Raw genomic sequence first — 1,153,433 nt, 5'->3', positions numbered from 1 at the left:
ATCATCATCACCACCTCCGTCCCTGTCTCCAGGGTCTTAGGCTGGGTTTCTACCGCTTCCACGAACCACCGTGACCAAAACGCAAAGTGGGGCTGAAAGAGGCTTGCTTGGCTTACGTTTCCACACTGCTGTTCATAACTGAAGGCAGTCAGCGCAGAAAATTAAGAAGGACAGGATCCTGGGACAGGAGCTGAGGCAGAGATCATGGAGGGTCATAGAGGAGCTGAGGTCATGCAGGGGAACTGCTTACTGGCTTGATCAGGCTGCTTGCTTCTAGAAACCAGGACCACCAGCTCAGGGATGGCCCCACCCACCTTCCAAGTCCTTGTGGGTCACCATTCCTACCCCAGAGCTTTCTGGTCTTTGACTTTTCTCCATTCCTGCCCATTTGTTTCTTGGCACCTACCCACACATCCTTTCCTGAGTTTCTAATCCCCAAACTTGTCGAACTTTCACAGGAAACTCAGTGTCTCCCACTTCATAAGAACCCCCATTCTTTCATGAGATTTCAAACTGCCCACCAGTGTTCACAGTACGTGTGTCTCCCATATCCTCACCTCCACCACCTCTCTCCCCTCCACAAACGCTAACCACGATTGCAGACATTCTCCACTTTCCTCAGAACTCGATGCATACCCTCAAACCTCATTTTCTCTTTCCTTTCTAGAAAAAAAGAAAAATGGGACTTAACTAAGTGAACACACTTTTATGTCCTGAACTCATTCTTTCTTCTTTTAAAATGAAAGGGGGCTCCCTCCTCTGATATGATTTCAATCCCTCCATCTGTGCTCAGAATTCCGTTTCCTCACACATTCTCAGACACTGTTCTCTCTCTCTCTCTCTCTCTCTCTCTCTCTCTCTCTCTCTCTCTCTCTCTCTCTGTGTGTGTGTGTGTGTGTGTGTTTGTCTGAGACTGTCTTGAGTAGCCTAGGCAGGTCTCAAACTCACAGCGTAAGCTGACTTTGAGTTGCTGAGCACCTGGTCCTTCCGCTCTCTGCTCCTGTCCTGGGATTGCAAGTGTGGACCACCTGATTTGCAGCAATTACTTCCTGTTTTAATATTAACTGACTATGTAAAGGAGATATCTGCATGATCGTCTTTTTAATTCAGTGACATTAAATGTGACTGTTTTCTCCCTTATCCTCTCTATAAAAATAATGCACTGCCATATACTATATTACATGAAATACATAGAACTGTACACCATTTAAAGATTAAGTCAATAATTCCATTGATAGTATTCATAGTTGATTAGGGAAATGCTGGGTTTTAGCTGGGTGGAACCCCTTTCCAGAATTGCAAGAATGGAAAATGTTTTGGTTGTTTTAAGCTACAAGTTTGTGGTGATTCATTATAAAACCAAAAGGGAATTGCTTGTTTGTCTGGACTGTGCTGGATCAGCCTAGGGTTTCACGCATGCGCAGAAAGCGCTCCGCCGGTTAACATTAGCCCCGGCCCTGCTACTTATCTCATCTCTCAATGCTGAACAGAGATCACTCAGTTTTGATACTGCCAAACCTCTGATATTTTTCTTTATGGTCTGACTTTTAGGGTTTTGTTTAAGAAAATCTTGCCCTCACTATATTCTCCTTCATTTTCTTCTGCTGTTGAAAATATATGAATTTTCCCTTTGTGTTCACGTCTCTCAGTCATTCGCAGAAGCACCAGGGATACCTCCTAAAGGCCACCCTTTGCCGGAGTGCCTTGCTCGTCTCTTCTACATCTTAATATCATAACTTCGCTGTTTGGTGGCCTTGTTTTGTTTCCTTGGCGTGTACGGTGCTTTGCCTGCATATATGTATGTGGATACGCGTGTGCCTGGTACTCTGGAGTCCAAAAGGATCCCTCAGAGCCCCTAGAGCTAGAGCTACAGAAGGGTGTGAACAGCCACGTAGGTGCTGAAAACTGAAGCAGGAGCCTCTACAAGAGCAGCCAGGGCTCTGAATCACTGAGCCAACCTTCCAGCCCTGGTTGCCTTGGCTTTATAGTTGTTCTTTTACGTCTTGTTGAGGTGATATTCACATGACACAAGAAAGCCATTTCAAAGGGAGCCATTCAGTGGTGTATTGATCCTCGCTCAGAATTATGTAGCAGTCGTCTCTGTCTGGTTCTGTACAGGTCCAGATGAGTGGAACGTCTAGTTAGACCCAATCTGCTTCTAGTTTATTCCTCAGTCACAAAGCAAACACAGAGTAAGTGCTAATATTAAATGTTACTAGCATGGAGTTTGAGAGCATAGCTCCATGATGGAGCACTTGCTGAGCAAGCACAGGGCTGCAGTTCACTTCCTGACCCTACCGAGAAACAGAACTCGACACTGCTTGCTATCACTGTTGTTACTTTGTGGTCAGAAAATACAGAACAAAGGGCATCACTCTCCTGTTCTGATTGATGCCTTTTCCTCTCCCTGCCTCTACCTGAATCCTTCCAATCTCTCCTCTTCCCTACAGTCATACTCATGGAAGATTCCATCCACTTCAGCTCTGTCTACACTCTGATTTAATTCCAGTCCTAATCTGCCCACCTGCCCCAGCATTTTGTCTCCGCCCACTGCTTCAGCCTTGTGTCTCCACCCACTGCCCCAGCCTTGTGTCTCCGCCCACTGCTCCATACTGTGTCTCCGCCCACTGCTTCAGCACCTCCCCTCCCGCCCCACCTAACAGGCAACTTCCGGGCTGATGGCAGGACCTTTGGCTCCCACCTCTAAAGAACACCTCACCCCTGTTACTCATGCTTGTCAACAGCATCACCTCCCAGAGCTGCTGCAGCTAGACCCACAGCATGGCCCTTGATCTATCTCTTTCTCATTGGAGATCAGTTCTCAGTAAATCCTACCTGTACTCCCCGAGAAACACACCCAGAACCTGACTGTGTACGGCCACTACCTTCACTCAAGTCACAGCCCCCTCTGTCGTGGTTTCTCTAAACCTATGTGATTCAAAAACATCAGTAAATGACTTAAGTACACTTTTGGGGTGTCTGTGATGATACTTCATGAGGCAAACTGATCCCGAGGACTCTAACCTAATGGGTGGATTAATCCCTTGCTGGTTTCATAATAGGATGACATTGTTGGAAAGTAGTGCAAGGTTTGGTTGGGGGAAAGTAACTCTTCGTGGGTCTTGTCCTTGGAGGCTCTACTTCACCCTGACTCTTTCCTGGAGGTCATGTCTGTTTTGTTGCTCACTGTGAGGTAAAGAACCATCACCATAATTTGTTCAAGCAACTTTGGACTGAACCCTAAAGACCAAGAAGCAAAGAAAATTTTCCCATTCCTTGAGTTCTCTCAGTGAAGTAACTACAATAGTACAACCTCTCTGGAATAGTACAACCTACTGGGAACCTCTAATAGCTTCCCATGCCATTCTTGTCTTCTCCACAGTCTCTTCTCAATACAGAAACTACCAGGGTAAGCTGGGTCCAGTGGCACATACCTGCCGTCTCAGCACTAAATAGGTTAAGGCAGGAGAATCATGAGTTCAAGGCCAGCCTATGCTATGTATTGAGAACCTACGCAAACAAATCAACAAAACAACCAGCAACAACAAAAGCCCATCTGGCATCGAATTTCACTCATGATGAAATTCAAAATCCTCATGCCATGTTCTGGGGGAGACCCTCTGGTTGGTTAGTCTTCATGACGATGGTATGACCATCTCCTAGTGGTTCTTTTGGGATCGTGTGGAGGACTATTTCTGCAATATACAATAACCACCTCTTTTCCTACATAACTTTTCGATTTCTGGGCAGATATTCATACAGATAAAAGCATTTCCCTTGCTCAACTGTTTAGTGTGCAATAAAATTTCAAGACGGCACTGCTCTGTAAGAAAAATTGTAACAACACTTTGTGTGAATATTATCAAAAATTTCTCACCACGTTGGCAACTTACTTTATTCTTGACACGACCACTCTTGTCATTTGCAACCCCAGGACTACACGACATCCGAATATATTTATATTCTACGGCCATACCACCTTGAACATGCCCAGTCTTGTCTGAACACATTTATAGCTGCCCCTTTCATGCTGACTCTACATATAGCTATAAAAACACAACTATATTTCATCTTGTATTTTATTGTAACCAAGTCTCTATGGTGTGTTAAATGCACAGAATTGCATCTAATCAGTGCCAACTCCACTCTCCTAAACTTGGCTTGCTTGTGGACCCAAGCAAGCTTGATTGATGTGGAGGTCAGGTCTTGGAGAAGACGCCTGTCTTTTTCAAGTCCCTCTCTGACCCGCATGGATGGCTCCAGGCTCATAACTAGAGTCAGATCTCAGCATGCTTCAAGGGGATGAAGGCTAAGTTTAGCCCAGGAGCATATGGTTTATATTGAAAGAGTTTCCATATTTTTCTAGTGTATATATAGAGATTTAAAAAAAAAAACGAGGAGCATGTTGTCAATGAATTTGAAGAGTGCTACTCCCAGGAGGAAATAAGTCAAAATTAGATTAACCCAAATGTACTCATATGGATGCATTTAAGAACAAGCCTAGATTTGATGTGTGCATGCTAGCGTAGCCAAAGAGGCTCTGGTATTTTCCTTGGTTGGTTGATTGAACTTTGGGTTCAGCGTTCCATAAAATTGATGTTAGAGAACATTCTTGGCATAGACATGAAGGAATGTGAAGCTCATTTATGATCCCCATTTTGCATCCTCTCCCACACCCCCACTAGATCTTTAAAGGAGCGAGCCTAAGAAGACATCTGTGCACTAGACATGATGAACTACTCTCAGGGAGATGATGCCAGGGGCCTGGAAAGGCTCTGTAGCAGTGGAAGACTGAGTGTTGCTGCTGGGGAGGTGACCAATTACTTAGGGTGATTCCGTAATGATGCAACCAGATTGCTGCACCCAACCACGAGAATCAAGCTCGGAGAGATGGTTGTAATGGCAGCAGACATTATGTCAAGTAACCAGAATATCTTGAGCAGGCAAATCATTGATCAAGATGCTCATGGGGTTGGAATGGAATGGATGGATAGCATACTAAAGCATCACTTGGCCTGGGAGCTAAAGAGCTGGATCCGGCTGGATCAGCAGGGCATGCAGGCAAACCTTTTAGCAAGCATCTGAAACTGGGCAATTCACGAGTGCAGGGACTCATTTGTCAGGATGACCTCCTGATGGGAGATCAATAGTCATGCCACAGATATACAGTAAATCTTCCTCCAGGTGTTCCCCAACATGGGACATTTTCTAAGATGTCAGGATGCATGGGTTATATTTCTATTAACCTTTCTACATGATATAAAGAGAGATCTGATAGGGCTTACACTGTTCTATGTGTTCTGACTTCTGGCTGCCTGTCATTGCATACTTAACTTCTTCACTTCTCTGATGCATCCATGTTGGCCGTCCTCAGTTGTGCCCAGAGCTTTCCCATCATCAGACATCTGCACCTGTGGGGCTCTCTGCCACAGGTCTCTGCTTCCCTTGATTTATCCACACCTGCTCATTTGTCTGCCTTATCTACTGATTTATTCATTTATTTTTGAAGTATTGTTGGCAGAGGCCACTCATTCATTCCCTGCTGCTCATTGGTTCCTGGATCCTCATTGGTTCCCTGCCACTCATTAGTTCTAGGCCACTCAGACCCCAAATAACCACACAGAAACTGTATTAATTGCAATGCTGTTTGGCCAATGGCTTAAGCATATTGCTAGCTAGCTCTTAAATCCTAAACTAACCCATCTCCATTAATCTGCGTATCATCACGAGGTCGTGGCTTACTGGCAAAGATTCCACAGGCTCTGGTGGAGGCATTTGTCTCGTATGTCAGCTACACGGCTTCTCTCTGACTCTGCCTACTCTCTCTATATCTCTTCCAGCCTGGCCATATTCTGTTAAGTTATTGGACAAAGCAGCTTTATACATTAACCAATAAAAGCAACACATATACAGGACTTCCAACATCATTTCCCCTTTTCTGTTTAAATAAAAGGGAAGGTTTTAACCTTAACATTGTAAAATTACATATAACAAAACAGTTTTTAAGCAAAAATTACAGTTACAATATTTATATCTACTTTACCTTTTATCGGAACTAAGAAAAAGTAAAATTACAACTATCTATTCTTCAACTCCATCAAAGACTCCAGAAGGATATAATATTACCTAAGCAAACAGGAAGTGCATTGTAAGTAACTTTCAAAACTCTAAAATTGACGGAGACATCTTGCTGCCTGTACAGTCACTCAAAGTTCTTCTGTACTGTTGGGGCATCCATCTTCAGCCTACAGACCCATAGTATCCAGCAGACTTTCCCATGAAGCAGGAAATTTCTAAGACTGTTTCCTATATTGGCAGGTTGTCAGTCACTTTCTTCTGTGCCCTACAGAATGTCTAGCAGACTCTTTCATAAAGCAGGAACCCCGAAGGACTGTCTCATCTTCTTTAGGCAGCTTCAGCAGTCATTTTTCTGTGGGTCCTGCAAGTCCAGTCAAGAAGTCCAGGCAAGAGTAATTTCTTGCCCAAATGGCTAACAAACTTCATGAGGAACCACTTCAACAACCATCACCCTCTTGAAGTAGTTAGTGCTGCCAGAAGCAGATGTGTATCATTGTCATGAAAAGTCCTAAGCTTTTAAAACATTTAAATGCCATATTCTGAAGGTCTTTGAAAGATTTGAAAAATAACTATCTAACTGAAATATATCTCTATATATCTAGAAAACATAATATGACTAAAAGTTTGACTATTATAGATGATTATCAATTAACCTGTATTTCTTAATTATACATTACATTTTTAAATGAGCTGCACAAACATAATACCTTAATCAAGAGCAGAAATATATATATTTAAAATATGTATTTAATATATAAATTTAAAATATATATAACAAAATTGATCTTAAATTTGTATCAATAAACAAGATCCATACCCATGCAAAGTATTCATTTCTATAGCATATCCCCCTTTAAATGTAAACAAACATTTATAGACAGTATTTGGGAATTTGGGTGTAGTTCTCTCCAAACTGCCTTCTTATTTTTGTTGGGCAAAATAATTTGGGGAGTGTTTACAAGGACCTTTCAGGGGTCTTGGTCCATCAAACCACATTAGTCTGGAAGGATTCCACAGGTTTTCATCCTCTGTGGAAACAAAAGAACTTCTTTTCCAAAACAACATATCCTTAGACCCAAATTTTGAAGTCAAGATACCTTTAAAATATATATCTTGGTTTTGCTTAGCAGCCCATACAATGAAATGTCTCTTTGTACTTAGCTCCTTCACAGCCAAAAATTCAAAGAAATCACAATAATATACATAATCCAGATTCTGTGTATATCCCATCTTTTCATGGCTTATTTTTCTTACTCTATTAATTTTTCTTCAAGTTTACTCTGTCTCTTTAAAGACTTTGTTTTATTTTTTAAAAACCATTTACTTCTTTTATAACTCTCTATACTCTTTTTCTTCTCTCTCCCAAGCCTATGTACATTTTTTAAACACTCTGTGACCCATTTAGGGGCCTTTTTCATCTGAATTTGTCTTTACTGTGTATCTGTAATCCTTTTCTGACCAGGACCACTTTTTTCTCTTTTAAATGCTAAGCAGGCATGGCTAGGACCAACTCCACAGTCTGGCTTGTTGGTTCTGCCCAGTCCAACATGGCATAGGTCCGTTCACTGCCTCTGAGATCGCAGAGTGGGAGCTACGCTCACCACCTCAACTCTGGTAACCAGTTGGCCCATGTTGCCACCAAGTAACTTGCAGCACACTGCCCACAAACCCTATTCAAGTGCCTGGCCTCCTGAAAGAGCCAGAGTTTGTGCTGGCAGCATGGACCACCGTTTTGAAACCATGCGTTTTGTTATGTTTTATTTTGTTTTTTTTCTGCTACTGCTGAATCAGGAAGACTTCTCTTAAAGAAGTCTGTGGTGCCCCTGCTCACCACCAGCCAACAGAGCTCATCTAGAAAAAAATGTAGTTAAACTTTGGTTTTTTTTTCTTTTTTTTTTGGTCTATAATTCCTTTCCAAGCTCTCTCAGGTTTTATGTGGATTTAACTGGCACACGTTGGTGTTCCAATCTGTTGATAGAATAAAGCAACTGATGAACTTTGACAATACAAGGCATAAGAGATCTTCAAATTTCCTGATTTATGGCAAAGTCTACTGAATACTATGGGCCTGTAGGCTGAAGATGGGTGCTCCAACATTACAGAAGAACTTTGGGCAACTGTCCAGACAACAAGATGTCTCTCTCACTTCTAGAGTTTTGGAAGCTGCATTATAATGCAGCATTAAAATGCATTATAATGCATTTTCTGTTTACTTAGATAATATTATATCCTTCTGGGGTCTTTGATGGAGTTGAAGAATAGATAGTTATAATTATACTTTTTCTTAATTATGATAAAAGATAAAGTAGATATAAATATTGTAAATGTAATTCTTGCTTGTTACCTGTTTTATTATATGTAATTTTGCTATGTTAAAGTTAAAATCTTCCTTTTTATTTAGACAGAAAAGGGGAGGTGATGTGGGAGGTGATATATGCTGTGAATATGTTTTATTGCCATTAGTTAAAAAAGAAGGTGCTTTCAGCCAATGTCTTAACAGAATATAGCCAGGCTGGAAGATATATAGAGAGAGTAGGTAGAGTCAGGGAGAAGCCATGTAGCCACCACAGGAGACAGACACCTCCACCAGAGCCTGTGGAAACTGTACCGGTAGGCCATGAGCTCGTGGTGATGCACAGATTAATAGAAAAGTGTTAACTGAAGATATAAGAGCAAGGTAGAAACACGCTTAAGCTATTGGCCAAGCAATATTGCAAATAATATAGTTTCTGTGTGATTATTTAGGGAGTCTAAGCAGCTGGGAATAAATGAACAGCTTCCCCCACCAAAGTTCTGTGTTAGAGCCCCTGGCCTTTCATAGCCATGTACGTATTCTACTGTTTGCCACTCTGGTCGGAGATGTGAACCTGGGAGAGCAAGGTATACAAATGAGGTGAACTAAAGTTCATGCAATAGCTCACTTCACTCAGCGTATCAGGCAATTCATACTCAGAGGGTCAAGAGAGTCCCCTAAATAGGGTACACAATCACAGGTGGCAAAAGGATGGTTTTGCATAGGGGCACACAAATAACAACAGCTGAACTAAACTCACTCCTACTGGCTACACCTGGGAGGGGCCCCAAAACACACTCCAAGAACAATTCGTGTTTGGAAAAATGACATCATCAAACTCTTGTTTTCTCGGAGTTTTCTCAGACACACTTAGAATTCTCCATTCTTTTTTATTATTTATTTTTATTTTTATTTATTTATTATGTATACAACATTCCTTCCATGTATGCTTACATGTCAGAAGAGGGCGCCAGATCTCATTATAGATGGCCATGAACCACCATGTGGTTGCTGCTGGGAATTGAACTCAGAACCTCTGGAAGAGCAGTCGGTGTTCTTAATCTCTGAACCATCTCTCCAGCCCCAATTCTCCATTCTTGAATTGTGTTCCGACACTCTACCACCAAACCACCCACAGTCCTGGACACCCAAATTTAAAAAATAACTTTCCAAGTTATTGTTCATCCCCCTTGAGTAAGGTGATTTATTCTTTTCATGGCATTTTATTCCAACATGAAATTGTGTACATAATATTCTACATCGGTCTTTCTCAGAAGGCTAGAACCTCCAAGTATGTGTGTATTATATAAGTGATTTGGTTAAAGAATGAATGCTAATAATAAAAAAAAAAGAACTATCATACGATCCAGCTATATCACTCCTGGGTGTGGACCCATGTACCGCTGTTATCAGCAATAGCAGAAAGATGCAGACGTGGCCTGGCTGCTGCTGTGGTTCTGTAATAATTGAGCTATGAGACCAGACAGAGTCCAGCAGCATCTTAATAGGCAAAGAAAATGTGGTACATGGGTGGTTTTATTCAGCTGTAAACAAAAATGAAATTACGGCATTTGTAGGAAAATGAAAAGAACTGGGTATCATTATGTTAAGTAAAACAAACAAGAAAAATAAATATTTTATGGTTTCCCTCCTATTCAGTCTAGAGTTAAATTTATGTTAATGCTATCTGGATGGCCTGATGTATGTTGTGCCTACTCATTATGTAGACACCGTGTGTTCTTGAGATGCAATTGTTTTACTTATATCCTGTCTTTGTCTCCTATGAGAGATGTTACATCTTTGCTCCAATATTGATGACACAATTAATACCCTGACTTTAAAGAAAAAGATTTATTTATTATATATACAGGGTTTTGCCTACAATTGCCTGCAGGTCAGAAGAGGGCACCAGATCTCATTATAGATGGTTGTGAGACACCATATTATTGCTGTGAATCAAACTCAGGACCTTTAGAAGAACAGTCAGTGCTCTTAACCTCTGAGCCATCTCTCCAGCCCCTATCCTGGCTTTTTTTTTTAAATCTGATTTTTTTTTATTTATTTGAGCCTGCCCCTTCCCTTTTAAATCTATCACTTTTAGAAAATATAGTGCTATTTTTGTTATAGAACTATCATAGGACTGAGCTTTAAAAATAAAATCAAACTCCTGAATTCATACCCAAAGGACTCAAAGTGCCACACGGATATGTGTACATCCAGGGTCGCTGCACCACAGGTCACAGATGAGCGGGGAGTGAACGTGTGTTCCGTGTACACACTGAAGTTCCAGCCGGCTCTAAAGAAGAGTGAGACAATGGTATCTGGAGGGGAAAGGATGCAACTGGAAACCGTCGTGCTGTGAAATAAGCCACTCAGAAAGGAACTCGGTTCTTTTTCTCATGTGGAGATTCTCGTGTTTCCTCTGCCTGTGAACTCTCTATGTCTGTATATATGTAGGTCATGGAGCTAGAAAATGGAGCACGAGAGGGGAGATAAGATCTGAGGGGCAGGTGTGGCGGGAGAGGGCTAAGGAGTCCATGTGACTGGGGGTGGAAGAACAGGGAGGGGGAGAATGTGGGAAATGGCGATGGACAAGAACAAAGTGTGTATGGACACGCCATGGTAAAGCCAATTCCTTGGCATGCTAATAAAAAGTAATAAAAACCTCAGAAAAGAAAACCAATTAAAAATGGTGTTATTTTAAAATCCTCCGACTTTTAACTGGTGTTTTAAACCCGCTCACAGCTTTCCTCATGGAAAGGCCTAGTTTACGCTTTCTCCGTCTTCTGCTCTTCTTTCCTGCGTCACACTGGATCGAGAGGGAAATTTCTACTGGATTGTCTGTATTACCTTGGCAAGGTCATTTATCTGGCAGATGCCCAGAATCGAACATTTCATTTCCTAATTTTCCTTCCTAGCCCTTAGATGTGGTTCTGACCAGAGGAAGGTGAGCAGGGGTGCAGGACTGTGAGGTGGCGCTTCCTAAGGAGACAGCAGAAGCGTGCTTCTCTCCCTTCCTCATCCCTGCCCTAAAGTTGGGAACCAGCGCTTTCACACCTTTATGGGACCTGGAAGACCTGAGTGTGACTATGTCCAGTGGCGGTTTAGAACTGTTTGGAACATGCAGTGATCTTGGATAGTTGCTCTAACTCAACCCAAGAAACTTCTTTAAATTGTTGTTGTTGTTGTTGGGCAAAACACTGACTGCTCTTGCGGAGGACCCAGTTCAATTCCCAGAAACCACATGGCAGTTCACAACCATCTGTAACTCCAGTTCCAAGAGACCCATGCCCTCTTCTGGCTCCTTTGGCACCAAGCACACACATGATACACATACTTACATGCAGGAAAAATATCCATATACATTTTTTAAATAATCAAAAAATTAACTAAAAATTTATATTTATGTTTGTGTGTGTGTGTGTGTGCTATGCATACGCAGTGCCGACAGAGGCCAGAAGAGGGCGCTGCTGAACCACCTGATGTGGGTGCCAGGCCCTGAAAAGCCCCAACTGCCCTAACTGCTGAGTACCTCTCTAGACACCCCAAGTTTCTTTTACTTAAGGAAATAAACTGCTTTAAGCCACTTTACGTGGGACTTTGTTGTTCTGTGCAGCTGGATCTAGCAGGAACTGGCCATTTCCTGGAGCTGCTTTGTTATTGTAGGCTAGGGCGGAGAGAAGGTGGCAAATAATGTCTCCCCCAGCCTTTCCTGGCTTGTGGCAGCTGGCCTGCTCACTCAGCTCTTCTGACACAGTGGACTTGCTTAAAAGTAGATCTGGAAGTAAACATGGCTGTAGTGGCTTACTCCAGCTCTCAGGAAAGGAGGATGTGGAGAGCATACGGGAGACACAAGAAAAGCAAAAGAGGGGAACTGGGGTTCCCATGACGATCACTGGGGTCCCCATGACGGTCACTGGGATCCCCATGACAATCACTGGGGTCCCCATGATGGTCACTGGGCACAAGATCCCACTGGGACCTCATGAAAAGCATTTGGATCGCTTCTCAGAATTCCTCCTAGAACTGTCCATGAAGAACAGGACTGATCTGCAATAATTCAGCCTCCAGGTTCTCTCCCCACTGGCTGAGTCCTCCAGTGGGTGTAAACTCCATTGTCCTAGAAACAGCAGGCTTTCCCACAGAGCCTTTTCCATGGGTAAAATGCTTAGGAGTTGCTAAAATTCCTTCTCTTGGAGCGATATAAACCATGCTAGTCCTCCTGCAATCCCAACAACAAAGCAAGGCGCAATTCCATCAGTTTACTCTAGGAAGCCAATTAATGTATTAGGCTTGTTTACAGACTGACAGGTGACCTTATAGCGGTCTCCCTGCATGGTGTGCACTGGCATGGATGACACCCCACCCACCCCCGAGCCCCATGGCTGTGTGAATGGAGCCCTTCCCTTGCCTGCACAGATCCTCTGCCTCTCAGAGACTCTGGGACCATTAACAATGAGGGCAGAACTGCATACCACTGTCTGAGAGGCCTGGTTGAGTTCTCAGAGGAGAGCCCTATGACCTTCCTGCTCCCTCCTCGCACAGGTAGCATCGGGAATCACCAAACCCAGCTGTAAAGGCCATTGACCAGCAGGCCGACCAGCCTAACTCCTGAAGATGGGTGCTGTTTAGCTTGAGGCATAGTCCTGTACAGATGAACCCGGGAATGAGGTTAGACACTGTCACCAAGAGCTGAGTTTGCAGGCTGTCATCAGAAGTTGTAGAAGGAGTTTTCCTTGGACCGCCAACACGGAGCCTTATTAATTATAAAAGGTCGGCAAATAGCTTAGGCTTCTCCTACTAGCTCTTTTAACTCAAATTAACCCATTTATAGTAATCTATTATTTTTTGTCATGGCTTTTTACCTCTCTTCCATCTTGCACCTCCCTTTTCTTCTCCGTGTCCACCGGCATCTGTCCTGCACCTAGATTCATCTCCCCTTCTCTCTCTGACCAGAAGTCCTGCCTAAACTCTCCCTGCCTAGCTATTGGCCATTCAGCTCTTTATTAAACAATCAGAAGGTGCCTTGGCAAAGCCACATCTACACAGTGTGCAAAAAACTTATTCCACAAGAAATACATCGAAGGACTGTGACCCCAACAGCAGGGTGTTTAGGTTTTAGTGCCTATTTTCTGAGATCAACCTGGTTCTCTTTGTATCTGTGATGTGTTAGCCACTTTCTGTGACAAAATTCCTGGCAAGAACATCTCAAAATGGGCAAGATATATCTTTGCCCACAGTTCCAGGGGCTTTGATCTAAGGTCACATGGTGTCATTGCTGGGGGCCTGTGGTGAAGCAGACCATCGCAGGAGAGAGGCTGTAACAGAGCAGGCCATTGGAAACAGAAACGGCGAGAGAGAGAGAACGTCAGAGCAACAGGGTGGAACACTGGGGAGGGAGTAGATAAAGTACTATTTTTCCAAGGCACGGCCCTGGTGACCTACTTTGTCCAACTAGGCTCCACCTCGTAATAATGCCACCACAAAGGGACCCAATCAAGGGATTAACCCTCTGAAGAAGTTAGAGCTCTTGTCACCCAGTCACTGAATGGACAAGCAGGGGACCGTTCCTTAAATATGTGAGCCTTTTGGGGGACAGTTTATAGATCAACTATACACGTTAGAGCTGTCAAATTACCTTCAGCAGACCAAGCCTGTAACCAGTACCAAAGTCAATCCGTTACAGTGTGAACTAGCCGCTCGAAATTTGACACTTCTTCCTGGACTTTCATAAAATATATTTTCCTGTCTCAGACAGCTCGTTTTAAAAATAAATTACCTCCCAGCCCTTTCTTAGAAGTGATCCCAAGTTTTTATTTACTTGTCTTTTTTCTTTGGCTATACCACTTGTTGAGCTATCTTTATTCTTGTATCTTGACTATTGACTTCTAGAGATGATTCTTATATCTTTTTTCCAAGCCCAGATCTCTCTTCTTACTTCTCAAGTCAAATTTATTGCCTCAAACCAGACACCTCTCAGAGAAGCGATTACACAACCGACCAGACCTACATACCGCAAACAGCACCCTTTCCTCTCCCTTCTTATTCCCTTCTGTGCGTGTGTATTTATTGCTCATGTGTGGTGCCAGTGAGCATGTGTGTGTACATGGAGACCAGAGGTCAACCTCAGGAGCTCCTCACTTCGTGTTTACAGGCAGGGTCTCTCATTGGCTCAGAGCTCACGGATTGAACATGGCCTCTTGGCCAGAAGCTCCAGGGTCCTTCTGTCTCCACTTCCTGGTGTTGGGATTGCCAGTGGCTAATCCAGCACGTGACTTATTTCTGTTTGCTGGGGTTTGAACTCAGGTCCCTGAGCTCGTGTGGATGGTGCTTTAGCAACTGGGCTGTCCCCCAAGACTCCACTGTCTATGGTCTCCACATTCGCTGCTTCAATAATGACATTTTCCCTAGCCTCGTCCAAGTCAAAATTTAGCAATAGTTGGCTTCTTGTTCTCATTTATGCTCATATTTTCTGAAACCTGAAAATTGTGGTTGGCCTTACCTTGGTTTTTGAGTTCACCATACTCCTCCTCTCTGACAGGTTACTAACTCCCACGAGTAAGAAACATTAAAATGCCTTTTGTTTCTGCCCTTGCCAAACAAATTTTGCACTGTGCCAGCACACGGTTTCACCTAGAGCTTCTTACAGGGTTTTTTGTGAAAGCCTCGGTCCTTCATCCAAACCGTTTCCTGTTTCACAGAGCCACCTTCTGTCAACACCGTCAGAGGATGTTGTCCTTAGCTACTTCCTTTCTTTGAAGAAAATGCTTACGGCACTTTTGAAAGATGTGTTTACTTTTAGCTGGATGGCTGTCTTTTTAACCTGCATGTCTGTCTTTTTATCATGTGCGGGTCTGGTGACAAAGGAGGCCAAAAGGGCACTTCAAATTTCTGGGGGGAAAGTTACAGATGGTTGTGGGCCACCGTGTGAGTGCTGGGAATCAAACCTGGGTCCTCTGGAAGGGCAGCCATTTCTCCAGCCCTCGTTTTATTAACTTGTGCTGGTGCAAGCAGGCACCAGCAGAGTCCAGGTGGCATCAGATCTTCCAGAGTGGGAGTTATAGGTTTGTTTGTGAGCCGCCCTGTGAGTGCTGAAAGCAGCCTGGGCTCTCTGCAAAAGCAGTATGTATTCTTAAGCTCCAAGCCGTTTCTTCAGCAGCTGTTAATGTGCTGATGTTTCCCCACTGAGGTGATGAGAATTCAGTGTACACACACACACACACACCATCCCACCACCTATGTGTATCCTTTCATTTTCCTGATACAGTAATGTCATTGCCTTATTGCCTTAACTGGACTGGTGTTCACAGTTTATGTTATAATGGTTTTGTAAATGGTATGTGTATTGGTGCCATGTAGATTATGTGTGTTAGCCCCATGTGAACTGACTGTGTGTATTAGCACCATGTAGACTGACCATGTTATTAGCACCACGTGGAGGGACCATGTGTATTAGTGTCTGGTGGACTACTGTATGTATTAGTGTCATGTAGACTGACTGTGTGTACTAGCAGCATGTCTACTATGTATCAACATAGAATATATGGGCTGACTTGAGCATCAGTGCCATGTAGACTGACCACCTGCTCATACATCACTATGTAGTTGAACTTTTATTTGGACCGCCAGTTCACAAATAACAATATGGAGGTTTATTACTAATTATGAAAGCTTGGGCGTTAGCATAGGTTTGTCTCACTAGTTCTAATAACTTAACCTGCTTTTATTAATCTATGTTCTTCTACGTGGCTCAGTCACCTCTACCCTGTACCATATATCTGACCTCTTCAGTGCCTCCTTGATGTCTCTGTACTGCCCATTCTGCTTCCTCCTCATCTGGCTGGTGACTCTACACGTCTTCTTCCCAGAGTCCTTTCTGTCCCCGGAAGTCCCGCCTAACCTCTTCCTGCCTAGCTACTGGCCATCCAGCCCTTTATTAAGTCTATGAGAAGGTGCCTTGGCAGAGACACATCTTCACAGTGTAAACAAACATTCTGCAACACAGCATGTTTGGTGTTAACAGGAATCTTCTTGCTCCTGCTGCTGCCACCCCCCCCACCCCACCCCCCGCTACTTAGCTGTTATGGTTTTAATTTATTACTACGCCAATATCAAACTTTCCTATTCTCTAGAAAACCTGCTCAAATATATACATATTCTACTTACCAACTGCATCCCCACACCCTCCAAACTCTTCTGACCATTCCTGTCTCAACTGCTTGGTCATTCACCAGCTGCTGTCATCCTCAGACTCAACAAAAATTTCCTTCACTTTTCCTCACCTCTTTGTCTCACCCGCTCCTGCCCTTTGTTTATTTACTCCCTGAGTTTGGATGGAACACTCTCAGTTTCCCAAGACAGAGCAAAAGTGGAAACAGTGTTCAGCATCTCCTGCATCTGAAATGTCTTCCTTTATTCTCACACGCAGTACAACCTTGTCTTAGTCCATCTTAAGGCTAGAAGTGATTTTGCCTCAGAAACTTGAAGCATTGCCCAGCGCCTTCTTCCTTCCTGTGCTGCTGCTGGGAGCTATCAGGTCGCCGTGACTCTTGAGGCTTTTAAGAACACGTTTTTCTTTCCTCTCATTGGAAGTCTTCACAATCTATCTTCAAACCTAGTGTTCTGAAATTTTACAAGTGTCTGATGGAGTGAGCTTATTTTCATTCATTGTTCTGATATGGAATGGGTGCTCCCAACCTGGAAACTCATGCTTAGAAATTAGCAAGTTATTAACTGAGCTATCTGTTGACTAGTTCTCATTTTATGTGACCACTAGCAGGCTGTCTAATTAAAAACAGTTCTTTCACCCGGCCTTTTGTTGTTATTGTTTTGTCTTTGCTTTTTTTTATGGTAGTGTTAATTTGACACAGCAGAGGGAAGAGAGAACCTCAGTTAAGGAACCATCCCCCATCAGATTAGCCTGTGGGAAATCTTGTAGTGTGTTTTCCTACCTGGTGATTGATGTGGGAAGGCCCAGCTCACCATGGGTGGTACCATTCTGAGCAGGTGATCCTGGGTTCTATAATAAAGCAGGCTGAGCAAGCCATGGGGAGCAAAGCAGTTAAGTAGCACCCACCATAGCCTCTGCATCAGCTCCTGCCACCAGGGTTTTGCCCTGTTCCAGCTGCTGCCGTGGCTTCCCTCAGTAATGGAATGTGACCTCAAGAATTTTAAGATAAAGCAAAGACATTTCTCTCCAAGTTGGTTTTGGTTCGTGTTTTATCACAGCAATAGAAAGCCTATCCAAGACAGACAGGGTCTTGTGTAACCCAGGCTGGCCTAGAATGCTTTATGTTGCCCGAGCTGGCTTTGAATACCTGACCTGGCTTTTCACTGGTCTTTAGGAAACACTTGGGGAAATGTTTCCATCGTTTTTATATTCATTTTTAACTTCTGTGTTTTCCTCTTGGTTTCTAGGCTGTCCTTTGTGCTCTGCCATTGCTGCGTTAGACACAGCAGACCATTCTTTCTATTCAGGCAGAATTGTCTTTTGTTCCTGGAGAGTGGTGGGAACATTTTTCCATATGTTTTAGTCTCCATCTGTTCAATACAAACTCACCTTCTCTGAGTCTCTCCACGTCTCACGTTCTTCTTCAGTCTCTATTATGGATTTTATACACATTCCTCATACTGCTGATGGTGTCATGGTGTCTGATCCATTTAGGAGAGGTCATAAGACTGACTGAGCTCTCTGGGCACATGGCAGGAGCTCAGGGGAATGGACTGGGCTCCCCGTCAGGATCGTCAGGTCTTTCTCGATTCCCATTCTTTCCATTCAGCAGGAGCAGACTGGCTGGTGATCCCAGGAGACAGGGGAGAGCAGGCTGGCTGATGGTCCCAGGAGACGGGAGAGCAGGCTGGCTGGCCATCCTAGGAGACAGGGGAGAGCAGGCTGGCTGACCATCCTAGGAGACAGGGGAGAGCAGGCTGGCTGATGGTCCCAGGAGACAGGAGAGCAGGCTGGCTGATGGTCCCTGGAGACAGGGGAGAGCAGGCTGGCTGGCCGTCCTAGGAGGCAGGGGTGGGGTAGAAATGTGTCCATTCCATTGCCCGTTTCCACTTCATTCTTTTCTCTCCCGCTATCCCAAGATGGCCTTTCTACCCTCTCCTGACATATCATCTTATGCCAGGTCTGCAGAGGGCAGTGAGGGGGTCTACCGGATTCTCAACAAACTTCATCTGTCCCACCACTTAGGATCCTGATCGTGTCATTTGCTCTTTCCGTTGCTGTGACAAACACCACAACTGAGAGCCACTTAGGAAAGAAAGGATTTACTTTATGGTTCCAGAGAGGACAGTCTATCACGGCAGGGAAAACATGGCAGCCCGAGCTTGAGGCCAGTCTAGAAGTCTGGAAGCTGAGCAATCCAATTTCACTTCACCTCCACACAGGGAGCACGGACAGGGAAGTGGAGCCAACTATAAAATCTCAAAGCCAGGCTCCCAGTGTGCACTTCCCCTAGGAAGCCCCGCCTCCTGAAGGTTCTCTAACTCCCCAAGCAGCAGCAGGAGCTGGGGACCAAGTGCTCAAACTTAACTATCCACGGGGACATTTCACACGAAAGCCACTTTCTGTTACTAATTCCTAAACCATGACAAGTTCTTGGGATTAATGCATTGCTTCTATTCCTGGCTTTTTAACTCCTTTTAAACTGTCTTCCAGTTCTTCTAGATCTGCTACCATCTCTTCTACCGACTTCCTTGTCCTTTTGGGTTTACAGAGGAGAAACTTTTTACTCGGTTTAGCAGGATTTGTGAAGCAGATGTTGCTAATGTTTTTATTTCCCATCCACCCAGTGAATCAGAAGTCGCCAAACACTGAAAATTAGCATCATATCTCTCTCTCTCTCAGTTCCATCTTACTTGGGCCTCAGTTTTCCAGGCCTTCTCTGTTTATTTAAGTGTGTGTGCTTCTTCCAAGTACACAGACATGCACGTGCCCTCAGAAGGCAGAAGAGGGTGTCGGATCCCCCGGAACTGGGCTTACAGGAGGTTGAGCCACCTGGTACAGGTGTGAGGAACTGAACTTGGGAACCCTGGAAGAGCACCAAGCATTCTTAGCAAGCATTCTCCAGCCCCAATTCAGTTTTCAAAAAGGACTAAATTTATGACTTGCCTTCAGCAAACAGAATAAATACATAAGGTCCCATCTGAGGAATTTCAGGCAACCATGGTGTTTTTATGGGTAAGGATGGCTTCTTCCTGAGCTTTCTCAGATCAACTGTTGAGGTGCGTCCAACTGCACCCACGCATTCAGCACGCTGTACATTAGTGTTACTCCAAGCACGCCAGGATGAGAATAGCAACCATAACCACTGGTTCAGTGACCGTTCTGATTAACTCGTGCATCTCAGAAATTAGGTAGCAGGTAGATAAGTCATTGAGTATTGGTATTAACCCAGAGCCAAATATATATTTTATTGTGTTTATAATAAGTATGCAAAGTTAAATATCCGTCGTACACAACCCACAATCTGTTTAAACATACCTCGTCACACAGTTGTGGTTGTTAGGCATTATAAAAATACAAAATGCCATATTAGGCCAGGAAGCTTATTATAGTTAATAAAGTATTATGAATAATAACAATAACAAACATTATGCGCTCTAGATTGGAGCAGGAACAAGGAGCCTGAATTTGCAAAGGAACACATTTCAATATTCAGCAAATATAGAGGATATTGTCAGCATTTTAGTTTACAGAAAATGAGGTCGTGTTTGCCGCCCTTTGAGCACAGCAGAAGTATACACAACCCAAGAAAGGAAACGAAGAAGACTCAAGTCTCCCCTTACCTTATACCTTGGTTTCCCATCCTCTACATGGTTACTAATAGTATGATGACGGAAGCCTGTGAAAATCCGTGTACCCCACGCCCTAGAGTGGCAGAGTCGGACCCCAACAGGCACCCAGCTCCAGGGCCCGGCTTCTTAAACCGGCTATGAGCGGTGCTGACCTTTTCTGCCCTTTCTGTCCTCTGTTCAAGGAATTCTACTATAAATAGGTGTTTTCACCCAAGGTTATGAGAAATCGACTCCTCTAATCCAGAACGTACTGATCGATCCTCTCGGTGAAATGCTAACATCAGCTTAAAGCAAAAGTTCACCAAGATTTTTCAGAAGTTCTATCAACCAAATTAAAATTGTCCAGTCGAAATCAGTGTTTCCTCTAGGATCCAATACGGATGCAGTGTTTTAGGAAGCCTCCAGCTCAGTGCTTATCACACTCCACTCATCGGTCTGAGGCATCTTAAAGATTCCTTTCTTTTCCAGGAACACATTGAAACGTTGCAAGGCACTACCCTGAGTTATTTAACCGAACCCTCGTCCCACGTGTCCACTCGGAACTTCCGGTTTTGATAAGACGATGCTATTCTACAGTCCAGCAGACTCACCCCCACCCCCCACCCCCGCCTCTGCTGCGCTCGAGTTCCTAGCACGCGGGCCCACCGGTCGTTTTGGCGTTAGGGATGCCGGTATTTCCCTAGCGGCCTTCCCGACTTGTCCCCGCCCCCGTACGGTGCACACGTAAGCACCATGTCAACGTGTCATTGCGAAACCCCCACCCTGCGCCGCTCACCGAAAGACGAGCGCGAGCAGCTCCCGGTGCACCGCGCCGGCCCCGCCCTCCCCGCCGCCGCCTCTGCGCGCCCCGCCCCACGTCCAGCGCCGCAGGCAGCTGAGGCCTCGGCTTCCCCGGGCCGCACCGGCGCCCCCTGCAGTACGCGGCGGGCAGCGCTGCCGGAAGAGCCCGAGCCTCCTGCCACCGTGTCCGCTGACGCCGCCGCCGCCGCCGCCACCGCTACCGCCACCGCCACCGCCACCGCCGAGCTCCGTGGGGTCCCGAGTCCCAGCCGCGTGTCTTCGGAGCCGCCCGCCGTGCTCCCCGCGCCCCCCGCGCCGCCGCGCCTCCCGCTCGGCCTCCGTCCTCAGCTCCCCGCCCGCACCCGCCTTCACTCTGGAGCGGCCCGGGCAGCCGCAGCAGGGGCGGCGGCGGCGCATCGAGGAGCTCTCCAGGTCGTCCCGGGAGAAGCTGCTGCAGTCCCGGGACAGGATGTTTTCCAAGCTCACGTCCATCCTGCAGCACGCCGTGGAGGCGGTGAGGCCGCGCGGGGTGTGGGGTGGCGGGGATCGGCCGCCCGGGCTGCGGGGCGCAGGGGAGGCTGCGGGGAGGCCTGCGCGCTCCTCCCCACCGCATCCTCTGCCCTCCCGGCCGGAACCGGGCGGCTCCCGGGGCCTCCGGGCCGTTAACCTCCGGGGCCTCCGGGCCGGCGCCGCGCAAGACAATAGAACGGCGGCGCCGGTGGGCTGGGCTTGCTTTGGCTTTCGTGCGGGTGGGACCGCGGGGCCCGGGTGACGCCGGTGCGGGCGATTGCTTGCTCGGGCTCGGCGGCCCACCTCGGCGGGACCTGGGTGATGGGTCTGCAGGAGTTTGCAGGTCCGCGATCTCCGGGCTCGCACCGTCTGTTTCCCCTTTTCTTAGCTAATATTGCGCTTCCCGGACGCTCTTGGCGCAGCCTGCAACCGCTGTACTTTGAGGCCGGTCTTAAACGCATAGAGGGACCTTACTCAAAAGACCCGAACAACCCAGAAGGAGAATGCCTTGCCAGTGCTCGACACCGCTTCATTTTACTTGCTTATTTTGGATTGAGTGTTACTTTGTATGAAGAAAGTTACTGTGTTCATTTTTAAGATGACATTTTCTTTACATGTTGAGAAGGACAATAACACTTTCAACTTCACTCTACTTTTTAAAAGGGGGAAAAACAAACACCACAGTGAAGTTAAGGGTCAGCTAACAAAATTAGAATTGTAAATTTTAGTTATGGAGACAGAACTTTAATACAGTTTCCAGTTATGTAGTATATGGAATTTAGGTATTTTGTTTTTGTCCCCCTCCCCATCTGGTGACACACCAGACCAAGAAAGAAAGAGGGTGAGGAGCTGTGTTGACACGGGTGGCAAACGACAGGGCTGTGAGACGCTTCCTTTTTCTGCTTTATATAGAGTCAGTCTGCATTCGTAAAATAATTAAGTTTTAAGAACAGTTATATTGATGTTTTGAATTATACTTTAGATTATAAAGAGTCATCAAACGTAATATGATGACAAATTAGAAATAATGAAATAAGTTATGTGGATTAAGCCCTGGGGCTTGTCATGTTCTAGGCAGAAGCTCTCCTACTGTTTTTTGTTTTTTTTGAGATCGAATGTTACCAGGTTTCCCAGACTGGTCTTGAACTTCTTGCTTTAGCCTCTGGAGTGTTAAGTTTTAGGCACATCACCAAGCCTAGCTCGTTTTTGTCCTAAGGCCTGTGTTTTCTAACTTTGTAATCTTTTTATAATTGCATGTATCATTAACATCACCAAATTACCTGAGAGAGACTGGCTAGGTAATAGTCAGTGTCTCTGTCTTGCTCTGTCAGTGAGGGGAATGAGTTCACTAGGTTCGCCTACTCTAGGGAGAAATGTCTGGCCCCTGGAAAAAATGTCAAGTCCACTTGCTCAGTGCTGGTTTCTAAGCTGATCTGCCACCCACACAGTTTACCAAGAAAAAGTCCAGCTCCTGAAATCCAGCTGGTCCTGCTCTGCTTTTTTGTTGGAATAGGGCCTCAGGGGGCCCAGACTGGTCCTGAACTTACATTGAGAATGACCTAATCACTTTCAAATTCACATACCTTTTTAAAGAAAAAAAAAAATCAAATACCACGATGAGTTTTAGGGTCAGCAAACAATTAGAGTTGTAAATTTGTAGATCTTCCTTCCTCCTTTGCCCAAGGGCTGGGATTATAGACTTGGTCTCTCATCCCTTGAAGAATATTTTTATGCCCCCTTCAACATTCTCCTGGGAAAGAACTCTTAGACAATGGTAAATAAGCCGTCCTTTGGTAGCTGAATGTTTTTCATAACCCAAGATTAGTTCCTAGTTACTCATTGACTTTTTCGCTTGTTTTTATCCATAAACAAGTCTTTCTGCTCCATAATTTGTTGACTTTTTCTTTCTCTTTTTATGTTGTGGTGCAGCATTCCAGTGCGTAGACTCATCAGGGCTCTGCAGACTTGGGAGGGAATCCCAGGCCTGAGGGTGACCAGACTCTTTTTCAGTTATCGTTGCCTGTGTCCTCAGAACTGTGCTGCCCTCCCTGGCCTCCTGGTGTTGTCGCTGGCCAAGTGTCCATAGCAGTCAGACAAGCCTTCTATATTTTTTTAAGGTTGACTAGATGTATATTCATCTAGATTAGGAGTTTAAGTTTTTTGTTTTGTTTTGTTTTTGAGTCAAGGTCCCTGACAGGCCTCAAACTTGCTAAGTCACCAAAGATGACTTTAAACTTTTGATCTTTCTTCCCCCCTCCCCCAAGATCTGGGACCCCAGGCTGGTGCTTTGTTTTCTGTTTAGTTTCTGTTGTTGAGGATTTAACCCAGGGCCTTGGTAAATGCTAGGGGAGCTCTGTACCAGGCATCTACCCACCCCTGACCTGTTCTGAACATTTTTATCATGACTTTTTTTTTTGAATGAGTGCATGCATGTGTGTGCGAGCTCGCGTGTGTGAGTGTGTGTGTATGTGTGTGCGCGCACACACGCGTGTGTGTGTGAGACCACAGCACTTGATCAGGGGCAAGTCTGGGGACATCTTTCCCTTTCACCATGAGTCCTGGGGAATCAAACACAGGTAGTCAGACACCAACAAGTGTCTTTGACTGCTGGACCATCTCAGTACCTATCCCTTTTAAACTAAGAAAAAAAAATACTTTTTAGATTTACTTTTTCATGTGTGAGAGTTTTGCATGTATATGAACCGAGTATATGCTAGGTGCCTGTGGGGGTCAGAAAAGGATGCCAAAGTCCCTGGAACCAAACCCGGTCCTCTGCACGAGGTTCGTAACTACTGAACCATCTCTCCAACTTTTACATTTTTATTCTGAAATAGGGTCTCACTTAATTGCCTGGACTGTCCTCAACCTTGCGGTCCTCCTGCCTCAGACTCCCAGATAATTGGGATTACAGGAGCATGCTCTCACACCTGGCATGTATATTTAAATGATTTTCCCTCATTTGCCAATAACTACACAGAGTGGGGGGATGTTTTCAAGGCTTCACGTTCATAAATGTGTTTTAAGCCGATAGGCACAGTATAAGGGTAGGAGAGAAGCCAAGCACAGAATGTGATTCTTACCTCCTTTTCCCCGAAAGGATACTCCTCTCATGTTGCATGTGTCTGTCAGGAAGAGTCGCAGGAATGAACGTGTCATTAGCCAGGTGCTGCATGTCTCAGCTCTGATGAAGCCTGTCCTAAGGTTAGACTAGACTATTTACCAGTTCCCATGTAGAGTTTGCCGAGGGCCAGGTCCTGCGGGGGTACCACATGTCCTGCGAGGGTACCAAAGGTCCTGCGGGGGTACCACATGTTCTGCGGGATACCACAGTGGAAGTTTCCTTTATGACCTTTTACCTGTTTTAACCAATGTAGTGGAAGTCATCCTTCAGAATGTGAATCAGTGTTTTCCAAGTATAGTTAATAGGCAGTTGTTGGGGACAGCATCCACCCCGTCCACCATACTGGAGACTGAACCTGAGCCTTCTGCTTGCCAGGCAAGCCCTCTACCTCTGGGCTTTGATCCTCTGCCCTCCGTCAACATGCCTCGTGGCAAGGCTAGTGGCCACCAATTTTAGAAAATGACTCGGTCTTGGGACTTCTTTTCCCAGCCCAACTCAAGTCCCTTTCTCACAGAGCGAGACTTTTAAGAGCCAAAGTGAAGATGGTATGTCTGTATCTTGGTAGCCAGTGCCCACTGGCTCAACACATGGGATATCATACTGTAGGGAACACGCAAAGGTGTGATCAACCCTAGAGCCAGACAGAGTAGGGGTCTGGGCCAGCCTCTGTCCTGACATAAAAACTGACTGAGTTTGTGTCTTCTTTGAAGCTCCTTCTCCATGCAGTGGGAGTAAGTAGATGCTTGGGATTGCTGCAGGGGTAAAATGAGGTGTGTAGGGGAGCTTTGTGTGGTGCCTGGTGGATAATGCCTCCATGCTTCCACGGTGGGTTTGGCCAGGCTGGGGTCTGTAGGAAGAAGGAAGCTGATCTTAGGTGTAGTTGGGGAAGGTTCTCAGGTTGATACTAGAACTAGGTAGTAGAGACGCAGCAAAGGTAGGGAGGGTGTTAAGGAACTTGGCAGCAGATGTGGTAGCTCACACTTGTCTCTCTGAGACTTTCCTGAGTGAGAGCCTGGCAAGCCTGGGCTGTACCATGAAACCCTGTCTTAAGAAAAACCAAGCAAACCCAGATGTGGGTTGTACATGCTGTAATCTCAACCGTTAGGAGCTGGAGCCAGAGGATCAGGAACTCAAGGCCAGCTACGTGAGTTTGAAGCCAGCTGGGACTACAAGAGACCTTGTCTCAAACAAAAACAAACAACAGAACAAAGACAGTTTGGGGTAGGATCTTTTAGAATGTACATTTTGTAGATATTTAAAGCAGTGGTTGTGGCTACAAAGTTTTGTTTAGTTTGTTGATGAAAGTTCTTTTGCATATTGGACATGTTGGACAAAGCCCAGGTGCCTAGCAGAGCCTTGTTACCTAAGGCAAGTCGGCTAACTGGTGTTTTGGTCTCTGATGGGAGTTTGAGCAAAAGAGGAGCTCTGAATGAGAGTTCAACACCATTTTAGGCTGGGTGCCTGGGGTGGTGCACTCCTGAAATCCCAGCACTCAGACAGCAGAGACAGGAAGACTGCAAGTTCAAGGCCTACCTGGAATATGCAGTGAGACCCTGCTGTAACACCAGAAAGTGAAAAAGAGCTAGGGGTGTGGGCTGATGGTGGAGTGCTTGCTTCTGCCAGGCCCTCGATCTGACCTCAGTAATTAAAGACTCGATAATGTGCTTGGCCAGTGTAGTGCTGGCCCGCATGTCAGTGACTGGGCCACCCGCTTTTCATGGAATGAGTATTTTGGTGCTGATTCAGCTCCATTGCTGAGTTGAAACCAGTAGTCTAAATGCTGAAAGGGATGGGCCCACCCCAACCCTTGATCCCACCCCAACCCTTGTCCAGATCCAGCCTAAGGGAGAGAAGCAGTTAAACAGTGTAAAGGTTGGGGTTGAGGCTAGGAGTGGCAGGTGCTTCAGAGTGGAGAGGGAAAACTTCCTGAAGAGGAGGAGGTTCCACATAGGAGAACAGGAAGTCCCACGTAGGAGAACAGGAAGTCCCAGGTAGGAGAGCAGGAAGTCCCAGGTAGGAGAGCAGGAAGTCCCAGATAAGAGAACAGGAAGTCACAGATAGGTAACCTGGCAATTTGGGGTGGCTATAGATTTGAGAGTCTTGAGAATTTAATCTCTGAATACTAAAACACTAAATTACAGTCTCCTGGTGCTGAGTCACCATCCCTGTCAAAGGATAGATGTTTTTATGCAGTGGTAACAGGTCATTTGCATCTTAGTAACAGAAAAGACAAGTTCACTGTAGTCTCACAAAGTAAGAATTTATTCATGTTTGAATGAGATTGTTATTCATCTGAGTTACTGGCAATTTAGAACAGTTCCTCCGTTTCCCTCCCTCTGACACCGAGGTGGTAGCGCCACCCTGCTTGGGATTTGCTGGTATTCTGTGGCAAGGCTGCCCATACACAGCTGGCAAAGCCTCCAAGCTGCTGGGGAGAAGCTGGAGGAGAGGCACTGTCACCACCTAAAAGGTTGAATTGTTACTGCATCAAACACATCTCATTTCCTCCTGTGTCTGCCCCATTTTAGTAAATTTAACTCCACAAAACCAAGTAAAGTTTAACTGCCTGTTCGCTCCTTCACGGTGGCCCTGGGTAGTTGTACATTGTCGGTCAGGATCTCTGCACACAGCCAGTGCAGGAAGAATCAGCTTAGGAGACCAGCGATGGTGTGAAATCTTCACTCGGTTGCTTTCATAAATGTATTTCACCTGGCAGACTGAGCCGCTTAGCATGTCTGTGACTGTACCCTTAAGTTGCAAAAGAGTTGAGAAATTATGTTGACAGAGTTGTCAGCTACAAAGGTCGCTGACTGGGAAACCGAAGGTCATCATGGAACAAGTGAAAGCGTAGGAGAGATCTGCCTGCAGGTCATTTGGTGGCGGTCCCCAGCCTACAGCCACGGGAGCTGCGGCCCAGCACAGAGCCACAGACTTCTTAGGACATGATGGGTGTGTGTGTGCCTGTTCGTGTTCGTACGTGTGCATGCATGTGTACTCAGTTTGCTGCATTATCAAACGTGAGCTTTGTAAATGACCGCTGGCCGCAGTGTTGGACAGTTGAACACTCTTGGCACTTAGAGGCCGAGCATGAAACGGCAGTTTACCAGTCAGACTTCGGTTCTATCCTGCACAACAGTGGTCAGAGCTGTACTTCTGACAGAAGTCGATGACACCTCTAGGGTGTCCCCCACCTCTCTGTCTCTCCATCCCCACCTCTTTCCAGCAAAAGAGCCCAGAGTCAGAGGAGTGGCCACATCTGCCTTTCTTCCATTTAACACACATTCCCTAATGCTGGTCGGCTTGCGGCAAGGTGGCTAGTGCTATAATTCTGGCCTTGAAACTTATGAAGTGCCTTTCAAAGCTTGCCTTTTAACACATTTTGTAGACTTGAAATTGGTAGTGTCTTGTTCATGTAGTTGTTTTGCTAAAAATATACACCGCTTGACCTAGGCTTACAAAGAAAAAGATTTACATCAGAAAGCCATGGGAAGTAGGAAGCAGTGTAATCTGATTATGACGCTGGCAGAGCTGCGTGCTTGCTGTGCTGATGGTAAGCGACTGCCAGCTGCTCGTCATCCTTCCCTTCCAAAGTCCCAGGTACACAGGCCTCTGGTCATCAGTCGTGCCCTTTCCCGATGGCTTAGTCACCTGAAGCCTGTGATAGCAGCAGCTGGGGGAAAGTTGACTGTGGGAGTAGTTTAGTAATAGTATTGATAAAGTGGTTTTCTTCTCAGTAAACCGTTTTACTTCTTTGGATTCAACTCATTTTGATTGTATTTGATATCTGAGTTCAAGTCAAGTCTGCCCCTTAGTCTAGTGCCTCACTCTAAGTCTGGTCTTTTGTGTTTGTAGCTTGCACCGTCTCTTCCATTACAAGAAGATTTTGTTTATCATTGGAAGGCAATCACCCATTACTACATAGAAACTTCAGGTAAGGAACATGCGTGCCTACGATCTGCTTCAAGATGAGTTCTCAGTTACTTTATTGTTAACTTTGACTCCTCTCTTAGGGACATTCTCAGTGTCCCTTTGGAGCATCTCCTATGTTGTTGTTGTTCTGGGCAGCGGGGACTGAGTAGCTGGCCTCACACACACACAGCAGCCCCAGCAGCTCTGTCCTGAGAGAGCTTGTATGCGGATGGGGGGCGGGGGTGGGGGGGAGGCACACAGTAAATGAAAACATTCGTATCACTTGTCAGCTAAGTGTTAGGGGAGGTGAAGCAGGCCGCAGGGTGACGGGGGTGGGGGGCGGGGGGTGGCATTGTGGGGCGGCAGGTGGCTGCTTGAGTCCTGAGAAGACAACACTGCCTCTTGGTCACATCTGTCTGGAGAGGCCCTCACTGGGTGCTCCCACCTGCTGATGCGTCCGTCCAGCCCCACACGGGGGTCCTGAGATGATCAGTGATGAAGCTTAGGAGAAATGGGTAGAGAATATATGGACAGTTTGTGGTTCGCCCCCATGAAGAGTGCTGTGTAGGGAGATCCAGGATGGGTGGGAGCAGGGCAGGGACAGAGACCACACCTGGCGCCTTTCGTCACTCCACCTTTTCATGTTTTTAAAAATTGATCAGTTAGTTTCTCAGTCTCTGTCCCTGTCCCTGTCCCTCCTCCCTTGTGTGTGTGTGTGTGTGTGTGTGTGTGTGTATGTGTGTGCAACGTATATGTGTGTGTGTAATGTATATGTGTGTAATGTGTAGTGTGTGTGTTTGTGTGTGTATGTGTATGTGTGTGTAGTGTGTGTGCAACGTATATGTGTGTGTGTAATGTATATGTGTGTAATGTGTAGTGTGTGTGTGTGCGCGTGCGCCATGTATATGAATAAGCATGCCTTGGTGTATGTGTAGAGATGAGAGCACAGCTCTGTGGAGTTGGCTCTCTCCCGGGGTTGGCTCGGGTCATCAGGCACAGCAGGACTTTCACCTGTTAATCCATCTTGTTGGCCCTCTCCGCCTTACTTTCTGAGACATTGTCTGTTCCTCAAGCTGATGGATTTGCTAGATTGGCCGACTAGTGAGTTCCTGAGGTCGGCCTGTCTTTTCTCTCCCCACCAGACCTGGTTTTTACGTGGGTGCTGGGCTCTGGACTCAGGTCCTTGTGCTTGAATGGTAAGCACTTTACCCACTGAGCCACCTCCCAAAACCCCGCAAATGTTTTCATTACTTGGAAAGATGTAAGATCCTAGGATGGGGGGAGGGGTAACTCAGAGGTAGAGCACTTGCCTGGCACGAATTTGGTGCAGCATCCATCACCAGCACCAGCACCAGCGTTTAAAAAGAAACAGGTGGAGAGACGGACGGAAGGATGTGAGATGGTTTCAGAGAATCCAGTGGAGGAAAGGGCGAATCCCAGAGTCAGACTGGGTTGTTGCGAGCGTCGTCACTGCGTAGGAAGGAGAGGATCAGCACTGAAGTGGGGACTTGGCCTTGGGGACAGTGGATGGTTCGCCCGTGCAAACAAGGCAGAAAGCGGAGCAGCCAGGAGTAGAGCCCACGTTATCTCCTGGTTGCTCCTGTTGTAATCAGTAAGGAGAAGGGCTTGGGTAGCTTAGCTTGAGGATTAGCAAACTGTACTGTAGCCCCTCTAGGCTGCATAGTCTCCTTTGTGCGTGTGCTCTGTGCTGCTGAGGTGCAGAAGCAGCTCCGCACTCAGTGAAGGCCGGGGTGTGGCCCTCAGATGTAAAGTCAGTTTACACGCACTGAGGCGGTTCCTGTTTAGCCGCTGACCTGCAAAGCTTTCTCTTTTGAGACAAACCACATTTAATATTACTGTCTGCTTTTGTGATTTTACTTTTCCTTCTTTGACATTAAGGCCTTGCTTTAAAGGATTTAAACATTCTTCCTTTAAGGGATTTTTTTTTCTCTATCTCATAGCAGAAGCAAGTGTGCACATTCATTAGTGTGGGACAGATGCTGTCTGAGTCGGGGAGAGTCTTGGGACAGGCGGAGGATGGAGAGAAAGGGAGTTGGAGGGAGCAGGGTCTAACCTGGGCTCTATAGGAGCCGAGGTCCTGAGTAGGTGAGAAGGAGGCACTGCAGGCAGAAGTGTGTGCAGAGGCCACAGGAACATTAATAATTTAGGAACAGTGGACAAGAGGAGACAGAAGCTGGATTCTGCCTCAGGGACCATGTCCAAATGATAACGGAGGAACATTCACTGACAATATGTTTCAGTGTGGATCACAGCTTGACCGTGTCACGTCTAACAAAGACAGACATGCTGTGAGCATGCCTCAGACATGTGGTTCAGAACTCCATTTAGTCAGAGTTGGGATGGAGGCAGGAAGGAGGGTAATGTAGTTGCACACTGGAAGTTTAAGAAATTTTCCGAGTATTTGATGTAATTTTTCTATCATTTAGATGATAAAGCCCCCGTGACGGATACGAACATTCCGTCCCACCTGGAGCAGATGTTGGACATTCTGGTACAAGAGGAAAATGAGCGAGAGTCTGGAGAGACGGGGCCATGTATGGAGTACCTCCTCCATCACAAGATCTTGGAAACGTTGTACACCTTAGGGAAAGCCGACGTAAGCCCCTTACCCACCCTGTGTCATACAGGCAAAGCTCCAGACGGGAATGGCACGTGGCAGTGCTTGGCTTGAGACTGGGGAGAAGGGGGATTCCCGTGTCCTGTGCACCATGACAGCCACAGAGGGCAGAGCTGCCACTGCTTAGGACTGCACTCCTGCTTAGCTGCCTAGAATCCCAGGGTAAACACGAGCCCATGTGCTCACAGTCGCAGGGAGGACACTTGTGCTGGAAGAGGCCGTGGTCCTGAAAGGGAACATTGTTGTTACCCCGACAGTCCCTGAATCATCTCAGTGATGCAGTGCAAATGTTGGGCCTAATGAATTTTTAAAAATCTTTGCAAATCTAATATTATAACATAAGTTTTTATGTTATAATGTGGTGTGGGAGAATTATCTGTATTCTGTCAATCATATTTTAATAAAACGCTGATTGGCCAGGCAGGCAGTATAGGCGGGAAAGCCAGACAGGAAGTAGGGGTGGAGCAAAGAGACTGGGAGTGTTCTGGAAGCAGAGCTCCCTCAACATTCCTGTCCAGACCACCGAAGAGGCAACATGTAAGCTGTCACACTGAGAAAGGTACTGAGCCCATGTGGCTAACGTAGATAAGAATAATGGGGTAACATAAGTTATAAGAGCTAATAAGTAGCCAGAGCTAAGGGCCAATCAGTTTATAACCTTATGGAGTCCTGTGTGTAATTTCTCTTTGGGATTTGCCGGCTGTTGGGGTACCGGGCGGGACGGAAACCCCAACAAGCTGGCCCTCATACTACAATAATGTTAGATATAATATTAGTTATAACGTGGTATTTTTACCACAGAAACTTCAAATTCATGCATCTTTAGCCTCAGAGGCATGTTCTGAGAAATGTGTCAGCTGGTTTTGTCGTGGTGTGAACACCATATTGTTTACAGGCGCCAGAATGCTGCCCACTGCACACCTACTCCCTAGTGTGAGCTGCAGTTCGGGCGGCTGGAAGTGATGGTAGACCCTCCTCCAGCCTAAAAACTCAGTGGTTCTGTGAATTTCTGCAGTGTGAAAGACTAAATGCGATGATGGTATTTTAGTTCCACACAGTGTAAATCACATTAAAGACAATTTCTTTTTAACAAAGTGTGTAATGCCCCAGTTAAGTGTATGTGAGCTAGGCACGCCCTTCTCTAAGAAGCAGACCTGCTCCATGACAGCCTGAGCTGCATTATGTCCCTTGCCCCCATTCTTTAGCGTACGGTTTCACCATTCTAAATTGAATCAGTTGGATATTTTAGCAGGATGCTAGTAATTGTGCTGCTAATAAGCTTATTTCTGATATGTGATTATAAATATTGTTAGCATTTTATCTGAGTAATATAAGGTGGTTGTTCCCCTAAAAATATCATCGTGCTGAGGATTATATTTAGCCTGTTTCCATGTAACATGTCTGTGATGATCCCTGGGCATACACATGCGCATGACTGTTCTGACTGGATGTAGGCAGTGTCAGAGCATATGACTTGGGTGACTCACACTCTTTTAATCCGGAGTGTGTGTCAGGGTTACTGCTTTTCAGCAAAGTAGCTGGCATGCTCTAAGAACGTCCTAGTGATGTTCTTTATAGTACTTATAATCCAAATATCTTGGCACTTTAAAGGAGTCAATGCACAAGATGCCTTTTTATTAATGTCCATGCATTTGTTATAAACTGCTCATTGCTCTAAGTAACAAGATCTGCTCTTGGTCTGGCAGGGAGTCGGCTCTCATGGGCCTGTGTTGTCCCAGCAGTAACCAGACTGATGGTGCCTGAAGCATGCTAGTCTTAACAGTGCGTGCTCACCCTGGTGTGTAACCACCTGAGGCCGCATTCCCGTGTGCCATGTATGGTCTCAGGTGTATAATTGTGTTTCTAGAATGCCAGTCATAGCTATGAATGGAAATTTTTATTATGGCAAAGTCATTAACTAGTCACTGGCATTGTCTTTGAGGGGGGCTGTGCTGACAGACATAGTCTGTCCTGCTGTGAACATTTGTGTGTGTTGTCTGTCTTGTGCCCAGTGTCCTCCGGGGATGAAGCAGCAGGTGTTACTGTTCTATACTAAGCTTCTGGGAAGAATCCGGCAGCCCCTGCTTCCGCACATCAACGTTCACAGGCCAGTGCAGGTACCCACTCCCCTGACTGCAGATTAAAAGCTCACTGGATCCCATATACAAGTCATTTTGTATTGTTTTTCTAGGAGTAAGAATAACGGAGGATATTGTTCTCATAGCATAAAAATTAGCAGACATTGGGGTTTTCTTTTGTCTCGCCATGTTTATACTTCTCTGTAAAGTTCTATCCATTTTCTTGTTGCTTTACCTCCACAATATCACAAAGAGAGTTTTAAACTTTAAAAACTGTTTTGACAGAAATTAATCCGACTGTGTGGCGAGGTGCTTGCCACACCGACGGAAAACGAAGAGATCCAGTTTCTATGCATCGTGTGCGCAAAGCTGAAACAGGATCCCTACTTGGTCAACTTCTTTCTGGAGGTATGCCACTCTCGGACGTGCGGTCAGGACGGAAACTGAGACGCAGTCCCCAGGAGCCTCAGGCCTGCGAGTGCTGCCTGCCAGAAGTAGTTTTCATTTAAGATCAGTGTTTCTTTCAACTTGAAGTCACCGTGGAAGGGGATTTCAGGGAATGCAGTTGAATCAGACACGCGCTGCACCGGGGAGTCGTGGGGGGAGCAGCAGGTGCAGCGGGGCAGGCTGCACAGCATCTCCAGCTACCGACAGCTTTGCTTTCCTCCTGAATGGCTGCTGTATTTTGTACTATTTTTATAGCCATGGTCTGTTTTAATTGATGTTTTAAATTTTATTTACAGCTTTAAAAAGGAAAATAAATTGTGTCTACTTTCTGCTTTTGTTCACTTTTTTCTTTAATCTTTTTTAGATTTTTTAAAAATGTATGTTTCCATATGGTGTGTGTGTGTGTGTGTGTGTGTGTGTGTGTGTGTGTCTGAGAGAGAGAGAGAGAGAGAGAGAGAGAGAGAGAGAAAGACTGATTGTCACTGGACCTGGAGGTCACCAATTGGGATAGAGTAGACTGTCTGGCCAGCAAACCCCAGGGATCTGTCGTCCTGTCTCCACCTGCCTAGTGCAGGGGTTGTCGGCGTGAGCCCCCGTGGTGGGTGCTGGGAATCTTAGCTTGTGCTTGGAGGCAGCCATTGTAATGACTTAACCATGCCCCGTCCCATTCTTTGTCCTAGCAGTGGCATCCTTGAGGGAAAGTGGCTTTGTGGTCAGCCCTCTGTCAGCAGTGTGTGCTGGTGCCCGCTGTCTCAGGGCGTCTGGGAGGGTCTCAGTGTTTGTTGTTCTGATGTGTTGCTTTGTCTTCTGTTGTTGAATAAATAATCTGCAGTGGTCCTGGAGGCTGAAATGTTTAATTTGTGCCTTTATTATCTTCTTTTTCAAGTTTGCATCAAAATAGTTCTGTTAGTCAAGAATTTGGATTTCTAAAGATACGTTACTTAGAACTGCGTTATAGTTCTTTTGTTCTGAATGTTTGATAAGAAATAGATTAGTTTGGCTCACTGTGGGATTTCTTCACCTTGCTTGTGCTTTGAGACAGGAGCTCACTATGTGGCCCAGGCTGGCCCGGAACTTGCTGTGTAGACCAGGCTGGCCTTGCACTTGGGGCACTCTTTCTGCCTGGCTGGTTTTCCTTTCTGTGTAGCCCACCCTGGCTTAGCATTCTTGGTACAGCCCTAGGCTGTCCTTGAACTTGAAGAAATCCTCTCTCAGCCCCTGAAAGCTCCAATTTCAAGTGTGAGCCATGACTCCTGGCTGAGATTTTTCTTTTCAACATTCTTTTTTTTTCTAATATTTTCTTAGACACTTAGTGTACTTTAGATGGATTTCCCCCAAAACATACGTGAAAATCTTTGAAACTTGTCTCATGATTACATGGACCAGAGAAAGTCTGTGGGCTTGTGTGTGTTGGTCGTAGGATGTACTTGACACACCTGTCTTCAGAGAAGCATTTCCATTTAAAACTCAGGTCTGCTTTATTCAGCGTAGCGCGTGGTGCTGAGTAGATAGTAGTCAGTGTGGCACAGCCTCTCCAGCTCCGGAATTACTGACCTGACATGCCTTTTATGTCCTCCTGTTGGTCAGTTCGCTTCTTGAGGACCGTGGCTCTACCTCGTCAGTCTTTGGGTCTGCACAGCTTCTTATAGCTAACAAAGCTTAACTTCTGGCTGATTGATCCCCGCTGATGATGAGCCTTCCAGGCGATGGCGATGTGTTGCCTTGGTGCGGGCAGTAGCGATTGTCACCACCACTACCGCTCTGCCGCTCTCTAGTGCATCTGAAACCTGTCCCTGTAACCAGCCATTGCAGGCATCTGCTGGGCTTACATGCATGTAGAAGAGTTAGGCAGTGACATGAGGCAGAGCAAGCTGAGAGTCAGAAGGACGCAGAATAAACACGAGAGGTGACATCTGCCCATGGCCATCAGAACGACTTCCTGGACGAGGCCATCTTTGAGATGACCCTTGAGAAATGTCCACCTAGAGACGAATGAGCGTAAAGAATGAGTTTGCTCAGGAAGCCGTGTAAGTAGGGTGTGCAAAGAGAGCAGGCAGAGACTGGGCACTGTCAAAGGATCTGATGGCAAGGAGGTGTCTCTCCGCTTGCAGCCATTAACGGATTTTGAGCAGGGATGTTATTACATGGTCAGACCTGTACCTTAGTGACTGAAGTTACAGGCAGCATTTCTGAGCCAGTTCTCTGGGAGGGAGAAATGTGGGGAACTGACTGAGTGGGGAGCAGTGGGTTGAGCGAGTGCTCTGGGGTGCCTTGTGTTCAGGATGTCTGGATCCCAGAGAAGAGATGCTGCGGCAGGAGGAAGCGGGGAGCACTGCCTTTGGAGAGAGTCTGAGTTGAAGAGACACAAGAGTTATCCGCACAAATGTGGCACAAAGATCTGCAGGAAAGGGGACACACTCGTTACGGCCATAGTTTCTTGTCACCTGACTTTCTAAATGAAGGTTTCTTGGCTCTGCCTCCCATGTTCGCACTCCACAGGATCAGGAGTCCACTCCTGTCAGGCCTCACAGGAGACCAGACTCCAGCTAAGGAGTGGCCTCCCTGTCTGCAGTCTTAGAGAGTTCAGGTCTGACGGAATCAGCAATTCAGAGGAAGGAGAATGCTGTGCTTGCTTTTTTTTTAATTAAAATGTTTATTATCTGCACGTGTGGGTGTGCACAGGCCACCATATTTGTGGAGGTCAGAGGGCAAGTTGTAGAAACTGGTTTGCCCCACTTGTGGGTCTTGGGGAATCAAACTTAGATCATAAGACTTGGCTGCAAGCGCCTTCACCCTGAGCCATCTTCCCAGCCCGAGTGATGCTCTCTAGTAAAGTGTGGTATGTTGTGAATTTTGTAGGCAGTTGGCAAGTCGTTGACTACATGGGGCTGTTTGAATTGTGTGCCGTGGGCTCATCTCTCTCAGGCTAGTGCTGCTCACCCAGCAGTGGCCATGGTTTCTGATGATGGTGCCGGGGAAGTAGTCGGTTCAGCCTTTCCTGTTGGCCCTGTGGTGAGGCTGGCACCAGGGGAACTTTGCCTTGTGAATAATTTGATTTCTGTTCTATGTCAAATAGGAAGCAAGACATATTTGCCTTGAAACTTACGATTCACTCCTGCTAAGAATCTCTTTTGTGTTTGGATGTGGGGATCAGGCAAGCAAATGGACTCCTCAGGCACAGTTAAAACCATCCTTGGGGTGGTTCCTTATCTTCTAAGCAGAGGTTGAGATTTTGAAAATCATTAGAAAAAGTTGTTAGCAAATTAAGGAAAATGTGAGACTTTTTTGGAACCCTCAAGTCTAATGCTGGCAACCTTTGGACTTTTGAGGTTTTGCACCCTCCCCAACAGGACTGACCTTGAGGTGATGTATCTCTGATAACTTAGTAACTAAACTGCAGCTGGGAACTCTCAGGAGTCAGGTTGTTATGGTTAACTCTGCTCATGGTGTGGTCAGAGTCAAATGCATGTAGTTAGTGTGGCTAGTCGGTAACTTCATGCGACTGTGAGATCCAAATGTGACATCTAAAATGTGGTTTGAGTCTATACGTCTTCTCTTGACGTAAAGCTTATTACTCCTTTAATTAGGCACCTGGAATGCTTATCCTAGAAAAATCCAAGCTGGGCCTCATGGCACAGGTCGGTTGTAGCAGCTGCTAGAAGGCTACTTAAGGGCTAAGGCAGAAGAAGGCTTGCCGGTTCAGGACCTGCCTGGGTTACGAAGTGGGTTCAGGGTTAGCCTGAGTAACTAAACGAGGCTGTATTTCACTCTAAGTGTTCAGGAACGGATAGACAGTACCACGCAGCGGTGCAGCAGTTGCCGAGTGTGTGGGGCCTCGTGTTACCCATCTGCGCCACCCTAACCCCAAATCTACAACTGGAGATGTAGCTCAGAGGTGGACGGAGAGAGCAGGTCTAGCCAGTGTGAGGCGCCGGCCTTGATCCTCACACCAGAGAGGAAGGGGAGGGGGCATTTCGATGTGATCTGAGTTTCGTTCATTTGAGGAGGGCCTCACTGTGTAGCGTGATGTCTGTCCTGACCATGGCCCTCACAGACACACGTTCCTTTTCAGAACAAGTCCAAGTCACTGGCTTCCAAAGGAACTCTGAGTGTCATCTCAGCTGATGCCCCCGTGTCAGCGGACAGCAGCCAGTGCCACCAGCCGCAGGAGCTGCCCGGTGCTCCTGGGGTGGGGCACACGGAGCCAGAGGAAGAGCCCCCTCACCAGATGGATGAGCTGTCTGCAAGCTTGGATGACCTCAATGTCACCTCACTGCCAGAGGCCTCCGATGGTCGGCCGAAACAGGATTACAACTTAGTGAATTCTCTGTTGACCCTGACAAGGAGCCCTGTGAGTCCCAGCCTTGCACTCCCAACATGGTCACAGTAATACGTGTCTAAAGTAGAAACACATTTATTCTTTAATGGAAAACACTGAATCCTTTCATCTTTAACTCCGCAAATAACGTGTGTTCTTTCTCAGGACGGCCGGATAGCCGTGAAAGCGTGCGAGGGCTTGATGCTCTTGGTGAGTCTGCCAGAGCCTGCGGCTGCCAAGTGCCTCGCTCAGAGCACCTGCCTGTGTGAGCTGCTGACCGGTAGACTCGCCTCCCTGTACCAGGCCCTCCCTCAGTCGGTGGATCCCTTGGATATTGAAACTGTGGAGGCAGTGAACTGGGGGTAAGCACCACTCTGTTTCCTGCCTGTGTGCCTGCATGCCAGAGCCCACCTCCAGTTTACAGTGACGAGAATGTTAGTTTGGAAAATGTAGCTCTACCGTGACCCTTAAATGGGATATTTTCTTGAGATTCAGATTGTTTCTGTCACTTAGGGGGTGACAAAATGGTGTGGGAACAGCCCAGGGTTACAGAGTCCAGCTCCTTTTATTTTGCCCATTATAGGGTTTATGTCAAGATCAATAACTGATTGTTATATTAACAACAGAAGTCTTTAAAAGAGGGACTTTTTGTTTTGTTTTGTTTTTGAGACAGTTTCTCAGTGTGTAGGCCTGGGACTCAGATCCACCCACTTCTGCCTCGGGCCTTACCTGGCCTAGGAGAGACTGCCTTTTAGTAACTAACTCCCCTTGCCCTGACAGTCTGGGGGTCCTGTGGCCGTGCCGTAGACTCCCCTACTTCAATTCTGCTTCTCAAACTCACTCACTTTATTCTCATTAGAAAATAGGACTTTTGGCCAAGAAAGGTGACTCACAGTTCAGAACTCATACTGTCCTTGCAGAAGGCCAGAGTTTGGCTCCCAGCATCCAACAGAGTAGCTCACACCACCTACAATCCTAGCTCCAGGGACCCACTCTTCAAACCCCCATGGGAGCCTGTGTTCACACATTTCCACACAACACAGACTAAAAACAAAACTCTTTAAGAAAATACAAATTTTGTGTAACATTTATGAATTGTTTTAAGGTAAAAGCAACATTACCTACTATTCAGAAGCTTCTACCTACCAACAGCCTAATATTTTCATTGTTTTTAAAAATTAAATATTTACATTATTTGAGAATTTCACACTGTGTTTGATCATATTCAGGCCCTCTCCCAGCCCTGAGATCACCGAGCCTTCCTCCCCACCCAGCTCGTTACCCCCTTTGTTCTAAACCCATCAAGCACAGTTTAAGGCCAGCCTAATGCTTTAATCTACTTAACCTTTTGCCTTGCTCCCTGAAGTTTATCCTTTGCTCTTGTCTTCCCACGCTGTGTTTTGCTTCCGTCCTTCAGGCAGGTACACTTGCTAACATCATGAGCACAGGGCATTTTAGGGCAGAGAGAGCCGCCTGCCTTGGCAGACCTTCCGTTCCCTTGCTCCTGTACTGTCTCGCTGGCCAAATCCCTGGCCATTTGATGGTTTTCCGTGTTAGCCTCTTCCCACTTAAGGAGGGAACTGATCTGTGGCTTTATCTAAAGAGACAGCTCTCATCTGTGTCTCCTAAATCTCTTCTGATTGGGATTCACCATTGCACTGTGTATGAAATGAGCTAGTTCAGGGCCTTCTTTCTGCTTGTAAGCACAAAGGGCCATGTGCACACTCACCTGGCCCCATACTGTCCCAGTGCCATGCAGGTTGGCACGCTCACCTGAGGTTCTCTGTGCTCTGCAGGTTGGCGTACACGCCTGAGGTTCTCTGTGCCCTGCAGATTGGCGTGCATGCTCACCCGAGGTTTGTTCTCTGTCTCATGCAGGTTGGACTCATATAGTCATAAAGAGGACGCGTCAGCGTTCCCTGGGAAGAGAGCCTTAATCTCATTTCTTTCCTGGTTTGATTATTGTGATCAACTCATCAAGGAAGCACAAAAGGTTTGAATTCTTTGTTGTTTGTTGATAGTTTTAAAATGTGCTTATTAGGTAAAATGTGAATCACTATTCCAAAAGTATCTTAAGTGTCACATGCAACACTTCACCGCGCAGGGGAGGCTCCCACGTGCAACGTTTTACAGACGCTCAGTGCACAGGGGTAGCTCCCCTCCAGCTTCCCCTTCGGGGTGATATTAATTACTCTAAAGTTATGGGAATTTTTTTCCCTGATCTTTTTAGTTTTGGGGAATGAGCAGGATAAAAGCAAACAACTGCTTTGCCGAGGACCCACATTTGGGTCCCACCTCCACATGGCTTCTAGTGAGAGTCCTTGCTCTTTAGGCCCAAGTTGATTTGTTGATGTTCATGCTGTGTTCTAGACTGCTGCTGTTGCTCTCGCCAAAGCCATCCATGAAAGGTTCTTTATCGGTGTCATGGAGCCTCAGCTGATGCAGACGTGAGTGTCCTCTCCCGTAGAGCAGTCGAGTAGTCACTGTCTGTCACTCCTCCCACTGACCGCCCATCTACTGCCCCTAGCTCCGAGATGGGGATCCTGACATCGACGGCTCTGCTGCATCGCATTGTTCGACAAGTGACCTCGGACGTCCTGCTTCAGGAGATGGTGACCTTTATCCTTGGAGAGCAGAGGGAGCCAGAAACGCTGTCGGAAATTGGCAGTCATCCCCTAAGACATAGGTTAATCGAACATTGTGATCACATATCTGATGAGGTAAGCCATGTGTAACAGGGCTGGCTTAGTCTCAAAGTGCTGTTTCTAATGCGCTTGTGATTAATTTGGTGATGGTAGAGGTGGAGTGGGGGAGTAGGGGATGGTGGGGGTGGTAGGAGTGGGGGGGGTAGTGGGGAATGGTAGGGGGACTGGGGGTGGTGGCATGCATGTGTCACGGAGTACCTGTAGAGGTCAGAGGGCAGCTCGCAGGAGTCGGTGTTCTCCTCCGCCATGTGCATTCCAGGATGGAGCTTGGGAAATCAGCCCTCTTACCCACTAAGCCACCTCAGTAGCCTCTTGTGACCCTTCAAATGAGATTCTTTATGTGGCTTTAGCACCTGGCACTCTGATTTGTGAAACAGCAAGAAAGGCTGCTGACTTGAAACTGTTTTTCCTCTGGCTTTTGTCACTGTTGGTTTCAGATAAGCATCATGACCCTGAGGATGTTTGAGCATCTTCTGCAGAAGCCCAATGAGCACATTCTTTACAACTTGGTCCTGAGAAACCTGGAAGAGAGGAACTACACGGAGTACAGGCCTTTGTGCCCGGAAGATAAGGATGCCGTGGAGAATGGGCTGGTGGCCGGGGCTGTGTAAGTGTCTGGGGCGGCTCTCCCCAGCAGTCTAGCCGCTTCCTCATGGGTAAATTCCGGGGGATGCTAACTACCCCTTGAGCCCATTAACAAAAGTAGCAGTGGGTACTGGAGATTGTTAGTGTAAAATGGGAATTTGCATATTAAATACATTATTGTTTTTAGTATTAGAAAAATTATGTAATTTTTTTCAAAAACTAGCAAAGAATCTTTTGGTTTAGAAAATATAATAAATGTTGTTTTTTATACATCATTAAATTAAACTTAGAGATCTGGAGGAAGATCCATTATTTACTGACATTTCACCAGATAACATTCTGCCAAACCAAGAGTGGATCAGTTCACCCCATGCCAGCCCAGAACACCCCAAAAATGACGGCAAGACGGAAGTCCATAAAATCGTCAACAGGTGAGTCACTGTGTGATTGATCTGAACCCAGTAGCCCTGCCCTAGGCCGTCACAGGGCACCGCGGCTTCAGTATTTGCAGGCGTAGTGAGCTTTTTAGTCTCGGTTGTGTAGCAGGTGACAGTTGGGGCCACAGTTGGTGCCATGTGATGACCTGGCTCCGTAGGAAAGTGGTTTTCTCTCAGCCCAGTGGAGGGCACCTGGACAGTCTGTCTGCCTCCGAGACCAGCGTAGCACAGCAGCAAAGAAAGGACAACTGAGGAGGAGAAAGGTTAAGTGTGCCGGGATCTAATAGAGACGGCATAGCACACGTTCCCAGCACTGACAGGAGCGTTGACAAGCACCAGTCTAACAAATGGTTCTCACTTTGCATGTGTGCTAAGTGTTGAACTATTTTTTTCATTGTGTATTTATATATATATTTTTTAAAGTATCTTTTTCATGACAGTTTTCTCTAGTGTCTTTGCTTTTAATGCTGTCAGTGATATGCCTGGCCCTTGTAGTGGTGTAGGGGGCAGCTAGGTAGTTCCCGGCTGCTCAGCCCTGAAACAGTCACACAGAAACCATTTTATTTGCAGTACTGTTTGGCCAATATCTTAAGCGTATTTTTGGCTAACTCTTATATCCTAAACTAGCCCATCTCCATTAATCTGTGTATCGCCACTAGGCTGTGGCTTACTGGGTAAAGTTCTGGTATCTTCATGGGTTCTCTCTACTCCTCCTTCTTTCTCCCAGCATTCAGTTTAGTTTTCCCCACCTACCTCTAGTCTGTTCTGCGCAGGTCCAAGACAGCTCCTTTATTAATCAATGATATTCACAGCATACACAGCATACACAGTTCTACATCATGGAAAGTAACATAAAATAATTACATCTGGCTCAAAAGTAAAATTATAGTCTATAGAAATATCTAAAGTTCAGTTACTTAAAGCCAGTTTTTGAGATTAATAGATAAAGCAACCCATTATTGTGACACAGTATTGTCTGTTTTAGACTTGTGTTACATGGAGAGTTATTTTTTAATAAAACCTTTACAAAGCAATGTATACTTGGATTTTTCAAGTTTCCATTTGTATTTATAGCTGGCTAAGCTCGCAGTGTATTTTGGGGTTGAGTGTATGAGATACTGTGGCGGAGACCCTGCTCACTGTGGCCTTTCCCTTTAAGTTTCCTCTGTTTAGTACCAGATGAAGCAAAGTCATCCTACCATGTCGAGGGCACTGGGTATGACACCTACCTCAGAGATGCTCACAGGCAGGTAAGTGACAGAGCTGACTGATCTTGGGGTGGGGTGGGCATAAAATGCACACACATTGCCCCTGCTTTACCTTGCCCACTTGTCAGCAATGATTACTCAGAAGAAAGGAGTCAGCTCACCCGAGAAATGAGATTTCAATCTGCTGACACTAATCTGCCTGTCTGTCTGTCTGTCTGTCTGACTATCTATCTATCACCTATCTATCTATTTATTTTTGATTTGGCGTCTCGGGTTAGTCTGGCTGGCCTTACATTTGCCTATGGCCTTGAGCTCTTGCTGCCCTCTCCCAAGAACCGGGACTGCTGATGAGTGCACCTGTGGCTCTCGAGGACTGGTTTTCATTTCTGCTCTATCTATGCTAACACTTCACTGAACATGATCAAGAATGAATTACTAGAAAAATGAAAACTAAAAAAACACATTTCCTTGTTAGATTTGGCCAATATGAAACTGCCTAGTCAGTTATGTGAGCTGTGCATGCTGACTCCTCCTTTTCCAGTCTCATCACTGATGGTGGTCACAAGAATTTGAGGGTCAGCATTGACCCATGGGCCACCCTTTGGAAAGTACTGTTCTGTCCCTTCATGGTGACATGCCCAGCATGTTCTAAGAGCAGTAAGCTTGCTTGACAACAGGCATTGTCTGTTCATCTCATGTAACAATATGTGTAACATTATTTTATGTAACATAATTACATGTAACACCTTAGACACATGAGGTTTAGGCTCTGAGCCTTGCCGTGTAAATGTTCTCCGAGACTGTCAGGATGACTGAAGGATTCAATCCTTTAAAGGCAGGACATAGCAAGTACTGAAGGAGTGACTGCTCGGAGTCAGATATGCCATTTCCCACCAGCCTGGATGTGCCCCTGCCATTGTAGGGTCTCCTGCACTTCTAGTCAGGGCTGAACGTCCCTCCCTCCTGGCCCTGATGCCCCGTGCAGCCAACAGTCTTTGCTTCTTTATGCGCTCTCTGAGGAAATGATTTGCTTCATCCCAATTGGCTTCTTAGCTGCTCTTTAATGACCCAATGCTTTCTCCCAGTTCCGAGACTACTGCGCTGTCTGTTTGCGATGGGAGTGGCCGGGAGCCCCCAAACCACTGGAGAAGTGTGACTTAGAAGCAGCCTTCTTTGAAGGACATTTTTTGAAAGTTTTATTTGACAGAATGGGAAGAATTCTTGATCAGGTAACTCATCAGAAGATACTGATTCTCATACGAATGTGATAGACCTCCTGAATAATCTTGTCCTATCTTAGTCTTTCTGTTAGATGACTGTCCAGAGGTTGTGAATTCCCACGGCCAATGGACTCACTCTTGAAGAAGGCCCTCTCTGTATATGTATTCTGTTGTAAATATTTACAAGTAGGAAAATACACTTTTAAACTCTCCTTTAAACTTCAGATTTCCTATCCTCTCTTGTTTAAGGCAAGATATTGGAAAGGGTGCCTGGGAGGAAGCTCTCCTCTCACAAAACCCTGAGTTTACATAAGAAAGCCCACGGTGAACTTAAAGCCAGGATTGTTACCTTGTAACAGAACAGGGAGAGCTTACATTTATCAGCATGTCTGCTGTCTTCTGCCTTTGTCCAGCGGTTCTCAGTACCAGAGATTTGGCAGTCTGTTTTCACTGTAATAAGTCAAGGGTGATAAAGCGAACTCTGCTTCTAAACTTGGTCCTGAACAGCTCTGCTGTCCCAGGCTGCCTCCCCTCTCTTCTAGGTAGTTAGTCTTGAGTCCACCAGACTCTTGTCTGCTTCAGTAAAAGAGAGCAGGCGGGGCAAGTGGCTCCGTGAGTTTTAGAGATACCTTTCTCTCTAACACTGGCTTCCTGTGGCCTGTAAACAGCAGTGAACAGTTAATTTCAGGGATTATTGTGATACTACGTATAAGAGATGTCTGAGCCGCTACGTACACATGTTAGTCATGGGGAGTAGCCCTGAACTTACTTCTGTGTTTAATTCAAACACCTTTGTTAGGACTTTGGGTCAGTGTGTCCTCCGTAGTTCATAATTAGTAATACTACATCTGACATACTGGTAGGTTTGTGGCCTGCTGTACGCATTCATGACATCAGCCTACGTAAAACAGCTGTCTCCTGCATCTCAGCTGGTCTCTCTGTAGGTGTCTGTGTTTCTTTTCTGTTTGTAAATTTCAGCACTGTGCAGTAAGTGCTTTGACTTCCTTGGTAAGGGCTAATTCAGCTGCCAGTGTGTCCCTTGCAGAAGAGGCTGGGAGGGGTGTGGTTGTGGGGAAAGTGTTGGGGCCGCACAGGACACGAATGTTTCTGTTCTTGCTTCCCGCAGCCGTATGATGTGAATCTTCAGGTGACCTCAGTGTTGTCCAGGCTGTGCCTCTTCCCCCACCCCCACACCCATGAGTACCTTCTGGACCCCTATGTGAACCTCGCCTCTGGCTGCAGATCGCTCTTCTCTGTGATCGTCAGGGTGAGTTCATTAACGTTCTGCTCTCTGGTATCGATGGGCTGCACTCAGCACCCTCATCTCACTGTTAGTGTAAAGTAGGGCATGTCTCCTGCTTGCAGATCATTGCTCTGTGTTCTGAACCGTTACAGAGGTAAGAGAATCCATTTTAAGTTCTTGATATGTGGGCCAGAAAGCAGGGTGAGAGCACTTGGCTCTGGCAAAGGGACAAGATTCAGTCCTTAGCACCTATACAGTGGCTCACAACCATCTGTAACTCTAGTTCCAGGGGACCCCACACCTCTGGGTTCTACAGGCACCAAGCATGCATGTGGTATACATACATGCATGCAGACAAAACACACATACACATAAAGTAAGTAAACCTCAAGTTTTGTTTTATTTATACAGTGTGCACATGTATGAGTGAGTGTGCGTGTGTGCAGAGGCCCATGCTGCCTGCATACGTGCACATGGAGGTGTGCTTGGCCGTGTGTGCTTCTGTGTAGGCCAGAGGCTGACATCTGGGGTCTTCTGTCACTGCCCACTTCAGTTTTTGAGGTCAGGTCTTCTGCTGAGCCCACAGCTCTCCCTCCCAGCTGGGTGAGCTGCCCAGGGAGCCCCTGGGTTGTCCCGCGTCCACCGCCAGTGCTGGAGTTTTACACACGCCGCCCCGCCCAGCTTGTGTGTGGGGGCTGAGATCCGAACTCAGTACTCACGCTGGCACAGCAAGCCCCTCACCCGTGAGCCATCTCCCAGCCCTGACATTTATGTTTTGAAGATTAGATAGGAGTTGGTTGGTCTCGCCTCTGCTGCAGGTTGTTGGTGACCTGATGGTCCGAATTCAGCGTATTCAAGACTTCACCCCCAAGCTTCTCCTCGTCAGAAAACGGCTGCTTGGCTTGGAGCCCGAAGGCCAGATGTGAGTCAGTGTATTACGTACTTTATCCTCAAATCCCAGCCAGCCCGTGTGTGCTCTTCCCTGATCTTCTGTCTGCCTTTCCCAGAGTCGACCACATCACATTGCTAGAGGGTGTGATTGTCTTAGAGGAGTTCTGCAAGGAGCTGGCAGCCATTGCGTTTGTGAAGTACCACGCTTCCGCCACACCGTGAGTGACGTCACCGTGATCTCTGGGAACCCGCATTACTGTGTGCATTTCATCTGAAAAGACTTCGCTCCACCCAGCCATGCGAGGACGGAAACCTTGTTGGTGACGTGGGGATCTACTGCCTGACTGCTGTCACTTCCCTGGCTTCGTCACGATTCTCTGTATAAATTGCACGTTGTTGAAACCCGGGATGCAATCAGAACTTCTGGAGATAGCGTTTCCAGTGACTGAAAAGCTGCAAAACTCCTGATGTCAGGACTTTGCTGGTATTTCTGTTATTTTAATATCCTCCCAGGCAGCAAAGCATTTTGACATTCTCTGAGACTTAAATGCTTATATTCTTTTGTATTAATAAGCAGCAAAAAAATCACTAATTTTATAACTTTTTGAGGTTAAAATTCTTATCATACAAAATATTTAAGAAAATTGTAAATGAAAAAGAAATGTGGTTGAGGAGCCCTCAGAAGAATCTCTAGGAGATGAAACACAGAACAGCATCAACTTCTTCAGCTTTTGTAAGAAAACAATTTAATATGATAAAAAAAAGTATTAATTAATATATATTTTTAAAGAAATGTTCTTTCACTCTTTTGTGCCACGTTCGTGTTGATTTCCATGTGTGGTTCCGGTTTATCCTCAGGCTCACCCGCCTCGGTGGTAGCATTCGCTAAAGTAGTATTTTTTAAAGCGAATTAACACATACTGGGTTGAGACCTCCCCCATTCCTTCTCTGAGAATGACTTTATGAAATTGTTTTGTAATTGATCTTCTTAGTGGAGTGGGCGTGTCCAGGTGGGAGCTGACCAGCAAGTCTGAAGAGACCGTCGGGAGCCTAGGGCCTCTTAATGTTTACATTAGTCTTCATTTCCTTCAGTCTTTTGTCTTAAGAAATTCTAAAGAGATTTTTAAAGAGTCTTTCTGTGTTGAGTTCACGCCGTAGAGGATCTGAGGAACCTGAGTATGTGAGAGGGTGGCCTGGATGCAGGATGCTAGGTTAGCCGAGTTGCAGGGCACAGCTGCAGGTCACCTGCTCAGCCTGTCTGCAGCCCCTCAGATGTGGGCTGCTGTGCTGAACGGCAGACACTTTCCTCTCCGCTCTCAGGAGAGAGGATCCGCCTCCACCCCCTCTGTGATGTCACCAGATGTGTGTGCAGGCCACAGCACCTGGCATGTGCTCAGAGCGCGTTTGACACTTGCCTCAGTTTATTTTACTAGCGTTTCTGATTCATGTTGTAGTTCAGATTCGCTACTGAGAAACAAAATGCTGACAGTATGAAGAGCCTGCCTCAGGTCTAGGGCATCATCCTTGTCAAAACAACTATGCATTTCCAGCAGGATGCAAATCTTTCTTTGCTTATTCAAGAACTCCGTTAAGTAACAACAGGAGACAGAGATTCCCTGCATGGTTTTCCTTCTGTGGCTGTGAGTGATGAGAAATGGTTTTGTTGTATTTATTGACCAGTTTGTGCAAGAATCACCGCAACACCTCCATTTTTAAATGTTGCTGCAGTCTACTTAGATGAAGGTGTATTTAAAATAAGGCATTGAGAGGTATCAGATATGTCTTAATGCCTTCCTAGTGCTCAGTAGGTGTGGTAGCAATGAGCTTACCTCCCAGACCAAATACTCGTCCTTGACTTCCCGGCAGAACCTTGTCGCTCATCCACGCAGACGAGCTCGGTAAAGCTTTAACTATGATTTTTGTGTTTGCTGCTTCTGAGAATAGTTTTCCTGAGTCACCGTAGTGGCCGTGGTCTGTAACCAGCTAGGGCTAGTCGGCTTCTCCTCTGTGTAATTTCTTCTGCATATTTAATTCAGACCTAGAGTCAGCACAAGTCAAAGAACTGAGTTGATTTGATAAGGAAACCATATGCCACACCCCTAAGGCTTTTCCCACAGTTCCAAAGACCTGGCTGTTTCTATGATTTCCACAGACCGGGTGCATGGAAGTACCACCTTAGCCAAGTGGTTGCCATGGTGAGTTCCAAACTGAACTCTACCTGCTTCGTGGTTGTATAAATAGGAAATTGATGTGCACATTTTTTATTTTCTAACTTTCTAGCAGCAGCCTTTGGGTTTATTTTCAGTAACAAGCCATCTTCACTGACAAAATCAGATTTGTCGTTGCCAATTTTTATACAGGGCTCACATTATAACTATATAATGTTCTCATACTGTATCTGTGCAATACGAAGCTATGGATGGATTCATAGCTTTTTGGCTTACCTGTATATTATTGTGTTTGTACATAAATGTATTTAAATGTGTGTGTATGTATATATATGTTTATGGACCATATTTGGTCCATATGTGTATATGGACCAAAATCCTTAGCTTGCTTACACTATTGCTAGTGTAAAGATTGTTACATTTAATTTTACAGGGCACAAATTACAGAATGACTTTGTACTTTCATGGTAATGTCTCCATAAGTTATTACATTACAGTTACCACGTAGTTACTAAGTTTACTGTGTAACTGAAGTCACAGTGAAATGCTAAACCCAGAAACTATGTGGTAATTGTACATATTTGGATTGTACAATAAAGTAAAATATGCATGTCATGGTGACACTTGCTATGTTAAGACAGATAATCCTACTTCTGGACCCTGTGAAATATCATCACTGAACTCTGTTAGCCTCTGCCCTGTTTACATTAAACAGGAGATTTGATACATTTTTCTGTGAACATCATGTGGGTCACTGATGGTGGCCACTGACGGAGAAGCTCTCAGACGACTGTGTGCCCATCGTCCCTTCCAGGGAGGTGGAGATCAGCTTTGGCTTTTGCGCTAACAGTGCATGCAGGACTAAGAGGGAAATCAAGAAAATAAATCAATGTAATTTAAACAAAATATTGTCTTTATTTTTGTAGAATTCTTAACTGAAAATATTTTATCCACTGCTAAGTCTGAAACTGTGCTTTTTTTTTTTACAATTATTTGTTTTTATTCTTTGACAGTTTCACACATGAATATGATTCACTGCCCCTTTGCCTTCTCCCACCCCCTCCACTGGCTGAACACTTTCTTCCCAACATTACTGTCTTGTTTTTGTGTCTTGTTTTGATCCACTGAAGTTGGACTTGCTGGTGTGGGCATGGTGTATGGCTTTTTGCTGAACAAGGCAACTTATCAAGTGGCTACACCATTAAAGAAAATGACCCCCACCAACCATTCATATAGCTTGTTAGGGAGGAGCAAGGCCTCACGGATGCCTCCTCCACTCGTGGTGGAGTGTTGACAGGCCCATCTTGTGCAGGTAGCCACAGTGGCTATAGTTCCCAAGTGTCGTGCCAGAAGATGTGTGGAGCCGTGGTTTTCTTCGCCCCAGCAGACAAAGGGTTATGGGATGTTGCAGCCATTGAGTCACGGTAGTACATGTTTGTGGGAGAGCTTAGCATCTGGTGAGTCACCTGGGTGAGTTCCACACGTGCCTTTCAGTTCCTTCCTTGACAGGCATGTCCTAAAGGAAGAGATGTTCATGGGAGTCTTAGGGAAATCGCCATCCCAATACTGCTTCTGAGCATGTTCCCAACATTCTAAAACCTTTCATGTTAGCTGACATTTAAAATGGACTTGAGTCTTACCCATTTACTTGAATATTTGCCCAAATACCTTAATTGAAAATGGGGGTTGGGCAACTAGAAGAAAAAGCTGTTTCTCTTGGCTATTTCAGTTGCCTAGATGCTTTAGAATGAAATGGGGATATTAGGTTGGAAGGCCAAGCTGGTTTGCGTAAGTGGCGTGAGACCCATTACTTTCCCCAGTAGATTTCCAAGGAAAACAGCATTTTAAGCAGCACAGCTGTAAACAAAGACTGTTTTTATTTCCAGGCTCCCAGGACCTGGATAATCACACAGAAACTCTATTAATTGCAACACTGCTTGGCCGATAGCATAAGCACTTTCCTAGCTAGCTCTTACATCTTAAATTAACCCATTTCTATTAATCTGTGTATCACCACAGACTGTGGCCTACTGGTAAGTTCCAGCATCTGTCTCCTTCGGCAGCTACATGGCGTCTCTCTGACTCTACCTACTCTCTCTGTCTCTTGCTGCCGGGCTATATTCTGCTCTACCATAGGCCAAACCAGCTTTTTTTCTTAACCAATGGTAAAAAAAATAAGCACAGCATACAGAGGGGAATCCCATATCATCTCCCCTTTTCTGTCTAATTAAAAAGGAAGGTTTTAACTTTAACATAGTAAAATTACATAAAACAAAACATATTAATCAAGAATTATAGTTACAATATTTAGTCCATTTATATTTGGAAAATTAAGGATAATACTCTATCATCCTGTTTTTGTGAGTCTAAAGTTTTATAACTAATTTATCTTTTATCATAACTAAGGAAAACTATAACTATTCTTCAACCCATCAAAGACCTCAAAAGAATATATTATAAGTTAGCAGGAAGTACACTCTAAGCAGCTTCCAAAACTCTAGAATTGACAGAGACATCTTGCTGCCTGGATAGTCACCAAAGTTTTTCTGTACCATTAGAACATCCATCTTTAGCCCACAGGCCCATAGTACCCAGCAGACTTTTCCATGAAGCAGGAAATTTCAAAGACAGTTCCTCCTCTATTGGCAGTTTGTCAGTCACTTTCTGTGATTCTGTGTCTCTGGTAGAATCTTTCATGAAGCAGGAACCCCAAAGGATCATCTCACCTTTAGGCAAGTTCAGCAGTCATTTTTCTGTGGGTCCTGCATGTCCAGTTCAAACAGCATAACATCAGACAGTCCAGGCAAGAGCAGTTTCTTGCCTGAATAGCTAACAAACTCCATGAGGAGCCTCTTTGATGCCTATCTTCCTCTTGAAGTAATTAGTGCTGCCAGAAGCCGATGTGTCTCATTGTCATGAAAAGACCTAAGTTCTTAAAACATTCAAATGCCATATTCTGTTAGTCTTTGAAAGATTTGAAGAATATCTATCTAACTGAAATATATATATATATATATATATATATATATCCTATATATATATTCTAACAAATGTGACTACAAGCTTGAGTGTTATAGATGACTATCAATTAATTTGTATTTCTTAATTATACATTACATTTTAAATGAGCTGCACAAACACAATACATTAATGCAAAAATACACACACACAGTATAACAAAATTGACCTTAAATTTGTATTAATAGACTAAGATCCATACCAATGCAAATCTCTATAGCATATCCCCCTTTAAATATAAACAAACATTTACAAACAGTATTTGGGAATTTGAACGTAGTTCTCTCCAAGCTGCTTCCTGCTTTTTGTTGGGCAAAGTAATTTTTGGGGTGTTCATGGAGACTTTTTGGGGGGGTCTTTGTCCATCAAATCACATTAGTCTGGAAGGAATCCCTTCATGCATTCCAGCAAGTCATAGATGGGGTGGATGCTGATACGATGTATTTTTATCTCATTCTTTCCCCTCCCTCAGCTCCTCCCAGATCCTCCTACTGTGACCATGTGGGTCTTAACACCTTTCTCCAGAGATCTGCTGAAGATGCCAGGGCTTATGCTCGGTGTAGTGACCCCAAAAACAGCCAAGAGCACTTCCCGTGTGTCAAGATGGAGAGCATTACCAGAATCACAGGCTGGAAGAGCTAGCTGTATGGTCAGAAGAGCAAGGAATGCACCTAGCCCAGGAGAGGGAAGGCAGCACAGGCCCTCTAGTCAGAAACCGAGGAGAGAACCATCATAGAATCAACATTACTGCCAGGAAGAAGGATGGGAGGCCACACAAACCACTGGTGCGGGAAGAGCTACATTCAAAGCTGGAAGGATGACGCTCATCTATGTATTCCATATCCCTCGTTCCATTCTCCAGTAGGCCAGCATGGAGGAGCTCAGGCTACTACATATGTCTAGGGACCCCTGATCTGGAGCATTCTAGAAGCAAACAAACCCCTTTACTTTACACTCTACTGCTGAGACCTCCTTTCCATTGATTTTATCAACAGTTGGGCAGGCAGTGCATCTTAAGGCTCTGGGAGCTTTGCTGAGCATCTGTGGCCATTGTTTCTAGCCTGTTTTAGTGTTGTTTGGTAAACAGACCATCCTTCAGCTGCCTCAGTATTGGGTTCCAACAGAAACGGAAAGGAAGCAAGCACTTGCTCTTGGGCTCATGGTCCTTGGGCTTCTTGACAAAAGCACATTTGATGATGTAAAGGCTTTTGCTCCCCACAAAATGATCCGGTGTGGCACAGATCAACTAAATCTTTCTGTGAACACACTGCCAGCAGGAGTACGTGAGACTCATTGCAATCTGGGTTCAGAACCACAGCCCAAAAATGAAAGCCATAAAGGCAAATGCACATAGCAATTTCTGAGTGTTTTTCTTTGAAATTTGATGTTGAAATAAAAATACTTTTTCACAGCCCTGAATGGCTGGCGTCTTTTCATGCATAGCGTATGATATAATTGATATTCATTGAGTTCCAAAGTTTCGGAGGAAAAGCTGGTTCTCCCCTTGCGGAACAGAACTGCTCATTATCATTTTCATTTCAGTGGAAAAGAAGATGAGGGAAGTGTAATTAATTTGACACAGATAATTCTGGGTTGAGCATTTCAATCTCAACACCATTTTAAGGCCTCCGCATTATTGAAAGTTCTTTGTCCTCGTTTGTACTGCTCGCTCTCGCTATCCTTTCTGGTACAAAGCCATCGCCTGTTGGTCCCTTTTCTAGATCTGTGTCATCAGCGGTTCAACTACCATGGACCTCTTGGTTAAAGCAAGATGCTGGATAGACGTGCATGCTGGATTTTTCTGTTGAGTCCTGAGCCTTGCCAGTTCCTCATACCCTCTCATATCTTTACCTGCAAACTCTTCAGAAACACGGTTACCATGGGAGCTGCTCCTAACCCTTACTTAACAAAGGCTTTTGTCCATCCTCCCCTGCTGCCGAGGGTGAGATAGTATTTCCCCATGTAACCCTAGATAGCCTGGAACTCACTATATAGGTCAGGATTACTAGGGATTTGCAATAATCCTACCTCAACCTCTCAAGTGTTGGAATTACAGGCATGAGTCACTCTACTTGACTGCAATCACTTTTTCCTGTAAAAAAGTCCTTTTACAGGAACAGATAAGCTGCCTTCAGGACCTCTATTTAACAAACCACTTACCCCAAGAGACATTCCATCTCTGCAGAGGCAGGGCTCTGCTCTCTGACAGGACTTTCCTAAAGATCCTTTCCAGAGTGGAGAGATATTACTAACTAGACACACAGCCATTGCTGAGTTCTGAAACTGGGACATACTGTATCAACCGTGACATTCAACAAATATCGATTAAGTATTGTTTGGCTTTGGAAAGGGGAGGAGCTTCCAACAGACAGAGGTCCCTGCCTGTTAAATATTTACTTCTTAAAATCCAAGGTAGAAAGTATTGTGTCCTTCAGTTCAAGTCTACACGGTTGTGCCCCGCACTGTGTCTGGGCAAGGAATCTACAGATGGGACTGTCCCTTTCCAAATGTGTTTTCTGCTTGGTTTTGTTGGGGGCTGAGGAGGAGAGACCTTCCTTTGAGTTTGTCAAGGTCACCTAAGCAATAAGTTCAGGAAGGCCCCAAACCCTCCATGTTCTTTAAGTCTCCAAGGTAGCAGAGTGGCAGCTTCCATCAGAGGACCAACTTCTTTCTTCCCAGCGTGCACTCCTGCTCACTAGCATCTCCATCTAGAACCCTGCAGAGCACCTGTAATGGCAGCTGCTTCTTGGGTTATTTCTGATGACCTCAGCAAATCATCTTTCTCACTATCACCAATGAGGTCACAAATCTCAATGCTCCGTCCCCTGCTGGAATCTCTCTTCTGTTGTTTCTCTTTCCCCAAACCTTCTCAATGGCAGCATCTTCCACTGTTGATGCAGGTCTCTGGAGGAGAGCCCTCCAAGGCTTTGCAAGGACTCTGGAGATTTCCTCGCTAACCATTTCTTGAGTGGAGTAAAGAGGTTACCAGCTGGCCCCAGGAGCTATGCTGGGAAATCTGTGCGGCAGATGCTCGCATCCCTGTCTTCCTGCCTCTGCGGATTGTTTTGTTACATTAGTGTGCTTTGGAATTCAGCTCATGGGACATTAGCTACCAGTAAGTGTGTGTGTGTGTGTGTGTGTGTGTGTGTGTATCATTAAATCAACCAAGAAAAGTCTAGTGACACTTCCAACTGTAAAGACTGACACACTAAGTCCAGACCCCAATTCCATGCATCCTATTTAATAATGGGCCACGACTTCATTCCCACAGTAAACTCCAGGCTGCTGCCTGTACACGTCAGTCAGACACTGCATTCTGTTGACTCTAAACTAATTTCTCCTCTGTTAGACTTTATTTTTTCTCACAGGACTTGAGATCTGACCCCAGTTATAGTTCTAAAAGTTGAAAGCACACATTGGCACAGAAAGAATCTGGCTTTAAGAATGTCAACTTCATTTGACTCTTCCCAGATGTGGCCATTCCAAACCCCTTCCAAATAACGTGTCAATGTCATGGGTAGGCTAAGTTTAGTTTGTGTCATAATGCCCGACTGAGTCTTTTGGTTGTATTTTTGTGCAAAATTGGTTCTTACTGCTAATAACAAAAATGAGGTCAGCACTGCCAGAGAATGTCTCTTGTTCTCTGTCATGGACAATAATTGTAGTGTTGAAATCTGCCCATTGGCTGAGGTCTTCCTACGCCATTGTCTCAGAAATTTTCCTGGTGCTGTGACTGAATTCACAGTGAGAAGCAGCTTAGGGGAGGATGGGATTATTTGGGCTCACAGATTGTGGGCATACAGTCCATGGTGAGGGGGTGGGGTAAGAGACACGTGATCGTAGCGCGTCCACCGCCAGGAATCAGAGAAAACAATGAACATTTGTACTCAGCTGGCCCTCTCCTTTGTGTAATGCAGGACCCAGAACGGCGCCACCCACAGTTAGGATGGGTCTCCCCACCTTAACCTAATCTAAAAAATTCCCCTCATAGCTATACCTAGAAGCTTGGCACTTTGGTGGTTCTAGATCCTATCAAGTAGACAGTATTGACTATCACACATTTCCTGGTATTCGTAGTTTATAATATTAGATTCGTGATACAATCTGGCACATGTCTGTAATACCAGTACTTGGGAAACAGAGACAGGAGGATCAGGAGTTTAAGGCCAGACAGGAGACCTTGTCTCAAAACCAAAAAAGAGACAGACAGCCACATATAATTACTGACATATTTAGTACAGTTTGAGTAGTGAAGCAGCGGTAGAAATGATATACCTGTTGTCCCTTCCCATTCTGCTTGTACATGAAAAAAAGAACCATCCCACTAACATTCCCCCTTAGTAGCTATTTTATGCTGCGATGCAGGATGTTTGATCACATTGTGTGAAGATTCTCCATCCTCACCTGCCTAAGGCACCTCCTGTTTGGTTTAATAAAGAGCTGACCGGTCAATAGTTAGGCAGGAGAAGTTGGCGGGACTTCTGGGCAGAGAGAGGAACTTGAGGGAAGAATCTGAGGTGAGGGATTTGCCAGCTAGATGCAGAGGAAGTCAGATGTGTGATACTGAGGAGAGGTAATGAGCCATGTTGCAGAAAATAGTTTAATTAATATAAACAGGTTAATTCAAGTTTTAAGAGCTAGTTGGGAACAAGCTTAAGCTAAGGCCTAGCTTCCGTATTTCATCAGAAGTCTCCATGTTGTTATTCAGGAACTGGTGGTACAAAGAGAGACCCATTACAATCCTGACCCATGAGAATGCTGATGGAACCACCTCTCTGTGCTGTGGAGCACTGATATAGTTTTTCCCGTAGACAAAGAACACACCTAGAACGGTTAACCAAACCAATTTCCAAGCTCACCTCCTAGGGTCTCTTTCAAACAGTATCAGTCTGCTCAGAACAGAAACCACACAAGAGCTTTCTTTGCTGTTTCTCTTCTTCTCCTTTCTTCTGTTGGACTCTAGTGTCCAAACCGAGAAGGAGTCGCCCCCAGAGACCACCTCATATACCACAGCCGATGCAAAAGCATGAGGATTTTATTAATTCTGTCATGACAGGGACCCTCAGCATTCGGGAAGCCGAGAGACCCCGACTAGCTGGTACAGTCTACTTTTAAAGGAGAAGGCCCCATAGAAACAAGAGGGGTTGTTCCTTGACCATCATGATTGGCTTATTCAAAAAGCGCTAATACCAATAATTGACTGGAGAACTATTGTCAGATCAGATGAGGTAAGAGGTCATTTTGACCTCGTTTCCCAGGGGACTGAGTCAAAACATATGTGTATTGGTAATGGTTCAGGAACTGAGTATGTGCATGTGTAGCTGTTAGGTCCTTGGTTCCCAGGGGAGGAGGGGAAGCACTGAGGCACAGAGGCTGAGAGGGTTTGGAATTGTCAGAAATGGCTTCAGAATTGTCTAAAATCTTACACTTCCTCTCTTTCTTTCTTTCTTTCCATACCAATTACTTCACTGTTACTTTTCGTTTTAAAAATACGTTGGAGTAACCAAATCTTCAGTCTTGCCTTGGTCACCGACATCCTCTTCCGGCCCCCATTGACTCCTGCATGCAAGCAGCACGCATGCACACATGCAGGCTCACTGCGGTGGCATTTGGTATGTTTTTAATAAATAAGGCCCGCCTGAAGATCAGAGAGTAAAACAGCCCCACTGGTCAGTCTCACACACCTCTAATCCCAGTAGCCACACTAGTTGTCACAGAAACCGGGCTGTGCAGCCTTTAATCCCAGGGGTGCATGCCTTTAGTCCCAGCTCTAGAGAGGATTATAAAACAGGAGGAGACAGCTCTCAGACACAGTCTCATTCTGAGATTCCTGGAGGCAGGATCGCCATTTCAGACTGAGGTAGAGATAAAAGCTGGTGGCTGGCTGTTTTGCTTTTCTGACCTTCAGGTTGAACTCCAATTTCTCTCTTGGAGTTTTTATTAATTGTGCATCAGTTCACAATACACATAAACAAACAAAGATATTTCTTAAAAGAGAAAATAAGTGCAACAAGAGCAGGGCCAGCCCTGGTCTGCAGATCCAAAGGGGTGTGGCCTCCGGGGCTCTAGAAGAGTGGAGAATGAGGCCCTGCAGACTCAAAGGGGCGTGGCCTTCAGGGACCCTAGAAACTCAGAGAATGAGGCCCTGCAGAGTGGCAGCTCAGACCCCAGGGAAGGCGTTGCATTGAGGCCTCGTGTCCTAAGCAGCTCTTGAATCTTGTCTTTGGCAACCTTGAAAATTTTGCGGTGTATCGGTCAGTCCTTTGTAGAGTTCTCCAGTACCGGAATTCCTCCCATGACTTCCTCAAAGTCGGGCTTCAGGTTTGCAAAACAAATGGCGCAAACATTAGGTTCCCATCTCACCATCACACATAAATACTCAGCGTGTTGTTGCTCTTGCGACCCCCTCTCCCCCAACCTAACCCCCGCTTTCATATTTTCTACTGCGGAGCAAACTACTGCGTGTATGTTCATAGAGTTAAAGAAATGTGTTTCCTTCTTGAAGGCAAAGGACCTACATCAATCTTCTGTCCCCCTCTGATTTTTTTTTTTTAATCAGGATGGACTTATTTATTTTAAGCTGTGGTGGGAATTCAGGACTGACTCACTGATTTTACCCTGCCCTCCAAACTGTTCTAGCTTTGTCCAGTCGGGCTCTTGAAACACGTATGCTGTTTGCATGTTTGTATCTGGCTTTGAGTATTTCTTTGCTTCCTTGGACTATAAGATATTTCAGGCTCATTTTATACGGTTCGTACTTTAGTTCTTTAAGAAGCACAGAGCTCCTTTAGAAACAATTCTGCAGCAATGCTTAGCTCACTGCTGTGGGACCGAATAGCCTGGAGTGGGCTGCTGTACTGAAAGTCTCTCAACCTGAATATTCTTAGGACAGAAGACATTGGTATTCTATCAAAACTACCCAGAGCAGGTGCCAAAGTAGGAAGGGCAGGTGTTGCTCAGAGACAAGGATGTCTGCTAGCAGAAGGAAAACATCCATAATCACCAACGTTACGAACTTGATCCTGGCCACACACAAGACTTCCATTTCAGAAGTTTGGCTCAATTTCCAAAGAAATCCATTACAGATACGGATCGGTCTGAAAGGAGTCATCCACTGGGCTGAAGAGATGGCACAGTTGGGAAGGCGCTTGCCATGGGGTCATGGAGGCTTCAGTATGGCTCCTCAACATCCATATAAAGGCCAAGCACAGTGCCACATGTCTGCAGTCCTAGCTCTGGGGAGGCGGAGGCAGGACGATCCCTGAGGTTTGCTGATCAGCTCCAGAATCAGTGAGAGACCCCGTCTGGAAAAAAATAGCTGGACGTCAATAGAGGAGGATATCTCTACATGCACCACTCCCCCACTCCCACACATGAACACGCATGTGCAAGATCATGCACACGTGAGTGTGCACACACACAGCATTATATCCATGCCCTGTTACTGATGTTCAGGATGAATGATGACAGTTTAGAAATCCTGTAATTACCTTGAAGCTAGTGTTATTTCACTCTCTTCCGTGTGTTAAAATATTAAGTGGCTGATAAGAACCGTTTGCAATGAACTGTACTCTCCTTGACTTAAGCTGGCATCCCTTCATTTGGAAACCACTGAGAGCCTCAAATAGAGCTGGCCCAGGGCTCTCCAGGCCAGAGGCCCCTGTATATAGATTTTTCTTGTCTTCTGACAGAAATGGTTTGCTTACATCTGTACAGATGAGAACACAATTACTGTAAGGCAGGCGAGCCCGTCTGCTCTGTGCACTGGGATCTGCTCTGCAAAGGGCAGCACTTGTGTGTCCTCAGCTGCATCCTGAAGCCTTGCTCCTTTAGAAGCTTGCTTGCATTAAACATGAGATCCGGAAAGTGTGGTGGCCACAGGGAATTGCAGGCAGCTCCTCACAGCCCAGGGTGAGCTTTGCTCTGGGCTGAGAAATCTTCCTGGGCAGGGGAGGGCTAGGGACAAATGAGGCAGTGTGCACTGCGCAAAGACTGGAACGGATTTTGGCTGGTGGATCTGATTCTGATATTTGTGTGGGACAGGGTCTCCTGCAAGCTAGGCTGCCCTTAAACTAGCTGTGTAGTCAAAGATGACCTTGAACTCCATTTTTGTTTGTTTCGAGACACGGTTTCTCTGTGTAGCTCTGACTGTTCTGAAACTTGCTTTGTAGACCAGGCTGTCCTCAGACTCAGAGATCCACCTGCCTCTGCTTCCCGAGTGCTGGGTTTGAAGGCACCACCACCACCACACCCAGCTTTACCTTGAACTCTCACACAGCCTGCTGTTTAGCATCCACCACCACGCCCAGTTTTTGTAGAGCGGGGGAACCAAACTCCTGGCTTCACTCTCAGGCAGCACTTAACCAACTGAGCAACCGCACAGCCCCTGATTTTGGTGTGAATATTTGAGAAGGAGCAAGAATGCTTTAAGGACTAGGACTGTTTCTTCTTAAGACCCCCGAGGAGAACGTGGACAGAGCTGTGAGGGTGTGCCTCGCCTGCCCGAAGGAAGAGAACACACCCTCCACACGCTTCGAGAGCTGGTGGGAAGTGGGAAAGCCGGGAGCTAGAATGCAAGAGAAGCGGGAAGAGTCAGGTGGGAAGGCTGGCAGAGGAGTAAGGCACTTTCGGAGACAATGCTTAAAGTGGACTCGGAGCCCTGGATCTCCATCCAAGTCATGCCCTGCTCTGTGTGGGTTTAGTGCCCACAGCCTGGTCTGCTGCCTGGTGGCCGGACCCTGTCTTCCTGTCTCCTTACCCTGTTTCTGCTCCATAGCCAATCCCACTCTCCTAGGGAGCAATGTGACCTCAGCCCGGAGGCTTCCTCTATCTCCATCTGGCACTCAGTTTGAAAACGACAGGTTTGACTTGTTCCTGGGATTTGCTCCTGTGACCCTACCTCAGTCCTACCCTTCCACCTCAGCCCAGGTTCTGTCAAGGCTCTGCTGTGAGTCCTCAGTCACCTACTGCTGTCTCCTGAGCCGTAACACGCAGACGGTGCCTGCCGTTCAACTCTGAGGGCTGTATCGACTTAGTGCGCGCCTGGCTGCTCTGGCTTCTGCTTCTCCACACGTACCCAGCCTCCCAAGCCTCCGGATGATAATGGCTGGAATGGGCTCTACCAGCAGCTACTGGGCAAGCTTCCCAGATGTTCTTTAGAGAGGTCATCTCTCCCTACGCGCCAGTTACAGGAGGCCCAGTCTACCCCGGTTAGACTTCCCAACTGTCTCTCGCTCCGCAGCACCCCACCGACCTTGGACTTCTACCCTCACAGAAGGGTAAGAACTGTACACTGGCATTCTCCTTCCTTCCCACACCCACACCCCAGTCCTGCATTTTCTTCAAAGTGTGATAAGCTACCCTGTAGCATATTATCTCCAGCTGTTTACTCCCGACAAGAGCAAGTACGCAAACTTTGCCCCACGTTTGTGGTTCCAAGTCCGTTGCTGACATGGCAGGCAGGGGCAAACCGACACCCAGATCGGGGACCCTGATGACCCAGCATCTGTAGATGCTATCTATTTCCTGGAGGCGTAGAAGAGCCTGGATGACTGAAAACAATGGAAACAAGGTCAACCATTACCAAGTGCTGCCGCGAGGGGGCGATGGCGCCAAACGGTCTCTTCCCTTGCCAGGAAGATGCTGGATAATCTCCAAATTCTTTCCGTTCCTGGGACAGATGGCCCAGCCACGAGGCGCCTTCCGAAATCCCGACGTAAAATTTACATTCAAATAGTTATACTAGACCCGCGCTTCTCAGTGCTGGTTCTCTTTAAGAAGCTCTAAACCCACGGAAGCAGGCGCTGGGTCGAGTGTTCTTGTTTTTATACTAGTTTATTTGGAGGGGTGCCCACAGGCCACCGTGTCGGTCAGAGGACCCCTTGCGGGAATCCGTTCTCTCCTTCCACCACATGAGATGCAGGGTCGAACTCAGGTCGTCAAACTCGCCCTCAGATGCCCGGGAACGAGTTGCAGTTGGTTGCAAGCCTGAATGCTGGGAATTGAGAAGAGGTCCTTTGCAAGCCCGGTGGGTGCTCTTAACCAACGAGCCGCCTCTCCAGCTATCCATTTGCGCATTTTAAAGCTCCTTGGTGATTCTAACAAGGACCCTAAGAATCTGGTTACACAGGGAGGGGAGCGGCAAAGGAATCACGGGAGCAAGCTTTCATTTTAGAACATTCTATATCATGTTTCTCCTGTGACTTGAGATGTCACTGCTGATGTCTGGTTTTAGAATACTGTTTTGCCTAGTTCTGGAAGAGCCTGGGGAATATTGAGGAGAGTGGGCTCCATCTACAAAGAAAGCACTTATCCTTGATTGGTAAGGACCTTTCAGTTTTAGCCTGGTGGGGGAGGAGTACCCACCTCTCTCTAAGTAACCCCCTCACCTACCTCATCTATGCTCTGAATGGAAACCCCAATAAACTCATTAGTTCCCCAGAGTGGACTCTGGTGGAATTTTGCCTTTATGTCTCCCCCCAGGAAGGAATTTTAGCAACAGTGGCACAGGTCCCAGCATTGGGAGGTAGAGACCCAGGATCAGAAGTTCAAGGTCACCTTTTACCACTTAACGAGTTCAAGGCCATTCAGGTTACATGAGATCCTATTTCAAAAACAGAACAAAGCACAAAACCCCAAGAATAATAATATAGAAAACTTGTGTCATAAGTTGAGCTCTGAAAGCCTGTTAGTTCAGGTTTTGTTTTGGATACAGGGTCTTTCTATGGACTCCAGACTGGCTTTGAACCATCCTTCCCCCTCCCTCAGCCTTCTGAGTTTGGGGATCACATGACAGGGAGACAGCATTTTACAGTGGTTTCAGAATGCCTGTCTGTGTGTGCCCCACATTTCCATGCGGACTTCTGCCAGGTGTGGTGGTTCATGCCTGTTCAAAGTCTTTTTCGTCTATGTAGTGAGTTGGAGGTCTTCCTAAGACTGTCTTTTTTTTATTGCTTCTTTTTTTTCTTTTTTTTAATTTATTCATTTATTTATAAAAAATTTTCACTTCCTCCCCTCCTCCCAATACCTTCCCATTCCCCCCTCCCTCTCCTCCTCCCTCTCCAGTCCCAAGAGCAGTCAGGGCTTCTCAGACTGTCTTAAACCAAACAAAAACACAAACAAATGAAAATAAAAGCAGGTTTCTGGGTATTGAATCTGGGGTGAGTGACATTCCCTCACCTCTCCAATGATGGCAGAGAGCTGTTCACCTGCCTCATGAGGAACAGGGATGTGTTTAATTATAGGATTAGGGTGTGCAGGATGAGCAGTTAAGTTTGGGGGTAAAGCTCACAACCATACAACTTGCCCAGATAAATGGTTTTAAGTTTCTTCACAGAGCTGAACTTCCATTTACATAATTTTAGAATATTTTCATAAACCCCAAAGGAACAGCCAGGACCTCTTAGCTGTAACCAATCTGTCACCTGGTCTTTGGCAACTACAAAACTACTTCCTATTTCTTCAGGTTTGTCTGTCTCAAGCATTTCCTAGGCATGGAAGCATATTATAAGTTTGCAAACTTGGAGAAGACCTGACAGGCAACAGGCAACACACACACACACACACACACACACACGTACACGCACACGCACACACACACACACACACACACACACATGCACAGACATCTACTCACCCCAGATAGGGAGCCCACAACAGACCAAAGTCCAAATACCTCAAAGTCCCACTTGGTGAACCAATGCTTTTTATTGTGGTCACAGGAATATGGGTGAGAGTTTCTTAATGGAACGGAAATGACTCCATGACAGCAGTATCACTAAAGCCCACCCCAGCATGGGTGACAGGTGTCCAAAGCTGGGAACCTGGAGCACACTGCACAGGCTGCAGGCAGCTCAACAGGCTGCCAATCAGCAGCTTGGTGTGGGAGGTCCTTTTGTCTCTGTGTTGCTTTTATTGGTTAATGAATAAAGAACTGCTTTCAGCCTATGACAGGGAAGAACAGAACTAGGTGGGGAAAACTAGGCTGTATGCTGGGAGAAGGAGGGCAGAGTCAGAGAGATGCCATGGAGCCACTGCTGGAGATAGACGTGCTGAAACTTTAGCTGGTAAACCACAGCCATGTGGTGATACACAGATTAATAGAAATGGGTTAAATTAAGATGTAAGAGTTAACCAATAAGAAGTTAGAGCTAATGGGCCAAGCAGTGATTTAATTAATACAGTTTCTGTGTGATTATTTCAGGTCTAAGCATGCTGGCTGGCAGTAAACCAACAGCAGGGCTCCTCCGACAGTATCTTCTCCTAGTGGCTCTGTCAGAGCAAGCCTCTTCTAGGCAGCTCAGCCTGTCTGGATTCACTGTTTAATCTTGGAAAGGGGGTTGCTAATGAATCTGGTCAGTCTTGGGGACTTCCTGAGGCTAATTTGAGTTATGTACTTTCTTTCTTTTCTTTTTTTTTTAAAAAATATTTATTTATTATGTATACAATATTCTGTCTGCGTGTATGCCTACAGGCCAGAAGATGGCATCAGACCTCATTACAGATGGTTGTGAACCACCATGTGGTTGTCAGGAATTGAACTCAGGACCTTTGGAAGGGCAGGCAATGCTCTTAACTGCTGAGCCATCTCTCCAGCCCTGCACTTTCTTTCTTAAGAAACTTCCCTGAAGGATAGGGTGCTTCAGTCTTGGAGGAAATAGCTACATAGACCAGGAAACACAAAGGCTATCCTGAGGGAAGCCAAAGAGTCAGCTTTTCCAGGCTTTTGTTGGTCTGGGTCTGGATTACACCACTCTCTGAAATTTCTTCAAATCCTGAGCCTCCAACAGTAATCCCCAACCTGGTTCCTCCAGGTGTAGCTGGGGTCTGTATGCACCCCAGAAACTACATTTCAAGTAAGTGGTATGAGTGACCCCAGTGTGTGGAGAGCAGTGGACCAAGCATCCACGAAAGGCACCGGGACTCAAGGTACATATTCCCTTAGCTCACCCAGTCAGCCCATCTGTAGGGAAGTGATTCCAACAGGATTTCTACCTCTTAGCCAGGTCATCCCAGTTATTATATAGACCTCCCATTCTCACAGAGTGCAAAGGAAACCTTCAATACAAACATAGCAGAAACCCCTGAAGGGGAGCTTTAGACAATCACTGGGGCTTGAGCCCCTGAGTAACATAGATGATGTAAACAAACCTCAGTTTCTCTGCTCCCCTGCATGGGCCTAAAAGTGGTCTAACCCCAGGGATCAGAAACGCTTCCTTTAGCTGAATTTCATTGTATGCCTTTGATTTATAGACATTTCTAGACAAGCGAGATGCTAGCTAGGGTCCGCCTGCCGGAAGAGCCATCTGAAAGTCTTCCAGATCCCCAGGGGAGGGCTGGTAAGGGGAGCGGGGAGCAGCATTTAAAACAGCCCCAGCTGGTCACTGCTCTGCCACGGGCCAGGTCAACGACCTCCTCACTATCCTGTAGACAGCACTGCCTGCCCCTGGCTGCTCTTTGCAGATAAAGTCCTTAAGAAATTTGCCAGAGATGATCCATTTGGCCCCTTCGCAGCCTCTTTCCTTAGCTTTCATCCCAGCTTGCCAAGCGCTCACTCGCCACGTTGCTGTCATAAATATTTCAGAGCGACCCGCTGGGCTCAAGGAGTTGGAGAATGCTTTGTGCCATTTAGTCACAGAGGCTGGGTTTATGGAGCCGCTGGTTCACTCTGACAGGGCCTTGCTGCCTGCAGAGCCTCGGTGGGAAAGGAGGAAGATCTCCCCATTTCAAGGTTGACTAGTTCAGCCATCCTCCCCAATTGCCCATTCTAGGACATCACAAGGCTTGCTCTGCCCCCCCCCCACTCCCTTTATCTATTTATCTCTCCTTAGGAAAACCCAAACATGGTCTGCAGTATTTATTTATTTGCAGTCGAAGCTGCTCAAGCCCCATCATGAAATTGCTCTTATGACAGTGTGTGTGTTTTGACTGTTTGGGGTGGCTTTGGCTTACTGAGGAGCTGATTTTGGGTCTTCCTGTTCAAAGGGCCTGTGCATGGAGCTGCAAGCTAGGGCTCACTGACCCAAATCAGCGCTGCCTGCTGAGCTGGGGCTGGCGGGGGTGGGGGTGGGGGTGGGGTGCCTGCGGACCACAGCGAGGCTCCTGGGCTCGGCTGGGCAGCAGCAGACAAGCTCATTCATCCGGAGCTGGGGAAGCAGCCGCCTCAAGCAGATGCTGCCTACTCAAGCATGAACAGGCTTGGCAGCATCCTCAGAGTGGGAGAGCCTAGTGGGCACTTGCTGCTTACCTTGTGACAAATACCTCCCTACCACTCCCTGAGGATGAGGGAACAGCTGAGAGAGAGGGAACCTACACGGTGGGTATACTGTACACTAAGGATGGCACTAATAGGCAGGAGGTGTGGGAGGGCTCAGAAGGAAGACGTGGTCAAGGACCACTGAGAGGTAGTGGGGGGTGAGGTAGGGATGTGGTAGCGTTGTTTGAGGACTCCCCCCGCCCATGCTGGTTCCTGATCCTGTAGACTTTAAAATGGACTTGGGGGTTGGTAGAGAGGTTGCTCAGAGGTTAGGTGTATTTACTGCTTTTCCAGAGGACCCAAGCTTGATTCCTAGCATTCATGTTGGGTGTAGGACTCACAACATCTGTAACCCCAGCTCCAGGGAATCTGACACCCTTCTCAGGCCTCGTAGGGCACCTTCACACATATGGTACACACACACACACACACACACACACACACACACATACATACACATATACACACAGAGAGAGACAGACACAGAGTAACTTTCATACACAAACCACACGCATGCACACACAAACACACACTAACATACATAGTCCACACAGACACACACTCAGACACAGAAAGAAGGTCACAGAGACACCTTCATACACAAAGCACATACATGTATACACACTCAAACACACACACAGACACATACTCACACAGACACAGACAAACTCACCTTCATACATATGGCACATACGTTCACACACACACACTCATACACACATACCCATGCTCATGTATGCATGTACACTGAAAGAGAGAGAAGGAGAGAGACTGAGAGGGAAATAACAATATTTTTAACAGATACAGAGAGAACTTGGGGTCATTTTCCTGGGATTAGTAGAGAGAGAGGGCGCCCCAGATAACAGGGTAGGCAAGGTTGCAGTCTCAGCCTAGAGGGCGCCGTGAAGATGAGGAAACCAAACAGTCAGGCCCCGCAGGCAGTGAAAGCCTCAAACTTCCGCCTGGAGCCATGCGTCACTGTGAAGGGACACTTATTCCTTCCTTTCCTTGTCTTGTCCTCATGTCAGCTGAGTTCTCATCTCTGGCCTAGCCAGTCTTCCTGGGACTATCAGGAGGATTTCCTCTTTGACACTGCAGAAGTCTGCAGAGGGCTTTTCATGCATGCCTTCCTTTCCACCTGGTGTCTGCTGTCATAGGAGTAAACAGGGGAGATTACAATAGACACAAACAACAGAATACCTCGTCTAGACACACAGAGAAAGGGAGGCTCCAGGAGACAGAAAACCTACAGTGACACCCTGAGGAGAGTCGGGGATTTTATTTGTCCCTTTTCTATTACTGTGATAAAACACGGTGTCCGAGACAACTTCTCGGAGATAGAGTTGATCTGGGCTTGTGGTTGCAGAGGGTGAAGACTCTGTCATGGCATGGACGACAGCAGCAAGTCGCAGCACAGAAGCCGAGATGCAAGGACAGAGCAGAGAGAGCAAAGTCGAAATGGCACAGAGCCTGTCTCCGGTGACAAGCCTCCCCCAACAAGGCCATACCATCTAAGCCTCCCCACACACCACCACCAAGGAGAGACACAAGCATTCAAATGTCCAAGACTAAGGGGGCATCTCGTTCAAACCACCATGAGAGTTATGTTTGGGGGTGTGGAGACAGAAGGGATGTTCTGGGAAGAGTCAACTGCAATAGAAAAGAAACCCAGCTTCTCCACCATGCCAGCAACTGAGGAATTGCGTGATGGTTGGCGTTTGCTTTGGAATAACTACAGTGCAAGAGGAGACAAGTGTAGTGATATTTTGTTTGTACTATAACAAATAAAGCTTGCCTGAAGATCAGAGTGCAGAGCTAAGCCACTAGTTAGCCACAAAAGCCAAGCAATAGTGGCACACACCTTTAATCTCAGCACTTGGGAGACAAAAGAGGCAGATGTGAGTTCAAGGCCACCCTGGGTTACACAAGATTGGATCTGTCTGAAAGAAAAACAGAGCTCACAGCAAGGTGATCCCAGAATTTGGAATCACAAACCTTTACTCCCAGCATTAGGGAGGTGAAGACAGGAGGGGTACGGCTGGGCAGAAGGAGGAGTATAAGGTGAGAGGAGACAGGAGTTCAAAGGCAGTTGGAGGATTAGAGACGGGTGAAGTGTGAGGTGTTATGCAGGTGAAGGATTCAGGATTCATAGGATGCTGTCTGAGGTTTCGTAGGGAGATCATTCAGTCTGAGGATTTGTGGAGACAGGATTGGCCTTTCAGTCTGAGGTAGGTAAGAGCTAGTGGCTGACTGTTCTGCCTCTTTGGTCTTCACCATTAGCCCCTACATCTGACTCTGGGTTTATTATTAAGAACAATTAGAATTCGTGCTATAGACATGAGGCATAGAAGACAGTAGATGGACCATGATAATCATTGAAACCGCAGCAGATATTCGGGGGCACAACTGCTCTATCCATGTTACACATAGAATATAATAACTGAGAAAATTTGAAGATTTTCATGATAAATTTTTAAAGCTCTAAAAATCGTATTTTGATCAGATATAAAAATTTCAATACCACAAATATCTATAAGATGTTTTATATATAAAATATTTTAACAATCATATATGGCAATGTAAGCCCATCTACAGAAAAATAATGCAGTTCATGAGCACAAAATTGATAGATCAAAAATATTAATGAAATTGGAAAATGCTTGTTTGCTGTGGGAAGTCCTTCTTATGTCTGTTGCATTTATTAGTTAATGAATAAAGCTATTTTGGCCAGTGGCTTAGCAGAGTAGAGCTAGGCGGGAAAACTAAACTGAATGCTGGAGAAAGAAGGTGGAGTCAAGGAGAAGCCATGGAGCCTCCATCAGAGACAGACATAGCCACCAACCAGAACCTTGCCAGTAAGCCACAGCCATGTGGCAATACACAGATTAATAGAAATGGGTTAACCAAAGATATAAGAGCTACCTAGCAATATGTTTAAGCTATTGGACAAACAGTATTACAAATAATATAATTTTTGAGTGATTATTTCAGGAGTCTGGGCAGTGGGGAAATATTGACCTCCCCCAGCAATTGACGTGCCAATGTGGGGCTGACTACAGCCTCATAAAACCTGAGAAACCTTGGAAAGGAATTCTAGACACAAAAGAACATAGTTAAGCGTGGCTTTTTGGTAGCAGCATTTTCTTGATTGGGTTGTTTGCTAGAAGCAAACAGAGGCACAATTCTTTTAAGGGATGGTTTCCTGACTCAGCGGTAACAGCAAAAACTGCAAGACTCCTTTAAGAAGACTTCCTGGTTCAAGCACAAACTCTGGCTCTTTCATGAGGACAGGTATTTAAATGGGGTTTGTCAGCAGAGTGCTACAACTTGCTTAATGGCAACATATACCCTCTATGTGCCTAAAAATGGAGCAATGCACGTGGTTCTCAGAGGCAGCAAACATGCCTCTGCCATGTTGCCATGTTGGCCCAGCCACACCTGCTTAGCATTAAAAAAAAAAGAGGGGGTGCTTCTGGTCATAAAATAATTACAAATAAACAGCAAAACCAGATTCAGATCTAAAAAAAAATAAACCTCCAAATGGGTCAAAGTGTTGGAAAAGTATACATGGGCTTGGGAGAGAGAAGAAAAAGAGTATAGAGAGTTATAAAAAGAAGTAACTCATTTTTTAAAAAAGTCTTTAAAGAGACAGAGTACAGATGGTCATAGACAAAGAAATAAAGAAAAATAAGCCACGTAAAGATGGAAAATACAAAGAGAGTCTGGATTGTATATATTATTGTGTTTTCTTTGAATTTTTTGACTGTAAATGAGCTAAGTATAGAGAGACATTTCACTGTACAGGCTGCTAAGCTAAGCCAACATATATATTTTAAAGAAATCTTGATTTCAAAATTTGGGTCTAAGGATATGTTACTTTGGAAAAGGGGTTTTGTTTTATTTCCACAGAGGATGATAACCTGTGGAATCCTTCCAGACTAATGTGGTTTGATGGTGATACACAGATGAATGGAGATGGGTTAGTTTAGGATATAAGAGTTAGCCAGAAATGCCCTTAAGCTATTGGCCAAATAGTACTGCAAAAAATATGGATTTTGTGTGGTTATTTCAGGACTGAGTGGCTGAGAACGAATGAACAACCTTTCCCAACACTTGTTCAACTCCCTACCCAGTAAAATATAAGCTACGATTATACTACATTATCAAAGTCTATCTGGGGATACAAAAAATGGGTAGCACAAATACCATAATTTTAAAAAAATTTTCTGGAGATTGGTTTGCCACTTAGTTGTCAAAGCTTGGTCCTGCTATTTGATAAGAAATCCAATGTCAATGAATTCATCCCAAGAAAATATACATAATTAAGAATAGATAAAAGAAATAGTCATGCAATTACTTATAAAAAATTTAAAGACCATATTATAATAATAATAAATATAATAAAATAAGAAGAAAGGCAGGAAAACAGACACATTGACACAGACACAAGAGAGGGAGACCTAATTCCAAGGACAGTGAAAAGTCCAGTAAATACTTACGTTCTATGCGAGCAGAACACACAGGTTATCCGTCCATTCCACAAGACTGTGTGATGTCAGGGAAAGAGACGTGGATGTTAGTTGAGTGAAGAAACCTCTATAGAGACTTAGTGTGTGTTTCCTTATAAGGATTGCAGAAGCACAAACATTGAGCGGGGCTTGTATGCTGTGGAGGGGAGTGGATGATGGATTGCTTTCATTTTCTCCATTTTATTTATATACATTTCCCAAATGTTCTATAAAAAACATTTGGGAATTTTTGCATTGCTTTTTTTGATTTTTTTTTTTTAAAAACCATCTGTTGAATCACCTACTCACATCTAGACTCTTACCTGAGGGAATAATTACAGACATACATGAAGGTTCATTGGGATGCTCAGTAAAACTGCATAAGTAAAACTGGAAAATTTGTAAATAATCTGTTTTTCCCCAAAGGAGAGAATAGTTAAATTATTATATTGAAAGTAAAGAAATTTTCATATTTCTAGAAAAAGACTATTGTTCTGTAACCATAGTAACAAGTATCATTCCAGATGGACTTTTAACTCTTCCTATTTGTAAGTGTAAGTTGTTTGAATGAACATATTTTGTCAAGCCAACAAATCATGGGTCTGCTTGAAAGTCAACCAATCACCAACAGTCTGCATTAAAGACAACCAATCAACAGTCTTCATGAAAGACAACCAATCAACAGTCTGCATGAAAGACAACCAATCAACAGTCTGCATGAAAGACAACCAATCAACAGTCTGCATGAAAGACAACCAATCATCCACAATCTGCATAAAAGAAAACTAATCATCAGTAGTCTTCATGAAAGGGAACAAATCAGAAATAAAATCAATTCAATATCCATGCATCTAAATACTAATTAATTTTTATTGTTTTTATTGAACTATATATTTTTCTCTGCTCCCATTCCTTGCTTCCCTCTTCCTTTCTACCCTCTCCCACGACCTGCACCCTCTCAGTTTACTCAGAAGATCTTGTCTTTTTCTCCTTCCTACGTAGATTCATGTACATCTCTCTTAGGGTCCTCTTTGTTGTCTAGGTTCTCTGGGGTTGTGAATTGTAGGCTGGTTTTCCCCTTGCTTTATGTCTAAAAGCTACTTATGAGTGTGTACATATTATACATTTCTTTTTGAGTCTGGGTTACCTCATTCAATATGATGTTTTCTAGATCCATCCATTTGCCTCCAAATTTCAAGATGCCATTATTTTTTTTCCACTCTATAGTACTCAATTGTGTAAATGTACCACATCTTCTTTATCCACTCTTCAGCTGAGGGGCATTTAGGTTGTTTCCAAGTTCTGGCTATTTTGAATAATGCTGCTATGAACATAGTTGAGCACATGTTCTTATGGTATGATTGAGTGTCCTTTGGATAAATATCCAAAAGTGGTATTGCTGGGTCTTGAAGTAGATTGTTTCCTAATTTTCTGAGAAATCACCTTATTGATTTCCAAAGAGGCTGCACAAGTTTGCACTTCCGCCAGCAATGGAGGCGTTTTCCCCTTACCGCACATCCTTTCCAGCATAAGCTGTCATCAGTGTTGTTGATCATGGCTATTTTGACAGGTCTGAGATCTGTCAGATTTGTTTTGATTTGCATTTCTCTGATGGCTAAGGATGCTGAACATTTTCTTAAGTGTCTTTCAGTCATTTGAGATTTGTCTGTTAAGTGTTTTCTGTTTAGGTCTGTACCCCATTTTTTAAAATTTTCGATCTGCATGAAATCAATCCAATACCAATCTAAATGCCAATTAATATCAGCTCCACTGAAGTAATCACATGTCTTGAGTTGGTGTCAATTTATGCCCCTGGAATTCTGGGTCCAGTCCTGGACCACAGCTCGTATTTAACATCTCAGTCTGTTCTGCTCAGGGAGGTTTGTATTGCTCTCCTTACTGTAGTAAGTAATGCAATGTTTGTGTCATTGGCTATGGTAAGTGACAAATTCAGGCACAAGAGTGTCTACTTGTCTATGTGTGCATACATGGAAGGGTCAACACGTATACATTTATAAACACGCTGCTAGATGACATACATTCATTAAAAATTCTATTTTGGGGTTGTCAAGATGTCTCAGTCCAAGCCTGAAAACCCAAGTTTGATCCCCAAGACCCATAAGGTGGAAAGCAACAACTGACTCCTGCAATTGTCCTCTGACCTCCATATTCATACTGTGGCACACACTTGTATGTACATGTACACAAACACATGCATATGTGCACATGCAAATAAATGTAGTAACACTTAAAAATGAAAATATATTCTTTTGGGGCCTCCTGGGAAAATAGTTCAATTAGTAAAATATTTATAGTTTAGTCAGTAAAGTGCTTACCCTAAAGTATGAGGAAGACCTGAGCTTGATTCCCCAAACATGCACACACACACACACACACACACACACACACACACACACACACAAAATACTGGGTGTGCTGGTAAAGGGGAGACAAGTGCATTATTGGTCCATGGAGTTTCATTCCCTTGTACACACCTAAAATGACCATTTCTCGTTTTGATTTTTTACATTTTAGCACTTTTATTTGTATGCTTGTGTGGTTTCCATGTTTGTGTGCTCGTGTGTGTGTGTGTGTGTGTGTGTGTGGTGCAGGGGTATGTGCATGCAGGCATTGGTGCCCGTGCATGTGCCTGTGGAGGTCAGAGGTTGGCATTGGGCATTTTCATTGCTTCCCACCTTAGTATTTTGAGACAGGGTCTCTCCCTGAACCTCAGGTTCACCAGTGTTCAAGCTAGCCGACCAGCAAGCCACCAGATCTTCATGTGATGGAGGATGGTTATCTGTCTATTGTGTTATTTTCATTGGTCAATAAAGAGACTGCCGTGGCCCTTTGATAGGACAGAAAATTAGGTAGGCGGAGTAAACAGAACAGAATGCTGGGAAGAGGGCTATGATGCAGACACCATGGAGCCAGCCACCAGATCAGACATGCTGAATCTTTCCCGGTAAGCCACCACCTCGTGGTACTACCACGAGATTATTAGAAATGGGTTAATATCAAGATATGAGAGTTAGTCAGTAACTAACTCTCTAGAGATAATGGGCCAGGCAGTGCTTAAATGAATACAATTTGTGTGTTGTTATTTCTGGGACTAAGCTAGCCATGCGGGAGCTGGGTGAGGCGAAAAGCAGGCCTGCCCGCAGCTCCTCACTACAGATGGCGCCCACGTGGATAACTGAATCCACAGAAAGCCTGAGAAAGCTTGGGAAAGAATAGAGTAAAGCATGTTTTCTTGGTAGCAGCAATTTCTCGGGTCTGCTCTGCTTGCTAGAGGCAAGCAAATGCTCTCATCTAAGAGAGGCTTCCTGACTCAGCTTTAGCTGCAAAACTTTGTAGCTCATTAAGAGGTCCTGCCACGAAACACTTAAACGGTGTTGGTGAAAAACTGAATGCATGCTTTTCGGTTTTCAGCCATAGCAGGAAAAAACCTGCGCTGTTTTAAAATGCTGGTTTTCTGGGCTGCCCTGCCAGGGCAATCTCTGACTCTTTCAGGCAGGCAGTCCGACTGAGTGTGGTCTGTGAGCAGAATGCTGCAGCTTGCTTGCTGGCAGGGACCTTGAAATGCCACAGAGTTGTGGCAATAAAAATGGCTTCAGCAGTACCTCTACCATGAGGCTGAAAAGCTAAGAAATGGCCTAGATCCAGCCGTCAAAGCCACGGTTTTAGGCTCATGTGGTCAGAAAAAAGGAGAGATATACAGTAAAGAGAGATTCAAAGACAAAAAAAACCTTCTAAATGGTTTATAGTGTGTTACAAATAAATGCAGGATAAAAGTTAAAGTTCTTAAAGTAAAAAGAGAGTAGTTATGTGTGGTGGTACACACCTTTAATCCCAATGCCCGGAAGGTAGAGGCATATTGACCTCTGTGACTTCAAGGTGTGGTAGACACACCTTTAATCCCAATGCCTGGGAGGCAGAGACAGAAGGATCTCTGAGTTCAAGGTGTGGTAGCACACGCCTTTAATCCCAGCACTGGGGAGCAAAGACAGACAGATCTCTGTGAGTTCAAGGACAGCCTGGTCTACAGAGTTATTCCAGGACAAAGATATACAGAGAACCTGTGTCAAAAAGTAAAAGTAAAAATAAAAGAAATAGAGGTAAAAAATAAAGTTGCATAAAGATGAAAAATACACAGAGAATCTTGATACTGTATGCTATTATGCTCTCTTTGAATTGTTTGAATGCTGAGGAAGAAGCAACAGCTGCTAAAAGATATTTGTTTATAAATGCTGCTGAACTAATCCAAGATAGATATGTTGAAAATACCTTGACTTCTGAATTTGGATCTAAGGATATGATACTTTGGAAAGGAGGTTCTTTTGTTTTCACAGAGAATGAGACCCTGTGGATTGCTTCTATCCCAACATGGTATGATAGACCACGCCCTCCTGAAAGGTTTCTGTGAACACCCTCAAAAAATTTCTTCACTCAACTGCCGACTGTGATGAACCTGGCAGACAGGTTATGCCATGAAAGACCTGATTAACTGCACCCCTATACAGCAGGAAGAAGTTTGGAGAGAAATAACTACGTCCATATTCCCAAATATTGTTTATAAATGTTCTTTTACATTTAAAGGGGGATATGATATAGATATGAATAATTTCATTGGTATGGATTTTAAGGTCAATTTTGTTATATGTATATATATTTCTGATCTTGACTGATGTATTGTGATTTTGTAGTTCATTTTAAAAATGTAATGTATAATTAGAAAATATAGGTTGTTAATGGATAATCATCGATAATAGTAAAGCTTGTAGTAATGTTAGTCTGATTTTCTAGAAGTGCATAGATATATTTCAGATAGACATTCATATCTTTCAAAGACTACAGAGCATGGCATATAATGTTTTAATAACTTAGGACTTTTCATGACAATGAGGCACGTCTGCTCCTGGCAGCACCAATCTACTTCAAGAGGAAGAAGGGCATCGAAGAGGCTCCTTATGGAGTTGGTTAGCCATTTGGGCAAGAAACTGTTCTTGCCTGGACTGTTGTATAAACTGGACACAGAGAACCCACAGAGAGAGGACTGCTGAACTTGCCTAAAGGTGAGATGATCTTTCGGGGTTCCTGATTCATGAAGGAGTCTGCGAGACATTCTGCAGGACACAGCAGATAGTGACTGAACTGTCTTTAAAAGTTCCTGCTTCATGGAAATGTCTGCTGGATATTATGGGCCTGAAGGCCGAAAACGGATGCCCCAACGATACAGAGGAACTTTGGGTCACTGTCCAGGCAGCGAGATGTCTCTGTCATTTCTAGAGTTTTGGAAGTTGCTTACTTCTTGTTTACTTATGTAATATTATATCCTTCTGGAGTCTTTGATGGAGTTAAAGAATGGATAGTCATAGTTATAGTTTTCCATTATTATGATAAAGATATAGTTATAAATATTGTGACTGTAATTCTTGCTTGATAACTGTTTTGTTATATGTAATTTTACTATGTTAAAATGAAAGCCTTTCTTTTTTGTTTAAACAGAAAAAGGGGAAATGATGGAGGAGGGTTATCTGTCTATTGTGTTATTTTCATTGGTCAATAAAGAGACTGCCGTGGCCCTTTGATAGGACAGAAAATTAGGTAGGCGGAGTAAACAGAACAGAATGCTGGGAAGAGGGCTATGATGCAGACGCCATGGAGCCAGCCACCAGGTCAGACATGCTGAATCTTTTCCGGTAAGCCACCACCTCGTGGTGCTACAGATTATTAGAAATGGGTTAATATCAAGATATGAGAGTTAGTCAGTAACTAACTCTGTAGAGATAATGGGCCAGGCAGTATTTAAATGAATACAACTTATGTGTTATTATTTCTGGGGCTAAGCTAGCCGTGCGGGAGCCGGGCAGGATGAAAAGCAGGCCTGCCCGCAACTCCTTTCTACATTCATGTGTCCTCCCAGGGCAGGGAATACAGGCGTGTGCTGCCATGGGTGGGTTTTTACATGGGTGCTGGGGATTTGAACTCAGGTCCTTATGGTTGCCCAGAAAGTGCTTTACTTACCTTTACTTACTGTGTGAAGGAACGAATTCTCCAACGTGAAAGCATCTTAGTTCAGCATTATATCACTAAATCAGTTCAACCTTACTCCCCGGAAAGCTGAGGTCACCTTGTGGGTCCTTCCTGGACAAGTCTCTCAGTGCTCACAGAGCCCGATATGAGTGAACCCAAGGCCTTCACCCGGCAGATACTTTCTGTGCACTTGTGTGCCGGACACCGTACTGTCAGGCAGGTGCAAAGAGATTACTTCCACTTTAATGATATACGGATTTCTCAAAAACTGTGTGGAAAAGGTTATTTTTGTAAATTTTATGTGGCTGATTGCATGAAATTGCACTGTTCCCTTCAAACATGCTCACGGCTAATTTTTAGTGGAGACCATCAAAGTGGAGACAGGCAAAGGCAAGACATGAAGTGTTGGCATTTGTGAGGGGGGTTGGGGGTAATGTGAATGACCTGTGAAATGCACAAAACCAGAGCACAGCCTGGAAGGGCATCGAGAGTGGAAAGGACACTGAGTTTGTCCTGCTGTCTCTTTCTTTAATTCGGAGGGGAGAGGGCTTTAGCATTTTCCTTTCTTAATAAAAATAGTGTCAGTGTCCTAATTGTGTTGAATTATGCCATACTTGTAGAACTGCGGATGCAGACCCAAGTCCTGGAGTCTGCTGTTTTCTTCTTCCTAATTCATGCAAGCAGCTCTGGAACGGGAAGGAAGGCTGATTGAATATTGTGAATGCGCACAATAGTTAGTCTTGTGTGAATGAGCGGTGGGAGGGGACTGTGTTCATCTGGATGTTGTTTGGAAGGTTTTCATGATAAACACTGAAGCTTCCCAGTTTCTTCCTGCCCACAATGCCCTGCTGATGGTTTGACTTAATGAGGTTCTTAGATTTAATAAAATAGAGACACACACAGTTAACCATCTCCCAAAAGGACTTTAAAGAACAATTTGGTAAATAAATAACAAACAGATAGAAAGATAGATAGATAGATAGATTGACAGATAGACAGACAGACAGACAAACAGACAAACAGAGGTAGATAGATAGAAGGATAGCAGAGGTTTGGTGGTTTCTTGTTCATGGACTTCTCGGTGACCACCATCCAGACCGTACCCGGTCACTCTATATTTCCTACTGGACTTAGAATTCACCGTGGCTTGTGGAGGGCCGCAACCACATTCTCCATTACTTTAAGGGACAGAGGTAGTTGACCTCTGTGAGTTCAAGGTGTGGTAGCACACACCTTTAATCCCAATGCCTGGGAGGCAGAGGTACGTTGACCTCTGAGACTTTAAGGGACAGAGGTAGTTGACCTCTGTGACTTCAGGGTGTGGCAGTACACACCTTTAATCCCAATGCCTGGGAAGCAGAGACAGATCTCTGTGAGTTCAAGGTGTTGTAGCACATGCCTTTAATCCCAGCATTGGGGAGGCAGAGACAGTGGGACTATGATGCGCATGTGCTTGGTAACTTTCCACTGCTGCGTCCCTGCCTACTCCCGAGGTGTCATCTGGGTTGATGGGCAGCGGACCAATCCAAGAATGACACGTCCGAAGCGAGGACTGTTTCCTATATAAGGGATGGGTTCCCCTCATTCTGGGTCTCCATTTCATAAGCTTATGCTCTCTCTCTCTCAAGACGCATTAAAGCTTTTCTGCGGAAGGATCCTAAGTGTGCCGCGTCGTTCTTGCTGGCGAGACGGTAGCGCGGGACACTGGCTATGGCCCCTGGCAGCTCTTTCTTTTCCTATTAGAGGGTACTTTTCAGAAACTCGGAGATGCAAGGAATTAATCAGACTTTGGGGTGGGTAAGCAGTCAAAAGAGTTTGTAAAACTCTTAAGAATCACACCTCAGCTCAAAAAGATCTACTAGTATGTATTGTGTTCTTTAGACCTTTAACCAGTGTGTTCTCACTTAATCCTGCCAGCTGTGGACAGATGTCCGTGTTCTACAGCTAAGAAAATTGAGGTTTAGAATCCTTATGGGAGTTACCTAAGGTCTCACAATGAACCAAGCACATTTATTTATTACGTTAAAAGTTTCTCCTTTCAGGTATGGAGGGCTGTGTCTGTAATTCCCAATATTGGGGGAAGCTAAGGCAGGATCATCACCTGGAATTTGAGGCCAGCCTGGGTCACCTTGTGACTAGAAAATGAGAGGCTCTGTCTCAAAATCCAAACATGCACAACCCATCCATATTGCCCTTACGATGTTGTAATAACAATAACGGAAAAAATTGAAGTCATTCATTTAAAGGAAATATTGTGTGTCTCTTAATAACAGTGGTCTAATTCAAGTAAGTTGTAATCTACTTCATTTTGAATGAGGAAGGGTTAAACCTTCAAGTGTACTTACTGTCTTTAGAGTATGTTCTTTTTCTATTTTATGACATATTTAAATGTATATGTATATAAGTTTGCATGTATATATATACGCTTGCGTACACATATACATATATACATATCTTTGTTCAGAAACATCAAATACAGACAGGGACGAGAGGATAGAAATGCCTGCTCAAGAATATAAGACAGGAAATTCAGAATCCAGGTCTAACATTGCTTAGAACAGGCATGAGAGTGGGTAGCAAAGACACTCCGAAGGCGTGTGCCGCGCTCTGGGAGACACAGCTTGAGAGCAGCGTGAGCCCCTGCTGCAGCAGAGTGGGTGCCAAGGGAAGTGACTTCCACTTGACCACATTTTTAAACTGTACAAAGCAAAGTCCTTAGAGTAAATGGTGAAGGGGATTGATTTTTAAATTACTTTTAAGTCATAAAATGTGTCCTGCAATTACAAGAACGTTTTGAAGAGTCATCTGGCTTTCTAGGAGGTCCTTTGGTAGAGGCAAAAATAATTCTGGAGGAGATTAAATGGAAATCTCTAATAAAAGCCAGTGTCTGTTGCAATGAAACAAGCCACCCGCCTTAGGTATTGCGTTTTCATCCTAGAAGAAGGTTGTCATGGCCAAGTGCCCAAAAGGAAAGCCTTCTCCGGGAGCAGAAAACAGTATTTTATATGTTTGCTAAATGGCAGCCCGAGAAGACTGAGTTCTCTGCAACCGTAATTACTGGATAGCGCTCACTGCTTGGGGAATCAACCTCCAGGCAGCATGGGGCTCAGGGGAAATCCACAGTGTCAGCATGTGCTAGACTTTCTCTCTGAGGGGGCTAGGGAAAAGACACTCACACACTCTCATGATGGCTTCCTTCTTTATTCTCTCTTCTTCTTCATTGTTCGTGTTCTTTCTTGTGTTCTATCTACTGTATGCTTTTTTTTTTCTACAGTTTATATACCCCAACAAAGCTTTCCAGGCAACATAGGAGTTACAGTGTGGTTACAGTCTGTTTTTTCAAGTGAATGATTATAATGAATACAAAGCTAGCAGTAAAACCAGTATGTTTTCCATATCCCTTATATCATTAAATATTTTATGTATTACAGGTAGAAAACAAATTATCCCAAGAATCCACGTATTTATACTCAATTAACTTGTTATAGATTAATCGTGTGGGCAAGCAAGGGATTCTTGTCTTTTACTGGCAGGCTGAATTTTGCTGTTACAAAGAAAGGGCCAATCACTTTATTACTTATCTTGAAAGGTAATCTTATAAGAAATCTTAAAAGAATCACAAACCTAAACTTTTATACTTAAAAAAGAATCACTCAGCTCTACTTTAAATCTTTAGGGCACATACCCACTCTCAAAAGTTTTTTTCTGTATCAGGAGATTGAAGAAAAAGGTGTAAGGAATTAACCATCACCTGTGGTCATTCACCAACCCTAGCAAGGAAAGTCCGTCAGCTAGTAACGATTGGGCTGCTTTGTATTCTTGACCTCAGCGATGCATCTTTGTGAACTCCAGGGTTTTCATCCCGAAGCTATTATCAAAACATCTGATCCAACCTGGAGTTATTTTAAGGTTTTGTTTCAGCTAATGGTGCACACCAAAGCCTGTGACTGCATCTCTCAGCATTAAGAGAATTACAGCCAGCCTGGCTACTGGGGACTCATTTTTCTTAATCATTAAGTTGAGCTATGGTCTATGCGGCTCCTTAGGTGAAACTCATAGGCCTTGGCTGTGTAACATTTCCTTGCATTTATTTTTATTCATCAAAACTCTGTATAAACTAACATTATTATTATCAAATAGGCAGTACAACTTGGGGAAGAATCATCTTCTTAAAAATCCACAGATAAAAATACTCAGTAGAACAGGATACAGCGGGAGTTTCCCCACACCCATTCAGACTGTGCCAGATACCAGAGAAAGACTGGAGCAGCAAACCTGTAAAGACACAGCAGAAGCAAAAGACATCCCGGGGTCTGTGGTCTCCGGGCCTTGTCTGTCTGAGACTGACCGACCAGAGAGTGTCCTCCTGCTGGGCTGACACCTTGAGCTTCAGTTGCCACCGGCTTAAGTCTGCACGCAGATTTGTGTCTTTCTCCAAAGCTGGAGGTTTGAATCCAGTACACATTTTCCATCTTGTATCAGTCTGCTTTTCTCAGTAATGGAATTCAGTCATCTCTTGGCAAACGACCTAACAGTAAACTCATCACATGCCAAGCTACTCCTTGAGATGACTTTACCTAGTGACAATTTGTCAAATTATTAATTTGTCATATTCATCAAACTTGCTCCAGTCATCAAAATCTGTCTTAAAGTTATTTGAATAATATTCCTTAATTTTCAAATAAGTCAACATACATGATGATCCAGTGAGAAGTAACTTCCTTGACCATATTAGGTATCAAATCCTTAAACTCCTGATTCTGACATAGAAAGTTATAAAACATAAATGTGGATTTGGTACCAATTTACAGACCAAAAGTAAAGAAGGAAGTTACTGGACTTAGTGACAGTATGTCTCTAAAGGGTCCGCAGCACCCGCAACTCAAACTTACATCAGCCAGAAGCCCGAAAATCCTGTTAAGGAAGAATTTAGAAGGATTTTAAAAAACTACTAAAAAGGCCCATAGCGCTGCATCTGCCTGGACTGCGAGTCTGCGGGGAACACAGAGCTAAGGCCGCAAGGCTGCTGGGCTTGTGCAGGTGTCTGCATCTGTGCGGCCTTGCCTCCGCAACCCAGCACATGGGACAGATTCATACCAGTGTGCAGTGCCAGCCTTGGTATGGACCTGTGCCCTGCATTCTTGGTGATAAGACAACCAAGGAACTGAATGAGTACAGCCAAGTAATAATGGTAGATGGGAACATATGCTCAGGAAAAACAAGCTTGCGAAGGAGATCGCAGAGAGATGAGGCAGGAAACACTTTCCAGAAACAGGCACGTAATACTGGAAAGTGATGGGGGCCCCTTCACACGGAATTTTCTGGTAACTGTAGCTTAGAGGAATTTTATGATGATCCCAAAAGTAACGATGGCAACAGCTACCATGCTGGTCCTGTCTGTATGCCAGCTGCCTCCTACAGGACTCAGATGCCCTGGAACACCTGTTGGGTACAGGACTAGTGTGGGAGGGCTTTCTGTATATGTGTTGCTTCTATTGGTTAATGAGTAAAGAACCTGCATTGGCCTGTAATAGGGCAGAAAAGAGCTAGGTGGGAAAACTAAACTGAATGCTGTGAGAAGGAAGGTGGAGTCAAGAGACGGGTAACCTTGCCTGTAGGCCACAAGCCTCGTGGTAAAAATATAAAATAAAAGAAATGAATTAATTTAATATGTAAGACAGCTCGCTAGGAATATGCTATAATGATTGGCCAAGCAGTGATTTAATTGATAATACAGTTTCTGTGTGGTTATTTTGGGAGTCTGGGCGGCAGGGAAAGGAACAAGCAGCCTCCTACAACAAATCGACACCCAACACATGGCCAGGTGTGGTCTTGGAGCACTCCATCTACAGTGACTTAGTCTTCCTGAGGCAATGTGCAACCAGGGCTTCATCAGAAAGGAGTGTGTGGACCACTACACTGAAATAAAACGGCTCACTCTTCCGGAGTACCTGCCATCCCATGTAGACATCTGTATCGATGCGTCTGTGCCAGAGATTCAGGGACGGATCCAGAAGAACGGAGATCCACATGAAATGGAGGTCACCTCTGCCTGTGTCCGGGACTCCAGGACGTTGAGAATGCATACAAGAACACCTTCCTCCCAGACACGAGTGAGCAGTGTGAGGCTTTGCTGTACAGTTCCTGGGAATTTGAAGACTCTACAAGGTGGTAGAGGAATTGAATACCTTAACTGTATCCAAGGGCCGTGGCTTGAGCAGGATGGCCACACCCTTCACAGCCTGTGGATGCTGGTTACACGACCATTCCTGTCTACCTCCCGGACATCATGATTGGAGCTCACCAGGGTACCCGGATCTACAACAGCTTCAGAGCACTGCCAGGCCGCAGGAATAACCCTGGATACAATGCGGAGGTGGGTGACAGATGAATCTGGCTGAAGAGAATGGCCCCCTCTGCCTAGCTGTATCGCCGCCATGAAGATGTCTGCTCTGCCCAACTCGGTGAACTCCAGATCTTTACAAGACAACAGGAGAAAAAGCAGCAATCGAGAAATTGCCCAAAGAAACAGGCTAACAAAAACGTCTTTCCTGTGCCTTGAAAGATGGATCGAAAGATTGAAAGTTGATCAAAAGACTCAACTTCTGAAAAGGTTCTGGAGCATTCCAGTTTTATTTTTGAATCATCCAGGGAAAAACAAAACAAAACAAAGTGGGTCTGCCCTGAAAGAGCAGCTCCCACCAGAAGCCTCACGTCCACAAACACACACACACACACACACACACACACACACACACACACACACACACCTGGTGGTGATGCTCAGCCCTTCCATGCCTTCCCTGCAGTTTGCATTCACACACAATGCTGAAGCAGTTTTCTGAAGCATTTCTTATTTTAACAGTGCACATTAGAGCAAAAAGGGGAAGAAGAACCCCACAGGCTAGCAGAACAGTGTCTCCTAGAGGAGGCTCACTTGATGAGCATGGAATTTGGATGCAGACACGAGGTCTGACACTGTTCCCAAAAGTCAGGGTGCCAGTCCCAAGTGAAGAAAGCAACTGCGCTTTGCTGTTCACCTGTATTAGAACCTAGGGGAAGGCGTCCTTATGAGTTGGTGTCAACACGTGTTGCTACTCGGGAGTTTCTCTGTAAGTCGTCCCAAGTTGTAAGTTTGTACTGATGCCCCTGCTGTGGCTGCTCCCAGCACATCACATGTGATTTACATTTAACTTAATTAAAACTTGATGAAATTAAAAAAAAAAACCTGCTAAAAAGCAAGTGCCAAGGGACAAGAAGAACCCAAGAAACTAGGGGCGTGACTCCTAAAAATAGCAAGAAACATTGATTTGTGTTTGAAATAATAGGTGAAAATGTCTTGAATACACTAGCACTGGGCTGCAGAGATGGCTCAGTGGCTGAGAGCATTTGCTGCCCTTGTGCGTGCCCCGAATTCAATCCCCAGTGCCCACGTCAGTCAGTCCACGGCTGCCACTAACTCTAGGGGAACCAACACCCTGTTCTGGCCTCCATGGGCACCTTCACACATATGGGGCACACACACACACGCACACACATACACACACACACACGCACACACACACGCACACACACACACACACACACTCTTTTAAATGTTAAAAGAATGGATAAATAGAAAATTACAGATCAGAAAGAAATCTCCACTGACACAAAAATTCCTCGGTGAAATATTAAGGCGTAGGTTTCATTTGAATTTTGATATTAAATGTATTAATCAGAACACAGAACCAGTGAAAGCACTGCCGTTAATTTTACGGTTGTTCCATAATGGGTTGCTATGAAGACAAGCCCCAGAGTCAGTCAGCTGCTCTTGAGAGGCGTCTCCAGATTCAAATTCCTAAGGCAACCGTTGTGTCCACTTTGAACTGTGACAGCAATGGCCCTTTGAGCCCCACCAGTTTGACATAGTCTGGAACCTCCCTGGAGAAGAGGCTGGGAAGGTTGATTCCTGGCTCAGACTGGCCTGTGGCCATGTCTGTGGAGGAATGGTCCTGGATGTTAGCTGGTGTGGGAGGGACCAGTGACTGTGGGGACCATTTTCAAGCAGGCCATCTTAGGTGGTCAGAGCTCTATGTGAACCAAAGCCTGCCTGAGCAGGCCAGCAAGCAGCGTCCCTCAGGAGCCTCTGCCTCTGAGCAAACTCTCCCCCATGGCATCCTTCAGCGATGGGCTGGGACCTGGAAGTATAAGCTAGCTAAATCGCTTGCTCCTCTAAGTTGTTTTTGACCAGTGTTTTTATCACAGTCACAGAAAAGAAACCAGAACGAAACCAAGGTGATGAACCCCAAGGACAAACCCCACTGTGGATCGTTCTAAACTTTATAATTGAAGAAAGGGAAAGGCTGAGGTTGATATTTAAACTCCTCGGACAGCACCATCACCTGACCCGTGTGACTGGTCCCTCGGAGGCTCCTCACAGCCTTCTGGGTAGGTCCCCACCAGATAGAATGCCTGCCCACGTCTCTATTCTCACCTCCCTTGGACAGGCTTGCTGGCTCCTTTATGTTCTACACCTCTCACTTCGACTTTTTTCCTCCATGACTTTGAGATCATCTGCTTTCAGTGGCCTTTCTGGGACAGGGACCTTCCTTTGCTTTTCCTTCATTTCTCACGACTGTGTTCACTACTTTCTAAAACTTTTAGTTCAATTTTACTTTATCAGGGTGGCCTAACATAAAATTTCCTTGACAGCCACGTGTCACCTGAAGTCCCGACTGCTCTAGGAGCAGATGTAGAAGACCAATCCAGTTCAGAAGTTTGAGGCCAGCTTGGGTAACATGCTAAGGTCCCTATGCCAAAACCTAGCCAACCAACCAGTCAAGCAAATAAGCACATGAAACTTTCTCACTGCTGCGAACATCAGACTTGTGTCTCTGCTCATTTTATTCCTCTTTCTCACAGAAAGTCAGCTCCACAAAAGACAAAACCACACCCTACACCGGCTCCCTCTTCCTGGCGCGGAGCAGACACTATGCTGGTGCTTGTGGGCTAAATCAAAGGATAAACTTATGCTTGGGAACAAACTGATTGTTCCGTTAAAGAACCCAAGGAGTGGATATTTCAGTAATGAGAAAATGCTGCAAGAAGTGACTTTGGAATGGGCTCTCTGAGACCCGTCTTCGGCCAGCCGTCCTTCCAGCACTGCCCGAATGAGCAGAAGATTACTTTTCTACTTCAGAAGATAGCCCCACCTGATGAAAAATACTTGGCTCCGAAAGATAGCGCCCGCAGAGACTGAGAGGCTGTGTAGCAGGCCGTCCAGAACAGAACCACTCCCCCTGTAAAATGTGACACTGAAGACAAATCTGCAAGCGGAGATGCCTGGGCCCACGTAAATCGACCCACTGCCTCCGATTGTGTCTGCTTGTACACACCACCATCTTCTTTGGGAGGCCTGGATCTAAGAGTTGCTTTAAAGACGACCGTATTAATCCCCAGAATCACCTCAGAGGATGAGATGAAAGGGACCCCATTATTTTTGTAACCTGTGCCCCAGGCAGCCTGCTAGTCTCGCTTCCTCTGAACTTTCTCCATCGAAGAAAAGCTAATTAGGAGTCAGAAAGAGGTTAAAGTTCCCCCAAAGACATACTTTCAAACAAAGAATTCGGGGGGAAAGTCTCCTAGGCTTGGCAATCAGACGTCATTTTGATAGTCATTAAGGTGACCTCAGGTTCACCTTCAAACAAGATCCTGAGAAAATTGGTGTAAGCCTCAATCTATTTTTTACTCGATGAATTTAAATAGAGTGGGGGAGGGGATCTAGACACTGTGTTTCCTGGCCTGGGTAAATCAATAAGACAGCGACTATTCCTTTTGAGGGCTTGTAGGGACTTAATGATCCTTAAATCTGAGTTATGAATCTATACATATACATATGTAGTTATGCATGATTATTGCAGATTTAAAAATACTGGTGAAAACGCATGTGATGGGCTGACTAGCGCTGACCTGTGGTCATTATCTATTCGAATGTTGTCTCTTAGGGAGATTATATACTCCTGCGGATTGCTATGAAATAGTGAGCCCTTTGCTACTAATCTGTCTCAGAGTGAACCCAGCTTCAGGAAGGGATGTTGGGGAGGTGATTAGCGGGTGAAGCACTGAGTTAGACACCAACATCCACATTGGTACTGGGCTGATGTGAAGCTCCCCTGTAGTCTCAGGGCTCGTAAGGCACAGACAGGGACAGCAAGAGTAAGCTGACTAGCTAGACGCGCTAAATAGGCAAGCAGGTTCAAGTGAGAGGCCCTACCTCACTACAAAAAGTAGACAACAATTGGCATTGTCCTCTGACCTCCAAAGGTGTGTGTGACACAATACATGCATCCTCTGACCGCCATAGGTGTGATGCACACATGCATGCATCCTCTGACCACCATAGGTGTGTGCCACACACATACATGCAAAAGAAGCCGTTGTCACCACGTCGGTTTTTGCTGCTGTTCTTTGTGAAGTCTGGATCAGAACTGGGGAACATGGGTGCTTCCCCATTGGCCGTCAGTCCTGTTTTCTGCTTGTCACTCTGGAATCCCTCACTCACTTAGGCCTTTCTGCTGTCATCTGGAGCTCCTGAGGGGCTGCAGAGCATTGTCACCAGATGACACCCTCTTGTGGCTTCTCCCCCTCCCTTTTCTCTCTTTGGGAGATGGAGACACTTTTAATCCTTTAATGTAACTATGTCACTGGCCTTTGAGCCTCAGGAATGAAGCTGACCTCAGAGTTGAACTCTAAGTGAATTCCTAATGGATCAGAGGGGACATTAGTCAGTACTCAAAGTGTCCAAACGGCTCCTTGGGCGGAGAGAATGGACATGACCAGATGGAAGATACAAATATGAATCTACAGAGAGGGGGCTGGGGATTTCTTGTCAGATGAACCAGCAGAGCCATATAGTGCTGAGCAAGGGCAGAGACCACCCAACTGCCCTCTTGTGGCTCCTCGAGGAGGGAGATCTGCTGGCTGGCCACGCTCTCAGGTGCTACCCATCCCCATAGCTCCAGATTCTTCCATTCTGTCCAATGTTTGTCCACCACATTCTGCTCCCCGGGTTGCTTGCCTCCATGGGGAATATGCACTGCTCATGTGGACACACAGCTCCTGTATGTTTTGTGATTGCTTCTCATATGAAAATGTATAAGCAAATGCCATGGCTGTAGGATGGTATGAGGCAAACTACACAAATCTATCACCTCTGGGAACCCACGAAGCATCTGAGGCTGGTGTAGAGCAGATACCCCAATGGGACTGGTCCACAGTGGTGCAATGTGGGTGACAGGTAGGGATATTGTGATGATAGCTGTCATGTGATCAGTAATTATAAGAAGTAAAAATTTCTCACTACTATGGGTTGAATGGCATCCCCTAAAAGATGTTCTGAAGTCCCGTGCGCCCCCTTGACAGTACTTCGGATTGTAATCTCTCTCTTTTTTTTTAAATAAAGCCATCCAAGAACGATTAGCTAAGGTAAAATTAAGTCATGTTTGGATAGATGGGGTTGCAGTCCTATATAACTGTGTCCCTATGAAAGGAGAGAAATTTGAGCTAGTGGGAGCTCACTGACTCTGGACTGACAGGGGCAGAACCTGCATAGGACCAAACTAGGCCCACTGAATGTGGGGGACATTTGTGAGGCTTGGGCAGTCTATACAGCCACTGGCAGTGGACCCAGGATTTATCCCTATTGCTTGAAGTGGCTTTGAGGAGCATATTCTTTTTGGAGGGATACCAGCAGGGCCTTAATTGTCAACAGGAAACTGTGATTAACAGGATGGGCTCTGGGCTCTCTCTGCCTCTGAATGGCTTGAATTGGGAAAGACTCTTTGTCTTGTTTTGATTTCTAAGACAGGGTCTCACTATGTGGCCATGGCAGTCTTGTAACTCACGATTGAAACCAATCTAGTCTTGAACTCACAGAGATCCGCCTGACTGTCTTCCAAGTGCTGGGACTAAAGGCATCTTCCACCACACCCATTGGGTAATGTTGTAAAATATTATTTTCAGGTATGTAACTTTTGTTTATGCTGCATTTGTTTAACTCTGTGAAGCTGTGATTCTTTGCCTTTCTAAAACACCCGATGGTCTAATAAAGCGCTGAACGGCCAATAGCGAGGCAGGAGCAAGGATAGGCGGGGCTGACAGGCAGAGAGAATAAACAGGAGGAGAAATCTGGGAAAAGAGAAAGTTCAAGAACAAGGACTGAGAGCGCTAGGGGGCAGCCACTCAGCCAGTCATGGAGTAAGAGAGAAAGCAAGATGACAGAAGAAAAGGAAAAAGCACAGAGGCAAAAGGTAGACAGGATAATTTAAGTTAAGAGACAAAAGGTAGACAGGATAATTTAAGTTAAGAAAAGTGGGCAAGAAACAAGTTGAGTTAACGCTGGGCATTCATAAGTAATAACAAGCCTCCGTATGATTGGTTTGGGAGCTGGGTGGTGGGCCACCAAAGAGCAAAAGAGCCAAAAGAGTAAAACAACCAACAACATTTTGGCGTTTCAACATGGGACTGGATTAAAAGAAAATCCAACAACAGAGCAAGGCCTTTTAAAAGTTGTGTGTGTGTGTGTGCGCGCGCGTGCAGTGACATACATGTGGAGGTCAGAGGACTTGTGACAATTGGTTCTCTCCTTCCCTTGTGTGGGTCACTGAGACTGAGCTCAGGTCTCTGGGCTTGGCAGCAAATCCCTTTACCCGCTGGTCCAGAAAGGAATTTAAAACAAGACACGAAAGAGCCCCTTGCAGGCATGGAGTTAAAAGGGTGAGTTTGAGTTCTATCAACGTGGAGAAAATGAGAAACACAACTCTCCTCTCCTCAAGGCAAGGGCTGCACAATTTGAAGCAACATGGGAGAAAGATACCATGATGTCTGCCTTACAGAAGCTATTGAGCATGCACTGTTATCACTAGCTGAGGTCCTCATTGGTATCAGGGACTGGAGGGTCATAGAGGAGGCACAGGCATGAATGAGGAAACTAGCATGTGAAAGATGGTGTTGGGTGCCTGGTCACTGGGCCGAATAAGATGGGAGAATTAAGTAAGAAGTTGGTTTAGAAGCCTTGGGGCTCTTATGAGAATTTAGTGGCTATGCTGAGTCCCACAGTGGGACATGATCTTTCTGAATTAGGAAAGACTCTGGCAGATACAAGTGACAGATGGGTACTTAATTGGTGGGGTTTTAAAGTGCTGATGTAATCAGGAGAAGGTGTGTAAATATTATGTGTGTGCATATAGGCACACATGTGTCATGGCTTGCACGGGGAGGCTAGAGCAGAATTTTGGATGTGTATTCTTTGCCCTTTGCTTTCTGGTGGCCTACCACTCAGCTCCCAAATAAATACACAAAGGCTTTTCTTACTTATGAGTGCCTGGCCTTAGCTTGACTTGTTTCTAGCCAGCTTTTCCTAACTTAAATTATCCCATCTATTTTTGCCTCTGGGCTTTTATCTTTCTCTATTTCTGTATACCTTTCTTTACTTCTTACTCTGTGACTCACTGTGTAGCTGGTGGCTGGCCCCTGACATTCTCTTCTCCTTCTTTCGTGCCTTGATCTCTCTTCCCTATTTATTCTGTTTTCCTGACAGCCCCACCTATCCTTTCTCTTGCCTAGTTATTGGCCGTTCCACTCTTTATTAGACCAATCAGGTGTTTTGGACAGGCAAAGTAAACACAGCTTCACAGAGTTAAATAAATACAACATAAAGAATGAAGCATATCTTTGCATCACTAAACAAATACCACACAGCTTAAACGAATGCAACACATCTTTAACTAATATTCCACAGCAGTGGCCCTTGTTTTCTGTCTTGTTTGAAATAGGGCCTCCTTGCTGCTTACTGTCTCTAGACCAAGCTGGCTGGCTCCAATGGGCTTGCTTTCCTGTCTCTACTTCCTAACTCATCACAGGAGTGTGGGAACCACAGACAAGCTAATGTACCCAGGTTAATGTAGGTTTTGAGGATCCAAACTCAGATCACACTTGGGGAGAAACTACTTCACTCACTGAACCACCACCCAACTCTATAAGCAAATTTTCTTCGTTTGCCAAGTCTTCTCCACATATATAATCTATGTAACTGTTTCATGACATAGGCCTGAAATCTACCATCATCTGTGATTTCCTCTTTCCCTCAGTCCTTCCTCCCACATATCAGACAACTGCAGAGAAAGGCTAGAGCAATAGCTCCATTGGCAAAGTGTTTGGGAAGTATCCTGCTTAGTATTTTTGGTCAACTTGACATGAGGAAGAGTTTTCTTGGAAAAGGATCCTCACTTGAGAAAATGCCTCCATCAGATTTCCTGAACATGTTTGTAGGGCATTTTCTTATTTAATAGTAGATGTAGGGTGGCCCTGGGATTTCACTGGGCAGCACTTGGAGAAACTAATGCCCGCTCTGGGCAGGTGGTCCCAGGTCATGAAAGCAAACAGGGTGGGCAAGCCCTGGAGACCGAGCCAGTTTGCGTGACCGTCCATGGCTTCTGCTTCTGTTCCTGCCTCCTTCATCAGTCACTAATTAAGAAAATGTCCTGCAGATGACTCTTCTCTCCAATGACCGCAGCTGGTGTCAAGTTGGCATAAATAAGTCAGCACAGATGTGCTACACGGGAAGGGCTAGTTTGCTTGGGTGCAGCTACACGGGAAGGGCTAGTTTGCATGGGTACAGCTACACGGGAAGGGCTGGTTTGCTTGGGTGCAGCTAAGAACTGGGTAGGACTCATAACAACACTTCACGTCTAACCCTCTCTGTTGTCTCCCTCCTGTGGACAGAGCTGCTGGGAGGAAAGGGCCTGGATGCTGGAGTCTTTGTTGAGCACACAGAGAGACTCGACTTTCCTTTGTACCGAGGTGTGTCCAACTGGGAAAGGAGCCGTCTAGTTGAGTGATTCTATAATTATTGCCGCCATGGGGCTTAGATTACTCAAGAGCTGCAAAACTAGTGAAATATTTAAGAAATTTTGTGCTCAAAATCCATATGATGAGAATTTAAAAATAATATATATTTTGATGAATTAATGATATTGCCTCAATTCTAAGAGCCATAAGTTAATATTTCATATGGCAACTTGCCTTTCCACCTCAGAAACTGGATGTGAATGCATTTTTTCCTGTCAGAGGTCTCAAGTTGGAATTTTACAATGAAGTTCAACGGTTCAAGTTTTAAAATCCAAGGACCTTCACTCTAAAGAAAATTGGATGTTTTCAGGTACAAAATTGATTAAAGAGGAATTTCTAAGAAGGGCACCTACTGATAGAAGTGATGTAGCCAAAGATTTAACTAGGTGGGTGAAAGACTTGTTAATGTTCTTGGTCTACATGATTAATACTTGGGAGCCAAATTTAGTAGCATTCCACCCAGAAAGAATTATGTTACCCGATTTCTGCTCTGTTGTCTTAAAGCGTAAGTAGCAAGCTGATTAAAAATGAATGAAGTAATTAGACTATCTCCGTGACTGTGCATGAGCCTCTGGTTAATGTTTCATGAGACAGCAGTCAGAAAAACTAACGCTGCAGTGCTTAGGAAAAACCAAGACTGCAGTAATTCCCCATGGGAAAAGAAATGGGCTTCAAAGCCAAAGCTGCTCAATGACCTCCCAGGGAACGCGCCAGAAAGGAAAAGGTGAAGGAGCCCACAGACTCTCAGTGGCGTGTTCAGACTCCATCCATACATTTCTGCGAAGTGGAGTAGGGTCAATTCCCTGCTCATTTTGATGAATCAATGAGACGACTTGAATAGGACTTTGGGGCCTCAAGTAAGTGATTGGACCGTCACAAACAAGTAGAAGTGGCCGGATCTTCCTTCCTTAAGTTCTGTTGATGAGAGCAATATCTCTCAATAACAGTTGACCTTCAATCTGGATAATTCTCTGTTGGAGTCTTCTGGGCGTCATAGGTGCTTAACAGCCACTACCTACTAGACGCCAATCACACTGCCTAGTTGTGGCAATCAACAGTGTATCCATAGACTGCCCAGTGCCTCCTGATCTTTCCAGCCCACACTGTTGAAACCACTGAGCATCGTGAGTGTACAAATGGCCCATTTCCTGTCAGACCAAAGCCCTTTCTACAACATAAAACACAAGGATTAACTTGCAATTATTTGGTCAATTTAGACTTCGCAGACAATTAAACTAGTTAATTCGGATCAAAATTTCTTCTTTGGGATTTGACTTATCAGGACTGGCATCTAAATTAACTCAATTAGTAGACTAACTGCTAGGCGACTTTCTAATTTCTAACTTGATGTTTCAAGCTCGGAAGCACCTCAAGAGCAATAGTCAGGTATGAAAAATCAGAAGAGACAGCTTCATCTTCTTAATGGTGCTTTCTGAGAGCATGCCTGCATGCACTCCTGCACACACACACACATATACACATACCACTCACACACATGCCCACCACCCTCACACACACATACATACACACATGTACAAACACACATACACTACACACATATATGCACACATACATATATACACACAAAATGCATACACACACAACACTCACACACATGCACACATACATACCACACACACACACACACACACACACACACACACACACACAGACTCCAAGGCTTCTTCCTACTGGCTCTGATATGGACATGTCTCCTCCCAGTTTCCCTCAATGTGGGTCTCAGTGTGAGGTGCCCACCACTCATGATGAAAAGCACCATGTTTTAGGGTCAGATAAATCTGTGCTTAAGTTCAGACTCTGCAGTGATCTCCTGGAAATAAGACTTGTCATGAGAGCAATGGGTAAGCAGGAGGCTCTGTTCTTCAACACATGAGCCTTTGCAACTCACTTAAGAGTCAAACCAGGACTATGTTGTAGCTCAGTGTGGAGTGTTTGTGTGCATGAGTCCTTGAATTTAATGCCTAGCGTCACATAAACCAGGCAAGATGCCGCCAGCCTTCATCTCAAGCACTCAGAAGGGGAGGAATTGGGGCCAGGAGTTCAAGATCATCCTCAACTGCAAAATGAGTTCAGGGTCAGCTTAGACTGTATGAGAGCCTGTCCGGAAGGTTGAAACAAATCATAAGTGTACTGAACCTTGATAACATCCATACAAAACCCTGTCTCAAACAAACAGAGGAAAACAAACCATAAAAATACCTGATCCTTGATACATCCTTGAGCCTCTTACTAAGCTTTAGCCATTAGACTTTGTAGATAAATGAGCTGTGTGAACCATTTATGATTGAGTATTCTTCTCTTTGCTACCAAATGCATCTTAATGTTCAAATGAAGTAAGAGACTTTTCAGTGGAAGAAGAGATGGATCGCTGTCTCCACAATATCTACTGTGCTCTCTCTAAAATCCTCAGTTATATCTTTGGCAGCAATTGACCTCATTTTGCAGCTTCCTTTGAAGCTACAGCTCATTTGAAATGCAAATAAAAATTGATGAGTAACTGCGCTGGGGTTCTCACTAAAGACCAGTCACTCAGCTAGGGAGCTCTCTGGTCCTTTCCTCTTCATCCTCCTGCCGGAAATATGAATACCAATAGGTGGAACTCGGGCCATCATACTTGAGTCTAAGTGACCTTAGGAATGGGAACTGGACGGTGTAGAAAGGAGCTGCGGGCAGGCCTGCTTTTCATCCTGCCTGGCTCCCGCACAGCTAGCTTAGTCCCAGAAATAACAACACACAAATTGTATTCATTTAAGCACTGCCTGGCCCATTATCTCTAGAGAGTTAGTTACTGACTAACTCTCATATCTTGATATTAACCCATTTCTAATAATCTGTAGCACCACGAGGTGGTGGCTTACCAGGAAGGATTCAGCATGTCTAACCTGGTGGCTGGCTCCATGGCGTCTGGCTCATAGCCCTCTTCCCAGCATTTTGTTCTGTTTACTCCGCCTACCTAATTTTCTGTCCTATCAAGGGCCCAAGGCAGTCTCTTTATTGACCAATGAAAATAACACAATAGACAGATAACCCTCCTCCATCATTTCCCCTTTTTCTGTTTAAACAAAAAAGGCTTTCATTTTAACATAGTAAAATTACACATAACAAAACAGTTATCAAGCAAGAATTACAGTCACAATATTTATAACTATATCATAATAATGGAAAACTATAACTACTACTATCCATTCTTTAACTCCATCAAAGGCTCCAGAAGGATATATTACCTAAGTAAACAAGAAGTAAGCAACTTCCAAAACTCTAGAAATGACAGAGACATCTCGCTGCCTGGACAGTCACCCAAAGTTCCTCTGTATCGTTGGGGCATCCATCTTCAGCCTTCAGGCCCATAATATCCAGAGACATTTCCATGAAGCAGGAAATTTCAAAGGCAATTCAGTCACTATCTGCTGTGTCCTGCAGAATGTCTCGCAGACTCTTTCATGAATCAGGAACCCCGAAAGATCATCTCACCTTTAGGCAAGTTCAGCAGTCCTCTCTCTGTGGGTTCTTTGTGTCTAGTTTATACAACAGTCCAGGCAAGAACAGTTTCTTGCCCAAATGGCTAACCAACTCCATAAGGAGCCTCTTCGATGCCCTTCTTCCTCTTGAAGTAGATTGGTGCTGCCAGGAGCAGACGTGTCTCATTGTCATGAAAAGTCCTAAGTTATTAAAACATTAAATGCCATGCTCTGTAGTCTTTGAAAGATATGAATGTCTATCTGAAATATATCTGTGCACTTCTAGAAAATCAGACTAACATTACTACAAGCTTGACTATTATCGATATTATCCATTAACAACCTATATTTTCTAATTATACATTACATTTTTAAAATGAACTACACAATCACAATACATCAGTCAAGATCAGAAATATATATACATATAACAAAATTGACCTTAAAATCCATACCAATGAAATTATTCATATCTATATCATATCCCCCTTTAAATGTAAAAGAACATTTATAAACAATATTTGGGAATATGGACGTAGTTATTTGTCTCCAAACTTCTTCCTGCTGTATAGGGGCGCAGTTAATCAGGTCTTTCATGGTATAACCTGTCTGCCAGGTTCATCTCAGTCGGCAGTTGAGTGAAGAAATTTTTTGAGGGTGTTCACAGAAACCTTTCAGGAGGGCGTGGTCTATCATACCATATTGGGATAGAAGCAATCCACAGGGTCTCATCCTCTGTGAAAACAAAAGAAGAACCTCCTTTCCAAAGTATCATATTCTTAGATACAAATTCTGAAGTCAAGGTATTTTCAAAATATCTATCTTGGATTAGTTCAGCAGCATTTATAAACAAAAGTCTTTTATCAGCTGTTGCTCCTTCCTCAGCATTCAAACAATTTAAAGAGAGCATAATAGCATACAGTATCAAGATTTTCTGTGTATTTTCCATCTTTATGCAGCTTTATTTTTAACCTCTATTTTTTTTTATTTTTACTTTTACTTTTTGACATAGGTTCTCTGTATATCTTTGTCCTGGAATAACTCTGTAGACCAGGCTGTCCTTGAACTCACAGAGATCTGTCTGTCTCTGCTCCCCAGTGCTGGGATTAAAGGCATGTGCTACCACACCTTGAACTCAGAGATCCTTCTGTCTCTGCCTCCCAGGCATTGGGATTAAAGGTGTGTACTACCACACCTTGAGGTCACAGAGGTCAATCTACCTCTGCTTCCCAAGTGTTGGGATTAAAGGTGTGTACCACCACATCCAACTACTTTCTTTCTTCCTCTTTTACCCTAAGAACTTTAACCTTTAGCCTGCATATATTTTTAACACATAGTAAACCATTTAGAGGTTTTCTTTGTCTTTGAACCTCTCTTTACTGTATCTCTCTCTCTTTTTTATGACCACATGAGTCTAAAACCGTGGCTTTGACGGTTAGACCCAGTCCATTTTTTAGCTTTCCAGACTCATATTAGAGGTACCATTGGAGCCTTTTACTGCCACAACTCTATGGCGTTTCAAGGTCCCTGCCAGCAAACAAGCTGGAGCATTCTGCTCACGGACCACACTCAGTCGGACTGCCTGCCTGAAAGAGTCAGAGTTTGCCCTGGCAGGATGGTCCAGAAAGCCGGCATTTTAAAACAGCACAGCTTTTTTCCTGCTATGGCTGAAAACCGAAAAGCATGCGTTCAGCTTTTCACCAACACCGTTTAAGTGTTTCGTGGCAGGACCTCTTAATGAGCTACAACGTTTTACAGCTAAAGCTGAGTCAGGAAGCCTCTCTTAGATGAGAGCATTTGCTTGCCTCTAGCAAGCAAAGTAGACCTGAGAAATTGCTGCTACCAAGAAGACATGCTTTACTCTATTGTTTCCCAAGCTTTCTCAAGCTTTCTATGGATTCAGTTATCCACGTCTGGGCGCCATATGTAGAAAGGAGCTGCGGGCAGGCCTGCTTTTCATCCTGCCTGGCTCCCGCACAGCTAGCTTAGTCCCAGAAATAACAACACACAAATTGTATTCATTTAAGCACTGCCTGGCCCATTATCTCTAGAGAGTTAGTTACTGACTAACTCTCATATCTTGATATTAACCCATTTCTAATAATCTGTAGCACCACGAGGTGGTGGCTTACCAGGAAGGATTCAGCATGTCTAACCTGGTGGCTGGCTCCATGGCGTCTGGCTCATAGCCCTCTTCCCAGCATTTTGTTCTGTTTACTCCGCCTACCTAATTTTCTGTCCTATCAAGGGCCCAAGGCAGTCTCTTTATTGACCAATGAAAATAACACAATAGACAGATAACCCTCCTCCATCAGGACGGGAAAGAAAGTAGATAGAACATCTGTGCACACTGGCAGTGCCTGTAATGCCGGTGCTTGTGGGATCAGCATCCAAACCAGCTTTGCTGATGTAGTACATCCAAGGTGCACCTGAACTAGTGAGACCTTATGTTAATAAACAAAGGCAGGAGGGAGGGAAGGGAGGAAGAAAGGAGGGAAGGAAGGAGGGTAAGTGGAGGGAGGGAGGGAGAGAGAGAGAGAAGAAAAGGCAGAGTAAGAGGTGGGAAGGAGGAAGGGAAGGAGGGGAAAAAAGAAAAGAAAGCAGCAAAAAGGAAGGCGGTGGAGTCTCTAAAATGCCTATCTACCTATTTCTGTACCTTTTCTGCTAATCTAATATTCTTCGAAATTACTAATACATGTAACCAAACCCCACTGCAATTGCTGTGGCTCCCAAAAAGCATTTATAGCAGATCTTCCTGAAAGAAATTAAGATGGGAATAGAGATTTTATTTCTTAGGAAACGGCTATTTTTAAATTTACAATTGCCATTCAGTTACTTTTAAGGGTTTATTTATTTTTACTTTATGTGGATGAGTGCTTGCCCACATGTAAGTCTGTGCACCACATGTGTGCCTGGTGCCTGCAGAGGTCAGATTAGGGCATTTGGTCCTCTGAAACTGGAGTTACAGGCAGTTGTGAGTGGTCCCTGTAGTGAGGAGGCCGCTTGTTTGTTTCCTGGCTGCCCAGAAACCAAAATAATCACACAGAAACCATATAAATTAAATCACTGCTTGATTAGCTCTAGCTTCTTATTGGCTAATTCTTACATATTAATTTAACCCATTTCTAGTAATCTGTGTATTGCCATTTGGCTGTGGCTTACTGGGTAAAGTTCCATCTGGCTCAGACGGGGCTACATGGTTTCTCTCTGACTCTGCCTTCTTTCTCCCAGCATTCTGTCTAGTTTTCTCACCTAGCTCTGTTTCCCCTATAGCTCTGTTATAGGCCCAAAGCAGTTCCTTTATTAACTAATGATATTCACAGCATACAGAGGGGAATCCTACGTCAGTTCCCCTGAAAATGGAGTTACAGGCAGTTGTGAGCTGCCAAGTGGGTGCTGGTAGCTGAACCTGCATTCTCTACAAGAGAGGTCAATGTTCCTTACTCCTGAGCCATGTCTCCACATACCCACATTTAGCTATTTTGAAAGATCAAAGAACTATTCAAATTTTATTTAATAAATCAACTTTATTTTTTGTCATAATTATCCTAAAGTTTTTTTGGAGCTGACCGAAAAGTCACCGTGTGCACAGGAGTGTCCAGGAAGGAGTTGGAAACAAGGTCACAGACCATATTCAGTCTCTACAGGTCTACTGAGCACAAACACTGCTAGGTGTGTGTGTGTGTGTGTGTGTGTGTGTGTGTGTATGTGTGTGTGTGAGAGAGAGAGAGACAGAGACAGACTGACAGATGCACAGACAGACAGACAACATACAGGTTCTCCCATATCCTGTAATTGTAGAAAAATGATATTTGTTAGCAGAAAATGATATGAAAAAGATAAATCCAACAAAACAAAAAATACAAATAATCTATGACAATTGGGGAACACTAGCTAAGATGTTGAATTCTTAGCCATGTGGTTTTTATTGTCTTCTTTGTAGTTTTCATACTTCCCATACAGTTTTTAGTCTGGAAAATTATAGTTTTTCTGTCATTAAAAAAATAATTGTTGCAGGCAAGGAGTTGGGAGCGACAGCTGTGGGCACTCATCTTTCTCCATTCTCATGACTCAGCAGCTCTTCGTTGGTCACATGGCCACGTCACATGTTCAGCCTGCAGCACAGATTCTAATGACAGGTCAATAGTCAAGAGGTTCCATGTCAGTCACTGGTTCATTAGCTCAGACTAGGACCAATCTGTGAGTCTTGTTGTTAGAATGCAGGTGTCCGTACTGGCCTGCCCTGGGGGTTCTGATAGGTACTTCCTCAGCTGCAGCCACTAAGAGCCCTTTGCTGTGCACAATCACTATGGTCCCTTTAAAAGGGCCCTGCCCACGTCCCATCTCTCTTTCTCTGTCTCTAACTGTTTCTCTCTCTCTCTCTCTCTCTCTCTCTCTCTCTCTCTCTCTCCTTCTCTCATCTCTCTCTCTCTCTCTCTCTCTCTCTCTCTCTCTCTCTCTCTCTCTCCCTCTCCCTCTCTCTCTCCCTCTCCCTCTCTCTCTTCTCTTCTGCGGCTCCTGTCCCCAGAGGCTGGTCTCCCCCATCCCCTTCCCTCACTTTGTGCTCTCTTTCCCTTAATAACAACCCTTGCACGCAAACTCTGTTGCATGGCCTCTTTCACAAGCTGCTTTTTCCTCACGTGGCTCTGGTGTACACCACGAGCTAGGACCATTGATTTAGGCTGTTATCAGTAACATGGACCTTAGCGTAAATGAGGATTCAGGGTTAGTGAGATGGTTTAAGCAGTGGGTCTCATCCTTCCTAATGCTGCGACCCTTTAATACAGTGTCTCATGCTGTGTGACCCCAACCATAAAATTATTTTTATTTCTACTTCACACCTGTAATTTTGTTATGTTATAAATTGCAATGTAAATATCTGATATGCAGGATGGTCTTGGGCAACCCCTATGAAAAGGTCACCTTTGACCCTCCAAAGGGTCGTGACGTCCAGGTTGAGAACCATTGGCTTAGTGTGTAAGGCACTAGCAAACCTGTCATCCTGAGTTCAGTCTGCTGAGGTCACATAAAAGTAGAAAGGAGAACTGATCTCCACACTTGCATTATTACACGCATACACACACACACACACATACACACACACAATCCTATAATAAGGAAAACATATTTTCTAAAAATTCAAAAACTAGAAACTCTAATAAAGAATTTGGGGGGATGAGAAAAGGACAAACACCCCTAAAATCGAAGGCTGTGAGTGCTAACCTTGGCGAGAAGCTCACAGCCAAACCTCACCATGTGCTAGGGCCTAACCTGTATCAAGTCACCTGCCTCGGAGGCAGACAGACATAGGGGAATATTTAGGACCCCGAGCTCCCATTTGCTTTGGTCTATGCACACCCCTCTTGTGCGCTTGGCAGCCTAGTTCATCCACCTGCACCTGCTATGCACAGACATCCCTCTCCAAACAAGGCCCCTAGCAACCTGAAGCCCCCTCTATTCTGAATCTGCATCAGGTTACAGGTACCATCTCCTACCTAAAGTATGAATATCCCCTCCCTGGTGGCAATCAAATTTAGTTTCTGTTCAAGTGTATTACCGAAGTATTAAGGCATGAGACCAGGAAGGCAGAACTGGCTGTGTAGGCAGTAAGGTTCAAGTGAATCCTCTAGGATCATTTGGATAACTACTTGCCACCTTACACCTATGTGAAATTGGCTGTGCACATGATTAAAATCAGATATATTATGGGAAGGGATATGTCCAGTGGAATAATGATTATGCAACATAATCTATCAGTCAAGACAGAGAGCCACCCAAACTAAGCTTCTTAGTGGCCAGCTCCTCGTCCTTGCACCCATGAGAGACTGCTCCCGGCAGCATTCCGCGCTCTGAAACATCTCACACACATGGCTGCCAATCTTGACAGCGTCTCTCTTTAGTCTGCTCTACCGCTTTGACTATCTTGTTTCTTTGGAAAACCTGTGTGAACCCTTATTTTCAATTCTTTGGGTGAGAGGTCAAGAACCTGGAGACGTACAGCCTGGTTGCCAACTGCCGGAAGCACGTGTGGCGCTGTATCAGTTTGCTAGGGCTGGGAGCCAGCAGCCGAGGCTTCATTGTGTAGGACACAATGCAGAGGGAAAGGATATGGAGTTCATGTATCTGATGAACATCGCGAAACCACGCTGGACACTCTCCTGTTTTGAAGTCTTCCATCAGAACCAAAGGTCAGGAGAGGGTCACCAGGGACACACGCAGAATGACCCACTCAGGGTAGCTCCTTATCATGAAAACATAAAAAATGGCCTTGGTCATAGCGGTTGCTTACTTCAGCAGTTTAAGGAATACATCTGGGGCTCATCGCAATTTCAGCCAAATTCTGTCTCCAGCTTTCATAACTGACTCGATTGAATCGTGAGTCTGTACGACAGGGCAGGCCCTCGTCTCTGTCTTTGTCGCTGACCAAGGAAGATAACTGTAGAGGACATCTTCCCTCTCAAGGCTTGCCAGAACGTGCAAGGGTTCATTGCCCGCCCCAAATAGCTGGTTGTTTACACTGATAATTCCTTGAAAGCTCTTAAAGTGCTGCTTTTCATTGTATCCCAAGACTTTCTTCCTCCGGTCTTAATTAGGGGGATTGCTACTTGAAAAATGAACATGTTTTTATTGCAAGAGGAATTATAATAAATCTTATAAATTTAAACTAGGAATCAAAGCCCCACAGAGTTGGGAGGAAATCAAAGGACTGTAAAATCTCTCTCATTCATTTTCCCCCGGGTAGCCTGACTCTTGTCAGGCTCTGCCTACACTCTTGCCATAATGGGCTGAACTCCGCAGACATGCAAGATGAAACATTACATTGCGCATTGCTAATGATGCGTGCAGAATGCCAATGCTTACAAATACTTAATGTGTTGTAGGAGAGAAGATCTTTATTAGACAGCTTGGAGTTTATCAACTTCCAGGACGAACATCTTAGAAAGTTGTATCCAATTGAAGAAATAATTTTTCAAAACTCCCAATTAAGGCGAGATAAGGAACTTTCAGAATTCAATATGGAGGAGATTAGAATGCCTTATAGAAATGAGGACCAAGTCCTCGTCGCAGTAGGAAGCCTGCATATTTTCTTTTACTCATTCCTAGAAATAAATGAGAATTACTTCAGAGAACAACGGTCATTTTCAATTCTATCCAGAGAAGTAATTACCATACTAAATATTCTTATGGCATAGAGCAGGGCATCGTGGTTTTGCGAATGTTTTATTTCAACCTCAGCAAAAAAAAAAAAAAGATGAAATTGTTCTCTTACTGGAAATACCAAGTTAAGTAGTTCCTTAAAAACCACAGAAAAGCTTTTGTGTAAGTGCATGGAGAAGGGAGGGGCAGCGCCGTGAACTTCTAGGGAATACTGACAATGGCCAAGCCTGTTTCTTTCCTTAGACTCTAAAATATAGTTTGTCCTGTGGCAATTCCTTACTACCAAAGGAGAGTGGAGAGAAGGCTATCGTCTTAAAATGAGCCACTGCACATGAGTGCCTAGCAATAGGTTTTATTTCTGTAGTTGCAGAGCCTGGTTTCACTTCCTGTCATGTCTGTAGCCAGCTAACAGTCTTTGAGAAGAGACCACATTCTAGGAACGCATACCAAAGGACTGACGTCATTGGAGGAAAGAAATGGTTTCTGCCGTCTCCATCAGCAATCCTGAGCACATGAGAAATGGCCCTGCTCGGCTTCCGTGACCACTTCTGTCTACAGCATAACTTTGGCCTTGTAGTCTGACTTGTCGGAGGCCATTGACACTCCCTTTTAGAAAAGATTTATTTGTATTTTTAATGATGTATGCACAGGTGTTGTGTAAGGGTGTGTCCGTGCGTGCAGTTGCCTGTAGAGGCCAGAAGAGGGCGGTGGATCCACTGGAGCTGGAATTTCAGGCAGTTGTAGCTGCCTAAGGTAGATGCTGGGAACTGAACTCAGGTCCTCTATGAGAGCTGTGTGGTTTTCTTTTTCTTTTTTCTTTTTGAATTGTGTTAGTTTATTCTGATACTAAACACTTGCTCATAACACTCAGAACCACGAACGAATGCCAGAGGATTGTCTCAGTAGGTCAAGTTGGTTGCTGCTACTCCTGATGACCTGAGTTCAGTCTCTGGGAGACGCACACCACTCCTACAGTTTTCTCTTAGTTTTACACTCGGACTGTGTGTGGCGTGTGCACAACCAAACAGCAGCACACAGAAAAGCAATTTTAACACCCCCCCCCCCCCAAGCCAGTGAGATCGCCCGCCACAGAACTCGAAAGCCTACATGTGATGGCTGGAACTCACAGAGACAGAGTAGTAATTGGGAGCTGTGGGCTGTCCTGTGAGTATTCCATGGACACCACGGTCAAGAGTATATGCAAAGTTAAAGCAGTTTAAAAAGCTGAAACTAACAAAATGAAGAAAATAACCAAAATATTGAGGGTAATGGAGTGATTTACCAATTGAAACTAATACATAGTAGAATTTAAGAAGAGTTCCTGTTCATCCAAACAATGGCAGTTCCCGCTCAAAATTTACATTATTGTTTCATTCTCTGATTCAAAGATATATCACTTAAACCACATATCCACATGCTTAGTCGTGCATGCTTATAACCACAGAGTCTGGGAGACAGTGCCAAGAGGACCTCTCCAGCTCTGAGGACAGCATGGTTCATGTGGTGAGCTCCAGGACAGCCATGGCTATGTAGAAAATTTCTGTCTCAAAAATCTACCCCCAAAAGCATAAAATAAAGAAGAGAATCATAACTCAAATTATGGCAGTTTACTTATATAGTCTATCTGCACTCATCTCTAATCAACAAGACCTTTTGCTACCTTTACTCATGTCAAGAGAAGTTTGTTAACCACGACAATAAGAAGCAGTGTGGAGTTTCCACTCACAGAGGTCTAGAAACCCGCTGGATCCTTCAGTGACCATGCAGCAGGGCCTTTCACTGCCTTCAAGTGACAGACGACAGAGGAGTAATGGGGCATCTTTACATTCTGCACCATAATGACATTGCATAGCTGGAGAGGCACCTCAGTAGTAATGGTCCTGTTCGCTACCCAAGTTTGGTTCCTAACACCCATGTCATATTGCTTAGAAGTACCTGTAATTCCAGGTCCAGAATATGTGGTGCATGGCTTTGTCCTCCTTTGTTATCATGTATAAAAATGATGTAATGATTGTGTGTGTGTGTGTGTGTGTGTGTGTGTGAGAGAGAGAGAGAGAAAGAGAGAGAGAGAGAGAGAGAGAGAGAGAGAGAGAGAGGAAGAGAGAGAGAGACTCCAAGTTGGAAAGAAAGGTTTATTTCATATATATGTTAGGTATTGAATTAAAGTTAATTTAATTAAGGTGTATAAGTGTTGCAAGTGTGTATACCAATTGAACTCCAGGTACCAGTGAAGGCCAGAAAAGGGTCTCAGATCCCTCATGACTGGAAGGACATTTGTGAGCTGTCGAGCAGCTGCTGGAAATCAAAGCCAAGCCCTAAGGACAAAAGTCTTAACTGCTGAGATATCTACTCAGCCCCATACCATGTCATTAGTAGCAGTAGGATGTAAATGGTTGTTTTTCAGTTCATCTTCACCTCAGCCTTCATAGCCCAGAAGAAATACCAGACTGATAACACCAGAAATTAACTTAGACTTGGTGCTTGAAGAAATTTCTGAGCTCAAATCTCCACAAAATGAGGGAAGAGTACAAAGGATGATCCGGAGATGTATCACAACAGTAGTCTTAAAGTGCCTGACCACATGACCAAAGTCACGAATCTGAGTTTATCTCAACCCTGGTAAGTAGGCAGCAATGGGATCCCACAAAGACACAAGTCAAAGGTACCCCTGCTGGAGTTTGTCTCCTGTAAGGAGAGAGAACGGATCTGCAGCCGTGAAGAGGAGCTGTACATCTCTAAACCAAGGCGCCATCTCTCCAGCCCCAAAATCCTTGATGCTCTTCCTTTCTTCACGAGGACCTGCAAAGTCGGCCTCTTTTAGAAGCCATGGGTGGCTTCTATTTTTGAAGATAATATCAAGCTATGGAATAACTTTTTGCCCCCCCCCCCCACTAAATGGAGGCACCCCCAAGTTATGATGCCTTATGCCTTCCCCACCTGGTATAATGCTGGCTACATTTTTAAATGCCCACTGACTGGCAGTTAGTCCCATAGCTGCACTGTGTTGCCCAAGGCCAAATGAGAGAGAATGACCCCACTTTAATCCCTCACTGGATGCTGGCCAAGGGATGAGCATCTCATCCATTCCAATTTCAGTGACTTACATAATGAAGCACTTTCTGAGACTCATTAAAGAGAAAGAACCTTGTGCACGCTGGAGCACATGCAGAGAAAAGGCTGTCCTATTTTTTCTCCTCCACAGTTTGCCGTAAACGAGCTCCTGATTTAGTAAATTGTTATTTGTTTAATTGTATATTTTTAAAAGTTCAAGTCATCTATTTGTGTATAGTTTTTAATTTTTTTGCACATGGTGGAGGTGTGGATCGGATGTGTGTTTGGTATATGTGTGCACTCTGTGCAGTGTGTGCAGAGGCCGGAGGAAGGCATCCAGGGTGTTCTTTTACTACTCTCTGCCTTATGTCTTTGAGGCGGACTCTCCCCTTGCACCGGGAGTTCGAATTTTATCAGCTAGGCTAGAGGCCAGCAGGCTCCAGTTCAAAACTCTCTGCTCGGGTTACAGGCACATGTGGGAGCACACCCAGCCGGCTGCGTGGGACCTGGGATTTGGATTCCTGTCCTTGAACTTGCACAGCGCACTCTCGAAACCACCGAGCCATAACTTCAGTTCCTCAAGTCTTTTGAGACAGAGTTTCATGTAGTCTAGGCTGGCCTCAGAACTGCTCTATGACTGAGGATGACTTTGAACTTGTGGTCCTCCTGACTCGACCTCCCAAGTGCTGGGATGATAGGTGTGTGCCACCACACCCAGCTAAACTGCATCCTAATGACAGTCGTTCCATTCGTGCATATTTCCTCCATCCCGTCCGTATCTTATACACAATTACATTTAGCCGTTGTAAGGGGATATCACCTGGAACCATTCTGCTTTCTAGATTAGGAAAAAGGCTCAGAGTGGTTAAGCATCTTGCCAAAGGTGGCACAGCTAGTAGACAACAGAACTGGATTCAAACTCAGGTCTGAACCCAAACCTGTGTCATTCAGCTGACAATATTCCAAGTCTGTAAAGGAAAAGTTGAATCTGGGTGGGTACTGTTTACCATGGCACTAACAGAGACTGTTTCTCTCCTGCTGAGCAACCTATAGGTCTCTATAGGTGGGTGGTATCTCAGTCAGACTTCAGTATAATAAGGTTTGTACTTGAAATCGTGAGTGCACAAAACAAAAAGACTATCGTTTGGTTTAGTCAGTGCTGCTCAGAGCCATTCTGTAGGATGGCACAGTAGTCTCCATCTGTGGAGTGATGAAGGTAGAATCTGAGAATAAGCACTGGAAAAACTTTAAAGCAATATGATAAAGAATAATAAATAAAGGCAGTATTGAGTTTGGGCTTTTAAATTTTAATTTTTCTGGTAGTTCATATATATTGTATTTATAAAATTCTCATTTTGGGAGTTCCCAAAATGGCACAGCAGCTAAGAGCATGTGCTGCTCTTTCAGAGGACTGGAGTTCGGTCCCAGCACCCACTTCAGGAGGCTCACATGTGCCTGTCGCTCCAGCTCCAGGGGATCTATGCTTTCTGAAAGTCTCTGGGTGACCTATGCCTATGCACATGTAGCCACATACATATACACAATGTACATGATTAGAAATGTCAGTAGGTATCTTATCATCTCAGGCATTCAGAGTGTCTCTTCAGAGAACCAGATCATACGTCTGCATCCTGCCCTGAGATGAGCCCTTGCATTATTCTCTGGGAAACCCTGCACCAACTGGATACAACTGGAGAAGAATTGGTTTTGGTCCCCTGGGAGTATATATGTAAGATATTTCAGTCATGTTAATGAGTAGTCAATGTGTTTTTCCAGCCCTATTGTTCTGCATTCCAGAACATGTGGCATCTTTCTCCCAGGCCTTTAACCACACCTGTGACCATGGGGCACACAGGAAGAAACCGAGAACCACACATGCACAGCTGCCTGTCTTCAGGAACGTCCAACGGGTGTTGAGAGAACCTATTAGTCAGCAGTGACCATGAAGTTAGGAAAAAATGCTTCCTGAGTTTTAATTTACGTTTCTCTTTCAGGCAACAAAAGAAGTATGGAGTACAAACATGCTGTCGAGCCCGGCAGCAGCTGTGACCACAGGACTCAGTGGAAATGTTGAAGACACTTGCAAGTGATGTAATTTCTCCATTGCACATTGATTGAGTGTCCCGTCCTTCAGCCTCCCATGGTAAAGGATTTCAGAGAACAATGCAAGGTGATGTCTTTTCCAGGGCTCCTCTTAGGAAAGAATGCAGACATATAATCTGGTACTTGGAAGAGACACCCTGGACAATTTATGTGCTCAGGATTCAGAACTGGCTTATTCATGACTTCTCAGGGAAGCCATGCATTTAAAGAATCAATTACTGCAACCGGTGATAAAAGGCTGCTGCCATCAGAAAACGTCGTTTGACAAAAGCTTTGAAAAGAAGTCTTTCCCCACACTCTGGGCGATATGTTTAAGACAGCACATGCACAAGCAATTTTCTTGTTTTCAGAGTTGTGTCCTGGCTACAGAAACGTCTGGGAACAGCAGCACTTTGGTTGGCGTTGACAGAGTTGGTGGCATGAGTCCATTGTGGCAACAGCTGAGAGAAGGCAGTCTTGCAGTCACCCCGTCTGCAGAGACCAGCGTGAGCACACAAGATGGCTCTTTTATGTGCAACTTCAGGAATCAACATGATGGCTCAGAGGCCAGCACGCGCTAGGGGTGTCTTCCTTCAATGTCTGGATGGGAGGAAGATGACCAGCTGGTGAAGACACACTGTAGACGGTAATTCTCCCTGGGCAGGTTATGAAAGTCCACCGGCAAACTCTGCAAATGTGGGAGACTGTGAAGGGCCGCATCCACATGCCCCATTACAAGATGGCGCTGACATCCGGTTTCACCACCAGGTGAACACACATGTGCTAGGTAACTTTCCACTGAGTCCCCGCCTACTCCCAAGGCATCTGGGATAATGGACAGTTGACCAATCCAAGAGCAACACGTCCGAAGCAAGGACTGTTTCCTATATAAGGGCTGGGTTCCCCTCGTCCAGGGTCTCCACCATGTTGGCTGATGCTCTCTCTCCCAAGGGGCATTAAAGCTATTTCTGCAGAAGAATCCTAGTGTCCCGCGTGGTTCTTGCTGGCGAGAGGAAGTGTGGGGCATTTGGTGCTGATACCCGGGAAGAAAAACTCTGCACCGCAGGAGACCAGGAGGGATTCAGAACTGTAGGTCTGCATGCTCAGAGAGGTATGACTCTGAAGTCCAGATAGCATATCAGAAACTGAGCAGCAGTGGGAGGTTGTGCGCGCACCCAGATAAGTTAAAAATGACCCTCTGGTGGTTCTAAAAATGGGGGAGAAGACTGATCTACACGGTCAAAAGCTTTATGTTATGTTGTTCATGTTGTCTTTTGTGTACCGGACAGGAGAAAGATATTTAAATTTAGGAACTGCTAAGGATATGATGTTTTGGAAAAGAGGTTCTGTTTTCGTCTCCACAGAAAATAAGAGCCTAAAGGTGTACTTGGGATTTATGTGGTTTGAATCACTGAGACCTCCTGAAATGTTGTAGTGTATACCCCTAAAATGCAACGTCCCAATTCAGCAGGAAATAGCCAGAGAGACTGACGACGCCCAAATTCCCTGAAAGATTAAATGAGGTCCTTTCAATGGTTGCAGAGCAGCAAGCCTGCTTCTCTGAGTTCCGCTTTGCTCCGTACACCGGTTTGGGCTCGAAATGGGTGCAGCTGCGGCTGGAGGGCGACTGGAGCGGAGCTTTGCTTGATGGCTATGGTGGGGGGCATGTTGCGCCGGCTCAGTCAATGCCTGGCCTGGAGGGTGTCACAGCAGTACCGAGAATGAGAGCGGTGCCACAAGCTGCCAGGCCAGCTTGCAATGTGCCTGAAACTGTGAGGGTCTCTGAGGCTAAAATGACTCTGGTTCCATTTGGCTATGCTAAACTATGCTGACTTCAGGCAGGACTGATTGTAATTATCATAATAAAAGCGCAATTAAGGTTTAGACGCAGTAAACAGGCACTACCGTATTACATCTACATAGTGTGACTTAAGTTTTTAAGAACTGCTTAGCATTTTAAGAACTCAAGTCCTCCTGAAAGATTGCTGTGTATACGCTTGGCTTGTCTGGTGTTTCAGGATCCGCAGGGAGGTGGATGCGAAAAGTCCTTGGATTTTAAGGTGATTGGGTCATTGACTAAATCTGTGAGAATTTACACCCGCTTTTACTGTGGCACAGGTGTTGAGAGTTTGCTAATAAGGAAGCGGCCCTGTTTGCCGCCTCTCCCATCAGCCCCTTGAGCTGCAGCGGCTCTGGCGCGGACCTTGAGATATTACTGGCCTGTGCCGCCTCGGTCCGGGTGTCAGCTGCCGCCACACTCCCCCACCAACACAGCCATGGAAAACTAGGCTAGCCCCACGGGGAAGGCAGGGGCGCCTGGGGGTGGAGCCGCCACTTCCTGGCCTGGGACACGGGGATCCGCACAGCAAGCAGGCCCAGGGCTGCGCACAGCCCTTGGATGGCAGGGCGGGCTCTGGGGCCCGAGGCCACCGTTCCGACAAGGAATACGGGAGCCAATAAATCTTAAACCTAATATCAACAAACAGGGCCTGGGTTTTTCCTAGGCGTCACTGGGGCAGCACGGCCCATACCATGGAAAACAGAGACCCTCAATCAGTTATCTACCACAGTGGCTACAGCCCTGGATCAGCAGGCTACCATAGATACATCTATTAGAGGTGAAATAATGGTTCTTAATCAAATAATTGAACAGGTGGATATCTTATGGCAGCTTGCCCAATTGGGCTGTGAATGGAAAACTCCAGCCTTATGTGTGACCAATGTACCATATGAGAACTTTACAAAAGTGGCTAACTTGTCCCGAGAATTGTCTTTATATCTTGCAGGAAATTGGACCGAAAATTTTGATGATTTGCTGTCCTCCTTGAGACGGTCCATCGTGACAATCAACTCCACGCGAGTGGACATAAGCTTGGCCGTAGGATTCCAGTCCTGGGTCGTGTCCTTCATCCCCTACTTCAAAGAATGGGTGGGGGTGGAAGTGTTTTGGAGCAGCCCTATGCTGTGGAATAGTGTTTTCCCTCTGGATGGTCTGCTGACTCAAATCCCAAAGTCGTAGGGACAAAGTGGTTATTGCACCAGCGCTGGCTGCCCTGGAACAGGGAGCCTCTACTTATGTGTGGTTATTTATGTTGAAGCAGTAAGGTTTATGCCAACCAGCTCCTGCACCCCTAGGACAGTGGTCCATGGTACAGGGTGGAGTGTTTGGCTTAGCTAGCCCTGAAGGTTGTTGAGCTAAAGAGCATTGCACAGAAAATGGCCCTCTCTGAGAAATATGTCGCCCTGCATAAGGGTTTCCTGCCACATATTCCCTTTCCAGAAAAATGGCAGAGGGCAGGCTAGATAAGTTCCAGGTGTCATGAACCTAGGGGCAGATTCTGTGTAAGCCCATTTTAATGTTTCCACTTTGGGAAGTGCGACCTCTATCTTTACCTTCTGAGGGAGTTGCCTTTCTGCAAAGAAGTAAAAATAGGGGGAGATGTGAAGGGCCGCATCCACATGCCCCATTACAAGATGGCGCTGACATCCGGTTTCACCACCAGGTGAACGCACATGTGCTAGGTAACTTTCCACTGAGTCCCCGCCTACTCCCAAGGCATCATCTGGGATAATGGACAGTTGACCAATCCAAGAGCAACACGTCCGAAGCAAGGACTGTTTCCTATATAAGGGCTGGGTTCCCCTCGTCCAGGGTCCCCAGCCATGTTAGCTGATGCTCGCTCTCCCAAGGGGCATTAAAGCTATTTCTGCAGAAGAATCCTAGTGTCCCGCGTGGTTCTTGCTGGCGAGACGGTAGCGTGGGGCAGGAGACTGGATGACCGTGTGCTTGCTTTCAAAGCCGTTAGTCAGGGGGGAAGGTGCCTCGTGATGGAATGACACTGTGTCCAGGGCATGTCAGAGCGGGCATGAAATGTGCCTTCCTGGTAATGAGTAAGCAGTTTGTGCACACGAAATATGTAAACATTAGGTACACATGTTTAATAAGCAAGCTGGCTAGACACTCAAGTGGATCAAGGCGAGAGTTCATGTCTGGCTCGTCTTTCTGTTGATGAATTACACAGATGGGTAATTTTATAAACATCATAGTTCTGCCAGCTTTCTAATAAAGTATGTAGTGCATATATTAGTCAGTCCTCAGTGTGCACACACACAGAGTCATATGATAAATATGCAAGTAATAAAGTATGTAATACATATTATAATACAGACAGTAAGTCCTCAGTGTGCACACACATCACACACACACACAGAGAGAGAGAGAGAGAGAGAGAGAGAGAGAGAGAGAGAGAGCGCAATCCCTCTAGATTAGTTATTTATTATCAGAGATAGATATGTTGCCTGGGATGTAACCTATAGAATAATGGCTAAAATAAATCAGTTCAGTCATTTTCTGAGGAGTCTCAGCCAATCCACAGACCAGATCAGAAGCTTAAGTTTCCGTGTTACAGATTAAGAAACAGATGGAAGCCCGTAGCACAGGTTGGCATATGTTCCTAAAGGAACCAGGAGAGGGCTGCATCTTTTCCCTTTGGAAACTGTGGCAAAGAAGCAATTTAACTTCTGGAAAGAAATCATGACCGAGTGTTCATGGCTGATTAGAGCATGTTCAATGTAGAGAAGGGGGAGGTAACATTTATTGTGGACACAGGTTGTGGGTATAGATCAGATCCTATATTTATGAATCCTATTGTATAGTCCATAAAGTAAGTGATGTACACTGTACTACACACAAGTCAGTGTTAAATTGTAAACTAAATTTAGTATTCATCTGCAAGCTTTGTATTTTTAAATGAAACACGTCCATCCTTAACAGCTAACTACAAGAATCTATAAACTTAGATATACCTTGGCTCCAAACACAAGGACACATTTTTATTTTCCAAACCGGCTAAAACACTCTGATGAAATAGACACCCAATTGCAGGCCAGGAGAAACACCCAGGCTCTCTCCATCCGTCCCCTAAATCAATCTCACATTTAAAAATATGTAGAATATTAAAAAGGCAGATTATGCCTTTTCTAAATTCAATTAAGTAGTAATAGGGAAGGTCGAAGCCTTCAGGAGTTGAGATAATGAATGGCACAGGGCAAAGTCTCTCGCTCAGCCTCAGGCAGTCCCTGCTAAATAAGAGGCTTTCATTCAATGTGGTAATGGGAAGCATCCATCACCCGCGTCTCCGAGGCCAGCCCTAACTCTTCCTCAAGTGGAGACATTATTAAACGCTTAAAGAAAACTGAAGTCACAGAAAGACATTTCCCAGGCTCGTGATAATGCAGATTAATCAATGGAGACGATTTGTACATTATCTTCAGAATGTGAATGCAAAGTGGCCTTAAACATTCCAAGTCCTCGGAGCCTACTTAAAAATAATACTCCTAGCACTGCCTCCGAGCTCTTTATGAAATGGCCCTGTAGGCACACGGGATTGGCCCGTGTGTAGGTTTTTATGTGTCCATCGACAAGCAGGTGTAGTAAATACACGTGAATGAGAAGACAAGGGAATATTCAAATAACAAAAGCTATCAAAGGGGCACCACATGTCGCCTGTCCCGTTAGTCTAATCTGTGGTATTTGTAACCTAATGCATGTATGTGGTTTATATTTTAAAATGTGTAGGGACTGGAGAGGCAGCCCAGTGGTTAAAACACTTGCTGCCCTTCAGAGGACCCAAGCTGTTCCCAGGCCCCGTGCCGGGTGCTCACAACCACCTGGATCTTCGGCTTCAGGCGTTCCAATGCCCTCTCCTGACTTCATAAAGCACTCTTACACACATGGCACACACACAGGCACACACACACACACACACACACACACACATGCATATAAATAAAAATAAAATTTCAAAAACTAACCATGGATACTATGAATGAAGAGTAATGAAAATCCAATGTTTATGGTTGCTGTTAGCTCTCTCAGGCTGTCCAAATACCCAGAAGTGAGTAATACTGGGTTACACAAGGTATCTGGTGGATAGATAAAAGCCAGCATTCAGGGTCTTGTGAAACAGGTTCCCATCTGCCAAAAGGAGTCATTTCTCTTATCTCTGAAGGAAGGAGCATGTGTGGATCCTATCAGCATAGTAAAACCACGCTGGCCTCCAGGCCCCCTCAGCCTTCCAAGTGCCCTTTGTCCGTCTCCAAGTCTCACCTCTGCAGTCAGGCGTCCCTTCACCCTTTATAAAGGCAAGGTTTCCACCCTGCCCTGGATGTTGTCTCTACCCCCACCTCTCTCCCTGCTCTCGCTCCCTCCCACTTACTCTCTCGTATTCTCGCTCCCTCTCGGGTGACTGTATAGCTATGTTCGAGTCTCTGTCTCCAGCCATCCCTGTCTCCACCATTCTTCCTCTCTGCCCCAGCCCTGGCCGCATCTACTCTGCAGACCATGCCCAGTCTTTTCTTTCTGTGCTCTGGACCCTTCCAGATGCCTCTGGCTGTTCCCTCTCTGGTATCTACAGTAAAAACCTTAACCGTATATCTTGGCTGTCCTGAATCTCACTCTGTAGACCAGGTTGGCCACGAACTCACAGAGATCTGCCTGCTTCTGCCTCCTAAGTGCTGGGATTAAAGACGTGTGTTACCACACCCAACTATTGATTTCTTTTTTAAAGGACTTTCTCTATACTTTTTCTTTTCTCTCCCAAGACTACATATATTTTTTAACACACTGTAAACCATTTGCAGATTTCCCCCCATCTGAATCTGTCTTTATTGTGTATCTGTAATTATTTTCTGATCAGGTGAGGTTTTAATCCACTAAACGATATGGTGAGGACTAAAGCTGGACTTCTCCACTCCATTCCCTAGATTTCTGCGAGTCTAGCTTCATGGTGGAGGTACTGGCGGGAGCCACATTTATGGTTACAACTCTGTGGAGTTTCTAGGTCCATGCTACCACCAAGAAGTTTCATGTCGGCTGCTCATAAACATCATTTAAGTGTTTGGTTGTAGAGCTTCTTAAAAGAGCTGCAAGGTTTTTGCAGCTAACGCTGAGATAGGAAGTCTCTCTTAATGAGTTTCTGCCTCTGCTTGCTGCCGGCAAACAGAGCCTACTGGGAAAAGACAGTTATAAAGAAACTATGCTTGACTCTGATCTTGTCTGTCTAGAGTCCTTTTTGTTTGTTTGCTTGTTTGTTTAAGCTTTATGTGGAAATTCTTGCCAAATGCTTGGGCACCAAATGTAGCACGATTAATAAAAGCTCAGTGATAGATGAGAAAAACAAAGCAGCCATCCACTGGCTCTTACCTCCACCTCAGTCTGAAAATGGTGATCCTGCCTCCAAGAAACCTCAGAATGAGACTGAGACTGAGAGCTGTCTCCCCTCTAGTTCTGGGATTTAAGGCGTGCACCACTGGGATTAAAGGCATGCACCATGCGCTTTCTATACCAAACTAGTGTGGCTACTGGCATTAAAGGTATGTGTTGATGTGGAAGTCCCCTCTGTATGCTGTGAATATTATTGGTTAATAAAGGAACTGCTTTGGGCCTATAGCAGGGCTACAGGGGAAAAGAGCTAGGTGGGAAAACCTAAATGGAATACTGGGAGAAAGGAGGCGGAGTCAGAGAGAAGCCGTGTAGCCCTGCTGAAGCAGGTCCGAACTTTACCTGGTAAGCCACTGCCACATGACGATACACAGATTAATAGAAATGGGTTATATTAAGATGTAAGAGCTAGCCAATAAGAAGCTAAAGCTAAAGGACCAAGCAGTGATTTAATTAATACAGTTTCTGTGTGATTACTTGGGGGCTAAGCAGCCGGGAACCAACAAGTGGCCTCCTTGCAAGAGTGCGTTACCACTGCCTGGTCTGTAAGGCTGATCAGTGTGGCTGTTCTACTCTCTGGTCCTCCGGAAAGTTTTATTTATTAAAATACAAACAGAGTAACACCACACCATGCCATGGAGCGGTGTGCTGGCAGTTTCTTTACTGCATAGTTGTTTATATTCACTTGCTATGAGACTTCTCCTTTCCCTCTCTCGCCCTCCAGCAGTGAAGTGAACTCTGCTGGGAGCTTCTCCTGCCCTCTGAATGAATGGTTTGGGAGCCCAGGAATAATTACAGGCCTTTCCTCGAGGGCCCCAAAGCTAAAATTTTAGGTAGTCTTATATGTTATAAGACAGCTTTATGGTCCTGGATGTTTCTGAATTATATGCCCTCTTTTCTACTTTGCCCTTTGGAGTTTTCGTACTCATTTTAAATGAGGGAAGGTCAGTTAGTTACGGTTTGGATAGAGAGTATCCTCCCCAAAGACTCGGGTTTTGGACACTTGTTCCCCAGGTGGCAGCACTATTTTGATATGCTCTGGAACCCTTAGGATAATCAGAGAAAGTAGGCCATTGATCACTGAGGGAGCCCTGTCCTTGCTGTCTGTCCTTCCGGTCTGCCATGAGGTGAACTTGGTGGTATTCTAAACTCTCACCATTATTTCTGCCCATTGAACAGAGTCAGGAAAGGAGAAATCAAGTTGTCTGAAATTGTGAATCCACTCTACAGCTGTTTATGTCTCAGGTTTCCCTCACACCTGTAAGATAGCAATCCGCACGGGGTGGGGCAGGCGGCTCTGCCTGCGGGGAAAGCACTTGCTGCATACATGTGAGGGACTTGAACCATGTAAAGCTAGACACAGCAGCCCACACCTGCACTTGCAGCCGTTGCTCTGTGGGAAGATGGGTAGCAGAGAGAGGAGATCCCAGGGCCTCACACTCCACTGGTCTGCAGCGAGAGACTCCCATCTCACCCAGAGGTTCACACTGCTCTCGTCTGCAGTGAGAGACTCCCGTCTCACCCAGAGGCTCACATGCCACTAGTCTGCAGCGAGAACCCCCTGTCTCACCCAGAGGCGCACACTGCTCTTGTCTGCAGCAAGAGACCCCCGTCTCACCCAGAGGCTCACACTCCACTGGTCTACAGCGAAACCCCTGTCTCACCCAGAGGCGCACTCTGCTCTCGTCTGCAGCGAGAGACCCCCGTCTCAAATGAGGTGGAGCAAGACCAACAACTAAAGTTGTCCTCTGACGTCCACACATCTCTGTGGCACACAGGAGCACACATGTGTGTGCACACATGTGAAGGCTGGTAAATCAGAGGGCATGCTGTTTCTTTTTGTTCGTCACTATGAAAACATGCTTTCTGAAAGATGGGCTGTGTGAGCCAGCTGCACTGCTAAAGAAACTAGTTTTTAGTGCCAATAAATCAGCTGAGGCAGCAACATGAAATCATTTCATGGACATGGACCAGCAAGTATTGTTATAACTTAATGGAACAAATTGTCAAAAAAATGTAGGTCAGGCCTGGTGAGACTTGGCAGGTGACAGGATGTTTCTGTGCTCACAAGGATATGCCTTGCTCTCTAGACCCACACTTCTTGAGTTCTTCAGCCCAAATGCAAAACTTCAGCAAAGAGATACATCAAACTATTTATAGGTTGACATTCAAATGTTTTAACTTGCTTCACTTGACTCTCAGAATCCTTTCCTGGAGATCACGTGGCATTATCAGGCTGAGGTGAAGGGCAGGAAAGCTTTGAGATACAGAAAGGATGTTAGTATCTCCGAGAGGCAGCCATATTTTTATATAACACCTCCTAGATGGACATACTTCTATTATTGCTCCCAAGATTACAGCCAGACACAGTGGCTCCCAAATATAACCTCAGCATTCAGGGGCTGAGGCAGAAGGATTGCTTTGAGTTCAAGATCAGTTAGGGATATGTAGCACAATTTTGTTTTAAAAGTCAAGGAAGAAAGGGAGGGAAGAAGGGAGGGAGGGAAGAAGGGAGGGAGGGAAGAAGGGAGGGAGGGAAGAAGGGAGGGAGGGACGAAGAGAGAAGGGAGAATGAGAGAAGGAAATAAGGGAGGGAGGAGCAAGAAGGAAGGAAATGAGGGAGGAAATGGGATGAGAAAGAAGGTATGGGAAGAAGGAATGGAGAAAGAAAGAAAATAATGGCAATCACTAACCTAATGGCCCTTCTATAGTCATATAAATTGCTCATTCTAGACTGAAATTTGCAAGCAGAGACTGCACTTTTGTTTCCTGGCTGCCCAAACCCAAAATAATCACACAGAAACTCATTAATTACAACACTGTTTGGCCTATTAGTTCAGGCTAATAAGTTAACAATAATTATTAACTAGCTCTTACAACTTAAATTAAACCGTAATTCTTGTCTGTGTTTAGCCACATGGCTTGATACCTTTTACCAGTGAGGCATTCTCATCTTGCTTCCTCTGTGTCTGGGTGGAGACTGTAGACTGAGCCTTTCTTCTTCCCAGAATTCTCCTAGTCTGGTTGCCCCGCATATACTTTCTGCCTGGCTACTGGCCAATCAACATCTTATTAAACCAATACAAGTGACAAATCTTTGCAGTGTACAAGAGCATTATCATACAGCACTTCCTTCTTTTTCTTTTCAAAAAAAGACCTTGAATATTTCTCCTTTGTTTAGCTTTTCCCCTGGCCATTATCCATAACAACTTGTAACCAACACACTAAACAAAGATGAATATCATAATCCATTTTTGGGGAATGTAGGCATAGTTTTCTAGACTGCTTCTTGCTGATTGAGAGCACTAATAAATTTACTGGGGTGCAAAGAAAATTTAGAATTATGGTCAAGTCCTGACTGGACTGTGAAGCTGGATCATCTCAGCCAGCAGTCTTAAGACTGTTCTAGATGTAGAACTCAGAATAAACTGCAACAGAGGTGCTCTGAAATGTTGAACCATCTGGGCCATCCATTCCCATCGGAGATTTTTTAGGGGGTCTTCCTCTATCAAACCTTATTTTTCTTAACTCAGAATGAATCCACAGCCTCTCATTTCCTATAGAAACAAAAGCAAAATCTCTTCTCCAAAGTAGCATACCTTTTGACTTAAATTTTGAAGTCAAGGCATTTTCAAAATATATAAGGTAGATTAATCCTGTAGCATTAATCCAGCATTTATAATCAAATAATTTTAGCAGCTGTCACTCCTTCCTCATCCATCAAACAATTCAGAGTCAACACAATAACATACAGTATCCAGACTCTCTGTGTATTTTCTAGCTTTACATGACTTTTTTTTACTCTTTCTTTTATATTTTTAATTTTTTGGTTTTTTTGAGACAGGGTTTCTCTCTGTATCTTTGATTGTCCTGGATCTCACGGTAGACCAGGCTTGCCTTGAACTCACAGAGATCTGCCTGCCTCTGCCTCCCAAGATTAAAGGTGTGTGCCACCACACCCGACTACTCTATTTCTGTTTTTTTAAAGACTTTCTCTACCCTTTCTTTTCACTCCCACACAAACGTGTGTTCTTACACTGTGAACCATTGGATGTTTGGTTTTCTTTTCTGTCTGAAGCTATCTTTACCACATATATCTTTATCTTTTTCTGAGCACATAGAGCTTAGCTTCATGGCAGAGGTGCTGGTGAGAACTATGTTTATTGCCACAACCCTGTGGCATTTCAAGGTCCCTGCCACCACCAATAACCCTGCTGCCAGCTATTCACAAACACCACTTAAGTGTTTGGTGGCAGAGCCTCTTAAAAGAGCTGTAGTGAGCTGCTTTGTGCCGCACCTTAAAGATGGCGCTGGCCTCTGCACTCCACCCCCCAGGTGGTATGTGCTTTCAGTTGTAAATAACTCCATATATGGCTAAAGCTAAGGATCTGTCTTGTTTCTGTGTACCTGGGCCTATCTGTATTTCCCATGTGGCTTGCTGGAGTTGGCTACCCAGAGTCTATTTTAGGTGTGGGCTGGCTTTCCCCGGGGTCAGAAGATTATTCAAGGTTTCCTGATTAAACTGCATTGAGAAGAGTCCGGTGTTGCGTTTTCTTTCAACAAAGAGCTGCAGGGTTTTTGCTGCTAACACTGGGTCAGTAAGTCTCCCTTAAAGGAGTTGCACCTCTGCTTGCCTCTAACAAACAGAGTCCAACAAAGACAACGTTACTACCAAGAAGACATGCTTGACTCTGTTCTTTTCTACCTAGAATCCTCCTACCCCTTAAAAAAATCTTTTTAGGCTTTATGTGAAATTTTTGCCAAGTGTTAGGGCACCATTATGTAAACGGAGACTGCTTTTTCATTTTCCAGCCAGCAAGACCTGAATAACCATGCAGAAACTTTATTAATGGCAACGCTGTTTGGCCAATAGCCTAGGTGTGTTCCTAGCTAGCTCTTACATCTTAAATTAACCCACTTCTATTAATCTGTGTATTGCCGCTAGGCTGTGGCTTATTGGCTAGCATGGTACTCCTTTTGGCAGCTGCATGGTGTCTCTCTGACTCCAACTTCTTTCCCCCTCTATCTCTGCTTGGATTTCTCACCTTGCTATGTTCTGCCCTGCCATAGGACAAAGTGGCTTCTTTATTGACCAATGGTAATATAACATATTCACAGTATACAGAGGGGAATCCCACATCAGAAATTCCATGATTTTATGGCGTAGATGATTCTTGCCAACGCTTTCTGTGACTTGCCCATGGAAATTATTTTTAACTTTAATATTCTGGGACCTTGTGGCCACCTCTGTACTCCATCTAAACTGAGCCAGTCTGTCCTGTCTGTCTGTCCTGTCTCTATGGGCATTGGAACATTCTAGACTTTGGACACAGCAAACCTAGCTCTATCAACTTTAATTTTTCAGTTTCTGAACCTTTGTAACTGCTTATTGCTTTTAGACAGCAGTTTGCTCATCTTTGCACAGCAGCGCTCTTTCTCAGGCAGTTATTCGTGCCAGTCCCTGCGTGTGCACCTCATGGTTAGTGCACAGAGTTTGTCATCTCTTCTCGTTCCTCACCTTCCTGCTGGGGTCAAGCAAAGTACACATATCTTCTACATTCTTGTCCAAGTCAACAATACTCAAAATTTGGATCATGGCAGCCCCCCCCAACTCTGCCTGTTATACAACACTAGAAATTTCTTTTAGATGATGTTAGTCTGTTATGCACGTAATTTTCCATGAAACTAGAGCATCTATCTTTTCTTACCATGCTCTCACCCACCATTACATTCTTGAGGATGCCACAGCAAGCCTCCAAACAGCTTTCTTAAGCATAAATAAACCATAGCTACTGCTTTCTTCCCCACTCCAACCTCTCAAGGAGGAAGCGTGTTAGTATACTGTGACTTATTCCAAGGGAGATCTGGACTAGCACGTTGCCTGTTATTTACATCTGGCAGTGGAAACTAACTCACTGTGCGCCTGCTGAATTCCAGAGCAGAGTTGGATTCTGTTTACTTACTGTGATCACTGTCTTGCTAACAGAGTCTTCATACAAATGTTTATTGAATTATTAACCACATTCTTGATTATTATAATCACCACTTCTTTTTTATATATAAAATTATTTTACTAGGGACGTCTAGAATCTTGCTAATGTTTATTTATCATTTACTGAGTCTCTCTTCAATTCTTTTGGAAATAAAAATATTATCTAAATTATGTTATGTAGGGGTTTTTTTTGAGACAGAGTCTCACATGATAGTTCAAACTGGCTTTGAATTTGTTATCCTCCTACTTCTGCCTCTGGAGAGTTGGGATTACAGGCATGGACCTCCCACATCTTTGGCAATGATCCACAGGGAGGCTCCAGGTCTAGTGTCAGCCTTTCTCCTGTACACTAAAGGGTTAACCCAGAAAGCTTGGTTTGCTCAAAACCTGACCATTCCAAGAAAAGACTAGCCCCTGGGAGAATCATCTTTTGATACTTGGAATATCCCATCTGACAAGAATATAATGGTGTCTCAGGCCTCAGGCGACAACAGCATCGTTTTGAACTCTGGCGTCCAGAGACTGACTATGTAAGGTCAGTCGTGCAGAAGACTTTTTAGGAGTTCCCACGTCAAAGCTTCCATCTCAGTGTTAGGAGAGTTAAACGCTGTGCTTGCTCTTCCTCTGAAAGAAAAAACTTGAGATAGTTTCAACTACCAGCTTCATCCTTCACACATTTCAGTCTGCATCCTTTAAAACAGCAAACTTCAACTGTGAGTTTTAGAGGTTTTCTGAACCCCAAGTCTTTCTCATGAATCTGTCCTGAATTGTTCTGGGGGACTCCCAAAGTACTACTGACTCTATTGTAGTCATGTGCTGTTTGTCAAATTAACCTCATTTAGGTTCACATTCCTCACTTATAGAATGGCTATAAAATTATCATCATCCTCGTCACCACCACCACCATTATCATCATCATCATCACCATCATCATCATCATCATCATCATCACCATCATCACCACCATCATCATCATCATCACCATCATCATCACCATCATCACCACCATCATCACCATCATCACCACCATCATCATCATCATCACCATCATCACCATCATCATCACCATCATCATCATCATCACCATCATCATCACCATCATCACCACCATCATCATCACCATCACCATCATCATCACCATCATCATCATCATCACCACCATCATCACCACCATCATCACCATCATCAACATCACCACCATCACCATCATCATCACCATCATCACCATCATCATCACCACCATCACCACCATCACTAACATTATTATCATCATCGTCATCACCATCACTGTTTTGTGGTTATATCCAAGTGGAAACACTCCCTACTAGAGGGCAGGGGATGTTCATAGGATTCAGGAAGTAAATAAACTCACAAGATCCAGGAAATGGAGACACAAGACTTCCCCCAAGGTTAACTAAGCAGTTGGTGGGGAAAGGAGACTCCCCGCCCCTTCTCTCCTCCAGCACAGCTGCCTACCAGTTGTGCAGGGAGCACCAAGATGCAGTCTTCATGAGTCTTCACCCACACTGCAACAGGCTCTCTGTTGAGGCAGCTGCCTTAGAGTCACCCACGCTCCTGTAAGTCACGATAATAAATTTGCTGGTTCCACTAGGCTCAACTTAGGTAGGATAGGTTTGGGGGTCTGGTACTGGTGCCCTATCTAAGGGGGACTGGAAGTTGTTCACACCTCCCCAGAAAAAGTCACACAGTATTTGCTTGGCAGTGAAGTTATGGTATCAAGCTATTTTCCTGAGAATTATTACAGAAATGCCTGGGAAAAGCTGAGTGTCAGCATGGAGCATGCACCCACCCAATCCTGTCTCCTTTAGCAGTCTCTGTCATGAGTTCCCACAGGCCTCCATCTCAGGACAGAATTCCCTAGAGCAGAGTGCTCACCTCAGGTAGGGCAGGGAGAGCTCCCGTTCAGTCTTTTCTAGGACACTTTCTCTCTCTTGCCCTTCCCATTTCCACCCCAAAGCATTCATGATGGAGAAGATTCGTCATCCCTCATCTTTAACTTTTGGCCGTATGCAGTACAGCTATCTCTTTCTTGATATTTTTAATGGTTTATTTAACTTTTATTTTATGTGCATTGGTATGAAGGTGTCATATCCCTTGCAACTGGATCTTCAGACAGCTGTGAGCTGCCATGTGGGTGCTGGGAATTGAACCTGGATTCCCCTGGAAGAGCAGTCAGTGCTCTTAACTACTGAACCATCTCTCCAGCCCCTCTTTCTTGATCTTTTGAAAAAGTTCCTTTGGTTTTCTTTGAACATCTCTGGGATTTCTTCCCATTCCTGGATCATTGGATGTCAGCTTGTTTTGGCCTAACTTCTACATATCTGTGATGCTCCTGATAGTAGCCTTGGTTCTTTCTCCTCAAAATAAAAACACTGTTCATTTAATTTTGTTTTATTTATTGCTATTATCTTTCCTAATTACAGGAATGTAAAGCCAGAATCAAAACCGTACACACATTTATACCTCAGTAAGTCCACCTAAACGTCCTTTAATCCCCTCAGCCCACAGCAGAGCCTCCCTTGTGCAGCCAAGCAGATTTCTTTACTTCTCTTGCCCTTTTCTTCCCTATTAGGATAGTTTTCAGTGGCACAGGCAGGGACAAAATTTTAAAGAGTTTTCCAGCCCTTTTTATTTCTTGATGGAAATCATAAACAGATGGGGCAGATATATCTGGCTCTTCTCTGAACTTTATAAACACGGGGCCTTTCCCGAGCCTGGCATGCAGATCTGAGCACCCTCAGCTTTACCTTCTGAGCTGTCAGGAACACCTTTCTGGGTCTCAGTTTGGAGACTCAGACTGTAAAGGCCTCAGAGTGGCCTCTGTGCCCTGCTGCCCGTGACTCCAGAGAAGAGAGTATACTGACACCTCTGGGAAGAAAAAGCGTCCCCAGGCCTGTGTGTCTATGTTGGGGGTCATTGCAGAGGCCCCAGGAACCATGGGGGAACCCAGCACTATACTTGGATCTGGTGGATTTTTTAAAAACAAATCTTACTCATAAACAACCTTTGGTGAACCATGGGTGTTTGACGGCGACAAGACAATTTATCTAGAATGTTAGAGACTTCAGTTTGTTGGAGACTATTTTGAGATCTGGTATATTAGTTAGTTTTCTATTGCTGTGACGAAACACATGACCAAGGCAATTTACAGAAGAAAGAGTTTATTTAGGTTTATGGTTCTAGGTTGATAAGGGTCTGTCAGGACGGGGAAGCAAGGTAGCAAGCAGCAGGCTGAATTAGGGTGCTGGGCCCATATCTTCTTCACAAGATATCTGCTTCACAAGCAGGAAGCAGAGAGAAAACTGGGTGTTAAGTAACACAAGGCTTTTAATCTCAAAGCCTGTCTGCAGTGATGTACATCCTCCAGCAAGGTCACACTTCCTAAACTGTGTCCGCACAGCCTTCAACTGGGGACCAAGTTGTCAAATGCCTGTGAGTGGCATATCTCAGACACACACACACACACACACACACACACACACACACACACACACACACACACACCTCAGACACACACACACACACACACACACACGAACGTAGGGTTTTGGGGGCGATTTAGTTGTAGAAGGGTGCCCATGGGACAGGAAGTGTATCCTTCACCTGAGTTTCACAAGTTGGGTGTTTGTGTTGGGTAGTTTACAACGGCAACTCCAATGTCCCCTACCTCAGGAACTAAGAGCAGTTCAGAAATAAAGATAAAGGAGAGATTCTAGGGAAACCCTGAGCAGCCACCCTGAGCAGCCACAGCAAGCCCTTGGCCAGTACCGAGAGTCTCCGGACTACAATTCCCAGAGGGCTTTGCGGCCCAGCCCGAGAAAGGAGGGCCGAGCAGGCTGCAGCTCGTGGGTCATCGGTGTGCGCCTCCCGGTAGTGGGTGCAGGCTGTGAAAGCATGGCAGCTGCTGAGGCAGAGGTGGCGTCTCCTCCGATTGCCGACGCAGACCCCGATGCTGCAGAAACAGCCGCAGTGGTAACGTCCCGGCCCAGATCGCCAGCCCAGGTCTCCAAGGCCGCCCTGGCTGCTAAGCTGCTGTCGCTCAGCGGCGTGTTCGCCGTGCACAAGCCCAAAGGGCCCACTTCAGCCGAGCTGCTGAATCGGCTGAAGGAGAAGCTGCTGGCAGGTACTGCAGCCCGGGTAGGGACCAGGCTGCGGCGTTTTCCGCTGCTGGGCAAGCGCCCTGGGGTTTTAAATTTTATTTTAGTGTTTGTTTATATTTATTTACCCACTGACTTAATTTGCGCGCTCACGGCTCAAGAGAGAAAAAGAGCGACTGTTGAATTAACTTTCTCAGGACAGAAACCCAGGACGTCTCGGGTTGAACTTATCAAGCGCAGATTCTTACAACAGCGGCCACGTGAGCTTCTCACGAGAAGTATGTGTGTGTAGGTTGGGGCCCACCTTGCACACACAAGTTTCCACCCACGTGCAGCCCAACTCTGTAGTTCGATTCCTCCCAGGGTGTTTGGCTCTTGTGGATGAGTCCCACCAAAGGAAGCGCTGACTTTCAATCCCCAAGTTGCTAACTTAAAATATTTGAAAAGCTCATAGATGGAGTTAGCGAGGACTTAGGATATCATCTTTCACCGTTTAGCAGGCGCGAGAATTCATCTTTTAATTAAATACAGGTTCCTAATCCCCACATTTGCAGAGGTTGTGATTCTGAACTCCGGGGATATTTTGGGGAAATGGCACTCTTAAAGCATTGTTCCAGGTTCTAGTGTGAGTACTTTATGGGACATTAAAATAGAAGCTGGTGGCTTTTCTAAGCACTCTTCCTGATAATTCATGTGTACCGGAAAAAATGTTAGAAAAACATAGTCAGAAAAGCCCAGTAGAGCACTTAAAACTGTGGCAGGAACAACAAATAAAAAACAAACCTTAGTTTTGTTTTCCATGTGTACATATGCGTAGTGTGCATTCGCGTCTCTGTGTGTGTGTGCACGTGCGTGTATGTGGGTTTGAGGTGATGACGACCATCTTCAGAGATGGCTTTCCATCTTCCATGCTGAAGCAGAGTACCTCTCTTGAACCCAGGGCTCGCCAGTTAGGCAAGTCTACCTGCCCAGCTTGCTCCAAGGAACAACCAGTGTGGCTCCCTCGCGTGGGGATCAGGCGTCAGTGCTATGTGGTGTTCATGTGGGTGCTGGAGGTAGGTCCTGACTCCAGTCCTCATGATTCCACGGTGAGCCCTTTACCCTGGGTTTTACTTGATCCTCACATGAAACCGTATCTTTGCTGTCCTGTAGACAAATATAACCAGGTCAAGAGCTCAGTGCAGGTAGACATAGCCCGGTACGAGATGTGCTTCCAAGTTAGGAAGGACAGAGGAAATTGGAAATACTTAGAGGGGTTAACTGAGGACTTTTAAAACTAACAGCATATGCCAGCGCCAAGCTGTTGTCATTTTCTAACTATAGGGATAGTCCTAGAATTCACTGAGTTAGCGTAAATATCCACTCGCTTGAAATTGTCTTCCTTGGGGCCAGAAAGATGGCTCCGCAGGTAAGAACATTGGCTGCTCTTCCAGAGGACTCAGGGTCGGTTCCCAGCAGCCACTGGGGTCTCATTTCCATGGGTAGCGCTAGCTCCTGGGGCTCTGATGCCCTCTTCTGGCCTTTCTGGGTACTGTGTGTACATGACACACAGGTATACATGCAAGCAAAACATTTACACAAAGTAAATGATAGGTAGGTAGGTAGGTAGGTAGGTAGGTAGGTAGGTAGTGCTTTTGGCTAGCCTGGAGCCCACTTTTAGACAGTCCTTGCCTCAAACTCGTTTCTAAAAGCGTGCACCACCACACTGAGCCTGCTGCACCTTCTAAGTGGTCCCAGCCTTACACTTGGACTGTCTTTATTTGGAAAAGATCATGTGGTCTTCCTCATCCTCCTGACTTGTCTTGGTAATTGCTCTTTTCATCCCAACCACTCTTGTAGAAGCTGGAATGCCTTCCCCGGAATGGCACAAGAGGCAAAAGCAGACATTGAAAATTGGACACGGAGGGACACTGGACAGTGCTGCACAAGGAGTCCTGGGTAAGAGCGCGAAGGAAGTTAATAGCACTCTCCATTAGCACCAGGAGTGCTGGGGAATGCTGATCCAATCGTCTGGAGCCCTGGCTCTGCAGTGCACCTGGAGGGTTCTAGTTACGTTGTGTTTACAGTGCTTCTTCTAGGAAGCCCTGGAGTGGTGCATAGCACACAGCACACAGCACACATGGCACACAGTACACACGGCACACAGTACACACAGCACACAGTACCACACAGTACACACGACACACAGCACACACAGCACACAGTACACACGGTACACAGTACACACGACACACAGCACACATGGCACACAGCACACATGCCACACAGTACACACGACACACAGCACACACAGCACACAGTACACACGACACACAGTACATACAGCACACACAGCACACAGTACACATGGCACACAGTACACACGGCACACAGTACACAAGACACACAGTACATACAGCACACATGGCACACAGTACACACGGCACATAGTATACATGACACACAGAACCACACAGCACATAATACACACGACACACAGTACACACAGCACACAGTACACACGGCACACAGTACACATGGCACACAGTACACATAGCACACAGTACACACAGCACACAGTACACACGACACACAGTACATACAGCACACACAGCACACAGTACACACAGCACACACGGCACACAGTACACATAGCACACAGCACACAGCACACAGTACACACAGCACACACAATACACAGCACACAGTACACACAGCACACAGTACACACGACACATAGTACACACAGCACACAGTACACACAGTACACACAAGCACACAGTACACATAGTACACATTACACACAGCACACACAATACACAGCACACAGTACACACAGCACACACGGCACACAGTACACACAGCACACAATACACACGACACACAGCACACACAGCACACAATACACACGACACACAGCACACACAGTACACACAGCACACACAGCACAATACACACGACACACAGCACACACAGCACACAGTGCACACAGCACACAGTGCACACAGCACACACAGCACACAGCACACAGTACACACAGCACACAGCACACACGACACACAGTACACACGGAACACAGCGCACACAGCACGCAGTACACAAGACACACAGTACATACAGCACACACAGCACACAGTACACACGACACACAGTACACACAGCACACACAGTACACAGTACACATAGCACACACAGTACACAGCACACAGTACACACGGCACACAGTACACACGGCACACAATACACACGACACACAGTACACACAGCACACACGACACACAGTACACACGGCACACAGTACACACAGTACACATGGCACACAGTGCACACAGTACATACAGCACACAGTACACGGCACACAGTACATACAGCACACAGTACACACAGCACACACAGCACACCGTACACACAACACATAGTACACACAGCAAACACGGCACACAGTACACACAGTACACACAGCACACAGTACGCACGGCACACAGCACACAGTACACACAGAACCACACAGCACAGAACGCACACAGCACACAGAACAGAGCACACACAGCACAGAGCACACACAGCACAGAGCACACACAGCACAGAGCACACACAGCACAGAGCACCATCACCTCTTCCACGTGTGCTGGGCTTTGAGCAAAGGTTTGAATTCAAGAAGAGTAGTTAATGCACCATGTATGGAACTGTTACGCTTAGGAAGGCGTGGGCATGGCCGCTGTCTGGGGACTTGGATTATAGGAACGATTGCTCCCTTTCCTCTGTCATAAACTGTTTGCTGTTTGACCCTGTGGGCTTCTGCATTCCTTTAGGAATCTGGAATTCTGTGCTACCGCACAGGCAGGGTGCCAGGTGACCATTTCTAAACACCAAATAAAGCGTTGTTTGACTATGTTTCTGATGTTTCCCTGAGAGAAGCTTTGTATATGTGATGTTATATTTCATTATTGTTGAAATAGTGGGTCAAGCGTGTCCCCTAAGCAGAAGGGAGAGAGGTCAAGGAAGCCGGACTGGGGATTTAATCTCACTAAGTCATAAATACACTATAAATAATAAGTCCTAGCTATTTACCAGTCTTTGGGCATGGGAGAGTTGTGGGGCTACTGAGAATTTTAGTACAGCTTTGGGGGAATGGCTGTATTTAATGCAATCTCAGATAGTTCTCTCTAGAACAGAAACCCGACAGCTCTTGAGGGGAAGCTTTTTGTTTCTCACAGAGTTATAGGTTCAGTTGCTTGTGGAAGGAACTTGGGAGTATCAGTTGAGAGGAGAAAAAAATCATTTGTCCTTTTAAATGTCCTGTTTTAAAAGTTCAGTAGAGGTTCTGAAGTCTTACCTTTGTGGACTGTTAAGGTGTATGCCCACAGGTTAGTGTGGATTTTAAGGCTTCCTGAGATTGCACCGAAGGCGCAGGGTTGCCTATATCAGGCCTTCTGTCACCTCCATCTCCGCGTACTAGAAACAAACCTTTATGTTCTGCACGGCACTGTGCTTGACTTAACCCTGAGCGCTGGGACTAACGGCTGGCACCACCACACCCAGCCCCATAAAAGCTCTTCTGAGAAGATAAAATAAAGGCCCTGATGGAAAGGGGAGGAAGCGCCAGGAATTCGAGACGCTTCATTTTGGGCCCAAGTCAGTCTTCCTGGGCTGGGGTTCAGGTGGACTTGCTGGGTTGTTTTTCCTTGGCTGACTCTGTGTGTTTGTTTTTCCTGTGACTAATGTCAGGGTTGTGTTTTCCTTTGGTTTATGTACTGTTTTTTTAGGTCAGGCTTCTGCTTCCCCTACCAGCGAGCGTACGGCTGGAGGGGGTGATGGTTGGCACTCCTCCCCTCCCCCCACAGAGTCCCGCCATTCCCTTCATCCCTCTGTGACGTCCCTGTGTTCTTTCTCCCTTTCTGTCTCACCCTAACCTTCTTCCCTGTCTTGACTCTGTTCTTGCTACTTGTCACACAGGGCACCTTTTAGTCTGCTGTCTTACTGGAAAGTATTTTATGCATTTTAGAAACTGCGTTCTTTCTGTATTCATGGTACAGATTCAAGACCTAAGGTGAAAAGTCAGTCTGCAGACAGGAGCCAAGAGTGTAAGCAGCCTTTAGGAGCTGGAAAAGACCAGCCATTCCCTTGGGGAAGCTGAGCTCTGGCTTCTCTCCCCGAGAACCACAGTCACAGCACAGCCACGCAGTCCCCAGACCGCGTTTCAAACGGATGTGTGGTCACTCTCGCAGCCTGTTGTGACCTGCTTTAGATTTCTGGCCTGAGACCTGGAAGCCAGCGCTGGGTTGCATTCAGCCACGTGTACAGCAGCAAAGAGTTACAGTTGGCTGTGAGCTGTCATGTGGGTGCTGGGAACTGAACCCAGGTCCTCTGGAAGCGCAGCCAGAGCCCCTAACCACAGAGCCATCTCTCCAGTCCCTGCCCAGGCCTGCTCTAAAACTGGTCTTTGCTCTGTGGTTTTCTATCCTTTTTCTTTTTTTGAAGATATTTAGTTAACAGAAATATATCTCTCGATAGTTTAAGAAACTGTGAAAACACTTTGTAAACACTGTCTTTCATGTCTCTGTAACAGCAAAAATATAGTTGTGACCAGTTCTCCAGTGAGGTGACTGAGGTCCTTAGCAGAGCTGTTTTATAGGGCTGGTTTGGTTAGGGCTAGCACCTTGCCTTTGCTTGGTTACTGAGTGACTCCGAGGACTGTAATGGTTCTGCTCGAGGCCGTGTTACGGAATTAGATGAATAGCTGTGAGCTTCCAAGTGTAGAAAGCTTTGGAAATGCAGCATAGCACCCTCACCCGTCCACAGATGGTGCCCTCTCCATAACCAGAGACTAGTGTGCTGGCTTTTGATAATTATTTTTTAGCTTTGAGATAATTATTTTTTTTTCAATAAAACATTTCGGTGAAGAAAGAAAATATGGAAACTAGGGTAGTAATTGTGAGAAAAGCCTGTATTTTGTCCAGCCTGTACTCCACTGCTGTGGAATAATCCTTCAGTGCACTGTGAAGATGTGTTGCTCTCATTGTTAATAAGAAGCTGATTGGCTGATAGCTAGGCAAGATTTTCAGGGCAGAGAGAATGCTGGGAAGAAGGGGGTGGAGTTTGAGGAGTCTGGAGCCAGATGTGGGAGAGGCAACATGGGAAGTTCACAGATGAGGCAAATGAGTCTCGGGAAAGACACAAAGAGAAGCAAGGTGAATGTGCCGTGTTGAAAGAAGGTACAGCTGCATGGCAGAGGGTAGATAAGAAGTGTGGGTAATTTAACATGTAAGAGTTAGCTAGTAACAAGCCTGAGCTATCGGCTGAGCTTTTATAATTAATACTAAGTCTCTGAGTGGTTATTTGGGGGCAGCTGCTGGGACACAGAGAAATGGCACCTACAATCCACGTTTCCCAGGCCCTGCCTCTGCCTTCTGTAACTGCACTTCCTGTCTCCTGTGCTGACTTTTCGGGGTCTGAATGAGGCTTCTGCATGTGAGGGCTGCCCTCTTAACGTTTGACAACGTTTGTCTCCCTGTTAGGCTGCATTAGCAAGTGCTGCCATTTCAAGAACATTGAGCTCTTCAGAGCTACTGAAGGCAGGCGGCTCTGACCTTCGTTCTTGAACTATTATGATTGTACTGAGAGACAAAAGACCAATCCCAGAGAGTGGCGTGTGTGTTCAGTGCGGAGGCCCAAAATTATGATCCTATTTCCATCCTGACAGGTGGTCAGGATATACAAGCGTACTTTTGCTCCTACTTTTGTAATTGGAAGTTACCTGCGGAAGGGCTGCCTTCGGGATACTTGATCTAGGGTAGCTTTACTGCCTAAACAACAGATGCCAATGACTTGATGTCTCACAGTGTTGAAGCAGTTAACTGTTCGAGTTGTCCTTTGTATCATGTTAAAGGAGTCTTTTTTGCCTTTTTCCCCCTTCTGTATTGAGTATAAAAGTGTATGGAAAATCAAAAGTGAATGATTTCAGTATTTACTGGAATGCCCTCCCAGTACTATTTTATGGTTTCTGTTTTATTATTTTTCATGCATCTTTGTATTCTTTAACCATATTTCTAAATTCCCACCTCTACCCTGGCAAGGAGTGTTTTTGTGGAGGCTGGTCCCCAACAGGTCAGGGGACCTGGGGTAGACTTCAGGAGTGAGTTGAGACCTGAGCTCTGTTTTGCAGGTTGAGCTTTGAATACTAAGGAGCTGGGCCGCTTGAAGGTTTGTTGTCAGCTGTGTAGTGTGTACAGTGAGGGTTTCAGAAACGGTTATGAGGTGGTCTGGGTTGGAGAGGACGGCTGGGATGTGGATGTGCAGTGTGTGGGCTGAGGGGGTGGGGGTGGCAGGGCTGAGGGGGTGGGGGGTGGCAGGGCTGAGGGGGTGGGGGTGGCAGGGCTGAGGGGGGTGGGGGTGGCAGGGCTGAGGAGGAGGGGTGGCAGGGCTGAGGGGTGGGGGTGGCAGGGCTGAGGGGGAGGGGTGGCAGGGCTGAGGGGAGGGGGTGGCAGGTGTGAGGGGGAGGGCGTGGCAGGACTGAGGGGGTGGGGTGACAGGGCTGAGGAGGAGGGGTGGCAGGGCTGAGGAGGAGGGGTGGCAGGGCTGAGGGGATGGGGGTGGCAGGGCTGAGGGGGAGGGCGTGGCAGGGCTGAGGGGTGGGGGTGGCAGAGCTGAGGAGGCCACACAGTTTGGTGTGACCTTCAACTCCCCCTGTATATCTTAGTTGTGAGAAGCTGGCCAGCATTCTTAGTCTCTACAGGCCTCAGTTTCTTCACTTTTTAATTTTTCTTAAATTTTCATTTATTTATTTTTTTATTGTTTTTATTTTTCTCCACTCTCCTCCCTTCCTCCCCTCTCCCCTTCTACCCTATCCCATGATCCCCATGCTCCCAATTTACTCAGGAAATCCTGTCTTTTTCTACTTCCCATGTAGATTAGGAGTCTCTTCACTTCTGAGGTAGAGGTAACGATGTAACTTACAGGGATTGAATGAAGTGATGAATGGAAAGTCGGAGTGGAAATTAATGGTAAACTGCTGTAAATACTGAAGATGATCTTTTTCAGCTTACCAGCCATTTCGCTTTGTTTCCTCTGAATTCTGAATTGTACAATTACATTATATTCTTACAGTAAATACTTGGATCCTTACAAAAAATTGCCTGCTTATATAAAACAATTAGTAAATCCTCTCTAATATCCCTGGTGAGCTGTGGTGTGTAAGGATAAGTTATGTACTATTTGTTAGCCAGGCAATGATGTGTTACATTTCTTAATGCTGTGTTTATTAACTATGTAAAGATATGTTACATTTGCATTAATTAAATAAAATTAACCTGGGCTCAGAGAGGTGGGGTTAGCAACTGAATGACAGGGAGTAGCAGGGGGGTGCTTAGTGTAGGGTTTTTGTTGTTGTTTTTTAATTTTTTTTTTATTTTCTATTTAGTAGGGGCAGTGTAGAAGGGAGTGTTTGCAGGACACCAGCAAAGAGAGAAAGTTAGCTCTTCTAACTCTCTGAGCTCACAGGTTTTCACCCTAGATTTTGAATCTTGACTTGTATTAGAAAGATAGAGATTTAGTAGTTAGAGCTACCTTTAATGGCAGCAACGAGCCATTGTCTGGGGGACAGAATACGATCATAGTGGCCGGCTGCTGGTGGTTTAAAGTAAAGCCACTGTAAGGAAGGTCCAACAACAACGAGTCAAGTTTGAGAGCAGAGGACAGCGCCGCGCTGGGCTGGCTGGGCTGGCTGGGCCGGCTGGGCCGGCTGGGCCGGCTGGGCTGGCTGGGCCGGCTGGGCTGGCTAGGCTGGCTGGGCTGGCTGGGCTGGCTGGACTGGCAGGACTGGCTGGGCTGGACGACAGAAATGGTTCTCCTGGCCCTCGTTCCAGCTGTAGCTTCTTTTCTTCTTGTTGGCTGCTTAGCCATGTTTCTCTTTCTTGATTGTGTGCTGCCTGCTACTAATCATCTTTAATGGTTCGTTAGCTACGATGATGGCTTTTGCTTTGTTTAGTAATGAGTCCTGTCAGGATTTCATCAGCCCACTTGAACATGGCTAATTGTACCCTGTCTTTTTTATGGTACCCATATAAAATTCCAGAGCATCCTTTGGGACTGCTCTGAATCTCCATCCTGTAGTTGACTGGCTTAGGCAGCTGCTGTGTTTAATGTTTGGGAATGAGAAGATACTCTTTTCTCTCTTTCCCTAGTTAGAATTTCTTAGTTGCCCGACATCTTCTAGCTGGATTAATAGGGACCTCAAATTCTGTTAAATGCATATTCTTTACAGCCTTGCACTGCATGGGCCCGTAAATATGAACGAGATATGCAGGTGTGTGATGAACTTTGCCTTCAGAAGAGATTGTCATACTATTTCTTTCTTTCCTAGTGGTTGGGATTGGAAGAGGAACAAAGATGTTGACCAGCATGTTGTCGGGGTCCAAGGTAGGTCTGTGAGAACCATCATGACCAAGGCAACTTATGAAAGGGGCTGATTGACTTACAGCTCCGAACGGTTAGCTTCAATACTGGTGGAGTAAAACCTGGCCACAGGCAGTTGGAGCAGCAGCCCAGAGCTCCAGTCTCAAACCACAGTGGGAGGGAAGGAACACACTGGGAATGGCAGGAGTCTTTGGAAACCTCAAAGCCCACCCCCAGTGACGCACCTCCTCCAACAAGACCACCCCTCTGACCTCTACTGCTCCTGTTCTCCCAAGGAGCAAGGACTCAGACACGTGGGGGCCATTCTCACTCAAACCACCACCGTGACCTACGTGCTGAATTTCATTAATAAAAACAAACAAAAAACCCAGAGGACTGAGAGGTGGTTCAGGGGTTTCAAGTATTTGTTGCTTTATAAAGGACCTAGGATCAAATCCCAGTGCCCATATAATGGTCACAGCCAGCTGTAACTCTAGTTCCTGGGGATCTGGCACCCTCTCTTGGCTTTTGAGGACAACAGGTACTCATACATACATGCAGATGAACCATTCATATATTTTAAAAAAATCTAAAGCCCCTCAACCACAGTAAAAAAAAAAACAAATTGTCAGACATAAGACACAGTGGTATAGGATTGCAATTCCAGGACTTGGGATGCTGACATAGGAACATTGTCACAAGTTCAGAGCCAGCCTGGGCTACATAGAGAGCCTTGCCTCAAACATTAAAATAAAGAGAGAAATAAGTAAAGTAGAATTTGTATGGACAAGGGTCTTTCCTATTCACCTCAATGCTTGTAAACACAAGGCTATGACTTGAACAGTTAGCCTAAAAAGTTTTAAGTATTCTATATTTGGATTTCTTAATGATGAGAGGAATTTATAGATTATAAACCCCACTTGAAGATGTGTGCGTGCGTGTGTGTGTGTGTGTGTGTGTGCATGCGTGCCCCTGTGCCTGGCTTGATTTGAACATCGTGTTTGCACAGCGAGGGCTTTACCCGCTGAGCTGCCATCTCCAGGCCTGTTTGTTTGTTTGTTTGATTGGTTTTGTTTTTTTAGCCTTGGTATTTTTATAGAAAATGGAACCATTTTGTTAACTGTGTACTTTTTAATGAAAATATGCTTTATTTGGTAACTATAAAATGGAGACACTGAGGGCTGCTCAGAGAGCGGCTCAGCAGTGCTTACTGTATGGAAGCCTGGTTCAGATCGTCAGCTCCCAACGTGAGGTGCTGGCCTGTGGCACCTGCCTGTAACCCTGTGGTTAGACAAGGGGATCCGGGAGCTCGCTGTTCACCCAGTGTAGGCAGAACAGTAAGTTCCAGGCTCAGGGAGAGACCCTGCTAAAAAATAAAAAAGATACGGTGGAAAGGCACTTAGGGACGATATTCCAGTGTCAATCTCGGCCTACACACACACACACACACACACACACACACACAGGCACGCACACATGCACGTGCGCACACAGAGACACACACCACAGAAGAAGACAGAAGGATCTTTTTAAGTTGTTTGCCTGTGAAGTGGCCTTGACTTCTCTGGGCACTTGGGAGAAGAAAGAGGAGATTGAAAACCCATGAAGCCACTTGGGGTGTTTCCATGAAGAGAAAGTTAGGATGACAGGGTTGTCAGCCCATAGGCTAACATGCTCCACACAGGTACATATAACCCACACATCCGTGAAAAGTGGTCCGTGTAAGCCATTGCTCACTAGTGGATTCACACACTGTCCCTAAGCCCCGTCATGCTGGTCACAATCTGTTTCAGACACAAGTTTTGGCCAGTTGCTTTGTTGTTGTTGTTGTTGTTGTTTTTTTTTTTTTTTTTTTTTTTTTTTTTTTTTTTTTTTTTAGGAAATGATACTGTCTTTTGTTTATTTTTTTCGTATGTTTTCTTAAAAAATTTACCTTTCCTTTTACATACCAACCCCAGTTCCCCCCTCTCCTCCCATTCCTACCTTCCCCCTTCCTATCCCCCATTCACTCCTCAGGGTGGGTAAGACCTTCCTTGGGGAGTCCATTCCCTATGGTGGGATACCTTGCTCAGCTTTGATCTGGGGTATGGGGGATGGCCTCATGTTAGGGTGCCTTAGCTGTGTCTAAACTACAAACTGTAAATAATGGCTGTCTAGAAGGGGGATAAGGATTATATTTATTTTTTGTACTATTTGGTATCCTTTAAAAGTTTTACAATAAAACCTTCATGTAAGTAGCAGAAAGGCACACTTACATTAGTAATTGCTGAGGCTCCCCCAAGCTGAAATTGGCTGAGGTCATGACCTGTTTGCCGCTCATCTCCACAAAGGCTCCAGCACGCGCAGTGCTCTGTGTCAACGGAAGATCTCACTTGTAAACTCCAGTCATTTTCCGGGAAATGAGGACTGAGCGTGCAAACACATCCGGTTCAGGTTTTACTGGGTACACACTGTTTTGTTGTTCAGCTAGAGACGCCGAATGTCACAGAGAGGAACAGGGGATCCTCAGACAACTGTAACGGAAATAGAACACCAGGTGCATCTCGTCACAGAAACCTAATTTTGGGTTTCACGGAATTTTGGATCAGGCATTGGTGTTCGCTTTTCTCGCACTTTTGATTTCATGTTATTTGTTAAAAAGATTAAGTCATCTTATTTTGACTTGTGTGTTGAAGATTGCATTTTTGTTAGAGATAGTAACTATTAATAGACGCTGCTCCGGTGGACTGTGTTCCTTACTTTGGATGCTGCTCTGATAAAATACACAGCAAAAGCAACGAGGGTTTCTTAGGGCTCACAGCTCCTGGGTTCAGTGCGTTATGGCGGGGAAGACACGGTAGTCGGAGCAGTGGCTCCTGCCACAGAGAGCGGAATCTGATGCTCAGCTGGTCTCCCTCTTTTACTCGGGCTAGGACCTCAGCCTGTGGAAAGCTGCATTCGACTCTCCCCACCCTGCTTCACCTAATCTACACAGTTCTTTACTAATGGGTCCAAACACCGTGCTTCTAATTCCCATCAAATTGGCAGTAGAGATTAGCTATCATATAGACCATAGTAAATTTATTTATTGTGAGACTGTATTCAAACATCTATAAAATGTCAGCAAACATTGTCATTAAATAACGCCAATCTGTATATGATGGGCCTTTGTTTGTTTGAAACATGTACACATGTTTGGCCCCATGTGGCCAAGACTGTGACTGGCCTTGAGCTCCCGATCCTCCTACCAGTCCCCCAAAGTGCTGGGATTAGGTGTCGCACCACCATGTGACTGACATGCTCCCCAGTCCCTGCTGTCCTAAAAGATGTCAGTGAGCACAGCCTCCGCTTGGCCCAGACTTAAGGACTGAACGAGTGTTCACTGCTCATCCGCTTCCCAAATGGGCAGGCAGATTGTCGCTTGTGTCACACACTGAGACATTGCACTTGTGTGTAAGGTGGACGTGCTTCATTTCACCCCACAGCACCGTGGTGGGTGCTGTGAACTCACCCCTCACAAGCCTTGCTCTTCTGACATGGCTGGCCATCTTCCTGCAGTCAAGAACCATCCTGAGAAGTCGTTTTTTCTCGGTACTTTCATGTAGTCGCTCCTGATTAACAGGCAGAGTGTTGGATTTTGGTTTTTATTTCATTGCTTTGTTTGCTGGAGGGAGGGTCTTACTATGTAGCCTGGCTGTCCTGGAACTCACTGTATAGACCAGGCTGGCCTGGAACTCACTGTGTGCTGAGATTAAAGGCTTTTTAATTCCACCATTGGGCTTCTAAATAAAATGTACATGCCATCTGCTGTTCCTAATGTCTGTGAAGAGAGAGACTATTCGGACATCCAGATCTTTTCTTGCAATTTCTTATTCAGGTCAGGGTGTTAGAACCAGGAGGCCTAGCCCTGCGCGCTCGGGTCCTCACTGTGGGCTTTACTTTTCCTGTGCTCTTGCTGTTCTTGGGCCGTGTGTGTGTGTGCGCGTGTGTGCGTGTGTGCGCGTGTGTGTGTGCGTGTGTGCACTGTGTGTGCGCGCGTGCGTGTGTGTGTGCGTGCGTGTGTGTGCGTGTGTGTATGTGTGTGTGTTTCCACTGCTCTTTTGAGGCTATGTGTGTGACGTGTGTGAAAAGCACCTGGTCTTCCTGACAGTCTGTCAGCACACACAGTTCTTCGTGAGTAGTGTTATTCCTGTTCCTGGGAGCTTCATGTGTCATCAAGTCCTTTCGCTCTAAATTGCAAGCCTGCTAGATTGCTCTAACTTCGCGTTCCATACACACCTGAAGTCAATTTTATCCAAACAACTTCTTTACTACAGTTACTTTTTTTTCCTTTTTAAATTCCTGTAATTTCTCAAAGTATAAAGAAAACAGCACTCATCAGAAAGAAAAAGCTATTTTTTCTTTAAAAGAAGAGGCCAAATTCTCCAGACAGAAATTTCACACAGTAAAGGATTTGGGGTGTAGATAGGTGTGGTTCTCAATATAGTTTACAAGTCAGACATGATGGCACACACCTAGTTCCAGTATTCTCTTTAGGAGGCAGAAACACTGGATATCAAGGCTTGCCTGGCCTACATAGAAAGTACCAGGCCAGCCAGAGCTACACAGGGACCCTGTCTCAGATAGAAAAAATGTTTGGAGTGCATGTAAGAATGGGTTTTCATAAATATAATTTATACAAAATTATGGGAGACTGGGCTAATGTCAGGTGTATGAAGGAAGGCAATACCTCTCCCCTCCCCAAATTAACTCTTTGAAACAGTTAACTCAGCAAACGCAGGGGAGCCCTGCCCTCTTAAGTCCCAGGCTTTGATGCCTTCCCCGGGTCTCTGTTGCCGAGTAGAGTCGGCTACTGTAAGGTGCCTCAGAGGCCGGGGCACTCAAAGAGCCGCCTGTTCTAGAGACTTGGATCTAATTAGCACTGTCCAGACAGGAGGCCCCCCACGTCTGCACGGAGGCCGACCACACTGGTGTCCGGTGGAGCTCGCAAGTTCACCGCCGAGCGAGGGCCCTTGGCGCCATGGCTTCCCACCCTGGATGTGCTCCGGGCAGACGTTTCTCTAAGACCACCAGCGTCTTAGGTTCGCCAGCCACAATGCACCTGTGAGTCAGCCAGTTCTTTAGATCCGGTATTCTGTCCGTCCTGGGATATTTGTAGACCATGCGAAGATGCATTTGCGGGGGTTGGGGTAATAGAGAGCTGAATGGCCAGTAGTGAGACAGGAAGAGGTTAGGTGGAACTTCCAGAGACAGAGAGGACTCTGGGAAGAAGGTCAGAGATGCCAGGCGACTCGGAGAGGAAACGGGGTGCAAGATGAAGAGGTCAAAGCCACGTGGTAGAATGTAGGTTAATAAAAATATGGGTTAAAAACTAGTGGGACAGGCCTAAGCTCAGGCCAAGCTTTCATAATTAATAAGTTTCCGTGTCATTACTTGGGACCTGGCTGGCGGAGAAAGACTCGTTACAGTCAGTTTTCTTCAGAGGCCAGTTCAATTTGTTCCTTTTCTGTATCTGAATTTTCAAATGTTTCATAAGAACTTTATTGAAAATTGAAGACAGACACTTAGGAGCTGGGAAGAGCTGTTCCTTTAGTAACGAAGATTTCAAAGCCACGTGGTTTGGGTTTCCAAGTTTTAATAAAATACTCTTCATCCTAAGTAACACGTCCCCTGTTCTTTGTGCAAGCCTTAATTGTGAACTTTCAGATCAAGCTGCAGATGAAGCAGAAGGGAGTTGTTTGAGCCCCGAAGAGCAGAAAGTTCGATGGGGTTTTCTACAGGGTTTCTGCTTGTTTGTTGTATACTATTATACTGTAATAAATTCACCAGTCTAACAGAGTTCACAATGGCCAGAAATCCATCCTGGAGAAGAAATAACTACAAACACAGCAAGTGAGAAGGCTTGCCTTAGACCCCACAGGAGGACACACTCAGTTCTCAGTTGCTGTTTTAGCTTCAACACAATGGCTGCTCCTTAATCTAAGGCTGTTTCAGCCAGCAACTGCAATTCTGTTTCCGCAGCACTGGCTCCGTCACTGCTGCTAAAGGCACTTCAAGTCTCTGTCGTTCTGTTTATAAATAAGACTCAAGATTCAAAGGCCAGAGTAAAACCTGCTAGCTTAGGGAGGCTGGGTCGTATTAGATAACCTTCCCTCCTTACCAGCCACGTGGGCTTCCCTTTCACCAAACCAGAAAAGGCTACACCACTCGGAACCCTCCCTGCTACTTCCTGCGCCCCTGTGTACTTCCTCCCTGCTACTTCCTGCGCCCCTGTGTACTTCCTCCCTGCTACTTCCTGTGCCCCTGTGTACTTCCTCCCTGCTACTTCCTGCGCCCCTGTGTACTTCCTCCCTGCTACTTCCTGTGCCTCTGTGTACTTCCTCCCTGCTACTTCCTGTGCCTCTGTGTACTTTCTCCCTTCTTCTTCCTGTATCTCTCTCTCCTGGATGCCCTCGGATGCTCTGTGATAACTTTCTGTCAACTGATGCAGCCTCCTGACCCAAGGTCAATTTTGTTTAATTAACACCAGTGCAAACTTGGGGTTCACAGTGTGATCAAATGTCCCCCAGTACTGTACTCTGTCTTGTTCTTTCCCGTATCTTTTGGTGGGTGAGCTGGAGGTTAGGTTTGTCTGGATGGACTTTTCTGAGTAGCTTATAGAAAGCTCAGTAGAACAGAAGGTTAATTCTCATTAGATGCCAGTTGAAGGTAAAGTGAGAACAGCCGTGGTTGGGGTAATCAGTTTTCAGCGTGTGGCCAAGAGACTCCTAAGACTTTTTCAGTGGCTCTATTGAAATCACAACCATGTTAATAATTTTGCCTTTTTTCACTTTGCAATCTCAGAATAAACAAATAAACAAACCAAAAAAGAAACAAGAACAAAACCCAGAATTTCTACTGGCTGTGCAGTGTGATGGCTGTGCTGGGGGATGGGAGTGTATGTGTTCACTGTACATGTCCACTGTAGATTTCTGATACAGGGAATATTGAAAGATGTACAGTGTAGTTTAGAAATCTTGCCAACAAGACTGGAGAATGGCTCAGTGGCTAAGAACACTTATTCCTTCTGTAGAGGATTCAGGTTCAGCTCCAAGCACCCACACAATGGCTCACTGCCATCTGTAACTCCAGTTCTAGGGACCCAACATCCTCCTCTGTCTCCTGCCAGCCTCAGGCACTCAAGTAGTACACATACGCCTGTCCGAATGACGCACATGCACATAAAATGAAAACAAATTTAATTGTTTAAAAATGATGCCCAGGCGTTTCAGCAAGTCTTAAGTACATGTCAGGATTCTTAAATCAGTAAGTTTGAGAACCGTCGGTGTAGATATCATGTCCTCTAAAAAGAACCAAGCATGGTGCTGGACACAGGAGACCCAAGAGTGCTTTGAGAGTTGCCAACCGGAGCCCAAATGTCTAATGTGATGGAAATGTGAGGAGTCACACGCATAGAAACTCCTCGAGCCCGAGTGTCAGTCTGTCTGCCAACTTTGCATGAGACCGGTATCATGTCCGTCTGGTAGGGAAACAACAGCGGTGCGTTGTCCCGGTGGCCGGTTCTAATGTGGGAAAGTGTAGCTAAGTTTATGAGACATGGGAAGCAGTAGATGTGTGCTGGCGATCACGTAATTAGCAGACAGGGTGGGCGTTCAGGAAGATGAGCCGCTGAGTGGCTTTTGTCAAGTACTGCTGCTAGGCCCTTTTCCCTTGCCGGGGGGGGGGGTGGTGGTCACAGTAACATCCTGGAGGGGTGGTGTCTCTGTGACGTGTTGGCGCCTGGGAATTTCACATGTGATGAGGATAAGCTCTGTCCTTTCATGGTTCTTAGGAGATGTGGTGGAGTCTGGATTTGAGCCAGCCTTCCGTTCTTTCTGCGTACACGGTTTATATGGATTGCTCCCTGTTGTCCCGCTCACAAAGGGGAGGATTTGGAAGCTTCGGGGCAGGGGAGATTAACAGGGTGACTTTAAAAATGATAGGATTTGCTGAGTGCATGCTTTTAATCCCAGCACTCTGGAGGCAGAGGCAGGTGAATCTCTGTGAGTTCAAGGCCATCTTGGTTTACAAAAACTAGTTCGAGGACAGCTAGGGCTGTTACACAGAGAAACCCTGTCTCAAGAAACCAAAATAAGAAGAAAAAAATGAAAGGGTTTGATACTAGTGAAGAGAGGAAGATCAAAGTTGTGGACTTGGCTTGTTCCAAAGTAAAGAACATCTAGAGTCCAGAGACTAAGATGTGAACACAAGACTCCCAGTTCAGACATGTTATATAACAGACCACTGCAGATGCATTCAAAGTCACAGAACATAACATGTCATATGTAACAGTTTTCTATAAGTGTAGACAGCCGTGTTACCCCCCCCCCCCCCCGCCCCACCTCGTGTGCATGCTGCTCCATGTGCGCGTGGACGCCAACCGTCAACCTTGGATGCCTTTTCTCAGGAGCCACCGCCTTGGTCTCTCGTCAGGACCCAGCGCTCGCTGACTAGGTTAACCTGGCTGCCAGCGAGCCCTAGGGGTCCAGTTCTCTCTGCCTTCCAATCACTGGTCTTCTAAACACACGCCACTGTGCCTGGCTTTTTTATGTGTGTTCTGATCCTCCCGGTGTAGCCAGCGTTCGTGCTACCTGTGAGAACACACTGTAGCTGCGTGAGTCACTGACCACTGCAGACGCTGAATCATTCCGTGTTTTTATGGGATAGTGGTTGTTGTCCATTGCTTACCGCGGACAGAAACTGCTGTTTTAAATTCTTTGCCTCTTCTCGTGAGGCACTTATTACTGCCCCCTACTTTAAGATGAACTCATTCAGAGCAATTAAGATGTGCTTAAGCACTTCACCATCTGTGGTGGAGCTGTAATTGCCACCCTGCCAGTTTGCGTTTGAGCCTCTGCTCTTGCCGCTTATCCTTCTGCGCCCTCTCTGTGGGACGCTGACTCAGGGTTGACTCCTGCGAGCTGGGGAGAGAGCTGCCAGTCTTGGGGTGGGGCTGGGGAGAAGCTGTGTCTTAGGGGATGGGGCTGAGGAGAAGCTGTGTCTCAGGTGATGGAACCGAGTGTCGGGTTCTAAGGAACTAATTTTTGCCAGTCCTGATGAACTTTTAAGACAGTGATTCACCCATGTTGAATTCCCTCCTGCCTTGCGCTTGTGCAGGAAAGATGAGCTATGCAGTGTGACGGTGCCTTCATCAAAGGCCGTTTGCCGTCATGTCTGCATATTTGTGGAAGTTACAATTTTTAATATTCTTTTCATTTTTTAGTCCTTTTGCTAGCACAAGCTTATCATTAATAAATTTGCATTTCTACAAAATTCTTTGAGATTTGGCCCCAGATAGGGTCTCACTAATGTAGCCCTGGCTGGCCTCGAACTCATAGACATCTGACTGCCACTGCCTCCCAGGTGCTAAGATTAAAGGGTACAGCACCACAGCTGGCCTGAGTGTCTCTGTAAAAGTCACAGGTGCAGATTATTTTCTCCAGATTATAGTCTTTTTGTCCTTCTCACTACTCCACGTGAAACACTCAACAAAAGCAGAATTAGTCCCAAAGAGTGGCAGGTAGACTGCACAGTGCAGGTGTGTGTCAGCTGGCGGATAGACTGCACGGCACAGGTGTGCATCAGCTGATGGACAGGCTGCACGGTGCACCTGCGTCAACTGGTGGACAGACTGCACGGTGCACCTGAGTCAGCTGGTGGACAGACTGAACGGTGCAGGTGTGCGTCAGCTGGTGGACAGACTGAACAGTTCAGGTGTGCCTCAACTGATGGACAGACTGAACGGTGCACCTGTGTCAGCTGGTGGATAGACTGCATGACGCAGGTGTGCATCAGCTGGTGGACAGACTGCACAACGCAGGTGTGCTTCAGCTGGTGGATAGACTGCATGGTGCACCTGAGTCAACTGGTAGACAGAATGAACGGCGCAGGTGTGCGTCAGCTGTGGACAGACTGCACGGCGCAGGTGTGCCTCAGCTGGTGGACAGACTGCACAATGCACCTGTGTCAGCTGGGGGGCAGCCTGCATGGTGCACCTGCATCAGCTGGTGGACAGATTGCACGGTGTACCTGCATCAGCTGGTGGACAGACTTCATGGCGCAGGTGTGCAGAGAGACGCGGCCCAGACCTCAGCTGGGATGTCTTAGTTCCATGAGAACTAATGTCCCTAATGGATAGTGATCAATTCTAAAAACATTTTCCTTTCAGACAGGTTTGCTGTCAGTAGTCTTTTTTCGAGAAAGCACGCTGCTGGCTAAGAATGCCTCTGCTGTACTTGGTGTTCTGACCCCATGTTGCCCAGGGTTTCCAATATCTAGCTTTGATTTAAATGTGTGATATTGTGACGCGCTTCCTGACCAGCAGGAATGGATGACCACAAAATCAAGAATCCTTCTCAATCACAATTTATTAGAGCTACTTGATTGAAAGGGGGAATGGGGAAAAGGGATGACGAGAGAGAGCGAAAAACCCAAAGACAGCCTCTTTTCTAGGGTGAGAGGCTCGAATGCTGATTGGTTGATGCCATTCTGCTAGGGCCCAAGGCCACAGGACAGGTCAGGGAACCGAGTCTCTGAAATGCAAAACAAGGCTCCAAGCACACTGGCCTGAGCGGCAACATCAAAGGATTTGTATACCTCCAGGCTGTAGGACTGCTGGCACTATCTCGCCAAGGCGACATCATGGTGGCTCCCTACATGATATATTTACTAAGATGGGTGTTAGTATTTCATGGAATAGTACCAGATCATTTGACTTGAAATCATTTCAATTGTGTGTCTGGTAAAATTATTGATTCTTGTAAGCCATGCTATGGTTTATTGTACCATCCTTTGCACTTGCGGGCATATAATGTCCCCACTCTCTGGAGAGTATTGGTTCCAGGACCTCTGTGGTGACCAATCCATGGGTCCTTGGCTCCTGCTAAAACATGGTGTGATGTATGCGGGCACCTCAGTCCTTCTGCTCAGACTTCTGAGTATCTCTAGGCAGCCCCTCCTACAGAAGAAACGCTATGTAAGCAGGTGTCATCCTGGGTTACTCAGGGAATAGTGACAAGTCTGCACATAATCATACAGAACTCTCTTATTTTTTAGAATATTTTTTTTAATCTATAGTTAACTGTGTGAATGTGGAATTCACAATGCATAGAACCGACTATACCTGCAATTTCTTTAAAAGCCAGTGTGCCCAGTATAAAAATAGTTTTGGAAATTTGTGATAATAGTATGCACATGTAAGCCGTGAAGCCATATTGGTGGGTTTTGTTTTTCTCTTGTTGGCTGGTGTGGGGAGTTTGAATGTTTCTGGGCTTGCAAATGCTTCCCACACAACAGAAGCAAACCAACAAGGCAATTTCAGTGTGTTGTTTTTACCTTCACGTTGTTTTGGGTTGGTAGTATTAATAAAGTTCTCTCTGTTAGGAGGCATGCCTGACTGTCCTGAGTTACTCATGGCCGCCCTTCTCATTTCCTTTCCTAGAGATATATTGCCATTGGAGAACTGGGGAAAGCTACAGACACGCTGGATTCTACTGGGAAGGTAACGGACGAGAAGCCATATGGTACGGAACCTCTAATGCCATTTTCCTTGGCAATTAAAAAAGTTTGTGTGATTGCAAAGTGCAGAACTTAAGTAGCATGTGTTAGCGTTCGTTGGTAATCCCAGCCCTGGGAGGCTGAGGCAGGAGGATTGCAGTTCTAGACCAGCCTGGCTACACAGTGAGACCCTGTCCCCAAGAGAAATGTCACAGCAGAATTACAAACAGATATGGTGTGCGATGTTTCCGGCTCTCAGAGTGATCTCTCAAGCTGTGCTCATCACGTCAGACTGTGCTCTGAGTTCCACTGATTTTCTAAGCGATTTCCCCGAGTTTTTGTAGTGTTCAGAATTATTGTATTTGTAGCCAGGATTTAGGATGTTTTTCCCTATGAATGAGTACCAAAACAGGGTTATTATTATGGTGGATTTGACCTGTGTCATGCCTCTCCTGAGTTTTTAAACCAACTTCCCGGCTGTTGAAATACATGTGCCTGAGTGAGTCCTGCAGAAGCCAGCATGTGCCTGTGTTTCGGAGTGCAAAGATCCAGCAGGGGAGAGCTAATTCTCTGAAGGAGAAGGGAACTCCCCAGGGCCCACCTTAATTTGTCTGCTATTCTTTCACTACTTCAAGAAAGGGAAGACAAATGAACTGGTCTCCTAGCAACTCACACAGAGCAGGAGCTGTTTATAGTGCAGCACTCGGCACCGTTAGGGAGTTCACCTGCACTGTGATGTCAGCGACTCTGAGTTATTTGCAGGCATTCTGGTTTTTCCCGTGTTTGACATTAACTCTTCTTGATTTGACTGCAGACAGTGTAATGTCTGCTTCCCTGTGCTTTTGTGTTGATTCCATTTATGCCGGTAGCAAGGCGACCTTCACTTGCCCTGCCAATATCTCTGTTCCATGTAGTAGCTCACTCAGTTAATCAAGCGATATAATGAAAATTAAAACCACTGATTGATTTCCACATCCTAGATGTTGAGGTAGCTGTGAAATTATTGTTGGAATTGGTGAATGCCGGCATTCAACTAAATCGCCTTATTAGGGGAAGCCCAGCTATGATTTTCAGTTAGTGGGGCTTTTAAGGTGTAAGAGGCATAAGACAAGAGGCGGGTGGACTTTCAGAGTACGCAGGGACGCCGGGGAGGACTTTCAGAGTACACAGGGATGCCAGGGCGGACTTTCAGAGTATGCAGGGATGCTGCTGGCAATGACACCCAGACGAGTAAACCTCCTGTGTTCTCATCCCCATTGGCCAAGCATAAACCAGGAAAGGAAGCTTCAGGACCATGGTGGAGGAGGGCCGTGTGAAGGGAGTGCGGCCAGAGGAAGATTTAATTCTGTCTGCCCTTCCTAACCTGTGTTCAGAGCGTGTCTTAAGGTCTTTATTTGTCACCCCCCAATTAACAATGATTCAGCTTCGTATTGCGGCTGAAAGGTGATGGGTGGCACACAGACACGCCACGATCACATGACTCTGAGACAGAGCGGATGGCCGCGTGGACCAGGGCGCCAGTGGCAGAGCCAGGGCAGTTTTAGCTGGAGAGAGAAGTCAGTTAAAGTGCTGCAGCCGGACTACTGATGCCTTGGATGGGGATAGGAAGGAGGCCGCCAGTTGTGATCATGGTTATAAACCTGGTTGGAGAATGCTGCCATTCATTGAGTGGGGATAACTGGTGGGCAGCTGAGATAATGCTTTCTTCCTAGCCTTAAGCATTTTGGAATCTTAAAAATGTCTGCATTACATCTGTTAATCTGTAACTTTGCGTTAAAGAAAGATCAGGGTTAGAGAGATGAGTCCCTGGGTGGCCAGCGGTGAGCACCTGCGTACCCATCCCCAGCACCCATGTAGGTCTGCGCCTGGAGCTCCCTAAACCTAGAAGTCCTAACGGAGCTGGAGGCAGGGACAGGAGACTCCAGATGTCATGGGCCAGCTACTTTGGCAGCAAGCATGGTGACAGGCATGGACTTGAAGATGTCTTCTGACCGCCACATGTGTGCCCCCATCTCATGGGGTGGGGTGGGCACACACATGCACACACATGTTGTGGGAGTAACTTCCGCTGCCTCAACCAATAGTCGCTGAAATACGAGCCCACAGTGCAGCGGGGAGCGACTTCCGCTCCGTCAGCCAATAGCTGCTGAAATACCAGCCCACTGGGGCGTGGTATATTTCTCTTTTAAAAAGAGAAGCAGATCCGGATCAGGCTCTCTTGGTTCCGGCTCTTGGTTCTGGTGCTTGCTCCCGGCTCCTGCTCCAGGCTCCTGCTCCAGCGACTAGGCTCCCTTCCTGACGGTTTATGGTGTATGTAAGTTTTACCCCCCAAAATAAATAACCCCTTAAAACATAACTGGTATGGGATTGATTCGCCGATACACACACACTGTCACAAATTTTTAAGAAGTGAAAGATAGCACAGTGCGTCGATGTGCTGAGTCCTGAAGACGAGGAGGGGGGCTTCCCTCCAGCCCTGGACAGAAGCATCCACCACACGGTGTGCTGAGTCCTGAAGACGAGGAGGGGGGCTTCCCTCCAGCCCTGGACAGAAGCATCCACCACACGGTGTGCTGAGTCCTGAAGACGAGGAGGGGGCTTCCCTCCAGCCCCAAACAGAAGCATCCACCACACAGTGTGCTGAGTCCTGAAGACGAGGAGGGGCTTCCCTCCAGCCCCAGACAGAAGCATCCACCACACGGTGTGCTGAGCAGTACTCAAGACCCTGGAGGATGATGGTTCCAGACATTGTTTGCAGATTGGCAGGATTTTTCCATTTCCTTTAGTAAATTATGAAATATTTGCTATCTGAAGCCACAGTGGGCACCGGACAAGAAGAAAGGGTTTAAATTCTAGCTTCTGCCTTGAGGAACTGACTGCCTAGTGGGGAAATTCGTTTTCAGCCGTCCAAGGCCAGGATTTTATTTCCCTTTAGGATTATTCTGAAATAAAACCCGAAACACAGTGACCTGTCTGCATAAAAATATATTTAAAGTCAACGTAATGCAACACATAGACTATAAGGAAGAAATAAAAGTAATTTACAGTAAGTGCACCAATATGCAAATGCAAACTCTGGGACACCGAGGGCTCCAGGAAGGAGCAGATGTGAACCACTGACCGCACAGGCACAAATCTCAAGTGATGCTCAGGTGTTGTGCCAGTAACTCAGTACGTCTAAAACCGGAGAGAAGTGGTCTGTATTGAAATATAAGGTAGAGTGAAGTTCTAGCCGTCTCCTTATATTGTCATTTATTTGTAGTTAAGCTTTGTTATGAAGTTTTATACAGCGAGCAACAGATAAATTTACAGCCTAGTTCATTATCACAAAGCAAACACCAAGTAGCTATTGCCCTAGTGAAGAAGTGGATTTCTTAAGCCTCTCCCTCCCTGCCCATGTGAGCCGGCTTCCCTTCGTCCTTTTCCCAAGGTGGACTCTAACTTCCCCATTATGGTGATAGCCCATACACAGTATGTATCCTTCTGTGCTGGGATTCTCCTGTATGTAGATTTATCTCTGTGCGTGTGTGTGTGTGTGTGTGTGTGTGTGTGTGTGTGTGTACGTGTACACACGCTTGCTGCCCATGAAGTCCAGAAGAGGGCCTTGGATACCCTGAGACTGGAGTTACAGGCAGCTGTGAGCTACTGTGTGGGTGCTGGGAACCAAACCTGAGTCTGCAACAACAGCAAGTGCTCCCCACTGCTGAGCCCTCTCTCCTGCCTGCACTCGTGTGTCCGTTTCTGCTGGGTTTGGGATCCAGGACTCCATGCTTGGAGGCAGCACAGTTTATCACAGCATTGTGCCTCGGCCTCTTCTATTAATAGATCTGTGACCTAGCTACCTCGGCCATTCTGACATATGCAAGATGGTATCTCAGAGACATTTTGATTTACATTTCCGTGATGGCTAAGGATGTTGAACATCTCCTCAAATGTTTCTCTATCATTTGAGATTCTTCTGTTGAGAATTCTATTTAGATCTGCATCCCATTTTTAAATTGGATTATATGATTTGTTGATATCTAGTTTCAGCCCCCTGTCAGATGTGGGCTTGGTGAAGATCTTTTCTCATTCTGTAGGCTGCCATTTTGTCCTCTTGATGGGTCCTTTGCTTACAGAAACTTTCAGTTTCATGAGGTCCTGTTTATTGTCAGTCTTAGTGCCTGTGCATTGTTGTTCTGTTTGTGAACTTGTCTCCCGTGCCAATGCATTTGAGAGTATTTTCCACTTTCTCTTCTATCAGGTTCAGTGTATCTGTATTTGTGTCGAGGTCTTTGATCTACTTGTACTTGAGTTTTGTGCAGGGTGATGAATATGGATCAGTTTCCATTCTTCTGCATGCTGACGTCCAGTTAGACCAGCACCATTTGTTGAAGATGCTTTCTTTTTTTCGTTGTATAATTTTGGCTTCTTTGTTGAAAATCAGGTGTCCATAGGTGATGCACAATTTTTTAAGCAAGAAATATTTTTCTATATTCTAGAAATTTTTATTGCTTTGCCTCTGATAGTACATATACAATCCATCATTTTTCCCTTTGTGGATGCCCAATTGGCCTTGCACTTTCTCCATTATTCTGCATGTCACAAGTCAACACCTTAGCAGGTGTGGGCTTGTCTGGAATCCACGTTGTCCACTCAGTAAAGTTGGTCCATCCTGGGCTCAGCACCAAAGGGTCTGTGATCTTGGAGGAAAGATAGATCTCCCCACCTTATTTATTATAGACCCCTCCCCAAAATAGCTATTTTATCAAAGGATTTCATCCTTTCTCTATCTCCCCCTCCCCCTTCCTCCTTCCTTCCTTCCCTCCCTCCTTCCGCCTTCCGTCCCCTCCCCTCCCCTCCCCTCCCCTCCCTCCCTCCCTCCCTCCCTCCCCCCTTCCTTCCTCCCCCCCTTCCTTCCTTCCTTTCTTTCCTGAAATTTAGTTTGCTTTTAAATCATGAGAGTAAATTTGGGAGGGTTGTGAGTTGTCCTGGTCTCATGCAGGTAACTACAGCTGCCCCTGGACTCATGACTGGGATAGCCATATCATGTCCAGAGGACAGTATTAACGTAGATTTTCTCTGATTTTTTTTTAATTCTGTTTTCTCCACATTTAAATGTTAAACTAACTTCACATTTCTGGAGCTGATTTAATTTGGTCAGCATATATTATGTATACACGGTAGATTTGATAGGTGGATATTTAGTGTTGTAAAAGGAGCGTTCCCACCGCTCAGCTCCCGGCTAGCTTTACCTGAAATAATTACATGGAAACTGTATTCATTTAAACACTGCCTGGCTCATTATTTCTAGCCTCTTCTTGGCTAACTCTCACACCTTTTTTTTTTGGTTTTTGAGACAGGGTTTCCCTGTAGTTTCTGGTTCCTGTCCTGGAACTAGCTCTTGTAGACCAGGCTGGTCTCAAACTCACGGAGATCTGCCTGCCTCTGCCTCCCGAGTTTTGGGATTAAAGGCGTGTGCCACCACTGCCCAGCTAACTCTCACATCTTAATTAACCCATTTCTAATAATTTGTGTTATCACCACGTTACTGTGGCTTACCGGGATGAGTCTAACCTACATCTGTCTCAGAGAGGAGAGTCATGGCATCTGCCTGACTCTGCTTTTTTTCTCCCAGCATTCTGTTTGGTCTACTCCACCTATCTAAGCTGCTGTTCTATCAAAAGGCCAAGGCAGTTTCTTCATTTGACCAATGAAAGTAACACATAGACAGACCCTCCTATTCCAATTTAGTTAAGGTTTTTGCATCTGTGTTTGTGAGTAGGCTTACCTTGTGTTTGTTTTTCTTTCCCGCCTCCAACTTCACCCTCTCAAGGTTCTGACTGGGCCTAAGAATTAGGTCAATGTTGCCGTGCAGTGGTGGCACACACCTTTAATCCCAGCACTCAGAGGCAGAGGCAGGTGGATCTCTGTGAGTTCGAAGCTGGCCTGGTATGCAAGAGCTAGTTCCAGGACAGGCTCCAAAAATACAGAAAAAAACCTGTCTCAAAAAAAAAAAAAAAAAAAAAAGAATTAGGTCAATGTAAGAACGATGTTACCGTTTTTAAATCCGGTTTTATCTTCATGGTGCTGGGTGCTGGAGAGAACCCCGGGCTTCAGAGTGGCCCTGCCTCTGAGCTGTGCCCTTGGCCCTGCTCTTAATGGTCTTTCCATTTCCTGAGCATTTGTGCCCAGTTGAAATGACTTCTTTTTCTAATATTTGGTAGTACTTACTGGTAACATCTCTGGGATGTTCTTTTATAAAGAAGTTAGAAAATTATGAATTTTTTAAACTCTGGGCAGAAGCACATTTGAGGTATTTATCTTTCTCCTCTCAGACGGTAGTCCTTGCTCCCTGCGGTGTAAGTCCAGACACCGCCGTGAGCGAGGACTGGGGGCTCCGCAGCTGCTGTGGTAGCTCAGCTGTCCAGCGATGGCTCACTGTGGTAGAGCATTGCCCTTAGCTGTCCTCTGCTGTGAGCTCTGTAGTTCAAGTAAGTAGCTGCACTGGGTGCATAGGGGGGATCGACACGTGTGATAGTTCATGTGTGTGATATAGTTCATGTGTATGATACTTTGTGTGTTTTATATAGTTCGTGTGTGTGATAGTGTAATGGCAATAAGACTGCACGACCTGTTCATGTGTGTGATAGTTTGTGTGTGTGATATAGTTCGTGTGTGTGATATAGTTCATGTGTGTGATATGGTTCATGTGTGTGATAGTTCATGTGTGTAATAGTGTAATGGGGATGAGACTGTGCAGCCAGTTCATGCGTGTGATAGTTCATGTGTGTGATAGTTTGTGTGTGTGATAGCTCATGTATGTGATAGTGTAATGGGGATGGGACTATACAACCTGTTCATGTGTGTGATATAGGTCATGTGTGTGATATAGTTGGTGTGTGTGATAGTGTGATGGGGATGAAGTTTTCTGTGTGTGGTGCTGGGGATTGAACTCAGGACCTTTTTCCATGTTAGGCAACTGCTTTACCACTGAGCTACAGCCCCAGCCTAAAGAATGAACGCCTTCACGTGGATGGCCCATTGTGGCCTTCGGCACTTGTCCCGCACCTCCTCACTGCGCATCCTTGGCATGGAGAACTCGCCTCTTCCAGATCTTATGGTAGTAGCGTAGTTAAATCATGGGACAGCTGTTTTGCTGGACTAGGACCAGCCTTAGGTACAGCCAGCGTTTCACTGCTTCCTCTGTGCCGCCAGCCTGGCTTTTGTTATAGAATAACCTGCTCTGTGGGCTTTCTGTCTGGTCGTCCTAACATTGGATAAATGAGTCCCGGTGCCTTTTAAATGCCCTTCAACCTGGAGATTATATTACCCTGAGCCAATTAAATCTCAGCAAGAACAAGAACGTCTTGAGTGCTGTCTTAATAGTGTATGCTATCTCAGAAGAAAAACTGTCTTTGTCCTCAAAGCTCAGGATTTTGTTGGTGAGCTAATAGCTCAGCATGTTGTTGAAGATGGCCGGAATGAACAGCACATGCACCCCGGATGCCTGAGCTGTGTAGTCAAAGGGAGACAGTACACAGAAGTGGAATGAGAAGGACCATGTCTCTGTATTTTGTGTGTGTGTGTGTGTACCCATGTGTGTGAGTGTGGATACATCCATGTGTGCGTGTCTGTGTGTGAGTGTGTTGTACATCTGTGCATGTGAGTGTATATGTACATCTGTGTGTGTTGTAAGTCTGTATGTGTATGTCCATGTGTGTATATATTTCTGTGTATTGTACATCCGTGTGTGTACATTCGTGTGTGTGTGTGCATCTGTGAAAGAAAGCCACTGAAGTAGGGCAGAAGTGAGCATGTTCACAGGAAAGGAATGTCAGGAAAGAGCTGAGCCTAACAGGAGTGGACATCCATCTTGTCTGAACTGCCTGGCTAAGTTAATGCACTGGACCAGGTTTACCAGCCACGGCGTTGCCTTCAGCAAGTCCAGCCTGGTGGTAGCATGGACCACCTAGATTTGGCAAGCTCAGAATAGCACAACTAAGGTGTCAACTGTGATTCTTTCTTAATGTCACAATGGAGTAAACCTTTTCCATGGGAGAGTCCTCAGCCAGACTTCTAGCCACATCTCTGTGCAGTGGCCCGGATGAGGCTGCTTGTCTGCGCTCTGTGGTGTTGGAGGCTGCAGCAGAGGTTGTAGCTCTTTGCTGGCCACGTCTCACAGATTCTAGTTCTGTTTACGGTTAGCTCACAAGGTCGCAGTGAGGCTGAGACTCTCTACACAGTGCTCCCAGTGTCCTTAAAGTGTTGTTGTGGCATTGGAACAACCAGAGCACAATAATTTCTGTCTAATCTTTGTCAAATAAAATCCAATGTACATTTTACCAAATAAGTTTAAATTGTCTACAGAATAATAAAAACACTGACAGTAACCTAAATGAGCTACAGAATATTTCCAAGACGCGGTTTATTCTTGATCATCTGCAGATTGACAACCCAAATGCTGAACCTGAACGGCTGTCACGCTGCGTCCTTCTGTTGGATGCACCAAAAGGAGCCTGGAAACACGACTGGCGTGTGAAAGGCTTTGGATACAAGTCTGTATCTGTACAAATTTTCTAAAATCGGCCTTCAAATGCTAGCGAGCTTACCAAAGTGCTTGCTGCGTGCATCCCTTTTCTGTTCTGGTTCGTTTGAGCTGACTGACAGTGATCGTTTAAAAGTGGAGGGAAGTCCCAGGCGGAGAAGGACTGGGAAGACAGATCAGTAGCTCTGCTCGGAGACCATGAATGTGTGCGTAGGAAATTTATCTCACGGCATAGAACAGTTAAATTCTATGAAGTGAGACTTAAGGTGCAGTGGTGCCCACTGTCCCCTTTGTGTGACAGATGCGCAGACGTTGAGCCCCTTTGATCACCTGGTATTGATTACTGTAGGCCATGTCTGCAGCTGAGTTCATATCTTTCTTGGATTCTCTACAGGCACCATTAGAGTCTCCAGTGCTCACGACACATCATTTTTTAAGTGGGGAACAACTGGGTTAGGGTGGGACTTGAACTAAGGGAAATTAAGTTTCTATAAAGAATAACATAAAATTTGCTTTGCATCTCATGAATATGCATTTTATTATTTTCAACAAGGTGGCATTTGGCCTATAAGACACATACTGTAATTTATGATTTTTTTTAGTTATTTGTATAGGTGTTTCTTATGTCTATCTGTACAACACTGTACCTGGTGCCCTCTGAGGCCAGAAGAGGGCATCAGATCTACCGGGATTTAAATCATAGCCATGCAAACCGCCATTTGGGTGCTAGGAGTTAACTAGCCGCTGAACCACGGAACCATGTCTCCAACACCTGTAATTTGTATTTTATTGAAAAATAATAGTAAAGATTTTTCAGAGCTGTTGTGGATGTTGCCTCCATTGCTATCTTGTCTTCTCTTGATTGATTTTTGGCAGATAAAATAACACAAGAAGATATTGAAGGTGTTCTGCAGAAGTTCACTGGGAATATAATGCAAGTCCCCCCACTGTAAGTTCAGTTACTGGATTTATGTTTAATTTATCATCTATAGGTTAAGATCAATAATTAGAATAAAGTGGGCTTTTCTTTTGCTCTGTTTTAATCTGGACATTGTAAATAATCAGAAAGAGATGAGCAGATTCAGCCTGGATGCAGAGCTTTGGTCCCAAGACAGAAATACATTTGATCTGTGCTGGACGTTAGCACAGCCTGGCCTCCGTGCATCCCATCTCACCGACTCTTCAGGTCCCGTGTGTAGATATCAGGCCTGTGTCAGAGTCCTAATGTGTGTGTGCTCGCTGCCCCCCCCCCCCCCCCGAGTCCTGACAGCATACGCAGCAGATAAAGTCCTAACTTTGTAAAATGTGAGCATCAGCTGCCTTACCGCACATCTTGGTGTCCTAGGGTGTCCACGATAAAGCCCCACAGACTCGGGGCTGCTCCCCATGGTCCTGCTACATCCAGCCTGAGGTGTTGCTGAATTGTTTGCCAGTGAGAGCCTGCCTTCTCCCAGATGATGCCCTGGTGAGGCAGAGAGATGAAGGCATCTGTCTAGAGCAACAACTTCTTCCTGAGTGCTCTGAGTTATGACCTGGTCACCCTTCAAGAGGCCTCTCCTCCTAATGCTGTCATCTTGGTATTGAGAGTTTCAGCAGGTGACCGGGAGGGAAGGCACTCGGGCCCCCACTTAGTCACATCTGTGTGTGCGTTAATAGGCAATGCCAGGATATGTCACTGACAGTTCACTTAGAATTTAGATTTTATCTGTATTAGAAATTTTGATGTTGTTTTTGCCATGAACATTGAACTGTATCTGTGGAGATATGTTTCTTCAAGATTTTTCTCAAACATAAAACTCTGAAACTTTTAGCAAAATCTGCATAAAATGTTTTAATCATTTGTTAGACTAAGTTAAATATATATGTTTATTGTATGTGGACGGCCTTAGCATTTTCTGTGGTTATTCATGAGTCTGTGGTGTCAGAGACTTCACAACACAAAGCTCTGTTTACTATGAGACATTTTTCAGGGAGAAGCTGCTGCTTCAGGGTTGGGGGCTAGTGAAGGGAGCAACCAGGGTGATCTCCAGGAAGGCTGAGGAGGGTGCTGCCCACTGTTTATGCCCGTCGCAGAGACAGGAGTAGACCAGGAGAAAGGACTAGCTGAACTTTGGAAGGGTCTTCAGTTTCAGTGTGAGGAGCTGCTCGCTGTCCTCCCCACCCCCCCCACCCCCCACCCCCGCCCCGTGAGATACCGCTCAGCCCCCAGCACCTGTCTCACTCTGCTCTCTCCTCACAAAGCTATTCTGCGCTGAAGAAGGATGGCCAGAGGCTCTCGACGTTAATGAAGAGAGGAGAAGCGGTGGAGGCCAGACCCGCCAGACTGGTGACTGTCTACAGCATCTCCCTTCTGAGGTTCCAGCCACCGCTTTTCACGTTAGGTAGGACGGAGAGCTTTGGAATCATCTGCTTTGTATGTATCTTTACTTGGTGTTTGTCTAATGTTGAAGAAGAGCTGTTTGTTAGTTCCCAGTCACCTGGCTAGCTTAGACCCAAATTAATGACACAGAAACTTTATTAATTAAAACACTGCTTGGCCAATTAGCTCTAAGTTCGTATTAGCTAACCCTTACATCTTAATTTAACCCATTTCTAGTCATCTGTGCATCACCATGCGGTTGTGACCTACCAGCAAAGTTTCAGCACGTCTGTCTCTGGCAGCTCCATGGCATCTCCCTCTGACTTCACCTTTCTTCCTCCCAGCGTTCAGTTTAGTTTTCCCCACCTACCTAAGTTCTGCCCTATCAACAGGCCAAGGCAGTTTCTTTATTCATTAACCAATAGAAGCAACACATAGACAGAAGGACGTCCCACATCAGGCTAATTTTACAGAGTGGATCCTTTTGATCTTGGATAAGAAAATTTTATGGTCTGATTTCATGAGGTAAATAAAAACTGACTCTAAAGAGTTTCTGAAACTTCTAACCGGGCTAATTTCCAGATGTTTCACGGTCATTTTACTATAAACTTGGGAGTAAAATACTTTAGATCTCTTCAGAGAAGTAGGTAGGGAATGTGTGTTTTCAAGATCTTAAGGTTGGAGGCTGGAGAGATGGCTCCCCAGTTAAGAGCACCGGCTGCTTTTCCAGAGGACCTGGGTTTGGTTCCCAGCACCCACATGGTGACTCTCAACCTTCCGTGACTCCTAGTCTGAGAGGTTCCCACCCCTCTTCTGATCTCCTTGGGTACCACATATACACACGGTACTCAGACATACATACAAATCAATTCCCCACTCCTGTAATGGTAGAAATATAATATAAATATATTATAAATAGATATAAACATAAATATATAAATATAAATTCACTTTTATCTTACATATACTTTTCCTTTCATTTTGATTCATGCTTTCTGCATATCATTTTAGAGTAAATGTTGATCTGCTCCTTTAAAGCACAGCATGTTTGGTTTGGGGATAAAAGGTTGTGTTTATCCCTCTCTGTGACCTGCACGTTGGCGCCAACCATGTGAGAACGGGGAAACGGGAGACACAAGTGCTGTTGGACACCTACTCACAGTTTGAGTTCATGTTGCCAATTTGAACATGTGATCCATATTTGAAGTAAATTTAAAAACAAAAAAAACCCCTGTTTATATAGTTTTAAAAATGTTTACATAGTTTTTAAAATGTGGTTGTTAGTCCCCGGGTTCCTGGAAATCCATCCAGCCCTTAATTTCAGTCATCGTGGCTAGAGTCCCTTCAGACGGCATTTCTCCAGTCCTCCCTTCCCTCACCCTCCCTGCTTCTCCTTGGCGTCCTGATTCCAAGCGTAGTGAGTACCTGCAGAGGTGGCCCAGTGAGAAAACAAGGCTCACCTACGCTCACGCTTCCCCATTCTAACCGGCTTGACAAATAATGAAGACAAAACCTACCAAGTGATCCATTTCGTTCACTCCGTGAAAGCACAGCCTCCTCTTTGACAGAGCAGACAGACGCCATGAACGATCATGGTTTCCTGGCTGTGCCAGTCAGAAGTGCCTCATGGTACTGACTGGAGAGTGGGGAAGGGCAGCTGCCTTCGCTCAGAAATGCTGGCCCTCCAGCTTGGTCCCAGTGCTTTGCCCCCATCTTACCTCAGTACCCCCCAGCTGGGAGCTGTAGGGAAGAATTAAAGTCCGCAGGGGCTGAGTTTCGATTATTCTTCCAGATCTCTGTATTTGATTGATGCAACTAGAAATAATGTTTACCATGGAGTGTGTAGCCACTCCAATCGAGTGTGCAGTGTGTAGCCACTCCACTCTGGGTGTGGTGAGTTGCCTCGCACACACCTTGCTTTCTGCCCAGCGTGTGCAGCCACGCTAAATGGGACGCTGTCAGCTTTATGGCACTGTGTGGTTTTAGGTTATTTTATGGTTTTCAGCACCCCAATGTGGTTCTTTTCATTGCCAAAGGGATTTTTTGGTGGGTGTTTAGTTAAGTTTCTCAAATGTTATAAGATCTGAAAATACTTAAGAACCTACAGTTCATGATAGAAAAGCTGGGATTTCTATTTAAAACCTATTAAATGAACAAGGCTGAGGTACTGACATGGTTTGGCTTGCCAGTTAATTTAAAATGTGTTCATGCCTTTCTGCCTGCGCCACACTGACTTTTCAATCTCAAACACACATATGCTGCTGGATGAATAATTTATGGTTTAGCACATAAATATTTTATGGCTCGATTGTTTGCATAGTGCGTTTCTACATGTGTTGAAGAGCATCATTTTTATGTAAAGTGAATCTCTCAGAGGTCAGCCTTTTACCGTGTCCCTGCTAACATTCCAGATGTTGAGTGCGGAGGAGGCTTTTACATCAGAAGCTTGGTCAATGACATTGGCAAAGGTAAGCAGAAAAATGAATTATGAATTATCATTTATAGAGTAATGCTCCTTTTTGATGGGAGAGGGAATTTTCTGTTTTTCGCTTTTCTGAGTACTGGCTGAGGAAGTGAACTGTTGCTGCTTTTAGCTCAGATGCACTGTGGGTTTATAGCCTGCACTCAGAAGCCTTGCAGCTGCAGCGAGGCGCTGGTAATGGGGGTGGGCGGGAAACACATCGAGGGGCAGAAAATGAACACAGTGATAATGGATGAAAAAGCCAACTTTTTTTTCAAGTGAAAAACATTTTAACTCAAAGTGGGGTTCAGGAACAAAAAGATTTATCCTTCTAAAAGTTATTTACATTGATACAAATCAATTTTTTTCTTTTTAACCTGGAAGCCACAGTCTTAAAAACATGCAGAAAGTTCTGGTTCTGCCTCTTCTGTTCCCTGGTCACATGACAGTGGACAGGTCACACTGTCCTGTGTGCGCGTAATGGGGGATATTTACCTCATGGGTTGCTTCAAGTGCTAGGTAGTTTTGAAAAGCAGGTGTAAGTTTAAATCACCAACAGTCGTCCCTGCTTCAGCCCTGGTTTACCTCAGGCCTTGGTCCGGCGCCCTGGCGTCCAGGTAGAGTTCTGCCATCTGGAAGGTTGCGGGCTCACCTCACGTTTTCACTTTGGGTACTGCAGAGCTCTCTTCCTGTGCCAACGTGCTGGAACTGACCCGCACCAAACAGGGGCCATTTACCCTTGAAGAGCACGCCCTCCCTGAAGACAGATGGACCATCGATGACATCACACAGGCCCTTCAGCACTGCACATCCCTTCTGCCGGAAGAGTCGGCATTTAAAAAACCAAAATCTGAGAACTCCAGTGACCAGGTTTTAAGCTATGAATATATAACTCTAAGCGAGACAAAGAGAGAAGAGGATGCAATTAAGACACTCTGAGACCGGCCTGGGAAGATCAGTTCCTGGTTGGCGTGTGTACCCTGACCCAGGAATGGCCATTTCTTTGCAAGATGTCTTAATGCTACTGAATGATGAATATGATTGGATTCAGACAAATAAGCTTTCTGAATTTGATCTTTTCTTAGTCTTTTTCGTATGAAAAAGTAAACAATTTTCTAATTACGGAAAACAAGTAGTTCTGTTAGTCTCACAGAAGCAAGTGTACTGAATGTCACGTTTGCTTTGTTTAAACTGCCAGGGGTTTCCGCTGCTCTCAGATTCCTTGAGTGTATTTGAAGTGCCCAGGATTGAACTGCTCCTTGTGTTTGCAGCGCTCACGGCTGTGGTGAACGCTGCACTGATTGACTTAGTCCTCGGTGGCTCTGTTTCTCAGATCTTGACAATGAATACATTTTCCTAATAAATATTCACAAATGCACAAACCTCTGTTCTACCTCTAACAGAATGTAATAGTTTAGTATGTGTGTAGTCTCCCATGTAGAGCAGAACTCAGCTCCTGTGCCTCTGTAATGTGGCCGCTATTTCTGTGGTCAACCACATCGTATCAAATTTCTAAAAGTGTGGATTTTTAGAATATAAATCAAAGAGTTTGTCTTTGGTTAAGATTCTCTCCGCCTGCTCGTCAGTGTGTGTCTGTGCCTCTCAGTGGAGCTCTGATCCCCTGCCATGGATTCTGTATTATTTACTCCTTCAGATGATACTGTGTCACGGAGAGAGCGGTCCAGCATCGTCAGCTCCTACAGCTCTCGAATGCTTGTTTCACACAACTTGAGGAAGTTCTCACCCCTTCAGTGTGATCATGAGGATGTGTCACTTTTTAAAATAGCTAGTTTCATGAGTACCTAATTTTTTTGTTATGGGAGTATGTATTATTTACTTGTGTGTTTTGGGTTCTTGGAGACAAGGTCCCCTTGACCCCGATAGTGGAGCTGGAAACGTGGCTCAGTGGTTAAGAGGACACATTGCCTTCTCACCATGCCTCAGCCACATCAGGTGGCTCCTGCTATGCAGACCTGAAGGGACTCAATACCCATGTCTGTCCTTGTGGGCACCCGTGAATACACATGTCTCCATGCATACACAGATAAAACAGTTACTTTAAAGGTATCTAGATTAAGCCAGGATGACTTCACTCTCTGTGTAGCGGGGCTCCTCCTGTTTCCACTCCCAACCACAGCGATTGCAGACATGCACCCCTGTGTCATGTAGGGATGTAATGTATCATACAGATATGTTCAGCTACAGCGATTGCAGGCGTGCACCCCTGTGTCATGTAGGGATGTAATGTATCATACAGATATGTTCAGCTACAGCGATTGCAGGCGTGCAACCCTGTGTCATGTAGGGATGTAATGTATCATACAGATATGTTCAGCTACAGCGATTGCAGGCGTGCACCCCTGTGTCATGTAGGGATGTAATGTATCATACAGATATGTTCAGCTACAGCGATTGCAGGCGTGCACCCCTGTGTCATGTAGGGATGTAATGTATCATACAGATATGTTCAGCTGCAGCGATTACAGGCGTGCACCCCTGTGTTATGTAGGGATGTGTTCAGCTGCAGCAATTGCAGGCATGCACCCCGTGTCATGTAGGGATGTAATGTATGTGCAGCTGTGACAACATTCAGAACTTCATTTCCTAAAGTATATTTTCAAAAGGAAGATTTATTAAGTAAATACAATACATAAATAAAATACAAGTTTGTATGCTTTTCGGATTGCCACTCTTTTTAAAAGTTGTTTTCTGTAACTAAAATAAATAAATAAATAGATTAATGGTCTTAATATGGTTACTGTAATGTAAACCTAATATAAAAAGTCAGATGCTTCAGTAGAGTACTCTCAGCATATTGGCAACGTTTTTAATAAAAATGTTAACATTAATTCTGGGCAGGCAAGACGGCTCATCACGTAAAGAGAGGTCCTTGCCCCCACGCCTGGTTGTTCCCTGGGCAGCCTACGTAGTGGAAGGAGAGGACCAGCACCTCAAGCTGTCTGCATCTACTCCATAGTGTGAGCATGCCTACCCTCCACACATAAAAAAAATATATTTTTTTTAATTTAAAAACTAATTCTTAGTATAATACAGGAAAAAAAAGAGTATTGCTATCATGGTAAATTTGTAAATTAGAAGTTTTGTAATTTTGATCCAACTGTCATGGTCCAACCTTGAATCCTGGCACTCGGGAGACAGAGGCAGGAGGATCTCTGTGAGTCCCAGGCCAGCCAGGGCTATGGAGTGAGACCCGGAATGTCTGTCACGTTTCTCACACCTGTCTGGTGCCCTGTGTTTGGTGTAACAAAGGTGGCAGTAGATCCTGCTGCCCTTTGGAACGGCACAGGCTGTGTGTTTTGTGTCTTCGTGAACAGCTGGAGTCCGAATAGACCACTTGGCCGAGCGATTTCTTTTGTCTTCTGATAGGAAGGAGTAGACTCTGGAAAGGCAAGTAAGTTCCAGAAATGGTAGCCAGTCCTTCCCTTTGACTTGAAAATGCTGAGGAAAATTGCACAAGTCAAAAACCTACCCACAATGCTCCTCATCCTAATGCACCCATTTCAGACTTTATTTTTATATTGTATTCCCCTTTTATTCACGTAATCAAGCACCTATGCTTTGACTGACTTTTCATGTGATCTTTGTCTGAGTGTGTTTAGTCTTGGCGATCATCTCGGCCACAGCACTCTGACTCCGCACTTAAGTGCGTCTCGGTTTCGTGGTTACTGTGGGCGATGCAGTAACAGTGACAGTCTGACCAGTTGTCTGGGATTTCACACGCTGTTGCTGAAGTCTCTCTGCTCTGTGCGGTTTGTCTTTATACCCTGTTCGTTTGTATAAATAAATGTCTCGATGGTTTCTTTCTCTGTTACATGACTTATGTGCAGTAAGTGCTTAGCACAAATATTTTTCATGGCCTGTCTTGGTTTCTTTTCCAGGGCCTGTGATTAAATGTCCTGACAAAGGCGACCGATAGGGGAAGTGCTTATTTTGGCTTTGGTTCAAGGGTACAGCCGGTCAGAGCAGGGGAGTCGAGCTGCTTGGCGGCGCACTCCACAGGCAGGACTAGCAAGCCACAAATGCTAGCACTCATGGGTTCTCTCCATTTCCCACAGCCCGGAACCCCTGCCTCGGGAATGGCCCTGTGCGCTGCTAAGCTAATACAGGTCTCCTGCTTCAATTAACCTGGCCAGATCCTCCTCCCAGGCATGCCAAAGGCCCGTCTCGCAGACTCCGGAGCCCACCAAGCTGGCAGCACCGAGACCACATGTCTTGCCTTTTAAACTTCGGTTCTGCTGCCCATACTTGCTGACTTGTTTCTTCCTCCAAAGCTGTTGAAATATATTAAAGTTTGAAGTGTTTTCGCTTTCATGGCTAGCTGGAACCAAGACAAAGCTCTGAGAAAGTTAAAGATTCATCCTTTTTAAAATTTTCATCAAAACGGAGAAATATATGTGAGTTATGTATCTTAGGCCTGAAGATACTTGGCATGATGAAGTCATTTTACTTACAGGCAAAGGCAAGTTAGGATTTTCTGAAGATACCCCAGGACGGGGCATACCAGATCACCTCATTTTCATTCCTTCTTTCTTTTCTTTCTTTCTTTTTCTCTCGAGACAGGATTTCTCTATGTAACAGGCCTGGCTGTCCTGGAACTCACTTTGTAGACCTCGAACCCACAGAGATCTGCCTGCCTCTGCCTCCCAAGTGCTGGGTTTAAAGGCATGCACCACCACCATCTGCACGCCCTTTTGATTTTGATTCTTTAAGCCTCACGTTTTTGAGAAATATTGTGTTTCACCTGAAAGTTGTTTAAAATAGTCAAAGAATTATTTTCTGACCTTAAAATCCACGAACATCAAAATAATGAGAATTTGTTCTTTACAAACTCAACCTTGCGATTGGTGAACAAGGGATAAACTCTCATTTCCCCATGCTCACCGGATCCTCCTTTCTTCCGTAGTGAATTAATTGTTGATTTCTGACTCATTGGGAGTCACCCATCTGGGTGGTTCAGTTTCTGCCCCTCTGACTAGATTGAAATCCATATCAAACAGTAAACATTTACAGGTTCAGTTAGCTGGTGAGTTGTTCTGTTTCAAAGGAAGAAAGTAATTTTCGTTGCATCATGATCTGGATAATGAAAAACGTGATTCAAAGGCGCTCTACAGTGCCGTGCGTTTATCGAACAGATGAAGAAAATGGTGTGACGTTTGGGCACTGAAATTATTGTATTAACCTTCAATTGTAAATAGACGTCTTAAACTGTTTAGTGCCTAAGGTGTGTGCGAGCGGTTCTAGCTTGCCCTGGCCCTCTGTTAAAGGCAGATGTTAGGAACGCATTACATGGCACTCAGATCGGCGGTACCTTCATTAGCAACACGTAAATTAAGTTTTCAAATAGTATGTTTTCAGATTGATGTTAAAAATGCTGAAACCAGTCATAAAGTTGTTAGGGGGTTGTTTTCTATTTCATTTCTCTTAGAAAACTATGTAATAAGCTTATTTCTGTGTCTAGCATTACTCAGCTCTTTGGTGGTAGGAAAAGGTAGGAAAATCACTTCGTCTCTGAGGGACTCACTAGCTTGCCTTTGGCAAAGGAGACAGCCTGGCCTGTCTCTAAGAACCCTGCCAGAGTCAAGTCCTGGGCTGTGTGTTCTCAGAAACTCATTCCTCAGGAACTTGGGTTTTACTGCATTATTGATTCTGGAGGTTTTTCACCCTTCATTTCTTGTATTGTACACGCCTTCTAGTTATTAGTCTTTTCATCGTGGGCATCCACCCCTCTTTCATGGTCCCCATCTCTTTATCCCTCTGCTCTCAATCCCGAGTTTCCTCAGCTCTCTTTTCCAGATGCTTCCTTCTGCAGTGACTGTTTATTCTGCTTTATTTCTAAAACATCACAGTATATTATATATAATGTATTATTTAAAATCTGCCTCTCCCTCCCCATGGCGCAAAGGATGGAACCCAGGACCTCATTCGTGTTTAGACAGTGTCCTACCACTGAGCTGAACCCCAAAGCTCCGTGTTGTCGTAGTCCTTCATCAGGCTTTCTATGAACGTGGATTTTTTAACTTCTATTAATGACTTAATATGTATGCAGAGAATTGCTCACCAGTGTATAGCTTCACATGGTTCAGAGACAGGACACATATGTAACCTGTGTGTAAATCAAGCAGCAGAACTCTCCTAACCCTGCCTGCCCCTAGGCTCTGTGGCTTTTGGGGTCACTCGCACCCTGCTCCCACCCAGTACCACACTGTGTTTTTATTATCTCGTCTGTTTTGTGCTTTATATAAGTGTGAGCACACGGTCTGTGCACATCCATGTCTGCTGAAGATGTGTGTGTGTGTGTGTGTGTGTGTGTGTGTGTGTGTGTGTGTGTTCTTTATTTTGCTGCTGTCTTAGCCCAGGCTGTTACAGCACACACCACAGATGGGACTGGCTCAGCCAGCAGCTGTTTACTTTGGGGCAGGGTGCCAGCATGGTCTTGTTCCTGATCAAGTCTCTTCTGGCTCACCAAGCCCTCTTGGGACAGAGAAGAAAGTCCTCTGTCCCCTTCTCTTCACACAGGGCACTAATCTCATCACAGACTCTAACACATGGAAATAACAGGAAGGGAACTAATACAACGTCACACTCTGAACTCTCTAGTGTTTGCTTCCTGGTGAAAGTGAATCCGCGTTTGCATCGGCTGTGTCTAAGTGGAGTCTAGTTCGTAAGGTGCACGACCTAAGGGTACGTAAGGTCGTACGGTGTACATGTGTGAAGCTTTGGTAGCTGCCAGGGCAGGCTCTCAAAGCTTTCCAGCAGTGCCTCGGGATTCTGGCGTGCCACATCGGCACCGGCACTAAATATTCTCTTAGCTATTTACAGAGGTATTTGTGTCACCACAGGGCCCCTCTTATAGTCCCCCCCATGTCCCCGTCTCCCCCCCACACCCTCTCTCCTCCCACACCCCTAGTCTCCCCTCCCCCCCATGTCCCCGCTCCCCCCACACACACCCTCTCTCCTCCCACACTCCTAGTCTCCCCTCCCCCACTCCCAGCCTCCCCACACATCCATATTCCCAATCTCCCCCCCCCCACACCCCCAGCCTCCCCAGTTATGTTTGGCCTGACTCTTTAGTCTATTTCCTAGCTAACCTTGTCTGTTTAGTGGTTTAGTCTGTTCTAGTAATTCATTTACCCGAATTTCTTTTTTAAAGATTTATGCTTATTATTTTTAAAACTAAGTATAGGCGTGTGTATCTGTGTCTGTCTGTCTGCATGTGGGTATGTGCACATGAGTACAGGTGCCCACAGAGGCATGGAAGCCCCTGGAGCTGGAGTTACAGGTGGTTCTAAACCATCTGACATGGATGCCGGAAACCAAACTCCTGATCCTCTGGAAGAGAAATGCTGGTGAACCGAGAACCACCCACATTCCAGAACCTGGTGTCCCCAACCTGCCTTCAGGGACTCGGTGCCAGCAGCCCATCACCGGCTGCCAAATGCGACATGCCCACTGTTGCCACAAGTCAGCTACTCTCCCCTCCCCTCTCTTTGACACAGAACCCTAAAGCAGCAAGGGTTCTTAGCCGCTGAGCCATCTCCAGCCCACGCCTCACTCATCTGAAATTCTTACAGAGTTTGTGCTAATATCATTTGTCGAAGCTCCTAATTCTCAACCAAGGCAAACTGTCCTCTCTGTTGCAAAGTGGAGTCCTGGGTTCATTCCATGAGTCTTTATCTATGTGGACCATGACTTCCTCCGGAGCATCCCTGTAGAGGCACCAAAGGCACCGCTGCTCCAGATGTGAAATGTGTATGTGCCTTGTAATAAAACTCCAGGTACACAGCAAAAGGCAGCGCTGAAGAGAAACACGGAAGCCTGTGAGAACTGGCGGCATCTGCCTGCCCCTGTCACCACCACCCCACACACCCCCACAATCCCCCGCCCGTGACTCAGACAAAGTAGGGAAAGCCCAGGAAAATCAAAACCAAGTGTGGTCATGTTATGGAAAATCTGAACACTAGCAATCATGTGACCTAAGTGACTTTTAGACACTCTGCCTACGGTGGAAACAACACTGAGAGGGGTTACATAAGTCGGCACAAGGTCAACCGTTGCAGTCTCATAATGCAACTGTGATACACTTCAAGATTAAAACCATGTATTTTATAGTCACGTATTTGGTGATTTCCAACATGAGACCAATCCGAGAATTCCCCTAGTATTTAGAAATTAAATAACAAACTTCAAAGCTACTTAATGGGTGAAAGAAAGAAAGTTATTTTAAATGGAACCATAACCATTTAAAGACTAAAAAACCAACGTGCAGTTTTTATAACCCGATAACCAACCTTTGAAATCCTATAGCTGGTGACATACCTATTAAAACAAAAAAGTGCTTTCGCTCAAAGACCGGAAACAAGGAAACGAGTCTTGTCTATATTCTATCTGTCTGTCTTCTATGTGTCTGCCCATCGGTCATCTATCTGTCCACCCATCAGCCCTGTCTACCCTAGATCTACTGGAGAATCATGACTACACCCACTTCTGCTGCGTCTGCCCATTCTGTCTTCTTCCCAAAGTGCGTTTGTTCCCCATCTCTTGGAGGAATCTCTCACCCCTTTGTTTTCTCTCAATTTACCTTGCCTCCTTCACTTCCTGTCGTCTGGAAGCATTATCCAGTGTGTTGTTACAATTAGGGTAGAATTTGGTACTCCCTTGAGGTTGTCTGTATACTTAAATTATCCACCCACTCACCCCCGGCATTTATAGTTGAAAGAATTTTGAGATTATTTGGTCTATTTTTGGTAGAAAATGGAACCCACCATATCCTAAGAGTGTTTGAGAAACTGACTTGTGGAACTAATGTTACAGTTATCTTGGTTCCTTAGGAAACAGTCCGTCAAGGGAGAGCACTCAGTCGCTAGGATGCCTGTTGTGATGGTGGGAGGGCTTGAGTTTGGCCCCAGATCCATGGAGAAAAGCCGAGTGGGTCGGCACATGCTGATGATCTCAGCTCTGGGGAGGCAGAGACAAGAGGGCCCTGGTTTTCCTGGGCTGGAGAACCAAGACCAGTCTGCAAATCCCAGGCCAGTGAAAGACCTCAGAAAACAAAGTGGAAGGCATCTGAGGAAAGGGAAACAAGGCTGAGCTGTGGCCTCTACTCATACACACACACACACACACACACACACACACACTCTCTCTCTCTCTCACACACACACACATACACACAGTCTCCACACACACACACACACACACACACACACTCTCTCTCACACACACACACACACACACATACACACAGTCTCCACACACTCAGACACACCCACACATACACAAAATCATAAGCTGCCAAGAAGTAGTCTAAAGAACACAATTTTTCATGTTTTGGGGTGCTTGGAAATATTTCACCTTCTCATCTTTCTGGTATAAGAGAAGACAGCACAGAAAAGTGGTTCTGACTCCAAATTCCTGCATTGGCCAGGGCTGCACTTAGAGGCCAGGTATCAAGTCACTAATGTTCCTGGGCTCAGAGCTGGCAGTGTGGTTGAAAGGTGGTGACTGGGCTCATCTTACTCTGTCATTCAAATACAGCAGTTGTCAAAATATTCACAAGTGACTTTCCTCTGAGGGGTAAGGCATGGTGTGCAAAAGACACAGTTCAGGCCTTTGAGAGCTTTACCTTAACTCGAGAAGGGAGAGAGAGAGAGAGAGAGAGAGAGAGAGAGAGAGAGAGAGAGAGAGAGCGAGAGCGAGCGCAGGGCTATGTGCCACATCATCACGTCATCAGTGAGTGTGTTTGTCAGGAAGGGCTTAATGGAACAATAGTTTGTGCCTGAAAACATCTGTTACATTCCTGCTGAAAGGAGAGGAGAGAGCACAGGATGTCATTGGAAGACAGGCTTGGAGTCACCCTTGAACTAACTGTATATCCATCCAGAGAACCAAGAGGACAGAGAAGTCCTGCAAAGATGGCAGAGGACATGGTCAGACAGTAGGAGTCTAGTCTGAATGGAGAAAAGGGTTTGAGTCATTTGGGATGATGTCATTGAGCCGTGAAGCTTCATAAGGATTCGGCGATGCTTCAGAGAAGAGGCCGGCTCCTGTGGCAGCGTTGCTTAAGGAGGCTGCACTAGCACAGCTACACAGGTGGAAGCAGGAGGCAGCCACCGTTAGAAATGAGTATGGAGCAATAATGACTGATTGAGGTCATAAACTACAAACTGGAGAATCATTAGGTGACAGACATTTGAATGAACAGCAAGAGAGAAGTTGACGGTCTTCAGTGATTTGCTGGATAATTGAGGGTTATGGAATTGAAGGACGAAGTGATTGGCCATCGTTTTTCTTGAAGGAAATGAAGCTGAAATTCTGTTTGAGTAGCATTTCCTTAGGCACCGGGTAGCTGATACCAGTTGCCTGTGATGGGGACACCCACATGCCTGCTCCTCTTTTACTGGCTGCTGAGCGTCTTGGAAAGACTCTGCAGAGTGTATTGTGTGTCGAGTCTGTTGACGCTGGTCTGTCTTTAGGGCTTCCTAACTGTGATTTCAAACAACCAAGTGGTTGATTGCACGGGCTCTGGATGACGCATTCTCCCAGGCTGCTGCTACCATCAGCTGTTAACCTTAGACAAGTTAATTCACTTCCCTAAGCCCCACTTTCCTTGCTTGTAAAGTGGGGGTATTAAGAATCTCCTTCACAAAGTCCTGAACCCCAAATTAGATGATTCAGATAAGGTAGTATGGTTCTTGGAGCCCAGGAGACAGGGAGCAGTGAATAGCTGCATATAGCTCACGCCTGACCACGCAGGGGGAGGGGTGCACAAGAGTCTCCCACCTCACGGGTCCTAATCATAGGCATTTCAGGGATGGCTTCTCTTTTTTGGGTAATAAGATGTGAGCCACAATTTTCTGACAACAGAGATTTCGGTAAGATAAGCTACCAATGCAAGCAGACGTGACTTTAGAGAATGGGGTGTCCACATTTGTACAGCAGGTATGTTAAGTGCCATAACTATTTGCACATATTTAATCCTTTTACCCATCATCGCCGTCATCTGAGAGCTTGTCTTTGAACCATGCCTAGCTGTTTCCTGTAAAACGTGCCGAGCAGTCCCAAGCCAGATGTGTCCACACACTTAGAGACACAGCATTGACCTTAGTACAGCAGCCCCTCTCCGTGGCTTCACATTCCAGTCTCATTATCTGTAGTTAGCCGCTATCTGGGCACATAAAATAGGAATTTCTAGCTGTGGATGGTTCACAAGTTCTACGTGACATTTATTAGGGTGTTTTCGTCACTGGTCTGTTTTATTATCAGTAGTTGGTTGCTATCCTTTACTGCCTCGTTTATATCATAGATATGTCTAGAGAAGATGACAGACGTCAGTTTGGTACTATCTGCAGATTGAACATTCATTGGGGACCTCAGAATGTGCCTGGCAATAAGAAGGGGCTGATTGTCGGTCGGTGGTGGCCTGCACCTTTAATTGCAGCACGCCGGAGGCAGAAGCAGGCAAATCTATGTGAGTCTGAGGCCTACAAAGTGAGTTCCAGGAAAGCCAGTGCTGTTACACAGAGAAACTCTGTCTGGGGTGGGGACTAGGGGGCTAAGTACCTTAAACCCCTTTCACTTACGCGATTCCATTAGTCCCTTCCAACTGATCTTGTGACGTCAGTAGGATCTGTCTTTAGACGAAGACCTTGAAGTGGGACTGAGGGGAGGTGACCTACCAAGAGATGCACCCGTAGTGTGCAGGACACACTCATTCCTGCCTGCATCACATCCGGGGAAAAGTGCTCTGTGACACACGTGTTTAGTGGGAGGGATGGAGCACGTGCTGTACCGCAGAGGAAGGGGGGGGGGGAGGAGAAAGGAAGCCATTTTAGATGAAAAGGACTTGGAATGAAAGCCCAGAACAAGACATTTGTTTCCATTTTCACGTGGCCGACAAGAAACTTCTGGTTTGAGCCCGAGCACACAGTGGAGTGGCCGTGGCTCACCTTGGGTGAGACCCCTGTTGGACTACATCTGGTCTGGGGCTGCTCGGTATGGGCTGTATAAAAAGCAGCTGGGCACAGTTCAAAGACGAGCAGCAACATGATGGAGGAGCTGACGGGTGGATTTATGAGCACAGACCGGCAGATTTAATTATGTGCAGCCCAGCTAAGCAAAGACAGGAGGGGAGGCTAAATTTGTAAAGCGTCCAAACACTAAAAACAGAGATTATTCATTTAATACAATACACGAGGGCATGATGTGCAGTAATAGGGTGAAAACTTAAGCTAAGCATATAAGTTTTTTTTTTCCTGATAATGAATCTATTAAGACTGGCTGTTGTGTACTCTTTCTCTAGAGAAGCAATAGAGATTTCAAGCCTTATGGTTTTTAAAACTTTCTTGGGAACTAGGTATTAGCTGTTAGAGCATTGTTATTCATTGGTCAGGTGTGATAATGGCCTTATGGTTGGATAAGGAAATGTCAGGACTGGGAACACAGCTCAATAGGCCAAGTGCTTGTCTGGCATACACGAAGCCCTAAATTCAGTCCCCAGTCCCTCACATAACAAGACATGGTGGTATACACCTGTAAGCCCCACAGTAAGGAGGTAGAGAAAGGAGGATTAGAAAGTCTAGATCATCCTTGACTATGCAGCAAGTTTGAGACCAGCATGGACAAATGAGACCCAACCCCCAAATCAAAAGTGGAGGGGGCATCAGGATGGCTCAGTGGGTAAGAACACTGCCACTGAGCCTGGTGACCTGAGTTTGTTCCCCAGAAATCAACGTGTTGGGAAGGGAGAACTGGCTCCAGCAGGTTTCCCTGTGACCTTTGCATTTGATGCTGTGACATGCACACGCCTACATGGGTGTGTGTGGGGCCTTATGATAAAAGTAGCTTACATTCTAAGAGATCTGAACTTTTACTGGCCCTTACAGGCAGAGTTAATAGTACACCTTGAGGTCACTTAGATTCCTGTCCTAGTGTGTACTCAGTCTGTTTAACCTACCTTTAATAATGTGACAATCAACCTACCTGTCTCACTTAATCAACTTCTATAACTTAAGCTAATGCTTAGCTGCAATCTGAACTTAGGTTCTTTCATGCCCCTGGCCCAGGGTAATGCAGGTGTGTTTGTGTTTGTGTTAGGATAATGTTTTGCTGCAAATATCAAATGGGATGAAAGTGGCTCTTACAAAATGAACATCCACCACACATTCTGAAAGCAGCCTTCAGATGTTGCTTGATATCTGGGTCCGGTGGAGTCAGTAGAAGTCAGTGACGTTATGCCATGTAAAATCGATTAAGGATTTGCAAAAAGAATCTCTCATTTCTTCCCCATCTGATGCTTTCTTTGTTGTTCAATAAAAGAGAGAGAGCAAAACATCCTGTTAGGACACAGACAGACAGATCAACACACACACACACACACACACACACACAGAGAGAGAGAGAGAGAGAGAGAGAGAGAGAGAGAGAGAGAGAGAGAGAGAGCAGACAGATTCATAGGACAGCCTCAGGCAGGCACAGATAGATTCAGACTCAGACAGACAGAGGACAACAGAAGACACAGAAACAGTAAAATAAGAATTCAAATCTGGGCTGGCACTTGGTTAAGTGACATCAAGTAGACGTGCTTTGATTTCTTTCCTTGATGTGATACTGACACATTATTGGTGACTTTATTAATTAAACCAAACACACACACACACACACAAAGTAAATGAATTTAAAACGTTGAAATCCGTTTGCAGTGTTATATACACTGGATATTGACATACAACAAACTGTTATAAGGAGATTTGCTTAACAATACTGCAGCAAAGAAAGAAGGGAAAGGAAATTTAAAAAGGGGGGGAGAGGAAGAAGATGAGAGGAAAAGATGAATAAAACCTGCGTGGCAAATACTTGATCATCTGACTCTTGGGCAAGCTCTAAGAGTCCATTTTACTCTTTTTTCTGCTTCCTCATATGCTTGCAAACCTTCACCATAAAAAGCGTTGATGTTTTCCTGAACACAATTCACCAATACACTTGACCCTGGGCTCTGGGACTTTAAATGCCTTCTGTCAGGTAAACAGACTTCTGGTCAACCAGGACCTTTTCCATTTCGTTCTTGAGATGAAAGGCTCTCTCTGCAGCTATAGATGGAAGTCAAGAAAATGCTTAGCAGCGCACTTCTCTGTGTCATTCCAAGCGATGGTCTTTTAAGGTGAAAGGCAGGTTATTAAACGACTTCTCATAGGCCACCCTGTTCTTCTGTCATTGAGGGAAGGTCCTGTGTCTTTGGAATGACAGAGCCTTGGTCTCTCAAACAGAGAAACATTCCCCTCTTGTTGACTTTGGGAAGAAAAATGGTCATTCATAAAGGTGTATGTGTGTGTGTGCATGTCTGTGTGTTCATGTCTGTGTGTGTGCATGTTTCTGTGTGTGTGTGTGTGTGTATGTGCGTGTGCTTAGATGAGTGGAGGTGAATTTGATGTGTTTGGGGTCATTTGTAAAGGTATGCTTGCATGTGTGTGCATGTCTCTCTCTCTCTCTCTCTCTCTCTCTCTCTCTCTCTCTGTGTGTGTGTGTGTGTGTGTGTGTGTGTTTAGATGAGAGTGGAGCTGATTTACAATGCTCTTGTGTTACCTTTCAGATCATTGGAATTAGAGTTGTGTGTCTCTGTGTCCAGCAGAAAGGGAAAGATTTGAAAACCCCAGTTAACATTCATAAATCTAGACATTGAAACAAAACCAGAAAACAATATTGCCAGGTAAGTAGAAGCAGCATTTGAGGCCTCTGTATCCACATAATGCCAATGACCAGCCTATAGTTCTAACATGTCAAAAGCAGAGATGGCGAGCTAGCCTGGTCAAAGCTCTGAGTTCTGGGTTCAAGCGAGAGATATGTACGATGCGGAGTGACAGAGAAAGACATCAGATGCCAACTTCCCGTCTCCACATGCACACACTCGGAGATACACAGCTGAGGGCAATGCACTCACACATGCAAAAGCAAATCAAACCAAATCAAAACAATAGAGAACCGAGCTGAAGGCCTAGCTCGTTAACAGAGTGCCTGCCTGGCATGCGTGAGTCTCGCAGCTCTGCGGGGATTTTGGTTTTATTTTTAAGGAAGCATTTATAAAGCAAACTCTTCCCATCATTTTCCCTCTCTGAGAAGACCTCACCTCACCTTCTTGCTTTGGATGTTTGTGGCAGGAAGTCTAGAGAGCGTTTGTAGCGCAGGCCCTGTCTGTTTCTTAGTTTGCTGGAGGAATATATAAATATTTGATCTGGATGCTGCTGATGGCAATCAAGCATGAACAAAGCCTGATATCCCAGGAGCTGTCATGTCTGAAATTTTCTAGAACGTACAACTAGGCCAGCATGTGGCAGTAAGAAAGAGGTGGAGACCGGCTTAGTGTGAGGGTGACTCTGGGCACGCAGGAACTACCTGGAGGGAAAGTGGGATGGGTGGAGTGTGTGTCGCAGGCATTCATCCCCAATAACTGTCTTGGGCCAGGCCAGTACCTCCCGCCAGGGCTCTTCCTGGATCCTCCTCCCACTGCCCTCCTCCGCCTGCTGCCTGCCTCGCTCCCCTTGTTAAGCTCCTCAACCTACCAAATAAAGCTGGGTAAGCCATGCCTAGTCTTCCATGGTGTTTGACACCATCCACACATAAAGATGTGTCAAAGAGGCTGATGTGGTGGTGCACACCTTTAATTCCAGCATTTGAGAGGCAGAGGCAGGTGGATCTCTGAATTGGAGCCAGGCTGGCCTACATGGAGAGTTCCAGGACAATCAGGGCCGCATAGCAAGAACCTGTTTCAAACAATCAACCAAAAGAAGTGTTTGCCAGCAGCTGGGGAGATGGTTCACCTGGTAAGGTGCTTGCCATACAAGCAGGAAGATCTGAGTTTGTTACCCAGATCCATAAAAACAAACAAACAAACAAACGGGCATGAACCCGTAATCTCAGCACTGGACAGATCGAGGATTCCTGGGACTTGCTGGGCAGGCAGTCTAAAGATAAAAGCAAGCCCCGGATTCAGCGAGAGAGCCTTGCCTAAATAGTCAAGCCGTAGAGGGGCGCACAGGAATGTGTACACACAAGCTCTGACAGCATACTCACTACAGTGCCTCTCTCCTCTCTCTGAGGTACTACATTTATATAGTCTAACCTCTACGCAGAAGCAGAAGATGTTTTTCTGCCTTCACTACTCTCTTCTGCCATTGTGGGTTGCTGTAACAAATACTGGCGCTTGGCGGTATATCTAGAGGAGAAATCACAGTTGTGTGTGTCCAGAGCATGGTGCTAGCATCCATCATCTCTGGCTTCATCCCTACAGATCGCATTATGGTGGGAGCATCGCGCTTTGGTGGGAACTGACTGGAAGCCCATTAGGACATCCCGTCTGAATTAGCACTCTGGGTGGCACGACCATCTTCCTCTGGGCCCCTGACTCTTAGAGGCTTCCTTACCTCAGCAGTGCCGCACTAAAGACGGTGCCTCCAGCCCTCGGACCCTTGGGAGCGGGCTCAGGCCTGCTCCTACTAAAGCATCCTTCCAGTGTCTCTTCATGGAACAACTTAAAGCACATGACCATGAAGTCTTTTTTGATGGCCTAGTCAGAATTAATCCATAGTCATTTCAATTACCTCGCCACCTCATACATAAGCTTATTATTATATTAAACACCCTGTCCTGATGGTATGTTTAGATGCCTGTCTTCCCTGCTAGACTGTGGGCTTTGGGCGAACAAACGCTCTTCATCTGCATTTCCCGGTGCCTGGTGTAGTCATGGCACTCAGCATCATCGAATGAATCTCGGAAGCTGTGACGTTCCAAATGGAAGCTCGCGAGTTTAAATGGCTAGATCGAGTGAGCCAGCCTTCATCCGGCACATGCGCAGTGTTGTTTGGGCCTCGGGTTGCCCGTCTGCCTCTAGGACAGCATCCTCCACTGCCCAGGAAATGTAGCTGTTTTTTAATTTAGACTTCCACACAGTGTAGTCCCCGAGTGGGCAACCGTTTCCCCCAGTTCTGTGTCTTGTGAACAGGATGATAAAAAATGCAGAGATCACACAGGAGGTATTAATTCTGCTACCCCGAGCGACTGCTCAACTTTAGAACCCAAGAAGGGAGACTTAAACAGCGGGCAGCAATTTGCGGCGGCTTTGTTTGTTTGTTTCCGCTTAAAGGAGGCGAGAGCGTTGTTTGTTTGGCTTCTTCCTCAATAAGAAGCATTTTGACGTAACTAGTCCGGACATCTGTCCCACTTTCAAAAATTATAAGTTTCGATCACTGCTAAATTGTACAGATTCCAATCTGTCTGCTCTGCATACATTTGCATTCATAAAAGCTGGATCAGGCTAAAAGTCTTTCTAATGTAATCCCATAAATGCATGAGGTGGCTTTCCCCCACTGGTTCATGTGTTGCTAGGGACTTAGAAGGATCATTGATTTGAATTATTTAACGTGTATGGCAAGTTGAGTTTCTTAGAAGAGGAGGAGGAGGAGGAGGAGGGAAGGAAGGAAGGAAGGGGAAGAAGGGGAAGAAGGGGAAGAAGGGGAAGAAGAAGGGGAAGAAGAAGGGGAAGAAGGGGAAGAAGGGGAAGAAGGGGAAGAAGAGGAAGAGGAAGAGGAAGAGGAAGAGGAAGAGGAAGAAGAAGAAGAAGAAGAAGAAGAAGAAGAAGAAGAAGAAGAAGAAGAAGAAGAAGAAGAAGAAGACAACCTTTGGTTATTGTTTTAGTTTTTATTTCTATTACATTTACTTATTTATTTATTTTTGTTTTCTGGTTTTTCGAGACAGGTTTCTCTGTGTGATGTAGCCCCGGCTGTCCTGGAACTCACTCTGTAGACCAGGCTGGCCTTGAACTCAGGGATTCACCTGCCTCTGCCTCCCGAGTGTTTGGGTTAAAGATGTGTGCCACCACCACCACCTGGCTTATTTATTTATTTGTTTATTTATTTATTGGGGGCTTGTTTGTGTGCATGCTCAGAGGTTGACTTTTGCGCTTTTCTCTCTCAGCATGTGAATTCCAGGGTGGCCAGTCTTGATGGCCAGTGTCATCACTCACTCAACCATCTTTCTGGCCCTGCTTTAACTTTTTTTTAATGTAAAATCTCATCATTCTTGGGAAATAAGTTAAGCTGTATTCAGAGGCACTCCAAAATAGGGCCAGATTTTCTTCATGTTTTTCAACCATCCAGGAAATGTTTGATTGTAATAAAACACTAGTGTGAAAATTGGGTTGAAATTACTGAGCTAAAAATATAGCTAGAACTGCACATTATTCTAATGCCATGACTTTTTTCATTGAGGATTGGCACAGACTTAGAGACATGGAACTTTCTAATTTATAATAAAAAAATATCACCCTGGATGTTTGTTGTTGCTTTTGAAATTTTAAGCTGGTTTTCACTCAAATTCATTCAACAATTCTAGCCTTGAAATATCAAGCATTTTGTTGTATGAACTAAGTCTTAATTCTGATTTATTTCTTTTGGTATTTTACTCTCTCATAGAAAACCAGCTGCATGTCTCATCAGCACAATTTGACTGCTAACATCTGGGTGCAGAGGTTTATTTTAGCTTGTGCTCTGTTCAGAAAGCAGGCCAGAAATGGAAGTCTTGTATGTGCTGTTTAGCGTGGCTTTCTATGGCAATCCGAGGCTCCTATTTAATCCTTTTGACAACACAGCACAAATGAAGACGCCAAAGTCCCATCTATATGTGGCTGCCCAGCTTGTGATGGGAGTCTGGGGGAGGATTAAAAAGATAACTCCGTAATTTATCTTCTAAACCAGGCACTTTTGAGAGCTCATGTGGAAGGTAGAACAATTAAGAGGCATTAGTTGCCTACAACAGGTATAATGAGGACCACCCAGGACAAACCATATGCAAGGTCACCCAGCTAGAAAGCACACCACTAACACAGACAGCTTCTTGACCTTGATATATAGCAAACTCCTCTGGGAATTCTAGGGCGCTATTGATGGAGCGCTGGGCCAAGGAACAATAAATATGGATTCTAATATTTGGTCAGCACCACACTTACTTCTCACAGCAGATTAAAGTCACGTGACAACCGAAGACAGAGCAGGTGAAACTGGACAGAGGGTGTAAACGCGTTCTAATAATGAATAGGGAGTCACTGATGGTAAACTTTTGTTATTAGTTAAATAAATACCTTAACAAACCCAAAGAAGCTCGCTGCTGCAGGACGGCTGGCGGCCAGCATCCTGCCGATGTGAGCCTAGATGTGAGCTGCACAAGGCTCTGCTTCTGAGCCTGGATGCTACACACCCTGGATGCAGCTACCAGCCCATTTTCACGGAACACCACTTCTTCCTGACTAATACACCTTAAAACTATGTGCATCGGTGGTGGCTCACGCCTTTAATCCCAGCACGCGGGAGGCAGAGGCAGGTGGATCTCTGTGAGTTCGAGGCCAGCCTGGTCTACAAGAGCGAGTTCCAGGACAGGCTCCAAAGCTGCAGAGAAGCCCTGTCTCAAAAAACCAAAAAAAAAAAAAAAAAGCTGCAGCTTCTGAAGCCTGGGAGACCTGCTTATGTTTCTCGCTGTACGTATCTTTTTCCTTAAAGTCTCTTTGAGGCCTTTAAGTGTCTGGCAGAGGCTTAACGTATGGATGGTAACACAGGCGGACATGTGTGCAGGAGGCTGCTAGGTGAGAGGAGCGCAGGGCTCTGTAACCCAGGAGAATGAATTGTTTTGCTGCACATGGGTCGGTGGCATCCAAAGAGGACATGTGTTAGGCAGAGGGGCAGAGGAAACATTGTTCTCTCTATATATTTTTTGCGTATTTGAACTGTGTTCTAATGTTTTAAAACTAGAAACAGACATAAGGACTTAGAGGACTTGGGAAGCCATCTGGTGGTGGGGAATCTGCCTCATCTGCAGATTCCACTGTTCCTTGGTTTCCCTGAAAGCTGGCTTGGCTTGTGGACTCTTCCTTCCACAGTGTACAGTGGTCGTTGGTAAAATGCTCATCCTGTTGGTCCTCAGCACCTTCCTGGTTGCTTGCTTTTGGCCTTCGCTGTGGGATTTCCTTGCTCAAGTAGCTGACACCAGGTCTTGGCATTTGGCTCCCATTGTGCCTTCTCACCGAACACCTTGTCAAAAGGATCTGGGTTTAGATGCTATCATATTTCCACTCCCACAGCTCCAGCCTCAGTCACAAAGGGCTCCTTTTGCTCCCCACAGGAGTCGTCCACCTGTGCTGTTGGCAGAGGCAACTGAGGTCTGGGCAGAGGCAGGCATGGAAATCCAGAAGCAATGAATGCCGTTGCATGTGCCCAGTTTGAGGAGTGTTTGGTGTCTAAGACTCAGTCGTGAGGCAAGTGTAGTGAGTCTTTCTCTGTCCCACCATCCAGCTCCCAAATAAGACACAGAGACTTGTTACTAATTTTGCAGGCTCAGCCTTAGCTTAGGCTTGTCCCACTAGCTTTTGTAACTTAAATTAGCCCCCCTTTATATAAATGTATGTTTTATCACATGGTCATTACCTCTCTCCCATTCTGTGTGTCCAGTTCATTTCACATCTCCATGGCAATCCCTCTTGAGCCTAGAATCATCTGCTACTTCCTCTCTCTCTGCCAGGAAGTCCTGCCTATACCTTCTGCCTATCTATTGGCTGTGCAGCTCTTTATTAAACTAATCACAACAATATATCTTCACGCAGTGTACAAATAATTCCCAACAGGCAATTCTGAAATTCCTGGGAGAAAAAAGTCATCGGGGCGGGCGCTGACTACCTGGGAGTGGTGTAGGAGGTTCTTCTGTCTATGTGTCACTTTCATTGGGTGAATAAAGAGACTGCCTTGGCCTTTTGATAGGGCAGCCCTTAGATGGGCGGAGTAGACAGAACAGAATGCTGGGAAGAAGGGAAGTGTGGCAGACGCTATGATTCTCCTGCCTGAGAGAGACGCTGGTTAGAATTTTTCCCAGTAAGATACGACCTTGTGGAGATATACAGATTATTAGAAATGGCTTAAACTAATATGGGAGAGTTAGCCAATAAGAGGCTAGAAATAATGGGCCAGGCAGTAATTTAATTAATACAACTTCTGTGTGGTCATTTTAGGGGTTAAGCTAGCCAGGTGATGGGACGCAGCCCACTCCTCCTCCTTACTACATGTGAGTCATCACTGTGTTTAAACTCACAGCACACTGCCCAATGGTCATCCCAAGGAAAATGGAGAGAAGCTAAATGGCCTGTGAAGGAGACCCCCAAACAGTGGGGGCTTCCACATGGACCCCAGATTAGACACAAACCACTACCAAACACCCGTTTGCACAGAGAGATCCTTCTTTGAGTGGGGAAACAAAGTGGCTGCTTTCTGACTCTGGCAGAAGACAGCACAAATTTTTAAGAGGAGGAAAAGGGGAGGACTGTGTTAGAATGGACTAGGATGTGGTGGTAAAGGAGGTGGGGATGAGGGAGAAGGAGAAGGGGACAGGAAAAAGGGGAAGGGGTATTTGTCCCAGAGGGACAAAGACTGCCTCTCAATAAAGGGGAGACAGACATGGAACCTAGGCAAATGGCGGTTTATAAGGGTAAAGGGGGAAACCCTGTGTTAGGATGAGTGTTCAACTTTAATTGGGCATGTTAATTAAGTGAACCAGAGGGGGCTTTTGATTGTTGGACTTTGGTAGTCAGCCTCGGGAGGAGGAAGTGGCCAAATAAGGGAAGAGACCTTGGTGGTTAGCTTTAGGAATGTAATCTAATGGCTTTTTAGCAAGGCAGAAAGAATGAGAGAGGGGGCAAAGCCTGCCAGAGCCACATGTTCAAGTGGGCTAGTGGCCCTTCAGCCGCTGAGTCCTTGGTCATTCAAAATCAGACTTAGGAGACAGGAGGGGACTAGCAGACAGTGGGATCCTGAGGACGGTTTGGGTGGGGAGGACTGGCTGAAGCTGCTGAGCAGGGGTGAGGAAGTCAGACAGAATGCAGTCTCTGACACAGAGGACCTGGGTTTGATTGGAACTGCAATCTGCACAGCCTTGGGAGTCCCTTGAAAGTTTACACAATGTTTGGTGTGTGCCTTATCCCAGGCAAAGTGACCAAAATAATATTAATACTTACTGAGTGGTTCCTGCCGCTACCCTATCACCCATTCAATCCCCACAGCAACTCTGTAGGGTAAGTAGCATTGTCCCTTGGACACGAGGGCCACCAAGGCATATCAACACTGAGTGCTTTGTCTAAAGTTAGTTCAGTTGATCAGTGCACAGTTAGGGTCTGGACTGCCATAGCCCACATGTTTTATTATTAGACCAGTGCTCCTAGAAGACTGTGACAAAGATAAATAGATAATAGAGAGACAGACAGACAGACAGACAGATAGATATAACAGTAGATATAGAAAGATAGATGATAGAATATAAATAAACAGATAGATAGATGCTAGATAGACAGATAGATAGATGATAGATAGGTAGGTAGATAACATAGTAGATATAGAAAGATAGATTATAGATTATAAATAGACAGATATATAGATAGAGGCTAGACAGATGATAGATAGATAGATAGATGATGGATAGATAGATAATAGATAGATAGATAAATAGATAGATAGATGATAGATAGATAGACAATAGATAGATAAATAGTAGATAGATAATAGATAGATAGATGATAGATAGACAATAGATAGATGATAGATAGATAGACAATAGATAGATGATAGATAGATAGATGATAGATAGATAGATAGATAATAGATAGATAGATGATAGATAGATAGACAATAGATAGATGATAGATAGATAGACAATAGATAGATGATAGATAGATAGACAATAGATAGATGATAGATAGATAGACAATAGATAGATGATAGATAGATAGACAATAGATAGATGATAGATAGATAGACAATAGATAGATGATAGATAGATAGATGATAGATAGATAGATAGATAGATAGATAGATAATAGATAGATAGATAATAGATAGATAGATAGAACGAGCGAGCCTTTGGGACAGAGAGCAGGCAGTGAAAAGTGTCTTTGTAACAGTGGTGAGATCTGTGTGGTGTCTGGGTTCCTGTGTGGAAGAGACAAGTCCCATCAGGGCAGAACCCTAAGCACACGTACAAACAAAGCTAGGGTCCCCAGACGTCCTCGCATCCAAATGCACACACATTTGTTGAATATAAAAGTGTGACTCCCTCACTTGACCTCTTGGGTAATATAAATCACTCTGGATATCTTAACTAAAATCCAGGCACTGGAGAAATAAGCTGCTTGTGTTCCAAACTCTGTGCTCAGATCCATGTTCTGATTTGACACAGACTCACAACACACACACACACACACACAGGGTGGGGGCTTGGTAGGGGAGGAGGAAAAGATGAACAAAAGGAGCCACACGAGAGAATGCCAAGTGGAGACAGAGAAAGGATGTGCACAGAGCGTTGTCAGTGCAGATGAGGAGGTGAGCTGTCTCATCCGAGCAGAGTGGAGGGCGCCGTGGGGTGTGGTAGAACAGAAACCCTTTGGGGGTGGATTGTGTACTCTCTTTACCTGAGTTACAATGTCGGTGTCTATGTAGCCATGAAGAAGAGTGCTGTTATAATCAGAAGCCTGGAAGGGGAGCATATTCCTGATTCTATCCGATACCAGAGCAGCCCTCTTAATGCCCCAAAATCTGTTATTGCCTTCCCCAGAGAACAGCCCATTAGACCTGAAGGTGACCTTGCAGAAGGAACGAGAAAGGTCTTGCAGGGGCCTGGCTCATTTCCAGCTGTCTGAGGAAAAGCACGAGACCACATCGGTCAGCCCTGGAAGTCCTCAGTTCGGCCAGTGGCTGTGTTCCAGCTTCGTTCTGTTACCTTGGAAATCCAAATATTTTTCAGTCCCTCCTTTTCTCTGTGTGAGTGTGGACGGAGCTGAGTGACAAGAGCCTGCACCCTCACAGGGCCACAATTACTCAGCCTCCCGCTGCACGTGCAGGCGGGGAGGGAAATCGAGGGCTCCTGAAGCGGGACTGACGGGGGAGACCTGAGTCTGTATTTAAGAGATGTGATAAGAACCATGTTTCATTTATCTTGCCTTAAACCTGTGGGCCAAAGGAGGCAGCTTGACCTTCCACTGAAAAGGAATAAGAATATGATGAACCTCTACTTTTTCTTTGTGTGCATCCTACTTTGCCCTAATTTCATAGATGAAATCACACACTCAGAACTGACTTTATAATTTAGTTCTGAAGTCTAGAAAGGCTACACGGGGGGAGCACGGTGCCTTTTAATATATACACGGGAAGCATGATGCCTTTTAGTATATACACGGGGAGCATGGTGCTTTATAATACACACAGGGGGAGCATGGTGTCTTTTAATATATACATGGGGAGCACAGTGCTTTATAATACACACAGGGGGAGCATGATGCTTTATAATACACACAGGGGGAGCACGATGCCTTTTAATGTATACATGGGGAGCATGGTGTTTTTAAATACACACAGGGGGAGCACGGTGCCTTTTAATATATACATGGGGAGCACAGTGCTTTTTAAGACACACAGGGGAAGCACAGTACCTTTTCATACACACAGGGGGAACCTAGTACCTTTTAATATACACAGGGGGAGTACAGTGCTTTTTAATACTTACGTGGGGAGCACAGAGCCTTTTAATACACACGGGGGAGCATGGTGATTTATAGTATACACAGGGAGCACAGTGCCTTTAATACAAACAGGGGAGCATGGTGCCTTTTAATATACCTACACCCTGGTGTGTTAAGTCTCCTAGAAAGCTAGGGAACAAGCCCCCAACCTGAGCAAGCACAAGGAGGGTACCATGTGAAGGGCATCCCAGCATCCCCAACCTGAGAGCAAGCAGAAGTTCTAGGAAAAAATATAACTATTATTATCTTTTTATTTTCAACCTCGATGCAGGGAGTTTAATTAGCTGCACCCTCAGTTCAGAGCACACTGCCACTGGCACCCCTGCCAGCCCTTGCTCTTGCTTAGTGCATTGCTCCTGGTTCCTGTGTCAAGATGACACTGCACCCAACCCCCACCCATGCTGATGGTCTGCTATATTTACTGTACCCTTGTTTAACTGGGTGTGCTCCTACAGGCCGAGCCAGCTGGTGCTGTCCGTTTGTCTGGTTGTGCTTTTCCACACATCTTCCCATCTTTTGTCTCACCCACTGGAGTCTCAAGGCCCAGCCTTGCTGTGTTCACATCTAATTCATTGACTATGTTGACAGGGAATAATTCAGAGTTCTGACTTCCTTGTTTGGTCTCTATATAGACTGCATTCTGTACCAAGGAAGTTAGGTGCCTTATTTCATTTGATCTGCAAATTAGCTCAGGAGTGGTGTGTTGTTATTTTGATAGTAACTCCAATATTGAGTGAAAACACATGAGATTATAGTGAGGGTTCAGTAACCTTGGAAAGTGGCATGATTTGAATCTGGAATGTCCCCATAGGCTCCTGTTTTGAACACTTGCTTGTATTGGTGTTTTGAAGGCTCTGGAGCCTTTAGAAGATGTGGGCTGAGTGGTGGAGATAAGTTACTATGGGTCAGGCTTTGAAGGGTAGATAGAGCCTGTGATCTGGCATGGCCCCTGCTTCCTGCTCCTTCACCTTGTGAAGAACGTCTATGCAAACTTCAACATGCCACACCTACCATGATGGACTGAGAACTTCTGAGCCCAGGAACCAGACGAAACCCTTGATTCCTTAGGTAGTATCTGTGAGGCGTGCTGGTCACTGTGATGCAGAAATAGCTAAAAGATGGTGACCGACCCGTGACCATGGAGAGGGAGTGTTGCTCAGAATCCGCACTGTGTCTGATCCTCTGGCTGCTTCTGGCTTCTGCTCCTTGCTTGTTTTTAATAAGGTTGGCTCCAGCTCATCTACCTTCCTTCCCTCTGCAGGGCATGGCTTTTGGGTTCAAGTAAAGAATAATTCTTCAGAGTCATTTCATGCCTGAGACAAAGGAACACAACAGCGCACTGACCTTCGTGTCCTCTCTCTCAGCAGAGCAACGTTCTGGAAGCAAAGGGTGGTCTGAGATGCTCACGATGTGTGCTCAGCTAAACCCAAACTTCATCCTTCAAACAGGAAATTGTAGCCTCCGAGCTTTTAAGTGAGGTCTCGAATGCGCTGCCCCCCCACCCAGTTGGATAAAGGAATAATTGCTGGTGATTTCAGTTGTCCTGTAGGTGAGGGATCAATACATCTGTGAGAATTGCTTAACCCAGCTTTGTCCAGGAGGCTGAAGAGTGTTTCTGTACCTCCAAAGAACCTAACAGCGAATAGATTGCAGAATATGAGCCCATGTGTGGATGTGGTTCTATGCCCTTGCGAATCTGGTCAAGTAAATCTGTTTTCTCTTTTTATTATAAGATGTTTGTCACCAACCGCACTTGCATTACCATACAGAGTGACTCCCAAATTGCACTGTATGAAATGTCGCCAACCTTAATACATATGATCCCCAGCCGTGTGTGACGAGGGGACCTTGGTGCGGCACTGAGATTCTACAGAAAGCTATTTCATCTCGTATTCTCAGATCTTGCATGTTTTCAAGTCTTCATTTCTATCATATTCACTTTCAAAGCAGCAGCTATAAGTAATATTTTTCAATAATCAATTATCTTTTGACATTTCTCTGGCTTCTTCCTTACTCTTTCAGAAAATACTCAGGGGCTGGGTTATATTTCATCCAAATTATTTGTTTCTCTAATGCAGGATTTAAAGCATGTGCCTGGTTTCATTGACTAGTCTTATTTCGTGTTATTAAGTGTCTGTTCTCTTTCTACGTCGTAGGCCTGACTGGCTTTTCTAATAAAGTCTCCAACATTCTTTTTATCACTATATACCAGCAAACTATTAACTATTTTGAGTCGTGTGTTTCCCAGAGCACATTGTTTCCATATGTCTGAAAGCACCCAAACACAATATAACAAGATAATGTGTACCTAACGTGAACGCGAGTACCTCACACGTGAGGGGACGAGGCTTGAGCGTTGGACAGTGGGAACACTGGAACCGGGTTCCAGAGGGTCGGAAGGTGAAATAGCCCACAGTCTATGTCTGAAGAAGAGATATGAGGGCATAGACATGAGACATAGTTCATCATGGAATGAAGGGGTCTTCCGGTGCCAACTCCACACCCACGCAGCTGCCGGGGAAGGCTACCTGGAGGCAGCTGGAAAACTTCAGGCTCCTCACATCCGTTCACTGGAACCGAAGTGTGGCTATTTCTGGTCTGTGAGAGCCTCTGCTGAACAGCCGTGTTCACTAGGACCCACGGGCTGCTTGGTCCATCCTGGGGAGGAAGGCGCCAGACTCGGGGCAGCCGTGTTCACTAGGACCCACGGGCTGCTTGGTTCGTCCTGGGGAGGAAGGCGCCAGACTCCGGGCTGTTCTCAGCCTTGATTGGTTCTCTCTCACGCTCTTAGAATCCAAGCTCCGAGAACGTGGATGTGTAAAGTCATAGCGGGGATTACAGAAGACCTGGGAAGACAGAGTGAGAGAAAGAGCAGGCGCTCACAGCCAGAACACTGGGGCTCTCACTGGTCACTCGACAAAGTCACATTAAAAGAAGAGCCTGGTGCTGCAAGAAATTCAAGATCGATTCTTAACCCATTCCTCCCTGTTCTGAATCTTTCCTTGAATTGCAGAGTGAAGCATTCTAATCACAGGAAATGTTATTTCAAATTTTTGTAGAGAAATACAAAATATTAAAATGTATTATGAAGCTAAAGTATTAAATCGGGACTAGACTTGCAAATCAATGAGACAGACATCATGTGGGTTTGCAAATGTATAAAGTGGCATAAAGGGGTGAGCTAACTGGTGGGGAATTGATCATGCAATAATTGATACTGATCATGCAATAATTGACTAGTCCTTGGGGAAGAAATAAAACTACTTACATATCTTATTTCTTATACCAAATAAATTTGAGGTGGATAAAAGTTGTCTCTGTGATAATTGTATATCCTTTTAAAACTTAAACTATGTACTGGAGGGCTGAGCATGGTGGCACATGCCTTTAATCCCAATATTCAGGAGACAGAGGCAGGCCTGATCTATACAGTGAGTTCCAGTACAACCAGGGCTACATAGAGAAATCCCCTGACTCAAGCAAGCAAACAAACAAACAAAAACCTATATACTAAGAACCAATCATGTCGCCCGTCAAATAAAACCACAAAACTATTATTTTTACCTTTAAAATAATTTAAAGCTAGGCATGGGGTTTCTCATGCATAAGAAGTATGTGGCCAAGTTCCCCTGGCCTTTTCCGTGCTAACCTCACAACTGAAACCCCAGGAGGGCTTTGCAGAGGGTCACAGCTACAGTCTAGCTAGCTCTGTCCTCCGGGAACACGAAGCAGCAGAGCGTGCATACAGTGATACCTTGCTACATATTGGAAATGCTTCCTCTCCATTTTATTATACATGCACAAGTGTTTGCCTGCATATATGTCTATATATATATATATATATATATATATATATATATATGTGTGTGTGTGTGTGTGCCCAGTGTCCAGAAAGATCAAAAAGGGAGTGTCAGATCACCCAGGGCTGGAGTTACAAGAGGTTGTGAGTTACCATGTGCATGAGGGGTACCAGACGCAGGTTCACTGCCAAAGCAATCAGCGCTCTTAACTGTTGATCCATCTCTCCAGCCCCCGTATTAGACAATTTTCACATACCCTGAGGCCTGCAAGATGGCTCATCAGGTAAAGGTGCTTTCTGCTACAGATGATAACCTGAGTTCTATTTCAGAACTCACATGGCGATGGGGAGAACTTCCACAGCTGTCCTCTGATCTCCCCAAACTCACAAGGCAAGGGGGAGAACTTCCACAGCTGTCCTCTGATCTCCCCAAACTCACAAGGCAAGGGGGAGAACTTCCACAGCTGTCCTCTGATCTCCCCAAACTCACAAGGCAAGGGGGAGAACTTCCACAGCTGTCCTCTGATCTCCCCAAACTCACATGGTAAGGGGGAGAATTTCCACAACTGTCCTCTGATCTCCACAAGCACACCAACACACACATTCTGGGTCATGGATATAGAAAAAATACACAAATTATGATTAAAGCTATGAATCTAGATTAGTCTGCTTTTATTGCTATGATAAACACCACCACCAGAAGCAACTTAGGTAGGAGAGGGCTTCATTTATCGTAGTGGTGAACACCCATCATGAAAGGAAGTCAGGGCAGGAAGTCAAGGGATGAACCTGGAGGCAGGAGCTGAAGAGGAGGCCATGGAGGAGTGATATGGGATTCCCTTCTATGCTGTGAATATGTTTTACTGCCGCTGATTTAATAAGGAAGCTGCTTTCACCCAGTGGCTTCACAGAGCAAAGCTAGGCAGAAAATCCAAACATATATATATATATATATATATATATATATATATATATATATATATGGAGAGAGAGAGAGAGAGAGAGAGAGGGAGGAGTCAGGGAGACACCATGTAGGTGTCAAAAGTTAAAGATGCCAGCCGCCAGCCAGAACCTTACTGCTAGGCCACAGCCTCATGGTGATTCAGGCCACAGCCTCATGGTGATTCACAGATTAATAGAAATGGGTTAATTTGAGATGTAAGAGTTGGCTAGAAATAAGACTAAGCTATTGACCAAACAGTGTTGTAATTAATACAGTTTCTGTGTGATTATTCAGGTCTGAGTGGCCGGGAAGCCAACAAGCAGTCTCCTGCCTATAGAGGAACATGCCCTGCTGGCTTGCTCTCTAGGCTCATGTCCTGTTCCCTTTTTCATACCTACCACAACCACCTGCCCAGGAGTGGTTCCTTCCACACGATGGGATTGGTTATCTATGTACATCATTTATTAATGAAGACAATACTTCCATCAGAAGGGCCTGTAGATAAACCTGCGTGGCATTCTCTTCATTGAAGTTCCTTTTTCCCAGATGACCCTACTCTGTATCAGGCTGACAAAACTAACCAGTATACCACTCTACACGACTAAGTACACTACCTACATTGGCAGAGGTGGAGCCCAGAATCCAATCCTGGGTTTTTCAGTAGCAAAACAGAGAGTGGGTAGATTCTTCAATAGGAAAATCTTAAGGTAGAGATTGTCACAGTGAACACAGCCCACGTGAGTGTCTGAGTTCACTCCAGGGTGCCTGAACAAATCTGCTTTCCATTATCATAGGAAAACCGGGAATTTATCTGGTGATGGTTGAACTGTTCAGAGGCCCAGGATCAGCTTGGCTCATGCTATGTTTAGAGTGTAAAATGACTACCATATGCTCTCGTGTTTGGTCACGTGGTCTCCAGCTGGTGGTGATATTTGGAAAGGTTGTGGACCATTTAGGAGGTGGCACCTAGCTAGAGGAACTGGGTCACGAAGGGAGTGGACCTTGGTGTGTTATAGCCCAGTCCTGCTTCTTAGCTTCTCTCTGCTACCTGGCTACAGATGTAATGTGACTGTCTGCTCAATCCTGGTAGGTTGCTATGCCTACCCTGCCGCTACCATGCACACCCTGCCTGTTCCTATGTCTCCCCTGCATGTTGCCATCTCCCCTGCTTGTTCCCATGTCTACCTTGCCTGTTACCATGTCTCCCCTGCCTGCTGTCATGCTTTCCTGCCTGCTGTCCTGTCTTCCTGCATGGTGCCATGTCTTCCTCTCATGATGTCTGTATCACTTCACACTGTGAGCCACAACAAGCCCTTCTTCCTTTAAGGTGCTTCTTGTCAAATACTTTGTCATAACAATAAGAAAAGTAATGTGTCAGGCTGTGGTGGTGCACACCTTTAATCCCAGCACTCGGGAAGTAAAGTCAGGCGGATCTCTGTGAGTTTGAGACTAGCCTGGTCTACAGAGCGAGTTCCGGGACAAGGTTTCAAAGCTACACAGAGAAACACTGTCTTTAAAAACCAAAAAGAAGAAGGAGAGAAAGAGGAAGAGGAGGAAGAAGAAGAGGAAGAGGAGAAAGAAGGAGAGGAAGAGAAGGAAGAGGAAGAAGGAGGAGGAAGAAGGAGGAGGAAGAGGAGGAGAAGAAGGTGAAGAAGAAACATAACACAGCCCTCAAAAGGACATCATGGATGAATATCCCAGTGCCAGGAGTCCTTGTGGGGAAAAGAGATTACTTCTTCAAACAGGAACTTGGAAAGCCTGGAGGGGGCAGACACAGGTTTAATAAAAATCCTTATACAAGAACCAGAGTCCTGGAAGCATTGACTAATGTCTCCTTTTTATTGCTGTGGGTTTAGTTAGTGTTTTGTTTGCTTGTGCATTGAGACAGGGTCTTATTCTTCCTCTATGGTTCTGGCTGTTCTAGAACTATGATGCAGTACAGGCTGGTCTCACACTTATGAGACCCTCCTTTCTCTGTCTCTAGAGTTTGAGGATTATAGGCACAGATAAAGCAATACTCTGAGCGAAGCCCAAACTGACCTAAGGACCTTCCAGAACCTTCCACCCCCTCAACGGGACCAACTTTCTAGTAGGTACACACCCATGTTAGCATATGGGTGCAGCGGAGCTCAAAAATCTAAAGCATAACTTGGTCCACAGAGTTACATTGTGAGCACCAATGGGAGTGTTTGATGTCCAGGTGAGGTTTCATGTAGTCGGGATTTCTTTGGACCATCAGCTCCTGAATAATGACATGGAGACTTTTGACTTTTTATTAATTATGAAAGCTCAGCTTTAGCCTAGGCTTGTTCCCAACCAGCTGTTATAACTTAAATTAACCTGTTTCTACTAATCCACATTCATTCTGTCACGTGACTAATTACCTCTCTTCCATACTGTCCGTCTGACTTCCTCTGCATCTCACTGCTGAATTTCTACTTCTCCGATTCTTCAGAGTTCCTGTCTCTGCCTGGAAGTCCCACCTACCCTCTCCTGCCGAGCTATTGGTCTTCAACTCTTTATTAAACCAATCAGATTTGTGCCTTGGCAGAGACACACCTTCGCAGTGTACAAAAAGATGATCCCAAAGCAGTTTCAGTACTGGATTTTTTCAAGCTATTTTTTATTTTTAATAGATTTTATTTTTTGACACTTGGGTTGTAAACCCAGCCTCTAACAACTGAAATATTTCTCCAGCCCAAGATTTTATTTTTTAAAGCCACTTGTATTTATTTATTTATTTGTTTGTTTGTTTATATTAAGACAGGGTCTCTCTATGTAGCCCTGGCTGCTCTGGAATTCACTGTATAGATCAGACTGACCTCAAAGATCTGCTTGCCTCTGCCTCCCAAGTGCTGGGATTGGAGGTGTGTGCCACAATGCCCAGCACAAGGCCACTTTTAGACTTACAGAAAAATTGAGAAGACAATATGTTTTCCTCCACCATCTCTGGTTATTACAATTTTTAGCATCCTGTATAGTTATTGTTCATTTATTACAATTAACCAATATTGTACTAATATCCACCCTTGATTGAGTATCCCTTACTTTCCTCCACCCCAAGACTACATCTGGGATGACACTTAGTTTTGGTTTTAATGTCTCCTCTGGCTCCTCTTGACTTGGACCAAGTTTCAGTCCACTTAGTGCAGAAAGGCCCAAGGACCGAAGCATGGGTTCTTAGAAACCACAACTCCGTGGATTCCAGGTCTTGCACAAACAGCCCGATGTTCTGATAGCTCATTACGGCGTTTCAAGGTGGTGAGCAGCTCCCATCCACGTGACTGGGGGAGCGGCTGCTTCTCCTGCCAGATGACTAATTGAGTACACATGCGCATTTTTCCAGGTGGTGCGTATTTCATGGGATTGCTTCAATTACAGCAGTACACGCAATAATTGTCCAATTACCAGGCTTACGTTCGCATTCCCGGCACTCTATTTCGCCAGCTACGTCGCCGGCTTTGAAAAAATGTGGCTTTAATCACTCTGGAAATGTAACGTGACTGATCTTTCCCCACTGTCGGTTCCCCCTCTGTTGACTGTTTGTCTGTTTCCTAGGTGCTCATGAACCTGCTGGCCATCTTCCACTTTAAGGAACGGAAGGAAAGCTTTCCTGTTGCACTGTGCTTACCCTCTCGAGTTGCTACTGGCTGCTTCTCTTGTCTCTGTGAGGAAATCCCTGAAGACTTGGTTTTGGCGCTCGCTGTCAGAGGGTCTCAATCGATTAGGTGGAGTGGGGTGCAGCTCTGGAAGAAGGTCCTTCCATGTCAACACTTGTTCAAGTGGGATAGACCGGGAAGCAGGCACAGCCAGCCCAGAGCTCGCAAATGCAAAAATGCCTAGGGAACCCTTCTGCCAGCCAGGTCCGACCTCCAAAGGCTCCACCAGCTCTAGCAAGCTGGGGACCACGAAGTCAAAATGTGATCCTGGGAGGGACACTTTGGATTCAAACCTTAACACCATCAGCTTCCTTGTTTCTTTCTTGGAGGCTTCGAGACACACGATCTATTAGTACTATTCCCCTTTCTCGTCCGCCCTTTTCTTCTTCTCTCTAGGACTCAGACCTCTTCCTCCATACGTGAAACTGATCTGGTAAACAGTAAGTCTCAAACGTCACACTCTTCTCTGGCTCCTCTCCTGTGACCTGCCTGCGTGGGTTACTTTCCCCTTTAAAGGTCTCTTGGTTTTTATGACTTAAAGTGATCGTGGTTTTCATCTCTAAGCAATTCCTTTATCTCTTCAGCACCCTCCCCCTCCCTTCCCATAAACGCTCTGCTTTCCCAGAATCTGCCTCACCTCCTGGACTTTTTTTGTGTCATCTTATCCACACAAGAGTCCTGATTGCATTATTTCTTCTCTGTCAATAACTCTGGTCTTTCTCCCGAGTTCCTGCCTCCAATTTTCAAATGTCCCTAGACGTCTTTAATTGAATCGCTCTCCAAAGTTGTGTGTTCTGTTCTTCCCCACCCCTTCAGCTCCCCTCCCCTCAGCTCCCCTCCAGCTTTAAGGCCTGTTTCTGCTCCTGCACTTTTCCCAGGAGGCAGGGCTTACAACTCTTCTTTCTGTAACCCTGTCTTTTGTCTCCTACAATTAACCAGCTGTTAGGAAGTGGACCTTGGCAATACCTGTCTTTCCCTCCGCTATTGCCATTCGTTTATTCAGTGTTTACTATATGCCAAACGATATCTACTGCTTCTTTCTTTCTTCGTCTCCTTTTTGTTGTTGTCTTATTTCAGCTGCATCCCTTGCACATTATCAAAGTGTTTCCTGAGCAGCCTGTCCTCGCCCTGCCTTCCACTCGTGCTTAGGAACATTTAATGGCCACATACAGCCCATTACAAGATGCACTTCTCAGCAGAGGACTCTGGAGTCTGGAGTTCCAGGAGACGCTTTAAAGGCACAGAAGCACATGACTGAGATGGGAAGAAATGATTTCTGTCCGTCTTGTGAGCGAGTACAGCTTTCCAGCCGTGGGTCTTTTTAAGATTTCTTTATTTTATGTGGACGACTGTTTTGCCTGCATGTATGTATGTGTGCCACATGCTTGTCTGGTGTCTGTGGAGATCAGAAGAAGTTATAGATGGGTGTGAGTCACTTTGTGGGTGTTGGGAATTGAAACCAGGTTTTCTGCAAAAACATTCCATGCCCTTAATACTGAATCATCTCTCCAGGTCTCCAAATCATTTTTTTAAAAAGTCGGGGTGTCACTGTGTATCCCTGCATGGCCTCAAGCTCACAACCCAACTCATAATTCTTAAAAGACAAAGCTAAACAGCCAACATTTTGAAGACCTACTATGTTAGTCTTAGCCTGACAGTTAATGTCTGCTTCAACTAAATCCTAACTGAATTTCCTAAATGAGAACTAACAAGCCAAAAGTTAACTATAGACAACCTCTGCTGAACCAAATTAGACTCGTTACCAGTCAAAATCCAGAATCGCCCAGTTAGGGCTTGGCTTGCATCACCTTTCGCTAAGGGATGCAACTAACCTTCCCACATTGAGTTGAACTCTCTCTCAACTCCACGGGGCTCTCAACACCTCCTTCAGGCTTCCAAGAATGCTTTCTTTTCCTGGATTGTCTGTGAACTCCATTTCATGACCCTCTGAGCTCTCTTCGCAGACCTGCCAGGTTTGTTAATCATATTCATGCGTTTGTGTTTATCGACCGCTTACAGCACAGATGGCGTCCTAAACATCTTCCCATCACTCCCAGCCGCTAACACAGGGCTTCCTTTGGAGGAAGCGCTCGCAGACATCTTCTGCATGAGTAACTGTCCTCTTTTCTATGCCCTTGTTCTGAAGGAGTCGGCATGAGCTCCGGTGGAAGAGGAGGAAACATGCCGTGTATGTTTATGTAAAGCAGATAAAGAAAAAGAATGAGAGGAATCATAGAAGGAGACAGTAGGTATGAAAACAAAACAATAACCTGCCTTATTCAGCACTGCCCAAGAAGGTAGAAGAAATGACCCTTCCATTAGTCTTCAGCCCTCTTTACTTCACCTTTATTCATGAACTGACATAGCAGGTATTAACCCATTAAGGTTTCAGGTATCCTTGGAGATAAGGGCTGCTGTGCTGGACAAGGGTCCTAAAGGGAACAGCGTAGTCTTCAACAACATAGTGTTGCGTGGGAGGGGCAGGGATGAGAAATAAGGAACTTGAAAGCAATAGCTGGGACCAGGAGGCCTTGCATAACCTATGGCTTACACCAAGCAAATTTGCTAACAAGCACAGCATCATTTATACCATTTACAGGGCAGAAATGGCTGATGTCAGCAGAGAGCTAAATCAGACAATGTTGGCAAAGAGAACGCAGAACGCTTGGGACACAGCTGCCTTGGAAGGATAACCACAGCCCAGGGAGAAGAGTTGGGTCCCCAGACGCCACAACCTTGACTTCTTGGAGGCACAAGCTCCAGACCTAGTCACACCAAGACAAGGACAGAGAACTAAAATTCCCTTTCACCAACTCCTCTAAGAATGTCTTGAGTTGGTCTGACTTCCCACACTGTGCTCATTGTGAAGGACAGTTGTAGCCGAGATGACGAAGACTGACATGTGGCAAGTAACACATGCTGCCCGTGCTGACGCGAGGGTTCTGATTCCTGGCTTAGTTCTCATCCCTTCTTTTATGACTCTCTCTAGAGTTAGGATCTTTTCTATGTGTAGGGAAAACATCTTGATTTCTATCATTGGGGGCTGTATTAACTCCCTTTAAAGTTCCCTGTTCTATGCAATAACACACCCCGTAGGCATTCTTTGAGCCCTTATGAGTACCTATTGTGCGACATCCATTTTAACAGAAAATCCACAGACTGCTCCAAGAAGCCACTTGAACCCCCTCAGTGTAACGAAGCATGGCTGTACCATTCATAGTGCGCAGGTCATGCAGGTGGCTCCTTCATCAGACTTTTTGCTAGCTTGTCTGTTTTGCTCATGAAAGACCCACTGATGCATCCATGTTATAGCTGTGTAAGGTTGGATACATCCCTTGCTTTTTCCACACAGAATGTGTGGAATAATCAATGACAAACTATAGCCAAGAAAATGGATATTTTTCTGGCGTCGGTTCTGCATGGAAGCAGGTGACCAGGCTCTCATTGCTTTTGTGCGGCTCCTTTGCTCTTGGTTGATTTTGAGTAATAGCTTCACTTCTGCGGAGAGAGGATTTTATTTGAAGCCTATTCAGAGATTTGGTTCAACAAACTGGACTATAGGTTTCATAAAATCTCTTTTGAACCTTCCTATAATAGATTTTCTCATCGGTTATTCCTGGAACGCTTCACGCTCCACAGCCACGCTCGGCAGCTCTGCTGGGCTCTGCCCCTTTGCCCATTAACCTGCCTTGTCAACTTGGGATTTTAACAGAGGAAAATTGTTTTAAATTTTCCTGATTAATTGCTTGACATCCCAATTTCCCTGTTGCCAGGAAGTTCTGATATTTCTTTAGCGCTTCCTTTCCTTTTCCCCATCTTGTTCCCTGAAGTGTTGCTCTTATATCTCAGCAATGCAAAGAGAAAGAACAGGGGTCACTGTCATCCACGTGACATCACTCTGGGGAACTGCCCCCCATTGTGTCTGTGGCCCCTTTTGTTTCAGTTCACTCTGCTGCTGTAGCAAAGTCACATAGAGTGGGCAGTGTATGAAGTGTCTACAGCTCTAGATGCCAGAGGTTTAGAGACAGAGGCACTAGTAGACCTGGCATCTAGTAAGGGCGGAGTTCTTATGGACTGATGGCGGTTAGCATATATCAATGTGGTAGGAACAAGAAGTGTTCTCTGGGTCTTTTTTATTTATCAGACTTGAAATCCCATCTACAGGGGTCAAACAAACCTATGCTCCTTTCCCGTGCTGTACCATCTAGAAAAGTTCCTGGCTTGGGCTTTGTGAAGCTGGCACTTCTCCACGGCCAAGTAAGAACTGGGATAATATTCTAAACATCGCAGTTCTGTTTGTTTTAGAGATTTTTATCTCAGGAATTGTATTTGTTACTTTTGGCTACTGTGGTCAAAGATGATGACCAGAAGCAACTTATAGAAGGAAGAGTTCATTTTCGCGTATGGCTCCAGAGGGAGAATCCATAGTGGTGAGGGAAGCAGCCAGTTGGAGCAGGAATCTAAGAGGTCACATTTCCATCCACATGCAGGGAACAAAGAGACCAAACCAGAGGCAGGACAGGCTATAAAACCCAAGTGGTGTGCTTCCAGCACAGCTGTACTGCCTGAAGGCTCCATGGTCTCCCAAACAGCACCACCTACAGGAGACCAAGTGTTAATTACCTGTGCCTATGGGGGACATTGTTCATTAAAGCCACTGAGGGGTCCTTTCAATTTTTAACAAACTACAGGTTTATTTCAAGTCTGATGGTATAGGAATGGATTTTCTTTATTTCTGGAAGGTTCCTAGGCTGCTATAACAAGCCCCACAAACTCAGTAGCTTAAGACCGTGGATATTCTCTCTACAATTGAGAGCCCAGAAGTCCCAATGCATGGTGTTGCAGGGCCATGCTCCCTGAGAACTCTGTAGGGAAGTCCTCACTGCCTCTGGGTGATTCTCTGGAAAACCTCGATTACCCCTGCCTTGTAGCACCTCGGCCGCGACCCCCACCATCTCATGATATCCTACCACTTTTGACTGTGTTTTCACACCTCGTCCTACCTTTTCTTTCTTATTTAGCGTTGATTCATAACCACCAATGTGACTCTACAAGGCAGCCAGACTTGGAGCAGAATAAGGAAAATATGGAACTCAAAGAGCTGCAGCAAGAACATGAAGATCACAGGTTCTTGTGACCAGGTAAGAGGAAGACACTGAAGGAATGGCCGGTCTGGCAGTGGAAATAGATGCATACGAGTTAAAAGCACCAGAGCTGTCAACAGTTGGCGACGGGGGCCTTATTACTTGTCTTGCTGTTCCTCCCCACAGAGCACCCCACAGCTTCTACCATTAACAACAATCTTTGGGGCCCCAAGACACTCTGCAGGGCTCAGAATTGCACGCTGCAGCAAGCGAAAGGACTTTTTTCTCTGCTAACTGAGGGCGAACGAAAAAACTCTCTCACATGTGATTTACTGGATCAGTTTTTTTATTTTTCTGCTTCTGTTCTAATTCTCCTGTCCTACTTCTAATTTCTTCTAACTTTCTCTCCTGGCTTCTTCTCTCTTAGCCTAAAAATGCTCTTTCTCCCAGGAGCCTTGCAGCAATAAAGAAATTACAAGAGTTACCTCTTATTGGTAAAAAGCACATTGCTAAGGTAAGTGAAAAGGAGTCGAGTTGTTGCCATGGCAACACAAGGGATTCAAGGTTTCAAGAGTAAAACTGTAACCATACAGGGGGTGGGCACATTGTCCAATGACAAACTTGGAGACATGGGTCTATTGTCCACAGACTGGCAAGCAAAGAATTGGCAAGCTTCTCTCGGGGTGCTTTTTGTAGTAACCTTGGCCAGACATCTGCGGCTCTGATCTCGTGCATAGCTGTAAAGTTCCAAACTTATGATCTATTTACAAAAATCCTTTATTCTAGTTTTAACTTGTTTTGAGGTGAAAGTGAGTGTACAGTTAGTCTGAGCTAAAAGGAACAAAGCAGACTTTGTAGTATCTGTAGTCCTCATGGAGTTATGAAGCATGTCCTAGTATATATTCTATATATCAAAATCATATATCTAAATGAGAAGCCATCTTCCTGATCATTCACCGATATATGTGCCCATAAGATTGAGATGCAATCACACATTTCATGAAAACGCATGGTAATGGGAAAATATAGTTGTTATTGCACAGGCGAAATCACAGATGAAAGCAACAGTTTCCAGAGTCAGTGGTCCACCAAACTTGCTCACAGAGTACCCCATCAGGGAACACTTCCTCTGGTGGGTTGACATCTGATTAGCAATTGATATAAGCTGTAATTGCATCATGGCCCCCAATAGGTTGTGATAAAGGCTCCTGACATACCATGCTCAAGCCTCTTCACCTTCTTAAAGACTATAGACTTGCCGTTCTATCACTTGTAGCCATTTGGGTTTAGTGCAGCATTTTCCATGAGCAAAGTACCAGAATGATGTGTTTCTCAGGATGAAGTTCTCATTCTCAGATTGACTTTCTGTGAGCATCATTGTGGTGTGGGACACCACTACCCTTGCATGATTCTGTAAAAAGGGAACTCTTGTGACAAAATGCTTTCTCTCCAGTGATCAGATCATGAAGATTTTCTGCTGTCTTTGAGACTTTGTCTGCAAGTGGTGAGAGCAGTCTTGGCCCAGGGTCTCACCATTAGCTGTGATGTCAAGGAACTTGGTGGAGTTGGCCACAGCTGACAGCAATTGGTTTCAGCCAACAGCAGCTGTAGAGCCTCTCTCCCTGTCTTATGAATAAACCAACCAGCATGACTTAATGGTCCACTCTACTCCAGTTTTACCTCAGCTTAATGCATTTACCTCCAATGGCTCTATTTCCATAGAAGATCACGGTCTGAGGTACTGAGAGCTAGGGCTTCAAATTATCTTCTCAGGGAAAGACAACTTGACACATATGGCCCGGTATCTTTTGTTACTATGTGGATCTCCTCTTTCCAACGTTCTTAAATGGGAATAACCTTTACACTATGAGGGAAAACACCTAACTAGGATTATAGCTTTCTGACTTGCCTGCATTTTCATTACTCACAGAACCAATCAAGACACTCATTATCCAGACAGAGATTTCCCCCATGGAGACCTGTTGTTGCCAGTTTGGATGACTTCCCTGGGAGACAAGACGTAGGTGAACTGTAGCCTTGAACATGTCATACTTGGTTATACATGGCAGGGACTTCGATTTCCTTGCAGATGATCTGTCCTTCACCCTAGTAGAGTCTAAGGACATTGAGAGGTCTGTTGTGTTTAATTAGGGACATTAAAGCCAGAGAAGCAAAGTAACCATTCAGGTGGTGTTGACTGAGGTTTATCTGTCTTTCCCAGTCCCGCAGCCGTTCAGTCCCAAAGAAACACACAGAGGTCTACATTAATTATAAACTGGTTGGCCTATTAGCTCAGGCTTCTTATTAACTCTTATATTAGCCTATAATTCTTGTCTGTGTTAGCCACATGACTTGGTAACTTTATCAGTGAGGCATTCTCATCTTGCTTCCTCTGCATCTGGGGATGGCTGCACACTGAATCTTTCCTCTTCCCAGAATTCTCCTGTTCTCATTGCTCCACCTATACTTCCTGCCTGGCTACTGACCAATCAACATTTTATTAAACAAGTACAAGAAACACATGTTTACAGGGTAAGATCCTTGTCCCACAGCAGGGTGTCTCAAACAGTAAATAGTGGAGTTGTGTTTGTGAATATTCACATCTTTGTAGTTCTGACCACCAAAGGAGCTGAATTCTACCCATCTTCCAGACCCACTGAAGAGCGTCAGTGAAAGTGAGGTCAAAAGGTATCACAAAAGGCTGGAAAGAGAGATAGTGGTTTGTTTTTAAATTTTATCCGATAGGTAAGGAAAGGCTAGTTTGTTAGTTTTGAAATGGGGACTATGCCAGGGTCTGGGGTGGGGATTCAATGTTGGATCTAGACTGCGTGGTGTTTGAGTGAGGTGTTCTAGTAGGCTAGCCCCACTGAAAGTGCATGCGTGCCTTTCATATGAGCTGAGTAAGTCTACGCTTGGCTTTTCTTTATGGTTCAAGTCCTGCAGCCCAGCTCATGATGGCACATGCATCCTTTTGTGTTTTGTGTCCTCTCCTCTATTCAACAAGAAGCAGTTCATAAATGCCAGTAGCCAGCTCCTGCTTTAGAAGCCACAAAAAAGGGATAACAAGTGTAAAACGTACTCACAAAGTTAAGGAGATAATTTCGTGATGTAAGCGCTATGGTATGGGTAGATGAGGCTAGGGGAAAATGGTGCCTAGAGACCCGTTCAGGCAGGTGACCGGAAAGCAGATTATAATGGAGTCATATCTGCATCGAAGTGGGTTAAGGTCTTATTAAGGTGGTAGCAAGAACCGCGGCAGAGAGAGGGGGGCGGTATGGTTACCTGGAAAACTGAATGTCCCAGTGAAGGTATGGCATAGAAAGATGGTGGAAGGGCCAAATTCGGGTCCTGGGGATCATGGTGAGAATGCAGACTTGTTCCAGCCTGAGTGACGATGGAGGAGACCAGGAAGAAGGAGAGGGACAGAAACAGGGCTTCGATCTTAGGGAGCATAAAAATTTTTATGTTTGTAGTAACCACCAAGACAATTCTCCTCTAGCCACCTGAGTTTACAGACGAATAGAGACAGAAATCCTCAATGGCTTGCTCACGGTCGCTCAGATAAGCTAGGGCAGAAGTTCTCAGACTAGTAAGGTTCTTTCTGTTGAATTCTTCTGTCCCTCGACGAGGAGGGACCTGGGCAGGGAGACAGGTTTGTCACCCAGTCATCAGCAGCAGTGGCAGAGCTTTGGATTGCCAGGGTGATGCTCTCCCTCCAGTGTCCAGGGCGTGGGTGTGAAGCCAGGGCCACCCTCTCCCTCCAGCATCCAGGGTGTGCTTTTCCTCCTCCTGAAAAGGCACTTAACCTGGGCTGGAGAGATGGCTCAGAGGTTCAGGGCACTGGCTGTTCTTCCTGAGCTCAATTCCCAGCAACCACATGGTGGCTCCCAGCCATCTGTAACGAGATCTGGTGCCCTTACCTGGTATGCAGGCCGTGCACTGTATACATGGTAAATAAATAAATCTCAAAAAAAAAAAAGGCACTTGACGACGATGAGCTGAAGCTACAGCAATGGCTGGTCTCAAAGTTCTGGATAGGCCACCTGTAAGTTGAGGCTGCTCATTTGTGTCCCGGCTGCCAAGACCCAAAATAATCATACAGAAACTGTATTATTACAACACTGCTTGGCCTATTATCTCATGCTTCTTACTGGCTAGTTTTTATATCTTAAATTATCCCATGTCTAATATTTTATATTTTACCACGAGGCTCATGGTTTACCGGTCCTCTGGTTGCTACATGGTGCCTCTTTGACTCCACTTACTCTCTCCTCCTCTGTCTCCTCAGAATTCCCACTTTGCCCTATTCTGCACTGCAACAGGCCCAAAGCAGCTTCTTTATTAACCCATGGTGTTCACAGCATACACAGGGGAATCCCACATCACCCACCTAAAGATACTTTCTGAAGTCAGGCAGAAGAGCTGGAGTCATGACACACACTGCCCTTGTAAAGGACTCTGCTCCCCGCCCTGGCACCAGGCGGCTCAGTCCAGGGGGTCAGATGCCCTCTTCCGGCCTGTGGGCAACTGCACTCACTGTGAATAGACCCCAACACATAACACATACACACATAATTTAAAATGTAAATTTTAAAAATAAATAAAAAAGGAAAAGACCAAAAAGAGACAGTGTGGATCTGCCTCCCGCCACTGCTGTTAGGCACTTCATTTTTGGGACACATTGTTGAACCCCACTTTTATTTTTAAAGATGCCGTGATGAAACTTGGAATCAAGGTTCCAGTTGAAGTAGAGAAGCCACTCCAGAATCATCTGCCTCTTCTGTTCACAACCACCTGTGTTCACAACCACCCAGTGCTCAAAACCACCCCATGTTCACAACCACCCTGTGTTCACAACCACCCTGTGTTCACAACCACCCCGTGTTCACAACCACCCAGTGCTCACCAGCACCCCATGTTCACAAGCACCCCATGTTCACAGCCATCCCATGTTCACAACCACCCCATGTTCACAACCACCCAGTGCTCACAACCACCCCATGTTCACAACCACCCCATGCTCACACCACCCCATGTTCACAGTCACCCCGTGTTCACAACCACCCAGTGCTCACAACCACCCCATGTTCACAACCACCCCGTGTTCACAACCACCCCGTGTTCACAACCACCCGGTGCTCACAACCACCCCATGTTCACAACCACCCAGTGCTCACAACCACCCAGTGCTCACAACCACCCCATGTTCACAACCACCCCATGCTCACAACCACCCCATGCTCACAACCACCCCATCTCCCTGACTCAGAGTACAAAGGGGTATCATGGTAACCCACCAGCCCCACAGTGTCTGCTCTTTCCCTCATCTGCTGCCTTTGTCTTCCTCCCGGCTCTGCTCCAGCCACACCCCGATCTCCTTGAACACACAGCCACCCTCTCTTCCTCTAGAACACTTTTCTCCAAACACCCGTAGCTCCAATTGTGCATCCGTTGTCTGAGTGGATGTCATTCCCTACATCTCCACGCGTCTCATCTCCTGCTCTAGTGATCGGCTGCTGCTCCAGTCGCGCCACAACACATCAGACACTCGTAGGAACCCACAAACAGTTCTCTTTTAGCCCACCTGAATTCACAGAGACAGAAGTCCTTACTTGCTTGTTCTGGATTTTGGCAGTCGGAGGGTGGGCAGGATTAGAAAGGCAGGCTGGGTCGGAGCCCATCATGTGGCCTCTCCTCGAGGGCCAGTCTGGATTTCCTCATTGAGTGCTGGCCTCGGGGCAGCAGGATCTTTGCACTGGAGCCACAGCTAAAGGTGTTCTCCAGTAGGCAAAGTGGCAGCCTTGTCTTCTCACGTGACCTCACCTTGGACTTTGTATAATGTAACTTGCACATATGCTGTCTGGACATGAAACTCACAGTTCCAGAGGGAGCAAGCACAGAGCCCACTTCTTGATTGAAGAGGTGTAGTGACAGGTTTGTCAACTTGACCCAACATAGAATGACCCAGAAGAGTTTCAGTGAGGAGTTATCTGGGTTAGTTTGGATGTGTATCATTGTCGTGGGAGATTGTTCTAATTAAATTAACTGATGTGGGAATGCCCAGCTAGCTGTGGTCTCCAGGCAGGAGATCCTGGACCAGTGAGGCTGAAGAGGGCTGAGAACAAATAAGCACACATGCATTCCATCCTCTCTCAGCTCCTTACTGTGGATATGACTGACTGCTTCAAGTGCTCTCTCCACCTGTCTGCAATGATGGATTTTAGCCTGGAATTGTAAGCTGAATGCGGCGATCTGATTGAGACTGGCCCCCATAGGCTAATATATTTGAATATTTGGTTCCTAGGAGGTGGAACTGTTTGGGAAGGTTTAGGAGGTGTGGCTTTATTGGAGGAGATGTGTTGCTCAGGTGGACTTTGAGGTTTCAAAAGCCAACGCCATTCCCAGTTAGTACTGACTGAGCTTATGTATCAGATATAAACTCTCAGCTCTTGTTCCAGTGCTTTGTTTGCCTGCCTGATGCCACGTCCCCACCCCTGATGACTATGGACTCTCCCTCTGAAACTATAAGCTCAGTAAATTCCTTCTTTATAAGTTGCATTGGTCTTGGCGTCTTAGCATGGCAATAAAACAGTAACTAAGACACAGTAACGGAAGCAAAACTAGAACAAGCTGGCAACATTGTACAGGACCCTGCAGGCTGGGAGCTGCACTGGCTGTTTCTTCTCTGCTCCTTGCATCAGCACCCAGTTAAGACTCTCCTGTCTGTATCCTATGCATACAAATGTCTCGTTCCTTGGTGCCTCTCCAGCACTGGACATAGTGGCAATGATGCATACTTCTTGAATGAACTTCGACCTTCCACCCTAATCTCACCATGTAAGATCTGAGTATAGTCAGTTTACAGTTGAGGGAAATTAACCTCAAAAATATTTGTAAGTTATACAGGATTCTCAGCTACAAAGTGGAAAATCCAAGGCCAGCAGGCATTTCTAGCTCCTCCTGGTCTGCCAGGCCACATACCAAGAACTCTAGTCCACCAAGCCCCTCCGCCCCTGCTGCTGCCCCCGTCCACTACCAGGTCAAATTCAATTTTCCCCTTTGGTTGCACTCAAGCTCAGAGCAAAACAATTACACCTTAAATCCCAGGATGCCTGGTATCAGGGTCTGTCAGGGTAAGAAAGCTCTCTAGGTGCTTAGATCTTCCTTTGGTTTGCCACAAAATGATGATACCTGAAAGACTAGGTGGCTTTTAAAATGGCAGGCTCAAGTGTTTAGCTTTTTTCCCTTTTCCTTGCTGTCTTTATAGGTATTTCACTAATAGCCATCACTTTTTTGCCTAGGAAGCCCTAGAGCTGTGATATTTGAAGTAATAAGTCTCCTCCACTGGCCCTTTAAAGATCTTGGCTAAAACCGCTGAGATAGAGTTCACAGGCCTCATTTCGGAGGCCCCAGCTCACTTATTTCCACCTCCCTGTCTTTCTCCAAAGAGGATCTCATACATGGCTGTTTGAAGGCTAAGGAGTTCAGAGCAGATTCCCCTACCATTTCTTATCTTGAAAAATATTCAACATTTGTGTAATTAAAGTGAAGTCTTCCTAGAGAAGATGACAACTCAAATAATCCTAAATGTACCTCCAAGAAAGAGGCTGTCAAAATGACTTCATTGTAGAGCCACATTCTCCAAGGCCTTTGCTTTCACTCTGATTCCTTGTAGTCTTGAAGGTTATGTCATGGCTGACTTCAAATCACGTTTTAATTTATCGTTGCCTCTTTCAGAATGGGTTCTGTGAGCGAGGAAATTTTTCTTTTACTCTAGATTTTCTTCTCTTGCGTTGTTACCAAGGACTTGAAACAGCAAAAGTTGAAAGCAAACAAAATCTTCCCTGACCTTGGTTTTCTTGCTAGCTAACATCTTATTTTTTTTTCTTGTGTACTAACAGTTTTTAAATAGCTCTTTAATACCTTCTGTCTCAATGTCTTCTTTGCTAAATTGTGCAGCAGAGGTGACCCATGCCCTCCAACCTAATTGGTAAATCTAAGGGAATTTGTTAAGTTCTCTGCAGTCTTGGCATCATGCTTCTCACCCTCCCTCCCCACCCCACACTTTTCTGTGCCCCAGCATGCAGTACCTAGGTTTTATTCCAAATAGCTGCAGGGTTAATCCCCTAATGTGTGCATCTGTGTGTATAACTGAGGGTTTCCACATCAGATGACAGCACTGACTGCTCCAAGGTGTGTGTGTGTGTGTGTGTGTGAGAGAGAGAGAGAGAGAGAGAGAGAGAGAGAGAGAGAGAGAAAGAGAGAGAGAGAGAGAGAGACTGAACGTGGTCAGCAGACTGGACTTGGCCATGAGAGGAGGGGATGTGAAGAACAAAGACAAAGAGGCAGCCAAGGAAGAGGAGCAAAGGAAACCAAGAGAGGTCAAGAAAAAGGACGAAGAGAGGAAGGCAAAGAGCGAGAGCAGAGCCGAGAGAGCAGAGTGATGAGGAGAAGGGAAGCTCAGGGGAGGGAAGGCCAAGAGCTAGAGACGGTTAGGGCGAAGAGAGCAGGCATCAGCACGGACTCTGAAGTGGGTGCTTGTGATACTGAGGGAGCCTGCAACTCCACTTCCAGGGGTCTGATACCCTCTTCTGGCCCCCATGGGCACACAAATGGTCCACACATATATATATGCAGGCAAAATACTCATACAGACAGAAATAAATGAGCAAACAAGCAAATACATGAACAAATAAATAAATATAAAAGGAAATACTCTGAACTTTGAGTTTTAAAATCTATGGGCTACACAGTCAAAACCAAACTTGTCAAAGACGTGGTCCTGAACACCTGAGATTTGTTGGATCTCTTTCAAATCTACTTACTGAACGACCTTAAGTATTTAGCCTCCCGCAGCCTCTGTCTACTTATACAACAGAGTAATGATTGATTGTGTAGGAACAAACTTAGAAGATGTGTTCAACAAAGCATCAGGTATAAAATGGTTACTCAATACATGCTAGAGGGCATAAAAGGCTCGTTCAAGGGCTCTGGTTTCTATTTTGACTTGTTAGCCAAAAAATCAAAACTTGTACTTAAGTATTCAAAAGCATTTGATATAATCTAAATGTATATTAGCTGTCTTCACCTTAAATGTTTATCTTGTTCTCAGCGTGGTGGCAGATGCCTTTTAATCCCAGCACTTGGGAGGCAGGAGCAAGCGGATCTCTGCGCTGCAGCTAGCCTGGTCTGCACAGCGCGGATCTCTGCGCTGCGGCTAGCCTTGTCTGCACAGCACGCTCTAAGCCAGCCAGGGCAATATAAGACCATGTCTCACAAAAGAAAGTATCCAGTGTAACAGTAAATTAATGCAGCTTTAAATGAAGCCCTTAGGTTTATTTCACCCCCATATGTGATAAATAAGATGTTCACTAAGATAGCACTGTTGCTCCTATTTTGGAACAGCCTCCTTAGGAACAGTTCATAAACTGCACCGTTAACCTCAACTGCAGCTGGCAACAGTTTAGTTATTTTAGTTTTTTAATTTGAGAAGGAGCCCATTTGGGTCATTCAAATCTTTAGAACTGAAGCTGCTTCAGCTGTTCATATTTTTATTTACTTTTTCTTTTCTTTTTTCACCTTGGCATGGAGCGAGGAGAAGCTAGGAATTCAATTAGCACCTTGATATTTTCATTATCCCTCCTTTCAGCTCAGAGGCCTCTTCACAGGCGCTGCTTCCCGGCAGCCGGGTCGCATCAAAAGTGGGGGCAGCAGTTTCTCGGTTTTTAATTTTCTACCAAAAAGGCGAGGCATCCACTTTGTTCCGCTCTAATTAGTGGTCACTCTCGCTCATGTCAGCCAGCACCAGATGCTTGGGAGGGGGGACCTCATAGGTCTTCAAATTCGTGTTTAGGCTCACAGGGCCCCCTTCAGTTCACGCCAGGCGCTCTCTGTAAGGTCAAAGTGGTGAGAAAAATAACATTCTCCAACTCTGCTTTCTTCTATATCCAAGTACAAAGGAGATTATTTTAATAGGAATTAAGAAATTAAAAATAAAACTCCAAACCAGTGATGAGCCCTCTTAAAAGGAGCAGTGGGAAGGGCTTAGTTTATTTAGCATCTCGGAAAATTCGCTCTGCTTTCTCTGTGAGGAAAGTGAGGCCAAACTTGGAAAAAAACCATCTTAACCAGGATGATAGACTTTGTCAGCACTCTGGGCCTTTTATGAAGCACTGAAATCTCAATTCAATATAAATCTTCCTGATCACAGGGGCCTGGCTGATGTATTGGTTCAGAGATCCCCTGATCCAGTAAGGTCTGCAGGGGATTTCTCCACAATCAAGAGGCCAGAGCCTAAAATGTTGTGGGTGACTCTCTGCACCCTACGCATTAGGAGAATGCCCCTGAGCTTTGGCGAGCCTGCTTGGACCGATTCTTCTCTCATCCCAGTGAGCACTTCATCCTTGCTAGAGAAGCATCTACTTGGTATAATGGACCATGACGGTTCACGATGAATAACAAGATTCCACAGATACCGGACACCCTTGTTTTAGGGGGAAATTTAATCTGAGCTCGCTCGCTGGCTCCTTTAGGCTAGAAGTCACAGACTCAGATGACCTGCAGACCACAGGAGTGAGTGGTTCTGGCTCTGAGGAAAACCGTCATGGGTGGGGAAGAGGGTAGGTGGGAGCTGTTCCAGCCGGAGGATGCCTGGGGCCTTTCAAAGGAGCAGCTGTTGCTCACTTGCAGCCAAGTGTGTTCCGAGGAAGAATGCAACTCAGCGTGGCCAACCCTGAAGATTTCCCAGGAAAAGTCAGAAATCTCAACTTGTTTTTAAAATCGCTCACACTTCCTAACCAACGACTCAAGCCAGAGTTCCCGGCCCAGTGTGCCCTGTGCAGAGGTCACAGGGAAGTGAGCCATGCCCTTGTTGAACATTCTTTTTCACCCATTTTATACCTTCCTGCCTCGCCTCCCGCTTCCTGATTATACCCAGGGGTATAACAAGTGGGCAAACAAGGAGGGCCGCTAGTTGGCATGTTAGAGACACCCTGCTCTCTGCAACGGTAAACACATTACTGCGGGTGCTTAATTTCAGCAAGGTAATAGTTACGATTTGATCCCTTGAGGGAGGAACTCTATCAGAGGCGCATTAAGGGACGCCTGCCGAGCTGTGCAGTGAAGAATTCCATTCTGAAGCGAGGGCAAAAAGCATCAAACGACACATGAAAGTCACCACCTGAAGGGTTACACAGTAATAAAGCTGGACCAGGAAAGGGGCAGATAGGCCGAGAGGTGGTGGTGCAGCCTTTAACCCCAGTACTCAGAGGGCAGAGACAGGTGGATCTCTGAGTTTGAAGCCAGCCTGGTCTACAGAGTGAGTTCCAGGACAGCCAGGGTCACACAGAAAAATCCTGCCTTGAAAAACCAGAAGTGGGGGGAGAGAGACAGAGAAAGACAGAGAGAGACAAAGAGAGAGAGAGAGAGAGAGAGAGAGAGAGAGAGAGAGGACAATAGGATTATCTATTAAAAGACCCTCGTATGACTCTTCTCTCATTTTAAAAGATAATATGAATATCTCTATGGTCAGTGTCAAGAGGAGTCCAGTCATTAAAGCATTGCTTTCCCCACAAGCACCAAGTGTTGAAGGCTAGGCATGGACTGTGAGCAGTGCGCTGGGGTTAGAGACTGGAGAGGCTGGGCCTTCCCATAGGAGAGGATTTGAAAAGCAGACTAGTGCACCATCAAAGGGGTTCGAGACGAATATAAACATGTATACACAGTGGTGTTGGCAAACGTCTGACCCCGACTCTTCTGGAGGAGAGGCCCTGGTATGTCCCCTTTGCTTGCTTCTGCACTGTACATGTCTTCACTGTCACCAGTTTCAAGCTATCAACACGAGGCGGCTGAACGCAGAGTGAGCATGAAACAGACACAGGTCGGTGGCAAGGCGAGGTGACGGGACAAGGTCAGCGAGAATTCAGGAGGGGACACTCAGATGTCTAAGGAACGGTCAGCTGGGAGGGCGGAGCCGATCGCCCACAGAGGCCAGCAAGCTACAGAAACGGAAACAGAGATTAGAAACCCCCAACGGCATTTGTGAGGACGACCACAGCAGGGAGAGGAAAGTGTAGAAGACAGAGTCAGTCCGGAAGCCATAAAAGCAAGGGGGACCTTGGCTTAGCTCAGCACACGCTAACAAGTTGCCACATGGCACTGTGGAATGGCTGTTGTTCATCTGTAGCTGTGAAAGGTCCCCTACACCAGTGGTTCTCAACCTGCGGGTTGCAACCCTTTTGTGGTCGATCAGCTCTTTCAAGAGTGCTCCCTAAGACCATCGGAAGACACAGAAATACATTACAGTTCATAACGATGGCAAAATTACAGTAACAAAGTAGTAACGAAAATAATATTATGGTTTGAGCTCACCACAACACGAGGAACTGTATTAAAAGATCACAGCATTAGGAAGGTCGAGCCTCACTGCTCTATGGGCATGAGGCTCTGTGTACTACACATACGTGTAAGCCCAGATTCCTGTCCATCGGGTAGATGAAGCCTGTACACTCTATACACACGACATGGGGTGCCATGTGCCTGGTAGAAACAGGCTATGCTAGAGATGAAGAAAGGAAGCTTTTAACCCTTTTAATGTAGCTACCACTTACCTGAGCTTTACAAGGTGCCTAAACATTGGGTCCGGTGTTTTGTTTGCATTCTATTTAGGTGAAAAAAATCTGGCTAAATATTTAAGTAATTTATCTACCGTTACACAGCATGGTACATGGCCCTTTCTGACCTTAGAAACCCATCCCCACCACGTCGCTGTAACGTCCTCTCCAGAAGATAATAGTCTGGTGGAGGTGAAGGACAGGGCAATCAGAGAGTTATAGTTCCTCTTTAAAAAATTTATTCAGCCTGCATATTCCTAAAGAGTCAATTCATGCTTTTTTTTTCAGTAAAACCTCCCTTGCGCTTGCATGTGACATGTATTTTTAGGCTCTGCTGTTAGCAAGTGTATTTTCGTGTGATTGAGTGGGAGAGTGGGGAAAGTTTTGCAGAGCTGTTTCCACCAGAACGCAGGGGGCTCAGCAGAGACGGTAAAATCTCTGCCATCCAAGGACTTGGAAAAACCGCAGAGAGATGCGCGTGTTCTCACTCTGTTATTCTACGTACATCCCGGATGAATGACTGGTTACAGGTATTGTTAAGGCATCTAAAATGACCCACTTGCAGCAGGGAACAAAATCACTCACCGGGGCCAAACCAACTGGCGCTTCTCAGATTATAAAACCACAAAGTGGGAAAAATGCTAAAACAGCTAAAGCAAAAAAATGATGCCCGAACAGGGCAGGAGCAAAATGGAGCCTTGCTGTCTGCCAAGGCAGATGGCTGACCTCTAGGGGGGCTTCACTGTCACGTCCATGGTAATTGGATGCTGGGGCTTTTCTGGCAAGGACTGTGCAGCTTCATCTACAAGATCCAGGCCCATTCCTGCTCAGTTCTTCTCAGTGCATCTTCTCCGTGGCTGGAGCGGACAGTTCATCCAAAACACAAACGTTACCTTTACTTTATGATGCTTCTCTGGTAACAAGGACATGAAAAGTAATTAAGGACTGAATTTGCTAGCTGACTCTCCTGCATGTACAATTATCTGCAGATATAAAATTGCCCACTTTGATAATTATACCCTCCGAATGAGGGGCAAGTGGCTAATTACGCCCACATGTGGCCGATCGCACTCTCCATTAGCCAATTACATGCACAGTTATTTGTGCGCATCAATAATTGCACTCCTGGAAAACAGCGGCCCTCCTTCCAAATCTTCCTGCTCGGAGAGGCTGATGGAGTAATTGTCACACTGGAAATGGACGTGGTGGCCACTGGAAGAGAATCGGATACCAGGAGCCGTGTAAGTGGCCAGAGCCTGCAAACGGCACCAAGTGCCAAAGAAAGCGGGAAGAACCATAGGACAGCTCAAGGCCAGGGCGAGCTTTAGGAGGCACACTTCTCGGGGTGGCTGGGCCCCTCGTTCACGCCTACCGGTTCTGCACACACAGGAGGATGATAATGCTCCAGCGTTGTTCTGGAACACGTCAGGCTATTCACGCAGTCTCCTTTGGGTCAAAGCATTACATCCAGATAGACACTGTCATGTCTGCCGGCACATCTGATTGTGCAGCAAAGCAGGACCTCCGAACAGGAAGCCTACTGCGCTGCCTCTACTGTTTCTACGGGAGACAGCTCAGAAAACAACATGCTATCATTTCAAATTCATTCATTTATTCAACAAAATCTGTCGAGTCTTGGGCTATGATGAACAACGGTCAGAAAGTCACGAGCGTCTTGACTGGGGCCTCCGTTTCGCGAGCTGTCTTTTACTCTGATCTGCTCTAATGAGCAACTCTGGGGAAAGAAATTTCACCTCACGTCCAGGAAAAAAACCTGGCATAGAATTTCATGGCTTGGTTGCCAACCACACTGGGTGACAGTGAACCTTGTGGGGTCCGGCTATTTTCATCAGCCTCAGGACCAAGAGTGACAACTGAACCCCCAAATACTCGCTAAACACTTTCAGCTTCCTCCCCTGGCTCCCGTTCCAGATCCTTTCTTCCCCACGTGGAAAAGGGGTCTCTATTCAGGGGGCGAAGGAAGGCACCACAGAGTCAGGCATGAGAGGTTAGTCTCCAGGGATGAGGTGTTGGTTAGATGAGCAGGGAGTAGCGGTCAGGCCACGCTACAAGAAGCCGGCATATAAAACAGTTTGGTGAAGGGCTGAAGTCTAGCCTCTAAAGCCAGACTTTCCTGCATCTCAGTCCTTGCTGTATGATGTTGAGCCGGTTAGCGTCTCTGCTTTGCTCAGTGTTCTCTAAAATGGAAACGATGCCCACTTCATGAAGTTATTATAAGAATCAGATCAAGAGGAAACATGAATGGGAGTCTTTGGAATACCCATCGTGTATGCCAATTGTTTCCCCCCTATTTTTATTCGTGGACTGAAAATATACAAAAATCTTCTAAGAAAAGTGATGCAAATGATTCGAAACTTAAACATGCATTTAAAAACCAACACGAATATCAGAACAAGAGAAGCAAAGAGCAGGCTCCATTCTCAGAGGCTCTCATGTGGTAGGGTGTGCCGGAGCCCAGGAATCCTCCGCTTGGGGAAGCCCCTACCTCCCACCTACATGACTGTGGTACAGGTGACCTAAGGACCAGCCTTTGAGGAACCAAACCACATACAGCTGGTTCTGGCTGTACCCAATGTTTGCTTGGAGTATTAAACACTAGAGAAGGAACTTCCAAGGTTTGGGCCAAGGAACTTCCAAGATCTGTGATCTTCTGGGACCACATCACGTCAGCTGTGCAGCAGCAGCGAGGGACCCGAGTTGCTGCAGCAGGCTGGTGTCTGCACTGTCATGCTCAGATGCGGGACCACTGGACACATGCAGTGGCTTCCATCTCTGCCTCTGACTTCTCAGGAAGTAATGTATTTTTAAATAGCATTTTGTTATGAAATGAAGAAAAAAATCATAAACATTTGCACTTAGGGAACAAGGTGTCAGAACTAAACGCCCGGCCTTCTGGATGACTCATGGCAATAGGAAACGGAGCAGGATGTTGGCCGCTGTGCAAACGTATTGATCGGTGTTGGTTGCTCTGCAGTTTGCAAAGAGAGATGGTTCTGCCTGGTGTGTTTCAACGCTTGAGGGAAGGCAGAAGCTTCCAAACCTCGTCTCGTCTCGCCCAGCTCCCCAGCTCTCTTTAACAGCAAATTCTAACACCAGTAAAATTAAAATGGCTCCCAGGCCGCAAAGGGTTCCGCGCACAGAGTAATTGCACCCCTCTGTGGATGAGTAGCCTCGTGCATTTCATAGCAACCGCCACGGTCCAGACCCGTATGATGGCCGAAAGGAGAATGTATGCCTTGGATGCTCTCAGCAGGCTTTTATCAGCCTAAACAGAAATAGTTATCATTTATAATGAAAAATTGCTCTACTTTAATAACACAGAGGAAAATTCGCCTTGCCCACATCTAAATTCTGATATTCATGAAGACAAATTCTCCTGCCACCCCACGAACGTTGTAGTTTAGATGCATGATGTTTCCCATAGTTCTGCGATCCCCAGTGGGTGATGCTGTTGTAGGAAGCTGGGGAGCCTGTGTAAGCCGGAAGAAACAAATTTGTGAGTGTATGGGTCAGGGTCCTCTAGAGGAACGGACCAATAGAAGGAATATGTAGCAAAAGGGGATTTATTAGATTGACTTGCATGAAATGGTAAGGCATCCCAGAGATGGCTGCACACTGGAGAAGCCCTATAATTGTTCAGTCTTTGAGACTGGGCCCCTCAGCAGTTCCAACCTGGCACTAAAGGCCTGGGGGAATCCTGGGAGCCACTGGTCTTCAGCCCTTGGTCGAAAGACAAAGAAACTGAATTCTGGGATAGCAAAACATGGTGGTGGTGGTGGCCAAAGCAAGAGCAAGACAGACCATTCCCCAGCACGGGTGTTAGCAGGAAAGCAAACCTCACTGGATTTCCCTCTTTCCATCCGGGCTCCCACTAGAAGGGACTACTTCCCACTCTGGTCACTCCTTCCTGGAAAAGTCTCTTAGCGGATTCCAGCAATCAGATTGACAAGTGAGGGGTGGGCCTTAAGAGTCGGAGCCTAGCTTGCCCTGCCAACGGCCAAGCCTCTTCTGCTTCCTGGTCCGTTGACATGTAAGACATCCTACTTACCTGCTCCTGTACCCAGGGTAAGTTTGTCTTCCCTGCCTTGATGGACCGCACAGGAAGACAAAGTCAGTCCTCCCTCCCTGGGCTGTTTCTGTGACGTTTGTAACAGTGATAAGATGTCTAATTACATAATCCCTAACACAGTCCTTTTATAATGATCCTAGCCGGTTGCCGGAGCTTGATCCGTGTAGCCAATGACATTTGGAGGTGATCGGCCATAGACATGCTTTTTCCTGATACGCGAGCGTCTGATGCACCATCAGTGACCTGGTCCGGAGCTTTCTCCCCCTTCCACGGTGGAGACGTCATTTCCTCCTGTATCCGTGAATGTGTGCGCTCCCCATTTTATCCCTTAATAAAGCGTCCGTGGATTTCTTGCAATACTAGTCCCATCCCTGGATGGCCTCTCCTTGCTTCTGGAGAGCAGGTTTGCTACCAGTGGGCGCCTGTCAGCATTTGCACCTTTGATGCTCAGATGAGACATGCTCTAAACCCGAATCCAGGCTCACAGCCTCCAGCGTCATGTGTCGCGAGAAGAGGAATGCTATAGTTAAATACCCCTCAAGGGCCTGTGTGGTAGACGTGGCCATGAGCTTGCGGTGTCAGTTGGTAGAATCTTGAGGTTGGGCCTCCTAGGAAGAAGTTACTTCCTGGGTGTGGCTCCTACCAAGCTGTCCTATCTCCCCACAGGCCCCAAAGCAGCAGGGTCCAGTGATCACAGCCACTTCATTGGCTGTTACTCAATGTCTACTAGGTATGTTATATTTCTAGATGACTGTGTAAAATTTTTGGCTCATCTTGAACTTTTAATTGTATTTTAGTGTGAGGAAAATAGGAACATTCACACATACTCTCGCTGATGTATCTGAGTGACTTGAAATAGAGATTTGCAAGGCTCACGTGACTATGAGTACACATTCATCTCCTCTGATCCACTTTCCTAGCTTGGGTGTGTTCAGCCCGCAGGTCATGCTCAGACTTGTAAGGACTCGGAAGGTGTGAGGGATGAAAGGCAGGGTTCACCTGAGGTAGGCGTCCCTTCAGGTCCCCTGGCACCAAAGAAGCAACTCCAGCTGACTTGGTCAGTTGACAGGAGCCGTCAAGGGTGCAATGGGATGCAGGAAGCTACTGCCGTGAACTAGCCAAGCAGCTGTCAGACAGTAGTAATGGCTTTTGATTTAAGGTTGAAGGAAGCAGTCCCTGGGGCCACTTACTGTGCAGCATCATCCTGTTTGGGAAGTGCTCTCAAGTAATGGCTGGAATTCACTGAGGAAAACGGGCACAAAGTCGAACCTCTCCGATGTGCTCGTTAGCTGTGGACTGGCTTGTGGGAGAACACATTTTCTATATCCATCACAGAGAATGTTCATTTATTCAACCCTTCCTTATGCCCACCTGCCTGTTTCTGTCTTTATCTCCTCTGCCTCTTAGTGTCTACATGCATGCGCACGTACACACACACACATACACACACACACACACACACACACACACACACACACACACACACACACACACACCAGTTCATTGTCAGCAAGCTTCTTTACCTCTTAGAAAGAACTGTGGGTTCTGATGGAAACTGTGTTGACCTCTAACCTAGATCAAATGGAGGGTTCCTTCTGGGCTTGGCCACTCTGCAGTCTCTGATCGCCTTCCCTCCCCAGGGAGGAAGTATTTGCTGTCCTGCGAGGGTTAGGTGCTGGCAGGCTCCCCAGGGAGGGAAGGTGGTGGGGTCGTGTCTTCAGGCAGATGCTCGGATTGTGAAACCAAATGTAGCCAGCTCTTGGCTGCTCCGCCCCTTTGCTCACTGCTCCGCAGTGGCAGCCTGGCAGAGGTTCAGAATGACTTGTTGTGGGCTAAGGTTGAGGCATTTATCTCTCCCTAGATAAAGAAGAGCATCCTCTTGCCAAACTGATTCATTCCTGCTGCTGCTAAGGGCCCTGTTGTGGTCCTGTTCCTGAAGCAGCTGCGGGTAACGCAGGAGCATCTCTTGAGAGCTCTCCTTGTGCCAATCAGAGAGCGGTAGGTACCAGGGAAAAAAATCAATAAGCAAATACTGCATCAGTGGCCCTTGTTGAGCCCCTCCAAATCTTACGTGTTGTTATAAAACCTAACTATTCCTGGGGTGCTCATTACAGTACAAAGTCAGAAAGCTAGATTAACGTGGCAGGATGCCTGTCAAAACAGTCATCAAGTCAGTTATGGGAGTCCATGCCTGGCTGGGGCAGGAAAATGATCACAAGTTTGAGGCTATCCTGGCCGAGAGAGAGAGAGAGAGAGAGAGAGAGAGAGAGAGAGAGAGAGAGAGCGAGAGAGAGAGAGAGAGAGGAAAAGATTCAGCGAAACGGCTCAGGGTGAAAGCCCCAGCCCTAATACTGATGACCTGAATTTGATACCACATGTGAGCTGAGAGAACAGACTCCTATGACCTCCATATGCATGCCAAGTGAGCCCCCACACTTGTGTACACAATAGATAAATAAATAAATAAAATGTACTAAAAATTTAAATATATATTTAGAAAACCAAGGAAAACAAATCTAAACAATCAACCAATTCAAGTCTGTGGTCAAACGTGATATTCACTCAAGACTGCCGTTCCCTCCGGCCTCTCCACCCCACTCCATAGCTACACACCCAGGCACGAGAAATATTAAGGGGTTAGGATGGTGGTGCCTGGAGATGTGCAGTCCCTTGTCCTTTGGGAGACTCTGATGGGACTGACATGGAAGGATGAAGCTTTTCAGGGGGGAGCAACCTGAGGGCTGCTGTGTAGGAGCAGAAGAACCTTGACTGCCCGTGGAAGAAGGCGGACGATCTCGAGAGACACTGAGCGAGAAGGGGGACAGTGTTGAGAGACACGGAGCATCACTTGTCTTAGTGTAGGTGATGTCTTGACCACACAGCACACATTAGATGTGACAAGAGCCTAAATCCATCAGGATCAGTAGGTGAGAAGAGGTTTTCACCAAAACCTGAGAATTCAGCCTCTTTTCTCCAAATTCAGACTCGTTTCTCCTAAAGATGTGCCTCCACTCTTGCTGGAGATTCAAAGATAGTCACAGGCTTCTAGTGAGTAGGATCTGGGCTTCCTGGCGATCCGGACTTTGGAATTCCTAAATGCTATTCCAACTTTCTAGTCACAGTAGAGATGACAAGCCACTCATCACTCGGAGAGGGTAGAGCACCGGAAATACAGTGAGCCTTGCTGTCTTCAGTCGTCCGTGAAATGAGCGTTTGAGAGCCAGGGAGCTGATGTCCACACACACACTGCGACTGCTTGGCTTTGAAAGGAAGGCACAGAGAAAGAGTGAAGCTGGACCAAAGAGTGTCCTCCAATCATAGGTTGTGATTGAACATAATTAAATTTTAGTTTTTAATTGGGCAAGCACTCACAGGGCCCTTATTATTTTAAGATGAATTGCCTTCTAATTGTTAGTGTGCAGATATGATACACTGAACCAAAACTATTTCAATAAAACATCATTTTTTTTTCAGGAGCTATAGAAGAATCTCTAGGTCAGACAAGGTAAACCATAGGAAATAAATGCTGACTCATAATTTTCCTTGTAACTAGGAACGAGAAGGAATGAGTAAGCGAAATCCTGTGTGCCCACGTTTACCTAAGCTGTTAGCAGACAGTTGTCCTGACCCTTGGGCACAGAGTGCTTGGATCTGATGAACAGTGATCGTGTCTGTGTGGTTCTATCCTGAGCTAGGATTCCTTGCTGCTGTTAAGATCACCAATTACCTTCACGAGTATGCCTAAGGTCTGTGCAGAACCACAGGCTTGTGATCTCTCAGATGGAGTTGGCAGTTCTACCTCCATCTTGAGCCCACCCTGAGAAAAAAGATCACATGACTGTAGTTATCCGAGAGCCTCATGGCAAGAAGCCTTCTGAATACTATAATTAGCGATATGGTTAAGTATTGCTTGGATTCTCTGCTTCAAAATACATGTGTCAGATGAGCAAGAAGTCAATTTTCTTGAAGCGAGGCTGAAATTTGAAAATCATGTAGTTCATGATTTGTGAATCTAGGTTAACAACTCATTCATATATTTCTTTATCACCACGTGGACAATTGACAACAAAATTTGACTAGAATTTCAGTAATAATGCCAATGAGAAGTATCTAAAAAATTTCATCTAACGTTTTCTTTCATGACAACTAAATTTCTTTATAATGCCAATCCATACTTAGGCTGAGAACCATCATCCAGACTCCTGAGGAATAACACACACGGTTGACCTGTGACCTCTACATCTATACACATATGCACGCGCAAAGTAAGCCAATAAGGTCTCCTTCATAAGATGGCTTTCAAGACTAGACAAGACATTAATGTCTCTGGCCTCCAGGTTGACATTCAACAAATGTAGTTACCATATGTCTCTGCTCTGCTGTGTACCAGCTGTTTAACCGTAGGCAAGCAGTTGAGTGTTTCTTCATATATAAAAGAGGACAGTATCTTTTATACTTAGCTCACGATGTAGCTGTAAAAGTCGGCTGGAATTGCGTGCTGAAGGCTATTGCTGCTCTGCACAGGGGCTACACACACATAAAGGGTTGATGAGACCACATTAACGGTTTGAAGCTTTGAGTGAGCAATGTGATCGACCCTGACCTAAGACCCAGCAGCACCTTGCCCGCTGTCCTACCACTTGCAGTGGGCATGTGAGCACAGGTGTCTGACTCGTGAAGACTGGTCAAGGACACAAATGTAGGTACTACCTCCCCCTTCTAGACTCTCTGCTAAAATCTTACCAACAAACCCGTAGTTTTATAGTTATTAACTTTTCACCATTATGATTCTAGACTGGGCCACCTAGCTTTGTCAGCATGTTGAATAAATAGACCTAGATTCTGGGAAGGATTCGTGTCATCCAAGTCCACAGTCATATATATACATACATATATACATATCATTGGACTAGCTATTAATTTATTGTGAGGAGAGTTGCCCCAGGACATTCCCCCAAGGGAATGCAGAAGGAGCTAGTTAAATATTTTGAATGTCTGGTGACTTTAGGCTAAGGTGACACTAGGTACTCGTTCTCACAGAGGAGATATGCTGTCTCGGGGAAGACACAGTGGATCGCTGGGCAAGGCTGTGCTCACTCTTCACTCTTAAATGGATATTGTCCTTCCAGAGACTCTGCCCTTCTGGTGTGACTAAGGCTGTCAGTGCCCTCGTAACTTCTTAAGTCTTACCCTTTTGTGACTCTGTAATGCCTCCAACTGTGTTAATGTCAAGGCCCAGTAGCCATTCTTTATCTTCAAGAGAGGTTTTGTTTGTTTTGTTTTTTTCCAGTACTGGAGATACATCTTAGAGCCACATTCTACCACAAAACAACATCCTCAAACCCAGGTAGATATGTTCAAATGTTAGCCCACTTGCGGAGGATCATTTGGATACATCTTAAAAGAATGAAAACTTATGCCTTCCCCAGATCTCCTAAGTGAAACTCTCTACTGGTAGGATCTAGAGACCTGAAATTTAATCAGATTGCTAGATACCTCATACAGAGCAGTGTGAGGGCTGGCGTTCCTTTTCACAGTTCTGCTAACTGTGAAACACGTGGACTTGTGCAGTTCCATGTTCCTTTGTTCCTGGTTCATGTGGCGGCTCCTTTGCACCACTTTGCGTTAGTCATGAAAGACACTGTGAACTCGATATCTGTATCCTATCTCCCTATTCTAATATCATAATATTTATTCTCAGAGAGATCGTGTTAGGAGGTGCGGCCGGTCGTGAGGATGGAGAGCTTCTGAATGCGGTTGGTACCTTATAAACAGAACAATGGGTGTACCCTGCTCTTTCTGCAGTGAGAAGCTGGCAGTCTGGAAACACCTGATGTGATGTCCCAGTGTCCAGGACTGAGCACCAGTATCTCCGTCACCACACCACTAAAACAGCCTCAGAAGACAAGGGACACTGCTCTAGCACAAAGGCCACTCCTGCAGATTTACACCTGCTCAGGAAAACTCAATGCTAACGCTAAGTCTGGGTCAAAAACTACTTCTCCACTCTTTATTTTGGGAAGAGAGCGCCTGACATTATTATTTCTGGTGGCGGAAACAGAAATGGAATTTGTTTGATGTGGAGTCTCACTGCACAGATTATGCGGGGGTATTATCATCTACAGGAAGCAAAAGGAATGCATTTTTAGAAACATTTCGGACTATATTTGTTGTTGTTGCTGCTGCTGCTGGTGGTGGTGTGTGTGTGTGTGTGCATGTATGTGTGTGTGCCTGTGTGTGTGCATGTATATGTGCGTGTGTGGTTTAGTACTCACCACACCGTGCAGGTGGAGGTCTGAAGAGTTGGTTTTTGCTGTCCACATGTGATCCCAGAAATTGAGCTCAGGCTATCAGGTTTAACAGCATCTTTACCCACTGAACCCCCTCACTGGCCCAGGAATACACTTTGAGCAGAAATTGGCACGTTGAGAATCACTGTAGCTGGGTGGGGCTTCAGCAAGTGTGTGCTTGACTCCCATCAGCCATGTCACACCTGAGGAACGGAAGGATGAAGTGCTGCCAGCGCCCAGTTGGTAGGACTGGGAATGCCGTTAAACTCTCCTCAAAGCAGAGGACTGTCCCTACAACCAAGCATCATTTGGCTGCAAATGTCAGCAGTGCCAAGCACGGTCCAGCTTCCTTGTGCTGTTCCCACCCTCGTGGTGGCTGCCCTTTCAGGCCCAGGGCTCGTCTGAGCCCAGCAGTCTGCAGAGAAATTTTAAAGGCCTGGACCATATTAACGTCAAAGGAAAAGAATAAATTCACATGAAAGCTTGCCTTTCGCATACCAGGAGCGCCATAAAAAATATTTTAATTAAACAGTGAATGGATTAAAACATTAATTTCACATGTGTTTTAATAAATAACAAGAAGATGGCTTCTCATATATATAACTCGCCTTCGTCCTGAGTGGATTGCCAGATGATTGCGTGCATTTTCCCTTTGAATGGATCCAGTGACGGTATCTTAAACAAAGAAAGGAGAGTGGGTTTCAAATGCTGAATTTGTGAGGCTGAAAAAGCCAGTCCCATCCAACCCCCAGGTTTATTTAAAGAATTTGAAGAGTTTCAGGGGAAAAAAAAATCACATGGCTTCAAGGTTAATGTGTAAGATTTACAGAAACTGGAAAAAATTACAGCCCAAAAAAGAAATGTATGAACTTCCTGTGTGCCTCTAAATTAGAGCGAGAGCTCAAGCAGGTTAATTATAAAAACCCTAATTTAACAGGCTTCTCTATCTGCTTCCCGCTACAACCAGCATTTACATCAGTAACATCTGAGGAGAAATTATAAGTAAGGGGAAGTTCTGAGCCAAATTTGCTTTATTATGCACACCCAGGTCAAATGCTAAATGTCCTATCTGCAAACTGGGCACTTAGATAGTTTAATAGTCACGAAGAGAGTGGAATAGAAGGAGAAGCACAAGACAGGATTCAATTGTAAGAGCATCAATAGCAGGGAAGGATCAGGGAGACTACACAAGAAGTTAAAAGAGCCAGTAGCTAGGGACGAGAGATGACTCAGTAGGCAAAGTGTCTGCTGTGTAAGCTTGCAGACCTGAGTGTGAATCCCCAGCACTATGTGAAGGCCAGTGCAGCAGTGTGTGCCTGTAACCCCAACACTTGGATTGGGGAGCTGGGTGGAATTCATGGAGCTTGTTTGCAGCCAGACTTGTAGAAACAATAAACTGTAAGAAATCCTGTTTCAAAAACTAAGTGGAGAGTGATGGAAGAAGATACCCAATTCCCGGACCAGACAAGGCTATGTACATGCCTACTCACAAGTTTGCATGCCCACCTGAACATGTACATATCACTCACACACACACACACACACACACACACACACACGTGCACACATCAGTAACTAATGGGTCCTCATTGCCCCAGCAAAACAAAGGTTTCACTTTTCTGATATATCTTACTGATCACAGTCAATTCTTCCGCTCCAGCTAAGAAGAACCACAGGTATGTAATGGCCCCAACTGAGTCATTATGTGACTCTCAAACCTCCCCTCTGGGATGTCACGTGCCGAGACTCCATCAACTGTATTTCTCTCACCGCTTATCTTTCAAGCTCCCACGGAACTCTCACCAAGCTATGAACGCTCAATGCCTTTTCTAGCCCAAAGTTTTAAAATCAGTCTATAATGCCCTGGCCTCCATTGGGGTCTATCACCACAATACCCCACTCCTGGCTCCAATCTCTGTCTTAATTAGCATTACTGTTGCTGTGATGAAACACTATGACCAGAAGCAACTTGGAGAAGAAAGGGCTTACTGCATTCACAGTTCCATATCACACTTCATCGTGGAAAGCAGGTAGGGAAGGAACTCAAGCAAGACAGGGGCATAGAGGCAGGAACTGACACAGAGGCCTTGGAGGAGCGCTGCTTACTGGCTTGCTCTTCACAGTTTGCTCCATCTGCTTACTTATAGAACCCAGGACCACCCGCCCAGAGATGGCCCCACCCAACATTGGTTGGGCTATCCTAAATCACTAATTAAGAAAATGTCCTACAGGCTTGCCTACAGACCAATCTTATGGAGGTAATATCTCAATTGAGGATCCCTTCTCTCAGATGAGGATAGCTTGTGTCAAGTTGGCATAAAAATAGCCAGCACCTCAGGGCATGTTAACACAGAAACAGGAAGAAAAACGAGGGCAGAGTTCAAGGCCAGCCTGGGCTGCGTGAGAGCATGACTCAAAACCCCCAAATACAAATATAAAACAGAAATTCCAAGTTCTACTTTCCAGCTCAGGAAACAGGGACATAGGCTCAGTAAACCGCTCCCGGACTCAGGCTGTCCTGGTGCCGAAGCTCCTTAGCACAAACGCAGGACTCTAGTCTCAGTCAGAAAGAGCACTGGCCCTTTCTTCTGAACGCTCCTCCTGACACTTGAGCGCATTTGTCCACAGGCCAGTCTTGTTTACACACCCATGACTCCACTGTGCCCTAAGCTCATCCATCCTTAGTCTCTAATGCCTTCAGCCCAATAAATGTTGGGTGGATGAAACTGGGATTTCCTGATAACAGTCCGCTACACTTTGAGACTGTTGACTTCCACCAGTGCTCCTCAACCTTTGGGGCCAAATGACTCACAGAAGTCGCCTAGGACCACTGGGAAGCACAGACATTTATATTAGGATTCAGTAGCAAAATTATAGTCATGAAGTAGCAACAAAAATAAGTTTATGGTTGGGGGTCATCACACCATGAGGAACTATAATAAAGGGCTGTAGCATTATGGAAGGTTGAGAACCACTGACTTACATGAGCCAGCATAGCATATGATTTGTCTTTAAAATTATTTTTTTGAACATATGTTCTTCCAACATATAAATGTTCCAACAATGTTATTAAAACCCAATGCAGCATTACACTCCGCTTCCTGATTAGGTTTCATCAATGAACCACGGTGAGCTCTACATACCAATTTTTTAAAACAGATAAATGTGTGAATATTTGGAACATGTAAGAAAGAGCCCAAATGTATTTTAGTTAATATTAGTTTTTCTTTTTTGTTGTTCTCTTTTAAAATAACATTTTCTCTTATTCTAATAGTGATTCTCATTAATCACCGATACCCTAGAAACTAGTAACAAAATAAAATGAAAATGGCCCAAAATTGTACCATAAATTCTAATTATTTTCTTTTTGGAGCAGATTCTCATGTAACCCAGGCCTCAAACTGGCAATATAGCTGAAGGTAGCCTGGAAATTCTACTCCTTTCCTATGCCATCTGGGTTAAAGGTGTGTAGTACTGTGTTCTGTTTGCATAATGAGGACTGAACTCAAGGCCTCATTGCAAGCCAGGCTAGAACTCTACCAACTATGGCCCCTGGTTTCTCCCTAACTCTTTAGGAATAAATGCAAGGAACACAGTGTAGTAGCAAAGGGTAAGGTTTCAAGAAGCATGGCTGACTTAAATTATCTCGCTGGACAGTTGCTTGATGAGGTAATTTTGCAGATGGCACAAGTCTGAGGGTAAATTATTTGCCAGTCACGCACAGGGAGAAAGGGGCTTGGCGAGATGTTGGAACCAGACTCCTCATCTCCAGCAACTAGCGAAGGGGGAAGAGCTGAAATCTAGCGCTCTCTGCCTAGAAGGTCGTTTGCTTCATTACTACAAGGAGCCACATGGTAAGTCACAAGGGGGTTTTCGTTCTCCTAATATGTCTCTACTGTATTTAGAATCTGATAAAGCCCTTATTAGCATTCATCTCTTTCAGAAGAAAAGGAGCCGTGGAGCTAAAGAGAGGGTTGGAATAATCCATTAATTATATCCGTTAGGCTTCAGTTACAGCTAACAAGGAATATCACATGACTGCGGTGTGTGCTTGTTCTGAACAATAAAGAACACGAAGAAAGATAAGATTCAGGTCGAGCATGTCCTTCAGCAGCACCCTGTCGGCAGCGGGATGAAAGTCATTAAAAGAAAAATTGATTGAGGTATTTTAGTAAACAAAAGAACTCCCTGCTTCCCTGTCAGGAAGTGTATTGTTAGCGCCTTGCTGCTGCTCAGTCTGCCGGAGAACGCGTGTCTTCGGCTCCTCTCTTCAGCCTTATTCTTTCCCTGTCACTTTTCAAACAAAATTAAAAAAAAAAAAAAAGATTGAAGACGATGGACCTATTTTATTTGCTTCAAAAGAAACAGGCTGTCGCATTGTGCTTGGACAGTTTACTCTGGCCTTGACGCGTGTGGAAGCGAGCCCGTGAAGTGACGAGGCGGTTTCTAAGAAGGAGCCAGGAGGGACTGGCGCTAAGAAGAGGAGCAGGCAGGAAAACAAAGGCCGTGTGGTAAAAAGTGAATAACTTCTGCAGATAATGCAGCCTCCACATCATTCCTTTGGTATTGACTGACCCACTAGCTGCAGCGGCACCAGGGTACTGTGTGGGCATGGCCATTCTGTTATCTTTATTTTACATTATTGAATTTTTATACTTGCCCTTGTATTACCTTAGGGTTATAACTGACTATAATGTTTATTAAGATAAGGAGTATTATACACCTGGAATACATTTGTATTTGGGGCTGAACTACAACACATTTTAAATTAAAATTAAATTTGTTTTTGAGACCAGGTCTCACTGTGTAGCCTTGGCTGACTTGGAACTCACTCTGTGGACCAGAATGACTTCAAACTCATAGAGTTCCACCTGTCTCTGCCTCTCAAGTGGTGGAATTAGAGGTGTGTGCCACCAAGATTAGCTGGAATATTCTCTGAACATAAGTGTTAGGATGGAGTGTTTCATTTAAAACAGTGAAAATTAAAAATTCTCACTCCAAATTGCATGTTAGATTACCATACAGGACTGAAAAGAAGTGTCTGTGTGGGGTTGGAGGGAGTCAAGGGAGATCAGTTGGCAGGGATTTTATCCATGAGTGGGGGAGTGGGAGCTGGAAACCAGATGGAAGATGTTTTTGGAGATGTTTTCCTGTGCTGGTAGATGAATCCCATGCTATCCCAATAGACACGCAGGAAAAGCCTACCGTGTCCCCCAGGAGAGCTGGACATGGACTTCACCAAACCTAATAGTCTAATGTGTGAAAACTGTCGCTTAGCGGTCCAGTTTCTCCTTCCTTGCTCTGAGAACGGTGTCTATGACGGCCTACGTGAAGAACCTTCAGGGGTGTAGACTTTGGTATGGTGTAAGGGGTCCCCGAAGAGGGAGCAGTTTCCTGTTTGTTTTATTGGTTTTGTTTCATGTGTATGAGTGGTTTGTCTGCATGTATGCATGTGCGCATGCGCCATGTGCATAGCTGGTACCTAAGACTGTCAGAAGACAGCGTTAGATCCCGTGGGACCTGGGTCCTCAGTTGAGCTGTCTCTCCAGTCCAGGATGCAGTCAGTTCTATACAGCAGCAGATAAAAGGAGCTAAAGTCAGCGCAGAAGGTGGAGGAAGCAGGCAACGGGAGCCTGGATTCCTAATCAGAGTTAAGATTTGTTCATTGAGTTCAGTTGTCACCGTGGACAGAGACCAGCAAGGAATCAGTCTGCATGGCCAGCGATGGTGTTAGAAACAAACAACCCACCCCGGTGTTCATGAAGGGACCAGGGGCACTGTGAAGACGGCTCACAGAGGCAAGTTCTTTTTTCCAAAAGGGTGTTCCGGAACCCAAAGAGGCCTGGCGGCCCCCTAGGTTAAAATAACTTCTATCCTTTGCTCCTGACACCAGTAGCAACGGTCTCGTCCTGTTGATAGGTGCACGATTCCCAGGCTGATGATACAAACAGGTCATGCAAAGGGGAAGAAAATCCAGGAAACGTTAGCTCTTACTGAGCTGCCCGCCTCGGACAGAAAAACCAAATCAAGAACCTTGTTTTTCACGAGGGTTTGTCTAACAATTACTATGTGCTCCACCACTCCCTCGTTTCCTCCCTCCCTTTCTCTCTCTGTCTCTCTGTTACTCATGTGTGCGCACACTCATGCACACACACACACACACACACACTCACACACGCACACAGTTGTAAGCATACTGCAAGTCAAGAAAACTCAGACATCACACCTCCACCCGTTGCCATACCAGACAGGTGGGCAAGTCCAGTTCCCGTCTTGTCCAGTTCCCACCTTCTCAGCTTCCTCTTGCCCTCTAGCAAGAGGCTGGAGGAAAAGAATGCCTGGGGTGAAGGGGATTCTCTTTCCTGGACTCCAGGATCTTCCCTGCCACAGACCAGAGAAGGCTGAAGCATGAAGAGATGTATTTCTTCAATGTAGCGTTATTTCATTTAAACATACTTAAACTTTTGACTATTTTGGCGAGGTTTTTATTAAACCTAGACCATGTTTTATAGCTTGAAGTGATAAGGGAACTTATTTCCTAAGAGGATTCTGAAAAGTGTGTGTGTGTGTGTGTGTGCGCGCGCATGTGTGTGTGTATGTGGTATGTGTGTGTCTGGTATGTGTGTTGCGTATGTTGTATGTGTGTGGTATATGTGTCTGTGGTATGTGTGGCATGTGTGTGTGTGGTGTATGTGTGTGTGGTGTATGTGTGTTGTGTATGTGGTGTGTATGTGTGTGGAGTATGTGGTGTGTGTGTGGTTTGTGTGTTGCGTATGTTGTATGTGTGTGATATATATGTCTGTGGTTTGTGTGTGTGGTGTATGTGTGTTGTGTATGTGGTGTGTATCTGTTGTGTGTGTATGTGGTGTATGTGTGTATGTGGTGTATGTGTGTGGTTTGTGTGTTGCGCATGTTGTATGTGTGTGGTATATGTGTGTGTGTGGTGTGTGTGTGTGTGGTGTATGTGTGTTGTGTATGTGGTGTGTATGTGTGTGGAGTATGTGTGTTGTGTATGTGGTATGTGTCTGTTGTGTGTGTATGTGGTGTGTGTATGTAGTGTATGTGTGTGGTTTGTGTGTTGCGCATGTTGTATGTGTGTGGTATATGTGTGTGTGGTGTGTGTGTGTGTGGTGTATGTGTGTTGTGTATGTGGTGTGTATGTGTGTGGAGTATGTGTGTTGTGTATGTGGTATGTGTCTGTTGTGTGTGTATGTGGTGTGTGTGTATGTAGTGTGTGGTGTACGTGTGTTGTGTATGTGGTATGCGTGTGGCATGTGTTTGTGATGTGTGTCTGCAGTATGTGTGGTGTGTGTGTGTGGTATGTGTGGTGTGTATGTGGTATGTGTGTGGCATGTGTCTGCAGTATGTGTGGTGTGTGTGTGTGTGATACGTGTGGTGTGTATGTGCGTGAGTGTTTAGTGTGTGTGTTGTGTATGTGGTAGGTGTGTGGTGTGAGTGTGTGTGTAGTGTGTGTATGTGTGTACACACTGGTTTGTTTCAGCAGAGGTGGTTGGTAGGATCTCCCTGCCCTGTAACAGGACCGTAACTCACCAGCCCTGAAGAGAGAAGGGGAGGGGGAAATAAAAAGGAGAAGAAAAGAGAAAAGTAATATAGCTCAATTACTGGTTGCTTGCCTAACATGCCCGAAACTCTGAGGTCAGCCCACACCAGATAAGGTAGGTATGGTGGTCCAACCCGTAATTCTAGCATTTGGGAGGTTGAGGAAAGAGCATCAAGAGCTCATGGTCGTCCTCAACTACAATGAATTCAAGGTTGGCCTATGATGCCACAAACCAAACAAACTAGTCTAAGTTAGTGCTTAGATATGAAGACCTGTGGCTTCTTGCTTGTGTGGAAGGGAGGTTGAAAAAAGGGAAAAAGGATTTTCTTGTATTTTTCCTATTCTCTTTGAGAAAAGAGCACTCAGCTAGCATCGAAGCTGAACTGAAAAAGCCTATGGGAGTCTTTGCATATTCAAGTCTGGGACATATCGTGTGACTACTGAATTATGGTGTTTGTCATTCCTAGTGACAAGCTGGCTTTCCCCCTTCTCGGTTAACAAATTAGCTTTCCTTGGAACCTCTCAGTTTACATTTCAGGGCTAAGCTTTTGTCATAAGCAGCTAACAGCACTGAAGGTCGCAACGTGGTTCTTCTCAAGATGTTCTCGGTCTTGCAGAGGATTCTACGCACAACTGGACTGTTGTCTAGCTTAGTGCCTGTGGCAGGAACTGTGCGGTTGAAGGACGTGTCGGAGAACAGAGTACACTCATTCACGGCAGACTCCTGACGTTAGAGGCTCGCTTGCCTTCCAGCTCAACCTTCCCTCTGGAAGTGTTCAAGAACTCACTACAAAAGGGCTGATGATTTTTCTGTAAAATAACTTTTTCCTTCTCTTGCTCTAGAAAAAGGTGGGGCCGAGAGGAGATGACTGGGGATAAGGCTGAATGTCGCTCTTGCAGAATTAGGTTCTAATGGGCACAGCAAGTGACTCACAGCCTTTAGCTCCAGTTCCAGGGGATCCAGGAGGGCACTCACACTCAAGCCCACCCACAGACATACACGTAATTAAAAATAAAATAAATCTTTAAAGAAAAGAAGGTAAACCTTAAAGTATGATGATCGGTAGCCATGTAACTGTTTTATTTTCTTTCCAAAATGCTCAAAACCCTGTATATAATTATGCATAGATTTTCTGCATGGATCAGGTTTTTTTTTTTTTTGATTTGGTTTTGGGGGATTTTGTTTGGTTTTTGCCTCTCTCCTGGAACATCTGAAGCTAAGACTAATGTCTATTTTAGCTACTTAGAGATTCAGAAGGGTGTTGTGTTCCCAACCACACACACAATCATATAATCCACAGTTAACTTTGTTTTGCAGAGAGTTGATTTTCTTGGTGTAAAGTGAATTGTTATTCACAGTTTCCTTGTCTTCCTATTGTCAAGGGAAACATTGTAGACATTTTAAAGAAGGCTGTAGGCAATGTTTTCATCCTTGAATCTTTGGAGAGTTATAAAAGCAAAAGATTACTGAACCTGGAAGGAACCAATCGTGAAGATATTACTTCTGCACATAAGCAAGATTTTCTCTTGGATCGTTAAGTTATGGAATAGAAGGACGGCATTCTGGGCGTTGGAGAAAGGTGGGTAATGTCTAAGCCAAGTGAGTAACGTTTTTACAGTTCCCGTATACCGACAGCAGTTGAATTTAATGGGCTTTTCTCACATTCTAAATATAAAGCTTTTCTGACTATGCACCAGGCATTTAAGGAGAAAGCACACAGAATGAATCAAAACTTTAAAACTGTGATAGGTCTTTATTTGTTCTCTTTAGTTATGTACGTTTGGGTCGGGTGCCAGGGATTCACTGTGCCACGTGGTTCTACGCTCCCAGAATCATATAAACACACAAATAATCACAAAGGAGGAATTGATCTTTCTTTCTCCCCGGCTCCTTCCTTCAAGCCTTTTCCTGTAACCAAGGTCCCCAAGAAGAGGGGCATTTAGGTAATCGGTCAAGCTCAGACCAAAGGCAGTGACTTCCTCCCCCCCAGCTTATTCTTAACCCTTGACGCTGGGCATCATGTTTGTTCAGGTCCTAGGGTCTGACAAGTGTCTGTCTAATCCTAGATCTTCTCATCGTCTGGCTCTACTTCTTGTGGTAACGGGGCCATCTTCAGAACCAACCCCTGAGCACTCTATGGTTTTATACCAGAAGGAAAGCCCTCTTATTGGGCAAGCTTAGCTGAGACAGAAACACAGCTACTCAGACAGACTTGGATGACTTCTCTTCTATCTTTCCCGATCATCACCTTTTTTTTTTAAATTTCCCAAGCACATAGTGTATATTCAGAATTTTTTAAATATCCTGCCTTTTTATTTAAAATGACAAAGCAATCCTTCTAGTATAGTCTCTGTAATTGTCATATTTATGACCATAAACTATTGTCTAATGGATACGTAAAAATACAAGTGGCCACTTCCTTTTAGGGCAACGTCATCTCCTATGCAAGGGTCGGTATAGATCCGCTGACCACAGCATTTTCTCTTCCATGTTGAGCTACTCAGGGGCAAGAGGGGGACTCACACCAAGCAGTTATTCACAGTCACTTGATTAAAAACGTCTCGAGCACCATATCACAGTACTCAGGTGTTGGTAGAAGGTGGGTATGTTCGTTCGTTTTCTTGTTGCTGTGACTAAATGTATGAGAAGCAGAAACTTAAGGATTGAGCTCATGATGGTGTGGGGTAGGCAAGCAGTGGTAGCAGGAACCCGAGATGGCTCATCACACAGCAAATGCAGTCCGGAAACTGAGAGCAGAGAGGACAAAGGGCAGGGCCAGGCTACGAAGCTTCAAAGCCTGCCTCCAGAGAATGACTCCCTTCAGAGAATCTCACTTCTTGAATCTTCTATGGCCTTCAAAATCATGCCACTTGCTGGGGCCAAACTTGACTAACAAGACTAACAAGGGGCATTTCGCATCCAATCCATGAGCCATTTTAAGACCCGAATAACAGGAAAGACGCTCATATGTCCTCAACACCAGGAAACTTGGAGCTAGACAGAGCGAGCTTAGTTCTGATCCATCTTTGCACAGAGACTGTTTTCCACCATTTTCCTTTACTGAATGTAGTTAGGTTTGTTTGTGTTCTCTGCTGCCAATAAAATCTATAAATGATAGACAAGGTGCAGGCATTATGCTGATCTATATGATTTTGAATACTCCTGTGACAAATATGTGTGAATGTGTGTGGGACTATGGTTTCTTAGATAGTTTACATAATTTCCCACCAGTGGAATTACTTAGTCAAATAGTATTAGCATTTTTCTGATTCTTAATATAAATTTCCCAAATGTTTCCTAAGAGGATTATACTAATTTACATTTTTTATTATATGTTGCTGAAAATATTACCAAAAATTAGATTCTGTTCAAGAGGACCTTAAAAGAGATGATGTATCTCAAGTACCTAGAACACAGCGTATTTTCAGCTCAACATGACTATGATTTCATTGAGTTATTTAGTGACTGAGTTTATGGGCAACCCTCTATTGATGAGTTAATTCTGTACAAGTCTAGGTAAGTAAATAAATTGCTTGTTTGCTCAAGTAACTTCTATGCTTAAAAAAAAAGCTGGCCCTTATCAAGTGTTTAATATGCCCTTTTATTAACAAAGTCATAAAAAATTGCCCTACTGTTATTTTATAGCTAAGGAAAGGAAGATTTATACCTCTGTTCATCTTCCTAGTGAGAGAAAAGTGTCCAGAGGCTTAAACCAAAGCCTGCATGGTTCTTGCGCCTGCCATGTAGAATTGAATCACCACCGTCTGTTCCTGTAGAACATGGAAAGTCAGGTTGGAGCCTTGACTTCACAACTTAGTAACCATATAAAGCTGAGTAATCCACTCAATCTTTCTGAATCTTTTATTTTCTAATCTATAAAACTAGAGTGATAATTCCTACTCTGCCATCCCTAGGACCTTACAAAGACCGTGGGAAAGCGTTATATTTGTGTGAAGCAAGGTTTGTAAGGTGGTAGGCACCATGCACAAGTGTCCCTCACTGTGTTAAAGGACCTAAGACCCTGGGACTGGAATATCACTCTTGGTTGTCCCCTTGAGTTCTGAAGCCATCGGGATTCTGACAGGAGTTCCGTGGAGGAGGATGGGAGATCCAGAAGCCCTGAGGAATATGGCTTCATTGTGTGGTCTTTCCTGCACTTCATGACCAAACGAGAGGACAGAGTCACCACTGTCGCGAGCAGAGCATCTCACACAGGACCTTTTATAGCCTGATGGTGGAGAAGGTCAGATAAAGACAGACTACTCCAAAACAACAAGGCCGTGAGTCACAGTGGGCCAGGTCCTCCCTGCTAACAAACGGCCACGTAATGATTCTGGATAAAGCCATGACTAGCCACAGGAGCAGAGACTGGGGCAGCCTCCTAGGCTTGACTTCTTGGGATTCTTCACAGCCATCCGAGATTTGCGAGAATAAAGCTTCTCTCCTAACAGCAGAGTCATCGTGTCTGTTAGTAACAAGAACTCTCTTAGAAAGAGTGCAGGGAAGTCCTTGTCACTTTATGCCTCCTACTTGGCTGAGCTGTAGACAGCCGTCTGTGGGAGCCGTGGATGACGGTGTCATTTCTGCACCCACTCCCTAGCTCCCCATCCTGTAGCCATGAGACTTTTTAAAATATTATTTAAAAATTTTGAAATATGCTTCTCTTCCGTAAAATCAGCTCCACGTCCAAACTCATCCTGGCTTGTTTCCTGATCACCTTCTGGCGATGTTGGGGATGTTCACTCTCTCTCTGGGGTCTCCCCTTCAGCGAGAGCATACATGGGGCCTCGCTTGAGCAGTGTAGCCCAGCGGAAGGGCATTAGGAGGCAAGAGCTAATTGGAACTTTGCGATTAGCTGTCATGGATGCCGGGCCTGTCAATAGTGCTCAATAAAGCCAGGAGGCCAAGCATTTCCCCCTGCATACTGATTGCTGAATCCGATGTCTCAGCACAGAAAAGCTTTCTAGACGCTCAGTTTCAGAGTGATGCCTCTTGGCCCATAAGCGGTTAAAATCCCTGGGTGCTCTTTGATGATTCTGGAGAATTCTTCATTACGGCGGAGGTGGTCCTGCGACAATAGTTTTGTCCTCCAGTACACGCAGACCTCTCTCTGGTCTCTGGTCCCTGCATCAGTTAGAGCTGACCCTCCATCACAGGCCTCTCTTCCTGGGCTCTTAGGACAGTAAGTGCATACTCTCTCCACTTCAAGGGTGGGGGCACTTCCCGCTTTCTCCTTGCCCCATCTCACTTTCCACTGCCCCCCAATTCTCCATACCTACCATCCCGATGAGCACGAGAGAGGTTGTTTGGGGGCTACCCTGCTTTCTTCCTTCTGAAACTCTGCAGTTCGACTTCTTTTTTTTAAAAGAACATTTTATTTTATTTTATTATGTTGTATGTATGCACGAGTGCAGGTGCAGGAGAGGAGGGCGCTGGGTGCCCTGAAACTGAAATGATAAGATTTTGTGGGGCTGAGAACCAAGTGTGAGTCCTCTGTAAGCATCTGAACCACTGAGCTACCTCTCTAGCTCTCACTGTCTCTATTCAGTTCAGGATGTTGCCCTTTCTTTTTTCCGTAAGTGCTTATTTTGGCTAAAGCTAGCCAAAGTCTCCTTGCAACCAAGGACTAATAAAACACCAGCTTGCGCCGATGAATGTTGCTTTCAAACTTGTGCCGCTTCTCCTGTCTGGTAGAACTACAATCGTTAGCATTGGCTTCCTCTGTTTGGGTGACTTCGGTTTGTGTGCTTGTCTCGTCTCCCCAAATAGAGTGTGCTCGTATTCAGGATGTTGGACCACGTTCTCTCCATCTGTGGACACCATGCAGCACCTGGCATTGCCTTTCACAAAGAAACTTCTTGATGGATTATTCCATTTTTCTCCTTTTTATCCCCAGTTGTGTTGCATCTTTTCAAACATCTCCACAGAGGTACTAGAGAAAGCCCAGACCTACTTTTATGCCTGTCTCCTTGTTGCAATGAAAAGGGAACCCAGAAAGACAAATCTAAATCCTGCTTTGATATCAAGGTTTTAGCCTCTAATGCCCCATGGCTGTGGGGACTGTGGCTCCATCATAGGTTACTACCATAGGCTTCTAATGAGGAAACAAATTCCTATAGTAAAGGGGTCAGATGCAGAGGGGAAAATAGTTTTTTAATTTGATCAGAGCAGAATGAGTACTGATTATGCTAGTGTGTTTATGACAAGCATGTCATTATATGTATGAGAGAAGAGAATGGAAACCAGATTGCTGTGTGTATTATTCAGGACTCTTGGGTTGCGTGTGACAGAAACTCGATTCAAATTAACCTGCCAAAAGGAAAATATATTGGTTTGTGTAACCTTCCAGATAGGTCAGGTGGAGAGGACTTCACTCGGATTAATCCATCATGGCTCACTGTCGGTATCTGAGGGATTCATGGTGCCAGTGGGGTCTTAGAAGGGATATAGGTTGAGTTGGGGGTAGGGCTGAGCAGACAAGGACAAGACTTCTATGAAACATTAGAAAAAATTTCCCTCGAGATTGTCGTATATTCTGTAAGCGTGTCCGCAAAGCAGCTAGCAGGGGGGAAAGGACTTTATTAGCGGTGCTTGTGTCTTGAACTCAGTACCTTTTCTAGCTCACGGGCTGCTGGTTCCCGAGGCTACAAATACCTTCGGAAAAGCTGCCCTAAGGCTACTCCCATCTGGACTCCGTATGTGGTTCTGCCCCTTCCTTTGCTTTGTCCTTCTGACGGTTGCCTTTTTCCCGACCTCTAGGACTAAGGCTCCCAGCCTTGTTTTTGTTTCCATCCTGAAGAACAATATCTTCAGATTACCCTGGACCAAATCAACTGCAGCCACTGAGTCATGCACCCAGAGTTCTCTGCCTTAGCCCATCCAGGTCACACACTCAGAAAGCAAGTGACGTCATTCAGAGTAGGCACGCAAGTGAACTTTTGGGGGGGATATGTTGCTAATTATTCATACTTTGGAACTAAACTTACTAAAACCCACTACCAAACAATCTGCTGACACACTGTGGTGAGGCCTCCTAAAGGTGGGGTATCTGTAGACCTGAACTTTGGACAGTTCACATAGTCTCCTAAAAGTGCATATGACACTTTCATACCTAAGGAGTTCATTTATTGCGTGTGGCTGACTTCTGATGGCCTGTTTCACAGTTAAGGAAAGGTCATAGGATCTCTTAGGAGATGTTTGGCTCATGGGGACCAAGACCTCCTGAATGGATTATGCTCACCAATGGGAGTGCACCCTTGAAGGTGAGCCTATCCGTGGGATTTTTGTGCTCATAGACATTGCCTTGTCTGTTCACTCTTCTGCCACACACTAACGCAGCACGAAGTCCTCAAAGACCCCAGCACTATGCTCATGGATTACTGTGCTGGTTACTGCTGAGTCACCTGGGAGACCACCCTGTGGGCATGCCTGTGAGGAATTAGGTTCATTGACATGGGGCAGTAGGGAGCCCCATTCTCTGAGCTTGGGCCCAGACTGTACACAAAGCAGAAAACTAGGTAAACACTAGGGTTCTTTGCTCTCTGCTTCCTTGACTGTGGGCCCAGGATGACCAGCTGCCCCGAGTTCCCACCGCCATGACTTCCCTGCTTGGATGGACTCAGGGCCAAAGCAACCCTCTCTTCCCAAGTAGTTTTGTCATGACTTTATCTCAGCAGCAAGCAAAGTTAGCCAGCCTTTAAAACTGGGAGCAGAGCAGACTCTTTCCTTCATAAATGACCCAGTTTCTGACACTCAGTTACAGCATTGCCAATGGCCTGAGATGTATATACTTGTGTTATACAGCCGCAGAAGAGGGACCCATCTATTCTCTATGGCTAGCCTTCTGTCCTTCTGAAATCACCCAAGTTTGCTGCTGATGACTTCAGGAATGTCTATATCTGGATTCCCAAACCATCTCTTGCAGTAGCAGGCATTCTGTCAGCTCAGCTACCTTCTGCCCTGGGATCCCCGATGCCTGTGGTAAATTACAAGAGAGAAATAAGAAGGATGAGCTTTTCAGATAAAACTTGTTTCTTCTTCTTCTTCTTCTTCTTCTTCTTCTTCTTCTTCTTCTTCTTCTTCTTCTTCTTCTTCTTCTTCTCCTCCTCCTCCTCCTCCTTCTCCTATTCCTTCTCCTCCTTCTCCTCCTCCTCCTCCTCCTTCTATTTTAACAAGCCCCTACTTTCTACTTTTTCTGCACAATCATTTTGAATCCACTGATAATTTGGGCAATTTTCCTGTAAGTCATTCACATAGGTTCCCTCTTGTGCAGCGTCCAGCTGCACCACAACGCATCTGTCTATTAATGAGAGCATTGAACACTATGATACAGAAACTGGTTCCTAACAACTTCCAAGTATAACGAATTCACTGGGTTAGGTGAAATAGACCAAACTGTCAATTTTCGTGCTCACTTCTAACAAGGAAGTCATTATTAGCCAAGGAACAAAAGAGTACTGTCTATGCAATTAAAAGAACAGGTTGGCTTTGCTCAATATGGAAACAAAAGAAACCACTCAAGAAACACAGCGCCTCTTTAATTCGGTAATTGAGATTCTATTTAAGATACCTTGTGATTATTTTTCTTTATGATGGGAGCTATCTTTGATTCAAGTGGGCAAGGTTGACCTCTGGTTTTTGCACCTATATGGAGAATTGGTTTTATCATGAACACTCAAATGGTGCAGGCACTGAACTGAGTGTCCCTCTTTCTCATATCACTCTAGATGGTGCTTTACCTAGGGACTACCATTCCGATTCATTAAATGTGCCATGGCCCAACCCTGGTAATTGTCCTCTTATTTGAGACATGTTTATCTGCAGGAATTAAAGAGTCAACTTCATGCCTTCCGGGATAAAATCAGTCTGACTCCAAAGCTCTTCCAGAGAAAGTTTGGATTCTTTGAAGAACATCCCCGCCTTTTATCCAGACCCATTCAATTGTTAATTCTATCCATAGCTCCAGGAGACCTGCAAGGCCAGAGGGGCTGCATCCTGACCCATTTCTAGAAGAGGAAAGCAAAGCATTTGTGGCAAGCCTGACTTCACGAAGGCTCATTAATGCCCTATAGCTGTAACTGTGAAGACCTTCAAGAAAAATACACACACGCACGCACAAACACAGACAGAACGCTACCATCACCATGGTGCTTAGCCATTAATATCTAGTCCAAACTGTTTCCCTGGAACGTTTAGAGCATTCCCTCTAAAGCGTGAATGCAGAGGACTTAGATTGTGAAAGTACATTGGCTTTTGATTAACCATTGGATGAGGGCCAGTTAAATTTTTAAATCTGAATGAGTTTGCTGACTCAGGCCCCAGCAGCATAATGGCCAGCCTCGGAGCTTTCATGGAAAGGGTTTCTGGTAACCGATGTCTAGAGAAACGAGTTGACACACCATTCGCTCAGCTATTCGGCTTTCATCTGAAACAGAATATGTAATTTTGGAATCCAACCAGTCTCTTGAAATTTTCAGGTAAAATTAAATTTAGAGAAGCTGACACTTAAGTGCCCCAAAGAAAGGGAAGCTCGGCGGCTCTGTGACTGTCGCCTTCTCCCTTTGAAGCTTGTATTCAATTATGTTTATTGCATTTAAGGGCTGCTGGAGCCACAAATCTGCTGATAACAGAATCTGGAATGGCTTGTGGGAGGTTCTCAGGATGTAGCGGAGACTGGTGCGATCTGAACATTATTTTTAACCATGGGCCCTCTGTGAGCTCCTCCTTCTCATTTTTGTCTTTTTTTTTTTTCCCCCATCACTAATAGGAACAAACTGTGACTTTGCAGAAAACCTGACTTGAGAAAATCTGGGAAAACTCCTTGACCTAGGGGCAGTTCCACAAAGGAGGACCAAGGAATCTAGACTGTAGGCTGTCGCCTGGATGTGCCCACTGTCCTTCGGGAGTGACCCTAGAGCTGATCCTGGGTTCTCTTTGGTATCTTATGAAAGAGAGTAAACAACATCCTTAGCTCTCTTTCCCAGCCCAGTGGGTTTTTTTGTTAAATTTCTAAGATGGCAGCAGTTGCAAAGGAGAAGGGAGCTATAGCTATTTGGAACATAGTTGAGTCCCTTGCTGTCAGCTCCTGAATATTCCTTGGGTAGCCTGTCTTTCCAATTAGGTTGTGACTGCCTTAAAGGCAATTGTTTGTTTTGTTTTATATGTGTGTGTTTTATAGATAGATAGATAGATAGATAGATAGATAGATAGATAGATAGTTAGATAGATAGATAGATAGGGTTTCCTTATGTGGATCAGGCTGGCCTTGAACTTGCAGTTCTCCTGCCTCTTCATTTTGAGCACCGGAGTTACAAATATGTGCCATTCCCACTGCCCAGCAACTAAATCTTTTGTTCTTCCATATTTTTTTGCCACTCCTCTGCCTGGCAATTCAGAAAATCCATTTTTAGGTGATTTTAGTTCTTTTCCCTGAAACACGTAGAGGGCAGCTTTCAGTTTCTTCTTTCTCATCCATGGCTGTGAATCCTCTCCTTGAAGTCTGCACTGGCCACCACGAGCATGCTGCACGTGTGACTGCTCCCTGGAACCTTGATGATCGAGCACCACGTGCTGGGTCGTGATTATACCGATTCCCATTCCCTGCACCTCTCCCTCCTCCCTTCCCTGTCCCCGTTTTTGTCACAGTTTTTAGGCCTTGTGTGAGGATGGGACTGTAACCTACGAACTCAGGAAACTGTAGGGGTTCAGCATCCTACCAATAAGGAGCAAAGCAGAGGAAGCTTGTCCACACAGAGTGAAAATTCACGGTCGAGAAGACAGATGACAGCAAGCCTGGCAACCTTCTGATGGATTCCCATGGGTCCAGCAGCCCAGATGTCTTCCTTTATGGGATCTGCGGTCCTGACCCGTAAACCAACACTATCTTCCTGACAGGCTAGCTGAAGTTTGCTGTTGTTTGTTTGTTTTCCGTTTTTTTTTAATTTAATTTAATTTAATTTAATTTTTTTGCTCTTAAAGCCTAAACAGTTTTAAATGATACAAAGTCTCTGATGTGCAGACAGTAGAATGGCGGCAGCCTGGGGCTCCGGGTAAGAAGGAGCGGGTAACCATTGCTGCTCGGTTATACTGTTAGGGTTTGTGCTTTCTTTCTGTTTTGCGTTGTGTTTTGAGAGGGAAACAGGGTCTTATACAGCACATGCTGACTTTGAACTTTTAGTCGAGGCTGGCTTTGAATTCCTGATGCTCCTGCCTTCACCTCCTGAGTCCTGGGATTGTGGACTTGTGGGCTGCCATGCCTGGCTCGGCCGCACATCAGTGTGGATGTACATACACGGTCAAGACACTAAATCTTGTGGAATGTCGTCAGCTTCCTTTTCTTCTGTACAGCCGGAACTCTGCCTCAGGTCTGTACTGTTGCAGATGTAGGTAACTGTTGTCACCAGACTGGTCTCTAGAAACCGCCCTGCAGGAATGGACACTGATCCTCCTAGAGCGGCACCAAAGCTGTGATGTCCTCTAGCATGCAAGGATTCTGCCAAATCCAGGACTGGTTTGTACTCTTCAGCCTATCACATGGGCCAAGACGCTCTGTCAGCCTCCTGGTAAGCGAAGGGGAGCCCCTTGCTATACTTTGGCCCGTCTCCTCTCCCCTCCCTTCCCCTCCCCTCCCCTCCCCTCCCCTCCCCTCCCCTCCTCTCTCCTCTCTTCTCTTCTCCTCTCCTCCCCTCTCCCCCACCCCCGCGGTGTTTTTTCCAGATAGGGTTTCTCCATGTAGCCTTGGCTGTCCTGGCACTTGCTCCGTAGACCAAGCTGGCCTGAAATTCAGAGCTCTGCCTGCCTTTGCCTCTCCAGTGCTGGGATTAAGGGCTTGTAGCACCACTGCCCCACTTTCTTTCTCCCTTTCCCCCCTCTCTGTCTCTTTTCTCTTTCTTCCTTTAACACCATTTTACTTTGTGTGTATGGGTGCTTTACTGCACGTGTGTCTGTGCACCATGGGAAGGTCCAGTACCTGTATAGGTTAGATGTGTGTCTGTGCACCATGGGAAGGCCCAGTACCTGTATAGGTCAGATGTGTGTCTGTGCACCATGGGAAGGCCCGGTACCTGTATAGGTCAGATGTGTGTCTGTGCACCATGGGAAGGCCCGGTACCTGTATAGGTCAGATGTGTGTCTGTGCACCATGGGAAGGCCCGGTACCTGTATAGGTCAGATGTGTGTCTGTGCACCATGGGAAGGCCCGGTACCTGTATAGGTTAGATGTGTGTCTGTGCACCATGGGAAGGCCCGGTACCTGTATAGATTAGAAGAGGGCCTGGACTCCCCAGAACTGGAATTCCAGGAGGCTGTGAGATGCTGCATGGGTGCCGAGGATCAAACCCAGGTCCTCTGTAGGAGCAGCCACTGCTCCTAACCACATCCCAGCAAATAAATACACACATGGCTTTCTGTGTATCTATTGTGTTCCTTTTCAAGTCTATAAACTGCTTTATGATGGAGACTGGGCCTCATTACCCCTGCATGCTGTGTTCCTGGTAGACTTTTAATAATGCTTCATGGATTAAATCAGAGGTGAAGATTTGCCAGATTTCCCCTTAAGACTTGAAGAAATATTATAGGCTTCAATATTTATTGAACACTTAGCACTTGCCAGATCCTATGCCAAGGTATTTATTTATTTATTTATGCTTATGTTACAGTTTTAACTATGTATTTTGTGAGCCATTGTGTGGTGTCTGCACAGACATGGAAGTCAGTTCTCTTTTTACACCACGTGGGGTGTGGGGGTTGAACTCTGACCATCAAGGTTCATGGCAGGAGCTTTCCCTCTCTGAACCATCTTCCCGACTCAACGACAAGGTGTTTTGTTCTGAACATGGATTACATACTACATTTAAACACCCCAGCTGTCATGTTAAACAGACATGATTATTATCCTCACTCACAGATGAGGAGCGAGGACACACATAGATAACTCACCAAAGATCATGTCTATTGGTAGCAGGCAGAATCAAGGGGACTAAATCTGGTTCCTAAGCCTATGCTATTTCTACTTCATCGCTGCACATCTGCTACTATTATCACTCAGTTTCTTGCCTGGTTTTGTGAATGAGTGTGACTGTGTGCATGTGTGTGTGTGTGTGCATGTGTAAATGTGTGAGTGTGAGCGTGTGTATGTGCATGTGTATGTACATGGGCATGTGTGCGTGTGAGTGTGTGCACACATGTGTGTGAGCATGTGTGTACATGTGTGTGTTTGCGTGAGTGTGAGCGTGTGTGTAATTACGTTAGCATATGTGTGTGTGTAATTACGTTAGCATATGTGTGTGTGTGTGTTTGTGTGTATTATAATCTCCCCAAAGGCAGGAACTAGTATGCTGTGACAGCTCATCGAATGCCTATTGAAATGTGGAAGAGGAGAAGAGTTGAAGGGATGTGATGGGAGGAGGGCAGCACCAGAGGAAAGAGCTGTAGGCAGAGCTTGGCCAACTTATGAGCCTAGCAGGAATCAAGCTTGCAAGAGAATGGACTAGAAAAACACCAGCTCATCATTCTGAAACATATTCCCAACACCATCGATCGCTTTCCTCGAGGGAGTGATTCAACTCCGTGTCCACTGTTGGATGATAGTTGATGATAAATATTCTCCATCTCAGCTCTCTTCTGTGCAGGGCACCTTGGCTTCCAGCCTGACTCACAAGACTTTTCTTTCTGTGTAGCAAACGCTGAACGCTTGCTCTTCTTAGCCATCGAGTCTCCAGATGAAAAGCCGACATGGTGATGGCCAGCCCTGCCCTTCGGTAGCCTGTGCTCAGAGAACTGGTCGCACACACGGCATTTATGTGCAGCGTGGATGGACATAACTCGTGGCTGCGGTCCCTGCAAGTTATACTGTTGGGACACTATTTCCTTAGCTGTAATTTTCTCCCTGAAGTGTCTCCATTTCTTTACCTATAAATTGGAATATTAAGATGGCTATACGAATTAAATAAGTTTGTGTACATAATGTGCTTAACATAGTGTCTACCACTCAAAGGACAGTAGTCATTGTGATTGTTGTTGGTAGTAGTTAACAATTTCCTGAGTCCTCATGTGCCGTCCTGGAAGAAAGAGCACGTTAAACCTGATTCACCATGAGTCCCCTGGAGCCTTTTCATGGTATTTCCCAAATTGATGGTTCACCACAACGAGGAACATATAGAAATAGCGTGGTATAGACTGGGCTCTGGAAGAAGAATCATCATGGACCCAGGAGCCATGTGAGGAGAAGCAGGCCTCTGATCCACATGGGACAAAAGACAAATTTAATGTAGATTGGGCCATAGGGACTTCCTTAGACTGGGTAGGTGCTGAGCAGCAACAAGGCCCAGGGGGCAGAGCCTCTCCTCTCAGTCGAGGTCTCCCAGAGTCTTGTGGATTTTACCCCTTCTTTCTGCAAGTGAACTCTGTGCACCAACGTGATGCTGGCCATTGTGTGCCTCCTGCATCATGAGTTGTAGTGAGGAGCTGTGGGCAGGCCTGCTTTTCATCCCACCCGGCTCCCGCACGGCTAGCTTAGCCCTGGAAATAACAACACACAAATTGTATTCATTTAAACACTGCCTGGCCCATTATCTCTAGAGAGTTAGTTACTGGCTAACTCTCATATATTGATTAACCCATTTCTAATACTCTGTGTAGCACCACAAAGTGGTGACTTACCAGGAAAGATTTAGCATGTCTGACTTGGTGACTGGCTCCATGGCATCTGCCTCATTGCCCTCCTCCCAGCATTCTGTTCTGTTTACTCTGCTTACCTAATTTTCTGTCCTATCAAAATGAGTGAGTGTGTGTGTGTGTGTGTGTGTGTGTACGCACGCGCGTGCGCATGTACACGTGCAAAGCTGCTTTTCCAGCTTCAAACTCCGTAAAAGAGTCTCAGGGGTGATGAACAATTATTGGCTAAGCCTGAGTCGCTGCTCATCCCTGGAGAAATCACGTTGAGGCGGGGACTTCAGGATCAGGATGAACGCCTTCATAGCACACACACACACACACACACACACACACACACACGTGTGCAAAGTAGGAACAAGTCAAGTAGAAAACAACATACCCTGTTGACCTTGCAAGTAAAGTATTTGGGTCTTGCGTTTAGAGCCAAGATGGACTTGAAGACTGTCCCTTGGGCACACGAAACCCACATTCTTACAGCTAGAAAATTTCCATTCTCCTCATGAGGAGTTTCCATGGAGAGGCTAGCGTGAGAGAGAGAGTAGGAAGGGAACAGCTCCTGTCATTTCTCGCCAGAGCCTCTCTGCTGCTCTCCTCATGGCTGCCCACAGCTCACTTGCTGCTCCTCCCCTGACCTCCATGAGCTGCTCACATTCTCTTTCCCAAAACCTTCTTTGTAAAGAGAGGGGTGAGCTGAGCAGACGGACCTGATCATGAACTAATTTAGTTTGCAATCATATACCTGGAAAAGAGATGTCAGACAGCCCACCGCCATTCCAAATAAGAAACACGAAGAACACAGAGCCCCTCTTCAGCCAACCACAGCTCTCTAGTTATCCACAGATAAGCAGAACCCCTGCTGCGTGAGCAAGGGGAGAACACACGGAGGAACAGCGTCTGATGTCAGCTGTGACAGTGGTGGTTTGCTCTGGGAACACCACGGTGGCACCTCTGCACATATGGAGTGGAGTATGAAGACTGGCGTCCAGCCTTTAAAACCAGCCTGTATGTTTAGGGCTGAGATGAAGCATTGCTGGCTGAGTTTCCCTTACCTGGACCGCTTGGCATCAACAGTGCCTGGATTTTTTACCTCCCCCCGCAACTTTGGAATATTTGCAAACCCATGAAATATTTGTGGGATGGGACCCCAGCCTAAGTGCACAAAGATCGTTTGAACTTCACATACATTTTCTACAGATAGAACAGAGGTCATTTTCTGCAGTATTTATATTGCCTCTGGGTTTTAACTGTGACCTGTCCTATGATGGCGCTACAGGTCATGCTAACACTCTAAACACGTCAACCTTAGGCACTTCATGCCAGGGATTTACATGCTTTACCTCACTTACCTTTCCTTTAACTCTAGGAAATTGGTGCTGTTGTCCTTATGCTGCAGACTCAAACCAAGACCATTCCTTTCTTCTCTTTTTTCCTTTGTGAGAATCAAACCCAGGGCCTTACACATCTTAGGGAAGAAGGATGCCACCAAGCCACACCCCAGCCACTCCCCAGTCATTCTCTTCGCTCTTTCACATAATTGCAAAGAAAGAGTAGACATACATAGGAGGTATTCAGGGCACATCCTGACTTTGAATGAATGGTGGCAACTTTTAGTAATTACTCACACAGCGGCATTGTCTGAACTACTACCACTAACAACTACAGGCACTGAGCTGAATAATCCCCGAGGCCCCTCTCAGGTCTACCATGTCACAGTTAGAGCATATCCGGTCATGTTTTACTTAAGGGGATTTCTAGAAAGTGTGTGGCAGGAGCTGAACTCAACTACACAAGTCTTTTTCTTTTTTCTTTTTTCTTTTTTTTCTTTTCCGAGACAGGGTTTCTCTGTAGTTTTTGGAGCCTGTCCTAGAACTAGCTCTTGTAGACCAGGCTGGTCTCGAACTCACACAAATTCACTTGCCTCTGCCTCCTGAGTGCTGGGATTAAAGGTGTACTCCACCACTGCCCGGCTCAAGTCTTTCTTTAATTAGAGATTTACAGACTTTTTAAGTAAGTGAGTCTATAGACAAATACTGGACAAATACATGGAAAAGTCCACAGAACTATCATGCTGTGATAGTATGGTATGGAGTGTGGTAAAGTTTCCTTTGAGCCTGCCCAGTGGGGAAAAGCACCAGCTGCAAAGGTGTGAAGACAAGAGTTAGGAGCACCAAAAGCTGTGGGTCATGGGCGGGGCTATGTAAACACTGGGCGTGGTTACAGATCTACAGCCCCAGCGCCTACGTGAACTAGGCTACATAAACACTGGGCGTGGCATCAGACCTGCTGGGAAGATAAGAGAATCACTGTGGGGCTGGAGAGACGGCTCGGCCCTTAAAGGCTAGGCTCACAACCAAAAATATAAGAATCACTATGGTTGTCTATTCTGTTAGCAAAAACAAAAAACAACAAACAAGAAACAAACCAGCGAGCTCCAGCTTCACTGAGCGATCCTGTCTCAGGTGGAGAGAGACTAGGAAGCTTGCTGTTCTCCTCCATGCTTGGGTGCACAGATCCTCACATTCACACATACACACATACAGACGAGCACACACACCTTGGTACAGTGTGCAGGTTTGGTTTTTGTCAAGTTCACACACGCTAGAGTCATTTAGGAAGGGGGGAACCTCAACTGAGAAAATGTTTCCATCGGATTGGCCAGTAGGTGAGTCTGTAGGGCATTTTCTTGATTGATGATTGATGTGGGAGGATCCCGCCCACTGTGGGCGGTGCCACTCCCAGGCAAGACGTTGTGGGTTATATAAGAAACGCCTGCCCGGTAAGCCGATAAGCTACATTTCTTTCTGCTTCTGCTTCCGGTCTTTCCTCCAGGTTCCTGCCTGGAGTCCCTGCCCAAACTTCTCTTGGTGATGCGATGTGGAAATGTAAGCGGAAACACACCCTTTCCTCTTCACGTTGCTTTTAGTCAATGGTGTTTATCACAGCAATAGAAACCTAACTAGGACACATCCCAGACAAACAAACGAATGCCCAGTAGGAAAAGCATACTACCTGGGTGTAGCAGTGCACACCTTTAATTCCAACACTCGGGAGGCAGAGGCAAGTGGGTTTCTGTGAGTTTGAGGCCAGCCTGGTCTACAGAGCAAGTTCCAGGACAGCCAGGGCTACATAGTCAGACCCTGTCTTTCAAACAAACAAACAAACAAACAAACAAACAGAAAAACTTCCTGTTATATAATTTTATATGATTTATGTGTATATAAATTCCTTAATATCTATCATCCCCTTTATATAAATTGTAATTTATGTAATGTGCTTTGTGCACTGCCAACTTAAAAAGAATTAAAGAATCCTGAAAACAAAAAAAGAAAAATCACAACTAGTAATGAAAGAAATGAAATGAAAATGAAATGAAAGAAAATCAGCGGAAGAAAAGCTCAGGAGCAGAGAGAGCTTCGGAGTGGGTGGACCCGAGTCAGGAGTATACGCTGACTGACGCCTTGGCGTCTCCTAAACCATTACTGATAGCCTGATAGCGTAGGAGCCGATCTGCATCCTGCAGTGTCGCGCAGCTTACGAAGGGGCGTTTTGGGGCCATCTGTCTGATTGTGAAATGCTCTACTTGACTCTCAGGCACTGAACGGAATGTTTGTAGGGACACGGAATTCTCACCTTCGCTACAGAGGCCTCTTGGGGCCAAGCGCTGCCTGCTTTATGCAGGACACAGGACAGGAGCTGAAGCATCTGTAGCTTCAAGGACGTTTTCTTTGCTTTGGAAACAAGAAGGATTAATGGAAGAGGAAATCCTTAGATTGTGTAAACCTTACTTCTAGTAGAGATAAATAATCTATGTTTTATGTAGTGTGCTCTTTGTTGACATCAAATCGTGGTTATTCAACTTCATCTCCACCACTTTCTAGCTCTGGAAGGGGCGCTCACCCTAAGGTTGACCCCCTCCCCTGAACAGCATCCCAGCCCTGCTTCCTAATTATTCTTTAGTTAACAGAACAAGCTTGTATATTCATTTTGGATCCTGAAAACATGGTCACTGTAGAGATGGCAGACGGTCATTGTTTTCAGTTCCTGATTATATCGCGGTTGGACCCATGCAAGGTTAGAACCCTGAGCCCGGGTTCACATCTGTGCTGTGCAGTTCAACGTCAGATTGTCACAAACTAGAGCCATCTGAAAGGAGGGAACCACAGTTGGGAAAATGCCTCCATAAGACCCAGTTGTAAAGGCATTTTCTTAATTAGTGACAGATGTGGGAGGGCCCAGCCCGTTGTGGGTCTTGTTATCCCGGCCTGGTGGTCCTGGGTCCTATAAGATCTCAGGTCTGTGTACAAGCTGAGCAGTCCATGGGGAACAAGGCCGTAAGCAGCACCCCTCCATGGCCTCTTGGTCAGCTCCTGTCTCCAGGAGCCCCATTTGGAATCCTGCTCTGACTCCCTTCAGTGGTGAAGCTGTGGAAGTGTGAGCCAAACAAACCCTTCCCTCCCCGACTTACTTTGGGTCATGGTGTTTCGTTGCGGCGACAGAAACCCTAACTAGGACCAGTGTTTTAACCGCGTGGGTCTCGGAGTCTATATTCTCAAAGCCAGGCTGGCAGTAGTGCCTGTCCACACAGATGTTATGAGCCTCAAACATGAAGTGACTTGGTGTTCGCGGAAGGGTATTGAGAAGCTGGTTTTCTGAGAAAGGGGCGTCTGACACATGAAATGCTAAGTTACTTGTTAAACGTCACAAGAACAAATCGTCGTCTTGTGGCGGGAAGTAACTGAAGTAGAAGATAACGCCGGCCGCTCAAAGCTTACATTCTAAAGACGGAAACAAGTTTAGCGTATCTATCAAATATAAGGGGAACACGGTGTTATAACGTCAGGGTTCTCCAGCGGAACTGATAGAATGGACAGACCTTACCAAGGGGTTTCAGATCGGCGTGCACAACCTGGGATGCGTACTCCAACAACGGCTGGCTGCACCCTGCTCAGCCTGCCCGGACAGATGCCTCGGCAGTTCGCTTCCTCTGCAGGCAGAGGGTCCCTAGAGAGACTCCCGCCTCCATCTCCATCACAAGGCTTAGTCCTGATGTCAATGGCAGCAACAGCAATGGCAGGGTAGACACAATCACCAGCAAGAAGTGAAGGCAGGAGGCAAAGGCAGCAGCTGTCTCCTCGTATTTCTTTCTATCTGACACTCACCAGAGGCGCTGCCCCCTCTAGGTCTTCTTCTGCAGCTAATTCCTCCAGCGAACACCCCACTGGCCCACCCAGAGGCATGTCTCCTAGATGGTCCCACCCCATTGGCCCACCCAGAGGCATGTCTCGTAGTTGGTCCAATTAAGTTGATAAACATACACGGGGCGGGACAGGTACTGCAGTTATAAATAGGATGGTTGAATATGGGGTTCAGTGGAAAGCAACAACCGAGCAAAGACTTTAAGGATACAGAGTGAGGCGTGTGGGTGCATAGGTGTAGCACAGGAAAAGAAGCTTCCTTCTACCCTCTTAGGCAGGCCTAAGGCTTGAGCTAACCAATCCTGATGGGAGAAAAGTGTACACATCCAATGGGTATTTTCACTTGTACATGGGACTCTTTAGGAGCAAAGAGAAGATCCAAAGAAGCCACGGGACTTAGCAGCAACATATATATTATATTTTTCAAAAAGAATATGTTTCTGGGGATGTGATAACACTGGAGGGGGTAAATTAAACAGCCATGACCAGGAAATAAACAGGCAAGACTATGGAAAGTGGGGGATTACATGTAGGCATGTCTTCATAGTCAGTTCTGGTTGGCTCCAATATGATGGCAAGAATCTTCTCTTCCTGGCGCAGTGTAGGCCCCTTTCCTGTGGGAAAATGCCTGAGTTGTTTTTGTAAACAGAGACTGCATTTCATTTCCTGGCCACCCAGACCTGAATATTCACACAAAACTATATTAATTACATTGTTTTGTCTATTAGCTCAGGCTTCTTATTAACTAACTCTTACATCTCATATTAACCCATTTCTATTAATCTGTATATCACCACGAGGCTGTGGCCTACCAGTAAGGTTCTGGTGTCTTTCTTCTTCAGCAGCTACATGGTGTCTCCCTGACTCTGCCTTCTTTCTCCCTGCATTCAGCTTAGTTCTCCCTGTCTAGCTCTATTCTGCCCTGTCGTAAGCCAAAGCCTCTTCTTTATTAGCCAATGGTAATAAAACATATTCATAGCATACAGAGGGGAATCTCACATCATCTCCCCTTTTCTGTCTAAATAAAAATGAAAGTTTTAACTTTAACATAGCAAAATTATATTTAACAAAACAAGTATCAAGCAAGAATTATTTTATCTTTGTGAGTCTAAAGTTTCATATCTAATTTTTATTTTATTATAACTAAGAAAGACTATAACTATGTGTCTTCAATTCCATCAAAGACCCCAGAAAGATATAATATTACCTAAGTAAACAGAAAGTGCATTGTAAGCAGCTACCAAAGTTCTAGAGATGACAGAGACATCTTGCTGCCTGGACAGTCACCCAAAGTTTTTCTGTACTGTTGCAGCATCCATCTTCAGCCTACAGGCCCATAGTATCCAGCAGACTTTTCCATGAAGCAGGAAATTTGAAGATCTGTTCTATCTTATAATGGCAAAGTTCATCAGTTGCTTTCTTCTGTGTCCTGCAGAATATCTGGCAGTTTCTTCTATGAAGCAGGAACTCTGGAGGATCGTTCTGTCTTATGGAAAGTTCAGCAGTCACTTTTCTGTGGGTCCTGCATGTCCAGTTCACACAGCATACCATCAAGCAGTTCAGGCAAGAGCAGTTTCTTGCCCAAATGTCTAACAAACTCCATAAGGAGCCTCTTTGATGCCTATCATCCTCTTGAACTCATTGGTGCTGTCAGAAGCAGACATGTCTCACTGTTGAGAAAAGTCTAAGTTCTTAAAACATTTTAAATGCCATGTTCTGTAGTTCTTTGAAAGATTTGAAGAATACCTATCCATCTAAAATACATCTTTGTATACCTAGAAAACTGACATGACTATCTATAAATCCATATTTTAAATTATACGTTACATTTTTAAATGAACTGTAGACAAAAGCAGAAATATACATATAAGAAAATTGACCTTAAATTTGTATCAATAGACCAAAGTCCATACCAATATAAAGTATTCATTTCTATACCTTCTTTCTCCTTGCATTCAACTTAGTTTTCCCTGCCTAGCCCTATTCTGCCCTGCTGTAAGCCAAAACAACTTCTTTATTAACCAGTGGTAATAAAACATATCCATACCATACAGAGGGGAATCTGTTGTTATTATGTAGAAAGGAGACATGAGAGCCCCTCATGTACATGCTGCCCATCAATTGCCTTCATTCTAACCAGCTGCAAGGCACTACAATCTGGCATGAAGTCTCTTTGTAGAGGGTGGTCATTCCAGACAGAAGGTTCTGAGATGGTGCACCTGGAGCTAAGGTTTAAGTATTCCCCTTGAAGGTCACGTGTTAAAACTTTAGTCCCCAAAGCAGCAGTGCTCTGTTATAGGACCTCCAAAGGGGCTTGAGAAATTGTCTTCATGGTTGGGTTGACACCGTCATTTCATGAGAGCAGGAGAGGGTAGCTACTGTGGGCATGGATTCCTAATGAATGAATGAGTTTGCACCCCCCATCCATTCCTCCATCTCTCTTACCTTTTTCTATGGATCGATGCATGAGGAAGACCCACAACAGGTTTCAGCACCTTGAGACTGCTATTCTCAGCCTCAAGATCTACAAGAAGCACTTTTTTATAAATTAATCAGTGTATGGTATTCCGCTACAACATCAACAAAGACTAAGTCTCTTGGCTTGTTCAGAGGGCAGGCAGGAAGCCAGTGTGAACACAGAGCATGTTGGAGGTTGGGGGCTGTGGGAGGCACAGGCCTTATGGCATTTATTAACCCATACAAGAGCTTCAGATTTATTCTGAGGACATAGAGGATGCAAAGGTGTCTGAACAGAGGGGTGGCATAATTACTATGTTTGGAATAAACCAGAGGGACAGGAGAGAAATGGGAAGAATGTTCAGAAACTACTACAACAACACAGGTAAGTGCTGGCAGTGCTTACAGGTGGCGGAGTCTTAAAGAAGTACACCGGGGCACAATGGGTGTGTCTAGCTGACTCAGTTCCATGTCCCTCTTGCCTAGGCCTTGAGACTGGCACATAATAGGAATGCAAGTGTTTGTTGAATGAGAACGTCTGTGATGCTTCCTTTCTTCGCCTCTGAAATGGGAGCAGGGCTTTACCTCCAAAGCTGACTTAGCCAGCTTTCTATCACGATGAAAAAATACTTAATGTAATTGAACCATGGAGAGCAAACGTCACAGTCTTTGGATTGCCAGCCTTCAGTCAATTGGTGTGATTGCTTCCGAGCCTATGAAGCAGTGCTGTGTGGTAGCAGCATGTAGCTGTAGGAACTTTCTCATCCTGGGATGAGGGAGCAAAGAGATAGAAGAGGACAAGAGAGTGCCTTCATCCCCTTGGAAGCACGTGACAATGACCTGCAGACCTCGGAGGGGTCGCGTCCACCCTCACCACCTTCTGCCACCCTGCAGTAGTGCTAAGCTGGGGATCAGCACCCCGGCCTTCGGGAGACCCTGTAACAGAGGGTTGTCTAAGGAACTGAGTGATAGAATTTGCATAAAGCACTTATCACAGTAGCTAAAATGTCAGGCTAAGATATGGGTATATTAATAAGTATAAGGCGATTTTGGAAGACTTGCCTTTGGAGAGAAGGGAGAGAGGGCAAAACTTTGTTCTTTAGTTTAGACACTAAAAATAAACAAAAAGGCACTGGATTTATAAGTCACTTTTAACTTCCTTTCTGTGCTTTCTACCAGTGTTTGAAATTTTTCAATAATGAATCTGTGGGATGAAGGCAGAAATGAAAGGATAAGGTCACTGGGATCTCTGTTTCCAGGCAGCATCAGCTCCTTTGAATGTCCCATTTCTCTGACTCTTTGAATGTGGGTGTCATCCTTATCTCCTCTCCTCCTTCTCTCTTTTTAGTGAAGTGTAAAGTGAGCTTTTGAAGTGGATATAAAGCAAGAACAACAACTTCCCTCTCTTACTTAGGAGGCTCTTGTTCCTTCAAAAGAACAAGCCGGGCTGTTTAACGGGTGAGTCCCCCGAGCTGTAGCCATTCATCATGATAACTATATTCGATCTCTCTGAAGTCAAAAGATTTCACTGAGGAAATGGGGCTCTTTGTTGGGATTTGCTGAATATCCAAAGAGGGGTTCTAAGGCTCCTTATACGAGGATACCAAAAGGTGCGGTTGGATACAGGGCAAAGGGCAGAGGTCACCAAGGATGTTGCCCATCAAACCTTATCTTAAGACAACTCAAGAGAAGCGCTGGAAGGAGCCCTAAGAGGCAAAGGAAACCGCAGCAGATAAGACTTGATTTGTGGTCCTCATCCAAGATGAATTAAAATAAAATCTCATCTTGGTAAATCCTACATATTGCATCTCCTACATCCCCTTAAATTTTCTGGAAGTTTCTCCTGTGTGGCCAGAATAGAGAGCCACACTGATGATGAACACACAGGAGCAGCCCTGACAGAGAGACTGTGCTTTCCTGGAGACCTGGGAAGGCAGAAACTCCAAGGTGTTTAGTGTCAGTATCAACAGTAATTGTCACCATGCCAGAAGCATTAATATCATTCATGGAACTCTAAATGTATTACACATTTGTTTTAGATATACAGTTTCTATTGCTGTAAAGAGTCACCATGACCACAGCCACTCTTCTGAAGAAAAACATTTAACTGGGGCCTGGCTTACAGTTTAAAGGTTTAGTCCAGTATCATCATTACAGGAAGCGTGGCGGCATGGGTGCTGGAGAGTAGCTGAGAGTTCTACATCTGGATAGGCAGGCAGCAGGTAGAGAGAGACCCTGGGTCTGTCTTGAGCGTTTGAAAACTCAAAGTCCACCCCCACAATGACACACTTCTCCCAACAAAGCCACACCAACAAGGCTACACCTTCTAATAGTCTATATAGTCTAGTAGACTTCTAGGAGTCTATGGGGTCATTTTTATTTGAATGACCACAATAATTTAATTTGTGATAACCCCATGATTGTTACTGACTGAGAAAAGGGAATAAGAAGGAAAGGAAACATGACTGCTTCTGAGTCTAGTGGAGAAGAAGATTTGTTGTAGATGTGTGGGATTGCATAGCCAGAGACAGGGACATCTGGGAGAATTCAGGGTGGATATGAGCATACTGAGATGTGCCTTGTGGGGTTGGGGAGATGGAGGAAAAGGGAGAGGGGAGAGAGGGGAGCCAGGTGCAGCAGCCAGGAGGCCCAAAGGGACAAAGAGGGTGGGTAACCAAAATGGTTAGATTATATAGAAGATCAGCCCAGCCCCCTAGGCTGGAGAGTTCAGGGTAGGGAGTGGGGTATGCCATCCAGCAGGATCCTGTAACAGGTAGGGACTAAGGGAGAACCTGGAACCCAGGTCTACTTTGTTATGTTAAATAGACACCTTAGCATTTTGTCTTGAAACCTAACAGTAGCCATTTCTATGAATATACCCATTTTGTAGATGAGGAATCCAAAGCACAAAAATTGACATTATTTTTCAAACATGCTGATGCTGAAGCTGAGAATCAGTGTTCTTCGCCAGTGCACTTGCTGCTGCCCGCCATGGAGTCATAGTGGGCTGGGTCACTGCTGTGGATGGACAGCATTTCACCTGCCATGGAATCCCAGTGGGCTGGGACAGTGCTGTGGATGGCCAGCACTTTTTCTGCCATGGAGTCACAGTGAGCTGGGACAGTGCTGTGGATGGCCAGTATTTCATCTGTTTCTTATCAGCTGAGATATTCACAATCCAGTAACCTCTCCCTAAAAAGCAGAAGGAAGCTAATCAGAGTGATACACGATGTCTCCTTTCACGTTTATTTATTGATTTAGAACATGTGTGCCATAGCATGCATGTGGCAGGCAGAGGACAGCTTGTGGGAGTTCATTCTCTTCCCACACGTGGGCCCTGGCATCAACATTGAGGTCAGCAGGCTTGGGGGTGAGCACATTGACCCATGAAGTCATCATGCCAGGCCCTCCACCATTGTAAATGATTAGGCAATAAGCTGTGCTTCCTTTGGGAATCAGATTTGTGGAATAAATCCATGGCATGAGTTAGTGTCATAAGTTTCCTATAATTGCTCATTAATCAATTGGTGATGTAAGATAAAGTAATAAGACCCCACCACCACAACCATGGTCTTTCCTTTTGTGACAAATCCTTCTTGGCTATGTAATCCGCCAGTTGGGTGACTGAAACAGATGGGACATGTTTCTTCCAAAATTTCAGAACTGAAATCATTCCTATTCAGTCTGGTGATAAATGTCAATTAAAATAGTTCTCCCTTCATGGGGAAAAATTAGTTCGAAAAAATATCAACCCTGATTGCCAAGAGCAACTTGTTTCTGCAATAAAACAAGCAAAATAAACCAAATACTAGGAACAACCAAATACTAGGAACAGGCTGTGTTTGGAGGGAAAGTCACATCTGGGGTTTTCACAAAGTCTTTGGAAAAGTTCCTGTGACCTATGTGTTTAGCCTAACAAATGGTTCTCGTCAGCTTGGACAATTTAGACACGGCTGTGTTGACAAAGACGAAGTGATCTTTGATATTGAAGTCACCATTCGTCTGAACATAAATGCTGTCTTTAAAATAGGTCTCATGTTCATTACCACAGGAGAGAACCACAGGTAAAAGATTGACTGGACAGGAAAATACAGAATTCTCTGATAACACAGTGTGCTAAGTCCTCTTTGCGAGGTAAACTGACCATGGTTCATGCACCTGAGGCCAGTACTCAGAGCTGAGGCAAGCTGAAGGAGGAGGATTAACAGAACAGTGAACTTAACTTGAATTTAAAGGCTTATTCATATATTAGGCATTAATTTTAAAGCTTTATAAAGTGTGTGTGTGTGTGTGTGTGTGTGTGTGTGTGTGTGTCCAGAGAGAGATTGGAAGAAGATATCATATCCCTTGGAGCTACACTTACAAATAGTTGTGAACCACACAGCTTGGGTGCTAGGATCCAAACCCAGGTCCTCTGGAAGAGCAGCGAGGGCTCCTGACCACCTAGCCATTGCTCCAGCTCCTTTCCTTGGCATCTTTTCACTGGTGTCCTTCCCTGTGGTATCAGAAGCCAGAACTATAAATAGGATGCACTTGAAAAGACCTTGGAATGACTGAATAGATGCCCACGTGCGTAGAAGCCAGGCGACTGGAATACTCCTTCTCATCCCAACCCACTCTTTAGTTCTTATTTGGAGTTATACATAGCAGATTTCTCTGTCTCTGTGAATATGCATATATATGCATGTGTTCGTGTGGGTGCATACGTGTGTGTGCATACATGCAAAGTCCAGAGGTCAACCTCAGGCCTGGTTCCTCAGGTCATATCTACCTTGTATTTTGAAACAGGGTCTCTCCTTGACCTTGAACTCACCAAAGAGGCCGCATTGAGTCTTAGGTGGCTAGACGGGCGTGAGAACAGATGTGTGAGTGCCAGTGCAGATTAGACACGCTAATAATAAATCATATTAAAATGTTTGTGGCTCTTTTAAGGATAAAACAAACAGAGTTACTATTGAACCACATAAAATCAAGTCTCATCTAAAAACGTTCTGGACATTTCCCAAGTGTAGCTATATTCATGATGGTCAGATCTTGATGTGTCCTGATTGGGTCAAAAGAAGACTTCGGGCTTTGGTGAGACAACACCAGTCAGAAGCAAGATTTCCCATCCTGGAGAGTGCATGACAAACACCTTGAGAGTGGCTGGCAGGAGCACCCGGACCCTGCCCGCCTTCTGTCTGCTGGTGCCGGTGCCCAGTACACTGTGGTACTCAGTGGATGAGATCCCAAAGTGGTGCTTCAGAGACTTGCTGCTGCATGTCCTTCATGACACCTGCAGCCCCTTTTCTAGATCTGGTGCTCATGTACGCAAGCAACTAGGAATCCACCAGGGAGCACGTGAGCACATACCCACCGCCCTGCGACTAACTCTCCTGTGCCCCTGTCCCTGTTCTCGCCTCTGTTGACTCTTACGCAGGTCCATTGGGAATACAGCCATGTCACAACAAAGGACAAAGGCCTCATCAGCCTTCTGTTGGTAACAAGCCTTCCCTCTTTATGTCTGTCCCTTTGTCTCTCTAACAGGGATTTATTGACATGTTAAGAAGAAAAAAAAAAACGAATGCTTATTGAGAGCCTCCTGATTGGGGTTAATATAGGCTGATGGCATTAAAGCTGGAGCCCAGGAAGGCCATAGCTGATCTGCAGGAACACTTCCCCTGAAGTAGCCTGGGTGAGAGAGATCTATGAATAGAGACTAATGGAGAATAGGAAATTATCTGAGATTTGTCCTAAACTTCATGGTGGAGCACGCTGGCAAACTGCACCAGCAGCCAGGGCTTATAGACAAAGCCCAGAGGAGTCAGGGGCGTGGGGAATCTTTCCCTCCTAACTAAAAACTCCATCTTGTAGTCACTGCATGGAAAATGAGATTTAAAACAACTACAAGGACACGCTAAGCATACTTAATGGGAGCAGGAGCTATGAGAGCCCTTGCTGTCTCTCTTCTTATGAGAAGTTGCCGCTGCAGGTTTCCTTGATACTGTGATAAAATACTCTGACCAAGAGCAACACAGGGAGAAAGGCTTAGGCTCACGGTTCCAGGCTACAGTCCACCAACCAGGTAGAAGACACACCACATCCACAGGCAAAAGCAAAGAGAAACCAGCCCACCCATGCGGCCTGCTTTCTCTTGCTTAAGCTCAGTTCCCTTTCTTCCCTCTCCTCTATATCACATCCCTGCCTCACACTAGGGTGCTGTGGACAGCCCATCTCACACTAGAGTGCTGTGAACAGCCTCATCTCATACTAGAATGCTGTGGACAGCCCCACCTAACATTAGGGTGCTGTGGACAGCCCCGTCTCACACTAGGGTGCTGTGGACAGCCCGTCTCACACTAGAGTGCTGTGAACAGCCTCATCTCATACTAGGGTGCTGTGAACAGCCCCGTCTCACATTAGAGTGCTGTGGACAGCCCCGTCTCACACTTGGATGCTGTGGACAGCCCCGCCTCACACCAGAGTGCTGTGGACAGCCCGTCTCAATCTAGGCCCTCACTTCTAAGCTGTTGCTTTCATCGAGGACCATCTTATGCTGTCTGCCTCTGTGCACAGAGACATCCCCAAGACCCACAGCGGCCCAGAGGAAAGGGTAGCACTACCCTTTGCTCCTTTAAATAGTTCGACGTGATCATCTTATTTCAGTGTCTTCACACTCTGCATGTTTAAATCTAAATGTCACATGTATGTAACTTGTTTTGGTCATAAGGCCTGTTGCCACTATTAGAGATTATACGGTTCTTTATACCTGATTTTAAGATGTGTAGGTGTCTAAAGACACACAATAAATGTAGAGACATTTTGAGGTGATTTTTTTTTAAAAAATGTATTTTATCTTCTTTTTTTCAGTATATACAAAGTGATCATTATTCAACTATTAAAAAAATCTAGGATGGATGTGGACCTTTTGTGTGCTTCAGGTATGACTGAGTTTGACAAAGCCCCGCCTGGCCTCCCGCCTGGCCTCCTGCCTTCCCAGCGCTGTGCTCTTCCCTCCCCATCACCCCGTTCGCTGTGAGTCCTCCTCCCTGTTGGTTGTTCTCTGTGCTGCTCTTTGGGTTTTACCTGTCTACAGCTCACGTTTGCCTCCTCTCGCCCTGTGCGGAGCCACATGCCGTGCCAAGCAGACAACCCCCTATCTGTGTCTTCTCTGGACAGTCCACATCACAGGACTCCTCCTGTGATGTATACACTGCCATGTGCTGCTTCAGCTAACCCAGAAGCTGCTTCAGGAAGAAAGATTTGACCCTTTTGCTGCAAACCTAAGTGTATTTTTATCTCAAAGTATCCTCAAATCCCCCTTTCCTGGGTCAAGCTGGACCCTCACTCTGTTAGAGAAGAAAAGAAAACAACCAAACAGCCAGAAGTGAAAGCACTGTGCTTTTGAACGAATAAAAGGTAAAGTCGCTCCCTAATATGAAATGCTTCTAGTGGGAAGGTCTAAGAAGTTTATCCATGAGAGGACTCTCTGCCTAAAAGTCCTCAGCTGATAACTGAGCAACACAGTGTTATCGGGGCTCCCTCAGCCGGTTTCTATTCACTTCTGAAGCATTGTTTGAATGATGTTTCTGCTATGTGCCCTCCATTTATCTCTACCTGGCTCGCACTCGTTCAAAACCCAAAGCAGGACTGATCACACTTTGGATCGCACAAAACCTGAAAAGATCTTTGATTGCTTTGTGTTTTCTGTGATGTTTGCTTGAGAACTTGCAAAGCCTCCCAGTCTAACACTATGTATCTAGGCAACACTAATTGACTACGTTATGTTATACATGTACTTTATATTCAACTCTCTTTTAATAAAATGGTAAAATTGTTTGTGCTACTATTGAGAAAGGAAGTATAAAAGGGAACCAGTAGTAGGAAAAAAAGAAAAGAAAACCGGATGCAGTGGGGCATGCTTTTAGTCCCAACACTCAGGAGGCAGAGACAGAGGGATTTCTGTGAGTTCAAGGTCAGCTGCATGGTGAGACCACATACATATGTCAGGGGAAAAAAGAAAGAGAGAGAGAGAGGAGAAGAAGAAGAGGGAGAAGGAGGAGGAGGAGGAAAATCTGTGAGGGTAGAGTTATTTTAGTAAGGACTGATTTGTGGGTGAAGGACAAAGATGGCTGGATGTTTTTCCAGACTGGAAAAGAAAATGGAACATCTAAGCAAAGAGCAAAAATCCTGAGTACGTTATATAAGGCACGTAGAAAATGCTAAGCAACAGTATTTGGTGCAGGGCAATGGTCTGTATTCTGTCAATTATATTTTAAATAAACGCTGATTGGTCAGTAGCCAGGCAGGAACTATAGGCTGGACAACCAGACAGGAAGTAGAGGCGGGTCAAAAGGAACAGGAAAATTCTGGGAAGAAGGAAGTCCTAGTCTGGAGTTGCTACCCAGCCACAGAAGAAGCAAGATGTGACTGCGTCACCAAGAAGGTACCAAGCCACATGGCTAACTTAGACAAGAATAGTGGACTAATATAAGTTGTAAGAGTTACTAAGAAGACTGAGCTACTAGGCCAATTAGTTTATAGCTAATGTAGACATCTGTGTGATTTCTTTGGGACTTAACAATTGCGGGAACTGGGAAGGACAGAGAACCTCAAACAACAAGTATTTAGAACTGTTTGGGTTTTGCCCACACTTTGTCTAGACATTGCACAGTAGCTTAGAGGACCAGGCTAGGGCAACTGACAGTTTAGGAGTTCTTATACATACAAGAACTCCTATGTATGTATAAGTTCTTGGATGTATAAGCAATATGGACAGAGGGGTTAGAAGAGAAAATATTTTGCCTCTTGCCCTCCAAGGTCAACTTGGTGCCAGGGAACCGTGGGATACCTCTCAGAATGTCCTAAAACCCTAGTGAGTTGTCTGTCCTTTTGTTATAGAGGCCAAGGAGATCCCATCAGGTGGATTCTAACCAGTGGCCATTCTATAAAGAGAAAAGTCAACATGAAGGAAAAATTTCCTCCACGCTTCCAAGTGAAGCCATGGTCAAGGGAAGCTTTTGGCTTTTCCTCACATAGATGAGCGGCTGGTAAAAGAGATTCCAGAGGAGGCAAGGAGTGCTGTGGGGTGGAAGGGACCCTGTAGCATGATTGATAAAGACCCAGAGGCAGAAACTGGGACTCAACCTGAAGACTAGAAAAACAAAGCAGCCATCCACTGGCTCTTACCTCTACCTCAGAATGAGACTGGCTGAGAACTGTCTCCTCCGGATTTATATTCCCCTCTAGGGCTGGGATTAAAGGTGTGCACCCCTACTGCCTGTTTTCTAATGGAAACTAGTGTGACTGCTGGGATTAAAGGTGTGTGTCACCACTGCCTGGTCTTGAAGGCTGATCAGTGAGGCTGTTTTCCTCTCTGATCTTAAGGCAAACTTTATTTATTAAAATATAAATGAATATCACTACATGGCCCCCAAGGCCCAGTCCCTCAACTCTCCTCAATGGGAAAGTATAGTCAGAATTAGAATAAACATTGGGCCAGTCTTTAAAGGCCTCTGTGTGGGTGACTGATATACTGTGTGGGGTAATCGCAGCTACTCAATTACAATCAAATTAAGGACTCTCATTCTGTTCCTAACCACGAACATAATACTATTTCAATATTCTTGGTAATTCTGCTTGTTTTCCAGGTCTACAGAATCAGACCAAGACCGTAGAAAGTGTCACCACCAAGATAAACAGCACTGAAATTGAATCTCTGAATTCTCAGAGTGAATGGGTTAAATCTGTTATAACCTCAGTGGTGTTAATATCAATCCCTGGATTCTGTGTGTTCAACTGCTGTCTTAAATTTATCTGTTTTTGTTTACAAGATGGGCCTGGGACAATCTATCTGTCTGGGTATGTCCCATTGATCACCCTCCTGAAAGTCAGCTAGAATACAGACCCTAAGCTCCTTCAGACCTCAATGTCAGCCGGAAGCAGTCAGATTGATTTTATGTTCATTTTCTAAATGATTTAGGGTCTCAGATGATCAGGAAAGAATGTTAGGCAGTTAGCTACATATTGTCAGACTTGGAGGGCATTGAGGAATGCGTCTTTCCTTCGCAGAAGCCTCTCCCTCCAAAACTGATATCAGGTAACTAGATAGACTAGTAGCATCCTGGCTGCATTCGAAGAAGGATCCTCCAAATCACATAAAGTTAGCGACTACTTCCACAAATTCTGATACTATAGATTGTCCAAGAAACCCTCTAATGAGGGTGCCAACCTCGTCCAGCTGGAAAGATGGACACGGGAAACCACTGTGTCCCCTTCTCCATCCATCTACAGAAACAAAAGCCAGGATGTTAACTATGGCCATCCCATTTTGAAAAGTTCTTCCATTTTTTGTTAAATGGTGACAATTTTCCAAGATCACAGTAATCCCAGAACTGAAGCCTAGCTTCCTGCCACACATCACCCCGGTAGACCCCTGACAGTGTCTGGCCTTAACAGATAAAGCCTAAATTTCTGCCGCACTGCATGGTCCCAGTAATGGCTGGCACGAGAGATGCTTATCAGTCGCCTGGCATTCTTTACTTGCCACTCATCAATCTTTGTTTATTTCTAGCGAAGGCCAATCTTGAGCAACAAATCAAAGCTTTCCCTCTGCCCATCTTTTCCCTGTAACCACACTGGACTGTAAGCGGACATCAGGCTCACTGGTACTGAGATTCCCCTTATCGCTCCTCCTGTGCCACCTCAAAACAAGCAAACAATCAAACAAGCATAGCTAGAAAAGAAATACTTCAAAGAAGGTGAGATAGAATAACTAGTCAGTGTAGCAAGAATTCCAGAGGTAGCCTGCTAGGACATTTTTTTTTGAGAGGAAAAATATAGAAAATTGATAAACACAAAGTAATAAATTTTAAAGAGAGGAATAGCTATGTGTTTTATTTATGTTTTTAATAAAAATACAAAGGCAGAAAAATTTTAAAGCAATTAAAATTATGAGTTTTTTAAACTTAGCAATTAATTTTAGAAACATCATGGAATAATTGCTACAGAAAGCTTAGGAAGTTTGAGACTGGGCATTTGTGTGAATGAGTATACCTTTTGTAGAAAAATAATTAGAATAAAAATAATAGGCTCTAGGATGTCTTGAGGCTTTGGGGAAACACTATCATGTAAACCAAAAGAAATATGCCCACCTGATATAATTTTGTCAACACGCAGGGGCTGCTTGGCATCTATAAGCCTTCTGGGAAATATGGGAAGTTGGCCCCGGCTTCCTTGGTGATTTTGTTTGAGTCATTCTGCCCTCGAAGCCCTCATGCCAGCACAGGATTACTGCTCTGCTGTTTATTCATACATATCTCTGATGTCTGGCTAGCTCAGAATGCCCATATTTTTCTCCTTTAATGAGGCTGATTTTTTTTTTATTTTGAGTGATCATTTCCAGTTTTACCCTTTCCAGTCTTTCCCTAATAAATATTTCTTTTTGACTAGTCTGCATGTTTAAAAGAAGATTGGTGGAGCCAAGAATCTGTCGTTCGGATGTTGTTATTTATGCAGAGGAGACATGGGGTAATCTTAGTGACTGACATTTTCTAAAGCTTCCTCCTAGCCATTAAAAATGGGGCTGTTGCCGATGATATCTGCAAGGCCTGGAGTATGGGGAGGATGTTTCCTGATAAGGACTCAACCTTTCATTTTAATTCTCCTCTTAGATCCATTCATTATATAATTAGAAATGCCAGAATTACTGCTGGTCTGATAGCCACTCAGGGGAAGTAAGTAGCTTCCTAGGATAATTGCCTTGAGGTACACATAAAATCCATTCAGTTGCCTCTCTACCTAAAATACAAGCATTTAGTTAACTCCTTATGTTCATTCTGTGTTTTCGTTTCTGTCTTAGTGTTTCTGTTGCTGTGAAGAGACACCATGACCATGGCAACTCGTTCAGAGGTTCCATCCATTCTCATGACATGGAGAAGAGGTGCTGGAGGAGTAGCCGAGGTGCGGGAGGAGTAGCCGAGGTGCAGGAGGAGTAGCTGAGGTGCTGGAGGAGTAGCCGAGAATCCTACCCTATCGCAGGCAACTGAGGAGGCACTGGGCGGTATCCTGAGCATAGGAAACCTCAAAGCCCGCCCCACAGTGACACATTTTCTCCAACAAGGTCATAGCCATTCCAACAAAGCCACTCCTCCTAAAAGTTCCACTCCCTATGAGATGATGGGGGACAGTTACATTCAATCTACTGCACCCTCCTTTCTGCTAAGTTTCCTTCTGTGGATATGGTATAAATACAAAGCCCAGGAAAGATTGTGGGTGGTTTCTAGAGTCATACCTCCTCACTGTGTGTTTGCTGGAAGGGGTGGAGGTTGTGTGTGTGTGTGGGCAGGGGTCATAGAAGTGAAGCATTTCTGTATTTTCTTACATTCCATATCCAGTCTACTCTCAGGAATAGGTAGTTTAGGCTGTGATGTTCATGACTGCTGCAAAGTAAACATTACCCCTTCAAATCATTTGAAACAGAGCAAATGCCCCCAAAGCCTTAAATGATAAAAACCAGTCCTTAGCTGGAGTCCAAAGGTGTAATGGTAGCACAAGGGCAGGGACATTCAATCCAATAATCTGAATTCTTGGGTCTCACTCTAAGGAATGGACAGAGGTCCAACCCACTTAAACAGGGCTTTCCAGTTATTTAGATCGTTCTGATGCATTAGCTCATTTGGAATTTTAAGCCAGCTGACAATGTTCAATGTTGTGTTTGGTAAAGGAAGACACGGAGAAAGAAGGAGACAAGGACTGGTTTGGTCGTGGACTCTGGGGCTGCTGGCTCTTGATCCAGTTTTCCAGTATTATATCCTGCATTTCCATAACAGAAGGGACTGTGTCTAATGAGAAGAACAAAGTCCAGAAGGTACGTCTACCATTGAGTCAGACAAATTACATAAAATGTTCACATAAGCTTTTTAGTTGCAGGTTTAATGTTTACCCTCTTTATTCTGGAACTATTTTTTTTTTTTTTTTTTTAGAAAAACACATTCTCTTCATGCTCCAAAAGGTTTTCAGATTTCATTCCAATTAAAAGCAGAAAACTTGGAAGTCTGGCTTAAAATCAGCAATGTTCACATTGACGCTTTCTTCTTCTCTTTTTATTTAAAAATTTACATAGTTTTGCAGAGCTCTCTGAGCGAGCGACTTACAATAAGAAGAATCATAAGCCTGGCTTTAATTTACTTGTGTACATTTTCAAAATTACTATGCCTGAAGTCTTCCAAGACTGATGTTTTTAATAAGTAGGATGTCATGTTATCAGGATTTGTGGGGCCTGGCTATCATTTGTTCAATATTTTCTTGTGCATGTGGTGTGTGGTGTAGTGTGCATGTATATGTGTGTGTGTGTGTGTGTGGTGTGGTGTGTGTGTATGTGTGTGTGTGTGATGTGTGGTGTGGTGTGGTGTGCATGTGGTGTGCATGTATGTGTGTGTGTGTGTATGTGGTGTGTGGTGTGGTGTGGTGTGTGTGTGTAGTGTGGTGTGGTATGTGTGTGTGGTATGTGGTATGGTGTGGTGTGTGTGTGTGTGTGTGTGTGTGTGTGTGTGTGTGTGTGTTTGTGCGTTTGTGGCCCTTCTTTGTCTCTGAGCGCTGTTCGGGGTCCCTCCCTCCATTGTCGTGGCTGGGTCTCCCCACAATTCTCTTTCATAGTCTTATAGTGTGTCAGGACTCCGAGTCCCTGTTTGAAAGCCAACATGCTATTTTTCTTATGAATTGTTTATTTTGCTTGAGAGATTTTCTTTTTTAAGTTCTTCCTGTTTTGACTGACTTTTTTTTTATATGGAGGACTATGAAACAAACCTCAAGTCGTCCAAGGCACAAGGGCATTTTAACTTGGCTTACCCCTAAGTTTGTAACACTTTAGGAATGTGACCGCAGTCACATTGACCCAATGACCACAACCAGTGGGATTTCCTCACAGCCAAGCAGACTAATTACCTGCTTCCCAAAACTAAAAGCCAGGCTCTGTGCTCATTTGCACTGTTTTGCAGTGTTGGACCCTTCTTAAATTTGATTATTTGGACTTGAGATGATGTAGTTCTTAATAAGAACTATCTTCAGAAATAAGAGTTATCTACTAAAAAAATTGAAAATAAAATGTGTGATCAATTTTGTTTTGGTTATCTGAGTCAAGCAGAACTTTTGCTCATTTTTATTGACAGACCTGTGGTGAAGTTGCTTTGTCTGTGTAGCGACGAAGAACCTAGAACCTTGCCTATGCCGAGCACACACTCTGGCCCTGGGCCATACTCCCCTCTGGCCCCAGGTTATAAACACTGATTTAAATGTTTTTTATGAACACAATTTTTTCTTATTTTTATCTCTTTTAGATTTAATTTCTAATTCTTAATCAATCTGACAGTGCCAAAAAGTTTTGAAAGTTATGTTATGTTTCCTGCCTCTCTTTCTTGGCTCCTGGAGAGGATGTCTTTCACCTATTTTATTCAATGTAATATAATATTACCACATCTAGATTTACCAATTTTCATCAGGCAATCATTCCTCAAATGGATTTACAGATCTCTATGAGTTCAAGGCCATCCTGGTCTTGTGAGTTCCAGGACAGCCAGAGACACACAGAGAAACCCTGTCTTGAAAAACCAAAAAATCAAAAACCAGAACAGAAACAGAAAACCCCAAACCAAGCCAACAAAGAAACAAAAATAAAGCAACAAGACAAAAACATAATTTGGGAGCTAAACCAATGGCCCGTGTTCATGCTATTGTGACCATGCACACATTGGTCATTGCTTGAACTGCTTTGTTCCGGTTTGCGTTCCCCGCCCCCTCCCCCCATTTTGTTAATTTGTTCAGCTTCCCCTGACCTCTCTTTCTTTGTTCTCCCTTGTCTGTTTTAAGACAGCATCTCCTGTAACCCAGGCTGATCTTGAACTATGAGTACAGTTGAGGATGACCTTGAACTCCTGATCCTCCTGCATCCCCACCAAGTGCTCTGACTGCAGGCAGCACCACGTCCAGCTTATTTGCTTGTGTTTCTAGATTTGTTGCATTGTCCTCCAGTACCTCTAAGATCTGCAGCATAGCATGGAGTCAACAGTCTTCCTCATTGTCTTCCTGGGCACTTCCTTCCTGTTCTCGGACGTTGGGTAGAGCTGTTTACATGTCAGTTTGAGCAGAATTGTCTGTCCTGATGGGGTATTTATTTATAATTTTCTTATGTTCAATCTCATCTTCCTTTGTTGTAGTTCCTAGTGGTTTCCTAAAGAAATTGCTTTCCTAATGAAACATTGGGAAATACATTTTTATGAATACTCAAACATGAAAATATTTTTATTCTCCATGGATAAATTGGTTGGACATAGAATTTCCTTATGTCTCTACTTTTTGCTGTTGATAACTTTAACAGTATTCTTATTTCCAGTTGATTGAGCTTGTCTTTCTCCTGCAATTTATGAGACTTTGATACTCAGTGTTTTAGGTCGAGTCTTGCATCTAGAGGCTCAAGAAAATCATGGACAATTTCCTTATGTTAATACTTTGATGAGCTAATAAAATGTTTTTTTCTGCTCTTATGTATGTTGTGGGTGAATGTGCTAATACAGCAATAATGTGCTCACGTTAAAGCTCTTAGTATCTATTATGCATAACCATTATGGTCTCCTTTAATCTTTTTCCCTCTTCATGATAAAGTGGGAACTGGGTGTGGTAACATACATCTGTGATCTTGGCCTTCAGGAGACTGAGGCAGGAGGATTGCTACAAACTGGAAGACAGCCTGGACCACATAGTGAGAGCGGGTTAGTTAGGGCTATAGAGTGGGGTCCTGTTTTTTAGAAAACTCAGAACTGGTCTAGAGGGAGCTCAGTAGTTAAGAGGCCTTGATGCTCTTGCCAAGGGCCTGAGTTCAGTTGGCAATGCCCACATGATGGCTCATAGCAATCTATGGTTCCAGTTCCAGGGGTTCTGACATCCTTTTCTGGCTTCCTTGGGCAACAGGCATACACATGGTGCACACACAAGCAGATAAAACACACATACACATAAAATAAAAATAAATGAATCTTTGGAAAAAAACACTGAAAATTAAAACAAAACAATCAACAACAAAAAGTGAAGGAAAAATAAGTGGAGCCTTGCCCTCCCCCAATCTGTAAATGTCCCACACTGCATTTCTAAGCACGGCATTGCAGTTTGCCTTCTAGTTTCTCTCTTTTTATTTATTTTTGCTTTTGTGTTGTGTTCCCGTTTTCCCCTTTAAAAGTTTTCAGTTCTTGGTTGCAAAATCTTCCATTTCTACTTCATTTCATTCCTCCTAATATCCTTCTTCCTCTCCCTGCCCCCGATCTCTATTTTTTATGCCTTGTGAAACTTTGCTGTCTCTATTAATAAAGAATTATGAACAGTACATCAGGGTAGGGCTTATTGCCTAGCAGACTTCCGTAGGATAAGCCAGAGGCTTGTCATCTGGTTAGGTGACTCCAGATGACAGTATCTTTATGTCTTGGAATTCTTCCAGTTCTGCATAATCATCTTTTAGGTTTTTTGGAGATGTTCTGGGAACTAGTAAGAAAATGTGCAATTCAAATGTAGATTTCCACTAGGTTTTAACATTTTCAGTTGTGTGCCTAATTCATACCTAGTAGTCTGCTGGTGTTCCAAGTCCGGAGTCTGGTTTATTCCCTTAGAGACTGAACTTCCTATTTGGTCTGGGCTTGGGATAATCTGTCCCTACTAAGAGTGAGGAAGGGGCTTAAGACTCCATACTTTGCCCTCGCCAATTCCCCTGTTTTCCTCCTAGAATCTCAACTCTGCCTTCTGTGATAATCCTCCTGTCATATGGAGGCTGCCCTATGCTCTTAGGACTAATTTTTGCAGACTTGTCTATTGTCCCTTTCCCATTTGCTTGCTTTTCTCATTGATAGTTCCTCTGACCTGTAAATGGACTCTCTCCTCATTTTCCTCGTCATTGTGAGCTGCTACCTCTAAAAGCTAAAACAAAGCACATACACTTCCAGTTACAGCGCCAAACCTTTTCTTCTCATCTCAGCGAGGTTTGTAGAGGGAGGAGATATTAGTGCTGTATTTTTTTGAGACATGGTTTCTGTATGTAGGCCAGGCTGCTCTTTAACTGGAGATGTGCTATTTCGTCCTTCTCATGCTGAGATTACAGACATGCGCTGCTGTGCCCAGGTAGATGGATATACTTACTTGATCCTCTTTTCTTAATAGGAGTCATAGTCTATGTTTTTCTTAAAAGTTAAATTTCACAAAAGACCCATTTCACAATGGAGTCTTGGCAATTACTATGTGGGGAGAGTGTAGGGTAGCACGTGTGAATATTTTGGAAGAAAAGTTTAAGAATGCTCATTTTATTTTTCAATTAAAAATTATATTAGCTCAGCATAGTGAATTTAAAATCTTTGGATTTATTTCTCTGGATTTACTTACAACAATATGTTTGAAATGTGTTAAGTAGGAAAATTGGCAGTAGGAGAAGTGGTATGTGTGTTTCCAAGTGTGTCATCAAGAAAAATGGATGGGAGAAGATAACGGGTCCAAGAGGAAGCAGAATGTTAGGTTTGGGTGACGGGGGGCGGGGGCGGTGTTTCGGACTATAGCCATGCAGAAATCTCTAATAGCACTGACAATTTTTAATGAGTATCTAAGCATGACTCTTTATTACCCAATCTCAGAGACCATCTAAGCTCTCTTACAGTCTTCAGGACGCTGCCCGCTGGCTTAGTCTTGTGACTGTGTTTCCAGAGCTGTTTGCAGCTTTCTGCCGTCTCATCGGACTCAGTGTCGAACAATAATCAGAGAAGAGATCACTCTTCAGTTGAGCAATGGAAAACGTTCTGCTTTCATCTGAACAGGATCTTTTGTTTTTTTGAGTAACAACCACAACAAAAATCACTTCAACGTTTTTGAACACTTTGTCAATGAGAAGTCTTTGTCTACCATGTTATAAATTTTTAAATAATACAAACGGAAGTGAAGCACACAGACCCAAGTATCCAAGGGTCGTGATATTAGGTTAACTGTGGAGAGAACAAATACGGCATGTTTTCTCTTGGAGAAATTTTAACCACTTTTTTTTTTTGAGACAAATTTTCTCTGTGTAAACAGCTCTAGCTGTCCTGGCACTTGCTCTATAGACCGTATTGGCCTCAAACTCACAGAGTCCTGCCTGCCTCTTCCTCCTGAGTGCTGGGATTAAAGGTGTGTCGTGCTAGATTCATGTCTGCTATCACCAATACTGTGAATTATTTCAGTGGCGTTTGGCATGCTAAGATGCTGACTCTACATCTTTAGGGGGGAAAAGGAGAAGCTGGAAGTCTTAACATTTCTTGATCATAGAAGGCACTGAGTCATGAGCCAAGATGCTAGGCAGGCACTGTTCCTGTCTTGTGTGACGATTTTAAATCAGTTTTTTATGTTTACATTTGCAAACTATGACCCTCATGTGGACCCTGAGCCTATACGATGTGAGCCTGTTAGAAGAGAAACCTTTACAAAGGCGGGCACCATTCCTATTAATTTTTTTTTCCTGAACCTTAAACTCGTCATAGTTGTTCATAAAATGTTGATGGGAGCAATTTGAAGAAGAAATATGACACAGGGAAAGCGGAGATTCCACATGATCCTTATGAGAATGATTTTATATGAATTTGATATATTCAACTCCATCCTAGAGGTAATGCTGAGAGGAGGCCTGTGGGGCTACATGCTCAAGTCAGGTGACCACAGTGGCTAAGTGGTAAAGATGAGTCTTTTTAATGCGCAAATCCGTTACTCAGATACAGACTACAATCCGTGTGGCTGAGCTGTCATCTCTCAGAGAGGCAGGCTCCAGGGTACCCTCTGAATCACCTTCACTCTCTGGAGGCTTTAAGAGGTTGGCCACTTTCCACAAGCCTACAAGTGACCCTACATTAGATTCGAGAGATATCGGAAGGACTTTAAACTTGGCAGGAGGAGGATGGAAAAGCAGCAGAGACTGTCTACCAGTGGTGGCTCCCAGAAAGAGTTTGGATTTTTTTTCTGTCACTGAAATTAAAAGGTGTGGCCTATGATAATGTTCTTTTTATGCCTTCCAAAGAACACTGTACCATGGAAAAGCTGTGAGAGGAAGTAGCAGGCCGAAATTCAGGCGGGCATGGCTGGATGGGACTATGAGGTGGGAACTGGTTTTGTTTGCTTGTTTTGTACCAGTGACTATCATTGCCTTTCTTTGCTTGTGAAGGAACCTTTCTTCTGGACCGTTGCTTTCCTCCTAAGTCCCTGCCGAGGTATTTGCAAACCAAGCCAGCATTCATGCTTTATTTCACCCGAAGAGGACAAAACATCAGCAAATAGAAACGGGTTGTACACACTGTAAACTCGCAGAAGTCGGAGAACTTCTGCCTCATCCTTACTGGCCACCAGCCTGCACCTCAGCCTTCCTCCCTCTCTGTCCTCTTGTGCAAAATGGGGTTAATAGAGGATTTTCTCTGCGAAGTGGGGATGATGGAGATTAAAAGAGATGACGTGGGAACATTATTCCCAAAATAAACTCGAATTGAATCTTAACAATGTTATTATTGTGCGGTTACAACAAAACTTTTCTCCTGCAGCAGTCAGAAACGTCTGGTGAGTTTCATCCTGGTCATACCGCCTGCTCCTTGGTGGAGCTCCAACCACACTCAGGGTACACGCTGCAGCTCGTGCGCGGTTTCCTCTCAAGGGCTCAGCTTTAGAAAAAGCACAAAAGTACGAGACCCAGAATCTCAGCTTGTGCCATCAAATCTTGGAAAGTCATCTCAAGGAAGAAATAGAATGCCGCTGAAAAAGGAGAAGGGCCCCTTTCTGGGAATCATTTCTGCTTTTCTGAAGCGGGGAAAACAAGCCCCGATGTTGCAATATTTTTCAAGACGGAAGAGTGAGTGTCCTAGATGGAGGAGGGAAGACTGACAAGCAGAAGGGAGATTCTTAGGGTTCCGAGGCAGCGCCGGGAGGGGTGGCGCTCGGGCTCAGAACCTCGCAGTTCTTTGTTAGGGGCGGGGGAGCCCCACTTCCACCCATAAAGGGCTGCCCAACTGAGGTCGCCCCACGGGAACTGCTCGCGTCCCTCTCAGCCCCTCACCCCACCCCGCCCCGCCCCTGCAGACCCCACAACGTGGTCCGACCGCGGTGCCTTTAAGACTTTGCTGACTGCACATGCTCAGCTCTTTGTGTGGAGTTGGGAGTTTTTAAGAAAAAAAGAAGAAACACGGAGGAAGCTGGGAAAGCGCAGCACTTTCGCTGCTGCAGCCCGAGGAGTGCAAGGGCTGCTTTCCCACCGAAGCGAGGAAGCCCGAGTGGACTTCTCCTCCGTGGGGCTGAAAGCGCAGGCCACACCTGGGGGACGAACTCCCGTCTGTGCTGGCCCGGTGGGCGCGTGCGGGGGAGTCCCGGGTCCCCGTCAGGGGCCGGGCGAGACCACAGCGCCGGAACCGAGGGGGGGAAGCGGCCACGAGCGCGCGTGGCTGTGGGGCTTCTCTCCCCATTCCGGGCTGTGGCCGTGGCTTCGGCGATTGTTCTTAGCAAGTGGAGGGAAGACGGCCTCTGCGGGGCCTCGGGACGGCTGGAGGGCGGCGGGAGGCTAACGTCCTCGCTTTCGTCCCCCCTACTCGCCTTGGACGCGCCCGGCTCGGGGCTCCCGCTCGGCCCCGCCCTCCTGGGCGAGCCGCGCTCGGAGCCCAGGCAGTTGGCGCGGGCCGAGGGCGAGGCGGGGCCGCGCGGGTCCCCTCCCCCTCCCCGCCCGGTCCCCTCCCCCTCGGGTCCCCTCCGGAGCGCCGGGCGCCGCCGGTTCTGTGCTCCGCTCCCCGGAGCTGCCGCGGCTGCGGGGTTGGGCTCGCCGAGGACAAGGTCAGCAGAGCGGGCGGCGATGCCCGAGCGTGACCGGAGGCAGCCGATCGGAGGCCGCCGCGGCCGGGAACCGTCGCTCCGGACGGGACAGCGGGACGGGGGTCGTCGCCGCTGAGCAGCTGAGGAGCGGCGGCGGCAGCGAGGTCGTCTGCAGCTGGAATCCCCGCCTCAGCGGCATCCCCGTGCGCGCCCACCCGCCCGCCCGCTCGCGAGCGTAGCCCGGGCACCGGGAAGATGGAGCCGGGGGACCGGGCCCGCTCGGGTGCCCCGCAGCTGGCCGCCCCGGGGCTGTGCAGGGCTCGGCGGGCGAGCGTCGGGGGCGCCTCCTCCTGGCTGCAGCTGGACGGGCACAGCTGGCTGCTGTGCTATGGCTTCCTCTACCTGGCGCTCTATGCTCAGGTGTCCCAGTCGAAGCCCTGCGAGAGGACTGGCTCCTGCTTCTCGGGTCGCTGTGTCAACTCCACCTGCCTGTGCGACCCGGGCTGGGTGGGGGACCAGTGCCAGCACTGCCAGGGCAGGTTCAAGTAAGTGCCTTCGCGGGACCCAGAGCCTCAGTCCTTCCCCGCCACCGTCACTCCCTACCCTGCTGTGACCTCGGGATTCCCGGCTCTTAGGACTAGGAGAGGCCGGGAGAGGTCCCGCGCTGCACCCTTCCAGCCTCAGGCTGCCCGGGGGAGCCCAGCCCTGGCTGACTCGGTGCCTTTCCACATGTCCTCAGTGGCTTGTCATCTTCTGGGCAGAAAGAACAGTCTCACTCACAGTCACGGTGCCAAACTCCACCAATTTAACAGAAACGGTGCAAATAACGCACGAGAACCCAGGAACATTGTGAGAAGTGTAAAGGTTTAAAGTTGTGGCCCAGTTCCTTCCCGTCTAGTCGGGTTTAAGAAGGGCGTACTCTGTTCCATACCTTGTTATGAGCTCTGGTTCGATCCTCTCATTCATTCCCCACAAGTCTCTAACTTACTGGAATCGTATGCTTCCTATGCAGTGTCTACCCAGAGAGAGATCAGGAAGCCTTTAAGTGAACTCGACCAAGGTTGCACAGAAAGTGCCGAGTCGCGATTCCAGGACGTGCGCTTGCAGAGGGTGCTGAATTTGTTGGGGGCGGTCTTGGCGCTGAGTGGCTTGTGGCAGTTGTCAAAGTCAGTTTGGTTTTTCTGAAGCTGAAGCTGCTAAGGAGCATGAATCTCTGGGGTCAAGATCTCTCTCCCTATTGGTTGATGCTTACTAGATTTCTGCACGCCCTAAAAAGAAGGGTGGCTGTCAGCAGAAAAGTTTCTTGAGGCCTTTCATGCTGCCCTCTTGACTCCCTGTAGTTTTTAGACAGCTTTTTAGAAGACTGCTGGCTGATTTGTGGCTGTGAAATTATATTATGTAGGCGACTAGTGTTTGCTGTGAAGACGATAGCAAAATCTAGGTGCAGTGTCTCTGGCTTTGAGGCAAAGGTAAGGATGTGGCTCGCTTTGATAATATATTCCAGGATAGTTTCTTTGTAGTTTTAACGCAGCAAATGTATATATTATTCTCTTTTCCACATTTTTACTGTTGCTGGTTAGGACAGTGCCCCCTAGACGAATTAAAGATGTTTGTTTTAAAATGACACTTTCAAAACTTAAGTAGACTTTACAGTCTTGTTTTCAAGGGGTCTCATAGGTGAAATTTCATAAAATTTGTTTGGAGTCATAGGGCTATGTGTTTCCAGGGTTAAAAGTTTGAGAAACTGATACATAAGTTTTACAAATGCATTTAAAATATTTTGAGCGAGGTACCAATGAAAAGTTTAGACATGGCTTACATTGAGACAAGAGACCTGATTGAATTCTGCCTCATGAAGAGCCCGACTTCCTTTGGCTGCCGTTCACCTCTTAAGAGTACCTGGACTCTATATACAGGGAGCAACCAAAATGAAAGGTTATAGTAATTTTCACATTTTCTACGAACGAGGAAGATTGTTTGATTGGTGTTGGTGAATTTGCTCCGTTTGCGGAAAGAGGATATCCAGTGCTCCAGTTCTGGGATGTTCAGCTCAGTATCTGCATTTTGAGTAGGACACTTGTGAAATCTAAGTCAGCAGTCTGTGACTTCCCTTAGCTGCGGTCCCACTTAGTAAGAGAAATCACACAGATCAAGTTGTACGTAGACAACATAACACTGGAAGATGTTCCTGAACCACATACATTATTGAGTAGGAGAGTAGACCTCAGTGTACACAGACAGTCAGTCCTGAACTTACTGGATATTCATCTGTGGGAGCTGTTATTCCTATGATTCATTGTACTCTTGTAAATGTGACTTGATTTTTCTATGAAATACAAATTTTTAGGGTAAATATGACACTACAAATCTGTGTGTTTTTCATGCAAACTCTTAGGAGCAAAGGAGGTGTATTGAATATTAAAGAGTTCAGTCATTTAGAAGGAAGTAACTACTCTCAGTAAAGTATGTCGTGAGCTGTGAAAGGCTTGTTTGAAGACCTATTTTCTAGCATTTACAAAATACACTGGGAGAGAGCTGAACTTGGTATTCTCACCAGATATCGGCGAAGTCTGCTAAGCTGAGTGATAGCAGCCTTACACATAGTCATGAACAGTGATTGAGTTTGGTAAGCAGGTGTTATAATTAACTGGTATGCTACCTTAGTTTCTTTCTACTGTAAATGTCTCAGCACATATTGTGGGGGCATAGGGTGTTTTCTATTAACAGAAGATGCAGGATTAAAACTCAAAATTTTTTTCCTAAACTTTTTTTTCTTCCTTTTTAAGACATGGCCTCTCTATACACCTCTGGCTGTCCTGGACTCACTCTGTAGACCAAGCTAGCCTCAGAACCAGAGATCCTCTGCCTCTGCCTCCCAAGTGCTGGAATTAAAGGTGTGCTCCACTATGCCAAGCCTAAGCCACTAGAATGCACTCCATGCTGAGTGAGTGCAGAAGGAGCCAGACAGGGAGCTCTTGGGGGTTGGGCCAAAAAACCACCTGGGATAAATCAATTTTCTGATGCTGAGAGTCCTCAAGCAATTGAATATTTATTGTTAATTATAGAGATCCTTTGAGTAACTTCAATGTGGAAAATTGAATGTTCTCTGTATGTCTTTACTTCTAAGTAAAATTATAATAAATAATTTATATTATCAAACTATGTAATCACATAGAAGGATTTAAGACAGCTTAAATAGTTTCAGATTTGTGAAGTTGGTTTTTTTTTTTGTCTCCATTGTTAGACTTCCTAAACACATTTGATTTCCTCCTGCACTTGGAGTTTCATTTGGGACTCAGGATGTTTTACACAGTCCTTTCTTCTCAGAGCTCTTCCTATCCAGTCTTTGCTTGGGAAATTACTGTGGAGCCTTCTGCGCTTGACTATGGGCTTCTAGCAGGGACTTTGCTGACTCCCCTGCCGTCCCTTGATGTTTACTGCTGTAGCACAGCCTTTCCTCCTCCGTGCTTGCAGAGTGAAGTCTTAATTAGTTATTTTTTTCTTTACGATTTCATTTTTGTTTGTTTTGTGGTCCCACACATTAAACCCAGGCATTACACATGCTTTTCAAGTGCTAGGCTCAGTTGTGATTTAAAAATTATTTTTACTTTTTAAATTATGTAGTGTAGGTTTCTATGTGTATCTCTCTCTGTGTGTGTGTGCATGCATGTATAGTGTGTGTATGCATGTGTGTAGTGTATGCCTGTGCATTTGTGTGTGTGCATGCATGCATGCATGCATGGGTCAAGGAGCCCAGAAGAGAGCTCTAGAGCCCCTGGAGCTGGAGTTACAGACAGCCGTGAGCTTGCTAACATGCAGGGTACTGGGAGCCTGGGAGCTGAGCTCGGTCCCTCTGCAGGAGCGCCATGTGTTTGTAACCCCTGATCCATTTCTCCAGGTCTTTAACTATAGTTTGTGATGTACAATCACTCAACGTTTAGACTTTGGGAAGTTTTGTCTTATGTATATACCTCTGATACCATCGCAGTCACAATGGTCATAAAGTAGCAGTCACACCCAAACATTTTTAATATTTCCCTTCCCTCTCATAGCTTCCATTTCTTGAGGAGGAACAACAAATACTGCAGTGGGTAGGCTGTCTGGCTCGTAAGTGATTGGCTGGTTTTAAACTAAAGGCATTTTATTTTGTTATTTATGTGGATGAGTGTTTTGCCTGGAGGCCAGACGAGAGTAGCATGTCCCCGGGAACTGAGTTAAGGACAGTATGAGCTACGCGGTGAGTGCTGGAAATTGAATCTGGATCCTGGAAGAACAGCCAGTGTTCTTAGCTGCATAGCCATCTCTCCAGCCCCACGTGTTTAATTTTTTAAATATAAAGCTATTTTTCAGAATGATTGCAATCATTTACCTTCCCAAGTAGTGTTTGAATGTTCTAATTAATCCATAACCTAGTCAATATTTGTCAATTTAAATGAAGTATGACTGGTCTTTTTAAAGCATTCGTTTAGAGTGTGTGTACATGCTTGTGACGTGCCATAAGGCGTGTAGAGGTCATGTGACAACTGCATGAGTCTGTTCCATCATAGGGATTCTGGGATGGAACTCTGGTTGCCAGCATTGTCAGCGACCAAGCAGCCTTACCCTGCTAAGCCTTCTCACTGGGCTTCAGTTTGCACCCCCTAATTCCCTCATGACTAACGATGTTGAATATCTTGTCGTGTGCTTACTTGCCATCTGTTTATCTTCTTTAGTGAGGAAATTTCAAATCTTGGCCACATTAAATTTTCCCCTAATTTTTTTTATTTTCTTGAATTCTTTCATTTACTGAATAGGACTTTATCATTTGGAAGTCTTTCCTACCAGGTTGGGGCTCTTTCTTTTTTCTTTTTTCTTTTTTCTTTTTTCTTTTTTCTTTTTTCTTTTTTCTTTTTTCTTTTTTCTTTTCCTTCCCTTCCCTTCCCTTCCCTTCCCTTCCCTTCCCTTCCCTTCCCTTCCCTTCCCTTCCCTTCTCTTCTTTTCTTTTCTCCTCCTCTTCTTCCTCTTTCCCTCCCTTCCTCCTCCCTCCTCCCTCCTCTCTCTCTCTCTCTCTCTCTCTCTCTCTCTCTCTCTCTCTCTCTCTCTCTCTCTCTCTCTCTCTCTCTCTCTGGAGACAGGGTTTCTCAGTAGCTTTGGAGCCTGTCCTGGCACTAACTCTTTATTTTCCATGTATGTGGGTATGTAATGCGGACCTCATGAAATGACCCTCATTATTTGCTGGAAGGGTTTTTGTGGAACTTGCATTATTTCTTCATTATGTGTTTGGCAAAATTTACCACCTGTCTTAGTTAGGGTCTCTGCTGCTGTGATAAACCCCATGACCAAAAGCCGATTTGGTCTCCAAAGATGACAGAGGAAAAACTTCTTGATACCGGTCTCTTACATATGACCCCAAGAGCACCTATCTTAAAATTAACACACATCAGAGATGAATAAATTTAAAAAGTTTCTGCACAGCAGAGATTGTAGGGAACAGAGGGAGCCCCAAGTGAGTCAGGTTCTGGGTGAATGTGTAGTGTGGACATGGGTGTGGTCATGCCAAGGACTCCACAGCCCCATGAGGGAGGCAAGGTCTTTTGTGGGTGAAGCTCAGAGGGGTGGTAAAGCTCTCCTTGGGGCTCTAAGAGAACGGTTGGTCATGTGCACCAAATTAGCACCTGGAGCCCCCTCCTCCCTGTGGCTTTCATCCACAGACAGCTGTGGAGACCAGCCAACCGCTTTCACTGGCACTCTGCATGGTGAACCCGGAAGCTCTGGGTTATGGTGGTAGTAGGCACTACTCCGTCATAGTGTGCAAAGCCCGTCTGAGCCCAGCTTTTCTGTACCTGTGGGTATGTGTCCGCCATTTCTTCTGTACCTCTGGCTGTGTGTCCACCATTTCTTCTATACTGTGGCTGTGTGTCCGCTATGTCTTCTGTGCCTGTGGCTGTGTGTCTGTCATGTCTTTTGTACCTGTGGGTATGTGTCCACCGTTTCTTCTGTGCCTGTGGCTCTGTGTCTGCCATGTCTTCTGTGCCTGTGGCTATGTATCACCATTGCTTCGCTACCTGTGGGTATGTGTCTGCCATTTCTTCATCCCTCATCACCTCTAATCAGGTTCAGGCCTTAACTGCTCAGGCTGTGGCAAGAAGTAAAAACGCATAGACTGAAGATCAACTCTACAGTTTGAAAAAATATTTGTAAATCATATATCAGGTAAGGGACTCTTATCCAAATTAAGGAACTCAAATAATTAATAAGGAAGCTACCTATTTTGAAAGAAGGCAAAGAACTGGAATAGAATTCTCTTAAGACATACGAAACGCCAAAAACACATGAAATTTATGTTCAACACCACTGAGCATCAGGGAAATGCAAATTAACCTACAATCCCCTCACACCTTTATAAGAGCTGTCACTGAGAAGATGAAAGATGGCAGGCGTTGACCAGAATGTAAAGAAATGAAATTTTTTTTTTTACTGGAAATGTAAATTACGTCACCCATTTTCGAGATTGTGGGAAGGTTCTTAAAAGCCTGAAACTAGATTTATGTGTGATTCAGCCATTCCACTTCCGGCAGCGTGTCTTCACTCCTACGTTTGGGGAGAATGGACGTGCTCATCAGTAGACGGGAATGTGTGCACTATGGAACACATGGGAACAGTGTCATCTGCCATGTAAGAACACTGCAGTACATGAATAAGCAGAGCAGAAAGAGGTGTCACCCCTGATTGAGCTCGCTGGTGTGGAGGGTGATGGGGGAGGGGGACAAGCAAAGGGCAATGTTTGTTCTTCCTGGCCTCCTGGCTAGCTTACACCCAAAGTAATCACACAGAAACTGTATTAATTAAATTACTGCTTGGCCCATTAGCTCTAGCTTCTTATTGGCTAACTCTTACATCTTAATTTAACCCATCTCCATGAATCTGTGTATCACCACAAGGTGGTGACCTACCAGCAGAGTTCCAGCACATCTATCTCCAGCGGATCCATGGCGTCTCTCTAACTCTGCCTTCTTCCTCCCAGCATTCAGTTCTGTCTTATCCACCTACCTAAGTTCTGCGCTATCAACAGGCCAAGGCAGTTTCTTTATTCATTAACCAATAAAAGCAACACACAGACAGAAGGAACTCCCATACCAGGTATGGTGTAGACAGTTTCAGTTAGTGTGTGGAAGTCCTGGTGAGGGCTTATTCAGCAGGGTGATTTATAGTTAAAATGGATATTTCAAAACCACTAAATTAACTGTTCTTATCATGCAGAAAGATAAACATATGAGGTGAAAGGTATGTTATTTAGTGCTTTGCTCATGTGTGGGCACATGTGTGTGCAGACATATGTGCATGTATGTACATTTGCATGGAAGCCGGAGGATAACCCTGGTATTGTGATATTGTTCCTCAAGGGTTGTCCCCTTTTCCTTCTCTTCCTCCCTCCCTCCCTCCCTCCCTCCCTCCCTCCCTCCCTCCCTCTCTCCGCCCCTTCCAGTGTTCTCATCAAGAAGACTGAGCTGAATGAGCCCCAGGGATCTGCCTGTCTCTTCTTCCCAGTGCTGGATTATAAGATGATGTGGGGTTTGCTCTATAAACTATGAATATGTTTTATTACCATTGGTTAATAAAGAATTTGCTTTGGCCTATGACAGGGCAGAATATAGCCAGACTGGAAGAGATGTAAAGAGATAGTAGGTGGAGTCAGAGAGATACCATGTAGCTGCCGAAGGAGACAGACACTGGAACCTTACCGGTAGGCCATAGCCTTGTGGTGATACACAGTTTAATAGAAATGGGTTAATTTAAGCTGTAAGAGCTAGCTAGGAATATGCCTAAGCTATTGGCCAAAGAGTGTTGTAATTAATATAGTTTCTTTGAGATTATTTGGGTCATTGGGACAGGGCAGCCGGGAAGGAAAGTGCATTCTCAGTCTATGATAACCTTGTCAGATTCCTCAGCTAACCATCTTCCTGTCTCCATAGTGTGTATTTGGGCTGAAATACCATATTGTACCCTAGAAATATAGACAACTAGTATTTGTCAGTACATGCAAAACAGCAAAAGGGAACCAACAAGCTGGTAAATAGTATTTCAACTAGAAAATCTATTTTAAGAAACATCTCCGACTGCATAGATACTTCAGGTTATGGTAAAGGGCTTACCATTGCAAGCGGGAGGATCCGAGTTCAATCAGCAGAACCCACATCCAAGCTGAGCACGGTAGTGTATGCTTGTGGGCCAGAAAGCCCCAGCAGTCCTCTCGTCTTTGCCCACAGAATACCCCACACAGCCATGCCAGCTTTTTAAACATGGGTGCTGGCTCTGAATTTAGGCATCCATATATCCCTGGTTCTTAGTTCGAGAACAGAAGTGTTGTAGTTTAATGATAGTTGGGCGAAGGTATTCACAGTTACAATCGCAGCATTCCATAGTCTTTCGCAGGAGGATTTCACAATTTGCCAAGCCAGCCTAGGCTATACAGCACTGTCTAGGCTAGCCAGAGTTACATAGCAAGAACCTGTCTTAAAAAAATTAATGGTTTAAAACTTAGAAAGCATATTATAAATTATACACTGCTTAATTTCTGGAGATGTCTGCAAGTAAATGAATACGTTGAAAACCTGTTGTTTGTGGCCACCTCTGGTTTTAGAGTTTTAAGACTTGGATTTTAGAACAGGTAACAGATTGTGACTAAGTTGATAGCGTAACGGCAATGCTTTAAGGTGAAGAATAAAGATATCGAGAGACCTGAAAGAAAATTGTTCTTACCATGCAGTGTGAGTGGGTTCTTACTGTGAGTACGAGGTGGTTCTTTCTGTAGGTGGGAGTGGGTTCTTACTGTGGGTATGAGGTGTTTCTTACTGTGGTTGTGAGTGGGTTCTTACTGTGGGTGTGAGTGGGTTCTTACTGTGGGTGACAGTGTGTTCTTACTGTAGGTGTGAGTGGGTTCTTACTGTGGGTGAGAGTGTGTTCTTACTGTGGGTGTGAGTGTGTTGTTACTGTAGGTGTGAGTGGATTCTTACTGTAGGTGTGAGTAGGTTCTTACTGTAGGTGTGAGTGGGTTCTTACTGTGAGTGTGAGTGGATTCTTACTGTAGGTGTGAGTGGGTTCTTACTATAGGTATGAGTGGGTTCTTACTGTAGGTGTGAGTGGGTTCTTACTGTGGGTGTGAGTGTGTTCTAACTGTGGGTGTGAGTGGGTTATTACTGTGGGTGTGAGTGTGTTCTTACTGTGGGTGAGAATGGATTCTTACTGTGGGTGTGAGTGGGTTCTTACTGTGGGTGTGAGTGGATTCTTACTGTAGGTGTGAGTGGGTTCTTACTGTAGGTGTGAGTGGGTTCTTACTGTGGGTGTGAGTGGATTCTTACTGTGGGGTAGGAGTGGGTTCTTACTGTGGGTGTGAGTGGGTTCTTACTGTGGGTGTGAGTGTGTTCTTACTGTGGGTGTGAGTGTGTTCATACTGTAGGTGTGAGTGTGTTCTTACTGTGGGTGTGAGTGGGTTCTTACTGTAGGTGTGAGTGGGTTCTTACTGTAGGTGTGAGTGTGTTCTTACTGTGGGTGGGAGTGGATTCTTACTGTGGGTGTGAGTGTGTTCTTACTGTGGGTGTGAGTGGGTTCTTACTGTGGGTGGGAGTGGATTCTTACTGTAGGATGGGAGTGGGTTCTTACTGTAGGTGTGAGTGGATTCTTACTGTGGGTGGGAGTGGGTTCTTACTGTGGGGTGTGAGTGTGTTCTTACTGTGGGGTGTGAGTGGGTTCTTACTGTGGGTGTGAGTGGGTTCTTACTGTGGGTGTGAGTGTGTTCTTACTGTGGGTGTGAGTGTGTTCTTACTGTGGGTATGAGTGTGTTCTTACTGTGGGGTGGGAGTGTGTTCTTACTGTGGGTGTGAGTGTGTTCTTACTGTGGGGTATGAGTGGGTTCTTACTGTAGGTGTGAGTGGGTTCTTACTGTGGGTGGGAGTGGATTCTTACTGTAGGATGGGAGTGGGTTCTTACTGTGGGGTGTGAGTGTGTTCTTACTGTGGGGTGTGAGTGGGTTCTTACTGTGGGTATGAGTGTGTTCTTACTGTGGGGTGTGAGTGTGTTCTTACTGTGGGGTGGGAGTGGGTTCTTACTGTAGGTGTGAGTGGGTTCCTACTATGGGTGTGAGTGTGTTCTTACTGTGGTGTGAGTGTGTTCTTACTGTGGGTATGAGTGTGTTCTTACTGTGGGGTGTGAGTGTGTTCTTACTGTGGGGTGGGAGTGGGTTCTTACTGTAGGTGTGAGTGGGTTCTTACTGTGGGTGTTAGTGGATTCTTACTGTGGGTGTGAGTGGATTCTTACTGTGGGTGTGAGTGGGTTCCTACTATGGGTGTGAGTGTGTTCTTACTGTGGGTGTGAGTGTGTTCTTACTGTGGGGTATGAGTGGGTTCTTACTGTAGGTGTGAGTGGGTTCTTACTGTAGGTATGAGTGGGTTCTTACTGTAGGTGTGAGTGTGTTCTTACTGTGGGTGTGAGTGTGTTCTAACTGTGGGTGTGAGTGTGTTCTTACTGTGGGTGTGAGTGTGTTCTTACTGTGGGTGTGAGTGTGTTCTTACTGTGGGTGTGAGTGGGTTCTTACTGTGGGTGGGAGTGGATTCTTACTGTAGGATGGGAGTGGGTTCTTACTGTAGGTGTGAGTGGATTCTTACTGTGGGTGGGAGTGGGTTCTTACTGTGGGGTGTGAGTGTGTTCTTACTGTGGGGTGTGAGTGGGTTCTTACTGTGGGTATGAGTGTGTTCTTACTGTGGGGTATGAGTGTGTTCTTACTGTGGGGTGGGAGTGGGTTCTTACTGTAGGTGTGAGTGGGTTCCTACTATGGGTGTGAGTGTGTTCTTACTGTGGTGTGAGTGTGTTCTTACTGTGGGGTATGAGTGGGTTCTTACTGTAGGTGTGAGTGGGTTCTTACTGTGGGTGTGAGTGGGTTCTTACTGTAGGTGTGAGTGGGTTCTTACTGTGGGTGTGAGTGGGTTCTTACTGTGGGTGTGAGTGTGCTCTTACTGTAGGTGTGAGTGGGTTCTTACTTTGGGTGTGAGTGGATTCTTACCCTAGGTGTGAGTGGGTTCTTACTGTAGGTGTGAGTGGATTCTTACTGTAGGTGTGAGTGGATTCTTATTGTAGGTGTGAGTGGATTCTTACTGTGGGGTGGGAGTGGGTTCTTACTGTGGATGTGATTTGCCGTAACAGTCCTTGTAGTCCCACTTATGCTTAACAAAGATGCTCAGCACCTGTACCTTCATGTATTCTGTTCTCCTTGGTGAGGAGCAGACATTTCCCCATGTTCCTCCTCTAGGGAATATGTGGCCTCTGAAGTGTGACTCTTTAGAGGGTAGGGAGATGTTTAGATTAGAGCCCAGGAACTGGAGAATGCTTGTACCACCATGTCCCTACCTCGTGTCAACTGCTACTGTTCTGGTAGTGATTTCCATGGTTCCCAGGAGCCGAGGAACCTTGAGGTCTGAGTCTTTGCCACTTTTGTGGTGCCAGGTTGTTTAAGATCTCCTATGGCCCCGTTCTTCTGAGCCTAAGCATATGCAGGGCTCGCTTCTGTCCCCTGTCCCTTCAGGTCTTTTCTGGGCACGTGGTCTGATGTAGGCATTCACGTAGCTCCTGGATTCCCAGGCGTACTCTGCACAGTTCTTAGAGAAGCCCCTGCTGCCCGTTTTCTCCTCGTTTTCAGGGAGCTTCCAAATCTGCCCACTGATACGTCTCTGCCGGGAATATTGTCCTGTTATTCTTTATGATTAATTAAATTTGATATTTTGTTGAGGGTTTTTTTTAAGTGTTATTTATCTGTAATGTTTATTTCTTGGAACATTCTCATCAGGCTTTGTCATCCTGACATTATTAAATAAGTTGGTGTGAATTCCTTTTTTCTCTAATTTCTGAAAGAAATTACAAAACATTCTTATTATTTCTCATTTAAGTGATGGAAAAAATTTACCAATGAAGCCATCTGTGCTTGCAGGTGTTTTCTGGTGCTGTGTTTGAGTTACAAGCTTCTTTAGGGGCTGTCTGTGTCTTTGGGAACTGTTCTTGGTCTGCTCTGTACTGTCCCTGTCCGTCTCAGGGAACTGCTGAGATCTCTGTTTGTTGACTTTGCCACGCTGAGTTTTAAAGACTTTCTCCCCCATTTTAAACCATCAATTGAGTTGACAGGAAAATTTTAATATCCTGTTTTTTCTATTGAGTTAATAATAATAATGTCTCTCTTTTCGTCTTGATAACTAATATTTTATTTTTTTCTTGACAAGTTCGTTAGAAGTTTAACAACTATTATTCTATGTAAAATGCTTTTTAGTTGTATAGGTTTTTCTTTTTGCCATGATTTTACTGTTTTGAAAAATTTCTGTTTTTTTTTCAATTTCATTCATTGCAATTCTTTTTGGATGTGTTCTTCTAGTTTCTTGAGTTATAATTTAGATTTGGTTTTCAGTTTTCTAAGGCTCATGTTTAAAGCTGTAAATTCTGCTGAGCACCAGTTGAATCCCCATCTCACAGACTTTAGGAGGCTGTGATTTTAGAATGAATCAATTAAAATGTTTTCTAGAGGACTTCGTGGCGTAGAAAACTGTTTCTTAATTCCCAGACATTCAGGGCTTTTTAACTTACATTCTCTATTATTGTACGTGAACAGCATGGATTTCAGAAGCATAGTTATTGTAGAGAACTTTCATTAATTGATTAAACTGATTTAATTCAGTTCTGGTGCTTTGTGTGCTATGGCCAAAGGACAAGTGGCTACTTCCTTTAAGTCAGAAGTCATTTTTTTTTTTTTCCACTCCTGGATTTTGTGATACAATTGCTGCAGGCTTGGAAGGTTCCAAAACTATGTGGCGTCCAGGTTCTAAAGTTCGTATAATTAGAATCCTCTTAGCTCTTGGGCTTCTATTGGCTTTTATTTATTTAGTTAGTTTTGTTTTGAATGTTAGTTTTAGCATTGTACTTGAGGGCTGTGATGAACGACCTTGAGTGGCCATGAGCAGGCATCGTCTTGTTTCTGACATTCGCACTGCGCACAGCATCAACATAGAACTTGCTTCCTACAGCACATGGTTGTGTTTGTACAGCAGGAGACTACTCCACTGCCTTTAAAAGGCTTAGTGTGAGTGTGAGTGTGTGTGTTTGTGTGAGAGAGAGACAGAAAGAGACAGAGAGAGACAGAGACAGACAGGCAGAGAGAGATAGAGAGAGAGACAGAGACAGACAGAGACAGAGGCAGAGAGAAGAAAGAGAGACAGAGACAGAGAGGGCTGTGTAGAGGTCCAAGTATAACTTGTTGGAGTTGATTCTCTCCTTCCACTGTGTGGGTCCTGGAGAGCAAACTCAGGCTGCCTGACTTTTCCCAGGTACCTTTGCCCACTGAGCCTTCTCGCCAAGCTTAATATTGTTGTCTTTACTGTTAGACTAAATCTTTGAAGTACTGGTGTGACTATTCCAAAACTTCCTGCATTAGTGAGTGCAGCCTTTTCTTCTGGTATAATCGGTGTGTCGTGTGCCTTGGGAAGGTTTGGAGACTGACCCAGAGAAGAACGGCAGTCAGTAGAGGGCTCCTAGTCACCCACCACAGGGACTGTGGGAGTCCAGTTCCCCAGGGAGGCGCTAGGGACAGGTGTACTCAGGTATTTTCCTGCCAGGGCAGGAAAGCCAGAGGCATTGTGTTCCTTAGGTTAGACTGTTTGTTCTCTAAAAGCTGTTCCTGGGAGGGGGTAGATTCATAATTTGAACAGGCAAGGTGAGTTTTAGCTGCCAGAGGAGAGCCCTTGCACAAAGATTCAGATACTCACCTTAGAAATCAGACCAAATGTATGAAAAATGAAGAAGGTATGAGAGAAAGTGATCACAGCACTGTCAGCCATTGCACTACAGTGTGAACACAGCACGGCCACTGTCAGCCATTGCACTACAGTGTGAACACAGCACTGTCACCATTGCACTACAGTGTGAACACAGCACGGCCACTGTCAGCCATTGCACTGCAGTGTGAACACAGCACTGTCACCATTGCACTACAGTGTGAACACAGCACGGCCACTGTCAGCCATTGCACTACAGTGTGAACACAGCACGGTCAGCCATTGCACTACAGTGTGAACACAGCACTGTCGGCCATTGCACTACAGTGTGAACACAGCACGGTCACTGTCAGTCACTGCACTACAGTGTGAACACAGCACCGTCAGCCACTGCACTACAGTGTGAACACAGCACTGTTACCATTGCACTACAGTGTGAACACAGCACGGTCACCATTGCACTACAGTGTGAACACAGCACTGTCAGCCACTGCACTACCACATACCTATAACTATTAAGACAACAGCAAATTATTCTATAAAGTTGTGCTGAATTATTTCCATGAGAATTATTCTTCTCTTCCTCTTTGCCAATGTTTGATATTGTTGCATTTTGTCTTTTGTTGGGTGAAAAGTGGTACGTTATTGCCAATTTATTTTTTATGAATTTGGTACTAGTGTACTTGGCTTTAATATCTTTAGGAAAGAGAGTCATAATTTTAACAAAAGTTCATGTAAATAGTATGGCTTGTAAGAGAGGCTAGAGTAATAGGAGAGAAAGAACTTTGAAAGAATAGAAATGGTTAAAAGGAGCAGCCCTTGTGCTGATGGCTGAGCGCACACAGGGTTAAGAATCCTTCCTACCGCTTTAAATTGACATCTTGGTGGGCATGGCTGTGGCCTAATGAGCAGAAAACAGTTCCTTTGGTCTATGTGAATCTACGTCAATACCTGCCCTCTGGAACTTGCCTTGAAGTGTTCTGTAGACACTGAGGAGCTGTTCATGAGAGTGTCTCTCTGTAGGGACTTTGCTGGAAGAACTGGCTGAGATGAGGCACTGGGGGAGCTGTTGGTGGCTGGATGCTGTGGGCCGTGATGTTGTGCGGGAACTTGGTGTTGGCAAAGCCACACAAGCCGCGTGAACAGTGGGCCCAGGAAGCAAACCCTTTTCTCCTGAAGTCTCCAGGACACTTTGTGAGCTCACTGACAAACTCCTTGCCATCTGACAAGAGAAACTATTTGAGGGGCCCAGATCTATTTTCACGCAGTAGGCAAGTGGGTGAATGGGAAGTGGGAAGGCACCAGATGGGTGATTGGCACAGTGCATCCCTTAGAGATTCAGCTTCCAAGGAGTCTCTTGAACACATTCAAACTCCTCAACATCGCAAATTGCAAATTCGTACAACTAAAGAGCTTTTTAAACGTGCCACAAATGAGGAAACATGATCCCCAAGTCACTGTGTTGATCATTGCTTGTATTAATTATTCCTTTATTCCTTTTTTTTTTTTCCTATTTCTTGTTTTTCCAGACAGGGTTTCTCTGTAATCCTTGTTGTCCTAGAACTCACTCTGTAGACCCGGCTGGCCTCGAACTCACAGAGATCCACTGTCTCTGCCCCCGAGTGCTGGGATTAAAGACATGTGCCACCACTGCTCAGCTCAAATTGCTCGTGTTCTCTCTTAGCCACACTGAGTGGTTGGTCTAGCTAGACTACGTTATAAAGTTAGCTTCTGACAACTCTTGTGCAAAATTGAATTGCAGAGAGTGATAATATGTACATACAATCAGACACACACATACCACACAGACACACGCACACCACACAGACACAGACACACACATACACACACACCACATAGACACACATAATACACACAGACACATACACACCACTGGGTATATATGTGCCTGTTTATGTAACTACAAAAGCCTGTGAAATATATTTGTATACATATGAACACTAAATATAAAGATATTTTTAATTATTTGAGATATGGATTTGTTGATTAATTTGTTTAGAAGTAAGTGCACCTAAATTTTTGTCTTAAATATTTTAAGATTCCGAGAACTCATGTTTTTGTATTTTCAATATAAACAAAAGCATTTTGATATATTTGTAAAATTGGTTGAGATGGTGTACAGTGTAAAGCAGTCAAGAGAGCGTGATACAAATAGTCAGCAGAGCTCAGAAGCATGACGATGGCCGCTTTACAGTTCGGGAGCCTAGAAACCTGGTCCAGCTGTGTCTCTCTGGAGAAGGGTTCACATGTGGGTTTTCACTCTGAAGATCTACACCGCTCAGGATTAATTTGATCTTCTTTCTCTTGTCAGAGTCTAGTCTCTGTGAAATAAAATTTAACCTAATCAACGTTTTGTCAGCACAGAACCCTTCAGTAAGACATTCAGTTTTTCACTGACTTTTCCTATTCTGTCAGTTGAAATGACCATGGTTTGTCAAGTTTCAAGAAATTTAAACTAAATTTCTTTTTAGTTGTAGAGAGAATATTAGCTTGGGTTGTATATAGCCTCCAGTTTGTATACCGTTATGCCAGATTATTATTTTTTAAAATTACGTATTGATTTTTATATACATTGATAATTCTACTTGCATGTCTGAGTGAGGGTGTCAGATCCCCTGGAACTGGAGTTATAGAGAGTTGTGAGCTACCATGTGGGTGGTGGGAACTGAGCCCGGGTCCATCTAGAAGACCAGCCAATGTTCTTTACCGCTGAGCCAGCTCTCTAGCCCTTTATATCTGAGTCCTTTGACCTAGTGATTTGAATTTTAACATGCTACTGCCTGCCTTAATGCTACCTTAAGGTAACTGTTGTCATGATTTTTCTTTTCTAGATTAACAGAACCTTCTGGATATTTAACAGATGGCCCCATTAACTATAAATATAAAACTAAGTGTACATGGCTAATTGAAGGCTAGTAAGTATACAGTTTTAGCTAAATAAGTTAATTTTATTCTGAGGTGCTAAAGTAAATGATTAATGTTAAATTAGGTAAAATGACTAGCTATATATTTTACTTCCTTGTTTATTATGGAACATATGCATAGTTTTTATGAAGTTTAAAAATTTAATCATAATACTTTTCATCTGTTTTATATACATACATATATATATATATATATATATATATATATATATATATATATTGTCTTTGAGTTACATTATTGCAGGACTAAACACATTAGGCCTCTTAGCTTTTGAGAAACCTCTTGTTAGGAACTTTACAAATGCTGTAGAGATATAAACATATTCTGTGTCAGTCTCTGCTATTGGTTAATGCTTTTCAGCATTTTAATTCTCGTAGCCCTTTAAAAATTTTAAGTGTGCTAAGGATCTTTTAAAATATTTTCATAACATCTTGAAGAAGAGTTAGTTGTTTACTTCTAGGCACTTTTCACAGTGAGGCGTTCAGCTATTTAAACTTCCTTATGAGAAGGTCGTACGTGAACCAGCAGGATTCTCTGGTGCTGTTCCACAGTTTTCAGAGTGCACTTGGAAACCAGGCTTTCTGAATACTTTAAAAGTCTTGAAAGCCACAACAGCTATTTTCTACTATTTACCCATAGTCTGCCTTTGCTTCTTCTTAGTGTATCACTCTTTTGAGCATGCTGGAAAGAACCTGATGCCTCCACCTGAAGGTTCTGTATCAATGCTTCTGTGTCAGATGCTTCTGGGTGTTGAGTTTTTGTATCCAGCTTTATTCAAGTACGACTCGCTGTGATAGGATGCATCCTGTTAGTATGTAATTTAATAAGGTTTCAGTAAAAAAATACATAAAATATGTAGCTTCTGCCTCAGTCTAATGTATAATGTCTGCCTTTTGTTGTTGACTGAAGTTATAAGAAAAAGATATGTGTAGTTTGAAACCAGTGTCTTGAAAGCATATCAGTTTTTCTTCTGGTGATTTAATGATTTGTAGAAAAAGTATCTGTAATAGATTTTTGATAAAATTACTATGTCATATTCTAAAAATATATTTTATATGAAATTAAAGAGATTCTTTTTCTTTTTTTTCTTTCTTCTTCTTCTTCTTTTTTTTTTTTTTTTTGCTTTCAGTCCAAATGCAGTGTTAAGGTTAAGATTCAATCATTTTGCTACTGAATGCAGCTGGGATCACATGTATGTTTATGATGGAGATTCAATATATGCGCCTTTAGTAGCTGTGCTTAGGTGAGTGATTATGTTTGTCTGATGAATTGTTGACAGCCATAGAAAAGTAAAGAGCTGTATAATTTGCTTATTTGAAGCTTACCCTATTGATCTGTGCACAAATTTATGGTGGTTGGCGGTGGCTGGATTTCACAGATTATTATAATACTCTGTTTACTATGACTGTCAAGTGTATACACAGTAATGTAAATATGCCATAAATATGAATAAATTCTATACTATACTATAGGAACTATACTAGAGTCTTTATAAACACTCTTTATTTTCACTATATTTATTCTATTACTTTAAGTTGTTTTGAATATGTTTTCATAAATGTCTGCTTAGAGGGCTTTGGGTGAGTTCAGGCTGACAGACAGATGAGTGTCTGCACCTTTTATAATTATCTTTTTGTTATACGAACTGAGGGAAATTTAAATTCTGAAACCGAGGTTTAAGTTATACTTGGTGTAAGGTTTTAATAAAGAAGGTGTTTTTACTAGCTCTCAAAAGTTGGGAAATTTAGGTCACTTTATAATATTTTATAAGCAGTCAGATTATCAAGACATTAATTTTGAAATCATAGCAATTTAATATTAATTTAAACTTTGCAGTAATCTGCATTATTGAACAGTTGTGAGTGGGAGGAAAAATATATGGGGTGCAGAGAAAGTATGGACGTATTATACAGATTTTGTATTCAGCTTAACTGGCGTGATTGCTGACAGATTGCTTATTACATTATCCTTTACTTTGGTTACGCATTATCTCTCATGTTCTATCAATGTTGAAAAGTTAAGTGTAGCTAAAAACTTGTATATCCCACAGTTATTTTAATTTAAAGCATTCTTTTCACTATCTTGCAAATATTTTATTTCGTCAGTAACTTGAAATTCTGTTGGACAAGCATTTGAGGGCTGGTATTTCCATTGTATTTTGTGATTCTATAATGTGTGACTGCTTTAGAGTATACCTGTAGTGAGTAGTTTAGGTTTCCTATGGCATTGTCGAAAATACGTTAGAACTGCTTTAGAAAAGACTGTGTATGTGTCTGTGTGTGTGTGTGTGTGTGTGTGTGTGTGTGTGTGTGTGTGTGTGTGTGTACGTGGAGGAAAGAACTGAGTTCTGGTCGTCTACAAGAGCAACAAGCACTCTCAGTCACCAAAAGCCCCTCTAGCCCTTTAGAACTTCCATTCTAGGTTTTTGAACATCATGAAAAGTTGTTAGAAATAGTAGTTTAAAGACACTAGATAAAAATGTTAATAGACCCTTGAACCAATTATGTCAGAAAATTTATTGTGGCAATTAGATACAATAGTTGCACATTTATTTTTGACAATAATACTGCATTTTGTGATCATTTCATTACTGTTGTGTCATTGTTGACTGATTATCATTTAAACTCATCTTTTTTGTTGCTCAGTCGTCTAATGAATTTGCACTCATTAACACCTACTTAGCAGATTTCTACCCATGTCTTCCTGTTACTGAAGGAATCTTTCCTGAGGTAATTATCATGGGTTTAACCTGTGAAGATGGAACTGGAGAGTTCATCATCAAGCACTCCTGTTACCTGTCCTGAGTGAGCTAGACAGCTTTATGGCAGCTTGGCACAATCTGCAGTCACTTGAGGCTAGAGAGCCTCAATTGAGAAATGCCTCCATAAGACCAGGCTGCAGGCAAGCCTGTAGGGCATTTTCTTAATTAGCAATTGACGTGGGAGGGCCCATCCTATTGTGGGTACAGCACTCTGGGCTTGCGGTCTTGGCTTCTATAAAAAAGCAGGATGAGCCATAAGGAGCCACTGGAGCAAACCAGTAAGCAGCTCCCCTCCACAGCCTCTGCACCAGCATCTGCCTCAGGATCCTGTCCAGTCTGAGTTTCTGCCTTGGCCTCCCTCAGTGGACTGTGATTCAGAATGCGTAAAGCCAAATAAACACTTTCCTCCAAGTTGCTTTTGGTCTAAGACACTGAGGGGAAGGAACCTTGTGGTTTGTTGAGTATCCACTCGATGCTGAGTGTTGTGGCTGCCAGTTTAAGTGTTTTCTAGACCCTTTCTAAAATCTTGTGGGAGAAGTACTGTTATCTTCCATTTTAGGACTGAAAAAGTTGAGACTGAGAGAAATCACGTACCTCTAGGAGGTGATAAGCTAGGATTAGGATTTCAGTCTCAATTCAGAAGCATACAGTGTTAAACTCTACTTTGCTAAGAATACGCATTTAATTATTTTAGGATTACAATACTGTAAATATTTATCACTCAGCCAACTACATGGATAATTGTTACATTTAATAACTTCCTCAGTTACCAGAGTCTGTCAGAAGCCTGGAAGATGTAGTAAGGAATAAAGCAAAGGTCGTTCCCCATCAAGGCCTGGTGTACGGTGAAACTTGCTGGAAGGACACACAGACTGTCCTCACTGGAGATACCAGCTGGAAGTTGGAGGATGTCCCCATCTTTTCTTCTGACTGTTTGACTACAAATTGAGGGAACCCATGCTTCCTAATTTTCGATAATTTTCAAGAATTATACACAAAACTCAGCAAAGTGCTGTGTTTGTGGCTGAAGTTTTATTCTCAAGAATAGAAATTGGCAACCAGCCTAAAAGGGAGGCATAGAATGAGACTGGGAATGATGACAAACATCAAACATTGTGTCCTTGGGGTGTTCCCCCTAGCACATCAGTGCACATCATCGCTTGGAGGTGCACCTGAGTGCAGGTGTCTGGAGTTGGGGTTTGGTTGTTTGTTTCATTATGTAGGCTTGGTTGTGGAATCATTGTCCACGAGGAAGCTGAGTACAAGTCTCTACTCTTCCCTCCTCTGTTCCTGAGGCAGGGTGATCGTAGATGACTTCAGCTCTTCGATCACATTGTTGGTTTTGCTCAGGTTACCATTGCTGGGGTGACTGTTGCTGGGGTGACCGTTCCCCCAATCTGAAGTGTAACTTTAGATCACATTGCTGGTTTTGCTGGGGTGACCGATCCCCCAACCTGAAGTGTGACTTTAGATTCCGTTTTGAAGAGAAACATTGACAGAAACTGTCAAGGCCTACTGTGAATAGCAGACAGTTTGTCACAAGAGATTTTAGGGATTTGAAGATCTTATTCCAAGAAGTGGTAGCGAAGTTGTTTGTCTGGTGAGTGATAGAGTCAGCAGGAACCCATGTAACGTAATTCTTGAGTTACTGAAATAGTGATTCCCTGTGCACTATACTTAAGAATTAGATCTTTTTCTGTAGGCAGGATATTATTACAATGTAAAGATTGTTTATAATTGAGAAGTTTTCTTTTCTAACACTCTTATCCCCTCCGGTGCTGGACAGTTTTTGCTGAATATTGAATTTGGAAAAAGTTGTATGCATTAACAAATTAGGCCCAGAAAGAAAGTAACTGGGGACACCAGCAGTTCACCCCAACTCAGATTCAGTAATTGTAGCGTGAGGGCCGGCTTGTTGGGGTTTCTGTCCCGCCCAGTACCCCATAGCCTGCATGCCCCAAAGAGAAAATTACACACAAGACTCCATAAGATTATAAACTGATTGGCCCATAGGTCGGGCTATTTATTAGTTCTTATGACTTATCTTAACCCATTATTCTCATCTATGTTAGCCATATGGCTTGGTACCTTTTTCAGCTGTCAGCTTACATGTTGCCTCTTCAGTGGTCTGCGCAGGAATGGCAGAGGAACCTCCCTGCTTCCCAGAATTCTCCTGTTCTCATTGCATCACCTCTGCTTTCTGTCTGGTTTTCCCGCCTATACTGCCTGCCTGGCCAATCAGCGCTTTATTAAAATATGATTGACAGAATACAGACAATTCTCCCGCATCAAGTAGTTGAAATCACTCAGACCTAATGTTCAGTACAGCTTCTTGGAGGGCCTGGCACACAGCTGTTCACTGTTCCTGCAGTGTATCAGCACATGGTGGTGGCTTACCGGCTAAAGTTTCGGCATGTCTGACTTTGGCGGCTCCATGGCTTCTCTCTGACTCCACCTTATTCCTCCCATGCTATAGACCAAGCTAGTTCTTTATTCATTAACCAATAAAAGCAACACATAGACAGAAGGACCTCCCACACCAGCAAGCAAACATTATTTTTTCTTTCTTTCTCTTTTTTCTCCAGTGTACTCACTTTTATTTGGTTGTATGACTGCGCAACCTCTTCAGGAGATATGAAGAAGCATTCAGTCTAGACGTGGCACCTGTGACACAGCAGGGACCGTTTTGTCCAAGTCTTCCTTAGTGAACGAATGAGTCTGTTGGGGTTGGCTGCAGGAACATGGGTGCAGGGCCACCTAGAGGAGTGTGGGTGACTTACAGGTCACTGAGACCCGTCCCCGAGTGGATAAGGCCCACAGTCTGCATCCTCCGATCTCCCTTCCCAGTCCACACACAGCTGGGCTAGTTCCAGAGTTTCTCAACCTTTAATTCTGATCTCCTGAGCCTTGTGTGTCTCAAGGCCTCTACTGTCTCTCCAGGAGGGAGTTACATTTGTTTGTTTTTTAGGAAATAGCGAAACAAAAAACAGCAACAAAACCCAACCCTTTCTCTGGGTCTTATATCTTCTCTCTCCTCTTCTGTGGTGTTACCTAAGCCTCGGAGAGGTGAATAGGTGAATAGATGTCAGTATGTGTCTCCTCAAGACAAGTTACACAGCAGATGTAGTAACACAACTTTGGGACGTATGTGTGTGTGTAAAACCAAGACTGGTGGTTAGGAAATCAAATTCTGTGTCTTAAAAACCCGAAAAAATGAAACCAACCATCCAATCACCGAACAAACAAAGGAATTATCTGATACTTAGAACTTTTTGTACAACGTTACCCTGCCCTTCACCATAGGTTTTCTTTTGTGTAATTATTGACCTAGAAGGAGAATATTTAGGAATATTTATGTTCTAATCTAATAATAAACATAATTTTCAAGAAACAAAAGCACATTTTAAACGTATCTGATATCTAGATCATTGTATTGGGAACACATAGTTTTGAGCAGATTTCTCTGTCAGCATGTACGCTGCTATAAAGTGTTTCTCCATCACTCTTTGTAGTCAGTGGGGAGGAGAACGCAATTCAGCCACTGTTAGAGCGTCAGGATGGCTTAGAGTGAAGCCTGTTGTCAGTCAAGGAAGGGAGCACTGCGGAGTGCTGTTGCAGGATGGGTAGCAGTTCAGCCCAGGTAGTGCTGGAAGAGGAGGAGCAGGAGAAGCAGGAGGGAGAGAAGGAAGACCAGCGTTAGTGGCGGAAGAGCAGGAGAGGGGGAGGGGTGCTGAGGTGGTGCGTTCTAGTTTATTATTAGCATTGTTATCTACCTAATGGGGTAGAAACTAATGAATTGGTGTTTGTTTTCCTGTAGTCTCCTTTCCAGTCTGCCTGCTTTCTGACATGGATACTGTTTTTGAGTATATTTTCTGTGCAGTCACAGTGGGTACCCACAATTCTCCATTCTGATCTTCCTCAGTGGCTTGATCGTCCCTGAAGTGAGGGGCAACGAGACGGTGCCTGAGGTTGTCACCACGTCTGGCTATGCACTGCTGCACTTTTTCAGCGATGCTGCATATAACCTCACTGGCTTCAACATCTTTTACTCGTAAGTATTTGTCTGCTTTCATCTAGTAAAACAGCCCTAACTTATATGTGAATGTCCTACAGACCAGGAATGGGTTGGTGTGTTAAATTTCCACTTACATAGGACCTTTTTCTAAGTGATGTAAGTTATTAGCATTGTACCACAGGTTGCCGTCTAAGCCCGATTTATGATGGTTATCAAGTTTTGAGGATCTTATAGTAGCAAACTGTGTGGTAGGAAAGTTAATTACAAAATTAAAAATTGATTAAGTAGTTAATTAAGGAAAAACAGTACCAGCATAGTTTTACACATATAGCATCACACACGTGGCCAGGATATGATATTGGATCCCCTAGAACTGGGGTTACAGGTAGTTGTGAACCACCAAGTAGGTGTTGAGTATTGAACCTGGGAACCTGGGAACCTAGGAAGAATAGCCATTGCTCTTAACCATGAACCATCTCTCTCGCCTCTTAACATACTTGTTTTTATGCAAACCCTTTTGTGTCTAGATGTTAAGGGTGCACTAATGAGAACTGCCATCAGGTGCTTTTAGAGGAACGGCCACAGAACAGCTTGCCAATTGTTTTCTTTGTTTCATGAAGGTAGAAATTGCTCATCAGAAAAAAATTCACCAAGAATAAAGTACTTAAAATACTTTTGAATCAGCAATCATTATGGGTTTTCTTTATGCAATAATGTATCCAAATATATACACAAGGGAAAGTAAATATATATTAGAATACAGTCCGTTAAAGGGCATTAAAATGAAATGTGATAAGCATGCCTTTTTTGAATGATACATGGGTAGCATGTTTCTTAAGGTTAGAGCCAAGTCTTCTCTTGATTCTCTTAAGTTTCAGAAGTTCATAAATTTCTCTTTTTCTTAAAATATATATTAAAACTATTTATTTAAGGCTTTATAGACATCTTGAAACTGCACAGATGTTTTAGAAGCTGAACGTGTTGCCCTTGGACACTGGAGTTTGGGGACAAAATACCTGCTTGGATGAACTAAGACTAACTGCAAATGGGAACATCTGGAGTGAAGAGGAGTGAAGGGGGCCTGGGAGTGACAGCTCCTACCTGCCGGTCCCTGGAGGCTGGGGCAAGAGATCCTGTCTCTACAGATGGGCTCAAGAACAGAGCCATGCTGTGAAACTGTGTTAAATTAATAAACACAAATGAAAATAAGTCTATATAAGCCACTCAATTCATTTTTATTTTTCTTGAATTTGAATATATGAATGATGTTTGAGCATGTGAATTATGTTTTACAGAATCAATTCTTGTCCCAACAATTGCTCTGGCCATGGAAAGTGTACAACCAGTGTCTCTGTTGCGAGTCAAGTGTACTGTGAGTGTGATAAGTACTGGAAAGGGGAAGCGTGTGATATCCCGTACTGCAAAGCCAACTGTGGCAGCCCAGACCATGGCTACTGCGACCTGACGGGAGAAAAGCTCTGTGTCTGCAATGACAGCTGGCAAGGTAAGCGCGGGTGTGGATGGCTTCTGAGAATTCTACATCCATTTGTTTTGTTTGTGCCCCTGAGTCTCACATTTGTTGTTATTGTTTTTCCTTTGGTATCCTTAGTTAACAGTTAACTTCTTAGTAATCTGCATTTTCACAGACAGATGCAGTGACTCTTTCTCTGTGCTGCCAGCCAGCTCCCCAATAATCCCTGTACGTTCTACCACGAGGCCTTTACCTCTGTCCCATTCTGTGTCAGACTTGTCCCATGTCTCCATGGCCTTTCTGTCTCTCCTCTTCCCAGATCTCTCTCTGTGCCCAGAGGTCCCGCCCATACCTCCTGCCGAGCATTTGGCCTTTTAACTCTTTATTAAGCCAATCAGAAGGCTTCTTGACAAAGACGTATCTTCACAGCGTACAAAACGGTTATTCCACAGCAGACCGAATCGGTAGACTTGTCTACATGCTGTTTTAGGGATTAAATGACGCTATGCGTTAAACTTAAAATTGTAGGTATAGGATCATTATGATCTTCTGTAATTTTCTTGTTGACTTTCCAGAGATTAGATGACTTCACCGGGTTTAGTATGTGGTGTATTCAAATTTGCTTCATAATGGGTAATGTACTGTATTATGAAATTAAATGGAGTCTCACAGGCAGAGGAACATTTTAAATGTATTTCTTAGGGAAGACTGACCTCTTGTGGATATTTAAAAAAGAGTAGAGACTTTCAGTAAGTGAAAGTTTATTTAGCTGCCTATTGTAAAAGTTAGATTCCAGTAAAGAATTTAAAATTAAAAATTAAACCACACTAAAGAGTTTTGTTGTTTTTTTAAGCACCTGGGTATATAGTTATATATTTCTCATTGTGGAGTTAAGCTAAGAGATGAGTATCGTTATCGGTCGTCATCTGATCAAGTCTACTTTGCTGATTACATTTGCAGAGAAGCTTCCTTTTTCACAGGGAACTTGGCCTCACGAATTACATAATTCAGGGTACACTGAGCGTGTGTTCTTACAATACAGGGTGGCTCTACAGCACTGGTTCTCTCTGATCCAACTACACACGTACACATGATACCAGTGACTTCCAGTGACACGGATTTTTTAGTGATTATCTGTTATTTATGGTTGCGGCAGGTGCACATTTTCAAGTGTTCATTAGTGTTAGGACTGTATGTTTAAGTGGTTTTCAAATTTTGTATCCTTCTCCTCAGAAATTGCTTTGAGACTTTTTTCCACTTAAATTTTGAAGTAAAATATTTTCATATTCTATAGTAATTGTTATATATTTATAGTAGTTTAAGTAAAGCCAAACGAAATAAAAGTATGGCTTACATAGTGCTTTCCAAACTGAGTTTATCTGACATGTCAGTTTAATAGTCTTGAAAGCAAACAAAGACTCTATCTGTGTAACCTTACCTGAAAGCACCCATTCCTCTTTCGTTCTTTACATACTTATTTTCTCTTCGGAATGCTTTCTCTTCTGAGGGCGTTATAGACATCCAAGCATAGTACTTCCTCTAGTTTTATTTTATATGTTTTTTCTTCTTGTTGTTGTTATTACTTTTGTGTTCTGTTCTCATTAGTATGTCTTGAAAGCATGGCATAAACTCCCGGAATTGGATATGCCTTAACACATGGAAAAAGGAGGAGCCAATGCTGCCTGTGTCCACTCTGCTGACACACAGTGGTGCTGTGAGCTGTCTGTGCGCACACACGTTAGCAGTGAGCGTGTCTCCCTAGAGCAGTGGTTCTCAACCTTCCTAATGCTGCAACCTTTAGTACAGTTCCTCACGTTGTGACTCCCAATGATAAAATTATTTTGTTACTACTACAAAATTACAGTAAAGTAACTATAATTTGGCCACAGTTATGAACCGTACTGTAAATAGCTGTGTTTCCCAGTGGTCTTCTGGGGCTGTGACCCCCAGCCCGAGTGCTCTAGATGAGGACATTTTATTAAGAGCACACAAAGGAAGCCTGGTTTCAGCCTGTGTCCGTTCCCAGCGTCTGCTGCCTCAGCCAGGCTCCGCACTTCAGTTTTCTGTGTTCACAGTGGCAGCGTTTTCTCCTCTGGCCTCTCATCTTATTCTCTCGTTTGTCATCACTTTGATCTTTCTGTTGCTAGAGACGTTTTCCAAACCACGGAGGAGTGTGTTTTAAGCGTGGAAGGCTCCATTGAAGTGCTCGTCTCCCTTTCCCTGAAGGAAACCCTTAAGGGAACCATTGGCTGAAATGGGCAAGAGTTTATGCTTAGTGTGACACTTTGGAAAGTAAATAATTTTACTTTATAATTTTGTCATGATAAAAGAACGATGATCACCAGTCATACAATTCATTGTTTGGAATGTTAACTATTACCAGGATAGATCAAGGGTATTTAAATACACTGAAACGGACAATAACACCTTAGAGATTGCTTTTATAGGCCTAGTCCATATGCAGAGTATTTTGGCTACTGTAACAAAAGATTTCCGTGGACTTAGAAGACAGTGCTCTTCAAAGTTGTTTTCTTATTTTGCTTTTCTCTTTTTGGAGAATTTCAGAATTCAGTATACATGTTAAATCATAGGTGGAAGAAAGAAAAATATTGGGTATAGCAAAAATAATTTAGGCATGCTAAGATGATATAAGAAAGGCACTGTAAGAATTAATGTTGCTTTCAACATTTGACCAATTTAATTTGACCAAAACAATATATCCAACATATTAAATATAGGTGTAATCTTGGAGGTATTGTAAGTTTAGTTCTAGACGGTTACAGTGAAATAAATATTGCAATATAATAAATTATGTGTGTTTTTCTGGTTTCCCAGAACACATGATTATTTTTATACAAAACTATAAATATACAGTTATACTTTTAAATGTACAATAAGATTGTTATAAAGTGTACATATCTTAATTAAAATCTTTTTACTGCTACAAAATGATGGCAGCCATTTGAGCTGTTATTGAGTCTGTTTTTGCTGATGGAGGGTCTTGCCTGTTTGATGGCTCCCATCGTTGGTAGAGGCTGCAGTAGCTGTGGTTGTTTCTTAAAGGTGGAAGTCAGTGAAGTTTGCAGGATGAGTTGATTGATATGATACTGGTTGATAACGTGCCCTTCCCCCCGCCCCCATGAACAGAGCCTCTTTCAGAACTGGAGTCTGTCCTCTCGTGACTCTTGACTAACCAAGCAGTATTCTATGTTTGTCATTCTGAAGTGTCTACTGCATCTTTATCAGTGGAGTTCATCCTGGGAATCCATTTTTTGGCAGGGTCATATATATCTCCATGCTGTACTTCTGGTCCTTTTGCGGTGCCCACCAGATTAGCAGTTACTGTTTTTACTAGAGTTGAAGACCTAGAAAGCATTCACAGGACTGATAGTGTCTCCTTTGAGTTCCTCTGAGTGTTGGCATTTTGACCTTCGTCTGTAATCTCAGATACTCTTACTGGCATCAGGGTGATGACGGATCTCTCCAGAGTGTTTCCGGTGTCTAGCTTCCTGCAGTCACACTAGTGCTTGCTGCTCACTTCAGGAGCCGGCGTCTTCCCTTACTCCTTGTAAGCCGGTAACCTCTGCTCACTCACTCCAGACTTTGTGACTTTCCTTCCTTCCTTCTCTCAGCTTTCAGAGAGTTAAGCAGAGCAAACACTTTCCTGTTGTCTGCACTCTGCTTCTGGTCTAGGTTTGGTTTAAAGGGCTGTTGTGAACAGTTTGATCTTACATTCAGACCTCAAACTCACACTGTTAGCATAAGGGCATTGCACCTCTTCTCCTCCGTTTTCTCTGGAGTGGCTCTTTTCCTTTCCTTGGAGAAATTTGGTTCCGCACTCACGACTTGACTATTGAGATAAAGTGGAAGGTACTGTACTTCCCCCTTCATCTTAGTAAGGGGAAATGATGGAGGAGGGTTATCTGTCTATTGTGTTATTTTCATTGGTCAATAAAGAGACTGCCTTGGCCCCTTGATAGGACAGAAAGTTAGGTAGGCGGAGTAAACAGAACAGAATGCTGGGAAGAGGGAATTGAGCCAGACGCCATGGAGCCAGCCACCAGGTTAGACGTGCTGAATCTTTTCCGGTAAGCCACCACCTCGTGGTGCTATAGATTATTAGAAATGGGTTAATATCAAGATATGAGAGTTAGTCAGTAGCTAACTCTCTAGTGATAATGGGCCAGGCAGTGCTTAAATGAATACAATTTGTGTGTTGTTATTTCTGGGACTAAGCTAGCTGTGCGGGAGCTGGGCAGGATGAAAAGCAGGCCTCCCTGCAGCCCCTCACTACACATTGTAGTGATCAGTTCCCTTAAGTTTTATGTCCAGTATTAAGGAGACTTAGGAGAGGGAGAGAATAGGGAATGGCCAGTTTCTGAAGCAGCCCGAACACCCATTGATCTGTTAGGTTTGTTGTTTTATATAGGTGTGGGTGGTGACAGCCTCAAGTGATTCATAGGAACGTGTTTGTAGGTCATCATGACACATAATGCTAACAGTAGATTGGAGCGTGAAAACCAGATAAAGGGGCTCCGAAGACTGCAGGTGCAGCCTGGTCAGCTAGTGTGCCCGTAGGCCTCTGCTTGAGGCACATGCCTCTGCCAAGTGCAGTGACACTGGGGTGCCCGCTTGATAAGTGCACCCAGATGTCAGCTGACACATGAGGAAAGGACAGGAGGGAAGGAGTTCCTCCTGTGACTCAGGTTTCAGAGACACTTACCAGCCTCTCTGCATCTCACGGTGAGGAGCCCCCGACCAGGCAGCCATGCATGAGACACGCTAACTAATAATGGTTTTCATTCAACAAAGCCTTTTATAGTTTTAAAATGGTTTTTATTTTATTGTACTTTATTTTCTTTGTTGATATATGAGCCTACCTACTGAATCCAGTTTAAATCTTAATAATGTGATTCTTATTTTCATATTTGTCTAATAGTTTATAAATGCTTTATATACTGTTTTGTGAAATATTAAAAAATTGCAGTAGCATTTGTGAGTAGATTGTTCTTTCCACTTATATATGAAAGCTTGGTGATGTGCAAGGTAAACAGATTTGTTCAAGGTGACATCATTATTGATAGAACTAGACTAATATTCTGGTAGCATACTAAAGCAAATTTGAAATTTCATATTAAGAATTTTTAATGATATTCATTAGAACATGTTAAGATCTTATCATATTTCTCCTTGCTAAGAATTTATTTGCAAGTTATATTTTAGACTTTCTTCATGAGGGAAGATTTGGGCCGAGGTCTTACTGTGTAGCTCAGGATGAACGTACTCAGTAGCCCTTGAGATCTCAGTCTTCGCCCCTCAGCTTGACTGAGGGCTTAAGAGGTGTGCACCACCAAGTGCCGTCAGACATTTCTAATATGTGGGTGTTTGTAACATGAAAGGGCCGGGCCTGTTTGTTTGTGGGTTTCTGTCCCGCCCGGTTCCCCCAGCCTGTTTAGCCCCAATGAAAAATCACACTGAGACCTCTAAAAGTTATAATGCTGATTGGCCCTTTACCTCAGGCTTCTTATTAGCTAACACTCACATCTTGATTAACCCATTTTTCTGATCTATGTTAGCCATGTGGCTCAGTACCTTTTTCAGTGGGGCAGATCACATCCTGCTGCTTTGGTGATCTGGGCAGGAATGGGAAGAATCAACTTCCTCCTCCCAGAATTCTCCTGCTCTCCTTGCGTTATTTCCACTTCCTGTCTGGTTTTCCCACCTACACCTCCTGCCTGGCCAATCAGCATTTATTTAAAACATGATTGACAGAATACAGACAATTCTCCTGCACCAGGTGTTAGGTTTTTATGTTCTCGTACTCCATGTAATCTATCTGTTTCTTTAATCTACAATCTTTGTTTAACTCAGTGTGCTGTGTGTGTGGTTATCTTTTTTAAAATAGGTCCGGATTGCTCTCTGAATGTCCCTTCTACTGAGTCTTACTGGATTTTACCAAATGTTAAACCCTTCAGCCCTTCTGTGGGTCGGGCTTCACATAAAGCAGTTTTACATGGGAAATTCATGTGGGTGATTGGAGGATACACCTTTAACTACAGTTCTTTTCAGATGGTTCTGAAGTAAGTATTTATTTTTAGATTTTTATAATTAACTAAGTTTTATTGGCCAAATATATAAAAGCTATTTTTCTGATAGTACATACTTGCTATAATTGTACAGATTTGAGAATATATGCAATCATTTTGTCCAGAGTCAACATTTTTCAGTGCACATTGGGGCTTGTTTTGTATAAAATTTTTATTACCTGTCTAGAGTGTTTTGAATTTCATATAAAGGTAGGCTGCACCTGTGTAGGCAAAATGAACCCTGCTACCTTTTAGTTTTTAGAATGAAGTATAATTGTATATATAAAAGTAATTTGCTTTTTTCCTGTAAATTTTAATGTAACCAAATACTTTCTTCGTGTATATTTTCTAGCATTATAACCTTGGTCATTTCGCGGTGGCCAGTGGTCATGCCACAGTGTGGTTGGGCGGGTGATGACAGGGACCACACAGGGAGCAGCTTTACCTGGTTTCTTTTTCTGCTGATGAGTGTATTTTACAAATTAATAGAAGAATAAGACAGTCGAAACAGGAAGAATCATTTGAATGCCAGTGTAGTTTTCAGGGGTGATAGTCATAACTCTTAAATGTGAATGTAATGTGGGTATCCAGTCAGAACTGGTCCCGGACAGTATACCAGTTTTGTCAGTTTTAGCCACTGACAGGACACGTCTGGACACTGAATTGCATCTGAGTTTCAGACAAACAGTTTTTAGTGTAAGAATTCCCTTTATCAGTCAGGGTTGGGCGACTGTCACTTACCGGATTCTAGACAACTGGTGAGTGGCTTTGCTACCTCGGAAAATGATTCTGCTGTCCCCAGGTAGCAAGTCATTGGTGACGTCCCTCAGGAAGAGGTGGGGCCTTCTATGCCCTCCCCATCCACCGTGGAATGTTGGCAGACCCAGTGCATACAGCCTGTCTCCCTTGTTGAAGGTGTGCAGAATCATGCTTGCACTTACATTGCTTGTTCAGATCACTGGGCATTCTCTATTTACCTGATAATTCTATCCCTTCAGTGTGTTAGACTTGTTAATTGCATTGACTTAAAAAATTGTGAGTATAAGAAAGGCTTGCTCTAGAACTATAATTATTTTTTTTCTAGAATTAAAATATAAAATAAAATAAATTCTTGGGGGCCAAAGAAATGGCCCAGTGGTGAAAAGGGCACTTGCTGCTCTCACAGAAGGCTTGGGTTTGACTCCCAGCACCCACATGGTTGCCCACAGGCGTTTGTAACTGCGATGGGTTCTAGGTCGTCCAGCACTGTTTTACTTGAGATTATCAGTCTGTGTGGCTAACGTTTGTCTTTGTGAAGGTAATGAGGGAAGGCAGGCAATGGAAAATAAACACACATATCAACAAAAACCAAACTGTAGACGTGTAGATAGACAGACAGACTGACAGGCTGCTGGGGAATTAGGATTTGACCAAAGTGGAGGGAGTTGCAGTGTTGAAGTCAGGCTGAGTTGCACAAGAAAGTTGTAAACTGAGGAAAGACTTGAAAAAGGAAGTCGGTAATGTCATTGAAGTCGTGCATTGGCACAGAAAGGAGAGGAAGCAGCAGAGCAGCTGTGTGATTTGGTGAGTACCGCGCAAGGAAAGATTGAAGGTCAGGAGGAGCCCCAGGAGGATGAGTGGAGGCTGGAGGAGAGAGCTGAGCATCATATCTCTGACCCTTTGACTGAGAACGTAGGGTGTTTGGGGAGAAGAGTGGAAACAGGGATCCGGTTAGAAGGAGATTATCTGGGGAATGAGTTTTCTGTGGAGGACAGCCGGAACTGATCCTCAGCACACATCTCACTAGTGTTTGGGAGGGGAAGAGAAATCAGCAGTTTGGAAAGGAGTGACCAGGCGTGTAGGGAAGTCACCCCGTACAGTGTCTTCTGAGGGAAGCAAATCGAGAATTGAAGCTACCTGCATCAAATGATGACCCTTAGCCAAGACAGACCCTGGAAAGTGGCCACGAGTTGTTGTGAAGATGTTCACTGTACCAGCCAGTTTGTGGAGTGGTTGGGTGGAGTTTGTTAGGAGAGAGTGGGGATACAGGTGGTGGGGGCCGTGGAGCAGCTCAGGGCAGGGGAGGTGCGGCTACATTTTTATCTTCTTTATAGACGTGTGTGCTGATCCAGTAAGACAAAAGCAAGAAGCAAACACACACAAAACAAAGGGAAGATAGGGAGTTGTCCGGTGTTGCAGGATCTAGAGCACAGACGGCCCTCTGCCGGAACCAGTACTCTTAGCCACTGAGAACGTCTGTCTTGATTCCTGTATGTTGTACGTGTAAATAACTGAATTTTAAGAGAAGGTATTTTTTTGACTGGAGCTTTATTAGCAATTTTTAGCATGGTCCATGAAATTGTTAGTTAAATTTCTTTTTGACTTTAAAGAGAATTTGGATTCAGCAGAAATGCATACAGAAATTAAAAAGCTGGAAAGGAATTTTAGCTTGCTAATACGGTTTATTCTCTTGTTTTAGTTACAATTTGGAAAGCAGTATATGGAATGTCGGAGCTGTATCAAGGGGACCTCTCCAGAGATATGGACATTCTCTTGCTTTATATCAGGTACATCTCCTGCATAAAAAAATCTTGTTATTATCATAAGAATTTGTTTTAGAAAGATGCTAGACCTCAGATTTATTTCAAGCAGTCAATGAGAATAGTGGATTATAAGGCTCACAACGTGGAGAGCTGGTACACTGACATTTTATAACACTGTTTTCTGTTGGTCATATACAACAATAAAGATTGAGGACTTTTGGTGGGGCTTCCAGTCTCCCCTTGCTTGCTGTTTTTGAGACGGGACTTTGCTAAATATCCCAGGGTGACCTTGGACTGGCTGTTGGCCTCACGTTTGTGATCCTACTTTAGTCTTTTGGGTTCTGCCTAGTTGTTGTATCAGTCACAAAAGTTGTGGTAAAGTTGCATCAGTCTGTTGTTTGAGTGATGTTTAAGTGCAGAGCTCAGCGGCACTGTTTATTTATATTATTATAGAATCACCATCACCATTATCGTCATAATTGTTTTCTAATCTTGTAAAATGTAAGCGGTCACTATTCTGTCCTTCCTTCCGCTCTGGGTAGCCGGCAGGTTGCTTCCTGTCTCGGAATCTGACTGGTGTGGGTGTGGACGAGAGTGGAAGAGGGTGGCGTTGGTTCTTTCTGGCTTGTTTTTCTCAGCACAGTGTTTCCAAGTCTCATCCATGTTGTAGCACAAGCTCTATTTCTTTGTATGTGTACGTCAAATAGATTCTATGTGTTAATGGACACTTAGCTTGCTTCCACCTTTTGGCAATGATCAAATGATCATTTGATCATCTTAGGTGCATTCTTGGGATCAGAATTAGAGAAACATGTGGCAATCTCGTGTTAAGTTTTTTGGGAACTACTCTACAGTTTTATATACCGACTGTACCATTCTCCAGCCTGTTAGTGTTTATGCCTTCCGCTACCGTCCACAGCTTTGCTAACTGTTTTCTGTTTTTAGATAATAGGCCCTTGGTGATAATAGAGTGTTATTATTTTATGAATTGTAGTTACCTAAAAATTTGTATTGTTGCATAGATTTTTGTGTTTTCTTTTAGAAACATTGTTACGCTATGCTGCTCTGGCTGGTTTGGACCTTTGCAGACCAGGTTGACCTTGAACTCAGAGAGACTCACCTGCCTCTGCTTTTACAATTAAAGGCATGGGCTACCCTCACTGCTGTGATATAGTTTTATTGGCCACTTGTGTATCTACTTTGAAGTCCTGTTTATTAAAGTTTTCTGCCATTTTTACATTAGTTTGTTTTCACCATTAAATTTTAGGAGCTCTTTCTGTGTTAAATTCACATTTCACTGGATATATGGTTTTTAAATATTTCTCTTTTCCTGTGGTCTGTTCACTCTGTCAATAGTGTTGCTCTCTTGTGTGTGGAGATTGACCCTAAGGCTTCATATGTACCAGACAATTGCTCTACGTTTTACCTACAACCTTGGGTGGTGCAGGGCATTGAACTTAAGTACTCACACATACTAAGCCCATGCTCTAACACTTAGTTACATCCCCTGTCAGTCCAAAAGTTCCAGGTTTTATGTAGTACCAATTTATTTATTATTTTTGCTTTTGATTACATATATAAGACATTGTTGCCAAATCAACAACATGAAGATTTCCCCTTATGTTTATTTTTCTTCCTCTAAGTTTAAGCATTTTTAGATCTGATGTTTGAATCTTTCTTTCAATTTGGGTTTTGTATGTGTGTAAGTTAAGGGTCCAATTTCATTATTCTGCATGTGGTAAATGCTTTCCTGAACCATTTGCTGGAAAGACTGTCCATTCCCACTAAACTGTCTGGCCTTCCCAGTGAGAAATCGTTTGACCACGTGTAGGTTTTCACCTCTGGGCTCTCTGTTCTGTAGTATTGGTCTGCGTTTGACCACGTGTAAGGGTTCATCTCTGGGCTCTCTGTTCTGTAGTATTGTCCTGTATATTTGCCTGTGTGCTGTTACCACACTGGTTTGGGTAGTTTTTAAGTATTAGACTTCAGTTTTTTTGTTTTTCTCAGATTGTTTTGGTTATTAAAGATCACTTAGAAGCTCTATGAATCATAGTGTAGTTTCATGTTTTGCAAAAAGAACATATATGTATTTGAAATTTCGATACTTTAAAATTTTTTTAGTGCGCAGAATGATGGGTTTCATTGATTTTTTTTCTTTCATATATGTGTGCAGGATAAAGGGCCTATAGAATGGGAGAGAATCGCTGTTAACTATGTATCAGAGAGGGTATCGATGGCTAGAATCTATTAAGAACTCTAAAAATTAGACATACATACACAGATCTTCTACTCAGTAAAGAGGCGAGTTAACTGAGCAGACAAGTCTCAAAAGAGGCTCAAGCCGCGCTCTGTGTGCCCGCAACCCTGGTGCTCAGAAGAGTGGCCGGAGGAGCCTGAGGTCCAAGTCGTTCTTAGCTACATAGCAGCTTCGTGCTGGTGGGCTACATGAGACCCAGGCTCTAAAACACCAAAAGTAAAAGGAGAGAAGAAAAAAGCAAAACAGGCTAATAAGTACATGAAAAAAGTGTTCATGGTTCTTATTCATCAGGGAAATGGGAATTAAAACCACCCTGAGATTGTATCATCATCAAGAAAACAAATGAAAGGCTGGAGAGATGACTCCGTGGGTAAGAACACTTGTTGCTCTTGCAAAGGACCCAGATTGACCTCCCAGTATCCATGTGGTGGCTCAAAATGATGTCTAAATCCGTCTTATGGGGTCTGACACTCTCTTTGGACCTCCAGGGGAAACAGGCACACACGCAGTATACATAAATACATGCATGTAGGCAAACACCCACACACATAAAGTCAGCTTAGAAGGAAACAAAGCCAAGGCCAACAAATGCTGTCAGGAAGGCCATAGAGGAGGGACTCATGTCCACTGTGGGTTGGAATGTAAACTGCCACAGCCACCCGGAAATTGACACGGAGGCTCCTGTAGAGCTGAAAGTAGAACCGTGAAATTATCCAGGTATCGTTCTTGTTTCTGTCTCTGAAGGGATCTCAGTTAGCGTGCACCAGAGATAAGTGCGTATCCGTGCTTACTGCAGCCCTAACCATTAAGAGCCCACCTAGATGCCCACCTAGATGCCCACTAACTGGTAAAATGATGGTACAGGTGGGGTATATGCATGGATGTTGTTCAGCCATAAAGATTGGAATTAAATTATTTGTAAGAACATGGTTAGAGTTGCATATCATATTAAGCGAATTACCAAAGGAGACACAAAAACTGCTTGTTTTCTCATAGGTGGAATCTATACTTAAATACTAATATATATTATATATATTGCATTAAATAGAGTGAGCACTGTGGGCACAGAGGAATGATGTAAAGGGAGGAGGGAGCAGGAGAAAGCCGTTATGGGAGAGAGAATATCGCATCTCTCACATGAAAATCTAGATCTGATTATACACATAATTATATGTAGGTGAACATACATGTAAGGAGACGTGACACAGAAGAGAGACTGTCTGGGGGAGGAAGGGGCTGAGCGAGAGAGAGGCAGGAGGGAGGAGAGAGCCTAAAGAGCAAATAAGAACAGGTACAGTAATATATGTTTGTAGTTGGAGGCCACTTGTTAGTTCCCCTGCCGCTCAGACTCAAAATAATCACACAGAAACTATATTATTTGCAATACTGTTTGGCCAATTGCATAAGTGTCTTTCTAGCTAGCTCTGATATCCTAAACTAACCAATCTCCGTAAATCTGTACAACACCACGAGGTCGTGTCCTGCTGGCAAAGTTTTGGTGAACTCTGGAGGAGGCGTCCGTGTCCTGTGGTGACTACATGGCTTCTCCCTGACTTCACCTACTCTCTCTGTATCTCTTCCAGCCTGGCTTTACTCTGTTAAGCCATTGGCCAAAATCAGCTTCTTTATTAACCAATGGCAATAAAACATATTCATAGCATACATCACCTCCCATACCTTTTCTGTCTAAATTAAAAGGAAGGATTTAACTTTAACATAGCAAGATTATGTACAATGAAACAGGTGTCAAACAAGAATTAACAGTTACAATATTTAGTCCATGTACATTTGATAAATTAAGGAAAATTATCATCTATCCTATCTTTGTGAGTTTAAAGTTTTTTTTTTTTTGTTTTGTTTTGTTTCTCGAGACAGGGTTTCTCTGTAGTTTTAGAGCCTGTCCTGGAACTACCTCTTGTAGACCAGGCTGACCTCGAACTCACATAGATCCGCCTGCCTCTGGGACTAAAGGCGTGTGCCACCACCACCCGGCTGAGTCTAAAGTTTTATATCTAATCTATATTTTATCAAAACTAAGAAAAACTATAATTATAACTAACTATTCTTCAACTCCATCAAAGACCCCAGAAGAATATATTACCTAAGTAAGCATTGTAAGCAACTTCTGAAGCTCTAGAATTGACACAGATTGCTGCCTGGACAGTCACCCAGAGTCCTTCAGCCTACAGGCCTGTAGTTTCTGGCAGACTTTTCCATGAAGCAGGAAATTTGAAGATCTCTTATGCCTTGTACTGGCAAAGTTCATCAGTTGCTTTCTTCTGTGTTCTCCAAAATGTCTGGCAGTTCTTTTGTGAACCAGGAACTCCAAAGGACTGTCTCACCTTTAGGCAAGTTCAGCAGTCATTTTTCTGTGGTCCTGCATGTCCAGTTCATATAGTATAACATCAAGCAGTCCAGGCAAAAGCAGTTTCTTGCCCAAATGGCTGACAAACTTCATGAGAGCCTCTTCAATGCCCATCTTCTCCTTGAAGTAATTGCTGCCAGGAGCAGAGTCTCTCATTGTCATCAAAAGTCCTACGTTTTTAAAACATTTTAAATGCCTTATTCCATAGGGTTTTGAAAATGTCATAAAACAAGATGGAAATAGCCATCCAGGAGTCTGTGTCAGTGTTAGCAGCTCAGCTCTATTCCAGAGTAAAGGGGATATATAGGATGGGGAGAGCGGCTGGGACATCACCTAATTCTCGTTTGTCAGTCCTGTCCTCCCGTATAACTGGAGCACAATACATAATTATCACATGAACAGCTGGGGGCATTTCTATGGAACTGTGTCAAAGGTCATGATTAAGATAGGTCAAGCATCCAGGCCTAGAGACAGTATCCAAATAGGTCAGGGAGGGAGTCCTGCTGTATTACGCTGAGCTCAGAGAGCCATCTGGACATGATGAACTGTAGACTTAAATGCAGTGGACTCTAACAAGTGGGTGGAGCATTTGCTGTGCAAGTAAGGACCAGAGCTCGAATCCCATCAATCATATAAGCATCAGGCAGATACGACAGCCTGCTTGGAATCTCAGTGCTCAGGGTGGAGATGAGAGCTCCCTGGAACAAGGTGGCTAGCTAGCCCAGCCATACTGGTGATTCACATGACAGACTTTGTCTTGATACATAGTATGTGCAAGCCTTGAAGAAAACACCTGATGTCAACTGCTGTCCTCCACACGCATCAACACACACGTGTGGGTACACGTACAAACATGCATATGTACACACATGGGGATCTTTTTAGTGAATAATATACTCTTGAGGGCTCAATCTTCATACCACTCAGAGAGGAGAAAAATGGCTCTATCAGCAACAACACCAAATCAAACAAGATCTAGAAATACACTTAGAATTGATTAAATTTACCACTGCTGACGAGAGAACAGAACTTGACAAAAATTATGTGTTATTTAAGAAGAAGGAGTAGAGAAGGGAAACGCAACATTAAATGAAAGACAGGAAGGGGGGCTGGGATCTGGCTTAGCTGGAAGAGTGCATGACCTATCGTATCTGCTCTCCAGTGCTGCCTGACCTGTGTGATCATGCCTGTCATCTAGCGCTTGGAGGGAGGGGCAGGAAGGCTGGAAGCTCAGAGTCACCCTCACCTAAGGGATGAGAACGTGAGACACCCCTCGTCCTTCTCCAACACAGACACGAAGGATAGGAGCTTCCGGCCTGAAACACTCAAACTGACAGTTAACCTCATGTGATGAGCTTAGTTCCTAGCCAGCAAGGAGGGCAGAGGGCAGGGACCCTTCACTGTGGGTACCTGAAGTTTCCCAGTTCTGGCTCCCATCCTCACCTCAGTTGCCTACTGGCTGTCTCTCCCTGGAGCGATGGCAGGTTGAACCCACACTCCTTGATGTATGGGTCTTTCTCGTTTTCAGGTACCTGGGGTGGATCGATTTTTCAGTAATTGGTTCTTTCTCAACTTAGAGCCTGACGGCAGCTTTCCGAGACACGGAGAGCTCCTCCCTGAGTGTGTGTGGGGTTTCCCAGCAACACTCACCATCAAGATGGGAGTCACTGTGTGACTATAGCCCCAAACTGCACTCGAGGCTTTCGCAGACTGTGGGCTAGTCCTGCACGGGTTGAGCTGTAGGTGGTTTTGCCAGGGCTTCCTGACTGGGATGAAGCATTGCAGGGGCTGGAGCCTGTGCCGCCAACTCCTGTCAGCTAACACATTGCCTTTCACTGTCTGTCTGTCCGTCTGACTGGTTTCCAGTGCTCTTCCAATTATTTTCTTTTTGTCACCTGGCTCTTCTCATCTAGCGCATCCCAGAGAAGTGACTTCTCACTTGCCATCCGAGCCATGTGGTCTCCTTGGCAGATTTTAAAGCTCTCCCTCTTACGTTCATTTAGTTGTTGCATCCATTTGTAATAATTCTGTGTATGATTCACAGTCAGGGTTCAGCGTTGGTGTTCGGTGTGTGCCTGTTTTCCTGCATCACCTGTTACAAAGCATCCTTTCCCTTTGCATAGTTTGTCAGTTTTCTCAAAAACCGTTTGACCACAGCATGTCTGTTTGTATCACCGCGTCTCCGGACTCTCCATTCTGCTGTGTTGACTTACGCCTGAACCCACTGTTTTGAGACTTGTTTTGTGTTAAGTTTTTAAGAAGTATCCTTACTTTTACAGACTGTTATGATTCTCTGCAACCCTTAGTAGTATATATGAAATTTCTGCTTCTAAAAGAAGCTACTTTGAATTCTGATAGAGATCGTGCTGAATCTGTCCTTGGGCTGTGACATCTTTGTCATTGCAATGTTACCTCTTCTGATCCCTAAAATGGAGCATCTTCCTTCCCATTCATAACTCTGTGAATTTCAACTGTGCTGTAACTTCAGTTTTGAATTCTTTTGTAAATTTATTCCTGAATATTTTTTACTTTTGGTGTCAGGGTAGCTGCTTTATTGACTTTGCTTTTGGATAGTTCATTGCAAGTATGTGGACATGCATGTCTTTTGTTCACTGACCTCATGCTACATGTAACTGAATTCACTCGCCAATTCTTTATCTCTTAGGATCTTTTACATAGAAGGTGATATCATCTGCTCATGGAAATTGTCTTCCGTTCTGCTTTTCTGGGCCCTTACTAGTTTTTGCCTCTTTGCCCTAGGTGGACCTTCCGGTACTGTTTTCAACAGAAATAACTGAGTAGGCATCTTTATCTTATTCTTGGTCCTAGGGGAGAGCATCTCACACTTCATTATTCAGTATAATTTTATCTTAGTGTTTCCCTTAGATAATCTTGATCAAAACTGAAGAAATCACTTTTTAGTTTGTTGAAATATAGTGGTCTATACCATTTTTGTATCATTTATATGACTCATTTGCGAATGAAATTAGCTGGGTAATTTATGGTGTTGTAAGATTTCCCTGAGGTGAACTGGAGGTGTATGTTTTCCCACAGCCATAAATAATAACATGTAGTTTGAGTGATATACAAATGTTCATGGTTTTGGTGACTAGCGCTGGAAAACACTGAGTAATTGAGAATAGCGAGAAGAATTTACATAGGTGGTAAATTAAAATGTAACTGTCAGGGACTCAGATCATTCAGACTTTGGGAAGACTCCATTGGTGAAGTCAATCAACATGACAGTGCGGCTTTTCCGATGTACGAGAGCCGTCCGTGTAACCACTGCACTCTTGTGCACTACGTTTCTGTGTACAGTAAATATTTAAGCTACAATCATCACTCAGCCTTTGTAAGTGTGGATAAGTTTCCCCTTTCAACCATTGGTGGGCTCCCATTTTAGGGACGCTCTGAGCAGTCACTGAAACACAGTGTTTAGATAGAGTCTTTAAAACATGCACACATGCTGCTAAGAAATAACCGTCTTGTCTTCTGATGTGCGTGTTTTAACTTGCAGGAAAACATCTTTATGTATGGAGGCAGAATTGAAACAAGCGACGGCAATGTCACAGATGAGTTGTGGGTTTTTCACATCGACAGTCAGTCTTGGAGCACAAAAATGCCCACTGTTCTTGGCCACGGTCAGCAGTACGCTGTGGAGGGACATTCGGCACACATCATGGAGCTGGATAGTAGGGACGTTGTCATGATTGTCATATTTGGATATTCTGCAATATACGGCTACACAAGCAACATACAGGAATACCATATCTGTGAGTTTCCTTCAAGATGCATTTCTTTATTGGTTGGGAGCTCTTTTGTTTGTAATTTTCTAATTATTTGGTTAAAATGGTGAGTTATTTTAGATTGGAATTATAATGCTTTTTCAGTATAATCTTTTTGACCCTGCTAGGTTTTTGTCTAATATTTGGGTATATCTTTCAGCCAAATGAGGGGGGATATTACACATTCACTTTCAAATATTTTTAAGTATGAGATGTTCCAATAGATGGTGCTGTTTCCTTGGATTTTACCTATGAATCAAAAACTGAAATTAGTTCTTGTCTTTGGGTTCATGATTTTTAGGATTTCCAGTTTTCTGTGTTATGTTCTTAGTCTTAGTGCTAGGCCTATTTACAGTAGATTCTCCAGGGTGAGCTGCTGGTCTCTAGAGAGATTGTTGTTTGGTGTATGAAGGGAACCTGGCCAATCTGTGCGTGGCTTTCTGCATTACTGTGTGTGTGTGTTTTTTTAGTAAGTAAATTTTTCTAGTGCTCCCCTACCCTGATCCCTTAGGCCATTTTTAAGCAGTGGTAATTTTTTATTTTGTTGTTTTCAGTTTGTCTGCAAGCATGTACCTTTATAGTTGCTATTTAAATTTATGATTATATTCATTTCTGGGTCTTGCTCATTTGCTGTGTCCCAGTTCTTGGCTCTTGTGTGAACAGCACGTGTGGACTTCGAGTCCTTACATAGTCTCAGTGAGACCACGCCTTCATAGGCCACACGAGAGTGAGAGTTCACGTGTGCTTAGCAGGATGGTTCTCAACCTGTGGCTGGAGACCCAACAATTTATAACAGCAGCAAAATTGCAGTTACAAAGTAGCAACAAAATAAATTTTATAGTTCGGGTCACAACATGAGGAACTGTACTACAAGGGTCGTGTCATGAGGAAGGTTGAGAACCACTGACCTAGAAGAAGATGCACATCACAGTCTTCTCTGCAGCCCTTCGGGAGGTGGCAGTGTTGTTTCTGTGTCTTCCGTGTGCTGGTATGGGAGCAGGACGTGCACACGTGTCCTCTGTAAGCTGGTATGACATCAGGACGTGCACATGTGTTCTCTGTAAGCTGGTATGAGAGCAGGACGTGCACATGTGTCCTCTGTAAGCTGGTATGAGAGCAGGACATGCACACATGTCCTCTGTAAGCTGGTATGACATCAGGACGTGCACACATGTCCTCTGTAAGCTGGTATGACATCAGGACGTGCATATGTGTTCTCTGTAGCTGTTATTGGAGCAGGATGTGCACACGTGTCCTCCATAAGCTGGTATGAGCACAGGACATGCATACGTGTGCTTCTGCTGTCACCAGCCTCGTCCCCACCCCTCTGCTCTACTAACCTGGCATGGACCTTGCACAGCGCCCCACACAGTCCTATCACCTTCCACCCCGTTTGCTCTTCCCTCCATTACTGTCTTGTCTCCTGGACCTAGATCCTGGCTTCCTGCCGTGTTGTCTAATAGATTGGCAGTTTTATTTTTGATTTAAATATTCACATAATAATATCTGGCCTTTTAGTTCCTTGTTTGTTTGTTGAGTCCTGTTTTTGCCTGGCTTGCTCTCTCCTGCTGCCCCCTTGGCTTCCCCATTCCAGTGCCTGCAGCGAGTTATGTTAGTTCTGTTACAAATACCTCCCTTCTCCAGTGAGGCCAGCCCTTCCCGCTTACTGCACGCAGAATCCACACCTCTCATAGCGTGTGGATCTTCCCGGAGCCCCCAGTCCTTTGCCGCTGATCTCTGTGGCCGCTGCCTCCCATCCTCATGTCCACCCTCCAGCACTTCCAGTTTTCAGTCCATCGCTTCTCCTTTCCCAGTTTTCCTTGCTGGCTGTTTCATAGACGCCTCTCTCCTCTAACCTGTGCTCTAGGTCACATGACATGTATTAGACACGTCACGTTTTCATAGCCTCCTGCAGGCATGTAGCACGGTGGCATTTTCACTTGCATGGATGGCTGGGAAGCTACAGCAGGTGCACCGTCATGTGCTGTAATGGAATGTCCGTGCACGCTGTTAACACATAAGTAAATAAATGTATTGTCTGATAGACTGCTGTTTTCAGTTAGGAATAACCTGATTGTAGAATGACAACTGGAATTTTGGTGAATTAAAGATAAATCTCTATGTTCAGTTTCTTTTGGCTTTTTCTATAACCAAAATGCTATTTCTAAGTAAATTTATAATAGTATTTTTGCTTGAGTTTTGGTTTGTTGACTGCACAGAAGTGGGAAGAATCATGGGTTTTGAGTGTCACAGGGATAGCAGATGAGTCATGAGCATTTAACATTACATGCATTGTGTAAGTGCAAACGGTAAGATTTCCTACCATATCCAAGTGCGTTGAGTGGAGGCTGTGGGCTCGGGTGTCTGTGCCTTCACCCCGAGGACTGCACAGCCAGGAGCACAGAACAGCAGGTAGATGTGGCTCAGCGACGGCAGGAGGGTTAAGTTACTGCACCACAGAGCATCAGTGTCTCAGTGCCGTATCGGAAAGGAGGTGCTGGCCGGAGAGGGGGTTCAGTGGTTAAGAGTTCCCAGCAGCCCCCTGTTCTCCCGCTGCACATCAGGGAGACTATACCCATTTTCCTTATGAACTCTTTACCTGTGTGCCTGCTGATAGAACCCAACAATATTGTGATTGTCAAGTGAATACTAGAATTTTAGGTTTTAGGACCAAGAAATACTGGAAGAATGCTCAGTTAACTGAGAGCGGTCATGTTACATATCTGACTTATTTCAGGTCTGACACACAGAAGACCTTAATAAACATTTGCTATATGTGGTTTTTATTAAGGACTATTTTTGAATAACTTAAGTACATATAAGTAACATCTCCCCCTTTTTCTTTATAGTCTCAAAAGTTGGATTTCCAGTGTTTCAGAATTTATTATGAAGACCCAGGACACTTAGTCTTTCGTCAGTCCCCACCATAGCGTCTTCAGTGTGTACGGAGTCTCAGGCAGCTCTCTCTGCCCATAAATACGTACCACCAGAGTGAACCTGTTGTTTTGATAACATTTCGATTGTATTTTTAATGAGTTAACTTGGTGGCTTTGTGTCATTTTGGTTGTATTTTTAGCTACTGCTTGAGTTTCATTATTTGCTTTCTTCTTGCTATAGCATCAAACACCTGGCTGGTTCCGGAAACTAAAGGAGCCATTGTACAAGGTGGATATGGCCACACAAGTGTGTATGATGAAGTCACCAAGTCCATTTACGTTCATGGCGGTTATAAAGCATTACCAGGCAATAAGTATGGATTGGTGGATGACCTGTATAGGTATGAAGTTAACACCAAGACTTGGTGAGTAGGCTGAGTAAAAGGAAGTATAAGAAGGAGAAAATTGCTAATAATTGTATGATAATATTTGTATTGGCTTTTTTCATACACTATGTTTTGATACTGTTCTTTACTCTTCCCCTTCTCCTCCCAAACACTCCGCACCCCCCTCCCCATCTTCTTCATGTTCTTTTTCTCTCAGTAAAAAACAGAAACAAATCAAAACAAACAGACAACTACCAAAATACCCAAACCCAAATGAACACACACACACACACACACACACACACACACACACACACACACACAGTGGAACTCATTCAGTGTTGGCCACCTACCCTGGGCAGGGGCTGTGCCTCCAGGTGTGGTTGATACACCCCATGTCACTGCACTGGAGACACGGTTCTTTACAGAGAGCTTCTCGGCTAGGGTGGGACTTGTGCCCACTTTTCCTTTCCCTTGCTGTGGCGTGAACTTGAGCAGGTCTTGAGTGTGCTGTCACAGACCTGTGAGTTCCTGTGAGTGTGAGCCCTGTTGTGATAATAACTTATGGTTGTGTAATAGTGTGTTTATAGGATGATGTCACAGAAAAGCTTTTGAATTGATTAAATCTTTATGGTAACGTGATATACTGTCATATAGCAGTAGTACAAAATAACAAATCCCCTATGTATAAACAATATAATTTAAAATGGTTTCTGGTCCCATAGATATACCTACAAGTACCTCGAAACAGCCATTTGAGGTGAATAAGTTTGCTCAGCACCGTCATCTCCAGCTCTGATGTTATATGTCCAGAATTTGTCCTCGTTTACACTTGCATTTTAATATTAATTAAATTTACAAAAGCATTTTTTCAGTTTTATCATCTAATGTGAATGAAATACAAAGCTTGTGGTATTATGAAATATCTTTCACTTTTTATAGTGTTACACTCTGCATGCTATGCAAGTCTTCTCATGCTCGTTTACAGCGATTCTTCTGAGGTGCATGCATGAACGTGACCCTGATGTGTGACCGACCCGCCTCAGTTCCCCGTAGCTCTGTGTGCTTCCAGCCGCAGGGCGTGCCCTGTCCTCCTTGTCCTCCGCAGAGGCAGGTCATGAGCATCTGACTCCCGCCCGTGTAGTTGGTAGAGACAGCTGCTCAGCGACACTTCAGCTTCCCCAGCTAATATGGTCTAAGTTCTTTTGTGTTCATTTTTCTCTTTTTGATTAATGTATGGCTTATTTATATCCCTAACATTCTTTTTTTCTGGAAATACTGTTTTCCTTTGTCTTTTGTGTTTATAGTTTTAAAATATATTTTTTTATTGTACTTGTTTCTGTTTTAGAATCTTTTTTTATAAATTATCCTGTTTGTTTTGTGACAGTCGACATGTCTTCTAAGCTGTTTGAGCACATTTAAGGAGAACTTGTTTATTAGATAGTGATTTGTTCTCCTTGCCCACCCTTCATCCCGCACTGTCTGAGGAGAGCAGGACTGTGAGGCTTAATTTGGCAAGCGGATAATGCTGTTTTACCATGACAGCCATGACAAAAGCTAGGAGGTCACAGAATGGAGCAGCTTCATGAGCTCCCAGGACAAGGGAAATTCATATAATTATTGTAAAATTTCCTCCAAAATGAAGACAAAAGTGAAAACAGAAAGAGAAAAGGCATTTCTCTGTCTTGGAGACAACTAAGTCTGACAACTGACAGTTTCTTCTTGTCCTGAAATATAAGTGTGTGATGGGTAGCAGATTTGCATGTGTGTATGTCTGTTATCGTGGGGTGCACATAACATTTGTGCAGTTGCATGTGTACCTGTGTGTGCATGCCTGGTGAGGTTGAGAAGTCTTGTCTATCACCGTCCACTTTATTCACTGAGGAGTGGCCCCTCATTTCATCTCAGAGTTCACTGGTTCTTCTCATCTGTCTAGCCTGCTTTCGTCTTTTAGCTCCAGGCCCTGGGGTTCAGGTGGGTTTCCCCACCACCTGCCCTTTACGTGGGTTTTGGGGACTGAGCTTCACTCTCTACCCTTGTTTTGTGTTCAGGAAACAGTCCGTCATTTTAGCAGACAACTTCTTAACTGAAAACATGGAATCCAGGAGACACATTGCTTTCAAATGTCTGAAAGAAAACAACCTAAAATTTTGTATCTAACAGAAATACTCTTTAAAAAAGCCAACAACATAATGACATTTTCAGGAAAGCAATAACTGAATCAGACAGCAACGTACTTCAGCAATAGGAGAGAAAAAAGTGTGTCCTGTCTTATAAGTTACTGAAGAAATAGGAATATGTTTGATATCACTCCTGTGATTTAATATTTTATGCTTCTAGTTTATGACAATTCAACATGTTGAAAGATGCTCAAATTTTATTGTTTAGTTAACAAACAACGTTATTCTCACTGTTGGGAAAGTGTTAAGGCGTCAGAGTCAGGATACACTCAGTCTTTCTGCTGCTTTCCTGCTTCCTAGGTGATTAGATCTAGTGTATTGACATTTAAAGAGCGGGGAAATGTCCTATTCCTGACTGTAAAGCTTCTCCCTTCTCCAAGTTCCTTCTTTTTATCTTGTTAATGTGTTGTGCTGTTTGACACTGCCCTACCCAAGGGCTCCAACTCTGGTTTAAAGGTTTGCTGCCATTATGGTTTTGTTAAATCAGACAGCTCTTGGTGCTTTTATATATCCATCTGTAGACCTTACCGTAGGAGCCTGTCAACATTTTCAGTGTTCTTCACAAGGCTGTGGGTGTACATGCATGTGCATGTGTGTGCATTTGCATGTGTATGTGATAGCAGAATTTGAAAGCCTACTTTTCAGGTGAGAGGAAAAGTAGATGCCAGGAATATCTCTGTGGATATAAATAATATCTACGATAATAACTATGAGCAGTGTTTCTAAATGATTACGGTGTGGTACCGGATCGCTTCTGTACTTAAAGCTTTTGAAGCCATGGACACTTTGAAAACTTTGCAAGGCTGGTACCTGGTTCCATGAGCTGATCTCTTCAGGCTTCAGTTTCTTATTATGGGGTTATTTTACATCATTGCACTCAAAGCTAATTAAATTACTCAGTTATTCTATCTTATGCTTTTGGTTTTCTCTAAGAAATTTGCCTGTCAGAGATTTTGGAGACAGAACAGTTTTATATGCCTGTTATTAGGTAAATCACAGTTCAGCTAATACTGATGATTATACTTCTCTGTCTGCATAGTGAAAGTCTGAAGGCTTTAAATAAATAAATGTCTTATTGAATGCTTATCAACCTGTTATAAGGTTGGCAAGAGAGCCAGAAAAAGTACCAACAATTTTCGGAGGAGTTGAATTGTAAGGAAGATTTATTAACTGTGATAATGTTAAGTGGGCCAAGAGAGTATCACTTTAAGGTTGTGTTTGCAGGCTGACCCAGGAGCAATCAAACAGGTGCTGAAAGTGGAAGAAGGAGAACAGTTTGCTAGAGGAATGTTTGCAAAGCCAGTGGCATGGGATGCAGTACTGAGAGCCAGCAGGCCCCTCCCATCCTTAGGGATGTGAGAGAGGGCAGGCCACATGAAAACAGCCAGACAGCAGGTGTAGATGGCGAGAACGCGTACAAAGTTCAGTTATTTTTACTTTCTCAGTGAAATGAAAGTAGAGTCATTAGCTGAAAACAAGGACATGAAATAGAGGAGGTTTGAGTTTTGGAAAGAGGTGATATATGCAGTGACCGCTTTGGAGAGAGGAGGAGTGGACATGCTCAGGAAGTGAGCATTGTGAGACTCTGATGTGAGAAGCTGTAATGTATGGCAGAGATGGTTTCAGTAATTTCAGTCCTGTGGTTGAGGATTTGGCTTGAATGAGCAGTTATGGTCCAGATGTTCTTATTTAGTCTATTGGTCAATATACCAGTTTTCCTAATCCGATTATTTAAGATTATAAATTCTTGGTCAAAGGGAGTAGTATCATGTTTGCTTTCACCCAAACCATATTTCAATTCAGATGTCTGCTCATTTGCCTTCTGACCATTGAAGAATGAGAATTTCTGACTCGTATGATATTTCCATAGAAACTTTTTTGTTGTTGTTGCAGGAAATTATGCCTGGTTTTTGTTATGCTTCATCTATATTATCTATCTATCTATCTATCTATCTATCTATCTATCTATCTAATCTAACATCTATCATCTGTCTGTCTGCCTGTCTATCTAATCTAACATCTATCTATCTATCTATCTATCTATCTATCTATCTATCTATCTATCTATCTATCTATTTATCTATCTATCATCTATCATCTGTCCATATATCTAATCTGTCTTATCTATCATCTACCTATCTATCAATCTTATCTTTCTATCATCTACCTATCTGTCTGTCTGTCTATATATCTATGTATCTATCTATGCACCTATGCATGTATGTATGTATGTATGTATGTATGTATGTATCTATCTATCTATCTATCTATCTATCTATCTATCTATCTATCTATTTTGGTGTGGATAGTGTTGGTACACTTCAGCATGCATATATGCCTGTGCACATGTATGTGCATATATGTGGAGGCCAGAAATTTGTTTGCCCTTCTACCTTATTCTCTGTCTTATTTTCAAGCCAGGGCCTCTCCCATCACCAGGGGCTTATTGATTTGACTAGTCCGCGTAGCCAGTGAGCTCCAGGATTCACTCTTCTCCACCCTCACCCCTGAGGTTAAGGCACATTCTTCTGTGCTTGGCTTGGGTGCTAGCGGTGCAAACACAGGGCCTCTTGCTTCCTGTGAGACAGATGCTTTCTTTACTGGTGAGCCATCTCTTTGGCCCTGCAACTTTGGTTTTCATTTGCATTTTCTCTTGGACTAATAATGTGAAGCATCTTTTCATATATATTGTCCATGTAGTGCTTTTTTGAAATTTTGTGCAAATATTGTACCCATTTTATTGTATTTGATAGACTGTATATACTATATCTTTGCAATATTAGTTTATTTTGTATTTTGCAAATGTTTTGTCAGATTGTGGATTATCGTTCTATTCATTTGTCATTATTTGATAATTGGAACTTACATATATAGTCAAGGAAATGAATTTTGGTTCTTTTGTAGGTTGTGCTTTGTATTTTGCTTTTATAACACTAGTCTACTGTTGCCAGGAGGCACCACTTGTTTATCCCAGCTGCCCGGCTAGCTCAGCCTCAAAATAACCACACAGAAACTGTATTAATTAAATCACTGCTTGGCCCATTAGCTCTGGCTTCTTATTGGCTAACTCTTACTTATTAATTTAACCCATTTCTATTAATCTGTATATGGCCATGTAGCTGTGGCTTACCAGGTAAAATTTCCAGCATCTGTCTCTGGCGGATCCATGGTGTCTCTCTCACCCCGCCTTCTTCATCCCAGCATTCCGCTTAATTTTCCCCGCCTACCTAAGTTCTGCCCTATCAACAGGCCCAAAGCAGTTTTTTTATTGACCAATGAAAGTAACACAAAGACATAAGGACCTCCTACACCAGTCTACAATATTTCATATTTTTATAAATGATTTTCAGTTTTTTTCTAATGAGTTTCACAGTTAATTTCCACCTAAGTTAAAACTTGTGTGTAGGGTGTGTGCAGTAGGTGCTCCCTCGATGTTGTTCAGTAGCAGTTCATTCCTTTGTGTGTCTACAGTAGGTAAGACATCAATAAGAAAATTGTCTCCAGGTAATTAATACTTTCATGCTTTTCTCAATGAAATCTGTATGTTTTAAAATCAAAACTCATATTTATTTCCTTTTTTTGTGTGTAGGGGCACATTTGAGCACATGTGTGCATATATATAGTCTGCAGTATGTTTATGGGCGTCAGAGGACAACTTGGGTGGGGTTGACTCTCTCCTCCCACCATGGGAGTTCTTGGATTGACTCAGCTTGTCATGTGTGGCAGCAAACATCCTTACCCACTGGCCGTCTCACCTGGTGCTGGTTTTTTAAGGATGCCATTGCGTATCACCATGCGCGTCATGTCTCCTAGAAACAGAAATGCATCTTTTCATGCTGGCACTGAGAAGAACAGAAATGCATCCTGTCACAGCCGGCATTGGGAATGCGCAGGCTCCTAGTCCAGGAGCATGCGCAGTAGATCTCTGGCCCTGGCGAAGGTTCCTGGAAACATCCTCTGCTCTGCTAGTGTTTAGGGCATCCTGGTCGTCCTCAGCAGTAACTATACCCTCCTAATCTAAATTGTTGTCTGCACATGACCTGCTTTATAGAGATGCCAGTCACTGCCTTTAGGGTCTATCTGAATCTAATATTAGCTTGATTTTGTTTATCTAACTTCAACTGTGACTCCCTTTACTCCAGCACACACGTTTGTAGAGTCCATTTCCAAACGAGGTGACATTCTGAATTTGTAGGTGTATGCTAACTTTGTGGGGAGAATACTGTACATTCAGTGACTGTTGTATTTTTTTCTTTCTGTTTTTATCTTGATGGAAGTAAGTCTGATATTTATATTTTGTGTCAGACTTGCTGATTTTAGTAATTCCTGTGTAAGTATTTTTAGATTTTTTTTTTCACAGTAGTCGGTCAGATTCTGTATGGATAATCTGGATAAAACCATTTCTGGGTTTTATTTCAGTCTTGTCACTTCCTGTCCACTGCATCCTCACCCCAGTGTAGAACAGAGGGAGGTGATGGCTGATTAATGTATGTCCTTATTCCTCAGATGTAGAGAAATGCTTTCGGTCTTCCTCCAGTAAGAGTGGTGTCACTGTGGGCTTCGTGGAAACCGTTATTAGGAAGGTTTAGCAAATTACCTTAACAGTTCTACTTTCATTCTTATCTGTCACCTTGTACACAAATCAACTCCAAAGGGATCAAAGACCGCGTTTTAAAACCTGAGACTCTGAAGCTGCTGAGAGAAAACACAGTGTCTCCATTTCTCATGAATATTGTCAGCAGTTGATGAATAGGACCTAGTACACCACAGAGCTGCTCTGTGGCACAGGAAGTAATCAACCAAATGAAGAGGAAGCCTGCAGAGTGGGAGAATCTTTGTCAACTACACATCTCATAGAGGAGTAATGCCAGTGTTGCAAATAGCTAAAAAACAAAAAATCAAGAAAATAACCCAACTAAAAGTTGCTTTGGATTTGAATAGAGTACTCAAAAGAAGACTTTAAAATGGCTAAGTTTAAAAGTGTTCAACATTCTGATTATAGTTCATTTGAGATTTCATCTTACTTTGGACAATATGGCTATGATCAAGAAAGCAACCAACTGCAAATACAGTGGGGATGCAGGGAAATGGGAGCCCCTGTTCGCTGTTGGAGGGGTTGCCTACTCTGTGGAGAACTCCCAGATCGCTAGGATCAGGTCTGCTGTAAGACCCAGCCCTGCTTCTTGGCATATCCCAATGGCCTCGGCGTCTTACTCCGCAGGTTTTTGCTCAACCATGTTGTTTGCTGCCGTAGTCACAGGAGCTGGTAAATGGAGATAGCCTGGGTGTTCCTCAGCTGAGGAATGGAGAGTGAACGTGTCATACCCAATGGAATTCTATTAACTGAAAAGGGAAATTTAATCATGGTATTTGCAGGTAAATAGATGGAATTAGACAGTAAGTATACAGAGTGAAGTAACACAGAGCCACAAAGACAAATGCCACACGTTCTTTCTTATTTGTGGATCCTAGCTCCAAATCTTTTGATGCCAGTATTATTATTATTATTATTATTATTATTATTATTATTTATGACTAGAGTCATAATCAGAAAACTAAAAAGGGATCACGAGGGCGGAGGAGAGCTCTAGAAAAGAGGCCACAGGGTACAAGTGCTTTGAAAGGGGACATGTGTGGGATAAACTGACAGAAACTCCAGGGCCAGCCATGGGGTAGCTTCCTTTGGTGTGTGGGACAGCAAGTCCAAGAGGCCCTCAGAACAGCGTAGGCTGTTGTCACTGTCCCTGCTTTCCTCTCTGGACTAAGGTAAGCCCTTATAGCTAAAATAGGACAACTTCAGACCCAAGACTCCGAGGTCTGGAACTTACTGGGAAGTCTGCTCTCTGAAGACTAGCTCTCATTGTAGCTGAAGTTTCTCTGTAAGTTGCCAAGGGGCAAAAAGCCATCAGTGGTCCTATCCAGTGTCAATCCTACTGACCCCAGCGATGACTAGCTGCCCAGTATAGCCCTGATAATGTGTTAGTGGTGCGTATATCTTGGGGTAACCAATGGATGTCTGATTGGAAAGGGATTGATCCCTGGTGTTGTAATCCTAGCCAACCACCTGTAGCTGCTGAGGTCATGGAGCCCAGAGGATAACCTGCTGCTACCATTTTTCTAAATTTATAGTTTCAAACTTTATTCTGAAAATCCACCTTACACCTACAGACAAGCACCGCTCTCAGTCCTCCTCAGAGAAGCTTCTCTCTGCAGATGGAGACTGTCTTAGTCAGTCCTTCCTGCTGTGATGGGAGTGTTCATCTGGTTCCACAGGCAGCGTGAACAGAGAGTGCTGCTGGGCTTGACATGGGCTTGTAACACACTTTGCCCAACAAGGCCACACCTCCTAATCCTTTCAAATAGTGACGACAGCAAACATCCAAATATATGAGCCTGGTGGCCAAGTATTCAAATAAATGAGCCTATGTGGGCCATTCTTATTCAAACCACCATAGAGGTCATTACAGAAATCTACAACTAATCACAATTAGCAGAGCAACAGTGTAGTGCCCTGGCTGATACATCTACCTCGTACCCTTCCACCTAAAGCTCACCAAAGTGGGGCCAGGACGTCTGCTGTGAGACAGGGACCTCTCTTACCCACGGACTCTACAGCTTCCAGTCTGCTGTGAGACAGGGACCCCTCTTACCCACGGACTCTACAGCTTCCAGTCTGCTGTGAGACAGGGACCCCTCTTACCCACGGACTCTACAGCTTCCAGTCTGCTGTGAGACAGGGACCCCTCTTACCCACGGACTCTACAGCTTCCAGTCTGCTGTGAGACAGGGACACCTCTTACCCACGGACTCTACAGCTTCCAGTCTGATGGCAGCATCAGTGGCGTGCTGTGAGACAGGGACACCTCTTACCCACGGACTCTACAGCTTCCAGTCTGATGGCAGCATCAGAGGCGTGCCAGTGAGGACGGGAAATTAAATGAAGAGTACAGCAGTTAATGCCTACTGAGAGAGGACTTGTCTTCTCCAAAGATGAGCCCCTGATAGCTTATCTAATCCAGTGTCCAGCCATAAAGCACACGTACACAGTGTAACGCTAAATGACCTCAAAGGTTGTGTGTGTGAGAGCACATGTACACACTTGCAATAATAGTTAATGAAAAAGGCCATAACTGTAGAGGACACACGAGAGGATTTGGAGTGGGCTGAGGAACGAGGAAAAGGATGCAAATTTATTCTGTGTGGAGAAATGTTGTAAGGAGGCTGCTTGTTTGTCCCTGACTGCTTAGCTCCAAAATAATCAGACAGAAACTCTATTAATTAAATCACTGCTTGGCCCATTAACCCTAGCTTCTTATTGACTAATTCTTACATATTAATTTAACCCATTTCTATTAATTTGTGTATCACCATATAGCTGTGGCTTACTGGCAAGATTCCAACTGGCATCTGTCTCTGGGGGCTCCATGGCTTCTCTCTGACTCTACCTTCTTCCTCCCAGCATTCAATTTAGTTTTCCCCACCTAGATCTGTTCTCCTCTATCAGGCCAAGCCAGTTTCTTTATTCATTAACTAATAAAAGCAACACATAGACAAAAGGACCTCCCACACCAGAGAAAATCTTTTTTAAAAAGTTGTGTTAAAAACACTTTCCCCCTCGCTCCATTGATTTGCTAACAGCTTGTACCAAAGGTCCTTTGAGAGTTGGTTATCTGATGTTTTCCCCAAAGTTATATGGCTAATTATCATGATTTATTTTAGTAACTCAACTTAAATTAACTGTGGTCTAATATTGCTGTTGGTTTTTGGTTTGCCAATATTTTGATGAGGAACTTTAAAAATCTTTGTTAATATTTGAGATATGATCATGTTTCTCTTGAATTATTCATATTAATAGTTTGATGTTAGTGTATTATTGGACACATAAACTTATTTGGGGAGCATTCATTTTCATGCTATAGGTCACATTTGTAAAATCAGAATTTTTTTCCTGAGTATTTTTAAATTATAGCCCTTAAGACAACTAAAGATTATATTTTTTATGTATAGAATTTTACCAGTGGAATTTATTACATTCATTGGAAGAATATTCAGATCATCTCTGCCTGATTCAAAATTGACATTATTAATTAAATTATTATAACGGTACTATTAGTATAGTAAAATCCCCTTTAAGATCTATTAATTATGTAAGTGATGAGTTTCCTTGTGATTTTCAAAAACACATGTTGTGTATTTGATCCTGTTTACTGTCTGACCCCTCTACACAATTTCCTTTCCCTTCCACGTCACTCGTAACTTTACTGTTGCTTTATTGAATTTTTAGGTTTTACATGAAAGAGCCCGTGACATTTGACTGTTTGAATAGGGCTCATTTTCCTTCATGTTATGTTGATTAAATATGTTGTTTATCTCCGTCTGCTTCCCTGAGAATGGTGTTTCTGTAAGGCCCCGTAGCACCGCGCTGTGTAACCAGGTCGTCTTGTTCGGGTGTCTCTTGTGCTTAGGCAGAGTGGCTTGCAGTGCAGTAGGTGTGCCTGACCCTATGGCAAACCAGTGCAGATTCCTGTGGGTGTGCCCCAGACACGGGATAACTGAGTGTTCATCTGTATTTCCAGTGGGTGTAAAAATCGACTCTATGATAAACAAATTGTATAGTGTGTAGTTAGACTTGTTTTCATGTAGCAATATGTATTTAATGTTCCACCATGTCTTTTCTTTCTGAATTGTATTCCATTGCATGTTAGAAGAGCTTACTTATCCATTTGCATGTTGAAGAATATCCCAAAGGCTTCCAGATTATGTCAGTTGTATATAAAACCGCTAAGAATATCTGCGTGTAGGTCCTTTAGTGAACAAAAGTTTTCAACCCACTAGTAAATACTAAGACACACAATTCCTTGATTGTGCATTAATTAGAATTAGGTTTAATATTGTAATAAGGTGCTAAATTATCTTTCAAAGAGACTACTACTTTTTTATGCTTTGCATCAGTGGATAGGAATTTTTGTTAGGTTTCAGTAATGTCAATATTTTTAATTTTATCCATTTTAATAGGTGCGCAGTGGTATCTCACCACTATTTCAGTGTGCATTCCCTCGATCACACAGAGTGAAACATATTTTTATTCATATATTCATACCCATGTGCTTTCTTCTGAAGGTATATTTGGCACTGAAAACACTGTTTTTTGTTTCATTTTAAGAGTTTTTTGTATAATTTGGAAAACATTCTTTTGTCAGGTATTGTGTTGCAAATGTTTTTTGACAGTTTGTGGCTTGTACTTTTATTCTCTGAGCAATATTTTTTCTACTGCTGAAAAACATTGCATTTAAGTAAGTCTTCCTCAATTAATTTTATGATTTGTGCTTTTTGATACTTCTAAAAATTCATCATCAGACTCGGTTCCTAGATTTTCTTCTTCTGTTATCTTCTCAGAGTTTATCATATTCTTCACGTGTGCTCACTATTTGTGCTAGGTTAGTCTTTTCAGCAGTGTAATGCATGCGTATGGTATGCATATGTGCCAGTGTGTATGTTTGTGTGTGTGTGTTGCACATGCTTGTGTGTGTGCTTGCAATGTGGATATCTGAGGTTGACTTCATGTAGTGTTCTCTGTCACGCACCACATTGTATATTGTCCGGATCCTCTGGAGCCCGCCATTTTGACCGTTTTAATGAGCTAGTTCATCCAGAAATTCTGTCTCTGGAATGACAGGCAGCCCACCACACCTGGGCTTTTACTTGGGTTCTGGAGGTCTGAGCTCCTGTCCTCACACTTATAGGGCAAGCGCTTTACGTGTGTGTGTGTGTGTGTGTGTGTGTGTGTGTGTGTGCTTGTAGCTTTAGAGATGTCTGTTTTATCTGCCTCTCTTTCTGTTGAAGAACCTCTGGACATCCAGAAATTGCAGGTGTGTGGGCTCAGTGATCTGATTCTCCTTGGGGTGGTACCATTGTCTCATATGCAGTCTTGGGGGCACTACACTGGGGTCTCCTGAGCTTGGCTCTCTGGCATAGAACCTCTGCTTTATTGAGTGAGGTAGGCTAAACATTATTTGACTCAACTTTAGTCATATAAACCTGGTTGATAACTCCCATCTCTGCTGAGAGCAAGTGTGTAAATTCACCCAGGCGTCTCAGACTTGTTCCTGGCGCAGACCTTCTGTAAGTACGGGGACATGAGAGTTGTGGTAGCCTAATACCCTCAGTGAGATACCATTGACCCGCTAGGAGCCACTAGGAGCCAAGGAATGAAAGAATGTTGTTCCCCGGCTCTCCCCTTCCAGGTCAGGGGTCTGTCATTCTGATTGGTGTATGTCGAAGATGAGAAGATGATGGGAAGACAGAGAGGGCTGGCCTGATTCCGTGTCATATAGACTGTGCCTTTTGCCCTTTCTTTGGAGGAGCGGAGATTACATTCAGGGCCTGTGCACACAGGGCGGGTACTCTGCAGCCGAGCTGAATATTCCTAGCCACATCCCTACTTCGTTGCTTTGTATTTGAAGTGGGATTCACTACACTGCCAGGCAGGTCTTGAGTGTGATCCTTCTGTCTTAGACTCTAAGTAGCTGGCATCACAGGCTTGTGCCACCTGATCAGATTCACTGTTGAGCTCCTAACCAAAACTTGGTAGATATTCTTGAGTAGGTATTTAATGTTGTTCTTAATAAAGTTGTATGAGATCTTAAAATTTTCTTTAAAACTATTTTTTATTTTAATTAAAGTTCTTTCCCTGGAGAGACTGTGGAACTCTGGGAGCCTGTCTCATATTCTCTAAACATTAGATGACATTAAAAATCCACGGTTTTAGAGACTGTATACAAACCAACTATTTCATAAATGTTTGCTGTGCTTATATTTTTATCAGAATTGTTAGAAGGTGTTGATTTATATTGCTAGTCATCTTTATTCATTGGTTTATTCAGAGCAGCTTATAATTTCAAGCATATATTTACAATACTTTTTTTAACTTTACTGTTTCTGAAAAATACATTTTAGAGGATTCATTTTTAGCTGTGTGTGTCCATGTGTGCACGTGTGCGTGAGCACAGGGCCAGCGTTCTCTGATCCTCCTGGAGCTGCCTGACGTTGAAGTGTGCTTAACTGCTGTGCCTCGTCTCCAGCCTGTGTTTGCAGTTCTCAATTACTCACGCATTATGGGTGTATCCAAAGAACCTGCATACAAATACGTGCAACCCATGCGAAAGTATATTAGAACTGATCATTGACGTAGAAATTAGCAATGTTTCCATCTGGGTTCTGGTTATTTGGTAATGTTTATTGGTTATTTGGTAATGTTTATCTCATGAAAATTCACTGAGTTTTTTAACTTAAGGTATCTTCACTTTTGTGTATAAATTTAATTAAACATAAAGGCTCACTAAGGAGTCCTTACCAATTTTATAATTTTAATCCAATGTATATTGGACAGATTTTACTATATTTAACTTTGTACTTGTTGTAGCCAAAAAAAAAAAAAAGAACAAAAAGCTTTGGTGTCTTGGTCCTGGACTTTGAGGTAGACTGGTTTCCCACCTTTATAAGTAAATAAATCATTCAAAATATAAAGTATTAAAGATTCTATCTATATTGTGTTTCCCTCGAAGCATTCTGAGATTCCAGAAATAGTCTTTTAGAATATCAGAACCTAGAAGTTATTGACAAGTGTTGAAAATACATGTATTTCCCCCCTCATAATTTCCAGAAAGAATTTGTATATACCACGTCAGTACTTTATTTATAAGGTGAGGGAAGTCTCTATCCTTTGTAATGCGTTTTTGAATTTCATTCTGTAGGACTATTTTGAGAGAGAGTGGGTTTGCCAGATGCCTTCACTCGGCTGTCCTAATCAATGGAGCTATGCTTGTGTTTGGAGGAAACACTCATAATGACACTTCCCTGAGTAACGGTGCAAAGTGTTTTTCTGCCGATTTCCTGGCATATGACATAGGTATGTATCTGTTAGGACCATACAAAGGAAAATACCAGAGCATCTTCTCAAGTCCATTGACCCGCAGAATGTGTATGCCGTGCTAGAGATCAGTGTAGTGCTAGGTATGGATTGGGTCGTGTGTTTCAGCACAGTGGGCAGATAGGTCAGGCCATGAGAGCAGGTGTGGGACCGAGGAGGAGAAGCAGAGGTTTGGATGGCTGTTAGAAGCTTGAGTGTTGTGTCCTTATTGGAATATTGGATACGCCTCTTGTGTCTTCCATTAATTAGTTTTGATAAGGATAGATGTGCAATACTATCAAACTGTCAAAATTAAGAGAGTAGGAATCCAAACACTTCAGCTTCAGTAGGAATGAACAAAGCTGAGTTTATTATACCGATATATACAGAATATATTTACAGAGGGTGGGAGGGAAGTTCACTGAAAAGGGACGTTTCAAAGGAGATAGTGACATCACCAGACAACATAGAAGTCCAGGATGTATCTGGGAACGAGAAGACACTAAGTGCGGCCTCTCCAGAGAACCAGAGCTAGCTGTGTCTCTACTTGTTCACTGTGCTAATGTTGGTTGTATATGAAAGTGGATGCATTCATTGAAATACTTCATTTACTGCTCCAGTACAGCATTGTAGTGAAAATATTGCGTCTCTAATTGTCATGTGATTACTAAAACATAAGAGTTCCTTTTATTGATGGTATAACAAATTCAAAACTATTCACTTGATATATAAAATAAAGGAGACTAATTAGACGTAAGATAGATTTAGTCTTTTACATTTTAAGGGGCATATCCTGGTTTGTTAGATTATTTCACGTGGCCACACAGGAAACAATTGGCAATAAGTGCTTTGATCCTGACACTCTCGTAAGTTAGGATCGATAAGCTGTGGTGAGTTGTGATTATTCAGTTTTAGGTGAGGACTATGTTACTTCTGAAACAAGGGTACACAAGGAGCTTGTTTTATGGAGGAAAACGAAATCTTTATCTGTTTATGTTTTGTTCTTCCATATTTCTCCTATGGAACTTTTAAAAGTAAGAGTAAAATAGGATGTCACTGTTACTGTAAAACCCCACAGAACCCAGTGTGGTTTTGAATTTGTATGTTTATTTTTTTTCAGTGAGCTTCTTTCTTCACAGTGCTCATATTTTAATGAACTGTGTCAGTTTGAGCTTTTTCTGGTAAGTGATGTATTGAGAATCTGCATTTATTCTTCCACATTATTGAAGATTATATTTCAGTTTTATGTATCAAAAGCCTATAGAAGCTAAAACTCCCATGTTTTGTTTCAGAGAGAAATGGGGAAAGGGGTTGGATTATCAGTGTTCTAATTCATGCAAGCACCAGTGACTGCTAAAGGCTTTGTGTATAAAGTGTGTGATTTCGGAAGATCATGTAACAGTGTTACTACCTCGCTGTCAGGACATCAAACAGGCAGAAGTAACAGGAGTACAGTGGTCATGATTCTAAGAGTTGTAGTCTATCTGTTTGACTACATCGTTCTGATTGGTTGGATCCATTCTACGTTTTCAATGTCCCATACGTTTTCAGATAACAGATTTAACAATGTTTACTTCTTAATGCTGCAGATCTGTGGAAGCAAAAAGCTATTTTATGTTGAAATAAATTTATTCAGTTCGGAAGAAGAAAAGCATAGTTTAGGCAGTTTTATGTTTTAAAACAGCACATTTTTGACCCTTGTGAACACTGTCAACAAAAACATAAAGCCAACCATCAAACTCAGCATTGGGTATATAGGTTTTTTTTAATCTATTTGATTATTTGTTGTATTTCACAGTAGAGTCGTCCCATGTGTTTTGTATTTTTACTTCTCCTGACAGCATCAAATGTTGCAGGATTTTCACAAAGAAAATATTTTAGTATTATTTTTCACACAAAAGATTTTTTTCAAGTAATTATTGTCCCTTGGAAGCAAAGATAGACATTATACTGAACCAAAGAGAAGATGGATTTTAAGATCATGTTTGCTTTCTCACACAAGGACTGTTTGTTGAAGTGAAATGTGTCTGAGGTGTTCCATGGGTTTTCCCTTTAATTTCTCATTGTTCTGAAACTCACAGTTTCAACCTTGGTGCCATTGTCCGTTTTATACAGCAAAACCATTCATCTGTGGAAATATAACTTGTCTTCACAGTGCTCATTATATTGTGTGTGGTAGAGGTTTAGCCAGTGTATGTTGCTGCTTTTCAAGCTACTGCGGTCTGCAGTCTGGAATTTCTTGGGAAGGTTGTTGGGAAAATCCAAACAAAAGAAAACCAGGCTTTAATAACCCAGTTGTTAGATCTTGGTCACTGGAGATCTATATTAGGGACTGGAGAGGACTCAGTGGCTGAGAGGACAGACACTGCAGAGGACTCAAGTTCAGGTCCCAGCACCTACACCTCCCCACCCCTCCCGTTTTAAAGAAGGAAAATAAATAAGAGACAGATGTTACGTTTCGCTTGTGGGAGTGGACAGCCAGGTTTGCCTGGCGCTTCCTGCAGTGCATGCACAGACTTCAGAGTGTAGACTTACAGTGTCTGTGTCGTGTGTATTACGGTGTGTAGTTATGGAGGAAGATGAGCTGGCGGCTCACTGCCATTAAACCCAGTCACATGAGTTGAGGTGGTGTATTCAAAATCTGAGGGAAAGTCTTAATTAAGAGATTTTTGTTCTATCACTCTACTCCCATATCTCTCCCACCCCCCCATATAACAAGTACAATTTGAATGGCCTTTTAGTTGGGCTGAGGGCATACACGTTTATCCATGTAACAAAGGCATCAACTGTGGTACTGTTGGGATTTGATTGTAATGTTTATGGCATGTTTGTATTTTACTGTGTCTGACCCACAAACTGATCAGGAAATAGTGACCTCAACATGGAAAGTCAAAGTCAAGGAGAGCAGCAACGGTGCATGAGCAGCGAATGCCGGCTTCTTGTCACTTCTCCAAGCCCTTGAGAGATTTTGTCTGTGGGTCTTAGTGTTTGTTTTTCCTCCAATAAAGGTCTCATAGCTCAGGCTGTGAGTGCTGTCTGAGGCTCAGGCTGTTCTAAACTCACAGTGATCTTGTCACGGACTCTGAGTGCTGGTGTCGCGGGTGTGAGCCACTGTGTCTGACCAGAGATTGCTTTAAATAGGAAAACCACAAGTAGTCTAGGAAGGAAACAGGAACCAAGAGAGTGTTTGTAAAGACGGCCGGTGGGTGGGGTGGAGAAACAATCATGAATACAGAGGCAGACAGGTTCACATCGAGCATTAGCAAATAGAACCCAGCACCATTTCAAATAGCGAGTTATAACCAAGTAGGACTTATTCTGGAGATGAAGCTGTGATTAATTGTCAAGGAATGTATAAGTATAACTTCTTTTATGAAGACCATGGGAGCCAACAGGGAATGCTGTTTTATGTTAAATACAGTGAAATCATCTCAAGTTTTGGAGACAGGCAGTGACGTCCACTGTGACTAGCACAGAGAACAGAATCCTGAGAAGCTGTGGAGTTAAGATAACCGAGGCGACACTGTGGTGTGTTCAGAATATTAAGGAAGTTATAACTCCTAAAGGTACAAGCAAACCCTATTCGACCACCAACAATTATAAGGTGGAAAACATTTGGCAGCAGTAAGACATTTATTTTCCCATCACCAAATTCTTGAAGAGGTTAAATATTTTATTTATATCTGCCTTGTTTTAACCTTGTATATACAACCTCTTCGTTCCTTTTCAACCATACTCTTAAAATTGACTCATAAAGCTCAATGCTTAACACAATTGTTACTTCCTCATGTATGTGTATGAGTGTTTTGCTTACATGCTTGTCTGTATGCCACCTATGTGCCTGGTGCCTGCAGAGGCCAGAGAGGGCATTGGCTGCCCTGGAATGGGCGTTACAGACAGCTGTGTGCTGTCAGGCGGCTCCTGGAGTCAAACAGAACCCTTTAGAAGAGCAGCCAGCGCTCTTAACTGTGGAGTCTCTCCAGTCCCAAGAATTGTATAAACGGAATTCTTACAGAATTATAGATGTGTATTTTCATGGAATTTGTAGAAAAGTTACCCAATAAATGCATTCTTACCTGTGTTATTTTCTGCAGTCAGTAAATGAAATTAATATCAGGATTTCAGCTCAAATTCGTCAAACAGTTATATATATCTCTGCATTGATAACTCGTTCTGATGGTGCAGTGTGCTAATATTTGAGTTTCAGACCAGTAGCTTTAACTTCTTGATCTTCCTTGTGTTTAGTGTTTGGTTTGTAAACTAAATTCCTTGCAGCAGTGTGTCTCACAGATGTATTCCAAAGAGTGTATTTTACTCTGGTCTTTATTCTGTTGCTGTGGAGTGTATTTCTTTCCATTTAAAGAAAAGTCTATAATTCTGTGTAGAATTTGTTTTGAATCATCTAAGCGTGAACTGATTATGGAGAGAACATGACTGGGCTGTTCTAAAAGCGTATTTTCTTCTGGCAGCAAGTGTGATTGCCGCTAAAGAGAATAACAATCGGGGCTACAGTGTGAGGCTCAGAGTAGACCACATGCGAGCAAATTATATTGACCTGGTGTTGATGCTGATGTATCCAGTTTGTTCTTAAACGTCAAGTTGGTGTTTCTGCCTTGTTCTTTTTATGTGTTCTCATCATACTGTTACAGGTATAGGATGGGCAGGCACGCCGGTGTGACAGGCTCCATGCTGGTGTGTCAGGCTGCAGCGTGACACAAGGCCGGAGCTACCTGCTTACACAGAGCGCATGGTTCCTGTAATCTTGACCATTCTCATTTATCTACCATCTCCTCTTTTTATTGATGGTGCTGTCCACTCAGGATAGGAGATTCTGATTATATGATCACTTGTAGTCTGTGGCCTGTGCTATCTCCACAGAGTGCAGGACTAAAGGTCTGTCATTTGTCACTGCTGATGGCGTGACTGCAGGCATGTGGATCCAGGACATTGTCTCACGTGAGCTTGTCACAGACTCCATACGCTACTCTTGCAACGGTGATGTTACCAGTGGCTAGAGGCTGCCTGGGTGACGTGACCTAGCCGCGTGCGCTGTCAGTGTTTCTGGACCTTAGCAGATGAGTATTCTCACCCAGGAATAGCTCTGAGTAGTCAGAGCTCACATCTTTGGCTGTCTTCTGCTTCATGGCTGGCAACGTTTTCCTAAATGTTGAATCTGCTGTCTTCAGAGTTCAGAGCAGTCTGGTGTGGTAGCAGTGTGATACCTGTTTTATTTATTTTAAATTTTAATAAGAGGGCATATTGCTCTTGGCCGTTGGACCCTCATATATTTTAGCAATACGGGAAGTCTGTAGTTTTGTATATTTTACCATACACCGTTTAGAGTGCACTTGTCTTAATAAGGTCTCCATTGAATTGATTATTCTCGATATTCTGATCCTATTAGCACATATCAAAACAGTGTTGTGTGTTTTCAATATATTGTAATACTATACTCTGTAGTGCAAATTCTAATTGGTCTTAATAATTAAAACCCAAAGCCAGGTATTAGGGGGTGAAAACTGAGAGATCAGAGAAGCAGAGCAGCCGACCACTAGAGTTCTTAGGTCTCCCAGTGCTCAGACTGAGTAAGCAAGATCCTCTCTCTATGAATCCTCAAGCTGAATCCTGAGCTCCTGTCTCCTCCTGCCTTTATTCCTCTCTCCACCCAGCCACATCCCCTCCTTTCTCTACCTTCCAAATGCTGAAATTAAAGGCATGTGATTCTAAGTATTAGGATTAAAGGTGTGGCCACCACTGCCTGGTCTCTCTGGCTAACTAGTGGGTAAACTCTGTACTCTGATCTTCAGGCAAGCTTTATTTGTTAAAGCACAAACACAGTATCACCACAATTCTCAATAACAATATAAATTATGTTTACTGACTTGGTTGAGTGATTGACATCTAACACCTGAACTCATTAGCTGATTCTGACATTCCCATCAGTTTTCCTCCTCGGAGCTGTACCATGTATAGGTCACTCCTTCCAAGAAAAAGAGTAATGTCTCAAAATCCTTTTAACATGTTATTTAAAATACATATATGCCTAATTGTGGAAAGGCAAAAGTTGTGACAAATCTTATGCATGTTGCTTGACTTGTGTAGATGTAATTCTTCAATTATAGCACGGCAGTCCCTTAGTAGACTCGGTGAGTTCTTGTGAAGACTGTTTTTCAGTTATGTAGACAGGCATCTCTTTGAAAGTCATTTTATACAAATTTCATTTTAGTGAATACACGTTATGCACATTTCTTAAACCACAAAGGTTTGGCAGTCTGTTTTTATGCACAGTCTTTGTTGTAGATTTAAAAATATTTAATCTAAAGGGATGGGATGATGTCTTAGTAGGCAGATGCTTCCTGTGGAAGCCTGAGGACCTGAGTTCGAATCCCCAGAACCCATGCAAAAGCTCACATTGTAGAACATGTACAGTCACAGTGCTGCTAAGGTGAAATAGGAGGTGGAGACCCAAATCCTTGGGCGCTCTAGGCCAGCTGAACAACACAGAACAGACCTGCCAGTATGTCCATGTGCACACATGCATTTGCCACACACAATACACGCCCACATGTCCATGTGCACACACACACACATCATACACACATGTATACCCACATGTCCATGTGCATACGTCATACACACATGCACATCCACATGTCCATGTGCACATGTCATATACACATGCTATTCTATCTCTGACACACACACACACACACACACACACACAACTATAGTCTGAAGGGCACTGACATTTAGGAATGTTAGTAGACCTCATGTGGACACTGTTTCTGTGGATAAAGCAGTGTAAAAATACTTAAATAAAATTGTTAGATTTTTATTCTCTCTCATTTTAGAGTAATAGACAGCTGTTGTGTTCAACTTGAGAGCTTCACAAACTAAAATTGCCCTTTATTGCTATCTGTGTGCCTTGGAGCACACTTTGGCAGATACAAGCCAGGATGTATTTTATTGGTGTTAGTATCCCAGCTTCAGATTATGAACTATGATTTTGGTTTTAATAATTTATTTGATCTTCGTTAGTAAGAATATTGAATTAAAACTCATTTACTATTTGTGTTATGGCCACAATTATATCGGTAAGAAAATATGTAATTTATTACAATTTTAACTTTTGTAATTAACTTTATATATATTTACTGTTCTTTATAGATTTCTAAGGTTATTAAAATTGTATTTTCTAAAGCTTCTTACACTTAAACTAAACATCAACTCCTGCCTTTAGATACAGCATGTTTAAGAAGTTGAGAGGTAATAACTGCCCTGAGACTGTCCCCAGGTTCTGGACACTGAATAAAGTTGCTGTTTATGTGCGCTAATTTTAATTTAAAATTTATTTTTAAGAACAATTTTTCTCATTTTACATAGCAATCTCAGTTCCCTCTCCCTACCCTCCACCCATCCTCTTCACCTCCCTCCCCACTCCCATTCACTCCTCAGAGCGGGTAAGGCTTCTTATTGGGGAGCCAACAAAGTCTGACACATCACTTTTAGGCTGACAAAGCCACCCCCATAACTAGGCTGAGCAAGGTATCCCTCCAAAAAGAATGGACTACAAAACTCCAGTTCAAACAGCAGGAATAAATCTTGATGTCACTGCCAGTTACTCCACAACTGTCTAAGTCTCACAACTGTCACCCACATTTAGAGGGCCTAGTTTGATCCCATGCAGGTTCCCCAGCTGTCAGTCTGGAGTCAGTGAGCTCCCACTAGCTCAGGTCAGCTTTTCTGTGGGTTCCCCATCATGGTTGCGACCCCTTTGCTCGTATTCTCAGTCCTCCCTCTCTACGTCTGGACTCTGGGAGCTCATTGCAGTTCTTTCTGTGGGTCTCTGCCTAAGCTTCCATCCGTTGCTGGATGAAGGTTCTATGGTGACATTTAAGTTACTCATCAACGTGACTACAGGGCAAGGCCTGTTCGGGTACCCTCTCCTCTATTGTTTAGGGTCTTAGCTGAGGTCATCCTTGTGGATTTCTGGGAATTTCCCCAGTGCCAAGTTTCACGCTAGCCCCATAATGGCTCCCTCAATCAAGATACCTCTTTCCTTTCTCCCCTCTCTGTCCTTCCCCATCTTGTTCAGTTCTCTCATTTTCTCTCCCCCCTCCCCTTCTCCCCTCCTTCCCTCCTGTTCTTCCTTCTCCTCCCACCCCCAAGCTCTCAATTTTCTCAGAAGATCTTGTCTGTTTCCTCTTCCCAGGGGGATCCATCCTCTCTTATGGTTCTCCGTGTTCCCCAGCTTCTCTGGGGTCATGATTATATGCATGAAAACTGTATTTGTATCATTCCCTTTTTTCTCCCTCCAACTCCTTCTGTGTCCTGCTGCCTCTTAAATATGCTATAATTTTTCTTTAACTATTTTTCTTTCCATACTTCTTACATAACTCATTTATTATTTAAAAACTTTTTTTTAAAAATCTAGGTTTTTGTGCAATTGAAATATTCCTTCAAACATCAAATAAAAGGTATTTTTCTTTAAACATACCATTAAATTAAATATTCTATTATAATGATTCTATTTTGGACATTCTGTCAGTGGATATTATGTGTCCCGTCTACTTCTCTATGCATTCTGGGAATACTTGGTAGAGTTTCCAGTGTGCTTCACAGTGGCCTTCACAGCTCTACGCTGCAAATTTGGTGTATTTAGTAAAGCCAAGTCAGTGAAATTATCTCCAGACGTGAATGATACTTACAATTTGATCTTTCTTTATTTTAGCCTGTGATGAATGGAAAACGTTACCTAAACCAAATCTTCATAGAGATGTCAACAGATTTGGACACTCTGCTGTCGTCATCAATGGGTAAGGTGAACTGTCCTCTCAGAGGGTTGACGCGTCTGTGGTAAACTATTCTCTCAGAGGGTTGGAACAGTTTCCTTGCATCCTCAAACGTTCTGATGTTCTCCTGACACTTTATGTGAATTGCTAACAACAGACAATTTCCTTTTCCTGAGTACATTAACAGTTTGCCAACCACATCCCTGACTGTTCAGTTTTCTCTTCGCCTTAAGTTCTCTGGGCATGTGGGCATGGCTAAGGGAAGGTGCTACAAGACAAGACTCCTAGTGAGGGCACTGGGTCCTTTTGGTTTTTCTTAATGATTCTTTGAAAAGACCTAAGGAAGAGGTGAAGTCTAGCCTTCTGTTCCACACACAGAGAAAGTGAGAATCAGGCTCTCAGTGTAGCCCGGCCACTAACCACGTTGTGTGAATTTTGATGTCTGTAATATTGACCTCCCTGGACTTTATTATCTGTGCATCTTTTGGAAATTGGAGTATGGGAGCAAATTATGATCTCCTCTTAAGTTTATATAAATATTTTGTTTCATTTGTTTTTGAGATGGGTCTAGCCATATTGGAACTGTGTAATCCGTGCTAACATTGAACTAATGACAATCCTCCTGTCTCAGCCACCAGACATTATAAGCATTGGGATTATAAGCATGAGGCACCATACCCAGAAAATCTGTATGATATTTGTTTCATTAACAAAAATTTGTTAATTGGATCTGAATGATAGTAAATAATCTACAGCTCCTTCAGTAGTTTGAAATGCTTAACTCAGAGTACAGAATAATGTTTTTATAAATTTGTTATTACCTTATCCTAGTTACATACGGTTTCCTGCCATTGCCATACAATGGATTATTATCCACAGTGAAACTTTATAACTGACATGAATTAGCTATAAAAATAATAAGTGAAATTTGTGTGAATCCTAAAATGCCTAGGCTTAATTATGGAAAGTAGGATTTGAATTTGACTTTCTTTGTTTAATATTAAAAAGAACTCTTGAAGCATTTGGACTGTTTTCTTTCTCATGGCCATTGTAGTTCATAGATGACAGTTACATTGTTTGGGGGCTTGCGAGTGTTGTTGTTGTTACTGTAAGCTTTCGAGTGTGGTGGCGCTTGCCCCATTACGGAACGGGAGTGTGGAAGTCTCTTCTACACTCTGCTTGTCTATTTACAAGAAGTCTCACTATCTGACTGAGTTCTGTCTCTGGCCTGGGTGGCAGCTCTGGGCTCGCATAGGAATGCATGCTCGGCCCTGAAACAGGGTCATGGGTTCAAGGCCGGAACACACAAGTTCCAGGAAGGCTCCAGGATACACTGTCAAACACAACACGCCAGAACAAAACCAACAACATCAGCGAACAAAATCCCCAAGTCAATATAGAAAAGAAAATTGTAAATCGAGGTAGCAACTCCAAAGTGTACCTTAACATTTATAAGCGACTATAATACAATTATATATTATTATATCATAAAAGATTGTTTCCTACTTTAGTAAGCTGATAATTTTTTCTGATAAAAAGAATGTTACATTTTTGATCCTTTTCTTACATTGATAATAAACATGTCTGGAAATTGAATGTTTCTATAAAGCTTTAAGCTCTGTACTATATTGAAAAATCATTAAGAAAATGTTATAGAAAGTTAATCTGCTTTTACATCATACTGTACATTGGAAACATGATCTTTGAGGAAATGTTGGATACAAGCGCGGCCATTTAGAATGTCGGGATGTGGATTAGATCTGTTCTTCAGACGAGCTCATCAGGACACCTAGCAGTGTTCTGCTAAGACGCCCTCTCTTCTCTGCTTTCTAGGTCAATGTATATATTTGGAGGCTTCTCTAGCGTGCTCCTTAGTGACATCCTTGTGTACAAGCCTCCAAACTGCAGAGCCTTCCGAGACGAAGAGCGCTGTAGAAACGCTGGCCCAGGGATAAAATGTGTCTGGAATAAGAACCACTGTGAATCTTGGGAGACTGGGAATATGAACAATATTCTCAGAGCAAAGTGCCCCCCTAAGACAGGTGAGGCGTTTCCCTGCCTTTCTGGCTTCAAAGCTTTTCCATGTATTTAAAAGTAGAATTTATTTTGCTTTTGCTTATATGAGGTTTCCCATTTTAGAAATTAAAAATATAATCTTCTAATCATGGAGTCTGACACTTGAATAAGCATTCATTTTCTATGTTAGTTTTAGTTTTTTAATCTGGATGAAAATATTTTATGTGTAACGTGAATTATTTTCTAGTCCATGTTTTTTTTTTTTTTTTTTTTTCCTTCTTCGAGACAGGGTTTCTGTGTAGCTTTGGAGCCTGTCCTGGAACTAGCTCTTGTAGACCAGGCTGGCCTCGAACTCACAGAGATACACCTGCCTCTGCCTCCCGAGTACTGGAATTAAAGGCGTGCGCCACCACTGCCCGGCTCTGTAGTACATGTTAAATTATTCTTAAATATGTAATTTCTCAGAAATAATGTTCACTTTAAAGAAATGAAAAGTGATATGTTTTTGTTTTCCTCTTGAATTTCTGCAAAGCCATATTATGCAATTATTTTTTTTTGATAAAAATTATTTCATTATAATGAATCCATAAATAAAAATATCAGAATAAGATTAACTCTAGTCCCAAACTGTATACATGCCATGAGGTTGTGATGCTGTGGATCTTTTTAGACTTTTAGTTTTGTGTTCTGATTGAACAAATACCTGGAGCTCTGGAGACGAGCAGACGGTGTCTGTACTCATGATTTGTATGACGTATTTCAGCTGATAGGGCTTTAATATATTTCGGTGTGGCAAGTACTAAATATTTTCAGATTTTGCTACTCTGTCTCATTGGGTCTCTAGGTTTCTTTACAGTCATTAAGTCCAAGTGTTTCGTTTGGACTTAATGGTAAGTTCCTTTTCTCTTTGTAAGCAAGTAAAGTTGAAACGTGTCCTGTAAATATAGACTGCAGTTGGCTTAATTCTAGAGACTTTGTTCTGCTACTGTTTTTTTATTATTATTTTTATTTTTTAAGTGATCCTTGAGTGGATACTGTAAATGTGTGAATTAAGAATCCTGACATTTTCTTTTTAGCGTAACATTTATCTCCCCGTTATGTTTCAGCTGCTCCTGATGACAGATGTCACCGATATGCAGACTGTGCCAGCTGTACCGCCAACACAAACGGGTGCCAGTGGTGCGATGATAAGAAATGCATTTCAGCAAGCAGCAACTGCAGCATGGTCAGTGTTTGCGGGCGGGCGAGGCACCGGCTTCTCTTGCTCTGCACAAAGGGGGTGGCTTCATATGTGGTGTAGCTGGATGATCCTCTGGGCCGCCAGCTCACAAATAGTGGCGTGAAGACTTACTAATTATGAATGCTCGGGCTCAGCTTAGGCTTGTCCCACTAGTTCTTATAACTTACATTAATCCATATTTTTATTAATTTATGTTACCTCTCTCCCAGTCTGTGTGTCCAACTTGTTAAGCATCTCCATGGTGTCTCCACTGTAGCTCCTTCTTCCCAGAGTTCTCTGTGTTCACTGAAATCCCGCCTACACCTCCTGCAGCCATTGGTTTTTTAGTTTTTATTAAACCAATCACAGCGATACATTTTCTTACACTGGACAAAGAACCCATGCAGTGGGGATCTGGCTGTGCATGGTGGCATATGCCATTAATTCCAGCACCCAGGCAGAGGCAGGTAGATCTCTCTGAGTTCAGGTACAGCTAGTCTACATAGTGAGTTCCAGGACAGCCAGGGCTACATAGTGAGACTCTGTCTTAACACCCCTCAGTAAACAAAAAAGGAAGTATGTAAGTAATCATTCACATCTTGGCACATAGTAGTCAGCCTTTATATAGCTTTCCAGTCAAAAGTACCAGCCTGTGTTCTCTTTTATAGCTTGTAATTTTTAATGCGTGTATTTCATGAATGAGACTGAAAGTTTTCCAGTACTTAACAGTATATACTTCCTATCTTTAATGCTGTCTTTAAATGTTCTTTACTGTGCTGATGGAATCGCAGTTGTGTAGATAGATGGTAATGACATATATTACCTACGTGGTATTCCTGTCAGATACACATCAGCTGTGTAGTTTTGGTCTGTTGCTTGCACGTGTTATCTTTAAATTATACCACAATATTGATAGCTCTAGTCCTTTTTTTTTTAAAGTAGGATTTCTTGTTCTCAACTGAAGGCAGTTTTGTTTCATAGCTAACCTTTAGCACCAATTTTGATTATCACAACTGTGGGACTGCTGTTCACATTTAAAATGCAGAGGCTCAACACCAGCAGTGCACAGAACAGCCTTCCCACACCAGCAGTGCACAGAACAGCCTTCCCACACCAGCAGTGCACAGAACAACAGCCTTCCCACACCAGCAGTGCACAGAACAACAGCCTTCCCACACCAGCAGTGCACAGAACAACAGCCTTCCCACACCAGCAGTGCACAGAACAACAGCCTTCCCACACCAGCAGTGCACAGAACAACAGCCTTCCCTACAGCAATAATTTTCTGACTTAAAGTATAAATATTATTGGACTCCTATATTAGGTGAAAAAATACTGTTGAAAAATTCTAAAATTAGTACTTACGATTTGAAATGTAGTGAAAATTTATCCTATATCATGTTGTTTTAAACAAACTCTGAGTTGGTCCTGATGGGGTGAAAGCCTGCTGGCTCATCGAGGCAGAGAAAGCACCAGCTGCCCTTCCTCCTCTGCTGACATCCCTGAGACCACCTGCCTTCTTCTCCAACTGAGTGTTCTTCTCTCCCACTTCCTGTGTCTCTCCATCTGTCCTCCTGACTCCCTCTAACTCTCTGTGGCTTTTTCTTAATCCTACCTTCTCTTCACTTCCTGTCAGCTGGTTTCTTGCTGTGCTTCTTGACCCATGGTTGACTTTATTTAATCCTGTTCACAGTATTCAAGCAGAAAGCTCTTGGATTGAAGGTGTGTGCTAGGCCTGAGCCACACCACAGCTAGAAGCAGGGTTTCCAGTAAATAAAGCTATCTTGAGGTTTAGAGTGTGATCAAATATCTTGCAACAATTTCTCTAATAACCAATGATACTTCAGCATAATAAAGTTGTAGGAGTTTATTATAAAATCATAAAACAGGAAAATTTAGTTTTTAGCTCAGTACATTGTACCCTTTTGCTTTTGTACATATTATATTAGTACATAATTTTCAGTCATGCAAATTGATTTAATAGCAAGATGTAATAAAGGTTTGAGTTTTAAAATTTTGCATGACATGTTTATTTTTGAAGTTTAGTTAAATTTTTAGACACTCACATAAGTGGATTATATTAGTGGAAATAAAGATTAAGTAAAATATGACACAGGCTCAAAGGCTTAGTGTTATGGCTAGGATTCTTCAGAGGGACAACTGTAGGGTCACACTCAGGATTGTAGGGAATTGTTTTTGTGATTTTGAAAAGTCCCCGTGTTGTGGGTGTCACCTGTAAACTGAACACACAGGAATGTGGTGAAATTTCAGTAGAAGCATAGAGGCCTGTGAATCGCTAGCACTGCTCATGTAAGACCTGGCCGAGTGTGGGGCAGCTGACATCTCAGTTCCGCCGCAGTTCCTGCTGTCCTCGCAGTTTGTGTTGTTAGAGACATGGGACATCATAGATGGTGTCTGCCCGTGCTGGGATTGTGTGTCAGTTAGCTCATGTGATAGAGACATGGGACATCATAGATGGTGTCTGCCCGTGCAGGGATTGTGTGTCAGTCATCTCATGTGATAGAGACATGGGACATCATAGATGGTGTCTGCCCGTGTTGGGGATGTGTGTCAGTCAGCTCATGTGATAGAGACATGGGACATCATAGATGGTGTCTGCCCGTGTTGGGGATGTGTGTCAGTCAGCTCATGTGATAGAGACATGGGACATCATAGATGGTGTCTGCCCGTGTTGGGGATGTGTGTCAGTCAGCTCATGTGATAGAGACATGGGACATCATAGATGGTGTCTGCCCGTGTTGGGGATTGTGTGTCAGTCAGCTCATGTGATAGAGACATGAGACATCATAGATGGTGTCTGCCCGTGTTGGGGATGTGTATCAGTTAGCTCATGTGATAGAGACATGAGACGACATAGATGGTGTCTGCCCGTGTTAGGGATTGTGTGTCAGTTAGTTCATGTGATAGAGACATGGGACATCATAGATGGTGTCTGCCCGTGTTGGGGATGTGTGCCAGTCAGCTCATGTGATAGAGACATGGGACATCATAGATGGTGTCTGCCCGTGTTGGGGATGTGTGCCAGTCAGCTCATGTGATAGAGACATGGGACATCATAGATGGTGTCTGCCCGTGTTAGGGATTGTGTGTCAGTTAGCTCATGTGATAGAGACATGAGACATCATAGATGGTATCTGCCCGTGTTGGGGATGTGTGTCAGTCAGCTCATGTGATAGAGACAAGAGACATCATAGATGGTGTCTGCCCGTGTTGGGGATGTGTATCAGTTAGCTTATGTGATAAAGACATGAGACGACATAGATGGTGTCTGCCCGTGTTGGGATTGTGTGCCAGTCAGCTCATGCAAGTGTCACTCTCTGTAGCATGGTAATAAAAACCCAGAGGCAGATACTGGGGGTTCAACCTGGGGATCAGAGAAGCAAAGCAGCCAAGCCACTAGAGAGCTCTTACCTGTATGAAATCTTCAGATTGAGAAGAGAGCGAGTTCTTATCTCCTCAGGCCTTGTATTCCTCTCTAGTGCTGGGATTAGCGGCGTGTGACTCCCTAGTACTGGGATAAAAGTTGTGAGCTACCACTGCCTGGCCTCTAGTGGCCTTCAGGCGGGCTGTATTTAGAATACATAATGAAGTATCACTGTAACTCTCACTTGGCCATCCTCACAGCCATGCCAGTCTGTCCGCAACCCCTGCCCGAGTCAGACTGGCACACTATTAGCTGTCACATAATTAAAGTGGAGAAAACTGTTTGTTAAAGATTTCAAGAAAATTTTAACATTTTTGATACCTTTAAATTAGTTTTTGTTTAGAGATTATTTTTATCTGTTCAATTGCAACATCAAAACATTGTAAGCTGCATGATTTATAAGAAATAAGTGTTTATTTCCCCTCCTGTGTGAAGGCTCCATCACTGGGACTCAGCCGCACCCCCGTGTCCTCGCTTCACACTGTCACACCGGGGACTTGGATGTCAGTTGGTGAATTTGGGGGTATAAACACTCAGTCCATACTGTCGTTGACCATTTTCTCCAGCAAGGTCACGCCTCCTAATTGTTGCCACCCTCAGTGGGTCTCTGGGGGCCATTTTCTTTCAAGTCACCACAAAGCCTTTTAAATTTTTGTGTGTGTATGTATATATTTAGATAACTATACTGGGGCTGGAGAGATGGATGGGTGGTTAAGAACACTGTGTGTTCCTCCAGAGGACCCAGGTTTAATTTCCAGCACTCACATGGCAGCTCACAACTGTCTGGAATCCCAGTTCCAGGGGATCCGACATCCTCAAACAGAAAATTATGCACATGAAATAAAAATAAATAAATAAAAATGTAAAAAGAATAATAAAAAGAAATAGATAACTATACTTGCATCTGAGAAATTAAATTATGTAAATTGCTCACGAGCATTTGTCTTATATTGCATCCCTTTGCTTGATTTTATTTTTGACGATGTGTTCTCCAGGAGTGACTTGGATGACATAGTATGAGTGAGCAGATGGTGCTCTCCCATAATTTAGAATTCTGTTGTAATGCATCTTTCAGGCTTTCATCAGAGTGTGTCTGGTGAGTAAGCCAGACTGAATGCTAATGGACACCTAGAGTTCTAGGGTAATTTAGTCAGATTATGAGCAGTGATGTCCTATTTCATTATTTAGCCATATATTGCAAGCTGCATATTTGGGCACTAATGGATCAGAAATCTGTTTGCTTTTCATGGATTTACGTTTTGCATTTATGACTAAATAGATCAAGGATTGTAACAGTAACGGTTCCTCTCCATTGCCTGATCACTGATGTGCCTTTGGGTCATTAGGTGAGCAGTGTGAGTTGTGATGGAGACAGCCCTCAGCTTTATCCTCTCACTGATCCTTGTGCTATATGTGACTAAAACAGAACCTCATCTTCCCTTGTTATTCCCGTCAAAGAATGGTCTGTTAGCGAGGAGCACAGAGTCATCAAGTGTGGGCTCTAACATGTGTGTTAATGAGTAGCATGGAGTCACCAAGTGTGGGCTCTAACGTGTGTTAGCGAGGAGCACGGAGTCACCAAGTGTGTGCTCTAACACGTCTATTAGCGAGGACCTGTGGAGTCAGCAAGTGTGGGCTCTAACGTGTGTTAGTGAGGAGCACGGAGTCACCAAGTGTGTGCTCTAACACGTCTGTTAGCGAGGACCAGTGGAGTCAGCACGTGTGGGCTCTAACATGTGTTAGCGAGAAGCACGGAGTCACCAAGTGTGGGTTCTAACACGTCTGTTAGTGAGGAGCACGGAGTCACCAAGTGTGGGCCCTAATGTGTGTTAGTGAGGAACAGTGCAGTCACCCAAGTGTGGGCTCTAACACGTGTGTTAGTGAGGAGCACTTCAGTCTTGGAGGCGACTGTAGTGTCTTTTAAATATTTATTTTGTGCTGACTGGTTTTGTGTTAACTTAACACAAGTTGGTATCATTTTGGAGCGGGAACCTCAAATGAAGAGATATCCCTACCACATAGCCTCTGAGAAAACCTGCAGTGTGTTTCCACGATTGATGGTTGATGTGGGAAAGTCCTGCTCACTGTGAGTGTTCCCACTCTTGGGATGGTCATTCTGGACGCTATAAGAAAGCAGGCTAAGCAATCTTTGAGGAACAAGCCAGTAAGCACTCTTCCTTGATGGCCTCTGCTTAGTTCCCTGCCTGACTTCCTTTGCTGATGGACCAAGGTGGGCACATGCAAGCCCAAATAATCCCTTTCCTTCCCAGGTTGCTCTTGGCCACGGTGTTTTATCCAAGGAATAAAAACCTTAGCTAAAACACTCACGTGCCTGTGTGTGCATGTGTATATGTGTGTGTCAGTCAGAGGGCAGTGTGCAGAATCTGTTCTTTTCTTCCTCTGTCTGTGTTCTGAGGATTGAACTAAGACCGTGTTTACTGAACCATCTCACATTCCATAGTGCATTTTATAAAGGAAGTACAATATTTTATCAATAAATATTTGGTGTGTGGCATTAAACTACCTAAAATATTTGTAAGATATTAATATGAGCTAGTTGTAGCACTAGTGACTGAAAATTAGCATGACCTGTCGTATAGAAGGAAGTTGATGTAAGAAGTTCTCTTTCTAGACACTAAGAAGATTGGCTGTGTTGCTCAAAATTGTAATTAAGTCCATTCCAGTATTTTCCTGATACATGCATTTAGTCACTGAATGTCTCATGCTCCCACCTTTAAAGTTTGTATTCATGAGTAGTTTTTAATCAGACAGTTGTGTTTTTCTGTTATGAAATAGCCAGTCATAGGTGTTATTTTTCAATATTGATCCCGAGCCTTTAACTTCTCATTGCTAAAATTAGTAGAAATATGGTTTTGTGATGTAGTAAGATTTTTAAAAAAGTAACATTGCAGTTTTCTTTGTAGTCTATGAAGGAAGTATAGCATTCACAGGGAGACATTAAGTGGTTACACCCATTATTAGTTTAAATCATTATAATAATTTCTCTTTTCATATTGTAAAAGATTTGAAACTGTTTTGCTAGTTATACAGCTTCATTTTCATTAGGAATAGAATCATTTCATGCTGTTAGTAGACTGTGAATCCACGCACTTACTTAGAGATTTGTTTTCAGATGCATTAAAAGTTTTCCTTTTCAAATTTCAAATTACTTAATTTCCTCAGTATTCTCCAATTTTCAGAACTTATTAAAATTCTAGGAACAGCAGTTTGCTGTCTTAAATGAAAAAAATACAGGCAAACAAAATTCATGAGAGTTCGTTTAAGCAAAGAACAATTCGTGAATTATATGGCATGCCTCCTGAACCGTCAGAGACTCAGGGAACTCTGACAAAAGACTTAGAGGCAAAACAAATAAGCAGTAAGAACCACAGGAAAATCCAAGTGATCTATGCAGAAACAGCTTAGTTTGTTACAGTGGCATTTGCCTTAGATGGACACGGCCATTGGCATGCTGTAATTGATAAAACTTGCTTGCTGTGGTTACCTCAGACTTAATGTCTGTTAAAGGATGTTCTGATCAGTATATATTGCTCACACACTAAGTTATATTGTGGCTTACCATGTGAAACAGTAGATTTAAGTCAAATTCAATTGAACAATAATGCAATAATTAAGAGAAATTACAATTCAGTAGAATTGGGTTTAGAGATATAAGCATTTTAAAGTTCAACAGGGGCTTAAAATTTTGTGATGTTTAAGAATCCTTGTTTGCTCAGTTGTGAAAAGTAACATGTTTTGTCTTTCAATTCTCTAGTCTGTCAGAAACTACACCAAATGCCATGTACGGAATGAACAAATCTGCAACAAACTCACAAGCTGTAAAAGCTGTTCACTGAACCTGAACTGCCACTGGGATCAGCGGCAGCAGGAATGTCAGGCTTGGCCAGGTAAATAGTTCATGATTTCATGAATGAGGTTTTTACTCTGTAGACGATATTAATATTATCATTTATGGGTATAACAGAAAGTCATCAGGAGTTATTTTAATAACTGTCCATTAAGCAAGATAATAATAGGGGATTCTCCCCTGGCGCCTCTGACTTGTCTGGGTATAGGTTCTCGGACCAGTAATGGTGCCAAGTATGGCTTTTATCTTGCGGAGTGGGACGTAGATCCAACCAGGACGTGGTTGGTCAGCCCTGTGCTCCAACCAGGACGTGATTGGTCAACCCTGTGCTCCAACGAGGATGTGATTGGTCAGCCCTGTGCTCCAACGAGGATGTGATTGGTCAGCCCTGTGCTAGTCATGCTCACTGTTGTACCAGGGTCTCTTGTGCTGGACACTCATTTCTGTAACTAGAAGAGGGCACAGTTTTGTAGTGATATCTCATTTGTATTTTAATAAATAAAGCTTGCCTGGGGATCAGGAAAGTAAAACAACACCGTTGGTCAGCCTTACATTACCAGGCAGTGATGACACACACCTTTAATCCCAGTAGCCGCACTAGTTTGCCATAGAAACCAGGAGTTAGTGGTGCACACCCTTAATCCCAGAACTAGAGAGGATTAAAAAATGGGAGGAGACAGCTCTCAGGCTCAGTCTCATTCTGAGATTCCTGGAGGCAGGATCTCCATTTTGGACTGAGGTAGAGGTAAGAGCCAGTGGCTAACTATTTTGCTTTTCTGACCTTCAGGTTGAATTCCAATTTCTGTCTCTGAGTTTTTATTAATTATGCATCAAATTGGTGCCCAACATGGGTCCTGAACGCATGACTTTGGGATTAAGAGTCCCATGCTCTACCAATAAACAATAATTAAAAATGAATTGATTTAAATTTATATATTCATTTGAGTATGTTTTAAATGCTTTACATTGGATTGGTCTTTTGCATATTGAAATTTGGGATTAATTTTGTTAAAACATATTGCACAAACATTTCTAGTCTTGTTTAAGGTATTGTACCTATACATTTCATTTTAACAATGTAATGCAAATTTCTAGTCCTTGAAAATTATTTTTACTGTTTAGTATAATAGGGAAATATAGGTTAGTAGTTAATCACCTAGTATAACCAAACTTATAGTCACATTAGGTATAATTTCAAGGTCAAACAAAGCACATTTTAGATAGACAGGTCATCTTCAAACACTTCAGAGATCTATAGAACATGGCATTTAAGATGTTTTAATAACCTAGGTTCTTCTTCTTTTTTATGACAATGAGACATGTCTGCTCCTGGCAGCACCAAACTACTTCAGAGAAGATAATGGGCATCGAAGAAACTCCACATGGAGTTTACTTTCTTTGTGGCAAAAGTAAATCACTGGTCAAGAAAGTACCCTTGCCTCAACTGCTGACAGTATGCTGTCCTAATTAGACATGCAGGACACAAAAAAGAGTGATTGCCAAAACATTGTCAAGACAAGGAGGAACAGCCCTTCAGAATATCCTGCTTCACAGAAAAGTCTGTTGGATATGCTAGGCCTGTAGGCCGAAGATGGATGCCCCAATGTTGCAGAAGAACTTTGGGTGACTGTCCAGGCAGCCAGCTGTTTCTGTCATTACATTTTTTGGAAGTTGCTTGCTTGCACTTCCTGCTTACTCAGTTAATATTATTTCCTTCTTGGGTCTCTGAGGGAGTTGAAGACTAGATAGATATAATTTTCATTGTTTACCTGATGCAAAAAGCAAGTTATGACAGGAAGTAAATTAGGTTCAAAACTTTGGTCTCACCAAGATAGTATAAATGTGGAGTATTTTCTCTGAATTTGTCAAATGAAAATGGACTAGACATTGTTGATGTATTTATTGCCTGTATATATTGTATATAGTTATTGTACTTATTGTATATAGTTTTCTTATATTAATTATAGCCTTCTCTTTTATTTTAAACATAAAGAGGAAATATAGTGGTTTTTCATTTGTATTTTAATAAATAAAACTTGCCTGAGGATCAGAAAAGTAAAACAGCCACACTGGCCAACCTTACAGACAGGGCAGCAATGTCACACACCTTTAATCCCAGGAGCCACACTAGCTTGCCATAGAAACCAGGAGGTAGCAGTGCACACCCTTAAATTTCAGAACTAGAGAGGATTATAAAATTGGAGGAGATAGCTTTCAGGCTCAGTCTCATTCTGAGATTCCTGGAGACAGGATCACCATTTTGGACTGAGTCTGGGGTAAGAGCCAGTGGCTTGCTGTTTGCTTTTCTGACCTTTAGGTCGAAACCCAATTTCTGTCTCTGAGTATTTATTAATCATGCATTGTAGTTGGATATGGTTGACGGTTACTTTTTTCCTATGGTAGTGCGTGTAGTACATTCTAGAGCTAGACTAATGAAAGCTAGCCAGTAGAGTTGAGTTAATTTTCTGGGGTTTAAATGACTCAAGAATGTGGAGTCTTCAACAGTAGGGTTTTCCTGTCAAGTTCTGGAGCATAATGAAGAGCAATGACAATCCTATACTGTTTGGGGGTCAGTGGGACCTCCCTGGCCAACAACTCCAAAAGAAGTAATGTTACAAGGAGACTGCTTGTTCATCCTGGCTGCCCGGCTAGTTTAGCCCTGAAATAATCATGTAGAAACTGTATTAATTAAAACACTGCTGGCCCATTAGCTCTAACTTCTTATTGGCTAACTCTTACATATTAATTTAACACATTTCTAGTAATCTGTATTTCACCACATGGCAGTGGCTTACTGGGTAAAATTTCCAGCATCAGTCTCCTGTGGATTCATGGCATCTCTCCTTCTCTGCCTTCTTCCTCCCAGCATTCTGTTTAATTTTTCCCACCTACCTAAGTTCTGCCCTTTCAACAGTCCCAAAGCAGTTTCTTTATTAACCAATGAAAGCAACACAAAGACAGAATGACCTCCTACACCAAAGTAACCATTTCTTACACTGGGCTTTTTATTTGTTAGCTTCTGGTCAGTAGTAAGGACATTGTTACCCTGCCATGGGATAATACTTTTGTACCCCGTAAAGATTTGTCACTTGATTAGTTTAATAAAATGCTGATTGGCCAGTAGCCAGGCAGGAAGTATAGGCGGGGTGACCAGACTAGGAGAATTCTGGGAAGAGAAAAGGCTCTATCTGCAGTCACCAGCCATATGGAGAGGAAGCAAGATGAGAATGCCTCACTGAGTAAGGTGCCAAGCCATGTGGCTAAACATAGGCAAGAATTATGGGTTAATTTAAGATGTAAGAGCTAATTAATAATAAGCCTGAGCTAATAGGCCAAACAGTTTATAATTAATATAAGCCTCTCTGTGTTACTTGTGATTGAATGGCTGCAGGACCAGGTGGGACAGAAACTCTGTGTTATATTACCCCACTTAAGGGTAACTTCGTTTAGCTATGTGTGCATATGTCTCTCTGTGTGTGTGTGTGTGTGCATAGGACTTTTTTAAAAAAGGTTTTTAATGTTATTTATCCACCTCCAAACTCTCTCCTCTAATCTACCCTTCACCTCTTACCTCAATAAAACCCTTCCTCCTCCATTTTCGTCTGTAAGCCTTATATTTCAGTGAGCACTGTCTCCCTTCACTGAAAGCCTCTCCTCAAGACCCCTTAGTAACTACTGACCTCTATGGGACTTCCAAAAGCAACACATATATCTCAAGACTTAAAGATAATATCCACAAATAATATTTGTCTTTCTGGAACTGGTTACCTCGTTGAAAATGACTGTTTCCAGCTCCATCCCTTTACTTGTGACTTTCATTTTTCTTAATGCCCAAATAATATGCTGTAGTGTAAATGTACCACATTTTCATTACACATCCATCAGCTGGTGAACTTCTAGGCTCTTTCTGTTTACCGGACATTGTGAGAAGAGCAGCAATGAGCATGCGAGAGTAGGTATTTCTCGAGCAGGATGTGGGATCTTTGAGTGCTTTCCCGAGACTGGTGTAGCTGGGTCATTTGGTAGTTCCCTTTAGCTTTCTGAAGAGCTGCTGCCCTGAATTCCTCAGTGACTACATCAGTGTCCCTTTCCCTCATATATACTATATACCAACGTTTGTCGTCTTTTCATTGTTTAAAAACTATTTTTCCCTTTTTAACCATAGCTATTCTGACTGTGATAAGAGGATATCTCAAAGTAGTTTGGATTTGTATTTTCTCTGATGTCTAAGGATGTTGAACATTTAAAAAACTGTTTCTCAATTGTTTACTTCTTATCTTTACAGAATTTTGTTTAGTTGAATGCCATGGTTTGTAATTGGGTTGTTTGTTGTCTTGGTGTTTAATTTGTTGTTTATATATTCCAGATACTAATCTTTTGTTAGAAGTATGGCTAGAAGATTAATTTCTCCTTGGTTGTCTGTCTTGTCACTTGAGTGATGGTGTCCTTTGCTGTACAGAACATTTTTAGTTTTATTAAGTTCATTTGTTAATTGTTGGTTTTAATGTCTACACTATTATGTTTCCCTAGTTTTTCAGTCTGCCATTGGCATATAGGAGGGCTGCTGATAATTGTACATTGGTTTTTATACCTTGCTGCTTTGCTTGACCCGTTTCTCGACTTGTAAGGGGTTTTGAAGAATGTTTTTAGGGTCTTACGCATAAAGTTGCATCGTCAGGGATATTACAACTTCTTCCTGAATCTGCACTCTTGGTTTTCTTCACAGTGTTAAACACATATGGAGAACTGTCTTGACCCTGATTTTAAGTGGAAATGCTTTGAGCTTTCTTGTTTGGTTGTTGTTGGCCGTAGGCTTGCTGCATGTAGCCTTTAGTATGTTGTTGGCTGTATGTGTGCTGCATGTAGCCTTTAGTATGTTGTTGGCTGTATATGTGCAGCATGTAGCCTTTAGTATGTTGTTGGCTGTATATGTGCAGCATGTAGCCTTTAGTATGTTGTTGGCTGTATATGTGCAGCATGTAGCCTGTAGTATGTTGTTGACTGTATATGTGCAGCATGTAGCCTTTAGTATGTTGTTGGCTGTATATGTGCAGCATGTAGCCTTTAGTATGTTGCAGAAAGCTCTTCATCTCTAGCTTCTCCATGACTTTTATTATTAAAGCAATGTAGGATTTTTCAAAGGCTTTTTCTGTATCTACTGAGATGAGATGATTGTGTGGTATCTGTCTTTTAGTTCATATATTAGTTGCTTTCCCATTGATGTAGTAAAATTCCATGGTCACAGAAACTTGTAATAACAGGAGTTTATCTGACTCGTGTTATGCATCTCGTGCAGAGAGATGCGGGTGAATTGTGGCAGGGAGTCATATCAGCAAGACCTGCACATGACAGCAGGGACAGGAATCTGAGGCCTCATGAAAAATCAAGTAAAAGCTCATGAAAGTCAACAATAAACTGAGAGGAAAAAGCTGGATTTATCAGGAGTCTTACTCTTAAAGACCACCCTGCGTGATGTGCTCCCCCCATTGAGGCTGCACTACCTAAATCTCCCCAGAGAGCTCCACCAACTGAGAACCAAGTATTCCCGTATCTGAGCCTTTGGGGTCTTCCTCATTCAAACAGCCACATCCCTTGACTCCCATAGGCTCATGGCAGTATCCTGACACAACATGCATTTAGTTCAACTTTCAAAATCTCTGTGGTCTTTTACATTCTCAACCCTGTTTAAAAGTCCTGTGTGTCTTCTGAGATTCAAGGCTGTCTCTTAACTCTAACCCCTGTAAAAATCACAGAGAAAATTACATTCTCCTATTATATAATTGCATAGAATATATGTACAAGAGGAACAGGGCATAGTGAGGAAATTCAGGACCAGAGCAAGTGCTCAGATGCTGGAGACTGGAAGTCATTTCCCATCTAAACCATCCCAGTGTGAAACCACAAGTAATTCACAGAAGTTTTGCTGTGTGAAGAAAAGTGACTTGGTGTTTCGGATCCTGTAAGACCACAAAGACCACTGCATGTGTGACTTCCGCATGACAAGAAAGCCATTCCATGATAACAGTCCCTAAGTGGTAACAGAGCATCCTGAGGGACTTCTAGATCTAAGCGTGTTATTCACAGTCTGCCAGTTAAGCCTCAGAATATTTGCTATTGGTGAGCTGGAATCCATAAGATCTTTTACTTTGCATGTGAGTTCAAAGCAAATGGTGTAAAGATACACTTCATTCTGTTGATTTTGCTGTGTTGATTGTTTGTTGTGAATTTTACTCTTGGTTTTTTGGGGAGTCTACCAGCCAGCTCCCAAATAAATCACACATGGAGGCTTGTTCTTAGTTTTGAATGCCCAGCCTTAGCTTGGCTTGTTTCTTGCCAGCTTTTCTTAACGTAAATTATCCTTACTATTTGCTTCTGGGCTTTTATCTTTATTTCTGTATATACCCTTCCTTCCTTCTTACTTCGTGACTGTCTGGGTGGTTGGCCTCTGGAGTCCTCCTCTCCTTGTTCTCTTGCTCCTCATTCTCCCTCTTCTATTTATACTCTGTTTGCCTGCTAACTCTACCATCCTTGCTCCTGGCTCACTATTGATCAGCTCTTTATTAGGACCATCAGGTGTTTCAGATAGGCAAAGAATCACTGTTTTACAGTTAATCAAATACAGCATAAACAAAAGTAACACGTTAAAATAATAGTCCCCAACATTTCCCCTTTTGTTCGTTCTAAACAAAATGAAAAGTTTTAACCTTAACATTGTAAGACTTATACAATAAGAACAATTATGAAGTAAAGATTACATTGACAATGTACTGAATTGCAATTCATTTGTGTTTAGTAAATTAAAAAAACCACTCCATAATCTAGCCTATCTTAGAAATCCAAAATTTTATACCTAAATAACTTGCTCTCATATCTAAGAAAAACTTCAACTATAGCCATCTATTCTTCAACTCCACAAAAGGCACCAGAAGGATATACTATTGAAATATACAAAACATGCATTGCAAATTACTTCCAAAAACTCTAGAAATGACAGATGATGGAGGAGGGCTAATTGTCTATGTGTTGCTTTCATTGGTTAATAAAGAAACTGCCTTGGCTTTTGATAGGACAGCAGCTTAGATAGGTGGAGTAAACAGAACAGAATGCTGGGAGGAAGAAGGCAGTGAGGCAGTCGCCATGACTCTCCTCTCCGAGACAGATATAGGTTAGAATTCTCCTGGTAAGCCACCACCTTGTGGTGCTACACAGGTTATTAGAAATGGGTTAGATTAATATGTAAGAGTTAGCCAATAAGAGGCTACAGATAATGGGCCAAGCAATGTTTAAAAGAATACAGTTTCTGTGTAATTATTTCGGGTGTAAGCTAACTGGGATCTGGGTGGCGGGAAAGCAGCCCGCCGTTCCTTCTACAGACAGACATATCTGACTGCCTGGATAGTCACCCAAAGTTCTTCTGAAACATTGGGGCACCCATCTTCAGGCTACAGGCTGATAGTATCTGGTAGACTTTTCAGTGAAGCAGAAAATTTGAAAGATTGGCCCACCTATATTGGGAAGTCACTTTCCTCTGTGTCCTGTAGAATGTCTGACAGATTCTTCTGTGAAGCAGGAACCCTAAATAACCATCCCACCTTGTTTTGGCAATGTCTGAGGCAGTCATTCTACTGTGGGTCCTGCATGTCTGGTCTGCACAGCATATAGTCAGCAGTCAAAGGCAAGAGCAGTTTCTTTGCTCCGTGGCTAACCTTGCCACAATGACAGCAAACTCCATAAGGAGTTATTTCAGTGCCCCTATTGTCTTTGAAGTAAATTGGTGCTGCCCGGATCAGATGTGTCTCATTGTTATGAAAAGCCCTAAATTGACAAAACATTTTAAATGCATATTTTGTAGGCCTTTGAAAGGTTTCAAGATCTTCTATCTGTCTATCTAAAATATATCTTTATATGATCTGGAAAACATACCTAGTTTATCTACAAATTTGATTGTTATAAATGACTAACCATTGATCTGTGTTTCTTGATTGTCCCATATAGTTTTTAATAATAGCTTTTAAAACTAGAACTTTATCTTACAATTTTAAATGAACTGCGTAGGTATACTATCTTAAGCAAGAATAGAAACATATATACAACATGTGGTAACAAAAATTACCTTAAATTTGTATCACTATACAAAAGTCTTTCAAACAAGAGTGAAAAATATATACAGTGTTAACACAATTGACTTTGAATTTGTATTCATAATATCAAAATCCATGCCCATGCAAAATATGTGATTAATAGTTGTCTTTTTATCCTGTATTCCTGTATTCCCCTAAATATAACAAGCATCCATGACCCACAATATAACCAAAGACCATCCACACTTTCTCTTGGAAATGTGGATGTTCTGTTCTCTAGATTGCTTTCTGCTGAATATGGCCAAAGTATTTTTAGGGTCCCAGAGAGAAGATTTGAGATAATGGCCAAGTTCTGAGAAGACCAGTTATAACTTTTGTTGATAGATATCACCTGTCAATTTTCAGGGGGGTCTTCCCTGATCAAATCAGATCCAAATCAACCTAAAACAAATTCCCAAACTCTTCTTTCCTGTGGGAATAAAAGCAAAACCACTTCTCCAAAGTGTTTTTGATTTCCATTTGACAAATACATTTCTTGAGGTTTTTTGTTTTTTTTTTTAACTTTAGGCATTCTTAAAGTATATAGACTGGTTTATTTCTACAGTCCTTCTTTCAATTTTAGGTCTCTTAGTGGCTGTCCTTTGCTTTTCAGCAATCAAAAAATTCAAAAATCAACATAGTTCTCTACAGCATCCAGACTCCCTGTGTTTCCCATCTCTACGTGGCTTTTCTCTTTTACATTACTTTTTCTCTTTACAGGTTTTATTATTTTTAATGGATTTATTTTTTTCTGTAATGGGTCTGTACCCATTTTCTTTATCTCTTAAGCATCACACATTGTAAAACACACTGGAACCTATTCAGAGGTTTTCTCATCTGGATCTCTTTCACTCCTGTCTCAACCGTTTTTGACCACAGGAGTAAACTTTAGAGTGCTAATCTACACCTGGATCCTTCAAGTGCTCATTAGGCTGACTCAGCCCACTCTCGAGAGGTGGGGGCTGGTTTGAAAGCCAAGTCTGAAGCTTACAGCCTGGTTGGAGGTTCCTGACTGAGAATTGCATTAAACCCTTCCAGAATGCCAGTGCTTGCGCTGTGGCAGGCATTTTTACTACATTTTTGTCTGCATCGAAAGTACCTGCCACTCAAGGGCTCACCAGTAAGACATGAACTATTAAAGGAGCCTCATTTCTTTTTTTCCAACTTTCTGGGGCTCTAGATGGATTTTCGAGCCCCACTATGGAATGCCAGAATGTTGTGGAATATTTTACTCTTTTTTCTTTCTTAGGGACCCACCAGCCAACTCCCAAATGAATCACACACAGAAGCTTATTCTTACTTATGAATTCCCAGCCATAGCTCGACTTCTTTCTTGCCAGCTTTTCTTCACTTACATAATCCTGATCACCTATTGCTCTGGACTTTATCTTCCTGTATTCCTGTATTTCTTCTTTCTTCACGGCTGACTGGGTGGCTGGGTGACTGGTCCCTGACCTCCTCCTCTCCTTGTTCTCTTTCTCTCCTCCAGATTTCTCCTCCTATTTATCCTCTCTGTCCGCCAGCCCCGCCTATCCTTTCTCCCGCCTCGCTGTTGGCCTCAGCTCTTTATTAGACCAGCAGGTGTTTCCGACAGGCACAGTAACACGGCTTCACAGAGTTAGCAGCATGAGCAAAGTCACACACCTGAGAGTAATATTCCCCAACAACTGTGGGCTCTTCTAAGGCTATGAAGCCCAGCTTCTTAAACTCTAGTTTTATTGGGTCACATTGGTTATAATGGGGTTTAGAAAATTTGACAAGCAAAAGTTTTTTGAGTACCAGGCAACCAAAATTAGGTAGAAAACAAATGCTTAATGAATCTGAAATGTTTTTGGCAACATCTTTATTAAATCCTGTGACTTCATGGCAGCCTGGGTTCTGTGTTTGCTTTGCCTGTACATGCTAGCGTGTGATGCCAGAGATGCTCTGTGAGACACTGTGCTCAGAATCAGGATCATTGTGTGTTATAAACTGTATTGTTTCTATTGTATGTACAAAGTTCTATAACAGAAACATAATGATTTAATTACAGTGTTTTAAATGTTTGTCCATTGTAATTTCTCAGCATGTCAGTTTTAAATTAGTATTTCTTTTCATTGTATTGTGTTTGAATGCTCCATTTAAAAACTACTGTTTGAATGCTGGCTTTTCATAAAAAGTTGGTAATAAACTTTGATATTAGAACAGAATTTGTAACAATTTCTGAATTGTCCTTAAACATCCTTCTGCCATTTTGTTCTACATAATTATGAGAAGTGGTGTTCTCAACAGTGATGATTACAAGATTAAAATAGCTGTTAATGCTGAAAAACATGGAAAATGTTGTATCCCAGTAGATCAGATATTCAGTTAAGATTTAATTCTTGATGTAAAAACAGCCTAATGTCTGTCTCATTAATATGAAAATTTGTTTTTGCCTTTCATTAACGGCTAAATTATATCTCAAAAGTTTTTTTAAAATAAGATTTGATATATTATCAGTAACTGTTTAATTTATAGACCTGTTTTCTTTACCTATACACCTAAGGCTACTCTAGTTTTTTTCTAAGCAAAAAGAACTTGGATTAGTTGTATGCTGCTAAGACAAAATACCACAACCAAAGGCAGTTTGAGGAGAAGGATTTGTTTTGTCTCATGGTTCCAAAGGGTGTTAATCCATAACAGCAGGGAAGGCATGGCCACAGGCATCAGGAGATGGCTCCTGTCTGTAGAAGCAGACAGGAGAGTCCTTGTAAGACGTCTTCTTCAGTTAGCACACAAACTCAGTTGACTGAATGCAGAGGCAGATATGAAAAAACAGTGTCATTATGTCTCATATTAGCAAGATTTGTAGAAAGCTAAAACAAAGCTACAAAACTAGTTTGTTTTAAATTTGATTTGTGAAATAAAAATAAATCCCTTATATTAAGTTTTATCCCCACCCTGATTTGATTATGAAAAATTAAGTATGTATGGCATAGAAAAACTTGACAAAGACACCCATGTCCCACACTGAAGAAGCTTAGTGTGTCTTCCTTATCATCTTTAAAACTGATGGTTGTGTCCCCTGTTTCCCTCCATTCTCCGTGTCCCATTTCCCTCCATTCACCGTGTCCACTATTCCCCTTCATTCTCCGTGTCCACTGTTTCCCTCCATTCTCCGTGTCCACTGTTTCCCTCCATTCTCCGTGTCCACTGTTTCCCTCCATTCTCCGTGTCCACTGTTTCCCTCCATTCTCCATGTCCACTGTTTCCCCCCATTCTCCGTGTCCCATTTCCCTCCATTTCCGTGTCCACTGTTCCCCTTCATACTCTGTGTCCACTGTTTCCCTCCATTCACCGTGTCCACTGTTCCCCTTCATTCTCTGTGTCCACTGTTTCCCTCCATTCTCCGTGTCCACTGTTTCCCTCCATTCTCCGTGTCCCATTTCCCTCCATTCTCCGTGTCCACTGTTTCCCTCCATTCTCCGTGTCCACTGTTTCCCTCCATTCTCCGTGTCCCATTTCCCTCCATTCTCCGTGTCCACTGTTTCCCTCCATTCTCCGTGTCCCATTTCCCTCTATTCTCCGTGTCCACTGTTTCCCTCCATTCTCCATGTCCACTGTTTCCCTCCATTCTCCGTGTCCACTGTTTCCCTCCATTCTCCGTGTCCCATTTCCCTCCATTCTCCGTGTCCACTGTTTCCATCCATTCTCCGTGTCCACTGTTTCCCTCCATTCTCCGTGTCCACTGTTTCCCTCCATTCTCTGTGTCCACTGTTTTCTTCCATTCTCCATGTCCACTGTTTCCCTCCATTCTCCGTGTCCACTGTGAAAAACAATGAGGGTCACCCAGATCTTCCTACACCATTACATAAATTTATTGAAATGTTTAAAAAATAAATATTAATTTAGAATAATAGATTGAAGTCTCACCACAGATAGGGTTTTCTGTGAAGTAGAACATCTTCACTTTGTTTGAGGACACTATTGGTACATCTATGTAAACAATCCACAGGGGATGTGTCTCCATATCCCTGAAATCCCTGATGTTTCAAGTGAGGTCCCCAGGCATCTCTAAGGTAAGATGCGCTGATGAATGGATAAAAACCATACCTTTGTATGAGAAATTAAGATGCAGTTCTTTTCTCTTTACCTAGCTCACCTTTGTGGAGAGGGCTGGAATCATGTTGGGGATGCCTGTCTTCGAATCAACTCCAGTAGAGAAAGTTACGACAATGCAAAGCTTTATTGCTATAATCTCAGTGGAAACCTTGCTTCTCTGACAACTTCTAAGGAGGTGGAGTTTGTGTTGGATGAAATACAGAAGTACACACAGCAGGTAAGCCCTTTACACGACGGACACATGCAGTGATTCATGATCTGTGGAAATGATTTCTTTTTTGTCTTTTAAAGTAAATGTCTACCTGAAGGATGGACAGATACTTTCTAATTAAACACATGAAAACCGGCTGTTGTACTGGATAGTCCACTGCTGTATGAAATCCAGAGATGCAGTAAGGTCCTCTTCTCAGAAGGTGCTGTACAGAAAGACACAAGAGCAGTTGTTCTTGAGTGTGGTGACTGCGGTGGTGGGTGCACTCGGGGTGCTTTGTGAAGATCAGGAGGGACAGCTCATGGAGTCGTCAGGGAGAAAGGCCGTAGGCAGCCCTCGCTGCCTTGGAGACATTTATAAGGAAGTCAGGAAGGCCCTACCGGTTGTGCTCTTGTTTTGAAGAGCTTCCAGCATGGCGGACGGTGTGCACACCGCGTGTGCTAGCGGGCTGGGGAGACGTTTCGATACTTATACCTTAGAAAGCGGTAACAGCCTTTTAAAGTAAAGTCTTATGGTGAATATATGGAACGTTCAGATGAGATCTGTGCTTTTCTTTTTCTTGTGATGTTAGGGGCTTGCAATACATGTACTTGACGGTTTACCACTCCACACACGAAGATTAGAGCTCCTGGAATCCTGTCACCCCATAAGCATCTGATTTGCACACTCAGGTCTTTGAATTTCAGGAGCACTGGAATTTATCCTTAAAGCTCTGCTGATTTTCCTGTGTTTAGCATCAGTTATTCTTGGCGGCTACAGAATCGCCACAAATCTGGTCATTTGATTTCTGTATTTTAAGACTTGTACTCCTGATCTCTGCGGTCTGTTACGGTAATCCATGAGGAGTGGACATTAGACTCAGATTTTCTGGGTTGCTGAGTCACGTCATAAAAATATTTTGTTTTCTCAGAAACAACTTTTCATAGGATTTCGAAGTGGAAACTTCAAGGTGACATTTTATTAGGCACATCTTTATATAAAATGAATTATATCCTGAGTCATTGCCGGTGCACAGGCTTAAGATAACCCTTCCTTGGCCAATAAAAATCGGCAAATTCATTCACTTTAAAGAGATATCTTGGGTCAAATGATCATTTACTTATCGGAAATGGCTAATGAAATGTTACAATGATTTATGGTGTGGTGCAGGAAATTTTCATAATACAGTAATTTATCTCTCACTTTCAGCCGCCTGTCTGGCTCATTTACTGAGTGATAGTTACGTTAAATGTTTTATCACTGGCTTCATTTTTGCGTCTCTTCCTTTTCTTTCAGATTCTTATCATGATGAGTTAGGGAGTAATATTTCATTTTAAATGGCTTTTCTTTGCTGTAGATAGGAAGTCGAGGACGCGTCCTGTGACATGGAGCACATGTTAATGTGAAATCTGTGTTGGATTGATTATCTGACTGGTGCTCTTATAAAGCATGATTTAAAAGTCAGATTTTTGTTATCTAAATATCTCTCAGACAAATGTGTCAAACATATAATTCTAATATGGAGTATCATGCTTAATTTTATAATCAGAAGCACTGTTAAGCCTACCTCTGTCTCAGCATTATTCTAGATAGTATAAAATAATTTGTGTTCTAAGAACTTTATCAAATTTTATTAATTGCTATGTGTGCTATACTCTTTTGGCAATATGACATATTATCCAAAGGAAAATTCATAAGGTATTTTAATTTTATCCGAAAAATATCTATTGAGTATTTGAAATTTGTAATTCATTATATTTATACACTTAAAAATTTAAAGGTTTGCCAGAACTGCTTAACAGAGAAACCTTGTCTTGAAAGAACAAAACAAAGCAAAAAAAAAAAAAAAAAAAAAAAAAGCAAGCAAACAAACAAAAAAGGTCTGTGGCCTGTGGCTAACTTAACCTCTTTAGGAAATTTCTTTTGTACAGCATGAATGCCATGTGTAAATACTTAATTTATGTTGTTAGAAATAAGATGTAGTGGTATTTTTCTCTGTATTATGTTGCATATGTAAAAGAATTAAGAATGATTTTTTGAAGCAATTTTCCATCATAGTGATTATTAAGTAGCTTAGTGATTTAGAAGATATATTATCATGTGTTTAAATAGAGGTTTTTATAATCTAATAGAACAGTGGGACTTGGTTTTAGAATATATGTTTGCTTTTAAATAATGATTAAAGTAAATTATATGAATATAGAATCAATTTTGAGTTCATGCTAAATTTGATGATCAATGAGGCTATTAAGAATAGTTATGTGGCTTTTGTCAATATGTATTTATCGGATTTTTAATGTGGTCATTAGACTTTGTCTATGACATAGATGACGTCAGTTTTCTTAAAACTTTATTAAAGTTTGACCAGTGGGGAAATCCCAGATGGGGCATCTTGTGAGCTCTTTATTCAGAATCCATACAGATATGTTAATTTTGTTTTTTTGTTTATGAACAGTGCGAATTTTGGATTTATCTTAAATCCATAACTGATAAAACCTGATTAAATGTGATAGTATCAGTTATAGCAGCAGTGGTGTGTTAAACATTGACATTTCTCCTCTTTACTTTGGTGTTTTTTTCCTCTCTCTCTTTCTCTATCATCTATCTATCATCTCTGTCTGTCTGTCTGTCTGTCTATCTACCTACCTAACCATTCTATCTCTCTATCATATATCTATGTATCTATCTATCCATCCACCATCTATCTATCATCTGCCTTTCTCTCTTTCAACTATCTATCTATCTATCTATCTATCTATCTATCTATCTATCTATCTATCTTATCTAATCTATCCATCCATCGCATCAATCCTGTCTATCTCTCTATCATCTCTATCATCTATCTATCTATCTAATCTACCTTTCTATCATCTATTTCTCTATTTCTCTATATCTCTATCATCTGTCTGTCTGTCTGTCTGTCTATCTATCTTTCTTACTATCTCTCTATCTCTCTATCTATCACATATCTATATCATCTGTCTGTCTGTCTGTCTGTCTATCTATCCATCTGTTTATTTGAGGTAGGATTTTGCTGAGCACCCCTGGCTGGCCTGGACTTCTCTGTGATGACCAGCCTGTCTTTGCCTCCTAGATGCTGGGGTTGAGGACAGTCTATATCCCCATTTTATAGGAGCGTAAAAATAAACAAGGGCTGAAAACAATCACCCAAGTTATAGCTAAGCTGAAAGTCCCGTGCTTTCAAAGTAGTCCTGTGATCTCCGTCTTCCTCTAGATGACCCTGAAATCTCCATAGGAAGTAAAGGGATTAGGAAGGTGGCTGTAGGGTCCTCACATGTGTGTTTAAGGGTAGTGACCTGCTTGTTGGGCAGTGTCATGTAGTAGTCTTACTTCTGACACTTTCCACGCCTGCGTCCTGTTGTCCACAGAAAGTGTCACCGTGGGTAGGCTTACGCAAGATCAACATTTCCTACTGGGGATGGGAGGACATGTCTCCCTTTACAAACACGACGCTGCAGTGGCTTCCTGGCGAACCAAATGATTCCGGATTCTGTGCTTATCTAGAGAGGGCTGCAGTGGCAGGACTGAAAGCAAACCCTTGTACGTCTATGGCGGATGGCCTCGTCTGTGAAAAGCCTGTTGGTAAGTAGCTGCACCTGCCTTCTGTGTTCTCTTCAGCCTGCTGCCCAGGCTTCCTCTCCAGAGTGCAGGAACTTGTTGAGCCTTTTGGAATATTCATCCCTCATACCAATGTTTATTTATATACCCAAGTTGTTCTTTTACTGAGCTTAGCATTAACTTGTAATGGGGAAAGTTTATTTTTGCATATTTTCTTAAATTTTCTTTATTCTTTTACAAAAAATTTAAGAATTTATTTACTCTGCTTTGTGGATGAGTGTTTTGCTTGCATATATGACTGCGCACCATGTGCATACTCGTGGAGGTCCAATACTTAGAGAGGGTCCAATCCCCTGGAACCAGAGTTTCAGATGGCTGTGAGCTGTTTTAATCAACTGTAAATGTACGTTAATGTGGTATTAAGTATGTCCCATTGTTTTGCAGTCATCACTACCATTTCTGTAAAACTTAGTTTATTTTGCAAAATTAAAACTATTCGGTTTGTTGAGACAGCGTTTGTCAGTGTAACACTGGCGGTCCTGGATCTCACTCATGCTGGGATTAAAGGTGGCACCACCACCACCCGGCATAACTCTTTATTATTTCAAACAAAACATTTCTTACCCTTTGAGACCCCTGGAGAACAGCATCTCTCTGTTTCAGTGAACTTGATACTTTGGGTATTTCATGTTTGGAGACTCACTGCTTCATCCTTCTGTGAGTTCCCTGTTCCCTTAGGAGAATGTCTTCAGAGTTTATTCATGCGTAATGAATGCTGGTCCAAAGTATTTATAGGTCACATTTTATTTTTCTGTTCATCCTCTGGTGGATGCTGTGGTTCCTTTTAGCTGTGTAGAATGAAGTTGCTCTGACTGTGAGCATATAAATATCTTCACTTTTTGGCCATTTCTTTGGGTACATAGTGAATATAGATTTGATTGTCATCTAAAAGTTCTAGGTTTAGTATTTCAAAGATTTGCTTCGCTTTCCCACAGAGATTGCACCATGTTAGTCCCTGCTGGCCGCGTGCTTTCCAGTTTTCCAACAGCGCCAATAGTTGCTATATTATTTGTGAAAATGACCATCATCCTTATGTGTATGATAAATTCTGTATTTTTGTGTTATGATTTTATCATAAGTTGTATATTTTCACTTGTTCATACCAAAGACACAGCCACAGGACATTTGCTTAATTAAGATGTGGAGCGTTTATGGAGAAACTGTGGCTGGGTGGGTAAGTCTGGTTATGCATTGTTGAGACAATAGAAAAAGAAACTCTCACATTAGAGGATTGCTTGCAATTTTAAAAACTGTACACTTTATACTTTATAAAGAATTAAAAATAAAGGGATTATGTGTTTTAAAATTCAGTACTAAATTATTTCACTTATCAACTTTTTAAAAAACTCATTTTTCTTATATAATGCTTCAGTCTGCTCAACTGACTCTTTTAAAAAATAGCAAAGCGGACAAAACCCAAGCACTTGTGTTAGAATAAAATTCCCAGAGGCCTGAAGAGGCGGCTGAGTGGATCAGACACTGGCTGCTCTTCCAGAGGACCGGATTTGATACTCAGAACCCACCCGGCAGCTTGTCCAGGGGACTCTGATGCCCTCCTCCTTTGGCTCCTGCAGGCACCAGGCATACCTGTAGAGACATCTGTGCATGAGGCACAGCACCCATACACATAGTGAAAAGTAGAGATTAACTTTAAAAATAAAGTTACCAAAGGGAATAATTGCAGCTATTGATTTATTCCAGTCAGTCCAAATCAAAATGCAAGGCCATGCAAGAAGCCCTGCTCTCTGCGCACCTCTTGCTCCAACTGCACCAGCAACGGCATGGAGTGCATGTGGTGTAGCAGCACAGAGCGCTGCGTGGACTCCAACGCCTACATCATCTCCTTCCCGTACGGGCAGTGTCTGGAGTGGCAGACGGCCACCTGCTCCCGTGAGTATGGGTGGAAAGAAGTTTGACCTTTGAGGGCACTTAAAATAATGGGGAACACACTATCAAAAGCTAAAATCTATTTGTGCTATCAGCCTCTGATTTTCAGTATGTGTTCATTTTGAATTTCCTGTGATATTACCATTTTGCCACTAGGTGTGACCCGTATCCTGAATCCTGAGCGTAATGTACAACGACCAATGTTTCCCGATGGTTCTTTCCTCCAGGGCTTTGGTGTCTTTAAGGTTTCTTTGGCACACTTTTCATCCCCTCCCCGATTTTCTTATGTGACTGATACTCCTGAAGAATTGACACCAGTTGTTTTTTAGGGTTCTCACTTTGTACTTGTCTAATTACTTTTTCAACATTAGCTTCTAATAGGCATTTTCCAAGGCTGTCAGTCACTGTTGCTCTGTCAGCTGCACTGCTTTGTTAAGGATGCCCATGTAGGGCTGAAGCTGTGTGCTGAGCACTCTTGTGGATGGGAGCTGGTAGGTAACAGCTGGGGTAACAGCTAGACATTGCATAGGTGAGCTTCCCTGGAGGAATGGGATGAAGAGAATACGTAGAAGGGAGTATTTACCTGAGTGACTAAGAACCCATTGCACCTGACTTGTCCAACAGTGGTGGTCCACATATTCACAGCTGCTCAGTGCAGGAGTTGTGAGCCTCAGCAGTACCAGTTTAGTGGGGAAGGCCTAGAAGGTCCCGGAGTCACTGATCTTCAGACTGTACGGTCTCTAGCCAGCTGGAGTCTGGTTACCCAGGCAGCACGATTGTCCCTGGACCTCCTTAAAGAAATTAAAGGGAGCATTTGAGTGGGGATTTGCTCTCAGTGTCGGAGGGTTAGTCCTTGGCCATTGTGTCAGGATGTAAATTCCCACATCTATGGACACTTGTTTTTTGATAAAGAAGCTAGAAATATATCGTGTACAAAAGACAGCATCTTTAACATGGTGCTTATCAAAACTGGGTGTAGAAAAGTGCAGATAGACCCATACTTATCTCCCTACACAAACCCAGCTGTAAATGTAGCAAATACCTCACCATAAAACCAGATGCACTGAGCCTGACAGAAGAAAGAGTGGGGAATAGTCTTGAGTTTAATGGCGCAGGAAAAGAGTTTCTGAACAGAACACCGATAGCACAGGCACTAAGATCAACGATCAATAAATGGGACTTCCTGAAACGGAAATGCTTCTGCATGACAAAGGATGCTCATTCATAAAAAGCAGCAGCCTCCAGAATAGGAAAAGACATTTAGCAACTACACATCTGACAGAGGGCTAATATCTAAAATATGTAATGAATTTAAAAAGCTAGATATCAAGAAAACAATCCAATTAAAAACTGGGATACAGATTTAAATAGAATTCTAAAAAGTAAATCCAAATGGCAGAGAAACACTTCAATGTTCAACATCATTAGCCATCAGGGAAATGCAAGTCAGAATTACCCTGGGATGTCATCTTACACCTGAAATTAAGATCAGAATGGTTCTGGTCAATAGAACAAGTGACAGCTCACGCTGATGAGACCGTGGAGCAAAGGGAACACACACATTCCTGGTGGGAGTGCGGATTTGTGCAGACACTATGGGAATTTGTGTGGCGCTTCCTCAGGAAGATGGGGGTTGTTCCACATCAAGATCTCGCTATAAGACAGAAACTTAACAGAGAACTAAGGGAACTAACAGATGTTCTGACTCAAATGGACGTAACAGAAATCTGTAGAACATTCCATATGAACATAAAAGAGTATACCTTCTTCTCAGCACCTGATGGAACCTTCTCAAAAATTGACCACATACTAGATAACAAAGCGAACCTCAATAGATACCAAGAAATTGGAATAACCCCATGTATCTTATCAGATCACCGTGGCTTAAAATTAGAATTCAAGAGCAACACTAATTTCAGAAAGCTCACAAACACATGGAAATTAAACAATGCTCACCGGAATCACCAATAGGTCAAGGAAGAAATAAAGGAAAAAATGAAAGACTTTCTAAAATTCAATGAAAATGAGCACAGAGCATACCCAAATTTGTGGGACACAATGAAAGCAGTGTTAAGAGGAAAGTTCAGAGCACTAAATGCCTACATAAAGAAGCTGGAAAAATCCCACACTAGTGGGTTAACAGAACTCCTGAAAACTCTAGAACAAAAAGAAGCAAACTCACCCAGGAGGACTAGAGGGCAGGGAACAATCAAATTGAGAGCTAAAGGCAACAAAATAGAAACAGAAAAAACAATACAAAGAATCAATGAGACAGAGTTGGTTCTCCGAGAAAATCAACAAAACGAACAAACTTTTATCCAAACTAACCAAAAGGCAGAGAGAGAATATCCAAACTAACAAAATCAGAAATGAAAAGGGGGACAGAACAACAGACATGGAGGAAATCCAGAGGATCATGGGCTCATACTTCAATAAGCTATTCTCCACAAAATTGGAAAACTTAAAGGAAATGGGCAACTTTCTAGATAATATCACTTACCAAAATTAAATCAAGACCAGATAAGCAAATTAAACAGACCTATAACTACTCAAGAAATAGAAACAGTCATCAAAAGTGTCCTGACCAAAAAAAGTCCAGGACCAGATGGTTTCAGTGTAGAATTTTCAAAGAAGAACTAATAATAATAGTCCTGAAATTGTTCTACACAATAGAAACAAAAGGAGCATTGCCAAACTATTTTTTATGAGATTACAATCACCCTGAAATGCAAATCACACAAAAATATTACTAAGAAAGAGAATTACAGACCAATCTCACTCATGAACATTAATGGAAAAATATTCAATAAAATACTGGCAAACTGAATCCAAAAACACATCAGAAAAATCATCTACCAGGACTAAGTTAACTTCATCCCAGAGATGTAGGGATGGTTCAACATACAAAAATCTGTCAATGTAGTTCACCATATAAACAAACTGAAAAATAAAAACCACATGATCATCTCATTAGATTCTGAAAAAGCCTTTGACAAAATACAGCATTCCTTCATGATAAAGGTCTTGGAGAGAGCAGGGATTCAAGGAACATACCTAAACATAATAAAGGCAATATAAAGCAAGCTAACAACTAACATCAAATTAAATGGAAAGAAACTCAAAGTGATTCCACTGAAATCAGGAACAAGACAAGGTTATCCATTCTTTCCATATCTGTCAGTCTAGGACTTGACATTCTAGCTAGAGCAATAAAACAACAAAAGGAGATCCAGGGGATGCAAATCAAAAAGAGGAAGTCAAACTCTCACTATTTGCTGATGATATGATAGTTTACATAAACGACCCCAAAAATTCTACCAAGGAACTTCTACAACTCATAAACACCTTCAGTAATGTAGCAAGATACAAGATTAACTCAAAAAATCAGTATCCCTCCTTTACACAGATGATAAATAGGCTGAGAAAGAAATCCGAAAAACATCACTCTTTACAATAATCACACATAACAAAATATCTCAGAGTAACTCTAACCAAACAAGTGGAATACTTGTAGTATGATAAGAACTTTAAATCTTTGAAAATGGAAAGCTCTCCCATGCTCTTGGGTAGGTAGAATTAACATAGTAAAAATGGCAATATTACCAAAAGCAACCTACAGATTTAATGCAATGCCCATCAAAATCCCAGCAAAATTCTTCACAGACCTGAAACGAATCTTATTGAACTTCATATGGAAAAGCAAAAAACCAGGAGAGCCCAAACAATCCTGTACAGTAAAGAAACTTCTGGAGGCATCACAATCCCTAACTTCAAACTCTACTACAGAGCTACAGTACTGAAAGCAGCCTGGTATTGGCATCAAACAGACAAGAGGACCAGTGAAATATAATTGAAGACCTGGATATCAATCCACACACCTATGAACACCTAATTTTTTGTCAAAGAAGCAAAAATTATAAAACAGAAAAAAGAAAGCATGCTCAACAAATGGTGCTGGCATAACTGGATATCAACATGTAGAATAAGGAAAATAGACCCTTTTCTATCCCCATGCACAAAACTCAAGTCCAAATGGATCAAAGACCTCAACATAAAGCCAACCACACTGAACCTCATAGAAGAGAAATTGGGAAGTACACTTGAACGCAATGGCACAGGAGACCACTTCCTAAATATAACCCCAGAAGCACAGACACTGAGAGCAACAATAAATGGAACCTCCTGAAACTGAAAAGCTTCTGTAAAGCAAAGGACATGGTCAACAAAGCCAAACTTTTGTATTTCATATAATAAAGCAACACAATGTATGTAAGTTTTCACGTAATATCATCTTCTGTAAGAGAAGGAAGAAAAGGAAACAGATTCTTAGTTCTGAGTCACCATTACACACAGAACGATGGATTCCCAGTAAATTTAACACTCTGTGTTGCTTTGTATTTTTAGGCAGAACCAAAGCTGTGCCACCTTGCTTCAGTGTTTTGTTTTTAAATGAAATCTATGGACTACAGTACTTCTCTGAACATGGCATTTTATCAACCCTTCTTAAAGCTGAAAAATCTACTTGAAAAATAAAAGTAGACTAGGAGTTTGTTCCTCAGTCAGTAAAGAAGTGTGGGATTATTTAATCCAAGAGTTCCCCACTTGTCCAGGAAGTCTTAGCAGGAGTATTGTCCTGAGAGTAGTTTAATTGATCTAAAGTATGTCTTAAGGCCATTTTATTTATATTTTCTTTAAAAGATAATTCTAAGGTAATTTTTTTCCTAGGGACTACATTTAGATTGTAAGCAGTGTGAGCTATCTCGGGTGTGATGCAGTTTTATTTCAGCACAGGTCAGTTTTGATTGGAATATCACAGTACATAATTGCTCCTATGTAAGGTTTGATAGTTTTTTTTTTATTATTTCTCATTGGCGTCATAGTCAACCAGTACAGTTTTCAAAACAACCATCATAACTGTCAATAAATATGTGAACTACCCGTAGTCACAGAAATAAGGAAACTGTTTCAGGTCAAGGGAACCATGGGAAAAGTGGCAGGGCTTGACGTGTCTTCTAAAGGAACTGTCACTGATCACTGTGTATTAGCAGGATGCAGCTTCCCCCTTTATTAGTAGTTTCTTTCTCCACACAGTTATCCTGACACAGTTTCCCCATCCTCTCCTCCTCCCAGTTCCTCCGTCCCTCCCGTCCCCACTGGGTCCACTCCCTTTCTGCTTCTCATTAGAAAAAAACAGATTTCTACGAGATGACAACGAAACATGACAACATAGAATATAAGAGAAAACAAAATCCATTACATCGAGGCTGGATAAGTCAACCCAGCAGAAGGGAAAGAATCTTAAGAGCAGGCACAAGGCACAGAGACCCCTTGTTCACACACTCTGTGGTTCTGTCTACATACTAAGCTGAAAGCTGTGCTGTATGTGCAGAGGACCGACCCATGCAGACCTGTGCAGGCCCTGTGCTGGCTGCTTCAGTTTCTGTGCATTCGTATAGACTTTGTCCTCTGTCCTCTCTGGCTCTGACACTCCTTCCCTCTCCTCTCCTGTGGGGTTCCTCGAGTTCTAAGGAGCGGGATTTGATGGAGACCTCCCATTTAGAGCTGTGTGTTGCAAGGACCCAAGAAGATTTACCTTTGGAAAGGAAAACACTTTATGCCTTTGAATTTCCTGTCTAGAAACTTGAATAAGTGGATGTTGTATTTTATTTTTTAATACGAGTTGAGATGGCTCTTACTATTTTCTAAAACTCAGCCTTCAAGGTTCTTGACTCCAAACAACTCGCAATAAATAAAATCCTCAGTGAATTCTTGGATCTGACATTTTGCTGCTGAGTTTCTGACGTTTACCAGCTCTCTGGGTCAGTTCCCTGTTGTCCCATTACGGGAAGACACTCAGGAATCTTTAAGTGCTGCCTTATTTTCCTTTTTCCTGGGTTATGGTTACCATGTTTTCTTATTTTCCCCTTTAACATCCAATTCAATTTATCTTCTCTTTGCTCATGACATGTATTATGTATACACATGTACATATTTATGTGTGCATATATACATGTGTATGATGAATTGTTCGTGCCTGCTAGATATTTATGCAAAATATTTCTATTAACCACAGATGACATTTTAATGTCTTTCTTCTTATAACATTTTCCTGAAGCATTCAATTCTGCTTGATAATAAAAGTCACTTTCTTTAATACTTTTGTCGTGCAGCTCAAAATTGTTCTGGATTAAGAACCTGTGGACAGTGCTTGGAGCAGCCTGGCTGTGGCTGGTGCAACGACCCCAGCAACACAGGGAGAGGGTACTGCACTGAAGGGTCCTCCCGGGGACCAATGAGAGTTGGCGGAGCACACAACAGTGAGGTGGTTCTCGACACCAGTCTTTGCCCCAAAGAGAAGAACTACGAGTGGTCTTTCATCCAGTGTCCAGGTAACAGCCGTTTCGTTTTCTTCGTGGACGCACTGGTGTGCTGTATTGTTTCGGTTATTGCACTGCCTTAAAACCTCATGCTCCTCCGTGTTTCCAGCAGCCCTGATGGTGAATGTGGATATCATGACCACCCACAGTGGGGTCACGGGTCCATCGTTGGTACTCACTGCTATTTAAATTTGATAGTCACTTAGTTTTTCAGGGGCTCTTTTCATAGTTCTGTATTTCTTATCCTGTGCTTGTATGCAAGGCAGTTGAAAATTTAATTTATTCGGTTTGTGTTTTCTGAGTACCTGCTGTGCTTTTAGTGATTTAGGGGCTAGAGACATAGTTGATAAATTGGTTTTAAAATCGCTACACTCGTGAAGAATGTATGTTTATGAGGTCATGTGGTGGATGAGTGCTGGTAAGTGAACCTGGGTTGAAGCTCGGGTTGAGAAGACAGCTTTGCTGATATGTCAACACGGATAAAAGTCTGCAGGAGAAGAAGTGTGTCGCGGCTGGGATTCCTGTGGGACAAGCTACAGAAGAGGTGACAGGGACATGAGAGAATGAGGAGAACTTAAAAATGGAGCTAGAAAATCAATAATATGTGCTTTATTAGGCTGGCCACCACTCAGAAGTGTGGCACGCAGATCCTCTGGGACTTGGGAAGAGTCATGACGAAAGCCTGTAAGAGCTGCTCCTCTGAGGCGAGACATTTATCTGGTTCCTCACACCTTCCTGATGCTGTGAGACTCCTGAGCTTCCCCCAGCAACCCTGACAGTTTCCTTGGGACCAGTGAGAGCTGAGGCAGAGGGGTGAGAGCTACCCCAAGTACACTTTAGATGAGGGGCTTGCACTCAGCACGAGGCCACAGAGCCAAGTCTGCGGCTCTGCAGCAGTGCAGAGCTGTGCTTTTGTCAAAGTCCATCTTGTGCTCTTGGGATGTGGTTCAGGAGTACATCAGTGCCTAGCAGTCACAGGCTGTTGATTCAGTGCCTAGTACTGTGAAGTAAAAGTAAACAAAATCCATACCTATGTGCCACAAAATGTGCAATTTGCTATATGCAGTTGTAGTATGAGGGCTGGCTTGTTGGGGTTTCTGTCCCTCCCAGTACCCCAACAGCTGGCAAGCAACAAAGAAAATCACACACAAGACTCCATAAGATTATAAACTGATTGGCCCATTAGGTCAGGCTTCTTATTAGTCCTTGTAACTTATATTAATCCATTATCATTATCTATGTTAGCCATAATGGCTCAGTACCTTTTCCAGCTGGGCAGCTTACATGTTTCCTCTCCAGTGGTCTGCGCAGGAGTGGCTGAGAGAGAGCTTCTGCTTCCAGAATACTCCCAGTCTCTTTGCTCCACCCCTACTTCCTGTCTGGCTTTCCTGCCTATACTGCCTGCCTGGCCAATCAGCGTTTTATTAAAATATGATTGACAGAATACAGATAATTCTCCCGCACCATGCAGTAAAGCCATTCTACTTGAGGATTCCAGAATGGAATGCAAATTGTCAAATGAATCGGACTGCTATGACTCTCTCTGTCGCTCTCAGTTTCTGTCTCATTCTCTCTGTGTCACTGTCTCTTTTTCTGCCCCTCTATGTCTCTCTCTCTCTGTCTCCCTCTGTCTCTCTCTGTCTCTGTCCCTCTCTCTCTCTCTCTCTCTCTCTCACACACACACACACGTGCATGCGTGCACATACACAAACTTTGACCATTTCCTTAGTAAAAATGTTTTTACTGTATAGTGCAAGGCCACAGAGAAACCTATGCATAAACCTGTGGTATCCTGATGTGTTAAATTTGTTTCTGACAAGAATTATTGTAATTCTAACAATACTTTTTGTGTTCACTATGTTTGAGCAAAAACAAGAATGGTTGTGTTAATAGGAGCAGAGATCTCACTTTCAGAGACAGAGGTGAAGGCTCCATTGAATATTTGGTACTTGACTCAAGTTTCAGACTATACAGTCATATTTACTTTATACATAAAACAAACATAAACATTTATGTATACTTGGCTTAATTTATAACTATACATATTTATCAATACACATATTTCCTTCCTAACCCTGTCATTTGGGCCCCTGACACTCCAGAGCAATGGACCTCCCTAGTCTGCGGATATCACTTCTGAACATCGTTCTCTGGTGCAAGACTCAAGGCTTTCTACAAATGGCTGCTTTTTAGTTGGGGCAGGGAGGGTACAAGATATGCTTCAGGCATTTTGCAGTGCAGTGCTGAAGGAGAGAGAGAGAGAGGGAAAAGCAGTGGAGGAGGGAAGATGGAGTCATGTTAAAGCCAGTCTGAAAGTTTGCAGTGGCTCAAACCCAGGCAACAATATAAGCATTTGAAATAAATTGACATATATGTGCACACATGCTTGCATGCACGCACACATGTGAAGTAGAAGGGATAATGTGGGAAGAGTGAGGGAGCAATGTGAGGGAAGGGGTAAGAGGGCTATGTGGATGATGTGTTCAAGTTTCCTAATTGTGCTAATGTTGGGGTAAGACACTAACATTTGGTATGGAATTACTTTGTTATATTTTTGTAGATTTATAAATTTATAAATCTAAAATTCTGTAATTATAAATTTCAAAGTACAATTTGAAAAACACACGGCAGTTCTAAAATAATAGTAAAAGGAAGCTTACAGAAAGGAAAATGTAGTTATTGGAACTGAAGGCCTGTGAGTGCAGTAAGACAGGAATAGCAACGTGAAAGAGAAGCACTAAGAAGCAGTGCAGCACTCGGGAGAAGTAAGTAGAGATAAAAATGCAAGATGCAACAGAGGTCAAAGATAGGGTAGAATTTAAAGTTCTGAATACACTTCATAGGATTTTCAAAAAATGGAAAAGGAGAAAGAAAGTCTTTAAAAATAATGTCCTGCAATGAGCTATAGGCACTAGACACAACTAGTGCCTATAAATATAAAATAGTCTTCTTGAAAATGTGTAATCGGGATTGAAGAGACATGTGCTCATGCCTTAGTGCAGTGGTGAGCTGTGTTCAGGCCACACTGATGCTCTGAATGTCCAGACATCACCGACATGTATTTCTTCACGTAGAAAATTATATTAGAGGTGGCCTTCTCAAGTAGTTTGATGTCTGCTCTCATTATACAGAGAGGTGTCTCACAGGACAGTGGACCCCTTCCCTGATTATGTCTGCATGTCGGTCTGGAGACGATGAGCTACAGGAAAGAAGCCTGGGCTTGCATGCGGGTGGCATCATCTTATAGGCCGGAGTCTAGAAGGAATATTGGGGAAATGGAGGAAGAGAGCTACAGTCCACACCTTCTTAGTATGCTTTGCTGAACTCTTCCCTACTTTGATTACCATGAAACCATAAGCCAAAATAGCAATCCCCCTGTGACTTGGTTTCCTTAGGGATTTGACGCATTGGTGGAAAAATTAAAAATCTGGCAGCAGAAAGTAGGTTCCCAATCAGACCACGTGGCTGAGAATCCTATGCATCTACTCTAGAAAAGTCGAGCTCCATGTTAGCGAGGCCTTAAGATGTGTAAGCAGGGCTCAGGGGCTGCTTCTGGTGAGAACTGAGACCAGAAAGCTGTATAGACCATGCTCATGAGGTTTCAGATGAGAACAAAGGCTCTTGGGAGTTGGATTAGTGACTCTTTGCTTTGCTTTTTGGTAAGAATTAGTGAAAACTTGGTCTGTGTTCCAAGACTGGGGAGTCCAAGTTCATGGGTGATTCACAGTTAAACTGGCAGAGATTTTAAGGCATCCAGTGTTCATGTTGTGGTATGGGATTGTTGCTTTAAGTCAGATTTGGAGTAAGATTTTGGAACAAAAATAAAAGCCGAAAAACTTGAAGGTTTGTAGTTTGAACAAAAAGCTTAATTAGTTAGGGTCTATTGCATCTAGTTTCCTGCATTTTATGAACAATATCCCTATGGACCCATTTTATTTTAGTTGCATTAGAATGTGTATAAAATTTGTAGTTTTGTGGTGTGCCTCTCTGTAGGGAGAGCAAGGTTTTGACACTAGAGGTAAGATACTTCTGTATCATCACTTATACATTTAACTTTCTTGAAAAACTCAAAATATCAGTCCAAGATCAAAGTATGAAAAATATTCCACTTTTTAAAATGGATGTGTATAGGCAGAAGCTGCTCATTCATTCCCGGCTGCTCAGACCTGAAATCATCACACAGAAACTGTATTATTTGCATGACTGTTTGGCCAATAGCTTTAGTGTATTTCCAGCTCTTATATCCTAAACTCACCATCTCCATTAATCTATGTATTGTCACATGGCTGTGGCTTACCAGTGAGGTTCCAGTTTAGTTTTCCCGCCTAGTTTAGTCTGTTAAGCCATTTGTCGAAAGCACTTTCTTTATTAATCAGTGGCAATAAAACATATTCATAACACGTAGAGGGGAATCCCACATCAAATGTGAAAGTTGTGTAACATGTAATAAATGTCACATTGGTAGAGGTGCTGGGCTGAGGTGTAGCGGTTAGTGCTGAGTAACATGTAATAAATGGCACATCGGTGGAGGTGCTGGGCTGAGGTGTAGTGGTTAGCACAGAGTAACGTATACTAAATGGTACATTTGTAGAGGTGCTGTAGTGTTTAGCACAGAGTAAGGTGTAATAAGTGTCACATTGGTAGAGGTGCTGGGCTGAGGTATAGAAATGATGGACTCTGCATCAATTATTTTTCAACTTCTTTATGTATGTATTTGTTTATTGACATGTATTCCATATGCCATCAGTTCACCATTTTAACTTGTATAAGTCATGACTTTTTTAGTACAATGTCCTAAATCCACAATCACCACCCTCATGCAGTTCCAGAGCACTTTAATAATCACAAAACCAAACCTGGGACCCCTTAAGAGTTATTTCAAATTCCCTCCTTCTCCAGCACTTAGAAACATAAATTTACTCTCACTGTTTTGTTGGGTTCTTATGACATGTGGTCTTTGTCCTTGGTTTTAATTGCCAGCATCTATATAATGTTTTCAGGATTTGTTTTTGTAGCCTATTAAGTTTACTTTATGTCTATATAGTGACATAGACGCACCACAGCCGTTTTTCCTTGTTATCTAGTGTACTTTTGGTCATTTCTATTATGGTATTGCGATAAATGCCCTTGTAACCATTGTGTGTGAACTTTTACATTGTGATGTTTATCTTTCAGTTCATCTAGAAGTGGATCTGAGCCATATGAGAACCCCATGTTTAATGTTTTAAATAATTGCAGGACTTCTGTAGAGTGTTGAGTTTATTTTGTGTTGGCATGGGGCCTGTTCTTAAGAGCGGTTTGTTTCCTCTATGAGACTCTCTAGAGGGAACTATTTTTTCGTTTGCAAGTGACTGCTGAGTTAGGAATGGGTGTGTGTTCTCATTTCTTCTTTCAGTTTTATGACCGCATCTAGTATAGACCTGTGCAGACTGTGTGCAGGCTGCATGTGCAGGCTGTGTGCAGACTGTGTGTACAGGCTGTGTGTGTAGGCTGTGTGCAGGCTGTGTGTACTGGTTGTGTGCAGACTGTGTGTGCAGACTGTGTGTGCAGGGTGTGCGCAGGCTGTGTGTGCAGGCTGTGTGCAGACTGTGTGTGTGCTGTGTGCAAACTGTGTGTGCAGGCTGTGTGCAGACTGTGCAGGCTGTGTGTGCAGGGTGTGCGCAGGCTGTGTGTGTAGGCTGTGTGTGCAGGCTATGTGCAGACTGTGTGTGCAGGCTATGTGCAGGCTGTGTGTGTAGACTGTATGCAGGCTGTGTGCAGGCTGTGTGTGCAGGCTGTGTGCAGACTGTGTGTGCAGGCTATGTGCAGGCTGTGTGTGTAGACTGTATGCAGGCTGTGTGCAGGCTGTGTGTGCAGGCTGTGTGTGCAGGCTGTGTGTGCATTCTGTGTGTGCAGACTGCGCAGGCTGTGCGTGCAGGCTGTGTGTGCAGGCTGTGTGTGCAGACTGTGTGTCCAGGCTGTGTGTGCAGGCTGTATGACTGTGTGTGCAGGCTGCCTCAGTCTTACATGCATCTGTTGTATCTAGAAGGCCATGATTCCTTGGTACATAATTAACTCCCTCTGGCTCTTACACTCTTTCTACCTTCTGCAGAGTTCCTTAAGCCCTGAGGAGAGGGATTAGATGGAGATATCCCATTTCCAAGGTCTGTCACTGTCTATTATCTGGCCATGGGTCAGACCTGCTAACCTGGCCAGCATGGCTGGCGGTGTCCAGCGAAGGGACTGTTAATTGTGAAGAATCATCTAAATTGTGTACATAGGCTCAAAGAGAGGAGTGAACTAGCCCCAGGCAGGCTCCCTTAGTCTTCTCTTCTTTGAGGACCCACGCAGTGATACCAACAATATATGTTGATCATGTTTCTCTCTCCATCTCTTCCTCTTCAGCAAGTCTCTCTGGACCCTTGGATCACACACCTCTTCCAATTTCATGTCCTCTCTCCATCTCTGCCTCCCTCCCTCCCACTGCCTCTCCCTCTCTCTGACTAAATAGCCCACTAAGAGGACTGAAGAACACTGCTTACTGAAGGTCTGGTTTGGATACCCAGCACCACATGGTAGCTCACAACCACAGTAACTCAAGTTCCAGGGTATCCAGTGCCCTCTTCTGGCTTCCAAGGGAACAGCACACCTATACTGTACAGGCCTACAAGCAGGCAAAATATCCATCACAATTAATAAAATTTTGAAAAAAAAGTATATGGTTTGCAAAGTCTAGCACATTGGCTGTCTAGTCCCTTGCAGTGAAGAAAACATTATTTTGTCTCTGTTCTATGCTATATTTATGTGATTTCAGTTGTAGATATAATTCAAGGGGCCATTCTGAGCTGCCCTTGAAAGGTCTGAGAGACCTGTGGCAGAGGGCGTGTGTTTTACATGTGTGTTTGATTTCAGAGTTCCTTAACCTTGTGACAACATGCATTCCAGTCCCACACATGGAGAGAGTTTGGATTTTTATGTGTCCTTTCCCTTTCATGCATAGATGCTAGTGGCACATGCATAGATGCTAGTTTTTTTCTGTTTCTTTGGTCTTACGTGTGCTTTGGTAATGTGTTCATCTGCACGATGCGGGCGATAACTTCAGTTTATAAACATGACTCTCTCTTCTCTCTCTTCCCGGGAGGCGGCAGCAGTTGCACTTCCTGACCTTGCTGGGTTTGGAATCCATGTCTGCTGATATTTGCTTGTGGAGCCAATGTAGTGTTCACATTTTCTTCTATCTCAGTTTTTAATGTTCTTGTTTGGAAACCATGCACCATTTCAGTCCCTGACAATTTCTTTTTCTTTGAAGGAAGGCGATATACCGAAAAAGGTTTTACTTAAGTTTTGTCTTTCTTCCCCTGAATTTCCGTGAAAACATGTTGGAAATTTAATAATAATGTCATGATGGTATTTGTAAATGCCACACATCTGTTTATAGAAAGCCCATATTTTCAGAGCTATGTGTTTTATTTGCATATCAAATGATAAATTTGTCATTATGTTTTATTTTGATTTTTTTTTCTGTTTGTGTTTCCATAAATAAGGTGCCATCTGGGGTAGAATTAAAATGTAGGCAAAATAAAATAGATGGATTGTCTTTAGTTTTATTTGTGTTCTATAGTTATGTTAATATTAGAGCATTTAAAACGACAATTCATCCAGGGAGAATTATTCAGAGTCAGGTGATGCTACTTCTTGCTGCAATCTGGTGGGGGTGTTGATTAAAGTGTGACCCCTGGCCTACGAGTTTAGCCTTTCCTTCTGTGTGTGACACAGCTGGTACCCGGGGTACAGCGGTTTACAGCACATGTGCCCCTTTCCATTGCCAGTGTGTTAGTTGTAAGCCTTGATAGTTGCTAACACTCTCCCTCCCTGGAATTTCCCCTGCAGTAGGGTCTAATTTCTATCGTGTCTGTGTGGTACAGCCTCCTTATTAGGCCTCCCTGTAACACAGTTATCAGAAGCTTTGTGGAGTTGGATCTGAGAAACACTTCTTGACTGCCCATGTCTTTTCCCATCCAGGCAGGAAAGATTGACTGGCATTGGGCCAGTGTGTTCTTTTTTTTTATTGCCTTGTAAATAATACCATTCAAAATTTCCACTTCCTCCCCTCCTCCCATTTCCCTCACGTTCTCCCATCATCCTCCTTCCCTCCCCCTTCCAGTCCTAAGAGAGGACAGGGTAGCCTGCCCTGTGGGATGTCCCAGGCCCTCCCCCCTCCATCCAGGCCTAGGAAGGTATACATCCAAACAGACTAGGATCCCAAAAAACCAGTACATGCAGTAGAGACAAATCCCAGTGTCATTATCATTGGCTTCTCAGCCCCCATTGTCAGCCACATTCAGAGGGTCCAGTTTGATCACATGCTCATTCAGTCCCAGTCCAGCTGGCTTTGGTGAGCTCCCATTAGATCAGTCACACAGTCTCCATGGGTGGACCAACCCCTCGCAGTCCTGACTTCCTTGCTTATCTTCTCCCTCCTTCTACTCTTCAACTGCACCTTGGAAGCTCAGTCCAGTGCTCCGATGTGGGTCTCTGTCTCTATCTCCATCCATTGCCAGACGAAGGTTCTATGGTGATATGCAAGATATTCATCAGTGTGACTATGGTACAAGGCCAGTTCAGGCACCCTGTCCTCTGCTGCCCAAAGACCTAGCTGGGGACATCTCAGTGGACACCTGGGATCCCATCTAGAGCCAAGTCTTTTGCCAGCCCTAAAATGGCTCCCTTAATTAAGATATCTTCTTCCCTGCTACCATATCCATCCTTCCTCCATCTCAACCATCCCACTCTCCCAAGCTCTCCCCTATCCTTCCCTTCTCCCTTCTCTCTCCCCCTCTCCCCTTCTCCCCACCCCACCTCCACCCCTATGCTCCCAACTTTTGCCTGGTGATCTTGTCTGCTTCCAATTTCCAGGAGGATCTATATTTGTTTTCTTTGGCTTCACCAAAATATATAAAGAACTCAAGAAACAAGACATTAAAATTCTAAATAACCCAATTAAAAAATGGGGTACTGAACTGAACAGAGAATTCTCAACAGAAGAAGTTCAAATGGCCAAAAGATATTTAAGGTCATGTTCATCTTCCTTAGCAATCAGGGTAATGCAAATCAAAACAACTTTGAGATATCATCTTACACCTGTCAGAATGGCTAAAATAAAAAACACCAATGAGAGCCTATGCTGGAGAGGATGTAGAGTAAGGGAACACTCATCCATTTCTGGTGGGAATGCAAACTTGTGCAACCACTTTGGAAATCAGTGTGGCGGTTTTTCAGGAAATTGGGAGTCAACCTACCTCAAGATCCAGCAATACCACTCTTGGGAATATACCCAAGAGATGCCCAATCATACTACAAAAGCATTTGTTCAATTATGTTCATAGCAACATTATTTGTAATAGCCAGAACCTGAAAACAACCTAGATGCCCCTCAATGGAAGAATGGATAAAGAAAGTGTAAAATATATACACATTAGAGTACTACTCAGCGGTAAAACACAATGACATCTTGAATTTTGCATGCAAATGGATGGAAATAGAAAACACTATCCCGAGTGAGATAACCCAGACACAAAAAGATGAATATGGTATGTACTCACTCATTAGTGGATTCTAGCCATAAACAAAGGACATTGAGCCTATAGTTTGCGATCCTAGAGAAACTAAATAATAAGGTGAGTCAGTGTGTTCTTTAGTGTTAGGAGGTGGTAGGGATCCTTCCTGGCCTTGTTTGTGTAGCTGCTACCACACCAATTGTTGCTGTTGTGAGAACTGCTCTTTTATCGAAGTCATAATCTATATAATACATTAGATTTGAGAGTTAAATTCATCCTTCTTTTCAGAAGCAAGTGCTAATAGTTAGATAATTTTGTTTTCATGTGGTTTGAAATTTCACAAAGTATGCTAGTCTATTTCTCATTTTGGTTCTTCAGGCAATTCTTTTTGTGTAGTGGGTACTCATTTTTTTTTGACAGAGCAATTTAATTATGTATCTGCCATAGATCTGCAAAATCCCTTCTTTACCATTTAAACACAACAATAGAAGTTTTAATGTCAATGTTTTTATTATAAAAGAACTCCATGTGCGTTTTTGGTGGCTGATGACGCAGAAGGATTTTGCTGAACTAACTTGACCATCACTAACTTTTTGAAAGACATATTTAAAACATTTAAAAACAAATTATATATTTTAAATATTGTTTCACGTATTTGATTTTCTTTTATCTTGATCTTTTGTGTTAGATTTTCTTATTTTATAGACGGTTTAAAAGCCAAATTCTTACTTTAAGACAATACACCTTGCTGGGTGGCAGTGGCACAAGGCATGCCTTTAATCCCAGCCTTCAGGAGACAGAGGCATGTGGATCTTGTGAGTTCGAGGCCAGTCTGGTCTACAAAGTGAGTTCCGGGACAACCAGGACTGTTAATCAGAGAAACCCTTACCCAAAAAGAAAAAAAGAAAGAAGATACACTTTTATTCAAATTAAGAGTCCTTTTTTAAAATCTGAATAGCAATTCATTTTCTTGTAATAAAGATCTGTTGCCTGATAATTTTTGTATTCATAGTTTGTTATTAAGTATAAATACGTTTATGATTTATTGAGAACTTCAGTTTTTCTTTATCAAAGCTCTATTATCTAATCTTGTCTTATTTAAGGGATAAGACATTCATATGATTCTTTAGTGAGCATATTAAACTATTACCCACCTACCTGTAATGTTTCACGTTGTCTCTAGCCCCTTCGTCTATAAGCAATGAGGTCAGTGACCGTAGAATAAGATGCATTCTCTGACTTATTGATGCTCTCAGCTGACTTTGTGTTGTATTTAAGAATTGGGTACAGCGCTATGGACTTGGCTAGGATCAGATTTAGAAAGTATTGTCTCTCGAGAGCTGTGTTCTTCTGTTGTATTGAGCTGCCTGTGGTCCTCTCTCCCTTTCCTTCAGCTTGCCAGTGCAACGGACACAGCACCTGCATCAACAGCAACGTCTGTGAGCAGTGTAAGAATCTCACCACTGGGAGGCAGTGTCAGGACTGCATGCCGGGCTATTATGGAGACCCCACCAATGGAGGGCAGTGCACAGGTAAATTCTTTGACTTTAGTGTGTGTTTGCTAACCAGAAGAAAGTGAGAATTGAGGGGTCTCTTCTGGAGAATACACCTAAAAATTTTCCTATCCATCTTCAGTGTTTTTGATTGAAGACTCTGAGAACTATAAAAATACTATGATATGCTTATTTTAAAATACTATACTTTTACTCCATATTGAATGCATACTTATTATAAGAAATTTAGTAAAAGTGCATATAACTTATTTATTTAAGTGATCACTGCAGATACTTATGTTCTTGTAGGAGATTGGAGTAATTGACAGTTATAGACGATTCCTGAGCAGGTGAGACTTCTACCACTGTTTACAAATAAAGCCGTTTTGACTGGACTCTTCACGCCAGCACGGTTTCTCTTTTCATCTTATTGTAGTTGTAGCCCCTGCTTTCCTTTGCCAACTTCATACACTCTCTTTAAACCCACGAAGTCCACCCGTGCTACAGCGTGTGTGCGGCTGTGGAACCGTCCAGTGGGTGCACAGTTGAAGTAAACTGATTCTCCCTCCCTTGCTGCCATTAGTTGCAGGTGTCTCCCCAGCAAGGGGCAGGGCTCCAGGGCCCTTTTTCAACTGTCTTGATCTTAGACTGGTCATATGCATGCAGTTGAGCTGCGGTGGGTTTGTGAGTACTGCCTTCCTGCCGCAAGTGGAAAATATTGTTTGACAGCCATCGTCTACCACAGCTGCTTTTATAGTCTTTCCAACACCTCTCCTGTGTAAATCCTGAACCTCGTGGGGCGGGTGACAATGTCTTTGTCCATCCAGCACGGAGCACTGTGTAGATCCAGAACCTTGTGGAGCGGGTGACAATGTCGCTGTCCCAGGGCTGAGCACTGTGTAGATCCAGAACCTTGTGGGGCGGGTGACAATGTCGCTGTCCCAGGGCTGAGCACTGCAGTCTCGCATGCTCTGCACCTTGACCAGCCGCGAGTCTCTGTTAATTGCCATCTGCAGTAGGAAGCTCTTCTGACGACAGCTGAGATCTTACTAGCCATTGGTCTAGTAGACCAGATATGTATATGGAGTGCAGTTTAATACTGTGTCCATTTAGCAGAATGCTGGCAGTAACTTCTTTCCTAGAGTTTATGACTCAGTCAGCTAATGGTTCTTGGCCCAGTAACTAGGTCTGAATTTTGTCTTGTAGAGTAGACCTTCAGTCCAATAGGTTAATTATTGCCAGAACATGTCAGTATTGTCAGTGGACATGCCTTGCTGGCCAGATGAGTACCAGTTTGATCTGTCCGTGTCCCTGTGGCTCACGGATGTGGTGTCCTCGGTAGTGTCTCACCATCTAGTTCTGGAGCGTAATGAGGAAGTTTTTCACAGTTTTTGAGAGAAGAATGTTCCAGACAAAACTACCAGCTCTGATAAATCTCCTTAGAAATAGTGAGAGAAAGGGAAATACTCATCGTGAATTGATGGGGGAGAATAGGTCTGGAGACGCGGGAGCACGAGAGGGAACGCGGTGTCGTGTGGGAGATGTAAGAACTCTGACATCCACTCTGAGTTGAAGACCCACTGACACTTTGGCATGAAGGTGTGACAGAGAAAACCTCCTGAAAAACAGGGTCATTTTAGGTACTGTTTTCTAAGTAAGCAGTCAAGGTTCCACGTCCAGTGAGCAGGTTATTGTGATGGTGAGAGAAGGTGGAGGCTGAGGCCAGGCGGTGTGAGAGGCGGTGTAAAAGCATTAGAGTTGATGTGGGGTGTAGAAGAGAGGCCTTCAACCTGGCCGCAGTTAGAAAAGATGGAAATGGAAAACAATTAGTTTGGCTACATTGTTTCAAATACCGCTAGACTTCAGCGTGGAGATGTTGACGGGGTCCTGAGAGGCGGAGGGGTGGCCTTCTGGGAGAGTCCCGAGGTGGTAGCTTCTAGTATGTACATTGTGTGCAAAGTCACGGTGCTGGTGGTGATCATCAGGAGAGTCAGGAGAAAGAGAAGACCAAAGACTGGGTCTCGAGCCAGAGAGGAGGAGAGCTTGGTACAGGAGGGCACCAAGAAAGGAGTGGGGACGGTGGAGCTGGAGGGAAAGCAGAGGGTGTGAGGTTTTTAAGTTCATGTGTGAGAGATTGATCCAGGCTCAGTCAGTGAATGGGATTCTTGGATTTAGCAAGATTTAAGGGTCCATTTGCAAAATACAGTTTTCCTACAGGAAATGAGTGGAAATATTCTTATTTGGGATTTAAAGAGCAGAGGATGTCATAGATGAACTATCCAAAATTTAAAAAAAGAATCTGTATCATATTAAGGTTTGGGGTGTGTAAGGTTTCAGGGCCTGCATGCAGTAGAGGAGCGCATGAGATGCAGTCAGCTGTACCAGGCTGTGGAATTCAGATCAAGAGGAGGGGGAGGAACTGGCTACTGAACTGTGCTTATCTGTCTGTTGATGGTGATGTTTTCAGTCCAAGCCCTGTGGTGTGTGGCTGGTGCGCTCACCATTACGGACTTTAGTTTGAGTGGTTCTCACCAGTTCTGGATCAAATCCCAGGAGTGAATTGCTGGGTTGTGGTAGTTTGATGTTCATGGGTTTTGGTTTTGGTTTTGATTTTATGTTTTTGGTTTGTCAAGACACAGCGTTTCTCTGTAGCTTTGGAGCCTGTACCAGAACTTGCTGTGTAGACCAGGCTGTCCTTGAACTCACAGAGATCCATGTACCTCTGCCTCCTGAGTGCTGGGATAAAGGTGTCCACCACCACCCGGGCTTGTCTTTAATTTGTGTTTTAATAGCATTGCGTGGGATTTATTTTAACTCTTTAAGTGGATGTGATGGCAGAACCAAGTGCACTTACAGGGTCGCATTTTCTTCCAGATTTTTTCCTCTTGTAAATGAAACCTCTCTGTCTACCACTAGCCACTGCTCTGCACTGCCCCGCACCGCCCACTGCCCCGCACCGCCCACTGCCCCGCACCGCCCACTGCCCCGCACCGCCCACTGCCCCGCACCGCCCACTGCCCCGCACCTCCCACTGCCCCGCACCGCCCACTGCCCCGCACCTCCCACTGCCCCGCACCTCCCACTGCCCCGCACCGCCCACTGCCCCGCACCTCCCACTGCCCCGCACCGCCCACTGACCCGCATCTCCCACTGCCCCGCACCGCCCACTGCCCCGCACCGCCCACTGCTCTGCACCCCTCTTTCCATCTTATTAATTATTTATACAGTATTCTGTCTGAATGTCTTCTGCAGGCCAGAAGAGGGCACCAGATCTCATTACAGATGGTTGTGAGCCACCATGTGGTTACTGGGAATTGAACTCAGGACCTCTGGAGGAGCAGTCAGTGCTCTTAACCTCTGAGGCATCTCTCCAGCCCTCCCTCTTTCCATCTTAAGACCTGTGGCCACCACAGAATGCTGAGTTTGACTAGGTCCCTCCTATGAGTAGAATCACAGTTTTGGTTCTTTGTTTTTTAGGCTAAACAACATTCTGCTATCTGTTTAAGCTACATTTTTATCTCTCCTGTCCATTCTTTGAGAGATACTTGAATACATCTACATTTGAATATTTTGAGTAACATGTACTATGTATGTGGGCGTATAAATACCTGTTTGAGTCTCTGTGCCATTGTTTGTTTGTGCTATTGCTATTGTGTTTCTGGAGATATTATTTTCAGAGCTTTGGTCTATTTTTAATAATGGGCTTGTTTTGTTGTTATTCCTTCCCCCCAAATTATAAGACATTTTTATAATAATCTTATAAGACTGCGATTATCAGATATTTTCTTCTATATTGTAGATTATCTTTTTTTAAAAAAATCATAATATCCTTTAAAATATAAAAGTTTTGAGGTTCAGCATCTACCCCATCTGTGACCTGCTGGAGTGTCAGGTGCCTGGTCCTGTGGAACTTTCGCAGTGGGATCTCCATGACTCGGGAAGTAGCAGGATGTTGGGTGGGATGTTGGTGGGGTCCAGTATTGATGATGTTCCAAAGCCAGAGCCACGGACCTGACCAACAACACATTACACCATGAGCATTTGCAAGTAAAGCCGTATGGATAGGAGGGTAAACTGCATGACACACTTCCATGACACGGCTCCCGGTACCGAGATGGATGGAGAGGTGATGAATCAAAGTTCATTTTTATTTTATTTTCATTTTTTTTTTTTTTTAGCTTTCTTGCCGGGATGCCCTACAAGTCAAGAACTGAGAAACTGTGCCATATTTTTTCCTTTTTTGGTAAAACTAAATAGATAAATATGTTATTTTCAAAGATTTGAGAATAAATTTTCAGGGGTTAAAAAGATGCTCAGTGGTTAGGGACACCCTCTGTTCTTCCAGGGGGTAGGGACACCCTCTGTTCCTCCAGGGGGTAGGGACACCCTCTGTTCCTCCAGGGGGTAGGGACACCCTCTGCTCCTCCCTGTGTTTGGTTCCTAGTACCTGTGTCAGGTGACTCACAGCCTCCTGTAACTCTAGCTCCCAGGTATCTGACATCATCTCTTGGCCTCCAAGTGCACATGCACACACACAGTACAGACAGACACACGTATACATACACAGACACAGATATAGACATGCACACATACACATACAGACAGACACACATATACATACATAGACACAGATATAGACATGCACACATACACATACAGACAGACATACGTATACGTACATAGACACAAATATAGACATGCACACATACACATACAGACAGACATACGTATACATACATAGACACAGATATAGACATACACACATACACATACAGACAGACACACGTATACGTACATAGACACAGATATAGACATGCGCACAGAGTCACAGACACATAAGTCTCTCACATACACACAGATATACACAATCACACACACTAACAGATGCATAAATTAGAATACTGAATATTTAAAAATAAAATACAAAAATATCTGATGTCTTAAATTATGTTTTAATTTTTAAAATATTTTCTCATACAATATATTGATCATATTGATGAAGTCTACTGTATGTAGATTTTCTGTTTTGTAATTAAAAACAAATACTTATTTTTATCTTATTTGCATGAACGTTCTGCCTGAGTGTACAGTGTTACACGTTTGCAGTACCCCGTAGAGACCAGAAGGGGGTGTTATACCCCTTGGGACTGGAGTTACAGATGTTTAAGCTACCATGTGGGTGCTGGGAATCAAACCGGGGTCCTTTGGAAGGGCAGCCAGTGATCTTACCCACTGAGTCATTTCTCCAGCCTTAGTTGGTTGCACTTTTGTCATATATCAGAATGTATATGATTGATTCTACAAACTTTTGCCAATATGGGCAAAAAGAACACTTCACTTTAGAATAGCTATGAAATAATTTAAATAGTTATGAAGATTTTATATTTTTAGCAGGCAGGGGACTTTGAGAAATATGTTTCCCTTTGGGGATAGTATTCTACTAGATTTAAAACTAGTTCAATTATTCCAAATTAATTTCTGTTACTGACATGGCACATCTGGCAAGCTAAGACACAGTAAATAGAAAATTAAATGGAATGAAGGATTGATGCCTATCTTATCATTGTTATAGATTTTTATGAACTTTAAATAATCCTTAACTTTTTTTTAGGTCTTAAAAGGTGGCACAATGATATCTTGTTGTTTGTGATCTATCAAAATAACTGATCTTCTTAATGGTCACATTAGTTACCTAACGAGTAAACACCATGTCACATTGGGAAATTATGTTTTGATGACTAAAATTAAAATTTAAAAAGCCAGAAAGCATGCATTTATTGCCATGTTCTGGGCCCTGAGCGTGGATCCTCTAGCAGAGTGGAATGTGCTCTGAGCCCTGAGCCATCTCTCCAGGTCCTTAAGGCTTCTTTTAGAAGCTTAACCTCTGAAAACCGGTCCGTCCTACATTGTCAATGCTACATAGATAGATTTGGGTAATTTTATGATTGTTTTTAGATTCTAGCATTTATAGTTAATTGCTGTAATTAAAGATTAAACATGCTTTCTTAGAATCTTGTATGTGTATTTGTAGATTTATATTAGATTACGTGTCTATAGCCATTGTTAGCTTTAGTAGAATACAGTGTTGTTAAGAGTTTGAATTTTGAGTTGGGCAGCACTTGGGAGGTAGAGGCAGGTGGATCTCTGTGAGTTCAAGGCCAGCATAGTCTACAGAGCTAGTTCCAGGGCAGCCAAGACCATACAAAGAAACCCTGTATTGAAAACAAACAACAACAACAACAAAAATAGTTTGAATTTTGGTACCGTATTGCTTTCCACTATCACATTGGGTAAATGTAGTTCCCATTTTCCTTATTAGCAAAGTGAAGCTATGTTATATTGATACAACAAATCTTCAGTGTGTGTGTGCACGTGTGCTCACATGTATATATTTGCAGGCTCACATGTGTTTGAGGGTGGTATGGATATTGTATGCACGTCAGAGTGGTTACCTCACTTGTTCCTCAGTCTGCTGTTTTTGAGGCATTATCTCTGACCTGAACTCCCCAGCTGCTGTGTTGGCTTGCCAGGGAGCATCAGGGATCTGCGTTCTCTCCCTGCCCAGCTCTAAGGTTGCAAATGAATGCTAGAATTCCCAGATTTAAAAATATTTATTTGTTATTCTTGTATGTGTGTGCATGCACATGTATGTATGTGTGCACGTTTACAGGTGTAACATGAAGGGGCTGGCTTGTTGGGGTTTCCGTCCCGCCCGGTACCCCACAACCGGCAAATCCCAAAGAGAAATCACACATAGGATTCCATAAGGTTATAAACTGATTGGCCCATTAGGTCAGGCTACTTATTAGTTCTTATGACTTATTTTAACCCATTATTCTAATCTATGATAGCCATATGGCTTCGTACCTTTCTCAGCTGAGCAAGTTACTTGCTGCCTCTTCGGTGGTCTGCGCAGGAGTGGAAGAGGGAGCTTCCTAGCATACTCCCAGTCTCTTTGCTCCACCTCTACTTCCTGTCTGACTTTCCTGCCTATACTGCCTGCCTGGCCAATCAGCGTTTTATTAAAATATGATTGACAGAATACAGATAATTCTCCCGCACCATTTCCCTCTTTTTTTTTTTTAAACAAAGGAAAATACCCATAGTCCATTTGTTGGGAATGTGGGCGTAGTATTTCAGGCTACTTCCTGCTGGTTGGGGGCGCTGATGATCTTATGGGGACCTAAAGAAAATTTAGAGTTATAATCAAGTTCTGACTGGAGTATCCTGTGAGTCTTGATCATCTCAGGCAGCAGTCTTGAACCTGTTCTGGATGAAGAACTCAGACATCTGGGCCATCTGTTCCTGTCAGAGATTTCTCAGGTGGCCTCCCTTGATCAAAGCTGATTTTTCTTAACTCAGAATGAATCCATAGCCTCTCATTTTCTGTGGAAACAAAAGCAAAATCTCTTCTCCAAAATACAAAATAACATACCTTTTGACTTCAGTTTTGAAGCCAAGGTATTTTCAAAATGCCTATCTTGGGTTAGTTCAGCAGCATTTATAAACAAAAGTCTTTTAGCAGCTGTTGCTCCTTCCTCAGCATTCAAACAATTCAAAGAGAGCATAATAGCATACAGAATCAAGATTCTTTGTATATTTTCCATCTTTATTTTAACCTCTATTTCTTTTATTTTTACTTTTACTTTTTGAGACAGGTTCTCTGTATATCTTTGTCCTGGAATAACTCTGTAGACCAGGCTGTACTTGAACTCACAGAAATCATTCTGTCTCTGCTTCCCCAGTGCTGGGATTAAAGGTGTGTGCTACAACACCTTGAACTCACAGAAATCTGTCTGTCTCTGCCTCCCAGGCTTTGGGATTGAAGGTGTGTACCACCACACCCAACTACACTCTTTCTTTTTACTTTTAGAACTTTAACTTTGATCCTGCATATATTTTTAACACACTGTAAACCATTAAGAGGTTTTCTTCCTCTTTGAATCTCTCTTTACTGTATAGCTCTCTTTTTCTGATCACATGAGCCTTTAATTTACTAAGCAATATCGGTAGGACTAAAGCCCTGGCTTTGACAGCTAGATCCAGCCCATTCCTTAGCTTTCCAGCCTCATGGCTGAGATACCAGCAGAAGCCATTTTTCCTGCCACAACTCTATGACGTTTCAAGGTCTTTGCTAGTAAGCAAGTCGCAGCATTCTGCTCACAGACCACACTCAGTCGGACTGCTTGCCTGCAAGAGTCAGAGTTTGTCCTGGCAGGACAACCCAGAAAGTCAGCATTTTAAAACAACAGTGCAACTTTTTTCCTGCTATGGCTGAAAGCCGAAAACCATGCATTCAGCTTTTCACCAACACCGTTTAAGTGTTTTGTGGCAGGACCTCTTAATGAGCTACAAAGTTTTGCAGCTAAAGCTGAGTCAGGAAGCCTCTCTTAGATGAGAGCATTTGCTTGCCTCTAGCAAGCAGAGCAGACCTGAGAAATTGCTGCTACCAAGAAAACATGCTTTACTCTATTCTTTCCCAAACTTTCTCAAGCTTTCTGTGGATTCAGTTATCCACATCTGGGCGCCATATGTAACATGAGGGGGCCGGCTTGTTGGGGTTTCTGTCCCGCCCGGTACCCCACAGCCCGCAAGCCCCCAAAGGAAATTACACACAGGACTCCTTAAGATTATAAACTGATTGGCCCATTAGGTCAGGCTACTTATTAGTTCTTATGACTTATCTTAACCCATTATTCTAATCTATGTTAGCCATATGGCTCCGTACCTTTCTCAGCTGGGCAAGTTACTTGCTGCCTCTTCGGTGGTCTGCGCAGGAGTGGAAGAGGGAGCTTCCTAGCATACTCCCAGTCTCTTTGCTCCACCTCTACTTTCTGTCGGACTTTCCTGCCTATACTGCCTCCCTGGCCAATCAGCATTTTATTAAAATATGATTGACAGAATACAGATAATTCTCCTGCACCATACAGGGGTGGGAACATGCATGTCATGGTACCATGGTACATGTGTGCAAGTTAGTGAACAATTTTTAAACAGTAATACATTTATTGTCTGAGAATTTCATATGTTTGTATATTTTGATTATATAGCCCCCATTCACCCTTTCCATGTTCCCTTGGGTCCCCCATTGCCATGACAGCTTGATGTCTTTTTCACTTTTCTCCTGTCTGTCTCCCACGGTGTGCATGAGTCGCTCATGTGTTCATGGGTGTGGAGTCGCTCACGTGTTCATGGGTGGGGAGTCGCTCACGTGTTCATGGGTGGGGAGTCGCTCACGTGTTCATGGGTGTGGAGTCGCTCACGTGTTCATGGGTGTGGAGTCGCTCACGTGTTCATGGGTGTGGAGTTGCTCATGTGTTCATGGGTGTGGAGTAGCTCATGTGTTCATGGGTGTGGAGTCGCTTCTTTCCTTGCTCTCTAGCCTTGCCGAAGGATGCAGGCCCCCTGGCCTGTGCAGCTCAAGTCATTCACCACAGACTCATCTTTTTCATGCATGACTTTTGGGGCTTGAACTTTGGTTTTTGTGTTGCAAGCACTGGGCCGACTGAGCTTCTTTCCACCCTCTTGAGAGAGATTCTCTTGAATACTAACCCTGAATCTTGCTCCTGTGGCGAAATTGTGCTGGTCACCATTCACAACATTGGTAGGTTTTAGTATGTTAATAAAATTGAGTAACACAGGTGGACATGGTGGCACACATCTGTTATCTCAACACTGGGTGCTGCCAACACAGGAGAACCATGTATTCAAGGCTACATACTATGTTCAAGGCAGCTGTGAGTTAAGTCGTGAGAGACATCACCTCAGGAAACAAACAATTAGAGCAAGGGTGGGGCTTTGGCTGAAAGGCACAGCTTCTGCTCAGCATGGCCAGTGCGGAGCAGACCACCCCAAAATTATTTCACAGGAAAATACTTTTTAAACCAAATTTGGCGATTTATTATTATGAAAACATCTCTTATATTCAAAGAGACTGAAGCTTTCACTAGATTGTATAACCAGAGTTAATAATGTATACACCTTGAGGCCATTTAGGACTACTGTCTTACTGTGTAAAAAAGTTTGTTTGCTTGTCCTCTCCTAAGAGAACTACGTTCAACCAACCTATTTAAATTGGATTCTCATGCAGTTAACCTACCACCAATGTGAACGCACGGCTGTAAGTTTGTTCTGTTTCTCAGGGTTTCACTGTGCTGTCCTGGCTGTCCTGCACCTCTCTGTGTAGCTCAGGCTGTCCTCACACTCACAGATATCCTTTTGTGACCTTCCTGTGAGATTTGGGTTAAAGTCATGGCTACGTAACTATGTCATTAACTACTCTTCCATGCCGCTGCCTTCAAATACTGTGTGCGTGTGTGTAGCTATGAGAGTAAATCGGCAAATGGGTTGAAAGCATCCTTATAAAGTGAATATCTGACAGAAGCATGGAAGACAACACATGGACATTGCTTGATAGCCTTTGTTTGTTATCTGAGGCGATGGGGGCAGCTGGAGTTAGTGACTTTGTCCCTTGAAAACTCTGTTAAAGATGTGTAAAGTGTCCCTCATTCCTTCCCCCATGTGATGCTTTCTACCCTGTTCAATAAACACCATGCAGAAACCTTTGTAGGACTCAGACATAATGGCAGGGACAGATCAGACAAGGCAGCATCCAACAGGCACAGAGTCAGACCCATACAACAGACAGAAAATGACAGAAGACACAGGGAGGCATAGAATTCTAGTCTGGGCTTACTCTTAGTTGAATTCCTCCAAGGGGAAGTGCTTTTAAATTTCATTTCCTTAATGGGACACTGACATATTTTGAGACTCTGAAGTTATAATTAATATATTCAAAGTGATGCGTTTTTGGTATACCTTTAAAAATATTCTCTCGAAACTGACTTATAAATTGCAGTAGAAGAAAATAGTGACTTTTTCTGGAGTTAGCACCAAGTGCACCCACTGCAGTTCTTTACAAGGAAGAATTATCTTGACATTGTCACATCGTGATTGAATGCCTACTGACTGCCACCAAGTATGTTATAACTTAAATTTACAAACATTATGGAACACTGTCATTGTATTATGAGTAAAACAGATGATAGAATAAGGGGGAAAGAGATTTATTCTGATTGAGTGCTCTGGGAAATTCCATTCCAGAGATAATTTAGTGGTCCCTTGATAGCTGAGGACAGTGTGTTAATCTATTCTTCAGTTTCCTATAGTCATTACGGGTAGCATGCTTTTCATTGTAATTCTTTCTTCACATAAAGCAGCTAAGTATGTTATTAGCCATAAAATAGCTGACTAGATTTCATATGCTTATTTATTTATAAAATATAAGTACAAAAAGAAAATACTTTTCCCGTCTTGTATGACTAATAGTTTTGCTTCTTCTATTCTTCATATTCTTTTGGCTAAATTTATTACAAAATACTTAATGGATTTGACTTGTATTACGAATAAGTTCTCTTAGTGGTGCACTCAAGTTTGGTTTTAATAAAGTTTCATCTGCAAAACTTACTTTATTTTTTTTTGGTGTCCTCTTAGTTTCTATAGTAATTAACTTACAGAAACATTTAATATATGATAAACACTCTAGAGTATGACAGTAGCATTTTTAAGCCTGGGGTAGAATGCAGGTCAGTACCACTTTGCTATTAGGATGAGGAGGTCTTTTTGTTCATCAGAAACCAGCACAGACGTATCTGGCGGGAGCGGCAGACGTCACAAAGCCAGCACGGCTGCACGGCAAAGACCCAGCAGGGCCAGGCCACACGATGGCCATGGTGCCGCCTGTGGAGTTCATCTCCACCTTTGCGCACTTGGGAGACTTTTAATATTTGTTCAATTTGTGGATATTGGATTGATGGAAAATTTCTTATGAATTATTTATGCCTTCTCCCAGGAGTGCTATTTCTAAGTAGTATGTCCAGGATAGTCCTGAGCACTCTACCCCTCTCCCCCTGCGCTTTTGGGAGATATCCTCACCTTCTTGAAGGTCTTCCTTATGCTTTTGGGAGATATCCTCACCTACTTGAAGGTCTTCCTTACGCTTTTGGGAGATATCCTCACCTACTTGAAGGTCTTCCTTACGCTTTGGGGGTTGTAACCCACATAAAGAAGCCAGAGGTCTCTTTATGGGCTGTGAGATATTCTTGAAACATCTGTCACTCTACTTGTGCAGGAACAAGATAATCAAAACAAAGTCAATGTAAACAGGTTACTGAGATTCAGTGGGCTGAAGGAGTTGCCCACAGATAAGGACACAAGTCTCTTCCCACTGCACACCCGGCAGAGACGTGGCATAGACAGCAACAAAGTTAGATGAGCTGAGGGTACCTCTGCCCTACAGAGACTTTCGTGGAGGAGCAAAGAACGGAGCGGGAAGAGGATGGAAGAACGAGCTGTCAGGACCTCCCTTTCTGAGAACAGTTAGCACATGCAGAGCCTCCGTGGTGTCCTAGGACCAAGGACAACAGAATGCCAGGATTAGACATCTAGACAGATTCTATAAATATATAAAACACAGACATTATAATAATAGCTGCAGCAGCTTTGTTCTGGGGATTTTTCCTGGGCACTCTGACCATTAAAAATTAATAATACACTGCTTGGGATGTGGCGTTATGCCCGACTTGAAGATTTTGTTTTGGTTCTAGCATTCTTGAAGCAACCAGAGCTACCAGCCTGAGAACAGGCTGTCATATACCTCTAGATTCTTAAAAACTGGGTTATGGGGTTAATGAGTAACAATGATAACTCTTTATCAATGATGTCAAAATGAGAGAAAATGATTGAAAATGATAACTGTTCTGTCATAGTTCATTATGACTAAAACATGAGCAAGAGGAAGTGATATACATGTCCCAACACAAAAATGATATGATCTGTGTTTTGGAACAACATGAATGTATCCTTACTTACTGAATTCTGTATAAATAAAGAAGCTCTCTGACTGCTAGTCAGTCAGGCTGCAAGGTTCTTCTGACCATCATGGCCTGGTTTACTTCCTTCCCTCACCAACTCATTACGTCCCCAGCAGGGACTGCTGTCTCCAAGGGAATGTGTTTCTTCTCTGTCCATCTCTCCTAAAAGGAAACTAAGGAGTGTCCCATGTTTGTTTCCTTCCTAGGGTCTCTCTTCCTAGTGATATTTTCTTACTCAGGGTTGCTTTTCCTACTTTTATTTGCAAAAAGTTCCATTTTCCTTCTTTTTTTTAACTTTAAGTAGACATTCGATTCAACTTGGACAAATCTAGTGATCTTCCCCTTTAGGTATGATTCTCCGAACTGTATTTGTCTCTGTAATGTGGAGCTCAGGTTCACCAGGTTTGATAATGGCGTATGTCACTTTTCGTGCTCTCTTTTCATGGGTAGTTTTTACTGCCTCGACTTTGGAAAACAATGGCTTTGGGGCAGAAAAAGTCAAATACTTGTCTGTTTGGGACTAGATAGAAATAATTTCATCTAGTGGATCAACATTTTTCTTTTATTTCTTTCGATATGATATTTAACCATATTATAATATATTGCTTGAAATTTTATGTTATAAGAATTTGGTACTATCTATATTTTAAAAAATTACTTTCTATATTATATCTTAATAATAAACATGATTTTCGGGGTAGGGAGGAAGCTCAGTAAGTGAAGTGCTTGAAGGCCTAGTTGGCTCCTTGGAACTCGTGTAAAGGCAGACAGTGTTGAGGTATGTTGTCTTTAGTACCAGTGCTGTGGAAGGGAGGTGGGCAGGTCCCTTGGTCTCACTGCCCAGCCACCCTCACCTACCTGGAGAGGTTCAGGCCATTGAAGACTATGAAAATCTCAAAGGTATTTGGTGCCTGAAGAACAACACTTGAGTATCCTGTGCTCTCATCTACACACACACACACATGCACATGCACACATTCACACCTGTCCTCTCATCTACACACACATGCACACAGACACACACATGCACACCTGTGCTCTCATCTACACACACACACACACACGCACATGCACACATGCACACCTGTCCTCTCATCTACACACACACACACACACAGACACACACATGCACACCTGTGCTCTCATCTACACACACACACACACAGACACACACATGCACACCTGTGCTCTCATCTACACACACACACACATGCACACCTGTCCTCTCATCTACACACACACGCACACAGACACACACATGCACACCTGTGCTCTCATCCACACACACACACAGACACACACATGCACACCTGTGCTCTCATCTACACACACGCACATGCACACGTACACATGCACACCTGTCCTCTCATCTACACAGACACACCCCTCTGCCTCCCCCACAATTACATAAGATTTAGTTGTACACCCAGTGAGCAGTCTAGATTATTTTATTAGCTGGCTTGACACTTGTTTCTTTGTTTTCTGGTGAACATATTCACACAAGGTCTAATACTCATTCTTGAATTAGTTGCAAAACTGAATTCAATGACATTATTGTTTAAAAGTACTTTAGGCTGATGTTAACAAATCCATGATTATTTTTCCCTTGTCTTATGTCCCATCTGAACACGATTCTTTACCTACCTCTCAGGATACTTGGTCCCTCCTTTATAATTTATTTCTTTGATTTAGGAAGTTAACCTTCATGGTCCTTCCTCTTCTGTTGCTATTAAATGTTGCAAATCATTTGACATGATGTCAGATTCCCTTAAACCTTTGTTAATTTAATACAGAGCTCCATTCTCCACATATAAATACACATATCTCTCTGGTTGTAACCCCCTTTATACTTGATTTGCAGGAAAAGAGGAACAGCTTTATTCTGAAAGTAGTTCAAGAGATTTTATTTTAATTTCTGAAATTTTTATTGTCCAAAATTGTTACACGGGTGACTATTTCCAGACTCTTTTGTTACACAGGTAACTATTTCCAGATTCTTTAGGAATATGTTCCCGGCCTCTGTGCTGTGATTCCAACCATACTCTTTAACTTTCAAATCCATGTTTTCCATGTGTCAGACACTTTTCATATTCTCTGTAGTTGACATGTTTTTCATAGGTCAAGCCTCCTGCATCATCCTCAAGTTTATTTCATATTGTTGGTCATTTTTTATGACTGAAAGAGGATGTGAATAAGTAAATAATTTCACTCCAATGCATTACAGGGAAAATCAGCAACACAGGGAATCTTGAGCAAGTCAGACAAAATTACCAGTTTGAAGAATTTGGCAACATGACAGAAAAAAAAAATCAGCCAGTAATGTTTGTTTGCTTGAATGGATAGATTGTACTGCCTAGTTCCTGTCTGAACATGCCCAGGTTTCCAATCACAGGGTTATTCAAGTGTCCATAGCCAGTTCTCTGCAGAATTGTGTCTGGAGGAATGGGTGTGCATGTTTTTTAGTGGGTTCATCAGAAGCCAGATGTGCACTCTTACCCACACACCAGCAACCAGATGTGCACCCTTATCCACACACCAGCAGCCAGATGAGCATTCCTACCCACACACCAGCAGCCAGATGTGCATTCTTACCCACAGACTTTCAGCCTGATGTGCACCCTTATTCACACACCAGCAGCCAGATGTGCACTCCTTCACACACTAGCAGCCAGATGTGCACTCTACCCACAGCTGGGCTGAACGAGATAAAGATTCATGACTGTCTGTGGCACTGCACCCGAGACACTATTTACAATGACACAACAGGCAGACCTTCCCTTATTGTGCCCAAACAGATTACTCACTGGAGAGCAGATGAAGCTGAGATTTGGGGTTTTTCTTCGTCTCAAGGCTAGCAAGACTGACAAACTGGAAGAGCCTATTTCAAGTGTGAATGACAGAACTTTGAATTATGTGGTCGTTTATATTTTTATCTAATGTAAAATTTTACCATATTAGATGTGAAATCGGTAAGATACATGACATTTCACTAAGCATAATTAGCACAGAAGAAAGCAAAAGAGATTAAATGGCATGGTCTCCAAACCTCCAGAAGCTGTTGTTTTGTGGAAAATGACTGCTTGGTTTTGTGTTTCTACAGTGTGCTCTTTGTAACTCGGCTGAACAGCCCTTCCACCTCCTTCTTTACCCTCATTGTTTAGTTCTGCTATAAGTTGCTACTGCAGCTTTATATTCATGGGGACAGAAATACATGTGACTATGTCATGTCCCTCTGGTGTGTATATAGGCTATAAAATCATTGCCAAATAAAATTTCCCAAACCAAAGGCCACAGCATGATGGTGTCATAGGTGCTTATTCAGCAGAAAACAGTGGTCTCGAATGCTGACAACACAGAATAGTATGGAAACTGCCGTGAAGTATAAATTTAAACAATTGCATTTAGGTGCGTTTGTGCTGCTTTACTCTGAAGCCTAATACACAGGGGAATTCTTGCAAAATGAGCTCACATAAAAGGTATTTTAATATGTTTTTTCAGAAATTATTAAAGTAACTATTCAAAGATAGTTTTTTTAAAAAAGAAAATCTGCAAGAGTTCTAAGAAAAACTATAATGCTTTTCCAGGAAGGATAAATAAAATCCAAGTTCTAAAATATTAATATACATTAATTTTAGTATTCATTGAAATATGCCTCAATATTTATCTTAAATTGTTCAGATTATGTTAAGAATGTTTATTCTTCTTTCCAACAGTTGCATATTAACCATATATCTTGGTATTTCTTTATCATTAATGATATTCTTTATTCCTTGTTTCACATTTTATCTTTCATTTGCTGATTTCTCAAATACCATATTTACATACTAAATTATACAAAATTAAGGGAAATATGCAAATTTTGTATGACTTTATATGTAAAATGTATTAGTGAATCTCTTTTAGTAAATATCAGATGTTTGGGACTATTCTAATACAAAATTTACTGCATACCTATACCTAACAAGTATGTAATGACTAGTATATTAATAATCTGTTTTCCAAAGTCATAAAACGTTTTATATTTTATAATGTCGTCAAAAGCAAAACTTTTAAGACAGCCTTAGTAAGATATAACAAAGATGCAATGGAAGTTGCTGTCTTCCCAAGCACAACCCGGTGAGTTTTAGTATTGACAGAAATGGGTCCTCGTGATTGCAGTCTGATTTGGCAGAATTTTCATCACCCCCTCTACAGAAACAAAAGAACAAAATCATAACTGGAAAACAAACAAAACACCCTCTCCTATTAGCAGCGTCCCCCTTACTGTCCTGCTCCCCTTCTCCCTGGCAATTAGAAATCCATTATCAGTATAGGTTGAATTATTCTTGAAATTTTCATGTAAGATGTTTTAAAGACTCATTAGGTTTAAGTTTAATCATGTATGAGAAGTGTTAACTTTTATTGTCAAATAATATTACTTTGACATATCATGTCAAAATAGTTATTAGTTAATGGACATTTGAGCTATCTTTCAGTTTCTAAGTTGTGAAGTATGTTATAAGCACTCATTTGCATATTGTTGGAAGAAATATTTTATTCATCATTTTCTACCTTGCTAGCACTAGGTTGGCTCTGTCATCTGCTCATTCTACATTGACTGTGTTGATTCACTCCAGACACGCAGTGGGACACATTTGCGTTTTCAGTAGTCATCCATCACAGTTCTCTACGTCTTTGCCGTTGTTTGCCTTTTAAAATTAAAGACACTGGGTGACGACATTTTTATCTACACGTAAGAAGTTGGGAGACTTCTTATACAAGACAGAGAGACAGGCAGAGATAGAGGTGTATGCGCACGCACAGAACAGCAGTTGCATCAAGGAATGTAATCTCTGAAATCCTGCTCCTGTGTAATTATTTTTCTTGCAAGGCTGTACCTCCTAAACATAACCTTCTACACTGTCTTCTCAGCGGGAGAGAAGTGTTCAAATTCGTGAGCCCACCGGGGACATTTCTTATTTAAATCACAGCAGTGTCAAAATAATTGCCCAAACAATGTCAGAAATACTTACTCTTTTTGTTTCGGGATCTCAAACCATAAATCTAGACCTTACTCCTTTGGGTGCTCTCTGTGGCTGGTGTTCAGGCTCCAGCCGTTCCTGCCCTGTGCCTGTCTGGCTGTCTCAGCTCCTGGGCGTGCTGGGTTGGTCTCATATGGTCTGAGTTTACTGTGCAGCTTCAGTGATGATTTCAGGGCTGATCACTTTGCTTTAGATAAACAACTGGCGGGGGGGACTGTTTTCCTGGGGAAGCCTCTTTCTCCCACTTCCAATATTTCCTAGTTGCCTGTTTGTTTAGGTCCCATGAATGTTTCTTGTTTTATGTTAGTCCATCTCTTGGTGTCTTCATTGTTGCTTAGGTCTTGTTTAGGCAGCTGTGTTAGAAAATAATGAAGAGAAAATTGGGATTTTTGTTCCTACAACTAAACTAATTGTGTCATTGTGCAGTGCAATGTTTAATTTAGTATTCTGAAGTAGTAATCCTGAGAATAATCTCAAGGGGTTGGAGGTGTGCACCGTGTGTTCTCCTTTCACATGAGGGGTTGGAGGTGTGCACCGTGTGTTCACTTCACACTTGGGATTGAAGGTGTGCACCGTGTGTTCTCCTCACATGAGGGGTAGGAGGTGCGCACCGTGTGTTCTCCTCACATGAGGGGTTGGAGGTGTGCACCGTGTGTTCTCCTTTCACATGAGGGGTTGGAGGTGTGCACCGTGTGTTCACTTCACACTTGGGATTGAAGGTGTGCACCGTGTGTTCTCCTCACATGAGGGGTAGGAGGTGCCCACCGTGTGTTCTCCTCACATGAGGGGTTGGAGGTGCGCACCACTACACCTGCTATCTATCTTTTTGAACACTTAGGTCATGAATCTGATGTATCAGATCGCAAACAGAAGCACAAAGGAGAATAAGAAGTACTTAGGTGCAGGATAGATGCAGGACATTCCTGGGGATTGTAAAGAGTTTTGCAAAGTTTTCACATTAAGTGAAAAAAATAGCTTATATGACATGAGGAAATAGCCTCATAAAATATGATAATAATACTTAATAATATGTTGATTTCTGACTTACAGCTTGCACATGCAGTGGCCATGCGAATATCTGTCATCTGCACACAGGGAAATGTTTCTGCACAACTAAAGGAATAAAAGGTGACCAGTGCCAGTTGTGAGTACAAAGAATTATATTTTGGACATCTATGGATTTTGTGCTATCTGACTAATTTTTATTTTTTTAATATTAGCTTTGCATTAATTAAGCTTACGTTATTGTAAGCTGTTTTCATTCACACATTATCAAATCTTTTGAGAAAATAAATGTTTAAATGTGACAGTTTCCTAGAGGCTTAGAGCAGAGGCTGTAGAGTGACTGCAGAGAGAACACGGCACCACGACTGACATGTCTGTGAGTCTGGGGCGCACACTCAGGTCACTGCTGAGTGATTTAACCCACCAGTCTTCCTTTTCTCTAGAGTTCCGTACACAGGAACCAGTATCTTGCTCTCAGTACTTCATGAATGACTTTCTTCTATCGTTTGTCTAGTTATTCTAAATATTTATTACCTCCCAAATGTGATTTTAAAAGACAATACATTTAAATTATTATTTTTTTCTTTAGCTTTGTTCATGTACATTACATTAAAATCAGATTTGTAAGGTTCCATATTAACTAGTTACAAATGCATGCTTATTTTTCATGAATATTTATTTGAGAAAAATCATGTTTACATTACATTAATTATGTAATTGTTAGAAATTTAGTAAAGAGTTCTCTAAACTATATTTAAGATTTATATCTAAAGAATCTCTTAACAATATAACAGATAACAATAACAGATAACAATATTTGCTTGTTTTTATTTGATGTCATGGAGAGAGATGGAAAGAATATTGTCCTACCCCTTGTAATTGACTAAAGAAAGAAAAGCCTTGTTAAAACAGAAATCCTTGACCCTCACCTTGTTTATTGATTGAACAAACAGACTTTATAAAATACAAATCAGATAACTGAAACTCAAGACATAGGTAAAATAATGATCAAAGGAAAAAGAAGAAAGAAAGAAAATGCAAGTACTGCAGGTAGACATGCAGCAGCAATTTTGGTTTCTGTTGCATGATTTTTTACTCTTGTTTTTTTGGGGGGCCCACCACCCACCTCCCAAGTAAATCACACAAAGAGGCTTATTCTTAGTTATGAATGCCTGGCCTTAGCTTGGCTTGTTTCTTGCCAGTTTTTCTTAAATTAACAAAACATAAAGCAATCTGTATAAATGGATGCAAAGTAGTCATATTGTCATGGTAATGACAATTCTCAGTCTAACCTTTTCCCAGGATAATTGGTACTGAAAAATGGTAACTTTAAAACAAAAGCCACTACTGAACCCAATAGACTTTTTTCCCATGCAAGAGACACAGATGGCCAATAAACACTTCACAAAGCATTGATCTCCTTAGCCATCAGGAAAATGTAAGAGTCCAGCTCACTCCAGTCAAGGTAGCTATCATCCGAGAAACTTATGACGGCAGATGCTGGCTGGCAAGAATGTGAAGAAAAAGGAACCCTATTTGCTGATGACAGGGAGTGTAAACTTGTGTAGCCATGAAGGAAATTGGTGAGGAAGTTCCTCATAAAACTACCATTAGAGCCGTCATATAACCCAGCTGTTCTGTTCTTGGGTGGGTACCTGAAGGACTACGTTACCCACGCTTCCACATCGATGTTCACTGTTCACTGTATCTAGGAAATGGGACAGCCCAGATGGATGGATAAATCAAATACGACACACATACACAATGGAGTTTTATACAACCATAAAGAAAAACTGAATCCTGACATTTTAAGGAAAATAGATGCAACTAGAAATCACTATGCTCAGTGAAATAAGCCAGACTCTTTTAAACATAAAGCAAAGAAAACTAGTTTACAATCCCAGAGAGCAGAGACAACAATGAGGAGCCTAAGAGAAGCAGACACAGATCTAATCTACATGGGAAGTGGAAAAAGACAAGATCTCCTGAGTAAATTGGGAGCATGGGGACCATGGGAAAGGGTAGAGGGAGGAAGAAGGGAGAGGAGCAGAGAAAAACGTAGAGCTCAACAAAATCAACAAAAAAATTTTAAAAAGAAAAGAAGTAAGCCAGACTCAAACGGACCAAATCTCCTTGGGCTCTCTTACGTGTGTGCCTAAGTTTTAAATTATATGTGTGTGTGTACTTATAGGCACATATGTTTATTTATCAAGTATAAGGTGGTTTTCTTGATGATAGTAAAGCTAGTCATTTCTTCCTAGTGCATCCAGGTGATGTAAGATTGCTAATGCCCAAATGGGTGGTTAGCCTTCTGCCAGAGCGGTGGATTCTGGGAATCATTACTCTCCTTCCACTGTGGGCTGCAAGGATTGAGTTGAGGTCAGCAGGCTTGCCCAGCAAGTGCTTTTACCCTCAGTGCCATGTTGCAGTCCCCAAAGAGGGGATTTTCTGCTCTTAAGGCTGCCTGCTGTCACCCCTATGAACAACCCTCTGTTGAGAGGATCCCCTCTTCAGTACCTCCTGTTTGGATAAGTGGCTCTGGATAAGTGGGACTGTCATGAGGAGAGTTCAGGATCAGATGTCTGTAAGCTGTCACTGAATGCCAGAGTGCTGGTGGTAGGTGGGTTGGTGACTGTCCTGATGTGCTGGAGTGATCCCTGAACAGCATAGCTGTGGTCCGTATATCTTGGGGAGAAGCAGCCGTGTTTATATGTAATGCTAACATGTTAAAGTACGAAGCCTAGAAATTGTAAGACTTGTAAACATGGTTGGCTTTTGTTGGATGCCATAACACTTAGAAGGAAGCACCTTTCGGGATCTCAGGGCCTGGGTGAACACCAGTAATGAATGTGGGAGGGCCCAGTGCATTGTGGTTGGGGATCCCTCTGATGGAGGTCCCAGTTTCTATGAAGGAGCAGGCTGAGCAAGCCAGGAGAGCAAGCTAATAAGCAGCATCCCTTCATGGTCTCTGCATCAGCTCCTGCCTCCAGGTTTGGGATCTATTTGAGTTCCCGACTTCCTTCCATGATGAATAGGGATTTGGAAGTGTAAGCTTATAAACCCTTTCTTCCCTAAGTTGCTTTTTGGCCATGGTGCTTGGTCACAGTAACACAACACTCAGCCACTTTGACGTGGCCATTGATGTCCTTGTTCAGCTCATTTTGAGCAGTCATTTGGATGACTTTTTGGGTGAAGCATTTGACTTTAGGAGGAGACCCAGACTCACAGCAAACTCCCTGATCCATTCCCTTTCACTGTGTTCCCTGCTTACACTGGCTCTGGTACATTTATTTTATAAAATTTATTTTGGAACGGTATTTCAAGAATTAGAATTATAGAATTAGAAACTGAAGGCCTAGAATTATGCAATTAAACACTGTATGTAGGTCTGGCACCAATAGTCATTTCAATTTTATTCTAAAAATTGGACACAAAACTTTCTCTGCTTCGCTATTAGTTTTGAAGTATTTAAGTTAGAGTTCTTGTGTTTGAGTCTTCATTTTTGATAATCTAGTGACAGCTCAAGAGTTCTAACTCTTGATTTAAATCATATTAGTCTATTCTGTTTAAGTCTATTGGTCTAGAGAAAAACATTTCTCAACACAACTGAGTGTGTGTGTGTGTGTGCATTGACGAGAGAGATATGCATATGTGATATATACATGTGTTTGTTCATGTGTGTGCTCACATGAGAATGGGTGTGTGTGGAATACATATGTTTATGTAGGCCAGAGGCTGATCATAGATGTATTCTGAGGATTACTTTTTAAAAATAAAGGCTCATTGTTGTCTAAGATAGGGAAATGTTTTAATTTCAGATAATACTACAAAGAAGAAACTAGGGTCTTATGAATGCTGTGGCTTTTCCTCTTCTTAAAAATGACTCTCAAGAACTTGCTGTCTGTCCTGTGTGTTAATGTTCTCTCCCCCAGCCCAGGTCATTCCTGCCCTGGTCAGTCTGTCAGAGTCTGTCTGTCCTGTGTGCTGATGCACTTACAAGTCACAGATATTTCTTTTTTTTTAAATTGATTTTATTGAGCTATACATTTTTCTCTGCTCACCTCCCTGCCTCTCCCCTCCTCTTCAATCCTCTCCCATGGTTCCCATGCTCACAATTTACTCAGGAGATCTTGTAATACTTGTTCTAGGAGGCCACTAGTTAGTTCCCAGCCGTTTAGCCCTGAAATAATCACACAGAAACTGTATTAATTAAATCACTGCTTGGCCCATTAGCTCTAGCTTCTTATTGGCTAACTTTTACGTATTAATGTAATCCATCTCCATTAATGTCTGTATCGCCACGAGGCTATGGCTTACCAGGAAAAGTCCCGGAATCTATCTCTGGTGGGGCTACATGGCTTCTCCCTACTCTAACCTTCTTTCTTCCAGCATTCAGTTTAGTTTTCCCAGCCTACCTAAGTTCTGCCTTATCAAGAGGCCAAGGCAGTATCTTTATTAACCAATGATATTTACAGCATACAGAGGAGAATTACTTATCACCTCCCCTTTTAAAAAGGAAGGTTTTAACTTTAACATACAAAAATTAAATATAACAAAACAGGTATCAAGCAAGAATTAGTTATAATATTTATATCTACTTTATCTTTTATCATAACTAAGGAAAACTATAACTATAAATTCTTCAACTACATCAAAAACTCCTGAAGAATATAATATTACCTAAGTAAATAGTAAGTGCATTATAAGCAGCTTCCATAACTCTAGAATTGACAGAGACATTTCGCTACCTGGACAGTCACCCAGAGTTCTTCTGTACCGCTGGGTCATCCGTCTTCAGCCTACAAGCCCATAGTATCTGGCAGACTTTTCCAAGAAGTAGGTGCTACCAGGAGCAGTCTCATTGTCATGAAAAGTCCTAAATTATTAAACATTTTAAATACCGTATTTTGAAGGTCTTTGAAAGATTTGAAAAATCCCTGTCTATCTGAGATACATCTCTGGACATCTAGAAAGTCTAAATAACATGAATACAAACTTGACTCTTATAGATGATTATCTTTTAACCTATGTTTTTTAATTATACATCACATTTTAAGTGATTTGTGCAAACACAATACCATAACCAAGAGCAGAAGTATACCAATGCAAATCTCTATAGCATATCCCCTCTAAATGTAAACAAATATTTATAAATAATACTTGGGAATATGGGCATAATTCTTATCTAAACTGCTTCCTGCTATTTATTGTGCAAAATAATTTTTGAGGGGTGTTCAAGGTGACCTTTCAGGGGGTCTTGGTCCATCATACCACATTAATCTGGAAGGATTCCACAGGTTCACATCCTCTGTAGAAACAAAAGAACCTCTTTTCCAAAGCAACAAATCCTCAGACCCATATTTTGAGTTCAAGATACCTTTAAAATATGTATATTGGCTTAGCATAGCAGTTCCAAGAATCACATGTCTCTCTGCAGTCAAAGAATTCAAAGAAGACACAATAGTATATATAATTCAGACTCTCTGTGTATATTCCATTTTTACATGGCTTATTATTTTTTACCCCTTTAATCTATGACTGTCTGTACTGTCTTTTTAAAGACTTTACCTTTTTTTTTAAACCTTTTACTTTTTTTTAATAACTGTATATATCCTTTTTTCTCTCTCTCCCGAGCCTACATACATTTATCCAACACTGTGACCTATTTAGAGATCTTTTATTCCGAGTCTGTCCTATTCTGTCTCTGTAATTCTTTACTGTCCAGGAGCACTTCCTTCTTATGAGCATAAGCTGTGCCATTGCTGGGGAAGTGTGGAAGCTCCTGCTTGTTCCACACTCCCAACATGGTGGAAGTCCATTCACTGCTTCTGCAAGCCATGCACATTGCCCCAGTTTCAAGTATGCAGCAGGTCTATGTCAAGACATTAAGTAGTTTGTAACATGTTGTGTACAAACCCCATTTAAATGCTTGGTCTCCTGAAAGAGTCAGAGTTTGTGCTGGCAGCATGGCCCAGAAAGCCGGCATTTCAAAGTGGCTTGGCTTTTTCCTGCTACCACAGAGTCAGCAAAACCTGTCCTAAAGCAGCTGTGGCACACAGCCAGCAAAAAGCAAGAAGCTGTGTTAAGTCTGTATTTTTGTGTCTAGAGTTCCTTTTCAATCTCTTAGGTTTTTAAGTGGATTTTAGTTGACCACATGGGCACCATTTTGTTGTAAGGAGGGCGTTTGTTGGTTCCCGGCTGCTCAGCGCTGAAATAATCACACAGAAACTATTTTATTTAAAACACTGGTTGGACCATTAGCTCTAGCTTCTTATTGGCTAACTCTTACATCTTAATTTAACCAATTTATATTAATCTCTGTATTCCCATGTGGCTGTGACTTACTGGGTAAAGTTCTGTCCGGCTCCAGTGGGGCTCCATGGCTTCTCTCTGACTTCACCTTCTTTCTCCCAGCATTCAGCTTAGTTTTCCCCACCTAACTAAGTTCTTCCCTGCTATAGGTCCAAAGCAGTTTCTTTATTCATTAATGATAATCACAGCATACAGAGGGGAATTCCACATCATTTTTCTACTTTCCATGCAGATTAGATCTATGTATGTCTCTCTCAGGGTCCTCATTGTTGTCTAGGTTCTTTGGATATGATTTGTGGGCTAGTTTTTTTTTTGCTTTTTGTTTAAAAACAACTTATGAGTGAGTACATGTGATAATTGTCTTTCTGGGTCTGGGTTACCTCATTCAGTATAATGTCTTCTAGCTCTGTGCATTTGCCTGCAAATTTCAAGATGTCGTTATTTTTTTCTGCTGTGTAATACTCCTTTGTATAAATGTACCACATTTTCCTTATCCATTCTATGGAAGATGGGCATTTAGGTTATTTCCAGGTTCTGGCTATGACAAACAATGCTGGTATGAACATAGTTGAGCACATGCCCTTGTGGCATGGTTGAGCATCCTTTGTATATATACCCAAAAGTGGTATTGCTGGGTCTTGAGGAAGGTTGTTTCCTAATTTTCTGAGAAATCACCACACTGACATCCAAAGGGGCTGTACCAGTTTGCATTCCCACCAGCAATGCAGGAGTGTACTCTTTACCCCACAACCTCTCCAACATAAGTTGTCATCAGTGTTTTTGATCTTAGCCATTCTTACAATTGTAAGATGGAATCTCAGAGTTGTTTTGATTTTCATTTCTCTGATGACTAAGGATGTTGAGCATTTCCTTAGGTGTCTTTCAGCCATTTTAGATTCCTTTGTTGAGAGTTCTCTGTTTAGGTCTGTACTCCATTTTTTTATTGGATTATATGATATTTTGGTGTCCAATTTCTTGAGTTCGTTGTATATCTTGGAGATCAGTCCTCTGTCTGATGTGGGGTTAGTGAAGATCTTTTCCTATTCTGTAGGCTGTCGTTTTGTCTTGTTGACCATGTCCTTTGCTTTAGAGAAGCTTTTCAGTTTCAGGAGGTTCCATTTATTAATTGTTTCTCTCAGTGTCTGTGCTGCTGGGGTTGTATTTAGGAAGTGGTCGTCTGTGCCAATGCATTAAAGTGTACTTCCCACTTTCTCTTCTATAAGGTTCAGTGTGACTGTCTGTATGTTGGTCTTGAGTTTTGTACATGGTGATAGATATGGATCTATTTTCATTCGTCTACATGCTGATATCCAGTTATACCAGCACCATTTGTTGAATATGCTTTTTTTCCCCGTTTGATATATTTTTGCTTCTTTGTCAAAAATTAGGTGTTCGGAGGCGTGTGGATTAATATCTGGGTCTTCGATTTGGTTCCATTAGTTCTTTTTTCTGTTTTTATGCCAATACCATGCTGTTTTCATTACTGTAGTTCTATAGTATAGTTTGAAGTCAAGGATTGTGATTCCTCCAAAAGTTTCTTTATTGTCCAGGATTGTTTTGTCTATCCTGGGTTCTTTGCTTTTCCATATGAAGTTGAGTACCGTTCTTTCGAGGTCTGTGAAGAATTCTGCTGCAATTTTGGTGGGCATTGCATTGAATTTTGGTAGACGTCCTATTTGCTCGTGCTTATTTATTCTTAGGATTGTTGCCTTCTGGTATTTTGGAAGTTGGTTTTTAAAAATTCAACTTAGATACAGTTTAAACATTTTTACTTTATTTAGTTATAAATTAATTTTTCGTGTTTTTACAGATGCGACTCTGAAAATCGCTATGTTGGTAATCCACTCAGAGGAACATGTTATTGTAAGTATTCATATGTTTGCCTTTATAGTAATTGATTTATATTGTTAGCTTGAAATTAATGAATAGCTATGGTTTCATTACTATTTTAGTTACTCTGGTCTACATATTTTATTATGCTGTTAGCTTTAGGTAAATGAATATGCATAGTTTCATTAGAATTTTCTGGTCCATATATTTTATCTTATTTTTTTTACTTTAAGTTTTTTTGAGATAATTATAATAGTCTTATCCTTTGTATTCCTTTAACTTTATAATTCCATAATATGTTGATAAGAAAGGTAATATGTATTTGCAATATTCTCTTGTTTTTGGTATATTTTTCTTACTCTAAATAGTAAAATAAATATAAATAAATTAAAATTGCCTGTGTCCTGAACGTGAACAAAAGGTAGGGCTCAAATAAACTTTTATAATTTTAATATATTTTTAAAATTGAAGAAATAAATCTTATGATAGACTGTTTACAAGAACAGTTTTGATCTTTCTCCACATCTACACTTATTTTCTGTTAGGTGTTGCTTTCATTTGATTGTTTAACTTTACCGAATCAGCTGAATTATTTTCAAAAGAGTTGTACCATCAGGTTCTCACTGTCAATGTATAAGATTTACAATTCCTCCGCGTTTCTCAACATGATCTTATAGTTAGCCTTTTTATTTCTAGCTATTCTAGTAGTTATGTAATAAACATAATTGTCATTTTTTCTATTACTAATATCAACAGTCTTTTAGCATTTAAATGTAGTATTCCTTGTTGAAGTGTTTAACCTTTTTTCTCAATGATTCATTTTTATGATTGTCTTACTTAGCTTTTTGTGGCTGTGTTAAACTCCATGACCAAAGTCAACCTGGGGAGGAAAGGGCTTATTTCAGCTTCTGGCTCCCAGGTTCCACTCAGTCCCTGAGGGGAGGCAGGGCAGGCGCGCAGGACCCTGGAGGCAGGAGCTGATGCTGCTTACTGCTTGCCCTGTACAGCCTTGTTCAGCCTACTTTCTTACACAAGCCAGGATCAGTGCTGCAGGGTGGCACTGCCCGCAGTGGGCGGGGCACTCTCACGTCAATCATCTGCCCCACAGGCTCCCCACAGAGCTAATCTGATGGAGGCATTTTCTCAGTCAAGGTTTCCTCTTCACAGGTGCCTTTAGCTTGTGTCAGGCTTACCAAAACCAAACAAAACAACCAGCAAGCAAATCCACTAGCCAGGACAATGGTGTTCCGTTTTATAGGTCCGTTATTCTATGCAGAAGTCCTGTAGCACATGTTTAGTTGGCAACCTTTCTTCATTAGTTCATTTGTCTAAATCCTTTTTAAAGCACATGCCACCATGTCTGGGATGTGTCTCACTCCTCTAAAATGTAGTTTTCTTGAAAGGTAATTTTTTTGTAAATTAATTTTTTTCGTACAATATTTTATTTTTATTCTTGTTGTTTTTTTGACACTGGGTTTCTCTGTGCAGCAGACTATAGCATGATTAATAAAAACCAGAGACAGAAATTGGGTTCAATCTGAAGGTCAGAGAAACAAAACAGCCAGCCCCTGGCTCTTACCTTTACCTCAGTTTGAAATGATGATCCTACCTCCAGGAATCTCAAAATGAGACTTCATCTGAGACCTGTCTCATTCTGTCTTATATTTCTCTCTCGGATTGGGATTAAAGGTGTGCACCACCACCACTTGCCTATCATAAAGTATATTTTGATTATGTTTTTCCTGTCCCCAACTCCTCCTGTGTCCTCCCCACCTGCCTGCCTACCCAACTTCATTGTAGTTCCCTTTCTATCTCTCAAAAAATAAGTACCAAAATAAACCAAATTTAATACAAAGAACAAAGGCAAGAAGACAAAGAAAAACCATCTAAAAGAAAACAAACAGCCCTAAACAAAACCCAAAAGGAGGCATTTATTTTGTGTCTCCAACTGCTTCAGAGCAGGCCCCAGGAGCGTGGCTGGAATACCCAGACTCCCCTGGAGGAAGCTGGTTTTCCTTTCCTGGCAGGTATCAATCACAAGTAGTTTCTTGGTTAGGGGTGGGACTTGGTGTCCACTTCGTTTTCTCAGTGCTGGAATTTTAAAACAACTTTGAGATTTTATCTCATCACCAATCAGAACGGCCCAGATTAATAAGTCAGTAGCTGCACTTGCTCTTGGTGGGGGGGGCGGGTAGGGGCATTTATTGTAGCTGAGAGGAGCCTGCAAACTGGTCCAGCCACTGTGGAAATCAGTGTGGCAGTTCCTCAGGGAGCAACATCAAGATCCAGCTCTACATACACCCCAAAGACTCTAGCCCTTATTGCAGGGACGTTTGCTACCTGTGTTCATTGCTACACTGTTCATGACAGCCACTGGAAGCAGCCTAAATGTCCATCACCTGATGAGTGGATAGTGAACATGTGGTACATTTATCCGACGGGATGCTATTCAGCTGTTAAGAATAATAAAAGTTTCAGGTAAATGCATAGATCTTGAAACAATCATCCCAAGTGAGGTAATCCAGACCAGAAGAGACAAATTCAGCATGTTCAAGCCAGATGAAAGGCAGTTTTGAATTTAAATGAACTTCTACTTACAAGTTTGGTGTTCTGAGAAATATATATAAGAACAGTTCTTTGGGATTTTGCTGAGTTTATAGGTGGATTGGGGAGAATTTGCATTTTAACTATAGTACATCTTTTTACTTCTGAAAATGCCTTTTTCTTGCTTAAATTTTGTTTCATTTATCTTAGAAATATTTTATGGTTTGAATTGAATATGTCTTTCTTGTCCTTCCTTCCTTCCTTCCTTCCTTCCTTCCTTCCTTCCTTCCTTTCTCCCTCCCTCCCTCCCTCCCTCCCTTCCTTCCTTCCTCCTTCATTTCTTCCCTCCATCCCTTCCTCCCTCCCTTCCTTTCTTTTATTTTCCTCAGATTTATCCCTGTGCTGACTAGTTTTAAGTCAACATGACACAAGCTAGGGCCAGCTGATAGGGAGGAGCCTCAATAGAGAAAATGCCTCCTTTAGATTGGGCTGCAGTCAAGCCTCTAGTGTATTTCCTTAATTAGTGCTTTCTAGGGGAGGATCCAGTCCCTTGTCCCTAAGAAGCAGGCTGAGCAAGCCACTGGAGCAAGGTAGTCAGCAGTGCCCCCCTTGACCTCCAATAGGTCCAGTCTCCAGCTTCCTGCTGTGCTGAAGTCCTGCCCTGACTTCTTCCAGGGTGGGCTGCAGTGTGACAGGGCAGGCAGAATGAACCCTGTCCTCCCCAGGCTGCTTCCGGTCCTGGTGTTTATCACAGCAGTAGAAGCCCCAGTTAAGACAATCCCTATTGTGAATATTTTCTTTTACCTTTGTATATAAATATGATCGATTCTGTGTTTGTTTGTATCCTTTAGTAGTTCCTGTCCCTTTAGCATGTTCTGTCAGAATGTCTTTAAACTGTATTATCTGTTATAAATAATAGGTTGTAGTTTTTCCTTTGGAGTTTGGATTCCTTTTCCTTATTTTTCTTGTTTCCAGTGTGGTAGCTTTGGTTTGTAAAACTGTGCTGGAAAGATGTAGCGAGTGTCAAGAAGTGTATTCTTGTCTTGCTCTAGATTTCAGAAGGAAAGCAGTCTTTTCCCATGACAGGATTAGCTGGCTTGATCATATTCTAATTTAGCTGAATACTTGTTTTAGGAAGACATACTTTTCTTGTCTTTAATGCTCTCCCTTGTATCAGTTTAGATAACTATAAGGATTTCTATTTTGCTTTGGTGATATGGTGAGGTTAGTTTTATGAGTCAATGAGTGATATGCAGTTGGGTCAGTCTGCTACCTTTGTCTCCTCAGAAACTGATGGTCTTAGATTATTCCCAAGTCCTCCCTATTTGGAGGCTGCTGTTGTGAAAACTCATCTCTTCTTTCCCTGGGCAAATGCCTACCTGTGAAGTTTGTGTATTAGACCAGATGTTATGGCGCATGCCTGTAATCTCAGCATTGGGAGGCTGAGGCAGGATAACCAGTTTGAGATCAGCCTGGGCTCTGCCTTGTTTTTTACAAGCAAGCACAGAAGCAAGCAAACCAACCCAAACCAACAGTGAGTCACGAGGCTGATGGATTATATTCACGCAGAAGCATCAGCCTGTTGTCCAGTGCCGTGTCCTGTTCTTTACTGTCCAGCCCCCATCTTCCCACGTCAGTTCCAGCGTGTTTGCCCTCCGTCTTTGCGTGCTCCAGCTTAGTAATGATCATAGACATCATTATTAAGGGCAGTGCTTACATTATTTTAAACTATTCTTTCCATCAAATTATACCATTTTCTATCTTAGGGAGTTATAAAATTTATTTCTGAAATCATTTATTTATTTTCTGTTACTAAATATTGAAGTTCAGTATTGGATTTTTCAATATTAAACTTTTTGTTCTGGAGTAAATTATACTTTCAAGGAATATTACTTCAATATTGCAGACTGTTACCTTTATTGTTTATTTAGGATTACTTAAATATTAGTGATTATAGCCTGTCTTTCTTGTGAATTGTTTTCTACAAAAATAGTATTTGATTATATTTTATTTTTATATGTATATTTTAGTTTTGTGAGATTAGATTTACTAAATAAATTTTAATGATTTTTGTAAAGCAACAATAGTGAAAATACTTGTGAGCTTTTTGTCTTTTAGTGTGAGCCTAGCTTGTAATGGCTGAGCTACGTCCTCAGCACTGTGAGTGTTCAAATAATGGTCGTCAGTCTCTGTCTCCGGCAGTGGTGCTTTTGAACTGGTAGTTTACAAACAGCCAGGTGCTTACCTGTTATGTTTCACAAGACCAGTCTGTAGTTTGACTTTGTTTCCAGCTCGTCAGCTTTCCATTTTCACATATTTTTTACTGGTTACTTGAACTGGTGACCTGTGTCCTGTCACCAACTCTGTCCCAATGCTGATGCTTTGCCACATTTGTTACAAGGTTTTCTTTGTAACATTATTTTTCTATAACTTACTATTTCAGATTTTTTGTTTCGTTTTTATTTTGTTTTGTTTCTTTTTGATTTTCATGACAAGGTTTCTCTGTGTAACAGCGCTATCTGTCCTGGAGCTCACTCTGTAGACCAGGTTGTTCTCCTGCCTCTGTCTCCCAAGGGCTGGTTTAATTTTTTATTTTTGTGTGATTTTCTAAGTTTCTAAATAAGTACGCTTTTATTATTTATTATTTTATAAGTAAGTATTGCTTTTATACAATACAGCAAACATTCCAAGTCTTATTATTGGGTGTGTATTCACTGTGTGCGGTACTTGGCAGTATTTGGGACATTTTGTTTTCCCAGCAGGAGGAGGGCCTGGGTACCCAGGGAGGCAGTGACTGGAGGCAGGCTGGGGTCTATCCTGCAGTGTCTAGGCTCGGATGCCTTGTTCAGAACCAGGAATCATCAGGTGCTGATAGCAACCTGAGATTGAGAATCCCTGGGTTAGAGATTAATTAGGTTCAGACTTGGGAGGACAAAACATTTCCGTGTGTGCCATCATCCACAGAACACGGAACATCATCCAACAGTAGTGCTTGTAACTACTCTTAAGTTCTTAGCAGACATGGATGTTCTGTTTGCTGGTTCTGGTTATCAAGATTACTTAGTTTGCTGTTCCAAACCCTCCATTTCCTGGTTGCAGTACTTAAGTCATAACACATTGGCTGTCACGGCTGACCAGGTTACCCATGGCTACAGTTCACGAGGAAGGGAAGGTAGCGGTGTCCCTTTGCCTCATCCGCATTCTCCCTCCGTTCACTAGCATATGCATTATTTTTGTTTGTTTTAGATTTTATTCTGAATATCTTCCAAGGCGATGGTTTTTAGTGTGTGTTTTGAAATTATAGATTCATATGTGTGTGGCACGTTTCAGTTTTAGTCAGTGGCTTTCCTCAGTCTTTCTGTATTTCTTAGTTTTTATTTTAAATAGACACATTTGTTGCCTATTCTTCTCAAAGAGAAATTATCCTTTTACTATTTTTGTATAGTCTTTATAGATACCAAATAGTGACTAGTTCCAATTATTAACATATCATGTAGCTTATATTCCATTCATTATAAATCTTAAATACATGACTTCTTGAGCCGCTTAATGTTGAAAGCTAATTTAACTTTGAAATCAGTGCTGTCTAATAAATACATGTGAAAGTTAATGAAAATAGGCAAAGTCAGTTTAAATAAAACATTTAACTCCCCATATCTAAGTATTTTCAATATCAAATGTAATCAATATTTAAAGTGCATCAGTGGGATCACTATATTCTTTCTTTTTGTCTCATGTATTTGAAATACAGTTACTAACTTATATTCTAGTTTTCCACTGTGAAATCTAAGCTGGCCCCAAACTCATTACCTTGTCTTCCTGGAGCACTGGGGTTGCAGGCGCCCACTGCTATGCCATGGTTAAAGTGCATCTTAATCCCATTTGCTCGCCGTCTAATTACTCATTATCCACATGACTGTTTATGGGAATGGTCTCAGGTTAGACAGGCTATGGCTCCCTTTTAAAATGTCAGAGGAACCGTGTGTCCACACTAGGTGGCGGTGTTGCCATTGTTAGCACAGTTTAGAGCTAGAAACTTTGGAAAGGAAAAGGGTTGCAAACAGAAACTTTCTGATTTTTGAGCTTAGATCAGAATTTGAGTTGCCAGTTCTCAGTTTAGAGGCATGGAGCGTAGTGAGGCCGCAGCACAGCTGAATGTAATTCTGCCTTGCTGCCCGGTTCGCAGCCTTCGCCAGAGTGTGTGAGAAAGCCCGCAGGCCCTGCCCATGTGAGTGACTGAATTTGTCCTCGGTTATCTAAAAATCATACCTTAAAGATAGGTGCTTTTGGGGTTACATGAATTTCTAAAATCATTAACACTTTAACGAGAAACTTTTAAGCTTGAAAGCAAAGACTGAATCTATGAAAGTTTTAGATAGTAAATTTGAAAGGCTAGCATTAATTAGCTTTCAGTACGTCACTGTGATTGTCTGTGTGTCCACCTGTTCTTTAGGTTACTACCTGATCTGCAGTTACAGTGTTTCTCTCTGTTTTTCAAGTAGTTGACATTTTGGTAGAGTTTAGTTTTTAACAAGTGACTTATTTTTAGTTACTTTTATTGTTATTTAGAATTCAGGTGACTTTCCAGGTACTAACTCGGTATCTATTTTGAAAATTGTAACTTTTTTATTTTGTGCTCCACTGTTACTGAGTAAATTTCGTTTTAGTTTGTATTATTAAAAACAAACTGCCTTCCCATTCAACTCATTGTAGGCTTTTAGTTGGCATTGATTTATCTAATTAATGTATGTGTAGGTCTTAGACTCAGTACATTATTTATGAGCATACATGGAGTCTTGTCCAGTGCTGGCTGACGGGGGTGCAAACGCTGGCAGCATTACTCTGTGTGTGTCAGTCACATCACACTAGGGTGACAGTCTGTATCCGTGTGTGAAAAGCATGCAAATTAGAAACGAGATGCCATTTTTCAAAGTGATTGTGACTATGTTAATTTATGTTAATCATATAAGTATATTGTATGAAAACTTGTTAAAATCAGTGCTTATGAAAATGATAGGATCTGTGTGTTCCTTTAAAAATATCCCTTTTTAAATTTTAATAATAGAAGAAAGCATATTTATTCTAGAAAGAAAGATTAAAGGGCAAAGTAAAATCCCTAATGATTCTACCCAACGGAAATTGCTGTTAATCATTATTATATTGATCTAAACCGCGAATCCAGAGGGAACGTCCTGTTTTATGATCCGAGACTTTCTAGGCTTTCTTCTTCCCTGTGCTGGAAAGACCGCTGGGACCTGACGCAGGGGGGTGCTTGCGGCATCTCGGCTGCTGTTTCTCCATTAGGTCAGATTTTAGTAGGGAGTCTATGTACCGTCCTTGGAAACAACCATGTCTCTTGATGCCTTTTAAGTCTCACGACGCCAGTGTCATCCTGCGAATATTTGCCCGCGGGATGGAATATGTGAATATTCCTCCTTCACATAGTCTGGAATCCTGTAGGCAAGGGGTGACACTTTGTGGGTGGAGTATGAATTGGCGTGCTTTTCCAATCTGATAGATCTGTGATTAATGATGAGTTAAGTGAATCTATGTATGAATTAGTAGTTATTAGTGATAGTATTTGTGAGATTCTGTTCACTATTTTAATTTTATTTCAGTTCATTCATTTTTATGTATTTCTTGTAAGTTTTTAGAGTTTTTGGGGCACAAGGACTTTGGCATGCTATTGGTTTGTTTGGATTATTCTAAAAACGCATGGTTGTAACGGTCTTTAAAATTTTGGAGCATTATTGATAGGCATTTTTTCCTACGAACATGAACATGCCAATTAAAAAAAATCAATAAATTTAAAGTATTTCTCCTATTTATTATCTATACTTTTGAAATATACAGTTTGATAGACATTCCAAATGTATGTCTCCCATTTAAAGTCTTTAGTTTAAAAGTGTTTTCACATTTCATGGCAAACTTTTAGCATTGATACACCATACATTATATTTCAGTACTTCCTATATATCTGAATTACACAGGCATTGATGTAATCCTAATATGGGGCTCAAAAAATTGTTGAAACTACAATATAAATTATTATAGTAGAAATAGAAATTAGCATACATAAATATTTATATTTATTAATAGACTAAACAGATAAAACAAGAAGTCCAAGGTCTCTAGAACATAATTATTAAAAATATAAATTATGGTTACATACATTATAACCATAAAATGCTTTTATTTTATGAATGACACACTGTTGTTAGAAAACATAAACATCTCCAGATGGATTGTATGAAATGATAACAATGGCTATCAGGTTTCTGGATATAGATTAATATTCAAAAATCAAGTACTTTTCTATATACAGATTTAGGTCTGCCTAGCTGTATGTAACACAGTATTTGTGGACTTTATGGATTGGGTCAGACATGATCCCAGTATAATAAACTACTCCTTGAGATGAAAGCTGTGGATGTTTATATCTGTATGGTTTGTTATTAGTTTTCACTGTAGCTGCTCTATTTTACCTTCAGCAGGCAAGTTTCCTATAGGTGTAACAAGATAATCTCTTTTTCTTTTAATAATCCTTATATTATATTTTCTATGTTTAAGTCTATAATTCATTCCCTGCCATGACTTTTATTTATGTGCCATTTCCTTTTAAGATATTTATTTTTATGTTTATACAAGGTTTTGCATTTAAATATGTCTGTGCATCATCTGCATGCAGTGCCTTAAGAGGCCAGTAGAGGGCAAGGGATCTCCTGGAGCTGGAGTCACAGAAAGCTGTGAGCCTCCAGGCGGATGCTGTGGCTCGAACCCAGGTCCTCTGCAGAAGCAGACAGTGCTCTTAGCCTCTGAGCCATCTCTCCAGTCTTCTGTGTCAGTTACATATTTCTGTTTACTTCGGTTGTTGCATAGATGTAAGCAATTTAAATTTAGTTTTATATTTTTAATGTGAAACATGAGTATATTGTGTATTATCATCCCCTTAAATTATTACCATAGTATTTGAATCTGGAAAGCATTACTGAGTATACATTTCCATAAATAATATGGCTTTGCAGCCTGTCTTTTGATCTCTGTTGTCACGGAAAAGTGATTGGTGTCTGTGCTAATGAGTGCTCTGTTGCTGTGAGAGACAAGACCACAAGTGAGGAAAGGTTTTAGCTTACAGTCCTAGAGTCTGTCACTAGGGGAGTGAGAGCAGGAACCTGGAGGCCGGGGCTGAAGCAGAGGCCATGGAAGAGTGCCGCTGATTGGCTGGTGCATTTATGACTGAAGCAGAGGCCTTGGAAGAGTGCCGCTGATTGGCTGGTGCATTTATGACTGAAGCAGAGGCCTTGGAAGAGTGCCGCTGATTGGCTGGTGCATCCATGACTGAAGCAGAGGCCGAGGAAGAGTGCCGCTGATTGGCTGATGCATCCATGACTGAAGCAGAGGCCATGGAAGAGTGCTGCTGTTTGACTGGTACATCCATGACTGAAGCAGAGGCCGTGGAAGAGTGCTGCTGATTGGCTCGGTGCTTCCATGACTGAAGCAGAGGCCGAGGAAGAGTGCCGCTGATTGTCTTGGGGCGTCCATGGCCTCTCCAGCTGCTGTACTGTGCAACTCAGGACCACAGTGAGGGTGATGGCACTGCCTACGATGGGCTGGTTCCTCTCCCACCAGGCGTTAGTCAAGACTGTCCCTCACTGACTTGCCCTACATTCCAGTGTGACGGAGGCGTTTTCAAAATTGAGATTCCCTTTTCCCAGCTGACCCTACCAATGGGTCAAGTTGACAAACCATTATTATTTTTTTTACAAATAATTTGTTTGTGTGAGTGTGGCTGTGCACGCACACGTGCACACACCTGTGGAACAGCCAGGCTGTCTGTCCTTGTTAGTAACTATTTGAGCTGTCCTGGATGTAACAGTCGATGTGTTCAGCCCGGCAGGCTTTCTGTGTATTCAGTCATTTAGCCGCCACCACTTCTGGTTCTGTGTTGTTTCATTCTCTCCAGATGAGGCTTCGGCATCTTAACGGCTGCACCTGATTCCCCTTTATTAAATCTGGATACCATTTTATGAATTTTTCTACAGATATATCCTATGTATAAAATCATGAGATATGTGGTCATTTGTGAAAACCTTGGAGAATTTAGTGTAATATTTTAAAATTTTACTCTTTTTTTCATAGAGTAGATAGCAGTACTTCATTTTTATGCCTGGATAATATACTCCTAAATAAACCATATTTTACCATTCATCAGCTGAGGTACATTAGATTATTTATTTCTTAGTTATTATGTGTATATGAATTTATCTTCCATACATCATTCTTTATATGAATATCTAGGTTTACTTACCAGGATTTTTTTTGTCAATTTGTTATAATTTCTTATTTTACCAAACTAGTCATTCATATGTTGAAATTTCTCTTATTTCTTTACATCTGGTTCTCTTGATGCATAGCAATGGTTCAATAATTCAATATAAAAAGATACTTTCAAATTATATCTATTTGTGTAAATTCATAGCTTATATTAGATTGTAATATTTTTGTTTTGTTGCCCACTCAGTTGAAAAATTTAGAGCATGTTAAGTTGTTGGCATTAAGGTCTGTGTTTCAGATGCCAGCTGCTTTCTCAGATTCTGAGGAGATGAGTGTCTCCTGGTTTACCTGACAAATTGTGCAGCTGACTGCTGTCTGTACCGCTTGGTAGGGAAAACTGCTGTGCAGTCTAATTGTTACTTAATTTATAGGAAATCGAGCCTTCTATAGCATATGTTATTGCTGCTTAATGACAAAGTGTGTATTTTCATATCCTTGAGTGGGCTGCTAGTATTAACGGTGGATTTAATACCTAAGTGCAGTGTATTTTCACCCAGCTCTTGTTGTCTATAAAGAGTGTCTGTCAGGACTCTCCTTTCCCCACAGATAGCCTTCTGATTGACTACCAGTTCACCTTCAGTCTGTTGCAGGAAGATGACCGCCACCACACTGCCATCAACTTCATTGCCAACCCGGAGCAGGTAAGGAGGCGTGGCCTCCCCTGGTGGATGCTGGCCTGCCCTGGCGCCCCTGTTTAAGTCCTCAGAAGTGTTACACAGGAGCGATCCTGTAGAAGTTGCTGAAGCTCCGAGATTTCTTTCCATGAAACTTAGATGTGCATTTGATTCAGAGAGTCGACAAGTTAGTATTTTTGTTTGGTAGTCTCTTGGTTCAAATTTATATCCATAGACTTATTTATTCAGCAAATTCTAATTTACCTGAGTTCTTACATTTTACTAATAAATAACAATTTTCTATATTTTAAGTTTAGTTATCAGCATAAATTCTGTTACAAACGTGTCAGTTCTCTGAACCACAAGGGTGTCTAGGTTTCATGAAAAGAGCATTTAAGAAGCAAGGATTCCAGGCACACTGTGTCAAATACTGTATCAAGCCGTTGTTCATCTGCAGTAAAGCGTATCTGTGGTTGGCGTTGACTTTTGTCCCAGTCTGATGTTTTACTGAGTCACACAAATGCCTGTTTCACAGCCGTGTAATCCTACAAGCTTATGAAATTCAATATTCACTACCTACAGTAAATTTTAAAAAACCCATAAATTTAAGGATGTCTTATCCATTTTTTTTCCCTAACAGCCTAGACATACTTCCTGGTGCTAAGCTTGTATAAGAAGCATCTCCCGGGATGCTTGCAAGATTTTCTTGTATAATCCCTTTTCATTAAGAACAGTTCATCCAGGACGATCTGTAAAGTTAAGACAACTTATCCATGAAAGCTTCTTATATGACCTGTGAAATAAAACAAGTAGATGTCCCACCACTTGTAGACTTCCAGCGTTTTTTCTTTCTAGGACAGATTTCAGTCTTATCCATTGTGAATTGTCTCTAGTTAGCACTCTCATTGGAACCATTGCTAGAGTGGGCTTCTGTGCTGTGCCATCGTCGTGAGCTCCCCCTCCCCAGCAGTCTACAGGGCTGATGTCTTGTTTTCTAGATTAGCTGTGGTATCACAGCTTTCCATGGCGCTCTCCAGGAGCGTCAGCACCGAGCAAGCGTGTTTCTCCAATAACTAAACTTTGAATTGTAGAGGATGAACTAAGAGTAAAGATGTTTTTATATGCTTCTCCAGACCATCTTGTTATGAGCTTTAAATAGGTCCCATTTTCACCCCACACAGAATAAAGCACACGACAGGAAGAGCTGAGCAAAGGTGGAGTGAGGCTTACACTTTCTCTCGCAGTCTTCCCTGCACAGGGATGAAGTTGTAGCTCTCCTGCACAGTCGGACACAGTAACCACCCTTCTTCCGGGCCAGGGAGCCAGACCTCTTTGAGGACCCGCTCTTCTCTAGCTAATGACAAAGATTAAAAAACAGAAACATCTTGAACTAATGGGGATAATATCAAACTACCCTTATAAGTACAATGTCCTTACAATTTCTTCTTAGAAATTATATAAAAGCAAAAGGCCAAATTATTAGAGATGATAATGAGGAACTTTGAGTTTATCATAGTTTAATTTTCATTAAAAAGTCATAAACACTCTGTATTTATTTGGTTGACTATTATACACAATTTTGTAAATTTAATGGACAGAATCAAATTAGTGGGTTGACTAATATGCATTTAACACATTTCCACCTTTTTAATGTTAATTTTTTTCCTTGATAGTCAAACAAAAATTTGGACATTTCGATTAATGCTTCCAACAACTTTAATCTCAACATTACATGGTCCATTGGCTCAACAGGTAAAGAGAATTTGCTGTCATGTCTCTTCTGCATGTGTTTATGCATGGAAATTGTTCTGATTTCATTTACTGTTCTTTTAAGTAAATAAAAATGTAATTGTTTTCCATCATTCTGCCCTTTTACTGATAGTAGCAAGTAGTGACTTGAAAGCTTAATACTGTAACTTCCTTATTCAATTAAAATTAGAAGGCCAACAAATACTGTACACCACTTAAGCATTTAAAATGATGTTATGAAATGCTACGATTTTAATTAAGATAGACTGGTTCTTTAGTGTCTAAAGAGATTGAGATTTCAATTATTCAATTCATTATTGCAGTTATAAATTTAATTATCACCCCAATATTTACATGAAACAAAACTGTTCTTCTGTACTTACTGATAAAAGCAAGAAACTATCATTTTCTGTCTTAGAAGTATATTCTTTCTGGGTGGCATTAGAGCTAAGGGGAAGAAAAAAGTATTATGAGCATGTCTTCCATAAGTTCTAAAGGTCACAAATTGAAATGAATAATTTTTAAGAAATAACTATGAGGAAGATAAATTGTTATGCTGACTTATCAATGTGTTAGGGCATTTTTAACACGTCTGTTAAGTGATAAGCTCAGAGGAGCTGCATGTTAAGAAGACACAAGCTACCTTTGGAATAGATCATGGGAAATGCACTCCGTTACTCAGTATACTAATTCTAATTGTTTTCACTGCTCACTAGGGCGGAGGTCTAGTGAAGGCAGCTGGAAATGCCCTGATCCGTTTGGTTAATCTCAGGAAACATTTACTGAGTGCCCAATATTTTGTTTAGTAATTGAACATTTGTATAGTATTTTAAACTAATGGTCTCTTTCTGGTTTTTTAATAGTAGGATTGGTTCAGTTTGTAGAAAGGCAAATAAATTGATTTTTTTATTTTTTAATTGGATTAATTGGTTGTAACTTAAGTGGTAAGCAGAATGTGTCCCTCTGGAGCCATGTGTCCTGGAGGCATTCAGCTCTGGGGCACTATAGTTGGGGAAAGGCTTCCTTCTTCCTGGGATGTAGGGCTCGGTTTGGAAGCAGAAAGGATTCCACTTCTGTGGTCAAGAGCATTACAGAAGAATGTCAAGTCTTGGGCCAGGATGCACACATCGTGGGAGTGTTTAAGTGTGGTCTTTATACTAAATCTGTCACACTGTATCTCTGGCAGCCTGTGTGCGGAGCTGCTGTGGGGTCTCCAGGGAGGAAAGCTGCCAGTGGGGCACAGCTTTGGTACTGGCGTTCTCGTGATTTCAGTTTGTCAAACTTTGCTGTACTGTATACTTTGACTTAATAAAGATTCTCCATTTCCTAGTATTAATTGTAATTTCTTGATGTTCATATTTTAGGAGGAACAATATCTGGGGAAGAGACTCCTATAGTTTCTAAGACAAATATAAAGGAATACAGAGATAGCTTTTCCTATGAAAAATTCAACTTCAGAAGCAATCCTAACATCACATTTTATGTGTATGTCAGCAACTTCTCCTGGCCTATTAAAATACAGGTAAGCATAAGAACATTAATTTCTAATGATGTCGAACATTTTCATGGTGAAAGAATACTGATTTTCCCAAAGAGATGGGACATGCCATCCACTGCCTGGGACAGTAAGTCATTCATGGATCCTTCATAAAGTATCATGTATGATTATCTGTGATGGATGAATGACCCCTCCAACGACACTCCCACGATCTGCATAATGTCTAGCTGTGGGCCCCTTTGTGTGTTCCCGTCTGCAGCAGAAGGAGGCTTCTCTGACGGTGGCTGGGAAGACACCCATCATATTTCTCTTGCACTTCATTTTCAGTGTGCGCTTTGGTAGGCTTCTGAAGTCTTCAGATTCATTTCTAGGAATCATTTTAAAACGTTTCTGTGCTATTGTTAATTTGTACTTTGATGAAATAATTTTTGACATTTGGGATTTATTTATTCCTTTATTCTTGACTACATTGAATTCACATTAGTTTATTGAACAAGTCATTTATGCTAGCCCCATTCGGTGTGTTATGTTTTAAAACCTTTTAGAGATTTAAACAGGAGTTAAAATTGTCAATTTATGCAGCACAATTAGAAATGTTTGAATGTTTTATTTATGTTAATTCCTGTGTTGATGTTTTATGGACAGTGTGAGTCCTTTTTAAAATCCTGTGTTGAATGATGAAGTTTTCATCTGTAATTTATTTTAACACTTAGGTTGAAGTAAATACTTACTGTTAAAAATATTAGAGATCATTGCTCAGTAAACTTATTAATTTAAACTAATGTAGGAGATTTATATTCTACATTATACAGAGATTTCTACATTCATTCAAAAAATTCCAGAACTATCTCCATGTAATTCATACATTTTGATAGTGACAAAATGTATTTAAGATTGACCAACATCTGTATTGATCAGATTTCACTTGGTTTATTTAAATTTTGATAAAAATAAGGGCTTTTTTGTGTAGTTTACTACATAGTAATTAAAATTGATACTGTTGTATTTTTAATCATTTCCTGCTTTTCAGGTTTTGGTTATATAATTATGGTTTATTTTTAAGCCAATTACATAGTAGCTTTAGAATGTTCATGAATATTTAACTATTTGAAATTAAGTTCCTAAATTAGATTTTCTTTTGAGAATATACTAGTAGTCTATTCTGGTTGTTAAATCAGACTTTGTATAGTGAGTAAAAATACTTCACTCTTTCAAAGGAGTGTAATTTGGAACACAGTTGCGATGGATCATGATATATAGTCTAATTTTCATTCCTTATTAAACCTGTTATATTAGTCCCAAGAAATCTGTTAAAGCATATATATCTGTATATATACACGTATACACACATGCATATACACACACACGTTTATTTGTTTATTTAATGGGCTGTAGTACACTTTCAGTTATTATACATAAAATAATTATATTGAGATTTTTTCAAATGATGCATTTATAAGTCTTCATTTTTTAATTTTTTTGAAGAGTGAGCAAGTTATAGATTTTTACTTTAGTTCTTTATAAAGAATTTCTAAAGTATAAGGAATTGTGTCTTTATTTTTAACATTTCAAATATGGAAGGAGTTGAGCGAGATTTGTAGGGCCTCCGGGGAGGAGAGTGGGGGAGAGAACAAAATTGTAGGCTTTATAATTGTTTTGTGATATTTTGTGAAAATGTGGAATACTTTCTGAGTTTAAAGAAGTAAAGCTAAATTAATCTAAAACAAGCAAACAAAGAATCAATGCCCCAGATCCTCAGACACAGAACAGGCACTCTGTAGACCAGCTGCTGCGGCTCCAGCTTTAGAATTTGGATAACAAGCTTATTCTTCATGTTAAGAGACTAGATATAATTTTATAAGTTTGGTAAATGCTAAAATTAATGCTAGCTAATTTCTCCATATTTAATATGGCATAAATCATTTTAAAGTTCTAAGAGACAGTATTTTCAGCATTGCCACTTGGTGTAAAGTCACTTACGTGCAGGGTAGTTCTGGTGTCCCGTGGAAATGTAAGCAAGGTGTTCTTTCTGTTTCTGATTGTGAGAAATGGGGGTGGTGCTTTAAATTTATTGTACTCACACTTCCATTTCTGTATTCCCAATCATAGTGTAGCCGGATCTGAACTATAACTCATACTATTGCGTGCTCTTGTAGGACTGTTTCACTTTTTGCTATACATATATTTTAATATTTTTGGTAAAGTGCACAATCTTTAACTCTGAGGCTTAATTGAAATTTACTCATCCCTGAATCCCATGACAGCCAAGACAGATGGCTCAAGTCCCTGGAAGACTCATTCCTGGTCACCCTTTTCAGAGCCATCTCTCAGGACTGTCAATACTTCTTAATATCAACTAGGACTTATATCAGCTGTCATATTTAAGGTCGATGTATTGTATGGATCACACACTTACATCAAAACTTGTTCGGTTCATTATGAAGTAAGGGTAATAATTTTGTTTTATACATTATATATATTATAAATTTATTTATATATAAATAAAATATATATAATATATAGTTATTTTATATTATAGCTTTATATTTTTTCCTAACCCTTATAATCTGTATATAATTTTATAACCAGTTGTTGAACATATGTATAGTTTTAATGTTTTTCAACTTTGATGAAGTGGTTATGTAACATCTTACATTTTATATTCCATAATGTTCCCAGTCTGCATCCCATCAGGAGTCTTAAGTCTTTATTGTCTACTTCTTCCTCAACAATTAATTCTTCTTGTTTTAATGCTTGCTAGCAATTTGTGGATCATTAGGAAAATGTTCATTTGTCCCCTTTTAACTTTTGGTTATCTGGCTTGGTGTGCATTTCTATAATCTCAGCCTTGAGAGATAGAGACAGGAGGACAACAGAGTCTGCAGTCAGCCTGTGCTGCTCCGTCAGTCACAGGCAGCCGCAGAAACCAAGCATAGACTTAACTGTGTGTAGGACAGCACCCGCTCCCATGTCAGGCTGGTCTCACACTCTGTAGTTGTCTGTTCAGTCCTTCATTGTCCCCCGGGTGTGGTGAGCTGTCAATGGATATTACCCTGTAAAGATGTAGCAACACTGAACATTCCTTCTTGAACTGGGTTCTCTTGTTCCCACTGAAGCGGAGCCGATGTCTGTTCTTACGGCTTCAGTTGAAGTAGAGGAACAGTTCATAGTGACTCTCTGCGATGAGATCTGTTCTCCCAGGTAACACAGCAACTTCTGGTCTCCTTTGCTTTTCTTTGAACAGTAGCGTATCAGTGCCATCTATCGTAAAGTTATTTGTACCTTTATATTTAAAGTAGGATTCTCTTAGATGGAATATAGTTGAGTTCCCCCTGCCCTAATTTCTTGGGTCATAGTCTCAGGTATGTTCATGTTGACCTTGGATTTCTTTAATATAAGAGGATGACCTTGGCCACCTTATTATCTGTCTCCACCTCCAAGTGCTGGGATTATAGGAGGGTTTGTTTCACTGAGGAGACTGCTCTTTTCTTTTCTTGCTGCCCAGACCTGAATAATCACAGAAACTATATTCAACACAATAGTGTTTCACCTATTAGCTCAGGCTTCTTATTAACTAACTCTTACATTTTAAATTAACCACTTCTATTAATCTATGTATTGCCATGAGGCTGTGGCCTACCAGTAAGGTTCCAGTGTCTGTCTCCTTCGGCAGCTACATGGTGTCTCTCTGACTCCACCCTCTCTTTATATCACTTCCAGCCTGGCTTTCTTCTGCCTTGCCATAGGCCAACACAGCTTCTTTACTAACCAATGGTAATAAAACATATTCACAGCACACGGAGGGGAAGCCCACATCATCTGTATGCCATTCCTTGCTGCTGCCAAATCAGCAGCTGCTGCCACCACAGCCATCCCTTGCTTCCTCCTCCCTTGTCTTCCTCCTCCATCTTCTCCTCCTCCCTCTTCTTCCCTTCTCCTCCTCTTTGCTTTGAAATGATTATTTTTCTTTTGTGGAAGGTAGGAATTGGAGTTAATTTACTTGAGAACTATATTAGTGAGGGTATTCTAGAGGAACAGAACTTATAGAATCCATCATCTATCTATCTATCTATTTATCTATCTATCACCTATCATCTATCTATCTATCTATCTATCTATCTATCTATCTATCTATCTATCTATCTATCTATCTATCATCTACCTATCTATCACCTGTCATTCATCTATCTATCCTCTCTATGTCTCTATCATTTATCTATCTTATCATTTATCTATCTATTGTAGTAGGCTTTCTTTTGGACTGCTAAGCAGCTCCCAAATCATGACATGGAGACTTATTAATTATGAACGCTCAGCCTTATCTTGTGCTTATCCCAGGAGCTCTTCTATCTTAAATTAACCTGTTTCTCTTTCTCTACATTTTGCCTTGGGCATTTTTACCTTTTTTTCATTCTGGATGTCCTACTCTGTGGCTGGTCCCAGGCATCTCTTTTTCCCTTCTTCTCTCTTCTCCCTCCAGCCCAGATTCCTCCTTTTACTTATTCTTTCTGCTCACCTGTCCCCACCTATTCCTCTGCGACCTCGCTGTTTGCTATTAGCTCAGTCAGGTACCTTAGACCGTCAAAGCAACACATCTTTGCATCATTAAACAGATGCAGTGTAAACAAATATAACAGATCTTTAGATAGTTAAAGTAATATTCCACAAAAAATCTATCATCTATCTATCTATCTATCTATCTATCTATCTATCTATCTATCTATCATCTGTCTGTCTATCTATCTATCTATCTATCTATCTATCTATCTATCTATGTTCCTATGTACCTATCTCTTAGGGTGATTTATTAAAATGACTTATAGGATATGGTCCAGCTAGTCTAACAATGACTGCCACCCAGGGAAGGTTCAAGAATCCCATGGTTGTTTAGTCCACGTTTTTCATGTCTTCTATATTTGTTGCTAGCAGAAGCACAGATTAAGTGTGGATCTTCCACCTCAAAACAATAGGATTAAAGATGGGTCTTCCCACTTCAAATGATTAAGTAAGAAAGCAAAACTCACAAGTTACCAAGCCTTAGGTTTTTATTTAATTCCAGATGTAGTCAAATGGACAAACAAGAATCGCCACCCCAAGTCTGCCTCATTTCAACTTGGCACACAATAATGCCTTATCTCTTTACTTTCCAAATGAAAAGAATAACTAGGTAATAATTATATCTAACATGATATAACTATCTCTTGTATAATTGTAAATGCATTGTCTGTATAATTAGGTTATAAACTTTTAAATAGGTAGCAATGTCTCAGAGGCTCATTCTTTTCGTGTGTCAAACTTAAATATGACAGCCACTTAATTCTCTTAAATGATGTTACATTATATGATAAAGAAATTGAGGAAGAAAAACACAAATATCTGTACAAACACATTCTTAACGGAATACGGTGGACACTCCTGTCCTACGTGAAACTTTAGGTTGTGTTTTTTCTTTTGCTATTCTTCTTTGCATGTTATTTTTACTTCTTTTTTTCTTTCTTACCACCGTTGTGTAGCTGCAGGTCTGCTGTAAGCTCATTCCATCAAGGCTAAACTCAAGATGAGCTTCTTTTCAGGCTGCAGTCCAGCTCTGCTTGGGGAAACACCAGGGCTTGCATCTGAGTCTGGTCTGTGTACTGGGTGCTTGGGACGCAGATCAGGGTCCTGTTCAGTTTCAGAATTGATGATGTGTTGACAGCAGATAGAAGAAACTTAAAAAGCCCATTCGAGCTAAGTTGGTCAAAGCAAGTCACATTGCCCAGCATACTATAAATCCTGTGAGCATTCTACTTACTGGGGTACAGGAGGACTCGCTGAAAATTAGTACAGTTTATCACACTTGCTATCACAAAATTTTATTAAAAATTTAACAAAGAATTGCTTTACTATCTTTTAAGCCAGAATTACAAAGTTTCTGGTCTACTTTTATTGCTTTTGTTCTCATTGTAGAAATAAAATTATAAAAGACTTATCAAATTAAAATCACATGAATACTTTTCCCTCTGTATTTTAATAGCCATGTTTGATTATAATAGTAGCTTCTGTCAAAATAGACATGTTCTAGTGTTTTAGACTGCATTGTTTATTATGGAAAATAATTCAAGGAATATTTTCCAAATACAGATTTCCTTTGTCTTTAGAATGTTATATAATAGGGTTCTTTGCTGTGATGTGTCTTTGTTTTATTGGTACATCCACCTCACGTCTTATGCTTGTTGTTTGCATTAAAAGTCACAGGATTTGGGTCCTTGGAGTGTCAAAATGATAGGAAAAAGAATTTTTAGTTGAAAATGTGAAGAAATAATTCATCAAATACATGAGCTCTGTGTGTTCAATATGTATAATGAATCACAAATATTATAAAGCCACTGATTGGCAGTCTCAGATTCATAATTAATTTTTTTTTTGTTTTTAGTTTGTTTTTCAAGACAGGTTTTCTCTGTGTAGTCCTGGTCGTCCTGGAACTCACTCTGAGGACCAGGGTGTCTTCAAACTCTTAGACCTTTGCCTGCCTATGCTTCACCAGTGCTGAGATTAAAGGTGTGCACCACCACCGACTCCCATAATTAAATTGTCAAAAATAAAATAAATAATAAAACCATGAAAGCAATAGAAATAAAAAGAACCAATTCATAAAGAAATACCTATGTGAATTACTGTGCATTTTGTATCGGGAACCTTGGAGACCACAAGGAAATGGCCCATTCGTGGTAGCTAACAGTCACTCCAAATTCTGTGTCAAAACAATCGCGCTTCAGGAAGTGGGAACTGAAATTACCCACAGAGGAGGGCAACAACAGTGCTTCCATAGAGTAAGTTTAGATAAGTGGCCAAATAGTAGGAAGTGGAGAAACACCTTTGCAGTTCATCATTGCATTTGACAAAGAGGACCCTAACAAAATCTAGATCAATTGTAGATACAGGTAACCTAAAGATTTATATGAGAATACAACATTACAATATGACTATTATTCATTTTAACATAAAGAAAATTGGAAACTTTTTAGCAAACTTTTTGTCCTAGAAGACCACACTGAAAACTAATACATTTAAGAAATGAAATGAGATGCGTTCAAGTGTTTTGTGTTGAAATTCTTTCTTCTTAGATGTTTTAGATTTGGAGAAATATTTTTTTTCAAACTTCTGAGTCAACTCTGGCCTCTTTAACACATATGACCCAGCTGTTTTCTTAATCCATCCCTTTCGTGTCGCCAGCTGTGCCAGTTTCACTTCCGTGCCTGTGATAACATACCAGACACAGAGCCGCTTCGGGCTACTCTTCCCCATGATAACATACCCAGACACAGAGCTGCTTCGGGCTACTCTTCCCCGTCATAACATACCCAGACATAGGGCCACTTCAGGCTACTCTTCCGGGTTCAGTCTATATTGGAAACCATCATGTCCACGGTCAAGAGTGGAAGGAAACAGGCGTGTGCATAGCGCTCTGTTCTCGTCTCCTTGTTTGTGCTCGGTGTCCCCTTCTTACCTCTTGGAGAATGGTGCTCCTAGTGGCTGCACCTTCCCAAATCAATCAGTTTTATTCAATCAGTCTGCCTCAGGCAGGCACAGGTCTGCCCAATCTAGACAACCCTTCCTTGAGATGCTGGGACCATGTGATTATGCATTGTGTCAATTAAGCTGATCAGCATGCCAGTCGTTTGCATAACTAGCGCGTCATAGACCTCAGTCTCTGACCCTGTAGCTCTGCATTTGGAGCATTGGAGACAGTGAAGCTGAATGCCACAGATTCACAGGTGCAGGGACAGCGGCTTATACCTAGAAGATTTTATCCTAAGAAAAGGTTGAAGAAATTGAAACTGGTATGTAAAAGTCTAGCTAATTCCTTAAGTCCTCAGAGTGGAATGAATTTAACCAGTAAATGTGTTTGGAGTGCACCACATTTGAAAATAGACCTTCCGCTGGGCCAACCTGCCCTTTGGAATGGCCTCCCTTGTTCAGGGGTTCACCCTGCGCATTCCTTATGGGAACGCCATCCTTGAACTAGTGTTGCCAAGGTTTTGCTCAGTGTTGGAACATTGTTTTTTTGTTGTTGTTGTTGGTGGTGGTGGTGGTGCTCGACTTTTCATTTGCCATTGAAGGTGTTGGATCCACTGTGAAATCACTCTACTTAGATAGCAGTCATTTTTTAGAATTCACTGGTAATGAGAGTCAAAATTCTGCTTTCATGAATGAGTCATTCAGTTGACTTGGTGTGTGGAGAAAATGAAAAGACATATATACAAATATAAGTACAGCAAACAGGGATCAGGTAGGGGCTGCTACCTCTCCTAGTAGGGGCCCACTTACTCAGCAAGCCAGGACCCCAACATCTTTATTATGGAGAGAAATGGGGAGGGATTGGCTATTCTGTTGTGGAATCGCCTTTTTGTATACCGTGAAGATGTGTCCCTGGGATTGCGTTAATAACGGCTGCACGGCCATTAGCTAGGCAGGAATTTTGACAAAGAGGACAATAGAGTAAAGGGCAGAAATGCATGAGGCACAGAGTGATCAGGAAACATACTATGGAGGGAAAGTAATAAAACTATGAGGCAGAAAGTAAATTAATAGAAATGGGTTAATTTAAGTTAGAAACAAGCCTAAGCTATCAGTTGAGCTTTCATAAGTCCCCAAACAGGTTGTGTCTTGGGAACTGGTTGATGGGACAGGGAAAGATGAGACACATTGTACCCTACTTGGGCTTTGAACCCATGACCCTGAGATTAAAAGTCTCATACTCTACCAACAGCCAGTATTGCAGATGAGCCCTGCAATTTCCTGTCTGTTGCAAGGAAAGCTGCTTGTTTGTCCCGGCCACCCAGCTGGCTTAGATCTGAAATAATCACACAGAAACTGTATCAATTAAATGACTGCTAGCCCATTAGCTCTAACTTCTTATCAGCTAACTCTTACATCTTAGTTTAACCCATTTCTAGTAATCTGTATTCCACCACGAGGTCGTGGCCTACCAGCAAAGTTCCAGCATGTCTATCTCCAGTGACAGATCCATGGTGTCCCTCTGACTCCGCCCTTTCTTCGTAATTGTTCTTATTGTGTATAATTTTACTGTATTAGAGTTAAAACCTTTCCTTTTCATTTAGACAACAGGGGGAAATCTTCCGGAGTAATGTTTTAGTACACTGTGAAGATGTGTCTTTTTCCAAGTGCTGTCTGTTTGGTTTCATAAAAATCTGAACGGCCAATAGCTAGGCGGGATTTGGGGAATGTTGACAAGACGTGGCAGATGTTTTGATTGACGGAAGGAGAGGTAACTGCTGCAAGCCACGTGGCAGCACATGGATTGACAGAAATAGAAATGGGCTCATTGAAGTCGTAAGAGCTAGTTAGAAATAAGCCCACGCCATCGGCCCAGCTTTCATAGCTAAGAAGTCTTCATGTCATTATTCGTGAGCTGGTGGTCCACAGAAAAATCCGCCAGCATTAGTCTCTGGAGGAGGATTGGTAGGGAGCAGTCTCAGGTTGTAAACACCCAGGAGAAGAAACAACAGTTTCTGGTCTTTGTATAGTCATCAATTGCTAACCCAGACCCTAACCCTCAGGGAAAACTTTGAAACACTCTTAGTCTGATACATATAGGAAAGAACTTGGCCAGTTCCCCATGAGTGCTTGGAGTCCCTGGCATGGTGATGCCCATTTACAATACACATTCACTCAATGCTTCCTCGGGATCCTTTGCATCATATAACATGTGAGTGCATTTCAGAGGCAGGAGCAGAAGTGCTAGGAATAGCGGTGGGGGATTTCTTCACCTTCTTTGGTTATACAGGAAAGCGCCACTGAAATTATACTAGGTTTTAGTATTGAAATCTCATTAAAATAGTTTCTTTTTCAGTAAAGCAGATTTTACCACAACTGTCTTATGAAACGTTCTTTAATTTCTCATGGGTCTTGTTCTTTTTCTCTGTGATATTTTTACATTTTTGTCTTTTAATAATTCATAATCCATAAAATATACTCATTTTAATGATGCATTTAGCCCCTCTGTTAACTGTGTCATAGAAGCTCAGTGTTAGTAAAGGCTGTGGTAGTTACTATTAAATTAAAAGACCACTTTTGCGTTTTTGCTCTGAGCATTGGTGTTGCTAAAATTTGCAGGCTGTTTTTTGTTTATGAAGATTGAAAAACGATCATTTTATGCTTTAGTCATTTTGTGAGCACTGTACCAGAAATTGTATGACTGACTAGAATATTTTCCTCTGCCCCCCTATTTGTACTTTACATGCTAGGAATCATATTATTCTTACACAAATATAAATTATTGTAGAAATCAGTAAGCTGTTTTATTTTCAATAAGTGTTTAATATCTACAAGTGTAGGCAATTTAAGTACATATCTGTCTACATACTAAATTAAATTTTAATTTAGTCATGGAGATTTACTGCAATTGAATTATATGAGTTTATTTAGCTATTGTTTAATGTAAAGCATTATAATTTTAAATAAAAATGCTTTCTGCTGTCAAAATCATATTGAAATTGCTCCAAAAAAAATTCAAGTGTGAGTATTAGGCACATGGTGGTATTCTGTGATGATTTTACTGATAGTATGGTAACTAAACTTTAGAGATGTTTCCTCCAGGATGCTTGAGGTCATGCTATTGATTTGATTATCATGAGTTCCTTTGATTATCATGAGATGCTTGTTTTAGCACCACTGGTTTTTATGAGTTATAGTATACTGTTTGATCCCGTCTTGATACTAACACATATTTTGCTATAGCTGCAGTTGTAATAACTTAGTTCAGATACAGAAAGAGCACACTGGGCTTCAGCGGTTTGCACTCCCCAGCAACAGTGCTCCTGATCGACATTTACGTACCACAGTTAAATTAAATTAAATCTGATTGGTTCTAAATTGCCTGGTCCTGAGTAAATGAGATTTGCTAATTCACTATGAAGTCAATCTGCGAACTGAGGTCATAATTTAGATTTTATTATTTTTATGGGAATGATGTTAGGAACCTTTCAGCTAAGATTCTAGTTTCCACCCAGCCTAGCGGTGTCCCTTCACTGATCACAGGTAAGATATACACAACAAGGTTGGAAAGACCTGTGGCTCCTAAGCCTGAGGACTGTACTCTTTCATCCCAAGTACACTAGTATTTTGAATGTAGAGCATGAACTGTGTCGGAATGAATGAGTAGGAGGATGCATTTCTGGGTAAGTCGGGCTTGAAGTCACGATTTTCATGATAGGTGTGTGGTTTGAAACATAGAGTTGTGATCAAGTGTGCTAATAAATGCCCATATATATTATTGCAACTTGAAATAAAATACTTCCACACTAGCCCAGAATGAAGTATAATAAAGGTTTCTTTATTTAGGAGTAGACTCACAGATCAGCAGTCGTCTGTGTGAGCGGGAAACTCTAGCAGCCAAGGGGCCACACACGCTTTTACATACATGTGACCACACCCAAAGTGGGCCAGCTTCTTAAAGACTATTGGCTGAAGGAGTTCCTACAGCAATATATTATTTCTGATTTGCTCCAGAAAGAACAGCAATAAATTATTAGTGGCTGTGTTATCAATTATTATGATCTACAGAAGATTTTATTTTTAAAAATGTTTTTTCTATTAAGCTTCAGGTCTTTCATTCTTAAATCTGAGCTGCTATAAACCAAGGAGTAACAGTGACTGTGTTAACTAGAAAATATAAATACAAGAAGTTATGAGAAATAGTTAGCAGAGACAAACTCCTCATGGTGACTGTGTCTGGTTATGCTAGCATCTGGTGCTCCAGAGGGTGAGAGAAGAAAGATAGTTGGAACTTTCGGTTGCAGTGATAGAGCTGAAATGTGAAAGTAAACAAGCAAGCCCAGGTGTGTCACCCCAAAGCTGAAACATTGACTATCTAGCTCTAAGAAAGGACGCCCCGCTCCTTTTCTAAATGCTGTGGTTATCTAGAGCCTTGGTTGCTGCTCTTGTTTACCGTCCTTGGCTGCCTTTGTTAGATAAGACAGCAGAAGCTGAGGCTCTCTTTCCCACCTGGAGTGCCCTGCAAAGAACATTGTCACCTTTACATCTATGGAACAAGTCTACGTAAAAATTATCCACTTCTCTAGAATAGTGGCTAAAAGAATTGCTAATTTAAATGTATTAAAATTTCAATATATTTACCTCAATTATCTGTATAATCCTATACACATTTTTTGCTTCTTTTATAGTTTCACTTAAAGAACTCCTATAGTTTTTATATATCATTGTATCCCTACTATTTTCTATATAAGGTTTGTAACATATTAATATTAAAATAACTTCATCAGATTGAATGCTTCATTGTTTATTGTTAAAAATTATTTTTTGTTTTAAATAATACAGAGCAAGTATCTGTGCATTTTTGGTAAATTATTTTTTGCATGCATATCTCAAAACAATCAATTCAGTTGAAGTTTATATTCAAATTTATAACCAAGCACTGTGCACCAGTCAATATTCAAGGCATTTTATATGATTTATTTCAGCTATTCCTAAGTCATGAAGTAAATTTATTATTGTATGAACTTGAAGAATGAGTAGAGAAAATAGCGTGTGCAGTTTCCTTCAGTAAGCAGGGCATGAGGAATAATATAACACAAAATTTCACTCTGCTGATAATGTGATTATTTATAGATTTTTATTAATAGTGAGGTTCAACACTAACGATGTATAAAATATTTCTATTGTTTTTACTATTAAATTAGCGATAAGAATTTACATGAACGTGTATATTTTTATATGTGGTACCACATTTATGAAAACTTTCTGAGACCATTTTCTGAGCCTTGTAAGTGAGGGCAAGGTGAAACCACAGAACTAGACCCCTGTGTAAAGAATGAAAGGGTTGCTGGGGGTCAGACTGCAAAGACTGTTTCTGCAGAGTTGGTTAGAGTGGGTGGCAGTGTACGGCCAGTGGATTGGTGGGTTAGATGGCAGTCAACTGTGTGGGGTCCTTGAGCAGATGCTGGCTGTGCAGACTGACCTATACCTACAGCCATACCAGAGGCGATGCCCTTTGGAACAGATTAGGGAGGTCCTGGTGCGTAGCTTCCTGCTGTAATAGAGATAGATGCTTTTCTGGTAAACACACTGGAGAAGGGATTCCTGAGAAATGCTGAATTTAGGCTCTGAGGACCCATTAGCAGTCTGTCTGTGTCCCTGATCAGAGTCCGCCTCTTGAGGACATTGTTACCAGCACTGCCATTTTGGGGTCCGCTTTGGACCCCACATTCTTGCTAACAAAGCTGTGTTTGTTCCCTTTTCTGACATAAATCCAAATCAGAATGTGCAAAATTTAAAAAATTGAAAAATTCCACTTGTTTCCATTATTCTTAAGTATTTTTTTTGGGGGGGGTGGCATTAGGGTCTTCCATGTATATTACTAGTGTGTAAATATGACACTTGCGGTTTCCTGGTGAATGGCTGCATTGTAGTAGTGTTTGCTCCTCAGGACCTCCAGCCACAGATCACGACACAGAGACGTTTTCTTACTTTTGGAAGCTTGGCCCTAGCTTAGGCTTTTCCCCAGTTAGCTCTTACAACTTAATTAACCCATAGTTTTTAAATCTGCATTCTGCCACATGGCTTGGTTACTCTCCTCTGTACCACATGTTTGACTTGGTGTCTCCCCAACTCTCTTCTTCCCAGAGTCCTCTCTGTCCTTGGAAGTCCCACTTCACCTCTTCCTGCCTAGCTATTGGTCATTCAGCTCTTTACTAAACCAATCAGAGGGCACCTTCATAAAGACATCTTCACAGTGTAAACAAATGTTCCCCAACACTACACACCTGTGAAGACATATCACATGACACGTTCACATGCTCCCCAAACACCACATATTTGTGAGAACATATCACATGACACGTCCATGTACTCTGAAATGTTCCCCAACACTACACGCCTGTGAGGACATATCACATGACATGCTCATGTGCTCCAAAATGCAGCTGACATTTTAGAGGCCTTTGAGAGATAATAAAGTTATATTGTTTCTTAATTTTGCTTTATCTCGTTATGTAATGTTTCTAGTATGTATTAGTATAAGTCGAGTTAGTGTACATTTGATGATTATATCATTATAAAGTCGAAAACCATGAATAGTCATTATTTTCCCAAGTGTATTCAGATATCCAGATGTGAAATGAATTTTTAAAATATCTTTTTTCAAGTTCCTATTTTTATACTAAAAAATAAAATAATGATATTTTTGTTTGCTAATACAGGATATGTGTTTTATTTATTCTATGAGTGGTATATTTCAATTCTGGACATCTAAAATTCTTCTGGAGAATATTAGTCCTTTCAAATTATAAATGAGTACTGGCAGTTATTGTTTACCAAGACATATGTAAAGAAAAAGAAATGACTCACTCTGTGTTGATCTATCTGACTTGTCTATTGCCATCCTCACTCCATTGCTTTTTCATCATTTTTCGAGGACCAACCTCGACGAAACTCGTTCCAGGGTAAGAGAGTGAGAGTTAAAATTATTAACGAAAGGAACAGAGATACGGGAGAAGTAAAACACAGAAACCAGAACAGCATGGGAGGGACATTCAGTGAGCACTGAACCCTGAACCCATCCTTGTTCATTTTTCCCGTTGGTGTACCTCCCAAAAGGGGAGGCAACAGACTTCATCAACATGATATAAGGATCAGACCAAGTATCCTCAGGCTTTGATCCAGGTGGAGAGCATCCCCCCTACACCCAAAATGCTTATCGACCACACCCAAGTCACAATCTCTTGTTTGTAGCCATGTCTATTGTGGACAACTTTGGAAGAGCAAAAATCAGCTCAGATTCTGACCTTCAGTCAGGTGGAACAGGCTCACGTCTGTGGTCCCCAGAGTTATTCTGTCTGTCTGTGTGTCCTTTGAAAGCGGAGTGCATGCCTTGTTGGCATCCGATGCTGAGTCTTCTTCTCCCTGTCGGTCCGTTCAGCCCGTCTTTTGTTGGAGAACTCAGAATTATTTTGCATTTTATTCCTTCCCTTCTCCCGTATTTATTTGTGTTCTAAGTTATATATTTTATATGGCACATTATTTGAAAGAATCTTATGCCTGTACTTATTGAGTAATTTTAACTTTAGTATTCCAAGCAAAAGTAGATTATGTATCACTATAACTTATTAGATTATTCTGAACTTGGCTACACCTTTATCTTTAGCATTGAATTTTATATTTTCATTTGTTTATTTTAAGAAATTTCTATTTCAATTTGAACTCCTTTCACCTTTGTACGGCAGGTAATGTAATAATATTTTGCTTATTTTTGTTTGTCTGGGATAGTCTTTGTGGTTTGTCCATTTCTGATTACTGCCCCTTTTGGTAAACTAGACTTTGTTCACAGCTGGTCTTTCCACACACCAAGTATCTCCCCGTTTCCTACCTACCGTGCTGTTGTGCAGCCCCGCCCCGGTCAGGGTGCAGGTTCTCATGTGTTGTAGGGAGCAGGTTTTCTCGATGCAATTAAGACCTTTTCAGTATTTTCAGTTCCATTGTAATATGACGTAGTGAAATGCTCGGATGCATTTCCGGAGAGATCGTCTGGTTTCGTGTGTCTGGATGTTTGTGTTAGGGAATTTTCACTTTCTTTCTCTGTAGATACACTTTCTGTCCACTTTTCCCTTTCCTCAGGTGAATGCTAGTGTCCTTGATGGCGTGCTAGATTCTGTGTAGTTTTCTTTTTTTAATTCTTTTGTTCTCCTCTGATTAAATATAATTCATGTAAATAACGAGTTAAAGTATTAATGTTAATGGTTTGATGTGACCGGCATGACCCTTTTCATACATAGTGTTTCCCTCTAAAACCTGTATTCCTGATCTCACAGTTTAGGGAGAAACAATCTGATGACTGGTCTAATGATTTATGCTTTTTATTTTATGTGCCTGCGTGTCTACCTGCATACATGTATGCACACACCCCATGCATGTTTGATGCTCAGAGACCACAGAGCTCCCTGGAAGTGAACTGAAAGGTCATTGTGAGCCGCCCTTTTGGTTCTGGGACCCAATTATGGGTCATCCACAAAATCCTAAGTGCTCCTAACTATGGGACCAGCTCTCTAGTCCCAGCCACCAGGTATATTTCTAACACTCCTAAAAAATAGCAATGCCGAAGAAAGTGAGGGAAGTATTCTAAACTGTCATATTCAGTAAGAACCCTAAGGACCGATGATCTCAGTCAATAGGAGCTCACCCTGAGTCGATAGGATCCCGACAGCACCGCCACTAATCTTACCCATGTGCTCGTGTCGTTGTAAAGACGAGTGCTCTGAGCTGAAGAAGCCAGTTCTTTCTGCCCACGCTGGGGAGACCCAAAGTTGGTGCTTGTGGCTTCAAAGCCAAGGTCCTTAACATCCAATACCCATCCCTCACATGTCCACTTTGCCTCGCATAAAACCATATACTTTGTGACCACGGTGCCTAGTCTTATTTCTAGCAGCGACGTGCCTGGCAGGGGATGGAGAGATGACTCACAGTGGGTAAGAGCACTTACTGCTCCTTGATAGGACCCTGGTTTGGGTCCCCGCACCAACATGGTGCCTCATAACCCTTTGTACCCCCAACTTCAGGGGATCTGGTGTCTTCTTCTGGCCTCTGAAGTCATCAGGCATGCATGCTACGGATAAACACGTGCAGGCAATCATGCATACTCATGAAATGCGAAGAAATCCCTTTTAAAGCATGGGTACGGCTGGGGTGGCTGCTGTTGGCTGGCAGCCCTGGTCAGGGTGCTCAGCAGGGTGGATCCTGACATCTGGTGTTCTGTAGTCTGCTAAGAGTCAGCTTGGACACTTGTGCTCACTTCGTGGCAGTCAGACTTCTGAAAGACTGAACGCCAAAGCATTAGAATTTCCTTGGGAATCTACAACCGGGAGAGGGATTGGTGAAGGCTTCGGGAGATCAGAGGAGGAGAACGATTTGCGATTTGTCAGTTGACTTTGCCGGGAGACTTGGAGCCGGGACTGAGGTTGTCAGGAGCCACAGTGCCTGGATGGCTTAGTTCTGCAAATTTCTTGCCTCTGTATTTTAAGACCCTGAAGATGGGTCAGGACGAGTGTCACAGGATCTCCTTGTCATTCTTACCATTGTGGTAATCATACAGGATGATTAAGTGTAATAACGTAATTTGTATTTTGGGTGACATCCTAGGATAGAAAATGTAAAATAGATTAATAATAAAAACCAAAAATACCAAAAAGCATAACATACTGCAGGACAGCTAACACAAAATATGCTTGTGTGTGTGTGTGTGTGTGTGCGTGCGTGCTCCTGTGTGCGTGTGTGTGTGTGTGTGTGCGTGCTCCTGTGTGTGTGTGTACACACATGTATGTGTGTGTGCTCCTGTGTGTGTGTGTGTGTGCTCCTGTGTGTGTGTGTGTACACACATGTATGTGTGTGTGCTCCTGTGTGTGTGTGTACACACATGTATGTGTGTGTGCTCCTGTGTGTGTGTGTGTGTGTATGTGTGTGTGTGCATGCTCCTGTGTGCGTGTGTGTACACACACATGTGTGTGTGTGCGCCTGTGTGTGTGCGCCTGTGTGTGTATGCGTTTGTGCATGTGTGCGTGCGTGCTCTGTGTGTGCGTGTTATCTCTTGTCCTACTGATCTTTTGTCATTTTTGTTGTTTTGGTTTTTGAGAGAGATGGATGGCAAAAAACAGGAATGTGAGGGTGGAGGAAAGGGAGGTGGGAAGACCTGGGAGGCATTGGGGTAGAGGAAAAATATGATCAAAAACATAAAAATAATTTAAAATAAATGATGATGATTCAGAATACTAATGGAACCAAAATTAATATATTGATCTTAGGTATTGCTAATTAATTTTTGTTATTAATTATATAACTATTCAATTGAAATATTGTGTCAATGGAAATGCTATGACTTCTGAACTTGAGATTTAAAAATTCATTGTTGATTATAATGAGATCTAAATATTAATATGCCATTATTTTTATGAAACTTAGGAAATGTATCCATATATGGGCAAAACCAGCATTTGGGGTACTTTCTTTATGGTAGTTCTCTTGTGGAGAGCACCTCACACAAAACTGGCATCCTGTTTCGTCAGTCTAGGCTTAGCATGGTGCTGAGCACTGCGAACTAATTTTAAAATTACACACTATAGATTTGTGTTTTTCATATATTTAAATATATAATGTTAATATTACAAGTATATAGTTACCATAGCTATATGTAAATAAATAGTATATATTTATATGCAGAATGTTTATATGTACAAGTTGGATACCCTTTAACTTTAAAAATATTTTACTCCTCACAAATTAATTGAAAATAGACATGATCTTGAGATATAAAGTTTTTACTTCAACATTTATAATCTTGATGAAAAGTTAATTCTTAGTTTTGGTTCAGCTTGACCTTTACCTTGAAGGTTTTTTTCAAATTTCCCCATAGAAATTCTTGAGGTGCTTCTGTGGAAATGACTGGAGTCCACACCTGGGCTGCATGGGAGCACAGACCTGAGATTAGGAGTTTCCAGGAAGGGTGGGTAGCTGAGCACTCTGATGCCTGACTCATGGCGACACAGGTAAACTGAGGTCTCAGAGTGATGTGATTAACCCTCGAGAGGGAAGCACAGAGCAGGACCTCCTGTCAGAACCGTTGGTTCTCCCTTTGCTACACTGCTCCTTGTCTGCAGGCTGAGGCAGAACCCATCACCTACCTCCCGAGGGTGTTCAGGGATCCATAACTTAACAGTGAAAGCCTTTAGTGCAATGTGTGGGCGATAATGAGGGCTTCCTAAATGTGGCTCATTTTGGTCTGGGAAAGAAGCAGAGAGAGAAGGCAGAAAGGTAGACAGGGTATCCAGAATGGGGACATGCGACGGGTCTCAGAATCATGCCTCCAAGGGAAAACAGTGTAAGGGACCAGAGGGGACAGTTTGTGGCCAACAGATGCTTAATGACATATGCTAGCTTTCAGAGCTGACAAAATGTCTTAGAGAGAGGTGGGGTGGCAGGCAAGACAGACACAGAGAGACAGAGGCAGGCAGGGACCAGGTCCAGTTTAGCAGATAGTTATGTGCACTTGAAGAAGTTGAAATCACAGTGAAAAGTGAAGGAGAAACTCCAAGGACGTGTAAGCAAAGGCAGGAAGGAGGGTGGAGGGAGAGATGTCCTCAGGGCAAACCCGAGAGTCTTCTCAGCTGGGTAAAGAATGACCAGGGTAGGTAGGGTGGAGACAAAGACAGCAACCAAGTGCATTATACCTGGGGATATTGAGAACACCTCAGTGATGCATTTTCTAGCTCTAAATATGATCAAAATGATTCAATTTTATAAATAACATCCATATATTTATAATCAGAGTAATCACTAATATCTATCCCTACGTATTGTAATTTCCTGGGACGTTCTTTTGATGCTTAATTCCAGAAAAATAACCTTGTTAGATGATACATTTTCTATTTTAACATTTAAAAATATATGATTTTGTCAGTTTTCCACACCATTTTATCAGTAATCACTTTGTTAATTATCAGCAAGAGTCTACTCCTGATAGATTATCATAGTTGATCTTAGCAAGTAATAATTCTTATTTTTTAAATAAGTAGCAATACAACGAGTCAAGTTCTCAGAATTTCCTGCGTGAACCATAGCCTGGTGCTTCTTAAGGTTGGCTAGTTCTGTAGCTTCCGTTCTGTAATACTGTTTCTTTGGCAGCGTTTGAAGTGACATCATCGCAAGAACAGCACGAGTCAGCCTCTCTCACGCTGTCAGTCGGATGAGCTTGACAGTCTGAGCGCATCTTTCCCTGCGTTCTCATTGCTCTTATCGCCAGCATCGTCAGAACTTCACCGTGCACACTGAGCTGACATTTTTGCATAAACACATCAATATGTCCTTTATAAACCAGAGCTGTTTCTTTAAAGATTTCTGACATTTTAGGGTAAATACCATGCCACGGAAAATTCTCTTTCCACGTCCTCTTCCTACAGCTTCTTTAAATCGCATCCTACAGTTGGAGACCACCGATTGTAATGCACTCATAAAGTGTAGTCTGTGTTTCAGATCTGAGCAGTGTCCAGTGTGAACCTGCATCTGCTGAGGTCTTCACAAGTGGCCGGTTCAGTTATTTGGGACTTTTAAACAGTTGGCAAAATGGGGTGCTGTGAAATCCAAGTGGAACCGGTCTCCTGATTTGGATAACCACGGGTGATCTGAGTTAGGTCGTTACGGGGTAGAGAAATTTAAATGTGCAGTTAGACCAGCTAATATTTTGAAACATTTAAATGCAACATGCATAAACATGTGGTATTTTTCTTTGGAATAACCACAGAAAGTAAATAGAAAAGATTGATTATTTGTAGTAGGCCATGTTCTAGCTATGACATCTGCCAATAGGGATGTTTATAATAAGATATTTATAGATTTTAGTGTTCGAAATATTTTGTATCTTGGGGAAATACTTTTGAGGAAACTACAGACTGAGATATTATTGTCATTGATTGTCCGACTGTCCTCTAAACGCTGTTAGCTGAGCAGTTATTCTGTTAAAGCAACCTCATTTGCTTTTGTGTGCATATAAATGATGTTTCAAATCTGAGCAAGGCATCCACGTGGATCATCTTAGCATTTAGTAAGTAGAAGCAGAATGGTTAGAAGTGCAGGGTCCTCCTCAGCTTCTTAATTCCATAGAGTGTTGGAGGCCAGCCTGGGCTACAAGAGGACGGAAGGGAGGAAGGTAGGAGCTGACTAGGTTAAATATATTTAGTTAAAATATATTTTAAAAATCTTCTTTCAGAATATTTTATGTAGTTTGCAATTTAAATAAGTATTTTAGTAAATAGAAATATATACTTTGCACTCAAATAGATGTTTCCCATAGCGTCAAATCTATAATACATACCAATATTATAAAACATACATAAACTATTTAAAATGTTTTCTTCAAAGTATTTGTGAATTTTTTCTTTCATGAATATCTGAAACCTCAAGAATACTATGTTGCTAAATTTTGCTATGGAATTCTTTCTGAAAAAAATTAATTAAATGCTTTGTGCTACAACAAAACTGCTTGAAATGTTGATTGGGACTGTAACAATAAGAATAAAATCATTATTATTATGGAGCCTATATTTTAGTGGGGAGGCTAATCATTATTAAATAGATAAATATTTAAAATAGACAATTTCAGATTACAGTATAAACGTGGTTTGCATGCCCTCAGAGTAGGAAGGAAGGCACCTCCTTTAAATGAGTGCTACAGTGGTTCCCTGGTGCGGTGCCACCTGGAATGTCTGTCATTTATTAGCAGAAGACTTGGGTTTTCCTAATTGATGTGTAACTAGTAGGAATAACCAACAATATCATAGTAAATTTAGTTGGGCACAGACTCTAATTTGAGCCGGTATAAATAATTTTCATATGGTTTTCCTGCTGTGTGTGAGTCTATACAGCAACAAAACAGCAGAAAATAACTAAGGTAAATAAAACAAAGACAAATGTGATAATAGCTGTAATTTTAAGGCCATTTTGTTAAATTATTTGCATAAGATTCTACAAAGTAGAGATAAGATGAAATGTGTTAAAATTTTTAAAATTTGAGTTAAGTATATGTTCCATCATTGACAGAATAAGAAGGAGTTAGATGTTTTCGCAAAAGTCAGCAATGTTTTTGATTTCAGCTGGCACATCAGGGTAAATCAGAGAGAGGTGCAGACTGTAGTCCCTCCCACTTCCTTTGTAGTCCTGGGGGGAGGGAGGCAGCCAGCAAAGGAGATGCTGGAAGGTGGTTCTAGTTCCTCTAATTTCACACCTCCTTTTTGTTTCTGATAACAGAGCAGCTCCACACTCCTCCGGCGTCTATGAAATAGCAAACATGTTCGTGATTTCCAAAGATTCTGACATTCTTTTCCATGTTCGCAAATTCCACTGTGCATTGAGGTCCTAAGCAGCATTAAATGTTCATTCTGGCGTCTTTACAAGGTGTCTTCTGTTTTACTCGGGTTTCTTCCTTTCTCTCTGGGTCTGCAGAGATCTTTGCTCTCTCAGGAGAGACAGCACCTGCTCAGTCTCCTTTCTACACCCCCGCTATTGGCTCCATGTGCTCTTTAAGTTGCCTGCCTCTTTCATGGGTTCCCTGTGCTCTGAGGTTCTCTTATAACTCACCTAAATCAAGCTCATTCTCTCTAGTGTGATTTCAGAATGTTAACGTTTAAAAGATCGCCCAGATAGTTCTTAATTGCAATGTCTAGAGTTCTCTTAACAAATATTTAAGGCATTGAATATAGTCTTTGATAAACTACATATCCACCAGATTCTAATCTGGGATAAAAATTTAAAAAAATATTTCTATTTTAAAAAGTCTTTTTAGTATCATCTTTTAAAATACCTTCTCCTCTTGCTACTCTGACTAGTTTTCTTAGTTTATGTACAAACTCTTTATAATTCCATTGCTTAGAAACTTGTTGTACTTGATTGTTATGTATTTAAGTTTGCATGTGTAAGCCACAAACCTAATTGCTTAATTTACTCAAGGTTTTAATTAATTAGCCAATTAATTAATTCTAAAATATCCCATAGGTGCTGGGGATGCAGCACAGCTTGTGATATGCATTCATCCAGAATGCTCCCGGGTGCTCACAGATACACCCACATGCATACATGCACACACATATCACAGCTTACATGCACACATATACACCCACACGCATACATGCACACACATATCACAGCATACATGCACACACATACACCCACACACATACATGCACGCACAGATACACAACCACATGCCTCCCTCACCATGGACACACACACAGAAAAATCAAGCAGGCAGACAAACTCACTATTTCTTGTCCCGTGAAGCCACACTGACATCAGGTGTATTTCTTAGCTCAGAGTCGCGGTCCTTCTCCGTCATTCATCCAGTGTCTGAATTGTTACCGATTTCCTCCAGTCTCGTAGCTGTTTAGAATATGAGAAGACAGCACTATTAATCTATTTTGATATGTATTCTTAAAGACATTGTTGAAAGGTCACTAAGAAGAAACAAGCTAGCCTTAGCCATATCTTAATTCTTTAACTCAGCTATGTATGGATATCATTGTTGTTGACTGTTTCATCTGTGTACGATATCAAAGGTCAATAGTTGTAGCATCAAATCTGATAATCTATACCTAGTGTTATAGACAGTTTTTGTTATATTTTTATTTTTATTTCTTTGTTTTCTTCTAATGCTATGATGCAGATGCTTGCTTTATTAGCATCCAGTAGAGGAAAACTAAGATACATGGTTACACCGTTTTCTAAAATATCCGAGGTTACTGTGAGAGGCGTTGTTTCTGATCCATGATGTTACTCTCAGACACCATGCTATTGCTTCGTGGTATTTAACAGTTCCTAAAGGAAGATGCTAGCACGGGACTTGTGACGTTCACTGAAGCACGCTTAGGTACTTTTCTAGGTTCACATTGCAAGGGTTATTAATGTGGGATTTTAAAATGAATTAGCATATTTCAACGTGCTGAGAATAAAATTTATGTCTATATGTATGTATTCCACTTTGTGGACAAAGCTCTGTTGGGGAAGAAAGTTTTCCTGGTTTCTATAATGCAGTTGAGTTTCTTTCAAACAAGTATCAGCTGTTAGTTGAAGACATGGTCCTTACTAGATAAAGAACCCGAATGCAAGTTTCTGTTTAGTGTCACAGTATTCCACATGGAACGCACATGGTTAGTATGTCACAGTATTCCACATGGAATGCACATGTTTAGTATGTCACAGTATTCCACATGGAGCGCACATGTTTAGTATGTCACAGTATTCCACATGGAACGCACAGCCCACATTTCTGATTTAATTTAATAAGAGATCTTAACTGCTCAGTGTCGTAACTTATAGACTGATCATCATTAGTAATTAATAATTTGGTATTCTAGGTAAAGTTTTCGTGTATTTATTTTATTTATGGTATGGTAACTCCAGCTGCTTTGCTGAGTTAGAAATATCATTATATGTGCTGTGAGACATCTCCATGTTCCGAAGAGTTTCGGCTCAGCAAGTTCAAGCTTTCTTGTGTTTTGGTTTTCAGATCGCATTTTCCCAGCACAACACCATCATGGACCTCGTGCAGTTCTTTGTCACCTTCTTCAGGTACCTGGCTTTGCTGTGTGCGCACTTGTGAGTGCGTGCGTGTGTGTGTGTGTGTGTGTGTGTGTGTGTGGGCCTGTGCCTATGCGTGTGCTTGTGTGCATGTGTGTGTTTCTTCAGGTAACTGGCTTTGCTGTGTGTGCATGTGTGCATGTGTGTGTGTGTCTGTGTGTGTATGCAGGCCTGTGCCTATGCTTGTGTGCATGTGTGTGTTTCTTCAGGTAACTGGCTTTGCTGACTGTGTGTGCGCTTGTGCAAGTGTGTGTGCGTGTGCATGTGTCTGCATGTGCCTGTGCCTGTGCGTGTGCTTGTGTGCATGTGTGTGTTTCTTCAGGTAACTGGCTTTGCTGTGTGTGCGTGTGTGCATGTGTGTGTGCGTGTGTGTGTGTGTGTGTGTGTGTGCGTGCCTGTGCCTATGCGTGTGCATGTTGTGTCTGTGTGTGCTTCTTCAGGTAATGGTTTTTTGCTTACTTTAGCTCATTACTCCTGTGTGTGCGCGTGTACGTGTGTGCATGCATGTGCATGTGTTCTTTCTGTCAGATCATTCGTCAGTTACTTACCTTACTATTCTTTTTCTTGAAGCATGTTATGAATGTCCCACAGAGCAGATGGGCTGTACTTGTGATGTAGTTCTGTGAGATCTTTTATACCACTTTGTGTCCAGTGGACTCAGTAGGAAGACATCACTTTGCCCTCTCCTTTCACATAAATAAATGAAACTACTTTAATTACTGAAATTAATAGCACACATTCCTCATGGATTAGTTAGATCTTCTAGAATTGAATCAATTCAATTCTTAATTGAGTAGTTATTATGTGTGCTTGCTGACATGTTGAATGTGTGGTAGAAAACATGGTTCTGTCTTGAAGGGTCTCTAAGCCAGGAGCACTGTGACTGCCTCTGAGTAGGGTCATGTTCCCAGATCTTGAGTTCTGTGTATTATTAAAGGAAGTTTTTATATGAGAATTTTTAATGCAATATTTTTTCATTTTATGTATCTATCCCCGTTTTCACTCCTTTCCTCCTCCCTTCCCAACCTCCCCCTCCCCCATTCACTCCTCAGTGATGGTAAGACTTCCCACGGGGAGTCAACAAAGTCTGACACATCACTTCGAGGCAGGACCAAAGCCTTCCCCACTGTATCTAGACTGAGCAAGGTATCCCTCCAAAGAGAATGCGCTCCAAGATGCCAGTTCAAGCACTAGGGATAAATCCTGGTCTCACTGCCAGTGGCCCTACAGACTACCTAGGCTTTATAACTGTCACCCACATTTGGAAGGTCTAGTTTGGTCCTGTGTAGGTTCCCCTGCTGTCATTCCAGAGTCAGTGAGCTCTTACTAGCTCAAGTCCGCTGTTTCTATGGGTTTCCCCATCATGGTCTTGACCCCTTTGCTCATATTATCACTCCTCCCTCTTGGGCTGGTCTCCAGATGCTCGGCCCAGTGCTTCTCTGTGGATCTCTGCATCTGCTTCCATCAATTGTTGGTGGAAGGTTCTATGATGACCATTAAGATAGTCCTTAAGATAAAAGGAATTCCAAACTTAACCAACTTTGGAAAATGCTCTGTATTATGTTACATGGACAACTGTGTATTGATTTTTTTTTTTAACTGATGTAACTTTTACAGTGGATGATTGACACGTCTTTCTCAGAGGAGCGTGTTCTTAGTCCCAGAAGCATGCTGAACAGGGCATCTCATTTTCATCCACGTGGTTATAAATGAAAAGACCCTGGGCTTGGGGAAGATACCCTTCCAGGTGGGACAGCTGTGCTGTGGGACCTCACACCAGCCGTTTTGTGAACATTTTCCTGGATGTGTAGCTCGGTGCTGTCCTCCAGGACTTTGTGCAAATTAGACAAATACGGCTCCTCTCATGAGGTGCAGCCCTCACCCTGCATACAGCTTCAGCAGACTGCAGCATGAGCTTCACTCAGCCCCCAGCTTGTCTGGGTAGTTTGGCCGTCAATAACTCAAGCCCCTCATCCCTGTCCCCATGTGCCAAGCAGTCATTCGCTTGGGGATCTTGTCAGGGTCCACACTGGTTCCTGTATCTTCTCCACTGGAGTCCACAAATGCTTCCTGTTAAGAGACATATAGTAAATTCTTCAAATATTTATGTGTGTGCCATATCCTTGCATCTATGTAACATGTTTACTGTGGAGCCAAGGGCCATATGGCGATCCACGGGAGTGGCAGTGAGCCAGGAAACACCTGTGGACCAGTTGATTTTTCCAGCCTTTGAGCTAGCTCATGCCTGATAGGTTTAATAACCAGAAGCATCTCTGGAGATGGTCCTCTCTGTCATCCACTAACGGATTATTTTTTATAATTGAGCTGCAATCTGCTTACCGCAGTCTCTTCTGATCCATCGATAGGGCCATACGTGCTGTGTCTCATCGCTCATCTCCACGGCCGGTCGGGGATTGAAATGCTTTTCTCCCTTTTCACCTTCTCTGCTCATTTCCTACCTGTTCAAAATCGTTGTCACACTAGGCCCTCTGCTCTGAAAGCCACCATGTTTGTCTGTGTGTAAACACTTAATACCATGAGCACATTTACCCAGCACCTGTGCGGGAGGGTCAGGCCTGCTTTTCACATTTCCCTTAAAGGTGAACCTCGGAGAGGCATTCATGGTTTATGATTTTTTCCCCGAGAATAAATCAAACGTTAAGGATAATAACAGAGATTCACTGTATGTTCAGAAAACACTAGGAGTTATGATTGAATGAACAATATTTAAGACATTAAAATTAAAACGCTTGATATAAATTAGTATGGACCAACATATACTAGAAAATTCAGTTACGTGTGAAAATTCACAGGTGAATGAATTTGCATCAAAAGTATTTAGAAATTTAAGGTTTGGAACTTCTGAATTTGTGTACATATATTTAAATTCAGTTGCTCTTTTTTTAGGGAAAAGAAAGCTAGTTCAGTGTATATCATATATTAGAGATGACTCCCTTTATCAGGTTGAATTATAATATTCTAATCACTGTGTGTGATCAAATATGTTTGATGGGCTCTTTGTCATTTAAATTTCTTCTAGTAGTGAAATGTAAATTAGATAATTTAAAATCATCTCATTGTTAGGAAAATGCATAGACAGAATATTTTGAAGTTCATTAGCTTACTTTTTTAGAAGACTACCACTAAATTTGAAAGAAGTTAAAGTTTGTGGACATCCCAGTCAAGCCAGCCTGCCTCTGTTGCTGTTTCAGGCCAGGCACTGGGTCAGCCTGTGAGTGGATGAACCAGCTTCTGGTTAGGAAGTTTGCTAGGGCCGCTTCTCACACACTGCATCATGGTTTTTTGTTTTGTTTTATTTTGTTTTGTTTTTTCTTTTACCTCCTTGTTCTGGAGACTTCTAATGGCAAACACATTTGGGCCAGGACCAGGAAAACCATTTGTAGACAGGGCTTGGCTCTGATCTTAGCTCTTTGTGCTGTTTTCAGTAGGTCACCCATCTCCTCTGAATCTCAGTCGTTCCATATTTATAGGTTCTAAGGAATTTTCTTATTGCTGTTGGGGAATGTGATAAAATATTTTAGTAAATGATTACAGAAATGAAAATGATTTTATGATATTTTTCCCTTATGTGAAATGGAAAAGCAAATATTTCTTAACCTCAAAAATCCGTATTATTTAAGGAAGCTAGTTAAATAGAACTGTGGCAGGCACGTTTTCAATGGTGCCACTGATTCCCACTGTGCACCGGTGTAACGACTATCTGAATCAGGTTGTAGCTGTCTTGGAAGCTGTCAGTGTTTTTTCCTACTTGATTTATAGGCACACACATTCTAACCTTACACTGAAAGGCCAGGGAAGTTACTGCTAGGTGGGCTAGGTGGGTTCATAGACACTGTGGCCTACTGTGAGCCACAGCTTAGCTAGAATTTCACCCCCTCCACCCTCTCCACACTGACTCCACTAAGAAGCCACGGTGACACTGCAGGTCTTTAGGTAGCTGTCACTCTCGTCTTAAATACATTTCTTCTGTGTGCTGGCTCGCTCTCTGTCAACCTGACACAGCCAGAATTGTCTGAAACGAGCTTGGAGCCGTGGTAGAGAAAATGCCTTCCTGAGCTCTGGATGTAAGACATCTTTTAAATTCTTGATTGATGAGGAGGGCCCAGCCCCTTGTGTGCGGTGTCATCCCTGGGCTGGTGGTCCTGGGATCTGTCAGACAGCAGGCTGAGCGAGGCAGAGGGCAGCTCCCCGCCTTAACCTCTGCATCATCAGCTCCTGCCTCTAGGTTCCTGCCCTCTCTGCTTTGATGATGAACCCTTACATGAAATTTTGAGTGAAAAAAACCTAGGTATACACCCGGTGTATGCACCTATGTGTATACATGTGTGATGATTCCCCGGTGTACACACCTATGTGTACACGTGTGTGACGATTACCCATGTACAACCCATGTATATACGTGTGTGTGATAATTACCCGATATTCACACCTATGTGTATATATGTATGTGATGATTACCTAGTGTACACACCTATATGTATACGTGTGTGTGATGATTACCCCATGCCATGTGTATACATGTGTGATGATTACCCAGGGTGTACACCTATGTGTATACATGTGTGTGATGATTACCCAGGGTGTATACCTATGTGTATACATGTGTGTGATGATTACCTGGTGTACACATATATGTGTATACACATATGTATATACATGTGTGTGATGATTACCCGGTGTACACCTATGTGTATATGTCTGTGATGATTAGTTTTGATTGTCAAATTGACACAATACAAAATGCCCTGAAGGGAATCTCTATGAAGAGTTGTCTAGATTAGGTTTGTGTCAAGGCATACCTGTGAGGTTTCTGTTCTTTGCTGTACAGAGGCTCACCCTGAATGTGGGCACCAACTTTTCATGCATTCTATACTGAGAAAGATGGAACGACTGAGTGAATAGTGCCTCATAAGCGTGAATCTGTTGCTGTAGGTCTTGACTGTAGATGTTGGTTGCCTGCTGCTTTGTGTTCCTGCCACTCTGACCTCTCCCAGTGTTGTCAGGTTTCCTGTCCTGCCCGGTTCCTGCAGTTGTTAGGTCCCAAAGAATCACACAGAGGTCTACATTAACTATAAACCGATTGGCCCATTAGCTCAGGCTTCTTATTAACTCTTATAACTTATATTAGCCCATTATTCTTGTCTGTGTTAGCCACGGGGGTCGTTACATTATTCAGCAAGACAGTCACATCTTGCTTCTTCTGTGGCTGGGTCAGGACTGCCGAGAGAGCTTTCCTCTTCCCAGAATTCTCCTGTTCTCATTGACCCACCTCTACATCCTGTCTGGTTGTTCCACCTATACTTCCTGTCTGGCTACTGGCCAATCAGCGTTTATTTAAAATATATTTGACAGAATACAGACCATTGTCCCACACCATTCCCCCTCTTTTTTTTTTTAAGAACAAGAACTCTGAATCTAATCTCCTTTGTTTAACTTTTCTCCTGACCATTATCCATAGCAAGTTGTCACCAACATTGTAAACAAAGGAAAATATCCATAGTCCATTTTTTAGGAATGTGGGCATAGTTTTCCAGGCTACTTCCAGCCGAATGGGGGTGCTGATAATCTTAGGGAGACCTAAAGAAAATTTAGAATTATGATTAAGTCTTGACTGGAGTATCCTGTGAGGCTTGATCATCTCAGGCAGCAGTCTTGAATCTGTTCTGGATGTAGAACTTTGACATCTGGGCCATCTGTTCCTACTGGAGATTTCTCAAGGGGTCTTCCTTGATCAATCCTGATTTTTCTTAACTCAGAATGAATCCACAGTCTCTCATTTCCTGTGGAAACAAAAGCAAAACCTCTTCTCCAATGTAACATACCTTTTGACTTCAGTTTTGAAGTCATGGCACGTGACTGCTGGCTGGTTCTTCTGGTGTTCTGTCATTGTCTCTCCCAGCATACTCCTGTCTTGTGTGCAGTCTTCCTCTCTTCCACCCTCCGGGTAACTCATGCGGTTCAGGTTTGCCTGTATATGCCGCTCCTTTCCCAGGGCCTCTGAGACTCATTCCGTGTCACGCTGTGGTATCCCCTGAAGTCCCAAGTCACACTTTATATTAAACGTGTTTCTGAAATTTATCAGTGAAACCTTTGGATTCCTGTTTGTCTAATTCCTATATTGTTGCCAAGAGCAGATAAACTCCCAAATCCTGGATTTCTGTTGCTTTTGGTAAAGCATTTGAGCTGATTCTTGTACCTAGTTTAGCTCTTCTCTGTTTCAAATGGTCATGGGACCAAACGGCTGACACCAAACAGTGTGAAGCCAGCTCCTCAGCAAGAGGGGAGCCTGCTTGTCTTCCAGCATGACACAGTGCTGCTTACTCGGAAGGAGGGCAGTGAGCCACCATTGCAGGCTCTGCAGGAGCGACTGAGCTGTCTTCCCCTCTGTCTTCCCATCCCTGAGCTGAAAGTGTTTTGAGTTTCCTGTTATCCTTTGGGCACTAGCACGGCAGCCGTTAGTCCGTCACCTGTTGCTCACCCATGTTCTGACTCTCATGTTTAGTGTCTGCTTCCTCTCTTTCGGTCCCCATTGAAGGCACCTGTACCATATGACTGCAATCACTCAGTCCACTCTTTGGATGGTATTTTCCCTGCCCGCTTTTCAAATGCGTAAACCACTTAGCACTCCAACAGCTGTCATCAAAACTCTTCTCAAGCCATCAGTGGTGAAAGGGAAATCTTTAGCAATTTAAGCCAGAAAACACCCTTGCTGTGTGAGCCAGCAGGAATGGTGTCCTCAACACACAGAGCAGGAGTGAGTTCTTTCAAAGGCCCCTCTTACCTCTCACTTTCTCAAGTCACAAATCCTCTGGGTTGACAAGCAGAAGATTTCTAGGTGAAAGTCTCTTAAAGAAGTCGGGAGGGAGTAGGGGGTGGTCATTCCGCTATTTCTGCATCTGTTGAGATGGTCATGTGATTTATATCCCGAGATGATTAATGTTATATATTGCTTTTGCTGATTTCCATTGCATGAACTGTCCTTGAGTGCCCGAGGGGATGTGCGGGGGTCCTCATTCCTGCATTGCAGCAGAAGCAGGCGCATCTCTGGGAGTCCTTTCCTGGTGGAGGCGTACACGCCGAGCCTGTACCTTTGCGGTCCACTCCTATGATGGTGGCTCAGCTCAGACTTCTGCCTCCTGGAGCGCTGAGCACTTCTAACTCGATGTTGATTTCCCCATCCTGAGGTGTTCTGTGGCCATGACATTTCTTAGGCCATGACAGTTTAGTTCTTGATGTTCCCTCTGGATTCAGGGTATGAGGGTATAGCAGGAACTTTTGTCTGCAAGGTTACCAAGCTGCCAGCCCATCAATATTTCATATTATATTATTTCTTCATTGGTCATTTGATAGATATTCCAGTTTCCCCATTATAGCTATCGAATAATGTTGCTATGAGCATTTGCTCATAATTGTACAAACCCCAGTTTATTCTAAACGGTGGTTTCTCTGTCCTCCCTGTCCCGTGGTCGCTTTAAGTAATCACTCAGAGGCTTAATAATAATTACAAAATGCTTGGCTGAACAGTTCAGGCTTATTTCTAACTAGCTCTTTTCTTTTAAATGAACCCATTTCTATTAATCTGTTTTGCCATGTGTCTTGTGGTTTTACCTGTGCTGGCTGGCATCTCTCTCGATGCTGCCCGTCTTCCTCCCTGTATACAGTTTGACTTTCTCGTCTCATTTGATTCTGCCTCACTGTAGGCCAAAGCAGCTTTATTATCCGCCGATGAGAGCAACACATATTCACAGCACACAGAAGGGTACCCCACAGCAGTTTATAGTCAGAGTTACTTGTCACAGATTGTTTCACATGGTTTCTGAATGCCCTCCCTTGCTATATTATCAGCAAGGATGAGAAGGGTGAGAAATCTCTGAGAATTGCCTCACTGCTATGAGTTACTGTGTTTTCCTGTTTCTTATATCAGTGTTACTGGGTACAGAGTGGAGAGAGATGTAGATTAAAATTTTAAGTAGAAGAACCTTAAAGGTTTCAAAAGCAAAACATAAAGCCACTCAAGTGTTAGAAAAACAAACACAACAAAGCTTCCCGTTGAGGTGACCACACAGAGTTAATGTAGTCACTGAGACCTGAGGATAAAGGCACATGATTGTGATTTGTAAAAATCAAAAAAAAAAAGCAGTAATGTGCATCTTCAAAGGACAAGAAATAAAGCTAAATCATTAACAAGCACAATCCTCGGCTTGACCCGGAAGTATTTGACAGGACTAACAAAGCAGAGGAAGGGCGAAGAGCGCTGGAAGAATGAGCACAGTATCTGGTGTGTCTGTCTTGGCAGTGAGTTCAGACGGTGGTTACATTAATGTCAAGGAGACCCAGGCTCTGAACCTCCCTATGTAGAATCCGTAAACAAACACGTACTGTATTGGAAATTGACCCTGGAATTCTTTCCCTGGCTTCCTGACAGAAGAGAACGGATGTTTATGCCTTGCTGGGACTTATAAATCAGCGTGTTTAATACGATGTGTATAAGCTGGTGACTGTGCAGTTTATCGTGTTTTAAACCAGCATTCCACAAGGTATCCACAGGGTTGAGGTTTCACACCATGTAAAAGTCCCAAGGCAACCTGCCCCTCAGTGAGCTTGTTGTCCTGTCAGCCGCCTCTTGTCCAGGAGACCGTAGGTCTTTGTAGTGGTCAAGATGTGCCTCATGCTGTGCCTCACTGTGCGCCTCACTGTGTGCCCTACTTTGTGTCTCACTGCGTGCCCTACTGTGTGTCTCACTGCGTGCCCTACTGTTCGTCTCACTGCGTGCCCTACTGTGCGCCTCACTGTGTGCCCTACTGTGCGTCTCACTGTGTGCCCTATTATGTGTCTCACTGTGTGCCCTACTGTGCGCCTTACTGTGCGTCACTCCACATCTCCCCGTGTGTCTCACTGTGTGTCCCTCTTTGTGCCTCACCGTGTGCCTCTCTGTGTGCCTCACCCCGTGTCCCATTCCACGCCATACTCCATGCCTCATTGCAGTTACTTAGGAAGCGGCTGACTGTCCCTCTCTACTTAATCTCCCGCCAGCCCGAATTCTACCACCGTCATTGTGCTGTAGTCAGTATGATTTAAAGTATGGAAGCTGACTATTTAAAACTCCCTTTCACGATTATGATCCAGATGGTGGCTTCAGGTTCCTCTGTTGCCTGATCCAGTTATGGTCTCACACCCTCTCATCAGCCCCATTCCAGTTAATTCTGTGTGCATGCTAAGTGGGTGTGAGGACTTGGTTGTTGGTTTCTTTGTTTGCTCTCATTTGAGCGTGGGCACCTTCATTTTCAGTTGTGTGAAGTTAGATTCATTTCTGGGCAGCCTCTTCTAATTTCCAGCGTCGTTCTCAAACCCCAGAGAACTCCGTCACTGGCCTCTGCTTCACAGCCAGCTTGCCTCTCACCCAGACTGACCTGTTCTTTGCCCTTGCTTCATTCAGCATGCTGTCTCACTGCTTCTTTCCCTTAACTCATCTCAGCTGAGATTTGTCCAAGTCGTTGGTGTTCCAGCCAGTGGCCTGATTGCTCGTCCATTGCTGGATTAGTGTTTTGTTTATGGATTTATCACTGTATTTACCCACCGAGAGAGAGAGAGAGAGATACTTTTTGGCAATTATGAATAAAGTGTTTGGAAACAAAATATTTTCTTTATGGTGTATATGGCCACAAGTTTTTATTCCTCTAGGATGGCTTCTTAGAAGTAGAGTTGTGGGTCAGAGCTTACAGCACATTTATCTTCTCAGTACTTGCTGGGATTTTAGAATGGCAGCCTCTGTTCAGATAAACTGCGAATCAGGAGGGCTCCAGTGTTCACATCTTTACCAGGGCTTGGCCTGACACCCGCAGACACACACACACAGAGCATGTGTATGATACATACATGATGGCATACACACACAGAGCATGTATATGATACATTTGTGATGGCACACACACACAAAGCATGTCTATGACAGATATGTGATGTCACATACACACAGAGCATGTCTATGATACATACGTGATGGCACACATACCTGATGGCATCCTGTGATATCATTCACCTTTCTCAAATAAGCAATACCATATAAGCCACTGGTAATTTTTCTTGCTCTTTTTAGCTGTCCTTTTGTCTTCTTTGAGGAAGTTCGTTTCAAATCTTTGGCCCATCTTTTGTTCATTTACTTTCATTTTCTTATTGCTGAATATTTAATATGCACCATATATTTGAAGTCCAACTCTTTGCCATGTGTATTATCTGCAAAAATTTCAGTCTTTGGATTGCCTTTTATACTCTTTTTTCCCCCTGGTGTTTAGAGACAGGGTTTCTCTGTATCTGTGGAGCCTGTCCTGGAACTCACTCTGTAGACCAGGCTGGTCTCGAACTCACAGAGATCTGCCTGCCTCTGCCTCCCGAGTGCTGGGATTAAAGGTGTGCACCACTTCAGCCCGGCGCCTTTTATACTCTTCTTAGTACCTTTCATAGGTTTAAAAAGGTTTTATTTTTATAAAATTCAAAGTTTTTTTTTTTACAATTTGGTTTCAATGTTACAACAAAAGATTCTTCAACTCAAGATCTCTAAGGGCTTTGTATTCTTATAGAAGCACCGTGGAAACACTGAGATGTTGCATTATGATGCTGTAGTCAAGTCTGCTGTCTGAATGACCTCAAAAAAGACACATTTAAGGAAGGATGCCTTGTGTAGCCTCAAGTGGAAATGTCCCAAAATGCTCAGAAAGAGTAGGAAGGGAAAATAAGACTGTGTTGTATAATAATGTAGGAACAAGAAAAGGAACAAAGTAATCTCAAAGGAGCAGTGTGCACAACAGAATGTTGTGATAGAAACTGAATAAAAAAGAATAAAGACTTTCTGATTCCATTGGTATAAAGTCCAGAAATGGGAAACTAAGCTTGGCTATTAAATCAGTGTGATTTGAGTAGGAGAGAATGGGTTTACCTGTTTATCTATTTGGGTGGTTGTTATATGGGCATATTGTCTGGTAATTTGATAGCTGTATACTTTTTATTTCTCTTTTTATTACAGAACATTGAATTATAGACAATTTGAAAAAGAACGTGTATTTGCTTTAAAATACCAAAGGAATTCTTTGACCAAAGCTTTTATCTGACTGCCCGCTTTCAAGCAATGTAATTCTAAACCAACCCAGTATAACAGAAACACCATGTTCATTGATCTGTGTCACAAGTTTGAGTTATTAGATATTGCCCAGATTAGTGGCAGTCCAGACACCTCGAAGAATACTGTTCTCTATGTTAGCCTTCCTAATGCTCGGCCAGGCGGGTCTTCAGAGTGCACACGTGTCCACATGCTCTGTAGATGTTAAATCTCTCATGTTCTGGGAGACTTAGCTGTATTTCCTCATGAATTTTAAAGAAGTGAGTTTACTGTGTTTAATGGGTTCTTGCCCAATCTTAATTTATTCTGTCAATGTGACTATATGCCAACCATTTGATTTGAATGAAACAGTCCCTCATCAGCTTCATGGAGGACAAAAAGCTCCTTGGTACATCTTTAATGATTGATAGGAGTGGGTATACCTGCCAAACTGTGAGGGAAAGTGCTGTGGCATTGGAATTAGTTCTTAAAAGGAAAAAAGTCTGAGACTAAAGTTGACTGTATATTCCAGACATTCCTATCATCTGTCTGTGTGTGTGTGTGTATATCCGAAATCAGACATTCCTATCATCTGTTTACCTATCATCTATCTGTCTGTCTGTATCTGAAATCAGACATTCCTATCATCTGTCTGTCTGTCTGTCTGTCTGTGTGTGTGTATCCGAAATCAGACATTCCTATCTTCTGTCTACCTATCATCTATCTGTCTGTCTGTCTGTTTGTCTGTCTGTGTATATCCGAGATCAGAACATTTGGACTTCATCTGCCTTAACTCACAGCAGTCTGGGTGCCCTGAAGGACGGAGATGCATTGCCTCACAGACCTGAAGGCTGAACGGGTCCTGGTGCCAGCACTCTTGGTCTCCAATGAGATGGCAAATGGCCAGTTCCTTGTTCTGAGCTTCTTGGCTTTTCTTTCGCACTATGTGAGGCAAGGAGGGTATGTGAGTTCTCTGTCTGTTTGTTTTTTCGTGTGAGATGGTAAATTTCTGTGAACTTTGTGCGAACCTAGACATACCTGGGAAGAAAGAATCTCAGTTGAGGAATTACCTTCTTCAGATTGGCTTGTGGCCACTACTTTGAAATATTGTCTTAATTGCTAATTGATACAGGAGGAGCCAGCTCACCTTGAGTGTTTCATCCCTGGCAGGCAGGCCTGGGTTGTGTAAGAAAGGCAGCTAAACAGGCCAGTAAATTGTGTTCCCTCAAGGTCTTTGCTTTAGTTCCTGCCTTCAGATTCCTGCTTTGACTTCGCTCGATGTTGGGCTGTAACCTGTAAGCCTGGTAAACCTTTTACTCCCCAAGTTACTTTTGGTCATGGCCTTCATCAATAAAAAACAAACTTGGACAGACACTGATCTTCTGTTGGAGTTCCTACTTTATGGAATATAGTTAAACTTAAGTCCCGTCTTCAGGGCTTTGATACTAACATTTCCGGAGTATCAACAAATGTTCCCTAAACTGCGATAAGGCAGCAGTAACGGCCCCAGTCATGATTGCCCCCAGTTTTGCGCTGGCGAATCAGTGAGTTTATTTGGGGTTGTTTACAGGAGCATGGGATCTTCTGAGGAAAACTCGCTCAGTCACCATGAACCACTCACATAAGCTGGGGTAGGTGCCAGGCGCCGAGAGCCCCCCTCCCTAGCATCTCTTAGCTGCCTATGTAATCTTGGTGACTGACATCACTCTGTGAGCTCCTCTCTACCTGAGGAGTGGGGGACTTAATGGGACCAATCTAATGGCCTCCTGTTGTCTGGACATTGAGGTCATACTGGCAAGTGTGTTTCAGACTCATGGCTATGCTAGTTTCAGTTGAGTTTTCTATTACTTGTATTTGAAATTATCTTACCAGTAGAGTATCCTAAGTGTACAAGGTAATTAATTATACCTGTTGAAAATGCTCGAGACCCCTCCTTTCCACCCCACTTTGAAATACTTTCATATGTAATGAGATAGCTTGGTTATGGAACCCACTTCTAAATAAAAAGTTCGTATGTTTTATATATTTTATCTACAGGGCTGAAGGTAAATTTATGCAATGTTGTTAGTGCACTCATGTTTGTCGGCAGTGTGTGAGGTCGGCTGTGAAGGGGAGCAGGTCAACACTTAGAAGCTGGGGTTCTGGAGCCTTCACTTCCAGGCCAGACTTTCTCTGCCTGCAGTCATGCTCCTTACACGCTAGCGTGCTGTGCAGGTTTTATAGTCAATGTGTTGTTTCCCCCAGTGACCCACATGGCTCATTTAATCTTCAGCTCTTAGCAGATGGGCAAACTGGCAAACCCAGATCCTTTATCATCCATTCCACGTTTCCCAATTCTAAGTTGGTTTGCTCTGTTAACATTTCAGCTGGTGAGAGTAAAATGCTCGGGTGCGAGGGAATTGGGAAGTCATTAGAAGCTATGCTTTGGGATGTTGGTTATTAAGGGAAGTTATTTTAAAAATACAACAAAAAGCCAGGTGGTGGTGGTGCACACCCTTAATCCCAGTACTTGGGAGGCAGAGACTGGTTGATCTCTGTGAGTTCGAAGTCAGCCTGGTCTACAAGAGCTAGCTCCAGGACAGGCTCCAAAGCTACAGAAAATCCCTGTCTCGAAAAACCAAGACCAAAACAAAACAAAACAAAAACAAGTCCAGTATTTTAACACTGTACTACTTTCCAAGGTTTTTCAGTAAAATACAAGAATAATGTATGCAAACTAATTTTTAAATATTTAATATTTATTGCTTATGTTCAGTTAAACTGTCACCTCTAAATCATTGGGAATATTATTTCTCTTTTGTTGCATCAGAGTTCCCTGTTTGTCCGTGGCCCTGGTCTCAGTACAGACCCATGTCATACTGTGACGTGTGCTTCTAGCTAGATTAGCCATGCTCAACCTGTGTGTCATGACCCCCACAGGGTTTGCATATCAGAATTCCTGAATGTCAGATATTACATTGCTGTTGGCAGTGGTTTCTGCCCCATCCGGTCCCGCAGACATTCAGTCCCAAAGAAACACACAGAGGCCTACATTAATTATAAACTGATTGGCCTAGTGGCTTCTTATTAACTAATTCATACATCTTAAATTAGTCCATAATTCTTGTCTGTGTTTGTCACATGACTTGGTTCCTGTTATCAGTGAGGCATTCTCTTCTTTCTTCCTCTTGGTCTGAATGATGGCTGCAGACTAAGCCTTTCCTCCTCTAGAAGTCTCCTGTTCTGATCACCCCGCCTATACTTCCTGCCTGGCTATGGCCAATCAGCATTTTATTAAACTATTCTTTTACAGGGTACAAGAGCATTGTCTCATAGTACTATGGTGCACATACCAGCCCACTTGGGCATGGCCTCTTAATAGCTACTGGCTGAAGGAATTCCTCCAGCACATTGCAATTCATAGCAGTAGCAAATGAGTTAATGAAGTAGGAATGAAGATAATTTCATAATTGCGGGTCACCACAACATGGGGAACTGTATCAAAGGGTCGACATGTTAGAAAGGTTGAGAGTGAGTTCCCTCGATGATATTACTGGATATTCCATACTTTGTATTAGGAATGTTGTAAAAATAGTCACTGTGTACAGGTTATGTTTTAATTATTGCAGTGTCTGTCCCTAAGTTTTCTTCTCACATCTAGTTGGCTTTTTTTTTTTTAAATTTCTGTTGCTACTGCATTCATTACATAGACGTGTTGAACCCCTGAGAATTCTGGTGCTATAGAGCCACATATTTTTCTCTCTTCTCTTACTCTGCCCTGCTCACCCTTCTCTTTCTTTCCTTCCCTTCACCTTCCTCCCTCTCTGTCTTCCCCCTCCCCACTCCATTCCCTGTCCCTCTCCTCCTCCTTTCTTCTCTCTTCTTGAAGTCCCTGTATCTGGTCTCCTCGGTACCTATACCAGAATTTACAGAAACCTTTTTATGAGGAAGAAATCTCAGAGAAAGTTGCCAAAGTTGATTTTCCTCCTGTGTTGAAATAGTGACGAAAATAAATCCAAGGACACAGATGCTTGATGCTACCCAGTGAACCCTTCGGTTTATCAATAAGAGAAGATAATGTAAAGACCAATAGATTTCAGTGAATTAGCGCAAGCAGCATTTACTTCTCTTCTTGCAAAATGGAATGGACAGAATTATCATGCACAGCCCTGCCCCATGGTGTTTCCCAGAGAATTTAGGAACTGTAAATTCTGCTTATGGCTCCAGGATGTGTCACCAAAGGCCAGTGCCATGCCCTCCCTCTGACTGCTGCCCGGCAGGAATTCTAGGGCACTGTTGGGTATAAGCCTCCCATTCTGCACACTTCCTCCACAGAAAGTGGTCGTAAAGGCTTCATGTTTTATGTTGTTCTAATTACCATAAAAGTGAATCTGTTTACGTGAGTCAAGGAATTTGAGTGAGAAGGGATTTTAGATCTAGGAAGAGTGTGCTATCTCCATCTCCAGTAATTCTTGTCCTGCACCCCTGTGGTACAAACACTGTGACTGTGCAGAAAGACAAGTGAGACCCCCTGTAGTGTTCAGATTATGTTTAATGTAAATGACTTCTTGTCTGGAAGCTGTCATCTACTACTACAATTGTGATTAATTATAAAGGATGATAAGATTGCCTTTTACATTTTACTGGAGCTGAGTGGTGTCGCATGCCTTTAATTCCAGCACTCGGGAGGCAGAGGCAGGCGGATCTCTGTGAGTTTGAGGCCAGCCTGATCTACAAGAGCAAGTTCCAGAACAGGCTCAATAGCTACAGCAAAACCCATCTTGAAAAACCACAAAAACAAAACGAAATCCCATTTACTGGAATAAAAATGTCAGAGGGAAAATGGCTTTTCTGTTAGCACTGGTGAGCATAAAACTCAGCAGTGCTCTTCATGCTTCCGAGCGCCATCTTTGAGCAAGCGCAGGGGTTGCACAGGGGCCCTCAGAGTCTTGGGGTCATAGAGTGAGCCCCTCACGGTACTTGGTGCTGCTGCTCCTCAATGGCAGCCATTTTAGTCTGAGTTCAGTTTGGAATGGCAAGTTTGTGTCTTTTGAGCTAAAAATTTAAGGACAGGACATAATGATATTTCTGAAATTAAAATGGACCTTCAGATTCTAAATTTTCAGCATTATTAATAACATTTATGCTACTAACCTGAGAGTAGTATGAGAAATGTGGTTTCTATGGAAATAACTGAGATGCAGACAGAATTTCTCAACTTTGACAACTTTGGCAGTCTGAATATAAAATCGTGTGTGTGAGTGTGTGTGTGTGTGTGTGTGTGTGTGTGTGTTGTATATTTTAAGTCGTTAAGCAACATCCAACAATGCCAGCCAAATCATGACAATAAAATGCCCCTGGACACCAAACATGTCTCTTTAAGGGTGAAAGACAGGTGGATGGGAACTGCTCAGCCAGAGGGTGCCATGAAGGCTTTTTCAGATATATAGGATGTTTCAGAATGTAGCACGCTGATTCAGATTTACTCAGAATGGATTTGGTATGAAGTGGCCGAAATGATTCTATTTTCATACTTGGAGTTAACCAAATGTGGAAAGCACTGGCTTGTGAGTTAGCAATTCCCAGATGATTGTTTAATTAGGTGAATTGCATACTTAGTCACTCTCAGAGTTTACCAGGGATTTCTTTTCTAGACAGGATTTTGAACTAAATAATCTCTTAAATCCTTTTTAATGATAAGGTGCTGTAATTTTGACAGTACTAAAGATACAGATTTGCAAAATTAATCCCCTGTTTGTCTCCCTCAAACCCCCGTCTGTGCCAGAACTGTGGCTAAACACAGGGTCGTACACTAATTAGGAAAAATGTCTTCCCACCAAGCTCTGTGCCCAGACCACAAGTCTGTTTTTGAGAAACAGAGAAGTTCATTATTTACACCTATGTAAAATGCCCACTTCTTCATTTTTACGTTGTGGGAGGGGATGCCTGCATGCCACAGTTAAATGTAACTCCAGGCGACAGCCCTCAGGGGTTGGTTTTCGTCTTCCAGCAGGCGGGTTTTAGAAATCAAACTTGGGTCATCAGGGCAACAGCAAGCACCTTTACTCGGACCGTTCTCGAAGCCCTGTAAACTGAACTTGAAGGGTTTTCCATAATTTAAAGAAGGAATCTAGAATGTAATCAACATTTGTTGATTTAAAATGGTTCAAAAAGAATGAAAGAAAACAAAATTACCAAAGAGATTTCAAATAAAGTTCCCATTGTTGAATGAGGAATGAGTCCATTAATAGGGTAAAGAACATTTAGCTAAAGTACAGGAAAATTTAGTTGAAACAGTTTACAGAATATGTTCTCTAAAATGTGATATGTTAGATAGATACTAATCATTATTATCCTGAGTAATTTTATTGGTATACAAACCAGGAAAAAAAATTTCAGTTCACAAAGAAACAACTAAGTTGATGATGAAGATATTCTTTTAAGAAATATTTATCATGACATGTTTTTCTCTATATATTTAATCTACCTTATGTTATTTTCCTTTACTGCATATTTCAAGTGTATTTTGAACACATTTATCTGTGCTTTATTTTCTAGTTGCTTTTTATCCTTGCTGCTGGTGGCTGCTGTGGTTTGGAAGATTAAACAGACTTGCTGGGCTTCCCGACGGAGAGAGGTAGCGGTCCCATTATCTGATCTCTGTGAGGGTTTGAGCAGCCGTGGATCTCTGCTAAGTCATGCATGTGCTCTTTCAAGTACAGAGTTACCAAACCATTTATACGTTAGCATTGGACAGTTCTCTGTTTATAAAATCCCACAGTTGAGCTGAGCGGTGGTGGTGCATGCCTTTAATCTCAGCACTTGGGAGGCAGAGGCAGGCGGATCTTTGTAAGTTCGAGGCCAGCCTGGTCTTCAGAGCAAGTTTCAGCACAGCCAGTGCTGTTATGCAGAGAAACTCTGTTTTGAAAAACAAAATAAAGCAAAAAACAAACAAACAAACCAAAAAAAACTCAGAGTTGACAACTACAATCTTTTAGGTCACTCCATGTGCTCATCAGGAAATTGTGCTTCAGACAGGGTGTGAGCGGAGGCAAGTCTCGTGTTGATTTGCCTGTCCTAGCAGCGTTGACTGAGACTGCTATGTGCCAGAAGTGCAAGGCCCTCATTCGTCTTGTCTACCCGATGATGCTCTCTCTCAGACACTGAGCTGTGATTCTTCTTACGATTCGGGGTCAGCTGTATGGACAGAATGCTAGTTTTTCTGCGGTGATTTTTTTTAAAACTTAGAATTCTTGTGCTTGTCTTATGAAGTTGTGCTTTTCCACATAGAAGGGGCATTTAAAATGGAAATGACTTGAAAAGTCATGCATTGGGTTTACGGCAGAGCACTTGCTTCTTTTTATTTGAAACTTTGGGTCTCTTAAACCTGACTATACTTTTTAATAATATAATTTTAATATTAGACACCTATGATTATTATTCCTATTGAATAAAACACCTAAGAGTTCAGGAGCTCTAAAAAACCTACCAAGACTTCAGTTTTGATATTACCTCTTCTACTTGGCTTCCCTGGTAACTTACCCTTCACATAATATAAAACCTTTCTTTTGGATTATGCTCATGAAAGGGAACAAGAAGGAGACATTGGCTCATGGAAGTCAACACCCTGGAAGGGAACAATCAGGGTATATTGGTTCATGGGTTCGTGGAAGTCAATACACGGAAAGGTGAAGCATTAGCACTGGTTATTCTTCTTTATACAGGTGTTGGAAACACTTAGCTTCAAGGATACATGCTAGGTTACTAGCCACCCCATTAGAACAAACATCTGTTTACACCGGATGTGTGCTGAAGCATGGCTCCGTGAGCTGCTGTTCTGAGCGGTTTCTTTATAATATTGGGGTGTGAGGTTTTAGATGTGTTTGAGTGTTTAGCCTGCCTGTGTGTCTGTGCACAACATGGATGCCTGTGCTCAGGCCAGAGCAGGGTGTGTCATACTTTGGAACTGAAGTTCCAGATGTCTGTGAGCTGCCCTGTGGGTCCTGGGGATTGAAATCATGTCCAAGAAGAATAGTAAGTGCACTGAACTGTCCAACCCTGAGTTTGAAATTTTCTTACTTTTCATAAGACAGATAAATCAAGATGTTCTAATTTTTTCTTATAATCATATACTTGACTAATAAAAGTACTGTGACTGACTATATTAATAGTTAAAAGAAGTGTAGCATTTTCTACTTGGAAACTTATTTTTGCATGTCTTGAGTGATTTACTTGAGTGATTTACTTGTGTCTTGACAACAAAATCTACATTCATTAGCAAGGGGAGCCTCACTTCCATTTAACTCCATGATGTCCATGAGTCTTTAAATGCTGCATTAATTTCTTGTAGCAGCATTATTTCCCTTATAAATTCAGTTAAATTTCCAGTTCTTCAAATTTTCAAAAGTATTAATATAGAATTTAATCACATTTTTAACAGCCTTTCTAGAATATTGTACTCCTCTCATGTTTAAAAATAAGTAACATGAAAAATCAGATAAATTGCCCGGCATAAAGAGCTGTCCTGTGAACCTAACCATACCTCTTGAAGTCCTAAGATCTGATTTGGATTTATTGTTATCAGCCTTAACCTGTAACTGAAAACGATCAACTGAAACTTAAGTGTACGTCTGGGAGCTTCGGAGTTCACTGTTTTTCTTGCTGTATTTTAGACTGATTGATAAATACTGCTAACAGCAGAAGTGTCATGGGCTAAAGCTTTGAGCAAAACTCTTTGTCTTTAAACCACATCCAGCACATTCCGTATAAGCACATACTTGGGAAACTCCTGGGTTATTGTGTTACCCCTGGGGTGAGGTATGATCTATGAAAAGTTTTTTGGAAATGACAGTAGTAATGCAGTGAATTAGAAATGTGGAGGTTGGATAAATGTATGTGGAATTACTATGCAAACATTTGCAAGTGTTTTAAATAAAATATAAAATATGTGGTTGATGGTGGCGCACACCTTTAATCCCAGCACTCAGGAGGTGCTGGCAGGTGGATCTCTGCGAGTTCTAGGCCAGCCTGGTCTACAGAGCGAGTTCCAGAACAGGCTCCAAAGCTACACAGAGAAACCCTGTCTCAAAATAAAACAAATATATATACTATATTTATAATATGAAAAATATTTCCTGAAATTTTTTTTTTTAGAAATGGTTGGGCATTGTCATTGTTTAGGCCCAATTATTTAGGTAGATTAAGAAATTGCCAGTAGGAGTGACTTTCTCTGAGTAAATATTATGTGATTAATCATAAAACCTTGCATTTTATATATTCAGGCAAGAATCTGTACATAAATGTATTGGATATACATGCTTTAGTCTTTATTCCCTCAAATTTTTATTCCTTGTCTAAAATTTAAAATCATTAACTTAACTGAGAGTTTCAAAAATGAGTTCACCGTATTCAAATCCTCCCCACCCTCCCCCTCCCCAGCTCTTCCTGTGTTACATGTGCCCACATACACCCTACTGAATGTGGGTGATGTTGCCTGTGTGTTCATGTGCTTGGGGCTGATGAACTAGGACTGGGAAACGTATCGGGCCTTTCCTTGTAGGTAGCTCCTCCTCCTAAGCAGCCGCTGGCTATGTGGAGCCCTTCATTGAGGGGTGTGACTTTGAGGAGTTTTACCCATCCACTTGGAGTGGTTTCATGCAAGTGGCCATCTTGTTGAGAGTTCATAGGTGAGGCACGCAGCTATGTCTAAACACCCCGCCCCTGGATGTTTCCTGAGTTGTAGGGCATATGCTTGAAATGGATGAATTTGGGCTGAGTACCCCATGGCTACTTCTTTAAACTTTGACCGTTGTGGATCTCTACAGTAGCCCCTGTGTTCTGCAGAAGGAACTCTGATGGGGGCTTAATATTACGCTTAACTGTGGATAGAAGGAAAGTATTCAGATACAGTTGGTGGCTATGTTAATTTAAAAAAAATGACCGTAGTAGATTCTCTTCTGGTGTCTCTGGCATCTTCAGGTTGAGTTATTAGCTGACTTTACAGTATCAGGAGTGGAGTTTCCCCTTTTGAATGGGCTGTCCGTCCATTTTGTTGGGGATGTACTGGCAGATTGATTATACAGATGATCATCTGGCGCAGAGAAGAGACTGCCCCTCTAACATTTGGGCTCAGAGTGAGAGAGCAGAGACAGTGCTCCAGTGTAAGGTGTGATTTGCATTTAAAGCAAGGGTGAGGTGTGCTTGGGAGCAAATAGAACACGTGAACTATGTATATTACCTTTCCAATTTAAAGAAAAGTTCTTTAATATGGTAATTAGATTTTAAATAATATATTCTGCAGATATATAACTGCCTAGTTCTTCAAAGTGAACTCATTCAAAGACATTAATAGAGAACCTTTGCCTATGCAGACAATTTCATATTATTTCAAAAGATTCTTGAAGTATGTTCTGCCTTCTTTGAGTTGTTATGTAGCTGAAACAGATGATGTACAGGTGTGTTAACATGGAGCGTGCTGTTCTTTCTTCCAGGAACTTTCTGAAGTAGTGTTCCAAGTCTACTCAGAAAACAGAAGCAAATCAGTCAGACCAAACCCTAGCCTCAGAAAGTTGAACGCCTTAAGTCTTTTTTTATCTGGGACATCCGCAGCAACCTTTCTGATAGCTTGTGCTCTTGGCAATGGCACTGTGTACTCAGATATGGGCACTGCCAGTCACAAAGAAATGCTTAAGCCGGAGCCAAGAAATTGAACCTAAAAGTTTAGATGACTCCGGATTTTTGTCAAAAATAGTATTTAACTCTTGCCCTAAGAGATGCAGAATTTCCTTTTTCCTGCTATGGATTCTAGAGGGGAGTGCTTGCTAGCTGGACAAGCTATAGTTCAAGATGTGGCCCGTCCATTCCAGAATCCAAGCTCAATGAACTATATATCAAACTCCAAAGATAACCTAAATGTAGGGAGGTTTGGTTTGTAATTGGCTATTTATAATGTACCATAAGCATCCGTTTGTTGTAGTGGGAATGCACTGTGGGCTCTGTAATATGAAGACATGATCAATCCTTATTTGATGTAACCCTAAGAAGACAGAGTAATGCTTGCTTAGCTCCAGAGCAGTGCTCCCTTACCCCGAGGCTGCTCATTCTATATTTATTGAAAGGTCTTTCATAAGGTCATTTAAAGATTGACTTAAGCATATAAAATTCACATTTATACAAAGAAAATAGAAACAAATTAAATTACTTCATGTACTTCTAACAATTTTAAACTAATAATCTATGTTTTCATAAATCATTTTTGAGTAGTTGAAGAGGATTTATTTCATATAATGTCACAGACTGAGATAATACTGTTTACATTCATGGGTGCAATGCCACCTACATGGGAACTGTCACCTCACCAGCAGTGTTTATGTAAGTTCCTCATGTGTATCACACCGGAGTTGAGAGAGGTTAAAATTTGTTACAAAGTGTCAAGTGTGGGTAGAGCCAGGTTAAAGGACTATGCTATAGAGTTCATCAGTGCCAGCTGTTCATCTGGTGCATCCTTTTAAGTGTATCAGGCTTCAGTAAGTATCAGTTATGTTTATTGTTGTCTGTGTGTGATATAAAGAATAATAGACGCTGAATTGTATGTTACTGTTGTGAGTAGAAACTCCTACATCTTGGATTGTTTTCTTTTTTGGAATCTCTTAACAGTGGTTTTCTTTAGTTTTTAAAATATTGCTATTTTGTTTGTGTGAGAATCTATGTGCATACATGCACATGAACATGTATGCTGGCATGTTTGTGTGGCATGGCCCATGTACTGAAGCAAGAGAACAGCTTTGTGGAGTTTTTTCCTCTCCTTCACCTTTTCTGGGATTTGGAAATGGATCTCAGGACATCAGGACCAGTGGACAGCAGCGCCTTGTGTCCCTAGTTTTATATGAACTTGACACAGGCAGATTCACTTTGGTAGAAGAAACCTCAGTTGAAAAACTGCCCCAGCACATTGTCTTGTGACCAAGCTTGTGGTGCATTTTTGTGATATTTAATTTAGGTGAAGAGCCCAGCTTTCTGTGGTTGGTGCAATCCATGCACGATTTTTCTAGGTATTATAACAGAGCAGACTTGAAACTGTTGTGTGTTTGTTTATTATTTTTAAGTCTTTTTTTAAATTTTGAGATTGTAGTATAATTACATTTTTCCCACGAAGACATCCTGTTCTCTTCCTGTTCTCTTTCAAATCCATGGCCTCTATTTTTCATTAATTGTTGTTGAATACGTGTGTATCTATACAATATATTCCCAAACTGTATTCATTTTTATTCCAGTAAAGTGTTCTTGTATTGTAATATATTGCATGAATTATTATATACATATATGAAAAGAGTTTTTGTTTTCACATTGGAGTTGACACAATAGAAGTTTGACTATCAAAGTCATCGTGCCTCCAGTGTTCTGTATTAAGTTCTTCTGTGATCCAGCTGTCTGTGTTAACTTCGTCTATGTTCCAGTGTCCTGCATCAACTCCATCCGTGTTCCATTTTCCTGTATTAACTCCATCCGTGTTCCATTTTCCTGTATCAACTCCATCCGTGTTCCATTTTCCTGCATCAACTCCATCCGTGTTCCAGTGTCCTGCATCAACTCCATCCGTGTTCCATTTTCCTGTATTAACTCCACCCGTGTTCCAGTGTCCTGTATTAACTTCATCCGTGTTCCAGTGTCCTGTATTAACTTTATCCGTATTCCAGTGTCCTGTATTAACTCTATCCGTGTTCCAGTGTCCTGTATTAACTCTGTGTTCCAGTGTCCTGTATTAACTCCATCCGTGTTCCAGTGTCCTGTATTAACTCCATCCGTGTTCCAGTGTCCTGTATTAACTCCATCCGTGTTCCAGTGTCGTGTATTAACTCTATCTGTGTTCCAGTGTCCTGTATTAACTTTATCTGTATTCCAGTGTCCTGTATTAACTCTATCTGTGTTCCAGTGTCCTGTATTAACTCCATCCGTGTTCCAGTGTCCTGTATTAACTCCATCCGTGTTCCAGTGTCCTGTATTAACTCTATCTGTGTTCCAGTGTCCTGTATTAACTCCATCTATGTTTTCTAAATTGATGCTTAAACAAAGAATTAGACCACAGTCCTAAAGCTGACTTGAGACAAATTCTTACACATGTGTTGAGCATTCTCCTACATGGTACCATTACATGTACAGAATTCTTTATTGCCTGTATAATAGTGGTTCATCCGTGTGCATATTTAGCCCAGTGCAGACTTTATGGGTGGTTTGTTTCATAAGTTTAATGTTTCCACTTGTGAATGTTCAGAGTCTGTCCATCTGGTTCTAACAGAAGGGAAAATACATCTAGTATGGTGGTCTTATCCAGACTGATTATGGATTGTCCAGGACTAAGTAAATTGCATGCTAATATGAAGTTTTCGTAATTCTGTATTTCATATTTAATTTAGAATAAGCTTGCTTTCTGCGGATCTCAAACTCTATAGTGTTATTTCACAGTCACTCAGCTGCATTATTTGTAGCATGGAGACAGTTAATTAGCTGAGATCCTAGCGCTGTGCACGACATCATCACCAGCAGTGGTTCGAAAGCCTGTGATCAGAAAGATAACCTCTGTGGTGGATTGTGTGTCTCCCGGGAAGCACACCCTCAGCCTCAGACTTCACAGTGCTAAGTCCCTGCTGCCTTTACCTACAAAATGCTTTCTCTGGTGCCGAGTGTGACGGTCATTCCTTTTCAAATCTTTGAGGCTCCTATAATTATAATTTGATTTAACTGCTTGTCATTTAATGCCATGAAATGTCCTTTAATTATATTTATGCTGTGTATTCTTTACAGAGTATTGAATGAACTCATGATTCTAGTTTTGAAAACAAAACTACATCATATAAATTATATAAGTAATTACATACACTTCAGCTCTGCTTTTTCACGTGTGCAGCGATCCAGGCTTGAGTGTATTCTACAGTTGAGTCAGTGGTGGACAGCTTCTTCTTACTCAGAATAGCTCAGGATGAGAGTGATCATTTCCCTTAGAGCCCTTTTATAGACACAGTTTCCCATTTCTTTGGCAAATTGGTATCATGAAGTTTTATTCTAGTCATAGAAGAGAATATTTAGAAGTAATTTTTCTTTTTATCAGAAGCAAACACAGGCAGCTTGCTCTCCAAACGGAGCATCCTTCCATGATGGACGGCGTGTTATTACGTGCAGAATCATTATTTGGCTAGCAGATGAGCTAACATAAATTTAACATTTTGTATCTCTTTCTTGTTTTCCTATAAATTATAACAGGTAACATATCTTTTAGCTTCAGAATTCAAAATTGCATTCTGATTCAGCCCCTCGATTTTCTTCATGCAACTAACCAATCAGTTCTATTTTTCTAGCTGTGTTCTTCTAACATTATTACATGCATGTACAAGCAATGTCAGCATACGTTCCTCTTCTAACATTATTACATGCATGTACAAGCCACGTCAGCATACGTTCCTCTTCTAGCATATTACATGCTTATATAAGGCATGTGAGCATGTATTCATCTTCTAACATTATTACATGCATGTATAAGGCATGTGAGCATATGTTCCTCTTTTAACATTATTACATGCATGTATAAGGCATGTGAGCATATGTTCCTCTTCTAACATTATTACATGCATGTATAAGCCACGTCAGTATATGTTCCTTTCTCACAGTTTCCCCATAAATGACATAGTAGTCTATATTGTCAGTTTAACAGATTTTAATCTTTGAAATTGAATAAATTATTGTAATTTTAAATTATTTGCCATCTTAAAACATTTATGTGAGTTGATAAAATTAAATACTTGTCCTTTTATTATCAGTATTTTTATTGTTTATTGCCATTGTGAAGCATAGATATACTTTTTAGTTAGTTTATATTTTGAGATCATAATATAATTGCATCATTTCCCTTTCCCTTTTCTTCCTCCCAAACCTTCCCATATACTGCTCCTGTTCTCTTTCAAACTTATGGCCTCTTTTTCCTTGTTGTTCCGTACACATATGTGTATATACATGACCATTCCTAAAGACAGAAGGACACTGCTCCGTCTGTAAGACGTTGTTCCGTACACATATGTGTATATATGTGGCCATTCCTAAAGACAGGACACTGCTCCGTCTGTAAGACGTTGTTCCGTACACATAAGTGTATATACATGGCCATTCCTAAAGACAGAAGGACGCTGCTCCGTCTGTAAGATGCCGCAGGTGTGCTTCAGGCTCCCATTGGTGCTGGATAACCTGTTGTTGTGCCCTTTCCTGGGGAAGGCAGGGCTCTCCTTAGTTGCCCCTAGCTCTTCCTGTAGAGTTCACTACCGAGTGATCTCCCCTGCCCACTTTAGCCTAATTGTTGCTGCCCTGCTAGTTCAGCTCATGTGTTGCATAGACTATGGGTGTTACCTTCTGACATAACTATGTGACACGGTCTGATGACTAGTTCTAAACTCATACTTATTTTAAAGTAGCTCTTCAAAACTTTATAGCTGTAGTCCAGGAAAATCAGCACTGCAATAAGACATACAGGACACAAAAGGCCAAGCTGAAACCTACAGCCTTATGCTAGCATACTGTTTCCACATAGTGTGTATTCGTGTAGGAGTGTTTGCACACTTTATATGTTGGTATAGAAAGATGATATAGTAATAAGGTCATTATATTACTTATCTGTATTTTTTTATCTTATTTTGTTGTTAAAGAATGTTACTGATTTATGCCTGTTAGGCACTGGACTTCCATTGGGACTTTAGACATTGAGTTTACTGTTTTGCTTTTATTGGCTCTAATCACTTTACATCACTGGCCCTTCACTCACTAACAGCTCAGATGACCAGAATATCAAAATTCAGTTTACAGTGGTCAAGGTTTGCAAAATATGTACAATTGAAAACCTGAACAGCCGACAAACCTATGGAAACCTTCTTTGACCGTTTTTTTCTTGAAAATGCCTTGGCATTGATTTCCACAAACATGAATCTCGTTTTTTTTTTTTTTTTTAAACTTCTTTAGAAAAAACATTAACCTGTGTCTTTGAATGGGTTGCTGTGTCATGAAGTTCTACCTTAAGTGGACTGTAGCACTTGTTGAAACCATCTTTGACTTGCAAAAACACAAAATGCCCAAAGGTTTTACTCCAAATACGTGCAATCTGCCATTGCCAGAAGAGGATTTCCATTACATCATCAGTGTGAAGCATTCACCTCACGGAGACTATATTATTACTTTCAGAATTCTATTTTGCCTGCAGATGCGCTAACATAAAGTAAGCAGTAAATCTCTTGGCTTCCTTTAGATAATGAGTAATTTACATGTAACCTTTGGCTATTCTTTTATCTTAGAATACTCATGTAAGTTGTGCAAAATTGTTTTCCATGTAGAAAGTGCTTTGAAATGCAAAATATAATTAAATTCTCTATTATTTTAGGACAGTTGTGTTTCTAAATGATGCCGTTGAGACGATTGAAAGTATTCAGAGTCCGAATGGAGTGTGGAGAAAACTCAGTCATAGCCTCTGTGGATTTCGTTAAGTTATTTTTCTTTATCAGTTGAAACAATGAAAATGCCGACGTAGTCAGGACACCGCAGTTTTTCTTACATAAACATATTTAAAAATGGCTTGGTCGTTTGGTGTTGTGTGCTGTCTTGAGTATCGGGTTAAGGGGCGTGAAGCCTAGTATTTAGAGCTGTTCGTAACTCTGTTGAGGGCATGGGCACAGAGCCAGGAAACTGCCAAGAATTCTGGGCGCTAGCACAGTCGTAACGAGGCAATGCTGTAGTTAATGGTGAATTGTATTCCAGGTTCTAGGGACTGAAAACCAGTCCTGCAGACGGCAAGTCAGAAAATGTCTGTTTGTCCAGTTGTCCATAGCAAAATTAATAGCACCTCTGACTCCCTTAGACACAAAGTGGTTCTCTTATACCAATGTAAACCTGAAGATTTCATGTTTTCGTGTTGATTGAGCTTAGCATCTGCTTTGATGTGGGAATGTGTGGTATTGATTATCTATAGGGTTTGTACTTCATGTTTTTGCATAATAATCTCGATAGTTTACTCATAAGTGTTGATGTGGTTTTGAGGCCTTGAATGTGTTTTTTTACTTAGAATGCTTGCTACCTGCACTGCTGTGCTCCAATTAATCTTTAAAGTATGCTGGTATAATCTTCCCAGATGAAAACATATTTTTTTTCTGTAGACTAGAAAAGTTAATGCTCTCCTAGTAAAATTTATCTTCTATTCAATGTAGAAACTAATTTGTCAAGAAAATTTCATATTAATTGCATGTATTTTCTGATAATGTTATTTGTAGTGATACCATGCATTCTGGCAACCTATTCAAAGACAGAATTATTAGAATTAATTTCACTTTCACTGTTTTTGTTAATGTTTTCTATTTTTAATCTAAAATTTTAATTATATCCAGATTGAAATTATATATTAATATGTCCTCTTAGATCTGTGCATGAAGAAATCTTTTCCTGATTTTCATAAAACATTTAATTTTTAGGCCCTACAATTAGCAAATAACCTGCTCATTAATGAATAATGAAGAAATATTTTAATAATAGTTTCATACTTTTTAAATCAAATAAATTTCCCAGATACTTCCGGCCAGGAGATTCATACATAAGGAGTAACAGCCCCAGCGTCTGTGGTCCTTTTGTCACCTCTATAAATCCTTCATAGTCTCAGTCCTGATGGGTGATACCACCACCCTTTATCTACTGCTTACAGTATTTAATATGCCTCATTATTGTGCATTGAATTGCTTTTTATTTTTCTTAAGATAAATGTTTGTGGATTTCAATTGAAGGTGACTTTGTCCTGAAAGCTGGCAGTTAACGATAACAGTGAATAACTTTTCTGAATGAGGGTACACAGAAACCAGGCTGGCAGAGGTTATTGTCACACATAGTAAGTAGCCCACACACTTTGTGCAGGCTGTTAAATCTCGGTCGTGTGTGATTTCACCTCGAGGAAAAGGGTATTATAAGGTGTTTTTTTCTATTTTATTTTAAATCTAGTATTGAACTTCACAGGGACAGAATACATTTTAATTGTCCTCATCTTTTTTTTAATATCAGAAATTTATTGTTGGAAGTGAACTTCATAAAATGGAAATGGGAATGCTAGATCATAAGGTGTATCCACTGAAGGCAGAATGCCCCCTTGCTAAAGCGTACTAGCTTTTCATGCGGTTGAAGATTTAGACACAGAACATCACTGCACTGCTGCCGTGCCTGTTGGCCACGGAGCACAAGCCCTCTGTCCTGCAGCACTGATGCCGCTACATGCGTGTTCTCCCCTGCTCCCCAGCCTAGGCCGAATTCAGCGTCTGTCCCCGGTGACATGGAAGGGGATGAGCGAGACACAGTTGCAGTTAATTCCTTGTAAGAGTTGTAAAGCAGTTGACGTGGGCTATCAGATTTTACTTTAATTAAATCTGGTTTCCAAAACAATACATCCGTATCTCTCAAAATTAGAATGAGCTGCAGTAGAGACTGGAAACTCTTGCACATGCTCACAACCTCCTAAAGCTGTCTCCCTGGGCCTGCAGATGGACACCTCTCTCTTATCTGTCCTTCCCGATTTCCTCAATGTATAGTCCAGTAAATTCAAATATGTGATCCCGCATCAATTATTTCTTACATAAAATAATATTTTATAATATACCAAACCTGAGATATCATATGATACATGAGAAAACAGTTTCATGTGCTCTTGAGAGAGAAAAATACTGGAAATTCAACAGTGCCATGGTAGTGGTTCTCAAGGACATCGTGATGTCAGAAATTCTAATCTGCGCACAAAGTCCTCATGGTGGAGATGAAGCAATGCAACGTGTCCCTCGGACACACGCCATTTTTGTTCCTAATAATATAAAGTGGGTACTCCACTGCAGATTTTATTTCCATTCCTTCAGACACTACTGTCTCACAGACTATATCCTAATCTATTTAATCCCATGTTCTTTTTAGCTGTTGGAACCTTTCTTGGCTTCCCCGTATCCGTGTCCGTGTGCTTGGAGTAAACCCCGAGCGAGCCTTTGCTGTGCTCACTCTGCGTCTTCCATGCTCAGCACCATCTTCTCTAGAGAGTTTTCAGGATATTATTTCCCACCAGATGAACGATGGAGAAACTGCAGTTCTGTGATTTGCCAGAGAAGAGATGGTGTTTCGGGGCACCTTTAGATTGAACATGTGGGTTGTGTAGAGTAGTCCTTATTTCCAGTGTCCATGACCCAAACATTTCTCTCTCTCTCTGAGGACTGCTCACCTTTCCCCTCCTTCTGCTGAGTTGTTCATCCTTTCAGCAGCTTTTCTTCCTGCAGTGCTTTCTGCCTTGGAGATTAGCCTCTGTCTTTCTGCCTTGGAGATTAGCCTCTGTCTTTCTGCCTTGGAGATTAGCCTCTGTCTTTGGTATGAATTATTTCTTTCTCAGCTTGCCATTTGAGTCTTCCTCCGTTCTTTGAACATCATCCTAGCGTATCCATGTTGTTCTAATCCACTCTCGTGAGCAGTGTAGCCTGTAAGTGACAGAAGCGTGCTTTCCGGGAACCGAGCCCCCAGCAGATGCCGTGTGACGACGGCCTGTCTCTGCTCCTAGGCGGTGTCTTCTGGTTGCATGGTCTTATGGTGGAAGGGAGAGACCAACTCTCTGCCTTCTCAGGTTTTGAGGACACTTAATCCCAAACCCAAGAGTGGACCATTCATGATTTAATCATCTCCAAGACTCTCTGCTTCACAAAAGGCCTAAGATTCAAACTCAGGGGTTAGACTTTCAGCAAATAAATATAAAAAGTTACTTATATTTATGTTTAATGGAGACAGAATTGCCAAGATTCTTCTGTCTTCTATAATTCATGTCATAGATACTTCCTCCTCCGAGGCTGTAACTTGAAAATTTGAAATAATTTCAGTTAGAAATGCTTTCTCTTTATTTTTATATTTTTGGAGGCTCTTGCTTTAGTGACTCCAGTGACCTATAGACTCGAGGACTCATGCCATGGTGTGCTCTGTGGGCTGCAGGTGGGCACTAGACGGCTGTGTATCGGGTGTGGTTGAAACGTGTTGTGTGAGTCATAGGTGCTTTTTTCCTCCCTCGTGGGCACTAGCTAGTTAGATGCTCTCCTTGGGACCTAGCAGCCCAGGTCAGGTTTAGAGCTGTCAGGAGGGAGAGCTAACCCTCCAGCCAGTGATCCCTCCTCTCAGCCTCCGCTGGCTTACATTCCTCCCAGCAGCTCAGTCAGAAGGCAGCAGCTGGGACAGGCCTCCTTAACTAAGGACGGGCTTTGAGAGGGATGCCCTGTTGCTCTCCGTGCTATGGTCTTTCCATGCTGCATTCAGTGCCCTTGAAACAAGCGAAATATGGATAGAATTTGAATAAGAAAGGTGACAATGGGATCATCTTTGCTCAGGACATGGGCATGGTCTATGAGGGTAGCTCACCTCCTTATGGGCTAGCCTGGGCAGCTTCCCTGTGGCTGTAGAAGCTCCTGCAAGGACACATGCCCAGTAGATAGGATGTTCTGACTTGGCAGATACCTCTAGTGATTCCATACATGAGATACTTCGGAGGATTTTGAGTATCTGCTTACCCATAAAATAGCATTTAATTGTATTGATATTATGTTAACTTTTTATCCTGAAATGATGTTGAGTATGTCACTTGCTTTTGAATGTCTGTAGATAAGCATGTATTATTTTTTGTCCTAAGCAATATGTTCTAATATAGTAGCATATTTACTGATATTTAACCCTACCTCCGACTTTGCAATGAATCCCTTATTATATTTCCTCGTCTTCGTCTTCGTCTTCGTCTTCTTCTGCTTCTGCTTCTGCTTCTGCTTCTGCTTCTGCTTCTGCTTCTGCTTCTTCTTCTTCTTCTTCTTCTTCTTCTTCTTCTTCTTCTTCTTCTGCTTCTGCTTCTGCTTCTGCTTCTGCTTCTGCTTCTGCTTCTGCTTCTGCTTCTGCTTCTGCTTCTGCTTCTGCTTCTGCTTCTGCTTCTCCTTCTCCTTCTCCTTCTCCCTTCTCCTCCTCCTCCTCCTCCTCTCTTCTTCTTCTTCTTCTTCTTCTTCTTCTTCTTCTTCTTCTTCTTCTTCTTCTTCTTCTTCTTCTTCTTCTCCTTCTCCTTCTCCTTCTCCCTTCTCCTCCTCCTCCTCCTCCTCCTCTTCTTCTTCTTCTTCTTCTTATTCTTCTCCTTCTCATCCTCCTCCTCCTTCTTCTTCTAGTTTTTGTTTCTTCTCTTTTGTTCATTTTTTGGAATTAGAAATTAATATTATGTCTACTTCTAATTAGTGGTCTCTTTCATAGGAACTTCTGCTGGGGCTTCTGTTGAATTGATGATGAATATCTGCTGTCACAGTAGATATATACTGTCAAAATATACTGTGTGGAAAAAAACATTAATGAAAAATATTTTAAATATTAAAAAAATGCAAGGAGTCTACCTTAATTTGTTTGGAATTTTGAAATTTAAATTAAATTATTAAATTAGAAGAAATTAAGTTATGAATTTGGTTATAATGAAGTAACATGCAATATATTAAAATTCTGTGTAATTAAATCAAAGCCACAAAGTGATGCTTGACAAGAAGTTTGTAGTTTTAAATTATTTGACCGGAAAGAAAGACTAAAATCTAGAGACATTGGTGTCCATGCCAAAAGATGGGAAAGAACAAAATCAAAGTCTTGCAAAGCAAATGTGAAGTCTACGCAGAGCAGTGAGCAGTGGACAGGAGCTGAGGAGCGAATCTGCTACCTGAGAGTCATGCCTCAGGGCCTCTGACTGGTGTGCCTTCCCTCTGAAGTGCACTCCTAGCCGTGATGTAACTGGCCTTACTCACCCAGATGACTTTTTACACAGTTCCTATTGAGTTCGTGTATTCAGTAAATGTGAGTTCATTTAAAGTAGGAAATGGAGACATGAGATATTTTTATTGTTATTATTTGTTTTGTTTTTTAATTTGGTTCTTCAAGAGGGGGTTTCTCTGTGTAGCTCAGACTGCCCTGGAACTCGCTCCGTAGACCAGGCTGGCCTCGAACTCACAGAGATCCATCTGCCTCTGCCTCCGGAGTGTTGGGATTAAAGGCACAAACCACCACTGCTCATCTGAGACATTAGGCTTTGAGCAGCATATTATCTGAATTTCTTTAAAATACTGCTTTGTTTTTTTTTAATGTTTTTGTATAGACTTGTGCAGGATTAGGTTTCCAGATAGTTCTCAGAAAACTATCAAACTGGCCCTACAGTCTGTGTAGAAATGCAGACTATTCCAACTATCTCCAAAATCACGAAAGGGTTCAAAAACACACATGCCTCTTGATTTTCAAGAGTCAGCAAGAGTGTAATTTAGAACCCTCACAGAGGCTGTGAGTGGAACAGGAGCCTGCTCTGAGATCTGTTGGTTTTTGAGAGAAGCACATGGCAATTTTATGGGGTAGATGTCGTTTTAGGACATTGCCCTGGATCTGCTGGATCCAGCTCCAGATGGTGAGCTGTGACCTTTCTCACACATTAGACACGAAATTCCGTCTGAACAGGTCATAGGCATAAGCTACAAAGCAGAAGCCTCGAAACTTGCTGGAGACGCCATAGAAATTCTCGTAATTCTGAATAAACGATGGCATCTTAAATATGGCTCCCGCAAGAGCTGCCAAAGATTCAGTAATACTTCATATTTCCTCGAAGTTAACTTTCATCCCTAAAATCATCTTAAAAAGACACAGAATTGGAATGAATATTCACAAACTCACGTGTGATAAGGAGTACATAAAGAGTTCACAAAATTCAATCAGATAATGTTAAGGCACCGTCCACATGTCAGACCAGACATTATTTTCAAAGGACATTATGGTAGACAAGCAGTAAAATAAACAAAACACAAATACCATTTGGATGTGACATTTATAATCACAAGTAAACTTAGGGATAGGAATTTTTGTTAAATGGTATAGAATTTTTCTTTGGGTGATAAAAGTATTGGAAATTGTGTTTATTGTATTGTGAATATAATTGTCATTAATTTACATGGTCAAATTGACAATCATGTGTTATATGTGTTTTGACATAGTTAAAGTGTAAGCTTGCGGTGAGATAGAACTTTATATCCACTGGACAGGCTGAATAGACTTGACAGATAATAACAAATACTGGCGGAGCTGAGCATGCCGTGCCCTGTGCACTTGGATGGGCGTGAATGGCTCAGCCACTGGGATAAGCATTTGTCAGTTTCTGAGAAGGCCAACTGTGTCGTCACATGATCTCACCTCTGTCCGCTTGGAAGTGTTTGCTTCAGGGAAGTTAAAGCCCTGAAACCTGAATACACAGGAAATGTGTTTGGCATCGTTGTTCACGTCTGTGCAAAGGGGAGCGCCATGTAAATATACATTTGTTATTTGACTCAGAAACACACAGAATGTGGTAAGTGAATGAAACCATATGTAAAACACCATATGTAATATAACATAGAGGCAAAGAGCACACATATGCTGTGTGTGTGTGTGAGCATGTATATGTGGGACATGTACACATACATGCAAAAGTCAGAGGACAATGTCCAGTGCTTTCTGCAGCTCTGCTCTCTGTCTTCATTTTGTTATGACAACTTTTTTCTCTGAACTTGGATCCATCCAGGATGACAGTGAGAAACCTCCGTGGTCCTCCTGTCTCGCTAACCCACAGCAGTGGAAGGTTGAACAGGCGCAGCCACACCAGCTCTTTCTATAGGAGCCAGGAATTCAAGCTCAAATCCTAATGCTCAGCTATTAAGGGCTGTTACCCACTGAATTCTCTCTCCAGCCCCTATGTAGACCATTTTATGGTATACGTTAGAAGACACCAAGATGGTTCAGTGGGTGAGGGCGCTTAGGCAAAGTCTGACAACCGGAAATAAGTACCTGAGAGCCACAGATGGGTTGAGAGAATAGAATTCTGCAAACTCTCTTCTCACCTTCAAGTCAGTTCTGCAGTATATGTATGTACACACATATGCAAATAAAAACACTATGTGTATACACATATGAGTAAGATTTCCATACTAAAGAAAAACCCAGAGAATTAGCTCAGCAGGTGTAGATACTCTCTGTGTGAGTCGGATAGTCTGACTACAGCTTCTGGAGCCCATGTCGGGATAGGGGAGTGCTGATCACATGACATCCTCCTCTGGCCTCTACATCCATGCTGTGGCACAGACACCACACTTGTACATATCACATGCATGCTTTCAATAGTAGTGACACCATTGATAACAATAGTGATGGCATAGATGCTGGAATCATTAATGACTACATATGGGCAAGAAGTTGATATTTTAGTGTAATAGGTATTTTCTGTACTTAAGTTGCGTTTTTGTGGTCTTACAACTCTGCATAAAGTGAATTGAATTCTACACGGTGCTCAGGTTTATAGCATACAGATTATTCCGTGGTAGGATTGTTAGGAAACCTCCTCAGTTTGCGTTTCCTTGGAAGCTAATGGCATATGTATAACCATCTGTGTTTCTTCTTTTGAGAGTCCTGTGTCCAGATCTAAGCCTATTTTTTGATTGGTTCTTTTATTGTTCTTTAGGTTTTAACTTTTCGGTTCTTGGTGTGTTATAGCTGTTAATTATCTGTTGGATGTGTAGCTGGCAAAGGTTTTGTCTCATCTTGTCGGGAAAATCGCCTCTTTCCCTGTACATCTGTCAGGTTGTACCTGTCAGGTCTCCTGAGTTCCCGCTTGACAGTTATTGGCCTTATTTCCCGAGCGATCAGGCGCACCGCGCACCACGCACAGCCGTAGTGCCCCTTTGTCTTCTCTCCCAGCACCACCAGGGCCGGAGCTTTTATATGGAGGATTCTTTTTTATCTGCTTGAAGTTGATTTTTGTGCAGTTTCATTTGTCACCAGTGACACCTAATTTTCCTAACAACATTTGTGGAAGATATTGTTTTTCTTCCAATGTGTATTTTTGGGAACTTTGGAAAAAAACCAGATGCAACCATGACCAGTTGCATGGACTGAAATGTGGGTCTTCTAGTTCATCTTTCTGTCTTCATGTCTTTTTTTGTGCTGGTATTATGTTGCTTTTACTATTATGTCTGTGTGGTATAACTTTAGATTTGGTATGGTAATGCCTGTATGATAATCGTCATCGTCATTATTATTATTGTTATTATTACTATTATATTGTATAGGTTTGCTTTGGCTGTCCTGGGTCTTTTGTATTTTCTTGTGAGTTTCAAGATCGTTGTGAAAATAAGACATACCTTGTCTGTGTGACATGGAGAAATGAAGCTAGACATGCATTGGATCCTCTTCCTACTGGCCAGAGCCTCTCCTAGCTTGCTACCTTTCATAGTCCTAGAAGGTGTTATGCATTTTTGGAGGGGTCAGCCTACAAGGCAGTATGTATCCACTGGCACAATAGTGTCCCTGCGGTTATTGGAGTAACCAGCTACTCTGATTAGATTTGTGGTCCACCTCACAGGAATAAATCTATGCCTGATACTGTAAACTGGTTACAAAAAAAAGCATGTGGGGAGACTAAGTTATAGGCCCCAGGTGGAAACTAAATCTGCCATTTAGATGAATTGACACCGAATCACACACCCTTCTAAAGAGTTGTGTGTATGTTTGTGGGCAGTCAGACACTATTCTTAACCCTGATCACAGAAGTCTTTTCGGTGGCTGGATGTTTTCAGAAACCACGGCTAGTCAAGGTCCTGAGAACATGTGGTGGTCTAGCGCTCAGCTGTAAACTTTATGTCATTCCCTTTAACATCCAGGGAAGACTTTGATGAGAAGGCAGAATGAAGTACGAGAGAGAAGATAGGGAGAAGTGCTGCCATAGCTGTATCCTGAGCATAGCACAGACATGGCGAAACCCGATGTCCCCGTAGCTTCAGTTACCATGGGTCTGTTCAGGAATCAGCTCCGCTTGTTGCAAGGCAGGCATGGGTGGCCCCACCCATTGCTGCTCAACTCTATGCTGCTGATGGATTCCGCAACAGGGGAACACACCTGGTGATGTTCCAATCCAGTGGTCACTTAGATCACTTTGGCTCAGAAAACAAAACCACAGGTCATGAATCTGGGAGAAGGGGTTGGGATGGAGAGTGGTATAGGAGGAGTCCACTTGTTCATTCGGGCCACCCAGAACCAAAATAACCATACAAAAATTACGTTATTTAAAACACTGGTTGGCCCATTAGCTCTTGCTTCTTATCGGCTAACTCTTACATATTAATTTAACCCATTTCCATTAATCTGTGTATTGCCACGTGGTAGTGGCTTACCAGCAAAGTTTTAGCATGTCTGATTCTAGCGGTGGCTCCATGGTGACCCTGCTCTTCTTTTTCCCAGCATTTACTTTAGTTTTCCTACCATTATTCTAACCCACCATGCTCTGCTATAGACTCAAAGCAGTTCTTTATTCATTAATGGTAATCACAGCATACAGAGGGAAATCCCACATCACCTCCCCTTTACTGTTTAAATAAAAAGGAAGGATTTAATGTTAACATAGTAAAATTACATATAAAAATCATTAAGCAAGAATTATAGTTATAATATTTATATCTACTTTATCTTTTATCATAACTAAGGAAAACTGTATTATTGCTATGTACTCTTTAACTCCATCAAAGACTCCAGAAGGATATAATATTACCTAAGTAAACAGGAGGTGCATTGTAAGCAACTTCCAAGACTCTAGAATTGACAGAGTCATCTCACTGTCTGGATAGTCAACCAAAGTTCTTCTGTATCATTGGAGCATCCATCTTCAGCCTACTGGCCCATAGTATCCAGCAGACTTTTCCAGGAAGCAGGAAATTTGAAAGACAGTTCCACCTATTTTAACAGTTTGTCCGTCACTTTCTTCTGTGTTCTGCAGAATGTCTAGCAGACTCTTTCATGAAGCAAGAACCCCGAAGGTTTTTGCTTAGGCAAGTTTAGCAGTCATTTTTGGGGGGTTCCTGCATGTCCATTTTATCAAGCAGTCTGGGCAAGAGCAGTTTCTTGCCAAATGGTCAACCAATTCCATAAGGAGCCTCTTTGATGCCCATCTACTTTGAAGTAGATTGGTGATGCCAGAAGCAGATGTGTTTCACTCTCATGGAAAGTCCTAAGTTATTAAAACATTTTAGGTGCCATATTCTGTAGTCTTTGAAAGGTATGAAGAACGCCTATCCATCTGAAATACATATTTGTCCATCTAGAAAAATCTAACTAACATGCCTACAAGCTTGACTATTATGGATGATTATCTATTAACCTATTTTTCTTAATTATAAATTACATTTTTAAATGAGCTAGACAATCATAATACCTTAATCAAGAGCAGAAATACATATAAGCAGTATAACAAAATTGACCTTAAATTTGTATCAGTAAAGCAAGATCCATACCAATTCAAAGTGTCCATCTCTATAGCAGAGTGGGGCATTGGCTGGGGTGGGGAGTAGGTAAGAGCAGGGATAGGAGGGAGAGCTACCGGAATACATCATCCACAAGCACAGCGTTGTCAGAGAAGAATGAATGCTGGTTTTTGAATGAAACGTGATAAATGCTTGTTATCAGAATGTAGAGGAATCCGAGTAGATCAGTTTAGAGCTAGAGTGGCTGTCTAGCTCATGTAAAAGACAGCCGTAGTTGAGACTGGGGGATTAATTCATCTTGGAACTGGAAGAAGAGTGAGTCTGGAGTTTTTATAGGTCAATCATACAGTCCTCGCTGATGGATTGGTCACAGTGGATGAGATAGAGGCCGTTTGCCAGAGCACAGCCTGGGACTTTACCTTTAGCGACCAGGTAGACGATAGTAAACAGGAATTCTGAGAGCTGGAAGAAAGGGGGTGGGGAGAGGCATCACATAACAGCCAAGAAAGAACACATAGGTTTTCTCCATGTCAGATATTAAAGTACGTTCAGATGGAAAAAGCTCACGGAGCTTGCTGAGCAGTTGGCTAGGCAAGCCTGGGGTTTCAGAGAAAAGCAGTCTGAGCACGGAAACTCCCAAGCCTAAGGCAGATGACTGTTGACTATGCTTGCCTGGGATCATAAGCAAAAGCCATGGCGCCCACGGGGACCTCACAAGTCTTGAGATTCTGCACAAGCTGCTGACTTCTCCACTAGGTGGAGCCAGGCAGTTAGAATAAGCATCACCACACAGCATCACTTGAGCCATAAAGTAGGTGTTTTGCTGGGTAGAGAAATTGATCAGGAGCATATTAAATGCCCGCATAAAGGTACAGGCAATGCTATTAGAAAATACCGGCTTATCTGAAAGCGTCCATTGCATTAACAGTGCTGGGTAATAAAATACAGACTTGTGTGTTGAAAATTTGAATGACGAGTGAAGAAGACATTTTCTGTGTCTGATTCTAGGCAACCTTGTGATGGATAATAAAGAAATGCACAGCCAGAATCAGAGTCTAAAACAGGAAGTTATTCAGGAAATGACTTACACAATTACATAGTCTAGGTCCCATTTCCCACATCCACAGCAGACATCTGCATGAGGAGGACTTGGATATTCACCTTTGTTCATCTTCCAGGGAGAGGGCTCGGAGCTGAAAGCATATTTGGCTGAAATAAATTTCTTATTTTCCTTGTTTTTAAGAACCCCTGTCAGGCGACAGTGAGTGGCATATCATTAACTGTCAACACTATTTTCTTCGATCTCAGATGCAGTTAGATACTGTGTGACTTAGGTACTCTATGTTCCTAATTTGACATTTGCATTCAAGTTTCCATAGAGATTTTCTGACCAATGCTGGTTTGACAGTGAGTTCCAGTTTCTCAGCTCTGTTCCCTGTAGCCAAGTGTTGTACAGTGCCGGGACCAGAGTTATCTCTTATCAAAGTTATGTCTTATCTCTTATTTGCCACCTTATGTAAAGCCCCCTTTCTTTATGAACAATTAGAAAATTTAATAAGTGCTAATAAACGTGTCTTAACTATTTTGGAATGAGTAAGTAGTATGTGTGAAGGGTTTTGATACAATATTTTTAAAACAGTGTATATATTTTAGTGATCACAGCCTTGGAAATATTGCTAAACTTCTGGATATCTTCAGATAGACTTGAAATAAACATGGCTGTGTCTTCCTTGAAAGTGTAAAATTCATTGTTTTAATAAAGTTTTTGAGTGGTCCTTTCCAGGGATTCATAAAACACATTTTAAGACATTAAGACTTGGAAAGTGATTTAAGTAGAGCATATTATGTATATTCATCTTTTTCTACTTAATGTTCAGTTTCTAAAGTATTGGTTGTTAATGGACCATCCTCTTTAACTCATTCTGTTTACTAAGCTAGAACCAAGATGTGTGCAATTACGATGCAGTAAAGCCTTTAAAGCAGAATGCGCCGCACTAAAGAATGCTCGTGTTCATTTGCAGCCAGGCAGACAATGGTGCCAGAATTTTGCCCTAACTAGGATCGAGCTGAGAAACAAGCTCCGTGCACACTCTTGCATTGATTATCGTCTGAGCGTCTCGAGTTTAGTGCTGTTGACATCTGGAGTGTTTTCTAGCCTGGTTTGTAATGTGTTTTCCTCTCTGCTCATGTTGCTAACGTAACAGTTCGCCATCCCTGTTGGAGCTTTCCGAGTGTTGGTACCCTTCCCTTTCTGCACTCCAGCCACATCCACCGCATCTTACACATGCCTTTTTAGATGTTTATTTATGTGAGTGTGACACCTGGGTTGGTTCCCTCTCTGGTTTCTTGTGCTATGCTTCAGTGAACACTGGTGCATGGGTACTCGATGAGGAGTGTGTTCAGTTCTCTGTGTGCTCAGTAGAGCCATTGCCTACTCTGTCTTTGTGCTGTCTTATATAATAGATGTGCAAGGCACTATATGTCCATCAGTTCATAAAGCGTCCTCTTTGTCCACATCCTTGTCAAGAACTTGTCTTGATTTTTATTACTGTAGCCATCCTAACAAGCGTGAAGTGCTGTTGTGGTGTTTTCTGTTTACAGTTGTTTTTCTTGACGATTAACAATGTTGAAAACATTGCTTGTGTCTCTTTCTTAGTGGCAGCATTCCGTCTTTGAAGAAATGTCTATTCAGGTTCTTTAACATTCTGAAATTGTGTGTGTGTGTGTGTGTGTGTGTACACACACAGGTGCATCCATGCTTACACACATACATATGTGGCACATGAGTATGGAAGTGAGAAGTCAACTGCATTTGCCTTCCTCAGCAGCTGCCCATATTGGTTGTTGAGACAAAGTCTCTCATTGGCTTAGAGCTTGCTAAGGTGGCAAGACAGGCTGGCTGACCACTGAGCCTTAAACTCTGCTTGCCTCTTCTTTCTGCAGTGATATTTGTTATCGTCCCTGTAACAGACCCTAAACATGTAGAAAGTCTTATTCACTTAGCCGTCTTGTTCTCGTTGCCGTGTAGGCCTCCTCTTAGAGTATCTCCAGCGCCTCATCCTGTGCCTGCTTACCCCCGCCTTCCTTCGATGTCTTCAGTCGAGTGTTTTTTTTTTTGTCCCACTCCTGTCATTTCTACCTGACACCAAGTCTGCCGTTATATATTACTTCTTCATCTTTGAATCACTGAGGTTTTCTGTGACGTAAATACTGTGACTCCATTTGCTCAGAGTTGTTCCCTCAGGGGCTCTCAAGAAACCACTGCGCTTCATGCCTTCTCCAAACAAGACTGAAGTGAGTTCTTTGAGATATGTATGGGGAAGCTAGCATATTTCCTTGTCTTCTCACTTCCTTCTGTTCCTGTAGAGAAGCTGAATATTAGAGTTTATTCTCACTTGCTCCACTAAGGTGGGGACAGCTTCTGTGGTCAAGGCCTGCAGACTCATTCAGGTGACATGACACAGTCTTGGGAGCAACCCTGCACAAATCCCCATTGGAAAGTGATTTCTTTGCTCTCTGGGCTCCCTTTTGCTTCCAAAGAAAAGTGACTTGAAACCCAATCTCTCCAGGATGAACATTTCAGCTAGAAATTGTGTATTTTTTGTAGAAATCATTCATTCCTTAGAGGAAGAGCTGGACGTTGGTGGTGGTGATGGTGGCGTCTCTCTCCACTGCTGTTTGCGAGTGACTTCTGCCTTCCTGGATGTTGGATGTGGAGTGGCTTTGATTAGCCCAGTCCAGTACTGTTACCTGGTTTCCGGCTATCTCTGAGAAGGGACCGGCCCACAGTGGAGGGGGGAAAGCTGGAGCCTCATCTGTTAGCACCTGACTGGCCTGTGCACACACTACATTGTGTTAACACAAGCAGACGGGATTACCTGTGTTTGCAGCATTTTCTATGTAGGGTATCTGAGTGCTAAAGAAGTTATAACTATTATTCCAACTGTTGCAAATCAGTCACTAATGTTTTAGGGATTGGCCAACAAAATAATAATTATGGGAAAAGTATATATCTTTATGGGTTGAGATGTTATTGAGAAACACGATTAATTTACAATAAAAGTAAAATATATACTATAACATTAAAGTGCCTGTGAAGATTAATGTGTTTATAAAATAAGAAGCCATTAACTAAGTTAAGCCAATAATATCAAGGGATTGTGTATAAATGTCACTACTCAAATAAAATTAGGGACATATTTAAATAATGTCTGTTTGAATAAATATTTAAAATCAATTACACTTGAGCAATAATGTTGGCCAAAAAAGTCTTGAGTGTGATTCACAAGGACTTGCTGGATCAATGTGGGCTATATACTATTTATTCTTAGTAATTTATAATTATATTCTTATTTAGTCATTGGATTCTCATTTGTTTAATGGGAAAACATATTGGATTGGCTGTATTTTATTATCTGATCCTTTGACACTAATTGTGCAAGACTGCCAGCCATCACAAGCTGATCTTGGATCTCATAGTGCCCAAGTTTTTCAGATGCTCTCAGAAAGACATGTGAAGTTTTATTCTTCCCCTATCATGTCCATGTCAGGGCCTCAGCTCTGTAGTAGAATTGAGGGTATCATTTCAGATATAATTCTGAAGAGAGACTCAGCAATAGTCATCTGGTTTTACTTTTACTCTGAATGACATTGTTTTGAATTATAATTGTTAATATAACATACAATTTCCCCCATATTTTAGATAAAGAAATGCCAAGTTAGTTACAGGTAAAATATGAATCTGTTGACCTTACAATGAAAGGTCGGAAGCTGATGGTCTTATCCGTCTTCTGAGGCAGCCCACAGTTTGTCGTGTTCTGTGTGCAGCTGAGTTACATCTGACACAGCTTTGGCTGCTTCTTTGTAAGATTTGAAGTAGACATTTATTCTGGCATCGTGAGATTTAGATTCATGGTGTACAACATTCTGTGGCAAAAACAAATAAGTGCAGAGTCCATTAGTAACCCTGAAAGTTTGCTGCTCCCGGCCGTAAGAGTAAATCTGAATTGTCAAGGCTCTGATTGTTAAATGATTATAATCACTACTGCCGTAGGCCATAGAAGTTAAAAAGCCCAAGTGTTTCCTTCAGATGGAGAAGCAGGCTGCTTTTACATGGATTCAGGTCCTAACCAGATCAGCAGGCTCATTTGCGTGTGTGAATTGTGCTTTTGTTCTCCTTGCACAACCAGCTCGTGTCTGCAGCCCCGCCCTGTTCTTCTCTCCTTCTCGAAAGGAGTTTTCCTTTACAAGTTTGCTCTGCTTGCTTTAACCTTTGTTTATATAATCGTGATATATATAAACCTTTAATATATATATATATAGAGAGAGAGAGAGAGAGAGAGAGAGACAGAGACAGAGAGAGAGAGAGAGAGAGAGAGAGAGAATGTTTCTGCTTGTGTCTTCTCATTATTTTGCCATGAATTCATTGTTTGGCAAATCGGTCCATAATTTAAGAAGATAATATACTGTTGTGTGGTGTGAACATGGGGATAGCCATATCTGAATGACAGATCCCCTGCAGTCTGACTTTGCAGGGGTTGTTCACTTTCTTCATGAACACAAAACACACTGATGGCCAGTAGGGAAAGTGGGTGCGACCTTCACAACAGCCTCTAGGAATTTAATTTTCACCAATTTAGGTATATCGAGTGTTTCCATGTAATAGGCAGCAACTTCTGTTCTTCACCTTGAGGAAGTTGGGGGGGGCGTGTAGAATCTGTATCATTTCCGTCTAGGTCGGAAGTCTGAAACTGACAGGTTCTAGATGCCTGTGTGATTATTAGGTGTATTGCATAGAACTTGAGATCTGTGTGGTTCTGAGACAGTTATAGCTGTAGCAATTTCTGTCGTTTCTCTCCACCTCAGCTCCCCTCAGAATGAGGCAGTGAAGCAGGATTTGTTGTACATATCTAGGGGACCAGACCACAGCAGGCCTCTAGATTGCAGTTTATAGATTATAAAGAAGAGCTGGTACACGTGGCCATCCTCCACACAGGGACTGGAGAGAGTGGCATCCCTGCTTTGGGTTGTACACACACCGAGGAACGAAGAGACCTGTCTCTTGCCATCACCTTGGAACAGAACTTCCCGGGGTGAGACTAAGTTGTCCTGCATACTTGTGTTTTGAACGTCCGGTATGTTTTTGTTATTTAACATTGTCTGAAATGCCAGTCTTTTTTGTCAGGAAGTCTTGACCATGTAGAAGCACAGAGCATTGAGAAAGCCATCTCCTGACCCTGAGCTGTTTCCCCACCCAGCCCCTGCCTACAAGGTTACTCTAAATGCTGTTTGTGGAAGTGCCCTGTTGGAGTGGAATTCATGCCCTTTATACTTCGCCTGTTTAAAGTGTACAATAACAGCATTCAGTGTATCCACACAGTTCTACAGCTCCGCGCCTGTTGCCACAGTTTAGAATGTTCTCATCAAGCCAAATCCCAATCCCTCAGTCACCTTGCTCGTTGTCATCCCATGCCAGCACCCACCCACTTCCAGGGAACTCTCCTCCTCCTGTCTGTGGAATTACCTCTCTACACATTGCTTTTCATCAAAGCCCTACAACACGTAGGCATGTATGACTTGCATCTTCCACTTAACACATATTTTCAGCACCTGCCCATGTTATGACCTGTGTTAGTTCTTAGTTTGACTTTATTGCTGAACATATATATTAAAGGTGCCATTTTCAAATCTCAGTAGCAGTCAGCGTTCAAATAGGACGATGCTAATTTTGCAATGAGGACTTCTTAAGAGCGTGGCTGCTTTTCTATTTCCTTCTGACTACCGTCATCCATGCGTACTGACTCCTAGTTGTTTACAGAAAATGCCAGTATCCCAATATTGATCTGCGTATGCCTTCTTTCTAGATATGTTGATTTAGCTAGTTCTCTAATTAAGGATATTTTGAGTTCATCATTTTATATCTTATCCTGAGACATTCAGCTAAATGGTTTGGAAGGCCAACTTAATGTAGTGACTTAATCCAAAGGTGTGCCAACTCCCTGAGTTTCTGACCTCTTTTCTCTTTCATTTCTCCCATAAAGGCTGTTCTTTTCTGAGCTCATTTCTTTATGGATTAGCTTATTTTCCAGCAGTGATGACCAGCTCAGATACTACTCGTCACTTACAGCACGTTTCTTCTACTTAACACGCATGCACAAGACAGATTACAGATGTTCCAACTGTTTCCTATTGGATATCAAGGCTCTAATCACACTCATCCCTTTAGCTAACTCTATGCCTGGAGCTGCTTGCTAGATACTTTAAGGCACCAACATACCCTTAGTTATAGTAACAACTCAGCCATAGCTAATAAAAGACACTTGTGTTTTGGGACTACAGTGGGTATACATTAGGCCGCAGACTGACTGTTATCTGTTGTAATTGGCTCTCTTTGGAAAGCTTCTGTTACAGGAGCTACCACTGCCTGAGAGACATACTGTCCTGAAGTCAGGGTCAGTAAGGTGTGCAGCCCAACCAAGCGGTTGCAAAGGCTCCTGTCAGTACACGGCATAGAGCATCTTTCATGGCCAAAGAGGGGCTCCGGCTTGAAATTTGCAGAAGGAAGACACTTCTTGGGCATATGTGCAGAAGAGCATTTGTGATGGAGATTGTACCATTGCAGGGAGAAAGAGGAGAGCCACTTTTATCAGTGGATAGCTTCCTTATAGGAAAACAAGTGAGGTAATCAGTAAATACACAGACATTTAACTGTTCCAGAGAAATTCTGTGTGGATCACCACATTTGTTAGATTTATAAGAAACATAATTCCTTTTATAGAAGAGAATTAATGGAATTTTAAATGTGAGTTGGTATCTGGGTGATGAAACTCAAAATGGCCGATTACTGGGACTATGAGAATACAATATTCTTAAAATTTATTTGGCTTCTAAATTATATAGCATGATTTTACTTTCTAAAGTAGTTTGAGACCCATTAAGAAACATTAGCACATCAGCCATTTTAGAATATTATAAATCTTTGACTGTGTGCCAATGTATGAATTTCCCTGAGCCCAGAGTTTGTTTGGGAGAATATAATTTCATTTTATCCCAAAGAGCGAGCGAAATCATGTGACTCTGAGCTCTCAGCTTGCCAGTGCTATTGTCATGTTACACTGGTACATGAAAACATAGGAAGCGAATTCTGCTTAAAAAGTGTTGTATGTATGCATGGCCAACATGATTCATGCTTAGATTAGCAGATAAAACTATACATATGTGTTCTGCTCCACTGTATGTCCTGTCACGTGTCACATCCTGATACAGCTCACATGACCTAGTTAACACGAATCACAGGTGTGTTCTACTTTTGCTGGGATATCATTTAAAATATTCTCAGCAATTTTCCAAATCCAGCACATTGTTATTAATGATAGCTCTGTGGTGTCTGATAGCTCTTGGTTCTGTCGACTCTGACCTGCTCTCCGCCGCGTTCACCACACCCCGACCAACAGAAGACATGCTGCCTTGTTTTCACCATGGTTCTTTGCTCTGCTTCCACGGGTTCCACTTTTCTCCATTGTATATACCGGGGATGCCGCTCGTTCCCTTTTCTGTCTCTGTGTAACTTCACTTTGCATAATGCGGTCCAGGTTCACCTCCACTGCCACAGACCACAGAACGTCCTTGTTTATGATACTGAATAGTGTTTCATGGTATGTATGTCCCACGTTGTCACTACCCATTCATCCAGTTTTGGGTAGTTTGACTCAGTATGTTGGCTGTTGTTAATTATACTGCAGTGGGAACGGAGCACAGATGCCTCTTTGTACATTGACTTCACTCCCTTTGTATTTATATCCAAAAGTGTCATTGCTGGATCTTATGATAGTTTTATTTTTAATTCTTTGAGGTTTCTCTATACTCTTTTCTATGATGACTATAGTAATTTGCAAGTGTGTGGAGCAATTATTTTTCTGAACATCCTTACCAATGCTTGTTGTATTAGTTATGAAGATATCTGCTATCCAGTGTCTGCACCTTAGGATTAATATAGACTATCTATGCCATCCTATGGGATCTACAGATTACATGTAAATCCCTAGTAAAATTTTAATGTCATTTTATCACAGAAACAGAAAAATCAATCTCCAAATTCACATTCAAGTTTTAAAATGTGATCTTGGGAATCCAGAAATGGTTTGAGAACAAAGAAAAATCTGGAGGCATTATATTGCTAACTTTTAAAAACTGCAAAGTTAGCATGATCCATATAGCATGATGGGGCTGGTAACATGTTAGCTGGGTAACCATGAGCTTCCAGAAGCCTCCATAGAACACTGGGCAATTTGGGATCTCAGTGGCCCGACAGTCTATCCAAACAGTGAGCTCCAGGTTCAGTGAGGGACACTGTGAAAAGGAATAAGGTCTTTAGCAACAGAGGAACATATCTCTGGGTGACCTCTGACTTTTACACTCCTTTATATGTTATAGTGGTTGAGCTGTTTAAAGAAAATCTGGATACACACTTGGGATGGAGGACACAGTTTCAGGAATCTTCTCATATCGTTTCAGTTATTTTTTGTTTTTCCAGTCTCAATTGGCCAGTGACAGTTTCTTGATTCTTCTGTGATTTTTTAGTCTAGATTGACGTGTGATAGTTTATTGAGGTCAGTTTTAATCTTTTCATGGCTCTGTGTCATGCTGTGGTATCACACATTGGTCTTCTGGAAAACATTGATCCAGTCAGAGACATGGTTCTTCTAAATATTAACCTACTTCATTTTGTCAGACCAAAAGTCACCATTGATCTAGAGAGAATAGTCTTTCACCATTGGAAAGTTGTCAAAGTCATAGTATACGTTAGAATGTTACCCGTACTACAAATTTGACTTGAAATCTTCAATGTTTTTCTTAGTTTTTTTTAGTGTAGTTTACAAAACTCTAGATTTGCTTGTCAGATTTTCATCTGTATTTGTTACTATACTATTTGCTGATCCTTCCCCTCATCCACTGCCCTCCCTCTGCCTCCCCTCCTTCTCCAGAGAATCCCTGTTCCCCCCTTCATTAATGTCACATATATTCCATTTTCTTCCCCATCATCCTCTTCTCATGATGTGTTACACACACACACACACACACACACACGCACACACACACATATGCACACACACACACACACAATACACACATACAATATTACATCAAGATTCTAAACGTAAGTCATATATTTTTCTGAGTTTGGCTTAATTTACTTAAATATCTTAAATTTTGTCATTTCTTGTAAATTTCAGAATTTAGTTTTTCTTTACAGCTAAATAAAATTCTGTTGTATATATATGCCTCATTTCAGTATTCATTCATTAAATTTCCATTTCCTGGTTTTTGTGAAAATGGAGCAACAATCCTAGATGTGCAAGTGTTTCTGGTTATGGCTCAGGTTGGTGTTTCTCGTTTTCACTGTAGAAGGAAGTGAACATCGCGCTGATTTCCAGCGAGGCTGCCATGTCCATATTCCTGCCCCCAGTGAGGACAACACCTGCCTCCCGTGCCCACATTCGTTCTCTTGTTTCTTGATGCTGGGTTGAGACAGGATCCCGAGTGAGTTCTTATTAGAAGTTCCCTGTTGGCTAGGGTATAAAACCCTCACTGGAATGTTTATTGATTATTTGTATGTCTTCATTTGAGAACTCTGTGTTCCGTTCACTAGCCTGTTAATTGCTTGGATGGTATCTCAGCTGGTACGTAGTTGGCACAGAACTTGTTCCGATTCTCTAGTCTTTCCCTTCATGCTGGTGATTGTTTCCTTTGGTGTGCAGAAGGTTTCAAATCTGTGTAGGCCTGGTTATCAGTTCTTGGCATCATTTCCTGTGTTGTTGGAGTCCTTCCTTTGACCGATTTGGAAAATCTTACACTCTTCCAAAATAGCTGTTCTCATGCTCCAGAATGCAGGCGCTTCCCCACATTGCCAACACTTAATAAGGTTAATATGTTTCTGTTTCTTTTGAAAGGTTTGTTTGCTTGCTTGCTTATTTATTTACTTGTTTTTGTGTGTGTGTGTGTGTGTGTGTGTGTGTGTGTGTGTGTGTGTGTGTGAGCCTTTGTGAGCATGCACCATGTGCTTGCAGAACACAGAGGACAGAAGAGGGTGTGAAACTGGAGTTTCAGGCAGTTGTGTGTCTCCAAGATGGTGTGGGGACCAGAATCTGGGCCCTCTGCAAGAGCAGTAAGTGCTTTTAGCCCCGGAGCTGAGCGTCTCTCCAGCTGCTGTGTGGGGTTTTTCAAGGTCCCGTTCCCACAGTTGTGTCAGCAGGAGCGGTCCATCCTGGTCTTTGCGCCCTGCGCTGTGTTGCTGATGTCCCCTCCGCTCAGTGGTACTGGTTTGCCTTACTTTACTCCCAAGCACAATGTGATATCCTAGTGATCAATTCAGTTTGTTTCTTTAGGAATATTTAAACATGACAATAACAGGAGGATATTGGGTCTAGGTTTAATATATATTACATTTTATTTCTATATTTTTATATTGTGTAATTTGTGTTCATCTTAATAATACAGATGCATTTTTGGCAGATAATAAGTAAAGAGATACCCCTTTCAGTGTGTGTGCATAGATATCTATATACATATATATGTGTGTTTCAATATCTATATAGATAGATATCTATATACATATCTATATCTGTATACACCGCAGCAGTGGATGTTGTTTATCAGAATATTCAGCCTTTAATCTCTTGCTGAGTGTGGCTAATCTCTTTGTAATGTTAATGTTTTAATGCTGTACTAGTTTTTTATAAGTAAAATTTGAATGACATTATTTTTACATCGTTAGTAAGAAATTGCCTATTTTATGGACAGGAAAAAAATGGGATGGGCAGAAGAAACTAAAACATCTTTGTCTGAGTTCCTCATAGTCCAATGCAGTAAAAGTACAAAATCCATCCATTAACACTGATTGTTCCCGAATAAATTGAAACATATTAGCGTTGGCTTGAATTGTCACTTTTGTAGGTCTGCAGTGCATAAGTGTTTGCACACAAACCTTTATTGAGAGGCAAAAGTTCAAATGGCAGTTGCAGGGTTGCCACTGAGGATTTGACTCCAGGAACGTGCATTTCAGCATGGCACACGCAATGACAGGCACAGCTGCCACCCACATGTTAATGGGAACGGCACACGTAATTTATCGCTGCACTGGAAATGCATGCCTTGCTGCTCAGTTTATTCAATCAAAAATAATTAAGAAGTGTTCTTATCTGCTTTTCATTTTAAAGGTAGGAAGGAATGTCATATCCCATTGAAAGTAAACGTTTAACTAATAAATTTCGCCAACCCAACGTTGAGTTTGGAAGCGCTTTTGGGCAAAGTTTAATTTATAAACAAGAGAACTCTTGGAATATGGTTATAGCATTTCAAGCTTGGGCTCTGTGCTTGTAATTATTATGCAAATATTATTGCTTCTCCCAAAGACCTTTGTCATGAATTGTGTGACAATGGAGCAAGGTTATTGAACACTGCATGGCAATAGATGTTTCTGTGATAGTATTGTACATAAGGCCTATTATAAATTAGCGTTGCTAAGTGACTGAAATATTGTAACCAACATTCTTGTTTCTGCAGTGCCAGTATAATAGATGTTTATCCAAATGCTCTAAATCCGTTTATTTTTGTCTCCCAGCCATCCCTGCCCTGGTAAATCCACAGCAATGGCTGTCGTCAGTTTTGCTCTTTAGTGGTCGCCGAGATGGTGTCATAATGCTTAGCGCTTTGCTCCTTGACTGTCAGCATTTGTTACAGCTCACTGATGCGTGGTAAAATGCGAGGGACATTGTCTGCCAGCTAATGCATTAATGCTGTGATAATATTTCCCAATGACTTCTTACTCAAGGTCAACATAATAAGATTCATTGGTGTTTTTCAGAATTTGTTTATTAATCGATAAACTTTCCACCGAGACCACTTCCTTATGTTTATTAATCAGTTTAAAAGTTTTTTGTTGCATGTATATTGGTATGAAAAAGGACATTGATACATTTTTGTCATTAACTGTGTTTCTCAGAACTATTTTTTAGTTTATCTTCTGCAATGAACAAGGCAGCCTTTATCTATCAGTCCTTCATTGTTGTCTATGAAACTGTAACGTGGTGAAGTGCTAGTGTCTGTGGTCTGCTTTAATTAAAATTCTTTGTTTATGAACTATGGATGTAGACAAATAGCCAAATACTGTCCTCTACACCGATTGCTCAGTAATCTTCTCATATTCATGAGATGTTTTGTAGCTCACGAGTTGCCCTTGTCATGCAAGGTGTTTATTTCCATGCTGATTCCCCTTCTCTGTGGCAGATCCTTTAGGGACTGTCTCATTTACAGAAGAAATAGAGTGTGGTAATGGCTGCAACTAAGCTCACACAGCTTCAGATTAAATTTCGCTTTTATTTTCTCTAATGTGGGTCCTTTGTTTATTCTGTTTCATGTTTACTGAAGTCCTGAACAATGTGTGTTACTGTTAAAATCATGGAAATGTGGCAGTCAAACAGCGGAGGAATTCCCGTGACTGTGATTCATAGTCTTTGTCCCGTATTAGTCCATCAAAGCCCGACCTTGTTCACGTTCATTACAGGTCGTCATCAGCCCTGCTTTTCATCCACTGGAGACGTCCTCTGTGCTTCCCTCGTTTCTCTGACCAGTACTCATATGTAAATGTTTGCATAGGACGGCTTCCTCTGTTGGTGTGACATGGAACAGTATGTGCTGCATGCTCTGCATCATTCTCTGCAGTCACGGACTGCGTCATCCTTGGCCTGCGATCACTTACACATCAGTTTCAGACATTAAAGGACCGGCACTTTGTGTTGCGAATCACCTGTCAACACTTATGGTCCAGCGCTCTTAAATTCTATATCGTCAGCTTTATGGGTACGGCAATTAACTTCTGTTATTTGAAGTTTTCTTTCTATTTTGCATTGCCAGGAATTCTTGTGTCCAGGTATTCTCAACTAGTAACATGAAGAATTAACTTGAAAATAGTATCTGAATTATGAAATCCTGTATCAGAATCTCAATTTGAAATGCCTCCGCAGGCCAAATCAGAGGTGTTTTGCATATTGGATACTTTCTTCAATACTTTTTGACAAAAGATTACCTTTATACTAGTTAGCACTATTTATCAACTTTATATGATTTAGAATCACCTTTTAAATTTTTAAAGAATTAAAACTTTATTTTATGTGTATGTGTGTTTTGACTGCATGTTTATCTGCACACCGCTTGCCTACCTACTGTCTATTGAAGCAAGAAGCGGGTTCAGGATTCCCTGGAACTGGAGAGATGGGTGTGAGCCACTATGTGGGTGCTGGAACTGAGCCTGGATCCTCTGGCAGAGCAACCAGTGTTTTTAATCCCAGAAACACCTCTCCAGTCCCTGCACCACCGTTTCATCGGTTGAGGAACAGTTGTTTGTCAAGTTGACCGGGCTGTTTCAGGGAGGACTGCACAGATTTCAGTCGGAGGAGCCCACTTACTGCGGGCCCCACCATTTCCTGGGCTGTGTAAGAGATACAGCCAAGCCCAGTCGGTGTGGGAATGGAATCCTGCAGGCAGCCTTAGTCATGAGTTCTGCTTCATTTCCTGCCCTGACTTCCGTCAGTGATCAGCTGTGACCTGGAAGTATAAGCCAAATGCACCCTTCCCTCCCCTAAGCTTCTTGTGCCCAGAGTGTTTACCACATGACAGACGCCTGGATATGTCCGCTGTGTATTTAGAAATTACCAAGAATTTATGTGTTTCTCATGATTCCAATCACAGTGTGTGGACAGTAACTAGTTTTTATTGTTGAATAGTGTAAATATATTTGGCATGTAAAATAGTATCGCTGTCATTATATTCTATAATTTGTTGAAAATTTTAAATTCTTTTGCTATTGTTGAACTTTATTTATACTAGGTTTATGTACAAGAAAAGCTTCCACACCAACTTAAATACACAACATTGGGTTTTTTCCCCTGAGTTTTCAGTTTCTAAAGATTGTTATATTAATGGTTTTTTTTTTGAGTTTTAGTGAATTTTGTAGTTCATGAAGTGAGTAGGAAAAATTGGGGAAAAAAAGCCTAATTACTTGAGATAATTGTAAAATTTATTTCCAATTCTTTTGATAGTATGAGTTTATTATAACTAATCCTTGAATACAGAAACTAATTTGAAATGTTTACCTGAATGATAATAATAATGAGTTATGACTTGTGAAAATTCCGATTTTAAAAAGGCAGGATTTTATTTTATTTTATTTTATTAAATTATAAAAGTTTCCATTTCTGCCCCTCCTTTCAACACCCTCCCACTCCCCCCACTCCCTCTCCTCCTCCCTCTCCATCCCTAAGAGCAGTCAGGGTTTCCTGCCCTGTGGGAAATTCAAGTTCCTCCCCCCTCCCTCCAGGTCCAGGGAAGGTGAGAATCCAAACAGACTGGTTCGCCAAAATCCAGTATATGCAGAGGAAGCAAGTCCCAGTGTCATTGTCAATGGCTTTTCAGAAAGGCTCCGGGCCAGCCACATTCAGAGAATCCAGCCACATTCAGAGAATCTGGTTGAATCACGTCCTCGTTCAGTCCCAGTCCAACTGGCCTTGGTGAACTCTCATTATATCAGTCCCCTTGTATCAGTGGGTGCTCGCATCCCTTGCGGTCCTGATTTCTTTTTTCATTTTCTTCATCCTTCTGCTCCTCATTTGGACCGTGGAGGGCTCAGTCCGGTGCTCCAATATGGGTCTCCGTCTGTATCGCCATCCAACGTTGGATGAAGGTTTCCTCTGCCCTTGCCTTCTTTGCTCACGTTCTCTTTCCTTCTGCCTCTCATTTGGATCTAGGGAGCTAGGTCCAGTGTTCCAACGTGGGTCTCCGCCTCCATCTCCATCCATCGCCAGATGAGAATTCGATGGTTATATGCAAAATATTCATCAGTATGGTTATGGGCCAAGGCCGGTTCAGGCACCCTCTCCTCTGTCCAGAGAACAATCTGGGGATCTCTCCTTGGACCTGGGATCCCCTTTATAATCAAGTCTCTTGTAAACCCTAAAATGACTCCCTTAGTTGAGATATATACTTCCCTGATCCCATATCCATCCTTCCTCCCTCCCCCCCATCCCAGTCCCCCGATCTTTCCCCATTCCTCCCCTACTCCCTTCTCTCTAACCCTCTCCCCTTCCAACAGCCTCCCCCACACCCCATGCACCTGAGGTTACCTGGCACTCTTGTCTATTTCCAATCTCCAGAAGGATAGCTACATGATTTTCATCAGGTTCACCTTCTTATTTAGCTTCTCTAGGATCACGAATAATAGGCTCAAAGACCTTTAATTATGGTTAGAATCCACTTATGAGTGAATACATACCATATTCCTCTTTTTGGGTCTGGGTTACCTCACTCAGTAAAGCGTTTTCTATTTACATCCATTTGCATGCAAAATTCAAGATGTCGTTGTTTTTTACCGCTGAGTAAAACTCTAATGTGTATATGTTCCACACCTTTTTTAACCATTCTTCTATTGAGGGGCACCTGGGAGAAGATCTTCACAAACCCCTCAACAGACAAAGGTCTGATCTCCAAAATATACAAAGAACTCAAGAAACTAGACACTAAAACTCTAATTAACCCAATTAAAAAATGGGGTACTGAACTGAACAGAGAATTCACAACAGATGAACTTCGAATGGCTAAAAAGCACTTAAGGTCATGCTCAACCTCCTTAGCGATCAGGGAAATGCAAATCAAAACAACTTTGAGATATCATCTTACACCTGTCAGAATAGCCAAACTCAAAAACACCAATGATAGCCTATGCTGGAGAGGATGTGGAATGAGGGGAACACTCATCCATTGCTGGTGGGAATGTAAACTTGTGCAGCCACTGTGGAAATCAGTGTGGCGGTTTCTCAGGAAACTGGGAGTCAACCTCCCTCAGGACCCAGCAATTCCACTCTTGGGAATATACCCAAGAGATGCCCTAACATACTACAAAAGCATTTGTTCAACTATGTTCATAGCAGCACTATTTGTAATAGCCAGAACCTGGAAAAAGGCAGGATTTTATTTTTTTGTTTTTTTTTGTTTTTTTTTATTTTTTATTTTTTTTATTTTTTTTAAGTAAATTTTATTAAATTATAAAAGTTTCCATTTCCGCCCCTCTTCCCAACACCCTCCCACTCCCCCCACTCCCCCTCCTCCTCCCTCTTCGTCCCCCAGGGCAGTCAGGGTTTCCTGTCCTGTGGGAAGTTCCAGTTCCTTCCCCCTCCCTCCAGGTCCAGGAAGGTGAGTGTCCAAACAGATTGGATCCCCAAAATCCAGTATATGTAGAGGAAACAGGTCCCAGTGTCATAGTCAATGGCTTTTCAGAAAGACTTCGGGCCAGCCACAGTCATAGAATCCGGCCAAATTCCGAGAATCTGGTTAGATCACGTCCTCGTTCAGTCCCAGTCCAACTGGCCTTGGTAAACTCTCATCAGATCCATTCCCTTGTATCAGTGGGTGATAGCATCCCTTGCAGTACTGATTTCGTTTTTCATGTTCTTCCTCCTTCTGCTCCTCATTTGGACCTCGGGGGGCTCAGTCCGGTGCTCCAATGTGGGTCTCCGACTGTATCGCCGTCCTTCGCCAGATGAAGGATCTATGGTGATAAGCAAAATATACATCAGTATGGTCATGGGCCACGGCCGATTCAGGCACCCTCTCCTCTGTCCAGAGAGCAATCTGGGGGATCTCTCCTTGGACCTGGGATCCCATATATAATCAAGTCTCCTGTAAACCCTAAAATGGCTCCCTTAGTTGAAATATATTCTTCCCTGATCCCATATTCATCCTTCCTCCCCCCCCATCCCAGGCCACCAAGCTTTCCCCGTTCCTCCCCTACTCCCTTTTCTCTAACCCTCTCCCCTTCCATCGACCCTCCCACCCCCCCCATGCAAATCAAAACCACTTTGAGATACCATCTTACACCTGTCAGAATAGCTAAAGTCAAAAACACCAACGATAGCCTATGCTGGAGAGGATGGGGGGTGAGGGGAACACTCATCCATTGTTGGTGGGAATGCAAACTCGTGCAGCCACTGTGGAAATCAGTGTGGCGGTTTCTCAGGAAACTGGGAGTCAACCTCCCTCAGGACCCAGCAATTCCACTCTTGGGAATATACCCTAAAGATTCCCTAACATACTACAAAAGCATTTGTTCTACTATGTTCATAGCAGCACTATTTGTAATAGCCAGAACCTGGAAACAGCCTAGGTGCCCCTCAATAGAAGAATGGTTAGAAAAGGTGTGGAACATATACACAGTAGAGTTTTACTCAGCGGTAAAAAACAACGACATCTTGAATTTTGCATGCAAATGCATGTAAATAGAAAACGCTTTACTGAGTGAGGTAAGCCAGACCCAAAAAGAGGAACACGGTATGTATTCACTCATAAGTGGATTCTAACCATAATTAAAGGTCTTTGAGCCTATTATTCGTGATCCTAGAGAAGCTAAATAAGAAGATGAACCTGATGAAGATTATTTAGCTATCCACCAGGAGGTAGGAAATAGACAAGAGTCCCAGGTAAAGGCAGGATTTTAATAGGGCTCCAGAGGCCTCCCTGCATCACACCTTTGGCTTCCCAAGGGTCAGCCAGCTCACCGTTTAGTGCTACTGCCCCCTGCTGGCGCGATGTGGGACAGTCCATTCTGTAGGCAGAGAGGGCAGACCCTCTTCTTGGACCCGCAGAAATCCGCAGGTACAAAGCACTTGACTTCTGAGCTGACTATAACATGAAAGTGTTTAATGAAGGTATTTGAAAGATGCCCGAATGAACTGAGTCTGAGTATGTTTTGTGAATCACTAGTAAACATGAACATTATGCCGGCTGGAGCTCGCGTTTTAAAGCCGATGGTTCAGAAGAATACACAGGACATTCTGTGCTCCTGCCCACTGTGGTGCCAACTCTCTTCTCATCACCCTTGGCTCAGTACCCGGAAAGACAGGGTGAGCCCTGCGCAGCGAGGGACCCGGGAGGGTTAACGACTGAGATTTTGACTCCCGCGTTTGTGTAAGACAGACACATTTGGTTGCACCAGTCTGTATTGAGAGACAGGCGTGGTACCTGTCATGTCCCCTGCATGGGTAGAGAGAGGACCAAGTGTCTTTAGCGGTCAGCGACCACCTCTGAGTTTCGTTTCAGGTGCATATGTTTGCACTATCCTGTGAAAGCATGGGAAGAGTCCAAACAGCTAACGTGAAGTTATTAGCAATGGAGATAAAATTACTTACCTTTTAGTACACTGATTTTACGGTAGGAGCTGTGAAAATGGGTTGTTTCCGTTTTCTTTACAAATGGTGAAGTGTGTAAAATGATTGTCTTCATTTAGTGGAGTTTGTAGAGTTTATATCAGGGACGCAGACTCGGGGCTCAGAGAGATGGAAGCAGCAGAGAAGCGAGGTTGTTGTGACAGAAAACAGGTTCCCTTTTGCTGCTGCTTCCTGCCCTGGGCTGCTCCCAAAGCAGCAGTAGGTCCAGAATGGACCAAACCTTAATAGACAGGTGGAAGTAATCGACTTTCCAATTACCTTTATATTACAGAACCGCAGAACCACCAAGACCCTTCCTTTTCTCCGTGTAGCTTTAGTCCTCCGGAAAATCAGCCGCAGCCTTGTCAGGGATCATCCAGTTTCCCTGAGAACTCTGTAAAATGTTATTGTAGTGATTCATAGTTTGTCTTTATGAGTAAATAACCTTTTACTGTTTATTCTTTAAATGAGGTCGTGAGAATAGCGTGGTGACTAAGTACCAGTTTGCCCACACTCGCAATCCAGTTAAGGTGTTTAATGCCTCTGCATTTGTATTTTTCATTTGTGAATCAGGGGACATAACGTGGCTGCCTGCATTGCGATGCACAGCAAATAGCCTGGTAACCATGGAAGGTCCTGGCTGATGCTTGCATTGTGCAGTAGACATGATCTCATAAGTTAATTTATTTTTAGCAAAAGTTAAGCTCAACACATTTAATATGCTTTATATACGTGGGAAGTTTTCAGAACAACACAAGTTCTCACTACAGTATTTTGAATAAGCGAAAATTAATATAGGGAATAAAATAAACCTTAAATTTTATTTTAAAATTTCCAAACATGTATAATACGGTAGACACATTTATGGTTTTAACATGTAGATTATCCACATCCAACAGTTATATTAAAGGGTTTATGCATGTGCCTCTTAATACAACACGGTAAAGAAGAGCTCGCCAGGGTGGAGCTGATGGGACAGGATGTGTTTACCTCTGTGATGTGGTCTAATTGTCCCTGAGACCCAGTTCCTGACTACCAGAGTAAGGCTGTTAACAGGAGTGGGAAATAATAAGGCACATAAGATACAGCTTCATTTCTGATGTTAAATTCTTGATTGTAACTATTGTTTGAGAGATAAATAATGATTCAATTCATGGGCAGACAAAATTTCATTGGACATATTTCTGTGTGTTTAGGTTCTGTTCCACGGGTTGCTTTTCTGACCTTGTCAGCATATAATATTTTAAGCTAAACACAGGCAGACACATTTGAAATCTTACGTAGATTTGCTCTTCGTATATCCTTTTAGGAGTATCTAATTCTTACTGCTTTAGCCTATACCTTGATCATGTTAAAGCACACTCATGAAGGAGTCCTTGTCTTTGAGAAGTTTATATTCCATTAAAAAGATTAGTACACTGATAGAAGAGGTATTATATTTAAAACATCCATTTTAATTGATTTTGAAAAGCCAATTTTAATAACAAAGTTTCTTGGTCCATTACACTAAATACTGTTTGTTGTTGTCTAATGTCTAAGTGTAAAAGGTTGTGATGTTAAACTTTGAGTGTCTTTTAGGTATTGTCCTTAAGTTAACATAATCTTTAAACCATTGTCAACAATAGAGAGAATTTCTTAGTAGTGTGTGTTACTTAGTGCAGCCTTGCTACTGTGTGTTAAAATATTGTATACTTTTCAATACTGAAGAGCTAAATTTAAAGAGTGCATAATAATTTCACAGGAGAATAAGAAGCAGAACATCCTCTGTATTAAAATCATCCTTTGTGCAGGTGGTGAAAGCCCAGGGTGTTCATTTCTGTGAGAAGAGGGTGGTTTCACTTTGGTTCCTGACTGTGTCAGCTTTGGTCTAAGACCAAGTGGCTCCATAGACTTTCGGCCATTGGTGAGCACGAAACATCGTAGTGGGAGTGCATGATTGAGACTTCTCATCTGAGGATGAGAGAGAGAGAGAGAGAGAGAGAGAGAGAGCCCTGGGGTGACCTTGTGGAGTGTAAGGTTATTCCCTGAAGGGCTCCTGGGGAGGCCCCATCTCCCAAACACCTTTCTAGTTCCCTGCTTCTACACAAGAGCCAAACTTTTAAAACATTGGCCTCTTATATTTTTGGTTGTGAGCCTTGGCCTTTAACAACTGAGCCATCTCTCCAGCCCTTTAATCCCAGCACTTGGGAGGCAGAGGCAGGTGGATCTCTGTGAGTTTGAGGGCAGCCTGGTCTACAAGAGCTAGTTCCAGGATAGGCTCCCAAGCTACAGATAAAATCCTGTCTCAAAAAAAATCAATCAATTAATCAAACAAACAAACAAAACATTGGCATCTGGGGGTGTTCATTCAAACCTTAAAAATGTTGGCATGGTAGGCTAGATGCTATAAAACTACCATGCCTACCTTACTGACAGATCTAAAGAATGTTCCTGCAAATTAAAAAAGGAAAAGTAGCTCAGAAGTCTTGATATCTGACTGGATAGAACCAGTAGAACTGAAAAGAAACACAAGTACTGGAAACATTTATACAGAAATGAGAGAGACATAAAATAGCAAAATTCCAGGAAGCTTTTTTTTGCATAAATGAGTGGAATCAAGTAAATTTTAATGTTTTTGATATCTATGCTGAGCAGTTTGGTGACAACGTGGGCTTAGAGAGAACTCAGAAGTCACTTCCCCTGGCTTCCAGTCACTGCTGCCGCGCTTAGCGTTTGTAGCAATGACGTCATGCCTGTCATTTTTCTGAACTCACTAAAAATGCCACAAAGGAAGAAAAAGGGGTGGTTACACCCTAGAACACAGTAAAGATGAAACACAGCTGGGTTGGGTAAGGACTTTTGGATACAAGACAGTTAAATAAACTAACGCTCACCTCAGAATAGCTCATAATTTATTTATATAACATTCAGTAAAGTAACAATTACATGGATGGAAAAGATTAGTACTTTCTGGCAGAATCAGGGGAGATTGTGACTACAAAAGATTTGTGCAGGAAAGGAATTTGAGATGATAAGTCTGTTCCATCTTTTGATATTGTAAAAACTAAATATATATTTGTGAACTTAAATTAATAAATTGTATATGTGTTAAAATTCAGAAATGCAAAAGAAGCAAAAGTGTCTTTCAGTATATATGTACATTAAAATTATTTTAAGTGTCTAATTTCAGAACATTTTAAATGTTAAGGCTAAAGTGTTAGACATTAATTTTATATACAGATTAGTAGAGAGATGAATCTACAATAATTTGTATGATGAATTGATCTAAAAGAAAACTTTAAATGATAGATACAGAAATCCATTTACCATAGTATTTGAGTATACATAAAAATAGACTAACTACTTAACTGAATAAAATTTATCATTTCAAGCTACTTCTATGATAATAGAAATAAACAAAAAGGTAAGGAGAAAATAAGGTATAAATTCAAATGAAAAATGGATAAAAAAATCGAAACTCAGATGTCATAGTTATAGCATGCACAGGATCAGTGCAGATTCGCTGTAGAGCAGTGATGTAATATAAATCCAGATGTCACAGTTCAAGGCTGGCACAGGAATGGGCCAGATTCTCTGCACAGCCCTGGGGGATAGGAGTCCTGATGTCATCGCTAAAGGCATACATGATCCATGAGATTCACCACACAGCCTAGGGTGGTAGGAATCCTGATGTCATAGTTAAAGGCATACATGAACCATGAGATTCACTGCATAGCAATAGTGTGTTCTAACTTTGGACTGGAGAGGGAGGGGGAGGGGGGAATAAGGGGAGGGAGAGGAAAATAGAAGGAGGGGAGGAGGTGAAAATTTTTAATAATAATAATAATAATAATAATAAAAGAAAAAAAGGAAATTTGACTCCTTTCAGGGAAATCCTCTTAGAATCGTCAATATGGTGAACATAACAGGTAGAGAAGGGTGCATCCCGTATGAAGCACCAGGCTGGCTCTTCCCAGCCTGTGGAAACCTGACCCTCTAATGGGCCGGCTATGGAGCGCGTCCTCCGGCTGTCAGAGCAGTGGAAGGGAGAGGACAGACGACTTCAGTAGAAGCTTTTCTGCTGTAGGAAGCATCTCTTCTAGGAGGACGTTTTGGGTCTGTGATGCTGGAACTCTGCCCTCTCTGGGTCTTAGTTGCTAGCCCTGAGACTCCTTTCCCAGGGCAAAGGCTCCCTTTGTCTTCGCTGTCCTTTCTTAAGCGCTCATTTCAGTAGACTTCACCCAGCCGTGCAGGACTGCGGAGCTCTGCTGCTGGCAGCAGTGTTTGCTAGCTTTTCACGCAAATTCTCAGCCAAGGAAAGCTGGATTATAGTTGCATTAATATCATATAAAATAGAATCTACAACAGAAGTTGTATTAATTGATAAAGACAGAAAACCTTCACTTGTGATGAGTTATTTTTATTAGAAGAATATAATAATTCTGAATTTTCATCCCCTGGTAGCATGGCTTCATCACTATAAGATGCCAAAAATTAGAAGTTCTATTAGAGAAAAGTTTAAACATATCTCTCCCAGTGTGTGATAGGTCGGGGATGTAAAGAATTTTTAAAGAAAGATGACTTTAAATACAACAAATCACAGTGATTTATGAGATACACAAAACCATGATCACAAAAGAGGATTATACTTTTTTAAAAAGTATTTTTGTTCTTTGAGAATTTCAAATAATATGCCCCCATTCCTCCCCATAAGTCCTCCAGATCTGTCACCCCTGCTCCCATATCACTAAAATTGTGTCCATTTTTGTCTTATAATAACCCGCAGGTTACAGTCTGTTCTGTTTCTACTCCTGGGTGAGGGGCCGTGTACTGAGTGCAGTTGACTTTCCGGGACCCACGCCCTCCCTCTCCCAGAAGCCACCTGCTCTCCAGAGCCTCAATTGGTGGTGGGACCAACATCTCTTGCAACTATAGAGTTTAGGCACGAGGCAGTGTTTAGAAGAATTTTAGTAAATGCAAGGAAATGCAGCTCAGAATGCTTTTAGGAGTCAGTTTCACACAGACTACTCTGTTTCTCAAATGAAAATCAGAAATCTAATTTGAAAATGCCAGGAATTAGGGGATGAAAGCTTAAAAGCAAGCACAACCTAATATAGCAGAAAGGAAGTCAAGCTAGGAATTTTAAAACGCTTGGGGGTTGGATACTGGAGTGTGGCTCATCAAAGCTGCAGAGATGTTGCAAAAATACCTCATACAAAAAGTCTGTAGAGTTAACATTGTCTGTCACAAACTATGGATTAATGAGCTGTGTAGCGACCACAAGAAACTTGGGAAGGGAAGCAAAATGAGCCCAAGTAAAGTAGAGATGAGAATGAAGCCTTTAGCACAAGGTAACAGAAACCACTCAATGGACCAGGTAAACAGGTCCTACAGTCAGGGTCCTGAAGGGGCCATAGGTCAGCACAAGAAGCTATGTTATTAAAAGGTAAAAGGGAGAAGACACAAAGGTGACAATATTATGTATTATCTTAATTCTCCAATAAAGAAGCAATTAGGGTTATGTGCCAATACTCCAGAGGCTGTGGGGGGAAGATCTTGTGTTCTGGGCTAGCCTTGGAGACATAGGGGGACACTGTCTCCAAAGGACAAAGCATACAGAAATCTGTCCTTATGTGATACTGTTCGCAGATTGGATGTATCTCAGGAGGGCTAGCCTGCACATTAGGCCCTGTGGATTGTATATATCTCAGGAGGGCTAGCCTGCACATTAGGCCCTATGGATTGTGTATATCTCAGGAGGGCTAGCCTGCACGTTAGGCCCTGCAGATTGTATATATCTCAGGAGGGCTAGCCTGCACATTAGGCCCTGCAGATTGTATATATCTCAGGAGGGCTAGCCTGCACGTTAGGCCCTGCGGATTGGATGTATCTCAGGAGGGCTAGCCTGCACATTAGGCCCTGCGGATTGTATATATCTCAGGAGGGCTAGCCTGCACATTAGGCCCTGCGGATTGTATATATCTCAGGAGGTCTAGCCTGCACATTAGGCCCTGCGGATTGTATATATCTCAGGAGGTCTAGTCTGCACGTTAGGCCCTATGGATTGTATATATCTCAGGAGGTCTAGCCTGCACATTAGGCCCTATGGATTGTATATCTCTCAGGAGGTCTAGCCTGCACATTAGGCCCTATTGGTGTATCTGAGCAGGGCTAGCCTGCATGTTAGGCCCACTTGGTAGCTGCTATGCTGTCCAGCTCAGGGCTCTCAATAGTTTTAGGAGTTCATAAAAATATTTAAACGTTGGGTTTTAAAATCTGAATAGAATAGTCATGATAAACACATAATAATGAACCCTGAAACTTTTTCTCACACACACAAAGACAGACAGAGGGGGATGGAGATGAGAGTGGGGAGCAGGGAGGGAGAGAGACAGTGAAAAGGTTTTTTAGGGATAAAGTTTTCAAAAAAGGCAAAAGGTTCATTAAAGTGCCGCCGTGTATGTTTCATGGTAGAGTATAAAAATATAAATGCCTCAGGCCAGAGTATAGAGGAGATTACTACGTGGTTTTACAAGAATATGAGCATGTCTAGTATGCTTTATAGTCACATCTAAAAATATTTTAAAATGTGCACCTGTGTGTGCATGCGTGCATGCATGTATGCTTGTATGCTTTGTGCATGCCAAATGGTGCATTCAGAGGTCATAGTTCAGCTGTGAGGAGTTGGTTCTTCTACTACATAGGTTCTCCTGGTGATGAGCTCAGGTTTCCGAGCTTCGTGGCAAGTGTCATTATCCACGGAGACATCTTGCCAGCCCCAGTGAGTTTTTAAATGCTATTATAATTTAAATGACTGCCAATAGGCATTATGACTTGTAGTTGTAAAATAAACCACTTGACTGTTAACATTGCTTGAATGACATCATTTTTAGAAGTGTTGCTCGTGACATCATATTCTAATATATTTCTAACATGTGATGTGAAGCAGATGCTTTAGTGAGCGGGGATTGACTGGCACAGATTTATCTCAGCAGAGTGGCTCAGTGCATCTCCAGCTGCCAATCACAGCTCTCCCTGAGCCCACGACTCCCTGGGCTGCATGCTACACAGTAGCATTTCATGTGCTTCTGCTCCGTAAAGTGATCAGGGCTCAGGAAGGAGTTGATCTTTCTTTTCATTGTTTCTACTCTTGTTTGTTGGTTTTATAGAGTATCTTTGTTTGTCATTATTGCTCACTGTTTCTAAATTGCGTCCACCCCATTGTTACATAATTGTAAGAGTTTCTCAGTTGGTTCAGATGACTGGAATGTTTTTGGCTGGTACAGTTTTCCTGTTCTAAGGCTAAATGAAAATGAACATGACCGTGCCCTTGGAAATTCAGAGTGATCCTTGGAGAACGAAGTTGTCACAATCTGTGCAGGCCGGCCAGCCATAAACTCATGAGATTCTAACTTTGTCTAATTGGTATTTAACAATTTTTTGTGGATACATTTGGTTTTCTTCTATAACCCCATGCGACACCATTGATAAGAATGTCACATGATTTAATATATAAACTGGAATCAAATTCAAGCAGTTCTGTGAGAGATGGGATTTTCCCAAGCAGATGTCACTCCATGTCACCTCATTTTCTGGGAAGGTGTTGCCTGCTGTGTAGGTGTTCCATCATCATTCATTCTTTACTCTGTATGTGATTGATTAACTAAGGACTGGGGGAATAATCACAATGTCCTTGAAAACCCTGCTCTTGTCTCAACTTAATCAAGGATTATTTAGAATCCAAACGCTGTGTGCGATAGGACTGACCCTGTAGGCTTAGGCCCTTTTTTACCTCAGTGAGCAACCTGCTTTCCCTCAAGAGGAAGTTTTAAAGCCTGTAGGAACCAGTATCTGTTATTACTCAGCTTCACTGCTGACTCTCTCTCTTCTCTCCTGGGTCTGTTTTTGTCGACCTCAACTACACAGATTCTTAATAATACTGCCTTTCCGGAGATGTGATTCCGTTGGGAGAGTGCGTACATGCCTGAAACCCTGGGCTGACTCTGACACCTTCTAACGTGGGTGCAATGCTCCATGAGCAAATGCAAGAGCATCAGGAATCCAGCTTCATCTTTGTGAGTCTGAGGCCAGCCTAGACAACACGAGACCTTGTTTCAAATAGCAACAGCAGCTATTTATTATTATTATTGTTGTTGTTGTTGTTAATTCTGCGACTAATTAAATCATGTCACACAAGTCACACAAGTCAGGCCTCGTAAGTGTATGTTGAGTGTAACATGCACACCTGCTCATACAGTCAGACCTCGTAAGTGTATGTTGAGTGTCAATGTGCACACCTGCTCACACACGGTCAGACCTCGTAAGTGTATGCTGAGTGTGACTAAAGATAACTTACAGTGATGGTATGTGTGGTCTGTAAAGGCTGAGATGGATTGTTTTCTGTCCCTGTTTCTACTGTTTTGTGGGGGGTGGGGGATGACATATAATCAGGTTTATAAATTGCTCAACAGACAAAGCAGCAAAGGTCCACTTGAAACATCAGCTGTTCTGGTAATTATTATACTTAGAATTAACAGGAATTTGGCTCAAATAATTTATTTTTGGGCCTCTGTGTTGCATAAGCATCTGTCTGAATTAGTTTTTATAATGTTTCAATATGTTCTTGTTCGTGTTCAGCATATTTGGTTCCGTTAGAATAATGAGGAGAGAGCCAAAGGTTTCTCTGAGTTGTCCTTTGATGTTGACTGTTTCTCCAGAACAGGCAGAAGATTAAATTATTTTAAGATTTTCATAACAAATTGGCTTTTCATCTTATTCAGATTTGATACTGTCAGTAAACTTCCTTCACTTTTTTGAGTACGCAAACATTTTCTCAGCGTATGCAAACCAAATTAAATCCAACTTGAGACAAGAATAAGTGAGTTGTTAAAGGAAAAGAAAATATTTTATTACTTATTTATGTAGATGAATATTGTACAAAAATGTACTTTTCTCTAACTGAGTTCATAAAGTGATTTGGGCTTAGATATGAATTTATTGGCATCTGTCATCCTTCGCCTGTGAAAGAGTCACTCTTTATAAACACAGAAATCACTCGGTAAACCTGGCCCCCTTCATCAGCACGTGGATCTTCCCATGTCTTTCTATGTCTCAAGTCTTTCCTCCATACAAACTCCATAGAGCATGCTTTGATAATGGAGATGCTACATGACATGATTTTGACAAATATTTGTACATGTGTTCAGGTGTGTTTGCCTGTACACACTTGTGTTTGTATTTGTGTATCTCAGAAGACGGACTCGTCTTTTCACGGGTGTTTTACACCTCTCTCTTTCCTTTCATTAGACAGATTTGTTTGCTGTCAACTGTAGTATTGATTCTAATTGGTCTTAACAATAAAAACTTGGAGTCAGATATGGGGGTAATGAAAACTGAAAGGTCAGAGAAGTAAAGGAGCCAGCTACTAGAGAGACCTCTTACCTCTACCTCAGCCTAAAAGGGGCAGGATCCTGTCTCCACAAGTCCTCAGACCAATGCCTTGAGCTCCTGTCTCCTCCCTCCTTATATGCCTCTCTCTGTCCAGCCATATCCCTTCCTGTCTCCACCTTCCTAGTGCTGGGATTAAAGGTATGATTCACCACTGCCTGGCTGTTTCTCTTTTAGACTGGATCAATCTCATGTATCCCAGGCTGGCCTTGAACTCACAGAGATCTGTCCGCCTCTTCCTCCCAAGGGCTGGTATCAAAAGTGTGTGTCACCACTGCCTGGCCTCTGTGGCTAACCAGTGGCTTAGCTCCACACTCTGATCTTCAGGCAAGCTTTATTTGTTAGATAATGGACAAAATATCACCACATTTCCCCATTTTGTCTAAAATACAAAAAAGTTATGACTTATATAAGAAATCTATATACAATAAGTACAATAATTATATACAATATAGACAGGCAGTAAATACATCAACAATGTCTAGTCCAATTGCATTTGACATAAATTACTTCATTTGACATAGATTACTTCATTATCTCTCCTGTCTTGGTGAGTCCAAAGTCTTGTGCCTAATTCATTTTCTATCCTAACTTGCATTACCATTCAAAACTATCTTTTGATGTCTCCCAACCTTACATTTCTTTAGTGAGTTTCTTTCTGAGTTCAGTTTTTTTGGTGAGAAGCCTGCTGTTGCTCTGATGGCTTTTTCTTCATTTTCCTTGCATTGTTTCTCTTGGGGCTTTCAATACCCTTTCTGTGTTCTATATACTGAGGGTTTTAAGTGTAATATGCAACAGGGATTTTCTTTTCTGGTCTTGTCTATTTTGTGTTGCTTTCTCCAACTTTAGGTGTGTCTTTTGGGGGGAAATTTTCTTCTGTGATCTTGCTGAAGGTCTGGTCTATGCCATTGACTTGGGATACTTCTCTCTCTTCTGCCTTCACTTTGAAGGTTTGTTTATTTTTTTTCACGGAGTCAACATCCTCTGTATATTCCTTCCCTGTGTTGTTGTGTTTAATTTTCATATTCCTTGCTTATTTGGTCTAGATTCTTTATTTTCATGTCCTGATATTCTGTCTTCTGCTTGATTCATCTGCTTGTAAGGATTTCCCTTGAGTTTTTTGGTTGAGCCATTGGCTTTTTAATTTCTTTTTCATTTCAGTTTGAGTCCTCTTCAATGTTTCTGTCTACTTACCGAATTCCATTCTCAATTCCTGGATTGTCTTCTTCATTCCCATTGGCCTTATTTATGAATAGCTAACATGTGGCTTTCTAGGTTTGAATGAGTTCATACAGTGTCTTGTTTTCAGGCTCATCCATTTATAGTACAGGTCACACACACACACACACACACACACACACACACTGCACTCTAGCAATTCACGTACTAATTAATATGTAGGCTGTTTCTATATTTGTCTATCTACTACTGTAGTAAATATGATATATTCATTTGATTGTAGCTTTCCACCTACCATTTTTTTGGAAATATTCCTAAGAGGAGGGGAAGCTCCCGGTTATATGATTACTCTATGTTTAAGTATTTTGGAGAGCTTCAAAATGTTTTTCACAGTTTAAAATATACATTTTGCCAGCAAGGTATCAACATTATAATTTCTCCCCAGCTTTGCTAAAACTCACTTTCCATTTACCATTTAGAGCCCTGCAGTGTGAGACGTGGTTGTTCAGGACGTCTTTGTGAGCATCCTCAGCAGACCGCAGAGGGCATCTGCCTGTGCTCCCGTTGCCAGGTGCTTTTCTCTCCTGGAGAAACTTCTGCTCATATGCTTTGCCTATTTCTTAGTTGTGCTGTTTGGTTTTTAGTTACTGTATCGAGCTTTAAAAGATCTGTTCTGATACTAGTTTATCAAGTATGTGTTTTATAAATATTTTCTTTTCTTCTCTAGGAATATGTCCACTCTCTGGAGCATGTTTTAATGCACATTTTTATTTTATTTGCACCACTGTAGTTAGGTGTAGGATTACATAAGTTCGAGCTGGAATACAGGAGCTCCGCAGAACCTTTCGTGATGGAAATCGATGCAGTCGGCAGGAAGTTAATAGTCAAAGACTCTCCTCTGTCATTATTCTATTAGTGGTCAGTAACTCTATACCCTTCAGAAACATTTATTTTTTGAAAAATGATGGTGCAGACTGCTGACCTGATAAGCCAGATGTCATGCTGCTTTGGACCAGCTGAGATTAACTTAACAGAAGATTTGCTTTAGCAAGCAAGCCGTGCCCTTGGTGTAAGGAGACCATACAGGGACTACTGTGTACCCACTGATCCACACATCTGGAAGATCAAATGGACTCACAATTGATAGTGATTTTCCTAATGTCACAGAAGGAATAATGGCTGGGCTTGGAGCTGATTCAAGATCTTGGTGTTATTATTATACTAGAGAACATGGTTTTGCATCTCCAATCTACTTATAGTCAGATAAGTAGGATTTATTTAGGTGAACAAAGTTTTCCGTTCCCCAAGAGACTTTATGGGTTCAAAGGAAGCTTTGGGTTTTCTACAAAATCGTATAGTGTTGTAGATGTTTCTCATTCCAAGGAAGTCCTCCTTGAAGATGGCACAGAAACACCCTTGAAAACACAGTGACTAGGTGGTGGTTCATTTCTATTCCTCAAACTTCTGCTTTCCCAAGAGGAATTACTGATTCTCTCCCACTAATCTAAGCGTCATGTGTCATGTGATATGCAGGTAGCCTGCTTGTTGTCTACGTTATTTACTATTCTATACACATGCTGTCTGTATTATTTGGAGTACTGTCTGGGACCACAGGAGAGCGAGCCTCTGGCTGACGTAGTCCAGGGCAGTGAGTGGCTCGAGAGAGGCAGACAGACATATGTCCTTCACATCCTTACCAGAGAACTGAGCATAAGTCTTTCTAAAACAGGCTTCTGCATTTGACAGTAAAGCTAGACTGGGATTAGTAAGGGTTATGATGTTTGCTTAATGTTCTCGTTTTGGTTTCAGAAGCCAAATTTGTTCACCTCAAGCACTGCATAAGCTTCGACTTGACTGCAGAGCAGATTTTGAAGAGCAGGTCGGCTACCTTAATAGCACAATTAAAAGGGTATGAACGAGCCCACATCCTTAAAGTCATCTTCTAAAGACACACACCCTGTGCTAACCCTGACACTAAGTACTTTGCAGGGCTTTCTGTCGACTCCTGTACATGATAACGAATAAAAACATGGGGTCACGGCCTTCGCGTGTTTGCCAGCGAGCCAGAAGACACCCCAGCCTTCACAGCCCTTGCCTGAAGATGTCTGGGTCTTTATTCTGTAACTTGAGTCCTTGCTTATTAAACGCAGGTGAGGAAGGAAGACCCTTTGGCAAAGCAGTGGTCCTGGAGCGGACTTGGTCAGTGTTCTTTTGATGGCATGTCCCCCAGTCTTTTCTCTAGTGTTTCAATAACTGGGCATTGCTGACCACGGCTTGCCAGTGGACACTTGGGTCAGAAGTGCATTACCAAAGCCGATCCATCTGCAAGAGAACTGTTCAGGTCTGTGACGATGAGGATCACTCGGGTTATAAGTGTACAGATACGCCAGGAGCCACCATTAGGGATTCTGGAAGGGAGAGATGAAGTTTAAATGGAATCTGATTGGCCCACAAGACCACATGACACAGATAACTCTCACATGTGGGTTCTACCAGCAGATGTGGGTTTCTGTGATGATCAGGTGGTTAGTTATATTTTTATCTTTCAGCGGCTTCATAAATAGCCTCTATTATGGTAATGTATGCATCTCTTCATGATTAGTTTCATGAAGACATGTTTTTGTTTTTGTTGACTTGCTATCAAATGCCCATTCTGTGTCATTGTTATGATTGTCTTTCAAAGTTCCCTGTGCTGTGTAGTGTGACCTTCATTGACCTGTTTGTGCTAAACTATCATTTCTTCTCTGGAGTGATTCGTTTTATCATTGATGAATTATCTTTTTTTGAAAAAGCAGAAAACACTTCACGGAAACAAGGTCGATAGAAGATAAGCCCTAAATTCAGTCTATTTTTAGTATGTTCCCCAAGTTTCCTGAAAACAGCTGTTTGAATTCTGCTTGCAATTTTACCCATACTGTCGACTTTCGCCGACCTGTGCAGATCTGTCTGTGAGAGCTAGGATTTGAGGACCTTAGAGAATGGGATGGACTACAGTCTAGAGCTGTAGAGAACCTCACTTCTGTTTTATTGTGCTTGTATACATGAGTGGAACAGAGCAATGACCCGAGGAATGCTGAATTCAGGAAAACATGTAAATAAACATCAGTAGACATATACTAAATATTGACAGAACAACCCTTTCCCAGAAGTTTCTCAGGATGGACCAATTTAAAGACAGTTGCCTAGCACGTACCGTAGATTATGTGTGTGAACACAAAAGCAAGGCAGAGGCCATATCCAGAGGGCATATGGGGACAGCACTCCACTTGTCCTTGCACCAGGTTGGGGTCTACAGCTGCCATCTGACGTCCAACAAGAATAAACATGTCTTATAAATTGAATGTAAATGTTTAACACAGGAGACATGGAATCTCATGTCCAAGAACAATCCGGGGAACACAGTGCTCTCAAGGCAAGGGCCTCCTGGAGCTTCCCTCACAGGTCCCAAGGCACTGTTCACCCCAAGTCATTCCTTTGACTTCCCCTAGTTCCTAGTTCCAACACCACATTGATTTCTGTCTAGCTTTTCTTTATGCTTTATAAACCATTCATTGTTGCTGTGCTTTCGTCTGTGCATAAAGTTTAGCTTTTATTCTAGTCGGTAAGCTGGAAATAATACCAGGGCTGCTAATTTATTGGGACCTTAAATTACTTTTATATTTTAGCACTAGATACTACATCTTACTTTCATCTGAATTTGCTTCAGGCCAGAAATTGGTTTGTTGTTATTTCAGAGTATGAAGATGATTCAAGTCTATGTTTCTCCAAAGTATACAGATGGCATGTTTTTACTCTGAAACTGGAGAGGAACCTAAGACAGTGTCAGTTTCTGTAATCCTCAGGAACCAGAGCATGCCCTGATAATTTGATCAGCATGCACTGGTTTATAGTCAGGAGCTGTGAGCGTCTGTTCCGTTCTGATGGCCGTGCCAGTAGTAACCAGTTAATACGCTGTTTTGTCCACTAGATGTGCACAGCACTGGAACTGGACCAAGATCAACAAGGCTGTGAACTAACGAACCATTGAGGTAGCCGTTTGGGTCAGCACTGCCACAGCTAGCCAAGGCACAAATCTAAGCAGAAAGCAGTTAATTACCTCCAGAACAGCCATGCTACTATGCACACGATGATGGCCCTAGTGCGCACATCTCACCTGGAATGTCAGTATTATAGATCATAGGGTTCATAGCAAGGTGCCATAATTGGTGACTTTTGACCTTTCTTTTCTGGCAGCTGGCATAGCCTCTTCCAATACACTGGAAACTAGTTCTTCAGGGCGAAACTTCCAGCTCAAACTCAGCTTGATGTTTCCATAGCTTGCAAACCAAGTGTGTGGTATCACTCTTGTCAGTATGTCTGTCATCAGGAAATCAAATGACAACAAGATACTGGTTGCTGTTTGTTCTCCAGTGTTGGCAGTGTGAACCAGTGCCATCAGTATGGAAATCAATGTGGTCTTCAAACAGATAAAAATAGAACTGCCATATGATCCATCTGTACCACTCCTGGGTGTACCCAAAGAAGCCGTATCCTGCTATAGGCTTAGCTGCTCATTCATGTTCATTGCCTCTCGATTCACAATAGCCAGGAAATAGAATCAGCCCAGATGTCATTAACTGACGGACTGATAATGAGAGTGCGATACATAAACACAATTGGATTTTACTCAGCTGTAAAGAAAATGGAATTTGAAGTAAATGAATGGAACTGGGAAAAATTATACTGAGTGGAATAACCGGGGCCCAGAAAGACAAACACTGCCAGCTCTCTGCCATATGTAGGTGCTGGCTTTGGGTCTGTGGATTGGTGGGGTTGACTTGCAGTTATTTTGTAGAAGACAGGAAACTAGAAAGGGGCCCCTGGGGTGCAGTTGCCTTAAGAGAGGGGTGGTAGAATATAAGGGTCCTCAAGTAGAGGGCAGGAACACTCCGGGTAGAAAGGATGAGGACCAAGGCATGGTGCTGTGGAGGGAGTAAGAGGGCGGCTGACTGCGAAGGAGGTGGTGTGAGAGAAGCACATGGGGACCAGGGACTTAAGATAAAAAGGTTAGAGCCAATGTATCTTGATGTTTTTATTGAGCTATACGTTTTTCTTCTCTCCCCTCCCTTCCCTCTCCCCTTCTGCCCTCTCCTGTGACCCCCACACTCTCAATTTACTTAGGAGATTTTGTCTTTTTCTCCTTCCTATGTAGATCCGTTTATGTCTCTCTTAGGGTCCTCTTTGTTGTCTAGGTTCTCTGAGATTGTGAATTATAGGCTGGTTTTGCTTTGCTTTCTGTCTAAAAGCCACTTATGAGTGAGTACATTTGATATTTGTCTTTCTGGGTCTGGGTTACCTCACTTAGTATGAGTAACCAACTACTTTTTGAGCCAATTATAATGTAAATGAAACAAGAGTTAGATGAGAGGTATCTTGAGTGGCCGGAGAGTGCTGGATAATTAGAGCTACAGTTCTGGTGATCCTGCTTCCAGGAATGGGGTGCCTCTACCTCAGTGTGGGAAGGCCCCAGAAATCCTCTCGCTGGGTTATTTTTATTCCTCCTGATTACCTACAGGAGCTAGTTGAATTGCCATTGTCTTCCTCATTTCAGTTAATATATAACAGAATATGTGTTTATCATCACTAGTTACTTCGTTTTACATGCTGTAACATTGGTGTGATTTGAAATCTCAATATCTAAAACTATAAAGAAATGTATAGCAGATGATGAATACATACTTCGCTAATAAATCCTAGTGTGTAGAGAATATTGGGGTTGTCATATACATCCATACAATTTTTGGTAAGCCACAATGAAAGAATTTTTTGAAAATTAAGGTCATTGGTTAATACTGCGAACACAGAAAACAGACCCTAGAGCTGTGTATCAGTAGACAGTTCCCTTGCCCATTCTTCACTGCAGAAAATGCACCTCTCTCCTGGGGAAGCCCCTTGAGCTCTGAAATCCAGGTCTGCGAATTTGCTCTGTCTATGCTAATAGAAGTTTTTATTTCAGGTTTGATATAGATTTAGTTGCTTTGGAATTTATCTTGGAAGTTATAATTGCATGTTTGGATTTGGTCTGGAGATTTATGCCTGAAAAAATAAACTCATCTTTTCTGTAGATATATGTAGTTCTTATGAAATTATTCAGTTAAATGTCCTGGTACCCGATATGGTTCTGGTTCTGGTTATGTTTAGTAATACCAGGGCTTGCTTATGGCATTTGTATTAAATTGCTTGGCTGTTGAACAGTGATGTAAGTGTGTTCACACCCCAACCCCACCCTTCTGAAGCTGTGCCCTGTGCATGTGTGAACTCTCATGTTGAAAGCTGGGCACACAGATGTCAAGTGCTGTGGCACTGTTTCCTCCCATCAATCTCTAGCTCTTCTTACCCATAGATTTATAGAAATAGAAAAGGACAGAGTATGTTGACATCGGCGGTTATTGAGAAGGTGAACTGTTTTCAATTCCTTTTGCTAGAAATGCAGAAGATCCATATTTAGTTTTTACAGGTGAAACTTTCTCATTATAAAATGATTTTTATATTCATTATTGTTAACTTTAAACCAATTTTTCTATTTATAGTAAGACCAAAATTCTTGAGTCTTTAAATTTTGGCATTTTATTTATTATTTAAAATTTTTAAAATTTAATTTAATGTGTGTGGGTATCCTGCAGTCCTGTAGTCTGCACCATGTCATGTCTCTGGAGGCCAGCAGAGGGCACCAGCTCACCTGTGCTGCCTTGCTGTGAGTCTCTGCAGGGATGCTGGGGTTGAACCTGGACCTCCGGGAAGAGCATCTATTAACTGCTGATCTGCAGCCTGGATTTTATTCTTAATGGAATATTTTTTTTTTACCAAGATCTAAAAGGTAAAAGTTAATATGAAAAAAGTTCGTTAAAACCAAAAGGACATATTAACAAAGGCCAACTGAGAAACAAAGAAGTCACCTAATTGCATATTCTGAAAACATACATTAGATACCTAGTGGTTTAACTATAGGAAAACTATTCAAAGTGATGTCTTGAGAACTCTGATTTAAAATTGTATGAAGTAAAAAAAGAAAAATCTAGAATCAATTTTTATGTAAGCAACATGTCAAGACTGCTAAGCACTTAAAGCATCTTTTCAAGCATTCTTAGTATATTCTAGTTTACTGGACGAAATCAGACTTTCTAGTCCACGCAGCCCAGCGGCAATGTATTAAAGTCTGTAATGGCACTTGAATTCAATCAACCACATTGAGTCCTGACCTACTTCCGGGATAGTTCAAAGAATAATGATACATGGTTTTAGCCAGTGATAGTCTAAGATTCTGATAAATCTAGCATATTTTATGGCTGATAAAGGTAATACTGGAACAGTGAATTTAATTGAACACCAGACAGTAAGCAAATATGATGTCAAGAATTCATATAATTTAGCAGTCCATTAAGCATAATAGAGTTATATTCTACATAAGCCAAAAGATTGAATAAAACTATATTTTAGAAATCAACATTATCCATTATGATTTTAGTAAATTTACAGAGATTCTTGGTTAAAAATATTTTAAACTGCTCAGTTTTTTATATGAAAGTATTCCACTCAGCATTTTAAAGATAGATGATTTTCAGTTATTTTAAAGACTCTAAGTGTTATTGTAAAATCAAAATAATTATCATGTATTAAGTCATTGTGATCTTGGAAAAGGGAAATATTTTTTGCATTAATTATGCAAATAACTAACCATGTGATTAAAAATAATGCATTGAACTATAGTAATACCAAGAGCCGCCTCAATCGAAACAAATTTCCATAGTAAGAAAAGATCTTTTCAGTATACTGTATGACCAATGATATTCAAACATCTTAAAGAGAGTCTTTACAAATCAGCTAAGAAGATAGAAACTCCAACCTGAAAGGGAACAGCAATTTAACTGGGCTTTCACAACAGAGGACTTCCACATTAAAGTCTGTACAAAGCTTACCAGGCACAGAGTAAACTTACAGTGGAGTAATATTGCACATCTTCTCCGTGGCCAAAGCAGAAGGTAGATGAGGGTGTTTGCCAGTCTGAGCTCCAGGACACTGACATAAAGAAGGTGGCTGGTGCTCTGCTGGGTGTCTGTTTGCCAGTACCCATTAGGGTTTACCATTGCGAACTCCCCTCCATTCATAGGGATGCAAATGGGTTCAACATGTGCATACATGGATGTTCTTCATGACATTTTTAATAATACCTACAGCCTTGTGTGATTCATCACATGCATGCACACACGTGCTCACACACACACACACCAGTGTGTTTGTTTAAAGTTGTTTATTTTTTAAAGGCATGGCACTAATCATAATCAGCAGGTTATGATGTGAGAGGGTTTGCTGGCCTTCATCTCTGGCGGTTTCAAATGTATTGCTGATACTGGCTTTCTTGTTAAATCTTAATTATGCACGTGTAATGAAAACTAAATCACCGTCAAAGCCACCACTATACCATAACCTGAGACCCACTGCACTAAGCCTACAGGAGACGCATACCTGCTGAAGGCTTAAATAGAATCCAGTTCTTAAATAGCAGATAACAGGGTACAGTGAAATTCTTCATATCAAACAGTGCAAAATAAAACCAAGAAAAGCGTATCTTGAACAGAAAGTCAACTGATGCCAACATAGATAGATTGGATTACAGAATGCAGTTATTTATTAATAATTTGCAGTAACATCCACTGAAAGCATATAGTTCATGCCGTGTAGTCTAGCACTTTTGAGAGTTTATCATGAAAGCAACACATAGCCTGCATAATTAAACTGTTACTTGTTTAGGCTTTTAAAACTGATCAAGTTTTTAATCCAATTGTAAGTTTTTGAAAAATTAAAAGAAAAACCGTCTTAGCAAAAGTAAAAAGTTGTAAGATAAATCAATAAACAAAATCCAGTCGTGTTTCTGCACATAGGAAGGAAACGTTTATAATTGAAATTAGAAAAACAACTCAGTTTACAGCAGCATCTAAAAGTGATGTCAGGAGCAAATATAACAAAGAGGCTCCCAGGCTCACACGGTGATTCCCACAACAGCTGCCCAAACCCAAACAATTAGATGAGGTGACTCAAACAGTTCCTAGCTGGTCTCCAGTTTCTGAACCATCATACCAGATCCTAATGTCTTCTTCGTAAATCTGAAGGTGGTTCTAATCCTCCTAAGGAAGTAAAGCAATGCAAGACTTTAAAAAATTCTAGGAAAAGGAATAGAGCTGGATTTATTGTTTCTGGATTAGATTATTTTTAAACTACTTCTTGTACATAAATTTATATAGGACATTAATACATTTATGTATATCATGCATTAAATTATATTCTCCAAGCATGTAAGCATGTGTTAACTATCAATTATATAGAAAATTCTGTTCTATATCAACATAATACATATTAAACCATGACTTTGATATACAAATACTTAATTAATGCTCATAGGACATACCTGCGTTATCTTACATGCACCATTCTCTCATAAACTCTTCTTGTCCACACGACTATCCCCTTTCCCATTTGGTCTATTAATCTACCATCCTCCGAGAAACCAGCTACCTGCCCACCTGTGTCCCTCTTCTCGCTCCAGGCCCATTTAAACTTAGGGGTGACTAATGTGAAACTTTACCAGGCATCTGGATCTTACTTCAGGGCCATATTAATGTTTTATCGTCCATACGTTCCCCTTAAATAAGACATCTCGATGGGACGGGTCTAATCTGCCCATGCCCAACATAACTGGATCCATAACATAAATTCAATTTATTGGTTCTGGATTAAATGCATTACCTACTGTGGATAAGGCAAGGCAGTGCTAAGCAAACACAGAAATCTGTATAGAGCAAAGAAACATCCAGATTTGACTATCTTATCAGTGAGCAAATGGTCTTTACCAAGGATCTGAGGACAGCGTAGAAATGAGGGGCAGTCGATCTTTCCACAGCCTGGAGTGGTATGTCCCTGTGCAGCAAGGACAGAGAAGAGATCCATCTCCTGGAAAAACTCAGCTTTGGACAGAAAGGAAGCGCCTGCTGTCGCGATGTCCTCCGGTTGAGCTATTCGCTTGACACATTCAAATTCCCAATGTATTTTTAAATAATTAGAAATACTGACATTTATATAATAATAAAAACAGTATAAAATTGTGCAAGAACTGAGTTGATGAATTTACCACTTGACTTTAAATCTCATCCTATTGGAGACGTTTTCAAAGAAGATAATTTAGGTCCTTAGGTACGAGGTGCTAGGGCAGGTATTAGATAGGATGGAAAGGAGTATTTACAATGCTCAATAATCTCAAACTGAGACTCTTGTAGCCTGAAATATTCATAGTGGAGATGTTTGAAACTATGCTGCAGGGTAAAATAGTCATGTATGGTACTAATGTTGCATATACGTACAAAGACACACACACACACACACACACACACACACATATATATATATTCATATATATATATATATGAATAGAGCTGGATTTATTGTTTCTGGGTAATGGTGCTGGAATGTTTGGACATTTCAGATATTACAGAATGTTAAGGACTATGGTTATTATGACCTTGAACAATACCTCATTTGCAAAAGATAAATAAAAGTTTAGCATACACCTAAATGCATAACTTAGAAACAGAAAGCAGTAGAAAATATTACCGATCACTGTTACATAAAAATATAAGGCACTTCAGCAAGTAAGATAAGTGGATGGCACAACATGTAATGGTGATATTTAACACTTATTAATACTAATTATCCACCTTAGAAGAATGCACACAAACCCCACAGTGTCATAGGAACACCTTTGCTGCTACAGCCCATGCATGCCTACTCAGAAACAGCATCCTCTGATATATTCCATCTGGGAATATAGAATGATTGTAATTTTACATTACTGTTGTAAATTCTAGATGGTTCCATGACTACAGAAACACAGTTGGCAGGAATGTATTTTTATATATATTGTCAAGTATGAAGTACTTGTGATGTAGCAGTCCTATTCTGTCAAAACCTATGTGCACACAGGTTGTATGTGAGAATGTGTTGTGGCTTTATTCATTAACACAGGGTTTGTCAGTCCTGAGTACTGTAGACAGGACACCACTGGGGTCCGAAAGGCTCAACCACGGCAATGGTGTTGCATCTACATTCATGTGGACTGGAGAAGACAATAGTGCAGCATTGATACAGGTTTATGGTCAGTGCAGGGGTATCCTCCAGGGGCGTGGCCTAACTGCACAACCAAGTCTGAGAGAGCACATTTCGGTGGGGTGTAACTGCCGATTTTCACTGTGGTAGATGCTATGCAATCATATGAATTTCCCAGAATTTACAAAATGGTAACACCCAGGGTGAGTTTTGAATGTATATATAAGGTATAGCTCAAATATGAAACTCAGAATTTTAAGAAATGAAAAATGAAACCTGTCTTAAGCCTTCTAGTTTAATGAAGATAAAAATGAAATACATTAACAAAATGCTTTTCACGTATTCTTTTATATATTTGCGTGTATCTGATTCTCTTACTCATCATGATGAACTAGGAAGAAAATCTGAAGCCAGTATGATGGCATGTACCGTGATCTAGCACTGGGAAGCGTAGGCAGGGGCATGGCAAGAACAGGGTGAGCCTGAGCTATGTGACAGAGATGGTGTTTGTTCAAACATGAACAAAACAGCATCTATCACGCTAGCCATTAAACGTTTTACATATAAAGCAATGTTATTCTCATAAGTTCTTCATAAATTGAATTAGCTGATCATCAACAAACACCCTGTGCACCTGTGTGCATGTGTAGACGAGGTAGTAATCATTCCGAATAACTCAGCACATGGTTTGCGACCAGGACTCGCAGTGGCCTTCAGAAAGGCAGTCCTCTTGTTTCTGCTCTCAGTGTTTATACTGCAGATCTGCGGCCCTGTGCCACACATTTACACATGTGTGCTGGCAACCAAACGCCAGTCTCCATGCGTGTACAGCAAGCATTTTACCTGCTGAACCATATTCTAGCTACTTAGCAAGGACTTTAAATGCCAGGGCTTTATTCATTTTATTTTATTATTGTTTTTGATTTAGTGCCCAGTATCCTGGGTTGTCTTGGAACTTACTGAGTACACAAGACTGATCTGGAAGTTCTGATATTTCTGCCTTCACCTCCTAAGTATCCCTACTTGATGAACACACATCACCAAATCCGACTCAATTTTATTTATTTATTTATTATTTATTTATTTATTTATTTATTTATTTTTACTTACTTTTGTTTGGGTTTTCAAGACAAAGTTTTTCTGTGTAAACCTGACTGTCCTGGAACTAGTTACATAGACCAGACTAGCCTAAAACTCAGATATTGGCCTCTCTCTGCCTCCCGAGTGCTAGGATTAAAGGTGTGTGTCACCACTGGCTTTAATTTTTAACCAATGCATAATTATTTATATAGTAAAATGTGATTTATTTTAAATGTGTGCACATTATGGAATAACTATATTTACTCTATGACAATAACCCATGTTTTGTTTTTAAAAGCTCTTCAGATACTCTGATTTGTGAACAAAAAGTTGTATGGCTTCACCAGTCTGTTTATTCTTCAGCGCCTCTTTCCAGTAGCTAATGTCACAGCATCAGCTTCTGCTCACACCAAACATGGCTCCACCTCTCGTCCAGTTCACACAGCAGCTAATGTAACAGCATCAGCATCTGCTCACACCAAACATGGCCGCACCTCTCGTCCAGTTCGCACAGCAGTGTTACATGTAGGCATGTAACACTGTACAGATGGGAGAAGGGGTCTTCACAGATGATGTAATTTGCTCAAAATCCCAGTGTGAGCGGCATTTCCTCACAGCCTCCAAGCGTGCAGCCGAGATGGCCTTGTGTGCACGGCCTTGCTCATCCGTGTCTCAGGGTTTGACAGTGGTTAGAGGATGTTGATAGCGCTTATTTACTTTTGCTGTGAGAACAAAAGAGATGATTGGCATAAGGACTGTAAATACTGCATAAATGTTAGTTCCTCTCACGGGTCAATGCTTGTCCTACCTGCATTTTCTGTTGTTACTGAAAAAAGTGCATTTAGGTCTAGGCAGGAAGTCTGGAGTTTCCTACCGGACAGTCGGTGGTAATTGTACTCCTGCTTGAGAAGATCCTGTTGGTTATGGCACGGGCATTTCCAAAATGTGCCCAGAGTTCTTCCTAAACTCTGAGGAGGCAGTCATGGCTCACTGGCCCAGACAGAATCACTCAACATCACCCCTACATCATTTCTCAGTCGCATATTAGATATTCAGCTGTGATACCAAAGTTCTGTATTATCCACGAGAACTATGGACCAGTAGATCATTCGTCTAGCCACACTGAAAAATATTTTTATTGTTTATTGTTTTCCCAAATTCAACTACAGGGAAGAAAAACTGGTTCATTCCTTCTCACATGAGATTCTGTTACATCAGAAACGACACAAGCTATTTCTTTTTCTAAACCCATAACATACTCAATTAGTGTGTGTGTGTGTGTGTGTGTGTGTGTGTGTGTGTATTTAATCCATCCTCTGATTTTAAGCACCCCTGGAAGCACTAACATTAATGCCATTAATACCATGAGAAGATTCCTTCCTCCCTTGTCTCTCATCTATATATTTTTCACCCATTCTTAATGACACTCCCCAGTATATCCTTGAGGGGACTCTTCCCCACTCTCCCCTCTCCCACTTTTCCTTCCTGATGTGGGATTCCCCTCTATATGCTATGAATACCACTGGTGAATAAAGAAAATGCCTTGGCCTGTTCATAGGGCAGAACTTAGACAGGGAAAACTAAACTGAATGCTGGGAGAAAGGAGGCAGTCAGGAGAAGCTATGGAGCCACTGCTGGAGACAGACACACTGAAACTTTGTTGGCAGGCTTTTTTAGGAACACATGCACATTGCTCAGATATACATTCAGACAAAATATCCTTATATTTTCAACTTTTTAAAAATGCAATTCATTTTGCAAACTGGTCAGAGTTAGTGAGTGCTGTGTGTTCAGCTGTAAATGGGCCCTCTGTATTCACACAGCCTCCCCATAGGTGCTGGGACCATTGTGGAAGAGGGGCAGAAAGATTGTCAAAGGCAGGTTCAGGGAGGACCAAAGCAAAGTGTCCTCTGGATGTGATAGAAGCCGGGCATTCATGAGCTCAGCAGCGGCTGTTGCTGCTGGCCACACAGGATTAAGGCTTGGCAGTTTGACATATAAGGGGCAGGACCCCATTGGCTGCCAGGAGAAGGGCTTTCTTTTCTTTAAAGGTGTGGAGCCTAGTAACTCAACCCTGCTACAGCGGGTGGCCCCACACAGGTGGGGCTATAGGCAGAGCACCTTGGAATGGTAGAGCACCTTGGAATGGTAAGTTCCAAAGAAAAAGAGACGCCACAAATTCATTGGGGCTGCAGAGTGGGGAGTAGATCTGAAAAGACAAGTTGGAAGGGGTAAATCTGATGATATACTTTGTTTACATATATGAAAATTTTAAATGCGTTAATAAAATGTATCGTTTTATCTAATAAAAACAAAATAACCTTGAATTATGTATGCATGAGCCAAGAGGATAGCAGAAATAATGGTTTATATAAAACAGGTGATCAAGCTGATTTTTAAAATAATTCACTTAAATTCATTATTTAAAGCTCTACATCAATGTCATTTTGTAAAAGTGGATGTTTTGGTATGAAAATTGGTGTCCACCAGAGCTACTCTTAACTCTTCATCTCATACACACTTACTTCTGTCCCATGGGCCAGTATGATATGGCTGTTACTGCCACCTCCCCATTTTCCTGCACATTCTGAGTTAAAGGGCTGCGCTGTTCCCTAGTCGTTACAGCCAGCAGCATGGCAAAGACAGCAGAGAAGGTAAATCGCTTCTCCAAACACCGGCCGCATCTCTGCATTCCATTAGCAAGAACAGAGATGGTGGAGCCTGGCTACAGGGCCTTCCTGCAGTCTTCCCCTCTGTAAGGAAGGGACCTGGAAGGTCTTGAGGTTTCCCTGGTGGGAGCATGTGTTATGCTTTTAACTTTGGAGTTGTCTCACAGTGTGATCTGAAGTCAGTGCATTCACAAGTTTGTGGAATTTTATTTTAGTCAAATGGCAACCCAGGTACCTTTGGGGGCTCCTTGTGCCATTTTATGCCTGAATATTAATATGTAAATTCTCGTGGTCAGTGTGGTAAGTATTTATGCTCACTGCCACTCTCTGGCTGTGTGACCGTGTGGGCACTTTACTCTCTGAGCCTGGCTTTTCCTCCTAGATTAAGGGGGTTCGACAGCTCTGTATGTTTGTGATATGGAATCTGTTTGTGATGACATTTGTGTTTCACTTGTTTATTTGGTACTTTAATTATCACACTTAAGAAATATGTCATTGTTTTATTCTGAGTCAGTGGTCATCACTGAAAGACAAAGATGGCATTTTTACTTTTTTCACGCCTAGTTAAGTTTAACAGCAAAACGAAATACGTGGTTACCTGTTTCAGATATAATTTCATCATCAGATCTCTGAAGGTCGTTTGAGATACTGCACTAATTAATGTTTTATTTTCAGCCTTCCTTAATTATTCTAGCCAGATGGTCGGTTATTTATGTTATGGCTGGAGGTTTCCAGCTGAGGTTGTTTGATTGTTGAAGAGAAATATTGTGATGGTGTCGTAAGATAACTGTAATTGAATTGTTAGGTATGTTGGCGCCAGCATGCCTTCTGTCCTGTCCCAGCCGCATCTGGAAGTAAGTTTGTTAACAAAGCGGTTTGACACCTCGTCGATGTTTGCACAGTGTTCTCACTATGCAGAAAGAATGCAAACGAAAAATGATGCTGCACTTTATTGTGAAAGGAAGCACTTTGCAAATACCTCTGTGCAGAATTCATCTCGTGAATGAAAACCCACAAAAGCTTTGCAGTAAGTGCCCTTCTGCGGACACAATCAGCCTTCCAAGTGTCCTAATAACTTTGGGAGTGCGCAGTTCCATTAAGGTCAAATTTAAAATCGGTGCAGATTATCCACCATTTAGGAAGCAGTTAGATGGCGTTTTTTATGTCAGGGAACTTCAGATGGCTAAGTGATTGTCAGCTGAGTGAGTCCAGTAGGCAGGGACTCGATGTGGGGGATAAAAGTGAGAACGTGACAGGCGGCGAGGAAGGAGAGACAGCAGCCGGCTCCAGAATTACCCGTTTCTTTAGAAGATGTCCCCTCTCCTTTGTTCACTTGTGAATCTTCGAATTACTAAATAAATTAAGAATTTCATCTGGGGTCTTCATAAAGCCAAGTTAGGTTGGAAGTCTTATTAAAATTGCCACTGGCAACTTCACACTGGCCAATTTCCTTCCGAGTCAGCGTGATTTCATTATTGTAGTACTTAAGCCAGTACGTGCAGAATAAACCAGTTCTGTGTGTTCAAAGACCTTGAGGTCTCAGCGCTCGGGGAGCTGATGCAGCTGACTTAATGCGTGTGTTGTCTGTTGTTCCTGTGAGGCGGCGTAGCTGTGCTCACCGTGGCTCGTGTGCAGGTCAAGGTTCCTCTCGAGTTTTCGGGTTACATCCTGGTTACTGATGATGACCTCGCGTGCAGGACGGTTGTTAGTGATGAGGAAGGCAGCCATTCTAGATGATGACTTGATGAAATGCACATACATGTGTACACACATGTTCCTTAATAGAAAAGTTGGTCATATACATTTAAATTTCTATCAAGGAATGGGGCTTAGAGTATCTTAGCTGTTACTGCCTCTGCTGTGCAGGGCTGAGCCCCTGAGTTTGATTCCTACCAGCCATAGGACGCGGCCGGGTACTGGAGTGTATGTCTTTAATTCCAGGGCTGTCAAGGCAGAGACAGGTCGATCTCGTTAGCTCACAGGTCAGTCAGGTAACCTGAATCTGTGTGTCTGTGCTCCAGCGTCAGGAGAGACCCTCTACTAAGAATGAGTTGTAAAGACACCAAGGAAGCAGCCTTATGTCAGCCCTTGGCTTCCACATGTGTGTGTGTGTACAGATACACACACATGCATACATTCACAGATGCATGCACACAGGCACACACATTCACATGCATGCGTGCATACACACACACACACATACACAGAGAGAGAGAGAAAAAGAGAGAGAGAGAGAGAGAGAGAGAGAGAGAGAGAGAGAGAGAGAAAGAGGGGAAAAAGTATAAAGAAACCAGAAAAGAAATGAATTAAATATATGACTTTGGCTTCTTTTTAATTTTCACATCTTTTTGCTTTCTTGTCCATTAGAAACTAAATACCACACTTAAATCAGCTGTCCATAAGTCCTGAAAGTTGCTTCATAAGAATGTGATGAACTTCTTTCATCTCCCTCGCTGAATTATCCTTCTTATATCTCTTACCCTGTGAATTATTCTCACCTGAAGAATTTCTCTCAGAAGTAGGAGTTTTTGGATCTATCATTGAAACAAATTTTCTGCTGTGTAACCATGAACGTATTTTAATCTGACCCCAGGGGATCTGTGCTGTGCAAGAATATGCAAACGTGATTCAGGCCATATAGGAAGTTCCTGACGGGTAGAGGCCATGTGAATATTCTGTTGATTATGGGAGAACTTGACCACAAGCCCTGGTGTCTTAAAGACTCCAGCTTTATATTTGGAAACCCCATGTTCTTAGAGTTTCCATGAATGAAGAACAGTTATGTTTGGAAAGGTAAGATCTGTGCTAATCTTGCTAAGATGAGCAGGATGGAGTGAGAAGGGGTGCTTGTGTCGGCAAAGTACGAGGAGCGGTAAATGTGGTGACTGTTGAGATTTGTTAATCAGTCGATCTCTTTGGCAAATTTGGTTTATTTTGAAATTCGCTTTTAGTCGTCTTTTTACTTACCAACAGTGAATCAGTGCTGAACTTGTCACAATTTATGTGGCAGCAGTATATAAAAACTGTGTAATCAAGAATTCACATTTGTTAACAATATGTAGGGGATAGACGCTGGGCTGAACTAGTGATCAGCTGCCGTTGTGATGGTTAAAACACTGAAGACTTTATTAAATATGTTATAGGAATTTCTTGTTCTTTATATCTCAACAGTGACCAATATACCCATTTTTCATTGAAGAGATATCTGACCAGTCCAAGACAGCACGGGTAGACAGCATGCGCCTGTTTAGGAGAACGGCCCGCATGCTGCCATTCCTGTATAACCAGTCGTACAAATGACTTCTGTCTGTTGCTCCTTTTAAGGGTGAAACCCTGCAGAAACAGGATTATTCTGTGTATTTTATGTATTCTGGAAGCATCATAGCAGAAGCCTGCTTTCCTATATGTGTCTCATTTGAAAAAGACCGTTCTGTGATTAGGATTGGAAATCCAGCTGGGTATGGTGGTGTGTGCTGTAGGCCAAGCTCAGGAGGCAGATGAATGCTGCAAGTTCAAGGACAGCCTGAGATGGATTGTCCTTTCAGGACTATGTAGCAAGATTGTCTCTATAGAAGCAAACCTTTCTCGCGCTCAACATTTGCGAAATCATTAGAAAAGAAAGGCTTGCTATTTATTCAACTTTTACTCTGGCCAAGTAAAATGAGCCATTTTGTGTGATTGTGTTGCTACTCTTATCACTTGGTCCACATGAAGCAGTAGTCACTTGTGAACATGTAAATGTTTCTTTAGCTGAGTAAGAAACAGCGTTTGAACAGTGTAAGTATTGTAGTTGTACGATAGTCAATTGGAAACCAGAGAGAAGCTCATGATAAACACAGTTTTGTGGTGATAATTCTTATCCCTGCATTAAATAATTCTAACACTAAAGCTGTAAACTAAATCAATAGGCAATCTAATAAATGCAATAAAATCACATTTGGCTCATAAAGAAAAGTCTTCTGATTTACGATGCTAAAGCTTTCGCATGCCTCCCCTTTGAACTTTCTGTTGTATTACTTTCCAAACATCTTATGTTGTCTGTTTACAAATGAGGGTGTGTGCATGTTCACATGCACAGACATGGCTGGACACATCTGTACACTCACATGTATGAACATGGCTGGACACATCTCTACACTCATCTCTGCACATTAATTTTGCCCATCAGTGCCTTCTTTTGGTCTTGTTGTGAGATCTGTTCTCAGGAACATCACACACAAGGTAAACACACACATGTTATACATGCTAAGCACTTTTGTTTCCCTATGAAGATTGCACGTTATTTATCTTTTCTCTTCACAAAACAATGTAGCATTTTTCTCTTGAACATGGCTAATCCTCAGTAATTACGTAGTTAGTGCTTACCAAGTAAGCCTGCACATATGGTTCGCCTTTAGTGCAGCCTGAGGTTAACCTGTGATTGTGCAGTTTCTGTGATTGTCCTGCATCCGCACTTGATGTCAGCTGCCACACTTGTCTCCAGAAGCATGCTTTGTCCTTGCAACAGCACACGCTATTGGAAGCTTAGTCACGGATGCTTCTAGAGCAGGGCTGCTTGTGTTCACACGAGAGAACTTGACATTCCTCTTAGAAACACAGGGAAGGAACAAATGCCATGTCTCGTCTCTTAGAGCATTCACTCCAGGTAAGTCAGCTGCCGTGTGAGAAGTCTGGTCCCCTTCTCTGAGGAAGCTACCAGACATTAGCAGCCTAGCGGGAACAGAAGGAGCACTACAGTAAGAGGGGGAAATGGAGGCAGAGGAGACACAGAGAGGGGAAGAGGAGAGAGAAAGAGAGATGGATCTGGTCCCCTGGCTGAATCAGGCAGGACACACTCACCCACACTTCCTCCCAAGCTCCCCAGTCCTGCCCACACCTTCAGGACAGGTAGCAGTGTGTAACTAGAGGGGAGGATGATCACTCTCTCTGATGCAGAGGCTTGCACAGTGCAGCCCTTAATTCCCGAGTAGAAAACCTAAAGATGTTACTGCTGATTTGGCAGTGTTAAGGAATGGTAAAGCGTTGTTATGACACATTGTAAAGATAAATCATGGAGTCTGTCATTAACACTGTTGACTGCAAACACATGGTACCCAAAGCGTCTTTACATCTATCTTCTTAATTAATATTCTTCAAATTATACTTTTTATTTTGATAGATTGAAATAAAATTTTGTCAGTTGAAAGGAAAGATAATTCCCCCATTCTTTAATCACTATCCCTTTGGAATTTTCTACATATATTTTTTTGATTTATAGTTTTAAAACACTTGTTAATTCATATGTTTTATGTGTTGGTATTTTGCCTGCTCCGTGTCCATGCAGTGCCTGTGGAGGTCAGACGAGTACATCAGATTCCCCTGCAACTTGAGTGACAGATGGTTCTAAACTGCCGTGAGGTGCTGGGCATCGAACCTGGGTCCTGGTCCAGCAGCAGGTGCTCATAACCGCCCAACCGGCTCTCCAGCCCCATTTCTCTCATATATGATATTTCTTAGTCTTGGCTGTATACCTTTTAGGCAACCCCGCCCATGTGGGTGATGTCAGGAGAAGCATCATAACATCAACTGCTGCAGACACAAACACATGTCCAGTCCTTTCCAAATATAGCGTGCCTTTGCCTCATGGTTTCACCATTTCCTACACAGACTTAGCCTTACCAAGTTCTCTGATACCATGTGCTCACCAGGACTGAAGCCTGACCATGTGTGTTCATGTCCCTACATGTGTGATTATTATTTGTTTGTGCTTGATTTTTCTCATGATGTTATTAGCATGAGTCAAAGCCCACGTCATCAGGACGACTGGCCATAATGCGTTTACTCTTGTGTTAAGCAAGCCTTTTCTATGCCTGCTTGGTCCCCAACAGTATCATTATGGACAATATTGTGCTTTCCCCCTTAGGAATTTAATCTAGTGATTCTCAATCCATACAATAGTAAATATTTTCTAGTCCCTACTTTATCTGAATTATATGAAACATATTATAGCACACACATTTATATATATGTGATTTTTTAAAAAATAAAAACATGTCCCAGTATAAAAATACAAAAGCAACTTATAATAAATGTGGCGATTGTTAGATGCTTGCCCCTGCTCACAGAATTACACACATGTGATAGGAACGGACTGGGACAGATAGACGTGAGTGTTACTGACTCATCTTCCAAGTGCAGCGTTGCTGTGCCGTGGCGTGGTTTTCTGAAATGGCAGATGACTCATGACTGTGAGTAGTGTACTTGCGTTTATGTGCAGATGTCCTTGAATCTCCTTGTAGATTCCTGGAAGCCTGAAGGAACTACAGGAACCCTGGCTGTTCATGGGCGGGGGTGCTGTATGGGAAGGCAGATCTTTTGGAATTCTTGGATTTGGCACATGTGATGGAAGACCAGATGATTTCCTGTTCCACCCTCACCAGCCCACACTCAGCAGCCCACACTCACCCAGCCCACAGTCACTCAGCCCACATTCACCAAGCCCACACTCAGCAGCCCACACTCAACCCACACTTAGCAGCCCACACTCAGCTGCCCACACTCAGCCCACACTCACCCAGCCCACACTCACTCAGCAGCCCACACTCAGCCCACACTCACCCAGCCCACAGTCACTCAGCTCACATTCACCAAGCCCACACTCAGCTGCCCACACTCAGCCCACACTCACTCAGCAGCCCACACTCAGCCCACACTCACCCAGCCCACAGTCACTCACCAACCCACAAGCAGTCTAGTCCCGTGACATCGGATGTGATGCATGGCCCTTCCAGCAGCTAAAAGTCCCCCTCTATCATCTTCTCTGTACCCGGGGCACTGCTGATGTTCTCCCTGTATGGCCTGGGGTAACAGGTCTTTGCGCTCACCTGGCAGGCTCTGTCTACGCAGGAGTACTGGGTCATCTACTACTGTTGCTGGTGAGATTGTGTGTCCCGGATCATCCTTATCTCAGTAGTTCTTTTCCTCTGTTTGCAAAGAATCTGCTCGTAACAATACAAAACAGCTTGGAACAAAACAGGTCTTTTTTGTTGGATTTTTTTTCTTTCTGCTTAGCAGTCTCTAGAATAGGCAAATCCATATGGTATTTGTTATTCTTTGTAAAAAGGATTGGGCATCCTGCTAGCACCCTTCTGTGGCAGTTGTGACTCTAGGTTGTTAAAGCAGAGTTCAAACGAAGGGTAATAGATAATAATAGATAGAATTATTTCCAATTAGAGCATTGGTCACCAAAGAAGAGAGACTAGCAAGGAGGTCAGAGGCTTGTACAGTGTCCGTGGAACATGAGTTCCAGGCTATAATGCATAGTTGGTTGTGATATTATGGCAGTTCTCCTTCACCCTCACCCCTGTAAAGTTGCCCCTCACTGGCACATCCTTTGCTAGGAGGTCGGTTCTCTCAGACTCTGCTGATACAGCTCCCTTCCCTGGGTCCCAGCCCTCTCTGTCCCCCCCCACTCCTCCAGCTCCAGCACACATCCAGCACCTGCCCCTCTCTCCAGCTCCGGCACACGGTCCAGTACCTACCCTTCCCTCCTCCAGCACCTGCCCCTCTCTCCTCCAGCACATGGTCCAGTACCTACCCTTCCCTTCTCTAGCACACGGGTCCAGCACCTGCCCCTCTCTCCTCCAGCACACAGGTCCAGTACCTACCCTTCCCTCCTCTAACTCCAGCACACGGGTCCAGCACCTGCCCTTCCCTCCTCCAGCTACCGCACAGTATCACGGTCTCTGAACACTCAGTTCATACCTTCATAATTCATCCTCCAATAGCCTATAGATCATCCTAATGAGACTGTGTCATCTCTTTCCTCTTAGGACATGGACTGGTACACTCCCAGGCACAGGTAGTTTTTCCATGACATTGTACACATATCCCTTTTATTCATTTATTTATTAGATAATTCAGTTTATATTCATCATGTATCCACTAAATGGCAGGCAGTCTCCTGCCCACATAAAACAGGTGTCTATATGCTGTGTGATGGGAGGCTGCTATTTGAGGTGACTTACCCACAGGAAAGCTGACAGTGCTGTGGACTCTCACGAGAGCATACAGGCTCACATGAATGCTGGAGAAGCTGCCCCAGTGTTCTAAGCTGGGTCAGAAACTTGGAAGAGTCAGCCCTGTTCCAGGAGGAGAAGATGAGGCAGGAGCTCTCCAGGCCAAGGCAGGCATGCAGGCTCGGGAACTGGACACAGCTTTCTAGAGTCTAGAGTGGCAGGAAGCCTGGATTGAGAGGAGCAGAGGGGTCAGGGGGAGAGGTTGCCGATCACAGTTTTCTCTCAAAGGCAGAAGCTGGATTGTGTTTGGACAGAGATGTTGGTGTCCCAGCAACATGCCTGACTCGTATGCCTGTATTTACCCGTGTGAACACATATGCACACGCATGCATGTGTGACAGCAGTCTCTGTAAAGGATATGTAAATGTGTGTCTGTGGAGGGGATTGAAGGCCACAGAGGCCAGCTGTTGATCCCAGGGGAGGCAGGGGAGGAATGTGTCACTGTTAACATTTCAGTGTGGTTTTGACCACTATTCTGGGCTCTGTGGATGAGTTTGCATTCTCAGCATCAGTGAGAGAATAATGAGATTTTTCTGTATTTTGCTGGATGGAAAAACAGACCGCTGTAAGGAAAAGCAGACCATTAAATAGTTAATTTATCTCCAGTGTCCCTGGATCCTTGGCCAGTATTTACATTATAACCCATATCCAACAACTGTCAAGCAAGTACTTCCAAATTTATTTTGTCTATAAAAATGCTTTTAAAATGATCCATTTTAAACATTAAATAACAGTATTAATAATTTTGAATTAGTACTAAATGTATCGTTTCATTGCTCTTCCAATATGTGCTAAATGAAAAGAGAGAGTGATAAATGTGGAAAGTGATTTAGGTCAATATGTTTAAATTCAATAAAACACAAATTGAAGGACCTGTGTTATGTCTACGATCATGTCAATACATACGGCAAAGGCTCCCTCAGTAGAGCGTCTGGAAGTGGAGCAGGGTGCACAGTCACGTGAAGAAAGCTTTTGTTTCGTGATCCTGCGCCTCACCTGCTGTCTGTTATTGATTGATCCTATTTCAGAAGAATCAAGTCCACTCGTATTAGATTAGACTGTGCCAGCCACATGGCTCCCTATCACACTAAAGTTTTAATTTAATGACTGATTAGAAAAATCGAGACCTGTAATAAAAGGCTGGAATATATGTCGTGGGCTTGGCAACGGTGACTCCATGAAATTAAGTCTCTTTTTGGTGTAGGGTGATGAGAACTCAGACCAGCCGCCTGCAACCTGTTGGCAGTGCTTCCCTTCTCCAACTTCCTAAGCAATACTAATTTTCTAAAATATCTTATGTTTGGAGAATCTTTAGCAACAGTCTGCTTTAGCAATAATATCTGGTTTGCACGGGGAACACTAACCTTTATACTAGAATTTTTAAATATATCAAAAGTACTGTTTTAATAATAGAAGACAGATTACTAATTCAAAGTAGAATAATTACTAACCTGCAGTAATTTGGCTTTCATATATCCCTAACCTGATGCTCCAAATGAACACAAAAATTCTTATGTATTGCATTTGACCACTGACTCCATACATTCAAAATTTTTAGGGTGGAAAAGAAACTGCTGTGTTCTTGTTATTTACTGATAAGCACAGAATCATTTGTATTGTCATTGAAGGTAAATAATTTTAAAACATATTAACTGTAAAATGAAGAGACTCACACTGTTACCTCTTCTAAGTGATGGAATCTTATTTATGGTTTAAATTTAAGTAGAAAGTTTAAGCTAGCTGTCTTTCTGTAAGGTGGTGTGTAGTGGGATCTTCACTAAGTCTCCTCCCTAGGCATTTCACGTCAGTGTTCTTCTTGTGTTAAGTCGGGATTTCACTGCCTCGGTTTCACCAGTGAGTAGAAGGCGATGCACCAGGCTCAGGGTGCTTGTCATCACACAGTGACAGGAGAGGAGCGGCATTTGAGCTGAGTGGGCCTGACTAGAACACAGTCTCACCTCTGTTACGGTCCCAGCAACTGTGTCGTTGTGACGTGTGTGTGTGTGTGTGTGTGTGTGTGTGTGTGTGTGTGTGTGTTTGTGTGTGTGGTTTACATATTACTGCTTTCACATGTCCACACCTGCACAATTGTGTGTGCTTGTGTGGAAGCCAGAAGCTGCATCAGATGTTTCCTTTATTTTTTGAGACAATCTCTCACTGAACCCGAAGCTCCTAGGTTGGGCTAGGCTGGCTGCCTGGTGTGCCCCAGGATCCTTCTGTTTCAGTCTGCCTGGCGTGCCCAGCTTTTCACATGACTGCTGGGAGTCCAAACGCAGGTTCTCACGCGGGCACAGTACATGTTACCAGCCAAGCTGTCTTTGCAGCCTTGGTTTACAACTTTGAAATGCCTTAAAGTGTGTAGACCCCATAATACCTCTGTTACAGCAGTGGGCGTCACGAGCTCCCAAACCTCCGTGCCCTCTGCTGTCGGGGAATGTCCATCCGTGTGGAGGTTGGCGTCTGCGGACAGTGCGTGGGGAAGAGGACAGTCTGATACCTCTAACAGAGTCACCTCTAGGGCCGTAGTGTGGAAATCCATGTTTGTTAGAGGAAGTGGTCCCAGCTGTTCTCAATGGTTGCAAATAAGGCCCCAGAGCGGAGAGGGGGAGTAGACAAAAGCCCTCATCCTTCGGTCAGAAGCCATCTTCAGCTGACACTCTAGCAAAGGAAAAGTCAGCGCTCCAGCGGAGCCTCACCGCTGTTCAAACCACTCCTTGTGTAGGGCAGGCCCCTGGCCCGCAGCAGATGACTGGCATGAAAGGTTTCAGATTCTCTGTCTCATGGTGATTTTTATTTATTCAAACCTTACAGTGTTTTGCGTAGATACTGTGGTTTCCGGTTTTGTGGTTTTATGGGATTTCTGTGTGAGAACATTTATGTTTCTTGTGCTTTCCTCTGGCTCTGTTTTCTTCTGTTTTTATGTTATCTCAGTATTATCCTCTAGATGCCTGCTTGTTTTCTAATGAGAAAGAAGTCAGGGTGTGGGTTTGGGTGGGAGGAGAGGCAGAGATAATCCGGGAGGCACTCGGGGAGGGGAAACTCTAATCAGAATGTACTGTATGAAAAAAAATGTTCTCTATAAAATAAAAATAGGGAAAAATTTCCCTGTAGGTGCCCTTCATTATGGGGAGCTTTGTGAAAGAAATCAGCTTTAAGTGCTGATGACCGATAAATACTAGAATTGATCTGAGAACACAAAAGAGACCTGCTAAGATCCATAGGTTTAGAATTAACTGGGCAAGGCCATGGTCGTGAGTTTTCTGGGTCTGAAGTAACTTAGCTTAGTGGCCTCATGAATGTTCATGTTCTGTTTCTACTGCATATTTCTCTGACACCGCCAAGGCTCTTGATTTGGATTCTTGGTGCCCATCTCGGCCTTGGCCGACTCTGCTTGGTTGCTGCATTTCTCCACGATGTCTGTCTTAGCCGGCTCTCATCCCGGGAGGCCGTGATTCCCCGGGAGTTTCCTTTGCTGCATCCTGTTCTCCCTGAGTCCACTTCCTGCTCCTTACCATTGTCCTCCTACAGCGTAGTCTGTGTCCCTGTGGGTCACAGGCAGAGTTCCATCTTGCCCTGCAGACAAAGGCAGCAGGCAGCTCGTGTCACTGTGGAAGTCTCAAATGCCACTTCCGGGGCTGTGCCATAGCATATGGTCTGTGATATTTCATGAGGATACTATAAACCTTTCAGCAATTTCTACTTCTAATTTGTTATGACTAATACATAAATGAAAATGTTTTAGTTCAATGTAGTGAGTCATTTTGTTGTTAACTTTATCCGCTGTCACCATTTATAGCCAGGCAGATCACTTTGACACGATTTAATGTTTAATAGTAAATAAACAAAATTGCAACATGAGAAAGTTGCTCAGCTTTTCATATTAGAGATTTTTGACATCAAAGTTTATGATCATTTTCCAATATGTGAAAAATCGTCATACAAATAATCTTACAGAAAAGTATCTTTTTTTTCCATCTCAAGGTTTATTTTTTGGGGCATAGGAAAGTACTAGAATTCCCCCTCCTTCCTCTCCTAGGATTAGAATCAAACCACTCGAGGGTGTTTCCCTCATTGCCCACTTTCTAATTTCTGTTGTCTGCTCAGCACTGATGTCTGCGAGATTCAGGTCACCTTGCTCTGTGTCAGGCTACCCCGTGTTTAAAAATCCATGTCAGCTGACACTGAATTCTGAATTGAAGTTTAAGGTCACACATAAATTGGTGCAGCCTAGACATGTTATTCCAGAAATGTTACTCTTGGCCATTTGGCCACTGAAACTGAAGACCAGAAGGGAGAATGTCTGCCTGTTCCTCATGAATCCAGAGAATTCAGCCCTGGGGACCTTATCGGAGTCCTGGCTGTTAAAGTAGACGTCGTCAGGAAAGCGGATCCCTGAGTGGAGAAGTGGCCCTGGTCACTGTGATTACACCTGTAATGACGCCAAGAACCTCTTGCACCGTTCCCTAAAGGAAACCGAGGCACAGAGAAAATCAGTGATGGGCACATATAACCCAGGCACTGCAACTAGCAGTGGCTGGAGCTCCACTTGGTGCCCTCCAGGGGTTTCTTTTGGGCCTTCACAGTTGCAAACATATATGAACTGGTGTGTTGGGAAAACGGCACAGGGCCTTTTAACACGGCTGCCTTTCCTGGAGAAATCAAGTTTACTTCAAAATTTGACTATATATTCTTGGGTTTTTATTAAAACACATAGTTGTTTATTTATTTATTCGTCATGGTTAGGACTGTACCGTGGGCTTTGCACACTCTAAATAAGGGCTGGACCACCAAGCTACACTCTCGGCCTAGCATCTTAACCTCTTTCTGTGAGATCCGAGCCAAGACCCCCAGGTTGTCCTCTGTTGCAGTATTTGTCTAAGCTCGCAGTGTGCGTTCTTCTTTGAGGCTCACAAAAAGGAGCAATGTTCATGCAGCCACCATTCACCTCTCTCCATGGTACCAGTATGAGATCAGCCTGTTTGGACCAAAATAATTCTGCTCTCAGTATTTTATATAACCTGTGTCTAATTTTGTGCCATTGTTAAAGGATTATTGCATAATAAATTCTGATTACGGATTTCTTCTCTCTACTCCTCTCGGCTCCTCCACACCACCACTTCCATCCAACTCTACTGCTGTTCTGTCTCTTTAGAAAACAAGCAACCTTCTTGGGTCGCTGTTTCCAAGCTGTGTGTTGAGACCCCCTTGAGGGTTGAACAACCCTTTCATGGGGTATCAGATATATCAGATACCCTGCGTATTAAATAGTTATATAACAATTCAGAAGAGTAGCAAAATTGCAGTTATAAAGAAGCAATGGTTGGGCTCACCATAACATGAGGAACTGTATTTAAGTGTTGCAGCATTAGGAAGACTGGGAACCACCATTCTAAGGGAAAATGATATGACTGATATGATATAATATGATATGATATGACAAAATCTAACACATTGGAGTTGGACAGAACAGACAGAAGAAAAAGAACCAAAGGGATGCCACAAGAACGAGAGACACTCGCGTTTGTACACTCAGGAATCCCATAGAAGCACAAGAAGGGACACTCGCGTTTGCACACTCAGGAATCCCATAGAAGCACAAGACGGGACACTCACGTTTGCACACTCAGGAATCCCATAGAAGCACAAGACGGGAAGCCACAGTTCGTACGCAGAGGACCTGACGCAGACCCATGCAGGCCCTGTGCGTGCTGCCTCCATCTCTGTGAGTTCATCTGCGCTTTGCCCATGACGATTTAGAGGACCCTGTTCTTCAAATGCCCTTCATTTCCTCTGGCTCTTACACTCATTTGTCTTTTCTTCTGTCATGTTTCCTGATCCCTGAGAGGAGGGAGTTGATGAAGATGTCCCGTTTATGGCTGGGTGTTTCAAGATCTTTCACTGTTTATGGAGCTGTTAGTCTCTATCTGTTCCCATCTGCTGCAGAAGGAAGCTTCTCTGGTGATGGCTGAGCAAGGCACGGACGCTTGAGGATAGAGGGTGTCTTTAGGAGTCATTTTATTGCTGTTTTTGTTTGTTTGTTTGTTTTGTTTTAACACTAGTTTTTGTGTTTGTCCTAGGTCCCTGGCCTATCTAGTCTCAGGTTCTTGGTTACCCGTGCAATGTCAGGTTTGAGTTCTAAATACTGGAATATCCTTAGGTCGATCAGATAATGTAGGTTATTTCCATGAGCTGTGTGCTCTCGGGGCCTTGGCATATTCTGTGAGGACATTGCTGTCCATCAGAGCGTTTGTGACTGGTTTGGTGTTTATGTTTCTCTTTTGGTAGTATGTTGAATGCCTTCCTGTAACAAGATCGTAAGGATGAAGGCTCTAGGTAGTTACCAACTTGACTTTTCCATGTTTACTACGTTGTGTAGACATCGACTCTAGCAATGACCCTCCTGTCAGTAGAGAGCAGGCTTTCATCTTGGCTACAGCCTGGTGAAGCACAATTAGTAAAAACTCAGAGAGAGAAATTGGGGTTCATCCTGGGGTTCATCCTGAAGGTCAGAAAAGCAAAGCAGCCAGCCACTGGCTCTTACCTTTGCTTCAGTTCAAAATAGTGATCCTGCCTCCAGGAATCTCAGAATAACGCTGAGTCTGAGAGCTGTCTCCTCCCATTTTATAATCCTCTCTAGGGCCGGGATTAAAGGTGTGCACCACCCAACTTCTATGTCAGCTAGTGTGGCTTTGTGGATTAAAGGTGCTTGTTACCATTGCCTGGTCTGTGAGGCTGACCAGTGGGGCTGTTTTACTCTCTGATCTTCAGGCAATCTGTATTAAAATACAAATGAAATGCCACTACAGCCTGGATTATTTGGGGAGTCCTGTGGGACCCCTCCCTCGTCCATGGCTGGTGGAAGTGAAGACTTGTATAGCGAGTAGGAAAAGCAGTGCCGTGTTCCTCTGGAATATGAGAATCGATCTAATTCAAGATCCATCTATACCACTTGGGTAAATGTTCAAAAGACATTCAATTCCTACCACAGAGACACTGATTCATCCGTGTTTATTGTTGCTCTACTTATAATAGCCAGAGATTGAAAACAGCCTAGCTGTCTGTTAGCAGAAGAATGAATAAAGGAAATGTATGTTTACACAGTGGAGTATTACTCAGCCAGTTTTTTTTAAAAAAGCATGAAATCTTGAAATTTACAGGTAAATGGATGGAAAGAAAAAATCATCCCGAGTGAATTAACCCAGACCCAGAATAACAAATATGGTATAGATTTGCTTATATGTGGGTATTAGCTCTTAAGTCGATGACAATCAAGCTACTCTGTGTAGACCACAGAGGTTAGGTGTAGAGTAAGGCACTGGGGAGAGGCAGAGGTGTATTTCGTAGGGAAAAGGAAATAGAATAGATAGGAATGAATGTGGGATGGGGGCTGGAATGGGAGGATCAAATGGGGGAGGGGTAAGGTAAGGAATATAGGCAGAGACAGCTGAAATTCGGGGTCATTTGAGGGTGAGGATGGAAACCTAACACAGAAGGATCGTCTTAAAATATGTGCATATGTGAAGGAAGCACAAATGATATCGCCAACTCATGGGGGAGAAAGAGTCTCAATGGCTATCTCTTGTCATGAAACGAAGTTTCCAGTACCAGGACTGAGTTGTATCTGGTCAAGTTAAATGGTTCTTAATGAGGGTGGGGCTGTGATTCTGACCCTTGATAATGTGAGGCTGGTTTTGATCATCACAGCTCGATGCCGTGAATTCTAGTTCAGAGAGGCCGAGGCTGCTCCTTACTCACCCGTAGTGTACGAGGTCCCTCCCCTCATGTGGTGCTGTCAGACCCCAGGATGCCAGTGGTGTTGCTCTGAGAAGCAAGTTGAGAAACTTGGCTGCCAAGAGTTTAAAACTTTAACTAATTGGATGTGCAATGGTAAGGTAAGAACGCACAAACGCTATTGCAGTGTGAGGCATGCTGCTATTTCCCGGGTACCCGGCCAATATGGCATTAAAATACCGCTGATTGTCAACTCCCTGGGATCCCTTTTGTAACCCGCAAGCTTTAGACTGACAAAATAATCATAATTTGCTTCCCTCTAAGAGCGGAAAAAGAAAGCCAAAATGTTGAGCTTGTCAACTTGGTACCACAACCAAAGTAATACTCATTCAAATCGACTTACTGTAGGTAACTCTTAGTGTGTAGGAAAGTTTGGACTGTTTTCACAGCGATGCTACCTTTGTGACACTAACAAAAGATAGTGGCATGTGAGGGTGAGCACACACCAGGCCTCACTAGGGTGGCCTTGCTTTTCCGTCACGTCCCCACGGTTAGTCAGCAGGGCTACCCTGAAGATTGCTAAGCACAATATATGTCCATTCCATAAGTAAATGATAAGTATGTGAAGCCATCCCTATGATAATTAGCTTGATTTAGCATTTCATACTGTGTTTGTATTTTGAGACATGTTATTTCCTAAAACTGTATACATGTTTCACTTGTAAGTCAGGAGAGTTTCTAAAATCAAGGAGTGAAAACCGAGGAACGAATAAACAAAATTGCACCATTATTTCTAATTGGTCTTGGTAATAAAAACCTGGAGTCAGATATTCTGGGTGAAAGCTGACAGATCAGAAAGGAGAACAGCCAGCCACTAGTTCTTACCTCTACGGAGTCTTTATACCAAATGGGCGACCCTGTTTCTAGAAATTCTCAGACCGAATGCACGGAGCTCCTGTCTCCTCCTGCCTTGTATTTCTCTCTCCTTCATGTGCAGCAGGGGGCAGCTGTCCTGTGTGTGCAGCAGGGGGCAGCTGTCCTGTGTGTGCAGTCGGGGGCAGCTGTCCTGTGTGTGCAGTCAGGGGCAGCTGTCCTGTGTGTGCAGTCAGGGGCAGCTGTCCTGTGTGTGCAGTCAGGGGCAGCTGTCCTGTGTGTGCAGTCGGGGGCAGCTGTCCTGTGTGTGCAGTCAGGGGCAGCTGTCCTGTGTGTGCAGTCGGGGGCAGCTGTCCTGTGTGTGCAGTCGGGGGCAGCTGTCCTGGGTGTGCAGTCGGGGGCAGCTGTCCTGTGTGTGCAGTCAGGGGCAGCTGTCCTGTGTGTGCAGCCATGCTGTTGGGCTTTTTACATTATGTTCTGAGATTCCAGAAGTTTGTTTCTCCTAAATCCTACATCTAGAGTTACCACAGCCTCGAAGCATTGTGTCACATTGGTCAGATCAAGTCAGGAACCTGCCACAGCATGATCTTAGGGTTCTCTTTGCTCATATTTCCCCTTTTCCTTTTATCTACACCGGCCTGGGTGAGAAGTGACAGTCGGGTTTTTAATCTAATCTTCAGGAACTGGGTTGTTTTTTCTGAGTTTTTTTTTGGTTTTATTTATTTATTTTTGACTTATCAATTCTGGTTTCTCCTTATCTCACCCAAATATTTCCGTCTCCTTTCTATTTGATCCTGTTGGAGGGTGTTTGTTGGGAATTGTTTGATTGGACTGAAGAGATGGCTCAGTGATTGAGAGCAATTGTTGTTTTTGCAGAGGACCGGAGTTCAGTTCTCAGCACACACATGGTAACTCATGACTGTCAGCAACTACAGTTCATGGGACCTGGTGCCCTCTTCTGACACTTCAAACATACACATTTGTAAAATAAATACATCTAAATTAAAAAAAATACTCTTTGGCAGTCATAAAGTCGCTAGAAGTCTTCTCTACTTCATAGCTTTACATACAGTTTGTCAAGGTATTATTTTGTTTGGGAATGAATATAAAGTTCAACTAATGTGATTCAGAACCGTTTCTCTGATCTCATATCAGAGCAGCCTTAAGTGCCACATCTGGCAGTACCTAGCCGAGTGGCTCATTTCTGTGTCTAGTTAAATGTTACTATGTTAAAAATCTTTTATTGCATTAAAAATAATGTTTTATTTTTGTGCCTTAAGTAATTCACATGTTTCTCTGTTGCTTTTCTGTGTCATGAATATCACTTTAACTATGTAAAGGTGTGTTTCATTTGTTTAATTTTGCAAAGATGTGTTGCTATTTTTCCTTATCAGCCTAAGTTGCCTGATTCTGATTAGTAGAATCCAAAGCTAGCAGAATAAAAAGCCAAAAGATCCATAGCTAAGCAGTAGATGGGTAGGCAGGGCTGGTGGGCAGAGGGACTAAGCAGCAGGTGGAGTCTGTGCTCCAGAGAAGAGAGAACGAGAGAAGAGGGGAAAAGGAGGGAAACGCCCAGGGCCAGCCAGGCAGACGTGGAGCAGGACACACAGAATGGAAGAAAGGGAAAAAGCCCCAAGGAAAAATGTAGATGAAGATGCACACATTAATTTGTTAGAAAAGCTGGTGTGAAAGGCATAAATAAGATGAGACTGAGCATTCATAACTAGTAATAGGTCTCTGTGTCATGATTCGTGGCTGGTTGGTGGCCCACAAGAAAGCCTGCTACCGCGTGGCCTCAGCACTGTGTCCTTGACTGTTCTCCTGCCTCTTGGTTCCACGTCCACTCACTGATTTCTGCTGATAGCTGAGGCTCAAGGATTGTCACTTCAATATGCACATGGTCCAGCATTTCCAATGCTAGTCTTCAGTGTTTCCCATGAGACATACTGATTGCTCTGTTCAATTTAGCTCTTTTGTTTGCTTTTGCTCTTGACTTTAAGAACTAGATTCAGAAAGCTGTGTTCCTATTTTAAAAAGAGTGCCTTGCCCTTTAAGTGAACACCAATTTCCAAAGAGTTATTTTGTTTGTAAGTTCCTGATGACATACTAAATTACTTTAGTGCTTTAAAAAGATGAAAAAAAAAAACCATACCAGTAGTTTACTTGAAGTAAGCCATTGTTCTTAGACTTAGTAGAATCGTTATATTAAACAATTTAACAAGTATTTGTTACATCATTTAAAATCTTGCATTTTTGCTTTGTATTCACATTTCTGATAGACTGAGATATTGGCTTAAAGGAAATGTAATATTCCTAAGTAAGAATTGGACAGATACAGAACATTACTGCAATAAATACTAGAGCTGGTGTGCACGTGAGCGTAGAATTACGAGATCTAGTATTGATATAACATCACTGGGATATTTCTTTGCGACTCTCACAAATTTCTGTGGTTTCCCATAAGGTAAAAGCTGACTTTGACCTGTGCATCCCCTTCTGCCACTGACATCCTCTGTTCTGGGTCATTGTGCCCCTGACATGTTCCCATCATTTCCTTTCATAGAGAACCTCCTCCCTGTGGGCTGCATTGGCTTTTTTATTGATATAAAATAAGAGCAGAAACCTTCCAGCAAAGCTTTGCCTTGTGACAGCAGGCCAGCGACGTTGCTCAGAGCAAACGCTCCTCTGTAAATCCCTGGAGCACAGAAACGTTTCCGCAATAAGCCAGGTGACGTTGATGCTCTTGTACGGAGATAGTGTTAAAACATGCCGTTTCTTCTACATTTCCGGTAAACATTTCAGTATTTAATTCCCACGTGTAATTGGGTTTCTGGATTTCATGTATACATTGTTAAGTTCTTTATCTGAACTCCTCAACAAATTAGGACTAAGAACAAGAAAAGGTGTTATTACTGAGCTGTGCTAACAGCTCTCCCATTTCATAGCTTGTCATTTCCCTTTTCTTTGATTTAAAAATGTGTTAATACCCCTGAAATTTTTTTGCATTTGATATATCCAAAAATAAATTTGAAAAGAAATGTCTTTTCTTAGTGGCTAAGAATTTAGACTTGTGACGAGATAGAGGGCTCAGTAGCTGAGAGCACTCGCTACTCTTACAGAGAGGACCAGGGTTTGGTTCCCGGAGCACACATGGCAGTTTAGAATAGTTCATAATTCCTGATCTGGTGGCCGGATACTCTTCTCTGTCCTCCATGATCAATATGCACATGTGATGCATATACATACATGCAGGCAAACATCCATACACATCAAGTTAATCTTAAAAAAAATAAAGACATCAGACTCAGGTCAGTCTGGAGCCTTAATCTCAGCTCAGTCCCATCCCTGGTGTAAGTCCGTGCACTCGGTTCACTCTCCCAGTACATTGGTGCTTTCCTTTGTAAAGTGGGAATAGCGTTTGTTTATCTAGAGGTAACTGAGTTGTGATGTTTGATAATCGACAGAGCTAAGCGTGTGACATAGTGACTCCAGTGTGGTGAGTTCTGTGTCCTGACCACCATGGCTGTGGGAAGGATGACGGCACACGTGTCTGCGCATTCCAGCTGTTAGTACTGCGGACAGAATGCTGCTCTTGCGTCACTGATTTGTCTGATTTGAGGCGTAGCCTGGCTTTGAACTCACTGTGTCGCTGAGGGTCAACTTTCTGTGCTGTTCCTCTTGCTGGCAGGTGTGTCCCCCTTAAACTGGCCTCTGGCGACCTTGTGTAGTGCAGCACCTGCTTGCCGCTGCTCGTGCTGGGCGGAACGATGGGGACTCTCTGCTAGTTCTCAGAATGATGCAGCCCCTCAGGACTGTGGAATAAAGAGGGCCGGTGGTACCTGGGGGACACTTTTGTCCTCGGGCTTCTGGTTAAATATCTTATGTGCACATTTGTGGAGAATTATCAGAAATGACAAAAATTAACAGATCTCACATGTAGTATTTTGAGTTTTACTCTCCATAGTAGGGCTGGGAATTGTTCTAGGTGAATTGTTCTAGGTTATAGCCTAAGGTAAGAAAGAACAATGGCTGAATGGCGCACATATTGAATGCTCCTGATGCTGAAATGTAACGAATTAGCTGAGTACTGTCTAGGGAGAGGGGACAGAGGTATTTTTCTGATCTGCCACGTGCTGCACATTTAGATACCATTACAAAAGATCACCAGATATGCTGTGTCCTTGGGTCCTTTGGGTTTAGCTGAGCCCACAGTCCTCTGAGGGAGCCTCATTTGAGGGATGACTTAGACCACGTTGGCCCCTGCCCCATCTGTGAGATGGTCTTGATTGACAACGGAAGTCATTCTCCAGTAGTAGGTAGTCCAGGGCTGTGTGTGGAAGCTGAGCACGGCCCAGAGTGAGTCAGCAGCAGCAGCATTTCTCCCCAGCTGCTGTTTGAGACCCTGCCTTCATTGCCCTCAGAAGTGGAAGCCGGACCAACCTTTCTGTTCCCAAGTTGCTCTCACAAACTCACAAACTCTTTTCTCACAGCACCAGAAAGCACAGTTGGGAGATCTCAGAAGGTTACTGGGAATCCTCTTTTGTTTGCTTCTGTTGCAGTGTTTCATTCCATTTTCTTTCTTTCTTTCTTTCTTTTTTTTTTTTTTTGGTCAGGGCACAGAGTGTGACTTTAAACCCGATAAAGTCAAGTCAGGAGGTGAGAGGTTAGATGGGGGGGTGGGGGTATCCCATGAGATCCCCGGAATTTGCAGGCTTTCAGATGGGAAAGGTGACAGCCTTAAGTGTTAGTGATGATTTGAGTTGCGTATTTTTTAAATATTTATTTCAGTGTGTATGTGTGTGTGTGTTTGGGTACATATATGTGCAGCACATGAGACACCACATTCATGGTGCTGAGAACCTAGCCTGGATCCTCTGCAGGAACAATAAGACTTCTTATCCACTGACATGTCTCTCCATTCCTGTGCCGGCGTCTTGACAACAGCTGGCGGCAGGTTTCAGCAGACTCCTGGGTGAGCGCTTTCTTCCACTGAATCCAGTCTTTCCCATCTTCCTACTATTTTAGAAATTTCTCATAGAAGCATGTCCTAATAATTCTATATTTTTCCTAATGAATTGAATCTTAAATTATAGCATGGTAGAGCATATGATATAGAAGAGGGAACTATATTTGAATTAGTGCAAAAGAAAATGATTACAAGGATAAAAATAACCCAAGGTAATAATATTAATTTAGCTCAATTTTATCTGAATATTGCTAACAATTTGAACTTGTTAGAGTTTCAAAGTAATAACCTTTTCTATGGAAAATGTTAATTTCATATATGACAGTGATTGCTAAAAATAGACTTTATTTTTCATTTCTTAAAGTTTTTGAATAATCGATGTTGAAAGATTTAAGTTTATTTTATTATTTTTTAAGCTCAGTGTTGCTGACCCACAAGTGTGTAAAGGGAACAAGATGAAAGACTTCCTCTTGTGTCTCCACACAACATCTCTGCTCGTATGACGGTGCTTCCGTGGGTGGCCTCGTAGCAGCCTGTTCCAGAAGCTTGCATTCTTCCCGAGTGTTCAGTCAAGCTTTAGCTGCTAGACCTGATGGTGGTGGCTTAGAGTTAAGTGAGACCCTAACCGTGAAAACTTTCTTTAAGAGCACAGTTTTTACCTCGAATGATACAGTAGTGTTTCTGCAAGGGAAATTTAAAACAAAAGAAGTCTCAAATATAGATGAATTTAGCCTTCCTCTGACTATCTGATATGTGTGAATGTTAGTGTAATAGATTCCTGATGTTTATGATGCTAGAAAGGAACTTCACATGGTGAAGAGATAAAACACTGACTCCGAATATAATCTATCTGTCTGTCTGTCCATCCATCCATCCATCCTCCACCCACCCACCCACCCATCCATCCATCCTTCATCCATCCATCCATCCATCCACTTATCTATCTATCTATCTATCTATCTATCTATCTATCTATCTATCTATTATCTATCTATCTATCTATCATCTATCTATTATCTATCTATCTATCATCTATCTATCATCCATCCATCTATCTATCATCTATCTATCTATTGAACAGCAGTATTTGATTTTACCTTAGATCTCTGGGCCGTCTAGCCTATGGTTCTTGGTTCCCCAAGCAGTATCAGTTGTGTGTTCCCTTTTGTGGACTGTGCCTTCAGTCAGATAAACTAAAATCAGACATTGGTTGGCTACTCCCACAAGTTCTGTGCCACCATTGCCCTATTGTATTTTGCAGGCAGGACAGATTGTAGGTCAAAAGTTTTGTAGCTGAATTGGTACCCATGTTTCTCTGTTGGTAGCCTACAGAATACCTTCCCACACCAATGAGACTAACACATAGGCGTGAGGGTTCTATATGGGCACCAGCTTGCCTTCTCCATATTCAGTGAATTGTGTGAGTGTTGTCCTTGGAAATGGGACCCCGCTGTCAATAGCAGAGAGCAACCTTTTGTCTTAGCAACAGCCTGGGTTGTTTGGGGAATTACATGGGATCTCCTTGGCCAACGACTCAATTGAATGCAATCTGGCCATACTGCTGGAAGCCTTGGCTGGCAACAGGAGGTGGCCAGTTGAGACTATGCATCCCCCATTCCTAGGAGTCCTCATTAGCATCATCCTCATAGATTCTAGAATGTTTCCACTGCACTGGGTTTCCACACGGGTTCCTTCCAGCAGTAGATGGAAACAGAGGCAGAGACCCACCCACAAGCAGACGTTTGTGAAGGGACAGTCTAAAGTGACCTCCATGAAAGCTCTCTTCTTGGAGCTTAGAGAATCCTGTGGAGGAAGAGGTAGGAAGAATGTAAGAGTCAGAGTAGGGACACCAGGAGACAAGGCCCTCTGAAAACTAAGCGAGGCACACATAAACTTTCAGAAACTGAAGCAGCAAGCACAGGATGTGCACAAGCCTGCACAAGGTCCTCTGCATATGCGGTATCACTTTTAGCTTAGTATTTTTATGGGACTCCTGAGTGTGAGAACAAGTAGGTCTCAGATGCTTGTGCCTGCTCTTAGGGCTCTTTCCCTCCTGGTAGGTTGTGTCCAACTTTGATATGATAGTTTCCTTCATCTTATTATATTTTATTTGGTCGTGTCTGGTTATCTCCTAGAAGCCTGTTCTTTTCTAATAAGAGACAAGAAAGAAAGTGGATCCGGAGGGGAGGGCAGGAGAGGGGAGGGTTGGGAGAATTAGAGGGAGGGGAAAACTATAATTGTAATATTGTATGAGAAGAAAACTTGTTTCAATAAAAGGAAAAAATAAAAAAATAATTTTAGATACTTAAAAGAAAATAACTTTAAAATTAAACTCCAAATTTAAAAAAATTCCTCTTGAAGAACTTGAAGTTTTGTGTCTGTTTCTCCAGCACATTCTGTCCCTGGAGTTTCCGTCAGCAGTGACCACACTTTGACTAAACCCATGGCTGTGCTGAGAGCTGTTGTAGGAGGCCACTTGCTCATTTCCCGCCACACAGATCCCCTGAATAACCACACAGAAACTGTATTAATTAAATCACTGCTTGGCCCATTAGCTCTAGCTTCTTATTTTAATTTTAATTTAACCCATCTCCATTAATCTGTGTATTGCCATGTGGCAGTGGTTTACTGGCAATGTTTTGGCATGTCTGTCTCTGGTGGCAGCTCTATGGCTTCTCTCTCACCCCACCTTATTCCTCCCAGCATTCAGTTTAGTTTTCTCTACCTAGCTAAATTCTGCCCTGCTATAGGTCCAAAGCAGTTTATTTATTTATTTATTTATTAATGGTAATCACAGCATACAGAGGGGAATCTCCTATCACCTCCCCTTTTCTGTTTAAATAAAAGGGAAGGTTTTAACTTTAGCATAGTAAAATTACATCTAACAAAATAGTTATCAAGTAAGAATTACAGTTACAATATTTATATCTACTTTCTATCTATTCTTCAACTCCATCAAAGACTCCAGAAGGATATAATATTACCTAAGTAAACAGGAGGTGCATTGTAAGCAACATCCAAAACTTTAGAATTGACAGAGACATCTCATTGCCTGGACAGCTACCCAGAGTTTTTCTGTACTGTTGGGACATTCATCTTCAGCCTACAGGCCCGTGGTATCCAGCAGACTTTTCCATGAAGCAAAAAATTTCAAAGACCTATATTGGCAGTTGTCAGTCACTTTCTTCTGTGTCCTACAGAATGTCCAGTGGACTCTTTCTATTATTTCATGAATCAGGAACCCCAAAGGACCATCTTACCTTTAGGCAAGTTCAGCAGTCATCTCTCTGTGGGTCCTGTGTGCCCAGTTCATCAAGAAGTCCAATTTTCTTGCCCAAATGGCTAACAAACTTCATAAGGAGCCTCTTCGATGCCCATCTTCCTCTTGAAGTAGATTGGTGCTGCCATGAACACATGTGTCTCCTTGTCATGGAAAGTCCTAAATTCTTAAAACACTTTAAATGCCATTTTCTTTGGTCTTTGAAAGATTTGAAGAAATCCTATTTATTTGAAATACATCTCTGTACATCTAGAAAATCTAACTAACATGACTACAAGCTGGACTATTATAGATGACTCTCCACTTATTTATATTTCTTAATTATACATTACATTTTTAAATAAGCTGTACAATTACAGTACCTTAATCAAGAGCAGAAATATTTATATACACATTATAACAAAATTGACCTTAAATTTGTATCAGCAAACCAAGATCCATACCAATGCAAATCTCTATAGCATATCTCCCTTTAAATGTAAACAAACATTTATAAACAGTCATCTAGGGAATTTGGGTGTAGTTTTCTCCAAACTGCTTCCTGCTGTTTATTGGGTGAAGTAATTTTTGAGGGGTGTCTATCTGTCTGTCTATCTCTCTGTCTATCATCTATCTGTCTGTCCATCCGTCCATCCATCTATCTATCTATCCATCTATCTATCCCTCTATCTATGCTAACAGAGGTTTCTCTCCACCTGGTCCTGTAGCCATTAAGTTCCAAAGAATCACACAGATGTCTACATTAATTGTAAACTGACTGGCCCATTAGCTCAGGCTTTTTGACTAATTCTTATTACTTACATTAACCTATAATTCTTGTCTGTGTTAGCCACGAGGCTTGGTACCTTTTTCAGCAAGGCAGTAACATCTTGTTTCTCTGTGTCTGGCTTCCTCTCTGTCTGGGTGATGACTGCAGACTGACCCATTGCTCTCACCAAATTCTCATTGTCCTGTCTCTACTTGCTGCCTGGTTGCCCCGCCTATGCTTCCTGCCTTACTACTGGCCAATCAGTGTTTATTTAAATATAATGGCAGGGTACAGACCATTGTCCCACAGCAAATCTATCTATCTGTCTGTCTGTCTGTCTGTCTATCTATCTATCTATCTGTCTGTCTGTCTGTCTATCTATCTATCTATCTATCTATCTATCTACTGATTGCATGTCTGTATTTAAAAGGATGTGTGTATTGCATGGCCCACACATGAAGGTCAGAGGACAGTTGTGGGACTTGATTTTCTCTTTCCATCCTGTGGGTTCTCGAGATTAAGCTCAAGTCCTCAGTCTTGGCAACAATGAACCATTTCCTCAGCCCTCATATAATATTTTATTGCTCCTTTCAATAAAATGTCCTCCCCAAACAAAAATAATGTCTTTTTTAGTTATGTGTATCACTGAGCTTTGAATATTAGATGTTTATCTTGGTTATGTATTTCTAATTGTAAAATCATGTATGTCCATAAAACCATTAAAAAATAGAATGTTTAGAAAGGAAAACAGACCTGAGAAAGACACTGCTAATAATTTGGAGCATGTGTTTTCATTTTTTATTCTAGTCATTATCAAAATTAATAACAGACAATTATAAGGGGAAATTCATGAATACATATTATTCACATGTATATCCTAGTTTATGAATTTACTATATTTTCCTTCAACCATTGGTTTTGATGATTCTATAATATACCAGATTTTTAAGAAGAGATATGTGACCAAACTGTGTGTATGATTTAGCAATCTGCTACTTTTATCATTTTCTTACATGCTAAAATACTCTCCAGCATATGTTTGTATACATTTTGGTTATGTACAATTGTCAGTAAACCTTCCATGCTCTCCCTGTTGTCTGACGAGTGTTTTACAATAAGTCTCCCCAGGGTCCCTGACTTGATGAGCTCTACCTAAGTCTAAGTCTCAACTTGATGCCCGTGTTTGTCTGTGAGGATGTACAGTATTTTTCCATTCTGCCAGTCCATTTGGTCCCTGGTTTATGCTAGTCATCGAGTGGTGTCTAGACAAGTGAGATTGATAGGGATACTGCTGCATAAAGGGGCTTGAGTCTTTCAGAGAGAAAATAGATGAGCCAACAGCTACATGTTGCTAACCATCCTCTTCATAGTGAGCCCAAGTTAGATTCAATTTATTGATAAAAACTTAAAATGCTGTGGTTTCTAATTTCCTGCCCATCGTGTATAAACATAATTGGATTAAATTCTCACATGTATCAGGAACTGAGACCCTTGAAGAGGACAGATGCAGGGTCCAGGTTAGGGAGTAGCACACCTCACACCTCCCTTTCCTCTCCCTGCAGCTCAGAGTTCAGCCCTTGCAGGGTCTAGGGGTAGCCATGTTGTTTTTGCATGAGTGTCATAGCTTGTAGGATAACCTGTTCAGCACTAATGTAGAGGATTTATGTGTTCCTGGATCTTTAGATTGTTTGTCTCCCCTTTCTTGTGATCTTGCCGAAACTGTTCCTGTCCCTCCCTGCATTTTCATCTCCACTTTCCATGCGGTTAACTTTTATTACTTTTAAAAGGACACATGTTGTACAGCAGCCACTTGTTCGTTTCTGGCTGCCCAGAACCAAAATAATCATATAGAACTCTGTATCAATTGCAATACTGTTTGGCCAATGTCTTAAGCGTATTTCTGGCTAACTCTTATATCTTAAATTAGCCCATTTCTATTATTCTGTGTGACTTACCTGCACGGTTCCGGTGCATCTGTCCCCTCAGGTGACTACATGACTTCTCCTTGACTCCGCCCACTCTCTCCTCCTCTATCTGCTCGGAACTCCCACCTTGCCCTATTCTGCTAAGTTCCTGGCTGAAACAGGTTTATTTATTAACCAATAAAAGCAACACATAGAAGAAGGACTTCCCCCACCAGCCCTAGGAATTAATTTTTGGTTCTTCCTTATGTACATATATCACAGAATGATATCTGAAGTGTTTTCTAATTTAAATTAATAAAAGTAAGCATAGAAAGCCTATCAATAATAACTATTGCAAAAATTAAATTTCTCACCCTTTTTAAACATGCTATAAGCATGTGTTTCATAGAATGAAGTCATTGACTCAGTCATTCATTCTAACATGTGTATTTTGAAGCCTTTAACATGCGAGGGTTTAAACTAGTTCTTAAGAATACAGTAATAAACAATAATCATATTTCTTTAAACAATTTATATTAACTTTAAAATACAGTGATAGCAATTCTAGGCTTGAAAAATTTCTGGAAAATTCTCATACATGTTGCAAGGGAGAGGGCCCCTTATTTGTCCCGGTTGCCCAGCTAGCTTACACCCGAAATAACCACACAGGAACACACGCACATGCATGCACAAACACAAACACTCCAGTCGATATATCGAACTTGCTGTAATCTCAAGTGCTCCCTTGCTGTGCTTATGAATGAAGCTCTGATTTAAGGACAGAGCAGAGCAGTCTTTGCTGACCGTGGTTGTGGACCGCACAGAGATTTTGAGAGGCAGCAATTACTCTGCTGGTCTCCCCACATTTCTTAGGCTGCTTGAAGTTCGTTTGGGCGGAGCACTGAATCCTGAAGACTAGCTGTAGATGTGTGAGCCATACTGAGTCTCTCCAGTAGCAGAGAAGATCGGATATGGGGAAGCAGTGAAATTTTAGATATGACCTGAAATAGTCCAAATTGGCAATTTTTCTAAGAAATCTTCCATGTTTTTAGACTGTTGTGATATTTGCATATACTAGTGACTATACCAAAAATAAGTTAAATTATTTTTGTTCATCAAGCATCAACTCTCCCCTCTCACAATGTCATTTAGTTTGAATGCTATCTATTCATGAAATGTTTCCTGGTAGTGCCACCAAATGCCAGTCCTTTCTCATGAAGCGTTGGTGGCAGTTTGTGTCCCTTTATCTCCACTCTTGCCCTGGACACTAAGTTCCTTATGTTTCAGGTCTGCTTATCATCTCTGTGTTCTACACCGTCTAAAATGTCGTCTACCACGCATGGAGCCCTCAGTAATCCACTGAAATGAATATAATTAAGCATGGCACGTTGAACTGAATATGCGTGGTCTCTTCAGAAATGCGTCACAGATTTTAACGGTGTAGGACACAATTGGATACACAATGAGTATCCAACAGTGGCTTCCTTCTCCGACACAATTGGATACACAATGAGCATCCGACAGTGGCTTCCTTCTCCGACACAATTGGATACACAATGAGCATCCGACAGTGGCTTCCTTCTCCTGTCATTTGTCATTGCTGTGGGGAAGTGACGCCTATATCAAAGCTGCTGTCCAAATGTGGAGTGAAAACAGATCAGAAATATGACCACGCTTTAATTACACAGGAAAACCATGAAGTTTAACATTTATGAGTCTAAGTTGCCTTTATAATGGTGATCGATTATTTATTGATTTAATATTAATAATAGTTTTAAATCAACAAGTTTAACCTCTAGGTGCATAGATTATTAGAGAACAAGGAGAAAGATGAATTAACTAGGTAAATTATTCACTTTGATTTTGAAATCCAATAAATCTAGAAAATAAAAATGTACTAGCATTTAGTATAAACTAAATAAACATAATACTAGACTCAAAAGCTTCTAACTCATGGGCTTAGAATGTTTTTATTGTCTGTATTTTTGTGTGATAGGTTTGGTATACCTGTAGAGGTCAGAGTTGACTTGGTTTGGTATACCTGTAGAGGTCAGAGGTGACTTGGTTTGGTATACCTGTAGAGGTCAGAGTTGACTTGGTTTGGTATACCTGTAGAGGTCAGAGTTGACTTGGTTTGGTATACCTGTAGAGGTCAGAGTTGACTTGGTTTGGTATACCTGTAGAGGTCAGAGGTGACTTGGGGCAGGGACTTCTCTCCTTCTATCCAAAGGATGAGGGGCAGCTTTGTGGATCTCTCTACCTTTCTGTAGGTTCTGGGAATCAAACTCAGGTATTCAGGCTTGTGTGGCAAGTGCATGCACTTACCCATAGAGTTATCATGGAAAGTGTTATTTTCTAGGTCTCACTATGTTGCTTAAGACCCTTGGGCTCTGTGATCCAGCAACTGACACTCTAGACATGTGCCCTGTGCCCTGCCCACGGTTGATTATTATTATTATTATTATTATTACTTCAGTACCTAGCAGTGGAAAAACGGAAAAGGCCATAGGATTTCTACTCTTATTTCCCGCTGATTGCCTATCTGACTGGCTGTCATTAGCTGTGTTATCTCAGTTAGAGTTAATTATTACATACTATGCCCCAGTGTTTTTCGCCTAGTTTTCAGAGATGCTAGTCTCTCAGCGATCATCTTTGTCTCACCAATGAAGAATGTATGTATAAGTATTAAGGATAAAGAATTTTCCAAGATACGAAGTTAGTAAGCAGTGTGCAAGAATCGTAAGCCTCCGGCAGTGTGCCTCCGGGGCAGCAGTGTGCCTCCAGCAGTGAGCCTCCAGCAGTGAGCCTCCAGCAGTGTGCCTCCGGGGCAGCAGTAAGCCTCCGGCAGTGAGCCTCCGGGGCAGCAGTGTGCCTCCAGCAGTGAGCCTCCAGCAGTGAGCCTCCAGCAGTGAGCCTCCAGCAGTGTGCCTCCGGGGCAGCAGTAAGCCTCCGGCAGTGAGCCTCCGGGGCAGCAGTGTGCCTCCAGCAGTGAGCCTCCAGCAGTGAGCCTCCAGCAGTGTGCCTCCGGGGCAGCACGGGGCAGCAGTGTGCCTCCGGGGCAGCAGTGAGCCTCCGGGGCAGCAGTGAGCCTCCGGGGCAGCAGCCGTACAGTGCCTGGAGGACCTGAAGCCTGCAGAGCTCTTGCTCAGTAACCTGAGCCGAAACTTTGCAAATCAGTCTTTCCAGGAAAAACTGCAAAAGTCCCTTCCACAACTTCCAGTAATGAAAACCTAATGGTCCATCTAATTATAGTTTTCCAAGGTAATGTGAAGCCAGGCACAGTGAAGTATAATAAAGAACGATGTTGTGGTGCCCAGAACCGTCAGCCAGGAACACAAGGGAAGAGTCCTGCATTGTCCTTTATCCTCTGAATGTGATGAAACACCGTGAAGAAGCAGTTAAGGAAGAAGGCGCTTTGGCTTATAGTTCCAGGGCTTATCCTGTCCTGGCAGGCTTCCTGGCAGGGGTGAGGACGGTGGCCATGTTTTTCTGAGGTGGACGGGCAGAGTGGTGAGTTCTTCAGTCCTAGGCCCAGCCCAGAGCACGGCACTGCGCACACTTAACCTAACCTCGTTGTTTAGCACAGGGAGCCTCAGAAGCTAGCGTGGTCTTGGTAATTCCTCACAAGAATGGTCTCAGGTTACCTTCTGGGATTCGGGAGCCATCAGCGCCTGCAGATTTCAGCTACATAGCTGGGAGGAGGGGAGGAGTCCATACACACTGTGCATTCCATTAAGGACAGAGCATAGTTTGACCTGTTAAAGAAGTTACTCAAAACATCTGTATTTGTAAATATTGATTGGGATAATAAGACCTGTTATATGCAAAACCCAACAGAATTAATTACTCTTACCTGGTGGCAGGAGCCATGTGACTTTGGGAACAAGGCTTGAGAAGAGCGTGAATGGCTGCCCACTTGGCCAGGACAGTTCGCTGGATGATGGCGGGCACGACATTAGGAGGGATTGTGCCAGCTGCTCCCATGTTTTCACTCTGTACCCAGGCTGTGGCCTGAATAGGTCATCAAATGTAATGATCCATATATGCATAACTGTTCTAGAAAGAACCGTTTTAACTGTAAGAGTTTTAAAGAAATGTTATTAAATAGACGGGATCAGGAGTTAGTGGGAACAGTCAAGGGTCAGGGAATGAAGCAATGTCACAGGAACCCACGGTTCCCTCATCTCTAATAGCTGTGTCAGTGTCCTAAGAAGTTAGAGAGAGAGAGACATAAGGTAAGGGATAAACACTGCCAACTAGTCAGAGTAGGTTTCCAGGTTATGTAGCCAGTAGGATAAATGAAAAAAAATTGGTATGCTCCAGAGGGTAGAGCAGTACAAAATATGGGATAGATTGATCCATCTTTGGCTGGTGATTGATCATGAGAACCCAAACTCTACCAGATGTATTTAGCCACAAGAGACAAAACTGTCTTTTGCCCTGCAGGATGCTGTAACCACATCCGTTGCCAACTGGGCACACTGCTCTACCTGTAGGTGTGCCCAATCAGAAAAGTTCCTTTGTGGCTCACAGAACTGTTTACGCTTCTGACAGTAGAGACGTAGATAAAAAAGATAATGGCTAATGGTGGGAGAGTTGGGAGCTGGGAGGGAAAGAGGCCAGGAAAACCTGGTTATTATTGTAACCGTTTTTAGAAACTTAGGAAGTGAAAACAGATTGTAAAGCCATTCATGCAAACCATTGAAACTGTCAGAATAAAGACAGCCCAGGCCGTGCGGGCCCACTTGTTTGAATGGCAGCAGGTGGTCACCATTTCTCATGGTACCAACACCACACATTGTCCCAGGTTCACAAACCCGCCTGGAACCAGGCTCCCAGCGATCCAAATTATCCTAGCCCTTAAGCAACTTGACAGCAGCTGTATGATGTCGGCTGAGCAGTAGACGGGCACATACGTGATTTGTGTTGTGTCTACATCCGCGCCATCTTTGCTCCTGTCTCAGTGATCATGAAGCTACTGAAGCCCCTGGATGGAGGCACTCATCCATCGTAGGTTCAAAATTGAGTTGATTTCTGGATTCCAGTTTTGGATTGTAAATCAATCAATATTGGATTGACTTCTAAACTTCTATTTTTCTACCCTACTCATGACCTTTGCCTCAGTTAAAAGAGGTAGAAACTGAGTTGGTCAGTCCCCACACGATAGTAACACACCATTGTTTTCTGGGGTTGCCATTGCTGTATACGTGAGATGTGCGGAGTGACTGCCCTCCACGTACTATAGTTTATAGTTTTCTCTTTAAGTGCTTCATGATGGTAGAATTAAACTCATAAATTAAACACAGGAAAACAGTAAGTAATTACAGAGAAGTATAAATACAGCCTAACAATATTGCCAGTATTATTTTCTCTGTCCTTTTATTTTGAGTCCTTTTACTGAGTAAAATAAAGACTGCTTGGACAGAAATTCTGCAACATTTTGATTCCCATCTGTTAACTGTAACAGATGCTCAGTGACTGGCAGGCAGATCGAGTTTACCTTGTGGAGACACTGCCGACCACAAAGATTCCCCTCTTGTATGGAGATGCAGTAGAAAGACACAGGATTCCACAGTACCATGCTGAGTGGCTTGTCGTTTAAAACTGATGAGCTGTTTGTCTTTCCAGTTAATACCTTTAGACCATGCTTAACTGTTGGTAATTGAGATGATAGGTAACTGATAGCTCAGAAACCAAGACCACAAATAAATATGAACTACTATATAGACCTCTTTTATGACTGATCCTACTTACTCCATCTTCCTTTTCTTAGAACCCAGCATTGCATGTTATATACAGGGCATTTGGTTGATATACATTGAGTAAGATGAATGTGTGGAGCCAGGTAAGATGTCACATGCCAGTGATCCCAGCACTTCAGAGGCATAGCAGGAATGAGTCAGAGGCCAGCCTAAGCTACATAGTGAGTACACGCTATTGTAGGTCTCACAGTGACGACCTGTCTATCTCAACAGCAGGACTGAAGCCCAGATGAGCTCACAGACTCTGGTAGCTGCACAGCCAGATGCAGTTCCAGAACTGAGAGGGGACGTGAACATGGGTTCCTGCCCCTAACCAAGAAGCTGTCTACAACTGATACCCACTGTCAAAGGAAAATCAGTTTTCTTCAATGGGGTGTTGCTGGAATATCAACTACGCTCTAGGGCAGGCCCCCCGAGGAGACGGAGAAGGAGGAGCAGGCTGCTGCTGAGTAGGCTATGACCCTGGGGAATTTCAGGGAATGGACCATGCCAGCTCCTGAGGTCACCGCTGTTCATCCAGAGGTGCCCGACTGGTCTGAGGGTGTGCAAGTGCCCTCTGTACCCAATCGGCAGTCCCCTACTTTAGACTGGTGGAAGGAAAATGAAGTTCCTACAGGCTGGGTCGGGGGGAGGGGAGTATAATTTAAAATAAAGACGATGGGTGTCTGTTTTCTGGCGATACAGCTCAGTGGTCGAGCATATGTTCAGCCTGTGTAAAGCCCAGCGCTGCAAAGCAACACGTGTGTGAATGAATGAAATAAAGACGAAAAAGTGTCACCAGAAGAGTTGTGACCACAAGGTGGCAGGCACACACATAAGCTCTATTGGGGTAATAGTTTTAAAGGCTTACATGGAGATCTTCATAGCATAGCGTGGTTCCAAAGCTAACCCCATGGGAGCTACCAGTCAGAGAAGGAGGTTGTGAAGAGCACTCTCAGAGGACTGTCCCTAGAGTATCAGTGGCCCGAGGTAGTCATAGCCTGGGGCTTATCTGTGACATGGGGCTAGGAGATGTACAGAGATCCCTGGATGCGGAGAGCAAGCCATCTCTAAGCAGCTAAAGTCTGCTTATTTGGGCTGTGCCCAAACTGTTAGATTGTGAAAACTTATGTTCGTTCTGGGGAAGACGTCCAACTTCCTTCCTCAGCGCTCTGTGAAACAGTCAGCAGTCTGGAACCAATACATAGGCACCGTCTCCAGCTCACTTATAAAAGGTAATTTTCAAAAGAGTAGAGAAGTAGGTTTATTGATTTTTACCAAGTAATATTTTATATTAGTTTCTTCTGGCATACAAACTAGTATATTATATCATACAATGATATATGTTTACATCTCTGTTCAGTCACACAAATCAAGGATTATTTTGGTGATTTGAATTTCAGTAAGTACATATATGAACAATGAATATCAATCTCAATAGATTAAAAAATAAACCATAGATCTATAAAATTGATTGTGAAATAAACTATCTCACTTTTGTTAGTATAGAGAAAAGAAGATGATATGGCTAACTAAAAGTGAATTAAACTCTCTGAAGAAAAATAAGTCATTATTGCATTTTCCTAGATTACTTCTCTTCTCATTAGAAAAAAGTTTAGTCTGGCTAATTTTAATAAAGACATAACTTATAATTATCTCTGTAAACAACTGATGTTTGTTTACACAGGAATAGTGATGCTGTTGATGTTTGATATGATCGGCATGGTAGATAAGAGTTTACACTTGTCTCCTTTTCCTCTACTCCCGAAAGGACGCTGCATCTTACACCAAACACCAGGAAAGAGCCTAACTGTACCATAGCCATCTGTCATGGATACTGCACACAGGGCCAACCACCAAGTCTTGTCCAGTCTCTGCATCCATCTAGCTTGGGTGTAGGCGTTTGAGGATATGGTGTTGCCTCTACAGTACAGTTGTACTTGGCCTCCAGTCGGAAGCTTCTGGACTGAACAAAGTCTGTGCTCCCGCATCCCTGGTAGACAGATGCCAGAGGACAGGCTGAGCAGAGTATAGACCCCTCACTACTGGAGCGCATAGCAGATTTGTGTGGTTGTGAGCGTAAGGGGTCCTGACGTCTGAGGTGTCTTCTTGTGCTGTCTCTCGGATCACCGCACATACCCAGACAAGGCAGCTCCTTTCCCTTGCCCTTCATGGCTGCATCCCAAACTGCTGGCTGAAATACCCTTATGTGGGTGCTATGCAGTTTGCTTTTCTTACATTCTACGTAAAGGTGGTTGGCAGCCTGAGCACTGGGCAGGCTTGTTGTCCCTCGGAAACCCACGGGTTCTTATCTGTTCAGTGACAGTGAGCTCCACCTGATCACAGCTCTCTTAGGGACATAATTCTCGGATCTCACTCCAGACACAATGCGAGCTTCACTGAGACAATTTGATTTTCTGTGGACAGGAACACTTTCTGTGTGACTTTTGCCCTTAACTATTTTATTTTGTTAATAAACTTTTTAAGGTTCCAGATCTTTAACTTGATATTTGCCCTAAGGCTCCATCTTATACAGAGTGTTTTTAACACGTGTAAACATAACATCTGCAGGGCAGTCTTTAAAATGGGTCAGATTTTGCTGTGACCTTTTCCTCTTTATTTCTCAATTGTGTAGGGTCTGTAGCAAGGTTTACAATAGTACAAGGCCTCAACTTTTTGACGTTTACCTGTTCTATTTCGTGTCTCATTGAAGGCTGTTTTCAGAAGTCTTTCCTAATACTTTTTCAAATTTAGTAAACATGCTGTGTCAGCTTTCCAGCTCCTCCATCTAGAATCTAAGGAAGCCTGGTCTGTGCAGGACCTGTCTCCTATATACCATTTCATACAATGGCTTTCTGCTGTGGGTTATGGATTATTTCTGCCCTGGTTCCAATATCCACTGTAACGGAAGTTGGTACTGTATGGGTTAGTGTGTGTTCTGCTAGCACCCTGCTCCTGGCCAGCTTCTGAATGACCACAGCAGGCTTTAAAATACTCCAAGTTAACCTTTCTATCACAATGACTTCATATGTCAAAGGTCAGTTTCTATACTCTGTATGCTATAGCAGGCATATCTAACACAATCAGCCAATGCCCTCTCTCCTATGTAGTCTTTCTGAGATGTGAGGAAGTAGGTTTTCATCTAGACTCCCATCCTCATCAAGGCAAATGCACAGATTCTGGCCCAAAGTAGTAGCTGCAATTGCTATTCACATTTCAGGCAGACTAGACTCCAAAGCAAGGCTCAATCTCCAAATTAAAAAAAAAGGAAGTGTATAAAGTTATAGAAATTCTAAATACCTAATGGAACCTGTAGTGTAATGCCTAAACCATTAACTGATGAATTATAATAGTACATTTTCTCACCCTCAAATACGGTTTTGAGCATTAATTGATAGGTCCATTAATGGTTCCTTTGGCCTTCAGTTATTTGTTCATTATAGGCTTAGATCATGTGGGTTAATAGATTAAAAATTAGTGCAAAATAAATTTTGGATGAGATACTAATTTTAATGAGGTACCACCAGTGCACCTCCCATGTAATAGTTTATTTATTTTGTGAAACAATCCTATGAAGTACTAAGATTTTCCTCATTTTGAAGCTGGCATTCTGATGGCCAGAGGTTTACCTGATCTCAAAGTCCTCCAGTCTAAGCAGCCACATGCCTAGTTACTCTGTTACCCTGGACTCCCTCTGCCACACTAAACCTCAGCAAATGCCACCTTCACAATGGAGCAGGTAAGGCATGCAGCCTCTCTCATTGTGGTAATGGGAGTATGTTTCAGAGTGTGAGATTCTGTGTCTGACTATTCTTTTTTTATTTATTTATTATTTATTTATAAAATTTCCACTTTATCCTCTCCTCCCATTCCCCTCCCACTCCTCCCACTCTTTCTCCCTCTCCCTCTCCAGTCCTAAGAGCAGTCAGGGTTTCCTGCCCTGTTGGAAGTCCAAGGTCCTCCCCCCTCCCTCCAGGTCTAGGAAGGTGAGCATCCAAACAGACAAGGCTCCCACAAGGCCAGTCCATGCAGTATAATCAAAACTCAGTGCCTTTGTCTTTGGCTTCTCAGTCCGCCCTCATTGTCAGCCACATTCAGAGAGTCCAGTTTGATCACATGCTCCATCAGTCCCAGTCCAGCTGGCCTTGGTGAGTTCTTACTCTAGCTATAAGGAACCCTTTTGCTCCTGGGTTTCCTTTCTGTTCCCTTTGATTGGCCAGGTGGATAATCCAGGGACTGGGCTCACAGCCTAGCTCCACAACAGCACTGTGTGAACTTAGTCAAGTCACCTTGTAATCCTGTGTCTTTATTTCCTAATCTGTTCTGTAGGTGAAAAAGATCTTCTGTGCTTAGGGAAACTCAGGGTTTGTAAACTACTGGAAATGTTCTGTACACAGTGAACAGTCAACAGATAGCAAACAGCCTTTGACACGTATTTTTCATTTCACTGATACAATAACTCAGCAATAAAATGCGTCGTATAATAAAAACATTATAGCCCTGGGAATTAGACCCAAATTTACACCCAAACACCAGAGAGGGAAAGTTCAAATGAATCCTGGACACTTATAAAATGATAAAGGCAAACTTCCTATATTAAAGTTTACTAAACAAAGTACTTTAAAAATATTTGCTATGTTCTTTATGATCATGAAGTCGTTGTGTAAAAAGGATATATGTCATATCAATAGTTTTTGCCTACATCTTTTTTATTGAACACTGTGTCTTATCTTTGTCAGTTTAGATTTTGAGATACTAATCCAGGTTTTTCCAATTTAAATAGCTTATTATGATTTATATTTGTGCACTTGGTAAGTCATGTCTTAGCCCTTCTGCAATCAATGCATTGGATACATTGTAACCTGAGTCAGAACCCAGCAGTTACAGGATACATTGTAACCTGAGACAGAACCCAGCAGGTACAGGGTACATTGTAACCTGAGACAGAATCCAGCAGGTACAGGATACATTGTAACCTGAGACAGAGCTCAGCAGATACAGGTTGCATTGTAACCTGAGACAGAGCCCGGCAGGCAGCACCTTTGTAATTCTCACAGTAAGAGTTACATTGTGTATAATATTCTGACCAGTACTTTAAAACATTCCATGCTTGGTGCTGATTGGCTAATTTTAATTTATCTTAGATTAAATAAAAACCATTTTGGACTATTATATTTAAAACAAATATAACATTACTGAACCTTTTTCTAGAATGTAGTTAAACCTCTCCCAGACATTTGCCCTGTGATAATCGTGCAACCTCACTGGATCTTAGTTTCTTTGTTATAAAATCTTCAATGTGGATATATTCATTCCACAGTTAAGTGAATCAGAGACTGTATGTTTGGTTTCCAGCATGGCATAGAACTTAACCAGTTTTATTTTTAGCTCAAACCACACACTACAGCATATTATCAAACTATTTCTTTTATCATAATTGGCAATGTCTGTATATGAGTCTCTGACTATATTTTTATTCTGCAATACAAATGCAGACAATGATCCTGGTAGGGTGGTGCATGTCTGTAACCCTAGCACCAAGGAAGCTCAAGCAGGGAGACAGTGGATATGAACTAAGTTCCAGGCCCCAGAGCTTCATCAATCCCTGGCCTGCCCAAAACATTGGCAGAGATTGGGAAAAACAAGATTTCATGAAACCATATTTGAATTATTTTATTCTTGCTAATCAAATTGTGAATATGAGACCTTTTATAAAATAATATAAAAGGTAGTATTTTAAAAATTATTTCCTTGGGGAATTAGAGCGATGGTTTGTGGTTAAGAGCACTTTCTGCTCTTCCAGACAGTCCAGGTTCTATTCCCAGCATCCACATAACCATCTGTAATTCCAGTTCGATGGGATCTGATACCCTTTTCTGGCCTTGCTGGGTACCAGGCACATATACCTAGACGTACATGTAATCAAAACACCCATACACATAAAATTTAAAAAGATTTAAGAAAAGAAAAATCATTCCTTTTGTAGCATGAGATCGGACTTGTTATCAGATAGTTGTGACCCTGTGAAGCCCCTGGTGACACCTGCACAGCCTTAGCCATCGCCTGCAGGAGGCCTTGCTTACTTCTGTCCTGTTTGCTTGCAAAGAACGTTCAACATCAGACCCCTACACAGGGCTGTGTGTGTGTGTGTGTGTGTGTGTGTGCGTGCGTGTGTGTGTGTAAAAGCTTTACTGTAGGCCTTATGCAATAGGATAAGTCTCCAGAATTAGGTTTATATAAAAATAAGCTAATCGTTTTCCTCTCTCTGCAGGGACTGTAGATTTCCTGTGTGTGTGCTGCCAGGGAGCACGTGTTCTTTGCTGCCTCCTTACTATCCTTGCTACAATTCCTTCTAAACACATGCATGTTGGCAAGAGTCCCTTCTTTGTGAAGAAAGATGGATAACATTCCATCACGTGCTTCATTCATTCATTCACCCACTGGCTTCTTCCCATCTCTCTCTCTCTCTCTCTTAATAAAGTGAAAGTTAAGGAGTACTGTAGCTACCCCCTTTCAGGTGCTACTTTCCATAACTAAATATGACAAGAATGGAATGGCTGGACCAAAAGGTAACAAAGAAAAATTAGTAACCGCCACTGTTTTCAGTAAGGCACAGTTTGCACCACTACTCCGTGCCCTTGGCAGCACCTTCCAGTGTTTGAAGATAGCCGTCCTCACACATGATCTTATTGTGTGTGCTACTAAGGGTTATTTTAGTAGCCGATTAAAAGTGAGAAACACTTGTCGTGCACCTTCTGGGTGTAAGTCTTTCTTGTATAAACTGTCGATAATTTCTTTCCCTCTTTTTATAAGATTACCTGGTGTTATGTTTGTTGTTTATTTGTTTGTATTCTTTTCTTTTCCTGCTGTAGAATTCTGGGTTTCTTTGAACACAAAATTACCTCTCAGGTCTGGTCTGTGGTTTGCAAATGTGCTCTCCTGGTCTGAACATGGCTTTTTCCTTTTGCTTATTGTTTACTCTGCCGGCCAGGAACTCTGTAGTTTGAGGTAATTGCAGTTGCCTTGTTTTGCTTGTGTTGACTTTTGTATTCTGAACTAATCATTGCTAAAGATAAACATTAAATTCTCAGCTTCTTGATTGACACGTTTTGGACTCAGTTATGTTCTGAGAATCTTCCCTAGAGCAGATTTAAAATGCTATGGACAAAATTCCTAGGTCTGGGACAGTTGAGGAAAAGCACTCTTCGGCTGCTACTAGCACGGGAAGCTGATAGCCCTCAGTAAGTTATCATGGCTTCAAAAATCTCATTGTAAACACAACTGTTCTTCCATTACCAGACTTGAGAGACAAGAGTTGAAGATATTTGCCAGCATGAAAGACAGCACAGGGCCTTGCAGAATGAATTGCCATATAGTTCTCACAGTGTGTAATGATTCTGTCCACAGCCGTGAACCCTCAGTGCATTCCGTACGGCTATGTCACAGGTGCAGGGCACTCCAGTACACTGATGAGCCAGTGAGCCCGGGAATGTTTGACAACTGATATGACATGGTCTGAGCACCCTAAAAATAACTCCATAAAGAATTTATAGACTCTATTATTAAAGCTTATTTACTCAGAATCTGGATTTTCCATTTAACAAGACATACCAGAAATAATTGGTGGGGAATAGTTGTCCAGGTAACAGGTGGGTTGATAGAATGTTGATATTTTAGACCAGTATTTTTAGCTTATTGCTTCATGCATGCCATTGTCACTGGACACAGACACAGCCTATGAGCAAGGCAGAGTTCTTGTTTCCCATCACCTAGTAAATGCAATGTCTGTTTTTAGATGCAGGCTTTATTGCTTTCATGTATATATACTCCTTAAAACGCACTTAGTAACCCATTGAAATTTGATGTGTTTATTACTGATGAGCAATATCCATGGAAAATTCTTCCTCAAATTAGTTGAAGTTTTTATCTGTAATGCAATAAAAAGGGAAAGTTTTATTCAAATCAGGGCATTTTGCCAGCATTTTCTTTATGATATATGGTAATAGTTTTGTGGCTATTTAAATGGCTGAGAGGTAATTGCTTATTTTAAAATGTTTTACATATATTTCTTCTTTAATATCCTATTATAGGTAAAAGTGAGATGGGCCTTAAATCCAGGTTGTTATAATATTCTAATAGCTCTGAATGATCACTATTTCATGTAAACAAGCGGAGGCTAAGCTTCACCCCAGCTATTGCACAGACAAACCTATTTGTCTAATGTCTGCATTACATTTTTAATGTAAAACATTGATTTTCAGACCTTTGTTAACTTCTGCACCCTCGTTTAAGCCGTGTCAATCACAAGTACAAATGTAAAACAAATAGAAGCCCTGTGACTAAGAGTGCGAGGGCACAGGTGGCCGCCGCCCTGGCGTGTTCTATCCGCCGCCCTGTCGTATTTTAGCCTCCTGTTTTTCCCATAGCTCCAGGACAAGGGCTCATTTTTTTTAAAGGGCAATTGAATAGAAAAACCTAACAAGTACGTCAAATGGCAGTCTGTAGATAACTGTCCATATGGCAGCCTAATTATAACCCGAGTCAGTCTCCGTCCTGGCTTCCCATCTCCTCCTTAGACATTTGCAGTTCAGGGATGCCACTTCCTGTTTCTCACTTCCTCTCCTGTCACTACTCCACCCCCTCCCCCTGCAGTCTGTGCGCCCGCGCGCACACACATACACACACACAGAGTTCCCACTCATGGTTATTGTCAGTTTCTTAAACAAATCCTATGTTGGTGGAGAAAGCCACTGTTGCTCTTTCCCCTCTTCGCTGTCCCTCTCCCTGTAAACATGCCCGTGGGCCATTTCTGGACCACACTCACTTGTCGTTTTCCTATACTGCTTTCTGTGTGACCGAGTAAGACCATACAAGACTCAGGCTCATTTTCTCAAAGACAAGGAGACCAGCCTGTGCACTGAATAGACAGATAATATTTAAATGGTGTGTAATGAATTAATTTAGGTTCTTCTCCCTCATAATTTTTATCCCAGTGGTAATATTTAGCTGCATAGTTCAAAGAATTAAATTTCTTTGAACTCTATTAATAACATCAATTAAGTAAATATCTTTATTAATACTGTATAGTTGCATGACTGTCTTTTACTGACAGCATCTTATATATAGATAATATTCTATTATCAGAGACCAGACTACCACTGATGTAGTGTGTGTGTGTGTGTGTGTGTTTTAAAGACAGGGTTTCACTGTCCAGTCCTGGCTGTTTTAAAACTCACTATACCAAACTTGCCTCGAACAAGAGCTCTGCCTGCCTCTGCCTCCCAAGTGCTGGGATTAAAGGTGTGCGCCACCACCGCCTTACTGAACAAGGCAGTTTTTAATTGTAAATACCTGTCACTAATAGCATGGTGTTGCTTATTCTTTCATCTACTAACTTGGATTAAGTTGGGAAATTGAGTTAGCTCATTTGCTTACATATAGGTTCATAGATGGGCGGGGATAGTGGCTTTGTCTCTGCTAAGCAGTGTCTTGGCTAAACAGCAGATAGCATGAACCTGGTCATCGGATGGAGCCAATACTGTGACTTCACTCAGGGCATAAAACCAGGTTTGTCTCGTAACTAGTTGTCTTGTTTATACTAATAAATTTCTTACAGATGTGTAGATATTGAAGTTGAGAAAACAAAACAATTACTATATAAAAATGTGTATTGAATGGATGCAGTTAATTAGGGAGTAGACTTTGAGTGCCTTGGTATTGTCAAATGAATGAAGACATTTTTAGCAGGTGTATGCACTGTGGATACCTTGATTAAAGTAAAATTTAGTAGCTGTCATTCATGGGAATGGTTTTCACATTGCAATAGCTGTGCAGAGCCATGACTTTTGACTTTCTATACAAAATGCATTTCCTACTAACCTGATGCTGTTATATCTGCTTTGTATGCATTGAACATCATTTCTGACATTCCCTTAAGTTCTTATTATTAAACAAATGATATTTGGGATGCACTTGGGCTTACTTAAGCGTTATTTAATTTTGAGCACACAAAACTGAGTGGCACACAAAGGTACTATATAAAAGAGGCCAGCTTCTTTAAAAATGTCCCTCGATATAAATGTATTTTCTGTGAGTAGATTCGTTTTGTTTTATTTTGGGAGAAAGCTGGTAGAAACACTCTCAGGCTGTTGAATACATTCCACTTTCCAGTTCATTACAAAAATTAACCTTTCTCCCAGGTGGTGGTACTGTACACCTTTAATCCCAGCACTCAGGAGGCAGAGGCAGGAGGATCTCTGTGAGTTCTAGGTCAGCCTGGTCTCCAGAGCGAGTTCCAGGACAGGCTCTAAAGCTACAGAAAAACCCTGTCTTGAAAAAAGGAAAACAAAACAAAACAAAAGCCAGACCTAACTTCACCCTCCACTGTCTATAGCTCCAGATCCAGGGGATCAGATGCCTGTGGTCTTTGGGGGCAGCTGCATTCACATGCAGGGACCAACGTGACACGCGCATGCATGCACAGACGCACACAAGTACACAAACACAGAATTTAAAAATAAGAAGTATTTTTAAGAGACTTCTTCGAGACAAAATCAGGTAGGTTTTTTCCTGTTCTTTTCTTTTGTTTTTAAAGAAAGAGCAATAGCGCCAGTCCCACTCTTAGTATAGAAGAGGATCTGGCCTCTCCAAAGTCTTCCTTCGCTGTGTGAGTCTGAAGGGCAGATCTGTGCTAATCCTTTGGGTCTGTAGTCATAACACCGTTGCCAGAGTCAGACATGTAAGAGATTCCTGCAATCCAATGCTGTAATCAAATGGCTTTATTTTATAATATAATAGTAAATATTTTTATAATATAATAATATTCTTAAAATGTGCATTCATAAGCAATAATCCACCATTCCTTTGTAGAGATGGTGATTGTAACATAAGCGGGTAACATTCAAGTGGTTGTTGAATTGTCCTGTTCAGTACAAGATATCAGGATTTGAAACACAACTGAATGTCATTTTAAAATCCACAAAGAACAGATGTGTTATGCATTTTAATGTGCAGTGGCCTGTGGTACACATTCATGCAGTTGACAGCCATGTTCATGTGCTGTTCCTTAGATCTGTAATGTCTATTTTTCTATTATAGATAAAAATGTTAATGATAATAAATGAAGATAAAGAGCAGTTATGTCTTATCACTGAGGTAGCAGGAAAGGTCATGAAGTATTAGAGTAATTCATCACGTGTTCCTAGCCGTGTTACACCGCTGTAGTCGTTGAAGAAGCAATGACACAATGTGTTGGTGATTTTTCTTTTTCTCCAAAATGACGGCACTTTACAGCCTTATATTTAAAACTTACAGTTCAGGCAAGGGTTTTTAGGTTCACCCTGTGAATAGAGATTACTTCTTCTGTGTGCTCAGTTAGGAATCGAGTTCAGAAAGGGAACTGGAAACAGGTCCATATGAGGAGCTGACCAGGTATAGTGATGCCGCTGTTCCAGGACTTACCCAGGACACGGTCTCGGTGGGAGAAACAGCCACAGTCGTGTGGGCTCACAGGATGCTTTTATCCAGAACTCAGCACCCCTAGATTCTCCAAGTCACCTGCTCCATTCTGTGATTCCTTATGGCCAAGGAATAAAGGGTAAAATTGCAGGAAGCTGAATGTGATCTGTCCTAGTTGTGCAGAATTCATTACTGGCCCCACTTAAACTCCTCGTAGATGGCAAAAATAGTCTAAGTCTTGCTCATGGAAGAGGCACATACCAGTAACATGTCTCTCTTACACATAGGCATGCATGTGCACATACACACACATGTAGGTTTGGAACTTAGTGAGCAGAGACAAGCTAGGATTCCTAGAATGTGTTCATCAAAATTGTGAGTACTGAGTTTATCAGACAAGAAACATAAGGCTTCTGAAAGGAAAAAAAATGATGTTGAATGTCTGGACACAATGTGGCTTCAGAGATAAAGAAGGACCTTTCATCCTTGAGTTTAGGACAAAAGAAATTATTTAGATATTTTAGGATTGTATCTAAAAAAAATATATTTCTGAGAAATAATCTATTGTGGAAAACCAGAGAAATTATATTGTTGGGAACTTTAATCAATTTAATATGATTAGCATTTTGGTCAGTTACTGAAAAGTTCTGGCCCAGAAAGCCTTATGAAGTAAATGTTTTGCTGTAAGTCACCATAAGAAGTGGTCCCTGACGGATGTCGTAGGGAACAGGGAGAACGGTCCACCCAACACTGGCATGCGAGGGACAGCTATGAAGTGGCTTCATTCCTGTGTAACAGAATACTCAGGTGATGCTTGTTAAGTCAGTACGTGAGTTAAGTGCACTAAAGCGTATCCCCTCATGGTACTGATAGGATTGGCACACCCTTTCTGGAATTCTCTTGTTTTCAGCTGTGTGCTGTATGACCCTACCCTGAGAATGTGTCAGTCATGTCCTGTTATACCTGCCTTTAGTATCAACACCAGAGCTAAGAGACCCCTGACAACCGGGCATAACCTGACTGGATTGTTGTTGTTTGTCTTACCTCCTGTTAAGGAGACTAGGAGCATTTTAGTATTGTTCAGGGCCATAGGTGGATCCATAGCCCAACGGGTGATGATGGGGACCAGTGCTAACAAACAAACATCTAATGGAAGAAAATGGAGAAAACTGACCACTTTACTTTAACAAATACCATGTCATAGTTATTCTTAACAATGTGAATACATCACACATTTGTTTAAGTCATGGAAAAATTATTTTGAATGAATTCTTTTAGTGTAACCATGAGATATACAGTATTTTGAAACTTTCTTTGAGTTAGAAGTCTTTATCTTAATGCCATCTTAGGATGACAGAAGCAAATAGTGTGTGTGTATGTATGGGTGTGTGTATGAGTGTGTATGGGTGTGTGTGTATGTGTCTGTGGTATGTCTGTGTATGTATGGGTGTGTGTGTATGTGTGTGTGGTATGTGTGTATATATGTGTGTGTATGGGTATGTGTGTATGGGTGTGTGTGTATGGGTGTGTATGTGTGTATATGTGTGTATGTGTGTGTTTGGGTATGTGTGTGTATGTGTGTATATATGTGTGTGTGTATGTGTGTATATGTGTGTGTGTATGTGTGTGTTTGGGTATGTGTGTGTATGTGTGTATATATGTGTGTGTGTATGTGTGTATATATGTGTGTGTGTATGTGTGTGTTTGGGTATGTGTGTGTATGTGTGTATATGTGTGTGTATGTGTGTCTGTGTGTGTGTTTGGGTATGTGTGTGTATGTGTGTATATGTGTGTGTGTGTGTCTATGTGTGTGTTGAGTGAGGAGACAGCTTTGTTCAGCTGTGTCATTACTGCTATCCTGTTCTTGGCTGTCCTTTATGTTGTAAATTAAAATAGATGAAGGCTGTTGAGCCAAGTCAATGATGGAGGCTAATTTAATGTGATATAATTGATGAACTCTAAATTGTCCCTTTTTCCTTTTGGAAACACTGAATATATTGTAAAGAACCATACAGAGTCTTTTTGACTTAAGCTCTCGGTTACATTAATATTGAAAAAGTCATTGTAGTGATAGAGAAACTGGAATTCATTGTTTATGGAGATTTTTGAGGTTTTATTATTAATATTTGGCTGTACAATGATCAAAGAAATGGACCTTGCTTGTGTATAAAAACAAAGCACATGAATAGAAGAGAAATAAATGTAACCTGGAATTGCAGTTATGTTGGGAAATAAGGTACCGAGAAAGAAGGGGTTGAGTGGAGGCCAAGAAAGACTAAAACTCTTCATATAAATGGATGAAAAGATAGAAACATTTAAAAGGATTATTCTAATGGTACTTACTAATTTTGATAATTTATAGACCTTGTAATTGAGGTCTTGTCGATGCTAGTGTTCAATTGCAGTCGTGATCCTCAGTAGTGTTGCCTTGCCGTGTTCTACTGTGGTCCTGATCATGGTAGCATTGCCGAGTTCTACTGCGGTCGTGATCCTCAGTACCATTGCCGTGTTCTACTGCAGTCATTATCATGGTAGCATTCCCATGTTCTACTGCAGTGATGATCCACAGTAGCATTGCCGTGTTCTACTGCAACATTGTCGTGTTCTACTACAGTCGTGATTCACAGTAGCATTACTATGCTGCAAGTGACTTATATTCAGTGAGTGGCAAGTCTGGAAAATACAATCTTGACCTAAGCACCAATCCTTGCACAGCTCTCCAATGTGAGCAGGATTGTAAATCCACCTCAGCCATATGTTGCTGCTGTTGGCCTTAGCTTGTTTATATTTCCTTTTTGTTTATAATGCAGAAGTATTTTAGCTCCAATCGCACGGGCAAAAGAAGTGTCCTGGAGGGCGTCGGCCACTGAGTGCTGCGGGCGTCTGGGAAGAACACTGGTTTCTCCTCCAACTTCCTCAATTCAGAATTAACCGAGGAAGGAGAACTAACACCTTCCTAGCCAATATGTATGTGCTATTAGGGTCATAAAACAGTTTGGGCCCAAAAATATTTTTAAAATCATACAATAATTGCTAAGAATTGGAACCATTTCTATTTTTTTAATAAAAGTTTATTAAATTATAAAAGTTTCCATTTCCGCCCCTCCTCCCAACACCCTCCCAATCCCCCCACTCCCTCTCCTCCTCCCTCTCCATCCCTAAGAGCAGTCAGGGTTTCCTGCCCTGTGGGAAGTTCAAGTTCGTCCCCCCTCCCTCCAGGTCCAGGAAGGTGAGCATCCAAACAGACTGGATCCCAAAAATCCAGTATATGCAGAGGAAACAAGTCCCAGTGTCATTGTCAATGGCTTTTCAGAAAGACCCCGTGCCAGCCACATTCAGAGAATGCGGCCACATTCAGAGAATCTGGTTGGATCACGTGCTCGTTCAGTCCCAGTCCAACTGGCCTTGGTGAACTCTCATTAGATCAGTCCCCTTGTATCAGTGGGTGAACGCACTCCTCACTGTCCTGCCTTTCTTGTTCATGTTCTCCCTCCTTCTGCTCCTCATTTAGACCTTGGGGGCTCAGTCCAGTGCTCCAATGTGGGTCTCTGTCTCAATCTCCATCCATCAACAGGTGAAGGTTCCCTCTGGTCTTGCCTTCTTTGCTCACATTCTCTTTCCTTCTGCTTCTCATTTGGACCTAGGGAGTTAAGTCCAGTGTTCCAATGTGGGTCTCTGTCTCAGTCTCCATCCATTGCCAGATGAAGGTTCTATGGTGATATGCAAAATATTCATCATTATGGTTATGGGCCAAGGCCAGTTCAGGCACCCTCTCCTCTGTCCAGAGAACAATCTTGGTATCTCTCCTTGGACCTGGGATCCCCTTTATAATCAAGTCTCTTGTACACCCTAAAATGACTCCCTTAGTTGAGATATATACTTCCCTGATCCCATATCCATCCTTCCTCCCTCCCCCCGTCCCAATCCCTCGAGCTTTCCTCATTCCTCCCCTACTCCCTTCTCTCTAACCCTCTCCCCTTCCAACAACCCCCCCATCCCCCCATGCACCCAAGGTTGCCTGGCACTCTTGTCTACTTCCAATCTCCAGGAGGATAACTACATGATTTTCTTCAGGTTCACCTTCTTATTTAGCTTCTCTAGGATCACGAATAATAGGCTCAAAGACCTTTAATTATGGCTAGAATCCACTTATGAGTGAATACATACCATATTCTTCTTTTTGGGTCTGGGTTACCTCACTCAGTAAAGCGTTTTCTATGTCCATCCATTTGCATGCAAAATTCAAGATGTCATTGTTTTTTACCGCTGAGTAAAACTCTAATGTGTATATGTTCCACACCTTCTTTAACCATTCTTCTATTGAGGGACACCTAGGTTGTTTCCAGGTTCTGGCTATTACAAATAGTGCTGCTATGAACATCGTTGAACAAATGCTTTTGTGGTATGATAGGGCATCTCTTGGGTATATTCCCAAGAGTGGAATTGCTGGGTCTTGAGGTAGGTTGACTCCCAGTTTTCTGAGAAACCGCCACACTGATTTCCACAGTGGCTGCACAAGTTTGCATTCCCACCAACAATGGATGAGAGTTCCCCTCACCCCACATCTTCTCCAGCATAGGCTATCATTGGTGTTTTTGACTTTAGCTAATCTGACCGGTGTATAATGGTATCTCATAGTTGTTTTGATTTGCATTTCCCTGATCGCTAAGGAGGTTGAGCATGACCTTAAGTGTCTTTTGGCCATTCGAAGTTCTTCTGTTGAGAATTCTCTGTTCAGATCAGCACACCATTTTTTAATTGGGTTAATTAGTTTTAGTGTTTAGTTTCTTGAGTTCTTTGTATATTTTGGAGATCAGGCCTTTGTCTGATGAGGGGTTGGTGAAGATCTTCTCCCAGTCAGAAGGTAGCCTTTTTGTCTTACTGACGGTGTCCTTTGCTTTACAGAAGCTTCTCAGTTTCAGGAGGTCCCATTTATTCATTGATTCTCTTATTGTCTGTGCTACTGGGGTTCTTCCTAGGAAGTGGTCTCCTGTGCCTATATCTTGTAGACTACTTCCCACTTTCTCTTCTATCTGGTTCAAAGTGGTCAGATTGATGTTGAGGTCTTTAATCCATTTGGACTTGAGTTTTGTGCATGGTGATAGATATGGATCTACTTTCATTCTTCTACAGGTTGACATCCAGTTATGCCAGCACCATTTGTTAAAGATGCTTTCCTTCTTCCATTGCATACCTTTAGCTCCCTTGTCGAAAATCAAGTGTTCATAGGTTTGTGGGTTAATATCTGGGTCTTCTATTAGATTCCATAGGTCGACTTCTCTGTTGTTATGCCAGTACCAAGCTGTTTTCAAAATGTAGCTGTGTAATAGAGTTTGAAGTCAGGGATGGTTGTACCTCCAGAAGTTCCTTTATTATATAAGATTGTTTTGACTATCCTGGGTTTTTTGTTTTTCCATATAAAATTGATTATTTTTCTCTCAAGGTCTGTGAAGAAGTTTGATGGGATTTTGATGGGGATTGCATTGAATCTATAGATTGCTTTTGGTAGAATTGCCATTTTTACTATGTTGATCCTCCCAGTCCAAGAGCAGGGGAGATCTTTCCATTTTCTGGTATCCTCCTCAATTTCTTTCTTCAAAGACTTAAAGTTCTTGTCAAATAGGTCTTTTACTTCCTTGGTCAGAGTTATCCCAAGATATTTTATGCTATTTGTGACTATCGTGAAAGGTGAAGTTTCTCTGATTTCCCTCCCTGCTTCTTTATCCTTTGTGTATAGGAGGGCAACTGATTTTTTGGAGTTGATCTTGTATCCTGCCACATTATTAAAGGTGTTTATCAGCTGTAGGAGTTCTTTGGTAGAGTTTTTGGGGTCGCTCATGTATACTATCATATTGTCTGCAAATAACGAGAATTTAACTTCTTCCTTTCTAATTCGAATCCCCTTGATCCCCTTATGTTGTCGTATTGCTATTGCTAGAACTTCAAGCACTATATTGAAGAGGTATGTGGAGAGTGGACAGCCTTGTCGTGTTCCTGATTTCAATGGAATGGCTTTGAGTTTCTCTCCATTCAGTTTGATGTTAGCTGTCGGCTTGCTGTAAATAACTTTTATTATATTTAGGTATGATCCTTGTATCCCCAATCTCTTCAACACCTTTATCATAAAGGGATGTTGAATTCTGTCAAATGCTTTTTCAGCATCTAATTAAATGATCATAGGGTTTTTTTCTTTCAGTTTATTTATATGATGGATTACATTGATAGATTTGCGTATGTTGAACCAGCCCTGCATCTCTGGGATGAAGCCAACTTGATCATAGTGGATAATTTTTCTAATGTGTTCTTGGATTTGTTTTGCCAGTATTTTATTGAGAATTTTCGCGTCGATGTTCATGAGTGAGATTGGCCTGTAATTCTCTTTCTTGGTTGTGTCTTTATGTGGTTTTGGTATCAGGGTAACTGTAGCTTCATAAAAAGAGTTTGGCAATGACTCTTCTGTGGAATCTATTTCTAAACAAGGATCAAAAGCAATGTTGGACACAACTCAGTGAAGCAGACACAATGAGGAGGCGTTGCCAGGGCTGGTCTGCTCATTGTAGCCACATGGCTGACCGTAAGCATCTTTTTTATAAAAATTATTGATTTTATTTTTTTAAAAAAGTAACAGACTATCTTTTTTTATTTTACATACCAATCCAAGTTCTCACTCTTTCCACCTTCTCCCCCACCCCACCCCCATCCAATCCTCAGAGAGGGTAAGGCACATTGCTTTGGGGAAGGTCCAAGGTTCTCCCTACTATATCTAGGCTGAGCAAGGTATCCATCCAGAGATGATAGGTTCCCAAAAAGCCTTACAAACAGTAGTGTTAAATCCTGGTGGCACTGCCAGTGGCCCCTCAGTCTGCCCCAGCCATGCAACTGTGACTCACATTTAGAGGGACTAGTTTGGTTCTATGCTTGTTCCTTCCCTGTCCAGCTGGAGTTGGTGAGCTCCCATTAGCTCAGGTAGGCTGTTTCAGTAGGTGTCCCCATCATGGTCTTGACCTCTTTGCTCATATTCTCACTCCTCCCACTCTTCAGCTGAACTTTGGTGGCTCAGCCCAGTGCTCTTATGTGGGTCTCTGCCTCTGACTTAAGCATCTTAAGGAATACAGGATTCGTTTTGACTCAGGGTTTGAAGACATGGTACACTGTAGTTATTAAGGCCTGACAGTGGCCCAGCTCCCAGCCATAGTGTGGGAACATGAGGTGGCCAGCAGCAACCATTCCAGCAGATCAGGATGCAGAGAGGTAGATACCAGTGCTTTGACTTGCTCCATCCCCTTTTTCATTCTGTTCAGCATTCAGAAGCACTGAGCTGGGAAGCACTGAGCTGAGTCGTGGCCCGACTGTTAAAGTCAGAGCAGAGCTGAGGGGGGAGGTGGCTGCTGTGTTTGGAAGCTTGGTGTTGGGCTCCTCTCGTCCTTGGGGTTCTAGAGTCTACTGTGTCTGCTTCACCAGTTTCTGTGTTTATTCTTCGTGGTCCACTGTGCAACTTTTAAAACTTAGTAAAGTTTGTCCGGGACAGAACACGTATGTGAGAGTTTATCCAGGACAGAGTACAGCCAGCTTTTATTTAGAGTAAAAGGAAATACTTTGAAATTTGGATGCTCACCTTCCTGGACCTGGAGGGAGGGGGGAGGAACTTGGATTTCCCACAGGGCAGGAAACCCTGACTGCTCTTGGGAATGGTGAGGGAGGAGGAGAGGGAGTGGGGGGAGCAGGAGGGTATTGGGAGGATGGGAGGAAGTGGAAAGAGTGTTTTCGGATACTTGAATAAACAAGTCTAACTGAAAAAAAAAATGAGAGAAACTTTATCTTACATCATCAGAATTGGTCCATAGAGTTTTTTTTGTCCTAAAATAATTCCATAAAATTCAAAAGCAAATATTATAGAAGACATCATGGAAGCATTGAACTGAATCAAATCTGTTGTCTGAGGAGGACATGATGATTACATTTCGGACCCTCCTGAGAATTCAGGAAGACCTCAGACCTCCCTGCGTGGGGACCCTCAATCATTGCATTTGCAGAATCCCTTTGGCCACATGAGATTCTTAGGGATCGACTCTGGATGTCCTTGGGAGCACTGTTCCACCGGACCACATAACACAGGATACGGTTCTATTGCTTCTGTTCTATCCATGGATTCATCTAATAGTTATACTGACTTTATAATTCATACACATTGCAGAATTCAGACTTAATTAGCACAGATGAAGACAACCTGCCTGTCACTGGCCAGCAGATGGCAAACTTCATCCCTGCATTTCTAGTCATACACAGGTTAATTAGACAGCCAAGAGGTTTGACGTGCGCATTTACAGTCAGTTTAGCATCTGCTCAGCCTTCCTTGTTAGATCACCTCCTGCTAGAACAATTTGCCTCTGATAGGGAAAAGGATCATGTTACCTCTGCAATCCACAAGCATACAAGGCCTCCAGAGCTTCCTTTTTTTTTTTTTTTTAGAAACTTCTGATTTCCCAAGCCTTACTGAGTGTGGCCAGTTGCCTTTATCAATTAAATTACTAGTGTTCCAGTTTTGTTCTTGGTCTTCATTATCTCAGCAAGCACTAATCTTGTCTACTTTGACCTTGTAGCATGACGTAACTTGTAATTTTAAACAATACAGATTTATCATCTACAACCTCAGAAAACATTAATTTACTATCCTGTTCTTTTTATCTTCCCAAATTATACATTCTACAGTAAATCTGTCAACAATTTCAAAGCATCAGAGTAGTTGGTAACATTCTTGTTTTCCCCTTACAGAAAAGGTGGAAAAATATAAATTAAAATAAATTTAAATTCATGTTCTAGTGGTAAATCTTTCTCCAAACACAAAATACAGGTATAGATAGAGATAATAGATAACATAGATACATAAGTGGGATTCTTCTTTACACTGATATGGTTTTTCTCTTGAACTTTAATGGAACATTATCCTATTCCACTGTAGCCCCTAATTCAGAGTAAGATACCAAATCTTACTTTTATTTTATATATGAATTTATGTATATTTATTGGTGTATATACAAATATTTATATTCTGCATTTTTGTACAATTAGCTCTTTGACACTGCATTGATATTCAAATTCTGCAGAGATATTCTGATAGTCATTTATGTGCTTGATACTCCAGTTTGATTAGCCTGATTGCCTTAAGAGTTTTCACTGTGATAAATATTCCTATGGTTGAGATTAATAAATCTGTCATTATTTAATTAACATAGAATCTTGAGTAATGGAATTACTAGGTCAGAGGTGTGTGCACCTTCAATGTTCCTTATATATTTTAGCAAACAGCTCCCCTGCTATTCTGAGAGCACATTAGGTTCACTCTCCTGGACACTTGTGCGAAAGTCCTTCATTAGTGTGATTGTGTCGGTCGGGTGACGACTCCATGGTGTGCTCCTGCTTACTACTTCATGTTAGGAATCTTCTTACTCTAACATTATTAAATTACATATGTAATTTTTTTATTAAATCATTCAATCCAGTCACAATATTGCGAGAGAAAATGTTTGGGGTGAAAGCGCAATTCCAGAAGGAAGCAGGGTTTATGGGGTGTGCGTCTAGTGTCCCCTAGCTTCTTATTTTGAGTAGCTTGCAGGCCCGGTGACCCTCCACAGGTCACGTGCTGTGTCTGACTCACTCAGGCTTCCCGTGAAGATTTAGTCCCTTTCAAACGCATGGTCTTCCCAAGGAGAAGTATTACTTTAAGATTGCTAATGCAAGATACATCCAAAAACCCACAAACTCTCACTTCCCATTCGGATGCTGTTGCTCCTTGGAAGGGAGCAAGGCGTGTCTTTAAGTGAAGAGAACCTCGTTTTCCAAAGCGTTACATGTGCCGCTCTTCTTGTTGCATGCCAGAGAAAGCCTTGCCAAGTCAGGCTGGTGTGCTATCCTCTGAAGGTATGCTTGCATCTTTTCCAGTGAGATGCTCTAAGGCAGCGGGATGCAGTAAATTATCGCAGCTGTTATTGTAAGTTCAAACAGAAATGTTAGCAGGAGAATTGCTGCAGGCTAGCACTTAGACACTAACCATCCCGTGTATTTCCTGGTGTCTCTGGTATATGCTGCTTTGAGTGATAGACTCAAAGTAACTTCTAACTCAAATTAAAATATGGATTTGGTTTACTTTTTGAGGTCAAGACAACATTTAAATTAAATTAAGTTTGCTTCCCTAAAATCTCACCTATTTGAAACAACTAGGAGATGAATTGGGAAAGTAGGTTGTAGATGTTCATTGAGCAGGCTCAGGGAATGCATCCACATGCTTTCTTGATGACGGTGGCATTTGGTTAATGGAGTGATCATTGCATCATGCCCATTACTTTTATCACCAATGCTGAGCAGTAGTGGGTGAAATAAAATACAAGCTAAAATTTCAGAAAAATTTCAATGCTATTTATAAAAATCATTCATCTTCCAATAGCTCATATATCTATTTGACCTTTTTGACTTTCAAATTGTCAATGATATATCAACTAAGAAAGCCCTAAGCGTTCACTGCTTTAGGTAACTCAGTAATTAAGATTGCCACACCACACATTGTCGTACCTTCTCCACCCAACCTTTCTATCCTGCCGTGTGCTGTGACCAAGGCTTCCATAAGTTATTGATGCAGATGTAGTTCGGTTCAAGTGCTGACGTTGCAAACATTTTCTCATGTGCAGAAACTGAAACTCACTTCCTGGGCTTAGGGTAACGTAAGGCAATGAGAAATGTGTCGAGGGCTCAGAAAAAATTCCAAGAGATTTGAGAGGAGAGCAATGCAAGTCAGAGTGCTGAATGGGAAGAAATTATCTCTGAGTATTTGTGGTGTGAGGAAGCGTGTGGTCACTTGGACTCACAAGAATTAAAGAACTGTGCAATAAATAACTATTTTGAACAAGACCATTATTGAGTTATCAGACTGTAGTTCCTCAAATCCACATCTCCTGGCCACCAGTCTGCTTGTTACTGTCACTTGCTTGACAAGTCATTAAGCTATTCTTCGATAAATTAAAATTTGGGCCTTAAATCTCACATTTGTAAGTAGAATGTAAATCTGGAAAACAAGTTCCATTCTATGTCTTGCTGGTATTTACAGCCTTAGCCAGCCGTCCTGACTGTGGCAACTGTTTGGTGACTGGTGAAGTATAATGTTTATAATGTTTATAATTCTTCATTGAAGGCAGTTATTCACACTAGTGTAAAAGAAAAAATTAAGATTAAACTAAAAACATACATAGATGCATATCAAACTTGGAAGCTTTGCACCATGTAGTCCACCAAGTTGTCATGTGATGTTCCTGATGCAAAGGGTCTGTATTGGCCAGCTCCATGTCAACCTGACACAAACTACAGTCGTCAGAGAGGAGGCAGTGTCAGCTGAAGAAGTCCCTTCCTGAGAGCCAGCTGCAGGGCATTTTCTTAACTAGTGATCAATGGGGAAAGGCCCAACTCACGGTGGGTGGGATCACCCTGGGCTGTGACCCTGAATTCTGTAAGAAAGCAGACTGAGCAAGTCAGGGAAGCAAGCCAGTAAGCAGCTCCCCTCCATGACCTCTGCATTGAGTCCTGCATCCAGGTTCCTGCCCTGCTTGACTTCCTGTCCTTAGGGCTTTTGATACTGAGTCGTTTATGGAGCCACGCGTGGCATAGACACCTTCCTCCCTGGACTGCTTAGGCCGTGCTGTTTCCCCACAGCAGCCTCACGTCTGGGCCAAGCTAGTGTTCCTCAGACGTTAAGAAATGGAAAGGGGCAGAGTGAATTATATTATATTTAAGAAATGGTAGTTCCAGTAAGTATGGCACTTGAATTAATTTCAGAATCCGCTTGACCTGAGAAATGTGTTTAATCACGATTATATGTGTTGTGATAAATTGTCTTCTCTTACAGCTAAGTCACAGAAATGTTCCTAAGATAGCGTAATTGTAGAGAAACAGAAACTGGGCATACCACTTAAAGCGGAAGATGTGATCCATTTACACTCTCAACTTAATAATGCAGACAATGCTGATAGTGCAGACAGTGCTGGGAAAAGAGGTGAGCCAGACTGGGGATGTAGAAGCCTGCGGGAAGATGACGTGAATGTACCTAACGTAAGGGGAAGGGATGGAGATCGGAGCTATAAATGTAGCTAGATTATAACATGATTCATTTCAGATTTTTTATACTGGAGCTGAGGAAATGTCTCAGGGGTAGTGATGCCTGACACATAAGCAAGGTGACCTGCATGCAGATCTTCAGCCGTGCATAAAAGCCAGGTCTGGATGAACTTTTGTACCCTCAGTGCTGAGGACCGGGTGGGAGGCACAGACGGATGAATCCCCAAAGCTCACTGACTAGCCAGTATAGCCAATCAGATCTGAGATACAGATTTATCGAGAGACCCTGTCTCAAAACATAAGATGTAGAGCAGTCAAGGCGGCTATGCAGTGTCTGCCTGGCTTCCGCACACAGGCGCACAAACGTGCACATACATTCTTTTGCAGTCACTAGAGAAAAAATATACACATGCAAAAGTGTATATTTTTATTTTATTTTTGCTAGTTCCTTGATAATTTTGTACAATGTGTATGATCATATTTCCCCCTCCCTCAGCTCCTCCCAGATCTATACCCCTTCCCTACCTATCCAAATTTATATCCTCTTTTATTAAAAAAACACCAAGTCCAATTTGTGCTGCCCAGATATTTTTGGATGTGTAACCTCACCTGGAGAATGATGGTCAACCTACCAGGGGACAGCATTCTTTTTTTTTTTTAAGTTTTTTCAAGGCGGACTTTCTCTGTGTAGCCCTGCCTATCCTGGGAACTGGCTCTGTAAATCAGGTTGGCCTTGAACTCACAGAAACACACCTGCCTTTGCCTCCCTTGCATTGGAATTTAAGGTATGAGCCACCATGCCTGGCAAGGGCAACATTCTTAAAGAAAAGTAACTCTCTTCCCAAGAGTTACCAATTGCCAGTACCTCCCCGCTAGGCATGCATTTCCACGCCCACATTCCTTCTCCTTGCTGGGGTCTGGTCTGGAAGGAGATTTCAGGGGTCTCCTGCTTTCTCTCATACCTGCTGTGAGCTCACATGTGCCTGGCCCTGCTGCGCCTGGAGGACACGGTTTCCTGGCTGTCATCCCCAGTCCCTGGCTCTTGTGGTCTCTTCACCTCTTCTTCCTCGAGGATCCTGAGCCTTGTGGGGAGACTGTGATAGAAATGCCCCGTTTGGGACGGAGAATTCCACAGTCTTACTTTCCTCCCCTTGTCCAGTTGTGGGTCTCTGTGTTAATTTCTGTGTGCTAGAAATAGAAGCTGCTCTGGTGAAGACTGAGAGAGGGAAAAATTTGGGGGTACATTTCGCAGACGAGCAGGGGTCACTTCGCTGGGGACTGCGACCCGTGCAGCCACAGGGCCTTCCCTCCGTGTTGACTCCAGGTGTGGGGTTCATCTTGCAGAGCTGGACTGAAATTCAATTAGAAGGTGATTGACTGCTCCTCTGGAGTTTGTACCACTATGATACCAGTGGGCACATCTGCCGGGTCTGTCATTGCTGAAGCTTGCAGGGTCACAGCTGGTCAAGCTGGTAGTGTACGCAGCACGTTCAACCCCGAGAGAGCTCTCCATTTGGGAATGAGATTTCCAGGCTCAGTTCTTGCTTGATTTCTTCCATTCCTGATTTAAACAGTGGTGTCAGCAATCGTGTCTTGTGGTCAAGTCCTGGACGGCAAACAGTGGCCTCTGCAATCGCCCGTCATGTCTGGGGCTCTGGAGGATGTCACCAAATGTCCAAAGAGTTGAGCCATTCCTGGCCCTGGGGTTTGTGTTAGTCTGTCAAGTAGGAGCATCGTCACCTGCCCCAGAGTATGTTCGTTTGTTTTGACACAAACTAGAGTCACGTTGGAGGCAAGGACCTCAGCTGAGAAAATCCCTGCATCAAATCGGCCTGCAGACAGGTCTGTCCGGCTTGTTTTTCTTGTGTTATTGATTGGTGCCGGATGGCTCAGGCCAGTGCTGCTTTTGCAACACTGGGCAGCTGATCCTGTGAGATACAAGAAAAGCAGCTGGACTGGAGCCCTCGAGCAAGGCAAGAGGCACCGTAGTCCTGGCTCCTCCTGCTGCCTGTTCCTGACTGATGACTTCCCTCAGTGATAACTGTGACCAGGCAGTTTTAGGCAGTAAGACCACGTAGAAGAGAGATCTTGTCTCATAATAAATAGATAAACACATCAGAAGGTTTTCCCTCTAACCTGGCTCCGCTTCTTGTCCTTCTTGTTCCTGGGTACGAGACCACCAGGGTGTAAATTCGGTCCTGTACCCGACAGGATAGAGCCACTGTATATTAACATAGCGCTCTTCCTGCCTCCAGGGGCCAGGGAAGTTTGGGTGAGTATTGTGTTACTATCCTTGGCCTCATTGTAGGTAGCTTGGATTTTAGAGCCAGGAGTTTCTGAAATGTATCACAACACATCATATGAAAAATTAATGTTAGGTCTATTTATATGGTCACATTATATAACTTTGATGCAAAATGCAAAAAATGCCTCAATAAAAGAAAGTCTCGCTGGCAATGGTGGTGCATGACTTTGATCCCAGCACTCAGGAGGCAGAGGCAGGCAGATCTCTGTGAGTTCAAGGCCAGCCTGGTCTACAAGAAGTAGTTCCAGTACAATAAGAGCTATTATACAGAGGAAACCCTGTCTCAGAAAACAAAAACAAAAACAAACAAACAAACTCACTGGCAGAGTTCCGCAGTGCAATAATGTCTCCCTGTCTCCCCTCTTGAGCACATTCCTGGCTTAAGGATCACATCAGTTTGCAAGTCATAGTCACACATCCCAAAAGCAATCCTTTTACTTTCACTTTTTGCAAACTAAAAACTCTTCAGTAAAATCCCTAAAGCATTCCTCAGTATTTTCTGTCTATTGTAGCCTTAACCGTAAATATTCCCTAGTCATGAGATTGGACAAAGTTCCCAATGGCTCAACTCAGTTACATCACTTCAGTGCCTGATTCTTTGCAGCAAACAAGTCACAAATAACACAGAAAAAGGTTTCTATCCTTGGCCCCTTGACTATCAGGTCTACTGACCAGGCCAGTCCCATAGCAGTAGATGCCCCCTAATGGAGTTATTTCCACCATAATTACATTTCCTGAAGCTAGTTCTTAGTGAGGCCAGGTGCAATAGCAGAAGGTGAGGGAAGAGGGTGCCCTGAAAATCTTTGTATCCAGCTACGCCAGGGTACCTGTCACTTCATATGAAGTGTCTAAAGCGCGTGGCCTGTGATTGGGAGCATGTGGGTAATCATGGTATTCTCGTATGGCTATGTGTGATATTTCTTAGCCTCGCTGCTGTTGTCTGAACAGTGTAAACAGTGTAAGGGTTTGTAACAGCATCCTTCCCCAGACATGGTGTTCATGTTCCTTTGTGCTTCCTGACTGTACACATGACCAACAGCATTTAGTGTCTGCTCACCTAATACTGAACACTGACGTGATTACATTGATAACAAAGTTGTGACTGATTGCAGGCTTTTCTGTCTTTGTTGTGTAGTTACAGCCGTGCTTTCTCAATCTCTTTATTGCCCAGGAAACTTTATCTCTCATGTGTTCTTAGAAACTCATGGACAGCTTTAGCCCACATGGTAGACTCACAGTCAGTCTGGGGTCAAGCTCCGTATTTCTAGGGTTTGTTTTGGTCCTAAGTGAATTATTCAGTTCAACAATTAGCTATTGAAAAATATGCCGTGTCAGATACGTTCTAGATGCTGAGTTTTAGCATAAATGAAAACATCTCTATTGACATCAGGAAGACAGATTCTAACAGATAATAAGTAAAATATGTTACATGTCTTTAGTAGCTAATGCAGCAGAGAAAAGCCAGACAGAAGAGAGGCAGTGGGACATTTGTGTGTGTTCACTGTGTTTGTCAAAGTGACTTCAGTTTTAAATGGAATCATCAGGAAAGAATTAAATTTTAGGTAAAGGAACCAATATGACTACCAAAGCCTACTTTAAACACCATCTAAAGGTAGTTGAGGTTTTAGAGTGTATTTATGGTTGTTGATTTCATTATAAGTTAATGGAAGAAAATTCTATCCTTGATAATTTCTAGCCTGTTCTTTCTCGTATAATTAATTACATCTGCTATTATCTATATGTGAAAGGTCAGTCTGAAGACTTTAGTCCTGGGTGAAGTTAGGTGATTGTATTCTTGTTAGGTGTTTGGCAAGTTCCTGCTCTACTCCAAGGAAGGGAAATGACAGCCAATGTGTGAATGTAGACACAGCAAATGGCATCATTAATGAAGATCTTAGCCCTATAATTTTATTCTCTCCATTTCTGCTTGTTCAGGATACTATGCAGGTAGCTCTCAGCAGTTCAGTCACCCATTTCTGGTTTTTAGTAGGTGTCCAGTTCCATAGAGAGGTCTCTCATATGGTATTAAAGAGTCCATTTCTTTTCTTTGGTCCATTTAAATTTTTTATCAACCAAGAAGTAAAAGTCTTGGTTATAAAAATTTAAGGTTTTGGTGGAAATTGTTGTTGTTGTTGGTTTTTTTTTTTTAAAAAAAAATAGGTTGTAGGAGAATAGAAGGAAATAGATTAATTGTTATATGGTCATATACATTTTGTGATTTAAAAATCCTATAAATCATATAATTCAGAAAAGCACAGCAGCTAATAAGTGAATCAGAGAAGAGTCAAAGCAAGAAGCTACAGAACTCCATAGAGCATTCTAGGAGAATGGAATCAAGAAAACCATTTCGCCATCAGTTGTCGAGGGACTAAGTAGATCCACCTCCTTAACTCATGCTTGGGACTGACCCCCAGACTCTGTGTGTGCAGTGTGTGCTGTGGGTAAAGGATGATGTCACAGAACCTAAGACGAGAGGAAAATGTGCCTGGTTTCATAGGTGGGAGTCTGTAGTGCGAGGGGCCGGCTTGTTGGGGCTTCTGTCCCGCCCAGTACCCCACAGCCCGCAAGCCCCAAAGGAAATTACACACAGAACTCCATAAGATTATAAACTGATTGGCCCTTTAGGTCAGGCTACTTATTAGTTCTTATAACTTATGTTACACCATTATCCTTATCTACATTAGCCACACGGCTCAGTACCTTTCTCAGCTGGGCAGTTTACATCTTTCCTCTCTGGTGGTCTGTGCAGAACTGGCGGAGGGAGCTTCCTGTTTTCCCAGAATACTCCCAGTCTCTTTGCTCCACTCCTACTTCCTGTCTGGCTTTCCCGCCTATACTGCCTGCCTGGCCAATCAGCATTTTATTAAAATATGATTGACAGAATACAGACAATTCTCCCACACCATTTCCCTCTTTTTTTTAAAAACAAAGGAAAATACCCATAGTCCATTTGTTAGGAAAGTGGGTGTAATATTTCAGGCTACTTCCTGCTGGTTGGGGGCGCTGATGATTTTATGGGGACCTAAAGAAAATTTAGAGTTATAATCAAGTCCTGACTGGAGTATCCTGTGAGTCTTGATCATCTCAGGCAGCAGTCTTGAATCTGTTCTGGATGTAGAACTCTGTCATCTGGGCCATCTGTTCCTATCGGAGATTTCTCAGGTGGTCTTCCTTTTTCGAACCTGATTTTTCTTAACTCAGAATGAATCCACAGCCTCTCATTTTCTGTGGAAACAAAAGCAAAATCTCTTCTCCAAAGTAGCATACCTTTTGCCTTCAATTCTGAAGCCAAGGTATTTTCAAATTAATTTTCTGTCCTATCAAAGGACCAAGGCAGTCTCTTTATTGACAAATGAAAATAACACATCGACAGAAGGCCCACCTACATCAGGAGTCATTATTACGCAAGACTGCTCCTGACTCCCAGAGTAGTCTCACACTCTGCTTTTAAAGTCCATATGCCTGATCCACTCTGTCTCTTTGCATCACCATAGGGAAAACACCCTTGAATATGGAGGGGTCAGTAGCAACCAGTGAGTGGCTTTTAGAATTTGCTTTGGATCACCAGTAAGTTTGGCAGTTGACAGCCATGATGAGTTTCTGCCTATCTGATCAAGGGAATGGAACAGGTCAATATAAAGGGCCACAGTTATAGAGAGATTTAACACACCAAGGCCCACAGCTCACAGGGAATTATAGTCTCAGAGAAAAATTAGGACAACAATCGCAATCTTAAAAATTAGAAAATTCAAATATCAGCAGGAAGTTCTGATCATCACACCTCATACCAGTGCCAACTGGGGAATATTTGCCTTCATAATTTGTCCAAGAAAGACCTAGGGCTGGCAAGAATAATTATAAAAGCAAAGCAAAATCTGCCTTGCCACCTGTCTCAGAAAAGAATCCAGGTTAGTCTGGATGATGAGAAACAGTTCTGTCCCTTTCTAAAGCAGTCAGAAACCTTACAATGTTACGTTCATCTTACATTTTAAGAGAGACCTTGTGGGGACACTGAAAACTGTTACACTGGAAATACTTTTGCCCTGCTCAGGTAACGGAGTAAGCCCGGTAAGGGCAAGACCATACTCCTGGCCTTCTTCCCAGAACACAGTGTATTGCACAGATCTCTGTTGCATAAATAACTAGTGAAAGGTGTTACAATATTCCATCTGTTTGAGATGAAGGTGTGAGAAAATCTTCAAATACTTTATGTGTTTCGAGAAATTCAAGTAAATCACATTAGTGGTATCTTTTAAAATTTTAATGGTCCAGAAATATCCCAGTGGAATGTATGTATGTATGTATGTATGTATTGTTCAGTGTATGAACCCAACAGTAGGTATCATAAAACTTGCTAAGAAGTAGTAATTTTGGACCCTTACCAGCAGGTGATTTCATGCCTGGTGACTGTCTACCCGAGAAGACAGAGCACTTTTGACTATGCTGTAATGTCGTTGTTGGATGAGATAACTCCCATGGTTCCTTTTAATTTTAAAAATGAATTATTGCAGTGAGTCTGGTATGATCACTGCCTCTCATAAATTCTGATTTTTGTGCATCGAATGGTGTTCCAAATACTTTAAAGAAGCCATTTACTGATTGGAATCGTCTGTTCTCCATCAAACCATTCTTCACATTTCAAATAAAAACAACCAAAATTAGTTGCTTTAAAAAAATTAAGTCATGGTTCCCTTCACAAAATATTAAAGGCAAACTGTCTTCATTTATCACTACAATAAGTCAATGAACATCTTGGGTATTTCCCAAGACATTTTAAATTATAATTAGCAGATGACTTAAAAAAGAAATAGTTTACCAAAGAAAGAACCATCTTTTCAACATTGATTTGAAAATAACTCCATTAACTAATAACAAAATAATCACATTTCCTTAAAAAAAAAAAGAACAAGTACTTAGACTATTGATTAAGAGGAAATTGCCAGTATTTGATCATTTATGTGTCTGGGAGATCTAAGAAGTTCCTGAATAACTAGAATATTATACTCCTAGATGACCAGAGTTCAGCTCGTACTCTCTGGAGGACTGGTGTAAACCTCGTCCTCAGAAGTGTGCACTCACAGGAGTCACTGGGAGACTTGTGCTCTGAGCAGCTGATTACGTCCCACACCCCATTGGGTTGACTGGATCATGTGGTCCACCTCCTGCGTGTCCCCACAGTGTAGATACTCACACGGGTTGACTGGATCGTGTGGTCCACCTCCTGCTTGTCCCCAGTGTCCATGGTGGCACAGGAAGTGAAGCATCTGACCCTAAGACCCTAAGGTGCTCTACCTGTGGTTTTATTTTTTCCTCTCAAGTTCAGATTTCACATCATCCAGGTTCTCACTTTTGCTCTTTGAGGAGTCACCGGCATTGCACATCCTTCTGAGGATGGAGCCTTTAAATGACCTTTTCAGTACTTGTCCCTTTGCTCATTTTGATTTGCTCAGATAAATTACAACCACCTGGCCTTTTGTATTAAAGAAAGCTGCATACAAAAGTGACCTTTTGCTACTTATTGGGAGAGGAAATTCATTGTATTTGAGATTAACTGCTGTTACTGTTTTCTTGGTGATACAGTGTGCTACTTTTATTTGAGGATTGGAGACATATTTCTTGTGCCTTTTGGTTTCTCTCTGCTTCCTGCTCCATTGGGTTGGACTTTCTGTGTAATCCAAAGAGAATCTTTGTTTAGAAAATAGTGAACCTGGTTTGTTTATATCCTGCTCCTGATGATTTAAAGACATCGTTGAGATTCCTCTGCACATTGAGAAACCCTCTGAGCAGTACACTCCTCCTTCACCTTCCAGCCTGGGAAGGCTTCCCATGACTAATTCTGAGGCTCAAGCTTGCCTGGCCAACTACACAGTTGCTGATAGTTCTGAAAATGCCCTTTTCTGGCTTTTTTGTTATGTTAGCACAGTATTCCATTTGCCACTCTGTAATTCTTGGGTTCAGTGTCATTGTATTGGCTGTTTCTGGAAAGCAATAGGTGGGGCCGCTGTGCAGTGTGTGCACAGGACTTCCATGGCACTGGCAGGGTTGAGCTGAGATGGCAGCCATGACACCTAAGTGATGTGACACTTAGTGGTAGGAGTGAGACGGTTAGAGCTGTGTGGTCAAAGATGAACTTTTCAGCATGTCCAGGATGAGCGGGGGCCATCTTCTCTACAATCCTGTCTCCTCTCTGTCTACTGTGTCCAGGACGAGCGGGGGCCATCTTCTCTACAATCCTGTCTCCTCTCTGTCTACTGTGTCCAGGATGAGCGGGGGCCATCTTCTCTACAATCCTGTCTCCTCTCTGTCTACTGTGTCCAGGATGAGCAGGGGCCATCTTCTCTACAATCCTGTCTCCTCTCTGTCTACTGTGTCCAGGATGAGCAGGGGCCATCTTCTCTACAATCCTGTCTCCTCTCTGTCTACTGTGTCCAGGATGAGCAGGGGCCATCTTCTCTACAATCCTGTCTCCTCTCTGTCTACTGTGTCCAGGATGAGCAGGGGCCATCTTCACTACAATCCTGTCTCCTCTCTGTCTACTGTGTCCAGGATGAGCAGGGGCCATCTTCACTACAATCCTGCCTCCACTCTCTCTGCAGCATTTCTTGCCACTTTCTCTCTGCCCAGCCATTTTATGTTTTCCATTACATTTTTTTCTGTAATAATTTGTGTTTATAAAGTAAGTTGAATAGGCACAACATATATATGACATCAAATATGATTTTTAAGTACCAATAATTTTTAAAATAGGCAGTACGTATTTTGAAGTGTGCTTTTGCTTTACAAAAACATGGCAAGTCGGAAACTGCGTCTTTCCGTATCTTTCTGACACTTCCCAGTGTGCCGCAGAGTGTGTAGGCTTTCAGGAGGCAGTGTTAGTCCCTCAGTGTGATTTCTTCTGTCCTGACGTAAGGTCATCTTTGGCAGAGTCTGTCAGTGATCACATCTATGTCCACAAAGACACACAGGATTTTAAATCTGCATTTTAATTGCATAAAGTAACCTTCAAAAAGTTTCTATTGGCTGTTTAGCATCCTGTTGACCGAGGCCAGTGTTCAGCTCTGAGAGAGAGAAATGGCAGGGTTGTGAGGATAGGGAGTGTGAGGGGGATATTAGAGAGAGGTGACCACAAGGCTGAAGTGTGTTGACATGCAGTTAGGGTTTTGCCTGCTAAGATTCTTCTGGAAGCTTTCTTGCTCTCAACTTTGGAGAACGTAAGTAATCCTTTTAGAAGCAGAGGTGTCCTGCCTCCACCTCCCAACAGGTGCCACAGAAGAGCTCCACTTTGGTACTGTGGAAAAAGTCCGTAGATAGACTCGAGAATCACCTCCTACATTGATTTTGAGAGCCGCAACTGGTACACAGTAGATTATATAAGATATGTTTGTTTAATTAATAAATGATTATAGTAAATTTTTTTCAGTATCAAAATAAGTCTGAATGTGAGTCCATTCACCATCAAAGGGAAGACATCTTTCAGAAGAGGAAAGAAAATCCTCTGAGTCTGCGTCTCATGCTCTCCAGGGTTCTCCTGAGCAATGCCAAGTGAGGAAGAATGTCCTCTGTTTCCATTCCTTAGTGAGATTTCTTGAGGCAGAAGCGAGACTTGAGAATTATCTTCTTTTTGTTAATATATGTAGACATCTTGTTGCTAAGACATGATGAACAATTTTCTTTATCATTGATGGACAAAATAATGCTGCCAAGTATAGAACACCGTCTACCTAACCAACGTTTTGCATGGGAAATTAGCCTCACTATTAATGAAAATGCAAATTGTTTACTAAGGTTCCCACTTAGGCTTTCTTTATGAATGAAATCTGCGCACACAGTAAACAAGGAGTAGAAATTTGTCATGCTAGAACGTGTCAGAGACTGAAAACTCCTGATTCTCTCCAAACCTATTTGTTCCTGATCTATTTCAAAATAGAGTAAGTGATCTACTAAATTTATGCAAATTCTATAGTATGTATGATAATTTATAGGGATGCTTGTTAATCTCAAGATGGGATCTGGAGACAAATAGACCTGGAGTCCCAGCGAAGTGCTGTCTCGATTAGCTGGCTATGGACATGCCTGTGAGGACTTTCTCACCTTGAAAGTGGATACCACGATTTCCTGAGCTGAACCCCAGACTGAATGCAAGGAGAGTGGGGTGGTAGTGAGCACAAGCATCTATTTCCTCTGCTTCCCAACAAAGGATGCAGCTTGACCCCCTTTCTGGAGCTGATGCTGCCACCACCCCAGCATCACCCACCACCTTCCCAGTGGGAAGGGAACTATAGCAGCAGTTTGGGGATAACAGACGTATGGCCAGTGTTGTCTGCTGACAACAATAGCCTCTGCTGACGAATGTTTGTATCTATTTGGCCTCTTAATTCTTTTCCACTTTTTCCTGTTATTGAAAATAGATTCTTTCTCATATGGTATATCCTGGCTATGGTTTCTCTGCCCTCTACTCCTACAGTTCCTCTGCCTCCTTCCAGCTCTGGTACCTTTCTGTCTCTCATTAGAAAAGAACAGTCTTCTAGGAAATAAAACCAACATGATAAAATAAAATATAATGAGATTAAACAAAACCCATCCCATTGAGGCTGGACAAGACAACCCAACAGAAGGGAAAGGGCCCCAAGAGTAGGCACAGTCTTCAGAGAGCCACTGTCTCACAAATGCCGGGGTCGTGTGAAAATACTAACCTGAAATCTATAACATACATGCAGATAACATATCTATAATATATACACAGATGAAATATCTATAATATATATGCAGATGGCATATCTATAATATACATGTAGACCCATGTAGTCCCTGTTCTTACTGCTTTATTCTTGGCTTATATGAGCCTTGCTTAGTTGATTGAGAGGGCCTTGAAGCATTTTATATTTCTCTTCACTTTGTGCTTGGGTTTTATCATTCTTACTCACAAATGGCAGAGAACTGTTCCAAATCTACTTCAATAATGACATTTCCAACTGTCTCATAATGCAACATTTGGTAAAAGGCGGACTAGAACAGCCAAATATGTCACCCATGCTGAGGAAAATGGGACTGTGATAATTAGTATGCCGTCTTCAAATATGAAATTAGTGCTCTAAGTTCAGCACAGTAATTCTGAGCACTCGTGGATAGCAACCTCTGTGCTGAGGGTCTGTGGGCATCCCGTTCTCTCCCGACCTCTCCACAGGGAGGTATTAGTCATTCCCATCATGTACAGAAAAAGAACAGGTTGTTTGAAAGGCTAAACTTACTGGTCGCGGTTCAATAGAAACTGAGTAGAGAAGATGCGGTTTTGAACAGGTCCTCTGAGGGACAGGTTTAGGGGCCATCACCCACACTCCACAGATGAGAAAAATCAAGGACTCGTGAGGTCTAAATCCTCTGTTGGCATCAAACAGCTAAGAATGAGGAGAGCAGCAAGTGTGGGGGCTTCTGATGTCAGAGGCTGGATTACTCAGACAAGCCCTTCAAAACTTAGGTTGTCGGCAAAGTTTGGCCACATCTCTTATCCTAACAGAATTGAAACAGGAAGGCATCCAGTCACTAATTGGCAGGGACAATTCTTAAGGACAGTGTTGAGAACCAGAAACGAGCGGGAAAGATAATTGCTGTATCTTCTACTTTATTGCTTTAAAACATCACACCAAAGCGGAGCGCATCCTGAGAAAACAGTTTTTTCTCCCAGGGTCACAGCCAGAACCTCGCTATGCACCTTAACGAGACCTTCAGCCCAACTCAGTGGCCCAGAATACATTCACTCGACTCCTTCAAAGCAATTAAACTCAAAGCTCAGAGAACAAATCAGAGTCTTAAAATATGCTTTGCATTTTACAGATAAATGTTCAAAATTAAACAAGTGTCAGTGGCAGATTTTTCCTTCCGCGTTGAGGATTGGCGTCACTGTGCCGCGCTGATTCCGGTTTGCTTGGCTTTGGAGTACTTCTCTGGGGCATCACAGTCTATGGCAGGAACTGTTTATGAATCATAGTTTGTAAATCCTTTGTTTAGAATCCAGCAAAGGGTGGCTGAGGCGCCAGAGCTTTCATTATGAAAACCTCTGTCTTGGGAGATATCATTTATAAGCCAAGGAGAGGGAGATAAAGAGAGGACACTACTAATTATGAATCCTAGATGATTCTGTGTGGACATAAACTTGAATTTACATCTTCTCAAAGCTTCTGTTGAAAAAGTAGATTGTGCCGCTGTATTTTGGGGGCCTATGTGCCAGGTGGCTTCTGTGATGTTCTGCCAAGGATGCAGAAGTCCATACTTTTTCTCCCCTCACTGTGCTTGCTTGGAAATGAAACCATGTTTGCCTGCTGCACGGATGTTCTTAGCACTTCTGCGGAGAGTGCTTCAAATCAAGTTTCTGTTTGTTAGCAGCCATATTTAATACAAGGGTGAAATTCTAGGAGAGTGAGTCATTTCTAATTTATGCACCTTTATACTTCATATTTATTATGGATTCATCACTTAAACAAAATGTAAATTAATAAGCTAAGCTACCATTCGTTACCAGTTTACTCCTGTTTCATAGAACATCATCAGGTAGGCACTCTCCTTAATCATAAAAAAGCTAAACCTTAAATTACTGCTGTGCCCAATGTCATACGTGTTAACGCACAAGCGCGAGATAACGAATCGCCTTCCTGTATTGTTATCCTCCCTCGTCTTCAGAGGAAGTTTATGAATGATGCATCAGAGGGCTCCAGCCGTTTGCATTCAGAGACCGATAGTTAATGTTTTCACCTAATGCCTGGGCATCTTAAAGATCTCCATAAATAATGAAGCCGTTCATTGTGCCCAAGGATTCTGCCTTCTTCACTGATATGATTTTCTCCTCATTTGAAAGAGTATTTAATTGCACTGCCTGTCCTGTTTAATATTTAATAATAATTTTATTAGCTGTATAGGATGAGAGGGACAAGATCTGGGGTATCTAGTGCCGGTCATCAATTTTTTCTTATCATGACTTAATGAATATTATAATTACAAGGAAAGGCAGAAATATAAATTAGCTCGGTGGTTGGTTGGGCCTCGGATACTTTGTGGTTGCAGCTAGGCAAACCCTGCACAGGCACAAATACCCAGTGGTGCTTCAGGGGCCTTTGCAGATTTCCTTGCTCCCTGCATAACCATCTGCACTTTGCATAATGGACACAGGCTGTGGCTAAAGATTTGAAGACAGACGGTCAGTCACATCTCCTGCTGGTCCCACAGCAGCTGGCAGGACCTTAACGACTGAGAAAACTTAGTCTTAGCAGGCATATATGTTCCTTATCTCTTTTAACAGATTACGACAACTTTTCATTTTCACTCCTTAACCATTTTTGATAATACTTTCCCTTCTGCTGAGACAAATGTCTGGGTTATTTTGAGTGGGCACCTTACCTACCTGTCATCGTAATAGCACTTTTTATTTAAGTGGCACCTCACACCTGAGGCTTCCCAAGTGCTCTCGAGTGCATTTTGTGAGTCCTGTGCATGGAGGTCGAGAGAATTATCTGTCGACCACACCTCTCAGGTCCCTGTGAAGTTGAACCAGGGCCTGGGGAGACGGTGGTGTCTGCCCTCAGCTTTCTAGATGTATATGTATGTGACAAGATTGCTCAGTTTTCAAGTTTTCACTTGTTCAGAAGTGAAAACAGACATTGTTGCATGTAATATGCTTTTAGCCTGTTTTAAAACACATCCTTTCGACCCCTCCAGCAACTGCTCCGGGAGCGACAGCAGATGGCCAGCCGTCCCTTCGCGTCCGTGGACGTAGCGCTGGAAGTGGGAGCCGAACAGACAGACTTCCTGCGCGGGCCCTTAGAGGTAGGAGCGGTGGTGCTGAGGGGCCAGTGTGGCTTGCATATTGATGTTGCTTCTCTGATCTGCATCTGCTTGCGAAGCCACACGGAGTCTGATTAGCTAGAGTTGACAAGATTTGGCCACATATGTTACAGTATTTTCAAGGCGTGCAGTTTTAATGGCATGACGTGAGCCCTAGCAAAAGCCACTGGAGAGTCTATTAGCCCAGGCAAGAGTGACAGACTGCTCGCTGGCAGCCTTTGCCTGACAGATAGGAGCTGAAGGAACTTAAGGTATAGTTGCAGAGGAAGAAGCTGAGTGCCACATTTAGTTCTCAGAATACCCTGTGGCCCCTGCTGAACAATTCACATCCATCTTCATTAGCAAAAATTTGCTGCCAAAGGTGTGTGGAGATGAACTGCATTTTAACGATGTAGTTTAGCTTTTAAAGATGAGTGTAAAATACACCAGATATTTTTATTTGTGGAGCATGACGATTGCCACACAGCTGTATTGCATGTGCAGAAATAAAAGAAATAACAGAAAAGCAGTGAAATAAAAGTGTGTGCAGTTGAGTGTGACGCTGGAATCTGAAGTAACTGAGGTCACTGAGGTCATGGCCTCTGGAAGGAAAGGTCAGACCGTGAGGGGTCACCCTCCAAAGCTGTCTGAGAATTCTGGTTTAATTGCATGCATGTTAGTGTATGCTTAGTGTGTGCAGTTCTTAAGATGGAAGAGTAACGCATGCTGGAGTTGACACCTTTTATTCTGTCTCAGAAATGCCACTATTTGACTAATTATGTTTTCATCAGATTTATTTTCCCCAGAGAAAGGAAGGAATTCATGAATAGACTTATCTTAAAACATAGGTACAAATATATTTTACTTTGTCTGTAGGGACAGAGTTTTATTATTTTTAAAAGTTAAGCCAAAAATATACCTCATGAGTAAAATAGAAAAGGTTAGTTTGTGGATGGACCAAAATATATGTGTGGTGTATGGGTGTATGTGAGTGTGTGTGCACATGAGCATGCACACACATGTGTGCACATGAGCACACACACATGTGTGGCATCAGTGTGTAGCCTCTATGTACTTAATTTTTTCCTACCCTAGGTCACAAGGTTCCATGGAAGATTAGAACATTAGGAAAAGTAGGTAAATTTTTTCCATTGCCAGGAGAGAAATTAGGAAGCAGAACGTGTAAATTAAATGCTTAGCAAATGCTTTAATTCTGCTTTAGTCCCCTGTTTCAAATAATGTTATTCTAAAAATGTTAAAAACGAGCAGAAAATCTCAACTGTTTAAAATCTCTGTTCTCTCCAGTGTTGCATGTTCATGTCATGGGCGAAGTGAGTGTAAGGGGATGTGTGTAGGCTCTGGAGACGGAAGCCTGGGCAGAGAATGCACAGGAGGGGCGGATGGCGGTGCATGTGGAGGGGTGGATGGTGGTGCATGTAGCGGCCTCGCAGGAGTATCTCAGCGGCTCCTTGACAGTGTACCAGGTGCACACGCGTGAACATAGAGCCCTCTGAGGATTTCTCCTCCCCAATTGTTCTTTCCTCTACACTTTGATGCTTTCTTAACTTTAAATTTTGTTTTGTTGAGTTTAAAACTGTCTACCTTTATTTTATTTTATATTTTCCACTCCTAGTTTATGTTCTTAGTTGAGATTTTCCTGCTAGACTCAAACACCCCTGTGTTTGCAGTTTCTCTGACCTTCATGCAGCAGACTGTCCACTGTCTGTCCTCCAGCCCAGTCCACGGCTGTGTTTCCATGGATGTTTGCTCTGAAATACAGCATGATCCCACAAGGCTCGATTAGCTTCTCAGGTGTGTGTGTGTGTGTGTGTGTGCATGCACGTGTGTGCCTGTGTGTGAGTGTATGTGTGTGCACGGGCACACGTGACATGGGCACAGGGAGACAGAGAGAAACCATTCTCTTCTCTTGTTCATTTCTTCACTTCTGAGTATTGTGTATTTCCTTTCTTGATTTACATAGTACACCATACTTATCAATGGCCCATAGAAATGCTTGTTCCCCCTTTCAGTTCTAAGCCTTATTAATATAACTTCTCCTTTAGCTCATCTCAAGCAAAATTACTACAGTAGTTTGTGCATGATCCCATTTCTGCTTCCAAATATCAGAAGTTCTGATACAGATATGATAAATGAACCTCGTTATTACAGAACGTTTAACTAATGGTGAGCGTCGTTTCCTCCGTTTGTATTTCTGATTGCTCCCTGGCCACAGAAGGATGCCCATGATCTGATGTCACTGCAGAGCCAGCAGCTGCGGTGGGCAGGAGTCCAGGGGCCTGCATGCCTGGCTCAGAGAGAGTCGCAGGCTGTGCTGTCACTCTGTGGGCCTGGCCTGGGGACCACCTCTGCAGCTCTCCTGCCCCACAGCAGCCGGTGAAGGATCGGTGCAGCTCAGACCAAGGCACCTGTGCAAGCTCCCGGTTCTTCTCCGAGTGGCCCAATCACGTGCCTGGTTTCTCTGTGTTCCTGGAGACTTTGGCTTCCTGAAAATGTCTCTGAGAGTCATAGGTTTTCTTCCGCCCTCCATGTGGTCTCCATGTTTAATGCTCTCCTGGAGCCTTGCCGTGGGCTCTCCCGGAGCCTTGCCATGGGCTCTCTGTGCCACACACGTTATGGCAGCTCTGCTGTGGGCTCTCCCGGAGCCTTGCCGAGTGCTCTCTGCGCCACACACGCTATGCCAGCTCTGGGATTCTTGCTTTCCTCTCTCATAATGCAGCTCAGTTCTCTGAACAACCTGAATGCCTTTGTGGTTTTTATACCACATCACCTCAGAAATTTAGCTACAAGATATCAAAGGGAAATTAATTGCATGCTAGCTCCCATTTAGCAAGTCCATTTCATCTGGGGTTGAGTTCTGATGATAGGAGAGTAGTATTGTCCAAGCCTGTTGAGCTACAATTCATAAACTATGCAGCTCACCCATTTAAATTATATACTCTATTGTTTTTAGTATAAACATGGAATTGCATAATCATTTCCCAGATTAATTTATAGTATCCCACTTGCCTTCACCCACATTTTCCCCAGACTTCTCTTGCCCTAAGCAACTGCTAACCCATTCCTGTCTTTACATCTTTTTTTTTTCTATTTGGGGCAGTTTGTGTAAACAGAACTAGGAAATACAGGTTTTCTGTATTTCACTTTCACTAAGATTACAATTTGGGAACCCATCTCTGCTAGGACTGTCAGTAACTCATTCTGTTTCATTACAAGTTATCATGTGTTGTGTGCGCACTTCCGATGGTCAGAGGAGGTTCGCTGTGCAGCTCAGGCTGGTTGTTCAGTCCTCCTGCCTGTGCAGCCCCGGGCCCAGCGCCCTCCACGTGTTTGTTCCTCACCCGATTGTCACGGGGACGGTTTCTACTTGGGAATAGTCCTGATGACAGAGTTTACTTTTGCTGAGCCCAGGACTGGAATCACTGGACCTCGAAGTTTTACTGTTGAGAAGACTCTGTGCTGGGCAGCAGTCCCCATCTAGAAATCACCATCATCGATGGAGAGTTCCTTTCTGGGCATTTCCCTGAGGAACTCCCGTGTCAGTGACGGTGCGGGGCTGTCTTCATTATTGTAGCTCTGCGGTGTGTTTGACTCAGACAGGTCTGCTCCTCTCCAGACACCAGCGCTCTCCTTGTCCCTTGAATTTCCATGTATTTCAGGATTGATTGTATATTCTGGGGAGAAATCCTGCAGTTCAGTCTGTTTTTAGAGCCTGTGTTGGCTGCCCGTCCGTCCTGTTAAGGTAAACATCGGAGTTGCACCATGGCAGCTTGGTGCTGATTCCTTCCTTCTGCATCCTTTGGAAAAGAAGAGGTAGAAGTAGAGGTTCTAAGATTATATCCTATTTCCTGTTTGCTCTGCACTTTATAATAATTGCTGCTAATTACAAGCTTTCTAGCTATGGTTTATTCATCACTAGTGCAGAATCCTGACAGCTGTTTCAAATCCCTCTGTATTTAAATACATAAAATAGAACAATGTGGTTTATTGATTTGCTTACACGGTGCACTATGAATCCTGGGGCTATTTAAAATCACATTTAAAGATTTATATAAATCTGAGAGCCAAAGTTATTTAAAGTTATCATGGAAGGTAACTGTGTGTAATAATCACTGCACTACTGTTCACCACAGCCGGGGTGACTGCGCACAGCTGTTCACCACAGCTGGGGTGACTGTGCATGCTATTTATGAGTTCACACATTTTGTAAGTTATTTAAACACTAAATCTTTAATGTACTTTAATAATTCTAAACACTTTATTAAAATATATTTTATAAAAAATCACTCTAAATCATTTAGTATATTTTAATCATATTTTATATTACCAGGAAAATTAATATCTACCATTCAACGCTAATAAATGCATCTGGAATGAGTTTCCTACAACACAATCAGTTAACTGATTTCGCAGATAAAGGATTATTTCATGGTAATTGTTTTATATATTGCATATTTATTAATTTTCTTCCACATATTGGCAAGTAACTGTGACCTCTGATAGTAAAAAAATTCCTATGATTGTATATGTCCAGTGATGTCAGTTAAATGACACCTTTGAATTTTGTTAAATAAATTCAATTTGGAAAAACTGCCTTTCAGTGGATATCTTAGAGCTCAAATTGGTTGTTTGCTTCTCCCTGTTAGAAGTAAACATGTCACTGAGTCTCGGCAGCTCAGTGCTAATTTCTTCCCTTGATGTCCTTAAGAAAATGAGAGATTTTTGCAGCAGGTTTTTGTGGAATGCTCCCTCTGCGCCAGGCAGTGTCTGAGCTCTTGGGGAATGTCAGGGAAGAAAGAACCTGTGCCATGGAGCCCATATTCCAGGAGACCACGTAAGTCTTTGAATGTGATAGGTGTTGCATTTAATGCAAAAGGGAAAAGCAGGAAGAAGCAAGCTGTGAATTGATGTTAAATGTGCAGTTTTTTGTGAGGAGTATTGCAGCCAAAGGGAACAACTTTCGTAGACTCCCTGAGGCATCCTGCTTAGCAGGCCTAGGCAGCAAGCATTTGTGGGAAGCCAGTGTCAGGTGGGGACTGTGTGTCCTGCCGACCGTCTGATGATCTGGTGAAGAGAAGAGCCAGTGTGGGCTCTTAGGTGAAGAATGGGGCCCCCTGGGTGCGCTTAGGTGACCTCTCTGTCTTGTGAATGGAGAATTCTGGAGAGGGCTGTCTCCGTGGTGTTCCCTGGGAAGCAGACATGGATACCTGGACATTTTGCTTGGCTCACACTGAAGAATAAGCTGGTCAGGGGGTGGGGAAGAAAAGGAAGTGGAGAGGGCATCCCACAGCAACGCCTTGGGCAGCTAGAGCCCCGCTGCCCTGGGGAAGCCCCACTGGTGCCCGGCTGGTGGAACCGACGGCCTGAGCGCCATCTGCAGCAGAGACCACATGAAGGGTGTTCCTTTGGAGACCACATGAAGGGTGTTCCTTTGGAAGCCACAGGGCCTCAGGGCAGGCTAGGGTCGGGGCACTGCAGGCAGTGAGTGTGGTCAGACTCTGGCCAGAGCAGTTGTCATGGTGCATTGCTCACTTGGCGTGCTCCGTCATCCCCGTGCGCAGAGTGACAGGACACCTGTGCCACATGACGGTGACAGTCTCACTGCCTCTGTGTCCTCACAAGTAGTTCAATACACGCTTTTCTCAGTAATGACAGAAACACAGAAAAGTGCCCAGGATCTTTACGTAACTTGGATTTTTTTTTCTTTGTCTTCATCTTTTTTGTACTTTTTAGATTTGATGTTCTTCATAAACAAGTTATTCACAGCTCTTAGGTTGAAATGAAGATTATGTTGAAAATAATTTCCCTGTTTACTTTTTTAAAATTAATTTTTATATGTCTATAGGTGTTTTGCCTGCTCAAATATTTATGCACCAACTCCTTCCTGATGACTAGGGAGATCAGAAAGAGTATTGGGTCCCCTGGAACTGGAGGAAGGACATTTTTGAGCCATGTGTAGGTGCTGGGAATTGAACATGGGTCCTCCAGTGAAGCAGCTCCGACATCTCCCCAGCCTTCGACATTCAGTTTATTGAGTGGTGACCAGGAGATGGCAGTTGGGTTATGTTTTATGAATCCTTAAAAATCATTAAAATTTTCTCTATGATGTCATGCTTTTTTATGTTTATTATAGTTATTTTTAGCCAAGTACTCTTACTTCCCTTGTTATAACACTGACAAACCTTGTAACACTTTAATGACTTTAATGACCAACCTTAAAAGATATGTTAGCTAATTTATAAGGTGGTTTATTTGGATTATTCTTTATACTTATTGATGTAAGTCTTTCCATATTTTTGCACACACTACTTTAACAAAGAAAATATAAAAGTAACAAGAAAAATGAAAGTCTACAGTCTGGGCTCTTTTTCTCTTATCACAGTTGACTTCACATATATTCAGTGCTCAGACTGTTGTCACTTATTCCAAGTCCATGATTCCAACCACACGTTCCCATTAGGAGACACACCCTGGTGGTGTTTAGTGGACTCCCGGTGGGCTGTGACTTTTCACCCACAGTGATTGATCCACTCTCTGAGGCCCTTTAGAATCTGTTTTTAAAGATCAGTGCTTCGGTGTATAGGGGACATGCATGCAGGGCAGTCTCTGTAACATAAATAGGTGTATAGGGGGCATGCATGCAGGGCGGTCTCTGTAACATAAATAGGTGTATAGGGGACATGCATGCAGGGCAGTCTCTGTAACATAAATAGGTGTATAGGGGGCATGCATGCAGGGCGGTCTCTGTAACATAAATAGGATATATATGCCAAGGGAAGAAACCTGCCTTTGATTTTCCTAGGTCATAGAGAAATGTGAAATATTTTATTTGAGTTTAAAATGGTGTTTCTCAAGATTGAATCATATACTAGTCTGGTCTGTTTGAAAGCTTTAGGCCAGTCTTATTACAATAAAGACCCCATAAGACAATTAGAACTGACAGCAAAATCAGTAAAGTTAGAGAATAAAATCAATACCCAACATTAAGCAATACTTCTATATACCAGTACTTAATTTGTTGAAAAACAAATAAGGACTAAAATCATTTTCCTATTAACTACAAAAGATATCCAGGAATACCTTTAGCCAAGGAGACAAAAGACCTCTACAGTGCAAATTATAAAACACCATTGAAAATAAAGAAGGCACAAAAATTGGAAATATCTACTGTATGGAAAAATTGATATTGCTCAAAATGTCTGTATTTTTGTATTACATAAATGTCTGTATGTTTGTATTACAAAAAATGATTTACAGATTCAATGAAGTTCCATCAACACACTAGAACAAATACTCGAAGGCATATGTGGGCGTCCCAAAGAGACTCAAACTGCTAATTGAATTTTGAGCAAAGAACAAAGCTCTAGGCATCACAGGACCTGAACTACAGGGCCATAGTTAATGAGAACAGCGTGGTTTTATTGTACAGTCCTACATAATCCAGTACAGTAACTGAGAACTAGAGACAATCCACACATCTGTGTTCTACTGATTCTTGACTTTAAAACCACCACATGTTGTAAACAGAACAATTACCCCAGTAAATGGTTCTTCAAAATTGGGTATTCACTTGCAACAGAGTGAAATTCTGCCCATATCACTCGAGGCTGAAATGTGAGACCTAACACCACAGCATGGACACTTGGGACGGTCAGGTCAGTCCCAAAGGAAGGGGCGGCGGGAGCAAGCGACAGCGGTGCTGTGTCCAGGGAAGACGTTTCCGAATGACAGAGACTCAGGCAGCAGCCTGAAGAGAGCGGCTTCCATGTGGGAAAGCAGACTGAGCATCTGACACAGCTTCAGTGTTAAGATGTACGAAGCTAAGAACAGCAAAGTCCTTCCAGTCCAGTCAAGCAAATGAGCGGATTGTTGACTGGGGTTCTTGAAAGAAGGAATTCAGGTTGTCGACAGATTTATTAAAGAAGGCTCAAAATCATTAATTGTTAGCAAAATGAAAACTGAAATTAATGAGATGTGCTCTCACCCCAGTTATATGACTTTTACCTGAAAGACTAAAGATAGCAAATATTACTGAGAATGTAGAGAAAGGGAACTTTTAAATGCTATTTATCAGAAGTTAATGTTATTTAAATTAATAATGTTATCATGGGAAAATTCTTCCTTAAAACACTAAAAGTAGATACCCCATATGTTCCCATTGTGCTACTTATGAATATATACCCAAAGGAGCATCTGCATAACAGATGAATTAATGACTCCCATATTTATTACAGTATAATTTGCAATATCAAGAAATGGGATCCACTTTGCTACATATCTACAGATGGATGATGAAATGGAGTATGGATATGTGATGGGATCCAGCCATAAAAGTGATATTCTACTATTTGCTATCAAATTGAATGGGACTCAAAGGCATTTTATTAAATGAATGAAATAATGAAGACACAGAAGAGCCAGTGCTGTTGGCTTATATATGGAAACTGTGAACATTATTTAAAGTGTAGAACACGGGAAGACTTAGAGCTTGGATTAACAAGCACCGAAGCACCGTGTGACAGAAGCAGAACGTGCCCTGTCGTTCACGTAAAGCATTATGTATTTTACTAATAACAAGGAGGACTTTGGAGACTCAGCATACAGCAGTGCTGACAAGATGAACGCAGGCAGCTGGCTGGGTACAGATACCTGTCATGAAGACTACCCCTTGAGTTTGATCCTTACGACCAACATGGTAGAATGGGAGAGGTGACTCTCTCGAGTTGTCCTCTGGCCTCCACTTGTTTGGACATGCACACACACACACACACATACATATACACATACATACACACATGTATACACACAGACAGACACACACACACACAAAATGCATGCATGGATACACATACATACGTAATCCATGCATGCATGCACCCATACGTGCATAAACATACATACATACATACACACATATACAATACATACATATATACATATGCATATTCACTCACACAAGATAGATAATAATTTTGGAGGAAGATGAAAACCTTCATTACCCTGACTTGGTTATTACACATTATAAATAGAAATACTGTCCTAGCTACTTTTTGGTTATGGTAAAACATAACCAAAGCAATTTGTAGAAGAAAGAAAGTTCATTTGGGTTCAGAGTTTCCTAGGGTTAGAGTTCATGACCATCATGGCAGAGAACATGGCAACAGACAGGTCGGCATGGTGCTGGAGCAGTGGCTGAGAGCTTATGTCTGATCCACAGCCTGAAGGCAGAGAGAGAGAAACTGCCTGGCCTGGGCTTTTGAAACCTTAAAGCCCACTGGAGTAATTAACACACCTCCTCCAACAAGAACACACCTCCTAATCCTTCCCAAACAGTTCCAGCAACCGAGAGCCAAGCAATCACATGTATGTGGCTTTGGGGGCTGTTCTCATGCAAATCATTCTATACCCCATAAACATGTATAGATATAATAATAAAGCAAAGTCCATGTGGGTAAAATAATTTTCCTTGTGTTAAATCTGTAATATCTTATTTGGAAGTAATAGGAACAGGCTAGCATTCGGGTAGCGTTCTGTCTGTGGGTCAACAAGACTGAATTTCCAAGGCTTCTCCTGTTCAACACTACTCTCTGGTAACAGCGAGCAGAGCCCATCTACCAAATCCTTCGACTGTCTGAAACAGTAAGTTCAGCTTCAAGCAAACCCTTCTCATAATGATTCCTGTGTAGGCAAAGACTTGTTTAACATCTGAGTAAAAACTAACACTGGCTAATATAAGTCCCTTACTACTATTAGTACAGAAAAATTTTTTAATCTCTTTTCTAACATTTTAGATTATCTTGAAGCAATTGTTGTGCTTCAGTAGTTACCTGATTTTTGTTTAAATATTTTATTATGCTATCATTTCCTAAGATAGTTGCTTTAACATTAAATTTATGTTTTCTTTAATATATTTTATCAAGTTTCATATGATATGTTATTAATTTATTTACACTTTTTCTTCCATTACATACATTAGTAGATCATCTCCTGGTTTATATTCTCAATGCAATAACTGACTGTAAGAATTCCATAAAATTCTATTAAATCAAATATATACTGTTATGAAATAAGATATGAGATATTAGAAATGTGGGGCTAGATATTGTATCAATATACTGTAGAAGATAAGAAACCAATAATGTTAAATAAACATCATGTCTTCTCGTAGCATGGCATGCTTTCTTGGGAAATAAAGTATCCTGCCCCAGGATCCCCAGACCTTCTCTTTGTCCTTGCTCACTGCATCCTCCCCCACGTATCCAGCCTCACCTCAGCCCTTGCAACCTTGATCTGGCCCCTTTGAAAGCAAGAGGCAAAACCAATCCCTCCGGTAAATTGCTTGCCCGAGCTGTTGCTTTTCTTTTTTTCCAGTGTGGGAGTGGTGACCAACACACATGTTTTACCAGTGTGGGAGCAGTAGCTAGCACATGTGCATGCTTCCATGTTACCCAGGGAACACCACCCATCTCTGCCTCTCAGTCTCTGGCTCTGCTGTTCCCTGATTGACCAGAACTTTCTTTTGTGGTATAATGCTTACCCGTCAGGTCAGAAAAGAGTGACTGAAGAAGTTGGGGGCGGGGGGCAACTAATGAGGAACATAGTTTTTTGTTTTGTTTTGTTTTGTTTTTCAAGACAGGGTTTCTCTGTAGCTTTAGAGGCTGTCCTGGAACTAGCTCTTGTAGACCAGGCTGAAGTCGAACTCACAGAGATCCACCTGCCTCTGCCTCCAAGTGCTGGGATTAAAGGAACATTAATTTATGGTGACAAAAGGTTTTCTGTACAGCACTGATGTCCCAAAGAAGTCTGGAGAGGATAAATTTTAGTATAGACAGTTGTGATACATTTATCTGCTTGTTCTTTATCAATAAAAACTCAGGAGTCAGGTACCAGACAGCCTGGATGATCAGGGAAGCATGGAGAAGCGGCCGGTCACCTCCACTCTCTCTGTCCCTCCGTCCCTAATCCCCACCCTGCTGCTTCCTGCCTGGTTACTTGTTCTCAGTCCTCCAAAACCTCTATGTTAATTTTGTTTAGCTAGAAGCTACCTCCACCCCCAATTCAAAGCCTAGTTCTATTGGCATCTTGGGAGGGTTAGAAGGCAAATAAATATCACATAGCATTTTCTCCTTTTGTCTAAACAAAAACGGGATGGTTTTAGCACTGACACAGAGAACCTGTATACAATGAGAACAATTATCAGGTAAGGATTACATTCACAGTGTCCAGTTCATTTACATTTGGCAAATTCAGAGAAAATATTCCATTATCTATCCTATCTTGCTAAATCCAAAGTTTTGTACCTAATTCAATTTCTATTCTAACTTGCATTACCAACCCAAACTGTCCTTTTATGTCTCTCAAGCTTATACACTGTGTACTTCTTTTGTAATTTCTTTTCTGAAATTGTTAACAAGGAAAACTGTAAAACCGTTTCTAGTCTTCACTCTCCATCAAAGCCCCAAAAGGGATAAAATATTACTTGAGTAAACAGAAAGTACAGAGCAAGCAGCTTCCAAAACTCTACAAATGAGAGAAAGAGCTGACTGCCTGGACAGTCACCCAGGTTCTTCTGTAACACTGGGGCATCCATTTTGACCCACAGCCCTATAATATCTGACAAAGTTTTCCATGAGGTAGGAAATTTGAAGGACTGTCCACCTTGTCTTGGGAAAGCTTGACAGTCTCTTTCTGTTATGTCCCACTTATCCAGTTTGGGCAGCATACTTCCAGCAATTGAGGCAAGGGCAGTTTCTTGGCTAATGGCTAACTTTTGCCGCAAAGAAAGCAAACTCCATATGGCGTTTCTTCGATGCACATCATCGTCTCTAAAGTAGATTGATGCTGCCAGGAACAGATGTGTCTGTCATAAAAAGCCTCATATTGTTAAAACATCTTGAATCATATCACGTAGATCTCTGACATGGATGAAGACAGCTTTCTATATAAAATATATCTCTGTTTTACTTTGAAAACATACCTAACATGAATATAAGGTTGATTGTGGTTGGTGGCTGCTACCTGCATTTCTTTATTATCCTAAATAGTTAGTAATAATAACTTTAAAGGACTAGAAATTTACATTACATTGTTAAATGAACCACATGAGTATAATACCTTAAACAAGAGTAGAAACATATGTACACTATAACAAAAAGCCTTGAATTTGTATCAAGATAAAAAATGTAAAATGTTTAAGACCAGTGCTTGTTTTTCTTTTAAGTTTAAAAGTAGATTTAGTAATCTACCCTTTATCCTATCATTTCTATATCCCCTTTATGTCTTTTCAAAACAAGATCCTGAAATCTAATCTCCTTTGTTCAGTGTTCAGCTTTTTTCCTGACCATTACCAGTAACATCTTGTGATCAGCCCCCAAAATGATGATGACAAACACCTATAACCATTGAATGAACAAAAACCGCCCACCTTCCCTGTTGTAAATGTGGGTATCATATTCTCTGGATTGCTCCCTGCTATCTGAATCGGGGCAATGGTATCTTTGGTGGACCCTGAAAATTTTAGGTAATGGTTAAGTCCTGGAAAAGCTAGCTGTATCATTGTTTTGCCAGTCTCTGGATAATGGAAAAGTCTAGGTCTTATCTGAAGTCCTGACTGGTGTAGTGCGTAAGACTGGGCCATCTTAACCAGCCACCTTGAAATTGCCCTTAGCAGCTGACCTTTGTGGGGTGTTTGTCAGCTTCCTGGCATTACCTAGTCCAGGTGGAATCTTCGTTTGTAGGACCCTATCATCCTTTTGGAGACTTCAAAGGTTGCTGTTAGGAGTTGGCACAATTCACTATAGAAAACTTAAACATTTAAATGTCATATGCAGCAGATCTCAGAGAGGTTAAAGGACCACATTTTGTGACGTATATCCAAAGCACACAAACTTAAATCGTAGTTATCTGAGAGAGCCTCAAACCTGAAATCATGCACAGGAAGGTAGATGATGCTTTCTCTAAAATTAGTTTGTATTCTCTGTCACCATTAATATCTGACAGAAAGTTTAATATATGTGTGTGTATATATATTTGTCTTATAAATTTTGACATAATATTTATGCCTTAAGAAAAATTTAAAAAGTCAAAATGAAACAAAGGGTTATGAGATTAGTGGCAATAGAATAGGCCCTTAATTTTGGTTTTTCTTCTGTCCCATATCAGGTGGATCTTCTGACATGAGACAGAGATTTTGGATTTTCCTTTAACAAGCATACTTTGGTTTAGAGAAGGAACGAGCCACTCTCCAACTCCGAAGCCAGCTTTAATTCTTAATTAGACGGGAACTATTGCACTATATGCTGTAGAGAATAGCAGAAACAAACATTCGGGAAGATGTTTGAAATTTTATCCTTTTGGACATGTGTTATACCATTAAACCAATTTACTCTTTTTCTTGGGACATTTTCTCTGTGTCTCATTTATCCAGTGATCTTCAGATTCCTTAATTGGCTGTCTTCCTTCTACTAGAAAGACAAAAACAAGATCCTGTCCAACCCTGACTTTAGGTAGTTTCCTTTTTGCCGGGCTATAGCTGACAAATGAAAGCATGTGCGTGTCATATAAGTTAGTTTGTCTTGAATGGCCATGCTTTTTCATGAACTATCGCCTCTTTTAATCAAGAGGTCTCTCCTGTTTGAATCTAATCTTTATCAGTTTTGCTGGTTCCCATATGTAGCACATATCCTGGTCAACACATCTTAAAGTACACAGGCTGACTTAATTCAGCAGGTTTTTTTTTTCTACTATTTAATGTCTCTCCACAGCCATTGTTCTTTTCTCATTAGCATTTAAGATTTAAAGTTCATAAAGTGTTGTACTGTCTATCTCTGAGGTTTTTATTGCTTCTTTCTTTTTATTAAGCATATCTTTTAAAGTACAACTAGATCTTTCTAAAATTTTTGTCCTGTAGGGTTTTTTTATGTTGTAATGTGCAAAAAAAAAAAATTCACTTTACTAGAGACATATGCTCAAGCATTGTCAATCTTAATCCATACAGGTGTCCCCATGGTGGTCATAATTTCTAATAAATTTGTTATTACAGAATCAGCTATTTCAGACATCAAAGCAGTTCTCCCATTGAAATCCTGAATTTGTATGTATGATATGGTATACATATTTTAATTTTCCAACCTCAGCTGAATAAGAGATCCATTTGCCAAATTTCATTTTTTCGAGTGCCCTTTGGATTGATTCCTGAAGGTAATGGAGTTTGGATATACAAAGAATTTGGTTTGTTGCCAAGAGATAGAAAAATCTTTCTTCAAACCCCTGGTATTAACATGGTGCTTCTTATGAAATTCTGAGGCTTCTGGAACATTTTCTACCAGCAGCTGGTCAAATTCATCAGTACCCTGTGCTAGAGGGCCTGTTAGACATGTGTGTGATCTGATGATGATTTCTAGTTCTGATTATTTCTTATAATTAAATAAAAAATGGTCAATTCTGAATAATCTGGAATACATTCAGAAGTTTCAATATATAAAATAATTCTTTCTGTGTATTGAAAGCCAGTAACAATATTAAATTTTATGGAAAATCTAACAATGGCATGAGAGTAGTATGCAATTTTGACATTTGAACAGAACCATAAGGGCTTTGAACTCTTTTATTTAAATTTCCTGACATGTAGCCTGCCTTTCCTGCCTTGTTTTCATCAGTGTAGAGTGTAGTGGTTCCAGAAATCGGTGTTTGTCCTCCAGTGGGAGGAAGGATTCAATTAGTTCTCTTTATTAACTAAAGTCTCTTGCTTTTGGGATGTTTATTGCTATTCTCTCCCCCACAAAATACTGCAAACTATTTGTCAATGTTCATTTTCTATCTATATTGAAGAAATTTCAGCATTAGTAAAAGTTATTACAATTTCTGCTGGCTCTTTTCCTGCTAATTGATGAAGTCTTAATTTTTCTTTCAGAATCAATTCAGAAACTTTTTCTGCATAGATCTCTAAATTTTTTACTGTTTCTGTAGTAAAAAATCCATTCTAAGGTATTATCTTCTCTCAGTCAAGTTCTGGATTCAAACCATGATCATGTCATCAGTAATTTCTCTTCTACCAAAGCCAATTCTCTCTCAGCCTCAGCTGGAATTTTCTCAGGCTAGTTAACTCATCACCACCTTGTAAGGTCTGAAATAAATTACTTAGTTCATGAGTTGTCAATCCAATTTTGAGTCATAGCCAGTAATATCTCTGAGCAAATCATTAAAAGTTGATAGTTGATTTCTCCAGATTTATAGACTAGATAATTAATAGAAACTCCTCTTTGTATTTTTTCAGGAGCAATTTGTAATTCCAAACAAGGCAAAATTTTCTTTACTTTTTCAAACATTTTCTCTAAGGTCTCTGCACCTGAATCAGCTAATAAGATATTATCAGTATAATGATAAATTATGAATTAAGGACAATGTTTATGAATTATTTCCAATGGCTGTTGTACAAAATATTGGCACTTGTGGGCTTATTTAATATCCCTTATGGAAGAATTTTTCATTTATGCTTTTTAACAGGCTGGGGATTATTGAAAAAGGCACTGTGAAGTCAATTTTTTTTCTTTATCCTGTTCTTGTAAAGGTATGTTTAAAAGCAGTGTTTAAATCCATCACTATAATAGACCATCCTTTAATTAATAGAGAAGGCAAGGGAATTCCAGGCAGTAAAGAGACCATGGCTCTTAGGTCTGTTACCATTCTCCATTTCCCAGATTATTTTAAGGACAAATATAGGAGAATTCCAAGGACTGGTCAGTTCTTCAGTATGTTGACCATTTAGCTGCTCCTGTTAGCAGCTATTCTAAGACCTGTAATTTTTCTGTTGTCAAAGGCCATTGTTCTGCCCAGACAGGTTTGTCAGTTAGCCATTTTAAAGGTAGGACTGTTGATATCTTTGAATGATCAGACTGTTGTGCCCTGCTTGTATACAACCTAGGTGGTAGGCGACTGTCCTTCACAGCCTTTAATATTTTCTCAGAAGCATAGGTTAGTCTATGGCTTGTTTCTGAGATTGAATGAATGTTAATCTGGGTATTCCATTTCTGTAACAAATCACATTCCCATAAATTCATTACTATGTTAGGCACATATGCCTTTCTTTTCTCTGTTCTTATGGCCCTATACACTCAATTTCACTGTACTTTGTTTTATCTGAAATAAAGTTTCATTTCCTAAAATCTAAACATTATGGGATGCCAAGATTTTTGTACCATATTGTCATATCTTCACCTGTGTCTACTAACTCCTCAATTTCAATAATGTTTATTTGTATTTTGAACTTTCGTCTGTGATCATTTATAGATGCTTGCAAAATTGCTTGTTTTATACTCTCTCCTGAAAATTTTGTTTTATCCAGTGAAACTCTTCTGTCATCCAGAGCAGTATGGTTTTTCCATAACATTCATTGAGTCTTTTAATTTTCCTATGGAGGAGTTTCCTCAATACTTCCAGGGAATGATTGAATCAAATTTGACATGGGGGCCTATGGAAGGCCCCCTCAGCCATTTTCCAATGGCAAAGGGTTACCTTGCCTGTCCGCCATGTTTTCCACTTCAGCTGTCCAGTTTCCAATACTGTTGTAAACCTTTCCAGTCTTGTGGGAAGAACCTGTTCCGAGTGGCCCATGGATTTAACATCTGCTTCTCAAAAGATGAATCCATTTTAAACTATTGTTTCCTTAAATTTCTTCAAATCTAACATTTCTATAGGATTCCAGGTACCTTCTGAATAGCCTTGGGGGCACCCATCATCCAGTGACTCTTGTTGAATGGTAACTGGATGAACTTAGGTTGGTTTTCTAATAACCTTGAGCTGCTCCTCTTCAGTTTCATAACACGATGGTGCTATAGCTTCAACTCTGAACTCCTCTGTCCATGTGTGAATATTTTTCTTACTTTCATTAACATGTCTTTCTAAGGATTGTTTCTTATCAGTCAGCTTTTTTGTATTTGGCACCAATACCAAACATTTTTAGTGACTAAGCATGAATTATCACACTGATAATGATTCTCGCTGGCATCACGTCAGTCCCAGCTCAGTTAACTGTCCCTGCCTTTAATTGTCCTGTCTTCAAACGACCCTTTGTGGAACCGTACAGAGACCTAACTCCCTGTATCATAGGATTGTTTCCTATTTTTAACATGGGGAAAAACTTTTTAAACTAATTCCTCCCTTAAGAATTTCCAGGTGTCTCACCAGATCTTCTGATGGTGACAGTGAACTGCGTAGCACAGCTTGATAGACACAGGTTGCACACATACACAGACACAAGTTAGTGGTGAGACCAATGTTTCAAAAACATTCCAAAAATATATACTGCATGTGTATCTGTGTATGTGTGTGTGTATCTTCATGTATACTCAGTATGAGTAGATGTGGGTAGATAAAACTGAATACCACTGCTCCTAGATACTTCTGACTTGTGACTTTTTATCATGGCTCCTTGCTCAGCCTTTTGGAGATTTGCACACGTCACTTCTCAGATCTTTCTTTGAAATAACACTGAATAATATCTACATGTTTTTGGGAATTAGAAATTTTTATTAACTATCTTTGCAAATAGATTAATTTTGCTTATATATTAAGTTTTCAACAGTTTCAGATAACATTTATTTAAAGCATGCTTAATTTTGGTGCCCCTGCTTATCAATGGCAACAATTTAAAATATGTATGTGATGGACATGGCTTCCCAGACATCACCGCAAGGTGTGACACGGTTGGTGTCCTGCAGAATCCTGACTTTGGAGAGTGACATTAACCGCCTCCCACCCTTCCTTACACTGCCACCACTTCTTGTTACTAGCTGTTGCCACTTCCTATTGTAATAAATTATGATGATTATAATAAATGATGATTATGGTGGCAAATCAGAAGTACCATAAGATCAAAAAATGTTTGTTTCAACAAATATTGTTTAATTTTATCATTATAATTTATAATTATGAATAAATAAGTTTATGAAAAATATGAACTCATTCTACCACATTTGATTAGCAAAATATCCAGTCTTCTAGTATATTGAATGGATTCTGAGTATATGTACACATTATATATGATACATAATTATACAAACACATAACATTGCATTTACACAGTTCCCTTCAAGTATGAAAAGAAAATATGATTTTTACACTAATTATTTTGCTGTGTATTCTTGAATTATTTGGCAATACAATTGTCATAACATTAGTTAGCCATTATTAAATAATGTTAGTTTAGTCCTCTCACTAGAAAGCTAAGATATTGTGAACATACCCACATATCAGTTTCATAAATGTGCATAGTCTAGAGAGAAATGTTCTCATTACATCGACACGCCTTCCATTCCTTACCCCATACCTGTGGCACTCACTCGACGACTTACATCCTTAGAGTTTATTTCTATAAGCAGATATGTGTTTAATCATGTATCACGTACCTTTGTCTTTTTCACTTTGATGCTTCCAATGAATCTCTTCATGTGATTAATTCAATGACGCAGCAGTTCATCCTGTTGCTGGCATTCTGTTGTGTAAACATATCCAAATATGTCCAGTTACCAAGTAATGGAAATCTGGTTTATTTCTGATTTGTAGCTACTATAACTATAGCTGTTGTTAATGTTTGCCTACTCATAGGGAAATAAGTTTTTATTCCCTTGAGTAGAAGACTGTCAGCATTTCTGGGTGACATGTTACACATATATTATTTATATATGTTTTGTTATAACCATTTTCCAGACTGGGTTTGTGTTGCTGTCAGTTGCATGTGACTTTGAGTCCTACCTGGCACTGGGCATTGCTGGTCTTTCTTCTTCTGACTGGTATGGGAAAACTTCACTGTTGTCTTGGGGCCCTTTCATGCTTTCCAGAAGAAGTAGTAACCAGCCATACAACAACACACGCCCACAAATTTTAACTTTTTCATAGACATTTTACATAAATATTGACTGAGTTAGATGCTAAAATAGAGAGATATTAGTCACATTTGTGTTTTAGCAACAAAACCACAAGGTATCTAACTTACAAAGATAAAAATATTGATTTGGCTCCCAGTTTTGGAGAGTTGGGGTCTACAGACTGGGTAGTTGTTACTGAGATAGCTTTGTGGTGACAGCAGTAGACAGAGGGATATCCTGACAGCAAACAGCCGTGTCCCCAGTAGGATCAGACGGCAATGGATGGGCCCCAAATCAGTCCTCTGGAGAGGACTCACGGGGTTACAGAGGAGCCAGGAAGAGGCCATAGGCAAGTTATGTTCTGAGAACTTGCTCACAGTAGTTTAAGATCCCAGCTCTAGACCGCTCTGTTTCTAGCAGCAGCATCCTAAACAGCAAACTCTCAACATTTGGACCTTTGGGGACACTGCATTCAAACCATAGTGATAATGGTTAGGGACATCTTATATGTGCTCATTTTTATAGGACTCAGAAATTAACAGGGGAAAATCTTCATAAAATAAATAGTTGAGTTTTTTCTAGCTGCCTGTGAGAATCTCTTTAGTGAAATAACTCCATTTATTAAGAAATAAAATATTAATATCATAGATTAATTTTTAAATTCAAAGATGAACAGATATGGAAATAGAGGAGTGAATTATACCTCTGGGTTTCCATAATTCCAGACTCTTGGCTAGTCTTGTTTCATCATCAAAACATTAAGTTGTATTTGAATCGCAGAGTTCTTGATTTATCATATTGAAATACTGAAAATAATTATCTTTAAATGTTTAGATTTAAACATGTAATTTCTAGTTCTGTTCTCTAAGGTTTCCATAGCCTCCCAGTTTGATCTGTCTGCACCTGAAGGGTTTGCTATGTTTATTATTCCACACAGCGTTCCGTGGGAAATCCCAACATCTGATCGTGAACCCGAGCTCATTACACAAGATTCTTTTGCTTACCAGCAAACTGTCTACAGAGTTTCTTTAATAGCACCGTGTAGACATTGAATTATGGGAATGTCAGGTTTTGCTGAATGAAGTTGCCATTTAACAATAGAAGCTAGATAATTTTTTAAATTTACTGCATTTTTAAATAGCACATTGACTATAATCTGTGGAGTGCTTTCTTTGCTCTTATTACAACACTGATCTCATTTTTCTCATTGGGAAGCTCAACTCAAGTGCAAAACTGGCTTTAATTAAGAATAAAAAGAGAAAAGAAAACAAGGAGCTTCATTAGGAATTCTGACTTTTGCTTCCACAACCAGTCTTGAAGCAGCGTGAGATTAGTGAGACAGAAGGGATGATAAGCACGTTAGGGGCTGCTGATAACTGGGGGAGTAACCTTGGCGCATTCCAGTCCATCTCCGAGTGCCTCTGGTTTGTTATATTCCAGACAGTATCCATTACCCAGGATGTAGGGCTAAATTAACTTTAATGTTGCACTCTTCACAAGGCAGTCCACAGCTAGCAATAACATTAACATAATGCTGTTCAAATAAGAAGTTCAATTATAAGGCAGATGAGAGTGAGGAACATGACAGCCTGAAGGAGGAGCAGGAGTCGGTCCTGGCTGTGATGAGGCGCACAGTTAGAGACAAAGGGGAAACCAAGCGCAGCCTCGGGCTTTCCCTGTTGTGTCTCTTCAGCCTCTGCTGGCAGCAGCACTGAGTTCAGACCCATTTCTGTGCACTCTCCTGGCTGCCCAGGATAGTGGCCCTGTCCCCTTTCATTTGCTGCCGAACACCGTTGGTTGCTCTGATCTCCGCCTCTCCAGCAGCTGAAAGTTCTTTCTAGCTCTGCTCATCAGTCCTTCATTCAGAAAGGGACTCACCAGTTGGCCTGCCTTGCAGGCGGGAAAACTAGGCCAGTCGCTTCAGAGCGTATGTGAAATAGATGGAAATTAGTTGAAAGGCCAATAAGTGCATATTGGGAGAATTGATTTCTAGCAATGGTAAGTGTGTAGTAAATATGATCGACTCATTCCAGCCTTCTCTGTGGTCACAGCATGCCTGCCCTGCTCCCATTTAAAGTTATGTAGAGATAGACAGCGCTATCAGAACTCCTAAAGGCCGGATAGCAGAGGAGCTAAGATGGCACCTGAGAACTCTCTTAGTTCACTGGGTGTCTGTAGCAAAGGTTCCATAGGCAGGGTGACTTGTAAACACAGAAGTGATTCTTGCTCACTCTGGAACCTGTGAACACAGGAACAAGAAGATTCAGTGTCTGCTTAGGGACCCTCTGGTTGGTTGGTGAATGACACTTTGCTGTGTTCTCATGTCACAGGACGGGAAGAACAAACTGGCTCCCCTCGTCTCCTTATGACAACACTAATCACTGCCCCAAGGCCACACTCCTGGACACTAACATAAGCTATTAAGGGTGAGGTTTTGGAATAGAAATTTTCGTAGGATAAAACCTTCAGACCACAAGCAGAACATTCCATTAGCTGTTAATACAAAGTCACTTTTGTGGTGTCTTGTACCTCTTTTTTTGTGGTGTTGTTGTACCTCTTTCTTGAAGCCTGGAAGTGCTGTGCAAGGTAGTGCTAGCAACTGTTTCCTGCTATAACTTCATACACACAAACACACATGTATGCACTTGCATGAGTGCGTGCATGTGCGCGCGTGTGTACACACACACACACACACACACACCGAGACAGTGTCAGTGTGGAGCACTTCCTTGCCCATCCTGAAGCTTTCTGATTTTGTCCCAGCGTTAAGGAGGCTAAGAAACCGCCCCGTTTGTCCCATCTATAATCCATCTGACTAATGCTCGTGATCAGCTGCATCATTTTTTTTTTGTCAACTATGCTGTAAACCAGTAGGGATTATGATTTCTTCTCGTTTAGTGTAGGGTTTTCCATTTCACATTTAAATAGAAACTTTCCCCCTCTTTTCTTTTTAAAGGACTGGCACATGCCTTTGCTCCTGGAGACCTGAAGACCACTTTGGTTTTTTCCACCCATTGTGCCACTGTTTGTGCAGCATTTGTATAATTAACATGCACACTATCCCTTAATTTCTTTATAAATACATTTCTCATAAAACACGTTATCCATATTGCTTGCTCTAGAGCGTGACCAATTTCATCGTCTTTACTGCAATGTACAATATAATACCCATAATGTTTGTGTTGTCGGCTCTTAATATTTACTTCATCTGTCATCAAAGGGAGTAAGGCTGATGCCCTCAAGTGAGCCAATCGATTGTGCAGTGTTGTGTGTGTTTAGCTTTCACAGGCAGCAATTTCCTCCTCCCCCTCAGGAGCCTCAATTCCGGAAATGAGCATTGCGTCTTGATTCAGTGTTCATTTATAAAGTGCAAATGCATTTTAGCTTATATAGAATATATAAAAATGGTAGATCCATACATAGAGTAACCATGAAAGGTATAAGCTATTTTATTAGTCTATGGTGTTTTTAATTATGTTCACAACCAGATTTTAAATTATAAATATTAAGGGAATTATTCAGTATGATCCATAGATCTCAAAAAATTGATGTTCATCATTATTTTGTTTTCTAAACCAAAATGTTGCATGTTACCAGAGTAACTTTATTCATCAGTTCTTCATCCTTTGGTCTATTCTCATGTATCTTTTTGTCTGTTACATGTGTGTTTATTTCTGTGTGTGTGCATGTGTGCATGCTTACCTGTGTATGAGTGCAGCATGTGTGTATGTGCTCTGAGGCATGGTAGGGTCAGATGACCAGCCCAAGTTTCAGTCTTCACCTTTCATAGCATTTGTGACAGGTCTTTAATTAGCACCACCATGTTTGCAAGGCCCCCTGGCCTGGGATTCCTGTGGATTCTCCTGTTATATCCCCATCTCAGTGTAAGAATTCTATAACTATATGTAGATTCTGGAGACCCAAACTCAGATTTTCAACCCATTTGTACCACAAGTGCTTTGCCCACTGAACCATCTCTTCACCTCAGTTCAAATGTAAAACACGGTGGATTTCAACTATTGTGTAACAGTAATATCCTCTCTGTATTGATTCATCTTGTTTTTCTCCTTTCTTTGTTATTAGAAACAATAAACCAAGAATTCCAAAGTAAAGAAAGCGCAATGATTATCGCTAATGGTCTTGTTTTTTCTTATCCATTTCTTTTTCCTCTCTATTAAATGTACTTAGAAAGAGTTGCCATTTTATATTATTTATAAATAATGTTCATAGTATATTATTAAGATTTGAAAAATGGATAAAGGGTATTTATGTTGTAATATAACATCAATTGTGGGTTAAGAGTTCTTGCTGCTCTTCCAGAGGACCCAGTCTTGGTTTCTAGCACCCATGAGTGCTCTCTCCCAACTGTAACGCCAACTACAGGCAGTGCAGTGGCCTCTCCTGGCCTCTGTGGACATCTGTACACATACCACATTCATAGGCAGACATACATAGGCAAAAGTAAAATGCATCTTGAAAAATAACTTCTCTATATTTTATTTTGCCAACTCAGACTAATTGATATTACCTTCAAAATAGTGCTTAAAACTGACCTTTACAGTTCTTTTAGTTTTCATGAAATCTTTTGGTGGAGAACAGTTGACTCATTTTATTGGCAGTCATGTTTAGATCTTACTAGTATTTCCATCTCTCACATACTATTACTTTGGAAGTCAAAGCATAAAGAAAAGCAAAATCAAGACCCAAACTGTGAGTCCCTTATCTGTAATGCATGGAGCATTAAACTTGAAGCCAAAGTCTCAGACTCCACTTCCAGCTCTGCTTTCTCTTCTCATAGCCTTAAGGCAGTAATAGCACATTCCAGAACCTCATTGGGTGCCGCTGTCAAGCTTAATCCCATCTAAGCAAAGTCTCTGAGTAAAGATGTGCACCAGCCATTTAGACTTATATTTTTAAAATATTGATTATTTGGTGCAGGAGAACTGTCTGTATTCTGTCAATCATGTTTTTAAATAAACGCTGATTGGCCATGCAGGAAGTATAGGGAGGTAAACTAGACAGGAAGTCGAACAGGAGAATGCTGGGAAGGAGGAAGCCCAGTCCTCACCGGTTCTGCCCAGACCACTGGAGAGGCAAGATGTAAGCTGCCCTGCTGAGAAAGGTACTGAGTTGTGTGTCTAACATAGATAAAAAAAATAATGGGTTAATATAATCTACAAGAGTTAATAAGTAGCCTGAGCTAATGGGCCAATCAGTTTATAATCTTATGGAGAGCTCTGTGTGATTTTCTTTGGGGCTTGCCGGCTGTGGGGTACCCAGCGGGACAGAAACCCCAACAAACAAGCTGGCCCTCCTGCTACAATTATTGATATTCTTCACCATACACAGTGCTATGCACTGGTGAAGTAGAAGGGTATAAAGCAACAGTAACAAGCACCTAGGTATAAGTCAGCTCAGATTTGTACTGTGAAGGACAAGGTAATGAAATACTTTAATGTCAGTCATTGATTTTTAATCGATTATTAGTTAAATGCTTGTCATGTCTAAGCAGTTACTATATAATAGTGTAGTTTAAATTGAGGTATAGCTCAAATTTTATGTAAATTAAAAATAGGCATATTGATCTATAAGGAAAAGATGGGCTTGTTCTTCCCTGGAGTTGTGTTACCTAAAGATCTGTGTGGAAAGAAAAGAGCTAACTGAATCTGTTCCAAATCTTTTGTAGCTAGATTATAAATAGGTAGAGATTATAATATAATAACCAAAAGTGATCAACATAGACTATTCATATAAGAAGTACAAAAAGTCTTTAAACACAGAAATTATTCAAATTCTCTCATAATAAAATAATAATTAAGGTTAGCTTAAATTATCATTGTCATTAAACTATTAAAAGTTTAGATCTCACAGCCTATTTGTAATAAACAGAACAACTCCCAGAGTTGTCCAGTTACAAGTCCTGTGGCTTCACATGGCCAATGGGACTTAGCAGTTATGATTCAAATAAAGTGTACAAGGGTTAGGAAATGCACTGGTTGTCCTGGGCTTTGTTGATGGGTCCAATGGAGTCACCACATTAACAGTGAAAGAGTCAAAGGAGAGGGTGGGGTCATGGGAGAAAAGGGCAGAGTCATGGGAGCAGATGGTAGGGTTCTGGGAGAAAAGGGCGGAGTCATGGGAGCAGAGGGTGGAGTCCTGGGAGCAGAGGGTGGAGTCCTGGGAGCAGAGCAGAGGGCGGAGTCATGGGAACAGAGGGTGGAGTTATGGGAGCAGAGGGTGGAGTCCTGGGAGCAGAGGGTGGAGTCCTGGGAGCAGAGGGTGGAGTCCTGGGCGCAGAGCAGAAGGCGGAGTCATGGGAGCAGAGGGTTGAGTCCTGGGAGCAGAGCAGAGGGCGGAGTCATGGGAACAGAGGGTGGAGTTATGGGAGCAGAGGGTGGAGTCTAGGGAAAACAATGGGAATTGCAGGAGACTTTTGAAACCTTAAGCACTGCCCAGAGACTATTTCCAACAAGGTCACATCTCCTAATTCTTCCCAAAGAGTCCTCTACTGGACACCAAGTGTTCAAATGCCAAGACTCTTAGGGAACCTTTCTTCCAAACCACCCAATCAGAAGGCTGGATGGGTCTGTCTCGCTGGTTTGGAGGAGCCCTTGTAGTATTATGTACAATAAATGTATTCTTAGTAGGGAGTTTTATTGTTTTGGATTTGTTTGCACAAGTACTGTGATCTTTTGTAGGTAATCTGCTACAGTCATCCTTGGATGACAGATTTTCCTCCTCCAAACACAGGCTGTTGGGGCTGCAGAGACCTTCAGTTAACTGTGTGTACTGCACAGTCAACTGTCATGAGGACATGGACTCGAGCATCTGATAGCACCCAGATGACCGCCAAACACCTCCACCTCCACCTCCAGGGATCTGCTCCCTCTTCTGACTGCTGAGTACACATAAGCACATACAACCCCCCCACACACTGACATGTATGCACTCTCAGATACATAGACACATGCAAACCCCAAGAAATCTTTAATAATGGAAAGTATGACTGAGAAGTACTTTAGTTTTTCATCATTTTTATTGGTACTTTATTTTAAATAAGAAAATAAAGTAAAATAACTATTTTTAAATACTCCTAAATAGCTTGTCTGGGTGGTTTTAAAATAATTTATAGTTTAATTATATCATTTAATAGGGCATATCTTTTCCTGTTAAGTAATTATCCTGGATTGAAAGAAAGATAAATATGTTAGGTTATTATTAGTATAATTAAGTCAATTGAATTTTAAGCACCTTTCTCTTGAAAGGAATACATGTGTTTAATATATGATCAGGATAGTTTTGTATTACCATTGACTAAAATACATGCATACATATATAAGTGCATGTGTTATTATTGTGTGCATGCATATATTGTATACACTATTATATATACAAACATGTGTGGATAGATCGTGTGTGTGTGTGTGTGTGTGTGTGTGTGTGTGTGTGTGTGTGTGTGTGTGTGTGTTGCACCTCATAAACACTAGGAGAGAGACAGTAGCACCTAATATTCTTGTTCTCCGTGCCGGGAAGGCTATCAGGCTGTAAGTACCGCCAGCAGAGCATGAAAACAGCCAGTAATTCCGGAGCGACTCAGACAAGGTATAGTTGGCTGTATTTTAACTACAGAAGGCTGGTCAATAGCTGCACTCAATCTGCTGCAGCTTCCCATGGAAAGCTCCGTTTGTTAGCTCTAGGATAGGCTCAGTCAATGGATCCTTTTTTTCTGAGAGAAATGATCCACGGGGGGTCCCCTGAGGAGGAGAGTCCTGAGAAAGCCCAGGCAGCCTTTCATGCTGCACCACACAACCAGGGAAGTAAGGCTCTGACCTATTTGAGGGAGAGTTTCAAAGCTCTAGCTGTTGGAGCTCTTTTTAAAAAAAATCAATTCACATTATCAAAAGAAAGCTGAAAATGATAGCAAAAGGCTTGTTTCATTTTTTTAAAAAAACTTTTCTTCTGTTATAATAATACATTATTTGAAGTGCCTGAAATTGGCCTCAAATACTATTCAAGCACATATTAAAGATGACAGTAATTACACTTTGTGCGTTCGCGTGTAGGACGGCAGCCCTTTTGGCTTCTCACAGTGAACAGTGTGTGTGTCAGGGAGCATGTGGACTTGAGGCGGAAGAAGCAATGTTGAAACAAGCATTAACTAGAGCCATGGCCCGATTGTGCCACTGGGGATCTGAGTGCCCCTGTCGACGAGATGCAGGTTCCATAAACACCTTCCCCAGTCAAGCATGGCCGGCCACTAAACTCTCCATTTGGGAGAGCACGGTTAAGGAGCAGTGGGCTGTTTTCTAATGCACTGGGATATAGCTTCGTCATGACTATCATCTCCCTGCTCAAATCCACTGAAATACATTTAACTGAGAGAGACCAAATGCAAAAGTATCTGTTGCTGGTGGTGGCCTTATTTTGTTTTGCCTTGTGTACATATTTTTTTTCCAGAGTATTATTAGAGCGAACTTTGGAGTCAAACAGTCTTGGTAAGAATAACCTTGAGTAGAGCCATGACCAATGAGAAGCCTGTCCATGGGGAAGAAGCTTGCCCACAGGGGCCTTGGTCCTCTTCCAGCTGAGCGCTATCTGTCGGGCATGTAAACTTAATAAAAATACAAATTCTGTATGGCAGAAACATGCCATTGGCAACATCCTGTTTATCCAGCTATTGGAGGACTCATTGCTTGTAAAACAACCATGAACTGTGGGGCAGGTGTTCTGAACTGTACCAGCAAAGGGGCCTTCGTTTCTTGCATGTTTATATTTGTTCTGGGTGGTAGAGGTGCTGAGCATGCCGGGTGAGCTCCGCCACTGGTCCGCATCCCTGGCTGATGAAGCATCCCTTTGGCATGTCCTCCCACTCCTAGTTTTCTTTGTGAAGTGTCCGCTCCGGTCTTTGTCCTGTTGTCTTCGTACTGTTGAGTTTTAGGGGTTCATTTTATGTTTAGATGAAAGTTCTCTGTCACACGTCTTCCATATGATTTTTCTCTCCCTATGTAGTTTGTTGTCTTATTTTCTTGCCATTATCATTTATAAGGAAGAAGCTTTTAATTTGAATCAAGGACAGTTTGTCAAGTCTTTCCTGAGTGGTTGTGCCTTTGGTGACACCTTTAAAGACGTTACCACCCCTGGGTGTCTCCTCTAAAGGCACCTAAGTTTTTTCCAGTGGTGTCATCTCTAGGAGTTTAATAAATTCACATTTTACCGCTAGATCTATAATCCACTGCGTGTTGAATTTAATGTCTCGCAGTGTCCTACAGTGCTATATTTAACCCACCCTTGATGTACAATACGTGGTTGTTGTTGCTTTTTCAGACTTTCAGCTGCTTTAAAGTATATTGCAGTTACGATTGCACAGCTCCTCCCATGTCCCATCAGCCTGTGCTCCCCCTCCCTGCAGCTCGTCATCACCTGAATTAGTGGGCATTCCCTTCTTTACTTCATTGTCAGAACCTCCCCCATCCCACAGAAGCATTCCCCAAAGGTCAAAATTTTGTTTATTCTCTGGTGTGATCTCAACTCTTGCAACAAAGGTTAGAGAATGAGAGCAGCAGATGTGAGAAGCTAGTTTAAGGTGTTCACTGAGGTGCTGTGGGGTTTCAGCAGTCATCTATGTGGAGTAGTGTGGCCGCACCTTGGTTTTTGTGGTAGCACGTCCCTGCTTTTCTCTCCACCGATGTGAAGCAGTGCACACAGTAGGCTCTCCACTGATGTGAAATTGTGCACACAGTAGGCTCTCCCCTGGTGTGAAGTCGTGCACACAGTAGGCGGTTTAGTTCCATCTCTGGCCTCCAACTCCTGTGAGCATCCCCAGCCTACCAATGGTTAAGATGGTAATTTCTTCAGAAAACCTGACAAATAATCACGCTTTGGAAATTTGTTCCTTGGTACCTGCTGGTAAAACAGTTCCCACAGCTGTAACTTCTGTGTGAATTTACAGTCTCACACAACTTCTAGAACACAGACGCATGTGTTTGCCCTCACAAACGGGGCACACTGTGTAACGGAAGGAATTGGGGAGCTTAAGTGTCTGGAGGAAAGCTTTAGATCCTGCTTTCCTTTGCTAGAATATCTGTTTGGAAATCATTTTTATCTCCATACTCTTATACGTTCAGTGGTGGAACCTTCTCTACAATAATGTAAATTAACTTGATTAATGAAGAGAATTTGGAGTAAAGACTTGGATTTAAATACAGGCTTTCCTAATTACTGGCTGTGTTACCTTGGGGAGGTCACAGAAGCGCTGAGCTGCGATTTGCTCGTCTGGAAATCGTGAGGAATAACATTTGTTCTCTCCACAAGGCTGAGTTATTGTAAGATTATTTTATTTTAACTGCAGAGATCCTCCCAGTTGCAAGGGCTTATGATAATTACTGTGGCGGTTTTATTGTCCACTGCTGTGTCTCCTGACTATGGTGGCCCCAGAGTTTGACTTCTGTGCTTTGTGTTCTGTCTAAACTGTCCTCACTCATTCATTTATTAAACACAGGCATTTGTGCTCTGACCGTATCGCTGCCCCCCCACCCTTAAATCATCTTGGTATGCTTTCTCTTATAAGTACCTAGTCCAGACACATGTGTCCTTCCTTCCTCCCTTCCTTTAATGTCCATTGGGAGTCGCCATTATTGTCTCTCAAACTGCTTTTCTCTCCAGAAGCCTCATTTTTGTCAACGCCATCATTAATCTAGTCGTAAAGGTAGCCCCACCTTGTAGCCGTCTCCTTGTCTTGCATTCCCTGTGCTGAGGCACTGGGCCCCGTAAGCACGCTTACACCTTCTGCAGCAAGCCCCCAGCTCTGAGCTCGGAGCGTCTTCTGTGGGCGGCCTCGGCCGGCACTCCTAGTACTCTTAACAGTTCATTTTCCTGACTGCTCTTTCCTTCCTGCACTTCTGCTTTTGTTCATGGTTATTCTCTTCCTAGAATTATCGTGTGTGTGTGTGTGTGTGTGTGTGTGTGTGTCTGCATGTCCCATAGCACACGTGTGACAGAGAACAAGCCAGTCACACGGCTCATCTTCCAGCTTGTCTGACACAGAGTCTCTCATTCCCTGCTGCACCTGCTTGGCACGGTGACTCTCCATTCTCCCATCTGCTTCTCACCTCCCTGGAGGAGCCCTGGGCTTACAGACGTGCACTGTGCACCCAGGTCTCCCTGGGTGCTGGAGATTTAGACTCAAGTTCTCATACGTGCACAGTCATCACCTTGCCCATGGAGCCATTGCCCCGTACCCAGAAGCCATTTTATCTCTTCCTACGCCTGCCAACCAGGATCGTCTCTCCTGGCCACCTTATCATCTCCCGTGGCCTCCTCACCACGCATGGTACACTGTCTCCAGCAATTTCTCTTAGCTGCTATTGATCCTGAATGAGTGTTGGTTATTATGTGAATATAGTCCCAGGGTCATAATTGGCAATTCTAATCCTGGGTGGGATTTAGTCCTTACAGTTTTGATGCTGAATTATTTGAATATTTTCTTGGACATCTTAAGAATTTTGCTTTTTCTCTTTCTAACCAAGAATTTGTAAGTTCTTAATGTTAAGATGCTAGATTCTCAACAATTGAATTACATCTTGTATATCAAAGTAGTTCTTATCTATTGTCTTCAAGGCATGACCTTTGTTCTGGTTCCCGTCTTTGTGACTTTATAAGATACGTAATCTCTTTAGGCTTCATACATCATCTATATATATGTAAAATGTAAACATATATGTAAAATGATGACAAATATGGTTCTAAATGCTTTGAGAAGTAGAATATACCTCACCAATCATTGCTAAATAGTGGTCATTTTTACTACATTTGATGGAACCAGCCTATCCAGCAAGAATGGTATGTTCTAAAGAGATGACTGTATCCTGCTCTCAGGCTACTAGACTATTGAAATAATGAACTGCAAAAGAATTTAGAAAAGACTGAAAGCCCTGGAGGCTGCCAGAGGAGGAATTTGTCTCCTTGAGAAAGATTTCCAGCTTCTGGGAAGCCCTTTCCAGAGACTGGAGCTGAATCAGGCAGGGGCCACACCTTGGCTGGGCTCTCTAGCTACGTATGCGTCTGTGTTCCAGCTAAGCTTCTCCCTCCTCCTGTGAGGACTACAGCAATGGACCTGAGTAGTAGCCCATGAGTCACGTTGCCCCTTTTCCCAGTGTGAATGCATTGAATAAATCTCCTTTCTCTGCTTTTTACTATTAATTGTGCTCATTGAATTGACTAATCAAGTTGAACTTGGTTTGCTGGGGCATGGACTATGATCCCCCTCCCCTCAAGCCTGGTAACATTAAGCTGACGGTCCTTTGTTCTCCTTTAAGAGTCTCTGGATGTTTATCAATCCCGGGCTAAGGATTTGCTAGTCAGTGACACTATGGCCTGCTTTATTGGCCTTGCTTTTGCACTTGGGAAGATGGGGTCCTGGGAACCTCACTCATCACTGCAGCTGTTAATATCTTTTCATACGGTTCCTGTTTCTTATTTCGGGGAATTCTTCCATCTCTCCACTCTTCCACTAATAATTCCCTTATCTAAAGGAGAACAGGTATCATACTTCTATTGTGTTTGTTTTTTCCTGGTAGCAGCCCTGAACATTTTCTGTATCTGTCTTATTCATGTCACCTGATAGTGTCAGGTGGCCATTTGTCTCCCCCAAATGCACTTTAAAGGATGGTTCTTATGTGTCATTTTAGCTAATTTAATCTTATATTTCATAATTATTGCATTTAATTTGGAATTAAGGGAATCATAGCCTGGTTCTAATTAATTTAGGCACATTTATTGTGCTATTACAGTAATTAGCCAGGAAACATAACATATTTCCTTTTCCACAGAAGACAATTGCCCGGTATGTTTTTATTGTTAAGTTATGTAATATTAAATAGGTCATTTTACCAGTTTTTCTTACTAATGAAGGTATACTTTCAAAAATACTGGCAAACGAACAAACAAGCATTGGTTAATAATATGTTACCATTAAATTAAATGAAGATACAAAAGAATTAAACATAGCCCACACATTCTAAACCATGAGGCAGAGTCAATTTTCAGAACAATTCAAGAAAGGAAATAACTTGTTCAACAAGTTACATCACTCTGAAGTTTCCCTTTGAAGTTATAAAAGTCACGTGTGGCGGCCACCTGGAGACTGGACTGGACCCCATGGTCTGCCGTGTGTCACTGAAGGTGTTTCTGTCACTGAAGGATGCTAGTGAAGCTATATGCGTAAGCATATACATTGACAGTTACTGGAATAACGTAGCTGAACTTTATACATGTGTGGAATAAGGGAAATTAGAACTAAAGATTAAAGTCCCTGAGACTAGAGTGATGTGTAAACAGTTAAGAGTGCCTTTTCTCTTTTATGGAGAACCTGGGTTGAATTACCAGCAGCACCATGGCATCTGATTGATCTATACTTATATTTAGGAGATGTGATGCTCTCTTTTGACTTCTGTGGGCACAAGGCACACACGTGGTATACAGGCTTTCATGCAGGCAAAGCACATGTACACATAAAAACAAGTAAGTAAAACCTTGTTAAGATATTAAAGTGCCTAGAGAATTCTGTGGCTTGCCCTTCTTACAGCATATAAAGATATCAATTAAATTGCCCAATGAGTGTTTATTCTCATGTTATCTGTAACATGAGTATGTTGTCTGAAAGTCAGACTAATAAAGGGATTAAATGCATTTCTGTAAATCCTGGCACCTGGTCCTCAGAACATCCTCAGGATGTGCTGTTTGAGAAGATGGCTTAGGTGAATATCATTGGCTTGGGGTTATCTGTGCCTTGATTCCTTTTCTAGGTCTCCTTTGTGACATTTGGAGTTATAGACTCATGTTCCAGGTCTCTTCTCTGACATTTGGGGTTATAGACTCATGTTCTAGGTCTCTGGCATGTGGAGTTACAAAATTATATTCTGTCTCTTCTCTGACATGTGGGGTTATAGACTCATATTCTAGGTCTCTTCTCCAATATTTGGCTGATTAGGGCCACTTCAAGGTAGTTAAGATGTGTATGTGACTTTTAGAGTTGTGCTAAGGATTTATTCTTCATGTTATTTTACTATTTTTATAGCTTAATTTTAAAAATAGAAACTTTAATGTTTTCTGTCATAATTACTTAGAATTATTAAATCATTAACTCCTTTATTGTATTATGTTAGAATAACTGGTTTTTAAGATACTGTTTGAGTTGCTGATTTGAGTGTCATAAAGGTAAACTTTTGTCTTAGGGTTAGGATAGAATTTCTAATAATTTCCGAAATGCTTGTAAACATACTCCTGCCTTTTTAAAAACTACATATTTATGTAAAGCAGCATTCTTGATAGTGATTATTGCAAAATCAGAATATTGACCTACTGTGAAAAATGCTGAAGTTGGTCTATGTCCTGAAATAGCTAATCTTGAGCCAGGATTTAATTCTTTATACAAAAATAAATGTGAAATTAATTTCATTACTATGCAAATGTCCATCTGTGCACAGCATGGATACAGTGTCCAGGAGGCCGGAAGAGAGCACTAGATCCATGAGGACTAGAGTTACAGACCTGTAGGTGCTGGGGTCTGAACCCCAGTCCTTAACCACTGAGACAGCTTTCCTACACCAAAGACGTTACAAGAGCAAACAGATGCAGGACTCTCTGAGTCCACTGTTCGTCACAAGAATCCACTAAGTAGTACCGACTGCTCCTTGTATCTCATTGCTAAGTATGTATTGCCATGATGGCTGTCCTTGAATGATGTCGGAGAGTTCAGCACTACCATCTCAGGAGTGGGCTGACCTTGAAGCTGGTGACTTAAGGTAAAAAGTTCCCTCACTGCGTAGGTCTTTGACAGACTGGTACTGAAGATGAAGTTCTTAGTTTAACACTCTGTTCTTTTTCTTAGAAAGATCTCCAGAATCTACGCTTTAGTGTCTGCAGATGATGGGTTCTACAGTCCTTCAGGTTGCTGTGCTTTCTGTAAACTGAAGGTTTTAGGGATAGTTAGTATTAAGTCTCAAAACACAGACGTATCATCTAGCAGATATCTATTAGAAATGCTCACATTAAGTTGCTGAAGTCCATTGTGTGAATTCAAAATTAGGTTTCTTTTAAATGTGGCATAATGAACAAAACCTGTGAGGTAACAGTCGAACTCCAAGAGCTGAGATCTGTGGTGTGGGGGAAGGGGATTTTAGCAGATCAGGGAGAACGTTCCCTGATGAAACTTACTCAAAATTAATAACAGTCTTCTGTAAATTGGAGTATGTCAAAAGCAGATCGCGGCATAGATCTTCCAACAAATGAAAATTAAACTTACATTACTCACACGTGCAATAATTGAAGCTGAGAAAATGACATATTTGAAATCAATAAAACTAACCCTCGACTCTAAAAGTAAGCTGTGGTCTACAAAAGCGAGTTTGGATTTAAAACGGCCCAGATGAAAACAACTTAGACCCTTCCTTCTGACCTCAGCTGGCGAGGTGGATAAAAGGATAGAGATACTAGAAATAAATTGTAATTTACACAAGTTCATCTTGTTCTTTTAAAAATTATTGATGAATTTCTGCCTTACATTTACATGCTTGAACGATATTATGTACGTGTCAGAAGAATACCTTTGATGTCTAAAATCAAGGAATGTTCAAGGGGACGCCCTCCTCCTTAAAATCTGACTCTATCACAAAGTAAAGAAATATATTAAAATAATTCCTCTGAAACATTTCATCTTAATCTTAGAAGTTTTAGGAAGCCAGATGTTGTGGAAATTGAAGCACTTAGTTAACACCCGAGGTTTATCATTGTTTGTCTAACACTGGGTGGGAAACGCCATTCCCCTTCCACAGACAGATGTCTGAGTGCCAGAGCTGAGAGACTCCCGGGGTTACCAGTGCCGCTGGGACCAGCATTCATGTGGTTCTTGATTCTTGTCTGCCTTTGAATGTTGTGGATTGCGTCATCTCTTGGTGTGTTCAGCAAAATTCCTTCTTACCATGCTTTAGCCTCCTGTGGGAGTGATATTCCAGGTCTGCACATTTCAGTGCTCTCCTTCCTTATAGATACTTCCAGGGGAGAAATTAGTTTTTCCCAAACAGTTAAACACATAAACAATCATAGATGTAATCAGCTCTCAGGCAGGATGCCTGATTGGGATGCTCCACTTTACTGTGATGGCCCGATCTGAGATGCGATTTGAAATGCCTGCTCCTTCACAGTTCTCTTCTGCACCAGAAATTGTTCATAATGAGAACAGTCTTAGATTGAAAAAAAAAAGAAAGAAAAAAGACAAAGATGAGATGATGCAGACAGCTTAATGGGGCTGCTGCTGTCTCGATAACCGCTGTTTAGAGGAGCGTGTATTAGCGGAAGGCTGGCGTATGCAGACCGCACTGAGCAGCGTCTTAGGCTACACTTGTGAGTCAGGATGGGCAGTCCTCCCAAGAGTAAAAACCCTTTGACCGTTGCAGGGAGCCATGAAGCACCACGGATACAGCAAAGTATCCCATTTGTGGAATTGGGATCCCAGGAGAAAAATCACGGTTGCATTTGTTTTTAATTTAGCCTAAGAACAGAAATTCCTAAATGATGGATGTAATATTCCCAATACTATTTTCAGACTATGTCTGGTGCTTACGTGGAAGTTAGAGGAAATTAACGTATTCCTCCCTATCTTGGCGTGTAATTACCAGATTCTTCCTGACAAAGTATAGCTGATTTGGAGCTTATTAAATATCGAACCATTGGTAAGTTCTCACGAAAGAGCAGTTCATTATTCTGTTTTCACCTCTTGTTTGATGACGTTCAGGGAGGAAGTATTGTAACTGAAAGAAAAATGCTGTAAATGTCTCTCTCTCTCTCTCTCTCTCTCTCTCTCTCTCTCTCTCTTTCTTGTGTGTGTATGTGTGTGTCCCTTCCCCAGACATTTTTAGAACATGTTTCTTGTGAACTAAAAGCCGTATCTCCACAGATTTTTTTTTTTGCAAGTGAAATTGCTTTTCATTTTGCAAAAGTTAAACCTGTGATTCGTGGAAGCTTAGAGCACCCAAAGCCAAGGAGTACATCTTGCTTGTTTTGACTGACATTCTTCGGCTGAATCAGACCTGCATGATTCAGCTACACAAAGATTCACATGCCAAACTGAGGAGGTATTTGGGGGTAATGTAAAAGAGCAGAAAGGGAAATTGTCTTGGAAGGCATGGCTAGTGACAAAGATAAAAAATCAAGCAAAATCGATAGGCGTTTTGGATCGGCATTTGATCAAGGAGATATCTTGCCACAGTTTTATGTGGCATTAGGGAGACTTTTCTGTGCTCTGAAAAAAATTAAAGCTGGGAACAAGGAAAACATGATTTTTTTTAAAAAAAAATATCCCTCATCTCAGGCACTAAATGTAAGTCAAGTAGTCACTGAGTATGTGGGAAGGTGGAGAAAATCATTACATAAACGATATCTAGGAATGTTTACCGTTAGCTATTTAGTTCTCACTGAGTGTGTTCGTTCTTAACTTTCCGATTCATGTGTCCAGAGCTCTTCCTATATCATACATTTTTCTCTCTATTTGTAGTATAAAAGTCACCCAAGAAAATTGCTTTGGGAATATTGGGCATTAGAAATGTAAAATGTGAGTGGTGGGTGGCCGTGGACGGAGCACTCAGAGAGTGTTGAGCCCAACATTGCCAAGAAAGGGGTGAGATGTACCAGAAACACCCATCATGCACTTGGCTTAAGTTTACCTTATTTTCCTCTCATTATAGACAGAAATAACATAAGCCAGCAATGACTAATTTTATTCAGGACTGGCTGTGTAACATATGAGGAAATATAAATGTAGAGTTACCCTTTAAAAATTATTAATATTTTCCCCATAGTATATAAGGCCCTCATTCCCTGTGTTTCTGCAGTCCCCACAAAATGAATATAAAAACAAATAAACAAAGAATAACACTTAAGAACTTCAAAGCTTCCATCTAAGCTTGGGAGACCTTCTAAAATCAGTGTCTCCTGCTCATGAGGTCAGCCCTCGCCTTACCAGTGCTTTGCTGATGGTGGTGAATTCTAGACTTGGTTACAAAAACTTTTTCCTTGGACAGCACCTAAATATTTTAATTTATGAGTTCTTAACGGTAATAGCCAAACTTTTAACCTAAATTTTTGGTAAGTTACTTGGTATTTTATAAATCTGTAAGTTCTCTGTCTCTGTGTGTCTGGCTTCTTGCTGCGATGAATGGGATTCTCTATACAGATTAGTTTTGCTATCTTTAATCACACGTGTCTGCCTGTGTCTGTATACGGGTGTGTGCGAGTGTGTGCAGTGCCTGCAGAGGCAATCAGAGGGTGTTGGATCTCCTGGAGCAGGGATTACATGTGGTTGTGAGCCACCAGGCGTAGGCACTGGGAACTGAACTCTGGTCCTCTGCATGAGCAGTCAGCATTCCTAACCGCGGAGCCACCTTTCCATCCACACTCTATGCTGGATTCCTAAGTTCCCACTTTACTATTTAAGGTTTAGATTTGGCATCCTTACCTTAAACCTGTTTTACAGAACCCTACTCTCATTTCCTGTTCCTAACTCTTGAGTCATCAGACTGCGCAGAGCAAAGGTTGCTTTTCATACCTCAAGCCAGCGTCATCCTGGAGTCACCAACTGTTGCCCTGGCCCCAGGCTTGCAGGTGATGGCAAAGTATGCACAGCCTTTCCAGCAGAGTGGTGGAGACTTGAAGTTACTTAGTGCAAAACATGCCAAAGCAACGTCCTTTAAAAGTCCAAGTGATAGGAAAAATAGCCCTAGTCAATTCTTGGCCAACCTAAACTAAAAAAGTCATCTTTGGGTAGAAGACTGTTCACATTTCAAGGTGGAATACGTTTCCGTGTAAGCCAGCACTGAGTTCCCTTCCAGCATCGCTCAGCTTTAGTGCAGGAGGCGGTAAGATGCTGTTTGGTTGATTACACTTTTCCTTCACCTTTTGTTCAAGGTTCACCATAATTAGCAGAGCAATAACCCCACACTAACAATGGAAGGTGTTTCCGCAGTTCATATGTAATATATATTCATATATACAATTAACAGAGCAATAACCCCACACTAACGGAAGGTGTTTCCACAGTTCATAGATGCCTGCATATCACTGGTAGCTGCTCTGTGTAGTCTGTTCCTCAGTGATTATTCTTCTACACTCACACAATGTCGGCCTAGCCCGTCCCTCGGCTTTGGCAGAGCAGGGCTGGCCTCATAGACGGCTGAGGAACAGTCGTCAGGATCAGCTGAGGAATGGTAACCTCGAGGTTTTCCAACAGTCAGCTATTTTAATTTTTAATATTATACTTTAGAATTAATTATCCTGCTTTGACCATCACAAGTTCCCACTGTAAACACCGAGAAATGGCATTATGTTCAGTGCGACTCTTGAGGGCATACTTAAGAAGTCTTTGCCTTCTGGTGTTTCTTTTTCAAACACAAAGCCTTAGCTTGCTGGCATATAAATCTGAATAGTTTAGTTTTTTTGTTTTGTTTTGTTTTTTGTTAAATGCTGAATCAGCTTTTGATACTTGGCTGGATTTTCTTAAACTCATATTATTCTTTTATTGTTTTCACAGAAAGCCACTAAATAAAATAGCACTCATTTCTTAAATAGAATTTGTTGTACACAGAGTATTCTACTACAAATAGATTATTTTGACTTGAGAAAACAATATTTTCTCTTCAATAAGAAATGTTTACCATGTAACCACCTTTTTATGATGTTGCTTATTCTTTTGAGCTGAATCTTTTTAAGGTTTTATAGCCTTCCAGTTATAGTCCAATATAACAAATTAAATGCACACCCTACAACGTAATATGAAAAGTTATAATGTTTGAAATTAAAAAGACAAGTGTACAACATGCACTTCCAAGTATATGGGAAATCTGAATGCTTCTGTGCAATAATTTGCTTAAAGCAAAGTATTGGGATAGAAAAAAAAAGCCAAATGGTTTCATGGTAGGAGCTGAAGTGTCCTGGGGATTTCCGCTCTGAATAAGTTGGGTGCTTTCCTACTGAAACAGCCAATTCAGATGTAATTTCGTCAGTTACCAAGTTAATCATAATTGTAAGTACCAGGTAATGTATCTTGAAAATAATTGAGATGGGTCAAGAGTAGCAAGTAAATTCCACACCAAAATCAGTTTGTAAGGCAGACCTTTGCCTGAGATCTTGAAGCATTTGTCAGGGCTTCTGGTGTGGTGCATTGTGGGCAGGAATCACATATCAGTCCCCAAGTGTCATATGGCTTCAGGAAACATGGAAATAAGAATTCGGATAATAATGTAATCTTAATCCAGGTGTGGTGGTGCACACCTGTAATACTTCTGCTTGGGAACAAGGGGGCTTGTGACAAGTTCAGGCCAGCATAGGCTCCATAGTGACACCCACCTGCACTCCATGAAGAGACCATGTCTCGAAGAAAACAAAATGAGACTTTTAATTCTCCTGGCAGTCCCTGTGTTCAGAGGCGGGGTGTAGATGCCCTCCTGTTGAATCTGGATAGGGTCTGTGGCTGATTTACAGACTGAAGAGGAAGGGAAGCTTGGCAGTGTGCAGGTTATGGTGTGAGACACTGACAGCCTCCTCCCCTTTTCTCTTCGAGGATTTACTCTTGAGATCCTTCGGTCATGTCATAAGACAATCCTTGTATTCCAGTGTAAGAAGAAATCCATGTCAAGACAAGCAAGACGCTGCTGACAGCCAGGCGTGGCATACCTGACTGACAGCCAGCACTAGCTTACCAAGTATGTGACTGAGTAATCCATCCAGAAGAGATCTTCAGAGATGAGACTACCTTCTCCCAGCCCTGACCAAATTACAGATTCAGTTATAGCAGAGAAATTGAGGCAGCAGTTAGCATCATAAGAATCACGGAGACGTAAGAAGCCAAGATGGGGGGAAATAGTGGATCTGAGTGCATCTCTAGCCTTCATCTCTATTTCAGATGGTCCTCCTGTAGCTCTCTGGATGGTACATGGAATCACATGCTTGGTCGTGGGTCAGGCTCTACCCTGTCGGGTTCCGTGCATTTCCGTGGTTGGGAGACAAACACGTACTGAAGTGGGCCAGTGTATTGCTGGTAGCAAGCTAATTAGAGTGCAGTGCGTTGGCCTAGGTAGAGCAGCTGCTCCAAGCAAAGGCTCCTTTCATCTGGCTGCATCTTCCCAGAGCTGTGAGATGCCATTTGATCCTGCTCTTCAGTCATCCTCTTAATCCTCCCAAAGGACTCCAAGTCTGCTAGCACTGGGTTTCCATAGCCTGGCATTTAAATGCCTGTCAAACACCCATCACCATTCTTACCCTTATCTCCCTGCACAGCTCCAGGCCTAGGCTCTGCCTGCCCACTCGACCCTGACCGTGCCTTTGTGCCTGGCTCTGACTAATCTCATAGTAGTAAGTGTTTTTTTTTCTTATTTACTTTTTCATTCTTCTGAAAACTACTCTGTATCAGAGATAGAGTTCAGATCTTTTATCGATTCATCCCTAAGCATTCTCTCCCTTGCATCTCTACATTGATCACGAAACCCCACTTTCTTTATTTGCCATTTTTATGAGTGACTGGTCAAAGGGTTCTAACTTCTGCGTGTGTCTGTTTGGTCTTCCCCTGTGTTCATTGCGTCCGTGCTTAATAATTTGTTGATCACAAGCTCACACTTGATGACATCAGGACATCCCATCTACGTTACAGACAGGACCTGTTGCTCCAGCCACTGGACAGAAATTACTGTGTAGAGGACTTACTCTCTGTCCACTCATAAACACTTATGTCAGGAAGGCCCATGAAATCTCTTACCTACAAAGAAAAACAAAAGATTAAGGCAAACAAATACAACAGACCAGCTATTCAAGGCTTCTTAGAAATAGGTATATTTGAAGTCTGGCATATCTCTTCAGGGAGTGATGGAAACACTTTTGATGTATGAGAAAAGTAGTGTATTTCATAATGTTATAATAACTTCTTAATTAAGAAAAATTTAAACACCTACAAATAACCTAGTTATACTTGGGATCTTATTAAAATGAGGTATGGCTAGCTAGGCATTGCCAGCCTCGTGGGCCTTTTGCTCTGTGCCCCGCCTTTTCCAGCCACACCAATACTCAGGCTCCAGGTCCTAACCACGCTGTGGCCTTTGCCCTGCCTTTGCCGTGCTCTTTCTTCAGGTACCACTGCTAGCCTTTCCTTGCCTTGATTTACCTCCCCTGCCCCCACTTCTCAACCCCCCTCCCGCACCCTCACCATTCCCTAGGAGACCACTGCCCCCTTCTCCCCAGAATTTTTCTTACATTTTAATTGGCGTTTACTTTTTTGTCTCTGGAAGGAGCCTGTGGCTGCATGAATCAGTGGCTCTCACATCTTGATATGTGTTAGAAGACCAAGGGAGATACTTCTAAAATTGAGATTTTGAGGCATAGCCTCTTCTAAAATTTTAGCCCAGTTGCCCTCAGTCTAGTTTTGAATTGTGTAGAGCATCCCAAGTCTGATGCCACGTCTGATGGAGCCCCTCCCCTCACGGAGAACTAATACCAAAGGTCAGAACAGAGTCTTCCATGAGCATCACTGAAGTGGCAAGAGTCTCAAGGAAAAAAAAATGTATGTATGGCGTGGTTGAGGCCCAGGATGCTCCAGTCTGAGCCTCTCAGCTATGTAGCTGCTCTTGCCCTCTGGATGCCCTGTGTGAGTATCACAGCAGAGACACCAGGGCCAGAGAAGGAACACTGATAGTTAAAACCACCGTCTGTAGTCAGACTTCCTTTGGGGACTGCCAGCTCCCCCATAGTGACATGGAGACTTCTTATTCATTATGAAAGCTTGGCCTTAACTTAGGTTTGTTCCTAACTAGCTCTTATAACTTCAATTAACCTGTTTATATTAATCTGCATTCTGCCACGTGGCTCATTACCTCTCATCCATAATGTATGTGTCTCGCTGGCAAATCCCATCTCTCTTCTTCCCAAAGTTCCTCTCTGCCAGGAACTCCCACCTAACTGCTCCTGCCTACCTACTGGCAGATCAACTCTTTATTAAACCAGTCAGGTGCCTTAGGCAGGCAAGGTAAAACAGCAACACTCCTTTATACAGTTTGCTCAAAATATCCGCAACAAACGTCAGCACCCTGGGAAAGTGTACCTCGCACAGCCTCCTCCACAGTTAGGGCAGACACTTCTGGACAAGTGCGTTGTGTCACCTGCTTCTGGGGAGGAACACAGCGATGACGGCGCCAGTTCCTCCTCTCCCAGCACTGTCTCATCTCTAAAGTGGTGTTGCGGAGGCTTTGGGAGACTAGAGGCTGCGAAATTTACCACAGTGTATGGAGCGAGCACAATTAGCTAAGTGCTCACAGGTCATTTGTCAGAGACGGGAGAGTTCTCAACCACTGGGCAAGTCATCATGACATCATTGGCTCTTTTTTAACCTGCATATGTGTTTCATTTTTTAAGTTGTTTTCATATATTTTATTCAGATTCTTTCTTCTCTTCTCCCAGAGATTCCCCACCTCACTACCCACCCAACTTCATGTTAGTTCTTACTCTTTCTCTCAAAACAAACAAACAAACAAAAGCCCTATAATATCAAAACACAAAGTCAAAAAATAAATAAATAAATAAATAAATAAATAAGACAAAAAAAACTACACAAGTCAACCACCACAACACCATGTAGCCTGTTTGTGTTGGCCCTGGAGGATATTCCACTGGGGAGAAAATGATCTCCCTTTCCCAGCAGAGGTCAGCAGACAGCTTCTTGGGTAGGGTGGCAGTTTGTGTCCATTTCCTCTGCTCAGTGCTGGGATGTTTCCTGGTTTGAACTCATGCAGGTCTTCTGTGTGCTGTCAGTCTGGGTTCATTCGCACATCGTTCCTGTTTTGTCTAGAAGACACTGTCTCCTTGGAGTCCTCCGCTACCTCTGGTTCTCACACTCTTCCAGCTCATCTTTCTCAAAGACCCTGAGCCTACGGAGGACATCCCATTGATAAAGACATCCCATTTAGGACCGGGAGACTCCAAACTCTGTCACTCTCTATGTATTTTCTGGTTGGGAATCTCTGTAAATCTAATGCAGGAAGAAGCTTATGGGTGTAGTTACTATGTCTTAAGGGGTCTTTTCACTGCAGTTCCCTTTAGTAAAACATCTGTAGCTTTTCTCCTATGGCCTATGACCTTTCTAATCTAGAAAGGTTCTTGACCCATTTAGCAATGCCAAGTATGGATTTCATCCCATGGAGTAGGCCTTAAATCTAATTTTTAAAAAGTGGTTATTACTCCCATAACATCTGTGCCACTATTGGACTAATATGTCTTGCAGACAGGTATCTTTCGTAGGTTCATGGTTTGTAGACAAGTGAAATTGGTGAATACATCCTTTTCACCATTGGTGTATAAAGTAAGTTCCAGTACCACGAATGCTGATCAAAAGGGGTGAATTCTGTTGGTCACTAGCTCGCTGCATGTCCAATGATATAAACAAGTAGTGTCTTCAGCAATAGAACCGTACCATCAGGCTGTGGAGAGTAACCAGTCCTTGGTGTAATGTGTGCTTTGGTGTGCGTATAGAGAGGTATTTATGGAGCACTGTGGCCATCTACTCAACACGCTGTAACCCAATTCTAGCACTGGGGGTTTTACTTGGTGGCATGTGTACTCACTGGTGCTTTGTCTTCCCCTTTACCTGGTGACTTTACTTAAATTGCATATATATGCAATTTAATAAATACATGTAAATTTAAATAAATATATATGCGTGCATGTATATATACACACATCACACACATATATGTATATATGTATACACACACACACAGCAGCAGGTTTCCATATGGTTTTTCAAAAGGTCTTCACTGCTAGTTGTTCCTTCCCTTACTCCATTCTTTCCTTGGCACTTCATCCCTCCCCATGGTTGCTCCTCCTGACTCAGATGTGGATCTGCCTGTCTGAAGTGAACACGAGCAGCGCAGTGGCAGCCTCCTCTAAAGAAATGTGAGTTTCTGCAGCTGCAGTAGAGAAAATCCGAGTAGCTAAAGATTGTTGGGAAGACTATCAACTCAAGTAAAGGACCAGCTAGCCGATCAAGTTGAAATCCTTCTCAGAACTAACAAATATGAACATTGATTAGCACAATATGCTGAAAATTTTATAGATGAATATACACAGACCTGTAGGTTATGTTGAACTAGTTCTTAAAAGATAGGTTGGTAAATGAACAAATGAATTAGTTTCATCTGTGACAAAGTTGTAATACAGCAAGAAATAAGCACTGACTTGTGGTGATAGGCATGTATTCGATGAACCCAACCTTAACTTACTGCATATTTGAACATTTTCTTAATGAAATGTTAAAAAATATTTCTTAGTAGAAAATGGGAGCAATCCTTTTCTTAAGTTGGAAAGACAGCCACATTTAGACATTGGCATGGTATTTATATTCCAGCAGTCTCTGGATCCCTCTGCCACACACTGATGATGTCACTTTGGCCAAGTGAATTTAAATTACTAAGCCCACATATTTTGTCATCTACAGAAGGATTGTAATAACACCAAATTATGTAGATATGAGAATTAACTAGTATAGAGGTTAGAGAGTGACTCAGAGTTTAAGAACACTTGCAGCCCTGGCAGAGGACCCTGGTTCAGTTCCTACATCACAACTGTCTGCAACCCTGGTTCGATGGGCTCTGACACCCTCTTCTGGCTTCCACGGTGCCCGTGTGCATATGGTGCACACACATGTGCTCATGTCTACACACAGCGGTGCAAGATCAAATAAAGTGATTCTTAAAAACTAACTAGTACAGATGTAAAAATTAAATAACATACGTTGAGGCATTTGACAAATAGCAAACTAAAATGTGCAAGTCTTTTTAAATCAAAGCCAATTTTTATGTTTAATAGTAACCAGATAAAATAAAATTCATCTTTACTTCATTTAATATTCTTCCAAGTTAAAACTCTTAATTTTAGTATGAGAAATTGTAAAAATGCAATTGTTTTATCAAGAGATGAAAAGTTGTTGCTAGGCAATAGAACATTTTATGTGGTTTCTCTTTAAGGTCAATAGTAACTGTCACTAATTGACATGAATTCCATGATGCTTGGTAAGTTTCAGGATCATCTTTAACAAATGTAAATCTTGGTTCCAGTCTACAGCAAGAAAGGAAACATTCAGCTTGAAATTCTTGCTGAACATGCTATTTTCAACACAATGGTCCATTCAACAAAAATAGCCCTTTGCTTGATGCTGTGGGAGAGAAAATGGAGCCTTGTGGCTCCCTCACCCACAAAAGATTTACAATGTGGTTAGAAAGAAATGTCAAGCTCTGGGGAAAAAAAAGAAAAATGTGTGGTTTTCTTTTAAAATAAATTAACAAAGAAGGAAATGATTAAGAATCAAGTGAATAATGCAGATAACTGAAAATTCAGATGTGGAAAACGTGCTTTTGAGATGGAATTTGTGGGCTGCCATGCTCGGTTTCAGGCATGAGCAAAGCTGATGAGGGCATGTGGGCTCTGTGGAAGGCAGAACACAAAGATCAGTGGTTAGGGCAGAATTTTCTTCGTGATTCATGAACTCAAATGCAGAATTAGAACAATGTTTAGCAATAATCAGCTGTGAATGATTGCTGGGTGTTATAGCCATTCTTATTCCAAGTTCCATCCTATGTCTCGTTACCTAAAGACAGCTTGGGGCTGGGACTGAATATTAATGCCATCGGTCCCAACTTCAGGGAGCTGCGATCGTAAATAACAGTACGTATTGCAACTTCTTCTATTGTCTTATTAAAAAATAAAACTTTGGAATTAAATATTAAAATCTGTGAGATCCACAGAGCGATGGAGAAATGATGACCTTACGTACTTCTCCACCGTTCCAGATACAAAAGGCACGGGAATCTTCCCAAGCCCCTCCTTCTTGCTTTCTATGTCTTTCTCTGTCTTCATCTGAGTCAGAAAACTCTGTGGTTTCATGCCAGCCTGCTGAGCAGGAACACCACCCTCTGAATCAAAATTTGACTCCATTGGCGGTCTTGGAATGACAATACAAGCGAATCTCCCACAACAAATATGAACATGATCTCTGTATTGGTTGCCTCGTGTGTACCTAACTGAAGCTTACAGACTGTCAGAAGAATTAGGGGGGAAAATCACAAGTCTGGTAGTTGCTGTAAGAAGCCCTAGGCAAGGTGCAGGTGACGTGGGCACAAAGTCTCCTCTTGGAGGTGATGTGTAAGACAGCCGAAGGGAAGCAGGGCATGTCACCAGCTGTTCTGTAGAGAGGAGTAAGTCAGATGTGGGCAGAGGAGCAGTGATGAGGAAGGAGCATGGAAACCAAGGCGCATCCATCAAACACGAGCAGCCGATGTGGGCGTTTCCACTGCACCATGGACCATGGCTGAAAGGGATCGGCCCCGTATGGTGGAAGTCTGGAGCTGGGAGCCTTCATCTTTATTCTGTGGACAGTACAAAGCTGGTAAAAGATCCTAAGAAGAAGAATCAAGTATTTCCAATGAACTTTCTTATCACTCACATTTAATGTGAGTTAGATGAGTAGGATGGGAATTTGAATGAGGAAACCCAGAGGCAAAATGACCACAGGTAATGGAGGCCTAAAGCAGGCAGTGCTAGCTCAGTGGGTTTAGAACATCTCCTCGCATGTTCTTTAGTGTCAACAGGAAGACAAGGAGACAGTATGGAGTGTGGAACTGGAGGAGGTTGGCCCTGTTTAGCGCCGCCAGCAGGTGGTAATTGTAAGAACTCCGAGAACGGTATTGTGGAACAGCTTTGGTCGCTTTGCTGTCTTTGGGTTCTCTTCGGGACACTCTCCCGTTGTTGCCTGCATTCGGAGCCACCATTCCCACCGTGTGCCACTTCTGCAGGCTACTGGGTGGCAATGACGGCAATGAAAACAGCCCCTCGGGACCCAGCTTAGGGCCTGGAGGTCCAGCTTTATTCCAATGGGAATAGAAGACAGGGAGGTAGGTGCAGACGTGGGAATAAGTTCAGTGTTGTGCATGTTGGGAGTGTTCCTGATGGGCGGGCTGGCTGGGGTGAATGGACATAGTCCAGCTGAGAGACGAGGGTAGAGGGACAGGTGGGGGAGTCTTGTGCTTAGAGGTGTCAACTTTGAGGAGTTAGTTTTGACACTGGGTATACACAAAATCACCGTTATGTGGTTTCTACAACCTTTGCTCAGTAGACAGCAAGGCTGCGCAGATCTGCAGGCTTCACCTGTCCTCCCTTCAGCCCCTTCCAGAAACACAGTTGAGCTCATTGGTATTGGAAGCGAAGTATTTAGAACATTCAACATTGAGTTTATTTCCTTTAATTCTACCCCTGTAAATTATTTATCCCTGAATAAATTTAAATATCAGAAAATGGCTTACATTGCCTACATTTGAACTTAACTTCCTAACAGAATATTCTTATTTATAGGATCCTGTTCTACCTTCCAGCATTCTCCCAGGGTGGACAAAGCATGTTGGAAGTATGCTTTCCAAAATTTATTTTTAAATAAATAATATTTATTTAATAAATAATTTATTTATTTAATAAATTAATAATATTAAATGCTTTATTTAATAAATAATAATATTTATTTTAAAATAAATTTTTAAAAATTTATTAAAATTAAATGCTTCATTTCTAGACTGACATATGCCCTGGAAAGGAGTATTTTTTTTCTGGAGAAATGTTTTGTTTTGTTCTTTACTCTAGTTCTGACAATCCTTTCTGATCATGGCTGCTCAGAAATCCAGAACTATACATACTTATCAAGTGAATTAATCCCTGGTGCAGTGGTCTCTCCATTTGCCCTGGTGAGTGTGGACTTCTTTTTCAGACTTTATTTTTAATTGCTGTGTTGTGATTTTTGTTTTAGCCATCTCAAGCCCATGTGGATTTTAGGGGTCTAATCATGGTATAACTTAGACACACTGGTTTTAAAGATTGAGAAGGCAGTAAAAAGAAATATCAAAATTAATAGTACAGAATATGAGGGGAAGGGACAGTCTAGAAACTAGTAATAATGACAATTGCTATTTATTACATATTAATGGCAAATACTTATAATTCTATCTTTATAATTACCATATCCCCATATTATAGATGAGAAAATTAATGTCCACAGAGCAAGTGACTTCTAATAGTAGCAACAAATAAAACTAAACAAGTTTCTTTCTCCCTTACTCCCAGAGCAGATTTTCGTCTAGCTGCTGTCTAAGGCTCCATCCTTAGCACGTGCCCAGAATGTGAGCCTACTGCTCACTCTTCCTTTCTTTGGCTCTCTAGTGCCTGTGCAGACTCATAAACAGCTATAACTTTTAGTATAAAACAAATTAGTAGAAAATCAGTTTTGGTATCGATAATGACATCAAAGTCATTTAAAACATGGGAACAAATACAGCATAAAATCTGTAAGGCCCCACACTAAAGACGAAACACTAACGAGAGTCAGAGGACAGTGCTCTAGGAAGTGAGTGTTAGGCCAAGTTCAAGAGCAAGAGGTTACAACAGCAGTGAGTAATCATTGTAACTCTTAAGATGAAAGCAGATCCAATATAATCCAATCAAAATCCTATAACATTTTTGTGGATATTTGCAGACTGAACTGATTCTAAAATATTTATACAAATATAAAGACCAGGGATATCCAAAGATGAAAACCATATGCTTCTCAGTGTCTCTACTGTCTATACTGGATTAAGTAAAACTCAGTTGAGCAAGTATCAAGATGGAAACACAGGCATTCCATGAGAGGTCTCCCTCTCAGTAAACATCTCTAGAGTATACGCTCAGCTTCAGTAGTCTTCGGGACATATTAAAGCCACTGTATAACCATTGCATATCCATAGAGTGTTAAAATAGATAGGCGTCACCAGAGCTGGACGAGGCCTTGAAACTACTGCCGTGCTCCTTCATTAAATCGAGAGTATTAGTTGGTGCAACGTGAGACCCTGTTTGGCCTCTGTGTTCTAAATGTAAACATGCACATCCATTCCTGAGCTCTTTCACCTTCTTGATATAAGTAATAAAAAGATGGCAATATGTTCATAAAAGTAATTTACAGTTTTGTTATTGGTAGAACCATATAGGAGAGCCCAAAACAGTGATTAGGGTAGATACACAGTGAGATGCTAGAAAGAACATATCCAAGTATCTGCAATCGTGTGGATGAACCTCACAAGTATAATGTTGCAAAGATGACTCCTAAGAGTGACCATGTGTAAGAAATCACCAACCTGCAAAACCCTTTGGGGCTAGCTCAGGTCAGAAGCACCTGCCCTTAGAGAGTGGGGGAGAGACTAGGGGAGGAAATGTAGGTTTCATAGGTAATGGGGATGTTGTGTTTTCCTCTCAGTCTGGGTGATGGTTATATCATATTGATATGTTCAGGCTTTGAAGTTTTATAGCACTGTACATGTCAGATATTATGTAGTTTTCTGTAAATGTTTGCTTTCAGTAATGATCACGTGGCCACCAAAATAGAAAGTAGTAACTTTTCTCCTTGTGGTTCAAACCTCGGTGAGTTAGTTACGACTACTAATAACAACTCATTGTTATTAACATATCCCCAGTGTTTCCCATTCCGGTCCCTTTCTATCCCAACCATAATTCCTCTCCATATATGAACATATTTAGATAACACGGGTTATCTATGACAGTTGATTATTTCATGTTCATAAAAGGATTAAAGAAAGAGTCGCCATTCTTTGCTTTTGAAAATGGAAGGACCCCAGGCCTTCCCCGTGTTTGTGTTGGTTTCCAGCCAGCACAGCGGCTGCCCCTGAACCTACTGCTGTGTCAGCCGTAATTGCGGCTCCACAGTCACTGGCCTGCTTCTCAGGCACTGCCCAGTGGGGCTTTTACATCCTGCCAGGTCCACCTCCTGAAGCTGCCACCAAATGTAGTTTTTAACTAAATCCCTATCATTCTGTTTATCAATGAGACCCAGGAGTCAGAGGCTGGGGTGACAACCTCGAAGCTTAGAGGTGGAGGAGCAACTAGCTGACCTTTCCTCTTTGCTGGAAAGAGAGTGTCCTCTGCTCAGCCAAACCAAAAAAGAGAAGCTCAAAATCCCTCCCTACTCCTTCCTGTGTGTCTCTCTATCCACCTTCTAGTCTCCCTCTGACTCTCTATGATCACTTTCTGTCAACTGGTTGCTGATTGTGCCTCTTGCCCCAAGGTTGATTTTATTTTATTAACTCAAATGCAATCTTGGGTTCACAGTGTGATCTACTATCCAGTGACAGGTCTCTGCATTTAAGTGTCTTCATAATAATTTAATATGTACAGATATGTGAAGAAGCCATAGGCCAGAAGACCTGGATGTTGTTCAACTAGTAAATACTTACCAAAGCAATCTGTAGGTTATATTACTTCTCCCAACCTCAGCCGTATAACCTTGATGGTTTCTTTAACCAAGCTCTCTTGGAACTTAGAACTGTTCATCCCAAGATCATTTGTTAAGTGCCCATGTTGTGTTTTGGATCACCAACAACGTACACGATGGGAAACAACATCCCCATTAGGTTCAGTTTGTCTCTATTGTACGCACCTGCTCTAGGTAAAGCAAGTAGAACGGGGAGTGTCTGTCAGTACATTCACAGCCCACAATCTCCTTTATTGTTGTGGGGACCTGCTCGCGTCTTGGATTCCGCCTACCTGGCTATGGTAGACGAGTTGTTGAAATGACCATGCTGATCCTAAAGAACGACCCTTCCAGTCAGGAAAGAGAAAGGGGAAAGAAGTTGAAGTTGGAGCGGGGTACGCCTTTCCTGATTCCTCTGCTCACTCTGTTCAGACTTTCAGAGAAATCCTTTCACCTCTGTGCCTTCAGATGTTCGATCTGTAAGCTAATGATAAACACTGAAATGGTGACTTTTAAGACAGCAGCAGTTGTAAAAATGTAAGATTATAGACGAGTGGGCCCCACCGAGCTCACGCTCAGAACAAATCCGTTTGCTGCACAGTATTTTCAAAGTAGGATCGTGAGAAAAGATTCTGCAGAGGGCTGGTATGCTACGTGATCAAGGATCATCAGAATCGTTTGTATTACCACTGCATTAGTGATATAAGGTCTTCAATAAAAGTCTCCTCATACATGATAGGAAAAGTATATGGTGATCTGGCTTATTTCACTGTGAATTTATTTATCTAATGAAAGGAAACAATGGATATAATTAAACAGGCACATCTGAAGGCTAATGGTCCCGTGGAGGTGATGGTAAACTCAGTAGCTTGTAAACAGAATTTTAAAAAGAAAATAGAAGCTCCTAGTTTCTACCACCTTACAACAGTGATCACACCCTCATGCACACTTTTGAGTGTGTGAAGGGCATGCAGTAAAGGGAAGAACAAAAGATCCTCTACAAGTGATATTGATAAAATTCCATAGGGGTTTGGAACTCAGTTGTGATCTAATAGAAAGTATGGGTTTGGAGAGGGATAGGCTCAAGACACTTAGAATTGCTATCTAAATAAGCGTGAACATATCATTTAACCTCCATTTGCCTCAGCAGGTTTGTTTTAAAAAATAGAACAATAATTCCTAAGAGTTTGTTGTGAATATTAAGTATGGTAATAAATGTTAAAATATGTATAAATTTCAAAGTACAAATGTAAGATATTATTGAGATAACCTTTGGGTGTTAACATTCAGACACAATCCTATTTAAGCTCATAAAGCGAGTACTTCAGCTGCCCTTGTCAGTCAATCACTTTCCAGGGAGGAGTGGGAATGCCCCTCCCAGGAACTAATGAGGAGGGTGAAGGAATTTGGAATCAAATGTTGAAAACCAAGCTTTGCCATATTTCTTCTGTTAAGGCAAGCAAGACATTAACTTTTCTGGGTATCAGTTTCCTTTTCTTTTTTTTAATTGATTTTTATTGAGCTCTACACTTTTCTGTATTCCCCTCCCTGCCTCTCCCCTCCCCGTCAACCCTCTTCCAAGGTCCCCATGCTCCCAATTTACTCAAGAGATGTTGCCTTTTTCTACTTTTCATGTAGATTAGATCCATGTATGTCTCTCTGAGGGTCCTCATTGTTGTCTAAGTTCTCTGGGATTGTGATTTGTGGGCTGGTTTTCTTTGCTTTATGTTTAAAAAACCACTTATGAGTGAGTACATGTGATAATTGTCTTTCTGGGTCTGGGTTACCTCACTCAAAATGATTTATTTTAGCTCCATCCACTTTCCTGCAATATTCAAGATATCATTTTTTTCTGCTGTGTGGTACTCTATTGTGTAAATGTACCACATTTTCCTCAGCCATTCTTCAGTCAAGGGGCATTTAAGTTGTTTCCAGGTTCTGGCTATGACAAACAATGCTGCTATGAACATAGTTGAGCACATGTCCTTGTGACAGGATTGAGCATCCTTTGGATCTATACCCAAAAGTGGTATTGCTGGGTCTTGAGGAAGATTGTTTCCTAATTTTCTGAGAAATCATTATACTGATACCCAAGGGGTTGTACCAGCTTGCAGAAGTGTTCCCTTTACCCCACAACCTCTCCAGCATAAATTGTCATCAGTGTTTTTGATCTTGGCCATTCCTACAGGTGTAAGATGGAATCTCAGAGTTGTTTTGATTTGCGTTTCTCTGATGACTAACAACACCCTTCACAATAGTCACAAACAGCATAAAATATCTCAGAGTAACGCTAACCAAACAAGTGGAATGTTTGTATGACAAGAACTTTAAATCTTTGAAGAAATAAATTGAAGAAGACACCAGAAAGTAGAAAGACCTCCCATGCTCTTGGGTAGGCAGAATTAACATAGTAAAAATGGCAATCTTACCAAAAGCAGTTACAGATTCAATGTAATGCCCATCAAAATTTCAGGAAAATTCTTCACAGACCTTAAAAGAACAGTACTCAACTTCATATGGAAAAGCAAAAAAACTTAAGATAGCCGAAACAATCCTGTACAATAAATGAACTTCTGGATATGTCACAATCCCTGACTTCAAACTCTACTCCAGAGCTACAGTACTGAAAACAGTCTGGTATTGGCATAAAAAAGACAGGAGGACCACTGGAACCACACACCTTCAAACACCTGATTTTTGACAAAGAAGCAAAGAAGCAAAAAATATCAAATGAAAAAAAAGAAAGCATATTTAACAAATGTGCTGGCATAACTGGATATCAACATGTAGAAGAATGAAAATAGAACCATATCTATCACCATGCACAAAATTCAAGTCCAAATAGATCAAAGTCCTCAACATAAAGCCTGCCACACTGAACTTCATAGAAGGGAAAGTGGGACGTACACTTGAACGCATTGGCACAGGAGACCACATCCTAAATATAACCCCAGCAGCACAGACACTGAGAGAAACAATTAATAGATGAGCCCTCCTGAAACTGAAAAGCTTCTGTAAAGCAAAGGACACGGTCAACAAGACAAAACGACAGCCTATAGAATGGGAAAAAACCTTGACGAACCCCACATCAGACAGAGGTCTGATCTCCAAAATATACAAAGAACTCAAGAAATTGGTCATCAAAAGAACAAATAATCAAATAAAAAATGGAGTACAGATCTAAACAGAGAACTCTCAACAGAGGAATACGGATTGTTTTCTCTGCTGGTTCTGGAAGCCAGGAATCCAAAATTAAGTCATCAGGATCCTTGGAGAAACTAATTCATTCTTGCTTCCTGGCTCCTGGCAGCGGCTGGTGTCACTCCAGGCTCCCTCCTGGTCTTCACCTCGCCTTCTTTGTGTGTTTTCACATGGCGTTCTTATAGAGCATGTGTATTCTGTTCCTGACAATGTATGTCCCTCAGGTGATGGGGCCACGGTAACCCTGTCCCCACTTCTCCAGCAGGACACCCTTTTCACTCCCATTTCCACCGAGTCCTTTCACGGCGTATAGACTTCTGTCGGCGTGGTCCACAGAAGGCTAGCCTCACGCGACTTTGCTCCAGAGCAGTTGGCAAATGTTTCGGTGTTTGTCACAGCACCAGCCCTATTTGGCTCTAAAAATCTCTATCAAGTTTCCCACAGCTGCCATAATGTTACCACAGGCTAAGCAACCTAACATCGGGCATTTATACCTAAAAGTTCTGGAGGATGGAAGACTGAAATCAATGTGTCAGCCATGTTTTCTTGGATGACTTTGGTAAGAATCCTTGCTTCTATCTGCCTCCCAGCGGCTCCTCAGCAGTCTTTGGCTTGTGTCTACATCTCTGCCTTCACCATGACATGCCCTTGTGCTTTGAGTAACTCTGCATAGCCTTGTCAGAGGGAAATGAGTCATAGATCTTGACCTCCAAAATCCATCCTGATCCAGAATAACCCCACTTTAGTCAAGTACACCCACAGGTCCCCTGTTTCCAAGTAAAGTCTTGTTCTGACTTTACTAGTCGAGTGCACATTGATTTTGGAGAGGGTGGGGCACTGTTCAGCCTCAGATAAATTGTTGTGTGCCTTTGTTTTTTACATACCCTCTTTGTTGACAATACTAACGCTTAGTTGCCATGGTGATAGTTTATCCATTTGACCCATGGAATTCATTCTAATCCCCTCTCCATCCCTTTTCCAGCTGTTTCTGAAATGCTAAACCCTCACACTGACAGATAGACTGGTGGCTATATCTTGAGAAATTTGGACACTGTTTTCCCTCTGGAGATGGGAACTTTGCCAAGATGAGGTCAAAAACAGTAAAGTGTTGTGGGGTTTTTGTTTTTTGGAGGAGTATGTCTGCATGTCGCTGGCTGTGGTTCAATAATAATCTTGTTTTTGCTAAGCTAGTACTTATTCAAGTCGATAATTCCGAGTTTTGTTAGCTGATTCTGTGAACCGCTATTTAATACATGGTATATGCCATGGGTACCAGCATGGGATCTGTTGCTTTAATGTGCCAGGCCATGGCAAAGCCGACATGTAAGATGCTAATGAATTGAAAGTGTGTCTGTAATCACCATTCCTGTGCCCTGTTTATGACTGAATATCATTCCAGAAGAGAAGAACGATAAGAAGGCTGTGAACCCATTGTCCTTCCCAGGCGTCTGAGGATGGAGATTTGCAGCCTCAGGTTGCTCTTAACTTTAAACATTCTCACTGGATGCAGTGAACGTATGGAATAGCAACCCTTCCTCTCTTGGCCTGGGAGACTTGAGCCTTCTTCTCACTTGAGACCTAAGAAGTAACACCTCCCTTGTTTTAGCGCATCTGCCTCTCTTATCAGTGTTTGTGGATTTAATCATCTTCACAGGAATGTGTTCTGCAGATATTACTAGAAATTCCATCTCAGACTGGTATAAGCTATCGGAGGTTTGTTTCTTGAGGCTCTTGAAAACATGCTCCTCCGAGCACCCATTTCATTTGGGTTCTCATATTGGGGAAGCAATTTTCCCACTCCCTCCTCTCCACAAAATACCACACTCTAAACCCTCAGAGCCTGTGACATTTACCCCACGTGGTTAAAATGCATTCATGTGATAGTCGGACTAGGAATCCTGAGATGGCGATATTCCTGGGTGCTCTGAGGAGACTCAAAATGGGATCACCATCATCCTGAGATAAAGGCCAGAGGATATTTTTCCAAAGAAAAGCCCTATAGCCCCGGAGGCAGAAAGTGGAATACCAAAAGCCTGCATAGGCAATAAATAGGTTCCTCTTGTGAGTCTCTGGGAAAATCCTGCCTGGCCAACCCCGCCCTCTTAGCCCAGGGGAGCTAACTGTGGAATAACTGGACTGTGAGGGAAATAAAGTCCATCATTTTAAGCCACCAAGTTTGAGTTAATTGTTTACCACAACTTCAAGAAACTAACTTAGGTGTGTAGCATTTTCTCTTGGAAGTGAGACCGACACTCAGGATCCCAACAGAAGCATTCCAACAGTGTTACGAATCTCCGCAGTTCTGTGTAGTTACCACATCTTTCCAGATAATCTGTGTTTTGTGTAATGTCCCTCTCTTTGGTCTTAGGTGGAAAGCTTAACCACACTATCAAAATTAACTCCAAACTCCCCCAACAAAGCAGAGTAAGACAACAGGAGACCGTTCCAGCAAGTCCTTCCCAACAAGACACATCTGCACCTACCTGAAGAGCACGGTCCTCCTTCTTCAGCCTCCACTTCTGTTCAGGTCTCACTTCACATTATAAATTAAGCATAGTAAGCCAACGCTTCCTTCCTTTATGGGTGCAAAATTGATGGAACATTGAATTGTTCTCTCAAACGGCTAATTATATTTCTAGTTCCTACTCCAAGGTCTAATTAGCCAATCGCATATGCTTTTGTGGGGACGAGGAGATAATTGGCATTCTCAAGCAGGTAATTAGAAAGCAATTAGTATTGCCCAGACTGATTACAAGAATGAAAATTGTCCCCACCAAAATGGTACCAGTGTCTCCTGGGCAAAAAGCCATTCTCTGTGAAGTTACAGGAGACTCAGTGTGTCTGGCAATACTAGAATGGAGGAGATCAAACAAGCCACAAACTGGATCTGCCTGGTGCCCCAGCAGGCGTAGGGGGCCATCAGAGACCTTTCCACTCTTTAATGTGGACTGAAGCAGGGGAAGCCTCCATCAACAACAGTAACCTGCCACACACCTGTGGACTTGCATAGTATCATCTCAGCCTTGAAAAGCCGTCCTAGGTAGTGGCTGTGAGGTGGTGGGTTAGTGCCGTCCAGTTCCCACAGGTTGGGAAATCTGTAGTTCCATGGCAGCACCATGTGTTTGGGCTTGGGTTTCAGCTGTACCTCACCAACCAATCGGGTATCAGGATTTCTTCAGTTAAATGCTTTATTGCGTTTACCTGCAGCATCAAGCTTCCTGTGACTATCAGGTTTCCTTGCTAAAATCCCCACAGGTTTCTTTGCTTGTGATTTTCCTGTGACATTTCTAGCTACTCTTTGTTATCCATCCAGTTATTCCATGTAAATGAGGAGGGAGGGAAACAAGAAAACTTGCTTCATCTGACAGCAAGTCGACGAAATTAACTCTCAAGTCACAAGGAAATAAAACTTACTGAGAAGATTGGTGCCCTTAATACCTGAAAGTATTAAGCCTGCTGTCAAGCCAGATGGAAAATGCCCGAACCACCACATCACCTGACACATCTCAGAATGGGTACACGCAGCACAAATTACAGAGTGCTCCATGGTGCTGGGGGTAATGGCACCCACGGCTCCTCCCAGAGCCCGAGTCCCCCGCTAAAAGGGTTCAGCCCTGTGGGTTGCACACTGACAATTGCCTGCAAGAGCTGAGGAGCTTGAGGTCAAGTTTCTAAAATTGGAGCAAGTTTACCAGAAAAGCTAACGATTTAGCATGAGGGGAGAAAGGGAAATGTCTTCGTTGCTTTGCTCCCTGGGTTTAAATTTCTTTGCCCTTCTTCAGCGTTCCTCTCGTCCTGTCTGTCACAGGCGCTAATCAGGACCTCCTGCTTTGTCAGCCTGGGGAGGGGGAAGTCTGCCACTGAGGGGGGCAAAGAGGACAAATGAAATCCGCTGTGAAGGCGGCGATTTAAGTGCTGCAGCACACTCGAAGATTAAAATCTAGGAACAGAGAACCAACAGAAAGACGCAACCAAGAGTCTGCTTTTGAAATTAGCAATTTCTGGAGGTAATGTTGAAGGATTAAAGGCATTAATTACACAAAAGATAAAGAACAAACAGAATTTGCTTCAAATGAGTATAATACGGTCCTGTTAGCCAGAGAATACAAATATTTTTATTCTCTTACAGACATTTTTATACCATTAAACATTTTCTCTATGAGTTCATTTTTCCAAAGAATGTTTCCTAGTCTGTTGTGTATACCTGCATATCCCCCAAGTGGATGTGGGGAATCATAGAACATGTGATCTAAGATGTTGTTAACATTGTCCTGTCTGCCTCTCCGGAGCAGGATATTGTGACATCCATACCGTAAGCACCTCCAGTAGAACTGCCTCGCTCATTGATGACCTGTGAGCACCGTGTCCATCCCTCAAGCGGCCGTGATCGTTTTGCCCCTGGTAAAGTGGCAGGCAGCATCTAGGTCCTGAGAACCCATATGCTCAATCTTCCCTGCACTGATAATTCTAGTTGATTTTATTTCTATTCTTAAAGAGTGGCCAATCCAGTGTTAATCAAGCTGGTATCCAACAGAAGTCGGTGTATTATAAAAACTGGGATGGAAGAAGAGTTGGGAAAGGAAAAATATGCTATGCTAGCTGTGAAACATTGTAATTTAACACTTTAACTGAATATTTGTTTCTGTAGAGGCTTGGCGTGAATGTGTTTTGAGTTACCATCATTAACCTTAAATTTACTTTGCTTTTCCAGTTTTGTTAGTTTTGTCTTATCTTAATTTTATTTTTAGGGATTTTATTTATTTTTATGTGTGTGTGTGTGTATGTGCACTGTGCTGAGAAAGGATGCTAGTGTGTGTGTGTGCACTGTGATGAGGAAGGATGCTAGTGTGTGTGTGTGCACTGTGCTGAGAAAGGATGCTAGTGTGTGTGCGTGCACTGTGATGAGGAAGGATGCTAGTGTGTGTGTGTGTGTGTGTGTGTGTGTGTGTATGTGCACTGTGCTGAGAAAGGATGCTAGTGTGTGTGCGTGCACTGTGATGAGGAAGGATGCTAGTGTGTGTGTGTGTGTGTGTGTGTGTGTATGTGCACTGTGCTGAGAAAGGATGCTAGTGTGTGTGTGTGCACTGTGCTGAGAAAGGATGCTAGTGTGTACACCACACACAGCTCCAAAGAGTGTGGCATCAATAGAAACATAAGGCGCAGTTTTCATCTCAAAGCCTTTCGGCCTTCTGTGTCCTTTGGTGGGAAAGCCCCACACCCCCAGATTCTCAAAGCATGCTTCCTTACTAGCTGGATAGAGTGGGCTCTAACATCACCTTCCTGCTAAAAGCCTGGCTGAGTCAGGCTCACAAAGCGTGTCCCACTCCTCCCCATGCTCAGCCCTTCACCTCCCCATCCCTGCTGTTCTCCACGGTACACATGGTAATCCACTTACGCCTTCCCTCACATGTGCAAAAAATACCATGCATAGAATCATGCAAAATATTATGTACTGCTGGGCAAGGTGGCATGGGCCTTTGATCCCAACACTCCAGGAGACAGAGGCAGGTGGATCTCTGTGAGCTGAGGTCATCCTGGGCTACATAGCGAGTTCTAGGACAGGCAGGAGTATGCAGTGAGATCCCGGCTGGATCAGTTGAGACATGTATAATATCACTTAGCTTAGAAATAAGTAACTCTGTGTGTCCTTGTCAGTGGTGACCACTGCCTCAGCTTCTTGGAAATCATTCCCTTACAGTTCCCTTTATATATTCATAAATGATAACACATATTCACTCATTTAGAGGAATTAAAACACCCAGTTGAGATATCTGACCTTTTTTTGTGCAGATGGATTTCTAGGCATCTTCTAGAGTGCCCATAACTTCATGTTTACAGTACTGGATGTTCACAGTAGGGCCTCACATGTTTGCAGTACCCTCCTGTCTTGATGCAGAGTGGGTAGGATTATAAACCGGACCAGCAGGCATAGCTCCGAATTCATTCTTAACCTAATTAGCTTCTACCTTCTTCCACCAGCGACCGTCCCACTACTGCACCCACAACCTCTAATTTCTTCTCTTTGCCTCTCTTGCCTAGATTTGAGTTTATCTGATTCTCTGGGATTGTTCTTGCTAGATTGCTTTCAGATTCATCCCCAATTTACTTTATGGAACAATATTTATTTTGACATAGGTCAGGATCAACTGACCTGAAAATAACTCACCCCTCAGGAACCAGAACAACTGTCAAGGAGATACCAGGTAATTGTTCCCCTTCTGGGCACGAGTATGTGGTAATACCATTCCTGACTTCCTTTGCCCATTCTGGTAACAGCAAAGGTAAGGCCTGTCCTAACAAGGCTGTTTGTTCTCTGGCCCAGCCCTCAGAATAGCATTGCTTTGCTGAGCAATGTCATGTGAACAAAGAATACCACTTCACAGATGATCTCATTTCATTTCAATAATGTGTCCAATCATTTCATACACAATCAAAATGAGTAATCAAGGGTTATGCAAATGAGACTTTATCACCCTCAGAGCCTCTGGCATTTGTAAGAGTCTTTCATGTTCATCTAGTTGACGTTAACTATTATTCCGTCTACCGAGTGTTCGGTGGAACAATGTCCATCTTTCTTTTGTGCACTGTAGAGTCTGGAGCATTGCAGTCATTTTCTTTCTGTGTTGTTAGAATTAGATGTAACATTCATCTATAATCTGAGTTCCACAATAGCTGCAATCACCGTGTCACTGGCCCCTGAAATGAATTCTTAGATTCAGCAATCACTACACTATCAACATATATTAGGTGTAGCATCCAAGTCTTCTGTTGAGAATATTACCATTTTACTGTATAGAGCAGCATGGCGAGTGGACTCATATCTGTCTAAATTAACTTCCCATGTAGCGTTTTATCCAGTTCTGCCTTCTCTCTACACTGGCTGCACTTTGCTAGAGACGAAAAGTAGAACCACCAATGATTCTACATATCCTCGGAGCGCTTCAGATAAGGAATTTGGAAAGTTTTATAGTAATATATGTATTATATGGCTTGGCTTGCTTCATCTTTAGTACTTCACATTTCTTCCATTATTCCGAAAGCTGAGTTTTAAAAATATCCCTTGTTGCATTTTTGAAAGAGATTCTGTTGTTGTTTGGCCTGTTTAAACTAAAGTTTATAATATCATTGGTTTGTTAGGTTTAGGTTTTAAAAGGATAAAAACAATCACATAAATCTTCATAAATAAAATCTGAGGTATCGATTTTCAGCTTGAGAATGTGACAATTTTAGTGGTGAACTAATTAGTTCTCTGAAAGAATTCTTACTGTTAAACATTTAGAGCAAATATTATCTGGAAGAAATAATGATAGAAGCAGTTATGTCCAGACACGTGGGAGAACTTCTAAAGAGACGATTAAACATTTTTTCATCATTGCTACAAAATAATAATTTGACCACTTTTGGGTGTTTTGCCTTAAATTGATCATGAAAAGTCTCAGAAGTGGTCTCAAATGGAAATGCAGTGTACAGAAAAAGTAATTGATGGCTATTTGTTATCTGTGCCCCAACCAGCTTTTTTTGTCATAGGTTACGCCTGAAGAAATGTCTTCTTTTATATATTTGTCTTCAACTCAATTGTGTGGTAAAGTTACCCTGTCTTTGAAGAATTTTATACCATCATAGAAATCAACTGCAGGTTACTAATATGGCAGAGGTTGGAAGTTCAGCCATGATTATTATTATTATCCAAGTTAAAGTGACCTCAACAGATTCAAAAATATATTGATATAATAGCAGTTCATCTTCCACATTCTATTAACCCACAGTGAAAACGGCACTACTACCGTGCACTTTGTAAAATTACTTTCAAGACCCTGAAAGCTCCATTTCGTTTCGTGACTAGAAGCTTGAACACCACTTGGTTGTAATGAACACATAGAAAGTAGCAGGCGGAAAGCAACCGTACCCTCCGCGTCTCATCAGCTGTCAACACAACTGTCACATTGGTTGGCGGGACCCTCTAGCAACCATCCACCCGTTTGTTCATCGACTACACATCGATTTCTTACTACAGTCATGAGATACTAACTCCTGTGCCTGTAGAAAATAGAATAAAATCTGTAGGGGGGGAAATGAAGAGTAAGTTTTCATGGGGTAAGAATTTGAGAAGATAAAAATGTTCTAGTGACAGTTGTAGAACTCTGTGTGTGTGCTAAACAAATCAATGAGCTATGCATGTGCATTTTAAATAGGTAGATTTTGAGGTATGAGAATTTAATAAAGGTTTATTGATGGAAGAAGACGCAATATTATAACACTATTGATCATAGTATTACTGCCATCCCCACAGTGCTGATTAGATGTGAAGTCGTTGACACCAGTTTCTAAGGTAGTTCTGAGATCATGGGCCACTCGGACCTATCATCATCATCTTCATCATCATCATCATCATCTTCATCATCATCATTATCATTATCAGCACTTCTGCTGCTCTGAAGATGGGAAACAGCTCGAGCTTTGTAATACACTATCCTTTAGTTATGAAATTACAGCAAAGTTACATGTGCATGAAGAGAGCTGTTGTTCTCTTTGATACGACAGACAGTTATTGGTCACTGGTAACTTCCTTATATCCCCAGTAATTTAATGTATTTTTTCCTAAAATTGGGAACACTTTTCTGTATGACTGCAATACAGTTACCAGCGTGTAGACATCATCAGTGTGGCTCCCGTCCGTTCCTCGGATGCCATTCGGTACTCAGCAACCATTTCTATCACTTGTATCCTGTGGTGGGTTGAAGAAAAATGTTCTCCCTAGGGTCATATATTTGAAAACTTAGCCTCCAAGGAGTGGAACTCTTTGAAAAGATTAGAAGGTGTGGCCTTCTTGGAGGAAGTGTGGATTTGGAAGTTTTAAAAGCCCGTGCTAGGCCTAGTCTCTCTTGCTGTCCCTCTCGACCTGTGGATCAGGATGTAATTTTCAGCCGTTGCTCCAGCACCTGCCAGCGGCTGCCATGCACCCCACCATGAGGAGAAGAGGCTAAACTGTTGAAACAATAAACAAGGCCCAATTAAATGTTTGCTCTTCTAAGAGTCATCTTGGTCACGGTGTCTCTTCATAGCATAGAACATGCACTAAGACATGGTCCAAGTCCAGTGAAGGACCAAAATCTATCGTTTTCTCTAAGTAGTTTCTCCGTCTTCCCTTGACTTCCAGATGCTTGACCCTTAACAGGTATCGTTTCATAGTGGACTGTAGAGTCCATCTGGATCTATCCAGTGTCTCTTCGTGTTTGGTGCTGGCTATTATTGCTATCAAAGCAATGCCCACAGAGGCCTCGATCTTTCCACTGCATCCTCTCTCAGATCTGAGAACAATGGACTGCTTCTGTGTCCTTCCCACAGACGTCCATATTCTGCAAACATGGCCTTGTGAGTTGGGATACAGAGTCCAGTCCTGTGTGTAGGTTTGCTGCCCTGGCCGTTTGTCCACAGAGCTGTAGTTCCTCTTGTGTAGATTTCACTTTGGAAGCTGCTGTCTCCTTGGGCTTGTCTGTTGCTATGACTCCTCTCAGGCCTCACAGGACACGCATATGGTTTTTATTTTTCTGTGTATTGAAAATAGTGAGTTTCCACTAAACGCTTTAATTCCAACTTAGTTTCCTGGGCTCCTTTCTTTCCTTCCAGGTTGATAACTCTACACATGTTCATAAACCTCCCCAGCTGCCAGATCTCTGATACAACAGGCCATGCAGCCTCTCTATAGAGATCTTTCCTACCATGTCTGAGAATGCCTTACATCAATCCCACATGGATGTCCTACCTTACTGTCCACATTGTGATGTTAACTCTGTCCCCTTCTTGAATATGTGTGGATTCTGATTCTCCTGCATCTCAGATGCCCTGTTTGGGCACATTGACTCCTCTTTGCCTCTGCTGTGGATGCCTTCCTTGCCCTGGCCCACCAAATGACTATGGAACTAAATTATTCAGAAAAGGAAAGGGAAATAAATAAAAGATAAAGGTGGGGGGGGAGCTAACATATTTTGGCTGCTTGTGTCTTTCTTACCTACAGGAGTGACACTTGTGGGTGAAAGGCCACAGTTCCCTCTGCCCTTTCTTCACACCCTAGGAGAGTATCGGACACAAGGAAGAAGAGCTCAGTAAATGCTTGTTAAATTATCATCAGCCAGATTGAGAGCTAAGAACTTAAATATTTCTAGACTTTACCTCTTCCCTGAGACCTCAGTGGATTCTTTGGAGCATCATCAGTGTGGAGGCTCGTGAATACAGAGGCTAGGGAAGCAGCAGCATCATCAGTGTGGAGGCTTGTGAATAGAGAGACTAGGGAAGCAACAGCGTCATCAGTGTGGAGGCTTGTGAATAGAGAGGCTAGGGAAGCAGCAGCAGCATGGCCAACTGTCCTCCAAAGGGACAAGCAAGCTTCTAAAGTTAGGAGTTCCGCAAAGTGAACTCTTCCCATACAGCACAGTGATCACGTGAATACATCTGTTTTCCAAGCATCCTTAAGTACAATAATTCCGTCTATGTTCACTCTCATAGCCATTCCCCAAAGGTGGTTGCAGAAAGCGACATCTGGAGAAGTTTCATGTCACAGTAGCCAGTCAAGGGCAGGGAGTGCTCTCAATATGAGGCTCCTACTCTTAGTTCCTCGTATTTTCAGGGACAGATTTCATTTGCTTATCTCTCTCCTGAGAAGTTTGTTCATCCATCCAAGACTTAAATACTCAGGATCAGCTAACCTAATTTATGGAGCATGGTGACAGTGGAGGTGTAGAGCTTCTTGATGTACTTTTGTGGTAGACAGATAAAATTCCATGTCATTTACCTCGTGAATGGCTGCTATTAGGAACACAAATGCTTTGGATAATATAGGAATCACTGCGGGTAGGCACATAAAGTCATATGACCATTGTGGAAATCAGTGCACTAAATGTGGAACTACTGCCCAGTCCAGCTATCAAGCTTCTAGGAATCTGCCCAGAGGAGTCTTAAGTCAGCATCTTGCAGAGATGCCTGCACACATCAGGACTGGTGACAGTAGCCGTATATAAGCTTAGCCTAGGTCTGCAGGTAATGCACGACAGAGAATGTGTATTCACAATGCTGTTACTATGAGCCATAAAGGATGAAATTATGTTCTTTGAAGGAAAATAGATTGGTCATCATGTTAAGTGAAACATGCAAGATTCAGAAAATACCATGTTTTCTCCATATGGATCCTAGATTATATGTGCACATTAAATTATCCTTATAGACAACATATGATATGCAGATATATGACACAAAGGAAGAGACAAGACTGCCTGGGCAAAGGGTGGGGACAGGTTAGAAAGGATGGAGAGAGGATGAAGAAAGGGTGTAAGGGGCTGAATGTGTAAGGGTCCAGGTATATTGAATATATGTACCCTAAAGTATCATCGATATTTGCAATGCAGATATACCTATAAAAGGATATCTCACCCTAAAGATATCCCATCTATGGTGGAATGCTCCAAAGTCTCTCATTCTCTGCACATTTTCTTTTCAATTACCATCTACTGCAAGAAGAAGCTTCTCTGATGAGAGCCGAGTGACGACCTGCTCTATGGGTATAGTGGTATATCATTCAAAGTCATCTGATTGCTGTGTTTCTTTAGCAGAACTAGACAGTAGTAGGCCTTCCCATAGGCCCATGGCCTGTCTAGTGTCAGAGTCTTGTCCACTTTACCAATGCCAGGTATGGGGTCCATCTCACAGAGTGGGCCTTCAATCTAATTTTTAAAACATGGCTGGTTACTTTCATAACATGTGTGCCGCTGTTGCACAAGTGTATCTTGCAGGTGTGCCTTTGTCGTAGGTCACAGAGTTTAAGAAAAAGGAAAACAATTACACAATAGGTTAGGAGAGGTGGCCTTCAAGCAGTGGCAGAGAGAAGTGATGACGGAGCTCGTGAGGACACTAGCGACGAGACAGTTGCATGAAAGGGTGAACAAACCTGTGTCCTCTTCAGTAAATGCTGCGTGTTTCGGTCCAGGTTCCCAAGATCATATCACCCATCTGTTCTGCTGTACCCCTTCCCAGTGCAGTGTCCCCACATAGGAGTGCTGTCTTTCCTCACTCATTTAGAGGTTCTTAGCTCCCTGCTCCAAATCTCCCCCCCCGCCCCGTTCTTTCTAATGCTGGTGCTGTAGTCGGCCACATGGTCAATGATGTCTTTTCAGTAACCCGTTTGTGGGTTTCACATCTCACCAAAATGTGGATGTGTAGAACCACGTGCCACCCCAGTGTCCTCGCCTGGCCTCTGCTGCCTGCTTTACACTGTGATTGAGCACGCCTTGCCCACTTTTGCCCACTTACCGTGGTCATCCTGTTAGCTCTGCTCTGTCTCACATTATTGAAAACCCTGCTCTTAAGTCTCAGCCAGCGGCATCTTCTCTTTGAAGTGTTTCTTGGTTCATCTCACTAGGACTTCCTACCAGGTCTCATTTTTTGTACTGTCCCTGTACACATGGAATAAGCAGCCACCCTCAAGTCAGGGATGCATCTTTCTCATCTCCACATTCACGGTGCCAGTTTGCTTTGCAGTTAATAAACACCAAACTCAGTAGTGATGAAATTAATACTATTAGTAGCAGTGGCATGAAATCTTCAAATAAGGTACTTGGAAATAATGAGAATTAAAATACTTTGAACTAAAGAGTAGTGACAGTCGAGGGATACTTTGCTTTCTCTTTCTGCTCCTAGTTTCTCATGAAGAAGAGGGCAGCATGGAGCTAGCACCAGGTGACAATAATCAGGGAACACTAACTCAGAATTGAGATGCTTCTACCTCCCCATATTTTCCCAGCCAGGTCCCTCTGGATCAGGCCAATAAAAGGTGCACCAATATGCCACGCATTCCTGGAGTCAAGGCCACTGTCATCAGGTCTGTTTGAGGTCTCAGAATTACCCCCATCCATTTTTAAGTCCAATCAACGACCAGTAGGTGGCACCAAATTTCACCCTAGGGTAGGTGGAATTTCATCAAAGAGCCACTCAAACCAGATGGCAGCTGCTCAACTTACCTAGGTCACTTCACATTCTTACAGTCGTGCGACCGTGCATTCTGCATAGCTGAACTTTGTGGAAAATATTTATGATGTTGTGGCAGAGTCTTCTACACTGGAGACCAGCCGCTCAGTATCATTCAGGACTCCCCAGAACTTACACGTGGCAGCCAGCCCCCAAGTGTGATATTGAGAAGTAAGGCCTTTTGGAAGCAGTTAGATTGGGGATTCTCCTTCCTCATTGACCCATTCAGAGATTGCACAGAAGACAGCCATCAGAACCCTGCTGTGCTAATATCCTGTCTCAGATTGCCAGCCTCCAGAACAACAATGACCAGTGTTTCTTGCTCAAATGACTGAGTCTCTGGCATTTTGTTCTAGCGTTCCAGCAAGCTGAAGGTAATTTTACTCTCTGTGCAGGACCAAGTAAACTGTCTTTAGCCCTTGAAGACCATCAAGAGGTAGGCTCATATGAGTGCTTCCCAGTCCTGAACTACCCCTTCCCTCTGATAACTATGGTTCTTCTCTTGCTTTAATATGTGGATTTTCCAGTAGTTTGTTGCTTTCGCCTTATCCTATATAACTTCAAATGATTGCGCATTCTGGCCATGAGGAAATCTAAGTTCTCTAGAAACTACAGTCTTCATATGTACTTGAAAAACCTAAAGGGGAGGCAGTAACTGGATAGGAAAGAAACAAACGAAGAGGAAAAGATAGTGGAGGTAAGTGTAAGGAAAAAGGAGATAATGTTCTCAAATAGGAGGTTCTGAAGTTGCAGTGAATTGTTCTGCTTTAGTTTGTTTAATAAACTGTTCTGTTCTTATTCGCAGTAAGGATGTTGGAGCATTATTATATTATTATACTTGAAATGCAAATTACATTCTAACCTTTTTTGCTTTTCTAAACTCTTTAGTTGTTTAATTTGTGTATGAAGGATCTTGGTCTTGGGTTATATTGGTTAAGAATTGAAATGATCTACACCCACACAGCCTCCCCTCTACGTGAACATGGCTCCACTATTCTATGGCACCAGAATTGTTTTGTTCCAAGAAGTTACACCAGAAAGACGAAATCATTGTGCTGGTTAGATTTTTATTAACAATCCTAGACACAAGAGAGGCTCATGGAAGAGCTCCCTGTGTCAGAATGGCATGAATTGGTGTGGGAGGGCCCAGCCCTTATGGACTTTGCCACCCCTGTATAGGTGGCCCTGGATTAAGAAAGCAGGGTGAACCAGCCATGGGGAGCAGCAATCCTCCATTGGCTTCTGGTTCAGTTTCTGCCTCCAGGCTTCTGTCTTAAGTTTCTGCCTTGACTTCCCTTCCTGATGGGATGTAAGCTGCCAATGAGGTAACCCTTTCTTCTGACAACTGCCTTTGGTCACGGTGTTTGTTATAGCAATAGCAATCAGAGTTGGACACTGATAAACACTTCTTACTCCTTTCAGGGACATTTTCAGAATCCACCCAGAATGCCATTGAGCAACCTGCCACTCAATAGATAGCGTTGGCTGGGGATCCTGTAGTCTAATTTCAAAGGCCACCCCTCCTGTGTCCACCAATCCCTAACTAGCAAGTATATTTTCACCAACTCAAATCAAATCATCCAATCTGTCTCTATCACAAGACCTGCTGAAATCATTGCGTCTCTCAGACCTCACTGTTGAGTGGGGTTGGGTGTGTGTGTAAGGAAACTTTCTGTGGCACACCTCACACTCAGTAAGCAAACTTTGTCTCTTCAGGGAATTTTTTTTAACTAATTTTGTTCAGTTTGGGGAGAGTTGTCCTTCCACATGGAAGTGAGTGAGGCCATTTTCTTTCTGTTTCATGACATGGAAGTGTCCTAAAGGTCTGATTGTGTCTGGGAAATAGAATGTAGGAAACTTTTGTCTTATATACGTCTATCTGTAAGTTCATTAAGGTTTTCTTTAGAAGAAAGCATGCTATCTAAATCTTACAGTAGAATCACAGAAATGGAAAAAAAAGCATTAGTCATTTTTATCAGAGAACCCTTAGTAGAAAAATTATAAAATCATTATAAATACAATTTATTTGAAGTTATATTTCAAGATTATATTATTTTCTCTCTGGCATTCAGACACCTGAAATTCACATTATAATATGTTGGGGAACAATTCTCATTCTCGAGAAGTAGCTTTTAAAAACTGCAGTATTTCATGAGAACAGCATAAAATGAAAATAATTGACTCTCTCTTGCCTTGTGGGACTCGGCTTTTAATCTCAATAGATATGAAGCATAATGACATTCATCTATAGGAGGCATTTGTAGACTTAGGAGAAATTAAGTCACAGGACTGCAAGGCCAGTTCATAAATCAGCAAATCGGATAAATGGGTAAAACTTTCCCAACTCATAAATCAGCAAATCAGATAAATGGGTAAAACTTTCCCGGAACACTACCCAGGGATCCCAAACCCCTTGGCAATTTGTTACCAATTCTGTGTATCCTTTTAGGGGAGGTTCATCTCCTATTGAATGTTTGGCAAAAAGATTATGGAAAATTAGAATTAATAAGAGCTTGCAGCATTTATGCCATTTTTGATTTAACAATTTAGATGACTTGTTCAAAAATTACCCATGATTTTCATTTTCTTTGTAGTTTACTAAAATACGGCTGCCATCCGGAGATCATAAAAAGCACAGCAGAGAAGCTGCCACGCCACCATTAAGGCCGTACAGAAAAGCAAAATGTTGCCGCTAAAAGTATTTTTAATGACTTGAAATTGCTCAGAGTGCTTTTAGAAGTAAAAAGGGTGCTGATTTATTTAGCCGGTATACTTACCTAAATTAATTTGGCAGGATTACTTTGGTCCTAATCCTCATACAATAAAATTTATATGTTAATATTTTTAAATGATGCATCATTTTCTGGTGGAGATAATATATTGCAATGACACAAATCTACCAGCAGTCATTTAAGAAAGAGGGGAATTAACCCATCACTTGGATATGAAGAAAGGCTTCATTTCTCCATAGACTGCATTCTGTGGCCTTGTTGGCCTTGCAGATAAAACGTCACTAGGTGAGCCCTGCTTAAAACTAATAAAACACCAGTCTGTCCCTAGTTGCTCTTGACAAGAATTTCTTGAGAAATACATTAAGTTTTCTTGCATAATTTTGTCTTAGTGGTTTTATATATTTTTAACAAGTTTGTATATTGTATATTATTGATTTGTATATTGTTTACTATGGATTGGGTGTTAATGAAATTCTTAATAGAGACCTCTTCCATTTCTTTTCTCTTTTAAGAAACATTAATCATAATAACAAACATATAAAAATATTTTCTGACTGGATAACCTACTAGCACACGTAGGCTCCGTTATGAACACATTAGTTATCATGTCCCGTGTCATGTGCTTTCTGCAGGTATGAAGATGTCCTTGGTACTTAGGATCATGGCCTCACCAATAAAGACAAACATGGAAAAGAGATGCCTTTCAAACTGGGAAACAGTTTATTATCATCTTGATGAATGGGTTAGGCTCTGTAACTGACTTGTAATTCATTGTAACTGTGTTCCAGGTACTGTGATGTCTGTCCTGCTTGTTAAAGTAGTTGTCTTGGTTGTTTATTTAACTAACACCTCCCCAAGCAAAAATACTTGAATACAAAGTATCACCTGAATGCCTGCACACCCCCAGCTGTCTCGTGCTGAATTCCTAACTCTCAATGTGAAAGCATTCAGACCTGGGGAGTGAAGCATGATTCATGAAAGCTCAGAGAGAGAAAATGGGCTTCAACCTGAAAATCTAAAAAGCAAAACAACCAGCCACTGGCTCTTACCTCTCCCTCAGTCTCCAGGAATCTCAAATGAGACTGTGTTTGGGTGCTGTCTCCTCCCATTTTATAATCTTCTCTAGAACAGGAATTAAAGGCATGCACCACTGGGATTAAAGGTGTGTGTTACCGCTGCCTGGTGTAAGGCTGACCAGTGGGGCTGTTTTACTCTCTGATCTTCAGGCAAGCTTTATTTATTAAAATACAAATGAAATACCACTGCAGGGAAGTCTGAGAGGTGATTGGGTCATAAGGGTGGTGCCCGCAAGGAAGGTTTTAGTGCCCTTCTCAGAAGAGCATGCCATGAGCAGAAGGCCACTTGCTAACCAGGAAGAGCTCCCTCACCACAAGTCTACCAGCACCCATGTTCTGACCATGGGCTTAATCTCTCCCGCTCTACAAGTAAATATTTGCTTTTATTAATATTTATTATGTGAGTCGAAATGACCTAAGTTCATGCATAGCACACTCAGTACCAAAGGCACAGGAACCTCAAAACAAAGCCGGGTTTGCTATTAGATGGTATTGTTAAGTAATTGGGGTAGGGTCCCTTGATCTACACTTCCTTCATGTATGAAATGTATTAAAATTATAAGGACATCAATTTGAAAATATTGTTTAATATACAATGAATGCATTTTATACAGCATCCTAAGAACACACTCCCTATTGGTTTTATGTTAGTTTAAGGATTAGTCTATAAAATGTGTAAGTCCAGAGAATAATTGTAAAGGCGGACTTCACTGGCTTTCGAGGAAATATACAAAAATATAGGAAGTCCTTTTTAGGACCTAGGTGTTCTCTATGAATGGCAGTAAAAGATACACTGCCATTGTTCAGTGCAGCAGTCAGGGTGGCTACATCTACAGCCCCATCACCCACCCCATGCCCTGGACCGTAGAAGCTTTGCCAGTCCCAACAGAGCATGCTCTGGGTTTTCCATGAATGCTTTCATCAAGAGGAAGTTAACAGTATCAGTTTCAATATGCTGCACATTTTAAACAGGACCCCAAGTCTTTCTTCTGTGCCTTGAAGTTATCCCTTCCCCCTTTTCCTGTTTTTCCCTCCCATCTTTCCTCCCTCTCTCTGCCATTTACAGTTCTGTCAGAGAAGGCCTCATAAGTGCGCGAAACAGCATCTAGATAGCTCGGACCATCTACTCACGGGTCAGCCCTCTTGGGTCTGGCATCGGTATTTCTTTTCAGCTGCTCCGCTCCATATTGGTACCACCTGCTTGACTCTGTTGGGCTGAGACTTTGACAAGAGAGTGTCAGGCAGCTTGTAAAGTGGCAGGTCCAAAACAGCCTTCCTTTCACGGAGTCCTCGGGTGGTGTTTTGGGGCTGGGGGAGCTTTGTGATACAGGTGTATTCAGGCAGCCTGTGCAGAGCGTTGTGATACAGGTGTATTCAGACAGCCTGTGCAGAGCGTTCTGATACAGGTGTATTCAGCAGCTTGTATGGGGTCCTCAGGTGAGTGTGTTGGGGCAGGGAGAGCTTTATGATACAGGTGTATTCAGACAGCCTGTGCAGAGCATTCTGATACAGGTGTATTCGGACGACCTGTGCAGAGCGTTCTGATACAGGTGTATTCGGACGACCTGTCAGAGCGTTCTGATACAGGTGTATTCAGGCAGCCTGTGCAGCTTGCAGAATGCCTGGCGTAGTTGCTAGAGACTTTTAGTAACTAGATTGTAAAGTCATCTCAGTAATAAGCTCACATCACACAAGAGGACTGTGGCAGACCGGATTTTCATGTTCAGAAATCGAATGCATTTTCTCAGCATGATATCCACTTACCTAACATTTTATGCCACATAAAACGATAACTTATCCAGTGTGATCTAGAGTCATCAGACACATTTAAAAGTTTTATTGTACAGTATTTTAAAGTTTACTAACCATTATATAAAATTAATAAGATAGTTTATACAGTTTCTTGCCTTATTGACTATGGGTAATAACCTGTAGAGGGAAGGATGTGGCCAATGGCTTCTTAAAGGAATGTATGAGACTTCAGTAACGCCGTGCAGGGTCTCCGGGCTCCTTTCTGAAGTCATGGGAGGATGACCGGACACCAAGTTGCTTTCTTCACTGAGTTTTTTGTGGAGAATTTTCTTTGGGGGGGGGGGGGGTTCTAATGCATAATTCTTTCAGCAGACTATTGGAGTTGAAATTCCATTTCAAGAGTCAGTCAGCTTTGTGTAGCTCCCTATTTTTAGTGTCCCAAACTACTGGAGCAGCCTTGCTCTAATTAAGAACTGTAGGGCGAGGCAGTTCCACTGCTGCGTTTCTATTAACTGCAATTTCCTGTAGGAAATTAATAAAATGGAAGGAGGGGTGACCGGCGAGAATAAATAATGCAGCATTTGCAAGTCACTCAGACTCATCGGAACAGAGTAAACTGCACAACTTCTGTGACTGTCATAAGAGAGGCCACTGTAAAGTTCCTTGATTCTTTTTTAACTCTTTTTTCCTTTTATTTAAGATAGATTTTTTTCCCTAACAGAATATATCCTAGTTACCGCCCTCCCCTCCTCCCCTCCTCCCCTCCTCCCCTCCTCCCCTCCTCTCCTCCTCCCCTCCTCTCCTCCTCCCCTCTTCCCCTTCTAACTGGACCCTTTCTATTTCTACTTAGAATATAAATAGTCTTCTAAGGGATAATAATAAAGTAAAATATAGTAAGATAAAACAAAGGTTGCCCATCAGAACTGGACAAAACAAACAACAGAAGGAAAAGAGCCCAAGAGAAGGCACAAGAAACAGACTCTCAAACCCTATCTCAAAAAAAAAAAAAGAAGAAGAAGAAGAAGAAGCAGACTCTCTCATGTGTACACTCAATAACCCCGTAAAAACACTGTAGGCCATGATATGTGAGCACAGGATGTGTGGGTTAAAAAGGGAGACTATAATATATGTGTATGTGTATATTCTAAAGTAAAAAATTATAAGATTTTTTTTAAAAAAAAAAAAGAAAGAAAAGACCTGACATGACCTTATGAGACCAGGAACCTCCAGAGGTGCTATTGAGTTTGTTTTAGTTTGTTTTCCCAGAGAGATGCTCTTGGAGGAAAGTAAAGTTTTATTTGCAGTGGTTATCAATTGAAGAACTCTGGGTTAGGGGTGGGATCATGTGCCCTCTCCTCCTTTTGACTCTAAGACCCAATCGGGAAGACCCCTGAAGGTCCATGCCTTCTGCCTCATTCTGTGAGTTCATCTGTGCATTGATCCTGTTGGTTTGGATGGCCTGGTGTCCTTGGTGTCCTCCATACCCTCTGCCCTATTCTCTTTCCACCTCCTCTTCTAGGGGGTCCCCTGAGCCCTGAGGGGGAGAGATTTGAGGAGACATCCCATGTAGAGATGAGTGTTCGAAGCTCTCTAGCTCTCTGCGTAATGTCTATCTGTGGGTTTCTGCATCTGTTCCCGTCTGCTGCAGGAGGAAGCCGCTCTGATGCTGGCTGAGATGGCATGGATCTATAAGTACAGCAGATGTCATTAGGAGTCTTTTAATGTTGTGTTTCTGTTTTAGAACAGGAATATTTATTCTGGCCTAGGCCCCTGTGCTATCCAGTCACAGTGCTGGGCGTGGCTTCTGTCTCGTGAGTGGTTTTCAGTCAGGTCAGATTTTGGTTGTTTACCACCGTGGGTTTGCTCCACCATCGCACCAGCTTCTTACATTCAGGACACCATTTCCTTGGTGTTTGCGGCTGCTTTGGTGTTTACGTTTATGCTTTGATGTGGTGCAATACATTCCTGTACTAAAAATGCTAGACAGTGGGCGTGAAGTCTCTGTGTAGGCACCAGCTCACCTTCTCCGCGTTCCATGAGCTGTGGAGGTGTTGTCTTCAGCAATGGGATCTTGCCATCCGTTTATGGAGAGCAACATATAGTCTTGGCAGTAGCCTGGTTATTTGGGGGTTCCCAAGGGATCCTTCTGGCCAAAAATTCAATGTCACCCAATCCCGGAACTGGAAGCTTCATCTGGTCACAAGAGGAGACCAGTGAGGGCTCTGTCTCCCCTCATTGTTTAGTGATTTCTGTCCAGTGATTTCTGTTAGGCTGCCTTCACATGTGTGTACATTTTAGGAAGCTTCTGTTTTAGTAGGGCTCTATACGCCCCTCAAACGGCCCTTAATTTTAGATATCTCTCCCCACAGTCCCTCCCCCTCCCATCCCCACTTTAGTTTGCTGTTTCAAGGCCCCCCATCCACCCATGGCTATCTCTTCTATTTCCCTTTCCTAAAGAGATATTTCTGTTCCCAAGCCCTTACTCCATAGCTATCTTCTGTTGTTCTACAGAGTATAGCTTGATTATTATTGACATACCAGCTAATATCTGCGTGTAAGTGAATATGTACCATGTTTGTCTTACTGAGTCTGGGTTACCTCATGCAGAATGATTTTTTTTCTAGTGCCATCCATTTAGCTGTGAATTTCGTGATTTCATTTCTAACATTTGAGTAAAACTCCATTGTGTAAATATACAACGTGTTCTTTATCCGTTTATCTGCTGAGGGACATCCAGGTTTTTCCAAGTTTCTGGCTATTGTGACTACAGAAGCAATGAACATGGTTAAGGAAGAGTCTTTGTGGTAGGACGAAGGATCCTTTTAGCATATGCCTGAAAATTGCAGAGCTGGAGATAGGTTGTTCATGAGGAACCGCCATGCTGATTTCCACAGCGTGTGCATGTTTGCACACCCATCCGCGATGGATGAGCATTCTCTCCAGCGTGAGCTCTCACGTCTGTTATTGATCTGAGCTGTTCTTACAGGTGTAAGGTGAAATCTGAAGGTGACTTTGAATTGCATTTTCCTCATGGCTAAGCATGTTGACCATTTCATTAAGTGTTTCTCATTCATTGGAGTCTCCTCTTCTGAGAACTTTCTATTTTGCTCTGTACCCCATTAGGTTGTTTGTTTTCTTGATATCTAGTTTTCTTTTAATTCTTTATATATCTTAGACATCAGCCTTCTATTGGATATGTGACTCATAAAATCTTTTCTCATTCTTGATATGGGAGAATTGTCTGTATTCTGTCAATCATATTTTAATAAAATGCTGATTGGCCAGGCAGGTAGTATAGACAGGAAAGCCAGACAGGAAGTAGAGGTGGAGCAAAGAGACTGGGAGTATTCTGGAAAGCAGGAAGCTCCCTCTGCCATTCCTGAGCAGACCACTGAAGAGGCAGCATGAAACTTGCCCAGCTGAGAAAGGTACTGAGCCGTGTGGCTAATGTAGATAAGGATAATGGGGTAACATAAGTTATAAGAGCTAATAAGTAGCCTAACTTAATGGGCTAATCAGTTTATAATCTAATGTAGACTCTGTGTGATTTTCCTTGGGACTTGCTAGCTTGTTGGGGTACTGGGCGGGACGGAAACCCCAACAAGCCGGCCCTCATGTTACATATGGCGCCCAACATAGGCCCTCATGTTACACATTCTGTAAGTTGTTTCTTTGTCCCAATGATGGTGCCCATCTTAAGTCAAATTTTACAAAATATCAGATATAAAGTTAGCTTTAATAAAATATACAAGACATTGAATATTCAAATTAATTTTTCTAAGCAATGTAATTTAATGAGTAGAACATTAGAGTCTGGATACATGCCCAAATTTGAATTCTGGCTAAGTGTCTATGAGCAATGAAACTTTGGGCAATTGATCTAAACTTCTGTACCTCTTCATATTCAAAATATGAGCTATAAAAATAACCTGTAATCCTCAGTTGATATGAGACTCGAATGAGTTAAAAAAATACATACAGTGTGTGAAATATGGGGAAATAAATTCAGCTGTCTCTGCAGCCATGGCAGTCAAACCTGGGTTTTAAGGACCAGTAAATATCCAGTTCTGCTGCACTGCTTGGAGCCCCCATAGAATTTGCACTCCGGGACTGCAAACCATCCATGTGACTGCTAACACACTTGTCAGTGTGGTTACCAAGCTCCGTGTGGCTGTGCACACATACTTGTCAGTGTGGGTACCATGTGGCTGTGCACACACACTTGTCAGTGTGAGACCCAGCCCCAATTGTCTGTGGTTCTCTCCAGTGAGTGAGAGGGTTCTTCACAACTACCTGTGAAAATCTCAGAAGAAAAATCTTAGTATTGACAAAGGAAGCAGAAGAGACCAGTGTTCACATCTGCAGCCCAGCCCTGTGAGAGGAGTGTACCATCCTAGGATGTTGCCTTCCATGGGGCTGCTGGCCTCACCCACGCTCAGGTTGCAGTTCATATCTTAAAGCACAGAAATAAGGCTCCCACTGCCGTGAGTACTATTTATCTCTTGGTTATCAATGATGTTTAGCTCTGGTGACCTTGTGGTGTGGGGACACTGCCTAGGTGTCAATGTACCTCAAATAACCCTGCTCTCTGTCTCATGGATCTATGTGTTCATCTGAGTGTGTCTTCTGACTATCATCGCCTTAGATCTGTCATTTAACCCACTCCATCTTTCTTAACCATATGAATTATTCAGCTATTCATTAAAAATAATGAGGACTAAAACAAATACTAGTAAAATTTATGTATTTTCTCCCTCACAAACCCTAGTGAACTACACTGAGAAAAGTGTTTTTTAGAAAATGCTGCGGGTGTGTCATGTTTTCACGCTGGAGACGATTTTGCCAGTGGTTTCTGAACTGTGTCATTTTTGCTGCAGAACACTTAGGAACTGTCCTTCTGACGTAAACACTTCTTTCCATGTTAAATCGAATGTTCTTAGTGTGGCTGTTCCCTCATCCACCCGCTCACCACTCAATGGAGTTCAGGCTCTTGGTGGGCACAGGTCTCCACTCACTTGGGGAAGTGAGAGTGACGTCGTTCTCTTGTATGATGAGTACATGTTTAACTCGTGAGGAAATGCCAAGAGCTGCTCCACCACCCACTCCCACCAGAAATTGTGAACGTTATCCCATTGCAAACCTAGTAGAGATTTTTAGATCTTAGTCACTCTGTTATGTGCTGATGTGACGTTTCATTTCTCTGGTGACTCCTGGGCTGGAGTGTCTTTCCGTTTGGTTTGGTTAAATCATAAGATGCTATGTCAGCTAATTTTGATGATGTTCCATTTGTTGAATTTTTATTTAATTTTAAGTTTAATGATAAATATGTACTCAAGTCAAAGATTTTCTAATATTTCTTTCTAGAAGTTTTATTGTTTTCACCACTAGACCTGGATTTATATTGTTTTTGAGGGAGTTTGGGTTGTTTTTATTAATAATAAGAGACAAAATCTAAAGCTCTCTTTATATGAACACGTTGCTGTTCTAGCACTTTTCCATGTTAGGTTGCCTTGACCACCTGTGGCACAGGCATAGACAGATATACGTAGTTTAAATCCTATTTTTGATAGATAAAAAGACATCCATCTAAACTTAAAAATATGTATCATCTGTGTGTGCAAACATGTATATTGGTTATTATTGAATATGTATGTGTGTGCAAACGCGTATATTGGTTATCATCGAATATGTATGTGTGTGCAAACATGTCATATGTGTATTGTTTATTGTTTATAAAAGGACATCAAGTAGTGTGGAGTCTAATTTGTGGGGTTTTTTTCAAATTTGTTGTGTTGTATTAGATCTTTTATGTTTCTTTGATGTTTTAGAATCATCTTTGCAATTCTCTAGAGCAGACTAGTTGGGATTATGTCACTGATGCGAGGCAGATATCATCTCCTGTGTCTCCCGATCCACAAATGTGACGATGCTATCACTCACTGGCTCTCCTTGTCTTCTCAGTGATGCTTTACATTGAGTAAAATCTTACACTGTTTTTGGTTTTATATTTTTTTATCATTTTCCCTAATAACAAAAAGGTTGTTTATAAATATATATTTTATCAATTGAAATAGTTCCATTATCTCTCTCCCAAGTGAATGACTTTGGCATTTGTTTCTAAGCTATCGTGACAGCTGTATAATTAGAAACAATAAAAATGCCCTAACATTTTATGATTGATGGTTTCTTCACCTCCCCCTTCTTTATTGAAAATAGATTCTTTTCTCACGTAATGTATCCTGTCACTCCTTCCAGGTCCCACCCACCTTCCCTCCCATCCACATCCACTCCCCTTCTGTCTCTCATTATAAAGAACTGGTTTTTACAGGATAATACTAAGATATAAGAGAAAACAAAACTAACCCATCAGAGTTGGACAAGACCAACAGGAGGAAGAGAGCCCAAGAGAAGGGATGAGAATGGGAGACCCACTCATGCACACACACAGGAGTTCCCTAAGGCACTAAGCTGGCAGCTGTATGTATATGCAGAGGACCTTCTGGTCTCTGAGTTCATGCACGCTTTGCTTATGTTAATTTAGATGCCCTTGTTTTCTTGCAAATGTTACTTTTCCCACTTCAGTTTCTCATTGTTTATAGCCACTGAATATTTAAAGTCAAACATTTATATTACTTATTGTCTGGGACTTTATGTACTTAAGTTATTTAATCGTGCTTTTCGAGATTCCTTTGAAATTTCTGTGCTATGTCACCTGCAGAAAAATGTTGTTTTCTCCTTCCTTTCCCTTAAACATAGCTAGTATTTCCCTAACTTGTTGCCTTGACTGAAATTCCTAGTGCAATGTTAGTTTGAAGGAGTTTTAGCTAAAACCCTGTGTCATTTCAGATCATACAGGGAAATGACTAGTCTGCACCCATTGGGTTAAACTAATTTTCCTAAGACATTTTTATAGTTCAGAAATTCTCTATTCTTATATTGCTAAGAATTTTTCCAGAAATAAATATTAAATTTTGTCAATACATTTGAGATAATCTGATGGCTTAAGGTTTTAGTTTTCCACTATGGTGAATTAAAGTGGTTGATTTTGCAGGTTCAAGCTGACATTGTCTATCTAGGATTGAAAATTACTCAGTCATGATATATCCTTTGTGTATGGCTGAGTTCAGTTTTATATATTCAAAATAAATTTTGCAGTCATGTGTTTTAAGTATGTTGGTCTCTAGTTGCCATGTCCTGCCATGGTTACAGTCTAGCATCAGACTAACTACAGCTTCATAAAATGAGAAGCACGTGGTGCCTCTCATCTGTCTTCTGGAGAGTCTGTGTGGGGCATCAGTCCTATCTCATCAGCAGGGACTGCAGGTGTCTCAGAAAATCAGCCAGTTCATAAGATTCTCTGTAGAGTATTTTTAAATAAAACTTTTCCGGTTTTTTGTTTGTTTGTTTGTGTTTTTTTAAAAGCAAAATGAACTTGGTTCACTTCATGTACTGACCTTTAACCCTGGTAATTTTGCCGTTGCATATAAAGCAATAAAGTAGTGGTTACAAAAGTAATGTTTCTGTTGGAAAAATCCTAAAGATGAATAGAAATATATGTATTGTCGATTCTTGGCAATAAAATGGTGTATGTTTATCATAGGTCAATAATAATAATAGATGATAAGTAGATTGATGATAGATGAAACAGATGATAGATAGAGATGTATGATAGATAGATGATAATTGACAGACAGATAATTAGAGACAGATGATAGATAGATAGATAGATGATAGATAGATAGATAGATGATAGATAGATAGATAGATAGGTAGATAGATATGATAGATAGATAGATAGATAGATGATAGATAGATAGATAGATAGATAGATAGATAGATAGATAGATGATAGACAGATAATTAGAGACAGATGATAGATAGATAGATAGATGATAGATAGATAGATAGAGATGATAGATAGATAGATAGATAGATAGATAGATAGATAGATAGATAGATAGATATGATAGATAGATAGATGATAGATAGATAGATAGATAGATAGATAGATAGATAGATAGATAGATAGATGATAGACAGACAGACAGATCTACCAACTTTTAAGTAATTTGAATTGTACCAGATATGTGACTTTTCAGCTCCATAAGCTCTTCCTAAGGCAATTTTGGTAATTTGCAGTTTTTTTGGAAAGCATCATTTTATCTAAGTTGTCAAAATCATCATCGTTCTTTGACAGTTATTTTACTGTGTAAATTAGTTCAGCTGTTGTCTCCACCCTAGAGAGGGTCCAGTGTGGCCAGGATGGTCAGGCCACAGTTTCTCCATGTCTTCCCGCACGGGCCTCTGTCTCCGGCATCTGTGCGACCCGGTTGGTTTAATCATCCATTCCTTTGCTGTTGTCGTATGGAAACTTGATTGTTGACTCAAGTGTGTTCTCGTTTACTGTGATCATTTGATGCTCTTCATCTCCCACTCATCTCCTAGCCTGGTGCCTAGATTTTAGCTTTAATACAAGGGTTTTTTATTGAATTTAATTATTTTCCCGACTTTTATGAACAGTTCTTTGATCATTAGCTTGTTTTAAAGTGTGGCTTATTTCTATATATTTAGTGATTTTTCAAATATCCTCACGTTACTCCCACGGCTTGTTTCTTTTATGGTGAGATAATATTCCTATATGATTTTCATTTCTCTAAATGCCTTGGGTCTGTTTTTTGCTGAAAATATTGTCTGTGTTGGTGTGTAATCCCTTTACCCCTGAATCAGATGGATCTCATGCTTATGTATGGATTTAGAATTGTCGATTAAGTCAACTTATTATGGTACTAAGCTATCTTGTAACAGTAGTTTTATATTCTTATTGGGTCTTAGTGTGAGAGAATTGTTGAAGTCTCCAATTACCAATGTGCTCATCTCGTTTTCCCTTTAGATTCTATCAAGGTTACTTTCTTCTATTATGTAGCTCAATTACAAAGCATGCAGACCTTTGTTACTGCTGTATTTTCTTGATTAATTGACTTCCTTATCATGTTATTGCTCTTTTGTTGTTAATATCCCTTAATCTAAAGTCTGCTTGCTGTTGTTGCTATTTATGAGGCGTTAAAATTTTATTTTTTCTTCTTAATGTTTACTTCTTTTTTTAATATAAAAATAAACCGTGCCCAGTCACAAACAATGTCTAGGTGAACAGTGACTGCAGGTGGTCAGAACTAGAAGATGGCGTTTTAGGGGACTCGGCCAGGCAAGTGCTCGCAGTGCCTGCGTGAGGGCTGCCTGGTCAGTGTTTCTATTGCTGCAACAAAACCCTGCAACCAAGGCAGCTTGGGGAGAAAAGGGGTCATTTGGCTTATACTTCCGCAGCATTGTTTATCTTGGAAGGAAGTCAGGGCAGGATCTCAAACAGGGCAGGAACCTGGAGGCAGGAGCTGATAAGAGGCCATGGTGGGGCTGCTTACTTGTTGCTCCTCTTGGCTTGCTCAGCCTGCTTTCTTATGGAACCCAGGACCACCAGGCCAGAAATGGTACCACACACAATGGTCTTGGCCCTCCACCATCGGTCAGTAAGTTAATAACTGCTGTACAGGCTTGCCTGCAGCCTCGTCTAATGGAGGCATTTCTCAGTTGAGGTCCCCTGCTCTCAGATGATGTCAGCCTGTGTCAAGTTGACATAAGACTCTGGCACAAGGACCTGCGTTCTGATGCCCAGCACCAATGTTAAAAGCTGGGTGTGGGCATGCTCCTATATCTAGTACAGGAGGATCCCTCAGGCTTGCTGGGCAGTCTCATCGAATTAGTGAGCTCCAGGTTCAGGGAAAGATCTGTCTCAAAAGGAAGGGTAGTTAGCAATTGAATAAAACATCAATGTGGACCTCTGGCCTCCTTATTATACATACGTACATGACCACATATACATTTTCACCCCACACACATGAACATACAAGACCATGTAAACATGCATGTGAAAGCAAGAATAGGGAGATAACTTAGTCTTAAACTCAGTGTTGGTGTTGTGTGTGGGCATGGGGGAGGCATGTGTTTGTGTGACTTACTGTGGTAAAAGTTCTGTGACTTAGAATGTGTCACCTGTGATCTGAGAGTAAAGACCAGTGTGTGCACTCACGGTGTTGTGATCCGTTTTCCAGCTCTCTTTAATCCCGTTTCCATGGGCTTTCTTCTCCCGTCTTTCCCTCTCTCATGTGACGTTTGTATTTACAGGGAATTGTCCTTGATGATTTTACCCAAGGGGCTAGCCGTCTTTATCTTTTGGCTTATACATTGAGACTCTTCATTTAATAGAATTAATATAGTTCAGTTACAATCTACGGTGTTATTTTTTTTATAAGGAGGCTCTTCGTCCTCGGTCTCTTTTGTTACTCGACATTTCTTTCTCCCTCACTGTGTGAAGCCTTCCTAAGTTTATGCAGCCTGGTCTGTCCTCGATTTTCTGATCCTCCTGCCTCTGCCTCCTTCAGCAAATCCTACTGGCATGCACCACCATAAAAATCTTTTAATTAAAAAATAAATTAAAATGTTTATGCAGTTCCACCAGTAGGCCTCAGTGTCATGACCTCCTGGTGTTTCTAGGCTGTTCGTCTGTCTTTCTGTTTAAATCTCTGGTGTTCTGTTTCTCACTCACACCGGGTGACCACCTTTCTGCAGGCAGCAAGGTCATGCTCATCCACGGATTTCATCGTATTTCCCGTCCAGAACGGGCCCCTTCCCTGCCTGGGCTTCGCCTACCAAGGGTTTGTGATCTTAGTGGGAGTAGTCTTGCTTTAAGTGCTATGAAAAGCTGTTGTAGCAGAACTCCCAGACAGACCGCCATGGCAGGGAGCTGCCACTCTGCCACATGGTTGGAGCCTTTCTTTATCCCCGCCTCCCACCCCCCGCCCCCCGCCACCGCCATGTAGAGTCACCTCGGTTATAAATAGATTTTCATATCACCTGTTGAATTATAAGTTTGTGCTTTTGTTTCCTGGTGTTTTGGAAACAGAATCCCCAAAGAAGTTTGGCTTTCATATAGATAATATTCTTATCTAACTCAGCACACCTGACGACGAGATAGTAAAGTCCTGGTTTTTCACCAGTGGCAGCGTGGATAGAATTGCTGGCCAGTTCCCTGGGTCAGACTCAGTGCTGTGACATAGGGTATCCCTGCTTGTGCCCTCAAACAGCTGTCTTCTCTATTAGATTATTTAAATTTCTACACTTAAATGACTTTCCTAAGTCATTTTTTAAATCCCCCAGCAAGATTCATTGCCATTAATATTTAAAACCAGTAGGAACTATAAATCGCTACTGAATAACAGACAGCTGTCTAAAGAACAATATACGGTTTTCACAAAATAGTCCAAGACAAATAAAACAAATTTTAGATTATTAGGTATTGATGAAAAACATCTTTTCTCCAAAGACAACATAATTATAGCAATTATTTAAAGATATTTTCTTTAAGTAACTTTATTCAGATACTCATAGAATACTCTGTACCTACAGAAGTATCTTCCTTGACAACTAAGGGAACCTATGAGATGTGTATTTGTTCACCTGACGTAAACACTGTTTCTCACTTGCTTTATGGTAGCCCTATGAACAGACTCGTATGTTTTATAAAAAGAATAAAATGGTGTCTTGTTCAAAGCTGGAAATTAGTAAAGTAAAATCTAGAGCACTTCCTGGCATGATGTAAATGTGGGATCAAATAACTGAATGGTTTGATTACTGAGCCTTCCAAACAGTCCTGCATTTCCAATCAAGGAGCAAACATGAAAGTAAAATTTGTCAATAAGTTAATATTTCAGAATCCTATGTAAATCATCTAATTAACCATACAAGAGAAGATACCATGTAGTTAACAGTAGTAGTGATTTACCTTCTCTCCCAATATATTTTTAATTAAAAATCATTTTTCAAGGTATTTCTCAAAATTTGTCATTGTCTGACCATAAGATTGTTTGTTCTTTAGTGAGGTCTTATCCATTTATTTTCTTTACTTTGTATGGTCCCACTTCAAAAGATTTGAGGGTGAGAGTGTCAGAATGGGCTTTTTAATTGAATAAGTCTTATTTTTTTCTACCTTTTGTGTTTACCAAGAAAAATTAAATCCCCTCTTACATAAGAAACAGAAGAGAACTGGTTCTCCTGGGATTTTCCGTGGACCAAGTTAGCATTTGCCATTAAATAAGCTTCCCGCCCGCCCCACAGAGAGGGTGGCTGCCCTTTGCTTTGTTTGGAGGTTGAGGTGACAGATATATAACCCATGGCACAGGCTTTCCTTAGACAGAATATTTAGCCTTGACTTTGTTCTACATCTGCTTTCTCTTTTAATCTACAGTGGCCCTGCTCGAGGCGCCGTGGCTCTCACGGAGCCCCTGCGTGCCATTGCCCACTGTCTCCGAGGGAGAGGCTATTTTTACCGAAGTCCTGAGAGAAAACAGCATTTCCACTGCACAGACCCCTTCTGCACTCTCCCCTCTCAGCTGCTCCATTAGTCTGTGAAAATTGCCTTCTGTTTTATTACTTTCCAAGGCTTCTAAGAGCTTGCTTAGGAATGAATTTTCTTCAGTCCAAGCTGAAGTCTAGAATTTATTTGATTCAAAAAAAGAATGTTTGACCAAGCGCCAATTCTTTACTTACCAGTTTCGTCTCCATGAATAAGTGCCCAAAGCTTGGTGCCACGGAAGCTGTGGGGGGCGGTGACTCTCAGCTGTATCTGTCCTACCTGTTACCTTCCGAAACTACAGGTGGAGCTGTTTGCTTTGCACAACATTGACTCAGCGGTGAAATGCCCAATTGCAGTGACATCCTCAATGCTGTATCCTATCAACCGTGTGTTAGCCTGTTTCCATGTTCATGCAGGTCTGGCAATTAGACGTGGTTAACACAAGGAGGCTCCATGTAGTCGCTGAGCTTTCTCACGGGAAGGCTACTGTGCAGGAGTGTGCAGCCTCCCCAATGCTCCTCACAGTGGAGTGCTCAAAGGCAGGCTATTAAAGCCGCTTGTCTTGTCTGTCCTTGTGTGCTTCCTGGGACTGCATGCTCGCTGCTGGCACTGCCTGGTCTCCAGGTCCTCAGCGGACCTTTCCTCCCTCTGTATCTCACTTGTCTTGGCTGTAGCACTTACACTACTGGTTACTCCTACAATGTGTCATCCCAAAGTATCTATTAAGTGCTAGCCTCCTGCTAGACACCGCATCACAAGAGGACAGTGAACATGGCAGCCACGGCCTTTGTAAACACATTGCCTACTGGCATATCAACAAAAACAAGCAATTAAAAGCCGCCTTCGTTCCCTTCCTTCAGGACTTCATTCTACCCAGATGTCTGGCCTCCCTGCCACATCGGTTGTTGACTGTTCCCAGTTTCACTGTCGCTGTTTCTCAGGGTTACTCCCTAGGCCCCCATCTGACTCTCCCTCTTCTTGTGTGGTCCTGTTTCGTCAGGTTCCAGCCTCCATCCATATGACTGCTCCCAGTCCTCCACCCCAGGACTCCTTGACTCTTCAAACGCACGTGCTCAAAACTGTGCAGATTCCCGTGGATTTCTGTGCCACGCAGCTTTTCCCGTCCCTCCACATACAATCCTTTCCTGGAGGGCAGCACCCCTGTGCTCATTACTGACTTGTAGGGGGCATCAAACTTTCCCGAGCACTTCTGCATCACCAGTCCTTAGTAAGTTTAAGCACTGGACTTACTTTGTGTTAGCGAAGCAGCCTCTTTGACTCTCTTGCCTTCCTTGCCACTAATGTCAGTTATTTGATTGATTCTCTGGTCCTAGAAACTTCACCCTAAGTCCCTCTAGAAGTCGCTATTTGGTCATTAGCTCTACAGCACCCTCCTGGTGTGAGCCTTTCTGTATTTCTGCCTCACCCATGTGCTTTATATGCCAGACGGAACTTTAGATTACAAAACATCAGCACAGAAGCGGCTGCCTGAGGAGTTGGCAGGCTCTGCCCCAAGGCACCCATGGCCTTTGCCACAGACACTAAACACAGACTTTCCCTTAATGTCATAGTACCCTTTACATGCTGGTTCTCTTCCTTCATTTACAAAGTATAATTCTTCTTCCAGTAAATAAGTATCAACTTTTTATAGATGATAAAATCACATTTGATCAAACATCTATATAAAGTGCAGCAATAGCCCATGAGAGAAGAGCTGTGCAGCTGATCATTGGGTGAAAGAACCCAGAAAATGCCCTAGCTCATGTGGAAATGGCCTCCAGACTCCATCCCAAAAGCATGCTCCGATTGGCCGTTCTGCAGGTACTGTTCCAGGCAGTGCGTAGGACACACCTCCTTCCCGGGAGCTGCGGTGTGGTTTTGACGGAAATTCAGTAAGCTATTGAATGTGAGCTTTATATGCTCCTCCTTCATTTCACTGTCACACATAAATATCATCTCTATATACATAATTTATTGTGATTAGTAGACTTTGTTATAGCGGAACCAACTGACCAACTTTTCAAACTACATCAATGAGAACGTGTGGTTTTTGTATCTACTCCTTCATTTACTATAATGTCCCCAAGTTCTGTTCTGTTGTGCCATGAATGACAGGGTTTTATTCTTTTTTTAGGACTGAATAGTGTATATGTATGTATACACATACATACATACTGGCTAACAGGAGCAAAACACATCCTGTTAGGAATCCTAACTTATCTCCCAGTTCCATAGCACATGGGCAAATATATTTTAGAACATCATATTGTGCCTTCTTTGAAGTAGGGGAGGACACTTTGAAAGTCCCACACATCAGGGATGAGAAGATAGAAATAGTACTGATCCTCACACACAGTATACATGTCTTGGATTTGACACCCAACTCCACAGATACATGCAATTACCATGTAGCAAGTTAAGCACAATATGTGGCTTTCCAGCTCTCCACAGTGTGGCTGCAGGAGCCCCATTACCTGTGGCCTTTGAGTGTAGAGTTTATAGAGTAGTTCCTTCAGGATTCTCAATAAATGGGCAGAGAACCAACTGTCTTTGGAAAGTCACTAGGAGCTTCCTGCCATGCATGCCGTGTTTCTCTGTGTTAACAACTGCCTTCAGGCTGCTGGCTGTGTTCCCGCATGGGCAGCAGATCTAAACTTATTGCCTGCAGCTCTACAGCCATTTGGTCCCAGTGTTCTCTCTGTAGCCTTTCCTCGTGTCCACAGAGCTTCCCACCTAACCTCATCCAAGCGAGTACAGACACCCTGCTCTCTCAAACCAGCTTCGCCTCTTGCCTGCCTCTCTGTGGTTCACCATCCTCATTTTCTTAAATAGAAGGTGGAACACACATTAAATGCATGTATCTGAGTAAAAACTAGCCCCTTGGAAGGGTGATTTCATGGGGCTGTCCATAGCTGGTCAGCTGTGACTGTGTCCCTCGTTACTTTCCCGACATGCATCAAACATTGTACTATTACATTTTTATAAAATTAGTTTGCTTCTGAATTTCATGTGTTATTGGAAATTGGTGCTCTATGTTCAAAGATCAATGGGGAGATATACTTTATTAGAGGGAACATCCCCACAGATAGATTCATCTGCAAAAATGGGTAAGGAAAGCATCCTGACTGCCTCTCTAGTGCTGCATGGTGGGACATTAGCAGAGCCGAAGTCAGAATTCAGAAAGACAGGGACCCCCGAAGACTGCATATCTGATAGCACAGCCTAAACTTGATGCCCTACAGAAAATCTAAACTACACCCGGGAGGCAAGAGCCAGATGAGCAGAGCCGAGGCTGCAGCTGCACCGGCCACGTCCTGCTCACTGTTTCTAGGCACAGACATCCTAACACTGGCCTGGGCCCTGAAGTTTCACACTTTAAATATGCATTATTGATGCCTACAGTGTGTTATCTAAGGATACACATACCGATTTAGTGCAGAGTGCTGGCAGGCCTCAAGCTGTCTCGGGGATCGTATTTCATGTATTTGGTTGAAGACTGAAGGCCTCTGAGGTCAGAGGCAGAGCCCTGGTTGATATTAATGTTGATGATTATCCAAAAGAATGACCACATCATGAGTTTATTGCACAATGTGGTATGGGTTTCACTCCACTGTGAACAAAAGAATTCTAACAATATCCTAACAGCTGTAGCAGCCTGCTGCCCGAGACAGATATTAACTCAGGAAGGACAAGAGGTCCCATGTCAGCATGAGAACTTCCAGGTGCCGTGTTGGCACAGGTAGGAGATGCCATAAGAGCCATGACAGCTGTCAAATTCCGACACAAGGAAAACACCCCGGATTCAGTAAGATGGGATGGAGCTCATATGGAGCTAAAGCAGTGCCCACCATGAAGTCGTGACTGGAGGGTGCCTCGGGCGCAGGGTTCCTCTGAGTGCCGTCTTCCAGAGATGTGAGAACTGAGCATCCCAGTGAATGAGAGGGATGCATGAGCAATGACCCCGACTCACATAGATGCCAGGGGCCTGGCTGGGACTTGAACAGACGGCATACAGCTGTTGAGGCTGTGTGGAAATACACTATGGAAAGTAAGAAATCGAGAGTCTTCATGGCTTGTCGATTAGTTCACATTTCGATTGCGGTGAAAGGTTTGACTAGACCAGTAGCTGACCTCAGGGCCTATTGCTCTCTCCACCTCATAGGCTGCCAAATAACTCTACTGATTTCTGTTGTGGTATATTCTCATTTCTTGGGTTGTTTTTTTTTTAACATTTCACATTGTGTATTCTTTAGAAAAATCTCAAATTCATCATTATGTTTATTTCTCTAAATTTTATTGCCACCTCAGCAGTCTGGAGGAATTATCTGTAAACCTGGCCTTCACAGTAGTGTATAAATAACAGCAGGATCTCACCCCCATGTAGCCTGTGTAGTAACGTCGTGTGTGTGTGTGTGTGTGTGTGTGTGTGTGTGTGTGTGTGTGTGCTTGTGTCAACCCAGGAGGGCTGCATCTGCTTAGCATTACTAGATCTCTTTTGTTTAAAAAAAAAGAAAAGTAATGTGTTGTTAGCCTTCTCCAAATTCCTGGTGTGATTAGAAACTTCAAATGTATATTGCGGTGGTATTTTTAGGAGAGCACCTGGCATCAAAGGTAGAAACCTCACTGTCGGGGTGGGCTTTTTTTTGCAGTTGTCTGCGCCCCAGGGTAGGCACTTTTACAGTTGTCCGCGTTTAGTTTTCTTATCCGAATTGGCATCACATAAGGAACCCAGTTCCTTATGAGTGTTTACAAGATATCATAAATGAAAGTGCTGTATCACAGCTTTTAAAGGGGAGAGGCAAGAAGTGACAGGACCTACAGAGTCCTTTTTCATTGCAATCTTCCCTGCTCAAAGGGCCTGGGGGAGGGACAGTGGCACTTAGGAGCCCAGCTGAGAGCATCTGGGGTTTCAGAGAGGGTGGGGTGCTGGAACAGGATGGGAGCAGAGACCAGCCACGAGAAAGAGCAAAGAAAATAAATAACAAACAGGACACGCGAATGGGTAAAGATGACTTTAGGAAAGTAATTCTACATTAAATGTCCATGACCTTGTGATTAATTTTTTGTTGTTGTTTTTATTGTGATCACGTTTATTTTGCTTTCCGGCTTGCACTTTCTTCAGAAGATTCTGTAAACTCTCTTTTTTTAAAGCTGAGAAATAATTTAGAAGGCAGAAGACTCCTGGTTTGCAGCTGGAACTAAGCAGCAGGACTGGGTGCCCACAGCTCCCCACTCCTGAGAAAACGTGTCCTGTAAGCAGAAACAAGCCGCAGTTCCTCTGTCTTACAGGGCTACTCAGCTTCAGGAGGTGCCAGGCCGGGGCTCTGCTCTCTTCCTGTGGTACAGGGGACTCCTAGAGTTAGAAAAGAGTCAACCTAGAAGAAGCGGGATCCATGACTCAGCACCTTCTCTCCTGGGCTTAGGATAGCTTAGGGTGGCCATAATTTTAGTTACATTGTAGCAATTTCTTTTCCTCCCACTGTAAGGACTGACTGCCTGCTGCAAACTGACTGCCGGGTAGTGTGTAACTAACGAGTAAGTCTCTGTTTTACTGCTAAGCCTGCCCCCTTCACACCAGCAGCACGTGTAATATGGCTACTATGTCACAGGAACCTCCTTAGATATTTAGTCCACGGATGTACAAAGGAAGAAAAGGATTCAGAATAATTAATCCGTCCTCTGAATTCTGCGTGCATAGAAACAGCTCTAAGCAGGACACATTCTTTTGGCTCCTTTCATCCTTGGCACCCACTGAGGTATGATTTGAGGCATCTCTTCATTAGGAATTCAACAAGACCAGCTTTCTCATTATACGGGCAGCACACTGAGTAATAGGAAATCTGGCGTGGCCACAGGATCGTGCACAACGGCCATGGTCAATAAACATTTATTGAATGACTGTCTTGTTATCAAGACTGCAGCAGTAAGCTTCAGTCTGACCATCTGCTTGAGTGGGATGCGCTGTGACAATAATGGTTCATACTGGGTGCGTGTTCTTCAGTTCCTGAATTCAAGAGAGATCAACACAGACCCTCTGTCACAAAACGTGGCAGTGTCTGTGAATCAGCTGCATGTCACTGAGGTACAGACACGTGGATATTTATTCCCAACACCAGGGGCTCTCGGAAACATATGGAAGGCACCATCATGATCAGTCTTTTCCCCTGGGCGAGCCTTAGCTGAAACTTTCCGATGTCATCCTGTGAGCATCTGTGACAAGACAGCTCCCTGACAGCCTGGCTCCTGCCATCTACTTCCTGTCCCTCAGATCCCACTTCCTGAATAACTCTTCTCTAGCTCACATGAAAATGTACAAGTGGAAAGTTCAAGACTTTCCTCCACACACCGTGACCCAGCACTGACCTGGCTATGCCATGAAACACAGTTTTGGGGTTGCTTGTTGCTGACTTGTCTTGCTACGGCCTCTCTAAGCACGATGCCTGCTGCTTACTACTAGAGAAAATGCTGGAAGACATGGACCTAGCACAGCCCTTTTCCTTCCCTGCAGCTCTGTCCTGCTCCTTTGTATGAGTTTCCCTTCATTATCTTCATTCCACAGAACTGCTAGAGAGGGGAGAATGGAACCTGGGTTTTCTCAACAGATTTTGGTACCCTCCCCACTGACACACCCCCTTTTTGAGTCTCAATGTGAAGCTGTGACTTAGAACTGTAGAACAAATAGCTTCAGACTCACCGAGGTCCTCCTATCTCTGCATCTCTGTCTCTGTCTCTGTGATGGGATTAAAGGTATGCACCACCAAGCCAAGCTATAGAGCTCTTTCCCTCCCTTCGTCTCTCCTTCCCCCCCTCCCCCCCTCCCCCTTCCCCTCTCCCTCTCCTCAGCAGTGCTAAGGACTGAACCAGAGCCTCACAAATGCTAGACAAACACTCTACTTGTCCTACTTCACAGCTCAATATATCTTCTGATTTGAATTGCTAGGAATACATCAGGGTGAGTATAGCATGAATGACCAGCAAGATGCAACCCAGCACTCGCCTGAACACTCGGAAGTATTCCTGCCGTGGGAAGGAGCCTGGGATCAGATAGAGTGGGCTGTGCCGTGCCTACAGGTAGAGAAGGAGAGTGCTAGCTGCATCACCCGCGAATGAATCCTAACTCTTAGAGCCATGGTGTTACCTTCTGTGGAGTCCAAGAATGCGCGATCCTCTTAGCATCTCAGGCAGGAACTGTCAGGGTCAAAGCCATCTGCTCGTGAAAGAGAAGTTACTGCTCAAAGAGACACTAAGTTTCTGCAGCTACCTGCTGTTAACTAAAGGAACTGCGAAACTTTACTGCAAACACCAAGGAAAATAAATACAGCTAGATTCTCTGACAAATAGTCATTTCATCTTATTCAAATACTCTTCTTTTGAGGGGATCCAGGAAAAATTTGGACATACTTACAGAGATTAATGGGGGCAAACTTCCCTTTTATGAAGCAAACAAAAGGGGAAAGGCAAGGTTGTGGAAAACTTGAGAGCTTGTAGTTGCTACAATGAAGAAATCATCTTCTGTTTCCATTAGCCTTGTTCAGGCTCTGTGAGATGCAGTAGTCCTGACGGTGAAGCTTGGACTGGGAAAAAAGCTGGGGTGCACAGGGCCAGACATCCTCAGCAGGATCTGGCCGCCCTCCCTTCCCACCTCTGCCCACCCAGGTCACCAGACCAGGGGTCAGTGTGGAAGGAGGGGCCGGCAGAGCCCAGGGACACTTCTCAACCTGGCGTTCTTCTCAGCGTCTCTTTATTTCTTCAAGACTCAAAGATACTCACTCAGGTTCCCAGCTACAGATCTTGGACTTCCAGGTGCCCCAACATCTCCTGTGGGTCTGGTTTTGTCCTAACTTCTTCACTCCATCTCACAGGTGAAGAACACATCAGGAGCTAAGTGTTGTTGTCCTTACCATGCCCTTCCAAACAGCCCGTGACTGCCCCATGGTTCTCTTTGCACGTGCGTGCTGGCACCACAGCCGCTCCATCCTGGTGCTCAGTGCGTGTTAACCTCTCACACACGCTGACCCTGGACTGCTCAACCCGGCCCTGGTCAGAGCAGGAGCCAGTTTACACTGTGAAAGTCACAGTCTGGAGAGGCCGTCAGGCGGCAAGGGAATCCCTTCCTATAGCGACAGGGAGCATCCGTGTTCCCATGCCTACATGTATCATTGTAACTACTGTTATTTTGTTTTCATCTGGAAAAATTCTTGGGCCTTGAAACGATTGGTCATTTGCCTAAATTCCCACGTTCTATTAAGTAATGGAGCTAGGGTTCAGACTCAGTTTCCTATTGAATTAGGAACCTGCCTGCCAGAACGTGTGTGTCTGTGTCACACCCAAGGTACACACATCTGCCCCCGGGTCATTCTTTCACAATCAGAAGGGTTAGGCTAAGTTAGGAGAATGAATTATTCTTGAGGTAAAAATGTCTGCTACATTACACAGACCGTTATAAAGGCGCCCAACAGGAAGGTAATAGGTTGTGTCTTTTGAGTACTTCCCCATACCGGGCAGTGTCCTAAATCCACGTGTCTATTTAATTCTCACAGCCATCCAGTGAAGTGGGTGGCAATCATTTTGTCATGGAGCAGTTAGGACACACGTCAGGGTTACAGCCAGTGGTTTCTGTCTTCGTTAGGGGCTCATTGCTGTGAAGAGACACCATGTCAACCATAGCAATTCTTAGAAAGGAAGACATTTAACTGGGGCTAGCTTACAGGTCAGAGGCTTAGTTCGTTATCATCATGGTGGGAAACAGCAGCATGGTGCTGGAGAGGTAGCTGAGAGTTCTACATCCGAATCCACAGGCAGGAAGAAGAGGGACACTGGGCATGGCTGGAGCATCTGAAATCTTAAAGTCCACCCTGAGTGGCACACTTCCTCCCACAAGGCCACACCTACTCCAATCAGGCCTTTCCTCCTAATAGTGCCACTGCCTGGTGGCCAAGCACAAACGCATGGATCTATGGGGCCTTTTCAAACCAGCAAAACACCCAAGCCTGTTCTGTTTAACCTCTCCCTACATTTCTCCTTCGTGTAACTGCTTGAGCATGTCACTCCTGTACCCAGAGGATGCCTGGCTATGACAGGACGTCACGTCGCAGCCGGGTATCCACTCGGCCTGTGAGTATTTCTCAATGTCTGCTCATCTCTCTGCCCACCCCACCGGAAATAGCTTTCAGCAGCCACAATATTTCTTCATTTTTATTATACTTTCTATAACATATTTCAAAGCATCTTGTCCCTGAACCGTATTATTTTAGATTCTGTAGCTACTGGATCTAGCTGTATTTCTTCCTGAACCCCTAGAGCTCCTGTTTCTGGGTGTTTGTGTACTTGTTCAAAACTGTAGCATTCGTCACCAGCCCTTTTTTGACCCCCCTTTTGTTCTCTGTCCACAAGAGTGTTCAGCATTGCTTTCAGGTCGCAGGGACAATAAGTAGACAAAGCCCTATGCAGACCATCAGAGTGTGGTGCTCTATTATTTTGCCCTGCACATAGCCTACAGTTCCCTGAGGAAGCCACTCCCTTCGGAGTTTTCGTGGGTGGCCAGTCCTTAGGCCCTTGGACAGTGGGATGCAGGATCCGTCTGCTGGATTCCACAAGTCCTGCTCCCTACTCTCCTCTCTGTTCTTCTAGCCCACACACCTTTCCTGGGTACTGCTCTGTAGACATCGCCACTGTCTTAGCAGTGGTCACTCCCCTCCTACTTGTATTTGTTACTGCAGCTGCTTCTACTTCTGTGCTCCACCCAACAGAGCCCTGCCCTTCTCTCTGTCCTTCCCCTTCCATATTCCCTCCAGCCATAGGTAAGCCCATCTTACCCAGTTCTCTCTCTGTTTCCCAAGTAGCTTAATGAGGCTGGAGAAAGCAGAAACACACACACACACACACACACACACACACACACACATGCTGAGATACACAGCACTGTATATTGCCCAGGTCAACCCTGGGGCCTTTGTCTATGTTACTCTATCTCTATGGCTTCTAGAGTGTCACCTGGCTCACACCTTCATTTACGTGATGCTCAACCCTTATTTCTGCAGGGTGTTTCCTAGTCTCCATTATAATGTGACTCTCCCATGGCTGGATTCCTCTGTTGTTCTTCTATCCCATCTTCCTTGCTTCTTAGTCATTCTTTCCCTGTCTGTCATGGCATGGCATGACATGTGTGGTCCAAAGTTTGAATTTCAGCATCTTCGAAATGAATGGGCTGCATGTGTCCAGGAACTGTAGATGTTAGGACAATGTGGCCGCTCATGGAATTCTTACCCTATTCCCATTCCGTTCACTTCTGGGGAGGATCAGACAAGAGTATCTGCCTCTTTACTCCTCTCTTGGCTCGTCCAGTTAAGCAACATGATCAGTAGGCTCCACACGTTTTGAATAAGGGAGATTCCCAGGAGATATGAAGCCAGTGCCAGATCTGGGGTCTGAATTATGCAATACCACCTTGTTTTTCCTCCGATAGTCTGTGTACACTGTAGGACTACAATCCGTTACCTCATATGTCACTCTGCTACCCCCCCCATGCTTCCGTCTTTGAAACTGAAGATTCTGCCTCAATCTGTATCTTCTTTTCTTTGCAGTGATAGGATCCAATCTTTACCTTAAAAGTGGTGATTGGAAATGTTTCCCTACCCAACCCACTGCTCATTCTTCCCAAAGGAGCAACCAGCAAGCAATGAATGTCAATAAACAGTGATCGACATTATTGTTGTTCTAAGAGGAAAGACATAAAACTGCAGTTTCTGGAAAGCATTTCACTCCAAAGGCAAAGAGAAGGAAAACTTGCCTGCCTTTCCTTTTGATGCCTTGTAGAATCTCAAGATCAGCGGTGAGCTCATCCTCCCCTGCACTGCATGCCAAACAAGGCTGGCCACCTTCTCTGGAAGCTTTATGACTTGGAAAGTAAGGTACAATGAATTATTTGAATAAGTACGAAGAAAATTCCAGTACTGCTTACTTGGTTCTTTAGACTGCTGATCTGGCCATAGATTTAGCAGTAAAATAGTTTTTTGTCCTTTCTTAAAGAGAAAAATTACCATCAAAGTTGCTAGTCGAAGTAGAAAAACTATAGAGGTGGGGCTGTGATCCTTAAGAGCAATCTCTCTCTTAGAAGGTTGGCAAGGCAGTACTATAGCAACCTCAGAAAACTCCATGAGAACTCAAAATACAGGTGAATCACAATTTTAATTGCTATGTCAACCTTTTCCTCTTCTGCTATCTTCAGTTTCTTTCTTCTGTGTAGTAAAGATTTCTTTACACAAACAAGCCTTTCATTTGCTTGGTTTGAGTTACCGCAAGGTGTGTGTGTGTGTGTGTGTGTGTGTTGAGGCTATTTTGAAAGGCTTTGTCTTTGTTTTCCTGGTTTCTTTCTCAGTCTGTTTGTCATTTGTAGATAGGAGGGCTGCTGATATTGTCTGTTAGTTTTGTACCCTGCTACTTTGCTGAACATGTTTGTCGGCTGGAGAAGCTTCCTGTGGAGTTTTTAGTGTCTTTTATGTGTAAAATCAGATGCTTTGGTTTCTTCCATTTCTAATTTATCCCCTTGACCTTCTGTTGTCTTATTGCTAAAACTTCAAGCTCTATGTTTAGTGGGTATGGAGAGAGTAGACAGCCTTTTCTTACTGATGATTTTACTGGAATTGTTTTTGAGTTTCTCTCCATTTACTTCAATGTTGGATGTGAGCTTACTGTTTATTATTTTTATTATATTGAAGGCTGTCCCTCATATCCCTAGTCTCTCCAGAATTTTATCATGAAGGAGTGTTAGACTTTATCAAGACCCTATTCGGTATCTAGTGAGACAACCGTGTGGTTTTTGTCTTTTAGTCTGTATATGTGATGGATTATGTTTGTCGATTTACATATGTAGAACCATCTCTGCATCTCTGGGATGAAGCCTATTTGATATCATTTATATTGAAAATAGATTCTTCTCTCATACAATGTATCCCAACCACAGTTTCCCCTCCCTCCTCTCCTCCCAGCTCCCACATCCCCCCAGATTCACTCCCTGTCCTTTTCCTCTTCAGAAAAGAGCAGGCCTTCAAGAGATGAGAGCCAGATACAACAAAACAAGATACAAGGCAAGGCAAAGGCCCTTATGCCAAGACTTGACCAGGGAACACAATAGGTGGCAAAGAGCCAGAGACACAGCCCTCCCACTGTTAGGGATTGAACACCAGGCTAACAGTCATAACCTTTGCACAGAGGCCCTGGTGCAGACCTGCGGGTCCCATATATGCCGCTTTAGTCTCTGTGAGCCCATGTGTGTAGACAGAGACTGTGCTTTTGTCTCTGGGCCACCCAGACCTGAGTAATCACACAGAAACTACATTGATTCTAGCACTGTTTGGCCAGTGGCTCAGGTATATTTCTAGCTAGCTCTTACATCTTAAATTAACCCATTTCTATTCATCTATGTATTGCCTCAAGGCTATGGTTTACTGGTAATGTTCTGGCAACTTTCTCCTTTGGCTTTATTCTGCCTGGCTTTACTCTGCTAAGCCACTGGCCAAAATAGCTTTATTCACCAATCAATAAAAGCAGCACATATACAAAGGACCTCCCTCATCATCTCCCCATTACTGTCTAATTAAAAAGGAAGGGCTTAACTTTAATATAGTAAAATTACATATACAAAACAGTTATCAAGTTCTCAAGCAAGAATTATAGTTGCAATATTTAGTCCATTTGTATTTGGAAAATTAAGGAAAATACTTTATCATCTATTCTATCTTTGTGAGTCTAAAATTTTATATAGAATTTATCTTTTATCATAAATAAGGAAATCTATAATTATACCTATCTAGTCTTTAGCTCCATTGAAGACCCAAGAAGGATATAATTTTAGCTAAATAAACAGAAAGTGCTTTGTAAGAAACTTCTAAAGTTTTAGAAATAACAGAGATATCTTGCTGTCTGGACAGTCACCCAGAGTTCTTTTGTGACATTGGGGCATCCATCTTCAGCCTACAGGCCTGGCATATCTGACAGACTTTTCTGTGAAGCAGGATAGTCTGAAGGACTGTTCCTCCTTGTCTTGAAAATGTTTGACAGTCACTTTCTTTTGTGTCCTCTTGTCCAATTAAGACAGCATACTGTAAGCAGTCGAGGCAGAGACATTTTCTTGCCCCATGGTTTAGTTTCTTGGATGCCCATTATCTTCTGTGAGGTAGATTGGTGACAGGAGCAGACCTGTCTCATTGTCATAAAAAAGAAGAACCTCGGTTATTAGAACATCTTAAATGCCATATTTTGTAGATCTATGAAGTGTTTGGAGATGACTTTATCTAAAAATAAATCTTTGTTTGACCTTGAAAATATGCCTAATGTGACTACAAGTTCAGTTATACTAGGTGATTAACTACTAACCTGTATTTCCTTATTATCCTAAACAGTTGGTGATGATAACGTTAAGGACTAGAAATTTGCATATATTGCTAAATGAGTTATATAGGTACAATACATTGAACAAGGGTAGAAATGCAGGCACAGTACGTTCTAACAAAGCTAACCTCGATGTACAAAGTTTGTATACAATATACAAAGTCCAATTCAATGTGAAACATTTAAAACTAATAGTTGTTCTTTAAAAGTGGATTCAATAATCTATCTTTTTATCTTATCATATCTATACCCTCCCTTTTTTCTTTTCAGAGTAGACTCAATAATATACCCTTTCATCTTATTATATCTATATACCCATTTTTTCTTTTCAAAACAAGAACTTTGAAACTAATTTCCTTTAACTTCAAAAATCCAAAAATTATAAATAAGAGAAATAGAGGTTTTAAAAAACCAGCCACCTGAAGATGAAAGATACACAGAAAGTTTGGATACTGTGTGTTATCTTTGAATTGTTTGACTTCTGAAGAAGGAGCTACAACTGATAAAAGACATTTAATTATAAAAAGTGATGGATTAAACTGACCTATATATTTTCAAGATATCTTGACTTCAAAATATAGGTCCAAAGACATGTTACTTTTGGAAAGAGGTTCCGCTTTTGTTTCTACGGGAAATTAGAGGCTGTGGATTTATTATGTGATAAGAAAAATCAGGATTCTCAAGAAAGACCCCCTGAATAATTTCTGATGGAATCAGATGACCCAAATGATACAATGTTTCATAGCACTTCTTTTGTAATTTCTTCTGAGTTCTAAATCCAGAACAGTTTTAAGACTGCTGACTGAGATGATCCAGCCTCACAGAATATTCCAGTCAGGACTTGACCTTAATCCTAAATTTTATCTCAGTCTCTCAGAGATTTACAGTGTTCCCAGTCAGCAGGAAGTAGCCTAGAAAGCTATACCCACATTCCCCCCAAAATGGATAATGTATGTTTGCCTTTGTTTAGTGTGTTGGTTACAAGTTGTTATGGATAATGGTCAGGAAAAAGCTAAATGAAGGAGATTAGATTCGGGGTCTTGAAAAGATAAAAAGGGGAAACTGCTGTGGGATGATGCCTTTATACACTGTAAAAAAATGTCACTTGTATTGGTTTAATAAAACTCTGAATAACCAGTAGTCAGACAGGAAGTATAGGTGGGGTGACCAGACTAGGAGAATTCTGGGAAGAGCAAAGGCAGGGAAAGTCATCAGCCAGACACAGAGGAAGCAAGATGAGAATGCCTCACTGAGAAAAGGTACCAAGTAACGAGGCTAAACATAGACAGAATTATGGGTTGTAAGAGTTACAATTTAAGTTGTAAGAGTTAGTTAATAATAATCCTGAGCTAATAGGCCACAGTCTATAGTTAACATCAGCCTCTGTGTGTTTCTTTGGGACTGAATGGCTATAGGGTCTGGTGGGATAGAAACATCTGTCTACACATATGAGTCCATCTTAGCTGATCCATGTTGTCCTGTGTCCTCCATCCCCTCTGACTCCTACAGTCTTTCCTCCCAATCTTCCACATGGTTTCCTTATCTCCAAGGGGAGGGACTAGATGGAGACCTCCAATTTCGACCCTCTCTGCATAATGTCTGGCTGTGGGTCTCTGCACCGGTTCCCATCTGCTGCCAGAGGAAGCCTCTCTGATCTTGACTGGACAATAAAAAGAATCAATGAAACAAAGAGTCAAGTTGTGAGGAAATCAACAAGATATACAAACCCTTATCCATGCTAACTAAAAGATGGAAGAGAATATCTAAATTAATACAATCAGAAATAAAAGGGGGATATAACAACAGATACTGAGCAAATCCAGAGAATCATAAGAACATATCTTACAAACCTGTGCTTTAATAAATTAGAAAATCTGAAAAAAAATGATATTTTTTCTTGTAAGGTACCATTGACCAAAGTTAAACAAGATCAGATAAACAATTTAAATAGACCTATAACCCCCTCTGAAATAAAAGCAGTCATTAAATGTCTCCCAATGAAAAAAAAAAAAGCCCAGGGGCAGATGATTTTAACAGAATTCTACCAGACCAATACTCCTCAAGTTAACACCAATACTCCTCAAATTATTTCACAAAATAGAAATTTAAGGAACATTGGCAAATTCATTTTATGAGACCACAGTCACTCTGATACCTACACCACATAAAGATTCAATAGAGAAAGATTTACAGACCAGTTCCCCTTATGAACATATATGTAAAAATACTCGATAAGGTACTTGCAAACCAGATCCATAAGCATAAAATGATGCTGGATAATCTTTTAGATGTGTTCCTGTATCCAGTTTATGAGTATTTTATTGAGAATGTTTGAATCTGTGTTTATAAGGCAAAATTCTCTGTAATTTTCTTTCTTTGCTAGGTCTTTGTATGGTTTATGTATCAGGATGATTGTGGTTTCATTAAAAGAATTAGGCAATGTTCCTTCACTTCCTATTTTGCAGAGTGATTTGAGAAATGTTAGCATTAACTCTTCTTTGAAAGTCTGGTTGAATCTAGGCCTTTTTTTTGGTTTGAAAAATTTTAATTATTGCCTGTAATTTCACTAACGGTTAGAGGTCTATATAAATTGCTTATCTTGCCTTTAATAACAGTGGGTTGTATATATTAATAAGTGTATTAATTTCTTTTTGGTTTTCCAATTTGGTAAAATACAGATTTTAAAATTATATTTTTTTAATGAGTCTCCTGATTTTCTTGATGGCTATTGGGACATGTTTCTTTTTGTCTCTAATTTTATCGGTTTAGATCTCCTCTCTCTTTTAGTTAATTTGGCTACGAATTTATCAATCTTACTGTTTTTCTTGAAGAACCAATTCCTTATTTCATTGATTCTTCATCCTGTTTGTTATTTTTATGTTACTGCCTTCAGACCAAGCTTGATCCATTTGTGCTCTCTGCTCCCTTTGACTGTTTTGTTCCTGACGTCTCAGGTATTTTGTTGAGTTGTTGATATGAGATATTGCTATTTTTTTTAAATGTAGGCTCTTAGTACTATGAACTTGCCTCTTAGAACCACTTTCATTGTGTCTCATATATTTGATATGCTATGTTTTTATTCTCATTCAATTCTAAAAAGTTTTTAATTTCCTTCTTAATTTCTGTCTGGTCCCTGTGTCGTTCAGCAGTGAGGTACTTGGTTGGAGCTCATACACCTTCTTTCTTTTCTGTTGTTGCTGATACCCATTTCCGTCCATGGTGGTCACATAGGATGCATAGTGTTATTTCCATTATCTTGTATCTGTTAAGACTTCCTTATGTCCAAGTATGTCATCAGTTTTGGAGAAAGTTCCAAGAGTTACTAAGAAGAAAGTCTATTTGTGTGTGCTTGTGTGAGATGGTCTATAGATGTTTCTAGGTTCATGATATTTGTAGCATTATTTAACTCTGACATTTGCTCTGTGTAGTTTTGGTGTGGATGACCTGTCTATTGGTAAGAGCTGGGTATTGGATTCTCCCTCTATCAGTGTGTAAGGGTCAGTGTGTGACTTTTGCCATCATAATGTTTCTTTTACGTACTTGGTGCCCTTGTGCTTAGTACATAAATGTTAATATTTTTAATGTCTTCTAGGTAGATTTTTCCTTTGATGAGTATGTAGTGTCCTTCCCTATCTCTTCTGATTAGTTTTGGTTTGACATCTATTTTGACAGGTATTAAAATGACTACACCAGCTTGCTTCCTAGCTTCATTTCCTTGAGGCTGGCTAAGTCCCTTTCTCAGCCAATGAGAATTTTTCTTTACAATCTTGAACACTGTAGTAGTACTGGGGTAGTCTACCTCCTTGGGACTGAGCATCTCATCTTCACAGCTCACAGCACAGGCCTTCTGCAGAGAGCCTGCCTCTTCCCATCTCAGGGCAGCTGAAAGGCCTTCTGAAGACCCATCAGCTCAGACACAGGCTTCTGCATTGCGGGTGGTCTGCCCTCTGTCAGCCTTCACCTTTAGCGTTCACAGATGCTCTTCCTGCAGCTGCTTGCCTATAAACCTTCTTCACACATCTCAAAGAGTCAGAATCTGTTGCCTAGGCAACCTCACATCCAACACAGCCTGTGCCTACCTTCTTAGAAGCAATTACTAGGATTTCCAAGTTTATTAGTGTTATTATCGTAGGATGATCACAAAAATTCATAGTTAAGTGAGTTTCTCTGCTGACTTTTGCCATTTTATCCAATACTTTTGCTTACTTCTCAAATGTTTCAGTCAACATTTCAGTATTATGCCAATATGATCATTTCCTAAACGGTGGAAGAAGATAATGGGCAGGCAATGTTGCCTGGCTTCTCTAGTAGAGCTTAGTCTGTGAATAGGGACAGGTTTGGTTCCCCGAAGTTGTCGTGAAAACTTACCACAAACCTGTGGCTTAAAACAACAGTTACTTGGGCCAGACGCCTGAAATTAAAATGTTGGCAGAATGCCCTGAAGGAGAATGGACACTTTGCCTCTTTCCTGGCTGTGGTAGTTGATTTCTAGCAGACCGTGGTTGTTCCTTCCGGGTGGACTCGTTTTTCTTCATATGACATCTGTGCGGTATCTCTGTGTAGCCCTTCCTCTTAAGAGCGTGTTAGGTCTATCCTACTCTGCATGATTCTTCAATTAATCCTAATTAATTACTTCTGAAAGGTCTGCGTCGGTCAGCTTTTTGTTGTGGGAAAACATATAGAAGGAAATGCATTTGGCTCACAGTTTTGGATGTCTCAGTCCATATTGGCTCGCCCCATTGCCATGACCAGTGGTGAAGCCCAAGACCACAGTCAGAAGCATGTGGTAGAGACCATCCAGGTACCACAAAGGCCAGGAAACCAGAAGGGGAAATATCTCCTTTAAGGGCCACCCTAGTGACCTCCTTCTTCCAGCCAGGCCACTTTATGAAGTTTCCACACTGCTTCACAGCCTGTTGAGCCATAAATTTATCAGTGAGCTAAGCCGCAAAGCCTTAAGCCTTAGAATTTAATGACCTTACAAAGGCCTTATCTCTGGGGGTCAGTACTTCAGCTCTGAGGCTGGGGTCAGGCAGTTTTGAGATCTAAACTGTTAAAACATATTTCCAAACAAGGGAACATGCTAAGATTGTGGTTGGTTTTGAATTTAGAAGAGATTTAATTCATCACAGACCAAAGGAGAAACATTCAAGATTTACTTCCTCCTTGATACTTGTATTTATGCTGTTGGTATCTTAATTATGCTATTAGGCTCTTTAAAGAAAGCACACTGATCCAGCTGTGTGCAGTGAGCCACACCCAGTGACAGGAAGCTCCTTGAGGGTTAATCAATTAGATAATTACTATCACGGGGGGGGGGGGGAGAGAGAGAGAGAGAGAGAGAGAGAGAGAGAGAGAGAGAGAGAGAGAGAATTTCTAAAGCAGCAGGGTTAAAACTAGGGCAAGGATCATTACACAGACTCTGACCATTAATTTTTAGTCATACTGAAAACAGAAATTTGAGATTAAAGAAAAGAGCTTTGGAAAGAGATTCTGTTCACTCTTCTTCGCTTTCCAATACAAGTCGTGATGAGGCCGTGGTGTGTGCATGGTGAAGTCATGTGAGGAAAAGCCCCAAGGGAGTGAAAAATATATTTAGTTTTGACGTGTAAAGATTCCACATACTTCATGTCATGAGCAAGCATGAAAATACTGTCTTCTGGATTCAACTGAGCATGGGGCATGTACTGTGTGCCTACGGGAGAGCACCGTGACCTTTTAGAAGCAGAAAAGAACCCTCTGCCTCTGTCGTCTCCCATCACTCATTCCTATCTCAACCCAAGGATATCTTAATATACATTATATATATTTAATATGTATGTACATACATGTATATATGTAAACACATGCATATTTGTATGTATAATCGGGAGAGTGGCAGGGAGAGGCTTCCTGGGCAGTGAGAGGTATTAAGAACACATCTCAAAAGCCATTTCTGAGCGTACCTACACAAACTATTCTCCTCTCTGCTGTGTAACCAGGAAGATTTCTGTAGCCTGTGTATCTCTAAGAGCCTTTACCATAGGATGTTTTAACATTTGCATTGACTTCTGATCATCTACCATAGAATAATGTCTGAACTTGGAACTCACTTTCTACTTTAACTCAGACACTAGAATACTGGTCTCGTTCTTTGAGACCAAGTTAAAGACTATAAAAGCACCCAGGAAAGTTAAGAAGAAACTTTCACATATAAAGCCCCTGGCTCCCCTGCCATAGTTCACCAAACCAAAGTCAGGGGAGGGAAATAGAGTTCGTGAGATTGACCCTGATGAAATTACTGATATTCAACTAATTTTGAATAAAAAATGCATTTGTAAATTATTCAATCTATTATAAAAAAATAAAACCTGTTTGGGGCTAGCCACTTTTACTTATTCATGTGTTACCTTTTATAACCCCCAGTATAATCTCACAAGTTAGGTTTTATAATCTCTGTTTTCTGTATGAAAAACTTGAGGCACAGAAAAGTTAAATAATATGCCCAAGATCACGTCCAATTTAAACCTAAGTTTGATTCATATGCAAAAAGTCATTTGCATCCAATGAAATCTTCTAGACGTTATAGTATGAATGTTTCCAAATTCTGTTATTCAGGTCTTGAAATCGAAAACTCTAATCTGCTCTAAGATCTCAAGGGCAGGGGATTGTTACAAATCATGGTCTGTGTGCTTGGGAATGTTGAAGCTAGGCAGCACTTGGAATGATGTTGGTGGGAATAGCCATATCCATAGCATCGGGAGAGGTGAGCGTGGAGAATGGAGTCCTTGAGAAAAGGGTTTCAGTCTGTGCATCGCCGTTGTGTCCTGTGGAAAATCATCGGTGTTCCTCACTGGCAGCCGCACAGTGCTCACTTGCCTTTATGTAAAGAACACATAAGTAACAAGTAGGATGGTGGTGGCTCCTGGGCGGGGTGGAGGGACACAGGGGAGGCAGGGTCACTCTTGTGCTTCTCTGTTCTTGCAGCGCGCAGTGAAAACTGCTCTCTGTAAAGCTAACCGTGGGTATCAAGTATTAAATTCTATTTATTTTTTTTTACGGTCTAGATGAGAAGCAAAGGAATAGTTGTTGATTTTACACTCCTTCTTAAATGCTCCAAATAGTGCGACTGTGGTCTTTGAAGGGCTAATGTTCGAGTTTCTAGGGAAACCTTCATCCAGAAAGGCTTGCTCTCTCTGTCCAGGCGAGCTTTACTCTGACATGCTGATGCGCATTTCTGTACAAGTTAAATAAGCTCTTTCACTCAGAATTTTGACCATGTTCTTCTTACTTATAATAGGTTGTGATTGCTGTAATAATCATAGCAGAAAGTCATTTATTATGCTGGATCTATTAACATTTGATTCCTCATTAAGAATATTGCCAAATCTGCACTTTGATTCTTTCTGCTGACACCTAAGTTTTCACAGTGCTTCTTGATTTACTCTTAGAGTGGAAGTTTCAGAAGTAAATGTTTTCATTTAATGTATACTAAGCCTAACAGATTTCATTGGGGCTCAGTGATTCCTGAGAGGGTTTGCAATATCACTTTCGGAAGGTCTGTACATCTTGATACACTGACCAGGCCCCATTCCAGTGTCTCATCTCTCCCCCAACAGACAGTCATTACCCCAGCCCTGGCCAAGAAGAGTTGGAGGGAACTGATAAGGGGCCTGGATTTCTTGAAGTAGTCTGGCTTCTTCTCTCTTTGATTTTTCAAGACAGGGTTTCTCTGTAGCTTTGGAGCCTGTCCTAGAACTCACTTTGTAGACCAGCCTGGTCTCGAATTCACAGAGATCCACCTGCTTCTGCCTCATGAGTGCTGGAATTAAAAATGTGTGCCACCACCATCTGGCAGTCAAGAAAAGTATTCTTCTCTGGCCTCTTCTCTCTCTCTACAGGACAATTCCTAGTATGCATCCCTGGGACTTCTAGCAATTTCTTAGACAAGCCATCTGCATTGCACCCCTCTGTTCAAATTTTCCCCTTCCAGAAACCTCCACACTTCCTTGCTTTTCTGGCTGTCTCTTGGTCATCCTTCTATGCTGCCTCCACTCCTGCATTCAAGGCTCCTTGCATATGAACAGCACATTCCCCTGATACTGTAGCCTAGCTACAGTCAGCTGTGAAGGGTGCTGGCCGCACCCCATCCAACACTACTCCAGTACCTCCTCTTTATCTTTTAAATAGAATCATCCTGGCAGCTGTGTTCCTAAGGTGACATTTTGCATTCATGACACAATATGCTTTGAATAGACCAATCTGAAAAACCACAGCATGACTTAGTTTAACTTCCTGTTGCTGTTGATTAATCTGCTCCATACTGAGGTTCTCCTCGTATCTTCCCACAAGATGCAGATATTTGCCTTGCGTACAGTTTTGAAAAGAGAGAAGTAAGCATGTAAACCTGCATGCATTCATGACCACCTGCTCATTGTGTACATCAAACACCGCCTTGGCCTTCAGTGCAATAGTCTGGTCTGTGCAGCACATGAGGCCCACAGATAGGAGCCCTGATCAGAGTGGAACCTGCTGTGGATACACGGGACCCGTCCGCAGCAGGTCTGATTTGTTGGCGTCGGGTGTGTGTCTTCTCAGGGCAGAATTCTAGCGCTGAACTTCTTAATTAACTCATTGAAGCCTTTAACAAATTCCTAAACTGTCACTTTGGCTTCAGAAAGCTTCCTTTTGAGTTGATGGAGCAGAGAGCTGGCTGGGTGCTCTTTTCGGGCTAGCTGATTCTCTGCGTCTGTGGATAGCTACATCAGTTCCTCTACTCCTCGTCAAAGCACTGTGCGTAAGCCTCCTTCAACTTCATCTTACCCACCAGACGTCTGAGACAAGAGAAGTGGTCTGACCAAGCTCACACTTTGATCAGAGAACAGCCAGAGCCCAGACACTGGCTCCTCCTTTTTCCTCTCAGCCCCAGCATGACTCCATTGGTCTCTGAGGAAAAGTAAACTACTCCACTGAGATAGAGTGCGAAGGTCCCGGAGTAGCCCAGGATGGCCTACTAGTTCCCTGAAGGTAGAAAGGGTTGAACTGGGGCCTCTAGAAATGGACGGCACTGGCTTCTAGTCTAGGCAGCAGGACAGCACAGCGAAGGCCCAGCCCTGAGCCTGAGCAGGGTGGGACAGTGACTGGTGTGGCTCGCACACTGGGTTCTCATTTAGAACCATTTTTACGGCCAAAATAGATGGTCTCCATTTTCAGATTCACACATGAAGCATGGTGGTTAAATTGCTTTTGTGCAGAGATCCTAAGAAGACTATGGATTATTAAAATTCTACTTATGGCAATTCTTTCATAGATAATCCACGTCAAGTGTTTGAAAAATGCTACCCAGAATCAATTTTTTAAAGACGACCTGTTCAAAACTGCTTCCTACCAGCATTCATAGTCATTAACCAATTCAGACAAAGCTCGAGATGGCCCTGCCTCATTTTCTTTCTGGCACCTAAACTCCTTGGAAGAACTGGCAGTAACGTGTCTGCTTTCACAACTGAGCCTCCTCACCCCCACTCCCTGACGTGTAGGAAAAAGCAACATTCAAGCAAGCAACATAGAATACTATAGATTTGAACCTCAGCATGCATGAGTGGCTTTAAGGGTGTGCGTATCTCTAATAAGAACAGAGACACAGGGAGATGTTTTCACAAAGGAAAATACTTAGTGTGGTGTGAAACTCAGTGACAGTCAGGTCCTTCGGCGCCTCCAACCCGTTCTGTGAATTTGGGGTTGTTTTTTATTCTTTTACCTGTTCCCTCAGACAGTTCTTTACTCCCTCTGAACTGACCTCTAGAATGCTTTGGCCTTGTTTCTGAGGGTGTTCCATCAGCTCTGTTTGTTTTGTTACTGTGAATTCTCCTACTATATAAAGCCAGCCAAAGTAATTTTTTTCATTTATCATTTCATATAGAGGGAAAAGTCAATCAGTAAAGAATGTGGTTTCCAGCCTCACTCTTTTTTCAAGACTGACAGTGAAATCTGAGAATCTGATCTTAGCATCTGGAACCCTGGGACTTGCTGATCTTATGGAATCCAACATATTTGATTAGCTATGAATCTAGCTACTGCACTGACTTAATTCAAGGCTCAGTAAATTCATTCAGTTTTATTAATGTGACTAAAAACTAAATTTTCTATCAATCTAAGCAATCATTAAGCTGCAAATACCAAACCGTTCATATTTATAGATAGGTCTGCATTAAACACTGCTAACGTGAAATCCAAGGTTGATTAATGTTCAGTTGTTTGCTTTTCTAATAATTCACTCATAGATCAGATTGGTATTTGTGAATACTGTCAGACTATTCTCTCCCTGTCAAAACACTCATTACTGCTGACAGCTATAACATATCCACATTAATCCTTTATTCCTTGATTCAATTTTCTAATTGCTTTTTTGGCTTGGCATGCGATGGTGGCCATTCAGGTCCATGTGATCTATTCATCATAGCATATGAGAATGTCTCTAAATTACAGCGACCATTAAATGTGCCTGAACAGGAAAAAGCATTAGCAAGCATTGGAAATTTTAAATTTCATGATACTTAGGCATAGTACTAGGTACTGCTATGTCAGATATTCTAGAGTTTATCCATAAATCATATACATCATAGTCACAATTTATTAAAGGGGAAAGGGACCCTAAAGGTCACTCAGCCTACTGGTTCACTTTACATTCAGGGAAAGTGACTTAGGAACACACAGACCACGGCAAAGCTGACCCTGGGATTTGTTTATTCTTAATGCTCATTGTGTGTTTTTGTGACTGCGTGGATGTGTGTGTGGAAGGGTTGTTTGTGTGGGGGTGGGTGTTATTGTGTGAGGAGGTGTTTGTGGGGGGGTGTTTCTGAGTATGTTTGTGGGGGTATTTGTGTGTGTTTCTGTGTGAGTTTGAGGGGGAGTGTGTATGTTTTCTGTGTGTGTTTGTGAGAGGAGTGTTTTTGTGGATGTGTTGGTGTGTTTGTGTGTGTGTGTGAGAGGGGGAGAGAGAGAGAGAATCTATTGTATGAAGAAAACTTTCATTAAAATCTTTAAATAATAAGAAATCATAACTAAAATAATGTATGGAATTCTCAAAGGATTAATTAAGATATTTTTAAAATAAATGAACAGAGATATAGATAAAGATATACACACACATAAATCCTCTGCTGGTTTCTGCTCCTCATAGCCAACTGATAGAATAAGAGAAACCTTGAATTTTGAAAAAATGTACTCTTAATAAAATCGTATATTTAGAACGTAGAGCAGCCTGGCAATATTGTGGCTAGAATTTCAGTTGAGAGCTTATATGTTCAAATCTGATCTGCCCCTGACTGCCCGTGCCACGTGGCAGTATCAGCTGACCTCTCTGAATTTGCTTCTTCATCTATGGAGTAGGAAATGGCACTCTCTCCTAGTTCCCAGCACTTGTTTGTGGTTGTTTCTTTATTGTCCCTCTAGAGCCGTTCATTGGATACTGTCGTGTCGTGCTGTTGGCTGATTGCTACCCCCGTGACAAGCTTGCTTGCTCATACCTTCCCTCTTTTACTCATATGGTATCCACCGCAATAGATGATAGACAAGGCGAAGACCCACACAGGCCTGGCCTTCCCGGGACCTCATGGACACCAGCATGTACTTCACTACCTGTAACAAAAGATTGAGAGACACTCTCCCCAAGTCAGCGTGCTGCTTGGGCATTTCGAAGGGAAGAGTAACTCCAGGAGCTCAGTGAAGAATAAGAAGCTCATTTAGGAGTTTCATGTGTGGTGGTACACATCCGTGACCCCCAGCCCTGGTGTGTGTGGTGGTACACATTCGTGACCCCCAGCCCTGGGGTGTGTGGTGGTACACATCCGTGACCCCCAGCCCTGGGGTGTGTGGTGGTACACATCCATGACCCCAGCCCTGGGGTGTGTGGTGGTACACATCCATGACCCCCAGCCCTGGGATGTGTGGTGGTAAACATCCGTGACCCCCAGCCCTGGGGACTCTCAAACAGAAAGACCATGGCTTCCAGGCCAGCCTCTACTTCACAGCAAGACACTGTCAAAAAACAAACAAACAAACAAAAACAAACAAAAAAAATCTAAAACTTGGATTCAGCTCAGTGGTAAACAATTAATATTGCAGGTTCAGGGCCATGGTTTGCTCCACAGGCCCATGGCAGGATAAAATGAAAGATGGAAAGACGGAAGAAAGACAAAGATAGAGACACAGAGGGAGAGAAAGAGGAAGGATTTGTTCTTCAAGAGCTGGATCAAGTGGGATAGAAAAACCACCATCGTCCTAACCAGAGGTCAGTAGCAGGGAAAGTACTGGAAAGGAAGTAGCGGGTACCTCAGACCGGGGACAGCATCATGGTTAGGGGACGCTTGATGTGGCTTTGAGGGATGTCGATCATGAAAGTAACCACTGTAGGGACGAAGTTCTGGACCACGGAAAGATGGTGGACTAAGATGAGCCATTCTGGAACTAATAGCAGGAGCTGAACAATAGCCCTCCTGTCGACGGAGGTAAACCCGGTTTACAGATGGACTGCGTTGTGACCGAATGCCCGCGGATACCATCCTGTGCTACAGACCGCACGTGGCAGCATCCGGGTTCTTTCTGACCCACAGACATCCTCTGTTGGTTGGCAAGTATTTCAAAATATATTACACACACTTCTAGCTTCGATCACCATCTTAATAGTCTGGTGTGAAAACATCAGATAGTCTATAAATCCGGGCCGCCATGCCATACAGGACTTCCAGAAATGGCCTCCCTGGGGTTTCTAGCAGGCAAAATCTTTACCTAGCTTTGTCTGTTGGCATGTTCTAAGCCTGCAGGTACTGACACCACAGTAGTTTTCAAGATGGATCCCTGCCTCAAATGCCAGTCTCACTTTCAGAGCATACTGTGTTTTAAGATATACCTTGAAACTATTTGTGATACCAGAAGCTTCTCTGGTAAATTGTTTTTAATAACTAAATAAGACTGGGGAGGCTTTACTATAACACTTATGACCCATCATAATGGCGATGTGAAAATAAGTTCTGTAGTTTGAAAAACCTCCAGCAAACCTCACAGTTCCGTGTGGGTGTTGCGTGTCGGGTGCCTCTGAAACTAGGGCTGCTCGTTACCTCACCATGGTTGGTGTGTTCTCAGATGGGCTTTCGGCAGCAAACAGGAAAATGCCTTGAACTAAATCCCAGCTGCCGAGTGCTGCAGGTAACAGACCTGAGCCTTATCTACTCCCAGGACTGACGTGGAGGACCCACGATAAATTACAAGGCTCTGTGAGCATGTTATGTCATTGGGAAGGGATTGTGATTCACGGTTTTTCACATACAACTGACAAACCTTAGGGTATCCAGAATATTATCATGTGTAGCATGTTGCCACTTCCTTTTGTAAAACTCAAATGTTATTTAGTGTTTCTCTCCTTTTTTAACGTTTAAAAGCCCACATTTAAACTGATATTTGTCACAAATTCTTTCACAATAATTTTTAATTATGTGAATTCCTTCCAGAAGTGTCAAAGAACTGGCTAGTAACTAATATTTTAAACATAATGAATAATTCATGTTTTGCTAATATCCTTCTATGAAAATTATTAGAGCTAAATATAGACAGAGTTGTAAGCCAATTTGGTTTTAAAATAGAATTATAATCTCCTTTTACATAGCTTACCAGCACAAAGAGGTTTTTAAAAGTGCTTTTTACATGATCCCAGCAGAACCGAGAGTGAGAGAATTAGTCTGGAATGTTCTGGACTAGGTCTGCTCACATAATTCCCATTCCACGGTCGGGCTCCCTGCGCCCTTACTCCTCCCTATTGCAGGGTCTCTGAAGTTTAGAGTTAGGTGATTAGGCTCTGGTCCACCAGACACTTGCAGTTAGATTTACAGTTTGCTAATTTTTCCTTGAGTTGATGGTTTTGATATTTACTGTCTTTCCTGTGGGGTTAGAAAGTGGGAAGGTAGCCTGGCCACAAGACCGACTGATGAACTCCCAAACCACTCATTTCCTAATTCCCACCCCAAACCAAACTAATTCTCAAAAATCTTTAGTCTCATTCAAATTCTGCTGTTCTAGTTTCTGTATTCAAATTTTTAAATGGCTTTGGATAAACCAAATGTGTTGGTTGTTCCACTCAGAGTTAGAAAACAAAGTAACAAAGATAGCATTTTCGGTTCCTACCTAACATCAGTTTTTCTTATCTACAGCGAATGAGATTTTAATATTTCTAATAAGTTACTGTCATTTAAACCTGGAATTCATTTTACATTCTCTTGGTGTATTTTAGAAAATTGACCTTTACATATATTTTGCATCTATTAAATTAAAATACATTTCAGTTGCCTAGAAATATGGTTGGGAATTCACGGTGTCTTCTATGTTAGTGTCGCCATATGACAAGCCTATTCTCTAAATATTTACATCACTGGGTAATATCTATGTATTTATGCTAATTCTAACTTAACATTTTCAAAACTTAATCTGTTAAATTAAATGTAAACTTTTAAAGTATCAGCCTGTAGATCTTGTAACTTGGTGGAAGTCAAACAGCATGGCCGCTCGCATTATCTGAAACATTTAATGCCCTCTGCTTCCCATTCTGACCACTTCCACCTTTATATTGAAAACTTCCAAAATATATCTATAGGACAAAAATTTTAAACAAGAGATTTATGTAGCTATAAAAGGAGAAATACTTTATAACCACATAAAACCGTTGTAACCGGGAACTCAGTCTAAGTTTTACATAAAAGGGAACATATTTTATCTTTAATGTCTCATTAAGCTTTCTGGAAATGGCAATATTCTAGAATATTCTAGGTGAATGACTACATATGTCTATATTTCTTCAAAAGTTCAAATATTTTAAGTAGAAAAAAAATCTGAATAAATCATTTGTTCTAATAATTAAAGGTATTTTTGTTATTTCTTTCTTCTAATTAATTTTGCCTTTGCAGAAATGCCTCTTTGACATCCTGCCGTCTCCCACCTGTGATTCTTCAAATAATGTAGTCCAATCTGAGATTCCTAGGCCAAGATGAAAACCTTTATGTCTCAAAAGTCTCATTATTTATTTTTAAACTCAAAATATGTATATATTGTGTGTAAGTAGGAAAGGGGTGAGTGTGCAGGCATGTGTCTGTGTAGTAGTGTGTGTATATGGAGAGCCTGTTTGTCTGTAAATGGGTCATAGGCCACTCTTAAGAACGCAGACTCCAGAGGTAGCTACCTGAGATACACGCCAGGCCTCTACTTCTTCCAAGTTATAGAGTTTATAGTTGCTCCTTGACTTCCTGGGAGGTGGGAGCAAACATCTTAACACCCCAGACAGGAAACCAACAACAGCGCCCCCAACATTTCCACCCATCTAGTTTAGAGGACCAATGAGTTATTAGATTACTCATAAGCGTGCAGGGGGGTCAGCTGGCCAGGGTCCCCCCCCAGCACCCACACTACTTGTGTCCTTGGGGAGAGTCTTGTGAAAATAGTCTGTTTCAGGAGCTTCCTGAAACTTGTAAGTCTCCCTTACTTTCTGAATCTTTATAGCTTCCTACTAATTTGGAGGAAATAAAATCTACACAAGAACCCTCTTCAATATTCTCTTCTTGTAGGAATCATATAAGACTTAACCCAGATAATATATGCAAGGCTGTGAAGCATCTAATTCATAGTAAGACATTACTGTAATGTCGTCATTATCAGTTTTAGCATACTTACCATATTTCTGCCCTGTTGTTTATACAAGTGTGTTATTGCTGGACAGTTATTACATGTGTGTTTCATTAAGGTAATGTAAAAGGCAAGCCACTTTACACAGGGAGCTCTCACTTTTATATGGGTTCTCCTCAGTCATACACAGAGACAAAGGGCAGAGATGTGGTCACCAGGTCAGGTGGGGGCAGAGAAGATCACATAGGGCAGTGGCCATAGACCTGGCCTGACGAGGTGGCTGAGTCTGGATACCTGCCATAGAGCAGGGGGGCTGATGTGATGACGTTATGTTGTTTGATGGTACCATGCCCATAGTGTAGACTTCACGAAGCGATGGCACTTCGCTTGACCTTAGCAGTAATGTCGCTTCTGTTTGGTGTATTAAACAAGCATACATGGAAGTAACTTTTAAAAAGTAGCTGTACCAATGGGATATTTGGAATTGTGATCACTTAATTAGATAAATCAGGTTATGTGGCACATCACTGATGAGAGGAAAAACCAAAGATGCTTAGCTTTGTGATATACCAGCTGGTCTATCGTAGTGAAATATGCTCACGTCGTCACGTGAGGGCTCAGCTCACATCCACACTGTTCCAGCCTTAGGATATCACCCAACGCCTAGTAGTGCTCACTGACTGAGGGACAGAGGAAATGCAGCGGAAATCAGCCATGCCGGGTCACCTGTGCAAACTTACCGTGTCTTTTCTTTTCCAGGGCACACCTAAGCCTATAGCCATTGAACCCTGTGCTGGGAACAGAGCCGCTGTCCTGACAGTGTTTCTCTGTCTGCCGAGAGGATCGTCGGGCGCCCCACCCCCTGGGCAGTCAGGTATGACACACGAGCTAACCCGAGTTAAGCAAACTTGATTGAGAAGAAGAAACAGCTGCGCTAAAGACACTGTCAGGCCACTTCCCAGTTTCTGATTCAGAACGTGGTAATGAAATCTTATTAGCGCATAAACTGTCACATGAATACATACGTTCTGTGCTTTGACATTCCCCAGTGTTTCCTGTGTAAACATCTGTTGATGCATGTGTATTTGTGCAGTGTGGCGTAATCCAGTTGCTGTAAGGACACTCGCTAGCAAGTGAACAAGTTCTTGATGCTCTGGGCCCCCTTCTTTTTCCCAGTATGTATGGCTATAGGGAGCCAGATTGTAGCTACGGTGAACACTTTGCGTCTGTGGTATGGAGCCCACCCAGGGGACTGTGTGTTTAGGCACTCGGTGGCATCGGGAGGCCACAGCTTGTTGCAGACACCTCCGTGTGAGTGGGATCTGTTGTCCCCCAGCCCAGACAAGCGGGCTGATCGGCTAGTCGCTCTCTTTCCTGCAGATGAGCGCACTGGGTCCTCTTCTGAGTCACCGAAAAGTATGTTTTGGCTTTGGAGATGATTGTAAGTATGGTCTTGTGGTTTCCTCCTAGCTGGGATGCCGTCCATCCCGCAAACACACTGGATGTGAATGTAATCAGTAGTCGGATCACATGCACACTCGCCTCTCTGTTTACATGTGATAGTCCATCGACCCAAATTACTTTGTTTATATTCTGATTGTCTTTTCTGGTCAGCTCTTCAGGGAATGAATGGTTCTGAGAAAGGGAGATTCCAGATCTTTCTCCTCAGTTCCCTTATACATTAAACAAACACCAGGGTCCTGGCATCTCTCACGCTGCAATGGAATGCTTACCTTCCTACTTACCTTATCTTTGCTCACTCCCCGCCTAACTTTGACCTTGATGTGGTTTGTGTGTATCCCCAAAGTGGAAGCTATACCACCTTACACCTTTTAACGTCTAAGTATCCGTGCTGCAAAACTACCCCGTGTGAACAGTTCCCGACAGCCTTCGACCCCCTCATTACAGCACTCTTGAGGTAGTCTTACTGCCAGAATTTCTCTCCCAAGTTCAACAGTAAATGTTTATTCAAGACAGAGAAAGAGAGAGAGAGAGAGAGAGAGAGAGAGAGAGAGAGAGAGAGAGAGAGATCCTGTCTGCACCTTCTCCAACACCAGGTGGGTGGATTTGTTTTTCAGCTCTGCCTGGGTGCACAACAAGTGGAAGGCGGAACGCTTTGACACTGGTCGGATGAGATGGATATTTATAGGGCTGTGCCCAGCTAATGGAAGCATTGTTTTAGAGCTGGAATGAATTCCAAAACAAATACCTCAGTAATGAAAACGAGCCAAGGTGACATAGACCAAGGCTGCTCTCGAGCCTTGACAAGATGACTCACTGATGGGGAGAAAGTCCAGGCAGCTGCCAATACCCCGTCCGTCCCTTCAACCTTTGGAGTCCTCTCAGTAGCTGTGTGGACCATTGCTGTGGCCGCGTGTTCTCACAGGAGGCACCGTGGTTCCTTGCGATGACGCTGCTTTTGCGCTGTTATTCACACGGTGCTCCCCCTGTTTTTCCCATTTGATCCCCACGGCAAGGCTGTGAAGCAGGTGAATCAGCACCCCAAGGGAGAGGTGTTAGGTGTGGGAAACACTGTGTTTCTATGCTCAAGGAATAGTTGGAGTGGGGAAGGCAGGGGTAGCGAGCAAAGGGAAAATATTGCAGTTAGCATCCCACCTGTAGCAAAGAGCCTGCTTCTTTATCATTAGCAGCCCACATCTTTGTGAGCTGGAGCATTTGAATTGACAGTGGCGATGTCCATAGGGCTGCTCTCGGTAGAGAGATGAGACATTGAAATAGTACACATACTTTCTCCAGAGCCTGGAAAGGGAAGGGTGTGGTGTGTGTCTGCATTACTCAAGACAATCTTATCACTTCTTGTTTTTTTAAGAAAAAAAATACCGAATAAATTTTCCCAGGTATTAGAGGAATAAGGATATTCCTTGATTCTATCCTTTAAGGGACAGTGCTATCTACTGATGGCCTCCTTTGAAATAAATGATATGCCATGGGTGGATAGGGTTTTGGCTGATTGACAGGATGAAGCAAGAGAAGGAAAAGTGTCAGTGGGGGATCAAAATGTGCTAGAACACATTCATCCATTATGTCCATTATAAAATTCAACTTTGCTGGATCATTGATTTGGCTAGAGTAGAATAACAGTCTCGTGACTGTGCTGGAATGTAGAGTCTAGGTGCCCTCAGGACAGTCACCCTTCCTGGACCTGTTCTTGCCCATTCAACATACCAGTCAGACCGTCACAGACCCTCTCCATGAAAGCAGTCATACACACGCACACACACACACACACACACACACACACACCACTGAATCTTCTTTGGTTCTGTCCAGATTCTTTCTCAAAATTGCATTTAGCACCTGGCGATGCATTTGCCGATGTGTGTCTAGAAGCCCCCTCTAGCAGCCCTATCCTGCAGGGGCAGCTGGTGATCTTATGGGACTTAAATGTGCTTGCCTTGATTTCCATAATATTTAATGGGTAGCGGTGCTTTTTTTTTTTTTTTTTTGCATCTGTCTTGAAAATGTGAACTGCCTCTGGCCTTCATCTAGTCCGAGATCCAAAGAAAAGCTGCACATTTGACCTCTGGATTACTCAGGCACTAATCATTTTCTTGGTATTATCTGTTCACTTTTTGTTAAACTTACAAAGTGATGGGTTCCATTGGGACATTTCTATACAAATATGATGTCATTAAACTTTGTTCTCATTTGCCCTCCACAGGGTTTTCTTTCCACCCCACCCCTGTCCGATTCCCTTTTGCCTGCTCTCCGCACATAGATTCCGTACTCTTTCTTGACACCCCCTCTTTAGACTTCTTCCTAATCTGCCAGGTTTGTTAGTGTGTGAATGTGTGTGTGTGTCTCTGTATGGTGTCTGTTTCTGTGTCTGTGTTTATGTCTGTGTTTGACTGTGTGTATGTTTATGTATGTCTCTTATATGTATGTCTCTGTGTGTTGTTTTTATATAATGTACATAAGTACTCATGAGTAATTCTCCCTTAGGTGGCTCAGAAGTTAAACATAAGGTGTTAAATGGCTTTGTGTTTGTTTGTTTTGGGTGTCAGTAGAGTTAGACTAATCAGGTACCTGGCTCATGCAGCAAACATGCTGCATCACGTGTGTTTCCTGTGAGCATGCCTGCCAAGCACACCAAGCTCTGAGATTACTGATCAGTACTGTGGTCATGTGTTCACCACGCAGCCACTCTCTCTCCTTGTCTCACGGTTGCTACAGAACCTGTATTCTCATGAAAACAGCACACGTTAAGCCTCTCTGCTGTGTGACACTAAACCATGCTTGTCTCAGACCACTCAGGCAGTCCTGTCCCCAGCATTTTAGAGCCACATTGGGGTGAATGTGGACAAAGTAAGTAGACCTCTTGAGAAGCACAAATTGAATAAGATAATGACCACTGACTCTCTGATGGAAGACTCTGGATCCCACAGTTTATGAATTCTTCCTAATGAGAGGCAGATTAATGTTCCTCACTGGGTTAGAAATCCCAGGACCCCAAATGTCCACAGCTGGAATGGAGCAGTGTGTTTCAGCTAAAAATCAAAGTTTTTGTACCACCCAGTCTCATGGATGATTTCTTTTAAAGATTTTGTTATCGCCGTGTATATGTGGTAGCGGAACAAACATGCAGCACAGTACATGAGTGAGGTAAAATGACAGCCCTGGGGTTTCTTCTTTCCTTCTTCCTTTATGTGGTCCCAGGCGTGAACATAGGTTGCCAGGCTAGGACAGCAGCGTCCTCAGCCTGTGAGGGATTTCTGATGTTAATAAGGCAGATACTGCTAGGATGTCTGAGACTGTGATGTCTCACTTTCAGTTTAGACATCGGGGCAAGCTGATGAGACTTTTTTACAATAATCTACAAGTATTGCATGAAGTTTACAATGATATTCTAGCCAATATCATTGATGTATTTCCTGTTAAAACAATGACAAAGAGACCTTTAAGTTAGAAGAAGAGAGAACTAACTATCTGGGCCAGCCACTGTATTAGATACACACACATGCTTGCACACCCATGCTCATGCACGCCCACACAACGTATGTACACATACACACCACGAGCACACACATGTACACAAGCATGCTTACTGTTTGCAGTCCCTTTGTGAAGCTGCCGTGACTCTGCTTCTTACCTGAATCCCCTTTGAGATTAAATGACTTGACCAGACTCAATTCAGCCAACAAATGAATTTAGAGCCAGAATTCAAACCCAGAGTTTTCTGCTCCTCAGCCATGAGGGGCTTCTAAATGTAGCCCTGAGTCCTGAAAAAACAAAGAAACAGACAAACTTAAATCTAGTCCAGAAGGTCGTGGAGGGTCTGTGCGAATCCATGGGCTTAAGAGATCAAGCCGGGTTCATTGGTCTTTGCTGGTGATTTCACCACAAAAATTGGATCAAATGTAAACATGTGCTGTCATGCCCTTCATGCTGGGACAGGCATGGTTCTGTGTGTTCTGAAACAGGAATGTCCAGGTGCAGGAGAGGAATCCAGCATGACAACTATGACATCAGAGCTCCCAATCCTGACTCTGCCACTTGTTAGCTGTGTCATTTACATGTGACTGGGCAATATTCTGCAGATTCACATGCCCACTATAGACGGGCTGGACAGCTCTACTACGAACTGTCCATTTGGTCATGTAGCATGTTCTTCCGGTTCCCCATGACCAACTAGGACTCTTTATTTGCCCATGTACCTCTTGCCAGTGACAAAAGTTGAATTACTTCTGTCCGAGTCAGCGTCTCTGTTACTGTGAGGCAAAGCAACTTGGAGAGGACAGGGATTATTTCAGCTCACACTCCATCACTGAGGGAAGTCGAGGCTGAAACCTGGAGCAGGAACTGAAGCAGAGACCATGGAGGATGCTGCTTACTGGCAGGTTCCCCTGTCTGCTTTCTTGTACTGTGCAGGACTAGGGGCCCAGAGATGGCACCACCCACAGTGGGCTTGGTGCTCCCACATCAGTTGCTATTCAAGCAAATACCCCATAGGCTTGCTTAAAGTAAAATGATGGAGGTAGAATTTTAGCTTGTAGCAAGTTGATGAAAAAAAAAACCTAGCTAGCACAGTGTCACTTTTAAATTTCTCTCTCTCTCTCTCTCTCTCTGTGTATGTGTATTTGGAGTCTCTTTTTTGAGAATTTAACATGAGTACTGCCTTTACATAATTTCCCTCCTTCTCTTCCTTCCACATCATCCTGTGCCCCCTAGCCTGATCCCTCTTAAATTCATGGCCTCTCTTTTAAAATTTATTACTTTTACACTCAGAGTAGGTGGTGTGGTGTGGTGTGCGGTGTGTGTGTGTGTGTGCGTGTGTGTGTGTGTGTGTGTGTGTGTGTGTGTATAAAACCAGCTGAGTCCATTTAGTGTTGTTTTTATGTCTATGTGTTTAGGGCTGACCACTTGGGATTGGACCAGTTGGGGGGTTCATCCCTGAAAAAGACTGATTCTCTCCCTCAGCAATCATTAGCTGCCTTGTGAGATTTCTCCCTCCATGGTGGCATGTCTGCTGGTGCTGTCATTGTCCCGGTCTTGTGTAGGCAACCATAATGTTGAAAGTCTGTGGGTGCAGCATTGTCTCTGTCCTTAGAGAACAGGTGTCTGGAGCTCTGGCTCCTTTGTCCCTCTGTTCTCCCTTCCACGATGTCCCCTCAGCTTTAGGCACAGGGGATGCAGATGTTTGCATTGGAGCTTGGCACCCATGGTAGGTTCTCTAAATTTTGACCTCTTAGAGATTCTGTGACAGTCCTAGTCTGCTGCAAAAGAAAGGTGTCTTCTTGATAAGGGTGGGAGCTACTGTTCTCTGTGGAAATACGGTATTCTACTGTTTTGGGAGGTGGTGCTAGTCAGCTCTCCTCTAGTTAGTTAGGGCTACAGAGCCAGAGGTGCAGCCCCTCCTACTGAGAGGGCTGTAAGTCCATTTGAACAGCTGTTGGTCTCTCTCGAGATGTAAGCGTGACTATCGTGCCTCTGGGGCGTCCTGCCTTGCTGGTCACTGTGACCAGCATCACAGCTGAGGAACACTGCTGCTTTTCTCCCTCGCCAGCTTGCAGCGCATCTGTGGTACTGTGAGAGCGAGTCTTCCGGGAGAGGCTCCTGGGTCAGATCCCGCTCAGCGACTGCAAGTACTGTATCCAAAGCGCATGGTGCCTTCAGCAATGGAGCCTTACTCCTGGAAGGCAACCGAGGGCAACGGCAGTAGCCTGTGTGGTCTTGAAGGCTTCTTGGACCCCTTTAACAACTTGAAAGTCTTCTCGTGCCTGGTCCTTGGGCAAATTTTAAATATAGCCTATAGCTCTTGAAGAAGTAGCATCATCTCAAGTATCATAATTTCATTCAAATATGTATGTGTATAATATTTAATTTTGTCAGTACATGTAATAATGCAATTTCGCTGGCTTTCTAAAGCTTCCTCCATGTTGTTGTCCCCCACCTACCCACTACTCCCAGCTAAAGCTCTCCCTCTGCCTGTTCCCCTTCACGTCACCCATGTCCTGCCCCTTTCTAGAGCCCCACCCTCACCCCATGGTCATGGTCCCTTTTTATTTTCCTGGTCTCTGTGGTACTCCAGATTATATAGTCACATCTAAAGTTTTGGATCTAGGAACCGCAAACATGAGGCGTTTGCCTCTCTGGGTCTGGGTTACCTCCCTCAGTACAGTGTTCTCTAGTTCCATCCGTTTACCTGTATGTTTCATGAGTTTACTTTTCTTCCCAGCTGAATGGTATTTCATAGCATATATGTGCCACATTTTCATTGTCTGTCCATCAGCTGAAGGACATTTAGGTTGTTTCTGTTTCCTGTTATTGTGAATATGCATAATTCACAATAATGTGAACGAGCATCTCTGGAGTCAGGTATGCTTTAGAGACAGATTCACAGATGCTGGATCTCGGCGACACACCCTGTCCTCTCAGATTCCCCTTTCTAGAAGTCTGTCGGGTGTTTGTCCTAGCAAACTCCCCCTTTGTACTTCTGCCACTATTTCTTCACGCCTGTGGAGATGCTTCTGTTGATCATCTTAGCACGCTGTAGGAGAGGGGGCAGAAGTAAGAACTAGGACTGCTAAATAAAATGCATTATAAAAACCCAACAGGTTAGTTGCTTTTATCCTCAAATGCAGTATTGCTCGTAGCCAGCATCTGAGTCTGCACAAAGAAAAAGTGTGGCTCAATCAATGACAGAATGCAGCAGAGAACCCAGGAAGGCAATTAAATAAGAGCGAATGTCTAAAATTGTTGTTGTTAATAAATACTACACTGTCTCCAAGAATGTCTGATATTCCGATGGCCCAAACCCCGCTGCAGGAATGGTTTTCGCCTCTGCAGAGCTCTGGCTGTTGTGAATCCACTTGCTTTTTCTGCTCACTGCAGAGTGTTTAGAACTATCTGCCGTGTGCTTGGGCAGGCTGCAACCTCTGCAGATGTAAACATGACACAAATCATCATGCAAATAAACCCATAATTTAAAAATGTGCAAAGTGCAATGAGCAAAAGGTGTGGAGGTGGGAATTACAGAGATGTCTGATTGCTAAGCCTGCTGTTTGTAGAGTGATCATGGAGTAATGGCTGTAGCATGAGGAAATGATGCCCGTTCCGATGCCCTTACTCTACCCACAGTCCACCACAGCTCTCGTAGTGTCAGACTGTTAAATACTCCCCACCACCTCCTCGGCTTCTGGAACCATTTGCATCCCCTGGTGTTCTACCCCTTGACCCATCTCAGGTACCTCCTTAGAATGTAGGGAGAAGCCATGGTTCCTAAACTCCTCTGGCCCTTGTGGACAAGAAGGCTTTCTGTTCTCCTGGGTCCAGTCTTAGCAAGTCTCTGGGGTCCTCTGCATCTGGTTAGGATGTGTGCTTGTCTCCTGGTCCTGCAGCCGTCACCTCTCACGGACTGAAGATCAGTCTCTTATTGGCTCTCCAGTTGTTTAGATGTAAAAGTCAAAGTCACCCTGCCTCCTGTAGGCCCATTCCTTACTACCTCCATTCTTCTCCTTCTCCTTGCTTGGTCTCCTCTCTCTCTCTCTCTCTCTCTCTCTCCCTTCCTCTACTCTCTTTTGGATACAGTAGTCCCAGAATCTGACCCCCACAGCAGACAGAACAGACCTTGCTTTTCCAGTCTTGATCCACCATGCCTTTTCCACAGCCTGGGTTTCCGCCAAGGGAAAGTACCACTGTTAGCATCATGCCCCCTCGCAGATCCCCAGAGATGTAGCCCAGGGTGGGCAACCCTCCCTGTCACTGCTCAGCAGCCTCTCTACCTTGCACCTACAGTCCCTTGTTTGACCCATGTGTTGTTAAAAAAATGGTGGGCCACTTCCTGCCACCCGGCTTCTGGCTAGCTTTACCTGAAATAATTACACAGAAACTATATTCATTTGAACACTGCCTGGCCCATTAGTTGTAGCCTCTTATTGCTAACTCTCACATATTGATTCAACACATTTCTAATAATCTGTATCGCCACTTGACTGTGGCTTACTGGGATGAGTCTAACCAGTGTCCATCTCAGAGAGGAGAGCCATGGCATCAGCCTGACTCTGCTTTCTTTCTCCCAGCCTTCTGTTCTGTCTACTCCGCCTATCTAAACTGCTGTCCTATCAAAAGGTCAAGGCAGTCTCTTTATTTAACCAATGAAAACAACACATAGAAAGAAGACCCTCCTACACCACCAATGTACACAGCAGCATGAGTGACGGGGCCCTCACACAATCGCTTTGACTCTTAGGCCTGTTTCTTCACCTATTGTGTACAGAAGATGACTAAGTAGAGTCCCTTGTTGTGGCCACTGTAATTCTATACCTGCTTGCTTAGTTGGTTGTTCCCTTTTTATTTTTTTATTTTTTGACACAATGCCTCACTGTGTATCCTGAGATGGTTTCAAACTGGCCATCCCTCAGCATCTGCCCTGCACATGCTGCAGTTACCTGCATGTGCCACTACACCTGGCCCGGTGCGGGTTACTTCCCTACAGTTCTGAGTATGTGCAAACATTTTATTGTGTTTACCATTTTCCCTTATACACGAAAGTCCGTACTCTCTTCAGCTTCACATGTCTCTTCTGTTCCGAGATCCCTTTGTAGTCCCATGGTGTGAGAGCTCGGTCACTCCAGCTCCTCCTTCCCGTCCTCCTTTCTGACCTGTCAGTCCCCATGGGCTTCCCTTTCCTGGTTCCCGGGTAGAAGCTGCCAACAGGCTCCCCTTGATAAACATTTGATTGGTGAGTAAAATTGATTAGTCGTAAAATGTAGAACTTCTCACCAAAAGATATATGCTATACAAATGTAAGCCCATAATCTTAGTAGATTAGGCTTTATGCTTTATTGATTCATGAAGCATTGAAGCTACATATCTTGAGAACTAAAATTAAGCTGAGAACTGTACTTTTGATGGAATATATCTGTTAAAAATTCATTGTTTAGATTTAAGATTCAATAAAATCAGAATATTAGTGAAGGCTGACACAGAACACCAAGGCAGATTCTGTATTTCCAGCACACCATGCGTGAGGCCTGTCATAAAATGCTCTATTTTATGATTTTAATTTTGATTTCTTCCTTCGATGATATTTAGAAAAAACTATTAGATTTGAATTTGAGATCACACTACTGAGTTTCATACTTGGTGAATAAAAACTACATTTGAATGTCATGGAGTGAAGGTCCATGTACCAGTTATCCTCAGGGGAGGGAACCTGGCAGATGCTCAGAGTCAGGCCTCACTGTTGGGACCATCATTGCCCAGAATATTATTGTCCAGGATCCATGCTGTGCTCTGAACACTTTTATGTTAGTGTACCCCAGAAGTTATAGAGTACCACATTTCCATAACCTGTGCAGACAGTGAACTCATGGAGGTTCAGGCACTGGTCTACAGTCACACAGTAATAACTGCAGAGCCAGAATTTAAAATCAGACGGACTCACATACAATGATGTTTTTCTGCATCTCAGTGGGGTCAGCTGGGGTTTTGGATAAAGGGATTAGCTACCTGCTTTTGACCACAGAGCAAGCTTCCTCTCTGTGACCAATGTCACTCTGCAGCAGTGCAACCATGCCCCTCCCATCTGAGATTCTAAATTTTCTTTGTGCCATAGTTAGGGGAGAGAGATTGATTTGTGTGTTAAGGAAGCAAAGAGAAATCCCAGTGAGACCCGGATGCCTAGTGAGCATGATTGGTGAAACGTGCCTCAGTCTGGGCTAACCCCACAACTGGACTCGGATGTCCGCAGGCTGAAGGGACAGGGCACCTCACACTGACATAAGCCCTCAGTCTGGGCTAACCCCACAACTGGACTTGGACGTCCACAGGCTGAAGGGACAGGACGCCTCACACTGACAGAAGCCCACACCCTTCCCTTCTCTGTCCTTGCTCCCTCCCACCACCCCGTTCTGGTAGTTCTGTAACTGATTGGTAAATTATTATTTTAGTCAAGGAGCGAATGGGAGATGGTAGTAATTCTCAACCAATAATTACAAAGCTAGGGCAGGGGATCGAAATTCATTCACAACAAGAAAGCTGCTTTTGAAGTAAAATCAAAACAGTAAGATGCAAGTTTTGTGACTGTCGATTAAACTTAGAGTAAATCTCCTTCCCTTCGGACATCTTATGAACAGTGACACTATAGTCTCTCTAAAACCATTTTTGCATCTGAAAGAATCTAAAGAAAGAATGACGCCTGCTGGCAGTGAGGCTTCCACAATAAACAAACTGGCCTGGACAGCAACCACACATCATGAAGTCGTGGAGCCTGGGAAGTCAGAATCCAGGTGTCTGACAGTGGAGACGGAGTGGGGTCTGCTGTCTTCATGTGAGGCCACTCGTCCCACCAGTGAGTCTCAACCCGCACAGGCTTGTCTAACCTGTTCTCGCACCCACAGCAGCCCCTCCCAGTGCCACTGGTAACTAGGGCTTCCTCTGCATTAAACAAGGGTGGATGGGTGATCCTGGTGGCAGAGAACTGTCATTTTGAGATTGAGAAATGGCCCTAGAGGTTGCCTATTTCCAGGCCAGAGTTAGACGAAAGAAAACTATGGAGCCTTGCGTAGGAGGAGACACGTTTGTAGCTGAGCTGGGGTCACAGCAAAGGTCTCGGAATCCCTCATGCAGAGGACCTGACGTTTGGTGTTTGTTTTACTGTGGTGAAGGTCGGTCTAACCAGAAAGAGAATACTAATTTTCCTCTTAGCAAGCAGTACTATCCAATTCTGCCACATAAAATGGCAGCCAAGGGGACCCATAGAGCAATATAGGAAGTTAAGTAGTGGTTTGGGAAAATGTCTTCTTATCATCAAGGGGAGGAAATGTGGATCAACGCCATGGGAATCTCCTTTTCCCACATAAAATTTTTTCTAGAGCCTATTTCATTAGGGTAGTTGTTCCCCAGAAAACCTGGGAGGGGTGATATATTCAAATTTTGATCAAAATTCCTCCTCACCTCTGAGTATGGTTAATTTGTGTGTGATTTTTTTATTTGAAAACTTTTAATAATAAAATTTAAAATAAAAAAAAATCCAATCCAGTCTCAGATCTGATAGCATCTACCAGAGGTGTTATTAGTGTGAATACACATTCGTGCTTAACACCAGTCCTGAGGGAGGATGAACAACAGTGGTAGAAATGTAATCCCACGAAAGGCAAGCCCTGACTGTACTTGCATTAACTCCTTAAAGCCACAGTGGTCTTTCTGGAAGGGCTTTTAAGAAAAAAGTTAATGACCCTCTGAGAAGGGAGTAATGCGTCTCCATCTCTCTGCCTTATCATTTGCAAATGAACACAGGCCATGCAAATTGAACAGACTTCCTTAATTGATAGGCAGCGCACCCTACACACCCAGTGAAACATCAGAAAGGGTGTTCATTCTTCCTTAAAGACCTAAATGTGTGCAGAAGGCTCTGGAGGGGTCTGAAGAGTCTTCCTCAGTCCCTGGAATAAATGGCTTCTTGGCCCCTGAACCTGCTGTCTGATATAACTTGGACCGAGCCTTGAAGCCCCTAAAAGTCTAGATGCAGTGACTATACCTTCACATCAATTTATCCAGCGAGCCAGGCAAGGACCATCAGATCGATCCATGACTGTGCCATCTGCCTTCCCCTTGCTCACTATCATCATGAGGAATGACTCCTTAAGTGTTCAGAGAGGCAATTAGCTCTGAAGGCTGCGCTCTAATGGGGAGAGGCCAGGTCACATTGGTATTCAAAACTTTACTGGTGAGATGGAAGGGAAACTGTTGTCCATATTAATAGATACATAAAATGTATAAATGGGGTAGTTTGGCATTACGCTATTTATGCACGATATTATATAACTGCAGACGCACGGAGCTGAGAAGGGCAATGAGGTGACTTCTGGCTCCTCCAGCCGCCTGCAGTCACAGCTGGCGACCCTGTCTGGAGTCATCCTGGACAGACAGACTATGTTTAAAGATGTCCCCCAAAGGCATGCTTCTAGCTTCTGAGACAAAAACATTCTGTTCCCGAACAGTCTTCCCTGCAATTTGATCTCATTTTCTTATATTCTCTGTCTTCTTGTCCTTGTCGCTCCAGAAATAGAGAGCAGCTGATTGGACTGTGTAGCTAACTCTCTGCATGTTTCAGAATAGTTGATTGGGCTCTTTAGCTTTTCACCATGTGTCTCAGAGCAGCTGATTGGGCTGCTAGCTAACCTGCCGCGTGTCTCAGAGCAGCTGATTGGACTCTTTAGCTTTCCCACCACGTGTCACAGAGCGGCTTCAGGACCACCTTGCTAGTTAGTCTGTCATCTTTACTCGAGTCCATCCTTCTGACAGCTCATACCTGACCCTCAGAACTCTTCAGGCATCCCTGATGTCATTGGCTTAAGACTCGGGGACAATATGGGGACAATGTGGAGGCTTGAGATGTGGTTCTCTTCCTTTGCTGGATGGGTGAGGAAACAGACGGACGCTCTCCTGAGGAGAGTTCCGGTTCCTAGCCTCTGCCAGGCATCAGGCCTCTCCATTCTTCCCTGTACCAGAAGAGGGAGCAGTCTCTTTCAGTTGGCTTCTCTACTGTTTCAGGGTCATTTTGAAAGGTCGTGCTGTCCTTAACATCCCTCTCTGCTCTGACTCTTGATGTTGTCTGCTTCCCAGGGTTGGATTCCAAAGAGGCTTTTAAAATATCACACACACACACATGCACCTGTACTCGTGCACACGCACACACACACATATGCACACAGACACATATATGCACACACACATACATGCAAATGCACGGTTGTGAATGTATCAGATTGTCCCTTTGCATAGACCTGCCCCTGTGTACCGCTCTCTTTTTTGTCACAGAGAGAATGTCTCATTTAGGGGTCACCTGGAAACCTGGTCTCCTTCTCAGCAATTCACACTCCACAGCTTTGGATTTTTTGTTTTTGTTTTTGGGTTTTTTTTCCCATTTACTTCTATAAAATTTTCATTACACCGTATCCATCCCACCCAGGCAAGCTAAGGGCAGTAATTCCCACTTATCATTAAATCCTTGCTGGTAAATGGTGCCGAAGGCATAATAGAAGATTGGGATATTGCTTAATTATTTCCCTCCTTCCTCTTGTTCACCTGTGCCCGTCAGCACTAACCCCCCCAGAGTCACGTTCCGAAGCTGCTTGTGAGTTTATGTTTTCTGCTGCACCTTGTCGACTACTTGGCATTTGTTCTTCGTTACCAGGTGTTCTAGATGCGTCTCAAGTTTTTAAACTTGAAGGGAAGAAAACCTTAACACCTGGCTCCAAGCCTGGTGTTTGAAATAGAACTAGAAGTTTGGTGAGGTAAACCGATTCCTCTGCACCAACTCAGGCTGTCTCAGCCCAGATATTTGCCATAGGAGTCTCTTAGTCGCTCATGGTGGGTGGTTTTCTTGCATGATTAAAGCATTTCTTTGGGTCTCTCTTCATGTAGAAATGCATACTATGGTGGTTTAGTCATGCATAAGATCCTTGGTTTTTTTTTCTAATAGTTTTTTTCTAAAAATTAATGTTTCACAGATTCTTCTTCCATCTCAGGGCTTCAGCAGGGTCAGAGGCCACTGCTGTTTTTTGGTGGCCTGAGAATGATTCTCAAGACTCTTTCTGCCACGTCACCATGCATTGACAATTTCTGAGTCTGCTTGGTGTCTAGAGTCTGGATCGTCCATTGAGTGTCTGAAGACAGATTTTGCAAACACTTTTGAAAGTCTATTTTAAACATTGTTTGCTATTGCCTCTTCTTTTGTGTCTAAAACCAAGTCAGTCTCCCTGAGCCCACCTCATTCTTAGTACCGTACAGAATTCACTTTGTGGTTTCCCCCATCACTGCACTCCTTGTCTTGTGGCTTTTGATTGGCCAGCACCCCAGAGTCCTCCTCTACTGCTAGCCCTCCTCAGGAGCTCGGTCTTAGTAGAGAACTCCAGATGCCATCCTGACTCATAAGCAGCTCTTGCCTGTCCACCCAAACTTCTCCCCAGCTTTCTTTTTCCATTCCCATGAAAGCATCTCTTCGAAAGCCCCGACATTTGTGCGGGACTCTTCTCACCTATCATACTGGTGAGAATTACAAAGGATGACAGCATGTTGCAGGTGAGAACAAACTGCTGTAACCACGCGGAAGGGAATTTGGTAATGCCTAACAAAACTACACGTGCAATCCAATTTCTAGAAATTTACCCGAAAACCTACTTCCAGTAATATGAAATGTAAGTATACCAGTTATTTGTTTCAGCATTTTCATAAACACAAACTATCCAATCCAACCCACATAGCAATGCACAGAAAAGCAGTGCAGCCCCATGCGCCTGCAGGGAGACAGAGCAGCACACGCCTGCAGGGAGACAGAGCAGAGTTCTCTAAAGAAGCGGGAGAGATTGGCAGGCAATGATTTCTGACAAGTGCAGGTTGCTTAGAACCATCTCAAGTGTGCTAATGGGGGAAATGAAGAATGTAGAGAAAAGTGGCAGCCCCCTTGCAAAGCTGAGGCAGGGGAGTCACTGAGTTTGAGGCCATCCCTGGCTACATAGTGAGTTCCAGGACAGCCTGGGTTACAGAGTAAGAAGAGTATGTTTCAGAAAGAGAGATAGACAAAGAAGAGAAGACAATCTACCTGTACAAAATAGTGGACGGAGAGGTTTAAATGCAGCAGTCAGAGAGGGGGTGGAGCTGTAAGCACAGGGAGATGAGGCCAGGCGTGGCGGTGCACACGTTCAAGAGGAAACAGCAAGGTGTGCTAGAATCATCTTAAAACTCCCCAAAGTCAGTGCGTGCGCAACATGAATAAGACCTAATAAAAGGACATGGGATCTAAACTGAAAGAGCAGCTAATGATCAAAAATTAGGACAGCATCAGATAAATAGGTATGCCTCCTTTATAACTCGAGGAGTAAATTAAACACCCAGTCCCTTCTGTAGGTACATAGTTGGATAAGTTAATACACAAGAGAGAACAGGGAACAGTTCCTTCTTAGGGTCCTAGTGGAGGAAGGCGCAGGGAAGAAAGTTAGCAGAAAAGGCACTGTCAGACAAAACCACAGGAGTAATTGTTAAGGGCGGGAACCGCTGCTGGAATATAAAGTCGGGAGCACATTTGTGGAGTCTCAAAGCGTTCTTCCACAAGACATGCGTTGACAGCAAAAGTCGAGTTGCCTGCTTCTGGTAGAGAAACCTAGCAAACATGGCCTTACCCAGAGGATCAAAGTTAATTTGAACGACTGTAAAACAGGCATTGTGCATTGTCTCCTATGTTGTACTAAAAAGAACACCTCCACTGTGTTCATGGGTAAACATATAACCCCGTGTAACCAGAAAAAAATCAAAACAGGTACAAAATGATGAACAGCTGTGAGGCCAACATGCCTTAATCATAACACACCAGAGGACGGTGGTGTCAGCGGGGGATCCTGAGTCTCTGTGGTCTGATCATGTGCCAGATGGCTTGGCGGGGAGGTGAAGGGGAGGCGTGAGAACGGGGAGGTGAAGGGGAGGCGTGAGAACTCTCTGCTGCCTTTGGAAATTTTGTGTCTAAAGTTATCTCAAAGTAAATAGTGAAGGGTATTTTCTCATGCCTCTTTTCAGGTGGGTCACACTCCAAAGGTTAATCTTAGATTACAGAATATGTTTTTTCTTCTCACAGCATTCACATTTGTTCTAGGACATGGTTCCTGGGTCAGCGTTAGAACTGTGTGGGCATTTATCTCTGTGTATCGGCTCATTCCCTAGAGCCCAGGACATAAGCCATAGTCTGTTGCTTCTTTCCTTAGGGGAAGTTGCTCCCATTGGAAGCTAAAGCAATGAAGGGGTTGCTTTACTGGCTTCAAAATTATTGTGAGATTGTTGCAAAGCTGATTTTTGAGCCATGTCTGTGTGGCCCTTATGATGACTGTCCTGTTGGCTGCGTACCTGAAGGAGGGCGTATCTTACACAAGCGAAGGAGCAGCCTTCCTGGTGCTGTCTGTTGTATGTCCGGTCCTCTGCAGTTTTTCTGCTGCTTGAACTGCATAATCACCTTTATCTTGTTCTTGAGAACACCTCTTGTTTTTACTAGAATTGTTACATTGTGAATATTTTTGTTAGTAATTCTGCCTTACGTCTTTAAATAATAATTGGTAAGCTGGGCGGTGGTGGTGCACGCCTTTAATCACAGCACTTGGGAGGCAGAGGCAGGTGGATCTCTGTGAGTTGTAGACCAGACTGGTCTACAAGAGCTAGTTCCAGGACAGGCTCCAAAGCTACAGAGAAATACTGTCTCAAAAAAAAACCATAATAATAATAATAATAATAATAATAATAATAATAATAATAATAGGTAGATGAATCGGAAAGTGTAGGAGCAAGTTCCTAAAGTTTAAAACAATATTCTTACTGAATCATAGTAAGCTTACTAAGTATGACCATATTTTAGTTGAAATTTTTGGAAGTGTTTAAAATAATTAAGCATGTCAAGACTCTGATATGATACTATGATGCTTTTTCCCACTGGGTATCTGTAAATTATGCAGATATGAACACAATGTATCAAGTTATGAGGATAGGGTTTCCAATGCAAATGCCATTTCTATTGTGACTCTCTCTGCTTAGACAATAACCTGAGTAGTCTAAGTGTCCCAATGATCAGGGACTCACACAGAGAGCAGAACCCAGCCTTCACCGAGTTCTTACTCTGAGGTGCTGATAACAACAGTTGCTTCCTATTACGTCTCTCCCTGGATCTCTAGCAACCCTGAAGGCAGCTGTCTGTAGGCAGGGGCACTGAAGCCCACAGCCGTACCTGCAGTTACTGGGACAGAAAGAACTTTGAATTTGAACCTTTCTTGTTGTCCTGTTTCTTTCTCTAAAGTGTATGTGTCTAGTCACTGGGCCCGAACATGTTCCTGGCCAGGAAACAGTCAATAGAGCAGAGAACCAAAAGAGAAAACGCACTTCCAGGAACCCTGTTAGGCTTGTGTCTAATCTGCTCTGTCTTATGATTTAAAATGACAGAGCAAAACAAAAGCCAGCAGGGATTTTAAATCATGACTCAGAGCTCAAACATGACTCTCTTTGTCCCAGAACAGCTCATCCTCAAACCCCAGGCTCCACTGCTGCTGGTGCACGTCCGACACACAGCCCTGTAATTGGTGAATTTGCATGATGTTTGTCGCCAGCAGACCAGGAAGGCTCAGATGTCAGTTTTAGGAAATTCTGGGACTCTCAGCCTTGTTCAGACTAATTGGTGCAATCGATAAAATGCTAATTAGAAGATGAATCCCAATCTTTAGCCTAGTAACTTTGGTTGATATAACCGTCCTTCTGAAATCCCTAGAATTCACAATGTTAAAAATATTGTTTTCCTCTAAAAACATATTTGCCCTCTAAAAACTATGAGTGCTAAATATGAGAATTATCAGGAATTTTCATTGAAAGCATCAGCCAGTTCATTAAATTTTATTCCATTGATGCAGATCCTTAAAAATCGCAATGAGATTTTGTGATGTTGATAACACATCTAGAAATGTCAAGTAACAACTGCTTGGGCACTGACATCTTCATGGTGCCGGGTCCGAGCAGGCCTCCATTTATTTACATCTCTAACCAGTAAAGAAGGGTGGAAAACAGCACCAAAGCCTCCTTACAGGAAGCTGCCCGGAAACCCGGGATGCTTCCCTTGTGCCCTGGCGCTCCTCTTTCTCCTGACAAGGAGCGCCATCTTGTTCGGCATCCTAGCCTGTGCAGCTTTCTTCTCATGTTTTAACCTCTCCACAGGTTGGAGACTCCCGGTTCTCACGGTAATAACTCCCAGAGCTTAATTTCCTTTTAGTGCTTGGAGTGTGGCCACTGCGTGATTGATTTCATATGGGCGTTCTGGACGGTTTGCGCTGGATTGGTTGCAGCCCCCGAGACTGCTGTCCTGGGAGGTTAAATATACTTGAGTGATTGGTGCTTTAGAGACGGAGACGGTTCTAGACCTAGCAATGCGTTCTGACTCCTGCCTCGCCCCTCATCCCTCCCAGCCAACCTCCTGCCACCTCTTACCCTTTCCCCCAGCCTGTTCTCACTTCAGCACCATTTCCCCACTAAAATCCTCCTGTCTCTCCAGGTGGACAGTGTGCTGAACCCTTATTTGCATAGTATGATCACTCCACTTGTAGGTCTCTCCTGCCTGTCTTCTGACTAGTCTGTGGGCAACACTGCAGCAAGGACCGTCTGTCGTTACCAACACACCCGCCATGTCCACCGCAGCATGCCTGCCATCCTGGACCCTCAATGCTTTGAGAAGCGTGAATGAATGTGTTCATATATTGTGCCCTCCAACTCTGCGTGTACAGGGGGCAGGGGGAAGCCACAGTGACGTGCAGAAGCTTGCATGAGACAAGCATCCAATCTAACTTTAGCCAGCTGGGGTAATTTATATAAAAACAATCATAGAAACAGTCTCATTCTCTTCCCATCTGAGCATAACTGCAATTCCAGACTTCTATGGGAAAGAGCTAGGTGCCGCTGACAGTCAGATACATGTCTCTGCATGTCTGTCTGCAAGTACATATGTGCACATGCATGTGGAGAGAAGGATGGGGAAACTGAGATCTTTCTGCTGTCGCCCCACCCTCCTCATGCCGCCACCACGGGAAGCTGCTCCTGAATATTTGTGCTTTATTGATTTCCCGATCCTGATGAAAGCTAAATGTATTTTCCTACAACATTTTTTGAAAAACAATGAAACGAAAGTCTTACATCCTGGAAATATCCACCAAAAATGTCCTGTTTCTTTCCAGGATTTCAGATATATTTAGGTTTCTTGTTTATATAAGTGGCATTATTTTCAATGAAGTCTTGTAGTCTGCATTTTCTACAAGTGTTATATAATGAGTATTTTTCTGAGTCATTAAAAATTCTTCAGAAAAAATTTCAGAAACATAATTTTAATGACTGCATAATATTGCATTTTATGGAAGAATCATAAATGTCTTAATAATTCTTCCACTCTTAGATATTTATGCTCTTCCCACGCCTTTTGTTTTGAATAATGCTGTGATGAGTCCCCATATAAACTTCCATTTCCCCCTCTGATTATTTATGTAGGCTGCATCTCTGGCTCTGAAATTCATCCCTGTGTGCATATGGTTCATAGCTAGGTTTCCAATACATATCACTAAATTCCTTTTCTGGAAATTTTTAACCATTTATTTGCCAACTGAGGCACATTGAATGTCACTTCAGTAAAGAATAGCTACAGACTCTCCTAATGAGACTGTCCTTGGAGCAGAGGAATATGGTCTGTCCTGCAGTCAAGGAAGCAGTCACTTGACTCACTGAAGGTCTTTGAACTCCGAAGACCTGAAGCCTGGAAGAGGCCTGGACTGCAGTCACGGGAGATGAAGGGTAGGCCACGCTTCAGCACACGGAGGACCTGGTAGCAAAGTTCCCCAGCACACGTCAAAATGCTTTGGAACGTGCAGTGTATTTATCATGTGCACACAGGCATTCCTAGAGCGTGTGGCACTTGAAGCGATAACCGTCTCTCTGTCTCCCACCTTCTCAGTGGATTGCTTCCCTGTGTCCCTCCCCTCCAAATCCCTTTAGTGACCATATTCCAGAGCCCAGATTATCACCCTGTGTTCACTGTGACCTAACCCGTCCATCTGATTTGATTACTGATACTATCATGGATATCTTTATACATGAGTCAAGCTTTTATGAAAGACAGTAAAATATTAAAATGCTTAAAAGCATAGACTCTGGAGCCAGGCTGTCTGAGCTAAATTTCTAGTTCTACCATTTCAGAACTGCGATCTTAGGCAGGTTGCCTAGTCTTTCTGTGTGGCTGTCTTCTTGTCTGCAGATTGAACGGCTGGAGTGCTTTCTTTTTAGGCCTGTCACGTGGATGTGCTAGGCAGCATATCAGACCCGCAGTGGGTGCTGTGTGAGAATAGGAGGTATGTCGGGCCTGCAGTGGGTGCTGTGTAAGAATTCCCTGTTATTTTTTTCAAGTTACTGAAAGTTAGGTTCGACAGAAGCATGAACTCCAGGTAATGAAAATATCTTCAAGGACTTGCTTGAATTTTGGGGGTAAAAGAAAATATCTCTAGTCTGACTGTGTTCTCAGAGTAGGTTAGCTATGTCCTGAAATGGGGTTTTCCTTTTTTGGATAACTGTATTTAGTGAACTTTTGATTCTTCTAGAAGTATATGAAAGCAGTATCTTGGGCTGCAGGTGAGAGCCATCGGCATCTCTGTTCTTCAGAAACGCCCCCTCATCATTAGAAAAAGAAGTAGTATACGTCACCATCAGTGTTAAAACACAATCTAGTCCTACATCCTGGCCATAGTGAGAAGTTTCTTAAATCAACTCTTAAAACCCATAGAACTTTCCCATAGTCTCACAACCCAGAAACAACAGTGTCAATTAATAGAAGGCCTGTGTCCCCTCTGAACGCCTCTTAAGTCTACAGCCTTCGTCCTGGATTCACCTGGAAAGCTCCCCTGGTAGTTGGGGCTGTAGGTATGCCTCCTGAATCTGACCCTTCGGGTGAGTCATGGCTATGACTTCTGACAAGGAGCCATTGGAATCTAATTCTGCTGAATCACCCTTATAAACAGCTCAGCTGCATGGACAGCACCCCACCAAGAAGCTGTCTGAACAGACAGGAAGCCCCCGACTGGCAGAAGTGGGGTGGACTTGAGGGTCTGTAAAGCCTAGCTATTGTGGATGATTGAAGTTCATAATCTTCCAAGGGACTTTAACTGAATATTTGCCAGACTCTATGAAAACAAACGGAATCAACTAAGTCAGAATGAACACACTAAACAGGGTAAGTCTTCAAAGGGAGAGGCCTAATTAAGCCGACGGCTCGTCCTTCCCGGACACTGACATTCTTGTCCTCTCTAATATTGTGTCACTGGGAAAATGCAACTGTTTCTGAGCAAATAATTTAAACTCCCATGCTGGGTCTTAAGTGTAGTTCTCCTTTTTTTCTTAGTGCTTGTTCAGGGATAAAGCCGTGCAAATTCTTCAGACACCAATCAGATTTATCATCCTGTGCCTTTTGATGACATCCATCTGTTTATCTAAGAAGCCATTAAAGACTTATTGAATTACAGAGCTATGGAGAAAATTGGCTTATCATCTATTGTTAAATCTAATTCTTGCATCTGCCATCTTTTCAGCGTATGTGGTACATTCTGAAATTACCCTGACTTGCAGACCTGCAATGCAAGAATACATTCGTGTCGTAGCCTTTTCATGCCACTTCTAGAGAGAATTTCTAATGCGTGATCAATTTGTGGCTCAGGAAAATGTTGACGGAGATGTCAGTGCTCTCCCTTGTTATACGTTCAAAGCCTAGCAGGCACCGCTCCGCCTTGTGAGCTGTATTCCAGAGGGGGCCCTGTCCGGATCTGAGGTTTGCACTCAGATAAGTTCATTCAACGAAAAATTCAACTCTATACCACAAAGGTAGAATTGCGTTAATCTGAAGATAAAGATACATTAATATCAAGTCAAGGTTCAAACAAAGTGAGAATTCATCACAAATGGAGCTAAATAAATACCAGCGGGTAAACTGATAAACCAGAAAGAAGCCAGTCTCTCCAGGGAATGCCTCGCTCTGAGTTCAGTGTTCATCTGGGAAGCCAAGCAGCTTATGCCTGCCAAAAGCCTTCTTGTCCGATCTGCTGAAGGGTCTGTGGGCTCTATGACGAGAGTTACCTGAAACAAAGCGAGCACCTGCAGTTCCTGTGGACACCGCTGGACCCTGACTGCAGGAGCCCCAGAGAGAACAGTAAATCAGCAGCCACTCCACTCTGCCAGTTTTCCTAGCCTTCGTCAGAAAAATGCTGACAAACCCAAGATTAAACACATCTCCTTGGTTTGCATATGTAAATCAAGCTAGAATTCTGGGAAGCCTTGACTTTCTGGGAATTTTCAGATGGCAGTTTAGCTGCTCCTCCTTGAGGTTTAGCTACAAACACTCTTTATGAGCCACTTAAAGAACGTCCTTCCCCTTGCATTTCACTGTGTTTCTTCATTGCTCTTCTCTCTGGAAGATAAGTGCCCTGGATAGGAGACAATAGCTGTGTAACACCGAGCGTAATCAATTGAAGCCTGCAAGCCCAATACGGCTACGGCTGGCGTCAGAGTGATGTCGTTTATCTGCCTACCTGTTTGATTGGCTGTGACCTTCACATGGTTTCGGTTCTGCACGGTGAGCAGAGGCGCGCATTTTTATAAGTCATGGGCAATGCCATGATGAGAGAAAGCTACTGCCCCGGCCAAAATGACCAGGATCCGAGACCTAGACCCCAGAGTAGCGGAGAGCAGGAGAGCCTCCCGGGAGTGATTCAGATCCCACAAATTCCTTGGATCCAACCCCTCCTTCATGCTAAGGAGCCACACACTGTAGTAGTAGTGGTAGTAGTAGTAGTTGTTGTTGTTGTTGTTGTTGTTGTTCTCTTTGGGGGCCTGCCACTCAGCTCACAAATAAATGCATAGAGACTTATGAATGCCTGGCTTAGCTTGGCTTGTTTTTAGCCAGCTTTTCTAATTTAAATTATCCTGTTTCTTTTTAACTGTGTGTTGCATCTGGGCCTTTTATTTCTTTTTTAGTCTATGTCACTCTCTTTTCTTCTTACTTTGTGGCTGACTGGGTGGCTGGGTAGCTGGCCCCTGGTGCCCTCCTCTCCTGCCAGTCCCACCTGTTTCTCTCTCCTGCCTAGCTATTGGCCATCAGCTCTTTATTAGACCAAGCATGTAGTTTTGGCAGGCAGAGTAACACTGCTTCACAGAGTTAAACAAATGTAACACATCTTTGCGTCATTAAACAAATATTCCACAGCATAAATGAATGTAACACATCTTAAACTAATACTCCACAATGCACTCAGAGATTTTTAAGAACTATGGCCTTGCTACCTTTACCACCAAGTCCACCCATCAGTGTTCAGCCCTGAAATTTCATGATTAAACAATTAATTTATTTGGTTCAAGCTTCATTTTAACACACCGGTATATACTATTTCTTAGGCATTTGCCCTGCAGTGGCCTTTGGCTGGGTAAAGGGAGGATCATGGCCCCTGAGCCAGAAGAAGACATTTTGTTGTTCAAAGCTTTGGCCTATAATAGACTCTATTGAACACTCTGATTTTATGTCAACAAAACACGAGGGGTGGGACACACACAAATGTATGAACATTTCTATTTCATGATTTGATTTTCGTTTCATGTTAGAGAAATAGTGTTTGGGAAACCCTAAAAGATTTTCCATAATTCTTTGATCAGTTAAGGGTATTAAATCAGATTCGAACACCTGCTGGGCTGGCTAACAGCAGGATTCTGAGGACCCTGGAGAGTGACAGTGTATGGTGCCCAGAGGTGGGCCTGCTACTGCCCTTCCATCCTTCCTGCTACAAGACCCCATGTGCCAACTCGGTGCCACCAACCAGGGTAGATGCTAAGCTCCCTCTCCCACTGTGACTTGAGAGAATCTCTTGATCTGTTGTCATTCAGAATGTTGGTGACACCCTCCTTGGCGTCTGGACACCTCCTCGTGGCTTCCTAGGGAAACAGTCTAAGGCCAAAAGAAGAACCTTGCTGTTGTGGGGCTGAACACTTCCAGGCTGACACTGACCCCTCTGACTGCCCAGCCTCTATTACAGTTTCTCTGCCCCCAGACCTGTCAGCATAGGGAGATTCTCTGCCAACTGTCCTCGAGGTCTTTGCCTTTCTTAGCCTGTGACTTGATGACTTGGGAAATTGGGAAAATGGTGTTTATCCTTGCACACATCCCCTGAGAGAGCACTGTTGAAGGAGATCAGTCATCAGCCCACTTTGGAAACACAGACAATGCTGATAATCTTCTCTGAAGGAAAGTGCAGTCCTCCAGGTAGATAATAAATAAGGGAATCTTCCATTCCACAAACATAAAAATAGAGACAGGAGAGAAAGCACCAGCTAAGGTGATGTCAAGCAGAGTATGTGTCAGGCAGAGTCTGAGCCGATGACCTGTGAGTGAGGAAAATGCTAAGACATCTCCACTGCCAGGAGGAGTTTGAACTTAACCTGATGCCAACTAGAACAGATACTGTGGATCTTGAACTGGGAGATGAGATGAAAATTCAGTTTTAAGAAGATAAATTATGCTTTCTATCATAAATACAGCTGTAAATGAGAAAAACAGTGGAGCTGTTAGGAAAAGTGCCCAGTCACTGAGTGAGGGAGGTCAGAAGGCACTGGATGGATTTGTAGGACAGAAATATTCAGACTTCAGGCCAAATCCAAGTTCAACTGATGGGTAAAGCTGCTCTCCTCTGTGCTCCCCAGCACTAGCTACTCTATAATAATATTCATATAGGCATGGTCTTCTTACAATTCATTTAAATTATTTGAATTTTTAAAAGTATCTATGGGTGTTTTTCCTATGTATCATGTCCATTGGTGCCAGTGGAGGCTGGAAAAGAACATTGGATCCCTTGGGACTGGAGTTACAGAAGATAGTGAGCCACTATGTAGATGCTCAAAATCAAACTGAGGTCTCCTCAAAGAGCAGCCAGTGCTCTAACAATTGATCCATCTCTCTAGCCCCTAATAGCAAACTTCTTACTATAGCTTGACTGGAGAACTCTTCTCTGGTTGGATATTGTTGTTACTTTGAGTCAGGGTCTGACCATGAACCCTTGGCTGACCTGGACCTCACTCTTTGTCCAGGCTGGCTTAAAAGTCAGAGGCCCACCTATTTAGGGCTCCATAATGCTGGGAGTAAAGACAAGTGCCACCATGTCCAGCCCCACTTGACTAAAAAGAACCGTCTGCTGGACTTACCCTGAAGATCAGTGCTTGGGGTTAAATTGTTTTAGGAGGTGAGTGGAGGATCAAGCTCGGGGTTATGTGTCCCAAAGGAAATGCCCCAAACTAAGATAAAAGTCCCCAAGAAGAGATGTGAAGGCGTAAGTCACAAACAATCCCACACCAGTTTTGAATTATGATTAATAGAATGGTTATTTATTTAAAGGGGAAAAAACTTACAGATTACCGTCCCAAACAACAGCCCCTCTGCATGATCAGGAAAGGAGTCTAGGAGCCGGAAGTGGAGCCAGAAGCCAGAGAGAGAGTGGAGGACAGCCACTGCTTTTTTAAAGAGAGAGACCACGCCCCAATGGGCTGGTATCTCAGCGGCTATTGACTGAAGGAGCAGAAGGAGCTCACGCAGCATCTCCCCCTTTTGTTTAAGTAAGAGAGTTCTAAGCCTACTATGAAATTATATACAATAAGTACAAACCTATGAAATTATATACAATAAATACAAATATCCTATTATAACTAGCTTAAGTCTTGTATAACAAATAACTTGGCCAAGTCATGAGAGGAAAGTAACTACATTTATATAATCTTCAACCCCATCGAAGATCTGAGAAGGGAAATAATGTTACCTGAGTAATTAGGAAGTGCAATCAAACAACTTCCAGAACATGTAACAAATCACAGAGACAACTGGCTACCTGGGCAAACACCCAAAGTCACGTTTGCAGCGTTGAAGCAACCAACTTTGGCTAAGGCCTAACGTTACTGACATACCATTTTCAAAGGCAAGAAACTTTTCAAAACTATCTTACCCTGTCTTGGCAGGATATGACAGTCCTGTTTTATCCATTTACGGATACTCTGTAACTCTGTCAGTAGTTGAGGTATAGGCATTTCTTTACCCAAAGGCCAGTTCTGCCAAGAAGAAAGGCTCCAGGTGGAGTGTCTTTGGTGTTCAACATTCTCTCGGGAATAGATCGGTGTTGCCAGAAGCGATTGTGTCTCACTACCACAGAACTCTGAGTTAGATTAAAGGTCATTTTCTACAGCTCTTTGAAGAGGTTGAAGATTATCTATCTGTACTGAATATAATCTCTATGTATCTTAAGAACCTGATTAGTCTAATTATAAATGACAAACTTAGATGACTATTGATCTATATAATTCTCAATACCTATCTAACTTAAAGACTAAGACAATAAACAACTGTGCAATAAATGAGGACAATATGACTTCCAAATATAAACAATGTACAAGTATACATTGCAATATGGTAAATATATATCAATACACAAACAATATATAAGTATCTTAATCAGAGGTAGAAATGTACAATGCAATATGGTAAATATACATATATCAATACAATATATATATTAATACATAAAAATGTTTTAAACAGAGGTAGAAGCATGCATGCATACAGTAGTCAACATAATTTAACTTTGTATCAATATACAAGAATCGATACCAATATATTTGTCTAAGAACAATAACTCACGAGCACAAATCTATTATCCCATCATCCAATTATCCCTCTTTTTTTCTTTTCAAAAAGATTCCTGCGCTTATAAAATTCCTCCCCCAACCCTCAACCGTACACTAATTATAACCAACCCCTAAATGATGTCCCTAAACCCAAGGACAAACTTTACTGGGAGAGGGGACGTCGTTCTCTAGAATTACTTCCCGCTGTCATGGGGGTGATGTTATTTCTGGGGGATCCTGTGAAACTAAAATGATGGTTAAATTTCAAGATCAATGTCTTTTAAAATTGCAAATAGTCTCTGAGTATTTTGTGGAGGTCTGGTCAGAATGTTGTACAAGATGTGCACCATTTCAGCTAACCACGTTGGAACCGTCTTGTGCAGCTGGTACCCAAAACAGGTCTTGTAGTAGCGCTATCAGTATCATGACGTCATATCAACCGAGTGGAGTTGTTGTTATGGGGCCCCATCTTCTTCCTGGAAACTTCAAATGTCACTACAGGAAAAACTCATTGCTCATTGTAGAAAACTTAAACATTAATCATATAGACATATACAGACATACATATATTCAATGAAAGGCATGACAGATATATTTAATGAAAGGTATGATAGATATGAAGAAAAGTAAAGATGTTTTCTAAACTCATATCTTTCTGTCCCATATCATGGCTCTTGACATGAGACAGAAACTCCAGAAACTCTGTGTTTTTCTTTTAACAACAGGCTTAGAATTAGAGAGGGACTGAGCCAGAGTCCAACTTCAAAATCAGCTCTATAAATTTAGAAATATGATTTAGTATATTTTACTTACAGAACCTATTCAGTTTTACTTACAGAACCAATTAGTCCCTATTGGGCAGTTATTTTTCCGTCTGTCAGTATTCAAATATCCAGGGTCCCTTGAATTTTTCAAAGATGAGTGTTTTCCTGTGGAGATAAGAACAGAACCCTGCCCCCATTCTGTATGTTTTTCTTACCACGTGTATGAATATCATCATTGTAGATGAGCTGTCATTTCTCCTTTCCAAGAGGTTTCTCCTCTTCAAATCAAACCTTTATTAATTTTGATGGTATCCACAATTTTTCTTCTCCTGTGGAAACAAGAGCAAAACCCCTTCCCCAACGTAGCACATCTCCTGGCTTCCATTGAGAGGTCAGCACGTCTTTGAAATAAACAGATTGGTTTAATTCAGAAGTTTTTTCCATTATCCAATGCCTCTCTACTGCTGTTGTTCCTTTCTCATTAGCATTAAGAAAATTCAAGATTAATAAAGCATTATGCAATCTATTTCTAGGGGTATCTTTCATCCCTTTCTGTTTGTTCAGCATATACTTTATAGTATGATTTGATTTTTCTATAACTGCCTGACCTGTAGGATTATTTGGTATACCTGTAGCGTGTTTTATATTATAATAAGCAAAAAAAGCATTTCATTTTCTTAGATACATATGCTGGACCATTGTCTGTCTTTATTTGTGCAGGTATACCCATGATGGCCATAACTTCCAATAAATGTGTGATTACCAAATCAGCCTTTTCTGAGCTCAGGGCAGTTGCCCATTGAAAACCTAAATACGTGTCTATGGTGTGGTGTACATATTTTAATTTACCAAATTCCATAAAGTGGAACACATCCATCTGCCAGATTTCATTCCTTTGAGTACCCTTTGGGTTACTCCCTGCAGGCAACGGTGTTTGATTATAGAAAGAACAAGTAGGACATCTCTTTATAATGTCCTTAGCTTGTTGCCATGTAATGGGAAACTCTTTCTTTAAGCCTTTACTATTGATGTGATGTTTTTTTTTGAAATTCTGAGGCCTGCAGAACGCTTCCAATCAATAATTGGTCAATTTCAGCGTTACCTTGTGCTAGAGGGCCAGGCAGACCAGTATGGGACCGGATGTGTGTTATGTACATTGGACAAAGCCTATTCCTAATTATGCCCTGTACCTGGATAAACAATGAAGTCAACTCTGTGTCATCTGGTATGAATTCAGTGGTTTCAATATGCAAGATATCTCTTTCTGCATATTGTGAATCTGTAACTATATTAAGAGGTTCTTTAAAATCCCTTAGCACCATAAGAATGGCATATAATTCTGCCTTCTGAACAGAATTATAAGGACTTTGTTCCACCTTACTCAATTCTTCCAATTTATAACATGCTTTCCCTAATTTATTTGCATTGGTATAAAATGTCCGGGCTCCAATTATTGGAGCATTACGTACAATTCTAGGAAGAATCCAAGAAGTTCTCTTTATGAGGTTAAGTCTATCGCTTTTGGGATAATTGCTGTTAATTTCTCCAAAAAAATTAGCACAAGCTCTTTGCCATGGTTCATTATCTTCCCATAACATTCTTATTTCCTCAGTAGTAAAAGGCACTATAATTTCTGCTGGGTCTATACCTGCTAGTTGACGAAGTCTCAGTTTACCTTTTATAATTAATTCAGAGACTTTTTCCACATAAGTTTTTAATTTTTACTTGGTTTATGAGGTATAAATATCTACTCTAAAATAATATCTTCCCTCTGCATTAAAATCCCTGTAGGAGAAATTCTGGAAGGCAGTATGACTAGGATGAAACTAAGATTCGGGTTCACCCTATCCACATGTGCCTCCTGTAATTTTTCCTCAATCATTGTCAGTTCCTTTTCTGCTTCAGCTGTCAATTTTCTGGGACTATTCAAATCTTTATCACATCTAAGGTTTTGTTTAAATGAACTATTAGATCAGGTGTTATTCCAACAGCTGGTCGTAGACTGGAAATGTCTCCTAACAATCTTTGGAAGTCATTAAGATTCTGTAACCAGTCTCTCCTAATTTGTGCCTTTTGCATTCAAATTTTCTCTAACTCTATTTTGTAACCTAGGTAATTAATAGAATCTCCTCTTTGAATCTTTTCAGGGGCAATTTGTAATCCCCACCTAGGCAAGACTTTCTTTACTTCTTCAAACATACTTTCCAAAGTATCTTTATTTGAATCAGATAATAAAATGTCATCCATGTAATGATAAATTATGGACTTGGGAAATTGCTTACGAATTATTTTCAATTGCTTATTAACAAAATATTGGCACAATGTGGGACTATTGAGCATCCCCTGTGGGAGGACGGTCCATTGATATCTCCTAGTAGGCTGAGAATTATTATAAGTAGGCACTGTGAAGGCAAATTTTTCTCTATCCTTTTCTTTCAAAGGTATAATGAAAAAACAATCTTTCAAATCAATAACTATAAGAGGCCATCCTCTTGATAATAGAGAAGGCAAAGGAATTCCAGATTATAGTGGACCCATAGGTTGAATTACCTTGTTGACAGCTCTTAGATCTGTCACCATTCTCCATTTACCAGATTTCTTTTTTACAACAAACACAGGAGAATTCCAAGGGCTGGTTGATTCTTCAATAGGGTTAGCATCTAGTTGCTCTTGTACCAGCTGTTCCAAAGCCTGTAATTTATCTTCAGCTAGAGGCCACTGCTTGATCCATATTGGCTTCTCAGTTAGCCATTTTAAAGGTAGGACTGTTGGTACCTCTAAAGGTTTGCTATTTGCTGTATGTTCTTGTACAGCCTGAATGGCTGGTGACCTTTTTCCATAATACCTCATTATATCCTTCCCAGAATTGTGAGTTCCTGGAACTACAGGAATGTTAATCTGGGTATTCCATTGCTGTAGCAGGTCACGGCCCCATAAATTTATTGCAATATTGGCTATATATGGCCTTAGTCTTCCTATTTGCCCTTCAAGTCCTATGCATTCAACCCATCTCGTGCTTTGTTTTACACAAGATAGGGTTCCAATTCCCAGGAACTGAACTTCTACCTCTTGAAGAGGCCAATTCAGATGCCAAGATTCTGGAGTAATGATACTTACATCTGCACCTGTGTCTAATAAGCCTTCAATAAAAATGCCATTTATACAAACTCTTAGCTTTGGTCTTTGATCGTTAATAGAGATCTGCCAAAATATACATTTACTCTGTCCTACTGAATTTTTTGACTCATTCTCCACATGTAATTCATCATTTAGACCAGTATTACTTTTTACAGCACACATTGGAGTTTTCAATTTTCTTGGTGAGACACATTTTCCACTGTAACTGGGAATGACTGGGCCACTTTTGGCTTGGGGGCCTGCGAGAGGCCCCTCAAGGGGTTTCCTGATGGTATCGGGTTGTCTTGTCTGTCTGTTGTTGACCTGCATTCGTTGGACCAATGTCAGCCTTTACTGCATCTCCTACATATACCTGTAGGCTGAGGTCTCCTACTTTTGTCATTCCCAGAGGAGATATTATTCCTAGAATTTCTTTGCCTGCAATCCCTTTTCAGATGTCCTAATTTACCACAATTAAAACACCTGGTAGTTTGATGTCTCCTCATAGCTTTGGAAATCGCTTCTCCTACCCAGGATTCATCATTACAGCTAAATGTCTCAACATTCATTGTATGCTGTATCCATTCTTCCATAGGTGCCGATCTAGACCTTAAAGGCCCAATTATCTTTTTGCATTCTGTATTTGCATTTTCAAAAGCTAGAGATTCAAGAAGTATTCGTCTAGCTTCTGGGTCTGTTACCCCTATGTCCAGAGCCTTAATTAATCTTTGCACAAAGTCAGTAAAGGGTTCTCTCTGTCCCTGCCTAACCCTGGTATATGATTTGACCCTTTTTGCTGGATCTTGTATTCTATTCAAAGCATTCAAGGCTGCTTTGTGACATAAGGACAGTACTTCTTCGTCATAAAGAATTTGGACCTGTGGATCAGCATATGCTCCTACACCAAGAATTTGATCTTGGGAAACCTCCACACCTTTTGCTCTTCCTTGCTGTTCCATATGTTTGGATTCTTCTCTGAAATAAATTCCAAACATCAAGGAAGGTCCATCATCTAAAACTGCAGACACTAACTGAGAGAAATCATGGAGGGGTAGCTCTGACATTAAAGGCCCAAGTCCTTATCATTTCCTTAACAAATGCAGAGTGCAAGCCATAATTAACGACAGCTTGCTTAATTTCTTTAAATCATTCATTGCTATTGGCATCCATCTAGCTTCTTTAACTCCCTTTGAGCCTTTAGAAGTTGACGCTTTTTCAGAATAAATTACAGGGTATGTCATTAGAACCCTGGGTAAGCCAGTTCTAACAGCTGGTGCTGGCATTGTATCCTGTCCTTGTGCCTTCTTACTCTGTTCACCAACTCCAATAATTTCTTCAATCATTTCAAATCTTTTTATCATTGTCTCTCTTAAATCCTGAATCTCCTGACCTACCTGTGTTTCTAGGAATTTCACTAAGGTATCAGTTTTTTGGTTCCCATTCTGGAGGTGCATTCTATCTGTTACCTTATCAAAACTTTGTGGTAACGTCTGAACGTCAAATTCAACAGCCTGAACCCTTTCAGGTAACTTCCTAGTACCCTTGGATATGGAGTCAATTTTGTCTATCATAGTATCCACTTGTTCAGATAACCCCTGATTTTCAATATTTTTAATCCTTTCAACTAGTTGTTCATTATTAGTCTGTAAAAATTTTATCTTTCTTAATGATAGAATATTGAAAAGAAAACTGAAACCTAGTAACAAGTAAATTAATGTATCCCCATAGTCATATAAACCTTGCATGACATAATCCATTGTATTAATAAAGAAAACAGTAAAATTGGCGTTGGAAACAAAAACTGCCATATTACCTCTTATCTAGTAGGCGTCGCTGTTGCCAAGTCATGACTAGAACCACTGCAAAGGTAACGGAAACGGGGTCCTGTTTCAGTGTCCACCTTAGTGTTTGTTAAATACTAGAAAATATAAGTTGCTCAAGAAAGAAAATATAATTAAATCAATTCCATACACGGAACCAGAAACCCAGAATTCAGGGGTAGAGAAGAGCAACCCGGAAGCCGCGTATACCTCCACGTGACCGAGTCGCCCAGAGGGGTTGCAGCTTTTGGCAAGCGCTTGCTTTCTGATTCACACCACTCAAGCACTGCACTTGCAAGGGAGATTTAAAAACAACTCAGAAAAGACCAAACCAGGTGGGCAGAGACTGTCCCAAGCCTATGGAGCTTGGGAGGCTTGGGGTTTAATTGAACTGCTGGCTCCACACACAGGGCACAGGCCGCAGCTGAGCGAGGGCTCGTACCTAGCTGAGCTGGTGGCAGGCAGCTGGGGGGGGGGGTTCTAGAACCAAACGTTGGGTGCCAGATGAAGGTGTAAGTCACAAACAATCCCACACCAGTTTTGAATTATGATTAATAGAATGGTTATCTATTCAAAGGGGAAAAAACTTACAGATTACTGTCCCAAACAACAGCCCCTCTGCGCGATCAGGAAAGGAGTCTGGGAGCCAGAAGCGGAGCAGGAAGCCAGAGAGAGAGTGGAGGACAGCCACTGCTTTTTTAAAGAGAGAAAGACCACACCTCAATGGGCTGGTATCTCAGCTGCTATTGGCTGAAGGAACGGAAGGAGCTCCCGCAGCAGAGATGTGTGAAGGTCAGGAAGGCTCCAGTGGTTTCTCCAAATGTGAATATTGGCACGCTGAGCGCCTAGTTTGCGAAAGGCTTGCTTGTATCATTTTTTTCACTTGCACATGCTCAGCCCCATCTGTGTGCTTCTGGCCAGGGCACACAGCTTGCCCGGGTCCGCCCCTTTGGAGGTCTGAGCCGTGTGCATACATTCCAGCAGAACCTTCAAAGTACAACTGGAAACTAACCAGGCCAGGGATTGGCTCAGGAGTGGGGTAGAGATTTATAGGGGCCCTGGGGTCGGCAGAGGGCATTCCAGAGCACGTAAGAGCAGAACCTCGGGTCTCTTGAGCTCATTGGCAAAACTGTGTCCCTGAGTCCCTAACCTGGACAAAGCTTCTTAAGATTTGGGGACTTGAGTAGGAAAACATCCAACAAGAGGGCCCATGAAAGGTGAAATAGAAGGGCCAGTACCAGGCTCCTTGCCGTTGGGCTGGAGAATATGGCATAAGCGTTGGGGCAAGGTGAAACTGGATGTCACGTTCCCTTTGTATCCACCCTGGAAATAAGTTCTGCCAAATGGAAAAGACCAGAATGTCAGAACTTCCAATGGTCATTCAGATGCATGTGGACGCTTCCTAGGTGTTTTACCCTGGAAAGACTTGGCTTTTCTCCGCTTTAATTTCTAAACTGCACATTAAGGATGGGGATTGTGAAAGACTCAGAGGAGATCATGTGCACAGTGTTAGTCCATACCCAACAGGCGTGTGTGCTCCCGCACTTGTCTCCAGTTCTTGGGGTGCTCCGTTTTGTCCACATGTATCTGGGCAATGACACTACGGTCCCTACATGCAGCAAATAGAGAACGCAGTAACTCTCACTTCCTGTGTTTCTCAGAAGCTCCATCTCCTCATTATTGCTCACTTTGTAACTCTGTTTCCATTTGAGGTCCCCTGAAGTGAAAGCTGGGGGGTGTACCACAAATTCTAATTGGTCTTAATAATAAAACTTGAGAGTCAGATATCAGGGGGTAAAAGCTCAAGGATCAGAGAAACAGAGCGGCAGCCACTGGAGTTCTTATCCCTACCAATGCTCAGACCGACGGGGCATCCTGTCCTCAGACTGAGTGCTTCAGACTGACTCCCTCTAACTGCTGCCTCAGACTGCACTGAGCTCCTGTCTCCTCTGACCTTATATTCCTCTCTCTTTCCAGCCATATCACTCCTGTCCTCCTGTGTCCACTTCCCTACTGCTGGGATTAGAGGCATGGTATCCCAAGTGCTGGGATCACCTTTGTGTCAGCTCTGTTTCTCTTTTAGTCAGATTCAATCTCTTGTAGCCCAGGGTGGCCTTGAACTAACAGAGATCTTCTGCTGCTGTCTCCCCGAGTCCTGGGATTAAATGTGTGCCACCACTCCCTGGCCTCTAGTGTCTTAGCTCTGCACTCTGATCCTCAGGCAAGCTTTATTTGTTAAAACACAAACAAACATCACCACAGAGGGGAGTGCTGGGTAGACACTGAGCAATCAGGCTGGAGAGCTGATGGACTGCTCTGTAGACACTGAGAGACTTGTAGAATGAACACTTGGTGCATAATTAAAAAGATCTGACAGTGATAAGCACAATTAATTAATTGCTAAGATAATAGACATCAGGAATAATTTTAAAGTGTTTTGTAATTTGCATTTTTAAGTGGTTAGTAAACTGAATTCTAGCCTTTGCTCTCTGACTGTCCTCTCAGCCATAAGTCTACTGTGTTTTAATTAGAAAACTCTTTTGACAGTTCCAGGAAAAAACCTTTTTTCTGTTTAAAGTGTTTCTAGAATTTCAGTTAAACAATTTATCTAGAATGATTTATATATAAAAAAAGAATAGTAGACAATTAGAAACAGAGTACAGTAAATTTTCTGCTTCATGGATCCAAGCCAAGAGTCATGCAACTTCTGTGCTCTATAAGCAATTGCAAAGTAAAATGAATAACTGGTATATCATAATAGACTCTGCTCTGAGGCGCCATTACCATAGAATGTATTTCCGGGCTCTGAGAAGCCTGAGAACAAAACTGAGAAGAAAGCATCTCTGTGATTGTAGCTATGATTCAGGTTGCACTGAATGTTGATTTAGGTAGAATGGAAGTCATACTGTTTGCTGTAAGCAGGAATGGAGGCAGTCCATGTTAGAAAGTAGCCTACAAAAAAACAATCTGTAGCCAATATGCATGGCTGGAAATGACACAGCCTATATAACCTTGTATTTCCCTGAGATGGCCAGATATTAAGAGATGACTCCAGAAATCACAGAGGAGGACTACTGAATTTCTTGGACAAAGAGTGTTTAAAAGAGCTATGAAGCCTTACCGTTAGAGAAAGGAATTGTGAACGGGCTTCATTGAAATGGTGCTGGTGTGTGCTTATGTGCACATGAATGTATGGATATGTGCATATAAACATGAGTCAGGATGACATAAGAGATATGAAGCTAGCAAAACTCATAAGCTGGACTTCAGCAAGGGGTTAATATCCCAAATACATGAAGAGCTGATCAAATCAAACATCCAGAAAGCAAAACTGATGATCAATAAACAGGTAGTGAGCCTAATAGACAGCTCTTAAAAGAAGAAACACACTAGTCAATAAATAGTTTTTAAAGTGCTCAACATCCTTAGCCCCTATGGACATACAGACAGCTACTTTGAGATCCATCTCACCCCCGTCGGTATAGCTTCTGTCAAGAAAACACTTGGCGGTGAGGATGCGGAGAAGGAGCAGCCTCTACTCGCAGCTGGTAGGAGAGCCACCCAGTTCAGCCACGTAAAACTCATCGTGGAGGCTTCTCCAAGAGCTAAAAACCGCATGACCCAGCTACCCCACTCCTGGCCATGGACACAGAGGACTCTATCAGCACGGAGACACTTACACACGCATGTCCCTTGCTGCCCTGGTGACAGTCACAAGGAAGGGGAGTCATGTGGTAGACACACACAGTAGAATTTTATTCAGCCATGAAGAAAACTAGATTATCAGGAAAATAAATGGAGATAGTATTATATTGAGTGAGATACCCTACATTCAGACAGGGTCACACGTTATCTCTCGCACGTGGATCTCAGCTTTAACTTTTTGTACATGGGTGTAAGTATGGTGTATGTCCTGATGTGCAGGCGGGAGAGGGGGTTTCAGGAGAAATGGAAAGGGGACTACTGAGTAGAGAGGGCAGGGGGGAGGGACAGTGAGATCACTTAGGAAAAGACCAGCAGAAACAGATGTGTGAAAATGATACACACATACACAATTACTTTGTATGCTAATTATAAAAATAAACCAAAATTGTTAGAAGTAAAAGAAGTTGGCCAAGTATATTGGTGTTCACATATCCTCCTGATACTATCTGGATGAGGTAATTTGAGCTTTGGGAACAAAAGTATTATTTGGCAAGATTTAAATTCTATTTAATATGAGCAGTAACCAAATTTTACACAATTAACTTGAAATATTTCAGCCAAGTATGTATATACACAAATGCTACATTGATTTAATTTCTCTCTAAAGACATGGAGATGTTTTCCCTTGGCATGTGGAAGGCATGGATGTTACTCATGTACTGAGAACTGTCTGCTGAACGTGAGTGTATTCCTGAGCACTGTACTGGGTAACAAGCATAACCTGTGAAGATGCCATCAGAGTGGGCATAGACAGGGGTCACGTAGTGACAAAGGAGCCTCCGTGTAGTGTCCTCAAGTAGACCAGCCATGATGAAGGGCGCAGGGCTAGGAGGTCTGTCCACACTTCCCCTTGGGCACTCCGCACACCTCGGCCAGGCACTGCGGTCCGATTTGAAGACTGTCTCTGTGTAGATGATGTGCAGAAGAAATGAAGAGCCTTTGCTCTGCAGCATACAACTCTGCTAAGTTGGTTTCAGATCTTGCTGTCCACTTGAGAAGCCTTAAATTTGTTTTGACTGATGACCTATGTGTAGCTTTTCTCTGTCTGTCTGTCTCTCTGTCTCTGTGTGTGTGTGTGTGTCTGTCTGTCTGTCTGTCTGCCCCCTCCCCAGTCTTGAGGACAGCTTTATTAGCATTTAGAAGACAGCCCCTGGCAGGACAGACAAGCTGTCATCCCAGCAGCTGCCCCGTGGCAGTGAGGTAGAGAGAGAGCCATGCTGCTTTTACACAGTCAGATGGTAGAAGAGGGACACAGAGCTTCAGAGAAGAGTGGAAATACCCAAAGTGCACAAGGACGCTTACTCGAGATCCGAGAGAGATAAAAAAATCAGTAAAACATTAAAATGATATTTCTGAGTCAGGACTCAGAAGGTGGCAGACCTAGACAGTCCTTGTGACAGTGCTGTAGGACTGCAGTGAGGGGCAGAATTCTCAGAAGGAAACATGTGTTATCTCATTTAAAGGGGAGCTTTTTCCTGTCCCTTTAACATGGTGTGGGTGGATCCCCTTGCTGTGGGAAAACACACCTCATGCTTTTGAGACTGGGACTCTTGCTGGAACCACAACTCCAGCTCGAGCAAGACTGGCTGGCCAGGAATGCCCCCAAGCACGATGGCATGAGCCACCATGCCACCTTTGTACGTGGTGTTAGGGCTGAGGTCCTCATGTTACCCAGCAAGCGCTTCGCCAGCTGGATTGTCCCTCTCTCACCCCACAGGAAGCTTCCTGCAGAGCAGCACCATGCCCTGTCCTTGTAGGAAGATTTATATTCTAACCCTTAAATATTATTTTATTGTTGAATTGTGAAATTCCATTGATCAGAATGAGAAAAATAACCTTGTGAACTTTCACATATAAAAGCCATAGCCCGACCTCATATGCATTGTGTATCCAATGCTAAGCCCATCTTCAAAGGTTTATAGTTACAAACTCATTTAAGCGTGGCAGCGCCTCCACACAGCAAGACCTTTATAGATGATAAAACACCTTCCCAAAGTGGCAGCTAAGGAGTGACAGAGACTGGATTGGAACACAGGTGTTTAACTGGAAAGTCCGTGTTTTCAGTGTGGTTCTGCAGACGCCCTGGATGTAGGCAAAGGATGGAGGCTTCTGTAGACCTGACTGTGTAGTAGCGTAGGGACAGTTATGAAAAAGGAAAAGGGACATTTTGGTTTTTTAATTTTTTAAAATATGTATTTATTTATTTATTTATTTATTTATGTATACAATAGTCTGTCTGTGTGTCTGCCTGCAGGCCAAAAGAGGGCATCAGATCTCATTTCAGATGGTTGTGAGCCACCATATGGTTGCTGGGAATTGAACTCAGGACCTTCGGGAAGAGCATGCAATGCTCTTAACCGCTGAGCCATCTCTCCAGCCCGGAAAAGGGACATTTTGAAAGGAATAGAGTGGAAAGATAATTGGGGAAGACTCTGGGTTATTAAAACTGCAATACAAAAAAACAGTGGTTTTTTTTTTTAGAGGAAAAAAGGGCTAAACTTTAAATAAATAAATCTTGACTACCCAGGCTCTTTTGAAAAGCTGGTTGTTGATTGTGGCCAAATTGTGGTTCAGGTGGCCACAAGAAAAGCATTTCTACCCCCAAATTGAGCTCCGTTCATTTGTGAGCACCAAGAGTTCAAGACGACCATGAAGAAGTCATGAATGATAGATGGGCGACTTACAGGAACGTCCTGGAGATGAAGCTGGAGTTGGACTGGGCAGTCAAACTGGTCTGAAGGCCAGGGACATTTTCAGAAGTGTGACATCATAATTTCTCCAGATGTCAGAAGTTGACAGAGATAATGCTCAAAGACTGGAGAAGAAAGGCAGTGACGGCCGCAGGCAGGAGGGGAAGTAAGGCAGTGGCTCACTGTTTGTCCTGGGTCCTCCCCTGTCTCTTCAGGGACAGCTGGCACCCACTCAAGGCCTTCCTCAGTGTGAGGCTCAGGACAATCTGTGCTTGACAGCCGTGCCTGAGCCTGTCTCCCCCATCACCCGACCACCCTGCTCACAGCCACAGAGTCTTGCATCACCAAGACTACCCAACTCCCATGGCCTTGGAGACAGGCAGCCCCTTCCTGAGTCCCCACCCGGCTCAGCCCTCTGCCAGCAGTTCCTGCTTAGTGATTAGCTCTTGGGAGCATTTGCAGCACCCTGCTGCTGGCCCTGTGTGATACAGTCACCTGACTGCCACACTGCCACTGTCACTCCGACTTCCTGCCTCATGCCTTTCCTTCCTGCATGCCCTCTGGCTTACCTGCTGCCATTTGACTCCTGCACCTGTGCATTCAGGAAACTCCTGTGTGGATCCTCTGGTCTCTCAGAGACTGTTCCTGGGGTTCACTTGGATTTAGAAAGCAAGAGGGCTGGCATAGATGTAGCCCTGCTGGGTGCCGGGCCCCTTGAGCCTCTCTCTTCTGGGTCCATTTTATAGATGCAGAGACTGGGGCTTGGAGGCTTTGCGCTAGCTGTCTTGACCGACCCTGAAGGGCCGAGGTCTATGTGACTAATTCCAAGCTCTTTCGCTCCCGTTGCTCTGTGCCCCGGTTTACTGTCTCTAGGTGTCTGTCCTGACCTCAGTCCTTCCCTCATGCGCTGGTGCTCACCGTAACTCCCAAAAGCACACAGCCCATTTTATCACTGACACATGCTGAAGCTCATTCCTGAGGTTCTGGAGGAGTCACATGATCAGCACTCAGCATCCCCAAGCATGTGTTAGCTGTGTGGTGAGGGGGATGTTGAACTGAAGGAAGCCTGGAGTAAATACTGACGTGCGGAGAGATGAGCACTTGTATTCCCACTGGATCCCAGCAGAGCTGGGTGTAGCATGAATTCTAATTAACTTAATAATAACACAGAGTCAGATATCAGAGAAGTAAAGGAGCCAGCCACTAGAGAGACCTTTTATCTCTACCAAATCCTCAGACCAAGGAGGGCAAGATAATGTCTCCACAAATCCTCAGGCCGGATGGACTGAGCTCCTGTCTCCTCCTGCCTTATATTCCTCTCTCTGTCCAGCCATATCCCTTCCTGTCTCCACCTCCTTAGTGCTAGTATTAAAGGCCTGTGACTCCCGAATACTGTGATTAAAGGTGTGAGCCACCACCGCTCTGTTTCCTCTGTTTCTCTTCAAGACTAGATCAATCTAGTGTAGGCCAGGGTGGCCTTGAACTCATAGACTTCTGTCTGCCTCCCAAGTGCTGGAATTAAAGGTGTGGCCACCACTGCCTGACCTTTAGCCTAACTAGTGGCTTAGCTCTGCAATCTGATCTTCAGGCAAATTTTATTTGTTAAATCACAAACAAAATGTCACCACTGGGTGTGTGGTGGGCATGAAGAGACAGGCCAGTGAAGGTCCAGATAGAGGGCTGGTCTTTTGGGCTCCCTACATCCTAAAGGATGCTAGTCATTTCAGAATATTTTGAATGCATCATCATCATCATCATCATCATCATAATAATAATAATAATAATAACCTTGTAATTTAGCTATTTGAAGTCTCTGGCTCCAGCGTTGGTTGCCCGTGTCCCCTGCCCCTGCCTCAGCACTGCAATGCACTGTCAGGAACATAGACCTGTTGCTCGTGTTAACCCCAAGTGCCCATTACATGGAGCAGTAGACCCGGGTTAGGCTTTGTGCAGATGGTAGGAGGCCCCTGCAGGCCCCAAACATTCTCCAGTCTATCTGAGATGCATGCTCAGGAGAGAATCTCTTCACACAGCAGAGGAGCTCACATTGTCTGGGAACCCCATCGCACCGTCTCAGACACATCTAAAATAAGAACTTTCTTCTCGTAGGGTGCAGAAACAAAGCCTTCCCGCCTGAGCGTGATCAAATTCCAAAGCTCAGGGAAATTCTCTCTTTAGGTAGCACTGTACGTACACAAAGGATTTGTACCAGACTGCTTGTGACTGTATAATGTACAATAGCTAAACACAACCATTCATAATGTAACTGGTAAAGAATGGTGTATTATAAACTGAACTTACATGAAGTCAGGCAAATAAGTCAGCTAGAGAAGGTTGCTTTCACGTGGACTTTTTAAAAAGGATTTACCTATTTTGTGTATATGTGTGTGTGCCTAAGTGCATGTAGGGATCAGAAAAGGGCATCAGATTCCTATAGAACTAGAGAATCCAATGTGGGTGCTGGAAACTGAACTGGGGTCCCTGTAAAAGCAATAAGTGCTCTTAACCACTGAGCTGTGCCTCCAGTCCCCTGATTTATAAGAGAACATTCATCAATAGTGCTGAAGTTCTGCGTATTAGCTATACTTGAGGAGGAGAGGTCCAACGGCATCTTCCATGGTGGTGGAGAACCCTGACTTCAGGGGTGAGCGGTGGCGCTGAAGTTTGCTCCTTCTTGGGTAAGGTCCTCGAAGCTGTTCCAAGCGAATCTGGGTGAGGCTGCTCAGATCCTGTGATGGACTCATGAGAGAGCATGGAAAATGGCATCTTAAATAGCTGGGTATTGACTCCACTGATCAGAACCAACCAAGTTATCGATTCTGCAAATAAAATCCCAAGGAAATGCTGTGTGTATAGATACACACAGACTCTCCTGGCAGCAATACTAAATCTGACGAAGAGCCGGCTGTCACTCCCATCCAGATCTTACCTCACATGGCTGCCTCAGCCACCATACTTCCAGGATGAATTTGAAATGGAATTTTACTGCGTTTCTCTTTATCTGGCTCGGTTTTGGTAGTCCATGCTTATGAGACACTTATAAACAGATACTGGCCTGTTTTCAAGCTTAGGAGCTACAACGCACCAATTAACTGAAAAAGCTTGAGTTTGGAGAGGTTTTATTTTACCATGCAGAATGTTTGAGCCGTTTCTCAACACGGGCAGCGACCGAGAGCTCCAATCGCAGAATCGCATCATTCCCTCGGCGGAGCCTCTGCCGTCAGGAGAGGATCCGCAAACAACAACAACAAAAAGCATTATGGCGTGCCTTCCTAATTATGTCTCTCTCTAAATATCTAATTATCATTGAGAACAAATTGCATGTTACAGAGATAATATTATGGAGAATTGTTAATCTGCTGGGCTCTTGCTTTTGAATTCCTGTGTCGGTGCTGCGGCTGCTGGAGCAGAGACTGCTGCCACCTGGACACTTCATTTCGGCTTCATATTTAAATGCAAACTGCTGGAGACAGGTTCATTCAACGGGCTTGGGCTTGGCTACTGCGGGTGTTATGTTTGGGGGGAGATGCAGATTTTCCAGGTCTTCCAGGTAGCCTGGACTAGTGAACAACTGAGCATTGAGAAGGACGGAGTTACCAGAGAACAATGGGAACAGAGAAATAACCAATAAGGTGAAGTGAAGTTGGCGTCTCTAATTATTCTTTCCTTTATATCCAGGCACAAAGGTCTACAGCTTTTTAAAAAGTCATGGTCCTCACTAACTACAGAAGGTTTCCTTGATAAATACTGATCCAAAAAGTACACATTCCCAAAGATTACCTGATAATTGCACCTACAGTAATATGCTTAAAGCTAATTAACATTCAAGCTTCACTTTAGAGAATAGAAATTACTGGGTACTTATCCCATAATTACATCTGTGTGCACTCTCTATTGTAATCCATGGCTTTAGCTATATAATTAAATGATGAACAGTGACTGTATAAGTAGGGAGTACTTATATAAAATCTGTCTTACCCAAAAAATAAATAAATAAACAGATTCAAAGAATCGCATCTCATTTAAAATTCCATTGTTCCCAAGGAGACTGTCTAGCACGTCAAGAATCTCTAATAGTAGCAGTGGTTCCTCGAGGGTGGGAGGGTGCCGCGCCTGCCCTCTGCCTGGGAAGATGCCTGTCATGGTTCTTCTCACCACTGGGGCTGAGTTGTGCTAAGCAAATCTTACTCCACCCCCCACTTCTGGTGCACATCAGATAACAAACACTTCCGAGTCATCTCATCAGATAAACTCTTAAATCCAGTTGGTTTGTGTCGCCTGCTTTGTGTACAGAGCCTTTTAAAAAATGTTTTTATCTGGTCAGAGCACAAATGAAAATTCACTGGAAAAGGTCTAGTAAATATTTTTAAAACATACAGAAAAATGATAGAAATTATGTATGATCTGATAGCAGTGTTAACTCTTAGTTGTATTTGGTTGGAATCTTTTAGATGAGATTCTCACTGCACACTCTGGCACACATGTATCATACACCACATCTTGCCTCTTTAAATTACATTCTGAACATTTTAACTTGGTATTTTTCATAATATGTATTGTAACACTGGTGGGACCTAAATTGTGTAGCAATTTTGTTTGATTTTTATTTATTTATGTGTGTTTTGAAATGTGCAGGTGTGCGTGTGTTGCAGGTGTGTGAACACACATCTGCACATACATCTGGAGACCAAAGGACAGGCTGTTGTTGTTCCAGAGGAGCTGTCAGGGCTCTTCTGTCTCCACATCCCCAGAGTCAGAACGGCAAATGTGACTGCCGCTTACATGGGTGCAGGGAACTGGACTTGAGCCCTCAGGCCTGGACATCAGAGCCCTGCTGGTTGGCCCGTCTCTCCAGTCCCTGTATCCACTTTTTGGGGTTCTTATTTTCAAGGTTTTTTTCTTTATTTATGTGTATGTGCTTGTGGGCACGTGTGTACCTTCCCGTGGAGGCTGGAAGAAGGCATCTGTTTCTTTTGAGCTAGAGTCGTGGTCAGTTGGTAGCTACCCAGCATGGGTGCTAGGAGCAGAACCCCGGTCCTCTGAGCCATCTCCCAGCCCTGGGAATACTTCCATCGTGGCTATTTGTCTTGGTGTTCATGTTTGGTGCGATTCAGAATCCACATCCGAACATGCTCTCCAGGCAATCTGAGCACAGATCCAAGTTCGAGACACCCCGTTCTGAGAACCAGGGAGTTGAGCTGCCTCCCTGCTTCATCCTTCTGGCTCGCTCAAACCTACCTCAAACTCAATGTTTCTGTCTTAACCCATTTGAGCTTCTATCACAAACACTTTAGTCTAAGTGGCCTATGGATAGGGGTCTGTGCGTCTCCTCCCTCTCCGAGCTTAGGCACTCAAGGCCAAACACGAGCAGATTCGGTTTCTGACAAGCTCTTCTATTAGAAGGAAATCTTCACATGCTGCTGGTCCTGCACCCTCTTCTAAAGGCAGTACACCAGCCATGACGCCTCCACCTCGCGGACCACATCACATCCTAATCCTAACCGTCATCTGTCAGGGTTAGATCTTAACATGTGAGTCTCATGAGCGCTGACATAGACCATAGCAGGAGTTTCATGTTTTGTTTTGTTTTGTTTTGTTTCTCAAAATCAGTTTTTTACTCCTGTTTTTCTTGTCCCGGCATCTGACCGAGCCATCTGCTTTCTTCTGTGGTGTTCCCCGTTCTAATGTCACCGCCGTGTTCACTGACATTTGCTCTCTGAAGTGTCAGCATCCATCTCTGGACCTGGGTAGCGTCCTCCTCATGAGCCCCGTCTTCTGTTCCTAACATCAGGATTTCCTGTCTTCTAGAAACAGCAGAGCAATCCTGGATGCGTACATCGGATCATTTTACCGTCTTGCATCAAACATGCTCATGACCTTCCATAGCCTCGATAATGAAGATGAACACGTGCAGCGTGTTGATTGCGATATCACACCCTGTCTGCCTGCGAGGGCCATGTTCTCAGTGGAAGCAATCGCTTCATACCTAGCCCCTCATCACCTGGCAGTTTACCTGTTTAGTTCCCCCTCTTCTTACGATGCTGGCTTGATTAGTTCTTTCTCTAAAAGCCCTCCCTGACCTTAGGTTAGGTCAGCCCTATTCTGTCATCTCACATTTTACCGCTCATTCCTAGCGTACCTGTCACCGTTATGACTCAACATTCATTTCTGTGATTCTGGATTAATATCTGTTTCCTTCCCTGACATTTAGCCCCAGGAAGACATGACTTTCTTCCTCCACAATAGTCCTACCATGTCATTTGGTGCTATATGGGTGATGGGCTGTGTACTGCAGGTTGTAATATTAGCTGCTCCCCTCCAGTCGTGAGTACCTTTCACTGAACTGGGTTCCTTCTGCTCTGTTGTCACATAGCTCACTAACACCTGAACCAGACAAAAACCACATGGTTTTCCCAGATGAAGCCCTCCTTACATACTTATGTAGAACCTGTTAATAGTCCATAATAGTTATTATTATCATACATATTTCTGCCTGTGTGTAAGTCAATGTAAGCAACCATTTGCTGCCACAAAAGATAAACGAAGATGTAATTTTGCTCAGGTTCATCCTTTGAGGGTTTAGGTCCCTCTGTCTTCTCCTATTTGCCTGGCCGGTGGCTGACAAGGACATCTCAGAGCATGGTGACACTGCCATCTCAGACATGCAGTTCCAGAAATGACATGTCACTTGCGTTGACCGTCCATTGACTAGAAGCAATCCTGTGGTACCGTCTACATTGATGAAACAGTGAGAGATCGTGTTTCCATGGGCTCAGGATATACATAGAAGCAGATGTGTGTGAACTAGACACTTCCACCATAGGATGAATTCCTGAAGCAGGACACAGACAGCAATGGGAAGCCTGGAGACCTGACTGCATTGTGAGAGCACAGGATGGGGAAAGCACCCTTCTGGAGAGGACCTCAGCGAGGAGACCTTCCCGAATGTGAGCAGCAGTGTCTGTAGGAGAGGAGCCCTGGCAGGAGAGAAGAGGACGGGGCCAGAAGGAAGGCCATCGTCACTGCTGGTTTATCTTTCTGCTTCCCGGTGGCAATTACGTGAGCTGTGATACTCTGCCTGACCACAGGCCATCCCTCTGTGCTGAGGCCTCGGAAACCATTCGCCCACAGCTGCAAAGCCTGACCACGCCAGGATAAGTCTGAGTCACTCCTGCTGCGGTGTGTTCAACTCTGACCGGACTGACAGTCCACATTGCCGGCTTCATGGGTGGTTGAAGACTTCAGAGGATCAAAGCAGAAAGCGGGTAGAGGCAAGGTCAGAACGGCACTGGCGGAGGACTGACCCAGCCCATCGCGGTTTTCCCCTGCAGACAGATCTGCGCCGTGCTGACTTGGTGTCACCCCCAGAAGGTGGTTTATGCGATGCCATGGTTTTCTGTGCTGAGGTGACATTAAAAGTTTCAGAAAATGTCTATGTGCTCGGCTGCGTGTGGATGTTTTACACCTACTCTCCTGCGATAATTCTCCCAACATTTGTGCAGCGTAGGCATTCTTAGCTCCGTGCTCCATATATCTTGATGTGGACCCTATGGCTCCTGGCTATTTGCCTTAAGGTGTAGGCTCAGGATGTCTGCCCTAAAACCTGTGTGCCAACTCTCAGCTCCATGCTACGGTGTATGAAACACCTGAACATGTATCAGCATTGGGAATGAATACACGAAGGTGGCGTAGTAACCTGTTACTGCCCATTGCAGTCTCCCTGGCCTTGTCTTTAGAAGTGGACTTCACAGAAGAGCACACTGGAGAATTTTGCTAATATGACACCCAAATTCAAAAGACAATGTGTACTTAATGAGTAACATTCTAATGCCAAGATGATTTCCTCCAATTTACCATTGTTACTTTGGATCAGTTGGTGTGGGGGGCGGGGGAGTAAGGCAAGGACAACATGGGATAGTTTCCAGCTGAAACAATGATCACTAAGTCTCTGATTGTCCCTTTGATGTAGACACTAACCCATGTTTGTATAAATAAGCTAGTTTAGGGCTTCATTTTAAATACAGTCAAAGCACCAAATTGTGAAGGTGCCTATTACTGGAAAAACATAGAAATTTCCAGAGACCCTTTTGTCCCTGTGCACCCATCACTGCAGGGGTCAGAATCAGAGCACACAGAGTGAGTGACAGTCTGTGTTATGTTAAGAGTGTGGAACCTATTCAGGACAGAAAAAGAAGTGGAGGGATTCCATTTCTCAACAGCTCTAACATGGTTAATTTTTAGAGCTGTTTGTTGAACACAAAGACATCTGATTGAGCACTTAGGAGTCCCCCACTCCCATTCATCTCCTGTATTCATCATCTCTGTGCTAGAATGTGCAAAAAGGGTCTTTGTGTGCTCACGGCGCCTACAAAATGGGATCTTTTTTCTCAGGTCATCTTTTGAAGATTGCTACTACCTGTTATTTCACGGTATTCATTTCCAAGTTCAGTTGGTTTACTTGCTACGGGAAAAGATTGTTTAGGGAAACGTACACTTTCTATTTCTTTTAATAGCTTGTGTTATGATATGTTTGATAGTTCATGAAGGACACTGTCAGGTTTGGAGAATGAGCTAATAAACTTTAGGTACTAAGAAATACAGCCCCATAATGATGCCTACTTCTATGCAGAGGTATTTTATCAGCTTAATGGCACCTTTTAGTGCCTGACACCTCGGTTTACAGGTTTGCTCAACAGCCTGTTTGCCTCTGTGCCAAATTAGTGTTGAGGGAGGTTTCTGATGAGAAGAATGTTCAGTGTGGGTATTAGAGTTATGGCCGTCAGGTTGGAGGCGGTCACTCTGTTTTATCCCAGGTGGCACCTTTTACTACCCATGCTAACGGGGGACCCATGAAACGCCTTCGAAACCATTGTTTGACTTGAAAGGTACAAATCAAGGTGTGTGGGCAGCTGAGGGCACCTTCTGCCTGCAACATTCATGGGCATTTTTCTTTGCAAAATGTGTTCTACCTTCCCCAGATAAAAATAAACATATCATCTTATTCTAAACTTACTGTTGTTGCAGCAAACAAGAGCTTGTCATCTGGAGGAAAGCAGTGCCGTGCTGAGAGCCTGAGAGGTTGGTTAATGGGTGGAGTCAAGATTGAGAGAACATTTGCAAAGGAGAACATCAGGTCAGGGAGCAGAGCCCTGGAGACAATATTCTCGAAAAGTCCAGTAGCCAGCACCAGTGCTGAAGCTTGTGAAATTCATCCACAAAAAGGAGATAGTTATCCTCTGTGTGGGCAGTGGAGTGAGTTAAATTATGTAAGGAAGTTTTTCCATGCTTGGAACGGTGGCCGACTTGCAGTGAATCCCTGAATCATCGCTCAGTAGTTCCTCTGACTTGAGTCCATTTATGAGGTTTTTATTCATCAATTTCTTTTATTTTAAAATTTGTCTTCAAACAATGGTCAGTCACTCCATTCCTTTGTGTAGGAATTTGTTTTCTTAAAGTGAACAAAATCTTTCAAATCTCACCCAAAATGGGGAGGTGCTGGTGTTCATTGGAATTGGCGGTGAAGTAACCTAGCCTGGGCACGTGGAGCTTAGGTGGAGTAAGTTCGCTTCCCACCTGTCACATTGATCAGCTGGTCTTGCACATTCTCGGTGCTGTGCTGTGTAAATGGGGCACTGCATTATTAATTCTGCTCGGTGTTTGCAGAAGAGTAGTGCAGAAGCACACACTCACAGAATGATAGATGCAGGGCAGAAAAACAGCCAACTCCGTGACACTCAGGAGTCAAGGGTGCGTTAGTGTGAATGGGAGGAGGGTCCGCTGCGTCCGCTGAAGGTCTGCAGATGTTTGTGGGGACTCCTGCTCCATACACTGCGAGTTCTAAACTCATACAACTTGTATCTTATAGCCGGTTATGACTGCTGTTGAAGGACTGTGATAACCTTAAGTCCTAGGAACTCAGCCAGAAAAGGTAGTTACAGTTTCCAGAAGTATAACTTAAAAAAAAAATTCTTAATTTATTTTTATAGTTTGATTTGTACTTCTAATGATATATTTTCTGTCCTGTGTAGCCACCAATAACTCCAATATGTACAGAAACCCTATTTAAAAACTTTAATGGCACTGCTTTAGTTTGTGGCCACAAAGTCTTGTGCTTGTTATTTATAGTGTGTCAGACATCAGACATTTTGAAAGTAGCTGTAGCAAGTGCCTCATTTAAATTCCACTGGATGTGTCTTGGAAGACTGCGGTCCTTCTCAGGTTATAGCATGCGTCCTACACAATGGATCTGGACTGAATGGAGGCATGATCAGCGAATATGGACACTACTGGGAACATGTCCTGCAGCCGTTCAGTCCCAAAGACACAGAGATCTACATTAATTATAAACTGGTTGGCCTATTAGCTCAGGCTTCTTATTAACTCTTACATCCTACAGTAACCAATAATTCTTGCCTGTGTTAGCCATGTGACTTGGTACCTTTTATCAGTGAGGCATTCTCATCTTGCTTCCTCTGTCTGGATGACAACTGCAGACCAAGCCTGTCCTCTTCCCAGAATTCTCCTGTTCTGGTCACCCCGCCTATATTTCCTGCCTGGCTACTGGCCAACCAACATTTTATTAAACTAATGCAAGTGACACATCTTTATAGGGTACAAGACCGTTGTCCCACAGTAGGAACAGAGGAAAGATTAGCTTATTTTGTTTGTACCTCTGTGTTAAAGCTGTGCTGCTAATTTTATTTGTCCTACATTATAGTGATATAATTAAATATTCCACAGACTAATAAGATGTTGGTTCATAAGTTATTAATATTAGAGTTGTACTAATCCTTTAGACTCCATTAGGACAGGTGTATTTTAAAACTTGCTGCTAAGTTCTATCTGGACACACTTGTGGAATCTTGGGAGAAGAAGAGTTGAAGATCAAGTTCTGCCGAGTGCCAGTGCTCTGAGATCAGAACAATGAGGAACAGAAATGGACGGTGTGTGCTTGGCAGCTCAGACGGCATCGTTGACTACACAGAGCTTCAATGTATGGGTGGGAGCAAAGGCTATTTCAGGACAGTGAGTGAGGTGGTGGAAGTGCGTGTAAGTGTGAGGTGGTAGAGGTGCGTGTAGGTGTGAGGTGGTAGAGGTGCGTGTAGGTGTGAGGTGGTGGAGATGCGTGTAAGTGTGTGGTGGTAGAGGTGCATGTAAGTGTGAGATGGTAGAGGTGTGTGTAAGTGTGAGGTGGTAGAGGTGTGTGTAAGTGTGAGGTGGTAGAGGTGTGTGTAAGTGTGAGGTGATGGTGGAGGTGTGTGTAAGACATGGGATCTGTGACTCATTGAGCCAGCAGGTAAAGTGAAGAAGAAAAGGTTAGAGAACTTGATAGCATGTGGTTGTAGAGGACTCTGTGAAGACTTGTACAGTGTGTAAGGCTGAGACTAAGGCTCTGCATGTGGAAGCCGTGTAACCCGGGGCACCCAGAGACACGTAACTGAAAAAGGGTTCGGTGGATACGGTTAAACGCATCATCAAGTGTTTTTATCCTCATGTCTTGCTTTTCCTCTGAGGGGATAGATAAGATTTCCAGCGGCACGGGTTGTGTTTGCTGAGCACGCGATGTGTCTGCATAAGCTCTGAGGGGCAGTCTGTGAGGGCTCAGCTGCTCTGCTCTAGAACCCAAGATCCACGCCATTCAGGAGGGAGGGGCTTAGCTCCAGAGATAGTTCTGGGTGTGGTGGGCTCAGTGTGTGTATACAGACAGGCACAGTGTATTATGCAGTGTGTGTATACAGGCAGGTGCAGTGTGTGTACAGAGACAGAAACAGTGTGTGTATACAGATAGGCAAAGTGTGTGTATACAGACAGTTACAATGTGTGTATACAGACAGGGACAATGTGTGTATACAGACAGGCACAGTGTATGTATAAAGACAGGTGCAGTGTATGTGTATAGAGACAGGCACAGTGTGTTATGCAGTGTGTGTGTACAGACAGGCACAGTGTGTTATGCAGTGTGTGTGTACATACAGGCACAGTGTGTTATGCAGTGTGTGTGTACAGACAGGCACATGTGTTATGCAGTGTGTGTGTACAGACAGGCACAGTGTGTTATGCAGTGTGTCTATACAGACAGGCGCAGTGTGGTGTAGGAAGTCTTTCTGTATATGTGTTGTTTTCATTAGTTAATGAATAAAGCTGCTTTGACCAATGGCTTTGCAGAATAGAGCAAGGCAGGAATTCAAGCAGACAGAGGAGGAAACAAGGCGGAGTCAGAGAGATGCCATGTAGACGCTATAGGAGAAGATGTCCACTGGAGCCCTCTAGAACGTTGCCAGTGGCAACACAGGTTAATAGAGATGGGTTAGTTTAAGATGTAAGAGCTAGCTAAAAATATGCATGAGCTAATAGGCCAAGCAGTGTTTTAGTTAATATAGCTTCTGTGTGATTATTTCAGGCCTGGGTGGCCAGAAATGAACAAACAGCCCCCGACTACAGCAGTGTGTATAAGATTGGCAGGACTCAAGAAACTGTTCTGTAAAATTGCAATTTATCTAAACTTCTCAAAAATGCAGGATGTAAGTGTGCTAGGAACAATTACCAAGGAAAATTAGATTTTGAAGTAGCTCCCGGGGTATTGATTATTGTTGGATTGTTATGGTGGTTTAGGTAGATTTTTTATAATATATGTTTTTATCATGTTCCCCCAGTTTCCTCTAACTCCTCCCATATCTGTCTCCCAACTTTGTGTCCTCTTTGTCTCTTTTTATCTTCTTTTGAATAAGAATCCAGTTTGTGCTGCCCATATGTTCATGACTGCCAACCATACAGTGAGACGTGGCCATCCCACCCTGCCCCAGCCATCGGCGTCCTAGCTTCTCAGCTAGGAATGTGAGCTCCTGGGTCCCTGAGATACACTTTGTGATGCTGATAATCTGGCCAGTGAGAGGGGCAGGATCAGTTTTCAGGGCACCAACACAGACACCCACTTCTGCTGATGCGAAACCAGATGTAGCAACCGCTGCTTCTGGGGGTCTGGGTAGAAGCAAGTAGAGTCCAGAGACTTTATCTCCTGCTAGTTAATTGCTCTACCTCTGGGCCCATTAGATGGTCCTAATCACTGGGCTGTTTCTGTGGCTCCTCTCACAAACTGTGTGTGCTAATTCCAGTCTCCTTGTTTTCTTAAGTGAAATCCAAATGGCTGAGTGCCCGAGACACAGGATCCCATCCAAAACTGAAGTGTGCTAAAGTGGGCTGTGTGATTAACACAGGTTCATCAGAAGCTGCTGATCGCCAATTGCAGTCACTTTGTTAATGTTCCCATGAACCCTCCAAAGACCATTTCTCAGAAAGGAAGAAAGGAAGGAAGGAAGGAAGGAAGGAAGGAAGGAAGGAAGGAAGGAAGGAAGGAAGGAAGGAAGGAAGGAAGGAAGGAAAAAAGAAAGAGAGAAAGAGAGAGGGAGAGAGAGAGAGAGAGAGAGAGAGAGAGAGAGAGAGAGAGAGAGAAGCATTTTTGTCATCAAACTTAGCACAATCAATCAGGAATGTGCCTGGTTACAGATTACAGAGGCAGCAGGGATCCTAGGGTACACTGTGGAGACAGACCTACCTGTCCCCCGGGACATGGTGGGGAGGAGGGGGAACGCAGGCCATATGTTGTATTCAGTGTCCTCTAGGGCTGTGCATTCCTGCCTGCCAGGTGAGTTGTCCAGCTGCCAGTGCAATGGTGTGTGCCCATTCTGCCTCTCCGCTGTGAACACATAGTTCTGTAGACGGTCTAGCAAGAGCCTTCACTGCTTCCTGCCTCCCTGGCCCCTCCATCTGAGGAATCCCACACTTCCTGCTTCCCTGGCCCCTCCATCTGAGGAATCCCACACTTCCTGCCTCCCTGGTCCCTCCATCTGAGGAATCCCACACTTCCTGCTTCCCTAGCCCCTCCATCTGAGGAATCCCACACTTCCTGCTTCCCTAGCCCCTCCATCTGAGGAATCCCACACTTCCTGCTTCCCTAGCCCCTCCATCTGAGGAATCCCACACTTCCTGCTTCCCTAGCCCCTCCATCTGAGGAATCCCACACTTCCTGCTTCCCTGGCCCCTTCATCTGAGGAATCCCACACTTCCTGCTTCCCTGGCCCCTCCATCTGAGGAATCCCACACTTCCTGCTTCCCTAGCCCCTCCACCTGAGGAATCCCACACTTCCTGCTTCCCTAGCCCCTCCACCTGAGGAATCCCACACTTCCTGCCTCCCTGGTCCCTCCACCTGAGGAATCCCACACTTCCTGCCTCCCTGGTCCCTCCATCTGAGGAATCCCACACTTCCTGCCTCCCTGGTCCCTCCATCTGAGGAATCCCACACTTCCTGCCTCCTTGATCCCTCCATCTGAGGAATCCCACACTTCCTGCCTCCCTGGTCCCTCCATCTGAGGAATCCCACACTTCCTGCCTCCCTGACCCCTCCATCTGAGGAATCCCATTGGTAGGCAGTATTTTCTGCCTGCTTCTTCTCCTCTTCCAGAAAGAGCATGGCCTTGCTCTGTACATTCAGTAACTTCCAGACTACTGAATACAAGAAGATAAAGATGAGTAAGACCCAAACGCTGTGTGCAGACTTGTGAATGTCCTCTGGGGGACACTGAGAATAATCACTACCATAGTAACAGAGCACCTGATTGAAGAGAGGGGCAGTACTGTATCCAGCTCTGATGTGCAAAAGAACCGGGGAGGCCTACAGAGAGGAGCTGAGGGTTGAGCAGAGTCTGGAGAGATGTGCATCAGGTGGCAATGGAAGCTTGACCAGACAGGACATGCGTGTGCGAATGCAGAGAGAATGGGTGTGCATACTGTCACCACCACCTCCAGTCATGGCCATCAGACCCTGTGCCATACTTCCCCTAAAGTGATATTCTAAACACATCTATGTGGGTCCAGTGTGTGCTGTCGTCCTAATATGTAGATTATATGTTATGATGCAGCATATGTTATTTTAAATAATGATGTTTTGGCCTCCGACTGGAAACATTACATTGACCTATAATCACAAGATAACTTTCAGAAGCTATCTAGACTTATCACCCAAAACCACCCCTGGTTTTCCAGATGAATTCTCGTGAACCTTTAAGTAATAAAATTCCCCGTGCTAATTAAACTGCTTCACAGAATCAAGGAACCAGGCTTTTCTGAGACAAGGACAAGAGCAAGCGAAACCTAACAATGCTGACAGAGGAGGATGCCTTGAAAGAGTGGCTATCAGTTCATCTTAAAAAATAAAATACAAAGAATTCTAGTAAAAATTTTGGAAGAACATAATGGAAAAATACCGGGAAAAGAATATATGTTCTAGATATTAATCCATAAAACTAGAGCAATTAAAACAACATGAAATCAGAACAAATTAATCAGTAAAGAATACAGAAATAGGCACAAATAATTATAGTAATTTAGTGCAATAATAAAGACTATAAATAAATTGGCTAAGGATGACTGTTCCAAAATAGCATGAAGACTGTTGGCTAAATGATGTTCAAAAAATATCATTTGAAATCACAGCTTAAATTAAGTTCTGGATGGCTCAAATAGTACATTATGAAAAGATACACATACATATACTAGATCAAGATTAAGTAGACTGTAAAGATGGCTCCGTAAGCAAAGTCCTCACAGGGACCTGAGTCCAGTGCCCAGAACCCACATAAACAAGTCATAGGTAGTGGTAGAACCAGGTCATATGAAGTGGTGGCACGTAGGTGTGGTAGAACCAGGTCATATGTAGTGGTGGCACGTAGGTAGTGGTAGAACCCAGACTCTGAGAAGGCAGAGACAACAGATCCTGGGGCCCAGTGACCTGTCACCCCAGACCAATCAGCAAGCTCCAAGTCATCAAGAGATCCTGTCTCAAGAAACAAGAAAGGGGGAAGTATAGTTATAAAATTACATTTGAAATTATATTTCAAAATAAACGAAATACAAGATGGACAGTTCCTGAGGAACAATGTCCAAGCTTGTCTTCTGGCCTCCACGGGTGCCTGTGCCTTCCCGAGTGGACACACAGGCACAAAACATTGAGTCAATGTTTGTAGACTCTTCACTAGGAAGATTCACAGAGTGAAAGACCAGCGCTGATGACTGTCACACTGACAGATATGTTCTGTATTTGCAAACTGTGTGGTTTATTAATATAACAGAGTCAATATTCACAAGAGAAAGGGTCCTAATTAATTTGTCAGGTGTGTGACACTAAGGAATCAAACAATGAAAGTGGTAGGCATGACATCTGTGGGCATATGTGCCTTAGAATAAGCCCAGAAATACCGGTGGTGATGAGCGTCTGCCCAGGGCCGCTGCCACTGCTGACTGATTTACAGATGAGGACAATGGCGGTCCATTGGCCACCCGCTAGAAAAAGATGCTGTAAATTCATCCTCTGGCCTGTGAGTGAAGTGTGGGCTATGTCTATTGGCCTCTTGTAATGAAATGCATCTAAACACATGTTCAGAGATGTTGGCACAAAGGAAAATTTATATCACACCAAAACATTAAATGTCACTCAGAGGTATGATCTGTTTGGTAACTGCCAAAGGCTTGACTGTCTGCATTGGTCACAGAGTCTGTTCAGTAAGGAAGCGGGTGGTTGTGAAGCACAGAGACAGAAGGTGAGGTGGCAGAGGGAGGCGCATCCATGAGAGGATGCTCAACCAGCATGCCAGATTTCTGATTTTCCTGGAAGAGAAATTGGATCTGGAGGATGCACACCCAGGTGTGAGTTTTCTGTGCAACCCTTGTCATGGCAGGACATTTCTTTGCCCCATCATCTCCCTTCCCTCCTCAAGAAAGGATTCTACAGAGGTGTACTTCCTAATAACTGAGAATCTGTTTGTCGATGTAAAAATAAACTGAGCTGGGCCCAACCTCTCATCATAACTAGGAAGTAACGCCACATGGAAAATTTTAATATGAATGGTAATTTCAGCATTCCAAAGGCCATCTACAGATGACTTTAAGGACTTTGGAGGAAGGGTTTTTTTTGTATCAATTTCAAACCATGAAAAACAGTTGTTCAGCTGCATCAAAGTGGAGGATTGCTATCCACCAAAAGATCTCACTGAAAGTATGAAAAGATAAAAACTATTTTAAAACTTTATGTCTGAAGTCTTTATAATTTTAACACTTAGGATAGATCAGCTCCTGTGCTAAGCATTTACTTATGCCAATGCACAATATACAGCAGCCCTGTGGCAAAAGTAGTCCGTCATCCCCCTCTCACTGAGGACTCTGAGGCAGTGGGGACAGGGACTTCTTAGTCACTCAGTAGTAAGTTGAGACTTAAACCCATTCAAAAGATTGAACAAACATTTCACCAGAGGAAATATCAACAGTCAGTAAGCATAAATGATAGTCGCTGTCATTAGTAATCAAATCAGAGCTACAAAGTTCCAGCTGCAGAGATAGTAGAGGTGGATACGGTGCCTGCTCTCATGTGTGGTACACAGTGCCCAGTACCTGCGCAGATGCAGGCAGCTGTGGGGACCCCTAGCTCAGATCAGGGAGCTCGGGGTTCACTGAGAGACTGTGCCTCAAGTAAAGTCAGAGCAATGGATGAAGACACCCAACATCAACTCCACACCTCTACACATGTGCGCTCATACACAAAAGCAGGCATGCATACATACGTGTATACCATACACAGGCAGACCTAACTGACAGCAGTCATGGCAAAGACACATGCTGAGAAAGAGGGTGGGTGATGTCATCAGCTTAGCGGCCAATTCATTGGTATTTTTACCTTTACTCGAGTTTTTTGGTTTTGGGGGTTTTTTTGGGAAAAAAAAAACCCTATCTAGTTAGGTCATATTTTTTAAAATTTAATGCAACATTTTATCTTGCAAGGACACACAAAACAGTTCCATTAAAAATAGAAGCAAATGCATCTTAATTCATAAGATATGCATCCATAGTTTATTAAATGTCTTGTAAAATATAAAATTAGTCTTTAAAAACTGAATGAAATTGAACCTTATTCAAATATATTTTGATTAAAAATATAGTGTATATTAGACTAAAAACTTTATTTAGCTAGTGCTTTAAAAACCTACTTTATTTTCTTTTTATGTTAATTAAATTTATTCGGTTTTTCACATCCTGACCTCAGTGTCCCCTTCCTCTTCTCCTCCCCTTCCTTCCACCCACCTCCCTTTTGCCATCTCCCTCAAAATCCTCTCCTCCTCTGCCTCTGTTCAGAAAGGGGCAGGCCTCCCACGGGTGCCAACAAAGCCTGACATATCAAGTTGAGGTAGGACTAAGCACCTCCCATGTATTAAGGCTTGGCAAGGCCACCCAGTATGAGAAATAGGTTCCCTAAACCTGCCAAAGCATCAGGGACAGGTCCTGCTCCCACTGCTAGGAGTCTCACAGTAGACCAAGGTGTACGACTGTCACACATATGTATAGGGCCTAGGTCAGTCCCATGCGGGCTCCTTAGCTGTCAGCCCAGTGTCTGTGAGCTCCTATGACCTCTGGTCAGTTGTTTCTGTGGGTTCACTTGTGATGACCTTCACCCCCTGCTCCTACAATTCCTCCTCCCTCTCTTCAGGAGGACTCCAGGAGCTCAGCCCAGTGCTTCGCTGTGGATCTCTGCATCGGCTTCCATCAGTTACTAGACAAAGACTCTCTGATAACAATTAGGGTAGTGACCTGATCACAGGAGATGGCCAGTCCAGGCACTTTCTCCACTATTGCTAGGAGTCTTTGCTGGGGTCATCATAGTGGGTTCCTGGGAGTTTCCTTACACCCGATGTCTACCTCATGAGTAATGAAAGAGATGTCTTGATGGGGCAGGAGGCCTTTCAGAGTCAGGTAAAAACCTGCTTTAAAATGTGTGTTCCAGTTTAAGGGAGTCAGGAAATCATGATAGCGACTAGTAAGTCCTGGCGGATTCTCAGGCTGTGTTTTTTGTTCTGTTAGTTTGTTCTGGAGTGAAGGGTGTTAGATGTTGTTGTTGCTGTCTTTTTTCTTTTTAACCAACTGCCCCTACTTTATCCCTCATTTACCTTGAGATACTGAATTAGGAAGGATAGAGTCTCATCACTGTTTAGTTTATCACAGACCCCAGCACATTTTTACGCTGGGCCATGAAACAGTCTCAGTCGTATGGTTACAAGACAAAACAAGAAACAAACCAAATCAGAGAGGTAAGAGATGGTGAGCAGTGCTGGGGAACCAAACCCATCAGACTTCGAGTGATCCCTTTTTGACCAGGTAGTAACAAGAGAAGGCTATCCACCGCTCACCTTCAACCTTCCCCATCCTGTCCAGCAGTCACATCATTTGGCTCAAAGCTCCCTCGGTTACCCACACCTTCCAGAGCTCACAGTGTAACAATGAGTGAATGATGTTTTCTTGCCCACATCTGTACGCTGAGACTGTTTTGGAGATCTTTCAACTTAACTCATTATAATCAAGTTGTACCAGCCTTTGTTTTAATAAGATTCTAATCTTGAGGCCTATCCTTCGCATCAGTGACTTTACGCTGTTAATTGCTTTCTTGTCCTCCATTAAATTGTGGTTGCAATTGCTTCATCATCACAGCTCTCCGTGCTTTGTGTTCTGCTGGAGCTCTGCAGACTCTCAGCAGCAGCTTCTCACTAAAGAACAAAATTACCTATTATCCCTTTAATCTTGATGTGCTTTTTTATGGGTCTAGTTGCTAGCTAGTGTCCAATGAGGAAACTACATATTGTATTCCTTTTTAAAAAAATGTTTTTTTTAAAGAAACATAGTATGGAAAGCCAAAATTTATTTCTAGATAGAACATGCATAGTGTGTTCACTTATTGTTTTATAGGATCAATTAAAAAGACAAAGGAGCCTATTCTCCCCTGGATACACCAGAGTGACTTCCATTAACACCAGGGAAGGGAAGTGCTCGCATAGAGATGAGTGAGTCATCTCTTGGACGTGGAATGGCAGGGAGAGAGCAGTGGAGTTCACATGAACAGCTCCATGGTTTTCTCTAGAAAAGCTACACAAAAAGCAAAGAGCTTCTCAAATGCCCTGCCGTGCGCACATGCACACACACACACACACACACACACACACACACACAGGGAGAGAAAGATATACACACATGCACACACACACACATAGGGAGAGAAAGATACACACGCATGCACACACACAGAGAGAAAGATACACACACAGAAAGATACACACACACATAGACAAAGATACACAGAGAGAGAGAGAAAGATACACACGCACATGCACACACAGAGAAATACACACACATCCAGAGAAAGATACATACCCACACGCGCACACACCCACATGTACACACACAGAAATACACACACAGAGAGAGAAAGATGCAAACACACGCGCACACACTGAAATACACACACACACAGAGAAAGATACACACCCTTCCACCCCACACCCCTATACCCCACTGTCTGCTTGTTTGTATGTTGGAGGAAATCAAGGCAGTTCCTTCCTCCAGCAGTCAATTGAATGTGAGTTTGGTTTTCTAACACGGATGACACAAGTTACAGGAGAACTCAGTAATGAAAAGCAACCGGGGGCTTGACAGGTCTTCCCTGACTTGCAGTCCTTGGAGACCAACTCCTGCAGGCGGAGGTGAGAGGAGATTGGTTTCCTGAAACACCGCAGAGATTCCGGGAGCCAGGATGCCGGTGCCAGGCTCCTCTTTGGACACCTCGGGAAAGGCCCCGACTGGAGCGGCTCCCTGCACCTGCTGGTGCTTTCTCCCAGGACAGCTTTACATCTTAGTCCTGTGTCATGTGACAGCACTGGGGAGGGCCCCCTTCTGTTTCACTCTCGGGTAGTCATCCAGGGTCACTTGTTTCAAGTGTGACCAGTCCAGGATGCTGTCTATCTTGCTCTGTCCGGTGTTCATCTGTTGGCTTGGTTTTAGGATTGCGAAGGTTGTATTGCGTCTGGCAGGCATCAAGTTCAGATTTGGTTTGTAGCCTTTGAAAATGCTCTTCAAAGACAGAATAACCCTGTCTTCAGCACTTCTCTACACCCCCCCCCCATCTCCTTGGCACAAACTTTTTGTTGAGCTGCAAAAATCCAAGCTCAGTAGCATTATTTGCTGCCTCCAAGCCCCCTCTACCCCCCCCCCCCGCCCACGATGGGTTAGCACCCTCTCCGGGATGCTGCTGCTATTCATACTGACCTGGAAAAAGCTTTGGAGACACTTTCCTGCTCTAATTGCTTCCTTTCTTAACTATGACGAAACCTTGGCCTCAGAATGTTATTTGCAACCTTCTTGGAATCAAATTAATCACCAACACCAAAAATTCATTACCCAGAGTTTTTTCTTTTGATTTCACTCACTCATTCATTCATTTTAAGACTGTATCATATAGGCCAGCGTGGCTTGGAGTTGGCTCTGGAGCCATCCATGACCTTGAGCCCTTGACTCTCCCAAGGCTGCTTGTTCCCAGGGGCTGCTCATCTTCAGGGTACCTCCTCTTAGTTTAAAGGATGGCTGAGGAGCTGGGAAGGTGGAGCCCTGGGTAGTGCTGGGTGTGCAGAGCCTGAGTATGGAGCCCAGTGCCTGCACAACAGCTGAGCATGGTCAGACATGTGACCCAGCCCTGCAGGGTGTATAGATGGCCCCGGAGCTAGCTGGCCAGCTAGTCTGGGTAACGCACTGAATACTAAATTTGGGAGAGACCCTGCCTCAAAATTATAAGGTACAAAAGTGCCCACATCAGCCTTGGCCTCCATCCATGTGTGCCCAGGTGAGCTTGCTCTCCCACTTAGTGACACACACACACACTCACACACACACACACAGAGCAGCGGAGCTCCTCTCCTCTTTTTACTTTTAGTTTCCTTTCTTATGCTGGGGTCCAGTTCAGCCTTTATTGCTTTGTTCAGAATTCCCTAAAAAAATCAACTTTATTTTTCTTTATACAATGAAAGTGCTCTTAACTTTTTCCCTGTTTAGTACTGTGTGGTAGTTCACAGAAGAATCCTGAGTGGAAAATATAACATGCCATGTGAACTTTGCATTTAAAACAAGATACCCTTCCAAGCCGAAGTTAGTTGGTGTGCCGCCACTCAGATGGATGTGCAGGAGCGGAGCCTGGGATGACTGTGATGGAGACAGGTGGAGGTAGGCGAGCAGGTGGCTCTGCCCAGGTGTCCCCCGATGCCTGTGAAAGACGGGGAGAGGAAGAGTGACTGGAAAGACGTAAGGTGTGGCTCAGAGTTCTGGACAGGGCAGCGGTTACCTGCCGAGGAAACCCCACGTGAGCAGGAAGACTCTATGCCTGCCCTTGCTCACGTGACCCTCAGCAGCAGTTGGCATGGTGGGGCCAACAGAAGGCTCTGCCCCCTCCCCAACTATTTCGTTACCACCTGAGTGCTGCTCTTGCCCCCGAGGAAGAGGTCTCTACCTCCAGGGCAGCCTTGCTTCTACGTGTTGTATTTAATGTCTTGTTTCCAGCTGGCACACCCTGGTTGTGGAGTTGACATTGGGAATTGGCTGTCACCGTGAAGATCCCCAACTTTACAAGCAAATCATTTTCCCATTCTTAATGATAAAATTAAATCTATTTCTTCAGCTTAAAAAGTATTATAAAAAATAAAGTCTGTAATCAGGTTCTCTTGTCTAATGAACTAAATTTAAGAAATGAAACTGCACAGTTCATTTTCTTCAGTCTTTTGTCCTGCAGAGTGCCAGCCACAGGGGCTCCTACCCCAGGCCTTGGCTTTCCTTGCAGTCTCTCAGCTGGAGCGCCCACTACCAGGGCGGCCACAGACCACACCTCTAATTTAAAGGTGTCCAGAAGTCTGTATGAATGTCAGAATGCCTATAATTCTGACCTTGGATTTATGAGTACTAATTCCCAAGCACTAAAGTAAATACACCAGCGCTCGGGGCTGCCAAACAATAGCCAAGATTTCACGGCAACTGACTAAAAGAGATATGGTTTCCCAAAGATGACAGCCAGTCTGTGCCAGATGCCCACAACCCATGACAGATGAGACACCGAGCTGAGACACAACGCTCTGCAATGTTAGCTAGACCCTGTCCATTCACACCACCGGGGGAAAATCACACCGTGTCAGTGTCTAGGACTCCAGTTATCCGAGACTATGAACCATGGTCACGTGGGCCCTAGGGTCCCTGGTACCCAGCAAGCCTGCCTGACGTAGAGAAATGCTGGTAAATGCTTATGATAAAACAGACTTTAATTTGATTCTCATCATCTGAAGAATGATGATATGCTTATTTGAAGAATGAACTGGTTTATAGGAAGACTTGCTTAAAAATTAGTTTAATGTGCAATTGTATAATGTAGCATTTTTTAATACAATGGGATAGAAATATAACCAGGGACAGCTTGACTGACTGCAACGTCAGATTTCTGTGTTCAGCACAAAAGCCACATTGTTCAAATCGATCGGCTTTATGATAAATAAATGTTTACACTTATCACTGTAATTGCTTTAAAGCAAGATAACCATAACTTATGATTCCACTAATAAAACAAAACATTTAGCAGTACACAATTTTACTTAAAGCTGTGTTTGTTAAAAAGTTTAAAAAAAGAAATTGAAAAGCCATGCTTCAGCATGTGCCAAACTGGCCTGGAGCCTGTGAGGTTTTCCCGGATCTGCAGTCCCCGGTACATACCATCTGAAACTCAGGTGAGGCCTGCCGTGGACATGCAGGCCTCATAGTCTGCAGACCATGGGCAACGTAAGAAACCTTAGAAGTGCCTGGCATGTGCCCCTCTCTGTATTGACTGCTTCTTCTCTCTTACAAATGTCTTTGTGTAAAATAACCATAGAGGATTGCTCGGGACAAAAATCATTCCTTAATGAATGCGGTAATTAATTTTATTTTTCAATATTTGGGAAAACATTAATTATCTTGAACACTTTTGCTCTAATTGAGTAAAACAGTTTTTATTTTCAGAATTGACCGATTTCTTCTAAATTTCCCATTACTTGGTCCACGGTCATTTCAGCACAGAATCTAAATGTCTGGGGGTGGAGATCGTACGCTTGTGTTCCTCTCTGTAATGGGGTTCACAGCACAGCTGCACATAGCATGTTCCAAACAAACTCTTGTTTAGGTTGAAAAATATAGACCCGAAATGTCTTATGCACTAGTCTCTGTTGAAAGTACATATAAATCACCATTCTTGCCTAATCCTCGAAGGGTCATCACTTCCTCTACTCAAGAGGAACTGAAGCGTAGTATGTTGAAGTCACACAGCCAGAGTCACACAGCTCTGACTGGTGGAGCCAGGTGTCGGGCTCTGGCTTCCGTACCCATCCTTTGATGCTGGCACAATGCGTTCCTCCTTGTGAGAAGTGGATCGTGGTCACAACGTGACTGAATCGGCCAGGATTCGGCACTAGAATTCCTGTTGTGACCTTACCTTCTCTCTGATGTATCAGAACTGTGAAGGAAACGCCCCGTAGTTGAGCTCAGCCACTGATGGGTACCATTTTAATATTTTACCCATCACGACGTTTTCTCCAGGCTAGGGATGCAGTCAGTGTACAGCAGGCTTGCCTAGCACGCATGAAACTTTCAGTTTGTCCCCCAGCACTGAGTAAACCAGGAGGTTCATGCCTGTAATTCCAGCACCGAGGAAGTAGAGGCAGGAAGATAGGGAGCTCAGGGCTATCCTTGGCTACAAAGAGAGTTTTCAGCTAGCCTGGGGTTCATGAGACTTTGCCTCAATAAATAAATCATTTAAAAATTTGTTTCTTTTCCAATCAGGAGCTATGGGCAAAGAAAAGGCCTTGACCTGTGAATCTGTTTTGAGCATTGAAGTAAAATTTTTATTCTAAAATTTCAAAGCTTTCAAAATTAAAATAAAGAAATGCTTCTAGAATATAACACCAGTTTTATTACTGAATTTAGTATTTCAATACACTTGTTAATAATTGGTGTGGCCAGTGCCATAACCTCATTAGAATTCACAAGTATGCATGATCATTGTTGAACAACAAAAGCCAATAAAATTATTTTTAATGTTCAAATATTTTATGATAAAGTCATACTTCATGTGAGTATATTTTGCTCTCTGAGATGCAGTGTGGAGGGGCCTCTCAGGGTCTGTAAGTGATCTTGTCAGGACCCATTCCATTTTAGTCCTCAAGAAATAGCAAGACGCCTAGTTCTCTGTGCACAGCAGGCGGCCTGCATGGCAGGTGTCCTGAATGAGGTGAAGGAAGTCTCTGCAGCTCTGAAACTCAGAGGGAAGATGGAGCAGTACTTCACTCCTTGTAGAGGCTCTGGGCACTTAGGCACAGCTCAGTGTGTGAGGAGCGCAGTGTGGTAGACACAGTGTGTGAGGAACACAGTATGTGAGGAGCACGGTGTGTGAGAAGCACAGTGTGTAAGGAGCACGGTGTGTGAGGTGTGAGGAGCACAGTGTGTAAAGAGCACGGTGTGTGAGGAGCAGTGTATGAGGAGCACGGTGTGTAAGGAGCATGGTGTGTGAGGAGCACGGTGTGTAAGGAGCATGGTGTGTGAGGAGCACGTGTGTGAGGAGTACAGTGTGTGAGGAGCACGCTGTGTGAGGAGCATGGTGTGAGGAGCACGGTGTGAGGGAGCACAGTGTGAGGGAGCACAGTGTGTGAGGAGCACAGTGGGTGAGGAGCACAGTGGGTGAGGAGCACGGTGTGAGGAGCACAGTGTGAGGGAGCACAGTGTGTGAGGAGTGCGGTGTGAGTAGCACGGTGTGTGAGGAGGGTGATGTGTGAGGGAGCACAGTGGGTGAGGAGCACAGTGTGAGGGAGCACGGTGGATGAGGGAGCATGGTGGGTGAGGAGGGCAGTGTGACACTCTGGCTGTGTGGGGGAGAGAGAGGGACGCTGTGGTGAGAATCAGCCTTTTCACACAGCACCCCCCTTTCCATCCTTCCTCTGTGTTTCAGTACTGCTTTTTAATTCAGAATTTTTATCTGAAGAAAATGGTCCCCCCTGACTCTGAGGCTGAGCTTGTTCTCCTCTCACTCTCTCAGTCCTGCACCATGCAGCTGTTCCTTTTTTCTGTGCATTGTTGGTGCCGAATCAGCTGCAGAATAGAGCGAGCGGTCATTTCTGCCACTCAGTACCGCATATTCTTAGTACATTCCTCTGTCTCCTCATGCCTCCATCCCTTTATTTACAGACACAAGCAGAGAACAGTTTTCCGCTTCAAACTGCCGCGGAAACCAGTGCTGTGCTCTGACTTTTACTCACAGATAATGATTTCTAAAAGTCCCTGGGGCCACCTGACACAAGCCTTAGGACAAAGGATCAACACCCCTGCAAGCACGAACCTCGACATCTGGGCCTCCCCTTGCCCAACCACCAGGCTCCACCCTCCTCCAACAGAGCCTGCTTGGCTCCAGGTGTGCTGAAGAGATGAAGTCTAAACATTATCAGTATTTTTCCTCTGTGCTAAATCTTTCCAAATGGAAAGGAATGGGTCACACAATATCAGAATAATGTTCTAGAATTTCCAGGGAGAGCCTTCTTGCCTTGGGAAAGAACAAGATATCTACAGAATGTGTTTAAATTTTGATTAAAACATGTATTTCTGTTTAGCATGTAGTTAAGCAGAGATGATGCGGCCCAAAGGATACTATAAGCATCAATAAGCACAATCTTCCCTAAATGAAGTAGAGGGGGATCTGGGGATAGGTGAGTCCCTGTTCCCTCTGTGGGCTTTAGGAATGAGTAAATAGTGTCAGCCTGAGCATTACCACCTGTGGAGGTCAGGTGGGGACCCTGAGGACCTGACATCATCTGGGCAGGGTTGGCACTGCTAACACTGCCCGATCCCTAGTGCCCGCTAACTGATTAAGGATCCCAAGCGAGCCAAGGTGACTGCCGGAACACCCGCCCTAACTGTTCCATCGGCAAGACCACGGGGCTGCGAAAGCCATCTGCAGAGGGGTCAGGACAGTGAGTGAAGGGACGAGGCTGTGGTGAGCACACTCTTGGGCTTGTGCCCTGTCCCCATGCCCATTGCATGGGCCTCTTTCTCTTCAATATTCGTGTCGAGGAGTTCTTCAGGAAGGTGATTTCATGTGCACCCATCTCCTCCTCTTAGAGAAACCTTGTAGATCTCACGGGGCACCCTCCGTTCACCTCCAGGCCTTGGTTCAGGATGTCCTTAGCCGAATCACCCTCCCAGCCTCTCGGCTCATCATCTCAGCTTCGCACACACGGCAAGGGAGGCCGTTACTAACCTCACATCCTCGCATTTAACACACTGTGCATGCTGGGCCTGTGTAACCAACTGTCCTGCAGACGTTTGTTAAGATTTTTGCTTGGTGCACAGTGGTGACTGTGGAAGTCAGATGAACATGTGACATCTGAATGAAAAGAAACTGAGCAAGCCACTGTGTTTTGAATTTCCAGTCCTGTGTACTAGTGGGGCTTTTTGTTGTTTGGTTGGTTGTTTATTTTGTTTTTTGGGTTGCTTTTGTTTTGGTTTTGGACTCATAAGATACTGAATACAACACAATTTTTATCGAAATGCACAAGTCATTTTCTTACCTTTTTTTTCAAAATTATTGTTGTATGTGTATATGATGTAAGGGGTGGGTGTCAAAGGATACGTGTGGAGGTCAGAGGACAGCTCTGTGGAGCTGGAGCTCCCCTTCCACCTTCATGTGGGCCCTAGGAATCAAACTCAAGTCCTCAAGTGAGTGGGACAATTATTTTGCCCGCGGAGCCCTCTTGCCACCCCCACAAATTGTTTCCTTTATTCTCTCACTAACTTTTGAACTATCAGAGTGATTGGCCATGAGGCACTCAGAAAATGTCATCCGTCACTCTGTGCCTTAGTTTCTTCATACATGAGGGTGGCTTTCCTTTCTCATAGCCCTACACTCAAGCCTTGGGTGATGAGACTGGAGCCCAGGTAATGAGGAAGTGCTGATCTAGCCTGCAGAGCCAGCGAGTGTGGCACTGGAGGAGGAGGTGGACATCCAGAGAATGGCTGGTCTCCCAGGAGGGACGTGTGGGTCCCTAAGCTCACCCTGAGCCCCAGCCCTCGCCCCCTAGTATTCAGGGATCATCTGCATGCTCGGTTGGGAGATGTGAAGCCTGGAAAGTCATCTGTGACTCATTTCCTGCGTCTGCACACCTTAATAGAACCGCATGGTGTGCTTCCTCTCTGCTGTTTCTCCCACCGCCTCGCCACACCATGTGCTGATGTAAGACTTTTTTATATATTTATTTATTATGTATACAGTATTCTGTCTACATGCATGCCTAAAGAGGGCACCAGGCCTCATTACAGATGGTTGTGAACCACCATGTGGTTGCTGGGAATTGAACTCAGGACCTTTGGAAGAGCAGGCAATGCTCTTAACCACTGAGCCATCTCTCCAGCCCCTGATGTAAGACTCTTAAACGGTTCAGTCTTGTGCTCTGACTTAGCTGCTTCCCACCCCTTGGGGTAGCAGGCAGCCTTTGCCTGGGAGAACCGCAGGAGACAGCAGCCTGGCTCCAGAAGTCATCACTGGCTAATCAAGAGAGCTAAAGACAGCCCAAGCCAGCAGGGGAGCCAGAGAGACATTACAGACATAAGACGGTGATTGTTTTACTGTAGGAAAAAGCTCATCAAAATCAATGAAGATAAGCGAGTATGTCAATACCCAAGCTACAAAATATACAAGGAAGCAATTGCAAAAGTAACAACTGTAAAATAGCGAAAAACCTATTGTCTAATTCATAGTCAATAATAAAGATACTGAAATAATACCCTGAATCTGTTGAGTTGGTCCAAGATTGAACTCACACTGTACGTATGGAAGGCCCTGTGATAGTCAAGTGATGATGTCTTCTTGTGAAAAGGATTGGACTGAGCTTCTCAATAGCCTTGACTTATGGGTTTTGTAGTTTTTAGAGGAATCCACCCGAGGAAAACAAGCAGAAATGTGTTCAGATACTCATTAGCTCAAATAGTGAAACCGACATTATTTATAATAGAAGAAAAATGGAAACTTAGATAAATAGAAGAAAAATTACGTGCATTATCCCATAGCTTTAGGGGCATCATAATGGTGCACAGGGCATGTGAAAAGATGAGGAAATGTCAGGGCACAAGTCACAGAAAATCATGGAGAAATATAGTCATTCCTCATACAGTAGCAATGGGGAAATGATAGGGCTTTTTCCACCTGAGAGCGCAATGTTAACTGGAAGGCCCTGGGGACAAGGATGCAATGCCCTGGCTGCTGTCACTCAACATGTGGACCATCCAGCATTCCCAACTCCCCTCCTGCCCCCCATACCCACTTTTGCAAAAATGAGAGGTGATGTGTTAGAGGTGCCGAGAAGCTGTGGCTGCGGCCAGAGTGTGGTACTTGAGAGGGGGGGAAGCTATTAGCCTGAGAACATGCTTTCTGGCCAACCTGCAGAAGACGTGCAGAGCATTTCCTAATAGATCCCTAATTCTCATTCACTTCCACACACAGGACATTCTATCCCCTGCTAGCATCAGTATCATAAACATAATTCCAATCGCCTAATTAATTATACAGATGTCCTCTTGCTAACATCTTGGGGAATGGCTCCAAAGTGGTGTTGTCTTTAAGAGCAGGGTCTTGGAGTTCAATTCTTCTCCAAGTCCAGTGGCAAATGTTCCGGAAAGGCTCTTCTATGCCATAAGGCCACATACCCCTCCTACCACATGAAGATGAGAGTCTGGAGTGCACAGGGACCCAGGGAGTGTGCAGTGATTAGTTGGAAGGATATGGGAGAAGGGTTCAGCTAGCACCACCAGCCAATCAATGGAAGGATGCCTTCCTATTCCAATTCTAGAACAACACTTCCCTTCCCCAGCTTTCCCTGCACACTCCAGCAAGTGAGGTTGGAAGAGCCTCCGGAGCACCCTGCACACTCCAGCAGGTGAGGTTGGAAGAGCCTCCGGAGCACAGGGCATTTAGCCAGATGGGATACAGTCATAGTGTATTGTCCCCATGGATAGCCAGTGTGCTACACAAAGTGTGGTGCCAAGACTGGAGTCACTACCCTTATCTAAGTTTCAAGTATAAATCACAAAGTGCTTTGAGAATGGGGGTAGCAGTTGAAGCATGCCAGAAAGGGGCTGAGAATCTGTTTCTAGGGTAATAAGAAAGCAGAAAATGGGTTGGCTGGGGAGTGGAAGACACTGGGCATGGACAATCAAATGTGTGGGAACTTTTGGCTCTGAGATTGTACCTACCCAAGAGCAGGAATTGGTGGGTCTAGAATAGGCTGCAATTGTCAAGGCAAATGGAGGCACTTTTATGCCACATAAGGACTCAGTCTGAGGGATCCTGCTGTCAAAATCCACAGAGTGACCTGCAGGGCCTTCGGGGTGCCCGATGGACTTCTGAAGAGGCAGTGCTGAGCCTCCACCTTCTTGACACTCACTCTCAACTCTTTTGTAAACCAGGGTGAGCCGCAAATGCCATTGTTCTCTTCTGTTGATTGAATATCAATACATCTCTCATGTTTGGCTTTCCAGCTTCTCGAGTGCTAACCATTAAGGGAAGAGGAAGTCAGAAGGTTCAGACCTCAGCACTGCTGCTTCCTGGCTCTGTGTCATTCTTTGGCATGTTACCTAATCTCTCTAGGACTATCTCTCACAGAAACACAAAAAGACAGCATCCTGCTCCACTGTTGTGAGAACTCATTAGAAAAGGAAAGCATTTGGAGAGAAATTAACATATAAAAGAGAGTTAGTAAGTGACACCTCCTTCTCTCTGTTCCAAAGGAGAAATTGCTTCAGCAAATACTAAAATATTTTTCTAATGGCTTTGTGAATATCCAGCTGAACATACTGAAAAATATTTTGTTGATGAAAAACATTTGATAATTACAACCAGATCAAATGTTGGGGATGTAATGATAGATGTGACAGAATTCTTGCTAGTTGCAGCTTTCTGAAGACAATGGAAACATATATATGATGAAGTATTACTTATTAATCAAATAATGCATATTTACTCAGTATATATACTGCGTACAGATTTTATAGAAAAAAAAGATGATCCTGGGTGCCCATGTGTGCCTTACCCTTCAGGAGACTGCATCTGGAAAAACTGGTGATTGTAACTGGAGCTAAGGGCTTGTGAATGAACCCCAGACTCCAAGGCATCAAATTCTAAAGAGATTGGATGAGAAGGTAGAATTTGAGCTGAAAAGGACCGTGTGTCGATGTCTAAGAAAATGCATTCTATAAATCGTGACACCTCTGAAAGGGAAGTCAGCTGGCTTTCCTAGGCCAGCAAATTGCTGGTGACCCTAGAGAATTGTGTGAGACCACGGTTTAATTGCACAAGCTTTAAGAGCTCTGCAGTCCTTTATCCCATTAATTCAACCTACAACTTTGTTCTCTCTGTCCCTTTTGAATATGCAATGCTCATTGATTTCAATGGTAGCTACAGACAGCGGAGAAGGGAAGAATTGGGCCAATTATCTGTTCAAAGCTGAGCATCATTTAAAGCCCTTGTTAAGTGTTTGCAGGACGGTAGTGAGTCAGTTCCTGGGAGTCTTTCTAGAAGACTTTCCAGTTCGAATGGGCGTCTAAAAGGGCAGTCTCCTTGCTTGAACTCGGTGTCATACCCAAGCTCCACAGTCTGACTGTGGCAGCTGGGAGGCAATGACCCCGCCCTTCAGTCTCTGTGTGGCTGCTGGGAGGCGGTGACCCCGCCCTTCAGTCTCTGTGTGGCTGCTGGAAGGCGGTGACCCCGCCCTTCAGTTTCTGTATTACTGCCGAGCTACTTCAGATTTCACTGTGGCCTCATCATAATCGCCAACCCTCAATAGCTGTATAAATCTGTGCAGTGCTGGCTGGGCTCTGACAGCTGCTCCACACAGCAAGTTACGTCACAAGGCCTGGGCCCTCAGACAGACCAAAGACAGACCGTGTAAGGTGACCGCGCAGGGAGAAGGATGAGAATATAGCCTCAGCTGCCCCTCACCTCATGGACCGTGTGTTACTGCACTTGATGCGTGAGAAAGGCCTCTGGCCAGAGCCTGTTTCTGTTCTGGTTGCCAGTCTGTAACCCCATGTGTATTGGAATTCATAAAAGTTTTATTATAAACCTCTTTGGAGTAAGACACAGACAGACAGTCCAGCTTCCCACCTGTTGTGTTACCAGGGATTTTGTGCTGGCAGAAGCCTGAAGTTGGGGGTCTTCCTTTCAATTGGGGCTCTTTCTCTGACCCCGAGAGATCATTTGCTCTCACACTGAGATACCTTAACTTGATGCTCCCAACTTCTCTCCTTTTTCTACAGTCTGGGACTTTGTAACAGAAGTAGGACCAGAGTCAGGACTAGCCTTCATCCCTAGTTGTCACTAGGTGTCTCTCTCTCTCTCTCTCTCACACACACACACACACACACACACACACACGGGCACTCCATTGGATCCAAGCTTTCACACCATCGGTATGAAGTAAGTGAGTTCCCATATACAGTAACCCGGGATGTGCCCTCTGCCTCGGGGAGCTGTGCTTCTGGTCCTAAGCTTGCAGCATGGAGCCAGGAAAAATGTCAGCTTCACAGCTGGTTCTGTTCATGGCTTCACTTGCAGAACCACGTGACCTGAGTGGTCACCAATCTGGGGGATCCCATCTTTCCTCCTGCAGTACAGAACATAATATCCGTTCTTTTGAGTGGCTGTTTGGATTAGCCAGGAAAGAGTGTCCAAAAGTCCCCTCACACGGAGCGGCTTTGTTCTTTGTTTTGTTGTTTGGTTTCTCTTGGCGGTGTTGATTCATTTTTTGCATTTCCAATGATGGGAGTATTTAAATCTATTACAGACTTTCCATAGAGTGGGAAGTCATATGCAATTAATATTTTAAAAAGAAAAATCTTGCTTATTTTTCTCAAATGTCACTTCACAAGAAACAAAAACCCTGTGAAATAGCTCACCAGATACTTGCAGCCAAATTCTGTCAAAATTCAGCTTGCAGGGAGATTTCTTAAGGGCCCACTCCTGTCTCAGGTGTGTGTTCTCTCCTGGTACTCTCCATGTAAACAAGTAAGAAAACATGTAACGGCAAAGATCGGTTCAATTGTTATTATTAGCATGCGTTCTCTGGTTGATTGACTTGTAAAATTTCATTTTTAGTGAAGAATCAGACTCAGTAATCATGAGCAACATGTTTACACTTCTTTTTAAGATGCTTTTGTCTCCTCTAAGTGTTCTGCCTTCTACAGCGCCCTTTCTGCTATTGGAGCCTGTCTTCTGTGCCTTCTGGGCAGCGGAAGGATCAGCGGGTAGTCATACAAATGGTCCTTGTAGATATAAGAATGTCTCAAGAAAAGCTTAAATAATTTCAAAGCAATTACATCTCTAATTTTATAGAAATAATTTGATCTTTATCTAATCAGTGATTATTTAAACAGCAGATATAGTGAGATGAGGAATTTGAAAATGCTAAGCAGAGGTAAGAGGACCAGATTCTCTTCCAGAATTGCTGTTAAAACAGTGATATACGCACCGCCAGGAGAGATCTGTCATACGAGCTTCCAGTGCTAAAGAAGAAGCGTGTCCATGAAACAGATGAAAGGGGGACCCTGGGGGAAGCTGGTGCACTATGAAGCCTGCTGTTGCGCTAACAAAACACCCGAGGCCCTTGTAAGGAGGAATGGCTTCTGTTGGCCCACGGGTCTAGAAGTTTTAGTGCGCAGTTGGTTGGCCTATCCCTTTAGGACCTGCAGTGAGGTTGTGTACATGATGGAGAAAGCTGCTCCCCTCATGTAGCTAGGTAACATAAAGACACACAGGGGCCCAGATTCCAGTATATCAAGGACACTCACCCAGGGACAACACTGTCTCTCATGAGGCCCACCATCAAAGGTTCCATAATCCACACTGGCAATCAAATTTTCAAGATCTTAATGATTGTAAGTAAATAAACAATGGGAATAAATCCTGGAGTGTTTCATATCTCTAGCCTGTGATGGGAGTTGGTGAGTTTTTTTCATAGTATGAAGCTATAAAACATTTCCCTGTGAGTAGGAAATCTAAAACCCACTTAAACAATGATTCATGGGTGAGTTCAGAGCTTTCCTGCCATTATAGACGTGAGTGGTATTGGGATCAGTATGCAGGCTGGCGATTAGTTGACAGGGAAGGCATCCTGAGTCCTCTGTGTCATGTGGAGCAGTGCCCTGCAGTGTAGACTCATCCCGCCGTCCCCCCAGCTTAGAGAGCCTGTGGTACGCTCATTGAAGGAAAATGAAGACTGCTCTATGTTATCCGAATTTCTATTTTGTATCTCAGCTCAGTGGCAGGCGTGGTGGCACATGCTTTTAATCCCAGCACTAAGGATGCAGAGGCAGACGGATCTCTGTGAGTTCAAGACGAGCCCGGTCTTCATATAGTTTCAAGGCTACATAGTGAGACCCTGTATCAATAAACAAGCAACAAAACAAATAAACTCAGTGTTTATGGGTCTAATATACAATTAATTTTCTAGAAGTGGAACTGCTGTATAAATCATTAGGAATTTATGTGCTTTTTGTTTAGAATCTTTCTAGAGCTGTTAAAACCCCATCATGGCTATTGTCTTCTTACACATTTACCCGCCGTCTTAAAGACACTTGTATCCTCTGCATTTGTACCTAAGGAATCTTGGTGATTTGGGCGGTACCTTCTTACTTACAATATAGCCATGTATGGTCAGTAGTATGGGATTATTACCCAGTGAAATACATGTTATATACATGTCAGTTACCTTCTATGTGTTCCGTCTGTATAGTACCCACTGTTACCTTAATGGACATTGTTTATGTAGACAGGCTGTGTATTTGTTGACTCTTTTCACATCATAAGGAGGAATATAAAATAAGGCCTGTATTCGGTCATATTGTTGAGAACCATTACTGTATTCAAAGGTCATATAGCAATGTGCAGACAGCTCCAGATTCAAATCCTAAACTAGGAATCCTTGCCTTCCTAGAATAAAAAGATAAAGTGTTAGCAAGTACTTGGCAGTCTTTGAATGGGCCAGAGATAACATATCAAGATGTTCAGTTTGGAATATGGTCACGTGGCGTGAAGCTTGATATCACGCTGTACCAAGTGACCACGCGTGTGCCGGCCCTTTTTATAGCGGACAGATCAGTGCATTTATTCCTCCAGGTGTCTAGGTGAAATGCCAGGTATATTGTGAATTTAACAATAGCCATGCTTAAAAATAACAATAGAGAATTCAGGGAGCTATAAGCCATCATCATTCCCTGCAAGGTAAAGAGACAGAGCCTCTCTGGACGGCAAGCTGACGATGGCCATGTTAATATTACTGGCAAGACAAGCGGTCTCCAGCTTTTTCTAGAGTAACATCTCCAGCTGTATTTATCACGCAGGGCAGAAGATATGGGCCACATAAAGGCTGTAATGGAGACCATGACTTTGGAACCTTACTTCCCCGGGTCCCCTTGTGCACAGCTCTCATGGCCATGGGACAGTGGTGCAGCCTAACTGCCGAGCATTGGTGTGCTCCCTGTATGCTGCCCCCTGAGCTCTCCTCTGCTGCTCTCAAGCTGCTGCGGGTCACAGCTTGTTCTGTGATGTGACACCCTGAGTCTGCACCTGCTGGTTTTCCTTCAGCTCAGCCGCTCAGCTGCCGCTGTGGATCTCAGGAAGCAAGGCCAGAGCCGGCACAAGCACCTTCAGAGAGATTCAGCAGACTGTGGTGGAGGGCAGAGGAGGGCATTGTTGAGACTAAACTCTGGGAAGCTTCACTGTCCCCTGCCAGAAACAAGTGTTTACTTGTGTTACAGGCGTAAGACTCGCGCACACGCGTGCACACACACAAACACACACACACACACACACACACACACACACACACACACGTGCACCATCATCCTTCTGGCTCCACCACAAGGGAGCTCGTGGAAGGAGAGAGGAGGCCCCAGGTGCCTGGAGTGGATGTAAGCTTCCTGTTACGGTGGCCATATGTGGTCAAGCAGAATCTGAGCACATTCCTGCTGTGCCTAGCAGTGAGCTCCTATAGCTGGTGACAGCAGGGTAAAACAAAAGTGGAGAGAAGCGACGTAGCACCAGGGTGCACATATGGAGATATCCACGTGTAAACTACCTGTGGGAGAAAAGGAGGATCTGGCAGTAGCATAATAATAATGAATAATATTAGGCGGTTATAATAATAAGAGGTGGTTATTGAAACCACCTGAAGTGGCCTACATGCCACAGAATCAAATCCAGATTTGACCGTCAGAGCTTCTCAGAAGATGGCGTTACCGAGGCTCAGTAGACAGTTTCATAGTTTCCCATAAGGAGACCTCTGAAGAAGGGAAGAGGGCTTAGATAACTGAATCAAAAATGTCCAATACTAGCCCTCGTACTGCAGGGGTTTTAAAACAGAAGCAAGGAACTAAAGGGGGTGGTTTACAATAAGACAGAAGAAGAATGAATGACCAATATAAAAGGAAAATAATTATTGATAGTCTAAAATAAATGGATGTAGGTTGTACGTGGAACATATTTTGCCTCTAAAGTTTAAACATGAATTGAAACATATTAAAGGATATAAAGAAATGTGTGCTGCCTTTTCTATGTCATGCCTGTATCAAACAGATACGCAAGAAAAGAAACCAAACAGTGCTCCCGAAATCATCCCCTTCCAAAGGGCGCGTGAGGAGGTCCAGGCCACAGGGAGGCACCAGAGCGGCTCACCATGTTCCCAGGTCACTGTGCTGACGCTGGAGTTCGTCCAGTTCCTCCTGCTGCCACTGTGCGTTTGTTGAGCTTTGAGGCTCATAGGGACTTCCGGTGTTGGCACCAAGTACGTTACAGGTGACCCTCAGTGCACTCAGAATCAACCCCAAGAGAAACCCAAGGTCAGGGAACACCATGTCCTGTGGTGCCTGGTGTTCCAGAGCTGGGCCGGGATAAAGAATTAAATGACCTCATCTAAATTTGGATTAACCCCAATTTAGCACACTTTTTTAACATTTTCCAATATTGTGGAATGAAAGCAGGCTAGGTGATTCAGTGAATATGTCAGAGTTGCCTGAAAATCCTGGTCTCCAAAGCTTGGGGAGAGAATGCTGTTTCCCTGCCTTGGAGACCATTGGCTCTCCTAGGGAAGCAGACAGCGCCCAGGTGACCCAGCTGAGATACCTTGGAGTGCAGGTAGCCATGGTGCAAGTCCAGGGCCCACTTGGCCTACGTGCTTTTATCACAGTTACTTTGCAAAGATTTTGTGAAGACATTGTGTAGAGTTTCATAAGCAGATTGGCACTACATTTGGGAAGTGTTTATGTTGTAATGCTTATATTTCAGAGAAACAGTATGGCTTGTTAGCTAGGAATTATGTTTTCATAAGACAGAGTAATGAGTAGCCTGTACAGAGTCCTCTAACTAAATGTAATGCAGTTGAATGTCTCTAAAAAAAAAAATAACTCATTCAAATGTCTCTTAAAATAAAATAGGGCAGGGCTTTAATACATGTAAGTAAGCAGGATTGTCTTCTTCAGTCAGTGATGATTTCTACCACTAGCAAAAATACTCCACCAGCACTGACTGTTTTCTCAAACTAGCATGTGGTGTAGAAAAGACTTTAAATTTAAAACTAATAAGAACATAGAGAGAGAAGAGTCATGGGATAAATGTGAGAAAGGTAAATTTATTCTGTCGAAGCAGAGAGCTGTAGGATGAAAGAATTCAGAATTCTTACCACAAGGACAAGACTCACGCCTGGAAGAACACATGGGAGATCTCCTTTCTTTCCTTAGGATAGCAAAGTTTGCTCATCACGGATGAAAGGAGAACACGGGCTCCTGTGAGCCACACAGTTTACAAATGGCAAAAAGATTTTCCTTTTTTATTTCTTCTTTTAAGACAAGATTGCCTATGTAGCATCTGCTGGCCTGGAACTCAGAGATCTACCTGCCTCTGCTCCTGAGTGTGCCACCACACCTAGCGGATTTTCCATTTTTTATGGAATTTTGTTGTATATGCCTTTATTTAAGGCTTGAAATATTTCTGTAATAGTGAAATTGTTCTGAGGGCTGATCCCATAATTTAACTTAATAACATCATCATCTAACTTTTATATATATACTATATTATATTATATTATATTATATTATATTATATTATACTATATTATGTGTGTATGTGCGTAGACAGTATACATCTAGGTATACATGTAAACCATATATATGTTTCGTATAAAAAAATCTCAATTACATTTCATTCAGAAGTGCCTACTGAAACATAGCCCCTTACTGAAAGCAGGGAGTTCTGTTGCTTTCTCTAGCCTTCTCTGTGCTTTCTTAGCATGAAGATGAAGTGACAGACAGGAGACAGTCTGTAAGTCAGACTGCCTGGGGAGGTGAGAAGCTAAACATCTAAAAAGACCAGAACAAATGGGAGGAGAGTTGGGACCCATTTCTGCTAGTCGCTCACCCAACTCGGATTCCTCACCAACCTCGCACCGTCCTATCAAATGTATCAGTGAGCAGAGTGAGTGCTGGGAAGAATCTTAATGCTGGTTTTTAATCTAAAGTTCTACATAAAGCTTCTCATGCCATGATTCAGCATCATCTCTGCACTTTAACTGAACTTTCGAAGCCTTGGAGCAAACCGTAGTATGGTTCAGTGATTTAAAAGCCAACCTGCTCTGTGCTTGAATAAATCTGACTTTGGCGGGAGTTTTCAATGGAGGAAATTAAAATAATCCCTCCTCACTCCATGACTCTGTGGAGCATTTGGAAGACCAGGGGCTTGTTATACAGAGAAGAGCTGAGTTCCTTCCACCTCGCACGTCTCTGGTTCCCCAAATGCCCCGTTCTTGCCGTTATGTCTCACTTCGCTTGGCGAGCATTAGCTCAGTGTTCTCCCATCCGTGTGTATCTTTGCATGAAAAAGTGAAGAAAACCAAATTTGGGTTTTTTTTTTCATGACTAATGCATTTGTCAAATTCTTTCCAAGAAAAGAAAATTATTTTACTGTGTCTTTTTTCATGGTTGCATATTAGAGCTGTGTAAACTATTACGGTAAAACTTAGCGGTTAATTTTTTTTCCAGAAATTGAAGCTAATTGATTTAATGTTAATGAAGGGAGCTACATTCAAACACAAGTTTTAATAACTTGGGTAGAAAAAAATCTTAGACTTCCTAAAATGTTCCTTACATAAACTTCATGTAAGTTGAACAGAAAGTCATTAAAATGTAATTTTCTATTGCAGAGACAATATTAATTACTTTTTGTAAAAATCTGAGAAGTCCTTAACAAATGTTTGATTCAGTGCGCTTTGGAGAGTCGTCTGTTGAATAGTTAGTGCTCTCCAATCCAGGGTCTCAGGCTCAGCCTTCTCCTGCCTGTCCGTTCCCATTGTTTAGCTATTCTGTTAAAAACTAGAAGTGATACATACTTTGCTAAATTTGGAAACAATTTTGCACACACATTCATTCACATTCATATTGGTAATACCAAATGTGAATATATATATTTAATAGAATGTTTGGCAACTTTTGATTCATAGGGCCCAGTCATGTGTGTGTGTGTGTCTGTGTATATGTAGTGTATGTGTATATGTGTGTGACTGTGTGTGTGGTGTGTGCATGTGTGTATGTATGTGTGTCTGTGTATTCTGTGTATATGTAGTGTATATGTATATGTGTGTGTGTGTGGTATGTGAGTGTGTATGTGTGTGTGGCATCTTATTAGAAGCATAACGTTTTAAGATTACTTTGTGAACTTATCCCATGATGTGCTTCTCCCACAGTCTGAGGCAGTTCAGTCACTATGGTGAGATAGACAGGGCTGTGCCCGCACACTTGTCTTCCTGAACACCGAAAATCTTATCATTGAATCCTTGTACCAAAGAAGCTGAAGGACTCCACAACAGTTTCTCTCCCCGCTGTGTGTCCTGGTGCCCACTCATTTCCACAAGGGGAAATGGTGGTGTTGGTGCTGACGCAATGCAAACTGGAGAAATGATTTCCGTCCATACTGAAGATGGAGCAGTAAAGAGAGAGGCTAGGCATGGCTAAGCCGACGTCTTCACAGGGACTTAGAAAGTTACATGTGATAGCAAATAAGCATGTTTAGTATTAAAATTTACAGTGTTTCCTAATCCAAGAGGTTGGATTTAGTGTGTTTTATTTTTCTGGAAGGTAACCATTTAAATTGAAGAAGAGAATCAAACCATAGGACTTTGACACAACTTGTCTTATTTTTGTGGCAGGCCAAAGGTGAATAAATTAATAAAACAGTAAAATTAAAACTGAATTGTAGCCCAAATCTTTTTGGTTTATGTACCTCTGAGCCAGACAGGTTGAAAGAAGGAGGAATCTGAGCATGCGGTCGGGGGGGGGGTGGGGGTCCAGTTCCATCCCTGCTTCCTCCGGGCCTGGTAGCCGTCAGGTATGACTGGAAGAGAATGCTGGTGAGGGAGGGAAGAGGCTCTTTGGGATTGATATGTGCCATATTTTTGCACCCACTTTTTAGTTTCTATCTTGGCTGTATAAACTCTCTCAAAATGTCAGCAGTGATGAGGCTGCTTTATGGGATAATTAATATGAACTTTTATCTCAAAGCTAATTTTGAGTAATACTGGAACAAAACATATGTCAATATGTTAAAGATGGGAAGTTGAGCAGATTGCTTTTATGTCTAAAAGATACATCTCTTTTTTAACTTTTCAGTTCAACTCACTTCTCAAATGCCAGTCGAATATGATAACTGTTTGAGAAAGGTTAAGTAACCTGTAAAAGAAACAGCATTTGGAGTCTGGCGTTGTGGCCCTAAAATCCTTCTGTGGTGTACTGCACAGTGAGACGCTCTCCTTTCAGAGAGTGCAGGAGGCCTCCGCTGCACTTGCACTCCGAGGGTGCAACTGTCTCACATCTGGATGCTCTTGGGAACTGTTGGAGAGTCTTTTAGCCTGCTGGCTCATTGATCAGTATTGGTATTTTTTTTTTCTCCATCTCATTCTTTCTGTACTGGACCAGAGAAATAAAAACAAGTGGTTTGCTATTTTCTCCTCTAAGAAGGTAAACAGAAATGAGCTCTAACTAGACGGATGTAGAGTGATGCTCACAGGACCCTGTTTCTGTATGGGTTACCACAAGGCCAACTGGTCAGACGGCCTTTACAGTGGAATAAAGGCGGAAAAGTGACCGTTGGTACAAGTGAATCATTTTGTTAGCTGTTAAAAATCTCCCCTTTGAATCGTTTTGTAGGAAAGTTATAAATGCGTTGGCAAATAAAAATTTTAGTCTGCATTTCTCCTACTTTAATACCAGAAAGTTTCTGTTTAAAACCATGAAATCAAATGTGATAGTAGTTTCCAAAGTCTGATAGCGCCATGCTTCCGCTAACCTTCCTTTGCTTAGCTGCAGTGCCTCTAAAATGTAATATTAAGTTTTGTTTCTTTGTTAAAACTATCTTGCCCTCTAATTATGGAACACATCTACCACTGAGCTAACGTCAGAGGCAGCTGGGTGGTGAACTGGCACCTTGCCCAGACCTGGGAGCAAGCCTAATTTGAAAACCCCTTTTCAGAGCGCAGCTTGGAGCCTCCTGCTCTCATCGACCGTTGATCAGAAGAACTTTTCTTTACCGACCTGAAAGTGTCCCTTTAATCTGATGCCAGCGAAGGCACTTACCAAAGTAGGTAGGTGGCATCCAAGGTGAATCTGCCTCATGGAGAGGGCAGAATCTCCCCACTCTCCCACAAATGACATTTGGGTTTTCGTCTCTTCCTGGCCAGCCTTCTGTAGTGACACCTGCCACCAAGATGCCGCCCTCTGTCCCCTGCTTAACTCATCTCACTGATTGCCTGTGAGGGACCTGGGGCGAGCAGAGTGCTCTCCTGGAGGAGGGCTCGCCAGGGCTCAGCGTGTCCTGAGCAGGGATCGTGATCCCAGGCCCGAGAACTCACTTGATGCCTGGAGATGCCTGGGCATGAGCCCTGGGCAGCGGTTATCGCCCTGGCCCTCTGTGATTCACACGCCCGTGGAGCTTGGAAGATCCCACCAGTGCTGATTCTGCTGACCCTGTGATACCTCTCAACTCATAGTTGCCCAAAGGTCACTTTTGCTCTCAAAGGCAAAGCAAAAGAAAACAATAGTTTGTTTTGTTTTGTTTTGTTTTTTCACGACAAAGGGTCAGCATTTATGGGATACACACACAAGCAGATACTCAAAACCACTTCAGGGAACCAAAGCCCCATTTTCCCATCCTCTGTTAGGATGGAGGTCAGCTAAGCAAACTGCCACTCAGGAGTCCTCCTATGGCCTAACAAGGAGGGTGCACACTGGCTTGTCCTAAACAGCTCCTCAAACATCTGAGCCAGGCTCACAAATCTGCTCTAAGAAATGGACTTCCCATCTCTACTGCTTTCTCCAGCCAAGGAAATTTGTCTACAGACACCCCAGTCTCTGTTATATTGTCTTTGGCATTTAAGTTGTCTGTAATAACTTTTGGTAAGGTCTGAGTAATTTATAATATTATTAATAAGCAGTCATAATTCCCTGTAATACTTCCCCTCCTGTTTTATCCAAGTGGCTGTAAGTAAGGATTTGCATAATTTTACCCCAGTCGCTTCCTCCCACTTTGGTCACTGTCTGAGTTTAGGTAGAGGCCACAAGTTTGCTTTACTAATGGAGTTTGTTAAAATAATATTTTGGCTTTACTTAGGTAGCTATGTGCTGTGTCACCTTTTCTCATACGGCGTCTTGTAGGACGTTGGCACAGTGTAGTACCATAAGCTTTGTGTCCAACTATACTGTCCAGCTAACGGTGCCTGCCACCTCCCCAGACTGTTTAGCCTTGATTTGAAACTGTAGAAGGGTCTGTGATCTAAACCAGCTCAACAGAAAGCATCTGCGTTGGCTCCGACTTTTTGCACAAACCTCTAAGCAAGGACATGAAAGGCGAAGTGAAGGGACGCTGCAGGAGAGCAGGGCCTGTGTAGGATTTCCAGGTTAGTTTACAACATCAGCAGGGTCTCCAGGGATGGCTGGGGGAGCTGTTCCTGGGGTTTTGACGCCAAGCCAGTGTGGCAGCTGTTCCTGGTTTTTGTCAATCTTGTGCACACAGCCCCAGCCACTGAAACCTGTTCAGCTGTGATAGGGATGGAGAGATGGGGCCAGAAGCTCCCTCTGCTGCCCATCCTGCATGGATGAAGCCCGTCTGGTCCTCAGAGTAAGCAGACACAAGACTTACGCTCTAAGTTTACAGCAGCACACAGGTCCGTAGCACCCTGGTCTTTCCTCTTCAGGATGTATTGACTATTTAAGAGAAACGTTGGGACATAAGAGTGAACAGTCCTTTTATTCAGCAGATTCCCAATCAAAAGGGGAGATCGATAAAACTGCACTAAATGTGAAGAAGAGCAATGAAAACCCCACAGGAAGACTCAGTCAGTTCCCTGACCCTGGACGTCAGGACAACATCTAAGCATAAGTTCAGAACATGTGCAATACCGCCAGCTGGGTCCTGACACATAGCTCTGGTCCTTAGCTAATAAGACCAAATGTTCGCTTCTAGACAAGTTCCTGGGCCAACCAGTCCTCTGACTTTCTAGTGTTCTTTGGCTCCTTCTGTTGCCACGTGAGGAGGCAGGGACAATATCTGGAGCCTTGCCAGGGGCGTTCGGAAGAAAACCAGCTGGAGTCATACACTGAGAGAGCCAGAAGTAACCTTAACAGCCACGAACTCAAAGTCTTTAGAAATATTGTCAGAGACACTCTGAATTGTGAGTCAAGAAAAAAATCGGAAGCCACAAACTCAACTGGCTTAAAATTGCCGTGGAATGTGGGGATCCGTGACTGAATACAGAAACGAGGCCCTTGGGTTACAATGGGCACTTGTGGGCTCGCCCTTCCGGGATCCTCCCTCCCTGGGACTCCTGCCCTCTGCCCTGCCTTTAATCCTCTGTACACCATTCTCCTCTTTCCACTGCTGTGGCCTCATGTCTTCCAGCTCCAGACCTGCTCTGGCCCAGTGCAGCACAAGTGCCGGACCCGTCCCCCTCTCTGTCCCGTTCCTGCCTGCGGTGCCAGTGCTCAGTGCGACCATGTCTGCTGATGCAAAGGCCAGGGCTGCTTCTCCCTGCATTGCCCATCCTGAGGTCAACCAGAAGCACTTTCTGACTGAGAACGAACTCTCTTTGACATTCTCTGACTTTGAATACTACAACAATTGTTCGTGTTGCTCCCCATAGCCGCCCCGAGCTGTTCCCCAGGTCGTCACACAGCCTAGCTGGTTCCTTCCACACAGTGTTTGGATACATAGGCATCCATCCAAGCCAGAAAACCAGGAGTCTGCCCTAGACCAGCTGAGCTTTCGTCTCTCACAATTACCCAGAATACCTACCCTGTGCATCCCATTTCATTCTCACCACTGCGGTTCCTTTCCTGGTTTCATAGAAAAATCTAGCCTCTCCCATGCTCCCATGTGCCTTCCGTGTCCCTGGATGACCCAAGTCATCCTGAATTAATAACCCATGGGTGACGGTCAACAGCACAGCCAGGAGCTCTTGTGTCTTCCCCAGCTCAGCGCTCTCTGAGAACAGCTACTGGTAGCACATTGCCTGCCTTATGCCCACCATACACGTTAATCAACTGGACCTGTACGGTCCCTGCTGTTTGCATACATCGATACAAACATGTCCATACAGTCCTGAGGGCAATGCCTGGCTTAGTGCATGCTTTCCATCAATGGTAGCAGAATGGTGTTTTGTGTCATTGTTGTTGCAGCCCTTATTATCATCAGCAGTAATTACGCCTTGGACTATACTGATTTCCCCTCACTAACAGTGTGTTTTGCTTTTTCTTTTGGCTCAAAATCCTGCTGTGGATGTCTGTATTCAAGCACCAGATTCCTCTCTTCTTCTGTAAAGCAAACAGAGCTGGGGTCCCACGATCTAGGGTGGGGAGTTCAGGTTCCTACACCCCACCAGCTGTGTGAACTAACTAGTCATTTACAAACTCTGCCTCATTTTGGCCATCTGTCAAGCCAGGGTAAAAATAGCTCCCTGACCCACTTCAACAGAATGGTCTTGAGGAGCAGCCCAGAGGGTGAATGAAAAAGCGTGTTTTAACTGAGAAGTCACAAGTTAATCTAGTCGGTTCTGAAATAACTCAAGCAACATTAATGCAAACAATGCTTTCTCTGTGGGATGCTGGCTGGTGCACCATTATCAGTGAATTTGCCTACTTTCATGTCCCCTAATGCATCGGCAGCACACACGAGTCACGCATGTCCTCACAAGCCCTCTCACTGACCTCTCCCCATCATCAGGAGAATCCACCTTGAGAATTGTGCACAGCATCAACTCACTGCCCATGCTGTCTGCATAGGTGTTGTCTGTAAGTCTTCCAGTCTGTCTTTCTGTGCGTCATCCCCCTTATCTGGCAATTCCAACTCAAAATCACACTTGGCTTGAATAAATGAATTTGTGAATGAATGAATGTATCCATAAAACAGCATCATAGTTATACAGTTCCCACGGTTTTCTCTGTCCTTCCTGTTGGCTTGACACTTTCCATATGATGGTGATAGTGATGATGATGGTGGTGATGATGATGGTGGCAATGATGGTGGTGGTGGTGACGGTGATGGTGATGATGATGATTATAGTGGTGATGATGATGATGGTGGTGATGATGATGATGGTGATGATGGTGCTGATGGTGGTGATGATGATGATGATGGTGATGATGGTGATGATGATGGTGATGACTGATATTTCTTTTATTTTGAGATAATATGATTATATAATTTCCCCACACATTGCCTCTCTCCAACCCCTATATACTTTTCCTTGCTCCCTTTCAAATTATTCATGTCCTCTTTTAATTGTTGTTGCACGCCCGTGCGCAGGTGTGTGCATATAAAACCTGTCCAGTCTGTATGTTACTTGTACGTATGTTTTTCAGTGTTGGTAATTTGGTATTGGAAACCAACTGTGCGCTTCTCTAGGGAGACTATTTCTCCCCCTCTCGGCGTCCCTTAGTTGCCTGCAGTTCTCTGTGTGGGGTTGAAGCCTCATGGTCTTTCCCTCATCCACTTGAACTCATCATCTCTTGTCCTCACCCAGCTCACATTTAGACAGTCATGTTGGTAAGACTGTATGGGTGTAGCTTCTGACATTACCAGGAGACACAGTCTCACAGCAAACTCCCTGATCCTCCGGCTGTTATAACCTTGCCACTGCTCCTCTTCCAAAATGTTTCCTGTCATGGATGATGAAGTGTTTTGTAGATGTATCCATTGGGACTGAACTCCATAACTCTGCTTTTGATTGGATGTGGTTTTCTGCAATGTCTCTGGCTGTGGCAAAAAGAAGTTTTCTTTACGTGGGGTGACGTGGGGTGTCCTTTATCTGTGGGGATAAGGACAAACATTTAGGATGTACTTAGACATTATGCTGGGTTGGTAAAGTGGTGGTTGTAGGTCTCCTCCAAGGTCCATGACTTCACCTGCCCAGACAGCTGGCTAGGTTTCCAGTGCCGGGCACAATCTATCTTGCTTCACAGGTCTTAAGTTCAGTTAGAAAGCTGTTGGTTACTGCCAAGATTCTTGCCACTGCTGCACTCTGAGGGTGACCGTGCCATGTTGGTCACTGCTGTATTCACGAGCATCATAGCTGTGCAAGACTTTTGGTTGCTCCCTCTTTTGAAAGCTTGCTTGACTCCTCTGGTTCCACAAAAGCTAGTCCTCAGGGAGGCGTTAATTCAGATAACTAGTAGTTTTGAAATCTTAGGTAGTAGGCACTCAGAACAGTCCTCTGTATACACCCTTCACCAAAGCTTGGCGTTGCTGGTCAGTGGCACAAATGGCCAGATCTCTGACACTTGTCACGTAGGGTCAAGAGCAGCAGTCCCTGTGGATAGCAGACATTCAAGGACTCCTTCCCGATGAAGTGACTTGCTCTTCAGATAACCTCTGGATGTGTAGGGCTTGGGAGTTTTTGAGGCATTTGTAGGTTACTGATGAACTCTGGATAGTACCTTACAGCTTGCATGACACTTTTGCATACATAATTTTATCTAGTTAAGAAACACTAAAATACAATGTCTCTACACAAAGACAAATACAATATGGCATTGTCACAACATTGCCGTTCTTCAGTTTCTCAACTTGTGATAAATACTTTGAAATTAAGGATTACTAGTCTTAAAATGAGGAATTATTCTGTTTTTGAACTTTTATTTTGTTTGGGGTCTTGATCTTGTTTGTTTTGACACAAAATCTTAAGTAGACTCGACTGTTCCTCAAACTCACAACCTTCCACCCTCTGCCTCGAGAGTGCTCTACAGAACGGTTGCTTCAGTTGGCTTGGGAAGAGGGAAGTCTCACCTGAGTTCCACATTTATTTCCAAGCCCAAAAAGCTGGTGTGGTAAAGGCTGGATCTTTTACATGTCATGACTCCAAAAATCAAAATTATGTAAAAGAACCAAGTAAAATTTCCTACAGTGAAATTAAAATTAGAACTGGCAAGAAATGGAGGAAGCCCCACTTGCTAAGCATCATGGGAATTCACTTCAATGATTTGAGACAGCACATTTCAGGCAAGGAGGGATGATATCATACAAAGCCAAGGGCGTGCTCAACAGAGTTATAGAATGCTGCATCAGGTGTCATGATTAATTAATTGATTTCTGTAATTCAAACACTATGCCTTTAAATGAAATTACACAATATTATCATGTGTTAAAGGCCAAATAACATTTTATAAACAGAATACAAAGATCACCTGTATTTAAATACCGGCATCTGTGGCGGCCAGTGGTCTCAGTAGGTGAGGGGAAACATTCCTCTAAGCGCTCAGACAAGCATTACTTACTGATCCATTTGTCATCCCAGCATCTGGAACACTTGAAGTCTTTCAATTTTTATTCAACAATGTAACCTTTGGAGTTTTGCCTAATAATGACTTCACTTGCGCTGGCCTTCCAACAGATAAATTAAAATGGAAATGCGTATTTTCTAATTACGCATCCTGCCATGGCTGAATGTTGGCAAGTGGGGCCATGCTGAACGTTCAGCAGAGGCTGCACTGTGACAGCAAAGTTTCCCAAAGTCACTTTCTTAATCATGTGACGGATTACAGAGGCTCTGCTCACAAGTGGGTAGCTGTATAGAATCAGAAGGAAAACATTTAAACAGCCCAGCATGGTATTTCCATTTAAATCTGATTACAGTGAAATAAAACTGTAGCCATTAAAGGTTTAGAAGAACTACAAATACAGGCAGTAAAAGAAGACAGATAGTAAATGAGGTAGTAAAGCATTTCAGCGGGGCACAGGCTTTATAGCGCTCGTTCCCGAAGCAGGCTGTGCAATCCGCCGCAGACCCCGCACCCTTCTCTGAACTCCACTTAAACCTGCAATTAACCTTTCACGCCTAATGAAGCTGTTTTCCTGGAAAATTAAAATATATAGTGGTGCTTGCTTTTACACAGACTTGGGAGGAAAGCATTTCAAAATGAATGACTTTTTCAAGGTTTCTGTTCAGTTGGAAAGCGTAAGCGCGAGGTCTGGGCATGACGCCGGAATGCTCTTTCCAAAGCAGGTTCATTTGATGTGCAATATTTATGCGGGACTTATTAATTGTTCCTGTATAATTGTAAAGAAACACACATCACTGCTTTTATGTGGACATTGTGGCTGCCGGTCTCCTGTTACCACTCCGCTTCCATGGGGAAACCAGGGTTTCCCAAACAATAGCGAAACTCCTGATGTGTCTGTCTGTAATGTTTGAAGAAGATGTGTTTGCCCGTGAGCTGTTAGATGATCAGCTACTTGTGTTCCTTTCTGATCCAGACATATTTGCACATGCCTACAGACAAGTCAGGAAGCAAATGGACTTGAGATTACTGTCCAGTCTAATCTTGGTGCATTGTTCTCCCCACTTAGAAAATGGCGCGGTGACTGTTAGCTCCCAGGACCATGTGTGCCAAACCAAGCCCATTTGCTAAGGGAAATTCTGATGAAAGCATCCACTTCCTTGATCTTGTCCCCACCTGGCTGACCCAGGGCAGCACATTGGAAATGCCGGGGAGTCATGGGAGATGGGGAAACGGGGTGGGCTTTCTTACTTAAATGGTTTAGATTTGGAATTTAAACAATGTGTCACAGTGCCTGGTGTTTGCAAATTAAAAGTACAAAGAGCTAAGGCTCACAGTAAATATTTGAACCCTAGCAATTTTTATTGAATCTATGGGTGTATATTGATGTACATTCTACTAGCCCACAGTGCCAGCGTGTCGCCATGACATGGTAAATGAAATTCCTTTAGACCGCCAGTCTAAGATAATGAATTGTTCCCACGGTTAATTGTATTGCCTTGAAAACAAGGAAGTATCGGAGGCCCAGACAACACAATAGGTGGACTTCATCAGAAGATTGGTGTGACGGTTTGAAAAATGATCCTCTGGAGTGACCTGATTTTAATGGAACCCCAGTGGGAATCAGCACACACCACTGCGCAGGGTACCATGGTGGGCTCCCTCCCATGAGTTCTGGGCACTCCAGACTGGGTGACAGCGGGCGCAGCAGGGCCCCTCTCAGAACCCATTGCCTTGTTGGTGTGTGCCTCTTTTAAAATGCGGAGAAGAGCTGAGGTTACTCATCTCTGCAGCTCTCCATTGCCAACGTGGAAAAGAAAACAAGTGAAAGCTGTGTATCTCAAGAGCTTGCTGTTGGGAGGGATTTAGCCACCATCCCTCAGCGGGAGATGCGCCTTCAGGCCTCAGAGTGGGCATGGACGAGCTTTCTGAGGACTGAAAGAATGTTGTTGTCTCTGATGGGGAGTGCTGGGGTACAGCAGCTGTGGATCTGCTGAGTAGAGGGGGTGTCCTGCACACTTGGTTAGGGTGAATGTCCTACACTGGAACTGCAGACGTGGCTTACGGAGGCTGCCTGGTTATTCAGTAAGCCCTAACTGTTTGGAAAGATGGTCGTTCCTGAACTTGGAGAGCTGTCTGCTTTCCTGCAGTTTGTTGCTCGCTGCCGCCCTTGGCTGCTCCTTGTGGCTCATAGGCTGGTGTTCTGAACAGACAGCTGGTGACAGCCTGAGCTTCTTCAGGGTCTATAGATCCACAGGTCCAGTCTGTCCCTCACACGGAGCTTGTTAGGGGGTGGAGGAAGATAGCATTCCTCCTTTGAAAGCTACTAAGTTGACTTCTTTTTGTCATTTAATGAAAGCAGAAGGCAGAATAACAAAGATTGCCAGCACCTAAAGCTAGGGATTAGGCCTCCCCCACAAGGCTTTTCCCTGCCCTGCAGGAAGACAGAGCTTGTTTCAGTTCCTCACCTTTGAAGGCCATAGGATGAAGACTTGGCAACTTCTGGGTTCACCTGGTGATTATAAACTTTATCCTCTATCAAACAGGAGAAACGCAGAGTCAGAAATAAAGTCCTTACATTTGACATTCAAGGCGCAGAAGCACAAACAATTATGTCCTTTGTGCTGTTCATAATCTCATAATTATGAACTCCTGATGGGTCACAAGCCATGAGATTCCATAAGGGAGTCAAGCTTAACCCTGAATGAAATGTCATTTAACCTATGCACAAGGTAAAGGTGACCCTGAATGTTCTCAGAACTATACAGGGTGGACAACACTTAAATACCACTACCTAGAGGATTTCAAGGTTCCCAGCAAGCTTTGTGCTGTTCATACAGAGTCTAAATGGACTTCATTGTTCATTTGCATAGGAAAGCACAAAAAGCTGCCAAGTTAAAAGTAAGCCTGATTTTCTATCTTATCTGTCTATTAGCTAAAATATGGTTTACGAATTTTCAGTTCTATGTGTTCCCAAGCTTCAGAATCCTGGGGTAAACTAAGAATATTATGAGAGACGGCGCTTTAATTAGGTTTTGGACTTCATATACTCCCAGATACAAAGACGCCCTGACAATGGTGAATGAGCAGAGAATGTCCCGTTTTGGCATGGAAGCTTTCTACTTCTCTCCTGGGATAAGGTCCACTGTGAGAGGAATGACATTTGGAGCTACATGGAAATGAAAGTGTTTTTCAGAGCGCCGGCGTGATTTCCTACTCGGAGGTAGTAATCATCAAAATCAGGGTTAGCCATTGCTGCCCACAGGAAAGGTTGTGTGTCGCATCCTATGTCTGCCTGTCTCTGGGTAAGCCAATGCCAGGCGCAAACTAGCGGGAAGTTGTCAGTTGTCACAGAAGTGTGCCAGGAGGCCCAAGGAAACTTGAGATCTGCTCCATCTGAACTTTAGCATAACCAAGGCTGTGATTTTTTAAAATAAGTCTTCCACATCCATGAAGTAAAGAAATAAAGTATTTATCTTGAGTAAACCCTCCAACACAATCTGTGACACCCAGGAGGTCATATGTGCATGTCCAAGAGCAAGAACAAGCTTTCTTCAAGTTTGAGCCTGTAGTATCACTAAACATTTCAGGGTGATATTAGCATTCTGAAGGGGACTTTGGCCCCTGAAGAGTAAATGTTTTTGGTTGTGACTGGAATTCCTTCTCTGTCTGGCCATGGTTGCTCCTCCACCATCGCCTACTGCCTCCAGATGTCTGTGAGTGTGTTTCCCTTCCAAACAGATCCTGTCTAGTCGTGAGCTCACCTCATCCCTCCTTCCACCCTGCCTCCCTGCACAGGAAAGCCCGCTCACCTCTCTCCACAGTTCACCCTCTTAAGCAGGGACTTAAGCTTCCTTCCCTGCTCAGCTTCACTCGGGTGGGTCGAAGATTACCAAAATCTTGAGGGAACCCAGTAGCCTCCACCTTCTAAGGTCAGGTGACCTTTCTTCCACAGGTCTTCCTTGATCTCCTTTCTTGTCATTTCTTTCTGTTTAGAAAGCTGAGTTCTGTTCTTGCAAAGTCATACTTGAAGCCTATGTAGACTAAACGGACCCATGAGAATTACATGATTCAGTAACATCTCGTGTGGGATAAAACCCAAAATAACGATCTTCCTTGAGAAGCAGCATTGAAGGCTCCCATGAGGACGCAAGGACAGGGTCAACTCACTTCAAAGTCAATGCACCAAGACCTCGGGACCCTTCAGTCAAGTCCGAAGCAAGGACACGTGTTCTGGCTCTAAAGTAAAGGATGGGAATTTTAGGGGCTTTTTTTGTTTTATTCAAGAATTATAGGACTCTATAGAAGGAAAATAGCCATGCTTCCTAGAGAGGGATAAGGATAAATCAGTGTTGCATAGGGAATTTTCAGGGCAACCAAACCATCTGTGCAGCAATGTGGCAGCTCTGTGATACGCATATGTGATACGTGGAAAGCCACGGGCCTGCTAACAGAAGCCACCAACCTCAGGTGATAATCTTGTGCCAATGTTCAGCTTTTCCAGAAACTTAACAGTGCTCCAAGCTTCCTTTAAAAGACACATCTAATGAGTTTTGTTTATAAAAGAATAAACCAAATGGTAATCTTGGAGATTTCCAGTCCATCCAGCATAAACTGTTGAGACCCGGAGGTGAGGTGAGCAGCGGTATCCACGGCTGACTGCAGTGTCCCCCAAGCTCTGACCCGGTTGCCCACTGTTGTCAGTTAGCTTCTTGTTCTCCTCCTGTGTGTTGTTCAATGCTAGATAATCAGGAAGCGCCTGACGACTTCATGGCTGAGTGTGTTAACATTATCCAAGGTCACCCTGTCCATTCCAGACTGATGTGAGATATCTTTCTGTATGCTGTGAATATGCCTCATTGCCATTGGTTAATAAAGAAACTGCTCTGGTCAATGGCAGGGCAGAGTATAGCTAGGTGGGAAATTCAATCACACACAGGAAAAAAGAAGACAGAGTCAGGGAGACACTAGCAGCTGCCAGAGAAGCACTATGTGAGTTAACAAGCCACGAGCCTCACGATAAAATATAAACTAATAAAAATGGGTTCATCTAAGTTGCAAAAGCTAGTTAATAATAGGCTAAACCATATGTAAATAATACTAAGCCTCTGAGTGATTTTTTAAAAGTGGCTGCAGGACCAGACAGGACGAGAACCCTCCAGTTACCCCAGATATCTGTGTGAACGTCTAAATGCCTTTCTCCTTCCTTTCCAGGCCTTGCTATCGCCAGTGCCCTGATAGACATTTCACAGCAGAAGCCTTCTGATAATAAAGACAAGACTTCTGGAGTCCGCAACCGGAAACACCTCTCCACACGTCAAGGAACTTGTGTCTGAATGGAGACCCCTTCTGTGCTGTGTGCTGGTTTACTTCACAAATGGCTTCCGTTAGAGCTGTTCTGTGGCCTTGGGTTTTACAGAGGTTAATGTCCTATGATCCAGGGCCCACATACAGTTCCCTCTAAGTGGGCAATGTCCCAAGTGGCCAAAGAATGCCAGTGAGTTTTTTAAAAGTAGCAGTATTGATGGTCACAAGTGATAGTCAGTTTTTATGGCTCTCGTAGGCTTAGAGCTAACATAACTTACTATGGAAAGAGATGTATATTGTTTCTTAATGCAAATGGAAATATGTAAATCATATAAACCAACTGTTTATATCCCAAGACTTTAAAGAAAGACATTTTATAATGCTTGAATGGTGAGAAATGTATAGTTTTTGCCTCACTAGCAAACATAGGTCGTTTGCATATGAGTAGGAAAGGAACAGATCATGGCAGCTGTAATTGCTGCTGTCTCTCATGAATATGAAAGCAAGGCTTTTATTTAACAAGCTGTGGTCATGTGTTTAAATTCTCCACATGACCACGGAGTATCCAGAGTCAGCTTGAGACTGTAGCAGTCGGACCCGAGAGCTGGTCTGCGTGCGTGTGTCACAGGTCTGCATGCGTGTGTTGCAGGAAGTTTGTTAGAATTTCGAGCGTGGGGGACAGAGCACGGAGAAGACTGGCGATCAGTGTCCCCTCCTTCCTCAAAGAGCCTCCAGTTCAACAGCCAGAACAGCCATTGGATAGCAGAGTTTCTGGTCCCAGTGGTGACGCTTCGGTTGCCTGGGCATCATGACGTGGTCCCAGGCCAGCGTGTTCCTCTGAGTCGTCACTAAAATGTGTCGCTTTCTTCCAGCCTTCTTCTACTCGCTAGAATTTATTTACCTTTTACAAGTGTTACAAAATGGACCTTAAAAGTGACCCCTTCCATGTTCCCTGCTACCAACTTCTTCCTGTAGAATGCAAGCAGACCAGAGTCTGTCCGGCAAGCATCAGCAAATTCCCCATCCCCAGCACAGTCACACCGTGCTGTGAGGTGTTCACAGTACAGAAACAAATCCATTGCTGGCCACATCCAAAATATCCCTAATGTCACAAAGCCCTGAATAACAGCAGAAAGAAGAAAACAAAAGGCCAACTCTTGCCTGGAACTGTCATTTGTGTGCTAATACTGACTGTAGTTCACTGATGTTCAGTCTGGAGTGGTCGTGGTTGACTTCAGGGTGACCACAGGAGAGATGAGAACAAGATACCCAAAGCTGTTGCATACGCTGTACTTTTGTTTAATACGGGAGTCATTGCGTCTATCCACATTAAGTACTGTAGACACACTTTTCATGTTCTTGGGAATATTCGGAGGCGATGAAACTTTACAATTAATGCCTAGTTACTTGCATGCCATGGTTGTACAGTAGCAGAATATGACCCTATTGCAATATTGAATATTTATTTCAAATTCCATGTATACATAGCTTAATTTGATGAGGATCAAGTGTAATATGTAACAGAAATGACCACAGAATATGTAGCTGCATCTTATAAAACATAGTTAGGTGGCATCTAACCATGGTCGTCTTATTTTGATAACTAGCCTTTGGAATATAGTATATATTCTTTACGTTGGCATGATAATTTTACTCTATTTTCCATGCACCCAAAATCAGATGAATTTGTAGAATAGTTTTAGTAATTTTCTCTACAGCCTGTGGGGTTTGGGTGGGAGAGGGAGGGTTGGTCATTGGTACTTCCCAGAGCATTTTCTCTCAGAAAACTAGTTGAGCTGAATTTGTAAATGTCTTCTAAAAGCAATCAAGTAATTTTATCAACTTCTGTTGGACACTTTACATGTTCATTTTTTCCCATGAAATAATAAATTGGCAAAACTGGGTCATTACAACGATCTAGTCATTTGGAAATAAAGCAGTTGCTCGTTTTATTTAATCCCCAGCAGCTGTCACTAGAGAAAGCCAGAACAGGGAAAGTGAAGCACACCAGACCTGTGAGCCCCTCGCAGCTTCCAGCGGTCAGCGCCAGTGCAGAGGAGCTGTCCAGCCTCATCCACCACGAACCCCACATGGTTCTTAAAACTTGCAAATTTGAATTTTAGAGAATTATGGAATTTAATGCAATGTCACACTCTACCGTTAACTCTGTGGCCAAATTATGCAATATATTCTCAGCGTATAAATCTTTTGACTGGAAATAAAATTCTTCACCCCGCGGTGAAGTGAACCAAAGGCATCACTGTTCTCTGTGGTCTGCTCGCCCCACCACACCTCCTGAGCGCTTACATGTGAAGGCTTCACTTCTTTAAAAACAAGTCATGCCCATGCAGATTCTTTCTGAGAAGTCAGGAGTTCAGACGGCTGGTTCTTTTGAAAATGTTTTTTAATGGGGTGCTCAGTACCTCAGCCTAGAATGGCTTAAGGAACCCTCATCATGCAAGGGCTGTCTCTGCTAAGTATGAGTGTTTTCAGTACACTAGAATGGAGTTTATAAATTGAACATGGGAACACTATTTGGGCAACTCTAGAAAAATCCTGTTGAAAACACAGTATGTGTGTGTTGATGAGTTGGTTTGGTAAATTTTAGAGAGTTAAGATTCTCGTAATTGCTTTGAAGGAGGGAAAAGTCAGTGATCTGTACTGTGGTGTGTGTGTGTGTGTGTGTGTGTGTGTGTGTGTGTGTATGTATATGTGTGTGAGTGTGTGTGAGTATGTGTGAGTGTGTATGTGTATGTGTGAGTGTGTATGTGTATGTGTGAGTGTGTGTGTATGTGTATGTGAGAGTGTGTGTATATATACATACAGCAGGGATCTTCCTCAGTCATTCTTCATTTTTTCACCTTACCTGAGTGATCCAGTTTGATTTTTGAGCTGAGGTTGGTTAGCTCAGAAACTGAGCCTGGAGGTTGCTGATTTTTCTAGAGCGGCAGGCCAGTGAACCCCAGGGATCCTCTTGTCTGTCTCCCCAGTGGACTGTGGGCTCTGGAGGATTGAACACAGGTCCTCAAGCTTGCAGGGCAAACACTTGACCTACTGATCCATCATCTCCAAGCCCTGTCCCGTTCTATTTGAGACGAAAACATTAATTAGGACATCTATCCAATCAATTCTTGCTGTACTTTCTGACATTGCATTTTCTTTGGGTGTTCCCGAGACAGAAGTGCCTGTGTGGTGGCCATTACCCCTGCCGTGGGATCATTTAGAGAGCATCTGCCATGAGCTGTATGGTGCTGAGGCAGCTTTTGGAGGCTGAGCCCTTCCACTTATACAGGGAGAGCTGTTAGTCTGGTGGTGTTGGCACACATCTTTAATCGCAGCTCTCGGGAGGCAAAGGCAGGCGGATCTCTGTGAGTTCAAAGTCAGCCTCGTCTACAGAGCAAGTTCCAGGGCAGGCTCCAAAGCTACAGAGAAACCCTGTCTCAAGAAAACAAAACAAAAAAGGGGAGGGGTGAGTGCTGTTGACATTCCTGGAGATGAGCAGAAGCTCCTCCTCCCCCCCCCCCTTTGGGCCCAGAGGCAGCAGAGCTGTCCTAAGCATGGGGCAGCCAGGCCAGCTCTTTCAGAACACTTGACATCTTTGTGGATTTGTCTACTAATTTTTATGCATCTTTCAAGTCAAGTATGTTTGTTCAGAAACACATGGTGTGCCCCTGGAATCGGGAGATTCCTAAGCCTGCCTGGCATGTGGAGCAGCAGAACTCTGGCTGTAAATCCGTGGCACAGTGGACATTTGTCCAGACGATGCCTGATGACGTCAAGCAGAGCCTCCATGCTATGCTCACCCACCTAGGCCAGGAGAGACCAAGGTCATTTGAGGGTTGTTTGTTTGGTTTGGGTGTTTTTGTTGCTGTTTTCTCGGTGCTCATAGAACGACCAAAGCAAGCTTTGTGTTTTAAACTCTCCAGAAATTGAGAACATTCCAGAGTCTGCCCGGCTCCACTTTTACTTACAAAACCCACTTGCTGCTTCCCAAAAGTGAGCTCAGGGTTTAACTGGTCATAGAATCTCACGTTAGGGCAGATTCCCATCTTCAGACTCAAGGATGGGGTGGTCTGTGGGACAGTGAGCTCAGTAAGCTGCCCGGAGGTTCTTAGGACGGATGGGCACATTGCCCTGGGCCTGAGTCGCCTGCCTCTGCCGTGCCAGGAGGTCCTCTTAAGTAACCCATCCCTCAATGCCTAATGCTTTGCATAATTTTCCAAGGAGTTCAGGCCACTGGATGCTCAGGAGTGGTTTCCAGCAGTACAGAGTTCACATTTTCCCTTTACCCAATTTCTTAAATTAAGAATTAGGATGGTAACTACATGTCTGTCTGCATGCAGGTATGCTAGCCTGTGTTAAAACACTGACTGTGTAAAAACTTAAATCTGCCTTTAGAAGCCTGTATTTTATAATACCATCTGCTACTAATTGGAACTTTGTTAAAATAAAAACATTGGTTTCTCCACACCCCATCACCAAATAGAGGGTTTTATGTGTGTGAGGATGGGAGTTTGTTTGTTTGTTTTTCAAGATTCTTGCTATACACAGGCTAGCTTCAAACCTGTAATTCTCCTGCCCCGTGTGTTGAGATTCCAGGTCATGATCACTTTGCTCGTCTGCTACTGCCGTGGCTGTTGTTACTTTTGTCATGCTGACCTTTCCGAGACCATCCTGGGAAGAGCACTCACTCCCCACGGAAGCCAGCCATGAAGCTCGTGTGCTGAACTTCCCATTCAGAAGGCATCCTTCCCTCCTTCCCTCTGCAGATTTTCACCGACCTTTCCTCCGTAGCTCTCAGAATCCTGCGCTGAACCACTTGCTCTTAGACTGGAAGGGAAGGTTGGACTGTAAGAGACAGAGCAGCAGGGCACCAGCCCTTAGTGAGGGTCCAACCCTTGCATGTGTTTTGTGTTAGCATTTCCCAGGACTGGGACTTTACTCATGCCAAGGCAAGTGTTTTCCCACTGAGCTGTGACCCCAGCTCTCTGGGGCTCACTAAGTTGCTAAGGCTGAATTTGAACTCGAGACCTCCCAGCTCCCTCCTCCCCTGTCCCCTCAGCACCTGGAACAGGCTCAGCTAAGCTCTCACAGGCTCTAGCAAACCTCAAAGCCCTGTGCTCTGCCAGAAGCCCCACTTCCCTCTAACTGCACAGAGGGATGGGATTCCCACAGGGCTGAAGATAGGACTCAGTTAATAAAGTACTTGCCATGCGAGCCCAAGGACCTGATCTCGAACTCCAATGCCTCATAAGAAGTTGGATGTAGGGACAAGCGATACGGCTCAGATGGCTTAGGAGCACCAACTGAACTTGCAGAACTGTGTTAGTTCCTAACATGCATCGGACAGTTCACAGATGCCTGCGACTCCAGCTTTGGGAGTTCCAATGCCCTCTTTTGACCTCTGGGCACCTAGATTCACGTACACAAACTTGGGCAAGGGACACAAACGTAAAACAGTAGCGGGGTCTCGGAAATAGGCAGATCCCTAGGGGCTTTGCAGTGTGCCGCCCAGTTGTAGTGATATTCTGATTGTGTTTTAACAAATAAAGCTTGCCTGAGAGACCAGAGAAGCAGAGCAGGCAGCCACTAGACGGACCTTTTTGTCTCTACTAATGCTGAGACTGAAGGGGCGATCCTGTCCTCAGACTGTCTCCACCAAACCCCAGACTGCATTTGAGCCCCTGTCACCTCCCACTTTATATTTCTCTCTCCACCCAACCATATTACTCCTGTCTCCACCTCCCTAGCTCTGGGGTTAAAGGTGTGGCCACCACTCCCTGGCCTCTAGTGGCTTAGCTCTGCACTCTGATCTTCAGGCAAGCTTTATTCGTTAAAACACAAACAAAACATCACAACAGACATGTTTAATTGCTACTAATGCGTGACTTTGTATCATAAAGAGGAGAGTGTTGGATGGGGAAAATGCCTCTACCTGCAAACACATAAATATGCAAAGGTACCTGTACAGACAGACACGTGGGTACATGAATGCAAACACACAATGTATTCACATGCAAAGATCAAATACCTGAGAAGTACCCTCTTCAGCCAAGATTCTGACCAATCTCTGGGAGCTTGCCTCTGCCTCTGCGCACAGGGACAGAATATTGCTTCCTCTTCCCTTCCTGCAAGGTTGATGTCTATCATGTTTTCCAAAGATCAGCCCAGGGGAGGTGTCGGGAGAGACCAAGATGACTGGCTAGTCCAAAGAAAGTGTCTAACCTACCTGGCCTCTTCCAAGCTCCTGGGAGAGGCCCAGGTGAAAAGCAGCGTGGTCAACAGGAAACACCTTCTCTTGGGGCCCCACCCCCACTCACTCCCTGCCCCACTCACTCACCCACCTGTGCCTCCCCACTTCCTCCACCTGTGTAATCACCACCCCCACGCCCAGGCCTGCTCACTCTCAGGCTTTTTAACTGGATTTATGGCGGCGTGGGGATTTGCTGGGCTCAGAAGTGATTTTGAGGAGATCCGCCTAGGTTTGTGAGAAGCTCCTGTGAACCCAAGCTCTCTTCAGCCCCACCCACAGCCTTTTGAATACACACCCTTGGCTGCTTTACTTTCTAAACATGAAGCTATGGTATCATTTTAAATACTTGTCTATGTACTAAGGTCTCTGCCCCTTCTTCATCATCACCCCCTGATTCCCCGAGTTTAGACCTTTCATTGAAGAGCGACATAATTCTCCCCATTCATATGCAGGGGGTGGGGGAGTGGAGTGCCCGGTTCTAACAGACACAGTGGAAGCCTATACCCTGCTCACCATTGGGTCTGACCACACTGCTTTTGGCGGAAGAGTTTTTGCTCGGGTCAGACAATTGTTACAGCACGGGCTGCTCTGATGTGGCTGGGAACCTGCCCTAGGAAATCCAAAATAATATTAGTGAAAAGAGATTCTGTGACAATTGATGTCCTGGCTTTCTCTAGACCCCAGCGCCCAAAGGCGTCTTAGATGAGGCACTGTCTGGTGACATGTTAAATTACCTAATAATTTGGACACAATCAAATCCCCCATTTTTTAATGCCTTAGGTTAGTTGTTGAAACTCTTTCTAAAAGCACTGTGATGAAAGCGTATCACTGCCTCGGGGCCGCCTCCAGCAGCGCAGGGCTCAAAGGGAATCTGTGGAGTCAGGGTACCAAGACTTAGTATCTGAGGGGGTAAAGGGAAAAAGACACTCACAAGCTCTTGGTGGTTTCCTTCTTGGTTCTTCTGTTTTCTCTATTCTTTATTTTCCTGGTGGCTTCCTTCTCTCGTTCTGTTTTGTTTTATTTTGTTTTGTTGTTGTTGTTTTTGTTTTCTTTTTCAAGACAGGCTCTGTGGAGCCTGTCCTGGATGGAACTCACTCTACAGACCATGCTGGCCTCGAACTCACAGAGATCTGCCTGCCTCGGCCTCCTGAGTGCTGGGATTAAAGGCATGTGCCACCACCGCCCAGCTCTTCTCTCATTCTTGATGTTTTCCTTCTATCTTTATTCTTGATATTTTCCTTCTAATTCTATCTTTATTCTTCCTTATTTTCTCATTCTTCCTTCTTCCCCTCTTTATTTTTTCTCTACAGCTTATATACTTGAAGAAAACCTTTTAGGCATTAGGGAAATTACAATGTGCTCACATTCTGCTTTTCAAGTGAATGATTACAATTAATACAAGTAAAAAACATGTTTTCCATATTCCTTACATGATTAAACATTTTACATAGTATAGGTGAAAAATAAACTAACCCAAGAATCCACATACATTCATACCCAAGCAACGTGTTATAGATTAACAGAGTCTATGTAAACAAGGGATTCTGTTACCTGCAGGCTGCATTTTGCTGTTACAAAGGAAGGACCAATCACTTTATTACTTATCCTGAAAAATAATCTTATAAAAAAATCTTAAATGAATCACAAATATAAACTTTTTATATATAAATCAATCAGCTCTACTTTAAATCTTTCAGGCATACCTACTCATCAATAGTTTCTTATATCAGGAGATTGAGGGCAGAAATGGGCATAAGAAATTAATCATCACCTTTGGTCATCAATCAATCCTAGCAAGAAAGGCACATCAGCTAATGATAATTGGAGTGCTTTGTTCTTGTTCCCTGAGTTTAGCAAGTTCCTCACTCAACAATGTGCCTTTCTAAAACTTTAGATTATCATCTTGGGGTTTTACCACAAAGCTATCTGACAAAACATTTTTAGTCTAAGTTATTTTCAAAGCTTTGTTTCTGCTAGGATTCGCTCTGAAACCTGTGAATGCATCTTCCAACATTAAGATTAAAAGAATTTAAACTAGCTGGTCTACTGGGACTCAACTGTTTTTCTTAATCATTAACCTAAACGAGTCTATACAACTCCTCAATAGAAACTCATGTGTTCCAGCTATGCGACACTTCCTTGCTTTATTTTTGATCATGAAAACTGTTTAAAACTAACACCTTATTATCAACCAGATAGGGCAGCTTAGGAAGAAATCATCTTTATAATAGTCCCCAGGCAAAAATGCCCAGTAGAACGGGGTGTCCCCATGAGATAAACACACTACATTCCAGGCAGTGGGGATCTCCCCACACCCATTGTGACACAGCATACCACATACCAGGGAAAGACAGCAGCAGCAAACATGTAAAGGCACAGCAGAAGCAAAACAGATTCTGGTGTCTGTGGTCTCGGGGCCTTGACTATCCAAGATTCACCCATCAGAAAATTCTCTTGGTGGGCTGACACCCTGAAGTCGACTGACATGGCTGCCAGCAAAAGTGCTCACCTAAGAGGGCGGCATGGGGACTTGTTGGGAATATGGTTTGGACGAAAATGTCCTTTCAGTAAATATACACCAATAAAAAAAGAAAGAAAGAAAATATGCTTACCTTCTTTGCCTGACTCTATGACTTTGTTTTAAATGTCATTGATGACATCAGAGGAGACTATGGTTACTCATCTTCTGTTACTATGGAAGATTCCAAAATTAAACTCAGCAGGTTGTGAGCACTGATATCTGTTTCCTTTGAACATTGCGTGTTGAAGGGGGTAACACTAAAGTTCAAAGAGATGCCAAAGTTCCCAAATAATTAATATGCAGTTGAAACCATTGGAATGCATTCCTGGTGATTCAGACATGTGCTTTTCAGGACCTTGCCATATCTACTACATAGTTCACAACTAAACACCTCCTTCCTTCGCTTTAAGTGGCAGTTTTGTAGCAAACACTAAGAACCGTTGACTTTTGCTTCCCATCAGCACAGGTCTTGTGGCCGTTCGTCCACTAGGCAGCCTACTTCGTCCTCTCCTCCAGCTGCAGAGCGGCCCTGCTGGCTCCGCTATCGATGCTCTGAGAACACATAAATAGCATAAAGTGGGCATGAGCAGCTTTGTTCTCTCCTGAGGACGCTGGCTTGCTTGAAATACGATGGTACTTAAGAGAGAAGGCCGGCTGGAAGGACACCAATAAAAAACACTAGCTCTGCCTAAAACAATTGGATTTCAACCTGAAATGAATTACTTCGCAACGCAAATAGATAATGGCAAACAGAATGCGTGGCTTGTCAAGATCCGAGAGTCAGAGCTGCAGACTCAGTTGAAGCTTGCTAGCTGGAGGGGAGCAGAACCCCCTCCCCCAGCATCCACGTGCAGCTGGCGTATGTGGAAGAGGGATCTCTGAAACTCCAGGGTCCACTCCTTGCTGATTTCTCAAATGACAGCTCCAACTTGACCCTTCCCATGCACGAGAAAAGAGCAACTGTCGCATGAGCTGGCAAAGGAGCATCCTTTTAGGACTAATGACAAGAGACTTGTCTATGGTGAGACCACAGGAGTCTGTCCGTGTTGTGTGAGGAAGGATCTCTGCTCTGTGCTTTTAGACAGATGACCGATGTTCAACAGCTTGACTTCCCTTTTCTAAGCAATGTCCAGAGTATGTTTATGTGTCGGCATTAATGGTTCTTGGATAAGAATCCCTTTGGTTTTAGCTTGTGAATCAAGGGTTATTTATCCTGAAGAATGCCTAGAGCTAATATTATGCCTTTATTGGAACCACTTGGAAAGAAAAACCTTTTTTCTAGTGGTGCAAACCGTTGCAGCCATGATTACAGTCCCAGCATAGCGTTCATACCATTCACAGTAACATTTCCTTCTGTTGCAAATTGTTCTTGATGGAGTCTTGAAAATCGTTTTGATATAGACTCTAAGAGACTATTCGAAAAGATTGTAGCAACGCCAAGTTCATCGTTGTGATGGAGAGTAGTGATTAATAATGACTGAAAAGTTTGAAATGTGCTGTCTATTGATATAAAGTTTAATTCAACTGATAAAACACACTCCTTGCTTCCACTGAAATTAAATGAAAACTTCATGTTGGCCTTAATCACATTAGTATAGATTGGGACGTTAGCTTCATTTGATATTTCGAGCTAAAGTGGTCCACACACTACACAGCGAGCTGCAGGGTCCTTTATCACATCCCCCAACCCCACCACTGTGCGGTTTCTTCCTCCCAGAAGCATTGCACAATGTGTTTACAGCACCTTTGGAACCTCCAGCATTGGCTAACTCTCCACACAATCACAATATTTTACAGGGGTTTCCAGCGATGGTCCCATGGTGGTCAGTATTCAGTGTGTTCTAGCTGCCAAGGCTGGGGAAAAGTAGGCTGCCTTCTACCTCACTGACCTGCTGTGAGGACTGTGTTGTGTATGAGGGTCTGAATACCTAAGATGCCCTATCACAGTCTACGTTTCCATCTGATGGGGGCTTATAACCCCCTCCGTTGGAACTCTTAGAGAGGATTGACACAAGTTCTAGGCCAGCCTGGGCTACATAGTGAGTTTCTGGTTAAACTGGGTTACTTAGTGAGACCCTGTCTCTAAATAGATGATAGATGATAGATAGATAGATAGATAGATAGATAGATAGATAGATGATAGACAGATAGACAAATAGACAGATAGATAGATAGATGATAGATAGATAGATGATAGATAGATAGATAGATGATAGATAGATGATAGATAGATAGATAGATAGATAGATAGATAGATAGATGATAGATAGATAGATGATAGATAGATAGATAGATGATAGATAGATAGATAGATAGATGATAGATAGATAGATAGATAGATAGATAGATGATAGATAGATGATAGATAGATAGATAGATAGATAGATAGATAGATAGATAGATGATAGATAGATAGATAGATAGATAGATAGATAGATAGATAAAACTAAAAGAACCTGCAGAGTGAGACCCTATCAAAAATATAAAAAAGAAAAAAAAACATTGCCATCTGAAGCTGGATTGTTTGAAGTTAAGCACTTTCTGTCCAATTAAAAATGAAGTTTCTCACCTGTGCTGAAGCCTGGAATCTCTCTGGGAGTTCCACAAATGAAGTATTTTACACAGAGAATCGGCATTTGTGTCTGAAACAGCAGCTTTGTGATTTCTCCATCGATAAGGACATTCGTAAAACACTTTTAAAAGCCTCCACCAAAGTAAGAAAGCAAACATTCTCCTCTTGTCTGCTAGCTGTTACTAGGTAGATGCTTCCCTTGGATAAACAATCTCCAGTGTTTACTGAAGCATGCCCTGATGGTCCCCGGTAGTGCTCACAGGCTGAGTTTTATCCCAGCAACTCCGTGAAACGAGTCCGCGGTGCAGGGAAGGCGGCCCCTCTGGACCCTCAGACTGTTTGTTCTCTCGCTGTTCTAAAGGTAATTAAGGAGCATCGCATGTTTCTCAATTAATGATTTCTCATTCAACAGGGGATCTTTGATGCTAATTTGTTTTAATCAGGGCAGAGGCTGCTCAAAAACTCCGAACAATCCACTGAAGAGGAACTAGGAATTTTTAATCAAGTGGAAGAGGTTTAAATGCTACGAGGGAGGCATTCATCATGCACCTTCAATTCCCCTTCATTTAGCTGTGTTCTTCGGGCTTTATAAACTGATATGAGATTATTGAATGGAGTGTATTGAATCATGCAGCTCATTGCTTGTGTGTGTGTGTGTGTGTGTGTGTGTGTGTGTGTGTATGTGCGCACACTGGACCTTCATTTCTTCCATGTAAAAACCTGTCTATATCTGGACTTTGTGTTTCTCTTAATAGAGAATATATTTGTAAGTAAATTTAAAAAATATTTATACATACATCCAATGCCCTTTCGTTGTACACAGCAAACAGTATATTTTCATATATTTACATATATTTAGCAAAAGGATGATGGAAAGTACATTAGAAATGAAATTTAAAACAGTCTTTTCATCCCATTAACTGGGGCCTGATTCCGGTAGCTAACATCAAGTTGCATCACACACACAAAAACACTCCAGAACTAGAATTACATCATAGCATGATTAGATGCTAGTGACATCATCAGGTGACTTTGCCTTCAGACAGTGACTATTCAGCGTAGTGAGGTCACAGTCACTGTCTTTCTTAGCTAGTGATTAGGTTTGGTCTCACTGTCATATTTTCAGATCAAAATGGTTTTACCTAAGTCAGTCATGTGAAAATGAAGTGTATATTTTCCTATTTCTTTTTCCTGAATATAGAAAAATCTCAGTATTCCAGGGGTCTAACCATTTAAAAACTTCCTGTTCTTCACATTGAAGTAAAAGAGAAAAGAGGTTTTTTCTTTTTCATAAACCAGTGGTTCTTACACTATAGCATCTAGAATGAACTAGGCCAGGGGTTGTTAAAGCGAAGCCTGGAGTTGTCTTTTAGCTTCTGACCTAGCACCCAAGAATTTTCACATTTCACAATTTCTAAAGAGGAGGATATGGGGGAAGGGGATAAAGGGTTCCAACTGCAGACTCCTGTTAGGAGCAGCTCAGGGCAGAGGGGTCCATGGCTGAAACGTAGGAGCAGATGCTCTGACATCTGTATAGACCACAGTGCACAGTACCCAGGTTCTACAAGGTCATGGTCTCCGAGATGATTTTCTGGTTGGGCACAACCTAGAAGTACATTTGAATAAGAAGGACGGTATTAATGCCAATGCTTTATATTCAGATTTTTTTTTGACACAGGGTCTCATAGAGCTCAGAACTCCTGTTACTCCTGTCTCCAACACGTGAGTGCTGAGCTTACAGGCATGAGACACTGTACTACACTATTGCCTATATTTTAGTTGACAAAGATCCCCTTGATGGGTTTTCAGGAGTTACAAATGTCTGAAAATAAACTCCTTCTACAACATGATGCCCTAGTCCACCTGTGGTAGAAGACATGCCAGAAGCCAGCTTCTACCAGCTCCTAAGTCTGCTGGTGAGAGGGACAAGGGGCCCCTGTGGTTTTGATGAAGACCCTGGTGAATTCTTTACTTAGAGCTACAGAAGTTCGTCTTTCCCTGTGCTGCCTGACCAGCATGGAGCATCCATGAATGCTCACACACACCAATAATAGCATGTTTACTTATCTTTACTGAGGTGTCGCCAATGAATGATGAAAGAGGGAAAGTCAGCTGTTGTTTCTAAAAGACAGGATACAATTGTGTAAAACTCTACCTTGGGACCCAACTATATAGGAACCCAACTACCTAGGGACCCAGCTACCTAAAGACCCAACTACCTAAGGACCCAACTACCTAGGGACCCAGCTACCTAAAGACCCAACTACCTAGGGACCCAACTACCTAGAGACCCAACAACTACCTAGGGACACAACTACCTAAAGACCCAACTACCTAAGGACCCAACTACCTAGGGACCCAAACTACCTAAAGACCCAACTACATAGGGACCCAACTACCTCGGGACCCAACAATTACCTAGGGACCCAACTACCTAGGGACCCAGCTACCTAGGGACCCAAGAACTACTTAGGGACCCAACTACCTAGGGACCCAACAACCTAGGGACCCAGACTTTCATCTGTGTTGTCTGCATAGACCTCTCAATGGGAGACCATTTGTAAAGCAGCTGATGGTCTTCACCCAGGCATTCCTGGTCATGTGACATAATGGCCTTGGGGTACATGAACTGGCCCTGGGATTCTTGGTTGTTACTGTCTACTCAGACTGCCCACTGTCATAAGTTCAGTTAGGATTCGCTTTGGTCCTGCAGATGCTGTTGCCTTCTAACCTCAGGTCTAAGACAGTTGGGGTTGGAAAGGTTGTTGATTGTGTTTGTGTACTGCTTTGGATGACTAATTGCCTTTATCCTGCCCTTGGAGTAGATTCATGGACACTCATCCTCTCCAAAAATGGCTTCTGGGGATCGAGGGATGGCTCGGCAACTAAGAGAATGTATTGCTTCTTGATTGGGGTTCAGTTCCTAGAACCCACTTTGGGACTCTCACAATGCAGCTCCAGAGAATCTCAAGGGTGCCCTCTTCTAGCCTTTGAGGACACCCAAATGCCCATTCAATAATTACACACAGACACATAAAATCAAAAGAAGTATTTTTTAAAAGATGACCTCTTGTGAAACATACCTTCTGAAGTCCCACTGGGCAACAGTACCATGAGATTTACTCCTCTGCCAGTCTGTAGGAGAAAAATAGTGGAGCCCTGGCTTCAAAGGTGTCAGACACTGGTCTGCCTAAGCTTGCATGGCACTAAGAGGCACATACAAGATGCCTGCCAAATAGACCCTTCACACAGTAGCAGAAAGCTGTCAGCAACTGTGGCCACTGTCCACGGATGAGACCTCACAATGACAGTTTCACTCAAAGTCATAATTTGTCTTAGCTAATAAAGAGTTGTTTTTATTACTTTCCTATGGCTGTGAAGAGACACCATGACCAAGGCATTTAATTGAAGGCTTTGTTGATAGTTTCAGAGGGTGAGTCCATGACCGTCATGGTGGGAAGCATGGCATTAGGCAAACATGGTCGGGAGCAGGAGCTGAGTGTTTATGTCCGATCCACAAACTGGAAGTGCCGGGGAGGGGGGAGAGAAGCTAACTGGGAATAACACAGGCTTTTAAAACCTCCAGGTCTACCCAGCGACACACCTATTCCTATAAGCCACACCTCCTAATCCTTCCCATACAGTTCCACCAACTGGGGACCAAGCTTTCAAACATAGGAACAAATGGGGGTCGTTTTCAGTTAAGCACCACCATAGCCTTATCTTTTGCACTGGTCCTGGTTCCCTGTAACAAGGGAACAAGCTCTGACTCCCTGAGCTCTAGGCAGCCTCAGGTGCCCAGATACCTGTAGGCCATGGTACCAGTGAACCAGCCGGACAGGTCATCCCACTGGTCATCATGGGTGACTGGCTTCCATCGGTACCACATCATTGAGTCAAGGAAGAGCAAGAGATAGAATAGAAAGTGATTCTGGTGGTTTTAAGTTCCACACTGATGGGCTGGGACCCCACTGTTCCTTCCCACTTGGCTGTGACGTACACATCTCTAGGCTGTTGCTGCAGGGCTGGCTCAGTCCCTGGAGAAGCTCACCAGGAATGGAGCTGCAGCAGAGTCCTGCTGTCTGTTTTTACTGCTCAGCCTACATCTTGTTCAGCACAGGCAGATTGGTTGGCACTTTCTTGCTTATCCTGTCTCTGCTTTGGAGGAGCAAAGCCAGGCTTATCATGGGTGCCTCAGGAGGTATTTGCACCACGTCAAAAAATACCGCAAGCTGCTGGGAGAGGTACTGAAGCCGTCTCCTGGAATCCTGGCAAGGCAACACAAACACCATCTGAGTGTCTGTCCTTTTGGCAGATCCCACGATGCCAGGAAGTGACACACAGCACTTCTCACTTAAATCATGTTCCTGGGACTAGTCAGCTTGCTGTGCATGTGTATGTGTGCATGTGTGTGCGTGTGTGTGTGCGTGTGCAGATCCCACGATGACAGGAAGTGATACACAGCACTTCTCATTTAAAGCATGTTCCTGGGATAGTCAGCTTCCTGTTTGCATGTATGTGTGCACGTGTACGTGTGGGGGGGGTTACAAGTGAATGCGTGTGCATGTGCATGTGTATGTGAGCGTGTATGTGCATGTGTGTGCGTGAGTGTGTGTGTGTGCATTTATGTGCACGTCTGTCTGTGTATGTGCGCGTCTGCGTGTGTGTGTGTGTGTGTGTTAGTGTGTGTGTATGTGTGTGTGTGCATCTTTTTCAGTCACCCTCCACTGTAGTTTTTTTGGAAACAGAGTCTCTCACTGGCCAGGAATTCACTAAGTAGGCTAGACTAGCTGACCATTGAGCACCAGGCATCTGCCTGTCTGTCCTTCCCCGGCACTAGGATTAACAGGCACTTGTCACCATGCCTGGTTTATCCTTTTGTAGGGGTCTCAGAATGTGGTTTGCTCCATCTGCCTGGATCATTACCTGGTGATGGCAGTAGTGTGTTTGTCCAACTTAGCCTCCCACACTCACAAAAGCAGCTCTCATCAACTGACTAAAACCTGTCAGCTCACGTGAGCTTTACAGGCTCAGGTCTTCCTGAGACACAGCAACTGGTTCACAGGGCTGCAGTCTGGAATCTGGACTCCCTCAACAGTCATGATGCAGGCTGCCCGGCACCCTGATACAGAGTGAATTAGATGATGTGCGGGTCCCATCGTCCTTCCTAATGAGGAAGTTTCACTTCACATGCACATTGAATGTTCTTCGTTCACCCCTGCCTAAATCCCAGGTTCTCACTTTACTCCTCAGTGAGGCTCAAATTCAACCATTAGGACATCACTTAACTGCTTAACTGTGTTGTCTCGGCCGTGTGTTAAGACTTCAGCCTCTAAAAAGGACCTTACGAAATACGTTCTTTACTCAGAATAGAAAATTAGATATAGAGAATTTGTGGATTATCTGGGCATCAAAGGATCCTGTGTCAGAACTGTCAGTTACACAGGGGCTGGGGCAGGGACGTTCGTGCCTTTCTAACACTGGCTTCTAGAAAGATTATAGACTATGTTAGTGGTGCCCAGCCCTGAGAAGCCACGCCACAGTCTCCTGCAGTTATTTTAAAGCAGAATTACAATTTTTCCATCTGAGACCCAAATAAAGGGTGAGTCACAACCAAACAAGGCTCTAACCTCTGACAAATGTGCAAATACAGGTAACTGGCCGACGTGTTTGTATGCAGCGGGTGTGCACATCTGTTGACCTAGATACATCTCTAAAATTAATTTAACGGTGCTGCACTGAGCCTTGCTAATACTCTAACAAGTGTTCCTTTCTTTAATGACGAGCGCGAGCCCTGAGGGCCTCCGGTCTGATGGTGGTGACGGCTCTGCATGATACCAGTTCTTCCAAGAGCAGGCATGCTGACTCAGAGAGCAGAAAGACAGCAAGACTGACAGCAAGACTGAAGGGGAATTGCTGGACAAATTAGTAGTTGTCCAGATTAAAAGTTAGAGAGCTGATCAGTGCCGCAGGCTTCCACATCCCAAAGGGAAGTGACTTCTTCAAGATTTATTTCTTAAGTGAAAAATCAGCAGATTGTGAAATGAGTCAATATCTTTCCTTCAATCGTTTGACACACTTTGAATCCTCTATAATCTGCACAGGCGTGGTCTTCTCCTTTTCTGTTTTCCTCCCTTGCGTCCCCCCCCATCAGCCTAGAGAAGATCCTTCCTGTTCCTGAGGCCACAGGCAGCATGGCCATCTTTGCCTTCCCACTATGCTCAGAAATGGCAGCTGTCTGGGCATTTCTAAGACATTGATTGCATAATTAAGTCTGATGTGAGTGAGGGAATTCAAACAAACAATCCCAGAAGAAAAATAGGTGTGTCTGTTGGCTTGGGGTTTTCTTTAGAACAGTTAAAGTCACACCGAATGGGTGTAGCCTGGTGTGCTGGAAAAAGACACATGTCCTGACCCTCTGCAGATAAACGGTCTCAAGACCCTGTGCCTCATTTCCCGAGCACCTACCATCTCTCACACATGGGAGTCACAGCTTTCCATGGAGTGCTTGGTTTGCTTTATGTGACACGGGGCGGGGGGGGGGGGGGACAGGGTGCTGTTTTTCCCCATGCATTCATCTTGCAGCCTCCTGCACCTCCTCTGCTCCTGACACAGAGAGATCCACAGCAGTGATGGTGACACAGCACACGGTGGCTTCAGAGAGGAATGTCCTCACTGTGAAGGGTCGGTGGAGTCTTGGACCCTTCTGGTGGCGCAAATGCCTGTCGCCTATCTCTGTTGTGATGTGGAATTCCCCTCTGTATGCTGTGAATACCATTGATTAATAAAGAAACTGCCTTGGCCTGTTGATGGGACAGAACTTAGGTAGGCGGGGGTGGGGGAACTAAACTGAATGCTGGGAGAAAGGAGGTAGAGTTGAGAGAAGCCATGGAGCTGCTGCCGGAGACAGACATGCTGAAACTTTTGCTGGTAGGTCACAACCTCATAGTGATGCACAGATTAATAGAGATGGGTTAATTAAGATGTAAGAGTTAGCAAATAAGAAGCTAGAGCTAATGGGCCAAGCAGTGATTTAAATAACATAGTTTCTGTGTGGTTATTTCGGGTCTAAACTGTAGGGCAGCTGGGAAACAAACAAGCGACCTCTTTACAACACTGTCTGCCTTTTTGTCACTTAGGTGTGCTTAGCTGTCAGCATTGGACAGCCTGGAAAACAGAGGGGTGACCTCAAGGACCTTAGGGTTCACTTCACAGCATCAAAAAGTTCATGGACTGTTGAAATGTCTGGGTGGGTGAAGATGGGACCACCAAGCCCAACTACACACACACACACACACACACACACACTCACACACACACACACACACACACACACACACGTATCATGGCATACTCCCCACACACATAAACAGATGTAAATTTTTAAAATTCCCATAAGGAGTCCCAGGGTTCTCATATGGCATCACGTGTGCCCAGCCCCACTGCCATCCTCAGCAGATTGAATTTGATCCACTGTTTGCTCGCAGGGTGAATGCCACAACTCCAGGTCTCACCTCCTTGCATGACACAAATAAAGAAGAGAAGAGGCCACCTGGCTTTCCTTCGATGATGCCATAAGACAAAGAATGCTCTCCTCTACCAGAAGCTTGTGGGAACCCGAGGAAGTCCCGAGCGACTGTGTATTGTTGACATGGGCGTTGGTCATATTCAAGACCCAATGTCTCAGCCCAATGCACGGGCAAAGCCTTCCCTGCATAGAAGGCTCAGAAGGATGACAGAGCTTCCTGTGGTCGGTGTGTGAAAAGCCAGCCATCTCAGCTGCTGCTTCCTGAATGCTCACAGCTTGGACTGCTGCCTACGGAGACCTCCTCAGAGCCTAGCCAACCCCTGACCTGTGCTGTACAAATAAACAAATAAACACTGAAATTGTTGTGTGGGGGCTGGTGCCCTTCCATCAGAGTGGCGTGGCCCACAGGACCCCAGCTTTCCTGCATCTATGTCTGTCATTTTGTTATTCCTTTTCCATCCCTTGTCCGATCAGGTCCTCACCTGGAGAGTCCTAAATACTTCCCTAGTATGTACAGAAGGAACTAGAGCTGCCAATCATATTGCTTTCTGCCTCTTAGTCTCACTATACTTGTGGTCTCCAGAGGTGTCAAAGAAGGATACATATCTGTTAAGAAAAACCACTCATTGGATAGGTGGTCATCTGTTATGTGGCCACTAGAATCAGAATCTAATATCCTGAAATAACAGCCTGACCTTCTAAACCACAAGTTTAAGCCCAACTATGTGAGCACTTACCAATTTCAAAGTAATTCACAGATAGGATTTTCTCAAGTCCTTCAAAGAGTTAAAATTCTCACTGAGTTATGAGAAGAATCAGTCTCTAGGAAGCTAGGAGTGGGGACTCTTTTCATGTTTGCAAGTCCTGGACAGCAACAGCATCTTCTCCCACAGGACAAAGGGTGGGGGACAATGGGAGGGTGCCACCCTCACCTCCACCCTCAACTTGCTTTCATTTCAGATGCTTTTAGGATAAACAAACAAAAGGGGTGTGTTCAGAAAATCAGCTCTCTCTGTGCTGTCCAGGTTCCGTTCTGATGTGAGCAGGATAAACTGTACATTTCTTTTTCAAAGCCATTTGACAGCACCATAAAGATGGAGGAAGGTCAAAGGCAGCTCTCTGGGGAGGTGGACCAAGCCTCTAGGAGAAATAAAAGGTCATCATTAGCAGCCCTGGAGGGACAGTGGATGGCTCCAGAGAAGACTAAAAGGGACTGGGGGGGTCTCATGCAGAGCAGCCAGAGAAGCCTGAGGGGGCAGAAGCCATAGCTCCAGCCAGTCTAAGGCAGGCAGAACTCTAGAGCCAGGAGGCCTGACCCCAGCGAGCGGAGGAGTCACCTGGCATTGGCATGTTTATGCTGATGGAGGCGTTTCAAGAAGCTCTTTGGACACTGTTCATCTCGGCCGTTTGGATGGAGATGGATGAGGGTCTGAACCGGGGGAGACTAATGTGGAGAATAATTGTTTTCACTGCTGGGAAGGAGGGGGAAGAAGCTGTCACAATCTTGCAAGCACAGCTCCTTCTCAGAAATGCACGCACAGACCTCCAGTCTGCCTGCCTCTGAGCCGTGATCCTCTAAGAGCCATCATTGCAGGCAGCCTGCCCTATCGGCTCAGCCACTCCCAGCTCCCCTGACTGTATGGTTGGGTCCCTGGACCTTGGCTGCTTTAAGAAAAGAGGATTATTTTCCAGTCACCAGCTCCCTGGAAAGCACGTGGGGCCCGATAGTCACAGCCGTGTAGAGAGCCTGAGAGCACGGGTGCTGCTCGCGTCTGACTTTGGGGTGCTCACCCAACTTTAAAATTCATCCTCAGCTAAGGAGACGATGTAGTTCTTAAAGAGTGACCAGAGTTTGGGTTCCCCAGAACCCAAATAAATGATGCCTGGGTGTGGTGGTCTGCCTGTGGTCCCAGCCTTGGGAAATGGAGGCAGAAGAGTCCCCAGAGCAAGCCGGCTAGTGAGACTAGCCATATTGGCAAGCTCTGGATTTGATCAAGAGACCCCACCTCACTGAATCATGCTGAAGAGTTATCAAGGATGACTCCTGACATCAGCTTTGGGACTCCACATGTATGCAAGCACATGCTTGTGGAGACATACACACAAATTTACACACACACATACACACACATGTACCCACATACATGAAAATGAAAACAGAAACATTTCACCCTTAAGCGCCATGATTCTATGTCTCCAAAGGTGAAGTAAAACTAAAAGGAGAAGTAGGATATAGTGATATTTAATCCCAGAATGTGGTTTATTAGGACCAAGTGCTAGCAGGAGCGGTAGATTTGGTTGATTGTTGACCTGAGTCTCCCGCTGTGTTATTGCTTCCCTGTCACTGTGACCACGTGACCAGCAGAGACAGCCTAATCTGGAGGAGGGGCTTGTTTTGGCTGTCAGTGTTGGGAACTTTAGGTCATTATGATGGGTAAGTCATGGTTATAGAAGTATAATGTACACAGTCACTTCTTGGTAACTTGGCAAGACACAGAGATCCAGACACAATTCAGAGGTGGCCATGGCCCTCCAAAGCCTACTTCCAGTAACCACTTTTGCCAGTCAAGGACCAAGCGTTAAACCCATCGACCTACGGGGGACATTTCTCCTAAACACCTGTCCTCATCCATAGAAAGAGGGAACAGCACACAGGGGGATGGGAGCCAGAAGAAAACAAAGGAAGAAAAGGTTCAGAAAAAAGATTTGAAGCTCTGCTCACTCCCCCGACTCCTTGGACCAGGACGAAAGAGGATGTAAACACACGGACAGCCTGTTGTCATGTTTAGTCACACACGTGTTGGGGGAGTTAGGCCTTGCTCCTAGAAGCAGCCTGTAGACCAAACACCAACGGTTAGGTCAGAGGAGGTCAACATGGAGGTTGTTGCCAGAACTCTACCATAGAGAGTGACACGGAGCCTATTCCATGTAGAGGCACAACCGCCATGTTCCCATAGCCTTGTTGAACAAGAAGAAAGTATGCAGTGGACCTACATGCTACAAGAGAACTTCCTGCATCTGAATTTCCTCAACTTGCCAGAAATTGGGCTGCAAGCAGAATGAAGGGAGGAGAAAAAAAAACCCTAGATTTCCTTAGAGTAGAATAGTTTTTCACACCTGGGTGTATGACACATAAATTTTACAGCCAGTATGCCCAGTTTATGTAGCCTGCCATGAGCTAAAAACGGAGCATGCCCCGTGGAGTTCAGCTCACTGTGCAGAGGGTGCACAGCGATTGAATGCCTCATTCATTCTCAGCTCCTTCTCCATCCTTCCCAGCAGAACCAAGCTGTGCAGGTGACGGCTTCTTAGGGATACTCTCAGTTTACTCGCAATGTATTACATGTGACTCATGATGCAGACGAGTTCTCATCTAAAAGGGATTAGCAACGATCCTGTTCTTGCTATCATGTTATTCTAGAAATGTGATGTGTTGTGTCTTACCCAATTCATTCTCCACAAGTCACTTGTGATGAAGATACTACCTTTCTCCACACACAGAGGAAGAGACAGACCTGGCAACTTACCCAGTGCTGCACTGAGCTGTGCTGTCAAATGGACAGAGTCCTGAATGCATCATCCGTAGGAGACTTGAGTCAGAATACGTAGTGTAATTTCTAATCGCTCTTAATAAAACTCCAGAGTCTGATATTAGGGGGTGAAGGCCAAAAGATCAGAGAAGCAGTGCAGCCAGTCACTAATTCTTACCTCTTCAAAATCCTCAAGACTAATGCCCAAAAGTGAAGCAAGTTGGAACAGATAGAGTCAGCGAAGCAAGCCTTGGAAATGCTTCACCCCCAGATTCTAGTTTGGGAAGAGAGGCAAGAGACACACATAACTGATGACACAATGTGTCGTAGGCGATAAGGTCAGGGAGAGAGAAGGCAGAAGATGGCGAAGGCTGGTCGTCAGGAAGGAATTTGCTGAGATGGAAGAAAATCAGAGGCTAAGGAAGAGAAGGCACCCTGAATCTTCACTTTGAGAGAGACGGCATGGCTGGTAGCACCGTGAACACAACAGCTGTAGCAGGATACATAGAACCTGAACAGAAAACAAGAGAGTAGGGTAGGGAATAGGGGGACAGTGGGGATGGGAGTGGGCTCAGGCTTGTCAATGGGGGAATGACAACCACAATATTGTGTGTGTGTGTGTGTGTGTGTGTGTATAAAAGTATCAGAAATTAAATAAAAATGTTTTAAAACCATGTTCCAGGAGCATTGGCAGATTGTCCAAAGGACTTGAGATATGGTGATCCAGGCTTCCTTGAGGCTACCATATCTGGAGCCCAGCAAAAATTGGGGTAGGGACAAGAAGGCCCCCATCAGCAGATCAGCATGCACCTTGGTGATTCCTTGCTCTTTGTCTGGCTGTATGTGAGAGGAGGGTATAGGTTTTGAGCATGGCCTTGAAACTTAAATTTATCTGTGATATTTGGATAAAGATATCAGGAGTTGGCTTTATGCTACACTCTCGGTCGGTCTCAGTCCTGAAGGATTGTTCACCTGAGGTCTTCCACTCTGCCTATGAAGTAGCAGTGGTATTCCTGTGATCCCAGCACTCAAACCTGAGGTAGAAAAATCATAAGTTTGAGACAAGCTACATGGTGAGTTTAGAGCAGCCTGGGCTATATAGTGAATCCATATCTCAAGACGCCAAAGCTCAAATGCTACACTAAAAATGCTCCACGAGGCGCAGACACCAAAAGCATGAGGTGTGATACAGGCGCTGTGGAGAGTATCAGAGGAGAGATCTTGCAACAGTCCTGAAGCCTGACTTCATAGAGTATCAGTGCAGAGTTCCTGCAACAGTCCTGAAGCCTGACTGAACCCAATTTATTCCACAGTGTGGATACAGAGTACTCCGGATTTTCACTAATCATTACTCAGAACATCAGAAAAGACATTCTTCTGATCTTCATTTCTGTCTATTTTCAATCTTCCTTGTGCAATTATCCAAAAGGTTACATACTTTATTGAAGGATGCCATAAGAGACGGAAGAGCCTGTGAACTGTAAGAGCACAGTGAAATTTTCAAGTCAGCGGGACATCTACTAAAGCAAGCATGCTTCTCCAACCCTGGCACTCCAGCATCCCCAAGGTGCCCCCCACCAAGCTTCTTCCTGTTGCCGCTCTGCCCCCCAAACATAACATTAACATGACTTCCACCTCTAAATTAATTTGGCCTACTTGAGAAATGCATGTAATCAGTGGAGAGATAGCTCAGTTGGTGTAGAGTTTGCCCTGAAAGTTGAGGACCACAGTTTGATTCTCCAAATCCAAGCGAGGATGGTGGCACACACCTACAAATCCCAGTACTGGGGAGGTGGAACCAGGTTCATTCCCAGGGTTTATTGGCTGGCCAGCCTGGTCTAATCAGTCAGTTCCAGGGCAATGAGAGACCTTGACTCAACAAAGTAGACAGCTCCCAAGGCTCTTCTCTGACTTCCACAAGCATGTACACATACACTCTCTCACACACACAACAACAACAACTCACATCACTGGATCACTAGATGTATGGTTCTGTGCCTTGTAAGACTCCCCCATCTGCGAGGGGCAGATGGAAGTTTTCTGTGCCCGATGCTGTGTCATTCAGAGGAGGACTGAGTGGCATTCCTCCATTATACAGCTAATGGCTTCCTTGGTGCTCGTGGTAGTTTGAATGTAATTGGCCCCCATCATCTCATAGTGAGTAGCACTATTAAGAGGTGTGGCTTTGTTGGAGTGGGGATGTCTTTGTTAGAAGAAGTGTGTCCCTGTGGGGTGTCTTTGAGGTCTCTTATGCTCAGAATACTGTTGTTTGAGGCTATTCATTTGTTTCCTGGCCTCCTGGACTTGAAATAACCACTCAGAAACTATATTAATTACAAAACTCCTTGGTCAATGACTCTAGCATATTTCTAGCAAGATCTTACATCTTAAATTAACCCATTTCTATTATTTTATATTTTACCATGAGGCTTATGGCCTACTGAAGGTTTGGGCTGGCAGCTCACATCTTTCTCCTCTGGCGGCTCCATGGCTTCTCACTGACTCCGCCTTCTTTCTCCCAGCATTCAGTTTAGGTTTCCTGCTTAGCTCTACTCTGCCCTATCACAGGCCAATGCAGTTTCTTTATTCATTAAGCAACAAAAGCAACACATATACAGAAGGACATCTCACACCAGGATACCATCCAGTGTCTTAGTCAACTTCCTGTTGCCTCACAGCTACTCCTCTAGAAATATGTCTAACTCCATACCACCACCATGCTTCCCATCATTAGGATAATGGACGGAACCTCTGAACTGAAGTGAGCCACCTCCATTAAATGTTTTCCTTATAAAAATTGCCATGGTCATGGCATGTCTTTATAGCAATGGAAACCCTAACAAAGACACTGCTCCTTTTAGATATGCTGCTATGGGCATCCAAATACCAGTCTTCTGGAATCATGCATACAGCTTCGAAGTCAACAATGTGAGGTATACCAGTTGGCTTTACTTCTGCCATGTGTGTGCTTTAAGAGAAATGCTCTGGCTTACTGAACTGAATACAGGATTCATAGAAGGCCAGAGGCAAGAGTGGATACAAAGATGTGAGACATTTACTGGACAACCATGGGAAGAAGGCTGGTTGGGCTGGGAGCTAAAATGTGTCTAAGTGAGCTGTCTTATCAGAGCCTCCTGAGATAGGTGTGGCCAAGCTGGCATTTGACTTGAGGCTTCAGGAGCAATCATTTCAGTGATAAAGGAATGGGGGACACTGTCAGGAGGGCTCAGAAGAACATGGTGACATTGCTTTCCTGGGGTTTGGTGCAAATCAGGATCATTCTTGACATGGCCCCACAATACCGACACCTGCCACCATCCTTGGACAATAAGAACACCCCGCCTCAGTACCCGGATGGGCAGTGCTAGAAAGTGAAGCAGGCTGAGAGAGGACTTATTAAATACATTTCTTCCTAAAGAGATGGTCGGTTGCTCTGCTGGGACCACCTATCAACATCACAAAGATTTGTTCATAAGAGATGTTTTTTTATGTCTGAAAGGAACTGACAGCTTTGTCCGTGCGTAGCTCTCTGTGTGCTAAGGCTATTATAAATGCAATCAATAATACTGTGTTTTCTAAAATGCCCGAGTGCATACATCCAGTTGTCCCATTCACCATACATTCTGCCTCCTCGATCACACACACATCGTGTGAGCCGAGTATGAAAGGCCTTCTTTGGCCACATCTGCAGACCCTTTCCCTCCTCCTGGACAAGGAGTTGGGTCTCCAGGCAGGAAGCATAGGGTAAGGATTCTTGTCAGCTACCACACTGACCCCTTGCAGGAGCGCTCACTGTGTCTCTCCGCCTCTGAGCTGTATGAGGTCTACCCGCACACAAGACACCATTTCGTCATCGCCCTCTTCTTTGCATCTGTGTGCTTATGTGGTGCATGTTCAAATGTGTGAGGATGCATATGTATGTGAGGGTGTTCATACGTGTGTGTGTGTGTGTGTGTGTGTGTGTGTGTGCCAGAAAGTTAAATCCAGTCTTCTCATTTCAGTGAGGCAAGGTCTCAGTCAAACCCGGAGTTTGCCAATGTGGCTTACTTCACGATCAGGCTTGCCTAGTGTGTGCTCATCTCTGCCTTCTAAACATAAGTTACAAGGGCACACCACGCCCACGTGGCAACCTCTTGCTTGTATGGCAAGTGCTTTAACAACTGAGCCACCTCCCCAACTCTCAAGCCACCATTTCAACACGACTCTGAGTTCTTCTGCTAGGACAGAGAGTCTAGCCAGCACTTGATTTGGTTATTCTATTTCAGCAGACTTTTTTTTTTAATGTTAATATGTCTCTTTTAACCCAAAGAGTATTTCTATTTCGCTGAATACAAGGCCTCTTTTTCTTCCCAGTAGACAGTATTACACACACCTGCTTAACTAAATCAATAAACATGGATTATCAAGGATCCTTCAAATAAATAGCCCACACCACTTGACTGCCAACACCAATGGCGTGTTCAAGCTAAATCTAATAACGATCATTGTAACTGATTCCTATTGGACTTGTTCTTTTTTTCTTCCCTGAAATAAATGCAAGTGGAGTCTTCACATAGTCCATCAATTTCCCAAAGAAGCCCTCAGCCCAGCTCCGGTGAAATCACAGTTTTTTCTCTCCTTTGACCTCTACATGGCTTCTCTCCACCTTGTTTTTTTGGATTAAGGGGTTTGTGTGGTTGGTGATGGTGTGAAGCAGCAAGGAGACCAGCCATTGGAGTGGCCAGATCCACAGGACACCTCACATCCCACCACAACACACGGGGCTCAGGGTAGCTGTGCTTGGTGGAGGTTGCTCCCACCCTCGAAGGCTGCTGGAGACCAGTGCAGTATGGCACTCAGTGGGACTTGAAACCCTAGATAAGATGTGCAAGAGATGGGGACATTCTCAGTCCTCCAAGGCAGTGACTATGGAATATTGCTTTACACTGTGTGAAGAGATGTCATCGGTTTAATAAAGAAGCTGACTGGCCAATTGCTGAACAGGATGAGGTTAGGCTGGAGAGCCAAAAGGAGAATGATGTAGGAAGAAGGGCAGAGTCGGAGGAGTCGAAAACAGACTCAGAGAGAAACAAGGCTAGCATTCCGTGCTGAGAAAAAGGTACCAAGCCACATGGCAAAGTGTAGACAAGAAATATGGGTTAAGCCAGGTGGTGGCGCATGCCTTTAATCCCAGCACTCGGGAGGCAGAGGCAGGTGGATCTCTATGAGTTCAAGACCAACCTGTTCTACAGAGCGAGTTCCTGGAGAGGCTCCAAAGCTACAGAGAAACCCTGCCTCGGAAAAAAAAAAAAGAAAGAAAGAAGAAAGAAAGAAAGGAAGGAAGGACTGAAGAAAGAAAAAAGAAAAAAGGAAGGAAAGAATGAAGAAAGAAAAGAGAAGAAAAAAGAAATATAGGTTACTATAAATGCAATATTTATAATATATTATATATTATATATAATATGTAATATTTATAATATATCATATATTATATATAATATGTAATATTTATAATATATCATATATTATATATAATATAATATATAAATAAATATAATATAGCTAAATAAATAAATATGGGTTAATATAAATGTAATAGTTAGCTAAAGGGAGTCTCCTACAAAAGGACAATTGGTCCAACTCAGTGCCTGCTCCACTATCCCTCCAGAGGGTCTTGCCTGGGACCCTGGCTCTTCCCTTGGGCTCTTTGCAAAGGAGCTGTTGATTATCATCCTGTTGGACCCTCTAGGGCCTCCGAGTTAGTCAACCACACAGACTATCTTCTTGGTCACCCCATCTTTGTTCCCAGCTCGAATGGATTAGGAATTTACTAACTCTGACTGTGTCTGTGAGGCCGTTTCCAGAAAGGATTGCCTATGGCAGGCAGACCCGTCCTAAATGTGGGTGGCACTCTCAGATAGACTGGAGCCCACATAGATGGACTCAAATGGAAAGGGGAGGTCTGTGGAGAATACACACTCACTTCTCTCTGCTTCCTGGCCCAGGATGATGTGGACTGTCAGGACCTCAAGGGTAGGCCAGTACAGATGCCTGAACACTAACAACTATATTTTTCCATTTTATGTAACTTACTGACAATAAAGCAAAATTAATTCCTTTAAAAGGCCTTTTCTCTGGGTTTGGCCAAAATCTAGAACCCCATAACTATCAACATAATCACATCATCACCCAAATCTCATATGTCCTTTTGAAGTCGGTCCAGCAGTCCATCTTCACTTCGTCACTGGCAACCACTGACGTCTTTTCTGTATCAATACCTTTGCTCTTTGCAGAATATCAGTGAAGAGGCAGCACAGCCTTAGCTCTTCCTGCTGGCTCTGCAGACCGTGCTGTCGGGGTTGCCCGTGTTAGGCCCTCCAAACCATGCTTTTGGGAGTTGTTCATTTTAAGCAACAATGCTTCTGTTTCCCCCCCCCCCCAGTTTGCCTATTCATTATTATAAAATTTCTTGGGTTTTTTTCCCCTAGTTTGGGGTGAACACGTTGGAACCATCTGTGGCTGAGCAGGATCTTGGATTGCCAGGTTTTCTCAAACTCTGCGGGGGTAGTTGTGTGAGCCCATGACTCAGGCTCGTGGTTACTCTGCATCTCTCCTGCACACTGCAGGTCTGTTCTTTGCTTATTTGGCTGTTGTAAGCCACACGATGGGGTAACATCTGTTGGGGTACAGCCTCCACAGAATTCACACGTTCTGGGATTGGAGCATGAGGATTAGAGTTATTAAGCAAAAGGAACAGAGATATGAGAGAAATATAAGACAGAAACCCAGAACAGCACTGGGAGGGACATTCAGTGAACACTGAATTTTTCTGTGTTTATTTTTCACTCCAAAAGGGAGGGGGAGGCAACAGACTTCATTAACATGATATAAGGAATAGACCAAGTATCCTGCAGGCAGCCACTCCCTGGAACCTCCACCAATCTAGAAGAAACTGGAATATTCTTGAATTCTGTGCCCTGAGGTCAAGGTGGAGAGGATCCACCTTCATGGGCCACCTTAACGTCCAAAACACCAAGTAACCACCTCCTAGGTCAGGATGTATTGCTTGTAGACTTGCCTGTTGTCAACAACCTTGAAAGAGTCAAAATAAACTCAAACTCTCTGAGCTTTTGTCAAGGTGGAAGAGGGCTCACATCTATGGACCCCACAGATGGCTGGTCAGCCTTACAATGTAGTATGGCATCTCATCATGATCATGGGGGTCTGGGCAGACAACCAGATAATGGTCAAGTCAGACATGACATTAAACTAACCCCCACCTCTACAGCAACCTGCACATTGGTCAAGACTCCTATGAGGGCCAGCTGGCTTCCATCTCATGACCAGTCAGAACCAGATCCCCGCTGGGTGCTGTGTGGTGTCCCTTGCCAACACTGGTCTGAGCACAGCTGAAGCCTCCCTTGTGTGTCTCTGTGGTGTCCCCGCCCCTCAGTCTCCTCTGAGCCTCTGCTGAGTGTGAGGATGGTGGCATCCGCACCAATAGCCCTGCTTGCTCTCACGTGGGCGTTCATTTCCTGAGTTTGTGCATTTACTGTCTTTTTCTATGGGATCAGAACCTCCATGCTTCCCATCCTCAGAGTCTGGAGAGTGACTGGAAGGCTGCTGTGGGCTGGCAGGATGTTTGTTGACTGACCACAGGACACCCCAGGCCTTATTTTGCTCTCTCCCTCAGTGTCCACACTGTGGAAGGTCTGAACATTTGGCAAGCCCCCCGAGGCTCCTGGCCCCTGCGCTCTCTTCAGTCCAGCCCCAAATGCCTCCTGGCTCCCCTGGCTCTTCGCCTGTCTAAGCAGCCGACCTCTGCCCCATGCAGACAGGCTCAGGAGGTTCTGGGTAACGTTCTTCTAGTTCTTTCTTAGGGAAAATCTGTCTATTGTGGAGGAGCACAGCCCACAGGGAGAATGTGACAGGAAGTTCTTCAGCGGCCAAAACCTCTCTTACATTTGGACCTTGTGAGAAGAGGAACCCGTTAAGACCAAATGCTGCTCTCTTAAATTGCTCTGGCCTTGGGAATGTAGCTCAGGCTGTGCCTCTTCTTGGGGAAGGGATTTCTGTGAAGGCTTCATTGTAAGATATAGTGCCTGCATTTCAGCTCAAGGGCTTTCAAAAAGGCCCTTCCGGAAGCCGACTTCCAGAAAGTGAGCCTGCACTAATAAAAAAGTTACTCAGACATGGGAGGGCTCAGGACTATGAGGAATCTGAGCTCCAGAAGATGGGAGTCAGAGTGAGCAAGAGAGGAGAGCCCAGAATCAGCAGCAGGGTGCGGTGCATTTGTAAACCAAACACTAAGGAGACACCTGTGGAGAGTAACCTGGGTGCCCGCACCACAGCTCAGGGCTTTGGGGGTTCGTTTCTTCATGTGAGGATGTTAGGTTTATTTTTCAGCCATGTCTGATGGTTGTTCAATCAGATATCACTCCGAATATCTCCACACAGTACACCCCAAAGACACCTATGTAATGACTCTGAGGGTTTGAAGGGGCTGTGTTAGGTAGCTCTGACCCTTTGTAAAACGATCAGTTTGCCCAGTCTGTTGTAAAACCACCCAGTGTTTGGTGTTTCTGCTGCCTTCCTGACTGTTGGGGAGAGAGCCTGGGTGGTGGATTGTAGCCAGTTACCCCTCATCCTGACTGTTGGGGAGAGAGCCTGGGTGGTGGATTGTAGGCGGTTACCCCACATCCTGATTGTTGGGGAGAGCCAGGGTATGGGTTATAAGCATACACCCCACATCCTGACTGTTGGGAAGGCAGCAGGGTCTTCTCATGTCTCTGCTCCTGCTTCCCCATCAGCTACCGGGTAGGCAGAGCAGCTGGCAGGCTCTGAGGTCCTGGCTTTCAGGTAACAACTACAAACACCTGTTATCCCAAGGATACCAAGAAGACAGGTTGGGAGGGAGGGGATGGGCTGAATTATGTTTAAAAGGACTGCAACTCTTACCTGAGTCTTCTGGTTGTGTTTAGGAGGGAGACTTTGGTAAGATTTGGCCGATTCTACCAGATCAGTTTGCACTTGTATTCAAACTTTGTTTGGTGATCATGCAGGGTGTTCTCCAGGTCTGTGTGGGAAGCAGAGACAATTGAGAGAGTGCCAAGGAATGAATGAGTGAATGAATGAATGGATGAATGACAGATACCAAGTTCCTGGAATGCTCAGGTAATGGACAAGCAGCTCCCACTACTTTTCAGCTTCCCAGCACGGTCCTTGCGTGACTCTTTTGATGCTGAGAAGCCCAGGAAGTCTGACGACAGCTGTGAGTGTCTGGGGACAGCGAACACCTCCGGTTTGGGTGAACTGGCCACGTGCAAGAGCATGTCACCGTAGAACTCAGTGACATGCTGTCTACCTAGGCGGCAAAGCCCTCACCCAGTGGGGCTGCTGAGCAGCATCCGCCCAGATGGGGTAGTAGCAGGGAGAAGGTGAGAACTTGTGCTGATGAAAAGGCTCTGGACCGTCTTTCCCTTTTGGGTTCCCCCGGGGCCTCCCAAATGATATTCTGATCCCTGACACCTTCCGCGCCTGCATCAATAATGGCCGCATCTCAGCCCCACAGCGGCTTCTGAGATTCCCTGACTCAACACTTTTCCCTAGTTGCATTATTTTCCCCCGATTTAAAAAATTCCCCATGGACAGGAATCAGACATTGAGCTCTGCACACTTGGCAAGCATTGAGCCTTTCTTTCTTCCTTCCTTCCTTCCTTCCTTTCTTTCTTTCTTTCTTTCTTTCTTTCTTTCTTTCTTTCTTTCCCTCTTCCTTCCTCTTCCTTCCTTTCCTCCTTCCTTCCTTTCTTTCTTTCTTCCTTTCTTTTTCTTGGAAAAAAGAAAAAGAGCCAGCCTATTCATTTCTGGCAGCTTTCCCCACCCCCTCCCAGCTCCTTGTATGAATTCTAATAAAGGCAGTTTTCTCTTGACTTCAGGGTTCTCCATGAAGCAGACCCTGTCTCTGGGTTCTGTGCTCTCCTGGGTCTGCAGCTGGCTATGCAACCCAGGCTCTGACAGTTCCTGATGCCAGGGATTGACACTTGCACCGTCACCCTTCCGGATATCAGTCCCAACATGCCTTAAACCATTCGGATGACCAATGGGAAAAGGAGAAAGAAAGAAGGAATGAGCCCTGTCTGCACTCCCCAGGCTCTGAGAGCTACGCACTGTAATGTCACAAGCAAAAACATCACCTTACACTGCAGTCCAGGAATTGTAAATTCTACAGGACATCTGAAGTATTCAACCCCCAACCCCTACCCCAGTTCTGCCAGAACCTCCCTCAGCAGGGGACCCCACCATTACTGTAACAGGAATACACGGAAGATGGAAGTCACAGCGTGAGGGCCCCTAGGCTAAGCTGTCATCTGCCACAGGAAGGAGCTGTCTGAGGTCACTTCCTTCTCTCCCCCGTGTCTCTTTTCAGCATTGAAGATGACCATGGCTGAGGGGGTTAATGATTTTTGCTAAAATAAATAGATAAATAAATATTTTAAAAAGATAAGATTAAGGAACAGTAAAAGGAATAACAGCTTGGATTGCCTGCTTGTGGGCCGATGAGTCACTAGAAGAAAGGTCTTTCTCTCTCTCCCTCTCTGTCTCTCTGTTTCTCTCTCTCTCCCTCTCTGTCTCTCTGTCTCTCTGTTTCTCTCTCTCTCCCTCTCTGTCTCTGTCTCTCTGTTTTTCTCTCTGTCTCTGTCTCTCTCTCCCTCTCTCCCTCTCTGTCTCTCTGTCTCTCTGTTTTTCTCTCTGTCTCTGTCTCTCTCTCCCTCTCTCCCTCTCTGTCTCTCTGTCTCTCTGTCTCTCTGTTTCTCTCTCTCTCTCCCTCTCTCTGTCTCTGTCTCTCTGTTTTTCTCTCTCTGTCTCTGTCTGTCTCTCACTCTCGACCCCCCCCCCCCCGCCTCTCTCATGCTCACCTCTCCCACCTCACCTGCTGCACGCACATGTACAAGTGGAACTCTTGCAGCTTTGGCTCACAGAAATACAAACAAATGCGCCAAGCATCGCCCTCCTCTTTCTTATGCAAACCTGTCGGGTTGCATGCACTGCTTCACACATTATGTAGTTTAATTCTTTCTTCTTAAAACATCCTGGAGGACACTGTGTGTCAACACAGATCCTTCTGTTGTGGTCTTCAGTGTCACTGTGTGTCTGTGCCAGCCTTTACTTATCTTCAGTTGGCTCCCGAAGCTGTTCTCAGTCTCTGGTGACTACAAACCAAGCATGACTGTACCCATAGCCTGAAATATGTTGCCTTGGAGGGGGGGCGGTATCCAAAGAATGTGGACTCTGGTGTGGGACTACTAAGTCATTATTACACACAGCTGTTGTCATGTCCTTTGCTTGTAGACTGTGTGTGTTCATAGATTGTGCTCTTTTTGAACTATTATTTAAAAACAAATTTATCCTGGTGTCCACCTGCCACAGGTCTTCCACTGATTTCAGGGTTTGGGCTTTTTCTAGCTATTGGATAAGAAGAGGTGTCCTTTCTCCCCGATGTCTGAGGCTAAGCATGGAGCTCAGACCCCTTGCTTTTTTCCTGATCTCTCTGGTCATGTTTTTGGCCGTCTTTCGGTTGAGTGGTTCTTCTTTTCCTTCTCTATTTCTGGGAGCTGTTTCTGTTTGGAGGAGGCTGTCTCTAGTCAGAGCAGGAGGGAGAGAGTCTGGCCAGAGCACAGATGTCAGGTGGGAAGTGATGGGGATTCAACAAGAGGCCAGGGGCTGGGCAGGCTGGGTTATAAGAGCCTTGTTGTTGTCCATGTGTTCAGGTCCCATTCGGGTCCTCCTCCTGCCAGAAAACATCCCAGAACTGCCCTGGTGGATTGATACATGGCCTTGCCAGGGCTCGGGACTGTGGCCGCTGTAATCTGCTTTTAAATTGGCATGTGACAGAATCACCAAGCCAGCTTTTTCAAGACTTAATTTTCAAGGCCTGGTTCCAGCCTCGAACTTGGTAGATGTTTACACGCATCTGTTAGAAGAGACCTGATGGTAACAGTGAGGACGATTGTGGTCCCTTCTGTCCCAGACACTCAGCCAGCATGTGCCTCCTGCCCTGGTGACAGTCTCCTAGGCCCTCATTTCTTCCAAGGCAAAGAGATGTCACTCAACAACCCACAGCACAATCATGAAACTTCGTGGAACCCAGCAGAGGAGGCTACCTCCTACTTCCTTGCTTCCTTATTTCCAAGGCTTAGGAGCACCCACTAGGGGCAGCGTGCAATTGTGCAGCCTTGGCACGGTGTGAATGGGACCCACTGAAAACGCAAAGTTAATCTTGACCAAATTAATCACCCCACGCCATCAGCCACTTGAACCCTCTCCCTGCTGGGATGGCAGGTCAGGCTCCCACAGTGTGGACCTTATGAATAATTGTTTCCTCTTCAGTGCTGAGCCTGTGTGTTTTTGATGAAAAGAAAATCCATGATTTCTTTTTTCCCGTGTGAGTTGAGGCCGCTGTTCACATGGGGAGGCTTCTCAGCTCTCACTTTAATAACTCCGGCTTCTCTGACCTTTCATTTCTGTTCCCCTATTTATGCTACATAGATTGGTAGGAAAATCTAGAGTGTGCACGCAGGAGATGCTTTGGAAGTGCGCAGGCAGGCTAGCGGGATCACTGACTGTGTTTTCTAGCACTTTTGCTTTTTAAATGCTCCTAAACAAAGAGTACGGCACCATTGATCATTAGGAAGCCATGGGTGGAGAGCCAGTGCCTCGGCCCAATTACCGGGGCAGGTCCAGCAGGCTTCCCTGTGGGGTAGAGCCCACAGCACTCCGAGGATAATCGGGGCTCTGGCAGCCTGAGAATTTGTTTTAGGTCTAATTGGCCCGAGGCCGGTACATGGCCCCCAGCTCTTTCTCTACAGTTATGCACACTGTTTTTTCAGTCCTGGAGTGGATGAGCTGCTTCCATGAGGCCTCATTCCATTAAGAGAAAGCCTGGCTGCTTGCCACATGAACGGCACGCTGCAGAGACCACCCAGCCGCCACACACCTAGGGCCTGCTGGGTAAAGCGGCATGCCGGAGTACCTGAGATCACAAACCTACCTTCCTTGTTTAATTCTCCACTTCAAGTAAATTTTCTTCTCCTCTCCAGGATCCTCAAGAATAAAACATACGTACACAGGCAGCTCTTACCCTCCCGCCTCTCCTTTAATCTTTGTAATTGAGTAAATCACCATGTCGCCTTTACCTGCACTGTCCCATTAGTGACTATAGGGGCGCCGGAAGGGGATTTACAGGACAGGTGGTATCCATCTCGTTCTTTTCTCACTCCACAGCGTTAGTGCAGAGGACTTTTATGACCTCAGAAAGCGCTGGGGTCTCGTCACTGAGAAATAAGAACTTGTGCTCTGGGGACACCAGCTGGGTGCCTTCTAAGTCCATTTTGTTGGGCACCTTCTACCTGGAGATAGTGCCAGGTCCCACAAGTCTGGGCTCATTCCTTAGGGTTTTTTACCCTCTCTATCCCACTTTAAATGCCAGACATGGCCCCAGATTGCTTCCAGCTGGGCTTCTGACCAAGCTGTGGAAACTGGTTCCCACACCCTTCTCTGGTTCAGTGTTAATTTGTTCAAGTGACTCTGAGCTGAGGAAGAAGCATCTATCGGTTCCTAATAAAGGATATCACTAACGATACCGATGAAGAGGCGCTCTAGGCAAGGTGTGATGAGGATGGGCGAAGTTTTCCATGCTGGCCCAGGACACTGTCCTCCAGGGTGTTCGAATACCTAGATGCTTCTAGAATATTGTCCTTTTGGGTCTTTAATGGAAATTTCATGACTTAGATATGATTGCCAGAATCGTGGGCCACTGATAATCAACTCAACCTTCAGCCGCTCTGCCCTCAGCAAAGTCGGGACATAGGACTGAACATTCTCCTGCCTGGTCTTGCCAGGGACAAGCCCCCATCCCTAGGAGACCTAGGAGCTGCCAGCTCTCAGTCAATCCATATAAAGCAGCATCATCAGTTTAAGGACCCCAAGGACCTTAGGAAGGGTATGCCAGGGACAAGGAGGAAGACAAAATGCAGGCTTTACCACGTCACAACCTGGCTTGGTCCCCAGCACACCACGTGACCTTGAATTGGAATTTAATCTATTCTAGTCTTGGTTTATGCATGAGGAAAGTAGGGGATAGGGACGGGTTATACTTTTCTGATCTTTTCTCCTGGAACCAAATGATCTCACCCTCCTTTGGAGCCTGCATGATAAGCAGGTTGTTGTTGTTGTTGTTGTTATTTTGTCTGCTGCGGAAGTCTCCTTGGAGCTGCTGTTCCTAGAAGCAGGAGTGAAGCTCACCTTCCACGTCTGTCACCATTTGCCACATTTCTACAGAAGATCTCTGCAGATCATGTGCCAATTTGTTGGGGGCAGCTATCCATCAAGGCAGACCCTGGAGCCCTCATCTTGAGACCTGGCAGCTGCTGCCTGCACAGAACAGAAGATGCCCTGAAGGAAAGACGGTGACAGCTCCTCCAAGAGAGAGCCACGGCGCCCTGTGACATGTGATGTGTGCAGACAGGGAAGGACTCCAAAGAGAGAAGGTCTGCGCGGGATTATTGTAAACCTCACACCCGGTCTGCATATCTTGCACCCAAGAAGGACAGTGTGTCTCTAGAGACTCTGGCTCCGTCTGACGGTATCTTAAATGTCAGTGTTAAAATTCATACTCGGTTCTGAAGACGTACAGAATGCCCAGGAGAGACTCTGTGTGACCACTCGGACTTTGAGGAATTATGCATTATCTGTGCAGGAGATAATCAGAGCACTGGTGGAGTCTGCGGTGAACTACACAGAAAGTCTTTCTTCCGGGGGTCTGACATGGGAATGCAGTGTGAGGCAGGCAGACAGGGCAGTCATCACCTGATGTGACAAGGAGATATCCGGGGCCTAAGGAGCAACTTGACGGGACTAATGACCTGGATGTGAGACATGAGGGAAGCCGAGTATCATGACAGACATTGGGAGCTGGCTGGGAAGAGGGGGATGCTCAGGCACAGGGGTGAAGCAGGGATGTGAGGGCTGCTTCCCGCTCCTGTAACACTGCTCCTCCCCACTGCTTTGCAGAGGTGCTCCCTATTTCTAGGTCTCGCCCTTCCCACTCATCACCGCAGTGCCCCACCCTGACCTCCTACAGAGGGGCAGCATGTAGTCTCTGCCAAGTCACCTCTCCCTCCTGCGACACAATCCAGAGGGCCATGGGGATTAGTAGAAACATCCAGAACTACAGGCAGGGACATCATCATCCCACTGCAGTGACTACTAGAGGAATAATAAAACAAAGGAATAAATAAGAACCCCAGATACCAGCAAGGATATCAGATGGGAACAGGAACACCACCCAGCTTGAACTAGTTCACCTTTGATCCTTGGAACTCGACCTGGGAAAGAGAGATGATTTAGACAGGTCAAAGTCTAGGGTGCCTGTGAGGAAAACAAGTCAGAATCTAGGGTGCCTGCGAGGGGAGATCTAAATTTTAAGGTTGGAAGATTTTAAGGTAGCCTCACTTTAACTCTGCGTGGCACAACCCCAAAACAGGATCCTAGGCTGACTGAACACAAAGGACTAAGCCAGGCAAGACCATCCCTCATCTGTCCCTGCTTCCTGTCTGTGCATGCCACGTGACCACCCAGCTCCCGCTCCTGCCGCTATGACTTCCTGCCGTGATGGACCTTCAAACTGTGAGCCAGGTTAACTAGACCCTTCTCTCTTCGGTTGCTCTTGTCAGGAATTTTTAGCATGGTCACATAGAGAGTAACCCACACAAACACACATGTAAGTGACATGTGTAAATAACAACCTCTTGTGAAAACAGAAATACACGATGCGTCAGAAGATGTGCCGTCACAAGCTTATAGTGTCAGACTGGTTTAAGGTTTGCAAATCAATCGGTTCAGTTCACTTTTTTCTTTCAATGAGGTTGCATGTGGAGAGTCCCATTATAAACTGAAAATGTTCCCTCAGAAATGCGTTTAACACACCCAACGCCATAGCCTATCAACACCATGGACTTGCATTACCGACCAGAACTGGGCCTCCCTGCTGCTGCCGGACACTGAAAGAATCACGTCACATGGAATGTCACATGGAATATTTCATATAGTGGAATACCATCTCTTGAAAAGAAAGCAAAGTCAACACACAAAAACTCTCTTCTGTAGGCTAGCGCTTCTTTCAGGGAACCCAGGTTTGATACCTAGACCCCCAGGTGTGATGGCTCACAGCTCTAGTTCCAGGGGATCTGACGACCCCTTCTGGTCTCCTGGGGCACCCACACTTGTGTGCACACACCCACATACATAGCCCAGGTGTGCATGAATCCATATACACAAAATTAAATCTAAAGTAAGTCATTGTTTAAAAGAAAGAATTTCTGAAACACTTTAACAGCAATACTCTCTTGTACGCTAAGACAAATAACTCAGGCAGTACTGTCTGGTTCCCTGTGTGATGAATCATTAGAAGTGTAGTGGTTGCCAGGACGGAGGGTAAGGGGCGTCTCAAGGGTTACTGTGTAGTGAGAAGGTTCCGTGTAAGGAGGTGAGTGACTCTGAAGGTAGGTGGTCGTGACAGTTACAGTGTTACAGATGTATTAAATGCAACCATGCTGCTTCCTTAAAGTGATGAACATAAAAAATTTTGTGCAATACAACTTTTAAGATTTTAAAATAGAATACAAAAAAAACTTTTGAAACTTCTAAGTCTGTTCATTATCTTGTTTGTGGATACAATTGTACACAACTTACAGGATGTGTACAAGTGTGCAAATATCAATTTGTGTATGTACTTTAAGCATGTACTTTACTATATACTTAATTATACTTTGATGAGACTGTCTAAAAAGTTAGAAAAAACAATGCTTGTTTTATAATTTTTGTGATATAATCTTCCAGTGTAGCCCTGGCTAACCTGGAATTTACTGTGTAGACCAAGCTTGTCTCAAAATCACAGAATCAGCCTGCCTTTGCCTCTTGAGTTCTGGGATTAAGGTATGTTCCACCATGCCCAGTTCTAAAAAGAATATTTAAATGAAAAATATAAATATAGGAATTTTATGGGGTCCACATTCTTTTTTATGGGCTTGAAAAAATAAATTGAAGTTTACGTGAAAAAGATAAATGGGCACAGCCCTTTCTAGCTGGTCACCTTTGTCTGAGCCCTCTCTTCTCCCATAAAGTAAGCTTGATATGTATATCTATAAAGGGTGGGGGGATTCATACATTGTTCTTTATTCTCTTTTATGAAAGGGTGGTTTGAAACAAGGTCAGTGAGGCTGGCCTCAAAGTTGCAATCCTTTTACCCCAGCCTCCTGAGTGCTGGGATTACAGGTGCGAGCTACCACACCTGGATCTTTCCTCTTAACACTGGAGCTTCCTCCACAGGAGGACACGGGCACCAATCACATTAAGTGATTACTACAAACAGGTTGAGCACCATGGGAAACAATCTGGAAACCCAACACAGGAAGCAGACGAACGACATGGGCAGAGAACCCGCTCCAGGTCCACAGCACTGTTTGTGCTGAGTTGGGAGAGCTGTATAGATGCCAGGGACAAGGGACGGGCTCTTCAGGGATGGCACAGGCACTGTAGAGTGGGTGGAGGTTAATTTCCTGGGGTTGTGTGACGAATTTCCAGGCATTTGCTTTCTTAAAGAAACAGAGATTTTTGCCTAGACCACCAAGCTAACAGTTCTGGGTCCTAAATAACTGAAACTGAGCGATTAGCAGAACTACCGACTTCCTGACTGTTGTGGGAGGTGACTTCATTTGGTGGTTTCTAACAACCTTGCAATTCCTTGGCTTGTGGATTGTAGCTGGTTTCTGCTGCCATTTTCCTAGTGCCGGTTTTCTCTGTGTATCTGTGCTCCCCATGTGGCTTTATAAGGACGTCAGTCATTAGATCAGGCTTATTAATTCTGGGTGAACTCATCTTAATTTAGCCAATTATATTCACAAACAACCAATTCTCCAATGAAGTCACATTCTGAAATTCTGGGTAGACACAAATTTGGGGGAGGGTAGAACTCCAACCCAGCCCAGGCTCTATCAAGGTGTGCGAGAATAAAATAATAATGCTGGAAAATTAACAGCACTCGATCTCACAGGTTCACAAACATTTGGCCAAAGTTTGGCAGTTGTTTTAAAGGCATGCCACATTTCTGAGCAGAGAGAAGCGATGTTAGATCGGAGTTTTTAGATGTCGTACAGTAGAGACGCCTCTGAACCTGGTCAACAGCACGGGGCATGGCGCAGCATGACTGTTTTGAGTTGATCATCAGGAGAAAGGGAATAAATGTCTCACCATCAACGAGTCCACCCAGAGCATGTGTGTGCTGAAGGGGAGTCAGTTCACTGTGAGTGAAACCCGGGTGCTCTCTGTGCAGTCTGAGTTGTGTCTTAGTTTAGTCGGGCTGGGTGTCGTAACAAAAAGCCTCAGGCTGGGTGTGAAGTTCACCCCATTGTCAACTTGAATGAATGTAGAATCACCAAGAAGATGAGCGCGTCTGGGTTTCCAGAGAGCTCTAACTAAGAGGACTCACCCTGAGTGGTGGTGACATCACCTGTGTCTGGAGCGGTGTGACGTCACCCGCGGCTGGAGTGGTGGTGATGTCACCCATGGGTGGAGTCCTGAATACAATTCTTCCTCTATTAAGTTGCTTTTGGTCAGGTATTTTGTCAGAGCAAAAAGACTGTAATTAATAATATGTTGGTAACTTATGAATGGAAAAGCATCACTCATCATTTTGGAGACTGTGGAGCCCAAGATTGAGGTGCCAATAGGTCCCATATCAGGCTGGCTTCCTCTGCATCAATGGTACCTCCCAGTTGCCCCCACCTCCCAGCTGCTCCCACCTTCCAGCTGTCCCCACCTTCCAGCTGCACCCACCTTCCAGCTGTCCCCACCTTCCAGCTGTCCCCACCTTCCAGCTGCTCCCACCTTCCAGCTGTCCCCACCTTCCAGCTGCACCCACCTTCCAGCTGTCCCCACCTTCCAGCTGTCCCCACCTTCCAGCTGTCCCCACCTTCCAGCTGTCCCCACCTTCCAGCTGCACCCACCTTCCAGCTGCACCCACCTTCCAGCTGTCCCCACCTTCCAGCTGCACCCACCTTCCAGCTGCACCCACCTTCCAGCTGTCCCCACCTTCCAGCTGTCCCCACCTTCCAGCTGTACCCACCTTCCAGCTGCCCTCTCACTTGACGGGAGGAGCAAAGCCGCTTCCTTTAGCTCCTTTCATAGGTGCCAGCTCTGTGCATGAGGATAGAGCCCTCATGCTTAATGACCTTCCCAAAGTGGCACCTCTGAACACACGTTTAGATCTTAGCAGGCAGTTCAGGTAATGCTTGAGGAACAGAGGGAGAGCAAGTATCTCTTACATCAGGTAAGATGAAACCCAAGAAATGCGAAGAACACTCTGTCCAAAGACTATTTTTAACTTTCATCCAAAAATAATTTCCGTGTCTAAGGCTCAAGTCAGGAACACCCATAGTCTCAAAAGCCCCTTTCTCCTCTTTCCCCATCTATGCCCCCATTTGTCCCGAGGTCTGTTCGGCTTTTACAAAATTCCAGAGGCCACGAGGAACAGTCTTCAGTGATTATCAAAAAGTGGGTGACACCCATAGTCCCGGGTAGCAAATGTCCGAGCTAGCGGGGACTGTGTTCCGGAACAGAACTGCGCATGCCTGCACTTCCCATCACAGATGGAATCTACAGAAAAGACGAGAATGGAAATTACCAACAAGCAAGTTAATGACCGAGCTCTGTGCTATCCCCGCCTCCCACCGAGGGTGCCAGGGCTCAGCAAAGTCCACAGATGGAGCCCACTTAAGGAAAATGGCACTTCCTAAAATCCAGTATGGCAGCCACGTTAATTGTCAACCTGGAGAGGAAAACAGAGGGGCCATTACAGAGGGAGCTGGGGTGGTCTGCCTGTGGAAAGAAGTCTGTTCTCAATCCCGCTTCACTCGGGCACAGACACACGTGGAGGAAAGTACTCCCTGGGGTGGACACGGTAGAAAGTCCTCTGGCCTGCTGCACCGTGTCCTCCTCTGGGCCGCACCAAGAAGCCGGATCACAGCTCACAGACTCCTTTATCTGCTCACCCACCTAGCTGCCCGGTTTAGATTCACGAGGGAGTTAACGATGGGGGAAGGAACTAGGTGCATGCATGCCTAGAGGTGCCGTGCCTGCTGCTTACAGATACAGGGACGGCGTTGTTGCTAACTGTGCTTTTCTCCCAACGAGACAGAGATTAATTACAGGATATACGGGGAGAATTCCATTCATGAATCTGGGTCCTTGCTTTGGAGGAGGCTGAGACAAATCGAGAGTGCATCCACCATGAGGCCTGTCAGGGGACGGCGCCGACAGATGGGCTTAAAATGCTCACATTTCAGAAGATTGTTTCTTCCTTCATGGATGGAAGCGCAAACCCACCAGGCTTTTTAAGGAGCATGTGTGAATGCAGAACAATTGCGCCTGCCGTCTGCATTGCATAGTTGCAGCAGGCTTGGCTCAGCGATTGAAAGAGGAGTTGGAAGTTTAAACGCATCTCCTAGAAGCCACTTTTGCGAATTACTCTTGGGGGTTGGCTCATCAGTCAATGCTACAACTGTGATCATAAACCTGACCCTCAAGTACAGCCATGGCCCTTGCCCCTTTAACTCACTGCAGCCCATTAGGCTACTCCCACTGACCTTGAGAGTGGGCTCCAGTGACCTTGAGAAGGGGAAAAGAGGAAGCCAGGAAAACTGTTGCACTGACCTTGGAAGGGTCTTCTCAGGCAGACTATCCTCCCAGATAGGTGGACATTCGTCCAAGAAACACAAGCCTCTGTAAACTGCTGGTATTTGAGCCCTGGAGGGGCAGATGGGCTGAGTAGATCCTTGGTTTCTGTGTGGGGTCTTAGCTCCACAGGCCAAACAAGCCAAGTCCAGATCTCTGCTCCTGGGAAAGTTGACCCAGCTGTCTTCTGAGCAGGAAAGATCCTGCAAGAAGAGTAGGTGGGCTGAGGGCAGGTGAAGGATGGACATGGCTAGAGAAAGGAAGCGGTGTTTTTAGACATTCTTGTTGATTCTATGTTGTGTATCTGGTTTGCTGTAATGTCTCCAGCACCCAGAACATTGCCTGGATATCCTTGTGTCTCACCCAAGAATCCCTCAGTAGAGTAGGATGTCTTGAACTGAAGTTCGTGGTCTCTTGCTTGGGGCACAGCTTATTGGACGGCAATCTGGGAGTGCAGATCTGGCTGGGATGAGACCATGTGAAGTTTTACTGCTCCATAAGCTGGTCTTCAGACCTCTCTTCCAGAAGCAACAGAGGTTCTTAAAATAAGCTTTGTTTCTGGAACCCAGGCAGAGCGTGGTACCGAGAAGCCAAGTCCTGAACACAGCATCTTGTTCTTGGTTTTAATCTGTCTTCTCTGAAAACTGGTCGGTCGTTCTTTACTCATCAAAACAAGTTCTTAGAAGGAGGAGAGGCATTAGTCTGTCTCCCTGCCTTGTACTGAGAATGAGCTCTTGTATAGTCTATTTTTGAAAGCACAATCGAAATTAATCAAAGGCAGAATGTCCTGTTTGATTATAGAAGCCCTCGTTGAGTGAGAGCCGCCCAGTGAGAGGCTCACTCATAGTGTTGTTTGGCTGACACACACAGGCCTCTTGTGTGGAGCTGTTTCTCAGCTTCCTAGTCAGCAAAGCCATGTTGGTAGTGTGGGATTGGCCACATTGGGAGGATTTACAGCACAGCAATCTGAGAATCCCACAGATTATAGCTTTTGTGCACCATATACCAACCCAAGAGGCTGTGGACTGACCTGTCATGTCTATTCAGGAAGTACAACTTACTCTGGAGGTTAAGGGCATGTAAGGGTAGGAAATCTACTAGAATAAGGTGACATCATCTCTGGAGTCAAGGATAAAGGCACAACCAACTGTCCTTATGGGAAGTCATGCTAGGAGCACCAATATAACCTATACTATACTTCAGAGCCTTCTGGACACTCATTGACAACTTACAATTTACTGTGCTCCTCTGACATCACCTGCATGAATCTTCTCACCTATCCCATTGGTCAGGAACATCAGTCAGCAATCATTTCTAGAATTCTTCAGGTCTATGGTTGTGCCTGGCACTGATGGGTATATAAAGGTATTTGAAGGCCTACTCCAGATAAGCTGAGATAGAAATGGAGGATATGGCAATATTTCATTTTTATTTTAATAAATAAATCTTGAAGATCAGAGACTATAACAGCCACCCTCATCAGCCTTACAAACCAGGTAGTGGTAATACACACCTTTAATCCCAGTAGCCACACCAGTTCACCACAAAAGCTGGGTAGTAGTGGTGCATGCCTTTAATCCCAGCCCTAGAGAGGATCATAAAACGGGAGGAGACAGCTCTCTTTCAATCTCATTTTGAGATTTCCAGAGGCAGGATTGCCATTTCAGGCTGAGGAAGAGGTAAGAGCTAGTGGCTGGCTGCTTTGCTTTTCTGATGTTCAGGTTGAACCCCAATACCTGTCTCTGGGTTTTTATTATTTGTGCTAAAGGTGGAGGGATTGAACCAAACTCTTTGAACACATCCATGAACAGCAAAGTAAAAACTTGGGGGCAGCCTGGAGTCCACAGCCTGAACCTTTTGGAGTTAGGTTGCTGCTCAACTGTGATCAGACCGGTGTGCCTCCTTCCTTCCCGCCATCAGCATCATTGAACTTTTCCTTATACCTATGTCTCCCCTGAGCTGCTCTGGGAGCTGCACAGGCCAAGTTTGTGGTCTCCTTGTCTCTGTGGCCACTCTGAACATCCCAGTGTCCTACAGTTATCTGACATCCAGCAAGCACGATGGGTGCAAGATTGAGTGACAGATGAATGAATTGATGGATGGATGGATGGAAGGATGGAGAGATGGAGGGATGGATGGATGGATGAATGGATAATGGGTGGGTGGATGGATGGATGGAGAGATGGACAGACAGATGGACGGACAGATAGATGAATGGATGCATGGAGAGATGGATGGATGGAGAGAAGGATGGATGAAGAATGGGTGGGTGGATGGATGGATGGAGAGATGGACGGACAGATGGATGGGTTGGTGGATGGATGAATGGATGGATCGATAGACAGACAGATGGATGATGGCCTGCCCCTGAAATATAGCCAGTATTGAGTGAGGAAAGAGGCAGGTACCCAAGCCAGTTATCAGCATGAACTAAAACCTGAAAATACTATAACACAAACTTGAGTCAGGGACCATGAGAAGTCAAGGCACCTGAAGCCGGAAGCTGGTGTTGGGGGAACATCGGGGAGGAAGGTTGAAGGAGAAAGTGAAATGAAGACCAGCATAAGCCTGGATGAGCAGGTCAGAGTTTTTTTTATTACGTTCTGCCAGAGAACCCCAGGGCTCCACAGAAGCACTTCAGGAGTTCTGTAAATAATTTAAATTTAATTTCCCAAATTACATATTTTAAGCAGTAATGTGATTATACCGGCACTCACAAATTTGGTTTACAGTAAATTTTAACACGCTGTCAACCTCCAGTCAGTTAACTGGTGCTATCAGACCAATTTTCTCACTAAGACTTGGGCGGGAGCTCTTGGGCAGAAGACTATCCTGGGTTTGCAGCATGAATGGTGAGGCTGTTTTAACAGGGTGAGTCAAGCCTTTTCCATTTTGTGCAACTTAAATACCATCATCACACGCTGGGGATAATGGAGGACTACGTTTTCTTTCATAAACTCAGATTTCAGATTTCAATGCTCACCAGAATAGCCTCTTCAAATTCATTGTCTGACTTCATTGTGTTCACAAGGGTTCAATCATTAGAATTCATGAGACAAACTTGCATTGATGTTGTGACCTAAGCAGAGACATAGACTTTAAAAAACTCAGGAGTCTTACAAGGATAAAGGCAAAGGGCAGCTAAGAAATCCAATTTGCCCTCAAAAGCCCAAACTGACCATTTTCTAAATAGTAGTAAAACTAAAACTTCTATGTGGTGACTAGTTTCCTTGTTTGGGGGAAGCACTGCTGTGGAATAGAATATCTATTTAATTCTGTGAAGATGTGTTGCATTTGTTTACATTGCATAATAATTAACTATGTAAAAGATATGTTGCATTTGTTCTTGCTACATTTGTTTAACTAGTAAAGATGTATTACCATTTCACTTTGTCTGCCTAAGGCACCTGATTGGTCCAATAAAAAGCTGAACAACCAATAGCTAGGCAGAGAAGGAATAGGCAAGACTGGCGGGCAGAGAGGAAAGGGGAGCCAGTCAGCCAGCCAGAGGCCAGACAAACAGACACAGAGGAAGCAGGAAAGCAGGATGGACAGTATGTAGATGAGGTGATTGAGCCTCGAGGCAGCACATAGATGAATAGAAATGTGTTGTTAAAAAAAAAGCCAGCTGGAAATTAGCCTAAGCTAAGGTCAAGTATTCATAATTAATAATAAGTCTCCATGTCGTGATTTGGGGTCTGCTACAAAATACCCAAAACAGGTTCTTAGATCTAGCCAAAGCTCACTTAAGAACCAAGGTTGATGGTGGCGCATACCTTTAATACCAGCACTTGGGAGGCAGAGGCAGATGGATCACTGGGAGTTTGAGGCCACCCTGGACTACAGAGTTCCAGGACAGGCCTCAAAGTTACACAGAAACCCTGTCACACACACACACACACACACACACACACACACACACACACACACACAACCCAACAACAACAACCAATCAATCAAACAAACAGAAAGAACCAAGGAGTGTTATAGGAAATTATTCAGCCAGTAGCCTTTAAGTTACCTGCCCACTCGGGCATGGCCTCTTATACAGTAAATGCCAATGTAAAGTGTGCATCCACTCTCTTTTCTGGCTGCTGGATTTGGTTGCTGTTTTCCCATTCAAGCAGAGGATTGTGATCTGTGAGTCTGCCCCTAAATAAATAACCCTTTATTGTACTCAATTCTGAGCTAGTGTGGGATTTCTTTCAGCCTCCATCTTCATCTCGCACCCCACGTTGATCCCAACTCCATATTTACCAGGTGGAACAGTCCAAAAGCTCCAAATGTTCCCTGGCCCAGAAGGTCTCCCACCCCTGCCCGCCTGGCTTGCTTTCACCTACTAAGTAGTTTTGCTTTTTTTTTTTTAAATAAAAACCCCTGCCACAGTGGAGCTAAGTGTGTGACAACTTGGAAATTTCTCAAGATTGTGCACAATTCCCACCACCACAGCCGCGTTCCCTGCAGTGCAGCTTCTGATTTACATTTCCTGCTCATGAGTTCTGGGCTCCTTGCTCCTTGTATGGAGTTGATTTGATTGCTTTTGGTTTGACAAGCAAAGCATACTTGTCAGTATTTGACCAGCACCAAGGACAAAGGCCAAAGCTGCTCAGGACTGTTCCAGCCACCACTGGTTGCAACACTGGTCATGACTCTGCAACAGCAACACCTGCTGGACAATAAGGATTATTATACCTAAAATATCTTACTGGATCTTATAACACAGGTAACTAACTATTGGATTAATAAAAAAATCAATAAACTTGAAAGTTATATATCAGCAGACAACATTACCATGTAAAATTTTAATAACCTTTTTGCTGACACTATGGATTGCATTCTGCAAGACTTATATGGTTATTGTGATACACTCATTTATTGAATATTGGGACTCAGTTTTTTCCATATTATATCCTTAAGAAAATAGTTTGATAACAGAGCCAAGAATGAGGCACTTTAAGAAATGATACAGTCCTTACAGACTGATAACAAACAGTTAGCTGATGGATTAATACCATCAAAAATTAAAATTTACCAGAAAAAACTAATACTATTTAAAAGAATAGCATTAATTTAATAGACAAAATTCAATCCATGTAAAAGGGTACTGAGAAATTATCTGAAAGAATTCACACTGTTGATTTTGACAATCAAAATCGATTAAAAAGTTATGATAGGTTAGCAGATAGAGTATCTCTTCAGGAAGGCAATCTGCATGCTATCCAAATAATGTCCAAGGATGAGATGTTATCTTTAAAGAAAAAATTCAGACCTTGGAATCACATGTGCAGAATGAGGACCAGAGGCTAGGTGTCTCAATGAAATCACTAGAAATATATACAGGCCAGGAGATTCAGGCTTTACAAAAGACAGTAGTAAAAAGATTTGAAATGATTGGGGAAATTATTGGAGCTGATGAGCAGGGAAAGAAGGTACAACGACAGGCTTTGACATCACCAGTACCTGTCAGAGATGACTTACCCAGGGTTTTAGATTTCTACCCTGTAGCCTATTCTGACAAAGCATCAAGTTCTAAATGCCCAAAAGGATCCAAAGTAGGTAGATGGACACCAATAGGAAAGAACAATCTAAAAGAAATTAAACAAGCAGTGGTATCTTATGGCTTACATTCCTCATTTGTTAGGGAAATGGTAAAGACATGGCTTCTAGCATCAAGGCAACACCACATGACTGGCTCCAATTAGTTTCAGCAGTCCTGGATGATGGGCCCCAACTGCTGTGGAAAGGTTATTTGCGAAGAGAGGCAAAAATTTTAGAACAACAGGGAAAAGCAAAAGGACTTGAGACTTCCCAAGATCAAATTCTTGGCAAGGCATTTATGCTGACCCACAGGCTCAAGCTCTTTACAATGAACAAATCTTGTCCCTATGCCACAAATCAGCCTTAAATTCTTGAGACAGAATTCTAGAATTAGGAAAAAATTTGAATTATATAACAGGGTTAAACAGGGCCAGAGAGAGCCCTTTAGTAACTTTTTACAAAGGTTAACTAAGGGTGTACAAATAGGAGTAACAACCCAGATGCTAGACAAATACTTATTGAATTGCTGGCGTTAGAAAATACCAACTTAGAATGTAAAAAGATACTTGAGCCTTTAAAGGTTAGATCAGCACCAATGGATGAATGGATCCTGCATACAATGAAGATTGATACTTTTGACTATAATACTGAGGCTTGGGTAGGAGAAGCAATTTCCAAAGGTATGAGAAGACATCAAAATGCCAAATATTTTAATTGTGGGAGAATAGGACATCTGAGAAGGGATTGTAGACAAGGAATTCTTAGAAATAATATCTCCTCTGGGAATGGCAAAAAAAGGATATTAATCTTCTGAATTATGTAGAAGGTATGGCAAAGGCCAACACTGGACCAATAAATGCAGATCAACAAAAGACAGACAAGGCGATGTAATACCATCAGGAAACTTCTTGGAGGGCCTCTCACAGGCCCATAAGACAAAAGTGGTCCAGTTATTCCCAGTCACAGTTGAGGATATGTCTCATCAAAAAAATTAAAAGGTCCAGAACCTTCTGTAAAAAAACATACTATTCTGGATGATAGAATAAACATGGGGGTGAAATAAAAAATTCCAATAGGAAATCGCAAACATATCTCCTGGCAGATTTTTATAAATGGTCAAAGACTAAAGCTGAGAATGCATATAAATGGCATGGTAATTGTGGGCTTGATAACATGGGTGCAGACTTTAGTATCATTACTCCAGAATCTTGGCATCCAAATTGACCTCTTCAAGAGGCAGGTGTTCAATTCCTAGGAATTGGAAACCTATCTCAAGTTAAATAAAGTGTGAGATGGATTGACTGCATTGGGTCAGAAGGACAGAGAGGAAGGCTGAGGCTGTGTGTGGCTAATATTGTTGTGAATTTATGGGGTCATGACCTGCTGTAGCAATGGAATACCCATATTAAAATTCCTGCAGTCCCCAAAACTCATATTTCTGGGGAGGATATTTTAAGGTACTGTACACAAAAGTCACCAGCCATTCAGGCTGTACAAGAACACAAAGCAACTAGCAAACCTTTAGAGGTACCAATGACACTACATTTAAAATGGTTAACTGGGAAACCAATTTGAGTTTAACAGTGGCCTTTAACAGAAAACAAACTGCAGGCTTTAGAACAGCTGGTATAGGAGCAACTAGATGCTCACCATATTGAAGAATCAACCAGCCCTTGGAATTCTCCTATATTTGTTGTTAAAAAGAAATCTGGTAAATGGAGAATGGAGACAGATCTAAGAGCTGTCAACAAGATAATTCAACCTATGGGCACTCTACAATATAGAATTCCTCTGTATTCTCTATTACGAAAAGGATGGTCTCTTAAACTTATTAATTTAAAAGATTATTTCTTGACTATACATTTACAAGAAAAGGACAGAGAAAACTTTGCCTTCACAGTGCCTACTTATAATAATTCTCAGCCTACTAGGAGATACCAGTGGACTGTCCTCCCACAGGGAATGCTCAATAGCCTCACCCTATGCCAATACTTTGTAAGTTAGTCATTGGAAGTACATAAAAAATTTCCTAAATCTATAATTTACCATTACATGGATGACGTTTTGTTATCTGATTCAAATGCAGATACTTTAGAAAGAATGTTTGAAGAATTAAAGAAAGTTTTGCCAAAATGGAGATTACAAATTGCTCCTGAAAAAATACAGAGTGGATACTCTGTCAGTTACCTAGGTTATAAAATAAGTTTACAGAAAATAAGAACACAAAAGTCACAGATTAAGAGAGACTGATTGCAGACTCTTAATGACTTTCAAAGATTGTTAGGAGACATTTCCAGTCTGGGACCAGCTATTGGGATAACACCTGATCTAGTAGTTCATTTGAACAAAACCTTAGTTAGTGACAAAGACTTAAATTGTCCCAGAAATTAACAGCTGAAAGAAAAAAGAAATTGATTGTTGCTGAAGAAAAATTACAGGAGGCACATGTAGATAGGGTAAATCCAAATCTTAATTGCATTCTAGTTATATTGCCTTCCTGAATTTCTCCTACAGGAATTTTAATTCAAAAAAGAAGATATTATTTTAGAGTGAACTTTTTACCACATAAACCAAGTAAAAAATTAAAACCTATGTGGAAAAAGTCTCTGAATTAATTATAAAAGGAAAATTGAGACTTTGTCAGTTAGCAGTTATAGACCCAGCAGAGATTATAGTGACTTTTACTACTGATAAAATTTAAAAATTACAGGAAGACAATGAACCTTGGCAAAGTGCTTGTGCTAATTTTTTAAGAGAGATTAATAGCAATTATCCCAAAAGTGTTAGAATTAACCTTATAAAGAGAACTACTTGGATTCTTCCCTGCATTGTACAGGATTCACCAATAACTAGAGCCTGTACATTCTATACTGATGCAAATAAATCAGGAAAGGCAGGCTACAAATCAGAAGATTTAAGTAAGGTGGAACAAAACCCTTATAATTCTATCCAAAAGGCAGAATTATATACTATTCTCATGGTACTTAGAGATTTTAAAAACCCTCTTAACATAGTTACTGATTCATAATATGCAGAAAGGGTTGTCTTACGCATTGAAACCATTAAATTTATACCAGATGATACAGAATTGACTTTATTATTCATACAGGTTAAAGATATATTCAGGAATAGGCTTTGTCCCATATATATCACACATCAGTCCCATATGGGTCTGCCAGGTCCTTCAGCACAAGGTAATGCAGAAAGTGATTGATTATTGATTGGAAGTGTGCTGAAGGCATCAGAATTTCATAAGAAACATCATGTCAATAGCAAAGGTTTAAAGAAAGAGTTTTCTATTACATGGTAACAAGCTAAGGAGACTATAAAGAGATGTCCTACTTGCTCTTTCTACAACCAAAGACCACTACCTGTAGGGAGTAACCCAATGGGTACTCGAATGAAATCTGGCAAATGGATGTATTCTACTTTGTAGAATTTTGAAAATTAAAATATGTATACCACACCATTGACACTTATTCATGTTTTAAATGGGCAAAAGTTTTAGCTCAGAAAAGACTGATTCAGTAATCACACATTTATTAGAAGTTATGGCCATCATGGGTATACCTGTATAAATAAAGACAGATAATGGTCCAGCATATATCTCTAAGAAAATGAAACGGTTTTTTGCTTACTAATATAAAGCATATTACAGGTATTCCAAACAATCCTACATGTCAGGCAGTTATAGAAAAATCAAATCAAACTATAAAGGCTATGTTAAACAAACAGAAAGGGATGGAAAATACCCCCAGAAATAGATTGCATAATGCTTTTATGCAATTTTCTTAATGCTAATGAGAAAGGAACAACAGCTGCAGAGAGACATTGGATCCAGAAAAGTCTTCTGAATTACATAAGCCAGTATATTTCAAGGATGTGTTGACCTCACAATGGAAACCAGAAAATGTGCTACGTTGGGGAAGGGTTTTGCTCTTGTTTCCACAGGAGAAGAAAAGTTATGGATACCATCAAAATTAATAATGATTTTGTTTGAAAAAGAGAAATTTCTTGAGAAAGAGAAATGACAGCTCATCCACTGAGATGGCAGACATACAGATGGTAAGAAAACTTCATAAAGGTTGAGGCAGGGCTCTGTGTTTGTCTTTCAGGAAAATATTCATCTTCAAAAAGTTAAGAGACCATAGACATCTAGATGCCTAAAGAGGAAAAGATAACAATCCAGATAGATCACCAAGCAAAGAGAATTATGACTTATGAGGATAGATCATTTGAGGGTAAGAATCTCTGAATATAAACTAGAATAATATTCACGACTCACTTAAAAACCAAAGCTCACTTTGGAGTTGGACAACGGCTCTGACCTTCTCTAAATCCAAGCATGTTGTTAAAAGAAAAATTCAGAGTTTCTGTCTCATGTCAGGAACCTTCTGGTATGGGACAGAAAGAAAAAAGAATTTAGAAAAAAATTATTTTTCTTCATACCTATTTTGTCTCTATCATACCTTTCATTGAATATATGTCTGTATAAATAATGTTAAGTTTTCCACAATAAACAGTGAATTTTTCTGCAGTAATCTTTGAAGCTTCCAGGAAGAAGATGGGTCCCCACAACAACAACTTAACCTGGTTGATAAGACTTCATGATGCTGATAGGGCTACTATACGACCTGTTTTGGGTACCAGCTGCTCTAGATGGTTCCAACTTGGTTAGCTGAAATGGTGCAACTTCCTACAATGTCCTGGTCAGAACTCCAAATAGGCACCTCAGAAAAACCCTACTGAATACTTATAGACTATTTGAAATTATACCAGACAGTAATCTTGAAACTTAACCACATCATTTTACTTTCACAGGATCCCATAGAAAGAACATCACCCCCATGACAGCTGGAAGTAATTCTAGAAGACGACATTCCCTCTCCCAACTAAGTTTGTCCTCAGGGTTAGGGACATCAATTAGTCATTGATTATAATTGGTATAGGGTTGGGAGTTTGGGGAGGGACTTATGTAGGCTCAGGGATCTCTTAGGGAGAAAAAGGGAAATTGGATGGGATAATAGATTAGTCTGAATAATATAGTGAATACTTATACTTGTGAGCTATTATTTATAGACAATTTGCATTGGTATAGATTCTCGCATATTGACGCAAACTTAAATTATATTGAATATGTTCCTATTTTTCTCTACAATATTTGTGTACCTAGGCAGTTATTTTGTCATATTGTATGCATGTATTCTTCTACTTCTGTTTAAGACATTTTGTATATTGATACATTTTGAGATCATTGTCCTCATTGGTTGCACAGTTGTTTAAAGATTGTTTAATATTTTAATATGAAGTCTTAGTCTTTAAGTTATATAGGTATTAAGATTTATAGGTCAGTAGCCATCCATGTTTGTCATACTTGTAGTTAGACTAATCAGCTTCTTTAGATACATAGAGATTGTATTCTGCATAGATAGGTAATCTTCAAAGCACTGTAGAATATGGCATTTAAATAACTTAGGGTTTTGTTGACATGAAACATTTTTGCTCCTGGTAGCATCAATCTATTTCTGAGAGAATGTTGAGCACTGAAGACACTCCACTTGGAGTTTGTTTTTTTCTTGGCAAAACTGGCCTTTGGGCAAGGAACTGTCCATGCATCGACCACTGACAAAATGCATAATGTTTGGACAGGACAAGCAGGATACAAGAAAAAAGATTGTCAAATTTTGCCAAGACAGGGTAAGACAGTTTTGAAAAATTTCCTGCCTCTGAAAATGGTCTGTCAGTTACTCTAGGCCTAGCCAAAGTTGTTTGCTCCAACATTGCAAATGAGACTTTGGGTGACTGCCCAGGTAGCCAGTTGTCTCTGTCATTTGTTGCACATTTTGGAAGTTACTTGATTGCACTTCCTGCTTACTCAAGTAATATTATTTCCCTTCTCGGATCTTTGATGGGGTTGAAGACTAGATAGTCATAGTTAATTTCCTCTCATGACTTGTCCAAGCCATTTCTAAATCAAGATTTAGACTCCTTAGGATTAGGATAGAAACATTTATCCCATGTTTCTTGCTTGATATTGTTTATGCTTGTTGTAATTCTAACTTTTATGCTTGATATTTGTTCTTATTGCATATAATTTGGTATTAGGCTTAGAACTCTCTATATAAACAAAAGGCGAAAGTGCTGTAGAAAATCCTTCAGCCAGTAGCCTTTAAGTTACCCACCCACTTGGGCATGGCCTCTTATACTGTCAATGCCAATGTAAAGCATGCACACGCTCTCTCTTCCAGCTGCTGGGTTAGGTTGCTGTCTTCCTGTGAAGAGCAGAGGACTGTGATCTGTCAGTCTACCCCTAAATAAATAACCCTTTATTGTACTCAATTCTGAGCTAGTGTGGGATTTCTTTTTCATCGTCTTCAAAGGGGGGTGGGTGGCTCTCACGTCTCCAACAGCACCAGAGAAGGAGGAGCAGACAGGTAGGAAGTAGACAGGCCCAGGGACCTGTCCAGGGGGTCTTTAATGTGCTAGCTTCTGGAGATCCCTGAGTCCAGACCATCTTCTCCTGGCTGTAAATGGCTATTAGGTCCTGGACTTAGGAAGTTACTCTTTCCACAGAAGTTTCCATAAGACACCACGGGGCAGTCCTGATGGTAGGTCAGCCTCACTTTAAAAACATACTTTTAAATCTTTATTTATTTTTTTAAGAGTTTGAGTGTTTTGCCTGCATGCATGCCTAGAGCCCTCTGAGAACAGCTTTCCCGGCACTGGAATTAAAGAGAATTTTGAGCCAATGTGTGTGTGCTGGGAATCAAACATGGGTTTGTGTTCTTAAGTGCTGAGCCATCTTTCCAGCCTGGTACTTACGCTTTTTAATGAAGCTTATTATATGTGTAATTCCATATGACTTCAGACCTAGAACTTGAGAAGTGTTGTGGTTTACATACGAAACCCTCCCTCTGAGAACTTGTGTTCAAAACTTCGTCCTAAGGACTTGTATCTAATCAATGGACTAATCCATTGATCAATTCATAACATGATGGCATTATTAATTAGGAGGTGGGCCTACCTGAGGGAAGTAGATCCCAAAGTGTGCCCACCTACTCTCTGCTGTCCATCATGAGATGAGCTGCCACACATTTTCCTCATCATGAGCCTGCCTCATCACACACAGCCCAGAGGCAGCAGAGACACATAACCATGAACTGAAGACCCAGAGACCACAATGCAAAGTCATTACCTCCTCCCTTGGGCTGTTGTCTTGAACAGATTCATGGTCATTGCACCAGTGAAGAAAAATGACTCAGCATGGAAATTCAGCTGCAGGCATTCTTTGTCAGATCCGATATCCAAAGTTTCATTATTTAAATCAAAGTCTGGCTTGTATTTAACTCATAGGCAGGAGCTTGAGATAGGCGCGCCAGGCATGATAGGCGTGAGAAAGGGCTGAAGGACACTGTTTTGTAGCACATCATGTTTGTGTCGAATGGGACCGTTTGTAGCTCATGAGCTACTGTTTCCATAAGGACAGTGTCTGACTGAGTAGGCAAATGGTCCTGATACTTTTTCATGAACTGGTCCTGTATTGGCTGCTTTGATTGACTTCGGTTGTCTCCCTGTTCTCACTGAGAAGTCACTGTAAGTTGGTTGTTACTATGGCACCGATATCCAGTCTGAACTTAGATACATTCAAGAGAACATAGTCTCTCAGAGATGAAAAGTGGCCAATCAGAATTCTCTGAGTAGCAGAACAGAGGACAGGATCAAAGCGTCTCCCTGACCCCGAATATCTCACAGACCTGTACTAGAACCAGAATCATGTCAGCACATGAGCTGGCTCACGAAGGGCTGTCGTGTTTGTGGAGATGCTTACGGTGCACCACTATTCTCATGCTGTGGGAGCACATTCTGCTCCTTCAGCCAATAGCCTTTAAGATACCAGCCCACTGGGACGTGGTCTCTTATACTTTAAACAGCAGATTCCCTCCCAAGTGCTGGGATTAGAGGTGAGGCCAGCACTGCCTGGCCTCTATGGCTAACTAGTGACTAGCTCTGCACTCTGATCTTCAGGCAAGCTTTATCTATTAGGTCACAAATAACCCCATAGAGTCCCTTGGTCACACTTTGGTGTGCAGACTCCCTGTGACCAGCACTGACTGCACACTCTCTGAGTGGGCTTGTGTGTATTCTTCTGCTCTACTCAGAGGTCTGCACTCTCCAGCACGGCGGTCAACAGCCCTGTGTGGCGACAAAGCCCCCAACCGCTCTGAATTGAAATGTGCTGTACATAGACGTGAGAATCCTGAGATCAAAGGCTGTTCTTTTTAATCTATTGATTTAGATGAGAAATGATTGAATTTTACAGGCCTTTCTCTGTGTCTTTTAATATATCATTACTAGAAAACTTAACAGCTTGGCTTGCATTTGTGGCTTTTGATTTATTCCTTTAGTACAACATTGTTCAGAATAATCACAGGCGCTATCCCCTCAGGTCTCAGGTGAGGGCTGTCATGCTTTCAGAGGTTAACACAAGACACAAGGTCACACGGTCCGAACTAGAAGACAGTCTGACCCCGGTCTGCTGTCTCGAGACTTTGAAAATACATGGGAACCATGTGTTTGACCATCACTCAGATTTATAACTCGCTGAATGTACTTAAATTCCAAACAAGAAATTAGAGACCACCCCTGGGTTAGAGAGTGTGTATATGTCTCACACCAGATCAGGCAGATCATTGCTCCCTGTACCCACCTTGGTGTTCAAGTTCAACCCTGTGCCCAGGCTGCACCCCCTCTGCAGTCCACCCACACTTCTGGTTTCTTTGGTGCTCCTAGGAGTGAAGCATATGGCGTCCCTTCATTCCAGTTTGCTGACTGATGAGGGACTAAGAGGAGTTATGCTTTCATATATGCTGAAGGTCGGATAGAGGTCAGAACGACAGCCTTCTTGTTCAGACAGAACGACCAGAGCCAGGGACACTGGTGCCCCTGAATTGCATCAGGACCGTACACCTCACCATTCCTATTTATCAGCCTTTAATAAAAGGCATTTCCCTCTCCCTGGAGGCTGGAGGAGCAATATTATATATCTGTGGTTTGGGATCTGACAGGAAATTAGTAATTTACCCAAGGAGGTTGGGCAGGGGAAGGGAGAAAGAACAGTCACCAGCTAGGATTTGTGAGCATTTACTAAAGTGTTTTTGAGAGTACCCTTATTTCTAGAAACGGGCAGGGAAAAAAGTGTTTGAAGATGAGGCTTTTATTTCTAGTGTTGAAAATATCCACCCGTGGTGGGGTTGTACATGCATCACGGAGGAAATTAGGTTTCTCTGTTTCCCTGTAAGAACAAATGCTTTGTAAGGTGCGGTGTTGGTGAGGTCCCCTGGTAAAGACCATAAATAAACAATTTCGCTTCGTCTTCCACCCATGGAAAAATGAATGAAACCTGAGTGTGTGTGGATTGGAGGTGCTGGGGCTCGAGAGCTGGAAGTAGCCCACAGGAGACAAAAAGAAAAGAAAAAATAAAGAAAATTCCTCTTCCCTTTTGTCTGCCCGACTTAAATCCCAATTAAAACTTTCCTGCCATCTGTGGGGCCGCTGACAACAGGTTCCAAGCCACTGACCCTGGCTGATGTCCTGCTCCCCGAATGTAAGGCTTCCGAACTGCCCTTCCTGCTAATCAGAGCCCCCGGGGATGGAGCTGTACAGATTGCCGGGGCTCCGATCCAGCATGTTCATTCATTTCTCTCGCTCCCTCCCCTGCCCCCGACATGCTTGCTGTCAGCTGCAGAGCTAAATACTGAAGAGTTCTGAGGTGGTTACTCCAGCTGATGCCGAGAAAATAGCTTTCGGAGGCCCTCCTCACCAAATCAATCTGCCCGGCAACCCCCTGAAACTACGATAATATGTTCTCACAAATTCTCTCCTGGTGCTTGACAGCCCCGAGAAGTTATTTTTTTCAATTTACTTTAATTTCTCTCTCTCTCTCTCGTTTTTATTTTTGCAAATTGAGTTTTTATTTCCCTTGTTCATTATTCAAAATTCCTTTGGAGGCAAAGTTTGTACAAACCTCGAGTGTTTTTTTAAACTAGTTTTTAACCCTACGTTGCCCTGTACTTTGTTCCCCCTGTTTCTGCTTATGGAGAAAACAGGTGCAAAGATAGCCTAGGTCAGCTCTCTCCCAAAGGCTGCCCCTGGAGGTCAACTCCCTGGTCCAAATGGACTTGTCATCTTTTGTATTCTGTGCCCTTGACTTCGACATGAGGGGCAGTGGAGCAGGGCTTTGCCACATTCCTCTTGGGTATCAGAGTACAGTAGGGGGCAAGGAAATGCCCAGGCCAGACTCACAGCTGTCCAGCTGAAAATTAATGTGAACCACATATGAAATTATAATTCATTCATAGCTATATAAAAAAAGTAAAAATAAATCAGTAAAATTGTTTTAATAATGCATTTTATATAAGAAAATGTTCCCCAAATAATATCACTTCAATGCAGAATGAGCATGAATTATTAATATAGGTATGTTCCTTACAGTCACAGTGCTCAGTAGCCTCATGCTGGGGATCCACCGTACTGGGCACGGTAGCTGGATAGCCATGCCTGTTATCTGGTTGGGAACAGATGTGTGAAGGTTTAGGAAGGCTTGTGCTGACTCAGCGTGGGATTTAGACGCTGCATCCCTGGCATTTCTGCACCAACTTACTAGAGAAATGAACTGGATGGTGGCGGTTGGAGAATGGAGCTGCCGAGAACAGTTCTCAGGGGAGCCAGGACACAGAGGATGCGGTGGATTAGCCAGGAACACAGGACTTTATAAACCAGGCTGGCAGCATCAGCACTTTCAGCGGCAGAGAAACCGAGGCAGGACTTCACCGTGCCCAAGGGCAGCTCAGGGAGACAGCTAACATTGAAGGCGTGGCCTGGGGGCAGTCTGTCTGCAGAGGATGAGGCTGAAGACAGGCTGGCAACAACGACAGCCTTTAGAGACACCTGGGAAGAACACATGGGTCCCCGTTCCTGTTCAGCCGGATGGTTGGTTGGTTTACAAGCTAAAATTGCTGGGGACAAAGGGAACCTCAGCTGAGAAAATGCCTCCTTCGGATTGGCCTGTAGGCAAGTCTACTGGGAGCATTTTCTGCTTTAATGACTGACGAGGGCCAGTCAAGCCCGCCGTGGGGGGTGCCACCCACAGGGGAGGGTAGTCCCTGGAGGTAGCAAACACACAAGCAGCATTCCTCCATGGCCTCTGCTTCGGCTCCCCCTCTAGGTTCCCATCTGGAGTTCCTGCCCTGACTCCCCTCACATGGTGTCTGTGACAGGAGGTGTGATACGTAACAGCCGCTCTCCTCTGCTGCTTTCGGTCCTGGTGTTGGTGGTGGCAGCAGAGAGGCACACTAGGACAGCACCCTCCTGGGTTTGATTCCTGGCCCTGCCACGATGGGTTTAGGTTTAACTTCCCTTTGCGCTTTGATTCTGGGAAATGGTAGGAAGCCTGGTGCTCACCCTTCAGGAGTTGACAGGACCAGGGGATGAAGCTGCCAGTGCAGCGCCCCGTTCATCTCCACGCTGTGGGCATTCCGCGGTGCTCAGCGGTACCTGCTGTCCGCTGGTCTCTGTTGTACGGCTGGCACAGCATCTGCTTCCGTCACAGGGAGGAAGAAGTCAGGCCGCAGGCAGCCTTGTCGCCTCCTGCTTGTTGTCTGGGTGGACAAGTCAGCTCCATGAGACTAGCATACTCAACGCTTGTCTGATCACCTCTGTCCTGGCCCTTCCTCGTCAGGCCTTCTTCAGAAACCCACAAGCTAGAGGGATGTATTTCTCTTTAGAAGGGCGGCATATATGGGCGAGTGTGTGAGTGTGTGTGTGTGTGTGTGTGTGTGTGTGTGTGTGTGTGTGTGTCTAAGACAGAGCTGAGCCTGCGGAGCTTAGAGCAGCTCTCACACCCTCCACATTTGGTTTTATTTCTTTAAACTTAGTTTTGCATTGGTGCAGGCCTGCTATCATTGTGCTACAAGCTCGAGTCGATCTCACGCCTGCATCTGCCGTCCCCACGAATGAGGCAGGTGGGTAGGCACGGAGCGCCCCTCTCTCATGCGTGGACTCCTTTTCTTTAGTGGGCTCCTCCCACTCCTTAGCCAACTCCACTGTCATTCCCGGTGTTTCTTAAGCTTTTGCAAGGTGCCAAGAGGTGGCTTGAATTTTCTCTGACTGCATTATAGCTGCCCAAGGTGGGATCTGTGACCCTTGCAGAGGCTTCTAACGGCAAGAGCGGGCCAGGATCTTTGCAGCTCTCGCTGAAGCCTGAGTTACACTCAGCCAGAGAGAAATAAGCTCATGAAGACACGATTCTGCCTGGGAATTGACTGCTTCCCTGTGTCTGTCTGCTCTGGGCACTATAATTTTGACTGCAAAGTCAGACAGGTTGCTCAGTGCAGATACTTATCTGGAACAGCAGTTAAAGCATCCTTTCACTGGAGGCTGTCCAATGACAACCCAACAAATTAATTGAGAAGAGCAGAGAGCGTGTGGAGTAAAGGCGGCACACATTCTCACACAGTCACTGTGCTTTGCTCAACTACCATTCTTCTCCGTCCTCTCTCTCTTCCTTGGTATTGGTGGCTTTCCCTATTGTAACAGGAAATAGATTATCTGGATAGCAGCGGCTTAAGAGGTCAAAGGTTTTCTGTGGTCATGGCGTGGACATCGTGAAGGCTGAAGCATGAAGGCTGGTCACATTGCATCCACAGTCAGAAGGAAGAGAGTGGTGAGGATCCACCCCCCCCCCCGTCTTCTGTATTTCTTCCTAGAGTGGATATAGATTTATTTATTGAGGGAAAGAGAGGAATTCCTGACAGTGGGGAGGGTCTCCAAGGGAGAAATACCCTAGCATTTAAGTTCATGAAGTTTTGCAATAGGCATTCCAAGCTCAACCTCACCAGGGCAGTCCCTCTGAGGCCAGCAGAGCTAACCAAACAAGGGTGGTCCCTCAAGGGCGTGCTTGGAGGTATGTCTCCATGGCAATTCCAGAGACTGTCTAGTTGACAATACCCCTCACGCCTGCCCTCATCATCATCCTCTCTTCCTGCTTCCCCTCCTCCTTTTACATCTCTTTTTAAATAGCATTTTAAATTTATTTATTAATTTATTAATTTATAGTGTGGAGGGGGCACAAGAATGTCACGGCATTGTCTGGAGCTGAGAGTTCTCTTCTCCACCTTTGTGATTCCAGGCATGGAGCTCAGGCCTGCAGGCTTGGCAACAAGCACCTTTATCTGCTGAGCCAGCTATCTTACTGGCCCCTTCTTCTCCATATCTTTATCAGGAGCATGGCTCTTCTGGGTAGTTGTATTTGTAGAGACTCTAATTACTAGTACAATTTTCAAAACAAGAAAGAAGAAAGGCTAGGATGAGAAGACACGCCACGGTCCAAACGATGCTCATTTTAGTGTCTCCAAGTTCTAGGCTTCTCTACGGGTGTAATTCTGTGCGCATGGTTTCCACCCAGAACTCAGATTTTGTTTGCTCATTTTAAGAATGTCACCATCAGCCTGTGCATCTGAATCTACTCCGAAGTGAGGTAGACTTAAGAATTCCGCCGTAAAGAAACTTCACCTTCCTCCAGCACCCACCCACGTGCTACTTCCCGCTTTTCTTGATGCTCCCAGCTACTCCATGGGTTCCGGCAGAACTGGTCACCTTTTCCTACAGCTACAATGAATGCAGCATGCTAAGCCACCTCCAGAGTCTAAACCAAGAATGGAAGCTAGGGGGAGTTTCTCTCACTGATACTGCGTGACCATTTCCACCTCACAGTGGTCAGAGTTGATGGAGACTGAGTTCAGGGTCTCAGCCTTGTCACCTGCCAGGCTCCCATTGTTCCGACACGGCTCTCTGATGAGGGCTGGAGTGAGAGGAAGCAGAGTGGGGCCGAACATTCCTCAGCCTGAGCTCCGTCTACAGAACGGGTCCCACAAGACAGTGTCTCTGAAGGCAAAGCTTCAGCGTGAGCAGCACAGATGAGGTCTTCCGGGAAGGGAGCAAGGTGGGGAGCAGCGGCACCCAGCAAGGCTTGCTGACAATGACAACGATGAGCGAGGAATTGGATGTGTGATGGGCGGGCTAGGACAAACACTGCAGAGCAGGAGAGGCCATCAGAGAGGTGACAGGGAGAGGCGGGAAGTGGCTGAATGAGTTGTGTCAACAAAGAGAAACGGCACCAGCCTTGGAGTAAGTAGGGCCCCGGGCGGAGTCAGAAGTCCACACGTGGATAAAAGGGTGGTGGCACACACGTGTGATCGCAGCAACACTCAAGGGTAGAGGCAGGGAGGTCAGTACGTAGTATCTCCTCAGGTGCACTGAGACAGAGTTCAAGGCCAGCCTCGGCTACCTGAGTCCCTGTCTCCTCCCTAAAGAGAAGGAAAACAACAATGAAAAAGAAGTTTACATATGATGTTTAAATTCAAGTCGATCTAACCAGTTACAGTGTGCCAGATCCTTGGTCATAGAGTCGCACTGCAAGACCCTGTGTCTAGCAAGGCCTCCTTGGATGGGCATGGAGTATCTCCATCTCCACAGGAAGTTCCAGCCTAGAATGCAGGTGCCCTGCTGAGGACTGGACAGGTTTTGTGAGCATCTGGTGGAAACATTTAAAATGCTTAAGCAGGTTACAGGAGGGTAAAGCAGCTTGGCTTTTCTCATGGACACATGTTCAAGATTTTATTTAACTCATTAATTAGTGAAGGAGCCAGTAAGACATTACAACCTGTTCAGTAATTGACTCTTTAATATTAAAGTGAAGCTCATAAGACATAAAGTTAACCATTTTGAAGTGATTAGTTTGACACCTTGTGGCTGGGAAAGACTTTATCTTTTATTTAAATCCAGCAGCTGTGTGAGAGGTGCAGGAGACGAGGAGGAGACTTGGAGGTCTGCTCTAGGTCACAGGCTTGCAAGACAGCTTGTACAGGGGGAGGGGTGCGGGTGCAGAAGGCTAGGAAGGAAGCCACTGGGACTAGCCCACCTTACAGACTTCCTGACTCATAAGGAGGTAACTGCTTGAGCCAGGCAAGCTCTCAGCTTGGCACTGGTGCTGAACTACACACACAAGGAAAGGTTTCTGTCAGAGGTGGCATCTAGGAGGTGTGGCACGTGGGATCAGCCTGTGAGGGCTGTACCAGGGACATGGCGTGGACAGGCTGACGGCGCGGACAGAGACAGGCAATGCTGAGCGTGAAGAAACGCCGCAGGCCAGCGGATCTTCAGAAGAAAAAAAGGCGCTAAAGCGGTAGTAGAAGGAATTTGTTTTGCTTCGTGGTTTTTCTCAGAGTCCTTGCTGCATGCCAGGCACTGAGGCCAGGACAGCAGCGTCTGCAGCCCAAGCAGCTCTCGGACTCCTGCTGCTTCTGCACCAGAGAAGACAGAACGCAGGCACGGGAAACCGGCCAGGGTTACCAAGCACTCCAGGGCGCAGTGATGAAAAGTGTGATGTGTTAGGGTTTGGCAAGCAGGCAGAATACAGGGCCAGGGCTGGGAATGTCAGCAATGTGGGGGAATGAGGAGAACCAGGTGAGGAGGCAGGGAGGAGTGGGAGCCGAAGGCACCGTCAACATTGCAGAAGCTTTGTGGAGAAAAGGAAGAACTGGAAAGAGATCCCTTGGGGAGGCACAGACCTGAGAAAGAGGCTGCAGAGAGGTGGTATCCCATGAGAGGCAAACAGGAAGCACAGCAAAGGCATGTGTGGAGGTGAAGTTCCCCTGACACCATGCTCAGGTGGCCAGGGGGCCTTCTGATGCATGTTATACAGTATGATGCATGTTACACAGTAAGGCTATGCACACTCATGGTAAACCTTCATAGAACAAAACGCTCTCTCACCCATTCCCAGAGGCAACCATTAGAGCCAATTCTTTTTAAATTCTATATTGTTTTAGATTGTGTGTGTGTGTGTGTGTGTGTATGGTATATGTGTTTATGTGTATGTGTGTGTGGCATATGTGTGTGTGTATGGCATATGTGTGTGGTATGTGTGTGTGTGTGGCATATGTGTGTGTGTGGCATACGTGTGTGTGTGTGGTGTATGTGTGTGTCTGTGGCATATGTGTGTATGGTGTGTATGTGGTGTGTGTGTCTGTGGCATATGTGTGTGTATGGTGTGTGTGTGGTGTGTGTGTCTGTGGTACGTGTGTGTGTGGTGTGCATGTGTGATTTCGGCCCTTCTTCCACCTTTATTTACATAGCTGGGAACATGCATGATTATGCATCTTGCTTGGTTTGTTTTACACACAAGCTGTGGAGATCATTTCCGTACAAAAGGAAGAATCTCATTATTTCTAATGGGTACAATTTTTAAATGTGCTATAAGCCTTTAACAGCCTCGATTCGCAGGTACTTAAGTTGTTTCTGCTTTTTTTTTTTTTTGTAACACATGACATTTCAGAGAATATCTTTTACTTTCCCCCCTTTGCAATTGTGGCAAAAAAAAAACCGACATAATGTAAAACAGACCATTTGAATCATTTATTAAATGCCTTTGCGTAGCATTTAATATATCCACACAATTGTGCAAGCATTCTGACCCATTTCCGGAACTTTCCACCATGCAAAACATCCACTAAATAAACTCATTTCCTCTCCTTCCCCTAATTTACTTTCTATGAACACTACCTGCCCTATGTTCTTCATATTTATGATGTCACAGAGATGAGCAAAACATCCTTAAGATTCTTCCATGTTACAGCATGGCTTAGATTTTCCTTGTGTGTGCATCTCTCTCTCTCTCTCTCTCTCTTTCTCTCTCTCTCTCTCTCTCTCTGTGTGTGTGTGTGTGTGTGTGTGTGTGAGAGAGAGAGAGAGAGAGACACATGCCATGGTGTATGTGTGCATGTCAGAGGACCAGCTGCTGGACCCTCTCTCTCTTCCACTTCTTGCTTCTGGGAATGAACTGAAGTCATCGGGCTTGGCAGCAAGCCTGCTAAGCCATCTCACCACTGCATTTCCTTCCTTTTCAGGGTTGATGTATTCCCCTGGGAGTGCATCCAGCCTAGTCATTCGCTTGTCCATGGATGTTGCTTGCATCTCTTACCTTGCATAAATAACGATGCCATGAACACAAGTGCACACATTTTCCCTTAGTCCCTTAACCTACTCCCAGAAATGGAATTTTGGTTCATATGGAGATTCTAGAATTAGTTGTCTGTGGAACCGCCAAACTGTGTTCCACGGTAAGTCAGCATTTTACATTCCTGCCAACAAGGCCTATCCTTTAGCCACACACTACTTTGCTTTCTTTCTGTAACAGCTATTGCCATCCTGTTGGGAACAACGTGACTTCTTAATGGAATTTCCTCTTGTGACACCAAGCATCTTCTCCAGGGCTCCATAGCCACCTGTAAATCTTCTTTTGGCAAAGTATCCACATCTCTCGTATGCTTGAAAAAATGTTTTTTCACACAATGTATATTTCCACCTTTAAACTTTGCAGATTAAATTCTGGTGAACTTGATATAGTTTCAATTTGGTAAGTTGTACGAGTTGACTCGCACAGTGTGCGTTCCTATGTTTTTTGCTCGCTTAGCTTTTGATGATTCATTGAGCTTGTTTATGTCAACAGTTCGTTCCTTCTGGTAGAATGTCATGCTTTGGTGTGTATCTTAACATCTTTTCTGTTTTCTTTTTCCTGAGACACAGACCTGCGTTTGCTCAGGCTAGCCTTGATACGTGGCCTCAAGGGACTGACTGCTCACTTAGTTTGTCAAGCAGCTTGCAAAGATGATAGGTATCAGTGAGTCTATCTCTGACATTTATTTGTAGTTGTGCTATTTTTAACAAAGCTAACATAAATTTATTCATGCCTTTATGTAAATATGCTCTTCCATCCTTTTGGGTTAATTCATAGAAACTGAAGGATTGGGTCTCATGGCTACCAAATTTTTAAAGAGAAATTGCCAAGTTTTTATTCCTCAAAACTGTTGTAATATTTTGTGTGCTCAAGAGTAGCATGTGTGGGCTCTAGTTGAGTCCTTTGCTGTCTGCAGGCTCTGTAATCTTATAATAGCAATTAATGTACAGTGGCATATCTGTATGGTTTTAATTTGTGTTTTGCTGATGACTAATGACACGAACACTTTTCATAAGCCCTTTTGCTACCCACATTTCCTCTGATGAAGCACCGTGCTGGCTTCATTATTGACTTGTGTTCTTTATATGAGCAACACAGATTTTTTTTGCTAACATTTTCTCTTGCTCTATTTCTCATCTTTGTTTTTATAATAGTGTTTTAATGACACTTCAGTTTTCCTAAGATATCATTGCTTCCTTTCCAGTCTTTAGGTGTTTGCATCCTATTGAAGACATCCTTATGAAAAGTCAAGGTCCCTCAGATTTTTCTCCTGTCTTTTCTTCATGTTCGCCTTTAGGTCTATGCTCTGCTCTGGAGGAGTTTCTGTATTATGTGAGGTAAGGGTGGAGATCCTTACGTTCTCGAGTGACTAAGGAGTTACTTCAATTTTGCAATGTATCAATAGAAAACTATGTTTTATTTTCATTTTGTGTATTTGTTCCTAGTCAGTGCCACAGATAAAGTACTTTGGTCATACCTACCCATGTCATCCTCTCTGATTCCTCTTTCTCTCCCATAACATATCCCCCTGCTACTTCTATGTCTGCTTTTGTGACCCACTGTGTCTAATCGGGATTGTTTGCATGAGCAGGGATAACTCCCTTTCTTTATAATTCTGAAATAATTTTGTTCATCCTCATTCTTTGTTTTCAAAGTTGATCCTTCCAGGTCCTTTGCATTTCTGTATAAAGTTTAGAACCAATGTATCCATACCAGCAACAACAACAAAAGCATCTAAGAATTTAGGAAACGTCAGGTGAAGAGTTGATTTAACTTCTCACCTTAATTTTTAAAGGTTGTTTTCTGTGACTACAGCATTAAATGCTGGTAGCTCCTGAGACACTAAAGACATGGGTCTGATCCGGTGTACTCTGTCTTTGTTTCTGAACTTTTAACAAGGAATCTGCAGTCCAACGCTTGTTCCTCTGTGTTCATTCCTTCGGTCCGTGTTGCAGTTTGAATGAGAAAATGTTCCTCATATGCTCTCTTTAAAGACTTGGTCTCCAGTTGGTGGCGCTCTTTGGGAAGATACTGAACCGTTAGGAGGCACAGCCTTGCTGGTGGAAGTGCATCACCAGCAGGAGGAAGGGTGACTTCACGTTTTTTCTAGGTCCATTACTGTTTCCTGGTCTATTTCTGCCTCCCATGTGTGGATGAACTATGACCTCTCTCCTAAGTGCCGGGATAACCTGGTGTCCTTGATCCCATGCCATCTCCACAGTGATGATCTCGAGCCCTCTGAGTCAGAGCCAAAACAAGCCGTCTCCTCCTTAAGCTGCTTTAGTTGGAGTGTTCATCACAACAGCGGAAGGTAACTTCTACAGTTAGCGTGATGGCTATTCTCACGTGACAGCTTGACTAGACCTGGAGTCACCTGGACAAACCACTGGGCCACTGCATGGGATTTCCTCGATAGGGTTATTAGAATTGGGAAGGCACAGGCTAAATGTGGCTGACACCTTCTGTTTGAAAAGCTTTGCTCTTGACTGCTTGCCTTTGCTGTGTTGGCAAGCTCCTCTGTGCTGTTCACACCCTGCTATGAGCTCATCTCCCAGTGCTCAGCCTTTCTTTACTGATGTCGGAATCCAGCTGCTTTGGCTGTCCAAGACAAACAGTGTTTCTGTAGGTGTCCTCCAGACCTTCAGTGGTAGGCTAGACCGGCTGAGACATCCAGCCTCTGGAATGTGAAGACTAGCCATGTCGTTCCTACAAATCTAATAAATCCCATTATTATACTGCATTCTGTGTTCGTGAGTATTTTGCTGGTATGTATGTCTGCTCACTGTGGTACCCACAGAGTTTAGAAGAAATTGATAGACCCCTGAGACTGGATTTTCAAGTGATGGAGCAGTGACACGCATGCTGGGAATGAAACCTGGGTCTTTTGGAAGAGCAGTTGGTGCTCTTAAACTCTGAGCCATTTCTCCAGCTCATAGTTCATTCTACCTGTTCTGTTCCTCTAGAACCCTGAATAATATATCTGCTTTTATGATTTAAAAAAGTCATTGCTTTAATAACTTGATTATGACACAGTATGCTCTGTGTGTGTGTGTGTGTGTGTGTGTGTGTGTGTGTTGGTATATTACTCATGAGTGTGCTTGCTTACTTGTTAGACTTGAGGTTTCCTGAGCTTCTTGAATCTGTGAACTTGTAGGTTTTCATCACATTTTGGGGAAAGTTAACTACCGTTTCTTCAAATATTCTGTGTACTTCTTCCCTTCACTGGGAGAACTCGATGTCCTGCAGAGCCGCTGTCTTCTGTGTTGTTTTGGTCCTGCTCTTTGCCCCCCCCCCCAGGACTTCATAGTGAACATTTCCTTTTGCTCTGTCCTAAAATCAGCCAGTATCTTCCTAGGCCCTGTGCCTGCTGCCGATACTTACCAGCTTGTCTTCCTGTTCACTGTGAACAACGTCTCTAGGAATTTGGTCTAGGTCTTTCCATAACCCATAAGCTCTCTTTGCTGTGGAACCTGATTCCGTCCACGTTAACGTCCTTGGCCTTCAGCTGTTTTCCTACTGTTCTGTTGTTCTTTCATCTCCGTGTATGGTTTTCTCGCTGCTGCTTTACATTTATTTTAATTGGCTGCTAGACATTGTGATTTTTTTTCTTTGTTGGGTGCTGGATACTCTGTGCTCTTCTCACAAACTTTTGCTTCTGCCCGAGACACCCATATGGCTATGACTCCTTGTCCAAGACAATGTCTATTTCTGATGCTGAGCTGAAAGATCCAATGTAAGGAAAACAGGTGGTTCTGATTCTTGATGGCTACCTGACATGTTGCAGATACCCAGGAAGTGTTGCCAAATGGATGAGTAGACAAATGAACAATTAGAGAGAAATTTAGATTTCCCTGGTTCAGTTGTGCATTGTGTAACAAATTACACCTAAATGTGATGAAGACAGCAGTGGTTTGTTGTGTTTCATAGGTGTGTAGCTTCACAGAGTTCACGTGTAAGCTTTTTTCGCTGCTCCTGCTAAGGTCTTACTGGTGGTCGCAATGAGATGTGCCTATAGTCATCTGGAGGCCAGCTGGAATGCTGAGGTGCTGGGTCCCTTCCCATCTCTCTGTGACCTCAGGGTCTTTTTCTACACTGAGTCTCCGCTGGCTTTCTCTAGCATTGGCAGGCTACATCCTACACTAGGCTCCTCAGTCTTCCTCAGATGCTCCTGCTCCAGGAAGAAGGAATTTGCAAAGGTTAGTCCTCTTAGGTCTAGACCTGTGATGGCTTAGCCTTCCTTCCCAGTCTTCTGTTACTCATGCAGAAGCAGGGCCTACCCTAACTCGAGAGAGATGTACTGAGCACTGATTCTCCATGCCAGAATTCAAACGCATCTACTCTACAGAGAGGTTCTGATGGTCTTTTCTTCTGAAAGACGTATTGAAGGACTTCCCTAACTTGGATGTCACTAGAACCCCAGTAGAAACACACATCTGGAGACCCCAGCTCAATGATCCAAACCAGTGTGATGTCACTTAATATTTGATATGGAATTCTACCACCCTGGCAGTGATTCCTGGGAATTAATTGCTTTCACTCTATGGTGCTCAAACCACCACATTTAGGAATCCTGGTATGAAGCCAACTTTCCTTTCTTTCCGTTCCTCCTAGAGCTCTCTCTTCTCCTTCCCCCTCTTTGTCTTCCCCCTCATCTCTGTGTCTATACGTCTCCATGTTTTCTTTCTCTCTCTTCCTCGCCTCTTTAACTGGGCTCACGAACTAGCCTTAAATCTAGAATAGTTTTTACTTTTGCCAACAATTAAGCATGAGTACATGCTTCTTAAGCCCCAACAGAACCTGAAAGATTAGCCAGTCTGTTAAAGACAAAAACCAAACTATGGATATAATTCTTTAGGACCATAAGTAAAGGTCTTGGGGGAAATGCTTCCTTGGCTTTTATTAAATGTTAATTTGGGGGAAGTACCCTCCACACACGGAAAACCTCGATAGGGTGATGTCTAACTCTAACAAGGAGTGGGTTGTTTCTGTAACAGCTCTGTTTGCGCGCCTCCCTGCCCCATCGCGGTCAAGAACTTGATGCTAAGCAGAACCCTGATGGCCCCCGGGAGATCTGCACCTTTGACTTCATTTCCTCAACCCTGCCCTAGAAGATGTTGGTTTCCTTAGACCTGGAGGTTATGATGACCCTCACTCTCTTCTCTCTCTCGGGTAACCAGAAGGTCAGTTGAACTGACTGGAAAAAAAAAACCCATACAGTTCTGAGTTTTGGTTTTCACTGGGAAGAAAGACCTAGGCATTTACACTGCCCTTCTATCCGCCAACTCCATGTGTCTGCACAGACATGCCTGTTCCTGTACTGTGGAAAGCAAAGCAACATACCTGCTCTCATGTAAAGATCCACCAGGCAAGCCTTCCTCCCTGGGGAGCAGATGATGAATAATCTGTGTAAACACATGTTGCAAGCACCCTGTACCATTCAGAGCCATTATAATAATTGGGCAAAGCCAGTGTGAAAATGGGACAATAGCATCAAGGAGAAAGAATTAGGGAAGGGAGCCTGTTCTACTTGGGGTCTATCCTTGCCTTCAGTTTGGTACCATGAGTACTTGGACCTTATCTGTGTCCTTGGTAAGCACAGAAAACCCCCTTTCAGCCACCTCCCCACTTTTTGCCCCCTTCTCCTGTGATCTAACACATTGTATATAACGCCTGATAGTTTCTGCTTGATAAGGCTTTGAGCTATTTTTTAAACTGAGCATTTAGGCTGATAAGAGTCATATTTTTCCCATCTGTATTTTCCACATATTGCCAAAGGGGCTGGGCAGAAGATATGTTTTTGAACAAACAGAATACTAAATCGAGACGATGGATCATAAGCTTACGGGACAAGGCTCTGCCTTCGCCGTCCAATAAAAAAGGTCAGCAGACGGAGAGATGGAATGGCAAGAGAAAGTCTTAATAATGCAGCCATCAGAAAGATCAGTCAAGCTTTTCTTCCTCCTCCTGGCCCAGCGAAGATAAAGTCCTCATCAGAGCACAGGAAATATGCCCAGTTCCATTCCAAACGGCGTGTGGTTCTGGGGATGGATCACAGCAGCCCTGGCTCTGATCTCCTAGACATTCATCAAACTCGTGTCTCTAGGACTTGGGCTTGAGTCATTACCCCGGGAGGAATGGTGAGGCACCCATGTGTGGGCCTTTTATGTGCTTGAAAAAATAGGCACTGCTTCATCTTTCCCAGCAAGCCGAGCATTTCTCCAGCTCTAGGACCTTTCCCCCATGGCTCCTCTCGCCACGGTGGGGGCTGTGGAGTGAGATCGAGTGGCCTATAAGAAGTCCTTTCTCCCTGATGGATGGTCTGTGGAGAAGAGTGTGAGAAGTCGCAGTTAATCACCAAAGCCTTGGTGGTGCTGTGCGGGGAAACTCAAACAGGATGGAAGCTCACCCAGGTAGGACAGACCAGTGAGTTTGTGGGAGATAAACCCTGCTTCCCCCCTCCCCCACACACACATGGCTTGTCCTTTCCGGAGTGTCCCTGCAGTTTGGATGCTCCTCAAAGGCCCATGTGTCAGTGTTGACCTCACATTGGCTCTCTTGGAAACGGTAGAAAGCTTTAGGGGCGGGACTTAAAAGAGCTCTCGGGTCCTTGGGGACGTGCTGTTGGGGGAGACTGTGGAGGACACCTCTCTCCTTCATGACTGGACCGTCATGTGGACAATTGTTCCGCCATAGTCTCCTGGACAAGATGCGCTCTCTTAACACAGGTCCTAGGCAGGGTGGTCAATGGATGTGGACTTAGCCCTCCCAAGTGTGGCCTCCTCTTCAGAAGTTGGTCATTTCAGGAACTCTGCTACAGTAACAGAAAGCAGACTAATATGTTTTTCATTATCACTCCTGCCACGAAACTTGACATTGCAAAACCTGCCCATTTTCCCAGACCTTGACATCGTGTTTAGCTGATTAAAAATTAATTCAACAGCTGTGCTAAATGATGTTAATTGTGAATTACTTCTCGGAGTTCGGAGGCTGCTGTTGAAGAATTCTGTTGATCAAATAAGTAAATCACTTTTTACTCATAAGAGTTCCAAGTGGTTTAACTTCACGAGTTTACACTCATTTGGCAGCAATTACACCCAATATAGGGTCCGTGAGTCGAGCTTGCCTCTGATTCTGTTGAATTTTTCAGACTTTCTGCACTCTGTCCCAACTGGCTCTCAGCTTTATGCAATGTTTTATTTAATATGGCATGCAAGATATTGGTCTTCAGTCCAAATCGCAATGCCTTTATATGCAGTTCTCTGAGTAGCTGGACATGGACGTCTGGTTTTGAACTTTACCTTTGCTCCTGGTTCTTGGGAGGAAAACGGCACAAGTCACACCCGTGGAGACCTCTACAGCAGAGTTTCCCCTTCCATCGGGAAAGGCTTTGGGGCTTTCCTTCTGTGCCTTTGGTGCAACATGACTGCTAGAGTATGACAAGTACTTTCCCCAAACCAGGTCCGTCAGCACATAGAATCCATGCTGACACACGGCCCAAGCATTAGCAAGGTTCCAGGGCTACTGAAGCAATTACCTATGAATTTTTGAGTTTCTCCTTTGCAAGGTCTGGTTCTTGCCAGCCTTCCCAGTGCGTACTGAGAAGTGCAACTCAACCACAGGTGATTGCCTGGCCTTATTAGGGCAGCTGCACTGAAGCCAGGGTAACTCAGCCACAGGTGACAGCCCAACCTTATTAGGGACAGCTGCACCGAAGCCAGTGAAGGAGGGTGTAGACATCTGTCCTTATTGCTCTTTGAAGTTTGAGCATCCGATACAACATATTCCCAAACGGTTGATCATACAGACATGGTTCCAAGATACAGTGTAACCATTCTAGAGGTCAAAGTGAAGCCCGAGTGCCTGGACTTTGTATAAAATTCTGCAGGGTGCTATTCAACCTGTTTAACATGGGGCGTTAATTAACCTTCCAATTGGTGTGTGTGTGTGTGTGTGTGTGTGTGTGTACAAGGGGGTACGTGCACCAACACTTAGTGTCTTTATCACTTCCCACTTTATTATTTTTGTTGCAGAGTCTTTCACCCGACTTGCACTCACCATTTAGGTTATGCTGATTGACATTCAAGCTCCAGGTCTTCCTTCCTCCCTGACTCCCAGCTCTGGGTTACAGACTTCTATGGCCTTGCCAAGCTTTTATGTGGGTGCTGGGGATTTGAACTCAGGTCCTCATGCTTGTGCTGTAAGCTCTTTACTCCTGGTTCCCATCCTGGTCTTCCAGTCTTCCCGCCTAGCATTTTTCTGTTCATTGATTGACTTCTCTGTGCTAGCAGGACTGCTGCACAGCCTCCAAATGCCAGACACCGTGCCGTGTGCTAAACATATCTGCTCTCTTTGAGTTCAGCCACCCTTGAGGTCCAGGGGGCATTTTCAGTTCATGGGTCATCTCAGATGACTGCAGGCCTTAGGAATTGTTCTTGGTTATTCTATCTTCCATTGTAACTCATTTTGCAGTAATTTTCTCTGGTCCTCCATGTAATATCTTGGGGTTTTTGTATCTTGAGCCATCAGTGAGATTATCTTCTTGTAGAGTGGGATTGCCTTTATTCCAGGCCCTGCAGCTCAGAGCAGATAGGTATCATGTGTGAGCGAGCAATTGGCCACCAGAATCCCCCTGCCCCATCTCCTCTGTCTCTAGCCCTCTTTCCCTGTTTGTCCTCTAAGCACATTCCTGCTCTGAGGCCCATACTGATCACTCCTGCTGTCTGGAAACCCTAACCTGGATTTAACCTCTGGAATTCTCTGGTCTAGGTCTTCTTCATGCCCTTCCACTTCATTTCCCCAAATCAAGCCCCTAAAAATATCCATCCATGACGCCTCCATTCAGTTTCTTCCTGAGGTATCTTCCTGATCATTCTTGTACAAAAGACCACGACTCCCCCAACTCAACTCCACCTCATATTTCCTCATGCTCACCACCAAACACCTTTCTCAGTCTGTCCTACCTCCCTACTGTCAGATCCGTGGCCCAGCAGAAGTCTCCTCTCATGATGATTGTGGTGTCTGAACATCCAGAGTCATGTCTGGTTCCTGAGGATGCTCCTACATTTATGCCCTTCATGAAAAGGTGTGCTTTTAACAGCGTTGCCTTGCGGGTCCTCCCTAAAGGACTTCCGGTTATGGGCACCAGCCTTCAGGACACAGGATCAGTGGCACCAGTTCCGGAAGCTGCTGTCCTGTCTGCTGCAGGCCAACCAGAAGTGACTTCTCTCAACCTCAGTGATCTTTTGAGTTTCTCCTCTATAAGATCTGAGCCCTGCCTGGCCTCTGAATGTACAATGGAAATGTAGCACGGTCACAAGTTTTACAGACTAGTCTTATTAAGGACAGCTACATCAAAGCCAGTGGAGGAAAGATTTAAATCCCCGTGCTGGGTGTCTTTAAAACTCCAGAAGGCGATGCGACAGATTCCCAACTGTTCCCACACCTTGCGGCTGAGAAGTGTGTGGGGTTGCAGAGCTGACACTGCCCAGCTGACAGGCTTGGTCGGGGGTAGTTACGACAGAAAGGCACATGTTGCTGCCCTAGGGTCCACCTGTCAGTCAGAGAGGTGGGTGCTGTTCTAGGGTTCACCTGTCAGTCAGCGAGGTGAATGCTGTTCTAGGGTTCACCCATCAGTCAGAGAGGTGGGTGCTGCCCTAAGGTCCACCTGTGTGCTTGTACGTGTGTGTGTGTGTGTGTGTGTGTGTGTGTGTGTGTGTGTGTGTGTGTGTGCAGGACTGAGGTGACACTGGGCATCTTCCCACTATTTCTCTCAACCGTACCTTTTGTGACAGACTTTCTCACAGAGTTCGGAGATCACCAGCTGAGTGGACTTACTGGCGAGTCAGTCCCGGGGATCTTTCTATGGGGTACCACCCTAGCACAAGAGTCACAGAGACACTTAACCACAGCTGGCCTTGGCATGGGTCTGTCTGTCACTTTACTGGCTGAGCCATCCTCCTTGCCCTCATGAAGTGGCTTCCTGTGCCATTTTATAGGCTGGGGAGGGAAATTTCCTGTCTATTGCTTACTTGACTGTTTGCCGTCTTGTTCCCTGCCATAAGTGAGAAGCCTGTGTCCTCTCACCCAGTGTAACAGCTTTATTGGAACCTGAGAACACCCAGGGCCGATGGCCAAGCAGCTTTGCACACACATCAGAAGCTAGTCATCCGCCATCCTGATGCCAAAGCAGAACTAACGTGAGTCCTGCACTCCTGCCCAGCTCAGGAATGCCCGACTCTACGTGGAAACCATTCTCATTATCTGAGTTTAGCATTTGACTAATCCTCATTATAACTTTAACACGATATTATTGTTGGGCACTAGAATGGATAAAAATAATTTGCCTTCAGTGATACAACATATTCTTTAAAGACTAATTTGACCTTGAGAAGAGGCACTGCTCTCACAGGTAATTTAGACAGCAGATCTGAAAAATCACCTCTGAATCCTACCCGGCGCTCTCTCTGGGAAAAGCCGAGGGAAGCTGAGAAATGGTGTGTGGGCTCTCCTCAATCATGTTTTCTCATAAGGCATTTCCGATCCTGACTGATGCAGCATGTGGGAGAAGATCAAGCTTAGCAGGACGGGGTGGGGGCACGAGAAGAAAGAAAAAGCCAGAGGAGTTTCACTTCTCTGATCGAGTTGAGACATAATCCTTGGGCCTCTTACTTCCATGCTATCACCTGGCATGGAAATAATTCTTCTTCTTCTTCTTCTTCTTCTTCTTCTTCTTCTTCTTCTTCTTCTTCTTCTTCTTCTTCTTCTTCTTCTTCTTCTTCTTCTTCTTCTTTTCTTCTTCTTCTCCTTCTCCTCCTTCTCCTTCCTCTTCCTCCTCCTCCTCCTCTTCTTCTTCCTCTTCCTCTTCCTCTTCCCCTTCTTCCTCCTCCTCCTCCTCCTCCTCCTCCTCCTCTTCTTCTTCTTCTTCCTCTTCTCAAGAAATTTAAATAAAAATGAAAGAAAACAATTGCCCATCGGTTTCCTGTGGGCACATCACTTTAGATTGACAGTCATGGTGCTTTTTCAAGACAATGACTGATCAGCTAGGGCCATAATCTTGAGGAGAAAGGGCAAGAAACTGGGATAAGAGAATGTTTAAAGCCACTGAGGTCCTGGGATGGGGTGTCTGGACTTTGTCTTCACTGTGAATCATAATAGTTTGGGGCTTTGATGACCGGTGAGCAGGGAACAAGATGACATTCCATGTGGTATATTTGATGTGCAGCAGTTAACAGGTCAGTCTTGTGTGGGCAACCACTCCCGTGGTCTGCATCACCACCCATCCAGTACGGACCGCGGCTCCGTACCTTCCACAAGCTGGGTAAGGTCCTAGGGGTTAAACACAAGACACAGACACACACAGAAAATTTGGCATTCACCTCATGGCGAATGACCTGGACTCTGTATTTGTGTGTGTGCATCTCTGTTTTAACCCTCAGGACCTTGCCCAAGCTCGTGGAAGGTACGGGAAGCCGCGGTCCGGTACGTACTGGGAGGGTGGTGATGCAGACCCCGGATGGCGGAATGTTTTCCGCAGTCTTGGGCCAGCTATTTTGCTTCCATGTCTTCATGTCCTCATCTTGGAAGTGGATGCTCTCTGGAAGTATTAGGGTCCTGGGGTCAAGGGTTGGGAAAAAAGGCCTAGCCCTCTACCATTTCAGATCTCATGGTCTCTGTAACGGGAGTCTCTGGGTTACATGGGAATAAAGCAGGCACTTGGAAGAATTCTAAGGCAGAGTCCAAAGGCACACACACTGCTTAGCTTCTATATTCCCTGTTTTTTGCTTTGTTTTTGTTTATCAAAAATTGAAGTCTGGATTGTAATTTTAAGGCCCACATGTTGACAACCCAGGACTGCTAACTTGTGCTGGTTCAAGTTGCCAGACACCGTGACATATCTGAATTCAGTTTGAATGTTGGATACAAGCAATTGACACCTTTCTCCTTCATTCAATACCTTTCTCTAAATAGGAGAAGGCTGCCTTGCCTGTCTCAAATAAGTTGAGGGTTTGTAGCTCAGTTTCCAAGTCTTCTTCATCTTCAGTTTCTCTTGCTTGAGCAATTCCTGAGCCTAACTTACTGTCAGCCTTTACATTTCTTTAATAATTGGCTTCTTTTTTTCTTTGCTTCACTGTAAGCAATTCTCTCCTAAAATTACCCTTATATGTGCTAAGTGAATGTTTAATAATACTTAAGAAAGTAACTGTGTAGTAATTAAATACAGTCTACATCTGTCTCACCTAAAATGATCTTGCTTGCTACCTTTGGGACACAAAGTATCCTTTGGTGGGGACATGAGTCTAAGACTCTGCTAGACAAGTCACAGAGCTTTCCATTGTCAAGAGCTTGATGAAGCCAGAACTCAGCCAAACCGTAGCCCCTATTCTCCTTGCTCCTTGGTTTTGTTCTCTGCCCAGGGCCAAGGGCTCCAGAAGGACAGCCTTGGAGGAAGCTGTTTTCTATCCGTGACAAGAGGAACAGCTTCAGACAGCAGTCACAGAACAATCAATCTTCCAAATGAGAACTCAATTACTAAACATGTGTTCCATGAGCAAGGCCTTCCTCTCATCAACCAGAGCTGCGATTGTATGCAAATATATATATATATATATATATATATATATATATGGATGGATTATATATGCATTCCATTCATAATGATCTCCTCTTAACGCAATCTCCCTGACGATGATGGGTGCTGTAACTGTTGACTCCTCACAGTCGGAATTAGTAACATATTGTGAGGATTTGCACAGAATCATCCCTTCCCAAGTTGACTTTTGCTGTTAAAATTAGAAAGACCAATATGAGACTGAACAGCGTGAAGAGGAAGAGTAGATGATCAATTCTTATGCCTGGAAGTATGATTGCCTCCCTGGAGCCGGCATTTCTTGCTTTCACATCTTATAGCTTCTTGTGCTTATAATAATAAAGACAATAAAGTAGAATGAAAAGGAGTTGGGGCTGAGAGGAAATAATGGGATACTCTAGCATGAAATGATTCTGATTTTAATATTTTTCTACTTGTATTAACGGGTAGATTTGGTTATTAGAAACTTGACACAACTAAAATGCATTTAGTTTTCAAGTGCTTCTGAAGTGAAATTTTCGATTCTCCTATCTGTGGATTAGCTGCTCATTCAGAGGAAAGAAAATGGGTTGGAAATTAAAAGGGAAACCCAGACAGTAGTCATACATTATTTTTCAAATTGCATCATTAAAGCTAAGCAGAGCTCTATCGAACTGACAAAGACCCGGCCAGTTTGTTCAGATCCAAAACTGGCAACAGTGTCTCTCCATATACCAATGACTCCTTTGGTTTTTAATAGCATTTGGGATATGTTTTTAACAGCCATAGCTGAATAAAGACTTCTTTCTTGTCCTGTTAGGAAAATAACAACAGATCTCCATCCTGTCTCCCACCTCCTTCGAGACTCACGTGGTTTTGATTCCAGGGCTGCCATTCCTCCTGCTAGTGTCCGTGGGCCCTGTGTTCCAGGGAACTGTGGAGGCGAACAGAAGTAACAGGTAAGAGTGCCTCCAGCTCCTCCTTCCAGGAACATTCCATAACCCTCTCCATGGCCACAGAAGGACTCTGTGGCCCCATGACGCCCTTCCCTTACTCTGCAGGATGAACCTGTCCCGAGAGGAGTCTGTTAGGTCTGTTACCTGCAGGCCAGAAGCATGCCTTCACAACCCACGCCACACACACACACACACACACACACACACACACACACACAATGCTATTTTGAAATGTCAACCCTTTCTTGGCTTTGACTCATAAGCAGAGATCTGTTACACATCAGCAGAGAGCCACCTGTCCCACATGCCTCTCAGGGACACTTTAAAACGTGAACATTTCGGTGTGACCCAGAACTAATGAGAATAGGAATCTAATAGAAAGAGAGACTAGTCCCTTACACAGGTGAAATATATGTTCACATATATGTGAAGCTAGTAAGGATTATGAAAAATTATGTCATCCCAATCAGACCTCCCAGACAGAAGCATGGCCCCTGCCCTGAGCGTTGGGAGAGACACTTCTAATTAGAGACTTCTTCCAGACTGTGGCCAAGGATCCAACCCTTCTTCTTTCTCAATGCCTGTTTTACTCTGGGTATTTTGCAAATACAACATGAGGTTTTGCTTAATACCCACATCTCCATTAATATTTATTTTCACAGAGTCTGGTTTCAGTGCCTGGAGCTCTTTGTGTCAAAGAATCCCAGAATCCCAGCGACAGTCATTCTCTCAGGATGACTTTTGTATTGCACATCAGAGGGAATTATTTTAAAATGCACACAGTAACTCAAGGAAGCACACTTCCCAAGTTAGCATAGCCTAGTTACAAACATTTGTTTCTGTGTTTCATTGACAGTCACGGGGGCTCAGGATTTAAGGGAATTAGAGAAGTGAAGGTCTAGAACGTTCTTAAACGAGCCCTGCTCAGGTTTGCTACGAGACTGGAGCGTAAGTCAACCTTGCTTAAGCTCTTCTCCCAGGCGGGATATCGATCGGTAGCTGCATGCCTGGTTTTACTTGATGTCCTGACTATTCCGATGGATTAAATGTATTTCAAACAGAAGACGATGGGGTTTTAAATATGCAGAACAGAGCAGGAAGCCCATATGGCACAGAATAGAGACACACACACTTCTGAAAACTTAAAAGGCTGTCATCCGCTGAGCCTGCCCATAATAGCCACTCTGCGACATAATTGCCACCCATGTGTCCTTGATGAAATGTACATCACACTGCCCAGGAAATTGGCTCAAACTGCAACAAGAAAGATTTAGATTTGCTGAGGCAGTACTTCCTGCTGAGCAGCTCTGAGTGTAAGGGGCTGGGGTGTGCTCTGGGCAGGACTTCTGACTTCTCTTTGGCCTTGAACTTCTCTCGGAGCTTAAAGTGCAGGGATCCTTACTGTCTTTGGCATCCTTGGACATGTGAGAGAGCGTCCTTAGAGAGTTGGTGGCTTCCTACCTCATTTGCCATTTGTAAATTCCCACAGCAGTGCAGTGGTAATGTGGCACGAATAATAAAAACCCAGAGACAGAAATTGGGGCTCAACCTGAAGGTCAGAAAAGCAAAACAGCCAGCCACTGGCTCTTATCTCTACCTCATCTGAAATGGCGATCCTGCCTCCAGGAATCTCAGAATGAGACTGTGTGTGAGAGCTGTCTCCTCCCATTTTATATTCCTCTATAGTGAAGGGATTAAAGCTGTGCACCACTACTACCCGGTTTCTATGACAAACTAGTGTGTCTACTGGGATTAAAGGTGTATGTCACCATTGCCCGATCTATAAGGCTGAACAATGTAGCTGTTTTACTCTTTGAACGTCAGGCAAACCTTATTTATTAAAATACAAATGAAATATCACTACATTTCCACTTTTTGTCTAAAATCAAAAAAGAAGGCTATAACTAATATAAGAAAAATTATATACTATAAGTAAAATGACTATATACAATATATACAGGCAATAAATACATCAACGATGTATAGTCCATTTGCGTTTGACAAATTCAGAGAAAATACTCCATATCTATCCTATCCTGGTGAGTTCAAAGTCTTGTACCTAATTTACTTTCTATCGTAACTTGCTTTCTGTGTCTGGTGAACTATAACTATTGATATCTAATCTTCAACTCCCTAAGAAACCCAAGAAAGAAATACTACTAACTGAGTAAGCAGGAAGTGCTAGGAAGAGAGTTCCAAAAAATGTGAGAATTGACAGAAACAGCTGGCTGCCTGGACAGTCACCCAAAGTTCCTCTGCAACATTGGGGCATCCATCTTCTGCCTATAGGCCTAGCATATCCAACAGACTTTTCTGTGAAGCAGGATATTCTGAAGGGCTGTTCCTCCCTGTCTTGACAATGTTTGGCAATCACTCCTTTTTGTGTCATGCATGTCTACTTAGGACAGCATACCATCAGCAGTTGAGGCAAGGACATTTTCTTGCCCAGTGGCTTACTTTTGCCACAAAGAAAGTAAACTCCATGTAGAATTTCTTCAATGCCCCTTGTCTTCTCTGAAGTAGATTGGTGATGTCAGGAATAGACATGCCTTGTCATAAAAAGAGCCTATGTTACTAAAATATCTTAAATGCCTTACCCTGTAGATCTCTGAAGTGTTTGAAGATGACTATCTAAAATATATCTTTGTTTGACCTTGAAAACATATATAATATGACTACAAATTTGATTATAATAGATTTCTAATTACTAACACTGTATTTCCTTATTATCCTGAACAGTTGGTAATAAAAATTTTCAAGGACTAGAAATGTGTATTACACTGTTAAATGAGTTCTATAGTTACAATACCTAGAACAAAAGTAGAAATATGGGTACAGTATGCTCTAACAAAAATTAATCTCAAATTTGTATCAATATACAAAATCTGTATACAATATTCAAAAGTCCAATCCAATGTAAAATATTTAAAGCTAATAGTTGCTTTTTAAAAGTAGATTCAATAATCTACCTTTTTGTTTTATCAGTGATAGGGTCTTATTAGGTCATCAGATGGGCAAACGGTAGGCAACCCAGCTACATCATGCCACAGGCTAGTCAGAGAGAAGGAGACAGGCAGAAAGACGCAGTAAGAGATCCTACCCATGGACTAAATAGTGTGAAAGTGGGGAAAGAGGCAGGGAGCAAGGAATGGCCAGGGCAGTAGGAGGGGTGAGTGAGTTCCGTATGGAACACAAACCTCCCCACATCGTAGAGACAGGAGCAGAAGTGAGAGCCCAGGAGACCCTTACATATGAGCACCTGCCAGGCTGCATCCATGTGTGTGCCCAGTGACTGGAGCATCAGATGAACCCACACTCTCTGGCAGGAGGCAAAATTTTTTATTCTTGGATGTTTTTTTAGAATCTTTTGAAGCTATTTCAGCCAACAATATTCTTTTACCCACAGCCAGTTCTGTGATGTGGGATTCCCCTCTGTATACTATGAATATGTTTTATTAGCATTGGTCAATAAAGAAAGTGCTGTGACCTATATATAGCAGGGCAGAATATAGCCAGGCTGGAAGAGATATAGAGAGTAGGCAGAATCAAAGAGATGCCATGTCACCGTCAAAGGAGAAAGACACTGCCACTGGAACCTTACCCACTTAGCCACACACTGTGTGGGGATACACAAAATAATAAAAATGGGTTAACTTAAGATATAAGAGTTAGTTAATAAGAAGCCTGAGCTAATAGGCCAAACAGTGTTGTACTTAATATAGTTTCTGTGTGATTAGTCAGGTCTGGGCAGCTGGGAAATAAATGAGCAGCCTCAGTTTACAATTCTGAACACCATAAATGTTGCCAAGAAAACTGTCAAGAGATCTCTTAGATGCATATGCAGACAGAACAGGTATTGGTGATCTCGGACGCTGCAGAGGCCCTGTCTAGGACTAGGTGACTTCTGACTGTAGATCATGTTTGTCTGACCCCAGGACCACTGCCACAGAACTTGGGTTCCAGAGAAGATGACCTGGATCGGGAAGGAGAGGCCACCCTTTGTCCTTGGAGCGGTGGAGCCATCCCAGATAGCCATTCATACACATCAACCAAGGTAGCCATGCAGTCTCCTGTACTGGATGTCTCTCAGTGCTCCCAGCACAAGAGGAGCTGGGTAGGCCTGGGTTGACCTTTTGTCCAGTTCAGGCTCTGATGACTGATGGAACCTGGTCATCTCCACCAGCCAGCCACAAAGACTCACAGTGCCACCTCTTATGTGCCTGGGTTCCTGTTCAGAGCCCAGGTGCTCTCTGGGCAGTGTGGAAAATGCTTCCAAGATGTTCCGTATGTGCTCTTGCTTCGATGCCACTTATGCGAGAGAATTATAAGCAATCCTTTCTGTGTATTCTGGGTTATTTTTCTTATTTGGGGTAATAATTCTCATTATACTTTGTGGTCCTTTTTAATAAAAAATGACGTTCCCTTATCTTTAAAGGTTGAAATCTCAAGTGAATGCATGACCCACACTCTCCTTGGAGAGTTATAAAAATTAGATTATATAACCTCACATTTCCCACTAATGAACATGGTGATGCTTCGGCCCAATGAGAGGGAGACAGGCGATGGGAATTTATGCTTTAATAATCCCGCTTAGATTGGTGTGTGTGGCTGCGGGCAGCAGGCTCCCCATGCGTGCAGCACACACTGCAGCTCTCCTGGCCAGCAGGGCAGTATTTTTTATGGCAGTAAATCTCTCTCCTGGGCGAGGGCTTCTTACAGTGTACTGGGAGATAACGATGGTGATGGCTCAGTGAGTGAAAAGCGCCTTCCCATCATCCGGAAAAATGCCACCTGGTGCTGACTGGCTCGGGGCCATCCATGGAAACGTTCCTCTGGCACTGGCTTATACCAGCTTGGGGCTGGTTGCCCAAAGCGTACTCCCCTCCCCCATTTATCCCACTTGGTCATCCTTTAAGGTGAGCACTGCATCTCCATTTCATGCGTACAGTCTTCAGGAGGGTGGGGACCTAGTTTCTTTTCGGTATCCCTAGTGGTTGCTATGGCTCTCTGTATGTGGTTCTCGGTTGCTCTATTGTCAATGACAAAGCTGGAGTGTTCATCTATGCCACTTTTTTTCTGAGTTGTAGCATCCAGACATCTGTTCAAACATTATTCTAGAAGGCTCTTCTGTGAAGGTGTTCTTTGGATGGGAGTAGCTTTGGGCAAAGCTTATTAGCCTCCTTGATGTGGCTGTTTCATTTCCTCTCAGATGAAGGCCTTTCTAGAAAAAGAAAGAAAGAATCCTGCCAGCAGGTGGCCTCTGACCCAGAACTACAAGTCCACATATCTTCTTTTAAGATCTTGTCACACATCTAATGCTGCCCCAGTCCTCAGTCCAAGCCCAGTGATACCGGAAGACGGGTTTGTGTCATTTACTCCTCAAGACAGCCCCAGCAGCCAAGAGAATGCTACCTGCAAATCCATTTGATGGATGAGAACAACAGAAACTGAGAGGGGCTTGTCCAGCATCTCTGAGATGATGTCTGACCTAGGTCATACTTCTCTCCTGGTCTGAGACTCCGGAGCATGGGTAAGCATCAGGTTGATGTGCCTGAGAGCAGGAAGGCTGTGAAGCAGTGGAGCCCAGTGCAGACACCTGTCTGTGGGAGATTTAGGAGAGCACAGCCATCAAAGACCAATCCAGGGTGGTGTGTAGGGAGAGTGGCCTACTGCAGCCTCCATCCCGTATACCTAGCAATAAGGACGACTAAGGAGCATGGCTGGCTTCCCACCTGCTCACGCACCAGCAGCTCCATAGCTCCCCTCTGCCCCCACCCATGCAGGCATTGCATGGTAAACATGCTCCAAGTTTAATTCCACCCTCATCTTCCACACGGCTCTTCCTGTTGCAATGCTGGGCCCTGAGAAGAGAGGCCAGTGGCGACAGATGGTGCTTGAGAGGAGCACCTGCAGAGCAGAAAGCGCTCCCTCTGATCCTGCCGGTCGTGAACAGCACGTGAGAGATGTCTGGAATGTGTGGCGGGTGGCGTCCCTTGCCCTCTGCAGTTTCTGCCCAGCCTATTTGGCAGGTCCTCTGCCTGAGGTTTAGTCTGTTGCAAGTTTATGATTGGAAGGTTGAAAGAGAGTCAATAGCCCTGGGGTATCAGGGATGCAAGGCAGCTACAAGCTCTGCCAATCCACTCCTAACCCTCCTCACTACCCTGTGTATTCCGTTTCCAGCATAAGAGCTGGTTTTATTCACTTGAAGAGGATGTTAAGCCCTTGAAGCATATCCAAGAAAAGAAGACCTCGATATCTCCTCCCACCATTCACCCTGCCCCATTCCCAGGTAGGACCAATACCAGCAGGGATGAGGTATGCAGCCCACCCCTACCCCGCCCCTAGAGCCTCAGCCTGAGTTTCTCAGTTTGGCTCCACTTTCTGCCTTGTTCTTGCCTTCACCCATTTTACATCTGTGCTCACCACCAGCCAGATCAGAGAACTGTTGTGTTACACACCGCTTCACACTGGGACTCTGACAGTCTTCATGGGTCTGTGGGTTGCAATTCTTGTTTGAACTAAGTTTACCCTGGAGTTAGTCATAGACCAGCTAGGACGGCCTCAGTCGAAATGACCAGCCTCTCTGCTCATCTCCCACCCCATCCGACCAGCAGAGCTCATGAGCATAGCAAGGGAAGGCGTGCTGGGGGACCTGGGAGCCAAGACGCAGAACTGGCCCCATGGGTAACCTGCACCCACTGTGCTCAATGGCTACTGCAGGTCAAAGGCCAGCCCTGAGTCCCAAGCAGGGAAGTAGATGGCATCCGGGTGGAGGAGCTGCAAAATCTCTTTGCAGGGGACTCATGCTAGGAGAAGCATGGGATTTGGGGGCATTTTAAAAGCACTTCACCCTACCAAACCTCATTCCAACCCTGCAACTGCACTTTTAGCCTTCACAGACAAGTGTCTGTGGACAAGTGTCCTCTGTCTGTCCTCCAAAGGCAGAATTACACATTGCCCTGTGTCTCAGCCTACCCTAAAAGGCCACGGACCATACCAGGCTCTCTTGCCACACACCACTTGATTACGCCAGGCTCAGTTGCTACACTCCAGCTGTCTGTGTCAGGCTCTCTTTCTACACTTCTCCTGGACTGGGGTGACTCCTGAGTTACAAAAGTTCTGCCTCAGACAGGGAAGATGGTGAGAAACTTCTGCTCACCACACACACACACACACACACACACACACACAGAGAGAGAGAGAGAGAGAGAGAGAGAGAGAGAGAGAGAGAGAGAGAAATAAAAATAAGTCAGTATGGCTCAGTGTAGCTCTTACATTTGCCACTTTCTAGTTGTGGCAGGATACTTTATCTCTCTGTATCATAACTTTTTTCATGCTTGGTAGGCTAGAAAGAGTATGCAGATCTTGGAGTGGGGGGTTGAACAGGATAACATTCACATATTGTTTGAGACCTGTGTGGCACATGACTGGGGCTCAAGGATAGCCACTTCTGAGGCACAGGAGAGGGGAATTACTGAGGTAGGTCTATGGATGGATGAATGGGTAGGTATGTGGATGGATGAGTGGGTGGGTAAGTGTATGGATAGGTGGGTAGGTAGATTGATGAATGGGTGGGTATGTGAATGAATGGATGTGTAGGTAGGTGGATGGATGGGTGAGTAGGAGGATGGATGAATGGGTGGATAGGTGAATGGATGAATGGATGGGTAGGTTGATGGATGGTTGAGTAGGTGGATGAATGGATGGATGGATGGATGGATGGATGGATGGATGGATGGATGGATGGATAAATGGATGGATGGGTGGATATGTGGATGAATGGATGGGTGGGTATGTGAATGAATGGATGGGTGAGTAGGTGGATGAATGGATGGGTAGGTGGATGGATGGGTGGGTAGGTTGATGGATGAATGGGTGGGTATGTGGATGAATGGTTGAGTAGGTGGATGGATGGGTGAGTGATGGATGAATGGTTGAGTGAGTGGATGGATGGATGGATAGATGGATGAGTGGAAGGGTGAATGGATGACTAGAATGAGAAATGCATGCATAGATAAATAGGGGTTTTTTTTAACAAGGGAAACTGACAGACACTTGTTTTTAAAACTAGGTGCAAGATGAGTAGTTTTTTATCATTGAGAAATTGCTCTTGAACTAGAGGTGTGGACAGGTGGTAAGGCACTCGCCTAGCACACACAAGGTCCTGGATTTGATCTTCACTTTTGTAAAAGGTCACTCTGACCGCAATACCGTGACTAGTTTTACTGTCAAATGGCACACTTGGCTGTAGGAATTAAAGCATATACATCCTGTCCCAGAAAAACAGTGCTTGAAGATTGCTGCTCTGTCTGCTCAGCTCGCTGCCAGCACACCCTGGCTTCGATCGTAATGAAAGTCTACACGGAGAGAAAAGGCTTTCTCCAGAGCCAGCAGCTACGTGCCCCCAGCCAGAGGAGAGGGTAGGAGTTTTGTTCCATGTTGTCCTGTAATATCTGAAGTGCTAGCAGGAGGTAAATCGGGCTGTTATCAATATTGTGGGGCTTCTTGTGAAAGAAACTTCCATGAACGCAACAGGACAATCATGAAGAGTAACCCAGTGTGTCTTTCTTACCTAGCATCTTCAAACCTAAGGATGGGAGAGACGTGGTTGCTGTACTCTCCCTTCAGTACTGCTGTGGAACCAAAAGCCCATGGGGGTGGGAATGGAGGAGGAATGGACCATGCCACGTCACCACGGATTGTGGAGCCATGGTGATACACATGGTTGTTCCCAGGGTTTGCATGGCTTTCCTTGATGTCACTTACCCATGAGGGTAACCTAAAGCTATTTTTCTTTGACTGCAGAAAACCAGCATCACCTCAACCTGAACCCGGTTTGATAGGGACTTTGAAGCAGTCTAAATAGCACCAAAGATACCAACAAAAAAACATGCCAAGTTTCTGCTCTAACAAGAAAAGTGAAATTAAAAAGTGGCCATTAGAATAGCATTAAAATGTAAAGCCTATAAAATATTTCTTACTCTATCAAAGAACTCAGGTAAAATCAGCTCCCACAGAGAGGTTGCGTTTCCAGGTCAGGTTGATCACAGGAGGACTTGGAGGGCAAATTTAACTGATGTGAACTTATCTGGGTTGCACTGACCCAGATCTGGAATAATTCCTGGGAAGTTTGCTCCAGGCTTTACAGAACAGAACACTCATTGCTATAGAAGCATCAGGAGCCAAGCTGTGCTGCCTTTAATGTGGAAGTGGTCAAAGAGCAAAAGTCCAGAAAGGCCCAGCTACTCCTCAGAGCTCATGCCCGTGCCTTCCCGTCCTCTCCACGGGGCTGTGCCCAGTCTCAGAGGTGTGGGCTCCCAGGCTTTGGAACAAAAGTACTTTTCTTTTTTGATTCTAACAAGGAAAATTTTTACTACTATTTTTACTGAGTAATTTTTTTTGTTTTACCCCATTAATATCTCTTTGACTTTCTTGAGTTTATTATATTCACCTGTTCTTACCCTTTTAATTATTATTTATTCAATGATAATTCCACACATGTCCATACAACGGTTTTGGTCATTTTCATAGACACCCTATTAACCTCCTCATCCTCCTCCCCCAATTGAACCACTTCTTTCCACCAAGCCTTTTTAGATGGGTGGTGTGTATGTGTGTGTATTGTATGTGTGTATGTGCGTGTGTTGTGTGTGTGTGTTTATGTGTGTGTGTATGTGTGTGTGTGTTTAACCGAGTTTATTAGGATTGTTCATGTGTTTCCCCATCAGTCATTGTCAATAGCGTCTCGAGGGGTGGAGCATCACTCCCTACTCTGTCCACAGTGGGATGCTGATAGGCCCATCTTGTGTGAGTAACACAGCTGCTGTTAGTTTGTGAGTGCCAATGAGGCATCACACCCAAAAGACAGCGTTTCCCAGCCCTCCTCCCTGGTCTCTGGTTGTTACATTCTTTCCATCCACTCTTCTGTGAAGTTCCCTGAGCCTTAGAAGGGTTGATATGAATATCTTTTTAGGGCTGAGCACTCACAGTAGGCTTTCAGAAGAGAATGGAGGCATATGTGTCAAGTTTTAAAATAATTACTAAAAAAGAACACACCATTACCATCTAGTGAGAACCTCACCCATGCTGTCAGCATCCCTCAGTGTGGTAGTTTAAATGTTACTGGCCCCTATAAACTCTTAGCGGGTGGCACTATTGGGCGGTATGGCTTTGTTGGAGTAAGTGTGGCCTTGTTGGAGGAAGTGTGTCACTGTTGGGGTGGGCTTTTCGGTCTTTGCTCAAGTTTCACTCAGTGTGACACTCAGTTCACTTCCTGTCACTGGCAGATCAAGACTTGTAACTCTCAGCTCCTCCAGCATCATGTCTGCCTGCACACTGCCGTCTCCCACTATGAAGATAATGGAGTGAGCCTTTGAATTCCAAGCTTCTCCAATTAAATGTTTCATTTATAAGAATTGCCATGATCATGGTGTCTCTGCACAGTAATAGAAACCCCAAGACATTCAGCTTCTTTATTCAATAATGCTTGTATTAACGATTCTCTTAATTCCTTCACCTATGTATGTTGACCGTTGTATCAATGGCTCATGTCTGGTGTGTGTATGGCTTGGGAACTTCCTTTGTTCAACTGGTGGTGTTTTTCAGGTTCTTCTCTGCAGATGCATCTAGCTGTGGCTCTTTCATTTTCATTTTGATACAGTTTCTTTTGTTTCAAGGTAGTAAAATTACTGTTCACTCTTGCTGAGGGCATCTGGGTTGTCCCAGGTTTTAATGTTTCCAGTTTCCTTCCTTCCTTCCTTCTTTTCTTCCTTCCTCCCCTCCCTCCTTCCCTCCCTCCCTCTCTCCCTTCCTTCCTTCCTCTATTATTATTATTATTATTATTATTACTAGTTATTCTGGATTTTCTTTTGCTCCTGTGAACAAGGTGGCTGGATATACTGGTTTTTGTGTGTGTGTCTTAGATATTCTTGTACAATGTTTCTCCAAAGAAATGAATTCGTTACCTTTTGATTGTGACAAAGTAACAGACAAAAGCAAGTGTAGGAAGAAGGGTTTATTTTTGCTCATGGTTCTGAGGGGACATCAAGGCGTGATATAGCTGGTCATGTTACATCACAGGAAGGCAAAGAGAGGCAGATATGGGCTCTCAGATTTTCTTCTCATTAAATCAAGGTGTGTGGCAGCTGGTTGTGTTACATCACAGGAAGGCAGAGAGAGGGAGATACCTGCTCTCGGATTTTCTTCTTTAATCCAATTAGGGACCCCAGCCTAATGGTGCTGCCCACAGTCAGGATGAGTCTTTCCACTTAACTAACCCAACTAGAAACTCCTTCCCAAACAAGTTCAGTTTCATCTGTCAAGTTGAAAAGCAATGTTAACCATCACATCTATGGTGTTCAACAGTAAACTGCATAAATAACCTAAAATTTTCTAATAACCACAAAAAAGCATAAATATGAAATAAATTTAAAAACACTTAATAGCTTAATAAATTTAAAACATTATGATGTCAACATGTAACCAATATAAAAGTTGCTAACCGTTTACATCATCTTTCCCCAGTGTGGTTTCTTTGAAACCCAGTGAGTGGTTTGTGTTGTGCACATTACAAATTAGACTCCCACATTTCAGCTGGTGGCTGCTGAATTTGGACTGCATTATTTCAAAGTAGATAGTAATAAACTTACCCAGTCATAGTGTGCACACATTCAGTTTTGCTAGATAATCCCAAATTACTTTCCAAAAGCTGTGTTCCATCCATCAGTTTTTTATTTTATTTATTTACGCATTTATTATCATGACATGAGTATGTGCATGTTGTTCATGGAGGGCTATACACCAAGGCATGCTGTGTGCAGAGGGGTAAACACCAACCATGCATGTGCGCATCAGAGTAGGGGTGCACACCAATGCATGCATATGGGCATCAGTGTGGGGGTATACACCAATGCATGCATGTCGACATCTGAGTGGGGGTGCACACCAATGCATGCATGTGGGCATCAGTGTGGGGGTATACACCAATGCATGCATGTCGACATCTGAGTGGGGGTGCACACCACAACATGCTTGTATATGTTGGGGGCTGCACCATGGCAAACATATGAAGACTAGGAGTGTATATACAATGGCATGCATGAGATCGGAGGACAACTTCATGAGTCATGACTCTCCTTACATGCATATTTAGGTTCTGAGGATCCAGCACAGGTTTCCTGACTAGCCCAGCAGACATGTTTGCCCACGAAGTCATCTTGCTGGTCTGGTTGTGTGTCCCCAATGGACTAAATCTGTGTTGAGGCTTGGAGTTGTCAGAGCTGCTTGCCTTTGCCTATCTGGTGGTTATAAAAGGATGTCACTGGGATTTTAGCATTAATTTTCTGATTATTAATAAAGATTGTCTAATGCCTTTATGGACTACAGCTGTGATAGTTTTTCCTCAGTTTTCAGTTGGGTTCTTTTTATTACCCATTTGCAGAAGTTCTTTTCAAAGTCTGTAAACCATTTCTCTCTCAATTATATCTAATGTAATTATCTTCCATTCTGTGACTTCTTACTTTATAATTTTTAAAATGCTCTCATTTTTAACAGTTTCATAGAGATCTCCATTCACACTGCACAATTCAGTGATTTTAGCGTGTTCCTGAAGCTGCATAGCTATCATCACGGTTGCTTGTTGGACATTTTACCAACCCCCAAAATGCGGTACCATCAGCGATCACTCCCCATTTCTTCAGCGATCATTCTTAACTACCACCCTGAAAGTACACATTATCTGAGAAATTGCCCATCAGCCTTTCAGGATGGCAGTTCTTATGGCTCTGACTGGTGTCAGTTTCTTGCTCCAAAGCATCATTTTTTTCTTTTCTTCTTGGATTCATCATTGTCAAATATTTTATATTTGTGCACGTTGTTGCCCTAAAAATAAAATATGCATACTGTTCCATACAATTGCATTTTAAATCAGAAGAAAGTGGAGGGAAGGGATGCAATTGTACTGTCTTCTATAGTTCCCTGGGAGACTCATTCCAGATCTTTCTGCAGATGGTTGTAGGTTCACAGATGTCCACAGTCAAGTCCCATACACAAAATGATGTCGTATTTTTACAAGATCGATACATGTCCTCTCATTTTAAATGATCTCTAGATTAGTTATAATACTCAACACAGCATGAATATTATATAAAGACTCTTATGCTGTATTTTTAGATATTAATGACAGGCTAAAGGTCCTATATGTTCAGTATGGACATGTTTTTTTCACAAATGCTTTTTTATCCAAATATAGAATATTCTGCAGGTACAGAATGCCAGATCCGTCTAAACGATCACTCATCTTTCATCTGGAAGGATCTGACTAACAGCCTTTCCTCTTCCAGTATGGCTCTTGTGACACCTACCTCGTGTGGTGGCTCATCTTCGTTAGCCTGACTGGATTTAGAGTCACTTGGGAAACAGCTCTGGCATGTCTATGATGGCATTTCCACAGAGGCTCAACCGAAGGGAGCAGACGTGCCCTGAATGGATGCACCCATCTCCGTCTCTCAGGCTGGAGGCCTGGACTGAAGGAGGGACCTAAGGGGGCGGGAACAAGCCGAGGGCAGCAATCACACTTCCTAGCCTTCTAGCCGAGGGGAGGGGCACAGTGTGAGCAGCTACCACGTGTTCTTACCCCTAGCTTCCTCTTCAGACCATTGGCCAAATCAAACCCTTGTCCCCTCAAGCTGCTTGGGTCCGGCATTTTGTTACAAGAAAAGTAAAAGCACACTTTAAAAAACAAAAAACGTTTCCTTGTAAAAATATTTTATATTTATATAGATTGTATCCTCAACAACATAACTACATACATGCTGGGTTTGTTTTTTTTTTTTTTTACAGTGCATTTTAATTCAGTCAAGGGAAGAAAGGAGAAAATATATGATATTAATCTGTTTTGTATAATTAAATACAAAATTACTGGCTCTCTTAATTTTTTTTCCATATCAAATCCAATTGCCATCTGGGATCATGGACTTTTATCCTAAAAAACTACTTTTAAAATTTTCTGTAAGACAGCAACATATTATTGCAGTTTTTGTTTATCTGGGATGCCTTTTGTGTCTTCATTTTCATAACTAATTTTATTAGCTATAAAATGTTGGGTTGACAACGTTTTTGTTTTTGCAGTGTTTCAGCGTTTTTGAGTACTGCACACCACAGACTCCCGACCGCCATCGTTCCTGTGGAGAAGTCAGCAGAGCATCCTTTGGCTCCTCCACAGCACCACGATGATTCTCATCTCCTGTTCCTCTCTCTGTGTGTGGCTCAGCATCTTCCCGGTGGTATGTCTCTAAAACTGTTGACGTTCGTCATAGTTGGAGCTGACACCTTCTTGGATGTGTACGTTCATGTTTTTCATCAGCCTTGTTGTTCCTCTGCCCCTATGCTGTCTCAGCAGTCACCCACGGAGAGCACCTCCCCTTGGGGTGACGGTGGTGTGGCCCCCTGGCTCCATGCACCGCCCCACTTGCCTTTACTGCAGATCCCTGTTTAGAGCTTCTCCACAGGCCTCAGATAAAGTCAGCTCTGTTGGAGAAGGGTGATAACTTTGAGGCCTGTTTGCCTCCCAGGCAAAGTCGATAAACTCCAGGTGTGAAACTGGGCTTTGTTTTGCTGAGAAGCAGCCCTGCTTTTAGGAGCCCAGCACTAAGTGGCAGATAGAGCAAGGAGAACTGAGGGGTCTTCCAGCGAGAGTGGTCCAGCTAAGCACAGCGCCTCCTGATGCTCAAGGGTGCAAGGCCTCCCAAGTAGCATCTTGAGCAGCATGGAGCCTGTCCTGTTCACTGTTCTGTTTCTGTGAAGGGGCACTGTCAACAAGGTAACTTACAAAGTGTTTGTTAGGAGCGTTCTCACAGTCTCTGAGAGGGAGTCCACCGCATCAGGTGAGCAGGCCTGGCCTGGAGCGGTAGCTGAGATGACAGACCTAACCCACAAGTTGGAGGCAGAGAGAGAAGGATTGGGCCGGTGCGGGTGCGGCTACACTGACTATTATCACTGATTTCTGAGGTAATCGTATCATGAAGAGAACATAATTCTCTGCTAATAGGTGTTTGGAGATTGTTGAGACTTGCCTACGGTTAGAACAAACACACACTCTCACATTCAAACGGGAAGGTTTGTCTCGGATAAATGTTAACCTGGATTGCTATCAAGATGAGATAGAAATTGATGCTGCCCCAGAAACCAAGATCTGTTATCCTATTTACGGCCGAGCGTATGATGAAATTCTTAAATGTCCCACATGTATTTAGAAGGAGTAAACACCACATATCTGTCTGGTGCAGTTTACCTTTCTTTCCTCTATTAACTTTCTTCAAATAAAATTCTGGTTGGAATTTAACTTTGGGCATGATTATGAGGAAGATCCTTCTGGAAATGGAACTTTACATTTAAACACAATCGTTTTTTCTGAGCCCTCCTGCATCTCAGACCTTCCACGTGGACCCCTTTCCTTCTCTGCCTCTTCTCCATGCTTGAAAAAATTTTTAGTGAAGGTTTGTCATTGAAAAAGCTCAATTTTGGTCTGCCTGAGCGTGCCTTATTCTTGTTCTGGCAATATATTTTCACTTTGTATGAAATTCGGTGTTGACCGCGTGCTTCTGCCAGCATACAGAACGCGCCTGTCTCTTCTTTCCATTGTAGTTCTTGATGCTGACAGACCGGCTCTTTTTTCCCAGAGTGCTCTGCCTTTTCTCTGGGTGCTTCTTTTCATTTTTAGTAAACTTCTCAACTTAGGAAATCTCAAATACATATAGTATATGAATATATTTTAATAGTGTATGGGCTCCTAATGTACCCTGGTTTTTAAAATATTTATTATTAGGCCAGTTGGCAAAGGTGTTAAATGCCATTTGGCATTTAAAAAGAAGGAAAATGGGCTGGTAAGAGGGATCAGCTGTTAAGAGTACTTACTTCACACCAAGTCTGAAGACCTAAACTCTATTCTTGGAACCCACATAATACAAGGAGAGAAGGGACTCCCAAAAGTCGTCTTCTGACCTTCATGTTCATGTCGTAACATGTGCATGCACACATGTGTCCATGTGCATGTACATACACACTCACATTAAATAGATAAATTTAAAAAATAAAAATATATTTATTCTTTCCATTTAGCGTATTAAGGTTCTACATGTGTGCAATGCTTTTTATGTTGCATGGATTATGTCATATATGTCCTGTATGGATTGGATTCTTTTACTCATTCAGATAATATTTTGCCTCACTTCCAGTATACTTTACTTATGGACCACTGTGGAGAGCACAGCTTCTTCATCTTGGAACTGCTGACATCATCCTTTATTGGTCAGGGCCGCCCTATGAATGGACCCCAAGCATCCGTGAACTCTTGTCTGCTGGGTATCAGTTTATTCCAGTCAGCAATGATACCTAACCACCTACCAAGATGTTGCCAGATGTCCCCTAGAGGACAAAATTGGCCCAACCAAGAGCCACTGATCTAAACCTTCTGTCCACTGCTTCTCAGTATTCCTCCAAATACAAATTCCCAAAGTCCACGCTATTTCTGGACTAAATAACTTGGATAATTTCTATTCTTCTCTCTCCAGCTGCACCTTCTTGGCCATCTACAATGTCTCTTTGACCTGTTGGTATCTAATCTTATCTTTTATTTCTATAATTCTGTGTTCAGCCTATAGTAACTTCAGGATTTTAAGTCATAGTTGATATTTCTTTTTGCCCATTTTTCTAAGGGCTCCTTAAAGATACTTATGGTTCATATATTCTGGAACATGTATGTGACAATTCTCCTTGTTGGGCTGAATGGTGCACTTTAAGAGAGGATTGATATGGGACTCCCCTCTGTATGATATGAATACCATTGGCTTATAAAGGAACTGCTTTGGGCCTATAGCAGAGCTATAGGGGAACAGAGCTACATAGGGAAAACTAAACTGAATGCTGGGAGAAAGAAGGAGAAGTTAGAGAGAAGCCATGGAGCTGCCGCCGGAGACAAATGTGCTGAAACTTTTCTGGTAGGCCACAGCCTCATGGTGATGCACAGATTAATGGAGATGGGTTAAATTAAGATGTAAGAGTTAGCCAATAAGAAGCTAGAGCTAATGGGCCAAGTAGTGATTTAAATAATACAGTTTCTATGTGATTATTTCAGGGCTAAGCGGCCGGGAACTAACTAGTGGCCTCCTTACTACAGAGGGTTCTCTGATGCCTGGGCTCACCAGTAGTCCAGGACCACTAGCATTCTTGTTTGAGGGTAGATCGTAAGAATTCAGGCTGCACCCTAAGTGGGGACCGTAGTGTCAGCACGGATTCTCAGGGACTGTCTTCCTCTGTGCTTTGGTTCTGGGGTTCAAAAGTAGCACATCTGTCTGTCATCCCATTGGTGGTGAAGAGGTAGCAGAGCCATTTCTCATCCTCCTTACCCTGAGAACCCAGTTTCAGGGATTCTGGATTCATTAGTAAAGGTCTGTCACTGGATTCCATCCTCCTAAGTGGACCTGTGCTTCGTCTCTGGTACTACATGAGCTTGGGAAAATCCAAGCTCAATATCCTCACTTCTGCCAATGCCCCAGGACGAAAGCTGCTTCATTTTCTGCCTGTTTCTTGGGCTTACATCTTCACTTCATTTTTCCACCCCAGCATTCCCTATTTTCTCGCCAGCTCCTCCGAGCACTTCAGAGGGCGTTCACAATGTTTTGCCAGCATTTTAAGCTATTCTCAGTGGGGAAATTGGTCGAGGTGCCTAGTTTTTTTATTTTGCTGGCAGTAGTTATTGAGTTCCATTTCCTAGTTACAAACCAATTAGTTTACTGGGCATGCCATTTCAAACTACCTTTTCATCTTGACTACATGACCAGCCTGAGTTTCTTAGGTCACTGTTTTATAGAAGTTACAGATGGAAAAATAAACCAGAAACACTTTTAGATTGCGATTTTCCTTCGCCTTTGACTCTCCAGCAGGAACCAATTATAGGCCAATGTGTGTGACCTTAAAGCAATCCCTTGGTTATTGAGTCTTGCATTGCGATGTCCCTGAGTGAATCACTGCCTCAGCACCAATGACCTTGGCTCTGATAAATCTGTAGTTTCCAGCACCAAAGAAAGAGTTTCTGACACGCCCACATTCTTCCAATGCATCCTTAAGTTGGTACATGCCACGTCGCAGTGAGCCTGGAGTGTGCCCGCTGCAACGAGGAGAAAAATATGTTAATAAAACTGTTTGCTCTTACCACGGTAATGATGAGCGTCATGAGTGTGATGGTTACAGCATCGCTTACTCTGGACCATTGGCCACACTTAGGTTCACCAGGATCCGTCAATTCAGGTGATCTCATCTAATTAATCTCCTGAAAATTGGCCCTGGTATTTAATTATTGCTAGAATCAAAACTCATTAATAACTTCTTCATGGCTAATAAGCCATTCAGCACCTCACCTCACTCAGTATTCCTGGCACTCATTTTGGCAACTAGCTCATGCCAGTGGGACTACTGGCATTGTGGGCCCTTCCATGGTACGTTTTTAATTGCGATAGGAGGTTCGTTTTCATCCTGCAAAAGTGTCTTAAGATAAAATTATTGCATATATGCTGTATGGTGGAAAACGTTCAGGTATAGAACCCTTTCTGCTTTAAGATATGCTTTAAGGATATTTTGACTCAGCACTAGGCCTTGGGGTCACCTTTACGTGGGGACTGAGTGACTTCTATATTTTTGTCACCACCTTGGCATGTAGTCCATCCATCCTGGTGCATAAATGACTTTTAAATATTTTGTAAAGCAATCTAAAACCCTCCAAAAGTCTGGCAAATCGCATACCCTTTGCCTCAAGAACACGAGAATTACCACACCAGATCCTCTTTCTGGATGCAATTGCACATAACGACATCCTCGTTTCTAAAGCACAAACAGCAAGACCTGAAGCTAGCCTCTCCACGTTTGCACCATTTCAATCTTCAAACTTCATAAAATTTCACGAACGGTCCAAGTTTAGGACCGCATTCGCATTTCTACCCCTCTGATTATTATCTCCCTCCTAAGTCTTCCCTCGGATCTTATGAGCATGATTTCTTCTGGAAATCATGCGTTCTCGTTCCCCTTCTGTTGCTGTGACCGAGTCAACTTGAAGAGGAAGGAGTTTGTTTTGCTCACACTTCCAGGTCACAATCCATCACTGAAGCCAGTCAGGTCAGGAGCTGGAGCAGGAAGTTGGTACAGAAACCGGGGAGGAGCGCTGGTGGGTGCCTAACCGAGCCAACTGCTTGGCGTCTAGTGAGACCTCCTCCTCGCGTGACTCTGGGTGTGCCGAGCTGAAGGCTAACCATAACTCAGGCGTGGGAGCTGATCGTTCATAGAACTGCAGCATTTGAGGCTTGTCCGATGCTTTGATTGTATCGAGGGTAGCATGTCTAGCAAGAGCGTCACATAAGTGAGTAGAGCCCTTCTCAGACCTCCTAAGAAGGCGCTACACGATGCTGTACGCCTCATGTCTGATGCTGACATTAATCACTAGGTTAGGAAATCTGTCAGACTTTCCTACTATCAAATTACTCTCCTCGCCTGCCTGACAATTATTAAGTATTAACCTAAGGTGACACTCTTTGAGACTATGTAAATAACCTACTCCTCATCAACCTTTCAATTTATTCATTCATTACTCTCGATATCATTGTCCGTGGCTTCCTATTTTATTGCTATGTATTCATTTTCTCACTTGATTTTCTCCAGTGCCCTTTGGTTTGACGTGTTCCCGTGAGACTTTTGAGTATCTCCTCCCTTTTGTCGCCACAACAGATCCATCTCTTTCTCAGTCCTAGAGCCAGCCCTTCATTGGGGTCTCCAGCTTCTCTGCACCAGGAAGGGCATTTCAGAAGCAAGGTCAAAGTCAGCAGGTGTGTTCACTGTTCACTGCGTTGGGACATAGTCCTCTGGTGTTCTCATCTACAGGAGACTGGCTCTCCGCGTATGTCCCTCCTGTATCTGATCAGGAACAGACACTTTATAAACACTTTATAAACTTTATAAACAGTTGGATGTTCTTTTGTTGTGTGAACTAATTGTTCAACATTGAACTTTTAAAATGAATAGATAAGCAGAGATAAGCCACTCAGGTGCCACCAGGAGAAAGAAGTGTTGTTGACAGTGTCCATTCCTGGGGGTTGAGAGTCATGCTGAGTCTTATCCTGAGAGCCAAAGCCATCAGTACCTAACTGGTGTATCGGTCAGAGGTATGCCCTGACCCATAGCTGTGCTTAGCTGTGAGCATTTGCTACACACAGTCAGTGCTCGGCAAACCCCGTTTCTAGAGTTCATTCATACCATATAAATTGAAGTCAACGGCCACTGTAGCATAGTTCATAGATGGTGAATTCTTGTACCCTTGAACCGAGTTTTTCAGTGACCTCAGCCAGAGAGGGAGCTACCCCACCACAGGGTGCCTCACTCTGGAGTCTGGGCCCTGGGCCATCTCAGCTTCTCTCTCTGTTTGGGAACACATTTTCCTGAGCTAGCTGCCAATTTCCACCCCATTATTCTTGCTCCTGTGTTGGCACATCCTTGTGTTCAAGTCGTTTATCAGATTTCCCTCCCAGACGGGAAAAACGCTGGACAAACGTAATGAGGTAAAGGCCAGATGACACTGCCTCTGCCAAGAATAAGGAGACAACCCTGTTTACGAAGGAAACAGACAGTGACATTTGCCAGCTTCCGCTCAGCTTTTGTACTGATCTCGGCAAATCCAGGCAAATAGCCATCGGACGCTGTTGGAGGGGCACAGGTACCTAGTTCTAGTTGCGTTAGGAAGTCTCTTGGCAGGGAGTTCAGGAGGACCTGGGCAATTTATTCAGTTTGATGGGGTATTTGGGTATTTCACAGGACACCTTATGCCTTTTTTTTCTGCTAGATTTTCTCTCTTTTCATACTTGGGTGGGACCCTGGTATCACAGACCCATTCCATCCCTTGTTGTGTTTGCACACATGTATCTCCTTACAGGAGCAGTGACCTCAAGCTGGAGTGGGCTCTTAAATGTGTTTAAATGGCTCAGCCATGTAGTAAATTAGCGGAGCACCATCTGTCCTGGTCACTCCGTGCAGCTGAAGTAACTGCTCATTTCATTTTAAAGATGGATCATGGTCCTCTATGAGCCGTCCCAGGCAGAGAGGAGGAACATCGTGGTTTGGAATTTCACACAATAATATGTTACCTTGGCAGTACACTGAATTAGATTCGTGTGTGAAATGGAGCTATAGCGGGGTCTTCCTCACGGGCCATTCTGAGGTGTCAAGGAGATGATATTCAGAAGGCTTGGCCGGTGCCTGACATCTGCCTGGTGTTGAGCAAGGGGGGGCGGAGGTGTTGATGGGACTCCCGGGAACAAGGGGTCTTCTCTGTCCTGTAGGCACAGTCATGGCAGGTTCTTTATGGGGCTGGACACTGGAGTGTGCAGTCCTCATACGGTACTTGATGTGGAGCAGTTACCAGGGTCTTTCTCAGCCTCATTCAGAAGCTGGGGGCTTTCTAAGAGAATGAGTTATCTGGCCACAGGTAATTCTAAAACAAACACCGAATTTCTCATCTCTCTGCCTCATAGCTTACGCCTGACACCCAGCTATCCTTTCCCATCAAACCCTGAGCCAGGAGGCAACATTCCGCTTGATCTCACCCCTCAACCTGATTCCATTCTGGAAGCGTCTCTGGTCTTCCCTTTCACCTATGCCCCTTTCCTCGCTTGCCCTGAGTCCCCAGATCTCAGCTGTTTTATCAGACGATGGCATCAGCTGTTGAAACATACATGGGAAGGGGGTACAGGTGTACGCCCTCTCTCCGGTCTCTGACTGCCCCAGGAGCCCACAGTTGCAGCCCGACCTTGAGATGGTGATTCTTTGATACCAGTCCCATAAATCCATCTCATCCACATCCAATTTTATTTCAAAAGCCTCATCCTGCCCCATATTGTCATACAATCATGCCAGAAATATAGACACTTCAGCCCAAACTCCACCCACCTGTTCCCAACACCCAGCAGAGCTTTTAGAGGACCAAGATGATGTGATTAAACAGCTCGTTATGACCGACCAAAGCTCTTCATTTTGTGGCCGTTCTCTCGTGGCCAAAGTTTGTTTGGGTTCCATGTCAACAACTAATTAATTGTTTGCCATTCTTTTGTATTTTACCCCCAATATTAGCCTACATTTAAGTTGTGGAACAAGCCATCCATACAGTGTGTGTCATAATTACTGTTTTGCAATTTCACACCAGCAAAAATTTATTAAAACTTCACGACTCATTAATAGTAAGTGATCATAATCGCTTAATAGAAAGGAAATTGTGCTAATGATAGTGGCTTTGATGAACGTGCTTGACCTTAAGTCATGAAGTCAAGTGAAATTAATATCGCCAAGTGTTGAACATAAGGTTATTTACAGTGCACATCATTTCAATCACCGTAAAAGCAAATAAATGTGCTTTGAGTCTGACTGGATCTGAAAGCCTTTTAAGTCTTCATAACAGATTAAGGGAGCGTTAATGAACTCCTACACAATGACAATTAAGTGACAGGATGCCAGCAAAAGGAACTGACTCTTTTCTATGGAACGCTGGAGCGGAGTCTTTCATTCTCTTGGTAAATGTGCAGAGGCACTTTGATGGTAGAAGCTGTCACTTGGGCTGTGGTGGTAGGTGGTAATCTTATAAAGACAGCAAAAGAAAGCAGAGGAGAGTTTATAATACCTTAGATCCTAAGAAACTCATAATCCCATTTATTGTGTGTTCACATGTATGTACATGTACATATGCATGGATCTTTACATGTGGAGGTCAGTTGCCATGGGGTAGAACAACTTGTAGACGGAGACTGCTTGTTCGTTTCCTGGCCACCCAATGTTTACAGAAGTTTCTGTTCCACCTGGTCCCACAGCCGTTCAGTCCCAAAGAAACACACAGAGGCCTATATTAATTATAAACTGGTTGGCCCATTAGCTCAAACTTCTTATTAACTAACTCTTACAATTTAAATTAACCCATAATTCTTGACTGTGTTTAGCTGCATAGCTTGGTACCTTTTACCAGTGAGGCATTCTCTTCTTGCTTCCTCGGTATCTGGGTGAGGACTATAGACTGAGCCTTTCCTCTTCCCAGAATTCTCTTATGCTGGTCCCCCCACCTATACTTCCTGCCTGGCTACTGGTCAATAAGTGTTTTATTAAACCAATACAAGTGACAATTCTTACAGGGTACAAGAGCATTATCTCACAGCATTTCCCTTTTTTTTTCCTTTCCATACAAGAACTCTGAATCTAATCTCCTTTGTTTAGCTTTTATTCTGACCATTATCCATAACAACTTGTAACTAACATTCAAAACAAACACAAACATCCATAAGTCACTTTTGGGGGAGGAATGTGGGCATAGTTTTCTAGGCTACTTCCTGCTAGTTAGGGCACTGATAATTTTATGGGGAACTAAAGAAAACTTAAGTTTATGGTCAAGTCCTGACTGGAGTATTCTGGGAGGCTTGATCATCTCAGTGAACAGTCTTGAGGCTGTTCTGGATGTAGAACTCAGAGGAAATTCCAACAGAGGTGCTCTGAAATGTTAGATCATCTGGACTATCCACTCCTATTTGAGATTTTTTTCAGGGGTCTTTCTTGATCAAACCTGATTTTTCTTAACTCAGAATAAATCCACAACCTCTCATTTCCAGTGGTAACAAAAGCAAAACCTCTTCTCCAAAGTAACATATCTTTTGACTTAAATTTTGAAGTCAAGGCATTTAAAAACATATATGTTGGATTAATCCAGCACTTAAAATCAAATGTCTTTTAGCAGTTGTTGCTTCTTCCTTAGCTATCAAACAATTCAAAGACAACATAATAACATACAGTGTTCAGATTCTCTGTGTATTTTCCATCTTTACATGGCTTTATTTTAAACTCTATTTCTTTTATTTTTAGTTTTTGGTTTCTTGAGACAGGGTTTCTCTGTGTATCTTTGGCTGCTCTGAAACTCAGTCTGTAGGCCAGGCTGTCCTTGAACTCACAGAGATCCACCTGCCTTTGCCTCTCGAGTATTGGGATTAAAGGTGTGTACCACCATATCCAACTACTCTCTTTTTTTTTAAGGACTTTCTCCTTTTTCTTGTCTCTCCCAATCCTACATATGTTTTAAAACACAATGCAAATTACTTAAAGGGTTTTTTTCTGGTCTGAATCTATCTTTACTGCATATCTCTCTTTTTCTGACCATATGAATCTTTAATTTTCTAAGCAATGTGGATAGGATTAAAGTCATGGCTTTGATGGCTGGATCCACCCCATTTCTTAGCTCTTGAAGAGTCTAGTTTCATGGTAGAAGTACTGGCAGGAACCATGTTTATTGCCACAACTCTGGAGTTTCAAGGTTCCTACCACCACCAAGAAAAATGCTTGGTTATTCATAAACACCATTAACGTATGTAGTGGTGGAGCCTCTTAAAAGAGCTGCAAGGTTTTTGCAGCTAAAGTCGAGTCAGGAAACCTTTCTTAAATGAGACACACTTGCCTCTAGCAAACAGAGCCCACCCAAGAAAATGCTGCTACCAAGAAGCCATACTTAACCTTCTGTTCTTTTGTGTCTAGAATTCCTTCTCAAACTCTCTCAGGTATTATATGGATATGATTGCCCCACATTTGGTGCCATTTGTTGACAGAGGTTTCTGTCCCACCTGGCCTCGCAGCTGTTCAGTCCCAAAGAAACACACAGAGGCCTACAGTAATTATAAATGGGTTGGCCTATTAGCTCAGACTTCTTATTAACTAACTCTTACAACTTAAATTAACCCATAATTCTTGTCTATGATAGTCATGTGACTTGGTACCTTTTATCAGTGAGGCATTCTCATCTTACTTCCTTTGCACCTGGGTGACGACTGTAGACTGATTAAGATATTTATGTAATGATATGCATTGTTTACAATTGGAGGTCATTGTCCTCACTCATTGCACAGTTGTTCATTCTCTTAGTCTTCAAGTTAGATAGATAGAAATCAATAATCATATATGTTTGTTATATTTATATTTAGGCTAATCAGGTTATTTAGGTGCATAGAGATCATACTTAGTATAGATGGTATAATCTTCAACCTCTTCGAAGAGCTGTAGAAAATGGCCTTTAATCTAACTCACAGTTCTATAGTAGTGAGACACAATCGCTCCTGGCATCACTGCTCTACTCCCGAGAGAACGTTGAGCACCAAAGATACTCCACCTGGAGCTTGTCTTCTTTCTGGCGGAACTGGCCTTTGGGCAAAAAAAAAAAAGCCCATACCTCGACCACTGACAGAATTACAAAATATCCGTAAATGGATAGAGCAGGATTGTCTTATCTTGCCAAGACAGGGTGAGAGGGTCCTAAAAGATTTCTTGCCTTTGAAAAATGGCATGTCAGTTACATCAGGCCTTAGCCAAAGTTGGTTGACTCAACATTGCAAATGAGACTTTGGGTGATTGCCCAGGTATTCAGTTTTCTCTTCCATTTGTTACACATTTCGGAAGTTTCCCACTTGTACTTCCGGGCTGCTTGAGTAAAATTATTTCCCTTCTCAGATCTTTGATGGAGTTGAAGATTAGATAGTTGTAGTTACCATCTACATTATTTAGACTCCCTGAGATAGAATGTTTAGTAAAACTTTTGTTATATGTTTCTTGCTTAATATTATTTGTTGTTTTTAACTTCATATTTATTATTTGCTTCTATTGTATATAGTTGTATTTGGTTTTGTTCTGTCTTACTTTAGAAAAAAGGGGGAGATGATAGGGGAGTTCAGCCAATCACATTCTGTTCGTGGGGCGTGTCGCCCTAAGGCAAAAGTTTACCTATAAACCTGGCGGGTGAAAGCCCCCGCCCTCTCTCTCCCTCTCGACCTGGCCTGGATCCAGCTTTCCAGATGGGTGGGACTCTGTGTAAGTTTTTCCTTCTGTTTTATTAAAGCTGTATCTTTTGTAAGATAGTCTGGGGACTTTTCGTTACCGATCGCCCTGCATCTTCACATCTTACTTCTGTTTCTATGCAGGCAGGGACTATCCATAATGTGGTAGATCCTGCCTCCTCAAAATTCCTCAGCAGAGAAAGGTAACTGGGAAACGAAGCTCACTCAGTCTTGCAAGAATGAGTGAGTGGTTATTCAGATCCTACTGGTATGCGGCCTGGTGTTTGCCCTTTTGACAAATGGTAAACTGAGATTCAGAAAAAAAAGCAACTCTATGTCTAGAGTCTGTACACTGGAGACACACAGCAGCTGCCCCTCTCTTTGGTGGAAGGTGGTGTTGTGAACCTTGCAAAGGAGCTACGTCTCAAGCTCTTCAGACTGAGTATGTCATGTCACGGGAAGACAAGAGCACTCGGGTGACGTGAGCTCTGGGAGCCGTGAGGACTTCAAACGCAGAGTGCCCTGTAAAGTGGAGTGACAAAGGCTTTCAGATGGGAGACATCAGGTAGGCACGTGGCGGCAGGGGGTGAACGTGGATGGTGGGAAGGGCACATTTAGAAAGGCAATGAAGAGAAAGAAAGGTGGTTTAGGACAGAGCTGGGGGCCCGTGTGGCCTGAGGGCAGTGGAGTTGGGAGGATGAGGGTACGGATAAAGGCCAGGGACATGGGGGAGCCACACAGGCATCAGAGGGACGGTCACACCTCAGTGGCTGATGTTAGATCAGTCAGCAAAGAGAAGAGCAAGCCAGAGGGCATGGTGGAATTGGAGACTGGTGACAAAGGGATCTTTGTCACCACAAACTTAACAAAAGGACTATAGGTCTCTTCTTCTGTCCCCTACGGGACCTATTCATGCCCTCCTCTTTTGCAGAGGGGCCATCCCATGCCTTCTGCTTCAGCCTAGCCTGGGAGCTATCCTAGCTCACCCTCAGGGCTAGGTGTGCAGTCAAGTCAGTTCTCCTGTTTGCTTCCACCGCTCCACCTGCTCTGTGAGCATCCCAGAGGCTCTTTCTGCACAGACTATGGCCACACCCCAAATCTTTGCACTTCCTCTTGCATGCCATGCTCTGGCCTTCATCTCTGACTCCAGTGACCTTGCACAGTTACATTGGCTGGACTGCTTTCTTCAGGGCTTTCTTCAAGCCCATCCCCACCTTGGCCTTGGGCCCTGGCTTAAGTTGATCTTTCCCTGCTTCAAGAGTCTTTTAAAAACCAACCAACCAAACAAACAACAGCAAAACCACTTGCATTTTAAAATGTGAGAACATTCTGAAAGAGACTTCCTCTGGTCACCCAGGTAACAACCATGCTCAGGTTCTCCCCGTGTAACACCCTACGAGCCTCACAGTGATAAACATTGGGCTTCCACAGTGCTTGTTATGGTGTCCACAACATAAGCTGATTGCCTGTATCATCACACTTCATCCTCAGAGCCAAACGGATAACGGCACCAATGATGTTAAGTGCCATCATCATCCATTATTTTGTGGACATTATCTTTTGACAAATGACACTTGTCATTGTCGCATTGTCTTACTTTGTTGTAAGCATAAACACTCCTCCCATGATTGTGTAGGTTCAATGAGAAGACAGGCTTGTCTCTGTTATTCTCGACTGTACCCAGCACCTAGAAGGATGCCTCAAACAGGGCAGGAGGCATCAGTGTCTGCCAGGAAGGCTGGAGAATGGTGGGGAGGGGTAGTGAAGGCTGAAGGAGAGAGCTGATTCTTCCCAGGGAGACTGGGCACACTGGGAACTAAGTGAGCCGGCCCACAAGAGAGGCTGCTGTTTTTCATGGGATTGGGCAGCAACTGGAGCTGGGAGCTAGGGGGTAAATGAGCTCTGAGTTGGGAGCTGGCGGAGGGTTGGGGCCTGGAGGGCGGAGAACAGGGACTGGTTGTTCCTGTGAAGGCACACAGCAAATCTGAGTCAACACTCATTAAAATGTCACCAAAAAAGTGAGCATCAGTAGGACCATGCTTTACTTTCAAAAACCAAATTGAAAAAAAATAAAAAACAAAAAAACAAGCACATACTCCGACTTTCCACAGATCCAGAGATAACCAATATAATTCCACAGGTTCCCTCAAGGATCTAATCCTGGACACGTGGCATGACTTATCAGAGCCAAGATAACCCGAGGTGACAGCACAGGCCTAAGGTCAGTCAGGCTTCCTGCACCTGAAACCTGGGGCTCCCTTTCCACTCACAAGACTTTGCCAAGTTACTTAGCCTGAGTCTGTTTCCTCATCAGCAAAACAGAGACAGCAGCCTCCAGGGGCGTATGGAGGTTTATCATGACACCTGCATTTGTGTAAGCCCTTGACCTAAGAGGGCACCCTGGAGAGAATCTTTTGCTCCAATTGGGAAAAGATGAAGGTTAATCAGGGGCCAAAAGGGAAGTGGGTCCCATGGTGGGAGCTGTGGGCACAGCTGAAGCATTGAGACAGCACCTGGTCAATGGGACTTAATGACTGTGTGCTAGGTTTGCTGGTGCCGTGAAGCTGGTGTGTGTGTGTGTGTGTGTGTGTGTGTGTGTGTGTGTGTGTGTGTGACAGAGAGAGAGAGACAGAGAGAGAGAGAGAGAGAGAGAGAGAGAGATTTGATGGTGCCATGAGGCTGGTGTGTGGGTGTGTGTGTGTGTTAGGTTTGCAGGTGCAGAGAAGCTGGTGTGAGGACTCACACCACAGACAATGGGGTAGGGTTACACTCACAGCTGCTCTAGCCGGTACATGTTGATTCCTAACATTTTGGTGCCTGGCGAGGAGGCCCCCACCCCAGCCCTCTGTTGCTTTTGTCCACTTACCAGACATAGGAGAAACAGTTGTCACATAAGCCATTGCTGGCAACCCTGTGCTGTGTATCTGAAATTGGCAATCTCTTAAATTATAGTAGAGGCTATTTCAAGAACACTTAATAGTCTGTAAAAATTGCCTTTAAGCCAGGCGGTGTTGGCACACGACTTTAATCTCAGCACTTGGGAGGCAGAGGCAGGTGAATCTTAGTGAGTTTGAAGCCAGTCTGGTCTACAGAGTGAGTTCCAGGACAGCCAGCACTGTTACACAAAGAAGCCCTGTCTTGAAAAACTAAATAAAACAAAACAAAAATTGCCTTTAAAACTCACTGAATATATTTAAGTGTGTACATGTGCTCTGCAGAAATACACAGTGCACTGTGAAGTAAAATACCTTGTATGTATAGGTATAGATGATGTAGATGTGTTCACATGTGTGGTACACACATGAGGAGGCTAGGTCACATTTGGCTGTCATTCCTCAGACCCTCTCTACCTTTTTCCATTAACTAAAAATTATCTGAGACAGAGTCTCCCACTGGGATCTGGGGCTCACCATTTTATCTAGGCTTTCTGTTCAGCTAGCCCCCCCAGGAGCTGCATCTTGGTGTCTCCCCGTTCCCAGCCCTGGAACTTCAAGTGTACACCACCCTCAGTATTTTCATGTGGGTTCTGGGAACTACCTCAGGTGTTCATAGTTTACAAGGGACCATCGCCTCAGCCCCAACCTTTTCTCTTCAATGTCTGGGGAGACTTTGTGAAAATTCCACACATGTGTACCCATGGGACAGGCTCATATCTACTCTCCATTTTATTCATTATGTTTATTTACTATGTATGTGCCGGGGGCATGCACGCCACATTGCATGTGGAGACCAGAAGACTACCTTCTTTTTAAGGTGACTTCTCCCAGGGATTTGCTACGGTGATGGGAAGCTGACATACTTGCTGAGTGTGATCTGCACACTTGGGATGTCCCAGTACCGAGGTATTGGGGCAGAAGGAACTGTACTAACTATGTGGTGGACCTTCTCACAGAGAAGCAGTGCTCCCCCTTTCAAAGTTGCCCATGTGTGGAGTAGGACTGGGAGCGAGAGCTTGAAGCCTCAAAACAATCCCACACCAGTTAAGAATTATGGATAATTGTAGCATGATGGGGCCGGCTAGTTGGGGTATCTGTTCCCACCCAGTACCCCACAGCTGGCAAGCCCCAAAAGAAAATCAATCACACAGCGACCTCTATAAGATTATAAAACTGATTGGTCCATTAGGTCAGGCTACTTATTAGTTCTTATGACTTATCTTAACCCATTATTCTGATCTATGTTAGCCACACGGGCTCAGTACCTTTCTCAGTGAGACAGCTTACATGTTGCTTCTTCGGTGATCTGGACAGGAATGGCTGAGGGACCTTCCTGCTTCCCAGAATTCTCCTGTTCTCATTGCATCACCTCTACTTCCTGTCTGGTTTTCCCGCCTATACTGCCTGCCTGGCCAATCAGCGTTTTATTAAAATATGATTGACAGAATACAGACAATTCTCCCGCATCAGATAATAAAAGGGGTTATTTATTTAAGGGGAAAAACTTACAGATCACCATCCCAAACAACAGTCCTCTCATCGCAAACAGGAAATAGAGTCTTGCTGCCAGAATGGGAGCCAGAACCAGGAGAGAGAGAGAGCACCTGCCGGGTTCCTGCTGATTTTTACAAGTATAAGTGACCACACGCCCCCTGTGTGCTGGTATCTTAAAGGCTATTGGCTGAAGGAGCGGAAGGAGCTCCCACAAGAAGAGGGAATACTAAAAGCCAGACAGGGACAAATTTCGGTAGACCAGCTCCTTGCCAAGGGCCAGAAATACAAGCCTGCTCCCTACGCCATGCCTCAGTGAGAGTAGGAGAGACAAGGGGTGGAGGCAAGGGGCTGTAGGGGCATCTGAGGTGGCCCTAAATGCCTTGGGGCCTTGCCTTGCGTTCACACAGTTGTAGGTTAATAGGCCAGCTGCTTCTCTGGGCACAGTTTGTGGCAAAGCGGCTCTTTAAAAACACTTAAGTCGGCTCTTGTCACTTTGTTTAAATGTGTATATTGCAGGTACTTTAATTGGTTCCATGTCTGGAATGAGGGGCAGAAATGGAAGCGTGGCTCTCGGGGGAGCGGTGCTGGCACTTGGATGTCTTGTCATATTTCTTCTTAAATCTGCTATTCTTTTCCTCCAGGCAAGGGAGGTGATCTCATTATCTCCCGAGACAAGCTCAGTCCACAGTCTACCAACTCGGGCTGTGCTCAAGATGTAGCCCCCAGTGTGGGTGGAGGAGGATGCAGTCTGAATGTGTGGAGCTACAACGTGTTCTCATGACCTTCCCTGCTCAGTTGTCAGGAGACTGCCTCCCCGCATGGCATGGCCTGCATTCAAGGCTACCATAGTTTACCTGGGGGCTAGCCTTGAACAAAGGTGAAAAAGAATTCACACCCCTCCTTGGTTGTGAACCTTTGCACCAGCGCCTTGCCTTCTCTGAGCCCGTTTCCTCCATCGCAATATGGAAATGGATTCTGTCTTGAAGCTTTGGTTGCAGCGGGAACTGGCATGGCTGTGGGCATGCAGCCCATCCATCTAGTGCGTGGCCATGCAAACTCTTGAGAGGCAGCAGATGCTGCTCAGGAGCCCCTCAGGAAAGTGTCGTCAGGGCTGTTATATTCTGGCAAGAGCTGACCCAACCTCCCTTGGGCTGGGAAAGCTGTGCCTGGAGTTGACTCACCCCGAGTCTCCAGTCACTGGGTGAGGGATTATTTTATAACTCTGTGGCGCTCACAGCACACAGCAGGTGCCTGGAGGTGCTTCTTTCCAAAATTGAGGCAATTAATCTTGCAGAAGGTGCTGTAGGGATGCTGCTTGTGGCTTCCTGGAACGTGTAGGGCTTTCTTGGCTGCGATAGGGAACTTCAGCCCTGAGAGAGCTCTGAGACAGAGGGCTGTCACCTCTCCTCTCCATAAAGTAGGGCTCGGAAGCTGGAACAGTCACAGGCATGACGCAGCCTTAGTTTTCTCTGGATCTTTTTCTCCAAAGCAGAAGTAGCAAAAATCTGTGAACATAGTCAAAGTATTTCAGTATGCCTATCTATCACCTACTTATATCTAGCACCATGTCTGTTATCTGGTTATGATCTCTTCTACATATATCAATCATTATTTCTGTTATATTATCATGTATCTATTGATCATTTATTCATATCTATACCATATAGCTATGATATATTTATAATCTATTGGAATCTCTTACCTGTTTATCAGCTATTATCACCTATGTATTCATCTGTCTGTCATCTATAAACCACTATATTTACACTAAAGGACCATGGTTTCCATTATCCCATACTGTTCCTTTTTACTTAATTCATCATAGTGACTTTCATTTTTAGTCTATTTAAATCTACCCTTTAAAAGTAGCTGCACAAGTTAGCAGGTTGCAGGGGATCAGCCGTTATCTTCCTCATGGTAAGCCATGGGTGAGTCACCCAGACTCCGGTAAACAGCACCCCCACCCCCCACCCCCGCTCATGCTCATGGAACCAATCTTAAGAAAATCCAGTGGATCATAAAAATATAAATAAAATAAGACATGAAGTAGGGGAAAAAAGAAAGTAGGTTAGAGCTGGTTGGAAATAGGCGGTTCAGCGGGGGAGGGAGGCAAGGAAGGGCAAGGGGGTGAATCTGGTCAAAACATATTGGACACATGTATGAAATTGTCAAAAAATTAAAAATAATAAAAATAAGAAAATGATTGTGTAGCATTCCTTTGTCTGGTCTTCCCAAGTTGTTTGCCACTATAAATCACTCTGCGGTAGAAGACACATCTGTGTGGATTTGGGCATGCTGCAGAAGAATCAGGGATGGAATCCTTGCAGGGGGACTGTGACTCCAGGCGGCGTGAATTTTAAATTAGGACGTTTCCAGAAAGGAGTTTCTGAGGCTGCAATGGTGAAGCTATCCCATGGCTAAGAGCCCTCACTACACATCCATGGACACCAGAATCTGGGTCCCAGTAACCACGCACAGTGAGCCAGCTGTCCCGGCAAAGACCTGCAGCTCCAGTTTCAAAGGACATGGCACTCTCTTCTGGCCTCCATGCACACGGCGACATACATGGGCATGTGTAATATGAGGGGCCGGCTTGTAGGGGTTTCCATCCCGCCCAGTACCCCACAGCCAGCAAGTCCCAAAGAAAATCACACACAAGACTCCATAAGGTTATAAACTGATTGGCCCATTAGGTCAGGCTACTTATTAGCTCTTATAACTTATGTTACCCCATTATCCTTATTTACGTTAGCCACATGGCTCAGTACCTTTTCCAGCGGGGCAGCCTACATCTTTCCTCTCTGGTGGTCTGGGCAGAACTGCAGAGGGAGCTTCCTGCTTCCCAGAATACTCCCAGTCTCTTTGCTCCACCTCTACTTCCTGTCTGGCTTTCCCGCCTATCCTACCTGCCTGCCTGGCCAATCAGCATTTTATTAAAATACATGATTGACAGAATACAGACAATTCTCCCACACAAGGCATGTGCAAATTTTCACACACACGTTTAAAATTCTCTTTAAGGAGGAGATAAAATTTATTCTGTTTATGTACGCACCTGAGCAATCAGAGGCCAAAGCTCACTTCACTTTTTAACCATGGCGACTCCCTTCTCAGCCAGCCTGCATGGGGAAACCTTTTGTGAGGTTGAAGCCCCTCAGTGCGGTGTTCACCATGGTTTATGGGACTTTTATGGCTACTCCCACTCTGTGTGTTTTCGTTTGTGCTTTATTTATATCACCAACACAGGCAGTCTTGTATCTTGTTCCTGTCACAATTTTTATTTGCTTTCTTGGCATTTCTCTGAGGGTTTTATTAGACATTTCCCATTCCAGCTCCTAAAACTTCTATCACAGCGTCTTGGGGACTTGGCTGTACTCAGAAGATGGTTAGAATGTGAACGGAGGGCACAGGTGAAGGACCCAAAGGTCCCCAGGTGCCATATTGCATTGCCGGCTGCTCTCCTTGCTTCTGCTGCTGGGAACGCCCGACCTCTGCCCACCTCTGTAGCCCTGAGCAGGCAGAAGTCATTTTGTCCGTGTCCTTCTCCCCAGAAGCCAGAACCTCGGAGCTACGGCTTTTGTTATCCATGTCTGAAGGCTTGCAAACTTTCACTGCATACTGACCCAGAAACTCTGAAAGGTCTGGATGTTATCAACCCGAACTTGGCTATTTGGAAGCAGACCCAGGAAGCAAGGCAAGGGAAGCCAAACTGGATAAACAAATCAAAAAAAAAGCACAAAATCACTGAGGGTGTCATAGTCCACAATGGAGAAGCCATTGCTCTGTTCTGCTAGGTGGACATGATATGGCCATCAGACAGCCTTCTGAATGCGTATCCTTATGCTTCCTAAGCACTGTTGGTGAGCAAAGCTTCGTTTTTGAACGGGCAGACTCATACACAATTGAAGTGCTGAGCTACATGGTAGTTGGATGCTTAGCCCTGATGGGATACCCTCTCCAGGGCTCATGGAACACGACAGAGGAGAGGGCAGAAGGAAGGGCAGAAGAGCGGGAAGGGGCAGATCGTTGTGGGATGTTGATTTCTGAGCACGGTCTGGCTCTTACACCCTCAAGTTTAGAGCAGCTGTACCGTCGCAGGACCTGGACAAGACTGGTCTTGTCAACATCCTGTCAAGAACACAGAAGAGGCTCAGAAAGTCCTAAATACCCCAAAGGCTTATACATAGCTAATGGTTGCTGAGAAAAGCAGACATCTTCTTCGGTAGTGTAGCTACTGGCAAAGTGTCCTGGCTTCTGGAAATAGCCTGACCCAGCCTCCTGTAAGCAGAGCTAATTAAACTCATTGAGGGGAAAGAAGAGATGGCATGAAAGTGGGGGGTCAGTAGGAGCGGGAGGGGGACTTGAGAGGCTAACGGGGGGGGTGTGAACGTGACAGATGTGTATTATATACATGTATGAAAATGCTGTAGCGAAGTCCATAATAACTAGTGTAAGCTACTAAAGTGGTCCCACGGAAGCCTCAACGAAACACCTCTGTGTCACACGGAACCCAGGTCTCGCTTTCCTCAGACTATAAAGAGAGTGAATCTTCTTTCCACACAACAGTGGGGAACTTCATTATGGTGCCTGTGTCTAAACATTCTGCCCTATTGAGTCATGATGGAGGACACAAGTGACAGCCACCCCACCAGGGAGATGGGAGCACTATGGAGTAGCTGTCTTCAGCTCCTAACACAGAGAGAAATCTGGGGCCATAAGTGACTTTCTTGGCCAGGCACTGACCTCCGTGCTAGAAATAAAAAAAAAAAAAACAACAAACCTGTTATAGGAAGCTGCTTGTTCGTTCCGGGCTGCCCAGACCATGAAATAACCAAACAGAAGCTGCAGAAACTGTAATATTTGAATCACTGCTTGGCCAATCATTTACACGTATTGCTAGCTAGCTCTTATATTTTTGGTTGACCCATTTCTATTAGTTTATATTTTACCATGAGACTTGTGGCCTACCAGCAAGGTTCAGCACATCTGTCTTTTGGCAGCGGCTCCATGGCTTCTCACTGACTCTGCCTTCTTTCTCCCAGCATTCAGTTTATTTCCCCCCCACCACCACTGTTCTGCCCTGTGCAGGCCCAAGACAGTCCTTTCTTAACCAATGGTATTCACAGCATGCAGAAGGGAACCCCACATCATAACCCCATTCTAAGCTGTAACCTTTTATAAACATATTATCTTTAAATCTACATGGATCATTCGGTGCATAGGATGGTAAACAGAGAATCTACCAACTCAATAATGGGATTATACAACTGCCTTTACTTCATGGACTCCCCATGAGAGGCCTTACCCTTCCTGAGGAGTGGATGGGAGATGGCGTGGAGGGAGAGCAGGAGGAGGGGAGGGAGGGGGAACTGTGATCGGTATGAGAAATGAATAAAAAAATGAAAATAAATAAAATTGCCTTTAACAGACAGAAAATAAATGTCAGCTGTGGCCCCTACACTAAGCCTAACAAATTCCTCTTAGAATTCTCACAGGAGACATTAGATTGTGTATAAAACAGCAGCTTCCAGCTAGGGGTGATGCTGGCCCATCCAAGTAAGCATTTGGCAATGTTGAGAAATATTTGAAGGCTGGGGTTGCCCAGGGATATGATATTTTATTTACGTTTTAATAAATAAAGTTTTCCTAAATATCATAAGGGCAAAACTAAACCACTAGAGGTCAGGCAGTGGTGGTACACACCTTTAATCCCAGGATTTGGGAGACAGAGGCACGTGGATCTCTTGTGAGTTCAAGGCCAGCCTGGGCTACACAAGATCAATGCAGAAACAAATCCAGGTGGTGGTGGCTCACACCTTTAATCCCAGTACCAGGGAGTTTTGCCTTTAACTATAGCACTAAGGGGACTATAAAAGGGAGCAGAGAGAGGCTTTATCTGCTTTGTCTTAGTCTGTAGTTACACAGCCTTGGTAGAGGTTAAGACTTCTCTAGTGACTGGCTGCTTTTCTTTTATGGCTTTTGGGTTGAACCCCAGTATCTTCATCTCTGGGTTTTCACTATTTGTGCTACACAGGGATGTTACCAAATATTGACAATGCCCAGGACCTGACCTACTTTCTCTTGCCTAGTAACTATCTTGTCACACAGGCCAGGAGTGTCCAAGTTGGGAAGCAAGGCACAAGGCTTTGTGTCAAGTATATTGTACCCTTTATGATCTGCCAGCCCAAACACCAGATCAACATTTCTGTCTTGCAGAGCTCTGTAAATTTTCAACATCCTCCTGGGTGTGCTGTTGGACACCACCAATGCCAGCATTAGAGAGAAGAGGCAGGCATATCTGAGTAGAGGCCAGCCTGGTCTACATAGCGAGTTCCTGGCCAGCCAGGGCTACACAGTGAGACCCTGTTTCAAAAAGAATTTTTTATAACATCACTTTTTAAAAATTAAGGTATAAACAAAAGATATCAAAGCACCCATGTGACGGTTTGAACGTAACATGTTCCTCATAGGTTTAAGTCTTTGAACTGGAGTCCCCAATTGGTCACACTATTTCAGAAGGTTCTTTAACTTTTAGGAGGCAGGGTTTCCCTGAAGGACATAGGCTGCTGCAGGATGGTGGACCTTGAGGGCTATGGTCCGGCCCCACTTCCAGTCTGAGTTTTCTGGCCTATTGCGATGTGAGGAATTACAGTCCCATGGTCTCTCACCTTGCTCTTCTCTGTGAGGACTGTGCCCTCAAACTGTGGGCTGAGATAAACCCTTTCCCCCTTAAGCTGCTGCTGTCAGGGCCTTTGTCACTGAGACAAAAATTAATACAAGCCATTTTTTATAAAAGAAAAGAATGTTTATTGGGATATTGGGGGTGGGGAGGGCCAAAGGGACTACATACACTCTGTAGGGTTTGAGCAAGAGGCAGACAGAAAATTCAAACATCACCGAACCTCTGCCATAGTTCAAACGGAAAACTGTCCTTCTACGCGTAGGTGGTCTTCTGTTGGCAAGAAGCATGGTCCAAAGGGCTGCGTGAAGATGGGCGGTCAACCTGGGAGATGAACGGCTGTCCTCTGGAGATCGGCAGCTCAGCAAGGCAATTTCCCCCTCCTCGGTGTGTGGGAAGCACTGTGAACACAGGGTGGCCTCTCCTAACCTGAGACCTCCTAACCAAACCTGCTCTTCTCCTCCTCCCGGCTCTGAAGAGGAATCTGGACCCTTGTTTGGGTCAGAACAATGAAAATACCTCATCAGAAACTGGAGTCCTCTCTACTTGTAACTAACTTGCAAGGGCCAGATCAGCAGCAGCTGAGACACATCCTCCAGTTAGGAATAAAAGACGCAACCCCATTGGAAAGTACAAGAGAAAACCCTGCATCCTAAATCCCACACAGCTTCTCAGCAGGAGCTGGATTAAACAGAGAAAATAATTTCAATATCAAGGGATAATGTGCACAAGACAGGAAACTCTCTCAAGCGAGCTGTGTGATGGGCAGCTTTCCCTTGTCCCCTGGGTGGGAGAGAAGAGAGGAAAGTCAGATAATTAGGAACGCTGCAAGGCTCTGGATTTGGGGTTTCTGAAGCCATCTTTCAACTCTCCAAGGACACCAGCTCTCTCTGAATCCAGAAAAGCACGGCAGCTGAGCTCAACTGCTTTTACAGCTTGTTTGCGTTCTCTCTCCTCCTCCTCCTCCAGAAATACCTTCAGTCACAGACGAACAGTAAAAACCCAGACTCAGATCAAGCACTTCTCATGCCTAGATGATGCTGCTGGACCGTGCAGCCCTGCCTGAGTGAGGAGGTGGGGTGGGGTCTGAGCTGATGGTATCTTAGTCTAATGTGTTAGAAGCATAGGTTACCGTCTTCTGCGCCCTCTGATGACCACTCTTTACTATGAAACAAAACCAAACCTGAGTTTCCTATACCAGAGCAACCATTAGATTTTCCAATTCTTCACATTAATTCACTTTCACTTTGGGATCTATGTTGTGTCCCATGGGCATCAAGATTCCTTGTACATAGAGTTCAGCTATTTAAATGGGGCCAGACGAAGGGCATCAGTGAGATGGGGAGACAAGAGAGAGGCATATGAAGGAAGTATACCACAATGATGTATGTGTATGAAAACAGAATCATGAAACCCATTATTCTGTATGCTAAAACTATTTCAAAACGGGTCCTGCTTTTTGCTGTACTCAAAGCCACTCCCGTGTCCCTCAGTGCCATGCTTGTCACAGGCTCCTGACCAACATGACATCCCCACCGACGGACCTGTATGCTAAGCTCCTGGTCATCTGAGGCCTGGGTTCTTCCGGGGAGCCTGTCTGGCTCGAACTGAGGGTGGTGTGTTTGCCTCCCCCCTCAGAGCAGTTGGCTTTGCTGTGTCTGGATAGGAACTGAGAAACAAGAGCCATAGTCGTATTATTCAGAAAGTGTAAAACTAAAGGATTGCACCAATTATCAGGAAAACAGAAATAGGTGTTCCCTCTGGGAATGCCAAGAAACCCAAGATGCCCCAGTTCTTTGCGGGTAAGCTGCTGTGCCAAAGGGTGGTCCAGCCAGCATCAGAACCTGCCTACCATGTGTGCTATGTTGACAGATGTTGACCCTTCCTTCCTAGGATGGGGAATGGAAAGGCTATTCCCCTGTGGTGGCTGGAGGGGTCTGGCACCATTAATGGAGATGAGAATCTCCGTAGGCTCACTGGCCTGGCAGATGTCGATCTGTTGGCGTTGGTCATGCTCAGTTCCTGAGAATAACTGCTCATGTTTCAGCGCTTGGCAGGAAACACAGTAGCTGAGCATCTTCCTAGACCCAGGGCTAGCCCAGTCCACTCTAAGTGCCAGTCAAGGTCAGCACAGCTATGTGCCTGGACAGGGAGGGCATTAAGCCGGGAGCAGTGCTATGAAACTGTCCGTCTCTGGTCAGGCTCCTGGCATCCCCTATAAAATGAAAGTGGAGACTACTAAGGAGGTTTCAGAGTGTGTTAAAGAGAGAAAACCCAGAGAATTCCTTCTGTTGGTGCTGGTGCTGGGCTTGGCAGCTGCCCTGGAGTGGAAATGAAATCCTCCTCGTGGCAGTGGGACAAGATGTTGATACTGGCACCTGCCAGCAGCAGACAGCCGAAGTCACAGCTGCGTTGGTCAAATGAGCTTGGAGACAGACCTCAGGGGCTTCCGAGGCCTTGATGGCTAGCAGCAGGCTGGAGCGCTCCACAGGCAGCTTACTGCAATTGGGTTTGTGTGCCTTCCCCACCCCTCCGGGCTGGGTCTCAGAACTCATCAGAAATGCAGGTGGCACATTCGGATGAAGAGTCACTCTGAGCTGCTTCTGGGACTATCAGGGAGCCCCCAGATAGCAAATGGATTCCCCTGAGGACTTTGGGGCAGGGTACCCAAAGTGAAGACGACTCTCAAGAGAGGGGGAGGGGTGGGGCATTCCTGATTTAATGCTGCATCACCTGGCTCCAGACAGGCTTCCTTCTACAAGATGAGCATCTGACGGGACGTGGCTGGAGGTTGGCAGCATTCAATTAAGAGCGACTGGGGTGAAGATTACATTAGAAGAGATTCTATGATGTACTCCGGCAATAAAGGAAAAGGGAAATGTAGCGGTGTCACCAATCAACAGGACGGTGACCAAACCAACCACAGCTTAAGACATCTCTTTCCTTGGGAAATGGTCATCCTACAGAGTGTGTACCAGGGCAGAGGCACAGGAGGAGCCCACGGGAGTAAGGCCTCTGCAGCCAGACTATCATTCCTAGGTAATGGTTCTTCGTGAAGAATTCTAGAAGACTTAAATCTACTCAGTAAGAAAAGCCGCATCAAAGTCAAGACGTGACTGATAAAGACATGAGAGTCCTTGCTCAGGGTGATAGAGAAACACAGCATGTTACCCAGCACATGCCCTAGCCTTTGACTTGAGGGTTTCTAAAAGCAAAGCCCTCCCTCGTCACCCAGCTTCCTTTCCAAATACCTCCCGACTCTCTCAGGACACCGGCTATTTGATCAGAAGAACACGGCCCCAGTGAGGGGCATCAGCAAAGTCAACAGCCCATTGGTCGTCTTGGCAGCTTGCTGCACCTTGATTTCACTTCATCTCTCCAAACCCTGTTGGCTCAGGGAAGATGGGCCGCCTGGAGTCACCGTGCCCAGGCCATGGTAATTCACGTCCATCTGTTGCCACGGTTTTTCTTACAAAGATGGGTCTCCCATGGTCTCATTCGCTCAGGCAGAGAGCACAAGCAACAACAGCAGAGACTGCAGGGAGGTGACCCACGGAGACCAGAGCGATGTCAAAAGGCAGAACGAGAGCTTACTTAAGCAACCCTCCTCTGGTCCACACTGATCAGGAAAGCCATGCATGTCTGGCTATGTGAATAAAAACACATTTCCCAATGATCGCTCCTCTGAGTCCACTATTTTGTAAGTAATAACTGAAGTACGTTTATGTTGAATCTAAGAAAATAATTGCTAATTATATAAACCCCCACTGCTTTTTATGACTCTTTTCCTAACTAAGCATTGATTCAAACACACTTTCACCCTCTCTTGTCTCTGACTCAGCAGATGGGATGTTTGGGAGTGTCTGACTAACAGACAAGGATTAAACTCAGGACTCTGGAGAGTTCCTGTGCTGTATTGGGATGAACTTGAAGCTATAACTTTAGACATTTCTGCTTAACTACAAGACACGGAATTGCCTTCCAAACAAAATGGAAACTACCTTCCAATCACACCTAGATACAATTCTCTTTACTCGATGAAAAATAACCCTTTGCAATGTGCAACGTCTACTTTTTTCTATTAGAGGTTTAAAATCAGACGTGAAAAAAGGCGGCATCCCATGCCGAATCCCCTCCCTGCTGTGCGCATCTCCCCTCCTGTGCTCTCCAACAGACTCACAAAGGCCATCCGCTCTAGGACATTCAAGGTCAAGCTGGAAGACTGTGCTCCTGCCTGCGAGGCTCTGTCGCCTTCTCTCTCTGAAGTAGGGCAGGGCTAGATTCTGAATTGCTCTGGACACACCTGTCTGCTACACAAGCAAAGCCAACTTCTGTGAGGGACTTTCTGCAAGGAATCCAACCCCAGCAGACCAAACCTGGGTCTGTGCAAAGGGAAAGCAGAGGGACAGGAAGTGGCGAATTGCTCATCAGGGCTCCAGAATGACGTCAGGTGCGCAGAAGACGGCCATGTTTCCCGCGCCACTCTCCAAACAAATCTCTGTCAAGCTCACGTGTCAGGCTGAGATCTGGAATGACAAGCCCCCTGGACTTGAGCTGGTTTTCTAAGTCTCCCTACCACGCTGTCCCGAAGAGAGGCCCCGCCCACTGTTTAACTCCTCTGCTATTTGTTTTCAAACTGAGGATTTGGTAGCACTCGTATGTTTTCACTTCTGAAAGAAAATCAGGTTTTTGTTGGCGAGAGCTTTTCCAAGTTTGATTTGCATGTTGCATAACTATGAGTCCTTCGTTGAAGGCTGCCCTTGTTAGCACAGGGCTCCTGTTTCCTCTGTGGTCCTCTGAAGCTAATTAGAGCTGCAGTAGACTGCAGGGCCAATCGATAGCTTCCTAAGGTGGATCACACCCAGTCAGACCCACACGTAATTAGTCCAGTGTAGATACATGGAGATACCTTAATTAAAACAAAATATGCTCCATAAGAGATACGCTTCCATACATGACTGGCATCCTAAATGCTTTTGACACACTCAAGGTGTTTATTTGCTGTACGTATGAGTCTTCACGGAACTTCCCACTGATCAGGCATACATGGATGCTGGACGCGTTCCCCATGAAACATTTTGACATAAAAAAAATGCTGCTACCAAGTATTTTACACTGGTATTCATTAGCATTTGGATATAGATGTACCCAGACACCAAAAGAGCTGAAAACCAGGTCCATCTCTTGACTTTCAGACTTCTTCCCCCTTTCCCAGGTGGACTGTTACCGTCCAAGGCAAATCTCATGGAGCAGAGGGGGCAGGTATCAGCAGAAAGTGTACCCCAGGGCTCCCACCTCTGTCTCTCTGAAGGTGGGAAGCAATATCATACTTACAGGGCTCCATGGAGGAATAATTTCTTTCTTTTACTCACTTTTGGGGAAACATGGTTGTCAGTAGGCAATCAACTGAAGATTCTGAACCTGACCACCTAAAACAGGGCTTAGATACACACCCAAGGGTCTGCTCAGGTGAGGAAGAGACTCAGGAGGAGGTGTGGGCTGTGTAAGCCAGATGTCCCACCAAGACAGTTCAATCCTGCTCTGTGTATTTTTGACAACCAATTCACCTTTCCGGACCCCATGTTAGCCCTCAAGATCCACAAACCACCATACCATTCCTTTCTGCAGGGGCACAGTCTGTGATAAAGGCCATAGATAGAGCAGATGCCTGGTGACCTCGAAACCAAACTACTCTAAAGGGTGGCCACGACACTGCAGCCAGGAGCACAGGTACTCCTGCGCACCCTGGCAGAACACAGTACATCTCCATCGTGTCCCCTATGCCCAGTCGTAATCAAAGCTGCCCTTGTCAGGTAACATGAAAGCCAAGGTACCGGGGCTGTGCCAACTGACAGTCGTGCCACCAAACCGTGGCACCCTTTACAAGAATCGACCTGTTCCTTCCATGTAGACAGGGGCTGGCTGCTCTGTTTTCTCCTGCCTGTCCACAGTAATGTGATGCAGTCTCAGCTAAAGCATGGGGGGCTCCCGGGGGTTGCTTCCGAGAGTTGTTATCGCTGAAGTCAATACTGGGGCTGGTACTAATTATGAGAGGAAAACACACTGCATGTGTCTGTATTAAACTATCAGTAAAAAATAAGGACAGTATCGTTACTTTCAAAACGTAGAAAGCCCGTAGTTGGAACCACTGAATAGTAAAGCAACACCTTTTCTACGTGTGATGTCGTAGGTGTAAAAAGCATTAAGAGTTGCACTTCAGCCGTAGCCGGCTCCTGTTCAAGGGCTTCTCACTCAGGCAAAGATCAGGAGAGGGTCAGTCAGCAATCCCAGCACTGTGTGAGGCCCGCAGCCGCTCTCCTCTACTGGGCTGAATGACAGGTTCTACATTTCAACGTGACCAGGGTTTTTTGTTTTGTTGAGGGTCACAGAAATGTCGGTAGGTACATAAACACTGTGTGCAGGACATACATAGAAAGGTGGACATTTTTAGTACAAGACGGAGTCCAAAAAGTCCACTCTTGAGGCCAACCTCCTCTTGTCACCCGCATCAGGCAGCAGTCATGCCAATACAGCTCAAAGCTATGGAACAAGACAGGGAAGAGTCTTTGTCAACAGCATCTCCCGTTCCAGCCAGTAGAGAGAGCAGACTTTAAGCTGTTAAAACCATCGCCACCATCACCACCATCACCACCACCATCAAAAACACAGCCTCAAGCTTGCTTTACATTCAGTTTACAAATGGTCCCCTTAGCCCACACCGTGCCACAGAGCCTTCTGAGTCTGGAATTAGCCCTGCAGTGGTTCTTCCACGGAAGCCCCTCGGGGTCCCGAGACGCTTCCTTAAAAACAACCGAAGAGTTCCAGTTGGACGAAACCGTTTCTCAGCCGAGCTTTTAAAACTGGATTTTCAGATATACAAGTGGACAGGAAACAGGAGGATTGGTTTTGTTTGCTTGTTCTTTTCTCTCGCTTGTCTTTCCGTCTTTTCTGAACACAGCTACAATGTTTCTGTCAAGGATACAGATAACAGGGAGACGAGAGTGGTGACCACCAGAACCGGCAGTGAGCTCAGGCCACACCTGGGAGCAGCAGACCTTGAATTTGAGTTTATGCGGCTGGAGGCACCAGCGAGACCATCCGTTTCGTAATCAGGCTGTAAGAAAGAATGTTTCATTATCATCCGCAGCATGTACCCACTCCCTCATGTTATATTTCACCCAGGCTCTCTACCCCACTTTCCCTTTCCCTAATGGCAGACAATCACAAAAAGCTGCCCTGAGATTTTACCACTGAGATCCAAGTGGCTAACTTTTAATTTTAGGAGATGGGACCGTGAACTTAGGTAAGATATGGGTCCTTTGGATCAAGCGGGGACCTGCTGCTTTCTGCCCACTCCTTCACACATCCTTTTTGGTGGAAAATGTCTAGTTGGCCGGGGCGGGAGGGAAAGGAGCGCTGCCTTTCTCTTTCTAGACCACAGCTGTGGCCTCCTTATTGGGGAGGGGGCTTCTTGCCGATTCTCTCCAGGGAGCAAGGAAGACAGGAAGAACCATCTGGGAATGTGTGGCTCATGGAGAGACAGAAGGTTCACTATGAATGCCAGAGACAACCAGAATCCCTAACTAACCCCACAAGAGGAGCTCCACAGGGCCACAATCTTGTGGAGCTCTAACCTGCACTGTTCTGTCTGGCCAGCACAGCTCTCTCTCTACGGTGTTCACCTCCACTGTGCCATCACAGATGCAGAGGGCCGTGACGCTATATCCCCTCACAGCAGAGAAAGAGGGCACACAATACACCTAGCTATCTCCTAGGTAGAGGGTCCAGAGGAGCTGCAGGTCAGGATCCTTGAGCCAGCAGGCATAGTGATTCCTGGTGACTAACCGCAGGCATCTCTCAACACGGAACAGTGGATTTAGCGCTAAGGCTGGTTTTCTGGTGGGGATCACAAGTTGTACGTTTAGTTCTAACTTTGCACGAAACTCTAATTCTACACCTTGCTCCAAAGTCAGGTCATTACAGAGGGTGATGAGATCTTTTCTGAATCCAAGACCTTACTGATCTTCAAATATTACATATTATCTACCCAGTACAGAAGTCTATGTCCCTAAAAGAGAAGAAACACAAAAGGAAATATCACTTACATCACTAAGACAGAGATGTGTACTGCCCGACACATTGGATTTCAGCTTCTGTGCCTGGAAAGAGACAAAAGGGGAAAAAAGCACTCAGACATAATAGGGAAGAGTAATTAATTATGATCCATTAATCAACAGTCTAGGGCAGGGCTGAATGATAAATATAGGAGCTACAACTGTGAGCCCCATCTGTAATTTACAACATCCAAGTGGCTGTCTAATAAAGAGGTAGCAAGTAAGGTTAATTTTAATTATATATTTTATTTAACCAACTGTATTATCATTTGAACATGGAATCAATATAAAAAAATTAATGAGATAGTTGGCATTCTTTCTTCCCGGGTCTTCAGAATTCAGTGGCTGACCCTGCGTGCCTCTGCTCAGGGCTGCCCTATTTCAGAGCCCAGCAGCTACCTGTCACCGTGTCTGCCGTAGGACCGGCACAGGCAGGATCAGGATGCAGGAGAGAGAGTTTTGAAGTGGTATCTCATTTATCTTTCTGGGTGCTAATTTGGGGAAAGGGCTTTTACTTTAAAACGCGGGAACACACACGCCCACATACTGCTAACAGTCTCCTGTTGCTTTGCTTATTTTCCAGCTCCTGCCCCAGGCTCCAGGCTCTTGATGTTTCCCAAGGCTGGGCCTGGAAGGGAGCTGAAAGAATTCAGGCCTTAAGCCGAGTTCATGGGGCTACCTGTTTCCTGGCAAACAATTCCATGGTTGGGCTTCAAAGCACCTCTGCAGGAACTCTCAGATGGATGGCCTGCAGGACTCACCTAGCACTACAGACCCTGTGGTGGTCTGAGTGAGGGCGGCCCCCACAGGCTCAGGTTTTGGTTCCCTGAGGGTGAACTACTTAGGAAGGATGAGAAGGTATGACAGTAGGGGTGGGCTCTGAGATTTCAAAAGCCCATGCTAGACCAAACACCTCTCCTCAGCTCCCTCCCTCCTCCCCTCCTCCTTGGCCTCCTGTGTGTGGACCAGGATCAGGATGTAAAGCTTCCAGCTCCACTGCCATCTGCCTTCCTGCATGCCACCATGCTCCCCGCCATCATGATCAAGAACTAACTTAACTTTCTGAAATTATAAGCAAGGCCCCAATCAAATAACTTCCTTTGCTGCTTTGGTCATGCTGTCTCTTTACAGCCAGAGTAGTAACCAAGACAGACCCCAACACAGAAACTCAGAAACTGTCTCCAAGGTAATTGCTAGTGAGTGGGCTGAGCAGTGAAGGCCTTAATCTCTCTTTACCCCTTAACTGGACCAATTCCACCATTGGGCTTGTGCTTGAGGACTCAGTGGAAGGGACATCTCCATCACTCAAACAATGGCAAGGAACAGGTCATGAAATTTACCCACTTAGTACAAATTCATTTTATAAACACCAGCAACTTAAACCCAGAGATGTTAAATGACTCATCATACAGCAAGATGCTTGGAGAGACAGAATGCAACCAGGACTGTTATATGATGCTTAGTTTGTTTTTGACAAATAGAGCTTGCCTGGAGACCAAAGGGTGAAGCTAGCCACTCGTGTACTATAGAGACTGGGCAGTGGTGGTACACACCTTTAATCCTAGCATTTGGGAGGATGAAGCAGAAAGATCAGGAGGGCAAAGTCGCCCTGGGCTACACAAGATTGAATCAGTCTAAAAGAGAAAGGAACCGAGTTGTGGAGGCTCACACCTTTAATCCCAGCACCAGGGCAGCGAAGAGAGGAGCTTAGGGTGGAGGGGGGACAGGAGGAGCTCATGGCATTCAGCCTGAGAGTTTGCATAGATACGATCATCCATTTGGTTTGAGGATTCAATAGCTGTGAGAAGTCTCTCTAGTGGCTGGCTTCTCTGATCTTTCAGCCTTTACCCAGATTTCTGACTCTGGGTTTTTATTTAATTAGGACTAATTAGGACTATACAGGACTCTTCAATTCTATGAAAACACACTTTTTCCTGGATCACACACAGACCTGTTTCAGTCTCTGTCTTCCCCCAATTTACACAAGGAACTCTTCCTATAGTACCCACCCTCAGCCCTACCGACAGCAGCCTTTGGCACCAGCGAAGAGCTTGTCCATGAAGAAGGCAAACACTGATACACAATCACCTTTGAGTCAAGGAATACCTGAGCTACCCACCAGCTCTGGGGGCGGGCTGCTAAACGGCTGCCTGTGTGCTGTGAGCCTCTGAGGCTCACTGAAGACACACAAGGCTAAAACGACAGCATGCTCGCACAAGGAGTGATTTGTTGACCATAATGCCACTGGGAAGGCATCATAATCTTTACCTATATTTGCATATGCCAGCCGCGAATATGAAATAGAAACCTTTAAGCAAGCTTCAAGAACAAGACACTGTGAAGCATCCCGGGCTGTTCAAAGGTCACTAAATGTTATGTATAAGAAGATCAGAGGGGAAATTCAAGCAGAATTGAACTTACTCGAAAGTCTCCTTTTAATCCATAGTAACAGCAGGTCTGAGTCACTGCTCTGCTACCTACAGAGAATATTGTGTAGGATGTCAAGACTGGAATTGTGCCCAGGCACCCAAATGGTCCTAAAACATCCCATTCCAACCATTCTTTATTGGCCATAAGATACAAAAGACAAAGATCCTCACTGAAGGACTCTGTGCAGCTAATCCATCCACTGATGGTTTGAGGGAAACAGTAGGACCCCTGGACTGTGAGGAGTGTGGCCCCATACTGTTTCTGTAGTGTGGTCACTGCAAAGTAGCGCCTGAGCGGGCCACAGTGGCCCTCCCCATCGCCTGACTGGCACCCACAAACCCGCCCTTGTGGAACCTGGGGCAGCCTTAACCTGGGGCAGCCTTAAACTGCTGTCTTGCCAGGCATTCTACTGGGCTTCCATGCACATGGGTAGACTTCTGTGCCCATCACTGAGGGCCTCACACTAAATAAGATGCTTCTAAGCTCTCCGACAGGTCAATGTGCCCGCATCTAAACTGCCCAGCTCTGTCTTCATTCACAGAGCGTCTGCAGTGATCACTTACTGGCACAGGGAAATGCATTTAGAACAGACTCAAGTCTGTCATCTCTGGGCTTCTGTTCCCCAAAGCAGCATGCTATGGACTTCTAACAGTTATCTTGTAGCTGGAGGGTAATCCCGGTGAACATAACTACAATAGAATGCTGAGTCCAAGTGAGGATGTGGTAGCCTTCCCAGGCACGGCTCTCAGAGGCTTGGCTGTCCACAGGCCAAGGCAGTTCTCTAAACCCTGCTTCCAAAAAGCACTTAGCAAGCTTCCTGCAGAGCCATCTGATGCCGGAGTTTATCGCCATGACTGCCAAGTAGGGTAAACACAGAGGCCTTGCAGGATCTGCCCAAACCTAGCAGGAGACACTGCAAGGTGTGTGCCACTAAGGAGAAAGAGTAGGCGGTGATACTCGAAGGATAAAATCAAAGGACTGCACACAGATGGGAGGTGGGGCTAAGCCCCTTACCTGATGAGTTGCAGGCCACAGGGCCCATGGCTACCCTGGAATTAACTGCAGACAAAGTCTGCTTTGTCTAATATCCATACCACATGTGGTCAGTGAGTAGAGGGGCTGTGTACACTGCCTGGATTCACGCTCAGGAGTCTTGTACACAGCACGAATCCCAGTGACCAAGGAGGATTGGAAACATACCACTGTCCTAAAGAAAACCTGTGTCTATAAGAAGCCCACAAAACCTGTTATTTCTGTTTCGAAGATTTTCATTCTGGGTGTTTATGAAAACATCAATAAGCAACCAGGCTTGCTAGTCAGTTATGATAAAGTCAAACGTAAAACTACAGGACACCCCCCCTTCAGCCAAAGAACTTACATACTTAAGTATTGTTCTGCTTGCCGAAAACTGATATGGAATTGACGAAACTAAAACCCATCCTCCCTACACACACAACTTCTGAGACTCTGTAGAGAGTTAACTAAGCCCCAAAGTGGAAAGCCAGCTCTCATTACCCAAATGCAAACTGGTAAAGCCAACAGCTCCATAAAGATGCGCTGGCACAGGGTGTGAGCCCTGCTGGGGCCCCCTGGCACACGGTAGGGACATACAGACACCTGACTGAGAACTTCAGCCAGTCCACGCCTACATGGACACTGTCCCTAACAGTCACTGGCTGAAAAGTAGAATATGACTTTTAAAATGAAAAGAACAGAGAAAACAGACCATCTATTCTGTTTTTTTCTAATAGTTAATTCGAACCACTATTACAGTAGGTTGAAAATGTGGATTATTTAATGTCTTTAAGTGTTTCCTATCAGTTAGTTTCTGGTTCTGTGGCTCGAGCAAAGCCTCTGACTCTGCTTTGTGTGAAATGTCACCACCAAGACACAGTGCCACGAGGATTTCATCTCAAGGATTAAAAAGGGCAAGAGCATGCTGCAAAAGCCTTGCCTACATTCTGGAGAACCACAGAAACTTGCCCTTTAGAGACTCCATAAGCCTTGTCCCCTCCGCAGCTGTTTCAAAACTGCCCCTGGTGGTAATCAACAAGTCCAGGCATGTCCCATAATAGAATTTCCAGGTCTCTGTGACTGAAAGGCCAGACCTCACTGGTCTCTGGCACCAGAGGGTTAATAAATGTATTAGCTGCTGTTAACCTCTGGTACCTGGACTCAGAGTGGTCTCTCTGCATTTTAACCCAGGCATCAGCATTTGGAAAGCCAGTCCTGGTGTGAACTCTACTCCAGTGCAGAACACACAGGCACACACATAATTTATAGCTGCCACCGGAGTCCCCACCTGCTTCTGCCACAGTAGGCTCTGCAGGACTTTGGGGACAGCACAGGGGTGTGAACAGTATGCCTGGTCTGTTTATGGAATTCGAGACTTAAAAGTGCACCCTTGCAGAGCCTGGCTTTGCTGCCCCAGGACTCCATTTCTATGGAGAAATCAGTGTTTAATCTCAGGATTTTAGGCAGCTGTCAGCCAGCAGGGTATGGAACATGTCTCTGCTCTCCTCCATGCAGGAGAAAAACCGCTCCCTCTCTGCCTGAACTCCAGGAAATAAAACCAGCAGAAGCTGCCCAATCCGATAGCAGCAGACTGTCCAGGCCGCAGTCAAATGGTCATAATTAATGTGCTCTGGTTCTTTTCTCTCTTGCTTTACCGATTAGAGAGATTTGCTATATTAGGAACCTGTTTGCTTAATGACAGAATACAAGCAATAAACAGAGAAATACACAGGCTGTAAAACACCATCAACTTTGCTCTCGCTAAGTATCTTGCCGCATCTATCACGCTTGTCAATACCGGCTCCTTAGCATAGGAGTCGCGTCTACTGCATAGATTGGACTCTGGCTGGGGAAAAACACTGCAAGAGATCTTTCTGAAACAGTTCAGAAGTGAAAGTCCTGGGCTTGTATCCACATCTCAGCTTAAATATGCATATCTGATATTCTTCTGTGAGACAGAACAGGAAGGAGGGTGTGTACCTAATCCCAAGGGAACCCGAGCAGGCCCTTGCCATGCAGAGTAACTTGCCACACAGGCCCTATTCACAGTACCTGAATCACACAGCCTCACCTGAGGATGGGCGTCTATGGTTAGGACTTGTTACATAGCGAGTCTACAGTGTACTTGATTCACATCTGCCCAAATTAACTTCTGCACGTATGAGGCAGACTGAAGGAAGGCAGATTCGAGGGGACCTTGGCTAAATTGTGAGCTCCAGTGTTCTCAAGCCTTTTACACACTGCGGCTTTTTGGATTTTTGCTCCTGACTTTTGGGAGAGGTTTTTATTGCCAGTCTGGTCACAAGCAGTTGGCCAGCCTTTCCAACATCTCTCCACTGCCTATTTTTAAACTTTACCTTCCCTAAAAACTTGGTAACAGCTGCTTGCAGCCACTGGCCTGAATGGTTGGCAGTAAAGCTGGCATCACGGAACAAGTGAACATATAAAAAGCCCTCCTCAGAGCCTGGCCATTTGTCTTCTGGAGCCTGTGCTTAGCAGGGAAGGAATCCACTTCCTTCGAGCTGAGCTCTCTCAGGAGGCAGCAAAGGACTGAGAAAGCCTGGGTGATCTGGGAGCTTCCTCTGAAAGGGTGAACCATGGCCATGCCTAGCGTTCCTACCACGGAGACTGCACAGCTCACCCCAACCTCCTCCAGGCCCACAACCCATTGTTCCAGCATTGCTTGAGGCTCCGTCAATGGCTCTCACTGTGAGAAGAGCTTTGAAGACCTGGCAAAGAATCCTCACCGAGTCCTAGTTACTAAAGACCCTGCACAGGCTCCCGAAGACCCAGGGCAGCAGGCTGGGTCGGCTGGGCAAGCCAAACCCAGGCATAAGGTTGGGTGAGCAAAATCAATGGAGGTGATTTCCTCACCTGGAGCAGACCTGACTTCGACCCCAGCTGGACTGCGTTTAGATGAGGTTTCCCATAATGCATCCTGGTGAGCTAAAAGGAAGTCAGACTGGGGTGGGGGATTGGGCATCCCGGCCTTGGTGACATAGAAACAAGCTAAACAAGCTCTAGTGAAGAGTCTAGACGGTCTCAGACTCGACACCATCCCATAGTCAGAGTTGGTCTGTGCTTCTGTTACATCCAGAGCAGAAACTCTCTTCCTTGACCAGAGAATAGAACAATGGAAGACTCACATGACAGGTGTATCCAACTGCTTTACAACTGGAGGGCTGGGGCCTAGAGGACCATCTCAGCAACTAAGAGAATGTGCTGCTCTTGCACAGGATCTGAGTTCTGTTACCAGAACCCACACTGGATGGTTTACAACTGCCTGGAACGCCAACTGTAGGGAATCTACGGTTGAATCTGGCCTCTGTGTGTGTGTATGCAGGGGTGATTTTAAATACTGAACAAGGGTACTTTCTTTTACTTTTAAAGGACAAGTCCACTAAGCAGAATTCTCTGGCTCTTGTTTAGCGTAAGCTGCATTTATGAACTAAGAGCTACAGAATACCTACTGTTCGGTTTTCTTTTTCCTTTTCATCCGTTATCATGTGACCCCAGCTGGCTTCAAACTTGTTTTGAAGTTGAGGATGATTTGAACATCTGATCCTCCTGCTTCTACCTCTCAAGCACTGGGATTACTGGTGTGAGACACCATGCCTGGCCAATGCAGCAACGGAAGTAGAACCCAGGGCTTTGTGCCTGCTAGGTCACCTCTGCCAACCAAGCCACATCCCCAGCCTCTACTCTCATTTGCTTTAACATGGAGGTAGCATTTGTTTGACTCCTTTTTACAATTTTTATCATTTCGGGAGAAGATTTTTATAATTATCTTGCTTCTCGCCAATCCACAGACATTTTTTAAAAGTGAATCTGCCTTTTCTCATATATTACACTCATTTTTTCCTTTCAATCAAGTGTTCCCTCTCATGTTGCTGTTCATCTACTGTTACTGGAATAATTTACATAGCAGCATCCTCCAAAAGAACTGAGAGCAGGCACACTCAGTTTTGGAGCCTATGTTTCCAAAGGGCAAGGGTGGTGGGGGTGGAGACCTGGAGAACAACCTTGAACACTCAGTGAACTCACACACGATTATGTTTATGAAAGGACAGGTTGGCTTCTAAGAGGGTTAAGTGAGTGTCCATTAAGACAGCTTCTATCATAGTCTAGTGGCTGGTTCTGGTACTGGCTTGATTGGTAAGGTATGCTGAAGAGAATGCAGGTTGGAAAACACAGGTGTGTACTATTAGGCTAGTCCCTGTCTGTCTTTCTTTTGTTTGTTTGGTTTTACAACTGAACCTAGAACTCACCAGTTCAGCTGGACTAGCCGGCTAGAAAGTTCTGGGATGGGCCAGTCTCTTCTTCTCTCCACCCTCCCCCTCACTGCTGAGGTGACAGAGACAGGCTGTTAGCTTTTTTTTTTTTTTTTTTAAATCAGGATTAGTGATCCAGATTCAGTCCCTCATGCTGGGTGTCAAGTACATGGCCAACTGACCAGTCTCTCTAAACTCTAAGATGCTCTTTGGAAGTTGTTACCGACATCGCCTTATCCTTGCTTTGGTCTGCAGCTGGTCTTGGACTGAGACAGGATATTATTACTAGAATAGAATAACAGAAAATGCCAACTCTGAGGCTAATTTAGCTTCCATGAACATTATATGAAAGAAAGTGGCTCATGATCATCCTTAAGATTTTAAAAATGGGTGTCATGAAAGAAACGTGAAACAGCCGTACATCCAGAAAGACGCACGCCTTGGGCCTCCCCCTAAGTCTCCTAACACACACAAGGATGCTCGAGATCTGCCTTGTGACTCAACCGTAATGGCAGGATAGAGAGAAGCAGCATGGGGACCGTGGCCTGAAGCTCAACACGATGCTGTAGCTGAGCTTTGGAATTCCATACAACCACCTTCTGTCGGTTTTGCTTTTCCCCATGTTGGGACAAACATAGGTTGCAAAATACACCACAGAACCATGTGTTTTCATTCATGGTTAGCTTGCCTGATTAGTAAAATATTCAGACAAGAAGCAATTATGAGCAGTAGTTTAGAAAATTATGCCCAATTAACAATGATGCTAAACAATGCATGCGTGAAAGACGTTTTGGTTGGGGGTGTCTGCAGGGGAAGGGAGCGTGTTCCGTGGTGCAAACATTCAGTAACAACGGCATAAGGCAAGGAGGAGAGACATCTCTACAAGACATCTATGTTCTAAACATAGACAGCTGGAGATGTAGATCCATAAGAGAGCGGCAAAGACTCATCGCCCTCAGTGAGAAGCGCGTGCAGCCCGTCTCATCAGACGATATTTATTAAGCCTCTCATTCTCCACTGCATTGATGTACAGCTGAGTACAGACCCATAAAGGCCTTACAACTCACAGTAGTAGCTAGGACTTGATATAAAAACATTTTTAAAATTAAAAGAAAAATCTACGGTCTCAAGACCAAGCAGGCAGCAGACACTTTTGTCCACTCTCTATTGAGAAGACAGTGATACTCAGTGCTGACAAAGTAAAAGATGATAAGGTAAATCACAGTTCAATATTTTTAAACAGTGCCTTTAGCAGAGGAAAATATTCTAGAAAATGCACAGGAAAGCCAAGCAGCATAAAAACAATGCCGACTGCAACTGTTCCTGTTGCTGAAAGCCTCCACTGAGAGGCCACCTGCATTTTACCAGGCTGTGGCTGGGCACCCTTCTGTAGAGCTGGCCATGGATTCAGGGGTTGTGACTTGCTGCTCTCTACAGCCTGGAGTGGCCATACAGAAATCCGAAGACCTCAACATGCTTGAAGACTGGCTGCAGCTCAGACCTCTGTCTATTAGTTCACAGAAGCCTTACATGGAACAAATCTTAGCACTAGACATTGTCTTCCTGTTGGCAGATGAGGGCTGTTACTACAGGAGCAACAACAACTAGGTCACACAGTCAACATGGACGAAGCTACCGTGGAGAGGGACATAAAGCATAAAGGGAACCTCCCAATCCTGAACCCCAAACCGGTAACAATGCCTACAAACATGGCTGCCCTGAGCAGCCAGAGTCAGGGTAGACTGGGCAGGTGACTTGTGCTCTGTTAAGGGACTTGCATCATTCCGGAGGTCCCTTCAAATGACTGGCAGACAGAACAATCATTTGGGGGGGAGACTCCCTCCCTTAACATCTGTCCAATGCCCAACTTCCTACTTTCCCCTTTAGACATCGTCCTCGGTAACATGGCTCCTCCAGGGTCTGAAATAAGAGAGGCAATGGAGAGGGAAGGCAGAGGTTCCCAGCAGATTCCTCCACAGTGAGCCCCGTGGTGCAAGCGCTGTGAAGCCTCTTATTCAGGGAGGCGCGGTTGGTTAGAAGTGCTAAGGATAAAAGGTCAGTAGGGAATACAAGAAATTGGATTTATTTATAGTATGTGATCTAAGTGTGCTCAGAGGTATTCTCGTAGGTTACCCGGAACAAGAGAGCATATTTATAGCCAAGAGAGGGCAGACATCCTATTCCTTTTTATTAAGCATGTTTATTACCCAGCAATTGGGTTAAGCAATTGTCCATGGCTGAATTACTGTCCTTCTGATGGGCTTGGCCACACTGCCCTCTGGACCACAAGCCCAGGTAGACTAACGGCTCTTTCCTGAATGAAGGCATGTGGGGATAGTCTTCACATCCCACCTCAGTTTTGGAGATTAGAGGTCTTCTAAGGAGAAGGCGCCGTAAACAGGTGAAAATGAACAAGAGGTTAACCCCAGGCCCACACGGACAGGGAGCAGACCTGCTTTGTAAAGCCCAAGTCCCTCTTCCAGATGCACCTTGGAGCCCCGTCTGCCCAGGCTCCTCCTGTCTCATGGTCAGCAATGGGCCACTCAGTGACATAAAACAGTGGCTGAGAATTCTCACTGGAGCTGGAGGATTTTGATCTGTTGAATTATCCCAACCCTTCTAGGTAGTAGGGTTTGCCAAGTCCAGAGGAGAGATGACAAATCCAAGGATCAAGGAGATCAAAAGATTCTTCATCTTAGTCTGTGGGGCACTCTGAATTTTATTGTAACACAAAGCATAGCCCCCTTGGGTATCATCTTCTCGGAGGATAACTCCAGCAGGCAATCAGCTCTTTATCTTACAAAAGCACCTTGGAGAACTAACCATCTCCCCGATGCTTGCATGATCCCACGCTAATCCTCACAATAGTCATGGCTGTATTTTGTTGCTTAAGAGAAATTAGCTTAAAATGGTTTTTTTATTTTTATTTTTTTTAAGGGACTGGAGAGATATGTTGTTACAAGAGTCCTTACTACTCTTCCAGAGGATCCGAATTGGATTCCTAGTGCCCCCTACCTCGGAGGCTCACAACCACCTGTAAATTCCAGCACCATGGGGAGCGTATCTCGACAAGCACAACAAGCATGTGGGCACAGGCATACATGCAGGCAAAACACCCACATACCTGAGATTTAAAATGCATTTCAGTTTGTAGGAAATGAGTGGAAGTGGTGGCTGCACTCTCTACGGCCACAGGATCAGTAAGCACAGCTATTAAAAAGCCAAGTGATAATGAACTACTAACCCAGGTCTCTGAACTGTACCCCAGAGAGGAAAAGAGACCTGCCACAGGAAATGTATTCTGGCAAGTACTATTTCTATGAAACACAGACAGGTCTCTGAACCATAGGCAGTCAGCCCAAGAGCCACCCAGTACTCGTGGGCCCTGCTACTGAATTCCTGCATGGTGTTTCCCACAAGACCCTGTATGTGGACCTGGCCTAGAGTAACTTCTTATATTGACGCTGGTTGTCCAACGACATACTCATGGCAAATTCAAAAATACACCAACTACAGTTTCAATGACAGAGTGAGCTGGTGCCAGCTCCTCGATGCTATATGCTAACGTTTTCATGACTCATAATGGTAGCATATAATGAAATTATTATAGTGTAAGTCTCCCATTGTTGCTGCTCACTTCATAGAGCAGTGAAGAACAAGCTATTTGGGAGTGTTAATGAGAGAGTCTATTAGCTTAGGAACTGAACCTGAGACTCTGCAATCGAGGGGTTGTCTGTGAAAAGGGAAACACTTCTAAAGAGAGAACCAATTTATTGCCCGCTCAGCTGAGGCTCCTTGGCCTAGCTGGTTCTTCTCTCCCTGGGCTTGCTTGACAAATAGGCTTATTCTATTTGCAGGAGATTCAGGATAAAAGAGGGTAAAAGAGAGAAAAATTGTAACCCAGAGTTCCCTGCACTGTGTGTGCTTAATTGGGAAGATATCTAGTTGAGAAAAACAGGTCTCTTTGTTGAAAGGAGGACATCTGGGTTCATTAAAGGTGTGCAATAGATTTTGATAAAAAGCTATTTTTCTAAGTCATTAAATTGGTTTTAAGGAACTTTACATTCTCCTTCATTTGAACAATTATTAAACTATAAAACAGGATTCCACAATTGAAAAACTGTAATCTGAAATTTTACAGTCGGCTATAAAATGCTGTATTATTAACTACGCTGAAGATGCTCAAGCCCATTACAACTTTTTAAATGAATTACAAAACCCTTTACTGCTGATAAAATAATCTTAAATTATAGCATTATGTATTCTAACAATATGCTGAACCTAGCTTGCTACAATACAAGCACGCCAATCACAAAGAAATCGTTACTTGAATTAAGTTGTTCCAAGCCCACAATCTGGTAACAGCTGCTGCCTGGAGGCAGCCCAACACCTGATCTTCAGGCTGACTGGGGCAGCAGGCTGGGTGGAACAGCTTGTCTATTGCAGGGGCCTCTTCCATGTCCCTTCAACCACAGGCCAAACTAGGAATTAGAGCCTCAGAGTGGGGTGAATCTTAGCATGGCCCCAGGGATTTAGTCAAGGGTTGTGCTGACAGCAATCCTGTCCTTAAGGTCTTCCTAGAAGGAGATATTTTCTCTTTTGTTTCTTTACCTTCCTTCCTTCCATTCCAATTGCTCAGTTACTGAGCTACTTCACAAGCACTATTAAACATGTAGAGGGTATGTGTAAGGCCCCACCAGAGAACCTGGCCCCCAAACTCAGGTCCTGTTTGAGGCAGTTCACTGCAGCCTGCTTGCTTCCTCCACCAGTTGGGTTTGCACACACACACGTGAAAGATGTTAATGGTTCTCTGAACTGCCAGCAGTCTTAATGGTGTACTACCTAATTTTGAGTTCTGAATCAGGCACTCCCACGGTTCAAGAACTCTAAAAGCATTCTATAAGTAGTTATTCACAACAGCCTCTTTCCTCCCAGGGCTAATGTGGGCTGATTCTGGGATCCAGTTTCTCCTGAGCAACTCTGCTGACACCCTGAAAAAGGAAGATAAAATTCAAGGTATCCACTGGCCACCTCCATGCTGTGAGGGCCTGGGCCCACCATGTAGGCCCTGGGATATTTGGTAACTCGGTGCACAACTCTGCCATGGTAGGCAGGATAGGTGCCCGTGTCTTAGCTCCATATATATATGAAAACCATCTGTGAGCATGAAATCCAACCAATCTCTGAGCTTATCCAAGCTCAGGAATTGAAATCTAACCAATTCCCACCCTGAACATCTTTTCCCTACAAAAACTGCACCCCTAAGAAGCTGTGCCTAAGCTCTATACCTGTTCATATATATGTGTATATGTGTGTGTGCACGTGTGTATATACATGTATATGTACATGTGTATGTGTGTGTGTGTGTGTGTGTGTATGTGTGTATGACGAACTGTCTATATTAGGTAATGTCCCGGGCACGTCTCTGAAGGAATTATCTGCAAGCATAGGAGCTCGGATGGGAAGGGATCCTGACAGTAGGGAGCCGAGGCAGACCATAAAGTCACTGTCAGCATCGCAGCTTACAGCCCTGCTCAAGGGAAAGGTTTTCCCAAGGTAACAGCTCTGCTCTGGCAGGGGAGGGTTCCCCGGGGAAGCTGTCACAGCTCTGCTCTGCTCTGCCCTGGGACAGTTGTTACTTCTCTGCTCCATTCAGGCAAAAGGAAGTCTCACCAAAACCTTATTTGAGAGATTTATTGGGAGGGAAGAATCCAGGAGGGTGGTTGCCTCTGCCAGGGTTCAAAAGGACAGCTCTCCCCTGAACAGGCACAGAGCTTAGACACAGCTTCTCAGGGGTGCAGTTTTTGTAGGGTAAAGATTTTCAGGGTGGCAATTGGTCAGATTTCAATTCCTGGGCTTAGATAAACTCAGAGATTGGTTGGATTTCATGCTCACAGATGGGTTGGTTTCCTGCTCAGAGGTTGGCTAGTTTTGGGGTTGAGGGGTAGAGTGTATTTCTTTGGTTCTGGTTTCAGGGCCAAAGAATTCCACTGGCCCTTTTTAACTTTTAGCTCTGATTTCAGGGTCAAGGTGTGTTTCTTTCACTGGTTCTGGTTTCAGGACCAAAGTGTGTTTGTCTCTGGTTCCAGGGTCAGGATGTGTTTCTTTGGCAGGCTCTATGACCCTGCATTATCTATCTAGATTATGGTAACTGAGGTGAGAAGACCCATTTTACCTGCGGGCAACAGCATCCTAAGGGCTGGGGCTTTGGAATGAACAAGTAGAAGGGTATCCATCACCTTCTGGGTCCTGACTGTGGATGCACTGTGGCCATGTGGCCAGCTGCCTCTCTCTCTATGACAGACTGGATCCCTCCACCTGTAAACAAACCCTTCCCTCCTTCAGTCGCTCTCGCCAGGCATCTCTGTCAGAGCGAAGAGCGAAGTAAGACACCAGCGCCGTTAACTGACTCTGTGCACCCCAAGGTCATTGCTGAAAGAAAAGGTCTTGAGTGCCCAGGAATCAAGACCTTTATGAGAGTCTCGCTCAGCATCAGCATCTCTGTCAGAACGCCTCATAATCCTTTAGCCCCAACCCTTCTGAAACCTTCAGTCTTCAGTCCACCCGTGAGGAACCCTACCAACCCTGCAACCCTCTGTGACCCCTCTGAGCTGTCCCTGGCAGTGTACTCAGTGTGCTGCTGGGTCACAGATATTGCTAGAGGAAAGTAACAGTGAGACCCCAGAAGGCTTGGGCTCCTGCGCTACCCGAAATGCTCACCGTTCCAGCCTAAGTCACTGCCACCCATGGTGCCACCAACAGGCACCATTTGCAGGCAGAATGCTGTTTTGGGAAAACCAAAATTTCCAAATGTGGGTTTTGGCTTTTGGCCATGACAGGGACCCAAGGTCCCTCCTCTTCTCCAGTTCTCGTGTTGTCACCTGGACGCCAAGTGGGATAGTGCAGTGACATTTCACTTGTATTTTAATACATAAAGCTGGTTTGAAGAACAGAGAGTAAAACAGCCACACTGTTCAGCCTTACAGACCAGGCAGTCGTGACAAACACCTCTAATCCCAGTAGTCACACTAGTTTGCCATAGAAACCAGGCAGTAGTGGCGCACACTTTTAATCCCAGAACTAGAGAGGATTATAAAATGGGAGGAGACAGGTTTCAGGCTCCGTCTCACTGTGACGTTTCTGGAGGCAGGATCACCATTCCAGACTGAGGTAGAGGTAAGAGCCAGTGGCTGACTGTTTTGCTTTTCTGGTCTTCGGATTGAACCCCAATATCTGCCTCTACATTTTTATTAATCATGCTACAGGGTAGCACTGAAAGAAAAGGATTCTGGGAAGTAGTTACACTGATAAGGTCCTGAGGGCATAGACCCAAGATGGAGTTCAAGCCTTTCTCATGAAGACACGGGAAGAAGCCAGCATCTCAGAAGAAAGCCTTTACTGGGAACACAATTCGTCTCCCTCTCAACTGTGAAACCATCAATTTCTGCTGGTCAAAGCCCATCCAAAGCATCGTTACAACATCTCACACAGACTACGCCCAGAAGCAACCATAGCCCCAGCCCCACCCCGTTCCACTCTTGCCTTCACCACAAGGGAGGACTTGTTCCAACGTGCCTCTTTTCTGTGGCATCTCCGAGGATTCTTACCACAAAGGAAGGAAGGTGGGGTGATTTTGAGGCAGTCTCCAAGCACAGGTCAGTTAGTTTTACCTTGCAAGGGGATATTTGGAAAGTCTGGGACCACTTTCGGTTGTCATAAACTGACCAATATAATCTTGACTGAAATCCCTCCGATGGCCCTAGAGAGGTGCAGCTCATGTCCAGCAAAGAATGCCAGAGGAGAAATACCGATTTCCTGTAACACGAAGCTGTAATATGGTCTCATCCCTTCCTATCTGTATTAAGTCTATAAGTACAAAGTGGCCCAGGCCACCAAGACCAGAAAGCTCCTGGGAATCAGCACAGAGAGCGAAGTCTGGCCCCTGGGAGAAGTTCATTTTAGTAAGGGTAGGATTTAGGCAGCTAAGTATTTCTTAGTGTTGACAGCCCCCTCAAGCCACTGACAACTGATAAAAACTTGCACAGTTTAAACCCTGAGGTCATCACAGCTCCAAGCAAGTTGTAGAGACAGAATACAGGGGATCCTATTAATACTCCAAGAGGCTCTTCTACCATCTTGCCCGTCTCACTGGGGCAGAGAGGATAAGTAACTTGCTATGGTTTCCATAGCTAGAAGACATTTTCAACTTCACTTTCTTAGGAAAAGTTTGGCAGCATGTCTCCAAGACGGCAACCACGCTTCAAACAACTCTGATATGGCATTTTTGCCTAAGAAAGTACTTAAAAGGGCTTTGTTGCTTACTTCTGAGAGGTAACCTCTACATCCTTGAGATTTCATGACAGTCTCTTCACGATGGATCATACATGAATGTGTGGCGATGAGACACATCAAGATGGATGCTTGTCACCAGAAAACCCAACCTTGGGTTTTAGGGTTTGGGCTTTCAGTCAGGGGATGTCAGATTGACCTGAGTTGCAGAGAATGTCTGGAGAGGCCTGAAGATTATGTCCAGTCATGTGTGGTCAGTGATTGAGTCCCTATGCCTTCTCAGTGTAACTCCAATAGCAACTTCCTGCATGGAGCGTCTTGACGGTGAGCAAAGTCGTGACAAATGAATAAAAAGCACTTAGCTCGCTGGGAAGGGCATCAAGAGAAATCGCCGACCAAAGCCCACTCTGGTCACTGTATTCATACTTCATTTGGCTGGCCTTGATCTGCATCCTTTACAACAAAGCTATTAAGCTTAGCAGTTTGGCTGAATTCCATGAGTCACTCTAATGTCCAGAACCTGGAGCTTCCTGCAGAAGCCTGAATCTGCAACTCGCTGGTCAGACTGCATTTGGGAGGAGGAGCCCAGAAGGGTAGCTGGCATCTCATGAGAGGCCAGCCTTGTTGGGACCTATGGATTGACACGGGGCGGTAGTGTCAAAGACTGAGTTGTGTTGTGGTACACCAGTTAGCTTCAGAACAGTCACCATTACTTTCCTTTATGCTAGTTTATGAGCCATTATGACACTTCAATCTGCCAGATACTCAACAAGAATTTAGGGACCGATTTAATCTATAGTGATGAATATGGCTAGTGGGAAAGGAACGTTTAAAGTTCCCTGATTTAGGTAATACGAGACAGGCATTCTGAATGCATAAAGGAGATGTTGATTTACTGTACCTCTTCTCCTGACTAAGGCTATCTGTTCCTTGGGTCTCACCTGAAAAAACAGAGAGAGTAACAGTACCTACGTCATGGTCAACTCTGGGCTTCTTCATGGACACTGCTGTGTGTACTCTGCTTTATTAACACCTAACCATAGTAGGATGAAGTGATGCATGCTATCTCTGCAATTGTTCTTGGCCCCTCTTTAATTTTATGTGTGTGGACATGTGCATGCCTATGTGGGAGTGGGTTGCATGTGTGTGTAAAGGTAAACATGCATGTTTATGTGGAGGGCAAAGGTCAAGCTGCCATCTGTTTTTTTTTTTTTTTTGAGACAAGAAACACTGGTCTGAAGTTCATGGAGTGAGTAGGTTAGGATGGTTGACCAGTAGGCCCCAGAAACTGGCCCAATTCTGCCTCCCCAGAGCTCGGGATTAAAAATACGCACAACTACACTGAGCCCATGACCTCACATATGCTGTCTACTAAGAGCTTATGGTGGATGGCTTTTCATAAATGCGTTTATAAAGGTAAACCTTTATTCCAAGACCATGACTAGTGATGTATAAACACGGCCACTCCTGGGCTATGGAACCTGAGAGGCAGGGCTGGTTCTCAGGCACCATCTTTTCTGCAATGAAGAACATTTGCTGCTAACAACTGTGTCACCTGTCCCCTATGAAGACATCGGTGAGAAGTGCAGTGAGGTCCTTGGCAGACAGAACCGCTCCTGTAGCCAGGTTGGATGGAATCTGACTCTACTGTAGTTCCAAGGAGCAGGTTGTTAGGAAGGAGCTCCTGAGAGAATTAAGCAGGTAAATGGAATTTGAAGCAGTTCTGATCTCTCAGGAAAGACCAAATAACATCCTACCCCTTGATAGGGACTGTCTACTGACATTTAGTTCAAAGCCTCTTATACAGTAAAAAACAAAGAAACAAAGGTCTAAAGAGCATCAACGTTCTTTTCCATTGGTGCCTCCTCCTGCGTCCTTGGAGCAGATTCTCCTTTGCAGCTGGAGCATTCCCAAGACAGCACTAAGGCCCTGTGCACATCATGAAGAGAGTTCAGCCACTTCCCAAGTGCCGGGGCGGGGGGAGGAGCAGGGGGTTGGTCAGCCCTCATGCATACTTGCACTGTTCCTTAATCAATACAAGAAACTCAAATCAACAGAAATTCAGAGAGGTTAAGGAACATGTTCCATGCCACAAAATAATACAGAGGCGGTAGCCAGCATTCTCGCTCAGGTCCACCTAACTCCATAGGTCTGACTCCTCCTAGCAACCTAACATCTAGGCTGTCCAACATACTCCAAAGAAAGGCATGAGAAGTACTTGGGGTCAACTCCAACCTCCAGGGAAAAGGGAAACACATAATACACTAACTCAGAGGCCTGAACGTCCTGGCCCCAGACAGACCTGGGGTAGAAATGAGCCTCCTCCTCACTGCCCTAGGACAGCCTTCTCACCAGACATCTCCAGCACACCCTAGCACCCTGGCCCCTCTCACGAGTGTCTCTTCACCGATGGAAGATTAACGGGATGCCAAAGCACCCCATTGCTCTGCAAGCATAAATTGCAAGAAAAACATTTAGAATATTGATTAAGTGCTTCATGCTCGAAGATTTAAATTTACCTCCTGTATTTCCAGGATTAGCTGACATAATGGGGTCAGTCTGCCGGCACAAATGATTTACAGAACACCCATTGGCATTCTTCCTTCGGAAACTCAACACTTAAAAATCTGCACTTGGTCACAACCGGTAGGGCCACGGGTATTTAGCAGTCCTGGATGATCGCCCTCCTACTGTGATGTTTCAAAATCAGTTCTGGAATGGTCAGGCCTTATCTGGAACAAATGGACTTTACTTGAGTCCCCTAAGGTACTGGAGTAGAAGAGGGAGGGGAACCTTCTAAATATAGATCATACTCAATGTTCTCAAGCCAAACATGGAAGAGCTAAATGGACTGCCTTCCCTACACGCCTCCGAGCCATCTGAGAAACCTAGGTGACGTCCTATCAGAGTCCATCCTGCAGTGCAAATTAGCCTCTGCCTTTGGACCAGAAGGACATGGGTCCAGGCTATGCCTGGAGACCAGGAAATGCAGACCTAGATTCAGATGCCATGATATCACAGCCTCTCTATGCAGCTTCCTCCTCTTGGGCACAGAGGGAGCTAAGTGTCCCTGCTGAGAGCCACTTGAAGCTGATGAGCTCTGAAAGCCAGGGACCACTGAGGGTATACCTATGCCAGAGTGCAGGGGCAGCAGGGGGACAGACTCTGCACTGCTGACGTGGGCAGGCATCACTCTCACAAAAATTGGCCAGGAGGACTGACTCACATCTTCCACACCGCAGACAGCTGTCTGCTGGCCCCTTCTAAAATGCCGCCTCAAGTTCAAGGGGAGGGGACCCAAATCTGGGATGAACACCTGATGGCCTTCCTGTGTCAGACTCAGACGCGTTTCATTTGGCTTGCAGAAAGCTAACGTGGTGGCTCGCACTGGTCACTGTAACACAGGCCAAATGTCCGCAGCTCTCCAGCCGTTCAGCTAGATCTGGGCTTTGAGGTGCTCTGCGGCCCGCAGCATCCCGAGCTCAGGCTCAAAGGCCTGTCAAAGGCTGCAGTGGCTAGCCTCCAGCAGGGGAGCCCAGTGCATCTACCAGCCATGAGGATTCAAGCAACCGCTGGAGAAACCTGGTTTCTAGGGAGGTGACTCAGAGAGTGAAGCTCACGCCATGCAAACAGCGCGGACCTGAGTTTGGCCACCAGAACACACATAGGAGCAGCCACATGCTTGCAATCCCAGGCCTGGGGAAGGAGAGACAGGTGAATCTTCACGGGGATTCACTGCCCATCCAGCCAAACCTAATCCCCAAGTTCCAGGCTTGAGCGCTATCCCTGTCTCAGAATATGATGCATGACTTCCTCAAGAAAGAACTCACTGCCCTACACATGCACACTCATGCATGTACACTTCACCTGCAACAAGCATGCATGCAAAACTACACATACACATACACACACAAACTGAACCTGATTCAGGTGTGGTAACTCACATCTAAAATCCCAGCACTTGGGAGGCTGAGGTAAGCAGACTAACACAAATTTAAGATTATTCTGGAATACAATGTAATACCCTTTCCCCACAAAAGAATACTGGGTGTGGATTTCAGTAATCTTGGGAACCTCTTTCCTACAGATACCCAAGGCAATGCTGCTATAGTTAGACTTGGATGCTGGAGGTCTCTGGACATCACATCAAGGGGTCTTCACTGATGTGGGGGAGGGGCACTGGCGCTCAGACAGTGACTTCAAGCAGGCAAGATTCCAATATCCACTTACATGCCCAGAGATGTTTACTTTAAATTAGCGACAAGTACACTCTTTTGGTTTAAATACTGAAAGTGTTTCCAGCTGCCAGCCCACTCGAGTGCACAGATGATAAAGTGGTTTGTAGAATTATTAAAGTTTCTTTGTTTCTTGTGTGACCACTTCACACACGTCGGAGAGACAGGCACACAATAGCACAGCCTGCATCACGCTTGCTATGAATATGACTGCCAATTAATCCTGCCAGGGAGCTTGGCAGGTTACCCCAAACCCAGTATTTTATCTCCTCAGGGGGTCAGCACTTGGGCATTTTGTTGACATTTTATACTAATCAATCATTTTTTTTTTGTATTTTTCTTTTCTGTTCTTTTTCGTTTTTGGTTCTTTTTGTAGAGCCTTCCACATCAGACACCATGAACCCATGATTCCCAGGCCCAGGTCAGGGCCACCCACTCCCCAGCTAGGTCTACTTGGTTCTAGGCAGACGTTTAAAAAACACATGTTTATTCTTTTCCTTTCTTTCTAAGGGGGGAGTCTATCTCAAATGTTAAGACAGATTCTCCAGCACCCCCAGAGTCTTCTCGTGTTATTGTGCATTTAAAAATATTGCAAAAGGCACGTCTCGGAGGAAGTGAACTTTAAGGCTGCCAGCGCCTCTGACTGTCTCCAGATCTGTTACCGATGGATCCCGAGTTGGTTGAAGTCAGTTCTATTCTGAGTCACAACACAGGCAGCAGGGACAAACACCATTCGAAGGTATTTCTAGGACCCCCTGGCCAAAGGTAATTCATCTTCAGCCAGGCAGGCACAACAGAAAGGCAGAGGCAGAGACTGCACCTCCTGGGAGCCCTGCACCGAGGAGAGCCCTAAATCAGCCAGAGGGACGACGTTCTCAGGGTGAAGGCTTTCACCCATCACTGTCATCAACCCCAGTCTACGGCCTCAAATCATACTTCAGCCATTCTCCATGTAGGTCACCCTAAAGAGGTCACCCTAAAGAGGTCACTGAGCCACAAACTCGCTGGCAAACGCTCAAGCGTCCACCGTCCGTACCCTGTGTCCTGGCCCTGTAGTCCTCAGTGAAGTGTGAACTTGAGATTTGCCACTTCATCCCTGTAATGACCTTCAGCAGGAACTAGGGCAGCTGCCCCCTCCTTCTTTCCCGTCCTTTGCTTCCTCTCACTCTCTACTCCTAGTGCAGAAAGACTGACTTGTCCAAGCGCCACAGAACAAGACAACAAGGTACGCCAGCCTTGGGACAAGCCCGTCTGCTGATTAAACCACTATCTTCTTAGTTGTGAAGGGAAGGGATGCCTGCCAAGTCTGCCCCACAGGGGTGCTCTGAGGAGAGAGGACAGGGGGACACATTTGAAAGCACACTGCTATCCTCCTGCCACTTCTGTCCCGCACCAGCGCTCCTTGGCACACCCCAGACCTCCATTCCGCAACAAGGCCCAGCAGCACCATTCCTCTTTGGAACAGATGGATCATGTGACCAACTGACTAAGGATCAGTCAACATGGTGGTCACTTTTGCATGGCATTCTGGGGCATCCATTCTGCCCATTGTCTCAATGCTAGCAGCTGGGCCAAACTCATGCTCCTGGGACCCAGGCGAGGAGGCCGAAAGTTAGCGCATGGGCTAAGGCCACCCTGCTAACACCTTCATCTTACATCTCAGACACAAAGACAAGTTCAGCGAGAGCCCCGAGACCTCCTCTCCCAGATGCCAGAGGTTGCTCAACTGCACTGTGTATCACAGGAAGAGAGGTGTGGCCGCCCTCTATCCTGGCCAACCCAGTTCCTTCAGCCCTTTCAGGGGAGAAGTCAACAGAGGCAACCCTGGTAAGCATCACACAACGCAGAGCTCCTATGCTAACACAGGCAGGGGAAAGGCATGGTTTCTGGGGAATGATGTCATGTGTGCCTCGGCGTTGCCAGGACAACTGTGCAGTGGTACAGACTCTTCCTGGCAGGGAGGGTTGGCTGGCTGTATCTGTGTTGGAGGTGAGATACACAAGAACCCAAGTCAGGTGCTGGGGTAGTGACAGGGAAAGGAACTGGAGACGCAGAGGACACATTTTATGTCTAACAGAGTCTTCTCCACTCTTGGAAAGACACTAGAGTGCCATGGTTTCCAGTCTGAGATGTCACCTAGTTACCCTATCTGACCTTCTGAAACTGGGCAAGCTGCATCCAGCCTATTAGACTGTGTGGAGGGAGGGGTGAATTTCTGTTTTAGGTTTTGAATGTTGGGGTCTATGTAGTTTTTCAGTCACAGGAAACTTAATAACGGACTTTGGGTGGCACCTGAGTCACCTTTTGTGGATCTAAATGTGTAGAGAATGGTGCAGATGTTGCTCAAGCACAGCCCCCTTTGTTACTCAGAAAGCATCCTTGGCCCACCGTCCTCAGCTCGTGATGACGAGGTCTTATCCTTCATCTGTGTTGTGTTTACTGACACTGGCATCTGAGGATGGGAAGCACAGAGAGCCAAGGCTGACCGTGTGTGTGGCAGAAAAGGAAGGAGATAGGGCCAGAATCCTGAACAGAAACAGGGAAGAGACTGACCTTGTCATTTCTGATGCTAGATCCACCCCCACCAGCCGGGAAGATGCAGTGTATCTCTTCTTCAAGCTGCAGAACGGTCTATATCGTCCTATACGGTCTCCCAGCTCTGATACTCACTGCAAAGGTGGAGCTGAAGACAGTAAGGGTCTAGAGAGTGGTTCAGAAATCCAAAGAATGCTGGGCTTGCTGTTGAGCTGTGTGATCTGATGTCTCCCTGCTATCTGGTGTGAATGAGAATGTACGAAACTGTGTGTTGGGAGTGAGGACCCTTAAGGACCATGAGACAGAGACCGAAGCTCAGATGAAGGGCACGAAGAGCGAGGCAGTAGCATACAGATTAGAGGGGGAAACTGCTCAACACTTGCTAGAGAGCATGACGCTTGTGGATGAAGAAGGCATTCGTAGGAATGCTCCAGAGGGGCTGACCCTTGCCAGGGAGGCGGGAAAGGAGAGGCGCTCTTCTGGGAAGAGTGAGGTCCCAACACAACTGCTTGAAAGTAACATACACCAAGTCCTTGGACTTCACCTTTAACTCTGCATGCACTAGGCATGGCGGCACGCGTCTATAAGCCTTCTTTATATACACAGCAAGTTCTACGCCAGTAAGGCTCACATAAGACCCTGTAACCAGCAAAATAACAGTAACTAGACTACCCACCAATTTCCCTGTCATGGCAGAAGGCAGACGCCACCATGTGGCTACCTCCTCCCTCAGCATAGAAACAACCATGGACATATGATGTTATTGGATTCCCAGCACTGCTTGTGTGGTCCACTAGCTCTGCAGACTTGAATAGAAACATCGTAGTCCAGAAGCCTGTGTCCTCAGATGCAAGAACTAGGGCATCATGCCAGAGTAACTGCCCTTCCCCATCAACCACCACGAGAGCACCCAAAGAATCTAAGTGCATAAGAACCGTGCAAACTTCCAAATCACTAATGTCTTGTTGACAGCTGAATACTCACTACTATGACAACTTAATAAATGACAGAAAACACACACCCTCTGGCTGAATATGGGAAACGGCCATGTTTATATTTTCAACTCAGGCACACCTGGGTTGGTCTTCTAGAAATTTCTTGATCATTTTCACTACACTCTGTGCACATAAAGGCTTTTCATGACATTGTGCAGCTCCTCTTACCCTGGAATAGCATTTGGTTTACCTTGTAAATAACCAGTCTCTCCAGGAACCCACGTCTGATTACCTTCAGAGACAGTTCAACATTTCATGTAATGTCTGAATGGCTATGATGGCGACAAGCCAAGAACACACACTCTCTCTTTGGTATGTTGTTGCTGTATCACAAACACAGAATCAGCCACAAAGATAGCCAATCCGGCTCTACAACCACCACCCTCCCAAAGCATCCTTAGTGATGCATCTGCCCAGACTCCTTCTTTTATAGAGCCTTGACCAAAGGCTCACATGGAGGTGACTTTCATGCACCTTGATTTCCTCATGCACATGGACTCCCACGCCATACATATGAACACATGTGCACACGCTAAGATTTTTTTTTTTTTTAGAAAACTGATTCAAATCTGAGTGATGTTGCACATGCCCTGTGTATCTTTTGGGCAATGACCCACGTTCTCCTGGAAGGCAGCTCCAATGGGAAAACCAAACCCACTTCTTACCTGAAGATTTGCACAAGGTGGCAGAACATGAGTGGGGATTTCGTTTTCAGACCCTGCTGACCCTGGAGGCTTGTTCTTGACCCGGAAGGCAGTGGTAGTGGTGGCAGTGGTGGTCTGACCTGGGAGGGCTGGCTGCCACATAGTCACGTCTGAGCCATTGCCGAAGGCCTGAATCGCATTTTCTGTAGTAAACAAAAGGAAAGCCCGTTTCAGAGGCAAGCAGCAAATGTTACATACAGGGTGTTATGGCCAAAGAGGCATAAGAGAAATTCTGGTTTTAGCACTGAATGTCTCACCCATCCACCCATCTATCCACCATCCACTCATTAACCCATCCTGCCATCCTCCACCCATCCACCCATCCTCCCATTCTCCTATTCCCCTTTCTAAGTTCTGAGAATCAATCTCTTGGGTCAGGTGCTCAAAAATCAATCCACTAATTAAACACTGAATGAGACACTATACTATAAATAAAGCAAGTATTTATTATGGGCCCTTTAAAAGACATCCTCAGACTCAGACGTAGCATCACAGCTACACATTTTTCCAAGAAGAAAAGAAAAGCCTGCTCTGTGTCAGAGCGCTACACGGAATGAGAACTAACCGGTGTCCTTTCCTTTACCCTGAAGCCGTGGCAGCGCTAACTCTCGCTTGGCAGCAAAATACAGTGACTTCCTTTAGAAGAAAAATCTACCTCAAACCTCATCGATATCTAGTGAAGACTTAAGTGTGATTATTTTTCTCCTTTCTGCTTCCAGTCTTCCAAACAGAATCTGCATAATTAGACAGGCACAGCCCTGTCTGAATGAAAAGTTGGAAATGTGAAACTTTCAAAGCTTATTATAATTGCATGGGATTAGATTGTTTTTACGGCAAGGGTAAATTGGTTGTGTGTTGCTCCCTTCCCAAAATGAATAAAAAACAGTTTTTAATCAGGTCTTTGGGGATTTGCCCTGGATTTAGGAATTTTTTATTTCATATTCATTGTATAAAAAATCAAACTCCTTCATTTGGGACCCGAAAGTGCAAATTGCTAATACATGATGCTTACTTGGCACTTTTTGATACAGAAGACAAAAGAACTAAGCCTAATCTTCCCCCTTAGAAGTGACATTTTATCTCAAAATTGCTATCCACCAAGTTTAGCAGAACTGAAAGCTAGTTTTCTATGGCTCTACATTTCAGGGTGTCTGTAAAGAGACAGCTTCCAAACAATACAAAAGGAGCTTGTGGTTCCAGCTAGGCCCTGTGGTTTAAGCGCTACACAAAACACAGAGAAGGGAGAACCTGTAGATCAGGTTCATGACCTCAAGACATGAACAACGCAACCCTCTGCTTTTCCTTGTTAGACACAGGCATGAGAGGGGGCTGTCACTCGTCGGCCTCACCCCTTTGAGCTCAGCTCTCTCACACTCACGCTCTGACATGTTACTGATCTAACCCTAAACTCCACGGACGGCTCTGTGTACTAAGCATGAGGTCTTGAGCAGCAGTGACAGCAACCGTACCCATGAGCAGAACTTAAGACCAGGAAGGGAAAAAAGCAAAAGACATACGTGGGTGACGGTATGTGCTAAGAGACAACAAAGAAAGGAAGGGCATGACGAATGGGGCCAGTGTCTCGATAAAGTGGCCCGGGAAGCCCCTGGGAGGAGGACACAGATGCTTTCTCGCCTCCCCCTTCACCTTCGTCTTCTCTCATCCCTACACGTCCATCTGCCATGAATTGGCTGGAAAACGACCACTTCCCATTCCCAAACCATGACCAGACAATTGATCTCAGTTGCGTTCACGGCAGGGCGATGTGAGAGAAGCCTGGCTTCACTGGACAGAGGTGGAATGAGGTTTCTACATGAGTCACATCCAAAGAAACAAAACTGTACCGGCTTCTAGGTCAGGGCCCTTTGTAAGACACTGCATTCGCAGCCCTGTGTCCCTTCCAAACCAGGATAAATAGAACGATTATAAAAGCTGTTGGCTGCCTTTAGCATTCATTTTTATTTAAGTCATTCATAAGACTGTTCTCCCCTTTCCTGAAATGTTGCCAAGGAGGGACAACTCTAATTTCTCTCTGAGGAACAAATTTTCCATTGCTTTACTTTTGCTTAAACTTGTATTCAACCAGAAGAGTGCAAGAAGTGAAATAAACAAAAAGAAAAAACAAAACAACCCAATGCATAAAACGAAGCCCAAACAAGAGGTCCTCCTGTAACACGCTGGTACACCCATGGTCTCTGTAAATGCCTCCACATTGATGGCTCATTTTGTGGGTCTGAATGCTATCTAAGAACTCAAAAGATCAATTTATTTTTAGGAGAATCGCAGTAAGGCATTGAAGCTGCATTGTTTGAAGCACCTATCAAGAAGTTGGGTTTTATTTTTCAACGGAGGAAATGATGAGGAAATTTTAGTGAAATGCCCATGAGATATTTTCCAAAGAGTTGGTAAATTACCAGCTAAATCTTCAAAAGTCAGTAAGCATACAGCATCATGCAGAATTTATCACTTGAGGACAGAGTTCTTCAGGGACACAGCTGAACCTTGATGGCTGTCACTCAAGAAGTTGGACCTGGCCCTTGATGCTCAGGATTATGCTTCTAACAGTAGGTCCTCCAAATACCAGTCATGAATATGGTCTTTGGAAGTCGGGGACTGCACGGAGACTGAAGACTCTACCATTCCGGGTCTGGGAGAATACTAAGACCCTGGAGTTACTCAGCACTGTCACGTGGATATGACACCTGTATCGCCTAGGTTTCCTGTGCAGCTCGTGTGGAATTACATGAATTCTGTACTCCCACAACATAAGCTGTGTCTCAGCAGGAGAGCAATGCAGAGCATGACCGCCCATCATGGAGACGTGTGCAAGGGAGACCTGGGGTTCTCCGTTTTAAGTTTTGCTAATAGATGCCCAAGGTTCCCATCTGTACATCTCTATCCCTTTGTCAAGCATGATTCTAAATTGCCTAATGAGGATTTGTTCCCAAAGAGGAGCACCCTGCCCACAAGGGCTCATCTCAGTTCCCAAGAGAACCCACATCCTGATTGTCCCGGCTGTGTTGCCAGACTCCCCCACCAAGACAGATTCATGGCTTTCATTCAGAGCCAGTTCTGATGATGCAAGAAGCTGCTGGTGTCAACATTCTAATTCCCCACAAGTCCTTGGAGTCCTGTCCGATCCACTTTGCTTGAGCTTTGCACATTGTACATTCCTACCAGGTTTTCAGAACCTGGGAATGGACTCAACACTGGCTGCCAAGATCACAACTTGATCTGTGGGTAGAAGTATTCTTTCCCACACAATACACTCTCCGTCATTTGACTCTCTCATCCTTGCGGGCCTTTGGGAGCACAGTCTTGGCAGCACCCAGTTCATCACTTGTGTGGCTCTCTGCTGTGTCACTGAGTGTGCCAAAAGAAGCAAGAGTCACCACCCGCCATCACGGAAGGGGAGGGAGAGGGAGGGGATGGGAAAACATTAAGGGAAGTCTTTGAGCTCAAGGAGAAAACATGGAAGCACTGGCATGCTTTTTGTTGTTTCAAATACTCACTGAGACACGTATTGTCCTTAAAAAAATGCAGAAACTTCAAGCAGTCCTCCAGGTCATTGCCGCTGTTGCTGCAGTCACACCACGGGGCCACACTGAGGCTGCTGGAGTCTATGTAGTTGGGGGTCATGACTGTGCCTGAAAGAGAAAAAGACAGGCAGTTGTCCTCCTGTGTTGACATGGACTTTTCCGTGGCCCAGAAAGAAACGAATGTTGATCTGACGGCGGAAATGCCACGGCTAATTAAAAATGCCGCGTTTGCCGGGTTGGGAATTATGTTAAGTGGTGCATTTTCTTGGCAATTTATCTTGAGCACATACAATAATTTATACATTTACTTTAAAAATTAAAAGCCAACTCCTTGGGCTGTACTTAGGGTATTTTCTTCCTGCACAAATGGTATAGATGTCATGGAGAAGGCAAGAATTAACTTAGAATGCATGAGCTTCCAAATCCCTTGCATTTTCTAGAAAATGTCATTAATCTTCATAAATAGTACTGGGTGCACATAAGAATTCTTTTAAGGCTTTTAACCCAGTTTCCTTAGATGCGAATGGCTTCTTTAGGGTAACACAGGGAAGAGCGCATGCCTCCAATAAGATCCCCACATCCTGATTGCCTACAGATGTACTGAAAGGGGCTTTCTCTCCCAGATTTGCAACCGATGTCAATAAACTCATCCAAGGTGGGAAAGCAACGGAAATGGGGCTAAGGATGTAGTTCAGTCCGTAGAGTGCTTGTTGAGTCTGTCCAAAGGCGGACTCTTGTGGGTGGCATATGCCCATCGTCCCAGCACTTGGCAGACAAAGGCAAGAGGATCAGGAGTTTAAGGTCATCCTTGCCTATATTGAGACCCTATCAAAAGAAGAACAAATAGAAGGAAGACGGGAGGGAGGGAGGGAGGGAGGGAGGGAGGGAGGGAAGAGAAGGAGGGAGGAAGGAAGGGAGGGAGGGAGGGAGGGAGGAAGAAAGGAAGGAAGGAAGGAAGGAAGGAAGGAAGGAAGGAAGGAAGGAAGGAAGGAAGGAAGGAAGGAAGGAAGGAATTGCCCAGCCAGGCATTCCTGAAGTATCATCTGTGGGTCCACAACGGTTCCCACAGAGATGCTGTGTGGGCCTTCCTGCTTATGACTTGTGGTTTCTCTGGCGAGTTCTCTGCCAGGAGAAATACACAATGCATTTATATTTAACACAACCCAAATGTCTTCTCCTGGGTGGCTCACACCAGGCAATGCCCATGGATGCCAAGAACTTTCTGTTTTTAGTTGCTTTGTGGAAGGAAGAAGAAATGGGTCAGCGATCCAGAGAATGAGCCTGGCTATAAACAGAATGGCTCTGGAAGCTCCTCCAGGGTCAAGGACACATTGTCCTTGCCCTGCTGCTCTTACTTCTTTGAACTTGGATCTCCTTATTAACATGAGACTTTAACCTGCATCGTCCAGGGAGGACTAACTCACCGGGCGCTGGTGACAGAAAGAGGGAGTAAAACCCACAGAACCTCGGATGCTAGCTACAGTGGATCCTGACATGCGCAAAAGGCAGACACAATTTTGTGCAGAAGTCAGGTGCCACTGACTTAGGGAGCCATGTAGAAGAGACCCAGAACCAGGAGAGAAATATTTCTTGGCCTGCACAAACACAGTCCATCCACCATTTGTTCTATCCATTTCATCCTCTTCGGGCATGTAAGACTTTGCCAAGCCTAGGGATGACCTCACAGAAATGCTGGCAGGGCCTCTCCTTGGCCACTCCCAGGGGAGTTAATGAGTGCAAACTCATGGAAGGACGCAGGCTGAAGCGCTAACAATGACTACATCTGCAGAGACTCAACGTTGTCCTCCGGGAGCATCCCTGGTGTTACTTTTCCTTTTTAAGCAGTGAGTATGCCTTAATTGCTTTTGTTATTTCTGCAATTCCATCTTTTCATGTAATCCCAAGTAGAGACTAAGACCTTCATCAAAGAGGGCATGAATTCGTTTCTGCAGTTCCAATTTAAGGAGGGTGTGCACGCTCGTTGGCTAGAGACACAGAAATGGTGCATACCTGGGACAGCATTATCAGAGGTATTACATGTAGGAGCACAGATGTCCCTTCGAAAAGATGGGAGTGGCTGGGGCATCGAGAACTAGACACAGCTTTGCATTAAAGACTCTCTCACGTAAACCAAAGGCTCTCAGTGGAGACACTCTCATGAGGAGGTTAGCCTGTGTGTCGCTCTAGGCGGGAGGCAGCTCCTGCTGGTGATATGTGTGACTGAACAAGGCCCAGGGGAGGGAGATGCCGCAGAACCAGGGCTGTAGGAACAGCTGTGGCTAAGACTCTCCCCTTCCACAGTCTTCAGTGTTCCTTCTCAAATGCCAACTTCATTGCCAAGCTTCAGCTGTCCGTGGTACCTGTGGATACCTGCTTTCTTCCTGCCAGGTCTATTGACCTCTGGTGTAAATCTGCCTCTGTTGGGATGTTCCCCCATACACTTCTTTAATTTCACTGTTCTCTTGAATACTGAGAGTATGGCCCAACAGTTATTTACAAAAAAGTTTGGCCTTCAACAATCCCTTGTATACCAGGAGTCAATGACCAGGCAATAATGGCAGGAAGCTGCCTAGTGTTAGGGAATTCATTTCCAAAGGACCTTTCTTGGGAATGGCTTCTTTGACTTCCAAGCTCCTGCTCTCCAAAGTCCCCTTATTTAATTAACTGTGTTTGCCTTTCTCTCTTCTTTCAACGGCCATGGGCTCCCCTGCTTTTGTTCTGCATGGCAAGTTCTCCAGTGGAGACGCTTCACTTCCCTTAGAATCTGGAGCCTCCCTGCTCCATAATTATCCCCATGCTCCTTTCTCCTGTACCCGTTCCCTCCCTCCCTACTCGAGGCCATCTCCAGACTCTAATACAGAGGCTCCTTGGAGGTTGTCTCTTGTACAGACATCACAGGCTGCAGTAGACAGATCTGTAATCCAGATTCTCCTGTTTCCCGCCCGTCTCCCTCCCAGGTCTTACCAATCAGTCCTGAGTAGGCCAGGAGGCAGTCTGCATAGTTCTCCTTTAGACAGCTGCTGGCTGACCTTGACTCGGGCTGGCAGTTGGTAAAAAAGTCCGCAAGGCGTGACCTGCAACAGAAAGGGGTAGTGGCATGCTGAAAACACCCCAGGCCTCTGAACTGAGGAGGGGTCTGGGGAGTCTGCCAATGACAGGCTCAAGGAGTGGCTGCTTGGAAGATCAACTTTCCAGGCTTCACAGAGCAGGGGAGGCGACGGTGGCTGCTGAGACTTAATTGTGACTTCAAAACGGTTAGTAGAGGATTTGGGATGTTCACAGTACAAAGACATGATACATTTCTGGGGCAATGAACACGCCAATTAGTCAAATCATTACACACTGCCGCTGCACATGTCTTGGAATGTCACCTCCATAGCCCATGAATATGTATGATATGGTATGTATCTATGACAAATACAAAATACATATGAAGGGAGAGAGGATAACACCACCTTTGGACAGACGTAACAGCCATTCCTCTTACAATATGCCTCTCTATCTCATCTGCTCCCTCACCCTGCCCGTCCCCTGAGGAGAAAGAAGGAGTGCTAGAATACGGTTGTACCCTCCCTTCTTCAACCTTCCGCGTGCCCCTCCCCAAGCCTTCATCTACCTATGTGTCTGCCTGTTTGGACAGAAATCTTCAGGGTCTCTAACTGGAGAAGTCGAGAAGCTTTGAAGTTTCCATTCAATATTTATTTCTGACTAGGCTTATTTGCATCTTTAGGAAATACGCTTCTCCACACGCTCACCGGAGATTCACAGTGGGAAAATATTTACTTTATACAGAAACATGTTCCTGGCATCAAAATTGGATCCTACAGGCCATCTGCTCCCATAATTCCTAGAGCCTTGAAAAATGCATGTCTCTGTCTCTTGAGGTCTTTTTTTCCCCTCCAACCCAGGCACAGTGAAGTCGCTAGTCCCATGCCGGTAAAGAACTGCTTTTGCTGGGAGTGAAGGGTAAGTCAAGAGGTGTGGGTGATGCTCTCTGTGGGCAGAGCAGGCCTGTTCCTGGCCTTGTCTTCAGGGTCTCTTAGCCAAGGTATGGCTGTTAGCATTCCCAGAACACTCCGAAGGTAAGCACGATTCGTCAAGAATCCCTGAATGGTGGTGAAGTTGTGGAGACACAGAAGTGAAAGGAAGCCACGGACTCACTGGTCTGGGGAGGAAGAGGGCTTGTTTTTGCCATGGGGCTGTTTTAGGATCTACAGGCGATATTGTTGGGGAAACCCTGAATAAGAAGAGGTCTCTTCTGAGGCAATCTTGGCAGACAGCAGTCCTGTTTCTATAGGACACAATGGACGAAGAGAGGTAAGCTACCCAGCGATGCACCCTTCACTCGGGTTGCATGCTAACATACGCAACTGCTTCTACTTCTTTGCACAAGAGAAACTGTAATTTGTTTAGCTGGGTATGATCCCAGTGAGCCTAAGTTCGCTGCACTGAGCTGGGCAGAGCTGTAGGAGTTAAATGTTTGTAAAGGTCCAATTTCTTCTAGGTTTTGAGGTGGTGGCCGGTTTGTTTCGTCTTTGAAATAAGGTCTTGCTATGTAGTCAAGGCTTTCCTCAAATTTGTAGTCCTTCTGCCTCAGACTCCCAAGTGCTAGGAATATAGTCATGATCTACAACACCTAGTTAACTACATAAGGCCTCCTAGGTCCTGGTCAGTGGTCACAGCTCACAGTACACTTCGCGGGCTCTGCGTTTTGGGTGTGGGCTCTTCACAGGGCTGCAGGCTAAGCAATGTGGCTCTGGACACCACCCCTCCCCCACCAGGTGAGCCGCTGAAGGTGTGAACACCTGGACCGCAAACACAGTCAAGGCCTTGCTGGTGCCCTCCGCCTTTCACTAAACACAAGGAATGGCGTCAGACCTGACTACTTCTACTAAAGGGTTTCTTTTCTGCAGAAAATTTCTAAAGATGCCGCAGGCTTACTCAACTGGATCGGATGACGTTCAACTTGAATGGAGTGCTAATTTTAGGGAAAATAAAATCCTGGCCATGAAATTAATGCTCTAATGGCCCTGGGTTTCTAACCTGACTCCAGCTCAGACAGCTCCACACAGAACCTGGTGATAGTAGTGACCTGGAGCCTCCCCGTCCCCCGCTGCCACCGCCCCACCGACCCGCTCTGGGAAGTGATACTGAGTCTCTGGAGCACACTGTTAACTTAAGACACTGTGGTGGGGATTACGGTGCCTCCGTACAAGCTAATACCACCAGACTTGTCTTGCTTAACAACCCAGGAATTGACTCACATGGACCCTGGAATGGAAGGCTATGGAATCAGTAGTTGCAGAAAGCCTAAGCCTGATTGGGAGAACTAAACAAAGTATACAGCTCTGAACAGAACCCTGACAGTCCTCAGAGAGGAATGAAGGTCCAGGCTCTAGGACCAGTAAGGCTGTGACCTATGACCAGAGACTCAGAATGGAAGAAAGCAGCCGCAAGTGTTCAGAGGAAGACAGGAAGCTTCCACTTCACCAGGATAATTCAGCAAGCAGAGCATGGGCCAAAACAGCACCAATGAAATACAGTGGGGGAGCACTATGAAGACCACACGGTCCCTACAGTGGGGGAGCACTATGAAGACCACACAGTCCCTACAGTGGGGGAGCACTATGAAGACCACACGGTCCCTACAGTGGGGGAGCACTATGAAGACCACATGGTCCCTACATGGAAGAAAGACTGGGGAGTCTTTTCTCAGCTCATTACCCCCTTCCACCCTTGGGGGTGCTCTGAACTTTAAATATATCCCATATCTAACTTAAAGGACAAGACTTTCCCCCATCTCTTCTCTTGGCAGTGGCCAGGATTTTCACCTAATCTATACTATAATTTTCCTCATACACTCAAATAAAATTGAATAAACTGTTCTCGAGCCTCCTTCTGAGTCCGTTTTGAAATTCTTTTATTACTGAGACCAAGAACCCCCCAAAAGAACCTCGGTGTCTCTGGGTACAAGACCAGGGTAGCAAGGGCAAAGAGTCTAGAATCCAGGTGAGTACATGGGCACTGTGAAAGCACCCTCGTGTCTAGGGTTCTAGCTGCTCCACACTGATCCCTCACACTCACAGTGGAGATGATGGGGCTTCTATGATGCAGGAGGATCACCTGATACAAGAATTCCAAACACTAGTATGCTGGAGTCAGCTTGCTATGGACAAGTGGGCCATGTTGAGGAACTGTGGGGACTGCTTGGCGTCAGAGTAGCAGATTGAAAACACCATGATCAGAGGATTTATACTGTGGTAATCAGTCAGTGGTAGAGAGCAGGTTGTCCTTGATCAATAAATGAGCACCATGTTGAAGAAGCATGATGATACAGTTGGTCCTATGGGGAAGACTGGGCTGTATCCCGGCCGTCCGAAAGAAGTCCTCTGGGCCAGATTTCTACTCCTATTTTTCTGGTGCCAAATAAAGCCCTGTGGCATCAGGTAAACTCCAGCTTCAGTCTTTTCCAAGGACAGACAGTTCGTCCTTTACATTGTCTCCCCCAATCGCAGTCCTCCGCTTTGAGTGACGAGGGTTACATGTCGTAGTCGAGGCTAACTGTGTTCGAGGCAGCGCAGTGACTAACGCTGTGTTGCTGTGTTGGTGCTTCTGACAGGAAGATGACAAAGACCTTGTCAACCTTTAACTCAGCTTCTTGCCCAGAAGCAATAGCAACAGGTACAGGGATTATGATAATACCTTGGCTCGTTCTTTTTTTGTTTGTTTTGTTCCATTGTGACAGGAACAGGTCTTACATAGCCCAGGATGGCCTCAAACTAGACAGACAGCTAAGAGTGACCTTGGACTCCCAACCCTCCTGTCTCCATCTCCTGAGTGCTGGGAGAACTGCTTTTCCATCAGTCAGCAAGCCCTTGAAAACAGTTGAGAAAAGCTGCTAAGAAAACCAAAACCCAAGGTGTGTGAAGACTTTATATAGTTTTACAAATGAACTAGTTCTTTCCTGGCAGATATTTTGTTGTTACAAGTTTTGACTTGATTTATTTATTTCTAATGTTTCAATTAGCACACAAAGTAACAGGTTTCCCTGTGACCATTTCCTAACACCTAGTTTGGGTTAATTTCCTTCTCAGATCATGCCTTTCTCCTGCCTCTTTGCCCTACCTCCCAGCTCACCCTAATCCTAATTTTATACTTAAATCTTAATCCTAGAGTAAAAGAGGGAACAGCAGAACCTGGATTTGAAAACCCCACACTAACTCCCTTGCAAACGCTTGCAACCCACAGCAGCAATGGCTTCAGAGAAGTCAGGTCGTAGGGACTGAGACGGAATGAGGGATGCAACTGTCAATCAAGGGTGCGGGAGAGTGTGGCAGGCAGCAGGCAACACCACGTTGTGTTTGCTGTGATTCTGGGATAGCAGTTACGAAGGATGTGCATGTTCTGGGTGCTGATTTATGTGCTCAACACAGTCACACACTCAACACTCACAACAACTTCACCATGGACTCCATTATCTCGAGGAGGAGACTGCAGCAGAGAAAAGTATCAGTGTGGACTCTTCCAGTAGTAAAACTCCATGGTTGGGTTTGAGAGATGGCCACGTTCCATCCAGATTCATCACCAGTAGGACCCTCATCCATTACACTCAGCGTACACCTTACCAGGAGCACTGCTAACCACATCAGACAAGATGGTGAGGCCACAGGATGCAGGATACAGGCTATAGGATGGTGAGGATACAGACACAGGACACAGGCTATGGAATGGTGAGGCTATGGATGCAGGATTCAGGATGCAGGATGCAGGATACAGACTATAGGATGGTGAGGCCACGGGATGCAGGATACAGGCTATAGGATGGTGAGGATACAGATGCAGGATACAGGCTATAGGATGGTGAGGATACAGATGCAGGATACAGACTATAGGATGGTGAGGCCACGGGATGCAGGACACAGGCTATAGGATGGTGAGGATACAGATGCAGGATACAGACTATAGGACAGGGAGGCCACAGGATGCAGGATTCAGGCTATATGATGGTGAAGATACAGATGCAAGTGAGACTAGAAGGGGAATGAATTGATGAACTCAGCTTGGATTTTGTCCTAAAGGCACAGGAACCACTGAAGGAGTTTAAGCTGACAGGTAACATGGGCAACATGTGTGTGGTGAAGCCTCCTCCTTAGATCTCTCCGACAATCAGCAGAGATGTACTTAGGACCTATGTGGACCCACTCTGCTTGGGCAGAAGAGGATGACGTGTCCAAATGGTGGAAGCCACACTGCAGAAGGAGCTGGCAGGCTACAGGAAGGACCAGAGTGTGAATAATTCACAGAGTGTGAAGATGGTGTCTGTGGTGGGTTTGCAGCTGTGGCATCTCGACAAGTCAGGTTTTGGTAGGTGGTGCGATCACCAGCTCCTGCATCGACGATCTAATCACCTACTGTAGGCATGGCTTCAGCAGCCCTGGGATACTGTTCATGCACACACCTCCACCTGCTGACCCTGAGTGATGAATCCATGCTCTACTCGGCTTCCATGGCTTCCCTGCCTGAACTGCTGCGGTCTAAACAAGGAAGCGCAAATGTCCAGCATGGGATTAACAAAGGAACTCCACCGCTGGATTTCTTACGGAGACATGAAATCTCCATGACTACGGCAGTGATGAGCTCTGATTGTTTTTATCTGAGAAAATGAAAAGGAAATGAATAGGCAGTAATGTAGAAATGTATCGCCTTCAGTTACAGAAAACGCTTGCCTCCCTGCCCCCCACCCCCCACACTTCAAGAAGAAAGGGCTGGAAAACACCACGAGGCCCTCAGGAGATCTGAAAAACGGGCTGATGTTGAAAACAGCATATTAAAGGAGCACACGGCTAAATGGAGCTAGGAAAATGATTACAATGATAAAGTCTTGACGCATCTTAAGCGGCAGATGGTCTCCGGACAGTGGGAAGGGGAAACCGTTTACCTACTTTCTCTGTAACTTTTAGGAAAATCGTGTTATAAAGAATAGGCAAACATGTACCAGCAAGGTCGGCGTAACTCCTAGACCACTATGAACCCCATGCTTTCCGGGACACACCACATGCATGAGAGCCATGTGGTTGGTGATGCTGATCCCGGATGAAGAACTGTGACCCCGAATGGCCTCCATCTGACACTAGCCACAGCTGCTGAGTATGTTGCTTAACGTCTTAGCTTTGGGGTTTCCTTCTGGAGATCTCAGAAACGCCGCCTGCGAGACACAAGGCTGCCTTACTCAAACAAATGACAATGTAACACTACGTTTTGTTTTTCCAATGTTACTGCTACCCACAACCCATCCTGCCATCAGTCAGGCTTCCAGTGTCATGATGCCTGGTTTCCTCTGAGGGCATGGAACAGGACCTTCTCTAAAGACCCCTCATCTAACTCACAAGGCAACAGAGGCTGGGGCACCACCTCAGAGTTCCAGGGCAGGTTTCCACAGGTGGCATACTCAGCAGAAGGAGCTGTCACATGTCACTAACAGCTCTGCAGGGAGGGGGGAGTAGAGACGCTGGTTTTCCTTTCCCTAGGGCCTTGACATCATCCAGCACAGACTTGTTCTTGGGACTTCATCCTCATGTTCGTCTGCCTTTAGAGATGGCAGTGGGTACTAACATATCTTACATATTGTGAAGCAATGTGGGGGCAGGGCATGCAGTGAGGGCCTACATACGAGAGGGTGACCCTATCTGTGAATTATTCTCTCCTTTGGCTCTTTGTAGTTCACCAGAATCCATACAGTCCCAACGAGAATCTTGAATTTGGTAGAATGCCAGTCTAGCACCCTTGGAGTCCTGGCTGTGATCACTAGTAGGAAACCAGCTGTAGTGGTACATGGCCCAAATCCCAGCACTTTGGAAGCAAAGGTAGAATGACCTGGAGTTCAGCTTCACAGTGAGTTGGAGGACAGCCTGGACTACATCACAACCTGGGCAGCAGGGAGGGAAGGATGAGAAATTTTCTGGAAACCCCCTTTAAACATCAGGACGTCCGTTCCCATCACTTGGCTGACGGAGCTTCCTCAGCGACAGTGCCGGTAGAAGGCTGAATGCTCTGGGAACATCTCTCTACTCCAGACTCCCTACTTGGTGACTGAACTCCCTATCTCAACTTCTTTCTTTACTTTGGAAGATGGGGCCAATGTCAGGTAAGCTACCTTACAAGGCTCGCGATGACAAGAGTTCTTTATGATATCTGGTGCTCAACACAGCTCTCTTCCCAACCCTTCATCCTTTCCCCCTCATTCCCAGACACTCCCAAGGGGAAATGTTTGCCATAAAACATACATCAAGCTCAAGTGGAGATACACACTTCCCTCCAGGAGCCTTCCTGTCACATATGCAGAGGAAGCTACATCCATGACGCTGATGCCATCAACGCTGACCAAAACAAACTGTGAAGACTGAAAGGGGAGCTTTTTATGGGGTTTTTTTATCCCCTTGATCTTTCAAGCCATGAAAACTTACAGGATGAAGATGTTTTGAACAAAGCTACTTTATGGAAGAGATGCAGACAGAAAAGCCGTTCTTCAGTGACGAAGTATCAGTAAGTTCATTGCTACTTCTAATATTTCATGCAGAATGAAAACATCTTGAAAAAACAAGCTTCTGATATTAGTCCAGGGAAGACAATGCTGGAGTGTTGTGATGGTAACTGATGCAGTGACACAGAACAGATTTCTCCTCTTTCTGTTTTCAGTAAATGACCTTCGCCCTTGTGCTCCAGCAGCCTACTGCAGTGCACATCTGGACATTTGAGATCCAGTGGTCTGCTGCAGTGCACATCTGGACACCTGTGCTCCAGCGGCCTCCTGCAGTGCACATTTGGACATCTGAGATCCAGCAACCTACTGCAGCGCACATCTGGACATTTGAGATCCAGCGACCTGCTGCAGTGCATATCTGGACACCTGTGCTCCAGCAGCCTGCTGCAGTGCATATCTGGACACCTGAGATCCAGAAGCCTGCTGCAGTGCACATCTGGACACCTGAGATCCAGTTGCCTACTGCAGCGCACATCTGGACACCTGTGCTCCAGCGCCTGCTGCAGTGCACATCTGGACATTTGAGATCCAGCGGCCTACTGCAGCGCACATCTGGACATTTGAGATCCAGCGGCCTACTGCAGCGCACATCTGAACATCTGTGTTCCAGAGGCCTACTACAGCACACATCTGGACATCTGTGCTCCAGTGGCTTGCTGCAGTGCACATCTGGACATCTGAGATCCAGCAGCCTACTAGCAGCGCACATCTGGACAACTGAGATCCAGCAGCCTACTGCAGCGCACATCTGGACATCTGAGACCCAGCAGCCTACTGCAGTGCATATCTGGACATCTGAGATCCAGTGGCCTGCTACAGTGCACATCTGGACATCTGAGATCCAGCAGCCTGTTGCAGTGTACATCTGGACAGGATCTTTCAGGGAACCCGAGCCTGTATTAACTACATTCTGTAGGGGGTATTATTTTCTGTCATTGTACCTCCTCTTCACTGGCTTCCTGGAGCAGAGGTTGGACGCAGGCTGCAGAACTCAGCTTTAGGGGTGAGCCGAAATCTACCAGCTGCCTAGTAGTGAGTCTGAGAGTCCAGCACTAGCATAGCCTCTCTGGAGCAAATGTTAAAAGCTTCGTGCATCTTGGGTTCCATCCTCCACCTTAAGTTGTCACTCACAGTAAGATTATTAAACCTGGAACTGGCTGGCTCACTGGAGGTAACTCAGCCAAAGTGACTAGACCCAACAGTCTCTCTGACATCCCTGTGCTTTGGTCCCTGAATCAGGGAGGCCTCTGTGCCTAAGTAGGTCTCAGCCCCGTTTTCTCAATTCCCTGCTCAGCTCTACTCTGGTTAACACTGACCAGGACTATGGAGATAACCAAATCATTTCTATCCCCTTATTTTCCTGTCCTTGACCCAAGGGCAAGGGTTCAGCACTTGGGTCCCAGGCTTCCCTCCCCATACTCCAAGCCTACCCTACAGCGCTTTCTACGGAGCTCAGCCTGAGGAAGGAGCTGGGCATCACATGGGTATCTTGCAGCTTCCCCATGTCTTCTGCAATCAGAAGCCTTCCAGGTTCAGATAAGACAAGCGGCAGGACTGGGCATCCTTACCCTTTCAGCTCACATCACACTGCGGTGGCCCCAAGGGTAGTCCAGTTGGCATCCAATCAATTCTGGCACTCCACCCGAAGCCACCTCGCGTGAGCACTGACAGTTATCAGTCAGCACACACCAGGGAGCTGACATGGCCGGACAGCTGCTCTCACATTGGCAACTTTGCAAAGTCAGACATGAGTATTGGCAGCTAACCCATTCCCAACCAGGAAGCGGCTTTAAGTAGCCTCTGAGCTGGTGTCCCAGGGTTGCCCTTCAGCTGGGCTTCCTCCCTGACTACCCACGGCTGACTCCTCACCATGCACAAACTGAGAGTTGCAGTCTAAACAGACCACAGACACCAGGAGGAGCGCAGAAAGATCACAGGCAGCCTGTGCTGCATCTCCAAGTCAAATAAAGTTGTTTGCATTGCCCACGACACGCTACGTCTATTAGCGCAGGAAATCTAGCTTCGCGGTGCTTGTTTTTAAGGGAAGAAATTGAAGGAGCCAAGAAATTGGAGGCTTTCTGGCTGATGAAACAATCAAAACGTTCTCAGCCACCCAACAGTGGTCTGCCGGGATAACCGCAGGTGACAAATATGCTAAATCCCTTTAGAGTAACTCTTAGCTCATAAGCCCTTGATATTTCTGCAGGGAAAATTAATAAATCAGTTTTGTGACAATTTGGCCACAGGGAGAAATATAAATCTAGATGTTCAACCAATCTTTCACCAGGAGAGCTACACAGTAAGGCTTCAGACCAACATGGGGCGAATTGACGTCATGTAGAATTCAGAGGCCCTGTGTCTGCAGGGGAGAATTTCAGGAGGGGCTTCATATTCATCCTGGAACTCAACTCTCATATCAACAGCAGCTCAGGGACTCTGGAGAGCAAAGGTCACCCACTGTGGCCTTCATTTAATTATTCAGGCTCACTCTTGCCTCAGAAACAAGTCTGAGATGCGTTCTGTTGTAGCTACCCTACAACAGAGTCAAGGGAAGCATTAGCGAGGGGCTGAGGCCCACAGACAGGAAGAGTTTAGAATGTACATATCCCTGCTGAATGGGGGGAAACTACAGATCTGGAGCTGAGCTTTCGAACATCCCTGGGGAGCAAAGTCAGTGACTAACACAATCCATGACACCTGAAGAATTAAAACAGATACGTGTGTGAGGAAACCACACATGAAAGGATGCATAGGCCTGTGGGCTTTTTTATTCCTAAAGTTGTCTCCCTTACTCACATGGTGAAAGGAATTTGTCTGATGGAACAAGGCAATCACAATGGCCCTTAAGAGTGCAAGTGAGAGGCAGGTCAGCAATCCCAGCACAGGGAGGTGGAGACAGGAAGGGATATGGCTGGGTGGAGAGAGGAATTTAAGGCAGGAGGAGGCAGGAGCTCAGAGCGTTTAGTCTGAGGACTTGGAGAGACAGGATACCCAATTAGATCTAAGGATTCGGTAGAGGTAAGAACTAGTGGCTGGCTGCTCTGCTTCTCTGATCTTTCAGTTTTCACCCCTAACATCTGACTCAGGTTTTTATTACTATTATTAAAATCAATTTGCACTACAGTGGTGGATGCTGGAAATCCTAGAATTCATGAAACCAGGGCAGGAAGATCTCAAATTCAAGGTCAACCTGAGCTACACAGTGAGATCTCATTAAGGAGGGGGCTTGAGAAGAATAGAGGAAGAGGAAGATGACAATGCTGATGGCATGAGTATCAGACAGACAGACAGACCTATGAGCCAAGAAATCAAGAAGTGAGAACAAGACATGGGCATACAGAAAGAACTTAGCCCAGCAAGTACCCCAACCACAGCCCAGTCTGACTACCCCAACCACTGCCCAGTGCGGCCACTGTGAACTGCAAGCTTATGAGAGGAGGAGTTCACGTTGTTAAAAGCCACCAGGTTTGTGGTAACTTATTAAGCAAACACCCCTGCATGAACAACATAAACAGCAGGCGCTCTGAATACCAAATCTGCTGATGGACTAGAAATTATATTTAAATTCAACTACTTACTAACCATGACACTTCAAGCAAGTACCCCAATTTTCTGTGATTTACTTTTTCAGAGTGAATGACAGCAAATCCATCAGCTATAACGGAGGAGGAGGGGTTAAGCGCATCTGACAGCTTGCACCTCTTCCCAGCTGTTCCTGGTTCCAAGGCAAAGGAGGAAATGCATCAGCACCAGGATCCATAACTCTGCGCTGGACCAGCCCATAGATTCCATGCTGGCCTTGGGACCTCTCTGAAATGCTAGGGTTTAGATTTCCAGCCTGAAACTTGTAGAACTCAGTCTGCTAATAACTTGATACATAACTCCACTCCAGGCCGCAGTCCATGTGTTCAAAGTCTTCAAGCACTCAGTACGGTCAAGACAGACACCAGGCTCCTTCCCTCCACGGAGCCCAAAGGCCTTTCTACAGCAAGTCTTCATCATCTTCAAAGACATCAGAACATCCCACAAGACAACGAGCCCACAACCCAGAAACACGCAGGCAGCGCAATTTTGCACGCAGCTCCTATACACAGCGCACCACCAACCTGAAGACGGGATCACCAGGCCTGCGTTCTTTAAGGGGAGCTGACTACTCTCAGAATGGCGCGGAGAGACCAGAAACTTAACATCATGATGCTCACGGTCAAATGACCTGTCTGAACGCTAATGAGTTTTGGAAGCACCAAGTAAATTCTAGAAATTATCCCAAATGCTGCTTTCTTTATCCGAGTCTTGGTTTTAAAGGGGGGGGGGTTCCCCAGAAGCTGAAAAATTAAAATTACGTACTCCCTCAATGTTCATAATTTGCAGAGCCCCTCCTTCTTGCTGTGACTCTCAAGCCCTAACTTCCTCTGAGGTGCCTGGGCCCCAAGATCTGTCCCATGGGCTGTTGATTCACCTGCATCACGCTGGAGGAACCAAGGAAGAAGCAGAGAGAGTGTGCAGAGAAACAGACGCTCGAGTGACTAATGACCTGCACGCCCATGGACAAACCTAGAGAAGTATGAAAATAAGGTCCCCTACTAATCTCTAATGGGCTTGCAGACTTCCTAAGGAGGATTCTATTCAACAGTAAATATGCACTAGGCCATTTTTCTTTCAGGCAAGGTGTTTTAGAGTCAACAGACGTAAGCGTGGCAAATAGATGCTCTCTAATATCTTCCTTCCAAGACAGGGCACAGAGAATACCACAACCGCGCAGGAGGCAGGCACTCGTGGGGGTACGCATCAAGGGAATGAACCGCTCCTGCTCACGGAAACCCTTAGGTCTTGCTCTTAGCAATTCCTTCTCCTTAATGTCTCCTGTAGCATACTCCACCCCGTCTCACTATCTGCATTTTATATGGCTCTCCCAGCTGCATATGAAACATTTCCCTCTCCTCTCCTCACAGACAAAGGAGCTGAGTCCCATGGTTTACACAAGTTGGTCTCTAGAAACGGTCCCTCAGCTTCTTGGCCTGGTTTGCTGTGGAAGTGACTGGTTCACACAGTGAGCGGGGCTGTCACTAAGCACTCCCACCAAGCCTCTTCTCTGTCTCTCTCTGAGTCTCCAGAAGGTGCCCGTTTCAGACTCGAGGCTGCCAACCTCTCTACCACTTTCAGTTGCAGATCTCCACCTTTAGAACAATCCTGACAATGCCACCAGAGAGCGGGCACCAAGAATTATGACCAGAGCAAAGTCGAAATTTAGTTAATACTTGGATGTGTGAGTAAATAAATCTAAATGCCAAGCTCTGATTGTTTGTTAATCAACTCATTATGGATGGCTAGGGTCTATATGTTCATCCATATAACAGGCTCAGATGAGCAGAAACTGTCCTAAGCCTGGCTAGCTCTTCTAGACGGTGCAGACAGTAGCTGCATTCATTTAGAACCGTGCGTCTGTGTGTGTGTGTCTGTGTGTGTCTGTGTGTGTCTGTGTGTAAACATATCACAACCTTCTTATTTAGGTTCGCCTTCATCCACAGTCGGGTACACTGGCTCCATTAAGGCCCAGATCTGCCCAGCCATGGACCTGGATAGGATTAGAACCAGATTTGGAGAAGAGACCCACACCCTCTTAGGGCAAAGCTCACCTCACCAACTTCATTCTTTGTTACTTCAGCTCTTAAACATCTGCCTCCGTTTTGATCTCATCTAAATGTCTATCAGTGATCTTACTGAGGCCAATAAAGTACAATGACCAAATTAGTGAGCACGGTCTAATAGAGCTTATGATTGATACAAATGTAATATTTGTTATTACTGTTCAGTAAGGCTTGACTACAGCCTGGGGCAACCCTATGTGGAGAGTTATCTGGGACCGAGCCCTATCTCCGAGCAGCCCTACTCCCGGGCTATGGTCATCCCTAGGGTGGTGCGGGAGAATTATCTGTATTCTGTCAATCATGTATTTAATAAAACGCTGATTGGCCAGGCAGGAAGTATAGGCAGGTCAACCAGACAGGAAGTAGAGGCGGGGCAATGAGAATAGGATAAGGCTAGGGAGGAGAAAGCTCCCTCAGCCACTCCTGCGCAGACCACCGAAGAGGCAGCATGTAACTTGCCCAGCTGAGAAAGGTATGGAGCCGTGTGGCTGATATAGATAAGGATAATGGGGTAACAAAAGTTATAAGAGCTAATAAGTAGCCTGACCTAATGGGCCAATCAGTTTATAACCTTATGGAGTCTTGTGTGTGATTTCTCTTTGGGATTTGCCAGTTGTGGGGTACCGGGCAGGACGAAAACCCCAACAAGCCGGCCCCCTCATGTTACAGTAGGGGTCATCAAAGACACCAACCAGTATGTCATTCCAGAGCCAGCATTGCTTTCAGGAGTAGAGTTCACTAGGACACATAGGCCTTCCCTCAAACAGACCACACCAAAAGTATCGACAGGAGGCTCCTAGTTGGGGCTGGCCTTCCCGGGACTCTCTCCTCGTGGACTTCCGTTTCAAGGGCAGACACACGTGTGGACCCTCCATAGAGCCCACGCAGCACAGGAAAGTATGTAAGTCTAAATCTCTGACGGTCCAGCCACTGCATTTTACCCATGTCTTGATCTCCCCATGCACGGCACACACCCAATGGGCATCTCCAAGGGCAGAAGGCAGGATCAGAGCCTCCCTCCCTACAATCAAGGAGCCTTCAATATACACCCTGCTGTCCTTTCTCTCCAGGTTCTTCCCACTCTGACCACCCAGGGACACTGTGGCAGGTGCCACGCTTCCTTCACAGGAGGGGGCAGGATGTTTAAGACCCTCAGGAGTATAGACTTGGCAAAGAGACAAGCCATTTGCTGGGTTCTGGAAGTGCCTGAGGCCACTGCCCTCTGTTCTCCTGAGAAGAAGAAAGTTTGGCCTGTCTCCCACATGAGGAAGGGAAACTCTCCTGCATGGCTTGGTATCAGAAACCCAGTCAGACGGCATTTCCTGGCACCTCCTAGACACCCAGACACACCCCTTCCTGTACTCTAGATGGTATTCTCAGTCCAGCCCATCCCACGCTCCCTCCTGACAACCAGAGAAGTGTTCATGAGGAAATACAAATCAAGTAAAACACATCAGCTCTCCAAGTTGCTCAGGGTACCCACCGCTTGAAGGTCCTTTTTGGAAGGAGGGCTTCTCTCGGAGTAACTGCCCTCAAGGCCTCTGTTTGGGGATACGTTATCAGCTGGCACTCAAGATAATTTGATTCCTGTTTCAGGCCACGGTCAGCCTATGGACAACTGGTTGTCTCCTCTTTCATACACAAAATGAGGATACAGATTTGATGGGCACTGGGGCTACCCTGAAAAGATCTAAGCAGGCTCGTGACTACCACACTGTTAGGGTTTGCAATTAAGGATTTCCCCCAAAGGCTCACGTGTTGAAACCTTTGTCCCTAGTTGCTGAGACTATGTTCAGCTCTGGTAACTTTAGGTGTAGATGAAGGAATTAGGTCACTGGGGTTGTATCCTTGTGAGCTGCATCTTGTCCCAGGTCCCTGTCTGTCCTGGCCACCATGAAGTGAGAAGATTCTGCTACAAGTCCCCATCACCATCATGGTGTCTCCTCGCAGGGCCAGACACAGCAAGCAATTACCAGCTGGGGGCCAAGATAGTATTTTCTCCCTTTAAGTTGTTCCCACAGATATTCTGGTCACAGGTACACACAGCCAACTAAGATACAAGCGCCTTAGTGTCTACCACATAACGCCTGACTTTCTAGCCCTTCTCAGTGAGCGCCCAAGCCTTCTAAGCATAGTTCTGGTAGTGTATCAAAGGTTTCCCATTTATTCTCCATATCCAGGACTAACTTCTTGGCCTCCATGTCTTCCCTACGGTTCACGTCTAACTTGTTGGACAGTCCAGACCTCACTTACAGCATGTCCCCTTACCAACCCCCACCAAAGGCTCAGATCCCAGCAACACTGATTTCAGTGTGTTCCTTCTTGATCAATCTTTGGGCCTGAAAGGCAGATTTGATCACCAGCCTAGAACACCTGACCGGAGTTTCCTAAATCAGCAGCTCTCCAAGCGCGAAGCCCAGGCCAGCAACAGTAGCAGCACCGGCCTTTCTACTGCTAACTCTCTGGCCCCACGCCAGACCTCCTGTATCAGAACTGATCCCAGCGCAGGCTGAAGCTGGCACACTAACGACCCTTATGAGACATTCCAGAACCATCTCTCCAGGCCTTCTGCTGCAGCACAGATACCTGCCCTTACCTGCCTCCCATATTACTGATGGCACCCCACTCATTTCTTGCCTTTGAGTCCCAGGAAACATCTGACTCTCTAGTCCTCATGGCCCACCAGATGAACCCACCAGGTAGGCACAGCACTCCACACAGCCAGCCTAACAAACCAAAGAGAAGTGTATAGCCATGGGCCTTATTTGTAGTTGAGTGTGAGTCTGTCTGAAGTCCCTCTGGGAGGTTGACCTCTGGGCCTTGTCCTGTCTCTGCAGAGAGGTTTTCCAGTGTGCTGTCTGGATCTTTTGGCTGCAGCATTTTTGAAGGGAAGGCATTTTCTCGATTCAGACCCTGTCCTAAAAAGTGTAAAGCTGTTAGATGGAGCCAGGTAACTGTAAGAGGAATTTCAGCTGCAGGGTAATCACAGGAATTTGCCATTTCCAATTCTAAGGGTTGAGTTAGGTTAACTATTACTGTAGCCACATGCACACATGCATGCTTGCGCTCACACACACAGCAGAGTGAGCAGAGGGAGGATGTCTCTACCACCCAGCCAGTGCCCTGAGCCTGGGACGTACCTGAGGAACCCCTCAAGCCCCAACCTCAGAAGAAAGCTTAAACAAATGTGTCTGGACACAGATTTTATCATCAGCACAACTCAGTGCAGTGGAGTAATCTCTTGCTTTCTGGAAAGGAAAAGAGTCACTGATGAAGATGCTGTCGGCAGCAGGGTTTTCTCCCAGCAGGACACCATGCAGATCCATGTTCTGCAGCCTGCCTAGCTGCCCCAGAGCATAGCAGAGCTGATAGCAAAGTCTGGCATTCTTAGCGCTCACCGACTGCACCAGCAAGGGCTCCAGGGCCTGGTCCTGCAGTCAGGCCCTAGGCACGCCTTGCTGACATGCAGGTCAGGCTCAGGGCAGGCACCCTACCCACAATGCCTGAGTTCAGAGGCCTTGGGAAACATGATTCCTATGAACCGAAGCCTCCAGCCCAAGTTCACCCCATTGGATCCAATATGGTATTTCCAAGGAAGACTCAGGCACCTACTGGTCCATGGAGTCTTATTGGGGGCCCATGTGGTTGCTCCTCTAGTCAAATGAAGCTCTTAGTCTCAGGGACGTTGGCCAGAGGTCACTTGCTGTGAAAATGCAACGGACTGAACGTAAGAGCTACCCAAAGGTCTTCCCTCCAGACACAAGGTTTTGAAGAAGGTGAAACTCCCCCATGCATTTCCCTTCATATTTTTGTTGTTATGTTTGAGAAATACTTCTAACAAATAGACTCTGTTACTTAAAGTTACACACGAAGCTTCCTAATGTTTTTTAAGTGAAATATGCGCAGAGCTTTTCATTAGTGTGTAAACGTTCCTTCAGCTTTGATGCAATACGGGCAGTAGTAATAGATTTAACCCAAATAAACAGAACCCCCTGGGAGTCTCTGGGTTTTCTTCAAGAGTGTAAAGAGGTCTAGAAACCAAAAAGGCTGAAGATTCGCTCCTTTAATGGGAAGTGAAATACATTTCCAAGAGGTACAAGATGCCGAGGTCTCTTAAACATTTTACTTTGAGAAGAATTAAATAAAAAGTGAAAACTAAGTCACCTCCGGCCTCCAACTTCACTCCTGCTCAGTGTTTCTGGCAGTCACGTGGGTAGCTCACAAGACAGGCACCCTTGGCACAGCAGCCGGTGGCAGAGATTCCAGTTTCTCGGGCTCTGCAGCCCACCAGGCCTCCTGAGCTCAAATTCCAGTCACACCATTCGGGTGACATGGAAATGACTTGCGATCTCTCCTCCTCAGCCCTCCCACCCCAGCTCTGCGGGAGAGAGCTCGGCACAATGCCTGGCACGCTGTAAATGTCACCCAAATGCTGCTCACCCTTACCCTAACCTCAGCTGCTGCTGACATTCACACATTCCCGCAGTGATGTCCCCAGGCTCCTGAGTCCCCTGTGACAAACCATGCTGCCTCTACTTGTGGCTTGCTTCCCAAAGGGATGATGGGATGACTCACCGCATGAACCCAGCCAGGGGCAGAATGTGTAGGTGCAGTCCCCCTGAGTCAGTGAGTGCCCTTTGCCTGGTCCCTCATCAAACTGACTCACACACAGCGCCACCTCTGAGAGCCACTATCTGATGTGGTCCCTCTGGGTCACTGAAGCTGTCACATGCCCACAAGGCTGCCAGTCATGTCCCTGCTGCCTACGCATCCAGTACAATAGCACGTCCCACCACTGTGGGCCCAACAGTCCTGCGGCCAGCTCCGCTCACATCTTACTGTATGCACGAACGCAAATAACTGCATATTCTACAAGAAATGTCCCCGCAGTGACACGTACCCAAGCACCGCTAGAAAGAGTCACCCACCTCTGTCCTCACGCGGTTCCTAGTGGTCCAAACACCAAAAGGGAAAAGAAGGTGATTACAAAGCTTGGCAACATCACCTCCGGAAACAGTGTTGGCATTTCGACGAGTTTCTCAGCGGTGTCCGTGCACAGTGTCAGGCAGGGGGAATCGGCCCCACCCCCCCACCCCCACACACACACCCTACTGAAAAGGTCTCCTGTCGCTGGGGGACAGAAATGCTACATCTGGAAAATTCTGTAGACAAACTGAAGGAGAAAAGATTGCTCTGTGCTCTGTGGGAGCCACCGGCCAACACGCTTGCTTCATTTGAACCTTGAGCATCCCTGTGAGGGTGTGGTCAGCGGTCCCATTCACAGAAGGGAAACTGGGCTCTAGCCGCCCCTATTACAGACACAGTGGAAGCCCATGTCGTCCTCACTTGCCTGATATCTCAACACTCCAGCAGAATGTGGGACTTTTCATGTGGATAGTTCTTTTAAATTCTTGTTTTCCTTGGATGTGAAATTTTCTGCATAATTAATCACCTTTGGAAATTACAGAGAAATTTCCTATTCACTGAGTTGGAAATGCCCAGAGAAGCGAAAACGGCGGCACGCCCCACAAGACACGCTGGAGGTGTGAAAACACGAGGTGGGGGCCGGGAGCAGGGTGCCAAGTCTATGTGTGAGACCCAGGCCCATGCTGGCCTGAGAGACGGCTACAGTTGTAAAAGCCACACAGACGAGGCTCAGGAAGAGACCCCAAGGGAGGAGAGAGAACACTGGTCCAGAGGAGGTGATGATTATGTTCATACTGACCAGGCTACCCTTGCCCTCCACAGGTCCTCCTCAAACAGCACATGCTACAAAAAACATGACATGCCCCACTCCTGGCTGACAGGATACCGAAGAGCAAGTTCCTGGGCTGCAGATGTATGTCAGCTACCAACTGTGGATGACCAGGAAGCTACACAGTCTCAGCTTAGGAGGCAGCAGGCAGGGTCTGGATGAGGATGGGCATTTGGAAGGCTGAGGTCTTATTTCTCCCCACTATTCCCCATTCTTTGCTCAATGGGTAGAGCAGCTTTGGAAAGAGGCTTCGTGGTTGTTAAGCAGAGGAACTCACTGGTGGGACTCTTTAGAAGAGGAAGGGTTGGCTGTACTGGGGCAGCAGAGGGGACCAAACGCCATCTGCCTCAGCTGTCCACAGCTTCAGACAAAGGGGTCTGAAATCCAGTGACCCAGAGACCTCTCTGCTTAGCCCTTCCTTTAGCGCTTCCGGGGAAGCCCCTGAGGTCTCATCCCCACTACACCACCCCCAGCTCTGCACTGATAGCATAGTCCTGTGCTATCCATTTAGCGCAGAATTTTTCTGTAATGAATGAGGTAGAGCCTTGGGGAAAGGGGGAGTAAGAAAGGCAAACCTATTAGCTATGTCCCAGGAGTGGGACAGAGCACAGATTATTTAGAGCTGGTGTCACCGTGTGACAGCAATGACTTCATCTAGACCGTGAGATGTGCAACCAAGTCTCCTGGTGAGCGCTGCTTTGGACTAGGTGAGAATCAAGGACTGAGCTGGAATGGTGCACAAGGCGATCACACAGAGTGAGCCTGAGTATCTGGAAGAAACACACATGACCGATAGGTCCAGGACCCAGGCTGTCACACACACTCTGTTACTGTGCCCAGAGTAAATAGCAAGTTAATAATAATCATTAAAGAAATCAGTGTGGTCTTGGGGGGTGTTTTCTACCTCTCTGTGGAAACAACTCTTTCAGGGGCAGTGAAGCTGTCACACAGCATCCATTCTGTAATAAGCAGAGAGCTTGGGAGGAAATGGGATGAAGCCAGGACTTAATGAACATGTGCTACCTGAGAAACCGTTTTCACTTTTCAAATGACACTAAGGGACTCTGATGGACATTATGTCCTAATCTCTATGAAAACAGTCTTTAAAAACCAAGGCAGCCTTAGTCCCTGAGCCACAGAGAGTGTCTGGACTCGGGACCATCATTCTGTCTGTCTGGAACTAAAAGGAGGAAGGCTGAACACTGTGGGAACATTGTAATCTTGTCAGAAAAAAAAAAGAATCCTTGTAGCCAGTGACAGTAAGCTTGCTCATCTTTTCTTTGAGGTCCTTTTTCTCTCTTCTGCAGAGAGGGCTGTGTGCTTCTGGTTGTCCTCGACGAACCACCCCTAGAGGCAGCTGGTAGATCAGAGACTGAAGTCATTCCATCAGTGGGGTCCCATCAATGTAGCGTGTTCCTGTGACCCCATCAGTTGACAGTGTTAATATGGTCCCATAATTGAAATATGTAGCCAGTGATAGCCCTTATCAACACAGGGGTGGGGTGGGCTTTAGTTCTCAAGCCTCTCCTGTATCTCTACCACTCTGTTCTCCTCCTGACCTACTTCACATGGTGGCTTCTCCAAGAAATCTTCTTCAGTTGGCTGTTCTTATCTCTGTTCTCCCAGTTCGTGGTTGCCTGACCAGAGGCTACTGTGTCCTGATGTAAAACGTGCATGTTGGTCTCCTTCTCTGAAATGTGAGGAGATTCTAAGTTTTTCTTCTCTCACAGTATGTGTAGACCAGGAGGGTGGATGGATGGATACGTGGACAGATGGATGAAAACATGGATACGTGGATGCAGAGTGGCTGGACGGATATGCAGTGAACAGAAAACACACAGTGAGATGAAAGAATGGACAGACAAACGGATGGACTATCCCACAGAGGGAGGGATAAAATGACAGAGGGCTGGACTCTATGCTAAGTCCAGTGTCTCTCTGAGCTTCCCTCTTTGATAACTGACGTCACTGGCTACTACCCTTTCCTTGTGAAGATTGTTCCGCCCTCCCCAGGTTCACTCAACTCTCCAACCGCCTACCTAAAGCCTCTTCAGATATCCTCAGGTCTTGGCAGGAATCACACTGAGGTCTGGAACCCCCCCCCCCCCGACACACATGTCCATCCCCCCACACACATGTCCACATACACACATGTCCAAGCCACACAAACACGTCCACACACACACGTCCACCCCCCCACTCACACACACGTCCACCCACCACCCACCCACATCCACACACGTCCACCCCCACACACTTCCGAAGCTCCCTCCTGCTTCCGGTCTCTGTTTCTTGGCCACCAAAGATCTGAACACTCGCTCCATTCTCTGGCTTCCCAGGCATTGCTCACCCACATTTTTCTTTAGTTTGCTTTTCCCATTGAACAATGGAAAAGAAAACTTTGGTGCAAAGACTCCCTCTGGATCCAAAATCAACACCGTAGGCAAACATAATACAAAGAGTCTCCAACTCTCCCTGTCTCCAGGCCAAGAGTGGAGAAAGTGACTGTGGAGGGGTGTGGGCAGATTGGGGGTGGCGAGAAGGTCAAGGCAGAGACAGCAAGGGAGCCCCTGGGCTTGGCAAGTGCCTAACGATGGACAGGGAGAACGCAGATTAAATCCATGCAGGCTTTTATTACACTACTGATGCCAGAAGAAACAAACTGCTTCATCCTGGCCTCTGCAAGGGAGAGGTATGGAGATAGAAGATGGTGGAGCAGGCCTGTCTGTTCACACATCCCTGGGATGAGACCCAGAAGAGCGAATGGTGTCCTCACTTGGCTGTCAACGACGAGGGGCAGCGGGTGTTGAAGGAGACCCTCGCCCAGCTTTCGAGGGCAGATGAGTAAGAAGCGTGCAGACTCGCACACGTGGGGGAGAGACGGCTCACCCAGGTGGGGTGTGTTAAAAACCAGCCATTTGCACTTTGAACGCATCGCTAAGAGACTCATGTACTCATCTGAGATGAAAGCCGTTCAAATGGACTGGAAAATGTTTTACTGTATTTTCTCATATTCCTGGACCTTTCTTTCCATGGTTCAAAAATTTGCATTGTCTAATCGCTGATTTCCATGTATGAATGAGTTAGTGTAAAATAAAATCAAGCACCAAATGAATCTGTCAAATTAATCTAGTTTTAGGCATTAATTATGCTGTCAGTCATTTTCTCTCGAACTCACCACACATCAAGACACACTCAGGCCTAGTGACGTAGCACTCAGTTAACACAGGAGCTTCCGTCAGAAGGAGAGAGAGTCTTCATCACTTGGACCCACATTTACCGTATAGAAAGGGTCTTATTCCAGGTAGATGAAACACAACTCTCACCCTTTAAAGGTGCCCAACCACCGTGGGACTAAATAAGCCAAAGGGGGTGGAAACTACCCCCATCATTCTGTCGCATGTTTCTCCAGTTGTCCCAGCTGACAAATTAACAATACTACACTTTCTTTACACGTAAGAGGGTCACTCCGAGTGTGGCAAATGAGGTATTAACTAGGGCAGGAGCTCAGAGATTGCATACACTGTTCTTCTAAAGCTGTACCAAGGGATGGGTGCCTTCTCGGTTCACTGACCAATTCCTGGTTTCTAAGATGTAATAACAGGATTCTGAGTCCACAGGGGACAGAAGAACCATATACCTGGTGACCTAATCAAGCTACTGTTTTGAAGACTCTGAGTACCTACAGCTGGGAGCCTGGAAGAGGAAGGGGAGGAATATCTCCAGGAGGTCAGGAGAGGTTCAGAAACAGAGGTCCCGAAGCCCCTTACTCCCTCCTTTAAAAAAATCTTTAGATTTATTTATTTTATTTTTATGTGTCTGCATGTTTTGCTTGGACGTATTTATGAGCACTGCACGCTTCCTGGTACCCAAGGAGATCTGAAATGGGGTCATATTCCATGTTTCCACAGTTATGGGTGGTTGTGAGCCCTATGAGTGTGCTGAGAACTGATTGAACCTAGGTCTTCTGAAACAGCATCAAGTATTCTTAATAGCTGGGTCATTTCTCTAGTCCTAAATGATTTTTTTTGAGATAGGGTCTCACTTTTTGCTTACCTGAAACTTGCTATATAGACCAGGTTGGACTCAAACTCTGTCTGTGTCTGCCTCCCAGCGGCTGGGATTAAAGCTAGGCCCCACCACACTTAGCCAATAGTCTAGAAGAAGTAGACAACCATAACCCAGCATTACTCAATGCAGAGAAACACTTCATTCCCTCTGAGGCATTCTGCCAAAGAGGAACCTGGATACTGTCTGGTGTGAGCAGCTGGTTCTGGCCGAGGAACCCAGAACCCAGTCCTCTGAGGCACGATACCTTAGTGCATACTCTGTATGCTAGGTTGCAGTGTCTCTGCTGCATACACGAAGCAATCATTTGAACCCCAGCCTCTAGACAAGGACAGCATGCAGTAGGAGTGAAAGCCACAAGACAGGTGGCCTGTTTAGCAGCCTCGGGCCACCTCTCTGGTTGGCACGGGAAGAGTAAGAATGGCCCTACCTCTGTAATTCTTCAGAGCAGACAGCTCAAGAGAAGATTCTCTTGGCAATGAGAGTAGCCAAGTGCCTGAGCGGCTCATTAGAGCTAAGAGCAATCAAAGCAAATCTCTGGGATCTGGAGTCAGAACTCAAGTGCAGAACTTAGCTCTGAACGTTGGAATTTGGGAGGAAGGGAGGGAGCAGGCAGAGTAAAAATTTAAATAATGCATATAATACAATTTGCATCAGGAATGAACGACGTGTTTCCTTTAGGCCGCACTAGGTACTGTCAGCCTTCCAGGCAGTGAGGAAAGCAACCAGAAGGAAGCTGGCCTGTGAGCTGTGGTGCTCCAGGGGAGGAGCAAGAGCTTTCAGATTTCATCACAGACATCTAACAACACCTTGGTACGTGCTCCGCTCCCGAGAAGCTTGGAGGCCTGAGCAGTCAAACTCACTCCTTCCCCAGCCACCCCAAGAGGAAAGGAGCCTGTCAGCTTCACTAAAGAAGAAAGGAGAGAGAGAGAAACAAAGGCAGAGTAAACCTCCAGCTGCTTTGTATCTGTCTGAAGGCTCAAGGCAGAGAGAGCAGGTTTTAGGCAGAGGCACCCTGGGACTCTCCGGAAGGAAACCTGAAGGCTGAGGTAGGAAAACATTACTTTCAGGGAGGTTTTAATCAGTCTGAGCAGCTCTTTGATAGGCAAGGATGTTAAGCCAGGAATGGCTCTTTGGAGCTTCTGAAGATGGGGTGAGGGGTAGTTAACGCATGGTGTCTCCTCCTGCCACCCCTCCCAGTCGGGAATGTTTACACAAGCCCTTCAGTCGGTTTAGAGGGAGGTGGGTGAGTACTGCAGGGAGCCCACAGAACTCCAGGCTCCAGCACTACCAGCTGCTGCCCTGGGTAGGTACACAGAGGCCTGCTTAAACTCGATTGAGAAGGGATTGAATAAATGGCCTAAAATTAAAGGCAAGACTAATAAAATCTACTGAAAGAAAACACCACTAGCCAGTTTGCGGCTCAGATTACATTTACCCCCATTGGGCAGGGAGTGGGTAGCTGTGAGCAGTAAGACCAGGCTCTGGAAAGAAAGCACACGCCAGAGAGATCGCCTTCCAGGAGAGACTCAGGGTGTAAAACCCATCGGTCAAGGTGAGATAAACTTTCCTTGGTGGGGCTCCCTGGTAAGCCCAGCTCTGACTCTCAAGACTCAGTTCTACCCAGAGCAGCAGCGACAGCCGTGCCAGTACTGCACTCACAGGGTTTCCACCCTGCTGTGGCGTTGTGGCTTCCATCTGTGCCGCTCTGGCCTTGGCAGGGAGGGGCACTCAAGGTCAGGCAGGCGAGAACTGCCTTAGCCTCCTGTCCATCTCCATTTCCACCCCACCAGCTGAACCATGGGAGGGCCTCTCGGTTTCCTCGGCTTGTTCCTCCAGCCACTTCCCCAGGGGCCTCCAAGTCTTCGAGTTCCCAGTGCCCCTCCCTAGCTGAACAGGAGTCCGGCGCAATGTAACATATTTAGACCACTCTGAGGATTACGTCTTTAGCAGAGCAGGGTGGTGTGTGTAGGTGAAATTCAACACTCATGGGAGGCTTTAGAACCATGTGAGTGTGTCACCTGGAAATCATATGTACTGTAAATCTTTAAAAGAGAAGGATTCACCTCCTAGGCCAGCCACTACTCAATGGAAGAAACTGATCTACCCCTCCACTTCTGCCCTGTACAGCCCTTCCCCAGGAGGACTCAGAGCCTAGGCTCCTTCCTCGACTCAGTAGTGGGTCGGATGACATCTTAGGGATGAACTGTCGGACCCTAAGTCAAAGAAGACGGTAGAAATCCTGTTCACAGGAAGGGGAATCCCTTCTGTTCCATGGTAAAAGGGTGCTTCAGAGTTCCTGAGCCTTCCCGTCCTTGCATGTGAGGCCTGGAGTCCATCACCGTCTGTCATGTGTCCAGCTGCATTCGCTTTCCAGGTTCCTACCCCGTGCTTAGGACACCAGTGCATCCATCTCCCCCAAGACGACCCTGCCGAGCCGGCAGCTGGAAAGCGGAGTGGCTCCTCTCCACACATCAGCTGCTCCTGGAATGCTACATCCAAGCCCCTCTAGGAACAGCAGATCAGGTCTTCCAACAAAGCAAACAGACAACAGTACACACACACACACACACACACACACACACACACACACACACCTGTATGGCCATTATTCTCCAAAAACCTTTAACAAAAGGGCTTGGGAGAGATCTCAGTCGGGGTGCTGGCCCTGTGAGTAAGAGGACTTGAGTGTGAGTCCCCAGAACCCATGTGACAAAGACAAGTCTGATGGTGTGCACTTGTAATTCCAGAGCTGGGGGGAGCAGGGACAGACAGATCCCAGGGCCCCAGTGGCCCACAGCCTCACAGGTGGGGGCGGGGCAGGGACAAACAGATCCCAGGGTCTCAGTGGCCCACCAGCCCCACTGAATCTGAGAGCTCCTGGTAAAGTGAAATCCCTGTTTCAAGAAACAAAATGGACAGGGTCCTGAGCCACAACATCTAAAGCTGACCTACAGGATTGGTGCAGATACCTAGATGTGTGTCTGTACACACCTGCAGATGCACACCCACACATGGAAAGAAAGGGAGGAACAGAGAATATCTTCAGCACAAGACAGTTATACACACGAGGGGTTTCCCTTTCCTTTGGTCACTATTAGAGCTCATTTAAAGAAAGAATGAGTCCCTTCCACCAGAATGAGACTAACAGCAGCTAATTAGAACTAACACATCAGGTTCTCTGTTTTCTCTTGATCTCCAGACTGTGAAAACAGAGAATCTATTATTATAGAACAGTTTCACGCATCTGCCCACCCACCAAGTACAAGGGATTTACAGAGGCTGAGTCCCTTGCACCCAACCCCAAGGACAGGGTGCAGGTGCCACAGATAGGACACCGTGCCGAAGCCTGCAGCTCAGGATATGATTTGCTCTTTGGAAAGACACGAGGCAAGCCTCAGTGGGCAGAGCTAATTTCTGCTCGCTGGTTTCTACTGGTTTCTGGCTCTAAGTTCTGGAAGGACATACATCAAATTGTCAACAGGGCTGGGGGTTGGGGTGAAAAGGAGCTCCTAGTGCAACCCTCATCCCACTGCCTCACCGCACCCCCAAGCCCCTACCCTACACCCCATATCCCTTTCTCCCCATGGAGGACACGGTCTTGGACTCCTTCAAATGTGAAACGCAAACCAATAAATGCACGTTTTCTACCTCCCCTTCCCCCCACACACACACTAAAGGCTGGACACAGCCAACTCTACTGTCTGGTCTCTTCCAGGCACCTGAAGAGCAAGAACCTCTAGCCTCAGCAAGCTCTTTTCCTTTTCCAGGCTTGGCAGCCCCTGGGAGCCTGAGTGGGCACATGCTCCAACCTTGTCTCACCCAGGTGCCTCCCTCACCTCAGAGGGCTCCATGTAAACAATGGACTTCCCCTTCTGCTCCAAAGCATTCCGAGGTTAAAGATGGAACCGTCCCCAGGTGAAATCGAGCAGCTGTGAAAGCTTCCTTGCAGCTGCCAAGGGTCAGACTCTCACCATCCCGCTCAGATGACCAAGCCTGAGAGCAGCACAGAAACCTGGAGCCCAGCAGTTGGAGCAGGGGACCATGTCAGTCACCTGCTGGCAGCACACTCACCTGCAGATGTAGTTTGTCTTGCAGGAGTCCTGCAGATTCAGGCAGTTGGGCTTGTCCCGCTCCTCGTAGGAGCACACAGGGACAATGGTCTGCCGCCGCCGCTCCGTGCAGGCAATGTCCCTGCAGGAACAGAACAGCATCCCGTAGCTGTGCTTGGCCGGGACCTTGTCGAAGAACTGCCTGAGGGCCTTGTGGCACTTGCGGCGGTTGCAGACTTCGTTGGACATGCTGGTGGTGCACGGCGTGATGTAGGCAGACCTGTACTTCTTGCAAGTGTCGTCCAGGTTGCAGGCCTTGGCTGCGTCCAGGCAGTTGTTCCCTTTGGAAATGTGCTCCACTGCAAAGCAGAGAGAGAGAGGAGTGAGCGCAGTGCTGGGCTCCCGAGCGTCCCCACGCATGCACGCACGTCTGCATTGAGGTCTCGCCATTCCCCTGGGTATGCACATACTCTGGAATTCAAGATGTCTCAAACCTGGTGACGTATTGGTCTATGACACAGAGGAAGTGTTAGGGCACAAAGGCAAAGAGCCGACAGTAGTCCCTAGATGTCCCTAGACGTCTTTGTGGAGCTATGGATCCAGCTTGGGAACTCGGGCACCTGCCCAGCTACTAGTTAAAAAAAAAAAAGGCAACTGGAAAAATGTTTCCAGCTCCTGCTTGGTAAACTGAAATCAGGACCAAAGAAAACAGCAACAAATTATATACTTGTTCATGATACAGTATATAAAATGATATGCTGAATGCAAGTATAATTGCCATGCAATCCTCCAGGAATATAATTATGTAATAAATGCGTATAGAACATGCTAATTACTATATGATTACCGAGTAATTACATGGTTATTTGAGCCCAGAAGACAAAATATTATGCCAGCCTCTCTAAACAGGAAGAAGCAACTCCAGAGAGTTTGTGTCTAAGTTTCAGATCATAGGCCATTGGATGAACACCAGAATAAAGCACACAGAATTTTGCAAACCTCAATTACCACTTAGCTCACCACATCCAAAATGTCGGCTCTGTGGACACTGATGTTCCTGATTAGGAAAATTCAGCTAGGATTTTGGATAGAATTTCTCTGGGTTTATACTCCACAGGCTTTAGAAATATCACAGAGCATATGGCATCTTCTGCTCGGACGCTCCATGCCCAGGCTGCCTGGAAAGCCAGTGCTGTCCACTATGGGCTGCTCTTGTGCGGTCTGGATTAGAGTTTCCAGGAGGCAGATTCCATGAGGCAACTGCACACTTTGCCTGGACCAATGGGGAAGTTTCAAGTAAACTGACAAGGGGAATCGAGCTCAGGACTCAAGTTTTAGGCTCAGGACCCAAGTTCTAGGCTCAGGGCCCACGCTCTAGGTTCATGACCCATGCCCTAGGCATAGGACTCACACTCTAGGCTCAGGGCCCACACTCTAGGCTCATGACCCATGCCCTAGGCATAGGACTCACACTCTAGGCTCAGAACTCACGCTTTAGGCATAGGATCCACGCTCTAGGCTCAGAACTCACGCTCTAGGCTCAGGACCAATGCTCTAGACTCAGGACCCATGCTCTAGGCTCAGAACCTATTCTCTAGGCTCAGAACCAATGCTCTAGGCTCAGAACCAATGATCTAGGCTCAGGACCAATGCTCTAGGCTCAGAACCCACGTTCTAGGCTCAGGACCCATGCTCTAGGCTCAGGACCCACGCTCTAGGCTCAGAACCCACATTCTAGGCTCAGGACTCACGTCCTAGTTTCTTCGTTGCTGTGACTAGCTCCCTGACAACAAGACAGCGCAGGGAAAGGGTTCACTTGGCGTACTGTTCCAGAGCAGTCTATCACAGAGGAGAAGCCAAGATGGGGTCTGAAAGAGCTTCTCACGTCACACCCACAGTCGAAAGCAGAGGGAAATGAACACTGACCAAGTGATAGTTTTAAAGTCACCCCTCTCCACCCACTCCTGGTGAATACTGTCACTCCTAGTGGGCTGGGTCTTCCTACAATTCATCACTGCCATTAACAATCCCCAGACGGTCCCCAGAAACATGCCCACAGCCCAGCCTGGTAAAGACAGTTACTCAGCTTAAGACTCTTCTTGGGGAATTCTAGGTTATGGCAAGCTGACACTCAGAAGTAACTGTCACAACCCATATAAGGGAGTTTCTCCAGAGGAAGTGAAATGAAGGAACCTTCAGAACCCACTGATAAGGAGGCCCATACCTGCTGGTAAGCAGTTATGCTAATGATTCTCAAGAGCAGACAGGCTGGGGCGAACTAGCGCCCTACAGGTTAGAGTCCCAAGCAAGTCCCTACTCAGGCTTGGCCCCTCTCGATTCTCTCCTTTCTTAGCGTGTTCTCTCAATGGATGGGAGGCTCTTGGGCAATCACAGGAGGTGAGAGAACAGACAGGAAAGCGTCCAGGTGGGCTGGGCAGGGCTGACAGGCAGGACAATAGGAGTATAAAGATATGCGGAATATTACTTTGCCTTGTAAAGGAAGGAAGCCTTGCAACCCGTGACAATATAGAGGAAACTTGAAGACGGAAGTCCTAGGGCAATGAGTCATTATCTGAAGGAAACCCAACGTGATTCCACGCATGAAAGGACAATAAATGCGCCAGCTCCAGGAGGCTGTTGGGCTGAGGGCAGGGGAGGAGGTGGTCGCTACTCAGTGGGAACAAAGTTCCAGCCTCAAGCTGAGTACGTTCTTCAAGTCGAGAGGTGTGGCATACAAGGACCTGTCTAAAGTTACTGATCCTGTAATGAGACTTAAATTTTTGCTAGGAGCCACGGAGATGGCTCAGCAGGTGAAGGTGTTTACTGCCCAGCCTGATGATGGCCTGAGTGGGACCCCTTCAACTCGTGTGATGGAAGGAGAGAAACACAGCTGGCTTCTGACTTACACTCCACTGCCCCTCCCCACCCTCCCGAAGCACACACAAGTCAAAATGGAATAAACTCTTTTTAGTTGCTAGGAGGGAAGACTGCATATTGGATATTCTTACTACAACCTCAGAAATAGCTTTTACAGAACACAAACACAAACAGGACACAAAGTAACCAAAGTTTCAAGGAGCTTTTCTACATTAAAAAAACAAAAACAAACAAACAAAAAAAGCTGTTTGGTTTTCAGAAAAGTATTCCAAACGAGAACCCCCTTTCAGCCTGGCATTGCAGGCTGAGAGCTCGGCACCCCAGGTCCACGTTTCTGTCTGTGGCCTTTGAGACCTTCGGGTTCCAGGTGGAGGGCAGTAAGCAGACCTCCAGCCCCTCAGTGAGCGATGCAGCTGTTCCAGACAGCACTGACGTCAGCAAACACACCTGACGCTCTGTCTGCCCTGCTCTTCCCCAGCCTCCTGCTCTGCTCCACTCAGCATCCAGGACCTCACTGTGAGCCCTGGCACAACACCAGTCTCTGGACCTGGGCAACACCTATGGCCTTCTACTTAGAGACCTCTCCTTTCCTTCCTCCCTTCTTCCCTCCCTCTCTGGCTTTTTGAGACCAGGTTCTGGCGGCCCTGGAACTTGCTCTGTACACCATGCTGGCCTTGAACTCAGAAATCCACCTGCCTCTGCCTCCCCAAGTGCTGGAGGGACTAAAGATATGAGCCATTACTATCTGTGATTTCTTTTCTAAGTCTTATGAACTCCAGGCTGGCCTTGAACTTCTTTGGTAGCTGAGGATAACCTTGAACTTCTAATACTCCTGTTTATACCTCTGAAATTCTGGGATCACAACTGTATACCACACAAAGTTTGCGGAGCGCCAGGAATAGCACTCTCTGAGATTGCAAGTGTGGCCCAAATGAAGTTTACAGGATCTCAGGGATAGCACAGGGACATCTGTATACTCAGCACTTGACCAATTAAGCCCTGGAAATGTTGAGTGTGGAGGTGCTGGACCCAAGAATAATTTTTAGTGTTTCTGCAGGTCCATACTCCTCTAAGTTTATAAATTTTGAATGCTTTAGGATAACTGAAAATAAAAAATAAACTCTTATTCTACATCACCGGGGGGGGGGTCATTTAAGTCTAGATGATCGTAATAAAGAACACAAATTCTAATTGGTCTTAATAATAAAAACCTGGAGCCAGATATTGAGGGGTGAAAGCTGAAAGATCAGAGAAGCAGAGCAGCCAGCCATTAGTTCTTTCCTGTATGAAATCCTCAGACCGAGCGGGGTACCCTGTCTCTTAAAGTCCTTAGACTGAAACTCTCAGCTCCTGTCTCCTCGGCCTTATATTCCTCTCCCTGCCTAGCCCTATCACTCTGGTCTCCACCTCCCTAAACTGGTATAAAGGGCACGTGATCCCAAGTGCTGGGATAAAAAGTATGAACCATTTCTCTTTTAGGCTGATTCAATCTCAGGGTGACCTTGAACTCACAGAGATCTGTTTGCCTCTGCCTCCCAGTGCTGGAATTAAAGGTGTGCGCCACCACTGCCTGGCCTCTAAGGCTAACTAGTGTGGCTAGTTCCACACTCTGATCTTCAGGCAAGCTTTATCTGTAACAGCACAAACAAAACATCACCACAGTGCTATGCCTTGCACTGGTGTCTAATGAAAGGTTATGAAAGTTTTTTTTTTCTAAAGTCCACATAAAACAAAAATACCTGAAACAAAGGTGGTTTACACATAAGGAAAGGAGCTAGTGACACACGACCCAACAATGCATGTAACATCAAATGGAGAAAAACAGCAGAGAAGATGTCACCACATGCACCAGGTATCACAGGCATGTCACACTAAAATGAACCCATGCTCACCCAGCACCAGGTTCAACCCAAAGGTCAGAATTCACTCAGTTCCACAATGTCGCATTAACCTACTGTTATTCATTGTCATTCCACTGATTTCAACGTTTGACCTTTCACTGTTTAACTTGTGTTGTTTTCATAATTGTGTGACAACAAGCAAAGGTTCTTCTTTACAAACCTAAGGTAACATTCCAGTAAAAACAGTAAGTCAACCCATGACACCACAAAATTTCTTTTTCTCTGGAAGTAATCCATACTGCAACATACAAGCTTAAGAAGACTTGGCTGCTATAACTTTTTGTTGTTCCCATGACATTGTTATTTTTCACTTTTATTAATATTTACATAAGCTTAAGCTTTACCTGTGTGTGTGTGGCATGTGTTTACATGTGTATACAGAGGTATGTATGTGTATGTGGAAGCTCGGTCGGTGTTGGGTGTTTTCTTCTAGTACCCTTTGTCTTACTGTTTGAGACAGGGTCTCTCACGGAACCTGAAGCACGCATGTGTGTCTAGCCTGGCTGGGCAGGGAGCTCCAGAGACCGGTCTGTCTCCTCTAGTACCAGCACTGGGAGCACACAGTCATACGGCCTGGCTTTTGTTGTGTGTAGTGGGGCCCTGAACTCAGTTCCTCACACTTCTGCAGCAAATGCTTTGCAGACTAGGCCATTTTCTTAATGTTATAAAAGAAAGAAAAGCAATATTCTAAAGGAAAAGCTTTGTACAGAAGAAACAGTGAAGTGTGTTATGTCTGAACCAATCGTTCACGGCTAACTTAGTTTAGCAGGGACTGCGACTGTGCCTCACTTTCTGTTGATTCTATTTTCTTCCATACAACGCCTTACCAGCGCCCCGTCTCCTTACCACCAGTTCAGAGCCTGTGACAAATTCCAAAGTGTACAACACGGCATATTTGGGGGGCAAAACCAATTTATTCCCACCTCACAGGTCAGATGTGGCTTCCGACACGATGCTGACCCTTACGGGCGCAGACCATTTCCACTACACTTCCCACCTCAGTGAGCCCAGAAAATCCAACACAAGAACCCAACGAAAGCGAAATAAGCAAACAACAGACTCCCGTTCCTCACAAACGCAGATGTAAAAATCTCCGGCAAATCTGAGCTACTTGTTTACCAATATGTTAAGAAGATAACGCACCATTTCCCCAAGGATCCAATAAAATTTTGATGTTTAAAAATCAATGTGATTCCACAGTAACAGAATTCAAGAAGAAGAAAAAATGCGTTATTTTAGCAGGAAAAAAAAATGCATCCAGTGAATTTCAGCACTCACTCAATACAAATATTCAGCAAACTAAGAATAGAAAATAATTTCCTCAGTTTGAGAAAGGGCGGCTATGACACAGATATGATCAGATCTCATAGTAAGATGCTTTCTCCCCTAAGAACAGGAGCAAAGGACGCACATCCTTTCTATGCAGAGTCAGTGCTGTAGTAGAGGGGTCTTAGCCTTTGCAATAAAGCAACAAAAATAAATAAAAAGTAGATGAGAGGAAGACACACACACACAGACACACACACACACACACACCTCTTTGCAAATGACTTCAAAACTCCATAAGAATATATGAAACAACTACTAGAATAATTAAATTTAGCTGTCAAAGATATAAAATTCATATAAAAATCAATTGCACCTTCTTGAGTTCATAAGTTATTTTTTGTTATTAATTGCCTCCAGAGTCCAGTTAGCACTCCACATATGCATTATGCATTTGGCACCCACAGACTGGATAGTGTGGCAGGAGGACTCGGGGGTGTCCACATCAGGCACCCACAGTTATTTAAGGTTTGAAAACAATGACACTCTAGAAACCTAATAGGAAAAATGTCTTTTCAATAAATGGTGACAGAAAAATGAAAAGGCAAAAATTCCAAATTCTCAACCCCCGCTTTATACCAGACATCAAAAAGATCAATACAGGATACATCATAGACTTCAATATAAAAGCTAAAATCATATATTAGAAAATAAATTATCTGGGCAGTCAACAAGCATTATAGGACCATATAATATAAAAGAAAAAAAAAGAAAAATTTCTCTAAGTCAGAGTTCACAGAAATTAAAACTCTTGCTGGCATAAGAACATTGATAAGGAAGTGTGTATAAAAGACCTCATGGGAAAATAGTCACACACATGTATCAAAGTACCAACATCTAAAATCTATAAAGGCCGGACAATGGTAGCACACGCCTTTAATCCCAGCACTCAGGAGGCAAAGGCAGGCAGATCTTTGTGAGTTCAAGGTCAACCTGGTCTACAGAGTGAGTTCCAGGACAGGCTCCAAAGTTACAGAGAAACCGAGTCAAAAACAAAACAAAACAAAACAAAAGAATGCTTAAAACTTAACAATGAAGAGAAAGAGCCTCCTTAGAAACAGAACCATTATTTTAACATTTGTGTCACTGAACTAAATGTGTAAAGGGCCAATAAAAACATGTTAAGTGTGGAGGGCCACAACCACATTCTCCATTGCTTCAAGGGACAAAGGTAGAGATTGACCTCTGTGACCTCAAGGTGTGGTGGTACACGCCTTTGGTCCCAATGCCTGGGAGGCAGAGACAGGCAAATCTCTGTGAGTTCAAGGTGTTGTAGCACACGCCTTTAATCCCAGCGCATGTGCTTGGTAACTTACTACTGCTGCAGTCCCTGCCTACTTCCGAGGCATCATCTGGGATAATGGGCAGCGGACCAATCCAAGAGTGACATGTCAGAAGCGAGGACTGTTTCCTTTATAAGGGCTGGGTTCACCTCGTCCTGGGTCTCCGCTTTGGAAGCTTATGCTCTCCCTCTCAAGACGCATTAAAGCTTTGTTGCAGAAGGATCCTAAGTGTGCTGCGTCGTTCTTGCTGGCGAGACGGTAGCGCGGGACAGTTAAGTATTCAATATCATTAGTTATGCAAAAATAATCAAAATAAAACTATAGCAAGGTGTTTTATTCAGCAATCACAATGATTAAAACTAACGTCCAGGAGTAGAGGTATTAGCTCTTCTTTGAAATGTAGAATTCTGTACTAAAACCATCAGGCCCTGAAATTCTTTTGATTGGGAGGTTTTTGATGACAACTTCTATTTCTTTGTAGGTTATAGGTCTATTTAAATTGTTCACCTGGTCTTGATTTAATTTTGGTGTGTGGTACCTATCCAGAAAATTGTCCATTTCTTTTACATTTTCCAATTTTGTAGAGTACAGGTTTTTATAAGTACGGCCTAGTGATTCTCTGAATTTCCTCAGTGTCTGTTGTTACGTCCTCCTTTTTGTTTCTGATTTTGTTAATTCGGAGGTTCTCTTTCTGTTTTTTGATTAGTTTGGATAAAGGTTTATATCTATCTTGTTGATTTTCTTAAAGAACCAGCTCTTTGCTTCATTGATTCTTTGTATTGTTTTCTTTATTTCTATTTTGTTGATTTCCGCCCTCAATTTGATTATTTCCTACCCCAGTAGTACAGGCACTGAGAGCAACAACAAATAAATGTGTCTTCTGTAAAGTAAAGGACACAGTCAATAAGACAAAAGGGCAGCCTACTGAAAGGAAAAAGATCACCAACCCCACATCAGACAGAAGACTGATCTCCAAAATACATAAAGAACTCAACAAATTAGACATCAAAATATCAAATAGCCAGGTGGTAGTGGCACACACCTTTAATCCCAGCACTTGGGAGGCAGAAGCAGGCAGATCTCTCTGAGTTCTATAAGAGCCTGGTCTATAAGAGCTTACTCTAGGACACCCTTCAAAGCTACAGAGAAACTCTGACTCAAAAAACCAAACAAACAAAAGAAAAAAAATTAAATAATCCAATCTAAAAATGGGGTACAGATCTAAACAGAATTATCAACAGAAGAATTTCAGATGACTGAAGGACACTTAAGGAAACGTTCAACATCCTTAGCCATCAGTGTAATGCAAATCAAAACAACTCTGAGATACCATCTTACACCTGTCAGAATGGCTAAGATTAAGAAAAACACCAATAAAAACTTATGCTGGAGAGGATGTGGATAAGGGGAACATTCCTCCATTGCTGGTGGGAGTGCAAACTTGTACAACCACTCTGGAAATCAGTGTGGCAGTTTCTCAGAAAATTGGAAATCAACCTTCCGCAAGACCCAGCAATACTACTCTTGGACGTATACCCAAAGGATGCTCAATCATACTCCAAGGACATTTGATCAACTATGTTCACAGTAGCATTATTCACAATAGCCAAAACCTGGAAACAACCTACATACCCCTCAACCAAAGAATGAATAAAGTGTGCTATATTTACACAATTGAGTACTACTCAGCGGGGGTTGGGGGATCTTGAAATTTGCATGCAAATGGATGGAACTAGAAGAAACAATCCTGAGTAAGGTAAAGATGAGCATGGTAGGTACCCACTCATAGGTGACTACTCGCTATAAAGCAAAGGATAAGGAGCCTGTAGTCTACAATCCCAGAGAAGCTAAGTAACAAGAAGAACCCCAAGAGACACATAGATAGATCCCCCTGGAAAGGAGAAATAGACAAGATCCCCTGAGAAAATTGGGAGCATGTGAGTGGAGGGAGAAGGGCTGACAGAAGGGGAGGAGGGGAGAGGGGAAGAGAACCAGAGGGATCAGGATGATCAAGATGAGGGAAGGACAGAGATGGAGAGCAAGGAAAGATATTTTTATTGAGGGGTCATTATAGGACTAGCAAGAAACCTGGCACTAGAGAAAGTCCCAGAAATCCACAAGGATGACCCCAGCTAGGACCCTAAGAAATAGTAGAGATGATGCCTGAACTGGCCTTGCCCTGTAGTCAGACTGGTGACTATCTTAAATGTCATCATAGTACCTACATCCAGCAACTGATGGAAACAGATGCAAGAACCACAGTGGAGCACTGGGCTGCGTTCCTGAAGTCCAGTCGAAGAGAGGGAGGTGTGAGAACATGAGCAAAAATGTCAAGACCATGATGGGGACACTGACTGAAACAGTTTTCCTGAGCTAATGGAAGCTTCCAACTCCAGCCTGACGGCAAGGAAGCCAACATAGGACCAAACCAGTCCCACTGAAGGTGGGTGACAGTTGTTTGACTGGGACAGACTGTGGGGCCACTGGCAGTGTGACCAGGATTTATCCCTACTGCTTGTGCTGGCTTTTTGGAACTAATTTTCTCTGGAGGGATACCTTGCTCAGCCTAGATATAGTGGGGAGGGCCTTGGTCCTGCCTCAAAGCAATGAGCTAAACTTTGTTGACTTTTCATAGTAAGGCTTACCCTCTCTGAGGAGTGAATGTGGGGTGGGATGGGGGATGGGGGAGGAAGATAGAGGAAGCAGGAAGAGGGGAAGGAGTGGAAAATGGATTTAGCATGTAAAATGGAAAAAGATACGTTTTTTTAAAAAAATAAATTTTAAAAAAAAAACTAACATCCAACCACTTCAAATACAGAATGGATTCAGAGCTTCTAGAAGACCAACCACAGAGGGGAAAACTTGGGCACTGTCTTATGAAAACCACAAATACATTCTACTTAATCATCATCATCTTATCAACCACACAAATATATCTAAGAGAAGACACCACAAACAAGAATGGTATTTTGTGCCTATGACCACAACAAGACTTGCATTGCTGAAGACATCACACAGGACTAGGAAGAATCAAGGTGGAAATGAATCTGGAAACCAACTAACTCTCCTAGTATCGTGAAAGGAGAAACTGGTCATCCTAACCAGTCAGAAAGCCTGTGAACTACAGCAATGCTTGCCCAGGCATGATACCACCAATGGTGTAGTAGTTTGGGGCAATCTACAGCTGTCTAATTGGACTTAACATTCACTCAGTATAAGGGAACCCATGACAAACCCACCATGGCATTAGAAGTCATAAACTTTAGAGGAGACTCTACTCCCATTGTTTTTCTAAACTAACAGCATTTCTAACTGCATTCCAAATACCTATCCATACACTCACCAACAAATGGAGCTCCTACTCCTCATTAAAGCTATGTTCTGCAATACATGGAGACTATTACAGAGAGCAGCAGCTGGTTAAGCACACAGAGTAAGCAGCGATAGTGGGCTCAGTCTCAATGATACATCTCCAATATAACCCCTGTGCCTTAGCCTCAGGGAAAACCCACAGAAGAGGGACAGAAAGGTAAGAGCCAGAAGACAGGAACAGCTGTAGCAGCCACCAACGAGCTCCCAAAGCATGACATAGAGACTTTTTATTAGTCATGAACATTTGGCTTCATCCTAGTTCTTGTTTTAACTCTATTTCTCGGTATCTACATTTTGCCTCAGGGCCTTTTACCTTCCTTTATTTCTGTATATCCTACTTCCCTGCTTCCTCCAATTTCTGGGTGGCTGGTGACTGCCTGGCTTCTCGCCCTAGGCATGCCCGTTTCTCTCCCTCATTCTCTCCATTCTTCTCCTCTCTCTTATACTTTGAGTATAGATTTCTCCTCTTATTATCTCTGACCATGAGCCCCACTTATCTCTTCTCTGCCTAGCTACTGGCCCTTCAGCTCTTTATTAAACCAATCAAGTCCCTTAGGCTGGCAAGGTGAACCAGTAACACATCTCTATATAATTAAGCAAACGCAGCATAAACAAATGTAACACATCTTTACATCATTAACAAAGGCTGCAGAAACAAATGTAACACACCTTCACATAGTTGAATATTCCACAACAGACAATTGCTGCTAGAGTGCTGGTGTACCCCAGACTTGGCGAGAAAGATGCACTCATGAAGCCTCAACAAGAATGTTGCCCAAACAATACCTGCATAATGACAGTGGCAATGCCACAGGCCCACCCCCAAAGTAAGTGCTACATGCGGCCAATGGCTACTCAGGGAGGGAGAACCAGCTTTCTCCAGGAACTAAGTCCTGCATAGATTGTCCAATCCTAACTGGTAAACCCTGGACCTATTTAGCAATGCTAAGACTCAGTGGTGTGTGTGTCTGTGTGTTTGTGTGTGTGTGTGTGTGTATGTGTGTATGTATGTATGTAGCAATAATAGTTTAAAAAGAGGTAATGGTACTCACTCATAAGTGGATTCTAGCCATAATTAAAGGTCTTTGAGCCTATAATTAGTGATCCTAGAGAAGCTGAATAAGAAGGTGAACCTGAAGAAAATCATATAGTTATCCTCCTGGATATCAGAAGTAGACAAGATTGCCAGGCAAACTTGGGTGCACGGGGGGTGGAGGGGTGGAAGTAAGGGGAGAGGGCTAGAGAACAGAGAGGGGGAGGATTGGGGATAGTTTGGGGGAACGGGATGGGGAGGAGGGAGGAAGGATGGTTATGGGAGCAGGGAGGTATATATCTCACTAAGGGAGCCATTTTAGGGTTTGTATGAGACTTGATTCTGGAGGGGTTCCCAGGCCCAAGGAGAGGTCCCCAGATTGTTCCCTGGGCAGCAGAGGAGAGGGTGCCCGAACTGGCCTTGGTCCATAATCATACTGATGAATATTTTGCATGTCACCATAGAACCTTCATCTGGCAATGGATGGAGATAGAGACAGAGACACACATTGGAACACTGGACTTTACTCCCTAGGTCCAAATGAGAAGCAGATGGAGGGAGAACATGAGCAAGAAAGGCAGGATCAGAGGGAACCCTCATCCGACGATGGATGGAGATAGAGACGGAGACCCACATTGGCGCACTGGACTGAGCCCCCAAGGTCCAAATGAGGAGCAGAAGGAGGGAGATCATGAAAAAGGATGTCAGGACCGCGAGGAGTGCGTTCACCCACTGATACATGGGGACTGATCTAATGAGAGCTCACCAAGGCCAGCTGGACTGGGACTGAACGAGCATGTGATCAAACCGGGTTCTCTGAATGTGGCTGACGTGGGGGCTGACTGAGAAGCCATTGACAATGGCACTGGGTCTTGTTTCGTCTGCATGTGCTGGCTTTTTGGGATCCTAGTCTGTTTGGATGCTCACGTTCCTAGACCTGGAGGGAGGGCTGAGGACCTTGAACTTCCCACAGGGCAGGAAACCCTGACTGCTCTTAGGACTGGAGAGGGAGGAGGAGAGGGAGTGGGGGGAATGGGAGGGTATTGGGAGGAGGGGAGAAAGTGGAAATTTTTATAAATAAATAAATAAGTAAAAAGAAACAAAAAAATCCAAAAATAAAAAAAAATTCCTCAAAAAAAAATAAATAAAATAAAAAGAGGTAATGGATTTGGGAGGAAGGTGTCAGACAAGGGAAGACCTGGAGATGTCAGGAGTGATGTTTGTGCTTGTGCATGAAGTTCTCAATTTATGAGCACAAAAACTGTACTGCTGATAACTCCAAAGTGCAGACAGTTCATGTGTTGTTGATAGGAAACCACCATAACAGACAGACAATGAAATTCCACCGAGAAGTAAGACGTGAGAATGAGTCAACTCTCAACATACACATGGCACTGATGAATGACAAGAACACTGTGCGGGAAGAAAGAGATGGAGGCCTGAGGCCTGGGCACACCCAGCCTTCGACGCTGTGGCACGGTGGCACGGTGGCATGGAGATGTCTGCCATCTACAACGTTCACACCCGAAAACCACACAATCGAGCTATTTGTAAAAAAAAAAAAATTACAATCATGTTTGGAGAAAGCTAACAGTTGTGTGTTGGGCTGCAGGCGTACCTCCCCTCTGGGACACGTGGTCCTCGGCCAGGGTTACATCAGCCTGCTGGGAACAGAGGCAAAGTACATTCTATGTAATTCTCAAGGCAAACACAAGTGTAAGAGAATGAATTATTCCCAGAGAGGGCATAAAGATTTGCGGGAAGGAACTAGAAAGAATTTTCTACATCCATGGCAATGTTCCGTACCCTGATACAGACTTGGTTTTACAGTTTAGGCCAAAACCTAAGAGTCTGGTACAGACGAGGTTTCTGAATATTTAAATATTCCACCACCACCCCACAATAAAAAAGAAACTAGAACAAAGGTGAACGCTTGTTAATGTCACGTGTGCTGAAGTATTTAAAGGATGGGTTCTGAGAGTTTTATTTAAACACGTAGAGGGACTGATAAATAAAAGCTCCCGGCAAAGTACGTGCCCTCAAACATTGAGGGTATCTAAATGTTGGGGGTGTGTTACCTATTAAAATGCTTCTACTTTTCTGTAGGTTTGCAGATGTTCATAATAAAATACTCAGAGAAAGTAAATTTATGTTAGGCCACGCTTTAAAAAAAGTAGGTCTTTCTTAGGCAGCTGGGCACTGCATGTAATAGCTCTCAGTGCCTTCTCCACTGGGTCCCGCACAAACCCCACTTCCAGCTCTCTCTTGAATCCTGAGGCTGAATGCCTTGCTGCAATGAAGTTTATAATAAATGCTCCTGAAATCACAGAACATATAAGAGAATGCTAAGCTTCAGTCTGGAAGAAGGCTGAACCTCTGTATTATGAAATGATCTCCTACTAGAAACAAACAATGTCACTTCAATGACTGCCAGGCAAAGGGAGGAGTCAAGAGATGACTGACACCATTGCAGAGGCGGGCTCTCCACCCTCTCAGGAAATGAATGACTCCAGGGCATGCACACGGCTCTCCATCCTCTCAGGAGCTGACTGAACCCAGGGCGGGCCCACTGGCTCTCCATCCTCTCAGGCCCCGTGGAGGAGCAAGGACACTCCCAATTTTACCCTCTGGGCTCTTCTCCCTGCTGTTACTGCGGGAGGGCTTCAGACTGCTCTACCGCGACTTTCAGGGCCGCCCTGGACACAGCCCATTTTTTAGCTCGGCGTTATGATCTTGCTTCCCTTCCCCTCGATTTCTAATCTCTCCCACCATCTGCTGTGATTCACTCTTTAACTTGGTCGAGTGTCTGGGGGTGCTGGCTAAATGGGAATGTTCTCAAAATGAAGGCTGTTTACTAGAAACGCTTTTTTAAAATGGGGGTCAGGGCATATGCCAGTAGGTTGTGTTCAGCTAATGTGTTCGTCTCCAGCGTTGGCTTCCATATTATATTGTGGAGGAGACATTTGACAAGCTTTTTGTTTTGAAGCTCAACCCAACCATGTCATTGCTTTGTAGGTTATAGATTGCTCTCTCTCGAGTCACACTGGAAGTTTTTCCAGTTTCCAGTGGAACTGTATCTGACTGTATGACTGAGACGTAATTTTTGGTTTGTTTTTTTTTTTTTGTATTTTTGTTTTTTGTTGTTTTTTTTTTTTTTTTGATTTCTTGGGCATGAGATGAATCACAGTCCTCAAGACTGGAGGACCAGAGCCCCAAACAGAATCAGGTGCTGGCAGTGAGTAACAGTTTGGCAGTCAGAATGCCCATCATTTACCTACCTACCTACCATCTATTTGCCTTTTGAATAGGTCTGTAGCACAGATTGTCCTTGAACTCAACCTAACCTTCCTGACCCAACGACCCAGGCACCTAGATTATAGGCATGGGCTATCTACCATGCCTGGCTAGATTCAGGTTTTAGAAGAGGTCCAATCAGCTGGACATTCATGCAGAAGTCATTTCACCCTTGTGGACCCTCCTTTCCCCATTTGCAAGAAATGATAAATGAAATTACTTCAACACTGGGGGCTGTGGACCCAGACCCTGAATTTCCTGTAAACAACTTCTTATGCTTGCAGCTGCTCTGAGCAAAACAACCTTTTTTGTTGTTTTGCAGCTGCTCTGAGCACAAGACCCTCAGGAGTTCCTGATGGCAGTGGAGTGGTTTCTGGTGGGTTTGGCTGGGCATGGCTATCAGTTAAGAATCCATATACAAGCGGCTCTGGTAGACAATAAAGGGGGCATTCTTGTTTCAAGGATGACCCATGTCTCTGTCTGTGTGACTTTGTGTGTTTAAATCTCCAGGCCCTTGCCCGGCTCGCAAATGGTCCTGCAGTACAGGCTCTGCAATACAGGCATAGTATCATAGTACACATAGTAATACGGACGGTAAACTTCAATCCTCAGTATCCTCTGGTTTAATGTACAACATGATTTGCTCTTTTGAGTAATTACTTTAAATGTTTAGGCTGATGACCTAAACACATTTTTTAGGTGAATGAAACCACAAGCAGAAGTTCTATCCTCTCAAAGGCACCAGCCTCTCTGTTGATCCAAGAAGTGCATGTGTTGCAGGGGGCTGCACATTTGTTCCCGGCTGCTTAAACCCGAAATAATTACACTATTATTTAAATAACTTCTTGGCCCATTAGTTCTAGATTCTTATTGGCTAACTCTTACATATTAATTTAACCCATTACTATTAATCTGTGTGTCACCACATGGCTGTAGCTTACCAGCTAACGTTCCATCTGGCTCCAGCAGGACTACATGGCTTCTCTCTGACTCTGCCCTTCTTTGTCCCAGCATTCAGTTTAGTTTTCCCCTATCTCTATTCCCTGCACAGGCCCAAGACAGTTTCTTTATTAACCAATGATATTCACAGCATACAGAGGGGAAATCCCACATCACCTCCCTTTTTCTATTTAAATAAAAAAGAAGGTTTTAACTTTAACATAGTAAAATTACATATAACAAAACAAATATCAAGCAAGAATTACAGTTACAATATTTATATCTACTTTATCTTTTATAATAAATAAGGAAAACTATAACTATAAATTCTTCAACCCAATCAAAGACTCCAGAAGGATACAGTATTACCTAAGTAAACAGGAAGTGCACTGTAAACAGCTCCAAAACTCTAGAATTGGCAGAGACATCTTGCTGCCTGGACAGTCACCCAAAGTTCTCCTGTAACATTAGGGCATCCATCTTCAACCTACAGGCCCATTGTATCCAGTAGACTTTTCCACAAAGCAGGAAATTTCAAAGACAGTTTCACCTATATTGGCAGTTTGTCATTTACTTTCTTCTATGTCCTGCAGAATGTCTGGCAGACTCTTTCAGGAAGCAGGAACCCCGAAGGACCATTTCACCTTTAGGCAAGTTCAGCAGTCATTTCTCTGTGGGTCCTGCATGTTCAGTTCATTAAGCAGTTCAGGCAAGAGCAGTTTCTTGCCCAAACGGCTAACCAACTCCATAAGGAGCCTCTTTGGTGCCCATATTCCTCTTGAACTAGACCCAAAGTCAACCCTGACCTGAAGGCAGCATGAACTTGGAGGACCATCCCACCCAGGCAGATGTGGTATATCAGGGATGCACAAGGAGCTGATGGAAGAAGTCAAATTCAAAGAACTCGAAAGCAAGGAACGCCTTTTACCCAGTAACACTCCTCACAGTGTCCCAAATAAAAGAGGCCACCATGACCAGGAGCCTCTCTGCACGACGCTCAGAAAAAATGTTGCCATTAGTAGTAAACACCTGTGCCAGCGACCCCGTTGGTGCTACTCTGGACAAAACAGAAATGCAAAGAAGTAGCAATCATTTCTGTAGACGGTGCGATGCAGTCGGGCAGCGAGTATATTAAAACCTGCATGGGCCGCATGCGATATGATGGATTAGGCAGAAAGTTCGCACGACACAGCAAGAGAGTGCTGTTTACAGAGGCTTGCCAACTTCCGGCTCTCTTTCCGCCCTCCTCTGTGGGGCCGTAGAGTGGAACCCACAACCCGTTCCTTCTTTCTTTCTGACTTGATTAATTGCCATGTTAACACAGCTACGGCTCCTCCAATAGGCTCCCTCTCATGTATTAGCCTAGCAAATGAAAAATGAGCAAAAGGCGCCGAGCTCTTCCCAGGGGCAGCCAAGCTTTTCCGGAAGCTCACGTTGACAGTCATCTGATATCCGAGTGGATCAGGTAGCAAAATCTGATCACACAGGTTGTGACCCTTGTAATTGATACTGCATGGGTCTGGCCTTTTCCAGCTGAGGTGCAAAAAATTACATTTAAAATCCATGTGCTGGCTGTCTGGAGCCCATTTTCCATTTATACACGTTCCAGAGCTACTGTATTATACAGTGTACACTTCCTGATGGCCTCACGTTTTTATATTTTACACAACTACATGAAGTCTGGAGCCATACTTCAACTTCCTTTGAAGATGAGAACAGGGGAAACATTTTTTTTAACACTTACAAGTTAGGAAATAATTCTTCTACCTGGTGGAAACAGTTTCTAATGTTGACCACAAGGGTAGCCTCAATCCAATAGACTGCCACTTCCTTTATGCACATATAGTTGTTGCCTTCTCTCCACTCCCTCCCCAACTGTTTCCATACCTTCTCTGAGAAGCAGTGTGCCAGTCACAGGCTTACTGCCCGGGTGATGGAGAGTGCTGTCTCAGCAAATGGGATCGTTACATTTTTAATTAACCTTTCCAACCTCCCCCCCCTTTCCCTATTGTTACACATCAACTCCTCAAAGCTCTCTGTTTGTTTATGTTCAACCATGTTTGAGACAAAGGCATGACAAACGATCTGGGCTGAAGCAGGAGTCAGCATTGCAGGTGATATGCCTGCAAAGGTGTGGCTCGCCCCTGTGTCAGGCATGGGGACAGGCTCTTAGTACGTGGTGGCTGGCTTCCCACCTAATTTTTGTTCTGGCAGCTTAGCATTATTTAATGGCCCTGGCTACCAGGGAACTGGCTTTTTAAAATCTCTTTCAACCTAATTATAATTACAGTGTATAAATCATAGAATGATCAATTATAAAAATCCTGGGTTCATAAATATTTAACTTAGCATTTAAATCTGCACCGCAGGAGTGCATGAGATTGTGGAGCCAGTCTCTCCACAAACAATTGCTTTATTACAGCCCCACTGCCAACGACTGCAAATGGCACCAAGTTTGTCTTGTAGCACGCTCCGACACATATCTGGGCATACCGCCTCCCCAAGCTGAGATGGCGAGTTCAGTCTTCTCTTAAAATATGCAAGCCTCCCATTAAAAAGGATTTTTTTTCCCTGCAAAGACTCCAATCATCATCCTTTAATTCCCCAAGTTTGGAGGCATGATTGTAATACTAGACATAAAAACACTCATTAAAATATATTTTATTTAATGTAAGATTGATTCCAAGATAATTGAGGTCAGATCTGTTTGGAGATGGATTGTGACACGTACAAATGTTGAGGCAGAGAGGAAATGATCTTCGAGGCGGACTCAAGCAAAACAGCTAAACATTTTTCAGCAAAATCATAAAAGCATAATTGGATTTCAATTTAGAAATAGTGGGCCTAAGACAGGCCATTTTTAATAATCTAATTATGTGCTCAGGGCCTACCCCAGAACTCAGCCATGGCTACAGAACTATTAATTGTGTTCAATCCTGCTGCATCTTCAACCATGAAATTTGCTATTACATGTAGGGCTGGTTTTCAGTTGCAGGCCCTTCTTCACCAACCTCAGATGCTCTTATGCCTTCCAAATGTGCCTGCTTTTCTCATTTTCCCAAAGCAAAATCTCTTAATGACGTCTGTGGACCAGAACAGAAGCTCAGATCTGTGGTCTCTCCACAAACAACATGCAAAGTGCGACCTGCGAGAATTTCCCGTTTTTATGAAGGCACAGTGAACAGTTCTTGCTTTTGTCTGAATTTCATTAATTAAAGGTATTTAATTGCTAACATCTCATTAGCAGTAAAATTAATGAGTATTTCAACTATCGGAAGGAGCTGGATGATAAAATAAACCTAATTCATTTTATGGAGTACAAAATGTAACTCTACTAATATTTAGCCTATGCAAGCTCTACTGATGTTCAGTGATTTTAACGGTGAAAGACAAAATGCATCTTCAAAACAGGCACTGCTTCTTCTCAGGGGAGACAGAAAACATGGACTGGTTAACAAGACCCCAAGACTCCTCTTATTTTCTACCACCATATTGCAAGAGAGAAGACTACTTGGAATGAGCGGGAATGACTTCAATTTTTTTTCTAGGTCATTGATAAATAAAAGTTGATCATGAGATAATGTATCTGTATTTTTTAAGTGGCCGTGACACCCACGAACCACAACAATAACCAGAATGGTGTGATAACTGTTAAGGGTGCCAGAGCGGCATTCAGAAATCAGCAGGAACCAACAGTTCTCTAACTGGCCTTAAGGTCCATTCGAAAGGAAAGACACCACGCCCAGTCTTGAAAACCTGGCCAATTGCCCTAGGGCCATGGGCCTTAGAGAAGAACCTACTACTGCCACTTTATTAAATCAACGTAATTTCTACCTGCATCTGAATATCTATCCTCATACCCACAGATGAATGTTTCTCTTACCACCCATCAAATAAACTTCTCTTTGCAACAGATGAAGATCATTACAGAAAACCACACTCAAAATGCAGAGGACAGGCAGTCATGTGGTGCCCAGTTCCATCTGATCCACCACCAACAAAACTCCTGCATCTAAGACTCAAGGAACATCTCGGAAGGGGAGGCAGAAAAGGTGTAAGGGCCAAGTGCCAGGAAATCTGCTACTGGCATGAAAACAGCACCCATTGTATCTCAATAACATGGCTGCATAAACAGGAGCCAAGGTACAACACAATACACTCTAACACAGCAGGGAGACATATCCTGGGGCAACACCTACAGACAGAGAACTGCAGGCAACTAAGGAATGCTGAGAATGGGAGAAACAGTCTTTCTTAGAGATGAGCCCTTTCCTTCATTATTCAATATCAAGGGGTCAGCCCTGAAATCATACACAAATAAATAATACTAAGTGGACTGATTTACATATTTATAAGTAGACTTATTTATTTATTTATTTATAGACTTTATATATCAATTAAAGAAAAGGAGGCCATGATTTCAAGAGCAAGCAAGTTGGGCTACATGGGAAGAATTAGAAGGAGAAAAGGGAAAAGAGAAAACAAAGTAACTTTTTTAATGAAAATATGTAAAAGCTATGTCTAAATATGGGCATGACAGGAAGTTGAAATGTTACCTCAAGAAGGCTACCAGCACTCTGGAGACCTCAGGAGCTTTCTCCTAGTACTCTGAGATTTGTTCTCCAAAGTCTCTGAGCCATCCTGAGTCTCTGCATCAGGGATGGATTTTAAAATTATTATTAGTGCATGAGTGTTCTGTATGCACGTGAGTTTGTACACTACACGTATGCAGTGCTCACAGATGCCAGAAGAGGGCATTAAATCCCCAGGAACAGAAGTTACAGATGGTTGTGAGCTCCATGCAGGTGCTGGGAATAGAACCTGGGTCCTCTGGAAGAGTAGCCAGCGCTCTTGACTGCTGAGATACGGCTCCAGCCCCAGAGACGAGGCTTACAAGCCAAGTGTTTAGCAGTGAGGGATGAAAAAAGCAATAGGTGGTAATGTCGACAATTCTTAGGAGTAGAAAAAGGGGGTATGGGTGTAACTTAAGGAGTTTTTGTACCTGTGGCTGACTGACGAAGAACTTCCAAAAACAAACACCTGAGGAGGCTCTCAAAATGGTATTCTACCAGAAGATCCTGGGGTAAGTATTTCTATGGTGGCTCCCTGGAAGGAGCAGGTTTGTTTGAATGTCTGTTCTGTGAACTCCAGTTTGTCTAGTCACAATGCTGTGGCCCTAAAACTGGAGGACCTGGGTATGACCAGATCATGGGCCGGGTCCAAAGGTGGCTTCTACCCAAAACTCTCAAAATAGCCTGGCCTCTGAGAGACACAGAGAGAAGAGACGTCTGAATTTTAAAGTCCAGAAAGGGAGAAGAGAAGATTCCGTTAAGTAGTTGGGATGGTGCTGAGATAATGAATCACTGATGATGTTGGTGCTTGTCATGGCCCTCACAGTGTGGGTTTCAGCAAAGATAAGCTAAATATCAAGCCTTTATTTTTAGTTAAAGAGCATAAAATTCAATGCCTTTCCTCCCACGAGCCTATTTACATACCTGCTGGGCTACCTATCTGCCTTCACCTGCCTCCCAATTAATACCCCATTAAGCCTCTCCACCTGCAGTGGCTTTTCCCTTTGCCACAACCCTGGAACCATCACTCATTTGATACAGCTCAACTGTTTCTTTTGGGAAGACAAACAGAAGCTGCATGAATAATAATAGGAACGCTTTGCATTTAAGGGGTTTTGTGTTCACAAAAGGCAGTAGCCAGCATCTATGGTCAGGATAGAAAGAGAGGCACTAAGTGGGCCAAAACTCTGGCATAGTGTGGCTGAGTTCCAGACGATGGGGGTGGAGAAGGAATGGTCATTAGTGACTCAGGTATGTGGATTCTGAATTCTACGTCTCCTTTTTCTAATGGACATGGTATGGGTGTGTGCATGAGATGGAGGGGAGGGAGAGACAGAGACACACAGACAGACACACACACACACACACACACACACAGAGAGAGAGAGAGAGAGAGAGAGAGAGAGAGACTGAGAGAGACCCAGCCTTCTTGTGCGTTCTCATGTATACGAGTTTACGTACACATGCACGCCGGTGCAGTGAGGTCTGAAGTTGACATCAAACGTCTTCTCCACCACGCTTCACCTTATACCTTGATGCAGGGGCTCTCAGAGTCTGAGCTCCATGGCTGTCCTAGTCAAGCCAGCAAGATTACTCCAAGGACTCCCTTGGACCAGCAAGGACTTACTCCAAGGACTCCCAAGGACCAGCAAGATTACTCCAAGGACCCCACCCAGCTTTTATGTGGGTTCTAGGATTCCAACTCTGGTCCTCACGCTTGTATGCCATCTCCCTACTCCCAACGTTGATAGTTTAAAATGATGTTTTGTGGACAATGGTTCCTGTCCCACCCGGTCCCACAGCCATTCAGTCCCCAAAAACCACAGAGGTCTACATTAATTATAAACTGGTTGGCCTATTAGCTCAGGCTTCTTATTTATTTATTCTTACATTTTAACCCATGATTGTTGTCTGTGTTGGCCACGTGGCTTGGTCCCTTCCATCAGCAAGGCATTCTCATCTGTGTTCTCTGTGTCTGGGTGATGACACAGGCTGAATCTTTCTTCTTCCCAGAATTCTCCTGTTCTCATTGCTCTGCCTCTACTTCCTGCCTGGCTACTGGCCAATCAGCATTTTATTAAACAAGTACAAGAAACAAATTATTACAGGGTAAAACCACTGTTCCATAGCAATGTTTCATTACAGTCAATGGGCTTTCTGTCTAGCTATACTAATAAGATTTGTTTAGTAAAAACCTTTTATGGTCGTCTCCTACTTGTAGTGAATATTATGATTTCTCTTTTGTATAAACAGATTTCAGTATTTCAGTCATTCTTTCCAGGAGTTACAAGGCCTACTTACCCTTCAAGAACTTGTACTTTTGACACAGCCCCAGGACGTCTGACAGTCAAATTTGGAGCTGGATGACCTTCCAGGACATAAACTTTTCTTTTTGGCTCTTCACCCACCCCATTCCTTAGCTCCATGGCAAACCCCAGCCTTCCATTTCCAGTTGGTTCTGGACACACTTTCAGGACTGTGATCATCAGGATGCCTCCTTCAGCCATCATCCCAGGAAGATTCAAGTGACAACAGAGTCTTTGTGTCTCAGAAAAGACCAGATGATTCCAGTGTGCACACGTTCAAGGTGGCCTAAGATGAAGCAGGTTAGCAGGATAACCACAACCCCTCTCTTTTCACGAGCCCACTCCCTCCCCTGAGCTACAGACAGCCCAATGGTCAAGACTGTGTGAACCCACAGATCTGAATGACCCAGTGGACATTTTGGTTAACTTTAATGGCCTGTTGGGAAGTTTTTCCTGCTCACTTTTTTCCCCACAGCTTTATACGTTCACACCTGTACCCTCTGATCCCCGTTAGATCCGCCTTTGACGGACCACACACCAGTTAGCTCAAAGACTGTTCAAACCCTCGATTTTTTACACAAAAATTCCTCACTTGGGACTTCCACTACACCCTGCAAACTTAAACTTCAGCTTTGTCTCCCAAGGGATTTGCAGAGTAAATACAGTTCTATCCTCATGGTGCTGGGCACCAAGCCACTTCTAGGGAGGGAGGTTCTCTCCACCTGGCACCTGTCCATGGGATGCTGTAAGTCTGTTGAGGCAGAGGAGTAAGTAGCACAGCCCTCTCCACTGTTTCTAGAATATAGCTTATCTTAGCTTCTCACACAGAATGATGGCATTTATAACCCTGACTGCACGGACACCTCGTAATGAGGGTTCAATGAGAACGATGCCAACATCCAACACTGCTATTTCCATGTGGATGTTCCTCCGGTTAGAAACAACTACAACTGAGGCCCCAAAACATGTTTTCTACTGAAAATTCCTCCTAGCTTCTAAGTGAGCCTTTTCTAATAACAAGGCAGCGGTGGCAGCCAAGCTTCTGCGAGACTGTCCACATGAATGATTCCATTTAACTCTGGGCAAGGCTGAAGCCCAATGTGAGAGTCGAGGTCAGAGTGATTCCATCAGCTTTATGCCTGGAGAGATCAGAGTGACATTCACTGCAAGCGCCCGGGACCAGGTCAACTGCTAATGCTGCACCCAGCACCCCAGGACTTGCCAGAGGTACAGGGTCACCCTGTGGCAAGGGCACTCCTGCATGAGAGGAGCAAAAACCGCCAGCCTCAGCATGGCCAGCCACATTGCCTTTCTGTGAAGAAGCCATTGAGGGTTGAAATGCAGCAGAGGACATTTACCTTCAAGGATGTCTCGATGCCTGTCTCTGTACTAATGAAGCAGGCTCCGTGTAAGGAAAGAAAAGAGTTGTTGTCTTCAGACACAGAATCGCGGGAACCTCCTCTCTGTGACTTTGTAGTCATTGGCCAACATTGGTACTAATTAACCTTTTACCCTTTGGCCTTAGGAAATGAAACCGGGCATCTCTTGAGAATCTGCCCGGAGACAAGTGTCTAGAGTGGCCAGCCCTCTCGTCCTCCCCAGCGGTAGGAGCTAATGAGCCTGCCCAAGAGCACGGAGAGGGGGGGTGCTGGGGAGCAAACCACAGCTAGATATGACTCCTAAGGTAAAGGCATGAAGTGCAAACTAGGGGCTGTGTGACTTGAGAAGGAAGCTGACACTTCTCTTAGCCAGGCTGTGCCTTCTAAGACGTTCTTAAATGGAAAGAAACAGAAGCCAAGTTGGCTTTGTAATGGGAAATTATGCTTTCTCCAAGTTTTTAGATGATTTGCTGTGTGGGCTAGAGGGCTATCAGTGTCGGATTTAAGAGTTATTAGTTTAAATTTAAAAAAAAAAAATCCACCCCGAGACTCGCTCAGAGTCCCGGGAAGGATTTCACACAAAAAGCTCTGTTTGGTGTTGTAAAGAGAACCACATTTGGAGATGCCTAGGGACAGGAGTATGGCTGAGGTTTACAGAGTTCAGAGGCAGGGATCGGAGAAAAACTGAAGATTAAATGTGGCTTTAGAAAAGATATGTCAAGGGCCAGTGAGACCCAGACGGCTCAGCACTTGCCACTAAAGCTCCATCCCCAGATCTCACAAAGGAGGAGAGTATGGTTCCACTCAGGTTCTTCTGATTACCTGCTGTGTACTGTGGCATGTGCATACACTGCACGCACGCGCGTGCCCGAACACACACACATAAGCACAGACACACATGGGGGGGGGGTCAAACAGCAAAACAAAGTTCCAAAAATACAAGATATACTCTGAAATTGGTCATTAATTTTCAGCGTGATATCTGCACATCAGAATGGAAATAAAAGGAGGGAGGGGTCTTACTCTCATTCTTTACTTAAATAAGCGTCTTCTTTCTCTGTGTAGGAAGCACTTCTCTAAGTGTCAAGAATTCATCGGTACTTTTGAATTTGAGAGAGGTGAGAAAGGAAACTTGAGATGTGATTAGAAGTTCTCCACAGTCCTCTGTGAAGGGAGGGCAGACCTCTGCAAGGGCTGACAATGGCCTAGGGGGAAGGTATCTACCCGAGATTAGTGTGTCAGTAAACACATAAAGCACAGAAGCCCCACATCTTTGACATTTGAAGAACAAAGCTATCCATCAACGTCCTGGCGCGGATCGATCAGACAGAATTCTACTGCTGAAAACCTAATAGTATGATGGTAATAATGTAGCTATAAAACCTCTAGTCTGTAATTGACTGCTTCCACTTGAAGTGAGCGCGTCTCACACGGTGACTAATGCCCACCTAAAAGTTTCGTCTGTGTTGAATGACAATCGGTTGCACCTTACGCCATTCTCAGTGGAAAACTTTGCTAGATAATGGCCTAGGGACAGACACGGAGGTGGGTGAGCAGAGACTGTCTCCGAAAATGAGTGATGTAGGTGTGCAATCTTTAACTCCAAGTCTCAGGTTCTTCTCGAGCTGTCTCCTAAAGGGATGAGTCTGCCACTTGCTGACAAAACCACCCAGTTAAAATGTAGACTATGGAGTCAGTGCCATGGTGGCATGTTCCTCCTTGGGGCATCAAGGTCTTGGTGGCGTGCTGCATAGTGAATGTGATATTCTAATTACATCTGAAGGGCTTAGGGTCTGTATCCTGGCCATGTATAAGCCTGTGAACATAGGGGAGGAGAAGGAGAGCAATCTTATGCTTCTGGACCTTTTGCAACTGCAAGGAACCAGACCAGAGATCTTCACAGACTACATATAAAAGAACTTCAGAGGAAAAAGAAAGCTTCCTGATGCTGCTATATGCTAGAAAGGATCACTCACCCCTTCACACAAACTCTGGGTCTTCTACTGGTACCAACAGCAACAGAACAGGCAAGGGACAGAAAGTGTGGGACAGCTGAAGGTAGTCACCCTAATGATAAGTTCAACAATAGCCCCATGCAACGGGACATGGCAGGACTGTGTTACATACCTCAGTGTTTCAATTTGTTGTTGAAAACAACTTCCCCTGGACAGTGCTTAATATCATATCTGAAAGTCCCACCCTTCCCTTCAATAACCGAGAAGGAAGATCTCCATCCTTTAGCTAACAGTAGCAATGAAAACCCCTTTCATGCTGGACTTAAGTAAAATGAAGCCACCCCAAGCCTTTCTATCCCTGAAATCCACAAGACCTTTTGGAGTTCTCAAATGTATTTCGAAGTTCTCAGTTTTCAATTCCCCACAACTGTTTGTTACTAAACAGTTTTTGGCCACAGAGTTAAGACTTCATTGTAACTAAAAATGTTAATTAATATGTCCAGCGGCTTCTAATGGACCTGGAGTGTGTGTGTCAGGTTGCTCAGCTGCCCTTTGATGTATACTTAAAGGTGATTGGGGATTCTTACTGATGTATTTTTAAAGAGCCAACTATTGATTAATAATGTTTCAGTATTAATATAGCCACTTTGTGTGGATCAAGAAACATCAACAGCGGAAAACCCATATTTATCTACGAATTAACAACTCACTATAGATCTGTTACTTTAAGCTAAATGGGGTGCATCCACTCACGCCATCCCAGCAGGGACTAGGCCCCTCACAAGAAAGATTAAAGCCCAAGCCAGACTTATTGTTCCCCTGCATGAAATGAGAGCCTTTCGGGGCGTCATGCCCTAGCGCGGCCGAAGAACAGCTGCAGTGGAGCCAGGTCCACTTCCCACCCTGACAGGCTGGTATTTTTAATGCCTTCCTTGATGAAAATGCTTCATACTGTGGGAGCTTTAATTGCTTCCTGGGCCGAGCGGAATGAAATAAAAAATGATTGTGCCATTCAGGTTGGAAGGAGGACGAGCTCAGCCTTCTCCCCGCTTGAAGCCAGTTGTACGGTTCATATACTCCAAGTGTGCGCTCATTCAAATTGAATTACTGCAGAGAGGAGAGCTGGGGTGTGCGGGAGACTAGTGAGGAACCAGGTCCTGAGACTGGGCTCCAGAACACTAGGCAGGGCCAATCTCCAGCAGGAACTGTCAGCTCCATGACATCTAGAAGGCCAGAGACTCTACTCAGAGGTGGGGTGGAATAAAGCTTCTGACTTGTCTTTAGCATGGAATGACCAGTCCACATGAGCAGACTTCTCATGTTTACATGGTATGTAAACAACTGGGGGAGGATCCCAAACAACTTACAAACAGACTCAATGGCGCGTTCCATGCTACACCTCCAAGCCAGGTTTCTGTAAGCATCACTTTGCTCTGAGCTGACGACAAAATATCTATCCATGCCTGCAGCCACCACCTCAATCTGAATACTGTTAAGATTTAGAGAGAGAAGACAGCAGCTGCCAAGGCTTCTCTTCTCAGTTTAGTCCTCTCTACCTACAGTGTCCGTGGGGAGTTTGACTAGCAGGCCAACAGGCTGGAAAAGCCACCGATGGGAAGCTTAACATCCTAGAACCAAAACAAACGCATGATGGGGTCCGCGGCACCCTCGGAAGAGGGTGGAATAGACAGACTCAAGGATTCCAGTTCTAGGTGAAGCTCTCACATGAGGTTATGGCCTGAGGAAGGCCAATGGCTTTGCTGAAAGAAGTGTGCTGAGCTAGATTTCCCTCCTCGCTGCTCTTATTGGAAGAACTGAGGGAAAGGCCATCAAAACAGGAATGCTTAAATTGTTTTGACATTAAGACTCTTCTCAAGAAGCAAGGATCTCGCTCCCAGTGTGGCTTTGTGGGTAGATCTGGGAGTACTCAGGAATCTCTATTTTAGCATTCTTCCCAGGTGATTCTGCTAGACCAGAGCCTAAGAAACATTACACTACCAAAATAAAATGCTGTCGTGGAAATCAAGATAAATTCTCTCCATATGAAAGCTTAGGGTAGGCCAATAACAATTTAAACTCTGACTGTGCACTGATAATCTGGTGTCATCCATTCACGGTGTTTAGGCTGTGACTTCTCCTGGTGTTGAGGTCAGGCAGGATGAAATCTGCCCCTATTATCCCAAGACCAACCACACTGAAATTCACCTTAAGTTGACAAGCAGTAACTGTATCAATGACATGCCCTGAGCACTGTATTGATTACCTATAGGAAATACAAGATAATGTGAGCTGGATAAGAATAACTCCTTCTACCTGAAATCTTAAGGGCTACTATAGCAAAATATTTCTGTATGTTATATATATATTATATATGAATACATTTTCAAAATTATATGTGAATTCATCAAAAGTAAGAGTTGACAAAGTATAAACTACTTATAAACAACCCTGCAATGACAGAGTAACCCCTCGAATCACGTAACGTCAGGTTTCGAGGCTGGGGAAGCAGCTATGTGGGCAAAGTATTTGTTATGGGAAGAAGAAGACCTGAGTCTGAGTCACCAAGAGTCACACAAAAGCCAGGCAAAGCAATGCACACCTCTAATTCCAGGGCTCCTGTGGCAGATGGGAGGGGGATATGGGAGGACCCCCGAAAGCTCATAGGTCAGCTAGCCTGGCATACAAAGCAGGAAGCAATGCCGGGACTCGAGATCAAACCAGGTGGAAGGTGACATCCGAGGTCATGCAGCGACCTCCATGAAAGCACATGGGCAAGTGCATGCCCACACTCTTACATACGAACATGTGTGTAAATACATAACAGACGTACATACACATACATCATACTCACCACACACAAAAGATAAAAACAAATGAGATTTCTAAAGTACTCATAGTTGAAAATAAACCCTACAGACATGAAAGAACTAAAATGTAAGACACAACTCTAAAACTTTTAGAGGAGAGCGGATGTAAGGCGAGCCTAAGGAAAACCACTCTGAAACAAGCCATAGAAGCCTCCGCACCACAGCGAAAACACTGGTAAGTTAGCCATATAGGGACGAAAGACTGGCAAGAAAAAGAATATTCCAAAGTAAAAAGATGAGCCACAGATTAGGGAGGACTGTGAAGTCTCAAAATTGCCGAAGAGTGGAATGCAGACGTCAGTCACACAGCGCCCACACATCCACAGGAGTGGGGTACAACACAGGTGTATCTCCCGGTACCTGAGGCTACCACAACAAAGACAGTGCATCAAGATAAAACTCTGAGGATGCACAAGAAACGACTTTCAGGTTAAAATAGCCAAGAAAGTGCGTTTTTTAACGATTTAGAAAATCTTAGCATCGTGTTGTATTTCACTGTTCTGAGTCAGGGTCTAATGTAGCAGCGGGGCTCTCGCTGTGGATGAGGCTGAAGTCCTTTTCCTTCAGTTCTGCCTCTGGAGAGGTGGGGGCTGCATCACACTTCGGGGTGTGGCCCTCATGCCCTGCTTTGGGGAGTTGAGCCCAGGACCTCTGATTTGGGGAGTTGAGCCCAGGACCTCTGATTAGCTCAACCCTCTGAGCACCACGCTCAGCAGCCTCAGAAGTGCACTGCTTCAAAGGAGGACAGAACTCAATCTTTACCCTATTTTCATTGCACTACTTTCATTAAATATTATGATCCTTACTTAAACAGATATTTAAGTATCGGTATCATAGTGTTATGCAAATTACAACCTTTCAAATGACACAAACTTATGCTGACGTATCTCAGCTGTCAAAGGAAGCAAGGAGGGACAGGTTCCTACAATTCTTTTAGCAAATGCTTGAACATGAGTTTGAAGATGTTCACTACAAAGAACTGCCACTCACCTACATACGTCACATTGTCATGTATGTTGTTTACTTCCAATTAGTCACGATTATGACTCAAATACTCACTGACAGGAGACAGGAAATATAAATTATAGCATTGCCACATACTGAAGTGATGTAACCGATGTAACTGGCAGGGAAAGAATGAGTAAGACTGTCATGTACTAAAGGGGATAAATTTCAAAACAGGGCTGGATAAGCAGGCGAGTGGCTATGGAATGGTAACATTTATGTAACAAAGTAAAACCCCAGGCACACATGGGCATCACACACATACACAGTACTCACGTATCTTCCAGTCCATGTGTACAGAAAAGGCATAAAATATGAGGTTGATTGAGCTGATGACTCAGTTAAGAGCACACACTGCTCGTCCAAAGGACCCCGGTTCAATTCCCTGTAGGGATGTCGGACAGCTCACAGAGACCTGTAACTCCAGCTCCAGGGGATCATGTGCCTTCTTCCAGTCCCTTCAGGTACTGAACTTGTGCACAAAGCCACACACATAATTAGAAAGTAGTAATATGACAAAGTCTTTTAATAAAAAAATAAAAGCAAAAACATATAAGAGAATGAGCAGCGGCTCATGGCACCCGATGTCTGAGTGAACCCCAGGTTGTCTGTGGCAGGGAGTTCTTACAATACAGGAGGCTGTCACTGAGAAAAGAAATGTGACGATTCGGGCAAGACAGTGTGGTATAATCACATGGACTACACCATTGAGCTCCTTCCCCACAGGAGAATGTCCTCAGTGTGAGCAGGTGTCAGCCAGAAGGAGATCAACTACAATCTGCCAAGCTAATGCATTTGGATTTGTTTTCCTCCAAGAGTTTCTTCAACTTTGGTTTACTACGTTTCTGCCAGCATTAGGTGTGGGCAACCCAAGATACAACACAGCCACTATGTGACCTCCGACCCCTGACTTTGAGCATCCTGGAAGCCACAGTCCCGACACACAACAGCTTTAATAGTAACATCACAGAAGTAACTGGGGCTCATGAAATACTCTACACTTGTGGTGGTTTCAAAGAAAACGGCCCCCATAGGGAGTGGCACTATTAGGAGGCGTGGCTTGTCGGAGAAAGTGTGTCACTGTCAGGGTTGGGCTTTGAGGTTTCCTTTGCTCAAGCTTTGCTAAGTGTGACACTCAGTTCACTTCCTGTTGCCTGCAGATCAAGACATGTAATCAGCTCCTACTCCAGCACCCTGTCTGCCATGAAGATAATGGACGGAACCTCTAAAACTATTAAGCCATCCTGAATGAATTGTCTTCCGTCGTTAAAGTTGCCTTGGTCATAGTGTCCCTTCACAGCAATAAAATCCCTAACTGAGACCAACACCCAAACTCAATTCATGTCCATCCTCAATTCCCCTTAGAGGTATTCAAATGCCATCCTGTGCCATGCTGTGCCATCCCGTGGGGCAGGAGGGATGTGAGAAAGGAAAAGTTCAGACTGGAATAAGAGTGTTCATCACTAACTGTAGCAGAAACCTCTTCAGTAAATTTCCAACATTTAAAAAAATTATCTAAACACATGGCTGGAGCCTCTCCTCAGACCGGGGGTGAGGTGGGGGAGGGTACGGAGGTAGAGTAGAAGTTCTAAATCTTCAAACTAGACCCACTCCTGGGATGACAAAAGAATACAGAATGATTATTGGGGTGAGGGATGAAGATAGTCTATAGTTAGTTGGGTTGGCAGGTATTTGTGTGGACACTTACAGTGTTTACTTAAAACTTAACCACGTGGATCCCTGTATTATAAAACAGGCAGAGAACCCTTAGTGTGCACACTCTAAAGTGTGCAGGGAACCAGCCCATGGGGACACAGTAGAAATGACTTGGAAAGAGCTCTCTGGCCCTGACAGAGAGCACAGGACGAGCTCCCGAGGCAGCTGTCAGTCATCTGAGGTCCAGCTCCTCTGCCCTCCTAATTGCAGCGGGCGGTTTATCCTGCTCCACTGCACTGCGGTGTTTTCAGATGTCTGTTCTTTCAGAAATTTCAGAAAAGACAAGCTATGCCCTGACCGCTAGAGAAAGGGTAACCAGTTTTATCAAGACAAAAGAAGTTGCTATCACCAAGCGCGCCTCTGCCACTGCAAGTCACTTCGCGTCAGCTGGCGCATGTCACGGAATGACACAGAAAGCTGCACCTGCCATCCTCGCACGCAGCACATCAAAGTCTTTCCGTACAAGGCTGCAGGGGTGCCTGACTTCCTTTATGAACTGCAATGCGGGGTGGGGGTGGGGGCGGGGAAGCCTCCTTCCTAGGACTGAGGAGAGTGGAGCAGCAGGAGGCTCCTGTTAAAAATAGGCCCTCCACTCTTCTCACCTACCATGTTCCTCCCCCAGGTATCTGTTTCCTGGGGACACTGCGGGAGGTGTCAGAAAGTCACAGGTAGTGGTGTGTGTGTGTGTGTGTTGTGGGGTAGGGGGCGGGGAGGTGCCTTTTGCCTTTTGGTGGCAACTCAGAGCATTTTAAAACAATTAGTTAAGAGAGATAAAACTTTAGGGCTGAATGTGCCCTAGTCTAAAATTCCAATCTACAAGGGGAGAAAAGCAGCAATGGGAGCCTGAAGGCACACAGTGAGCTGCAGGAAGAGCCCGGGAGGGATTCAAGCAGTGCTGACAGTGGTACCCCGTGGTAAAGGGAACAGTCCCTTAACCAGAGTCCTGGAGCTGCACCCCAAGTCTGACCCCTAAAATCAGGAGCTTTAGACAAGTCCTTCCACTGCACAAGCTCCCCAGTTCCCCATCTACTCAGTGAGTATACAGTCGCAAGGCCCAAGCCTCCTCAGGCTATGGGGAAGGTTAAGTGAGGTAACACAGGCAGGGCTCACAGAGAGTGCCTGTGGTGCCCATGGCTGTTCCTCTGATTATTAAACAGGTCATTCTATTTTCCCACCACACCAAGACTCTCACTACCCCAAGATTATTTCAGAAGGAGCTTTACTAGGGTAGGGAGGGGCACATATCGACAGCCTTGTAAATATGAAACGATCGTTTCCATAAGATGACTTCTGTAAAATAATTAGCTTTGATCTTAAGAAAAAGAATCATTAAACAGGAGGAGGAAGCTGATTTGAGGGCACGGAGAGACTGGTGAGCGAGAGGAGCTGGCAGGGAAGGAAAGGGGACGCGTGAGGAAAAGACATCTGTAGTCCCGTGGGATCGATTCTTAACTTGATTCCAATTGCACCTCAAATGCTCAATTTCTTTATGAAAGGAAAGTTATAATAACATGGGGACACAAGGCTCCAAGGATTGCTTCTCACAGTCACACAAGAGACTAGCTGGACACCTACAATGTGACATACACCGTGCTAGCCTTTGGAGGCAGGGGGATGCATGTGTGTGAGTCCTCTCCTGATAGTGGATTAACTATCTCCAGCATCTTTAATACATACATCCAGGATGTCCCTGCAAGCCAACGACACTGTCATGTTGAAGAAATAATGGGAAATTAATAAGGATCTTGACATGCCTGAGACAACGTGAGCCTTGACAATGAAGTCATTACTCCTTATCTCCTTGTGTTCCAAGAAAGCAAGAAATAGCATCACAATAAAAAAAAAAAGCTCTCTTAACAGTTGATTAGAAAATATGGCCTGCAGAAAAGCAAGCCCGTCCACACTGTTGTACTTCCACATTAAAAACCCAAATATATTAGAGGAAGGGAGGGTTTTCTTCAGACCCCCACAGCTTGAACACAAAGGATCACATTAATAAGATACAATTTAGATTTGCATATTTTAATAAGCTGGGGATCAAAGGGAGCGCATAGCTGAAGGGGTGTTGAAATGTGCGCATGCAAACTGCTCACTCAGGAAAAAAGGTATGTCTCCCCTCCCTGCAAGACACCTAGAATCTCCATAGACAATTAACACAGGGTTGGCGCTCAACACCGTCCAAATGTTTCAGATAGGTATCCTATGATTTCACCTGTTAACCAATGTCAGGAGGGTCTGTGGAGACACCAGAGGAGAAAGGACCCCCAGATTCTTCTTATGTCATTTCTGGCTACGCACCAGCAATGGCCAGTCTTCATTGCTTGGGTAGTGCAGCACGTGAGTGGGGTTCTCTATTTACTGAAGTGTCGCCGTTAGAAACAGACCCACTATAGGGGACACAGGAACCCCTTTGGCCACATTTATAAAATGATTTCCCTGGGCGGCAGTCGACGAGAAGCTGTCTTTGCTTCTACGTACTGGGCCCTTCCTGTGTGTTCACGATGTATCAACTCAGCATGCTGTGCACGTGTTCTCTGCCGTGAGGGTGCGGATGGGGTGCAGCTCTGTTAGCAGAGTGCTTGTGTAGCGTTCCTGAGCTCTGGTTTGATCCCCCAGCACGGGGCATGGCTCATATTTTTAATCCCAGTATCTGGGATATGCAGACTGGAGGGTCTGAAGGATAAGGACATCCTCGGCTACATACTCTACCACATCTGAGTCCAAGGGCATCCTGGGACAGATGAAATCCTGTTTCAAAACTGACTGACTAAGGCTACAAAGGGTCAGTAGTGGGGCTGGGACTCGAACCTAAGCAGATGAAATGCAGAGTCTTCTGCCCCACCTTAAGGCCTAGTTGTTGATCTGTTTACCCCTTGTGTCTCCTGAAGGTGCCTCCTTAACCCTGGCTCACCACATGCAAGCCATCTCAAAAGTGGTGTTAGGGTCTTCATCCTTCACCTCTGACACACACACACTCACACACACACGTGCACGCACACGCACACACACTCCCTCTAACATCATTTTCTATCACACTCATGTTCTTCATCAAGGAAGTTCCCAATGTCACACATTTCTTCAGAAACTGTCCAGATCAAGACTGTCAGCTGTCCCTGTCCGGCTTCAGTCTCTGGGGTAAGGAACATGGAAACGTCTCTGAGGGGTGACACAGTACTTTCCCCACTGAGCCATTACAGCCCGCAGTGCCTTAAGAACACACCCGAGAGGCCCGTCTGACGGGGCTGGGACCACCAGCTGCCGCAGCTGCACGCTGTCTTCCAGAAATCTGGTATTAGAAAGTCTCTATGGACTGCTGACTCCCAGAATAGATACCCAGGCAAGGCCCTGTACAGGCCCCAGATGTGCTTTCTGCTCGGCGTTTCCATGGACACGCCTGGATTCTTATCCCACTCTGTGAATTAAGCAACTTAAAGTTGGTTTCTTTTATCAGAACACTGACTATGAATCATTCCGAAGAATATCTTCGCAAGTTTCTATGGCCTGAACTGAAGGCATGAGGAACGTTGCTGGGACAGGGACTCTATACAGACAGTTTATTGTATAGAGGGAAAAATACGTGAAAATGGCGCCTTGTAGACACCTCTGCTCTGCCAGAGGACAGTTGAAGGGCCAAGTCCACCACACCTGGGAAACCTGGGGCAGGGAAGGGAAGGGAGACACACGGATGTGGGAGAGGCTGCTGAAGGCCAGACCATTCTCAAAGTCATCAGGGGACAAAGGAGTCTGGGGGTCATTCTTAAGCGCAGTGCAAATCACTGAAGAGTTCCTAGTGGAGAAGTGGCAGAATCCGACTCTTGTGTGTGGCGAGCGACCGTTTCTTCTATGGGTGACTAGTGAGAGGGGGTGGTGACATAGGTGGCTCAGAGAGGGAGCAGGGCATCCGCGTGGAGGCTATTCAGAGAGGGAGCGGGGCATCCGCGTGGAGGCTATTCAGAGAGGGAGCGGGGCATCCGCGTGGAGGCTATTCAGAGAGGGAGCGGGGCATCCGCGTGGAGGCTATTCTGATAACTCAGCATCCCCCCCCCCCGCGCGGTGCTATCACAGTGGTGTCTTCAATGTGACACTTTCAACGTCCCCCATGCAGCCCTTGAGCTCATCTACTCTGCGGCAGTCTGCTGGGAGACACTGGGAGCAGGGGGTTGGCTTTTTAATCTTATTTTTTTGGTGATTTCAAAACCCACGCACATGAATTTGCCACCACCCTGCCTCACTGTATCTGTCTTTCTGGGACCTCCAGAGCAGCAGGAGGACTGCGTAGGTAAGGACCAGGAGAGATGAGCATTCCCATAAATACCTGGCCAGGATCAGGGTCAGTGTCAGGCTCAGTGTCCCTGCCTCTGTAGACCAGCAGGCTTTGTCAAAGGATTCCAACAAAGGTTCCTCGCTGGTTGGGCACTTTCTGCTCCCCTCCCTTTAAGATACTTCTCGGGATGACTTCTGTTTACCGCAGAGTTGTTTACAAAGCTGTGATGCTACCAACTGTAAAATTAAATAGCTCGGCTTTTACAAATGGGAAGGTATGTGTTGGCCTTCTGTATCCTCGGGTCGAATCTGTGGATTCAATCAACTAAGGATGGAAAATCTGAAGAAAAAAATGCAATCTGTCTCAACATCTACACATGTTTTATTGTGGCATCCTTCCCTCAACAATACGGTCCAACTGTTATTTCCACAGCGTTTACGGTGTATAAGGTATTACGAGATGATTGACAGTGTACTGAACAGGAAGATGTGTGTAAGGGCCATACAAGCTCAGTGTCATTTTATACAAGAGACCGCACACGCTCTGCTTAGGGTTCCTGTGGGAGATCCTGGAACTTATATGGAGGGACAACTTACAATGAGCCAAGGTAGGCAAAGATACCACCAATAAAATAAACCATTTGATATAAGGGAAAACTCAGAAATTGGACGACATGAAGTAAACAAACTTCTGCTGATCAAATTGATAACATTTAAACAGTAAAAGGCAAGCAAGCTACTGTGTGGGTGGAGATGTTTGTAATGCATTCATCTGACAAAAGATTTTCTGAGCATTCCAGGAATCAATCTGGAAAGAAAAAGCAGACAGCCCAGCAGAAGCAGGCAGAACCAGACATGCACTCGCAAGAAACAACACCCAAGTAGTTTTTACAAGACGAAAAGAGAACAGGGAGCAGAGCACAGCATCACTAGCCCTTGGGGACCGGTGCTGCAAAGCTATGGGGAGCCATGGCAAGCCCAGAAAGATGGCTAAGAAAGAGTAGAGCCAGGGAGAGCACACATGGTTGAGAGCACAGATCACCCAGCACAGACACAGCCTGGCGCGGACGGGGAGGGAGCACCCTTCACTTGGGAAAACAAAACACAGAGCTCTTTACCAGTACTAACTAGGCTGGATGTCAACATATGACCTAGCAAATGCGGCCAGATGAAGTGTGTATTTGTGTGTATCTGTGTGTGCATGTGTGTATGTTATACGTATATGAGCAACAGACATACAAGGATATTCACTGTTGCAGTATTTATAGCTCCAACCTAGATACAATTCACCAACTGTACAGTTGGTAACTGTGTTGTCACGTGACAGTCAACATGAAGCAATGAAAACCAACCAACTACTGCTCCATGTCACAATACGGGCAAGTCTGATGGTCACATTGATAATAAACAGGAGGAGTCAACTGCAGAGAGTTCATGGTATGTGATTTCATTTATACAGAGTTCAAAGAAGGCGAATCTAATCTATGCTGATAGAAGACTCATGGAGACTAACTCTTGAGATAACCTAAAAAAGAAGAGGCCGTTAGAGTCCCAGGAGATCTTCAATTCTTGACTAGGCAACACGCACAGGGCTATGTTCACTGTTTAAAAAAGTTTTTCTATTAATGTGCAATTTTCACATGTCCAGGGTTATTGAGGGGATTCTCAGGCATACATAATGGGCTGTGAGCTTGCTGTGTACCTACGACCCATTCACTGTTCCACGAGTTTCACTGTTCCGAGTTAACTTCCACAGCAGCATTTCTAAGGTCTTTATCACAAGGGCTTACTGAGCACTAATACGCAAGAGATGTCAGACTGGAGCAGAGGAAGGATGTGGCTTTAAGATGAGGGCATCCCTATAAGGTGAGGACACCCCTGACCAAGTTGTCCTCCCAGACTCAGAATCTCTGGCCTTTGTGGCCTTGGCCACCACTGTCAACCAGCTGGAATTGTACCACACATGGGTCAGGCCGTTTCAAAGCAACCCTGCAGGGAGCCGTTCAGGGAGCAGGAATACAGTGCCTCACATCTCTTCTTGCAGTGTTTATACATTACATACAATAAGTTAAAGTGCTTGTTATAGCTTGAGTATAATTACTTTAAATATAATGATATTATTAATCACTTCCCAGAACTGCTGTATGTCGCCAATGTCATTTCATCTCATCCCTGCATCACTTTTATGAAATAAGTGTTATACTTCCCATATTAAAAATAGGGATGTAGACACAACAGGCAAAATCCCAAACTCACGAGGCAGATGACCGGCAGAAAAAATGCGTTAGATACAATCTCTGGGCTCCCACACCCCTATAACAGCTGTCAGTACTGCTGCCAGCACAGGGCTTTACCATCCCTCTCCCCCTCACCTTCTAGCGGAGAAAGCCATGAGCTGAACAGCAAAGGCCACCTGGCCATCCACTTTCCCTCTGAGGGTAGATTCCCTTGACGAGAGTGATCTGTTCAAGTCACCTGCAGACATCTAGATGGAGTCCCCAGGGAAACAGAACCACCGCCCAGAGCACAGAAACTTATCAGCCTGGACGAATAAAAGATGCTTCAACAAAGGGCTGGAAAGACGGCTCAGTGGGTAAGGTGCCTGATCTGCAAGGACGAGGACCCGGGTTCAATCAGTAGATCACATGTAAAACAAAGACAGGCATGAACAGTGTCATGTGCTCATAATCCCAGGATGGAGGAGTCCAAGACAGCACATGCTGGAGCCTCCACAGTCAGCCAGCCTCACACACTTGGCAATTTCCAGGCCAGTGAAAAACGTGTCTCCAGAGCCAACGTGGATGACACCTGAGGAATGCCAGCCAAGACAAACCTCTGGATTCCACATAGATGCTCACACATGTGTGCACACACATGTGCATACGTGTACACACACATCTAAAACCAGTACAGTGATTTTCTATGCTGCTCAGCCCCAGCAGTGTTCCCCCTTCAAGCACAATCAGGTTCAGGAAAACACAGCAGTAAAAGGCAAAGCCCAGGAGGGCACTGCTTCCCCAGAACCTCATGAAAAATGGAAGGTCTGGCTGTCAGAGACAACGGCTGCTTCACGGGCACCCGTCCTCATGCCGGATGCGTGCCGGGTGCACACCAGAGCTGCAGGCTGAGCCGGAGCCGCAGAGGTTTATGGGTGCAGTGACTGGCTCTGCTCTGGGTGGTGAATCTGGCAGGTTAGCAGAAAGGTCTCTATTGGAACAGACTCTACAGACACCTACTTAAAAAAAAGCAGCAAACAAGAAGGCTTCCATCCCAAGTATGCCTGAGTGGTCCATGCTGTGTTGGCCTCACGTGCAGCAGGTACCAAATGAGACGTTATTCCAATCAATCCATCAATCAGTTTCCCTCACCCCTGCAAGAAGGCAGAGGCCTCCACACCAGACAAAGGGCACAGAGTACCACTAAACACGGGGACGCAAGCCATCGACGGAGGCCCTATCCCTGGTCTCACGGTCCATGGGGAAAGGACAACAAAAGAATATTCTATTTAATGAGAATAATCTGTCACTGCTGCATCAATCTGATTGATGTAATGGGACCATTTCAACAGAGGAAATTACAGGTCATTAGGGGCCATTTCAAATGAAGTTAGGGGGCTAAATGGTTTTCTTCAGCTTTCTGAAGAATTCACCCAGAATTTTATTTTGTGTGTCTCCTTCTGAGGATAAGTGGAGGCCTGCACGTTGGAAGAACAGGAACAATTCTTTGCTCCTAGACTCAGCCATCCATTCCCACCTCTGCCCTCCGTCCACACCTCCCTGCAGTGTGGCACAAGGTTTGAGCCAACATCTGTGCCATCCCCCCGCCCCGCCTGCCCGCCCATTCTTTGTTTATTTTCTTCACTGATAATAACAAACACCCCAGTTCTGGGGTTGTTTATGAAACAGACTGATGATCTGATTCCAATTAGACGGTGAAGAGCTACAATAAAAGGAAACTATAAATCATGTTACCGTCTGTTCAGAGCTGACAAAGGCAGCCAATGGAAAGGTTAAGTTGATGGTCTGCATTTAATCTGTTCTATTGTGGAAGTAAAACCCAATTAGAGATGGTATTTCACTGCAGGCTCTCACTGTCTCCCCTTTGTTCTTTAATTGGAATTGTACCTATTGTGTTTCCAAACTAGGGGGCGGGGTCATTATCTCCATCTCCCAGTGTGGTGTAAGGGGCACCCTCTTGATAAACCTAGATCACCAAGTGCCAATGCCTGCTAATTATAGCCAGCCTGTCGCCTAGAGCCGGCTTTTTTTCCACCTCCAGAGTTTAGGAGCTGGGCTGTCTTCTGATAATCAGGCCATAATGAACTCTATTGCCACCAGTGTTGCTCTCCCAAGGAAGGATGAGCAAGGTGGGAACTCACACAAAAGGAATTTTCAAACATTAAAATCACAGAGAAAAGTTTAGCCTGCCCAGTTTCTCGGACGCTAGCCCTGCAACCATCCCATGTGAGCTCACACATGTTCACCAGCCGGCACATTTGAACTCAGACTGCCTTCCTTGTGGATTTCCAAGTCAGTCTTTAGTGATGTCCTCTAAGGTCCAACACCCTCACACTGCTGGAGCTTGCTATGAAATGCACAGGAGAAACAGGTATGCCACAAAGGTCACCTTCCTAAACAACCACCTGGCTATGTTCGGAAGACCCTGCGCACTAGGCAGCCTAGGTGACACCATAGGGGGGGCACTTCCCTCTTTTCTCTCTCGCTTTCTGAGGACGATGCCTTCCAGCCCCCGGGAAAGGTTCAGAGCTGTGCTCATTCACGCCTTCACGCTTCAGAGCACACTGCCTCTATGCCTTGAGCTCTGCTTGTCCTTCTAGGGGTTTCCTATCCACCCTTGAAGAGAACCACTGCCTGCCTGTTGATGCTATTCTGCCCTGTCCTACAATAAGGTGCCTCCTCCTCCCTCTCTGATGCTCTTCCTCATTCTCCTTGTCCAGCTACAGCCTCAGCACCACAGCACCACAATGTTTTGTGGGGTAGCGCGTGCTATCTCGCAGGCCTGTTCTTGCTACAGAACTACATCAATAAACCGTATATTCTTAGTGTCATGTACAACACATGTTAGCACAGAGAAAGAACTGCAGGAGTGAAGAAATGCATGAATTCATCAGTGAATCAATGAACAGACATCTCTGAACTAGCAATGGGGGCATCTCTGACATGATCCATAGACCCCGATTTATAGAAACAACTCAATCGAAGCATAGAGTCTTCTTGTCTTTGCTCAGTTTTTTGATAAGCCAGAAAGACTTTTTTATAGGAAGGTCTCCAATCTCTTCTCTGGATTATTCCCATAATCTAGTCATACTGGCAAATGGCCTGCTGACCCCACACCACCAGTCTGGTCCCTAACTTACGCATTCCTCTTATTCCCCACAATCCGAGTAGGTGTGGCAAGGGGTAGATAACAGGGAGGCAACCCTCTGCCTGGTCAGCATGCTGCTCAGAAAGCAACCGAAGAGACTAAAGGCCTTGGCAGATGCTTTGGTTATCACGTACACCCAGAAAACGAGAACCATTCATGAGATCCCAGAGGGCAGACATGAATGGGGCATCTCCAAGCTCAAGAAGGTACTGAATAAACAAAAGATTCAAGCAAAGACTCTACCAAGGGAAGAAGAGGTGGCTCCACCTCATTAGATTGATGAAGACGTTCTGCGGCCTCCAAGAGGCTTCTCTAGGAAAGCAGTTACACCTCTGGCCAGATAAGAAAAAAGCTATAAATCTTGAAGTGAGGTCAAGACACAGGCAGGGAGGCAATTGCTGCAGACAAAAAGCCAGCAGTGCCAGGAGGACAAAGTCAACCTGTGGGCAGACATGGCTGCTCAATCACTCATCAGGAGGGTCCTGGAAACCACTCAGAATGAGAAAGCCACTGGGACTCACCCCTGTCCACTCAGAGCAAGGAGAGCAACGAGGCGTTCTGTAGGCATCTGATACCCAGAGCCAGCGGGGCTGTCCTGAGTCCAGTGACAGTGGACACCAAGAAGGCCAAACTCACAGGGCCATAGGGGGTCCAGAGCTCCGCCTGTAGTGCCCAAGGGCCATCACTCTTGGGCCCTGGGAAGGAAGGGGACACAGACCTTTCCCACAGTGGCACACCCACAAGGGAGCCCTTGATCCCATCAAACAGAGGCCACCCATCTTTTGTGTCTGAGGGAAGCAGGGCATTGTCCTAGGCACACAAAAACCAGGCCAGCATGTGTCCTGGCAATCCAAGCGTGAAATACAATCAACGTGTACAGGCCACAGAGCATGGCTGGAAACAAGAAAATGCAGACCAGTTCCCAACATGACTTCAGAGCACAAAAGTCGCCTCTAGGACACTTGATCTCCCTGATGACCCTGCCCCTCCATGGTGGCAGAGTTAGGAGTCCCATTCTGGCCCAGTTCATTCTAGTCCTGTCTGTCCAGCAGCACCCAAATGTGCTCCTCAGCATTGGACGAGGGTCCCATGAAGGGTTCCCCAGTCAGACACATGAGCCAACCAGAGTTAAAGTAAACTGACCATGAGGGACTGCTGCAGAACTTGCCATGGTCTCTCTATGCCTCTCTATGCAACAAAGGTTCACAGACAACACTGTGTCTGCTATGTCCCCAACACTGACTTCTGAGAATGGCAGAGAGCAAAGGAAATGCTATTCCGAATGCATGCTTGGAGCCTCCTGTCTGGGGGTCTGCCGGAGCAAGGTGGCTTCACTTCAGAATGTGAAGATTGTGGTGGCACACGCGTTTAATCCCAGCAATCAGGAGGCAGAGGCAAGCAGATCTCTGTGAGTTAGAGGCCAGCCTGGTCTATAAGAGCTAGTTCCAGGACAGGCTCCCAAACTACAGAGAAACCCTGTCTTGAAAAAAAAATCAGAATAAAAAGCTCACAACTGCCGGTCGTGGGTCAGGCTGGGTCAGGAATCCTGCTGTGCTGGCCAGCAGGTATCCCGTGATATCACGACCCAGGTGACCACATACAGAGGTACAAAGACGGTCACCATCCTCCCATCCTCCCCACCATCTATCTCTCCTCTCCATTCAGAAAACAAAAAGTAGAGACTTCCCATAATTCCACAGCTTACACATCATGAGTTAACAATGAATTCCACTTCTGCTAACTTACAATTAATTTTTTTTTACATTTGTAAGTCACATGAAATTTATGGTTTTATACCAACCGATGTATCAGAGACCTTGCCCTACCAAAACATGGAACTGTCTCATCCCGACGATCAATTTCATTCTCCAGCACTGTAAAAATTATTACTTATTCCCTAGCCCCCCATTGCTGACTATAAAAGGCTTTTGGTTCGTGTCTCTCGGTTTTTATTAGTTGTTAAAAATAAACATCCTAGAATTTATGTCTTCAGGTACCCACACTGACTTCTTAGAAGATTCCTAGACAGAGATTACAGGAGTCATGGGTTAGGCTATTTTTAATTTTAAAAGATATTGTCGTATTACTTTCCGAAGCTACTGTAACCATTTTCCAGCCCCACTAACACTATAGAAGAATCCTGTTTAGGACATTTCCAGGATGGCTATTTGGGTATGTGTTTCTCTTCCACAAGCAGACAGAAAATGCCTTGAAGGCATCATGCATTGCTGATCCATCTCTGGGTGCTCGTGTCCTTGGCATTTGATTTCACTCACAGTACACAGATGCATAAGGAATATTTTCTAGATGGATGTCAGTAAGAAATCATTAGACATCATTCAAGTGCCTGAGCCGAAACAATAACCCACGAGCAATAAACTAAGGTTCAGTGTTATACAACATGACAAAGGCATACAATTATCAGTAAGAATAACTGTCCTAAATGGGCTGGAGATCAATGGCCAATTAATGGGCAATATATGTTTCACAGAAGGATGGACTGTCTTTAACAAATCATGCATTTAGACAATCCCCAAGTGGCAGGGACCACCAGGCATGGAGCCACGAATAGATCGGGAAGTCACTCACACACCAATGCGAGTTCCTGCAATGCTTGGGAGGAAAGACACCTGTCCATAACAGCAATGAATTATTAATTCTCCGGTTACAGGATCTTAATTTGCTCCTCGGCCCCGCATAGGGAATCCATGCAGGAATAGAAGCCGTGACACTCTAGGCTCCAGGTCTCCTTTTCAGGAAACGCCTGGACAGGGCAGCAGAGCAGCAGAAAGCAGAACCAGGGACAGGAATGAGAGAGGCCATGCCTGCTGGGAGATGAGGGTGAAGCCCTGGTGGCCTCTGAGGGTGACATCAGTGAAGAGATTCGGCTTTAAGCAGTCACTGAAAGTAACCAACAGGAGCCTCCTGCCACTCTGGACATGCTCACTGTGATCCCTGGAAAGCCCCTTCTGTGGCTGGCACCACACTTTGCCAGGCTCCTACTATCTGACTGCTGGGATTTCAGAAGCCCTTCACTGTCGTCTGACACCCACGCTTACAGGCTTCCCTTACATGTGTCCAGTCTTGTTCTACAGGACACGGCACCATTTCTGTAGCAAAGACTGAAGAGGAAGCCCCCTCCACTAAGAAGATGGCTCAGTCTTTTGAAGTGCCTGGTGTGCAGATGTGAATTTGGATCACCAGTGCTGATGTAAAGAAAGTGGGCACCGCAGCGTGCATCTGTAATCCCAGCACAGGGAAGGCAGAGACCAGAAGATCCTCAAGAAAATCACTGACCAGTGTAGCCACATAAGTACAGGTTCAATTAGAGAGTATCTGTCTCAAACACATGACGAGTAGTGACTGAGAAGACACCCAATGTTGACCTCTGGCCTCAACACATTTTTATGCATGTGAGCATATCCAGATGAACATATATACACATCATACACTTACACGCACATACACACACACACACACACCACAGAGAAGGAAACTGAACACAGCTATACCATGAAAGTGGAGCCTAACTGTAACTTTGTTATCCAACAGAAATATACTTGTAAATTCACCTGCAAACGGACCACTTGGTCCTTAATCAAGAGGAAGAAGAATCTGAGCCCCCTCAAAACATGCAAACCCATCAAAGATCCCCAACTTCACACACCATCTTTTGTCTCCCAGCTGCTTCTGTCTGCCAGCTACCTCTCAAGTTCTAGATTTAAAGGATCACGCTCCCTTCCTTGTCTTCTGGGATGAACCTAAGTGCTAACCACAGTGCGTTTTATCAGCTCTTCCCAAATCTAAAACACCAGCCTTGGCGCAATAAGCATGTGATCCAGCCAGGTCCGCGTGATCCGTGCAGGGATCTAAGTAGAGGTGGTTAAGCCAGAGAAGACCCCAGCCCTAAAGTATAAACGGAAATAATCTAAGAGCAGCGAGAAGGGAGAAGAGCAGGATCTCAGAGTTTCTCCACTGGCTTGAGAATCTCACGGAGGGTGGCTGGGGGCAGGGGTGGTGCTAGGACTGAGACAGACCCAACTGTTTCCCCAGCTTCCCAGAATCACCGGCAGCTAGATTAGAGTGTGCCTCCATCAACTGGTTCTGGCTTCCTTCTTACTAAGTTCCTGTGGTCCGGCACCACAGCCCTGCCAGGGAGGTGCATCTGCAGAGGTTCCAGAGAATGAGAATGCTCACACATGCACACACTCACATACATTCTGCATACATACAGCTGAGCACTTTGCCTACTGGTAACACTCACAGCGAAAAGCTACGTTGCAAACTTTCAACTAAACTAAAAAATTAGACTTGTGTGTATGCACATGCATATATTTGCGTGTGTGTGAGTGTGTGTGCACACGCATATATTTGCGTGTGTGTGGGTATGTGTGCACATGCATATGTTTGCGTGTGTGTGGGGGTGTGTGCACATGCATATGTCTGCATGTGTGTGGGTGTGTGCACATGCATATGTTTGCATGTGTGTGTGTGTGTGTGTGTGTGTGTGTGTGTGTGCGCACATGGAGGCCAAAGGTCAATTCTTCACTTTCTATCCCTCTTATATTTCGAGATAGTCTCTCACGGAACCTGGAAGTTTACCGATTCAGCTAGATGGCTCTTTCTGTCTCTCTGGTGCTGGGATTAGAAGCATGGACAACCACACTGGCTTTTTATGTGGGTATTGAGAACTGAACTCAGTTTTCTTCTTTGCAAGCAAGTACTCAACCTACTGAGGCAACTCTCCGGCCCCTGGAAATCAGATTACTACAAGAGCAATAATATACTGGCCCAAAGAATTGCATTTCGCTGTCTGTACAACTGTGTTCTTGTACTATCAATGTTGACAATGAACAGTGAACTCTACAGTCAACAAGCTACATTTCAAAAGAGGACTTCAGTTTAGAGAAGTCCCGGTGGGAATGGGGAGTACTGCTTTTGGATGACGAACAACACTAGATTCACAAGGACAAACCTGGACTCCCATGGTCTCTCTTAACACATGCGTACAAGTGCAAACAGTTGTGAAGACAGCAGCTCCACTCACAGAAGTGGTCACACAGCTGCTGGCCATTTTAGTGTCACACGCTGCCACTGGCAGATGACCCCCCGGTCCACAGTGTGGGAAAGGCCATGTGCCCTGCTCTTAATAACTCTGAGCCTGCATGAGGAAAAATCAATGTAATGACCCATAAGAGGAATCTGCTCGTAAAGATGGTCACTAAACACCTTGAGTTATTCTCTGGCTCTTAAGGAAAGAAAACCCCATAAAAACCTATGGGTAGGGCGTAACCTCAGGCTCCATTAATGTGTGTGGCTCAGGGAGGTAAAATACCCATGGGCATCCACGTCAACATTTTCCTCCTTCTCTCCATCCATACCAACAGCTCTTGCCTGGGTGCACACTGCAGGATCTAAGTGCCCGTGCATCAGACACTTGCCTGAGAAACACTGGGGCGAAACCATAGCCTGTCACCACCATCAAGTCGATTTGTTCTCAGTAAATTGAAGACATTGTCGGAAAACAATTTATCCACAGCCTCAGGTTTCCAGCATTACTCTGGTGCCTTCAAGGTCCATTTCATCTTGGCTGGTTTCTTGCTAACTGCAAGCTCCAAGCCAGACTCCATCTTGAAAGTCGTGCAAACCTTGAATAAACACAACTGACTAGTCAGAGACACAGTTGTTTCTTGCATGGCCTCCTCTGCCTTATCCTGGTTTGTGTCATTTCTCTTAGCATCACACGGCCTGATGAATGGCACACATAACCCAAAGGGCTTGTCCCATGTGAACAGGACAGACATGCCTTTGTCAGCTTCCTCTTCAGGATAGAATGGACATGGGGGAACTCTGATCAAAGGCTACGATGAGCTATTATATCACGGGCTTCATAGATGATGGTCAAGTTTCTTCCACGGTACTCTGGCTCAGAGACTGTAAGGGAAGTGAATGAATCCTACTTCCTAGGGCTTCAAGTGTAATCTGTATCTCTCAGCACTAGGATATGACAGATGAGGAATGTTGCCAGGTCTTATGCAATGTCACCAAGCTCTTGCTATAGATGCTCTCTTGATTCTGCCACTAAGACTCTTGGGGCGTCCTTTGAAGAGGTCTACGACAGCACTAGTTCAGAAGTTCCCCTAGAGGGCAGCTCCCTTGGCTTGTCCCTGTGTCACACTAGCCCTGCCGGCCCCCGTCGGAATGCTGACGACTTCACGTTGACAATCCCAAGCATTAAGCTCCCGTGAATGACCTTCACAGTCTTACTTCTCATTCGCTGAAAGCCTGAATGCATCCTATCAACTCAAAGCAAAACTCAGGGCTTCAGTCTGTTAACTTGAGCTTGGAAATTAGCAAGCCGAGGATGGGGAGAAAACTCAGCTGGTGAAGTCCTGCCATGTGTGCACAAGGACCTGACTTGAGTCCCCAGAACCCAAGTAAGAAAACTTCAAGGTATGTGGCATGCACTTGTAATCCTAGCACTGGAGAGCCCAAGACGGGTAGATCGCTGGGGCTTGCTGGCCAGCCAACCAAGCCTATTTGGCAAGTTCCAGTCAGAGACCCTGTTTCCAAAAGACAAAAACAAAATACAATAGAGACTGTCTGAGGAATGACAGCCAAGGGTAGCCTCTGGCCTCAGCACATTCAAGAATGAATTCACATGGACAGATGAACAGGCAGACAGACAGACAGTCAGACACACCACACACACACACACACACACACACACACACACACACACACAGAGAGAGAGAGAGAGAGAGAGAGAGAGAGAGAGAGCTTTAAGCTCTGCACTTTCCTTAAAAAAACAAAAATCTAACAGTGACCCTAAAACTCTAACGGTGACCCTAAAAATCGCAGTGTTTGCCAGCGGCTTTTGTGCAGCCAATTAGTCCCTTTTGTACGCTCCGTCCTGCTTTGGTTTGGGTAAGCGGGAGCAGCATTTAAAATGAAGGCATTGTTTATTCACAAATCAAATAAGCTCCCGACAGCTGCCCCAGCGGCTTCCTCATTCAGTTAAATTAATGCCCACGGCCTCAGGGTGAACAGGCTTCTGGGGAGAATGTGGGCATTTATTTTCAGATCCCCATTTGGTGTTGGGTCTTTTAATGCCAGATCCTACTTAATATACCCATGTTATGTTAAACTGTGTGCAAATTTATTCGCCAACGACTTGACAGAATTCATACTATTAAAGTCACGCAGGATTTACACTGAAAAAAATCAAGTCTCTACTCCACGCACAAGCAGTGGTAACCCAGCACTACGACAGCGTAAGCCCAACCCGTCACCCTGCAGAAACCAGCCCTCATTTGGCTTCCAGTGACCACTGTGAGGAAGGTCATTTAAAACCACTGCAGGCATTTTGTCCCCCACTCATGCAACCATTTATATGAATCCTTTTATACATTTTTCATAAAACTGTTGCTCTTTTTAAGTACATAGCCACTTGTCTTTCCAATATTTGCTTTCTCATCCCTGCCGAGGAGGCACAGACAGCTCTTAATAACGTGTTATTGAGCTCTAGACATCTCTCAGACTGCTCTCTCTGGAAGCCCAGAGCAACTAAGAGGCAATCTCTGAGTCTGGGGTGAGTTTTGATCAAAGCAGAGCTTTGATTTCTTCAGAGTGGCTCTATGTGATGTCAGTCATTCCGCCTTCAACATAGTTTAAGCCCGATCACAGCAGAACTGAAAATGCAGCGGACACACGGTGCCTCTTCACATCTGACTCGCGACTGTCCCTTCACTGTGGACAGTGAGAAATCACTTTAACAATATTAAGATGCCTAGTCCGTCTCTTCTCTCATAACAGAGACAATGTCACTGAAGAAAGGCTCTTACTCAGTGGGCAGGTCTGGCTATAATAACTCACGGGACTGTCTGGGCTGCTCCCTCACGGGCTGCAACAGCCACCCAGTCAAGGCTGTGAGACCGATCTGCGTGTTCCTGGAGCTGCCTCTAACCAGGACAAGGTGTCAGTCTCCAATGAGGCTGAGGGTTTCTTTGTGGCGAAGCTACACTATATTATGTGTTTATGATAGAAGGATGTACTTGTCCCTGCAGTGGTGGGGGGGATCGTTGACCTTGCAGGAGTTGGTTCTTTCCACCACTCAGGTCCCCAGCTCTAAATCAAGGTCCCCAGGTTTTAGCAGGAAGTACCTTTACCCACCGTACCATCTCAACCTCTCTGTCTTCTAAATACTGCCTCGGCAGACTCCCTTCTCCTCTTCTTTCCCCTCCACCCTCACTTTCTGGACATAAAAACATTCACGTTCACATCTCCTCAAAGTACCTCCAGCTACCAATCACAACCCATGCCACTGTCCCGCCATGGAGACAGGAAGAGGCTCTAACAACCCCTGAAACCCAGATTCTGATAGTGTCCCCTCAAACTGTGCAGGAAGAGGATCCTAACAACCCCTGAACCCCAGAATCTGACAGTGTCCCCTCGAACTGTAGGAAGAGGATCCTAACAATCCCTGAACCCAAGAACCCAACAGTGTCCCCTCGAACTGCAGGAAGGGAATCCTAACAACCTCTGAACCCCAGAATCTGACAGTGCCCCCTCAAACTGTGCAGGAAGAGGATCCTAACAACCCCTGAACCCCAGAATCTGACAGTGTCCCCTCGAACTGCAGGAAGAGGATCCTAACAATCCCTGAACCCAAGAACCCAACAGTGTCCCCTCGAACTGCAGGAAGGGAATCCTAACAACCTCTGAACCCCAGAATCTGACAGTGTCCCCTCAAACTGTGCAGGAAGAGGATTCTAACAATCCCTGAACCCAAGAACCCAACAGTGTCCCCTCAAACTGCAAGAAGAGGATCGTAACAACTGAATCTCAGAATCTGACAGTATCCCCTCAAACTGTGTGGGAAGAGGATTCTAACAACCCCTGAGTCCCAGAATCTGACAGTGTCCTCTCAAACTGCAGAAAGAAAATCTAACAATCCCTGAACCCCAGAATCCAACAGTATCCTCTCAAACTGTGCAGGGAGAGAATCCTAACAATCCCTGAATCCCAGAATCTGACAGTGTCCCGTCAAATGGTATTTCTTTAGCTTTTAAGAAGCAGCAGATCGTCAAATGACTGCAGCTTTACTTTCTTCTGGCAAGAGACCCAATGGTTTGCTAATCTGCCAACAGCTCCCCAAGGTTTCTCATATCAACACTTCAGCTACAAAACTGCCTGCAGGTTTGCACTTGGCCTCCCCAGAGCCACCATTAACAGTTTAGCATCACCACAGGGCAGGGGCATTCTCAGCAGGCTTTCCCTTTGCCCCATCTTTTCCTGCTTAGTCGGGCATGGCACTCACATTACCTATGCTCACAGTCTGCCCTGGCCAGATCATTGGCTGAGTGGGCAGAGACTGCGCCTCAATCCCCTGAACCATCTGCAGGGACTCAGTCCTGTGCCGTGATTGAACACCATCAGAAGAACCCTCAGCGCCTTTATTATAAATCTAGCTGTAGCTGAGGTCACTGCTTTCCATTCCCGAGTTCTTCCTGAGACTCTTCCTTGGTATTATCATAGCACAAAGGCCTTTGCCGTACAAAACAACCCGACCGTCTGAGCTTAACACAGGCTCCACTTTCAGGAGGTCAGAAGCAATCCACACCACCATGTGTGATAGTCACCATCCCTGTAAAACCACCGCTAGGAAATCTTCAACCATCAAGTCACTTGGAAAGCTCACTCTTGATACACGGAATTCTTATGTAAGAGTCAATGATCTGGATGGGGAGATGCTTCAGGAGGCAGGAGCACTTCCTGTGCAGGGCTCAGAGCTTGGTTCCCCAGAACCCATGTCCGAGTCAAAGTCCAACCAGGCATGGTAGTACAGACCTGTGATCCCAACTGCACAGAAGGCTGAGGCAGGAGGACCCTTTAAGTGCATAGATTGGAGACCCGGCTGGCTCTCATAATGAGACCACCCCAAAATGAAAAAAGAATCAATGGTCTATGTAGGAGCTAAATAGAAACAGACCACCCAAAGGAAGTTCTTTACTTCCAACCATTATCACCTGCCAGTGTAGGACTCAGCCGTCCTGAGTCTCGGTAGTTTACACTGAAGGCCTGGTTTCAGGAAGAACCACAAACAGATTACCTGAGCACCACCCAACGGAAATGCCTAATGTTCCAACCGGTGTAGGATCACCTTCCAACACACCCACCAGGACACCCCTAGACAAATGTCAGCCAATCAGGGGTCCTGAATCTCAGAAACCCCTCACCCCCACCTTTACTACTATAAAAACCCAACTCTAACTGAGCTTGGGGCTCTCCAATTATTCCAATATGTTGGACGCATGAGAGACCAAGTCTGCAAACCTGGATAAAATAAAGGCTCTTTGCTTTTTCATATGGGACTCAGTCTCCTTGTTGGGTTTTGGGGGATCTTGCGGATCTGGGCTTAACAGTCTAAACTTTCCATTTTTGTGTTTTTTTAGGTAAGACAGTAAATATTAATTCACTTAACAATATTTGTTAAAGACCTCAAAGTCTGAGGTGTTTTTCTGGAAACTAGAATGTTGCAGCAAAGCCTCCCCCCACCCCGCGTGCCTTTCTGGGAAAAGCGTGGCTTAGTGTGTCTATCAGTGTGCTATCAACTAAAGAGTTTCAAATGGAGACTAAGGCAAAGCGGAGAAAGGGTCAAAATGCAAGCGTTGCTACAAAGGCACAAGCCTACAAAGGCACAAGCCTTTTTCACACCAGATGCCCTTCCAGGTCAGCTACTTCCCGTTGTCAATATCCACCTGCTGTTATCCACCTTCCCTTCCTACCCTCCCTCAAGGGCTCACCAGGCCTCAGAGGAAAGAGAGGCCCAACTCTGTTGACATAAATGCTCAAGTCCTCTTCAAGTCAACTATGGCCACGGGGAGGATGGAAGGGCTGGCCTGAGGAGTCTTTTAAGGTCCCCAGGGGGCTTCCCATCCTGCTGTCTGTCAGGCAGAGGCTGCTGAGAGGCTCAAGCTGAATTTTTCATGGGTCTGGTCTGCTGCTGGGTTCTTTTATTCATCATTACTTTTATTTGATCCAACTGTTTCTTGATGCAATCCACATCCAGCATGAAGATTATATGCATACCAGACTTTCCTCCAAATATGCAACCCACAAAGATTCTGCTATGTAAACAATCTCTCAGTCCTCTGAATTGTTTCAATGGCCCCCTCTTTGAATATTTAGATGTTTGTTCCAGATGGGGCAGTCAAGTGTGCCCTACTCCCTGGGAAGCATAGTCTTGTTATAGACAAAGTGTGGCGGGCTGGACTCCTTCCTTTGGCTGTGCCTCCTGGCTTCTGCCAACCTCCCACCTCCACTGCAAGACATAGAACTAATTCCAAGATAGATCACTGTCCCAGTGGGACAAGAACAGGGTAAACTCACCCATCAATTCTGCCTCCCAAAGGTGGCTCTGCACCTAAACTTTCAAATGTTAGCAAGAAGTCCCACGAAGTTGATTCTGATCACTGATCAACCAAAGGACTCCAGAGAACCCAGTGAAAGGTTAGAGAAGAAAGGCCCCTGGGGCTACCCACTGTGTTGTGCTGAGCCTCTGTCCTCACTGATAGGACAAATAACCTCTGCTAGGTATGTGCATTGGTGAGAAAAGCAGCCGAGTGAAGCCCATCCTGTCCTAAACCCCACTCTTCGGATTTGGAGCTCACCCTGTCCTGGACCCCTCTCTTCAGACTTGGAGCTCGCCCTGTCCTGGACCCCTCTCTTCAGACTTGGAGCTCACTCTCTCCTGGACCACTCTTTTCAGACTTGGAGCTCACCCTCTCCTGGACCCCTCTTTTCAGACATGGAGCTTGCCCTGTCCTGGACCCCTCTCTTCAGACTTGGAGCTCACTCTCTCCTGGACCCCTCTCTTCAGACTTGGAGCTCACCCTGTCCTGGACCCCTCTCTTCAGACTTGTCTCACTCTTGGCTTTTCCCTTCTCCAGAGAGATGACTCATGTCCGCTGCCTGGAGTATGACTTGGGTCTTGTACCCACTCAGACAAACAGTGCTCTGTATGCCTTCCTAAACGCTTATCCTTTAGACCAATCCGGAGAGAAGCTATGTGCTATCTATTGGCTGCTGAGTGAAGAAGAAACTGAGCCGCCGCATCCTCTTCCAGGCTCTCTGTGCAAGCTCAGCTGCCTACTCAAAGGTCTGGGTAACCACCACACCCACCAGAGTGTGGGGAATTCTGATCTAAGGATTTTAAGAGGCTTAGAATTCCATCCTCGAACAGCCTCTGCTTTGTTCTGCTCTACTCTTAATAAAGTAAACAAAACAATAAAGTAAACACTTCTTTGTAAATTTAAGCCCAGTGATTCATAACACTGGTCTCAGACAAGCAAGCAACCCCCCCGAGTTTGGACAAGCAAGGACAGACAAAGAGCCTCCCTTGAAAGCTCATGCCCTAGGTGGCTTTGATATCAACAGCTGGTGGTTCCTTCTGTCTAAAAATCCTGCAAGAACTCAATGGAAATTTCCAGTGTGCACAGTACACTCTTCCTCTCACTCACGCACGCACCCCAGCCGTGACTCCAATGTCATCTTCATAGTGTTTTCAGGCTAATCTTCTTATGTTTCCTGCGAAAACTGTCCATTACACAACCATGTTGTTCTGACAGCCAGAGCCCACATCCGATGCCCATGTACAGAGGCACACAGTGAATCCCAGGCTTCACTAATCCTCTAAGAGTGTCAGAGGTCCCCTGGGATGATCGGAATGAAAGCAAACCCTGCCCTGCATTATGCTATTTCCTACTAATCCTAGGAAAATGAATGTTAATTTATCATGAAAAAGGGTTAATTATGCATTGATTTCCGACGCAGGTACATGAGATCAGGCACAGAAAAAAATACTGAGTATAATTCTCTTTTAAATGAGGATTCCATTTTAAGCATTTTTATCAAACAGACGCTAAACTCAAGCAACTGCGCAGAAGAAAGCGAGTGGCTGGGTAATGACAAGCCTCAACTATAATTTTAATTAACCTTCTGATCCTGCTTAAATATATTTTGCCTTGTAAAAATCTGTAATAACATCTATTTCAATCTTCTCTGCTATTAGTTATTAAATTGAAAATGGATGCCTAGACTGATTTGGCAAAGATATTCAAGAAATTTTTCTTTATTCTCTCTGGTTTATTAAAGTAATAATTTGTAGCATAAAATTTCTCTGATTAAGTAATTTAGTGTAATTAAATCACCAGATTTATTAGGCTTCCTGGAGCAGCACACACAGCTGGAATGACAGGGACTGTCAGATGTGGAACCCTGCAAGCATTGCTTGGTGGCAGCTTTTCCCAAACTCCCCTGCTGCTCAGACCAGAGGTTCATGCCTTTCGCTTGTCCTCTTCCCAGAGCCCGAGGTTTGGGAGGTCCCGGCCTCCTGATTCACTCCTCACACTCACACAGTACGGACTGAGAGCAGGAGAAGAGGCGTGGCTAGCAGGAGGCAGGTGTTTCACAACCCAGCTCAGAGCTTCCCCTTTCTGTTTCCCATGCACACGCATAAGTCTTGTCTCCCCTCAGAACTCCTTGGAAGGCCGGAGCAGGTTGAACACCCTTGTGATCCAATCTTTAAAGTTCTGCAGCGGGAGGGGCAGGAGCCGAGCCAGTGAATGTGTGACCCTTAGCCCCATGGCCTTGTTCTCTCAAGGCAATGGACACACTACAAGTCAAAGGTCAGCTCTGGAACTCAGCGAGGAGCATCCACTGCCTGTGCATGCTGGCAGCATAGGAGCTGTCCCCAGTGACAGGGTGTGATAGAAAATCTACTCTCAACACATGTTGACTCTTCTGAGGAGGGAAACCCAGAATCCAGAGTTAACGGGAGCTGAGAAGGGACGTGGTGCTTCCTTGGCAGACACAGAGAGGAACTAGTGGTCCTCTTTGAGGAAGAATATGCTGGAGATACAGGATGCTGAGGATCAAAAGGGACCTGGAGGACCAGGCATGGGAAAGAAATTCAACTGGGCACTGCTGGCTTGGAGTATTGAGAGGGCTGGAATCAACAGGATCCCCACCCCCTTATAAGGCTGCATACAGGCCCAGAGTGGGGACCCTGCTGGGCAGTCACTACCTGAGGGTCTCAGTGCCAGCTATGCAAAGGCCCACTGGGTTGCCATGAACCCTCTAGACAGCTGTGGGGTGTGAAGACTCCCTCAGAGAGCCATGAGCAGCGCCGTGCGGGCACTGAACCTTTGAAGGAGGAGGCACTGCTCATCAGAGCGTATGAATTTTCCATTCACAGAACAAACATGTGTTATGTGTGTCTGGTATCAGATGTAAGTATTTGTGTTTGGAACTCGCAATTGCACACGCTCAGCCTCCTTCACTCCCACAACGGACAATTCGGTCTGGAGTCTGCTCAAGCACATCCGCACCTGGAGCCCATCTTCACCGTAGGTGCTTCACCTGGATGCTGGGCCCAACCTTCTACCACACTCGTCTTGAGGATGTCTGTGGTAGAGGAGCCAGTGTGGCCTTTCCCGGGAGACTCCACCTCGGGCACAAGGTACACTGCTTATTTTAGCAGACATCTGTTGATCTGTGTACCAACTGTTCTCACACAAATGCTGTTCAGACGACTCTGCGTGCCAGAGGTTAGACCGTAATCCATGTGGACTTTGACAGAGGCTAGACCGTAACCCACGTGGACTTTGGAAAGACCCCTAAATCCTCAGTTGGGCACAAAGCCTGAGTGATGATGTAATACAGCCGTGCCCTGAGCTTGCTGCCAAATGTCACACGGCTCTGTCCAGTTTGCACCGAACAAGTTTGTTCCTTCCAGGTGTGTAGGAAAAACAAAGACCGGCTACTGGCCAGAACTGCCGATCTTGATCTTTCTGACAAATTAGACTTAAAATAAATAAATAAGAAAGTGCTTTGCTGTCTTTACAAACTCTCTGACCTTGTAAGTTTGGGTCTGATTCCAGTCTAATTTGGGATCTGTACAGTTTTATCATGGAACCAAGGCAGCTCTTGAGATTTGGCTGTAAACTGTAGCTAAGAAAGGAGTGCTAAGTGAAGTCTAAAGAAGAAAATGAGCTAATTCTGTGGATCATCCACCCAGTCCTTTCCCTGCATTCTTCTCCTTAATAACCTATAAATTTTAGTCACGTGATGCATTCTTCAGTTGTCTGGGGCAGTAACTCCCGCTGAAAATCAATAGTCTGCCTACTTTAAGATTTGAGCGTGTGTGAGGCCACAGAGGCTTGCTTTATAAAACTCCATAATGACCCGAAGCAGATTTGATTCCAGAAATCAGAATTCTCACACTAATAGGTTTTCACTGGAGAAGGCTCTCCTAGCTAAGAACAGACTACCAAATGGGTTAGATTTTTCAATTTTATTCCTTAGTCCCTAAGTGGTAACTTCTCAGAGGAGCAGTCAGATAATATACTACCAGGATTACTGAAGCCTCTAGTCACAGTTGTGAATTGTTAATTTAAAAGGTTATGCACCAGTGCTAATATAAATTATCTTTAAAAAACTATCTAGATGGGTAACATTTTAATAAGCTTTAAAACACAATTTTCCTCTCTCAATACTGAAAGCAAAATATAATACATAATGGCTCCGAGCAAGCTGCGGATTTATTGCATTCTTTTTTCCTCTAAAAGATTTGCATGTCATTCCCCACACAGATGACAAAGACTGGAGCCTGCCTGCGAATGCCCTGCCCTAATCAATTTAAGGCAGCAGGTGCAGAGCCCCGGACTAGGACACAGAATGAGATCTCTTTCAGGCACACCGTGTCCAGGGCTCTGTTGGCAAACCTGTGCTTCACCTGAGTCCTTCACAGAAAGAAGCAAGAGACCCAGGCTCCAAGGGAAAGAAACAAAATATCCACACTGGGGTTGCCTGCAGAAACGCCAGCTGACGGCTGTGTGCCTGCTGCAGAAGGCAGCCTGGTCCTCTTCCTCAACATGGAGCCATTCGCCTGGGAAAGAGACGACTTGGAGGAAATATGTGGCTTCTTAGCCGTCTAACCACGTGCCAGCTCCCAAAGATGGCTTGACATTTATCAGGAAGCCTGTGCAAGCCTGAACTCAGCAGGCTGCCTTCCGCCAAGGACAGACGAGGGAAAAACACAATGCTGGATTGCCATGCAGAGATCATTAAAGGGCGAGATTAATGCCGGTTGATTTTGCTTTCAATACAGTCAATCATGCCTGGGACCCTCATCTGGAATTTTCATTGTGAGACTCCCTTCTTGAGAGAAGCTCAAAGTTTCGGGAAAATGAATGAAGGTAGCTGGCCTGGCCCTCTACCTTCCCTGGGGAGTCCCTTTGTTTTGGAACCTCTAGACCCTTGGGGGCTGTTTACCACCCACCTCTCACCAGGAGGCTGCTCCATCACCATGGTTACAAGATATCAACGTCATTATGGTAATAAAGAAAACAGAAGCTGGCCAGCTGCACTGCTTTTCCAAATCCAGGAGGAAATGAAAGTCCTGGTGCACTTCCTCTTTTTTATTTATTTATTTTTTAATGGTCACTGCTTTATTTTTCAGTGGGTCTTTGCCCATTTCAGCCTTTGAGGGCCCCAGTGGCAAATCAAAGATCTGGTCCACGTGTGAACTGGGACACCCGGCTGGGGGCCAAGAGGTTCACCTTTCACGTTGCTCTAAGTGGATGTTAGTTAGTTTTGTCTTGTGTGTTTATTTTATTTAAAAATTCAAAATATAGATCAGTAATGTCTAGTGCAGACAGTTGTCAGCACAAATAGTCCAGCAAACAACACACTAGGATTTTTTTCAAAGATGTCAAAAAATTGTAAGAAAAACAAAACAAACAAACACAATGCCGTATCTGCAGTTTTTACAGCCAGAGAATTTTAAGTATTTTTTTCCATAAACATATGTCAATCTACAAATATTTACTTTTAAAAGACTATCAGTCAGGGATGTAAAACAGTAGATGGCATTGCTAGGCGCTGAGAGGACAGGACAGACTTGGCTGTGGAGCCAGCGCCTGGGTCTGTCACACGTCCCCCTCGCCTGCTGTCACCTTGCTCCCTTGTAGCTGCACCTTTCAAACCCTTCCTTCCTCCTTCTGTCCGTCCTTCCAACCATTCACATCCAGTCATATTGGGAGCACCCTGGACCTGCTAGGCCTGAGAGAGCTCTAAGACAGAGAAGCAGAAAAGTTGAGGAATTGTGCTGCAGTGTGCCAGTGAAGGTCATGGGGGGGCCTTTTGGATGACCTGCTTTCCACCAATGCCACAGGAGACAAAGATCACAGACATCAGGAACACGGGCACAGGGACTACGACTTACCTGGACGTTTAAGGGATGGATACAAAGTCTGGAGTCTCTAGAATATAGAGGATCCGGCAGAAAGTGAGACCGGAGAGCTGGGAGAGAGCTAGCAGGGACCTGGAGGAACATCACAAGCTCTGTTGAGACGGGGAGGAGCCACCTGAGGTCCGTGGACTGGGCACTTACAGGAGCCCACCCAGGAGTTAGGAAGGTGTGGGACTCTAGTGCCGCACGGAGGACAGAAGTCAGGGGACAGAGCAAGTGGCTCACTGGGATCCGTATACAAAAGCCATACTGACTTTACAGAAGAAGAGTTCAAGGTCAGGAGGTCAGCAGAAGAGGGAAGGCCTGCTGGGGGCCTGTGGAGGCCTGAGAGAACGGAAGAGTTAGAAACAGCTCTCTGAAGCCAGGGAGATCCGAGTCACATCTGGCAGTGACAGGGAAGCAACCGAAGCCACACAAGTGCCAGAGAGTACGCAGAACAGTGATGGGGACACTGGGCTTTCAGTGCTGTTTTTAACAGGACGGGGGTACTGTCAAGGAGGTGGTAATTCGGGGGGAAACGTAAACCATACAGGCAGGCTATCTGAGTGCAACCCTAGTAACAATTAAAGACCACCCCTACCCATGTCTCCCACATCTGCATGTTGGAATAATCTCAGAATGAAGCCAAATGTTGCCAGCCTGAGCCAGAGAGGGAGATGCCACAGAACGGCGTCTGTCAATGAGCCGAAGCTGGTGGCCGAAGCCAGGTCAGGGACAGAGAGACCTTTCAAACCCCTGTTCTGTCGCATCTACTGACAATGGAGTCCAATAGCACCATAGCTGCACTTTGGAAATTTGATTTCGGCTTCTCTCTGCACACTCGCCAAAGCAGAGGGTCAGTCTGTCGACGGCTTACCCGGGGTCTGAAAGACATGTCTGAGCTTTGTTTCTGCATAGCTAGCATGTAGTTACCCTTTTAAAATACAGATGAATTGTGAGCTATTTGTTTCAGGAACCCTAAACACAGGCACCGTACCTGTGTGAGGAGGCCTTCCCTGGCAAGTCCAGCCCGGGAGAACAAGCCGCCCTCCTCAATTCCAACAGTATGCACTGTCTTGTACTGGCAACTGCCTACACTTTGATTTTATTATTATTTAATTGTTGCTTGGCCAGATGCCAAGCTTTCTGAGAGCAGGCTGAGTTACTCTTCCCTGCATGTTGCAAAACAGGCAGAGACTACATCGCTTCAGGAACCTAATTCAGCAATCTAAGAAAGGGATCCGAAGTTTCAAATTTGGATGCAATAGACAGACTCAAATCTAGTAGGGCACTGCAATGGTCTAAAGGTGTCGACATGGGGTGTCGGGACACCCAGAGGAGGGCAGGTCTGCCTTTCACTAACTGGAGCCACCTGTGGGTTGTGTGTGTTTCTACCTTCATGGATTAAGACAAGAGAACTGTCCTTGCCAACAAGATGACACAGCAAACAGCACCCTGCAGAGTGAGGGCTCTCTCTCCAAGTCTCTGGAGCGCCCCAGCCTGACAGCTCATCCTTCTGGTCACTGAAAGAGAATGTCTGTCCATCCTCTGAGGCCCTGCAAGCGTTGCTGCACTCTATACTGTAGCTAGTGCTGAAGCTCCCAGGGGGTAGAGTGGGAGTCCTGGTTTCCTTCTGGTTCATTCGGGCAAAGGGAAAGGTGTTCTTGTAGTGGCAGAAGAACCCTTAGCAGAGGGAAGCGGCACCTAGGCCAGGCGAGAAGACAGTGTGCAGCCCAAATCTAACCCATCTCCAAATACCCAACGGCCCCACTCTCCAGATCTGGCTTAACGCACCAAGCACACATTGAGCAAGAACCTAAGAACTTCAGAGATATTAAAACTCCCTGCAAACACTCTCTGGGGTTAAACCTCTTCATCATCTCTATAGCAGCAAGGGAACTGTGGCTCAGAGATGAAGTAGCCAGCCCAAGACTGTAGGACGAGTTAAGAGTTGTGTCGGGATTTGAACCTAGGTAACATTTCCGTTCCTTACCATTTATACCCTTCCCTTTTCTCAATCAGAACCCCGAGTTGGCTCTGGGACAGAAGACAAGGCCACCTTTCAGGTGAGTGGTCTAAGAGCAAGGGCCGTGCCTTGGGCCTGGAATGATAGATGAGAGTTTGAATAAGTTGAGAAGCTTAGGAAAAGTCAGCTTGTCCCAAGGTGGGGAAATGAACGGGCAGTCTCCTTCTACACTGTCCTTCCCCTGAGAGTCTACAAGGCTGCTAAGGGTTTGGAAGGGAGCAGACCCTACATACAGGTGCACATCTTGTGCCCCACAAAAGTCAAGATACAGACTCAGGAGTTATCAAGGTCCAGAGGCTACCACCTGCCCTGATCTCTTGAGATGGTACAAGCAAGATATCGCCCACCAAGCAGACCACACAAGGAAATACTCTGTTTCCTCCACCAGGAGTTTGTAACTCTGGCAATACACACTCTGCCAAATGAATTAGATTCCTTAATAATCATTATTCCAGCCCATGTTAGTCAGCAAATATTTCTTTGCAAACAAATATGTGATTAATTCAGACAACATCTTTTTGAGTCGGAGATTCTAAAGTGCCTGGCTGAGGTGAACAGTCTGGAAAAAAAAAATATCAGTTCCAAAGGAAAATTCATACATAGTGCAATTTACAATATTGTAATAAGATTCTGCAGCATAAATTCCAGCACACTGGACAGAAAAGCTATTTGTGTAGCATGAGGGGACATAAATAAAAGCCAAATACTTAGACTGTCCTCACAAATAAAACATTTCCTTTTGTGAATCTGCACTCCTTGGCGTGTATTCCAAGGAAGTTGTGCTGTCTGATAAGCACTGTGCCTGGGCGGTCTTCATTAATATCCACCCTGATTCTCATTATTCGTCGCCAAATGAAGAGCAGTAATAATACCGTCACAGACAACAAAGTGTCATAATTAAGGGAACGCGCCAGCCCCAGGCACCAGTCAGTCAGGACAAGCTTTGCCACCAACTTCCTAGCTCTTCTGGTCCTAGATAACCTCACTGTTTTCCTGCCTCTCCCGTAGGTGACACCGACCCCTCTGCCCACCTCTCCACCCTCCACTTGGCCTCTCTCCATCCTTGGAAGACCCACACCTTCCCCCGAACCTCTATAATTTTGTTTTGTCACTAAAAACACACAGAGCTGTCACCACAATGGAACAGAGGATTTGGGGTGGCCTAGGCTCTTACGTGGGCCCAGATAAAGCTACTCCTCACCTGCCCTGAGTTGAGAGTGGGGCTTCTGGACTCATGTTTCTGTTAGGTTTTGAATTCTGGGTTGTTTCCATGGGAAATGCTCTCTCTGGACTTCTACCCTGCCCCATTATCACCCTCAAACAGTGTCTTCCTCTCTAGACACCTAGAAACTGCATCTACAGTCTCTTTTTCTAGAAAGTACCTCTGTTCCATTGATGTGGGATTTCTCTCTGTATGCTGTGATTACCATTAGTGAATAAAGAAACTGCTTTGAGCCTAGAGCAGAGCAGGGTGGGGCAGGGCAGAGCAGAGCTGAGCAGGGAGGACTGGACTGGATGCTGGCAGAAAGAAGGGCAGAGTCAGAAAGAAGCCACGAAGCCGCCAGAGACAGACGCTGGGAACTTTCCCGGGTAAGCCACAGCAACGTGGAGATACACAGATTAATAGAAATGGGTTAAATTAATGCAAGAGTTAACCAATAAGAAGCTAGAGCTAATGAGTCAAGCAGTGATTTAATTAATAGTTTCTGTGTGATTACTTTGGGTCTAAGCTAGCCATGCAGCCAGGAATCAACAAGCAGCCTTCTCCAATTCCATTTCCGACTAGTTTCTATAAAGCCACCATTTACAGAGCCAGGAGGGGTCATGGGTTTAGAAGCAAAATTTAGCTCCTCCTTCTAACTCAGTCCGTGTGGCTATTGCTCCTCGCTCCCCTGTAAATAACGTGTTCCTGGTATGTCGACTTTGATGAAGCTCTTGAGGCAATGAGCAGAAATAAACCTATTGGATTCCATTTCTGGGGGCCTACGAACAAAGACATTATTATCCCTATGTCTGTATAAATTTATCCTTATGTCTACAAGAATAGCACACTTGCAGTAATCCTCTGCTCTAGTGTGGGAGGTTCTGCTATCTCTGGCTCAGTAACGGGAGGGGCGCACAGGTAGGAATCGTCTGCAAGAAGCCACACATGTGAAAATGAGAGGACCAAGCAAGACACCAGAGCCATGCCTCTGCTCCAGGAGGCCGAAAGGAAGCAACCAGGGCACCCTCAGACTCTTTTATAGGCAAAGTCACCACTCACCTTAGGGAAAGTGAGGTGGCTGGGTTGGTGGTGTACGGATCATTGGACCAAACACAAGGGACAAGACTTAACTAAGCCATCTATGTCAGGACGCGTGCTATACTCAATTTATGTATCTGTGAAATGGTCACAGCAATATCCGAGTAAGCTATTCACCTTTCCTTCCTCCCTTCCCTACATTCCTTCTTTCTTTCTCTTCAAGAATCGAAAGCTTCTTACGAACTAGTTGCACACATATAAAAACATGAGCTCTATTTTTAAAAAGAGTTTGGGTATAGCTGGGTGGTGGTGGCTCACGCCTTTAACCCCAGCACTGGAGAGGCAGAGGCAGGCAGATCTCTGTTTGTTTGAGGCCAGCCTGGTCTACACGACCTAGGTCCAGGACAGGTAGGACTGTTACACAGAGAAATCCTGTCTCGAAAAAACAGCTTGGATATAAATGGTAAAGAAACTGCAAACTCTACAGTACTATTTGCATTTTAAAAGCAATGAACACCTAAAAACTACCTTGCTCAAAGACACGTACACATAAAAACATAGTCAAACACGTGGGGGGGGGCAGGGAGTGGCAGGGAGGGAAGAGTTGGACAAAGGACTAGGGAGAACCCCTAACATGCCAATGAGGGGCTGCCCACCACAGAGCGACGCTCAGACAGTATCCCATCAAACGTCCTCGCTACAACAGTGCCCAGATGAAGGAGTGATGAGATCAACACTGTATTCCTTTCTTAACTGTAAGAGGAAAGATACCTAAGTGGTTGTTACAGAGCAATCGTATTTCACGTCTTAAGACTTGGTTTGAACATTAATAATTTCATCTCTGATCACTCTCAATCATCCTCCTAAACCCCCGAAGTCAAAGTGCTTAAGCGTCCTAGTACATGTGCAGACTTCGTGATTCTGAGACTGGGGCATTAGCTGAAGCTCTACATGGTCAGGATTCTACCATAACCACACGGCACTGTATCAGTGAAGATGGAGATGCTCCAGAAGATAACCACACTGTGCTGTATCTCTGAAGGTGCAGATGCTCTAGAAGCTGCTCAACCAGGAAGGAGTTAACCATCTGTCAACTGCCTAAAGCCAGACTTCTGGGTACACAAGAAACCCAGCTCTTCTCAGACATCAGTATTTCTCAGCCATCCAAACCTGTGACCCTCTAATACAGCTCCTCATGCCCTGGTGGCTCCAACCATAAAATTATTTTCTTTGCTATTTCATAGCTTTAGTTTCGTTACTGTTGCGAACCATAATGTAAACATTTGATATACAGAGTATTTGAAATGCAACCCCTAGGAAAGTGTCGTTCGACACATAAAAGGGTAAAGACTCACAGGTTGAGAACAGAGGCCATATCCAAAAGGAAACACATTCAAACAGGCTACCTATGCCTTCGTAACAGTTCTGAGATGCTCAGATGTTCGGTAGGAAGCAAGCAAAGTACACATCTCAAGGTCCACAGCCCTACCTCAGAGCTGAATACTCCAGAAAACTTTGACACAAGGATCTCCGCTTCTTGTTCTCCACAGCACTCAGCTGAGGGCAGCTTGGGAATATGTGGTGATGTCACTCTGTACAGCTTCGCTTCTAGAGTCAAGCTAGAGTCAAGGCCAAGTCAGATCAAAAGCAAACGTGCACACTGGCCAGTCTGAAAGTCATGCGTCCACCAGACTCGTTTTGACACTGGGGAGATGAAGGCTGGGGGTGGAGGGTGGCAGGCTCTCGTGCTGACAGCAGTAAAGAAGTGGCACGTAGGTAGACAGCAACACCCCCTGCCATTCCCTCCAAAAGCCCAGGTTCCTGCAAGCGGGGTCCACTATCCAGCACTTGTGTGTTACCTTTCCCTGCTTCATCCTTGTCATTGACTCTGCATTCATTTGCAAAGTCTTTTCCTCAGAAAGAAGAAGAGGCTGGCCCAGCAGTGGCTCCCCACTCCTCTTAGTAGCACACCAAGGCCACCCATCTGTGCATCTGTATTCTCGGGTATAAGGCCTGGTTGATCTGTGCTCGGGTATAGGACCTGGCTGATCTGTGCTTCTGTGCTCGGTTATAGGGCTTGGCTGATCTGTGCATCTGTATACTTGGGTATAGGGCCTGGCTGATCTGTGCTCGGGTATAGGACCTGACTGATCTGTGCTCCTGTGCTCAGGTATAGGGCCTGGCTTTGCAGAAGCAGAAAGACCTGAAGTGTCTGCTGCTCTTCAGTGTCCTGACCACCTACCTAATACACTGCCCAACCCTGGGGCGAGTCACCAGCTCCCCAGATGACAGACTCTCTTGGAAACGTCTGTCATCCAGCTACCCCAGCCGCCCAAACTGTACCCCAGTGCTTGGGAATGCTGCAGACTGATTCCTGATGCCTCAGAGGCCATCCACTGGGTGTGGGCCCACCCCACCTGGAAATCCAAGGAGCACCCTTGCTTGTATGCGACAAAATGCAACTACTGGGCCCTTTCGCCTCTCCATTGTCTAGACTGGTTCAGACGCAGTCTCCAAGACTCTCCCGTGACTCGTCCATGCCACCTCTGTGTATACAGAGCAGCCATCTGTCAAAAACTCAGATAATTTGGGGGCATCCTAAAAACAGCCACAGGCCTCCAGGATCAGTCACCTCCTGGCCAACTCTCAGTGGAAAGGACCACGTGGTGTGGGAAGATGAATGGCAGCCTCCTCTCTGGCCCCCCAGGGTCAGCATCCATAGCTTCTTCCCCACCTCTCAGAAATGCCAGCACTCATCAGGGTGATGAGGAAGGGCTGCTACCCCAGAGGAGCGGTGCGTCTTCTGTCATCAGGCCTGGCATGGAGAAGAGGTGGCATTGCGGCTGGGCTTCCTGGCCAGCTAACTCAAGCGCTAATTGAAACGTGTTCTCTGAGGGTCACAGGAGAGACCCGAGGGTCCTGGCACGACTGCTCTGCCTAGACATGAAGCTGGTTCAGAGCAAGAGGAGGCCTGGGGAAACCTGCTACAGCAGTCATCTGGTTTATGGTTGTTTAACCGGAGCCCCAGTACAGCGGGCACCAGAGCAGCTGGCCCTGTGGGCCAGGAAGAACATATGATCTCCTCACTAGGACATTTATTCCCCTCAGACATCACATGTCCCAGGAGACAGGCATCCGAAGGGTGTCTGGTTCTTATCCTCTGAGGCCTTTGGGCAGCTGCAGAGATCAACTTGTGAACTCAATACCTCAGTGCATCACATGCAAGCTTTCCCACAAGCTCTTGCTCTCTGAGTATACATGAGTGCACACACACACACACACACACACACACACCACACCACACACACGTCTCAGAGTTACTATTGCTACACTGCAATACCATGAACAAAGCAACTCAGGGAGGAAGGGAGTCACTTGGCTTGCACTTCCACATCACTGTGCACCAACAAAGGCAGTCGGGACAGGAATTCAAGTGGAGCAGGAACCTGGAGGCAGGAGCTGATGCAGAGGCCATGGAAGAGTGCTGCTTACTGGCTTGCTCTTCATGGCATGTTCAGCCTGTTTTCTTAAAGAACCCAGAACCACCAGCCCAGGGCTGGCCTCACCCACAATGCAGAAGATGCCATACAGCTGGATCTTATGGAGCTTTTTCTCAATCGAGGCTCCCTCCTTTCAGGTAACTCTAGCTTGTGAGGAGTTGACATAAAGCTAGCCAGCGTAGCACGCATGAGGTGGCCAGAGGTTTGTACCACTGTCTTCCTCCATCATTCTTCCATCTTATTTTGTGAGACAGGGTCTCCCATTTGTCTAGGCTGCCAGGCCAGCCTCCATCAGAAATCCTTCTGTCTCTACCTCTCCAGTTCTGAGATTATAGGCAGAGTATGTTGTGCCTGGTTGTACGTGTGTGGCGGATCAAACTCAAGTTCTAGCGTTTGTGTGACAAGGACTAAGCTCCCTCCTTAGCTCCCCTCACATGTTGCTTCCTTCAGGATTTTAACATCCTCTGAACTTGTATACTGAGGATGTAAAGGGAGATCCTCATTCTAGACACAAGTCACAATCACCGCAAATATAATTCAGCCCGGTGCTGAGAACAAATACACAGGGACAGAAAGAGATCAATGTGCACATCCCAGTGTCCCTTCTTTCTGTCTCCGTGATCATCAACACCTGACCTAAGTTCTCACAGCCCCGCTTTTCCCATCTGTAAGTCCAGCGACTAACAGCATCGGCTTCAACTGGAAAGACATCTGCAGCAGCACCTAGGTCCTCACAGGCCTCTGCTTAGGAACCCTTTACTCCACTTCCCAGCCCACACACAAGCATCACTTAGAGCCTGCACCTGTGGCTTAGCAGAGCCAGCCTTGGCACCAGCAAGGCCCAGCTAGTAGTGCACCACCCAGATCCTCCATACGGAAAGACCAGGCAGTCTGGAAGTCTGAAGGCCCAGCTCAGCCCCTGCCCTCTAGAGCCACTTCTAGAGGCTCGTGTCTCCCCTTCTCATGTGTGAGTTTCTTCAAGAAATTTCCTAGTAACTGCCAGGAAAGCTGTCTTCTCAGCCACCTTAACACCATCATGGCAATAAAGGGTACCTGCAATGACCATGGCTGCTGTTTTAGTTGTTAATGGGCATCTTGCAATGCCCCGAATCAACCGGCCCCCTGGTGTCCAGGCATAAGCTCTTGTGACACTCTCAAAACTCTACTGTTTTTATATTTTCATTTTAAGCTTTTCTCAGTGGAGGAGAAAGAGATAAAAGAACAGTTTTTCCTAGGGCATGGGGTACAGTATCAGTCAATAGCACCTACGCGGTCAGTTGACCAGGCCCCCATGCAGGATTTGGGAACAGAGTGGAGTCCCTGTGTCAACTAATGACTGATCTTAATTATCAGCTTGGGGGGTTCTAGAATCATGGAGCAGACACCCTACAGGGCATGTCTGTGAGTTTGTCTCTCTGAGAGGTTTGGCTGAGGTAGGAAGAGCCACCCCAAGTTTGAACAGCCCCCTCTCACAGGCTGGGAACACAGACTGAATCAGAAACTGGGAACACAGACCGAATACAGAAACAGGGGGCCTGAGCACCAGCATGCATCTCTCTCTGTGGCCAGCAAACCTAGGGCTGCTCTCACTCCCACGCCTCCTGTCAGGACGAACTTAACCCTCTGACCATGAACCGAATTAAACTCTTCCTTCCGAACGTCTCCTCTGTCAGGGACTTTGCCACAAGAAAAACCATAACAAATGCATCAACCCCAGAGGACAGTCAGTGTTACCACTGATAGCACCTGGGAAATAATGGGACTTCTGGTGGCTGAGACGCAGGGAGAGCACAGCCCGCACAGCCTTGGCACTTCCAAACAGGTTTGTACCTCACCAGCGATGAGACCTGACTCGCCCTCTCCCACAGAGCCCCACGGAACTAAGTGACAAGACAAAGGAGCGACATTGCTTCACACAGTGGTGGTGGCAGCCTCTGATTACAGATGCACCACTAAGCAAGGTTTGCCAACAGCTAAATGAACACACACAAACGAGGGCACCTGAACAACTGATCGCCTTGCACACTCGACTGGGACAGGAAACAATTCAGAAAGGCAACCTCTCTCCAGAAGGCAAAGAGGAACGGTTCTTTTTTTTTTAGTTCACACTGAAATGCCATATTGTTTCCCATCCAATTATCTCAACGTTCTGCAAACAGAGGAGAGGGGGGCCGAGTGCTCATTTTAGGCCGTCTATCATCTGCTTAATTAATAGCGAGCAAACTCTTCTATTTGCATCTCAGGTGTACAGAACAAAAAAGGAAACTTTCCTGTATTTATAAGGACTACGACTTCCTCCCAGGGAAACCAAACAATTTCCGCTGGCATTTGCATCCAAAGCCCTCAGTTTTAAGCAGATTTCAGGTCCTTCTTCCCTCCCTTGGCTCAAGCTGGAGGTCGAAAGAGCATCTGTGTTCAGGGCCACACCCTGGTCCCTTTCCCAGGAAGCTCTAACATGCCACAGGACACATGTATTTTCAGGAATGAGTGTACTTGTGTGCATGTGACTGTGAGGGTCAGAGGTCAATCTTGGGAGTCTCTTTCAGAAGTAATCTACTTATTTATTATGGAGAAGGGGACTACAGCTGGCCTGCAGTTCCCCAAGTAGACTAGGCTGCCTGTCCAGTGAGCCACAGGGACCTGTTTATCCCTGTCCCCAGCCTAAGTTCTGAAACTACAAATGTGCTCCATCATCTCTGAGATTTGTATCTTCATGCTTGCAAGCAAGTACTGAGGTATCTCCTCAGCCTGGAGGAAGTATCTGGAACTTCAGGGTTCACTCTCAAGGTATGCTCAGGTAACACACGGCTCACTCTCACAGATGTGCTCAGGTAACACACGGTTTAAATGGTCAAGGTGAGATAGAGTTGAAAAGGCAAGAAGACACAGAAAGGTCAGTGATGGAGGGTGGGAAACAGCTCATTCAGGGAAGTGCCTGCAGCGCGAACAGGAGGACCCAGGATCAGAGTCCCAGGACCCAGGTTACAATGCCAGTGGCGGCAGCTCTCTCCTGGAAGCCCAACAAGGAGGGACAAGAGACAGGCAGATTCCTTAAGTTCAACTGGCCAACCAGCCAAGCCTCATCAATTAGTTTCCAGTTTGGTGAGGGGCCCTGTCTTAAAACAGTATGGAATATGGAGATGATAAAGGAGGTTTCTTTCTACCTCCTCTATAAAACTTGGGCCTCCATACTAATGATTACACTTGACTGTACACACACGTGTGTACTCACAATAACAAGCACATAACACACACACAGGTCCTTTCCTCAATGCCCAACAATGACTGGCACATACCACATGTGCGCACACACCACATACACACACACACACACACACACACGCACACACACACAGGTACTTTCCTCAATACCCAACAGTGACTGGCACATACCACATGTGCGCACACCACACACACACACACACACACACACACACAGAGACACACAGGTACTTTCCTCAATACCCAACAGTGACTGGCACATACCACACATCCCTATGCCCTTTTCCTCAACACTTAACAATTACTGAAATGCTTGAATTCATTCCCCCCAAAAAAGGAACCAAGAAAGAGTCTAGAAAAAGATACCTTCTCCCGAATGCAAATATTATGTAAATATTTCATATTTAACCATCATTGTTTCACTCTAAAATGCCTGCGCTAGGGGCCATAAGGTTGTAGCTCTACAATCTGCTCCCTCAGCGTCTCTGAGGAGTCTGGGTGGCCCCTGATGTCACCTGCTTGCAATTATGCCCTTCAGGCACTGAGTGACTTGGAAGGGGTCCTCAGTGAGGCCTCTTCCAGAATGACAGACCAAGACCTCAGGCTTCTTTAGGGAACTATGCTCTAATCCCTCAGGCCTGAAAATTGGTATCTTATTTTTAATATTGATAAAGTCTAATTATAATAACCTAAAAGTTAGTGGTGTGGATAATCCAATGAAGGAACTCATCCAAAGCTCATTTTATCCAGTGTATGAATATGGGGACCAACTTCTCTGTGGAACATTTTTGCTTTTTAATTGTGCTTTATTTCAGTTTATATTAAAGTTTGTTTACTTTGCCTAAGCACACAGTCACATGGGAATACAAACACTCTTTCTCTTCCACGAGAGGCAAGGACTTGTAAAACCAGACATTTTCCAGGGAAGACCTAGTGAGACAGCAAAGACCGTATCAAGAGGGGTAGCATCAAGTTTGCATTTATCTCTGAGGAACCCCACACTCAAAAGGTTTCCTGATGGCCAGAGGCAAAGTCAGAGGCAAAGATGCACTTCTGCACCCTCCAATCCTCTAGAGGTGTCGACTGCCCGCCTCACAGCTGGCTGGAACTGGGTGATACCCTAGGAAGAAATGCAGGCTGTAGGCATCTACATCTGAGAACCCAAGAGGAGAAAATATACCCTGTGCACAACACACAGGCCAAAGGGCAGGTGACCATGGGCAAGCAAGACAAGAATCAGGGAAGGGAAAAGAGGCCAGCTTCAGACAGGATGTTTAGATAGAGGCCGTAGCCTGGGCATGCAGGATGACAGGATCAGCCCTACAGAAGTCAGTCTGCGGGAGCTGGGGTTTGGGGAAAAGGTACCTACAGTTCATCTCTGATGCCAGACTCACAACAGGGCAAGCAGTAGTGAAGTAAGCCAGACACACAGGATGAACACTGCACGGCTCCACCTATATGAGGCAACTAGAATGGTCCAGTTCATGAGATATAAAGGGGATCTGTGGTTGCCAGGAGGCTGGAGGGAGGAGAGAAAGGGGAGATTGTTGCTGTAGATGAAAAACTTCAGAACCGGCTGGTGGAGATGGTGGTGTAACAGCATGAATGGGCTTCCTCAATGATTGACACAGCCACAAACGATAAGGATGGCCCATTTCATGCACAAGTGTTTCCACAATTGTTAGAGGCAGGCAAGAGACTGGGCCTTTCAGTTTCTTCTGTGTATTTTTCTGTGTTGCAAATACATAACTATATGCATGTGTGTGAACATGTATACACAATTAAGAACACTGTGTGCATGCCTGTGAAGGCTAAAGATTTTTATCAGGTGTTCTTTTCAATTACCCTCTACTTATTTTCTCTAGGCGGAGTCTCTCCCTTGAGTTCAAAGCTTGCTCACTCAGCTCATCCAGCCAGCTTACTCCAGGGACCCTGGTTTCTTCCTCCCAAGCACTGGGCTTACAGGTGAGCTGCCACACCCACCCAGCATTTACCTGGGTGCTATTGATTCGAACTCAGGTCCTCATGCTTGTGTGTTGCAAGCTCTATACTGTGCCAACTCCCCAGGCCTGAGGGTTGGGTTTCTGAATCCTCCTGAACACTCCGTGAGTCATTAAGCAAATCTAGCTACAGTTAGAAAAGCAGTTCCTCGTCCAAGCCTTGGAGGTGGACTGGCTGTCCTTCCCCTACAGGACAGTTGTCTGAGGGGTGGATATTATCCCATGGTGCCTGGACATCACTGTGCCTCTGTCCAAACCACAGGAAAGACTGCCTCTGAGGAATTCCCTGGATTAGCATTCTGTTTACTGAAGAAATTGCATTCCCCAGCCCCAGCTGCTCTTTGATGGGTTCCTTTCTCTCCTGCCTTCCATGGCCTCCCTACTTACTCAGCTCTCTTCCCCCAGCTGTGCCAGGAGACTATTTACCATCGAGACTAGACCAGCGGACTACACTCTCTTTCTCTTTGCCCACTATACAGGAATAATTACACAAATTCATGCATTCACTCACTCACAGAATTACAAAATGAAACATATTTTAGGTCTCAGAAAACAATAAAAAATAAGGAGATTGGAGACCACTGACTTCCAGTTGTATTCAGTGCTCTGGATTTGCAATTCCAATTTTATCCTGTATGATGCTATTTCTAAGCAAAAGGCAGAATTTTCTATGAACCGTGCGTGGCTCTAACATAGCTATTCCTCCATTTGTAGCACTCGTCATTTAGAAGGTCAAGGTCAGAGATAATTCTCTAGCATCTCTTTTCCTGATGAAGGTGCAGATCACCGTATGCTGCAAGGGAAGACAGATGTCCCCCAGGGAGGCATCTCAAGCTGGTGGAAAGTCTCCAGGAATGCAGGCAGGGACCAAGAGCTGCGGGAGAAACAGCAAGGTCCCGAGCACCTAGACCCAGCTGGGGAACTGTGTCACAAGACAAGCTCATTTTGCATGCAAAGCTCACAGCATCCTCCTACTGGGTAAGAGAAGAAAAATCCATTCATTGGACACACCAACTGGGTTTCTCTTCACTGACCACCAAACCAACTGCTGGAGATGCCCCTGCCATCACAAAGACACAAAAACCTGCCAAGGGCACAGGGCTCACTCCTGACACAAAACAGATTGATCTAAAACCTGAATGGCATTTGAAAACAAACTTCTTGAATGTATCAGGCATCAGGCATCATTTCTCTCCTGGTGCATGGAACCAATCAGCACACTGGTGATTGCAATAAGGACTTCCAGGAAGTCAGCCTGAGTCTCCAGTCTCTGAGGCCAACATGGAACATAGAAGCCAGGGCCCCTGCTGCTCTTCCAAGCTCCCTCCTGGAGGCACTACTACTTCTTTCTCCTCTTCTTCCACACCTCCTCCTGTGTAAGAACCGGAAGGATCTTCTGCTCCCAGCCTTTCCCCAGAAACCCCAGGCAGTCCTTCCCTAAACCACAGAATCATTATCTATCAATCCCCAAAAGCCATTTACAAGATGCCTTGAAAGAGGGAAGGGGGAAGGGGAGGCTAAGAAAAGAAAGCTGAATCTGTCTTTGCCATGGGAGAAAAAATAAAGCAACCAACGCCCTTGCATCTCTCCAATACCTGCTGATGTGTGCCATTTATTTGGTGACACGGCTCCCAGTGCTAACTGAATGCATTAAAGCCATAATATCCCAATCCAGCCAATTGTTTTTGCTGTATTTTTCAAGTTCCCATGTGCTCCGCTACCTACAGTTGAAGAAGAACAGGTAAAACCATCTCCTCGGAGTAAAAATGTGAAGGAGGGCGAGGCGGAGGAGCTGGCACCTACTCAGGAGTTCACCCGGTTCCCATGGAGAAGAGGGCAAGTGCGTGGTGCAAGGCGGTTTGGTATCAATGCAGTAATTTCTGGATAGCTGCCAACGGTAAGGTTAAAAAGCAATATTACAAGGCTTCTGTGATGAGAGCCTACTGGGAGACATTTGTTGGGAACTGCTTCGCCTATCATTTAGTCAGCAAAAAAAAAAAAAAAAAAAAAAAAAAAAAGCCCACAGTACTAGTTACACATGAACTCCATCGAGTGTGCATCTATAAATGGTTCAAATCGTAAGCACATAAAGCCCCCATACAGGTAGACATAATCACCATAAAAGCCTGGAGCTGCGGCCCAGTTCTTTCACATTGATAGGCTGTATAAATTTTCCCTTTATGCTGCCAAATAAGTGGCATAATTATGAAGTATATTCTGAGTTTTAGATTCAACTTTTCTTGAAAAATGAAATCAGAATGCCTTTTTTAAGCACCAAGCCAATAAACTTTTGGGCAGCTGCATTGTCAAAACCTGACTCTCTGCAGAACAGGCTAACCACTCTTCCCTTCCGGCTGCACGAAGAGGTAACTCGGGCGCTGCCGGGAGGAACTGCGGTATTTTAACAAGACTGTCTCTCTGAGACTCCAAACACCTGAAAACATTTTCAACTGAGTTAAAGCATGTGAAAGGGAACAGGGATTCCCAGCCTCAGAGAGGGTGTGAACTAAGCCCTTAGCTTTCAGGTAAGGGACAGTGGCTGCAAGGGTGAGCCACCACCAGGGGCCTGGGAAACCCTTTCATTCTACAGTAAAACCTAAGAAGTAAATTACTTTCTCAGTGGCTTGGAGATCTTCACTTACACTTAGAGAGGAGTCCTTGCTCTCAAAGACACTCTCAGCCCTGGTCACCAACGACCAGCAGTATCTATGCTCACACACACTTACTCACGGATGTTACTCCCACCAGGGATCAACATTTGAGTCCGCAAGCTCGTGTCCACAGCTGTGCAGCCAGGTGCCCAGCCTATGAGAAGGGGTTGTGTAGGTGTTTGAGCCGGCGCCTCGGGCCCACGGCTGTTGGGCTGTATCAGTCACTTTTCTCCTTGTTGTGACAGAGTAGCCAGCGAACGCGGCTTAAGGAAGGGTTTTTCTATTTTGGCACATGGTTCAAGCCTACAAGGGTGGGGAAGGCGTGGTGGCAGGGACGGAGGAAAATGGCTGGCAAGCTTGAGTGATGAGCTCTCTGTCTCTCTTTTGCTCAGCTTGGGACCCCAGGTCATGGAATTATACCACCGCATCCACAGTATGTCTTCCTTCCTCATCTAAACCCTCTGAAAACACTCAAGATAGTTACATCCAGAGGTGTGTTTCCACAGTGACTATAAATCCCATTAGGTTAATAATCAGTACTAACACCACAAGGCATTCCACTAACCCACCCTCAACAACACCAGCAGTCCTGGAACACCGAACTGAAACCTGTTCTCAGGGTCACTCTAAACCCTACCACTACAGCATTATCTGTGGCCTGAATGGCCCATGACAAACACAGCGCTGGCTTTGCTTGAAGGCTGGAACCACAAAAAGAAAATATAAAGAATCCACCTTTTGTCCCTTTACCCAACGGTGAAGCCTCTCTTTCAAGGAGAACCAGCTCTAGTCCGCCTGGCCTGGCACCCCTGAGGGTGAAGCTTCTGAGAGACAGGGCTCAGAAACACAGACTCATGCATCAGTGTGAGGCTGGGCCCTCCACAGCGAGCAAGAGTCCAAATAGTCAATCTGGTAAGCAGTTGTGGGTGTGATGGGAAACCAGAGAACAGGGATGCTTCCCATTAGTCTTGAAAGCCCAGAGAAACCAATGCTGTTTGACAAACAGTGCTAGAAAACACACTCCTACATGTATGTAGTCTCTCTCACCCCTCACCCCTCCCACCTGCCCCCCTGCAGTGGTCAAGAGAAGGCACAAATAGCCACTACCTAGGAGTCAAATCCCTCTTGCCTCTGCTCAGTTACGAGTTTGACTTGTCTGCCACTCTTGAGACCCTTCCTCTTACTCACCAACCCCCACACTGACAGAAAGCCGTTCACTGGACAAGCCTATCCGTGAGGTTCATTTCCAGGAGTTACTAAAGTGGATGGAAAGACGGAAGCTAAGGAGATTTGAGATTACAAAATAAAAACAGATTTTTCTTTTTTATTATTGAGGCATTTTAAAAGCAATTATACTGTTGCAGTCATAACAGCCACTTGTGCAAACAGCAGGCTGGGGAAGCACAAAAGACCCCTTCCACCTCTACACCCACTCTGGGGGCCATTAAAGTCTGGGGAGGAGAAGGGAAAGAAAGGATGTTTAAGACTTTGGGGTTGTTGGGTTTTTTTAAAAAAATTTGCATTGATTCTTAAAAATCTATCAACATATTCTTTACCATTCAAAGAAAAATAGAGCCAAGCCCATTTTGGGGAGATGAAGTGGAAACAATTTCTTAGTGGGGGCAAAAGAGAGGGTTTCATCAGGTCTCAAGTTCACAGAAATGTCACCCAACCCTCCCCATTGATCACATCTGTTTTGTATTTTCTGATAGAGCCAGCCAAGAAGAACTTGTCTCCTAAGAGACACAAATCCTACTTTTATTGGGGAACGTTCATACCAGTGACCTGATAAGACAGTGGCAGACAGGGTGGTACACACAGTCTCTAAAATCACCCCCACCCCGGGGTGAGCATCTGCTTTCAAGTATTCCAACCTCCCACTCCCACTTCCTTGGGGCTGTCTCATTCCAAAAGGCAAATTGAGAGTCAACATTCTATAAAAAGAAGGCTCATTATAAAATCTTAAGCAAGAAGCTGTAGCATGACCTGAGAGTTCCTAATAGTTTGCTGTCTCTCAACCTTCCGTCTATGCAGAAAGTAATTTCCAAGTATTCCAGGGGACTTGTTTCACTATTTACAAACCAGGTCTCCTAGGTAAATCAATGTTGCCTGAGTTGGCTGATAAATGAGAACAGAACACCTAAAAATAACCTCACAGATACTCACTCAACGGACAGTTAAACAACCAAAGCCATTTCCAATGGATCATTCCAGACCCTGTCACATTTCTAGGTCTACTGCTAACTCCCATTCAAGGCAAATGAACCCACAAGGCCTGGACGCTTTGTAACATACTCCAAAGACCTCAAAGAGGCAGTTTCAAAAATTAATTAAAATTTCTGGTATTTCTTTTTGTCCATATGTAACTTAACCACACAATATTTAGCTGAATTAAGAGTCATGTTTCTGGAAGTATCATTCTGTGGCTACCATGTCCTTAGCCTACCTCTCTGGACTGCAAGTCTTTGATAATCAGAACACAGACAATGCTTCTGAGGTACTTCAATGCAAGGGATTTCTTGTTGCTATTCTGTTTTGTTGTGTTGTTGTTAGGTGTTTTGTTTTTGTTGGTTTTTTGTGACTTCAACCATAGCCTACTGGGTGGTGATTGCTTGCTCCCATTTCATTGTCCACCAAGGGCTTCCTCACTCCTTACACAGACTGATAACCACTTTCAAAGTTTATCTTTTTCATGACTGCAGACCAAAAGTCTGCCCTGGAAACACAGGGAAACAGGCATTCAGATGAGGAAAAATCTATTCCTGGTTCCTTCTGCACAGAGCCAGGGTGGTAAATATTTTCATCAGTCACACAGTCTTTGGTGGACAGCATCCACCTTTATTATTAAACGAACAGTCAGGGGAATGGACAAAGGGACTGGCATGGCTGTGTTCCAATAAAACTTTATTTTAAAAGGTAACAGAGAGCCTGCAGGCCACAGTTTATCAGTGCCTACACAGACTGTATGATTTGTTTTGGTTTTTTCTTTTGGTTTCTATGGCCAACCTTAGAGAAGCATCTCCTCTACTGAACCTTCTCTCCTGTGTTTCCAAATGAACGTTCACCACTTTTAAACTGTTCTTTTCTCTGACTTCCAGCTTTTTCTTTTCAGTAGATTTTTCTCAGCCAGACTGAGTCTTGGCATACAGTGGGCCAATTGCTAGTTTTGTGCCCTTTAGATTGATAGGCTCTGGATATTTTATTAGCAGTTCTGAGCAGGGCATGCTGAGGACTGCATCAGGGAAGGCCAAGAGAAGCCCACAGAGGAGAAGTCCACAGAGGAGAAGCCCACAAAGGAGAAGCCCACAGAGGAGAAGTCCACAGAGGAGAAGTCCACAGAGGAGAAACCCACAGAGGAGAAACCCAGAGAGGCACTCAGAACCTCACCTGACTCCTAACCATTTGGTGGAGGTGCAAATTTGCAAACTGTCTTCAGGGACATCCCAGCCCTCCACAGTTAAACACGTCACCTTGACGAAGCATATCTGGCGAGTAGGTGGAAACAAGGGGACAACATGGATCCGAGGAGAGCCAGAATTTAGTTAAGGAAAGGAGCAAATGCAGAGAAGTATCAGCAGTACCACCACCTCACAGAACACATGACCTTGCAGAGAGAATAGGTTGCCAACATTCAACTATCAAATGTGACTCAGCATCACACACAGAGTGGGAGGTATCTACCGGGACATGACTACTCTACTTTGTAGCCAAAACTCTTCTAGATTTTAGCACAACCACACTTTAGTAAGAATGGAAAAACCAAAGAGCCTAGGCTCTGCCATCAAGAACCTATGACACCGTGGTCACAAGAGCCGGGGACACATAAGCAGCATCCTTAAACAGACTGCAATACCAGCATGTGCCTTCAAAGTAGCAACAAAGTATTCTAGATTCTGCAACTGAAGTCCTCTTCAAAACAGCCCTCGCTATTGGCTTTAAGATATCCACACATCATTCTGCAATTCACTTAAGCTCTGGGGCAGTGGCTCAACTGGTCAAGTTTGCTAGCAAAAGGACCAGAGTTCAACTCCTAAAGTCCATTTTAAAATAAAAAAGCCAGAAGTGACGTCATACATTTCTGATCCCAGCACCGGAGAGGCAGAGACAGCAGATCTTTCAGGCTCACTGACCAGCCAGCCTTGCCAACTTGGTGAGTTCCAAGTCACCAAATAAAGCAGAAATAGCTTAAGGAATGACAGAGAGGATGTCTTCTGGCCTCTACGCGAAAGTTACAGGTTCAAATCCATCCAGGCACCCCGAGATTAAATGATGAGCAAGGCCAAGTCCAGTCCCAAAGAAGCTTCTTGTGTACGATGTAACAGAGGGGACACACGGTCTGCTAACCCTGAACTGAATATATACTTTTTCTGATTTGGATTGGAGGGCTCTCTCTGTTGGGAGTATGACATTGGGCACGTTAATAAACCTCCTTGGTGTCTGTCTCAGAGGCTGTCAGAGGCTCCATCAGCTCTGCAGGTTCCCACTTTCTATGTGGTGGCTTTCTGGGCGGTGAGCTGTGGGCACTGAAGACACAGCGGACCTTGTATCCACACAGTGAGTATGTTGGCTTAAGGGACAGGCAGGAAACAAGAACACAGCTTTCAGAAGGCATTGAGAGCTGCATGAACGCCTTATTGTTGCTTCTGCTCAGGGTCTAGGGAAGAACCTTGGCATCACTCGGCTTCCAGTGGAAGAGCAACACCGATTCCTGCCTCTGTCGTCAGCCTCCTCTCTGCCCTCTCTAAATCAGGGAAATTACAGCCATCTGAAAGCTAAGATTCCATCTCAAGTCTGAACTGAAATTCCATGTTCCTTCAACATCTGCATTCTGAAACCCAAGTCCCACCGTGACACTCTTAGGAGGTGGGAGTGTCTGGGAGGTGATTCTCACAGATGGGATTAGCACCCCCACAGAAGCGCCAGCAAGTCCACCTTGTGCAAACTTAGCTCAAAACACAGCATCCGCCACAGAGTGAGCCTTAGCAGACACAACTCACCCAGCGCTTCGCTTTGATCATCACAACTTTGCAGCCTCGAGAATTGTCAGAAATTACTTTTTATAAGCCACTCACTCTACAATATTTTGAGATACAGTCCAATTATATCAAATCACGCCTATTTTCAAACATTCTGAGCTTTAAAGTGAACAAATATCGGGTATTGGGGGGAACCGTTCAACTGATAGCAAAGTTTCAAATGAGGAAATAAAAGTTGTTTTATAACTAGAAGGTCCAGGGAAGGGACCTCTGAAGAACTCCTTGCCTGTATAAACTTCATGAAGAGGCTCAGAGAGCCCTGAGTAAATATCAAGACAGGTCCAAGCAGCCTAAGAGAGTCACTGAGCAAAGCGAAAAGGTGGGGACTCCACAGGAAAGGGGGGTAGTAGAGGAGCAGCAGGTGGCTGGGGCCAGATGCAGGGAGATGGTGTGAGAACCGAGCACAGCTGAGCATCCCCAGGGAGCGGCTGCCATTAACTCCTCCCCACAAGGGCCAGGCAGTTGCTCTTCAAATCCATCCACCAACAAGAGTGGGTGGTCCAAGCCCAGGAAACTCAAAACCACAACAGGCCGCCGGTCCCAGAGAACATGAATTTATAGACCTCCCCCCCACACAGGTGGTTTCCTGACACAGGATATTGACTCCGCTCCTGGAGGTCCCTAACCTCTAGCTGGCCTGAAAGGTTTCCCTGGGTTTGGATAAGCCTCAGATAAGCTGAACTTTTGCAAGCTTATGAGAGCTGCACCTGCGATCCCTCTGAGATTCGTTCATCACGAACCTTAATCCACCTCAAATAAAACCCGTGCGTACAGACGTGGCTTCCCACCCATGTGTGGCTGTTTAACAAGGAAGGAGAGCAGCTTTGTCTGTTCCGCGGAAGTCTTCTCTGTGCACGCGGCACCCTTGGATTTAATTTCTGCGATTTACATTTTAATTCTTTCAGAGATTCAGGAGATAAGTGAGAGAAGAGGCCATGGCGTACTTGAGACAACTACCCATGCATGCAAACCCGCTTGCCTTCTGTTCTGTTCCTGGCCCTTCTCCCCTCCCCTTGCCTGTTATGAAGATCATACTTGCTCCCCTCCACATCCTCTGGGAATGGCTTCAGTCTCCCTTCCAGCTTCCTGCTGGCTTTTCAACCCTGTCCTTAAAGCATCTGCTCTCATTCATTCTCACCAGCTTAATTTGTCATCTACAGTGGTTGAACAGCAACCACCAAAATCCCCACCTTCAACCCCGGCATGCACCCTTGCTGATACTCAAATCTCGCAGATGAAGTGACGATACAGCAGACCGCGGAGGGCTCTACATTCAAAACCACTGGAGTCCAAAGAAGAGGAACGCATGAAATTGAAGATGGATATGATGGTTAAAAAGGTGAGCGTGGTTGCCCCGGGATCTAGGAAGAAGCGAAGGCACCTCCTAGTCCAGTCATGTCGTGTTCCTGATACGACTGGTGAGAACCTGGATTTTAGGTCTTCAGAAATGAAAGGGAGTTATTTTTGTGCAACCTGAAGCCATCTAATTTGCAACCCAATATGGCACTGTCCTAAATTGCAGGGCTGATGCATGTGTGTGCAGAGCCTGCTCTGCAGCCATCTCTCACACATGCTTTTCTCTGTGCCTCCTCCTCACCTGAGGCTCTACAACGGGGCCTCAAGCCCTTACAGTTCCCTGGCAGTGACTGACCTCTGTTTCTATGACTACACAGGCCACATGCTCTCTATTTACATAAAGAACCCCAGCTAAGGTCTGTCTTTCTTCACTCAATAGTTTATTATGAAGTTTTCAAATACGGAGCGAAGTTGACGAGTCTCACAATGCACGCTCATGTACCTGCCACTTCTTTCCCGCTATAATTAACAGAGTGGATACGTGCTTTATCGTGAATTTCTCCATCTGTGCACTTCCCCTCCATCCAGCACTGAATACTGCCCGTGTATTTCTTGGATGTGTTCCAAAACAATTTGCACACATCAGTACACTTGCCCCTTAGTGCTTCAGTGAACACATCACTCACCCCAGTTCATAGCTGCTTTATCTTTCTTCCTTTTAAGGTGAAATTTACAAAAGCTGAAATAGCCCAGACTTGAGTACACCTTTTCTGAGTTTAGGCAGATGTACAGAACTAAATAATCCACAGCTATCAGGACAGTGAGTATCGCCATCAACCCGGAGGGCTCTTCTGTGTCTCCCAAGTGGGTCTCCACCCTACGTCTCCAGAATCAGCCCTTCCATCAGACTTGGTTCTGGAACTTCATATAAATGAACCAACCAGTGCCATCTTCTGGGAGGAGAGTCTTTCATGAAGCATTAAGTTTTTTAATCTCTCCCCCCCACATCGTGTGTGTGTGTGTGTGTGTGTGTGTGTGTACTCTTTGTGTGCATGCACACATGTTATTGGAAGTAAGACGAGAACATTCTCTGTAGCTGGAGTTACAGAAAGTTGTGAACCACTCAATGCTGGTTCTTGGAACAAACTCCAATCCTGTGCAAGACCAGCGCACTCTTAATTGCTGAGTCATTTCTCTAGTCCCTGTAACTTGCTGGTTTTGTTTGTTTGTTTGTTTATGACAATGTCTAACTGTATAGCCCAGACTAACATTGGACTTGAAATTCTCCTGCTTCGGTCTCCCAAAAGCTCGTATCATTAGTAATCCTTACACTCCAAATGGCCCTTTCTCCTGCTGATGAAAGTCTGTGTTTTCCTACCATGGGACTATTAGCGATTTAACCAGCTGTGAACATGTGGACATGCATGTCTGTGTCTTCTTCCTGGACAGATGCTTTTACTTCTCCCATATTTGGCAAAGACCTCTTGTCTGATCACAGTCCTGCTAATTCTGACCACTGACAAGAACAGCTCAGTCTTCTAGTCCCTCCATAGTGATTGTGTGATGCAGGCATTAGGAATTCAAGCCAGCTGCCTGGGTTTGAACACAGACTTAGTCTAGCTGTATGCCCTCTGTGAAGTAAAACTAAATGTTCTGAATCTGTGTCAGCATCTGAAACATGAAGATAAGATGAGCACATGACCCTAACACAATGTCATAAACCATACACATTTACTAACTAGCAAGTGCTGGTTTCTCCTTTCTGGAATGTGGAAGTCTGAGACCAGGGTGTCAACAGGTCCAGGTCTTGGTGACAGCCTTCTTCCTCATTTGCAGGTAACTGTCTTCTTGCTGTGTCTTCCCATGACTGAGAGCTGAAAGTGGACATTACCCTGTCTCTTCCATCCCCTTTGGAAGATGCTTCACGACTAACTGGCCTTCCAAAGAACCAACTCCCAACACTAAGAGCAGAAGGACAATGGGGATTATGGCGAAGCACAAACATCCAGGCCACAGCTGGTTCACTGCAGAGAGCAACTAAGTTCACAGATGTGAAGAACACTTGCTGACAAAAGCCAAGTAAATAAGAAAACCAACAGGAACCGTCATTTTCTGCCTCCCTCACGTCCACCATGGGACACTGATGTGCACAGCGGATGCCTTCTCTTCCAAAATGCTACAGTGGTTGTGGTGGGCTTCAGAGAACTACTCGAAATTCTGCTGTCTAGATTTAGGAAATCATTGCTCGGGCTATCTGAAAGATCAAACTTTGTTTTAATGGATTGGGATCTCATCAACCCAGCTCCCCACACTGATTGGGAATGCTGAAGAGCTGATGGTTACTGCTGAACAACAAAGGGTGTAATAAAGCAAGTAATAAAAAATAAGGAAATTCAATAACCAATACTATTCATTTAGTAGACAAAAATCTTTTCAATCACACTGGGATTATTCAGGGACATGAGAAGACAAAGAGGCTTTTCAAGAATAAACAAATTGTGAGCATTCCATGACTGTCCTCAATAACTGTCCTCATCTGATCCCAGCCCAGAACCGATCAGGTTCATTACCCTAGCAACATGCTATAAACACAATACCATGCGTGCCTTTGTGGCCTTCCATTCAGATTCCCTGCTCCCACTCCACCCACCACCTGTGCTGAATCTGCTCTTACTCCACCCACTCAGCCCTTCTCTGCTCTTGAAAGCCATCTTTCAGGTCCTCACAATTGTACAACAAGCACTTCATCCTCTGAGCCATTTCCCCAGCCCTAACGACATGTTAATCAACTTGAAAATGCTTCTCAAAAGATAACCTCAGCTACAAACAGAATGTGTGTGTCCTGGCTGGTTTCATATCAACATGACACAAGCTTTGGCCATTTGGGGAGAGGAGCATCGCCTGAGAAAAATGCCCCCATAAGACTGGCCTGCGGGGCGTTTTCTTCATTTACGATTTGATATGGGAGGGCGCAGCTCACTGTGGGTAGTGTCAGCCCTGAATCTGTGGATTCTAGATCTCCTGAATCTCTGGATGCTAGAAGAAAGCAGGCTGAGAAAGAGATGAGGAGCAATTCAGCAGGCAGCACCGCTCCATGGCCTCTGCGTCAGCTCCTGCCTCCAGGTTCCTGCTGGGAGTTGCTCCTTCCCTGCCCTCCCTGGTTGGAGACTACAGGATGACACACACCCACTCCTTCCTAGGCTATTGTGTCACCGTCGTTATCACAGCAACAGATACCCTAACTCAGACGATGATGGCCAGGGATGCCCTAGAGCTTCCGACAAGCCACACACCGAGATGGCCCAGACACAGGGATGACACAGGCAGAGAGTGGCAGATGTACCGAGGCTGTCGAGAGAAATCGGGAACCAGATGACCCCTGTCTACCGGGTGGATGCAGCAGTCACAGGGCTCTCCAAGTCAGAACAGTTCTTCACCTAGAGTGGGCTGTCCACTAGCATGGGCAACTGTGAGTGAAGTCAGAGAGAAGAAAAGTGGGAGGAACTGGTAGGTGGGGGCACGCCAAACATAAATATTAGGTTGTTACAAAACAACTGTGGTTTTGCCATTATTGAAATTTGCTGCTCTGCTCGACGCTGGAATACATTCTTAATGAATGAGGTTATGATAAATATATATACATACATAATCATTCTAATACATATTTCTTGCTTTATGTTCTTTGATAATGACTTAATACTTATTGTTTATTTTGTATTATTTTATACTATAGAAAGAATGTTAGGAAAAACAAATTGAATGATATCCTTATCCAAGTTAAAGATGGGTCATAAAACCAACAGAGAAAACACTCCAAATCAATAAGGTGTTTGCCCAGAATGGTTAATGACTGTATGGTGCAGTGGTGGTCCAAATGAAAAGTTTTGAAAAAGAGAAGAGAATCTGGACCCCGACCAGCGGAGCACAGAGCAAAGTCATTGGAAGTTGACAATGACCTACCAACAGCAATCATTGAAGCGGGTGCATGAGAACTTGCCAACACATGGCCCATTTGGTGATCATATTGGCACCTGATGCTCACTGGAAGGTGAAAAGATTCAATAAGCAGATGCTTTCATGAGCTGATCAAAATCCAAAAGCTAAAACAAAACAAAAAAGCAAAAACCTGCTGCTCCAAACTGTCGTCCTCTTTCATTCTAGGCAACAAGACCCATTTCTTGACTAGACTGCGCCATATAACCTATACATAGGTTGTATCTGACAACAGTGACTAAACTTACATAGAAAGGTCATGGTCACTGTTCAGTGGTCTGTGCCAGTCATCGGAGAAGTCATCTCAGCAAATCAATGAGTAGGGCCATAAACGCGAACCCCCATGCTGGCACTGGCCAACAGAGAGGCCCCAGTTTTTTCTCATGAGACACCTAACTGCCCTCCACACCAGTGCTCAGAAGTTGGAGGTGTTGCACTGCACAGTTCTGTGCCCCTACAGTGTTCACCTCCCTCTTCTCCAACCCACTACCACTTCTTCAAGCATCTTGACAACTTGTTGGAAGGAAAACCTTTGAACAACCAACCAGAAGACAGAAGCTTTCCAAGAAGTCTTCAAATCCCAAAGCCTGGACTTTTATGCTACAGGATAAAGAAACTTCTTTCTCACTGGCATTTTTGAGTCTGAGACCAGTCTGGTTTATTTAGTGAGTTCCTGGTCGGACAAGGTTACAGTGAGACCCTGTGTCAAAAAAAGATTTAAGGATTCACAGTACAATTCCTTTAGCCTTAACCTCATGGATCTATAACAGTTTCTCTGCCCAACACAACCCTCCTCATCTATCCTGAGAGCAAGCTTGGAGACTTAACAGTGGCTCTATATTCATCCCTAAAGAGAATAAATTCATCAAGGTAGGTACCTGGATGTGCAACCTCCACATGGAGAATGTTATAAACAGACCAGCAGCTTCTGTGCTGGCTTGCCCAAGACGTAGTACGCAAAAGGATAAATGCCCCACTGAGAGGTGGGTCTCCAAGCAACCACCCTCCACTCCAGCCAGGCAAAGCCAGTTTGCTTCTGAGCTACACAGCTGGAGATGTCAAGAAAACAAGGCTGGGTCAGGTGTGGAAGCATAGGGAGCACCTTGAGCCTTCCCGTCCTTGTGTACAGTCAGGCTGGGAACAGAGGATAGAAAAACATCATAGTCAGATAACCCGGGCCCAAGCCCTGGCCTAGGAGCCTTCAGAAGAACAAGGGCAGGGGGTGGGGTCAGCATTGTTTTTACGGTGATGGACTGGGTCAGAGACTGCAGTAAGAAGGGCTTAATTTAACACAGACACACCTGGTTAACAGAGGTATTTGCAGATATCTGTGTTTTCAGAGGTCAGCATATAGTGATATAGTGTATGTGTGTATGGACATATATGTGTGTGTGTGTGTGTGTGTGTGTGTGTGTGTGTGTGTATGTATGTATGTATATATATATTGAACTCTCAGCTGGGAGGAGCCAAACGAAGAGATATTCCAAGCAAAGCTGAACCCAGACTTTAGTTTCTAGCTTCATTCTCCCACCAAAGGAACCAGAGCACTGTGAGACTAAGCAGGGAAATAAGGCTGAAACATTTTCTGATGTCATAATAAAGTACAGTAATGCAAAAAAAATCTTGATTATTAATATGTCAAGGAGTTCCCAGTGGCCCAAACTGAAGCAAGTTGTACAAGGAAATTAATAGTGTCGTGATAACACAGAGTATAAAATAAATATCCGTGAGTTCATGTTAATTGGTGTTATATATTATTATAAGCATTTTATAGCATTTAATGCATTCTAGTAAATATAGATAAATTAATGGGTGGAGCAATAAATAAGGGGAATGTCGCATGTGCCAGAACAACCCGTGCAGACACATGAGCAACCCACACAGACACATGAGCAAACAGTGCAGACACATGAGTAACCTGTGCAGACACATGAGCAACCCGCACAGACACATGAGCAACCCACACAGACACATGAGCAAACAGTGCAGACACATGAGCAACCTGTGCAGACACATGAGCAACCCGTGCAGACACATGAACAACCCACACAGACACATGAGCAACCCACACAGACACATGAGCAAACAGTGCAGACACATGAGCAACCCATGCATACACATGAGCAACCCGCGTAGACACATGAGCAACCCACACAGACACATGAGCAAACAGTGCAGACACATGAGCAACCTGTGCAGACACATGAGCAACCCGCGCAGACACATGAGCAACCCACACAGACACATGAGCAAACAGTGCAAACACATGAGCAACCCATGCATACACATGAGCAACCCGTGCAGACACATGAGCAAGCTGTGTAGACACATGAGCAACCCATGCATACACATGAGCAAGCTGTGCAGACATATGAGAAACCCATACATACACATGAGCAACCCGTGCAGACACATGAACAACCTGTGCAGACACATGAACAACCTGTGCAGACACATGAACAACCTGTGCAGACACATGAGCAACCCGTGCAGACACATGAGCAACCCGTGCAGACACGTGAGCTGAAGGGTAACTGCACTCCCTGGAGCGGACTTTGCACAGAATCCTTCCAGGCGAAGAGAAGGAAAGAGAGGAGCAACTTCACAGATGAGGAATTTGACAAATACCATTTCAGTCAGAGAGCAAGATCCATACCAACCATCATAAATCACATGGTGATGGTATGGACCCTTGATATGATAGAATGGAAAGGTCATATTGCCTCTGTGCTATTCCTAGCAAGCACACAGAGCTCCAGTCTATTCATAAAGAAACAGGGCTGGAGAGATGGCTCCTTGGGTTAAGGACCTGCCACTAAGGCTGATGACCTGAGTTCGATCCCTAGGACCTACATGATGGAAGGAGAGAACCAACTCCCACGAGTTGTCTCCTCTGACTTCCACATGTGTACTTGACTTGCACATCACATATATGTACATAACCTGTAAATGTAATCACGAGCAAATAGCATCCAGTCCAATGGCACAAGATTGTAGCTCAGACTCAGACCTGCAAGGCAGAAGATTGCTTGAGCCTAGGACTAGAGAGCAGCCTGGGAAACATGCTGAGACAAGAGACAACACCTGCCAAATACCAGCAGAGGTGATCACACAATCCATCTGAGGAATATTTCTCTGAGCTATCAAGCCATTTATGAAGAAGGACAATCTGAGAAAATGCCTGCCCCGGCCTTAAAATCCACAGGTTGACACAATCCCTGGGATGGCAATATTAGATGGGAATCAAGATAAAGTGCCAGCGCAGTTTGGCGTTTGATGAGGACAAGGGCGACTCCTGCTCTTAGTCATATCCTTACCGAAAGGAAGGAAAAGAGTCTCTCAGGTCCGTTGTCATAAGTGAACTATAATCTCAGACAGGAGGGTGGAGCCTCACTCTCCAAGACCGCCCACCACTAATCACAGGGAAACCAAGCTCAGAGCACATCAGAACACTATACGCTATCTTCAGATTTCTTATACCTCAGGTTGTCCCATAAATAGACCATCAATTAAGGAAAAACAGACTCGGCTCTCCTGTTCACCAGAAACTATCACTAGGAGAATTTAACTCTGCAGCACTTTTTGTCCTCTGTGAGATCAGATTGTCAACTATAACTACTTTGTAACATTCAGTAACAACAAAAAATTCGTGCAAAGTACCTAGACAAATGCTCAGATCACAAAAATCCATGTATACGACATCAGTATCATCCCAAGGCTTCTTCGGAGCCAGGGTCTTCTCGCAATGTCCTCGCCAAGTTTGTTTGAGCCTCCGTATCCCTTCCACCTCAGCCTCCCAAACACTGAGATCATAGGTGTGCACAGGCACGCCCAATTCTTCAATAAAAACTTAAAGGAAAAACTACTCTTTTTGGTAGCAACTATCTCAACAGAAGAATCAAAATTTCCATATTTATTGATTTGGTAATTTTGAAACACAGGGTAGTGGGGAAAGAGACTACCACGTCACCCCAAACTACGCCCTCCTACTAGAGTGGACATATGACAAAGAGACTGAAAGGAAAGCCCAAGAACAAAGTCACCTAGTAGGGAACACAGACCTGCATATGCCACAATGATCAAGCATCATAGAGAATGTCATTATTTAAATATGGTTACAGCTCTACACACACACACACACACACACACACACACACACACACACACCATGAATCGATGTAAAATTAAATGCTAATGTTGTTCACTGTGTGCTAGGAAGATGGATGCATTTCCTCCATGCCACAGAATATTCTATTAATTCTGCACAGAATAAGGAAATGGTATGCCTACACATTAGCATAAACGGCAGTGTAGCCAGGGAACCAAAGGCTTCCCAGCTAATATATCCTCACCCTCCACTTACAAGTCAACAATCATGCAGAACAACTTAGCACATTTGCCTAAAAATGGTAACAACAGGTTTAATTCATTCACCTAAATCCCACACTCATAAAGAAAACCATATTTCATGATGTAAGGCAATATCAGAGGAACCATAATTCACAGCTAAGGGGTCAAAGCTTTCTCCATAATAGATGGGTTCTCTGAAGTGGCTGGGGAAAACCTAAGATCCGGCCACAGAGTTAAACCAGTAAGTCTGAAATATGCAGAAGAGCTCAAGTTGAGCTTACTGTAAATGACAGTGGTCTCTTGTCACCACAAGCCCACCTCGATAATTAACAGGCTTGACTTAGCTGCCAAAGACCAAACTATGATTTATTGTTCTCTTCAAATTAATAAAAGTATAGCCATGCAAATTGTGAATCCCAGTGCTCATCTGTGTGGGAAAGAGATGACGTTATAGCTGAAGCCAGTTCTGTAGCCTCAAAGCTGAGTGTTCATCCAGGCCCTGCAGATCACAGCCCAAACCCTTACAGGGATATGTACGGACTGTAACTCCACAGACAGCTTCTCAAGACCGTTGGCAGCACAGGATCAGGGTGGGTTCCCTGATCCTCACATTTTACAGTTGAGAAAAAGCAAGGTTACGGGGCTACTCAACTGTCCCAGTGTGCAAAAAAAGTGACCCCACTGGGAACAGAGCCAAGCCCCCCAGAGTACCAGAGACATAGGAGATCAGAGGCCTTCCTGGCACAAACAGGTTTTAGTTCGTTTGTCTAAGCTTTATATAAAAGCTTAACAATTGGAGTTCTACATAACGTTCCTGGATCTCTGACTTCTCTTGAAAAATCTTCTGTCCAGAGGGATCCAGATTTTTGCATAGCTTCTGTCTTATCTGGAGAGCTAAGGAATTGTGGCAAACAGGCATGAGAATCCAGGTGTCCCACAGCCACATGCGTGCACAATCTCTCTTCCTATACAGCCAGGGGCTGAAGGGACCTTAAAATTTATTACTCTACCTCTGTTTCACTTTGTCTAAGTGTGTGTGTGTGTGTGTGTCCCCGTGTGTGTGCCTTATTTTAAAATGTTTCTTTCACTGACATGCATGTGTGTGGTTACATGCATGTGAGCACAGGTAACCCAGGAAGCCAGAGGGCATGCAGATCTGGACTATTTTCATGCGTCGATGCTGTTCCTCTGGGCTTATTAATTTGCTCAACAGCCAACATTTCTCTACCTGTAAGTCAGTCTCCTGAGAACTCCCTTCCGGCTTCCTTCCCAGCCCCAGACCTCACTCTTGCCCTGTTCTCCTTGTTCATTCTGCGCAGTTCCCTTCGCTCACCAGCTCCATCACACCTGCTTCCTCTGGATCCCAGAGCACTGGGCACCTGCCCGAGGGGCTCTTCCCCTGTAAATCCTTCCCCTTCAATCCTCTAGATCCTCCAGTCCATCAACCTTGTCCTTCTCTGAGCACACCACCGAAGGGGTCCCTCCCAGGCACCAGGACGTCACCCTGGAGCAGTTCCTTCACCTGACACACCCTTGCTTCCTTGGCTACCTCCCCCCCACGTCCAACTATGACATCCATGGAAATGACATGTTGCTGTCCTGCTCAGTCCCCAGTCATCAAGGCCTGGAAAGCACCCGACTCCTAGTCGCAAGAGCAGGACAAACACACAACAAAAGTGACATCTCACCCTTAGCAAAGCTCAGCTAAGCTGGAAGGGGTGGGGGAAACTTTGCCTCCTTGGCCTCAGGTCATGCAGGGACTTCAGCACAGAGGGAATTAACTCAGTGGATAAATCTAGATGCTTGAGCCCATGTATATTTACAAGTGCCCCACTGAGCTATAGGGTTCTGATTCTGAAGCTGCTGACTGAGTTTCTGTTCGATTTTGGAATCAAGGCTGCATCTATGGATGAGTGAATATTCAAAAGGAGCTTCAGTGGCTTCAAATGAAGCATGCACGCATGTGTGGGAGTGTGTTTGCAAGTGCACAGAGGCCCGTTTGTCGCCGTCAAATGATTGGTACGAAGGGCTCGAAAACTTGAGAGTAGAGACATGCGTGTCCACACACGACGTCTCAGCACACGCTTGAAGAGCCACTGTGTGGGACCTGGGAACTAGTGAGAGCCGCCAGAGGCTCATGAGTTCGTGAGCAACAGGAAGTATGGTTCTTTGGCCCTGGTTCTTTATGTGGAAAAGATGGTCCCTGACTGTCTTTAGACCCCATGGCCTAAGCACCACAGGACGCAGCGGCATTTCTAGATGAAAGCACCAAACCAAGCAATAAAATGTCACTGGATCAAGAGAGAAACAGACTCCCACCAACACACACCTCACACGCAGCCCTGAAAGGCCCAGCAGTAGCTGTTGGGCTGTCACCTACAGTAACAAGATTGATCTGTAGTGAAATAAAAGATAATGCAATCCAGAGGAAATAACTTGTGTTTCCTCTGAGAATGTCTGATGTTGTCAACCATATGCCTGCTTCCCGTTTCTGCCTGCCACGGTGCTCAGCGGCACACACGCAGGAATACAGAAGGCAGATAGGTAAATGGCAGCTGCAAAGCCATCTCTTCCACCAACCCAGCCCCTTGGCCACGCCCAAGCCACGCGTTCAGGAAGGCAGAGGCAAATGTCAGTGGCCACCATGAAATGGGTTTCAAAAAACGGCCCCAGTGGCATCCATGGTGAAGCAAACACTCGATTTCTGCTGTTTCTTTCTGCCACAACTGAAGTCTCCTGGTTCTCAGGAAGTAACGATCGCAGTTCCAGAGTCTGTATACAGGGTGCAGAATGCTTTGGCTCGGTCTCCTGTGTCTGTCAGCACTGTCTGGAGCATTATCTCCCAGGTAGAGTGACAGGGTGACAGGAAACACCGTGAGAACAGTGGGCATTGGCTTTGAAGGCTCTTAGCCATCATTTCTGAGGTGTCTCAGTATAAAATGGACCTCCAGGAGCAGAGCCATGTACATAATTAACAGCAATTGCATTGTCCCAGTGATACCTTTACATGTATGTTCAACATAAAAATGTTCTGTGAACTGGTAGCATCTCAACGACACATGCAATTCCAAAGTTCTGGCACTCAGGGTCAAAAATTCACTATACAAAATACGAATGAAAAATAAATAAATCTCATGGAACTGGGAAATATTAAAAATTAACAAAGAGAAATTATGTATAATGAACCTGGTCTAAACATTTGCAAGTGTGCTGTTTTTGAGAATTTTATATATCCATGAAATGTTTTCATCAATTCCTCCGTGCAAAGTCCTCTCCCTGTTCCCCCACTACCACTATTCCCTCCCAACCTCTCTCCCACCTCCTCACTAAGCATATTCATTTGCCTGCATGTACACCGGTATTGGACCATCTACTTGGGCATGGATCCAGAGAGTCAACACTGGTAAACCAGCAGAGGATAAAACAGGCATGTGCAGCTCTACATGGGACAACGACCTCACACCGAAGCCCAGGAATCCCCACACAGAAGACTTAAAGACCCAGAGGGAACAGTCACCGGCAGCGAAACATTATGTGCAGGACAGTACAGCTGCCAGGTAAACTCAAACAGCTGTGGCTGCACACACAAGATCTGCAGAAGATCAAGACAGCCGAAACCCCGGCAGGGATGGGGAAGGGCTCAGGAAGCCCCACCCTCAGCTGAGAAGCCCTGAGCCTATCAGTTTTCTAGGATGCAGACCCTAGTAAACCTCACGAGGGAGCTGCCACCTCCGTCACACGAGGCTTAGGCAGCCATCGGCTGTGGGCTTCTTCCTCTTTCGGTTGCTATTAGGTCGCGATAGCCAGTGATTTGTGGATGATTACAACTTTTACTGTATGTATCATTGCAACTGACAGGAAAATCTCATCAATCGAACCCCATGACTGATGAAAAAAGGACACAAACTTGACATCCGCAGCCCGCCAGCCCTTCTCTGGATCAATTACAGCGCTCAGGAAGGCTTGCTGTGACACACGGAAAGCAGACCTGATGAAGGCTCTCCTCCTCCCCTCCACCAATATCCCTGAAACACACGCATGCAACTCCAGAGCTTTTTGTTTCCAGGACAGAAATCCTGTTTGGAGTGGGGTAGTGTTCACACCGCAGCTCATACGCAGGGGCTGCTCTACTCCCCAAGCGTCACGCCGAACCCCCAATCTGTCAGGGACGAAAACTCGCTGCAGCCGTGGGCTCTGATAGCAGCACTCTCATTACGCCAACAGCCACGACACCTTTTCAATTCTGCTCATCTCTTAGTCGCTAGTCAAATGGAACTTATTGCTTAGAGCTTGTTGGAACTTTCTGAATTATTTATGAAAGCAGGTCTGCGACTCCAGACTCTTAAAAGACAACACAACAGAACCCTCGTCGTTACCCACAACCTGTCTTCTAACAGGGAACAGATTCTCCGTAACATGGGCTGCATGTTTGGGGTGAAATAACAGTTGTGAAAAAAGTACCAAGCCTCTAAGAATATTTGGAGGATATTTATGGAATGCCTGGGCGTATTTTTAAACCTTTACTGTAAACCAGCTTGGGGTTCCAGAAAGATGCAGCAGACATATTTCCCAGCTTGGATACAAACAACGAACGTCTACCACTATTACCCACACTAGGCTGGAAGGCAGTTCCCCATCATGAGCATCTAGAAGGTTCTAGTTAGGTCATGAACCCAGAGCTAAACACAGTGAGGACTAATAGTCAGTCAGAGACACCAATGAGAAAACACTTTTGTTTCCAGCTCACCGGACCTGTAAAACAGACAGCACTCTCTGTTACCTGACTCTGTGTCAGTCGGAGAGGCTATGAGGCATGACTAGGTTGGAGGGCACAAACTGGTAAGCCAGCCTGCCCTTAAGAGCTATACCTCCATTGGAACTGGCTTAGGGAGCCTTTAGAAAGCAGGAGTTGCCTCTGATGCAGGGTTCTTGAAGGACAAATCCCTCCAGAGATATCTGCTCCTCCCAAACCCCATGCCAACCCTGCCCTCCTCTCCAGGTGTCAAAACCCCAGACCTAGCCCCAAACATGGTTCAGAGGAAGATGCAGACCCCCCAGAAAGACTGAAGGTACTTCATGCCACCATCCTTATACAGTCCCTTACAAGTCAACAATCATGTATAACAACACTGCACATTTGCCTAAAATTGGTAACAACAGGTTTAATTCATCCACCCAAATCCCACACTCATTAAAAAAAAATCGTATTACATGATGTAAGGCTTTATCAAAGGAACCATAATTCACAGCTAAGGGGTCAAAGCTTTCTCCATAATAGATGGGTTTTCTGAAGTGGCTGGGGAAAACCTAAGATACGGCCACAGAGTTAAACCAATAAGTCTGAAATATGCAGAAGAGTTCAAGTTGAGCTTATTGTAAATGACAGTGGTCTCTTGTCACCACAAGCCCACCCCGGTAAGTAACAGGCTTGACTTGGCTGCCAGAGACACATTCTCAAGAAGACAGAGGCCCGCCACCCCAAAGCACATAGCCAACAGAAGGGCAACAGGGGGCAGGGAAACTTACCTTGCTGGAAGACATCTGAGGGTGTGAGAAAAAAATAGAGAGGGAAGGAAAGAGAGAAAGAGAAAAATATTAATAACAGTGAAGAAGAAAGTCTTCTCGCATATATTGGCTTTGCTAAATATTCTCCATACAGTACTCTCTTGAACACCAAGCTCAGATCACAGGTGGAGACCACCTTGGTCTAAACCATGTCTCGATTCTTATGAACTCTGGCTTACTGTCCCTTAAACCTCCACACGGACAGTGTGATTGGAAACACCCGTCATGCGTGTCCTAAGGCTGATGGACTTAGAACAACGTTGGCAAGTAAGACGCAGGACAGTTGGGGGCTGTCGACATCCAGCCATCACCATTACAGTAGCCTTACAAAACAGGCTCTGTAATCACGCTTATGTTATAGCTAGAGAAACCGAGTCTCCAGAGGGCAAGACAGCACACTCAAGGCCGCAATATAGGTACTTTGGATAAAACCCAACCCTGCATGACACTGAAGATTCTCTCAAGCTCTAAAAAGCTATCTGATTGAAGATTCAACCAAGCTCTAAAAAGCTATCTGATTGGTTGAAGATTCAACCAAGCTCTAAAAAGCTATCTGATTGGTTGAAGACAACACCTCACAAAAACATACGCAGATATGGGCCTGGGAATTCAGAGTCATACTTAAATCATATAAACAAAGTATGTATACATTCTCCACTTTATAACCCCATGTCCACACAGTAAACCCTAGGCCAGCATCTGCTAGAAAGTGACAAAGTATTCATGCTTTTGTGAGTTTTCTTTCAACCAATGTCTGAGAGCCTGGTATGGACCAAGGACTTGGTTTCTAGTAACCACAGTACAGGACACCAACACGCTGTCACCAGTATCCCCCCAGCAGGACCTCCAGGGACAAGCGTGTTTTCACCGTTAAGTCGAGTATACATGGATAGCGAAGCACCATTTTTTCTAAGTGTAGCCTCTTTGCTCAACAGTTTATTTTTTAATCTGATGTTGGTGAGTTTTTAACTTACTTGAGGGGTGAGAAATTAGGAATCAAGACCGGTGTTTTCCTCCACTTTTTGTAGTGGCCATAGGTACCTGTGCAAAGTACTTTTCTTCTATGACTACAGGAGCATGGCTGCCCAATCACCAATGATGTTTCTCACCTGCTCACGCCTTTTAATTTGGTGTCTTCAAGACACACGCGTGTCACCCAGACAGGAGATAGTACCTGTTCTGCCTGCAGGGCTCCAGAAAGGAAGTTCAAAAGAAAGATACTTCTAGAAGATAGTTTGAGAACCTACAGAAACATCCAACCTGCATTCCATGAGCAAACTGTACTACTTACTGAACTCTAATCCAACCAAACACCTAAAGATGTAAGAGAAATATAGAGAGAAGATCATCGAAGTATTGTTGGCAATGGGAAAAATACTGGATGCTGCCCACAGTCCACAGAGAAGCAAAGCTACGATCTACACATAGCTTTCTGTGCAGTGACTTGAATGACTGAGAGGATTGGTGAGATGGGTTAGGCAAACCTCTGGTCATGCAAGACCGACAACCCAAGCGTCTGCCCCAGAAACCGTGTAAAACCTAAAGGGAAGAAAGGACTCCTCAAATTTGTTGTTTGGTCTCTAGAGAGATGTCATAATGTATCATGCCCACCTCCCCACATAAACCCCCAAAAAAGAGTTTTGGTTTTTTCTTTTTTTTTAATTGGTAAAGACTTTGGTTGACTTCAAATGAACATATTGGATGCTCTATGATGACCCATGAATGCATCTATGTGCGCATGTGCATGGTTGCCTTAAGAGAGGCTTGTGACAATGGCCACAAAATATTGCTTGTCTCTGGGAGTTGGAATTGGAGTTTTTAAATCTTCTGTGAGTTTTTATACATTTGGGAAGGGGTTCGAGATAGGGTTTCCCTGTAGCTATGGAGTATGTCCTGGAACTCGCTCTGTAGACCAGGCTGCCTTGAAATCACAGAGATCCACCTGTCTCTGCCTCCCGAGTGTTGGGATTAAAGGCGTGCGCCACCACCGTTCAGCTCATTATTTAAAACCTTTAGCAATGAGCATACTATATTTGTAATCTCAGCTTACAACTAAACTTATCTTCATTAAAGGCTAAGTAAGAACTACATTGTCAGCATCAACTTTACATTAGTGCCACCTGACACCAGCTCCCATGGGGTCATAAGAGCCATGAATAGTTCAAGACACTTTCCTGACACATTAACGAATCAGAACACCTTAGGCTGCAGAGTTCATTCCACTCAGACACGTGCTCCAATTTTATTAATTAAACCTTTTCTCTGACGATTTCACACACATATCTATCGCAATCTAATTACCCTCACTCCCCCCTCTCTTCTGTCTCTCCCACCCACCAATCCCGCCTCCTCCTTCCGTGTCCCCTTTGAGAGACGCTCATCAGGACACAAGCTCTCAAAGTCGCTCTGGCTTGTCTGAGAAACTCTTACAAGTTCCCCATTCCCTGGCGGCATGAGCCTTCTCCCGACTCAGAGCAAAGCCATGTGGAATGTGGATGGGCTGCATCAGAGGCACCAACTGACTCTGCTCTCGGCCCATTCTCTCAGCGGGCTCTGCATCTCCAGAGTCACCCAACCACAGACTGAAGATACGTCTTTTAAAAAACCTGTGTTAAACATGGACAAACATGTTTTCTCATTATTACGTTCTAGGTAATAAGAAATACATTATCAAAGTTATTGATACAGCCCTTACTACATTAGATTTTAGAAGAAATCCAGAGGTGATGTGAAGTATACAGAAAAGAAGTATACAGTTTTATAGCTGACAAGCACACACTGTGCCATCCTCAAGGGACCTGAGAACCAGTAAGTTCTAGCAGGCACAAACCTCTCCTGCACACATCACACAGTATCCTCTAGCCTTGGCAATTCATCTTCAGTACAAATGCTGGCCCAGCAGTGAGATGTCACTGCCTAGGGACTGAGGAGAGGGCTGTGGGCAGCTCCTGAAATGCACCAGTCTATACAAACTATCCTCCTGGACCCCACAGCCAGATGCCTACTCTCTGACCAAGCTTGCTCTCCTGATGGAAGCCTCCTACTCATCCTTCAAAGGTCACAGCCCCTGTGAAGCGTGTCCCCACAGAGAGGGAACTCACTGTTTCCACCTGTGTTCCTAGAGGAACCCGTGCATGTTGCAGTTATAGTTCAGGTTATAATTAGCTATTTACGTAGACTGTGCTCTCCTGAGGATAAGCGCAATGGACCTTAAACGCCTACCCAGCTCTAGACTGCCTGGCACTGTGTTACCACTGAGAGGGAAGGGAAAGGGGGCTTTCTCGCACCATTCCCTTATCATACAGGTGAAGTTCTGGATAAAAGAAAAATCCTTCCTAAGGTCACACGTGGAGTTCAAGGCTGAGCCAGGCCTACAGGAGACTCATTTAACCTTAATGAAGTTAAAATGCTCATCTAGATTATTAGCAAAGCAGAAATTAGACATTTATCATTCCCCTTTAATGAATACAGACAAAAATCTTCAACCTTGAAAACATCAGGGAAATGAGATTAGTCTCTCAAATACAGATCCAGTCTCAACCCCAGTCTCGACATCCGTCCAGAATCCTCAACCTCCTCTTTGTGATTTTGACAAGGAACACTTCTTTCAAACCTCAGAACCAACTTGAGTCATTGGAAAGCATCAGCCATTGCGGAGAAGGGAACCCAGGCCTGATTTGTGGTCTTATTCCTCCCAATCCTACTGTGTGTTGCCCATCTGTACAGACACATGAACACAAGATGCTCCTTAGCTCTTCCACCCCCGAAGTCCGCCTAATGTTCATGTGCCTATCTGAGGCTGCTGTCTTTTCAAACTTTCCAGTGGTATTTTCATCTTCGCTTCCCACTCACACGTAAATCCGAGTAAACACTAATGCAGATACTACACTGTGCTGGTTTTGAAGTTATACTCGACATTTATGTCTTCCGGATCTGGGGCATAAATCTCCTCCTTCTCTGTAGTAATGGTTCACACACCTTCTCTCCCAGACGCAAACGGCCACCCAAGTTCAAGCTGGCATGGTCTGTAGATGGAAGCGTGCAAGTCGGTGAGCAGAAAGAGGACACCTGACACTTTCCATGTGTTCTAGTTACATCTTACACTCCACCGCACACCGCACACGCATGTTCCAAAGTTTACCGTACCATTCCCCGCTCTAACATTTGGGTGCACGGCCACTTCTCCAAAGCCATCCCCTGTGGTCACTCCTAAAGATCAAAGCGCCGGAATGTGAGTACGGTCTAACAAACACAGAGGAGAATTTCTCAGGAGATGACCTGCCCCTCTGACCTCCCACTTCCTTGCTACAGACCCAGAGGCATATTCTAACACCACTCCACAGAAGGGGGAAGGCAGAGTTCACTCAGTGATTTAAGCCACGGAAAGTCACTCTGAGGCTAAGACGCTGCCGTATTTCCCGCCCTCCCAGGATTCAGAATCACACAAGTGCAGAGCAGGGAGCTGCCAGTGACCGCGACCCCAGCCACAACTAGGTTGAGTCCAAAGGACACCAGGGACACCGATGCGGGGGAAAGCAACTCCTCAGACAAAGCTCTGCTCAGACTCACTTCCCCAGGGAGTAAATCTCAATCCCCATCACTCATGTGGACAAAGAAGGCCTGTTTCCCAGCCCCTTGCCCCGACCCATCCCCCAGTCCTCCAGCCCCTGTAGTCCTTCTGGTCCTGGAGACAGATGAAAGGCCATGTGTGAGATGACCATTCAGACGTGGGAAAAAATAAGAAGGAAGAGCCCCAGATCTACCATTTTTAACCAGATGGAAGACCAAGAATGTGTGCCCCTCCCCCACTGCTATGGAGCTCTGTAATGCTGAGACCTCCAGAGACCTGGGTCATAAAAAGACTAGATTATCTATTATTATTAATAAGTTATGGCAATTAGGCGGGATGATTCCTAAACGTGGCTGATGAGAAATTTTCTTGAGTACTGCTCGTCCACACAGCTAGTGTTTACCTCTATTAAAAATGATTTAACTACACTCCGGGTGAACCCCTGTCTTGCGCCTGGATTAATAATTAGCAGTGCACAGAGCTGTGCGGGTTAAGTGAGTCGGATGTCCTTTATTTATCTATCGCTTTGTTTTTATGAGGAGAAGCGGACGGCAGTCTTATTGTCCATTGGGTTTGCTAGGAATAATTTACTATTTCAATCCACAGTCCCTGACTACAGGTAGAGAAACCTCATCACTACTCCGTATCACACTTGCGACCCCCCACACCACAGCATTCCAGATCTGCCCCAACAGAGAGCGCATGCATGCCGCTGCTGCTGCTCAGCCTGGGGAGGCGCAGTTATGACCTCCCCAACAATGTGATTAAATTATAGATGAGGGCCGTTTAGTTTCTTGAAAATGCTATGCACTTAACTCCCATTTAAGGAGTCTCACCTGTCTTACAAGTTCTCCTGTGGTTTGAGCTACTGAGAGAAAATCCTTTTTCAAGTCAAGGGCTTTTACAGTAAAGCACTATAAATTTTACTTGCACCCAACTAACCAGGGCTGAGGAAGGGATCTAGAGAGCAGCTGGAGTGAGCCGCTTCCTTGAAAGGACTCACACTGGCCATTAACCAGCATCACGTTCCGTATCAGTGGTGCTGTCTCCATCACTGAGTCCCCAAGCCCAGTCACCTCCACACAGGGGTCAAGGGGTAATCACAACCCAGCCCGAATTCTACAACTTCCAATCAGTACACGTGAAATGCATTCTTTTCTGCACTGAAAAATAGGTCCTGCTCATGCGTCCTCTCTTACTGAGGACAAGCCCTCTGTTTTTAATTATGTTTCATTTCAAGATGTGTATGCAATTTTTACTTGATAAATAATTCCAAGTGTTGGTGTGTGTACATGTATGAACCTGCATGTATGTTCATGTGTGTGGAAGCTGGAGATCGATGTTAGCTGACTGGCCAATGCGCCTCAAAGACCCACCTGTCTCTATCTCCAGCACCAGGCTATAGGTGAGTGTTTCTATGTCTGTCTGGCTTTATAGATTGTACCCTTGCGACCCGAAGTCAGGTCCTCAGGTTGGTGGGGCGAGCACTTCACCAACAGAGCCATCTTCCCAGCCCACCATTCTGCCAGTCCTCTGAGGTCCAGTTGTCACATTTGGGTGTTCTTCCCAAAGAAGATGGAATGACATACCAGCGTCACCGTGACGGTAGCCGCTACCTCCAGACAACCCAGAATCAGGACTTAGCCTCTTAACAGGTAGAAAGTCAGAATAATTGCTCAACCTCCTGTATCCTGTGTTCTGATCTATAAAATGGAAAGGTGACCATTTTACTCATCACAGGAATCAAGTTGGATGCTTCAACCACCACATACATGTGGACACGATAGTCAGTCAAGACTCAGGCAAGCTCTGCCGGAACCACCTTCCTAGCCCGCTCCAGTTAGTTGCTACGTTCATTCAGTCTTGATTTTCTCATCTATAAGGACAATAAAACCCATCTGTCAGAATTCCTGTGAGGGTTCAGGGTCTCTCACACATAAAACTTCCAGCACTTGTAAGTCGGTCCATGGTGTGCATTTCACAAGCGGAAGCAATGTTATTGTTACTATAAGCAGAACAGACCAATAAGATGGAAATCTGAGGTTCAAAACTCAAAGCAGGTCCCAGATCTGACCATGCGGTCATGGACAGATTTCACACCTCCCTGTGCCTTGATCCTCTCTGAATGGCAACATTCTATTAACAATGTTCTTAACGCTGAAAACCAGCCAGAAGGACTTGATGCCGAGAGCAGTTGCTGGTTTTTATGAAACACCGCCAACCGTCATGGAGACTGAAGTGATGCATGTGCGTGAGGACACCTGGGAGGCGTCAAGTCTTCTGTGCAGCACAGCTGCATTACTCGAGGTATCCTGACTACCGGCTTAGAGACTTCTGGGACAAGCGTATCACTCTAGAAAGAGCATGACGAAAATTCACTATCTTGCCACTCTCTAGCTACATGCTACTAAGAAACCTCAAAGGGGTTTCCAAATATTATCTCATGAATATTACCTTATGAATGACTTATTTGGGAACCTTGAAATGTGGGTTTCAATGGCATCCAACCTTCAAATGCCAGCGTAGGAAGAATGAACAGGTCTCAGAGATTAAAGAACTCCAGGGCTGGGCCCTTGTTTCCCGTATCCTCTGACTTTGCCTACCTCTTCTGGCCCTGCCATTACTAAAGACGCCCATTTAAGGGGCTCCCAATGGAGACACACTTTCTACGGACTAAAGGTCAAAGAGACTGCATGGGAAAGCTGGAAGAATTAGCCTGAGGAAACAGTTTTGGTCCTTAATTAAATGAACCAAAGTTTGAGCATAACAGGGCACTTAAACAGGGTCCCTTCCTGCCTGGGTGCAGGTCTGCCACACTGGAGCTCTGCCAGCGACACCGTCTCCTCAGAGGCTCTCCTTGCCCTCGGTGGCACCACAGGGCTGTGATTAGCTGTAAGTGTCTCCAAAGCCAGACAGCTCAGGCAGCCCCATGCCACACAGCTAGTACCCCAAAGCCTCCCACTTCCTTCTGGCAAACACAATTAGTTCAAATTGTACAGAGCCCACGTGAGCCTAGGCAAAAGCTTAAGGGACTATCTCGAAGGTCCTGGATGCCCCAAGCTAGCCCCATCCTTTGGTGCTAAAAGTCTCTTTGCCTTCCTCACCTGTCTTGTTTCAGATCTGTTCCTGTCTTGTTTCAGATCTAGGCCCAGGAAAGCTTTGGCATGTTTTCTTCCCTCCTGCACCTCCCTCATCTTTCATCATATTAGAAATTAAGAACATTATGTTGCCTGTCACTGGGCTCTGTCTGAAAGCACTTGGTGCTCAGTAAATGTCTTTTATTTGTAAGTAAGAAAACACACACGTGCGCATGCACACGTGCATACACAGACATACACGCATCCCAATCCTGAAATAGTCTCCAGTTACATATTTGAGAGAATGTGCTGCCAGCATCAATCTCCGACCTTACACTTGAAAGCCGCCAGCCTACACCGACTTGGGGCTGGCAGTACAGGGACAGGGAGTAGATGTCCCTAACATTTTACGACATTCCCTCCCTGGTATATCTCACTCCTACCACTGAGGTAGAAAGCTCTTAACTACTGAAAGAACATAAAAAATAGATTTAGGAATAATACCTTTTATGATTGCATTCTGTACACTGTGAAAGTTATGTCCAAGTCTGCTGGTCCTTTACGGCTGATCAAGTAGAGCAGTGTGGCTTTCTAGCTAACCGCACAGTTTATACCCGGTGAAAATATTTTCAACTGAATTACTTTCTGAGTAATTATAAAAAAGCTAATCGAGGCTTAATGAATTCATGTACAAATACTTCAGACTTTGCGTTAAAATTTCTATGATATGAGAGTGTATTCAACTCAATCTCTCTAGCAACCAATGGTTTCCTTTGAAAAGAACAGCACTCATGACTTTCTCTGCCTTCTTTTGAACCTGCTGAGAAACCCTATGAAGCTACGCTAATAGACCAAACAAAGGAGGAAGTTGAAAATGACATCATTCTAATTTCCTAAACTTATGTAATTCAGTATTAAGAGCCACAAAGTATTTTTACTAAGTATCTGCATGTGCCAAGAGCTGAGGAGGTGCCCTGTGTTAGAGCATAAATCACACCACAGTTCTGATTTGCAGATAATGGATAAGAAGCCTTATATTGTCAGATCTCCAGCCACAGTCGTTTTCCTGAGACCCAATCCAAACTCTAGGCGAAGCCACTGCGTTCTCTGGGATTCATTTCCTCTGCCTGCACTAGGCGCAGGCTAAGGTCGCTTCCAGGTCTAAAACATGGTGGTTTTATGCTTGAAATTACACACATTACACTGGATGAGCTCTTGTTGTGTGCAGCGTATTCGTCATCTTATCTAAGCAAAATTACATTCGAAGGGAAAAAAAATCACTCCCTGCAATTCACGTACATCCACAAACACATCCATAATGCAGCCTATGATTCTGCATTTATCCCAAGATATTATCTCCACGGTAAAGTATTTTTCCCATTACAGATGAATTATAAGCCATCTGAAACCTATAAGGTTATAGTGGCTCATGGCATCAATTTCTGATGCCCCCCCCAACACCCGCCCAACATACACTTCCTGAAGCATTCTCTTTGGTCTGTTTTCAAGCCAACTGATTAATTTCATCACAGACGTATTGCTCCGGCAGGTCTGAGAGATCCAGGCTTTCATCAGATTGGTTACCCAGCCTCTTACATTCAAAGTAGGCATTTACAAATGTCCAGGAGAAGAAATCGCTCTCCCTGCTAGGTGATCATTACCAGGATGGACAACTTTAAAGCAAACAGAAGACAGGGACCATCATCATTATTTTGATGGCCTGGCACAAATTACCTCCAGGAGAGCTCCCAGGAGCCGGAGACAATTAAAGTCGGAGTTCTGAGAAGACGCCCCCAGCAGTCACCATGAAGCAGGCCCAAAGACTCACAGAGACCTGGAGACACAGCACAATCTAGGCTGGGCTCCATCCCGGGTCATGGCAGCTTCTAGCCTGCCTCTGATCTAAATCAATCTGGATAAACTTGGGCAATTTGTTGAAGCTCAATGGGTGTTTTAAAGGGGACTTAAGAAGAAACTACCAGTAATCTGGGGCCAAAGAGATACATACTCCTGCAATCCCACAGCTGGGGGGCGGGGGGCTCATGTGGTAAAGGGCTTCAAGACCTGAGAACGTGTCCAGCACCTGTGTAAAACGCTGGGTACAAGGCACACGCATGTAACCCATGACTGGGGATACACAGATAGGTGGATCCCTAAGACTTGCTGGACAGTAACCATTCTAGCTAAATTGGTTAGTTCCAGGTTCAGTAAATGAAGCTGTCCCAAAACCCAAGCCAGGCGGTGGGTGGCACACAGCATTAATCCCAGCACTAGGGAGGCAGAGGCAGGTGGATCTCTGTAAATCTGAGTCAACCTGGTCTACACAATGAGTTCCAGGACGGCCAAGGCTACACAGAGACCCCGTCTTCAAAAACAAAAACAAAAAACAAGCAAACAAAAAAACCAGAATGGAGAAGAGTTGAAGTTGGCCTCCTTACGCATGCCCACGCAAACACATGCAAATGCAAAGGAGAAATACATGCAAGCTACTCCAGCTTCTAAATTCCAAACAGACACTGCACTGAGACCCTACATTGGGCCCCTCTGTGCTGCACCCCCAGGTCACGTGCACATCAGTCTCCTGTGCACTCAGGTACACCCACCATTCTTCTTTCTGTCTGATGGAGCTGAAAATACACCACCTGGAATACAATCATCAGAGTTCCAAAGCCCATAGTAAAATAGCTCGACCTAGGTGCGTATTAATGTTAGTAATAGTATGTTTCCAGAGCTTTCCATGCACCTGGTGCTATTTTAAGTTCTTTATGTAGACAGACAATGCTCTCAATCACTCTACAAGAGAGCTGTTATGACACTTGCCTCCCAGAAATGGAAACACAGCACCCCTCTCCCCAAGGGTAAACTAAAGCTGTCAAAGGTCAGAAGGATGAAAGTCAGCCAGGATTCAAGTTTGAAGAAATCTGGTTTCAGAGGCCAAACTTGTTCACTTTGATACACTGTCTCTTGTGAATGCTACCTGGTAGCCATGCAGAAGGAAGGGCAAACAAGTAACGGAGTCTCTTACTTTCTTTCCCGTTGTCATGATGCCTGGAGATTAGGTCCCTATGTGAAGACCTAGCAAGCTACAGGCATACAGAAGGTATTCCAAACACTCAGGTAGCACACTCTCAGGAGGCCTGGGTAGCTGATCAGCCTCTCTCCACGGTCTCATATCAAGGGTGTGTGTGTCCAAAGTACATGTGAAGCTGGTCTCTTCTATAGTGAAATGGGCCTCACAGAGGTGACGGTAAGCAAAGAGCTGAAGACATTTCGCCAATCACCTTTGCAGCAGTGAATGAACCATAAACCTGAGAGGACTCATCCGTATGCAGCCGGAGTGGTTACCACAGCGTGCACCCCACTAAGTGCCCTTTTAAGAAAAAAGGAAGTTCATTTGGCAGTTTAAGGTTCTTCTAAATCTGTGAGCTATTATTCACTGACCACACACAAATCATAAAGCGTAAATGTCATTTTCACGATGGATTTGTATAGCTGGCTTGCCAGCAGCTCACAAAGGAAGAATTCTAACGTATCACAAAGCCTAAAGCGCTTAAGTCATGCTATATATATTTTAGCATGGTGGTTGGCACAGAGGTCCTCTTCCCAGACCAGGCTGTGATAAAGTACCACCATGGAAACAGAACAGACTGTCAGACACCTTGTCCTTCAACTTCTCAGCCTCCAGAATCTCTGAGAAGACACACCTCTCTTCTTCATAATCTGCCCGGAGTGCTAGCGTTTGTCACCTGCACACAAACCTCGGCATGCCTAAAATAGCGACTCCCCAATGAGGAATTGCTTCTGCTTGATCAGCCTGTGCCACATCTGTGGGCATTTCCTTACTGCTGGTTGATGAGGGAACTCTAGCCTAATATGAGTGGTACCATAATGGGAAAGTGGGTCTGGGAAGTGTAAGGGAAACCAGGGCAAACAAACCTGGAAGCAGGAGCCTCCAGGGTCTCCTTTCAGTTCCTGCCTTGGGTTCCCTGGATGATGAACAGTAACCAGCAAGGTAAGATAAACCTTCTTCCTCCTAAAGTTGCTTTAGGCCACAGTGTTGATTTCACCAACAGAAAGGAATCTAAGAAAGATCCAGGATCAGGTGTTTTTGTTATAATAACACCAAACAATAAGACATGTGGCCAAAATTAAAAAAGACAGAACGAATGTTTGAAGTTATTATTTGTATACTGCAAATAATAAAAAAATATGCTAGAATCACTTTGGAAAAACAGTGTGGGAGGTTCTCAAATTGTTAAACACATACAAGTTTTCATATAATCCACAATTCCACTCCTAGGTATGCTGTCGAGGAGCGGCCTCGACAAAAATACTTCTTATCAGGGTAGGAGCGTGGGAATTGAAGAAATACAAGTATAGAATATGGAGGCGCATAAAAATAGTAAGACAAAAAACATAGAAAGTATCGGGAGGCTTTTCCAGTGATTACTAAAATCCTGAAATTCACCTGCATTTATTTTTCCAGAGTTTTTATACCCAAGGTAAACTGGGGGAGAAGGGAGCAATAGACTTTATTAACATGATACAAATGGGCAACTCACACAGTAAACTCTGAGATATCAAATCATTAGCGTTCTGTCCTTTAGGTAACTAGGGTGCTCTAAGTCACTTAGCTGAAGACTACCCTTCCTTAGGTGACCTCATAGTTACAAAGAAACAGAAGTTCATTTGCATATCCTGATCACGCCTAAGGATAGTACTGAGCCATCTTAACTTCAAAAGAGCCAGGCAACCACCTCCTGAGTTAGAAGGTGCAATTAAGCCTGTTAGTCTCCAAAACTCTCTGACCCTCAGACAAGGAGTGAAGGGGCCTGCATTTTCAGGCATCCATAGTATATGCCCTAAAGAAATGAACATATGATCTTGGAAGATGGCTTGTGGATAAAATACCTGTTACACTCATTTGAAGACAGAGTTTGGATCCTTAGAATCCACACAAAAGCCTGGCAGGTGTGGTGGCCATCTGTGACCCCAGCACTCTGCTGGGGAGGCACACACAGCGTAGCTCTGGGACAGGACGGATGGCTAGACTAACCCACGTCGGAGATCTTTCCTCTATCAATAAAGTGCGGTGATCGAGGAAAGCACCCAACGTCAACTTTTGGCCTCCACACTCACATACACACACGTCACACTCACACACATGCAAACAGACATACACACATCACACTAACACATAAATGAAAAACATTGAAAATATACCCGCACACACACTCACTTCAGCATTACTCTTAACAACCACGAAAGTATAAACCATTCAATGAATATGGAAGTAAAATACAGCACATTTGTATGGTAGAACATGATTCAGCAATACATGAAATGCTAACATGAGATATGACAAAAATGAGCCCTGAAGTCATTATACTATGTGAAGGAAGCCAGTCACACAGGACCATAAGTTATGAATACACGGATAAATGAAATACATTAATCCACTTATAGCAAATGTCCATACCACATAAGTATAGAGACAGAAAGAAGGATTAATGGATGCTGGGGAAAGGAGTCACTAGGTTGTGATCAATTTCTGTTTGAAGTAGCAAGCACATTCTAAAATGGACTGCATGGTGGATATGCAAGTCTGGGAACAGACTAAAGCCCTCTGACCTGCATGCTTTATGTGGGGAAAATGAAATGTCTGCGAATCACATCCAAGTAAAGTTGTCTTAGAAAATGAATTCATTTCTATGACTAGTAACAACAAAGGCTGCCTCTTCCAAGTTACAACTGCACCCCAGTCCTCTGGCCAAGGGACACATTTAAAGAAACAGATGCAGGAGCCTTGACATCATGATGGGCACCAAACAAGTCATGTCCAGATGAAAGACTGTATTCTCTCTCTCCAAAGGGTCACTGGAACCTCTTGATCCTTGGACTGCCCAATATGGCAGCCTGAAGGTGCATGTGACTTCCCAGCATGAGGAAAACAGTGAGTCACACAGCAACATGTTTTCAGGAAACAGACTTCAATGACTTTCCTCAGAAAATAAAGAGCAGAGGGATAGTTCATGAATAATTGCTTATTTTCAATTATATCCTCCAATATGTTCAACGAATTGGGTAAAACATTCGCATTAAAATTAATTTCACCTGTGTTTCTTCAACTTTAACACACGAGAACTCTTTATAAAGTACTTACACGCATGGCTCGTACTATGTTCCTACTGGATGCTGGCCTCCTACTCTTTGAAGTATTTGGAGATCTAGTGCTCATTTCTAATAAAGGAGTAAGTCATTGAAACTCGCCCGATGTTCAGTGTTGTTAGATTATTTTATTCAGACTTCTAAATGGTAATTAACTTTGAAGTCCACTCAACAGTTATAAAACGGCCGCCGCTCCGCAATTATGGAGGCACAAACAGTTCCTTGTCTGCTCCTCGCTGCCAAGTGGCTCCCCAGACAAGGGGGGAGATGTTCACCGTGGCCTTTAAAATATTGGCATGCCCTGGTCTACAAAGCACAAATGGTCCCCGAATAAGACTGACCCAGGAAACTTTGCCTGAACTCCTTAACATTCGTGATCAAAGGGTCGCCTTTTTAGAAACTATGAAAGCTCCCAGATGACACAACAGACCTCCATTCACAGAAAGGAAGCTGCTTCCCAAAGACATTCATCTCGGAGGGGCCGCTGTGCATGTCATCTGGATGGACATCCCATATGTACGGGGCGGCCTTTTGCTTCTTTGCAATACTCTTTGATCCACAAGTCTGAGGCAATGAGAATATGGCCAAACTATGAGTCAGGGGGAAGATAGTAACAGTGGCCTCGTTCAAATATTACTTTAAAAATCCAGAGGTACGGCTGTACCCAAGAGAAGAAAGGTAAGCAGAGGATCCTAGAGACGGAGATGCTATCACGGTAGCGGAGCCAAGACCATATCAACTTCTCCAAGTGCTTGTTTTTTTGTTGTTTTGTTTAGTTTGAGACAAAGTTTCACGTAGCCCAGATTGGCCTCAAACTCTTTGTGTCTCAGAGGATGACCATGAATTCCTGGTGATGGCCCATGTCTTTAATCCCAGCACTTGGGAGGGAGACATAGGCAGTTCAAGCCCAGCCTCATCTACAGAGCAAGTTCCAGGACAGGCTCTAAAGCTACACAGAGAAACCCTGTCTCAAAAAATAGACAAACAAAAAGGCTCAGAAAGTAACTCATAAGCCTCAGGAAATCTCTGAAACTTATGAGATTCACAGACTCCTTACAAAAACAAACAAACAAACAAAACAAAACAAAAAACCATTTTTAGTGCCAGCAAGTAGTGGAGAAATCCAGGGTTCCAGCTCTCACAACTCAACGATGCTGTGGTGAGCTTTGGGTGGAGCAGCTACCTTTAAGTCACCCCCAATCTGGACTTTGGTGGGATGGACACGTTTGTCTGTTTATTCATTCCCTTTCTGAAATGAGCTACCTATCTTTTATTCATCTTTCCCGAAAGTGATACCATGCAACACTCTAACTATAAATAAAAGCTGCCTGAAGATCTGAGAATAAAACAGCCCCACTGCTCAGCCGTATAGAGCAGGTTATGCTAACACACACGTTTAATCATAGTAGCCACAATGACACATACCTTTAATCCCAGTAACCACATTAGTTGCCACAGAAATTGGGTGATGCATGCCTTTAATCCCAACCCTAGAGAAGAATATAAATCGGGGTGAGACAGCTCTCACACAATCTCATTTTGAGGCTTTCTGGAGGCAGATTCACCATTTTCAGACTGAGGATGAGGTAAGAGCCAGTGGCTGACTGTTTAGCTTTTCAGATCTTCAGACTGAACCCCAGTTTCTTTCTCTGAGATTTTATTAATCATGCTTTATTTAATCATGCTTCAACACTCCACTTCCACAGTGCTGAGATGACAGGCGTGAAACTCTACTCTTGGTTTACACACCTTTGCCTGAACTGTCTGTACTGGGCAAGCACTCTATCAACTGAGCTATATCCTCAGCCCAACTGCTTCCTTTTTCCCAGTGCCCAAAGGCCTGTGTCACATGACTCTGTCACTCTATCTGGCTGGAGTTAAGGAAGAAGATATGCAGGTACCACCACATGGTCAAAAGCACAGTCCTGAATGAGGCACAGCAAATGCCCTTAATAAGCACAGAATTCTGCTATCTGGCTCACAATCCCCACCCCTGCTGTGCACTATGGGAGCAGAAGGTTAGAGCAATGCCTCTTAAAGATACAAGAACCAGAATCCTACCTCTTCAAGCAAGCCTGTCCTGGATGGACTCATACCCAGAATCCTTGGACAGCTAAGTCTTAATTGTCTGCACTCAGCGCACTGAGCAAAGAGAGAGCAAATATTGCAGGGACTTTTAACGTCTTCTGAGAATGCAATGGATCCAGGTGGGAAATGCAGACTCAATTCCATCTCCTGTTCCATTAGGCCATTTCCTGTATGTGTGGAGAAATGGGAGGGTAGCAGGTGCCACACCTGTTCTAGCACCCTGGATGGGCCATCCACGACACTCTGGCAAGGTGTACCCAGAGAGGCGTACACCACTAGCTTCTGCCTCCTAGATCATTCCTCTGAGCCCACTGAATTGTTTAGGAAAGCGTACTATAAAGAACAAAGCTCATTTCTGGAGCCAGTTTTGTGGCTTGAAATGTCTTCAAATTACAGCCGTTGTTACAAAATGTACCTTGGAGTTCGAAAGAACTGGCTGTAACGTGGCTATTTCTAGATGGACCTTTTCAGGCCCGATAATCAAAGCCTTCATTTTCCACTCTCCTCCCACCACCCCCATTATCCACCAGGCATGGTAGTCGGCAAGCCGTTGGCTGCCTTAGAATGCCCTGGGTGGTATAGTTTGATATGAGGGACTATCTCTGTGGGACACCAAAAATCTGGAGTCCTCTGATAAAGAGATTTAAAGGCGTCTATCTCCCAGCTAGGGACTCCGAGGAAGCCAGCCAGAATAGACAGCTCCAGAGGACAGCAAGGGACCCAACCCTTTCTGCCTCTGACTACAGAACATAGAAGAACGGCTTCCAATGGCCCAAGTGAGCTGGAGCTGTGAGGTTGGTGTAGAACGCTTGCCTACAATACACAAGGCTCTGTGTTCAGTCCTTCCCCGGTCTCCTCGTTCTCCCAACCCCCATCCTGAAGCATACTTGAAACATGCCTGTTAGTCACACTATGCTACGACAAATGCTCAAAAGAGCAAGAACTTTTAGAAGCCATCTGAGCTTTTTCTTTTGGCTCTGTGGCCTCCTTTCTCCAACGTCAAGGTCAGAGACGGCATCTCTGTGACCTGCCTTTCCATCTAGGAAAGACTCTCTAGGGACAGTCTCGACTGCGATGGATTCACACAGTTAAGGTGACCAGTATTTATTTATTCTCATCTCTCATGTCTCACGCGCCTCTCTTCCCCCTTTCTCTCCTCTACAACTTTTGCATTTGCATGCATAAACCTGGCCTTACACGCTGGCCAAGAAGTTACAAGTGTGGTTAGATTGAGGATGCTAATTAGGGGAGCTATTCTGGAGTATGCAAGTGGACCACTGCAGTGGCTGGCCCTGACAACTTGATGGATCTAGAACCGAAGAGGAGACGAGCCACTGGGCATGTCTATAAGGGAGTTCTAGATCCTGTTAACTGCAGTGGGAAGGGCCTATCCTAAATGTAGGTGGCATCGTTCATTCTACAATCTGCATATGAAGAAAATGCTGCTGAGTTCCAGCGTTCGTCTTGGGCTTCCTGACTATGGGTCAGGGTGGCCAGCTGCCTCCCGCTCAGGCACCATGATAGACTGTCCCTTTGAATTGAGTGAAATTAAATCCTCCCTTCCCTTACTACTGCTGTGTGTATCTTATCACAGCAATGAGAATAAATAGCAATAGTCACCTTAACTACGTGCTCTTAGCCACTGAGTCATCTCTCCAACCTTAATAGTGGTCTGCCTCATCTGACACAAAGACTTCATGGGACTATTCAGGGCCATTTGAACTTTATTTTCGTTTAAAAAAAATACTCAGATATACACTTAAGATTCATTAAATAAAAAGCAAACATTTTCTGGCGGGAAAGCAAAGCATTAATAATTGATCTGAAAGCTGATTATTAAAATGGCGGTGAGTTCAGAAGAGAGCAGGGGGATCCTGCAGGAAGGTGCCCACCAAGTTCAAGATGTTTCCTTCCAACTCCTTGAAAGGCAGTAATGGTGCGAGAGAATTGTCTGTAATCTGTCAATCATTTATTTTAATAAAACACTAATTGGCCAGGCAGGAAGTATAGGTGGGTCAACCAGACAGGAAGTAGAGGCGGGGCAATGAGAACAGGAGAAGGCTAAGAAGGAGGAAGCCCTTTCCTCCATTCCTTCCCAGACCACAGAGAAACAAGATGTAACCTGCCCCGCTGGAAAAGGTACTGAGCCAAGTGATGAGAATAATCACATAGATGAGAATAATGGGTTAATATAAGCTATAAGAGTTAACAAGAAGCCTGAGCTAATGGGCCACTCAGTTTATAATCTTATGGAGTCCTGGGTGTGATTTTCTTTGGGGCCTGCCAGCTGTGGGGTACTGGGCGGGACAGATACACCACCAAGCCGGCCCTCATGTTACAGATGGCGCCCATCAGCCTGTGCTTCCAGTCCCAGAAAGTTCGCGAGCTCTGTGACATGAATCAAGTCAAACTTGGTGAGCATCGGTTTCTCTACTCCTTAAGTGATCAGATGGCTGAGTTCTTAGCCAAGTCTCGGGCACCTCTACCATGGCGGCTTGCTTCATGTCATTGAAGGTACGGAGCTAAGTCTTTCTCTGGTGACTTGAACTCATTGTGGATTCAGATTATGTAACTGATAGCGTCTTTTTCACGTGCGTGCTAGAGAGGTGCAGGGCAGAGCGCTGGCTGCTACAGACAATGCTCTGCCTCTTCTGCTTTTCAGAAGCGTTTCCTTTCCCCCTTCCCAAACGCCAGACCTTTCTTTTTCATCTTACCTGAAAACATCTGCCAGCCTTTTCCCAGCTCACCTGCTTAGTGAAGAAAGATAATCTGTTGTAATACACCCATAAATTTAAATTCTAACTACAGGATAAAAGCTAATGCCCCGTGACAGGCTCTACTTCACGTTCCCACATCTAAATTAGGGCCTTGGCACACCAGTTTATAGAAAACTCATTCTACGGAGTTGTGAATCAACTCCATTTCCCCCGCAAACAGGACTATTCTAGGAAATTGTCCTCATGAAATGGGCCTGTCCATGCTGGAGGAACAGACATTATTACCGAAATCAAACTGGCGGCCTCAAGCGGAGGGGACGAGAAGAGAGGAGAGATATAACCTTTCCAGTCCTTGCAGAACAACCTACTCTTTTTTCGCTAGCAGAGAACCTGACCATTCAAGGCCAGAAAAAGACTCCCCTTGAGGTCAAACAATCCCAACCAAGGTGGCTAGACTCCAGGTTGTACTAAAATAAACAGGTTAAAAATTAAACATACTTCATACTGTTCAGAACCCTCCCAGCAAGTATACACTATGGAGTGAAGGGTTGGAAGACCTCCAGAAACTTGTCTTAAATGGCTGTTGATTGATTTAAAGAGATAAGTATATTAGTGCCTTGGCTTCTCTTTAAATATACCCCATTAGAACAAATTCATTTATTATAAATATCAAGGCATTGTGTTGAAATTTTCATAGCCTAAGTAAAAGTAAATTCCCCGCCGTTTTTTTTTTTAAAGCCTTTTGTGACACGTAAGTGGTTCTTTAAAAAGGAAGAGAAAGAAAAAGAAAATCCTGGTGTTCAATGATGATAAATGTTTGTCTGCTTTTGCAAAAAAAACCCCACAAAACAAAACAAACAAACAAACAAAAAACAACTCCAGAAGAGAAAGCTATTACATGGTAATTAAACAGCATATTCAGCATAGATATGGGAAATGGGAGAATCAAATTGCTTTCAGAGCTTCTTCTGGAGTTTCCTGAAGTGGAATGTATTATTAACCATTAACCTTCCTCAAAGGTGTTAAAAAGGGTTCGGAGTGCACTATGTCGTGACCTCCAAGCCCAGGGTTCCAAAGCGTCAGGTCTTTCCAGGGTCCCTTCCAGTGCTGGCAGCAGGGAAGCCCAGGGTGCTGCTGGAGACCCTTCATGGAAGCTACCTATGGGTTTCTTCTGACCTTTAATTAAGAACGATTTGTTAGTTCCAGTCAAAGACTAAGCTACTCTAAGTTAATGTGTGAATCAAGATTCTAGCCACCTTCTGGTCAGGTCTTTACTATTATTTCCAATCTCTCTCTCTCTCTCTCTCTCTCTCTCTCTCTCTGTGTGTGTGTGTGTGTGTGTGTGTGTGTGTGTGACATGTACCTATACATGTTACAGGTACGCAGGAGGAGCAATGAATGTGTGCGGACCAGAGACCAACGCTGTCTTCCCCAACTACTAAAGCTCTCTCACTGCACAGGAGCCGAGGATTCAGCTGGACTGGCTGGTCTGTGAGTTCAGGACCCGCCTGTGCCTGCTCACCACTGCAGGGCTAGGATTTGATACAGGCTATCCGGTATCAACTTTTACAGCAGTGCTGGGGATCTGAACTCAGGCTCTCAGTAAGTGTAGCAAGCACTTCACCGTCTTAGCCATCTTCCCAACCCAGCGTGACGACTTTTGAGTCAATGAACTTTTTGAGCACATACAGAGATATGTCAGTACGACAGAAGAGATAGAGATTCCCTGCCTAAGGTATTCCCCAAGACTAATTCAGAAAAGAGAGATTCCCAGCCTAAGGTATTCCCCAAGACTAATTCCCAACATCCTAGAACAAACCAGGTATTGCCTCCTCCATGCAGACACTCCAATTAAAGGCTGCACCAACTTGACTAGGTCTCACCCAGACTCTGGGTCCCTTGCTTTAAAGGCCCCCAGACCACTGTCCTCTCCTAAGACATGCCTGTCTACTCCCCTGTAGCACACACCACCTCATCCAATGCTGTCACTCCCCAGTTGCTCTCCATCTGCCAGCAGCATCCTCTTCTGGGGGCATCTGTTCTGCCCAGCCAGGTTCCTCTCTCAAACCAGAGCCATCTCAATCCACTGCCTGGTTTTTTTTAACAAGAACATTTGATTTTTTTTCAATTTTTCCAACATAAATTATGTATAAAGGGCCAATAATATTACCAAAAAAAAACCCTAAAACATGGGGGTGGAGCTTTTCGACGCAGACCACAGCAAATGCGCTTTTGAGGAAGAATCTGCCATTTACCATATCCGACATTCCTTTCGATGGAAGCCAGGAACAGCAGAACTCTATGGATGTGGCTCCTCTGTCTCTTTCCTCTTGGGATGGAAGAGCATCTCAGGTCCCTACTTCTGGGGAGAAGACAGACTTTCTCCCACTGTGCCACACACAGGCCTCTGTGCTGAGCCAAAATGCAGATAATCCAGTTGAAATGTTTCTCCTCACATCCCCAGGGTAATGTTAATAGTCGGCTTGCCGTTTCCTCTCTTCCAGGGATGGGATCTCATCGGTGGGAACCTATTCAGTTCCTAGATGATTCGGATCAAACCTACTCTTAGCAGGACAGCTTCTCAGAGACCCACTGACAGAAGAGATGAGCTCCAGTGGGCATGGGAACCAGGACCTGCAGTCCTAAACTGTAACAAGGGCAGTTCTTCCTGGAGCCTCCATATTTAAATGACTGATACTTGGCTAAGAGCCCTGACTCTGCGAGGCCCATTCATTTAACCCAGTTTAGGGAAAACAAAAAAAACAAAAACCCTCTTTGTAGACATAAACCTGCTGTTGTGTAACAGGTTCCTCCTAGATTGAAACATCCCATCCTTCAGGGGAAGGCCTTAATCAGGAAGGTAAACAACTCAAAAGAGCTCCAGGAAGTCCCTGAAACTGACCAGATTCACTAGGCCCCTCCCTGCTGAGAAAACAAGGAAAGCTACAGTGAAGACTCTGAGAGGAGACCAGATGCCTGGAAGAAGCAGGAACTACTACCTCAGCGGCCTGGAGAGGGAAAATGCATCCACCTGAAAGGACTCTCTCTCCAGCCTGTTGAGCAGCCTGAGGTCTGAGTCACATGCTCCAGGTTCCCAGCTTTGTGAGCTCTCACCCATTCTAGCTGTCTGTAAGTCATTTCTGCTCCTGTAAGCAACCCCTCACCCATATTACTGTTAAATAACTCCAATAAAACTCATGGCTCACCCCCAAGTTGGACTTTGGTCTCTTGTGGAATTCTTATCTGGAATGTAGATGCTTGTGTTGTTTCTCCTGGGGGAGGGGAGTTTCACACAACCCGTCACATCCCCAGAATACTGGGCAGTCTCAGGCAATACATGCAGCGTCATCATACCCTGCTACTGTAAACATATAAACTATATTACATACAGTATTAGCTATATTTCTGCTGCTGTGATAAAACACCATGACCAAAAAGCTTATAAAAGAAAGTTTAAATTGGGCTTATGGTTCCAGACAGGTCAAGTCCTTCGTAGAAGGGAAGCAGGGCATCAAGCAGCAGATATGAAACAGGGACAGGAGGCTGAGCGCTCACATCTTCAAAGCAAGAGCAAGCCATACTAGATGTGGGTGTGACTATAAACACCTGAAGCCTATCCCCAGTTGCATACTTTCTCCAGCAAAGCCATACTGTTAAACCTTCCCAAACATTGCCACCAACTGGGGACTTCATGTTCAAATATCTGCACCATGGGGGACATTCTCATCCAAACCACTACACCAAAATTATACACCTGGGGGCCTCTGCCTAGAACACAGGGGTAGAGCAAACTGAACAAAGAGCTAGGAAATTCAATTTTTAAACATCAGATTTCAACAAGTGAACAGTCACAGAAAGACGTCTCAAAGCTGGTCGGCCAAGACCAGTCAAAGCGAAAATAAATGTCATTACAACGGCCACCGCGACCTGCCTCCACACCACCTGAGGATCTCTAGACTGTTAAATATCTTTTCCTGGCCTGTCAGTTTCTTTACAAAAGAAGTAAAGCTTAAGAGTATTTTTTTCTCTTTCTGTAATCATGAGTCAAATGATCTTGACAACATTTGATTGACTACCCAAATGCATAGTTGAAATCCCACACCAATAGCCCTGAGACTGCTGAATCTAAGACACACCATCACTACCTACCACCACCAGCTGGAAGTACAACCTCACACCTCAAGAGAAGGGCACGTCCAACACGACTTGCCTCAGCAGCTGCCCTTGCCCCAAATGTGACAAACATCCATCCCACCCGCCAGAAACTCAACTGTAGAGTTGAGTCTCTCATGAAGCCATGACTGCCGATGTGATGGTGCTCAGAGGCTGAGCCTCTAGGTGGGTGGGGGCAATTAGGTTTGGATAAGGTCATGAAGGTGCCCCAAGCCACCACAGTTTGACGAGTGCACTTATAAGGAGACAGCAGGCACATCTTCTCTGTCTTTCCCTCATCCTATTCAAAGAAGATGTCACATGAGCATGCTACTTACACGTGTAAGTGGCAGCTGCTTACACGTCAAGGGAAAGAGTAGAACAGTATTCGTTCCTCCAGCACTTTGACCTCAGCCTTCTCAGCCTGCAGAACCCAGTAGTACATTCTTTTTCTTTGAAACCACCCACCCCATTCTACAGTACTATTAAGACAGCTTGAGCAGGCCAAGGAATAGCCCATCTCCGACACCAAGGAGCTTCCGAGCAATCAAAGTCTAGGAGCTGGAATGAGTGTGGGCAGCCCCTAGTGTTGTGATATGGCTGCCCTCACTCCCCGACTGACAGCAGAACTTCCTTATACATTGTAATTGACAGGGATGTTTGTGTTCTTTTTGGCCAGAGGTTTTCTGCAGAAGCATTCCCAGTACAGGATGCCCTGATCTTGACCTCTGGCTGCTCAGCAGGTCTTGGGCCAGCTGCATAAAGGTATAAAAGGCTTTAGCTCGGGGCAAAACAAAGGCTGCTGTTCTTCCTCCTGAAAAGAATCCTCCATGTCTGAGTCCCAGCACCTCCCGCCAGTCGCCAGTCTCGGCATCCAAGCTGCGCTGGCATGGCACCCTAGTGGTTACCAAGGACAATACTCAAATGCCTTCAGGCTAGGGTGGACAACAGGAAGGGCCACCATTCCCTTCCACGGGACCAATACTACATGAATGCAGCCCAGTCCTCACTTCCCTGAGGTCAGGGCATCTTCCAACAACCAAAGGACAGGGAATAAGCACTCTCTTTGAGTAGTTTCCCATCCAGGCCCCAAGGAAAGTTGCTAACACCTTCTCATGTACAGAGGGAGAAGCATGTATACACCTTGTATTTATAAAGGTGACCAAGACAGAATGCAATCACTGGGGAAAAGTCACAGTCTTCCAGGACACAGGTGACACAAGACAGAGAAGATCCAGCAAAAATGTTTCTTCAAAGCAGGCAACTGATGATTGCCCTGTGAAGAAGTTCACATTCGAGAAGGTTGAAGATGAAAACCCAAGGACTTAGGTGTCTCTGTGAGAGGTTCCTCTCCCTGTCCTATGCCTTCTCCCCAAATTAGCCAGGCTCCTAACTGTCTTCAGCTTTCCTCAGGCACGCTGGCTACTTCTTACTATTTTCTGTCTTCTGGATAAACAGGAAACTCTTAACTTCAGATAAGCAACTTTGTTTCAACACCATGACAATAATAACCCCAATAAAGAGAGCCTCCGAGCAAGGCTCAGAAATTGGGAATGGAAAGTTACAAAACTCTGTGATGTTTATAAGAGACAACATATGATTAAAAAATATGAAAACATAGAAAGAAACAATGGGTAGTTTCCGTTTTACTCCACTCCCACCATACACCAAATCTGCCCCTTTAAATCCGTCATTAATGTTTGTCCTTTTTTGATGTATACATAAGCCTCCATAGTATTAGTTTCATTGTTCTTAGAAATGCTTAGTTATTCCAGAGTTCTGTATAGAAGGATAACATACATTTTAAAGTTGTATAGTATTCTATTCCGTGACTGGGCAATAATATATTTATTCACGGTCTATGAATGGATATAACCAATCTCTTTATACCAGATTTGACAGGCCAGGAAACCAAGGCTCAGAGAAGTCACGTGACTCGCCTAGGTCAGAAGTCTTAAGTCTGACTGTGGCTGAGGAAGGACTAGAAGCTGAAGTTGGTCTGGTTCCAGCCTGAGCTCTTAAGCATTCTGCCATGTTTACTGTCTGGCCTAAGGTATTCAGCAAATACTCTGATTAGTAAACCAATAAAGCAGTGGTGAGATAAACAGATCAAAATAAATAAGGCAAGGAAGCTGCCTTTTCCCTTCCCCTTGCTCCACCCTTTTCTGCTGCAATCACTCCTTTCTGATCCTCTTGAGGGATCCAGACACTCATCATGTATATTCTATCCAAGTAGCAGGGCAGAGACATTGCTGCCCATCAACATCTGACAAAGCCTGCCCGTGCCCATGCATCATTTACTCCACCAGCAGCAAGTCCTGGCTAAAGAAGATCCCAGCATGGATGCAGACTCGGAATCTGCTGAACCAGAGCCCCACAGCTCTCACAAGGTCAGCAGGGAAGTAGGGAACACAACACCTGTGTTACCTCCCAGATGTCACAGGGCCCCATCTGAGAAACCTGCTGGTCGGCATGCCAGCTCGCTCTCTCTCCACTCCAGGGCTCTCAACACTGGTCCCCCCACAAGCAGACATCCTGAGAGCCTTCGGTTCCTTCCAAATGTGCCAGAAAGCTGACATCCGAGCCGCGCTGTGCGCTGTGTTTTACATTAGGCTCAGTGTCCCGATAAATCTAACACCGGAATTATATACAACATGAAGTGCATGCAAGCTGGGCCACTCCTTCACCAGCTCTTCTGGGAGCAGCTGCCGGGACAGCGCTGCTTCTGACGACAGGAAAGCCTCCTCTTTCAATGTGGAGGGGCCCTAGGGAAGGCGCCAGGGAGGTAACCTCCTGGTGACCCTGCAGGGATCAGAAAGATTTACTCCATCTTGTAAGTGTCAGAAGAGCACTGCAAACTCCTCCATCTGCCTCCAGTCCTCGGGCCACAGTATGCCTGCCTTCCCGAGTGCCAAATGCGAAAGTGACTCAGCCTGGCATTCTAATTTACATAGGTGCTGCCTGCCATCCACAGCCCATGGTCTCTGAGAACTCTCTGTGGACGGAACCATTTCAGGAGCACAGACGATTTCTGGAGACAGGACTGGCTGGAAGCGTCTGATAAACCTGTCCCCCTCAGCTGTGATTGATCATAAGGGATATTTATTTAACAAGGGCTTAGAATTACGATTTAATTGGTTGTAATCTGCTCAATGAAGGAATAATGTCCTCTGCAATTATTCTAATCTGGTCCATTTAATCTAAAAATCTATGGGACATTACAGATTTTTCAGAGGCAGAATATTTGAATCTCTTTCTCCACAATTGTGTTTCAACTATTGACATATAAAACAAATGGCCACTTCTTTTAAAGGCTGAGATTTTAAAAAAATCTATAATTTTTACCCATGCTGAACATTAACATTGGGTAGCTGTGAAAACCAGCATTTGCAATTCTCCTGCAATGAGGGCCCACGGCTTCTGTTTGCTTTTCTGCTCCCTCCACTGGGCTCAGACTGAAATATATAGACTGGAAAGTTCATTACTTCATCTTATCTGACTTTTATATGTGCGGGATGTATGTATGTATGTGTCGGTGGTATGCGTGCATGTGTATGGGCTGAGAGCAGAGAATGCCAGTGTCCTGCTCCGCGCTCTCTGCTTTATTCCCCAAGGACCAGATTTCTCTCTGAACCTGTGGTTAGGCTGACAGCCAACAAAGTCAGCGAGCCTCCTATTACCCCACCAGCACCCAGTGGTGAGGCGAAGAGTATGGCTATGCCTGGATGTTTAAGAGGACACTGAGGATCTGAACTAAGGTCTCCATGCTGGCACAGCAAGCACGCTCACCTCCAGAGCCCCTCCCCAGCCCCTACCTTAGAAATCTAAGAGCAGGCATATCATCGTGTCCAGCTATGTTAGACACAGGAAGGAAAATGCATCTATAGAGATTGCCTGAGAAAGGAGAAAGGGAGGGAGGAAGAGGGAAGAAGGGGTGAGGGAGGGAGACCCATTATGTTCATCTGCATTTGTGGGTTTACATTAAAAATATTAATGTTTACGGTTCCTCCTACCATTTCATGTTGACAAATTTTGTTCTAGATAGTGCAAAGTTCTGTATTCCTCAAGTTTCAGAGAATCAAAATGCAGATCATGACAGAACAATTTCTCAACGTTTTTGTTCTTATAATTATTGCAAAACTCAATTCTAGTGGGGTTTTGCTGGATTTATATCAGAGGTGAAAATCTTCTTCAAGTAAATCATTATAAAAACCCCTTTCCCTTATACTATGCTGGTAGTGCCCTGTCTAAAGGCCTTTGGGGAAAATAAATAATGGGGATTTTGTTATTGATCTCATGCAGAGGCAGTGGATCTAATGAGTTATTGTTATTTTACCCAGAGCAAATATTATGAGGTCCAAAATAATAACATTCAATTAAAGAAAGTCAGCCTGATAGGACAGAAGATAAAAACGTAATGTAACAATGAATTCCTTTCAGGAGTTTCTAAACGCTAATTTAGCCTGTCATACATTTAGAATGAAATTCTTTGCAAAGTGTAGTTTCCCATGCCACCGTAATAATTAAAGTGATTATTTATCTTGTGATAGACAAGTATCATCTCAGACAAAAGGAGGTTGCTGCTCTTCATTAAAAGATAATTTATACTTTGCATTCATTTTTAAGTGTAGCAATAACAACAGAGGCCTTAAGCTGATAGTCAAGTCTCCCAGGATTTACCAAACTATTTGAAGAGTTCACTCTGAGCAAAACCATGAAGCAATTTTGGATGTGCTGCACAACAGAACCCTGTTCAACGGCTCTGGATGCAGCAGTTGAGGGTCTCTGGATCACAAGGTCACTACATGGTCTGCAGAGTTTAGCTGGTCCAAGAAACTGCAGCACTTCACAGTGTGGAAAAAAAGATGTCAACAGGCATGTGTCTGTGCGACCTCCCTGTGGTGTCACATAAAACACGGGAGCTCTGCCTGTTAGTGTTCTGTTTCTCCCATCAGGCCACGGGAAGCTCTGCCTGCTATAAGTGTTCTGTTTCTGGCCCATCAGACCACCAAGAAATCTAAGTGACTTTTGAGTTTAAGGAAGCAGCTGGTATACTCTTAGGTCTCCTGAACAAAGCTCTCATTGTTTCTTCCCACACTGACCTAATGTGCTTGCCTCTTAGTCCCCTCATGGTGACCGAGCTGCCCCACTGCTCCCATGCCCACATCATATTCCCAGGCTCCTCCTCTTTGCTCTTCCTGCAGCTCCGAGTGCCTGGCCCTCTTGACACACTGTGAAAACGAACACAGAAGCCTTGGCAGCCGTAAGTATTTTCCTTCTCGAACACCACCACAGAACTGCAGCCACAAAGAGGCATTTTCCTTGGGATAATTTCCTTCGAGCCTTCAAATCCCACCAGTTTTCCCAAGCCAAGGCCCGGAAAGAGCAACTGAGGGCTGGAGAGATGGCTTGATCAATGGGAAAAATGCTTGCAGCACATAGAAACTGACAGTGGTGGTATGTGCTTGTAAACTCAGTCCCTTAGGGCAGACACAGGTAGACTCTGGGGGTTCTCTGTCCAGTTATCGACAAAATGCAAGCTCCAGGATCAGTGAGGGACCATGCTTGAAAAAAAAAAGGAATGGAAAAAGATAGAGGAAGATGCCAAGACCTGCCTTGTCAAATACATACACACAGGCAACTGCACCTGTTAGAAACACACATGTGAGCGTGTGCACGCGCGCGCGCACACACACACACACCAAGTGAACCCCTTAGACCACTTGTTTTTTCAGGCATCACATGTAACGTGGGGGTAGAGAACAAAAGAAAGCCATAAGTGTAGGGAGTCACTAGGAAGGAGTGTGAGCACAGACTGTCATGTTCGCTCTCCTCTCCGCTCTATACAGTCACACATCACACGCTTCAAAGCCTTTATGTTGCACTACATGCAGAGGTGGGGAGACGTAGCCTGGGGCTTGACACTGAGCAGACACTCACCAAGTACCTACAGACTGAGGAAAATGAGCAAAAGCTTATCAAAAGCATTCAGGTCTCACTTATGTCAGGGACAGCAAGGAGAGTTTTAATTTTGGGACAAACTCATGAGGAAGTTTGATGAAGATGTCTCAGTGAACTTAAGTGAATAATACTGAGCTTGAGGTTTGGGGAGGTTCTAGAGACCTGGCAAAGACGGCAGAGCTAGGATTGAGGAGCAAGCCAACCTTCTGTCCTCAGCCATGTGCCTTCCACCCTCACCAACAAGACCCTGTTTAAGGCACACCCTATTCTCACAATCGGATTTAAAATTTCGCAACTCAGAGGAGATGTCCAAAGTGTGTGGCTTTATAAAACAATGCTCTAGTGCTGGAGTGACCACAGTCTTCGCCAGAAGAATCCAAAGCACTTGTAAAACCAACAGCAGGGTAAAAAAAATCAATGCGCACCTCTCCAAGAACCTGTCACCAAGGAGTTCATGGTCCCAGGCTTCATCCAACTATCTTGTGAGCATTTCAAATTGCCTGGAAGAGACCCGAGAAACAGAGGGACCCTGGAGAACCAAAATCTGTCAAAACAAATCTCAGCCATGTAATTTTGGTGTTTCATTGTGATGGGAAAACGCAGGCCATTGCAAGCCTCCAGCTGAGGGCCCCTGCAGGACTCTCTGGGCCACATCTGCATCTTCAGCAGATCCAAGCAGAAGCTCTATGGGTATTAATGCTCGACACCACATGACGCAGATGAGTTCAGGAATGGAATTAGAATGTGCTGGCTGAGGTTCCACGTTGGCACCGAGTAGAGGTTCATCAGAAACAGGTACCATCTGGAATTGATGGGACAGTCACATGGGATATATCTCTACACATGGAACTATTTGCCATGCTCTCTGTGATTATAAAGCACAGGTGCGGACCATTGCAGTTGTTAAAGGTAGGATTAGGTCGTGTCGACTGGATGAACGTTCTGCTCATTCTAGAGACTGCAGAAATATTAGATCCATACAGAAGACTCTTCACTGCTGAGAACACAATGCACTCTTACTAACCAACCATTCTTACTGGAAGACAGCACAGAAGAGCCAAGGATACAAAACATGAGCTGCAGAACACAATTCCCAAGCAGAAGTCAGAGGAGGTTGAGTAGGCAAAGCACAAGCTGAACAAATTTGAGGACCTCAGTTCGATTCCCAGCACACCACTTATAAGCTAAACACAGCAGTTTGCATGTGCACTGCCAGCCCTGGGGAGATGGACAGGCAGACCACTGGCCAGCCAGGCTAGCCAAATCAGGGAGCTCCAAATTCACTGAGAGACCCTATCTCAAAAATTAAGGACAAAACTTGGTGCTGACCTCCGGCCTCTATAGCACACACATGCTTGTCCCTGGGCATATCACACATGTAATGAAGACTCCCACAGAAACACACACACACACACACACACACCCCACACATACACACACGACCTTGAAAATGGTTATTTTCAAAAGACAATTTTTTAAAGTTGTCAGTCACAGGACAGCTGTGTTTACGCACAGAATGAAGTGGAAAACTCATGCAATTACCCAGATGATTTCATCAAAACATCCTCATAACTGAAATATCCAGAACGGCAAAGACATTGTATGGGAGAGTCTTACATTTGGGGCTTGAGTTTCCAGATAATTGTTCCATCTCTGCGGCTTCCTTTAGGCCTGAGCCCCAGCCTGAGCACTGGCAAAGGGAAGCCAATCCTTTGCAGATGCTCGCAGGAAAGGATGCAAATGTCTGTGGTGACAGGCAGAGGCAGATGTCGCCCGGCATAGTCCAGACTCAGGACTTAAGTTTTAGAAGCCTACTTTGAAAACGTAGCTGTACACAGATTATTCTTTTCCAACTCAAACCCCTATAAAAAGTCACTTAAGCGAGTAATGTCAATTGCCTCAAACTAATCAAATCAAGTAAAATGTTTCGCTAATGGTGCCCTGATTCGATTTTGGAAGACAGCGCCTGAAAACAGGGTTGGTTTTTTTTATAATTAAAAATGAACCCCTTTGAAAACTGTCTTCTATCTGCCTCAGAAATCACATTTGCATGGAAAGTTTCCCTTGTTTTTATCGCGTATCATTACATTTATTTTATTGTCAGCACACCCTCCAATGGCACACCTATGGAGGTCACAGAGCAACTCTGTGAGGTTGGTTCTCTTCTCCCACCATGTGGCTTCTAGGGATCAAACTCAGGTCACTATGCTTTCAGCAAGTCATTTCAACAGCCCTACTGTATATATTTAAATACGCTCTGTGATGCATCAATTCATGTCAACATAGAGGAGTGTTTACTGCACCCAAACAGATTAACTTACTGATCTCATGTTTTCTGAAACCAACTAGAAAAACTGCCTCCCTCCATAACTTCTTTCCACCTTTATTTTGTAATGGTTTACTTTACTCACACCCAAATAAATATTCCATAATTTCTCACTGAGCATTTAAAGTCTTACTGCGCTCACGCTTCCCACACCTCGGATACAGCTGACTTTGGAATATATTCCCCAACGACAGAATCTGTTCAAATGTCTAACACAAAGGAGAAGCAAAGAATGCCATTAACTCAAATCCAACCCCAAAGTATAAATTCATTTTAATTAAAGATATTTGATAAGCGCCCATGCTGAAAGAAATTGGTTGGCAGTGGGGAGGGCGCCAGAAAAAGACCTATCTTTTGCAGAGAAATTAAAAATCACATGAAGAATTCAATAACCCAGGCATGTTTCTGGAAAGCTATCTATGCATGATGGTTAAAATGTGGTCAGAATGGCTGCCCGAAATGATACAGGTATATAGACACAATTTGAGCCAAAAATAAATAAATAAAAATAAAGAGAAAATAAGAAATGTACATAATTAATAACCAAAACAATCAGAAACCAAGACATAACTAGGCATTGGGGCATGCAGCAATTTGCAACCTAAGCTGCACATTAGAATAATCTAGAAATTTAAAAACTAATTAACCTGTGAACCTCCCTAGGTGACAGGATATTAGAGCCCCCAGATGACACTACCATGTGACCCATCCCCAGAATACTGGTGACAGGGCTGTGTGAAAGCAGCCATCAGGGGATGGACCCTCATCTGAGAAACTCATGCCGAGCTCCCAACACGCCCAGAGGCCCAGAAGACACACACACTGAAGATAAACCCAGAGGATCTCTACTGGATGAGCCAGGACAAGGTTCAAAAGGAGGCAGAAATCCTTAAGAGTGGAGTACCAAGGATGTCCTTGAATGGAACGAGGAATAACTTAAAAACAGCCACGTACCCATGAAATCTGAAAGACCCACACAGCAAGTCTGGATTAACCCTGACAATTGGCTTTAAGACCCTCTGTAGGAATCCTGCGGAAGCCCACTGTCACCAAAATGAGCCTGAAACTAAACAGCATGATAGAACCCATGAAAACAACAGTGACAGCAAGTGACAACCAAGGCCAGCGAGACAGGGAAGGAATAGAAATCACACGCCATTCCCAAAGCAACAGGCTTGAGCTGGAATTATGGCTAAGGAGGAATGACGGCTCAACAAGACTCAGCAAGCACACAAAGCTGACAACCTGGGTTCAATACCTGGGTCCCTATGGCAGAAGGAAAGAACTGACTCCCAAAGCTGGTCCTCTGTCCACCGCACATACCTCTGTGGACACATACATGTGTACAAACACTACATTCACATACATAATTGTTATTTTAAATTTATAAATTAACATTTTTAAAAACACTGCAGGGATTTAAAACTTAAAAATGCAATATATGGGTCCAATGGAACGTAGAAGGCAGTTAATAAGCAGGAAGGAGGCTTGAACACTCAACAAGAGGTCTCTCAGGGAAACAAAGACTGGAGAGCACAAGTCTGAGGAGACGGGACAAGGAAGAATAAGCAGCTCCTAAGGAGGACAGCTGGGAGAAGGAGGCATTAGGAGGGAAATTAAGCAGAAAATTTGAAAGTGAAATGAAGATGTATTCACATTGGGAAGAAACATTATATAACGCCAAATGGGAGAAATTAAAAACAAAGCCGGGGGCTGAGGAGACGGCTCCGTGGGTGAAGGGCTCGCCCTCAAAGCATGAGGATCTGAGTTTGAGTCCCCAGAATCCGTGTTCAAAGCTAGTGCAGACACAGCATCATGCACACAGGAGGACACGTAGCAGCACACAGACCAGGAAGCTTGGCACACACACACACAGCAGTGCCAAGGGACTCCCTCAAACACGTAGAAGGCAAGGCTGAAACCTGAGACAGTCCTCCGATGGCCTCACACACGCTGTGGCACAGGCTCACACCCCACACACATAGTCAAAAGCGAAAACACAGCCATGTTTGAGGATCGGTGAAACAAAAACAAGTCGGAAATGTTAATATATCAGATAAAAGAAAAAATATGATAGCTTAAAGTAACACTACTCAGACCGAGGGCCGACTCTTGTAAAAGTGCTGAGAGAACTTGGAGGAAGTCTACTCTTCACTCATCAACCTGAGTGGCTGGAGGACCCTTCTCAAACTGTAGAGGTGTGTCTAGAGAAAGGACCTTGGGGCTGAAGCTCAATTAAGGTTATCTCTGTTCTCACCCCCTCTGTTTGAACTCCCCAACCTGGTGCACTTGGAGGGTTCCCAGGGCCAAGATGCTGGCTGTGGCTTCCTCATGTGCAGCCCAGTCTCGCAGTTTGACGGCCTGCATGGGAACTGCATGATGTAAAGGTTATTGACAAGCAGCGCCCACACAAGTTCTAGAGAAAATAGCTACCAAACTTGAGTCCTCTACCTAAAGAAATTAGTATCCAAGAACAAAGAGTGAATCAAGGCATTTGAAGCACAAAGGGAAGGTGACCATATCTGAAAATGATCATTTCAGCAAAAGCATCAAGAATTGTAACTTGTTTTTTAAAATGGGTAAAAAAGAAGTGTGAAGACCTCTCGCACAAAAGAGAAGAAACAGAAGACAAGAAGATGTCTAAAATCATATGCTAAAACATACCCTAGAGACACCACTGTATGTACCCCCAAAATAGTAAAATTCAAAACCTGCCAACAACAAATGCTGGTGGAGCTGCAGAGCAACCAGAATGCTCATTCACGGAGAGTAAAGTTGCAAGACAGAACAGCCCCCTTGGAAGGTAGTCAAGCAAGGCACTGGCTCAAAGCACAATCAAGTGGTCACACACCCAGGTATTTACCCACGTGAGCGAAACATTTAGGTCTGTAGCACACTAATTACAGGGTAGGGGTGGCCAATGGCTTTATGGCTGGACTTAAGTCCTTCTACGCAGGAGAAAACTCATGCCCAGGACTGCATATCTGGACAAGAATCCATGGTTGGGAGCTCCTATGTCTCAAGGCTGAACTCACTACAATTATTCTGCTAATGGACACAGTATCCAACTGCCCTCTAGGTTTGTGTGGATCCCTAGTTAGTGCAGCTCTCAGACCTCATCAGAGAAGTTTCTTTGTGACGGTTAATGAAGAAGCTCAAAACTGGTTACTATGTGTCAGCGGAAGGATGTCCTTCTCACGCTATCATGGCCCCTCTCCAAGACTCAGGGACCATCATGGAAGTGGGTAGAATCGGTGTCTTCTGGAATGACAGGGTCACTGCACTCATGAAGCCAGAGCAGTTGTGGCAACTGTACCAGTTCAAACCAGCCCACCTTCTAGTGTCAGAGGAGTCCCCACCCACTAGCTGAGGAGCTTGGAATAGTTGATGGCATCTAACGGAAGAGGACTCGATTCTCTTTAAGATTATTTATTTTTATTTTATGTGCAGGAGTGTTATGCCTGCAAGTATGTACATGTATGTCTGTGTACCATGTGCATGCAGTGCTCTTCAAGATCAGGTGTGGTCCCTGGTAGGTCAACCTCATTCCAGTGTATGCAACCCCAAACCCATGAGTATAGGCAGCATAAATTGACGAGAGGGAGGGAGGGAGGGAGACAGAGAATGAGAATATAAGACGATAAAATGTTGGGATTATGTCAGGAAATAGAGGGGAAATCTGGGAGGACCTAGAGGGAGGAATAAGGGTAAATAGTATCAAAATACATTTTATAAAGTGTTTAATTAATTAAAACATTGTGTAAAAATTGTCTGACCCCAAATCCTGAGCAAAAATCTTTACAACTATCTTCCAACATAAAAGCAGCTAAAAGTTGAGCCAAGACATCACTCAGGATGGACAAACTTCCACAGTCCTTATGATGCAACATGATTATTCAGCAACTGAAAGTGAACCACCAAGCCGAAAGACATACTGATAAGTGAAAGAAACCAGACTATAAGATGATACAATTCCATTCAAACTATGAAGACAGAAACAAGGTCCCAACGGGAAGGGGAAGGGACTTTTAGAGCCATGACACTATTCTGCAAGATATTAATGTGGGTGGGGCACATTTGGGGTACAGACCCAATCCCACCTACTTGGAAGCTAAATCTGGAAGATTAAAGATCACTGAGCTCAAGTCTAACCTAAGCAACTCAGAGGAGACCCTGTTTCAAAATAGTATCTTTTAAAAGATAAAAATGACATCATTTGTCAAACCCAGGGAATTTTGTGATGCAAATGCAAACTGTATACTTTAAGAGTAATACTGTATTCATATTGTGACATCATTAGGTCTTGATTGTAACAAATGTATCACACTGAGGTAAACTGTTACTGGTGGGCTAGACACTGAAACTCAGGATGCTCTGCTTAAGTTTACTATAGATCTAAACTATTTCCTAAATATAGAACCTAGAAAAGAGGAAAAGGTTAAGGTAGCAGGTCCCAAGCATTTCCACTTGGTAAAATAACTATTTTAAGGTGTATGCCAACAGAGACACTCCACCCAGGATGGTTAATATACTAGAAAACTGAAGAACGTGGCAAGGATGTAAAAGCCAAAACAAAGAAATAAAATTAACTTTGAAAAATTTAAAAAGAAAATAAAAAATGTGTAGCCCCTTGTATGTAGCTCTATTTATCTCAATAGGCCATAGATACCTCATCATCCAGCCAGTCATTCCACTTATAGGTAGAATATACACACCCATATTCACAGAGGGTCCAAAATAGTCACGTGGTTACTGCGCTATTTGTCATTTCAGACACAAGAAAATAGCATGAACAAATGAATTAGAGAGACTGGACAAACACTAGCCCCACAACGTCAGAATTCTGCAGAGAAAGAGATGTTTGCATGAACAAAAGAGCGCGTGGCAGTGAGCATGCCCACATGGGATTTAGAGCTGCACCTTCCAAATAAAATAGTTCTTACTCCTAACCCACCCATCAACCTCAGGGAAAGGTACCATGGGGCACCCAGGTGAACAGACGTAAGCACACAAACACCTGCAAGCCCTCCGTGACTCCTGCCACCCCTACCCAAGGTTCACCCGTGTGTCCTGGGTGCCTTACATCCAGAGGCTTCTCATCCCTGACCCCAGGCTGAGCCCCAGAAGACCTGGAACACAGGCTGCATCAGCTTTCTTCCTGCCTCTGCTCTTGCCTGCTCGCAGTCAAGAGAGTCTCCCAAGTCATGAACACAGCTGCGACACTCACCTCTCCCAAACCCTCCAGCTTCTTACTTCTCATCACAGCTGGACCTTCATGAGCTCCTTGACCATCTCTCTGGCCACCCTTTCTCACCCAGTCCATTCACACTTCCTTAAAGCAAAAGAACCTTTTCCATGTCTGAACGTCAGCCCTGGATATCGCCCCAAATTCAAAAGCTCTTTGCCACTGGGACTCTCCTTAATCGCACCCCACTGAGACTGCAGAGACAGCCCAGCAGTAACGCATGCCTATAGTTCCTCCAAAGGACCAAGTTTCGGGTCCTAGAACCCCACTCTGTGTGGAGCAGATCATGACCATCTGTAGTTCCAACCCCAGGGGAATTCAACACCTCTGGTCACCTTGGGCACCTGCACTCCCCATACAGATGCTCACGAGGAGACGGACAGACAGACACATGCACACATGCACCCACTCGCACACACACAATAATAAAAACAAAGAAAAAAAAACAAAAGTAGTCATCCAGTTAGCCTATCCTGACCCTCTCCTCTGTCCTTACTTATGATGTGTGTACCTAATCAGAATGTCAGCCCTGCATGTCCCTCCCTGTATCCCCAACACGTCTGGCTGAGAAAAGACTCTTCATCCGTTATTTAGTGACACTTGAGGGGAAAACACAACTGTTCCTACGGCAATTCCTTTTTAAGACGATAGGAAGAAAATGGCTCCATCTGCTCACTATGGGTGGTAGACGCTGGGGTCCTCTCAACCTTATGGATACTTGACGTAAGACTGAGCCCCAGGCCCTAGGAGAGCTGCTGTGTGTTCCACAGACTGAGTCCCTCCAAATCGGTGGTCCTGCACTTCTGCCAGAGAGGGACCTGGTGGGGACTGGGAGGGGAGGGACCGGAGGAGAGCAGAGGAGGCAGCCCCAGAGCTGGAGACCAGGAGGCCTCTCATGCCAGGCACCACCGAAGCCTCCAGACTGTCCCCAAGCTTGTGGGACAAAACACACAAAACACAGCTACCACTTCCCCTGGAATTTTGTGGGTAATGAGCACTGCTCTTGTGAGGTCAGGTGATGGGACTCAAGATGACCTTCAACCCTCCACTGGACAGGACAATGATTCATATCCCATCCGCTGTACTTTAACCAAACGCTTCTCCAGGCTCTGGTTTCCAGAGGGCTAGGATTCCGTGTCCCAAGCTGTCCGGGATCCATTCCCCCTCACACAGCTAACAGAATGTCAAAATCCCCGCAATTTTATTCAGTGTTTTTCTCTAGGGCATCTCCTTCTAGGGTCCACAAACCTGCAAAGTCCTCAGACAGACATGAAACCAACCCCTGTTGCGGACACTGAGGCCGGAGTGTTAGCGTCTGTGTAAAACAGTGTGATTCTCTTCGAAGAGAAGCGAATGACATCCACAGCCTAGAGCCCTCGGGCTTTTCCCACATGGTGCAGTTGGTCCCTCTCAAATGTGACGATGACGACAGTTGCCGCCACGGTGCATTCCGAGGTTTAGCTCCAGGCTCCATCTGCAGGCCTGCTTCAGGCCACCACAGCTCCCGCCACTAGCCCTAGATGACTTCCCTGACTCATCTCGCCCTGGCTTGTCTCCTGCGCCTTTCTCTTCCCACCCTGGCCAAACCAGCTCCGTTAGCAATCCTAGCAACACCTGCTTCTCTTTCCGCGGACACCGTACACTTGAGAATCTCTGTGCATTGCCTCCTCAGCTGGCAGAACATGAGCTCCAAACATTGACTAGTGTCTGACATCGTGACCACCGTATTACCAGGTTTCACTTAGGTGTTAAGTGCGAGCCTGTGAGACTGGAGTCCTCTGGCCTGTTTACTCCCAAAGAAACACAGAGAACTACTGGGAGCTGTCAGTCTATGAATTCTGAAATGACATCTCTAACATGAAGAAGAGCAGATACGAAAGCTACAGGTCAAGAGGTCATTTTCTTTGCCGACCTCTGGACCTCTATTGGTTCCAAAACCAAGTTCTCAGGGAGATGTAGGTATGTGTTCTTGTAATCCCAACCACCGAGGATGCTCAGACAAGTGGACTGAGCTAGAGAAGCAAGTTCTGCAGCACCTGGTGATCCAGCCACGCACACACACACACACACACACACACACACACACAAAAATAATTAGCAAATTCTTCATTGCCCAAGACTCTTCCCCCAAAATACCCCTTTGTGTTAGCAGTATGACTATGCATACCCGTCCTGGTTCACCTACGTGCGGGGCGGTTCACCTACGTGCGGGGCATCCAGTAAGACATGACACCGATAATTACTCAGAAGTTTGTTTGCAGCTTCCTGGTTCCCACTCACTGTATGTATTCTGCTATTTACTCAGCCACTGAGTAAATATTAGTGCCTATGGTGTGGCTGTCTTCAATTAGGGCTGGAACAAGGAAGAAGGCAGATGAGGTCCCGGCTTTGAAATAACAACATTCTTGTGAAAGGCACACGAGCAAATAAACAGAAAAATAAAACTGGTATCAGACGGGCTTGGTTCTGTGGCTACCATGGTACGGGGGTTGCGGTAATGTGGATCTGAAAGGTAGGAAATAGGCAGGAAGGAGAAGAGAAGACCACCGTGCTAAAGAGCATGCTCACTTAAAAATGCCACTTCCAAAGCATGCTCTCAGGATGTCCTGGGGACTAGGAGACATTCCCCTCCAGTGACACTCACACACAAGGTCTCCAATTCAGATAACTCAAATCAGAGTGGGGGAGATACAGCTATGGAGGGTTTCAAGGTTAAGGCACATGAGTCTTGTGGCCCTAACTCGGTGCCCAGATCTGATTTTCCAATATCCCTGTGGCCTCTAGCTATAGCTATTGAAAACCGATGGTGGCCTGGCTTCATCTCTGCCCGTCTTTCCAGGGCAGAAATCATTGCTAGCACAAAGCCAACCAGCACTGGCCTATTTCACCCCGGGTCTATGAGCTCTGCCAACAGTTGTGGGACTCAGAAAGGCCAGGTCTTTGTCACTCAAAACCTCATTTCAAAGTCCCCACCTCAGTGAACAAGGAACCGCCGCATGGGTCTGGGCTTTTGTTTGTGTTTTCCTTTTTTTCTTTTAATTAGCTGCCATCAGAACCTACTTGCCTTAATCATGCTCTAACTCACGATTGAACTGTAAGCATCATCTGCCTTGCCCACACCGGTGGTTCCAGAACCACGCACAATGTCTAGCTTCCAAAGCATGAGAAAATTCACCTATGAACTGAACTCCCAAGAACCTTGAGAACGCACTGAGAAGCACGCGGTAGGTCAGAACAGAAGAGACCCGTAGGAAAATCACCAACTTCAGCACAGTCTCTGTCAAGCCAGCAGCAGGGCCAGGGGGATGTGAGGGATCTGAGAGCCACAGGCCTACTCGGGAGACAGTCAGAGCGTGAACTGTGCCAATGGTACCAGCTGAAGGACCCTGAAACAGCCCATATGGCCCACCCTGCCAGAGAACAGAGAGGCTCACAAAAGAAAGGGACTGATTTAATGGGAGCCTAGACCCTTTATCTTAGGAGTCTGATATAGGCGTGCGCGTGCGCGCGCGCACGCGCGCGCGCGCGCACGCACACACACACACACACACGGCCCCACCATCCACCATGCCCTAGACAATGGCTGTATACCTTACTTGTTGCAGACTATCAGATGTGTGTTTGTCTGAGAGAGAGAAAGAGAGAAAGTGTTTCCAGGTCCAACGCCAGCCCTCTGGAGTTGAAGCCCTTCAATCAAGAGAGCTCGTGAATCCTGCAGGCTATGGGAAGGCCTAACCTCGAAATGCCAGCATCGCACACTCCACTCACGGTGACACCCCAAGACCACACAGTCAGGGCTTGCAGAGCAAAATGCCAACGACACTTGCACGATGGGGAGAGGGCTAATAGGGGTACAGGTGAAGAGAGGGGTCTGTGGGGAGGAAGGCATAGGGATGGTAGCTCTGCACTGTCCCATCTGGGTTGTAGGGCAGCTCCTTGGGGCACAGTGAGCCGTTAGCTATTTTTTATTGCTCACAGTTATGAACTATAACACTCTGAGTACAAAATTTTCTATTTTAGGACCTTCTAAACATTTAACTTTGTATTGAACACCTACTGTAAATATTTGCCAGGCATTTAAGGCCTACGTCAGAGAGCTTATTTAACAAGCACTCTGCCTTTAAGTTCTGTTTGTCACCCTCGGCTCCTCACCTTCCCGGAAACCCATACCCGCTCACTTTCCCTCATTCTCATGGCTCACCCCAATTTTATCAGCGGGCCAAATCCCCATCAAGAACCATTTCCAAACGACTATTTCTACCTGTGTCCACTTACTTTCCTTATTGGAGGATGTGGGGAGGGTAGACAGGGGACGTGACCACATCACCATTGCTCTCTGACAGTCTGCAAGATGTAAGGTACACAGCCACTGTCTAGGGCATGGTGGGGCTGCTGTGTTTTCCGGGTTAACCAGGGCAAGCACAGCGGCCTTTCTGGAAAGCATGAGACCAGGGCAAGCTGCAAGGATAGACAGGAGACAAAGTCTACCCCCTCCGGTGTGAGGGAAAGGTCTTGACGGTGTTTGTTTTGCAAGTAAGAACTTTTCACCATGAGGAGGCCCTTAGTCTCACAGGATGGATTCAACATTCACACCTCTGTGTAACAACCAGTGCCGTTGAGACGCCGTCGTCCTAAGGGATGAGTTAGTGAAGTCGGGAAGCTAAGCCTGATGTGGCCGCAAGCCCACCTCCCTTTCACTCCAGCACTGCCCCCCCAATACATAAAACATCTTGCCTAGAGTCTAACACACCTCTTCCTTTCGCCCCAGGCTAAAATAGGGCCAGCTCAGCATGAGTCACTTCGGAATTCTGCCCAGTTACCTTGAAGGTGCCGAGAATCCACCTTGAATTCTGTTGTTTCTGTTCTTATAAAACAGTCAGCAAGGCAGCGAGCAGCAAAGCCCTAACTGCCACACAAACTTGGCTGGGATTCAGGATCTGCTACCAGCTGTGTGTACCCGGGTCACTGGGTTTTTGGGTTTGGGCTCACTTCCATGTAAAGTGTGATGAATGTCCCATCTCAAGGCCAACACTCGGGGATTTAGTGAAGATTCCATAAAACAGCCTCCAGTGCCTCTTGCACCTTATTTATGGGCACCCAGCAGACATGCCACTCTTAAATTATTTCAGCGGCTGCCAAGGGGCAATCAGCACCAGTTTCGACAATGACCTCAAGGCCGGAATTTGAGTAGAAAGCACCCAAATATTTTCCAGGAAAGTACCACAGCTCAACCTTCAGGCTCCAAGATTGCCATGGAAGTCGCCACCCTTGTTACAGCAGCACTGGTGTTCGCAGGGAGGAAGGGTCACAGAAGGGGTGTTCCAGAGCTGACCCTTAGAAACATCCCACGTGATTAACCAGCCTGCATTCATGAAAAGCTGCCTTTAGCCTTCATAAGGAACCACATCCAAGATTCTAAAAAGATCTCAACCCAGACAAAGGAGACAGAAACAAGTGGGCAAGTGCTTAGGAATTCTGACCCTCACCAGACCTCATGCATCATACGGTCCCAGTAGGACCCCTTTTCTCTGGGCGACCTGCTCACCAGCAGCTGTGGCATGTCAAAATCGAGGTTGCAGGGGTTTAAAGTTACCCCTCCTCCACCACAAGAGAAAGGAAACACATTTCTGGGTCTCTGGCTTTATGTCCTTCTGCTGAGGAAGAAATGTCGACAAGATATAGGATGCTCTGCCCTGCCTGCCACCCAAACGCATGGAACATAATTTTATACGAAGCTATGCCCGCTTAATTGTGGTGCATTAAGTGTTATGTTCATTGTTTCTGAAACTGGAGAGAAATGAATAATTTATTTCAGACAAAGGAAACTCTTGAATATGAAATGCCTCATCTTTTAAAATTACAATTTGGAAGACAAGAATGAAAAAATACCCAGAGCCAGCAAACCTTACACTACTAATAGAAAACAATGCGCCGGCTGCTTCTGCGTTGTTTGCAAACACTACATTTTCAAGACTTTCTCCAGCGTCATGGGGGAGGGGGAAGCACTAGCTTCTCGCTGTGTTCACATTTTGCTCCACACTGGGTTCATCTATCCAATGTGAGTTTCCTGAGCTGGGTGAGAGGCTTCCCTAAAATCCCTCTCCCCGTATGTATGCTCCATTCCAAGACATTCTTTCTTTTATCCATACTTTCTGCTTCCCTTCTTCCTCGCCCCATCTTCAGGTCACTTCACCCCACTCTGCGCTCTAACTCACTGCCATCTCCCCATCACTTAGTGCCGTGTCTGTCACACAGAAGGTCCTGAAAACAGACGGATTGTAACTATGTCGTGAGTAGACATTGCCTTGTTTAACATATGCTCAACTTATAACTTCCATGTCCAGTGCAGCTACTGGTATTTTCTTCCCTTTATTTCTCTTCCTCTTTTTCTTCTCCTCAAACTCATCCAACCCAGCGATCTCCATTTCATGATGGCAAACTGAGACAGTAGGCTCACCTACTTATTCACCCTCTGCCTAGACCAGCAGTTCTCAACTGTGGGTCATGACCCCTTAGGCAAACTTCTATCTCAAAAAATATTTATGCTATGATTCATCACAGTAGCAAAATGACAGCTATGAAGCAGCAGTGAAGTAATTTTATGGTTGGGGGGCCCAGCATGAGGAGCTACATTAAAGGGTTACAGCATTAGGAAGGTTAGAATGCTGGTCTGGGCGGACCTCAGATGGTCTGCCTGCTGGTGGACCTCCACTATCTGCCCCCACCCTAGGAGGTCTCCGAAGCAATGTTATTCCTACGCTGGGAAGAGCTTGGGAGGTTCCTGCGGCACTGAAGGAGCGCGGGGTGGTTTGGATGCAGTCTACACAGGCCACCCTCTTCATCCTCATAACATGTGTCCTGAGGTCAGTGAGCATCCCACGCCAAATTCCCGCAATGAGAACCTTGGGGCCTTACGAAAACTTCTTCTTTCCTGGAGTCAGGATACTTTGCAAGAATCGCCCAGAAAACAGCCAACTAAGATGTGCACACATGCCAGGGGAAGAAAACAGAACAGAAAAGAAATGAAAACACCCATACAAGGAGGCCCCACTCCTTGCGGGGGGAGCAATGGTCTGCAGAGTCTGCTAGCACTACCCCTGACCTGCAGGATGGCGCTGGCCTGGAGAACCACAAAGACCATGCCTGAGCAAGCCCAGGACAGAGGCAATGTGGTCTAACACGGGAAGACAGGTGGGAAGTTGCTGCTCCAGGGGTCTAGACTGTGCACACTCCCAAGAGACAGCAGGAGAGGCTTCTTATGGGCCACACCATGCATCGTCTGTGAGGCTCCACAGAACAACCGTCAGAGACCGCCTCTGCCTCGACCGCCGACTCCACCACAGTCTGGTTCCCGCCTGTTCCACATCCTGCATTCACTCCCGCAGCCATCTGTCTGCCCCATGGTGTCAGTGGGACCACCCAGGGTGGCACAGACAGCCTCACCCACTCCAGTGGCTCTCACCCCCACCCCAACCCCCATCTGCCCCAGGCACCTGAATGGTGAGCAGTGTGCACATGGTATTCATATTCTAGAACCCTCTACGTGCTCCACCCTCTTCTTCAGGTCACACAGATGGTGGAGAAGGAGCATGGATGTGACCTGTACCCTCTGTGTCCATCAGGAGCAGAGGCTGCCATGGCACCCCCGACCTCATTCACCTGCCTGGAAAGAACTTGGAATGAGGGGTTCCCACAGCACGCTTCATGCCCTTCTCCAGTCAGGAAGAATCCTGTGCTGGTTAAGGCACAAAAATCTACTAAGTGGAAGCATGTGGAACGTCTGCTCTTTTGCTACATTGGGCTGAAAATAAATGGTCACAGCACATGGTTCACACTAGAGGTACCAGCAATGCTGAGAACCGCACATTGCCTTATACCAGTGCTAAGACAGGACAAGGACATGAGCCTTCTTAGCCAGTCCGCTCCCATCATGCCTCATGCCTGGTGTTCCTGCCACAGGAAATGGTCCAGACTCAATATATCTTCATTTACATCATTCTTCTGCCTCAATTCCCTCCCCAACTGTCTCTATTTACCCAACTCCTGTTCATTTTGCAAAACCCACTTCCAAAGTCCCCTTTAAATTGTAAAACATCATCTTCTAAGCATGACATAGGCATGGAAATCAGGAACTCCTAACAGCTTTGCCAACTGGACCTGGGCCCACACATCAGGCCTTTGAAATGGTTAGCTATGGATGAAGGTAGGGTTTATAGGGCCCTACCCACCAACAGGCAACTAACAGATTCTGGGAGATGGAAGGGAGCACAGTATCCAGTTTTATACTCACTGGTGAGCCCCTCCAGACCTCAGTGGATAATTGCGATGGCCACACAGATCATCTTAGTTAAACTCTGGGTGACACAAAACCAAACCAAAAGTCATAAACATGCAAGCTAGGACCCTAAAGAGTCACCCACATGAAAGATACAAAAGAAGGGGGCCTGGAAAGTGGCGGAAGGGAGTAACCAGAATGTGTTACATACACACATGAACAAATTTATTAATCAAAGAAATCAAAGGTAAGTTACGGCACTCCCAAGTGAAGGGAAGCCCCCTAGAATCCTCAAACTTTCAACTCTATTAAATCCATCACTCCCTCCTCGGGACGACACTATGTATGATTTTACTCCTTCACCAGACATTATTTTCTTCATATCTATCTATAAGATAGAAAAAGGATTTTCAGACGGTGGGAAAGGGAAATATATCATATCTGTGAATGAACTTGGCAGGAATAAAATTTCATCACCCTGAAAAGTAAGAACCCCCAAAAGGATCAATTTTCCTAATTTTAAAATAAACATATGTAGCATATATTGCCACATAATCTCAAATAGTAAGTGATACATATAGTTATTGGGCCATATTACAGATGTAACATACTATATGTTATATGCAATGTATGTAATACATGATTCTATGTATATGTATCACATATGTGTGGTATAGCTAATAGATATTAAATACATGCATTATAACACTCAGTTAAAAGCATCTACCAGTCTTTTACATAAGTGAAACTGAACTCTCATGGGACATGTATGTTGCACGTGTGTAAATGGATGCCCCCATAAGAACACTGACGCTAACTTCATACATAAGAATGTTGGCTCCGCCACAATTTAGTTTTGTCTTGTTTTCATTTTCCCGTGTGTGTGTGTGTGTGTGTGTGTGCGCAGTACATGTGTGTGCATGCATGAACTTGGCTTGCTATATGAGTAGCATGACCATGTGTATGATGTACAAGTGAATGCATGTGAAGATTTGCCATGTGTGTAGTGTGACTATTTGCATGTGATGTACAAGTGCATGCATGTGAAGGTTTGCCATGTGTGTAGCATGACTATGTGCGTGTGGTGTACAAAAGCACATGCATGTGAAGGTCTGGGGTCAATGTCAGGAATCATCCTCAGGGATTCTTCTACCTTATTCACTGAGTCAGAGCCTCTAGTCAAGTTCAGAACTTACTGTCGAGGCCGCTCTTGCTGACCAGCCTGCTCTGGCTTCCTCTGTCTCAGCCTACAGAAGCTGGAATTGTACATGGGCCACCATGTCCACCATTTGCATTCTTCTTGGGTCCCAGGCCTCAGAAGCAAACACGTCAATCACAGAGCTGTCTTTCCAGCCCCTGCCACATCTTAGGTGTATGTAGTCTGGAGACAACTTTAGTTGGGTCTTAGTTACCATATCCACTGAGTGGGGCTAATTCCTACTCTTCAACAAGGAGTAGCAAACTTGGTGTACGTCGAACGCCTAGCCTGTCGTATCTCACTTCTGTCGTAATCACCCTTTCTCTTCTTGAATGACCACAGTGAGGACACTCACTTCCAGCTATTGAGTATGCTCACCGTCAGCCTAGTCACCCTTCTCCCCAGTCAGATGTCACTTGCCATTTCTAAGCTCAGAACAGACAGGGCTCCACTGAAGACCCCCGCCTCTGCCCCAGGATCTAGTGATGTCCTGGCACCTGGTCCATCAAGGGTTTATCTGAAACTCATAGGAACAAGGATCAATGAACCATTTCATAAACATGGACTTTAAGAAACCTGCTGGTCCATCTCTACCAACAGTGCAATCGATACTGATTTTCATACATTATTAAGTGTTCATGAAACAAGAACGTGCCGGGGGCCAGAGGAGTAACAGCCTGCGTGGCGCTTCCTGGGCAATCTGCTGAGGCGCCAAGGGAAGGGTGCCAGCACGGTGGAAGACAAACGAGAAACACGTGAGGTCGCCCTAAAGCGGGACTCTGCGTATCCCTGTCTTTACCTCTCTGTAATGCTATTTATATGGTAACATGACAAGAAGTGGCCCCGGCATGCTGCTCCACTTTAGAAACCTTCTCACCTCTCGCAGAAATGGAAAAAGATAGAACGCAGAAATTGCTTCTTTAGTTAATATTTCTGCAGTTCCGCCGGAACGGTTTTAATAGTGTGTGTGTGTGTGTTCTAGATTCCAGGTCTCAATTAAGAACCCATCAGAATGCAGGGCCAAATATTAAAATAACGGATACTGGCCTATAGTTCAACTTCAAAGGCCCTTTGTCAAACAGTGTCTTAAGGCAGGAGATGGAGGAAGAGAGGCTGGGGATTGAAGAGCAGAAAAGAGCTAAGTATCTCCTCTGGAACAAGGAATCCAGGTCTACACTTCAAATGCCAACAGGAACAGCAGAAAGAGCACCGTTTTGTCAAGGGAATAGAAAGTGAGATCTTCCAGGCACAGGCTGTTTGGCCCTTAACGCACTGCTCAACTTCTCGGGGCTCGAATTTCGCCCTCAAGATTCAGAAGGCACAGCACCAACCTTTAGTGAGAGCTGGGCACAAAAGCAAAAGAAATGGGGTTGGGGTGTTTAGTAAAAAGGTACAGCAGTCACTTCTCCGTACGTTCCCAGAGCGACCTCCTTCCAACAGGGAACAAATCTGGAGGACACATGGGTCTAAGATGGCAGAGTCCCAGGTGGAACGAACCATGGATTCACCAAAAATAGGCCAGTTGACCAGATGATTAAAAGTCTGTCGTATGCTAATGCATGGACAGGGTGGATCCTCACCAATTTAGCAGGAGTAAATTACAATTGATTTTCAAAGAAATTGCTTGTTCTCTTTCCCTCTCGCAGCTGTGTCAGACACAGCTGCCCCTGCCTTTGTCACAGACAGGACCAACTGAATACACGTCAAGGAAGATTGAAAAAGATGATTCATGAGACAGATGTCCCAAACTGCACACACTGTAAGTGTAAAACCCAAAGCAGGCAGATATGCTCATGTACCCAAATCTCTGTGGCACACGGTATGGTGACGTGTTTCTGTACCTACCAGAGGGCTTGTGTCCAAGTCAGCCCACCCTCAGGCCCCTGTGCCCTACACCTCTCCAGTCCCTCTGCAGGAGGGAAGCTGTCCTGTGCTGTGCCATTTGAACGTTTACCACTTAATGCAAGATCATGAAAGAACAAACCCCTAGAAACCTCTCCCAGGGCTCTGCAGCCTGAAATCCTGGTCACGAAGAGAAATGGTTAAAAGATCAGAGAAGGCAAGAAATCATTGGAAAGGTTAACAATGGCTGCTTTCACCCCTAATTTCTGATATGGTGATAGACCCCCTTAGAACGTTAATTAGAATGGAAGGAGAGATGAAAGAAATGCCCATGGGACATAATAAATTAGCCCCTTATGCAAATTACCCATTCATTTCCATCACTGACCCAGCTAGTTGAGTCTCTAAATTACAGGAAGTGCTTAGCTTCTTTAACAAAAAAATATCAAATCAAGGATTGAGGTTTTTTTTCCTTTTTTTTTTTTTTAATCTGAGGGCCGGGAGGGCTTAAAGCAACAAATAATTTCTCACTTCTCCTCTCACAGAAACTCTGAAGAGGGACAAAAGATGAAAATTAACTGATGGATCTATCAGCCAACCCTTGTTAGGCAGCGGTCAGTGCTCCTCTGGCCGGAGCCCCTGGGGCAGCACTCAGTCCCCTCCAAGAGAGGCAGGAGGGATCAGAGGCCTGAACAGGTCAAGGACAGGTGAGAAGAGGCAGGAAAATGCTGGAATCTGGAGAGCTTCAGACAGCAGTTTAAAAGCAAACACACCTAATTCTGCTTGTCATCACTGTTCCCCACGATTTATGTGCCACTGCCCCAGAAATTTATGGAACTTTCAGTTTTCTTATCAATAAAATAAGAGGGCTGAACCGGGATGACCTCCAAAAGTCCTGCCCAGGGCATCCCTGTTTATCCCTGTCAGACCAGCAGGACCATTGGGACTGTTTGAGTTACTTAAATATAATCCTACAGCGTGTAGTTTCCCTACAAGATTCACCTGCAGCTCAGTTTTCTCTTCCCTTCTCTCATCTTTCTCCCTTTCTCTTTCGTTCTCCACTATTCTCTACATACGTTTAGCCAATCGACTAAACCAGTTTATAAATCACATATATATATGATTATGTGTGTGTGTGTGTGTGTGTGTATGTGTATAAACGTATACACATGTATTGTGTGTTGAGGATCAACAGTTTCCTCAGGATGAAGAAAATGTTTAGAAAAAAAAAGACAGCAAGGCACATAAAGGTATAATATTCAATGCACAGACTCTTCAAGAAAAGAGCAGAAATCTGTTAAAGGCCAATCCAGTCGTCTGCCATTCTAATGTCACAGGCACACGTGACCTCTAGGAAGGGTGGACGGTCGCCCAAGGGCCCCCACCTACTCAAGGGTTAAGCTAGCAGATTCCTACCTCCCAGACCTATTAGCACTTGAGAATCTGGCACTGTCTCAGACAACAATAGAAACCAAGGTGCAGGGTGTCCTCTGAAAAGAACAAGCTTCGACAGTAGAAAAATGAAGAGACGCCAGAAAGAAATACTTCAGGCGACTAAAGAGAAGGAATGAGGACAGACACACCGGCTATAAATAATTCTGCACCTTGTAACAATCTTCAGCTCACGCAATTACCTGTCCCTCACTGATGTTTTATCTCCCTTCCCTAAGCAGGACCTCCAGTGACTCCACGCAAAGTATCTGGCTGCTTCGACAATCCCAGCCTTCACCGGAGCACGTAGGCCTCCGCCATAAAGAGTCAGAGACCACAACATCCCATTACTTTATTCATAAAACTTATCGAGGTTCACATTTAATCCAAATAATATACCGTTGCCTGGAGGACACAGTCAGTGACACAGAAAGACAGTTTCCTCATGTCATCAGGCAGGTAATGAGCAAGCGTGCAGAAACTAAAATAAAAGGCCGCACGCGTGTTTTTCACACACTTGTTTACAAGTTCAAAGGCCCTAAAAGGCTCCTATTAATATGGTTGCTTAGACTGGTTATCCTTTCTTTTCTTGGTGAACCTGTTGGTAATTTCACACTGTCATGCCATAAAAGTGAGTCATCTCAGGGGCAAGAAAGGGGGAGACTAAAACTCAAAGGTAGTGGTCTGTGAAAGTGAACCGTGAGCGTACTTAGCAGAGGCTTTGAAGGCGGAAGAGTCTCCCCTGTCTGAGGCATGCCCTTTGCGGGGAGCAGTAATTCTTCTGTGGGGCACTGGGAAGATTTATGGGGTGAGGTGGGAGAAATGGGAGTCAGTGAAGCTGAGAAGGGAAAGCTGATCACAAGAATCCTTAAGGACAGGAAGAGCTCGCTTCCCGGGTGATAGCCACATACTCACCTCCTTCCAAGAAGGATCAGCAGTAGGAAAGTGAGCGTGAGCAGAGCCCCCCCCCCACACACAGGAAGGGCCTGCAAGCCCCATGCCTGGCTAGTGAGAGGCGAGGTTGTCCTCCAGAGCCTTTGAAATAAGAGAGAAATTTATCCTGCTTGGCTGAGGGCTCTGGATTGCAACCCTCTTCCGTCCAATTAGGGAATATGATGTATGGAAAAGAAGTTCGTTCCCTTGTCTGGAAAGAAAAGGGTCTCAGCATTTGATTTTAAAGTGAGGAAGGGTTTATAGAAAACAATGATATTCTAGGCACTATGCTAAAAATTTTCATAAAACATCATCAACCCTTAAGAACATATAAAGTAGATGCAATCATCCTCTGATTTTTAAGGCCAAGGAAGTCAAACTTTGGGCAAAGCCAGGAGTCACCTGGATTAGTGAAAACTCAGGCTTTGTGTTCTTTTTCTAGCACACAGGTGTGCTAAGAGTGGCCCTGGGAAGCTCCCCTGCGCACTGGCAGAAGACTAGATGGCCACTATGCCCTGTCCATGACAGAGTGAATGGCGAGGGGCGGAAGGAGACAGAGACCGAGCATGAAAAGTCTATGAAGTAAGAGAGGCGTTGCCATCAGGACATCAAGGAACCTGGTAAGGAAGAGGTCAGATGATGCCGGGGAAAACCAGACCCAAGTGGACAAGTATCAAGGCTGATGCAAAGTTCAGGCAAAAGACAAGATGGTAGCTTGAGGAGGGGAGGGAGGCAGCACCCAAGAGGACATGTTGTCTCCTGTCTCCTCTGAGCCTGGACACAGCCCTGCTGCCCAAGTGAGGGTGGCAGAAGGCAGAAGAGGACCCTACTGTAACACACGGGCATCCGGTAACACCACTGTATAAAAGAAACTCAGGAATGAAGGGTACAGGGGAAAAGGAGGAGGAAGTATGAGATCCAGTTTGGACATGCTCAGTTGAGGTGATAGACACAGCAAGATGGTCCCATCCAGAGCTCAGCAGGAAAGATTGTTTTAGGACTTAGAAGATGCTGAAGTAGGAGAGATGGCTCTGAGTCACCCATACCCTGGAATGGATAAGGTGTGTCCAGAGCACACAGCAAAAAAGATAGCCATCCTCCCACACAGCAGTGCCTGGCAAATATTAAGCAATGTGGTCCTGGCCAAAGCACTTACCCTCTCTCCAAGAGTGTTTATAAAAGCAGAGAACTGATTGGCCCAGACCTCTGATGTCACCATGTCCATCAGTCACCTGTGGTCAACAGAAGGGCTGCTCTGGACCAGAAAGGGTGCTGGGTAGACACAGAGCATAACAAGCAGTCACTGATTTCGAGTGGGGAAGACAGACACATCAATAAGTCCTCTCAATGTGCTGTGATTAACCGTTGCCATAAAATTAAAAGCACAGGAAACAGGAGGGAGTCCTAAATGAAGGGCCTGTCTGGGGGATTCCGGAAAGACCTTCAGAGGAGAAAGTTGACTACAGTCTTGACAGAGCATTAGATGCTTCTGAGGCTACTACAAGGCACGAGCAGAGGCCCAGGAGGGCGAACATAGATGGGACACATGGAGAAAGGTTTAACCGAGGGAATGTGGACGGAAAGAGAGCACGGGACTTCCAGGGGGCAATGGGATTAGGCCAAAGAGGGTCTCCATGGCCTGCTAAGAGTGGACACAGACCAGAATCGATAACAGGGGCCTACTGGGCCCTAATACACAGCATCAGCACCATCAGAGCTGGGCAACGGGCAGAGCGATGGAGGACTGAACTTCTGTCGATCTCAGCACCCATCTCAGGTGGCTCACAGTTGCCTGTAACTTTAATTCCCAGAGTTCCCACATCCTGTCTGGCCTACTGGGCACCCCTAAGGATGTGTACATATGCACACACAGACACAGACATACAATAATTTAAAAATGTTTTAAAATTAAATCAAGAAGTAGGGCTGGAGAAATGGCTCAGAGGCTAAGAGCATTGCCTACTCTTCCAAAGGTCCTGAGTTCAATTCCCAGCAACCACATGGTGGCTCACAACCATCTGTAATGAGGTCTCGTGCCCTCTTCTGGCCTGCAGGCATACACACAGAATATTGTATACATAATAAATAAATATTAAAAAAAATAAATCAAGAAGTGAGTAAACTGGATGGGACTCTCACCCTAGAGCAAGAACAAGACAGAACCAAGACTCTCCTGTGATCCACTAATGATGTCACAAGACTCTTCTCCAAAGGGTCACAGTCTTAATAGAGTTTCTCTAAAACAGTGACGGAAAGACCATGGTGCAGTAAATCAGAAATGGCAATCACAGCTAATGATGCACAACCTTATCTGGAAATCCAGACTCAAGACAGCTTGGGTACGTCTTATTCCTGGGTTTAACTATTTCCAATCACACAGGCACCAAAGTCAAAGCCCTGGCATTTCCAGAAAGGTCTAAGACATCCGTAAGACCTGTGAGGAAAGGGATGATTGACACCACGGTCGGGCTGTCTGTCACCTCTCACCTAGTCATCTGCAGGAAGTCCCAGTTCTGACACCTCTTTCAGACTCCGTATACTTCCCTATCCACTCTGATTCTCTGCGAGGAAAGCACAGCAGCTCCTGACTGTGTCTAAAGATCTCCCAACCAGCACTTGAAACCTGCAGCTTCTTGTCCTTTTTCTGCCCCCAGAGGAGCTGTCGCCCCTCTCCGAGCCTCCACTCTCGGGCTTCTCTTGCCACCCACGGGACCTTCAACTTTTCTCCATGCACGGTTCTTTTCTGGAGAGTCAAAGAATGAAATGCCAACAGGTTCACCATCCCTTCAAGACTACGGCTAGCTACTGTTGTTGACTGAACTCTTGTGAAGAAAATAGGATCAGAAGTTAACTGGCGGAGGGGCTGTGGTCAAGAGAGAAGGGTGTGCCGAGTACTGTATGATAAAGTGTAGTCTCTGACAATCCAAGCGCACACACAGCTCTGTCTGCCTTACAGGTTCCCAGGAGACTCTTCATGTCTCCTTGCCCAATCGACTTCACTATTCTCTGTACTGGCTCCTTTCTCCTTTGTGTGACTCAGGCCCTAGACCCATGGAAACCACACTGGCAAGAGCCCACAGGGACCATACCTCCTCAAGTGTCTTTGCATGCCTCGGAGACCGAAGGCTCCCACAATTAAATTTTCACAAGTGTGGGCCTGCCAACTGGCCACTAAATGCTAGCTTGACTCAGCAGCTCCATTTCCCTTCCACGGTTCAGGCTGCAGAAGAGAAAACAGCTTTAGATTTTATCTCATTGTTGTTCTCTTCCTTGGTCCTGCTGGGCCACATGTAAGACTTCCACGATGCTTTTTATCCAGTTAGCAGGACAGCTTTGGGTTTGGAGACTCCAAAGAAAACATAAACAAACACATCCTTGAGGTAGCCAGACATGCTTCTGTATGTAAAAATGCACTTGGCCATATGTGTGTGTGTAGAGGCCCGAGGTCCATGCTGGGTATCTTCCTATTGCTCTCCACATTATTCTTTGGAGATAGGGTCTCTCACTGAAGCTGAAGTCTGCCCCCGCTCCTCGATGCCAAGATCATGGAGGTATATACATCACCAGCTCCGGCTTTGGTGTGGGTGCTGAGGACCCAAGCAGTTCTTCATGCTCATTCAGGAAGCACTGAACTCACTGAGCAATCCTCGCTACAAGGCTTTCACACGCTTCTTAAGTTTGTGGGAGGCTTTAGCTCCCACTTTCATGTGGATAAACACACTCTTCACACTAGGCAGGGTAACCCAAACATGGGATCCCCGAAGGTTACTACCTCGGTAAGACTCTGAGAGCCTGCTGTCCTGGCTTCCTTGGAGACACGCCCAACCCAGAACATACTCTACAAACTCAGACTCGAGCTGTGAAAAGCTACATTCATCATTTTGCTTCTCCAGCCTCCATCTGACAGAGGCCATACTGCCTAATGCACCATATTCAATGACTCCAAACCCCTCAAGGCTCCACTTGGATTTACTATACCTACTTAAGGAACACAGTCACTGTCAAAGGTCAAAGCTCTCTGGGGCTAGAACCTAAGTCCAATGCCCTTGAGATACCAAATGCAAGCTCTAAACAGAGCCTTCCAGCTTCTGCTTAATTCATTATGACTTTTTAGGTACTCAGCAGGATGGATCTCACACACTCAGGATCCTGTTTGCTGTGAAAATAGACCTGACTGAGTTTGCTTATCCAGTAAATGAATAAGGGAAACTTGATCAATACAGAAAAATTTTCTGGTACTCGTCAAGGGAATTTAGACAAGAACGGCCTTGCTGTTCCAATGGTGGTGTGTAGGTACACAGGTCCCCATTTTTCCCGAGGTGCTATGCAGGGCTGTTCTGCTTCCTGGTTCCACTGCATCAGCTTAAGGGTGTGGCATAGAACTGCCCTCTCCTGTTATGTTAATTTCACCTACGGCCCAAGGGTGTAGCTCAGAGAGAACTCTTCTATCATGGTAATTCCACCTGCAAGCAAGGTTCTCGCCGCAGGCAAGGTTCCCTGGTCAGAGAAGGAAAGCTTCCTCTTTTCTCTGTTCAGCTGCTGTCCGACCTTGGGTGCGACCCCCTGACTTTTCTCTTTCCTTGATCCTGATGGGGGGCTGGTGTCTTTTGCCCCACAGTATATATACCCGACTTATGCTTAATAAAGCTGCCATTTGCCACTGCTCCTTGGCAGATGAGCCAGGTCTCTTTGTGTATGTGTCGTCTCTGTTCAAACCCCTAGGACAATTGTTCGTTCTCGTGGGCTCGAGTCAGGAATGCGCGCGCCTGTTTCGAGGTTCGGGTATCCACAGAAAAGTGCGGAAGCTTACAGATGGCGTCCCTGGGTGGGCTTTGAATAAGGACTGAAGAACAACGTTCTGCCGTCTGTGGATCTACCACGAGAAACCCAAAGAGGTAGGGGTTCCCCCACGATCCGGAATCTGGCCAATGTTATGATGTGCAGTTGTGCACATATGATAAGGGGGTATTGAATGAGTTTGATTTTTAGAAGTATGGGTGCCGAAAGGTCTGATCCAGAGCTGAAGGCCAGTGGGCAAATCAGCTGCTAAAATTTCGTAATGAGACTTGGTACCAGGATTAAGATGACACTGCGCAAGAGACTGTTTAGACTATTTTAGAACTCAGTCCCTGACTCTCACATGCAGGGAACTTTAATTTTTGCCAAAGAGAACAGGCTGGGCACAGCTAGCTCAGGGCTGGAATCTGTTCCCAAGGTTACAGGATCCAGGACCCAGCTTAAGCAAGCACGCTAGCAATAGCCGATGGCCATGTAACTGCGGGCCTCGGGCTGAGAAAATATTCAAAGGTGTGTCTAACAGTTCTATTAAGAGTTTCTGAGTAACTAAAGGCAAAAGAGCAAAAGAGAGAGAGTTTTGACAAAATAAGAGAGCACAGCAGCCTTGAGCCCCAAGCCGTAGATGGAGCTGGGTATTACCCGCAGCTAATGAGCTACATGCTAGGCAGAATGTGATCCACCTGCACGGAGGCCAATAGACCTTACAGGGTCTGTACACAGGCAGGCTGCGCAACTGCGGCTGGCAACTCTAGGAGTCCCAGGAAACTGGCGGCCAAGGCGCGGAACACCGCGGTGCCAAAAGGTGCCTGCCACAAGTGGGCGGGCTAAGGGCAGGTTTACATCGGAGGCTATATGTAATGTTATATGAGGCTCAGAGCAGCGTCTACAGAGCAAAGGCTGCGCACGCCATGACTAGGCCGAGCCAGACACAAATGCCTTTAAGCTGACAGAGGCCACGAGCCTACAGTTTTCTGGCCGACAGTTGCTACCTTTGGGCTAGCTCAAAAAGCGCGCCATAGCTGGAGAGCTGCTTCAGCAGGTTGCCGCTTCAGCAGGTTGCCTGTATCCTAGATAACAAAGGACCTATAGCCTGGGGCAATGGCAGACAACATTAAGGCTGCTAGGTCAAGGATTTTCCATCTCAATAGAAAGCTAAGAAATGGGTTGAATCTAGTCGTCAAAGCCATGGGTCTCCATATTGCTTAGTAAATTAAAGACTTATGTAGTCCAATAAGGAGAAATATACAATAAAGAGAGATTCTAAGAGGAAGAAAACCTCTAACTGGTTTACAATATGTTAAAAATGTAAGCAGGCTAAAAGTTAAAATTCTTTAAAAGGTAGTTGGATGTGGTAATACACACCTTTAATCCCAATGCCTGGGAGGCAGAGACAGATCTCTGTGAGTTCTAGGTAGCACACGCCTTTAATCCCAGCATTGGGGAAGCAGAGACTGTGGAACTCTATGAGTTCACGGACAGCCTGGTCTACAGAGTTATTCCAGGACAAAGATGTACGTTTGAGGAGCTTATCTACAAAGAATCATAACTTCCCTCTGCTCCTGGAGTTGGATGAGGAAGTTTGAATGCAGGTGATTATTCCTTGATCCCTGCTGGGGTCAGATGAGAGTCCCTCCGTGGCTCTCCATTTGGTGCCATGGTAAAAAGCTAGCCCCAGCAGAGCAATAAGCAAGCTGCTGTTTCTCCTCAACTTCATGCTCTATGGATTTTGTTCAACCTGGACACCCTCCGCCGAGACTCGTAGACGAGATCGGAAAGATGAGGATCGTGGACTGGGTCATCCTGTTGTGTAGCCAGGATGCATTATGGATTGAGATATAATTAAATAAGAGATAATTAAAAAATGGGGAATACCCCGGGTAAATCGGGGTTAAAGAGGTTGTTATAAGAAACAGTTGTCTGGTTTTAAATCTAATGTTTTCCTTTCTAAGGAAAGGTTGCTTACACATTTTTAGAGGGCTCCAGGCTAGGAGCGGAAGAACTGGTTTTCTCAAATTTTTGGAACGATAGCTCAACTATACCAGATTCAAAACAATCTATTTAGGACCTAAAGAGGTATAGCTAAATTTTGAGATGGTATGTTGCCTAATTTTCTAAAATTCCAGACTGTGCCAATTTACATTTCCACCAATCGTGGAAAGGTTTCTCTTAAATGTAAATTATGAACAATGTTTGACCTTGGTCATGTCATTTAAAATAAGATAGTCTCAAAAGTTATTTAGATTCACATTTCTCCAATGATTAAAGATGTCATGCTTAAGGATTTTTTAAAATGTCTTTCAGTCATTTTTAAATTTGTCTATTGAGAGTTTTCAATTTAGATCTGTTACGTATATTTTTATTTCATTAATTGTTCTTTGGAGGACTATTTCTGGAGTCCTAATGTTTTCTGTATGGATTGATGACTGACAAAGATTTCCACATCTGTAGCCAGATATGTCGATCCTATTAATCATTTCTCAAAATGTTGGCGGGAGACAATGTGCCCCCATAAGGACAACAATTTTAATAATTCTATCCAGTTATGTAAGTGCTCACATACTGGATCAGATAATAATTTTCTGCCCCTGGAAAAGTTCCAGGCGGAATTGATCCTAAAAGATATTTTGGGGCTGATGGTTCAGCCCAATTCAAGACCTGCTACAATTGTGCAGGCCAATAAAAAATAATGTTTTGAGGTTGGCTAATTCAGGCCAATGTTCAGGCCAGTTGCAATGGCACAGGCCAATGAAATTTGCTCTTTGGAGCAGAGACCTGTAGGTCTCTAAGTTCAGACCAGCCAATGTCAATACTGGCTGAACTGAATTTTGTTCTGAGTATTTGTTACTTCCAATATGTAACATGGTCTAGTTCATAAATTAATTTGGGGTAGAGGAACGGTTTATGTGTTTCCACAGGATGCAAAGCAATCCATTTGGGTCCCTGAACGTCTGGTGCGGACCATGGATTCCTCTATTCAGAGACCTGAGGACAAGGCGAGATCAAGAGACCCCGCGGGCGCGACAGAGGCGGCGAGAAAGATGGCAGATTCCTGAGAGATGATCCAGCGCCTGCCTTTGCCCCTTTCCCAGCTTCTTTTCTTTGCTCTGCCTTGATCTGCCTGTTTAGCCTAGGCTGCTCTACCCCCTGAGGGGAAGCAGCTACTTCCCCTACCCTAGATTGCAACATTGAATACTCCCGGCGGGAACCCTGCCGGTCAGACAGAAATACCATGGACATTCAAATTAATTTAAATTCTCGATTGGATGTTTTTGTTGATCTTTACAAACTGGGTATGGATTTTGACCTCTGCTGGTCGCTGGATAAGATTTTGCTGCTTTTCTCAGACCCCGGAATACAATATTGCTAATTGGCTTTAATTTAGTATGGTTAGTCATTCCAGGGGTCCCATTTGCCGGTGCCGTAGCCTTACTCAAAAGGGCTCTATTCAGAGCAAAACGTTTCAGACACTGTGCAAGCACAGTCTCTTCCAGGATTACTCATGTGTATGCTGGAACATTTTCACCTGGCCAATGGCTTCAGGTCCGCCACAGCCTGGCCCTAGTAGGCATTCACCTCGGAATATCTTTCAGCATAAATATGGCTGGATTCAATGTATGACTAGTAAGCAATGACGGGTTTATTGCACGGGGGGGCGGTCTCGCCTAAGACAAGGGATGCATTTGGACCTGAACACATTCCCGTAGACGGATTTAGGGACCTAACCCAACGACCGACATGCCTAAGACAGCTGCTAGTCATCATATTTATATATATTTAAAGGGAGACTTGTAGGTACACAGGTCCCCATTTTTCCCGAGGTGCTATGCAGGGCTGTTCTGCTTCCTGGTTCCACTGCATCAGCTTAAGGGTGTGGCATAGAACTGCCCTCTCCTGTTATGTTAATTTCACCTACGGCCCAAGGGTGTAGCTCAGAGAGAACTCTTCTATCATGGTAATTCCACCTGCAAGCAAGGTTCTCGCCGCAGGCAAGGTTCCCTGGTCAGAGAAGGAAAGCTTCCTCTTTTCTCTGTTCAGCTGCTGTCCGACCTTGGGTGCGACCCCCTGACTTTTCTCTTTCCTTGATCCTGATGGGGGGCTGATGTCTTTTGCCCCACAGTATATATACCCGACTTATGCTTAATAAAGCTGCCATTTGCCACTGCTCCTTGGCAGATGAGCCAGGTCTCTTTATGTATATGTCGTCTCTGTTCAAACCCCTAGGACAATTGTTCGTTCTCATGGGCTCGAATCAGGAATGCGCGCGCCTGTTTCGAGATTCGGGTATCCACAGAAAAGTGCGGAAGCTTACAGTGGTGCAGGAGCACAGGGGCAGGGGAGAGATTCTGGAGTAGGCCCAGTCTTCCTTCAGTACTGCAGACTGGAGAACTGGAGACCACTTACTCCAACTGCCTCAGTGTATCAAGATGAAAGACACAGTATGGGACAGGAATCTGTACAAAGCCCCATGCATAGCTCACGGAAATTAAAATCAAAATAGCCCTTATTTATGGGATGAGTCATACCCTTCCAGCCATCAGTGGGAAGTAATGTTCTCATGACAGGAAGCAGGTAAGAGGTACCTGATCAGTTACACCCCATCTTAGCTCCATCACACCTGTTTCCTTAAAAGCACACTGTCCATGCAATTCTCTCTCTCATGCTACTTAAGACACTGTCCTTGTGGGACAGAGAAAAACGGTCAGGATTTAGAGAAAATCACCAGAAATTTCAAGAGAACACTAGTCTCGGAAACCAACTTGTAGCCTCATATCTTACTCCAAATATGCGCGCGCGCGCATGCATACACACACACACACACACACACACACACACACACACACACACACACACACGGTAGGAGAGAGGAAGGGAGAGATATAAACCAGAAGACCAAAGAGAAAATCGTGTGCAGAAGGGCACCTCAAGCTCCATGTTTCCATGAAGGACCTATGCAGGCAGATCTTGCTAAAATTCAGATTCTGATTCAATTGTTTGGATGGGACATGAGATTCTAACTTCCTCATTAAGGAGCCCAGTCTGTGCCAATAGCACGACAGATGAAAAATAAAAACCATCTTACAATCAAACAAATACGGTTTTGAATTTCCTTACATTCATGTACTTTGTGATCACATGGTAGTTTCCCACTATCCCTGTGCCTCAACCTGCTTATCTACAGACCGGAAGTAACGCCTAAAATGCACGTGATGGTGTGAGTTAGTGACAAGGGTCTCCTGACCCAACGCTTGGCTCATAGTAAGGCTCAGCAAATGTCGGCAGCTGCCTCTATGATTCACAAGGATCAGGATGACAGCTGGCTCACTGCCAAAACCACAGCAGCGAGACCACAGGAACAGTCCAGTGGATATTCGGCCAATGAGTGCACATCCGCACACACAATAGCGATATGTACATCCTGCCCCGGTTCTGTGTCTTTTCACATAAAAGCTTAAGGTGTCTAAAATACCAGGAGATTCTTATCAACAGAATCACAGAATCAGATTCAACACTAACCATCGTGTTTAACCAGCAAGACGTGTAATTTGCGGTGGTTATACATATTTGAGAAATGTCTTAACTGTAAGTAAGTAAAGACGGCACCAGCCTGGAATCTGTATTTCATTAACAGAAATTACTGCCTTCCCTATTATATGTGGGCTGTCTCGATGCAGATGTTAAGAAAAAAGAAAAAAAAAACCTTAATTCTCAAACTTTAGTTCACTTAAAAATCAAATTCAGAACTGCAAAGAAAGTCCAAACAAGCCAAGGGTAAAAAGACTAAATTTTCAAAGGCCGTATTGGGCAGAGGTATAGTCTCTTCTCACGTATGCATGCTCAGGACAAACAAGAAAGAGAAGAAATACGACCAAATGGCAGAATGTTAGCTCTCAAATCAAAGGTAGTCCATCTACCCACAGTTCCTCCACAGTTTACGATAATCTCCACTGCTTCCTGAAGACAGTGGCATCCTGTGGGCAAGTCCCACCCCATAGCGACACTGTTTAAGGAATGCAGCAGGAAGAATACAACCGCCACCTATGGACAGAAGCAGTGCTCCCTTGGCCACAAGTCGGCCAATCACATTCCCAGTCACCTCCCTCCAGGCGCTCCCAAACCACCACACCACTTCATTGAGAACTACTCTCTGGTCACAGGGGCACCGCTAGGCATTCCAGCTCCTCCTCATCGTCACCCTACCTCCACTTTCCCAGAAACGGTCCCCGTCCTCTGCAGGATGTGAGCGCTGAAGACAAGGCAAGCCAGCAGACTCAGGCTGGCAAAGGCACTGCAGAGAAGTATCTATCAATCACCTTACCTGATATGAACGGGACTGCCCGGAATATATCTGACAACCTGCTGTTAACCGGCTCATACGGGGAATCTTCCAGGAGATCATTTCCTAGAAATGACAGGAAGATTAGGCTCAGCTCTGGAAAACGGGCATATTTCAAACCATGCCTCACTGCTCTGTGGGAACCCCTGATCATGTTATGATTGTGTACCGAGAAGATGCTGAAAGGCTTCACATGCATGTTTGGGGATGTGATTATTTCTTTTCCTCTGTCTTTGTTGTCCTTGCTCTCTCCAGAGTGCCCTGCAAATACTGGAGTACAACCCAGCCGGAGCTTGCCAGAAAACTCTCCCACTCTTGCAAAGGAATTGAAATCTGAGAGGAAAGAGCTAGTGACGTCACAAACTTTGCTTGCCTACAGGAACCAATGGAAGAACGATGACCCGGGAGAGGCCCCTGCAAACCCAGGCATGTGGCCTGCAAGCAAGCACACTGGCTGTTTCTAAGATCATCCCCGGAAACAGGCTTTCATGACTAGGTTTTAGAAGTGGCAGCTGGCAGTCTAAGCCTCTGTATTACAAATGTTCAGGGAGTCTGAGGGAAGAATGAAGGTAAGGGATCCGTGTGGTCCATTTACAGGCTCCCTAAGTCCCACTGGAATGGCAGTTGTGGCTGCTACTCGTGAGCTAGCCACGGTTAAACCTCAGCAGCTGGTCCAAAACTCAACTAATCTAAGATGACAAATGGTTTTTCACGCATGCGTTTCAACCTGTGTGCGGGGGTGAAGACAGAGTTCGCAGGTTCTGCAATACTTCATCTCATGTCATAAGGAAAGAAGGGAGGGAAATCTCCAGGCAAAATGCAGGCAAAGCTTTTGCATGATTACTCTCTAAAGCCAGTGAAAGCCCCAGGGCTGGCAGAGAAGTGGGTTCCTTAGGTAGCATTTAAGGGGGTCCCCAATCTGATGTTCTAACTAGGTTTCAGAAAGGTCAGTGGGATCCCAAGGGTGCCCCCAGCCCCTTGTGGATCTGCCAACAATACTGCTCAGCTGCAGAAAACACCAGCTGCCCCTGTCCCTAGAGGCCAGTGAAAGGTCCTCATTCCGCAGCTGGGAGAAGGGAGTGGGAGATGAGATCAGCCGGCTTAACCCCAGGACTGGGCAGGCGGACTAAGGTTGCCTCCTGAGTTCCAGAGGAACCGGGGAGTGCTGGTGGGGGCAGCGTACCCTGCAGACTTTGGTACATGCTCCAGTAGATACGCAGACAGTTTTTCTCTTTCTTCATGCCCCGCTTGCAGCGGCAGTTGTAGAGAGACTTTTGCTTCAGGGCCTCCATAGCGTTGCGACATTCATCCTTGGCCTCCAGACCAGATGCCAAACTGAAGTTGGTTTCCTTGCCTGCCACGCACTGCCTTAGCGTGCGGTACTTGGTGCTGCAGGTCTGTTCCTTCAGGCACTGATCACTAGCTTTTACGCAGTCCAGGCGGTCCCCACCACTCACCTCGGCCGACAGCAGCAAATCTACAGGGTGAATGAGAAGAACACTTGATTGACTAGTTAGGAACCCCGATTCCAGGTCGCAGGAGGGGCGGAAGACAGAGGTGCACGCCTGGAGCATGATATAGCTCCACCGTCTTTTCCCACCCCTGGAACTGCTGCCATCATGCTCCCTTCCTGGCCCTCCAAGGAAGGTAGTAACAGCTTCCACTGGCCGCTTTGCCGGAGTTGCTGAGAACCCTGAGAGGCCACAGCGCCCCAAAGCAGAAGCGGTCCTGAACCGCTGACTGCCCCGCCTCCCTGGGCACCTGGGGCTGCAGTCTCCCGGCCAGCCAGTCTGCAGCAGCCCAAGGGCTCTCCGCTGAAAGCTTGGTCGAGCGCTTGGCACCGTCATGAGCTGGGCGAAAGGCAGGCGAGTGGCACAGTCTGCCTCGCGGGTGCGCCGAGACATTATTCCCAGAAAACTTTTGCATTCCAAGTTTGCTCTCTTCCCACCCCAGCGTTTGTCGACCACACTCCACCTGCCAGAGCGCATTTGCTCTGCGAGCTCTTCCCGACTTCCAAGGGAACCAACGCCCTGGGGTTGTTAGTAATAATAACCCAGCCCTTTGGGCATCTGATGGGTTCTAGACTAACACAGCAAAATAAAACCAACCGCGCAGAGCTGCGCTGCCGCCACTCCCCAACCAGGGACCCTTGCACCTCTTCACATCCCAACGAAACATCTTCCACCCAAATCCCACGGCGCAATTCTCGAGTGGCCGCTGCAAGGGACCCTCTTTGAAAGACTCTGGGTGAAAAAAGCCAGCAGCGGCCTCAACTTACCCAGGAGTGGCAGCGCGAAGTACAGAGTGGCCAGAAACATGGTGCCGGCGCGAAGCTGGTCCCCGCCCCCCAAAATCTAAAGCCGCCGCCGCTGGGTCTCGCGGGGAGAGCTCAGCTTGCAGCGATCCCCGGGCGACCGCGCTCCTCTGGCCACTCAAAGTTCAGCTCCATCCAGGGTGAGAGGAAACTCCCCGTTGATCTGCCGCCCACCGCCGCCAGCGACTCAGCTCCGGGTGGGCGCGAGGGCGGGAGGCGGACCCACTTTTAGGGGTTCAGTTCCGACCCAATCTGGAAGAGACAGAGCGCTTTGAAATGAGAGGCCAGAGTGCTGTAGCCTCCCGCTCCCACCTCTATCCCCTCCCCCGTTCCCGCCCTAGGGGGACTTCTCAACGCTACCCCCACTCGGGTCCGAGAGCATCTATTCCGGGCGTGGGGAGACTCCGGAACCGGCGGTTTGGAGCTGGAGAGGTCCGCTAGGGCTTCCAGCGTCCGAAGCCGGAGGCTATCCCGCACAACCCAAGAGACTGAACGCAAGCAAATAAATAAGCATTACTTTCCGAGCAAGCGCCGGAAGCAAGCTGGCGCTGCCCGGAGTCGGAGCCTTCGGCGGCGAAGGCGCCTTAGCCAGCCCCGACTGGACCAAGACCCTGCTCCGGGAAGTTGGCCGCCCTTCCTGGCTCCTGCCCGACCACTAGCTGGCTCGATCGCGAGCGTTCTAGCTCCTCTTCCTCTGGCCCTCTGCATCCCGGCCACCAATCGCCACCTCTGTTGCCGACACCCCCTCCCCAGGGCTAGCTTCTTTTCTCAGGCAGTCCCACAGAAAGAAACTGACATCCTGACTGGAGCTGAAATCTGGCTTCTGTGCCCCTACCCGCCACACATTCTGGGCTCCTTCCCAGACATCGGTGCCTCACACGCACTTGCCCAGTGCCCGAACTCCTGCGCATGCATCCACACCACTGCCCCGGGAGAGCAAGCTAGCCCGCAGCATCTGCACGCCCCAGCAGGTGCAGCCCCGCACCACTAGCGCCCCCCTGGCCCCAAAGTTGAAGGATGCCAGAAAATGGAAAGGGGTGGCTAGAACTGAAGAGGAGGTGGCATGGGTTCTCAAGTGGAGTGAAAAAACTCTAAATGCCACCAACCTGCTCTGAACCGACCCGCGTCCAGCTCCTGCGAATAGCCAGTGTTTATTTATTCTTTGGGGGTCACCCGCCCCCTCTTTCCTTTTCCGGGCTCAATTTCTTGCGCTAGGGGGAAAACGGGATGCCATAATCCGCCAGAGCTAGGAGGATAGAGTTGGCCAGGACGATTTCCGAGCAGACCACCCCACCCCCGCCCTGCCCAGGCTCAGTGCCCGTTAGGGATGTCAGCGGTTATTGGAAGCTGTGGGTGGGTAGCGTGCCCAGATTGGTTTTGGCCAACGGACCCTCAGCCTGCTTCTGCTCCCGGCAGCGCAGAGCCAGCTCCTCCGTGGAGCGCAGCTCCTCTGTCAGCCACAGTAGACTTACAAGCTGACCGGCAGTGAGACCCAAAGCCAACAGGCACACAGGCTTAGGACCCGCAGCGCTACGCAGCAGCGCCGCTGAGACTGCACCCTCCTCCCACCCCTCGCGTCCTTTCAGTGTACAAGGGCTCTTTCTTTAGTGCAAAACAGCAATCCATCCAGACCCTTTTGAACACAAAGTTTTTTTCTCCACGTCATTCGCGGCTGTGACTCAAGACTTGGCAGGATACAGACTCAGTCAGACCTAAGCCCTAAACAGCGGTCTCGAAATACACCCACGGTCGATCCACGCCATTGTGAGCTTACACACCTCTCTCCCCCAGCTCTGACAGCGAGACAAAGCAAAGCCCCCAGCCCACTGCACTAAAGGCTAGACAGACCCAGCTTTAGGTAATTTATAAGGTGACCTCCATCTTGACTGTTTCAAGAGTAAATTACTTTTTAAAAGCATTATTTAAGCGGAACACATCCATAGTCCCCCACCCCAACTTCAAGGGTCGCTCCAGAGATACAGCTGAAAGTGATACCCGCTGTCCCTTAGCGTTCCAGAGATCTGTCTAGAGTACAGTCCGCAGTGGTGGGTGACCGACCAGCTTGCTGCTCGGGGCTTGTATTGGAGATCTTTTCTGTGTCCAAGTTCATCTCTCAGCAAAACCGAGTTTGAATCAAATCTATGAGCCCAGCTGTCAAATCTGCAAATCCATCACCCCAGACAATGGGCCGCCAACGAGGACAGACAAGAAACGCTC

The 1,153,433-nt window shown here is 43.9% G+C and overlaps 4 protein-coding genes, 2 long non-coding RNA genes, 1 other non-coding gene and 1 pseudogene across 15 annotated transcripts; 5 read left to right on the top strand and 3 right to left on the bottom strand.

Moving 5' to 3' along the window:
• Positions 1–15,971: 15,971 nt before the first annotated feature.
• Positions 15,972–21,004, bottom strand: LOC125393471 (uncharacterized). 2 transcript variants are annotated; one of them, XR_015738322.1, is made up of 2 exons: positions 20,949–21,004; positions 15,972–18,379 (listed from the first exon to the last, which is right to left on the bottom strand). It is a non-coding gene; the product is annotated as an uncharacterized LOC125393471 (transcript). The 2 variants fall into 2 exon arrangements; XR_015738321.1 differs by lacking the exon at positions 20,949–21,004 and adding an exon at positions 20,165–20,928.
• Positions 21,005–21,283: 279 nt separating this feature from the next.
• Fhip2a (FHF complex subunit HOOK interacting protein 2A) lies at positions 21,284–49,337 on the top strand. The gene is made up of 17 exons (XM_085694147.2): positions 21,284–21,467; positions 28,437–28,515; positions 30,941–31,110; positions 33,144–33,248; positions 33,495–33,617; positions 37,729–38,007; positions 38,140–38,336; positions 39,853–39,967; positions 40,345–40,421; positions 40,502–40,694; positions 41,117–41,286; positions 41,555–41,695; positions 42,861–42,951; positions 43,995–44,138; positions 45,256–45,396; positions 46,191–46,294; positions 46,380–49,337. Exons 1-17 carry the CDS (start codon positions 21,423–21,425, stop codon positions 46,483–46,485), a joined length of 2,280 nt encoding a protein of 759 aa, XP_085550273.2. The 5' UTR covers positions 21,284–21,422; the 3' UTR covers positions 46,486–49,337.
• Positions 49,338–56,469: 7,132 nt separating this feature from the next.
• LOC148121283 (uncharacterized) lies at positions 56,470–58,748 on the bottom strand. Its single transcript, XR_015738236.1, has 2 exons — positions 58,453–58,748; positions 56,470–57,764 (listed from the first exon to the last, which is right to left on the bottom strand). It is a non-coding gene; the product is annotated as an uncharacterized LOC148121283 (long non-coding RNA).
• A 17,644-nt stretch (positions 58,749–76,392) lies between these two features.
• On the top strand, positions 76,393–82,671 carry LOC125393505 (NADH dehydrogenase [ubiquinone] 1 alpha subcomplex subunit 10, mitochondrial pseudogene; annotated as a pseudogene).
• A 41,316-nt stretch (positions 82,672–123,987) lies between these two features.
• Trub1 (TruB pseudouridine synthase family member 1) lies at positions 123,988–219,421 on the top strand. 3 transcript variants are annotated; one of them, XM_085694153.2, is made up of 9 exons: positions 123,988–124,264; positions 126,078–126,176; positions 133,579–133,634; positions 145,069–145,150; positions 154,528–154,600; positions 155,893–156,032; positions 158,422–158,478; positions 196,504–196,623; positions 219,073–219,421. In XM_085694153.2, exons 1-8 carry the CDS (start codon positions 124,036–124,038, stop codon positions 196,617–196,619), a joined length of 852 nt encoding a protein of 283 aa, XP_085550279.2. In that variant the 5' UTR covers positions 123,988–124,035; the 3' UTR covers positions 196,620–196,623; positions 219,073–219,421. The 3 variants fall into 3 exon arrangements, with proteins under 3 accessions (XP_085550279.2, XP_085550280.2, XP_085550278.2); XM_085694154.2 differs by having other exon boundaries at positions 218,969–219,421; XM_085694152.2 differs by lacking the exons at positions 196,504–196,623; positions 219,073–219,421 and adding an exon at positions 159,151–160,041 and having other exon boundaries at positions 123,992–124,264.
• A 51,089-nt stretch (positions 219,422–270,510) lies between these two features.
• Positions 270,511–812,914, top strand: Atrnl1 (attractin like 1). Its single transcript, XM_048424018.3, has 29 exons — positions 270,511–270,800; positions 286,892–286,975; positions 288,115–288,228; positions 293,669–293,797; positions 295,057–295,265; positions 301,138–301,312; positions 303,777–303,864; positions 311,980–312,235; positions 315,365–315,548; positions 329,443–329,597; positions 338,329–338,413; positions 340,223–340,431; positions 341,512–341,630; positions 348,845–348,977; positions 361,176–361,357; positions 364,720–364,933; positions 366,671–366,859; positions 373,027–373,245; positions 384,164–384,301; positions 403,206–403,299; positions 411,283–411,335; positions 422,727–422,821; positions 424,468–424,546; positions 425,908–426,065; positions 450,100–450,161; positions 467,821–467,899; positions 604,211–604,318; positions 718,531–718,645; positions 810,569–812,914. The coding sequence occupies exons 1-29, from the start codon at positions 270,511–270,513 to the stop codon at positions 810,688–810,690; spliced, it is 4,137 nt and encodes a 1,378-aa protein (XP_048279975.3). The 3' UTR covers positions 810,691–812,914.
• Positions 812,915–927,057: 114,143 nt separating this feature from the next.
• On the bottom strand, positions 927,058–1,152,715 carry Gfra1 (GDNF family receptor alpha 1). Of its 6 annotated transcripts, none has more exons than XM_085694166.2 (11): positions 1,152,607–1,152,715; positions 1,151,181–1,151,468; positions 1,150,086–1,150,379; positions 1,148,885–1,148,968; positions 1,087,750–1,087,764; positions 993,165–993,501; positions 966,044–966,153; positions 963,053–963,187; positions 959,502–959,683; positions 935,059–935,112; positions 927,058–934,067 (listed from the first exon to the last, which is right to left on the bottom strand). In XM_085694166.2, the coding sequence occupies exons 2-11, from the start codon at positions 1,151,218–1,151,220 to the stop codon at positions 933,912–933,914; spliced, it is 1,407 nt and encodes a 468-aa protein (XP_085550292.1). In that variant the 5' UTR covers positions 1,151,221–1,151,468; positions 1,152,607–1,152,715; the 3' UTR covers positions 927,058–933,911. The 6 variants fall into 6 exon arrangements, with proteins under 6 accessions (XP_085550292.1, XP_085550290.1, XP_085550289.1 ...); XM_085694164.2 differs by lacking the exon at positions 1,152,607–1,152,715 and adding an exon at positions 1,152,323–1,152,524; XM_085694163.2 differs by lacking the exon at positions 1,152,607–1,152,715 and adding an exon at positions 1,152,052–1,152,269.
• On the top strand, positions 1,142,066–1,146,751 carry LOC148121282 (uncharacterized). Its single transcript, XR_015738320.1, has 2 exons — positions 1,142,066–1,142,666; positions 1,145,484–1,146,751. It is a non-coding gene; the product is annotated as an uncharacterized LOC148121282 (long non-coding RNA).
• Positions 1,152,716–1,153,433: the final 718 nt, after the last annotated feature.

This window comes from Myodes glareolus, chromosome 7 (assembly GCF_982192425.1).
Source record: "Myodes glareolus chromosome 7, mMyoGla1.1, whole genome shotgun sequence".
Lineage (NCBI taxonomy): Eukaryota > Metazoa > Chordata > Mammalia > Rodentia > Cricetidae > Myodes > Myodes glareolus.
The sequence above is the reverse complement of the archived record's forward strand: the minus strand, read 5'-3'. Positions and strand labels throughout refer to the sequence as shown.

What these genes read in the sequence shown, in the direction of transcription:
- Trub1 (XM_085694152.2), top strand. Translation starts at nt 124,036, where the DNA reads ATGGCAGCTGCTGAGGCAGAGGTGGCGTCTCCTCCGATTGCCGACGCA. An exon ending in ATAATGCAAGTCCCCCCACT is followed by an intron (nt 154,601 to 155,892) that starts GTAAGTTCAGTT and finishes CTCCTCACAAAG; the next exon opens with CTATTCTGCGCTGAAGAAGG. An exon ending in GGTCAATGACATTGGCAAAG is followed by an intron (nt 158,479 to 159,150) that starts GTAAGCAGAAAA and finishes TGGGTACTGCAG; the next exon opens with AGCTCTCTTCCTGTGCCAAC.
- Gfra1 (XM_085694166.2), bottom strand. Translation starts at nt 1,151,220, where the DNA reads ATGTTTCTGGCCACTCTGTACTTCGCGCTGCCACTCCTGG. An exon ending in TAAGGACAATACGTGTCTCA is followed by an intron (nt 959,684 to 963,052) that starts GTGAGTATTTGA and finishes TGTTTACTACAG; the next exon opens with AAAATGCGATTCAGGCCTTC. An exon ending in CACATCTCTGTCTTAGTGAT is followed by an intron (nt 934,068 to 935,058) that starts GTAAGTGATATT and finishes TCTTTCTTACAG; the next exon opens with CCTGATTACGAAACGGATGG.
- Atrnl1 (XM_048424018.3), top strand. Translation starts at nt 270,511, where the DNA reads ATGGAGCCGGGGGACCGGGCCCGCTCGGGTGCCCCGCAGCTGGCCGCC. An exon ending in CATACAGGAATACCATATCT is followed by an intron (nt 312,236 to 315,364) that starts GTGAGTTTCCTT and finishes TTCTTGCTATAG; the next exon opens with CATCAAACACCTGGCTGGTT. An exon ending in TTTCCTGGCATATGACATAG is followed by an intron (nt 329,598 to 338,328) that starts GTATGTATCTGT and finishes TCTTTATTTTAG; the next exon opens with CCTGTGATGAATGGAAAACG.
- Fhip2a (XM_085694147.2), top strand. Translation starts at nt 21,423, where the DNA reads ATGTTTTCCAAGCTCACGTCCATCCTGCAGCACGCCGTGGAGGCG. An exon ending in ACACCTTAGGGAAAGCCGAC is followed by an intron (nt 31,111 to 33,143) that starts GTAAGCCCCTTA and finishes TCTTGTGCCCAG; the next exon opens with TGTCCTCCGGGGATGAAGCA. An exon ending in GAGCCTCAGCTGATGCAGAC is followed by an intron (nt 40,422 to 40,501) that starts GTGAGTGTCCTC and finishes TACTGCCCCTAG; the next exon opens with CTCCGAGATGGGGATCCTGA.